A 1116420-nucleotide genomic window follows, 5' to 3' on the forward strand; every position below is an offset into this window, starting at 1 on the left:
AATCATGACTTTTTTTTAGTCTCTAATATTGATAACTTGTATTGTTTGTTTATCTCTAATATTGTAATATTGGTAACTTGTTTGTTTATCTCTAATATTGGTAATTATTTCTGGCTCCCACACACACAAAAAAAGACATTAGTCAGGCCAGTTGCGGTGGTTCACGCCGGTAATCCCAGCACTTTGGGAGGCCGAGGCTGGTGGATCACCTGAGGTCAGGAATTTGAGACCAGCCTGGCCAACATGGTGAAACTCCGTCTCTACTAAAAATACAAAAATTAGCCAGGCATGGTGGTGGGTGCCTGTAATCCCAGCTACTCAGGAGGCTGAGGCAGGAGAATCACTTGAATCTGGAAGGCGGAGGTTGCGGTGAGCAGAGATCATGGCATTGCACTCTAGCCTGGGTGACAGAGCGAGACTCCCTCTCAAAAAACAAAAAAGACATTAGTCGAGAGACCTCATAATGCTTTTCTACTCACTCAAAAGACAACCTAGGCTCTAATCTTCAGTGTAGTCCACAAGAATACCTTCAAATCAGCCAGTGATTCAACTCTGACCCATAATAACGTCTTACATTTCTAAAGAACATTCCAGCTTTGAAGTGCTTCCTGTGTATTTCTTCATCAGGACTTTGGGACAGTTTGGTAGTTTCTAGAGCACCCATGGCCCTCCCATGTCTTGTTATCTCAAGGCATAACCGTATCATACCTGACTGGTTCTTTAATGCTCTGAGTGGTTACAGAATCAGCCCAAAGTGGAGATGGGCCATGATTTGCCACTGACGACAGTGGGTAGGAATTGAGAGACATCATGCCTTAGGAAATTAGGGCATTCCTACTTCCAGAATCTAAAAGTTCATATAACATCTACTTACAGAGAAGTAGAAACAACACTCAAATGAAAATTCATTAGTATGCTAATGCATCACTGTTGAAACAGAAAGATGAGGTGCATTGACCGCTTCCACCAGAAATATTTTTATGGGCCTGGCACAGTGGCTCACGGCTATAATCCCAGCAGTGTGGGAGTTTTGAGGCAGAAGGATTGCTTGAAGCCAGGACTTTGAGACCAGCCTGGGCAACACAGTGAGACCCAATCTCAAAAAAAAAAACAAGAACAAAAGAAAGAAATACTTTTATAGTTTAATGTATTTAACACCCAAATGCAGAAATCATACCAATTGCATGCTGAGGAATAAAAATACCCCCACATTCTAACCAACACCATGAAGTTTACGCTTTTTGTGTCTTTCATTAAACAAAAAATTATTAAGTGAACTACTTTGGGAAACTTATTTAACATTTTGGGTCTCAGTTTCCACATTAGTAAAAGGTGCATAATAATAATAGTACCTATTTTTAAGAACCGTTCTGAGGATAAAATGGGTTAATTTATGTAAAGTGCTATATACTGTCCCTGGCACCTGACAGCCTCTTCAACACCATCTTGGGCCACTCTACCCAAGCTAACCATAATCTGGCATCTGGCCATTTAGCTTTCTTTTCTTTCTTTCTTTTTTCTTTTTTTTTTTTTTTTTTTGAGATGGAATCTTGTTCTGTTGCCCAGGCTGGAGTGCAGTGGCACAATCTCGGCTCACTGCAAGCTCCGCCTCCCGGGTTCATGCCATTCTCCTGCCTCAGCCTCCTGAGTAGCTGAGACTACAGGTGCCTGCCACCATGCCCGGCTAATTTTTTGTATTTTTAGTAGAGACGGGATTTCACCATGTTAGCCAGGATGGTCTCGATCTCCTGACCTTGTGATCCGCCCACCTCGGCCTCCCAAAGTGCTGGCATTACAGGCATGAGCCACCGCGCCCGGCCTCTTTCTTTCCCTCTTTCTTTCTTTCCCTTTCTTTCTTTCTTTCTTTCTTTCTTTCTTTCTTTCTTTCTTTCTTTCTTTCTTTCTTTTTCTTTCTTTCTTTCTTTCTTCTTTCTTTCTTTTTTCTTTCTTCTTTCTTTCTTCCTTTCCTTCTCTTTCTTTTTTTTTTTAATAGGTCTTACTCAGTCACCCAAGCTGGAATACAGTGATGCAATTATAGTTCACTGCAGCCTCCAACTCCTGGGCCCAAGTGATCCTCCTGTCTCAGCCTCCTGAGTAGCTGAGACTAGAGGTGCATGCCATCATGTCTCCCTATGTTGCCCAGGCTGGTCTTGATCTCTTGGGATCAAGCAATCTTCTCACCTTGGCCTCTCTAAGTGCTGGGGTTACAGGTGTGAACCACTGTACTCAACCCACATTTAGCTTTCCTTTCCCTTCTTCAGAGTCTTTCCATATGCATTTTCCTTCATGAAAACTCTCTTTCTGTCTCTGGCTGCATTATATTTACCCTTCACATGTCAAGGCAAAAACAGCAGAAAAAGATCCAGGGGTCATAGCTGATCACACACATACAGTATGTAAGTATATATGTTTGTGTGTGTATATGCACACATATACACACTGACATATATGTATATAAGTCAGCAATACAGTGCTCTGGGTCTAGGTAGAGGCTGGGTCTATATGAAATCAGTATGTTCTAATACGCATATGGGGTCCTAGGGCAGGAAATAGCTATACTACTTTCCATTGTATTAAGCTGACCTTTTTAAGAGTATTTCATCCTATTGTGGTCTTTTTTTTTTTTTTTCCAGACAGGGTCTCACTCTGTCACCCAAGCTGGAGTGCAGAGGCATGACCATGGCTCACTGCAGCCTCAAACTCCAGGGCTCAAGCCATACTCCCACCTCAGCCTCCCGAGTAGCTGAGACTACAGGCATGTGCCAACTTGCCTGGCAAATTTTTTTATTTTTTGTAGAGATGGGGTCACACTATGTTGTCCAGTCTGGTCTCGAACTCCTGGCTCAAGCGATCCTGCCATGTCGGCCTCCCAGAGTGCTGGGATTACAGGCGTGAGCCACCGCATCTGGCCCCTGACATTTTTTTTTGTAATGCAATTGTGAATGCATTCAGGAGATTCCCAAAAAGCTTACCATGAATTATTAAAAGCATGAAAAATCATAATTTTAATGCTTTATTTCATAATAATAAAAATATATTTTTATTATTATTGTATATATATTTATAATTATTAAAAGCATAAAGAAAGTCATAATAACTGGAAGAAAGAAAAGACTAAGGGATGACCAAATGCCTCCCTTCAGAATTACAAGTAGATTCCATTTTCGGGAATGCTCTGTCTGCAGAAGACAGAAGAAGACAACTTCCTTGGCTGGGCGTGGTGGCTCACACCTGTAATCCCAGCACTTTGGGAGGCCAAGGTGGGTGGATCACGAGGTCAAGAGATCGAGACCATCCTGGCCAACATGGTGAAACCCTGTCTCTACTAAAAATACAAAAATTAGCTGGGTGTGGTGAAGTGCGCCTGTAATCCCAGCTATTCGGGATGCTGAGGCAGGAGAATGGTTTGAACTTGGGAGGCAGAGCTTGCAGTGAGCCGAGATCATGCCACTGTGCTCCAGCCTGGCAACAGAGTGAGACTCCGTCTCAAGAAAAAAAAAAGAAAAAAAAGGCCAGGCGCGGTGGATCACGCCTGTAATCCCAGCGCTTTGGGAGGCCGAGGCGGGCAGATCACCTGAGGTCAGGAGTTCGAAACCAGCCTGACCAACATGGTGAAACCCCATCTCTACTAAAAATACAAAAAAAATTAGCCAGGTGTTGTGGCATATACCTGTAATCCCAGCTACTCGGGAGGCTGAGGCAGGAGAATTGCTTGAACCTGGGAGGCAGAGGTTGCAGTGAGCCGGGATTACGCCACTGCACTCCAGCCTGGGCAGCAAGAGCAAAACTCCGTCTGAAAAAAAAAAAAAAAAGACAACTGCCTTAAGCAACAAGAGAGACCATTCTTACAACAATATGGTACACTGACAACTGGATTCTTGGTGTCTATAACATCTAGATTGTCTTTCCTGTGATTTAGAATCTGACAGCCCTGAGTTTGAATCTTGGCTCCAGGGGGTTGAAGAATCTGATGAGATATAGAAGGTGGAGATTCTTGCAAAATGGACATAGCAAGATTTTTGCAAAAATTGGGAGGCACCTTTGTACAGACATAGAAGTCCACAGGATAGACTTAGTTGGGAAAGCAGCTCAGAGGAGCCTGTGTAACTTTTGGCAAGTAATTAATTTAATCTCAGGGGATTTTTCTGCTAAATGGGAATAATAATACCCACCCCACCAGTTTTTATAAAGTTTAAACAAGATCATTATTTGTTCCTGGCTTTTAGTAATGGAAATGAAAGCCGATTCCCTCATCCACCTCCTATGTTACTCCCCTCAAGTTTGGCCCATCCGCTTGAAGAAACTGTCATCACAGAAAGACAAATACCTCCTCTTCTCTCTTAGAAGTGGGAGCTGAATAATGTGTACACATGGATATAGAGAGTGGTGACAACAGAGTCTCAGAAGGGTGAGACAGTGGGAGACAGGTGGGTGGTGAGAAATTACTTAATGGATACAATGTATGACACCCTGAAAGCCTGACTTCACCTCTGCGCAATCCATGCAGCTAACAAAATTACACTTGAACTTCATACATTTATACTTTTTTTTTTTTTTGAGATGGAGTCTCACTCTTGTCACCCAGGCTGGAGTGCAGTGGCATGATGTCAGCTCACCACAAACTCTGCCTCCCATATTCAAGCAATTCTCCTGCCTCAGCCTCCCGAGTAGCTGGGATTACAGGCGTGAGCCACCACGCCCGGCCTCCATAAATTTATACTAATAAAGTTCCTTTAAGTTTAACAATAAAAAAAAGATATTGTGATCAAGAAATTTTATCAAACATTGTATTTCTGTATTATATATATAAAAGAATCATTCAGTGCAAAGAATATTATATTCTAAATGAAATTAATCTGCAAATGATACATCTAGAGAGAATATGAAACTTATTCCAGAACAATCATTTTAAGCCAAAACAAAAGGTTTAAAGTTAGGTAAGGAAGGCACTTTGGTGAATATGTAGTGATCCATTCACCCACAGGTTCAATAAAACGGTTAAATGGTCAGCAGTTTGGCTAATTCACACTGGTGATTGCCTGGGAGAAGGAAGGCCGAAGAGTTCAATTTAGATTTAAAAAAAAAAAAAAAAAAAAACTTCCTTTGAGACAACTTGAACATAAAGACTGCACCACACATTTTTGAGTAATAGAAATAGCAAAGATGTATGTATCTCTTGTCCTTTTCTTTTAAGGAAAGCTGAGCAAATGGTACAATCTTGAGGAACAGAGTAAGTGTCAGCGAACCACGTGTTTCCAAAATGAGCTGGGAACAAGAGTCAGTGTCTGCAGTAGAGCTCTTCAAAGCCTGGGAGAAACTATGGAGCCGATGTATCAAAATCACACCCAAGACAGAGTTGATTTGTTTCTTTGATGTCCCTGACGTTGTTCATGCAGAATTCACTCCTTGAGGTCAAAAAGTACATCAAACTTCTGTAGAAATTCTAAATTATTTGATACATTCTCAGCATTGCAAAAAGAGAAAATTCTAGTTTAAGGCTCCAACTCAAAGTGTGCCTCTGTGAAGTACTCTTGAAAAAGAAAAAAAACAGCAACAACTGGTGCTTCTGACAAGACACTCTCCTTGACCAAACTTTGGTGAGACCCCTCTGAGCCTTTGAATTTCTGTGTCTATCTTTGCATTATCTAATTTTAGCAAAAATTCTGCTGTGTCAGTTAAGCGAGAATCTTTCCATATCTGATCAAATTTCTCATCCCCACCTCCATCACCAGGTGGTGTCTGATTACCTTAGCCTGTCTTGAAGGAAGGATTCTGTCGAATTGGTTTAGCCAGAATCCCCTGACCCCTGATGCTCCTTCCTGGGAATTTTTCATCCCCTAATCTCCACCCTACTTCCTGGCTATGAATCCCCCATGCTGTGTTCAGAATGGAAGCCCATTCTGTACTCAAGTCTTTTCCCCTATTGCAATAGTTCCTAATTAAAATCTGTTTCAGCCAGGCATAGTGGCTCACGACTGTTATCCTAGCACTTTGGGAGGCCTAGGTGGGCAGATCTTCTGAGGCCAGGAGTTCGAGACCAGCCTGGCCAACATGGTGAAACCCCATCTCTATTAAAAATACAAAAATTAGCTGGGCATGGTGGCAGATGCCTGCAATCCCAGCTACTCAGGAGGCTGAGGCAGGAGAATGACTGGAACCCAGGAGGCGGAGGTTGCAGTGAGCTGAGATTGTGCCACTGCACTCCAGCCTGGGTGACGGAGCAAGACTCTCTCAAAAATTAAAATAAATAAAATCTGTTGGCCAGGCGCAGCGGCTCACGCCTGTAATCCCAGCACTTTGGGAGGCCAAGGCGGGCAGATCACCTGAGGTTGGGAGTTCGAGACCAGCCTGGCCAGCATGGTGAAACCCAGTCTCTACTAAAGATACAAAAATTAGCCGGGCGTGGTGGCAGGTGCCTATAATCCCAGCTACTCGGGAAGCTGAGGCAGGAGAATCGCTTGAACCTGGAAGGCGGAGGTTGCAGCAAACCGAGATCGCGCCATTGCACTCCAGCCTGTGCAACAGAGCGAGACTCCGTCTCAAAATTAAGTAAATGAATAAAATAAAACAAAATCTGTTTCATCCCTTTACTGTCTGGCTCTGGTTTTTCCTTAACCCTTCCCAGCCTGATCACTCGCCTCTTCCTCAGTCTTGGCTCCCAACTACTAAGTGTTCCTCAAAATCAAATACACCCTTGGAAGGTGAAGATTCTCCACCATTAAAGATGGATGAGGCTGGGAGCAGTGGCCACTAAAAAATAAATAAATAAATACAAAAATTACCCAGGCGTGGTGGCAGGCACCTGTAATCCCAGCTACTTGGGAGGCTGAGGCAGGAAAATGGCTTGAACCCGGGAGGCAGATGGTGAGCCAAGATGGCGCCAGTGCACTCCAGCCTGGGCAACAGAATGAGACTCCCTCTGAAGAAAAAAAAAAAAAAGATGGCTGAATGTCTGTCTATGCTGTAGGCTTAGAAAATAAAACCAAAAGAGGAGTTGTAGAAATCTCTGCATTGTTTGAACAAACAGTCCAACGTGACTGCTTTAAGGGTGACAACTATTATCTGACTCTTTATGTTCCATTTTTTTTAATTACCTTAGTTTGTAGTCATATCTATCATAGTCACGAGGTAAGCTGCATGTCAATATGGCACGTCAATGCTTGAACTAAGTTGGCTGATGGTGTCAACCTGAGTTAGCTTCAGTTTGACTGACTTTTTTTTTTTTTTTTTTTTTTGAGACAGATTCTTGCTCTGTCACCCAGGCTGGACTCCGGCAGAGGCACAATCATAGCTCAGTACAACCACAAACTCCTGGGCTCAAGGGATCCTCCCACCTCAGCCTCCTGAGTAGCTGGGACTACAGGCACACACCACTGCACCTGGCTAATTTTATTTTATTTATTTATTTATTTATTTTTCGAGACAGAGTCTTGCTCCATCACCCAGGCTGGAGAGCAGTGGGACAACGTTGGCTCACTGCAATCTCTGTCTCCTGGGTTCAAGCGATTCTCCTGCCTCAGCCTCCCGAGTAGCTGGGACTACAGGCATGTGCCACCAAGCCTAGCTAATTTTTGTATTTTTAGTAGAGATGGGGTTTCTCCATGTTGGCCAGGCTGGTCTCGAACTCCTGACCTCAGGTGGTCCACCCACCTCGACCTCCCACAGTGCTGGGATTACAGGCTTGAGCCCGGCCACACCTGGCTAATTTTTTTAAAAGAAATTTTTGTAGAGACCGGTCTTGCTTTGTCACCCAGGTTGGAGTTCAGTTATGCCATCATAGCTCACTGTAAAGTCGAAATTCCTGGGCTAAAGCAATCCTCCTGCGTCACCTTCCCAAAATGCTGGGATTACAGGCATGAGCCACTGTACCTGGCCCAGTTTGACTTTCTAGCTCCACTTCTGCAGACTCCCCAGCCTACAAGTAAAGTTCTTTCTCAACTCTTTGGTCTTGGACAAAGCAAAACTCTTTCTGCATGGGTCCTTCAGTCCTTCTTACCCTCATGTTCAGGCAAACCAGATTATTAATATTACTAACATCCTCACTGGTCATATCCCAGGATCTCAGATCTTGCCTTAAACTCTCATTCTCTCTCTGTCTATATACATATATATATATACCCCCGACTCCTCCCTCTCCCTCTTTCACATTTTTTCCTATTGATACATAATATTTTACATGTTTATGGGGTACATGTATTTGCTACATGCATAGAATATGTAGAGAGGTGAACAACTCCATCACCCATTACCTTGAGTATTTATCTTTTTTTTTTTTTTTTTGAGATGGAGTCTTGCTCTGTTGCTCAGGCTGGAGTGCAATGGCACAATCTCAGTTCACTGCAACCTCTGCCTCCCAGGTTCAAGTGATTCTCCTGCCTCAGCCTCCTGAGTAGCTGGGATTACAGGCGTGTGCCACCACACCCGGCTAATTTTTGTATTTTTAGTAGAGACGGGGCTTCACTATGTTGGTCAGGCTGGTCTCAAACTTCTAACCTCAGGCGATCCACCCACCTCAGCCTCCCAAAATGCTACAATTATAGGCGTGAGCCACTGCACCTGGCCAAATATTTATCATTTCTATGTGTTGGAAATATTTCAAGTCCTCTCTTCTATCTGCTTTGAAATATACTACACATTCTTGCTGGCTATAGTCGGCTCCACTATCAAACATCATAATTTGTTTCTTCTAGGCCAGGCGTGGTGGCTCACGCCTGTAATCCCAGCACTTTGGGAGGCCAAGGCAGGCAGATCACCTGAGGTCGGGAGTTCGAGACCAGCCTGACCAACATGGAGAAACCCCGTCTCTACTAAAAATACAAAAACATTAGCCAGCATGGTAGCACATGCCTGTAATCTCAGCTACTCAGGAGGCTGAGGCAGGAGAATCGCTTGAACCCGGGAGGCAGAGGTTGCAGTGAGCCAAGATCGCGCCATTGCACTCCAGCCTGGGCAACAAGAGTGAAATTTGATCTCAAAAAAAACACACACAAAAAACAGAACTTGTTTCTTCTGCCTAACTGCATGTTCCTGCCCATTCACAACCTCTCTTCCTCCCCCTCCCACCCACACCTCCTTCCCAGCCTCTGGTATCTATGATTCTGCACCACACAGTCCTCCCTTTTTATATCTGCCTCGTTGTAAGTCTTTCCCTTCTAGCCTCCATCAACCCATTGTCCCAACATCTGGCAAGCAGATTCCTTCGTTTCTGTTTGAACATCTGTTCCTCTACCACCCCACAGGCCTTCACACTTACCCATCCCCAGTCTTCCACCTGGAGCCTCAAGCTTACATCCTAGAGCACCCCAATTCCTCCTCACTTCAGCCTCCACCTCCCCCTACCCACCTAACAAGACAAAGTACACAAGCCATCGCTGATTTCAACATAACCATTAGATTTTGCTGAACTTAATTTTTTCTTCTGAATGAGACAATAGGCTATTTATTTGATTTTATTTGTGAGATGGAGTCTCGCTCTGTTGCCCAGGCTGGAGTGCAGTGGCGCAATCTCGGCTCACTGCAAGCTCTGCCTTCTGGGTTCACGCCTTTCTCCTGCCTCAGCCTCCCGAGTAGCTGGGACTACAGGCGCCCGCCACCGCGCCCAGCTAATTTTTTGTATTTTTAGTAGAGATGGGGTTTCACCATGGTCTTGATCTCCTGTCCTTGTGATCCGCCCACCTCGGCCTCCCAAAGTACTGGGATTACAGGCGTGAGCCACTGCGCCCGGCGACAATAGGCTATTTATTTAGTTATTTAGAGACAGGGTCTTGCTCTGTTGCCCATGCTGGAGTACAGTTGCTCAGTCATAGCTCACTGCAGCCTTGAGCTCCTGGGCTCAAGTGATCCTCCCACCTCAGCCTCCCAAATAGCTAGGACCGCAAGTTATTATTTTTTTAGAGATAGGGTCTCACTATGTTGCCCAGGCTGATGATTCTCTATTTAGTAAGTATTTAAGAGCTGTACAAATGTCAGACATGATTTTCAGTTCAGGTGAGCCCCCAGCTGTGCTGGGGCCTCTTGCTCTTTGGGACAGCACTGGCCTGTGGTCAAGCCAATGAGCTCAACACAGGACCGGCTGCTCGGTCCTCGCGCACAGCCTGGCCCCAGGAAGGCAAGGCCCCAGAAGCCACTCAACCAGTGGAAACAGCGAGGCTTATGGTAAGGTGAGAGGGACTGCCAGTACTTAGTACGTCTAAAGACCCTTCTGTTGTTTTCCTTCAAACATCTTCCAAAGGGGAATATCTTAGAAAAACCTGAGCGCATTCAAAGAACAAAGATGTGAGAGGGGCTGGAAAATAGGACCCATGAGGAATGGGGAAAAGAAGCTATGATTCTTAGTCAGGAGAAGAGAAAGCCTAGAGGCCACTTAACAATGGCCTGCAAGGTTTAAAGCGATATTCCTCCGAGAATGGAGACCAGCTGTTCACCATCTCCAGCAAGGACAGAACAAAAGGCAATGAGCTTCGGCTTCCACACGAGTGATTTAAGCTGGAAAATAATCTCTGCCAATGAGGATATCAGACTTGGGATAAGTTATCAAGGGAGATCAGGGGCTCTCCTCTGGAGTTCTTCAAAAAGCAAAGAGGCCCGTTTTCCTGGGCGGGTCAGGTGCGATCTGGCAGCAGCCAGAGGGGAGGAGAGGAAGGTTGGGGGAGGCTCTGGGTCCTCTCCAGCCGTAGGAGTCCATGACTTTGTTTTTCAAATAGTCTCCACTTTTGTCCTTGCGGTCTCTCCAGCAGCATAATAGTTTTTTGGACTCTGGCATTTGCAGGATTGAGGCAGGGGAGAGGTGAAAGCAAAGGCATGCAAAGAATGAGAAGAGAAGAATGAAAGGAAGAGAAATTGATTAATTTTCCATGGGAGAGGCAGGGAGAAACTGCAAATAACTAAGCACAGGCCCTTAGTAACTGTCAGTTTCTAAAGTAAGAATCTCTCACTTTCTCATATGAAAATTAGCTTCCATATATATATACACACTAATTGGTTCTTCTTTTCCTTTCTTGCTGGGTTTCCTGGCCTCCTTTTGAATCCTTTGTACATTCCCTTTACACCTTCAATATTAGCCTGTTTCAGTTTCCTGTACAACAAAAGCCAAAGACAGATTCTTCTTATTGAATCCAACACTTTACAAATCCAAAGCCCAAACCTTTATCATAACATTACCCGTCTATGAAATGCAAACCCAGCCCCTGATTCGTATATATTTTTCCTGTTTTTAATCCTTTAAGGCCTTGGGTGTCTCTCCAGCCTTTGGCCTCCTTTATTAAGCCCGATGCTAACAGCTGACTCCTATGACCCCGGAGCCAGTGTCTTTGAAGTGCACGGGCACTCAGGGACAGCCACACCCACCGGGCTGAACCCCCCAGGAACGTCCCCCCACCCCACCCCTGCCTCCCCGTGGGTGGCTGCACTCGGGTATGGGAGAGTGACATTGTCCATCTCTGCATCTGCTCCCACGCGGGTTTTGGCTGCTCAGGCTCAGAGACAGCCCTGAGAATGACAAGAAGGAAAGGTTGCTTGTCTTGTATTTCATCCAGAGCCTGGTGGTCTGCTCTGGGGTGACCCAGCCTCAGGACTTCCTTCCTCAGGCAGCTTCGATGGTGAGCACTAGGATGTGAGCCCCACCAGAGCTGAGCCTCATCTGTCCTGCTCACTGTGTGCCTAGAAGAGTATCTGGCACATGTCGGAGAGCAATCAGTATTCACAAGCAAATGCCAGAGCAGGAAAGGGCTTGCCCAGGCTGGAGTGTAGTGGTATGATCATGACTCACTGCAGCCTTGACCTCCAGGCTCAAGCAATCCTCCACCTCAGCCTCCTTAGCTGGGACTACAGGCCTGTGCCACTACACCCCACTAATTTTTTTTTTTAGAGACAGGGTCTTACTATGTTACCCAGGCTGGTCTCAAACTCCTGGTCTCAAACAATCCTCCCACCTCGGCTTCCTGAAGTGCTGGAGTTACAGACGTGAGCCAATGTGCCTGGCCCATTCTCACCTCTTGTTGCAGACAGAGGAGGTTCCAGGCCTTTTTCTAGGGTTTTTGTGACTGTCAAAGACCTATCTGTACCCCTGGAAAGAAAGACCTCATCTGGTCAATTAGTCCATGCTAAAATGTTAATGGTACTAATGGGTTAATTCATTCTCTCTTGTGCACTCTCTCTCTCTCTGTCAGAGCCTGACCTCCCCCCTAGACTCCTCCCCCTTGCCTTGCTGGGCAATAGCCATTCATCCCCAGATGCAGAGCAGAAAGGAGCCTCCTCCGCCACTAACCCTTGAATTCTTGAGCTGAGGCCAAGAACCAGGCAGCCGGAACAGAACCAGTTGAGATTAGAGTTTCACACATCTTCCAAGGACAGATTCTGCTGGCTGCCCCGGGAACCCACATAGCCTTGCCCAAGCAGAGAGAACACAGAGCCAGCCCTGCAGAAGATGTAGGGAGCAAGACAGTGACTCTCTCAGGGGCCTCAGGGGGTCTTGTCATCACCCCAGCCTGGGACTGTGGCAAGTCTTCACCCTCGGAGCCAGGCTGTGCTGCCCAAGACTGCCCAGGGTGAGAGAAACAGGGCAAAACCAACCAACAGATGGTGTTTCTAGCTCCCTAACCTGCTGTGTATGCCCCAGAAGCACTGGGGAACTTTTTGGTTTTTTATTTTTGTTTGTTTCATATTTAATTGTTTATATCGAATTTGTTATTCATGGGGTACATGTAGAATTTTGCTACATTGATATACCACATTGTGGTGAAGACAGGCCTTCAATGCATCCATCACTAGAACACACTTTATATCCACCAAGCAACCTCCCATCCCTCCCACCCGCTTACACCTCCAAGTCTCCAGCGTCTATTATTTTGCATTCTATGTCCCTGGGTCCATATTATTCAACTCCCACTTATAAGTGAGAACATGCAATGTCTTTCTGTTTCTGAGTTCTTTCACTTAAGATAATGGACTCCAGTTCCATCCATGTTGCTGCAAAAGACATTGTTTCTTTTTTATGCCTGAATAGTATTCTGTTGTGTATTTTTTTTTTTTTTTTTTGAGACGGAGTCTCGCTCTGTCGCCCAGCCTGGAGTGCAGTGGCGCGATCTTGGCTCACTGCAAGCTCCGCCTCCCGGGTTCACGCCATTGTCCTGCCTCAGCCTCCCAAGTAGCTGGGACTACAGGTGCCCACCACCACGCCCGGCTAATTTTTTTTGTATTTTTAGTAGAGACGGGGTTTCACCGTGTTAACCAGGATGGTCTTGATCTCCTGACCTCGTGATCCATCCGCCTCGGCCTCCCAAAGTGCTGGGTTACAGGCGTGAGCCACTGTTGTGTATTTAGAGTGCATTTTCAGGCGCCCGGCCTCTGTTGTGTATTTAGAGTGCATTTTCTTTAGCCAGCCCTCCGTTGATGGTCACTTAGGTTGATTCCATGACTCTGCTATTGTGAATAGTGCTGCAATAAACATATGAGCACAGGTATTTTTTTATATATAAAATGATTTCTTTTTTTGCGGGGGTAGATACCCAGTAGCAAGGTTGCTGAAGTGTATGGTGGTTCTATTTTTATAATCTCCACACTGTTTTCAACGAGGGGCTTTTTCTTTTTTTTTTTTTGAGATGGAATCTCACTCTGTCGCCCAGGCTGGAGTCCAGTGGGACCATGTCGGCACACTGCAACCTCCATCTCCTGGGTTCAAGCAATTCTGCCTCAGCCTCCTGAGTAGCTGCGATTACAGGCGCCCACCACCACACCCGGCTAAATTTTTTATATTTTTATTAGAGACAGGGTTTCACCATGTTGGCCAGGCTGGTCTTGAACTCCTGACCTCAGGTGATCCACCCGCCTCAGCCTCCCAAACTGCTGGAATTACAGTCGTGAGTCACTGCGCCCGGCCTTTTTTTTTTTTTTTTTTTTCTGAGACGGAGTCTCACTCTGTCCCCCAGGCTAGAGTGCAATGGTGCGATCTTGGCTCACTGCAACCTCTGCCTCCCAGGTTCAAGCGATTCTCCTGCCTCAGCCTCCAGAGTAGCTGGGATTCCAGACACCCACCACCACGTCCAGCTAGTTTTTGTATTTATAATAGAGATGGGGTTTCACCATTTGGGCCAGGCTGGTCTCAAACTCGTGACCTCAGATGATCCACCCACCTCCACCTCCCAAAGTCCTGGGATTACAGGCATGAGCCACCACTCCCAGCCCAACCAGGAGCTTTTTAAAAGTAGATCCACTGTGTCCTGGCCCAAATCCACCAGCTGCCTCAGAGTCTCACAGGCTAGGCCTGTGTTTTTAAGAATGCTGTGAGTGATTCTGACATACAACCCAGCTTAGGAATAACAGCCCCACTAGGCTGGCTGACTCACCTTCCCTCTCATCTTTCTAGGACTCTGTTTTCCCCATTGCGGGGGATTTCGGCTCATCAAGTTACACCAATTGACTCTCAGCATCACTGAGCTTTTTCTTTCACATCCAGGGTGAGTTTAAGTCAGTGCTTCTCTGGGTCTCACAGGAGTGGACATTCTAAAGCCAGCATCTCCTCTGAGTAACTCACTCCCCGATGATGGGAGTTTGACTTTTCCTTGGTTATGAGTTACAGGATGAAAGTCAGGTGCAAACACTTATTTCTTCAAGCCAACAAATCCTAGCACCTCCTCGATCTCAGAGAAGGTCAGCAGACATGTGTGTGCCACGTTTCTTCATCTCAAGAGCTGTGTATCATAGTGGGAAACTGGACTTGCAAATGGCTATGCAGGAAGAGAAGGCTGTGTGAGTGTCGGCCCCTGGGTAGAGGCTGTCTTTGTTGAAACCGTGGTGCCCCGACAAAAGCCGGAAAGCGAATCTCCTTCTACTGCACCTGCAGGCTCTGGGCCCAAGCATGTTCCGGGCGAGAGGATATTTAGGGATTTCTGGGTTTAGCTTTCTCCGTTTTGCCGTTCAGTTCACTCTGGCCCTGGCTGTCTCCAAAGGAGAGGACTGATACCATGGGATTAAGTCCTTATGTTCAAGCTCCGGTCTGGGAAGCTGAGTCTCCATCTTTTTCTGAGGCCAAGGCATTGTTCTGACAACTGCCCTTGACTCCAGTTCCTTCAGGATGAGGGCCGTGGCTTTTCTTGCCCACTCTTCTGCTCCTGAATCCTTCCTCGCAGCCTCTAACCACACTGCTAGCCCTCATCTCTGGCTTGCTGCCAATTTCCTCTGGCACTATCCTCCCTAGCTGGCTGCAAACCCACCTGTTGTTTTTTGGGTTTTTTAGAGATGGGGTCTCGCTCTGTTGCAATCATAGCTCACTGCAGCATCGAACTCTTGGGCTCGACAATCCTCCCACCTCAACCTCCTAAATAGCTGAGACTATAGGTGCCCACCACCACATCTGGCTTATTTTTTTATTTTTTTGTAAGAGATGGAGTCTCACTAGATTACCCAGGCTGCTCTCAAACTCCTGGCCTCAAGGGATCCTCCCACTTCTGCCTCCCAAAGTGCTGGGATTACAGGCATGAGCCCCAGTGCCCGATCGCCACTTGTTTTCTCTTGCTTACTCTCCCTGACCCTGGGCATCTGCCCTTAGAAATGTCGTTGTCCCCAGCTGCGCCAGCTCCTGATCCCACGCTCTGCCTGCTTCATTTTCTGCTGTTCCCTTCATCTATCCTTCTCCCATCCCTCAATCCCCCCTCCCCCAGCCATTCTACCTCTGATGTGTTATTTGATAATATGAATCGGAATTTGAAAGGACACAGAGGATTTCATGTGTAAAGGACGCACTGTTTCCTTTATTTACTATTACTGCCGTGCAATCAGTTGCCCTTTTAAACAATGATTCCTCCTTACACAATGCTCTTTTAATGTTTTCATCCCTATAAGATGAGTGTTCCTTGATACAAATAGCAGTTGCCACTTCCTTTATGGATGTAATGATTAGAGAATGTTCCTTTATAAAAGTTCTCAGCCCTTACTGTGCCTCATAATTGCCTGGGATGCTTTATAAAACCCTATGGTCTGGGGCCAGCTGCGGTGGCTCACGCCTGTAATCCCAGCACTTTGGGAGGCGGAGGCAGGCAGATTTCGAGGTCAGGAGATCGAGACCATCCTTGCTAAAACAGTGAAACCCCGTCTCTACTAAAATACAAAAAATTAGCCGGGCGTGGTGGCGGGCGCCTGTAGGCCCAGCTACTCGGGAGGCTGAGGCAGGAGAATGGCGTGAACCTGGGAGGCGGAGCTTGCAGTGAGCCGAGATCGCGCCACTGTGCACTCCAGGCTGGGCGACAGAGCGAGACCCCGTCTCAAAAAAAAAAAAAAAAAAAAAAAAAACACATGGTCTGGGCACCACCTTCAGATATTTCAGTTCAATTGGTCTAAAGTCGGGTTCTGTATCCATATTTTAAAAATACTCTGGCTGGGCACGGTGGCTCATGCCTGTAATCCCAGCACTTTGGGAGGCTGAGGTAGGCGGATCACCTGAAGTCAGGAGTTTGAGACCAGCCTGATCAAATGGTGAAACCTCATCTCTACCAAAAATACAAAAATTAGCTGGGCATGGTGGCACACGCCTGTAGACTCAGCTACTTGGGAGGCTGAGGCAGGAAAATCGCTTGAACCTGGGAGGCAGAGGTTGCAACAAGCCAAGATTGCACCACTGCACTCCAGCCTGGGTGACAGAGCGAGACTCCGTCTCAAAAAAATAAAAATAAAGTAAAAATACTTCTGACAGGGCTTGGTGGCTCAACCCTGTAATCCCAGCACTTTGGGAGGCTGAGGCGGGCGGATCACTTGAGGTCAGGAGTTCAAGACCAGCCTGAACAACATGGTGAAACCCTGTCTCTATTAAAAATACAAAATTAGCCAGGCGTGGTGGCACACACCTGTAATCTCAACTACTTGGGAGGCTGAGGCAGGAGAATTGCTTGAACTGGGAGGCGGAGGTTGCAGTGAGCCAAGATTGCGCCATTGTTCTCCAGCCTGGGCAAAAAGAGCAAAACTCCATCTCAAAAAAAATAAAAATAAAAATACTTCCCAAGAGATGATAATGTGCAGCCAGGCCTGAGATTCACCGATTTATCAAAAAATCTTTCATGATAAAAGTGTGTTCAAAAATTCTGTAATCCCAGCACCCTGGGAGGCCGAGGAGGGCCGATCACCTGAGGTCAGGAGTTTGAGACCAGTCTGGTCAACATGGTGAAACCCCATCTTTACTAAAAATACAAAATTAGCCGGGCATGGTGGCACTCACCTGTAATCCCAGCTACCTAGGAGGCTGAGGCAGGAGAATTGCTTCAACCCAGGGGGCGGAGGTTGCAGTGAGCTGAGATCATGCCATTGCACTCCAGCCTGGGAGACAGAATGAGACTCCACCTAAAAAAAAAAAAAAAAAAAAAAAAAAATCAGTTCCTGGAAATCTTAATTTAAAGCAGTGGCTCCTAACCATGTCCTTTTCTGGCAAGGCAAAAGATCTTAAAGCCCACTCTTCCCCACTCATTCTAAATCTGGAGAGACCAAACACTTTGGGAGGCCAAGGCAGGAGAACTGCTTGAGGCCAGGAATTCAAGACCAGCCTAAGCAGCATAGTGAAACCATGTCTCTACAAAAAATAAAAAACAGGCTGGGCATGATGGCTCACACCTGTAATCCCAGTACTTTGGGAGGCTGAGGCAGGCAGATCACTTGAGGCCAGGAGTTCAAGACCAGCCTGGCCAACATGGCGAAACCCCATCTCTACTAAAAATACAAACATTAGCCAGGTGTGGTGGTGGGCACCTATAGTCCCAGCTACTCGGAAGGCTGAGACAGGAGAATTGCTTGAACTGGAAGGCGGAGGTTGCAGTGAGCTGAGATCGTGCCCCTGCACTCCAGCCTGGGCAGCAGAGCGAGACTCTGTCTAAAAAATAAATAAAAAGCAAAATTAGCCAGGTTTGGTGGTGTGTGCCTATAGTACCAGCTACTCAGGAGGCTGGAGTGGGATTGCTGAGCCTGGGAGGTTGAGGCTACAGTGAGCTATGATCGCACCACTGCACTCCAGTCTGGGTGACAGAGCAAGACCTTGTCTCAAAAAAAAAATAAAAAAGAATTGAAATGTGACACACACATGATTTTACATCCTAAAACAATGCTACATATACTTTAAACATAATCCAGAAATTTTATGACTTGCTAGTGCTTTACAAGTTATTTAAAGAACACAACAGTGCTCACTTCGGCAGCACATATACTAAAATTGGAACGATACAGAGAAGATTAGCATGGCCCCTGCGCAAGGATGACACGCAAATTCGTGAAGCATTCCATATTTTTTTTTACACCTTATACAAAAATCAATTCAAGATGGATTAAAGACTTAAACGTTAGACCTAAAACCATAAAAACCCTAGAAGAAAATCTAGGCATTACCATTCAGGACATAGGCATGGGCAAGGACTTCATGTCTAAAACACCAAAAGCAATGGCAACAAAAGCCAAAATTGATAAATGGGATCTAAGTAAACTGAAGAGCTTCTGCACAGCAAAAGAAACTACCATCAGAGTGAACAGGCGACCTACAAAATGGGAGAAAATTTTTGCAACCTACTCATCTGACAAAGGGCTAATATCCAGAATCTACAATGAACTCCAACAAATTTACAAGAAAAAAACAAACAACCCCATCAAAAAGTGGGCGAAGGACATGAACAGACACTTCTCAAAAGAAGACCTTTATGCAGCCAAAAAACACATGAAAAAATGCTCATCATCACTGGCCATCAGAGAAATGCAAATCAAAACCACAATGAGATACCATCTCACACCAGTTAGAATGGCAATCATTAAAAAGTCAGGAAACAACAGGTGCTGGAGAGGATATGGAGAAATAGGAACACTTTTACACTGTTGGTGGGACTGTAAACTAGTTCAACCATTGTGGAAGTCAGTGTGGCGATTCCTCAGGGATCTAGAACTAGAAATACCATTTGACCCAGCCATCCCACTACTGGGTATATACCCAAAGGACTATAAATCATGCTGCTATAAAGACACATGCACACGTATGTTTATTGCGGCATTATTCACAATAGCAAAGACTTGGAACCAACCCAAATGTCCAACAATGATAGACTGGATTAAGAAAATGTGGCACATATACACCATGGAATACTATGCAGCCATAAAAAATGATGAGTTCATGTCCTTTGTAGGGACATGGATGAAATTGGAAATCATCATTCTCAGTAAACTATCGCAAGAACAAAAAACCAAACACTGCATATTCTCACTCATAGGTGGGAACTGAACAATGAGATCACATGGACACAGGAAGGGGAATATCACACTCTGGGGACTGTGGTGGGGTGGGGGGAGGGGGGAGGGATAGCATTGGGAGATATACCTAATGCTAGATGACGAGTTAGTGGGTGCAGCGCACCAGCATGGCACATGTATACATATGTAAGTAACCTGCACAATGTGCACATGTACGCTAAAACTTAAAGTATAATAAAAAATAAATAAATAAATAAATAAAATAAAATATACATTGATTTAAAAAAATAAAATAAGATAAGATAATAACAGGCAGGCCATATTTGTCCCACTGGCCATAGCTTGGCAATCTCTTTTTAAGAGCAGTCTATGTAGCATTGGTATTATCTAATATTTGAAAAATTCATAAAATTCCATTATAAAGTCAAAAAAAAAAAGAACACAACGTATTTAAAGAACACAAAGTCATTGGTAGCATATCACCAATGATCTTCTCCTGCACAAGTAAATGTTTAGGAGGATTATATAATCATCAGCTTCAGCACTAGGTACAGAGATGAATAACAACATTTGAACTATTGCATGTCCATGAGTGGATTAAAGACTAGTTACTAGAAAATAATAGACCAAAAATATGACTTATGAAAATAAGTTCCATAAACACTATCATCATCACCAAATGTCACTCAAACTAACAGGAATTTATTCTCTAAAATCATGAGTAAGTAGCCATTTGAAATCACAACCATATCTAGGCAAGTGATATCAAGCTTCCTTTCCCCAGCCTGTAGGGATTCCTTGAGAGTCTAGGCAGTAATTGCTCAGTAACAACCAAGCCTAGCATAGCTGCCAATATCTTAGAATACTGAAATTGTATTATCAGTAAATGCTAAAAACAAAATAGATTTAGTTGCTTAATATTGAACATAACTACCCTTAATTACTCGCTTGGCAGAGTGGTGGGTAAGTAACCCCAGAGGTTGAACATAAAAGTGAAAATTTATAAAATTTTGCCTTGCTTACCCAAAACATATCCCCCCCAAAGGCATGCAGTGTCATCCAGACTGGATTGTAGTACACGATCATAGCCCGGCTAATTTTTAAAATTTTTTAGAGACGGGGTCTCACTATGTTGTCCTGGCTGGCCTCAAACTTCTGGATCCTCACGTCTCAGTCTCTCAAAATCCTGGGATTACAGGTGTGAACAATCCCACCACACTTTTCTTTTTTTCTTTTCTTTTTTTTTTTTTTCCAGACTGAGTCTCGCTGTTGTTGGCCAGGTTACAGTGAGCCATAATCATGCCACTGCACTCTAGCCTGGGCAACAGAGCAAGACCCTATCTCTATAAATAAATATATATATAAAAATACAAATATCCAGGTCAAACAGGGTTATTAAGATCTCAATATAAGGAAATTCAAAAAACCTTAGAAAATCCAGAGTCTTTGAGTCCATTTGTGAAGATAGTAGAAGTTTGAGGCTTAGCTGAAATGGAAAAACATAAATTTAATTTTTGTTCATTCTTTTTTTTCTTTTTCGAGACGCAGTCTCACTCTGTTCCCCAGGCTGGAGTGCAGTGGCACGATCTCTACTCACTGCAACCTCTGCCGAGGTTCAAGCGATTCTCCTGCCTCAGCCTCCTGAATAGCTGGGATTACAGGTGCCCACCACCATGCCTGGCTAATTTTTTTTATTATTTTTAGTAGAGATGGGGTTTCACCATGTTGACCAGGCTGGTCTCAAACTCCTGACCTCAGGTGATCCGCCCCCGTCGGCTTCCCAAAGAGCTGTAATTTTTGTTTATTCTTGTTCTCTGAATTTCCAGAAACAAAATAACTGCCAGGAGCGAGGTATAGTGATGTGTGCCTATAATCCCAGCTACTAAGAAGCTGAGGTGGAAGGATCATTTGAGCCTAGGAGTTCAAGACAAGCCTGGGCAACACAGTAAGATTCCCTCTTCCATCTCAAACAAACAAAACAAAAAACAAAAAACAAAATAGCTGCCAGTTCTGGGAGTACAGGAGCTTGCAACTTGTGCATAATTAGTTTAATAAGTATAAAATATACATCATAAATATACATCGACACTAATTCTGCAGGTTTAAAACTAACATGGGAATTGCTATTTTTAAGTTTCTGGATAACAGGAAGTTGATGTGTTTTTTATCTTGGGACCTTTCAATACTTAGCACAGTACGTTTTTTTGTTTTTTTGCTTGTCTGTCTGTCTGTTTGTTTGTTTGTTTGTTTGTTTGTTTTTTGAGATGGAGTCTCGCTCTGTCACCCAGGCTGGAGTGCAGTGGCGCGACCTCGGCTCACTGCAACCTCCGCCTCCCGGGTTCACGCCATTCTCCTGCCTCAGCCTCCCGAGTAGCTGGGACTACAGGCGCCCGCCACCACGCCTGGCTAATTTTTTTGTATTTTTAGGAGAGAGAGACTTTCACCACGTTAGCCAGGATGGTCTCGATCTCCTGACCTCGTGATCCATCCGCCTCGGCCTCCCAAAATGCTGGGATTACAGGCTGAAGTAATATTTTTTGATAAAATATATAATATAAAAAGTATTGTGGCCGGATGTGGTAGCTCGTGCCTGTAATCCCAACACTTTGGGAGGCCGAGGCAGGCAGATCGCTTGAGGTCAGGAGTTTGAGACCAGCCTGGGCAATGTGGTGAAACCCTGTCTCTACAAAAAATTTAAAAATTAGCCAGGTGTGGTGGTGTGCACCTGTGGTCCCAGCTCTTTGAGGTCTGAGATGGGAGAATAGTTTGAGCCCAGGAAGTTGAGGCTGTAGTGAGCTGTGCTCGTGACACTGCACTCCAGTTTGGGTGACAGAGTGAGACTGTGTCTCAAAAAACAAAACAGCCAGGTGTGGTTTTATATATATAAAAAATATATTTATATATAACTATAATATATATAAAATATTTATATATAACTATAATATATAAAATATTTATATATAACTATAATATATATAAATATAGTTATATATAAATATAATATATATAAATATATTTTATTATTATATATAACTATATTTATATATAAATATATTTTATTATTATATATAACTATATTTATATATAAATATATTTTATTATTATATAAAAATATATTTATAGATAAGTATAATATATATAAAATATATTTATATTAAATATAATATATAAAATATATTATATATATTTTATATATAATATATAAATATGTTATATATAATATATAATATATTATATAATATATTATATATAAAATATATTATATATAAATATTTATATAAAATATATTTATATAAAAATATAATATATATAAAATATATTTATATATAAATATATATAATATATAAATATAAAATATATATAATATATATAAACAAAATATTTATATATTATATATAAATAGAAAATATTTATATATAATATATATAAATAGAAAATATTTATATATAATATATATAAATAGAAAATATTTATATATAATATATAAATAGAAAATATTTATATATAATATATAAATAGAAAATATTTATATATAATATATAAATAGAAAATATTTATATATAATATATAAATAGAAAATATTTAAATATAATATATAAATAGAAAATATTTATATATAATATATAAATAGAAAATATTTAAATATAATATATAAATATAAAATATTTAAATATAATATATAATATTTAATATTTTTAATATATAAATATTAAATATTTTTATATATAATATATATAAATATTTACATATATTACTTCATCTGAGTGATGTGCCTAAGAGCTTATAGAGCAGGGAAGATCCTAAGCTTAAGCAACTCCTCCAAAGAGCCATCTTCCAGAAGTCACAACAATCACAACAGATTGGAAAGAAACTATGTCCCTTCTGCTAATTAAATGGACAACTGGAGGCTGGGTGTGGTGCCTCACGCCTGTAATCCCAGCATTTTGGGAGGCTTGGGTGGGAGGATTGCATGAGGTCAGGAGTTCGAGACCAACCTGGGCAACATAACAAGATGTCATCTCTACAAAAAATTTTTAAAATAGCCAGGCATGGCGGCATGTGCCTGTAGCCCCAGCTGCTTGGGAGACAAAGAAGGAAAGATCACTTGAGCCAAGGAGATAGAGACTGCAGTTAGCTATGATTGCACCACTGCATTCCAGCCTGGTTGTCAGAGCGAGACCCTGACTAAAATTAAAAAAAAAAAAAACAGTGGGGGCAAAGGACCGCAGGGACAACCTCAGTCAGTTACCAGTCCTCTGCTTTTCCATGTAGTTTTTCCTCTAAGCACACCAGGCAAGCAACTCCTCCCATTCTAAGGGACACATCCTGACTGCCACCTTCATTGCAATAGCAGCAGCACCACATCTGAGCACAACAGGCCCCCTCGCACTTCCCAGGTTTCACTCCTTTTATAAAGAAATCAAGCCCATGCTCTCACGCCCACCAGTATTTCCCAGACTTTCCAGATTGTGATGAATTGCCTAAAGCATTGACTTGAAACAAAGCAAACCAAAACCAGATTCTCAGCACCTGCCCTTGGATGGTCTGACGAAGCCCTGGAATCACCCAGGGGATTCTAATGACCAGATGAATTTGGGAAATTCTGAGCTGCCCTACAACGTCTAAAGTCAGGGTTTGAGTTTCTCCCCACCCTCCCTCTTTCCTCCTGTTGCTTCTGCAAATAGGCAGGCTAGACTGTTTAGAGAGTCTCACCTGGCCTCCAGCATAGTCTAGAGTCAGGCTCTGATCTTGCAGATGGATGACTCACCACATCATCCCCACGAGGGGTCCGGCATCTTCACGTGTCACCCAACCTTTAAGTTTTCTGGACAGGCTGCAGGAGGTGATGGGTCCTAAAGGAGAGGTGACTGACGCGAACTTTGTGTTGCTAAACAGCCCTGGCCGTGACAGTACAGATTAGTACAGGACAGTTCCTGGAAGGGCTGTATTTTGTAAAATAACAATGTAAGAGTCTTCCTTGTCTTTTTCTTTTTCCTTTTCTTTCCTTTTTTTTTTTTTTTTTTTTTTTTTTTTTGCAATGAAGTCTGGCTCTGTCACCCAGGCTGGAGTGCAGTGGCGCAATCTCGGCTCACTACAACCTCTGCTTTCCAGGTTCAAGCGATTCTCCCGCCTTAGCCTCCCGAGTGGCTGGGATTACAGGTGTGCACCACCATGCCCGGCTAATTTGTGTGTGTGTGTGTGTGTGTGTGTATTTTTAGTAGAGTTGGGGTTTCACCATGTTGGCCAGGCTGGTCTCGAATTCCTGACCTCATGTTATCCACCCGCCTTGGCCTCCCAAAGTGCTGGGATTACAGGCCTGAGCCACTGCACCCAGCCATTCCTTGCCTTTTTCAAGCCATTTTTAAATTTTACGTTATGTATAAGATATACGTAACATGTGGCATGAAGTACATTTCCACTGTGCAACTGTCACCACTATCCATCTCCAGAAGTTTTTCATCTTCCCCAGCTGAAGCTCTGCCCCCATTAAACGCTAACTCCCCATTGCTGCTCCCCTCCCCCAGCCCCAGGCAACCACCTTTCTATTATCTGTCTCTGTGAATTCAACTATTCTAGGTACCGCATATAAGTGGAACCATACAGCATTCGTCCTTTTGTGACTGGCTTATTTCAATTAGCATACTGTCCTCAAGGTTCATCCATGTTGTGCATGTGAATTTCCTTTTTTTTTTTTTTTTTTTTTTTGAGACGGAGTTTTGCTCTTGTTGCCCACGCTGGAGTGCAATGGCATGATCTTGACTCACAGCACCCTCTGCCTCACAGGTTCAAGCAATTCTCCTGCCTCAGCATCCCGAGTAGCTGGAATACAGGCATGCACCACTATGCCCAGCTAATTTTGTATTTTCAGTAGAGACAGTTTCTCCATGTTGGTCAGGCTGGTCTCGACCTCCCGACCTCAGGTGATCCGCCCGCCTCAGTCTCCCAAAGTGCTGGGATTACAGGCATGAGCCACCACACCCGGCCTCCTTCCTTTTTTAAGGCTGAATCATATTCCATTGTATGTATATACCACATTTTGTTTATCCATTCATCTGCAAATGGTCACTTGGGTTGTTTCCACCTTTCAGCTATTGTGAATAATGCTGCTATGAACATGAGTGTGTACACATGTCGCTAAAAGAACCTCCTTGCAGTACTTTTGGGTGTATGCCCAAAAGAATGGCTGGATCACATGGTGATAGTATATTTACTTTTTTGAGGAAGCACCTTCATGTTTTCCACAGTGGCTACACCATTTTGCATTCCCACCAGCAATATGCAAGGGTTCCAATTTGTCCCCACCCTCACCAGCATTTATTACTTTCTGGGGTTTTTCTTTTTTCTTTTTTTAAAGCCATCCTATCCTAATGGATGTGAAAGTGGTATATCATTGATTGTGTTTTGTTTTGTTTTGAAACACAGTCTTGCTCTGTTGCCCAGGCTGGAGTGCAGTGGAGCAATCCAGAAATTCACCTTTCCCATGAGCTGGACAGAGGAGCTCGGTTTTTTTTTTAGAGATGGAGTCTCACTCTGTCACCCAGGCTGGAGTGCAGTGGCGCAATCTCAGCTCACTGCAACCTCCACCTCCTGAGTTAAAGCAATTCTCCTGCCTCAGCCTCCCGAGTAGCTGGGATTACAGGTGTGCGCCATCAAGCCCAGCTAATTTTTGTATTTTAGTAGAGATGGGGTTTCACCATGTTGCCAGGCTGGTCTCAAACTCCTGACCTCAAGTGATCCACCTGCCTCGACCTCCCAAAGTGCTGGGATTACAGGCATAAGCCACCACGCCTTGCTACCACTGTGGTTTTGATTCGCGTTTTCCTAATGATTAGTAAAGTCTCTTTGTTTTAGAGAACAAAAAAAAGGAAAAATGTAGTACCAAAGATTTAGGTTGGAGGAAGGTCCCAGGAAAATGGAAGCAAATACACAGAATCATGCGAAAAGACAAGAAATAATGTGGGAGTGCAGTTCTATAAAAGTACATCTTCAAAACATTCTTTAAGGACAAACAGTATTATCTTGAACAAAACTAAATGAGGAAGGTACCACTGTCCTTAAGGTATAATAAGAAACTGAATTGCCATGAGTAAGGTCACAGCACACAGAAGCTGTGTGTGGAAAATCAAGAAATAACTATGGCAACATCTCTCCAATATTAAACAAACAAAAAGCAGCTGGGCATGGTGACTCATGCTTGTAGTCCCAGCACTTTGAGAGGCCACAGTGGAAGGATCACTTGAGCCCAGAGGTTTGAGACTAGCCTGGGCAACGTAGCAAGACCCGTCTCTACAAAAAATTTAAAAAATTAGCTGGACTTGGCGGTGCATGCTTGTAGTCCCAGCTATCCAGGAGGCTGAGATGGGAGGGTCGCTTAAACCCTTAAACCCAGGAGGTTGAGGCTACAGTGAGCTATGATCATGCCACTGCACTCCAGCCTGGGTGACAGAGCAAGACCCTGTCTCAAAAAAAAAAAAAAAAAAAAATTAAAAAGATCAATTTATTCATTAACCATTTCAAAAATTCAAAAGAAACTCAATCAGGAGATCATTTTCACAGTGATGAATCAAATTGATAAAAATCTCCTCACAGCCTGCTGGAAGACAGGAACAAAAATTCCTCGTGTCATTTTAAAAAGTATAAACCTTGTGTGTTGTCAGACCACATCCCTTGTACAGAAAGTCTACAGGTTTGGTATTAGGCAGGACTCCCCAGGAAAGGGATCAGGATGAGGGATTAGCAATAGGAAATTTGGCATCGGGTAAGGGAATATTCCGGAAAAACGTCAGTGCCTAACTTCCTTCCCCACATGCTCAAGGAGTGTACATCCACAACACAGCCCTAAGCTTTAAGGATGTGAACTCGTTTAACCTACCAGATAGGTAAACACACTTGAAGTCTGCCTTTGAAAACTCATGCTAAAGGGAATGGATTCTGCAAATTCATTACTTTTTTTTTTTTTTTTTTTTTTGAGACGGAGTCTGGTCCTGTTGCCCAGGCTGGAGTCCAGTGGTGCGATCTAGGCTCACTGCAACCTTCACCTCCCGTGTTCAAATAATTCTCCTGCCTCACCCTCCTGAGTAGCTGGGATTACAGGCATGCATCACCACGTCCAGCTAATTTTTGTATTTTTAGTAGAGAAGGGGTTTCACCATGTTGGTCAGGCTGATTTTGAACTCCTGAACTCGTGATCTGCCTGCCTTGGCATCCCAAAGTGCTGGGATTACAGGCATGAGCCACCACACCGGGCCAAATTCATTACTTTTAATGGCAAAAACTGCAATTGCTTTTTCTCCAGCCTAAATAAAAAATTCTATATAAAAATTGTGCTCTATTGGGGCCAGGCACGGTGGCTCACGCCTGTAATCCCAGCACTTTGGGAGGCCAAGGTAGGCAGATCACGAGGTCAGGAGATCAAGACCATCCTGGCTAACACGGTGAAACCCCATCTCTACTAAAAATAAAAAAAATTAAAAAAAAATTAGCCGGGCGTAGTGGCGGGCGCCTGTAGTCCCAGCTACTCCGGAGGCTGAGGCAGGAGAATGGCATGAACCCAGGAGGCGGAGCTTGCAGTGAGCCAAGATCGCACCACTGCACTCCAGCCTAGGCGACAGAGCGAGACTCCATCTTAAAAAAAAAAAAAAAAAAAAAAAAAAATGGGCTCTATTTACTCTGGTGTACACAAAATAAATATTACCTTTTTTTCTTTTCTTTTCTTTTTGAGACAGAGTCTCCCTCTGTCACCCAGGCTGAAGTGCAGTGGCACAATCTTGGCTCACTGCACTCTCCATCTCGTGGGCTCAAGTGATTTTTCCTGCCTCAGCCTCCCGAGTAGCTGGGATTACAGACATATGCCACCACGCCTGGCTAATTTTTGTATTTTTAGTAGAGACAGTGTTTCACCATGTTGGCCAGGCTGGTCTCGAACTCCTGACCTCAGGTGATCTGCTCGCCTCAGCCCCCATGTGGGGGCTGTAAGATTACAAGCATGAGACGCCGCATCCGGCAACATTATCTTTTATTTTTTGTATTTTTAAGATGTAGTCAGTTTGCAAAATACTACATCATTTGGCCAGAAAACTAATTCTCATGCTTCTCTCTTCCTTCTCAAATTACACTATTTTCATAACAGGTCAAAAATAGTTTTAAGGGCCGGGCACAGTGGCTTACGCCTTTAATCCCAGCATTTTGGGAGGCCGAGGTGGGCGGATCACCTGAGGCCGGGAGTTCAAGACCAGCCTGACCAACATGGAGAAACCCCCGTCTCTACTAAAAATACAAAAAATTAGCCAGGCGTGGTGGCTCATGCCTGTAATCCCAGCTACTCAGGAGGCTGAGGCAGGAGAATCACTTGAACCGGGAAGGCGGAGATTGTGGTGAGTCGAAATCGCGCCATTGCACTCTAGCCAGGGCAACAAGAGCAAAACACGGTCTCAAAAAATATAAAATAAAATAATAGTTTTAAGAATGGTCAGGCGTTGGCATTTCCTTTCTAATAATGGGTAGAAGTTTGTTATGAATCATAATTAGTGATGTTACTTGATCTCATTCTGATGTTAATTCAAAGTTGCCCTGTTCAAGAAGGCAGTGTGCTGGTGTGCAGGGATCACATATCTGTGATTAATCCGGCTGAGTGCTAGAGCTGCAATTGTTTCTTCGTGTAGCTGCAGATAAAATAACAGTCTTGGCCGGGCCCGGTGGCTCACGCTTGTAATCCCAGCACTTTGGGAGACCAAGGTGGGCAGATCATGAGGTCAGGAGTTCAAGACCTGCCTGGCCAACACAGTGCAACCCCATCTCTACTAAAAACACAAAAATTAGCCAGGCACAGTGGCACGTGCCTGTAATCCCAGCTACTCAGGAGGCTGAGGCAGGAGAATCACTTGAACCCAGGAGGCAGAGGTTGCAGTGAGCTGAGATCTTGCCACTGCACTCCAGCCTCGGCAACAGGAGGAGACTCTGCCTCCAAAAAAAAAAAAAAAAAAAAACAAAAGTCTTTGTCAATGAAAGAAGCATAACCCCTGAGTGCCTGGACCAGTGGATAATTACATAGGAAGTGATAATGGGAGGTAAGAACCCTTTTGCTCTGTCAGTGAGAAGATCCAGTAGAAAATCAAGGAGGACCCGAGAAACTTTGTACTGAAAGGAAAAATAAAAAGTCTCTCCTTGGCTGCGCACAGTGGCTCAGGCCCATAATCTCAACACTCTGGGAGGCTGAGGAGGGAGGATCATTTGAGCCCAAGAGTTCGAGACCGGCCTGGGCAACATAGGAAGATCCCCATTTCTACCAAAAAAAAATTAGGTGGGCATGGTGGTGCACACCTGTAGTTCCAGCTACAAATTTTTTGTACTTGGAGGCTGAGGTGGGAGGATCCTTTGAGCCCAGGAGTTGGAGACCAGCCTGGACAACATAAGGAGACCCCCAGCTTTACAAAAAAATTAGCTGGGTGTGGTGAGATGCATCTGTAGTCCTAGCTTCTTGGGAGGCTGAAGTGGGAGGATCACTTGAGCCCAGGAGGTTGAGGCTGCAGAGGCTCATACCACTGCACTCCAGCCTGGGTGACAGAGTGAGACCCTATCTCAAAAAACAAAACAAACAAATCATCAAGTTGCATTCCTTAATATATACCAGTTTTATTAGTCAATTATACCTCAATAAAGCTGGGAGGAAAAAATAACTAGTTTAAAAGCTATATCAACTAATGATGGGTAGCAGACAAAAAGCCCCATTAATACAAAATGTAAGGGGAGTTATACCATGATTTTGCCTTTTCTTTTTTTTTTCTTTTTGAGACAGAGTCTCACCCTGTCGCCCAGGCTGGAATGCAGTGGCACGATCTTGGCTCAATGCAACCTCTGCCTCCAGGGTTCAAGTGATTCTCCTCCCTCAGCCTCTTGAGTAGCTGGGACTACAGGCGCACGCCACCACACCCTGCTAATTTTTGTATTTTTAGTACAGATAGGGTTTCACCATGTTGGCCAGGCTGGGATTTTGCCTTTTCTACATACCAGAACTACATACCAGAATCATGACTATATTCATTACATAGAATTACCCCAATTCAAGAATCTGTTTTAAAAACAATATCTGGCCAGGCACGGTGGCTCACGCCTGTAATCCCAGCACTTTGGGAGGCTAAGGCGGGTGGATCACTTAAGGCCCGTAGTTTGAGACCAGCCTGGCCAACATGGTAAAACCCTGCCTCTAAATACAAAAATACAAAAAAATTAGCTGGGTGTGGTGGCACAAGCCTGTAGTCCTAGCTACTCAGGAGGCTGAGGCAGGAGAATTGCTTGAACCTGGGAGGCAGAGGTTGCAGTAAGCCAAGATGGCGCCGCTGTGCTCCAGCCTGGGTGACAGAGCAAGACTCAGACTCAAAAAATAAAAAAAAAAATAAAAACAACATCCAATTGCATTTTGTAACCAACAACATAACGAAGATAGCCAAAGTGTCACCAATATTAAATAGATTTTCATAAGCCTTGGATATAAGATGGTCCACTCCAAAATCAACTCATAATGGATTACAGAGATACACAAGGTCGCCCCAAAACAATGATTCTCAAATTTTTTGTACATTAAATTCAACTGGCATGTTGGCTTAAAATTCACATTGGGATTCCCAGCCCCCAGCCCCAGAGACACTCATTCAGATCAACAGAAATGAGATCTAGGAATCTGCCTTTTTTTTTTTTTTTTTAGACAAAGTTTTGCTCTTGTTGCCCAGGCTGGAGTGCAGTGGCGTGATCTTGGCTCACCACAACCTCCACCTCCCAGGTTGAAGCGATTCTCCTGCCTCAGGCTCCCGAGTAGCTGGGATTACAAGCATGCGCCGCCACGCCTGGCTAATTTTGTATTTTTAGTAGAGTCGGGGTTTCTCCATGTTGGTCAGGCTGGTCTCGAACTCCCAACCTCAGGTGATCCACCCGCTTCGGCTTCCCAAAATGCTGGGATTACAGGCGTGAGCCACTGCACCCGGCCTGCATTTTTAACCAACACACATACTCAAGCATGTGTGTGATTCTGCTGCATGTGTTCAAAAGCTCACCCTTTGAGAAACACTGCCCTAAAATGATGCGATGATTTCCAGAACTCCAAGCTTGAATTAACCAGACCGTCTGCATTCGTAAGCCTGTGGTGAGTCATAGAAACTTTTTTTAAAAAGTAGAATGTCAGAGGCAAATGTTGGCAGTGGCCCCTCAGCCCAGGCCAAGGGAGGGCGGGTCCTGATCTAATCTAACAACAACTCACTCTGCCTAGGCAAGATGACAGGGATCTTCCGCTGTGCAGGTGGACATAGCAGATCATCTTACTCTGGCATCATTAACATTTGTATTAGAAAACCAGCTCCCCTAGTTCTGATTTCTGAGGTCCCTAAGCAGCTTCTTCTTGTAGAATTTGACTTCCCATGTAGCCTGCCTTTGCTGTTGGTCAAAAGTTGCCAGTATTCGGTCCCCCTCAGCCCTTTTAGTCATGAGAAATTGGCAGGAACTTTGGTTTATCCATCATTCCCTGAGTTTGCTTCATATTACTCCAGCCATGAGAAACACTCCACTCTCCACAATCCATGGGTTGATAAATGAGGATTTTGTGCCTCTGAGGCTAAGGACCACACTCTCGACGCTAAAAAAAAAAAAAAAAAAAAAAAAAAAAAAATTCTCCAAGGAGACGATATTATAAATTCATAGACTGCCTGACAACACCCAGTGAAGACCCTCCTGTTGGAACCTCCTCACCAAGAAGTTGTGACTTTTCTTTTTTTTTTTTTTTGAGATGGAGTCTCGCTCTTGTTGCCCAGCCTTGATTGCAATGGTGCGATCTCATCTCACTGCAGCCTCCGACTCCAGGGTTCAAGCAATTCTCCTGCCTCAGCTTCCCAAGTAGCTGGGATTACAGCTGCCCGCCAGCATGCCCAGCAAATTTTTGTATTTTTTTTTTAGTAGAGATGAGGTTTCACCATTTTGGCCAGGCTGGTCTCAAACTCCTGACCTCAAGAGATACACCTGCCTCATCCTCCCAAAGTGCTGGGATTACAGGTGTGAGCCACTGCACCTGGCTGATTTTTTCTTTTTTTTTTTTTTTAATACAAAGTCTCACTCTGTCCACCAGGCTGGAGTGCAGTGGCGTGTTCTCAGCTCACTGCAGCCTCAACTTCCCAGGCTCACGTGATTCTCCCACCTCGACCTCCCAAGTAGCTGGGACTACAGGTGCTTGCCACAGCACCTGGCTAATGATTACATTTTTGGTAGAGATGGGGTCTCAGACTCCTGGCTTCAAGCATTCCTCCTGCCTCTGTTGGGAGCAATTTATCCATTCTTTGTAAAGGGCCTCCATGTCATTTACAATAACCTATCATCAAGGACCCAAAGCTGGTGCTTATATGAGTCTCCTGTCGCCTCTTATCAGAGCCCGATTAAGGGACAGGCTAGACAGAAAGATGAGAGAAGGACAAATGTCAGGCTCTCACTTCAGCCTCTCTCCTCATTCAGGAACAGATGGAGCCCATGCCAGTGTGACCCAGGGCAGAGGTCAGGCAGCTGTTCTGTTTCGTGTGTCCCTGGTCTCCTGTGCCCCCTAGGGCTGGTGGAGCCTCAATGTCCTCCAACTCAGACATCTTCTCTGCTGTTTGTTCTGCAGCCAGCTGCATACCGCCTCCATGCGGGTGCCCCTCCCTAGCGGCTGCATTTGCCCGGGGGACCAGCAAGCTGTCACATGCCAAGGCAAAGAGGAGGAAGAAACAATCACTTATTACTAGCAAAACATTACTTCTGTCTTCACAGGACCATGACACCTTCTGTCTAGGATCTTCAAACCTCCCCCACTCATGCCCCAAGTCCAATATTGTGGGGTGACCCTGCCCCACCCCCTGTGCACCACACTCAGTGCAGCTTGATGTTCAGCTTTGTGTAGCCCTGGCATCCTATGCTCCCAGGCTGGCTGGAGACTTGATATTCTCCAACTCAGACATACTAAGGCCACGTATATGTGGAGAGATTTCAGTGCATTATCTACTGAGAACACTGATGACTTGAGGCAACGCCAGAGCCCTTCTCCAAATGAATACTTCACATTCCCACCCGGTGACTCAGGCTGACTCACCAGGAGGCCCTTCCCCTTTGTCTTTTTTTTTTTTTTTTTTTTTTTTTACTTTTATTTTAGGTTCAAGGGTACAAGTGCAGGTTTGCGACATAGGTAAAATCCTTGTCATGGGGGTTTGTTATACAGATTATTTCATCGCCCATGTGTTGAGCCTAGTACCCGTTAGTTATTTTTCCTGATCCTCTCCCTCCTCCCAGCCCCCACCCTCCGGTAGGCCCCAGTGTCTGTTGTTCCCCTCTATGTGTCCATGTGTTCCCGTCATTTAGCTCCCACTTACATATGAAAACATGGTTTTTGGGTTTCTGTTTCTGTGTTAGTTCGCTAAGGATAATGGCTTTCAGCTCCATCCATGTTCCTGCAAAGGACATGGTCACACTCTTTTTTATGGCTGCATAATATTCCATGATGTATATGGACTGCATTTTCTTTATTCAGTCTACCATTGATGATGCCCTCCTCATTTGACTGGGATCCAGCAGGAGACTAAAAAGGGGCTTCCTGTTTGATTTACACCCTTTTGCATTCTTTTCACCTCCAATCACCAAGGAGTGAACAGCAAAAAATGTCTGAGCAGCTATTAAGTCTCCAACCAGCAGGGGAGCACAGGAGGCCAGGGATACATGAAACTAAACATCAGGCTGCACCAGGTGTGGTGCCCCGGGGTGGGGTGGAGTATGTTCCTTAATTTCTGCCTACTTTCCCAACAGCCTTCTGGCTCCATGTTGGCTTAAAGGCCCTCTCAGAATCTGACCCTTCTCTTCAGTCCTCAATTTTGTTGCCTCTCCTATTCCTACTTCCCTTCCTTTTCTCAAATCCACAGACATCTCTGGTAATCATAGTAGTCAACACCTTACAACACTTACTATGTGTCTGGCATTCTTTCAAGGGTTTTGTGTGTATTAACACATTGAATGTTCATACTCACCCTTGGAGGTCACTCACTATCATACTCTCCATATTAAAATTGACAAAGATGTGTTCAGAGTCTTGCCCGAGTCCACCCAGCCTCTTACTCTCAACGAGACAACAGAAGAGCTTCCTTGTTCAAATAAACAACTAACATTGATCATAGAAGTGAAAGACCTACCTAATAACTTATCATGGTTCTTCTTCTTCTTTTTTTTTTTAAGAGAAGAGGTCTCACTCTGTTGCCTAGGCTGGAGTGGAGTGGTGCAATCACAGCTCACCACAGCCTCTAACTCCTGGCTTCAAGCAATCCTCCCGCCTCAGCCTCCCAAGTAGCTGGGATTACAGGCACGTGCCTCCACACCCAACACTTGTAATGATTCTAATCTGCTACTCAGAGGTTTGGTCTCTGTGTAAGTCATTTTGAATTTTTGTTGAGAGCCAGGTAAAGTGAAAAGTGTGCATGGGCTTTGAAGTTAAAATCCCTGTTAAACCACTTGCTAGTTATGTGTCCATGGACAAGTTATTTGGCCACTCTGAGCTTCCATGTTTTTGGTAGATTTGGTTTGGTTTGGTTGTTGTTGTTTTGTTTTGCTTTGAGACAGGGTCTCTCTGTCACCTTGTCTGGAGTGCAGTGGTGTGATTTTGGCTCACTGCGACCTCTACCTCTGGGGCTCAAGCGATCCTCCCACTACAGCCTCCTGAGTGGCTGGGACTACAGGCGTGTGTCATCACACCTGGCTAATAGAAACAGGTTCCACCATGTTGCCCAAGCTAGTCTCGAACTCCTGGGCTCAAGCAATCTATCTGCCTCAGCCTTTCAAAGTGCTGGGATTACAGGCATGAGCCATCATCCCCGCCGAACTTCCATGTTTTTATTTTATTTATTTATTTTTATTTAATTATTATGTTTTTTTTTTTTTTTGAGATGGAGTTTCACTCTTGTTGCCCAGGCTGGAGTGCAGTGGCGCCATCTCAGCTTACTGCAACCTCCGCCTTCCGGGTTCAAGCAATTCTCCTGCCTCAGCCTCCCGAGTAGCTGGGATTACAGATGCCCGCCACCACACCCGGCTAATTTTTTGTATTTTTAGTAGAGATGGGGTTTCACCATGTTGGCCAGTCATGATCTCGAACTCCTGGCCTCAAGTAATCTGCCTGCCTCGGCCTCCCAAAGTGCTGGGGTTACAGGCATGAGCCACCGCGCCTGGCTGCTTCCATGTTTTTAATCTGTACAATGGGGATAAGATGATAATACCTTCCTCACTCAGGTATTGTAACTTAAAAAGATACTGTGCATGAAGCACTTAGTGCAGTACCTGGCACATAGAAGACGCTCAGTAAATGAGAGTTTTTTCCATACATTCCCCAGAAAACCTCATATAATTGCTTTATCCTTTAAATAGACAGCACACTGTGCCTCCCAAATGCTACTAATCATATACTCTACTTTTTAGGTCATTTATACTCATGGTTTATCTGCCCCCTGACATACTCCCAAAAAGCAAGAAATATGTTATTCATCTCTGATCTTTTTTTTTTTTTTTTTTTTTTTTTTTTGAGACAGGGTCTCTCTGTTGCCCAGGCTGAAATGCAGTGGTACGACCTTGGCTCATTGCAACTTCTGCCTCCCAGGCTCAGGCGATCTTCCCACCTCATCCTCCCAAGTAGCTGGGACTACAAGCATGCACCGCCACGCCTGGCTAATTTTTGTAAATTTTATAGAGATGGAGTTTCGCCATGTCATCCAGGCTGATCTCAAACTCCTAGACTCAAGCAATCCACCTGCTTAGGCCCTCCCAGAGTCCTGGGATTATAGGCATGAGCCATTGCGCCCAGCCCCTCTGATCCTTTAGGGACTCCCAAGATATAATAGTCAATGAAAAGCTAAAACAGCAAGGTAAAAAAAAATAGATATAGAGAAATACCATTTATTTGTGTTTTAAATAAAACACACATATATGCACTTATATATGCATTCAAAATTTTTGGAAGAATAAACAAGAGATTTTTTTTTTACCATGTCAGGTCTTAATTTTACAATTAAAAAGAAGGAAAAAGAATGTTATATGCATGATAATATGTAAATGTTTAGATCAGTCACCTGAAAAGGTAGCCCAAAATATTTTACCTTTTGGAGATTCTGAGAATCTGGGAATTCTGAGATTCTGAATGGAGAATCTCTGCATCTCAATTCTGAAATTCTGAGAATCTTCACATCTAATCCAGCTGATCAGGGCACAGAAAGCATGGCTGGATGTGACTCCAACCAGGAGCTGCAGCCTAGACCACTGGAATGAGCCCTGTTTGAAGAAAGAGTGTTTTTAGCAGAAGGATACTCAGAAAAATGGGAGCTCCAAAGAGCTTGAGATGAAACCATAAGGATACTGGTTTCTGGAGAGCTGGATTCCATTTGCAGGGAAGGAGCAATTCACCAGATTTACCATCATCCCAATGGAACATTATTTATGACTATCCAAATCCCTTTGCTCTAATTCCATGCTGACCACATATGTGACTTAGGGTGAGTTATGCTAGATGTTATAATAGATAACTCTGAAATGCACTGGCTTAAAGCCATAAAAGTTTATGTCTCTGTCACATCACATGCCAATGAGAATTGGGCCAGGAGTAGTCTGTACTCCACAAAGGCATTCAGGGACCGAGGACCATTTAATACCGTGGCACCACCCTCCCCAGGCTCCTTGAAGTACCGTTCATTGAGCAGATGGACGGGGGGATGAGCAATGGTAGAGAAAGCACACCCACCCCTAAGACTCTTGGCCCAGAGGTAACACACATCACTTTGGCTCATATTCCAGTGGAGAGAACTCCTCATATGGCCCCATCTAGATGACAGTAGGGAGCAAGGGGCAGGCAATATTGTCTAGCAGTACGCCAAGGAAGAGGACGACGACATGAACATGGGTGAGTATCAACAGTTACTCTCGCACCAAGTAATATTCTAATTATTATTTATTATTTATTTAACTTTTTTAGAGGCAGAGTCTTGCTCTGTCATCCAGGCTGGAGTGCAGTGATGCAATCATAGCTCACTGCAACCTCGAACTCCTGGGCTCAAACGATCTTCCCTCCTCAGCCTCCTGAGTGGCCAGAACCGCAGGCACACACCACCACACCTGGCTAATTTTTTTAATTTTTGTGGAAATGGGGCCTTGCTATGTAGTCCAGATTGGTCTCGAATTCCTGGGCTCCAGAGATTCTTCCGCCTCAGCCTCCCAATGTGTGGGGATTACAGGTGTGAGCCACTGCACTTAGTTTTTGATTATTGATTTAGGCTGACTAGTATACTAAATCTAGAAAGAGGGAGACACGAACAAGATATGTGAGCATCCCCATCACTACAGAGCTAGGTCTCCTATCCTAAACTGACAAATCATCTTTCTAGTTCATACATCTCTTGGTTGCGACTTTACTTTTATCACAGGTTATCCCTGAAGAACATATTCAACACTGGGTATGCTAATACGGTAAAGGTTTCTTATTTTGTAAACCTGGGAACAGAACTGTGGGCCATGCTGACCTCAACACGACACTGCAAACCTATGAGGTCCTTTCTAACTGGCCAGATAGTCAACCTCTAAAATATCTCCACCTCTTCTCTCTAAAACTTCAGCCAGGCCAGTCTCAGTGGCTAACACATGTAATCCTAGCACTTTGGGAGGCCAAGGTGGGTGGATCACCTGAGGTCAGGAGTTTGAGACCAGCCCGGCCAACATGGTAAAACCCTGCCTCTACTAAAAATACAAAAATTAGTCAGGTGTGATGGCTAACGCCTGTAATCCAAGCTACTCAGGAGGCTGAGGCAGGAGAATCGCTTGAAGCCAGGAGGCGAAGGTTGCAGTGAACTGAGATTGCACCATTGCACTCCAGCCTGGACGACAAGAGTGAAACTACATATCAATAAAATAAATAAATAAAAATAAAAAATAAAACTTCAGCCATTGGAAGAACTGTCATGTTCTACTTATGGAAAAGTATAATTTGGGGTTTACCTAGACAGGGAAATAATTTTTCAAATTTAAGTTACTTGTGGCCGGGTGCGGTGGCTCACGCCTGTAATCCCAGCACTTTGGGAGGCCGAGGCAGGCAGATCACAAGGTCAGGAGATCGAGACAATCCTGGGTAACAAGGTGAAACCCCGTCTCTACTAAAAATACAGAAAATTAGCCAGGTGTGGTAGCGGGCGCCTATAGTCCCAGCTACTCGGGAGGCTGAGGCAGGAGAAAGGCGTGAACCTGGGAGATGGAGTTTGCAGTGAGCCGAGATTGCGCCACTGCACTCCAGCCTGGGTGACAGATTGAGCCTCCATCTCAAAAAAAAAAAAAAGTTACTTGTTAGTGGCCAGGCACAGTGATGCACACCTGTAACCCTAGCACTTTGGGAGGCTGAGGCATAAGAATGGCTTGAGCCCAGGAGTTCAAGACCAGTCTGAGCAACATAGCAAGACCTTGTCTCTACAAAAAATTTAAAAATTTGCCAGGCATGGTGGAACATGCCTGTAGTCCCAGCTACTAGGGAGGCTAAGGTGGGAGGATCACTTGAGCCCAGGAGGTTGAGGCTACAGTGAGCTATGATCATGCCTCTGCACTCCAGCCCTGGTAGACAGAGCAAGTCCCTGTCTCAAAATAATAAACAAATAAATAAACAGGCTGGGCGCAGTGACTCATGCCTCTAATCCCAGTACTTTGGGAGGCCAAGGCAGGTGGTTCACTTGAGGTCAGGAGTTTAAGACCAGCCTGACCAACATGATGAAACCACATCTCTAATAAAAACACAAAAATTAGCCAGGTGTGATGGTGTGTGCCTATAATCCCAGCTACTTGGGAGGCTGGGGCAGGGGAATCTCTTGAACCAGGGAGGTGGAGGTTGTAGTGAGCTGAGGCGACAGAGCAAGACTCTGTCTCAAATAATAATAATAATTAACAAACAAATAAATGACTTGTTAGTGATCAAGGATCAGACAGAGGGTGAGGTCTTTACATGGGCTGAGTACATTTCTTTCGTTTGGCTGCCATGGCAAATTACCACAAACTTGGTGCTTAAAACATCAGAAATGTGTTCCCTTACAGTTCTGGAGGCCAGAAATCTGAAAACAAGGTGCCAGCAAAGCCGTGCTCCCTCCAGAACCTCTAGAGGAGTAGCCTGGCTTGCCTCTTCCAGCTTCTAGTGGTCCCAGGCACTCCTTGGCATGAGGCTGCATCACTCCAGTCTCTGCCCCCATCTTCATGTGGCCTTCTCGCTTGTGTCTCTCTGTATTCCCCTTTGCTGCCTCATATAGAAACTCATCATTGGTTTTAGGGTCCACCGTAACCCAGGATGATCTCATCTTGAGATTCTTACCTTAATTATATCTGTGAAGACCATTATTCCAACTAAGGTCACATTCAGAGGTTCCAGGTAGACATATCTTTGGGAAGCAGGAGGGACTATACAATCTACTATACCAAGTAGAAAAGCTTCCTGCTCAAGCTCGTGTCGCATTCAGACAGGCCCTTAGCAAATGCTGACTGTGTAACCCTGGGTGCCCAGCTTCAATGGTGCCACATGGGGCCGATGTTAGGAGCAGTAGCTAAGGTTTGCAAGCAGTCCTGCCAGAACACAGGGCACACTGAGGATCAGAAGCGCTTTTCTTAGCTGGATGTAGTGACTCACACCTGTCATCCCAGTGCTTTGGGAGGCCAAGGTGGGAGGACAACTTGAGGCCAAGAATTCAAGACAAGAAGTCAAGACAAGTCAAGATAAGACTGGGCAACATAGTGAGACCCTGTCTCAAAAAAAAGAAGAAAGTGAGAAAGAAAGAAAGAAGGAAAGAAAGAAAGAAAGAAAGAAAGAAAGAAGGAGAGAGAGGGAGAAAGAAAGAGAGAGAGAAAAAGAAAGAAAGAAAGAAAGAAAGAAAGAAAGAAAGAAAGAAAGAAAGAAAGAAAGAAAGAAAGAAAGAAGTGAGGGAGGGAGGGAGGGAAGGAGGGAGGGGGAGAGAAAGAAAGAAAGAAAAAAGAGAGAGAATGAGAAAGAAAGAGAGAGAAAGAAAGGTGGGAGGGAGGGAGAGAGAGAGAGGGAGAAAGGAAGAAAGAAAAGAATGAAAGAAAGAAAGAGAAAGAAAGAGAGAGAGAAAGAAAAGAAAAGAGAAAAGAAAAGAAAAAGTTAGCCAGGCATAGTGATAAGCATAGTTCTAGCTACCCAGGAGGATTGCTTGAGCCCCAGGAGTTCAAGGCTGCAGTGAGCTGTTATCACGCCACTGCACTCCAGCCTGGGCAACATAGCAAGACCTTGTCTTTAAAAAAAGAAGGAAGAAAGAAGTGCTTTTCTTTACATTCTAAATACTAAAATTATTTTTCAATCTCTCAAACCTAAAAGGCTACCCTGAGCTTCTTATACTTTGCTATGGTGTCAAATCCCAGCAGCTTATGTGGCGACCAACCGTTTGGTAACTGAGAGCTTCCATGTTCACTTAGGGCAGGAGACTCTGACACTGAGGCTTTGAAAGGAACGAGAGAGGGAGTCCTGCATCAGATTGCACTCAGGAATCCTGGTTGGTAAGGAAAACAGTGCAATGGCCAGGCAGGTAGCTATGAGGACAAGAGGACAGCCTCAATAAATTGGATGGCAATCCATGAGCTGAGATTTCGGGGTCTCTTGATGCAAGCTGAAAGGTCCCCTGTTACCTATTCAGACATTGTACGATCAGCCTATGCAATGCAGTTTTCCACATCTGAATGTTCTTCTTGTCCTATTTTGCTGTTATCACACCACCAAGAATAAAGAAACGGCCAGAAACCTACCTGGTACTCACAATTATTCGAAGTAGGAAGGAAGAAGGCAAACAGAATAAGCTTAATGGAATGTGGCACTTCTAATTGGATCGTATTGTGTTTTTGTGCCCGCCTTTACCATGTAAGTCTAGACACTGTGATATATACGCAGAGAGGAAAAGAGCAACATCGATCTCAACAGCCAATGAATTCATGCCTTTCTCCCCACTCCCTGTCACTAAAGCTTTTGCATTCCTAAATTTATCGAACTTCCTCCAGCCTAAAGAAAAGTTTTTCTGGCCGGGCGCAGTGGCTCATGCCTGTAATCCCAGCACTTTGGGAGGCCGAGGCGGGCGGACCACCTGAGGTCGGGAGTTAGGGACCAGCCTGACCAACATGGAGAAACCCCGTCTCTACTAAAAACACAAAATTAGCCAGGCATGGTGGCGCATGCCTGTAATCCCAGCTACTCAGGAGGCTGAGGCAGGCGAATTGCTTGAGCCTGGGAAGCGGAGGTTGCAGTGAGCCAAGATCGTGCTATTGTACTCCAGCCTGGGCAAGAAGAGCGAAACTCTGTCTCAAAAAAAAGAAAAGAAGTTTTTGTAACCATTCTTAGAGAGCGCTTTCTACCTAAGAACCTTAATACTTACCACACAGAGCACATCATTTCATTCTCATGTCATTCTAAAAGCAGAGCAAGTTATGATCAACCCTATTTGTCAGATAGAAAAATGATGGCATGCATTGGGGCTGGAGGGGGAGGGGGCATGGAAATACCAGCCTATAGAGGACTTAAGTGACCTGCCCATACAACATGGTCAGAAACAGAAACAGAGCTCACAACCTGTTCTCTAGGCCAAACTAAAATGCTTGCTAAAAGATCTGACACACACACCAAAGTAAGTTAAAAGATACCACAACAAAGAAATCAGACAAATCCAGGGTGTATTCATTTGTTAGGACAAATGAACTGGTTTTACCAACAAATCAATAGAAGTAGGGAATGGGGGACCAGCACTGACATAGAAAAAAAAGACACTTAAGAGACCTAAAAATCAAACACAATCTAGGAAACTTGTTTGGATACTAATTTTTTAAAAAAGTGTAAAAATACATTTAAGCCAGGCACAGTGGCACATGCCAGTAGTCCCAGCTACTTGGGAGGCCTTGCAAGGCAGGAGGATTGCTTGGGCCCAGGTGTTCAAGGCTGCAGTGAGCTATGATTGCACCTGTGAGTAGCCACTGCACTCCAATCTGGGCAACACAGCGAGCTCCTGTCTCTAAAAAATAATAATATATTTTAGGTTTGGGAGGCCGAGGCAGGCAGATCACAGGGTCAGGAGATCGAGACCATCCTGGCCAACATGGTGAAACCCTCGTCTCTACTAAAAATACAAAAATTAGCTGGGCATGGTGGCACGTGTCTGTAATCCCAGCTACTCAGGAGGCTGAGGCAGGGAGAATTGCTAGAACCCAGGAGGCAGAGGTTGCAGTGAGCCAAGATCGTGCCACTGCACTCCAGCCTGGGCAGCAGAGTGAGACTCCATCTCAAAATAATAATAATAATATATTTTAGGAATAATCAGAAAAATGTTCCCACTGTGGAGGAGAACAAAGTTGTCTCCTGGGGGGAGTAAAATGAGGAATCACAAAGAGGAAAGAAAGAGGTAAGAGCAGTTTGCAGTCAGGAGAGTGATGTAACTGAAGTGGTAAAATGCAGTCTTGGCCAGGTGCGGTGGCTCACGTTTATAATCCCAGCACTTTGGGAGGCCGAGGTGGGTGGATCACCTGAGGTCAGGAGTTCAAGACCAGCCTGGCCAAAAAGGCAAAACCCCGTCTCTACTAAAAATACAAAAAATTATCTGGGCATGGTGGCACGTGCCTGTAATCCCAGCTACTTGGGAGGCTGAGGCAGGAGAATTGCCTGAACTGGGGAAGTGGAGGTTGCAGTGAGCAGAGATCACACCATTGCACTCCAACCTGAGTGACAGAGCAAGTCTCCGTCAAAACAAAACAAAACAAAACAAAACAAAAATATATGCATTCTTCGTCATGGTGGTGTGGCTCCCTCAGCCTAGCACGTCTACCTTGCCTCCCTTGCTCAGGCCCTTGTCCCAAGGGCAGCCTATTCAGACTTTACAGTGTGTATTAAATGTCCCTGGGTGGAGAAGGCATAGAGTCAGTAAAGAGCTGGGATTTTTTTTTTTTTAAAGGCTCAAGTGACCCTCCCACCTCAGACTCCTGAGTAGCTGGGACTAAATGTGTGCACCACCATGCCTGGCTGGTTTTTTTGTTTGTTTGATTTTGTTTTTTTTTTTAAGTTTTTGTAGAGATGGGGTCTCACTATGTTGCCCAAGCTGGTCTTGAAATCCCGGTCTCAAATGATCTTCCCACCTCAGCCTCTCAAAGTCTGGGGATTACAAGTCTGAGTCAGCACACCCAGTCAAGGTCTGGGTTTCGCGACAACCACAGAGACATCATCTCTATGGTGCTATAGGGAGGAGTCACTGGGGTGCATAGCCAGAGGCGGCTACTTTCATTCATCCTCAAAAATAATACTCTAGCTGCTAGTGAGAGGGGAATAAAGAGAGGGCAAAGCCTGGAAGTCAGAGGTTAGAGGCTGACAACGTTGCAGGCATTTTTCCTGGTCAAAAGAAAGGAGAAAAAAAGTAGGTTTACAGGTGGATACCAAAGCCAATATTGGATGAACAGTACCAAAGGAAGCAAGAGAAGGAGGGAGTGCCTACGCTACCTTAAGGTGCTGGACTTGCACGATTATGTGCTCCAGGCAATGGTATATACATGTAGTGCTTTAGCCTCTGTCTGGGTGAGGAAATGATAGCTGCTGTAACAAAGAGACCCAAAAATTCAATGGCTCAAACAAGATAAGTTTATGTCTTACTCATCTAACAGTCCAGTTTAAGAATTCCAGGTGGGTTTGTCCCCAGTCCAGGGTGGCAGATGGCAGTCCTTCCACACATGACTTCCAAGGATGTCCAAATTGTGGCCAAGCCAGACTTCGAGGATAGGGGCAAGAGGTGAGTTCAGGGCTAGAGACTTTCTCTTAATCAAGTAAATGGGAAGTTGCTCCCAACATTTCTGTTCATATTCCATCTGTGAGAGCTGGGTTGCATAGCCACAGTTTGCTGCAAAGTGGGACATGAGCCAGGGGAATGTAGCCCCTGGAAATGCAGCCAAAATCCGCAGTAGTGTTCTAATACTGAGGAAGAATGGGAGGATAGAGTGTGGTGGACAGATAACAGACTCCATCATCATTTTTCTTCACCTGGTCAATGGCTTTATGGATATGTTAGTCCATTTTGCATTGCTATAAAGGAATACCTGAGACTGGGTAATTTATAAAGAAAAGGAGGCTTATTATTTATTTATTTTTTATTTTTTTAGGACAGAGTCTCACTCTTCACCCAGGCTGGATTGCAGTAGCACGATCTCGGGTCACTGCAACCTCCACCTCCCAGGTACAAGCGATTCTCCTGCCTCGGCTTCCCAACTAGCTGAGATTACAGGTGCCCGCCACCACGCCCAGCTAATTTTTGTATTTTTAGTACAGATGGGGTTTCACCATGTTGTCCAGGCTGGTTTCAAACTCCCGACCTTCAGTGATCCGCCCACCTCGGCCTTCCAAAGTGCTGAGATTACAGGCGAGAGCCACCGCGCCCGGCCCAGAAAAGGGGTTTATTTGGCTGACAGTTCTGCAGGATGTACAAGCATGGCAGCAGCATCTGTTTGGCTTCTGGTAAGGGGTCAGGGAGCTTATAATCATGGAGGACCGTGACCTGGGAGCTGGCACGTCACATGGCAAGAGCAGAAGCAAGAGAGAGGAGGAGGAGATGCCAGACCCTAACAACCAGATCTGGCATGAAATCATTACTGTGGTGAGGGCACCAAGCCATTCATGAGGGATCCCCCCCCCAGGACCCAGACACCTCCTACGAGGTCCGACTTCCAACACTGGGGCTCACATTTCAACATGAGACGTGGAGGGGAGAAATATCCAAACTGTATCAATGGATAATATCTGACCCTTTTTTTGTTTGTTTGTTTGTTTTGGCTAAAGAAAGTGCCCAGTTTATTGCTAGACCAGACAAGTGTTTATTCCAAATTGTGATCAAGATAGAATAATTAAGTACTTTCCTTATATAATGAAAATTACCATTATCCTGTTAGTGCAATCAGTTTTCTGAGTTTATTGATACTGAATTAATATTAAAACAGGCTGGGCGTGGTAGCAGCTCATGCCTGTAATCCTAGCACTTTGGAAGCCTGAGGCAGAAGATCACTTGAGGTCAGGAGTTCGAGACTAGCCTGGGCTACATGGCGAAACTCCATCTGCACTAAAAATACAAAACTTAGCCAGGCATGGTGACACATGCATGTAGTCCCAGCTACTCGGGAGGCTTAGGAAGGAGAATCGCTTGAACCAGGGAGTCAGAGGTTGCAGTGAGTTGAGATCGTGCCACTGCATTCCAGCCTGGGTGACAGAGGGAGACTCCATCTCAAAAAAAAAAAAAAATTAAATTAGAATAAACAGATGTTAATAGGCAGCATGCATGTTTGATGTGCCTTTATTTTTCTTCTGCTTTAGGATAGTACTTCATTCTTAAGCATGTGAGTAAAGGAAGCAAAATAGTAGTAAGCTATATTGATGGTATGTAAAAGAAATATAGGAAAGGTTTACATTTCATTTGTTAGATCCCTGCCGAGTATTTTACGTGGTAGGGTATATAAAAATAATATTTTAGATTATTAAAACACCTTGATATTGGCTCATTTAATTACACTGTAAATTTTTCTCTAAAGGCAAGTATGGTATTTTATATTTTCTAACAATAATCCTATTCTTCCCTTTTCCTTATATTTTTCTTTGATATTTTCCTGATGTATTATAAAATTATTTTCAAGTATAAGACTGGTTTGTAAAAATACCTACATATTGTGTGAGATTATCACTATCATTTTTTTCTCTACTACCTTCTCATCAAATAAGGAAAGGCAAGAGTGATATAACAGTTGCCAAAGAAACAAAAGGCATCCCAGTTATTTCTGTGCTGGGATGGCTTTTGGCTTGCCGTTGCTGAAAAGCAAACAAGATATAGCCAAGAAATTGTGCCGTTGTTGCCTGGTTGGAAGGAAAGTTAGGGGCGCATATTCGGTTCAAGATGACCTTCAGGGAGGACCCAATGTCAGTGTCCTGCTAAGTCACACACAAGGAGAGAAAATCTATAATGACAGTTCAAGTCTTTCTTCCCACAGCAAATTGTGTCAGCCCTGCTATAAACAGTAAAAACAGCACAGGAAATATCTGACCCTTTTGCCATTGGTTAAGAGCTATTGCTAGCTCCTACTTGGCTAATAGCTTGAGTCTCTGAAAAACAAGGAATATTTCAGAAACCTCATTATGAGGAAGAGATACCTGCAATTTCCAGGTAAATGAAGCAAGTCTTGTACATGCCCAGATGGGACCAGGCCTCTGTTACATGAATCCTGGCAAGTTAAACAGGCTATATCTTCTTGTTTGAAGCAGCTAAGAATGTCCCGAGCTCACTGCAATGCTGGGAGGCCCCGGCACCGACTCTTGAGAAAACGTTTGAGACTAAACATGAAAGTTGCTCCCTAACCCGCAGTGTTATCATTGCAGTTGTTAACAAGATAAAGTAAATAAACCTAAACTCTCAGTGAACTTATTTCTCAGTTTATTGAATTGAATTTCCTGACATGCTGCGCTGGGTACCCAGAATACAAAGATGCACAAAGCCTGGTTCGGTGAGAGAGATGGTTATGGAGACAGACGATGACGGCAACTGAGAAACAGCATAGGCAGACCCCAATCCCAGAGGAGGAGCAAAGATATCTCCCTGGAGATCAGGGAGGGCTCACAGCCAGGGATGCTTGAGATCAGGCAGACAAGAGGCACGCCTATGTTTAACTCAGAAAACAATGAAAAGTTTGCTGGCTGGGCTTGGTGACTCACTCCTGTAATCCCAGCACTTTGGGAGACCAAGGCAGGCAGATCACAAGGTCAGGAGTTCCAGACCAGCCTGGCCAATATGGTGAAACCTCATCTCTACTAAAAATACAAAAATTAGCTGGGCATGGTGGCAGGTGCCTGCAGTCCCAGCTACTCGGGAGGCTGAGGCAGGAGAATTGCTTGAACCTGGGAGGCGGAGGTTGTAGTGGACCGAGACTGTGCCATTGCACTCCAGCCTGGGTGAAAGAGCAAGGCTCTGTCTTGAAAAAAAAAAAAAAGGACCGTTTGCATATGACTTGTGGGATAACCTTTTCTAGGGGGCAGCAGTTTCATTGGAAAGTTAAATAACAGTTATAATGACTACCATTTTGTTGCGGGAAGTCAGGGACTCCAAACGGAGGGACAGGCTGGAGCCATGGCAGAGGAACATAAACTGTGAAGATTTCATTTTAATATGGACATTTATCAGTTCCCAAATAGTACTTTTATAATTTCTTATGCCTGTCTTCTTCGATCTCTTAATCCTGTTATCTTCATAAGCTGAGGATGTACGTCACCTCAGGACCACTGTGATCATTGTGTTAACTGTACAAATTGATTGTAAAACGTGTGTGTTTGAACAATATGAAATCAGTGCACCTTGAAAAAGAACAGAATAACAGCGATTTTTAGGGAACAAGGGAAGACAATCATAAGGTCTGACTGTCTGCGGGGTCAGGCAAAAAGAGCCATATTTTTCTTCTTGCAAAGAGCCTATAAATGGACATGCAAGTAGGGAAGATATCACTAAATTCTTCTCCTAGCAAAGAATATTAATATTAATACCCTGGGGAAGGAATGCATTTCTGGGGGGGAAGTCTGTAAATGACTACGCTGGGAATGTCTGTCCTATGTGGTTGAGATAAGGACTGAGATACACAGTGGTCTCCTGCAGTACCCTCAGGCTTACTAGGGTGGGGAAAAACCCAGCCCTGGTAAATTTGTGGTCAGACTGGTTCTCTGCTCTCAAACGCTATTTTCTGTTGTTTAAGATGTTTATCAAGACAATACATGCACCACTGAACATAGACCCTTATCAGTAGTTCTGCTTTTGCCCTTTGCCTGGTGATCTTTGTTAGACCCTTATCAGTAGTTCTCCTTTCTGCCCTTTGAAGCATGTGATCTACTCCCTGTTCTTACACCTGCTCCCCTTTTGAAACCCTTAATAAAAAACTTGCTGGTTTGAGGCTCAGGTGGGCATCATGGTCCTACCGATATGTGATGTCACCCCTGGCAGCCCAGCTGTAAAATTCCTCTCTTTGTACTCTTTCTCTTTATTTCTCAGCTGGCCAACACTTATGGAAGATAGAAAGAACCTATGTTGAAATATTGGGGGTGGGTTCCTCTGATACCATTTATTGAGCTAGGCTACTGTACTAAGCTAGATATAAATACAGATATATAAAATTAGTTTACTAGAGCTACCATAACAAAATCATTAACTGGGTGACTTAAACAATAGAATTTTATTTTTCTTCCAGTTCTAGAGGCTGAAAATCCAAGATCAAGGTGGTGAGCAGGGCTGGTTTCCTCTGAGGCCTCCCTCCTTGGCTTGTAGATGGCTGCCTTCTTGCTGCTTCTTCATGCGGCTGTCCCTCTGTGCACGTATGCCCCTGCTGTCCCTCTGTGTATCCTAGTCTCCTCTTCTTATAAGGACACCAGTCCATTTGGGTCTTGTTTTTGTTTTTGTTTTGCTTTGTTTTGCTTTTTGAGATAGTCTCACTCTGTCACCCAGGCTGGAGTGCAAGGGCACCATCTCAGCTCATTGCAACCTCTGCCTCCCGGGTTCAAGTGATTCTCCTGCCTCAGCCTCCCGAGTAGCTGGGATTACAGGCATGTGCCACCACACCCAGATAATTTTGTATTTTTTAGTAGGGACGGGGTTTTGCTATGTTGGCCAGGCTGATCTTGAACTCCTGACCTCAAGTGATCTTCCTGCCTCGGCCTCCCAAAATGCTGAGATTACAGGCGTGAGCCACTGCACCTGGCTGACACCAGTCCATTTGGATTAGAGCCCCCCTTGAGCTTCATTTTAACTTAATTACCTCTTTAAAGATCCTATCTCCAAATATAATCACATTCTGAGATAGAGGGGGTTAGGGCTTCAATATAGGAATTTTGGGAGCACATATTTCAGCTTATAACACATATGTGTGCATGTATATACTTAAACATATAATTTTATCTTCAACCACCCTATAATGGTCCTGTCATTCCATTTTACAGATGAGGAACTGATGCTCAGAAAGGCTTAATAATTAGCCCAATGTCACCTAATTAATAAGTGTCAGGAAATGTAAACTTAGGACTGTCTGACTGCAAAGCCCAGGCTTTTAACCACCATGCTATACTTTGAAGGGAGAGAAAAATAAGTAGCAGTTATAAAAATTCTTCTGTGTTACCTGGTATCCGTTTGCACACTCAGCCATGCCATTAATTGGCCCAACATTTATTGTGTGCTTATGATGTATCCCAGGTAACAGGAGAAGTTGTGACTCTTTCATGAGAGAGTTGCAGAATTAAATTGGAAATAATTTTAATATCTGGAAGAACTGTGCAGTTCTCCCAGACAGGAAACCTACTTGGGGGGAGCGGTTAGAATTCTATCAGGTTCAGGGATATTCAGAGCTAGTATCCAAAATCCAATCAGTGGATGTGGGCTTATAGACACTGTAAAGAGATAGTAGAAGATTTGGTAATGTAAAACTTGAACTTAAAGGATGTGAAATTATGTGGCCACCTTTTGTAAGTTATGGAATCACTGACATAGCACCTAGGGTAGGGCTCAAGGTATTCCTACTCTATTGTAGACATGGATTCTGTCACACCTTCCCAAAAAATTATCTTGGGAAGGCAATCCCTAACTGTGATTGTTCTTTAGTGGGCAAGAATATTTAACCATGAGAGGATTCAAAATGAAATATACAAATGTTTAAGAGTACCAGGCGCAGTGGCTCACGCCTATAAACCCAACATTTTGGGAGGCCGAGGTGGGTGGATTACTTGACGTCAGGAGTTCAAGACCAGCCTGGCCAACATGGTGAAACCCCATCTCTACTAGAAATACAAAAATCAGCTGGGCATAGTGGCAGGTGCCTGTAGTCCCAGCTACTTGGGAGACTGCAGCAGGAGTATTGCTTGAACCCAGGAGGCAGAGGTTGCAGTGAGCCAAGACTGTGCCACTGTACTCTAGCCTGGGCAACAGAGCAAGACCCTATCTCAAAAAAGAAAGAAAGAAAGAAAGAAAGAAAGAAAGAAAGAAAGAAATTTTTAAGAGAGTGAAACTTGTACTACTAATATCTTGATATTAAGGAATCTGGAAGTATTAATAATATAGTACTTATAATATTTGTTATGGACTATTTGTTCCCCCCAAAAATTCATATGTTGAAATCTTTTTTATATAAATATATATATATATTTGGGTTTCTGTGGGTTTTTTTCAGTAGAGACAGGGTCTCACTCCGGTCTGAGTGCAGTGGCACGATCATAGCTCACTGCAGCCGCAAACTCCTGGGCTCAAACCATCCTCCCACCTCAGCCTCCTGGTAGCTGGGACTGCAGGCACACACTACCACTGTTGGCTACTTTATAAATTTTTTTTAGAAATGGGAGTTTTTCTATGTTACCCAGACTGGTTTCAAACTCCTGGGCTCAAGAGATCATCCCTTCTCGTCACCAAAAGTGTTAGGATTACACACGTGAGCCACCATACCCAGCCTAGACTTACAATTTTAAGTCGAAAGTTTACTACGTTTTATGTAATATTGGCACTTAGAATTAAGGCTGGCTATATAGTCATGTTTAACGATTAGATTTATAAAAATTAAACATTTTAGTCAGGCAAGTTGGCACACACCTGTAATTCCAGTTACTCAAGGAGGCTGAGGCAGGAGGATCACTTGAGGTCAGGAGTTCAAGACCAGCCTGAGCAACATAGCAAGGCCCACCATCTCAAGAAAAGAAACAGATAATTAAACCTTTTGGAAAGTTTAACAGCCAGACATCTGAGTTACTTTAAAGGGAAATAAATACATTGATGGGTTATTATTGCAGTTTCAAATAAGTGAAAGTTTAGATGTGTAAATGGGACCAAATATTAATCAAAGGTGCCCCTCCTACAGTGTTGTGATTTGCTAGATTTATAAACAGAAATTTCTAAATTGACCTGAAAAGAGCTTGATTTTTTTATATGTAACCTAAATAAATGGCAATTTTTAAAATCAAAGTAAACCCCTGAAGAAGCTTTCTGTGGACAAAGCAGAAAAAGTGTAGTTGGAACCTAAGAAAGGAGGCATCTAAACTGGGAGTCAGGGGAAAGCTTTACAGAGGAAGAACTGAAGATAGGTATGAGTTTGTCCAGCAAATTAAATAGGGGAGGTCAGTGCATCCAGGTAGAGGCAAAGAAATATAGGGCCAGGCGTGGTGGTTCACACCTGTAATCCCAGCATTTTGGAAGGCTGAGGCGGGCGGATCACTTAAGGTCAGGAGTTCAAGACCAGCCTGGCCAACATGATGAAACCCCGTCTCTACTAAAAATACAGAAATTAGCCAGGCATGGTGGCGGGCGCCTGTAATCCCAGCTACTCGGGAGCCTGAGGCAGAAGAATCGCTTGATCCTAGAGGCGGAGGTTGCAGTGAGCCGAGATCTTACCACTGCATTCCAGCCTGGACAACAGAGCAAGACTCTGTCTCAAACAAACAAACAAACAAACAAAAAGAAAGAAAGAGAAAGAAAGAAAGAAAGATACGAACAACAGCTACAAGTAGTTCAGCATTCCTGAGTCAAAAATCAAGCTGGGAAACAGGTCCCAGTGATGTCAGCTAGGTAGGTAGGGGCCAAGTCATGAAGGGACATGTGTCCCAGGTAAAGGCATTTCTGTTTTAACCTGTAGGCAATGGTAAGACATTGAAGAATTTCCCTCACATTTGATCTGATTTGCCTGGTTTGGAGCTCACAGTTGAAAAATAAAGTGAAACAACACTAAAGACAGGAAAACGACTGAAGTCTAGATAAGTGATTTTGGAGTGTGGGAGGGAAAATGAGGACAGAAAAAATAAAATCAAGCTAAGGGCAAAATGCATACCTGAAGTACATTCTCGTGAGTCATGGATACATTGCTAGCAGTAAGCTGCAAAATTTATCAAATGGCAAGGAAGGAAGAAGAGAGAGAGAGAATGAAGCTGACTCAGAAATTGAGGGGAGAGAATTGGGCTAGAAATGTGTTTTAGGCATCAAGAACAAATAGATGGTAATTTTTGAAGCCATGAGTATAAATGAGATTTTCCAAAGAGTGTGCAGAGAATAAAGAAGAGAAAAAGGCTAAGGATAAAATCAGGGGGAAAGTCAACATTGAAAGTGTAGGGAGCAGAAAAAAAATTGGGTCAAGGTAATTGTGAAAGTTCAGCCCAAGAAGTAGGAGTGACCATTCAGAAGCATGAGGTATGAGGGTATCACAGGAGCTGGGGTTTTCAGAAGGTGGAAGAAACTGGGCACAGTGAACTTGAACTTGGGCTAGGTGTTCAAGCCAGAAGTTTGAGACCAGCCTGGACAACATAACAAGACACCATCTCTAAAAAAAAAAGAAAAAGGGAGGCCGAGGCGGGCAGATCATGAGGTCAGGAGATCGAGACCATCCTGCCAAGTTGATGAAACCCCGTCTCTACTAAAATACAAAAAATTAGCCAGGCGTGATGGCGCACACCTGTAGTCCCAGCTACTCAGAAAGCTGAGGCAAGGGAATCACTTGAATTCGGGAGGCGGAGGTTGCAGTGAGCTGAGATTGCGCCATTGCATTCTAGACTGGCAACAGAGCGAGACTCCATCTCAAAAAAAAAAAAAAAAAAGGTGGAAGGAAGTGTGCGCAGATGTTACCAAGAAGACCCCTAATACAAAAACTAGTATTGTAAGGATCTATCCAGCCAGGTTTGGGAAGACTGCCCTTCCCTTACCTGTGTAACATTTCTAAAAATAATAAAGGAAGCTAGGCCTGGCGGCTCGCTCCTGTAATCTCAGCACTTTTGGGAGGCCAAGGCGGAAGCACTTCTTGAGCCCAGGAGTTCGAGGCTAGCATAGGCAACATAGTAAGACCCCATCTCTACAAAAAACTTAAAAATTGTCCAAGCGTGGTGGCACATACCTGTAGTCCTAGCTACTCTGGAGATTGAGTGGGGAGGATGGCTTGAGCCCAGGAGATGGAGGCTGCAGGGAGCTATCATGGTGCCACTGCCCTCCAGCCTGGGCAATAGAGTGAGAGTGAGACTGTCTCTAAAAAGTAAACAAATAATAATAAAGGGGAAAAGGGTTTTCTCTGCTTTCAAATTGCCTCCTTCTATTCTCCTTATAGGCATGAGATCCATTAAGCTCCTTGACCAACAAACAGTCTTTGGTCAGTGAACCCGCAGTAACATTCAATCCCTATGTCTACCTCTGCCTTTAAGAAACTCATCCCATCCTTGGCTTCAGCCCTTTGCTGGTTTAGCCCTCATCCCTCCCTTTCGCTCCCACTTCCCCACCTTTCTGCCCTCTCTTCTCCCTCATACCCACTCTCTGCAGGCATTTCTCTAGGCTCAGTGTTCAGCCCTCTGTTCATCTCGTTCTATACTCCTGGAATAATTCTGCTGGACTGATTTGATTTCCTTCTTTAGCTATAATTTTGTGGCAGATATTTCCCAGAAATCATAAAATGTTGCTATTGTTGTTCAATACATCATTGCAGGGAAAGAACCGCTGGATGTATATGTCCCACATTCAAAATCACAGATACAAAGTGCTGCACATACCTCATCCATTATTCCCCTATTCTCTTGCTCTATTATTATTTCCAAGTAGCTCTAGGCAGCTTGGTGCTTCCAAGCTTCTGGGACTGTGGGCAGGAATAATAATGACTTATCCAACTGCAGCAACAAATCCAACTGCACAACCACTATTCCTGCAAGTGAGCTGAAAATGTATGGTGGTGCCTGCTAGACCTCACCCCTGAGAATGCACTGCATTCGCCAGACTCATATTGTCAGCCCTACCCATGCAAGTGGGGACATAGTATCAGCCTCTTCTAGTTATAATTTTAGCATATTTCATTGATTCTAAGGCTTACATATTGTTCACATTATAACTTCAGAAATTGAGATGCACTCTACATTTACATTTTTATTGATATTGGAATATAAAATAATGATGTGTTTTATAATCTACGGTGTCACGTATCTGATGAAATTTGCGTATTTGAAGAACAAGATGTAAAAATAAATTAGTTTCATCTATTGTACAACATGGTGACTATAGTTAATAATATTGACTTGTTTTTGGTTTTTTGGTTTTTTGGCTTTTTTAAGAGATGGGGTCTCGCTATATGGCTCAGCCTGGAGTACAGTGGCTATTCACAGGTGTGATCATAGTACACTACAGAGCCTCAAACTCCTAGGCTCGAGCGATCCTCTCCCTCAGCTGGGACTCCCAGGTAGCTGGGACTACAGGCATAGGCAAATTGTATTTTGAAAATTGCTAAGAGAGTAGATTTTATGCTCCTACTACAAAAACTAATAAGTAAGGTAATGTACATGTTAATTAGCTCAACCAAGCCATTCCACAATGTTTACATATTACAAAGTGTCATGTGGTACACAAAAAATCTACACAATTTTATTTGTTAAATTTTTTAAGTGTTTTCTTTTTGTTTTGTTTTGTTTTGTTTTATTCTGAGATGGAGTCTCGCTCTGTCACCCAGGCTGGAGGGCAGTGGCGCAATCTCGGCTCACTGCAATCTTCACCCCCAGGTTCAAGCAATTCTCCTACCTCAGCCTCCTGAGTAGCTGGGATTACAGGTACGTGCCACCACACCCAGCTAATTTTTGTATTTTTAGTACAGATGAGGTTTCACCATGTTGGCCAGGATGGTCTTGATCTCCTGACCCCATGATCTGCCCGCCTCAACCTCCCAAAGTGCTGGGATTACAGGCGTGAGCCACCACACCCGGCTATTTGTCAAAAATTTTTTTTTTCCCAAGATGGAGTCTTGCACTGTCACTCAGGCTGGAGGGCAGTGGGGTGATCTTGTCTCACTGCAACCTCCACCTCCCGGGTTCATGCGATTCTCCTACCTCAGCCTCCCAAGTAGCTGGATTACAGGTGAGAGCCACCGCGCCCGGCCTTAATTGTATTTTTAAAATAAATTAGTTTCACTTTGGAAGACAATAAGCACAGTGTTTAAAAGGTAGGTTTAAAGTCAGACACACTGGGCTTAAATTTCAGCTCTGACACTTACTAGCTCTAATAACTAGAAAAAGTTGCTTCATCTCTCCAAGTCTCCATTTTTCTAACCTGAAAACTTGGACTAAGAGACTGGCATTATCTACCTCATAGGGTTTTCAGAGGTTCAAACCCTATTGTATGATGTGCTTAAGACAATGCCTGGCAGCTGGTAAATGCTCTGTCTGCTACATCCCAGTCTTCTTGTATTTGTCAAAAGGAAAAGCTGTAAGACGTATAGGAACAACACTGGATTTGTATTTTGACTGAACCAGGCAAACAACTCTCTCATGAATCTAATCAAAGAGAGAGAAAAAATAAACAGCCCATAATTCAGGGTTGAATAGAGTCATAAAACAGGCAAAGCAAATTCTCATGCTTGTAAATCATAGGCAAAGTTTCTACAGTAGTAGATCAATGCCATTTCTTCTTCCCTACCTCACACTACTGAAAATGGTACAGGGCATACGTCACATATTAAAACCAAATTTACTCAGTATGAAGATAGCCCCCTTCCCTCTGTGAGATTACCCAGTCAGCATTCTGCAGCTTACTAAGCTGACTACAGTCAATCAGAATCAAGATATTTACCAAAATCTCTAGGTTTTATTTTAAGGGAAAAGATATAAAGCTGCATACAATATAGTCTGATTTTCACAAATATACATATATTCATAAAGAACTGAAATGATATATACCAAGTTGCTTGCTGTATGGTAAGATTATGAAATTTTTTGTTTTATCTTTTCATTTTTAATTTGTTCATAACTGAGATAAACTACTGTGGTAAAAAAAAAACAAATCGTTTAATCTTTTTATTTATTTTATTATTTATTTATTTATTCATTTATAATTTTTGAAACAGGGTCTCACTCTGTTGCCTAAGCTGGAGTGCAGAGGCACGATCTTGGCTCACTGCAACCTCCACCACCTTGGTTCAAGCAATCCACCCACCTCAGCCTCCTAAGTAGCTGGGACCACAGGTGTGCACCACCACACCTGGCTAATTTTTTTATTTTTTGGTAGGGACAGGATTTCACCATGTTGGCCAGGCTGGTCTCAAACTCCTGGCCTCAAGTGATCTGCCTGCCTCAGCCTCCCAAAGTGCTGGGATTACAGGCATAAAGCACTGGGCTCAGCTAATCTTTTTTATATTATAAAAGAAAAAAGAATAACTTGTTTTTCACAGGATTTAGGAGAGATTCTCTTTAGCTGATGTCCCAGAGGTTATTTTTATAAACTTAAACACACACTTTGGAGACATTAATTCAGCATTTCTTATGAAGACTATTAAGTAGTCCCCTGCAAGCTATTGCAGGATAGACACATAGTGGTGATGCATTCATACTAACTAATGAAAGTTTCACTCTAGCAGCTCAGAGTAAACCAGAGTCTTCTAAGCAGGCTAAGTGAATTCAGCATAGAAGAGACAAAATAATCAGCTTACAAGGGCACTGCTTGGGGTAACTATTTTCTTTTGGAGTGTGTAGGAAAAGAATTCTTTTTAAAAAATTAACAGTGGCTGGGCATAGTGGCTCACACCTGTAATCCCAGCACTTTGGGGGGCCAAGGTGGGTGGACCACCTAAGGTCAGGAATTCAAGACCAGCCGGGCCAACATGGTGAAACCCCATCTCTACTAAAATCCAAAAATTAGTGAGGTGTGGTGTCTTACACCTGTAATCCCAGTTACTGGGGAGGCTGAGGCAGGAGAATCGCTTGAACCCAAGAAGCAGAGGCTGCAGTGAGCCGAGATCATGCCATTGCACTCTTGCCTGGGTGACTGAGCGAAACTCTGTCTAAGAAAAAACAAAAAAGGCAGAAACAGCAGCAATGCAAAGTAATATTAGTATCTGTTGTCCAACATGCCTTACTAAATAGACAAACAGTAGTAGTTAAAACCAAGAAATCTGCTTCTTTCCTGGTGTCATCTGTATATTGGTACAGGTATAAACTGAACTGCTTGTATTAGTCCACTCTCACACTGCTATAAAGTTACTATCCGAGATTGGGTAATTCGTAAACAAAGGAGGTTTAATGGACTCACAGTTCCACATGGCCGGGGAGGCCTCAGGAAACTTACAATCACGGTAGGAGGGGAAGCAGATACCTTCCTCACAAGGCGACAGGAGGAAGGAGAGCAGGGGAAACCTCCACTTACAAAACCATCAGATCTCATGAGAACTCACTCACTATCAGGAGAACAGCATGGGGAAAACCGGCCCCAAGATCCAATCACCTCCTACCAGATCCTTCCCCCGACAAATAGGGATTACAATTCAAGATGAGATTTGGGTGGGGACACATCCAAACCATATCACTGCTATAAGAAAGGGACCCCAAAATGATGACCCCTACAGAAGGGCTGCGTGCAGTGGCTGATGCCTGTAATCCTAGCACTTTAGGAGGCCAACGCGGGTGGATCACCTGAGATCAGGAGTTCGAGACCAGCCTGACCAGCGTGGTGAAACCCCATCTATACTAAAAACACAAAATTAGCCAGGTGTGGTGGTGCATGCCTGTAATCCCAGCTACTTGGAAGGCTGAGGCAGGAGAATCGCTTGAACCCAGGAGGCAGAGGTTGCAGTGAGCCGAGATCCCAACATTGCACTACAGCCTGGGCAAGAAGAGCGAAACTCTGTCTCAAAAAAAAAAAAAAAAAAAAATTAGCCTGGTGTGGTGGTGCATGCCTGTAGTCCTAGCTACTCAAGAGGCTGAAGCGGAAGGATCGCTTGAGCCCAGGAGTTTGAGGCTACAGTGAGCTATGAATGCACCACTGCACTCCAGCCTGGGTGACAGAGAGAGACCCTGTCTCAAAATAAATAAATGAGTAAATAAATAAATAAACTATACAGAAGTTCATTCTGGTGTCATTTCCAGAGGTGAGCGCAGTGGGGTACAGGGTGGTGAGGCCACTCTGCTCCAGGAGGTCCTCATTCTCATTGTTCCACCACCTGGTAGGGAGGGATCCTTGCCTGAATGGTCAGACTGGCTCACCATAGCATCTGCATTCCTTCCCAAAGGAGGGGAAAGGGGGAGGAAGTCAAAGGTGAGCAATTTCTCTTTAAGAAAATGATGTGGAAGTTGCACACCTCACTTCAACTCACAACCCAGTGGTAAGAACTTAGATAGCCTCAACTGTTTGTAAAAAAGAGGCTGAGCACTGTAGCCTCTACCTGGGAACTCTAGCCTCTACCTGCTAAACCTCAGGGAGAGGGGTGTACACACCAAAAGAAAGGAGGGGAGGCTGGCTGCTAGTCCATAGTTGCAATTTATGCTACAAAGAGCCTTTATTTATTTATTTTTTTTTTTTAGAGATAGCATCTCACTGTCACCCAGGCTGCAGTACAGTGCTGCAATTATAACTCACTGCAGCCTCAGTCTCCTGGGTTGGGATCCTCCCACCCCAGCCTCCCAGTAGCTGGGACTACAGGTGCATACCACCATGCCTGGCTAATTTTTTTTTTTTTTTTTTGTGGTAGAGATGGAGGTCTCACTATGTTGTCCAAGCTGGTCTCAAAGTCCTGGCCTCAAGCAATCCTCCCACCTCAGCTTCCCAAAATTCTGGGATTATAGGCATGAGCCACTGCACCAGGCCCAAATACACATTTTAAACGGCATGTTTCTAACTCAATTTTTATTTTTTTTCTTTTGGAGACAGACGTTTGCTTTGTTACCCAGACTGGAGTACAGTGGTGTCAAATCAGCTCACTGCAACCTCCACCACCCCAGTTCAAGCAATACACCCACCTCAGCTTCCCAAGTAGCTGGGACCACAGGCATGCACCACCATGCCCAGCTAATTTTTTATATTTTTAGTAGAGACGGGGTTTCGCCATGTTGGTCAGGCTGGTCTTGAACTCCCGGCCTCAAGTGATCTGCCCGCCTCAGCTTCCCAAAGTGTTGGGATTACAGGCATGTGCCACTGCGCCTGGCTTCTAACTTAAAATTTTATATTCTTTTCTGTCTACCCACTTTCAAAATATGATTGATGAGGCACAGCCAGAGGCCACCAGAAGCTGGAAAGGCAAGGTTCCTCCCCTAGAGCCTCTGAAGGGAGTGCAGCCCTGCCCGTACCTTGATTTCAGCCCAGTAACACTGATTTTGGACTTCCAGCCTCCAGATCTATGAGGGGATAAGTTTCTGTTGTAAACGACTCAGTTGTAGTAATTTGTTACAGAAGCCACAGGAAGTGAATACAGTGACACTGTCTGTGACTTTGGCCTTGGAAATTTTTTCATAGCCATGGCCCTGAGCCAAAATGTTCCATCCTGATTCTAACTTAACCTATAAATTGGAGTTAGTGATTTGAATCTAGCTGAGCATTTACCTAACAAAAAGAAGTCTCTAAATCTTTCTAAGCAAAAGGAGTGGGCTGTCATTGATATTTAGTTTCCTAAAACCCAGTATAAACAAGGGTGCCCTGTTTGGGGAATTCGAGGGTAGAAAGAGAGAAGAAAATTCTCAAAGTTCATTTTTACTCATTAACTCCTCCCATAATATTCACTGGACACCTGCCATGGGCCAGGCACTGAGCTTGGAACTGGGAAACAACCATGTATATAAAACAAAGTTCCCCCGAGTGGCTCTCAGTCTAGTTCAGCTTTCAGGGAGGGAGAGAGAAAAAGAAAGAAGGCCAAGATGGATACATAAATCTGAGAAACTCACTTTATAAAACGATGCGCAAAACTATGTGAAATACTCCATGACATTTCTCTAAACCTTATAATACCATCTGTGAACAAAACAAATGTTTTGGGCAAAAAAAGAAGCCTTCCTGAATGTGGAAATCAAGCCAGGAAGAAGGTCAGCATGTTACCTGACACAGAACAAGCCCCAGGGCAGACACAGAAATGAAGCAACCCAAAGCACAAGACATTAAGAGGGAATAAAAAAAAAAAAAAGCACAGCACAGTATGTGAGGCAAAGGACCTCAAAATCATATATAAAAGACACAAACATGTATGAGTTTATTAATTTCCGAAGCTGAAATCTTTTTCTCAACTGAGTCAAATGAATTAAAAACTAAATTACCATATTCATCAAGCCATCTACATAAAACAATTTCCCTACATTTAAAACCGACTGCAACCCAAATTCTGCTAGAGGTTGTCAGTCTGAAGCTCACACAATTATCTTCATATATCGGGGGTGAGGGGAGTCGTAATAATCTAGGGCACAAACCTGAATTGCCCAAGGGAACTGACTACATAATCAAATTATCCAGTTCAAAGGGCAAGTTGTATAATTCAAGACCGTAAAGTAAAAGTCCTCCTGTGTTGTTTAATAGTAAGTTTCCATTGCTGACTATTTTCGTGTGAAATTACCTTGCTTCTCCATTTTCTTTTGCATTTTTAGACACAATCAGTGGAAATTTTTTCCACTGGAAAGTAGCAAAGTGACAAGCATTCTTGCTAAAGAAATCTAGTATCACACATTCTGACAAATCTCTTTGGAATCCTCACTTCATTCAAAGATTCAAGCTCGCCTGGCAGACCGGTGGGACAGGCCAGCAGGAATCCTATTTGCCTTAGGGCCTGAATAGCTTCCTGGGAAATTCTGCCACCCAAGGGAAGCTCTCAAAGGTCAGACGTCAGCTTGGCCCAGTAACAATGACTCCCTGGTCCCAGAGGAAGGGTGATTCTGAGTGCAGCCGGATCTGTGAATTAGATTTGTTCACTAGCCCAGCCCCCATGGACTCATGTCAGAATCTTAGAGAGGGGTCTAAAAAACTACAACAGCAGTTTTTACTAAAATTCACTGATCAACTTTGACATCACTGGAAGTAGAAAGCCAGACATTATGTGTCTCTTGACGAGGTGCATGGGAAAGTCCGCTGCATCACCAAAAAAGTAATAACAATAATAACTGAATCAGAATCTCATCAAGCCTCCAGGCCTCATTATCACCAGTTTACAGGAATAGAAGGAGCCTAGGAGCATTGTTGAACAACACCATGATAACGCAATCAGCCAAATCCAGGATGTGGAAAATTCCACAGGACAAATGATCAGCTTCCTTTACCAAATACAGAGTTCTAAAATGGGATAGTAAGAATTATTGTAGGTAGCAAGAGACTCAGGAGACATAACCAACTACATGTGTGTACTGTCTTTAGATCCAGATTCAAACAAACCATCTGCGCAAAGATATTTGTGAGACAATTGGAGAAAATGGAACATACACTGAGAATTAGGTAATGTTAAGAAATTATTGGGGGATTTTTAGGGATGATAATATTATTGGGCTTATATTGGGAGAAGAGTCCTTTGCCTTTTAAAGATAGTAATTAAGTACTTCAGGCCGGGAGCAGTGGCCCACCCCTGTAATCCCAGCAATTTGGGAGGCTGAGGCAGGCAGATAATCTGAGGTTAGGGGTTCAAGACCAGCCTGGTCAACATGGCGAAACCCCGTCTCTACTAGAAGTACAAAAATTAGCAGGGTGTGGTGGTTGTAGCCTGTAATTCCAGCTACTCGGGAGGCTGAGGCAGGAGAATCACTTGAACCTGGGAGGTGGAGGTCACAGTGAGCCGAGATCACGCCATTGCACTCCAGCCTGGGCAACAAGAGCGAAACTCCATCTAAAAAAATACTACTAATAGGCCGGGCACCGTGGCTCACGCCTGTAATCCCAGCACTTTGGGAGGCCAAGGCGGGCAGATCATGAGGTCAGGAGATCGAGACCATCCTGGCTAACACAGTGAAACCTCGTCTCTGCTAAAAATACAAAAAATTAGCCGGGCGTGGTTGCAGGCATCTGTAGTACCAGGTACTTGGGAGGCTGAGGCAGGAGAATGGCCTGAACCTGGGAGGTGGAGCTTGCAGTGAGCCGAGATCGCGCCACTGCACTCCAGCCTGGGCGACAGAGCAAGACTCCGTCTAAAAAAAAATTAATTAATTTAAAAATAATAATAATAATTAAGTATGTGGCCGGGCACAGTGCCTCATGCCTGTAATCCCAGCACATTGGGAGACCGAGGCAGGCAGCTTGCTTGAACCCAGGGGTTCTAGACCAGCCGGGACAATGTAGTGATACCTTATCTCTACAAAAAAATAAAAAATTAACCAGGCATGGTGGTGCATGCCCATGGTCCCAACTATCTAGGAGACAGAGGTGGGAGGATCACTTCAGCCCAGAAGTTCAAAGCTACAGTGAGTCATGATCACGTCACTGCACTCCAGCCTGGGTGACAGAGCAAGAACCTGTATCAAACAACAATAATAATAAAACCAGACACGATGGCTCACCCCTGTAATTCCAGCACTTTGGGAGGCCGAGGCAGGCAGATCACTTGAGGTCGGAAGTTCCAGACCAGCCTGACCAACATGGAGAAACCCCATCTCCACTAAAAATACAAAATTAGCCGGGCATGGTGGTGCATGCCTGTAATCCCAGCTACTTGGGAGGCTGAGGCAGAATTGCTTGAACCCGGGAGGTGGAGGTTGCAGTGAGCCAAGATGGCACCGTTGCACTCCAGCCTGGGCAACAAGAGTAAAACTCTGTCTCAAAAAAAAATAATAAATAATAATAATAACAACAATAATAATTAAGTATTTCAGGGTAAAATGATAGGATGTCTGGGATTTGTTTCAAAATATTTCAGTGGGAGGGTGGGGAGGATGATGAGGAAGGATCAGTTGAGTAGATAAAACAAGAATGATATTGTTTTATTGATAACTATTGCAATTGGCCAATGTCTGCTGGTGATTCATTATACTATTCTCTCTATGTTTGAATATGTTTTAAGCTTCTATGACACTATTTTCTTTTTTTTTTTTTTGAGACAGAGTTTCGCTCTTGTCTCCCAGGCTGGAGTGCAGTGGCGTGATCTCAGCTCACTGCAACCTCTGCCTCCCAGGTTCAAGCAATTCTTCTGCCTCAGCCTCCCAAATAGCTGGGATTACAGGTGCCTGCCACCACACCCAGCTAATTTCTTGTATTTTTAATAGAGACGGGTTTTGCCATGTTGGCCACGCTGGTCTCAAACTCCTGACCTTCGGTGATCTGCCCACGTCAGCCTCCCAAAGTGCTGGGATTACAGGCGTGAGCCACCATACCCAGCCTATGAAACTATTTTCAAAGAGTACATAAAGCCCCATCTCACCTTCACTCTTACCTCCCATTACTGTGCCTCATCAACTCTTTGCCCTAGATATCTTTGCACCTACCACCACACTCTCTAGAAAAACACTTATCTGAACTGTCCTTCAATGCCCAATTCAAATTCCTGCTTCCTCTTCAAAGGCTTCCCTGATAGTCCCCAAAAGCATGAGCCCTCTCTCTTTTCTGAACTCTCATAGCACTTCAACTCAGTTGGTATCTGTCATCATTAGCTTTTTCTTTTTAATTAATTAATTTTTTTTAGACGGGGTCTCGCTCTATGCCCAGGCTGGAGTGCAATGGCATGCTCATGGTTCTCTGCAGCCTAGGCCGCCCAGGCTCAAGTGATTTTCCCACCTCAGCCTCCCTAGAAGCTAGGACTACAGGTGCATACCACCATGCCTGGCTAATTTTTTTTTTTTTTTTTGAGACGGAGTTTCGCTCTTGTCGCTCAGGCTGCAGTGCGGTGGCGCAATCTTGGCTCACTGCAATCTCCACCTCCCAAATTCAAGCAATTCTCCTGCCTCAGCCTCCCAAGTAGCTGGGATTACAGGCATGTACCACCATACCCAGCTAATTTTGTATTTTTAGTAGAGATGGGTTTTCATCAGGTCGGTCAGGCTGTTCTTGAACTCCTGACCTCAGTTGATCTGCCTGCCTCAGCCTCCCAAAGTGCTGGGATTACAGGCATGAGCGATTACGCCCGGCCAATGCCTGGCTAATTTGTGTGTGTTATTTTGTAGAGACAGAGTTTCACCATATTGCCCAGACTAGTCTCGAGCTCATGGGCTCAAGCAATCTGCCTGCCTCGGCCTCCCAAAGTGCTGGGATTACAGGTGTGAGCCACTGCGCCCAGCTGTTTTATTTTCTTGATTAGCTTTTTCTCATTTTGCACCCCTGACTGGATCTGAAGCCCTCATAACACTGGCCACATGCTTGTTTGTTATTCTCTTAGCATGACCGCTTCACCCCGGAATCTGTCCAAAATAATTTTGACGAATGAATAAATGATGGCAATGGCTCTTGAAAAGTGCTGACCTAAAGGACAACACACTAAGATAAGAATCTGGAAATCTGAGTGAGTCCTTGCATTAGGCAGGGTTACCAGGGATACAAAACTCATTCTGGTTGAAGCAAAAAGCTGGAATGCATTGATTCCAATAACTAGAAAGAAGAGGTGTAGATTCAGAGACCTCATGGTATTTTCGGTTGCCTCTCCACTTCCCCTTTTCTCCAGCTCTAGGTTTGGTTGTGACAAACTCTGCTCTTAGCCCAGCTTTGCAAACTGGAAGGAAAAATAAAGTAATTTTTTTCTCCCAACACGCACATATACATACCTCAATGTAAGTTTCTGATTGGTCCAGATCGCGTCTCCTGCCTGTTCTTAGGCCAATCACTGTGGTGAAGGGAACGAGACACTGTGATTGGCCAGATCTGGATCACAGGTTCTCCCTGTGGCCAGCAAACAGGCAGACCCATGAGAATGGCATAGTCAAGAGAGTGACAGTTTCCCCAAGAGAAAGAGAAGTGCAGTTGCTAAAAGGATGGAGGAAACGAATCCCGAGCAGAACCCCTCCTCCCCTCCCCTGCGAAACAAATGACTCTGGACCAACTATCTAGTAACAACATAATAATTGTCACGACTTGTTGAGCTCTTACTATTATCAGAGAACGCGCCAGTACTTTGTAATGTAAATATAATTACCTTTATAAAGCAATGTATATACATCTAGCCCTCTGAACAACTCAAAAGGTAGATGTTATTAGGCCCATTTCACGGATACTAAAACTGAGACTTAAATAGGCCAATGGACCTGTTCAAGGACCTGCTGTTTGCCACAATTGCTTCTTTGTGCTTCAATTTTCCTGTATATAGGGCTTCCTAATATTGCTGTACCTTTCAAAGATGTTTTTGACATGAAAGAGAAAGAAGTATGTCAAGGTTTTGAGACTTACTCATTCCACCCATGACGTGCCCTGGCCTGCATTTTCCTATGTGTAGCCTTCAAGGCCACGTCCTCCACAGAGTCTGCCTGACTCCTCCAGAGATCAGTGAAGCCTCCTTGCTCCAGATTCCCCAGCAACTCCCCCACAGCGCTCTCCTGGCAGCCATCACCTTCTCTCCCACATCATAGATATGTGGCTGTTAGCTCCCTCGCTACACTGTCTGGTATAGAGAAAAGGGACCATTTCTAATGCAACTTCCTATATAGCATGCATTTAACCCATACATGATAGGCTTTAACTAAACATTTGGTTAATTAAATGATGCATGTGTTTAATTAACGTATAGATGAAGAATTCCTCTATAAATTCAAGGCACAGCTGTTTGGGCTTCAAGTAAAAACACAGAAAGTTAGAACTATAAGAAGTCGCCTTCATTCAGGGCCAGTCTATAAGCTATTTGTTACTGAACCACAACAAAATAAGTCCAGAAATTGAGAATACACATTTAGAAACATTTATGACAGTCTAGTAGATTAAGTTTATGTCTGCTGAATCTAATAATAAAAAATAACTTAGACTTGTGTTCCGTATGTCTTTACTTTATAAATTAATTTTCTGATCATTCATTTTTACTCCATTTTACAATGTATCTGTTTGCAATGGACTGGGAATTTTTAAATATTTTTCTTCACCAGAGATAGTTGGAGAAGCACAAATCTTATCTAAACTGTCACTCAGAGCAGGAGGCCCTTCTCTATTTCTGGCCAACCAGCCTGTTTTTAATGCTTTCTAGCAAGGCATTCACACCATCCCAGTTCCACTCTCAGATTGTTTCATAACTTAACTATTTCCTTTCTGACCTTGAAAGGTTCTCCAGCTCCGTGAGAGAAGAACGCAGACTTCCTCAGCCTAGGATGGAGTTGGGGGGTGACAGGCTTCCATAGGAAGAAGTGAAAATTTTCCCTTTACTCACTCAGGACATCTGGATTCTCAGACCCAGTTTTCTCATCTGCAAAATAAGAAGCTTCAATTTCTGATGCTTTATGATCCCCTTGTTCATTCATGAGCTTTAAGATATGAAGGAAGTTCCTGCTTCTGAAGAATAGCCCATCACTGCCCCCTCCCCTGGAAAAAACTCCCTTTATATTTATTTATTTTGTTGTTGTTGTTTGTTTGAGATGGAGTCTCACTGTATCACTCACGCTGGAGTGCAGTGGTGTGATCTCAGCTCACTGCAACCTCCGCCTCCCAGGTTCAAGCCATGCTCCTGCCTCAGCCTCCAGAGTAGCTGGAATCACAGGCACCTGCCACCATGCCCGGCTAATTTTTGTATTTTTAGTACAGACGGGGTTTCACCATGTTGGACAGGCTGGTCTCGAACTCCTGACCTCAGGTGATCTGCCCGCCTCAGCCTCCCAAAGTACTGGGATTACAGGCGTGAGCCACCGTGCCTGGCTGAGAACTCCCTTTTTAACATGAGTGATCTGATTGTACAGCTGCAGGATATCTCATGTGTCACTTACACGGGATTAAAGAGTATTAGATCCGCCAGGCGCAGTGGCTCACGCCTGTAATCCCAGCACTTTGGGAGGCTGAGGTGGGCGGATCATGAGGTCAGGAGATCGAGACCATCCTGGCCAACACGGTGAAACCCTGTGTCTACTAAAAAAAAATACAAAAAATTAGCCGGCCGTGGTGGCGGTCGCCTGTAGTCCCAGCTACTCGGGAGGCTGAGGCAGAAGAATGGCGTGAACCCGGGAGGCGGAGCTTGCAGTGAGCCGAGATTGCGCCACTGCACTCCAGCTTGGGCGACAGAGCGAGACTCTGTCTCAAAAAAGAAAAGAAAAGAGTATTAGATCAGCTGGGTGCAGTGGCTCACAACTATAATTGCAAAACTTTGGGAGGCCAAGTGGGAGCATCGCTTGAGCCCAGGAGTTCAAAACCATCCTAGGCAACATAGCAAGACCTCATCTCTACTAAAAATTAAAAAATTAGCCAGGTGTGGTGGTGCATGCCTATGGTCCCAGCTACTTGGGAGGCTAAGGTGGGAGCATCCCTTGAGCCCAGGAGTTCAAGGTTATAGTTAGTTATGATTGCACCACTGTACTCCAGCCTGGGTGACAGAGGAAGGCTCTGTAAAGAAAGAAAGAAAGAGAGAAAGAGAGAAAGAGAGAGAGAGAGAGAGGAAGGAAGGAAGGAAGGAAGGAAGGAAGGAAGGAAGGAAGGAAGGAAGGAAGGAAGGAACGAAGGAAGGAAGGAAGGAGAGAGAAAGAGAGAAAGAAAGAAAGAGAGAGAGACAGAGAACAGAGAAAGAGAAAAAAAAAAAAGAAAGAGAAAGAGAGAAAAGAAAGAAGAGCCGGACGCGGTGGCTCACGCCTGTAATCCCAGCACTCTGGGAGGCCGAGGCGGGTGGATCACAAGGTCAGGAGTTCAGGACCAGCCTGGCCAAAATGGTGAAACCCCGTCTCTACTCAAAATACAAAAATTAGCCGGGCATGTTGGCAGGTGCCTGTAATTCCAGCTACTTGAGAGGCTGAGGCAGAGAACTGCTTGAACCCGGGAGGTGGAGGTTGCAGTGAGCCGAAATCGTGCCACTGCACTCCAGCCTGGGCAACAGAGAGCGAGACTCTGCCTCAGAAAAAAAAGGAAAGGAAGGAAGGGAGGGAAAAAGGGAAAAATAGTGATGTATGGCAATTCTTCAAATATAGGTGTGATATTTTGCATGTCAAATTTGATTCAACTGTTAATTAAAAAAACAAAGCAACATAGCATTTTCTCAGCATTTTTAAATTGAATAAAATGTAAATCTTTCATGCTTACTGTAATGAAGCCAGACAATTTAGAAAAACAAAACCATTCTTCTGATAACTCAGTAAATTTTAAATACACATACAAATATACCAGAAAATGCATTTTTGTAACTATTTTTAAAACTGTAGATGAAAACACAAAGATTAAAACTGATGAAATGAAACAGGCATACATAAAAAATTGAATGCAATACAAAAACAATATTATTTCTACTTCAAAAAAAGAATATTTTATTTATTAAGCCATAGCACTTTGGGAGAATGAGGTGGGTGGATCACCTGAGGTCAGGAGTTCAAGACCAGCCTGGCCAAAACGGCAAAACCTGGTCTCTACTAAAAATACAAAAATTAGCCAGGCACGGTGGCACATGCCTGTAACCCCAGCTACCAGGGGGACTGAGGCAGGAGGATCACTTAAACCCAGGAGGCAGAGGTTGCAGTGAGCCGAGATCGTGCCACTGCACTCCAACCTGGACAACAGAGCAAGACTGCTTCTAAAAAACAAAACAAAACACAACAAATATATATATACGTCAATGAATATATTCAGATTATTTGTAAAATAGAGTGGAAAAGAAAATTGGATGATATTTGTAAGTTAATCACATAAAACAACAAACATAACAACACCAGTATCATCACCTCAAAGGTAAATTGTAAATATGGAGACAATTGATTTTACAAGTCACATGTGAAATTATTATTTCATTCTGAATGAAATGGGGCTTTCAATACATTTTTAGCATGTCTAGAAACAAGTTTGTTCATGTGTTTCTAGTAATATATTATTTAAAATAGTAATTATACTGGTGACATAAACCTCAAACCAAAATTAAATCTGTATCAGAAGTTATCCCACCTGATGTAAGCAGGTTGTCCTTGCTTAAATAAAGCCATCCTCAAAGGTGTGAACGACCCCTGCTGAGGTCAGGGGAGTTGCCCAGGCAACTCTCAGATGCATGAACTATAAACACTTACAGTTTTATGCTGCTGAGCTTTCCTGATTGTTTCTTGCACAGCCTTGTTGGGACAATATTAAAAAGCTGCGGTGATTTTTAAATATACTCACACATTTTTGAGAATCCTCCCTTTAAGAGGTGGAGCCTCACTTCCCTCCCCTTGGGTGTGGGCTGGACTTAGCTTTTGGCTTCTAATGCACAGAATAAAGTGAAAGTGATGGGTGTGACTCTGGAAGGCAGATCATAAAATGCGCTGCAGCTCCCTCCTCCCTCTCTCTGAGATTGCTTGCTCTGGGGGAAGTTAGCCCACATGAGAGCACAAGCTGCATGGTGAGGAAGAGAGGCTTCCTGCCAACACCCAGCAAGGAATGGAGGCCCTGCCAGAAACCACCCTAGTGAGCCATCTTGGAAGCAGACCCCCAGCCCCAGCTAAGCATTCAGATGACTGCAGCCCTAACCAACATCCTGAGTACAGTCACGTGAGAGATCCTGAGCAAGAGCCACTCATCTAAGCCTCTCCTGAATCCCTGGCCCACAATTACAGTGAGATTAAAAAGTAAAATTGGCCAGGCATGGTGGCCCATGCCTGTAATCCCAGTACTTTGGGAGGCCGAGACAAGTGGATCATTTGAGGTCAGGATTTCGAGACCAGTCTGACCAACATGGTGAAACACTGTCTCTACTAAAAATACAAAATTAGCCAGGCATGATGGTGCATACCTGTAATCCCAGCTACTTGGGAGGCTGAGGCAGGAGAATGGCTTGAACCCAGGAGGTGGAGGTTGCAGTGAGCCAATATTGCACCATTGCACTCCAGCCTGGGCAACAAGAGTGAAACTCCATCTCAAAAAAAAAAAAAAAAAGAAAAGAAAACAAGGCCAAATGTGATGGCTCATGCCTGTAATCCCAGCACTTTGGGAGGCGAAGGTGGGAGGATCACTTGAGTCCAGGAGTTCGAGACCAGCCTGGGCAACATGGTGAGACTCCATCTCTAGTTGGGCATGGTGGTGCCTGCCTGCAGTCCTAGCTCCTCAGGATGCTGAAGTGGGAGGATTATTTGAGCTCAGGAGTTCGAGGTTGCAGTGAGCAGTGATTGCACTCAGGCTGGGTGACTGAGTGAGACCCTGTCTCAAAAAAAACAAAAAAAAAGATAAAATAAAAAATTGTTTTAAACTGCTAAATTTTTGAGTGATTTGTCACATAGCAGATAGGGATGCTGTTTAGAGCCTTTGGCAGGCCCCCATAGGTGAATCACAGTGAAGGCCTCTAGGATTTTGGAGCAAGGCCCTGCCATCTTCTGCAGATAACTACCTTCATTTTTAGAGACAGCTCTTGGCCTGTTACTGGGCTTTGGTGGAAACTGAACGTTTGATTATGGGTCATCAAGTCACCATGCGACCTGAACTGCCTGTCATACATAAACTGGGTGCCTTCTGACCCATCTAGCCACACAGTGGGGCGTGCACAGCAGCATTCATTATCAAATGGAAGTGGTATATACATAACCGAGCTCAAGCAGGTAGTTGCAGCCACTCAGGAGGCTGAGGCAGGAGGATAGCTTAAGCCCAGGAGACTGAGGCTGCAGTGAACCATAATGATGCCTCTGCGCTCCAGCCTGGGTGACAGAGTGAGACCCTGTCTCAAAAAAAAAAACAAAAAAAAGAAAAAAGAGAGAAACTAAAACTAAAGAATAGCTCAATAAATATACGATATTCATGGATTAGAAGACTCAATACTGAAGGTCAGTAATTTCATCAGAAACAAATGAGAAAAAAAAAGAAGATTCAATACTGTTATCATATTGCCAGTGCTTCACAAATCGATCTGTTGATTCAATGCAATCTCCATCAAAATCTCAGAAGGCATTTTTGTAGAAACTGGTAAGATGATTCTAAAATTTAGATACAAATACAAAGAATTTAGAAAATCTGAAACAATTTTGAAAAAGGAGAATACTGTTGGGAAAATTATATTACTTTACTACAGTGGTATTTAAGAGAATGTATTAAGTCCAAAAGTAGACACGCTGTATAGCTAATTTTTAGCCAAGGTGCACAAACAATTTAATAGAGATACATATATCAATAAAAGGTTCTGTAACAACTAACTACTTATATCTTTAAAAATAAACCTCTACTCAGATCACAAAACACACAAAAAAATTGATTTGAGGTGAATCATAGACCTAAACATCAAAGATCACTTGCAAAGCTTCTGGAAGAAAACATGGGAGAATGTTCTGATGACTTTGGAGAAGGCCAACATTTCTTATGTGGGTCAGAGAAAGCAGTTGCTATAAAAGGAGAAAAAAAAGTTAAAATGGCTTCATCAGCATTGAAACTTCTGCTCAGCAAAAGACACCATTAAGAAAATGAAGGCCAGATGCAGTGGCTCACATGTGTAATCCCAGCACTTTGAGAGGCCCAGGTGGGAGGATTGCTTGAGCCCTGGAGTTTGAGACCAGCCTGGGCAACATAGCAAGACCTCATCTCTACAAAAAATTTAAAAATTAACCAGGAGTGGTGGTGTGGGCCTGTGGTCCCAGCTACTTGGGAGGCTGAGGCAGGAGGATTGATTGAGCCCAGGAGGTCAAGGCTGCAGTAAGTCGTGATCACATGACTGCACTCCAGGCTGGGCAACAGAGCTGTCTCAAAAAGAAGAAAAGAAAACAAAAACGCAAGACAAACATTAGGAGAGAATGTTTACAATATACATATCTGACAAAGAACTAACAAAAAATTTAATGTAAGTTACATTTCCTTCACCATCCTTTGTGCTCTCTCAACAGTAACCATTAAGCAAACCATTTTACACTCCTAAACTCACCACCAAGCCAATTACCCCACAAGGCAGCTTAGAGCGTGGCTACCGTGGGAGCAAAAAGCCACATCTCTCTGTGTGTACACCCCCTGAATGGGAGGGTGGTGTTTAATCCAGCACTCCCAATTGTCTTCATCAACAAACAGGAGCTGCGAGCCATATGATTCCAGAAAGAGATGGCTCTCTAAAGATTTGTCATCTCAGTTCTTCCCTGGAGCAGAGTCCTAGGGCAGAGGACTCAATAATCAAATGTCCATTTAGCAGCTGTAAGAAAACAGAACGACACCAGAACATCTGAGGGCTGCAAAAACGTATATTGTCCAAAATGATTTTTTTTTTTTTTTTGAGACAGAGTTTCGCTCTTGTTGCCCAGGCTGGAGTGCAATGGCGCAATCTCGGCTCACTGCAACCTCTGCCTCCCAGGTTCAAGCGATTCTCCTGCCTCAGCGTCCTGAGTAGCTGGGATTACAGGCATGCGCCACCATGCCCAGCTAATTTTGTATTTTTAGTAGAGACAGGGTTATTCCATGTTGGTCAGGCTGGTCTCGAACTCCCGACCTCAGGTGATTTGCCCACCTTGGCCTCCCAAAGTGCTGAGATTACAGGCATCGAGCCACCATGCCCGGCCGTCCAAAATGATTTTTAATGATGATGGTAATTAAAGAACACAGAACTAAAATTATAGAAAATGTTTTATCTCCAATTAAGTGACTAATCTTGTTTTATCATTTTTATATGTAGTTTGTATGGGGAAAAAAGTTTCTGCTGCTGAAAGAGTATAAGAACCATGGATTTCATCTAGGGTTTTTTTGTTGTTGTTGTTGTTTTTGTTTGTTTTTTTAAAATGAGCCACAGAGATGTAATGTGCCTTGCTTAAAGCCATTCAGCTAAAGATATCAGACTGGGACGTTTGCTCTCAGTTCAGTGCTCTTGAGTCTGGAGTAGGTTGAGTTTGAAGCATTGAGAAGGTACCTGGATGTATAAACTTAAGGGGTTGGTTAGGCATTACCAACTAGAAATTCTATTCTGATGTGCAAGAAATTAATTAATTGTATAATTGTTGCTTTCTTCCTGATATCTTTACCCAAGCATCTATATAAATTTAACTAATATGCAAGTGAATAACAGATGTGCATGTAGAGATCAGTTTTGGGAAATTCCATTCAAAATGTAGAGAAATGTCTAGAAATCTGAGTTTAGGAAACAAAATTCAGAAATTCCAGACTCTTCCTAAGGAGGATACCCAGAACAAAACTGATGGCACACGGTAAATCGTTATCTAAGCAACAGCTTGAATCCTGTCTCTGGTTTATGACTCTGTATGAAAAAAGAAAATAAACTTGGAGAATAGGAAAGATCCCAGACTGGGTGTGGTGGCTCATGGCTGTAATCCCAGCACTTTGGTAGGCCAAGGCAGGAGGATTGCTTGAGCCCAGGGAGTCTGAGACTCCCTGGACATCATGGACAACATAGTGAGACTCCATCTCTACAAAAAATGCAAAAACTTAGCCAGTCCTGGTGGCACGCATCTGTGATCCCAGCTACGCGGGAGACTGAGGCAGGAGGATCACTCGCACCTCGTAGGCCAAGGCTGCAGTGTGCTATGATCACGCCACTGTACTCCAGCCTGAAGGACAGAGCAAGACCCTGTCTCAAAAAGGAAAAGAAAATTTTTCATAATTGGAGAACTAGTTCAACCTTTCTTAAAACATTAAGTTAAACACTTTATTAAACATTTAAGAAACATACGTAATAAATTAACTAATAATATTTCATAGGTTTTACCATAATTAAACAAAACGTTAAATGCAGAAAACTGTATTCTACAATAGGACACATACATACAAAATCAAGAACATACACTTTGACCTAATCATTCTGTTTCTGGGACTATAGCCTAAAGATATATAATATTGATAAATTGTTTAAGCACAAAAATGTTCTTTGTAACTTTTTTTTTTGAAACAGAGTCTCGCTCTGTTGCCAGGCTGGAGTGCAGCGGCACGATCTCGACTCACCGCAACCTCCACCTCCCAGGTTCAAGCGATTCTCCTGCTTCAGCCTCCTGAGTAGCTGGGATTAAAGGCGCCTGCCATCACACCCGGCTAATTTTTGTATTTTTAGTAGAGACGAGGTTTCCCCGTATTGGCCAGGATGGTCTCAATCTCTTGACCTCGTGATGCACCCGCCTCCGCCTCCCAAGGTGCTGAGATTACAGGCATGAGCCACAGCACCCGGCCCCCTCTTTGTAACTTTTTTTTTATAGCAGTGAAAGACTGAATTCTGCCTAGATGTCCAACAAAAGGGGAATGGTTAAGTAAACCAAAGTTGAACCATAGGACAGACTATTTTATATATATATATTTTATATATATATATATTATATATATACACACACACATATATATATACACACACATATATATAGTATAGAGAAAATGTGGTAATAAGGGAAAATAAGCATTACTAATATTTATTATTTTCTGAAAGCCAAGAATGGTATTAAGAGCTTTATACACGTTGGCTCCTTTCAACTTTACAATAATCTACTAAGGAAGTCTTTTTCTGGCTGTGTTTTTAGAAATGAGAAAGTAAGGGCTGGGCACAGTGGCTCATGCCTGTAATCTCAGCACTTTGGGAGGCCGAGGTGGAGGATCACTTGAGACCAGGAGTTCAAGACCATCCTGGGCAACATAGGGAGACACTGTCTCTATTTTACAAATCTAAAAATCAGCCGGGTATGATAGTGTGTGCCTGTAGTCCCAGCTACTCAGGAGGCTGAGACAAGAGGATCATTTGAGCTCAGGAGATTAAAGCTGCAGTGAGCTGTGATCATGCTATTGCTCTCCAGCCTGGGCAACAGGGTGAGATCCTGACTCAAAAAAAAAGAGAGAGAGAGAGAGACAGAGACGAAGCTAAGCCTTAGCAACATTGTATAATTTATCCAAGGTAATACAATGTATTAGATAAAGGGTCAACTAAGCTGCTATAACAAAAAGCCCATGTGTACAGTGGTTTAAATAAGATAGAGGTTTATTTGTCATATAGCCCAGAAGTGTGAGAGGTGGATCTGCTTTCCTCAACATGTGGCTTCCAAACAGGCTCCAATTAATCCCACTGTCCCGCCAGCAGAAAGGGCAAGAGAGAACTAGAAGCAGGAATTAGGCCAGGAGCAGTGGCTCACACCTGTAATCCCCATATTTTGGGAGGCTAAGGCAGGAGGATCACTTCAGGCCAGGAGTTTGAGACCAGCCTGGGAAACACACCAAGACCCCCATCTCTACAAAAATATTAGCCAGGCATGGTAGCACATACCTGTAGTCCTAACTACTTGGGAGGCTGAGGCAGAAGGATCGCTTGAGCCCAGGAGATTGAGGCTGCAGAGAGCTATGATCATACTGTTGTACCCCACCTTGAGTGACACAGCAGGATCCTGTCTCCAAAAACAATGGTGGGGAGAATTAACAAGATGACCCAGAAATTGCACAAGTTACCTCTGCCCACACCCCACTGGTCCAAATGTGGTCACATGTCCAGAGTTAGCTGGGCAGGGTAGTCTGTAGCTGAGGAACTACGTGGTCAGCAAAAACTCCAGGATGTGATTTTACTAAAAGGAAAAAGATGAAAATAGATACTGGGGAGAGTCAGTAGTCTCAACGGACTAATAAGTAGAAGAACTAAAATTGAAACCCCAAAACCTTGGCCCATTTGAATCCAGAGCTCTCTTTCTCAACCACATCAAAGTGCTCTAAACACTTGAAAAATTTTTTTGCCAGGTGCAGTAGCTCATGCCGGTAATTCCAGCACTTTGGGAGGCTGAAGCTAGAGGATTGTTTGAGCCCAGGAGTTCAAGATCAGCCCTGGCAACACAGCAAGATTCTGTCGGTATAAAATATTCTAAAATTAGCCAGGCATGTTGGACCATGCCTGTAGTTCTAGCTACTTGAGAGGCTGAGGTGGGAGGATTGCTTGAGCCCCAGAGGTTGAAGCTGCAGTGAGCTGTGATTGCACCACTGCACCCCAGCCTGGAAAACAGAGCAAGACCCTACCTCAAATAAAAATTAAAATTAAAATTAAAATTAAAAAAAGAAACAGAAAGAAAAGAAAGAAAAACTTTCTTTCCTTGGTTTCCATGATTTTTTCCTCTTTTTCTACTGAGGCTTCAGGTTCTCTTCAGGCCTAACAGAGGGGATCCCACTCCCTCACCCCAATTCCAACCCACCGTACCCCACTAGCCATGTCTATTATTGGCTCCCCAGGTACTATATGATCCTTGTGGTTTTCCTACGTCCTGCCCGCAGCTTTGTAAATAGTCCCTTTAATTAAAACTCTGCAAAATACCCAGTTTGGATGTGCCATGTGTTTCCTGCCAGGACCTTGACTGAGTCTCCTCATTCATGGTTGACTGTACAGGGCAGTGGTCAAAGAAGGCTTTCAGACTCATTAAAGTGAAATATTTATGCTATTGTTTGGATGATGATGTCCCCTCCAAAATTTATGCTGAAACTTAATTCCCAGTGCATCTAAGAGGTGTGGTCTTTGCAACGTGATTAAGTCTTGAGGGCTCTCCCTCATGAATGGTATTAGCATCCTTAGAAAAGGGGTTGAGGTTAAAGGGAGCAACCTCTTGCCCTTCAGTCCTTTCTGCCATGTAAGGACAGTGTTCATCCCCTCTGGAGGATGCAGAAACAAGGCACCATATTGGAAGCAAAGAGCAGCCCTCACCAGACACTAGCCTTGCTGGCGCCTTGATCCTGGACTTCCCAGCCTCCAGAACTGTGAGACACAAACTTCTGTTGTTTATAAATTACCCAGTCTGTGCTGTATTTTGTTGCAGCAGCACAAATGGACTACACAATCTATAAAACTTAGAAATATCTTCTGCTCACATTGACCTGTCTTCCCCAATAGAAAATAAGGTCCAGGAAGACTGTGGCTAGCCTTTTACTATTTATACTTAGAACCCAGCACAATAACTAGCACAGAGCAGGCTCACTAAATATTAGGTATGAATGAACACTGAGTCCTCCATGTAGTAGTTTTTCAACAAATGTGCATCCGATCAGTAAGTGAGAGGCCCAAATTTTATTTTTAAGTCTCTAAACAATTCCTTATGAAGCCATAAAAGACTTCTTTTTTGAGAAGACACTGCAATATGGACCGTATTTAGCTATGGTGTTCCTATAGTCTCAAATCTGCCTGCACCTTTATGGTTTTAATACTTCCTGTCATTGCAACATGTTCACCAGATTTTCAATTCCCCCTGTGATACTTTGAAGTAAAGTATGATTGAAGAACTGCAGTCTGAACTTGGACAAAGTGTGTAATAAACAGATTGCAGATAATTTCCTTTAAATGTGATCTTAGATGCTAGGAAGACATTAAGCACATCACAGCAAGAACTTTACCAAGGACATGAGATTCAACTTTCCAATCCAATGCAAATACTACCATATTTCATTGAATCTAAGATGCCACTGATTTTTAGATACTCCGTTATATACCACTAAAAAAACAAAAATGATGCCAGTTAAACTCTGACAACAATGCTTTCTTACTGCTTAGAATCTTTCTATACTTATGAAAAGAGGAATTTTAGATTTATTTAATCAAACATTTTCATTACATCTCACACTGGATTTTTTCCATGCATTTCTACAAATACAATAGCTTTTTGTTTCAATGCCAAATCATGCTGTGATATTGTGAAGATACTGTAAATGGCAATTAAATGCATATAACGCAATTAAAGTGACAACAATAAAAATAGCTATGACCAGATTCCTGTAACCATATCACAACTATGACCTGGCCAACAGAATTGTAAGATGCCATCAATTGTAACTATGTATCTTGATTTCAGAGAAGTTCAAATAGGGGAAGGGGTGGGAGGGAGTAAGTCTTGGAATCAATGAAGTATGGGACTTAGCTCAGAATGAAAGTTCAGGGACTAAGTCCTATATTTCGTTACATCTTTGTTTGTTTGTGTGTGTGTTTGAGACGGAGTCTCACTCTGTTGCCCAGGCTGGAGTGCAATGGCACAATCTCGGCTCACTGCAACCTCTGCCACCCAGGTTCAAGCAATTCTCCTGCCTCAGCATCCTGAATAGCTGGCCACCATATCTGGCTAATTTTTTTTTCTGCTTTTTTTTTTTGAGAAGGAGTCTTGCACTGTCACCCAGGCTGGAGGGCACTGGCACAATCTCCGCTCACTGCAACCACCACCTCCCGGGTTCAAGCGATTCTCCTGCCTCAGCCTCCTGAGTAGCTGGGATTACAGGTGCCTGCCACCACGCCCGGCTAATTTTTTGTATTGTTTTCAGTAGAGACAGGGTTTCATTATGTTGGCCAGGCTGGTATCTAACTCCTGACCTCATGATCTGCCCGCCTCGGCCTCCCAAAGTGCTGGGATTACAGGTGTAAGCCACTACACCCGGCCCCACGTCTGGCTAATTTTTGTAGTTTTAGTAAAGACAAGCTTTCACCATATTGGCTGGTCTTGAGCTCCTGACCTCGTGATCCACCCTCCTCGGCCTCCCAAAGTGCTGGGATTACAGGCGTGAGCCGCCACGCCCAGTACATCTTTTGTAACATGAGTGTTAGGAAGTGGTAAGATTCGGAAAATGAGAAAGAATGGGTAGGGGAGGCAACAATTAGAGAGTGCAAATTCTCACTAGTTTCAAATTCATCTTTTGCAGGTTACAAATGTTTATCAATGTTTATCAAGTTACAAATACTTTTTTGAAAAATCACTCACTAAATAGTTTACTTTTTTTTTTTTTTTTTTTTTGTCACCCAGGCTGGAGTGTAGTGGCATGATCTCAGCTCACTGCAACCTCCATCTCCCTGGCTCAAGCAATTATCCGGCCTCAGCCTCCTGAGTAGCTGGGATTACAGGCTCCCATCACCATGCCCAGCTTATTTTTGTATTTTTAGTAGAGATGGGGTTTCACCGCATTGGCCAGGCTGATCTCGAACTCCTGACCTCAAGTGATCCACCCACCTTGGCCTCCCAAAGTACTGGGATTACAGTTGGCACATTAAATATTTGCTGGTTAATGGTTGCTTAAGGTAAGGCTGAGAGCTAAAGAACAATCTAACGACTTGATTATTGAAGACAACAATCTAGATTACAGGGAATTCCTCAAATTACCCAGGAGGAAATGCTTGTTATGCTCAAATTCAGTGCTGGGTGTTTCCAAAATCAACCCCCAGAAAATCCTTTTTTTTTTTTTTTTTTGAGACAGAGTTTTGCTCTTGTTGCCCAGGCTGGAGTGCAATGGTGCGATCTCGGCTCACCGCAACCTCTGCCTCCCAGGTTCAAGCAATTCTCCTGCTTCAGCCTCCCGAGTAGCTGGGATTACAGGCATGCGCCACCATGGCCTGGTTAATTATTTTTTGGATTTTTAGTAGAGACGGGGTTTCTCCATGTTGGTCACGCGGGTCTCGAATTCCTGACCTCAGGTGATCCTCCCACCTCGGCCTCCCAAAGTGCTGGGATTATAGGTGTGAGCCACCGCGCCTGGCCAAAAGAGGGAAAATCTTATATTTTAGTCCTTACAAAGTCTTTCATACTGTAAAGTACTCTCTCCATTATTTTATTTTGAACTACAAAATATGGTTTGAGGAAGACATATTAGCCTAACTTAATACTAGCTTGGATGCTTATAATCTAATGAAGTTGACTATTTAAAGGGCATATTGTTATTCATTAACCATATCTGGAGGTATGAAAATTGTAAGTGCAGGGTGTCATTTTAATCAAGCCTTTCCAAAATCACCAAATGTAATTAGGCTGTGAAGAGCACAGATGAGTCAGGAAGCCAATAAGGAGAAATAAAAAACCCATTGGCCTTAACATTACATGAATGGCTACTTGTGACTTGGGGTAGAATTTCAGTGACCACATCATTCATAGATTCAGAAAGTGCTGTATCTCAAATAATTTAAACACAAATACAAAGTGTTCAGAAAAACTGTGAGTCTGGTGATGGAGTTCAGAACATGCTGCCCCAAAATATGACACGTTGGCACTGGAGAAAACAGCAGAAGCAAGAAGCCTCCTCTCACCTTCCTCTTGCCCTTCTCCCCTAGAACACGTCATAAAAACATCATTTCAGAGGAATCCTTCCTATTGCTGGAGGAAAGGAACATCCTTATCCTGGGAGACAAGGGAGGGCCAAGAAGAATCTGAACAGGCTTGCTAAGTTCCTGCCAATTTACTATCATCAGATCACAGCCCCTCTGTCCAACCATACTTCCCTATGACTGTCCACTCTTCACTGAACCTAGACATAAAAACAGTTTCCTCTGGGCCGGGCGCGGTGGCTCACGCCTGTAATCCCAGCACTTCGGGAGGCCGAGGTGGGCAGATCATGAGGTCAGGAATTTGAGACCAGCCTGGCCAACATAGTGAAACCCTGTCTCTACTAAAAATACAAAAATTAGCCGGGCGTGGTGGCACATGCCTGTAATCCCAGCTACTCAGGAGGCTGAGGCAGGAGAATTGCTTGAACCTGGGAGGCAGAGGTTGTGGTGGGTCGAGATCACACCACTGCACTCCAGCCTGGGTGACAGAGCGAGACTCCAACTCAAAAAAAAAAAAAAAAAGTTTCCTCTGTTTCTTTGGCTCTTCATTTGTGAAGGCTCCTGTGTCACATAAAACTTCTATTAATAAATTTATATGCTTTTCTCTTGTTAATCTGTCTTTTGTTATAGGGATTTCAGCAATGAACCTTACAATGCAAGAAGAAAAGATATTATTTTGTTCTCCCCTACCATGGTAATGATGAAAGAAACAGATGCCAAAGATGTATGTATGAGTATGAATTAAAATTTTTCTATCCCATATTTTTTTCTTTTTGAGATGAAGTCTCACGCTGTCACCTAGGCTGGAATGCACTGGCATGATCTCCAGTCACTGCAACTTCTACCCCCGGGTTCAAGTGATTCTCCTGCCTCAGCCTTCCAGGTACCTGGGACTACAAGCATGCACCACCACACTTGGCTAAATTTCTTTGATTTTTAGTAGACACAGGGTTTCACCATGTTGGCCAGGCTGGTCTCAAACTTCTGACCTTAGGTGATCTGCCCGCCTCAGCCTACCAAAGTGTTGTCATCTCATATTTTTAAAGTAATGCATTTTACATTTGACATCAAAAATTACAATTTAGGCCAGGTGCAGGCTCACACCTGTAATCCCAGCATTTTGGGTGGCTGAGGCTGGCAGATTGCTTAAGCCCAGGAGTTCAAGACCAGCCTGAGCAATATAGCAAGACCTCTTCTCTAAAAAGAAAAGAAAAACATTTTTTTAATTACAATGTACATATGTAATTAAATTAATAATTAAATATTGGCCAGGCACGATGGTTCACACCTGTAATCCCAGCACTTTGGGAGGCCAAGGCGAGCGGATCGCCTGAGGTCAGGAGTTCGAGACCAGCTTGGCCAACATGAAACCCTGTCTCTACTAAAAATATAAAAATTAAATGGCCATGGTGGCACGCGCCTGTAATCCCAGCTACTCAGGAGGCTGAGGCAGGAGAATCGCTTGAACCCAAGAGGCGGAGGTTGCAGTGAGCCGAGATTACACCATAGCACTCCAGCCTGGGCAACAGAGTGAGACTTCATCTGAAAAAAAAAAAAATTTAAATATTAAGAGTAGATCTTACACTATTTTCCTCTGTATCTCTAAAAGTGTATATTCAAGTTGGCAAAAAACAAATGGTGTCATTGGGGAAATATAAGTAGCATTATATTCAATGTTGCCTTATATTGCAATGCACATGATTTTTGTCCTGAATTAGCTGGATAATTCCCCCCAATTTTTTATTTCACGTGGTCTTTTTAAATGCCCCTTCCTCTTCAAAAACTATAATAAGATTATAAAAATTATGAGCATAAAATGATGAAACAGAAGAACTCTTAAGTGACTGCAGTTAAAGTTAAATCAATTTATAACAGTATCCAGGAATTTGCCTAAAGGAAAATTTCTTCAAGTCCAACTCAGACTGGAAGTTTCTCTTTCTGCCAAAATAAGCAAGTATATGGCGTTCTCCTCTGTGCCCCACTGTGAAAGAGACACTCTCTCAACAACCACTGATCAAAAGCTCTTTTTGGGGCTCAGAAAAGGATATCCACAAAGTATAGTGTTTTGGCATGCTGAGTACTTTGAACTAAAAGTTTGGAAAGCCTCAGAAGCAGCCTCAGAATCAAGGCTGTAACCATGATAGGTTTGTTGCCCAATACACAAAGCAAATCAATACACCAAGACACCAGATTGCAGCAGAGAAAGAGATTTAATAGTAGGGTCATAGAACTAGGAGACAGGAGGAAACCTCAAATCTGTCCTCCTGAGGAGTTTGGAGGTAGAGTTTTCAAGAGTTTTGGAGTGGGCTGAAGCATAGAGATCATTGACTGGTGGAAGAGTGCAGGGTGAAGTCGCGGGACAGGGAAATGAAGAAGTTGTATCGTCACACTCATCTCATTCCCCTGTAGGGGTCTCCAAACTGGTTGCTGGAATTCCAGGTCTAAAAACATCTTAAGTGATCCTAAAACAAAAAGCTTATGATTCTAATGTCAGAGATCCAGTCTATAGGAACTAGAAACAATGAAGATACAAATCAGTGCTTAGTCTTATGACCCTAATGTCAGAGATCCTGTCTATAGGGACAACAGGGATGCAAACAGTCAGTAACTAGTGCTACGTGATTTTTAGCAACAAGGAAGTGAATCAGAGCACAGCCTGGTGAGTGCTTAATTATGACTGTGTTTCTGTCCGTAATCTAGTATGCAATCCTTGTCAACCCTGTTGGGATGGTTTCAAGGTCTTTCTGACCTTCTGCCATCTTCCTGTCTCCCACCCTTCTTTCTCCTTCAAAGCAAATCATAGAAACTAGAATTCTTCTTCCCCAAGGCAAGTCGTAGAAACTAGATCTCGTTTTCCCCAAAGTGAGACATAAAACCTAGAAATATTACTCTAACTCTATCCCGCTTTTCATGTAGGAGCTGGCCACAAAGAAATTTTTTGACCTACCTTGTGTGATTGTGGGTCATAAGACCCACATTCCAGAGGGGTCCTGCCCTGTACCCGGGAGGAAGGAATGCTACAGAGAGTCCAAGAAGAATCTGAACACACAGGCCTTGCTGGGTTCCCCCGTAAACCAAAAATAAAATTCTAAACCTCCTCCAGCTATCTGAATGGACCCATTCTCTTGGCCAAGGGCATTCCAAAATTAACCTGAAAAACTAGTTCAGGCCATGATGGGAAGGGGGAGTCCAACATGCCTCATCATAGCCTCCTCCCTTTTGAAATTCAGGCCCAGCTGACTAGCATTAACATCAACACAGACCCTAAGACTGACAAACAAACTCTTTAAGTCTAACAAGAAACATTTAGAGGCCAGACACAGTGGCTCACGCCTGTAATCCCAGCACTTCGGGAGGCTGAGGCAGACAGATCACCTGAGGTCAGAAATTTGAGACCAGCCTGGCCAACATGGCGAAACCCCGTCTCTACCGAAAATACAAAAATTAGCCAGGCGTGGTGGTGCACACCTGTAGTCCCAACTATTTGGGAGGCTGAGGCAGGACAATCACTTGAACCAGAGAGGCAGAGGTTGCAGTAAGCTGAGATTGTGCCACTGCACTCCAGCCTGGGGGCGACGGGGCGAGACTCCATCTCAAAAAAAAAAAGCAGCCCCCAAATTATTTCTTTTCTGACAAAAAGCAGCCTAAAAACTCAAGCTGCAAGCATAAATAAGCAAGCTGGAGGCTTGCATAGGTAAATGCCGACAGCTGTGCCCATAGAAAAGGGATACCTGAAAGTGGGGTATACTCAACATGCAGGTTTCCTCTTCCCTTTCCTTTTTTTGCCACGTGTGCAGGTGTCATGGCACACTGGCCAGGTAAAGACCCCATCTGCATAGTATAAAATTACGGTGGGATGGCCAGCCACCTCGCGCCTATGTAAATGAAACTACTGGCCCAGCCAATCCACTGCGTTCTACGTAGATCAGACACCTCCTCCTCAAGCTCCTCTATAAAACCACCCGCATCTCACCCCCAAACCCAGAAACCCTCTCGGGCCCCCTTCTTCTGCACGAGGACGCTCTCTCTTATTTCCTTCAACTATTATACTTCTGCTCTTAAACCCACTCCTTGTGTGTGTCTGCATCTTTAATTTCCTTAGCACAAGACGACAAACCTCGGGTATTTCCCCAGACTAAGAACGCCTGCAGTATGAGATGCTCAATTCGTAGTAGAAAAAGAAAGGGTCCTGATAGGATGAAGCCACCATTCCAGTACGAACTGGTGCAGGGTAAGAGCAGCCTGGGACATTCTGAAAAGGTCAGTGGACAAAACACAGGCCCTGACTAACAAAAGAGGAGAATACACACACAGCGAAGACCCTTCCCTCGGGCACACACGGCTAAAGGTTTCGCCAAGTCCCCAGCAGAGACGGATTATAAATTAATAGCAGAACCACCCTGGAAGGTATTTGTAGCTGTTATATAGAAAATGGTGCTTACATTCAGTGCACAGTAAATTGGATCTAGGTCTCCTTGCACGTGTGGGTTTTGGCATTCTTAATTAATGCCTTTATTATCTCTGTAAAGTGGCAAGCTAATGAACCCCTCCAGGTATTGTTACAGCCATATTCAGAGGAAAACCTTAACTGACAATGAGAGTCCAGATTCTGGTGCCCCGAGGGGATGGACCAGGTAAGGATTATCCCCTGCCCTATGGCGTGCTCCCTTAATAAGCGACACGAGTGTGTTGCGTGTAACAATTACTTAGAAATACTTTTCAGCGAGTACTCTAGAAGAAAAGGGAGATGGATTAAATCAAAGGTTTTCCCGGGCAGCCAACTGTTAAGGAGGAATCTGTCATTTTTCTAGATCAGAAAAAAAAAGGATGTAGTACATGGACAATTATTTTGGTCGCCTCTTTGTTCTTCTCTCTGTTTCTGCTTAATACTTCTCACACACCCCAGTGGCCTTTAGAGGACGTATAAATTTCTCTGACATTACTCTTCTCTCCAGTTCCCTATTCTCATGCAAATTCACCCTATAAGTTCTCTTCTTTCTCATCCCATTCCTATTCTGAAACATAAAAAGCACGAAACCCCCAGAAGCCCCGTGGTTGCGCCCGAAGGGGGAGAGGCTAGATAACCTTTTGTATCTTTTCTGTCACTAATTCCTGATCTGAGCCCAACATGTCCCCACTAATGCCGCTGCCTGGAATGGTCTGCAGTTTGAGCTTTTTCCGCCATCCTATCCAATGCCCTTAGCAATTCACATTCATAAAAAGTGAGATTAAATGTATGTAACTGTTGGCCTGTGCTCCCGAATTCCATTGCTGCCTCTACTAATGATTTCCTGTTAAGGGCAGATTTTTACCTCAGTAAAGGTAGCTATGCCTCCCTTGCTGTCAGGAGCAGTTATTAAGCAGCTAAGCCAGGGCCGGGCACAGTGGCTCGTGCCTGTAATCCCAGCACTTTGGGAGGCCCAGGTGGGTGTATCGCTTGAGCCCAGGAGTTCGAGACAAGCCTGGGCAACATGGTGAAACCCCGTCTCTACTAAAAATACAAAAATTAGCCAGTCATGGTGGCGGGTGCTGTCGTACCAGCTACTCAGGAGGCTGTGGTGGGAGGATCACCTGAGCCTGGGAAGGTCGAGACTGCAGTGAGTCATGATAGCACCACTGCACTCCAGCCTGGGTGACAAAGTGAGACCCTGTCTCAAAAAAAATAAAAATAAAAATAAAAACTAAGCCAGGTTTCTCCAACACAAAATAAATTAGCTAATGAGTTTAGTACATGCAGGGCAAAATATAGCAAAAGAATCATTCATTCACTGAGCAAATATTTATTAATCAGTTACTTTATACCCTGTAGGAAATACACACATATAGAAAAGTCCCTAAATTCAAGAAACTTGGGATCTAGTAGAGGAGATAAAACCAAAACTTTTTGTTTTTGAGACAGAGTCTCGCTCTGTTGCCCAAGCTGGAGTGCAGTGGTACGATCTTGGCTCACTGCAACTTCTGTCTGCCTCCCGGGTTCAAGCGATTCTCCCACCTCAGCCTCCCAAGTAGCTGGGATTACTGGCGCCTGTCACCGTACCCAGCTAATTTTTGTATTTTTAGTAAAGACGGGGTTTCACCATGTTGGCCAGGCTAGTCTCGAACTCCTGACCTCAAGTGATCCGCTCGACTCAGCCTCCCAAAGTTCTGGGATTACAGGTGTGAGCCACCACGCCCGGCCTATATACACTATCTGATTTAACTCCCGCGACAACCCTGAGAAGTAAAGTTACTATCCCCATTTTATAGAGGAAGTGAAGGAGATTCAGACAGGCTGAGTAATTTGTCCAAGAAAACTGGCAATGCAAGAATGTATTTATTTATTTATTATTTTTTGTTTTTTTAAAGACAGGGTCTTGCTCTGCCACCCAGGCTGGAGTGCAGTAGCACAATATGGCTCATGCACCATCAAATTCCTGGGCTTGAGGGATCCTCCTGCCTCAGCCCTCCAAGTAGCTAGGACTACAGGTGTGTGCCACCATGACTGGCTATATTTTTCTTTTTTTTTCTTTTTTTTTTTTTTTTGGTAGAGACAGGTAATGCAAGAATTTTAAAACACTCAGGTCTGTCTGTCCGTCCAAACATACATACTAGATATACTACCTCCTCTTTCTCCAACAGGGAAGTTATGTCAAGGAGAAAACATTTTTTCTTCACTCTCTTAGGTTCAGTACCTAGGGGCCTGCAAATTAACCTGACAAAAGACAGATCAACAAGAGAAAAGACAGATTTTTATTCACATACATACATACCTGGGAGTTCACAGAAAAATGTGACTGAAGGAAGCAGAATTGGGGGCTTATATGCCATCTGAATGGGAAATGTGGGGGAGCAGTGAGGCACTTCTGGGAGAACAACTTACTTCTTAGAAGATGGGGAGAAAAAGCACCTAGGGAAACACAAAGGACTTTTTTTTGAAAGACTGATAGATTCATAGGGGAATAGATAGGCGATATGATAGCCTTGTGAGGATGTCTATTGGGGTGTGATGCTGACTTCTCTCTTCTCTGAGAAGGAAAAATCAGTGTTGCTCCTGGGGAGGGGATTTATGACAGTTGGGTTCTTTGGGGAGGCTCTGATTTTTGGCAAATAAAGGATTTCAGGAATTCAAATGCCTTCAGCTCAAAATAACTTTTGGGCCAGGCACGGTGGCTCACGCCTATAATCCCAGCACTTTGGGAGGCCAAGGTGGGCAGATCACTTGAAGTCAGGAATTTGAGACCAGCCTGGTGAAAACCCATCTCTCCTAAAAATACAAAAATTAACTGGGCGTGGTGGCACATGCCTGTAATCCCAGCTACTCAGGAGGCTGAGGCAGGAGAAGTGCTTGAACCCTGGAGACAGAGGTTGCAGTGAGCCAAGATCACGCCACTGCACTCCACCTTGGGCAACAGGGTGAGACTCCGTCTTAAAAGAAAAATAAAAAAGGCATATTTTGATGTGGCATATGCTGATCCTCTTCAGATATAATCTATTAGAACACAAACACAAATAGCAATAGTACAGAAGAGGACATGCTAAATGAAATGCCACAAAACTATGATTAAAATGCAACAAAGTTTCAGAGAAGAGGTCAATCCGTGGGTGAAGTGATCACAGAAGCCTGAATCAGAGCACAGGCAGGTGAGATGCATCTTAGGGTTTCAGCAGGCAGAGCAGGAAGAGCAGTCTAGTAGGCTGAAACGTTTTTTCTAATGGGCATGGTGGGAGGAGGGTATAGAATCTATCTATAGCATGTTACATATCTAGTCTGGCTAAAAAACATGGAATACTTCAAAAATTTGCATGCCATCCTTAAATAAGGTCTCAGCTCCCTTCTCTGAAATTTTGCTACAGGTGAAGGATGAACAACAGACACATTATCATTAAATCAATAACTAGTTTTTGTGGGCCAGGCACAGTGGTTCACACCTGTAATCCCAGTACTTTGGGAGGCTGAGGTGGGTGGATCACTTGAGCTCAAGAGTTCAAGACCAGCCCGGGCAATATGGCAAAACCCTGTCTGTACAAAAAAATACAAAAATTAGCCGAGCATGGTGGCAGGCACCTGTGGTCCCAGCTACTCGAGAGGCTGAGGTGGGAGAATCACTTAAGCCCGGGAGATCGAGGTTGCAGTGAGCCGAGATCACTCCACTACACTCCAGCCTGGACAATAGAGTGATACTCTGTCTAAAAAAAAAAAAAAAAAAAAAAACTAGTTTTTGCTAGGACTAGGAACTGTTTTGATCTTTGGAAACAAAGAACAGGCCAGCCCTTAATAGTATGTGAGTCCTTGTTACATGATAAAAATTCCATACCACAAAAATTGATTGCCCCAGTCATACTGGTCTAGTTGAAGCTGTAAATGGACCCCTTCTTAGTCAAGGAGACTCCATAGAAGCCTTAGAAGCTGGGTTACTGGCCATGACTGGGTGAGAGATCTAACATGCTTTATTATACTCCTTCCTTTTTGGAGCTTAGATGCAACAACTACCCAGCATTAATGTTAAAATAGAGATCTTAAGACTAACAGAATAGACTCTTTGTGGCCAATAAGATACCAAATTATAAACAGAACTTAAGGCAATGAAAGGCAAGGGTGAAGTCTCATCTGCAGTCCATCAATCTTGCTAAACAGGTCATTTTTTATTTTTTTGAGACCGAGTCTCACTCCATCATCCAGGCTGGAGTGCAGTGGCGCAATCTCAGCTCACTGCAGTCTCCACCTCCCAGGCCCAATCAATTCTTCCACCTCAGCCTCCCAAGTGCTGTGACTACAAGTGTACACCACAACACCTGGCTAGTTTTTGCATTTCTTTGCAGAGGTGGGGTTTTGTCATGTTGCCCAGGCTGGTCTCAACTCCTGAGCTCAAACAATTCACCTTCCTTGGCCACCTAAAGTGCTGGGATTACAGGCATGAGCCACCGTGCCTGGCCCTAAACAGGTCATTTTTGACCCAGGATATTGTGGCTGATTCTGACACAGCACCCTCATCTTAAGCATTTCTTTCTGCCAGCTCCAAGTTTTAGGCAGAGCCTTATTCCTTTAACTAATTGCAAATTAAATAATCTCTGGGCCAGGCACAGTGGCTCATGCCTGTAATCCTTGCACTTTGGGAGGCTGAGGGGGTTGGATCGCTTGAGGTCAGGAGTTTGAGACCAGCCTGGACAACATGGCAAAACACCATCTCTACAAAAAAATACAAAAAATCAGACAGCTATGGTGGCACGTGACTGTAATCCCAGCTTCTGAGGAGGCTCAGGCAGGAGGATTGCTTGAGCAAGGGAGGCGGAGGTTACAGTGAGCCGTGATGGCGCCACTGCACTCCAGCCTGGGTGACAGAGTGAGACCCTATCTCAAAAAAAAAAAAAAAAAGAAGAAGAAGAAGAAGAATCTCTGAATTCGCCTATAACCTCTAAGACCCCTCCTTCAAGATATCCTGTCTTTTGGGGCTCAACCAATGTATGCCTTTCATGTATTGATGTATGGCTTTGCCTGTAACTCCTACATCTCTGAAATGTGTAAACCAAACTGTAATTCAGTTGTCCCAGGACCACATACTCAAGGCTTCTTGGGTTGTGTCTTCCCCAGGCCACAGTCACTCCTATTGGTTCACAATAAACCTCTTTAAAATATTTAAGAGTCTGGTTTTTCTGTTAACAGAGCCAAGTGAAACAGAGCAAAGTAAAAATTATAACAGTGAGAAAATTATGGCCGGATGTGGTGGCTCACGCCTGTAATCCTAGCATTTTGGGAGGCTGAGACGGGCAGATCACCAGGTCAGGAGATCGAGACCATCCTGGCTAACACGGTGAAACCCCGTCTCTATTAAAAATACGAAAAATTAGCCGGGCATGGTGGCGGGTGCCTGTAGTCCCAGCTACTCGGGAGGCTGAGGCAGGAGAATGGCGTGAACCCGGGAGGCGGAGCTTGCAGTGAGCCGAGATCGCGCCACTGCACTCCAGCCTGGGTGACAGAGCGAGACTCTGTCTCAAAAAAATTAAAAAAAAGAAAAGAAAATTATGACAGTGAAAGAGACCTGACTTGACCAACCCCAAGCTATCCCTGTTCATTTCTGGTCGTAGGCCAAACTAACTTTGGGAGGAATTTAGTTTAGAGTTTAACTTTGAAACTAAGGCGATAACTGACCTTTCCTGAAACAAATCCGCTTCTTGCCTGGGGACCAGACTCCTTTTGTGAGACTAAAAAATTAGCCACAAGATTATAAATTATGGTTTAGTTTAAGAGCCAAGCAGCCGGGTCTCAGGGAAGATGGTGACGCTGGTGAAACCCGCGCAGTTTGTTGTGCCACCGTTGCTGCAGGTGGTCCAGACTTGGAACCTTGACACAAGGCCCAGGGTCTGGGCGCTGCGGCGGAGCCCAGTGAAAGTGGCGTTTCCTTCCGGAGAGGTGGGGGAACGGAAGCGCGCTCCCGGGAAGCAGCCCGGCAAGGCAGCATCTGAGGCCAGTGCCCATGAGCTACGAGAGACACAGCCGCTTGAGGTGTCCCCATCCCACACTCCCAGCACCTGGGAAGAGTCTGGACTTCGCTACAATAACGTTTTTCCCGGGGACAGGAGGCTGAGCGGTGTAATGACAATAGTAAAGTCCAGGCCATTTCAGGAAAAACAAGGGTAGATACTGCTGGAAGGTCGCAGGCTCATTGCAGAAGCTCTCAAGGCTGGAGCTGTGCCAAACATTTCTTCTTTAGCCGTCTAGAATACCTAAAGGGGCTGCCAGTCGATAAGCTGAAAAGTGTCAGCCTCATTAAGGTGAAATTTGGGGAGATCAAGGATTGGTCCGACCTAGTAACACCACAAGGAATAATGGGTCAGTGATTACATGGTGTGTCTTAAGGTGTGGAGACCTAGGATTAATTGCTCATACTTGTCTTAGGACAGCAGATTTCATTGAAATGAAATTCAAAATGTTACAATTAGAAAAATATAATTATCAAAGCTGTGTATCTTACAGCATTTTAAATGGAAATTGAAACCCGTTTTTCACTATCATTTGGATTATGGCTCCTTATAGTCTCTAGGAAGAACCACTATTCCTCGAACCTTATATTTTTTAGATTACTTCTTCAACTTTTTATGTCAGATTAAAAATTAAGAAAATGTTTACTAAAAGATTTAGCCCTTCATTTTTGCAAAACCTCTGCCCATGTGGTGATAACTGTCAATAAACTCCTTATTCTAGAAGCAGATCTAAGAAGTGAGGTACAAGCCACAATTTATTGCCCTGTTTAGCCCAATAAACAAAGAACCTTGTCTTCTAAAAAAAAAAAAAAAAAAAAAAAAAAAAAAAAAAAGAGTCGTCCAGCCACAAGATTCCGAACCTCCCCAATTGCTCCTAGGGATAACATCACTATTGCAAAACCTAAGATTGGTGCTTAAGGTGTTTTCTAGGCCCTGCATTCTCATGCACCAACTGGCACTACCCAGACCAGTAATCTGGCTCAACCAGTTCTCCAATGCCACCTAGGAACACAAGGCAGCAAGAAGAACCCACTTCAAACCCCTATGATTTTTATCTCCAAACCAACCAATTAGCACTCCCCACTCCCTGGTCCCCTCCCTGCCAAATTATCCTTAAAAACCACAGTCTCCAAATTTTCAGGGAGACTGATTTGAGTAATAAAACTCCAGTCTTCCACTTAACCAGCTCTGTGTGAATTAAACTCTTTCTCTATTGCAATTCCCCTGTCTTAATACATTGGCTCTATCTGGGAAACAGGCAAGGAACCTGTTGGGCAACTATAAAAGTTCTCAACTAGAAGGCTCTGACACTCAAGGAGTTGGTCTCTAACACTTTTTCTTTTTTTTTTTTTTTTTTTTTGAAACGGAGTCTCGTTCTGTCGCCCAGGCTGGAGTGCAGTGGCGCGACCTCGGCTCACTGCAACCTCCGCCTCCCGGGTTCACGCCATTCTCCCGCCTCAGCCTCCCCAGCAGCTGGGACTACAGGCGCCCACCACCACCCTAGGGGAATTTTTTTGTATTTTTAGTAGAGACGGAGATTCACCGTGTTAGCCAGGATGGTCTCGATCTCCTGACCTCGTGATCTGCCCGCCTCGCCCTCCCAAAGTGCTAGGATTACAGGCGTGAGCCACCATGCCCGGCCAGGTCTCTAGCACTTTTTCTAAATATTTCCCTATTTAAAAAATAAATGAGGCTGGGCGCAGTGGCTTATGCCTGTAATCCCAGCACTTTGGGAGGCCCAGACGGGCGGATCACCAGGTCAGGAGATCGAGACCATCCTGGCTAAAATGGTGAAACCCCGTCTCTACTATCTCTACTAAAAATACAAAAAATTAGCCAGGCATGGCGGCGTGCACCTGTAGTCCCAGCCACTCAGGAGGCTGAGGCAGGAGAATGGCGTGAACCCGGGAGGCGGAGGTTGCAGTGAGCCAAGATCGTGCCACTGCACTCCAGCCTGGGTGACAGAGCGAGACTCCCTCTCAAAAAAAAAAAAAAAAAAAAAAAAAAGTAAAAATAGAAAAATAAATGAGAGAAGAGCCTAACTTTACTAACTAACTGTAACTTTACTCTCATCTTGCTTATTTGCATTTCAACAAGCTGTCTTGGTGTCTGAGAAAGGCAGGAAATCTCAGCTTTGGCAAAAAATTACATATAATGGGCAGCATACTTTTTTTTTTTTTTTTTTGAGATGGAGTCTTGCTCTTGTCGCCCAGGCTGGAGTGCAATGGCACAATTTCGGCTCACTGCAACCTCTGCCTCCTGGGTTCAAGCGATTCTCCTGCCTCAGCCTCCCGAGCAGCTGGGATGACAGGCACCCACCACCATGCCGGGCTAATTTTTGTATTTTTAGTAGAGACGGGGTTTCACCATGTTGGCCAGGCTGGTCTCGGACTCCTGACCTCATGATCCGCCGGCCTTGGCCTCCCAAAGCGTTGGGATTACAGGTGTGAGCCACCGCTCCTGGCCAGGCAGCGTATCTTCTATCTATAGCAGGAAGTTATCCCAAGGGTGCACATCGTTTTTATATGTGTCACTGTCTCAAAAGCTTATATGCACGTGGCTTTCACCTCTACACAAAATAGGAGTTTTTATGTTTCCAAGCACATAGTAGATATGAAGGAAGCTTTTTGAGCTCCTATAAGAAAAAGGCACCATGCAATTTAAAAGATATTAGTACTAAGATAGAACAGAGACTCCTGTTAGTGGCCTGCAGGCCTCCACAAGCATGGAAAGAAAGAAAATCTTGAATTCCTTCAAGGGAAATTCCAGGTGCCTAGCCAGCCCTGAGAAATAAATAAACAACTTGATAAGCAAGAAGAAGGGAATAGTAACTTAAAGCAACAGCCAAGGAAGCTAGAATCATGGGATGTCTGCTTCCCTATGGAAACTAAAGATAACATCTTTTTTTGTTTGTTTTTTTTTGAGATGGAGTCTCCCTCTGTTGCCCAGGCTGGAGTGCAGTGGACCATCTCAACTCACTGCAGCCTCTGCCTCCTAGGTTCAAGCTATTCTCCTGCCTCAGCCACCCGTGTAGCTGGGATTAGAGGCATGCACCACCACACCAAGCTAATTTTTGTATTTTTAGTACAGACGGGGTTTTGCCATGTTGCCCAGGCTGGTCTCAAACTCCTGGCCTCAAGTGATCCACCTGCCTCAGCCTCCCAAAGTGTTGGGATTACAGGCGTGAGCCACTGAGCCCAGCCACCCCTGCCTTAAAAAACCCTTACCTGCAAGGTCAGGATTTAAGCATAAGCTGCCTGATCCTCCTTGCTTGGTAACCTGCAGATAAACACCTTCTTTCTTCCCACTGCAAACGTCGGTGTGGATATCTGGTCTTATCGTGTCAGGCAAGCAGACCCCATCTAGCTTCAATAACAGTACTGATGATCATCTCAGGTGGCCTTTTACAAATACATACCTGGCATCCTAATTTTTCAGAAAGATTTGAGGAGTCTTTTTGGAGAGTAGAGGGGTATAGGGTGTGTATTTGTATGTGTGCAATTTTCATTTCAACTGCATGGATTCACACAACATAAAACACGGGCATGAAAAGGACCCCAGTGAATGTTACAGACACCAGCACCTGCCACACGGTCTTGGGACACATGGAAATAATTCATGAAAATAATCAAGCAGGCCAGGCACGGTGGCTCACGCCTGTAATCCCAGCAGTTTGGGAGGCCGAAGCGGGCAGATCACCTGAGGACAGGAGTTTGAGACCAGCCTGACCAACATGATGAAACCCAATCTCTACTAAAAAATACAAAAATTAGCCAGGCATGGTGGCAGGCACCTGTAATCCCAGCTACTAGGGAGGCTGAAGCAGGAGAATTGCTTGAACCTGGGAGGCAGAGGTTGCAGTGAGCCGAGATCGCACCATTGCACTCCAGCCTGGGCAACAGAGCAAGACTCTGTCTCAAAAAAAAAAAAGAAGAAGAGAAAATAATCAAGCGGTTTCACCCCTTGTATCTGTTCAGTAGACCCTCCCTCTCTTTAAAATTATACTGGATGTGGCCAGGTGTGATGGCTAACGCCTGTAATCCCAGCACTTTGGGCAGCCGAGGCAGGTGGATTGCTTGAGGCCAGGAGTTTGAGACCAGCCTGGCCAACATGGTGAAACCCCATCTCTACCAAAAATACAAAAAATTAGTCTTGCGTGGTGGTGGGCGTCTGTAATCTCAGCTACTCAGGAGGACAAAGCAGGAGAATTGCTTGAACCTGGGACGTGGAGGTTACCATGAGCTGAGATCATGCCATTGCACTCCAGCCTGGACAACAAGAGCGAAACTTCATCTAAAAAAAAAAAAAAAAAACCCAATAACTTATGGAAAATAAAATTTAAAAAAATAGAAAAATAAAAAAATAAAGATTGTACTGGATGTAACTAGGACAAGTGATCTCTTTCATCCTACCTCACCAAAGAAGGCCCCTTAGCTGCATAAACTTGTTTAATGAATGAATCACCAAGATGATTAATCAAGGGATAGGAATGACAGTGGTTCCAAATGTGCCTCTATTTTTTGATAGCATGAGAATATCCCTGGCTAAGTAAAAGGGTAGTTGTAACTACTGTTGTAAATCACACTGACTTTTAGCAGGTTGTTTAAAGCAGGATGGAAAGTTCAGCCAGTCCAAGCACCAGGCTAGTCCTCTATTCCACACCTCATAAAATGAACCTAAGGTACCTTTGTAAGAAAGCAGCATAGACCATACAATGCCAGAGTCCCTGGGGAAGAGAGAAAATGTGAAAAGCAAACTATAGGCTTTAAAAAATGCAAATCCAGCTTATGTTTGGATTCAACTATTTTAAAATATGTCCTCTTAGCCCACTAGCCACTCCACTTGGAAGGAGACGTAATTTATGTCTAAGGAGTGGCAGAATTCATTCAGAATCATCATCTTCTAATTCAGCCTCGTGGCTCTAAAAATTGCCTCTGGGTACTTGCCTAAAATAACTTTTAGAGTCTGTACTCCAATAAAGAGTCCTTTGCTGAAACTTGGATCAAATGCTCATTTATTACCCTTACCTCTTTATCAATTAAAAAACATGTTATAAAAGCACATTCTTTATAAGAGGAAAGACATAGAAGTTATTCTCTTTGCTATGCTCACAGTACAATTTTTCCAAAATGAAAGGAAACATGTGTCCAGGGTGGGGAAAATGTGCTGGTGTCATGCGGCGGCTCTATGAAATATTACTACCTGATCAGAATCAGACAGAAACCAATGGGTAGGGGGTAACAACTTCCCTTTGCAAGCATCAGCTCTGTATGCGGTGGAGGTAAAAGTGATTAAGAGACTGAGCCAAGAACTAGAAAATCATATTTTTATTCAATGTTTAAAACTCAACTTTCTCTAGGTACAAGGAATCTCCATCTGTTTTAGAATTGGGATGATCACAAAGGTGCTGGCTGAAATGGTTTATTCCTAAAGCTCCTCTTCTTGAAAAAATATTTATTTAACAGATCAAAGCCTGTGAGCCCATCATCAGCTTTCCATTCTTCTCAGCACACAGCTATTGTGGACCCAGCCGGCTTCCAAATATAGGCATGGAGACATATGATGTCACAGTCTGGCATGCAAAGCTCCCCAACCCCACACATGCATGCACTCATAAAGAATGCAAACGTCTCTTAAAACCGTGCACTTAAACATGTTTTGTAAGGTTCTGTGGTTGCATCCCCAGAGATGGAAGTCAAGGAAAACCTGTTCTGCAGATGGAAAAAAGAGGTTATAGCAGAGAGGTCTACTCTCCTTAATCAGTAGTTTCTGGTCTCTAAAAGCAATGAGCCAGCCAAAGAACAAATGAAAAAAGAAATCTATTGACTAGAAACCCCTTTAAAAGAGGTCTTGGCTGGGTGCAGTGGCTCATGCCTGTAATCCCAGCACTTTGGGAGGCTGAGGCAGGCGGATCACGAGGTCAGGAGATCGAGACCATCCTGGCCAACATGGTGTAACCCCGTCTGTACTGAAAATACAAAAATTAGCTGGGTGTGGTGGTGCGTTCCTGTAATCCCAGCTACTCAGGAGGCTGAGACAGGAGAATAGCTTGAACCAGGGAGTCGGAGGTTGCAGTGAGCAGAGATCGTGCCACTGCACTCCAGCCTGACAACAGAGCAAGACTACATCTAAAAAAAAAAAAAAAAAAAAAAGAGAGAGAGATCTTATATTAAATCTCTGATCCATCTAAAACAGCAACATTCTGTTGTGTTAGACTCAGCATAGCTTTGTCCTTCAAGGGGAGACAGTCCATCAGTAAACACATAATTCTGAGTGACACCTATGTGCCTCTTGCTACAACTAGGGTTGAGGGCTAGATGTCAGAGAAGTTGAGGTTTCTATATGTAGAAAGTCTGCAGTCTAGCTTGGAAGGTGCCTTAGCCCATTCAGGCTGCCACAACAAAATACCATAGACAGGATAATTTATAAACAACAGACATGTATTTACTTATTTATCCACTTATTTTTATTTTTACTTTTATTTTTATTTTTGAGACAGTCTCACTCTGTCACCCAGGCTGGAGTGCAGTGGCGCAATCTCGGCTCACTACAACCTCCACCTCCCGGGTTCAAGCGATTCTCCTGCCTCAGCCTCCTGATTAGATGGGATTACAGGCATCTGCCACAATACCTGGCTAATTTTTGTATTTTTAGTAGAGACAGGGGTTTCACCATGTTGGCCAGGCTGGTCTTGAACTCCTGACCTCAAGTGATTCTTCCACCTCGGCCTCCCAAAGTGCTGGAATTACAGGAGTGAGCCACGGCACCTGGCCTAGTTATTTATTTATTTAGAGACAAAGAGTCTCACTCTGTCACCCAGGTTAGGGGGCAGTGGCATAATCACAGCTCACTGCAGCCTCAAACTCCCAGGTGCCAATGACCCTCCTCATCCTCCCAAGTAGCTGGGATCACAGTCACGTGCTACCACACTCAGCTAACTTCTTAATTTTTGTTGTGATGGGGGTCTTATCATATTGCCCAGGCTGATCTCAAACTTCTAGGCTCAAGTAATCCTTCCACTTTGGCCTCCCAAAGTGCTGGGATTGCAGGTGTGAGTCACTGAGCCTGGCCTATTTCTTCTTCTTCTTCTCCTTTTTTTATTTTGAGATGGGGTTTCACTCTGTTGCCCAGAGTGGAATAGAGTGGTTGAGTCACAGCTCACTGCAGCCTTGAACTCCTGGGCTCATGTAATCCTCCCACCTCAGCCTACTGGGTTGCTGGGACTATAGATATGCACCACTACACTTGGCTAATTTTTTACTTTTTTGTAGAGAAAGTTCTCGCTATGTGGCCCAAGTGGGCCTCAAATTCCTGGGGTCAAGTGATCCTCCTACCCCCACCTCCCGAAGTGCTGGGACTACAGGTGTGAGCCACTGCGACTGGCCCAGAGATTTATTTCTCATGGTTCTGGAGGTGGGGGAGTCCCAGACTGAGGTGCTGGCAGATTCAGTGTCTGGCGAGAGCCCTCTTCCTGGCTCATAGACAGAGCCTTCTCACTGTGTCCTCACATAGGGGAAGGGGCCAGCAAGCTCTCCAGGGTCTCTTTTATAAGGGCACTCATACCATTCATGAGGGCCCCACTCCCATGACCTAATCACCTCCCAAAGGCACCACCTCCTAATATCCTAATACTATCACCTTGGGGGTTAGTATTTCAATATATGAGTTTCGAGGAGACAGAAACATTCAGACCATAACAGGAAGCATAAGGAATATGTGAAATAATTAACAAACGATGCCATATAATATATAATAAAATGTAGAACTGCGAACCAGGCGTGGTGGCTCCTGTCTGTAATCCCAGCACTTTGGAAGGCTGAGACAAGTGGATCACTTGAGCCCAGGAGTTCGAGGCTGCATGCAGTGAGTTATGATGGCAACACTGCACTCTAGCCTGGGTGACAGAACAAGATACTGTCTCTAAAAAAAAAAAAAAAAAAAAAGAGTGTAAATGTGAGCATCACAAGTGTTGCAGATTCCACTGGGGTGTGTTGCAGGTTGGGTTCCTCAGGAAGCCGACTCTGGGGAGGAGATCGGAGCACAGGAATTTACCAGGGAGGGCTCTCAGGGCCAACGCCTGTTGGGAAAATGAAGGACTCAGGACCGGCCAGATGGAGCTGAGCGGCCTGCTGTGGCAAGCTCTGAAGCTGGGATGTCCCTTTAAAACTGTCCCACGCTGGGCCTATAGACAGCTCCACACATTCCTGCCACTCATTGAATGCCCAAGCAGGAGCGTGACATGGGACAAAAGTGACTCCTTGGGCAGAGGCCATTCCCAGGCCACCGCTGAACACTGATGGCTCCCACCCGGCCAACAGCACACCCAGCAGCTGGGGATATAAGTTCTCCATCCTTGAAGGAGAAATCTGGGCAGCACGGCACAGCATCTGCAGGAGAATGGCTCCACACCACAATCTCCCCACTCTGGGAAAGGCCCTCCATGGCCCCAGCCCCCACACCCACCTCTCCCTGCCTGCATCCAGAGAGGTGCCTCATTTCTAGAGGCAATCACCTGACTCAAGCTTAAACATTCCAGTTTTCTCCTGGGACTTGAAACTTGGCATGGATACAGAAAGTAGCAGTTATTGAAGCAGACTTGGTGCCCTGAAGAGAAAGTCTAAATGTTTCTGCAGCTGAAATCCCTGGAGGTTCTCTCTTGCCGCCAACTGGAAGCCAGGGTTCTGGTTCTCCCTTCAGTTCTGTGAGGAGCCGCGGGGCCTTCCCAGGAAATATGTGTTTTGGCCCATATCCCAGAACTGGATTTTATGGGTTGCAAAAAAGACTACCCTAATTAATAAACAAGGATTACAAGGAGGACTAAAGAATCTATTATGATGTGACTTTCATATGTGTCATGTCTAGGACTCCTTCAACACTCTCAGTCCCATGAAGGCAAGGACCAGCCTGCCTTATTTACTCTGAGGTTCTCACTAAGCATGGTGATTGACATAGCATAAGCATCTAGCAAATTTGTTCAGTGTTGGTACTCAGAAACCAAATACCCCAAAATACATCACATTGACATACTGAAAAAGAAGTCTCAAGTTCTCTCTGGCCTCCCCCAACCACCACGACCATCTCTTCCAAAGAGTTAAAAGTTCCTTTATCTGCCTAAGATCCAGGCCCATCAAGAAGAACAATTGTTTTTTCTTCCGCTCCCTGTAAGACCAAGAATGTAACCACACCTGAACCACCCTATCACTGTCAAAGAGAAGTATTTACAAGTTAATCTCTGTTCCCAGATCCATTTATTCTCCCTAGTAATCCCCTCAAAGAATTCCACTTCTACCCTCTTCCATAATCTGTTTTATCCCTGAAACAGCCTGGTTGTCTGGAGTAACACCCCAAGTTCCTTGTCCCATGGCCACAGAGAACAAGGACGCAGACACACAAAGAGTAAGGTTGAGATTGAAAGCATAGTAAGCGAAAGAAAGAGAATAGCTCTTTGCTACAGAGGGGGGTTCCCAGAAAATGCTGGATCTGCAGTGAAATGCAGGGGGGTGTATTGATGAGCTGGTGAGGAGGTGACGTCTGATTTACATAGGGTGCAAAAAACTGGTTAGACTGGGTGTGCCATTTGCATAGGGCACGAATTTCTGGTAGCCCCGCCCTAATCTTTTATTATGCAGGCAGGTCCTCTGCCTGAGCTGCACCATGTTGCCCATTCATTTACTGTACATGTGGTAACCAAAAAAAGGGAAGATGGAACCTCCGTGCTGGACATGCCTGGCCCCCAGGTAGCCCTTTTCTATTGGCACAGTTGCTGGCATTCCCCTGTGCAAGCTTGCAGCTTCCTTGTTCATGTTTGCAGCTCAATTTCTTAGGCTGCTCTTTGTTAGAAATGATTTTGGGGGCTGCTTTTTGTTGTAAGGGACACTCTGCTGAGGACTCTGTTGCCCTCACTATCTGCCTTAATAATTTATTTCTACCTCCAGGATCCAAACCCCCTTTCTTTCTGTAGCCCTAAGATGGTATATAAACTTTTGTACCTCACTATTGGGTTGAGTCTTCATTCTGAACGCTCCCGTGTATACACATTAAATAAATTTGTACGCCTTTTCTCCCATTACTCAATCTCCCCCAGGTCAGTGATTTTTTTTCAGCGAACCTTTAGGGAGTGCCACAGACCTTGGCCCTCACATCAGTGAATGAATGAATGGATGAGAGCAGAGGGCCTCAGCATAGATTGGGATTATAAAAAGGCTCCATGAAGGAGATGGAACTGGATCTGGCATTACATGTGTTGATTTTAAATAGTCAAAATCTGTAACTTAAAGAGGTTTATTCTGAGCCAGATATGAATTATTATAACCTGGGGCCCAGTCCCAAGAGGTTCTAAGAACATGTGCCCAAGGTGGTGGGGTTATAGCTTGGTTTTATATATTTTAGGGAGACAGAAGTTACAGGCAAAAACGTAAATCAATACATGGAAAGTACACATTGGTTTGGCCCAGGAAGGCAGGTCATTTGAAGGGGAAATGCTTACAGGTCATGGTTGGATTCAAAGACTTTCTGACTGGCCATTGGTTGAAAGAGTTAAGTGTTGCCTAAAGAGTTGAAGTCAGAAGGCCAGGTGCGGTGGCTCACGCCTGTAATCCCAGTACTTTGGGAGATCACAAGGTCAGGAGTTTGAGACCAGCCTGGCCAACATGGTGAAACCCCATCTCTACTAAAGATACAAAAAATTAGCCGGGCATGGTGGTGCACGCCTGCAATCCAAGCTACTCAGGAGGCTGAGGCAGGAGAATCGCTTGAACCCAGGAGGCGGAGGTTGCAGTGAGCCAAGACTGTGCCATTGCACTCCAGCCTGGGTGACAGGGTGAGACTCCATCTCAGAAAAAAAAGAGTTGAAGTCAGAAAGAAATGCTTAAGTTAAGATAAGAGAGGTTGTGGAAGCCAAGGTTCTTGTTACGTACACGAAACCTCTAAGTAGCAGGCTTCAGAGAGAATAGATGGTAAATGTCTGCTTTTGGATCTTAAAAGGTGTCAGAGTCTCAGTTAAATCTCCCTTCAATCAGGAAAAGACCTAGTAAGGAAAGGAGATTCTCTACAGAATGTGAATTTACCCCCACAAGAGATGGCTTTGCAGAGCCATTCCAAAATATGTCAAAGAAATATACTTTTGAGCCAGGCGAGGTGGCTCACGCCTGTAATCCCAGCACTTTGGGAGGCTGAGGCAGGTGGATCACTTGAGGTCAGGAGTTCAAGACCAGCCCAGCCAACATGGTGAAAGCCTGTTTCCACTAAAAACACAAAAATTACCTGGGCATGGTGGTGTGCACCTGTAATCCCAGCTACTCAGGAGGCTGAGGTAGGAAAATCGCTTAAACCCAAGGGACAAAAGTTGCAGTGAGACAAGATCATGCCACTGCACTCCAGCCTGGGTAACAAAGTGAAACTTTGTCTCAAAAAAAAAAAAAAAGAAGAAGAAGAAGAAAAGAAACATACTTGTGATACCCAATGGCTGGGCTCCGGGCTAAACCCATCCTTAATCTTGAAACCATGGCCCTAAGTGAAAACAGCTGGCCCGGTTTTTCCACCCAAATGTTGCTTTTTTTGGCCTGCCATGCCCCTATCCTGTGCCCATAAAAAGACTTCAGCTGGCAGAGCAACACATATGGCTGACCAGTGGGGACGCAAGTTGCTGAGCATTGGAGACTACGGATAGACACAGCTAACTTCAAACAGTGTGGCTTCAGGGAAAGATCACCTTCTCCCCACACCATCCCCTTTCCAACTCCCCATTCCACTGAGAGCCACATCCATTGCCCATTAAAACCCTCCACATACACCACCCTTCGATCCATTCCAGTGACCTGATTTTTCCCGGACAGCAGACAAGAACCCAGGCGCTGAGAGTGCAGGGGCTTGGATGCCGTAGGGAGTTGCACAGAGCCTGCTCCCGCCAGACAGGAGTGACCAGCCGGTTCTAGCTTCGTTCCCTCCAGTTCCCGCATTTGCTTGCTCACATGCTCCCTCTCACAAGCAGTGGCCAGGAGCAGGCTGAGTGAAAGGAGTCACTCCAGTTCCCACCCCTGAAGGGGGTCTAGGTCAAGGGAACTAGCCTGTCTCACTTTGGAATAAAATACTTTGATTTCTTCTAAGGCTTGTTGTTATCTGTCTTGTGATGCTATACCAGAGTCAAGTTGGAATTTGTTACCTTATTGCTACAAAGAGTCTGTTTTGTCAGTCTTATGATCTTTATTTTAATGTTAATGTGGTCAATTATGTTTCAACTCCAAAAGGGAGAAGGTATAATGAGGCATGTCCAACTTCCCTTCCCGTCATGGCCTGAGCTAGTTTTTTATGTTTCTTTGGAATCCCCTTGGCCAAGAGGGGAGTCCATTTAGTCACTTGGAGGACTTAGTATTTTATTTTTGGTTTACACATGAAAGAATATAGCTAAACAGAGAAAGGGAACCTGCCAGGAAGCAAGTGGCATGAAAAAAAAGAGCAAAGGAGGCCAGCCTCCTGGCAGTGGAGGGTGTGAATTTCGGGATTAGGTCAGATTGTACAGACTACTGAAACCCATAGAGAGCAAGGTAGATTTCGTGTAGAGGGAAGACATTGCTAAGTCACTGTTCAAAGGAGAACTGGATTCCTCATCAGCTTCCTTTCTCCTACTGAAAAGTCAGACTGAGAGAGAATCTCATGCCAAAACCTGTTAGAAATTTCCACCCGTTGTTATTGCCAGTGGAATTAAGTTAAGAAAAATCTAACCAGAGCCAGACCGAAAAAAGTGATAAGACACGTCACACCTCCCTCTGAGTCTACTTCCTGTCTCAGAGACGGAGGGTGTGTGGCTACCAAAATACTGAATAATAAACTGTGAAACAGCCAGAGTAAGATCCCCACGTGTAGCCCATCTCTCCACCAGAAAACTCAGGGAAAGAAAGAAGGCTGGGGAGCAGTGAGGCCCTGCCTCCTGTGAGGCTTAAACTCCACAGGAAAAATTCTATAAGTTGTAGGGGACCAAAAGTATGCACCCCACAATGACTGTAGACGACTAAAATATGCCACCCAAAAAAAATGCCTCTTTGGCATAAGGATGAGTTTGAGAAACTACAAACCCAAGAGATGTTCTGAAAACAGTAGAAGTTACCCTTTTGTAAGGGAAATTTACATCTGTAAAGGGAATCTCCATTTTTAAGGATATCTTCCTGTACAAGAAAGAGAAGGATGACTCTTAATCACAAGAGACTCTTATCACTGTGAGATGGGATTATTCCCTTGACCTTGACCCCCTTTGTGGGCAGGAACTAGAGTGGCTCGTTTCACCAAGCCTGCAGTCCATGGACAGCTAAGTGTTAACAGCTCAGTGAATGGTGAGGGTGAGAGCCTCCCGCACCTGCCCTTTTTGACACCTGAGTTCTTGTTCAGTGTCCAGGAAGAATCAGGTCACATGAACTGTTTGAAAGATGATGAACGTGGAGGACTTTACTGAATAGTGAAAGTGGCTCTCAGTGGAAGGGGAGCTGGAAAGGAGACAGTGCGGGAAGAAGGTGATCTTTCCCTGCAGTCCAGCTGTCTCTGGCCAGGCTCCCCTCTGAAACTGCACTGTCTGAAGTTAGCCGCATTTAACCATCGTCTCCAACACTCAGTTGCTTCTCTACTCACCATTCAGCAGCTTGCATCCCTGAGGCTCAGCAGCTTATATCCTTGCTGGTCAGCTGCCTGTTTTGTCTTTTCTTTTTTTTTTTTTTTTTTTTCTGCCAGCTGCTCTGGTTTTTATGGGCACAGGATAGGGGGCAGGATAGGCCAAAAAGGCAATCATTTGGGTGAAAAATGGGGCCGAGTTTCCAGGCTTGAGGGTGGAATTTAGCCAGGAGCCCAGCCCTTCTGTATCAGGGTCAGCTGTTTTCACTTAGGGTCGAATTGAGGTTCCAGGTTTGAGGATGGAGTTCAGTCAGAAGCCCAGACATTCTACATTAACTGGAGGAGGCATCAACCTAAATCTGCATAACAAGCTTTTCTCTTATTTACCATAATTTTTCTGATCACATCCCCATAAGCCTTTCCCTGCACTGTTTCTGCAGATAATGGTATTTAATCCTGAATTCAAAGCCACCTCTTTGAGATTGTACTCATTTCTCTGGATATCATCTGTGTATACATGAGGTATACATGGTAATAAGCTTCTGTTTGTTTTTCTCTTGTTAATCTGTCTTTTGTTACAGGGGTCTATCCCAACTAAGTACTATGAAAGTAATGGGGTTCAGGACATGCTATCCCAAAATATGATACTTTGGCATTTGAGAAAACAGCAGAAGCAAGAAGATCTCTCTGACCTTCTAACCTTCTCTCCTGAAGCAGGTCGTGAAAGAATTCTCTGAACTTCCCAAAATAGTCATTCCAGAAGGGTCCTTCCTATATTCACATGAAAGGAATGAAGACAGAGAAACAAAGAAGAATCTGAACAAACAAGCCTTACTAATTTTCCCCCAGTCTATTACCATTAGATCTCTTGCTCCAATCATACTTCTTTTTTTTTTTTTTTTTTTTTTTGAGACAGAGTCTAGCTCTGTCACCCAGGCTGAAGAGCAGTGGCGCGATCTTGGCTCACTGCAACCTCCGCCTCCCAGGTTCACGCAATTCTCCTGCCTCAGTCTCCCGAGTAGCTAGGATTACAGGCACCTGCCACCACACCCGGCTAATTTTTGTTTAGTAGAGACAGGGTTTCACCATGTTGGCCAGGCTGGTCTCAAACTCCTGACCTCAGGCGATCTGCGAGCCTTGGCCTCCCAGAATGCTGGGATTACAGGCGTGAGCCACTGTACCCAGCCCCAATCATCCTTCTGTAACAGTGGATGGAGTCTTAGCATGACTGACTCCATTTTGTCTCTGACCACCCCCTCCACCATGGTAATATCCTTTAGGTTCAAAAGCTTCTGCTTAACTTTGCATGCATACCATCTAATTATATGAGGAATTTAGTTTATAGTTTAGCTTTAGAAAAAAAATAATAGTCCCTTTCCCAAAACTAACCCAAGAGGAGATAAGGAGGATATATATACAAATAAAAATGTTAGGCCGGGCACGGTGGCTCACCCCTGTAATCCCAGCACTTTGGAAGGCCGAGGCAGGTGGATCACCTGAGATCAGGAGTTCAAGACCAGCCTGACCAACAGAGAGAAAACCCGTCTCTATTAAAAATACAAAAAAATTAGCCAGGCATGGTGGTGCATGCCTGCAATCCCAGCTACTCAGGAGGCTGAGGTAGGAGAATCGCTTGAACCTGGGATGCAGAGGTTGCGGTGAGGCGAGATCACGCCACTGCACTCCAGCCTAGGCAACAAGAGTGAAACGCCATCTCAAAAAAAAAAAAAATTATAGAAACATTGTGACCTGACTCAGGACAAAGAATTTTCCCAACCTCCTCGGACCCTTGCTGATGCCCAGATGTCTGTGATCATCAGTTACCTCTCTTGACCACAATCCCTCTTTTCTTCTCCCTGCCCTTAACATAAAAAGTGTCTGAAATTTGTAACTGACTTAAGATGGTTCTTTTTTTTTTTCTGAGACAGAGTCTCTGTCTGTCACCCAGGCTGGAGTGCAGTGGTGCAATCTCAGCTCACTGCAACCTCCGCCTCCTGGGCTTAAACAATTATCCTGCCTCAGCCTGCCAAGTAGCTGGGATTACAGGCATCTGCTACAATACCCAGCTAATTTTTGTATTTTTAGTAGAGACGGCATTTCACCATGTTGGCCAGGCTGGCTCGAACTCCTGGCCTCAAGTGATCCACCTGCCTCAGCCTCCCAAAGTGCTGGGATTACAGATGTGAGCCACCACACCCTGCCAAGATGGTTCTTTTGAACACTAGTCTGCCATCTTCTCAGTTTGCTGGCTCTCAGAATGAAGTTGTTTTCCTTGCCCCGATACTTTGTCTCTTGACTTACTGGCTGCTGTGCAGCAAGTGGTACGAGCTTGGATTCAGTTATATTTCTACACAGCTATCTGAAATGGGAGAGTTTCCTGATCCCCATCGTAGGATGTGCGACAGGGGCGTGGCTCACCTGTTCAGCCGCTGCTCCTGGTCAAACCTCTCAGGTGAGGGGGAGTACACAGACGGACAGATGCAGGAGCCCAAGTGGGCGTGTGTTATAGTGTGCCCTTTTTGCCCTGCCATCCACAGATGACTTAAATGTTAACCAGTTTAATGGACCCTCTGCCTTCTCACAGGGGCAGAAGGTCAATGTGACAGCTTTTTGTATCTCAAACTCTTGCCCAGCATCCTGGAAGAATCGGGGCACACATGGGCTTGAAGGGTAATGCAGGTTTTTGTTGAGTGGTGGAGGTGGCTCTCAGCAGGATGGATGGGGAGCCAGAAGTGGGGGATGGAGTGGGAAGATGATCTTCCCCTGGAGCTTGGCTGTCCAGCGGCCCAATTCCTCTCTGGCCACCCCCAGCAAAACTCCTCTCGGCATTCACATATTCCTCTTCTTCCCTCTTCCTCTGCCGCATCATTTTGCCATTCATCTGCTTGTCCCATCCCTTCATCTGCTCGTCTCCTTCTGGAGCCTGGGGTTTAGGGTTTATGTGGATACAGGATAAAGGGCATGGTGGACCAAAAGGCAATGTTTTGGGTGCAAAAACAGGAATGCCGGTCCCCATTTAGGGCTGTGGGCCTCCAGGCTTAAAGGTGGGGCCTTTGCCAGGAACTGCCCTCTTCTACCCAGTATTTCCCTGTCCTCTGTCCGTATCATATCCACTCTTCATCAAACCTAAGCATAAAAATACAGTTTTGCCAGGTGCGGTGGTGTGTGTCTGTGGTCCCACCTACTGAGAGGCTGAGGCGGGAGAATCACTTGAGCCCAGGAGTTCAAGGCTGTAGTGTGCCATGATCGTGCCTGTGAATAGCTACTGCATTCCAGTCTGGGCAACATAGCAAAACCTCACCTCTAAAAACAAAAAAAAAACCAGTTTTCCCATTTTTTTGGGTCTTCATTTCAAGACTCCTGTGTCACATAAAACTTATATTAAGTTTAGCTGGGTGTGATGGCTTACACCTGTAATCCCAGCCCTTTGGGAGGGTGAGGCAAGTGGATCACCTGAGGTCAAGAGTTGGAGACCAGCCTGGCTAACATGGTGAAACCCCACCTCTACTAAAAATACAAAAAATTAGCCAGGCATGGTGGTAGACACCTGTAATCCCAGCTAGTTGGGAGGCTGAGGCAGGAGAATTGCTTGAACCTGGGAAGCAGAGGTTGCATTCCAGCCGGGGCAACAAGAGCGAAACTCCATCTCAAAAAAAAAAATTATATTAAGTTTATATGCTTTTCTCTTGTTAATGCCTTTTGTTATAGGAGTTTCAGCCATGAACCTTGTGATGGGTGAGGGAAAGACGTTACTTTTTCTTCCCTGCAAAGGATTTGGAGAAAATTATTTTTCCTCCTCTGTAAGATTGAATTAGAGCAGCAGCCCCCAACGTTTTTGGCACCAGGGACCAGTTTCATGGAAGACAATTTTTCCACAGATGCGGGGTGGGGATGGCTTCAGGATCAAACTGTTCCACCTCAGATCATCAGGAATTAAATTCTCATAAGGAGCATGCAACCTAGATCCCTCACATGCACAATTCACAGTAGAGTTCATGCTTCTATGAGAATCTAATGCAGCCTCTGATCTGATAGGCAGAGCTCAGATGGTGTACTAGTCTGTTTTCACACTGCTGATACAGACATAGCCTAGACTGGGTCATTTTTAAAGAAAAAGAGGTTTAATGGACTCACAGTTCCATGTGGCTGGGGAGGCCTCACAATCATGGCAGAGGGCGAAAGGCACGTCTTACGTGGTGGCAGACAAGAGCAAAAAAAAAGAGATAAGCAAAGAGAGCCAAGCGAAAGAGGTTTCCTCTTATAAAACCATCAGATCTCATGAGACTTATTCACTACCATGAGAACAGTATAGGGGAAACCACTCCCATGATTCAATTACCACCATCAGGTCCCTCCCACAACATGTGGGGATTATGGGAGCTAGAATTCAAGATGAGATTTGGGTGGGGACACAGCCAAGCCATATCAGGTGGTAATGGTCGCTCACCCACAGCCCACCTTCTGCTATCCACCCTGGTACCCAAGAGACCATGGACCAGTACCCATCCATAGCCAAGGGGTTGGAGACCCCGAGTTAGAGAACAGAAGGATCCTGCTGCAGTCTGTCATGGAGATTGCAATCTACCCTGGAGATTGTGGTCCTCCCTGGGGATTACAGTTCACCCTGAGGGTTACAGCTGATGGTTCAAAGAATCAAAGGGTGTGTCAGGGGGCTGGTTAAGAAGTCCTACCTGAATACTGCAAGAGCCCTCAGATGAATCTGTTTTAGGACATGAGTAGGGGGCTGAGCACATCAATCTGCCCCCAGCTATGGCTGTAAGAAGTATATAATGAATAGAGCCAAGGGCAGTGAATACTTTAGTCTGTCAGCAATCATCAAGCGTGAACAGATTTACCTTTTGTTTGAAGCTCAGAAAAGGGAGGAGGAAAAAATGTGAGCACTGCAAAATCACACTTAGACAAAGGAAAAGGGAAAAATACACAGAAGTTCACAGAAAAGGCCTACAACTGAAAATGATCCAATGCAGGATCCAGGGGAGAAAAATTAGGAAGCCATTAGATATCCTTAATACGGTCAAGGCAAAAAACTCCAAGTGATCAATTTGTAGAAGTAACAAATACTATAAAGAGAAAACATGGCTGGGCACGGTGTCTCATGCCATGCCTATAATCCCAGCATTTTGGGAGGCTGAGCAGAGCAGATCGCTTGAGATCAGGAGTTTGAGACCAGCCTGGCCAACATAATGAAACCCTGTCTCTACAAAAAAATACAAAAATTAACCGGGCATCGTGGCAGGCACCTGTAATCCCAGCTACTCAGGAAGCTGAGACAGGAGAGTCATTTGAACCTGTGAGGCGGAGGTTGCAGTGAGCTGAGATCACGTTATTGCACTCCAGCCTGGGCAACAGAGCTAGACTCTGTCTCAAAAAAAAAAAAAAAAAAGAAAAGAAAGAAAGAAAGAAAGAAAAGAGAGAAAACAGGTTGAAATGAAAGCCAAAAAAAATCATTAGATTAGTTAACGCTCTTTACTTGCAAATAAGTAAAGAAAAATGGAAGCAAGAGAGGAGAAGGGATTTATTGTAAGAATATGAGGTGATTTTCAGGCTTGAGGGGCAGCCACAGAGCAGGGCCAGAGCTGGAACGCTGTGGGGAATGGGGGTGGCGCTCTCTCTGATCTTTCTTCGTCCGGCTTTCTCACCAGCAAAGGATATGATGAATACTTTCCATTTCAGTCCCAGTGATAGAAGAAACAGTGGCATCTCATTTTAATATGTATTTCTTTGATTATTAGAGAAGTTGAGCATGTTTTCGTGTTTATCAGTATTCCCATTCAGTCTGAGCAGGGGTGCTATGAAAAATGAGATGAGAGAATAGAAAATAATTTTGAAAAAAATATATGGAGGCTGCTGTGTTACTCTACTTTTGCAAGAAATGAAGAGTGGTTTATATTGAATACATATTTCAAATAAATTTCGAAGTTCATCAGGTTTCTATTAAAGAAGAGCAATGTTTATATACACAGAGTCAGTTTAGGTGATGAAATTGCAACCAAGAAAAGAAGCACTTGATGTCTAGATAGATAAAGATCAGTTATTCCGCCCTAAACCAAACCTCCCCCACTCACCAAAAAAAAAATTAGTTAAGAAAAGAAAAAAATGGTAAACCTGAAAGGTATTTGATGTCCTAGGTTATCCTTTCTAAACTGTCTTTGATTTTGGGGGACTTTATCTCCTTCAGGGAAAGAATGTATGGTTCACTTAGCTCTACTTATGGTACAACAGCCCCCTGCTTATCTTTGTGGGATGCATTCCAAGACCCCCCAGTGGAAGTCTGAAACCATGGATTGTACTGAATCCTACGTATATATGTTTTTTTCCTATACATACAAATCTATGATGTTTAATTTATAAATTAGGCACAGTAAGAGATTAATAATAGGTAATAGGTCAAGACCTGGTGGCTCACACCTGTAGTCCTAGCACTTTGGGAGGCCAAGGCAGACGGATCACTTGAGGTCAGGAGCTCAAGACCAGCCTGGCCAACATAGTGAAACCCCATCTCTACTAAAAATACAAAAAAAAAAAAAAAATAGCCGGGCGTAGTGGCAGGCACCTGTAATCCTAGCTACCTGGGGAGGCTGAGGCAGGAGAATTGCTTGAACCCAGAAGGAGGAGGTTGCAGTGAGCAGAGATTGCACCACTGCACTCCATCTGCATCTCCAGCCTGAGCCACAGAGCAAGACTCCATCTTAAAAAAAAAAAAAAAAAAAGCTACAATAATAGCTAATAATAAAATAGAATAATTCTAACAATATACTGCAATAAAAGTTACACAAATGTGTTCTCTCTCTCAAAATATCTTACTGTTCTATACTCACCGTTCTTCTCGTGATGACGTGAGATGATACGATGCCTACCTGGTGAGATGCAGTGAGGTGAATGACGGGCATTGTGATGTCATGTTAGGCAACTACTGACCTTCTGATAATATGTCAGAGAAAGGATGATCTGCTTCAGGTGATCCTGGATCACAGAGCCATGACCATCTTGATGGTTGGATGTCAGGAGCAGAATATGTCAATGACTAGCAGACAGGTAGCATCCACAATGTGAATACGCTGGACAAAGGGATGATTTGTACAGGGTGGGGCAGAGAAGAGACCCCCCCCCGCCCCACCGCCATTATTTCATCATGCTACTCAGAGCGGCAAGCAGTTTAAAAGTTATGAATGGTTTATTTCTGGAATTTGCCGTTTAGTATTTTCAGACCACAGTTGACCTTGGGTAACTGAAACCTTGGAAAGCGAAACTGCAGAGGAGGGACTACTATATTTTCCTCAAGTTTTTTTGTTTTGATTTTGGTTTTTTTGTGTTTTTTGTGGGAGGGGGGGTTGTTTTGTTTTGTTTTGAGATGTCTTCATTGTGTTGCCCAGGCTGGAGTGCAGTGGTACAATCTCAGCTCACTGCAACCTCCGCCTCCTGGGTTCAAGCGATTCTCCTGCCTCAGCCTCCCGAGTAGCTGGGGCTACAGGCACGCACCACCATGTCCAGCTAATTTTTGTAGTTTTAGTAAAGACGGGGTTTCACTACGAAGGTCAGGCTGGTCTCGAACTCCTGACCTTGTGATCCGCCTGCCTCAGCCTTCCAAATTGCTGGGATTACAGGCTGAGCCACTGCACACGGCCTTTTGTGTGTGTGTGTGTGTGTGTGTGTGTGTGTGTGTGTGTGTGTTCTAAATATGTTTAGAGACAGGGTTTTGCTATGGTGCCCAGGCTGGGGTGCAGTGGTTATTCACAGATGCAATCATCATGCACCGAAGCCTCAAACTTCCGGGCTCAAGCAATTCTCCTGCCTCAGCCTCCTGAGTAGTTGGGACTACCACTCAGGTGTGCACCATAGCGCCCAGCATTTTCCTCAAATTTTAACCCAATAAAATCAAAACAACTAATAGGAGTTACTTGAGTCTGTTTTGGGAGTTAGTTTTCTCATTTAGAAGTTTGGTCAATACAAAAAGAGACATGCCAAGCCAGGCACGGTGGCTTATGCCTGTAATCCCAGCACTTTGAGAGGCTGAGGCAGGCAGATCACTTGAGGCCAGGAGTTCGAGACCAGCCTGGCCAACATGGCGAAACCCTGTCTCTACTAAAAATACAAAAATTAGCTGGGCGTGGCGGTGCACGCCTGTGGTCTCAGCTACTCCAGAGGCTGAGGTAGGAGAATCACTTGAACCCAAAAGGCAGAGGTGGCAGTGAGCCGAGATTGTGCCACTGCACTCCAGTCTGGGCGACAGAGCAAGACCCTGTCTCAAAAAAAAAAAAAGAGGCATGCCTTCTCAGGGTTAGTTTATCAATGGCATAATGAGGAAAAAAACTGAATTATATTGACTGCTCTTCCTCTTAGTATAAAGATGATGTAGGCCAGGCATGGTGGCCCAAGCCTGTAATCTCAGCACTTTGGGAAGCTTAAGACAGGAGGATTACTTGAGCCCAGGAATTCAAGACCAGCCTGGACAAGGTAGCAAGAGCCTTTCTCTACAAAAAAATTAAAAAATTAGCCAGGCATGGCCGGGCACGGTGGCACACGCCTATAATCCCAGCACTTTGGGAGGCTGAGGTGGGCAATTCACCTGAGGTCGGGAGTTTGAGACCAGCCTGACCAACATGAAGAAACCCCGTCACTACTAAAAATGCAAAAATTAGCCAGGCGTGGTGGTGCATGCCTGTAATCCCAGGTACTGGGAAGGCTGAAGCAGGAGAATCACTTGAACCTGGGAGGTGGAGGCTGCGGTGAGCCGAGATCGTGCCACTGCATTCCAGCCTGGGCAACAAGAGTGAAACTCCACCTCAAAAAAAAAAAAAAAATTAGCCAGGCATGGTGGCCTGCACCTATAGTGCTAGCTACTCAGGAGGCTGAGGTGGAAGGAGGCCAAGGCTGCAGTGAGCTCTGATTGTGCCACTTGCATTTCAGCCTGGATGACAGTGCAAAACTCTGTCTCCACAAAAAAAAAAAAAGACAATGTGATTTACATGTATCTTCTTCAATATTCTTCCACCAATTGGGCATCGCTTTTAGAGTATTCTTTTTTTTTTTTTTTTTTTTTTTTTTTAGACAGAGTCTTGCTCTGTCACCCAGGCTGGAGTGCAGTGGCACCATCTCGGCTCACTGCAACCTCCACCTCCCAGGTTCAAGCGATTCTCCTGTCTCAGCCTCCCGAGTAGATGGGATTACAGGCACCCGCCACCACACCCGGCTAATTTTTGTATTTTTAGTAGAGACGAGGTTTCACCATGTTAGTCAGGCTGGTCTGGAACTCCTGACCTCAGGTGATCCACTCGCCTCGGCCTCCCAAAATGCTGGGATTACAGGCGTGAGCCACCGTGCCCAGTCGTTTAGAGTATTCTTTTACAAACTTTTTTCCCAATTGAGACTATATCTTCACTATAAAAACACCATCATGTATTATTGAATCTGTCATGAGAGAGAGGAAAGAGAAAGAGAGAAGAGACTCTCCCCCAGTAAGGACTCCCTGAGCTGGCAGAGCCTGTCCCTGGGCCCCTGGGCCCTAGTGGGAAAGGCCTAATCCCAACTGGGCAAAAAGATCTATCTTGAGGGTGTAAATCGAAGACCATTAGCATTTCCAAATACTCTGCCAAATGGTTAATTATAATCAGAAAGAAGAGTTCTTCACCACTTAACACAAAATTAAGCACATTGCCTCCCAGAGAGGGGTCTGTAGTATGAAAACAACATCCTTTTGGTCAGGTGCAGGGGCTCACGTCTACAACCCCAGCACTTTAGGAGGCTGAGGTAGGCGAATCGCTTGAGACCAGCATGGGCAACATAGTGAAACCCCATCTCTACATAAAAATACAAAAATTAGCTGAGTGTGGTGGTATGTGCCTGTATTCCAGCTATTGAGAGGCTGAGGTGGGAGGATCGCTTGACCCAGGGAGGTCGAGGATGCAGTGAGCCAAGATCACATCAGTGCACTCCAGCCTGGATTGTAGAACCAGAACTTACCTCTAAAAACAAACAAACAAACAAACAGAAAACAAAAATACCCAACTGAACTTCTGTAAGCCCTAAAATCTGCCTTTATTTTCTTTTTCTGGCTCCAGTTTTCTAACACTCCACCCTAGAGGTATAAACAAAGCAAATCTCATGAGAGACTATTTCCATCTAGTTCCTCACGAACCATTTATTTGGTCTTCATAAGACACTCCAACACATGCGATGCAAATCTAATGTTGAAAAAGATTTTTTTTTAATGCTATTTGCCTGACCAGAGATAACAAACAGGATACCTTATTCTGGTTTCTGATTTCTCTTTTATAGGAAATATTTTCATGCCATCCATAGAACAATAAAGGAAGCCAAATGAAACCTCTGCGCCTCGCTCCCTGAATCCAAGCAGCGATGCCGCTACCCCGTGTTAAGGATCCGTTTCTGATTTAGAAGGGCCTAGACATAAGCTCATGAAGCCGAGCATCCAAAAGCAAAACTCAACATCAAACATGTCTCGAACTATGACGTGTACTTTCCAATTTACCCTCGGAGTGGGAATACTTCTGTCATCTGTATAGCATTTAAAGGAAAAATGCCCATTAAGGAGGAGAAGGTAAGAGTAAGCAAATCGTTTTTGCACATCTGAAAACCCTCCTGTTTCAAAAACTTGAAACAGTTGGAAATTCAGCTGGCCAGAAAGATCTGAACTTAGACTCACTTCAAAGCAACCCAGCGAACACTGGCATTGTTTGTTTCCTAGGGGCTCCCCTTGCTCCTTCTGTCCGTCCTCTGTCAGAATAAGAACTTCAGGCCATGCGCGGTGGCTCATGCCTACAATCCCAGCACTTCAGGAGGCCGAGGTGGGCAGATTGCTCGAGCTCAGGAGTTCGAGACCAGCCTGGGCAACATGACGAAATCCCATCTCTACAAAAAACAGAAAAATTAGCCAGACATGGTGGCACACACCTGTAGTTCCAGCTACTCGGGAGGCTGAGGTGAGGGGGATCACTTGAATCCAGGAGGACAAGGCTGCAGTGAGCTATGATCATACTACTGCACTCCATCAGACCAACACCCTGTCTCAAAATATAAAAAATAAAAATTGGCCGGGCACCGTGGCTCACGACTGTAATCCCAGCACTTTGGGAGGCCCAGGCAGGTGGATCACGAGGTCAGGAGATCAAGACCGTCCTGTCTAACACGGTGAAAACCCATCTCTACTCAAAATACAAAAAATTAGCCGGGCGTGGTGGCAGGTGCCTGTAATCCCAGCTACTCAGGAGGCTGAGGCAGGAGAATCGCTTGAATCCAGGAGGCAGAGAATGCAGTGAGCTGAGATCACACCACTGCATTCCAGTCTGGTGACAGAGCAAGACTCTATCTTAAAAAAAAAAAAAAAGGCAGTGGGGCTAAAGAGAAAAAGAGGCAGGGCATGGTGGCTTACTCCTGTAATCCCAGCAATTTGGGAGGCCAAGGCAGGAGGATTGCTTGAGTCCAGGAGTTCAAGACCAGCCTGGACAACATAGCAAGACCCTACCTCTACAAAAAATGTAAAAATTAGCCAGGTGTGGTGGTGCATGCCTATAGTCCTAGCTACCCAGGAGGCTAAGGCAGAAGGATTGCCTAAATCCAGCAGTTGGAGGCTGCAGTGAGCCATGATCATGCCACAGCACTCTAGCCTGGGCAACAGAGAGAGACTCTGTCTCAAAAGAGAGGGAGAAAAAAAGGGAATCTCAAAATTGGGGTTCATTGTGAAAATTAAGGTATTCTTATTTTATTTTTTAGGGGAGGAAAACTGTCTTTTCCTCACACATGGCTAAGACACCCATAACAAAAGACAGATTAACAAGAGAAAAGCATACATACAGATTGATTTAATGTAAGTTTTGTTTGTTTGTTTGTTTGTTTTGGAGACGGAGTCTCGCTCTGTTTTCTAGCCTAGAGTGCAGTGGTGCGATCTCAGCTCACTGCAACCTCTGCCTCCCAGGTTCAAGCAATTCTCCTGCCTCAAGCTCCCAAGTAGCTGCAACTACAGGCGCATGCCACCACGCCTGGCTAATTTTTTGTGTTTTTTAGTAGAGACAGGGTTTCACTGTGTTAGCCAGGATGGTCTCAATCTCCTGACCTTATGATCCACCTGCCTCAGCCTCCCAAAGTGCTGGGATGACAGGCATGAGCCACCACGCTGGGCAGATTTAATGTAAGTTTTACATGGCAAAGGAGCCTTTAGAAATGAAGACCCGGCCGGGTGTGGTGGAGCGCACCTGTAACCCCAGCTACTCAGGAGGCTGAGACAGGAGAATCACTTCAACCCAGAAGGCAGAGATTGCAGTGAGCCCAGATGAAGCCACTGCACTCCAGCTTGGGCAACAGAGGGAGACTCTGTCTCAAAACAAACAAACAAATAAACAAACAAACAAATGAAGACACAAAGAAACAGTCAACCTGAGTGTTTGTTATAGTAGGTTTGAAGAAGAGTGGACAGTTGTGGAGAAATATGAGCAGGCAAAAAGAGAATGATCTAATAGTAATAAACTGGGGGAAACTAAGCCAGGCCTGTTTGTTCCAATTCTTCCCTGTGACCCTGTGTCTTCAGAGATAAGGATGTCCCTTTCCTCCTGGTATAGGCAGGGCATCTCTCACGTGAAAGTCTTACACCCTGCTTCAGCTGAGAACAGCAGGGAAAGGTCGGGGAGAGCTTCCTGCTTCTGATGTTTTCTCAAGTTCCTTCAGCTTAAAATATTCAGTATGCCAAAGTGCCATATTTTAGGGTAATGTATCCTAAACCCTATCAATTGCCTTATTTTTATTTATTTATTTATTTGAAAGAGTCTTGCTCTGTTGCCCAGGCTGGAGCGCAGTGGTGCAATCACAGCTCACTGTAGCCTTGACCTCCCTGGCTCAAGTGATCCTCCCACCTCGGCCTCCTGAGTAGATGGGACCACAAGTGCAAGCCACCACATCTGGCTAATTTTTTAAATTTTGTTGTAGAGAGAGGGTCTCACCTTGTTGCCCAGGCTGGTCTCGAACTCCTGGGCTCAACTGATCCTCCTGCCTTGGCCTCCCAAAGTGTTAGCATTACAGATTTGAGCCATCGTGCCCTGCCATTCCATCAATTGCTTTATGTTGTTTTTATACATGTGGGAAGTCACCCTCTGGGCAGAGTTAGGGCCTGTAAAGGACTCATTTCATTCTACAGTTACATGTTTTGGCAGAAACAGTTTTTGCACCCCTGGAAAGCTAAATAGAGGAGCACATGAGATGTCACTGCAAAGAAGCAGATTTTGTGATTAGTTTATGAAAACTCTCTCATTATCTCCTAATAGCACTTTTGCTACTTGTGGGTTACATGTGATTAAAGGTTTGCTCTGAGTCTTTGTGTAATTAGCTCTGTGTGCATGTGTGCGCATGTAAGTGTTTGGAAAAGCATGTGTGTGCAAGATATGGGTGAGTAAAGGATCCCAAATGGGATCCTAATCTCAAAAACGTTGGCTCAGAAGTGAGACAGATTGACACAATCTATAAAATGAATAAGAAACAGAAAGGAAATTGAGTCAGAAGAGGAAAAGGGCCAACATTATTGAAAAGGCACAAATGCCACAAATTGAAAATAGATGTGCACCACCAGTTGTAACTGTTTGCCATGCTGCTGCAACGTTTAAAAATTACCAGCTCTATAACACAATTCAATACTGTGTTTAATAACCTGAGTGGGTTTAGACATTCGCCATTCACATGTGAAAGAAGTTTAGGTCAGGCTGAAGAAAAAACTTACTGAAGAATATAAAGGGTTTTTAGTTTATAGGCATAATTTATAATATTTTAATTAACCTAAATTTTTATAAAATAGTGCCTACATTTCAGAGAGAAGCAAAATATCAGGGAAATGATCCCCAATTTATCATTTCTCATTAATAGGAAGAAGTTAATTCTACTTTCTGAAAACCTTTCATTTTGATCGACTTTGCCCATGTAAAAATGGAGAAATGTAATGTGATATTTTAAATCTCATAGACAGGTTTAGCATGAAATGTTACAAGAAAATGGAAGAGGCATGTAGATCGTAGCTGATTTCCCCCTGGAATGTGTTTTCTTGAAGGTTTAGGTACTTTTGCAAATCTCCTGAGCTTGTATAATGGTTTACTCTTTTTCAAAGGGCTTTTACATTCCTGATCCTTGTTGATCCCCATTAACAGCTTTGCCCGATGCATGAGTATTAAGCATAAGGAGAGTGAGCCACAGAGATGTTGTGTAGTTTATTCAAGATGTCACAGCCAGTGACAGCCCCACAACAAGTAATTTCTATTCTCCTTCCAGTAGTCACTAATGCCTCCCTAGAATAAGACAAAGGTTATCCGCACATCCCCGTCCAAGAACTGTGGAGCTATAGAGCCTCCCATCATATTGTATTGTAGTGAGATTACTCAAGGGGCATTTCTTGTCAGAGGGTACCACGCGGCCACCCAGGTTGTGCGTGTTCATTCTGATCAGTTGGTGCCTGGGCCATGATAAATATTTGAATATCACCTGTGATTACATGTAAAGAAGAAAAGGCCCTGGATGGTCCTTGTTTTTTGTTTTTTGTTTCTTTTGAGACGGAGTTTAGCTCTTGTTGCCCAGGTTGGAGTGCAGTGGTGCGATCTCGGCTCACTGCAACCTCCACCTCCCAGCTTCAAGCGATTCTCCTGCCTCAGCCTCCCGAGTAGCTGGGATGACAGGCATGGGCCACCATGCCCAGCTAATTTTGTATTTTTTAGTAGAGACGGGGTTTCTCCATGTTGGTCAGGCTGGTCTCGAACTCCTGACCTCAGGGGATCCACCCACCTTGGCCTACCAAAGTGCTGGGATTACAGGCGTGAGCCACCGCGCCCGGCCTAGTCCTTGTTTTTATTATTACGAATAATGCCGTCATCTGGCTGGGCGTGGTGGCTCACGCCTGTAATCTCAGCACTGGGAGGCCGAAGCGGGTGGATCATTTGAGGTCAGGAGTTCAAGACCAGCCTGGCCAACGTGGTGAAACCCAGTCTCTACCAAAAAAAAAAAAAAAAAAATTAGCCAGGCATGGTGGCAGGTGCCTGTAATCCCAGCTACTCAAGAGGTTGAGGCCGGAGAATTGCTTGAACCCAGGGGGCGGAAGTTACAGTGAGCTGAGATTGCGCCACTGCACTCCACCCTGGGCGACAGAATGAGACTTGGTCTCAAAAAAAAAAAAAAAAAAAAAAGAAGAAGAAGAATGCAGTCATCACTGCTACCGTTGAGCACTTATTATGCATAAGGTGGCTCACTGATCATGCTATGTGGATAATCTTATTTAATTCTCACAGCTACTCTAGACAGTCAATACTCCTAGCTTCAACTTTACTGATAAGAAAACCTAGACCCAGAGAGGCTGGGTACAGTGGCTCGTGCCTGTAATCCCAGCACTTTGGGAAGCCAAAGTGCCTGAACAACATTGCAAGACCCTATCTCTACAAAACATAAAAAATTAGCCAGGCATGGTGGTGTGTACCTGCAGTCTCAGCTACTGGAGGCCTGAGGTGGGAGGACCACTTGAGCCCAGGAGGTTGAGGCTGCAGTGAGCCATCATCTCACCACTGCACTCTGGCCTGGGCAACAGAATGAGACTCTGTCTCAGGAAAGAAAGAACAAAAGAAAGAATGAAAGAAAGAAGGAAGGAAGGAGGGAGGGAAGGAAGGAAGGAAGGAAGGAAGGAGAGAGAAAGGGAGAAAGAAAGGAGAGAAAGGAAAGGAGGGAAGGAAGGAAGGAAGGAAGGAAGGAAGGAAGGAAGGAAGGAAGGAAGTAAAGAAGGAAGGAAGGAAAGAAACTAGGCCCAGAGAAACGAAATAACTTGTCCGAGGATATGCAGATAATAGAGTGAGAAGCCAGGGATTGAGCTTGGCAGTCAGACTCCAGGACTTGTGCTTCTGATCATTGTGATCACCTGCCATTCGTCAGCAGGGTTTTACTAAGCCTGTTCTGGTCCCATCTATGTATGAAATGTGAAATTAAAGAGGAAATATAGCTGAAGCCCAGCCTTTCCTTTGTTAATCAGCATACAAAAAGTACTCTGAACCCAACGGATGAAACTCAGGGGCTTCAGATGCCCACCAATCCAACCTGTTCCTGCCATTTAAACCTTTTTTGTGTTTTGTTTTGTTGCTTTGTGTTGTTTTGTTTCTGTAGAGATGGGGTCTTGCTATGTTGCCCGGGATGGTCTTGAACTCCTAGGCTCAAGGGATCCTCCCACCTTGGCCTCCAAAGTGCTGGGATTCGCCAATGTGAACCATCACGCCCAGCCCAGTTGAAACTTTCGCTATCACAGCAGTTCATTTTACTTAAGACATGTGCACATTATGTTACAGACAGAATTTAAAAATCTAAATGCTATGTTAAATTTACTAGATAATTATACTCTTCCTATGTACCACAAAAATTACAAATAAAAAAAGTTTTCAATAAAAGAATAAAAATAATAAAAAATAAATTTACTAGATGATTAATCCTTTAAAAATTCTATTGTGAATCATTTGTCAAATGAAGAATTATTCCTTTAAAATTGCTTTTCTAAAACTCAGATTTTCATCATAAAGTGCTTAATTAGAAAGACTCCCGTAATTCTTCAGGTCATTTACAAGCTTTGTGCTTTTGCTTTGTGGTCCTAAAAACTGCTCCAGAGGGGTTACAACAATCCCTTCTTCCTTCTTAAATAAGTTCTTCATTTGCCTAATTCCACAGAGGGGAGGGTTCTGGTCTATCTGATGGTTTTCATGAACACATCAACACTTATTTTACTTTGGTGACATATTTTGTGGTGATAGTTCATTAATAGATTAAGGAAACATTGCAACCTACCACATTCCGGTAAATGATCAGGACAAGATTAATGGTTACATTTAATGAAAGCCATCTGTTTATTAAAGCAGCTTACTCACTTTCTTTATTTCATTTTGGATTCCAATACATTGTGACTGCCTTGAAGCATACGTGCCTCAGGCTGAGAAAGTGTAATTCTTTATGCATAGTATTCACCACTTTCAGAACACTAACCAATACCCACGTGGTCTATAGTTGGAAAAGGAAAAACATAGCCAACTGACAAGCTGTTTTGTTGACTTGATGTCTACCAATAAGTCTGGGTTTTGGGGTTTTTTTTTTTTTTTTTTTTTGAGACAGAGTCTTGCTCTGTCGCCTCAGTGGCACAATCTTGGCTCACCGCAACCTCCGCCTCCTGGGTTCAAGTGATTTTCCTGCCTCAGCCTCCCCAGTAGCTGGGGTTACAGGCACGTGCCACCACGCCTGGCTAATTTTTGTATTTTTAGTAGGGAAAGGGTTTCACCATGTTGGCCAGGCTGGTCTCGAACTCCTGGCCTCAACCCATCCTCAAGCCTCGGCCTCCCAAAGTGCTGGGATTACAGGCATGAGCCACCGCGCCTAGCCGGTTTTTCTTTTTTTTTTTTTTTAATGTCCTCCTGGCTTAAATGAATTAACAAGTGTTTGCTTGGTGTGTAGGTTCCACTGCAGAATGATAGAACCCAGACAACTATTTTACCCTCTTCCCCAAGGCAGGACCAGTCTACTACTGCAAGACTTATGTAATTGTCTGAAATGAAGTAGACACAGTTACTTTCTTCGTGACTTTTAACCTAATAAGTGGAGTAAAATATGTGCTGGAAGAGGGGAAACAGCATGCATTCCATCTTTTGAAGGCACTCCTCAAAGTGGGTATATGTATGTTAAAAATCTAGAAGGACAGACTGGGCATGGTGGCTCACACCTGTAATCCTAGCACTTTGGGAGGTGAGGCAAGAGGATCACTTGAATCCAGGAGTTTGAAACCAGCCCGGGCAACAAAATGAGATCCTGCCTCCACTTAAAAAAAAATAGCTGAGTGTGGTGGTGCACATCTGTAATCCCAGCTACTCAGGAGGCTGAGGTGAGAGGATCACTTGAACCCTGAATTTGAGGCTGCAGTGAGCCATGATCACGCCACTGCACTCCAACCTGGGCAACAGAGCAAGACCCTGACTCAAAAAAAAAAAATCTAGAAGGACATATTTTAATATATTAACAATAACCATCTCTGGAGGTGAGATTGAGTGATTTTTATTTTCTTTTTAAAATGTTTTATTATCTATATTTTCAAAATGTTCTTTCTAATCTATTATTACCATCTCAATAATAAAAGAATAAAACAACCTTTTTGTTTTACTACTAGCTGCATTTATGTCACTCCCTGATTAATATTTTAGTGGCAAATTTACAAGTATAATAGTAAATAAGATTAAAATTCATATAATTTGTATGTGATGATTTATACCTTTATTTCTATTCCAAAACAAGGGTATGTCAAGGTTTATCTAATAAAGCCATTTTCTACTCAGTTATACTAGTAATGAAATCTCATTCATCTCCATCATCGAGTGACAAGACCACAAAAAATTCTGGTTTTAAAATAGAGCCTTCTTACACAGCAAACGATTTATCTGGAGGTCATCTCTTATCTAGCAATCTTAGCTAGTCAGAATATAGCCAAGTAACCTGACTTAATCCACAAAGGCCTCTGAATAGTGCAAAAAGAAAAAAGAAGATAAAATATCTTGCACAGAAGAGAATCACTTGAGCCTTACCGTCAGTCCATTTTTCTTCACTTTACATAGAAGGAAAGAAATTTCAGTGTACAGAGCAAAACTAAGAATATTTGAGGAATTCATTATTATCTGGGAAGGTATGTTTGGGTAATGTCTCAGTTCCTCCAGTTCCTAAGGGCCGTTTGAGATCTATCAGCCATCTTCAGAGTAAGAATCCCTCACCTCCAAGGGACAAGAGCCATCATTGTCATTGCGGGCATGTTCTGGTGGGGAAGTCAACCGTAGTGTCTGAAAAACAGAAAGGTTGGACGGCAGCACATGGCAGTCAGACCACCCTCCGATACAAAGAGCCCAGGCTCTAGGGACCACCAAGCATAACAGAAGAACAAGGAAAACAAAACCTTTATCATGTATTCTGCATGAAACTGAAATGGAGAGTTCCCTGACCCTCCTCGCAGGACGTGCAACAGGGATGTGGCTCGTCTGTTCAGTTGCCGTCACTGGTCAAACTCCTTACGGGAGAAGGAGCATGCAGATGGACAGGTGCAGGAGCTGGGGCACTGGGCTTCAGCCCCACAGCAGCATCCAGACGTGGGAACCTGCAACTCCTGGAGCCCAAGTGGGTGTGTGTCACATTATGCTCTTTTAGCCTTGCCATTGCAAACGGCTTAAGTGTTAACCAGCTCAGTGGACCCTCTGCCTTCTTGCAAGGGCAGGGGACCAGTGTGACAGCTTTCTGTATCCCAAACTCTTGTCCAGCATTGCAGAAGAATCAGGTCACACATGGACTTGAAGCACAGTGAATCTGGGGGTTTTACTGGGTGGTGGAGGTGGCTCTCAGCAAGATGGATGGGGAGCTGGAAAGGGGATAGAGTTGGAAGATGATCTTCCTGTGTAGTTTGGCCATCCAGCAGCCAATTCTCTGACCCTCCACAGCTGAACTTCTCCCAACGTTCCTTCTCTTCTCTCCCTCTCTGCTGCTCTTCTTCTCTTCTGTTTGTCTGCTCATCTCCTCCTGGAACCAGGGGTTTGGGGTTTATATGGGTAAAGGATAGTGGGGCGTTGGGCCAAAAGGCAACTTTTTGGGCACAAAAACAGGAATGCCTGTTCTCATTTATGGTGGCGAGTATCCAGGCTTAAGGGTGGGTCCTTTACTGGGGAACCGCCCTCTTCTACCCAGTATTTCTGTCTCCTGTCCATGTCAAAATGAAGATAACTCTAGGAAGCATTTTGGGTTGTAACACAATCACCATGAAGGCTGACAGGAAAGAAGTATCTTTCTAACTTCCTGTTCCAGTTATCCTTTGCTCCATAACAAATCATCCCAAAACTTAGTGACTTCGAACAACAAACCATTTATTTGTTCACAATTCCGCAATTTGGGCTGGGATCTCCTGGGCAGTTTCTCTCCATGTAGCTGCAGTCAGTGGATGGGAGAGCTGGAGGGTGGCTGGGCCAGAGCATCCTCACTCCCATGTCCAGGACTTCAGCTGAGGTAGCTGAAATGAGGTAGCTGTGCCTCTTTCCACGTGGCCTTTCATCCTCAAAGAGGCAAGCCCAGGCTTGTTCACGAGGCAGTAGTGTCTCAAGAGAGTAGAAGCAAAGCTACAAGACCTTATAAGGTATAACCTCAGAGGTCACACACTGTCACTTCCACTGTATTACATTAGTCACAGCAAATCACAAAGCAGCCTCAATACAAGAGGTGTCGTAGTAGCCTCTGCTTTTGATGGGAGGAGCAGGGAAGTTACATGGGAAGGGAGCATGGACACAGACAGATGACTCCTTGGGGTCATCACTGTAACAATTGCAAAAAGAAAAAGCTAGGCTAGGTGCAGTGGCTCACGCCTGTAATCCTAGCACTTTGGGAGGACAAGGCAGAATAATTGCTTGAGCCCAGGACTTTGAGACCAGCCTGGGCAATGTAGTGAGATCCCATCTCTACAAAAAATCAAAAAAATTAGCCAGGCATGGTGGTGCACACCTTGGTCCTAAGAGGCTGAGGCAGGAGGACGACTTGAGCTGGGAGGTCAAGGCTACAATGAGTTGTCATCTTGCCACTGCACTCCATCCTGCGTGACAGAGCAAGACCCCGCCTAAAAAACGAAAAAAAGGAAAAAGAAAACAAAAACCTTAGACAAATTAAATTAAATAGAATTCAATTGAGCAAAGAATAATTCAAGAATTGAGCAGCCCCTGAACCTGAATAGGTTCAGAAAGTCTCCAGCACTTGTGGTGGAAGAAGATTCATAGATAGGAAAAGGAAAGTGGGCTGGGCATGGTGGCTCACACGCGTAATTCCAACACTTTGGGAGGACAAGGCAGGAGGATCACTTGAGGCCAGGAGTTCAAGACCAGCCTGGGCAACAGAGTGAGACCCTGTATCTACAACAACAACAACAATAGGCCAGGCATGGTGGTGCGTATTTGTTATCCCGGCCACTAGGGAGGCTGAGATAGGAGGATCCCTTGAGCCCAGAAAGTCGAGGCTGTAGTGAGCTATGATGGCACCACTGCACTCCCGCCTGGGTGACAGAGCAGCAAGACTCTGTCTTAAAAAAATAATAATAGTCTGGGTCATGTGTTGTAGAGACAGAACATCCTATACCATATCCCAACTGTATTTTTTTTTTTTCTTTTTGAGATAGAGTTTTGCTCTTGTTGCCCAGCCTGGAGTGCAATGGTGTGACCTCGGCTCACCACAATCTCCACCTCCCAGGTTTAAGCGATTCTCCTGCCTCAGCCTCCCAAGTGGCTGGGATTACAGGCATGTGCCACCATGCCCATCTAACTTTGTATTTTTAGTAGAGATGGGGTTTCTCCGTGTTGGTCAGGTTCGTCTTGAACTCCTGACCTCAGGTGATCCTCCCGCCTCAGCCTCCCAAAGTGCTGGGATCACAGATGTGAGCCACCGCCCCTGGCTGCAATTGTATTTATAATAATAACCGAGACCCCTAGACATTTTAAATTATTTTCAACTATTTAAGGAATAAACACAGAAGTCCATACACAATAAAACCTCACAATAATGAAAAATTCTGAATTTGAATATAACTTAATTGGTAATTGGCTCCAAGGAATGAAGGAGGGGGATGAAGTGCCTGCCTTGGGATCATTTGGGACATTCTCATGTAGTGTACGGTCAGTTGTGTATAGTATAATTTTCTTATACTGGCATTTCAAGAGGTTAGCTGACCATAAAATTCACTTTCGTTAATCCCCAAATGATGCCAAACACACCAAGTGTTACTTTATTATTTTCTGCCAAACTGGCACTCATTTCAAAAGAACTGAAATTGACTTTTCTTTCCATTGTACATCTCTGCAAAGTACTTTTTACTTACATATATGTTCTTATTTGATCAATAGAACAGTCTTAAAGGGATAGACATGTTTATCGCGCTTTTAAAGATGAGAATATAAATATTCAAGAAAGGCAAAGTATCTTGGCCATGGACACACAGCTGGTTGAAACTCACATATGTAGTCGAGCTATTATCTCTGTCAGGGGCATGTCACCAAAGGCCAGATAATGAGGGCCCACATATGCAGTTTGGGACTTTCAAAAGAGGTCCTGTCTGCAAGAGGAATTGACAGAAATCCACAGTGCCCAGCCCACTCTGTCTTTGATTTTCTACTTCCATGGCTTTGATTGAATTAACCCATGAAATCTGGTTATAATCCTTTCCCTCCATAGAATGATATCAGGCTCTAGGATCCCAACACAACTCTCTCTCTCTTTTTTTTTTTTTTTTTTTTTTTGAGACGTGGTCTCTCTCTGTTGCCCAGGCTGGACCCAAACTCCTGTGCAATCCTCCCTCGAAACTAGGACTACAGAGGCATAGAATTCAGCCTCTTAGGAGCCCCTCTGCCCGGCCAGCCGCCCCGTCCGGGAGGGAGGTGGGGGGGTCAGCCCTCCGCCCGGCCAGCCGCCCCGTCTGGGAGGTGAGGGGCGCCTCTGCCCGGCTGCCCCTACTGGGAAGTGAGGAGCCCCTCTGCCCGGCCAGCCGCCCCGTCCGGGAGGGAGGTGGGGGTGTCAGCCCCCCGCCCGGCCAGCCGCCCCGTCCGGGAGGGAGGTGGGGGGGGTCAGCCCCCCTGCCCGGCCAGCCGCCCCGTCCGGGAGGGAGGTGGGGGGGGTCAGCCCCCCGCCCGGCCAGCCGCCCCGTCCGGGAGGGAGGTGGGGGGGGGGGTCAGCCCCCCCGCCCGGCCAGCCGCCCCGTCCGGGAGGTGAGGGGCGCCTCTGCCCGGCCGCCCCTACTGGGAAGTGAGGAGCCCCTCTGCCCGGCCACCACCCCGTCTGGGAGGTGTGCCCAACAGCTCATTGAGAACGGGCCAGGATGACAATGGCGGCTTTGTGGAATAGAAAGGCGGGAAAGGTGGGGAAAAGATTGAGAAATCGGATGGTTGCCGTGTCTGTGTAGAAAGAAGTAGACATGGGAGACTTTTCATTTTGTTCTGCACTAAGAAAAATTCCTCTGCCTTGGGATCCTGTTGATCTGTGACCTTACCCCCAACCCTGTGCTCTCTGAAACATGTGCTGTGTCCACTCAGGGTTAAATGGATTAAGGGCGGTGCAAGATGTGCTTTGTTAAACAGATGCTTGAAGGCAGCATGCTCGTTAAGAGTCATCACCACTCCCTAATCTCAAGTAATCAGGGACACAAACACTGCGGAAGGCCGCAGGGTCCTCTGCCTAGGAAAACCAGAGACCTTTGTTCACTTGTTTATCTGCTGACCTTCCCTCCACTATTGTCCCATGACCCTGCCAAATCCCCCTCTGTGAGAAACACCCAAGAATTATCAATAAAAAAATAAATTTAAAAAAAAAAAAAAAAAAAAAAGAATTCAGCCTCTTAGGCTTCTGGGTATCCAACCTCACATTACGCCTGTTCTGGAACTTAAAGTTATGTCCAATCTCAGTAAGGGCAACTTATAGAAACTTTACCCTGTTGTGAAGCCTGAGATATTATATTTGTATTATTGTATACACATATCCATAATCTATTAAAAGTATTTTTACTACTTCTTTTTTTGTTTTTTAAGAGACAGAGTCTTACCACACCAGGTTAGTTTCCTGGACTCAAGGGATCCTCCCATCTTGCCCTTCCCAAAGTGCTGAAATACAAGCATGAGACACCAAGCCCTTTCCTTCTCTTTCTTTCTTTCTTTCTTTCTTTCTTTCTTTCTTTCTTTCTTTCTTTCTTTCCTTCCTTTTTCTTTTTTTTGAGATAGGATCTTGCCCTGTCACCCAGCAGGCTGGCATGATCATGGCTCACTGCAGCCTCAACCTCATGAGCTCAAGCAATCCTCCCACCTCAGCCTCCCAAGTAGCTGGGACTGCAGGTGTGCGCCACCACGCTCAGCCAACTTTTCTATTTTTTGTAGATAAGTTCTCACTATGTTGCCCAGGATAGTCTCGAGCTCCTGGCCCCAAGTGATCCTCCTGCCTCGGCCTCTCAAAGTGCTGAGATTAAAGGCAGCACTGTGGATTACATGATCCACAGGTCATAGGTGGATTCAAAGATTTCCTGATTGGCAATTAGTTGAAAGGGTTAAGGTCTGCCTCAAGAGTTAAAGTCAGCAGAAAGAAATTCTGGTAGTCAAGATAAGGGGACATTATGTACATGAAGCCTCCAGGTAGCAGGCTTCAGAGAATAGATGGTAAATGTCTCTTATCCAACCCTAACAGGAGCCAGACTCTTAGTTAAATATCTCCTGGATCAGCAAAGGACTTGGAAAGGGAAAGGGATTCTCTACAGAATGTTTGTTTTCCCACAAGAGACAGCTTTGCAGGGCCATTTCAAAATATGTCAAATAAATACATTTTGGGCTAAAATACTTTGCTTTCTTTCAGGTCCTGGTACCTGTTATGTGATGCTACACTAAAGTCAGGTTGGAATTTGGTATCTTGTTGCTACAAAGTGTCTGTTTTGTCAGTCTCAGGGTCTGCATTTTATTGTTAATGCTGGTCAGTTGTGCCTGAATTCCAAAAGGGAGGAGGGTATAATGAGTCATGTCCAACTCCACCTTTCTATCATGGCCTGAACTAGTTTTTCGGGTTAACTTTGGAATGCCCCTGGCTAAGAGAAGGGGTTCATTCAGATGGTTGGGAGGCTTAGAATTTTATTTTTGGTTTACAGAGGCCACCCAGCAAGGCCTGCCTGTTTAGATTCTTCTTGGCCTCTCTGTGTAGCATTTCTTCCTCCCAGGTATAGGGCAAGACCTTTCTGGAATGCAGATTTTATGACCTACTATTGGACAAGATAGGTAGAATTTTCCTTTTGGTTTACAGTTTAATCCACCAATGAGGACCCCATGGATAAGGAGGGCCAACTGTATATTGTAATTTCACATTGCAGAAACCCAATGGACAGACCAAATGTGGGGATCAGGAATCTAGAACCAGGCACCATCAGAGGCCCTAGAAGGCAGAGGGCATAGGCCAGGCAGCAGGAATCCCAAGCCTGACCACAGTTTAGGGGCTCAGTGTGGAATTCCAGGCTCTGGGAAGGGACTAGAGAGGGCAAGTGAGAGTCCTAGTCCCTAAAGACCTAGAATCTAAGCAGGTCATGAAGGTAGAAACTTGGACATGAGATGCACAGAATCCATGTCCCAGAGTTAGAAGAAAAAACAAGACCAAGTCACCAAAACACCACTGGATTTCGTTGCCAGAACAGAGACACAGGGACTGAGGTGACTGGTACTTAGTGTTACGTTGCAGAAACAATACCCCCAAAGATGATGCTTTGACATGCCGAGTGCTTTGTTTGAAGGAAAATTCAAAGATCTCAAAAATAAACCTCAGAACCAAGGTTTCTGTCTGACCTTTTCTTATCCCTCTTCTCTTTGATCTTCACTCTTTCCCAAATCGCCAGGAGGAAATCTCTTTGAAATTTCCTTATCTGAAAAGAAAACGACCCTAACAGGAGCCATTTACCTTCTTTCCCCTGCCCCCCTCAAAAAAAAAATGCAACTGGGCCTGGCATGGTGGCTCACACCTATAATCCCAGCACTTTGGGAGGCCAAGGTGGGAGGATCGCTTGAGCCCAGGATTTCAAGACCAGCCTGGGCAGCATAGTGAGACTCCCATCTCTACAAAACATAAAAGAAAAATAAATTCAATTATTTTAAGACTCCTCTCCCTAGGAATCTTATCAAATACCAGAAAAGATTAAAGAGAGAAGAAAAGAGACTAGTAGTCACCATGCCCAGACAGACTTTTCATCTGTTCTTCTGCAGGTGGCTCTGAGAGATTACCTGGGAAGCTTTGTCTGCATAGGACAACCTTGGTTCACAGTGAGGTTCTACCCCCCTCACGTTTATGCCACCTCCCCCAGAGCTCAGAAGAACTTTGTTCAGGGCCACTGTTCTTTGGACTCATTCTTTTCCCCTGAAAATCATTCATTCCTATAAACTTCATCTCCTTTTCCCCTATGAAGAAGGGTATACAAACATCTGGAGCTCATTGGGCTATTGGGTAATCATTCTCCTACCATTTCTCCATGCTTATGCACATTAAATATATTTCGTATGCCTTTTTCTCCTATTAATCTGCCTTTTGTTGGTTCATTTTCAGCAAACCTTCAGAGGATGAAGGAGACGCTTTCCCTCTTCTACCCTACATTAGTCCCAGTTTGTTTTGCCAGAATTCCCTAAATTCACTGGCTAAGATCAGAGTTAAAGGGTCTTCCTACAATCTGCAGGGGAAGAGGACTTAATTGCCCCATTTTCAGGAATAGGAAGGATTTGGTACGTGGGAAACCAGGAACACTGGTAGACCAGTGTGAACAAAGGTTCAGTGCTTTTTCATGTTTATATTTAAGTGTATTAAAATTATGATATCCTGCATAAGTGCATTCAAAAGACACAATCCCCAGGATATTCCTCCTGGAAATGTCTACTCCTAGTTCATAGTATTAGGTGTCAAGACCCTGAGATTAGGCTGGGAGTGGTGGCTCACGCCTGTAATCCCAGCACTTCAGAAGGCCAAGACAGGTGGATCACTTGAGGTCAGAAGTTCGAGACCAGCCTGACCAACATGGTGAAACCCCGTCTCTACTAAAAATACAAAAATTACGGGGGCCTGGTGGCACACACGCCTGTAATCCCAGCTACATGGGTGGCTGAGGCATGAGAATCCTTGAACCCAGGGGACAGAGGTTGCAGTGAGCCGACATTGTGCCACTGCACTCCAGCCTGAGCAACAGAGCAAGACTCCATCTCAAAAAAAAAAAACCAAAAACAAAAAAACCTTGGGATTAGAAGTCAGACAGACCAGGGCTTCTTCACATTCCAGCTTTGTGACCTTGAGCAAGTTACTTGACCCCATTGAGCCTCAGATTTTTCTTTCTATGAAATAGGGATGATAATATAATGAGTATCTGTCATTTTGGTCTGTACAGTATCTGTTTCTTTGGTGATTAACACTTTCCTTAAATTACGTGTCAGCTGATAGTAATAACTCAGTAAATGATCATTTTTATTAATTTTTATTACATTAGTAGCTGTACAGGGCACACCTTTGTATCTGAAAAGAAAGAAATCTACATTATCATGGTGGAATATAGTCACTGACACATATTTTCATGAAAAATTCTCTATTCTGTATCAAGTAGATCCCGACCTAGAGAAGCTATGAGGGAAAATGTTCCCAAGCAAGCCTCAGGAAACACCCCGTACTTTGCCACGCATTGCATCCAGAGGTCCTGCAGCAAACCAATTCTAATTTTCCTTTCTCTGCATCAAAGTGTTCTTTTTGTCCTTTGTTTTCACCAGGCATTTCTGTAACCATCTTAGACCTCTCTCTAACTAGTAGACCCTGTGGTGAGAGTGATCATATCACATATAATGGCATGTCTGGCTTGGGAAATGATGGGGATAATGTGGGTGGTGGTCACCGTTTAGACAAAGTCTACATAAATTTCAATTACTACCTGCAGCTATCCCCTGCACATACCTCTGTCCGGAGCTAGAGTCCACTGCTTTCTTTTACCAGAAACCGTACAGACAGAACCTATAATCTTCCTCCATCTTCTTCTTTCCTTGTTTTTATTTTCATTCTTCTCTTTTTACAATGCAATATTCACAATTCAAATGCTGGCTAGTGAAACCTATGACATTAACCATCTGAGAGGACATCTTTTATCTCATAACAGCAAGATTGGCTCTCATCTCCCTGCTCAGGCAAAAGTTGCATAGTTGAAAACACAAGCATAGAGCACATACCTGAGTCATCTGTAAGCCATCTCTGCCTCTGGTTCACTTATAGTTAAAAATCACTGATGTTACTGCTTTTTCTCAAAAGAACATTTGCTGTTTTTCCATGTAGGAAAAGCTTTGTTAACTACGGACCCACACAAGTGCAGTGGAAAGAAAATTTCAGGATGGCAGAAAAGCTCATCTTGGCCGAGCCAGGTGACACATGCCTGTAATCCCAGCACTTTCAGAATCTGAGGCAGGCAGATCGCCTGAGCTCAGGAGTTGGAGACCAGCCTGGGCAACATAGCAAGACCCCGTCTCTATAAAAAAAATACAAAAATTAGCCAGGCATGGTGGCAGGCGCCTGGAGTCTCATCTACTCAGGAGGCTGAGGTGGGAGGATCACTTGAGCCCAGGAGGCAGAGGTTGCAGTGAGCCAAGATGGCACCACTGCACTCCAGCCTGGGCAATAGAGCAAGACCCTGTCTCAAAAAAACTTTACTAAAAAAGAAAAGCTCATCCATAGGTGGCTTCTACAGAAAGTCTTCACTTAATATCATCAATAGGTTCTTGGAAACTGTACCTTTAAGCAAAATGCCATATAACCAAACCAACTTGACCACAGTTTAACTAATATAGACTAAAGTTCCTATGGAATATTCCTGGTCACAAAAACATCACCAAACTTCTAAATAAAGAAAAAAACTCTTCTAATATTAAACATTGAAACAAATGTGAACTACACATACCTTTAAGAAAGATTGATAAAAACAAGTAAGATAATGATTTATTCCCTTATTCCAGTTCAGGGCCGGGGGTGACTGGGGCCAGTCCCTGTGGCTCAGGGGGGCCAGGCTGGAACGATCTCTGGACAGGATGCCCTCGCTTCACAGGGCACTCACTCACAGATACACATTCACTCAGCCTGGGACCATGTAGACAGCCAGTTAGCCTAATGTGCACATCTTTGGAATGGAGAGGAAAACCAGAGGGTGTTTCTGGGAGTTTGGGAAAGCCCAGAACCATGCAGAGAAAACCCATGCAAACACGGGGAGAACTTGCAAACTCAGGGAAACTCCACCCAGCCAGTGGCCCTGACCAGCAATCCATTTTTCTTTCTTCTCATCAACTTTATAATGACATTAGAATGACATTGAATGAGGCTCGGCATGGTGGCTCACGCCTTGTTATACCAGCACTTTGGGAGGCCGAGGCAGGTAGATCACCTGAGGTCAGGAGTTTGAAACGAGCCTGGCCAACATGGGAAAACTCCATCTCTACTAAAAATACAAAAAATTAACCAGGCATGGTAGCAGGCACCTGTAATCCCAGCTACTTTGGAGGCTGAGGCAGGAGAATCACTTGAACCCAGGAGGCAGAGGTTGCGGTGAGCCAAGATTGCACTGTTGCACTACAGCCTGGGCAACAAGAGCGAAACTCCATCTCGAAAAAAAAAAAGAATGATATTGAAACATTATTTGACGACCTACTCTATTTCTCAAATAGATTTCGCTTTCCAATTGTCTCATCCATTGTTGTCTCACTTTATAGCAGCTAATTTCTATAACCATTCTGTTGCCATATGTTAAAAAAAAAAGTGTTAAAATGTTTGTAGTAGAAACCTTATGCTTAGGGGAGCCCACTGCTGAGACTTGAAGATTTAGGTAAAGTCACATGCGTTCCAGTTCTATTCCAAACCCTCTCATCCTCCCAGGATGCCCCACTGGACTGCACCAGGCACCACAATGCTGAGTCTACCTGACATTCACCACTGAGTAAGAAAGGACATATTTTCCACCTGGGAGAAATAAAGTCACAACTGCTGGAAATGAAATTGAACAGTTATCCTACAAATGCCCAGAAACTACACATGCAGGAGTTGAGCTGTAGGTACACTTTTACTTTTTAACTTATTTTTATGTTATTTTTTTTTTAGGGACAAGGTCTCCCTGAGTCACCCAGGCTGGAGTGCAGTGGTGCAATCACAGCTTGCTGCAGCCTCAAACTCCTGGGCTAAACTGAACCTCCCACCTCAGCTTCCCAAGTAGCTGGGGCAACAGGCAAGCACCACCACATCTGGCCAATTTTTTTATCTTTTTGTAGAGATAGGGTCTTACTATGTTGCCCAGGCTGGTCTCGAACCCCTGACCTCAAGCAATCCTCCTGCCTTGCCCTCCAAAACTCCTGGGATTACAGGCGTGAGCCACCACCCGGCCTACTTTTACTTTCTAAATGCAACATAAATTATACCTCTAAAACACTGAACAAAAAGCTCCTTGGTCAAAATAGTCAGTTTTGGGCATTCAAAAAATCATTTCTGGCTGGGTGCCAGAAATGGGAGGCCCAGGCAAGAGGATCGCTTGAGGTCAGGAGTTTGAGACCAGCCTGGGCAAGATAGTGAGACCCTGTCTCTACAAAAAAGTAAAACATTAGCCAGGCGTGGTGACTCACATCTGTAGTCCGAGCTACTCAGGAGGCTGAGGTGGGAGGATTACTTGAGCCCAGGAGGTCGATGCTGCAGTGAACCATGATTGTGCCACTGCACTTCAGTTTGAGTAACAGAGTGAGACTCTATTTAAATAAATAAATAAATAAATAAATAAATAAATAAATCATTTCTTTTTCTATTGGTGAGGTATTTAGAGGTAAAGAGTAGGACCTCTGGGCAGGATGAGAATCCTAGCTTGCCATTTTCCAGCTACAGGATCTTGAGCCAGTTACTTAATAGTACTGTGCCTCAGTTTCTCCATAAGTAAAAAGGCGATAACACCATCTACCTCAAAAGCTCGCTGGGATCATAAAATGAGATAAATATCATGCCAGATATACAGCAACATTATCACTAAGGCTTATTCGTTAGTTTAACTATTATTTTTATCACTAACATTATTATTCTCATTTTGTTTCTACAAATTATTAGTGTGCTCACCAGAACTCCTTTTCCCAAATGGAGGCAGCACCTGTTACTTCACTTGCTGTTTTGCCTAAAAATTTACATTTCCCGCTTTGTCATGTTTTCGAGGTTTCGTTTATTGCATGCACAGTCAAATCTTCTCAGTAGTAGCAGACACAGTTCAATTTCAGAGCTCTAAATATAAATCTATATACATATTGAGACAGGGTCTCGCTGTCTCCCAGGCTGGAGTATAGTGGTACAGTTACTGCAGCCTTGACCTCCTAGGTTCAAGCCATCCTCCCACCTTAGCCTCTCAGGTAGCTGGGACTACAGACACGTACCACCACGTCAGGCTAATTTTATTTTACTTATTTTTATTTTCATTTTGTTATTATTATTAATATTATTATTATTATTTTGTAGAGACAGGGCCTCCTCGTGTTGCATAGGCTGGTCTCAAGCAATCCTCCCACCTCCACCTCCCAAAGTGCTGGAATTACAGGCATGAGCCGCTGTACTCAGGCTAAATATCAGTTTGGTTTTGTTGTTGTTGTTGCTTTGTTTTGTTTTTTGAGATGGAGTCACTCTGTCGCCCGGACTGGAGTGCAGTGGCGTGATCTTGGCTCCACCTCCCAGGTTCAAGCCATTCTCCTGCCTCAGCCTCCCGGTAGCTGGGATTACAGCATGCACCGCCACGCCCAGCTAATTTTTGTGTTTTTAGTACAGACAGGGTTTCACCATGTTGGCCAGGTTGGTCTTGAGCTCCTGATCTCAGGTGATCTGTCTGCCTCGGCCTCCCAAGGTGATGGGATTACAGGCATGAGCCGCCACACTGGGCAAATCGTTTTAAAGTTTTTATTATGAAGATTGCAAATAGAGAATAATACAAACTCCCCAGATTCAAGCATGGCCATTTCACCGTGCTTGCTTTGTCTACTCTTTTTTACGTTCATTTTCTTTACTTTTGTTGCAGTAGTATCTTAATATTTTTAAGCAAATTCCATGCATCATGTCTCTATGCACATATAAAAAATGAGTACATTTCAATATATAAGCACAATATTATTAGCTCTACTAACAAAATTAATGTGATCTAATACCCAGTCCAAAATCAAAATCAAATGTTCTGATTTCACTCAAAAATAACATATTATGGTTTGCTCAAACCAGTACCCAAATGAGCTCCACATATTGTATAATTGTTATGTTTCTTTCTTTTTTTTTTTTTTTTTTTTGAAATGGCATTTCGCTCTTTTCGCCCAGGCCGGAGTGCAATGGTGCGATCTCGGCTCACTGCAACCTGTGCCTCCTGGGTACAAGCAATTCTCCTGCCTCAGCCTCCCGAGTAGCTGGGATTATTATCGGCTCCGCCACCACAGCTGACTAATATTTGTATTTTTAGCAGAGATGGGGTTTCGCCATGTTGGCCAGGCTGGTCTCGAACTCCTGACCTTAGGTGATCCACCTGCCTCGGCCTCCCAAAGTGCTAGGATTACACGCATGAGCCACCACACCTGGCCCATCTACTCAATTTTTTAAGACTGAAATAATGTATAAGAAATAACTAACAACAGTGTGTACCTTCAGGTGGTAGGAATGTACGTGATTTTTATTTTTCTGTTTTTCTGTATTTTCCAATTTTTCTACAATAAACTCTACTTTTGTAAATAGGAAAATAACTGAGTAAGTTAAGGGTGGATGCAGTGGCTCGCACCTGTAATCTCAGCACTGCAGGAGCTGAGTTGAGGCAGGAGGATCACATGAGCCCAGGAGTTCAAGACCAGCCTGGGCAGCATAGTGAGACCCCTATTTCTACAAATTAAAAAAAAATTTGCCAGGCTTGGTTGTGCACATATAGTCCCAGTTACTTTGTTGGCTGAGGCAGGAGGATCACTTGAGCCTGGAAAGTCAAGACTGCAGTGAGCCATGATTGCACCACTGCACTCCAGCCTGGGTGGCAGAGTGAGACCCTGCCTCAAAAAAAAAAAAAGAAAAAGAAAAAGAAAAATTATTCACTTAAAAGGTATATTAAGCCAGGCACAGTGGCATGAACCTGTAGTCCTAGCTGTCTAGGAGGCTGAGGTAGGAGGATCACTTGAGTCCAGGAGTTTGAGGCCAGCCTAGGCAACATAGTGAGACCTCATCCCTAAAAAAAATGAATAAATAAACAAAGGTATGATATGCAGAAGAGCTTGTTCCTGTCCTTTCTTCTTGGAGTCACCTCCTGGAGCAAATTATCTACATTCTGGTTCTCAACCCAACACATTCCAGCTCTACTGTCCACCCTTCCTGCACCTCGTTTTTTTTTGTTTTTTTTTTTTTGAGACAGAGTTTCGCTTTTGTTGCCCAGGCTGGAGTGCAGTGACGTGATCTCGGCTCACTGCAACCTCTGCCTTCCGGTTTCAAGCTATTCTCCTGCCTCAGCCTCCCAAGTAGCTGGGATTACAGATGCCCACCACCACACCCGGCTAGTTTTTGTATTTTTAGTAGAGACGAGGTTTCGCCATGTTGGCCAGGCTGATCTTGAACTCGTGACCTTGTGATCTGCCCGCCTCGGTCTCCCAGAGTGCTGGGGTTCCAGGTGTGAGCCAACGCACCTGGTGAAACTCTGAACTTCACATTCTATCAGCCCGCATGGCAACCCCCTCAACATCCGCTTCTCCTTCGTTAGTCCCACATAGAAACAAGTACATCCCCTATGAAGGGACCATCACATAATTCTTTTGTATTCCACTTAATGCTTCACAAATAATAGGTGTGAAATAAATACTTATTGAAGAAATGAATGAATGGTAGAGAAGAGGGAACTGTGGCAGTGTGAGGGCAGAGAAATACAGAAGGGCTTCACGCAGGTGGTGAGACCTGGGCTGGGCCTTGAACGATGACTAAAGTGTCTGTGGCTCCAAGAGAGGGTGACTAGTCAGGCCAGGAAGACGCAAAAGCCATGTAGGCTCAGTAGACGTACAATAAACTCGCCTGGTTAGAGAGTAAAGTGAGGGCTGGAAAATGGCAGGAGAGGTTTGGGAGCTTGAGGCAAGATTAAGTGTGTATTTCAGGCTGGGCCTGTACTCTACGGCAGAGGTTCTCAAACTTTAGCAGAAGACTTTTATTTTGTTTTTTGTTTTGATTTTTCTGAGACAATGTCTTGCTCTCTTGACCAGGCTGGAGTGCAGTTGTGTGATCATCACTCACTGCAGCCTCGACCTCCTGGGCTCAAGAGACCCTCCCACCTTAGCCTCCTAAGTAGCTGGGACTACAGAGGTGGGCCACCATACCAGCTAATTTTTGTTTGTTTGTTTGTTTTGGTAGAGATAGGGGTCTCACTATGTTGCCCAGTCTGGTCTTGAACTCCTGAACTCAAGTGATCCGACCACCTTGGCCTCCTAAAGTGCTGGGATGACAGGCCTGAGCCACCATCCCCAGCCAGGAAAAGTCTTGTTAAAACAGTTTGCTGAGCCCCAGTCCTAGAGTTTCTGTTGCAGTATATCTGAAGGGAATGTGAGATTTTGCAGTTGTAATATATTTCCAGGAAATACTGGATACACATTAAAATGATCTGAAAGGGAGGCTGGGTGCAGTGGCTCACGTCTGTAATCCCAACACTTTGGGAGGCTGAAGCTGGCAGATAGCTTGAACCCAGGAGTTTGAGGCCAGCCAGGGCAACACGACAAAACTCCGTCTCTACAAAATTTCAAAAATAAAATTTAGGCCAGGGATGGTGGCTCACGCCTATAATCCCAGCCCTTTGGAAGCCCCGAGGTAGGCAGATGCTTGAGTTCAGGAGTTCGAGACCAGCCTGGGCAACATGACAAAACCCCATCTCTAGATAAATAAATAAATCATAGATAAATAAATAAAATTTAAAAATTAGCCAGGCAAGGTGGCATGCGCCTGTAGTACCAGTTACTCAGGAGGCTAAGGCAGGAGGATTGACTGAGCCCAGGAGATTGAGGTTTCAGTGAACCGAGATCACACCACTGTGCTCCAGCCTGGGCAACAGATTGAGACACTGTCTCAAAATAAAATAACTACCTGAAAGCTTTTCAAAAAAGCCGAAACCAGGTCCCTAGCCCTCAGAGATTCTCATTTAATTGAGCTGAAGAAGGACCTGAGCACATAATGGTATGTTTTGTTTGGTCTTTTTTTAGTAATCCAGGCGATTAAAATATGCAACCAGGGTTTCTCATGTTTTTTGGTTTTTTATTTTAAGTTCCAGGATACATGTGCAGGATGTGCAGGTTTGTTACATAGGTAAACCTATGCCATGGTGGTTTGCTGCACCTATCAACCCATCACCTAGGTATTAAGCCCGGCATGCATTAGTTATTTCTCCTGATGCTCTCCCTCCCCCACCCCCCACCCCACAAGCCCCAGTGTGTGTTGCTCCCTTCCCTGTGTCCACGTGTTCTCATTGCAACCAGGGTTTTTAATCTTTCTAATTACTGGTGTAAGCAATAAGGTGCCCTTGCTGATTTTTGAAACAAAAGGATATTTAACATATTTTTTGTTAATTACACAGATAAATGATCAATGTCACAAAATGAGAAATTACAAAGAAAAATCTAAATTATCTAAAATTCTACTCAGAATAATTACTGTTAATCTTTTTTTAAAATAACATTTCCAGATGAGGCACGGTGGCTCATGCCTGTAATCCCAACACTTTGGGAGGCTGAGGTGGGGGAATCACTTGAGGCCAAGAGTTCGAGGCCAGCCTGGGCAACATAGTGGGACCTTGTCTCTACAAAAAATTTAAAAATTAGCTGGGCATGATGGCATACATCTGTAGTTCCAGCTACTTGGGGCACTGAGGCTAGAAGAGAATCCCTTGAGCCCAGAAGTTCAAGGTTGCAGTGTGCTATGATACTGCGACTACTCTCCAGCCTGAGTGAAAGCAAGACCCCATATCAAAAAAAAAAAAAAAAAGCTGGGTATGGTGGCTCATGCCTATAATCTCAGCATTTTTGGAGGCTAAGACATGCAGGTCACATGAGGCCAGGAGTTCAAGACCAGCCTGGACAACTTTGCGAAACCCCATGTCTACTTAAACTATAAAAATTAGCCAAGCCGGGCACAGTGGCTCACGCCTCTAATCCCAGAACTTTGGGAGGCCAAGGCGGATGGATCGCCCAAGGTCGTGAGCTCGAGACCAGCCTGACCAACATGGAGAAACCCTGTCTCTACTCAAAATACAAAATTAGCCAGGTGTGGTGGCACATGCCTGTAATCCCAGCTACTCGGGAAACTGAGGCAGGAGAATCATTTGAACCTGGGAGGCGGAGGTTGCATTGAGCCGAGATCATGCCATTGCACTCCAGCCTGGGCGACAAGGGCAAAACTCCATCTCAAAAAAAAAATGAGCTGGACATGATGGTGCGCATCTGTAATTCCAGCTACTTGGGAGGCTGAGGTGAGAGAATCACTTGAACCCAGAAGGCAGAGGTTACAGTGAACCGAGATCACGCCACTGCACTCCAGCCTGAGTGACAGAGTGAGACTCTATTTCCAAAATGTATATATGTATTTATATATTTTTTTTTTACCTTTTTTTAACATATATATTTGGTCCCTTCGCAGTAAATCCTCTATATATATAGACCAGATGTGGGTGGCTTACACCTGTAATCCCAGTACTTTGGGAAGCTGAGGTGGGAGGATTGCTTGAGGCCAAGAGTTCAAGACCACCCTGGGCAACATAGCAAGACTACATCTCTACGAAAATATATCTGTATTTTTCTCTATGTCATATGGTTTAAATCTGTGTCCTTGCCCAAATCTCATGTGGAATTGTAATCCCCAGTATTGGAGGTGGGGCCTGGTGGGAGATGACTGGATCATGGAAGCAGAGTTCTCATGAATGGGTTAGCTCCATCACCTGGGTGTTATTCCTGTGATCCTCACTGAGTTCTCATGAGATGTGATTGTTTAAAAGTGTGTAGCACCTCCCCGCTCTCTTCCTCCTGTTCCGGCCATGTAAGATGTGCCTGCTTCCTTTTCAACTTCCACCATGACGGTAAGTTTCCTGAGCCCACCCCCAAAGCCAAGCAGGTGCTGCTCTGCTTCCTCTACAGCCTGCAGATTTGTGAGCCAATTAAACCTCTTTTCTTTATAAATTACCCAGTCTCAGGTGCTTCTTTATAGCGACGCAAGAACTGACTAATACAATATGTAAATTGATGGTAGAAAAAGAAACAACTTTTCCTTTTTCCTATTTTTTAAAAAAGCCCAAGAAAGGAATCAACATACTTTCAAAAGCAGAGGGGACCAAGATAGCAATGTGTATTCTTTCCCTCTCTAAATCTTAACAATACTTACTAGAAGCTCTGAGTTCTTAACTGATCTATGAAGCCTGCTGTGATTTTTACCCTCTGATTTCCTGTATACTTATAGTCTCTAACACATGGCTTAGCTCTTAATCATAGAGTCTTTTACTCTTTTCCGATTATTAGTATTGGCTCCCAAACCAGACTGTAAATTCCTGGAGTACAGAGATTTCCCCCTCCACCATTACTTTCAATACTTACTTTTTGGGGCCAAAGTATCAAATGTAGTACAGGATGAATACTAAGTGTCTATTAGGAACATTTGTTGATCTTCAATTTTGCAATTCAGTAATCTTACCGGCAGGCCACTTTAGTTACTGATGCACACTTTGTGTCCCTAAAGGCCAATCTCTAGGAATCCTTAAACTTACAAATATGTCAAAGATAGTCACTTCAATTTAGACAGTCTCTAAATAATCTAGCATTTGAGGTTTTCTCCCTTCCATCGGCTCTAGAAACCTAAGCTCCCCAAAGCCTCTTTTTCCCTATTTTTCACCAAATGACAGCTGCAATGACTTTCAGAGTTCAAGCCAGTACACAAATCATACTACCATGGAAATTTGCAATTCAATGTATTTAGCAAGCTCATTACACAATAAAACTTGAGGTCAGAGACTAAATTCTACTTTGCAGCAAACTAAAAGTGGTTTGACAATATGCAACCAACAGTCTGTTCAATACAATACTTGCAAATGGGAAATTTTGCTTCTGTGGTAAACATTATCATTCTTTCAGTCTTTGGTTATAAAAGCAACAAAAATAATAAGCCTATTTTTTCCCTAAAAATGATACAGAGAAGCAATGAATGGTTTTTCTTTCTTGGTTTATATTAACTTGGAACTTCTCAGTGTCACCCTGGGCAACACAGTGAGACCCCGTCTCTACAAAAACTAAAAAAAATAGCCGGGTATGGTGGCGCGTGCCTATAGTCCCAGCTTCTCAGGAGTTTGAGGTAGAATAATCGCCTGAGCCCAGGAGGATGAGGCTTCGGTGAGCCGTGATTGTGTCACTGCACTCCAGCCTGGGTGACAGAACAAGGTTCTGCTTCAATCAAACTACCTAGACTATTTTATTTATTTATTTATTTATTTATTTTTATTTATTTTTTTTTTTTTTGAGACAGAGTCTTACTCTGTTGCCCAGGCTGGAGTACAGTGGCGCAATCTCGGCTCACTGCAACCTCTGCCTCCCAGGTTCAAGTGGTTCTCATACCTCAGCCTCCTGAGTAGCTGGGATTACAAGCATGAACCACCACCTCCTGGCTAATTTTTTGTATTTTTAGTAGAGACAGGGTTTCACCATGTTGGCCAGGTTGGTCTCCAACTCCTGACCTCAAGTGATCTGCTTACCTTGGCCTCTCAAAGTGCTGGGATTACAGGAATGAGCCACCGCACCCAGCCTAGACAATTTTTAATATCAGCAATTTTTCAACACAGTTCTTTTTCCTTTCCTTTTCTTTTTTTTTTTCCTGGTCCTTGACCCAGGATTCAATATAACCCTTTAAGAAAAAAACTTTTTTTCAGTGTTTTATTTTTTCTTCTTCCTTCTTTCTTTCAATACATATTTGGTGCCTACTATGTGCCCCCACTGTGCCAGGCATTGAACAAACAATAGTGATCCCAACACTACTTAGTCATGAAGACAGATATAAGCCAGAGGCTGTAGACTGGCAGCTTTCAGGTCTACTGCAGCCCACACCTGACCTTGGTTTGGCCCACACAATATCATTTGAATTACTTCCCAACACTTTAAAACCGGAACATTTCACATAAAAAGTCAGAGTTCTGCCAGGCACAGTGGCTCACACCTGTAATCCCAGCACTCTGGGAGGCTGAGGTGGGTGGATCACGAGGTCAGGAGTTCAAGAGTAGCCTGATCAACATGGTGAAACCCCATCTCTACTAACAATACAAAAATTAGGCCAGTGTGGTGGCACGCGCCTGTAATCCCAGCTACTCAGGAGGCTGAGGCAGGAGAATCGCTAGAACCCGGGAGGCGAGGTTGCAGTGAGCAGAGATCGTGCCACTGCACTCCAGCCTGGGCAACAGAGCGAGACTCTGTCTCAAAAAAATAAATAAATAAAAAGTCAGCGTTCTGGATTATATGAAAAAATGGGAAAATCTGGTAGCACCAAGACCCTTACTCCCTCAAAAGAACAACTGGCAAACCCGAGTGGGGACTTCCCTGGTCAGAGACATGGAGTTCTCACCAGGCCTCATGAAACCTTCCTCTCTCAGCACTGAGTTTATAACTGCTGTATGAACCAGTCATGGAAATAAAAACTGCACAGGTGTCAATAATGGTGGATGTTATAAAAGAAAAGAGCTTTATTAGAGAATAGGAGAGGAGAAACTAACTTAAATTGAGGGTCAAGGATGATCTCTTGAGGCCGTGGCATTTTTAACTATGTTCAGTACTGGCACTCACCTCTTATGAGGCACTTTTCCAAATAATAAATGCCATTTATTGAGAGTCTATTGATGCCAGGTAACTTAATTTAATTCTCACAGAAACAATTCTGCATGATCTCCATCTTGCTGATGAAACACCTGAATTGAAATACTTGCTGTTCAAGAAGGTGAAAACATTAGCCCAAATATACAGAACCACAGGTGGAAAACCTGGGGTCAGAACAAAGCCCTGATTGATTCCAAATTGTATGCTTGTTCCAGTAAAAAGAGATGCTTCAAATGAGGCCCAGTCCAATTCTAAGAGTCGGTTCTTCTCCATTCTTCCCAAAGCACATGACAAGAATATTCAATAGGGAGCTCCCTTGTTTTTGCAATGAGATTGACCTTGTTCTCAGATTATACCTCCGCTTACTCATAGACCAGAGCAAGTTCTCACCATTAGAGAGCTTCACTGCCAGCTCTGCAGTGAAGCCCAGGATCTCTAGCCAGGTCTTGGGACCTGATCGTGTTTTCAATGATTCTAACCTGAGCCAGATTTATCAGGGCAGGTGCCTTTATATTGTCAGTCCTTTCCAGCCATATTGGTGTGAATTTCCTGCCTCCACCAATCAGCTGGGATTTCCCATCTCCATATTAACAGAACTTAAATTTTGTTTTGTCTGTATCACTTAACCAGGAGTGTGGTCATCTACAGAACCTGGATCTGATCTTTTAGGCTTTCCTCTCAGATCTCTGGATCAGAATGGATCGATGTGGCTGCATGTATTCTTTCTTTTTATTAGGTTGGTCCTAATATTATAAGGCTTTTTTGACCACTCAAATTCCTTATCATGGTGCCTGTTCCAAATTCTCCTCTAACTCATCCAGGATCCCAATTAAACAGTAACAGAAAATATCTTCCCAAGACATCACTGTGTTGCTACCACCCCCACAATTCAATTCAAATCAAATATTAAAGTATGACATATGACATTCTGAAAATGAAACCAATAAAAGGAAAATATATATATACATACACACACATATATATATCTCCATCCAAGGACAAGGCAAAAATGTAGGTATTCCAATTTTGGAAGGAAGCAGAATCTGAGAATTCACGGCATGATTTCTTAGCTTCCTAACGCTGTAGTCCTCACCACCAAGGCACTTCTACCTTTTTAGATCTTAGTTTCCTCATTAATAAATTTGCTTTTTGGCTGAGCACGGTAGCTCACGCCTGTAATCTCAGCACTTTGGGAGGCTGAGGCAGGCAGATTGCTTCAGCCCAGGAGTTCGAGACCAGCCTAGACAACATGGCTAAATCCTGTCTGTACAAAAAATACGAAAATTAGCTAGGCATGGTGACACACGCCTGTAGTCTCAGCTACTCGAGAGGCTGAGGTGGGAGTATCACTTGAGCCCAGGAGGTCGAGGTTGCAGTGATCCATGACCACATCACTGCACTCCAACCTGGGCAACAGAATGAGATCCTGTCTCAAAAGAAAAAAAAGTAAAAAGTAAAATAAAGGCCAGGCGCAGTGGCTCACACCTGTAATTCCAGCACTTTGGTAGGCCAAGGTGGGTGCATCACCAGGTCAGGAGATGAGACCATCCTGGCCAACATGATGAAACCCCGTCTCTACCAAAAATACAAAAATTAGCTGGGCGTGGTGGCACGCACCTGTGTCCCAGCTACTGCGGAAGCTGAGGCAGGAGAATTGCTTGAACCCAGGAGGCGGAGGTTGCAGTAAGCCGAGATCACGCCACTGCGCTCCAGCCTGGGCAACAGAGCAAGACTCTGTCTCAAAAATAATAATAATAAAAAATAAAAATAAATAAAAATGAATTTGCTTTCCTGGTAAACTTGGCGAATACGCCAATATAATAAATCCTTCCACTTCAAGCTCACAGGAATAAATATCATTTAGCAGTATAAAATGTCATTTTTTTAAATGTTCAGACAGAAATAAGCTGGAAGTCAAGAAGTGAAACTTTTAGGAATGTTGCAGAATTTAGAAGCATAATTGGGAACTCAAGTCAGAGGGCTGACAGGGGAATCAGAGATTAATATATGCCTTAACAGTTAGGGCTTGTGACATTAACACCTAAGTGAAGAAGAGGGTATAGGACTCTATATTAAGCCAGGACTCAAAAAGGGCTAGCCCTTGTGAAACAGAACCTAGAAACACTTGGCCACCAGTTTGAGGAAGCAGCAAGGAAACTTGTTACCATGAATAGAAAAACAGTCACTGAAGAGAAATCTGAAACCCAGGCCTTTGCCCTGTGTGGAAGTGAGTTTGAACTTCACACTGTTTGCATGATACAGACTTCAAGGCTGAAAAATTAACATATAATCTGGTCTGAGACCACAGAACCCACAGGTCCCCAGTCAAAGGGAAAAGGAGAACCATTTCATAAGAACACTCCAACAAGCTAGTGTACAAAAGACTTTCATAGAAAACAACCCCTGCTGAAGATAAATTTACAGTAAAAAATTAGAAACCACACAGGGAAATAAACGACCATGAGGAAAAGTCAGCAAATAGGACAAAGGTGATAATTTATACCCAGGGACGCCGGGCACAGTGGCTCATGCCTGTAATCCCAGAACTTTGGGAAGCCGAGACGGGCGGATCACCTGAGGTCGGGAGTTCGAGACCAGCCTGACCAACATGGAGAAACCCCATCTCTACTAAAAGTACAAAATTAACCAGGTATGGTGGTGCATGCCTGTAATCCCAGCTACTCAGGAGGCTGAGGCAGGAGAATCGCTTGAACCCGGGAGGCAGAGGTTGCGGTGAGCCGAGATCATGCCATTGCACTCCAAACTGGGCAACAAGAGCAAGACTCCATCTCAAAAAAAAAAAAAAAAATTTATACCCAGGGACTGGTTTTAGTGAAATGATCAAAAGAGAGTTTAAAAATACCTATGTTTAAGATATTTGAAGATACAACATAAATAATTTAAAATGTTAGACAAAAATAGACTCAATTTGATGGAACTGATATGATTTACTGAGCACCTACTATATGCCCAGCATTTCTCTAAATACTTGGGATATGCCAGTGAACAAAATAAAGGTTCCTGCCCTTGTAGTGCTTACATTTTAATGGGAATCAATACAAAATGATAGATAGGATGAGGCAGTCTGAGCTTTATCTAGCCCTAACATTATTGGATGCTATATATAGTGAGCATAAATCTTGATCTACAGTCTTGGGCAATTAAGAAATATAACTTTATTTTCTATACTTTAATTTAATTTTTATTTTAAGTCCTCATATTCCATTAATCTGACAGAGAGTATAAAGCTTGGACTTTTCACTTCTTCCCGTCACCTTCCCTGTTATGTCAATGTGCCAGGGAGCTTTCTACCAAAGCATTAGGGAAGTAAGTCATTCTTCCTATTATCTTTTGTAATTTTTTCACATAGCATTTGCTCAATAAATGCTTGTAGATCTAATTTAGAAAAAAATGCATAATTATTTAATGAAAAGATTTTTATCTGGAACCCACCACATTCTTAAAATATTTGACTATCAGATGTATCTATAGTAAAGTTTCAAAACATAAAAGTAATTAGGATCAAGGGAAAAGAAAATATGTTTCTACAAACTGACAATAGCATTTTGTTCTAAGCACCCAAGTAGCCAAGGCAAAGGGGGAAAAATTGGGAATCAATAGTTCACAAGTTCTGAAAGAAAAGAAATAAACTTTTTTTTTTTTTTTTTGAGACGGATTTCTTGCTCTGTCGCCAGGCTGGAGTGCGGTGGTACAATCTCAGCTCACTGCAACCTCCACCTCCCAGGTTCAAGCAATTCCCCTGCCTCAGCCTCCCGAGTAGCTGGAACTACAGGTGTGCACCATCACGCCCAGCTGATTTTTTGTATTTTAATAGAGAAGAGGTTTCAACATGTTAGCCAGGCTGGTCTCGATCTCCTGACCTCGTGATCTGCCTGCCTTAGGCCTCCCAAAGTGCTGGGATTACAGGCTTGAGCCACCGCACCTGGCCTTTTTTTTTTTTTTTTTTGAGATGGATTCTCACTCTGTTGCCCAGGCTGGAGTGCAGTGGCGAGATCTTGGCTCACTGCAACCTCAGCCTATTTGGGTTCAAGCCATTCTCCCACCTCAGCCTCCTGAGCAGCTGGGATTACAGGCATCTGCCACCAAATTATCCACCTGGATAATTTTTGTATTTTTAGTAGTGACAGGGTTTCACCATGTTGGCCAGGCTGTTATCAAACTCCTGACCTCAAGTGATCCACCCACCTCGGCCCCACAAAGTGCTGGGATTACAGGCGTGAGCCACTGCGCCTGGCCAGCAAAGTCTTTATGACTTGTATTACGGTGCCGACTTCCTATCTCATCCTGTGACTTAGAGTGCCTTAACCCTCTGGGAATGCAGCCCAGTGGGTTTCAGCCTCATTTTACCCAAAAGAGTAGATATATATTTAAGGATAAATAACATTGCCATTTAATAAATTATTACTGCTCTTAATCCAAGTCCATTGAAATTGTTCCTTAAAAGTCTGAGCTAAGTCAAATCGGAAATAATATTGAAGCATTAGCAAAATTAAAAGGAAATTTTATCCATAGGTAAAATGAAATTAAATAAGCCATTGTCAAGGATCAGGAGTGAGTTACTGACTAGCATAAACCTAGTTCAAGAAGCAAATGACTGGGCCAAAAGCGGTGGCTCACGCATGTAATCCCAGCACTTTGGGAGGCAGAGGCAGGTGGCTCACCTGAGATCAGGAGTTCCAGACCAGCCTGACTAACATGGTGAAACACCGTCTCTACTAAAAATACAAAAATTAGCCAGTTGTGGTGGCGGGTGCCTGTAATCCTATCTACTTTGGAGGCTGAGGCAGGAGAATGGCGTGAACATGGGAGGCGGAGCTTTCAGTGAGCCAAGATCGTGCCACTGCACTCCAGTCGGGGAGACAGAGCGAGACTCCGTCTCAAAAAAAAAAAAAAGAAGAAGAAAATGACCGGCAAGTCAGCTTTGTAAGGCTGCAATGTCGAGTCGATTTACCCTGCTTGCCAAAAAAGCTAAAAAAGAATTATTTGAAGCTAGCACATATCATGCAGCTAAGTGTATGTCTGCCTCCTATCAAGAAGCTAAATCTAAGTAGAAATCCTACTTAGAACAACATGGCTATGGATCCTGGATTGTGAAATCTCCCTGCATAGAACAATTTAACATGTGAATTAGGCAATCCATTGTCACATTAAATATCTTGTATTGTTTGGTGTGTTTTGACTGGTAAAAATGTTTTTTAAATATTGGTAGTTTTCAACTTTCAGAATCAGAGTCTTAACAACAGCAATATGCAGTGATTGCTGAAAATTTCTAAATATTCCTGCCAAATTACACTGAAACATTCGGGCTTTTTACTTTCTCGTTTTCTTGGAAAAGGACTTACATGTTTGAATATGTAGCCATTTTGTATTTATTTTTACAGATATTATAAAGCCATTATCCTTTTTGTAGTTTAGTAGAAATTTAATTTTCTTTAAGTTTTTGCTTGAAAGCTGTCCATATGGCTACCATATTCAACCTTGTGTCCTGGCATCTCACTAAATTTTTTTTTTTTTTTTTTTTTTGAGACAAAGTCTCGCTCTGTTGCCCAGGTTGGAGTGCCGTGGCACGATCTTGGCTCACTGCAACCTCCACCTCCCAGGTTCAAGCAGTTCTCTGCCTCAGTCTCCCAAGTAGCTGGGATTACAGGCGCCCGCCACCACACCTGGCAAATTTTTTTTTTTTTTTTTTTTTTTTTAGTAGGGATGGGGTTTCACCATCTTGGCCAGGCTGGTCTTGAATCCCTGACCTCGTGATCCACCTGCCTTGGCCTCCCAAAGTGTTGGGATTACAGACGTGAGCCACCGAGCCCGGTGGCTCAATTTTTTAAAAATTAAATATTGGAAGTCAGGAATAAAAATAATAATTTGCACTAATTGATTAATTCTACAGACATTTGACTGCCTGATATTTGCCAGTCACCATGCTAGGTGTTAGTAAAGAAACAAAACCTACAACATCAGCTCTCATGTTAAAGGAGTTCATGAAAGCAAACTGCACATATAAAAGTAGAAAAACGTTAACCATGTTAAGGAATAATTTGATAGTAATTCTATCAACAGAGGATTCTCATATGTGTATTAAATAAGATTGTCCATTTTCAACTGCCCTACAAGATCTATCTTTACCAAATGTGATTTAATCCTTTATAACTTAGATTAACAGGGATTTCTAATTTAGAGGTCAGTAAAAGGCTGCTTAGCTTTATATCTGTATGTGTTTATAGAGTGGTTAGATGAAAAGGGAAAGTTTAGTTACTTTTGAGTTGGGAGAAGTATCTTTAGTGAAATTGTTTGTCCCATACTTTAGCTTCTTTATCCTGTTCCTTGGTTTTCAATCACAGATATTTTAAACACTGTTGGTTAATAAATTAAAAAAAAAAAAGCAAATGACTTAGAGAATGAATGGTTGAACCATGGCCAGATGTGATGGCTCATGCCTGTAATCCTAGCACTTTGGGAGGCCAACCCAAGCAGATTGCCTGAGCTCAGGAGTTTGAGACTAGCCCGCAAAACATGGCAAAACCCTGTTTCTACTAAAAATACAAAAAATTAGCCAGTCATGGTGGCACGCACCTGTCCTAGCTACTGAGGAGGCTGAGGCATGAGAATCTCTTGAACCCAGGAGGCAGAGGTTGCAGTGAGCCGAGATCACGCCACTTCACTCCAGCCTGGGCAACAGAGCGAGACTCTGTCTCCAAAAAATCAGTAAATAAATAAATGGTTGAACCAGAACTAGTACCATCAAGCCCTACTCTGCTAACTCCTAAAGATGATGTAGTTGTGCCTTTGGAAAAAAAAAAAGAAAAAGAAAGAATTGTGTTAAAAACTGTTCTCCCATGATCACCTTATAAGAAAAAAAAAATGCCCTTTTACTGATTGAAATGCATCCAAGAACATCTTTTACTTCAATGACAAGGAAAACAATAATAAAAACTGTATAGACATGAATTTCAGAGAAAGCCCATATAAAAGAGTGCAGCTAATCAATCGTTTCCCTAAGTGTGCTCCAAAATTACTCCTACAGTAGGTTTAAACACTAAAGTTCTTTCGGAGACACATAATCTCTCAGGACCACAGGAACTATCCTGTGCATCCAAGTGCATTGTTAGTGTAAAGAATGAATGGTGCCCTTATGACCTGAAAGAGTTAATATTACTCCCTTCCCCCAAAATTTATTACTAGCCAGGTCTCTGAGATATGATATGGCCCTGGAAAAAGCCCATTTGTTCCCAAGCTTTTATACTCAAAAAGTCCAGCAAAGACCTCCCTGTTTTCTATCTCCAAACCTCCATTGCTACCTAAAGACCATATTTTGTAAACCCGAATTTTAACTATAAGACTGGTTTTTCTCATGAGGCAAAGAAAAAAACCCTCTATGATTAGTGCATTAGCTAAAAGCATAGAATGTAGAATGGGAAGATTATTTATGGTTCTTCTCTTCAGAAGCTAATAGAGTCAGATGTTAGCCTAAAAGGTTGAAAATCCTACAGTGGGATTTTTTTTCCAACAGATAAAAGTGGCTTCTGGAAAGCAGCATAAATACTGTCTACAGTAAGCCATAAGCACTAATAATTTGGCTATAAGTGCTCAATCAAAGGGAGATGAACATGTTAAATGTTATTAAAAAAATGGACAGCATATTATCTTGAAAGCCACAGTGAAATAGTAGCGTAAGTGACAAGCATTGCTTTCAGTGCTGTTTTAAGTTGGACGGTGGTTGAGGGGGTTTGCCAGGCCACCCTTCCATATAGTCAAATCACATTCAGTGGCTCAAATATAAAATGGATTGGATTTCCCATTGTAGTTTTATTTTCCCCAAGACTGTTAAATTCCTTTTTTCCCTAAATTGTTCATTCTTCACAGGCCAATTCTGTTTGAAAGACCAGCTTTGCTAATTGTACAAGATAGGCAAGTAAGCAAGAGACTCAATTTCACTCTTTTCTGTTTTTTGAGACAGGTTCTTGCTCTCTTACCCAGGCTGGAGTGCAGTGGCACAATCACAGCTCACTGTGGTCTGGACCTCCTGAGCTCAAGCGATCCTCCCACCTCAGCCTCCCCAGTGGCTGGGATTACAGGTACACACCACCATGCCCGGCGGATGTTTGTGTTTTTTGTAGAGACAGGGATTCACTGTTGCCCAGGCTGGTCTCAAACTCCTGGGCTCAAGCAATCCACCTGCCTCAGCCTCCTAAAGTGCTGGGATTACAGGCATGGGCCACTATGCCCAGCTGATTTTACCACTTTTGACATTGTTAAAATTTAATTTGGCAGAGAAGGGTGTGTTTGGGTTTTTTTCAATAGGGTATTTCCAGTGAAAAGCTTTTTGCATTTTTGTTCCCTTTTTAAAAACCAGGAACATTAGAAGTTTCCTCTTCTTTAGGGATATTCCTTAAAATAATTGGATTTAATAAATTACTGGGAACAAAAAGAGAGAAACAGCAATTTTTCACCTTCTTTGAGAATGAAAGAAACAAAGAAAAGAAAAAAAAAGAAATAGCAATTTGAAAATAAAATGCCTGAGGTATAACACTCAGACAAACATATTGCTCCTTTATAATAAAAGAGATTTCCACAGAACAGGTGTGTTGGTTGTCAGAAAGGCAACAATCAGTTACTGGTTTAATTCGGGAGATGATTAAAACATTCATATGCACAGGAATGGCACCGTTACCAAGTTCTTCCATGGATGACTTTGGGCAAAGCGACCAATGAATCACAGCCTCCCGGAAGGACAGACAGCTCCAGAGGAGTCCTGTCTCTATATGGGTGGAAGTGTTCCAGGTATCGGCTGGTGTTAGAGGAGGAATCCAAATCAGACTTCCTAAATATGTTCAGAATGTTGTGCAAGCATATTTATTGATGTGAAAGAAATTTGCGAATTGGCAGTGTTCAATTTCTTTTTTCTTTTTTTTTCTTTTCTTCAAATAGGGTCTTACTCTGTTGCCCAGGCTGGAGTGCACTTCACCATCACAGCTCAGCCTTGAACTCCTGGGCACGCGGGATCCTCTCGCCTCAGCCTGTCATGCAGCTGGGACCACAGGCATGCACCACCCTACCCAGCTTATTTTTTTTATTTTTGTAGAGATGAGTTCTCACTATTTTGCCCAGGCTGGTCTTGAACTTTTAGGCTCAAGCAATCCTCCCACCGCAGCCTTCCAAAGTGTTGGGATTATAGGCATTAGCCACTGCACCTGGCCCAATTTCTTAACAGAAAACAAATCTGAAGCAAATAAGGTATAGATAGATTGATAGATTATAAATCTACATTAGTCCAGTACCAACAGGAAACAGATGCCATGCTCAAACTGGATAATTAAATATTGTTAAATGAAGAGATAATTTATAAAGGTGTTATATTAGTTTACTAGGATTGTCATAACAAAATACTACAGAGTGGATGGCTTAAACAATAGAAATTTCTTTTCTCAGAGTTCTGGAGGCTAGCAAGCCAAAATCAAAGTGTCAGCATGGTTCATCTCTTCTGGGGGTGTAAGGGAAAGACCAGGTCCACGCCTCTGTCCTTGACTCATAGATGGCCATCTCCTCCTGGTGTCTTCACACTGTCTTCTTTTACGTGTGTCTATTTCTGAATCCAAATTTATGCTTTTTATACAAATAACACTCTCATTGGATTAGAGTCCACTTTCTTTTATTGTTTGAGGCGGGGTTTCACTCTGTGGCCCATGCTGGAGCTCAGTGGTGAAATTGTAGCTTACTGCAGCTTCAGACTCCTGGGCTCAAGTGATCCTCCCACTTCAGCCTCCTAAGTAGCTGGGACTACAGGTGCACACCACCACATCTGGCCAGAGCCCACCTTTATGGCCTAATTTTAACCTCATTACCTCTGTAAAGGCCTTTTCTCCAAATAAGGTCACATTTTGAGGTATTGGGGGTTAGGATTTCAACATATTAATTAGGAGAGGGGAACATAATTCAACCCATAACAGGCCAGGAGCAGTGGCTCATGCCTGTAATCCCAGCACTTTGGGAGGCCAACGCAGGAGGATCACTTGAGGCCAGGAGTTCAAGACCAGCCTGGGCAACATGGTGAAAACCTGTCTCTACTAAAAATACAAAAATTAGCCTGGCATGGTGGCGCACGCCTGTAATCCCAGCTACTTGGGAGACTAAGGCAGGAGAATAGCGTCAACGTAAGAAGTGGAGGCTGCAGTGAGCCGAGATTGCACCACTGCACTCCAGCCTGGGCGACAGAACGAGACTCTGTCAAAAACAAACAAACAAACAAAAACAGGTGTAGACACTGCTTGAGAAAATCAACAAGGGATAGTACAGTACCCTGGGGCTAATCACAGCAGAAATCTCTTTCCACCCTAGGATGGAAGATGAATGGAGAGCAATATGGAACTTAAACCATCAGAAGATTGCTTGAGCCAAGAAGGTTGAGACTGCAGTGAGCTATGCCACTGCACTCCAGCTTGAGTGGAAGAGCAAGACTGTTTCTTTAAAAAAAAAAACAAAAAAACAAAAAAAAAAACGGCAGGGTGCGGTGGCTCACACCTGTAATCCCAGCACTTTGGGAGGCTGAGGTGGGCAGATCATGAGGTCCAGAGTTCGAGACCAGCCTGGCAAAGATGATGAAATCCCCTCTCTACTAAAAATACAAAAATTAGCCAGGCATGGTGGCGGGTGCCTACTCGGGAGGCTGAGGCAGGAGAATTGCTTGAACCTGGGACACAGAGCTTGCGGTGAGCCGAGATCACGCCATGGCACTCCAGCCTGGGCAACAGAGCGAGACTCCGTCTCAAAAAAAAAAAAAAAAAGGAAAAGATACAAAGGTCTTGTGTTTTGGCTGGTACCCAAATATTCAGGGAAGGGTATCTATGAAGCATTGAGGAATTAACTACCTTCAGAGTTCTCCGTGAAACTCTGATAAAAGTTATTTTTATACCCCAAGTGTCCTGACTACACTAGCAATCAACAATCTTTGCTGAGGCATCTATGCAGAATGTGTGTAAAAATCTTTTATGGAACCTCCCAAAATACCCTTTCCCATAGAGTGCCAGAACACTCAGTGTCCTTTGATGAGATCTAAACACAGCAGAGTTCATTTCTTTGGAATCACCATTATAAGATTTTCTGCGTGACTTCTGCAATGTCATAGCAGGATCTCTCTGTTTTTATATTGGCGAACAGATGTAAAGTTTTAGCTTCAATATAAAGGTTACTGCATAAATTCTGTATGCCTTCGTAAGTCCTGTGACATGGTAAATAAAGTAAAAAACCAGCATCTACACATACGCTATAAAAGTCTCATATCAGTTTTCATCAGCAGATGAAGAGTTACATACCAAACATGTGCAAACATGTAATATTAGAGCTTTCCAACTCAAAAAAATACTAAGCTTTTTCTCAAACTAACAATGATTATATTCCTCTGAGGGCTATGAATATGTAGAGTTTGAAGGTTTTATGTCCAACTATTCTTAAAGTTATTTGAGGGCAGAAAAAGGTCACTGGGATTTTTTTTAAAAATCATTTTATAGAAAAACAGCTGGACTGATTTACTCTAACATCTTCCAGCTATGAAATGGGAAGAAATCTGCCCTGCATAAACCTGAACAGCACGACATTTCAGAAAGAAAGCAAGAAGATTTCTTGGCTGGGCATGGTGGCTCACGCCTGTAATCCCAGCATTTTGGGAGGACGAGGCGGGTGGATCACCTGAGGTCAGGAGTTCTAGACCAGCCTGGCCAACATGGTAAGACCCCGTCTTTACTAAAAATACAAAAATAACCAGGCCTGGTGGCGCATGCCTGTAATCTCAGCTACTTGGGAGGCTGAGGCAGGAGAATCGCTTGAATCTGGGAAGTAGAAGTTGTGGTGAGCTGAGATCACACCACTTTACTCCAGCCTGGGCAATAGAGTGAGACTCCATCTCAAAAAAATAAAAAAAAAAAAAGAAGACAAAAGAAAAAAGAAAGAGAAAGCTGAAAGATTTCTGTGTGGAAATTTGAAATTTTTGGATTTGATCAACTGTTATTTATTAAAGTTGCTATCACTCAAGAATATGATTTATCAGCCGGTGGCTCACGCCTGTAATCCCAGCACTTCGGAAGTCCAAGGTGGGCAGATCACGAGGTCAAGAGATGGAGACCATCCTGGCCAACATGGTGAAATCCTGTCTCTACTAAAAAATACAAAAATTAGCTGGGCGTGGTGGTGCATGCCTGTAATCCCAGCTACTTGGGAGGCTGAGGCAGGAGAATCGCTTCAACCCGGGAGGCGGAGGTTGCAGTGAGCCAAGATCATGCCACTGCACTCCAGCCTGGCAACAGAGCGAGAGTCCGTCTCAAAAAAAAAAAGAATATGACTTCTCATAACAAATAAATCTGAATAAGAAATTTTTTTTTCTGGAAGTTGACTTATACCAGGTAGGAGAGAAAACAGAAACTCAAAACATCATGACTTAATTGTTACATTTACTACATTTACTATTTCTACTTGTCTACATGTATATACATAAACAAGGAGTAACATTTAAACAAAGAAGCTGGGCCGGGCAAGGTAGTACATACCTGTCATCCCAGCACTTTGGGAGGCTGAGGCAGGAGGACCCCTTGAGCCTAGGAGTTCAAGACCAGCCTGGACAATATAGTGAAACCCTCGTCTCTAAAAATAAATAAATAACTGAAAGACTATAGACTATTTCTAAAACCCCATTAAAGTTCAACTTATTCTCACGTCACAGATTTCTTTTTTTTTTTTTCTTGAGACATATTCTTGCTCTGTTGCCCAGGCTGGAGTGCAGTGGCCAGATCTCGGCTCCCTGCAAGCTCCGCCTCCCGGGTTCACGCCGTTCTCCTGCCTCAGCCTCCCGAGTAGCTGGGACTACAAGCGCTCATCACCACGCCCAGCTAATTTTTGTGTGTTTTTAGTAGAGATGGGGTTTCACCTTGTTAGCCAGGATGGTCTCCATCTCCTGACCTCGTGATCCACCTGTCTCGGCCTCCCAAAGTACTGGGATTACAGGCGTGAGCCACCGCGCCTACCCCCCGTTTTTGTTTTTTTTGTTTGTTTGTTTGTTTGTTTGTTTGTTTCCAACGGAGTTTTGCTCTTGTCGCCCAAGCTGGAGTGCAATGGCGCCATCTCGGCTCACTGCAACCTCCGCCTCCCGGGTTCAAGCGATTCTCCTGCCTCAGCCTCCCGAGTAGATGGGATTACAGGCACGCACCACCATGTCCGGCTAATTTTTTGTATTTTTAGTAGAAACAGAGTTTCACCATGTTAGCCAGGCTGGTCTCAAACTCCTGACCTCAGGTGATCCACCCGCCTCGGCCTCCCAAAGTGTTGGGATTACAGGCGTGAGCCACTGCGCCCAGCCATTTTTGGTTTTTGTTTGTTTGTTTGTTTGTTTGTTTGTTTGTTTTTTGAGACAGAGTCTCGCTCTGTCACCTAAAACTGGAGTGCAGTGTCGCAATCTCAGCTCACTGCAACCTCTGCCTCCCAGGTTCAAGTGATTCTCCTTCCTCAGCCTCCTGAGTAGCTGGGATTACAGGCATGCACCACCATGCCTGGCTAATTTTTGTATTTTTAGTAGCGAAGGGGTTTCACCATATTGATCAGGCTGGTCTGAAACTCCTAAGCTCAAGTGATCTGCCCACCTCAGCCTCCCAAAATGCTGGGATTGCAAACATGAGCCACCGCGCCCAGCCTCTCACACATTTTTTAGTTAGTCTTTCACTCTTCACCAAAATATTCATCTTGGCTTTGAGTAGTCTCTGCCTTCTAACGCACTCAATCCTTTATAAAAGTTTGGCTGTGTGTTGTCATATCATCCTCACAAATGAGATGGTTATGAAACATGGTATATTTGTTCATGGTAACTGATGAGTTCTTAGATCATATGCAGATTTTCACTGGCTGTAAGAGAAATCTATATATTGATATGCATAGATACTCAATATATTATTGAATGTTTTATGGTATTTGGAAGGGGAGAGGAATTGGAATGATGCCCTTGAATTATTTGCCAATAAAATTCAAGAGGGAACACTTTAAAGTGGTTAAGATAAAGAATGTTATGCTATGTATATTTTACTATGATAAAAAAAATTCAGGGGGGAAAATACCAGAAAAACATGAGAAAAATAAGTTTACATATATTGAAGGAGTTACGGGACTACTTTGAATAAACAATGCAATGGCATCAAGTTCTTTGATTATGGTATGGCAGATTTATATATCTCATGCTTAGCAGTAGAGCAAAACTGAAATGGCCAGCCAGTATAAGAAACAACATCCAGCCAGCCATCAGATTTCATGTTAGTCAAGTATGATTATAGTCACTTAAACAGTAAAAGTAACACTTCTCAATTTTTAATTTAAAGAATTAAGACATACCTATCATCTAGAATTACAAAATTTTAAGACAGGAAGAGACCATTTTTTACTAATAAAGAATACTGGCCGGGGGCCGGGCGTGGTGGCTCACGCCTGTAATCCCAGCACTTTGGGAGGCCGAGGCGGGCGGATCACGAGATCAAGACATCAAGACCATCCTGGCTAACACGGAGAAACCCCGTCTCTACTAAAAATACAAAAAATTGGCCAGTTGTGGTGGCGGGTGCCTGTAATCCCATCTACTCGGGAGGCTGAGGCAGGAGAATGGCGTGAATCCAGGAGGCGTAGCTTGCGATGAGCCAAGATCGTGCCACTGTACTCCATCCTGGGCAACAGTGCGAGACTCCATCTAAAAAATAAAAAAAATAAAAAATAAAAAAAAAATAAGGAATACTGTCTGGGCCGGGCACAGTGGCTCATGCCTGTAATCCCAGCACTTTGGGAGGCTGAGGCAGGCGGATCATGAGGTCAAGAGTTCGAGACCAGCCTGGCCAACATGGTGAAACCCCGTCTTTACTAAAAATACAAAAATTAGCCAGGCATGGTGGCGTATGCCTGTAGTCCCAGCTACTTGGGAGGCTGAGACAGGAGGATCACTTGAACCTGGGAGGTGGAGGTTGCAGTGAGCCAAGATTGTGCCACTGCACTCCAGGCTGGGTGACAGAGTGAGACTCTGTCTCAAAAAAAAAAAAAAAAAAATACTGGCCGGGCGTGGTGGCTCATGCCTGTAATCCCAGCACTTTGAGAGGCCAAGGCAGATGGATGGATCATTTGCAGTCAGGAGTTCAACACCAGCCTGCCAAACACAGTGAAACCACATCTCTACCAAAAATACAAAAATTAGCCAGGTGGTAGTGGTGCACGCTGTAATCCCAGCTACTCAAGGGGCTGAGGCAGGAGAATCACTTGAGCCTGGGAGGCAGATGTTGTGGTGAGCTGAGATCTTGCCACTGCACTTCAGTCTGGGCAACACAGCAAGACTCTGTCTCAAAAAAAAAAGAATACTGATATCAGAGGAGAATAAAATATTTGCCCGAAATCACACTGTAACTCTAGACTGTGGGTCTTCAATCATTGATTCAACAAATTTGTATTTGGTGCCTAAAACATGCCAGGCATTGTGAATTGTTGGGACTATAGACATGAGTAGGACACTCAGACCCTGCCCACATGGAAGTGCCTGTCAAACAGGATAGCAGACCTAGGTAGATGGCTGCAATGTAGTGTGATGAGTGCAATGGTGCAACTACGTACATACTTCCCCAGCAGTACAGAGAGTGATTCTGTCTCAAGAGCTCTTTATGAGAAAATGAGAAAAAGTAAAAAGGACTTCATAAAGAGAAGGCATTCTTTTTTTTTTTTTTTTTTTTGAGACGTTTTCTCGCTCCGTCGCCAGGCTGGAGTGCAGTGGCAAGATCTCGGCTCACTGCAACCTCTGACTCCCTGGTTCAAGGGATTCTCCTGCCTCAGCCCTCAGCCTCCCGACTAGCTGGGATTACAGGCAAGCACCACCACGCCCAGCTAATTTTTGTATTTTTAGCAGAGATGGAGTCTCACCATGTTGGCCACGATGGTCTCGATCTCCTGACCTCGTGATCCGCCCGCCTCGGCCTCCCAAAGTGCTGGGATTACAGGTGTGAGCTACCGCGCCTGGCCAAGAGAAGGCATTCTTTAACCAGATCTCCATTCAATAAGTAAAGTAGGAAGAAAAAGGAGACATCACATAGTCTGAAGTTCAGCATGGCTACAAGGATGGGGGACAGGTGAAAAATGGGGTGGGAGGAAAGAATGGAAAAATCATGCAGCTTGAAGGGGAGATAGAATTGCAGATGTCTAATGACCTTGTGCTAAATCACTTAGATTTTATTCTGGAGGCCACGAAGGCAAGACATTCAAGCTGGAAGTGGAAACTGTATTTTTGAAAGAGAACTCTCACTCACAGTGGGCTGGAGAATGGATTATAAAGAAACTGGAGCCTGCAAGGTCCATTGCCAAGCTGCAGCAATGGTACACTCACTACTTTATTTTCGTTTTCCAGTAAAAACCTTTGGGACTATGATGTTTTCACCCTCCAATATAAGCCAAGATGTCAAACTGTGAACTGCAGTTCAACCCTGACCAGTCACTGGCTTCTTCTAAAGCTTCTGCTACCACCCCGTCTTCATATGGATGGAGCATTCCTTTTCCCTCAAATACACCAAAATGTACTCCTAGGGGCCAGGCACAGTGACTCACACCTGTAAGCCCAAGATTTTGGGAGGCTGAGGCAGGCAGATCATTTGAGTTCAGGAGTTCAAGACCAGCCTGGCCAGCATGGTGAAAGCCTGTCTTGTACTAAAAATACAAAAATTAGCCGGGCATGATGGCATGTGCCTGTAATCCCAGCTACGTGGGAGGTTGAGGCAGGAGAATTGCTTGAACCTGGGAGGCAGAAGTTACAGTGAGCCAAGATTATGCCACTGCACTCCAGCCTGGGCGACAGAGCAATACTCCATCTCAAAAAATAAAAATAAATTTTAAAAAATCGCTTACTGTCTCTAAGACTTTCCTAGAGTGGAGAAATGGGATTTGTCTCTCTACACAATAGTATACAGATAGGCACAAAGAGGATATGGGTTTGCATCTGAAGATACAGATCTGGAAGGCATCTGTGAAGCATGACGCCACAGAAAAGAATCCAGTCACCCAGGGAAACACACAAAACAGGAAAGAAAAAGGCTTAAAGAGTGGACAGAAGGCCGGGCACAGTGGCTCACACCTGTAATCCCAGCACTTTGGAAGGCTGAGGCAGGACAATCGCTTGAACCTGGGTGGTGGAGGTTGCGGTGAGCGGAGATCACCCCATTGCACCCCAGCCTGGGTGACAGATTGAGACTCCGACTTAAAAAAAAAAAAAAAAAAAGAGAGTGGACAGAAGAGGGAATCAGGCAAAGAAACTAGTGAAGAGTACCCACCTGGAATAACCAACAAGGGCATCCACAGATATGAAATATCTCAAAGCCATACCAAACAGGCAGGTTACTTGTATGTAAGCCAAAAATCAGCTGCCTGCCTGACCCCCACGTTCTTAGGTCATCTTGGGTCAATCTATCCTTTAAGATTAAAATATCAGGCCGGGCACAGTGGCTCCCACGTGTAATCCTAGCACACAGTGGCTCACACCTGTAATCCCAGCACTTTGGGAGGCTGAGGCGGGTGGATCACAAGGTCAGGCGGGTGGATCACGAGTTTGAGACCAGCCTTACCAACACAGTGAAAAGCTGTCTCTACTAAAAATACAAAAATTAGTCAGGCATGGTGCATGGTGGCGTGTGCCTGTAATCCCAGGTGCACAGGAGGCTGAGGCAGGAGAATCGCTTGAACCCAGGAGGCAGAGGTTGCAGTGAGCCGAGATCTCACCACTGTGCTCCAGCCTGGGTGACAGAGTGAGACTCTGTCTCAAAAAGAAAAAAAAAAAAGATTAAAATATCCTGTGGAAGCCAGGTGTTGTGGCACATCCCTGTAGTCCCAGCTACTCAGGAGGCTAAGGCAGGAGGCCAAGGCAGGAGGATTGCTTGAGCCCAGGAGGTCAAGACTCAAGACTGCAGTGAGCCATGATTGCATCACTGTACTCCAGCCTGGGCAACAGAGCAAGACCTTGTCTCAAAAAAAAAAAAAAAAAATTATCCTGTGGAACTGCAAATTAATACAATCCGTAAAGCGGGTCATGTGAGAATGTCTACTAAAATTTTAAGCACACGTGTATTTTATCTAGCAATTCTACTCTTAGGGATTTATCCTATAAACATATTGGCACATTTGCAAAGTTATTTTTGAAGGATAAGTTAAGTAAATCATGGTACTTCTAAACATGAAATACTATGCAGCCAAAAATCTATTAAAAGTGGGGGAGGAGGCTCTATCTGTAGTAATATGGAAAGATAAAACCAACATATACCATTACATGAAAAAAAAATACAGAAGGTTATGCAAAGTATGCTACCATTTGTGTGAGGAAAAAATAATGTGTAAACTTCTATGTTAAACAAATGTTTAATATCTCTTGAAGAATACTCAAGAAATTGATAACAATGGTGGCTGGGAGCCACTAGGATTAGTGGCTCACACCTGTCATCTCAGCACTTTGGTAAGCGGAGGCAGGTGGATCACCTGAGGTCAGGAGTTCAAGATCAGCCTGGCCAACGTGGTGAAACCCCGTCTCTACTAAAACTACAAAAATTAGCTGGGCCTGGTGGTGTGTGCCTGTAATCCCAGCTATTCCGGAGGCTGAGGCAGGAGAATTGCTTGAACCCGGGAGGCAGAGATTGCAGTATGCTGGGATCGAACCACTGCACTCCAGCCTGGGTGACACAGCAGGACTCTGTCTCAAAAACAAACAAACAAACAAAAAAAGATAACAATGATACCTTCATAGCTAGGAAACTGAAGAGGAAAGGATGCTTATTTTTCATTATATGCCCTTTTGAACATTTTGAATTTTATGCCGTGTGTGTAATACCTGTTTAAAAATTAAGGTTGGTTTAAAAAATGAGCTGGGCATGATGGCATGTGCTTGTAATCCCAGCAGTTCGGAAGGGTGAGGTGGGAGGATCCCTTAAGCCTAAGAAATTGAGACCAGCCTGGACAACCTACCAAGACCCCATCTCAAGATAAAATAAAATATCAAAATAAAATAAACATTAAAAATAACCAATTACACCATCCTGGCCAACATGGTGAAACCCTGTCTCTACTAAAAATACAAAAATTAGACAGGCATGGTGGCGCACACCTGTAGTCCCAGTTACGCGGGAGCCTGAGGCAGGATAATTGCTTGAATCCAGGAGGTGAAGGTTGCAGTGAGCCGAGATCGAGCCACTGCACTCCAGCCTGCCAATAGAACGAGACTCCGTCTCAAAAAAAAAGCAATTACATAAGAATTGTTGGCCAGGCGCGGTGGCTCACGCCTGTAATCCCAGCACTTTGGGAGACCGAGGTGGGCGGATCACGAGGTCAGGAGATCGTGACCATCCCGGCTAACACGGTGAAATCCCGTCACTACTAAAAATACAAAAAATTAGCCGGGCATGGTGGCAGGCGCCTGTAGTCCCAGCTACTCGGGAGGCTGAGGCAGGAGAACGGCATGAACCCAGGAGGCGGAGCATGCAGTGAGCCAAGATCACGCCACTGCACTCCAGCCTGGGCGGCAGAGTGAGACCCTGTCTCAAAAAAAAAAAAAAAAATTGTTTAAGCAAGAAAATATTTACAATGAAATAAAGAAAAAAAAATTTTTTTTTGAGATGGAGTCTTGCTGTGTGGCCCAGGCTGGAATGCAGTGGCACAATCTCGACTAACTGAAACCTCTGCCTCCCAGGTTCAAGCAATTCTCCTGACTCAGCCTCCCGAGTAGCTGGGACTACAGGTGCCGGCCACCATACCCAGGTAATTTTTGTATTTTTAGTAGAGACGGGGTTTCACCTTATTGGTCAGGCTGATCTTGAACTCCTGACCTCAGGTGATCCACCTGCCTCGGCCTCCCAAAATGCTGGGATTACAGGTGTGAGCCACTAATCCTAGTGGCTCCCAACCACCACTGTTATCAATTTCTTGAGTATTCTTCAAGAGATATTAAACATTAGTTTAACATAGAAGTTTACACATTATTTTTTCCTCACACAAATGGTAGCACCTGGCCAGAAAAAAAAATCTGTATTAAAATAACTCACTTTCCCACCCTATATACAAGGGAAAACTAGTGTCCCTCCCAATATCTTCGAGGATTCTTGGGGAGAAGAGGGGACTTGCATTTCTCCTAGTGACCTCCAATTCTGATATCTTGATTTCACTGGATTCTTAGGCTCAACTCTCATTCCTGCCTCCTACATATGCTACTTGTCACTGTGAACAGTAGCAGCAGTTGCTAGCTCTAATTAAGCCTGTTTTTCCCTACAAAGCCCTCCTTAGAGCTCTTTTCAAAACTCTATCTACTAGTAACAGGAATGGGGATGTCTTTTCTCCTTCTAGTTAGTACTCAATCAAAAAATTTGAGCCAGGCACAATGGCTCACACCTGTAATCCCAACATTTTGAGAGGCCACGGCAGGAGGATTCCTTGACCCAGGAGTTCAAGACCAGCCTGGACAACACAGTCAGACCCCATCTCTACAAAAAAATTTAAAAATTAGCTGGGTACAGTGTCATATTCCTGTGGTCCTAGCTATTCAGGGGGGCTGAAGTGGGAGGATCACTTGACCCCAGGAGTTGGAGGTTGCTGTGAACCATGATCACACTACTACATTCCAACCTGGGCAATAGAGCAAGACCCTGTCTCAAAAAAAAAAAATTTTTTTTTTTTTGATGTATGAGTTCCAGCTACCTCCACAATAGAGAACAGCTTACCCAAGTGGTGCCAGCAACCAGCCAACGCCACCAGGCATCTAAAGCTTTGAAGCCTATACATGACTTCAGTCCCTGTCCTTCACTTCTGTCTCCCAGAGATCTGCCACTACTGGGGCATCTCTGTGGTGTGGCCAAGTCACAAAATCAAAGTCCTCAACATTTGTCCTACTTCCATATTCACTGTTTCTAGCAGTATCCCTCCTGCCTCCTCCAGGGGCTCCACTGTAGACTAGGTGCTCGCCCCGTAGTCTAGACCCAGTCTCTAGGAAGTCCTCTCCTAACAAGTGGAGCAGGGTAAGAACACTGGACCAATCAGGCCGGGCACAGTGGCTCACACCTGTAATCCCAGTACTTTGGGAGGCTGAGGTGAGTGGATGACTTGAGGCCAGGAGTTTGAGACCAGCCTGGCCAATATGGTGAAACCTCACCTCTACTAAAAACACAAAAATTATCCAGATATGGTGGCGCACAACTACAATCCCAGCAACTCAGGAGGCTGAGGCAGGAGAGTCACTTGAGCCTGGGAGGTGAAGGATGCAGTGAGCCAAGATCGCACCACTGCACCACTGCACTCCAACCTGGGCAACAGAGCAAGACTCTGTCTCTCAAAAAAAAAAAAAAAAAAGACCAATCAAAGCCTGCCTGCCCAGGAACCTGTGATCCTCTCTCACTTGCTATTTCTGCAATGAATTTTTTGGTCTTGACCACTCCAGGAAGTTCACACAATACTGCATACCTTCTGCCTAAAACCTTTCTTTTTTCTTTTCTTTTTTTTTTGAGAGAAAGTCTCACTCTGTCGCCCAGGCTACAGTGCAGTGGCTCGATCTTGGCTCACTACAATCTCCACCTCCCGAGTTTAAGCAATTCTCTGCCTCAGCCTCCTGAGTAGCTGGGATTACAGCTGCGTGCCACCACGCCCAGCTAATTTTTGTATTTTTAGTAGAGACAGAGTTTTACCATCTTGGCCAGGCTGGTCTGGTCTTGAACAGGCAAGAGCCACTGTGCCCAGCCTAAAACCTCCTTTCTTAAACTATTGCTTCAAGGATCATCTCAAGCAGTTTAAAAGAATTCTCTGTAACCCCAGCTCTTTGGGAGGTCTCAGGCAGATCGCCTGAGGTCAGAAGTTCGAGACCAGCCTGAACAACATGGTGAAACCCCGTCTCTACTAAAAATACAAAAATTAGCTTGGTGTAGTGGTACACACTTGTAATCCCAGCTATCTGGGAGGCTGAGGTAGGAGAATTGCTTGAATCCAGGAGGCAGAGGTTGCAGTGAGCCGAGATCATGCCACTGCACTCCAATCTGGGAGACAGCAAGACTCCATCTCAAAAAAAAAAAAAATTTATCTGACTTTGAAGTCTCCTTCAAGAACCAAAATATCCTGTACAGGTGAATTTGTTAACAACGGTTGGTTAAGTGTAGTATTCCTAGCAAAGATGCACTCTTGGCTCAGCTCTAGAGGGATGACTGAAGCCAACGTACAGCTGGGTATGGCACCAGAGTTCAAAACTGCTTTAGACAGGATCCCAAAATGGAACCCAGAGGTCAGCCACCTGGATGCCAATCCTCCATCCTGCAGGGTTCATTCTGATATAGTTTCTATATTAGTCCCCACCTAAACCTCATGTCAAACTGTAATCGCCAGTATTGGAGGTGGGGCCTGGTGGGAGGTGATTGGACCATGGGGGTGGATTTCTCATGAATGGTTAGCACCATCTCCTTGGTGCTCCCCTCACAATAGTAAGTGAGTTCACACAAGTTCTGGTCATTTAAAAGTGTGTGACACCTCTCCTCAACTCTCCGTCTCACTCCTGCTTTCACCATGTGAGACACGTGCTCCCCCTTCACCTTCCACCATGATTCGAAACTTCCCAAGGCCTCCCCAGACACAGGTGCCACTATGCTTCCTGTACAACCTGTAGCGTCATGAACCAATGAAACCTCTTTTTTATATGTATTACCCAGTCTCAGGTATTTCTTATTTCTTTCTTTCTTTTTTTTTTTTTTTAGACAGTATCTCACTCTGTCACGCAGGCTGGAGTGCAGTGGCTCGATCTCGGCTCACTGCAACCTCTGCCGCCTGGGTTCAAGCAATTCTCCTGCCTCAGCCTCCCTAGTAGGTGGGATTACAAGCACCCACCACCACACCTGGCTAATTTTTGTATTTTTAGTACAGACGAGGTTTCACCATGTTGGCCAGGCTCATGTGGACTTCAAGTGATCCACCCGCCTCAGCCTCCCAAAGTGCTGGGATTACAGGCGTAAGCCACTGTGCCCGGCAGGTATTTCTTTACAGCAATGCAAGAATGGCCTAATACAATTCTATACCATGATATTTGAATTCAGATGATCCAAATACCATCTCATATATGACAGGACACCTAGGATCCCCTCCAATTTTATGTATCTGGGGATTCTACAGAAAACAACTTTCTTCTCATCTCTTGTTCCAATGTCCTGTACCTGCTGAATTCTCAATCCCTCTCACATATCATCTTGTGAAGCTTTTTTCTTTCTTTTCTTTCTTTCCCTTTTATTTTTTTTAAGATGGAGTCTTGCTCTGTTGCCCAGGCTGGAGTACAGTGGCGCAATCTCGGCTCACTGTAACCTCCATCTCCTGGATTCAAGATATTTTCCTGCCTCCACCTCCTGAGTAGCTGGGATTTCAAGTGCGTGCCACCACACCTGGCTAATTTTTTTTTTTTTTTGTATTTTTAGTAGAGATGGGGTTTCACCATGTTGGTCTGGCTGGTCTCGAACTCCTGGTCTAGGTCTGCTCGACTAGGCCTCCCAAAGTGCTGGAATTACAGGCATGAGCCACTGTGCCCAGCCTTCTTTCTTTATATATACATATATATACACATATATTTTGAGATGGCGTCTCACTCTGTCACCCAGGCTGGAGTACAGTTAGCACGATCTCAGCTCACTGCAACATCTGAACCCTAAATTCAAGCAATTGTCCTGCCTCAGCCTCCCGAGTAGCTGGGATTACAGGTGCCCACAACAAGCCTGGCTAATTTTTGTATTTTTAATAGAGACTGGGTTTCACCATGTTGGCCGGGCTGGTCTCAAACTCCTGACCTCCAGTGATCCACCCGCGTCAGCCTCCCAGAGTGCTGGGATCACAGGCATGAGCCACCTCACCTGGCCCTGGGAAGCTTTTTTCTTTTTTTCTTTCTTTTTTGTTTTTTTAAGACAGAGTCTCACACTGTTGCCCGGGCTGGAGTGTAGTGGTGCCATCTCGGCTCACCGCAACCTCTGCCTCCTGGGTTCAAACAATTCTCCTACCCCAGCCTCCTGAGTAGCTGGGATTACAGGTGCCCACCACCACGCCCAGCTCATTTTTTGTATTTTTAGTAGAGACAAGGTTTCACTATGTTGGCCAGGCTGGTCTTGAACTCCTAACATCATGATCTGCCTGCCTCAGCCTCCCGAAGTGCTGGGATTACAGGCTTGAGCCACTGTGCCCAGCCTGAGAAGCTTTTTTCTACCTACAAAAGCTCATTTTCAAAGCATCCCACCCTCTGACCCTTCCCTCTTTTTTTTTTTTTTTTCTTAAGAGAGGGTCTCACTCTGGCCCCCAGGCTGGAGTGCAGTGACACTATCAGAGCTCACTGCAGCCTTGACCTCCCAGGCTCAAGCAATCCTCCCATCTCATCCTCCCAAATAGCTGAGACTATAGGCACATGCCACCACACCCAGATAATTTTTACTTTTTTTGTAGAGACAGCGTTTCACCAAGTTGCCCAGGCTGGCCTCGAACTCCTGAGCTCAAGTGATTTGCCCACCTCAGCCTCCCAAATTGCTCGGATTACAGGTGTGCACCACGACACTCAGCTGGAACACCATTTTTACTTGCAAGAACAACTGACAGATGTATGATTATTTAGGCTTCAGTGTTTGGCACATTGTCTCAACATTAAATGAAGTGAACCTATCACTTTAAGGAATACAGCTGACAGTGTTGGTTTCCAGTAATAAAATTTGAGCTTTCAAGCAAAAGCTAGAATTTTCAAAAACTTGAATCTGCCACTGTGAGCTTAAAACCTTCCCAATACTTAAAACTTTTCTGCTGAGATCAATGGCGATAATAACAAATGTGATTCTTTTAATATTGTGTAATGAAAAGCGCCAATATTTGGAAGATCTGCATGATTCAGGGAACCAATATTTTCCACATGACCAGTGCATGACGTTACAAAATTATGTATGGGCAAAAGGTCCATTTATAAGGCAAAATAAATCAATGAATTTTAATATAACAGAATACAAAAAGTTCATTGATATGAATGCAGATTCTACATTGCAACTACATTTTTAAGAAATTACCACTTGTCAAGTTTTGGTAGGGTACCAAAGAATAATACCTATGATTATCTAAAAATGCTACTAAAATACTCCTCTATTTTCCAGCTTTATGTCTATGTAAGGTGGAATTTTCTTCAACTACTTCAACCAAAATAACATTGCAACAGATTGATTGCAAAAGCAACTATGAGAACCAAGTGTCTTTTTTTTCTTTTTTTTTTTTTTTTTTTTGAGACGGAGTTTTGCTCTTGTTGCCCAGGCTGGAGCGCAATAGTGCGATCTTGGCTCACCGCAACCTCTGCCTCCCAGGTTCAAGTGATTCTCCTGCCTCAGCCTCCCTAGTAGCTGGGATTACAGGCATGTACCACTGCACCTGGCTAATTTTGTATTTTTAGTAGAGACGGGGTTTCTCCACGTTGGTCGGGCTGGTCTCGAACTCCCAACCTCAGGTAATCCGCCCGCCTTGGCCTCCCAAAGTGCTGGGATTACAGGCATGAGCCACCGCGCCCGGCCCCAGGTGTCTTTTATTAGACCAAATATTAAAAGAAATTTGCAAAAATGTGAAACATCTTTCTTCTCACTAAATCCTTTTTGTTTTGGAATAAATAGTTATTTTTATAAAATACATGTCATTTGTGCTAACATGTATAGGGTTTTTGTTATTTTAAAATTAATTAATGATTATATATTTTTAAAGTTTCTCTAATTTCTAATATAGTAAACATCGATAAATAGAACTCACAAAATCAAAGCTCGTTTTTTTTAAGAGTAGAAATGGGATGCTGAAACCAAAAAGTTTAAGAACTATTGGTTTCACCGAACAGAAAAAATCATTTTAGAATATATCTGCTTTTTGTTCAGGGAAAATCGATGACTGGCCTTCCTTAGTTATGTAAATATATGATGAACAGGCACCTACTGCTCTGGGAGAAGGGATAAGAGGACCTTTTGTGACCTGACAAAGTCTGTCCCTCGAAGCTTGGTATACAGAGGTAGTCACTAAGAGTAAATCTGCATGGGGACCAAGAAGCATCCTGGGAAGAAAGCAAACAAACCCTGGCCCCTTCTCTTTGAGATTGAATGTCCTTGCAACCACTCAGAAGGCTTGAGAACCGGTGGAAACAAAGGACATCAAAGTCTTCAAAGGAGTAAACTCACCATGAGACAGAGAAGAATTCTGCACAGGTGACCAGGGCCTAGAAGGCCATACGGGAGGAATCGCTCCTGCAGAGTGTGAAATTGAGGATGGCAAACCTCTCTGGATCTCTGGATCCAGCTACTTTGTCCCAGCAGTTCTATCTTGGGAATAATGATTGAACATGAATGTGAAGTAGAAGAGAGATTCTCTGGGAGCCCGTATGTGGGTATCTGCAGAGATCTGAAATAGCAGTACCATCATTGTAGCAGTGGGGCCGGGCCTGGGCTGAATCACCCTTCAGCAGTGATAACCACCAGGTGATGATATAAGAAGCAGCAACCCAGCCGGGCGCGGTGCCTCACACCTGTAATCCCAGCACTTTGGGAGGCTGAGGTGGGCGGATTACGAGGTCAGGAGTTTGAGACCAGCCTGACCAACGTGGGAAACCCCATCTTTACTAAAAATACAAAAATTAGCCAGGCATGGTGGTGCATGCCTATAATCCCAGCTACTCAGGAGGCTGAGGCAGGAGAATCACTTGAACCCAGGAGCCGGAGTTTGCAGTGAGCTGAGATCATGCCACTGCACTCCAGCCCAGGCGACAGAGTGAGACTCCATCTCAAAAAAAAAAAAAAAAAAAGCAGCAACCCTAAACCAGAGCACACTGAGGAACTATTTAATTCTGCAGCTTTTTTGCTACTTCATGTTTGAGAGCAGACCTGATCACTTTGAACTGAATAAGCCCCTATTATTCTGGAATAATTGGAGGGTGATGGACAGTTTTAAAAGAGAGATTCTGTGGTCAGGCACAGTAGCTCATGCCTGTATTCACAGCACTTTAAGAGGCTGAGGCAAGAGGATCGCTTGAACCCAGGAGTTCAAGACGAACCTGAGCAACATAGCGAGACCCCATCACTACAAAAAAAAAAAAAGGATAAGTACAGAGTGCTTCGGAAACAGATAGAGAGGTATCCAACCAAGTCTAAAGGAAATATAGAAAAAACTTCCCAAAGTACATTAATCAGGACATTTATTGCCAGTTGGTAAAGCAAAGAATCCTAAATATCAATGATTTAACACAATTAATTAATATTAAATATTTATATTTTTGTTCTGCACCAGCAGATTTCCTTTTCTTTTTCTTTCTTTTTTTTTTTTTTGTTATTGTTGTTGTTGAGATGGAGTCTCGCTCTGTTGCCGAGGCTGGAGTGCAGTGGCGCGATCGTGGCTCAACCTCTGCCTCCCGGGTTCAAGTGATTCTCCTGCCTCAGCCTCACGAGTAGCTGGGATTACAGGCATGTGCCACCACACCCAGCTAACTTTTGTATTTTTAGTAGAGGCGGGGTTTTGCCATGTTGCTGGTCTCAAACTCCTGACCTCAAGTGATCCTCCCATCTTGGCCTCCCAAAGTTTTGGGATTACAGGCGTGAGCCACTGTGCCTGGCCAAACCCACAACTTTTACTTACATTCCATTCTCCAGAACCAGCCACATGGCCCCACCAAGATGCAAGAGAAATGGGTAATGTAGGTTTTCTGGGTCCCAGGAAGGAAATGAAATGGTTTGGTGAACACATAGCATTTTCTCTGCCACACAGAAGTGATTTCTGAGTTAAAGGATGAGGGAGTGAGGCCCAGCACGGTGGCTCACACCTGTAATCCCAGCACTTTCGGAGGCCAAGGTGGGTGGATCACCTGAGGTCAGGAGTTCGAGACCAACCTGACCAATATGGAGAAATCCCATCTCTACCAAAACTACAAAAATTAGCCGGGCGTGGTGGCACATGCCTGTAATCCCAGCTACTCGGGAGGCTGAGGCAGGAGAATCGATTGAACCTGGGAAGCGGAGGTTGCAGTGAGCCAAGATCACACCACTGCACTCCAGCCTGGGTGACGGGGGAAGGATCTTGGTGGGAAGTGACTGGAGTAAAAAATGTCAGGGGAAGGTATGATAAGCTGTGAGACTAAAAAGTAAACAAGGCCCTATCATAAAGAGTCTGTGTGCCATGTAAACTAAACTGGGCTTTTATCCAGTTTAGTTTACACGGCACACATGGAGAGCCATTCACGGGTTTTAAACAAGGGAGTGATGTGATCATATCTTAGCTTCTGAAAGATCATTTGGACTGAGGCATAGAGACCAGATTGGAGGTCAGACACGTAGCTCAAGCCTGTCATTCCAGCACTTTGGGAGACCAGAGTAGGAGGATCATTTGAGATCCGGAGTTCGAGACCAGCCTGGGCAACATAGCAAGACCCCACCTCTAAAAATAAACTTGTTAAAAAAAATTGTGTGAATGAAGAGTGTGGCAATGAGGGGTGAACAAGCAGGGGAAAATGGTGTTGTATACTGAGACAAATAATTTTTTTTTGTTTGAGACGCAGTCTCGCCCTGTCACTCAGGCTGGAATGCAGTGGTGCGATCTCGGCTCACTGCAACCTCCGCCTCCAGGGTTCAAATGATTCTCCTGCCTCGGCCTCCTCAGTAGCTGGGATTACAGGCGCACACCACCACACCCAGCTAATTTTTGTATCTTCAGTAGAGACGGGGTTTCACCATGTTGGTCAGGCTGGTCTTGAACTCCTGACCTTGTGATCTGCCCACCTCAGCCTCCCAAAGTGCTGGGATTATAGGCGTGAGCCACCGTGCCCGGCCAAAGAATTTTTTGTTTTAAAGAGCAGTTTTAAGGAGAAATATAATATGCTTGGGGAACAGCCAAGTGAAGTCAGAGTTATTTGGAAAACTAGGCCTAAAGACAGATCTTAACAGGAGATGAAAGATGTGATGGGCATCAGTATAGGGATGGTGCTTGAGACTGTAACTGGGGATTACCCAGGCAGGCTGTGAAGAGCAGGAATGGAAGAAGTGATGGACAGTTAAGTGTTTTAACAATCATCTCTCCAGCTAAAGGAGGCCTGATATGTAGCATTTGCTGATGTCTGTGGTCAACTCCAAGCTACCAACTTGTCATCACTGAGCCTAGAGTTGTGAAGAGATGCACCCAATTAGTTTTTATGAGCTGCTGGGAGCCAACTCCACACAACAGTGGATACAAGAGAGCCCTGCATACACATATTTAAGAGACAGAATAAAAGAAATCTTGACTAGGCTCAGGGGCTCACGCCTGTAATCTCAGCACTTTGGGAGGCCAAGGTGGGCGGATAACTAGAGGTCAGGAGTTCGAGACCAGCCTGGCCAACATAGTGAAACCCTATCTCTACTAAAAATACAAAAAATTAGCCGGGCGAGGTGGCGGGCGCCTGTAGTCCCAGCTACTCGGGAGGCTGAGGCAGGAGAATGGCGTGAACCCCAGGGGGCGGAGCCTGCAGTGAGCCGAGATTGCGCCACTGCACTCCAGCCTGGGCGACAGCGAGACTCCGTCTCAAAAAAAAAAAAAAAAAAAAAAATTAGCCAGGCATGGTGGCACATGCATGTAATCCCAGCTACACAGGAGGCTGAGGCAGGAGAATCGCTTGAACCCGGGAGATGGAGGTTGCAGTGAGCCAAGATCGAGCCATTGCACTCCAGCTTGGGCGACAGAGTGAGGCTCCGTCTCAAAAAAACAAAAAGAAATCCTGAAAGAAGAAACCTCAGAAAGAATATAAAGGAGGAAACGGTTACAGTTGACACTTTCCTCACTCTATTCCTGCAAAAAAAATCACATAAGTTAAAAACCAAAAATTACTAACTGGATTTAGCATCCAAGAGTCATTAGTATTTTTTTTTTATTATTGAAACAGAGTGTTCCTCTGTCACCCAGGGTGGAATGCATTGGCACAATCTCAGCTCACTGCAGGCAGCCTCGACCTCCCAGAGTCAAGGGATCCTCCCACCTCAGCCTCCCACGTAGCTGGGACTACCTACAGGTGCGTGCTACCACCCCCAGCTAATTTTCTTTTTTATTTTTTGGAGAGATGGGATCTCACTATGTTGCCCAGGCTGGTCTCAACCTGGGCTCAAGCAATCCTCCCACCTCGGCCTCCCAGAATGCTGGGATTACAAGCATGAGCCACTGTTTCTGGTTGGTATTCTTAATAAGATCACTTTTAATGGAGTAGCAGGAATACAGACAGATGATGGGGGGCCTAAAAGTAAATGTGAAATCAGATGTTGAAAACTACAAGTGTAGCCGGGTTCAGTGGCTCATGCCTGTAATCCTACCACTTTGGGAGGCCAAGGCAGGTGGATCACCTGAGGTCAGGAGTTCAAGACCAGCCTGGCCAACATGGTGAAACTCCCGTCTCTACTAAAAATATAAAAATTAGCTGGGCATGGTGGCACATGCCTGCATTCCCAGCTATTCAGGAGGCTGAGGCAGGAGAATCCCTGGAACTTGGGAGGCGGCGGTTTCAGTGAGCTGAGATCTCGCCATTGCACTCTAGCCTGGGCGACAGAGTGAGACTCCATCTCAAAAAAAAAAAAGAAAACCACAAGCGTAGATAATTCTCGGACACCAAAGACAGTCAGGCTGAACTCGATTTTCCAGCAGAAAATAGAGTTGGACAAATCATTCAAAACCATAACAGCACTATCCTTCACTCCTCTCTATTCCACTCCCCCGCGACACCTGCCTGGATTTCTATAACTTATTTTATTATTTTATTTTTTATTTTAAGATGGAGTCTCGCTCTGTCACCCAGGCTGGAGTGCAGTGGTGCGATCTCAGCTCACTGCAACCTCCGTCTCCTGGGTTCAAGCGATTCTCCTGCCTCGGCCTCCTGAGTAGCTGGGATTACAGGCACCTGCCACCACGCCTGGCTAATTTTTTTGTATTTTTAGTAGAGACAGGGTTGCACCATGTTGGCTAGGCTGGTCTCAAACTCCTAACCTCAAGTGATCCACCTGCCTCGGCCTCCCAAAGTGCTGAGATTACAGGTGTGAGCCATTGTACCTGGCCTGGATTTCTAAAACTTTTATGCCTCTCACAATGGACCTTAGAGTGGTACCATTTTCCCAGGAGACATGGGAAAATGTACGCAGTCTGCACTGATTGTGCTATTGTCAACGTAATTAATGACAATTCCCAAAATCCCTTTCCTGGTCTGTTCCAAGTTAGAATTGACCAAAAAAGGAACTTGAGTGAAATTTGGAAAGCAGAAGTGAAGCAGCAGTTGTTGCCCTCAGCGGGTCTATGGTCTCGTGTGTGGACAGACTCCCAGGTGCCTGACAAGGCCCCAGCTGATCGTCACTCTCTTTCACACTGCATTCAGCTCAACCTCCCAGGTAAACCACCTGGGTGTAGTGTACGTGTGCAGACCTGTGGAGGTGAAAGCTTCCCAGAGACCCTTCTGTGAGCTCTCCCGGTAAGGTCCCACTGCAGGGCCTGAACGGTACTTGGCCTCTCAGATTTCTCTGCAGCCCCAACTTGTCTACCCATTTTGTTGCTTCCAGCCAATTGAATGATGACTTTTTTTTTTTTTTTTAGAGTCGGTTTTGTTCTGTCTCCCAGCCTGGAGTGCAACAGTGCAATCACAGCCCACTGCAACCTCAAACTCCTGGGTTCAAGGGATTCTCCCACCTTAACCTCCCAAGTAACTAGGACTACAGGCATGTGCCACCCACAACTGGCTAGTTTGTTGTTGTTGTTGTTTTAGAGGCGGGTTCTCACTATGTTGCCCAGGCTGGTCTCCAACTCCTGGCCTCAAGTGATCCTCCTGCCTCTGCCTCCCAAAGTGCTGGGAGTACAGGCATGAGCCACTGCACCCAGGTGTTGATGACTCTTTTTGACCCTTCAACTCCCTCCCAAAACTTCACTTCCCTCATTAATCTTACATTTGTGTAATGTGTCTAATTTTTTTTTCCTCTCTCTGTCAATCAGACCTCACTGCAGCCTCCAACTCCTGGGTTCAAGTGATCCTCCCACATCAGCCTCCTGAGTAGTTTAGGACTACAGGTGCATCCCACGACACCCAGCTAATTTTGTTTTCTTTAGTAGAGAAGAAGTCTTGCAATATTGCCCAGACTTATGTCTCAAATTTCTAAAATAAATCCCTTATCTCTGCAATGCTCTTTTTTCCCCCCATTCCCAATTTATACAATACTCTTGACCTCTCTGATTCCTTGACAGAACCCTGAGTGGTATCATTATTGGTACTGGGCATGAAGTGAAGCCTGAACAAATCTAAAATATGTGGCTTTGGTTTCAGGAGGGGGCAATGAGTAGAGGTGGAAAAAAGCAGCATGAAAACTGTTAGCAAAGACTGGGAAAATCATTAACGAAGCATTAGCAGAGGTTGGGAAAGAGGTAAAAACTGCCACTGCAGACTGGAAATGGTGGTTTGTGTTATACAGCAGTGAAACAAATTGGCAAAACTGTCAACCGTGGCAACTTGGAAGACAGAAAATGTGCCTAATGAACTTTTGGATCTTTTCAAGCAGAATGATGAAAGCACCAGTCAGTTAGTCCCAGCTGCATGTGATAAAGTGCTATGAGAGAGGTGAGGGTGAAGAAGGAAATGTGGCTAGCAAGCACAATTTAGAGGAAACAGAACATGCAGGACTCGCTTTTGTTAGAAAGCAAAACTTGTTCGCATCTCCAGCTGATCCAGCCTGCAAAAGATTATCAGAGTAAGGAATGGCCTCGGGGCTCTACGAGACCCTTTGCTGGTGGGGTGCAATGACTCATGTGTGTAATCTCAGCACCTTGGGAGGCTGAACCCAGGAGTTTGAGATCAGCCTGGGCAACAGCAAAAACCCATCTCTACAAAAAACACAAAAATTAGCCAGGTGTGGTGGCATGCACCTGTGGTCCCAACTACTGGAGAGGCTGAGGTGGGAGGATCACTTGAGCCCAGGAGGCCAAGGCTGCTGTAAGTTGTGATCCCACAACTGCCCTCCAGCCTGGGTGGAAGAGTGAGACTTTGTCTCAAAACATTAAAACAAAACAAAACAAAAAAAACCTTTGCTGGGCAGGCGTGATGGCTCGCACCTGTAATCCCAGAACTTTGGGAGGCTGAGGTGCGTGGATCATGAGATCAGGGTTCCAGACCAGCCTGGCCAAGATGGTGAAACCCAGTCTCTACTAAAAATACAAAAAAATTAGTTGGGCATGGTGGTGGGTGCCTGTAATCCCAGGTACTCGGGAAGCTGAGGCAGAGAATTGATTGAACCCAGGAGGTGGAGGTTGCAGTGAGCTGAGATTGCGCCACTGCATTCCAGCCTGGGCAGCAGAGCAAGACTCCATCTCAAAAAAAAAAAAAAAAAAAACAAACCCTTTGCTAAGATTTCAAAAACAGTTAAAGTTTGTGCCTAGTGGGCTCTCAGACAAGAGGACTTCTAGGAATCTGAAAAATATGGTCCCAAAGAGAACTAATTCCCAAACAGCTATGAATAAGTATAAACAGTGGGCCTGTCTCATAAAGAATTGTGAATGTGACTTACATCTAATGGAGAGGACCATAAACCAGATACATAGAAAGCCCACAAAATTTTTTAAGGAATTTGTATCTGCTTGGTTTAAAAAATACTAAGACTTGGCCAGATGTAGTGGCTAATGCTTGTAATCCCAGCACTTTAGGAGGCCAAGGCAGGAGGATCACTTGAGGCCAAGAGTTGGTGACCAACCCTGGTACCATAGTAAGACACTCTCTCTACAGAAAGAAAAGACTTGCTGAGTGCAGTGGCTCACGCCTGTAATCCCAGCACTTTGGGAAGCCGAGGTGGGCAGATTACCTGAGGTCAGGAATTTGAGACTAGCTTGGCCAATATGGCAAAACCTCGTCTCTACTAAAAATACAAAAATTAGCCAGTCATAATGCCGTGCACCTGTAATCCCAGCTACTCCAAAGGCTGAGGCAGAAGAATCACTTGAATCTGGGAGGCGGAGGTTGCACTGAGCCGAGATCACGCCACTGCACTCCAGCCTGGGCAATGAGAGTGAAACTCTGTCTCAAGGAAAGAAAAAAAAAAAGAGAGAGAGAAAAGAAAAGACTGAGGCTGGGCAACACTGTGGCTCATGCCTATAATCCTAGCACTTTGGAAGGCTGAAGTGGGAGGATCACTTGAGCCCAGCAGTTCAAGACCAGCCTGAGCAACATAGTGAGACCTCATTCTCTACAAAACATCAAAAAATTAGCCAGGCATAGTGGCACACATCTGTAGTCCCAGCTACTCGGGAGGCTGAGATGGGAGGATCCCTTGAATCCAGGAGGTTGAGGCTGCAGTGAGCTGACATCCCCACTGCACTCCAGCCTAGGTGACACAGCAAGACTTTGTCCCCTGTTATTAAAATAAATAAAGATTGAGGTTGGTCCGAGTACAGAGGTATTTGCAACTGATTGATTACAACTAGTTACAGATTTGTTTGTTCCTTCTCCACTCCCACTGCTTCACTTGACTAGCCTAAAAAATAATAATAATAACTCTCTCTATATATATATTTTAGACAGAGTCTCCCTCTGTCACCCAGGCTGGAGTTCAGTGGCATGATCACGACTTACTGCAGCCTCAACCTTCCAGGCTCAGGTTATCCTCCCACCTCAACTTCCTGAGTAGCTGGCACCACAGGTGCACACTATCACACCCAGCTAGTTTTTTGTATTTTCTGTAGAGACAGGGTTTTGCTGTGTTGCCCAGGCTAGTCTCAAACTCCTGGGCTGAAGCAATCTGCCCGCCTTAGTCTCCCAAAATGCTGGAATTAAGGCATGAGCCACTTCATCCAGCCATGATAATGAATTTAAATAGAGTAAGACTGACCAGATTATAAGGAGACCTCCAGGCCCCCAAGTTTCTATGGGTAGGAAGCAGGCTGAAGAATCTACTCAGCTACAAATATAGGCCATTTTCTTTTCTTTTTTTAATTAAAAAAAATTTCTTTGGGCAGGCATGGGGGCTCACATCTCTAATCCCAGCACTCTGGGAGGCCAAGGCAGGTGGATCATTTGAGCTCAAGACCAGTCTGGACAACATAGTGAGACCCCATCTCTATTTTTTAAATATTCAGCCAGGCGTGGTGGCTCACACCTGTAATCCCAGCACTTTGGGAGGCCCAGGCAGGCAGATCATGAGGTCAGGAGATCGAGACCATCCTGGCCAACATGGTGAAACCCCATCTCTACTACAAACATAAAAAATCAGCTGGGCATGGTGCCGGGGACCTGTAGTCCCAGCTACTCAGGAGGCTGAGGCAGGAGAATGGCTTGAACCTGGGAGGCGGAGATTGCAGTGAGCCGAGATTGCACCACTGCACTCCAGCCTGGGCAACAGAGTGAGAGTCCGTCTCAAAAAAAAAAAAAAAATTCATAATAAAAAAATTTTTTTAACTAGAAATGAGGTCTCACTATATTGCCCAGGCTGGTCTTGAACTCCTGGATTCAAGTGATCCTCCTGCTTCAGCTTTCCAAAGTGCTAGGATTATAGGCTTGAGCCACAATGCCCAGCCTGGCCCTTTTCACTGGAAAAGAGGATATCTCACTAAGTACAGTCAAAATCTCTGAGGGTGGAGCCAAGAGCCTCAAAGAACAGCAGAATAAGGGCCATCCCCACAGTGCAGAACCAGCCCTAATCAAGAAACATTTTGGGCCCCTACAGAGGGAAATCTGGCAACATGCACCGATTGGATTTCAGAATTGCTATGAACCAATGATTGCTATGGACCTCCTGTTCCTCCCCTTTTGAATAGGGGTGTCCATTGTATATTGGGTGGGTGGCGAGCAGTTAATATGCCTCTTTAGCTCACAGATCTTTGTGTTAAGAATGGCCATATTCCGGCTGAGTGTGGTGGCTCAAGCCTGTAATCCTAGTACTTTGGGAGGCTGAGGTGGGTGGATTATTTGAGGTAAGGAGTTCGAGACCAGCCTGGCCAACGTGGTGAAACCCTGCCTCTACTAAAAATACAAAAATTAGCTGGGCGTGGTGGCAGATGCCTGTAGTCCCAGCTATGCAGGAGGCTGAGGCAGGAGAATCAATTGAACCCGGGAGGTAGAGGTTGCAGTGAGCCAAGATCGTGCCTATGCACTCCAGCCTGAGTGAGTCTCAAAAACAAAACAAAACAAAACAACAATAAAAAAAGAATAGCCATATTCAGTGGTTCCTAAAATCATTAAAAATAGAGCCAAGGGCCAGGCACAGTGGCTGATGCCTGTAATCCCAGCACTTTGAGAAGCCAACGAGAGTGGATCACCTGAGGTGAGGAGTTCAAGACCAGCCTGGCCAACATTGTGAAACTCAGTCTCTACTAAAAATACAAAAATTAGCCAAGTGTGGTGGTGTACACCTGTAATGCCAGCTACTTGGAAGGCCGAGGCAGGAGAATCATTTGAACCCGGGAGGCGGAGGTTGCAGTGAACCAAGAGCCACTGTACTCCAGCCTGGATGACAGAGCGAGACTCCACCTCAAAAAAAAAAAAAAAATAATAGAATTACCATACGATGCAGCAATTCCACCTCTGGGTATATACATTAAAAATATAAAAGCAGGAGCATTAACAGATATTTGTATACCCATGTTCCTAGCAGCATTGGTCACAGTAGTCAAAAGGTGGATGCAACTCGAGTGTCTATCAACAGAAGAATGGATACGTAAAAGGTGATATATACATACAATGGAAAACTAATCAGCCTTAAAAGGGAAGACATTTTTTACATGGATTAAGCCTTGAAGGCATTATGCTAAGTGCAATAAGCCAGTCACCAAAGGACACCTGCTGTATAATTCCACTCATATGAGGTATTTAGAGCAATCAAATACATAGAAACAGAAAGTTGAATGGTGGTTGCCAGAAATGGGTGGGAAGGAGGGGATTAAAGAATAGAGAGTTATTGATTAATGGACACAGAGTTTCAGTTTTGCAATATGGAAAGTGTTTTGGAGATGGATGGTGGTAATGGTTGAACAATGATGTGAATGTATTTAATGCCATTGAACTATACACTTAAAAATTCTTAAAATGGTAAATGTAATGTATATTTTACAACAGTTTTTTTCGAGACAGGGTCTCACTCTGTTGCCCAGGCTGGAGTGCAGTGGCGCGATCTCAGTTCCCCAACTGCAACCTCCGCCTCCCAGGTTCAAGCAATTCTTGTGCCTCAGCCTCCTGAGTAGCTGGGACTGCAACCACACGCCACCAGTCTGGGCTAATTTTTGCATTTTTAGTAGAGAAGGGGTCTCACCATGTTGGCCAGGCTGGTCTGGAACTCCTGGCCTCAAGTGATCCACCCAACTCAGCCTCCCAAAGTGCTGGGATTGCAAGCATAAGCCACGGCGCCCAGCCTACAACAAATTTTTTATGACAGGGCCTCACTCTGTCACCTGCTACAGATAAAGCACTCAATAAATATTAATTTCTTTTTTAATTTTTAACATTAAATTTTTATTCTTTCTGTCCTCACAATCTGTTTCCAATATTAGTTTCTTTTAGGTCTTCGCTCTTCCCGATGGTGTGGCAAGCTCAGGCATGGTTCCAGTGTTCTTCAGTGGAGACACTATTGCAATTGGGTTGGATAGTTCTTTTTTTCTTTTTTTGAGTCGGAATTTCACTCTTGTTGCCCAGGCTGGAGTGCAATGGCGTGATCTCGGCAACCTCTGCCTCCCAGGTTCAAGTGATTCTCCTGCCTCAGCCTCCTGAGTAGCTGGGATTACAGGCATGCGCCACCACGCCCGACAAATTTTGTATTTTTAGTGGAGATGGAGTTTCTCCATGTTGGTTAGGCTGGTCTTGAACTCCCGACCTCAGGTGATCCACCCACCTCGGCTTCCCAAAGTGCTGGGATTACAGGTGTGAGCCACCACGCCCAGCTGGATAGTCCTTGATTATGCAGGATTGCCTGTGTGCATTGCTGGACACTTAACAAACTTCACCTTCACCAACTAAATGCCAGTAACATTTCCCAGTCATTTTGACAACTCTAAAACCACCCTATAAGACTGTATTTTCCGCCTGGCGCAGTGGCTCACGCCTGTGATCCCAGCACTTTGGGAGACCAAGGCGGGTGGATCATTTGAGGTCAGGAGTTTGAGACCAGCCTGGCCAACATGGTGAAACCCTGTCTCTACTAAAAATACAAAAATTAGCTGGGTGGTAGTCGTACGCGCCTGTAATCCCAGCTACTCGGAAGGCTGAGGCAGAAGAATCGCTTGAGCCTGAGTGGAGGAAGTTGCAGTGATCCGAGATTGCGCTACTGCACTCCAGTCTGGGAGAGAGTGTGAAATCCTGCCTCAAAAAAAATAAGACTGTATTTTCAGAGCTCATTTCTGTAGTTCATTACTATGGAAGTTTCTGTAAATATATAGAGGTCTACAAAACAAAAAAGTAAAACCACCAGGTGTGGAGATATATATATATACTTTTTGTAAATAATAATTTTTGTAGAGATGGGGCCTTGCTATGTTGCCCAGGCTGGTCTCAAACTCCTGAGCTCAAGTGAGCCTCCCACCTCAGTCTCCCAAGTAGCTGGGACTACAGGTGCATGCCACCATTCCTAGCTAAATTCACTATCTTTTGATATGCATCAACCATGAATGTGGCTAAGACTCTTTGTGTATAGCTTTTTTTTTTAATTGTTGTACGCTGGGCACAGCGGCTCATGACTATAATACCAACTATATACCATGCCTATATACCAAATTTGGGAAGCTGAGGCAGGCAGATCACTTGAGCTCAGGGGTTCAAGACTAACCTGAGCAACATGGCAAAACCCCATCCCTACAAAAAAATACAAAAATTATCTGGGCATGGTGGTGCATGCCTGTAGTCCCAGCTACCAGGAGGCTGAGGCAGTAGGATTGCTTGAGCCTGGAGGTTGAGGCTGCAGTGAGCTGTGATTTGTGTCACTGCACTCCACTCTGGGTACAAAGTGGATCCTGTCTCCAGGGAGAAAAAAAAAAAAAAAGGTGGCAGCACTAGGACTTAAACCCATATCTGCCAAACATCATCTCAAGGGGCCTTCCCTGATCTACTCTAAGGCACCCTCCATGTCTTTCAGCATTCGTATTACATTACTGTTCTTTTTTCACAGCACTTATATCTATTTGATTTGGTGTATTTGTTTATTTGCACTCAGAAGCCCTCTACCAGCATGTATATCACACAGAAGCAGAGATTCAAGGGTTTATTCACAACTGCATGTCCAATGCCCAGAACAATGCCAGGCACATAAAATGAAATTTAAAAAACATTCAGTAAATTATTCTTGAATGAAGGCCAGGCGCAGTGGCTCACGCCTGTAATTCCAGCATTTTGGGAGGCTGAGGTGGGTGGATAACCTGAGGTCAGGAGTTCAAGACCAGCCTGACCAACATGGAGAAACCCCATCTCTACTAAAAATACAAAATTAGCCAGGCATGGCAGTGCATGCCTATAATCCCAGCTACTCAGGAGGCTGAGGCAGGAGAATCGCTTGGACCCGGGAGGCAGAGTTTGTGGTGAGCCAAGACTGAGCCACTGCACTCCAGCCTGGCAACAGAGCGAGGCTCCGTCTCAAAAAGAAAGAAAGAAAGAAAGAAAGAAATTTAAAAAAAAAGAAAATCTCACGTCACAATAACAATCACAGATAACAAACTTGGGCCTGTGGTAGCTTCACATATGCTAACAGGATCTTAACTGAAGCTGTTTAGTTTGGTCCCAATTTATACTTTTTTTTTTTTTTTAAGACAGAGTTTTGCTCTTGTTGCCCAGGCTGGAGTGCAATGGTGTGATCTTGGCTCACCACAACCTCCACCTCTCGGGTTCAAGCGATTCTCCTACCTCAGCCTCCCGAGTAGCTGGGCATGTGCCACTATGCCCAGCTAATTTTTGTATTTTTAGTAGAGATAGGGTTTCACCATGTTGGCCAGGCTGGTCTCAAACTCCTGACCTCAAGTGATCCTCCTGCTTCAGTCTCCCAAAGTGCTGGGATTATAGGCATGAGCCACCGTCCCGGCACAATTTATACTCTTGCTATATCAACAAAATCTCTCTCAACATTTTTTGAGGCTGGAGTGCAGTGGCACAATCTCGGCACTCTGCAACCTTCACCTCCTAGGTTCAAGCGATTCTCCCACCTCAGCCTCCTGAGTAGCTGGGATTACAGGTACAAGCCACCACGCTTGGCTTGTTTTTGTATTTTTAGTAAAGACAGGGTTTCATCATGTTGGCTGGTCTCGAACTCCTGACCTCAAGTGATCTGCCCGCCTAAGCCTCTCAAAGTGCTGGGATTACAGGAGTGAGCCATCGGGCCCGGCCTCTCTCAACTTTAGATGATTGTAGTAGTTGCAAGCATGGATACCTATTGATGTGTAACAAGCCACTCCAAAGCTTAGTGGCTTAGAACAACAACAACTTCTTATTTCTCATGATTCTGTTGGCTGTATGGTTCTGCTGATTGGGTGGGGTCTCATGCATGTAGCTCCCAGTGGGTGTGCTGGGTGCTGGACTCCTCTCGCCTCGTGATCCTTCATCCCAAGCTTCTTTGTGGCATGGTGTTTCTAGAAGACAAAGATGGAAGCTGCAAAAGCTCCTTGGGGTCTAGATTCCAGAACCTGTGCAACATACTTACTTCCGCAATATCCCATAAGCCAAAGCAACTGGCAAGACCAGGCCACATTCCAAGGGATGGAGAAGATTCCACTTCTGGGTGGGAAAAGTAGCAAAGTCACATTGCAAAGGGCTATGCATTCTGGAAGTGGAGGAACTTGTGGCGGCTAAAACAACTGTTGGGCATTATATTATTTTTAGAGTCCAGACAAATGTAAGTATAATTAATGATACAATTTTGATTTCTAAAGCATTAAGGAAAGCAGTATTCAAATAAACAGGGCCAGGCATTGTGGTTTATGCTTGTAATCCCAGCACTTTGGGAGGCTGAGTATCACTTGGGATACTCATCATTTGGGAGGTGGGAGTATCACTTGAAGACAGGAATTCAAGATCAGCATGGGCAAAATAGTGAGACCCCATCGCTGTAAATTTTTAAAAATTAACTAGGTGTGGTGGCTCATGCCTGTAGTTCTAACCACTCCAGAAGCTGAGACAAGAGGATCATTTGAGCCCAGGAGTTCAGGGTTACAATGAGCTATGACCACATCATCATACTGCAGCCTGGGTGACCATGAGACCTTGTTGCAAAAACAAAACAAAACAAAAAAACAAAGCTTCTCTCAAATTATAAGGTTGTTATAAACATCTCCAAAAGTTTATCCTTTTCTTTACACATACACACACCACGCATAATTCTCACTCATCATCAGCCATGTAATTTTTCGTTCTTTTTAATATAGAAACTTTATTTCCCTCTTTCTAGTTTGCTATGGCAGTACTTTCTTCAGTCTTGTACCTAAGTTTCCTACTTATTTTGGCCACTTGCCACCTAGAATATTAAGTTCCCTGAGACATGCTGTCAAAGGCAACACTCCTGGAACTGCCTATTGCATTTTTTTTCCACGTTTGTTGGGAAGAGCAAGACTCCCACGGGGCAAAGCAATCTCCTTTGAATCGAGCAGGGAAAAAAAAAAAACTGGTAAGCACTGGACTCTGACAAGCAGCTGCTGGTAAAGTCTACAGAACTACTTTTAAGTGGCTGGGTGGGCATTAACTTTTCACGGGGCTTTTTTTGTTGTTGTTACTCAATGATTTTGGGAGTCAGCAGATATTTTGTAACAACTAAAAACTACCTAAATTCATTCTGAAAAATAGTCTTCCATTTTTGGTTTAATCAGCAAAAAAAATTCAAACTGCTTCCTTTTTTTTTTTCCTTTGGAGACAGACAGGGTCTCAGTCTGTCATCCAGGCTGGCTTGAGTGCAGTGGTGTGATCACGGCTCACTACAGCACAGCCTCAGCCACCTGGGCTCAAGGTATCCTCCCACCTCAGCCTTGTGAATAGCTGGGACCACAAGCGTGCACCACCACGCCTGGCTAATATATATATATTTTTTATTTTTTGTAGAGATGGGGGTTTCCCTGTGTTACGTAGGCTGGTTTCAAACTCCTGGGCTCAAGCAATCCTCCTGACTCTGCCTCCTAAGTGCTGGGTTTACAGGCATGCCCCACCTAAACTGTTTCCTTCATCTACTTTTAGCTATTTATTAAATAACTAGAATAGGCTACGTTTAAGTTCCAAGTTACAAAAATTGTTAAAGAGAGCATTTATTTTACATCCTAAAAATACTGAGATCTTATGTTGTAGACAAAAGAAGCTAAAAATCTGGTGCAACAAGATGAATACAGAATAAGAAAAGAATTAACTAAAGTAAGTAAGCTTTCTGAATTGTCCATAAATAGTTCTAATTTGAATTACTGCCTATGCCAGAACATTACCTCTGAGATTTTATGATTGCTGTATCTGCTACTATTAACTAATAACATTTGCTCGCAAGGAAATAAAACACATACAAGGAAAATTGACACCAAAATAGTAAGTTGACAAATCTTCCATTAAAAAGGAAAATAGAAAACATAATTCTATGAAAAATTATGGAGAATTTAAATTTATTTTAATTTTTCAATTAAGTCAAATATTCTGTGTCTCACAGAAATTTTTTCTATTTCTCACTAGAAATTTTACCTTTTTGTTTTTTAAGATACTATGTTTTGCTCTGTAGCCCAGGCTGGAGTATAGTGGCACAATCATAGCTCACTGCAGCCTCAAACTCCTGGGCTTAAGCAATTCTCTTGCCTTAGCCTCCCAAAGTGCTGGGATTACAGGCATAAGCCAGTGTGCCCCACCCAGAAATTTTAAAATTCTTAAAATGTGTAATCAATTATTTCATGAAGCTATTGAATATTTTCATATAAAGAACATACCACGATCAATACATTGATTGATTTCCAATCAATTTACTTAATTTATGGAAGGTCATTATGTTGATGTACATAAATGTATATGTGTATTATGAATCAAATTTATTTGAAATCCTCCTGTATAGAATAAATTACGAACTTTTAGATGACATGCGTATTTTTCCCATTCTCCTTAATATATTGGGCCGAATTGTTCATCTAAGTAAAGTTGATTTTGCTTTTTTGTGGTCATTGTTTTTTCTATTTTTACTTACATAGTCAGATGCTAAGTTTTAAGCTTTTGAATAGTATGTCTGTCTGATATATCACTTCTTCCAGGAGCCTCCCCAAGAGCACTATAAATCTGCAAAGAGAGGGAAGTATGGGCAAATGAATAAGAAAAATGTTAAGGAAAGAATCCTTGCTAAACATTGCCACAATTTAATATTTCACATTTAAATTATTCTCATCATGTTATTTCCAAAGTTTGCTCATTAGATTTTCACTTGCCTTGATGACCTTAATTAGACTTGTTCCAGATTTATGACAACTGTAAAATTAGGAAATTTTCATTCAAAAAAAAAAAATTAAAACCCTCTGGATGGTTTTCCAAAGCACATGCAGCATTACTTAAGACTATGATTTTCAGCTAGTTGGATATATCATATCTACAGCTCTAGCCAGGTCTGTAAGAATTCTGTGACTGAGGCCTAATGGAACCAATTTTCACTCTGGCAGAACAAATTCAAGTTCTAATACGAACTTGAATTCCAGTTTCCTTTGGATGCCAGGAATCAGATCCTTTAAGAGGAAATTGTATCAGCGCTTCTGCCTATTAAGTGATATTCCATATATTTCATCTAAATAGCTAGCAGGAACAACTGACTCAAGTCAAATCTAAAACAGAAAACAAATGATTTTTTAATTACTGAAATTGTTTTATTATTATTTTAAAATACTAGTCATGGGCAGTTATTCTGTTGGTGGTGGTGGTGGGTTTTTTTGTTTTTGTTTGTTTGTTTTAGCCTTTTCCTTTCAGGGCCTCAATTTTCTGCAAACTTCACTTACCTTGACTGTGGACCACTGACCTTCTTTAAACAGGAACCAATGTATTCACTCACCTACACTAACAATCATATTACAGTCACAGGCCATTAACTGTCACTCACATTTTTATTACCCTGCATCTGATGAACATTGATACACTTGGGTGTCTTCCTCTGCACTGGAAAAAAAATAATTTAGATAGAATTCTAAAAGTTAGCATGTTTCGTCAATAGCTTCACTGTTCCTCATGCCCATTCATCACATCTTGCTTGCTATTGAAATCCTCCCTTGCTTTGTAACATTATTAAAGTCAGTCATTATTAAAGTCGTCTCAAAAAGAGACACCTCTGCAACTTCTAAGATGTTGTCAACCAGGAATCATATTTTCAATACTTCAAATTCTATTGCATTTTCAAGCTTTGGAAACAAATATAATATTCTTGCATATTTTCTAAGATGAAATTTCATGTAGACAATGATGTGATAGAAAGGATGATGCTTATCTAATGATTTTGGCATTGCCCCTTGATAACTATGACACTGAGAAAACCAGCATTGGTTTTCCTATTATCAGAACAAATTACAGTGCATGTTCTGGAGTCCTACATATCTTACATTTGAGAGAGAAAAATCACTGGGAAAAAAAAAGGTAATAGTTATATTTGTATCCATCTAGTTTCACTAACATATCTTTAAGGTACAGATTTTTTATAATAATCACATATGGCTGGGCGCGGTGGCGCATGCCTGTAATCCTAGCACTTTGGGAAGCCGAGGCGGGTGGATCACGAGATCAGGAATTCAAGACCAGCCTGGCCAATATGGTGAAAACCCGTCTCTACTAAAAACACAAAAAAATTAGCCGGGTGTGGTGGCGAGTGCCTGTAGTCCCAGCTACTCAGGAAGCTGAGGCAGAAGAATCCCTTGAACCCAGGAGGCAGAGGTTGCAGTGAGCCAAGATTGTGCCACTGCACTCCAGCCTGGGTGACAGAGTGAAATTCCATCTCAAAAAAAAAAAAAAAACCATATGATTTTATAAGACCAACTTAAGGGATTCTTATATTGCTTTAGTTTTATTTTTCACAAAAACTAGATTTAATTCAAGCTTCATGAAAAGGCCAAAAAAACACACAAATAATTTCATAGTTCCTAATTTTCCAACCCTTCCTTCAGTAGGCATTGCAGGTCATTCGAACCAGATAGTTTAAATTTTTCATGGTGCAGCTAAGTGAATAAGCATCCCTCCACAGAATGCATGCACTGTTGTATCATTTTCAATTAATATGAAATAGTTTTGCCAAAATATGACTGTAAATGCAAAGCTGCTATTCTGAACATTTGGAACAACTATAGCTCATTTTTCATTATGCGTTGATGTTTTGGTATAAAAATACTGTTTAAGCAGTTCATGAATACTCTTTTCCATTTAATCACAAAGAAATACATTCAGAGTGAACATGATCGTTTTATTGGTTACCAAAGATCCTTGGCAAAGTGCACGCATGGTGAAGAACAAAAGTAAGTCCTCAACAGTTTCCCAACTTCAATGAAAACTTAATGGGCCTAGATTTACAGATTACACATTAAAAAAAGTTTGTGCATGATGTATCTGCTGTGTGTGTATTCATATGTGGGAAATAAAGCAAGCCACAGAGAAAATGGGTGGGGGGCACAACTGCAAAAAGTTATCTCTCCTAGGAGATTTATTATTGGGAAATGCAGAAACAGAGAATTCAGCACTCTTCTTTCTGGTGACAATACAATGCTAGAAAAAAAACTAATTTTTTTAAATAATTTACCATAGAATCTCTTGTCTTAGACTAGAAGGAATACAATCCCTGTTACATGTGTATATATGTCCAGGTGTAACACACATTTTTCTCTTCTGAAATTCTTGTCTCAAATCTCTTTCAATCAAAATGAGTTGAGCTTCAAACAGGATCTGGGTGAGTCAGAACCTTTTTAAAATTGTGCTCAACCCAGTGAATGCTTTAAAACTGAATTAATGAGTAGTATCCTAAAATGCAAAAGCATGCTCCAAGACTGACTGCCTCTCTACATTTTGATTCTGAAAGAAAGTGCTTGGACTTTTAAAGAACAAAGAAGAAAAGCCTTCATTTTCCTTCCCTCCCTTCCTCTCTACAATTTAACCAAGCAATTTTTTCTAGGTTCTTTTGTTTTAATATAAGAACAATAAGGCCGGGTGGTTGCTCACGCCTGTAATCCCAGCACCTAGGGAGGCTGAGGTGGGCGGATCACAAGGTCAGGAGTTCGAGACCATCCTGGCTAACATGGTGAAACCCCATCTCTACTAAAAGTAAAAAAAAAAATTAGCTGGTCATGGTGGCGGCTGCCTGTAGTCCCAGCTACTCAGGAGGCTGAGGTAGGAGAATTGCTTGAACCGGGGAGGTGGAGGTTGCAGTTAGCCAAGATGGCGCCACTGTACTCCAGCCTGGACAACAGGGCGAGACTCCATCTCAAAAAAAAAAAAAAAAAAAAAAGAACAATAAAGCTCTTCTGTCTTTCTTCTCTCTTCTTCTCCTCTTTCTATCTCCAGGACCACAAATTTGACTAAAAATAATTGTCCATATGGAATCCTTAATGTATCAACATAGGAAGGAGACACCCACTATCCCAAGACTCAGCCCACCTGGCCTAGATGGGCCTAGATTTAGAGTAAGCATTACAGGCTGATTAAGTTTGGTGCATGGTTTATCGGGTGAGCGTTCCCCACCCCACTTCTTGCAACTTTGCTTGCTCATCTAGGGGTTCCCGGAGGGCCCCCAACACCCCCTAGCAGGGCGCGAGGTAAGTGGAGAGTTTGCCCGGGTGCTGGGTGATGTGCCCAGCAACTTCTGCTTTTTCCCCTGGGGAAAACTGTGACATTCGAAAGGTGTCTGCAAGTGTTTCTTCTGGTTGGCCTGGAAGTTTCCCGAGTCCCTGGACTGGCGACCCAAACTCCTACACTTCCTGCCCGGTGCTGGGAAGAAACCCAGATCAGCAGACAAATCAACCACACCCTGAGCCCCAACATCGAGCTCCAACATGTGCCTTTCCCGCCGAACGAGAAAGCGCGGACCCCTTGCAAGCAGCATATAGCCTCGGCGTGACCCGTGGAGAGGCGGGACCCCAGTGGAGAGAGAAGCACGGAGAAGCCTGGGAAGGAGCTTGGTAAGAGGGGCACAGTCCAGGCTGCCCCATGCGCGCTGGGGTTGTCGCCGCGCCTCCTGCGCGCCCCAGTGCCCCCAGAATCTCCAAGAAAGCAATCGTGAGCGCGGATCAGTTTCTGTCTTTCCCAGAAAGCGGGCTTTTTATTGAGGGGAAACTTAGCTGGGAAAAGTCAGCTCGTACGTTTGTTTTGGTTTTTCGTCTATTTGCTTCCCAATTTAAAAGTGGCCGCCTAGGCGACAGGCCTGCGGTTTTCACAGTGTAAAACGGATCAGAGGGAAAGCTCCAGCCCCTCTCGACTTTCGCTTGCGGTTTGCAACCCCTGGGGTGGGTCTGACCCCGCGCGGCACTTGCCCAGGCGAGCTTCCCTCGTCGCGGCCCGACCCGCGCGCGGACTCGGCTTCCCCAGGTCAGGACCCACTAGGTGGGCCGCTCGGCCCCAAGCCTGGCAGGGCGGAGCCTAGGCCGCGCGCCCCGGGGTTGGAGGTTCCCACGGAGCCGGGAAACTGCGCGCCCCAGGTCCGCAGGCCGCCTCCCTTCCCTCGCGCCCTCGCACCCGCCCTCTGCTCTGCCGCTCCCGGTCCTGGGTGTGCGGGAGTCCCGGGGGTCCCTCTCCTGGACGCAGAGGAGGAATTTGGAGCAAAAGGAAGGGAATTTACTGCGGATGGCACCGGAACCTGAATTGACTTGTGCGTTTCCTGCTCTGGGCACGTAGGTTTCCCCTAGGAATCTGGAGTTCGCTGAGGACACTTAATTCCAAGAGATGATGGGTTCACATAAACATACCATTTAGTTAAGAAAAATATTTAAAATAAAGAAAAAAGAAAAACTGAACTTCGATCTTCTTCTCCACGTTCCCTGGTGTCACCAAATAAACAAAGCATTCGGACGAGAGTGGGCTGCTGGGGGCTCGGGAGGTGCGCGAGACAAGGTTACCCTGCGGGTCCGCCACTGCCCCCGGCCTCCAGCACTGCACTGCCCACGAGTTTGCGGGGTGTGAGCGCCGAAGGAGAACCCCGGACCGCCCAGTCTCAGCCTAAAAACTTGGATCCAAGAGTCCTACGGTTGTGGATGTGCCAGTCCTCCGCGACCCTTTCCTGCTGGCCTTCTGCTTTTTATAAACGAAAATAAAAGTTTGATTTAGGCTTAAAGAAATGTCATTCTGGTCGTTCCTCCCTGAAGCGGGACTTACTCAACCTCATATACTCGCCCGGAATTTTCAATCTCGCCTGTCGAAATCGCTAGCTGCGCATCCGCGGAAGAAGTCCTGGATGAGAGGTAGGGTGAAGGGATCAAGCAGATAGCAGCAGGCATCAGCACACTCCGGCCGTTCCGGACGGTCAGGCCCGCCGCTACAGGGAGAAGTGCGGCGGATGGAGCCAGGGCTGCGGGTTGCGCGCGGGCTGGGAACCCGGTGGTGCCACCTTAAGAGTCGGGTCCGCGCAGCGGCTGCGGAGGCGCCCGGCACCTGCAGGGGGCGCTGCTGCCCCGTGGTTTCTCCCGCGCCGCCGCGTGCAGCGGGCCTGGCAGCTCCGGGGCCCCGGTCCCCGGAGGGGGTGGGGACGCTGGGGGAGGAAGGGAGCGAAGTGCAGCCGTTAGGTAACGAACCCGAACCCTCCCGGATTCAGAAGCGGCCTCAGTGAGGCGTTTGCTGGAGGGAGCTTTCCATCATTCGGCCGCGAGAGGAAACGTGGGGAGGCGCCCTCCCCTGCCCCCACCGCCTGCCTTCCTGCCTCCCTCCACCTCCGCTCCCCGACCCCGACCGTGCTTCCCAGACCCTTTGTTCTCGAGGTTGGGAACGGCTGGGTGGGGGTTCCCCGGGGAAGAGGTCCCCCGCGCCGCTCGGAGGGGAAGGGACTGTCGCCTGCCCCGCACCCCAGCCCTCCCCAGTGCCGTCCCCCTTTCCCCCGGCCCCTTCCATCGCGTCCACGCGCTTCCGTTCTCACTCGGACTCCCCCAACTCCCGAGCTCCGGCTCCCCAGCCTGCACGGTCTGCAAGCCCGCCTCCCTTCCCACTTCCCCGCCACCTCTGAGGTCCCCGGGAAGAGGGGAGGAGAGGGAGACGTGTGGGGGAGGAGAAACCACAGAGCCTTCTCGGCGCGGAGCATTCCCAGGGACCCTTCCAGGCCCCGACCCCTGGGACCCGCTGCAGAGGCAGGGCTTTCCCGGCGCCGCCGCAGGTCGCTAGGGCCGCCCCCGCCGCGTCGCCCTGGGGCCCACGGGTGCACGGCCCGGGCAGCAAGGCAAGGTGCGGCCTCTCAGCGCCAGGACCCGAGACCCCCAGCTGGAGAGAAGGGGACACCGTGGTCCGCGCCCTGGGGAGGCTAATTGCACACGAACGCCCCCCTCTTCCCCGCCCCCCACCGTACCCTCTGCAGCGCCACCCGCGTCGCCTCTCCGCCGTGCGCCACCCTGAGGGCTCCCGCGATTGCATCTTCTTGAGCACAGTTACCAATGCGTTCAGCTTCGTTTCTTACTCGGATGGAGACATCGCGGAGGGAAGCGAGGGGACAGGGATGCGGTAGTAGGGGAAAGGTGGGGCGGGAAACCGAGCAGAGAGGTGGGAGACTTGGCTGAGGCAATGGCACCAGGCAGGGCCGCCCGGAGTCCCGAGTCCAGGTCCGCGAGGCAGGCCCCGGTGCAGCCGCGCCCCGGCCGAACCCTACATGTCCTCTGTACTGTGGACACGAGTCCGCGGAGCGCCAGTCACACCCCCGCACCCCTGCAAGCTCCCGCCGTAGAGGGGGCTCGGCACCATCCTGGTCACAAAGTACGTGCCCCCACCCCCCACCCCCAGGTGAAGAGGACGCAGCCCGGCGCCGTCAGCTCCAGGCTGCCTGGAGCCCCCTCCGGCCTCTCGGCGCGACCCTGGTCCTCAATGGCTCGTCGCGAGCTGCGCTAGCTGCTCTCTCGGCAGCGGGTTCCCCAGGACACACCCAGTCCCCACCCCCCGAGAGCTGGCGGCCAGCTCAGGATGCCAGGCGGCCAGGCGGGCGCCCTGCCAAATTCCGCGTTCCTCTCCAGGAGACGGGGAGTTGCGTCCCAGGCTCGGGAAAGCCCGCAGTTCGGGCTTGGGACTCGCTTACAAAGCCCCCCAAGGCGCCAGGGACGCCTCTGCAGGTTGAATTCCTGCTCCGTATCACTTCAATTTTAATTAATCTTTTAAAACACCGCTGTCACGTCGCTTGCAGAAAATTAATCAAACTTGAATCCTTGTTGCATAGCAAGAATTTCGATCCGAGTCTTTTAAAAAGGACTTGACTTTGCAAAGTCACGTCTTTTACAGTTCCCTCATTCCCCCTTTAGCAAGGGAAATACTGCAAAAGTCAAGACATGTTTGTTTGGTTCTTTCTATCTTCAAAATGAAACTTTGCTTATTTCTGATCTTTATTTTCCTGTCTTTGAACAAAAAAAAATAACGAGATAAATTGCCTACCTCGATTAATTCAAAGTATAATTACTTTGAATGATCTTTGTTTAAGAGCCCAGATAAACTAAGATAATCTTAATTTTAATGTGACACGACCCCTATTTTTCCTTGTGAATAATGAGAATAAAGCAGTCATTAATTAATACCAAGATATCTCCATAGAAGATGGTATCTGTTCTCGCTGAGACACTGAAACATCAGTTGTATTAGTAATTGATACTGTATAATTGAACATGAAGATAGCCGTCTATTTTTAACCTCCAAGCTCAGAGTTTATTTGGTGATTATTGAGCTCCTAATAATTAATTTTTTTCCTTCTTACTGCATAAATAATTCTTACGACTCCCAGTTCCCATGCAATGCAGAGGCTTCTCATTAAAACCTACCCCTCAAAATATAAGATTGTGAAGCTATATTGTGCAGCAACTCCTTCTATTTCATTATTTGTAACATATTTCCTCTATTTCATATCTTCCTGGTGCATTTCCTTTGCTGTGATTTTCCTACTAAATCTATGAGAATATAACTATAACATCTTTTACCATAGCTTTGTCTTTCTGTGATCTCTTGGTTCAGTTTAATACACAATACTTAAGACTTCAATTTTTCAAGTTACTAAAATTTGAGGATGAGTTCCACTGAAGAATCAAAAATACTTGTATAGTGAAGTTGCCATGGATTATATTCCCAACCTAACACACAGTCCACTTTAACTCACACTTTTCTGTTGTTAAAAATAGACTTTGCTCAAACACATTCCCTTTTTCCAACTTGAGTTGAAGAGAGTTCTCACAATTTCCTGGGTTAAATGTACATGCTAACACAACCTTTGACATTAAAAAACAAATTCCCCTCCCGCGTTGGAGAGAAGTCTTCCAAACAGTCATGGAAATTTAGACTGTAGCTTTAAGGTATCTAATTATTTCTTAGCCTCAGTTATTTTGGGGCATCAGAATGATCTTCACTTTTTAAGTGGAAATGGTTATGATATTTTTCTCATACATACAAAAAACTCTCTACTTATTTTTCCAATAAAGTGTCTCCCAAGTATGACATGTTGTATACCACACAAATATTCTTAGTACCTCCGCTACCAAATCCATGCATTTTCCCTGTCAGTGCTCTATCTAAAATTCTGGAAAGTATAGAGGGTTTCCACTTTTATTTCCCCCTTAGTACAATTAAAACTTTAGGTCAATATATAACGGAGTGATTCTCTGCACTTGGATTTTATATTTTCCCACTATAATTTGGACTGGAATGGGATTAAAACAGCATCTAGAGTTCTAATCTTGGTTGATGTTTTGGTGTATTCACCGTAATGAGTCCTATTCTCTGGGGTCATGAAGCTCCCAAATGTCAATCAAGCAAACAGATTCAGAAATGCCATTGTTCGACTCCCACGTCACTCGCCTTCCTCTCATTTTATTTAACAATACCGGAGTTCTCTGATCAGTCATTCGGAATATGAGGCATTATCTGGGGAAAATTCACAAAGTGTCTTGATCTTTCTTTGGGAGATACTGTTAAGGGGTTTCCGCAAAGCATAAAGTGCTTGTTTATATTTCTGTCTTTGGACCGCACTGTGGATGGAAAGAACCAATGAATACTGCTTGAAAGGAAATCATACCGTAAATCCGTCAAAAATTAATTCGTCCAGTTGAATGTTACATTTCTATTTTCTGTTTTCGTGTTGGAAGCACCCTGATTTGTCACCAGAGGAGAAGTATGACCAGGTCTGGGTCCAGTTGACATGCCCCCACGTTCAACCCTGTCTATTTTCACCACTTAATACTATTAATGTGTTTAGTCTAAACTAGTTAACTAAGAATTTATTTGGGGGCGAGGAAGAGCCAACCTTTGCCCTGGGAGTTCTACCCAGCCCACTCAGCTACGTCCGGGAGCCTCCGCAACTCGCATTTCCCAGTCGCAACCCTGGGTCATTCCTGCCTCCGTCCCAGCTCCCGGACAATTCCCAAAGCCAAAGGCGTCGAGCGTGTTACTGGCTCCCACCAGCCCAAATTAATAATCAGCTTAACTCGTGGAGGCTTTGAGCCCCAGTGCTCCGTTCCCTGAAGCCTCCCAGTGCGGAGCCCGGCTCCTGCGAGGACATCCTTGGAGGGGGGCCGGGGCGCAGGGACGGATTTCCTGGGAAAAATTGTCGCTGGCGTGTTGCACCTAGAGGGCTGTGGGCAAGGAGGCACGCACCAATGTCCCAGTTCTGGGCTCTCAGATCGGGATTCCTCCAAAATCGCGACAGCCGCTCAGGTGCTGGGTGCTCACGTTGGCAGCACAGAGCGCCAAATGCACGACCCCGCGCGCCGCGCGCGACCTCCACGCACACTTAGAGCCGAGGTGACAAGGGAAGGCGGCGGGGGTGGAGCCGCTCTCTGGTGGAGCATGATCAATCACTTTAAAGGGTTCAAAAGTTCCAAGTTCCCCTTTGGAGGGGAGAGGTAATGCTTCCCGCGGCCTGCTTCTCTCTGAGACCCGCGGGTTCCCGGCAGCCGCGCAACCACTGGGGATCTCGGCTGCCGCTTGCGGGAGCCCCTTCCGGGGAACACGCTCTCCGGGCCGCGCAGCCGGGCGAGGTTGACGCAGCTGCTAGGGGGCAGTTTGGCTTCCCCGGGAGTACCGGAGTCGCTCGGCAAAAACGTGATCTCAGCCTGCAGGGCCCGGGGCGCGCGCTTTTCCCTTTCTCAGCAAGCGGGAAAGGCCTGTTGGCAGAGGCCGGCGGAGTGCTGGCGGCCTGGCGGCTGGAGGCTTCGGCGGAAACCTGAGCTCCCTGCGACCTGTTCTGCTAGCAGGGGCGGGGGAGAGCCCCAATAAGCCGCCCCAGAGGCGGACCGTGCAAATTCCTAAGAAAAAGCCCTCTAGAAAACACCAAGCCCTTCCAAAAGCCGTGGCTCTGCCCCTCCCCCGTCCTGCGGCCTTCCATCCTGGCCCCTCGCATCACCCAGCCGGCCCTCACCTGCTACCTGGCCAAGGGCCTAGCCACCCCTCTGCGTCCCCGCCCCTGCTTTTAAGCTCCTTCTCCCCCTGACCTTTCTGAGGCCTGGGCGAGGGTAGCCAGGGTGCTGCAGAGGAAATGAAATTGTTCTGGAGATTACAGTGGGGCTTTGGGCCAGAAGGGTTTTTCCCCTTCTTTTTCTCAAGCTTCCATGTTAAGTGCAAACTTGTATCTCCCGTCACAAGAATAGCCAAATTTTCTCGCTTATTTGCAGTTTTGCAAAGTTCTACACACAGATCAGTGAACCTTAAGCGCCCTTGTTCAGCCCCACATTGTGGAGGTTTGTCAGGGTCCCTGGGCAGTGAGCGTAATGACAGGTGAATCCAGCAGCCCCAGGGGGAGCCCGACCTAACCCCAGGACTTACAATAGGCCAGGGGGCCAGAGGCTCCCCACACAGCTTCCAGCAACAGGTACTCTACACCAGGGCAGGCCTACAGGGTCCTTCGGCTTAGGCACTGCCCCTAGAAACTGCTTCAGTGACCTGGGACAGAGAGGCCCCACCCACATGTCTTCCCCCAAGGAGATTCCTTCTCTCCAAATTACCCCTCGGTCACACAAGAACAAGAATCTCTGCGCTCTGTGCCACCTGTCCAGACACAGCCAGGCCTTGTTTCAGCTGCAGCAGAGGCCCTCACAATGTAAGCCCATTGGTGCTTTCAACCTGCTTGTTCTTCTGACATGATTTAAAATAAAGAAGAGGAGGAGGAGGGAAGGCAGAAGAAGAAGCAGGGAAGAGGAGGATGGGGGGTGGGGAGGAAGAGGAGCAGGGGAGATGCAGAATAAAAGATGGCCAAAGGGGATCAGCACAAAATGGAACAACTCCTTTCTTATCCAAATTGCCCCATAACTCAGTCTTTCCCACACTCTAAAAGAGGGATAACTGGTTTCAATAACTATTAATACTTTCTCGAAGTAACTTTTTTGAGTGAATTTTACTCTTGCACCTGACTGGAACCGACCTACCCCTCTCCCCAACCTGAAGAGAGGAATGGGCCATGTACCTTTGGGGAGATAAATAGCTTTATAAGGCATAATAGCCTCCCTGTAGCCAGTCATCACTCCACAGAAAGCCAGGGAGATTCAAGCTGTGAGAACCCAGGTGCTTTGTTGCATAACCAATCTCAGCCTTAATCCAGCCAAGGTCAGCCCACATTAGATTCCCAAGAAATGGGCTTAAGGTTCCTCCTCCTGTCTGGACCATTCACAGGTAAGGAGATCCTCACAGAGAAATACATCTAGTACTTACAACCAAACTCCAAGTGGGAGCAAGTCATCATTGTGATGAGAGTAGAAGACCATGGCAGAGAAGGGAGGAGGTGTAGATATGTGTAAAGAGAGAGAGAGACATGTTTGCTTTTGCCCAACTCTACAGTTCTAGCCTGACTCAGTCCATCCTCACTCAACCACCAGGGTAAAATAGAAATCAGCCTCTGGGTTATCAGAGAGAGAGTAGTGGTTGTGTGTGTATGTGTTGGGGGATGGGGGTTGTTGCTTTCTCCAACCCCAGGCTAGTGTATAGGGAACGATATCACAGATAGGAAAAGATGGAGTAGAGGGAAAGAGAGGCTGGAGGAGAACTACAGCCTACAGTCACTCTGAGGAACTCATCCTCATTAAAGAAATCCTTTCTATGATGCTGCATGTCTTCCTCAGATTTGTGGCAGCCACACTGAAGGAGGAGGCAGCTGCAGGAGCTGCCGCTGCTGCATGCAGGCATCCAACAGTGTGTCCCTAGCAGCCGACTTGGTGTCCCCAGTGTGAAGAGCCCAGGCTTTGCCCATTAGGCTGTGACTGAAAACAATCCCCCTGCTCCAAGCAGCTTCCACAGTGACTACCCCAAATCCCTAAACAGATTCCTGGACTGAGAGAATACAGTTCATAGCATGAATGTCTAAGAGCGGGATTCAGTTAAAACAAAAAAAAAGATAACAGAAAATCCCACCCAATTCTGAAATCACTAATGAAATCATGTGTGGTAGTGGGTATTTGTCCCTGCATGGATTACAGTTTCATACTTTTGTCCCTAGAATGACATTTCAAAAATATTCTCCCCTATGTAGCACCAAAGGCTGTTTTTATGGCCTGCTATTGTGAATCAACCTTCTGTAAACCATATTGTGCATTTTCCCCTGGATTTTAGTGAAAGAAGAATTGTGCCAATGCAACTGCTTTGTCCCAGCGCTGAAACAAAGACTAATACACGGGAAAGAGGCAGCCTCTGCAAAATGTACTCGTCTCTGATTTGGGAGGAAAGCTCCTAGAGTGACCAGCCCATAATTGTGGTTGATATTTAATCCCCCTTGGTACAAAGGCTCATCTTTTCACTAAGCAGAAGCACCATTGAGATACGCCTAACCTTTAGGGTTATATCCCAAATGGGGAGTCCAGGGCCTACGCTTGGATTATCTAGGTCTCTTCTATTTTGTAAAAATATACACAAAAAAGCATTCCTCACAACAAAGCATTCCTAATCACTTCAGCTTCTTGGTGGATTTTTATTCCTGTGTCCACTTGGGGTATTGAAATCGATCGCTGCAATATTTAATATATTACACTCCTAGGGTCATCCCTCTCCTAAGACCGAATTCTCTCCCTCATGCCCTCAACTCAGCCCAGTTTCTATCCTCCCACTACCATCTGTCCAGGTCCTCTGTTTATCTGTCCACATAACGCCTTTAATTCTCAGCCCAGCCAGACAACTTCACGTTTATTCTGTTTTCTTCTGTTATGGAAAATGCTGAAAGCTGTAGGCAACAGTGCACTTAAAAGGGAAAATGAGGAGCTCAGTAGATTGGATAAAATTAACCTGCCACAAACAACCTCATTAAAGAACTGCCTACCAAGAGTTAAGAATTAATAGCAAAATGGATGGGAAAAAACCCTTCAGTGAAGAGACCTTAAACCTCTTTCCCTGAAAGGTGCATAATTTACAAGCCCAACCTAACATTCAGTTTTATTTCCCTTTCCTAGTGACCTGTCCCATAACCTTGTAATCCACTGCGGGGGTGTTTTCTCTTTTGTCCCTTTCTTCTGGTTACACACCCATAAGTTTGCAAGCCCAAATATTTTCTGATATTTTTGGTTCAAAAATGCACTTAAATTATTTGGAGCCTTTTAATTTAGAAAGACACTTTAAGAGACTCCTGGAATACCCTTTGGGAATTGTTAGATGATTTGAAGAGTGCCCTTAAAAGAACTGTGTTTGGATAGGAGGGGGCTGAGGGAATCATGCATAAAGAAGCATGAAAAACCAGAGTGAGGACATTTTGTAGATTTAGTGTTCTGATGGCACTGTGGTTTATTTTGCACATGAAGTTCAAATTTAAGTAAAGCCCATGTATATGGGCTGTAAGTTGCTTTTCTAATGTTTTATTGGGCAGTGTATTCTATATTGGCATTTTATATGCATAATCTCATTTCAATGCAGAGCCGCATACTAAATCCTGGAGCAAGCAGATGAGAATGCTATATGGATATTACACTCAATTTCATTGGCTTCAATGAGACTTTGCACATCGCGATTTCCATTGTAATGGCTTATCTTTGGCTAGAATTTTACACATTGACATGCTATTCCTTTGGCCAGGATCCTGAATGAAGAAACCATGTCAATGGAACAGCCATAATGATTCCATTCACATTATAGCAGGTAACTGGGATCAATGGTTCTAACAGAATTTATAAAAGACTTCCTGCTTCTCTTTTTCTTTTCTTTTCTTTCTTTTTTTTTTTTTTTTTTTTTTTTTTGAGACAGAGTCTCACTCTGTCGCCCAGGCTGGAGTGCAGTGGCACGATCTCGGCTCACTGCAACCTCCGCCTCCCAGGTTCAAGCGTTTCTCCTGCCTCAGCCTCCCGGGGAGCTGGGACTTCAGGCGCCCGCCACCATGCTGGGCTAATTTTTGTATTTTTAGTAGAGATGGAGTTTCAACATGTTGGCCACGGTGATCTCGAACCCCTGACCTCAAGTGATCTTCCCGCCTCCTCGGCCTCCCAAAGTGCTGGGATTACAGCATGAGCCACCGTGCCCGGCCTTCTCTGTTTCTTAATATTATTTTTTTGCACTTTTTTTTTTCCTGAAGGAGATCACAGTTAAAATCAATCTTGGAGTATACACTAAAGTAGTGGTTCAAAACAGGAAAAGATAGGAAATTCACAATCAGGATGCTTCCAATTCATCTAGAGATCCTTCTGTTGTGTCAGGATATTATATGTAGTGCCTTCATGTGTGGTAGGATCAGATCCTATTCAGATAAACCAGTTAGAGACTCACAGAAAGGACAAAATTTTAGAAATACTTGTAACCTTCTTAAGTCTACAAAATAAGTTATATTTCTTTCCCACTTAAGTTCTACAAAATAAGTTGTTTTTCTCCTGTTTAACAGTAATCTTAAATTACAAACACAGACTGAAATATATAAGATAATAAGAAATGTTGGCCATATTAGAGAAAGTAGATGTTTCAGAGGTAATTTCTTTAAAGGAGATGATAGAAGTGTGTAACTAATTTCCTAATTTACTTTTAAATTTATGGTGCATAAAGATGTAAAAGGATAAAAAACACAAGAATTAAAATATTTTCATTATTTTCTTAAAGTCATGAGCAGCAAAACAATTGAACAATTTGAATGTTAACCAAGATCTTCCGCTTAAAAATCTTCCTTATTTAGGAAAGGGGGGAAAAATCCCACCTCTCTTTTTAAAATCAGATAAGAAACATTCCGGTAGTAGTGATGTACACCCTTTTAATTCTTAATCATAAATGTTTAAGTTTGTTTTAAAAGTCTTTATTATTAACAGAAAAAATAAAAATTGGCTTCCTAAAGGCCAATTTGCCACATGATGTATAACACTGGGAACAAAATTAAAAGCATCTCTTTACATTTGCATCTGGCAATGTGCTCCATGTTAGAACCATAGCCATGTGTTTATGGAGTGCAGCTCTCCTGGTCTTGAGATACATGCTGTTTTTTATAGCCTAACCAGAATAGCTCAGCACATGCAGGGCAAGAGGCTGCAAAGCCCTGGCCCCTCACCCCAGCAAGGAAGCTCAGGATCACTGCAGGCTCCCACACTGCTTCTCTCAGCACTGGTGTAAGTCCAGATCTTACCCTCTTTCCACTTCTGGAGCAAATATTATGAAATATGGGTATTTCCCAACATAGCCTTCACCTGGGTGCAAGGGTTAGGTAGGGGGAAGGGAAGAAGGGGAAAAGCTGAGAGACTGGGAGGAGAGAGAAAACAGAAGATACAGGGAAAAGGGGAGAAAGGTAAATAAACCTGTTCAAGGCAATTCCCACCGTATCATGCAGGTTTGACTTTGAATGGATAGGATAACTAGACATCTGAAAGCTTAACCAGCTACTGGTCTGCATATTTGGACCCAACGTAGAGGAAGAAAACGAATCTCAGACATTTGCACCACTGACAGTCAGGGTATTCATTTGAAGGGAGGCGGGGGGAGGAAAGAAAGAGATGAGAGAATGAATGTAAAATGTGTCTTTATTCCTGAATATCCAAGAATCTAGGCCCTTGCAGAGACTGAAACCCCTGCCTACTGACCAAGTGGTAGCCTTCAGATCTCTCATATATCTAACTTTCACAGAAAAGGGGGAGGAGGTCAGCTGCCTCCACTCAGAGCAGCCTCTCTTCCACACGGTGTTTCCTTTCTACTGCTCATCACTTACCACAAGTATTGCGTTTTTCCTGGAGCCAACTTAAACTGATCTTAAAGAGGGCAAGCACTAACAACAGAAATTCCATTTTAACCTCTTGTGCCCTACATGTGCTTCTCCCAGCCTCCAGAATTCTGAGTTTATTTGTTTGTTTGTTTGTTTTGGTGGCTTGAGGAAAAGGAGAGTAAGCTGCCACTCAGATGGTTTCTCTTTTTTTTCTTTTCCCTCCCTTCCTTCCGTGCACTGGGGCTGGAGAAGGCCTTTGCAGAGCTGCCCTCTGCTAGCCTGGTGATATTTTAGGGTCTAAGTCAACTGACTGCTGAGCGTTTTCCATGCAAAAAGGGTCCAACACAAACGTGTTGATGGTAGTGATTAGATGAATAACTGCATCTTACTGGAAGGCCTCTAGACTGCCTGCTACTATCTCTCCACCTTTTTCTTTCTTGTTTCAGTTATCTACCCTGAAGGAAGATCCAGACAGCAGGAATTAAGGAATCAGGGACACTCTGGCATCCTAGGTACTTGGGTTGTTTCCCATATATTCTTTTTAGACTATATACATACACATCTGTGGGCAGCAATCTCTTCTGATTCTCTTTTGGAATCCCTCCCACCCCCCACATACACACCTCTCTGGCCTTAAACATTTCTTGCAACAAGGGGACAACCACTGCCCTTTCCTGCCCCGCCCCCGCCCCCCACACACACCCGGTTAGGCACCAGTCGCCCCGCAGCCATGGCCGCAGCCGGAAAAGAATAGAGAGCTCGCTGTGCTGCAATCCAAGCCGCTCAGCTCTGGGCGAAGAAGACATCGTGGGAGCTAAGCAGTGGCACAGGATAGGGCTGTTCCCTGACCAATAAAGCATTTATTCAGCTGAGCAAACGTTTTCGGAGCACCCAGCATGGCACTGCTAGGTGCTGCTGTTCGGTCCCAGGAAAATAAAGGGAGATGGCAGTCCGCAAGGCGAATGTGAGAGGAGACCTGTACGGAAGCCATCGACAAGAGTTTCACACTACACGTTTTGGGGTCGTGTTTTTCCAAGCAAACCCGAGTGATCTTTAGGGAAAGCCAAATACACTAGACGAAAACATCCTGTTATGAGAGGCAGGGACGGTGGAAGCACAGCTATCTGAGAGTGCGTTAATCAGTCAGGATAGGGGCTTGGAAGCCCAGGGCTTGAATTTGGTGAATTCGTGCAATTTGGAGCATTTCGACTTAGTATTGATCCCTAAACTCAATTTTGAAAACAGCCTCCATTGCAGAAGTGTGGGTTGTGTTATCCCAGTATTTGCATGCATCGATTGGACTAAAATAAAATGCATCATACTCTCTGCAAAGAAGGAAGAGGCAGGGACAATCACAAGAGGAATAGCAGAAAGTGCATAGTTAATATGGGTTGTACGCGAATCCGTGAAACAAGTGCCTTAAACCCAGGGGGATTTCACGTAATAGCTAATTTGGTGAGAGCTAGCGCGCAAGCAAGCAGAGGGCCATCTTAGAAGGGAAGGAAGATAGCTGAATATAGGCTTTTCCTACTGGAATTAACATTTCCTTGTGATTTGCATTAGCTAATGTCTAAACCCTCACATGCAGCCCACCTAACCCAGGTTTTCTTCTACGCTTGTAGGCTCAGTAAGGAATTGTCTTCCTTCTAACTGCACTGCCAGAGCTCAGGGGCTGCGGAGAGGCGGCTGCTGCTTTTCCCCCGACCCACTGGGTCCTAAGTGCCGGGAAAGGCCGCAGGGCAGATGCTGGGGAGGCGCTCTCCGCTTGTCCTCTCCCGGCCTGCAGGACCCCAACGGGTTCTCTCCTCAAAGTTAATCCGAGGAATCCAGCGCCTGCCTGGTTTTGCCCATACCCTTCTCAGGTCCCAACTGGGAGGAAAGGGAACTGGAGGAGATGGGAAAAGGAGATAGGAATATTTTATCTTAAAGAAGACATTCTTTTTCCTTGTTCAACACACAAAACCAAAACCCCTTCCTCTTATTTCTCCCGTCTTCCGATTCCATTTTAGTTTCTAATGGAGACTGTGTGTGTGTGTGTGTGTGTGTGTGTGTGTGTGTGTGTGTGTGTGTGTAAGAGGGAGAGAGAGGGAGAAAAAGAGAGGGCGAGAGGGGGAAAAGAAACAGGGGGTTAGAGAAAGAAGAGAGAGATGGAGATCCCTTTAAACAAAAGACAAGAGGCCTGAGCTGGGGCCTGGAGCTGTCCCCGGAGCCTGCTCTGCCCCGCAGACCCTGCGGTCTCCAGGCCCGGTAGGCTTTTTCAGGTTCCGCAGGCCTGGCCGAACCGGCCAGATCCCGCGTTCCAAGCGTCTGGAGAACTGGAGACAAAGCCCAAGATCCAATCCCACCGCAGAGCGGCTCAAGCCGGCGCCCGGGACCCGCGGGCCTAGGCGCGACCCCCAGCAGCCTGTGACCGAAGAGGGGAGCCCGGGACCCCTCCGCCTCTCCGCAGCCCTCTCGGGCGGGGTCCCCCAGGCCCGCCCGGTTCCCCCTGCCGCACTCAGCCAGCTGCTTTTGGAGGCCTGCGAGTTCCAAACACGCCTTCCCATTAATTAAAACCTGGAAAGCCTGGCCACTTTCTTCTCAGGCCGAGGCAGCATCTCCAGAGGTCCCCGCGGCACTCTCGGCCGGCAACGGCTCCCGCGCGGGGCCTTGGAGGCCGAGCGGCCATTTACTGCCCTGTGATTGCGCCGAGGACCAGGTTAGCTCATAAAGCCTTTCACACTCAACAATGGGGATTTTCTCAACAATTAACAAGAAACAACATAATAAAGCCATTTACAAAGACCTTGCTATTTACTATAAATTAGGCACTCTTTAAGAGACCAGTGCGTAATTTCACACACTTTACAACTGGGGCTGCATTTTAAACACCCGGGAAAACAAGCTTGTTGCACTTTCCTGTGACCTAGCTGCGGTGCACCTCTGTTTCCCCTCTTCCCCGGTAGCAGCTTTGTTTGCATTGCTGCACTCCAACCTCCCCAACCGAGGGTGGCTTTCCAGGTCACTCTCTCACGTTTCCCGTTTCCAGGCCATCATTCCCCTTGCAGATGCACGGAGAGGTTCCCAGGGATGGGGACCACGCGCCAAACCCAGCCAGCCGGGCCTCATCCCATTCCTCCCACTGTGGGAGTTGCGCCCGGCCCTGCCTGCGCCCCCCGCGCCCTCCCCAACACCCAGGGCCTCTGGTCTTGAACCACTTCCCAGAAGGCGTTCGCGGCCACACTGGCCCAGGGGAAAGCCCCAACCCTTTGCCACTGGCGATCCACACGCGCCTTTTGGAGGCCTTGGCCAGCCCTCCGCCCAATGCGAAGAGCTGGGCCCCATTTGCCTGGGGAGCGGAGATGAGGCCTGGGCGAGAAGGTGAGAAACGGCGAGGCTGCGTGTGCGTGTGCCAGGGTGGGCGATGACTTCGGGACACACAAAAGGAGCGCCAAGTTGAGGGGAGGCGTTCCAGGCCCCGAGGGCCGGCCCCCGCGCGCCCTGCGCCCCCCGCTCGCCCCTGGCCTGGCCCCAAGGCCGACTGGCCGAGAGGCTGCTCGGGAGGTGCCGCGGCGCTGGCCCTGCCGCTCGCCCCGGGGGTCGACATCGTCACCCATTCAGAGGACAGCAAGATCTGGGCGGGAAAACAAAAGTCACAAAGAAATTTGTTTGCCACCATGCAAAATGGCGGCACTTAAACATCTTTCTTGTGGTGGTGGCCCGGCCCAGAGAGCCCGGAGCTGCCCTAGGTTTAGCGCGGTGCGCCCTAGAGCTCGGCGGCCTGGGGCAAGCGAGGGGGAAAGGGACCCTGAAACCCCTGCGGCCCCCAAGCCGGCCCTTAGCCCGCAGCCCATCGCGCGATCAGCCGGCCCCTGCCTTCCTTCCCAGCCCGCCAAGCCCCTAGCCCGCGCCAGCAGCCCCCGGCCACTGACCGCTGTTTACAAACACAGCCTGGGGGTGGGGTGGGCCGGCCGGAGCGCGGGCTGGCGGGGTGGGGGCGGCCGCGCGCCCCGGAGGACGCCACCAGCAGAGAGGAACGAGGAGTTGGTGCGAGAGAGCGGGCTCGGCAGCTGGAAAGGACTGAACGCCTTGTTTTTGAAACTGTCAATTCCCTCAACCCCTATTGTGAGGGCTTCATGCAAAACATCTCAGGCCTTTTAAAGTAGGAGCTTGTGAGGCCGCCACAGTTTGAAAAGAAGCGAGAGAGGAGCGGGGGCCCAGGGCATGGGCGAAGAATGATAGCTGGGCCCCCCTAAGCCCTCCCCACGTACTCTGTTTTTTTTTTTTTTTTTTTTTTTTTTTTTTTGCAAAGGAGGGCATGCCAAACAGGTAAAATGCAGCCCTCCCCCACCTCCTAGATCTGCCCTATGTCCCCATCCCCCAGGCTAGTTTGCAAAATGCCCTTTGGCCTAGGGAGCAAACCAAAACCAAAGCTAGCATCAAAAATAGTTTTTCCTTACAGGGAAGGGGAGAATCCTGGTATGATTGGGGTGACCGGGTGGACTCGCTAAGGTGGATGCCCTGTTCCTCCTTGCCAATTTCCTGAGGTTAGTTGATGGGAAGCATTTTTTTCCCCCTTTCCTAGTTTGGCTCTGGGAACTCCTTTTTACAACCTTCCCAGCAGGAAGTTATTTTTAAGGTGAAGCAAAACTCACCACATTTTCTTTATTTTTTAGATGCTAATGCTTATTAAAAAAAAAAAAAAAAAAACAACTTTACCATGAAGGATTTTTGTTTTTGCTCTTTGAAAGAAAAAAAATGCTTTTGAGGAATTAGTTTCTACATCTCTTCCTGCATGCAAACAAAACTGTCATTTTCATATCAGCAGAAACTCCCAATTCTTGTTGATTAGAACTTTGAGGAATTTCTAGACCATTGAAAGTCGCCCAGACACAGAAAAGATAAAAATCCAACACCAGCCCCATGTAGTTTGTGTTATTGTTGTTTAGTGGTGGCTCCTTGTTGATTTTCAAATAAACAACCATTATTGAGATTACTCCACTGTAATCAAGTAAGCCAGTAGAAAAGAACACCCACTTTAAAAAGTAAATAGTGGAAAAAGAGCAAGCTGCATTTTCTATAAAGGCGGATAACCTGACTGTGGAAGACAGAGTACACACACCTCTTAAAAAAATATTTAAATTTTCATTTCACAGTCTTATCAGGAAATTACTTTTATAGGAGACCAAAAATAAGTTTGTTAACCCAAAAAGTTAGAAAAAGAGCCTTTTCCTGCTTTTTTTCCTCATGTCTGTAAATGTTGGACTTTAGACACAGGAATCAGTCACCCTGGAGTCATATAGTGCTTGTTTTTTTGTTTGTTTTTAATTCTATGCCCTGAAAACATCTAAATGTAAAAATGTAATCTATCAATGGAGGTAACTTGTTTTTTTCTCAATAAGGCTTAACTTTCTGAACAAATGGGACATTTATAGCAGCTTAGAAAAGTCTAGATATTGTCATTAATCATAAAACAACCAAAATAATATAAACAGTACTGAGAATAATTCCCATATCAGAATGGGGAAACAACTAAGGGGCTAGCAGGAATTGAAAGAATACCTTGTATTTGCAAGTTACTGCATACTATTTGGTACACTTTCCTTACAGAAGCCCTAACTCAGGTTTTGCTGTGGTTGGCTGGCTTATGGTAGTACTGTGGGGTGAAATTTGTGTTGACTATTTAATTTCTTTCCTTTTGATGGTATCACTCTGGAAAGCCTCGGCCTCCATGCTGTTCATTCTCCAGCTCCTATAAACTGAAACTATTGATTCTCTGAGGGTTAGAGACTAAGTGTCAAAGCTGGAGGCCAATATTTTATGTCAGAAATTCCACAGGGTATATTTGTTTTAAATTGTGCTTATTCCATCTTACAGTCCTTCCACATCCAAGATCTGTAGACTTCAAATTTATTCTCACTTTATAATTTAGGAACAATGAGTCCTTAGCCAACAAGAGAAGTACTAGTCTGCGTGTAGTAGTCACCGTACTTTGAACTTTCTTAACTTAGAAGTAATTAAAGAGTAGAAATTACACTCTTCCAATGTGTGTGTCACACTTTTTACAGATTGATTTTTCAGGACAACTTACTGCACCTAAATTCTGTATTGCTTTCCAAAGAGGAAAGAACTGAGATTATGAAGCCAATTGTTTAGCTTTCTGGGGCTTTAACTATAACATGGACTGGTCTTTGGAATTATATACAAACAAGAATTCAAGGATACCATCCCCAAATTTTCACTTTGACCATATCTACCATTCCAATAAAAAAGAATCCAGTGAACCTACACCTGGCATGGCAACATTCAAGAAGGAAAGGAAGGAAGGTAGTTGAAAGCATCTGTTTACTCCATCCAAATGTATTTGGATGCAGGTATTCTCAGCCTCGGTCCTTTACAATAAGAGGAAAACCACAGAGCATATTCAGCAATTAGGGGCTGAGGCCATCCAGATCTAACTGAAACATTTATAGACAAAAGGAAAATTTCAAAGGGAATAGGAACTAAAAGGTTAAGGAAAAACAAAAACAATAGACTGAATTTCCATGAGAAATAGTGACTTAAATTCACACAGTAAACATTTCATTGGTGTTTTGTTTTGTTTTGTGATTTATGATCTATAGATGCAACTTCTTAGATTCAAGATAGCAAGGATCTGAGATACATAATTTGTCAGACTAAAGGAGGTGGGCCAGAAATTATTAGATTCAACTTTCATTAAAAAAATCACTGATCTCTGCTTCACTTTCTTAAGCCTGAAACTTTTCCTACTTGATGTGTAACAAGTTTGTAAAGTTTTGTTCTTGCTTGGAAAGAAATCCACCAGTGTTCTGCACAGAACCTGACTGGCCTCGTCACATAGTATTACAACAAAACACTACACCCAATAAATGCATTTCTTTCAGGCAAAAACATTACAAGTGAAAATGTCAACAAAACCATTCAATCCTGTTAACCGTTCTTCAATCTGGAATAAGTAGAAATGTATGGAACCAGGAATTTTAAACAGTGTTTTTAATTGAAAATAAAGCTAAAGCATGCTTTTCAACAGTGCAAATTTCCATAATTTTGATTTACTGCTTCCATCATCACAACACAGTACACCAGCATGGCCCTTACCCAGGGCTAGACCCTAGCATTTGCATGTTGAACTACTTTGATTTTAAGTGCAAATATAGATAGTCACCTCTGATTGTCACTTGCAGTAGAAACTCTCCTGCTCTATACACAGGATGGTCTGAAAACACAAGTTTTAGAGAGATGCAGAAAAAGTATAAGGTCATAAAATCCAAGTGCCTGAGTTCTGGTACCAAAAAGCCCTGAAAAAACTGTTATTTTTCATTTGGGGTATTGCAACTCTGACCCCTCATTTTCTTTTTCTTGGTTGTATTTACTGATTTGTCACTATCAAGAGTTCGGCCATGAAATATTCTGCTATTACGAGAAATATTTCAGCCCGGGCATGGTGGATCACACCTTTAATCCCAGCACTTTGGGAGGCCGAGACAGGCGGATCACCTGAGGTCAGGAGTTCGGGACCAGCCTGGTCAACATGGTGAAACCCCGTCTCTACTAAAAATACAAAAATTAGCCGGACATGGTGGCACGCGCCCGTAATCCCAGCTACTCAGGAGGCTGAGGCAGCAGAATCGTTTGAACCCAGGAGGTGGAGGTTGCAGTGAGCCAAGATTGTGCCACTGCACTCCAGCCTGGGCGACACAGCGAGACTCTCTCCAAAAAAAAAAAAAAAAAAAAAAAGAAATATTTCAATTGTTTTGGGAGTTTGAAGAGTCATGTTCAGACCACAAGATAAGCAGGACAATAGTAAGAGTCACCTTATTTAAAACCTTTGGGTGAGAACACAAAACAGACTTTTCCTGTTGCAAAGGAGTGGCTTTAAAAGTAAAATCACACCCTTTACAAAAAAAATACAATTCCGTATTTATTTTACTCAGTATGTATGAGGCAGCTTTTACTAGCATTTAATCAGGACTCACACCCCAATCTTTCCACTAAAAAAAAAAAAAAAAAGTTAAGTGCAACTACTCTTGGAGAGGGAATAAGGGGAGTCAAAAGAAAAAGATACCCCACAAACAAGAGCTCCAGAAAATAACATTTTGGGCTCACAGAAACTTCTTGCTACCTCACCTCACCTCACTGTGTAACCATGTAACCTAACAAACTTTCACTGAATTAACAGTTACACTTTCAGCTCTGAAATCTAGTGCATAAACTTAATGGCTCATTGTAATATTTATTATTCAACCTTTTGACATTTATTTGTAGCAGTTGAATTGAGGTACCGGGTGCATTATTAGCATCGAAACAGTAAAGTGTTCCAGCTCTACCGTAATAACTGAGTTTTACTTGAGTCTTTAGCCTGAAGTAGTCTGTGGAATGTAAACCAACCCTTCTCCCACCCCGCCCCCACCCTACTCCAGAAAAAAAAAAAAAAACCCGCAACGGAAAAAAAGTAATCCGATTTCTGTCTTCAAAATGCGATAAACCAGGACTCCAAAGGGGGTGTAACACATTAATGGACTTGTACAAACCATCCTGTGCAGTTTACAACAAAAGGAAGGTAATATGGTTCAAGAAAATATCTTCCAAAACATTTTTATGAATTAAATTTCCTGAATTTGTGACTAGGTGGAAGAGGTATTGCAGAACCGCCCAGCTGCCATTTCCATATAGGATGGGCCTTGTGAGGAGTTTGAGAATCCTTAGTGGTGTTTAAGGAATACGCCGGCCACAAATCCCCATCTCTCCCAATAATGAGTGATGGTGGACAAGGAAAATTTGCCATGAAATGAAATGGCCTTTTCACTGCTGATGCTACATTGCTGGCTACCTTTTTGCGTCTGTTTATAACTGTAAAATCATCCAGTGTTCCTTCATTTGTCTCAGTTTTACCTGTAGGACGAGGGCTTCTAGCTGATTTCAAATTTGGTTTGACTGGAGGTGTCTGAAGGACAGGTCGCTTTCCCAGTACTAGTGTCCGGTAATTTTTTCTCACCCTGGCACCAAATTTATATTCCCCATCCTCAGGTTTTGGAGAACCTAAAGTGCATGAAAGGCCCTGACTTTGAGCCAGTGGATTTAAGGAAGGAGTTTCTTTTTCAGGGCATGCAAAACCTTCCTTGGCTGTGGTTAACAAGGCGTCCTCCTCTTTACTCTCAGTCACACTGTAAAACTCACCCTTTGTATCATTGCACTCGCACTTTAGCTTATTTGTAAAAAGGTGAGGTTCATATTCTTCATTAGCACTACTGTCTTCTACTTTGATTTTAATATTGTGCAGAAATGGCAATGTCTTGTCGCCTGTGTCAGTGCAGGGATTCTCGGCTTTAGTTGCTGCTGCTCCTGCAGCGTTCACTTCAGGATCAGTCTGCGAAGAGGGCAAATCCGTAGCAAATTCAGGACAATGAAGGATTTTGGAATATTTTTCTGAATTTGCTTCTGCTCCTGAAGAATCATTATTTAAGAACCTAGCAGCTATTGTGTTGTTATCTGCACAGTGTGTAGTAGGAGTTGTTTGTAGGCATTTCCTAGCCTCTCGGAGTATTCTTTGTTGTGGAAATGCATTGTTTGTCTTTGGGCTAGGTGAAGAGGCCCCCTCTGCCAGGCAGTTAATTGTCAGGTCAGTTCTCTTTACAGCATTGGAAATTTCAGAGTGTGGGAATGTAATCTCAGATACCCTATCGTTCCTTATCTCAGCGAAACAACTCCCCAGGCTGGCCGGGCAGTACACCGGAGATGCTTTGGGGGCCCAGCTCTGCAGATTCCACTCCGCCGGCGACTCCGCTTTGACACTACTCTTGAGGTCGGGAAGTCTGCCGGCATCCTCGAAAGCAGCGGGTTTGGTTGCAGCGGCGGCGGAGGCCAGATGGTACAAGAAGTTGGCCTGCGCCTGCACGCTGGGAGGCTTGCAGAAGCTGGTGCGCCTGAATCGGATGCTCTGCACTGACACTTGGCTGGAGCCGGAGCTGGAGTCCGACTCGGTGGACGAGTCCTCCTCCTCCGAGCTGACTTCACTGGAATCCGAGGCCCCGCTGCCCCCCTCCTCCTCCTCTTCCTCCTCCTCCTCCTCTCCCTCCTCCTCCTCTTCCTCTGAGGACACAGAATTGCTGGAGCTGGACAAACTGGAGCCAAAATCCGAGTCGTTGGCCGCGTGGTCCGAGTAGGAGCTGGACTCGGAGTCGCTGCTGCAGCTCTCGGGAAAGCTGCCCAGATGGGGCTGCGGCCGGTGGTGGTGAGGGGGGTGGTGACTCTGCTGCGGCGGCTGGGCCCGGTGGTGGTGGTGGTGGTGGTGATGGTGGTGGTGGTGGTGGTGGTGCGGAGGCGGGCAGAAGCCGTTGACCAGATGAAACCTCTCCAGGCAAGTGGCCCCCGCGGCGGCCGCCGCCGCCGCTGCCGCCGCCGCCGCCGCCGCCGCCGCCTTGGCTTTGTAGGACCTGGGCAACAGCAGCAGGCGCCGCGCGCCGGCGTGAGGCGCGAGCAGGCAGTCCTTGGCGCCGCCGCGCTTGCGCTTGCAGCGGTAGCTCAGGCTCCCCGGGCCTCCGGCGCCCGCCGCTGCCTTGGGCTGGGGCCCGGCCGCCGATACCTGGTAATAGGCGGCGGCGGCGGCGGCGGCGGCGGCGGCAGCAGCGGCGGCGGCGGCGGCGGCGGCGGCTGCCGGGTGTTTGCTGCACAGCAGGCTCCGAAAATAAGCAGGGTCCGAGGGGAAGGCGACGTAGTTTCCCTGGAGCGGGGCAGTTTCATAGTTTAGAGGGGGTTTGCACGGCGAGCGCACGATCTCCGGGTAGTGCGAGCCGGGGTATTTGCTAAAAATCTGAGGTAGATGGGCGGCGGGGCGCGCGGCGGCGGCGCCCGGGCGCTGGGACTGCGCGCTGATTGGCAGGGGCCGCGCGGCTCCGCTCAGGCCCCGCCAAAGTTGGTGCTTGTCCTTCCAAAATCCCGGGCGGGGGCTGGCGGCAGCGGCGCGCTCTGGCGGCGGCGCCTTTGTGGCCAGGGCCCGGCCGACCCGCCTGCGCTTGGTCTTGAGGACGCGCTCGGTTTTGCAGGAGGTGTAGAGCGCTTCCACGTCTTCCCGGGAGATGAGCGTGCATTTGGCGGCGTGGAAGGCGATGCTGTTAATTGCCTTGAGTTTCCGCAACTCCTCCAGATCGCAGTGGTGCTTCTTCACTTTCAGATGATCCATGCGCTTGTGCACGGTCGTCCTCGGGATGTTTTTCAGCAGATCTGTGAAGACTTGGGAGAGGGCAAACATTTGCTTCCCTTTAATGATGAGGTAGCCGAGCCTCACGCCATCCACCTCTTCAAAACCTGACTTCAGGTCTCCCATCTCGGGCACTAAATGATCCCCACCATTTGCAGTAAATATATACGTGACGCATACATACACATGTATGTATGTTAATCCTCAGCCAGATGCTGCGTGTGTCTCAAGGCATCCTGCTAATAAAATAACAAAGACTGTTATTCCCGGCGAAGGAAGTGCCAAACTCTAGGCGAAATTATTGGGGGGGGGGAAACCCCATGAAATTACACTGACTTGATTCTTGCTTTTTTGTTGTTGTTGTTTTCGTTTTTTTAAAAAAGAGGGAAAAAACCATCCGGTTTCTGATCTGCCAGTGTGTTGGTCTGAGTCCCCGATGCAGATCAGTACCTGGGCCCCTCTATTCCTTCCTTCTCCATTGGAGCACTATGATAATGGAATGTGAAGGGAGAAAGAGAAAAGAAATGCAGCTGCTATTCCCGCCGCTGCTTTAGCTACAAATAAAATGACAGAGTGAAGTGAGCTCGTCCGGAGACACCTTCATCAATTAATTCCCCTAAAGCCAGCGCTGATTGGACACTCCTGACAGGTGATGCAATAAAAATTGATATTCCACCCCTTCCCCCCAAAATCTCCCACTAATTAGCATACCCTTATACTGCCACCTCCCCTCCCAAAGTAAATAATACAGTCGGTATATAAATCTTTCCATTAAACTATCGGAGCTCAGAAACAGCCTGACTCACAGACTTCATCAGAAGCAGTGTGTGTACGCTTAAGGGAGAAAAAAAAAAAAACCGCACCGTATATTCGCCTTTAAAGAAATACTGCCTATTTTTTTCGTTTATTTGCATTTTACCGATACAGCTATTATCATTTCAAAGAAAAGCATTTAAAAAACATTATCAAGCCGAAAGAGAGATACCCCACCCCCTTTTCCTTTTGGAAAATGGAGCTTAAGGGAAAATGTGCAGAATAGCCTGGTATTTCCCTTACAGGAGTGGGGAAGGAGACCGGCTGGGAGCTCCAAAGTTAAACCCGCCCCGTGAACCACCCCAGTGCGGACTTACGTTTGGAATTTCTCTCGATTTTCCTTTTTTTTTTTTTTTTTTCCTGAAATGCCTTTTTACAACCAGAAACAAAGTTATTTGACCAAGGAAGCAGTTCAAGGCTCCAGCTCCGAAACACTGTAACAATTCAACTGGATTTCGGTTCTCTGCTGGGGGGTGGGGTGGGGAGGAGGTAGTTTCACGTCAGACCCATAACAAAGCATAGATAAGCCAGAAATGTGTACACTTTTCCACAATTAACCGTACTGGATTGGAGGCGGGATCGTCCAAGAGTCCCCAGCAAAGCCTTTGCCAGGGTCCTGTTCACCACAGGTCAGAATTCCAGGGAGCAGATTGCTTCCTTCTGCAGCAAAGAAAAGAAACTGTCAAACGCCCAAGGTGCTTCCAGAGGTTTTACGTAATAACAATGAAAAGAAAGTGCTGATGTACGATGCAGACTGTTTCAGTGGTTTGTGATGCTTTTGGTTGGTAGTTTAGGTAAATCTTCCACAACTCCCAGTTTTTCCATCAAAGTCAAGCATCTGCTTTAACAAAATCACTTTGGATGAAAATCAATGTGGTTTAACCTCTTCTTAGTCAAATTAAGGCAAATTTTGGTGTCGTTTTCAAGGATATCCAAAATATTGCCAAATGAGAGCAAGGGTCCTCCCAGTCGCATTACCACGATCCCAAGGCGGCTCCTTGGCTGCTTTGCAAAATTCGGCAAAATCTTCTTAACTGTTCAGTGTTTGCAACTACAACATAAATGCAACCCAGGCATTTATGTGTTTCCTTGTTCCTCCAAAAATAGACACATCCGCGTGATTAAAAGAATAAACGGATATTTCTGAGCCTGCAAGAAAAAAATTATACAGTAATTTCTTTTTTCACATTCAAAAGTCCCAGCTTCCCCTGCTCTGGTCTGGATGGCACGAGCAGGTATGGCTCAAAAAAGAAAACAAAGATAAAAACTGAGGAATCAGACATACAAAAAGGTAGTTTGCCTGACAAGATGAAATCTCGGCCATAATTCCCCACCCCCACCCTCATCTCCTTTGTAATTTCCCAGGAATTTTGAAAAGAATTGGGAATTTCAAGAAGTGCATCCGGAAATTAAGGAAGTCTATTTAAGAGAGTCTGTAACTCAGGAGGTTGGGATTTGAAAAGTCAGCCCCTGAACTACTGTTGCACTCAGCACAGATGTAATCGCCGCTCTTCAACTTAATCAATGTATGTACAAACCGCGATGTCTAGTTCTTGCCTTTGAAATCTAAGGCTAGCATTTCCATCCAAGAAATCAGAGCTACAGCAAATTACATTTTTGTCCCTTGAATGAAAGAAGGATCATTGAATGGATCTCGTGATATTTCAGGCTTTAAACGTAACCGAGAGGCAGCAATGAACAATGCCTCGTCACAGCTAATACCATCCAGCGAGTTGGCTTTCTTTTGCATCTGGATCTATTACACCGTGTTTTTCTCTTTCACTTTCACAGGAGACAAAATGCACAAGGTTTAGGCAGAAAGCGAAGTTTCCAGGAAAAGCAGATGCTGGTGTTTGTTTTTAAAAGTAGAATGACCAGAGTCTTTCTATTGCCAGCAACAATAATGTCGTTTTAAAATTCCTTCTGATGCACTTATATAGTACTGCCAGCCCTCGCCCTCCCACCCCCACCCCCGCCATTCCCCTCCCCCAGCTTTAAGAATTAGACCAAAGAGTCAGCCAAGAAATAGTAAACTCAGAAAAAGCTTTTGAGAAGACAGTACAAAAGGTTGGCTAGAGCATCCTTTTTTTTTTTTCTCCAGGTAGTTTTAGTTGTTCTCCATTCCTGTTTATATTTCCTCTCTCTCTCTCTCTCTCCTAGTCCTCCTACACATAGCAACATGATTTAGTAGCTATTTCAAAACTACCTTCTTTTCCTCTCTCTTCCTCTCTTTCCACCTTTAAAATATTGGCAATATAGGTGGTTTTGAAAACTAGTAGCATATTAAGTTATTTTTTTTTAACTAAGGGCATAATCTGTTGGGTGAAATAGAGAAAAATAAAGGCTAGGGAATTTGAGAAATGTGTCTATATAGACTTTGTGCAAGTATCTCTATATGTACACTCAGACACCTTTACACTTATACATTTTTAATACTACTATTACACATCTTTCTTCGTGTCTAATACATTCTTTTGTTCCTTTAACTTCCCCATCCTTGTGTGTATGTGTGTGTTAGGCTCCAGCACTCTTGCTTGAATGAGTGCATGCACACACACACACACACACACACACACACAAACACAGAATGTGACAGACAGCTTTCTTGGGCCATCAGCACACGTTGCATATCCGGGGTCTTCTCCAGGCACATTGGGGGTCGATCCCGATAAAAAGATCTAGCAGAGGCCCCTGAGCGCTCACACATGAAAGGCAGGGGACTTTAAGATGGATTTGCATGCACACCGGGGATTTCGATCAATAGCTACCAACATTTATGGCTTAGATTATTAATGTGAAAGCTGGCCAAAAGAATGGGGATGAAAAATTAAAGGTGTCTGTTATCAATTATGCTTAAAGTTATGCAATAATTTACTTACTTTGCCTGATGTGCAGATCCAGATGTATAAAGTACTATTCTTCAAAAGCCAGGGGGTTTCTTTGATAAATTTGTTGACCATGTCAGCTGACTCTACAATCAAAGATGAACCCAATTCAGATAATGGACTGTATTCAAATTTTTTTAAGAAAAGATATATCAACTTCTATGTTTCTCAAATGCAAGTACATATGTAGATAGATATGTCCAAATTAACATTTATATATATATATCCTTCTCTGTGGGTCCAGGAAATTATTGTGAATTTAGGCACATGTATGATATGCATTGAGTTTAATTAAATGTGATTATTTACTCAGTGAGGAATGCCTAATCTACACACTATTGTAAAAAGTGCTTTAGCTTTGAAAACAAAGCTGCTTGCAAAAGGAAAATCCTCTTTAGCAAATAGAGATTGAAATATATTCCTAATGTCCACTTACTTCTGCATTTATTGTAAAAAATCAGCACTTTCAGTTTTTAAAGTGAAGGGCCATGAAAATATGAACATATTTGTCTTTACTTATCCCATATGAATGTGCTAGATTTACCTTTAGATGCTCTATTTTGATTTATTTTCACTGTATTTTATGTTTCAATACCATTGCAATTCAGTCTGACCTCTTTCCTCTGGAGCGAAGTAATGCACACGGCATTTACAGTCTTTTAAATGGTTAGCTGGGAAATGCAATAGCAATTTGCAGGAGTAGTTTACTAATGGGGAAAGTTCTTTTGAAAACCTGAAGGAAAACCTAAGAGTACTTTTGCATTTCTACACTACAACTGTCATATAATTAAAGTATTGAAGAGCATTAAAATAATCCTTTTCCTTCCAAGCTTTCACCCATACATACATAATTTAAATGAGGATCACAGCCACCCCCCCCCCCCCCCCCCCCCCCCCGCCACCAGCTCTTCACCATATACGTTTGTTTTAGTGATTGCTGGGCACATTTTGTTCAAAGTGAATTCAGACAGAAAAGAGTAAGGAACATCACAAAGGCCTCAACAATGTAAGTATGCTGGTTAAAAGAATAAAAGCCCCTTGTGCTATTAACTAAAAGTAACTATAATATTCACAAGATAAAAGTTTAAAATAATAATAAAGTCTCATATGGCTGAATTAGTTGAGGATATAAGACAATAAAATCTCAACAGTTCTTTAGCTAAGTTTATCTAATATCACATCTTCTCTGCTTTTTGGGATGGGAAAATGGGAATGAAGGAGTAGAAAATGGCTAAATTGAGAAACAAATGATAACTTAGTATATTTCCTTTAATTTTTTTTCTTTCTGGTTCATTTGAACAAATCAGGGTAAGTCTCCAAAAGGGCCCATCCCTCTGTTCTTAGGCATTTAAAAACCCTGTCTTTAACAGAAGTTTGGGACACAGGGTATATGCCATGTTGTCTACTGACCCATAATCAAAATGCAGTGACCTTCTACCCTTTTTTTGCCCCCTGACCCATCTTGAATTCAATGCAGCCTTTATAAATTTGCAAATCCTTGGAGGTAAAGGGGTTTTTGTGAGGCTTTGTTCTGAAAAAGCCCTAAGAGTGTGCTTTCTAAATTAGACAAAGGTAAAGCAACAAATCCTAGTGGATGAGATTTTACACAGGTGAGCAATAGGCACCTCCAGATAACATATATTGCAAGCTAAAAACCAGTTATAAACATAGGAGACAAGGAGGTTATAGATTGCATCAAATTAGAGTGAGGTACAAATCACTTTCATGATGTAAGAAACGGCTAGGCCACAATCTTCCTGCTCTTCTCATCTCAAGGGCTGTGGGGGACCCTAGTGACCAAGGAAGGAATGGGGTGGGGGGAAGGGGGCAGGGAGGAAAAGAAAGGAGTGAGACTTGATCTGAATCTGTGGGCACATTCCCTTATCTTTCCTGCTATCAGCCAGTTTAAAGGACACCATAATTATGATGGTGATAAAACAATGCCTGCTTATGTGTGCTGAATAAATAAAGAATGTTTACAGCTCAAGAATCTTTTAATTCCAATTAAATGCTATCAAAGAAAAGCCACTTTTCCTACTGCAACCGCCTTTCCCCCCAATTATCTTGTTTTGTTGTAATATTTTCCTATGAGACACATGGGCCTTTCACAATTGATCCTGAATGCAAAAGAAAAAAAATCAGAGAAAGTAGAGTTTGACCTTCAGATATTAAATAATACACAAATATCCAGAACCACAATTTGTTAGGGTTGCCCAAGTTTTTGTTTATTTTACACAAGGGCCAAACATATAGAGACTGAAGTGGTGACACCAAGTGTTGAGGCCTACCTATGGGCTGCTCAGCCATACTGAAATCCTGAGCCACCACGAGGGGAGAGAGGAGAGACAAGACATGAGGAGCCTGATGGTCTCTGGAAAGGGAATCCTCTTCTGGTTCTGTTCCCCTGGCTTCAGCCCAAATCCTTCTGGGAGCACTGGAGCCAATCACTGTCTTTCACTGCTGCAGCTACTGGGAACCTACAAAAAAGCGGGAGATAAAAAAAAAAAAAAAAAAATCACAAGTTCGAATTTATGGATACACAAGTATCATTTCATATTCATGACATCAGCAAATCACATCATAATCAGATTTGAGCAAGGTTTGGACACTAAGACCCAAAAGACTGGACACTCAACACTGACAGTATCACATATTAACCAGAAAATTCGCTTTTTTGTTATGGAATCATAGGGTGAAAATTAAGTCTTTTAACTTTGAAAAGCTTACTTTTCACTTCTGAGGCCAATTTTTACACTAATAAATTTCAAGTAAACGTCTCTTTTAAAGTTGTTCCACAACATTTTAATTCAAACTTCTATTTCCTTTCTCAGTTGGGGTAGTGTTTTGTTTGTGTTTTAAAAAAACACATGGCACAACAAACGTTATGGAAAACGCACTCATTCCGTTAAATGCCGATACAAACCTGCCTTTTACTACATCTGTCTAAGCAGCGCATTGCTAAGTATAAACTTAAAAAAATTTTTTTTTCTCAAAGACATATCTATTATTTCTTGGCAAATACTATTTGGTGATGTGGTGCAAAAACACAATGGTAAAAAATTTCGGGGTATTTGTAAGTTTTCTGGAGAGTTGCAGGCCCCTTTCCTTTTGAAAGTTTAGAGCTCCAATACCCTCAATTCTACTGGCAGAATTAGGATGGACTTAGAGGGTCCTAAACGTGACCGATTCACTAAGGCGGGGGGGGGGGGGGGCTACAGCTTGCAGCAACGTGCTCTGCAACTTAATCCTACGCTAAAAGAGGGCAGAGAGCGAAAAAGAATGGAATACAAACTCTCCCGACATCCGTAGTTACTTTCAAGGTGGATTGTGTATTTTAAGGCTGATGGGAACGTCTGGTTTGTGGAGCAAAAAGAAGAGAAGGTAAGTGTTTGTCCTTGTATCCACCAGTTCGTAGAGAAACAATGAAAGAACAAAGGGAACCACTTCCCCATCTGAACATTTTCTGTATCTCCCTCCGTTTCAAGCCAAAAAGCTTGGGAAGGGATTCGCTTTACTCTACCTTAAGTAGTGGTTGCTGGCTTGTTGAACTAAGAATGAGAAAAAAGTTGAGAGGCAGATATAGACTAAATAATAATAAAAAAGGCTTGCTGTGGCGGATCTCCACCGCGCCAGTGTCAGCAACTTGCAGCAGAAGTTGCTCAATGCACGGAGGCAAAGCCCAAGAAATACCCTTTGCACACCAGATTTCGAACTCAGTCATTTAAATAGACTTTCTTGCTGTTTGAAGGGGTTTCTGCGCACAAAATGTGTAGGTAGTGGCTATGGGAGAGATGTACTATTTAGGTCGAAAAATGATCTCATGGCTATCTGGAAAAGAATTTTTAAAAAGGAAAGGGGATTCAAGTATCACGTTACTGTTTGCTAATAGAAGAAATGGCAGCACTGGCTGGGAAAGGAGAGGGATTCGTATTGAAATGCATTTGCTTTGGGGTACGCTGGTTATCCGCAAGTCTGGCTTTGTGGGTCTGCGTGGCTGAATAAGTGACCAAGTGCCTTCGGCATTATATAAACGGATCGATGTGTGCGGGAGTCCCCAAAGCCGTCGAGCACGTGAAACGCGACTTTTTACTGCCCTCCAAGCGGCGACCAAGCCCCGCTCCACCCCACCCCGCCTCAAAATCCGTATATTACCTGCCCTGTTACAGTGACACATGTTTATGTTTATAGTCCTGGTTTGTAGTAGTGTCAAGAACCGCAGCAAGAGGAAGGGGAGGAGAGAGGAGAGGGAGGAGTAAATTCAACCACCCCCACTTGTTGTTAAAGCAAATTTACTGCGTTATTGCAAGCTCAGGACGGGGGGCTGGGATGAGAGTTGAGAGGAAGGGTTGAGTTGGGAAGTGTGTTGGCGGTGGAAGGTGGGGGTGGGGTTAAGAGCTCCGCAATGGAGCTCCTCTCCCCAGCAGCCCAGGAAAAGCAGCTCGGTCAATAGGGGAGCATGCTGGCGCGGTCGAAAACAAAAAGGTTCCTCCTGCTCGCTGCGTTCACGTGGGGGGCTCTGCACGCGGGGCTCCAGGGCCGTGACCCCTGACCCCGGCTCCTCTCCGCGCTCTCCGGTGCCGCGCGGCCACTTTTTACCCAGGATCCCTCGCGCGGGCCGCGCTCGTGCCGAGCTGGAGTCCTTCCTAATCCTCCATTCCCGGCTCTCGCTCCCCGCCCCCGCCGCCAGCCCCGGGGGAGGATTCTCCGGCGGGGAACCCCCGCCCCACCCCCACCCCGACTGCCCCGGCGGAGTCGGCCGCAGCGAGTCCGCGCGGGGCGGGGAGGGCCGGGCCGGGCCTCCCCTACCGCGCCGGGCCTGCGAGGGAGGGGAGGGACGGGGAGCCGAGGGGAGGGGGCGCCGGCCTCCCGGCTCAGCTGCCCCACTGAGGCCTGGACCTGTTGACTGCGATTGGCCCGCCTCATCCCGCGCCCTCTCTCTGCTCGCAGCGGCCCCAGCCCTTCCGCGGCGTCGCGGGGAGGAAATGGGGATGGCTGTCCTCCTCTCCGCCTCCTTCTAACTTTCCTTTTTTTATTTGGGTGTGTTGGGGGGGGTGCTGAGAAAGCCCAGGCAACTCCACCGCCGCCCCATCCTGCCTCCGAAAGTCTCGTCACGCCCGACCCGCCGCCGCCCTCCCAGCCCCCATGACTTAAAACCGCCTCCCCTCCTCGCAGCGGCGCCCCGGCCCGGAGCCCGAGAGCCCTCGACGCCCCCGCCGCGCCTCCCCCGCCTGGCCTGGCCCAGCGGCGTCCCCAGCGAATTGTGTCGCTTTTCTGCCCTGGAAGCTCCCTCGGCCACGTTCCACTTTTTTTCCCAGTCCCAGGAGGCGTAAGATAAAACCTCTGATTTGCTGCGTGCTGCCGGGCACATTCTCTGCCCTCTCGTCCGAAGGACGAGTTTAAAATGGAGAGTTTAAAATAATAGCATTTACAGGAGGAAATAAAGAGCGAGGAGATGGTTCTTTGGCCGGTTTTAAGACATACATGCTTTTTTTTTCTTTTAATACAAGATGTCTTAAGGGTTAAAAGCGTTCTAGGGTTTGCTGTATTTCCTTCTAGATTTGGGGTTTCCTGAGGAAATCTTTTCCGGAGGGAAATAGCAAATCAACATTAAGATGGAAGCGAGACTTCTCAGCCACTTTTGGAAATGAAGGGGGAAATTGTAAAAATACATTCAGAAAAGGGCGCGAAGGCGGCGGCTGAGGGGAAGAAGCTGGAGTCTTGGGAGGAAGCGCAGTGGGTTGGAATCGGGGGAAGGAGGGCCCGCTAGGTCCGGGCGGGGAAGAAGGCGTGCGGGCGGCGGGGCGTGCGCCGGGCCGGGCAGCTGGAGGAAGGCGCGGCGGGACTGGCGAGCGCGAAGAGGCAGGCGGGGAAGGCCTCGGGGGGCGGGGGCCGGGCGCGGGGCCGGCGCGCCGGAGGAAGCGGGACCTGGCTCCTCGCGCCCGCCGGGCCGCCCCCATTGTTCTGCCCTAGCACCGCTGTTAGCCGAGCACGTCCTGACCGAGGGAGGGGCCCCGCGGGCCAACCCGACCCCCGTCGGCGCCTCCCCGGGCTCCTGAGCTCCGGCCGGGTCGGGTCGGGCCGGCGCGGCAAGTTTTGATGGTCAGACTCAGCCAGCGAGGGGTTCCCAGCTGAAGACCTCGGAGGAAGGAGCCTTTACAGCGTGCTGCGAAATTGAAGGAAGCCGGGCGAGCCTGCAACGCACACGTTATGAGAAAAAGGGAAAGCAACATAGATATGTTTATAAAGTGATAAATAGATAAGAGACACCCGTGGGCAGTTATTATTCTGGATCCGGAAAGTTACAGTAGATTATATAATATTTGAAATATCTTGAAAAGTATGGATTCAAAAATCCATTTAAAAAAAGGTTCAAAGGAATTCGGAAAAGCACGTTTCGCTATCCTTATTACTGATTACTCAGCTCTTCTTTGTACACAGAAAGTCTAGTTTTAAAAGGAAAGGCTGAGCTAGCCCTTTCAAAAACGGGCTTCCTTTAACGTGAAGTGCGTTTTCAAAATAGGGAATTTCAAAAGGGAAAAACGTTTAATTTGCTTTTAAGCCACGTTTTGGAAACAAATAATTGCAATCCACTTAATAAACTCTGTCTGTTTTCCTTTGTGAGGCATATGGAAGAAATATTTCTGGCCAACGTCACAGTTGTTTTTTTTTAAATGAAGATTTCCAACAAGTGCTTGCGAGTCTTGTCGACAAGACCAAAGTCATCGTGCGTGAAAGGCCAAGAAAAAATAATTTCAATCCTGTGGTCCAAACCTTACTAGGGCAAGAGAGTAATTTCGACTTAGGTTTATGATAGACTTTGCGGAAATTCCTTCTAAAATACTCATTAGTAGTCTGTGTGTTATGAAGCACTGTTTCCCAAGGTAGATTTTAAAAAACCAATTAGAATTGATCTTTAATGGAATATTATATTTACACGTCATCATGAAAACATCATTTGACAGAGTTTTGAATTACAAGAAAGGAGTTAACAGATGATGCTCATAAATAGCATCTGTTTGAAAAGACCCCTTAAGAGTCAGTTAAAGGTAGTGATTGTTGTATTTTTGCATTTGAAATGCTGTAGAAGTTGCTTGCATTTTAACACTTTCATTTTGCGGGTCTTCTTTCTAAACTTGCATTTCCTCATGGAAATCATTCAGTTATTTCGAGATATAGGGAGAAATTCTTATGTAAGATATCATTTGAGGCGTAACTATGGAAAGGTTTGAACAGAAAAAAAAATCGCTGTTGAAAATCAAGTATTTTCAATCTATTCATTCGTTCCACACTCATCCTCCCACAGTTCCCCCCATCAATTTACATTTTTTGTTTGTCTTTGAATATTTAGAATAGCTTTACATGATTATCTGTTATGTAGTTGATAGTAGAAGGTGAATCGTTTTACATCATTCACTGTTTCAGATATTTTTTGTTTCATTTAAAGTAAAAAGATTCTTAGGAGTCATGTATTCTTGTGAGAAAAACAACAAATGGATGGAAAAAGGGCATGAATGGGGGTGGGGATGGAGAGGGACAAGTAGCATTCCTGGTCAGTCTTTGTGATACCTTTCTTTAATTTTATGTCATTATATTTTCCACTTCTGCTTGCACCAACGATCATTGCTTTTTTAATTGGGGTAAAGTGCCACCATATAAAATTTACCTACCTTCTGGCTCTCAAGCGCCGCAGTAAAATAAGGCTGACAAAAAGTGATCCGAGGCTTGTGTGTTTAATTCGCCAGGAATGTTAAGCTTCATAAGATTCACCCTATGGGGTCATGTTGGTCCTTGGCACTGTTACTATACAGTTTCAAGAGGTAAATATGCACATTATAGATTTTAAAAATCTAAGATGTACTAGACCAACAGTTTATTAATCGAAGGAATAAAAAATGAATTTGTCAACCTCATTCTTTCTGGGACACAATGCACTTAATTAACATATTCTTGGGCTTGTTTCTGGATTTGGTAAGCAGTGGCCCCTTTTGGAGAGGAAAACATTTAAATCTTAAAAAGTGATCTTCTTTGGTCCAAATAGTATTTATAAATTCAGTTTAATTTCTTCTTTTTTTTCAGTCTAAGATATGTTGCATTTCTTTCAAGGTTCTCTTCCATTTCAAAAACTGATTTTCCTCTTTTCCACGTCCAGAATCTTTTCACTCAGATAATCTTATGTGGCCTATAAACAGACACCTAAATATGTCACTTTAATCACACTTTAATTATAACAGAGATGCAGATCTTCAGTGTCAGTAAAAAATGAGAACATGGACCTTACAATACACACTATATTGATGATACTCTGAAAAGTCAAAATATAACACCTTTCAGTATTGCTGCATCATGGAAAAAAATAGTTCAACTCTGAATCGTTAACGAGGTTTAGGTAACACCTAGAATGCCTAAAGGCATCTTTTAGATAGCATTTTTATATTGATAATTGCATGCTGTTTTACTCAAAAAATGTAAATACAGCCATTTGATATCAATTTTATAGCAAAAGAAATAGCTCCGAGGCCAAACACGATTAACCAAACCAAACCTTTCAAATATTAGACCTCGATTCTTAAAAAGATTTTTATTTAGATTACACAAAATTTAAATTTCAGAATTATCTACCAAACTTTCAGAAAATTAAAGTGTATCTAAAAACAATATTAATTATAATTGATTCTAAGTTGGAGATTGTTTTGTAATAAAATGATGACTGTTACATGAAAAGGTGGTAAACATTTGAGGGCTATTTAGAATAGTCAAGTCTAAACTACCTGGTAAATAAAAACTGATATTAATTTCAACTATTGAAAATCTTCAGATAAATCAATTCACCTGAAAATTTTTGTTAATCATTACTTACAAATATTAGTTCAATTGTACATACAAAATAAAATCTTGCTTTACTTTGAAGAATAAAGCTCAGAGTGTAATTAGCTTTTAAACACCAATTGAGGACATTAAACAAACATTTACTCTAGACCTACTATGTGCAAGACACTTGCTAGGTGTGATGGTGAGTAAAAAATAATCACCTAGTAAGATTAACAAGTTTCATTAAATAGATTTTTGAAAAAGCCATTAACAGAATCTCAATTCAAAACATAATTGCAAAGAATATTTTTATATGAAATTTCGAATAGTACTCCATGATATAGGTGCCATGGTGGTTTTGTATCTATAAAGACACGATACTCATTTATGGTGACATATTAATAACAAAGCTAGTTTCAGAAACACTTCAGTATTTTAATCATACTAGCATAAATATATGGCTCATAATAAACTTTTAATGAAAAAGGTAAAAACTCTTGGGTACCAAATGAGCAAAACAAAAAACAGAGATTCCTCTATGTAAAAGAGGATATATCTGAAAGTCTGCACAGATCATAAGAGAGTGTCTTTTTGAGTTTTTCAACTAATTTATTTAGAAAGAAGTTGATAGACTCCAATGAGGTTTAGCAGATGCAGGAATTCTAATTGCTTTTTGCTTAAAAAACTTAGTCGAAGAGCCAATATAGAATTTTACACACTATGGAAGTCAAGAATCTGAGTTCAGGAAAGTGTATCTAGTCTCAGCATTATAGAAGTATACCTCACATGGATGTAGAAATAGACCTCAGTTTCTATACCCCATTGTAGAAATTTATATATACCTTGACAATGGGTACAATAGACTAAATATAATATGCGCAAACAGAAGGCAAATAAAACTTTAATTTACAAAGGAGATAAATATGAATAGTACTAACCTCTGAAATGAATATGGTTTTAAATATTTCTTTCATAATATCTACTTATGTAAATAATTATGGAAAAGCAAATACAGAAATTTGGTGCCTACCTTAAAGAATAAAGAAAATTATTGGAAGATATATTACCCATAGAGCGAAAATACATCTTCCCATTATAGTAGGGTTAGAGGTTACATCATAAAATACTTTACTTGAGTTTTTTGTGGTTTGCCTCAGATGATTAGTTTGGAGAAACAGATGAGCTAGTACTGAGTTAGCTGCTGTTATGTGAAGCAATGTTTAGAGACAACAGGGTTTCATTTTATTCTAGAGGTACTACATACACTTTTTTGAAGGATATTTTGAGAATATAAAATAAAAATTTAGGGTAACATTTTACAGTTGAAATTGTTCTTTTTCACAAAGTTATTTTATAACTCCTATGGTAATTTATTTTTATATTGCTATGTATTTTAAAAAGCATACTTGAACTTTAACAATTCTGCCAATGTAATTACAAGTTTTATCCATTTTGAGGTAGGAAAATTAGCATATTCAGCCAATTGTTACATATATGACTATATATATATATATATATATATATATATATATATGTCTCACAAAGGACAAATACAACTTTCTCACTGCTATATTCCCCATATCCAAAACAGTCCCCAGTACACAGTAAATGTTGAATAAATATTTACTGAATGAATAATTAATTGTGTATTTGAACTGTTTTACTGTTTTATACTGTCTGCTTTTCTTCCTTTTCACTTAACATTTTATAGAAATATACAAAATATTATACTTCAGATATACAAGAAAAAGTTTGATATCTGGTACAAGTTAAAATGAAAATGAGTTATTTACACTCATGTTTTTTCTTATAATTTTCATACTCAACATATGTTAAAATCAGTTTTAAATAATTTGAATTATATTTTGTGAACACTTATGTATACATCTTTAACAAAATTTGTTTCAGATACTATTGTTTATATACAGGCTGTTATGAAATAATACATTTTCCCTATTTTTAAAAATTTCTGAAACCTCTTACAAATGATACATTTTTTTTGTTTTGTTTAGGAAATAGCAAGTGTTTACTTACATTTGTTTTAAGTGTTAAAGAATAGGGCAAGGTACCCATCCTTCTTTACATACAAATTAATTCCTTCACAAGAACTAAGCTCCAATGCATTAAAAATAAAACAAATGTGTTTTTAAATAATTTAATGCATTAAGGCTTGGCTGCAGTGTTTGGGAGGGGAAGTTTCACACTGATTTTTAACTCAGAATTGCTCTATAGTAAGAGTCTGAACAGGACTTGGATATTGAGCTGGTATCCTTTGTATAAGGGTGAAGATAAAATATATGGTTAAGATACACAAGACAGTATAGTTTTGTTTGAAGCCCGTTTTAGTTTCATAAATTTTTAAGGTAGTTAAAAAATATAATTATTATATATCCAGAAATGTATTAATTGTTGTCACATCCCAAAAAAGAATTCATATTATGTAGTCTTGTAGTCACCTTTTCTAAATGCACTATGTGAATTCTCATTGTTTTAGTGTATATTTTAATTGCCATTACTTTGTATATCTCAGCTTTTAAAACATCTGAATTTGCTATATATGCTCTCATTGTGCTGTATACCTATTATCACTCTTACACAGATTTCTAGCAATTAATTTGAAATAGAAAAACAGCCATGATACCTTTTCTAACCCCCCTTTATCAGAAGAACATTTAGAAGGCTTTTAAAGCCCAAACCATTATATTATCTTTTGGCGACCGACTAGGAGAACTTGGGTTCTCTATGCTTTAGCACTGTGAAAGTGCATCTTCCAGATCAGCACATTTATAATGCGAATTGCTGATAAAGAACCATTTTGTACCTGCAAGGTATTAATCAAAAGTCATGAATTCGCCTTTTAACTGGGCTTGTCATTTAAACAATCTATGCATAATTCTGATTTCATGCGAAACTTTTCTAATTAGACATTTTTTGCTTAAACATCAATATTGGGCTTTACGGATGCATAAGGAATAGGCAGACAGTGGAAGATTTTAGTTTAAAAGTGCTCAGCATCCAGCTAATTAATCTATGCAGATAGGCCTAATCCATTTTCCATTTGTTTGTGAGGTGGGAGCTCTCATCTTTCTGCCACTTTTAAATGACCTCACATTTCCAAGTATAAATTTGGAGAAAAGACCCGGATCAGAGGAATCCTCCATCAAAACTGGACGCCACTGTCTGATGGCGTTAATTATGTTTTAGCGACTGACTAGGAGGGCTAGAGTTCCTTCTTCCTTTTGGTGTAATACAACTGCATTTTCCGGATCATCGTATTATATTGCTAATTCCGGATAAACCACCATTTGTCCTGCACACCGAGCTGAGGGGCGCCTTGGCGTTCCCTCTCCGAGTGCAGCCCTAACACAGGCTTTTGACCTTCAGCCTGGAATACACTTTCGTTTGTCATTGGGGCCCACGTAGTGCGAAAATGGGCGGCAGATTTGGTAGGACTTCCAGCGGGTGAACTTTGGGAAGAGTCCAGGACGTGAATTTAATGGGTGGAGTGGCTGCGGCAGCACTGTGAAGTTAGCGCGGCCAACTGCAGGAAGCCATGCTTCATTACACCCTTCATGGAAGCTGGCACACTCGCCCCACCCTCGTTTTCCACGGGCCAGTCTTGGAGGAAAAGGCCAGCAGGTAGGTTCCCAGGGCACGGAGATGATGCCCCCGGGGACTCCCCTCTGGCGATTCTGAGAAAACCCCTTCCCAGCCCTGGGCGTCCACCTCCCCCGCCACCTCCCAGGCCTCTTCCCGACGCTCACACGCGGCCCGCGCCACCAGCGCTGCAGAGGGCGGCCCTAACGTCCCCGCCCCCGCGTGCGCGCCCCCGCGCCCGTTCATTCCGGCCTCCGCGCGCCGCCGGCTCCCCTCGCGCCCACCCCCAGCACACCTCGGCGGCGGCGAGCGGCGCGGGGGAGGGGGACGGGGCCCCGGAGGTAGGCCGGGGGCAGCCAACAGGCCGCGGCAGCGCGCACGCAGGGCTAGCCTCGCCCAGGCCTCCTCCCTCACGCCGGCCGCAGGACGGGCGCGCACGCCAAGTGACGCTCCGAGGAGGAAGCGCAGCCCCCTTCCCCTCCCTCGCTGCCCCTGGCCCAGCGGGAGCCCCCCCTCCCCCCAGTGCGCCTGTGCGGAGGCCCTCTTGATTATGTGTGCCCTCTCCGGGCGCCCGCGTTAGCGGCCGGGTGGAGGTGGGGAGGGAAGACGCTGAGGAGGAGGAGGAGGCGGAGGAGGCGGTGGAGGGGAGGTGGGGGGAATCAGCAAGGACATGGCTCCTGACTCCTGTGCGGAACGTGAGTGACTGAGCGGCAAAGCCCGAGTGAGCGAGCGGTGGGCTGCCGGGCCGGGCGGGGGGCGCCGGGGCGGGCTCGGGGGGCTGTGTGGGGGGGAAGCACTAATCGGCTTGCATGTGTTTTTTAATGGTCCCCCCAACTCCCTCTTAGATGGTCTCTAGCGACCGGCCCGTGTCACTGGAGGACGAGGTCTCCCATAGTATGAAGGAGATGATTGGAGGCTGTTGCGTTTGCTCAGACGAGAGAGGCTGGGCCGAGAACCCGCTGGTTTATTGCGACGGGCACGGCTGCAGCGTCGCGGTGCATCAAGGTAAACACCCAACCGCCCGCCGGGGCGCGCCGGCCTGCGCCCAACGGTCACCGCCGCCCCCACCTGGGCCGCAACCGCCGGCGCCCCCGCCCCGTGCCGCGGCCGCGGGAGGGACGCGGAGGGTCCGCGGCGGGGCGCGGGGGGTGTGGGCCGCGCATGTGGGAGAAAGTGCGTGTGGCCCGGACTGTCATGTGATTCCGCTCTCACTCTCTCAAGTGTCATTCGGCCGCCGCCTGCGCCTGGGGCCGGGGTCTGCTGACTCGGCGGGGCGGGGCGGGGCAGGGCGGCGGCCGCGCCCTCGAGATCTGGGCCGGGGTGGGGGCGGGGGCGGGGGCGGGGGCGGTGCGCGCCCTTCCCGGGGTTCCCGGGGCCACGGGGGTGGGTTTGGGAGAGTGGAGCGCCCTCTTCTCCCCTGGCCTGCAGCCGCCTGTCTGCCGCAGTGTTTGGAGACTTCCTGTGGCGTGGAGACGGGCTCGGGAACGCGGCGCCAGTGTGGGGAGGCTGGGGGTCGCCTTGCCTCTTTAGATGGGGAGGGATGCGGGGCCCGTTGCACCCCGAGCCAGAAGGCTCGGGCCCTGCCGCCGCCGCCCGGTAGCTGTCTGCGGAGGAGATGGCGGAGTCCGTTGCTGACCATGCGGGAGTGGCGGGGCTGCTGCAGCGCCTGTGGGGTGGCCGCGGCAGGCCACCACCAGCCTAGGTGGCTGAAGAGGTGGCGGTGCCAAGTCACTTTTGGGGAGCCTCTTAGTTTATTTCTGGTTGTTAACAATTGATGAGGTTTTTGGATATACAAGAAGGCCGAGGACACTAGTAAGATACTTTTCTGGCCTTTGAAGTGGCCGACTTTTCCCCATTTCACGTGGTAAGGAATCCAGGACAAAACAGTCTATATTCTTTTTTGGTGGCTCCATGTCCCTTCGCATTTCTGAATCTGGCATTAAGCGATGCATATGTTTTTAGTAGTCTGTTGGAAAGGACTACCACCAAAAGGGAGACGAAAATTTGAACATCTGCTAAAGTGCATTTTGTAGAGAAACGAATGTCACACTTGGAAAGGGAGACTTTAGAAGCAGTGGTGATGATTCTGAGGTAGTGTACTTACTCTGAGAATGCTGTTTATTCCCAGACTTTTATTTTTTTACTTTTTATTTTGTTGAGACGGAGTCTTGCTCTGTCACCCAGGCTGTAGTGCAGTGGTGCCATCTCAGCTTACTGCAACCTCTGCCTCCTGGGTTCAAGCGATTGATTCTCCTGCCTCAGCTTCTTGAGTAGCTGGGATAACAAGCACACCCTAGCACACCGGCTAATTTGTATTTTTTAGTAGAGACGGGGTTTCGCCATGTTGGCCAGGCTGGTCTCAAATTCCTGACCTCAGGTGATCCTCTTGCCTCGGCCTCCCAAAGTGCTGGGATTACCGGCGTCAGCCACTGCGCCTGGCCCTAGACTTTTAAAGAAGAGCCAAGTTGCATGTCTTGCTTTTTTAGGGAGTGAATACAATGCGTGTCAAACCAGATACTGATTTTAAGGTCATCCCATGTTCATTGGCATTTTGAAGGCCAATGAATTTCTTATGAATTGGAATTTCTTATGAATTGGATGATAAACTATCAAAATTTGATAATTTCTATGTCCCAATATAGAAAATTTTTATTCAAATCTTAAATTTTCCTTCCTAGAAGTACACCTGAATAAAGTTTTTGGGCAATGATGCTGTGTTTTGGACACCTATGCTGTGTTTTTTGACGGATAGAGCATTTATAGTGAGACACATTTTACAAATTCTGTTTTTTTGAGACAGGGTCTCACTTTGTGGCTCAGGCTGGCATGCAGGGTGCTATTACAGCTCACTGCAGCCTTGACCTTCCAAGCCATCTTCCCACTTCAGCCTTCCCAGTAGCTGGGACCACAGGCCTGGACAACCATGTCGGGCTAATTTTGTATTTTTGGTAGAGGTGGGATTTCACCAGGTTGCCCAGGTTGGTCTTGACTTTTTTTTTTTTGAGACAGAGTTTTGCTCTTGTTGCTCAGGCTGGAGTGCAATGGTGCCATCTCGGCTCACCGCAACCTCTGCATCCAGGTTCAAGTGATTCTCCTACCTCAGCCTCCCGAGTAGCTGGGATTGCAGGCATGGACCACCATGCCCTGCTAATTTTTGTATTTTTTTTAGTAGAGATGGGGTTTCTCCATGTTGGTCAGGCTGGTCTTGAACCCCTGACCCCAGGGTGATCTGCCTGCCTTGGCCTTCCAAACTGCTGGGATTACAGGTGTGAGTCATTGCACCTGGCCTGGTCTCGAACTTTTGAGCTCAAGGGATCTGCCCGCCTTAGCCTCATAAAGTGCTGGGATTACAGGCATGAGCTGCCTTGCCTGGTCCTACAAATGTTTAACTGGAAGTGGAAGTTTAGCTTTTGGAGTTTTAAAAAGTTATACTGAATTTATATTCTGCTGTGATTGTACAGTGGGTAGTACTCTGTTTTGTGAATTTATATTCTTTCTTTCTTTATATATTTTTTTGAGGCGGAGACTCCCTCTGTCGCCCAGGCTGGAATGCAGTGGGGCAATCTCGGCTCACTGCAGCCTCTACCTCCCGGGTTCATGTGATTCTCCTGCCTCAGCCTCCTGAGTAGCTGGGACTACAGGCACTACCACCACACCTGGCTAATTTCTTTTTTTCTTTTTTGAGATGGAGTTTTGCTCTTCTTGTCCAGGCTGGAGTGCAGTGGCGTGATCTCGGCTCAGTGAAACCTTCGCCACCCAAGTTCAAGTGATTCTCCTGCCTCAGCCTCCCAAGTAGCTGGGGTTACAGGCACCTGCCACCATGCCCAGCTAATTTTTAAAAAAATTTTTAGTAGAGATGGGGTTTCACCATCTTGGCCAGGCTGGTCTGGAACTCCTGACCTCAGGTGATCCTCCTGCCTCGGCCTGCCAAAGTGCTGGGATTACAGGCATGAGCCACCGCGTCCGACCTGAATTTATATTCTTTAAATGCTTTCCAATATTTAAGATATTTTCATATTTCTGCCTAGCAAGCTCATGCAGAAGTCTACTTGGTTATTAGTGTTTTTAGAGTTTTAGAAAATTTTCAGTTTTGAGCTAATTATTAACTTTAAAAACCAATTTTAAAACAAGACTGTGATTAGATATGTGATGTATAATTAAATCATTTGGAGCATTCACATCATTATGTATTTAGAAATAAACATACCTTTTTTTTTTTGAGATAGGGTCTCCCTCTGTTGCCCAGGCTGGAGCACAGTGGTGTGATTATGGCTCACTGCAGCCTTGACTTCCCAGGCTCAAGTCAGCCTCCTGAGTAGCTGGGACTGTAGGCACATGCCACCGTGCCCAGCTAATTTTTTTTTTTTTTTTTTTTTAAATTTGAGACGGAGTTTCACTCTTATTGCCCAGGCTGGAGTGCAATGGTGCGATCTTACCTCACTGCAACCTCTGCCTCCCAGGTTCAAGCGATTCTCCTGCCGCAGCCTCCTGAGTAGTAGGATTACAGGCATGTGCCACCACGCCTGGCTAATTTTGTATTTTTAGTAGGGACAGGGTTTCTTCATGTTGGTCAGGCTGGTCTTGAACTCCCAACCTCAGGTGATCCGCCTGTCTCAGCCTCCCAAAGTGCTGGGATTATAGGTGTGAGCCACTGCGCCTGGCCTAATTAAAAAAAATTTTTTTTTTTTGTGGAGATGGAGTCTCACTGTATTGCCTAGACTGTTCTGGAACTCCTGGGCTCCAGCAGCCCTCCCAACTCGACCTCCCAAAATGCTGGGATTACAGGCATGAACCATTGCACCCAGCCTTGATTTATTTAGATGAGGTAACACAAAAGAGTTGCATTTAAAATTTTTACTTGTTAATTAAGTAAGCTGTATATGTGATAAATAGGATGTGAACTGTTTTACTTCTCTGTAAAGAGGTAGTTTACTTGAATAGTGACAGGTGGATTAATAGGGCTTTGAAAGGGTATTTGATTTTTCCATAGTTCTTCGAATCTTAACATTTTAACACATTTCATTTTTCAACAGCTTGCTATGGCATTGTTCAAGTACCCACTGGACCGTGGTTTTGCAGGAAATGTGAATCTCAGGAGAGAGCAGCCAGAGTGGTAAGGACTATTTATCAAAAACATTAAACTTTAGTGAGTAGGTTAGGAAATTAGGAACTGCACTCCTGTTGTGGTTTGTGGGGTTGTCAGTCATTTCTTCAAATATCATAATGTAAGAGATAATTTAGGCCAAATATTGACTTGGAGTATTAAACAGATTTTGTAAAACTGAAAAACAAATGGAATCAAGTGAGTATATTTTGGATACTTTGAAAACAAAAATACATAGTCATATTTGGGCTTTGTTAACTAGTTACAGAATCAAGAAAGCTTGAAGAAGTTTGAAGGTTACACTGGCTAATCATAGTTAAAATATAATGGAAATAGAAACATAAGGAAGTTACATTGATAATTCTCTTAGGTTTTGTGTAATGGGAAAAAAACCCAATAATTTTAGTGACTATCATATTCCTTTTACTACATCTTTGGGTGTATAGTTTAACTTCGAACACTCACTGATTTCAGGCATTCAGTCCCTTTGGCAAACCAACATAAAAATCTTTTTTTTTTTTTTTTTTTTAACTTGGGTGGTTACCTTATTTCAGAACTTTTCTAAACCTCTTATAAGAATGAAGGAGGTGCCGGGTGCAGTGGTTCACACCTGTAATCCCAGCACTTTGGGAGGCCGAGGCGGGAGTATCTCGAGGTCAAAAGATGGAGACCACCCTGGCCAACATGGTGAAACCCCGTCTCTACTACAAATACAAAAATTAGCTGGGTGTGGCAAGCACCTGTAGTCCCAGCTACTTAGGAGGCTGAAGCAGGAGAATTACTTGAACCCGGGAGGTAGAGGTTGCAGTGAGCTGAGATGGTGCCATTGCACTCCAGCTTGGGCAATAAGAGTGAAACTCTGTCTCAAAAAAAAGAAAAACAAATTACAAACATTAGCTGGGCGTGGTGGCACGCCCTATAATCCCAGCTATTTGGGAGGCTGAGGCAGGAGAATGGCGTGAACCTGGGAGGCGGAGGTTGCAGTGAGCTGAGATCATGCCATTGCACTCCAACCTGGGTGACAGAGCAAGACTCTCAGGAAAGGAAAAAAAAAAACAAAAAGGAGGTAGGCCGGGTGCAGTGACTCACACCTGTAATCCCACCACTTTGGGAAGCCGAGGCAGGAGGATTGCTTGAGTCCAGGAGTTTGAAACCAGCCTGGTCAACTTAGTCTCTACAAAAGAAAAATTTTAAAAATTAGTTGGGGCTGGGCACAGTGGCTCATGCCTATAATTCCAGCACTTTGGTAGGCTGAGGTGGGCGGATCACTTGGGGTCAGGAGTTTGAGACCAGCCTGGCCGACATGGTGAAACCTATCTCTGCTAAAAATACAAAAAATTAACTGGATGTGGCAGCGCGTGCCTATAGTCTAGCTACTCTGGGGGCTAAGACGGGAGAATCGCTTGAATGAGGGAGCCAGAGGTTGCAGTGAGCCAAGATTGTGCCACTGCACTCCAGCCTGCACTCCAAACAGAGTGAGACTGTTTCAAAAAAAAAAAAAAATTAGTTGGGCGTGGTGGCTTGCACCTGTACTCCCAGCTACTCTGGAAGCTGAGACAGGAGGATTGCTTGAACCTGGGAGGTTGAGGCTGCAGTGAACCATGACTCCAGCCTGGGTGACAGAGTGAGAGACTGTCTCACAAAAAACACAGTGAGGGAGGTATGTTTATCCTTTGTATCCACAAGCATTTTTCCCATTTGGATTTCTGAAAATATCAGAAATAGATTTTATTTTCATTAGTTATGCAAACCTACCATTTAAAATATGATAGTTCCTTTTTAAAATCTTATTATATTTATTGATTTATTATTTATTCCAAGACATCTTGTTATAGCAAATTCCTTTCCCTTGGTGTTGATTATGGAATTAGACTGAAGGTAGAGAACAAACATTTTAGCTTCTTTACCTAGGCATATAGCAAAAGCAGAAGCTTTTGTGTTTGCCTGGGCAATTTTTGAGCGGTAGAAATAATGGGCTGGGTGCTGTGGCTCGTGCTTGTAATCCTTGCACTGTGGGAGGCCAAAGTGGGTGGATGACCTGAGGTCAGGAGTTTGAGACCAGCCTGAGCAACATGGCGAAACCCCACCTCTACTAAAAATACAAAAATTAGCTGGGTGTGGTGGTGTGCACCTGTAATGCCAGCCACTTGGGAGACTGAGGCAGGAGAATCGCTTGGACCTGGGAGGCAGAGGTTCCAGTGAGCTGAGGTTGCGCCACTGCACTCCAGCCTGGGCGACAGAGCGAGACTCGTCTCACAAAAAAAGAAAGAAATAATGGTTGAGTAACCTATAAAAATGTGTTGAGTCTCAGAACTATTTGTATTTTATTATTTTGAGACAGTCTTGCTCTGTTCCCCAGGCTGGAGTGGAGTGGCGCAATCATTGCTCACTGCAGCCTTGAAGTCCTGAGCTCAAGAGATCCTCCTGCCGCAGCTTCCTGAGTAGCTGGGACTTACAGGCCTGTAGCACTTAACACCCAGCTAATTTTTTAATTTTATTTTTGAGACAGTCTCGCTCTGTCGCCCTGGCCGGAGTGAAGTAGCGCCATCTCCGCTCACTGCAACCTCTGCCTCCTGGATTCAAACGATTCTCCTGCCTCAGTCTCCCATGTATCTGGGACTACAGACATGCGCCACCACACCCAGCTAATTTTTGTACTTTTAGTAGAGATGGGGTTTCACCATGTTGGCCAGGCTGGTCTCGATCTCCTGACCTCAGGTGATCTGCCTGCTTTGGCCTCCCGAAGTACTGGGATTACAGGCGTGAGCTACCACGCCCGGCCTGAATTTTACTAGAAATGAGGTCTTGCTTTGTTGACCAGCCTCGTCTGGAATTCCTGAGCTCAAGCAGTCCTCCTACCTCAGCCTCCCAAAGTGGTGGGATTACAGGTGTGAGCATCCGTGCCCGGCCAGAGCAATTTTTTTATAGTTCCGATGATATGTTTTGGTTGTGTGTGAGAATGCACTTTAATAGAATTACAGCTGTTATTCTAGTGTGATTTAGCAAATGGAGGATAAAATCAATCATAGAAAGTTTGGGACTTGGTGAAATCTTTATAGCGTTACTCTTTGACTTTTTTTTCTTTGTATCATGTTACGGTTTGTGGTGAATAGGTCACTACGCAGTGGAACGTATGGTTTATTAGTAAACACTGACAATGAGATGAGGCTGTTCCTGGGGGTGTCACAGTAGATTGAAGGCTGGAAAAGATAGGAAAATAAGGTGGGTATTCAGAGAGAGAAGATAATGAATAGGGAGTGTCAGAATGCCAGCATCATTTGCCTCAAATGCCACTTGTTACGTGCTTCCACTCTTTTATTCTCTCTGAGGACATGGTCAAAGTGTCAGTGTGAATAAGGTAGTTAACTTAAAAGGTGTATTAGGGCTGGGCATGGTGGCTCAAGCCTGTAATCCCAGCACTTTGGGAGGCTCAGGTAGGCAGATCACATGAGGTCAGGAGTTCGAGACCAGCCTGGCTAACATCTTAAAACCCCGTTTCTTCTAAAAATACAAAAAATTAGCCGGGCGTGGTAGTGAGCGCCTGTAATCCCAGCTACTCGGGAGACTGAAGCAGGAGATCCGCCCGAACCCGGGAGGCAGAGGTTGCAGTGAGCTGAGATCGTGCCATTGCACTCCATCTTGGGCAATGAGTGAAACTCTGTCTCAAAAAAATATATATATATTAGATGCTGCTGGGAGCAGTGGCTTGCGCCTATAATCCCAGTGCTTTGAGAGGCCGAGGTGAGAGGATCACGCCTGAGTTGGAGATCAGGCCACAAGTTGGAGATCAGCCTGGACAACATAGTGAGACCTTATCTCTACAAAAAGAAAAAAAAAATTAACCACATGTGGTGGTGTACTTGTCCTAGCTACGTGGGAGGCCGAGGCAGGAGGATCCATTGAGCCTGTGAGTTTGAGGTTGCAATGAGCTATAGTCACACTACTGCACACTAGTCCAGGTGACAAAGTGAAACCCTCTTTAAGAAAAAGAAGTTTTTGCAGGGGGGCATTTTATTTTAACATCATTTGGTGGGATGTGGGTGACATTAAGGTTTTTTTTTTGTTTTTTTTTTGAGACGAAATTTTGCTGTGTTGCCCAGGCTGGAGTGCAATGGCGCGATCTCGGCTCACTGCAGCATCCGCCTCCCGGGTTCAAGTGATTCTCCTGCCTCAGCCTCCGGAGTAGCTGAGATTACAGACACCATGCCCGGCTAGTTTTTTGTTTTTCTTTTTTGAGATGGAGTTTCGTTCTTGTTGCCTAGGCTAGAGTGCAATGGCACAATCTTGGCTCACCACAACCTCCACCTCCTGGATTCAAGCGATTTTCCTGCCTCAGTCTCCCCAGTAGCTGGGGTTACAGACATGCGTCACCATGCCCGGCTAATTTTTGTATTTTTAGTAGAGACAGGGCTTCTCCATTTTGGCCAGGCTGGTCTCGAACTCCTGACCTCAGGTGATCCACCCGCCTCAGCCTCCCAAAGTGCTGGGTTTACAGGCGTGAGCCATGTTGCCTGGCCAAGGATTTTTAAAGAAGAGGCAAAAGCAAAACCTTTTTAAAATTATATTTAAAAATATATATTATGTTTTTTTGGAGACAGAGTTTAATTCTTGTTGCCCAGGCTTGGAGTGCAGTGGCATCATCTTGGCTCACTGCAACCTCCGCCTCCCGGGTTCAAGCGATTCTCCTGCCTCAGCCTCCGGAGTAGCTGGGATTACAGGTGTGTGCCACCACGCCCAGCTAAGTTTTGTATTTTTAGTAGAGATGGGGTTTCTTCATGTTGGTCAGACTGATCTCGAACTGCTGACCTCCGGTGATCTGCCCACCTTGGCCTCCCAAAGTGCTGGGATTACCATTGTGAGCCACTATGCCCGGTCTGTAGTGTATAATTATGAAAGGCAGGGTCCTTTGTAAGAAACAGATAAGCAAAGAAAGGGCATTGTATTATAAGGACACAGGAGTCAAGAACCCTAACATGGAAATGTATTTCACCCAGAAAGGGAATTGAATTAGTCTTATGAATCTTTTTTCTACTTTTGTCTGCATGCCTGCTTCCATTCTTTTCTTTCTGCCGACTTACTGTGCTACTTGTTCCAAAATGAGTAGCTAACTTTTTGAGTGTTTACTATGTGCCCACATACTGTGCTAAATGTTTTATGCCAGTTACTTCATTTAAGCATCCTGTCACATCTATGAGGTGGATATTATTCTTACTTTATGGGTAAGGATACTATAGTTTTAAGAGAGATAGATGTTTTATGACAGTCTGGGATGTGATTAAGCTCTTAACCACTGTGTTACCTCTTAACCACCATGTTGCCTCCTATGGTGAAAGATGACGATACCTCAGCTCCTGATATTTTCCATCTCCTGTCTCAAAAGCGAGTAAATTCAGTCCCAATCTCATGTTCCTTTGAGAAGACAATAAAACAAAAGCCCAACTTTGGTTTGGCTTGGATGAGATACCTAGCACTGGACCGTTTTGCTATGGTGAGACAATAGGGTCAAGTTGCTCAGACACAGGAAGAACTCTCTGGACTGGGGATAGCTAACTTCTCAGGGAAGGGGGATTATGACCTGGCAGTACCCTGACAGATACCGAACAGTAAAGATTCAGAAAAGTAAAGGAGCATTTTCAGAAAATTTAGGTACTATATAGAATGAACTTGAAAGGGAAGGTTAGAGATGGACTTAGGATGCTATTACTATAAAGATGTGGGAATACAAAAGGAGTAGAAAAGAAGGGAGCATTTTGAAGTATGAAATGACAGAAATGGATGTTAGGTAAAGGGAAGGGAATAATCAAAGATGATTCTTAGATATCAAGGTGCTCACTCATTAATGGTGATACCATTAATAAATATTAGAGCAGTTGTAGTAGAGGAAGGAGAGCAAGTGAAGACTAAAGAAAGACCTGTTTTGGGCATGTTGGTTTTGATGCTGCTAAAATTTTTGTATTGGAGGCCGGGCGCTGTGTCTTATGCCTGTAATCCCAGGACTTCGGGAGGCCGAGGCGGGCGGATCACCTGAGATCGGGAGTTTGAGACCAGCCTGACCAACATGGAGAAACTCCGTCTGTACTAAAAATACAAAATTAGCCGGGTGTGGTGGCACATGCCTGTAATCCCAGCTACTAGGGAGGCTGAGGCAGGAGAATTGCTTGAACCTGGGAGATGGAGGTTGTGGTGAGCCGAGATCGCGCTATTGCACTCCAGCCTGGACAACAAGAGTGAAGCTCCATCTCAGAAAAAAAAAAGATTTTTGTATTGGAAATTTAGGATACAGTTACAGAGTGAAGTCAGAGTTGAAGCTGCATAGAGGGAAAACAGGGAACCACATGCCTTTTTTTTTTTTGCTAGAGAAGAGAAATGTTCACATTTGGGAGAGTAAGAGAACTGATTATCAAGGATTGATAGTGAACTGTCAGGAAAAGAACCTAAAAAGTACAGTCGCCACAGAGACAACTAGGTGTTCAGGAAAGAAAAGTTGATAGTGACAGTACTGCCAGGAACGCTGAAGGACTAAGAAAAGTTTTTGAGACAGCTAATACAGCTTCCTGGTTTGGGTAGAACCCTGGTTGTAGGGCATGGAAGATAGAGGATTTGATTGTTGTGTGGAAAGTATAAGGAAAGAGAAAAATTAAAGGAGATGAGGTTGAGGAAAGTTTGGTTTTTAAGGGAAGTTCTTTGTAGATAGACATTGATTGTTTAGAAAAAGCACCGTGTCTCCCAAAACAAAAAAATTAAACACACTTTCTCATGACTATTTTTGTATGTATGTATTTAGAGACAGGGTCTCGCTTTTTGCCCACGCTGGAATCAGTGGTGCGATTTTAGTTGACTGCAACATCGAACTCTGGGGCTCAAGGAATCCTCTCACTTCAGTCTCCTGAGTAGCTAGGACTATAGGTGCATACCACTATGTCCGGCTAATTTTAAAATTTTTGGTAAAGATAAGGTCTTGTTATGTTGCCCAGGCTGGTCTCGAACACCTGGCTTTAAGAGATCCTCCCGTGTTGTCCTCCTAAAGTGTTGGGATTTCAGGCGTGAGCCACCATGCCTGGCCTATTTTTTATTTAGTGAGCATTTGTTCTGAATTACTGCAGGCTGCAGTGACTTATTAGAAATTTATCTACTTACATAATTTTGATGAGATACAGAAGAATTTTTAAAAATTAAATTTAATTAATTTTTTTTGAGACAGTCTTGCTCCATCGCCCAGGCTGGAGTGCAGTGGTGTGATCTCGGCTCACTGCAACCTCTGCCTCCTGGGTTCCAGTGATTCTTGTGTTTCAGCCTCCTGAATAGCTGGGATTACAGGCATGTGCCACGATGCTTGGCTAGTTTTTGTATTTTTAGTAGAAACTGGGTTTCACAATGTTGCTCAGGCTGGTCTTGAACTCCTGGGCTCTAGTAGTCCCTCCTGCCTTGGCCTCCCAAAGTGCTGAGATTACAGGTGTGAGTGACCGTATCTGGCCAGAGAGGACATTTTAGATTGTAAATATTCTACTTTTTTTTTTTTGAGATGGAGTCTCACTCTGTGGCCCAGGCTGGAGTGCAGTGGTGTGATCTCCGCTTACTGCAACCTCCGCCTCCCAGGTTCAAGCGATTCTCCTGCCTCAGCCTCCCGAGTAGCTGAGACTGCAGGCACGCCCCACCACTCCTGGCTAATTTGTTTTTTTTTTTTTTGAGACAGGGTCTCTGTCGCCCAGGCTGGAGTGCAGTGGCGCAGTCTCAGCTCACTGCAGCCTCTGCCTCCTGGGTTCAAGTGATTCTCCTCCCTCAGCCTCCCGAGTAGCTGGGCTTGCAGGTGCCCGCCACTGTGCCTGGCTAATTTTTTTTTTTTTGAGATAGAGTTTTGCTCTTTCCCAGGCTGGAGTGTAATGGTGCAATCTTGGCTCACCACAACTTCCGCTTCCCGGGTTCAAGCGATTGTCCTGCCTCAGCCTCCCAAGTAGCTGGGATTACAGGCATGCGCCACCACACCTGGCTGATTTTGTATAGTAGAGACGGGGTTTCTCCATGTTGGTCAGGCTGGTCTCGAACTCCCGACCTCAGGTGATCCACGTGCCTCAGCGTCCCAAAGTCCTGGGATTACAGGCGTGAACTCCCATGCCCGGCCCTAATCCTGGCTAATTTTTGTATTTTTAGTAGAAATGGGGTTTTACCATGTTGGCCAGGCTGGTCTCAAACTCCTGACCTCAGGTAATCCTCCTGCCTTGGCCTCCCAAAGTGCTGGGATTACAGGTGTGAGCCACCCCGCCTGACCCCTTCATTCTTTTATTTTTTTTAATTCTCTGCTGATTTGGAGGTCATATGCTCTATTTCTTTTATTTTAGTGATTGCACTTAAAGTTTTAACATGCATACTTAATGTTTTTCTGAGTCTTAATATCTGTACTCCGTTTGAACAAAACAAAGGTCCTTGGGACGCCTTGATTCCTTTGGTTCTTTTTCCCTCGCACAATCTATGTTATTGTTGTCTTTATTACTCTGCTGTTTTCTTTTTTTTTTTTTTTTAAGATAGGGTCTCACTGTGTTGCCCAGGCTGGTCTGGAACTCTTGGGCTCATGTGATCCTCTCACCTTAGCCTTCTAAGTAGCTGGAATTACTCCATCTGTTTTTTTCTTTTTTTTTTTTGGTGATAGAGTCTCACTGTCACCCAGGCTGGAGTGCAGTAGTGTGATCTCGGCTCACTGCAACCTCCGCCTTTCATGTTCAAGTGATTCTCATGGGTTCAGCGATTCTCATGCCTCAGCCTCTTGAGTAGCTGGGACTACAGGCACATGCCACCTTGTCCGGCTAATTTTTGTATTTTTAATAGAGATGGGGTTTCACCATGTTGGCCAGGCTGTTCTTGAACTCCTGACCTCAGGTAATGTTCCTGCTTTGGCCTCCCAAAGTGCTGGTATTACAGGCGTGAGCCACTGTGCGTCTTATTTTGAATCTTCTAAATAATCGTGTGTTTTAAAAAAATAGTTATTTATAATTAGGCTTAATATTACTCATGTTTTTGTTCAATCTAGCCTTTTATTTTCCTTGTTTGTGGGTTCATTTTTTTTACTTTGAAGGTTTTGGTATTTTTTTCTCAGGGTCTGAGGCTAGTAAGTAATAAGTAAGAAAGTTATATTAGTCTTTTTGTGTCTACGAATTTCATTATTTTGCTCTCTTGGAAGCTAGTTTGAATCCTTTGATAATAGCTATTTTCCTGTAACTAAAGATTTTATTCTAGTTTGTCTTCTGGTGTCTGTTGGTTGATAAACAATCTTTTGAGTTTGTTTATCCTGTTTGAGACTTGGTCTGCTTTTTCATTCTGAGGACTCAGTGTCCTTCCATTTTTTATTTTCTACTCTGTCTCTTCAAATACTGTAACCTTCTCATTAACTTTTCTTTTCCTAGAACTGTTAGGTATATGTTTGGGATTTTCATTCTGTTTTTCATGTCTTTTAATTTGTCTTTCATATTTTCTATCTTATCTTTTTTTTTTTTTTTGAGACGGAGCCTCTGTTGCCCAGGCTGGAGTGCAGTGTTGCGATCTCGGCTCACTGCAAGCTCCGCCTCCCGGGTTCACGCCATTCTCCTGCCTCAGCCTCCTAAGTAGCTGGGAATACAGGTGCCCGCCGCTACGCCCGGCTAATTTTGTGTATTTTTAGCAGAGACGGGGTTTTTCCATGTGAGCCGAGATGGTCTTGATCTCCTGACTTCATGATCCACTCACCTTTGCCTCCCAAAATGCTGGGATCACAGGTGTGAGCCACTGTGCCCGGCCTTTCTGTCTTATCTTTGCATTACTGATAATATCTTTAACTCTGTCTTCAGATTTATGCTTATTTTTAATTCAGTGAATTAATTTTTTTCTGAGTAAATTTCTAGAATTTTTGTGTGATTTTATTTTTCAATTTGTCTCTTTTTTCAGGGTATCTTGCTTTATTGTTTGAAGAATTATATTCGTTTTTTTATTTGAACATTTAAAACATACTTATTGTAAAGATTCTCAGATTTTGGAATTCTTTGTTAACTCTGGTGATAGATGTCTTTATATATTGTGTAATTTTTGACTGCAGGCTAATCTTCAGGTGGAGTTGTCTTTCCTGGGATTCCTGTTCCTCTACCATGAGTTGTGAAGATGTCACTGTGGGGTTTTTGCCTTTGCTCTCTGTCTTTTAAGAATTGTGTTTGGCCGACCAGATTATAATGGTTTCTACAAGTCAGGAGCTTATTCCTTTTTTTTTTTTTTTTTTTAGACTTGAGTCTTGCTCTGTCACCCTGGCTGGAGTGCAGTGGCGCAGTCTCGGCTCACTGCAACCTGCACCTCCCGGATTCAAGCAGTTCTCCTGCCTCAGCCTCCCCAGTAGCTGGGATTATAGGCATGTGCCACCACTCCTGGCGAATTTTTTGTATTTTTAGTAGAGATGGGGTTTCACTGTGTTTCGATCTCCTGACCTCGTCATCCGCCCGCCTTGGCCTCCCAAAGTGCTAGGATTACAGGCGTGAGCCACTGCACCCGTCCAGTTATTCTTTTACTTAAAAGCAAAAGGCATTTTGAAGCTTCGATGACAGCTCTCTTAAGTCACTAGGGAGTATGCTTTTTCTATCTTCCTTCTGTATCAGCCTTAGCACATAGTTTTCATGTTCAGGGTTATCCCATAGTCAAAGCATGGCAGCTGGAACTGCAGTCATTGTGACTACAAAAGAAGTCCCAGGCAGAAAGAAGGGGAGAGGGTAAGCTTCAAGTGTGGTCCTCTAACTGAGTTGTACTCTTTTTTTTTTTTTTTTTTTTGAGAGAGTGTCTTGCTCTGTTGCCCAGGCTGGAATGCAGTGGCCGCGATCCTCTACTTCCCGGGTTCTCCTGCCTTAGCTTCCCGAGTAGCTGGGATTACAGGTGTGTGCCACTATGCCTGGCTAATTTTTGTATTTTTTGTAGAAATGGGGTTTCGCCATGTCGGCCAGGCTGGTCTCAAACTCCTGACCTCAGGTGATCTGCCCGCCTTGGCCTCCCAAAGTGCTGGGATTACAGGCGTGAGCCATCGCGCCTAGCTCTGAGTTGTACTCTTAAACTAATTGTCCTTGAGGCTCCACTCAACAACTTAGGCTTAATTTTACTGGCTCTTAATTGTTACTGAGCCTGCAAAATGTGGTCATAAAGTTGGGCCCATTGATAAACTGGTTAAAGTGAGAGTTCTGTTAGTAGGGAAGAAGGAGAAAATAGACTTGGATTGGTAGCTGCAGAGTCTGTTACAGTTTGCCTAATGGGGTTCATTGCTCCAGGCCAGTCTCTAAGTTTGTTTCTTGGCTTGGATTTCTACATCCTTTAGATAATAGATTTTGGGCCCCATACCTTCCCTCAGTATCCCCTTGGATTTCTAGAGTGAGTCATCTACTCACATCTGGAGCAAGCATCTAATTTCTGTGCAGCTTCCCTAGTCTTAGTAGTCCAGCACATGGTTTTCTAGAGTCTCTTCCTGTTATGACATGGATCCTTATCAGCTCTTGTCCTTATATAGGGAACCCAGTTAGAGCTTTTCTCCATATCTTTAGTCTATGTTGCTGTCATAGTCAGTCCTACCCTCTAAGGTATTGTTTCTGATAGCTTCGTTAACTGCCCCAGCTTCAATTTAATACTGATTCCTTTAGCTTTTTGTTTGTTTTTGAGACAGGGTCTTGCCCTGTTACCCAGGCTAGAGTGCAGTGATGCAATCTCAGCTCACTTCAACCTCCGCCTCCTGGGTTGGAGCGATTCACCTTCCTTAGCCTTATGAGTAGCTGGGACTACGGATGGGTGCCACCAAGCCCAGCTAATTTTTGTATTTTTAGTAGAGACGGGGGTTTCACATGTTGCCCAGGCTGGTCTCAAACTTCTGACTTCAAGTGATTTGCCTGACTCAGCCTACCAAAGTGCTGGGATTACAGACGTGAGCTATGGCGTCCGGCCTTATTTAGCTTTAAAGTTCTTTTTTATTTCTGCCACCTGGAGAGTTACCTTTATTCACATAATTAAAAATTGTTTTCAGATTTCTTTTATCTTTAATTTTTTTTTTTTTTTTGAAATGGAGTCTTGCTCTGTCACCCAGTGCAGTGGTACGATCTTAGCTCACTGCAACCTCTGCCTCCCAGGTTCAAGTGTTCAGGTGATTCTCCTGCCTTAGCCTCCTGAGTAGCTGGGATTACAGGCACGCGCCACCACGCCCGGCTGATTTTTGTGTTTTTAGTAGAGACGGGGTTTCACCACGTTGGTCAGGTTGGTCTCGAGCTCCTGACCTCATGATCCGCCTGCCTCGGCCTCCCAAAGTGCTGGGATTATAGGCGTGAGCCACCGTGCCCGGCCAACTTATCTTTGATTTCTAAGTGCAAGAAGCCAGGCTGAGTGCCAAAAAGTACTCGGATTGTACCTTTTTTTTTTTTTTTTTTTTTTTTTTTACATAACACAAATAACTTTTTTATTTCTGTACAGGCTTTTTAGCCTGTACACTTTAAATAGAATGTCTTTAAAGTTGAACATTTACTAACTTTTTTTTTGTTACTGCTGACTCATAATCTAGTATTTCATTTTAAATTCAGCATAATATCGTAAGTTCCTATAGCTTTCAAAGAGGTGGTTTTCAAAAATTAACACATTTGGTGCTTACCATCATAGACCGATAACATAGCCAGTTTTACTTGCTTGTTTCTTGAATTCCTTTTCCTTTTAATGTGAGAAAAGGCTAGCATAAGGGCAGGAATGAAGCAGGTGCTTAATACTTGTTTGTATTCTTTTCTAACCTCCCTACAAAACTAGTAAGAGAATTGAAAACATAGATGTACTTTGATAAATTGCCTAGCATATGGTATCTGTTTATTCTGTTTTTGTGTTTAGACTTTTTTTTTTTTTTAAATTAAGTCTAATAGTTTCTGTCTCTCTCTCTTTTTTTTTTTTTAGGCAGAGTCTCGCTCTGTTGCCCAGGCTAAAGTGCAGTGGTGTGATCTCAGCCCACTGCAACCTCTGCTCCCCGGGTTCAAGCGATTCTCCTGCCTCAGCCTCCCAAGTAGGTGGGATTACAGGCACACACCACCATGCCTGGGCAATTTTTGTATTTTTAGAGACGGAGTTTCACCATGTTGGCCAGGCTGGTCTCGAGCTTCTGACCTCAGGTCATCCTCCCACCTCAACCTCTCAGGTAGCTGGAACTATAGGTACACACCGCCATGCCTGTGTAATTTCTACATTTTTTGTACGGATGGGGTCTCACTATGTTGCTAGGCTGGTCTCGATCTCCTGGGTTCAAGGGATCCTCCAGCCTTGGCCTCCCAAAGTACTGGGACTACAGGCGTGAGCTACCCTGCCTGGTTTTTGCTAATTTCCAAGACAAAAATATACAGCAGTGTTATTACTTTTTGGTGTTAATTTTTATTTTTTTCCTCTGTGATTAATATTTGTTCTGTATTTCAGCTTTCCTTGTGTTTTTTTTCTTCTAAGACTATAAGACTAAATCTTTGTATATCTTCTTATTGCTTTTTTTTTTTTTTTTTTTGAGATGGAGTTTTGCTTTTGTCACCCAGGCCAGAGTATAGTGACAGTGATCTCAGCTCACTGCAACCTTCACCTCCTGGGTTCAAGCGATTCTCCTGCCTCAGCCTCCTGAGTAGCAAGGATTACAGGCGCCTGCCACCACGCCTGGCTAGTTTTTGTATTTTTAATAGAGACGGGGCTTTACCGTGTTGGCCAGGCTGGTCTCGATCTCCTGACCTCAGGTGATCCACCCGCCTCGGCCTCCCAAAGTGCTAGGATTACAGGCGTGAGCCACCATGCCCGGCCTCTCTCATTGCTTTCTTAAATAATCTGCATGGTTATCGTATTAGGTCGTTTATAGATTCACTTTTCCTTTCCTTCCTTTTATCTTCTTTTCTGTTTATTTTCTTCTTCCTCTTCTTTCCGTCTCCTCTTTCTCCTCTCTTTGATTTTATTCTTCTCTGTTCCTCCTTGCGCCTTCCTCCTCCCTCTTTCTTCTCTCCCCTTTTACTTTCCCTTGTCTTTCCTCCCCCTTCCTTTCCTTTTTAAACCAGGGACCTTCTTCTGGGTACCATCTGCTTGCTCCCATCTGGTCTGTTTGCTCCTTAGGCTTGCTGGAGCATCCTAAGGAACATCCCTTCACCATTATCTTGGAGTTTTCTTCTTGCTTATATTGGATTCCCTGTTTTTCTATCCCCCTACTCCCCTGTTTCTTTATATTTAAGAAGGCACATCTTCTGGCAGCTTCATAGGAAAAGGCGCATGAGAAATAAATTAGGGTTTTGCATGGTTGATAAAATGGGATTGCTATCTTACTTGATTGTTTGACAGAATACATAGAATTCTTGGTTGGAAATCATTTTCCGTCAGAATTTGAAGATATTTCTCTACTGCCTTTTAGCTTTCAGTGTTACTGTTAGCAAGTCCAAAGCAGTTCTAATTTTTTTTTTTTTTTTTTGAGAAGGAGTCTCACTCTGTCACCTGGGCTGGAGTGCAGTGGTGTGATCTCTGCTCACTACAACCTCTGCATCCCGGGTTCAAGAGATTTTCCTTCCTCAGCCTCCCGAGTAGCTGAGACTACAGGCGTGTGCCACTATGCCCAGCTCAGTTTTGTATTTTTAGTAGAGATGGGGGTTTCGCCATATTGGCCAGGCTGGTCTCAAACTCCTGGCCTCAAGTGATCTACCTGCCTCAGCCTCCTAAAGAGTTGGGATACAGACATGAGTCACCACACCCAGCTGCAATTCTGATTTCTTTTCCTTTTCCTTTTCTTTTTTTTTTTTTCAGACAGGGCCTCTCTGTCGCCCAGGCTGAAGTGCAGTGACGTGATCTTGGCTCACTGCAAACTCTGCCTCCCGGGTTCAAGTAATTCTCTTGCCTCAGCCTCCCGAGTAGCTGAGATTATAGGCATGCGCCACCATGCCTGGCTAATTTTTGTATTTTTAGTAGAGATGAGGTTTCACCATGTTGGCCAGGCTGGTTTCGAACTCCTGAACACAGGTGATCTGCCCGTCTCAGCCTCCCAAAATGTTGGGATTACAGGCATGAGCCGCTGCACCCAGCCGATTCTGATTTCTTTTTAATCGTTTGTATGTGGTAGTTCTTTCTGGATTTAGTATTTTCTCTTTAACCTGGTTATTCTGATACTCACGATGGTGTGCTTGCTTATACTCATTGTACTAGGTACACAGTGGTCCTTTTGATTTGTTAGCTCCTGTTTTGGAATGTGAGTTTAGGTCAGGGAGAAAGTTTTTGAATTATTTCTTTGATAATTTCCTCAGTTCTGCTTTGTTTGCCTTTTCTGTATTTAAAAAAAATTTTGGATGTTAGACTTTCTAATCTGATCCTATAATTTTTGTATTTTCTGTTTCAGTTCTTTAACTCTTTTTACTCTATTTTCTGAGGTGATTCCTCACTTTCTCTTCCAACTCTTCACTTAAAAATTTTTTTGTTTGTTTGAGACAGCATCTTGATATTGTAGCCCACGCTGACCTTGAAAGTGATTCTCTCAGCCTTCCATAGAGTTGGGATTATGGGCGTGCCACTACTCCTGGCCCTCCTTCACTTAAATTTTTTTTTTTTTTTTTGAGATGGAGTCTTGCTCTGACCCCAGGCTAGAGTGCAGTGATGTGAGCTCAGCTCACTGCAACCTCCGCCTTCCGGGTTCAAGTGATTCCCCTGCCTCAGCCTACCAGGTAGCTGGGATTACAGACACGCACCACCACGCCCGGCTAATTTTTTTTTTTTTTGTATTTTGGTAGAGATGAGGTTTCACCATGTTGGCCAAGATGGTCTCGATCTCCTGACCTCGTGATCTGCCCGCCTCGGCCTCCCAAAGTGCTGGGACTACAGGCTCTGAGCCACCGGGCCCGGCCCCTTCACTTTAATTTTTCAAGATGGTTATACTAATTTCTTCCTTTGTTTGTTTTTCTTTCTTTCTTTCTTTTTTTTTTTTAGACAGAGTTTTGCCGTGTTTCCCAGGCTGGAGTGCATTGGTGCGATCTTGGCTCACTGCAACCCCTACCACCCGGGTTCAAGCAATTCTCAGGCCTCAGCCTCCCGAGTACCTGGGATGACAGGCGCACGCCACCATGCCCAGCTAATTTTCTATTTTAGGTAGAGACGGGGTTTCACCATGTTGGTCAGGCTGGTCTCGAACTCCTGACCTCAGGTGATCCACCCGCCTTGGCCTCCCGAAGTGCTGGGATTACAGGCGTGAGCCACTGTGCCCGGCCATACTTTTTAATTTCTAAGGACTCTTTATGCTCTCAGCTGCTCCTTATTTTTGTAATCTTCTGTTCAAGTTTCTTGGATACAATTTATTTTAATTTAAATTTAATTTAATTTTATTTTTTTGAGACAGAGTCTTGCCTGTCACCCAGGCTGCGGTGCAGTGGTGTGATCTTGGCTCACTGCAGTCCCCACCTCCTGGATTCAAGCAATTCTCCCTTCTCAGCCTCCTCAGTAGCTGGGATTACAGGCGCCTGCCACCACGCCTGGCTAATTTTTGTATTTTTAGTAGAGACTGGGTTTTGCCATGTTGGCCATGCTGGTCTCAGACTCCTGACCTCAGGTGATCCACCCTCCTCCACCTCCCAAAGTGCTGGGATTACAGGCGTGAGTCACAATGCCTGGCTGATACTTTAATTGGAGGTTTTTGTTTTGTTTCAGTTACGAAACTTTCTTCTGCTCCTTGAACTCTTCTTTTGTACTGTTTTGGCCTGTCTTTCGTGTTAGTGACTTTATGTAAAAATCTGGTGATTCTCAGCCTTGATTCAAATGTAAGACAATTTTTTTTTTTTTTTTTTTGAGAGGGAGTTTCACTCTTGTTGCCCAGGCTGGTGTGATCTTGGGTCGCCACAACCTCTGCCTCCCGGGTTCAAGTGGTTCTTCTGCCTCAGCCTCCTGAGTAGCTGGGTTTATAGGCATGCACCACGATGCCCAGCTAATTTTGTATTTTTAGTAGGAACAGGGTTTCTTCATGTTGGTCAGGCTGGTCTCGAACTCCCGACCTCAGGTGATCCACCTGCCTCCGTCTCCAAAAGTGCTGGGATTACAGCACTTTTTCAAGTGGTGTGAGCCACTGTGCACGGCCCTTTTTTTTTTTGGACACGGAGTCTCGCTCTGTTGCCTAGGCCAGAGTGCAATGGTGCGATCTCGGCTCACTGCAACCTTCGCCTCCCGGGTTCAGGCAATTCTCCTGCCTCCGCCTCCTGAGTAGCTGGGACTACAGGCATGCGCCACCACACCTGGCTAATTTTTGTATTTTTAGTAGAGACGGGGTTTCGCCATGTTGGCCAGGCTGGTCTCAGGGTGGTCCGCCCTCCTCGGCCTCCCAAAGTGCTGGGATTACAGGTGTGAGCCACCGTGCCCAGCCTCAAATTTAAGACAAATTCTTAATGAGTGGATTGGAAGTTTTGTGTGAGCAGACATTATTGAGTGATAGACTTCATCATAAGTGATCTAGCGGGGTTCTTAGCTTAGTAAGAGAGAAATATATCTGATCATGATCACCTGTTTGGGGTTGACAAACCTGGTTACCAATATTCCTTTAGCCAGATGGATGTTGGAATTTGAGGATTTAGAATTACACTTTTATGATTCTTGTTTTTCTTCAGCTGCTCCTGGTGTCTCTGAGTGTAGATTTCTTCCATTTACCCTCTCTAGGAAATTAAGCTTTGCAGTTTTCTAGGGCAGGTGAGAGCCAGTTACGCGTTAGTATGTAGTGAATAAGGGATTGTTTTGATTGCTTTTCAGATGGTATGCAATTCCTGTTGGTTAGCCTCATCTGAAAACGTCACTCCTGGATACATAGAACATCACTGCGCATGTGCATCTCCCCACCCCCGATGCCTGGTGTCTAACGTTCCTCCAGTTTCTGGTGCTCTGATGCATTGCTTTTGGGCTTGTCTTACTACAGCAGCTTTCTTCGGTCCTCAGTCATTTACCACTTGTCATATGTCCTTTCTAGTTTCCAGGGATATTCTTTTTTATATTTATGGCTTTATGCCATTTATCTCAGTTGTCATTTGGCGTTTCAAGAAGGAGAGGTGGTAGTGTTTAAGTGGAATTAACTACTTGTGTTTCTGATGTGGTCTTTTATATTTCTTACAGGGTTTTGTTTTACCAAGTACTAGTCTTCAGTCTATCCTGTTTACTTGATTTTTTCCCACTCAACTCACAAACATTTTTGAATCATCTCATGAATTCTGCTTTCCATTTACATTTTTGCCCTTTTGTCTTTTCCTCTTCGCTGTTAAACTTCCTGAAAAAATAAAACTAGTTGATTCACTTCTTCAAATGCCTACTGTGTTGTTATTTTTCCCCTTGTGCTTAATGATTGAGTTATAACTCAGTTATTATAAGTAATAGTTTATGAAATCTGTATTTGATATAACACTTTCATCATGGACACTGTCCATTTTGTTCTTCAGTGACTCTTAACATAAAAGATCCACGTACAAGAAGTTCTTTTAATAATAAAGCATCAGGAAAATTATCTCCCTTGCGTATCTGGTATATTTCCTCCTTTTTGATAGATCTGTGAAATACATTCTGTTTGTCTTTTTGTCCTGGTTACCAGGCAGCCTAGAACCAAATCTGGTCTTTAGTTACATCAGCTATATTAATATCATTATTAGTATATTTGTTCCCTCTTTCTCCTTCCGTGGGGTTTAGGACTTCACCTCTTATCTCTGTTTCTCTGCGTGTTGATTTCATTCTCTCATACTACAGACTCTACTTCATGAGGCTGGAACCATGACTGCTGGCAGCTCTTGTTTCCAGCCCCTTTTACCAGAAGAAGGGGCTCTCTAGAAGAATCCTGGAAAGGACTCTGATTGGCCTGTCTTGGATCATGTGCCCATCATCTCTGTGGCTGGAGTGGGGAGGGTACTGTGAATGGCAACCCTCACTAGAACTACATAGTTGGAGTCAGGGGTAAGAGCAGTTTCCATAATGCAGGGGGGTGGGTGCTGTTTGCAAAACAAGGGGGATGCTTATGAAGCAGAAAAACAATAGATGTCTATCATACTGGCTTTTATTATTTTTCTTTTTTTTTTTCTTTTTTTTTTTTTTTTTTGGAGACAGAGTCTCGCTCTTTTGCCCAGGCTGGAGTACAGTGGTGCGATCTGGGCTCACTGCAACCCCTGCCTCCCGGGTTCAAGCAATTCTCTGGCCTCAGCCTCCCAAGTAGCTGGGATTACAGGTGCCTGCCACCACGTCCAGCTAATTTTTTGTATTTTTAGTAGAGATGGGGTTTTGCCATGTTGGCCAGGCTCGTCTCGAACTACTGACCTCCGGTGATCCACCCACCTCGACCTCCCAAAGTGCTGGGACTACAGGCGTGAGCCACTGTGCTTGGCCTTATTTTTCTTTTTTTAATTGTTATAATACTTGTCCTTTATTGTAGACTGCCTCAAATCCTTTTCTAAAAATTTTAGGTTTAAGTATATTAAATATCCTAAAATAACATAAACTCCTATTCATTCACTCTTTAAGGGTGCAGTGAGCTATGATCATGATCCTGCCACTCTACTCCAGCCTGGGTGACAGAGGAGACCCTATCTCTAAGAAAAAAGAAAAAAATCAAAATATGATCATGGGCTTTGGAGTCAGATGAACTAAATATATGACTGAGCAAGTTTCTTCTTCTTTTTTTTTTTTAATTTTTAATTAAAGAATAGAGGTGGGGTTTTGCTATGTTGCCCAGGCTGGTCTTGAACTCCTGGCCTCACGCAGTCCTCCCTCCTTGGCCTCCCAAGGTGCTGGGATTACAGGCATGAGTCATTGTGCCCAACCTCTTTTCAAAAAATTTTTATTTTTTTAAATTTTAAGTAGAGACATCTATTTGTTTTGACACTATTCCTCTCAGTTCCACAGTGGCACTATGTCATAAATCAGCTGTTAATATTTGTATGCATTTCTTTCTGAACTTTGTGTTCTTTTTATGTGCCTTTGTGCGAGAACCACAGTTTTAAAATTACTATAGCTTCATATTAATAATAACTCTGGATACAAGATACCAGAAAGAATTAGTCCTTCTATATTGTGTTCCTTTTTTGTTGTTGTTTTAAGTATCTTGCCACTTCTTAGCTCTTTGCATTTGATAAATATTTTGAACCATAATGTTCCACAAAAATGTTGCTAGTGTTTTGTTTGAGTTTGCATTGATTGTGTATATCAGTTTGGGGAGAATGGACTTCTTCTTTCTTTTTGAGACAGAATCTTGCTGTGTCGCCCAGGCTGGAGTGCAGTGGTACAATCTTGGCTCACTGCAGCCTCCGACTCCTGGATTCAAGTGATTCTCCTGCCTCAGCCTCCCAGGAAGCTGGGACTACAGGCATCCGCCACCACGCCTGACTAATTTTTGTATTTGTAGTAGAGAAGGGGTTTCACTATGTTGGCCAGGCTGGTCTCGAACTCCTGACCTTGTGATCCGCCTTGGCCTCACAAAGTGCTGGGATTACAGGCATGAGCCACTGCGCTTGGCAAGAATGGACATCTTTATATATAGTTTTGAATTTTTGAATCCATGAACATGGTAATCTGATTATTCAGATTTTCCATATTCATTGTGGTAAAATACACATAATACAAAATATACCATTTTAACCATTTTTATGTATACAGTTTAGTGGCATTAAGTACATTCACAGTGTTTATAACCGTCAGCAGTATATATTTCCAGAACTAATTCCAAAGAGAAATTCTGTACCTTGTAAGCATAACTCTCATTTCGCCCTCTCTATAGCCCCTGGTAACTTCTGTTTTCTTTCAAGTTGCCTAGTTTAGCTACTCATGTAAGTGGAATCTTATATTTGTTCTTTTGTACGTAGCTTATTTCACTTTGAATGTTTTCAAGGTTCGTCTATGTTGTAGCATGTACCAGAATTTGAATCTTGTTTATAGCTGAATACTACATAATCCATTGTTATGTATATACCGTGTTTTGTTTATCCATTCATCTGTTGATGGAAACTTGGGTTGTTTCTACCTTTTTGCTATTGTGAATAATGCTGAGCTGAACACTGGTATTCTAGCATCTGTTTGAATCTTTTTTTTTTGGGTCGGGTGGGTGTACATTAGGAATGAAGTTGCTGGATCACATGGTAATTCCGTTTGGCTTTTTTTTTCCTGAGACGGAGTTTCACTCTTGTTGCCCACGCTGGAGTGCAATGGTGTGATCTTGGCTCACTGCATCCTCCGCCTTCCGGGTTCAAGTGATTCTCCTGCCTCAGTCTCCTGAGTAGCTGGGATTACAGGCGTGCGCCACCACACCCGGCTAATTTTGTATTTTTAGTAGAGACAGGGTTTCTCCATGTTGGTCAGGCTGGTCTCGAACTCTCTACCTCAGGTGATCTGCCCGGGCTGGGCCTCCCAAAGTGCTGGGATTTGAGCCACCACGCCTGGCCTGTTTGGCCTTTTGAGGAACTGCCAAAATGTTTTTCACAGAGACTTCAGCTTTTTGTATTCCTACCAACAATGCATGAAGGTTCAGTCTTTTTCCACTCAAGTCTTTTTCAGTTTTCTTCAATTCTTCTTATTTTCTGTTGTTCTTACTGTTTTTGAGACAGGGTCTAGTTCTGTCATTCAGCATTGAAGTGCAGTGGCTTAAACATGGCTCACTGGAGCGTCAACCTCCTGGGATCAGGCAGTTGTCTCACCTAGACTCCTGTGTAGCTGGGATCACAGGCACGTACTACCACCACCACCACCACCACCACCTAATTTTATTGATTTTTGTAGAGAGGTAGCTTCACTATGTTGTCCAGGCTGGTTTTGAACTTCTGGACTCAAGCAATTCTCCTGCCTGAGCCTCCCCAAAGTATTAGGATTACAAGTGTGAGCCATGACATCTGGTCTATTTTCTGGTTTTTGATGATAGCCTTGCTAATGATGTAAAGTGGTATCTTGTCGTTTTGATTTGCATTTTCCCAGTCATTAGTGATACAAGCATCTTTTCATCTGCTTCTTGGCCATTTGTGTGTATTCTTTGGAGAATTTTCTGTTCAGGTCCTTTGCTCTTTTTGTGTGACTTTTTGTTGTTGAAATGTCAGTATTCTTTATCTACTTCTAGATCCTAGACCCAGTATCTAATTTTAGATTCCAGACCGTTCTTAGATACATGATTTGTGAATATTTTATCCCATTCTGTGTGTTGTCTTTTCGCTCTGTTGAGAGTCATGTCCTTTTATGCACAGAGATTTTAATTGTGGTGAAGTCCAATTTATCTTTTTTTAGTTTTTGTTTTTTGTGCTTTTGGTATCATATCCAAGAAATGATTGTCAAATTTAGTGCAGTGAAGATTTTCCCCTGTGTTTTCTTCTAAATGTTTCTATAGTTGTTGCTCTTTTATTTATTTATATATTTATTTATTTGAGACGGAGCCTTGCTCTGTTGCCCAGGCTGGAGTGCAGTGGTGAGATCTTGGCTCTGTTCTGCCTCCTGGGTGCAAGTTCTGCCTCCTGGGTTCAAGCGATTCTTCTGCCTCACCCTTCCGAGTAGCTGGGACTACAGGCACATGCCACCACACCCGGCTAATTTTTGTATTTTTAGTAGAGACAGGGTTTTACCATGTTAGCCAGGATGGTCTCAACCTCCTGACCTCGTGATCCGCCCACCTCGGCCTCCCGAAGTGCTGGGATTACAGGCGTGAGCCACTGCACCCGGCCCAGTGGTAGCTCTTAAGTTTAGGTGTTTGATCCATTTTGAGCCAATTTTTGTGTGCAGTGTAAGATAAGTGTCCACCTACATTCTTTTGCATGTAGATAATCCAGTTTTCCCAGCATTATTTGTTGAAAAGACTCTCTTTCCCACTGAATGATACTGGCACTTTTGTTGAAAATCACTTCACCATATAAGCGAGAGTTTATTTCTGAACTCTCTATTCTCTTTCAGTGCTCTGTTTTTATGCCAGTACAACAGTTTTTTTTTTTGAGGTGGAGTTTCACTCTTGTTGCCCAGGCTGGAGTGTAGTGGCCCAATCTTGGCTCACTGCAACCTCTGCCTCCTGGGTTCAAGCAATTCTCCTGCCTCAGCCTCCCGAATAGCTGGGATTACAGGCATGCCCCACCACGCTCAGCTAATCTTTGTATTTTTAGTAGAGACGGGGTTTCTCCATGTTGGTCAGACTGGTCTCAAACTCCCAATCTTGGTTGATCTGCCCGCCTCGGCCTTCCAAAGTGCTGGGATTACAGGCGTGAGCCACTGTGCTTGGCAACACTGTTTTGATTACTGTAGCTTTGTAGTAAGTTTTGAAATCAGGAAGTGTGATGTCTTCAAATTTATTCTTCCTTTTCAAGATTGTTTTGGCTATTTGAGGTCCCTTGAGATTCTACATGAGTTTTAGAACGTATTTTTTTTTTATTTCTGCCAAAAACATTCTTGGGATTTTGATAGAGATTTTATTGAATGTGTAGATTGCTTTTTTTTATTTTTGTTTTTTTATTTATTTATTTATTTTTTTTTGAGACGGCGTCTCACTCTTGTTGCCCAGGCTGGAGTGCAGTGGCACAATCTCAGCTCACTGCAACCTCTGCCTCCTGGGTTCAAGCAATTCTCATGTCTCAGCCTCCCAAGCAGCTGAGATTACAGGTGCCCGCCATCACGCCCGGCTAATTTTTGTATTTTTAGTAGAGACAGGGTTTTACCATGTTGGCGAGGCTGGTTTCAAACTCCTGACCTCAAGTGACCCACCTGCCTCAGCCTCCCAAAGTGCTGGGATTACAGGTGTGAGCCACCACACCTGGCGTGGAGATTGCTTTGGAGTAGTAAAATCTTAGCAACATTAAGGTATTACAATCCAAGAACGTGAAATGTCTTTCCATTTATTTATATTGTCTTCAGTTTATTTCAGTAAAGTTTTGTGATTTTTCTGTGTACGAATCTTGCGTTTTCTTCATTGCTGACTTACATATACTTTGTTTTTTTTGTTTTTTTTTTTTTTTTTTTTGAGACAGTTTCACTCTTGTTGCCCAGGCTGGAGTGCAATGGCACGATCTTGGCTCACCACAGCCTCCGCCTCCTGGGTTCAAGGAATTCTCCTGTCTCAGCCTTCTGAGTAGCTGGGATTACAGGCATGTGCCACCACACCTGGCTAATTTTGTATTTTTAGTAGAGACAGGGTTTCTCCATGTTGGTCAGGCTGGTCTTGAACTCCCAACCTCAGGTTCCTGGTGCTTCCTATTGCACCATCTTCCCAGAATCCTCTCCCTTCCTGCTGTGCTTTTATAGCCACACCTGCTTTCCTCCTGCCGCCAGACTTAGTCATAACCACTAAGGTATTCTTCATTTTGGTAATTTTGTTACCTCAAGGATGTTATATAAATGGGATGATAGAACTTGTAATTTTCTGGAGGCCCGGCGCGTGGCTCAGGCCTATAATCCCAGCACTTTGGGAGGCTGAGGCGGGTGGGTCACTTGAGGTCAGGAGTTTGAAACCAGCCTAGACAACATGGTGAAACCTGTCTCTACTAAAAATACAAAAATTAGCCAGGTGTGATGGCGGGCACCTGTAATCTCAGCTGCTTGGGAGGCTGAGACATGAGAATTGCTTGAAACCAGGAGGCAGAGGTTGCAGTGAGCTGAGATTGTGCCGCTGTACTCCACCCTGGGCGACAGAGTGAGACTCTGTCTAAAAACAGAACAAAACAACATGTAACTTTCTGGGATTGAGTTTTTTACACTTGGTTTAATTCCTTGGAGATTCCTCCAGGTTGTTGCTTAGTATTTGTTACAGTTAAACTGCGTTTTGTTTAATTACTTATTTGCTGAAAGATAATCTCAGTTATTTCCACTTGTAGGTTATTAAGAATAAAACTGTTATAAACATTACATGGGTTTTCATGTGAGCATAAGTCTTCATTTAGTAATTTTGATAGGCGGGTAGTGATATCTCACTGTGTGTATTATTATTATTATTATTATTATTATTATTATTATTTTGAGACAGAGTCTTGCTTTGTCGCCCAGGCTGGAGTGTGGTGGCGCGATCTAGGCTCACTGCGGGCTCCACCTCCCAGGTTCACACCATTCTCCTGCCTCAGCCTCCCGAGTAGCTGGGACTACAGGCTCCTGCCACCACGACTGGCTAATTTTTTGTATTTTTAGTAGAGACGGGGTTTCACCGTCTTAGCCAGGATGGTCTCGATCTCCTAACCTCGTGATCCACCCGCCTTGGCCTCCCAAAGTGCCGGGATTACAGGCATGAGCCACCGTGCCCGGCCTATTATTATTATTTTTTTTTGAGACAGGGTCTTGCTCTGTTACCTAGGGTTTGAAGGGCAGTGTCATGATCATGGCTTATTGCCGCCTTAACCCTCCGCGTAGCTGGGACTATGGGTGTATGCCACTACACCCAGCCATTGTTTTTAAAAATGTATTTTTGAAGAGATGGGGTCTTGCTATGTTGCTCAGGCTGGTTTTGAACTTCTGAGCTAAAGCCATGCTCCCGACTGGTCTCCTAAAGTGCTGGGATTACAGGCCACTACACACGCGTCATTGTGTTTTTAATACGTATTTACTTAGTGGCTAATGATGTTGACCATCTTTTCAGGTGCTTATTTGGTATCTTTTTTTTTTTTCTTTTAATATGGAACACTTTAAGAATTTGCGTGTCATTACTGTTCAGGGAGCATGCTAATCTTCTCTGTATTGATTCAATTTTGGTATATGTGCTGTTGAGACAAGCACTAGTACCTTTATATGTCCTCTGTTCATCAGTTTTGGCTATTTTCTTTTTCTTTTTTTGAGACAGAGTCTCCCCATCTCTACTAAAAAAATACAAAAGTTAGCCGGGCATGGTGGCACATGCCTGTAATCCCAACTACTTGGGAGGCTGAGGCAGGAGAATTGCTTGAACCCAGGAGGTGGAGGTTGCAGTGAGCCGCGATCGCACCATTGCACTCTAGCCTGGGCAACAAGAGCGAAACTCCATCTCAAAAAAAAAAAAAAAAGGTATTCCACTCTTGGTGAGTGGAATGTTCTGTTGTTCTGTAAAATGTTCATGGATCCAGTTAGTTCATAGCGTTGAATTAAATATTCTTGCTATGAATATATGTATAGTTTTAACAGTTATTACAGAGAAATATTGAAGTCTCTATAGTGGATTTGTGCATTTCTCCACTCTGTTCCATCAGCTTTTCTTTTACATATTTTGTAGTCTTGTTTTTTGGTGCATACACATTTAGGAATGTTATGTCCTCTTGGTGGATTGACCTCTCTCTCCATAAATAATTTCCTTCTTAGTCTCTAGTACTTTTTCTTTGCTCAAAAGTATAGTGTTTCTGATGTTAATATAGTCACTCCAGCTTTTCTTTAATTAATGTTTGCATCATATACCTTTTTAATTTTTTTTTGCTTTCAACGTGCTTATTTGAAGTAAATTTCTTGTACACAAAATAGTGTTAGGTTATGTTTTCTTTGTTTTTTGTGTTTGTTTGAGATGGAATCTTGCACTGTAGCCTGGGCTGGAGTGCAGTGGTGTCATCTTGGTTCACTGCAACCTCCGCCTTCCGGATTGAAGCGATTCTTCTGCCTCAGCCTCTCGAGTAGCTGGGATTACAGGCGCCCGCCACCATGCCTGGTTAATTTTTTATATTTTTAGTAGAGACGGGGTTTCACTGTGTTGACCAAGCTGGTCTCGAGCTGTTGACCTCGTGATTTGCCTTCCTCGGCCTCCCAAAGTGCTGGGATTACAGGTGTGAGCCACTGTGCCTGGCCTTTTTTTTTTTTTTTTTGAGACATGGTCTTGCTCTGTCACCCAGGCTGCATTGCAGTGGCACAATCATGGTTTACTGCAGCCTGGACCTCCTGGGCTCAAACTGTTCCCCCATCTCAGCCTCCCAAGTAAGTGGGACCACACGTGTGCACCATCACACCTGGCTGATTTTTTTATTATTTGTAGGGACCAAGTCTTGTTATGTTGCCCAGCCTGGTCTCGAACTCCTGGGCTCAAGAGACCCTCCTGTCATGGCCTCCCAAACTGCTGGCATTACAGGCATGAGCCACCATGCTTGGCTTTAGGTTATGTTTTTAAAATCCAGTCTGTCAATCTTTGGCTTTTTTTTTTTTTTTTTTTTTTTTTGAGATGGAGTATCTCTCTGTCACCCTGGGTAGAGTGCAGTGGTATGATCTCGGCTCACTGCACCCTCCACCTAGTGGGTTCAAACGATTCTCCTGACTCAGCCTCCAGAGTAGCTATTACAGGTGCCCACCACCACGCCTGGCTAAATTTTTTTTTGTATTTTTAGTAGAGATGGGTTTTCACTGTGTTGGTCAGGCTGGTCTTGAACATTGAACCTCAGGTGATCTGCTCTCCTAGGCCTCCCAAAGTGCTGGGATTACGGTTGTGAGCCACTGTACCTAGCCAGTTTTTGTCTTTTATTTGCTGTATTTAGGTATTTGGGTCATTTACATAGTTATAGATGTTGTCAGACTCCCCCCCACCCCCTTTTTTTTTTTTGAGACAAAGTCTTACTCTTGCCCAGGCTGGAGTGCAGTGGCTCAATCTTGGCCCACTGCAACCTCTGCCTCCCGGGTTCAAGTAGTTCTTGTGCCTCAGTCTCCCGAGTAGATGGGATTACAGGCATCTACTGTAAGCCCAGCTAATTTTTATATTTTTAGTAGAGATGGGGTTTCACCATGTTGGCCAGGCTGGTCTTGAACTCCCGGCCTTAGGTGATGCACCTACCTTGGCCTCCCAAAGTGCTAGAATTACAGGCCTGAGCCACCATGCCTTGTTTTAGTTTTTGTTTTTTTGACTGTTTTTCTTGCTTTCTTTTGGGTTACTTGAACATTTTTGGAATTCCATTTTTCTTATTTTTTTCTTCTACCCCAATTCACTGTGCCAAACCATTTTTCTTTATTGTGTTTTGTATCTTTTTTTTTAGTTCATTGATATGGTTTGGATATTTGTTCCACTGAAATTTTTTTTCTTCTTTTTTTGATACGAAGTTTCGCTCTTGTTGCCCAGGCTGAAGTGCAATGGCATGATCTCGGCTCACCTCAACCTCCGCCTTCCGGGTTCAAGCGATTCTCCTGCCTCAGCCTCCCAAGTAGCTGGGATTACAGGCATGCACCACCACACCTGGCTAATTTTGTATTTTTAGTAGAGACGGAGTTTGTCCATGTTGGTCAGGCTGTTCTCGAACTTCCGACTTGAGGTGATCCACCCACCTCGGCCTCCCAAAGTGATGGGATTACAGGCGCGAGCCACCGAGCCCGGCCTTGGTATCTTTTTGGTATCACAAATAACTTTTGATTGAAACCTGGGCATTTTTGTATTGTCATGAGACTATGCACTTACTTAAACAACTGTTTTAACTAGTGTTCTCTTACACTTATCTAACAAGGGGAGAGTGTTGGTGCCACTTTGTTAAGCCAGGTAGGGGATGAAGTTCAGGTTATCTACCTTGTCTGTGTTGACATTTGAGGCAAACTTCCTTTTAGTTGTTTGCAGAATTGGGAGTTGTGGCTCTCTACCTGATCTCTGTGGTGGATGTGGCCTTGTTTGTTACTGTGTGTAGGTGAAAGTTCTCACTCTCTACTAGGTCTTCTCTGCTACCACTCCAGTAGGGACAGGGAGGGATGCCTTATTACTGGCAGATGGTGGTGGAAGTCCAGTCTTCCCTACTTTTCTCCACTGACACAGTAGGGAGTGGATGCTCATTAACTAGCCAATTGGAATGAAGGTTCCAATCCCCTGCTTAATTTTCTCTGACACTACCTGGTGGGAATCTTGGATTGTTTTCATTACAGTCTCATGAGGGTGGATATCTAGGTTCCCCATGTGATCATTGCTGGTATGGGTGGGGCTAGGTTTTCTATGGTGTTATGCTGGATTATAGCAGTTACTCTTCAAGTTTTCTTTCTGGTTAACATACCACTTTACTGGTAATCTGGTCTGGAGAGAGAAGGCTTTTGTTGGGGCTTCTTCTTTTTTTTTTTTTTTTGAGACAGAGTCTCTCTCTGTCACCCAGGCTGGAGTGCAGTGGTGCGATCTCTGCTCACTGCAACCTCCGCCTCCCGAGTTCAAGCAATTCTCGTGCCTCAGCCTCCGGAGTAGCTGGGATCATAGGCGCCTTCCAACACGCCCGGGTAATTTTTATTTTTAGTAGAGATGGGGTTTTGCCATGTTGGCCAGGCTGGTCTCCAACTCCTGACCTCTGGTGATCCACCCGCCTTGGCCTCCCAAGGTGCTGGGATTATAGGCATGAGCCACCGCACCCGGCCTTGTTGGGGGTTCTTTTATTTGGTCAGTGCCCATCGGTGTTCCTGATGTACTCACTTCTTCCATTCCAGGAGTAGGATACATTAGGCAAAAAGAAGAGAATACCCAGGGAATTTACTGCTATATTGTGCCTTGTGTCCTGTGATCCTGAGCTAATTTGCCTTCTCTCCACCTTTCAGAGAAAATTCGTTTTATTTATAATATTCACATTTTAAATTTGTACTTAGTGGGAGGAATAGGGAAAAGTATGTCCATTCCATCCTCCTAGAAGTGTAAGTGTAACCTTTGATTTCATTGAGTGTGCCCTATTTTTCTGTTATCTATTTCATTGACTTCTGCTCTGATCTTTCTTTTGCTCTTCTAGTTTCTTAAGGAACAAGGTGAAATCACTGATTTGTTTCTTTTCTAATATAGTCATGTAATTGTATAAATTTCTATTTCAATTACTGCTTTAACTGTCTTAAAAATACTTGATATTTTTGTCTTTTTTTTTACCCCTTGGTTATTTTATTTTATTTCATTTCATTTCATTTTATATTTTGAGACAGATTCTCCCTCTGTCTCCAGGCTGGAGTGCCGCAGCGAGATCTTGGCTCACTGCAAACTCCGCCTCCCGGGTTCAAGCAGTTCTCTGCCTCAGCCTCCTGAGTAGCTGCGGTTACAGGAGCCTGCTACCATGCCCGGCTAATGTTGTATTTTTAGCAGAGACGGGGTTTCACCGTCTTGGTCAGGCTGGTCTTGAACTCCTGACCTTGTGATACACCTGCCTCGACCTCCCAAAGTGCTGGAATTAACAGGCATGAGCCACTGCTCCTGGCCCCCACTGGTTATTTTAGAAGTATGTTTTGATTCCAAATATTGGGATTGTCTTTGATTTTTTTTTGTCACTGATTTCTAGATTAATATCACAGTTGTAAGAAAAAATTCATGGTAACACCTGAAACCTTTTAAATTTACCAAGAGTTGTTTTTTTGGCCTGAATATGGTATATCTTGGTGAATGTTCCAAATGCACTTGAACAGAATGCGTATTCTGGTAGTTTGTGTAGAGTGTTGTATAGTTAGTTAGGTCAGTTTGGTTAATGGTGTTATTCAAGCTTCTGTATCCTTACTGATTTTCTGTCTGCTGGTCCTGCTATTAGTATCATTCCTTTTTTTTGAACATGATGTTGCTTTGTCACCTAGGCTGGAGTGCAGTGGCATGCACAATCATAGCTCATTAAGCCTCCACCTCCTGGGCTCAAATGATCCTCCCACCTCAGCCTCCCCAGTAGCTGGGTCTACAGGCAATATGCTACCATACCCAGCCAATTTTTTTTTTTTTTTGTAATGGAATCTCGCTCTCGCCCAGGCTGGAGTGCAGTGGCGTGATCTCGGCTCACTGCAAACTCCACCTCCTGGGTTCAAGCGATTCTCCTGCCTCAGCCTCCCGAGTAGCTAGGATTACTGTTGTGCGCCATCATGCCCGGCTAATTTTTGTATTTTTAGCAGAGACAGGGTTTCACCATGTTGGCGAGGCTGGACTCGAATTCCTGACCTCAGGTGATCTGCCCGCCTCAGGCTCCCAAAGTGCTGAGATTACAGGTGTGAGCCACCATGCCCGGCCCACCCAGTTAATTTTTAAAAAATCTTTTTGTAGAGACCGGGTCTTCCTGTGTTGCTCTGTTGCCTGGGCTGGAGTGCAGTGGCACAATCATGGCTCACTATGGCCTTGACCTCCTCCTGCCTTAGCCTTCCCGAGTAGCTAGAAGGACCACAGGTGTGTGCCACTACCTGTGGCTAATTTTTGTGTGTTTTTTGTTTTTATTTCTTGAGACGGGGTGCCGCTCTTGTTGCCCAGGCTAGAGTGCAATGGCATGATCTCGGCTCATTGCAATCTCTGCCTCCTGGCTTCAAGCAATTCTCCTGCCTCAGTCTCCTGAGTAGCTGGGATTACAGGCATGTGTCACCATGCCCAGCTAATTTTGTATTTTCAGTAGAGATGGGGTTTGTCCATGTTGGTTAGGCTGGTCTCGAACTCCTGACCTCAGGTGACCTGCCCACCTCGGCCTCCCAAAGTGCTGGGATTACAGGCGTGAGCCACTGTGCCAGGCCAATTTGTGTGTGTGTGTGTGTGTGTGTGCGCGCGTGTGTGTGTGTTTAGAGATGGGGTTCTGCAGTGTTGCCCACACTGGTCTCGAACTCCTGGCCTGAAGTGATTTTCCCACCTCGGCCTCCCAAAGTGCTGGGATTACAGGCATGAGCCACTGCGCTCAGCCACTTTTCTTCATGTTTCCAGTGACTGATAGTTCATTAAAAGAGTGCCCTGTTATACATGCTTATAATTTCCATCAAATATGTGAAAGTTGTTGGCCATGATTTCTAAAGACTTTTTTTTTCTATATTATCTCCTGTTTTGTGGCTCCAGTTACAAGTATGTTTGGCCTCTTGAAATTATTTCAATTATCACGTATTACATTTTTTAGTGGTTTTTTTTTTCTGTGTTTCATTTAGGTTAGTAATTTTGGTTTCATGGGTTGTAAATCTCAAAGTGTATTTTTCATCTTAGACTTTGTAATTTTCAATTTAGAAGTTCAAATTTTAAAAATATTTCATATTTTTACTTAATATATTTGTTTCTTCTAGCCTTCTGATCATATGAAATATCATCATAATTGTTTTAAAGGACTTGTCTGCTAATTCTCTTTTCTGTTTCATTTCAAAATTGGTTTATTTTTTGTTTCATTATGGGGTGTAACTTCCTGCTTCTATGTAAGTCTTATAAATTTTGATTGACTTTTTAGCCACTGTGAATTTTACCTTGTTTTCTAGTTTCTCTAGTTTTGTTTGCCTTTTACAAATATTTGTGGACTTTGTTCTGTGGCATTATTGAGTTGCTTGAAAACAGTTTCTTTCTGTTGGGTCTTTCATGTTTTCTTTGACTGGACCAGGGCTGTGTTTAGGGTTAATTTTTTCCTCCTTCTGAAGACTTTCTTAGTACTCCTATGTCATATCTACAATGTGATATAAATTATATCACATCATTTCCTTTTGGACTTTTGGGTATGGGTACTATTCACATCCTTATGTCAGTTCTGGATGCTATTACCTCTAATTCTTTTGGTGATTTCTCATCTTGCCATTGGATAGCTCCTTTACATTGCAAGTGCTGATTTGTCATTCAACCAAAAGTTCTAGGGTGAGCCTTTGTAGATCTCTTCATTTCTCTCTCTCTCTCCAGCTCTCTACTCAGTGCTGGTCTCCCTTGTGAGCTCTAGGCACCTTGGCCTCCTTGGACTTCCAGCTTCATTTCCTCAACTTGGGGAGACTACAGGCTCTGCCTGGGTTCCTCCTCCCTGTTCCACGACCTGGAAACTCTCTCAAGGCAGTAAGCTGGGCACACGTGCGGCCCATTTGTTTTTTGTCTTCCAGGGATGACTGTGTTTTGTTGCTTGTCCAATATCTTCAGTGCTGTTGTTTCATTCATTTTATTAGGTTTTTATTATTTCGTGCAAGGAGGCTATATCTGGTCCCCTTTATTCACTCCATCTTGACCAGAAGTGGTATCATTGTGGTTTTAATTTACTTTTTCATGATAACTGATGATATTCAGCACATTTTAGCTTGTGTGTTGACCATTCGTGTGTTCTCTTGTGATGAGTTTGTTCATTTAGCCTTTGCTATTCTTTGTTTTCTTTTTTCATCTATTTGAGTTGCAGAAGGTGTTTATATGTCCTAAATACTGATCCTGTGTCTGATAAATGTTTTGTAAATACTTTCCCCAAGTCTATATGGTTTAACTATTTATTTTAACTGTACCTTTTGATGAGCAGAAATATTTATATCTGATAAGTTTAATTTATCAGTGTTTTCTTTTGTAGTTATTGCTTACTGTGAGCTAAGACAGTTTTGCCTAACCTCGAAGTCATGAAGGTAATTTCCTTTATTTCCTCTAAAAGGTTTTGCTTTTGCTAATTTATATTTAGGTCTGTGATGCATCTGAAATTATTTTTGTAGGTTTGAGTATTTTGCATATGGCTATCCAGTTGTTTTTCACCATTTGTTGAAAACAGTCTCTTTTTCTCACTGGGTTGCTTTGGGAACATCACATGGCTGCATAAGTGGGATATCTTTCAGAAATCTTTATTCTGCTCCAAAAATCTGTTTGTCTAGCCCTGTTATTCTGATAATTTTGTAACTTTATATTGTCTTGAAGTCAGAATTGCAAGTCCTAAAACCTTTTTCTTCTTTTTCGAAGTTCTGCATATTCTCCGTCCTTCACATTTCCATATAAATTCTAATAATCTCTTTTCTGTCTTCTCCAAGAAAGGCTGATGGGATCATGATTATAATTGTCTTGAGTCTGTTGATCAGTTTGAGGAGAACTGACATCTTAACAACGATTGAGTCTTAATCATTAGTATAGTATATCTCTCCATTTATTTAGGTCTTTTTTGCTTTGTCTGAGCAGTCGTTTGTTGCTTTTAGCCTTTGGTCTTGCATGTCTTCTGTTTTAAAATTACTTTTTTTTTTTCCTGTTTTTTTGAGACAGAGTCTTACTCTGTTGCCTCGCTGGAGTGCAGTGGTGCAATCTTTGCTCACTCCATCTCCTGGGTTCAGACAATTCTCCTGCCTCAGCCTCCCAAGGAGCTGGGATTACAGGCATGTACCACTAAGCACAGCTAATTTTTATGTTTTTAGTAGAGATAGGGTTTCACCATTGTTGGCCAGGCTGGTCAACTCCTGACCTCAAGTGATCTGCCTGTTTCGGCCTTCCAAAGTGCTGGGATTACAGGCATGAGTCACCACGCCTGGCCTAAAATTATTTTTAAATATTTTGTCTTTTTTTTGATGCTATTTTAAAATATTAAATACATTTTTTAGCAATTATAAAGTATTATAAAAATTTCTAATTTTTTGTTGGAAATAGAATTTTTGTATATTGACCTGTTTCTTACAACCTTACTTAAGTCATATTAATTCTACTAGTTTTTTAGGTAGATTACTTAGATTTTTCTAATAGATGATTGTCATAAAACACTGTTTTATCTCTTTTTTCCCATTTGTAATTCCTTTTATTCTCTTCCCTTACAGAATGGACTTAATCTTGTTTTCATTCTTAGAGGAGAGCATTCAGTGTTACACCATCAATTATAAGTCAGCTGTAGGGGTTTTATTGATGAAGTTTATCAGATTGCTTTCAAATATAGCTTTTATTACTATTTAGATATGGCAAGGCCAACAGAACCCAGCATGACTGCCATTGAAAAGATAGTTTGTTATAGTCACAGACCCCAAGAGGAATAGTCATGCCATGCCATGGAGAATACACAGCTGAGTAGCTTCCTGAGGGTTTGTGTCATGAATGGATATTGAGTTTTCTCAAAAGCTTTTTCTGTATCTATTGAGATAATGCTATGTTTTTAAAGATATTAATGTAAATTTCATTGTTTTATTTTCAAATGTTACGCTAAATGCCATTTGGTGTCATGGTGTATTATTCTTTTTTTTTTTTTAGTGATGGGTACAGTGGCACAATCTCTGCTCAGTGTAACCTCCACCTCCTGGGTTCAAGTGATTCTCCTGCCTCAGACTCCCAAGTAGCTGAGATTACAGGCACGTGCCACCATGCCCGGCTAATTTTTTTTGTGGAGACAGGGTTTCACCATGTTGGCCAGGCAGGTCTCCTGACCTCAAGTGATCCTCCCGCCTTGGCCTCCGAAAGTGCTGGGATTACTTTCGTAATCCATGTGAGCCACCACAACTGGCCTATTCTTCTTATATATTGTTGGACTTAAATTGCTAATAGTAAATATTTTTGCAACTTTGTATGGGAGGGATTTTGTTGTAATCTTGTTGCTTTTTGTCAAGTGCTGGTATTTTTGGTATATTCATTGGTATTCTTCATGCTAAACTTAGAAAATGATTTGGGAAGCATTGTCTTCTCTGTTTTCTGGAAATACTTGTGTGAGATTGATTTATAGTGTTTGAAGGAACTTATCAGTGAAAAAATCTGAGTCTAGAGTTTTCTTTTTGGGAAGGATTTTGATAATGAATTCAACTTAAAATGCTTCTCAGATTTTCTGTTTTATCAGTTTTGATAAGTTTCATTTTCAAATAATTTTTTCTTTTCATCTAAGCTGTTGAATTGGTTAGCATAAAGTCATTAATAATAATCTTTGGCCTTCTTAATATCTTTGGGATTGTAGAGGTAATTCCCATTTTATTCTTGATATTGGTAATTTGTATTCTTCCTATTTAAAAAAAAATTAATTTAGCTTGCAGATTGTCAACTTTTTAGGTTTTTCCAAAGTGTTACCAGAAAGGGGGTCCCAATCCAGACCCCAAGAGAGGGGTTCTTGGATCTTGTGCAAGAAAAAATTTGAGGCGGATTCATAGAGTAAAGTGAAAGCAAGTAACTTATTAAGAAAGTAAAGGAATAAAAGAATGGCTACTCCATAGGGAGAGCAGTGCCATGGCTGCTGGTTTCCCATTTTTATGAGTATTTCTTGATTGTATGCTAAACAAGGGGTGGATTATTCATGAGTTTTCTGGGAAAGGGGTGGGCAATTCCCAGAACTAGTGGTTCCTCCCCTTTTTAGACTATATAGGGTAACTTCCTGGCATTGCTATGGCATTTGTAAACTGTCATGGCGCTTGTGGGAGTGTCTCTTAGCATGTTAATGTATTATAATTAGTGTATAATGAGCAGTGAGGACGACCAGAGGTCAGTTTTGTCACCATCTTGGCTTTGGTGGGTTTTGGCCCCCTTCTTTATTACAACCTGTTTTATCAGCAAGGTTTTTATGTCTTGTATCTTGTGCCAGCCTCCTATCTCATTCTGTGACTTAGAATGCATAACTTACTGCAGTCCAGCAGGACTCAGCCTTATGATTTCCCCAGCCCCTGTTCAAGATAGAGGCATTCTGGTTCAGAGGCCTCTGACAAAAGGACCAACTTTGACTTCAAATTCTCTGTTACTTTTCTTTTCATTTCTTCTGCTCTCATTTTTACTATTTCTTTTTTCTACTTACTTTGGGTTTACTTTACTCTTTTATATATAGGTTCTTTAGGTAGAACCCTACTTATTTTATTTTATTTTATTTTATTTTATTTTAGACAGAGTTTTGTGCTGCCACCCAGGCTAGAGTGCAGTGGTGCGATCTTGGCTTACTGCAACCTCTGCATCCCGGGTTCAAGCGATTCTCCTGCCTCAGCTCAGCCTCCTGGGTAGCTTAGATTACAGCCACCCGCTGCCATGCCCAGCTAATTTTTGTATCTTTAATAGAGATGGAGTTTCATCATGTAGGCCAGGCTGGTCTTGAACTTGCGACCTCAGATGATCCACCTGCCTTGGCCTTCCAAAGTGTTGGGATTACAGGCGTGAGCCACCATATCCGGCTGCTAGGTCATTAATTTTATATCTTTTTTTCTAATGTGGTTAGGGAACATAATCTGTATGATTTCCATTATTTTCATTTTATTGTGTCCTGCTTTATGGCTCAGTATGTGGTCTTCCATGGGGTATGCACCAAGTTTACCTGAAAAGAATGTTTATAGTGGTTTTAACATTGCTTAGATTATTATTATTATTTTTATTTGGTTTGGTTTTGTCAGTCACAAAGAGGAGTGTTAAAATATCTTACCACGTTTGGGGCACTGAGTATTCTGACTATGCCTTATGCTAATTTTTGCTTCATGTATTTTGAAGCCTTGTTTTTAGGTGCATACATTTATAATTATTATGACTTCTTCATTGTCTGACTTACTGTGAAATGCCCCTCCCTCTCTTTACTATGTAGCCACTCACCATCTTTTTTTTCTTGTTGTTTGTTTGTTTGTTTTTTTTATGAGATGAGGTTTTACTCTGTCACCCAGGCTGGAGTACAGTGGTGTGATCTTGGCTCACTGCAGCCTTTGCCTCCTAGATTCAAGCAGTTCACCTGTTTCAGCCACCCTAGTAGCTGGGACTATAGGTGTGTGCCACCGTGCCTGGCTAATTTTTGTATTTTTGGTAGAGATGGGGCTTTGCCATGTTGGCCAGGCTGGTTTCGAACCCCTGGCCTCAAGTGATCAAGTGCCCGCCTTGGCATCCCAAAGTGCTGGGGTTACAGGCGTGAGCCACCGCACACCCAGCCTATCCATTTACTTTTTTTTTTTTTTTTTTGAGATGGAGTCTCGCTCTGTCGCCCAGGCTGGAGTGCAGTGGCATGATCTTGGTTCACTGCAAGCTCCGCCTCCCAGGTTCACGCCATTCTCCTGCCTCAGCCTCCCGAGTAGCTGGGACTACAGGCACCCGCCACCACGCCCGGCTAATTTTTGTATTTTTAGTAGAGCTAGGTTGTCACCATGTTGACAGGCTGGTCTCGATCTCCTACCTTGTGATCCACCCACCTCGGCCTCCCAAAGTGCTGGGATTACAGGTGTGAGCCACCGTGCCCGGCCATTCCATTTACTTTTGACCTGTTTGTGTCTTCACTTAAAGTGTGTTTCTTACAGACACCTTGTGTTTACTTTTCTATCCGTGCTAATACACAATTTTTTTTTTTTTTTTGAGTTGGAGTTTTGCTCTTGTTGCCCAGACTGGAGTGCAATGGCACAATCTCGGCTCACTGCAACCTCCGCTTCCCGGGTTCAAGCGATTCTCCTGCCTCAGCCTCACGAGTAGCTAGGATTATAGGCATGTGCCACCACACCTGGCTAATTTTTGTATTTTTAGTAGAAATGGGGTTTCTTCATGTTGATCAGGCTGGTTTTGAACTCGCGACCTCAGGTGAATCGCCCGCCTCGGCCTCCTAAAGTGCTGGGGTTACAGGCGTGGGCCACTGCGCCCGGCCAATTGTTTTGTTTTGAAACAGTGTCTACATCACTACAATCAATTTTAGAACACTTGTATCCCCTCAAGAAGAAGCCCTTTGGCCCATTAACAGTCACTCTCCATTACCCTACTTCCCCAGCTCCTGACAATCACTAATCTTCATTTCTGTCTCTATCCCTATTTGGGACATTTCATATAAATGGAATCATATGATATATGGTGTATTGTGAGTGGCTTCTTTCTCCTAGCATAATGTACAAGCATTTGTTTTGTAGCATTAGAACTTCATTCCCTTTTGTTGTCAAATAATATTCTGTTGCATGGCTATACTACATTTTCTTTACTCATTCATTAATTGATAGACATTTAGGTTGTATATACTTTTGCAATGTTATGAATAACGTTATTATGAACATTTGTCTGCAAATCCAGACATTTGTTTTGAATTCTCTTGGGCGTAGGATTTTTGTTTCATGCTGTAACTCTGTTTAATCTTGAAAAACTGACAGAGGCTGTAACATTTTAAATTACCAGCAACAATAGATGAAGGTTTTTTTTTTTTTTTTTTTGAGACGGAAGTCTCCCTCTGTTGCCCAGGCTGGAGTGCAATGGTGCAATGGCGCAATCTCAGCCCAATGCAGTCTTCACCTCCTGGGTTCAAGTGATTCTTCTGCCTCAGCCTCCCGAGTAGCTGGGATTACAGGCACCCACCATCATGCCGGGCTAATTTTTGTATTTTTGTAGAGATGGGGTTTCACTATATTGGCTAGGCTAGTCTTGAACTCCTGACCTCAGGTTATCCGCCCACATTAGCCTCCCAAAGTGCTGGGATTACAGGTGTGAGCCACCGCACCCAGCCTATATGAAGGTTTTAATTTCTCCATCTCTTTGCCAACATTTTTTATTGTTTGGCTTTTGGTTTTAGCTATCCTACAGGGCATGAGGTAGTATCTGATTGTGGTGTTGATTTTTATTTATTTTTTTCATTATATTATTTTTTTAGACAGAGTCTCACTCTGTTGTTCAGGCTGGAGTACAGTGGTGTGATATCTTGGCTCACGGCAACCTCTGCCTCCCGGGTTCAAGCGATTCTCGTGCCTCAGCCTCCTGAGTACCTGGGATTACAGGTGCCCGCCATCACGCTTGGCTAATTTTGTAATTTTAGAAGAGTTGGAGTTTCACCATGATGGCCAGGCTAGTCTCAAACTCCTGACCTCAGGTGATCCACCCGCCTAGACCTCCCAAAGTGTTGAGATTACAGGCGTGAGCCACTGCACCTGGCCTGGTGTTGATTTTTAATCCTTAATGATTAATGACGTTAAGCATCTTTTCATGTGCTTATTGGTCATTTATATATTTTCTTTGGAGAAGTGTCTATTTAGATCCTTTGTTCAATTTTTAACTGGGCTGTATAGCTTTTTATTTTTGAGTGGAAGAGCTCTGTATCCTGGATACAAACTACTTGTCAGACATGCGACTTGTAGACTTGTAAATATTTCTTCCATCCTTTTACTTTCCTGATGGTTTTGTTTGTAGCAAAAAAGTCTGTAGGTTTGGTAAATTCTAGTTATTTTTTCTTTTATTGCCTCTGCTTTTAGTGTTATGTCTAAAAACTGTTGTTTAACCGAGTCCTAAAGACTTACCTCCTATGTTTTTTTCTAAAGTTGTATAGTTTTAGCTCTTACATTTAGATCTGCGATTCACTTTTGAATTAATTTTTAAGTATAGTATCAGGAAGGGTTTCAACTTAATTCTTTTGCACATTCCTCTAGCAATTTAAGTATATTTCTTTACTCTTTTCAGTCTGTTTTTATAGTATTACCACTTATGGGTAATATTGTACAAGTCGTAAAGTATACAAAGCTTGTAAGTTGTTCTTTTATATCACCTCTGTTTGTTGTCAGTTATGCTATTGTCATGTGTGTTGGAACTATGTATATTATAAGCCCCAGAAAACAACAATATAATTTTGGCTTTCAATAATCATGTAATGTTAAGAACTTAAGAGTTGAAAGTCTTCTAAGTTTACCCAGATATTTACCATTTGTGGTAGTCTTCTGAAGATTGGCATTTTCTAGCATCATTTGTCTTAATTCTGAAGAATTTCTTTAGCCTTTCTTGCAGGGCATATCTTTTGGTGATAAATTGTGTTTTCTTTCTTTTATCTGAAAGTACCTATTTCATCTTTATTTTTGAAGGGCATTGTGGTTGGATTTAGAATTCTGTGTTGACGGTGCTTTATCTCTTAGCAATTTAAGTATTTTAGTTTACTTTCTTTTGGCTTCCATATTTTATGATGAGAAATCTGCCATTTATCCAGTCACTGTTCCCTCTGCCCTCTGTGTAATGTGACATTTTCTTTTGGTGCTTCAAGATTTTTCCCTCTGTGTTTGCTGTTTAGCAAGGCATTTGACTATTTGAGGTTTGCTGAGATTCTTGAATCTGTGAATGTGTCTTTTTTCAAATTGAAGAAATTTTCAGCCATCGTTTCTTCAAAATTTTCTTTCCTGCCTCATATTCTTTCTCTCTTCTTCTTTTTAAGGCCTTTGGTTATGCATGTGAGACCTTTTGGTACTGTCCTGTAGGTCCCTGAAGCCCTGGTTTTTTTTTTTGTTTGTTTGTTTTACCTCTATTTCCTCTTTCAGATTAGATTCTTTTTTTTTTTTTTGAGGTGGAGTTTCGCTCTTGTTGCCCAAACTGGAGTGCAGTGGTGCGATCTCGGCTCAACACAACCTCCGCCTCTTGGGTTCAAGTGATTCTCCTGCCTCAGCCTCCTGAGTAGCTGGGACTACAGGTGTGTGCCACCACACCTGGCTAATTTTGTATTTTTTAGTAGAGACGGGGTTTCTCCATGTTGGTCAGGCTGGTCTCGAACTCCTGAGCTCAGGTGACCCACCCACCTCGGCCTCCCAAAGTGCTGGGATTACAGGTGTGAGCCACCATGCCTGGCCTCAGATTAGATTCTATCTATTGATGTAGCTTCAAGTTCACTGACTCTTTTGTCATCTCAGATTTGTTGTTATGAAGCTTGCCTAGTGAAATTTTTACTTCACATGTTGTATTTTTAGTATTTAAAAAATTCTTTGTTTTTTTGTTTTGTTTTTTCTTTGTTTTTTTTTTTTAATTTGAGATCAAGTCTTGCTCTTTTGCCCAGGCTGGAGTGCAGTATTGCTATTATATTACTGCAGCCTCAAACTCCCAGGCACAAGTGATCCTCCTGCCTCAGCCTTCTGAGTATTTGGGACTGCAGACTGGTGCTGCCACGCTCGGCTTATAGTTTCTTTTTTATTGTTGTTGCTGAGACATCCTGTTTTATTTATTATAGGTTTATCTTCAGTGGGCAGATTTAATTAGCATTTAGTGACATTTTTCCGTAAAACTTGACAATATAACGGAAATGGTATAATTTGGAATAGAGAAAAGAAATCACTCATAATCTTACCATCCTTATCACAGTCCTATTAATATATTTTGTGTATTTTTTTTTTTTTTTTCGAGATGGAGTCTTGCTCTGTCACCCAGGCTGGAGTGCAGTGGCATGATCTTGGCTCACTGCAACCTCTGTCTCCTGGATTCACGCCATTCTCCTGCCTCAGCTTCCTGAGTAGTGGGGACTACAGGCGCCCGCCACCACGCCTGGCTAACTTTTTTTGTATTTTTAGTAGAGACGGGGTTTCACTGTGTTAGCCAGGATGGTCTCGATCTCCTGACCTCGTGATCTGCCTGCCTCGGCCTCCCAAGGTGCTGGGATTACAGGCGTGAGCCTCCACACCCGTCCTATTTTGTGTATTTTCTTTTCTTTTTTTTTGAGACAGAGTCTTGCACTGTCGCCTGGGCTGGAATGCAATGGCGCGATCTTGACTCACTGAAACCTCTGCCTCCTGGGTTCATGGAATTCTCCTGCCCCAGCCTCCCGAGTAGTTGGGATTACAGGTGCACACCACCACGCCCAGCTCATTTTTTTTTTTTTTTTTTTTTTTTTAGTAGAGACGGAGTTTCACTATGTTGGCTAGGCTGGTCTCGAACTCCTGACCTCATGATCTGCCTGCATTGGCTTCCCAAAGTGTTAGAATTACAGGCGTGAGACACTGTGTCCAGCCTATTTTGTGTATTTTCTTTTAATGTTCAGTGAATTTTTTTTTTTTTTTTTTTGAGACGGAGTCTTGCTCTGTAGCCCAGGCTAGAGTGCAGTGGCACGATCTCGGCTCACTGCAAGCTCTGCTTCCCGGGTTCACACCATCCTCCTGCCTCAGCCTCCCTAGTAGCTGGGACTACAGGCGCCCACTATCACACCTGGCTTATTTTTTTTGTACTTTTAGTAGAGACGGGGTTTCACCGTGTTAGCCAGGATGGTCTCGATCTCCTGACCTCGTGATTGCCTGCCTCGGCCTCCCAAAGTGCTGAGATTACAGGCGTGAGCCACTGCGCCCAGCCATATTTGTGTTTTTAAACATAGAAAAGGTACAGCTAAAATAATGGTATGAAAGATTTTAAAAAATGCACTTGTATAGGGCTTTACCATGAATGAAGCTTACAGGACTAGAAGTTGCTCTGGGTGAGTCAGTGAGTAAGTGGTGAGTGAATGTGAAAGCCTGGGACATTTTTGTACACTACTGATAGGGTTTGGCTGTGTATCCCCACTGAAATCTCATCTCGAATTGTAATCCCTATGTGTTGAAGGAGGGAGGTGACTGGATAATGGGGGCAGTTTCCCCCATCCTGTTCTCATGATAGCGAGTGAATTCTCTTGCGGTCTGATGGTTTTGAAAGTGGCAGTTTTTTCCTATGTACACATTCTCTTTCTCTTGCTTGCTGCTATGTAAGATGTGCTTGCTTCCCCTCCTGTGATGATTGAAAGTTTCCTGAGGCCTCCTCAGCCATGTGGAACTGTGAGTCAATTAAGCCTCTTTTCTTTATAAATTGCCCAGTCTCAGGTAGTTCTTTATAGCAGTGAGAGAATGGACTGCTACAACTACTATAGACTTTATAAACATTGTACACTTAATGTACACTAAATTTATTTTAAAAATTGCTCTGTCATGTTACTATGGCTATTACATCATTACGTCACTAGGCAATAGGAATTTTTTAGTTCCATTTAATCTCATGGGACCACCACTGTATATGTGGTTGTTGTTATGCAGACTGCATTTTGAGAGAGACCACATTCATATAGCTTTTCTTATAGTACATTGTTATTTTTTTTTTTTAATTTTTAAAAATTTTTTGAGGTGGAGTCTCTTTCTCTGTTGCCCAGGCTGGAGTGCAGTGGAACGATCTTGGCTCACTGCAGTCTCCTAGGTTCAATCGATTTTTGTGCCTTAGCCTCCTGCTTAGCTGGGACTGCAGGCACGTGCCACCACATGCAGCTAATTTTTTTGTGTTTTTAGTAGAGATAGGGTTTCACCATGTTGGCCAGGCTGGTCTCGAACTCCTGACCTCAGGTGATCTGCCCGCCTCAGCCTCCCAAAATCCTGGGATTATAGGTGTGAGCCACTACACCCAGCCTGTTCTATTTTATTGTTGTTGTTAATCTGTTACTGTGCCTAATTTATAAATTAAACTTTTTATAGGTATGTATGTATAGCAAAAAACAGAATCAAGTGCTCAGTACCATTTGTTGTTTCAGACATCCACTGGGGTTCTTAGAATGTTTCTCCCATGGATAACTGGGGGACTACTGCATTTAGGAGGTGACTGAAGTGGTCCTGATGAAAGGTGATGCTTGCTTTAAGTAGGGTAATAGTGGAGATGGAGAGAGAGAGGCAGATCTCACCAGTATTTAGGAAGAGGAAGGGCACAATACAGTTATGGATTAAAAGTGAGATTAGGGAGTGAGGCATGAAGTGGTCAAAGATGACGTATACTAGGTGTCTTGCGTGAGCAATGTGTCATTGAAAATATCATTACCAGTATATGAAAAGAGCAGGAAGAGCAGATTTTGTCATAAATTGTGGAGCGTTTCAAGTGTCTATGTAGGCTGGGTGAGGTGGCTCACTGTAATCCTAGCACTTTAGGAGGCTGAGGTGAGTGGATCACTTGAGGCCAGGAGTTTGAGACCAACCTGGGCAACATGACGAAACCCTATTTCTACTAAAAATAGAAAAAGTTAGCTGGACGTGGTGGCACACACCTGTAATTGCAGCTCCTTGGGAGGCTGAGGCAGGAGAATTGCTTGAACTCTGGAGCTGGAGGTTGCAGTGAGCCGAGATTGAGCCACTGCACTCCAGCCTGGGCAACAGAGTGAGACTCCATCTCAAAATAAAATAAAATAAAGTGTTTATGTAGCATATAGAGTTTTATACCTGAACCTGAGGACAGATACAAATAGATAAAATTTGGGAGTCACTGTTACATTTTTATAATTTAGTTGGTAATGGAAATTTGGACAATGAGTAAGATTGCCTAGTGTTTCATGTGAAATAAGATGACATCTTAGGCCAGAGCCCTGAGGAATTTCACCATTTAAAGGTTTGATAGGGTGATCAGAAAGGTGCTGCCAAAGAGGTAATAGGAAAATCAGGAGAGTGAAATACTGAAAGGCAAGAAGTATAGTGGTATTAGCCTGTTTCAGGTTAAAGGAATACCTGAAACTGGGTAGATTATTAATATAAAGAAAAGAGGTTTATTTGGTTCACAGTTCTGTAGGCTGTACAAGTATACCACCAACATCTTTGGGCTGAGGAAACTTTTACTCATGGGGCAGTGGGAATGGGGACCAGGAGTGTCACATGGTGAGAGAAGGGAGCAAGGTGGCAGGCTCTTTTTACCAATCAGATCTCACATGAGCTAACAACAGCAAGAAACTCACTCATTACCACAGGGAAAACACCAAGACATTCATGAGGGATCTGCCCCCATTACCCAAACACCTTTTGCTAGTTTCCACCTTCAACATTGGGATTACATTTTTACATGAGATTTGGAGGCACAAATATCCAAACTTTATCAATAGGCTCAATTTTTTTTTTTTTTTGAGACGGAGTCTCGCTCTGTCACCCAGGCTGGAGTGCAGTGACGCGATCTCGGCTCACTGCAAGCTCCGCCTCCTGGGTTCACGCCATTCTTCTGCTTCAGCCTCCCAAGTAGCTGGGACTACAGGCGCCTGCCACCACGCCCGGCTAATTTTTTGTATTTTTAATAGAGACGGGGTTTCACCGTGTTAGCCAGATGGTCTCGATCTCCTGACCCCGTGATCCACCCGCCTCAGCCTCCCAAAGTGCTGGGAATACAGGCGTCAGCCACCGCGCCCAGCCTTTTTTTTTTTTTGAGATGGAGTTTTGCTCTTGTTGCCCAGGCTGGAGTGCAGTGGCATGATCTCTGCTCGCTGCAACCTCCGCCTTCCGGTTTCAAGTGATTCTCCTGCCTCAGCCTCCCAAGTAGCTGGGACTACAGGCACGCACCACCACATCCCGCTAATTTTTTGTATTTTTAGTAGAGATGGGGTTTCACCAGGTTGGCCAGGATGGTATTGATCTCTTGACCTCGTGATCCACCCGCCTTGGCCTCCCAAAGTGCTGGGATTATAGGCGTGAGCCACCGCGCCCAGCCAATAGGCTCTATTTTTTTTTAAATTATTTTTTGTAGAGATGAGGTCTCACTTTGTTGCTTAGGCTGGTCTCGAACTCCTGACCTCAAGTGGTCCTTCTGTTTTGGCCTCCCAAAGTGCTGCGATTATATGTGTGAGGCACTGCACCCGGCCTCATTAGGCTTTTATGGCTTATGCTTTCTGTACTTTTAATACTATTTCAACTTAATTTTCTACTCCAATTTTTTGTTGTAATTTATATATGTATGTAAGTGTATATATATTTATATGTAGGGTGTGTATATATAGTGTGTGTATATATATATAAAGTATGTGTGTATGTGTGTATATATATATAATGTGTGTGTTTATATACACATACATATGTATGTATACATACACACATATATATACGTATGTGTGTATGTACGTGTGTGTGTGTGTGTTTATATATATGTATATGTATATATACATTTTTTTTTATTTTTGTTTTTTTTGAGATAGGGTTCACTCTGTAACCCAGGCTGGAGTGCAGTGGCGCAATCGTGGCTCACTGCAGCCTTGACCTTCTGGGCTCAATTGATCTGCCCGCCTCAGCCTGCTGAGTAGCTGGTACTACAGGTGTGCCACCACCACACCCAGCTAATTTTTTGTTTTTGTTTTTTGTAGAGGTGGGATTTTGCCGTGTCGCCCAGGCTGGTCTTGAACCCCTGGGCTCAAGCGATCTACCTACCTCAGCCTCCCAAAGTGCTGGGATTACAGGTGTGATCCACTGTGCCCGGCCTATATTACTATATAGTATGCTGCAAAACCTCTTTTGGAAACAAAGTGGGATATAAATAATACTCAAGTGAGACTTTCAGGAACATATTCTTCTTGGTAAGACAGTGCCACTGAAACTTACTGTGTTTCATAAGAAGTGGTAGTACTGGCTCTACTTTTATTTTTGGTTTTAAATTCTGAGCATGAGAAGGAGAGGGATCCACAATAAATTTTGAGTACTATTGTATTTGAATAATAATAACTGATTATCCTAATTCCTTTCAGAAGGGAAATCAGCATGCATGAGATCATTTCTTGCCACTTAAATTAAAATTCTAAATTCTAGAGTTAGGCTCTTTAAGAGAAACCAGACCTACTTGACGGCAGTCGTCCTAGCTGACCATAAGACAGGAAGTAAACAGGTAACAGGCATATGTTAAAAGCCTTGCCCCATTCCTGTGTTGAGAGGACCTTTTTGTTTTTTCTCCCGCTCCCCAGGTAAATAATCCCAGCATCTTTGTGTTTTTATTAATGTAAGATTTAAAAAATTGTGGCAGGAGTTTTGTTTTGTTTCTTTTAGTTGGAGTTTCGTTTTTGTTGCCCAGACTGGAGTGCAATGGCGCGATCTTGGCTCACCGCAACCTGTACCTCCCGGATTCAAGCAATTCTCCTGCCTCAGCCTCCCCAGTAGCTGGGATTACAGGCATGCGCTGCCAAGCCTGGCTAATTTTTTATTTTTAGTAGAGACGGGGTTTCTGCATGTTGGTCAGGCTGGTCTCGAACTCCCGACCTCAGCTAATCCGCCTGCCTCAGCCTCCCAAAGTTCTAAGATTTACAGGCCTGAGCCACCGCGCCTGGCCCATGGCAGGAATTTAAAAGTTAAAATGTACTTTAAAAAAATTACTTGTCCTCTGAAGAAGATCACATGTCATCAAGAACAACTGTTTGTGAAGAATGTTCTGAAATATTCTTGGGGGGCAACTAGGACAAATGCTGCTCTCACATTTTCAGTAGTTTTGACGTTGCAGGGAAGATACTACATTTTTGATAATCTGAAATATTCATTACCTGTTTCTTTTTTTTTTTTTATAGAGATGTGAACTTTGTCCCCATAAGGATGGAGCTTTAAAAAGAACAGATAATGGGGGTAAGTGCAGAGATTTCTTGAAAAAAATTTTATTGAAAACTGGGACAGTGGAGTATTTTCAAATATTTGGTAGTTTATTTTATTTTATCAAATTAAACAGCGTTTTCTACTCATTTTTAACAGTGGTGGCTATAATTTATAAATCCTTATTGTATTGACCCACAATTTTTCTACTTTGTGGACAAACTTAAGCATTGGGTATTTTATGCAGTATGATCTATTAAATACATACTTCTAATTTAAATTCTTATGTTTTTGGCTGGGCGAGGTGGCTCACACCTGTAATCCCAGCACTTTGGGAGGCCAAGGGAGGTGGATCACCTGAGGTCAGGAGTCGAGACCAGCCTGGCCAACATAGTGAAACCTGGTTTCTACTAAAAATAGAAAAATTAGCCAGGTGTGGTGGTGCCTGCCTGTAGTCCCAGCTACTTGGGAGGCTGAGGCAGGAGAATCGCTTGAACTTGGGAGGCGGAGGTTGCAGTGAGCTGAGATTATACCATTGCCCATTAGCCTGCGTGACAGAAGGAGACTGTCTCCAAAAAAAAAAAGTATTTTTTTTAAATGGATATAGTTTCTTATGTTAGGAATTTTTTTTTTTTGAAAAATGAGCCACATTTTTTTGTTGTTGTTGTTAGACCTAAAATCTGTTGTTTTAGATTCTTTTTTTCTGTTTTGTGTATCTCTAGACAGATGATGTTTCTAGTGAATGTTAATTTTATTTAACTCTGAAGATCTTTGTTGCTTGAATATAAAGAAATGTTGACTTTTAGGCTGGGTGTGCTGCCTGACACCTGTAATCCCAGCTCTTTGAGAGGCCAAGGTAGGAGGCTCACTGGAGCATAGGAGTCTGAGACCATCCTGGGCAACATAGGGAGACCTTGGTCTCTGCAAAAGTAAATATAAAAAATAAAAATAAAAAGACTGAGTTACACATGGTGGCACGTGCCTGCAGTTCCAGCTACTTGGGAAGCTGAGCAGGAGGATGGCTTGAGTCTGGGAGGTCGAGGCTGCAATGAGCCATGGCCACATCACTGTACTTCAGTCCCTGGGATGGGTGAGAGTGAGACCCTGCCTCAAAAAAAAAAAAAAAAAAAAAAAAGCTGACTTCTGTATCACATTTTGGTATGCTTTCCTATGAACCCTTGTATATTACTCATTTTCTTCTCCACTTTCAGTTATCTTTGTCAGAGAAATCATATTTTTCTACAGCTCAGTACTATTCTGAAATGTGTAGACATGAGTTTATTAGACCATGGCATATATGATGAGGCAGCTAAAAAAAGGTTAAGCTGCTATTACTACTATACTCTTCTCCATTTTGGGTAGCCACTTCTAAAGTAGTTTTGGCATAGGCTAGAGTAATGGTGTGAGTAAATAAAAGGGAAAAATAGAATGATTTTGGCTAGATATATATATTTTACAGTTTAATCTTCAGACTATGTTATACAGTCAGATTGTACAGAATTTAAAAATATGTTGAAAACTCTTCCTGTTATTCCTCTTCCCCATCTGCCCAGTTTATCAATAGTTTTCCTGCTACTATGTAATAATTACTTTCTTGCATATCTTTCTAGGTTTCTTTTGCATATTCAAATGTGAATAAAGACTTATTTACTCCCTCCATCTTTATACAAATGGGTTAATATTATATACTCTTCTGCCTCTTAATTTATTTCACTGAACAATTTATCTGTTTTTTTTGAGACTTTGCTTTTCTTTTTTCTTCGATTTTCTTTTTTTTGAAGCTTCGCTCATTTGCCCAGGCTGGAGTGCAGTGGTGCAGTCTCAGCTCACTGCAACCTCCACCTTCCGGGCTCAAGCGATTCTCCTGCCTCAGCCTCCCAAGTTCCTGGGATTACAGGTATGTGCCACCACGCCCGGCTAATTTTTATATTTTTAGTAGAGATGGGGTTTCACGATGTTGGCCAGGCTGGTGTTGAACTCCTGACCTCAAATGATCCTACTGCCTCGGCCTTCCAAAGTGCTGAGATTACAGGTGTGAGTCACTGCACCCGGCATGAACAGTTTATCTTGTTTCAGTATAGAGCTTTTTTTTCTTTTTAACCATGTTATCTAATATCTAATCAATCAGTTCTTGATGCACTTTCTGATCTTCTACTTTGATGACTAACTCTTGTATGTATGTCATTTTGCTTGTATACAAGTATATCTATAGGATTATTAATTTCCATAGGTGGAAACATTGAGTCAAAGGAGTTTTGCCGTTAATTTTGATAGATAGTCCCAAATTATTTGCCCTGTAGTTTTACCAATATATGTTCCCAGTTTTACCAATATATGAATAAAAAAGCTGTTCTACATACCTTTGGTAATCTAACAGGTAAAAGTTTGTATATCCAAGCAGTAGTTTTGCATTTCTCTTAATATTAGTGAGGTTCACATCTTTTTATAGTTTGAAGAGCAGTTTGTTTTTTCTCTTCTGTGGTCTGTTTTTTGACTTGGTTGTTGATCTTTTTCTTTTTTTTTTTTTTTGAGACAGGGTCTCCCTCTGTCACATAGGCTGGAGTGCAGTGGCTTGATCTTGGCTCACCGCAGCCTCTGCCTCCCCCTTTCAAGGGACTCTCCTGCCTCACTCACCCGAATAGCTGGGATTATAGGCACACACCACCGCGCCCAGCTGATTTTTTTATTTTTAGTAGAGATGGGATCCACCCACCTTGGCCTCCCAAAGTGATGGGACTACAGGTGTGAGCCACCATGCCCAGCCACAATTGTTGATCTTTTTACTTTGATTTATTGGAGTGTTCATAAGGAGCCCCTCATATATTATTATGCTGTTTTGATATGAGTTGGACTAATTTTTGCCCATCTGGTCAGTCTTTGTTTATATTGTGCTTTAAAAAAATTTTTTTTTACCGTGCATGAGTTTCTGATTTTAATTTTGTTCAATTTATTAATCTTTCATGATGTCTGTATTTTGAGTTATTAGTTAGAAAGGCCTTCACTATTCCAAAGTTTTTTTTTTTTTTTTTTAAGTGACAGGTTTTCATTCTGTTGTTCAGGCTGAATTACAAGTAGCAGGATCCTAGCTCACTGTAGCTTTGTAGTCCTGGGCTCAAGTGATCTTCCTGCCTCAGCTTTGAGAGTGTTGGAATTACAGGAATGAGCCACTGCACCTGGTGTAAACCTTCCATCTTATTAAATATTTCCTATTCTGGTTTGTTTCACTTGTTCCATTCTACCCTATTAGCTTAAAAAAGTTAACATTACTATGTGCTTTTTTCCTCTTTCTGAATCCTCTGAAACTTTTAGGATACTGTAAATTCACTTGTCCATCTCCAGACATATATTTTATTTTTGTCATGTACTTTCATTCTCTGTTTCTTTAAGAATTATAGTGGTTTTGTCAGGTGTTTGTTGAGGATTATGCTAGTCACTTAAAATGAAACAGTTTGTGTAAATTTGGTGTTATTTTTCTTTGAATTCTATATAGAACTTCGTGAGAAACTGAAACTTTTCTGGGAAAATTTTTGATAAATTCGTTTTTTGGCAAAATTATAGGGACATTCCTTTTCCCCCTTTCCTTTCCCTTTCCCTTCCCCTTCCCCTTCCCCTTTGTCTGTCTCTCTCTCTCTTTCTTTTTTAACAGTGTATCACTTTGTTGCCCAGGCTAGAGTGCAGTGATGCAGTCATAGCTCACTGCAGATTCAAACTCCTGGATTCAAGTGATCCTTCTGCCTCAGCCTCCTGAATAGGTGGGACCACAGGCACACCATGCCTGGCTAATATTTTTTTCTTTTTGTATTTTTTGTAGAGACACGTCGTCTCACTTTGTTGCCGAGGGTCGTCTCGAACATCTGGGATCAAGCTATCCTCCTGCCTCATCCTTCCAAAGTGTTGGGGTTACAGGCTTGAGCCCTTGGGCCTGACCTATTTTTATAAACTTAAGTCAATTTTGGTGCGCTCTATTTTTCCAAGAAATTTAACTACTTTGTATAAGTTGCTGAAATTGTTGGACTAACATTGCCAATAGTATTTTTTTTTTTTTGAGATGGAGTCTTGCTCTGTCACTCAAGCTGGAATGCAGTGGCGTGATGTCGGCTCACTGCAGACTTCACCTCCCAGGTTCAAGTGATTCTCTGCCTCAGCCTCCCAAGTAGCTGGGATTACAGGCAGGCACTACCATGCCCAGCTAATTTTTGTATTTTTAGTAGAGACGGGATCTCACCATGTTGGCCAGTCTGGTCTTGAACTCCTGACCTCAGGTGATCCACCCGCCTTGGCCTCCCAGAGTGCTAGGATTACAGGCGGGAGCCACCACACCCGGCCGCCAGTAGTATTTTATTATTATTTTGTTAATTTTGCTAGCAATGGTAGTAATTACCCCGTTGTTATTCCTGATGTTGGTGACTTGTGTTCTGGTTTTTTCTTTGTTTTTATTTTTATTTTTTTGACCAGTCCAAATAGAATTGTTCAGTTTTATTGACCTTTTTAAAGAAAGTTTTGGGTTTTGTTAATTTTTTTTGCCATCTCCCTGTTTTCTATTTTGTTAAACTTCTGCTCTTTATTATTTCCTTCCTAGTACTTACTATGTGTTACATTTTCCTCTTGTTTTCTAACTTATAAAGGTGGAACCTTAGGTCTTTTATTTTAGATATTCTTTTCTAATGAAAATGTATATGCTGTAAGTTCCTCTCTATTGCTTTTATTGAATCCCACAAGTTGTGTTTTTTTGTTTTTGTTTTTGTTTTTGCTGTTGTTGTTTTGAGACAGGGTCTCAGTTTGTCACCCAGGCTGGAGGGCAGTGGTGTGATCTTGGCTCAGTGAAGCCTCCACCTCCTGGGTTCAAGCGATCCTCCTACCTTAGCCCCTGAGTGGCTGGGACTACACGTGCACGCCACCTTATCCGGCTAATGTTTTTGTATTTGTTGTAGAGACGGGGTTTCACCATGTTGCCCAGGCTGGTCTCAAACTGCTGAGCTCCAGCGATTAACAGGCATGAACCACTGTCCCCAGCCTATGTCTCAAGTTTTGATAAATTTCATATTTGTTGCCATTCCGTTCAAGACATTTTCCAGTTTCCCTTGTGACTTTCTCTTGACTATCTTAGTCTATCTTGGACAGAAGTAGAAGTCTTCTGCTGTTTGTTCGTAACATTGATTTTCCCTCTTATTTCTTATTTCTCTTCTGTTCTTTTTGTGATTATTTTTTAGTGCTGTATTTTAATCAGTTTAACAATGCAACTAGTTAGTATTGCATTTAAATTTAATTATATTAAATTGCCTTAAATTGCCTTTTTGGCCATATCTCTTCCTATATATATATACACAAGTATTTATATTTATCTATATAGTGGTTGCTGTAGGGATTATAATTTTCTTATCAGTAAATTCAGTCTCTACTGAGTGTACAACTTTTTTTTTTTCCTTTTTGAAATGGAGTCTCGGTGTGTTGCCCAGGCTGGACTGCAGTGGCACTATCTCGGCTCACTGCAACCTCTACCTCCCAGGTTCAAGCAGTCCTGCCTCAGCCTCCTGAGTAGCTGGGACTACAGGCACACACCACAACACTCAGCTAATTTTTGTATTTTTAGTAGAGACATAGTTTCACTATATTGGCCAGGCTGGTCTGAAACTCCTGACCTCAAGTGATCTGCCTGCCTTGGCTATCTAAAGTGTTGGGATTACAGGCGTGAGCCACTGCACCTGGCCTGTGTGTGCCACTTAACACGAAATGTAGAATGAAACCATATAGACTTCTTTTACCTGTTTTTTTTCCAGTCTTTGTTATAGTTTTATAGGAAAGCTACATACATTCACAAACCCTACCAGTGTTTTAATATTTAATGTAAGTGGTCATTTGTATTGTAAATGAGTGTGAAGGCATTATTGTTTTGTATGTTCGTTACATATTAAATGTACCTACATGTTTATCACTCTTTATATTTTTCTTCAGTTCTGAGCTTCCTTCTGGAATCATTTTCCTATTACTCAAGGAAAATTGTTTGGTGTTCCCTTTAATGGAAAACTTTTAAAAAATGTTTTCTGGCTTTATTTAGTTATCTAGTTTTTCTTTTGATAACTTGCCTTTTGTCTTTAAGATTTTCATTTCTTTCCCTTAGTTTTCTGTAGTTTTTTTTTTTTTGTTTGTTTTTGTTTTTTTTTGAGACGGAGTCTCACTCTGTCGCCCAGGCTGGAGCGTAGTGGCGCGATCTCGACTCACTGCAGGCTCCACCCCCCGGGGTTCACGCCATTCTCCTGCCTCAGCCTCCCGCGTAGCTGGGACTACAGGCGCCTGCCACCTTGCCCGGCTAATTTTTTGTATTTTTAGTAGAGACGGTGTTTCACCGTGTTAGCCAGGATGGTCTTGATCTCCTGACCGCCTGATCTCTTCATCCGCCCGCCTTGGCCTTCCAAAGTGCTGGGATTACAGGCGTGAGCCACCGCGCCCGGCCAGTTTTCTGTAGTTTTATTGTCTCTTGGTGTATGTCTTTATTTACTCTGATTTATAGTGGTTCTTCAGTCAGTGGCTTTGGGTCTTCTGTTCTGGAAAATTTTTAGGTATTATCAATTCAGATAATGCTTTCATGCCATTTTCTTTCTCATATTTTCTCTGAGACTCTGATTACATGTGTGTTAGATCTGCCTGCCTATTACATTTTTCATGTGTCTTATTCCATTTTTTGTATTTCTTACTTTTGTGCTAACATTCTGGATTTCTTCTGACCTGTTTTGTTCCTACTAATTCTCTTTTCATCCATGTCTAAACCGTTGTTAATCCCACCCATTGATTTTTTTTTTTTGTCTTGAGATAGGGTCTCTATCACCCAGGCTGGATTGCAGTGGCACAATTACAGTTCACAGCAACCTTCAACTCTTGGGCTTAAGCACTCCTCCCACCTCAACCTCCTGAGTAGCTGGGACTATAGGTGCATGCTGCCGCACCTGACTCATTATTTTTTTTTGTAGAGATGGGGTTTCACTTTGTTGCCTAGGGTGGTCTTGAACTCCTGATCTCAAGTGATCCGCCTCAGCCTTCCAAAGTGCTGGGCTTACGGGTGTGAGCCCCTGTGCCTGGCTGATTTCTAAATTTCCTCTTTACTTCTGGAATTTTAATTTATTATTATAGTTTTCAGTTATTTGCATCAATTTAGAATTTTGTCTTGTGTGTACTTGATCATAGTAAGCATACTTATTTTAAAACCTTTATCTGATAACTCCAAAATGGTGATCTGTTTTGATTTTCTTATTTCTCCTTATTTTCATTCATATTGTCTTGTCTGTCATGTGTTTGGTACTTATTGTGCTGGAAATTATATGTAATGAAGAAATTTTAGGCTGGGTGTGGTAGCTCATGTCTGTATTCCCACCACTTTGGGAGGCTGAGACTGGTGGATCACTTGAGGTCAGGAGGTCGAGACCAGCCTGGTCAACATAGTGAAACATGGTCTCTACTAAAAATACAAAAATTAGCCCCGTGTGGTGGTGGGCACCTGTAATCCCAGCTACTTGGGAGGCTGAGGCAGGAGAATTGGTTGAACTGGAAGGAGGAAGTTGTAGTGAGCCGAAATCATGCCAGTGCAGTCCAGCCTGGGCGACAGACCAAGGCTTTGTCTTTAAAAAAAAAAAAAAAAAAAAAAAAAAAAAAAAGGTGGAAATTATTTGTAGCCAAGATGATACTGTTTTCTTTTAGAGAGGATAGATGTATATTTGCATCTGCTTGGTGCCTTGGGGGTTGTAATTTAGGATTACCTTCGTCAAATTTCAGTTTGAGATGGTCAGAGGCCTGGTGTAGTCTCTTTGAGGGTCTATGTACTTTTTGTGTATTCTTAGCTCTAGTTTGCCCTTCAGTGTTGCATCTGAAACGAGAGGGGTTTACTTGTTCCCTTTTTCTGTTGGTTGTTTCTGAATGTACATCCCTGTACTGTTAGGCCTCTGAGTTTGTCAAAAGTACCCTTCAGGCTGAGCGTGGTGCTCATGCCTGTAATCCCATCACTTGGGGAGGCTGAGGTGGGCGGATCACCTGAGGTCGGGAGTTCAAGACCAGCCTGACCTACATGGAGAAGCCCCACCCCTACTAAAAATACAAAATTAGCCGGGTGTGGTGGTGCATGCCTGTAATCCCAGCTACTGGGTCATTTGTATTGTAAAAGAGAATTGCTTGAACCCAGGAGGCGGAGGTCGCGGTGAGACGAGATCGCGCCACTGCTCTCCAGCCTGGGCAACAAGAGCGAAACTCTGTCTCAAAAAAAAAAAAAAAAAAAAAAAGGACCCTTCATCCTCACCACCGCTTTCTCTGAAATAGGCAAATGTTCCCTGGGCAAAAGTGGCCAAAAACTGTACCTAGGACTTTCATTCTTTTCCGGTTTTAGCCCAGAAACTCCTCACTATCATATCAGCTCTTTAATACCTTCAGTCGGGAGGCTGAGGCAGGAGAATTGCTTGAACCTGGGAGGCGGAGGTTGCGGTGAGCCGAGATCGCGCCATTGCACTCCAGCCTGGGCAACAAGAGTGAAACTCCATCTCAAAAAAAAAAAAAATTTAATATGAAATTTAACACATTTCAAATTAAAATAGTGAAATGATTATTACTAATATTAAAAATATTGACACTAAGATAAAAATAATTTCATGTTGACATTTAAAATGATTAAGATAATTAAATTTTGTCGTAAGTATTAAACTTTTAAAAACTCCTTTTATAGTGGTTCTCAGAGGTAGCGTTGATCTGAATATTTAGTCTGCCTGTATAAGAAGTGTTAGTGCCAACATCTGAATTTATAAATGTTTCCCTTTATTTATGTAACTGTACATCATAACTGGGGAAATGATTAAGAATGCTTTTTTTTGGTAGTGGTTTGAGTATTCTCAAGCAATGGAAGTAAGACAGCAATGAGAATTTGTTAATGTCCTTGTTGTGCATTTATTTCAATAGACATTTAAGGGATCTGTTAAGGAAGTTAACGGTGTTAATTTGCTTTCGATAAAACTGAAAAGATGACATTTATTTATTTATTTTTAGGTTGGGCCCATGTGGTTTGTGCCCTGTATATTCCAGAGGTACAATTTGCCAATGTTTCCACAATGGAACCAATTGTTTTACAGTCTGTTCCGCATGATCGTTATAATAAGGTACAGTGGATATTATTTTATTACTGTTTGAATATCACTACTGGGAAGTAGAAAGGAAGTTTTTGTGTTTTTAAAATCACAGGTCTCCATCAAATCCAGGGAGATTTGGAAAAAAAATTACTACTCCAAACTGCAGTTATTAAAATGTTATTAATATGTTACTAAGGTCACAGGAGTACAAAGCAAGCAAAACTGTGTTACCTTTTATAGTAACCTAGGTATTTAGTATTCTACGATATACAGGATATTTTAATCCTTACAGATTGGTGCTTTATGAATTACTGACCTCTTTTGCGCTTTCAAGTATCAAGAGCCTGTTAAATTTGAATTAATTATTATTTTGCATAATATTCATTACAATGTATCATACATTCTTTTTTGAAGAACAGTCCTATATTAGAATGTTACTTGTCTCCTCCTCCCAAAGTTATTTGTACCCCAAGATATGGTTTTTATTGTTGGCCTTAAAAAAAAAGTTTGCTTTTTTCCTGTATATTTTTCTTCATTTAGTACATATATATTATTGTTTTATTCTCCTGTGCATTTTAGGTTTTACCATTACCCAATGTGCCTTTAAATATAGTTTTATTATTTAATTGAAGGTACACATTCCATCCGTGGAAGAAATTGCAGCCAGCTTTAAGATTTTAAATGTTTTTGTGTAAAAAACCTTTTTATTTTGTAATTAATATTTATTTTAAAAACTTGAAAATACAGACAAGTAAATAAATATAAGACAAAAATCATTCATAATCTTATTCAGGTTCATCCAGGTTTTTTTCTGTGTATTTTTGCTTATAGTATATGCTTACAAAAAAGTTGAATCGTTTTCGCTTATATTTTTTCTTTGCTTTTGGAACTTACACAGCATCTTTTGCGAGTCAATAAATTGTGTTTCTGCTGTATTTTTAATAGATACTTAGTCTGTAATACAAAACATGAGATTCAACAAACTGTAAATTTAATTAAGCAACCCTTTGTGGTTGAAGGGCCTAGTTTGGTGTCTGGCATTTAGTATACACTGCTAGCATCTGTGTAAAAGTGTGTGAACATTTTGGAAGCTTCAATAAATACATTGTGTGAAATTGTCCTCTGGAAGTTACACTGTATTAGCTATATGTGAGATTGCTCATAACCCTATATTATGTTAGGTACACTGTGTTACCCTTAAAAAACTTTGCTATTCTTTCTAGTAAAAAAAAAAAAAAATATTAAAATGTTTGAAAGAGTTTGAGTACTGGTAAGGTTAATTATTTTAAAGTTTGTTTTTTGAAGATTATTCATGTATGTTAATTGACCTTCCATATCTGTTTATTTTAATATTATAATTTTTTTTACAAAGTGTTTTATGTTAGAGATCATATTATTTTGTCTTGTATATTTGCTGTGTGTGTTTTTTCCCATAATTTAACATTTGGTTTTTAATTTTGTTACGTCTTCATAGCTTTTGTTGTTGGGATTCTAGCAGGTTAATTTTTTGTAATGCAGAAGTTTACATTTTCGAGGTAATTTACACAAATGCTCTTTATTGTTTCTGCCTTTGATGCTGTGCAAAGAAAATCTTTATATTAATGCACTTTTTTTTTTTAGTGCTTTGGAAGTTCGTTTTTAAAAACCTTGTTTTTCTTTTTAATTTTAAAAGCATTAAAACTTACAAACAGGTTGCAGGAATAGTACAAAAGAACTCTTCCTTCCCTAAACCATTTGAGAGTAACTTACCAATATAATATGCTGTCACCCCTGAATACTTCAGAGTTTCCCATAAAGAAGGATACTCTCTTGGGAATATACAATATGCCGTCAAAATAAGGAAATTAACAGCGATACATTATTACTCTCTGATCTTTGGAACCCATTCATGTTTTTGTAGGCATATTCTTTATAGCAAAAGAATCACAAACTGCATTTTGACTCTTTGGTCTTTTTATTTATTTTTATTTTTATTTTTGTACAGAGTCTCACTCTGTCACCCAGGCTGGAGTGTAGTAGCGCAGTCTCGGCTCACTGCAGCCTCCACCTCCTGGGTTCAAGTGATTCTTGTGCCTCAGCGTCCCGAGTAGCTGGGATTACAGGTGTACACCACCACATCCAGCTAATTTTTTTGTGCTTTTAGTAAAGACAGGCTCTTGCCATGTTGGCCAGGCTGCTCTCGAACTCCTGGCCTCAAGTGATCTGCCTCCCTCAGCCTCTGAAAGTGTTGGGATTACAGGCGTGAGCCACCCCACCCGGGTCTCTTTGGTCTTTTTAAATCTCAAATGGTAACTCAGTCTTTCCCCGAGTTTCAGAAATTTGATGCTTTTGAATATTACAGGCCAGTTATTTTGTAGAGTGACCCCCTATTTGGATTTGCCTGATGTTTCATCATGATTAAATACAGTTATGTTTTTAGCAGGAGTATCACATATGTGATTCTGTGTTCTTTTTTTTGCATCCTATCAGTTGGTACATAATTTCAGTTTTTCCTTGATCACTTGGTTAAGGTGTGTCTGTCAGTTTTCTCCACAGTGAGGTTAATCTTTTTTCTTTTTATAGTCAGTATGGATTTTGTGGGGGAAGTACTTCATATATAAACATCTTGTTCCTTTTGCCTTTTCCTCACTAATTTTAGCATTCATTGATGTTTCTTGACCTAATTTATGACTAGGATTGATGGCAAGTAGTGGTTTTCTAATTTCACCCTTTCTTTTACATTCATCAGTTGACATTCCACTGTAAGGTGAAGCTTTCTTTACTTGCTGATTATTTGTATTAGTATGGACTTATGCTATTTTATTTTAATGGGTCATATTCCACTAATGTCATTTATTTTGATGTTCATACTGTCTCAGGTTTGCCTGGTGGGACCTCTTTAAGCTGGCTTCTGTGTCTTTTGACCTATCATTTCAGAGAAGCATTTCTCTACTTCTGACACAACAGTATAATCTAGGCTCATCTTGTGTTATTCCTGCTGTAGTTCTGAAATCACCATTTCTCTGAGTAACCTTGATTTCTTTTTGGTGAGAATAATATTTAGAAGCCAAAGTGGGTGCTAGGTGTGGGTTATTGCTACTCTCAGTCAGCATGGCTAGGAAATGTGTGTTTGTGTGTGTGTGTATTCCTACGGAGATACATATTTCTATAAATTCACATCTATTGTTTCTATATCTATGTAGAAAACTGTGGGCCAGGCGCGATGGCTTATGCCTGTAATCCTAGCATTTTGGGAGGCCGAAGCCAGCGGGATGACTTGAGGTCCAGAGTTCGAAACCAGCCTAGCTAATGAAACCCTGTCTCTACTAAAAATACAAAAATTAGCTGGGCATGGTGGTGCACGCCTGTAATCCCAGCTGCTTGGGAGGCTGAGGCATGACGAGAATCACTTGAGTCCTGGAGGCAGAGAGGGTGCAGTGAGCCAAGATCACACCACTTCACTCCAGCCTGAATAACGGAGTGAGATTCTGTCTCAAAAAAAAAAATTGGCTGGGCCTGCTGACTCACGCCTGTAATCCCAGCACTTTGGGAGACCCAGGCGGGTAGATCACGAGGTCAGGAGTTCAAGACCAGCCTGACCAAGATGGCGAAACCCCGTCTCTACTAAAAAATACAAAAATTAGCCGGGTGTAGTAGCAGGCGCCTGTAATCCCACTACTCAGGAGGCTGAGGCAGGAGAATTGCTTGAACCTGGAAAGCGGAGGTTGCAGTGAGCCGAGATCGCACCACTGCACCTCAGCCTGGGTGACAGAGTGAGACTCCATCTCAAAAAAAAAAAAAAATTAGCTGGGCATGGTAGTGGACGCCTGTAATCCCAGCTACTCGGGAGGCTGAGACAGGAGAATTGCTTGAACCTGGGAAGCAGAGGTTGCAGTGAGCCAAGATTGTGCCACTGCACTCCAGCCTGGGCGACAGAATGAGACTCCATCTCAAAAAACAAAAAGAACAAGCTGTGAGGTCACAATACTTTGATTCATTATGTGAATATACATACACACACTAATCTCTATTACTGTATCCATCTCTATATATTGAACTCCATATGCTCATGGTAACTTCTCCAAATCTAGCCCAACAAAACAGGGTTCATTTTAATTTTTTCCCCCATATTTATGATTCTCAGACAGAAACCTGACTCTTAATATTTTTAATAGTTTACTTATTTGATCAAAGTGACCCTGTCTCACTTTGTCACCCAGGCTGGAGTGCAGTGGTGCAGTTTTGGCTCACTGCAGCCTCGACCTCTTGGGCTCAAGCAGTCCTTCCACTTCAGCCCTCTAAGTATGTGGGACTACAGGCACACCCATCACACCCGGCTAAGTTTTTTGTATTTTTTTTGTAGAGTTGAGGTTTCATAATGATGCCCAGGCTGATCTTGAACTCCTGAGCTCAAGTGATCTGCCTGCTCTGGCCTCCCAAGGTGCTAAGATTACAGGCATGAGCCACTATATGGGCCCAGCCCCATCTTGTGGCTTTAAGACTAAAATAGTTCAAGTAGAAAAGGAGCAAAGGTAGACCAAAGAAGGAATTATTTAGATATAAACATTTCATTAGCCTAGAATAATTTTAGAATATGGTAAGATATGTGCCCAACTTTCCCTTCCCACCTGGTTAGTCAACTTTTTCAACACTATTGCTGAATAATCTATGTTTTCCATAGTGATTTGAAATATTATTTGAATCATTACTAAATTATTGAATACTTGAGTTTGTTTCTGGACTTTTTATGTGTTCCTTTGGTGTGTCTATTTTTATCCTGGCACCACACACACTATTTTAAATTATTGTGGCTTTATATGCATTTTAGTACATGGTAAGACAAATATTATCATGTATTTATTTTTCTAGATGAACATTAGGACTAATAAAAGCACAATTTAGACTGTATTAGAGTTACAGTGAAATACTGTTTTAGGGATGAATATATTTTTACAATATTGAATCTTTCCTGAGATAGAACACACACACACACACACACACACACACACACACAGTTAATTGAAACATTTCTTAGAATGAAGAGATAGACACTAAGTTTTAAATTCCTGACTTATGTTCATGAAACATATTACTCTGTTTGTAAAACAAGTCTTGTGTCTACAAATTGTTCACTGGCATGTATTAACGAGATGATAATAAGGCCCCTGATATTCATATTTGTATGAAAGCATTGAATATATTTGCATTTGTCTATATCTAATAAATGTTTATTTTTGCTTGACACTTTATACTAGTTACTTAGGTGAGTGCTTAAATTGATTTTTCTTTTCTGGAAAATTGAATCATTTTGAAAAGCAAAATCTTGCAGTTCTGGCTGTAAAAAAATTCTTTTGCTCTTTTTGATACATCAGCTGATTCTCATTTTGAAATTTTCTATTTGACTTCTCTCTGCTGTCTTTGTGTGTTCTCTCTCTCCAGCCCCCCTCTCCCCAACCCTAGTTACACATTCTCTTACACTTGGTATTCTCTTTTTCTCAGGAATAGTAAACTATTATTCATTATATTTGTTTCTTGTGGTCTCTCCTCCCCTGCCACTCCCCTCTTCTTTTTTTTCCAACATGGTCTTGCTGTTGCCCAGCCTGGAGTGCAGTGGTGCAATTACAGCTCACTGTAGCTTCTACTTCCCAGCCTCAAGCAATCCTCCCATCTCAGTCTCCTGAGTAGCTGTGACTACAGGCATGCACCATCATGTCTGGCTACTTTTGTTTTATTTTTTATAGAGATAGGATCTCACTATGTTGCCTAGGCTGGTCTTGAACTCTTGGATTCAAACAACCCCCCTGCCTTGGCCTCCCAAAGTGTTGGAATTACAAGCGTGAGCCACCATGCCTGGCCTCTTTGTGTCTTTTGTGCTTGTCAACTTGATATATTATTTGCTTTCTTACTCTCAACAGTTCCAAGACTCAAAGGCCTATTTATTTGATAAGGACTGTGGAAGAATGACACTATAATATCCCTCATTGTTATTTCTTTTCTCTTAGCTACCAAAGGCAGCAAGCATTCCAATCTAAACTTTTGGAAATGGCAGTGTATAGTAGCAGCTTAAAATTGTTCATGAGATTAAAATCTGTAATCTCACTCACCAACATTGCCTATCTCAGTGCTTTTCTTTTTGTAATATTTATTTATTTAGAGATAGAGTCTTACTCCATCACCCCAGGGTGGAGTGCAGTGGACAGTTATGTCTCACGATAGCCTCAAACTGCTGGCCTCAAGCAATCAGTCCTCCCACCTCAGTCTCCTGAGTAACTAGGAGTACAGGTGCCACCACCACACCTAGTTTTTTTAAAAATATTGGTAGAATTGGTAGAGAGACAGCATCTTGCTATATATAGCCCAGGCTGGTTGTGAACTCCTGGCCTCAAGTTATTCTTCGACCTCAGCCTCCCAAAATGCTGGGATTACTGTCAGCCACTATGCCTGGCCCTATCTCAGTTTTTTGTTTTTGTTTTTGTTTTTAATATTTATTTGGCTTCTGGAGTACTCTAGATGATAGGTATTTAATATAATCTGATAAGAAATTGATTGGGAGATTTTACAAAAACTGATACTTCAGGGAAGGTTACATTGCTGGGCAACATGGTATTAAAATAAGACAGGTCAAATTTGAGAAATCTGTGATTCTACAGGTTACCCTACAGGTAACTGACTCAATGTCTCAGTCCTAAATTTCCAGGAGAACAATTCTGGTATAAGCACCTGGATTTAGAAGCTATTTTCACCTAGACAAACATGAGTACCTAGGCACCATTCCATTATTAGAAATTGAGCATAGATGCTAATTTCTAGAAAAGAGAGATGGGTTGTCCAGGTGGGCAACAAGTTGCAGTTTTGATCAGGCTGCTGCTGCTGGTGGTTTATCCAGCTACAAAATTCCAGGATACACAGTTTGCCTCTTTCTCCCCTACCCCCAGCTGGCTCCCCCGTTATAGGTCAAATTTATTTATTTTTTTTTGAAAGTTGGTAGCATTGACATATCCTGGAATTGTGACCATTTAAATTCTCAGATAACACACCATGTGATAATCTTTTTATAGGGTTATGTCAAGAATCTTTTGTATATACCACCTCTTCCCCACAGTGATGAAGAAACAAAGGAATGCATGTTAGTTGCAAAAAGTCTGAGTGAGATAGACTCCTAGATTAACTTATCTTATGTGACACTAGGGGCATATAGATCATTTTTAAGGGAATATAAGTAACTGTGATGATTAATGTTTTCAAATTGGTTTTAGTTTTTTGAAACTGTTGTTGTGCCATGTAATCCATTATGGTTTTCTTCACATAAACATTTAAATGGAGTTTTTTCCTTTATCTAAACTCTTTTTTTTTTTTTGAGACAGTGTCTTGCTCTGTCGCCCAGGCTGGAGTGCAGTGGCGCAATCTCGGCTCACTGCAAGCTCCACCTCCCAGGGTTCACACCATTCTCCTGCCTCAGCCTCCCGAGTAGCTGGGACTACAGGTGCCCTCCACCACGCCCGGCTAATTTTTTTTTGTATTTTTAGTAGAGACGGGGTTTCACCATGTTAGCCAGGATGGTCTAGATCTCCTGACCTGGTGATCCACCTGCCTCGGCCTCCCAAAGTGCTGGGATTACAGGCGTGAGCCACTGCGCCCGGCCTATCTTAACTCTTAATCAAAAAATTTTTTTCTTTTTTTTTTGAGATGGAATCTCACTGTTTCCCAGGCTGAAATGCAGTGGTGCGATCTTGGCTCACTGCAACCTCCTCCTCCCGAGTTCAAGCCATTCTCCTGTCTCAGCCTCCCGAGTAGCTGGGATTATAGGTGTCCACCACCGTGCTCGGCTAATTTTTTTTTTTTTTTTTTTGTATTTTTAGTAGAGGCGGGGTTTCACCATGTTGGCCAGGCTGGTCTCAAATTCCTGATATCAGGTGATTTGCCCACCTTAGCCTCTGAAAGTGCTGGGATTACAGATGTGAGCCACTGTGCTGGCCTTGATCAATTTCTTTTATGCCTGATATAAAGAAGAGCTTTGGGGCTTATTTCCAATTTTATTCAAATGTTTCCTAATTTGTCTGCTTCTGCTTTTAAAGCTTTAATACTTAATCTACTTATTATAACATTCGTTTATTAAGAATTTCTGAAATTGTCAAATATATAAAACAGTAAGCAATAATATAACAAACAACCTGTGTAGATTCATCACCCAATTCTAACACATGACCAGCTCATAGCCAATTTTTCATACACCCCCTGTAGTAGGGCTGCTGTAACAAAATATCACAAACTGGGTGACTTGAAGCAGCAGAAATTTCTTCTTACAATTAAAGAGGCTACAAGTCTGAAATCAAGATATCAGCTGGGTGGATCCTTTTGAGAACTCTTAAGGGAAATCTGTTCCATGCTTCCTAGCTTCTAGTGATGGATGTCAGTGGTTGACAGTTTTTGTTTTTTTGTTTTTTTTTTTTTAATCACCCTAATCTCTGCTGCTATCTTCACATTCCATTCTTCCTTTGTCTCTGTCTCCATATGGCTATCTTCTTATTAGGAGACCAGTCATATTGGATTAGGGTCCTGCCCTACTCCATCATGTGACCTCATCCTAATTACATTTGCAATGATCCTTTTTCCAAATAAGGTTACTGTGTAAGATACTGGGTGTTAAGGACTTCACATACATTTCTTGGGGACCACAGTTCAACCCATAGCAGTCTGCCTTCTGGACCCCCCAAAATTTATGTTCTTTCCACATACAAAATAGGTGTGCTGTATCCCAGTAGTCCCCAAAACTGTTAATCCATTTTGATGTAAACTCTGTAAGTAAGTCTCACATCTTACCTGAATATAATAAACTCAGAAAGTCCCAAATCTCATCTTCTGAATCATTGGAATTGGCGATGGATTAAGACTTTGGTTAATCCTGAAGCAAAATTTCTATCTCTGCTGGGCATCTCTGGTGGCTCAGGCCTGTAATCTCAGCACTTTGGGCAGGCAGATGACCTGAGGTCAGGAGTTCAAGACCAGCCTGGCTAACACAGTGAAACCCTGTCTCTACTAAAAATGCAAAAATTAGCGAGGTGTAGTGGCACACACCTGTAGTCCCAGCTACTCGGGTGGCGGAGGAGGAGAGTCGCTTGAAGCTGGGAGGCAGAGGTTGCAGTGAGCCGAGACTGTGCCATTGCACTCCAGCCTGGGTGGCAAGAGTGAGACTGTTTAAAAAAAATAATAATAACTTCTATTTCTAAAGCTGTGATACATAGAAAACAAGTTATCTGTTTCTGAGATGCAATGGTGGGACAGGTGAAGAAGCATTCCCATTCCAAAAGAGATAAATTGGAAGGAGAAAAGGGGTTTAAAGCAGGTTTGTAAGTCTGCAGGACAAATTCCATTCAGTTCTGAGACTTGAAAATAGTTCTCTGTGGCTTGATATTCCGTTCTCTAGGTGCATTGACACGGCCTTACCCCTTGGTCCTGGATTGGCAGCCTGCCCATTTTTTTTTTTTCTTATGACTGCTTAGTTCCTATTTTTTGTTTTTTTTATTTCTACCTTTTTAATCTTAAGTACAGATGCTTCTTGAGTTATGATGAGCTTACATTCTGATAAGGCAGGAGTATTATTTGAGTCCAGGAGTTTGAGGCTTTAGAGTGTGATTATTGCACCTGTGAACAGCCACTTCACTGCAGCCTAGGCAACATAGTGAGACCCCATCTCTTTAAAAAAAAAAAAAAAAGAAAGAAATATACCTTATTTATTTAACATCTTGGCTTAGCCTAGTCTACCTTAAACATGCTTAGAACACTTACATAGCCTACAGTTGGGAAAAATCATCTGTCTACACAGTTCACTGGACAAGCAAGCATTGGTTGTTTAGTCTCATGATGGCGTGGCTGACTGGGAGTTGTGGCTTGCTGCCGCTGCCCAGCATCACAAGAGAATATTGTACTGATGTGTATCAGGTTTGCATCATGGTGGTAAAGTTGAAAAACTGTAAGTAGAATGATTTTAAGTTGGATACCATCTATAGATACTTTCTAGTATGCCATTTTCATTTCTTTTATTTTTCATTGTTATTTTATTTTATATATTTTTTTGAGATAGGGTCTTGCTCTGTCACCCTGTTTGGATTGCAGTGGCACTGTCACGGTCACTGCAACATCAACCTCCCGGGTTCAAGTGATCCTCCCCGCTCAGCCTCGCAAGCAGCAGGGACTACAGCCATATGCCATCATGCCTAAGTTTTTTATTGTTTATAGTGACTGGGTATGTTGCCCAGGCTGGTGTCAAACTCCTGGGCTCAAGCTATCCTCCTGCTTTAGTCTCCCAAAGTGCTGGGAACTACAGGTGTTTGGCTCACTGGCCTGGCCTTTATGATTTTTAAAACTATTTTTCTTGGGTTATTTTCTTAGTGGTAGTTGTAGGGCTTACTATCTTTATCTTAACTTGCTAGACTGTACTTAATTTTAGTAAGATGTATAAGCATATCTTTTTTTTCTTAAGCATATCTCATTTTATTGGGCTTCTTTTTATTGTACTTCACAGGAAATTGCATGTTTTTTTTCTTTTTTACCGAATTGAAGTTTTGCGGCAACCCTGGAGTAAGCAAGTCTATCGGTTTCATTTTTCCAACAGCATGTGCTCACTTAGTGACTCTTTGTCCCTTTTTGTTAATTCTCATATTATTTCACACATTTTCATTATTATATCTGTTATGGTTATGTATGATCCGTGACCTTTGACGTTACTGTGAGGTGAAGTTAATAAATGTTGTATGTGTTCTGACTGCTGTACCAGCTGGCTGTTCCCTCATCTCTCTCTACTCTCCTTAGGCCTCCTTGTTCCCTAAGACACAACAATATTGAATGTAGGCCAATTAGTAACCCTTTGACAAGGTACATAGTCACCTAAGAGCTCTGTTGAAGATGTACAAGAAAATGTTCTTTTCATACCTGCTAACAACATCCATCCTGCAGTCTGTGGATCCAGGAGTCAATTTGACATAGAAGTCTGATTTAAGAAACACCTTTCGAAAGGCTATGGCTGCTATACAGAGGATGATTCCTCTGATGGATCTGGGCAAAGTACATTGAAAACTTTCTGGAGAGAATTCACCATTCTGGGTACCATTAAGAACATTTGTGTTTTGTGGGAGGAGGTCAAAATATCAACATGAACCGGAGTTTGAAAGAAGTTGATTCTGTCCTGCATGGATGACTGAGAGATTCAAGACTTTGATGGAGGTTGCAGATGTGGTGGCCAATAGCAAGAGAGCTAAAATTAGAAGTGGAGCCTGAAGATGTGACTGAATTGCTGCAATCTCATGGTCAAACTTGAATGTATATCTTCTCATAGATGAACAAAGAAAGTGCTTTCTTGAGATAGAATCTATTTCCTCTGAAGATGGTGTAAACATTGTTGAAATGACAACAAAGGATGTAGAATATGCCCTATGCTTAGTTGATAAAGTGGCAGCAAGGTTTGAGAGAATAGGCCCCAATTTTGAAGAAAGTTTTACTGTAGGTAAAATGCTGTCAAACAGCAGCACATACTACAGAGCAATGTTTTATGAAAGGAAGAGTCAATTGATATAGCCAACTTTATTGTTATAAATGGCTGGGTGTGGTAGTTCACACCTTTAATCCCAGCCCTTTTGGAGACAGTAGGATTGCTTGAAGCCAGGAGTTTGAGACCACCCAGGGCAATATAGCAAGACCTTGTCTCTACTTGAAAGGTAGTGAAAGTGCCACAACCACCACCTCAGTGAGTCAGAAGCCATCAACACTGAGGCAGGACTTTTTACCAGCAAAAAGATAAAGACTTGCAGAGAACAGTTTTCTCCTGTAAAGCTCCATTGCCCTCTTCCACATTTTGCTATTATTATAATAAACATTATAAATGTTAAAAACTCAACAATATGTTGTTAAACTTATTGTTTTATGTACTCTATGCTTTTTTTTTTTTTTTTTTTGAGATGGAGTTTTGCTCTTGTTGCCCAGGCTGGAGTGGAATGGCACGATCTCGTCTCACCACAACCTCCACCTCCTGGGTTCAAGCAATTCTCACACTTCAGCCTCCTGAGTAGCTGGGATTACAGGCATGCGTCACCACGCTCAGCTAATTTTGTATTTTTAGTAGATACACGGTTTCTCCATGTTAGTCAGGCTGGTCTCGGAACTCCTGACCCCAGGTGATCCGCCCACCTTGTCCTCCCAAAATGCTGGGATTACAGGCGTGAGCCACCCCTGGCTAGGTGTTAATTCTTCATTATAGCTTTGTCCTAATCCTGTTTCATTGTATTATTGTCACATTTGTATATGTTACAGTCTTGGCAATACAATTTGTAGACATTGTTTAATTCAGCTATTTAAATTAAATAGATAAGAGAAGAATGAAGAAGAAATACCTAATCACACTGTCTTACTTCCTACATGGTCCTTATCAGAGCTGTTTGTTTTTCATGTAGATTGCAATTGCTGTTTGGTGTCACTTGATTTTAGCTAAAATAATTTCCTTTAGTATTTCTTTTTTGTCACATCTGGAGCAAGAAAATCTCTAAATTTTTATTTTAAAATGTTTATATTTTGCCTTTATTTTTGACAGACAGTTTTGCTAGTTATAGGATTCTTGATTTACAGGTGTTTTTTTTTTTCTTCTTTTTTTTTGGTATTTTGAATATGTTATTCCATTGCCTTCCGGCCTCCATAGTTCCTGATTGGATCTCAGGTGTTAATTTTATTGTATTTATCTTACATGTGGCAGGTCATTTTTCTTGTTCTGTTTTAAGTGTTTTCTCTTTATTTTTGGCTTTTTTTTTTTTGAGACAGGGTCTTGCTCAGTTGCCCATGCTGGAGTGCAGTGGCACGATAAAGGCTCAGTGCAGTTATTGATCTCCTGGGCTCAAGCCATCCTCTCACCTCAGCTTCCTGAGTAGCTGGGACTACAGGCTTGCACCATCACGCCTGGATAATTTTTTTCTTTTTTTTTTAAAGTAGAGGTGAGGTTTTGCTATGTTTTCCAGGCTGGTGTTGAACTCCTGGGCTCAAGCAGTCCTCCTGCTTCAGCCTCTCAAAGTGTTGGGATTACAGATGTGAGTTACCACTCCTAGCCACTTTCATTATTTTTAATGTGAATCTCTTTGTTTTCATCTTATTTTGAGTTTGTTGAGATTTTTGTATGTATAATTTTTTTAAAATCAAATTTTGGAAGTTTTCAGCACTAGATTTTCAAATGTAGTTTCTATCTCCCTTTCTCTTCTTCTGGTTATTGATACATATGTAAATTTAATGGTGTCCCACATTTTTTTCAGGCTGTTCTTTAGGTTGTATAATCTAAGGAAAAAACCGTCCGTTAGGTTATGTAATCTCTATTGATCTCTTCTTAAGTTTGCTAATTTTTTTCTTCTCCCAATTAAATCAGCTTTTGAGTCTTTTAAATAAAATTCAAACTCCAGATTTTCCATTTGTTTGAGGTCTTTGTCTCCTAAGTCCAACATCTGGGTACTCTCAAAGACAGTTTTTCTTACTGCTCCTTTTTCCTGTGTGTGTTCTTTATTTTTTAATTTTTTTGTTGAATACCTATTTTAGGTAATATAGCCCCTCTGGATAATGATTCTTTCTTCTCCCTGTGTGTCTTACTGTTGTTTGTTTGGTCATTTATTTGTTTAATCACTTTGCCAGACTGATTTTCTGAAGTCTATTTTTCCAATAGTATACAACCTCAGATGGCCCTGCTCTAACAAATGTAGGACCCACCTTCCCTCCACCAGTTCCCCATTTTTTTTAGCTTGACCTCCTAGGATTGCCACACCTTGGGGCCACATAAACCACTTATTGTCCTTAACCTCTTAGCCAGTTACATTTTCACTCTTTCCTTTTGGAGGTGTTTGTTGTTTAGACACTATTTTCCAAGGATATCAGAGGTTATTTTCCAATCATTTCTTAGAGGGTGTACAATTGAGCTTATGCACAGTCTTTTGACCGTTAGGTATGAATGTGATTTTACTTTGAAGTTTGACTTTTGAGGAATTGCCCCGGGTCAGAGTAACTAACTTTTCAGCCAGTTTTTGATCAGAGGTTGTACTGTAGCCCCCTGAGCTTTATTGATTGATGCATTTGTATTTGGCTTAGGGAATGCTTTTAGGTTCGTCACAAATCCTGATACAATTTCTCCCCATTGGGTGCAGCCTAGTTCATGTGCACAACATTCTAGAACCCCAGGGATAAGTGTGATCCCAGGAGGGCCCTTCTTGCTGTCTTTCTCTAGTTCACTCTGTTAATCTTCTGGCTGTTCAGTTGTTGTACTTGTTTCTCCTTGTAACTATCGTTCTTGTCCTAATTGCTAACAAGTGTCCATTGTTTTGTTTTTTCCCTCTGACTTTACTTAAATTGTAGTGAGTACACTGGAAAATAGAATTCAGGTACTCTTTATTAGTTTTCTTTTTTTTCTTACTTGTTTTTGTTTGACAAATCATAATTGTGTATGTTTGCAGAGTACAGTGTGATGTTTTCTCTCTCACACACACACACACGCACATACACAGATTGTGAATTCTCCATTATTTTTGACAAAAACCTTAAGCATGAACTCTAAGCCTGTTAAAAAACAAAGTCTGTCCTCAGGCAGAGCTGCTGAATTCTTTGGTTCTTACAGTCCCCTTAAGTGTACACCCTCTGCCCTACTGCTCTGGAACTGGGGATGGGACGAGTAGCCTTCTTCTGAAGAGACACTCTTGCTCTATAAGAGGGTATTGAGAGAAGGGAAGGGTATGATAGCTTCTTGTTTTTCCAGTTTGTTTCTCATAATTAATATGGAACTTTCCACTCTACTAAAAGCTGGGGCAGGGATGATAGGACCCTAGCATTCTTGGCTTTTTGTGAGGATGGGGATCTGTGAATGGGAGCTACCAGGTCTGAGTTGAATCAGAGACACTGGCAGCCTGGCCGTCATAGGGTAAAACTATAGTCCTAGACTAGAAGCTGAGTTGGAGGGAGCCCTCATCTTCTTGGCCACACCATCCAGAGTGGACCATCTGTCATAGGGAGCTGTTGGGGTGGGGATGCTGGGAGCAAGTTGTGACTTAAATGCTATAGACTCTTAGTGTCATTATTGAGATTTAGTAGATTTACTTGGGTAAATTTTTTTCTGTATGTCGGTAGGACAATTCCAGAGACTACTTGACTGTTTTTCACCTGTGAAATGGTTACTTCTCTGGGGAGGAGATCTCCCATTCTGGATGTTTCACCCCCCTTCTTTTTTTTTTTTTATAAATAAAAATTATCATATTTTTAAGTTTTATGGGATGGTTAAGTAATGATTTCTATTCACTGTCAGCTCTTTGGAAGTTACTGAGGTATTTGAGGCCTCTTTTGCATATTTTCCCCAAATTTTGCCATATAGAGTGTTACTGTTTCAATGTGCTCTATTTTTAAATTTTTTTGATCATTTGTAGGCAAAAATGCATGCTAAATTCTTCCATTGTAACTAGTACTTAGGAATACTTTTATTCAGTGTGTCTAGATAGGTTTTGTTGTTATTTGGGATTTTACTTTTTAGAGGTATAAAATGATGTTTGTAATTCAGTTGAGTCTGAATCCTAGTTTTTCTTTCTTTTTTCTCTTTTTTTTTTTTTTTTTTTTCCTTTTTTTGAGATGGAGTTTCTCTCTTGTTGCCCAGCCTGGAGTGCAATGGCATGATCTTGGCTCACTGTAACTTCCACCTCCCTGGTTCAAGCGACTCTCCTGCCTCAGCCTCCTGAGTAGCTGGGATTACAGGCATCTGCCACCATGCCCGGCTATTTTTTTTTTTTTTTTTTGTAATTTTAGTACAGACAGGGTTTCACCATGTTGGCCAGGCTGGTCTCGAACTCCTGACCTCAGGTGATCCACCCATCTCGGCCTCCCAAAGTGCTGGGATTACAGGTGTGAGCCACCACGCCCAGAGAATCCTAGGTTTTCAATAGAGGAGTTGAAATCATGTACCTAGTTAGATAATTAGTTTTTTTTTTTTTCTGTGTCCTTGTAAATATTGTTGCATGGTGTTATTTGGCACCACAGTGCAAAGTGAATGAAACCATTTGGTTGTGTTGAAGTTGGGCTAGGTTATGCTTTATTACTATTTAGAAATTAGTTTCTTTTTCAACATGTATCACCTGATTATATGTAGTTAGACATAACTTTTTGTATCCTCAACTTGGAGTCTGCTGATTTTATTCATTATACACCGATACTTACAGATTGTTGTTTTTGCAGTTCAGTCTTCTGTCACATGACCAGCCATGATTTTGAGCTGTGAAAAGTTAATATTGCGTATTAGTTACTTGCACATGGAAAATGGAAGATGTCAGTCAAAGTTTCTCGGGGTGTTCATTGGCTTTGTATCTCTTGGGCATTTCTGACCTACTTAGCTAAAGTATCTTCTTCTGTAGCCCACATATGTCAGCTTGGTGGGGCTGAATGACAGCCTACCCGTATAGGATTCCTCACAGACAGTGGAAATGAATGACCTAAACGTTGCTAATTCGTGTAGGGCTGTTATTTGTCTCTTAGGTCCCAATACCCTGTTTCAAACCCTCTTAGATATGATTATTTCCTGCAGAGGGGAAAGATAAACATTGTTTTTACACCCTTGTTACAGGAATCAGTCTTGATGACAAGGTGTTGGGAAGAAGAGGTGTGGTAGATTGTGTCCTGGCCCGCCAGCCTCAGTGCCTGGGAAGAGTCTTCCTGTCTTGCAAAGTTTGTGAGACTGATGAAGATAATGCCTTTGTGAATTTTTTTAATAGGACTATTTGTATGTCTTTGTTTATATTTTTCTGTTTGTATTGTATGCAAAAATTAGATTATTGTCCAAAATGAATTCATATTTTGAGTTAAGATAGGTTACTTAGTATACCTGATCTTCATTTCTGAAGATAATTGTAAAATTCTGATTCATGTTAAGAACATGTATGATTTTTGTCTTTTTTTTTTTTAACCCCAAGACTTGCTACATTTGTGATGAACAAGGAAGAGAAAGCAAAGCAGCCACTGGTGCTTGCATGACATGTAATAAACATGGATGTCGACAGGCTTTCCATGTAACATGGTAAGGATGTTTCCATTGTTGCACAGAACTGAACTTGGTAAATACCTTGTGTAACAATCATAAGTTAAAGACTTAGATACTCAAACATTAATTATGGTAAACTTTATTGGTATAGTTTCTATGTTCACATTTACTTATTTGTAATAAAGATAATTTTAATAACTGAATGTATTTACCAGAGTGATTTTGCAATAAGTGGACTCTGGTTCTGATGTTTTATTCTCTGTAAGCTTCAGTTTCGTCTTGTTTAAAATTTTGGTATTGATTACCTATCCTTCGATTTGTTATTATGATTAAATGAGCTAATCTAGGTAAGCTTAGTGCAGTGTCTGAATACAAGGATTCGGTGAATGATAGTACTTCCTTACCTTCTGTGTCTCAAGTGAGAAGTAGTGTAACCACTGTCATTCTCAATATTACAATGGCGACTTCACAAAAACTTATTTAAGATACTCTTTCATGCCGGGTGCAGTGGCCCACACCTGTAATCCCAGCACTTTGGGAGGCCGAGGTGGGTGGATCACCTGAGGTCAGGAGGTCCAGACCAGCCTGGCCAACATGGCAAAACCGTGTCTCTACTAAAAACACAAAAATTAGCCAGGTGTGGTGGCACATGCCTGCAATCCTAGCTACTTGGAAAGCTGAGGCAAGAGAATCGCTTAAACCTGGGAGGTGGAGTTTGCAGTGAACCGAGATTGCGCCATTGAACTCCAGCCTGGCGACAAACCAAGACTCTGTCTCAAAAAAAAAAAAAAAAAAAAAAAAAAGATATTCTTTCAGCAACAAAATTTCAAGGGCAAAAATTATTTACAACAATATATTTTACATAATAGGTAACAGTTCCAAATAAAAAGTTTGGGAATAATCTGTGCACTAATTTTAAGAATCAGTCTATGCTTCACTGCCAGTGTAAGTACATGCTCATTTCCTGAGTTTTTAGTGTGTAGTTATATGAAATCTGTTTTATACTACTATTGTGAAATGGAAAACGGTTTTTGACTTTTATAAATTCTCGTAATGACTGTACCAAATTTCTCAAAGATGAAAGTAGTTTTTGGGGTATGAGATCTGTATACTAATATAATTTTGGAATGTTAAAAGTGTGAAAGGTCAAATTGAAAAGATGGTGATTAGAAACTTCAGCGTTTTGTGTTTTTAAAAATGAATATGCTAGGCACTGTGGCTTACGCCTGTAATCCCCAGCACTTTGAGAGACAGAGGTGGGCAGATTGCCTGAGCTCAGGAGTTCAGAGCCACCCTGGGCAAGGTGGTAAAACCCCATCTCTACTACAAATATGAAGAAATTAGCCGGGCATGGTGAAGCATGCCTGTAATCCCAGCTACTCGGGAGGCTGAGATGGGAGCATTGCTTGAGCCCCAGAAGGCCGAGGTTGCAGTGAGCTGAGATCATGCCACTGTACTCTGGCCTGGGTGACAGAATGAGGCTCCATCTAAAAAAAAAAACAAAAAACAAACAAAACGAATATTAGCTGGGTGCAGTGGCTATGCCTGTAATCCCAGCACTTTAGGAGGCCAAGGTGGGAGGATCGCTTGAGTTAAAGAGCAGTCTGGGCAACATAGCAAGACACCTCATCTCTACTAAAAATAAAAACAAAATTAGCCAGGTGTGATGGTGTACTCCTGTAGTCCCAGCTATTTGGGAGGCTGAGGTGGGAGGATTGCCTGAGCCCAGGAGGTTAAGGCTGCAGTGAGCTTTCATTGCACCACTGCACTCCAGCCTGGGTGACAGAACGAAACCCTGTTTTTTTTTTTCAAAAAAAAAAAAAAAAAAAGAATATTGTAACATTAGGTTTCATTTTCATTTCTTCCATTGCTTTTTACTGAAAAGCACAATTTATGTTTATCTCGCTTATTGTGCTGTGACTTAAAGCACTTAGAGTTGCAAATTTAGTCTTGAGTGAATGCATGTTTTCCTTGTAAGGTTATGTAATCTGCATCCATGGGCTAAATACCATCACTTCGGCCCTTTAGAGGCATGGCCTTTCCATTTGTACCTGTGACAGATTGAAAAAGTAAAATGAAGTGTTAACTGATGGGGTGGGATTGAGGGGGAAGAGAATGTATCTTAAACTTAATATCTATTTGGAGACATAAAACATGTGTACATCTTCATCCTAATATGAGATGTGTGAAGAGTTTGTTTTAAGCCATAAACATAACTTTAAAAAAAGATCAGTTGCAGGTTGGGGTGAAATACACTTGGTCACAGCTAGAATAAAGCTTTTTATTTTCTCATTTTTTTCTTAGGAGATGTTATTTTCTCAGAGCATGAATGATTGGAAGTAAATTTTATTTGCTTATATATACAGGTACTGTGATTTTAGTATATCAATAAATATACTTGGCTTTTATTTTCAGCGCTCAGTTTGCCGGACTGCTTTGTGAAGAAGAAGGTAATGGTGCCGATAATGTCCAATACTGTGGCTACTGTAAATACCATTTTAGTAAGCTGGTAAGAATTTCTCTTGGATTTAATGAAATGATTATGATTAGTTTTGACAATAGAATGACACTGTTTTATTAAAAAAAGCATATAACAGTTCCTTTTTCCTTGAGTTTTTGGCTGGAGATTGTGTTTAGCATGTTCTTTATTGGAAGTAAATAGATCTGTTAATAGTAATTTTAAAAGATTTTGCTTGCTTCGGTGTATTTGTAAAGGTGAATATTCTAAAGTACTCTCATTTAGAATATATATTAATATTAGGCCGGGTGTTGTGGCTCACACCTGTAATCCCAGCACTTTGGGAGGCCGAGGCGGGTGGATCACCTGAGGTTGGGAATTGGAGACCAGCCTGACCAGCATGGGGAAACCTCGTCTCTATTAAAAATACAAAATTAGCGGGGTGTGCTGGTGCATGCCTGTAATCCCAGCTGCTTGGGACGCTGAGGCAGGAGAATTGCTTGAACCCAGGAGGTGGAGGTTGCAGTGAGCCGAGATCCTGCCATTACACTCCAGCCTGGGAAACAAGAGTGAGACTCCGTCTCAAAAAAAAAAAAAAAAAGAAAAAAAAAAAGAAAATATATAAATATTGATAGTGAATGTTGGTATACATTTAGTGAAAAAATTAATCTGTAGGAAACTTTATATTTTTAAGGTCTTTAGTTAATTGGATTTTTGGTGCCAATTTTACATTTTGTGATTATCACTTTGTTTCTCATTTTCTGCTTAATTACTATTACCCATTTATTTATTTTCATTTTTATTTACTGGGAAATAGTAAAACTGAAGTAAGGCTGTTTTGTAACTTGCTTAAAAACCTTCAGAAAAATATATTTAAATACAACTTTGGGAATTCTTTAGATTTGGTCACTATTTGCTGTCACACAGGATCATGGTGATTGAGTTAGTAACATTTGATTGGGTGTTACATATTTGTATCCATGTTCCTTTGAAGGGTCAGTATGCCTGAAGTCCCGAGTATCTACTTCTCATTCTTTTTAATGGTAGATATTAATACACTGAAGGTTTAAGGCTTCTTTATTTTTCTTTTGGTTTCTAATTTTTAAATTATTATATTTCCCTTGTGAATGGGGCTATTTCTTTTGAAAATAAATACTACAAGGGGCCCCTGTTTTATGAAATGAGCAGTTTAGGCCTCTAATATTTTGGTTCTTGTATACGAATTACTTAAGAGTGTGTATCTGTGTATCCTTTGATGCTGAATGCTTTATTTTAATGACTTAACAAAAATTTTGAGATTATAAAATTGAAAATTTTTCTTCCTAGGTGTAATAAGCATATTGAAATACTCATTTTCTAAATGAGAGATGATATAAATAAAAAAATGGATTTTGAAGTTTGTGCAAATAGAATTTTCTTATTGCTAATTATAGACATGATGTTATCCCATTTGATAGTTGGGAAAAATATCTGTTTAATAATTTAATAAGATTGTATAATCTTTACATTTGCATGGAATTTGAACTTCTTTATAGTCATTTTTATCTAGTTTACACCAATTCGATGTGGTACCAACTTTTAAACACCTCAAATAACTCTCACCTTCATACTTAATTATGCAATGGTACAAGTGTTTTAAACAGAAATGTGTGATGCTTTTTAGTAATGCTTTGAAAAGTGCATGAGTCTAATACTGACATTTCCTTTAATTTTTTAATTTTTTTCTTTATTTGCTCTATCAAATAAAATGTGCAGGAATTATTTATTGAACTGCAGAGATAAATTTTTAGAAAACTGTATACCTTAATACTGATGGTATAAGATTAAAAGTCTTTTTGCTTTTCCTAGTGGCATAAAGTAACACTTCAAATATTTACCTTTCTATTCTTCTAGTCTTGGCACCCTTTTTTAATACGGCATTTTCTCTTTGTATTGAAACTTTTTATTTTTAAGCTGATGTTGAAAATATATAGTAGCTTATTTGAAAATAGATGATCTGTTTTCACACATTTTAATTAATTTACAAAAATATGGCATTAATGTTTAGATTTTCTTTTATAATGCAATGGATGATATATGAATGGTGTCTAAACTGGATTATATAGATTGAAATAGACTTAAAAATTTCAGTAGACATTAAAAATACTTTATAGTTGAATTGGTTTAAGCCTAACAAAAAGATTTGTTTAAAAAGTTTTATATACATATACATATATGTATATATATTTTCTTTTTTAGAAAAAGAGCAAACGGGGATCTAATAGGTCATATGATCAAAGTTTAAGTGATTCTTCCTCTCACTCTCAGGATAAACATCATGAGAAAGAGAAAAAAGTAAGTGGATTTGTTGTTGCTAAATTTGTAGCACATCTACTTAATAGAATTTTTTTTTGCCTTTTTAGATAAAATTACATTCTTGATAGTTAAATGGAGACATTGAAATATAGAAACATTTTGGCTAATAAAGAGTATTTAATGAAATGATAGGTTTAATGCCATATTTGTGAATATGGTTTTACCCATTGCAACTGAACATTTAGATTACAACTTTACTGAAAGCATGAGGGAAATTTCTTGCATGTGTTACTGTGGTCATCTTGCGAAATCTTTAGGTGACTTCAGCAATAATAGTTCGTTGCTATATATTATTAACTGATTTCTTCGCCTGTAAGTAATTATCAGCTTTTTTCCTTTATAATAGAACAATTTTGAAGTTCTATATATTCTTGGCTATTTTTTCTTTTTCAGTGGTGCTACTGGTTTATTAATTTTTTCTAGTGGCTACATGTCATGTCTTTTGTTTGAGAATATTTTGTCTTTTAATTAAAACACTAAAAGCTTGCCTAAATACTAATCTGTCTTTTTCTGACTTGCCTGTTTTTCCCGCTTACATTTTTACTTGCTTTATAGGAAATACTTTTTAATAAACTAAAAAATAATACTGGAAAATCATTTGTACTTAATTTGTTCTTTAATATGTTCTTTAAGAACATATTGCCATTAGCTGAGCATGGTGGTGGGCGCCTGTAGTCCCAACTACCCAGGAGGCTGAGGCGAGAGGATCGTTTGAGTGGAGGCTGTAGTGTGCTGGGATTGTGCCAGTGCACACCAGCTTGGGAGACAGAGTGAGACCCCTGTCTCTTAAAAATGAATCTATTATGAATTGTGTTTAAGGAAGTGAAGATAAAAAGGACATTGTCAAATGGAAAAGAATATTTTTCTTACAAAGTTGGTATATGCTAGTTTTGGAAATGTTTCTGCAGACTGTATTTAAAATTTAGATCTCTTATCATTTTCACATTTGTAAATATGATTTGGTAAATGCCAACAAATAATTGTTTAAAAACATTTTGGGCTGGGCGTGGTGGCTCAAGCTTGTAAGCCCAGCACTTTGGGAGGCTGAGGGAGGTGGAGGAGTTTGAGACCAGCCTGGCCAACATGGTGAAACTGTGTCTCTACTAAAAATACGAAAAAAAAAAATTATTCGGGCCTGGTGGTGGTTGTTTGTAATCCCAGCTACTCAGGAGGTTAAGGCAGGAGAATCACGCTTGAACCCAGGAGGCAGAGATTGCAGTGAGCCGAGATCATGCCACTGCACTCCAGCCTGGGCGACGGAGCGATACTCTTGTCTCAAAAGAAAAAAAAAATTTTTGGTTTGAGTTAGTGCTTTTTCAAGGTAAACATTGTAGAAACTTAAGTAGTTTTGAGAGTAAATTCTCTATCATGAGTGAAATAATTATAACTTAGGGCTGTTGTTTGGCATTTATTTATTTATTTAGAGACAGAGTCCCACTCTGTTGCCCAGGCTGGAGTGCAGTGGTGTGATCTCAGTCTACCGCAACCTCTGCCTGCTGGGTTCAAACGATTCTCGTGTCTCAGCCTCCCTAGTAACTCTGTCGCCCAGGCTAGAGTGCAGTGGCGTGATCTCGTGTTATTGCAACCTCTGCTTCCCGGGTTCAAGTGATTGTCGTGCCTCAGCCTACCTAGTAGCTAGGATTACAGGCACATGCCACCATGCCTGTCTAATTTATTTGTATTTTTAGTAGAGACAGGGTTTCACTATGTTGTCCAGGCTGGTCTCCAACTCCTGGTCTCATGCGATTCGGCCTCCCAAAGTGCTGTGATTACAGGCGTGAGCCACCGTGCCTGGTGACATACACACACACACACACACACACACACACACACACACACACTTTTTTTAGATCTCAGGCAGCAAGTAAACATGTATATCTTGATTTCTTTTTGAGGTGGTTTTGTTATAAAGTGACGGTAGTAGGAGCCTGTCTTGTTTATTGTTGATTAGATTGCTGATAAAAAATAGCAGAGTTAGTTTAATTAGCAGTTTTAGTAATAAGCACCATGAAAGTTTATTTAAGCTTTTTAAGTCATCAACTAAGGATTCTTAGGCAGGGCTCATTATAAATTGTGAAGAGGGAAGCCTCACTATTAATGGTCTTCTGTTCTGCCATTTCATGCATATTATCTTGTATAAAAAGCGCTTACTATATGATCGTATTTATTTTAAGATATGCCCTATCATGTTATTTGAAGGACAGTTATTAAATATGTTATGGTGTTGAATGAATATAGTGCTGATGACTACACGTATAGATCTTTTATTGCTCTGGGAATGAATGAAATTTTGTATTTTAAGAATTTTTTGTGGTGGTTGAGTGGATGCTAGATTAAAAAACACGTTTAGTCAAACTTGTTTAGCTTTAATATTTAGAAGTATGTAAATACTATTTGGATTTTACTTTTCGCATATATAAGTTTAATATAACTTGAGTTTTTGCTGTCAAGCTTGAATCTGTTTTTACATTTTGTTTTTAATAACTGAGATTTACTGGTCATCTACAAAGTAAGCACACTAAATGAAGGAAACATACTGTAAGTTTATTATTAGACATGCTTGCTTGGCTTGGGAATATTTGGGAAAGGACTTTAAAAATATGGGATGATTATAAGTGATACTATAGTTAAAAGATTGAGTGTTATAGACTATCTTTTTCTCCTTCCCTCCTTACCTCTTTTAAGTTTTTTTTTCTTTTTCTTTTCTTTTTTTTTTTTTTGTCGCTTAGGCTGGAGTGTCGCCCAGGCTGGAGTGCAGTGGCGCAGTCTCAGCTCACTGCAACCTCTGCCTCCCGGGTTCAAGCGATTCTCCTGCCTCAGCCTCTTGAGTAGCTGGGATTACAGGTGCACACCACCACGCCCAGCTAATTTTTGTATTTTTAGTAGAGACGGGGTTTCACCATGTTGGTCAGGCTGGTCTCGAACTCCTGACCTCGTGATCCACCTGCCTCGGCCTCCCAAAGTGCTGGGATTACAGGCGTGAGCCATCATGCCTGGCCCCTCTTTTAAAATTTTTATGTTCAGTAGAGTTGTCTTGAAAATATGCCTAGCATGTTTTTAGTGTTGCATTGAAAGGTAACGCTCATAATCAAGTCAGACATTAGTATTTTTAAAACAGACAGTTCCCAATTTGAAATGGTTTGAATTACGATTTTTAGACTGTACACTGGTATGAAAACTATGCATTTATTGTGCTTCTAGATTTACCATGGAGTTATGTCAGGATAAACTTTTCGTAAGTTGAAAATATTGTAAGTTGAAAGCACATTTTTAACAGGATATTTTCAGCTTATGATGGGGTTATTGTAAGGTGAGGAGCATCTGTATTGTATATTATGAGCTAAATTTTGGTGATACTGTTCATAAGATATACATTGAACCACTTTCTTTCTGAATTCTTTTATCTGCCTTCATTCTGGCACATATTTTTCTTTTTTTTTAAATTTACAATTTTAAAATTGTTTGTTCGTTTGTTTACTGAGGCGGAGTCTTGCTGTTGTCGCCCAGGCTGGAGTGCAGTGGCTCGATCTTGGCTCCCTGCAACCTCCGTCTCCCAGGTTCAAGCGATTCTTCTGCCTCACCCTCCCGAATAGCTGGGATTACAGGCACCTGCCACCACGCCTGGCTAATTTTCTGTATTTTTAGTAGGGACTAGCTTTGGCCAGGCTGGTCTCGAACTCCTGACCTCAGGTGATCCACCCGCCTTGGCCTCCTAAAGTGCTGGGATTTCAGGCGTGAGCCACCATACCCTGCCAAGAATTTTTTTTTTTTCCTGAGACGGAGTCTTGCTCTGTTGCCTAGGCTGGAGTGCAGTGGCGCAATCTCGGTTTACTGCAAGCTCCGCCTCCGGGTTCACGCCATTCTCCTGTCTCAGCCTTCCGAGTAGTTGGGACTGCAGGCGCCCGCCACCACGCCCGGCTAATTTTTTGTATTTTTTTTTTTTTTTTAGTAGAGATGGGGTTTCACTGTGTTAGCCAGGATGGTCTCGATCTCCTGACCTCGTGATCCGCCCCCCGCTCCCCTTTTTTTTTTTTGAGACGGAGTCTCGCTCTGTTGCCTAGGCTGGAGTGCAGTGGCGCGATCTGGGCTTACTGCAAGCTCCGCCTTCCAGGTTCACGCCATTTTCCTGCCTCAGCCTCCCGAGTAGCTAGGATTATAGGCGCCCGCCAACACGCCCGGCTAATTTTTTTGTATTTTTAGTAGAGACGGGGTTTCACCGTGTTAGCCAGGATGGTCTGGATCTCCTGACCTCATGATCCGCCCCTCTCGGCCTCCCAAAGTGCTGGGATTACAGGCGTGAGCTACCGCGCCCAGCCAAGAATTTAATTTTTTAAAAGTAGGTGAGCGAGGTGTGCCTGTTGTGTTGAACCGACCTCCGCCCCCCCCACCCCGCCCCCGCCCCCAATCCCACTGGCGCCACGAGGGAGATGGCAGGGGCAGGGAGGTCTACTGGGATTCCACACCCCTGCCTCCCATGCACTGCCCATGGGCGTAAAGGAGAGACGAGGGGCCCGTGGGGTGAAAGAGAAGACCAGTTTCATTTCCCATGAATGTGGGTCCCTCTTCTGTCGTGACTCAGGCCTGGTCCACCGCATTGATCCTGGCATCTGTTTCTCTTTGTGTATTTAAAAATACTATTTATCGAAGTATAAATAAGTGATATTGTTATTTTATATTTAATATTAAATACTGTGGTATCCAAATTATTTAAAAATGAAATAACTTAATTTACAACTTCATATGGTTTTAGGAAAAATTTAAAAATATATAGCCTTTGCTTTTCAGAGAAGCTCTGTGTGATTCAAGCTGTATTAGCACTGGTTAGGTACTAACTGTAGTGCGAGCAAGGAGAGAAGAAAAGTTAATGGTGAAATATGGCTTCGAATAAGGGATAGTTTGTTTTTTCTTGTTTCTTTTGTTTTTCCTTTTTTTTTTTTTTTTTTTTTTGAGATGAAGTATCGCTCTGTTACGCAGGCTGGGGTGCAGTGGCACCACCATAGCTCACTGCAGCCTTGATCTCCGTGGCTCAAGGGATCCTCCTCCCTCAGCCTCCTGAGTAGCTGGGACTACCAGCGTATGCCACTATGCCGGCCAATTTTTTTTTTTTTTTTTTTAAATTTGTAGAGACGAGGTCTCCCTATGTTGCCTAGGCTGGTCTCTAACACCTGCGTAGAAGCAATTCTGCCTTGGCCTCCCAAAGTGCTGGGATTACAGGCGTTAGCCACCACCCAGGCTGATTAAAGGATGTTTCTGCAAAAATTGAAAATTTGGTATATATTTTAAAAGGAACCAGAGCATATATTTAAAATCAATTAAAGCTGTGCCTATCAGGATTAAATTCAGTCACTAAGAGTTCAAATTGTGAATTATTATTTTTGTAGAATGCCTTCTAATATTTGTTATGCCTGTTAATGTTAGTTAATGTTGATTAGTAAAAGGAAAGCATGCTGCTGTTCTATAAGTTCACTTTTGGCAACAAACGTGTGGGTTATTTTCTACGCCAATTAATCACCCAATTCTCTGTGGACACCAAGTGGGTATCCTACAATTCAGTTCTGATATTACCCAGAGTTAGTGCAGATCCCATAGATACTGGGTCCCACGAGACTGCCCCCACTTCAGAGGCCAGTTGCAAGTCCCAGATTGTCACCTGTACTTTTCACCAACTGGTTATAAATTGGGGGTTCCACACAACCTTCTCCTTAGATTAGGTAATTTGCTAGAATAGCTCACAGAACTCCAGAACACTATTTTTTATTACTTATGTATTGTGAAGGATACAGCTCAGGAACAGCTGGATGGAAGAGACACATAGGACAAGTTATGGGGAGGTAGGTAGAGCTTCCATGCCCTCTCCAGGTGCTCCACCCACACAGCATCGGTTGTGTTCACTGATCAGGAAGCTCTTAGAACTTCATTGTTAAGATTTTTTCTGGAGGTTTCCCATTATGTAGGCACAATTTATTAAATCGTTGGTCATTGGTGATTGAATTCAACCTCCAGCCCTTCACCCCTCAACAGAGGTACCGGGGTAGGACTTAAGGTTCCAAATCTCTGATCACATGGTTGGTTCCTCTGGTGATCAGCGTCTATCCTCCAAGATTTACCTTATTAGTGTAAACTCAAGTATGGTTGAAAGGGGCTTATTATGAGCACTAGGGGAATTCAAAGAGTTTTACAAGCTCTGTGCCAGGAATCTGAGAATAAGACCAAATATTATAACAAAAAATGCTCTTATCACCCCATCACTCAGGACATCAAAGGATTTTTAGAAGTTCTGTGCCAGAAACTGGGGGCAGAGATCAAATATACACACAAAGACACACACACTTATTATATATGTCACAACTGTAAAATAGAGTTTTATTTTCCTTCAGTAACACAAGTGATACATAGAATGAACAGTTGATTTGACTAGTCAAAATCACTAGGAATAATCTTTAATAAGGAAGTCATTGCTGTCAAAGGACTCTATTTGTTTTTTTCTAACTCTTTTTATACTTGTTAGAAAGTTTTAAAAGCACCAACCTCACTTCTATCCCACTCAATCTGAAAACTTTTAAAAAGCCCTCTAAGAATTGTGAAGCTGTGTTTTCACAGAGAGTTTAAATGACTTGTTCGAAGGTCAGTGATTTGCAGTAACTGATAGTGGTTAGAAGAAAATGGAGTTATGTTGACTTTTAATCTATGGTTCTTTTTTTTTAATAGATTTTTTTAGTTTTATTGAAATCTTACATGAACAGGAAATTGGAAATACAATCACATCAAAGAACAAATTGTCATGGCTTTTGACGTTTAAGCCAAACAAATTTTGTAGGGCAGATTTCAAAATGGTGTGAAGTTATAACAATTTAAAAACACAGTTAACCTACTTCTAAAAATGCAAAACATACGATCATAGGTTATTTTCAGTATAAGAAAACTTAAATGTGTTTGCTTTAATTTCTTAAAACTACTAAGACATAGCACTAGCTTGTATTTTTATTTACAGCATACTCCATACTCCTATGTAATCTATCCTAGATCCAAAAAAATGAAATTCTTCAAAACCACAGGTTCTGCAAAATCATGACTTAACAGTGTGTTCAGCTTGTTTTGAAGCTAAAATGAAGCCCGAAATGATAAAAACATAACTCCCAGAATAAGGGAACTCTGTAAGCCCAATAATGTCCAAGAGCATTTATGAAAAGAGGAAAAATAAAAAGGCCTGAGTATATACACAATAGTGATTTCTTCAGCCCAATACAAATGGCAGCAAATTGCTACTTAAAGATGAAACAGTTAAACAAAATTTTTTTTGAAGAATGTAGATCTAGAGCCAGTCGTATCTTGCCATTATCATTTTCAAGCCCTTACTTGTCTGCTTCCACTGTTGCCCATAAGTATCCTGATAAAATTCCTGGTTGTCATTATTGTAACCATAGTTACCAGAATAGTCACCACCTTGCTGAAGCGGCTGCTGAGCGATGGGTTGAGAGACCCAGTTCTGTTGTTTGTTGGTCTGACGATGCTTGGAATCAGGTTGGTTGTAAGCATCTGCCTTCTCTTGCGTCCTACATTGTCCCCTGATTGCCCTGAGATCCACGGGAACCACGGCCACGGCCTCTCTGCTGTTGTGCAGGACCCCCTCTGCCACCCCTACAGCCTCGTGGTGGTCCCAAAGGTGCCCCCTTTTGTGAATAGCCAGCTCTACCTCTTGGAGGTGGTGCTCCCCTCCCCCTTGGTGGTGGTGAAGCACCCTGCCCTCCCCTTCCTCCTCTTCCTCTTACTGCATAGCCACCATCATAGCCATAGTAGGGAATCTTCGTAACCTCCTTGATAGATGTGGTAATCATAACTGTAGTAATCTTCATGCCATAGTAATCTGGAGGTTAGCCATATCCACCTCTCCCCCAACCTCTAATCGGAAGCGGCATGCGAGGAGGAGGGTGTAGTGATAATCTTCATATGCAGTGCTTCTGGAGGCCTGTCTAGCAGCTTGGCGCTCTTTCCTTTTCTTGTCTGGTGCCTTGGCTAAGACTATTTCAAGTTCTTCCCCTTCTGTTTCTTTGCCATTCATTTCATCCATAGCCATAACAGCTGCTCGTCTGTCTTCAGAATGAACAAATGCATAATCTTTCAACTTATTTACTCTTTGGAGTTCTCCAAATTCAGAAAATGACTTTTCCAATATTTCGTCTGTGCCCAAGTTTCTCACAAAGAATACTTTTACCTTAGCCATGACTTCTGGATATGGTTCTTCACAGGGTCAGCCCATTCAACTGTAACTACATTTCCCCATACTTTTACTTTTCCAGCATCTGGCTTGTACTGCTGACTTGTGATCCTCACATTTAAGGAAGCAGAACCCCCATTTCTTCTTTTTGTCATCAGGTTGATCATAGAGAATGACGTCCACCAAACCCTCTGTGACTTTACTGAATTCTTCCAGAGTGTTTTCTTTAGTCTTATTCTTCAGAATGGATCCAACAAAAGTCTGTTGTTTGCCACAGAAATGCGCACTCCATGTTGTTTACCAGGGCGAATTTCATAGCTGTCACAGTTTCACAGCTTCCTGTGCAGCTTCCTTTCCACAGAAAGTGGTAAATGCCTACCCTCTATTCTGACCAGACAGTGGATCTATGATAAGACGTAGATCCCAAATGGGACTGGCCTTCTCAAAAAGGGGCACCAACTCATCCTCATATACATCTCTTGGTATTTTACCTACAAACACCTCTGTTCCAATTCTAGGTTGCACACCAGAGTACACACTGTTTGGTGGAGGCCCACCATACTTCCTCTGTCCTGTGGTTACATTCAGAGTATAATCATTTCTCTCAAGCAAGGCCTTGATCTTCACTTCATCAGGTCCCTTTGTGGACTCTTGCACCTAGCTCCCCTGTTTCTCTCTCTGCCTGTAGGTCTTCATAACTCCACATAAAAATGCACTTTTGTTCTGAACATGTGATAAGTCACTTTCCTTGAACTGCTGTAGTACAGACAGAGCTCCTTCTTTATTAAATTCCCTGAGAGCATCAATTGCTCTTTCATCAAGATCGATACAAGCTATCAATCCAGGGCAGAGCAGGGGCTGGTGGCTGGGCCCGTGAGAACCAGTGCAAGGCATTTTGAAAATGACTAGAAATCTCGCACGCGTGCCACCCCCCAAGTCTATGATTCTTATGTTTACATGGCAAAGAAGCTGAAGGGGAAGCAGGTACGTGTGCAGAACGGGAGACCAAACATGAGAGGCAGCCTTCTAATCTATTCCTGCAAGAATCAACCCAGCCTCATGAAAGCTGCATTAATACATTCATGAGGGTAGTAGTCCCGTAACCCAAACGCCTTTTAATGGCCCCATCAGCTCTCAATAGTGTCACATTGGCAAATTTCAACATGAGTTTTGGCAGGAACACACCACACTTAAACCATAGAATAGGATTACTCACCTCTTTGAAGAGAGCTAGACTACTTTCTTCTGTGGCCCTCAAAGGAATAAAACTCTCAGTCATATCATTGGAATGACTTCTCTTTGTCTTTGTAAAAGTTTTCTAGCATTGAGAGTTACCTGGTACCTGCCCTTTTTGTGTACTTTCCTTTTGGAATTTTGTGCTCAAGTTGAACCTTTCAGCATCTGTATATGTGAAGAGTTAAGAGAGGACAGGTCTTTTCAGGAACATCAGTTTAGAATGTGAGGGTGTGTTGGGTGAGACTGAAGAGTATGGTAACATGAGACTAGCTAAGAAGAGGCTAGTTTATGAAGAATTTATAAGCAGTTAGAGTTTTAGACTTCGTCCTTGGGCATTGAGCCAGGCAGCCAGTAGGATTAATTTTTTTTTTTAAACTTTTGGTTTTTTCAATAGTTTCAAACTTAAAGTTGCAAAAATACTACAAATAATAATGCTGTACTACTCACTCATTCCAAAAATGTTAACATTTTACCATATTAATGTTACCATGTCCTTCGCTCTACCCTCCTTTGCTATCTCTCTCACTCTCTTTCTCCTCTACTCTCTGTAGAATCTTTCTGAACCATTGCAGGGTAAATTACAAATAACAATGCCTCTTTAGCCCAAGTACTAAAGTGTATAGTTTTAATTAAAAGGGGAATTTCCTAAACAATTACAGTACAGTGATCAAAATCAATAAATTAATATTGTTACAGATTATTATCTAATCTACAGATCATATTCAAATTGCAGCCACTGATGTCATCTACACCAAAGGGGGAAACATTTTTCTCTTCCATGTCCAGGATCCAATCCAAGATCACAAGTTGCATTTAGCTGTCATGTCTATTCAGTATTTCCCAGTTTGGAATATGTCCTTATTCATTGTCTTTTGTGACCTTGACATCTCTTAAAGTCCTATTTCAGGTTATCTGAGGTATTGCCTTCTGTCTTTCTTAGGTCTTAAAAAAGGGGTTTGTAGCCATACTCTTTTTTAAATCTTCATACAGCTGTTTTCTAACAGTGGCCTAGATTTTATCTTTCTCTGGGAGCCATTCTTTGATTTGAGCATTGTTTGCTATCTGCAGAGACTGGAAATTTTTAAAACCAGCAAGTCTTGGCTCTTTTTTTTTGGTCAACAGTCTTTTCATTAACTTATTTCTGTACTCCTGCTTTTTACTATAAACAGTAAGAAATAATTAGACTGCATCTTCCACCGAATACCTAGAAATCTCCTTGTTAAATTATGCAACTCATTAAATACATTTTCTATTTTTCATGTTACCACAGGCAAGGTTGTGCCTAAACTTTCAGTTACTAATTATGAAGTATTCAGCTTCTTCCAATTTTCAGTTACCTTTTTCTCACTTTGGTTTAAGCCTTTAGTAGCAGCCTGCTAAGGGCCATGAGGTTTCTAGTGACAATCTCTTCATTGCTCATCAAGCTTTTGCTGATATTCTCCTGCAAGTCCTGTCAGCTTCTGCCTACTACCTGATTCCAAGCAGCGCCTGCATTTTCAGGTTTTATTGTATGGGAACATCCGTCTCCTGGTAACAGATAACCAGGAGTAATCTGTAAATCTGTGTTAGTTAACTATTGTAGTATAGCAATTTACCCTGAAATATATTGGCTTAAAACTGCAATAAACATTTATAGTCTCACAGCTTCAGTGGGTCAGGAATTTGGATTTAGTGTCTATTATCAGATTGCCTTCATGTTGTCTTTGATTATAGTCATTTAAAGGCCAGACTAAAGCTGAAGGATGCTCTCTCTTTTTTTTTTTTTTTTTTTTTTGAGACGGAGTCTAGCTCTGTCACCCAGGCTGGAGTACAGGTGTGCAATCTTGGCTCAGACTCACTACAATCTCCACCTCCCAGGTTCAAGCAGTTCTCCCGCCTCAGCCTCCCGAGTAGCTGGGATTACGGGCTTTTGCCACGACGCCCAGCTAATTTTTGTATTTTTAGTAGAGATGGGGTTTTGCCATGTCGGTCAGGCTGGTTTCAACTCCTGACCTCAGGTGATCTGCCTGCCTTGGCCTCCCAAAGTGCTGGGATTACAGGCATGAACCACTGTGCCCTGCCTTTTTTTTTTTTTTTTTTTTTTTTGACACAGAGTCTCGCTCTGTCTCCCAGGCTGGAGTGCGGTGACATGATCTTGGCTCACTGTAACCTCTGCTCCCAAGTTCACAAGTTCAAGCGATTGCCTCAGCCTCCGCATTAGCTGGGACTACAGGTGTGTGCCACCATGCCCGGCTAAGTTTTGTATTTTTAGTGGAGACGGGGTTTCACCATGTTGGCCAGGCTGGTCTTGAACTTGTGACCTCAGGTGATTGCCCACCTTGGCCTCCCAAAGTGCTGGGATTACAGGAGCTGCCACACCCAGCCGCTGGAGGATATTCTCTAAGATGACTTACTCACATGGTTGACAGTTTGGTGGCTGCCTTTTTTTTTTTGCTGCATGAATTTTTTCTTAGGGCCTTTTGAGTGCCATGTGACATGGCACCTAGCTTTTCCCATACGGACTGCTCTAAGAGCAACCCAAAAGCTGCCATGTTTTTTATAGCCTGGCCTCGGAAGTCACACGGTATCATTTTCTTTTTCTGACTAAATGTCTTATTTATTTTTTTAATTTATTTGTCTTTTTATTTGTTTTATTTGTTTTTAAGGTTTTTTTGAGGTAAGAATAGATAACATAACATTTGCCATTTTAACCACTTTGATGGCATATTGTTATTTTTACTCTCTATTGGATGCATAGGTAAGCCTGTTCAGTACGGGTAGGCACTGCACAGGTACAAAGATCATTGGGGGCATGGAGGCTTTCTACCACACCTTGAGATTTAGGCACATATCCTGTTTCTTATTAAATTTTCACCCACAAGTTTTAGCATTCACTGATGAGTCTAGCCTGAAATAAATAATAGTTGACAAAAGGTAATTTTCTAATTGTATCATTGTCAATAGTGGGGAAGGGTGGAGTCTACAGAGGAAATAAAAGAGTAGGTTGAGTAGTAGAAGGATAAATGTTATGTTCTTTGGATTTAGCACCAAGGAAGTCATTGAAGAGGAGTTTCAATGTAGAGTTTCAATATATTTATTGGTAGATAAAGTGGGTGTGAGGAAGTACAGGTAGTGAGAGTACTTAACTCTTAAGAATCTCAGATTTGCTGGGCTTGCGTGTATAGTCCCAGCTGCTGGAGCGCTGATGTGGGAGTATCTCTTGAGATCAGGAGTTAAAGGCTGCAGTGAGCTATGATCATGCCATTGCATTCTAGCCTTGACAACAGAATGAGACCTCATCTCTTAAAACAAAAAATTAAAAAAGAATCTCAGATTTGAAGACAAAAGGGAGGAGGCAGGAAAAATGATACTATGTCTTCTTCTGTTTTGGTGGGGAAGAAAGAAGAGAAGCATGTAGGTGAATAACTAGGTCACCTGGGTAGTAGAGCAAAGAAACTAGATGTGGGTTGAACCCTATCAGAGATATTGCTAGGCAGATTGGGTATACAAATAAGGAGGCCAAGTGCGTTATTTTCAAAAGTGTTTAAAATAATGGATCATGAGATTGAGGTGGGATAATAGATGTAGTGGAACTAGGGAAGGGCTGGAACATAGAGTTACAGGAGATATTGGAGCATGGGCCTAGAGGGCTCAGTAAGGTTCAAGAATAAGTATAGTAAGAGTGTGAATTAACTGCAAGGTTATGAAGAAAGAGTAGATCATTGTGGTTTAATATTTCATTGGGATATGTTGGGTGATGGCAGCTTCCAGGTGTTGGAAGACAGTTCTCCATGGTTCTCACATTTATACACATCTTGTGAGTGGCAGCCCTGACTGCCTTTGTTCTTTTCAAGGTTGTTTATGTTGTTTATATAGCAAGCAAACAGCCTTGGAAAACAGAGGCACTATCATTCAAATTTCTCCTGTAATTCAGTCCACTGTGTGTATAAATGTCATCTTGCCCCAGGTCACCCTGTCAGAATGGGGAACTTAGGCAAATGCTAACAGTCTGGCTTTTGCTATTGCCACGAGTATTAAAGTCCTCTGTGTCCAATGCAGGAGTCTTGTGTCATCTTCTACCAGCATCTATGAAACTGTGGTGAACTAACTTGTCACTTTACAAGTACAGTAAGATCTTAGACTCTTTGTAGTTTTTGACACCAAGATGTGGTTTTAGGCATACTGAAGGAGAGTCTGAATGAAAGCCATTGAAATTGAGAATATTTGAGGACTGTGCGAGTTGTTCATACAGTTGGCCTTAACTCGCTAGCACACCCACCCACTCTTGTGGTCCAGGGATGTTGGGATACTGTGGTTCAAGGTCTTACCAAGATCACATGTAGCAGGAAAGAGTTGCCTAAAGAAAAGTACGTCGGGCGCGGTGGCTCAAGCCTGTAATCCCAGCACTTGGGGAGGCCGAGGTGGGCGGATCACAAGGTCAGGAGATCGAGACCATCCTGGCTAACATGGTGAAACCCTGTCTCTACTAAAAAATACAAAAAAAAATTAGTCGGGCATGGTGGCGGGCGCCTGTAGTCCCAGCTACTCGGAAGGCTGAGGCAGGAGAATGGCGTCAACCTGGGAGGCGGAGCTTGTAGTGAGCCGAGATGGTGCCACTGCACTCCAGCCTGGGCAACAGAGCAAGACTCCGTCTCAAAAAAAAAAAAAAAAAAAAAAGAAAAGTAATGGGCAGACGAAGAGATAAAGAGACACCTATTAATAAATGATAGAGCTGGAATTTAAGATGAACTATGTCTGACTACGAAGTCCCTGGAATTTTTTTTTTTTTTAAATACATCTTTCTGCCTTTACTGGAGGCTGTATTAGTCCATTCTCACACTGCTATAAATGAGAATGAGTAATTTAGTAGGAAGAAAAGAGATTTAGTTGACCCACAGTTCTGCAGGCTGTACAGGAAGCATGGCTGGGAGGCCTCAGGAAACTTACAATCATGTCAGAAGGCGACGAGGAAATAAACACATCTTTACCATGGTGGAGCAGGAGAGAGAAAATGAAGAGGGAAAGTTTGAAACTGCTACATACTTTCAAACAACCAGATCTGGTGAGAACTCTTATCAGGAGAACAGCAAGGGGGAAGTCTGCCCCCATGATTCAGTCACCCCACCATCAGGTTCCCCCCCCAACACTTGCAGATTACAGTTCAACATGAGATTTAGGTGAGGACACAGAGCCAAACGATATCAGAGGTAAGAATCATATCCCCTTTGAAAGTTAGATAAATCTGTATTACAACTTGAAGAGTTTTTTTTTTGGTTTTTTTTTTTTTTTGGTTTTAGTACAAATGGTGAAGTTTTCACATGTTCTCAAAAGAATGCTAATACAGAATATGCCTTATCAATCCTCTGTTCTGTTCCAGGAAGCTATTATTTAACTGAGTAGTATTTGGGAGAATAAATTTTGAAGACCTGCTTGCTTAAATAAATAACTTGTTAAAAGAAGATAAAAAGTGAAAGTAGATGTGAATAGTCTTTTTGAAATTTAGCTTGAATTCAGATGTTGAAGACAAACAGTAATATAGTGTGCATCAATTAATTGGCATGTCCATGAAATAGAATGTTATGGCTAACTGAATTGGCTGAGGATTAACTTTATTTAATAGAGTTATTTTTTGCAACTTGTAAGGTTGAGATTGCATGTAATGCAAAGACTCATGTTTAATTCATGTAGGTGTTTAGAATTTTATTCCAGCTATCTAATTATAGCATCATGGAGATGAAGTAATGATAGCCTATTGTTTTCCATTAATAATATAAATATTTATTAATGTATTTATCACCTGTGGCAAATGACCTAGTTTTCATTTCCATTTTTATAGATGAAGAATTAGGGACATGAAGGTTTAATTAGATTTGATAAATGTTTACAAAGCGTCTACTCAATTCGAGACACCATGCTCAATCCTTGGGAAAACAGAATTTAAAAATCTGGAGAGTCACAATCAATATTGAACAGTTTGTTTAAAGTTTTGTATTTGGGGGCATAACACCAGTAGAATCCGGTTTATTTTTTAAAACTTTTCTGCTCCTTTCTATGGCCTCTCTTTTGTATTTTTTCAGAAATGTAGCTATAAGCAGTGAGAGTGTTATAGTAGATAGATCTGACTTATCTGAGAAGCCATTTAACTGTGGTATATAATCTAATCTCCTACTGATTGTAGGATGCACCTTCATTTTATGTGCCACTAAGAAAAAATCATGCCAAGTAAACTATGACACAGCAGTATTATAATACATAACCTGATTTTAGAGATTTATTTAAATAAATAAATCTCTTAGGATCTATTAAACATGGCATGTCAAAGAACTTAGAGTTCCTTTTAACTCTTTCAGGTGTTGCATATACAGTTAAAAGATGTGTATATGATTGTTCATCACTATGGTAGCTCATATTTAGAAACCATGTAAATTGCCCGTAACAGATGAATAAATTATGGCACATCTGTAAAAATGGGGCATTATGTTGTGTCTCAGTTTCTTCATCTGCATCAAGTTGATTTTAGTGCTTACCTCATAGAGTTTTTAAAACTAAATTAGTTAGTACATGTAAAATGTCCTGGCACATATTAACTGAAAACCTGGTTGTTTAGACAGAAAACACAGGAGCATCTTAGTTATTAACCAACATTATTATTGTAACACTTATGATTTAGAATCATGATTTAGAAGACTAATGAAGTGCAAAGATGTTTTTAATATAAGTGAAAGATACATAGTGTATTCCCAGTTTTGGTTAGGAGATTTTTAGGCCAGGCATAGTGGCTTATGCATGTAATCCCAGCTCTTTGGGAGGCCAAGGCGGGTCTAAGAGTTGGAGACCAGCCTGGGCAACATGGCAAGAAGCCATCTCTACAAAAAATATAAAAATAAGCTGGGCATGGTGGTATGCACTTCTAGTAGTCCCAGCTACTTAGGAGGCTGAGGTGGGAGGATTGCTTGAGCCCAGGAAGTCGAGGCCACAAAAGCTGAGATTGTGCCACCGCACTCCTGCCTGGATGACAGAGACCCTGTCTCAAAAAAATTATTATGGATTCATTTGAGAATTAGTTTTTCACATTGTGATGCTTCCTCTCTACACAGTTAGGAATGTATCACCTAAGAAGTTGATTCTATATAGCCACAATGTAATTAGCTTAGGAAATTTAACATTAATATAATACTATTAAAAAACATATAATCCATAACCAAGCATCTCGTTGTTCGAGCAATGTCCTAATTGATAGCCAGTTTAAGAAGAAATTGATGTAGAAGTCAAGTATCAAACGTTGCATTTAGTTGTTGTCTCTTTAGTCTCCTTTAATCTAAAATAGTCCCAGCACTTTGGGAAGCCAAGGTGGGTGGATCACTTGAGGTCAGGAGTTCGAGACCAGCCTGGCCAATATGGTGAAATCCAATCACTACTAAAAATACAAAAACTAGCCGAGTGACGTGGCTCGTGCCTGTAATCCCAGCTACTTGGGAGGTTCAGGCAGGAGAATCACTTGAACCCAGGAGGCAGGGGTTTCAGGGAGCCGAGATCACACCCAGCCTGGGTGACACAGCGAGACTCAGTCTCAAAAAATAAAACAGTTACCAGGATTTTCTACCTTTCATGACATTGACATTTTCTTGAGTTCAGACTAGTTGTTTTGCAGTGTTGCTCAGCTGGGATTTGTCTGATTTGTTTCCTCCTGAAAAGATTCATGTTAAGCATATTTGATGGAAATACCACGTAGATGATGTCTTGTTCTCAGTGCATTGTATCAAGGGACATATGATATTAGTTTATCCCATCATCCGTGATACTAAATTTGATCCCTTGGTTAAGGTGTCGTCTACCAGATCTACTGTGAAGCTTTCATTTCCCTGTGAGATATTACTTGAGGCTTTGAAATTTCTGTTCCCCAATAGTCTTTCATGCAGTGTGTTTAATATATCCATTGATGATCTTTGCCTGAATCTGTTGTAACTTTGGTGGTAATAATGTGATGATTTTCTGTTTCTATCAATGCTTCCATATTTATTTCTTGGCATGCTTTGGTTATGAAGAACTTCATCTGTCCATCCAAACATCCATCCATTCACTAATCTCTCCAGTATCGAGTAGACTCAAGTTTATTTTTTTAAGTTCACTGTGTTACGTAATTCCTGTTATTATTCATCTTAATGCTCAGATTGTCCCACATTTGGCCAATGGGAGTCCTTCAACTTGGCACTTGTGCCCTTTTGAAATTTTTCAACAGTTTATAAAAATTTCCTTAATTTCTAGTAAAACAGATGCTGTAGGCTTATCTTGTCTTCTTTTCTGCCCCAGACCTTGAATCAGCTCATTTTCTAACACTGGTTTCTTTTAGTGGAGGTAGCATATCTACTTGGAGTGTGTCTCTGTCCTAGAATGGACCCTTCAGCAGTTTGAGAGATCATACCAGTCCTTCTTACTGTGTACCCCATGCGCTTACCTGTTACTGGCCAGTGCAGAACTCTTCCTGGTTTCAGCTGCGTTTCTCAAATTGGCTCTCAGTGCTTTCCAGTAAGTACTGTTGACTAAATATTTAGTGCTTTTCTTGTCACTTCCTTCTTCCTCATGAATGCTGTTACCATGTGGGCCTTGTAACTCTTTTCCTTACCTCCTTGTATTTTGGGGTTGATGGTGATGCTTTTACACTTGGTTTTGTTGTGTTATTCCATGAGTTTTTAGTTTTATTATCTATTTGCTTTGCTTGTTTGTTTTTTTGAGACAGAGTTTCACTTTATTGCCCAGGCTGGAGTGCAGTGGCATGATGTTGGCTCGCTGCAGCCTCTGCCTCCTGGGTTCAAGCAATTCTCTTAGCCTCCCCAGTAGCTGGGATTACAGGTGCATGCCATGTCACCTGGCTAATTTTTGTAGTTTTAGTAGAGACTGTGTTTCATCATGTTGGCCAGGCTGGTCTCAAACTCCTGACCTCAAGTGATCTGCTCACCTTGGCCTCCCAAAGTGCTGGGATTACAGGCTCTTTGCTTTGTTTTTATATTTGGGATTCAGAAAGGATGAGAAACTATGTTGCTGCCACCATTTTCTCTTGCTGTTTTTTGTTGTTGTTTTTTTTTTTGAGATGTAGTTTCACTCTTGTCTCCCAGTCTAGAGTGCAATGGTGCAATCTCAGCTCACTGCCACCTCCGCCTCCCGGGTTCAAGAGATTCACCAGCCTCAGCCTCCCGAGTAGCTGGGTGATCTGCCTGCCTTGGCTCCCCAAAGTACTGGGATTACAAGCGTGAGCCGCTGCACCTGGCCTTTTTTTTTTTTTTTTTTTTTTACATTGCTCTGTTTACTCCTCTTCTGTCAAATCATAGCTCTCTTCGTTTTACTCTTTTCTTGCTCCTCTTGTACCCAAATTCAGCACTTAACCTAGCCTTGCCTTTCTGGTGAAGCTAGACTTCCTTTGACTTATAAGACTCATACTGTATCTCTGTCTTTTGCATGGGTTTTGTTGTTGTTGTTGTTTTTGAGATAGAGTCTCACTCTGTCACCTAAACTGCAGTGCAGTGGCATGATCATGGCTCACTGCAGCCTCAACCTCCTGCATTCAAGCAATACTCCCACCTCAGCCTCTGGAGTAGCTGGTACTATAGGCATGCACCACCGCTGCCTGGCTAAGTTTTTATATTTTTTGTAGAGATGGAGTCTCCCTATGTTGCTTAGGCTGGTCTTGAGCTCCTGGGCTCAAGCTATCCTTCTCCCACCTTGGCCTTGGCCTACCAGTGTTACGATTACAGGGTTGAGCCACTGCGACCGGCCCATGATTTTTTTATATTTTCATTTCACTTTTATATTGTCTTTATATATGTATATGTCTTATTGTCAGACTGTATCATGTCTCAAAGCTGATCTATATTTTTTATGTTTTAATGTTCTTTTATAGTGCCTAATATGATTTCTTTTCTTTTCTTTTTTTTTTTTGAGACGGAGTTTCACTCTTGTTGCCCAAGCTGGAGTGCAGTGGTGCGATCTTAGCTCACTGCAACCTCTGCCTCCAGGGTGCAAGCCATTCTCCTGCCTCAGCTTCCCAAGTAGCTGAGACTACAGGCGTGTGCCACCACGTTGGCTAATTTTTGTATTTTTAGTAGCTTTTTTTTTTAAACCCTGAGTGTCAGGTGTGAGGTAGTAGAAGAAAGGTAGTGTTGTTGACAGCTTGTGAGTACTTAACTAATTCTTGTTGCATTCACTATAATATGGTAGTTGTGTATACATTTATAGGCAATTAGGAATAGGGAACAGAATCAGCAGATACTAACGGAGTTAGAGATGTTTGCTGAAGTCATGGAAAGCCATCATTACTTTTTTCTTCCTTCCTCATAAGGCCTTAGTGGGTGTGGCGTTCAGTTTCAGTAAGAACTCTGTAGCAAGCTAATAGCTCCTTTTCAAAAAGGATGCACTTAATAGCCATGTCATTGGGGCATCAAGTCCAAATCTCCAGTGGGTGCCTGTGGGTGGAGGCTTTTTTGCCAGAGGATTCAGTTGGCAAAATCATAATTCATAGAAACATGTAGCTTAAAAGCATAATGAGGCCTGTGGGGTTCCAAAGGTAGACAATGTGCTTCAGCTTCCTACCTAGCTTCCAACACAGTGTGTGGGTTTTGGGCTACTCTCATAGGATGCATATTTACAGGATAGCTGACATTTAAAGGAAAAGCAGAACGTTGAAGTGAGTGTCATAGAGCCCCTGTTATTTAAAGAGTTCAGTAAGGTGTTCAGCCTGTTTTTCGATGGTGGGATTCTGAAGAGACCCCACCATCCTTGACTGCCAGAGGAATCTGGCGTTGTGAATCTGTTCCTATACTTTCCAGAAACTTGTTGAGCAGGTCTTTGAAATTTATTGGAGTTTCCACCAACTGTGCTGACAGAGGAGATAACATTACAGAGCTATTGAGACTGAGGCTTCTAATTTACCAGCTAATAGTGAGAGCTTTGAAAATCACAGGGTAGAGGTACTGAGTCCTGACATACCTATTTGTGGCAAGTGGCAAGGGAGTTTAGGTCACCCCTCTGGGAAAGCACTTCAGACATATTGGAGGGCTTTGACACATGGATGTAAACTGATCTTGATCCTTAGGTATGAGTGTTATGGCAAAGAGGCATTAGAAATGTCCAGAACAACCTACCAAGTACCATCAGTGTGTAGTGGATTTAGTCTGTAACAGCTGGGGCTATAAGAGCAATAACTAAACTCACTTGGCGCTAATTCACTGTTAGCTTCCTGCTCTTACTAGCCTTTTTTCACTGGCCTTGCAGGGCTTTTGTGTTGAGATATTGCATCTCTTCCTACCCCTGGTACCTTTGAGTCCTTTATCGAAGCTGTGGCTTCCCTTTGTCCTTCTGGAATCCTATGCTGTTTCTGTTGGACCACCCAGGAAAGAGACATGGTTTGGAGAGTGATTTACATGTCTCATTAGCATTTCTACGTGCTGCTCTTCTTGGTGGGGAGAATACCTTTTGCACTTATGGATGGGTAAAGATAAGCATATAATACAGGGGATGGCAAACTTTTCCTCTAAAGGACCAGATAGTAAATATTTTGGGCTTTGTGGACCGCATTTAGTCTCTATCATATATTCTTCTTTTTGGTGGGGGGAGGGGGGCGGGGGCACTAAGGAATATTTTAAAGATGCAACATTACTCTTAGCTTAGGTATCATAATTTGCTGACTTCTGATATAACATATCATTTCCTCTTATACCTTCAGATGTCCAGGCAGTAGTGAACATACAGTTTAATTCCCCAAAGACCCCACCTACAAAGTCATGTTAGCTTCCTTACCCCCTGAGAATCCTGCCCACTGAATCCTGGGATCTTTTCCTTTCATGGGTCCAGGTGGGATAGTGATCTGGGTGCCTGTATCCAACAGAGTCTTAAAAACTTGTGTTTTCTGGCTGAGCACGGTGGCTTATGCCTGTAATCCCAACATTTTGAGAGGCTGAGGTGGGAGGACTGCTTGAGCCCAGGAGCGTGAGACCCCATCACTATTTAAAAAAATAAATCGTGTCTTTTCCTCTCCTCAAATTCCATAGCATACTTGGATGACTACATGTGGCCATTGAGGCCTCTTGGGGATAGGGAGTGCACATCCCCATCTCTAATTATTTTTCTTCTTAAAGCACTGAGGTCACCTAATTGTTACAGTGGGGTAGAAATGAAGCTGACTGCCAGATTGGTGAGGAAGTCCTCTCCACCTAACCAGAGTAGGCTAGCTGCCAGCACAGCATCCTTGGGCAGCTCTGTTTAAACATAGTTTCTGGTGCTTAGCCTACAGCCACCTCTTCAGTTTCTCCTCATTATTCAGGCAATAAAATGAAGACCCATTAACTGCCTAGTTGACCGTACAATTTTTCATTTTTCGACTTTCCTCAGATCCCATTAATTGGCCTGTGAGGCCTTTAATTTTCCTCTTCTAAATAGCCATACCCCTAACAGCATTATATTCTCTCATCACCAAACTGTCAAGAACTATGAAAGAGGTGGAATAGAAAAAACAAACAGTTTCTCCTGCTGTAATCTCACAATACAGAATGCTTCTGTGACCCATAAATGTATGGGGATTTCTCCCCACCAAGCAAGCTGTCAGTTTTGCAGCAGACATCATCTGCGTTTGGACACTATCCACCTGGAGATGGCATCAGATTACACAGGTTGGGAACTCAGTCCCACAGGACTGAGCCTCACTTTTGATGCTGATTCTAAGCCCCAGGTGCTTCTGTTCAACTGACTGTGACTTGGGGTTCCCACAGCCCCCTCCTTGGGTTGGATTAGTTTGCTAGAGTGGCTCACAGAACTGAGGGAAACCCTTACTTATGTTTATTGGTTTATTATGAAGGATATTACGAAGTATACAGATGAAGAGATGAATAGTGTGAAGTATGTCACTGGGTAGGGAGGCAGAGCTTCCCCATCCTCTTGGGCCTTTGTTATACCGAGTTCACTGGACAGGCATGACTGAAGCATGGACACCTGTGTAGAAATGTGATTGGACAAAGGTATGATCGAACACTAATAGACTGAGTAGGGAAACCCAAGCAGGCCTGTATGTTCACACGCTTCTTGGCCTCTCTGTGCAGCATTATTTTCTTCTGGGTATTGGGGCAGAACCCCTTCTGAAATGGGGGTTTTATGACCCACAATCAGACAAGGTAGGTCAGAGAATTTCTTTATGTCCAGCTCCATGATAGAAAAGTAGGGGAAGTTTAGAGCATATTTTTAGTTTTCATGGCCTGTCTTGGGGAGAAAAAGGAGGGCAGGAAAGGTCCGAAAGAGAGAGATTCTGTTTTCTGAGGCCTAAAGCACCCCATTATAACAAAGGACTGTCATTTCACCTTTGTTACTCTGCCGCTGTTCTGAAGCTGCATCAGGAACCAAGGACAAAAGGCCAAATACTTTAACAAAAGATACGCCTGTTTTTTTAGTTACTTAAAAAATGGCAAGGACTTTGGGAGTTTTGACCCAGGGACTGTGGACAAAACCAATATATGTATACATATATATTATATATAATATCAAATATTATTATATAATATTTATATATTATATTATATTATATATTATATATTATGTAATATAAATATTTATATTACATAATATATATTATATTGTATTATATATAATATATATTATATAATATATATGTATACATATATTGGTGTATATATTACATAAAATATATATACACACACATATATGTGTGTGTGTATATATATGTATATATCATAATATCACAGAAGTCTATCATTTGATCTTACTTGTAAAGTAGCTAATTAAGAGATGCAACTTCTGGGTCAAGAGATAGACAACTTATTACTTAGAGCAATAGCTGTAACCAGAGTATCAGTAATTTTTGGTCATTTCCCAAGCCCAGTTCCCATAGGGCACTGCAAAGAAGGCCAGATAAAATCTGTTTGTGCTGTGTGTTGCATTACAGGAGAGGAGCCCTGAGCTTAGGGCACCTGAATCTTCTGTAATAGACAGTAAGCATAGCTGACCTTTGCTTTCTGTCTTCTGAGGCTATTCACTATATGAGCAACCTTGAAAAGATAATCCAGAATAATGGGTTGCCATTGCCTAACTCAAAAGACATGCAGAAATAAGAGAGACTTGTGTAGCATGGTTTCCTGACACATGAATAATTCTCAAATTATGATTGACTTTACACAATGTTTTTGATTCACAGCTAAGTCCAAAAGAGGTGTCCTTGATTGACAAACAAATTCTTCCAAGTTGTGAATCAGGGGCTTAGGTTTCTTCCATCTTGTGACTGCCTTCTTTAAAATGCTGCCTCTATGGCTTTAATGCTTATTTTTGTTATCCATGTAAAAGGAATCAGTGTGGATACTAGAAATTTGGGGCTATTAAGGACCAGGCCTAGAGGTGACACACATCATTTTCATTCAGACTACGTTGATTGGAACCCAGTGCACTGGCTGCATGTAACTGCAAAGGATGCTGGGAAATGTCTAGTTACCTGCCAAATAAAAAGAAATGAGTTTGGCGAATAGGCTGTCTCTACCTCATTTTAGCCCATTCTTGTTAATTTGTATGTAATTACAGAGAATGACAGAAGACAGAGCATTTAAAAAATGAAAGTTAAAAAACAAAATCCCACTCCATATCTCCCATTGAGAAATAGCCATCACTTACTACTAAGTAAATATCACAGATTTTTTCTATGCATAGAGACATAGATACATACATAAAAAGGATAATTAGAGAAAAATTATTAAATTGAGTGAAACCTACTGATGTTTTAAACACCAAAGGCAGATTTATTTGGCTGTATAGATGGAAAAGAAAGAGACCCTGTCTGTATAGAAGAACAACAGCAACAAAACATAGCTGAATGTGTGGTGCGTGCCTATAGTCACAGCTACTCCGGAGGCTGAGGTGGGAGGATGCCTTGAGCCTGGAGTTTGAGGCTGCAGTGAGCTATGATCATACCACTGCACTCCAGCCTGGGTGGCAGAATGAGACCAAAAAAACTTTTTTCCCCCCTTACCACAAGAAATATTATTTCCTCAAAGATACCTTTAAGTTTAATAATAGAAATTACAAAAGCAAACAAGACGTTGAAGAGGTAAGACTGTCTTTCTAGTTGGGGTGCTTTTAGCTCTAAGTGATGGAATACTCAAATCAGAGTGGCTGAAGCAATTGGAAATTTATTACTTCATGTAAGATCAGATGCTAGGCTTTTCTAAGATTGGTTAATTTAACAGTAGCCAATTCAGCTGTGGCAGAGCATTGTTGACTTTCATGTGATTTTTTTGGCTTTTGCAGTCATGGTTGCCAGGACACTGCAGTTGTTCTGAGGATCATGGTCTAACACTTGAGCATCTAAAGGCAGGAAGGGAATACCTCTTAAGAATGAGGAGAACAGCTAGAAAATTTCAATTTCTGGCCTGGTGCAGTGGCTCACGCCTGTAATCCCAGCACTTTGGGAGGCCGAGGCGGGCAGATCACTTGAGGCCAGGAGTTCGAGACCAGCCTAGCCAACACGGTGAAACCCAGTCTCTATGAAAAATAACAAAAAATTAGCCAGACGTGGTGGCGGACGCCTGTAATCCCAGCTACACTGGAGGCTGAGGCAGAAGAATGGCTTGAACCCGGAGGCAGAGGTTGCAGTGAGCTGAAATCGTGCCATTGCACTCCAGCCTGGGCAACAAGAGCGAAACTCCGTTTAAAAAACAAAAATACGAAGAAGTAGCCGGGCGCGGTGGCTCATGCCTCTAATCCCAGCACTTTGGGAGGCTGAGGCGGGCAGATTACCTGTGGTCAGGAGTTTAAGACCAGCCTGGCCAACATGGTGAAACCCCGTCTCTACTAAAAATACAAAAATTAGCTGGGTGTGGTGGCACATGCCGGTAATCCCAGGTACTCGGGAGGATGAGGCAGGAGAATTGCTTGAGCCGGGGAGACGGAGGTTGCAGTGAGCCAAGATTGAGCCACTGCACTCCAGCCTGGCCAACAGAGCAAGACTCTGTCTCAAAAAAAAAAAAAAAAGAAAAGAAAAATTTAACTTCTATTTTATTATCCTGATTGAAACCTATTCCAGGCCTAAAGCAGTCAGTGGCTAAAGAGAATCAATTTCTCTTAATTACCTTGGACTCATCCATGTTCACCTCTGGGCTGGGGAATAGATACACTTTTATGAGGACATGAGAAGGTGATCATGAATTTTCTTAAGAAATCAGGACTTTGTCAGCAAGAAAGATGTTTATGTCTAGTCACTATTTGGCAGACTTATGTTTTGTTTTAATTACATGTGTCAGATTTTATATTGAGCTCCTACAGTGAAGGCTGCTAGTATCCCTATAGTCATTTTGCTTTTCCTGCTATCCAGGTTGTTTTTATTTTTATGTATTTATTTTTTATTTTTTTGAGACAGAGTCTCACTCTGTCACCCAGGCTGGAGTGCAGTGGTGCAATCTCGGCTCACTGCAACCTCTGCCTCTCCAGTTCAAGCGATTCTCCTGCCTCAGCCTCTCATGTAGCTGGGACTACTGGCACATGCCACCATGCCCAGCTAATTTCAGTATTTTTAGTAGAGATGGGATTTTACCATGTTGGCCAGGCTGGTCTCGAACTCCTGACCTCAAGTAATCTGCCCACCTCGGCCTTCCAAAGTACTGGGGTTACAGGTGTGAGCCACCGCGCCCTGACAGGGTTGTTTGTTTTTGAAGACATTTCTATTTTTTCAGGTAGTGACATTCTCTTATGTAAACATAATCCTCATAGTTGTGTAGGCATTTGTTTTGTATTTAAATTCGTTAGCTGCTCACTATTAGTCTTTTTACCACAGCTATTCCAGTAAGTTCATTGTTCCTCTTAAATTGGCTGAATTTTATTCACTTTTTTCAATAATAAGTTCTTAGGACTTGTGTTCTCTGATTTCTTTCATAATGGAGAACATTTCCTTTTGCCTTAATTTTTGAACTGTATCTTGGCTGTATATAATATTGTTGGGTCACACTTTATTTCTTCTAAAAACTTAATGGTCCTGGAATATTGCTGTGGAGATGACTAACGACACCTCCCTCTCCCTGTATTCTGCTAAGTTTAACTACAGTAAGTCTTGGTGCTACACAGTCTGTAACAGAATTGTTCAGAATTTTTTTTTTCCATTTTCATTTTGTGGAATTTTATGTTTGAATATACCTTCTGTTCCCCATTCATTGAATTCTCTGCTTCAGGGATACACGTTATCTTATGTTTGATTATCTCTGTTTTTTATACCTGTCAGATGTGGTCTGCCTGCTTTAGTATCTTTTTTAAAATTTGCATTACTGTGATTATTTCAAGCCTTTCTTTTAACACTTTAACAATTCTTGGCAATGTGTATTTTCCTTGCTGTTTCTATTTTGTTTACTAATTCTGTAATGATACCGTTTTAGTCTTAACCTTATTACTTTGGTTATCTCCCTTCTTACCTTTTCCTATTTTATCATCTCATTCTTGAGCTTTGTTTGAACTCATGTTATATTTTTTATTTGGCATGGGGACAGTTTTGAGAAATATTTTCATACTCAGTTATGTATGCTTCTAGGTTGTGATATTTGGCTATCTCATGCACATTAGACTCTGTATTATTTTTTGCCTGTAGTTTCTTTGCCATACAGTTTTTAAAATGTTGTTTATGCTTGGGAGGCTCACTTTTGACACTTATTCCATTATAATTTACGTAATTTTTTGAATATTTTCTCGTTTTTGAGACGATGGTTTAAGGGCTATGTATTTTGCATTTTTCTGAAGCCTGTGGGAATGAGGGGTGCAGTATAGAAGCTTGGGAGGAGGGGCGCAGTATAAGAGCTTGGCTTAGGGCAGTATGCACTTTTTGGTAGAACTCCAGGCTGGGCTCTCCTTTTTAACACAGTGCATTATTAAATGTCTTGCACCAGGTTCTATATATCTCAAGTGTTTGGGTGTATTTTAGTCTTATGGGGAATACCCTAGGATTCTATTTTATTTTTTATTTTAATTGTAATTTTTTGAGACACGGTCTCACTCTGTCCCCCAAGCTGGAGTGCAGTGGCATGATCATGGCTCACTGCAGCCTCCACCTCTTGGGTCCTCCGCCTCAACCTCCCAGTAGCTAAGACTACAAATTTGCACCACCACACCCAACTCATTTTTTTGCTTTTTGTGGAGATGGGTTGTCATTGTGTTGCCCAGGCTGATGTCCAACTCCTGGCCTCAAGTGATTCTCTCACCTAGGCCTCCCAAAGCACTAGAATTACAGGGGAGAGCCACTGCACCGGGCCCCCTAGGATTTTATGTAGTTAGTTCTTAGCCTTGATTCTTTACTTCCAGTTAGCACCTCTTCACTTTTCTTCCTCTCGCCTTCAGTTTTTCCTGTTTCTTCCCTGAAGCTAGTACTACTCTTTAGGCAGAAAAAGTAGTTTAGTAGGTAGGAACATATAAAATCACCTCTCTTCAGATTTGGGACTTTCGGTTATATTCTCAGAATTTTTGGGAATTAAGGGGTAGGATTAAGAGCTGAATCCTGTAGCTCAGTCTAGGGCAATTTCTACTATAGAATCTAGTTTACTCCTTGACAGTTTTTGTTTAATGCATGAATATCTGCCCCTGCTTCCCATTTTGGTTGCTTTTGGGGATCATTTGGTTGGTTGTTTTTTAACTGGTTTCTGTTCATTTGTTTTCTACATTGGGAAAATCTGTGATGTGATTTCAGCTTTCTCTTAAGCATTTTAAGATCCATGTTTACTTAAAATTTGTTTGCTTTATATTTGTAATGATATTTTGTGTTATTTGAATATAGGCACTCTTACTAGAAATTTGTTCTATTTCAGTGTAAAGAATTGAGTCATATTAAAATAACTCACATGTTCTTTTTCTTTCTTATGTTATGCCTAAATATTAATTTCTAGTATTGGGCTTTCTGATGAACTTGTCTTGATGATTAGTGATAATGAAATTCTTTCTTATATGTTAGCAAATCTTTTTAATAATTTACTCTAGAGTTTTCCTGAGAGGTAACTTCAAGCTCAGTATTGCATTCTTTGTAAAATTCACTTTCTGATTTGTCCCAGACATTTCTGTCTATGGTTCACAGATTACATACGTACTCTTCAAAACTCTGAATTCCTCTTGGCCTTAAGATATGAACTTACAAGTATTATCTTCACTGCTCCTTTAAATAGTCCTATACCTGTTCTAGTTTGAAAACTGAAACATTGGACCTGTCTCTTGGTTGTTTGTCTTGCACTAAACTTAAGTTAAAAACTCCTGCATAGGCTGGGTGTGGTGGCTCACACCTGTAATCCCAGCACTTTGGGAGGCCGAGGCAGGCAGATCACTTGAGGCCCGGAGTTCGAGACCAGCCTGGCCAACATGATGAAATCCCGTCTCTACTAAAAATACAAAAGTTAGCCAGACATGGTGGTACACACCTGTAATCCCAGCTACGTGGATGGCTGTAGGCATGATAATTGCTTGAACCTGGGAGGCGGAGGTTGCAGGGAGTTGAGATCACACCACCGCACTACAGCCTGGCAACAGAGTGAGACTGTATCCCAAAAAAGAAAACAAAAACAAAAAAACCCCTCTCCTGTATAACTGTCTTTAGCTTCTTTACGGGGAAAGCAGTTCATTCTGGAACTAAACCCAGTTTAACATTTAGGTTCATTACAGAGAGCAAATGATGCTGCATTGATTTCCTTGAAACTATTTGGTAATGTTATTATTATAAACGTTTCTCTCCCTTTTGTTTCTGTCCTTTCTTTCTTTTTTTCCCCTTGCTCTTGATTTTCATCATGGGTGCCTTACCTACTTTCTTTAAATTTTGAAAACTTTTTTTTTTTAGGTTTTGGTTATGTTTTTTTGGGGGGGTAGATAAGAGTCTACCTTGTGCTTGTTTAAGCCATACCTTTCTGTAAAAAAAATAAACAGAATTTTTCTCACACGGCTATTTTAAGGATTGAGATATCATGTGTATTCATAAAATATAAACTTTTACAGTTCTGATTTTGTATTGCTAATTATACATACTGATTCAACTGAGAGTGACGTTGGCTGTCTTGACCTAACAAGCAGTGAAGATAATACTTGTAAGTTCATATCTTCAGGCCAAGGGGAATTCACAGTTCTGAAGAGTACATATGTAATCTGTGAACTACACACAAAGCTCATCTGTTAACAGTTTTCCGAAATCTCTGACTATTCCCTTTTTTTTTTTTTTTTTTCTGAGACGGAGTCTCGCTCTGTCGCCCAGGCTGGAGTGCAGTGGCGTGATCTGGGCTCACTGCAAGCTCCGCCTCTCGAGTTGATGCCATTCTTTTGCCTCAGCCTCCTGAGTAGCTGGGACTACAGGCGCCCGCCACCACGCCCGACTAATCTTTTGTATTTTTAGTAGAGAACGGGGTTTCACCGTCTTAGCCAGGATGGTCTCGATCTCCCGACCTCGTGATCCGCCCACCTCGGCCTCCCAAAGTGCTGGGATTACAGGCATGAGCCGCTGCACCTGGCCATCTGTGACTTATTTTAATGGCCATTATATGCTTGCATAATGATTTTTTTTCAAGCACACCTCTGTTGTTGAACAAGTTGTTTACATTTTTCTCCCCATTGCAAATAGAAGTATGATAAACTGTATTTAAATCTTTGTACACCTTGTTAGATGTGAAATTACTAGGTCACATGGTATGAGTATTTTTATAGTTTCTAACTCTTGTTTTAAAAATTGTCAGCTTGGCTCAGTAGTGTGTGCCAATAGTCCCAGATATTTGGGAGGCTAAGGCAGAAGGATCCTTTGAGCCCAGGACTTCAAGGCCAGCCTGGGGAAAATAGCAAGACCCAGTCTCTTTAAGAACAAAAATAAGTGTTCTTTATATGTTTACATTTTCTCTAGTAATGTATGCAAGTGCTCATTTCCCTAGGCAGTTATTAGATCTTGTCATTAAAAACAAAACCCAACAACTTTGGTCACTATATAGGAGAAAAATACTACCTTTAGTTGTTTTAATACTTGGGTTGCATGTTTCTGTTGCTGTTTACTGGCTCTTTTTTTTTGCGGGGGGCGGGGGGATTGCCCAGTCATGTCCAATGGCATATGTATTTTCTTATTTATTAAAAAATTTAAACAGAATTAAAATACAGAATTTTTAATTTTACCGTCTTCCCAGTTTGGTTTTTGTTTTTTAATGATTTGTTTTTTAATTTGCATAGCTAAGTCTGTGTTTTCCCTTTCTGTTTTTTTTATTTTTTGGGGGGGAGGTTAGAAAAGTCTTTCCTTCCTTAAAGTCAGATACTTTAAAAATACTTTCTAGCTGACTTTGATGTTATTTTAATTTTTACTTAACCCTTTAACCCATCTGGATTTTGTTTTATTTTGTCTAAGATATTTTCCCCTAAATTATTAACCAGTTCTAGTACCATTATTAAGTAATTTTAGTCTTTGCCTTCTGATTTGGAACCTCCTCTTTATCATATACTAAATTTTCATATATAATTGACTCTTTTCCTGGGTTTTCCCTTTCTTAATCTGTTTAAATCAACATATGTTTTTAGTGACAGTCATTAGACTTCTTTGATTCACATTTGATAGGCTGTTCATATGGATATAAGCCATGCACAGTGTGTTCCAGTGAACACTTGTAATGCTCATTGCAGGATACATTTCTTGATGTATCACAGAGGACCAGAGTTCTTTATTGTTCCATGATTTGCTTTGTATGATTTTTTTACATCTCTATATTGTATGTTTTCACACATGTACATGTGTATTTTTTGCCTTTTACTCTCATTTGTTTTGCAAGTTGTTAGGGTTTGTTTGTTTACTTTTTTGTTATTCAGGATCATTCACCATTAAATTATCTCAGCTCTTATAACCTTGAAGAACAAAGCCCAGAATGGGAAGTAGAATATATAGAGTAAAGGAGGATAGAAAGGCTTCTTAATTATCTTTGTAGGGAGAAAAACATTGATATAACACTTAAAGACCAGGATCATTTCAACTTCATAGACTAGAGTGTATAAATTTGTTATTTTGGTGTGTGTAGTTGCCCATTTTCATACTGCTATGAAGAAATACACGAGACTGGGTAATTTTATAGAAAAAGAGGTTTAATGGTCTCACAGTTGCACATGGCTGGGGAGGCCTCACAATTATGGCAGAAGGCGAAGGAGGAGTAAAGGCAAGTCTTACGTGGCGGCAGGCAGGAGACAATGTGCAGGGGAACTGCCCTTTATAAAACCATCAGCTCTCATGAGATTTATTCACTATCATGAGAACAGCACAGGAAAAACCCACCCCTATGATTCAATTACCTCCTACCAGGTCCCTCCCATGACACGTGGGGATTGTGGGATCCACAATTCAAGATGAGATTTGGGTGAAGACACAGCCAAACCATATCAATGTATTAACTTACAAAAATCCTAATATTGTTATTTTAGTTTTTTTAAATAAATGAGGTCTCACTCTGTCACCCAGGTTGGAGTGCAGTGGTATGATCACAGTTCACTGCAGCCTCAACCTTCCAGGCTCAAGCAATCCTCCCGCCTTGGCCCTCTTAGTAGCTGGGACCACAGGTTTACACCACCACACTTGGCTAATTTTTTATTTTTTTTGTAGAGATGGGGTCTCCCTATGTTTCACAGGCTGGCCTTGAACTCCTTGGCTTAAGTGATCCTCCTGCCTTGGCTTCCCAAAGTGCCGGGATTACAGGTGTGAGCCAGTGTGCCTGGCCTGTATTGTTATTTTGTTTGTGCTTTCTTTAGCTCCCATGACCCAATCGTGTATTCTAGTCTGGTTTCAGTTACACTGTTGCTTTAAACCACTCCACGACTTTTAGTGGCTTATTAAGCGGTGGGCTCAGCAGGGATGATTTATCTTTCTTCCATGTGGTATCTGTCGGGTTTACTCATGAGGATTCATTAAGCTGGTGGCTAGCTGGGTGTTCAGTGTTGGTCTTATTCACATGTCTGGCGCCAGGCGCTGCTGGCTATAGGCTAGAGTACCTCAGTTCACCCTGTGATGTCATTCTCCATTTGGCCTCTCTATGAGTAGAGTGTGGAATGATTCTTTACATGGTGGCTGATAACTGAGGTGGCAGAGGTGGAAGCCATGAAGACTTCTTAAACCTCCAGGTTCTTGAGCTTATACACCATCACTTCTGCCACATCCTGTTGAGTAACACAAGTCATAAGGTTAACCCAGGTTCAAGGGAGTGGAGAAGAGGATGTCTTAGGATGAGAAGAGCAGTGATAACCCGTTGCAGAGAATATGGCATGATTCTTTGGGGAGTCATTATCTGCCACAATCAAAATAACTTTAGGATAAAAATGTTTCCTAAAAAGTCTGAATTAGAAGCATCATTGGGTGGGAAGATAGCCGAGAACACTCTGGGCAACATAGTGAGACCCCTGTCTCTACAAAAAGTAAAATAAAAAATTAGCCTGTAGCCAGGCCTGGTGGCACATGCCTGTAGTCCCAGCTACTCGGGAGGCTGAGGCTGCAGTGAGCCAAAATCACACCACTGCACTCTCAAAAATAAAAAAAATACATATAAAAAAAAGCCTTGTGTGGTGGCATGTGCCTATAGTCCTGACTACTTGGGAGGCTGAGGTGAGAGGATTGCTGGAGCCTAGGAGGTTGAGGCTGTAGTGAGCTGTGATCGTACCACTGCACTCCAGCCTGAGTGACACAGCGAGGCCCTGTTTCAAAAAGAAAAGAAAAGAGTATTATTATATTAATTTACATTTACTGTTGCTGAAGTACTGACAGTGCAGCCTGAAAATATCTTACGTACTTAGATCAGGAATTAAAAGCAGAAAAAATGGCAGTATTTTGGGGGTATTAAAGTAAAACATCTGTCTTTAATTTGTATGCATTGTGTTCTGCTTGTATGTAAACCTTTTTAGGATGACAGAGATACCAATCTTTCATGGCTTGAAAAGATTAAGGGCCCTCAATGGTCTGATTTAAGCTTCATGAGAAATAAACAAATTCGATGAACTCTTTAAATAGTAAATTTCACACCCAATACTGTTTCATAATGTAGTGATTCAAACAACAGAACATTTTGGTTAAAATTATCTGACATTAAGTTGGACTTCCAATATGTAATTAATTTTTTATTTTATTGAATTCCTTTTTATATTTAGCTCATCAGTTTTAGCACTTTATAGCACACCCTAACTTTATCTAAATTTTTTTGTTAGAGATAACTAATTCATCTATTTTTTTGAGTAAACCCAGGAAATAATTTTTTGCTGGAGTTTCTGTGCCTCTAGTTTCTGGAGAAATTCTCATGCATGGTAGAGGAAAATCTGGTACTGTTCAGATGTGAAGTGCTATGTAAACTTTAAAGTACTATTTTAAAATGTTCACAAAAGTATTTGGTGGTTGTGTTGTTTTGTTTTGTTTTGTTTTGTTTTGTTTTGTTTTGTTTTGTTTTGTTGAGACGGAGTCTCACACTGTTGCCCAGGCTCGGGTGCAGTGGAACGATCTTGGCTCACCACAACCTCCGCCTCCTGGGTTCAAGCGATTCTCCTGCCTCAGCATCCTGAGTAGCTGGGATTACAGGTGCACACCACCATGCCCGGCTAATTTTTGTATTTTTAGTAGAGATGGGGTTTCACCGTGTTGGTCAGGCTGATCCTAAACTCCTGGCCTCGTGATCCGCCCGCTTCAGCTTCCCAAAGTGCTGGGATTACAGGTGTGAGCCACCATGCCTGGCCGTATTTGGTGTTTTTAAGGAGAAAAAGTGTATATTTTGCTGAATGTAAATGTAGCAAATAATTACAGACTTCAGTTGTTTATTAGTATTATTTTAGGCTTATCAAGAATAAAAAAGCTGAACTTACCTAAAAAGAAACTCACACTAGTATTACTTGTTTATAAAACAACACAATGATCAGAGGAAGTGATTTTTGACAGAAGTATTTGTTAATGTTTTAAATTACTAGTTATAAAAAAATCTCTGTTGCATATATGGGGTTATAGTTAAATTAAAATTGGATTTTACTTATATTCGTTTTTAGAAATATAAAGAGAAGGACAAACACAAACAGAAACACAAGAAGCAGCCAGAACCATCACCTGCATTGGTTCCATCCTTGACTGTTACTACAGAAAAAGTAAGTTTTAAGTATCATATTTTGTTTTATGTAATAAGTAGTTATTGTGCTGATTTTCACCTCTAAAAACTGTTTTCATTCCCTAACTTTTCCCAGCTTTTCAACCACATATCAGGCACTTAGAATTCTCATTTCTTTTTTTTTTTTTTTTTTTTTTTTTTTGAGATGGAGTCTCGCTCTGTCACCCAGGCTGGAGTGCTGTGGCACAATCTCAGCTCACTGCAACCTCCACTTACCTGGTTCAAGTGATTCTTCTGCCTCAGACTCCCGAGTAGCTGGGACTACAGGCGCGTGCCACTGTGCCTGGCCAATTTTTTGTATCTTTAGTAGAGACGGGGTTTCACTGTGTTAGCCAGGATGGTCTCGATCTCCTGACCTTGTGATCCGCCCACCTCAGCCTCCCAAAGTGCTGGGATTACAGGCAAGAGCCACCACTCCTGGCCTGAATTCTCATTTCTTACCTTATTCTACCTTCTGTTTATTCTGTGCTTGTCTCCAAAGCCTGTTGTTAAGTAAGGATAACAAGTGGGAACCATCATTGAGACAGAGAATTTTGGCTGTGGGTGGACTTCATTCATCTGAGATTTTGAATTCTGGCCTTGCCACTTACTGATTGAGTGTTTAGGTTAATTAACCTTGGTTAACTCAATTATATCATTTGTAAAGTGGGGGAAATTATTAATGAAATGGAATGACAGAATATGTGTAAAGCAATTAGAACAGTATTTGGTTCATAGTGAGAATTAGTAAATATTAAGTAGTATTAGGATTATTATCTTGTGGTTAATATGAAAACAGAGGGAGACTGGGACAGAATAAATAAGTTGGGAAGTGCAGTAGGAGATGAGTCTAGGGTGAGGGACCCATTATGCAAAGCTGTATAAACCAGTGTAAGGACTTTGTGTTTAGTTTGATCGAAAAGTGAGCTACTGGAGGTTTCTGAATTGAGATGTAACGTGGTCTGACTTAGGTTTTGAAAGGACCTCTGGCTGCTTTGTTTTGGACAGGCTGTGGAAAGTCAGAATGGAAGCAGGGAGGCCATTAGCAAGGTATGCAATCGTCCAGAGAGAGATGGTGGTAAAAACAGAGGTAGTGATAGGTGATCAGATTCTGAATACATACAAAGCCCACCTGACTTTCTTACAGATAAGTTAGAGGCATATGAGAAAGAGAGGATCCATGGATGATTCCAAAGATTTTGGGTCAGATCACTAGAAGGTATAGAGTCACTGTTAACAAAGAGGGGAAAGACTGTGGGCATAGCAGGTTGAGGGGAAAGAAAGGAATTCAGTTTGGGATGTGGTTTTAGTTTTCTATTGCAGTTGAAATTACTACAGTATACCAGTTTAAAACAACATAAACTTACTAGTCGTTCTGTAGGCCAGAAGTCTGGGTGGACTCAGCTGTTTCCTCTAATTAGGGTCTCTCAAGGCCAAAATCAAGGTGTTGGATGGTCTGGGTTCTTATCTGAAAGAATCTGTTTCTACCGTTCGTCAGGTTATTGGCAGAATGAATCTGCTTATATGCTTGGTCAGGTTATTGGCAAAATTTGGTTCCTTGTGATTGGTTGTAGGACTGAGGTGCCCACTTCTTTGCTGCCTGTCAGGTGGGGATCAGCCCTTGGCTTCTAGAGCCTCTTTTTGTTTCCTTGTGCCATTGTCAGATGATCCCCTCCATCTCATAGGTAGCAATGGCATGTTGAATTCCTCTTACACTTGGAATTTTTTTTTGCATCTCTTTTGCTTTTAGTTGGAGAAAGTTCTCTCTTTAAGCTCATGTGATTAGATTGGGTCTACCTGGAAAGTCCAAGATAACGTCCCTATTTTAAAATCCTTAAGTTTAATTACATCTGCAAAGCCCCTTTTGCCATGTAATATAACATATTCACAGGTTTCAGGGATTAGAATGTGGACATCTTGGTTGAGGGGTGCTATCCTGCCTACCACAGATACGTTGGCGTTGAGATGTATCTATTAATATTAGACATCTGAGTAGATATGCTGACTAGCCAGTTGGATAACTAGTCTGGTATTCAGAAAAGAGGTCTCAACTTTGGATATTAAATGTGGGAATTATATGCATATGGAGTTATTTAAAGCCACAAGACTGAATGATACCACTAAGGGAGAAGTGAGTGCAGGTAGAGAAATAGGCCTTAGGAGGCTCAGGACCTCCTGTGTCGAAAGATCTGGAAGAGGAGGTACAACCGACAAAGGAGACTGAGAAGAGGCTAGAGTTTGGAAGAAAACTAACAGGATGTGGTATGCTGGAAGCCAAGTTAAAGAAAGGTGGGGATAAGTGAACTGTGTCATATATTAAGGACTAGCCCTTTTAGTCATTTGGAGGTCATTACTGACCTTGAACAGTTTTAAAGTACTGATTGAGGCAAAAGCCTGATTGGAGTGCTTTATAGAGAGAATGGGGGAGAAAAGTCAGACAGTGTGTGTAAATGAGGAGCTTTGCTATGAAGAGGAGCAGAAGAATAGGTTAGGGAAGTGGAGATAATGAAGGGTATTTTAAAAATAAGATAAATAATAGGATGTTAGGTACACTAATAGGAATGATTCAGTAGAGAGGAGGAATAATGAAATGATAGAAAAGACAGAAATATTGCTACAGTGATGTCCCCTAGAATATGAGAAGGGATGGGATTTTGGGGAAAATATCTTGTGATAAATCCAGACGTTTTTTGGTAAAGTAAGAAGCAATGCTTTTAGTTGTGACGATTTGAGGAGTATTAGAGATTTGAGTGAAGAAAAAAAGGCATGAGATGGTTAACTATAATAATGCAAAAGAAAATTTCCACAATGTTTACTATGATTTCTGGGTAGTCACAGTGTTCCACCTGAAGGTTCATGGGCAAGACTTAAAGGTGAGGCAGATTTACACAGCTTTTTGTTTTTCTCTATTCTTGTCCATCTCTATGGACGTGGGCACAGAGTAGGGTTTGGTCAGGTTGTTATTTTACCATCTGAATACAGCGAATGAGTGAGGGTAAATGCCAGGGGGGTTATAATGATGGATCATTATATTTAAACCCAGTGGGTAGGGAAATGAGGACAATAGATGAGGGATAGTATATACTGGTTCATGGTTTCTGGTGAAATTAAGGGATTGTTGAAGGCTGCGCATGGTGGCTCATGCCTGTAGTTTCAGTACTTTGGGAGGCTGAGGCAGGAGGATTGCTTGAGCCCAGGAGTTTGAGACCAGCCTGGGCAACTCAGTAAGACCTCAAAGATTGTTGGAGTAGTAAAGAGTGAATTAGAAATATGAAGTGGTATTTAAGAGTAGGATATATGAAATGGAGATTATTGAGGGTTTGAGATTATTTAATCATATCAGAATCTAGGATGTGATCAGGGCATGAGGGGCTGCTGTAGGGCAGAAGACAAGATCATTGGAAGAGAGGCTGTCAAGGAACAGAGAGACTGGAGGTTATAAAAGATTGTCTAGATGTATACTGAATTCTCTAAGAAGTAAAATAACAGTAGTGTTGAAGACTGACAGTAATGTAGGTACTAAGGTAGTGGTTGGCAAGCTTTTTCTGTCAGGGGCTGAATACTAAGTATTTTAGGTTTTGTAGGCCATACTGGCTCTTTTTAATACTCAGACCTTTGTTGCTGTAGAACAGAGTAGCCATAGACAATTTGTAAACAAGCGGATGTGGCAGTGTTCCAGCAAAACTTTATTTATGGACACTGGAACTTAAATTTCATAGAATAGTTTTCACGTGTTATGAAATAGTCTTCTTTTGATTTTTTTTTAAAAAGCCATTTAAACGTATTAAAATCATTCTTAGCTGTTGAGCTATACAAAAACAGGTGGATGACTAGAGGGCCTGTAGTTTGCTGTATCCTACCCTAATGATGAGACCTAATGGTTGCTAATGTCTGGTAACTTGAGATTTTTTTGCTGAAAGGTTTTAGAGAGTTGTAGAATTAACATTGAGGAATGAGGAAACCTACCTCATCTCCATACCCAGTGATACAAGAGCTGTGGGAGCAAAGTAACGTTGAGATAGCTACAGAGTAAACAGTGGGTTTCAGGGTCGATCTAAGTTTTTGTTGGAACAAGAATCAGAGGAGATGTTCAGAGAAAAGGATGGGGTACATTGCACCTTGTTCTCGGAGCACAGTGGAAGGCTTTCAGCTGTTGAAGGAGGGGTGGCAGGTGTGGACATAATAGGGGAGGTTCACAACCGTGTAGGGATGAGGCAGGTGAGGATGGACCAGGAGTCTTTTGATGACTGACATAAAAACAGGGAGAAAGTCATTATCCGATTGACCCTGGTAGACTTCAGGCAAATAAGATGAGGCCTTGAGTGTTTGAAGAGGTTGGGTAGAGAGGTAGTATGGGCTTCTTCTTGATCCTGATGGCTGGTAGAAGCCTTCAGTCATAGGTTCCTTTTTGGGGAACGGTGTCATTTTACATTGGTTCACCACACTCTTATCTTCTCTTGATGGAAAGATAGGGATAGGTCAGGGAAAGAAAGGCTGTTTTACCCAGAACTTTAGGGTTCCTTCTAGACTATATGGGTTTTTAAAAATTATTGATATATCGTAGTTGTACATATTTTGGAGGTACATGTAATATTTTGATACATGTACACAATGTGTAGACTCCATGGTTGATGATGGTAGAGCACACTTAAATTGAAAGTCAAGGGAACTTTAATTCACTACTGTAATTTTTAAATGTCTGTATCATGTAGTGTTTGCACAGTTTTAACCTTAGTTTACCATCTCTTACTCCTTAGTAAAAAATTCCGTTTCATTTATTTCTTTATTAACTTAGATTATACTGCCTTATATTTTTTAGTGCACTTTTTCTGTGACTAACCTTTAACCCTTTTGCATATAAATGTTTTAAAACTAGAAATTAGCAACAAGTATCTACTTCAATATTATGTTATTAATGTGGTATCACTATCACCTTTTAAATATTGCAACTATAATTTACTAGTGTAATATTTTCACACAAATCTTTGGTAACGATGGTAGTGGACCACCGGTGATACATAAGCATTGTTCACTAAGATTGTTATCAGAGGGAGTAAAAGTGTAAGTGTCTTTTCCAGAAGCCATAGCTCTTTGTTTCTATGATTGGGGGATTTTGGTTCTTAGGTAAAAGATGATTAGATGGAACACATAGGATTCTGTGTCTGCAAGAACTTGATGTACGGAGTCCTTTAATATGACAAAACAAGTAGAGACAGCTTATGTTTTTAGGAAAGTGTGGTTACTCCCCTGATTTCCCCAATTTATAGTCTTTCTGAGCACTTCAAACTAGTTTCCTTCTTCCCATGGTAGAAGAGGATATTGCCAAGGAAAAAAAGGGGAGATGCCAGGTGGGGTAGCTCACACCTATAATTCCAGCACTTTGGGAGGCCAAGGTGGGTGGATCATTTGAGGCCAGGAGTTTGAGACCAGCCTGGCCAACATGGTGAAACCCTGTCTCTACTAAAAATACAAAAAATTAGCTGGGCATGGTGGCATGTGCCTATAATCCCAGCTACACGAGAGGCTGAGGCAGGAGAATTGCTTGAACCCCAGAGGCCGAGGTTGCAGTGAGCCAAGATGGTAGCACTGCACTCCAGACTGGGCGACAGAGCGAGACTCTGTCTCAAAAAAAAAAAAAAAAAAAAAAAAGGTGAGAAAGTCTTCGTTTTGACCTGATAGAGATTTGCTTGCTGTCAATGTTATTTTGGTAAAGAAATTCGTAGATGCTTATAAGCCACAGTTCTCTTTTTAAATTGACAAATTGAACCTCACAGCTTGTTAAAAGCAATCTTTAACACATTACCTTTCATTATTATTAGAAGACTTAGTTGTTTCTCAGCGTCATTATAAATAGCTCACAATTTTTAGTTGTTTGAATTTTGAGGTAATTTAGCTTTTAAAGTACAGCTTTTGTTTGTTTTAAGGAAGGTTTTCGTGCACCAGAGATACGTGATCAGGTTTTTGTCTCTTTCTCTTTGCAGCATTTTTTAAAAGAGGATAAAGGAGAACCTAATTTTAAGTAAATCCTTTCAATTAGCTGTTAAATTTTGTACTGATTTTTAAGACTTTCAGGAGAAAATTTTTGGTAAAATAAGTTAATTTTTATGTGTAATTTAAAAATTTTAATGTTTCTTTAAGGATCATCTTTTAAAGAAATCTTTAGAACTTTGAAGTTATAATGAAATCCAAGTGGAGATTTAATCTTTTTTATTGTCACTTTATCTCTCTGTTCTTTCCTTGTATTTTTACAACACAATACAATTATATTTAAAAGTTAAGCTTTTTTAAAAAGTAAATTTAATTTTGAAGGAAATACACACAATCTTAGGATCATAAGGTATTCAGAAGTCTAATATATCATAAATATATTATACACGATACATTGCACATATTTAAAATAGAAACATTGATAACATTTTGACATATGTACACATTAGTGAAACTACCACCACAATCACAGGCAACAGTTTCCTTGTGACTTCTTTTAATCTCCTTCTCCCTGAGTTCACATCCTTCCCCAAGCAACTACTGATCTGCTTTTTGTCAGTTTAAATTAGTTTGAATTTTCTGTAATGTTAAAAAATGGAAACATATAGTATGTATGCTTTTTCTGTCTGGCATCTTTCAGCATAATTATTTTAAGATTTTTTCTTGTTGTATGTTTTAATAGTTCATTTTTTGGCTAACCACAATTGTGTGTATGGATATACTATAATTAGCTTATCCATTCAACAATTGATGGACATTCAGGTTGTTTTTAGTTTTGGGCTGTTACAAATAAAGCTACTATAAATATTGTATAAATCTTATAAGATATATGTTTTTATTTCTCTTGCATGAATACCAAGGAGTGGAATGGTTGGGCCACATGGTAGGTGTGGCTCACCATGGTAGGTATATGCTTTTTTTGTATGTGTGACGGAGTCTCGCTCTGTCGCCCAGGCTGGAGTGCAGTGGTGCAATCTTGGCTCACTGCAGCCTCTGCCTCTTGGGTTAATGCATTCTCCTGCCTCAGCCTCCCGAGTAACTGGGACTACAGGCGCCTACCACCATGCCCGGCTAATTTTTTTGTATTTTTTTAGTAGAGATGGGGTTTCGCCGTGTTAGCTAGGATGGTCTCAATCTCTGGACCTCGTGATCCGCCCTCCTAGGCCTCCCAAAGTGCTGGGATTACAGGCATGAGCCACCGTGCTTAGCTGGTATCTTTTTATGTGCATATTTGTTATTTGTTATTTTTGGTGAAGTGTTTATTAAGCTCTCCCCACCACCTGCTTTTTTTTTATTGGCTTGTTTTGTTGTTATTGACTTTTGTGAGAGTATGTATTCTGGATGCAGGTCCTTTGTCAGATACATATTTGCAGATACTTATCTCACTCTGTGGCTTATATTTTCATTCTTTTAATCTTTTGAAGAGCAGACATTCTTTATGAAATTTAGTTTATGAATTTTTTTGTGTTTTCTTTTACAAGCTTTTAAAACTATAATTCAGGAGTATATAGTCACACAGCCCAGACTGGTTAGCCAAATCTAAAATAAACTGGCTTCTTATCACAACTAATGTGTGAACATTGCAACCCTTCTTCTCTCCAGAATGACCATAAAAAAAGTTACTGTAGAGAAACAGAAACCTAGGTTTGAGGCAAAACGTAAAAACCAAAGGAAAAATAGCAATTCAGTGGTTCGTTGGTGAAAGCAGGAAAGTTTGTGCCCTTCACTGGGCTACTTTGCTCTTCTTACTCTTAATCTTTTTTTTTTTTTTTTGAGACGGATTCTCGCTTTGTTGGCAGGGTTGGAGTGCAGTGGTGTGATCTCGGCTCACTGCAGTCTTTGCCTCCTGGGTTCAAGGGATTCTCATGCCTCACCCTCCCGAGTAGCTGGAATTATAGGTGCCCACCACCACGCCTGGCTGATTCTTGTATTTTTAGTAGAGATAAGGTTTAACCATGTTGGCCAGGCTGGTCTCAAACTCCTGAGCTCAGGTGATCCACCCGCCTTGGCCTCCCAAAGTGCTGGGATTACAGGTGAGCCACAATGCCTGGCCTTAGTCTTGCTCTTTTTGTTCCTCTTCTTCAGTCCATCCATGTTAGACCTCAATAGGTTTGAACAAACCATCTATTCGTTTCTTTGGAGCTTACCACAGTGATGATTGTTCCTTGCTAGTGTATAAAAATCCTGTTGAAATTTCTGTGTTTATTTTGTATCCTGCCACCTTGCTTAAACTTTTTTTTGAGACAGTCTTGCTCTGTTGCCCGGGCTGGAGTGCAGTGGCTCATTGCAGCCTTGACCTCCCAGGCTCAAGCATACTCCCACCTCAGCCTCCTGATCAGCTGAGACTAGAGGTACACACCACCATGCCCATCTAATTTTTTCTTATAATTTTTTGTAGAGATAAGTTTCGCATGTTGCCTAGGCTGGTCTTGAACTCCTGGGCTTAAGCCATTTGCCCCCCCTTAACCCACCAAAGTGCTGGGATTACAGGCGTGAGCCACCATGCCTGGCCACTTTAATTTTTGTTTGCTTACATTGGGCTTAATTGGCTCTTCTTTTTCTACTATTTTGAAGATTAAGGCCAGGCACGGTGGCTCACGCCTGTATCCCAGCACTTTAGGAGGCTGAGGCAGGTGGATCACTTGAGGTCAGGGGTTCCAGACCAGCCTGGCCAACATGGAGAAACTCTTTCTGTACTAAAAATACAAAAATTAGCCGGGCATCGTGGTGCAGGCCCATAGTCCCAGCTACTCGGGAGGCTGAGGCAGGAGAAGCACTTGAACCTGAGAGGCGGAGGTTGCAGTGACCCGAGATCTCACCACTGCACTCCAGCGCGGGTGACAGAGCAAGACTCCATCTCAAAAAAAAAAAAAAAAAAAAAGCCAGGTGTGGTGGATCCCCTGAGGTCAGGAGTTCAAGATCAGCCTGGCCAACATGGCGAAGCCCCGTATCTACTAAAAATACAAAAATTAGCTGGGTATGGTGCCGGACGCCTGTAATCCCAGCTACTCAGGAGGCTGAGGCAGGGAATCACTTGAACCCAGGAGGTGGAGGTTGCAGTGAGCCAAGATAGCGTCATTGCGCTCTAGCCTGGGTGACAATCAAAACTCTGTCTCAAAAAAAAAAAAAAAAAAAAAAGATTATTGTTCTTCTATCTTCTTTTCTAATATATTCATTCAGTGCGATAAATTCCTCTTTAAATGCTGCTTTCCCAGCATCTGACAAATTTTTATGTTTTATTTTCATTTAGTTCCATATATTTTAAAATTTCTCTTTATATTTCTTCTTTTACTTATATGTTGTTTAGAAGTGTCTTGTTTAATCTCCATGTGTTTTTGGATTTATGGCCACCTTTCTGGTATTGATTTCTGGTTTAATTTCACTGTGGTCTGAGAGAGCAAGGCACACTGTATGATTTCTATTCTTTAAAATTTGTTAAGGTGTGTTTTATGGTCTAGAATGTGGTCCATCTTGGTTAATGTTCCATGTAAGCTGGAGAATAGAAGAATGTGTCATCTGCTGTTGTTGGACGAAGTAGTCTACAGATGTCAATTATATACAGTTGATTGATAGTACTGTTGAGCTCAACTGTGTCCTTAACTGATTTTCTCACTAGTGTATCTGTTAATTTCTGGCTGCAGTATCAATTTCTATCAGTTTTTGCTTCATATATTTTGACTTCTTTTGTTAGTCACATACACATTAAGGATTGTTATGTCTTTTTGAAGTATTAACACCTTTATCTTATTTTATTACTCTCTTTAGTCCTGATAACTTTCTTTGCTCTGAGTCTGTTCTGTTCATAATATAGTATTTCTGCTTTTTGAAAATTAGCATTAGCACAGTATACCTTTCTCCATTTCCTTTTTATTTATTTACTTTTATATGGAACGCTTCACGAATTTGCATGTCACTCTTGCACAGGGGTCCTACTAATCTTCTCTGTATCATTCTAATTTTTGTATGTGTGCTGCCAAAGTGAGCACGATTTCCTTTAAACTCTACATGTCTTTATATTTAAAGTAGGTTTCCTGTAGACAACATGTAGTTGCTGCTTGGTTTTGGATCTGTGACAATCTTTATTTTTTAATTGGGGTATTTAGACCATTGCCATTTAAGGTGATTATTGATATAATTGGGTTAATATCTACCATATTTATTATTATTTTTCATTTTTAAATTTTTGTTACTGTTTTTGTCATTCACAGCTTTTGTGGTTTTTATTGAGTATTTTATATGATTGCATTTTCTTGTCTTTTTTTTCACCCTCTCATCACACTTTAAGTGTTTTATTTCACTGTCTGCTTGATTGCATGTTTTCTGAGGCAAATTCAGATATCATTCTTACACTTAGTGCCTGTGTGGGTAAGGTGTTTTCTTCTGGCTTCCTTCGTGGATTTTAATCTTTGAGCATGGAGGTGTACTTCCCTTACCCCCTCCTTTTTTTGCATTTATCTTGTTTGGCATCCTCTAAGTTTCTTTGATAGCTGGTTTGGCTACTGCCATTTATTCGAGGGGAAGTTTTTGGACGTTATGATTTCAAATATTGCTTCTTCTCTTTTCTTCTCTTCCCTGTATTCCCATTTTAACTATGTCATGTGTTTTGTATATGTCCCAGCATTCATGGATATTTTGTTTGCTTTTGTTTTCCAGTCTTTTTTCTCTTTCCTTTTCAATTTTGGAAGTTTTTATTGTCATATCCTCAAGCTTAAGAGATTTTTTTCTTGAGTTGTGTCCCACTCTGCTGATGATTCCATCAAAGACATTCTTCATTTCTGTTTGTTTTTGATCTCTCTGGCATTTCTGATTTGCTTTCATTATGCATATGTTCTTGCATGTTGTCTACCTTTTCCATTAAATTCCTTATCATATTAATTATAGATTTCAAAAATTATTGGTCTCATAATTCCAACATTCCTGCCATGTCTGACTTGGTTTCTGATGGTTTTTCACTTTATTTAAACTGTATTTTTTGCCTTTTGTGTTGTTGTTTCAAGTTGAACATTATATCCTGGCAAAGGGAACTGCACTATAAATAGGCCTTTAGTTAACGTGCTAGTGAATTGTGGGGAACAGGAGATCTTATATTTCTATAATTAGGTTTCAGTCTTTAGGTGAACCTCTACCCCTGGAATGTGAACTGCATAGGGGCTTCTTAGTTATTTTTTTCTCCCTCAAGTGGGACAGGATGATGGTTAGAGTCGCCTGAGGTTGTACATTTCCCTTCCCTAGGTTAGTTAGGCTCTGACAAAAACCTCCACAGGTTAGGATCTGGTTAAATAGTTAAATAGCAGGCCTTGTTAGGAAAAAGAAAGCTCTGGTTATTTCAAAATGGTTCCTTTTCCCCCTTTATTGGAGGGATCTCTGGGGGACTCTGTCTCCGGTATTCACTCTGTGGGCCTGCTAGAGGTCCTAGAGGTAAAATTCACAAAAGTGTGAGGGTCCCCCAAGACCAGGTCCCCCTGGAGGTTTTCTTTTTCGGGCTTGTTCACACTGTGCCTCCAGCAGTATCAACTAAAATAGTTCAGGTTTTCTTTCCCTGGTACTGGTTCCTGCAGAGGTTTCAGCTGCTGGATTTGCTTAAGTAAGTTGTAAGTCTCTCTGTGCACTGATTTGTCTTTCCTTTTTTTTTTTTTTTGAGACGGAGTTTCACTCCTGTTGCCCAGGCTGGAGTGCAATGGTGTGATCTCGGCTCACTGCAACTTCTGCTTCCCGGGTTCAAGTAATTCTCCTGCCTCAGCCTCCCAAGTAGCTGGGATTACAGGCATGTGCCACCATGCCCAGCTAATTTTTGTTTTTGTTCGTTTGTTTGTTTTGTTTTTGTTTTTTGAGAGAGTCTTGCTCTGTCACCCAGGCTGGAGTGCAATGGTGTGATCTCAGCTCACTGCAAGCTCCATCTCCCAGGTTCACACCATTTTCCTGCCTCAGCCTCCCGAATAGCTGGGACTACAGACGCCTGCCACCCCACCTGGGTAATTTTTAAATATTTTTTAGTAGAGACGGGGTTTCACCTTGTTAGCCAGGATGGTCTTGATCTCCTGACCTTGTGATCCGCCTGCCTCCACCTCCCAAAGTGCTGGAATTACAGGTATGACCCCCAATTTTTTGTTTAGCAGTTTGCCCTGTGACCTCTCAATTCACTGATATAAGAGTTGGTGATTTTCAGTTTGTTGAGTTTTGTGTTTGTTTTAGGGCAGAGCAAAGACTTCTCTCTGCTCCTTATATGCTCAACGAGAAACCAGAATTCCTAGTATAGGCATTTAATGATATAAACTTCCCTCTTAAGTAGGGCTTTATGAATTTTGATATGTTGTGTTTTCATTTTTATTTAGTTAAAAAATGCTTTGTATGGTTTTCCTTTTCTTCTTTGACCTATGAGTTACTTAAAAGTGTGTTATTTAGTTTAGAAATATTTGGATATTCACTTTGTTACTGATTTCTAATTTAATATTTTTGTGTTATCATTCCTTTTAAGTTTATTGATACTTTTTTGATGCAGAACATGGATTATCTTGTTAAACATTCTATGTATGTGTTTTTTTTTTGTTTGCTTTTTGTTTGTTTGTTTTTTTTTTTTGAGGGGGAGATAGAGTCTCCCTCTGTCCTGGAGTGCAGTGGCACGATCTCAGCTCACTGCAGCCTCTGCCTCCCAGGTTCAAGCGATTCTCCTGTCTCAGCCTCCCAAGTAGCTGGGACTTACCCAGCTAATTTTTGTATTTTTAGTAGGGACAGGGTTTCACCATGTTGGTCAGGATGGTCGCGATCTCTTGACCTCGTGACCTGCCCCCTCAGCCTCCCAAAGTTGCTGGGATTACAGGCGTGCCCGGCTCTATGTGTTTTTTATAACAATGAATGTGTATTCATTTGTAGTTGTGTGGAGTTTTTCTGTAAATGTCCATTAGGTCAAGTTGATTTATATTAAGTTTTCTATATCCTTACTCGTTTTTTGCTTGTTTGTTCTGTCAGTTATTGTGAGCGGTGGGTATTAGGTGCAGAAACAATTAGGATTTTTGTATCTTGATGAGTAAGCCACTGTATTTTGTTAATATTCTTTGTTGTGAAATCTACTGGCTGATATTAATATAGTGAATTTAGCTTTCTATTGATTAGCTTTAGCTTGATGTTTCTTTTCACATGCTTATACTTTCTTTGTGCCTTTATATTTAAAATAGGCTTCTTTTTTCTTTTCTTTTTTTTTTTTTTTTTTTGAGATAGAGTCTCGCTCTGTCACCCCGGCTGGAGTGCAGTAGCATGATCTCAGCTCACTGCAACCTCTGCCTCCTGGGTTCAAGTGATTCTCCTGCCTCAGACTTCCAAGTAGCTGGGATTGCAGGTGTGCATCACCATGCCTGGCTAATTTTTGTATTCTTAGTAGAGACGGGGTTTCACCATGTTGGCCAGGCTGGTCCTGAACTCTTGGCCTCAAGTGATCCACCTGTGTCGGCCTCTTAAAGTGTTGGGATTACAGGCGCGAGCCACTGCGCCTGGCCTGAAGTTAATTTAACTTAAAATAGGCTTCTTTTTTGTTTGTTTGTTTGTTTTTTTTGGGGGGGGGGGGGTTTCACTCTTGTTGCCCAGGCTGGAGTGCAATGGCACGATTTTGGCTTACCGCAACCTCCGCCTCCTGGTTTTAAGCGATTCTCCTGCCTCAGCCTCCTGAATAGCTGGGATTACAGGTATGTGCCACCACGCCCAGCTAATTTTGCATTTTTAGTAGCTACAGGGTTTCTCCGTGTTGGTCAGGCTGATCTCCAGCTCCTTACCTCAGGTGATCCACCCTTCTCCGCCTCCCAAACAGCTGGGATTACAGGTGTGAGCCACTGCGCCCAGCCAAAATAGGTTTTTTTAAGGCAGCGTATAGTCATGTTATGAGTTTATTCATTCATTGTTGCAATCTTTGCTTTTTAATTGGGGTGTTTAGAGAATTTACAGATAATATGATTCTCTGAGTGGTTGTATTTTATTATAATACTGTTATTATTATTATTATTGGAACAGGGTCTTGCTCTGTCTCCCAGGCTGGAGTGCAGTGGCTTGATCTCGGCTCACGGCAACCTCTGCCTCCTGGGTTCAAGCGATCTCCCACCTCAGTCTCCTGATTAGCTGAGACTACAGGTGCAGCTAATCTACAGGTAGAGACAGGGTTTTACCATGTTGGCCAGGCTGGTCTCGAACTCCTGACCTTAGTCGATCTGCCTGACTCCAAAAGTTCTGGAATTACAGTGTGAGCCACTGCACCTGGCCTCTGTGTAGTTGCATTTTAATCTAACATTTGCTAATCCTTTTCTTTTTGCCCATCATTTCTCTTCCCTTCTCTTTCTCTGTCTGCTGTATGTTTGATTGAACTTTTTTTATGATTCAGTTTTGCCTGATTTGCAATAATTTTTTGTTATATTGTATTGTTTGATTTAGAGAGTACGGTATAGCGTCGTTAGCCTATCAGAGTTTACCTTCAAGCAATATTATACTAGTTTACATAAAGTATAAGAACCTTGTAGCTGTATACTTCTCCCCTTTTGGTTTTGTGCTATTTTTATCACTTATTGTTTTTTTACATATATTATAAAACACAATTTATTGTTACTACTTTTGCTCTATATCATCTGTCTTGTAAAGAGTTTAAAATAGGCCAGGCGCGGTGGCTCATGGCTGTACTCCCAAACACTTTGGGAGGCCGAAGCGGGTGGATCACGAGGTCAAGAGATCAAGACCATCCTGCCCAACATGGTGAAACCGCTCTCTACTAAAAACACAAAAATTAGCTGGGCATGGTGGCAGGTGTCTGTAGTCCCAGCTACTGGGAAGGCTGAGGCAGGAGAATCGTTGGAACCCGGGAGGTGGAGGTTGCAGTGAGCTCAGATCGCACTACTGCACTCCAGCCTGGCGACAGAGCAAGACTCTGTCTCAAAAAAAAAAAATAAATAAAAAAGTAAAATAATGGAACAAGTCTTTATTGTTTACCATTTTTACTGTATTTGTCTGTTACTCCTTCCTTATCTCTTTTCACAGTTTCAGTTATCTTCAGTCAACTGCGGTCTGAAAAATATTGAATAGAAAATTCCAGAAATAAATACATTATAATTTGCACACTGTTTTGAGTGGTGTGATGAGAAATTTCACATCATCATCATCTCTCTGTACTATATTTACTATTAGCAATGAACATTTCTAATGCTCTTCCTTCTTTTTGGTATATTCACATTTCATTTATTATTTGTCTGAAATAGTTCTTTTAGCATTTATTGTAGTGTTGGTCTGCTAGTGATTAGTTCTTTCTGCTTTTATATCCAAAAAAGCCTTTATTTTGTATTTGTTTTAGAAAGATATTTTATAATAGCTGCCTGTGGAATTCTAAGTTGACAGTTTTTTCTTTTAGTACTCTCCTGTTTTCTAGATCGAATGTTTTCAGGGAAGATTTTGCTTTCATTCTTAATCTTTGTTTTTGGAGTGTAAGACATCCTTAAAAAGAAAAAAGAAAAGCCTGGTTTCTTGTAACATTTCCTCTTTATCATTGGTTTTTAAAGATAAGCAATTTGATAATGAACTGAGTTCATTTACTTTTCTTCATATTTATTTTTCTTGGGGTTACTTGAGGTTCTTAAACTGTGGGGGTTTTTTTTTTTTCATCAATTTTATAATTTTTCCTACTATTATTTCTTCAGTTTTGTGGGGATTTTTTGTTCGTTTGTTTTGATCCTCCCATTCTTTTTGAGTATTCTAGTAGCATGTAAATTAGGCTACTTAAGGTTGTTCTACAGCTCACTGTTTTTTTTTTAATGTACTCATTCTTTTGGTGATTTATGTTGGGTAGTTTACATGTTGTAGTCTCAAGGTTGGCTTGGTACAAAGTTTGTGGTTTTTATGGGACACTTGAATAGTACATTATTTTATTTTAATATTTTAACCAGCACATTATGTTTTCTAATGGTTGAAGGCATAGCACTTGCCATCACCAATGCAGATGACAGAGCCTTGTAGACTAATCTGAGGCAACCATACCTTTTGTAAATAATCATAGCTGCTGTTTCTTTGGTTACTTGTTATAGAGTCATTGTTTAATTTTGGATCTAGTTTTAAATTTTTGTTTGAAGTAAATAATTTTTGTTTCCACTTAATGCTATTGTATAGGTATATTGGTGTTGCAGCTTATCTTAGGACTAATAGTTGGCCATGAAATAAAAATGACGTGTATTCTGAATTAGCCTTTTAAAAGATTAAGTTGCCCGTAAATCACAATGTAGAACAAAGTATGCAGTACTTCAGAGACTCTCAGTACAGCCAAATATCTAGTTTTATCTCCAGTAGAAAACAACAACAACAAAAAAAGAACTTACATTTTTCAGTAGAGCACCAAATGAAGTAGTTGGCATTTTGTGGTCCAATTTACATTAAAAATAAGTATTATTATATACAAGAATTACACTCAGAGCAGTGAGATGTTCATACTATGATAGACATTTAGAATACAAAAGTGAGGAAACAAGATTTTGTGAATTTAGTCTTGGGCTTACTCATAGTGTGTCTTTCAGCCATCTCCCACCTCCTTCTGGTCTCCTTTTACCTGTCTTCGATTTTGAGTTGATCATTGTATGTTTATAATGGAATTCCCTAGTGCCATATTGTCCCAACAGCACATTATGGAACAAGTACTTTTAAAATCATTTTTAAACCTGGAATTAAAATAGATGTTTCTCTTTGAATGAACCCTGCATTGCCTTAGTTAGTGTCATTATGTGTAATTTAAAAATTGTTAACATCTAAAGCTAAAATTCATTTTTTTCACATTAAGTCTGATTATGTTCTGAAACGTAGGTTTGGACATTTAAAAAATGTTCAGTTACAGTTTTAATATGATTTTTTGTCACTGAAGTTTGATTGTTTTATTCATTGCTCTCTTTGTAATACTGTTTCTTCCAAATGTCATGTTTTCATGGGTTTTTATGGACAGATTTATACTTGAGGGTTTGATCAAGGGTGTTCTGTTAAATAAGTGGGAAAAATGACCATCTCTAATGTAGATTGTCATGTGGAAGTGAATAGCGTATTTCCATTTGTAGTACTCTACCCAATTTTCTCTCCATTCTTTATTTGATACATGAGCAAAAATACATGAGTGAAGAACACCACTGTGTTTTCTTAGATGACTTTTAAACTTCACTAGGTCATGCAAGGATCAGATGTGAGAGGAATGGAGAACCTCAGGATCAACTCAAGTAATTGGAAAAAGTATTTGAAAAATGAGGTGGGGTGGTTTCCAAATTGACCTGCCCAGCATGGAAAAGGTTCATATTTCTAAAGTAAGCCATGAAGTTTCATCAGCTTAAATGTAATTGGTTTGTAAAATGGGATTTTTTTTTTCCTTTTAAACTTACTTTGAAACGTTTGTTCTTGTTTGTGGATTGTAGTTTGTTAGAATAGTGGAGTACTTTGTTTTTATGAAATATTTCTTCTATTTAATGATGAATATCTGTTATTGGCACTGAGATGATGGGGGCTGGGGATGGCAACAGGGTGACAGAAAAGCAGCAAGATTTGGTTTTCCAAACACTTAATTTCTTCTCTTATTCCTCTTTTTGAAATTGTTTTTGCTAAAAATGCCAGCCATTTTGAAACTTTATTTTATTGTCATGTTCTCGTTTTTCATATTCATCTGATTGTTTGTGTTGAGTGGTGGCTGTATGTGGGAAAATTCACTTTTGCATATTTTCAGATTTTTTTCATTTTTATAGCAGAGATTTTAGATAGATACAATAAAAAAGTATTAACTTATCCAACAAAAATTTAGTGCCGATTATGTAGCAAGCACTTAGTGAACTTTATGCTGTGCATGCCTCAGATACTTTAGTGAACTTAATGGCAACATCAAAATCTTTGCCCTTATGGACTTTATAAACCTTTGATTTCAAAACATGGTGATTAATGTGCATCTGGTATAATACACTTTCATGTAGTCATTTTATTCACCATTATTTGGGTATACCTTGTATTAAAAATGACTGCTAAAACTGGAAACTATACAAGTCTTCATCTTTTTACCTTAACAAATGCAGATCAAGGGAATGATTGAGAACCATTTTTAGGGATAGTTATAAAATCTTACCTTTGCGATATATAACTTTTTCCTCAACATAACAATTGGAAAAATGATTTCTGTTTCAAATCTTTCTGTTTTTTTTTGCAAAGGGGCCCTCACCTGGTTTCCTTCAAAAGTTTTGCTCTGTCCTCCGCTAGCCTTATAAACTCATGGATATGGTCCTCTAATGGATTTGTAGCACCTTAGTTCCCTTATTGTCACCTTCCTGTGTTGAATACTAAAGCTTATTTTAATTTCATGTCTAGGAAGTGTAGACATTGTTAAAAAAAAATGATGTTGCTTGACAAATGAGTATCTTCAGTATTACTGTGTCACTTCATAAATATAACTAATACATACTTTTACTAGTTGTTGCAATTTGATCCTGAAACAGCCATCTTTAAATTATGTAGGCTTTTTCTTTTCTTTTCTTTTTTTAAAAGTAATTATAATAGACTTAAATTGTTTTTGGATGATTTTCTTAGGTGAACTGACTTATTTTTAGAACAGAAACTTTGTGTTTATTCTGCAAGTTCTTCTTATTAATGTGGCACCCATTGTTTTCTGTAACTAAAATGTAATCAACTCTTTTTCCTTCCCTTTTTGAATCAAAATGTTAGACTTATACAAGCACTAGCAACAACTCTATATCTGGATCATTGAAGCGCTTGGAAGATACTACTGCACGATTTACAAATGCAAATTTCCAGGAAGTCTCTGCACACACCTCTAGTGGAAAAGATGTTTCAGAGACTAGAGGGTCAGAGGGCAAAGGGAAGAAATCTTCAGCTCACAGCTCAGGTCAAAGGGGAAGAAAGCCTGGTGGTGGAAGAAATCCAGGAACAACTGTGTCAGCAGCTAGCCCTTTTCCTCAAGGTATTAGTGATGTTTTAGTTAAAATACTTGTGTTTAAGATGGTTAATAATAGTTATGCTTTGTAAAATAATTGGTTTGTTTTTGAACTTATAACTAATGGATGTTCTAGATTATTATATGATTAGTTGCTTTAGTAAGATTACTTTAAAGATAGTGTTTCCTATTAAATTTTTTTAATAGGGACTTTTTCTTTCCTTTTATAATATGATTTGTGCTTCCAGAGTTGAATTGTAATTTTAATGTTTAACTAGATATGGAATAATGCTTAAAATTGGGGAGAAAAATAATAAAAGCTGGAGCTTTGCTTTGAGTTCTGTAGAACAGTCCTTCTTTTTGTTTGAGACGGAATCTCGCTCTGTTGCCTGGGCTGGAGTGCAGTGGCCGGCTCACTGCAACCTCCGCCTCTCAGGTTCAAGTGATTCTTGTGCCTCAGCCTCTTGAGTAGCTGGGATTACAGGTGCATGCCACCATGCCTGGCCAGTTTTTGTATTTTAGTAGAGATGGGATTTCACATGTTGGCCAGGCTGGTCTCGAACTGCTGATCTCAGGTGATCCTCCCGCCTTGGCCTCCCAAAGTGCTAGGATTACAGGTGTGAGATACTGTTCCTGGTGTCTTTTCCATAAATGTTTTTTATTTATATTTCCTAAACATTAAAAACAATTAAGGTTGGCCGGGCGTGGTGGCTCACATCTATAATCCTAGCAGTTTGGGATGCTGAGGTGGGCAGAACTCTTGAGGCCAGCTTGGGCAATGTGGTAAGACCTCATCTCTACAAAAAATTTAAAAATTAGCTGGGTGTGAACTGGGCACAGTGGCTCATGCCTGTAATCCCAGTATTATGAGGCTCAGTCAGGTGGATCATCTGAGTTTAGGAGTTGGAGACCAGCCTAGGCAACATGGCAAAACCCTGTCTCTCTAAAAAATACAAAATTAGCCAGGCATGGTGGCACATGCCTATAGTCCCAGCTACTTCAGAGGCCGAGGTGGGAGGATTGCTTGAGCCCAGGAGGTTGAGGCTGCAGTGAGCTGAGATTGCACTACTGCACTTCAGCCTGGGTGACAGAGTGAGACCCTGTCTCCTTGGACAGGCAAACAAAATTAGCCAGGCTTGGTGATGTCTGCCTGTGGCCCCAGCTCCTCAGGAGGCTACAGTGCGAGGATTGCTTGACCCAGGGAGGTTGAAGCTACAGTGAGCCGTGATTGTGCCACTGCACTCCAGCCTAGGCGACAGAACAAGACCCTGCCTCAAAAAACAAACAAACAAAAAACCAAAAACAAACAATAAAACCCACTAAATAAATAAATACAATCAAGGTTTACATTTTTTAGTAGATAAACAAATACTAGACAATTTTTAGGGGATTTACATAGGTCTCAGTAAATAAGTTGTTGATTAATAATGCATTTGTTATAAAGTTTGAAGTTTAACAGGTTAACACACTAACCTGTTTTCCAGGTTTTCAGTGTGTGTGTGTGTGTGTGTGTGTGTGTGTGTGTGTGTGTGTATTTTGAGACAGGGCCTTGCTTTGTTGCCCAGGCTGGAGGGCAGTCATGTGATCACGGCTCACTGCAAGGTTGACCTCCTGGGCTCAAGCATTCTTCCTGCTTCAGACCCTCAATTAGCTTTTGCCTCCACCTTTGTCTCCCAAGTAGATGGGACCACAAGCATGCGTCACCATGCCCAGCTCATTTTTAAATTTTTTGTAGAGACGGGTTCAGCCTCCTGAGTAGCTGGGATTAGAGGCACACGTCACCACCCCCGGCTAATTTTTATATTTTCAGTAGAGTCGGGGGTTTCACCATGTTGGTCAGGCTGGTCTTGAACTCCTGACCTCATGATCCTCCCGCTTCGGCCTCCCAAAGTGCTGGGATTACAGGCATGAGCCACTGCACCCAGCCTAAGTTTCTTATATCTTAGAATGGTATGGTGGGGTACTCATGTTCTTTAAAGAAAGAATAAGCAGTGATGGCTGATTTCTTTATGAAGTTCCATGAAAATTGGATTGGGAGAATGTGAGATATAGATTAGATTCCATATGATCATTATTTTGTCAAATCCATTTTCTATTATGGTAGATTCAGCTGAACAATAACAATCACTAGTATGTCTTAAAGTTAAAACTTAGAACTCATAACCTAGGAAACTTCTTAAGTTCTTATTGTATATTGGGAACATTTTCAATCATACCTTCAATATTCAAAAAAGAAGTTCCCCTAGACATTTAGAGTCAGATTATAGTCTTGTTAGGTCTTCTTGCATGACTGTGGAAAGGAGACTACTGTTCTGTAGTCCTTCCTCAGGCATACATGAGGTGTTTGGGGGAGAATTGCGGAATGTTGCTGTGGCAAAAGGTAGGTGAAATAAAGCGCATCTTATATCTTAATAATTATTTAAGTAATAGCTTGCAATTCCACAGTAAACATTTAATACCATCTATAAAATGACACATGTTTTTAAAGGTAATTTTGGGGATAAATTTGACAAGTCTTAATATACGAATGTCCTAAGTGTTGTAGTTAATTTTTTTAAACTCTTCTCTTTAATGATTATATCATGTCTGCTGCTTATGGGAACTTTAGCATCCAATTTTTCTGTCCCCCCCACCCCCCAACTTTTTTTTTTTTTTTTTTTTTTAAACTACAGGCAGTTTTTCAGGAACTCCAGGCAGTGTAAAGTCATCTTCTGGAAGTTCAGTGCAGTCTCCCCAGGATTTCCTGAGCTTTACAGACTCAGATCTGCGTAATGACAGTTACTCTCACTCCCAACAGTCATCAGCAACCAAAGATGTACATAAAGGAGAGTCTGGAAGCCAGGAAGGGGGGGTAAATAGTTTTAGTACCTTAATTGGCCTCCCTTCAACCTCAGCTGTTACTTCACAGCCTAAAAGCTTTGAAAATTCACCTGGAGATTTGGGTAATTCCAGCCTTCCTACAGCAGGATATAAGCGGGCTCAAACTTCTGGCATAGAAGAAGAAACTGTAAAGGAAAAGAAAAGGAAAGGAAATAAACAAAGTAAGCATGGGCCTGGCAGACCCAAAGGAAACAAAAATCAAGAGAATGTTTCTCATCTCTCAGTTTCTTCTGCTTCACCAACATCATCTGTAGCATCAGCTGCAGGAAGCATAACAAGCTCTAGTCTGCAGAAATCTCCTACATTGCTCAGGAATGGAAGTTTACAGAGCCTCAGTGTTGGCTCATCTCCAGTTGGTTCAGGTAGGGGTTTGCCTATTATTATTTTTCTCCTTCACTCCCACCACCTCCCTTCTTCTGTCCCAAAACGTTTTCAACTGTTGTTACGATAATACTTGAAATTAATAAATGACATTTAATTAAAGTGAAATTTCTCAGTTTTTAAATTTTCTAATGGAAAATACAAAAATATCTTAAAGTCTTAGATGATTTGGTGTTTGGGAAAGATGTTCGGCACTAATTTGATTTTACTTAATTAAATGTAGGCTAAACAATCTATTGGTCATTCATTACTTACAAAACACTTAGAATTTATTTCCTATTTTTGTTTCACCTGCACAGTATTTTTTTTTTAATGCAGAATTTATATTTAGGGTGTGAGAGTTTTTACCCTTTGGTTTTTGTTTTGTTTTGAGCTCCCTTTCTCTAAACTTCAATTTTAGTAATCATTTTCTAAACGACTCCTCACACAGATACTACTTGAATTACCCTATCCTGAGACATTTTTATATCAGTGATAAATGATTTTAATTTATGGAATCCAGCAGTCACATTTTATTTCAGGAGATATCTGAAATGATTTAATTGTGTTTTCAAATATACTTCATGATTTTACCATTCTTTTTATTATAAGACAAGTGAGTTGATATACATTGTTATTCACACTATTGGGATGTTTCTGTAACTTGCAATTTGTATTATGAATGTTATTTTCAGTTTTTAAAAATTTCTTCAAAATGCAATGCATGTTTTTAGACAGACCCTTAACAGTTGATGTTAACTGAAATGTCAGCATTTATCTTTTAAATTTCATCTTGAATTTAAGATAAATGGTTTTCAATAAATGTTGAAACCTTTCTTCTAGTTTTAGATTTCTGATTGTTGAAATAACAAGAATTTAGGTAAGATAAATTATTATGGATTGTATTTGTTCTATTAGTTGGTGGCAAGGGTAGGTAGGAAATGGTATGGAAAAATGATACAATTTAATGAAGAATGTTCATGTTTATTTTATAAATACAAAATTTTAGATTGTTTTAATAGTTGTGAATACACAGTAGTAACTTCAATAAACAAACAAATAAATAAACAAATAAGAAAGACCAGTCCAAGAGAGAGAATATCATATGTAAAGGTCAGATGTGAGAAATAGTAACAATAACTGTGATTTGTTATGTGCCAGTTCTGTTAATATTTATTTTCTCATTTAACAACAGTTATGAGATGTCCTCATTTTACAGCTGGTAACACTGAGGCTTTGAAAGGTGAAATAAGATACCCAAGATCACATAGCCAGGAGTTTCTTTGTATTCAGAAATGAGTGGAATCTCTAGATGCATTAAGGATGGTTCTAGAGCAGGATTTATCAATCTTAGCGTTATTGACAATTTGGATGGGACAAGTCTTCATGTGTTACCCTGTGTATTGCAGGATATTTACCAGAATCCCCAGTCCCTGCCCCCTACAGGCCAAGAGCATCATCACACTCTCCCTTCCTACAGTGGGAATAAAAAATGTCTCCAAACATTGTTTAATGTGTTAAATGTGTCCAGAGGACTAAAACTACCTCTGGTTGAGGCTCACTATTTTAGAGGGGGAAAATACATGTAAATTGTAGTGAGAAAGAAGTTCATAGAAAAGGTTTAAATACATTGCATATTTGAATGTATGCTTTTATTTATATGTTTCCTTTGAAACTAGAAGGGCTTAGCAGTAAGCCCCCTTGTCACAAAAAGTACCTTTAGACAAATTTAGTCAAAAAATTGAATTTCTCTTCATTTTTAGCAAGAGGCGTAGTAATCAATCACATGAGTACCTTACTGAGAAAATAAAGCCTAGATTTGCTTTTGTGGGGAGACCTCTTTACTGATTTTCTGTAGTTTTGAAGCATAGTCTGGGAATTCCTGAATTTCAGAAATTACATTGGAATGCTTATTTGAAACACATCTTCAAATTAATAAAATTAAGATATTGATTTACATCCCTGAAAATATTTTCCTATCTGTTACAGATTTGGGGAGATGTTAGGTGTGAGGAATAGTGTTCCTCATAGGATGGTTGCTTTCAGAGGGCAGTGTTTGTGGTACTCCTGTGGCAGAAAAAAAGAATTCGTTTCTCTTACCTTACCATTAGGTAAACATAGTAATTTAGGGGGAAATTCTTGTAAGTATTAGTTCACAAAAATAAATGACCTAAGAAATTTATCTGCCAATAAATTTTTAAAACGTTGTGTTTAAAAATTACTCTGGGGCGGCCGCACACAGTGGCTCATGCTTGTAATCCCAGCACTTTGGGAGGCTGAGGTGGGTGGATCACGAGGTCAGGAGATGGAGACCACGGTGAAACCCTGTCTCTACTAAAAATACAAAAAAGTAGCCCGGCATGGTGGCGGGTGCCTGTAGTCCTAGCTACTCGGAGAGGCTGAGGCAGGAGAATGGCGTGAACCTGAGAGGCAGAGCTCGCAGTGAGCAGAGATCACACCACTGCACTCCAGCCTGGGCGACAGAGCGAGACTCCGTCTCAAAAAAAAAAAATTACTCTGGGGCTGGGCATGGTGACTTACGCCTGTAATCCCAGTACTTTGGGAGGCCGAGGTGGGCAGGTCACCTGAGGTCAAGAGATCTAGACCGTCCTGGCCAACATGGTGAAACCCGGTCTCTACTAAAAATAGAAAAATTAGCTAGACGTGGTGGCACGCACCTGTAGTCCCAGCTACTAGGGAGGCTGAGGCAGGAGAATCGCTTAAACCCGGGAGGCAGAGGTTGCAGTGAGCCGAGATCGGGCCACTGCACTCCAGCCTGGGAGACAGAGCGAGACTCCATCTCAAAAAAAAAAAAAAAAAAAAAAAAAAAAAAAAAAAATTACTCTGAAGATATTTTATGTCTTGTTAAAGCTATAATCATGGAATAAGATTATTGAAAACTCTTTGAGATATATTCTTTAGTTTTATGTATGTTAATAAACATTTTAGGACTTAGTGCAGAACATTTATTGACAATAGTAAAAAGCGTATCCTTATCTAGAAGAGGCTTGGCTTCATGTGCTGCTTTAATCATAGTAAGTTAAGAATTGCTAACTGCTGATGAACACTTAGTATGTGCCACACACTGTGTTAAGCAGTTAATAAGCATTAAGTGTTATTACTCATTATATAGGACAAGAAACTGAGACAGAATTCTCTTAGGTTTTAAGTGATGGAGATATGCATTTTCCCTGGGTCCAGAGCCATTTAATTAGACAGCTCAACAGATGTTTGCTGATGAGGGTCTAACACCACACTAGTGTAATGTCAGTCATACTTTAAGCAAAGAGATCCCTGAACAAATTTGAACCAATAATTTAACTTTCAGCAATAGTGTTTCTTATTGGTATGAAAAGTTAATTTTTCCTTTGGACTAATTTGAAATTGAGAAATCATTTAGTAATTGTGACAACAAGAAGCTTCCCCCCATATAATAAATAAGTAGGAAGGAGAAAATGTATACAGTCATCCTTTGGCATCCATGGGGACTTGGTTCCAGGACCTCCTGCAAATAAATACCCAAGTCCAAGATGCTCAAGTTCCTGTTATAAAACGTCATAGTATTTTCATATAACCTATGCACATCTTCCTGTGTACTTAAATCATTCTTTTCTAGATTTCTTATAATACCTAGTATCATGTAAATGCTATGCAAATAGTTGTTATACTATATTGCTTAGGGAATCATGACAGGAAAAAAAGTCTGTACACATTCAGTACAGACTCAATTTTTTCCTCCAAATATTTTCTATACAAGGGTGTTGAATCCCCAGATGTGGAATCCCACAGACACAGAAGACAACTGTATTATGTATTACATCATCACAAGTTGTTTTTCATGATGCTGTTTTTAAAAGATTGACTTTCTTGAATGACAGGTCGATAATTTAGTAATGTCGAAGATGACCTTTGTAAGCACCTGTTGTTTAAACTATAACATTCACTATAATACTAACTCCTGAGGCTAGGGGCTGTTTCTGACATACACCACTGTATCCCCACTGCCAGCACAGTGCTTTGGACATAGTAAACGTTAAACATTATTTTAAGAAATGAATGAATACCATTAGTTGTCTCGTGAGTGTATGTCATGTGGTTAGAAGTATGCTGTATGATTTTGTACTTCCCCTCTGAGTGTTTATAGCTAAGCTGTAAGACATATTACTTTATTTGTAAAGCTTTTCTTTTCTTTTCTTTTCTTTTTTGAGCTGGAGTCTTGCTCTATTGACCAGGCTAGAGTGTAGTGGCCTGATCTCAGCTCACTGCCACCTCTGCCTCCCGAGTTAAAGCAGTTCCCCTGCCTCAGCCTCCCTAGTAGCTGGGACTACAGGTGCGCGCCACCACACTCAGCTAATTTTTGTATTTTTAATAGAGACAGGGTTTCACCATGTTGGCCAGGACAGTCTCCATCTCTTGACCTCATGATCCACCTGCCTCAGCCTCGCAAAATGCTGGGATTACAGGTGTGAGCCACTGGGCCCAGCTATTTTTAAAGCTTTTCATGTAGTATTTATTTTGCCAGTTTATGATGAAAAGTATTATTAAGTTGGAAAAGATCATGGAGAGGTTGAATTGTACTTTGAAGTAGGCAGAAGACGAAGGCCAATATTACCTGAAAAGAAAGTAAAGGTCTGTTTGAGGGAAAAGCCTAATAAGAACAGGAAGCTTGTATTTGTGGCACTGTGAAGGTGATGTTTATAGGGTAGGATGGGTTCATTGAGAGATTAATGCCAGACTGAAGAAATCAAACTGATAGGCTAATGATCTTTTTCTTAAAATAACTATTCTGGCTAGTTACCATTATGAAAGAATTTCATTAATGGAAAAGAAAAAAAATGCTATCTCATTCAGCTTGGCAATGCTAATATAATCTCTTATTTGAGTACGTTTAAGTTTCTTAGGAACTCTTTAGTTACTCTCTCATTTGATCCTTGGAACAGCCTTGTGAAATAGGACAGCTCCTCTTGATGTTGTTATTTCTCCTTTACAACTAGGATGTAAAGCAGGAGTAGAGTCAGGTTCTAATGTGATTCCCTCTTGAAATTATTGGCTAAAAGCATCAGTTTTAATAGTAATCAAAATTCTCTCATGACATGTTCAAATTGTAGCAGAGTACATTTTTTCTGGGAACTGTAGATCAAATTAGAGTAGAAGCCTAGAAAACACCTATAAAATGTTTGATTCAGAGTTCAGATTCTAAAATTTGTATTATGGATTGAAGTGTGTCCTGATAAATGGCCTGTTTTATAGTGACTTGTACAAAATGGAAAATTAGTGTGTTTCTAAAAGTGATTTCTAAGAGTTTTAAGTTTGGGGCTTATAGGTTTTGTTGGTTTTTTGACTGAACTCTTTCCTACGTACATTTTTTTGGGTTCTGAACAGTTAGGCACGAGGTCTTTTGAAACATCAAAAACAGTTTTGGAAGAGTTGACAATCTGTCCTTTCCTCTTCGCTATTTATCTTCACCACATTACAAAAATTTGATTTACTAAAGTGAAAGTTGAGAACATCTTTTTCTTCACTAAAACCATCTTGTTATTTTCTCTGAGAAAAGTCTGATATTCATTAACCCATTTATGCTGGAGGTTGCGCTTTTTTGTGTGTGAAAAATCAGACCTTGGTGATGACCTTGAGCAGTAGGATATAAATAACTCCCACAAGCTTAGGTTCCAGTAATGGAACACGAGGCATAAAGAACTCAAATTGCAAGGGGTTGATGGTTTAGCATTCACTTCCTTTCTTGGGGCATACTGTGTCCTTTCAAAGTACAGGTTGAGTAACCTTTATTAAAAATTCTTGAGACCATAGTATTTGGAATTTCAGATTTTTGGGAGATTTTGGAATACTTGCATTATATATACTTACCAGGTGAGCATCACTAATCTGAAAATCTGAAATCCAAAATGCACCAATGAGCATGAGAGTCATGGGCGCACTCAAAAAGTTTTGGATTTTGGGGCTATGTTTTTGGTTAAATAATATCCAAGGAATTCCCAGTTATCCCTCCTTTAAAAAAATTTTTGCCAACAGTGTTAGCCATAAGGGAATATCAGTTGTTTCCAGGATTAGCAAACCCAGGTCCTTTGAGTCACAGCCTTGGTCCTAGTTTTATCAATTATTTTTCCCTCAGAAAGCCATATAGAAATTAATTTCTCATATTCTGAGCAGATTTTGCTTTTATTAGTGTTTTATTCCTTGTTCTCTGCACCCTCTGCTTGTTCTTCTCGTTTGGGTGGAATAAAAGAGTAAGGGTAATAATGTCTTATTCATTTGTTATCTTTCTCTTTTCTTTTTTTCTTTTCTTTTTTTTTGAGACCAAGTCTTGCTCTGTCGCCCAGGCTGTAGTGCGATGGTGCAATCTCGGCTCACTGAAACCACTGTTTGTTCAAGCGATTCTTGTGCCTCAGCCTCCCAAGTAGCTCGGATTACAGGCACGTGCCACCATGCCCGGCTAATTTTTGTATTTTTAGTAGAGACGGGGTTTCGCCTTATTGGGCAGGCTGGTCTCAAACTCCTGACCTCAAGTGCCCGCCTTGGCCTCTCAAAGTGCTGGGATTACAGGCATGAGCCACCACACCCAGCCATCTTTCTCAAAAATGAATGGTTCAAGATAGTGAGCTGAATATAACTTAATGAGTTTTATGCTGCTATATAAGTCATAATATATTTATGGTCATATATCAACTAAATTATCATACTTAAATTGTGATTTCCATGTGAAAATAGTATTCAAATGTTTTTGGTAAGCTCTTCCCATCTAATGAATGACCTAGACCTAGCGTGGTGGCTCACGTCGGTAATCCCAGCACTTTGGGAGGTCAAGGCAGGCAGATCACTTGAGGTCAGGAGTTCCAGACCAACCTGGCCAACATGGTGAAACCCTGTCTCTACTAAAGATACAAAAATTAGCCAGGCATGGTGGCATGCACCTGTAGTCCCAGCTATTTGGGAGGCTGAGGTGGGAGGATCACTTGAACCCAGTGAGCCGAGCTTGCGCCACTGCACTCCATCCTGGGCAACAGAGTGAGACTTTGTCTCAAAAAAAAAAAAAAGATCTAAAGCACATTAATGTATCATGTTGCGAATCATACTTTCTCCCATTAATGAAGCCTTTTATTCTCAGACACTTGTTATACAGATTCATTTGTAAGCCCTTATGTCTTTTCCTCACTCTTTGTAATAACACAGATACATTCCACACACTCCCATTAAGATTTGTGAGAATTCTATTCTGTTTGGTTCTCCCCCTCATGTCCCAATTATTAGCTTATAATTTTTGTTTTTGAAGTTCTAGGTGGCCTACTTAACTACACTTTTAGGTGAATTTCCCTCCATTTTTCTGGCCTATCTCTTTTTTTACCCTTGAGTCACTGGCAATTTCTTCACTGATTTCCTTTTTCCTTCCTCTCAACAGAAATTTCCATGCAGTATCGGCATGATGGAGCTTGCCCAACAACTAGTAAGTTGTCAAACTGGGTTGATAACCCGGGCCTTTTGTCTCCTCTAGTGCTCTTTCTAGTATGTTATGCCACCTCGGAACCTCTAAATTTTAATATTCCAAAATGCAAGTTTTTCTTAATTGAACAGATACTTTTCTCCTGCAAAGATAATGTACTGCTTTGTCTTGTTATAGATCCATATTACAGTCAAGTTGTGTACAAATTTTAATTATTGTTGGTCTTTTAATATGGTGCTTTTGTTGCAGAATTGTGACTTCACCTCCTTCTTGAAATAATGTGTTTATTTTTTTAACATTTTGTTTTCTATTCTTAATATAATTTTTCAATATTTGTATATTTGCACTAGGTGGTTTTTTTCATTAAGTCTTCTACATGTGTTGAGGCTTTCTTATACTGAAGTCTAGGAAATGAGAATATTTGATAGGGTTAGATGATATAATGAGGTTTTTCTTTATAATAAATATTGTTAAGTGTGCCCTAAGGCAGATTTACCTATATAGATTTGCATCCTACAGTGACTCACTTTTAGCAAGACATTACGTTGACATAAATGTCTTTTAAAAAGTGATTTGAAATACATATTTATTACTAAGGAAATTATTGTCGTTATGACAATATACCTTAACATATCTCAATTTAGTTGGTAATATGTTGGCAAGTGGAATACAATATTTAAAAATTTATACCATGTAAAAATGGAGCCAAGCTTGCAGTTTTAATGATTCAAACAATGATATATGATAGACTTACTGAAATTTTATTATACTAATTCAGTGTATGGCTATGTATTTCTTTTGTGTGTTTGAGAATGATCTTAACCTGAAGTCCTTTTTTCCTTACTTAAAAGCGTTCTCAGAGTTGCTGAATGCAATACACAACGGTAAGTTTTATTAGAATCTTCTCTAGTGGTTCGTTTATCACAAAGGTTGCCTTTTGTAGAGAATCTCGATTGAAAGCTAGCATGTTCTATTGATTAGATGAAATCCAGTGCTGCAGTGAGTCAATTGTTCAGCACCTTAGTGAAAAATTTTTGTAGATTGCCAATAAGAGGCTGATAGGTCAATATGGTTCATCAGTTTGGCTTTTATTGTTTCTTTTTAAGGCAAAATGATAATAGTGTTTTAAGTTTCTGAAAGTCTTTTTATTTTTACAAATGGTTTTTCTAGTTCTTTTGAGATCTCTCTTGCCAGTGCAGGTAATTATTGGTACCTAGGGGAAGAATTTGCTTGGAATGTGAATTTTATTTTTTAGGGTTTGGGTTTATTAATATATAGAATACTTTAATTATTTTACCCCTGTATTCCACATAGTGAATAAATGGAAGATAGTCTTTTAAATTACATCTGGTTTGGGACCAGGTTTTTTACAGTGGAGTTGTATCTTTTGCTGCATTGGGTTCTGAAATCAGCATATCAGGCAAATACTATCTTTGTAATGTAATTATAGTGAAGATTATTCTTGCAAAAAATGTTTGAAGGTTTCTTCAGTTTCCCCAAAGAACATTCCTTAATCCTTTGATGTTCAAAAATTCTCGTTTTGAGGCTAGTGTCAACTTTGTTGATTTTCTTTTTCAGTTATTAACAGATCTCATTTGTTCGAGACTGTTTATGTTCGACTCATTTGTTCAAGACTGCTTGATTCCAAGCAGTTTTTCAATACATTTTCATTAACTTCATGAAATCTTGCATATTTTGCTAATGTATTTTAATTTGCAGTCGATTTGTGTTGCGTTTGGGTTTTATTGTCAGATGTTTACAGTATCGACAGCCAACAAGAGACTAATGGCATAATGAGCAGGCATAGACACTCTTGTTGCCTTAAGGGTAGGGGTCGTTAGGGTGGGAGTCTTATCTTATAAGTTATTTTTTATTAATTAGTAGATTGATTCATAATTCTTGTCTCCCTATGCAACCTGTGCCTGCGGAAGCTTAGATAATGAATACTCTTGATAACAAGGAGTCCCTCAACACTAGGTATCTACAGGGAAAAGGGATTGGCAGCATCCTTGAAAATAAAATAAACTTGTTACTGTTATTTGGTAGAGAAGTGTAAAAGCTGAGGATGTTTAACATCATCTTCAGTTTGCATAAGTAAATTTAGAATTGTTCTTTAATTCTTTAATCCTGAACATCTTTAGAAAATAAACTTGGGATTAAAAGAAAGTAGACATCATGGGAGCAATGTAATGGATTTATATTTTTCATTGCAAGTACAAGTGTAAGATTGACACCTAGTGAATGATGTTTACCCTGTGGGTGATTGAGGGAGAGTCTCTTAGGCTTCGCTGGAAAAATTTGTACAGTATTTTCTCTCCCCCACTGCCCCATCCCCAACAGTTAGCTTTTCTTTCGAAATTTTTTGTGTTTGGGGTTTTGTTTTTTTTTTTGAGACGGAGTTTTGCTCTTGTTGCCCAGGTTGGAGTGCAGTGGCGTGATATTGGCTCACTGCAACCTCCGCCTCCTGGGTTCTCCCAGGTGGACTCCTAAAGTGTTGGGATTACAGGCGTGAGCCACGATGCCCAGCCATACTCTTTTTACTTACCTAAGATGGATGGTTGGATTATTGATTGGAATCTTTTATCTTTATGAACATAGTCGTTTACAGCTATATAATTTTATTTTTTTTTCTAACTTTTTATTTTTTTTTAGAAGCAAGATCTTGCTTTCTTACCCAGGCTGGTGTGCAGTGGCATGATCGATCATAGGTCATTGCAACCTTCAACTCCTGGTCTCAAGTGATCCTTCCACCTCAGTCCCCTGAGTAGATAGGACTGCAGGCGTGCGCCACCATGCCTGGCTAATACATTATTTTCTGAGATTATATCAGTCTTTTATGATTTCTTTGATTAGTCCTTGATTGTTTTTTCTCACACTATTTTCTCCTTGACTCTCTTATGTACTCACTTGGAAAATCTGCATACCTACAGCTTCAAGTATCACCTATCACCTGTGCTTCTTAGCTTCCCAAATCGATGCCTCCAATTTAGACTTTTCTCCTGAGTTGCAGACTTATATTTCGAAAAACCTAATAAGCTTCATTTCCGTATGATACTCAGCCACCTCAACCAGACTTAGGCTAGGAAGTTAACTTCAACTCTACCCTCTCATTTTCCTAGTCATCATTTTTTTAAAAAGCTTTTTTCTATTATTGATCAGTTTAACTTCTTTTTCTTTTGTATTTCCACTGCCCCATTTGGTTATGTCCTACATTGTCATCTGAACTGTTTCAGCAAACTCCTAACCTTCATTCCATTATCCAGTCCCTTTTCTAGATGCTACTAGAATTGATGGTCAATCTAAAGTGCAAATCAGACCATGTCAAACTGTCTTACTTAGAGAATTTTCTGGGACTTATGGGATAACATTTATACTCCTTCACATGGCATGTGGAGTTTTTCTTCATCTCGTTGTAATCTGATTCTCCAGTCTCATCCCTTCTTCTCCCCGACTTTACGTTGCATCAATAGAAGCTACTTGTAGTTTCCTGATGTTATACTACTATGTGCAACATCTCTGACGTAGACCTTGTTTGTATCTGTTGGTGTGGACTTCCAACTTTATCTAGTAAAAGTAGTCATTAAAACTAAGTGTAGTTGCATTTACTTCCTGCAAAGTTTTTTTTTCAGACTCTTTGATAGAATTAACCCTTTCTCTCTTTTTTAATACTTCTGGGTTCTCATATGTGATGTTCTAATACTTCCTCCAATTGATTTCTACTCTTTCTCTGGACACTTTTTTTTGTTTTTGTGAAATATATCTTAGTCATATTTATCTCACATTTGTGAAACTTCAAAAAAAAGCTTTCATTAGACAGTTGAAACTATGGATTATTTTCATCATTTATTCTAGCAACTGATGCATTTCAAAATGTTTTGAATAGGACTTTATAAAACTAAAATTTATTACTTCACAAAACTTATTCTGGAAAAATTAATACAAGTGAAATGACCAAGGAAAGATGATTATTATTATTTTTGAGATGGAGTCTCACTCTGTTGCACAGGCTGGAATGCAATGGTGCCATCTCAGCTCATTGCAACCTCTGCCTCCTGAATTCAAGCGATTCTCCTGCCTCAGCCTCCCGAGTAGCTGGGATTACAGGCGCCCACCACCATGCCTGGCTAATTTTTGTATTTTTAGTAGAGACAGGGTTTCACCATGTTGGCCAGGCTGGTCTCAAACTCCTAGACTCAAGTGATCCGCAAGTGGTCCACCTCGGCCTCCTAAAGTGCTGGGATTACAGGCGTGAGCCACCGTGCCCAGCCTCTTTGGCTACTTTAAACCAGCATTTCAAAATAATATTAAAAGTGAGAAAGGCCAAAACAAATGTATGAAACAACTCTATTACTTTAGCAAAGAACCAAGTTACTATACTGAAAGAAACAAGACAGTCCAATACAAAGTTTAATTCCCAAAGAAAATTAACATATTCCCAAGAATATATATGGAACTTATTCTAGGAAAATGTAGCAATTAACAATTTTCATTCATTCAACAATTATGGCAAGCCTATTAGATGATGAGCTAAATACTGACAAAATAAGATGAATAAAAGCCAACTTCTAAAATAAATTATTAAAGAACCTAGAAAATACTAGAGCAAAACCATCCCTGAGACATAAAGATGAAAACTAGGAGGAGGATATGCTAGTTTTCAACTGGACTATAAAACTGAACTATAATCTTTTAATACATACTACTTGTTTCATCATTTTTACAAGCATTTAAAATACTTCTATTAAGTGAAATAGCGAAATTAAACTTACAATTTATTAAGATCATGAAATCTCTTAGGCTGCTTCATTCCAGGGCACCACCACAAAACCAAACATGAAATACAAGGCACTTTCTTTTATAGGCATCGATTTAAAGTTAATTCTCCATATAGTATTCTTTAAGATATTTAAATGACTACTTTCCCTTTCCAAACTGCCTCAAAAGTTTCTGAAATTTCCTGAGACTTTTACGTAATATATCTTTCCTTACTTTTCTGTTTCCTTTTTCCTTTGTTGGGACAATAATTTTAATATTATTTCTTCAATTTTTAAATTTCTTAAATTTCTCTGATCATATGCAGTTTATCCTGGTGGACCTAAATTGGTGTTTGAAATTGGTTAGGTGTTTTCCTAAAGTACTTTGCTTTGTATCAATATTATTCTTAATTCCTTACCTGAAAACACCAATTTCAAAAGTTTATGAAGTTATTTCACATACCCAAAAGAACCGCCTTCATTAAGTCCTAAGATCCTCTCTGAGAAAGAACAAATGAAGACATATGCTTTAAACTCAATATCTATGACTGTAAATATATAATATTTCCTTGGGGCCGTGCATGGTGGCTCATGCCTGCAATCCCAGCACTTTGGGAGGCCGAGGTGGCAGATCACTTGAGCTTAGGAGTTTGAGACCAGCCTGCTCAACATGACGAAACCCCTTGTCTACTAAAAATACAAAAATTAGCCAGACGTGATGGTGCGTGTCTGTAATCCCTGCTACTTGGGAGGCTGAGGCAGGGAGAATTGCTTGAACCCAGGAGGCGAAGGTTGCAGTGAGGTGAGATCGCGCCACTGCATTCCAGCCTAGGTGACAGAACAAGACTCTGCTTCATAAATAAATAAATAAATAAAGTACCAAAGAGCTTACTTAGATCAGTTTTCACAGCAGTATATTGCTAATTGAGTTCCAAGTCCCACTTATTGCACTTTTAAATTCCCTTTAATTATGATGCTTCTGGTTTGAGACAACTGCGCTCACTAAACAAATAGGGTTTGTTGGAGGAGGTAATGTTAACCAGTTATTCATATAGGTGCTGTAGGATGAGTATACGTATAAATGCCAGTTGATTTTAGAGGTGAACATTCTCCCTCAAGAACAGGGTTCTACTTAGGCTTGTCAGACTAGTTTATAAGAAACTGAATTTTTGTCCTTCATATGTGTCCCTTTTTTATTTCAGGGAAGCATTAAGTGGATAGGATTCCATGAAGTGGGATGAGTAATACTCAGGCTCATATAATTGTTCCAAAGCCAGTATCATTTGAGATTCACTGTGTGTAATGAGATATTACTGATGGGGGATGAGTTGTCACTGTGAGCAGTATGGAGATTGAGAATCTAGCTCATTCTAAATTTAATTTCCTTTTAATCACAACAGACATTTTTTCTTCTTATGAGTTAGTGTGTTCTTTATGCTTATACAGTAAACTGTCACATCCTAGGATACAACAAGTGCTACGAAGTTTGTTTCAATGCACACAAACTGTGAATCACTTGGTAAGGGATAATTAGGTTAAAAAAAGGGGAAGGGAACTAGGCCTTGGGCGTAGTAAAGAGCTGCAAAGCACATTGGTTTAGGGGGTTGAAATGAAATTCTAGAGAAAGGCACCTGACCGTTAGTAAACCTAGACCTTAGAATTGCTGTCTTGAATCAGAGAAATGGTAAGGAGCTATGATGAGTTTGTGGGAGACAGAACACATGATGAAATAGTATGAAATCTTATGGGCAGGGTTGTGATTATGCCTGTGTAGGAAAGAATTTGACTAATTTAACACAGCCTTTATAATAAGGTAGTATAAGACATGTACTTATAGGTAAGACTTTTTCCATTTCAAAGTATCCAGGCTATTTTGTTGCTCTTGGTTCCTTGAAGATAGGCTTCAAAGACTCTTAAGGGATAAACACATTTGGCTGGTGAGTCCCCCACTGGGGAGAAAAAGTAGTTTTCACATTTGGCTGGTGAGTCCACCACTGGGGAGAAAAAGTAGTTTCCAGTATCCATGTTAACTTTTATAATGGAAAATGAATCTACACTCTTTCATTGAAACTGCAAGAGGGGTGGAAGCTGAAAAGTTCCAACTGAGTGAGGGAAGCAGTACAAATGGGAATGAGTTGTGTAATAATTACTTTTAAATTAACTGGTAATGCCATTACTACTCTCTTTATTTAGAGCACTGCAATTTTTTAAATTTACATAGGTTTCATGGGGATTTTAACCCTGATGATCCACCCCCACACTGCACCCCATCATAATATCTTCAGTTTTTCAACTTGTCTGTCATGGTGGTTTTTAGGAAGTGGTGATTAAAAATCTGAAATTAAAGTGTGTCTTTTCTTTAGACAGAGGTGACAGTTCTACACTAACAAAGCAAGAACTTAAATTCATAGGTATGTACCAAACTCCAGCATGGTTCTAAACATAATAGTGTTAAATTAATCCTATTGTAGCTTGGAAACCTTCCCATACAAACCAGTGTTAGCAGTATGTACTCATAAAAAAAAAATGATGCCTGAAAGGAATTATCTATAACCTTGGGTGGTAGGTGGGATGAACTATATGTTCTTATTGTTGTAGTTATTTGGATTTGTCATATTGCTTCAGACTTGGTAGGTAGATCTTAGAATTCCTGAAACTGTTTACTTGTAAGGGCCTAGGCTCCTAGGTCTGATTTTGTGAAGACCACTTTGTACACCTGTGTCCCTTCTCACACTGAGATCAGGAAGAATATGAGAACATATTTCATGTTTTATAATCATGATAACTCTCTGATTCTTTTAACATATATCTCAAATACTCTGGATCAGTTCAGAGAGAACATGTGTATTCTGAACTACAGAGTGAAATCCACTACTGTTAACCACTTGAAGTATGCATCCACTCATTTCCCTCCCCTACAAACCTCATTTTTAACATGCTGATAAAGCTAATTTTATAGGCTGTGAGTATCTTCAATATGGCACTTTCCTTCTTGAGACTGTCTTAGCTTTTTATCATTTGACAAGAATATATTAGGTTCTTTCTTTATGTCTATATGTAAGGTCCTGGTTAGTTGCTTTGGGGAAATAAGTATACTGCAAAAGATAAATGATGCGGCACATGAGTCCTCCCTTTGAGAACATACACTCTAAAAGGAAGAGAAATACATATATGTAATAATTTCAAGGGATGTACTTACAACTTCTTTAATGGTCAGTAGGAGTTCAAGGCCAGGGAAAATTGCTTTCAGCTGAAGGAATGAGCTATTCAGATAATGTAACGTTTGACCTGATACTTAAAGAATATGTAAAATTTTGTTATTTGGAGATACAGGGATCAGAGCTAGATTCTTAGTCTGAGGTATGTACAGTTAGCATGAGCAATGGCATAGAATGAGAATACACAGGCTGTGTAAAGTAATATATATATATATATATGTATATATATATATATATATATATAGCGTGTGTGTTTTATATATATATATATATACACACACACACACACACACATTTATATATATATATATATATATTTTTTTTTTCTTGGCATGTTTTACCTCCAAGATACTGATATTTGATATGAAAAATAACAACATTAGCTATTAGTCCAAGGAGTTGAAAGCAGTTGGTGTTGAGTTGGAAAAAAGATAATCAAACCTGTACTTTAGGAAGTTTCAACTGGTGGGTAGCATGTAAAAAGATGGAAAAGAGCTAATGCTGAAACAGAGTAACCCAATAGTTTTTTGTTACAATCTAACCAAATTTATTGATGGCCTGAATGAGGATCCTGGAAGTCAAACTGATGAGATGTGTATTACCCAAGAAGAACTGGTAATGACAGTAGCTGGAAAGGATGGGTATTCATTTACTAACACAATATTTAGGTAGAGATGTTTAGCACAGAATTAAATAGAGCTTGGGCACCAAAGAGAATTGAAACTAGGCCACTTAGGGGGTAGTAACTGAAACTCTGAGACTAGTATAGGCTGAAAAATGTGGGTAGAGAAGACAGAAAGAGGTTGAATCAGGTTTATTTTAAAATAGTGAAGTCTTAATAGGTAGAAAGGAGATTAAGGATTAAGATTCAAGGAGTGATATTTCATAGATCAAGAATCTGGAGCAGATGGGAAGAGATCAAGTGAACATGTAGAAAAATTAAGTTTGAAGGAAGACAGAGAATCACTGTGGAAACATTCACTGTCAGAAAACCCCCCACCAAACCAAATTAGTTTTCTAAAACCTTCATAATTTGAATTAATGAATTTTTAAATTATTAGAAATTTTAAAAATAGATTTCCCCCCAAAAGAACTGATTCTTTCAGGTATGTGTAGTAACTTGAATGTGTTTACAAAAGCGTTTTCTTTTTAGTGTACTTCAGAATAGGGCTTTAATGATTAAATAAGAGTATTAAATAATACTTAAATATGCAACGGTTATGCATCTGAGCGAGTTATTTTATTTTAAATTCTCAGTGTCGCCTGAGAAGTGATCTCTTTCCTCTCCTCTTGTATTTTTTTGTCCGAAATACCTCTGTCCTGGAGTTACTGTTTGTGCCTGCCTGTCTGTCATTTTCTCTGCCTATTCCTTAACTATTACATAAATCACCAAGTGCTGCCTTCTGAACATTTTTTCTAATTTACTAATTTGAGGCTTTCTAGACATGACTTTTGTATTTAATTTTTCTTTATCGTTTTCAAAACTCTTCTTTTGTGTTGATTCAGGTCCTTATCATCTCTTGCACAGATTATTCTAATATCCTCTTTTTTACTTTTGTCAGTATACCTAGAGTTCATCAAATGGGCTTACTCAAGCCAGAATCTCAGAAATGAAGGTAGGGAAGAATGTCATTTAATCATCTATGATTTAAAAATAATAACTGCCAAGAATGCCAAATGTTGCTTATCTTATTCTTCCTTACGGTAATCTTCTTGGGAAAACAAATTATAATTGGAAAGTGCTTGCTTAGTGAATCGGACATCAGAATAAAGGCAGTTCGATCATGTTTAAATATTATCATCATCTTGATAATACTTTTTTTTCTCTCTGTGTAATGTATTTCACTACTTTGCAGCTTCCTTTCACATTAACTTCTGGTCCTGCATTTGCAGAAACTATGTCCCAATCACCTTCATTAAACCTGGAGTTGTAGACCATGTCCTTGGTGGGCTGTTTCTATAGATGACTGATATACTTGTTTCACACTCAGAGGGTCATTTTATTTCAGGATCTCTTGATATATACATATGGATATATATCTCTGGATATATGTATGTGCCCATTCCTAACAGAATAGTATATTTATGTAATAACAGCTAGGTATTTGGAATTTTGCTTCTCATACTTTTTTCCATCATGCATGCATTAGGAGCAACTAATATTTTTATTTCAAAGGTGTATCTGAAAGCTTATAGCTTTGGCTTAGGAAGCCAAAAACTTTATTTCATGTTGCCAATAGTAGAAAATCTGATTTTCCACCCAGATTAGGTCTTTTATGGAACTGTAGAGAGAAAACAAATCAGCATAATAAACATAAGACATGAGGGAAGATAGTAGTAATTTGAAACAAAATTTAAAAAGAAAGAAATTTTATATATTCAGCTATATTTTATAATAGTCAAAGCAAGGAACACAGTAAAGGGGTAATAACGCAATGGTTACAGCCAAGGAAAAGAATAATAAATGGGTAAATCAGATGAAGAAAACTTCCTAGAAAGAAGGAAAGTACCAATACTGTGGTGCCAGGGACTTAATAGACTGGGCACGGTGGCTCACGCCTATAATCCCAGCACTTTGGGAGGCTGAGGCAGGCAGATCACTTGAGGTCAGGAGTTCAAGACCATCCTGGCCATCATGGTGAAACCTCATATCTACAAAAAAAAAAAAAAAAAAAAAAAGAGCCAGGTGGGGTGGTGGCACGTCTGTAATCCCAGGTACTTGTGAGGCTGAGGCATGGGAATCGCTTGAACTTGGGAGGCAGAGGCTGCAGTGACCTGAGATCACGCTACTGCACTCCAGCCTGGGTGACAGATGAGACCCTGTCTTAGAAAAATAAAAAATAAAAGGACTTAATAATAGAAGTGACTTCCATTCTAAGGAAATGTACAAAATATGAAAAGACTAGACATACAGAGATATTTATCATAGCAAAAAGTTGCAAGTACTGGGGATTGACAAAATTATCACAATGGTTATATTATTATTATTATTATTATTATTATTTAATCAATCAGTGTCTTGCTTTGTTGCCCAGACTGGTTTCAAATCCCTGGCCTCACGTGATCCTCCCGCCTCAGCTTCCCAAATTGCTGGGATTACAGGCATGAACCACCGCGCCTGGCCTATTGTTCTGCCACATCTTTCTTTTATTTTTGAGAGAGAGTCTTGCTTAGTCCAGGCTGGAGTAGAGTTGTGCCGTCATAGCTCACTGCAGTCTCAATTTCTTGGGCTCAAGCAATCCTCCTGCCTCAGCCTCTTGAGTAGCTGGGAATACAGGCACACACCATTACACCCAGTAATTTTTTTTTTTTTCTTTTTCAGTAGAGATGAGATCTTACTAATGTCGCCCAGGCTGGTCTCCAGCTACTGAGCTCAAGTGATCCTCCTGCCTTGGCCTCCCGAAGTGCTGGGATTACAGGCATGAGCCGCCACACCTGGCCATAATGGTTATATTAAAATCACTGGTTCAAGAGTATTGTGTTTTCTTGTCTCTGTTTTCTAAAAATGAATGTGGCCATTCTTTTATGTTTTTATTTAAAACAAAAATATTCATGAAGAAAGGCAAATTATGTTGATAACCACCATATCTGATAAGATTATGTTCTTCATTTTAGTTGATACTTTTTCCCCCACTAAATCTTTCTTTTAATCTTTTTAAAGAAACAGAAAAAAAAAATCACTGTGTAGTATGTATGTTTCATGATGCTTCTCGTTTAGGCTTATGATTGTACTCATTTAGGTGTGCCTCATCTCTTAGCTGAAGTACTCTCCTTCATTAACCTGATGACTCATATTTTTATACTTTATTTGAGCTTAGTGTTTATAGAGAAAAAATCACCCCATGTAAAAATTCATATCATTCATTGATTCATAACAATTGCAGCTGACATTTAAATTGCTTTGCAATGTTAATATACTTCTCTAGGAAACTTACTTTTTGCTATGCATGTTTAATATGTATACATTTAACTCCTCATACTCTTCCTTTGCTTTCCCTGTACTCAAGATATTAGATGTCTTTCCCAGGGGGAAAAAAAAAACCTTATTTTAGTTTCCTGACCGTCTTTTTGTCACCATCTCTTATGTTTTCATCAATCGTGCTCTTAGTATCTTTCCTCTTGAAAACAACCCCTCCACAGAGAAAAAAAAACCCCAATTTACTTATTCCTATTTGTGCGCCTACCCCTGAAACTGTTCTACAAGCACACACTCGTTTAAGATCATTTGTTTATTTTTGTGATATGTCTATGTATGACTTAAGTCTTCCTTGGACTTAACTGTGCTTCCTGATTGAGAGAATTCATGCGTTTCACCGATTCCCTACACAGTCTTAGCCATTATATTTCAAAATACAGCATCTTACCATTCTCTCCATTCTTTCTTCTGGAAGTTTTGTTAGGCATATTTGGATTTGAATACTGCCCTTAATGTTCTTTAAGTTTTTGTAATTTCCATTTTTTAAATCTCTCTTTTATATCTGAGTAATTTGTTTAGATGTTTGTTTTTGTTCACTAATCATCTCTTTAGCTGTGTTTAATTTATTGTTTTATTAGACTATTGAGTGAAGAATTTTAGTGAACATGTTGTTTTCAAGTTTGAATTCTTTGAAGTCTCTTTTAAAATGAATGTAGTTTGGTTTTCTGTTTTTCTTTTTAAAAAAAGAGCTGCGTAGTTCTTTTCCCACATCCGAAAATATTTTTATTTTGAAGCAATCTCAAACTCATGGAAAAATTGCAAGTATAGTAGAGAGAACTTTGTTTTTCTGAGCCATTTGAGAGTAAGTTGCGCACCGTATCCCATCAGCACTGAATACTTATGTATTTCTTACAAACAAGGACATTCTCCTACAATATCACAGTATAGCTATTAAGAACAGAAAATTAACACTGCTATATTACTACCATCTAGTTTTCAAATGCCATTCAAGTTTTGGCAGTTGTCAATGTTTTTGGAGATCACAGCGTAGTTGTTTTGGATTTTATTTTTCATTACTAAATTCAGATTATGTTTTGGGGGGCAGGAATTTTATAGAAATTATCTTTGCAGTGCATATTATCAATAACACATAATCAGGCTTTCCCAATGTAAAGGTTTTCTTTCCCCCTTTACAATTAGTAATTATTTTGTGGAATAAATTGTGACACTATATGTAATATTCCATTCCCCATCAGATTTTCAGTTTATATCAGTATGTGTTTAAGGATTCCTGTGGGCTATAATTTATTATTCATGATTTATTGTGATGCTGAAAATTGTTCAGGTTAGCCAGTGGGAGCCCCTTTGAGCTGGCTCTCTGTTCTGTTGACATATCCCTGTTATTCTTTGAATGCTTCCTTACTTTCTGGCACTGTAAGTACATTAGTTTTCCATTGCTGACATAACAAATTATCAGAAAGTTAGCAGCTTAAAACCACACACATTCATTAGCTTTCATTTATCATATTTTACCAGTAGAAGTTTGGGTTGGCTGGGTTCTCTGCTTAGTGTCTTGCAAGGCTGAAATCCAGGTGCTGGCCAGCTGGGCTCTTACCAGGAGGCTTCCAAAGAAACCCTTAGCTCTTAGAGGCTTTTATAAAGACCTTGCACATGCCCCTGCGTCTTCAAGCCAGCAATGATGAGTTGAATCCTTCTCACACTTAGAATCTGTCTGACTTCGCCTTCTGCCGCATCTCTCACTTTCTCTTCTGCCGCATCTTTCACTGACTTTCTACCTTCTTTTTTTTTTTTTTTTTTTTGTTTGGAGACAGAGTCTTCCTCTGTCGTCCAAGGCTGGAGTGCAGTGGTCTGATCTTGGCTCACTGCAACCTCTGCCTTGCGGGTTCAAGCGATTCTCGTGCTTCAGCCTCCCAAGTAGCTGGGATTACAGGCGTGTGTCATCACAGGCGTTTCGCCCTGTTGGCCAGGCTGGTCTCGAACTCCTGACCTCAAGTGAGCCACTGCACTCAGCCCCTCTTCTGCTTTCAAAGGCTCATGTGATTACATTGGATCCTTCTAGATAACCCCAGATAATTTGTTTCCAAGTCAGCTAACCAATAGCCTTAATTCGGTCTGCATAGCAGTACCTAGATTAGCGTTTCATTGAATAACCAGGGGATAGCAAACACCAACCTGTCTTTAGAATTCTGCCTACCACTACAAGATACTCTGTGTTCTTCTTTTTTATATAGAGTGTTCTTTTCTCACATTTAAAAAATGCATCCTCTTAGGTTCTTAATCATTTAAAATATTTATCTTATAATATTTATTTGCCATTTCTATTTTCGAAGTGTCTTGGAGGGCAGTCTAAATGTTTGTATCTGTTGATTTGTCATCGTGGGGATTGGTTCCTTCCATGTTTCCTTATTTTGGATTGTGAACTTAAGTTTTATCGTGGGTTAAGGATATATCCCTTCAGAAAAGTTTGTGTTTGCTTCACCACCCTGTCCCTTCTTATGTTAATTTAATGTTGGGATTTATCAAACCAAAGTCTATTTGAACACAAGACTATGTGGCTATAAATTCATATGGCAGACTTTTTACCTCCTATCCAGAGCATAGACCAAATTGGACAAGTATTATTATTTTCTCCCTATGATGTGGTTTTTGGGTGATTTTTGTGTGTGGGTTTTTTTTTTTTTTTTTTTAAGTGGTCTGCCCTTCCACTGAAAGTGTAGCTTTTTGACAGTCTCAGCCATATAAACAGGATCTCAGTTTCATCCTTCCATCCATCCATTAGAGGCACAAGGTCTCATCTCTTTTCCTTTTGGGCATTAAAACCAAAGTTCATACATTATTGAGACAGGCCGACTCTGCTAAGGCAGCCTGTTTGGCCTTTAAGTTTTATTGCTTATTTTTTGAGTATGTATTTATTTTTTTGATTATTATTATTTTTTTTTTGAGCTTTAAGCCTTCAAGTTTCCTTTTTATTCTTGACCCCTAGACATTTCCTTTGCTTGTGGACTCGGGTATTTGTTTTTAGGTAATATTTTTTTTCCCTATGACACAGCCCTCAGGAGATCCTGAGAACATGTGCCCTCATTTTTAGGTAATTTTAATTAGGAAGGGTTTTAGGTTGTCTGATCTGCCTTGTTGCTAGAAACAGAAATTCTCCTATTGATTGATTTTTCAAACCACTTCTTAGTGGCCTCTACAACTACTCCAGTCAGGTCAAGAATGGCTCTCACATTGCCAAGTCAGTGGGTATTTTTAGTCTTCATCTTAGATGACCTTTATGCACATTTGTCTTTGTCTAGGAACTTCTGTTGGAAACATCTTCTATTTTAATGTTATTTTAAATTTTTTTGCTTTTGTAACATTATGCTTAGCATGTGTGTCCAACTCTTTGACAATTTCTTTTTAGTTTTCTGGTGGCTTCCCTTTATCCAAATTTAGTATTGAAATTCCTCGAGCCGCTGCTTTTCTCACTCCATAATTCTGGCCAGAATTTGGTACTTAAAATATTTTGTCTAAAATATTACAATAGCTACTTAAGTCATCTCCCTGACTCCACTCTGTTGTCTTTCAGGGCGTCGTCCACACTGTAGCCAAAGTGATCTTATAAAAACATAATTCTAATCATGGCACTCTTCTGCTTAAAAATGTTTTAATGGCTTTCCGTTAGGTTAAAATTTAAAAGTCCTTTGTAGCCTGTGAGACTCTACATGAGTTGACTCCCTAGCTTCATCTTTGAGCATCTTATTTCTTTACTTATTATACCATCAGTTAGAGTTGATTGTTATATAATCCACAGAAGTGAATTCTGTCTGATTTAAGCAAAAAAAAAAAAAAAAAAAAAAAGAGGGAGAATTTATTAGGTGTGTATAGTTACAGTTAATTTAGGGAATTAAAAGACAGAAATAGGCCGGGCATGGTGGCTCATGCCTGTAATCCCAGGACTTTGAGAGGCTGAGGCGGGCACATCACCTAAGGTCAGGAGTTCAAGACCAGCCTGGCCAAAATGGTGAAACCTGTCTCTACTAAAAATACAAAAATTAGCCAGGCATGGTGGAAGGCGCCTGTAATCCCAACTACTCAGGAGGCCGAGGCAGGAGAATCGCTTGAACCTGGGAGGTGGTGGTTGCAGTGAGCTGAGATTGTGCCATTGCACTCCAGCCTGGGCAACAAGAGCAAGACTCCATCTGAAAACAAAAACCAAAAAAAGTTTGTTGATGATTTTTTCCTACTTTCGCATGTATTTCAAATTTTAAAAATGATTGTGTTCAATTGTATAGATCATGTCAAAAGAAGCAATACATAATGAGTAAAAATGTTCATCTTTAATAAAGCAAAAATAGAGCAACCCACCAAATAGTTAACACTTGCCTGGAGAGATTTAGGAACACCAGTATTCCACTGAGATTGCTGAGAGTCTCAGGAAAGAAAGGTCTAACTTAAATTGTATTTTACCATTTCTGAGTAATGAATGGATTAATTCTATGGAGATATATTCTACAGTCTAGAAAGGGAAAGCCAAAGATAAAGACTGTTGTATTTATTCATTAGTTGCCAAAGGGAAAGGGAAGACCGATTAACAACAGAAGTGTTTCTGTTATTGTGTATATTATCCTGTTTATTTTAAAGATGCTTGCTTATTTACATTTTCTTTTATCGCTACATAATAATTTACCTATTTATGGGGGACGTTTGAGTGTTTGTTACATGCATAGAATGTATACTGAGCAAGTCAGGGTATGTGGGGTATCCATCACCTCGAATGTTTATCATTTCTGTGTGTTGGCAACATTTCAAGTCTTCTCTTCTACCTTCATTGAAATATTCAATGTATTGTTGCTAATGATAGTCACCCTAGCCTTCTGTCGAACATTAAAACTTACTTATTCTATCTAACTGTATGTTTGTACCCATTCAACAACCTTTCTTCATTTCTCCCTCCTACCCTCACACTCTTGCCAGCCTCTGGTATTTGTTATTCTATTCTCTGTCTCCATGACATCAAGTTTTTCAGGTCTTACATATGAGTTGAGCACATGTGGTATTTGTCTTTCTGTGCCTGGCTTATTTCACTTAACATAATGATCTCCAGTTCCATCCATGTTGTTGGAAATGACATGATTTCATTCTTTCTTATGGCCAAATAGTATTCCACTGTGTGTATATACTACACTTTCTTTATCCATTTGTCCATTGAAAAACACTGAGGTTGATTCCATATCTTTGCTTTTGTGAAGAAATGCTATGATAAATATGTGAGTGCAGGTAACCCTTTGATATGCTCATTTCTTTTACTTTGGTTTAAATACCTGATATTGGGATTGCTAGATCATGTGGAAGTTGTATTTTTAGTTTTTTAGATAAATATACATACTATTTTATATAGTGGTTGTACTAATTTTACATTCCTACCAATAGTGTATAAGAGTTTATTTTTCTCCACATCCTCAGCAACATCTGTCATTTTTGTCTTTCTAATCATAGCCATTCTAACTGGAGTAATAGGATATCTCATTGTGGTTTCGATTTACATTCCCCTGATGATTAGTGATGTTGAGCATTTTTTCATGTATATATTGTCCATTTCTATGTTTTTGTTTTGTTTGGTTTGGTTTTGAGACGGAGTCTTGCTCTTTTGCCCAGGCTGGAGTGCAGTGGCACAATCTTGGCTCACTGCAACCTCTGCTTCCCAGGTTCAAGCAATCCTCCTGCCTCAGCCCCCGTAGTAGCTGGGATTACAGGCACGTGCCATCATGCCCAGCTAATTTTTGTACTTTTAGTAGATACAGGGTTTTGCCATGTTGGCCAGGCTGGTCTCAAACTCCTGACCTCAGGTGATCCACCCGCCTCGGCCTCCCAAAGTGCTGGGATTACAGGTGTGAGCCACCGTGCCCAGCATTTGTATGTTATCTTTTGAGAAATATCTATTCATGTCCTTTGCCCACTTGTTAATGGTATCTTTTTTTTTTTTTTTTAATTGTTGTTTGAGTTCCTTGTGTATTCTGGATGTTAGTCTGTTGTCAGGTGAATACTTTGCAGATATTTTCTCCTATTCAACAGTTTGTCTCCCTCCTCTGTTGATTATGTCTTTTGCTGTGCAGGAGGTTTTTAGTTTAATGTAGTCCCATTTTGTCTATTTGTGATTTTGATGTTTTAGCCATAAAATCTTTGCCTAGACCAATGTCCTGAAGTGTTTTCCTTGTGTTTTCTTTGAGTATTTTTATACTTTCAGGTCTTATGTTTAAGTCTGTAATCCATCTTGGGTTGACTTTTGTGTATGGTTAGAAATGGGGTACAGTTCTATTCTTTTGCATACAGATATCCAATTTTCCCAGCACCATTTTTTGAAGAGGATATCCTTTCCTCGGTGTACGTACTTGGTGCCTTTGTCAAAAATCAGTTGGCTGTAAAAAAAAAAAAAAGTGGGTTTATTGCTGGGTTCTCTATTCTGTTTCATTGGTATCTGTTTTTATACCAATACCATGCTTTTTTGATTACTGTAGCTTTGTAATATATTTTGAAGTGACGTAGCATGATGACTCCAGCTTTGTTCTTTTGCTCAGGATTACTTCAGCTATTCTGATTCTTTCTTGGCTCCATACAAATGTTAGAATTGTTTTTTCTATTTCTATGAAAAATGATGTTATTTTGATAAGGACTGCATTGCATCTGTAGATTGCTTTTGGCAGTGTGGTCATTTTAATGATACTAATTCTTCCAATTCATGAGCATGGGATGTCTTTAAATTTGTTTGTGTCCTTTTCAATTTCTTTCATCAGTGTTTTGTAATTTTTCTTGTAGAGATCTTTCACCTACTCGGTTAAATGTATTCTTTTTTTTTTTTTTTTAAACACTATAGTAAACAGGACTGCTGCCTTGATTTCTTTTTTTGCTATTTCATTATTGATATATAGAAACAGTACTGGTTTTTGTATGTTGATTTTGTATCCTCCAAATTTACTGAATTTATCAGTTCTTATAGTCTTTTGGTGGAGTATTTAAGTTTTTCTGCATATAAGATCATGTAATCTGCAAAGTAATGAATTTTACTTCCGTATGGAAGTCAACTTGGATGCCTGTTATTTCTGTTGCCAGATTGCTCTGGTTAGAATTGTCAATATTATGTTGAATAAGAGTTGTGAAGGTGGGTGTTCTTGTTTTGTTTTAGGTCTTAGAGGAAAAATTTTAGCTTTTTCCTGTTGAGTATAATGTTAGCTGTGAGTTTGTCCTATATGGCCTTTATTATTTTGCAGAATGGTCCTTCTGTGCTTAGTTTGAGAGTTTTTAATATGAAGCGATGTTGAATTTTATCAAATGCTTTTTCTGCATCTGAGATGATCATATGGGTTTTGTCCTTTATTCTATTGATGTGATACCTATTATGTTAAACCATCCTTGCATTCCAAGTGTGAGTCCCACTTGATCATGGTGTATTACCTTTTGATGTTTTGTTGAATTCGGTTTGCTAGCATTTTGTTGGGGATTTTTGCATTGATGTTTCTTGGGGATATTGACCTGTAGTTTCCTTTTTTGATGTTGTTGTATCCTTGACTGGTCAGGGCCTTGTAGAATGAGTTAAGGAGAATTCCCTTCTCTTGGATTTTTGGAATAGTTTGAAGAGGATTGGTATTAGTTCCTTTGTATACATTTGGTAGAATTCAGCATTGAATCTATCCAGTCCTAGGCTTTTCTTTGGTTGGGAGACATTTTATTACTGATTCAGTCTCATTACTCATTGTTGGTCTGTTCAGGGTTTCTGTTTCTTCCTGATTCAGTCTGGGTAGGTTGTATGTTTTTTGGAATTCATCAATTTTCTCTAGATTTTCCAATTTGTTAGCATTCATACTATTCTCTGCTGTCTTTCATATTTCTGTGGTATCAGTTGTAATGTCTCCTTTTTCAATTTTGATTTTGCTGATTTGGTTCTTACCTCTTTTTTTTGCCTTGTCTAGCTAGCAGTTCATCAATTTTGTTTACCTTTTGAAGAACCAATTTTTCATTTCATTGATTTTTTTTTTTTTTTTTGAGAGGGAGAGGGGGTCTCTGTCTAATCTTCATTATATCTTTTCTTCTGCTGATTTTGGGTTTGATTTGTTCTTGCTTTTCTAGTTCCTTGAGGTGCATCATTAGATTGTTTATTTGCAGTCTTTCTACTTTTTTGATGTAGATGTTTACTGCTATAAACTTTTTAGTGTTGTTTTTGCTGTATCACATAGGTTTTGGCATGTTGCGTTTCCATTTTCATTTGAAGAAATTTTTTTATATCCATCTTAATTTCTTCATTGGCACAGTGGTGGATTGTGTTATTAAAAATATATATATATTTTGAAGATGGAGTCTTGCTCTGTCACCCAGGCTGGAGTGCAGTAATGCGATCTCTTCTCGCTGCAACCTCTGCCTCCTGGGGTCCAGCAATTCTCCTGCCTCAGCCTCCTGAGTAGCTGGGACTATAGGCATGTACCACCACGCCTGGTTAATTTTTTTTATATTTTTAGAAGAGATGGGTTTCACCATGTTAGCCAGGCTGGTCTCAAACTCCTGACCTCAGGCAGTCCACCAGCCTCAGCCTCCCAAAGTGCTGGGGTTACAGGCGTGAGCCACCGCACCTGGTTATGTTATTTCTCTTCTCTTCTCTTCTCGTCTCGTCTCGTCTCGTCTCTCTTTTTTTTGAGACAGATACTCACTGTATTGCCAGGTTGTAGTGCAGTGGCTTGATCTCAGCTCATGGCAACCTCCACTTCCCAGGTTCAAGTGATTCTCCTGCCTCAGCCTCCCGAGTAGCTAGGACTACAGGCGCCCACCACCATGCCCAGCTAATTTTTGTATTTTTAGTAGAGACGGGATTTCACCATGTTGGCCAGGATGATCTCAATCTCTTGACCTTGTGATCCGCCCACCTCAGCTGCCCAAAGTGCTGGGATTACAGGCGTGAGCCACTGTGCCTGGCTATGTTATTTAATTTTTATGTATTTGTATAGTTTCCTAAGTTCCTCTTTGTGTTGATTTTTAATTTTATTCCATTGTAAATTGAGAAGATTCTTGATATGATTTTGATTTTTAAAGATTTGTTTTGTGTCCTGACATACGGTCTGTCCTGGAGAATGTTCCATATGCTGATGAGAGCAGTTGTTGGATAAAATGTTTTGTAAATGTCTGTTAGGTCCATTTGGTCTAAAGTCTAGTTGGAGTCCAGTGTTCGTTTTTTGATTTTCTGTGCCAGTGATCTATCTAATGTTGAGAGTGGGTTGTTGAAGTCTCTCACTATTATTGTATTGGAGTTTATCCCTCTCTTTAGGTTTAGTAATATTTGCTTTCTGAATCTGAATTTTCCAGTTTGGTGCATATATATTTAGAATTGTTATATCCTCTTGCTGGTTATCCCTTTGTCGTTATATAATGACCTAATCTTTTTTACAGTTTTTTTTTTCTTAAAGTCTCTTTTATCTGATGTAAGTATAGCTACTCCTGCTTACTTCCTGTGGTTTCCCTTTGCATAAAATATCTTTTTTCATACCTTTACTTTCCATCTGTATGCATCCTTACAGGTGAAGTGTGTTTTTTGTGGGCAATAAGTAGTTGGACCTTGTTTTTTAATTCATTCACCTAGTTGATATCTTGTAAGTGGAGAATTTAATCCATTACATTTAAGGTTATTATTGATATGTGAGGTTTTGTTTTTGTCCTATTGTTTTCTAGTTGTTTTGTATATTCTTTCTTTTCCTTTCTTTTTGTCGTTGTGGTTTTGTGGTTTTCTGTAGGGGTGGTTTGAGTCCTTTCTCTTTCTTCTTACTTTGTGTATTTGCTTTACTCCAGTGAGTTTTGTACTTTTGTATGTTTTCATGGTGGCAAATGTCATCCTTTTGCTTCCAGGTTTAGAATTCCCTTGAGCATTTCGTGTAGGGTGGTCTAATGGTGATGAATTTCCTCAGCTTTTGCTTGTCTGGAGAAGACTTTATTTCTCCTTCATTTATGAAGGATAATTTTGCTGTATGTAATATCCTTGGCTGAAAGTTTTTTTTTTTTCCTTTCAGCACTTTTGAATATATCATCCCCTTCTATGTTGACTGTAAGATTTCTGCTGAGAAATCTGTTAGTCTGATGGGGGGGTCTTTTATAGGTGACTGGATACCTTTCTCTTGTTTTTAGAATTCTTTGTCTTTGTCTTTAGACAACCTGAGTAAAATGTGCCGTAGAGAAGACCTTTTTGCATTGTTTTTAGGGATCTTAGAGCCTCCTCTATCTGGATGTCTGTATCTCTTGCTAGACCTGGGAAGTTCTTTTTTTTTGAGACAGAGTCTCGCTTTGTCACCCAGGCTGGAGTGCAGTGGCGCGATCTCCGCTCACTGCAACCTCAGCCTGCCAGGCTCAAGCAATTCTTCTGCCTCAGCCTTCCGAGTAGCTGGGATTACAGGTGTGCACCACTACCACCCGGCTAATTTTTGTGTTTTTAGTAGAGACAGGGTTTCACCATGTTGATCAGGCTGGTCTCGAACTTCTGACTTTGTGATCCGCCCGCCTCAGCCTCCCAAAGTGCTGGGATTACAGGTGTGAGCCATCGCACCCGGCCCAGACCTGGGAAGTTTTAATCTAGTATTTTGTTGAGTTGATTTTCCATATTATTGGTCACTGTGTTTTGACTGGGTTATTTCAAAAGACTGGCTTCAAGTTGTGAATTTCTTCTGCTTGATCTAGTCTATTGTTGAAACTTCTGAATACATTTTGGATTTCGATTGTTTTTTGTTTTTTTTTTTTTTTTTTTTTTTGATGGAGTGTTGCTCTGTTGCCCAGGCTAAAGTGACCCCAGTTTACTGCAGCCTCTGCCCCCTAGGTTCAAGTGATTCTCCTGCTTCAGCCTCCTAAGTAGCTGTGATTACAGGCAGGTACCACCACACCTGGCTGACTTTTGTATTTTTGTAGAGATGAGGTTTTGCCGTGTTGGCCAGGCTGATGTTGCAGTCCTGTACTCAAGTGATCTGCCAGCCTTGGCCTCCCAAAGTGCTGGGATTACAGGCATGAGCCACTGTGCCCAGCCTCTGTTTTGTTCTTTTTAAATTCTCTCTCTCTCTCTCTCTCTCTCTCTCTATATATATATATATATATATATATAATTATTACTGAATTACAGAATAAAAATAAATAATTAATTTATTATTCATATTATTCATGTCCTGAATAACCATTCTGATTTCTTTGTATTTTCAGAATTATTTTGTATCGCACATAGCTTCTTTAGTATTAAAATTTTGAATTATTTTTCCAATATTTTTAAAAACTTTTTAATGGTATGTGTTCCTACGGAATTATTGTGTGCCCTTTGGAGGTGTCTCTCTCTCGCTTTTTTTTTTTTTTTGGCTTTTTAATGTTTCCTGTATATGTTGATATCTGTGCATCTGATGTGATAATAGCTTCTCCCAATTTTTTTGAATTTGCTTTCATAGGGGAGAACATTTTATTGAAGATATATCTATGGTGTTGCTTGGGTAGGCACCGTAGTTGTGATTCTGGATGTGTGCAGTCATGTAATCTCTGGATGATTTATTTGGCTTAAACAGTATCAGCAGTGGCTATGATTTTTCTCAGTGGTTTAGGGTGCAATTATTAGTGGAGGCAGTGGTGAAGTTTTGCTGGGGACTAGGATGCCAAGTAGACCAGCCTTTGCACCTCAGTCGTGGACCAAGCATGCCTCACCTTGGGCCCAGGGTGGCATATGCTGGTACTGGTGTTAGTGGGTCCAGGTAGGCTGATTCTTGTGCCTCGAGGTGGAGGCCCATACTTCCTCAGATGCCAGTAGTGGTAGCAGTTGGCTCTGTAGGTTGGACGGTTCTCGGGTCTGCAGCCAGCCAGTGTGGTGTGCGAAGACGGTGGCAGTGGTGGGTCAACCCTCTGGATCCCAGGAAGAGTGCACTTGTATTGGTGGTGGCTACAGTGGACTGGGCAGGCCAGTCTCCAGACCTACAGATGGTACATGCAGATAGGTGCCAGCTGTGGCAGTAGCAGCAGGGTGGGTAGGCCTAACCTCAGATCCCCAGGACAAGTGTTCAGGTGCTAATGATGTTGGATTGCGCTGGGCAGTCCCCTGTACTCCAGACTTGTGTGCTCTGGCATGGGCTGAGGGTGGGGCAAAGCTGGGTTGGTGGGCTTGTCCTCAGGCCCCCTGATGGTATTTGCAGGTACCAGTCATGGTAGGCAGGGGCAGGGTGATCCCTAAGTCACCAGCAGAATGTTCAGGTAGCCGGGGCAGCATTGGTCACACCGTTGCCCTGTCACTGGAGAGCCCAGGGCCATGTTAGTGGAGGCAAGTGTAGGCCAGCAGATGGGGAACACTCATGCATCAGCCCTAGCAGTGGTTCCCCACATCTCAGCCCTGTGTGCAGTAGCCCACACTTTGCTCATTCACGCCTCCACCCTGGGAGCAGTAGCTGGTGTATCTCTTGGCCTTAGTCCTAGCGCTGCTGGGCCCTAGGACAGTGTGTAGCCTGTTGGGTACAAGACTCTTAAGATGGTGCTTTGCTGTTGCTGCTTAGGTCTTAGAACATGTATGGGATACAGCATAAGCATCCTCCCTGTGGCTGTGCTGTCAACACAATCTCCTCGCAGTTCCTTATGTTTATTTCAGAGCCTGAAAGGATCTAGGAGCTCTCCCATGGCTAGGATTGCAGAAGTCCATGTGGGAATGTTGACAGCTGAGGGTCTCTAACCTGTTCTTTCCCTGCATTAGGGAGCCTCTCTTGGCTCCTGGCCAAGCAGGCTGCCTTGCTTCCCTTTCCTTCCTTGTTTTAGGTATTGGTTGTTAGTTTTTTGTTGAATTCCAGTGTTTTCTCTTGGACGATCTATACAAATTGTGGTTACCTTCTAACTATTTTGGTTCTTAGTGGAAGAGACAAATACAAAATGCCTCTAGTCACCCATCTTGAAACCCCTCTCTCAATCCTATTTAATTCATAATAATGAATTCATAATAATGATGGGCACTGTTTGTCAGATGTTTACTATGTGGTAGACAGCATACTGTCTACCATGACTGGTGCCTGCACATACCATTAGGGGTCCTGAGGACAATATTAGTATATGCTTCGCATATGTAAGTTAATCCTTGCCCCAGCCCTGTGAAATTGTTGGTACCACCCTCACTTTATAGATGAGGTATATGAGGTTGTGTGAGGTTAAGTTATTTGCACGAGGGAGCAGGATTTGGACTTTTAACTATTTTCACACCATATTAACCTCTAGGAAAGAATAAGTCATTCAGTCTCTCGGGATGTGGGTTAGGGATAACTTACAGGCTTAATTACTTACTTAGTTAAATATTTCTGAAGACTATTCCATTCACAGTCTTTTTCCTGAATAAGCCACTGGATGGGTACTTACTTGACCTCCTAGGCAGTTTGAAAGTGGGAAATAGGAACTCAGGTTGATGAGCATTATTATTTCTGTCATTAGACAGGTATACTTCTGTCTTATTTACCAATCTTGTGTAATTGCATTGGCTTACTAATAAAAACTTAAGTCTAAACAATGTTCTTCTGGCGTCTACTCATACTGTATTCTTCTCCTGAGATCACTGTTTGTCTCCATCTTTTCACATCTAGTGGGCTGAAAATGCAGCATTTGAGAAGTCACTGCCATCTCTTTCGTCAGGCTCTCTTTCTTTGCTTCAGTGACACCACAGTCATGGTTTTCTTCTTATCTTACTGGTGTCAATTTTCTGTATGAACTCCTCTTCTAGGACCCATCCTTGAAATGTTGGAGAGCCTCAACATGTGGTCCCAGGCTGGCGTTTAAGAAAACTTCCATTCCTCCTGTTCCAGTTTTTACCATCTCAGTAAGGGCACTTTTAATCACTAGCCAGAAACCCATGACTCATTCATCTTCTACCCTGCTACCAAATCTAATTTGTCATCAAGTTTAGATGATTTTTTTTTTTTTTTTTTTTTGAGACGGAGTTTCGCTCTGTTGCCCAGGCTGGAGTGCAGTGGCGCGATCTCGACTCACTGCAAGCTCCGCCTCCCGGGTTCACGCCATTCTCCTGCCTCAGCCTCCCGTGTAGCTGGGACTACAGGCACGCGCCACCATGCCCGGCTAATTTTTGTATTTTTAGTAGAGACGGGGTTTCACCGTGTTAGCCAGGATGGTCTCGATCTCCTGACCTCGTGATCCGCCCGTCTCGGCCTCCCAAAGTGCTGGGATTACAGGCGTGAGCCACTGCGCCCGGCCAAGTTTAGATGATTCTAATTTCTAGATGCACTGCAAGTCCTTGTCCGTGTTCAGTACTACTACCGTCTTTGTCTGGAGGGACATAATTTTTAATCCAGATTGTGAAATAGCCTCCTAAAAAAAAATCTTTGTTTCCACTCATCCCCGTCAGTCCCTTTGCTACATAAGAGTCAGAGGGATGATCTTTTTAAAAAGTGAGTCATACTATTTGCCTTTGGTGTCTTCCTACTGATCTTAGCAAAAATTCAGAACACCTGTACATGGCTTACAAGGCCTTATGATCTGTTCCTTCCCCTCTCTCCAACTTTGTCTTTTACCAGCCTCTCCACAAGGCTTTAGCTGTATTACCTGTTTTTTCTTCTTTCAATATTTCTGGGTCTTTTGGACAAGTTTTTCTGTCTTACTCTTTGTCTAGTTAACACCTACCTAACCTTTAAGCCTTGTCTTAAATATTTTTTTAGACAGGTCTTTCTTGCTTCCTAGTATTTCACTCTTGTGGTACCTTTTTCTCTTCCATTATAGTATGTGTTGGAATTTATATTCATGTATTTGTTTTAATGTTTGCCTTGCTCCTTAAATTGTAAATTCCCAGAGAGCTAAAATCTTGTCTGTCTTGCTTGCTACATTATCCCAGCTCCTAGCCTCATTCCTCATACCTACTGAGTATTTGTTTGATGAAAGGAAGGAAGGAAGGAAGGGAAGAAAAGGAAAGGAAGGAATCAGTATGTCATTGCCACCCTCTGTACCGTTCTGCAGCTTTGTTTCTCCTCCCTATCCTGAACAGATGAATTTCAGTGTATTTTCCTAGAGCTCATGCATTGTAACATTTAGCTCTGTTTAATTCAATGAATGTCACCTTGATTTTAGTTAAAAACAGCATATGACTTAAGATGAAAATAGAGTGAAGTTAAATAGAAAGCAGATACAGAAGAATTTAAGGTGGATGTTGTACCAGTCCTACCTGAGGAGCAAGGAAGTTGAAGGGAATACATTATTTTCATTTTCAAAGAAAGATTTAGAATTTTAAGCTTTCCTGCCTTGATAGGAAAGGAACATTTTGCTCTGTTTTTTTTGTGTGTGTGTTTTTTTTTTACCAGTAAACTGAGTACCAGATATTGTTTCAAAGTGTGATTACTGGATTGCACATTTAGCTGCGTAATTTCGTATGTAAGTATACGTTGATGTAATATAAAAACAATTTAAGTTTTGAGATTGAAGGTCCTTAATCACCACGATTTTGCTTCTCAATATTATTCTTCCAAGATGTTTTACTGCATGTTGTGATGGTAATTGCAACTTTCAAAGTGTAGTAGAGACATTAGAGGACCTGGTAGTTACAACAGTGTACTTTCCTGACTTACAGATACATTTTTAATGAAAGCATTAACACCAAAATGGCCGTAGCTACCATTTATTAAAACTTACTCTGTGGTAGGCATTGCTAGAGCTTTTTTATATGGATATTCTCAAAATCTCACAAAAAGTCTTTAAGGTAGCCATTATCTTTGTTTTATAGATAAGAATAATATGGAGGTTCAGAAGGGTTAAGTAGTTTGATTAAGGGTCATGTAGGTGACAGATCCAGCATTTGAACCCAGTTTTGTCTAAGTCAAAAGCCTCTGCTGTTTCAATTTCAGCATGCTGCCTCCAGCTAACTTTTGTTTTCTAATTTTAGAAATTGGAGACTCCCTGTGTAGTACACTTTTCACCCCCAAAATAACTAATCAGCATTTTATCTGCTTTTTTTTTTTTTTTTCCTTTTTTTGAGATGGAGTCTTGCTCTGTCGCCCAGGCTGGAGTGCAGTGGTGTGATCTTGGCTTATTGCAACCTCCGCCTCTCAAGTGATTCTCCTGCCTCAGCCTCTCGAGTAACTGGGACTACAGGCATGCGCCGCCATGCCTGGCTAAGTTTTGTATTTTTAGTAGAGATGGGTTTCGCCATGTTGGCCAGGCTGGTCTCAAACTCCTGACCTCAGGTGATCCACCTGCCTCGGCCTTCCGAAGTGCTGGGATTACAGATGTGAGCCACCGCATCTGGCTGCAGTATTTTATTTTCTAAGATACTCTGAAAACACTGAATTCAGTAGAAACTCAATATTTGTTGAATTATCTATGGAGTAGCAACCTTTAAAAATGCATATCTTTTTCTCTGCTATGTATTATTTGGAATATAAAGTTTATAAATAATCACTGCATTAACATGCTGTCTCTTTTCTGGCCCTCTTAGCCAAACTTGTTTCTTTTTCTTCCTTTCCTTTCTTTTTCTTTTTTGGAGACGGTCTTGTTCTGTCACTGAGGCTGGAGTGCAGTGGCACAATCTCGGCTCAATCTCAACCTCCCAGGCTCAAGCAGTTCTCCCACCTCAGCCTCCCAAGTAGCTGGGACTACAGGCACACACCACCATGCTTGACACCACACCCAGCTAATTTTGCATTTTTGGTAGAGATAGGATTTCACCATGTTGCCCAGGCTGGTCCTGGGCTCAAAGAGATCTGCCCACCTTGGCCTCCCAAAGTGCTGGGATTACAAGCATGAGCCACTTGCACCAGGCCATTCCTTTGAAATTCTTAGAGCAGTTTATAAGATTCTCTATCTTAGTTTTCTAAGTTTGCCCTTTGTGATCTATTTTTGTTTGTTTACCCTTTAAATGGTAATGTTATTTAGGGTTCTGTCTTTGGTTCTCTTCTCTTGATCATGCTGAGAACTTTCCCTGGGTGATTCCATTTTTGTTCCTTGGCCTTGACCATTGTGTTCATATCAAGAGTTGTAAGTAAAATACTTATGGGGCCACATAGGTAACATAAATGAGTGACATGGTAAGGGATGATGGAGATGCTGATGGATTAAAGTCTCTATGCCCTGTTCAGAGCTCTGGTCAGATTGTTGCTCTTTTATAATATAGTATCCAGTGTTGGCAAATCTTCAGTTTTTCAAGAGATATTAGGCATCTAGAGTTCTTAATGGGAAATTTCTTATTTCTATAATAATTATGAGCAACTGGTTAAAATTTCAACCATAGTGCAGACCAATAGTAAGTATTTTTAGTTTGCAGGTTTACTTACTGTAACTTACCATGCTTCTCACTCCTAGATTTATGTCTTCAGATCTGAATTTCCTGCTGGGTTTTAGGCTTATCCCATTGTGTTCTATATGTAGGAGTTCTGTGTCCCACAGGCATCTCAAAGACCATGACCCTGAACCTCTTAATTTGTATTAGGAAGTGATTTCATTTATAGGATACCTGTGAGTTTGAATCATTATTTCACCACCTACTAGCTCACCAAAAAAGTTACTTTATTTCTTTAAAGTTCTGTTTGCTCATATGTGAAATGGGAGTAATATTTACCTCATTGAGTTCTTATACTAGCACAGTTACTTCCGTACAGTAACCAAACACTGCTTTCAGTTGCTGTTCCTGTTTCAGTGAATGGTATCACTACATGTACTTACTTATGCTTAAGAGTCATTGGTGACTCTACCCTTGTTTTTATTTTTCAGGTCTAATTAGTCACCAGGTTCTATTGGTCTAATAGAATTTTCAGGTCTAATTAGTCACCAAGTCCTTAGAATTTATCCTGCTCTACTGCATGTTTCTTCCTCAAACCGTCCTTCACCTCTGTACTGCAGCCCCTTTAGAAATTAGCTTGAGAGGCCAGATGTGGTGGCTCAAACCTGTAATCCCAGCACTTTGGGAGGCCGAGACGGGCAGATCACCTGAGGTCAGGAGTTTGAGACCAGCCTGGCCGACATGGTGAAACCCCATCTCTAGTAAAAATACAAAAATTAGCTGAGTGTGATGGCACGTGCCTGTAATCCCAGCTACTAGGGAGGCTGAGGCAGGAGAATCACTTGAACCCGCGGGTAGAGGTTACAGCGAGCCGAGATTGCACCACTGCACTCCAGCCTGGGCAACAGAGCAAGACTTCACCTCAAAAAAGAAACTAGCTTGAGGCTGGGCATGGTGGCTCATGCGTGTGATGCCAGCACTTTGGGAGGTTGAGGTGGGAGGACCACTTGAGCTCAGGAGTTTGAAATCAGCCTGTCAGCATAGTGAGACCCCATCTCTTAACCCACCGACCCCACAACCAACGCAAAAAAAAAAAAAAAAAGCCAGGTGTGGTGGCATTCGCCTGTGGTCCCAGCTACTTGGGAGGCTGAGGCAGGAGGGTCGCTTGGCCCAGGAGGTCAAGGCTGCAGTGAGCTATGATTGCACCACGGCACTCCAGCATAGGTGAGAGAGACTCTGTCTCAGAAAACAAACAAACAAAAGATAGAAAAGAAATTAGCTTGAAAAGCAACAACATCTCTTCCAGTAAGTTTTTTGGCTCACCACTTTTCTCACTCCAGGTCTGAATTAGATACCTCTTTTTCTGTGCTCCTAGCCTCCTGAGGATGTCTCTGTCATAGTGCTCTCCACAACTGTTTGTAATGCCTTTTTTCTACGCAACTTCTTGAAGGCAAAGACTACCTATCTTGAATGGCTTTTTATCTCCAGGGCTTAGAATAATGCCTGGCAAATAATGAGTTCAGTGATGTTTGCAGAATGAATGCATTGGCTAAATATATCATTTTTCTGGAGAAATTGTAGATATAAAAAAGATCCCGACGCCTTAATTATAGCTGTAAGGCTTTTTAAAATGTCCCAGTTGTTTTGTTTTCCCTGTTTGAATAAGATTCTAGGTGCTTTAATTTATTATATAAGTCAATAACTTCATTTATTTATTTATTTATTTTTAAAGACAGAGTCTTGCTTTATTGCCAAGGCTGGAGTGCAGTGATACAATCACGGCATGGTTCACTACAACCTTGAACTTCCAGGCTCAAGTGATCCTCACACCTCAGTCCCCAAGGTAGCTGGGACTACAGGCATGTGCCACCATGCCTGGCTAATTTTTATTTTTTGTAGAGACAATATCTCCCTTTGTTGTCCAGGCTATGTTGATGTTTTTTTGGAACAAAGTAAATTGTATGTTGATACAAATTACTGATTATTGTTGTCCTCTAGGGCTACAGTTGCTAATTTATTTATTTATTTCTTTTTTCTGCAGCCCACTTAGGTTCATTCTTTCCTCCTGTTTCTGTACCTTGGTTTCAGGCTCTTTTTCCCCTCTTGCCCTCCCAAGAGCTCTGGTTTATAGCAAGTTTTCTCGGCCTCCACACTATTAACACTATGGGCCAGTTATTTCTTCTGGAGGCTGTCCTGTGCATTGTAAGATGTCTAGTAGCATCCCTGGCCTATACCCATTGGATGCCAGTAGCACCCTCCAGGCTTGATAACTAAAAATGTCTCCAGGTATTGTGAAATGTCCCTTGTGGGGCAAAATCACCCCTGGTTGAGAACGGCTGGTTTATAGATATTCCCATTTCTTTATCCTGAAAGCCTCTCCTTCTCTATGCTGAGCATGATTTTCTTTTTTTAAAAAATAAGCACTTTTAAAAAATTAACTTGTTTCCTGTTAACTTATGCTCATCCTCCCACCCTCTTTTCTAGAATGAATAGCTTCCACCATTTCCCACCTTATTTCTGGCTTTTATCCCCATGGTGCCTCTCAAAGTGTTTTCATCAAGTCTCCCATGATTTTCACCTCCTGTGTTCTCTGGAGTAAATGGAGCTGCCAACTCATAGCCCAGTTCATCATGTCTTAATCGTTCCTCCTCTCCTACCCCTGCAGCTGCCCCATACAGTCAGTCACAAAGTCCTGTCTGTGTTATCGCTGGAATGTCTCTAGAATCTACCAACATTCTTTATTCCCACACCTGTCTCCCACCAATGTCATCAGCTCCTCTTTTGGTCTCGGAATTTCAAGTTGGGCCTGTTCCATTTTAATTTCTACCTTGTCGGCTTTCTAGAACAAGGTCTCTTCCTACTTCAGACTTCCTCAGTGATGATTTCTGGGGCTTTAGCATTTGCCTTTTGGAAGGCCCATTAGGTGATTTTTATGGAACTCTAATTGCTTCATTCCTCTATTTAAGAAACGTTTTCTTGCTCTTAGAAACTCCTAAAATCCATGACATATTTTTTACAAAGCTCTTTCTGCTATCCCCTGCTTTTAACAAAAGCCTTTTTGCTAAATAAAAATGGTGTAGGTTCTTTTAGACAACTGCTTCATGAGAAGTCAGTGTTTATTTGTTTAGTTACTAGCACAATATTTTTTAAACAGCAACAATAAGATTTATAATTGGAGGAGGGATCCAGGAGGAAATGCAAGTTTACTGATTATGTGTGTCTGTGACAAATTTGACTGCTAAGTTATATTTAAATAACATTTGTTTTTTTGCAGGTATTTATAACAGCAATGATGTAGCAGTATCGTTTCCAAATGTAGTATCTGGCTCGGGATCTAGTACTCCTGTCTCCAGCTCTCACTTACCTCAGCAGTCTTCTGGGCATTTGCAACAAGTAGGAGCGCTCTCTCCCTCAGCTGTGTCATCTGCAGCCCCTGCTGTTGCTACAACTCAGGTAAGTTGTTACACTATCATGTGACAGGTAATAGGTGGGTTTCTCATTTTTAAAGTGAGTTTTGTTGGAGGAGAAACAAATGACATAGGGCCTTCTATAGGAATTTATGAAATACCTCAATTTGTATTAATGTATTAGTGAAAATGATAGGTATTTTTACATGGTATTCATGAGAGAGGATGGATGAGTGTATGGGCACCAACTAATTCTTTTTAATTTCTGGGTTTTAAATTTTGTCTGAATGATATAAAATATACTTTCAGGGGAGCTTTTATTCTTTCTTTAAAAAAGTAGGACCCACAAAATATGAGCAAGTTTTGGACTCTTGTGATTTTTAAAATTCCTTTTATAATTTTTAAAATTACACAAAAAATATATGAAATCTTTTTAAAGTTTTAAAAAAAACCGTGTAGGAGAATGTAGGTTAAAAGACCGAATGACCGCTTCAAGCACTACACATTTTTCCTCCTAGTGGGAGAGAACAGTGTTTGTAAATAATGATGAATATATAGGTTTTTCCATTTGTGTACCCCTTTTATCTGACTTCAGATTTGTAGTTTGATAGGTGACCTAGTCTATAGGATTTTTTTGTTTTTGTTTGAGACGGAGTCTCACTTTGTCACCCAGGCTGGAGTGCAGTGGTGTGATCTCAGCTCACTGCACCTCTGCCTCCTGGGTTCAAGCAATTCTCCTGCCTCAGCCTCCCGACTAGCTGAGATTACAGGCACACGCCACCATGCCTAGGTAATTTTTGTATTTTGAGTAGAGGCAAGGTTTTGCCGTGTTGGCCAGGCTGGTCTTCAACCCCTGACCTCAGGTAATCTGCCTGCCTTGGCCTCCCAAAGTGTTAGGATTACAGGCGTGAGCCACCAAGCACAGCCAAGATGTTTTAAAAGAGTCATATAAGAGAAATTGTAATCCTGTTTTATAAAGAGGACAGTGCAGGGGGAAAGCTGTACCCAATCCCCCTGTATTACACCCCCCTTCCCCAAAGATAATCATTTAAGATTTCCAAAGTATTTTTTTTATTTATTTGAAATTATGTATGATTTTATTTTCATTTCTCCAAAGCTCTAGTAGTCTTTTAATGGTCAAGAAAATGGTCACAGGGACAAATGTCTAATAATGAACAACTAGTTAAAATAGTTGTTTATAAGTTCCTGTCAACTTGAGCTTTATGGATGCGTGCATAATTTCCATTGCGTGTGTTGTTAGGATATATATACGCTTTTCCGGCAAGCACAATGTTAGGTTATTTTGATGCATTTGTGTGAATGGCACAGTGAGAGCAGTTGCTATTAAAATTACGTATTAGAATCAACCCCAGATAGTTCAGCACAGAAAAGCAATGGCATGATTAGTAGTATCGTCTTTGAAGATGAAAGTGAACTATTTGGTGAACCTCCCAACTTGATATAGAGGAGTTTGACTACTTTAGCAGAGTTTTTCTGTAGTTCATGTCACTAAAAGTGAGGTAGCCATAACAGGGGTTTGGGGTTAGAGAGGGTGAAAGGATAAATGAAAGAATAGCTCCTATAAATGGTTTTATCTCTTTTTAATTAAGTGCAACCATATGCTGTTGATAGTTTTATATCCTTGGACAAAGTCTCACATGAACATTTTCAATGTGCATTTCTCTTTTCTGTCTTTATAAAAGTCTGTTTAATTACCCTCTGGTTACTTCCCGGCTGAATTAAGTAAAAATCCCCATTTCTTCTCATTCATTATGTCTGTGAGCCAGGGGGTTGGCATTAGGGAAGTGGTAGAGAAGAGAAGTTTATAGCTAGAGGGAAAATTCCACTTGACATGTGACTCAACTGAAGAACAAAGAAATCATAGTTGTAAGTAACCCAGGATTCAGTTCAATTAAAATCTTTACTATTTATCCCCTCTCCATGTTTCAGAAAGATGGGTCTCTTACAAATGTGATCATCCAGTTAGATTTACATGCTGTGTACTGAGATACCTACATCTATGTTTCTGTTCAGCAGTAAATGCTTTCTGTCTTCAAGCTGAAGCTTATTTAGCCTGGCTTATCTGGTGCTGCTGTAGCAACCATCAGTCTCCAGGCAACTGAGGCACGTTGACCTCTCAGTTGAACTGAGTGCTGAACTACTTCAATTTAGCTGCCTGAGACAATAGTAATGGTGTTGAATGTGAAAAATGTGAAATTTTCTAGGCAATGTGCAAAGGAAAGGATACAGAAATATTTAGATAGAATTGATAGGACTCTTAAAATTGGGGATGCACTTAGCAATTGAATCATTTTTTACAAAACGACAAAGTTTATTCCTGTTTCACTCTCATATAGACCCTGTTTGTTTTCAAGTCTTACATTAGTTGTGTTTAGATAGTCACATCTAGTGTTTTATTTAGGGTTGCTCTAAGTAGTTGATTTTAGAGCAATGCAGTAAGATAAATGGGTGAATAAAAATTATCAATATTTAAAACGTAATTCTAGGCTGGGCGTGGTGGCTCATGCCTGTAATCCCAGCACTTTGGGAGGCCACGGTGGGTGGATCACCTGAGGTCAGGAGTTCAAGACCAGCCTGGCCAACATGGCGAAACCCTGTCTCTACTAAAAAATTCAAAAATTAGCTGGGTATGGTGGTTCAAGCCTGTAGTTCCAGCTACTCGGGAGGCTGAGGCAGGAGAATTGCTTGAACATGGGAAGTGGAGGCTGTAGTGAGCCGAGATCATGCCACTGCACTCCAGCTTGGGCCAACAGAGCCAGACTCTGTCTCCCCAAAAAAAAAAAAAAGTAATTCTAGAAGTCTTACCACAACTGTTAAGAAAACCATCATACTTGCAAGCAAAAACTTTAATAATAGTGATAGATGATGGAAATATTAAACTTGAATAACATTTTGTGCCCCCACACCCTTAACGAAAGTAGGAGTTTTTATTGATTGGATTGGTGTCAGCAGGATAAAATCCAGAGGTCATTTTTGCTTTTTGTGATATACATTTTAAGTAAATAGACCTCTACATTGCCTTATTTGGTATCTTAAGAACTGTTCCCTGGGCCGGGCGCAGTGGCTCACACCTGTAATCCCAGCACTTTGGGAGGCCGAGGCGGGTGGATCACCTGAGGTTAGGAGTTCGAGACCAGCCTCAACATGGAGAAACCCCATCTCTACTAAAAATACAAAATTAGCCGGGCGCGGTGGTGCATGCCTGTAATCCCAGCTACTCGGGAGGCTGAGGCAGGAGAATTGCTTGAACCTGGGAGGCAGAGGTTGCGGTGAGCCAAGATCACGCCATTGCGCTCCAGCCTGGGCAACAAGAGCGAAACTCCGTCTCAAAAAAAAAAAAAAAAAAAAAAAATTGTTCCCTGGAAAGTGGTCAAGGAGATAAGATTGGGAAGGGCTAGTAGAAGTTAAAAACTTAGAATAACTTGAAACTTGATTTGTGCTGGGAAAAGGAGATACTTGTAAAATTGGCGGGTGGGGGGTGGGGAGGGGAGTCTGATAGCAGCATACATTTTGGGGAAAAAACCTTTAAAAAACTGTTTGATTTTATATTCTTATATTCCTCCTCCTCCTCCTCCTCCTCCTCCTCCTCCACCACCTCCTCCTCCTCCTCCTCCTCCCTTCTTCTTTCTTCTTCTTTCTTCCTCTTCCTCTTCTTTCTTCCTCTTCCTCTTCTTTCTTCCTCTTCTTCCTCCTCTTCCTCCTCCTCCTCCTCCTTTTCCTCCTCCTCTTCCTCCTCCTCTTCCTCCTCCTCTTCCTCCTCCTCCTCCTCCTCCTCTTCCTCCTCCTCCTCTTCCTCCTCCTCCTCCTCCTCTTCCTCCTCCTCTTCCTCCTCCTCCTCCTCCGCTGCTGCTGCTGCTTCTTCTTCTTCTTCTTCTCCTTCTTCTTCTCCTTCTTCTCCTCCTTCTCCTCCTCCTTCTCCTCCTCCTTCTCCTCCTCCTTCTCCTCCTCCTTCTCCTCCTCCTTCTCCTCCTCCTCCTCCTCCTCCTTCTCCTTCTCCTTCTTCTTCTCCTTCTTTTCTTCTTTCTTCTTCTTTCTTCTTCTTTCTTCTTTTTGAGACTACAGGTGCCCGCCACCACGCCTGGCTAATTTTTGTATTTTTGATAGAGATGGAGTTTCACCATGTTGGTCAGGCTGGTCTCGAACTCCAGACTTCAGGTGATCTGCCCACCTTGGCCTCCCAAAGTGCTGGGATTACAGGTGTGGGCCACTGCGCCCGGCCTCTATTTTATATTCTTAAGTGTTAAACCCTTTTTTTTTTCCCCCTTTCAACAGACTAGTTTTTAGAGTAATGGCTCTTTCACAAATAATTGATAGGAAGCCTGCTTTACTACATACTAGTATATTAGTAATAGAGTAGTTTCTTAACATTGCGGGAAGAGCGGACTCCTGTCCATGTGACTGTTAATCATGGATCAGGGTAGAGGTATAAATTAGTTTCTGTAGGAGTGTCATTAATTTTTCATTTTGCCTTTCAAATCCTGCTGTTTCCTAGTTCTGCAGTCATTCTGTACTGTCTTTGGGAGAATGCAGGTGCTTTTTTTTTGGTTTGAAGGATGATTTCTTTAGTAGAAGAACTTAAGACTGAATGCAATGAAACATAATTGCATTCCGTTACATCCTACTTTCTGAGTTTTGCGTTTGAAATACAATCTTCATGTGATAATCATGGCTTCTTGTCTATCCCATGTTACTGTTAAACAAAATGATGTAGACTTAACATTTAAAGTAAAATAAACTTCCAAGGTTTATTTATGTGATATTTAGGAAATGCAGATATTTCGTGTTTTTGTTGTTGTTTGTTTGTTTGTTTTTTTGAGACGGAGTCTCACTCTGTTGCCGAGGCTAGAGTGCAATGGCACGATCTCGGCTCACTGCAAACTCTGCCCCTGCCAGGTTCAAGTGATTCTCCTGCCTCAGCCTCCTGAGTACCTGGGACTACACACGTGCACCACCACGCCTGGCTAATTTTTGTGTTTTTGGTAGAGATGGGGTTTCACCATGTTGGCCAGGCTGGTCTCGAACTCCTGACCTCATGATCCACCCACCTTGGCCTCCCAAAGTGCTGGGATTGCAGGCGTGAGCCACCTCGCCTGGGCATATTTCTGTATTTTAAACATACAATTTAGTGACTAGAGTTTTGCAGATTTCTGTGACACTTTCATCTCAATTAGCTTCGAATATTTTGTTTTCCAATATGATTATGTATGTGTGTGTTTATGTAGGGGAAGTTGTCTAAGATGTAGTCTCCGATTTCTTTTCAGATGATGTCTAATAAGGACACTTTAATTCTGCTTGAGAAAATGGTTTCGTTTCTCAGGCAGATTTAACTGACTTCTGGGGTGATATTTATGTTTATACTTAATTAGTCAGAATGTAAATTTCTTCTGATTTCAATAATATAATGACTTATAATTTTAAGGGAATTACCTTTCTGAGGAAAATCAGTTTTCATAACCTTGGTAACATCTCTTGTTACCAGATGATGAAAAGGTTCAGTCACAGTCACATATCTGTAAGTCTGGAATTAAGACATGATTCCTTAGCCTGCTCTCTTATTACTAATTGTTACTGTTAAAATGAATTTCCCAATTATGTACTTCTTATGCTAAGAGGTATCTCCTTGGAAAACGTTGTTAGTAATTTTACTGTGTTCATTTGTGTGATGCAATGCAGAAGAGAGAAATTTGAGTCAGCAAAAGTCCTGGGTTCCAGGAGTTTTGCTACTCACTTGTATAACCTTGGGCAGGTCTTTTAATTTTTGTGAGCCTCAATGTTTCCATATGTAAAATGGGAATACTTTAAGTACCTGTTCTACCTGCTATACAGATACTTTATGAGGTTCAAATGCAGACCATAAAATACTTTAGAATTCATGGTTATTGACTTCAACTGTTACTCTTCAGCCTAATTACCAGTGAGAAATTGTACAGGAACACTTCCTGTATTGGAAATAGTATTAACAATTTCTGTTAAAACTCATATAATTCATGCTAACATAGATAAATGAATTTTAGCCAGTATATATATTCAGCTGTGGATTAAGGTCTTTCCCAGTTCCAAAATTATTTCAATAGCTGCCTTTGTCCTACAGTAATTTTTTCCCAGAAAGGTAAGAGCTATATTGATAAGATATTAACCAGTTAAGAAACCTACTTAGAATTTGTTGGTTAATCTATACAGTCCTGTTGTCCGATCATGAGTGTTCAGTGATGGTTTAACTACACTTCATTCCCTCCTGCTACTTTATGGAAACTCAATTGTGGGGCATTTTGGCATTAGCCTAAACAATGGTTTTGAATACGTTAAGCTCCTAACAATTAGGGAGCAGTTTGGAGCATTGAATAATGTGGAATGATGCAATTGAACCTGACAGCTTCAACAGTCAGCCTACTCATGGGACCTGAAAGTTGTTCACACTTGGTTTCACCTCTCATCACATGCTGAGTATTGAAGCCTTACTGGCGGTAGCTGACACAGAAATGGGTCTGCTATCAGAATATGTTCTTAGTAAATATAAAGTTTGAATTGATCTGGAGAATATGTGAACCTTTCAATTGTTCCCTAATCCATGTCTAATGTTCATTCATGTTTTTGCTGGAAACTTTTCTAATCAAATATATTGTGTTCCCAAATTCAAACAATAATATAAATTGGATCTAGAAACATTCAAGTCCTTACATTCTATGTGCAGCATTGCTATATTATCAAATACATAGTTTAAAACATTACTGCATAATGAGGCATTTATGCTATTTAAGTTTTCTTAGGGAAATAGGTTTTAATCTTTGAAATATAGCCACAGTTCAGAATATAATTGGTAAGTTGTATTTTCTAATAATTTTAATGGAAAAATAGAAACCACAATAGCTTGTGAAAATAATTTTTAAAGTTAAGCTAAAATATGAGCGCTTACCATGTGTCAAGCATTTTTTAAGCCCTTTGCATATATTAACTCAATTCTCACAGTGTTCCTATGAGGTAGATACTGTTGTTATCCTCATTTTCCAGATGGAAATTGAGGACAGAGAGGTTTAATAATTTACCCAAAGTGAGATAGCTTGGCTTATGATATATATGGTGATAATAAAATGTTTTTCCTCCTGAAAGTATATACGAATTAGGAATTTAAAAAGTAAATACTGAATTTAGTGAGCCTGAATATTTTTGGAAGATTGCATTTTTAATCATGTGTCAGGGCTGAAAAGCTTGAAGCAGCTAGTTTAGAGCTTTTTTGAATCACTTGACTTTAATGTTTATTGACAGGTTAATTGTGCATTAAAAAAAATGCTTGCTATATATAACCTGTTCCTGTATGATTGAAGTATGAAGTTTCAGATCTATCTCTAGATGATACATTGCTGTTAATACAGTGCTTTCCAAAGGTGAAATATTTTCATCGGTATTAGTCTTTCGAACCTAATTTTTCTTATTATTCTGCGCTTATTAACATTAGGCAGGAAAAAAATCTACCAAAACAGTGTCCACTTTTAAGTTTCACATTCAGTTAATTGAGGACACTTGAACCTTTTCCCCCACGCAGTCGACTCCTTTAGCATGAGCCAAGTTCCTAGGAATTTGACAGTTACTACTTTATAAACAAGCTCTTTTAAAACATCTCTGTGGTCATAGGCAGATATTTGAAAATATAAGAGGTAAACTCTTAATAACAGGAGAAATTATAAGCTGAAATATATTTTTATCTTAATATTTTAATATGGTATGCCAGTCTACTTAGGAAATACTAAGTTTCTTTTATTTGTTTTGAGTTTGAATACTGCCTTGGTAGAGACTTGCAGACGTTTAATATATTAAGTTATTCTAAATTTGCTAAGGATATTCTTTAACTCAGACACCTGAACATATATTGTTTAAAAGTGACTTAAGCTTAGTTCAATAATTATTCAATTTATTCTTAATCTACTGGTCTTTCAGTCTATCTTGTAAAATAATTACACTTCTCTTAATGAGGTTTTTACTAGAGTGTTACAATAAATGTTAGATAACATCTTGAGCAGAAGTGATTTTTATCAGTTATTGGTCTTGGGAAAGGGGAAGGATTCCTCTTTAAGATATTATATGAAGGATGTATACATCCATATATGTATATATAATCCTATATATTCTTATATATATTATCCTTACATAAAGAGGAATCTTTCAAATATATATATAAACTTAAGTTTGTTATGGCAGTTTTCTTAATTTGAAATAATTTTCGATATATAGAAAAGTTACAAGGACAGTACAGAGAGTTAGATATATCATGGATATCCTTCACTCAGCCTCCCCTAGTGTTAACTTATATTCTTACAGTACCAGCAGATCCAAGGAGAGTGTCTATTCACAATAGCCGTTCTCCTTACCTGGGCAGGTTAAGATTGAAATGTCATATAATAGGTACTTCTTTTCCAAAAAGAATTTCTAGTCTTTGTACCAGATCTTCTGAAACAGTCTTCTGGTATATTAGTAATTTGCTTTCAATGCACTTTTCAAAATCCGTTTCCAAAGTATGCTGTAGAGAAGTATGTGTATGTTAATGTTTCCTTTATTTCTTATTCCAGTTTTTTTTAATACAAAAGCTTTCATGCCCTTGATGCTTCATAACCCTTATTTCTTTGGGTTAACATGGACTTTCTTCCTTTCCCCTGAATCTTAATGCTTTTGCTTATTAATGGCAGCAAAGGTTTTTGAGTCTATGAAACGCCAGACACTGTGTGTGCTCTCTTCAGTAAGCCGTCTTCCTCTTCTGCATCTTCAGTGCTAATAAGCTGTGGGATCTTTCCACTAAAAGGTGGGGGTTTCTTGGCTTGGAGGTACCCAGTCTTTCCGAAAGACTCATCAAGGGTCCCAGTATTAACTGTTCCAAACATCAGTTAAGAAATGTAGGCTAAGCAGTGACAGTCATTTGTGTAGTCTTTGGTATCTCATCTTACCAACCTTAAAATGATGACGTTCATGATTTCAGTTTCCCAGCAGAAATTAATATGGAATGTAGTAGATGTTTTTATACACCAAAATGACTCTATCTGGTAAAATTAATAACTTTTAATTTCTCTTTTGAAAGTCTCTTGTTTAGATAAATGCCTTTACTAGAAAAACAACTACCACATTAATTTTAGCTAACCCGTTTGGGAAATTGGTCATTTCCAATAATACTTTCATTTATTGTATCAACTTTTGCCAGCCATCTTTTAAAAATAGATACTTTCCTTCTTTAGCATACGCTAAAGATACTTTATCTTTTTTTGATGATCATCATTATGCAAATTAGTTGTTGTGCCATACTCCTTTCTATTTTGATCTTTAGTATATATAGATCTAATAGATAGGGAAACTAAGATAATTCAGAGACTAGATCAAGAAAATGCCACCCCTCTGAAATTTGAAGCTAATAAGGATAAATATTAATATAAAGCCCTTGGCAGAAGGAACCCTTCCTAAAAAAGAGTATATTTCTAGTTCTAGTGAGAGTTGGATCTTTGGATTCTTATCTAAGGCAAGTGATGAGACTGATAATTGAAAGCAAAAAGGTATTCCAAGTGATATATTGATATGTCACATAGATGACTGCATGAACGAGAGTCAAAAGGCTGGGAGTGTTTCCTTGCTTTGGAAGTGCTAAGGCATCTAGAAGTACACTTTATAAAGTTAATAATAAACTAAAATGAGAATGCTATCCTCAGTGTCTTCTTGGAGGACCACCGTATCCGCATTCTGTACTGTGTTTTCTCTGTTGGTCCTATTTTTCTCTGCCCTGTCCTGTGGTCAGCTGTTACTTCTTGGTGTCAACAGACTGTCTCGAGATAAGACTGTTTCTTCCTCCTTCTAATTAATTTTCCATTTCTAATCTATTAAATGTGTAGTGGATCTTTTTTAGAATTGTATCTACAGTAAGAGTAAATTGGCTCTACAAAAGCTATTTTTAAGTATTAGGATCTGAGACGTCAACAGATGGGACTGGTAATATCTGTTTTTTCTGTTGAATTGTTTGTATTTTTCTTATTCTATATTGTTTTATTAATAGCTAAGATTCCCAAAGAATTGACTTCTGGAGAGAGAAAAAAATCTTAACTGTATCTCTGTTTATGAATTGTGTGTTTTATGTGCCCTCTACTACTAAATACATGGTAAGTGAACAGCACGATCTTCATGTTGAAGTTATAACTTACCTTTTCCCGAGGGACAGTTGATTGTTAAACAGGACTGAAGAGTACCAACTTACTGACTTTGTCTGCATATTTTTAATAAGAGGAAAAACAAAACCCAGAAATTGACAGATTTAATTTACACATTAAAGTGTGAACTATAAAATACACGCTTTGAGATAATAGAAAGCAAGGATGGTACATCCCAGAAACTGTTTCCGTGAACCATAAACGCACATTTTCATGCTTTGTAAGTGGGCTGAAGGCCAAGATGCAATGTCATGATGTGAGTCTGTCCAGAAATACAGCTTCTTCTCTGTGTTATTTTGCTTACAACTACTGTGTTGTCTTAGTCTCTTGTGTGCAGTTATACATATCCAAATGTCCCCCATCTTTTGTTCTTGTTATTCAGCTTCTTTACGATAGAAGTGCTTTAGTTCTTTGCCGATATTTTCAAGAGTTTTGTTCTGAAATAACTGCAATGATTTTAGTTTATAAAAGCTTCAGTTTGATTTCATTCATGAAAAAGAAGAACAATTCTACTTTAACATTTGTGGTTCTGTTAAATCTGAGAATTATTTCAGGCCACTGAGAGTCTTCTGTGAGTAACAGCATTTTGTATACAAGAGATTTGCCTCCAAAATGTCAAATTTTAAGGTCATAATATTCTTGGAAAGTGGGAGAGAGCATGCACATCAAAGAAAGCATTTTTATTACAGTGGATTACGCAATACTTTGGCCAGCCTCCTTAGCTTCATCTGTTTAAGGGTTCATTTTCGCTTGTTTGGCACAGGTCCCAGTGAGGCCTTCAGAATTGTGGTTAGCAACATGAATGAATTACAAACTTTGGACGAGCTCTTCAGTTAGTAGAGCTGGCTTGCTGCCAAAAAGACAGTGCCTTATATGGGGTCAGGGCAAAGCTGTGATTCGTTGAGTCCTGCATTGTATAGAAAACATACTTGGGATGCCTGTTTGCTTTCTTTTAAAATAAAAACAAAACAAAACAGAAAAAGCAGCAGGCTTCCAAGTCTATCAAAATAGGAAGTAACAAAATAGTGTGCAGGTTTTACTAATGACAGAGTTAAGCAATGGAAATACAGCTCCCTGTAGCTAAAATACTAGAAGTAAAAGTTGGACTTTTGACCTCCTTAGCCAGCTTGTGATATGAGAGATTGAAGCATTTGGTTAGATACCTGTTGTCTTCCTGCTTTTATGTTTCAGATGGCTTAATAAGATTAATTAGTCTCATGTCCACATGGTTGCTGTGCCACTGGGGTTTGGTATCAGCTAGATATGTTGAAAATTAAAAGCAGGAATAGTTACCTTCCAACGTGCCAGTTCTTCTTTTTTAAAAATTTGTAGTTATGGCCAGGCGCGGTGGCTCACGCCTATAATCCCAGCTCTTTGGGAGGCCGAGGCGGGTGGATCACCTGAGGTCAGGAGTTTGAGACTAACCTGGCCAACATGGTGAAACTCCGTCTGTACTAAAAATACAAAAAATTTAGCTGGGCGTGGTGGCGGGCGCCTCCTGTAATCCCAGCCACTGGGAAGTCTGAGGCAGAATTGCTTGAACCCTAGAGGCGGAGGTTGCAGTGAGCCGAGAACGCGCCATTGCACTCCAGCCTGGGTAAGAGTGAAACTCTTTCTCAAAAAAAAAAAAAAAAAAATTGTAGTTACGTAACTTTTTTTTTTTTTTTTGAGACGGAGTCTCGCTCTGTCGCCCAGGCTGGAGTGCAGTGGCGTGATCTCCTCTCACTGCAAGCTCCACCTCCTGGGTTCACGCCATTCTCCTGCCTCAGCCTCCCGAGTAGCTGGGACTACAGGCGCCCGCCACCATGCACGGCTAATTTTTTGTATTTTTAGTAGAGACGGGGGTTTCACCATGTTACCCAGGATGGTCTCGATCTCCTGATCTCGTGATCTGCCCACGTCAGCCTCCCAAAGTGCTGGGATTACAGGCGTGAGCCACCGCGCCCGGCCTAGTTATGTAACTTTTAAAAAATTGACATGTTGAATGGTAAAACAAGTAAGAACGAAATTTGCTTTTCAGAAGGTCACAAATTTTGCTTATATTCTTAGGTTGGAGAATATAATTACTAGATCTATTAGAAGGGAAAACTTTTAATATATTTTCACATATAATTCATTTATCATTGTAATTTTTTCCATTTAGGCAAATACTCTATCTGGATCTTCTCTCAGTCAGGCACCATCTCATATGTATGGCAATAGATCAAATTCATCAATGGCAGCTCTTATAGCTCAGTCTGAAAACAATCAAACAGGTAAGTTTTCAAGAATTACTAACTCTAAAACCCTACTCTCACCTACTTTAATTTTTTTCCCCTTTTGGTTCATTTTATTTGAAAACATGCAGGGATGTGGTTAGTAGAGGATTTGTACTTTAAAAAAATATTCACAGTTGGAAAATGTTAAATATTTCAGGTGCTGGTTATGTTAACTAGCTTGATTTTATTATTCCACATTACATTCATATATCATAACATCAATTTGTACTCCAAATTTATATAATTACAAACTGTCAATTTACAATAAAAAAGAATCACAGTTGGAAGTAAATAGTATGCTGTGCTGCAAAATAGCAATGTCCTTTTTTTTTTTTTTTTTTTTTTTTTATTGTCTGAAATGGAAATGTTTCAACAGAGCCATCAGCAAGCAGGAATGCAGCAGTGTCTCCTGTGACTTTTGTGATTGATGTGTTCAGTTCTCAGTTCTATGCAATGAAAGTAACATAACACTGGGCTTTTCTGTGAATAGCCTAAACCTTTATTTGCATAATTCATGAAATTGTATTACACAAACTTGGTTAAAAAAATCCTGTTAGAGAATTTCTGCAGTGTTTAGTAATCCTGTGAATGTTCACCAGTTGACGTTTTGTCGCATTTGTCTCTTGTACTGTCTTAATGAGCCACTGGATTTGCTTTGTTTCATTGCATCCTTAAGGATTGGTTGACATGTCCAAGTAGTCATGCCTGTTTGGGGGAAGGGAATGGATTTAGCAGTTCACCAAGAATGGATCAGTCTGTCTTTACCGTTTAAGGGTCAGAGGTTACCTGACTCAGAATAAGGGGAGGACAACCTTGAAAGAGGCCAGATAAGGTGATTTTTATAAGGAACTAACTGCAGGGGAAATACAAGTTACTTTCCAAGCAGAGATATATGATATTACCTAAGGAATATTTTGAAAAGTTAATTTTTTTCTTTAAAATTCAGGATTCTGTATTCCTACTTGTTTTTGTCAATTTGGAAATTTAGTGTTTTATGTAATTTTATTCTTGGTGTAAGGCTCTAGTGTCTAACACCATAATTTTAGTCTTGGTGTGCAGCTCTATGTAAATGTGTTTTATGGCTTGTCTTGGGATGCAAAGTGTTAAAAAATACAAAGCATACGGATTTGCTGTGATAAGCATACAGATTAGCTGTCCACAGCTGTGATTCATTACTTTAACCGTAGAAATTAAAAGTGGCTGAGGGGAGGGTACAGCAAATGCAAACCACGCTTCTGTGCTGTAAAATTGAAAGGAATGAAAGAACAGAACATAATCCATGGCCTTCTACACCCACAAAAACGTGTAGGGACAACGCCTTACATGCCACAGTTCAGCAATTCTGAACTAGCAACATGCTAGATCTTCTATTTTCGTGGGAACTGCAAAGATAGTGGTAAAGGTTTAATGTATGTTTTAGGAAAAATCAGGGCAAGAGTTTAAAACCTCTTATCTAGTGAGAGTCACTTTATCAGCTCTGAAATATTTACACTACAGATCAAGATCTTGGAGACAATAGCCGCAACCTAGTTGGCAGAGGAAGCTCACCCCGAGGAAGTCTCTCGCCACGGTAAGCGCTATTTACACTGCAAAGTATAGGCAAAGGAAACGTTTGAGATTTGGAAACTTTCTTATCTCATATCAGTAGAGTGTACATTTGTGAGGCTATAAAAGCATTCTACAGATAAGAAGCATGTCTAGACAAGAAAAATGATTCTAAATTAATTTAAATATTAATTTAAACACCATTAGATTTCTAAGTAAAACAAATCCCTTTCCTTTGGTTTCCAATCAGTTCGAACTCTCTTGTATTTATTACCTGTATACTGATTTGAGTAATTCTTTTTGATCATAAAATAGTTTTAAGATCTCTTAAAGTTGTAGACCCAAGACTTTCAAGTTTGGGTTCCAGTTTTAGCTCTGTTCTGTGTAGCACTTAATCCCTTAGTCTCTAGTTCCTAATTCAGTAAAGTCGTGTGGTAGATCACTAAACTCCTACTAGTTCTTAAATTGTTTGAATCAGTTATAGCAAATGTATTACAAGTTTTTTGAAATCATTTTATGACAGTATTCAGGTACCATTTATTAAAATCTAATTAATATATTTGGGGTTATCAAACTGCATATTCCTTCTGTTCTAAATGGGGAGAATGTGGTATGAGATACTGTGTCTGCTTGTAGGGGAGAATGGAACTTTGGTGATAGCTATCTCCTTATTAATTTTATTTCCCTTCTGTGCGTTCTCTTTGTTTTCTCCATGTTCTCTAATTTAGGAACCCTCCCTCAAGCATGGTGTTAGACTGGGTGACAATGGAGAGTAAGAGAAAAGCCCATTCTAGGGTCTTTCTTCCAAGAATGGGAGAAACGTGATTAAAAATGAAAACTTTGGTCAGGCGTGGTGGCTCATGTCTATAATCCCAGCGCTTTGGGAGGCCAAGTTTGGAGGATTGCTTGAGGCCTGGAGTTCAAGACCAGCCTGGGCAACATGCCAAGACTCCATGTCTACAATTTTTTTTTTTTTTTTTTCCAAAATGAACTTTTTCATGTGATGACAGATCATGAATAACAGTATTGCTGATATATTTGGGGAATGTCTGTTAAGGAACATCTTCTTTATCCTAAAGATTAGTTCAGTAACCACTAATTTCATTTTCTAATGGTACATCTAGTGATGCCTTTTTTTCTGTATAATTCCTGGGTGAACTAAAAGTAGTATTGTTTTCCCTGATTGAACTCTGCAGAAAATCAAATATCCATTCTTTGGAAACCAGGAATCTGAAGAACAATGATAACATGATCTGACTAGTCTGTGATTTTATGCTGTGATTAATTCTATGTTGTTTTTCTTTTCAAAGAAGAAAGTTAATGTTTGCTCAGTGTTTAGTGGAAGAAGCATTTCTCTGTTGCCCTTTTAAACTTAAAATATTACAAGCTACCGAGAATTATTAAGAAAGTGCTATTTTGCTTAATATAGTTTTTCCTTTTCATTAGTTAAATGGGACTTAACAAATGGTACTAAATTATTTTTAGCATATTATTTCCAACTTTATATTACTCTTTAGAAATCAGCCTGAGATGTAACAGCCTAAATTATCCTGGTATAGTGTACTATTTGCAGAGGGATGGCCAACTGTATGTGGCCCATAATGTTTACATATGGAATAAAAACCCCATTTGTTTAACATCTTACGAAAATTTTGCAGAGACGCATATTAAGGCAGTGTCAAGAACACTAGTGGGTTGTTAGAAGACCTGAGTTGTATAGCCCAGCTCTTGTCACCTCACCAGCAGTGTGTCTTTGGACAAGTCACTAAAACTCCGTCCTGTTTCCTCATTTGAAAATGGAGCCAATAAACCAGGTTTTGACTTCTCACTAGGTTGTTGTGGAGATCATATGAGATATATACAAACGCATTGGAAATTCTAAAGCTCTTTAAATGTATTATGTTAGAATGATAGCTGGAGACCGGAAATGGCCACACTTATTTAAACCAAAAAGTGTAGAGAACATTACATGTTCATCTTAATACAAGTGCTGTTTGTTTTAGAAGGGTTATCATTTGAAGTATAGATCTAAGACATTTTAGAAATATTCATGTAAAAGGATCAAAAATTGCTTTGGGGGCTGGGCACGGTGGCTCATGCCTATAATCCCAGCAGTTAGATAGAGAGGCCTGGGCGGGAGGAACACTTCAGCCCAGGAGTTGGAGACTAAGCTGGGCAACATGGTGAAACTCCGTCTCCCCTGCCCAACCTCCCCCACCGCCGCCTCCCCGCCCAAAAAAAAGCTGTGCGTGGTAGTGTGTGCTCTTGTGGTCCCAGCTGCTCAGGAGGCTTGAGGTGGGAGGATTGCTTGAACCCAGGACCCAGGAAGTCAAGACTGTAGTGAGCCATCATTGCACCACAGCACTCTAGCATGGCTGACGAAGTGAGACCCTATCTCCAAAAATGAAAAAAAAAAAAAAAAAAAATTGCTTTGATCTTATTTCTTAATTGTGAAAATACTTGAAAATGAGTAATTTTTAATTTATAACAAAAGGCTGCTTTAAGATTCTTAAAAATTTCTTTTTAGTGACATTTGAGATTTTAGTTGGTTGTAAATTCAAATACCTTTTACAGTATTATACTTTTTCAGGTTATTATGATGGCAAATATATCAAAGCAGAATGGTGAAACCCTTTTCTGGGAAATTATTTTTAAGTCTAATTTTGTCTTTCCCTCTTTTGTCTTATAATGCCATACCAAGTTATTTTACAGCCTATTTCAGAGATTGTTGGTGGTGTGTTTATATTTTCTAGTGGTTTTTAATTATCTATGATGGCTAGCTATTTCCTTGATTCTATAATATTGGGAGGAAGAATGATAATTACTCAATTTTAGGGTAGATTATGGTTTTCTAAATCCAGGAACCTGATACTTCTGGCATAGGCAGCCTGGTGTTATAAAACTCATACAGGAGAAAAGGGGTCAGCTTAAGGTAAGAAACTGTACTCTCTTAAAAGCATTCCCCTTCTTTTTAACTTGAGAATTGTTTTCAACAGATCCCCTGTAAGCAGCTTACAGATTCGCTATGATCAACCAGGCAACAGCAGTTTGGAAAATCTGCCTCCAGTAGCAGCCAGCATAGAACAGCTTTTGGAGAGGCAGTGGAGTGAAGGACAGCAATTTTTACTAGAACAGGGTACTCCTAGTGACAGTAAGTATTCATTTTCTTATATGTGAATCAAGACAGATGGGCAGATGGACAAACAGGCAGATGGATGCAGAAGTCACTTTTCATCCAGAGTAGTAATGGGATTATGATATACATTTTATATAATACAGTGAGAGAAAGTATAAGGTGAAGTGGTTTAATAGAAGAGATTCTATAGTGTTACTGCTTGGACTTGAATCCTGTCTTTACCTGTTATTAATAGTATGATCTTGGGCATGTTTTTTAAAGTTCTTTAATCTCCTATTTTTACAATTGGGAGTAATAATGCACCCATATCAGAGGGTTATTGTGAGGATTAAATGACATGAAAAATGTAAGGACCACTGCCTGGCTCATACATAGCATTGTCTCGGTGCTTACCATGATTATACATATTGGTACTTTGTGTCTCCACTGTACTTTGTTCTTATCAATCAGTTTACTAAAATACATGAGCACTGTCTTCTCTTACCCCAATTGTTAGAAGAAAACTTGCTCACCTCTGGAAAACTTACTTTAAAAAATACAAATAGTCAAGTATGGCCGGCTAGCTTCTTCATTTTATAATTTGGAGGAAGAATAATAATTATTGAATTAAATCTATAATTAGTATATATTATGCTTATCATCTATTGGATTATAGAGCATGTACTATATATCTGTGTTTCAGTATCTTCACCATTTCAAGTATTAGGGCCGTGGGTGTAAAATGCAGAGTTAAAATAGGTGGTGGTTAGCTGGAGATGTGGCCTTGTCTTAATTTTAGGGAAAAATAGGTGGTTTTCATCATTTTCGAGTATAAACTTTTGCTGCCTCATTTTATTGAAACATTTTGCTTATTGTTGGCTAGCTAAGTGCCATAAATTGGTATTTTATGAATGGTACCCTGACAAAAAATGCTAATTAATTGTGAGGAAATTCATGCCAGGCTAATCCTTTAAACACGATAGCTGGAGGATAGGTTTAGCTGAGTCTTATTGCATCTCATTTGGGCCCACTAAGGTTTCTTTGTGGGATCTTGGAGGGGAGGGATAAAAGTTAAATCCATGGGAAACGGCCAGATGTGTCTGTACCAGAGGAGTTGTATCTTCTAAAGGCCCTGAGGTCATGTTAAACAAATACAACTTTTTAGTATGTGACGGACACTTCAAAAATCTTAACGGCAACACTCTGTGTTGTTAGCTGGGAGGTCCAAGTTGTGGAAGGAATTGAAGTACTTGAGGTGATGGGGCCAGACTGAAAGTCAGCCTGTTTACAGGGGATGCGCCTTTCTCCAGGACTGGAGAGGTGGCTGGGCGCACACATAGCGCTCCCTGCTGGGTGACCTGCAGAGCAACATGCTGAGCAGCTGGGATTAGGGGCTTCCTGCCAGGCGTCTGATGGCAGCACTTCGTTTAAACCGGACAACAAACAAAAACATGTGCTCATTATTTTGGTAGAGGGTATTGGTGCGATCCTTAACCATTCTGTATATGACTTCAATGCAAAATAGTGACAGGCACTTGAATTTTTAATAGGCTTTTATTTTGATGAAAATAAAATGTCATTACTTTTCATTGAGAATGGAAAATTACCTGAAGCTGGTGTGTGTTTTTTGGTATGTGGCAACAAAGTTTCCAGAAGGTACATCCAGGAACACTTTGCCTTTGTGCTTATAAAAATACAAACATAGATAGGCAATTTATATCCATAAACAAATTTAGGAACAAAACTTTATCATTTAGAAACACTTTACAGAATTTCTACTGTTCTATTTTAACTTATTTCTAAGGTTACCGGCACTGCGTAAAATACTTAGTCTTATGTGTGTACTTGTCATTATTAAAAACTATCCAAATGTGTGGTAGTTTTAGGAATGCTGAAGTCATTACACCAACTTCAAGTTGAAAACCGAAGATTAGAGGAACAAATTAAAAACTTGACTGCCAAAAAGGAACGGCTTCAGTTATTGAATGCACAGCTTTCAGTGCCTTTTCCAACAATAACAGCAAATCCTAGTCCGTCTCATCAAATACACACATTTTCAGCACAGACTGGTAAGTGTGAAAATATTTATTTTGTATCTAAGGAAAATAGGCTTTCAGTTTTATTTGTATTATAAGTGAGTAATAATTGGTCACCAGTTATATGAAGATGTAGAAAAGGAACTATAGGTTGTTTTTGAAGGGCATAAAGAATCCTGTTAAGTGATCAACTTGAATTTAACTTTCTTAGTCCATAATATAATGGTAAAATTTACTTAAATGTCTAATGATCTCGTTATTGATTTAAAGCGATGGTATTCAATATAGATTTTTTTTTCTTATTTAAATCAGTCTTAGGAATAGCAAGACTAGATATTTAAGTGGTTTTGATACGGGCTTCAGCATAAGCTTTTTAATAAGCCTTTAATCTTACACATAATGTAATTTAATAGGGTAAATAGGTTTCTTTTTGTCTTTTATTATTCTAGCTCCTACTACTGATTCCTTGAACAGCAGTAAGAGCCCTCATATAGGAAACAGCTTTTTACCTGATAATTCTCTTCCTGTATTAAATCAGGTAATTTTTGTATGGTTATTTTCATCTATGTTGATTTACTTGTGAATAATAGTATATTAAATGGTTTAAAATTATTTTAAACAGTTTTGCAGTGTTCTTTAAACTTAGTTTCTCTTCTTTCTTACGCTGGGACTTAATGTCCAGTGGACTTAGTTTCTCTTCTTTCTTACGCTAGGACTTAACCTCCAGTGGACAAAGTACCAGCAGCTCATCAGCTCTTTCTACCCCACCTCCTGCTGGGCAGAGTCCGGCTCAACAAGGCTCAGGAGTGAGTGGAGTTCAGCAGGTCAATGGCGTGACAGTGGGGGCACTAGCTAGTGGAATGCAGCCTGTAACTTCCACCATTCCTGCCGTGTCTGCAGTGGGTGGAATAATTGGAGCTTTGCCAGGTAACCAACTGGCAATTAATGGCATTGTAGGAGCTTTAAATGGGGTTATGCAGACTCCTGTCACAATGTCCCAGAACCCTACCCCTCTCACCCACACAACCGTACCACCTAATGCAACACATCCAATGCCAGCTACACTGACTAACAGGTAAGAAACTTAAGTATGTTTTGGGTTTTTTAGTATAACAGAGTACCGGTGTTGTCTATGCCTTAGATTGGGGCTTTCAATGTGTTCCTTTGTAGATACACCTTAAGAAGTCTGCCAAAAATTTTAAGTATATTATACAGAGTACATTTATTTTTGAAACTTAAGTAATTTAGATTAAAATTAAGTTACTTTTAGTAACAGCATTATGTTCTGTGCTGAAAATTAGTCTTAATCTGTGATGTCTGTTTTTAAATACTAGTTTTTCTTATTTCTTTGTATACTGTATCATAAATTCTGAAGAAAGATATCGTAGTGGAGATAACATGAATATTAGTTTCCTAAAATTTATGTAATATTTTTAATGTTCTAATCAAAGATTTTGATATAGGATAAAGGTCATTTATCTGAATTCCCAGGAAGTGAGACTCACTGGTTTCATTGTACTGGAACTGCATTTGAATGTTTGTTCAAAACTAGGGGACTAAAGCTATGTTGTTATTAAGCATACTTTTGGGGGAATAAATACTTTTAAATGGATTTGCAGTGGGTACTAGAAAGCTATTTCCTGTAGCTCTCTTCCTTGGTGTTTAGTTTTACCATTGGGACCATTAGAAAAGGATAGGTCAAATCAGTGGTATGTTTGGATTCTTTGTTTCAAATATGTGTTTACTTAGTGTGAGTTAAATTATCCTTGAATAATTAAAGATAAATTATTACATACGCTTGTTAGAAACACATGTAAATTTCTATTCCATAAAATGAGTTAGGGCCTATTTGTTTTATAATAAAAACATTTCTTGACAATGTGAATTCTTGTTTAGCTGTACACATGGATGTATATAAACATACATATATATAGAAATTGTACATAACTGTTTTCAGAGTGTTTGGATTCAGAATTGTACTTAAGTTATTAAACATCAAATTGAAAAGTTGTCTTTCATTTTTAGACTTCTAAAAATGCATTAGAGGTGTGTAGTAAAAAGTAAGAATTGTAATCATTTTTCAGTGCCTCAGGACTAGGATTACTTTCTGACCAGCAACGACAAATACTTATTCATCAACAGCAGTTTCAGCAGTTGTTAAATTCTCAACAGCTCACACCAGTAAGTTCTTTCTTTTGATAATATCTTATTAGGAGCATGTGTTCTAAGCTGTAATATTCACTGTGGGTACAGATTTCTCCTTTGTGAAATAACATTATTGAATGCATAATCAAAAAAGTTTTTCTTGCCATGTGGTACAGGCTGTGATACCTGCAGTGATGTCACATTCATTCCTGAACTTAAAAGTGACAGGGCACGTGGCATGGTGCTGCCATAGGCTCTGGTAACACAGTGCTGAGATGTGGTGCGTGTTTTCCCGGAGCTTCATTTTGATACGGGAGATGGATGGACACGATGCACGCTTTTTGGTTGTGATAAATACTGAGAAGAACAAAGAAGTGGAATAAGTGGGGAAGAGCATAGGGAACCGAGGACCATTTTAGATAGGATGGCCCCGCCTCTGCAAGGGGGGTGACTTTTGAGCACAGACCGATGTGAGAGTTCAGGGAGTGTGCCTTTGTGACTTGAGGGAACGCAGAGAGAAAGCACGTTGGAGGTAAAGGGGCAGCTGCTGTCAAAGGTCTGGACGTACTTGTGTTCGGAAGAGAAGTCAGCAGCCATGTGGTCAGAGGGTGGGAGAGGTCAGAGCCAAGGGGGTGGTCTTAGATGATCGCATACAGCCTTTCTTGGCTGTGGCAAGAAATTTGGATTTTATCTTAAGTATGAATGGAAAGCCACTGGCGAGTTTTTAAAAATCTATTACGGAGGATTTCAAGTGTACCAAAAGTAGAGTGGAGAGCACCCTGAAGACCTATGTACGCCTCATTCCATTCTCTCACCCAGTGCTAATAATCTTAGTTTTGTTTATCTCATTTCATTCTCCATTTTTTTCAGGATTAAGAATTGGAAGGTTTTGAACAGAATAGTGAAATAATGATTTACATTTTAAAGGATTAGTTTTGCTGCTATATGGAGAATAGTCTGTGTGTGTTATAGGGTGTGGGGGAGTGAAGACAGAGGCAAAAGTGGAAAAAGGGAGTGATCCAGGCAGGAGACGTAGGTGTTAAAATAGTATGGGCTACGTATTGAAAACTGCCTGGAATTGTGGTATATATATGTATATTTTTGAGAGGGAGTTTTGCTCTGTCGCCCAGGCTGGAGTGCAGTGGCACAATCTGGGCTCCTTGCAACCTCCATCTCCTGGGCTCAAGTGATCCTCCTGCCTCAGCCTCCCGAGTAGCTGGGACTACAGGCATGTCCCACCATGCCTGGCTAATTTTGTATTTTTTGTAGAGACAGGGTTTCACCATGTTGCCCAGGCTGGTCTTGAACTCCTGACCTCAAGTGATCTGCCCTTAGCCTTCCAAAGTGCTGGAATTACAGGTGTGAGCCACTGTGCCCAGCCAAGATGTTTTGAAGACAGAACCAACAAGACTTGTTTGCTGGACATACAAGAGAAAGAAGAATTCTGAATGGTTGGTTAGTGACTTTTACTGAGATGTGGGAGAACAGAACCCAACCAATTTTGGAGAGAAAAATAGGTGTCATGGACACACTAAGCTTGAAATCTCTTTAGATGTACAAGTCAAATGGAGATAAGGCAGTTGCACAGTAGGTGTCTGGAGTCCCAGGCAGAGATGCAGTTAGTTAGAAATCTGGGGTTAGTGCTGCACAGGTGATGAGAGCCATCAGATTTGATGCGGACTCCTAGAGCATGAAGACTGAGTCCTGGACACCCTAGAAAAGGAGAATAAGCCAGTAAAGAAAGGCTATTGAGAAACTGTGGCCAGTGAGCCAAGAGAAGGACAGTGTGGCATCTTAGGGGCAAGGTGAAGGAAATGTTTCCAGAAAGGGAGGAGTCAACTGTGTAAAATGCTTCTGTGGTAGGGTAAGAAAGAATTGACCAACCGGGCGTGCTGGTGCATGCCTGTGGTTCCAGTTAATTGGGAGGCTGAGGTGGGAGGATCACTGGAGCCCAGGAGGTTGAGGGTGCAGTGACACCTGCACCTGACAGGGACTGTTTCTTTCTTAAAGGTTGTCTAGAGGCTTTTTACAGTTTGGGTGTGATGAAAGTAAAAACCTCATTAAATGGTTCAAAAGGAAATGGGAGGGAGAGGAAGTAAAGATAGCATATGGGCACCTCAAGACATGTCACTTTGGAAAGCAGAGGAAGGGGAAGCAGGAGGCAGATGTGGTGGGCACACGGGGCAGTTTCGACTCATTTTGAATGTGACAGCGTGTGTGTATGTTGATGGGACATTGCTGGGATAGGAGAGAAGAAAGGTGCTAGCAGAGGAGGAGATGAGAACGGTATTTCACTGCCCCAGCAAGGCAGGCAGAGCAACTGGAGGTGGGTTTTATGTGGAGGGTTGAAGCAATCCCACTTTCAGTGCTTCTGATTTTCTTAATTAGAAGTAAAGTGATCAGCAGAGGGAAGGAGATGGGTGTTAACGGTTAGATAAGAGGGGAGATGGGAAATAGAGAACTTGTAGAAGGGGAGAAAGTATGGACCGAGACCCAAGTGGGATTGTGGCTCAGGTGCAGGGCAGGCCTGGCCCTGTGGACAGTCGTGGGGCTTCCTCCAGACCCATTTCCCTAGCACTCTTCATTCAGTTGGGCTGCTTGGAGAATGCATTGCTTAATTAACATAGAAATTACAAAGGCTGACATCCTTTCTAAGTATATTTATGTACTATTTTGCTGCAGTCAAAAATATATTGAAAATACTTTTGATTCTGGATCATTTTCAGTCTGTTTTTAGAGTGGTGTTAAAGGCACACTGCATGTAAGTGTATATAAATTCTTAAATGCTGGCCGGGCGTGGTGGCTCATGCCTGTAATCCCAGCACTTTGGGAGACGGAGGTGGGCGGATCACGAGGTCAGGAGTTCGGGACAAGCCTGACCAACGTGGTGAAACCCCGTCTCTACTAAAAATACAAAAATTAGCCGGGTGTGGTGGCGCGTGTGTATAATCTCAGCTACTCAGGAGGCTGAGGCAGGAGAATCGCTTGAACCAGGAGGTGTAGGTTGCAGTGAGCCGAGAGCACACCACCGCACTCCAGCCTGGACAACTAGAGCGAGACTCGGTCTCAAAAAAAAAAAATCTTAAATGCTGACACTAAGATGGGATCTTGTTTTTTCTTACCAGTTGCCTCATCTTAATATGAGCACTAAAACTCCATTTATTTGGGTGTCTTCCTATTAATCAAGATTTTACTCTAATAATAGCATGTGTAGCTGTCTCATTTCCAGAACATGGTTAAGGAATTTTCAGCACAAATTATTGCTTGGAGACCATGAGGACTAAAGGACTGTACTTTTTCCTTCATCTGCCAATGTCGTGGGCTAAAGTTTGTTCATTTACAGGGATCAAACTTAACGTAGGTGAGGATTTTTTGGAAGCCTCCGCACAGCTTCCGCTCGACACTCTTGCTTGACTCTGCTTCCCCCAGATGACTTGCATGTTTGCTAAATCCAGTGGTCCCTTCTCATTCTTCATCTTAACGTCACCTGGCAACGGCATTAGACAGAGTTGATCGCTTTTCCTCCTCCTTGAAACATTTCCTCCTCTTAGCTTCCAGGATACCACATCATCTTGGTGTCTTACTACCTAACTGGTCATTCCTTTTTAGCATCCTTTCCTGGGTCCTCCTCTTCAGCCTGAGAGTGCCCAAGGTGGAATTCAGTGATCTCTCATCACTGTCTGTAAATAGCATCTCTGTGCTGATACTTACATCTCCAGCCAGACCTCTCTCTGGAGCTTCAAGCTCCTGTAATGCAGCTGCTCACTCAGTAGCTCCGCTGGCATATCTTAAAAGACATTTCAAACATAACGTGTCCAGAACCGAACAGCTGATCTTCCTGCACAACCCCGCCCCACCCATCGTTTTCCTCACCTCAGCTGATGGCAGCTCCATCCTCACTCTGACACCCCACATTGACTCCATCCTGAAATCAGACTGTGCCACTTCTCAAAACCTTCCCGTTTTACCATGAATACAAGCCAAGGTGGCCATGCCTTGCCACTGCAAGCTCTGTGTTCTCCTCACTTCCTCCTGGCTCCCTCCACCCTTCCCGGGTCCTTGCTGCCACTGGATCCTGCTGGGCCTGCTCCTCTGGAGGCCTTTGGCACTGCCTGGAAATCCTCACCTGCCCCCATATCCACCCAGCGAATTCCCTCTTCTCCTCCAAATCTTCATCCAGATGTTAACTTCCCAATGAAAACTGCCCTGGGTAATCTGCTTAAAATTACAACCTGACCATTAAACCCTACTCCCTCCAGACTTTCTCATACACAGTTGTGTTTCCCTTGACGCAGAGCAGTAATCACATTCTAACGTTTTCATTTATTTCCCTTTCCCTGCTCAATGTGTTTCAAGCACCAAAAGCAGTGCCTGGCACCTAGTAAGCACTCAGGAAATCTATAAATATACGCTGCATGGAGTATATGCTTGCTGTAGAGTGGTAACTGCATCAAGAAAGCACCCTAATGACAGGCAGAAACGGGAACTTTAAGGTTGTTTTAAGTTTGGAAAGGGTTTGACCACGCATGATGCATTCAAATGTCCACCTTGATTTCTCTTAAGCTGCTGCACTTCCTGATTGATCATCACGGATAACCTAATAGAGCTCTCCTATGTGTGTCCTGTTTTGAAAATAAGCTGTTTGCTGAAGATACTGACATTTTATAGTAGATGGTTATTATCTAGTGCAGCATATTTTTCTAGATGAGATACTTGTTTTCTTTCTTTGCAAATATCTAATATTAAAGGAAAGAAAACATAAGGCAGCTCATCTGACTGCTGAATTCCGTGCTTGGGAACTCATTTTCTCTCACATGTTTTTTGCCTAAGGAACAACATCAAGCCTTTTTGTATCAGTTAATGCAACATCACCACCAGCAGCACCACCAACCTGAACTTCAGCAGCTGCAGATCCCTGGACCAACACAAATACCCATAAACAACCTTCTTGCAGGTACACAGGCACCCCCACTTCACACAGCTACCACCAACCCATTTCTCACCATCCATGGAGATAATGCAAGTCAGAAAGTAGCAGTAAGTATATTTTCCTTACTACATCTAATGAAACAAGAACTGTATTGATTAATCGGAGATGATCATTTTCCAGCCTGGTTTTGTTCCCCTGATCATTTCTTCTTAAAACCAGTTGCTTTTAGCAGATGGATATTATAGGCAAAGGATCTAAGCCAATTTATACGTCCCCTAAGTATATCAGTTTGAATTTGCACATTAGGTTTGAAGGCTGTTTTGTAATTCAGCAATTTTCAAGATGACAAAGTTAGCAAGTCATATGGGACAATCAAATCAAAAGACAATAGTTGGTGCTTTCTGAGAAGCTTTGTTTATAGAACCAGTCTATATATCTTGGAAATATTTTTATTTTACTCCAAAGTGCTTTTTACACATTAAGTATATTTATTACCAAGATGAATATATACATTTTAGGGCACACAATCCAATAATTCTACCAGATTAGAGGGAGTAAATCACAGTCACATCTGTAATGGAATTCAAATTTTTAGTTATTAATTTCATGTAAGTGATGGCATCGTACCCTTTCAATGTGAAAGTTAAATTAAAAATGGATGCAGGAACAGTATTCTACACATACAGTAGAACCCATTTTAAGGCCGTTTCGATTAATTCTCCCCTTCAATTAGGTCTACTTTACTGGAGTATAAATGTTTCCCCTAAATTCCAGTTCAGGGCAGAACCCTGTTAGAGGAAGGCTATGGGGATGTAGAATGGAGACTGGACATCAGGAAAAGGAAGAAGGGAGGGACTGAGGTGGGAGACTTGGCAAATGAGTGTTCAAAGTTGCAGTGTTTGCTGTTTCCCGTTACTTTGAAAGTTTTGTTTACTGTGCTTTTAGTCTTCAGAAACTTTAGTTTGTACTTAGTAACGAGAATTATTCAAAATAGAGGATTGTTTTTCATGAACTCTTCAGTGCTTTCTGTCTGCCCTCTTGTCTCGCCTACTTCCTGTCATCACACACCGCATTACCTCTCCAGTGTTCTGCTGACATGGACAGTTTTCAGTGATTCTGTATTGAGTTCTTTGGTAGTATTTTTTCCCCCCCAGTGTTTCACCAAGTGTTTTTCTTGTGTTAAGAAATGCACTAATTACAAACTTTTCCTAGGTTATACAATATGAAATGTATTTAATGGAAAATCACAGTAATTTAATGAGCTAATAGAGTGCTCATAATAGAGAACACAGTGCTGGGAGGTGCTGTTTGCTTAGTACCCTGCTATGTGCCAGGTGTCCTTGCAAGATACAGTGACATTTGTGATTTCAGTCTTTAATAATAGGCTGTAACTCCATTTTTTTTATAGATTAGTAAAAGGAAACGCAAAGAAAGCCCAAGGACAAATAGCAAATGTGGAATCACAGCCGATGACTTTCTTAGCCCATAAAAATTTCATTCTCTACAGTACCATGTTACTTCTGTGGAAAAGTTGATTTTGGAAGATGAATTCTGCATTCATTCTTTACAAGTTCTGTCCCTCAGATGGGCCCACCTCTTTGGTCTTTTTATACTGTTGAATTTAATGTTTTTAAAGTATTTACTAGTAAATTCATGTCTATATATTACGTTGCAAGTAGCCTTGCCAACTTGCAAGAAAAAAGGGAGTAACTTTCTATACCACATTTTATCTCAGTCACAGTTTCAAATTCGGAGAATATTATCAAAAGTTGATTTAGCTAACGCATCTGCTCTTTTGTTTACCTGCAGAGACTTAGTGATAAAACTGGGCCTGTAGCTCAAGAGAAAAGTTGACACCTGAGAAACATCTAGAAATTGCCTATCCTGCTGTTCTAGCACTTCATCTGGCTGCCTTTGCAGTCCTTTTACTACAGCTATGAAGAAACGCAACAAGAAACTCAATGCACAACAAAGGATTAATTGCTGCAAGGACATTCTTGTAAGGCTTTGATTAGTTTTCTTGTTGCTTTGTTGCACTGAAATGGAATTCCCATGCCCCTACCCCTTACCCCAGTTTTTTGAACATGGAAAGAAAATTTAATAACTTTTTAAAGTGACATAATTTACATGCAATATGTTTATCAACTCAAGAATTTAATATAGTTGGTACACAACTAGTTTTGTTTATAAATTGGAGATGCAAATAGCAAAACTAAATACTTGCTCCATTTACAAACTACTTGATTTTATTGTACAAGTTGAAATATGCTCTTTTGTTTGGGTTACAGTATGCTTGCTCTAAGTCAAATTCCAAGGAACTAATTTCTTCTCCTGGAGTTGCATTGATTCAGTATTACAAATATATAGCACATCACCTGGGACTTGGCAATCTTTGTTAAAAAAAAATTTCCTTTCTAATGGGATTTGGCCAATTTTGGTAATGAAGTTAGGATGGTAATGTCTGCATCTGCTAAAGGTAATTTTCTTTTGAGAATTGCTTTCTTTAGTGTTAAGACCTACTCATATTTTGAAGAAATCTTGAGTTAAGTGAGTTCTGAGGCTGCTGGGGGAACCAGATCAATTCAAAGCTAAATACTTCTTTCAGAAAGGGGCCACTGTGGAAAGTGCTGGTGGGGTTTGCCCTTGATCAAGTGCCTCCATTGTGCTGCAAGGGCTGTAGACAGCAGGGTGGGACAGTCAGTCCTCCGAGCAGCAGGAATCATCCCGTCACCTGCAGCCTTCCCATGCTTCCGCCTTTATTCAGAACTTTCTGTGCCACTGTAGATAGCTCAGGCAAAACTATTACCTGGGTATTTATCCACTAATGAGTCACAAGAAAAGGAGTGGATTTGGTAAGAATAGAGATTTGTTTTATTTAAACCACTTCCCATTACTGACCATTAAAAGCTCACCACTAGAGTTCCTGAAACAGGTGAAACCTGTATGACAGCCCTTCCACTTTGGGGAGCCACGCTTTTGATGTGACAGTACCGCAGAGTGATTCCCCCACTGAGGATGTCATCATCAAACTCTTCTTTGGTGTGTGAATTATTAGTGGAAAAGACCCAGCTGTAATTAGACCTCCACTGTGTACTTAGCTGGAAGAACATGTTAATTCTGCAATATGTTTCTTGGTTAAACATTGCACAGTTCTTACCTCATTTCTGTAAATAAAGTTTTGTGAATCTGTTTTGTATTGTGACAAATTCATAAGATAACATTGATATTTTGATTTGTAATATTTCTAATTGGTAGATTTAATTGAAAAGTAAAATTAATTTATTTTTATATGTTCAGGGGAATTTTAAAGTCAAATCTTTTGTAGATAATTTAAAAAATCAGTGTGGTTTATTTTACTTATTTAACCCACTGGTTGTTATTCTGTAACAGTTTGTATAAATGGTAAATTTTGAATGTGTTGTTATTTTACCTAGATGTAAAATTCCACATGTATTAAAATGTACAAAATGTTTTGTTAATAAAATTTAATAATGTTTATAACTCCGTGCCATTCTCATTTGGAGAGGATGGAGGGGGTGCACCCATGTTGCTTCCTCAGGGAGTCTTGGCCTGTGTTTTGTGTTTGGAGCACTGGTATATTGCCCCGGAGTTAATGGAAACTCTCATGAGCAAATGCTATACGATGTGCAAAGCATTCTGTAAAGCACTGTGCGGTACAAACCCACCTCGGGCTCAGAGATCTTGGATCATCCTCAGATGAGACGGAGAGAGAAGAGGGAAACAGCCTTGGTGGAGATAAAAGGAAAACAAAGTCCTTTTAGATGAGATAATTAGAGCCCGTTGATAAAGCAGTACTCACACTTGGTAGAGAGAGATTCTTCTTCTTTATACAGTTAGCTTTAACTAGAGGCATATCCATGAAAGAGAAGCCCAATCTACTTAGTGGTCTTGGGGTCTTGGTAAGCATCAGAATCACCTGTGGTGCTTTTCAAAAATATAAATGCTCAGACTTTTTATCCCAGACTTAATTGAATCAGAACATACTGATCTGTGTCAAGTGCTCCTGGTAATTAAGAGGCACATGAACAAGAAAAACTGGTCCTAGGCTATAAACTTTATTAAGGAGTGAGTTTTGGGTTCCTGGAGAGATTTTTTTTATGCACATGAAAAATAATTACGACTCTAGAAAGTCGTCTCTTCTCCCAAGGCGAAGGATTACCTTCCCTCTAGAATGACAGGTGACTCATCCATCAACTCCTGCGAGTTTAATTCCTCAACATGTGTCCTTTGCCTTAGCTGCATGTTTGTAAGTGTCCGCTTCTGTAGCTCTCTGGCTTCCTGGAGGCTCCGGGACGTCGACCTCGTCATCCTGGGTTGCTGCCCTGCAGGGCCCTGGCAGCTGCTGGTTCACATGTGCGCCTTGTGCTCTGGGAAGGGCACTGAAGAGCTGCTGCCCTGCTAGTGGCCCTGAGCCTTGAAGAAGGTCTACACTGGCTGGTTGCCGTCTGCACTTCTGTACTTTAGTCCTGTGGATGTGCAGTCCGTGTTGTGGGTCAAGATCAAGCACTGGGCCAAGACAGAAAAGCCAAGTCGCTGTCTTACGCTGCCTACCAAGCAGAAGGGAACGATGATCCCATAATCCTCCCAACAGGCAGGAGAGGCCCTTGGAATTGCAAGGGAGGTACCACCTTACAATGAAATGTAATTTTGCTTTCATAAGTGCGTTATGTACCTAGGTTTTAAAAGAAATGGTCTCACTCTGTCGCACAGGCTGGAGTGCGGTGGGGAGATCATGGCTCACTGCAGCCTCAAACTCCTGGGCTCAAGCAATCCTCCTGCCTCAGCCTCCTGAGTAGCTGGTACTACAGTCAGGAGCCAACGTGCCTGGCTGTCTGGGTCATGTCCTTCTGAGTAGAAATCTCAGTGAGACAAATACTGTTCATCTTAGTTTTACTTATTGAAAATAAAACACATCAATGATACCATCTTTTCATATAAACTAGTCCTTTCAAAATGAAATAGGGGCAAACTTTTAAAATTTGGGAGTCATTTTTAAAATAATTTTTACTTTGATAAAATTCATGTCAATTGTTTTTCCATTCCCCAATCTGTTATTTGCAACAAAGGAAATGTCTTTTTCACACCACTTACTGATTTTTGCAATTCAGTCCAGATTTATGTGAAAATGTAAGTTTCGTTTGACCGTGACTTAGGTCACAGTTCAAGTTTGGCAGGTCTCTAAGGGACAGATTCCCCACTGAGGTAAATGAATGGGGGCAACTCATCTCCCTTCCAACTGTCTCCAACATGTCTCAGCCTCAGATCCCTGGCTGCATCAAGGTCTGGAGGCCTACAGTCACATGGTTGTGGAGCAGACAAAGTGCCTATTTTCCAAGTTTGTGATCCACATCCACCTCAGGGCACTGGTGACACTTTTAGGTGTTAGAATTAACCATTTAATAAAAATTATCATGACTACTTTTTAAGAAATTTGAACCAGAACAAAAGGCCTTTTTTTTTTTTTTTTTTTTTTGAGACTGAGTCTCACTGTCACCCAGGCTAGAGTGCAATGGCGCAATCTCAGCTCACGGCAACGTCCGCTTTCTGGGTTTAAGCAATTCTCCTGCCTCAGCCTCCCGAGTAGCTGGGATTACAGGCGCACACCACCACGCCTGGGTAATTTTTGTATTTTTAGTAGCGATGGGGTTTCACCATGTTGGCAGGCTGGTCTTGCCTCCTGACCTTAGGTGATCTGCCCGCCTCGGCCTCCCAAAGTGCTGGGATTACAGGTGTGATCCACTGCGCCCGGCCTCCTTTCATTTTTTTATAAAATGATACATCTACAATTTTAATATTTTCTCTTTTCCTACCTGGTTGAATATACAAAGTTATGGCCTGCTTTTGCCACTTAAAGTGACAGGAAAGATCTTTGAAATCAAATTTTGTGTTTATTAAACTAATCATTTTTTAGGCCAGTTAGGCATGGCTGTCACAGCAGGAGCTGTGTAAATGATGTTCCCTTGTCTTTTAGGGGAAGGGGATCTCGGGGGATTAGGGGAGTAGGGGCAGCATAAAGGGCAGGGTTGGAGAGGACTACGCTAGTCACAAGGGATCAGGTGGGCACAGGAAATGAGGCTAGAAGAGGGCTGTGGGTTTGCAAGAAAGAGATGATTGGTGCTGTGCTGGAGTGTGGTTTCTGTAGTCCTGTGGCCACAAAAGGAAGACTGTAAATGCGCATTAAGGCAGCAAGCAGCGTGGATAGTGCAGTGAGGTGCCCTCTCTACAAAACAAAGTTAGCCAGGCATGGGGTATACACCTGTAGTCCGAGCTATTCAGGAGGCCTAGGTGGGAGGATCATGTAAGCCCAAGAGGTCATGGCGGCAGTGATCATGTCACCACACTCCAGCCAGGGTGACAGAGTGAGACCTCTTCTCTTAAAAAAAAAAGGGGGGGGGGCTAGCAACTGGTCGGGCATGATTACTCACACCTGTAATCCCAGCACTTTGGGAGGCTGAGGTGGGTGGATCACCTGAGGTCGGGAGTTCGAGGCCAGTCTGACCAACATGGAGAAACCCCGTCTCTACTAAAAATACAAAATTAGGTGTGGTGGCACATGCCTGTAATCCCAGCTACTCGGGAGGCTGAGGCAGGAGAATCACTTGAATCTAGGAAGTGAAGGTTGTGGTGAGCTGAGATTCTGCCATTGCACTCCAGCCTGGGCAACAAGAACGAAACTCCATCTCAAAAAAAGGCGGGGTGGGGGGATTGGCTAGCAAGGTGCAGAGTGGGTGAATTCGGGAAAGGCAGATGGGAGAAGGGAGAAGGTGGGTATCAGGAGACAAGTGTGTTATTTCTAGATCTGGGTCCAAATATTCCAGATGAGCTCACTGCCTCTTCTCTGGCCTGCTTTTTGCTGCACACTCCCAAATTCCATGAGGTTGAATTTTCAGGTTTTGTTCACAACTGTTGGTTTACTTCAGGTACAACCAGAGCTAGGCCTTTGGTTGGTGAGGACTCCAGCGCCCCACCCTCCAGGTGAGCCACCAGTGTGGCCACCACCCTTGTCTACTTTCAATGGGAGAGCCATGTCCTCCGAGTGTGGACAGTTGGCAGAGGGTGTTCCCAAGGATGCTGAGCTAGGCATCATGTCAAGCCCTTCACCTGCTTTGCCTCACCTCCGCTTCACACAACTCTGTGAGGGCTGTTTTGTCTCCCCCATTTTGCAAATTAGGAAGTTGAGTACCTTAGGAAGATACAGTCACATAGCTGCCAAAATGTGAATTGGTGCAATTAAGAACAAGAATGATCTGAGGCAGGTAAAGTGGCAGCACCCCTTGACGCTCTTAAAGCCCCTCCCGACTCAGAGTTCCTAAGGAGTGGCGGAGGCTGGGATGCCTCTTCAAGATTGAGGCCTCTCGGGGTGTGGGCTCGGCCCATCCATCCAGCACTGGCTCCCAGCACAATTCCACCCATTGCTGTGCACCCCAGCAAAACCCAGCCATGCTGTTCTTGAACATACCATGTCCCTGACATCCCTGTGCCTTTCCCAGGCATCACTGGTAACTAGAATCATAAAGGCCTGGACATGGCTATGGCTGGAGTTTGAGCTGTCCCTGGCTCTGCATTCATTCATAGTCTTTCCAAGGGGTGTAGGGGTGTGCGAGCCTTTGCCTGGGTGCAGACTGGAAAGGAACTAAGGAAGAAACCAGAGACCCCTCGGTGGACCTGTGCATTGAACTGGTTTGGGGAATTCAGGTGAGATTATGTGAGACGACTGGAGAAGACAGACAAGTTGGAATCCCCCGCAAAAAAGCTAGGGAGGCTTCAACCTCCTGGAGGCTTTTAGGGAAAAGGAATTCACCTTTTCTAAGGCCCTAGCTCCAGGCGAGCTGCTTTCTCCAACTCCCTGGGAGGGATTCTTACCCTCCAGCTTATTGGAGAGGAGACCACACAGGCAGGTTGCCATACCTCTGCTCTGGCTCTTTTGGACATGAGGGAAGCACCATAGCTCCCTGAATAGAGTGGAGGATTCTGCCGGGGTTTAGAGCAAAGGGCTCTGGAACCACCAAGCTGACCCTCACCAGACCCCTACAGAGGGGGGCAGTTGAAGTCACTGGGGTGGGAGAAGGGTGAAGACAAGGAAGAAGACTGCAGACTTTGGGGACACCAAGACTAACAAAGCAAAAGATGAAACATCTGGACAGGAATCTGAGGAGCCGCCAGGGGAACTCTTGGTTTGATTTACATCCATTTCACTCCAGAATGTGAGGCTGTAGAAAGCTGGAAGATGTCATATACCACCTTCAGGATTAAAGGGGTAAGGTCAAGCCTGAAATCACCTTTTGGACATGGTACTTAGGTATTTGGTGACATGAACAGGAGCAGCTTTGGTGGCGGGAAGAGAGGTACAGGAGTCAGATGACAAGGGGCTAAAAGGTAGGAGGCAGTGTCTAAGGCTCCCAACGTGTGCCCTTAAATACTTGATTGTACAATGAGGTTGTATCAAACCAGTGTCAGTTCACCTTGCTTTAACAAAGTGCCATAATCTGGCCGGGTGTGGAGGCTCACGTCTGTAATCCCAGGACTTTGGGAGTCCAAGGCAGGAGGTTCACTGGAGGTCAGGAGTTGGAGGCTGCAGCTATGATCACTCCACTGCACTCCAGCCTGGGTAAGACCAGGACCCTGTCTCAATGACATAATTTTTTAAAAAATGCTGTAGTCTGGGTGGCTTATATACAACAAATATATTTCTCCCCGTCAGTGAGGCTCTGTTCCAGAGGCAGAAGGCCAACTCACTCGGAAGGGGGCAACTCTGCTCTCTGGCCTCCCATTCATGGGGGCTCCACCCTCCTGATCTAATTATCTCCAAAGGCCCCACCTTCTGATCCCATCTCCTTCGAGGTTGGGGTTTCGACACATGACCTTGCTGAGGGGAGACAGATATTCAGTCCATTGCAACCAGTGAAAAAAGAAGTTACCTCATGGTTTGCAGCAAACTCAACGGCATCTTCATTTTGGTAGTACCTTCCAAAGTTTAAAATTAAAGCATGAAATTCAATTTGTGCTGATCAGGTTTGTTTTCCTTCAAACTCTGATGACTGCATCTGGGGTTTCTCACTTGGCTCCCGTAACAAGCAGATGGATGAATTAGGGGATTCCATCTTGGTAGCACTGCCACCTTGCTGGTTCCCCAGGGCTCCTCCAGAGCAGGCAAGGTCGGGTGCTCTCTGCAGCTAAGTTGCCCGCGTACATTGAATTGCTGAACAAAACAGGGTCCCATTTGCTTTGCAGGCTCTTAGCCTCATGCAGTGGTTCTTCCTGGCTGGCCAGTAGAATCACCTGGACATCAGCACCTTCATGCGGTGATTCTCTACCCAGGACCCATTATTTCCCCGCCCCTCCCCCAAGACAGGGTCTCACTCTGTCACCCAGGCTAGATGGCAGTGGTGCAATCATAGCTCTGTGCAACCTCAAACTTCTGGGCTCAAGCGATCCTCCCACCCCAGTCTCCTGAGTAGCTGGGACTACAGGCATGTGCCAGCGTGTCTGGCTGAGTTTTTTATTTATTTATTTTTTTAGAGACAGGGTCTCATGTTGCCCAGGCTGCTCTCAAACAATCCTGCCTTGGCCTCCCAAAGCGCTGGGATTACAGGTGTGAGCCAGTGCACCTGGCCTGCAACCAATTTTTAAATTCTAGTTTTTAACAGAACAGGACAGACATAATTGTAGCCAAAGAACAAATTTCCAATAGTGATTGTTTTAAGCCAAGCCTCTTAAAAAGGGAAAATAGCTGTGGTCAAATATGTCAAGATATCTACTGTTTAACTGCAGTGATATCTAACTTTGTGAAACCAAGATTGGAACCAAAATGACAGTATAAGCAATGAGACATTTTATCTTACATTTCACAAGGTATTTCTTTTTGAGTAATAACAAAAGCAAACATGACCGAGATGGCTCACTTTCCTTTATGACTGAGGCCACAGTAAATCATACAGCGACCCTACTGTTGCCCCCAAAATCTGTCAATTTCATTTTGTAAACGGTATACTTTTTAAACTGTATGACCCACAGATGAAGTTTATTGCAGTAAACTCACGTAATAATCCAGGAAATACTGACCCGAGGACGCTCTTGGTTTGGGGCCATTCCTGACAAGGCTGTGAGGGCAAGAGGCCCCCACTGTAAGCGACCCTGGCCTGGCTCCCACCCCACGTCTCAAACTCAGGAGTGAGGTTACAAAGGGAGTCCCCCGACTAGAGGGAAACACTATGCGTGTTTCAGCCCAATATTTGGAAGTCGGATTTGTTTTAGAAAATACCAACATCTGTTTTTACCAAATGACTAACCTTGTCTAGTTGCAGTCACGCAAGCCGCACGCCAAAGTCTCGCCTCTCCTCAGCCTCCACAGCCAACTCCTGGTCTTAAAGGCCTGAGCCCAGGTGCTGGTCCGTGGCTGGGAGCGGGAGGCCTGCAGCACAGGTGCCGGTGCACGTAGTTGCAGAAGATCCTGCCAGGCTGGGCACTGACTCAGGTGTCTCTGGAGCTCAGCCATTCTCTGAGGCAGGTGGGTCTTCACGAGGGCTGGGGCGGGACCAGGACTCACCCCTACCCTGGGGCTTTCTAAACCAAAGCAAGACAATGGAAATCTCCGCACTATCCTTCCTCTCTGGGGAGTTCAGCGCCCCTCTGAAAATCTGCAGGCATTTGGGATGGGCCACCTGTTAGCAATGCCCCATAAGACAGGAAGGCCGCATTACGTAGCACCCAGGCTGGGTGTCCTGGGCCCCAGGGAACACATGGCCTCCCTGTATGCACAGAACATGATTTAAACCGTGCCATTTAAACTTCAGGAACAAGCCTAACTGCCAAAATAAACAACAACAACAACAACAACAACAACAAATACCCTAGAAAATTAAGTTGGGATGAAATATTTGATAGAGCTTTAGTTCTCTACTTGGAGAGGAGTTTGGGGGAGTGTGACTGGCATATATCAAGAAGAAGCCCTGCAGCAAGAGGCATTTTTTAAAGTGTCTGAAAACATTGACAGTGGGAAGCTTATTATAAGAGGTCTTATTCTAAAACTGCAAAGGCAATTTGAGAATACTCCAGTGGAAGACTAAACCCACAGTCTGCAACACTCAGGGTGTTTGCCAAGCACGTGTGGACCAATTGAAAACAAACTCCTAGGCAGTTCCCAAAGCAAATTCTGCAGATGAATCGGATGATTTGGTGAAAATCTAAGTAAGCTGGTCCACTGATGAAAAACCTCCTTCCTTGCATGCGCGTCCGTGTGAAGAGCCCACTAAACAGGCTTTGTGTGAGCAATAAAGCTTTTAATCACCTGGGTGCAGGCGGGCTGAGTCAGCGAAGGGAGATAAGGGAGATAAGGGTGGGGCCGTTTTATAGGATTTAGGTAGGTAAAGGAAAATTACAGTCAAAGGGGATTGTTCTCTGGCGGGCTGGAGTGGGGGTTGCAAGGTGCTCAGTGGGGGAGCTTTTTGAGCCAGGATGAACCAGGAAAAGGACTTTCACAAGATAATGTCATCAGTTAAGGCTGGGCAGGGCATTTTCACTTCTTTTGTGATTCTTCAGTTACTTCAGGCCACCTGGGCGTATACGTCCAAGTCACAGAGGATGCGATGGCTTGGCTTGGGCTCAGAGGCCTGACACTTCCCACCCCAACTTTTCCTAATAAGGCATTCTAAGGCCGTGCACGGGGAGCTCTTGCACACCTGGGGAAGAACGTGGCTTGGCTGCACATCCCAAACATTCCTGACCCTCTGTGGGCGGGGGGGGGGGGGGGGGCGGGGGCAGAACCCCCATTAAGGATAAGTAAGACAACAGGTGAGTGTGCTTCGAAAACTGGCGCTATAAATGGTTTGAAGAAATAGTAGCACTGAGATTTCTGCCCCAGTGGGGAGAGAGAATTTAAACCACTAAAGGATAAGAGACTCGGGTATCCAGGAGGATGAGGGCAGTGCCCCCTCGCCTGGTGTCATGCCTGGGAGTATACCCTGCTGCTCTGCGCTCTGCGGGGCTGAGTGGGGTGGGGGCTGCAGATAGCCTCCCTCCCTCCACTCCTCCCCCAGCCGCTCCCGTGCCCTCCTGCAGCCCTCAGAACCACAGCCCTCTCCATGGCCTTGGTCCCTGATCCTTCCCCATAGTCTTCACCTACGATTCAGACGTGGGTCTTCCGATCCAAACTCTGCCCTTAAACCACACCTGAGGAAGAAAAGGAGACCAGGCTGAGGTCAGCCCTAGGGAAGAAACGTCCCTACTCAGTGGCAAGAGGAGGAGCACAAGATGGGGGCAGAGCCGAGAGGGGCCCCGAGTGTGAAGGGCTTTCCGAGAGCAGCTCGCTGCCCCTCAGATATTAGCACCTGCATTCTGTGGACAGGAAATGAGCCCCAGAGAGGGGCTAATATCACTTGCCCAGGCCCCAGGTCATCAGCAGCAGAGCTGCTGCCTGAGGTCCAGTCTAAGGTTCTCCTGTGCACCACATGGGCCCTCCTGGGGCCGTGTCAGGAGAAATGTCACCGTACAGGCTGTGAGCCTTTTTGGGTGAGAGGCCCTTGGGGCACGCAGTGAAAGATGTGGACCCTCTCCCCAGAAACGTACACACCCAAGATAGAATGATTTTGCAAGCCCTTTGCAGGGTCCCCGGGAGTGCACGGAGTGACCCAGGCCCCTAGGCCCCGGGCTGGGATTCTCGCCCCCACGGGCAGGAGATGGAAGGAGTTTGACTCTGGCCCATCAGCGCTGCTGTGGCCATCGCCACGCAGAGACGATGGTGACAGGAAGCCAGGCTGTCAGAAATAATATTGTTTCTGCCAAGCCAGGCACTGCGTTAGAAAGACTTCACACAGATTATCTCACTTTATCATCCTAACAACCTAAGCGGCAGCTGCCATTATTCTCTATTTTCCCAGATGAGGAACTGAGGCATAGTAGTAAAACAACACACCTGATGTCACCCAGCTTCGCGGACAGTGGGAGAGCCAGCGCCCCCCAGCTCCAGTCAGGTCTCACTCCCTGCAACACGAGCAAATGGACATGGCCATGGGGGCGAGGACTGGGGGGCCTGCCGAGGAGCTGGAGCCATGGGGTCCCCAGAAGTAGAGGCCTAGAGGCAGCACCGGTACCCACTGCACCTCAGGGCTGCTCGGTGACCGCTCTCAGGGCAGCCCTGGGCTGTTCTCAAGATCAACTTCACCCTCAGGAGACTAAGTTATGCCCAGCTGAGGATGTTCACAAGGACACACTGCAGGCCCTAGAGGCAATACCCCTGGAGAGGCTCCAGGCCCACGGAGGACGTGGCGGGCCGGTGAGCAGCCCAGGGCCCTGGGCCCAGGGTGGACTGGGGTTTGCCCTCCCACCTGGGACATTCCAGGTTCACGTTTTCTCAGGTCTCATTTAACAAGGAAAAAATAGTACACACAGCACTCATGTCCCACAGACAACTTCTTTTCTTCCCTCAAAAAGGGAAAACCAGCCTGGGCCACAGAGCCAGACCCATCTCTACAAAAAAACAGAAAAAATTTGCCAGGTGTTGGTGGTGCACGCCTGTGGTCCCAGCTGCTTGGGGGGCTGAGGCAGGCGGATTGCTTGAGCCTGTTAGTTTGAGGCTGCAGTGAGACATGATTGTGCCACTGCTCTCCAGCCTGGGCAACCAAGCGAGACTGTCTCTTAAAAAAAAAAAAACAAAAAAAGCGTAAACTGAAGAGGAAAGGGAGAAAGTGGTTGGGTTGGTTCTCATGAGCAAGACGGCAAGAACAGAAAAGCAAGCACGGGCTACCTGTGGCGGCTGGGCACGGCATGGGGAGGCCTCCTCAGTGGGCAGGGTGAGGTGGCTTGGGAGGACACGGGTCTGGGAGTGGGAGAGGAGAAGGGGCACGGTGGGGCTGTCACGTGGCTGGTGGATGTGCCACGTCCCCACATGCATTCAGCACATTCCCTCTCGAGGATCCTCGCTCTCCTGCTGTGACCCGGGGTGGCAGCTGTCATCTGTCTGTGTACAGAGCTGTGCTCTGAGAGCTGGGAGCCCACACGAGTCCTGCCCAGCCTCTGACCCTGGCCTCCCCCGCAAAACCCCCCACCCCATCCTACTTCAACTGACTCCTTGGCCTCCAGAGCCCCCCGAGGGGATACCATGGGCAGCAGGCCTTTCCTGGCAGGCAGAGACAGGCAGCAGAAAACCACACTAGCACCTCACTCTCTCAAGGCAGCTGGAGAAGATGAGGACAGGGTGAGTTGAGGGGTTCCAGCAACTCAATTTCCTAAAGCACCTCTGGACCCCCCACGGGCCTCTCCCGCAGAAAGCCCAGGAAACTTATAACTGGGCTCTGGGGTGTGTGTGAGAGGAACCCAATTCAGGGTGCTGTAAGTGAAAAGGATGACTTAATGGCAGAACGCTCACAGAGTGTCCTGTGTTGTGTAACAGGCCTGAGGCTGGGCTCAGAGACCAGAGGGGCCCCCAGCCTGGCATATGGCCAGGACGATCCTCCCCTCTCCCTGTCCCTCTCCAGGAACCGGCTTCCTTCTCAGATGTGTCACTCACATGTAGCCACTGTGACTGCACAGCAGTCACCTCATGGCCCCCCAGCTGGAGGACAGAGTTCTGGGGAAGACTCGGATTCCCGTGACTAGCCTGGCTTTGGGTTGTTACAGGAAGACAGTGAGCACCACTGGAGCCAGATGACTGTGCCTGTCCCCTGTCCCCACCTGGCCAGACAGGCACCACTTCCCTGTCCCTGCTGGCTGAGGCTGATGGAAGCTGCTGCTCCCTGACTCAGGCAGTTCTGTGCAAACCAGACCGTGGAGACGGTGGCTGGTACAGGCTGAGCATCCCTAACCCCAAATCCAAGATCCGAAATGCTCTCAAGATCCAAATTTTTGGAGTGCCAACGTGACGCCACCAGTGGAAAATTTCACACCTGACGCCTCTGCTTTCCAATGGTTCAGCAAATAAACTTTGTTTCTTGCACAAAATTATTAAAAATATTGCATAAAATTACCTTCAGGTTGTGTGCATACAGTATATGTCAAACATAATGGACGTCTGTAATCCCAGCACTTTGGGAGGCCAAGGCGGGAGGATCACTTGAGATCAGGAGTTCGAGACCAGCCTGGGTAACATGACAAAACCCCATCTCTACTAAAAATACAAAAATTAGCTGGGTGTGGTGGCACGTGCCTGTAATTCCAGCTACTCAGGAGACCGAGGCAGGAGAATCGCTTGAACCTGGGAGGCGGAGGTTGCAGTCTACCGAGATCGTACCACTGCACTCCAGCCTGGATGACAGAGCGAGACTCTGTCTCCAAAAACAAACAAACAAACAACAAAGAACGTGGTGTTTAGATTTGGGTCCCATCCCTGAGCCAACTTATTATGTATATGTAAATATTCCAAAATCAGAAAAAAAATATGCGAAATCTGAAACTTGTCTCAAAAATTTTGGAAGAGGGCTTGCAATGTGCTGTTTTTTCACTTTTCCGCTGCTCTTTTTGGGATGAGGGAGTTGGGTATGAGGTGTAAGTTCCCTACGTCTGCTCGGCCTGAGACCTGAGGCAGCCTCTGTCACCTCCTGTCAGGGAAAGGGCTGGGGACTTACCTGGTTCCACGTCCTCTGTATAGAAAGAAGCTTGCACTGCAGAGTGGGGATCTCTGCCACCCAAACTTTCCTCCAGGAAACTGTACCCTCACTTTACTCCTTAGGGAATATGACGTCTTTAAGATATTTTATCAAATCACGTCCCTTAACTGTGTTCTGGTTATCTTCATGATTTTCAAGTTTAGGCAAGCTGTGTTCATCACACTATTTCCACGCCCTGAGCAAATGACAGAAGATTTAAAAGGAGCGCTCAGCTGACAGTGACAGTTCAAACATAGCATGAAAGACTTCGACAGAAAGTAATAGTATAAAATAGTGATTTTTAACTTAGGTATGAAAAAACGGTCCCAATTTCATCATTTCCTGAAAACGGTCCTGCATGTTCTCTGGAAATTCTATCAGGTGGGAACACATTTCTATCAAGCAGCTCAAACTTAGAGTGTATTACCTTATGTCCTCCTTCACCTAGACTGTTTTTTTTCCCTAGATATATTTAACTAATTAAGATAATCTCACATTGTTCTTAGCCAGCCAGCTGGATACCAACCTGGTTTTCTTCCTCCCCAAGCAATTGATCTTGCTATTCAACCCCCAATAAAGACACGAACTGCTGTGTTCTTTGGTCGTGGTTTTAGAGAAACATTAAATTTGAATTCTTACACATTAGTTTGTTCACATGTTCCTTCAAAACCACATATTTTTGCCTGATCATTAGAAAGCACTATTTGTTTATTCCCTAAGAAAGTACACTTTGAAGTGATGAGAAATAAAATAATCTGCAACATACCCAAATCCTTTTTCCCCCAGCACAGTATTTGTTTAAACAGTATAGCACAACACTCATCTTTTATTTATTTATTATTTTTTTTTACTAAGGCACATGACGTAGAAATATTGAGGTACAAAATGCAAATTTCTGCATAAGATTTTTAAGATATTCATTTTGGAAAATGAAGGTGAACATCATCTCCCAGAATATTCAGCTTTTAGCTTGTTTTTTCTTTTGGACCAGTTCAACCAGCAACTTGTACCTAGCGATACAGTCTTCCTGTAGGAAGAAAAAAAGAGAGGTGAGAACAGTCACTTGCACAAGTCAGTGTGGTCATCATGTGGCCGGTCTGCTGGCTTCTGCTCATGAAGAGCCTCACGTCCAGTCCCTCTGCCCAGAGTTCCCGGGATGTCCTGGAGTCCAGTCGCTCACAAGGCAGACCGGTCTGGGCAGTGCGAGAAGGGCTCCTGCAAGCCCAGCCCAAAGGGAAGGTGCTTGGCGTGGAGTGAGGGGCTGGGGCGGCCGTTTGTGAGGCGTACTAGCATCATAATCGGGTCTTTCAGCCTGCTAACTCTTATTTTCATGTTAACACTTCACTCTTTTATCACAACATGCTACTTTAAAGAAATCAAAAACCCTGGGGCCAGGTAGCCTATTAGTCTTCTTCCGTGGGTCTGGCTTTCCCTAGGCGCTGCTAAGACCTTTCCCGTGGGGAGCCAGCCCCCAGGACACTGGCAGAACTTGTGCTGGAATACTCATTCCTGCTCCTCCTGGCCCCACCTCCATCCCACCCTACAGGCTGCAGAGCCGCCCACTTCAGACCTCAGCTGGCCACAGCTGTCACACCCTGGGCTGGAGCTCAGGACCAAAGCAGAGGTGGGGTGATGGTGGGGAGAGGCCTCATTATTCTCACATTGATCACAGGAACTTTCCAGAATCTATTCTGTTTCTGTTCCAAAAATAATGACCCTGTGGTTCTGTAGCTTTTGCTGACTAAGGGTCCAGTGCAAAGTGACTTTATCAGCTGCCTGGGACAGAGAAAGGATGTTTACTCTCCTAGGATTTTAGCTTAGTGGTGTTATGAGAGTCTCTTCTCAGGGTTTTTTTTCTGCATCCCCAAAGATTACTTGCCTAAGGTCTTTAAAGATATCAGTCTTTCCTTAGTAGCTATGCTGTCCCTAACAACATACTGCCAAAACCAGATGTGGCCAGACCCAGCACTTAACCCCAGAAGGACAGTGTGCTCGGAGCTCTGAGCTGAGCCGTGCACGGCAGCCAGGCCCAGGCTCCGGGACAGCAGGAAGCTCAGCCCTGCCTCGCTCTCAAGTCAAGGCTTGAGGGGAACACCCGCAGGCTGAAGAAGCCCTGCTCATTGCTGGTTGAAAACCGGAAGGTTTCCAGCCCCCCAGGTATGAGTTTCTGGGTGTTCTATCCTTAGGAATCCAAGCTCCAGCCCCTTCGTTTATAAGCCAGTGTGGACTCATCACACATGAAGACGTCTGCCTGTGTCCTGACAGATGCTAGAGAAATTCGGGTAGAATAGTTACTTCTGCAAACCAGTCGGAGAGGCTGGGAGAATCTGCGCTTCTCAAATATATCAACAGCTAACCGTTTATTTTTCTCCCCAGGAACTCTCAACTTTAATCATTTTAAAGTAGGTGGAGAAAACTACACCTGTACACTCAGGGACATGCATGGCCATGAGCTGGATTTTCCAACATAGAATTTCAATTAAAAAAAATAAGAATGTAAATGAGCATGAGTGTGCCCAGAGGCGACTGAGGGAGGCACAGACAGCGGAAGAGATCGGGGCTTTTGATTCTCACTGTTCCTGGTTCCTCGACTAACAATCTAGCTACAGGGAAAGAAGCCTCAAGAGACACTGTGTTAGGATCACACCCTGGGGCTCTCTGCAGCGCCTCATGGCCAGATCACAGGAAAGAGGCCGCCCAAGCCCGGTGGGTGGGCTCTCCACAGGGCACTCCCGCCCCCTCCTCCCATCTGAGGACCATCTCAGAAATATCTGAGCAGGCACCAAGAGCTACCAGCAGGGAGAAAGGCCAACTACAAACGGCCACGGCCGTGGAAAGTAAGCCGAACCCTAGCTGTCGCCTGGCACTGACCACATACGGAGATGGCCTCAGGGCCTCTGGACAGCCACCAGGTGTACCTGCTGAGTCCAAAGTTATTCACATGGCAGAATCGAAGATGATCACGGTAATACCATCTATACCAGCTATCCCTTTGGTCAAAGATTTGCTACACAGCCAATGGGCCTTGTGATTTATGAACCCTCAGCCTGGTTCAAAGGAGCTTTCCATCCTGACCCTTCCCAGCTGCTGCATTTCACGGTGAGGCAGCGCCGGCTGAGCCTCCCATGTGCCCTTAAAACCTAGCCGGAGTGGGCGAGTTCTCAAAAAGGCAGGCAGGTGCTGTGGGTGAAGTTTCTATAAGCAGCTGCCCTGTGGGATGATGAAACTTAGAATCTTGAGCTCATCTACACACATGAACCACCTGAATGCACAGATTCACACGCTCTAGGGAGAAATATACTGGAAGATAAATGGGAAAGAAGAAATCACGGGGCAGGTGTCAGTAGATAGGAATGAGGGAAGAAGCTGCAGGCAGACAAGCTGTGGCTCCTCTGGTGGGATTCTAACACCTGTGCAGAGGCCTCTTTCCCCATCACTCACCTTGCTCTTGGACGGGACACATCTGGCTATTTTGTCCCAGCGGTCAGAGGATCCCCTTGGGTACTGCTGCAACGCCAGTTCCAGAAGTTTCTGTTGATTTTGAGTCCACGGCTCCTCTGCAGACCGAGCTCTCTCTTTTCTCAGGCTCTCCTCGTCGCTGGACTCGTTTTGTTCTGCTATGTCAAAGTCCTTCTGCCGCTTGGCTCTGGACTTCTCCTCTGGCTCCGGCTTCGCTGTAGCCTCCAGCAGCCTGGCTGGCTTCCGCCTCCGAGGCCGGGCATCAGTGGCCCCGGTCTCCTGCTCACCGGAGTCTCCCTCCTGCTCCTCCTCCGCTGCCACCCCCTCTGCGTCCTCTCGCTGGGTGATCATGTCATCGGGCAAGGTGGTGGCCGTTTTGATGGGCCTGGAATTCTGAACTGTCGATTTGAGTTCGGAGAGTCTAACCATTCCTAGGAAAGAGGGTGTGCCACACAGAGGTGAAGGGCAAGGTGAATTAAGGAGACGGTGAGAACAGCAGCTGCCGGGCACAGAGCAGGCAGCGCACTAGGCATTTTGCATGCATGGTTTAATTTCATTTCCACACTACTCTATTCTAGAAAGATAGGGATCATTACCCTAATGTTACAGATGAGAAAAAGAAGACTCAGAAAGCACTAGAGTGGGATTTGAACCCACTTCTGTCTGATTCCAAGCCTTTGTCCCTTTCTCTACTCTGAGGAATAATGGGTATATAAAGAATCAGATTGTGAACAAGAATGCAAACATCTCTTTGAGAGGGAATAACCTGCTACTCAGTATAAGAAAGGATTCACTGGCTCCACTGGAAAGACAAAAATCAACTGGTCAAACCTTAAAACTGTGCTGCCTCTGGAAGGCAAGTGTATGAGTAAATTATACACTTACAAATAGTAGCTACAGTAAGAATTTTTAAACATGGAAAAGAAACATTTTATTAAAAAGTTTATTAGCTGGGCCTGGTGGTATACACCTGTATTCCTAGCTACTAGGGAGGCTAAGGAGGGAGGACTGCTTGAGCCCAGGAGTTTGAGGCTGCAGTCAGCTATGATCACGCCACTGTGCTTCAGCCCGGGCAACAGAATGAGATCTTGTCTCTAAAAGTAATAATAATTAATAACAAAAGCTTTAAACCTTTTAATAGGACAGAATAGATGACAGAGCACTGATATCCTCAATACAGTAGCAGTTACAACTCATTAAGATAAAAGGACAAAGAACACAGCTCACAAAGGAAGAACTACAGTAGCTGATGAGTATCAGAGAACTAAAACAAAGAATCACTACTTTTCAATTATTAAATTGGCAAAGATTAGAAAGTATGACAATACCCAGTGCTGGCAAAATGCAGGGAAATAGGTACATTTGGACACGGGGCGTGGGAGCAGAAACTGGCCCAGCCCAGAGCTGTCCAATGAAACATGCTGTGATACAATTATATAAACCACTTGGTGTAGTACTGAGGAATTAAGTTTTTAACTTTATTTAATTCTAATTAATTTAAACTTTAATATAAATAGCTACATGTGGCAAGTGGCTACCATATTAGACAGCACAGGTCTAGCCTTTTTAAAGAACAATTTGTCAAATGGAGGTGAACCTTAAGAATGTATTTACTTGTGACTCTGTAATTTTACTTAGAGGAGGTTCTCCTATGGAAATAATTACAGATGTATATACAAATTTAGCTACAAAGAGGCAGTATTTTAGGCCAGGTGCAGTGTGGCTCAAGCGTGTAATTCCAGGACTTTGGGAGGCCAAGGCAAGGTGGATCACTTGAGGCCAGGAGTTCCAGACCAGCTTGGGCAACATGGCAAAACCCCGTCTCTACTAAAAATACAAAAAATTAGCTGGGCATGGTGGCGCATGCCTGTCATCCCAACTACTTGGGTGGCTGAGGCATGAAAATCGCTTGAACCCAGGAGGCAGAGGCTGCAGTGAGCCAAGACTGTGCCACTGCACTCCAGCCTGGGAAACAAAGTCTTGCTCTGTCTCAAAACAACAACAAAAAAGGGGGCAATATTTTATTTCCTTTTCTACAGTAATGTTTCCTCTTTATAGTAGGCTTTTATTTAATAAAAAACAAAATCCCAGCTGTACACGGTGGCTCACGCCTGTAATCCCAACACTTTGGGAGGCCAAGGCAGGGGGGATCCCCTGAGGTCAGGAGTTCGAGACCAGCCTGGCCAACATGGTGAAACCCTGTCTCTACAAAAATGCAAAAATTAGCCGGGTGTGGTGGCACGTGCCTGTAATTCCAGCTACTCAGGAGGCCGAGGCAGGAGAATCGCTTGAACCTGGGAGGCAGAGGTTGCAGTGTACTGAGATCGTACCACAGCCTGGGCGACAGAGTGAGACTCCGTCTAAAAAAAAAAAAAAAAAATCTAGATATAATTTTTAAAAATATAAAAACTACAAAAAGGAATACAATGAAAAGTGGCTTAGTCTGCATTCCTGGTCTGCTCTGTAAGAGGCAAAAATGAGTTGGAGTGTGAGTGTGTGAACGTCTAGAAACAGTGTCACACACCCTATGTAGCTGCATTAGCCTTCTCCTTTCTTACGTTAATGGCAACAAACTCCCTGGAGGTTATTCTGTATTAGCTCACTAAAGTTCCAGGTCCTAGTCTTTTGTTACTACTAACAAGTGGCATTTCATAATCATTATCTCCTCCATATTTTTTATTATGAACCCCATCAATAAAACATCTTTGAAAACACAATTTTTTTTTATTTTTATTTTTTGAGATGGAGTCTCACTCTTTCACCAGGCTGGAGTGAAGGGGCGCGATTTTGCCTCCCTGCAACCTCTGCCTCCTGGGTTCAAGTGATTCTCCTGCCTCAGCCTCTCGAGTAGCTGGGACTACAGGCGTCAGCCTCTCGAGGAGCTGGGACTACAGGCACGCGCCACCATGCCCAGCTAATTTTTGTATTTATAGAACAGACGAGGTTTCACCATGTTGGCCAGGATGGTCTCAATCTCTTGACCTCGTGATCTGAGTGCCTCAGCCTCCCAAAGTGTTGGGATTACAGGCATGAGCCACCACGCCCAGCCGAAAATGCAATTCTAATATATGTATATTTACTTATTCAATTATATCCACCACAATCTAAAAACATCATTAAGTGACATGAAACATTCTAATGAAAATATTAATATTAAAAACAATGAGATTGAAAAATTGCTTAATACTGGATAAAATACTCAATTAAAGGTCTGGCTCCAAATTTGCTTTATTTTGGCACCTAACTTTGAATGGCCATCCTAGTTGGAAAAGATGACCCAAAAGGATACATCTATCCACATGTAGCGTCCTGCTGGCCAAGTTTACCATGCTCTGGTATTCATTGTGCAATACAAATTATGAAAACATTTTCATAAAAATCTTCCCCAAGCCAATCATTTGTTCTTGCAAACTAAATAGAAAGTGTTACTTATTTATCTGAGATGGGGCTCTTGCTCTGTCACCCAGGCTGGAGTGCAGTGGTGTGATCATAGCTCACTGCAGCCTCCAACTTCTGGGCTCAAGTGATCCTCCCACCTCAGCCTCCTGGGCAGCTGGGACTACAGGCCTACACCATCACGCCTGGCTGTATTTTTAACAAATGAGTTCACTTTGTTTGAAAGATTTACAGGTTAAAATTCTATTTTCAACATTTTTAAATCCGTAAAAATAAGAGTTTTTATAGGTCACATTGTTTTGGCCATAGAATAACACATAACAAAGAAAATACTTTCAAACATCGACTTTGTTTTTTTTGTTTTTTGAGCCAGTCTCGCTCTGTTGCCCAGGCTGGAAGTTCAGTGGCATGATCTCGGCTCACTGCAACCTCTGCCTCCCGGGTTCAAGTGATTCTCCTGCCTCAGCTTCCCGAGTAGCTGAGACCACAGGCATGGGCCACAACACCCAACTAATTTTTGTAGTTTTAGTAGAGACCGGGTTTCACTATGTTGGCCAGGCTGGTCTCGAACTCCTGACCTCAGGTGATCCGCCCATCTTGGCCTCCCAAAGTGTCAGGATTACAGGCGTGAGGCACCGTGCCCAGCCAAGCATCTACTTTCAAACGTCCTTTCTACAGCATAAATATCTTTCAAAACACTTTCACATTCATTGTTAAAAATCCATCTTTATTTTGTAAAAACATTTTAATATAATAAAATGATTAAAGATATTAGTCTTCAGCGAGTATGCTGCTATTAACATAAGAAAGAGGGAGGCAAATACAGACAGTCTGTGCAAGACTAGTTATACTTCTAGACGTGTACGCCCTCACACTCCAATTCATTATTCCCTCTGTGGAAGGGGGCCAGGAACCCAGACTCAGACACTTTTCATTGCATTCCCTTTTGTACTGTTTTAATTTTTTAAGTGTGTGCAGGTTGTTTTTTTTTTTTTTTTTTAGACCCTACGCCAAGAATTTATTTATTTATTTGGTAAAAGAAAAGTATAAAATTGAGGATCTTTAAATTCAAAAACTTTTAAAAGTACTTTGTCAAAATACTAGGAAGCCTCTGTGTAATAGGAAATATTCCCATGGTTGCCTTCCACCTTATAAAAAGATGTCACTGAAACTCTGGGGTTATCTATACATTCACTCAACTGGGTATCTTGTTGCAATATCTTGAGAGTGAAAGAACATGGGATGATGCCAAGTGACGAGGCCACCATCAGCCTGTGAGTGCTGTGGAAATCCCATTTTTCCCTTGGGAAACGTTGGTGCCCTATGTACGTAACACATAAGCTCTGCTAATGGGCACAGTGAGGGTGCTGGCATAAGTCGGAATATCAAAGATGAGAAAGTTTAATTCCTCTCTCACTGCCTTAAGATAAAAACAAAGATCAACAGAAATTCAAATACGGTCTTCTTATATTCCAAAGAATCATCCTGTCTACCTCACTTTGGAGACCACAACTTCAGAACAATAAAAAAAAAATGGAAACAAACAAAATGTCCAACAATAGAAACTTGTTAAATAAACTATGGGGCAGACATCTATACTATGGACTACTATGGAGCCATTAAGAAGATGATACAGACATATGAGTGTACGGAGTGAAAAAATGTAAAACAGTATTGCGGTACAGTCCCATTCTTGTAAAAATATTATATGCACATATGTGCATCAGAAAAGTCTGAAGAAATATCTCTCTCAAAATAACAACAATTGGTAGGTTACATGTGATTGTTATTTTCTTCCTTTTGTTTATCTGTATTTTTTTGAGTTTCTATTAGCGAACATTTCTTTCCATGCTCACTAAAGCAACTCTCTTAAGAAACAGCCAAATACCTCCATCTGGGTGTGTTCTTATCTGTAGAAGGTCATTTTCCCCTGTGCTAGCCTATTAAGCCAGCTGTGTTTTCTAAACCATCCATTTCAAACACTTTGAAAGGTATCCAAAATCTTAGGAAACAATTTTAGAATTTCTAATAATACTTCAGAAGCACAGCTTTATGGCTTAAATGGATCACACTGCTTACGGATTCTTTGTTAATTTGTGAACATAATCAGAAGAAATACTTTTATTTCAAAATTCTTTGGCTTCTTAAAGGCTATTAAAAAACAAAATAAAACACATAATTTAATGAATATATTTGTGACAAAGACCTTATGGTGCTTTTAGAGAGTCACAGGATGTTTGGATGTGGCCAAATATCACATCGGATTTGCCTCTTTTCCTCTCTGTCCTGATGCTGGATCTGCTCTCTGCTCAAAGCTGCTTCTGGTGCCTTCTCTCAGCCACAGGTGTTGCCTCAGAGATGCACTTAAATATTCAACTCCACATTTCCTGTTTTCTTCATACTTCTGACCCCCCTCCACCAAGCTCCAGGAAGATCTACGTCAGTTCCTTACTCTGAGCTGCGCTGCCTTTTCAATGGTATGATTTTGGAGAATGTCTTGAAGTAGGCTTCTGTCATATAACATCCCATTGCCCCGTCTCTGCCTCCATGCCCACAGAAATAACTTCATTGGCAGAAAAAGAAATCCAGAAATTTCCTCTTGCTAAAGCCTGGAGAACTCCAAGTTGAATTCTTTTAAAAAAATTTTTTTTTACGTTTATTTTTCAGAAATGGGGGGTCTCACTATGTTGCCCAGGCTGGTTTTGAACTCCTGGGCTCAAGTGATCCTCCCGCCTCGGCCTCTAGAGTAGTTGAAACTATAGCTGTGCCACCACGCCCGGCTGGGGTGGCTTTTTGAGATCTCTGGGTTTGCTAATTGTTGGCTTGTTCATCTGCATTACTCTCCCTGGGACCTGTATTTGAGTTAGGTTGCAAAGTTTCTGAAGCATGTTCTTATTTCCTGGTTCTAAGCAAAGAATATGGAGACTCTAACAAAATTCCAGTTAATCTTGGAGGAAATTGATTTTAAGAAACATAAATGGGGCTGAGCACGGTGGCTCACGCCTGTAATCCCAGCAATTTGGGAGGCCGAGGTGAGAGGATCAAGAGGTCAGGAGTTCAAGACCAGCCTAGCCAAGATGGTGAAACCAGGTCTCTACTAAAAATACAAAAATCTGTCAGGTGCAGTGGCGGGCGCCCGTAATCCCAGCTACTCGGGGGCTGAGGCAGGAGAATCACTTGAACCTGGGAGGCAGAGGTTGCAGTGAGCCGAGATTGCGCCACTGCACGCTAGCCTGGGCAACAGAGCAAGACTCCGTCTCAAAAAAAAGGAAACATAAATGCCTGGGAAAGCTGTTAGCCATTTATCCCAAAGGGCAGCTCTGCAAGTGCGGCAGTGACAGGGGTGGACAGTGCAGGGAAACAGTGTGCACATAGCATTTGCGTGGTGTGCAGATGGGCTTTCTCCTGTGTTCCCCGTCCCCACAAATTAAACTATAGAAGACGATCTGTATACTTATTTAACCTTATTAATTAAATACATCTTCTCGGCACCAGTATGTGCAGGGCTGGACTGGCTTGCTGGTGCCCGTATTTCAACCCTTTTTGGAGATATGACCAGATTTAGAGTTCATTAGGCAAAACTTCTAGACCCTTGTATTTAAAGAAGTTATTATAAAAAGGGATTAATTTAGAAGAAACCACTTTAGATTAATGAGATAGAGGAAGTATGAACTCACCTGGGGAGCAGGTCACTGAATCCTTCAGTTGCTTGGCTTTGGTTGTCACCTGTTTCAAAACATAAAAGCAAAAATCTTACTTTCCATGTACCTACTATATGCTGAGTGAAACGATTCCATGTAAGCTCCATGTGAATGAACACAGTTCATTGGATCTTAGGCCTGAAAGACCCTCAGTCGTCTGTCGCATCCATTAATGTAATTAACAAGAAAACTGAAGCCCAGAGAGATTAAATGGATAGCTCCAAAACACCCATCCACTCAGCAGCAGCTTCAGGACAAGAACTCACATCCCTAGACTCCTTCTAGTTCAATGACAGTTCCGTTATACGAGGCTGCCTCTTTTCATTTTTATTTTTTTTTAATACTTTAAGTTCTAGGGTACATATGCACAACGGGGGCTGCCTCTTAAAAGATACTACTTTCAAGGCCGGGCATGGTGGCTCATGCCTGCAATCCTAGCACTTTGGGAGGCCAAGGTGGGTGGATCACTTGAGGTCAGGAGTTCAAGACCAGCCTGTCCAACATGGGGAAACCCCGTTTCTATGAAAATACAAAAAGTAGCTGGGCAAGGCGGTGGTTGCCTGTAATCCCAGCTACTCGGGAGGCTGAGGCAGGAGAATCGCTTGAACCCAGGAGGCGGAGGTTGCAGTAAGCTGACATTGCACCACTGCACTCCAGCCTGGGCATCGGAGTGAGACCCTGCCTAAAAAAAAAAAAAAAAAAAAAAGATACTACTTTCATTATGCAAACAGGTCATTTTTTAAACCTAGAATTTCCAGAAATGGAATATCTTTCTTCACTGGAGAATATTCTACCACTGAGTATTGCAATCAGTGGGGAAAATGACATTTATGCTAATAGTGTTATAAGATAAAAGTCCTTCCTTTCTGCAACCTGGAAGGGAACCCTAAGAGCATCTGAGATTGACATTGGAGGAAGAATCTGTTGATGGAGTGGGGCAGCTGCACCCAAGAACCATGATACCTTTACACATATGAGTGTGGATCCACAGAAAGAATTTGGTCTGGTGGTAATTTTTTTTCTTTATATAAATGGTATCATATTTCACGTCTTATTCTATAGCTTGCTCTTTCTTCATTTAACAATGTCTTTGAGATCTACATACAGAATTGCCTTATTTTTCTTTTATCTTCTCTTTCTCTGTCAACTTATTTTGTTTGTTTGTTTGTTTTTAAAGATATGTTGCTATGTTGCAGTCTTGCTATGTGGCCCAGAATGGCCTGTAACTCCTAGGCTCAAATGATCCTCCCACCTCAGCCTCCTGAGTAGCTGGGACTACAGGCATGAGCCACTGCACTTGGCTTTCTTTTTTAAAATTGAGATAAAATTTACAGAGTGTAATGTGCAGACTTTAAATGTGCAATTTGATGAGTTTTGACCAAAAATCTCTGCCTATGTAACCAACATCACAATCAAATTACAGAATATTGACCAGGCACAGTCGCTCATGCCTGTAATCCCAGCACTCTGGGAGGCCGAGGCAGCCAGATCACTTGAGGTCAGGAGTTCGAGACCAGCCTGGTCAATATAGCAAAACCTGTCTCTACTAAAAATACAAAAATTATCCAGGCACGGTGGCACACGCCTGTAATCCCAGCTATTTGGGAGGCTGAGGCAGCAGAACTGCTTGAACCCAGGAGGTAGAGGTTGCAGTGAGCTGAGATTACGTCACTGCACTCCAGCCTGGGCAACAGAGCCAGACTCCATCTTAAAAAAAAAAAAATTACAGAACATTCCTATTACTCCAGAAAGTTCCCTTGTGCCCTTCATGCAATCTCTATCCTGCCACAGACAACCACTGTTCAGACTTCTATTGTATATTTTTAAGAAATATGGGGTTAAAGTTATTAATTTTTTTCAAATGAATAGTTAATTGCCCTAATGCACTTATCTAACAAGCCATCCTTTCCATTTATTTAAAATATGAATTTCATTAAAGTTATGTTTGGCTGTAAACATGTGCTATTATATTTTTCTATATTTCTCTATCCCATTAATCCATGTATATTCTCGAACCAACACTTCATGGCTTTAATGAAATTTGAAAGTAAAATGTCAGAAAGCATGATCATTAAGAGCCGAGAGTCAGGCAGATCTGCTCTTCAGTCTTGGTTCCACCTCTCAGCTGGGTAACAGACAGCAATTTTCCATCCTTCTCTGTTTCATATATTACCCTCTGTAATGTGTGGATACCACTACCATTTGCCTCTTACGGATGTTTTCAGTTTGAAACAAACCCTTAGCATGATACCTGGCAGACAGTAAAGGCTCAGTAAATATTACCTGTTATAATTGAAATAGATCATTTGTTTTCCATTCATACAAAGAGCAGAATTAGAACATTTAAAGCTGCTTGGAAACACTTTTCAATTTTGTTCCCTACCTTCCACTCTCTCTACAGATGACCTTGCTTCCTATTTAATGTAAACAAACTGAAGTTATCCAACATGAGCTTCCTTGACTTCTGAATTTCCCAGCTCAAAAATTTGATTGCCCCACCATATATCCATTCCTTCTTTTATCCTAATTCAAAGAAATAAATGCATTCCTTCCCCTTGAGGCTAAATCTGCCCCTTGAATCCTCACAGAACTATGCTCCATCAATTACTTGCTTTCATCTTCAACTTCCCCTGTCCATGAGATGCATCCCATAAATCTTCAAACTTAGCTCAAGTAGTCTACTCTAAATCTTCCCTTGACCTTATCTTTTCTATTCCACTTGGCATTCATGAGAATATGTCCTAGTTTTCCTTCTTTCTCTGAATGTTCCTCCACTGGCCTCTCCTATATACTCCTGCCTCTTGTTCCCTAATAGAAGTGTTCCTCAACATTCTACCCTTGCCATTCATGTTCTTTCCACTTTCTACTCTGGTATCTCATCCCAGCTATTCGATAATACTTTAGAAAAGAAATGATTAACCTAGGTCTCTGGCCCTGACTTCTACCTTGGAATGCCAGTCTCATAGAAACTGACCACGCAACAATGGATCCTCAGATCTGAAAAGGACTTCACCTACGTAACATTAAGCTTACTATGCAATAGGCACTGTTCTAAATAAATTGTGTGTGTGCACATATTCCTCACAGTAGCAATATGAGGTAGGCATAGAATGGTTATCCTGATTTTACAGAATCTGAGGCCCAGGGAGAATAAATAATATATCCAAGTTAAACAGTTAGTGAGAAGCTAAAACAAGCAGGGATCTAAAATTTTTGCTCTCTATCACTATAACATAACCACCTTTTAAATCCAAATCTTTCATTTTATAGAAGAAGAAACAAGCCAAGTGCTCTTTCTGCTGTACTACATGGCTTCACTTTCTAACTGCCATTAAATCTCTCAGAGGTCTCCTAGTTCCTAAAACTAACCAAACCAAAAACTAAACTCATCAGTTTTTCTTTTCTTTTCTTTTCTTTTGAGACAGAGTTTCTGTTCTTGTTGTCCAGGCTGGAGTGCAATGGAGCGATTCCAGCTCACTACAACCTCTGCCTCCCAGGTTCAAGCAATTCTCCTGCCTCAGCCTCCTGAGTAGCTGGGATTACAGGCATGAGCCACCACGCCAGGCTAATTTTGTATTTTTAGTAGAGATGGGGTTTCTCCATGTTGGTCAGGCTGGTCTTGAACTCCCAGCCTCAGGTGATCCACCCACCTCGGCCTCCCAAAGTGCTGGGATTACAGGCGTGAGCCACTGCGCCCGGCCTAAACTCATCAGTTTTTCCAATAAAACAACTTCTCTGCTTTTCCTCCATTGCTTAATAGTTTTATCATCCAAGTCACTTAGGCTCAAAATCTAACGAGTCCATTTTTGGATTTTTTCTCTCCTTCCCCAACGAGTTGCTTCACAGTTCAATTCCATTTGTTCCCTTCTCTCTCAGACCTCCACCACCTGCACTAGTCCTTCATTCTCACTTGACCAAACTAATATAACACTTTCTAACAGGTCCCTAACTTAATAGTTAATAATTAATGACTGATGCTGAGCATTTTTTCATGTGTTTATTGGACATCTGTGTATCTTCCTTGGAGGAATATCTATTCATATCCTGTATCCATTGCTTATGTGGGTCATTTAACTTTTTATTATTGAGTTGTAAGATTATTTTTTTCTTCTTTTTTTTTTTTTTTTTTTTGAGATGGAGTCTAGCTCTGTCGCCCAGGCTGGAGTGCAGTGGCACGATCTCGACTCACTGCAGCCTCCGCCTCCAAGGTTCAAGTGATTCTCCCACCTCAGCCTCACAAGTAACTGGGACTACAGGCATGTGCCAAGATGCCCGGCTAATTTTTTGTATTTTTAGTAGAGATGGGGTTTCACCGTGTTGGTCAGGCTGGTCTCAAACTCCTGACCTGAGGTGATCCGCCCGCCTCGGCCTCCCAAAGTGCTGGGAGTACAGGCGTAAGCCACCATGCCTGGCCAGAGTTGTAAGATTCTTGATGTGCTCTGGGTACATATACTTTTATCAGACATAAGATGTGCAAATAAGTTCTCCCATTCTTTGGGTTGCTTTTTCACTTTCTTGATGGTGTCCTTTGACTCACAAAAGTTTTTAATTTTGCTGAGGTCCAATTTATCTATTTTTTTTAATTTTGAAGCTTTTGGTTGCTTGTGCCTTTGGTGTCATATCTAAGAATCCTCTGCCAAATCTAAGGTCAGGAAGACTTAAGAGTTCCAAATTAAATTAGACTTTAATTTCTTTCAACAATGTTATATAGTTTTCAAAGTTAAAGTTTTTCACTTCTTTTAATTTATTCCTGAGTATTTTATTCTTTTTGATGCAATTATGAATGTCATTAATTTCATTTTCAAGTTGTTCATTGTAAATGTATAAAAAATAAAACTGATTTTTGTAATATTGCTATGTATCCTGCAACCTTGCTAAACTCATTTATTAGTTCCAATGTTTTTTTTAGTGCATTTCTCAAGATTTTCTATATATAAAATCATGCCATCTGCAAATAGATAATTTTACTTCTTTTTTTCCATCTTATTTCTTTTTCTTGCCTAAATGCCCTGGCTAAGACTTCAATACAATGCTGAATAGAAGAAGCAAGAGCAGACATCCTTGTTTTGTTCTTGATCTTAGCAGGAAAGCATTCTTTCACCAGTAAACATGGTGTTGTGGGTTTTTAGTATGGTCTTTTATCTGGTTGAGATACTTCTTTTTTATTCCTAGTCTGCTGAGTGTTTTTATAGTGCAAGGGTGTTGGGTTTTGTCAAACACTTTTTTTTTTTTGAGACGCAGTCTCGCTCTGTTGCCCAGGCTGCAGTGCAATGGCACGATCTCGGCTGACTGCAACCTCTGCCTCTGGGTTCAAGTGATTCTCCTGCCTCAGCCTCCCGAGTAGCTGGGATTACAGGTGCGTGCCACCACACCTGGCTATATTTTGTATTTTTAGTAGAGATAGGGTTTCACCACATTGGCCAGGCTGATCTTGAACTGCTGACCTCAGGTGATCAGCCTGCCCTGGCCTCCCAAAGCGTTGGTATTACAGGTGGGAGCCACTGAGTCCGGCTCAAACACTTCTCTTGAGATGATCGTGTGATACTGCTTTTTATTCTATTGACATGAGGTATTTACATTAATTGATCTTGAGATGTTTAACCAACCTTGTGTTCCATGGTTAAATGCCACTTGATCATGGTAATAAATGTTTTTTGTTTGTTTGTTTGTTTTTAGATAAATCTTCACCCAGGCTGAAGTACAGTGGTGTGATCAAAGCTCACTGCATCCTTCAATTCCTGGACTCAAGGGATTCCCCCTGCTTAGCCTCCTGAGGAGCTGCAACTACAGTTGCACACCACCATGCCCAGCTTCATGGTGATAATTCTTTTTATAAGTTGCCGAATTCAGTTTGGTGGTATTTTTTGAGATTTTTTTCATCCATATTTATAAAAACATTGGTCTGTAGTTTTCTTGTGATGTCTTTGGTTTTGCATCAAGGTAATACTGCCATCATAAAATGAGATGAGAAATATTCACCCCTCTTCTTTTTTTTTTTTTTTTTTTTTTGAGAGCACTGGAATTTTTTAAATGTTTGGTAGAATTCAGTGGTGAAACTATCTGGACTTGGACTTTTCATTATGTATAGGTTTTTGATAACTAATTCAACCTTTTTACTAATTATAAGTCTATCTATTAAAATGGTCTGTTTCTGATTTAGTTTTAGCAGTTTGTGTCTTTCCAGGAATTTATTCATTTCACTTCTATTAGAAAAATAGCCATCTAATTTCTTGACATACATTTATTCACGATTGTATTCCTTTATAATCCTTTTTATTTATATAAGATTGGCAGTAATGTCCTTTTTTTTGACCCTAGAAATTTGAGTCCTTTCTCTTTTTTTCTTGGTTAATTACTTACTTAAATGCATGTTAATTTTCTTGATATTTTCCAAGAATCAGCTTTTGGTTTCACTGATTTTCTCTATTTCTTTATTGTTCTCTATTTCTTCCATTTCTGCTTGTAATAGTCCGCTCTCACATGGCTATAAAGAAATGCCTGAGATTGGGTAATTTATAAAGAAAAGATACTGAATTGGCTCATGGTTTCACAAGCTGTACAGGAAGCGTGGCAGCATCTGCTTGGCTTCTGGGGAAGCCTCAGGAAACTTACAATCACGGCAGAAGGCAAACTAGGAGGCAGCACTTCACATGCCAGAGCAGGAGGAACAGAGAGCGAGGGGGAAATGGTGCATACTTTTAAACAACCAGATCTTGTGAGACCTCTGTCCCGAGAACAGCACCAAAGGGGGAAATCCAACCCCATGATCCAATCACCTCCCACAAGGACCCACCTCCGACACTGGGGATTACAGTTTAATATAGAATTGGTGGAGACACAGATCCAAACCATATCACTGCCCTGCTTTTTGTTATTTTCTTTTTTCTGTGTGCTTTAGGTATAGTTTGTTCTCTTTCTAGTGTCTTAAGGTGGAAAGGTTAATGATTTGAGATCTTTCTTCTTTATTACATAGGCATTTATAGCTACAAATTTCCCTCTAAGAAGTGTGCTAGCTGCATTCCTTGAGTCTTGGTACATCATGTCTTATTTTCATTCATCTCTGATAATATTCCAATTTCCCTCATTATTTCTTCCATGATCCACTGATTATTTAGGAGTGTGTTAATTCCCAAACATCTGTTGATTTGCCCAGATTTTTTTTTCCTGATATTGATTTCTAATTTCATTCTACTGGAATTAAAGAACATACTGTGTATTATTTCTATCCTTTTAAACTTATTGACGTTTGTTGATGTCCTAGCATATAGTCTATCCTGGACAATGTTCCATGTGTAAAGAAAAACGTATATTCTATTGTTAGATGGCGTGTTTTAGAAATATGTTAGGTGAAAGGGAGGTATTGAAATTTCCAACCATTATTGTTTAACTGTCCATCTCTTCCTTCAATTCTGTCAGTTTTTGCATTATGTATTTTGGTGTTCTGTTATCAGGAGCACACATATTTATAATTGTTATATCTTCCTGAAATGGCCTTTTTATAAATGTCCCTCTTTATTAATTTTTTTTTTTTTTTTGCTATAAAGATTACTAGAGGACACATAAAGATGTATAAAGGGCCGGGCGCGGTGGCTCACGCCTGTAATCCCAGCACTTTGGGAGGCCGAGGCGGGCGGATCACGAGGTCAGGAGATCGAGACCATCCCGGCTAAAACGGTGAAACCCCGTCTCTACTAAAAATACAAAAAATTAGCCGGGCGTAGTGGCGGGCGCCTGTAGTCCCAGCTACTTGGGAGGCTGAGGCAGGAGAATGGCGTGAACCCGGGAGGCGGAGCTTGCAGTGAGCCGAGATCCCGCCACTGCACTCCAGCCTGGGCGACAGAGCGAGACTCCGTCTCAAAAAAAAAAAAAAAAAAAGATGTATAAAGATACAGAATATATTGCATTTTACCTAAATAATAAATCAAGCACAGTAGTATAATTCTAAGAAAAGCTTACGGTTTATCTTGTAGAATTTAAATTTTTCTCTGCTTCCTGCCTGGATCCATAAGTTGTGACATATATGATCACACAAAGAATTCATATAAACTTTTCATTTGAGGTCAACTGGCAAAGTCACAAATACACGTGACCTCAGAATCTCATAACCTGAGATTCATATAACTCTCTAACATCTTAAAGTCATGCTACAGCCTTTCATACACATTGTTTTTTCATCTTATATGAAAAACTAACATATTAAACGTATTAATATATTTTCTCCTCTCTGTCACCTAGACTGGAGCGCAGTGGCGCAATCTCGGCTCACTACAAGCTCCGCCTCCTGGGTTCATGCCATTCTCCTGCCTCAGCTTCCTGAATAGCTGGGACTAAAGGCGCCCACCACCATGCCCAGCTAATTTTTGTTGTATTTTTTAGTAGAGACAGGGTTTCACCATGTTAGCCAGGATGGTCTCGATCTCCTGACCTCGTGATCCGCCTGCCTCAGTCTCCCAAAGTGCTGGGATTACAGGCATGAGCCACCGCGCCCGGCCTAAACATATTAATATATTTTCTTACAGACAAATAGATTCCTAACATCAGAATCCTGCCCAGTAAACAAATTCCAATGGCACATGGGGATGAATTACCTTAGAGAATCATTCACCTAGCACTGATATTCTAGTATTAGAACATAGCCTTTACTGACTTAAGGTTTCCTGATACATTGTCAAGAACAAACTTCCTGTTTCTACAGAGTCAAGGACTCAGTTTGAGAATAGTTAAGAGTCGCCTTATGCTGGTAGTAGATTCTGAATACAGCATCTATCACAATTTAGCTTATCCATCACACATAATCTGAGTCCTTCAGATCATTATTGTCAAATAATGGAAACGATGTGATGTCGCTATTGTCATTTTGCAGCCATACCTTTTTTTTTCTCACTTAAAAGGCAACTTACAACTTACAACAGGTTCGTTAGATAGCAGCAAAGCACAGTCGATTTTCCAATTCTGTGTGGTCCAATGATAATATTCAAGTTACTATGCAAACTCTACATCTCCTGCTGTCATAAGACAGTTTCATAAAAACGTTAACTGCAAATGGCTTTTTTTTTTTTTTTTTTTTTTTTTAGAATTTCCCTTCTCACTAGATTTTGTCTTGGGAAGAGCCATATCCATGGCAGATGATGGCAAAATATTTTTGTTTGTGGGCAGGTTTGGCATCCTCAAATGATCATTTATGATTCTAGGTAGATAAAGAAGTTTCCTAATAAGTAGTGGTCTAATATAAAGCTCAATGCCTAGGGTGACTCAGTAAGATAGTAAGTCACTTTGGGGAAGTAAATTCATCTTTCCATGACCACGGTCATCACCAGATTGATGTCTCTCCTTTAGATCTGAATGACTTTCAGTAAAGTGGGTACCAATTTACTCTCAAAATGTTTAGTGTTTATTTTCTCAAATAGTACATAATACATTTTTCAGCTAGTCATTCTATTTTTATATCATGTGCAGTTTCAGAAGATATAGGACTTTTTTGTAGCCTCGTCTTGGGAGAAGACATTTATTCCTATATAGGTTTCACACAGATGAGGCCTCCCTCTTCTTCTTTGGTATCTGAGGAACTAATATTGTGGGCTACTGGCTTGGGTGGGCTTTTGGACAGTCCAATGTGTATTAATAAATAGTCACATGGATTGTAACTGTGGTGGAATATGTTTCACCACATTGTGATTCCAAGCAGAAAACACTTTCTAACTCCTCTTCCTAATGCCCAAATTTATCTTTAGAATGCTTATGCAATTGGGGACCTATGATGTAAGTTTGTGATTTATGATAGGTAAGGGTAGAGTGAATGAAAAAAAACTAAAATAGGTTGCATTCCCTCTACTAAAAACACTGTAGGTTGCATTCCCTCTAGTAAAAACACTGATGAAATTAACAGAAAATTAAATCAGCAAAATGAAAACTATAGTTCACAGGCCAGAGCTAGGATCAGTCAACAGTTACATGGTTACATATTTCTGTTCAACGTAAAGAAGAATTTTCCAACTTTCTGAGCTATATAAAGTATATGTTCATATTTCTGGCACCTTCAGGTAACTCATAAAATAAGTACTTAATCTGGAAAATAACCTTAAGTCATATTTTTCAAATTCTGGCTGTCAGTGATATTTTAAGTATTACTCTAGTAACAAAAATTATGTAACTGTGAAGTTCATTATTTTCATTTGTTAAATTTACTCTTGGTCAACTTTCCACTTGAATTTAGCCCTCATTACAAGTAAGAACTACTACAGCGTTCAAATACAAGGCATGTTCTGTTACCTGAACATTAAATAAACCACTTTGAAAAATTATTTTTTTCTCCTCTCCCTTCTCCTCCTAAATAAGCCACCTGAAAAAATGTTTCCAACTGGTAGAAAGCAGTGGTGCTCATTCTTGTTATTTCTCTAATGTCTTTAAACTTTTCTGTGGATTATCTGTCTAGATAGAAAAATATGAGATGATAATAATGTTCATCTTAACTTTTAAAAGCGAAGGTCTTTGATTAACTGATTACCTCTATAAGCAATGCGGATAGCTATTTCCTGGGAGAAAACACTTATGCAAAAAGACAATTGTGTAGTCTTGTAGATACTGTTACTCTACCAGTGAACACCGTAACAACATAACACATATTCACCATATTATTCTCTTTTTAATGGTTTCCCCAAATTTTAACACAAGGAGGCAATTTTAAATTGCATTAACATGTAATAGCTCAGGTATCACCATTCTATTGACTTGCTGCATTCTTAACTATACATAATAAGGTGCTATGTACAAATCAGAGTAATAAAATAAATGCTTACTAGGCAGTATGATAACATCACCAGACCACAGACTATGAGCTAAACCAGTTCTTTAATGAATATCATTAATAGTATTCAAAGTGTATGTGATTATAACTGGTAAATTAGATACAGGGTTTAAAGTAGACACCATTCTTTAGGTAAGATATAGGGCTCTGATGAGTAAGTACAAATTACAAATTCAGTATACTAGTAACATAGAACACCTAATAGGATCCAAAGACTATATAAGAATCTTAAATAGGAGATATAGAAAGAAAAGGTTTCCTGTAATCTGCAAATATACTTTGCCTTAATGAATCACTAAAGAAGATGAAAAAGTGTTCCATTAGAGCATAATGAGTCCTTGGATATTTCTGTGGTTCAAATATTCAAAAGGGTACCTGTGAGAGCCACTGCTTGCAGAATCACTTAGGAGCATAGCCACATAAACTGGCCAGTGTCTCAGGACATGAAACACCTTGCTCTCAAATTTATCCTCCTTTAGCCCAGCACCTCAGGAAACCAAGTGATTTCACTTTGAAGATATTATCAGATCAAGGTATGACAAAGAACAGTGCTGCCACATATGCAGGGTTTGAAATCATGTTTTTGCTAAACCAAAAGGGCAACATAGCCTAAGAAAGAGTCAGAATAGTCTCGAGTTCTAGGCCTGGACTGACATTAACTAGTTTTTGGGCCTACTTTATCTCTTTTTAAAACTCACATCTGTAACAAAAGTGATAATGTGATTTACAATTGCATAATGGTTCACTCATATTAACAAAACATTTTCATAAGACTGTCACATTTCATCCCCAACTACCTTGTAAAATTGATATCACAGGCTGGGCATGGTGGCTCATGCCTGTAATCCCAATAGTTTGGGAGTCCAAGGCGGGTGGATCACCTGAGGTCAGGAGTTCAAGACCAGCCTGGCCAACATGGTGAAACCACACCTCTATTAAAAAATACAAAAATTAGCTGGGTGTGGTAGCGCACACTTGTAGTCCCAGCTACTTGAGAGGCTGAAGCATGAGAATCGCTTGAACCCAGGAGGCAGAGGTTGCAGTGAGCCAAGATGGCACCACACCACTGCACTCCAGCCTGGGCGACAGAGTGAGACTTCATCTCAAAAAAGAAAAAAAAATGCTGATATTACAGATGAGAAAACTGACTGAAGCTCAGAGCAATATGAGGACCTGCAAAGTCATATACTGGAGTCAGAACACCTAAGGCAGGTTTCCTTTTAAATACTGTTTTCTTCCCACTTTACATCTCTGCCCATAAAACAAAAGGATTGCATTCATGATTTCCTTTTAGTTCAAATATCGTGTGGGTCACTGGATGTCACATTACTAATGAAATATCCCAAATACCAAAGATTTATTAAGTATTGACTTAGTACATTACTGTACTGAGAATGTTAGTTTGTATATGCAAGGTATTATCCTATCCATTTCAAGGGGCTTACAATTGGGCTATTTACTTGCATATTCATTCAAGAGACTGCAGATTAATTAGAACTGTACTTACAAGAAAAAAAAATTGGGGAGTGTTCCAAGATGGCTGAATAGGAACAGCTCTAGTCTACAGCTCCCAGTGTGAGCGACGGAGAAGACGGGTGATTTCTGCATTTCCAATTGAGATACCAGGTTCATCTCACTGGGGCTTGTCAGACAGTGGGTGCAGGACAGTGGGTGCAGCCCACCAAGCGTGAGCCGAAGCAGGGCGAGGCATTGCCTCTCCCAGGAAGTGCAAAGGGTCAGGGAATTCCCTTTCCTAGCCAAGGGAAGCTGTGAAAGACGGCACCTGGAAAATTGGGTCACTCCCACCCTAACACTGCGCTTTTCCAACCGTCTTAGCAAACGGCACACCAGGAGATTATATTCCACACCTGGCTTGGACGGTCCCACGCCCATGGAGCCTCGCTCATCGCTAGCACAGCGGTCTGAGATCGAACTGCAAGATGGCAGCGAGGCTGGGGGAGGGGCGCCTGCCATTGCTGAGGCTTGAGTAGGTAAACAAAGCGGCCAGGAAGCTCGAACTGGGTTGAGCCCACTGCAGCTCAAGGAGGCCTGCCTGCCTCTGTAGACTCCACCTCTGGGGACACGGCACAGACAAACAAAAGACAGCAATAACCTCTGCAGACTTAAATGTCCCTGTGTGACAGCTTTGAAGAGAGTAGTGGTTCTCCCAGAACGGAGTTTGAGATATGAAAACAGACAGACTGCCTCCTCAAGTGAGTCCCTGACCCCCGAGTAGCCTGTCTGGGAGGCACCTCCCAGTAGGGGCCAACTGACACCTCACACGGCCACATACCCCTCTGAGACAAAACTTCCAGAGGAACGATCAGGCAGCAACATTTGCTGTTCTGCAATATCCGCTGTTCTGCAGCCTCTGCTGGTGATACCCAGGCAAACAGGGTCTGGAGTGGACCTCCAGCAAACTCCAGCAGATGTGCAGCTGAGGGTCCTGACTGTTAAAAGGAAAATTAACAAACAGAAAGGACATCCACACCAAAACCCCATCTGTACGTCACCATCATCAAAGACCAAAGGTAGATAAAACCACAAAGATGGGGAGAAACCAGAGCACAAAAGCTGAGAATTCTAAAAATCTGAGCGCCTCTCCTCCTCCAAAGGAACACAGCTCCTTGCCAGCAATGGAACAAAGCTGGATGGAGAATGACTTTGATGAGTTGAGAGAAGAAGGCTTCAGACGATCAAACTTCTCCAAGCTAAAGGAGGATGTTCGAACCCATCGCAAAGAAGCTAAAAACCTTGAAAAAAGATTAGACGAATGGCTAACTAGAATAACCAGTGTAGAGAAGACCTTCAATGACCTGATGGAGCTGAAAACCATGGCAAGAGAACTACGTGATGCATGCACAAGTTTCAGTAGCCGATTGGATCAACCAGAAGAAAGGGTATCAGTGATGGAAGATCAAATGAACGAAATGAAGTGAGAAGATAAGTTTAGAGAAAAAAGAGTAAAAAGAAATGAACAAAGCCTCCAAGAAATATGGGACTATGTGAAAAGACCAAATTTACGTCTGATTGGTGTACCTGAAAGTGACGGGGACAATGGAACCAAGTTGGAAAACACTCTTCAGGATTTTATCCAGGAGAACTTCCCCAACCTAGCAAGGCAGGCCAACATTCAAATTCAGGAAATACAGAGAACACCACAAAGATACTCCTTGAGAAGAGCAACTCCAAGACACATAATTGTCAGATTCACCAAAGTTGAAATGAAGGAAAAAATGTTAAGGGCAACCAGAGAGAAAGGTTGGGTTACCCACAAAGGGAAGCCCATCAGACTAACAGCTGATCTCTTGGCAGAAACTCTACAAGCCAGAAGACAGTGGGGGCCAATATTCAACATTCTTAAAGAAAAGAATTTTCAACCCAGAATTTCATAGCCAGCCAAACTAAGCTTCATAAGTGAAGGAGAAATAAAATCCTTTACAGACAAGCAAATGCTGAGAGATTTTGTCACCACCAGGCCTGCCCTAAATGAGCTCCTGAAGGAAGCACGAAATATGGAAAGGAACAACTGGTACCAGCCACTGCAAAAACATGCCAAACTGTAAAGACCATTGATGCTAGGAAGAAACTGCATCAACTAACGAGCAAAATAACCAACTAACATCATAATGACAGGATCAGATTCACACATAACAATATTAACCTTAAATGTAAATGGGCTAAATGCTCCAATTAAAAGACACAGACTGGCAAATTGGATAAAGAGTCAAGACCCATCAGTGTGCTGTATTCAGGAGACCCATCTCATGTGCAGAGACACACACAGGCTCAAAATAAAGAGATGGAGGAAGATCTACCAAGCAAATGGAAAACAAAAAAGAAAAGCAGGGGTTGCAATCCTAGTCTCTGATAAAACAGACTTTAAACCAACAAAGATCAAAAGAGACAAGGCCATTATGTAATGGTAAAGGGATCAATTCAACAAGAAGAGCTAACTATCCTAAATATATATGCACCCTATTCAGGAGCACCCAGATTCATAAAGCAAGTACTTAGAGACATACAAAGAGACTTAGACTGACACACAATAGTAATGGGAGACTTTAACACCCCACTGTCAACATTAGACAGATCAAAGAGACAGAAAGTTAACAAGGATATCCAGAAATTGAACTCAGCTTTGCACCAAGCGGACCTAATAGACATCAACAGAACTCTCCACCCCAAATCATATACATTCTTCTCAGCAACACATCGCACTTATTCCAAAATTGACCACACAGTTGGAAGTAAAGCACTCCTCAGCAAATGTAAAAGAACAGAAATTATAACAAACTGTCTCTCAGACCACAGTGCAATCAAACTAGAACTCAGGATTAAGAAACTCACTCGCCGGGCGCGGTGGCTCACGCCTGTAATCCCAGCACTTTGGGAGGCAGAGGCGGGCAGATCACGAGGTCAGGAGATCAAGACCATCCTGGCTAACACGGTGAAACCCCGTCTCTACTAAAAATACAAAACATTAGCCGGGCGTGGTGGTGGGTGCCTGTAGTCCCAGCTACTCAGGAGGCTGAGGCAGGAGAATGGCGTGAACCTGGGAGGCGGAGCTTGCAGTGAGCCGAGATCGTGCCACTGCACTCCAGCCTGGGTGACAGAGTGCGACTGTCTCAAAAAAAAAAAAAAAAAAAAGAAACTCACTCAAAACCGCTCAACTACATGGAAACTGAACAACCTGCTCCTGAATGACTACTGGGTACATAACGAAATGAAGGCAGAAATAAGTATGTTCTTTGAAACCAATGAGAACAAAGACACAACATACCAGAATCTCTGGGACACATTTAAAGCAGTGAGTAGAGGGAAATTTATAGCACTAAATGCCCACCAGAGAAAGCAGGAAAGATCTAAAATTGACACCCTACCACTGCAAAACACTAGAGAAGCAAGAGCGAACACATTCAGAAGCTAGCAGAAGGCAAGAAATAACTAAGATCAGAGCAGAACTGAAGGAGATAGAGACACAAAAAATCCTTCAAAAAAATCAATGAATCCAGAAGCTGGTTTTTTGAAAAGATCAACAAAATTGATAGACCGCTAGCAAGACTAATAAAGAAGAAAAGAGAGATCAAATAGATGCAATAAAAAATGATAAAGGGGATATCACCACTGATCCCAGAGAAATACTAACTACCATCAGAGAATACTATAAACACCGCTATGCAAATAAACTAGAAAATCTAGAAGAAATGGATAAATTCCTGGACACATAAACCCTCCCAAGACTAAACCAGGAAGAAGTCGAATCTCTGAATAGACCAATAACAGGCTCTGAAATTGAGGCAATAATTAATAGCCTACCAACCAAAAAAAGTCCAGGACCAGATGGATTCACAGCCGAATTCTACCAGAGGTACAAGGAGGAGCTGGTACCACTCCTTCTGAAACAGAAGGAATCCATTCCAATCAACAGAAAAAGAGGGATTCCTCCCTAACTCATTTTATGAGGCCAGCATCATCCTGATACCAAAGCCTGGCAGAGACACAACAAAAAAAGAGAATTTTAGACCAATATCCCTGATGAACATCGATGCAAAAATCCTCAACAAGATACTGGCAAACCGAATCCAGCAGCACATCAAAAAGCTTATCCACCATGATCAAGTGGGCTTCATCCCTGGGATGCAAGGCTGGTTGAACATATGCAAATCAATAAACGTAATCCATCATATAAACAGAACCAAAGACAAAAACCACATGATTATCTCAATAGATGCAGAAAGGCCTTTGACAAAATTCAACAACCCTTCATGCTAAAAACTCTCAATAAATTAGGTGTTGATGGAACGTATGTCAAAATAGTAAGAGCTATTTATGACAAACCCACAGCCAATATCACATTGAATTGACAAAAACTGGAAGCATTCCCTTTGAAAACTGGCACAAGACAGGGATGCCCTCTTTCACCACTCCTATTCAACACAGTGTTGGAAGTTCTGGCCAGGGCAATCAGGCAGGAGAAAGAAATAAAGGGTATTCAGTGAGGAAAAGAGGAAGTCAAACTGTCCCTGTTTGTAGATGACATGATTGTATATTTAGAAAACCCCATCATCTCAGCCCAAAATCTCCTTAAACTGATAAGCAACTTCAGCAAAGTCTCAGGATACAAAATCAATGTGCAAAAATCACAAGCATTCTTATACACCAATAACAGACAAACACAGAGCCAAATCATGAGTGAACACCCATTCACAATTGCTTCAAAGAGAATAAAATACCTAGGAATCCAACTTACAAGGGATGTGAAGGACCTCTTCAAGGAGAACTACAAACTACTGCTCAGCAAAATAAAAGAGGACACAAACAAATGAAAGAACATTCCATGCTCATGGATAGGAAGAATCAATATCGTGACAATGGCCATACTACCCAAGGTAATTTGTAGATTCAATGCCATCCCCATCAAGCTACCAATGACTTTCTTCACAGAATTGGAAAAAACTACTTTAAAGTTCATATGGAACCAAAAAAGAGCCCACACTGCCAAGTCAATCCTAAGCAAAAAGAACAAAGCTGGAGGCATCACACTACCTGACTTCAAACTATACTACAAGGCTACAGTAACCAAAACAGCATGGTACTGATACCAAAACAGAGATACAGACCAATGGAACAGAACAGAGCCCTCAGAAATAACACCACACATCTACAACCATCTGATCTTTGACAAACCTGACAAAAACAAGAAATGGGGAAAGGATTCCCTATTTAATAAATGGTGCTGGGAAAACTGGCTAGCCATATGTAGAAAGCTGAAACTGGATCCCTTCCTTACACCTTATACAAACATTAATTCAAGGTGGATTAAAGACTTAAATGTTAGACCTAAAACCATAAAAACCCTAGAAGAAAACCTAGGCAATACCATTCAGGACACAGGCATGGGCAAGGACTTTATATCTAAAACACCAAAAGCAATGGCAACAAAAGCCAAAATTGACAAATGGGATCTAAATAAGCTAAACAGCTTCTGCACAGCAAAAGAAACTACTGTCAGTGAACAGGCAACCTACAAAATGGGAGAAAATTTTTGCAATCTACCCATCTGACAAAGGGCTAATATCTAGAATCTACAAAGAACTTAAACAAATTTACAAGAAAAAATCAAACAACCCCATCAAAAAGTGGGCGAAGGATATGAACAGACACTTCTCAAAAGAAGACACTTATGCAGCCAACAGATGCAAGAAAAAATGCTCATCATCACTGGCCATCAGAGAAATGCAAATCAAAACCACAATGAAATGCCATCTTAGACCAGTTAGAATGGCAATCATTAAAAAGTCAGGAAACAATAGGTGCTGGAGAGGATGTGGAGAAATAGGAACACTTTTACACTGTTGGTGGACTGTAAACTAGATCAACCATTGTGGAAGTCAGTGTGGTGATTCCTCAAGGATCTAGAACTAGAAATACCATTTGACCCAGCCATCACATTACTGGGTATGTACCCAAAGGATTATAAATCATGCTGCTATAAAGACACATGCACACGTATGTTTATTGTGGCACTATTCACAATAGTAAAGACTTGAAACCAACCCAAATGTCCATCAATGATAGACTGGATCAAGAAAATGTGGCACATATACACAATGGAATACTATGTAGTCATAAAAAAGGATGAGTTCATGTCCTTTGTAGGGACATGGATAAAGCTGGAAACCATCATTCCGAGCAAACTATCGCAAGGACAGAAAACCAAACACTGCATGTTCTCACACATAGGTGGGAACTGAACAATGAGAACACTTGGACACAGGAAGGGGAACATCACACACCGGGGCCTGTCATGGGGTGGGGGGCAGGGGGAAGGGATAGCATTAGGAGATATACCTAATATAAATGACAAGTTAATGGGTGCAGCACACCAACATGGCACATGGACACATATGTAACAAACCTGCATGTTGTGCACATGTACCCTAGAACTTAAAATATAATAATAAAAGAAAAAAGAAAAAAAATCAGCTTCTTGCTTTAAAAAAGTCTTATTTATAAATCAATAGTGGCCAAAGCAAGGAAACAGCAATCCAAACAGCTTTGTGCACTGGCAGTTTGAGGGTCTGGCCTCACCTCTCAAGAAAGAGGCCAATTCTATCCTCTTAAGCTGCATTACTGCCAATTTCCCATTGTGTGGAGGCAGTCAGGATGCAAAGCCTTTGTACTTCAATTTCCCCAGTGTGCATCAGATGTATCTGCCAGTGATATTGCCACTCTACTAATTTGCAAGGATTGAAAGAATCCAGCAGGCTTGGTAGATATCTCGTTCCTCTCTCTCAACTATTGCCTTTGCTCCTCTTCAAGGTGTGTCCTCTGTGGAAGAAGAAAACTGAAGGAGGATATTCTCTGGTCCAAGGCCTGCAAGTAGTTGTTACTCCTTTACCAGAACATTTGAATTAGCTTTCCATGTCCTTTGACAGGGGAGAGTAGGCAGTCGAAAATATAACAAAATTCTAGAGATGGCTCTAGAATTCCTTTGAAAAATAAAACTGTCTTTGTTGAAGGGATAGTCTGGCAAGTGTTCCAAGTGGAAGTTGAATGCTCTCCCTGCCCTCCTGGGCCTACATGGCAACTGCCACCTGGACATCAGAGGAAAAGGCAAAGTACTCTGTTGAACACAGGAAAGAACCCAGGTTGAGGGTTAATCTGGAAGAGAGAAAGTGACAGGAAATGGAAGGCAGAGAAGATGAAAAAAGATGGAAAAGGAGGAGGGGAAGGGAGAAAAGCAACTGGAAATTGTACGACTAAGAAGGGCACTGGACCACAGTGATATCTATAACTAGTATGTAATGTATGGATTTTAAATTGTTTGTTATAGAGCGTTCCTCCATTTCCCCTATAAGATCACTAGGAATGTTGATCACTGTATATACTTCAGGCTCCATTTAACGTAGATCCACTCCTGCTCATTAATGCTTTTGGACGAGTAGATTCTTTTTGAGAAATTCACTGTCGTATAGTACAAAGGGGACACACTAGGATACAGGCGCGTGAGGCAAGAAGAGTGCACACCTTGGGAATTAACACACATAATGGGAAGATTTTTAGATGTTCACGGACTATAGAGTTGTTGTTGGTCTTAGCCCATTGGTTCTAGATCTCCAAGAGGCAGAGAGGTCCATCTGACACCTGAGTTACAATATGATAAAGATAAGGGAAAAGAGTAATTCCAGATCATACATTAAGAAGAATTAAGAATTTACTATGTAAATTCAGGTATTTAATCTAACATTTGGGTGCCTTCAGATTTCCCACCCATAACAATCTCTTGAAAATTCATTTCAGATCTAATGTTGAGGTTTTGATTTTAAAATGGGAATATATATATATATATATATATATATATATATATATAGAGAGAGAGAGAGAGAGAGAGAGAGAGAGAGAGAGAGATGGAGTCTCACTCTGTCACCCAGGCTGGAGTACAGTGGCTCACTGTGATCTTGGCTCACTGCAGCCTCTGCCTCCTGGGTTCAAGTGATTCTAATGCCTCAGCCTCCCGCGTAGCAGGCGTGCGCCACCACACCGGCTAATTTTGGTATTTTTAGTAGAGACAGAGTTTCACCATTTGGCCAGCCTGGTCTCGAACTCCTGATCTCAGGAGATCCACCTCGGCCTCCCAAAGCACTGGGATTATAGGCATGAGCCACTGTGCCTGGACTAAAACGGGAATTTCTATCGATCCAATTACCATCTATCCCTACCTGATATTGCTGTTAATGTTATTTTCTGGGTACTAATGAAAATTATAATCTTGTTTGTTGTATAGCTACTCATTGAGCTGTTTTACATATTTATATTTTACAATAAAGGAGGGAGTATGTAATAAATAATATTAACAACCTTATGCCAATTTATTTCAAGATTTAGTTTAATGGGATATATTCCTAGAAAAATCTAATGTTCTAAAATTTACTCAGAGAGAAACAGAGTCTTGGCTGGGTGTGGTAGTTCACGCCTGTAATTCCAGCACTTTGGGAGGCTCAGGTGGGCAGAACACCTGAGGTCAGGAGTTTGAGACCAGCCTAGCCAACATGGTGAAACCTTGTTTCTACTAAAAGTACAAAAATTAGCCGGGCATGGTGGCAGGCGCTTGTAGTCCCAGCTACTCAGGAAGCTGAGGCAGGAGAATTGCTTGAACCCAGGAGGTAGAGGTTGCAGTGAGCAGAGATCATGCCATTGCACTCCAGCCTGGGCAACAGAGTGAGATTCCGTCACAAAAAAAGAAAAAAGGAGGAGGAGGAGGAAGGAGGGGAAGGAGAGGAAGAGAAAAAAGAAGAAAGAAGAAAAGAAGGAAGAGGAGGAGGAGGAGAAGGAGAAGAAGAAATAGAGTTATTTGGGGAGGTGATATCAGCAAGATGGCTGACTAGAGACCCGTAGTGCTCATCCCTTCCACAAAGACAGCCAAAAACAATGAATAAACCACTACATTTTAACAGAAATAACCAAAGGAGAGTGCTGGAGCATGTCAAAGAAGTAACAGCAACCCTGGTGAGTGCAGAAACTCAGGATAGCCACATCATGAAAAGAAGGAAATGCCAGGCCTCTGCCACTCCATCCCCCAGCCAGGATCAGCTGGGAACCAGGTGGCCACTTCTGTCTTTGATGAAAAGGTAGGCAAGAGGATCCCAGCAGCCCCCACCAACACCTTAGACACCTACAGGCCTCACCACTGGGGTCACCTGCAGTCCTCACAGGCACTAAGCCCAGCTGAGGGAGCTGCCAAGAAGCTGCACAGCTTTGCTCCCCCAGAGGAGTAGCCAATACTGTGTTCCTCCCGCTGTGGCCTGCATGGCCACCATGCCACACCATCTTGTAACTGGAACTAATGCTGGAGTAGTCTTGCTCTGGGGGCTAGTAGTCATGGTATCCCTTCATCCCTGAGGCTACCCCACCATCAGAGCACCTCTGCTCAGTGGTCTGACATCCACAAGTGGCTCAGCTGTGAGCACCTTTCCCTGTGGAACCAAGCAGTGGTGGAACTTCCATCCTCCACCTCCCATTGCCTTGGGCTGGAGCTTAAGCACCATTTCTCCCTCCAGAGGAAAGGGTGCTTTGACAGAACAGCTCCATTTACCTCTGTCAGCTGCGGCTGTGCTCTGCCCCTACAAGCCTGAGCTGGAACTGTGCACTGCCTCCGCTGGAAAGAGGGCTTTGCTGGAGCCCTGCATCCATGGTCCCTGGGCTGCCTGGGCAGTCACACCCCTTTAGGCCAGAGCTATAGCAGCACATTGCCCCCTGGGGAACTCATGCCTTGGCTGAGCTGAGAAGCTGTGCATCCCAGGGCTAAGCTTATGTACTACCCTTTGTCTCAGGGAAACAAAGCAGTGGCTAAGCTCAGACACCCTACCCTACAGGCCAAACAACTCCAGTACCCTGCTTCTCTGGAGCTGGACCAGCACCCTATGGTCTGGGCTGTTAAGACACCTCCCTGTTTGTGGAGTAGTGTTATCACTCTGCCATTTTCTGCCCCTCATGGCCCAAACGACAGCCATGTTCGGCCATTCTGGGCTACTTGCTGCCACTGCACTTGGACTCACAGAGACTGAGATACTGCTGAGCCCTACCATCCCAGATTGTAGAGTTACCACTACATGGTGCCTCACATCCAGCGTCCTGAGTTGTCACTGAGCCCTACTGGTTCAAGCTCCTGAATCAAAGCCATATCCTGGCCTAGGCTCAAACCTCCAGAGCACACCTTCTTCCCTGGAGTCAGGCCAGAGCTGTGAACTGCTCCCCAGGGGTAGCATCACAGCTACAACCTGACCTCCTGGACATGAGCTGCTAGAAGGTGCCTCAGAGTCACAGATCCCAGCACTAAGAGCAACCTACATCCAACCCTGCCACAGAGAGCAAGCTTGCACCCCAAGACCCTGGTGCCAGAATAAGGTTCATAAGACCCTGAGCTTAGGACTCCAGCCCCACAGCTGCTCTGAGCACCCGCACCTGGAATTTAGCCACTGTGGCAGCTGCTTGTAGGCCATGCCAGATCTGACAGCAAGAGGGATCCCCTTGGCTAGGTTTCCCCACCGTGGGGAAGTTGAGAAAAGGACTCCAAAAGCCCCTACAACCAAAGAATTAACAACCTATGCTGCTGCTGCCACAACCACGAATGTCTACAACCTAGGCCACTGAGGCAGTCACATTTATTACTAATGTTGAATATAGATGAAAAAGCTGCACAGAGACTATACCACTGCACCTACCTGGAAAGAGTTACCATCCACTTCCCAACTGGCACTGTAAGACCCAACTGCAGGTGAAAGTCTTTCTCTATGTATGAAAGCCACTCTAGAAAGTTTGGAAGAGGCTATTGTTTCACAGACATCAATACAGGGACACAAGAAATATGAAAATCAAGGAAATATGACATCACAAGAGGAACACGACTCTTCAATAACAAACCCTAATGACAAGGAAATCCACAAGTTGCCAGTATAGAAATTAATGAACTTAAGGAAACTCACCAAGATATAAGAATGTACAGATAGATAATTCAACAAAACTAGGAAAAAAAATCATGATATAAATTAGAAATTCAACGGAGATAAATATCATGAAAAAGAATCAAATAGAAATCCTGCAGCTGAACAATTCAATGAATAAAATAAAAAATACAGCCAGGTGCAGTGGCTCACGCCTATAATCCCAGCACTTTGGGAGACCAAGGTGGGTGGATCACATGAAGCCAGGAGTTCAAGAGCAGCCTGGCCAACATGGTGAAACCTGGTCTCTACTAAAAGTACAAAAATTAGCCAGGCAGGGTGGTGCACGCCTGTAATCCCAGCTACTAGAGAGGCTGAAGCATGAGAATTGCTTGAATCCAGGAGGTGGAGGTTGCAGTGAGCCAAGACTAAGCCACTACACTCCAGCCTGGGCAACACAGCAAGGCTCTGTCTTTAAAAAAAAAAAAAAAAAAAAAAAAAAAGAAACAGCTTAAGTAGCAGACTTGATCTAACAGAAGAAAAAAAAATCTCTGAGTTTGAACACAGGTCATTGGAAATTACCCAGTTAGAGAAAGAAAGAAAAAAAGCAAAAAATCAAAAAAGTAAAAAAAAAAAGCTTACAAGACTTATGAGACACCATTAAGTGAACAAGTGTTCATATTATGGAAGTTCCAGAAGGAGAAGACATGGAAAAAGGCATAAAAAACCTATTTAATCAAAGAATAGTTGAAAACTTCCCAAATCTGGGGCATCCAGAGACCCCCAAATAGATTCAACTCAAAAAGATCCTCCCAGAGGCACATTATGATCAAATTTTCAAAGGCAAAGACGAAGAGAAAATTCTAAAAATGGCAAGAGAAAAATGTCAAGTTACATTTAAGAGGATTCCCATTAGATTTCTCCAGAGAAACCTTGCAAGCTACAAAAGAATGAAACAATGTATTCAATAAATTGCCAAAAAAAAAAAAGCCACCAAAGAATACTGTACCCAGCAAAACTATCTTTCAGAAATGAGAAAGAAAATCTTTCCCAGACAAGCAAAAACTAAGAGAATTCATCACCACTACATTGGCCTTACAAGAAATGCTCAAGGAAGTCCTGCATCTGGCAGCAAAAAGATGATAATCACCATCATGAAAACACTCAAAAGTATAAAATTCACTGTTATAGCAAATACACAAAGCAGAAAAAGGATCAAATCTTAATATTACAGAAAACCACCAAACCACAATGACATGAGAGGAAGAAAGGAAAAAAAGATACCTAAAACAACAAGAAAACAATGAACAAAATGACAGGAGTAAGTCCTCATTTATCAATAATAACCTTGAATATGAACAGATTAAATTCTTCACTTAAAAGATATAGACTGGCAAAATAAAATTTTTAAAAATATGAGTCAACTATACTATATGCTACGTATAAGAAATTCACTTCACTTATAAAGACACATACAGACTGAAAGTAGAGGAAGAAAAAAGATACTCCATGCAAAAGGAAAACAAAAGTGAGAAGACATAGCTATATTTATATCATATAAAACAGACTTTAAGTGAAAAGCTGCAAAAAGAGACAAAAAAGGTCATTATATGATGATAAAAGGATCAATTCAGCAAGATGTGAATATATATGCACAGTTGTGAATATATATGCACCCAACATTGGAGAAACCAGATACATAAAAGCAAATATTATTAGATCTAAAGGGAGAGATAGACTCCAATACAACAACAGTTGGGAACTTTGACACCCCACACTCAGCAGTGGACAGATCATTCAGACAGGAAATCAACAACAAGAAAACACTGAATTTGAATTGCATCTTAGACCAAATGGAACTAACAGACATTTACAGAACACTTCATCCAACAGCTACAGAATACACATTCTTCTCATCAGCTCATGGAACATTCTCCAGGACAGACCACATGTTACGCCACAAAACAAGTCTCAACAAATTTTTAAAAAGTAGAAATCATATCAAGTATCCTCTCTGACCACAGTGAAACAAAACTAGAAATCAATACCAAGGGAACTTTCAAAACCATACAAATATATGAAAATTAAATGTGCTCCTGAACGACCAATTGGTCAATAAAAAAATTTAAAAGAAAATTAAAAACATTCTTGAAACAAACGAAATTAAAAACACAACAAATCAAAATCTACTGAATACAGAAAAAGCAATATTAGAGGCAAGATTATAGCCATAAACAAGGAGAAAGATTTCAAATAAATAACCTAATGATGCATTTCAAGGACTAGAAAAGCAAGAAACCAAACCCAAAGTTAGCAGAAAGAAAGGAATAATAGAGTTCAGAGTAGAAATAAAATTGAAACTGAAAAAACCATACCAAAGATCAATGAAACAAAAAGTTGATTTTTTGAAAAGATCAACAAAATTGATAAACCGTTAGCTTAGCGTAACCAAAAGAAATGAAAAACATGGATAGTTCACCCATCATTAAAGAAATGAAATCTGTGGTCAAAAAAAAATCTTCTTTGGAGAGAATATCAGCCACACTTTTATTATTCAAGCACTTTCAGAGCACAACCGCTGATGTGAATGAAATGAATAAATCCCTAGAAATTACTAAAATTTAATCAAGAAGAAATAGAAAATCTGAATAGACCCGTAATAACTTAAAAACAAATGAATTAGTAACTAAAAGTCTTCCCATAAAGAAAAGCCAAGGCCTAGCTGGCTTCACTGGTGAATTCTATCAGATACTCAAAGAAGATATAATAACAATTGTTCACAAACTTTCAGAAATTAGGGGAGGAAGGAACACTTTCTATTTATTCTATGAGGCTAGCATTACCCTGATATCAAAGCCAGACAAAGACATCACAAGGAAACTATAGACCATTCGCTCTCATGAACAAAGAAACAAAAATCCATAATTACTAGCTAACCTTGACCGGGTGTGGTGGCTTATGCCTGGAATCCCAGCACTTTGGGAGGCTGAGGTGGGCGGATCACTTGAGGTCAGGAGTTTCTGACCATCCTGGCCAACATGGTGAAACCCTGTCTCTACTGAAAATACAAAAAAGTTAGCCAGGCATAGTGGCAGGCGCCTGGAATCCCTGCTGCTCTGGAGGCTCAGGCAGGAGAATTGCTTGAACCCGGGAGGCAGAGGTTGCAGTGAGCTGAGATCGTGCCACTGCTCTCCAGCCTGGGTGACAGAGTGAGACAACACCTCAAAAAAAAAAAAAAAAAAATTAGCTAACCAAATCCAGCACCATATAAAATGTATATACAACATGATCAAGTGGGAATGTAAGGTTGGTTTAACATCCAAAGATCAATTTATATACTATGCCATATTAATAAAACACAGGATAAAAATCATGTGATCATCTCAATAGATGAAGCAAAATCATGTGACAAAATCCAATGTCTATTCATGATAAAAATGCTCAAGCTAGAAATAGAAGGGAAGTTCCTTAGATAAAAAGCTTCTATGAGCCTGGGCACGGTGGCTCATGCCTATAATCCCAGCATTTTGGGAGGCCAAGGAGGGCAGATCATCCGAGGTCAGGAGTTCAAGACCAGTCTGGCCAACGTGGTGAAACCCTGTATCTACTAAAAATAGAAAAATTAGCTGGGCGTGGTGGTGAATGCCTGTAATCCCAGCTACTTGGGAAGCTGAGGCAGGAGAATCACTTGAACCCGGGAAGTGGAGGTTGCAGTGAGCTGAGATTGTGCCATTGCTCTCCAGCCTGGGCAACTGGGCGCTCCATCTCAGGGGTTGGGGGGCCGGGAAAGAAAAGCATCTATGAAAAACCTACAGCTAAAATAATACTTAATGGTGAAAGACTGAATGTCTTCCCTCCATGATCAGGAACAAGGCAAGTATGCCTGCACTCACCACTTCTGTATAATATTGTACTAGATGTTTTAGCCAGTGCAACAAGATATTAAGTAAATAAATGGACTGAAGGCATCCAGATTGGAAAGGAAGAATAAAAACTTTTTATCCACAGAACTATTAAACTATCAATGTTAGTTAAGTCCACAGGCTCCAAAACCCAGTATATAAAAATCCACTGTATTCCTACATACCAGCAATGGACAATTTGAAAGTGTAATTAAGAAAACAATTCTGGCTGGGCGCAGTGGCTCACATCTGTAATCCCAACACTTTGAGAGGTCAAGGCAGGAGGATCTCTTGACCTCAGGAATTCAAGACCAGCCTGGGGGGAACATAGTGAGGCCCTGTCTTTACAAATAAAAAATTAAAACATTAGCTGGGCAGTGGTGGTCCATCCCTGTAGTCCCAGCTACTGGGAAGGCTGAAGTGGGCAGATTGCTTGAGCCTAGGAGGTCGAGGCTATAGTGAGCAGTGGTCACACCACTGCATTCCAACCTGGGCAACAGAGTGAGACTCTGTCAGAAAATAAATAAAAATGTAAATAAATAAATAAAACAATTCTGGCAGGGCAAGGTGGCTCACGCCTGTAATCCCAACACTTTGGGAGGCTGAGGCGGGAGGATCGCTTGAGGTCAGGAGTTTGAGACCAGCCTTGGCAACATAGTGAGATTCCATCTTCACACAAAAAAACTAGTTGGGTGTGGTAGTATGCACTTGTATTCCCAGCTATTTGAGAGGCTGAGGTGGAAGGATTCCTTCAGCCAAGGAGTTCAAAGTTTCAGTTATCTATGATCATGCCATTGCACTCCTGGGCAACAGAGTAAGTTCCTATCTTCAAAAAAAAAAAAAAAAAAAGAGAGAGAGAGAGAGAAAAGAAAATGGTTCTTCTCTATAAGCTGAAAAAAATAATACATTTAATAAAAGAAGAACCAGATTTGCATATTGAAAACACTGTAGACAGAACTTGTAAAAGCTCTAAATGAATGAAAGACATTTCATGTTCATGAATTTGAACATTCAAAATTGTTAAGATGGCAGTTCTCTCCAAATTGATCTATAGAGTCAATGCAAATGAACATCCATGAGCAAAAAAAATGAACTTGACCCTTAAATCTCACATTAAACACAAAAAATCAACTCAAAATGGATCTTAGACTTAAATGTAATATCTAAAACTATAAAACTTCTAAGAAAATGTAGGAGAAATTCTTTGCTATCCTGGGTTAGGAAAAGTTCTTAGGTATAACACTAAAAAGCATAATCTATAAAAGAAAAAAATTGATGAACTGGACTTTACTAAAAGTAAACTTTTGTACTTCATATGACACCATTAAAAAAAACAAAAAGACAAACCACACAGTGGGAGAACATATTTGCAAATCATATATTTGATGAAAGACTTGAGTCCATAATATACAGGTTGAGTATTCCTTCTCCAAAATGCTTGTGACCAAAAGTGTTTCAGATTTCAGATTTATTTGCATTTTGTAATATCTGTATTCCATTTACCAGCTGAGCATTCTGAATCTGAAAATCTGAAATCTGAAATGTTCCAATAAGTATTTCCTTTGAGTGTCATCTTGGTGGTCAAAAAGTTTTGGAATTTTGAGCATTTCAAATTTCAGGTTTTCAGATTTGGGATGTCTAACCTATATATAAAGAACTCTTATGACAGGAAAAACAACCAAATTAAAATATGGGCAAAAATTATGAATAGATATTTCACTAAATAAGACGTAGGAATGGCTAATAAGTACTATACAGATTAATGTTCATGGCAGTATTATTCTAACAGCACCAAAGTGGAAATAAGACAAATGACCAATTAGTATAGAATAAATAAAATGCAGTATTTATGCACACAAATATTGAGCAATATGAAGAAATGAACTGCTGATACATGCTACAACACGGATGAACTTCAAATACCTTTCGCCAAGTGAAAGCAGCCATATGTGAAAGACTAAATACTGTTAAGATTCCATTTAAATGTAATTTCCTGAAAAGAAAATAGATCAGTGTAGCCTGAGAGAACAGGAGAAGACTAAATACTGTTAAGATTCCATTTAAATGTAATATCCTGAAAAGAAAATAGATCAGTGTAGCCTGAGAGAACAGGAGTGGGAAATGATTGCTAATGGGATTGAGGGAACACTTCGGGTGATGAAAATGTCTAAAACTGGATTGTGGCGATTTCACAACTCTACAAATTTACTAAAATAACATGAGATTTACTCTCTTAAATCAGGTATACAGTACAATACTGTTAACTATATGCACAACATCCTACAGCAGACCTCTAGAACTTACTCATCCATATTACCAAAACTTTATATCCATTGAACAACAACTCTCTATTTCTCCCTCCCTTCAGCTCCTGGCAACCACCATTCTATTTTTTGCTTCTGTGAATCTGGTTATTTTAGATAACTCATAAAAATGGAATCATGTAGTATCTGTCCTTATAGGAGAAGATTATTTCACTTAGCATAATGTTCTCAGGGGTTCATCCATGTTGTCACATATGGTGGGATTTCCGCTTTTTTTTTTTTTTTTTGAGACAGAGTCTCACTCTGTTGCCCAGGCTGGAGTGTAGTGGCATGATCTTGGCTCACTGCAACCGCCACCTCCTGGGTTCAAGCGATTCTCCTGCCTCAGCCTCCCGAGTAGCTAGGATTACAGGCATGCACCACCATACCCAGCTAATTTTTGTATTTTTAGTAGAGACGGGGTTTCACCATGTTGGCCAGGCTGGTCTCAAACTCCTGAGCTCAGGTGATCTGCCCGCCTCAGCCTCCCAAAGTGCTAGGATTACAGGTGTGAGCCACCTCACCCGGCCATTCCTTCTTTTTCATGAATGAATAATATTCTATTATATGTACATCCCACATCTTCTCTAGCCATCCATCCATCAATGGACATTTAGGCTGTTTCCATGTCTTGGCTACTGTGCATAATGGTGCAATGAACGGGGAAGTGCAGATACCTCTTTGAGATCTTGATTTCACTTCTTTTGGATATACATCTAGAAGTTTTTCTAGAATTGCTAGGTCATATAATTCTATTTTTAACTTTTGTAGGAATCTTCATACTGTTTTCTGTAACAACTGTACCATTTCACATTCCCAGCAACAGTGTACAAGGGTTCCAATTTCTCTAAATCACTGCCAACACTTCTTTTTGTTTTGTTTTTGTTTTTTTGATGATGGCTGTCCTAAGAGGTGTGAAGTATCTTATTGTCATTTTGATTTCTATTTCCCTAATGATTAGAGATGTTGAGCACCTTTTCATATACCTGTTGGCCATTTCTATGTCATCTTTGTAGAAATGTCTTTTGAAGTCCTTTGCCCACTTAAATATGAGGTTATTTTTTTGCTCTTGAGTTGTAGGAGTTCCTTACATATTTTGGACATTAACACCTTATCAGATAAATGGTTTGCAAATATTTTCTCCCAGTGCATGGTTTGTCTCTTCACTCTGTTAATTGTTTTCTTTGCTGTACAGAAGCTTTTTAGTTTGATATAGTCCCACTTCTTTATTTTTCATTTTGTTGCTTGTGTTTTTGGTGTTATAATCCAATAAATCACTGTGAAGACCAATGTCATGAGGCTTTCTCCTATATTTTCTTCTAGGCATTTTATGGCTTCAGGTCTTACAGTTAAGACTTTAATCCATTAAAAAAATTTTTTTTTTGCATGGTGTAAGTAAGGGTCCAGTTTCATTCTTTTGCATGTGGACATTAAGTTTTCCAAGCACCATTTTGGTGAAAAGACCTTTCTTTCCCCATATGTATTCTTGGTACCCTTTTGAAGATTAGTTGACTGTATATGTGTGGGTTTATTTCTGGGTTCTCTTTCCTGTTCCCTTGGTCTATGTGTCTGTCTTTATGCTAGTACCATACTGCTTTAATTACTATAACTTTCTAATATATGTTGAAATCAGGAAATGTGGTATCTCCAGTTTTATTCTTCTTTCTCAAGGTTGTTCTAGATATTGGGGGTCCTTTGTAATTCCATATACACTTCAGGATTGGTTTTTCTAGTTCTGTAAATCAATAATTTTTTTAAACAAAAAAATTTTAAAACAAATGAGTGCTATGGTTTGAATGTGTCTTCCAAAGTTCATTTGTTGGAAACCTAATCCCCAATGCAAAAGTGTTGAGAGGTGGGACCTTTAAGAAGCAATTAGCTCAGGAGGCCTCTGTCCTCATGAATGGGTTAATGACCTTATGGCGGGAGTGGGTTATTGCAGGAGTGAGTTCCTGATAAAAGGATGAGTTCAGCTCCCTTCCTTTCTTTTTCCCTTGTATGTTGTGTGCTCTCTTGTCCTTCTGTGTTCTACAGTGGGATGACGCAGCAAGAAGGCCCTTGCCAGACGTGGGCCCCTTGACTTCTCAGCCTCCAGAATTGTAAGAAATACATCTTAGTTCTTCATAAATTATCCACTCTCAGGTAGTCTGTTACACCAGCACAGAACAAACTCAGATAATGAGGTAGGCCTATATATACTGTCATGAAAAAAATTCAAAGACAAATGTTTTGTTTCTTCACATTTTAAAAAGTCGCTTTTAAAAATCAAGGTCATGCATGTACATAGCTTTTTAACAAAAGCAGTACACAAGGTCTTATGACAGAAAACAATGCACCTTACACACACAGGCAATCATTTCCGCTCACAGTTCTTCTGAAGGTTACAAGGTTACAAGTATACATTGCTAATTAACGTGCCTTTGTATACCACATCCTGCATCTAATCTCTTTCCCACCTCTACCAACAACCTCTAGTCCAAAACCACCATTGTGTTCTGAAAGGACAACTGAAATAGCCTCTTACCTGGCCTTCCTTCCTGCTTTCAAACTTCCCCACCAAACAGTCAGAACAATGCTTTTAGATCACTGCACTCCTTTACTCAGAATCTTCCAGTGCTTTCCCATCTCGCTCAGGGTAAAATCCAAAATTTCCACCTTGGCCAAAAAGGGCCAATATGGCCTGGTCTTCCACTACTTCTCAGACTCATTTCCTGTTATCTCCTTCTCCTACTCATGCCTTAGCCATATGGACCTCCTTGTTGGGCCTTGCAAACCCCAGACATGCTCTTGCCTCCAGGACTTTGTAGGTGCTATTTCCTCTGCCAGCAATGCTCCTTCTCAGACAACCTTGCTCCTTCACTTGCTTTGTACCTCTGCTCAAATACTACCTCTCCGAGAACACTTTCCTCAGAACCCTATTTTAAAATGCAGCTCCATCAGTCTCTATCTGCTTACCCTGCTTTATTTTTCTTCATGTTACTTGTCACTACCCAAGAATTTTCTTTCATTGCATGCATCTGGGTTCTTTCTAGCCTGTTTCTCCACAGCTCCTTAGGGCAACTATCTTTGCTTGCGTGGTTGCAACTTAGTTGCAGGCATATTAGTATTCTAGCTCAGTGGGAGGGAAAAATAAATAAGGGCTCATATGAACACACATTACTTTATGTTCTCCTGAAAAGAAATTAGTGATACAGCCATATCAGAGTTTGGGAGGCTTGGGAATGCAATGTCATTGTGCACATATGTGCCTGACCAACAATCTACTGCTAGAGAAGAAGGAGAGAACTTACTTTGGTGAACAACATGCCACAGTCCTCCACAATGTGTGGATTTTAAAAACTGAAAAATAATCTGTAAAACATATAAAATGTTTAAAATATAAAAAACCATCATGTAAGATATTACATAATTATGACCTGGTAAATATTATTCACCACTGAAACAAGTGCTCTTTCTACCAATCTACTCTGTAGTATAATTAAATTTAAACTATGTCTTTTTACGTGTGGTTTCCATGTTCTTTGTGGAATTTCTGGTTGCTTTTTACTGTTTTTTGTTGTTGTTGTTTTTTTGTTTTGAGACAGGGGCTCACTCTATCACCCAGGCTGGAGTGCAGTGGCATGAACATGACTCATTGCAACCTCGATCTCCTGGGCTCAAGTGATCCTCCTGACTCAGCCTCCCAAATAGCTGGCACACAGGTGTGTGCAACCACACCTGGCTAATTTTTCTTTCCTTTTCTTGTAAAGATGAAGGTTTCCCTATGTCGCCCAGGCTGGTCGCAAACTTCTGGTCCCAGGTGATCCTCCTGTCCCAGCCTATCAAAGTGCTGGGATTACAGGCATTAGTTGCTGCACTTTGCCTTTTTTTTCTTTTCCACATTTTTACATAGGCATTTTTCCAAGTTCTCAGCCATACTATCTATTCTATGAAACCTCCCTCCCTCCCAGGGTCCCTATCATGCCGTCCTTAGTTCTCCTGATTCACCATTTCTTGGATCCCATGTTGTCCTCTTCGATTTATTCCTTTTGTTGCTGGAGTACAACCTCAGGAAAATTTCTAGGAAAGGGTACGAGTTCTCACCCCACGTATTTACCATCACACTTGGTCAGTTCTAGATTCAGAACCATTTCCCCTGAGCACTGTGAAGGCACTGTTCCCTCATCCCACAGAATCTAGTGTTGCTGAGGGACCTGTGTCATTCCAATTTCCTTTACTTTGGAGACATCTTATCCATAGAAAGTTTAAAGATCTGTGTATGCTCAGTGTTCATAAATATCCCCAAGACCTTTTCCATGTCTCCTCCTTGATTTTGAGAGACTCTTACAAAGTTGTTTCAGGTGTCCCCAAATCCTGAAAACTTAACTGTATTATTTACTGAACAATGATCTTGCCCCTGTTTTCTCTGTCCCACACTAGAACCCCTCATCAGACGTGGACCCCTTGTACCAAGTCTCTGTGTTTTCTTTTGCAAGTAACAAAGATCAATACTATAACACTTTTCACTTCATGGGCAATGGTGAAAAATGTAGTGTTTGGTTTTTATGAGAGTATGAGGAAGTGACCTCTCATATACCACTAGTGGGAATGTGTATTGTTATAACCTCTCTGCAGGCCAATTTCAGAGCCCTCAGAGGCTCTAAAAACATTCATATTCTTGAACTAAGCAGCTTCTAGGAATGCAATCTCTAGTTCTAGGCACACAAGCTAATAAAATAGATATGAGTGAAAAGACAATTTTTTAAAACACCATGTCCATCTCAATGAAATAGCAAAAAAAGGAAGCAATTTAAATGTCAACCGATAGGATATTCTTTAATGATATCATGGCAGCATGGGCTATCGTGTAACTCTTTAGAAAAATGATGTGGATCTTATTTATTGCCATGAAAGATGCTCATGTTCTAGAGCTATGTGAAAAGGACAGAAAGTAGATTAATCCTATTAAAATTATACATATCCATACATATACAGAGAAACGCTAAAGTCTCTAGAATGATATACAACGTTTATACATTGTTTATACAATGTTACACAGAAATGTTCACAGAGATCTCTTTAAAATTATGGTTGATTAGAAAAAAATTTAGCTTAAGTGTATTCTTTGATGTTTTCTTTTTGCTATGAACATAGAGTTTTATCAAAAAAGAGTTAATGATATAAATCTCTAGACAAATTTAAAGTATTTTCCATACAAACATCAGTAAAGCAGAATTAACCAGAGGTAAAAACATATAAGTATGGAATCAAAATATGTGATCTTGTCCCAGTTCTACTAACAACTGTGTCACCTTGAACAAATATCTTAACAGCAGTTTACTCAGCTGTAAAATAGGGAAAAATAATGGTTGCCTATCTACTTCACTGTGTCATTATGAAAAAACAAATAAAAGTATATTTAAATGTTTTGAAAAGCGTAAAATACTACAAAAATGAATAATGGAATAATCAATATTATCACCAAAGCAATTGAAAATATAAATGTTGGTTTGCTACAGAATGGGAGAAAATATTTGCATCTGACAAAGGTCTAATATCCAGCATCTATAAGGAGCTTAAATAATCCCATGAAAAAGTGGGCAAAGGACATGAAGAGACACTTTTCAAAAGAAGACATACATGCAGCCAACAAGGATATGAAAAAAAGCTCAATCACTGATCATTAGAGAAATGCAAATCAAAACCATAATGAGATACCATCTCACACCAGTCAGAATGGCTATTACCAAAAAGTCAAAAAATAACAAATGCTGGCAAGGTTGCAGAGAAAAGGAAATGATTATACACTGTAGGTAGGAGTGTAAATTAGTTCAACCATTGTGGAAAGCAGTATGGCGATTCCTCAAAGAGCTAAAAGCAGAACTACCCTTTCTTTGACTCAGCAATCCTATTACTGGACATATACCCAGAGGAATGTAAATCATTCTACCATAAAGACACATGCACGTGAATGTTCACAGCAGCACTATTCACAACAGCAAAGGGATGGAATCAACCGAAATCCCATTAATGATAGATAGTATAAAGAAAATGTGATTATATATACACCACGGAATACTATGCAGCCACAAAAAAGAATGAGCTCATGTCTTTTGTGGGAACATAAATGGAGCTGGAGAGGGTACTATCCTTAGCAAACTAACGCAGGAATAAAAAACCAAATACCACATGTTCTCACTTGTAAGCGGGAGCTAAATGATGAGAACTCATGAACACAAAGAAGGAAACAACAGACACTGGGGCCTGGAGGGTGGGAGGAGGGAGAGGAGCAGAAAAAATAACTATTGGGTAGTAGGCTTAATACCTGGGTGATGAAATAATCTGTACAACCAGCCCCTGTGACACGAGTTTACCTGTATAACAAACCTGCACATGTTTTCTAAAATTTAAATATCTTTAAAAGTTGTAAGGTTGAGAGGGTAAGAGAAGGAAGGGAGAGGAGTATGAGATGTGGCTCAGACCAAGAGAACTACTGTAGCAGGAAACTGGTACAGCGGCAGTGAGGACGAAGGCAGAAAAACCAAAAGGACAGTCCTTATCATGTTTATAATTTTGTGTAGGGCTGGCCTGACTCTAAAAGTAATAACAATATATTTGCCAAGATAATAACTATATATTTAGTTCACTGATAAACCATAATGCTTATTTTCCATGGAACAGTCCACTTACGTGTTTTTGAAACCAGCATAATAACAATATATAAATTTCCCCCAATAGGAATCTCCTTGCAGTTGAGCTATACAAATGAATTGGGAATTTTATGATTTTCCTTCCTCCTCTTCACTTGCATAATGGGCTACATATATAACTACACACCCCTTACCTCACACTATGGCACTAAGCTAATTATAAAAGCCTGTTTAAATCTAGCCACCTGTCTTTTGTTTTGCTGCCTACCTGGGCCTTTTCCAAAGAGGCAGAAAAATCTCCTATCAGTCTGTTATCACAACCAGAATGCAAGAGATTAGTGACCAGGGAGAGAAGCAGAATCAGTTTACATCCTTTCAGGCAAAAGAATAGTATTACTTCACAAGCAAGAAATCTGGGGCCCCCTGACCTTAATTTAGGAAACCTGCAGTTAATCATCATGTTAAAGTTGGTTTTACATGCGAGACAGTTTTTGTTTCCGCTGTTATTTTTACAATTTGAGTGTCCTTTGTGATTACCAAAATTATTTGCTGAAAGGCATATATCAACATTTAAAATATTTAATCCATAATAAAGTAGGCCTTACAGATTAGGTATATCTGAATTAAAATATACTCGGTGTCAATTTTTTAAAAAGCTTAAAAAAATATTGCTTGTGTTTATCCAGAGTACAATTTAGCAATCTAACTCTGCTAATTATGACAATTAATATACTTAATTTCTTTCTTAATTGAGGAATAAAAAGGTTTTTAACTGTAATCCGACAACCCAAATAAAGAATCACATAAATCCCACCACTGGCACACACTCACCTCTCTCCCAAAAGGTCAATTGTTTCTTGAAGGAAAGAGAACTAAGCCTGAAGCTACAAATTTGGCAAGGAAACCCGGTCAAAGAACAGCTGTGCAAAGCCAGGGAGAACTAGGCAGGTGATCAGGTCAGTATGCAGAGGTTCTGATGACACTCAATTGAACCTGGCTACTTTTTCATAATCGAATACTTAATGAAAACAAATCTAATTAACACCATAAGCCAAAAGGAGGCACAAGTGGTCTTTTTAAAGTGTGGTTAACTTTCACTTAACATTATACTAGAGAAACAATACTAGCTGAACCATTTTAGCTGTTTCAATGTAATTTACAAGTCATCCCTGTGAGTTACTGATTCTACAGACACCTGTTCTCTTTTACAGAGTGATTTTCTGTGTGTGTGTGTGTGTGTGTGTGTGTGTGTGTGTATGTATGTGTGTGTGTGTGTGGACATATGCATGTGTTGGGGGACAGGAGAGTTATTGAAATGAATAGTCCAGCCATGGAGATGATGCTTACAGAATGAAAATGCAGTGTGGGTCTATATATATATTGACATAGAAGAAAAGTTATAATGGCATTTTTTTGTACAACAAAAGTTTAGATTTATTACATATTTATTTCCAAGGTACCTTTGTTATTATGAAAACAGAACTAATACTTGGCCAAAAAAAAAAAAAACCCAAAAAACAAAAAAAAAATCACTTCACAATGTCAGGTTTTCCACTTCCATGATAAAGGGAAAAAATATCTATTGCAGACACGGAATCATTCTGCCTTGGGTAAGTCTAGGGAGGAAAAAAAGGAGACATATGGGATGAATTTGCAAAAGTTTAAAAAGATGCTTTTGACAGCACCAAGACTACTCTAGTAAATTAAGTATATACTAGGATCTATGAGGCTTTGTTGGTTATATCCTGTGTATTCTTGGCATTTAAAAAATTTTCATCTTTCTCCTCTTAAAAATACAGATAAAAATTTACCAGGTTTTAATGACAACAAATTAAAATATTGCTTTACTCAGTTTCCTATCTGCCTTTAGCATCAAATGTAGAGCCTTATAGAAATATTATCTTAGAAGTTAAATGTGGTGCAGTCTTCAAAGGAGATAATACATTAGTATTACTATTATTTTTCATTAAGCAATTGAACTAAAAGTTTAGGGCCTTTTTAAACCAATGTTTTATAACTTTAAAAAATTATTTTAGTTTCTTTTGATAATCACTGTATTAATAGCAGCTATGTAATTAGTAGGTCATAGTACTTAAAACATCAAAAACCATGGAATGTCTTTAATTTGGTCAGATATTTACTGATATGTCATTATTAACCTATCTTTTACAAACAACCTTAAAACCGAGATAATAAAACACACCATCCAGTAACATGTTTAGCTGAAGAAAAGTTATCCTTATGGTTCTTTTCTAGTAACTCAAGATAACTAGTCTACTCATGAAACACAGCAAAAAAAAAAAAAAAAAGTTACAAAATACTTCAGCTATTTTCCCCTATGATCAAACTTCAACTCTGAAGCAAAAATATTGCTAAACGTCTTATAAAAATCCAGATTGTAGTCTTTTAAATGACCTATACAGTAGTAACAATATTCATATATATAATTTAAAATTCTCAAAGCAGGTCCATTGCAAAAACAAAACAAAACAATACAAAACTTGACAGTACAGGTCAAGTATACCTAATCCAAAAGTCTGAAATTGCTCAAAAATCTGCAACTTGAGCGCCAACGTGACGGATTAGAGATGCGCAACTGTAATAATTTCTGTACGTTTCTTTCTAAACTAAAAAGTGGAAGTTTATTATTGAAAGTAACTTACAGCATTTATAAGCTCCTTTTGGTAGCCATGTTCAGTAATCATTTTGCAGGTTTTAAAAAACTATCAGTACTATAAAAGGCCTAAAGGTATACTAACAGAATGGAAGGGGAAATTTAAATCTTTGCTTTCAGTAACCCTCTAAGTATTTTTGGATCTATAGGATTTATTTAAAGTAAATTTAGTAAAGCATATTTACTATCCCTCATGAAAATATCAATTTGATAAAAATAATATTTTTTCTCAATTTCAATTAAACATTTACTGTGTATTTAGTATATTACACATCAGGCACTGTGCTAGGTGCTTTCTAAAAAATTTTCTGCTCTAAATTTCCTCAATAAAAGCATCTAAAGCATTAAGTCAAAACCTTTCCAAGTAAGTAATTTATCTTTTAAATGTTACGTATGGACACACACACACACACACACACACACACACACACACAGTTTCTTCTGGTTAAACTACTTATCAAACGAACTGTTGCTATCATCCTTGAAACAAAAAGGCCAACACCATTTGCATTATGGGTATATTGCTCATTTAATTAATCAGAACCACCTGTCTAAATAGCAATCGCAATCTGTACTTCAATGTTAAAAAGATCCAGCTGAAATACAACCCTCCTAATTCTGATCAGTTTGAGAACTATTTTTTCCACAGTTAAAGGGGTCACTATAAACATAAAAACTGGCATTGTTTTCCTTTGATTAGGTTACAGTAGCTTAAGTCTCTAAACACTAGAATTCCTCACACAGCTGTTAACTGTGGACCAGGGGACTGGCTCACATCTGCTTCTCACTTATTGCATTAATGGTTCACTTTCAGGTCCTAAAAGGATTGTTGTATCCCCTCCCCAAAGATACTGTGGAACCCATCTATGTCTGCCTTCTACATAGCTGACTTGTTCTGGTTTCTCTCTCTATACAATGCAAATCTCAGTGAACTCACATCTGTCACAGATCGACCCAATTCGTGGGCAATCTTTTCCCATCGACCTGGAGTCCCTCCTGGGAACTTAACCATACTTCTTGTCAGTTGGCTGAGGTCCTCTTCTGTCCATTCAGGTGCCTGCAAAACATTAAAGAAAATAAAAAAAGATAATTGGGAGAAAATAAAAAGATAATTGGAAGAATAAAAAAAGATAATTGAGAGATAATTGCTGTGAAGCAAATTATTGGCAATATGCTTTCTGTAAAAAACAATACTAAATTGTATCTAATAGTTTCAATAAAGATTTGAGCTGCATATTTAACACTGGAATGCAAAGCTCTAGAAGCCTATTTCATTTCCTACGTATACTAACTAAGAAAGCATAAATATTGCAAAACCAGGTTTTGCAGACATTTTTTAAAAAAGACCATTCAGCTTTGAATTAAAATGAGAAACCATTCTCAAAGCTTATGAAATGCATCCTTGCTATAAAATGCAGTGCTGCTCATAAATGCCTCACATAAAGTTACTATTAAAGGGCTCTCTCTTTTTTTTTTTAAACACACACTTTAAAGAAAGCAAAAATAAAAATAAAAAACTTACAAGTATAAATGAAATGTGAACAAGTAAATATACTGGTCTGAAATCAGAACTGCAATGACACTTTATGATCATTCTATGTAACGATATTCAATTTTAAAATAATATTTTTTCAAGAAGTTTAGCTTGTCAAATGTCACTCTTTTTTTTTTTTAAACTTCGGAACAGAAATAAAATTAGAAACTCTTGTGGCCAAGACTCAAACCATCAAGTCCATGTAAAGCAGCATTTCATTTTATTTTGACCATTTCATTTTGGTCAACTTTTAGCTTTGACTAAATGATTAAACTAAATTTAAAAATACCTTAGAGATTATAAACACGCATATGCAAAAAGTCTAACAGCAAGCATATTCTCTGCATTTTTCTCAGCACTAGCAGTAGTCAAACCCCAAAGTGAGCACAGAGAAATAAATTATTATCAAACAACAAATAACCACGTTACAATTATTTCACATTACACTTTAGTACTGAACTATTCTCCACCAGAGGCAATAAAGCACTCTGGTATTAAACAATACTCCAGTAGCCAGCATAGAGACTGAGGAAGCCTACCTTATTTTCCTTTAATTAAAATGAAAGAATAAAGAAAAAGAAAGAGGGAAAGAAGGAAACCTTTGAGGCAAATACCTTTTCTAATCACCATTTCCGATAATGAACAGGCATACATCAGGCAGTTTGCATTACAGAACCATCAGCACAGAACAACAGTCAGAGGTGAGTGACCCCAGGGACTATCTCCACAGCTACAGCAAAGCTTCTCCCTGACACTAATCCTCCCTGTCATTCTCCCACTGTGCTCTAACCACACTGACATCCGCCTGCCTCACTGCAAGCTTAACGGGGCCCTTCCTGACTTTTTACTGTCTCCCCCAATCAATGGTTCAAGCGTGCTCTTTTCACCATGTCCAAATGGCAGCTTCACTCATAATCAAAGTGCATTGCCCCTGTTAAAGGGCTTTCCGAAAGGCTCTCCCATTTGCATTCATTTGCAAAGCAAACTACTTTTATTCACTTTGTTCTGCTATCAAGAATGTTCGCTGAAGCAGATAAATTGGCATAAATACAACCTGCCACTTAAGAGTCAGTAAATAATAGCCAATAGTAGGGAGGATTTTATCAATCATTCTATTTTGTATCCACTAAGAGCTGAAAGCCTCAAACATATTCATCAGTACAGCCTCTACAATACATGCATAAATTCACTTATATAAAAAGGTAGCCCACATTGGGTCTGGTCGGAATTTCTTTGATATTTAATGAATATCAGAAATCCAATTCTTCATATCAGATGACTTAAAAATTTACACGGAGGGTTTTTTCTTTCTCCTTGTCTTTATTTAAGGAAAAAAGAATTATTCTTATTCAGCTACAATTTAGAGAAATATAATTGGATTTTCAACAAAATCATAGTTTTATTGCTAAAAAGCTTTAATAAGTAGACCAATCGGTTTCAGAAATGCAAAAGACTTAAGTTTTAGGCAGAATTTAAATAAGCTTACAGTAAAAGATCATGTCATGAAGAGCTTGAAGTTGATCATTGCATAAAGATATATACTGATCAAACCATACAGTATGTACGAAATCACACTAAATCAAATTACCTAATTTCTATGTTATTTTAACATTTTTGGAGCAAAAAAATTGTCTACAATGTCTAAAATATAAATCATTGTTTCAGGTAGTAAACTAAGTCTTTAAAATAATTTCTATTTTTAACAGATCAACTTCCCAAATACTCTGCATACATAAACATTGACATTAAAAACAAATCTGATTTTAATTAGATTAATGAGTGTGTAAAAGCATAGTAGTTTTCTGAAAAATAAAAATTTTATATAAAGTATTTGGATTGAATTCCTGAAAAATCACCTACTGCTATGACAGTCTTAAGTTTCATAGTTATTTTATGGCCATAATTTTTATTATTAATATTTTTAAAGAGGCTCGATAGTGACTAGGGCCATAATCTGAAATCTGAGAGAACCCTTTTAGCAATGCATTATTCTCCCTCCTACAGCTGTAAGGCACTTTGGTGAATGTGTAATTCCTCGGCAATAGTTAGTTGTGTCTTTAGAAGCAACAGAGCCTCCTGTGATCCAGCTACTACAGCAGCCATGAGGGTGGCCATGGTGTGAATGTACTCTCCCTCTTCTAATCTGGAGCCAACTGTAGCTGTGAAAGTCAAATGAATGCATAAGCATACTGCTTTGCCACTTAAAACCATGTGTGTCCAATCTTACCGAAACACCGGGCCAAATATTCATCTCTACAGTAAAGTAATGGAAGATACCACATGGTGTGGAGACAGCTGTTGTGACTATACAAGCACTCCAATTTTGCATCAGAAAAGCCCATTCTGGGAATAAATCTCCATACTGAATACAAAATAAAAAGTTTTCAAATTATTAAATATTGTAATGTAATGACCTCAAAATATAGCAACCAAAGTAAGAACTGATATGAAAACTTAAATTATATTCCCAAATCATGTACCTTTGGGATGGATTTTTGCCATAAAACCCACTATGTTCAAAGATTTGGTGTCTCTGAAAATCCTCTATATTCTTGGGGTAGGGCTGTATTTTTAAAGTAATCTATATGGACTTTTCCTCTCACAGCTTTGGACTATAAAATGTTAATTAGAAAGCATCATATAATTTATTTGGCACTAAAAATTATGGCCAAATTAAAAAAAATTTTTAATGTACTTGTTTATTGTATTTTTATACTTTAATGACAAAAGGCTCATTTCTATCTAATAAATAGATACTGAAACTCTCTAATGAGCAATACTTCTATTGAAATGACCTATTAATAATAATTATTTATATAAATACAGAAGCTAAAATTTTGGATTCAACTATTTTTATTAGATTCAGCTCAACTCATAAATTCTCAGAAATTTTATCCAAGAAAATAACATTCTTACATCGCATTGCCCAGTTAATATATAACACATTATTATACATAATAATATAACATATTATTAGATATACATAACACATTAGATATACATAACACATTATTAGATATATATACACATATTAGATGTATATATCTAATATGTATTAGATGGGATGGGATGAGATTGGATGTCTAATAATCTAATTATCTCTTACCCTCAAGTTCTATAAACACTTTTAGTGCATTTAATTTAGTGCACAGTTTTCAGCTATATAATTTTCCTTTCCTATTTAAAAATGGAGGCATGCCCTTGACAAATATATATAAATACATGGTATAAAAACAACAACAAAATTAAAAACTAAATAACCTCAAATGTCTTTTTACTCTTAGGAAGAGAAATTCTTTTTTGAGGCCTATCTTCCTGACTTGCAGTTGGCTGCCTTCTTGCTCAGTCTTCACATGGCCTTTCATGTGTGTGTGTATGTGTGTGGCGGGGTGGGGGGAATGGGGGAGTCTGTTGTCTCTCTTCCTCTTCTTTTAAGAATACCAATACTATCGATTTAGGGCCCCACCCTTCCGACTTCATTAGCCTTAATTATCTCCTTACAGGCCCTAGCTTTAAATACAGTCACATTGGGAGTTAGGGCTTCAACATGTGAATTTGGGGGCACACAATTCCGTTCAGAATAGGCAGGACACAAAAAAACAAAAACTAAAACAGAAGTCCACAATTTGGCCCAACTGGTTTTTCAAAATTCACTGAATTTATACAATACATAGATAAAAGGGCAGGAATTGGCTTTTGTCCCTCTATGACACTGGCTCTGAATTAACATCTACTGAAATATACCAATTGGCAAACCTTTGTGCCCTTAATCAATATTGGCGATCCTCCTAAATTTAAACAAGGGTCCCCCTATAATCTTAGGGGAGTTATTGAACATAATATAAAGGACAAGTATGCATGCCTCGCCCTAACCACAGGAATTCTGTCTTGCCTTAATTCCCTATGGTCATCACACCCATTGTTCTAAAATATCCCATAGTGGTCATGGACACTCTGACCCAAAGAGTCATGAATTAATTTTAAGTCTTTGGCACTAACAAATTGCCTTTTTAAAATGGACCCCATGGACGTACTGCTTCCCCATGAAAACAGTTAATACAGCCAGATGTAAATTAAAACAGGGCCTTTAATGATTAAAACCCACTATACAAGACCTATTTAGAAAAGGGGTGATTATCCCCACTGCCTGTCCATTTAACAGCCCAATTTGACCAGCTTTTCCACTTGGGAGGAATGTATGGTGCCTCCTGGTGGATTACTTCAACCTCAATGCTGTGGACTTCACTAAGGACCCATACCCAATATAACTGAAATTACTGACTTCATCTAACCAGCAACTGGTAAATATTTTGGTATTATAGATTTGGTGAATATGTTTTGTTCAGTGCCTATTTCAACACTCTTGACTGCAGTTTGCCTCCAAAGGGACCCAATACAGTTTTACCCAGCTACCACGGGGTACTTTAAACAGCCTCACTGTAACATACAATCTTCGAGGGCAAGATTGAAACTGCACCCTACTTTCCCCAGGAATGCAGGTATGACATCACACTGATGACCTCCTCCGCTGAGGAGATTCCTTTGATACACTCACTCGGGACATACAAATGAAAGGAGCTCACGGGGTGACCCACCGCCTTACACACAGAGCAAGGCCTTGGTTGTATTTCTGAACATTATTGGGTAAACTGAAGGCAACTCCATCCATGACACTGTCAAGAAACAGCTATTGACTCTCATAGCACCCACAGTTTCTTTTAGGCTCTTTTGGGTTCTGGAGGAAACATACTTCTCATTACAAATTGTATTAAGCCCATATATGTTGTTACTTGCGAAATGACTCACCTTGAATGGGGCCCCTTTTAAGCAAAGGTTCTGGAATCTGTCCAAATTGCAAAACAACTGACACCCCTGCGTGTCTCCCACAGACTCCTTAACTGCAGAGGATTTAGCAGTCTCCTATCAGTGTGAGAGTTGTGTGCAAGTAATGACTTGAAATGGTAAAACCACAAATATTTGGATTTTGCCAAAATTAAACTTTTAGTCTTTTAAAGAAACTATTTTTAAAAATGAAAAGGAAGACCACAAACTAGCAGCAAATATTCTCAACACATATCAGAAGAAAGATCTGTATCCCAATCTGTCTATCCATTCTCCTATTAATGGATATTTGGGTTGCTGCTAGCTTTCATTCATAAGGCTAGTTTATGAATGAATAGAGCTGCTATGGATATTGTGTAAAACTCTCTCAGTGGTCATGTTTTAATTTCTCACATATAAATACAGAGGGGTGGAATTGCTAAGGTCATTGGGAAAACGTACGTCTAACTTCGTAAGAAACTACAGGAGTATTTTTCCAAAGAGGTGCTATTTTACAGTCTACCCAGCAATGCATGAGCATTCTTGTTGTTCCACATCCTTACCAACACTTGACATGGTCAGTTGTTTTAATTTTGACCATTCTGGTGGGACTGAAATATATCTTACTGTGGTAATAATTTGCATTTCCCAGATGACAAATGATTTTTTTTTTTTTTTTGAGATGGAGTCTCACCCTATTGCCCAGGCTAGAGTGCAACAGTGCAATCTTGGCTCACTGCAACCTCTGCCTCCCAAATTCAAACAAGTCTCCTGCCTCAGCCTCCCGAGTAACTGGGATTACAGGTGCCCGCCACCACGCCCAGCTAATTTTTGTATTTTTGGTAGAGACGGGGTTTCACCATGTTGACCAGGCTGGTCTTGAACTCCTGACCTCGTGATCTGCCTGCCTCAGCCTCCCAAAGTGCTGGGATTACAGGTGTGAGCCACTGCGCCCAGCCAGACAAATGATCTTGAATATCTTCACATGTGCTTACTGGCCAAGTGAATGCTTTCTTGAAGTACGTGTTCATGTCTTTTGACCATTTGTTAATTGGTTGTCTTCTTATTAGTTTTAAGATTTTTTTATATTTTGTAGATACTAGATCTTTGTCAGATATAAGTATTACCAAATATTTTCTTCTGGTCTATAATCTATATTTTCTTTTTTAATAGATTTTTTCCTTTTTAGAGACAGAGCCTTGCTCTGTTGCCCAGGCTGGAGCACAGTGGCACAATAAGGCTCAATGCAGCCTTGAAATCCTGGGCTCAAGTGATCCTCCCGCCTTGGCCTCCGCAGACATGAGCCACCACTCCTGGACCTTATATTTTCATTTAAAATTCTTTAACTTTTACTTTGAAATAGCTTTAGGTTTATAGAAAGTTTTAGAAAATAGTACAGAGTTCCCATATACTCTTTATTCAGCAAACTATGGTGTTAACTATACAGCCATTGTGATAACAAGTCAGCCTCCAAGGTGTTCCTCAGTGATTCCCACTTCCTAGTATTAATGCCCTTGTGCAGTCTCCTTCCACAGTGGCTAGGGCTGACATGTAAAACCAATAGGATACTGTGGAAGGGATAGGGTGTGTTTTCCAAGGATAAATGATAAAAGACATATACACACACATACACACACACACACACACACACACACATATATATACATATATACATATATATACATATATACACACACACATATATATATATATATATATACAGCTTCTGCCTTGCTCTTTCTTGGGTTACTTGTCTCTCTCTCTCTCTCTCTCTCTCCCTCTCTCTCTCTCTCTCTCTCTCTCTCTCTCTCTCTCTCTCTCTCTATATATATATATATATATATATACACATACAGCTTCTGCCTTGCTCTTTCTTGGGTTACTTGTCTCTAGGGGAAGCCAACTGCCAAACAGTGAGGCCGCTCAAGCGGCCCAATGGATAGGCAGTAATAGGAAAGGACATTGTCTCCCTCAAGGTCAAAGGGCAAACAGTCTTTTTTTTTTTTTTTGAGACGGAGTCTCACTCTGTCGCCCAGGCTGGAGTGTGGAGTGCAGTAGCGCAATTTCAGCTCACTGCAAGCTCTGCCTCCCGGGTTCACACCATTCTCCTGCCTCAGCCTCCCGAGTAGCTGGGACTACAGGCGCCCACCATCACGCCCAGCTAATTTTTTTTGTATTTTTAGTAGAGATGGTGTTTCACCGTGTTAGCCAGGATGGTCTCGATCTCCTGACCACCTGCCTTGGCCTCCCAAAGTGCTGGGATTACAGGCGTGAGCCACTGCGCCCAGCCAGGGCAAACATTCTTATTGTCCAGTATAGTGAAGATATTGCCTCCTCAGAGGAATGGGTAGCCATGTTTATTGCCTGTTGTAAAAAATTTGAGTTACCTAAGTTCAGGATTCCCCATCTGTAATACACCGCACTGGTTGTTTAGGAGTCAGTTGGCCCTCTTACTCTGTGGGAACTAAGCTCAGAGAACAAGCAGAAAAATGCTGATACTCTAGCTACTGCTGCTGCTGTGAGTAATAAACTGCCCTTTGTCTCTGACCCAGGAGTCTCATGTCTTCTACCAGCATTCATGAAACTGTAGCAGGCTACCTTATTTGCTCACAAGTAAGGTAAAATCTCAAACTCTTTACAGTTTTTGACAGTTTTGGTGATGAGGATGGGATTCTCACAGACTCTTCCTCTTTCTGAATGAGGGCCTTGTAGAGATTTGCAGAAGTTACTGGGCACCTACAGCGAACATGCTAATTAAGTTATATTGTCGGTTGGGCAGCAAATGTCACTTCCTTTTACTGTCTATTAATAAGGAAGAATTGTGGAAGTGGCTGCATGCTGAATACCAGGAAATAGGTTCAAACACAGCTGCTATAAAGGCATCCTTATTGTTCCTAAATCTCTTCCAGGTTAGGGGACTTCCTTGCCATCCTGTTTGGTCAGCCTCAGGTCTGTACCACTGTAACAAGTACTAAGTAACAGTACTAAGATTCATTTTGTGTAGCCATAAAGTCTACTCCCTTTCAGAAAACAATTAGAGATACACACTCATAATGAGCATGAAAAGAGAAATTCATGAGCACAAACCAGGCCAATCATTAGAACAATGGCTGGTTCACTTGGGAGATAAGGGGGCAGGGTGTGTAATGCTTCTTAGGGAAGAATGGGATCAGGTGGGTTGTCTTACAGTACAACCTCTTCTGTAGTCTATTATGCCAACCTTAAATCCATTTGGAAATGACAGCAAAATGTCTCAAAGTGGGTCCTGGGTGCTTTCATCCTTTCAGGGAGATCTCGCAGAGAAAGATACACTCTTGTATTATAGGAAACCAAGGACGACGACTTGAAGAGTATTCAGGCTCTTACTGCCCTGGATTGGATTTATTAATAGAATGCTAAATCCAGTGAAAGTGGAACAAAAGTAACCTCACAGAAAATGAGAAAGTAACTCAAAGAAATGTACGTAAATCTATGCAGTCAGCCCTGCCACTCTGGAAAACTCCTCTAGCCCTTATGTTGAAATTTAGGATTTAAGAGATTTTATCTCAGTAATGGGAAAGCAGATGCTCTGGATTAAGGTAGACTCACCAAAGGTCACACTGCTAGCTTGAGTCAGGCAGAGGGGCAAACTCCACGACCTCAGCTAGAAAGCACTGTGGCTAGGGCACTGTGTCAAAGAGCTCTCAAGATTGAAACAGATGGCGCCAGACATGAGGACCTTCTTGCCATCTCATATAAATCATGGGTAGCCAAAAACATTAAGCCACAAGCCACAGTACTGTGCTGCTCAGAACTAAAAACAATGTTAAGCCTTGTTTAATGGCATGGAGCCACTATAGCTCCCTGACTATTTGAACTGATCCATGACACCATCCTACCATGGTAGTAGAAGTCATTCAGGTAAGCCTGAACTCTCTGCCGGGGGTTGTTCTTGATGATCAAACTGCAATAGATGTCCTCCTTGTGGGCCAAGGTGGAATCTGTACAATCGCTAATGCATCCTGTTACACCTGAGGTTTGGGGAGCTGGCAGAAACATACTGATATTCTGATAACTGCTATTGCTATCAGTAATAAACTGTCCTCTATCTCTGACACAGGAGTTTTAAGTTTTCTACCAGCAGTATCTATGAAACTAGGGAAGGCTTAGTCCATATATAGCATGAAACAAACTTCACACTTGTTGGCAATATATGCCTTTTCATTTCCTTAATGGTGTCTTTTGAAGAGCAGAAGCTTTTCATTTTCATAAAGTTCAATGTATCTATTTCTCTATTTTTTTATGGTTAGTGATTAGAGTATCCTAAGAAATCTTTGCCTATCTCAAGGATGAGGCAGAGGTCAAGGTTCATTTTCTTTTTTTTTTTGAGACGGAGTTTCCCTCTGTTGCACAGGCTGGAGGGCAGTGGTGTGAACTTGGCGCACTACAACCTCTGCCTCCCAGGTTCAAGCGATTCTCCTGCCTCAGCCTCCCGAGTAGCTGGGATCACAGGCCCGCCACCACGTCTGGCTAATTTTTGTATTTTTAGTAGAGATGGGGTTTCACCATGTTGGCCAGGCTGGTCTCGAACTCCTGACCTCAAGTGATCCGCCTGTATCGGCCTCCCAAAGTGCTGGGATTACAGGCATGAGCCACCGCGCCCAGCCTTCAAGTTTCATTTTCTATTATATGGATATCCAGTTGTTCCAATACCCTATCCTAGATGGGCACCTGTAATCCCAGCACTTTGGTGGGCTGAGGCGGGGGGATCACCTGAGGTCAGGAGTTTGAGACCAGCCTGGCCAACATGGTGAAACCCTGTCTCTACTAAAAACACAAAAATTAGGCAGACGTGAGCCTGTAATCCCAGCTACTTGGGTGACTGAGGCAGGAGAATTGCTGGAACCAAAGAGGAGGAGGTTGTAATGAGCCAAGATCGTGCCACTGCGCTCCAGCCTGGCCGACAGAGCAAGACTTCTAGAAAGAAAGAAATGACTATCCTTTTTCCTTTTGGATTGCCTTGACACTACTGTCAAAAATCAATTGACCAGCTGGGTGCAGTGGCTCATGCCTGTGATCCCAGCACTTTGGGAGGCCATGGCAAGAGATTCACTTGAGCACAGGAGCTCGAGACCAGCCTGGGCAGCAAAGAGACACTGTCTCTCTCTCTTTTTTTTTTTTTTTTTTGAGACGGAGACTCGCTCTGTCACCCAGGCTGGAGTGCAGTGGTGCGATCTCCGCTCACTGAAAGCTCCGCCTCCCGGGTTCACGCCATTCTCCTGCCTCAGGCTCCCGAGTAGCTGGAACTACAGGCGCCACCCACCATGACCAGCTAATTTTTTGTATTTTTAGTAGAGACGGGGTTTCACCGTGTTAACAAGGATGGTCTCGATCTCCTGACCTCGTGATCCACCCGCCTTGGCCTCCCAAAGTGCTGGGATTACAGGCATAAGCCACCACGCCCGGCCGAGACTCTGTCTCTTAAAAAAAAAAAAATGCCGGGCGCGGTGGCTCACGCCTGTAACCCCAGCACTTTGGGAGGCCGAGGTGGGTGGATCACAAGGTCAGGAGATCAAGACCATCCTGGCTAACACAGTGAAACCCCGTCTCTACTAAAAATACAAAAAAAAAAAATTAGCCGGGCGTGGTGGCGGGTGCCTGTAGTCCCAGCTACTCAGGAGGCTGAGGCAGGAGAATGGCCTGAACCCGGGAGGTGGAGCTTGCAGTGAGCTGAGATCGCGCCACTGCACTCCAGCATGGGCTACAGAGCGAGATTCCGTCTCAAAAAAAAAAAAAAAAAAAAAAAATCAATAGACTATGTGTACATCTGTTTGAGGACCTTCTTTCAGCACCTACTTTTCTTACCTGTAAGAAAAACATGGTGATATGCTAAAATTTGTTTAAGATGCTCATCACAGCAGTTTTTGTAATAAAGTTATTTTAAATTACACATAAATGTTTACATTTATTTAAATCTTTGTCCTTAAATATACTACGAACACTCTGACCACATGAGAAAGTCCTATCATGACTTGTAGTCCTTGTATTTTTTTTCCCCTCATTTTTTATTTTTAGCTTCATGTTTCCAGTGCTCTATAAAAGTTACGTTCTGTCTTGCTGGTCCTGAAACAATAACACTATCATCAACTTTAAGATTAGGAAACCAGCAAAAAAAGATGTAATGATTTTCTTAAGACCTCCTAGGAAGTTCATACAAGAGCCAAATTAAAATTCAAAGCTCTTAATGAAAAAAAATGTATTCTGCAAAAAAATTTAAGAATAAATGTTGCAGGAAGTCAGGAACCCCAAACAGAGGGACTGGCTGAACCCATGGCAGAAGAACGTGGATTGTGAAGATTTCATGGACATTTATTAGTTCCCCAAATTAATACTTTTATAATTTCTTATGCCTGTCTTTACGGCAATCTCTGAACATAAATTGTGAAGATTTCATGGACACTTATCACTTCCCCAATCAATACCCTTGTGATTTTCTATGCCTGTCTTTAATCTCTTAACCCCGTCATTTTCGTAAGCTGAGGAGGATGTATGTCACCTCAGGACCATGTGATGATTGCGTTAACTGCACAAATTGTTTGTAGAGCATGTGTATTTGAACAATATGAAATCTGGGCACCTTGAAAAAAGAACAGGATAACAGCAATGTTCAGGGAACAAGAGAGATAACCTTAAACTCTGACCGCTGGTGAGCCGGGCGGAACAGAGCCATATTTCTCTTCTTTCAAAAGCAAATGGGAGAAATATTGCTGAATTCTTTTTCTCAGCAAGGAACGTCCCTGAGAAAGAGAATGTGTCCCTGTGGGCCTCTAAAATGGCCCCCTTAGGTGCAGCTGTCTTTTATGGTCTAGCTGTAGGGATGAAATAAGCCCCAGTCTCCCATAGCGCTCCCAGGCTTATCAGGACAAGGAAATTCCCGCCTAATAAATTTTTGGTCAGACCAGTTGTCTGCTCTCAAACCCTGTCTCCTAATAAGATGTTATCAATGACAAAGCATGCCGAAACTTCATTAGCAATTTTAATTTTGCCCCAGTCCTGTGGTCCTGTGATCTCGCCCTGCCTCCATTTGCCTTGTGATATTCTATTACCTTGTGAAGCACATGACCTCTGTGACCCACACCCTTTTCGTATGCTCCCTCCCCTTTTGAAAATCACTAATAAAAATTTGCTGGTTTTGCAGCTTGTGGGGCATCACGGAAACTGCCGACATGTGATGTCTCCCCTGGACACCCAGCTTTACACTTTGTACTCTGTCCCTTTATTTCTCAACCTGGCCGACGCTTAGGAAAAATAGAAAAGAACCTACATGACTATCAGGGGCAGGTTCCCCGATAAAGAAAGAAATGAGTAAGACCCAACTTTTGCCATACTATTCAAAAAGATTCAAAATGATTTATTTTGAAAATGAGCACTGCTAAATCTATGCTAGAAAATCTCTGTGCAGTCATTATTTACTTATTTTCTGCTGTTTTTTAAATACTGAAAGGTAGAAAAAAGTCTTACATAAGATTATATTACAATTCACTGTCTGAAACCTTGTTTTTAGAAAAATGCAGAAGAGTAAATTGAAGGAAACCAAAGTTAGATGCATCACTATTATACTACTTGGGATAAAGCAAAATCGTATTTAAGGACTAACATGACACTAATAGAAAGACTTTACAATGTGACACTAGCTTTAAGACCTGATGAAAAGCAATAAAAGTTTGGTTTTAAAAAAGGTTTGGGCCAGGCGCGGTGGCTCATGCCTGTTAATACCAGCATCTTGGGAGGCCAAGGCAGGTGATCACGAGGTCAAGAGATCAAGACCACCCTGGCTAACATGGTGAAACCCCATCTCTACTAAAAATACAAAAATTAGCTGGGCATGGTGGCGTGCATCTGTAGTCCCAGCTACCTGGGAAGCTGAGGCAGGAAAATCACCTGAACCCAGGAGGCAGAGGTTGCAGTGAGCCGAGATCACGCCACTGCACTCCATCCTGGGTGACAAAAGGGAAACTCCGTCTCAAAAAAAAAAAGTTTTGGAGGACATGCAGTAGTCTACTAGCTTGTTGGTCACGCTTTGAAATTCAAAATTTTAAAATGTATTGCTTTACCACTGATATAATTTAAATTATAGAAGCTTAGAATCACAGAACATGTGAGGTGGCCTTTAGAAGTTATTTAATCTCTTAATTTGGGGCATGGTCACATTTTGTGCATTTGATATTGATTTTTAAAATTTTTTTATTGAGATCTAATTAGCATACCATAGGCCAGGCACAGTGGCTCACACCTGTAATCCCAGCACTTTGGGAGGCTGAGGCGGGTAGATCACCTGAGGTCAGGAGTTCAAGACCAGCCTGGCCAACATGGTGAAACACCATCTCTACCAAAAATACAAAAATTAGCAGGGCATGGTGGCACATGCTTGTAATCCCAGCTACTCTGGAGGCTGAGGCAAGAGAATCGCTTGAGCCCAGGAGGCAGAGGTTGTAGCGAGCTGAGATCACGCCACTGCACTCCAGCCTGGGCAATGGAGCAAGACTCTGTCTCAAATAAAACAAACAAAAAAAGAAATTAACTAGCACACCATAAATTCACCTATTTAAAGTGTATAATTCAATGCTTTTTAGTATATTCATAAAGTCATGCACAATTTTGAAGCATTTTCATCATTCTGAATAGATACTTCTTATCCTTTAGCAGTCACCTTTAATTTGTCCTAACTGCTTCAGTCCCTAGGCAACCACTAATTTACTTTCTGTCTCTATAGATTTCCCTATTCTGGGCATTTCATAAAAATGGAATCATATAATATGTAGTCTTTTACTTAGCATAATGTTTTCAAGGTCCATGTAGTAGCATATATCAGTACTTCATTTCTTTTTACTGCTGAAAAATATTCTATGTCTGGGGGGGATATGCCACATTTTGTCTGTGTTATCCATCTGATGGACATTTGGGTTGTTTCTACTTTTTGATTATTAAAAATAATGCTGCTATAAACAAACCTGCAGGTTTCTATGTAGACGTATGTTTTATCTCTCTTGGGTATACACCTGGGAAAACTTTCAAACTGTGTTTTTCCTCCACTTTCACACAAACACAAAAACAATAAATACAAAAGGCTTCTGTGACCCACAACATGTGGGGATTTCTCTTAACAGCAAGCAAGCAATCAATTCTACAGAAGACACCACCTGGGTGTCTGCCAATTCAATTCTGACCCTATCTACCTGGAGACAGTGTCAGATCCCACAGGACTCTGGGCCCAGTCCCCAGGAGTTCCCCCCAGACCCTCCAACCCGATGGAAGCCTGGGCCTCCAGAACTTCTGACCAACTGGTTTCAAGTTGGGGTTCCCATGACCCCCTCTTTGGGTTCAAATAACTTGATGGAGTGGCTCACACAACCCAGGGAAATATGTTTTACTGGTTTACTTAAAAGATATTACAAAAGATACAGGTGAAAAGACGTTTAGAGTGAGGGATGGGTGAAGGGGTGCAGAGCTTCCATATCATTTCTGGGCACGCCACCCTCCAGGAACCTCCACACGTTCAGCTATCCTGAAGCCCTCTGAACCCTGTCCTTGTGGGTTTTTATGGAGGCCTCATTATGTAGGCAAGATTGACAATCATGCAAAAATGGGATTAGATAAAAAGATCTTATACTAATAGACTGAGTAGGGAAACCCAGCCAGGCCTGTCTGTTCAGAATCTTCTTGGTCTCTCTGTGCAGCATTCCTTCCTCCAGAGTATGGGGCAAAACCTTCTCTGGAATGACGGTCTTATGACCCACTATCAGACTGAGTCCTGCTTTGGGCAGGTGAAAGGAGGGCAGGAGGTCAGAGAGAGAGAGATTCTGTTTCCTCAGGCCTGCTCTTGCCTTCAATATTGTAACAAAGGAATGTAACAACATCTATGTGAGTTATGAGCCAGGAATTGTAGAAAAAAATGCAATATATACAGTGGTATATAGTTTTACTAAAATTACATTATATTATGATGGCTTCTTTATATAACTGTTTTTCTCTATAGATTATAATCTCCTAAAGTTTGGGGACTATGCCTCTTGCTTATATATTCTCAATGCCTGAAACACATTATAAAGTCAATGAATGACTGTCGAATGAGTATTTTGAGGAAAAATAGAAGAACCCATGAGAAAATCGATGGGAAGCCTACCAGGCCACTTTGGAGGTAGGAAAATAAAATTCTAGATATATTAATAGACATGTATTACTCACATACAAGTGAGAAATGACAATAATTATATATTTCTCCTAGGATTCATGATACTCAAAATGAACATTTCTTGCTTTAAAGTTAGAAGTCCACCAAACAGACATTTTTATGTCTCAAGGGACATTTTAATTTATAGATTTATAGCTCTTAAAATTAAATATGACCTCAAGGGAACAAGTATTCTGTCTTCAGGCAGAACATTTTCTGTTATTAACCTATTCAGGAAAAAAAAAAAAACAACTGAGACTAAAATAAATTAAAAGGATTGAAAAAATGTATAAGGACATATCACCGGTAAATGGTATAGTGGAACTTAGAAACCTGCAGTGTTCTTTCCACTATATTCTACTATGGCGCATCCAGTATTTATCAAAGGTCATATTATTCAACAGAATGGTACCTGACTCTTAGTATAGTAACCGAAATCATATATGTATACTGGAATCTAATTACCATTTTGAAAGCATGAAGGGTAACATTTTTAGTTATGTTTAGTTTTGTTATATTCTCTTAGAACAGACTCATTTCAATAACTGGAGACAACTGGCAGGGCACAGTGGCTCACACCCATAATCCCAGGAGGCTTAGGCAGGTGGATCACTTGAGGTCAGGAGTTCGCGACCAGCCTGGCCAACATGGTGAAACCCCATCTCTACTAAAAACACAAAAATTAGCCAGGCATGGTGGTGCACACCTGTAATCCCAGCTACACAGGAGGCTGAGGCAGAAGAATCACTTGAACCCAGGAGGCGGAGGTTGCAGTGAGCTGAGATCGCGCCACTGCACTCCTGCCTGGGTGACACAGCGAGACTCCGACTCAAATAAATAAATAAATAAATAAATGAATAATAAAATAAATAAATAAATAAATACATGGAGACGATCTAGTCTTATGCTCTGTTTTTAAGAAAGAAAAAACTGAGACCTACAAAACTTGAAAAAATTTTCTTAAGTTCACAAGGTAATCAAAGACAGGGCTAGAGTAAGACCTTAACAATTTTAGCCCAATAATCCACTGTCAGTTTTTTGGGTTAGAAATACAAGTGTTAAATTGTCACTGACAATGAACATACATATATATTGTATCATAGTTATGTGATGATAAACATATCAAGCCAAATTGCTGAAGTGGGATACCTCTGAATAGTTCCATAAAATTAAGGTAGGATTATAATTTTAGGTGTCAGAACAGTCATGACAAGGCTTGAAAATTCTAAAGATCAGGATAAGTGATTTTTATCCTGGAAAATAATTTCCTTTACAGTTTTGTTATATTATCTAGTAGCAAAGTCCTAGACATAAACCAGGTGCACAGAAAATATTAATACATGTTAAATTGAAAAAACTACCACGGTCGGTAGTTTCAAATATTAGTCACTAACAAGAGAAGGTCTGTGTAATTTACAGAAAAGGGATAAGAATGCAGGCAGGGAAAACATAATAAAGAGGAGTAATTTGTAAATCATGACAATTTTAAAAACAAGTGTTATTTAGGTCTTTATTAATCTCTGCCACTTCAAAGAGACTTGAACTGAAGTCTGCAAAATCACAAGCGAAATCTATTAGAGGAGCTTTTTAGGAGAAAACTAAAACTTAGATGAATTATGAGCTTAAGAGCTGCTTTTTGGTAAAGGCAGTAAATAACCAGATCTCCTTATGACCAGTGGTATACATCTGTAAGATGGTTCCTAGGATGGGATAAGGAAAGTGATGTCAAAAGTATAAAAACCAGTCTCACACATGGATCAAACCACAGCATGACACCATTGATGATGCTCATATATGTGTGCCCACCCATTTAACTACATTTTTACATAGGGTAGTTTAGTGTTTTTTCCTAACTTAACATTTAGTCCGATTTTTCTATCACTGATGAGTATTTTCCTTAATCTCAATAAAAAGTTATTGTCATATTTTCTTCCTTCAATAAAAAGTTATTGTCATATTTTCTTCCTTCCGTATTCATTCTATGTCTTAAAATTTCTGGCTTCTGATATGCTTTTTACTTACATATAAACCAAGGGTGTCCAATCTTTTGGCTTCCCTGGGCCACAGTGGAAGAAGAGTTGTCTTGGGTCAGACATAAAATACACTAATGCTAACAATAGCTGACCAGCTTAAAAAAAAAAAAAAAGCAGAAAAATCCCACAATGTTTGAAGAAAGTTTATGAGTTTGTGTTGGGCCACGTTCAAAGCTGTCCTGGGCCGCATCCAGTCTGTGGGCATCATGGGTTGGACAAGCTTAATATAAACTATATCAGTCTATATAGTTCTTTTAATTTGAATAATAAAAAAATAAAGTGCACTGTTACTCTTTCATGTGTTTCAATACATGAGAATAAAAACTAGATACAATAAATGTATCAACAGGTAAAAACATATGGACAAATTCCTTGAGTATCTTAGCATACACTGCCTGACACATAGCAGGCTTACAATAATTATGTTGAATGAATGACTGGTTGATTAGCAGAATGAATGACAGAAAGAAACAGGAAGATTCTAGGCATTCTGAGAGGGGCAGGAATTTACCACTAAACAGTTCTTCTGGCATGTAACCATACAGACTAAATTCACTTGCTCTTCTGAAGGAATACTAAAGCTTCCATTCAATAACAGTAGCAGTATTAAGAGCGGCTGTCATACCCCACACCAAAAACTAGGCTAGGCAAGAAGAGTATATTATCTGAGAGAGGGATTTCAGACAGAGTTTGTTCTCAATACTAAATGCACTTCAAGTGTGAGAGTTCTATAAACGTTATTTACAGGTATACAAACATGCGGTGAATAACAGAGACTACTAGTGTCTCGAAACAGGAAAAGTTTGGCAACACAGGATGGTGGAAATACATTTGAGTACACGAAGTAAGGCTGTATAAGTTGAAGACATATATTAAGGTCCTAGAAAATAACAGTATTTAACAAATGTCAGCCCTGTGTTACTGAACTGCTAAACAGTCCTCTGGAGAGAGATGGACGGTGATGGAAGTCTTATCTGTTTTCTACAGCCTGGGCAAACCACACTGCTCCCATCCAGCCCCCACTTCCTACCCAGTTCACAAGGCTGTCACAAACCTGCCCTTATTCTTTTATTTTTAATTGTGGTAAATCATACATAACATAAAATTTGACATTTTAACTATTTTATTTTTATTTATTACTATTATTTTTGAGATGGTGTTTCGCTCTTATTGCCCAGGCTGGAGTGCAGTGGTGCAATCTCAGCTCACTGCAACCTCTGCTTCCTGGATTCAAGTGATTCTCCTGCCTCAGGCATTCCGAGTAGCTGGGATTATAGGTGCCCACCACCATGCCTGGCTAATTTTTTGTATTTTTAGTAGAGACGGGGTTTCATCACCTTGGTCAGATTGGTCTCGAATTCCTGACCTCAGGTGGATCCACCTGCCTTGGCCTCCCAAAATGCAGGGAATACAGGTGTAAGCTGCCACGCCCGGCCAACTATTTTAAAGTATACAATTTTAAGTGCACCATTCAGTGGCATTAAGTACATTCATATTGTTGTACAAGCCATCACCACTGTCCATCTCTAGAACCTTCTCATCATCCCAAACTGAAACTCTATACTTATTAAACAATAACCCCCTGTCTCTAGTCTCTGGAAAACACATATTTGCATTGTGTCTCTACAGATTTACTTATTCTGGATATTTCATAAACATGGAATTATATCATGTGGCCCTTTGCTTCTGACTTCTTTCAGTGTTCATCCCCAGTGTAGCATCTACCAGTCTTTTTTTTAACAAATGAATAACGTTCCGTTGTATGTATATAGCATAGTTAGTCAATCTAGTGATGAACATCTGGGCTCCTTCCACCTCTTGGCTACTGTGAATGGTGCTGCTCTGAACATGGCTGTAAGTGTTATTTGTTTAGCATCTGTTTTCAGTTCCTTTGAGTGTACACCTATGAGCGGAATTGCTGGGTCATATGGTAACTCTATGTTTAACTTTTTAAGAAACCACCAACCTATTTTAAAAAGCAGCTGAGACATTTTACATTCTCACTAGCAATGTATGAGGATTCAATTTTCTCCATGCCTTCACATTTCTTTTTTTCTGTTGTTATTGTTATAGCAATTCTAGTGGGTTTGCAGTGCTATCTTATGTGGTTTTGATTTTCATTTCCCCAATGATTGGTGATGTTGAATACCTTTTCATGTGACTACTGAACATGAGTAAATCTTCTCTGGAGAAATGTCTACTAAAATCCTTTGCTCATCTTTGAACTGAGTTATGTTGTTGTTATTGAGTTGGACTTCTTTATATATTGTGGTTATTAATCCCCTTATCAGATAGATGATAGAAAACATATCGACCAGCTGCAGTGTGGCTCATGCCTGTAATCCCAACACTTTGGGATGCCTAGGCAGGCAGATCGCCAGAGGTCAGGAGTTTGAGATCAGCCTGGCCAACATGGCAAAACCCTGTCTCTACTAAAAAGTACAAAAATTAGCCAGGCGTGGTGGCAGGAACCTGTAGTCCCAGCTCCTCGGTAGGCTGAGGCAGGAGAATGGCTTGAACCTGGGAGGCAGAGGTTTCAGTGAGCTGAGATCGTGCCATTGCACTCCAGCCTGGGCAACAAGAATGAGACTTTGTCCAAAAAAAAAAAAGAAGAAGAGGAGACGAAAATATATCACATATGCAAATATTTTCTCCCATTCTGTGGGGTGCATTTTTACTCTCTCTCTCTTTTTATTTTAGAGATAGAGTCTCACTATGTTGCCCAGGCTGGTCTTGAACTCCTGGGCTCAAGCAATCTTCCTGCCTCAGCCTCCTGAATTGTTAGGATTATAGGCATGAGCCACTGTACCTGGCCCATTTTCAGTCTCTTCATGGTATCCTTTGATATACAAAAGTTTTTAATTTTGATGAAATCTAAGTTATCTATCTTTCTTTTGTTGCCCAAGCTTTTGCTGTCATATACACGAAAACTTGCCAATTGCAATGTCAAGAAGCTTTCCTTCTATGTTTTCTTCTACTAGTTTTATAATTTTAGCTCTTACATTTATATCTTTGACCCATTTTTGTAAATTTTTCTATATACTATAACGTAATAGTCCAATTTCACTCTTTTGTAAGAGGATATTCAGTTTTCCCACCACCATTTGTGGAAAAGACTGTCTTCTCCACACTGAATGATCTTGGTAGCCTTGTTGAACATGTTTGACCATATATGCAAGGATTTATATCTAGGCTTTCTATTCTATTTTATTGGTCTACATATCTGTCTGTATGTCAGTACCACACCATTTTGAGTATTGTAGCTTTGTAGTAAGTTGCAAAAATCAGGAAGTATGAGTTCTCCAACTCTGTTCTTGTTCAAGTTTTTTTTTTTTTCCTTTTGGATCCCTTGAGATTCAATTTTGATGGGGACTGCACCGAATATGATTGCCCTGGGTAGTATTGTCATTTTAATAACATTAAGTCTTCCAATCCATGAACATAAGACGGTTTTCCATTTATTTAAGTTTTCTTTAATTTCTTTCAGCAATGTTTGGACGTTTTCAGTGTTACTTCATTCATTTCTATGATGAAGTAACTTCAAAGTCACTTTGTCCAGTTACTACCACTTGCTTACTGGAGGTCAGTTTCCTCCCTCCCCAGTGTCTGCCTTGGGGTTATATAATTTGTATCATGCTATCCACTCTTTTCCCATTGGACATTAGGTTTCCAAGATTTACCCATATTGATACATATAGTTTTAGTTTTAGTTTCATTCATTTTAACTGCAAGGTAGTATTCCACTGTGTCTTCATTTCCTAGGGCTGCCATAAAAAAATACCACAAATTAAGTGGTTTAAAATAACAGAAATTTATGCTGTTACAGTTCAGGAGGTTAGAAGTCAGAAATCAAGGTTTTGGCAGGGTTAGTTCCTTTTGGAGGCTCTGAGGGAGAATCTGTTCCACAACTCTCTCCTCGTCAGCAATCCTTGGTGTTCTGCGGCTTGCAGCTGCATTACTCCAACCTCTGCTGCGTCATCATATGGCCTTTTTCCTTGTGGATGCTTCTGTGTGACTTCTCTTTTTAGAAAGATACCAGTTGTTGCATTTAGGGCCCATTCTAATCTAGCATGACCTAATCTTAACTAAGACCCTATTCCCAAATAATATCATATTCTGAAGTTCTAAGTGGACATGGATTTGTTTGGGATACTATTCAACCCACTATACATTGATGACTACATATAATTTATTCATCATTATTCTCCTTTTGGACTCTTAGGTTGTTTAAAATTTTTCACTACTAGCATGCTGCAATGAACATCTTTTAAATAATTCTTTGCTTATATGTGTGTTTCTCTAGTGAATGCATTTAGAGGTGGAATTTCTGACAGGATATGGGCATCTTCAACTTTACAATTAGATATTGTCAAATTACTCTCCAAAGGAATTTTATTAATTTACTTCCCCATCAGCGTCAATGAGAGAACCTCTTTTTCCTCCATATAATTGCCAACATCTAATTTTGACTTTGCCAGATGTATACTTTGTTATTACTGCAAAACAAACAACTGAAAATCTCAGTGTATAAAACAATAAGCAATGTATTTATCATATGAGATGGCTGATCTAGGCTGGGGTCTGCTAGAGTAGTGCAGCCAGATCACTTATATCCCATGTGCCCAGCTAGGCACTATTATGATACTCATTTAACAGATCAGAAACTTAGAATCAAAAAATAAGGCAACTTTCCTAATGTCTAATAGCAAATGAGTAACCATTTACAAGCCAGATATCCAGATAATGTTGAATAAAAGGAAATTAAGGTATTATTTTCATGTTCATGATTTTTAAGTGAATGCTTCAAATATTTTACAAGTTAATGTACAGAGTTTCACCTATTGGCAGCGGGGTGTACTGGATGTTGAATTCTGTTGAATACATACTTGATTATGACAGACTTAAAGTCTTAAGATCAAAAAATTTAAACATATGATAGAAGTAGAACCAATAACATAATAAATCCTCATGTACCCATCACCCAGCTTCAACGATTATTAATTCATAATCAATCTTGTTCCATGGCTATCACCATCTACTTCCTCCCTCCATATTACTTTAAAGCAAATCTAAAACATTAGAAAATAACTTTTTGAAACTCAGTAACATTTTTGGAAGGATTTTTGTAACTAAGTTCATATGCAATACTGACCTACACTTTTTCTTTTTCATGATACACATATTTAATTTTGAAATTATAATTTACATTTGCCTCATAAAAGAACTTCAGGAATTTTTTCTCTATATATATCAGAATAATCCATATAAGGCAGGTTATCTGCTCCTTGAAAGTGTGGTAATTGTGTATATTTTCTTGCCATGTATAAAGCTGGGGTTGTTGTTTGATGCATAAAGATTATTAGGGTCAGTCCTCTTATTTTTTCCATCCCTTTACTTTCTTTTCTTTTTGAGATGGAGCTTTGCTATGTTCCAGGCCTGGAGTGCAGTGAGGTGATCTTGGCTCACTGCAACCTCTGCCTCCTGGGTGCAAGCGATTCTCCTGCCACAGCCTCCCAAGTAGCTGGAACTACAGGAATGAGTCACCATGCCCAGCTGATTTTTTTGTTGTTGTTCGTTTTTGTTTTTTTTTTTGAGATGGAGTCTCGCTTTGTCGCCCAGGCTGGAGTGCAGTGGCGTGATCTTGGCTCACTGCAGCTCCGCCTCCCGGGTTCACACCATTCTCCTGCCTCAGCCTCCCGGGTAGGCGGGACTACAGGCGCCCACCACTATGCCCGGCTAATTTCTTTTTGTATTTTTAGTAGAGATGGGGTTTCACTGTGTTAGCCAGAATGGTCTTGATTTCCTGACCTCATGATCCGCCCACCTCGGCCTCCCAAAGTGCTGGGATTACAGGCATGAGCCAATGCGCCCAGCAATTTTTTTGTATTTTTACTAGAGACGGGATTAAACCATGTTGGCCAGGCTGGTCTTGAACTCCTGACCTCAGGTGATCCACCTGCCTCGGCCTCCCCAAGTGCTGGGATTACAGGCGTGAGCCACTGGGCTGGGCCCATCCCTTTACTTTCAACCTTTCAGTGACATTATGCTTTAAATGTCTCTCCTGTAAATAACATATGGCTGGATTTCATTCTTTTAATTTGACAATATTTGTTATTTAACTGGTAATTATAGCCTATTTTCATTTATTGTGATTGAAATATTTGGATTTATTCCTTATCTTAATTTATGCCATTTACCATGTGCTTTCTTTTATTCTTTCTCTTTTCATATGTTCTTTCAGACTGGTAAAGTTTTCTTGCTCATGATCCTCTCTCAATTGGCTTGGAAGTTCTACATTCTAGCTACAGTAATGAATATCCAATATTTTTTAAACAATCACTAACAAATCTAAAGTAAATCCATATCTATCCCCCTCCCATTAAATACAAGAATCCTAAAATGTTTCTGATTTTTTTCTCCCATCTTCTAAGTGTTGCTGTCATGTATTTTAGTTTTAGTTTGTTTTACCTTGCTCTAAACTAGTCACCATTATTACAATACTTGCTTTTACAGTCAATGCTTTAGATTTATCAACATGATTTCCCTGTTTTGTCACAACTTTTTCTCACTACCCTCTCTTTTTTTCTACATTCAATTTTCTTCTTGCTGAAGCACATCCTTAAGTAGACTTCATGGTAAGGGTCCATGAGTGGCAAACTGCTAGGCCTTAGTTTGTTTGAAAATATCTTTATTTTATTCCTACTTTCAACTAATACTTTAACAATACATAAAATGCTAAGTTGACAATGATTTCCCTCAGCACTTTGAGGATATTTTCCTACTTTCTTCTGATATTTTTTGTTGCAGATGAGAAGGTAATTGGTAGTATAACTGGCGTTCCTTTGTTTTCTCTCTGTGGTTAGTTTTAAGATTTTCTATTTGCTTTAATGTTCAACAGTTTCTCCTTGATTTGTTTAGAGGTAGACTGTTTTTATTCATCCTGTTCAGTATACTATGTACTACTCAAATACAAAGATTTCTCTTTCTTACCAATTCTGAAAAATCTGTCTTTTTAAAAAATTATAATACTGCATTTCTCATTCTTTCTTTCTGAAATGTATTAAACATTCTATCTTTAGTGTCTCTTAACTATTCCTATATTTTCCATCCTTATCTGTTGGTTCTACATTCTGGATGATTTGACCAGATCATCTTCTAACTCATGAATTCTCATTTTAGAAGTTCAATTCAAACATTTTTTAAAATGGTTTAACCAAAAACAAAAAACTCAGTGAACATTTCATTTCTAAAAGTTCTTTTTTTCATATCCTGTCATGTTCTTTCACTATGGTTTTATTCCTACTTTTATCTCTTTAATCATTATAGAAATGCTGAGTTTTGTGGTCTCTTTCAGATTGGTTTTCTTATCTCTTATTCTTGTAATGCCAATTTTCTTCTTTGTTGCATCTGCTGACTACCCTCAAAGTTTATGAGTTTTAATAGTGGGCACATCTTTACTGGGTGGGGTAGTGGGGGTGGTCTTTGTTTTTCCTTCTGTGACAGTTCCAAAAACCCTGTTTGGGGTAAGCCTAAAGAATAGTTTTTGCTCTGGCCTCTGTCAGGTGCCCAGAGATTTCAATGGTTCTAGAACACAGGATTTTCTCATTCTCCTTTCACAGAAGGGTAGCCCTTTGAGAGCAGGCTAGAGGCTCAGTTCCAGCTGCCTCTGGACTCAAAGGCACAATTTCTGCCCCAAGTGGGTATTAAAACCCCAGGCACTAACACTTATATTCTGTGGTGTCAGTTTCTGCTAATACTCTGGTTTTGAGCTATTGTTACTGGTACCAAAACTAGATTTACTTTTCATTCTTTTAATCTATACTATGATTACTTTTGTTGTTACTGTTGTTGTTCTTAATACTTAATCTGGCCGGGTGCAGTGGCTTGCGCCTGTAATCCCAGCACTTTGGGAGGCTGAGATGGGTGGATCACGAGGTCAGGAGATAGAGACCATCCTGGCTAACATGGTGAAACCCCATCTCTACTCAAAATTCAAAATATTAGCCAGGCATGGTGGCAGGCGCCTGTAGTCCCAGCTACTCAGGAGGCTGAGGCAGGAGAATGGCGTGAACCTAGGAGGTGGAGCTTGTAGTGAGCTGAGATCGCACCACTGCACTCCAGCCTGGGCGACAGAGCGAGACTCCATCTCAAAAAAAAAAAAAAAAAAATGCTTAATCCTTTCTTGGAACGGTCATTCATATCAGCTCAGTCTGTTAGGTGGCCAGAAATCTCCCAAGGAAGCCTTCTCAAGGATTGATACATTTACTCTTATGTCTATAACATAATATCCGCTTTAGGTAGATATATATATAAAACTTAGGTGGATACCATAGTCATCCTGTGATTTCCAGGTGCAATGAAGAAAATTTAGAATTGACATAGGATATAAGAAAATGATCTGAAGTAGAACAAGCAATGACAGAAAACGAAGGAAAATAAAAATCTAAGGAAAAAGAATAACATAGCATATATAAGGCATAAAAATACATGTAAATTCTCACAGTCTAGATTTCATAACTGCTGACGTTTTGCCATATTTGTTTTATCTCCTGCAACATTCCACTTTTTCATGTCCTATTTTAAGTCACAGTAATCTTCTCATTCTCCTTACTTTGGGAATATTCCTTTTCTGGTTCTGATTCCTCAATTTCTCTCCTAGATGTTTTTCTTCTATGTGCTTCCCTGGTTTTAGCCATCAAATGTATGTCAAGGTCCCCAGTAGTTACATCTCTAGTTCTGATTTCTTAAATTCTACATTAACAACTATCTGCTGAATGTTTCCTGATGTATGTCCCATTTGCATCATAAACTTAGCACATACCAAACTGATTACATATCATTCTCTCTGCCAAACTATCACCTCCTAACCATGCCCCATATTTTTTTAATGGTAACTGTCTCTTCCAATCACCAAGTAGGCATTTTTACTTCTTCCTCCTCCTTATTGCATTATCCAATCAACTGATTTCTTGAATCCTGAACATTCAAGATTTGTCCAGTCTCTCCCCTGGTCTCTATTTCTGTTAGCTACTTCACTCAGGAATTTATTATCTCTTACTAAGACTATTGCAAAAATCTTCTAATGGGTCCTTCTCTTCCCTTTGATCTTATATACTTTTGCAGTGAAATATTTCTAATATGTGGACAACATCACTTCACCTTCTGTATGATTTAAACACTCTAACCTCTCATTCAAGATCTATGATTTGGCTGCGACCTACTTTTACAAACATATTTTCTCTTTATCATTTCAAGAATCCTTTGACCCAGCTAAACTAAATTACTCACTGTTCCTGATGATATGCTCTGAGTAGTTCTGTCTCAAGAGTGATTTATTCCTTAGTTTCTGGAATGTTTTCCCCACCCCACTTCTAAATCTTTCATAAAAATTTTTGGTTTTTTCCTAGGTGGAAGTAATCTTGCCATCTGCTAAACTGCAATAGTACTTTAAACCTCTCACAAAGTACACCTCAAAATATGCTTATTTAGCTCTTTGTCTGACCTTTTCAACTACATGATATAGTGACAGTGGTTAAGAGCATGAGTTCTGGCTGGGCGCAGTGGCTCAGGCCTCTAATCCCAGCACTTTGGGAGGCTGAGGCAGGTGGATCACAAGGTCAGGAGTTTGAGACCAGCCTGGCCAACACAGTGAAACCCCATCTCTACTAAAAATACAAAAAATCAGCTGGGCATGGTGACGGGCGCCTGTAATCCCAGCTATTTGGGAGACTGAGGCAGGCGAATCAATTGAACCTAGGAGGCGGAGGTTGCAGTGAGCCGAGATGGTGCCATTGCACTCCAGCTGAGGCAACAGTGTGAGACTCTGACACAAAAAATAAAATAAAAATAAATAAATTTAAAAAAGCATGAATTCTGAAACCAGTGAAGTGGGTGTGAATCACGGCTATGTCATGTATTAGCTAAGCAGTGTGGGAGAATTTACCTTGCCTCTCAGTTTTCTCCTGTGTAAAATGAAGAAAATAATAGCATCTACCAAATGGAGTTGCTGTGAGAATCAAATAAGTTAATACACATGAAGTGCGCAGAACAGTACCAGGCACACAGTAGCCACTTAATAAATGTTAGCTAATATTCAGGACAAAATTCAGTATGTCTTATTTATCACTGTACCACCCACTCACACTCTTCCACCAGCAGATAGATGGCAACTGTTTTTTATTAAAAAAATTACCACCAACAAAATACTATATAATGTAAAGCATTATACAACCAAATACAAGATTAAGTGGCACAGAAATGTGCTACTAGAAATCAGACAGGGGAAAGATCACTGTAGGGTAAGTTTGTAAAAAAAAATACTTTATGAAAGAGGGGTTCCCCAGGCCAGGTGCGGTGGCTCACACCTGTAATCACAGCACTTTGGGAGGCTGAGGTGGGCGGACCACGAGGTCAGGAGATCGAGACCATCCTGGGTAACACGGTGAAACCCCATCTCTACTAAAAATACAAAAAATTAACCGGGCACGGTGGCGGGCGCCTGTAGTCCCAGCTACTCGGGAGGCTGAGGCAGGACAATGGCGTCAACCTGGGAGGTGGAGCTTGCAGTGAGCTGAGATCGTGCCACTGCACTCCAGCCTGGGCGACAGAGCAAGACTCCATCTCAAAAAAAAATAAGAAAGAAAGAAAGAGGGGCTCCCCAGTGAAACGTTGTTTAAAAGACCTAATGTGGACTAAGGAGAGGAGCCAAGATGGCCGAATGGGAACAGCTCTGGTCTACAGCTACCAGCGTGAGCAACGCAGAAGATGGGTGATTTCTGCATTTTCAACTGAGGTACCGGGTTCATCTCACTGGGGAGTACCAGACAGTAGGTGCAGGACAGTAGGTGCAGCGCACCGTACGCGAGCCGAAGCAGGGCGAGGCATCGCCTCACCCTGGAAGCCCAAGGGGTCAGGGAATTCCCTTTCCTAGTCAAAGAAAGCAGTGACAGACGGCACCTGGAAAATCGGGTCACTCCCACCCTAATACTGCACTTTTCCAACGGACTTAAAAAACGGCACACCAGGAGATTATATCCCGCACCTGGTTCAGAGGGTCCTAAGCCCATGGAGTCTCGCTCATTGCTAGCACAGCAGTCTGAGATCAAACTGCAAGGTGGCAGCGAGGCTGGGGGAGGGGCACCCGCCATTGCCAAGTTAGTTGTTTGATTAGGTAAACAAAGCAGCCAGGAAGCTCGAACAGGGTGGAGCCCACCACAGCTCAAGGACGCCTGCCTACCTCTGTAGGCTCCACCTCTGGGGACAGGGCATAGACAAACAAAAAGACAGCAGTAACCTCTGCAGACTTAAATGTCCCACTCTGACACCTTTGAAGAGAGTAGTGGTTCTCCCAGCACGCAGCTTGAGATCTGAGAATGGGCAGACTGCCTCCTCAAGTGGGTCCCTGATCCCCGAGAAGCCTGTCTGGGAGGCACCCCCCAGTAGGGGCGGAATGACACCTCACACAGCCGGGTACTCCTCTGAGACAAAACTTCCAGAGGAACGATCAGACAGCAGCGTCTGGGGTTCACCAATATCCGCTGTTCTGCAGCCACCGCTGCTGATACCCAGGCAAACAGGGTCTGGAGTGGACCTCCAGCAAACTCCAACAGACCTGCAGCTGAGGGTCCTGTCTGTTAGAAGGAAAACTAACAAACAGAAAGGACATCCACACCAAAAACCCATCTGTACGTCACCATCATGAAAGACCAAAGGTAGATAAAACCACAAAGATGGGAAAAAAACAGAGCAGAAAAACTGGAAACTTTAAAAATCAGAGCACCTCTCCTCCTCCAAAGGAATGCAGCTCCTCACCAGCAAGGGAACAAAGCTGGATGGAGAATGACTTTGATGAGTTGAGAGAAGAAGGCTTCAGACGATCAAACTACTCCGAGCTAAAGGAGGAAATTCGAACCAACGGCAAAGAAGTTAAAAGCTTTGAAAAAAATTAGACGAATGGATAACTAGAATAACCAATGCAGTGAAGTCCTTAAAGGACCTGATGGAGCTGAAAACCAACACACGAGAGCTACGTGACGAATGCAGAAGCCTCAGTAGCCGATGCGATCAACTGGAAGAAAGGGTATCAGAGATGGAAGACGAACTGAATGAAATGAAGCGAGAAGAGAAGTTTACATAAAAAAGAATGAAAAGAAACGAACAAAGCCTCCAAGAAATATGGGACCATGTGAAAAGACCAAGTCTACGTCTGATTGGCGTACCTGAAAGTGACAGGGAGAATGGAACCAAGTTGGAAAACACTCTGCAGGATACTGTCCAGGAGAACTTCCCCAATCTAGCAAGGCAGGCCACCATTCAAATTCAGGAAATACAGAGAACACCACAAAGATACTCCTTGAGAAGACCAACTCCAAGACACATAATTGTCACATTCACCAAAGTTGAAATGAAGGAAAAAATGTTAAGGGCAGCCAGAGAGAAAGGTCGGGTTACCCACAAAGGGAAGCCCATCAGACTAACAGCGGATCTCTCGGCAGAAACTCTACAAGCCAGAAGACAGCGGGGGCCAATATTCGACATTCTTAAAGAAAAGAATTTTTAACCCAGAATTTCATATCCAGCCAAACTAAGCTTCATAAGTGAAGGAGAAATAAAATCCTTTACAGACAAGCAAATGCTGAGAGATTTTGTCACCACCAGGCCTGCCCTAAAAGAACTCCTGAAGGCAGCACTAAACATGGAAAGGAACAACCAGTACCAGCCACTGCAAAAAACATGCCAAACTGTAAAGACCATCAAGGCTAGGAAGAAACTGCATCAACTAACGAGCAACATAACCAGCTAACATCATAATGACAGGATCTAATTCACACATAAAAATATTAACCTGAAATGTAAATAGGCTAAATGCTCCAATTAAGAGACACAGACTGGCAAATTGGATAAAGAGTCAAGACCCATCAGTGTGCTGTATTCAGGAAACCCATCTCACGTTCAGAGACACACATAGGCTCAAAATAATGGGATGGAGGAAGATCTACCAAGCAAATGGAAAACAAAAAAAGGCAGGGGTTGCAATCCTAGTCTCTGATAAAACAGACTTTAAACCAACAAAGATCAAAAGAGACAAAGAAGGCCATTACATAATGGTAAAGGGATCAATTCAACAAGAAGAGCTAACTATCCTAAATATATATGCACCCGATACAGGAGCACCCAGATTCATAAAGCAAGTCCTGAGTGACCTACAAAGAGACTTAGACTCCCACACAATAATAATGGGAGAGCTCCCTCTCCCTCTCCCTCTCCGTCTCTCCACGGTCTTCCTCTCCCTCTCTCTCCACGGTCTCCCTCTGATGCCGAGCCGAAGCTAGACTGTACTGCTGCCATCTCGGCTCACTGCAACCTCCCTGCCTGATTCTCCTGCCTCAGCCTGCCGAGTGCCTGGGATTGCAGGCGTGCGCCGCCACGCCTGACTGGTATTCGTATTTTTTTGGTGGAGATGGGGTTTCGCTGTGTTGGCCAGGCTGGTCTCCAGCTCCTAACCGCGAGTGATCTGCCAGCCTCGGCCTCCCGAGGTGCCGGGATTGCAGACGGAGTCTCGTTCACTCAGTGCTCAATGTTGCCCAGGCTGGAGTGCAGTGGCGTGATCTCGGCTCGCTACACCCTCCACCTCCCAGCCGCCTGCCTTGGCCTCCCAAAGTGCTGAGATTGCAGCCTCTGCCCGGCCGCCACCCCGTCTGAGAAGTGAGAAGCGTCTCTGCCTGGCCGCCCATCGTCTGGGATGTGAGGAGCCCCTCTGTCCGGCTGCCCAGTCTGGGAAGTGAAGAGCGCCTCTTCCCGGCCGCCATCCCGTCTAGGAAGTGAGGAGCGTCTCTGCCCGGCCGCCCATCGTCTGAGATGTGGGGAGCGCCTCTGCCCCACTGCCCCGTCTGGGATGTGAGGTGCGCCTCTGCCTGGCCGCGACCCCATATGGGAGGTGAGGAGCCTCTCTGCCCGGCCGCCCCATCTGAGAAGTGAGGAGCCCCTCCGCCCGGCAGCCACCCTGTCTAGGAAGTGAGGAGCCCCTCCGCCCGGCAGCCGCCCCGTCTGGGAAGTGAGGAGCCCCTCTGCCTGGCAGCCGCCCCGTCCGGGAAGTGAGGAGCCCCTCTGCCCGGCAGCCGCCTGGTCCAGGAGGGAGGTAGGGGGCAGCCCCCGCCCGGCCAGCCGCCCCGTCCGGGAGGGAGGTGGGGGGCAGCCCCCGCCTGGCCAGCCGCCCCGTCCGGGAGGGAGGTGGGGGGCAGCCCCCGCCCGGCCAGCCGCCCCGTCCGGGAGGGAGGTGGCGGGCAGCCCCCGCCCGGCCAGCCGCCCCGGCCGGGAGGGAGGTGGGGGGCAGTCCCCGCCCGGCCAGCCGCCCCGGCTGGGAGGTGGGGGGCGTCTCCGCCCAGCCGCTGCCCCGTCCGGGAGGTGGGGGGCGCCTCTGCCTGGCCGCCCCTTCTGGGAAGTGAGGAGCCCCTCTGCCCGGCCGCCACCCCGTCTGGGAGGTGTACCCAACAGCTCATTGAGAACGGGCCAAGATGACGATGGCGGTTTTGTCGAATAGAAAAGGGGGAAATGTGGGGAAAAGATAGAGAAATCAGATTGTTGCTGTGTCTGTGTAGAAAGAAGTAGACATAGGAGACTCCATTTTGTTCTGTACTAAGAAAAATTCTTCTGCCTTGGGATGCTGTTAATCTATAACCTTACCCCCAACCCCGTGCTCTCTGAAACATGTGCTGTGTCCACTCAGGGTTAAATGGATTAAGGGCGGTGCAAGATGTGCTTTGTTAAACAGATGCTTGAAGGCAGCATGCTCCTTAAGAGTCATCACCACTCCGTAATCTCAAGTACCCAGGGACACAAACACTGCAGAAGGCTGCAGGGTCCTCTGCCTAGGAAAACCAGAGACCCTTGTTCACTTGTTTATCTGCTGACCTTCCCTCCACTATTGTCCTATGACCCTGCCAAATCCCCCTCCATGAGAAACACCCAAGAATGATCAATAAATACTAAAAAAGAAAAAAAAATAATAATGGGAGACTTTAGCACCCCACTGTCAACATTAGACAGATCAACGAGACAGAAAGTTAACAAGGATACCCAGGAATTGAACTCAGCTCTTCAACAAGCAGACCTAACAGACATCTACAGAACTCTCCACCCCAAATCAACAGAATATACATTCTTTTCAGCACCACAACACACCTACTCCAAAACTGACCACACAGTTGGAAGTAAAGCACTCTTCAGCAAATGTAAAAGAAAAGAAATTATAACAAACTGTCTCTCAGACCACAGTGCAATCAAACTAGAACTCGGGATTAAGAAACTCACTCAAAACCGCTCAACTACATGGAAACTGAACAACCTGCTCCTGAATGACTACTGGGTAAATAAAGAAAGGAAGGCAGAAATAAAGGTGTTCTTTGAAACCAATGAGAACAAAGACTCAACATACCAGAATCTCTGGGACACATTCAAAGCAGTGTGTAGAGGGAAATTTCTAGCACTAAATGTCCACAAGAGAAAGCAGGAAAGATCTAAAATTGACACCCTAACATCACAATTAAAAGAACTAGAAAAGCAAGAGCAAACACATTCAAAAGCTAACAGAAGGCAAGAAATAGCTAAGATCAGAGCAGAACTGAAGGAAATAGAGACACAAAAAATCCTTTAAAAAATTAATGAATCCAGGAGCTGGTTTGTTGAAAAGATCAGCAAAATTGATAGACCACTAACAAGACTAATTAAGAAGAAAAGACAGAAGAATCAAATAGATGCAATAAAAAATGATAAAGGGGATATCACCACTGATCCCACAGAAATACAAACTACCATCAGAGAATACTATAAACACCTCTACGCAAATAAACTAGAAAATCTAGAAGAAATGGATAAATTCCTTGACACCTACATCCTCCCAAGACTAAACCAGGAAGAAGTCGAATCTCTGAATAGACCAATAACAGGCTCTGAAATTGAGGCAATAATCAATAGCTTACCAACCAAAAAAAGCCCAGGACTAGATGGATTCACAGCCGAATTCTACCAGAGGTACAAGGAGGAGCTGGTACCATTCCTTCTGAAACTATTCCAATCAATAGAAAAAGAGGGAATCCTCCCTAACTCATTTTATGAGGCCAGCATCATCCTGATACCAAAGCCTGGCAGAGACACAACAAAAAAAGAGAATTTTAGACCAATATCCTTGATGAACATCGATGCAAAAATCCTCAGTAACATACTGGCAAACCAAATCCAGCAGCACATCAAAAAGCTTATCCACCATGATTAAGTGGGCTTCATCCCTGGGATGCAAGGCTGGTTCAACATACGCAAATCAATAAATGTAATCCAACATATAAACAGAACCAAAGACAAAAACCACATGATTATCTCAATAGATGCAGAAAAGGCCTTTGACAAAATTCAACAACGCTTCATGCTAAAAACTCTCAATAAATTAGGTATTGATGGGACGCATCTCAAAATAATAAGAGCTATCTATGACAAACTCACAGCCAATATCATACCGAATGGGCAAAAACTGGAAGCATTCCCTTTGAAAACTGGCACAAGACAGGGATGCCCTCTCTCACCACTCCTAGTCAACATAGTGCTGGAAGCTCTGGCCAGGGCAATCAGGCAGGAGAAGGAAATAAAGGGTATTCAGTTAGGAAAAGAGGAAGTCAAATTGTCCCTGTTTGCAGACGACATGATTGTATATCTAGAAAACCCCATCGTCTCGGCCCAAAATCTCCTCAAGCTGATAAGCAACTTCAGCAAAGTCTCAGGATACAAAATCAATGTACAAAAATCACAAGCATTCTTATACACCAATAACAGACAAACACAGAGCCAAATCATGAGTGAAATCCCATTCACAATTGCTTCAAAGAGAATAAAATACCTAGGAATCCAACTTACAAGGGATGTGAAGGACTTCTTCAAGGAGAACTACAAACCACTGCTCAACGAAATAAAAGAGGATACAAACAAATGGAACAACATTCCATGCTCATGGGTAGGAAGAATCAATATCGTGAAAATGGCCATACTGCCCAAGGTAATTTATAGATTCAGTGCCATCCCCATCAAGCTACCAATGACTTTCTTCACAGAACTGGAAAAAAACTACTTTAAAGTTCGTATGGAACCAAAAAAGAGCCTGCATCGCCAAGTCAATCCTAAGCCAAAGAACAAAGCTGGAGGCATCACACTACCTGACTTCAAACTATACTACAAGGTTACAGTAACCAAAACAGCATGGTACTGGTACCAAAACAGAGATATAGACCAAAGGAGCAGAACAGAGCCCTCAGAAATAATGCCGCATATCTACAACTATCTGATCTTTGACAAACCTGACAAAAACAAGCAATGGGGAAAGGACTCCCTATTTAACAAATGGTGCTGGGAAAACTGGCTAGCCATATGTAGAAAGCTGAAACTGGATCCCTTCCTTACACCTTATACAAACATTAATTCAAGATGGATTAAAGATTTAAATGTTAGACCTAAAACCATAAAAACCCTAGAAGAAAACCTAGGCAATACCATTCAGGACATAGGCATGGGCAGGGACTTCATGTCTAAAACAACCAAAAGCAATGGCAACAAAAGGCAAAATTGACAAATGGATCTAATTAAACCTAAGAGCTTCTGCACAGCAAAAGAAACTACCATCAGTGAACAGGCAGCCTACAGAATGGGAGAAAATTTTTGCAACCTACTCATCTGACAAAGAGCTAATATCCAGAATCTACAATGAACTCAAACAAATTTACAAGAAAAAAACAAACAACCCCCATCAACAAGTGGGCGAAGGATATGAACAGACACTTCTCAAAAGAAGATATTTATGCAGCCAAAAAACACATGAAAAAATGCTCACCATCACTGGCCATCAGAGAAATGCAAATCAAAACCACAATGAGATACCATCTCACACCAGTTAGAATGGCGATCATTAAAAAGTCAGGAAACAACAGGTGCTGGAGAGGATGTGGAGTAATAGGAACATTTTTACACTGTTGGTGGGACTGTAAACTAGTTCAACCATTGTGGAAGTCAGTGTGGCGATTCCTCAGGGATCTAGAACTAGAAATACCATTTGACCCAGCCATCCCATTACTGGGTATATACCCAAAGGATTATAAACCATGCTGCTATAAAGACACACGTATGTTTATAGCGGCACTGTTCACAATAGCAAAGACTTGGAACCAACCTAAATATCCAACAATGATAGACTGGATGAAGAAAATGTGGCATATATACACCATGGAATACTATGCAGCCATAAAAAATGATGAGTTCATGTCCTTTGTAGGGACATGGATGAAACTGGAAACCATCATTCTCAGCAAAGTATTGCAAGGACAAAAAACCAAACAACGCATGTTCTCACTCATAGGTGGGAACTGAACAATGAGAACACATGGACACAGGAAGGGGAACATCACACACCTGGGACTGTTGTGGGGTGGGGGGAGGGGGGAGGGACAGTATTAGGAGATATACCTAATGCTAAATGATGAGTTAATGGGTGCAGCACACCAACATGGCACATGTATACATATGTAACGAAACTGCATGTTGTGCACATGTACCCTAAAACTTAAAGTATAATAAGAATTAAAAAAAAAAAACCTCATGTGAGAGAAGCAAATAGGATGAACTGACAGGATAATAGCGAAGAAAGTATTAGCAGGCATGAGATAATAAGAGATTGGACTAGGATGGTAGCACTGAGGGATTTCCAAGGAAGAGATGAAAACACAGAGAGGTAGGGCCAGGATAAACTGGACTTGTAAAACAAGAAGTTTTTTAAAAAGCGTATATAATTCTGAGTCTATGGTATTGTCAGAATAAGTTACAAGTACAGATATGAGAAAGTTGGGAGAATTAAGTTCAGTTTTACCTATGTTGAATTTCAGGTACACTGAACGCCATCTTATGGCAAGGTCCTGTAGATAGCTATAAAGAATAGGCAAGAGGTTTTAAAGATGTAAATTGAGAAGTCCTCAGGATAGAATGAAATGAAATGAGGCACAAATGAACTGGCAGGAGTAAATATGGAGGATGAACAGAGGATGACGGAGTACAGTTTGTGAGAAAATTCCACCTCTGCCTTCCCATAATTAAGGATGGTCTCTAATAAAATTAATAGTCTAATTATCAAAAACTATCAATGAATGTTCTGATAAGGGATATACATAATCTCAAAAATTAGGAACAGTAAAATCTACTATCTCTCTAGTGATAATATAAACTTCATGAGAGCAGGGGTCATTATGTTCTCAAATGTATCCCCTGTGCTTAGTTCAGTACCTTATACATAGTAGTCAACAGATTTCTTATTAGTTGAATAAATAAAAAGCAGCGAAAAGTATGCTTGTGGATGAAAAGAGTATCGATATTGAATACCTAGGATGGTGTGCATATATTAAGCAAAAAGCCAGCATCAGAGGTATAAAATCCTTGAAAACAAATATTATTTGGAATTGAGGAAAAATGTCTCATGAATTGAAATTTAAGTTGGAATTAGAGGAAGTATGTATGATTATTGGAATAAGCTTAATTCTATTTTTCGTCACATACATGTATATATTAGTAAAATGATCCAAAACATTTATTTAGCTAACTTTGTAATCTCTGTGAAGTCCCAGCTTTTAGGTAAAGAGCTAATTTTTAAATTCAAATCAAAGAATGCAGTGCTGACTTCTAATAATCAAAATCCCAGATTTAATTAGTACATTTACTTAGAGGTTTCCCTTTTTTTTTTTTTTTTTTTGAGACAGAGTCTCACTCTGTCGCCCAGGCTGGAGTGCAGTGGCACAATCTCAGCTCACTGTAACCTCTGCCTACTGGGTTCAAGTGATTATCCTGCCTCAGCCTCCCAAGTGGCTGGGAGTACAGGCACGTGCCACCATGCCCAGCTAATTTTTTGTATTTTTAGTAGAGACCAGGTTTTACCGTGTTAGCCAGGATGGTCTCAATCTCCTGACCTCGTGATCCACTGCCTCAGCCTCCCAAAGTGCTGGGATAACAGGCGTGAGCCACTGTGCCTGGCCTACTTAGAGATTTTCTTAATGACCTCAAAATTCAGAAATGATTTTACAATCTTTTTTTTTTTTTTTAAGAGGAAGTCTCACTCTGTCATCCAGGCTGAAGTGCAGTGGTGTGATCTCAGCTCCCTGCCACCTCAGGCTCCTGGGTTCATGCAATTCTTGTGCCTCAGTGATATGGTTTGGCTGTGTCCTCACACAAATCTCACCTTGAATTGTAATAATCCCCACCTGTCAAGGGCAGGGTGAGGTGGAGATAACTGAATCACAGGGGGAGTTTCCCCCATACTGTTCTCATGGTAGTGAGTAAGTCTTACAAGATCTGATGGTTTTATAAATGGGAGTTCCTCAGCACAAGCTCTCTTGCCTGCTGCCATGTAAGATGTGTCTTTGCTTCTCTTTTGCCTTCCACCATGATTATGAGACCTCCCCAGCCAAGTGGAACTGTAAGTCAATTAAACCTCTTTCCTTTATAAATTATCCATTCTCGATTATGTCTTTATTAGCAGCATGAAAATGGACCAATATACTCAGTCTCCCGAGTAGCTGGGATTACAGCTGTGCGCCACCACACCTGGCTAATTTTTTTTTTTTGTATTTTTAGTACAGGTTGGGTTTCACAACGTTGCCCAGGCTGGTCTCGAATCCTGGCCTCAAGTGATCCACCCACCTCAGGCTCCCAAAATGTTGGGATTACAGGCATGAGCCACTGTGCCTGGCCCAATCTTACTGTCATTGGACAGTACTTCATCTGTGCAGTCTTGAGTTATGTAAGGAGACATGAATATTAAGATTTTTAGAAGTACATAGAGAATAATGGCAAGCTAAAAAGTTTCGGGCAGAGACACACCAGTAAAGAGACTATACTGCAATTAAAAACTATTATTCAACTTTGCATTTTTGATCCTATTAATCATTTTGAAACATATGTTGATTTTCAACTCAGTTTGTTTAGTTTACTAATACATCCACAATAGTCTACCCCACCACCACCCCATTAGAATAGGTATTAAAGATACTATCATTTAAGAGGAAAAATGGCTGTTTTTTTAAAAAAATAGATTTTTGGCTGTGCACAGTGACTCACGCCTGCAATCCCAACACTTTGGGAGGCCAAGGTGGGAGGATCAATTGAACGTGAGCTCAATACCAGCCTTGGCAACATAAGAGACCCTGTCTCTGCAAAAAAATTTTAAAAATTAGGCATGGTGGTGCCTACCTGTAGCCCAAGCTACCCAGGAGGCTGGAGCAGGAGGACTGCTTGTGCACAGGAGGTGCCACTGCTTGGCTGCAGTGAGCCTAGATCATGCCAATGCACTCCAGCCTGGGTGACAGAGTATGAGACTCTGTCTCAAAAAATTTATATGTGTACACACAGATTTTTAAATTTCCCTACGGTGGAGAGATTGTCTGGGTTTGGTAGTTACGTAGCTATAACCGTAAAAGCCTTCCTAGATAATACACTGTATTTTGGGGGCTTCTGTTTGTCCTTTCAAGTAGCACTAGTGACAAGATGATAAACTGCAAATTTGTTTGTCTCGTGTGCCATTGCATAGATTCTGATCTTCCATCAAGCAAGCTGGAGGGGAAAAAAAGTCACTTTTAAGTAGTTAATAAATGGTACACTAAAATTCCTAACTATGTCTGCATAAACTACATAAAAATTAGAACTTTTTTTTTTTTTTTTGAGACTGGGTCTTGTTCTGTTGCCCAGGCTGGAGCACAGTGGTGTGATCTCGGCTCACTGCAACCTCCGCCTCCAGGGTTCAACCTATTCTCCTGCCTTAGCCTCCCGAGTAGCTGGGACTATAGGTGTGTGCCACCATGCCCGGCTAATGTTTGTATTTTTAATAGAGACAGGGTTTCACCATGTTGGCCAGGCTGGTCTCGAAATCTTGACCTCGGCCTCCCAAAGTGCTGGGATTACAGACATGAGCCACTGTGCCCTGCCTAGGACATTAATTTTTAAACTGGGCTCTAAAACTAACTGGTGGCACTTAGAAGTATAAAGTATTAATTCAATTATTTTTTTATTGTGAAATGCTCCAAGGCAATTGTTTTAATGCAGAAAATAATTATTAAAAAAACACTCTGGTAATCTGATAGTAAGATAATCAAGCATGTACATAAAATATACAACAATATGAAAAGGTAAATATATTCTTGGTAATATGCCCCCAGGAAGAAGTACATTAAATGAGTCTATATTAAATTTTACCTATTTGAATTAAGAAACTTTTGAAAAAAGAACCATTTCAGCTTCAGATTTCCTTAACCACCTCTAGATTAAATTGTAATTGCTAAGTAGAATATCCATAGTTGAACCAAATTTAGTTATGAAAGATCTATAATGCAACAGCCATGATCCAATTAAAGGTAGACTGGTATAATGATTAAAAGTACTGGGGTCAAATAAACCTCCTCATGTTAACGCATCAGTAAATGGGAAATAATAATAATGTTATCTCACATAGTTGATGTAAGGCTTAATTGAGGTAGTTTGCGTACAATGTCTGTGAACTGAAGGAGTTCAAGCACAATGCCTGTCATGTAATAAATAATAAACAAACATTAACCGCTATTACTATCATCCTCTTTTAATTCTGAAGGTAGATACCTGCTACTTTATTGGAACTCCCTTAGAAAACAATTTTGGGCTCTGCCAAAAATCATTTAATATGGCAAAAAAAAACCAAAGGTTTAAAGTTTCCTCAATATGGTTGACCAGGTATCTGGACCATCCCTGTGGCTAAATGCATCTGTGGATAAGGTGTTACTATGTTTAAAGAAATAAAAGACCAGCATGAAAATATCCACATATGCAGAGGTATTAGAAAAATATAAATATTTACCAAAAGGATTTGATAAAGTACCAAGTAGAGCCTCTACCATTAAAACTTTTTAAAATTGAAATATAATATTCAGCAGATAGGTATAAAAGCAAATTAAATATATATGTTACAAAGAGTATTAGCGAGATGGAAGACAGAAAATTTAAAAGCCAGCCAAAATGAGGTTAGGATTAAACACTATATCCCAAGTATCAAAGTGTTTTACATTAACAGATTTAATCTTCCCAACAACCTACTATTATCTCCATTTTACAACACAAAATAATGAAACTGGTGTTGTCTCGTTTGTATTTCAAAAATAAACATTTCCATATCAAAGATGAAAGACAAATGGATAATGACTTTTTTTTTTTTTTTTTAAACTCCGTTTTCAGTTCTGGCTTAGATAGGAGAGGTGATAACTAAGAATCCTGCTTGAAGGTGTCAAGGACAAATAGATAGGAAGCTTCTATGATAAAGAGATAAACATTTTTCACATAATACAGTTACTAGAAATAAATATGTATTACTCCTAGGTCCCTTCCCCTTTTCTAGCTGTTTAGCTCTTATTCCTCAATGTTCAGCTCAAGTGTAATTTCTTTTCCCTTAGGTGTCACTTTGCATCTATGCATTATTTTACTTTTACATTCATAGTGTGTTATAAGCATTGTCACTTCCAAACTGTGTGCCTCTAGGAAAGAACCAGCAAAGTAGTCATAAAAATGTCACACAGTTAGGATTCAGCAATTTTTGTGACTCCAAAATATCATTTACTTTCTCCCAATTTTCTTCTTTTAAAATTGATATATAATAATTGGACATATTTATGGGGCACATGTGATATTTTGATGCATGCATACATATATTAAATCAGGGTAATTAGGATATCCATCACTTGAAAAATTTATCATTTCTTTGGGTTGGGAATATTCCAAATCTTATCTTCTAGCTGTTTTGAAATATACAACAAATTACTGTTAACTATGGTCACTCTACCATGCCATCAAACACTAGAACTTATTCTTTCTAACTGTATTTTTGCAACCGCTAACCAGCCTCTCTTCATCATCCCTCCCTCCTACCTTTGTCAGCCTCTAGTAACTATCATTCTACTTTCTACCTCTGTGAGATCAAGTTTTTCAGCTGTCACATATGAGTGAGAACTTACAATAGTTATCTTCTTGTGCATGGCTTATTAAAATTAACATAACGTCCTCTAGTTCCATCTATGTTGCTGCTACTAACAGAATTTCATTCTTTTTTCATGGTTGAATGATATTCCATTGAGTGTGTGTCCATATATATATGGACAAACACACCATTTTCTTTATCCATTCATATCCTAATGGACACTTAGGTTGATTTTGTTATCTTGGCTATTGTGAATAGTGGTGCAACAAAAATGGGCATGCAGGTATCACTTTGATACCCTGGTTTCCTTTCTTTTGGATACATACCCAGCAAATGGATTGCTAAATCGGATGGTAGATCTATTTGTAGTTTCTTGAAGAATGTCCATACTGTTTTCCATAGCAGTTATACTCACTTTCTCACCAACAGTGAACTATTAGTGTTTCCCTTTCTCTACATCCTTGCCAACACTTGTTGTTTTGTCTTTTTGATAACAGTCACTTTAACTGGGGTCAGATTATATCTCATTTTGGTTTTGATTTGCATTTCCCTGATGATTAGTGATACTAAGCATTTATTTTCATATACTTGTTGGCCATTTCTATGCCTTCTTTCGAAAAATGTCTATTAAGATCATTTGCTCATTTTAAAATCAGATTATTTGCTATTGAGTTGAGTTTCTTATATATTCTAGTTATTAATCCCTTGTCAGATGAATAGTTTGCAAATATTTTCCTCCATTCCATAGGCTGTCTCTTTGTTGCTTCCTTTGTTGTGCAGAACATTTTTAGCTTGTTGCAATCCTTTTTGTCTATTTTTGCTTTTGTATTCTGTGCTTTTGAGGTCTTACCCCTAAAAAAATCTTTGCCCAGACCAATGTCCTGAAGTATTTCCCCAATATAACCCCACTTTCAATATGGATAGAACATCTAGAAAGAAGATAAATAGGGAACCAGAGGATTTGAATAACATTATAAACCAAATAGATCTAACAGACATCTACAGAACAATCCATCCAATAACAGCAGAATACACATTCTTCTCCAGTGCACATGGAACATTCTCCAGGATAAAACATGTATCAAGCCACAAAACAAGTGTCAATAAATTTTAAATTGCTCAAATCACACAAAGTATCTTCTGTAATCACAAGAAATGAAGATAGAAATCAGCAACAGAAGAAAAACGAGAAAACTCAAAGCATGTGGATATTAAAACACTCTTAACCAATGAGTACAAGAAAAATCAAAAGGGAAATTTGAAAACACTCAGAAACAAATTAAAATAATAATAAAGCATACCAAAATGTATGAATACAGTGAAAGCAGTGTTTGAAGGTAATCTTATAATAGTAAATGCCAGCCAGGCACAGTGGCTCAAGCCTGTAATCCCAGTACTTTGGGAGGCTGAGGCAGGTGGATCACCTGATGTCAGGAGTTCAAGACCAATCTGGCCAACATGACAAAACCCTGTTTCTACTAAAAATACAAAAAAAATTAGCCAGGCATGGTGGCACGCACCTGTAATCCCAGCTACTCAGGAGGCTGAGGCAAGAGAATCATTTGAACCCAGAAGTCAGAGGTTGCAGTGAGCCGAGATCGTGCCACTGCACTCCAGGCTGGGTGACAGAGTGGGACTCCGCCTCAAAAAAAAAAAAAAAAAAAAAAAAAAAGTAAATGCCTACACTGATAAGAAGTATTTCAAATTAATAATTTAGACTTTATTCCTGAAGGAAGTAGAAAAAGGAGATCAGAGACCAAAGCTAGCAAAAGGAAGGAAATAATAAAAATGAAATAGAGAACAGATAAATAATAGAATCAATGAAACAAAATGTCATTTTTTTAAAAAGACAAAACTGACAAGCCAATACTGACAGGGGGAAAAAAAGAGGGGAGATGCAAATAACTCAGTCCTTTTCAAAATCTTAAAAAATCTGAAGAGAAGGGAACATTTGCTAACACATTTTATGATGCCAGTATTACACTGATTTCCAAGTCTGACAAAGACAGCATGAGAAAAGAAACTATAGACCAATATTGTTTATAGATATTGATACAAAAATCATCAAAAAAATATTAGCAACCCAAATCGAAAAGTGTATGAAAACAATTATACACTAAGATGAAGTGAGGTTTATCCCAGGAATGCAAGGTTGGTTCAACATGAGAAAATCATTCAATGTAATACATCACATTAATAGATAAAAGGGAAAAAAAAACCACACATGATCATCTCAATTGATGCAGAAAAACATTTGACAAAATTCAACACCCTTTCCTAATTAAAACACCCAATAAAGTAGGAATAGAAGGAAACTACCTCAACATAATAGAGGTCATTTGTGGAGAAACCATAGCTAACATCATACTCAATGGTAAAAGACTAAAAACTTTCCCGTTGAGATCAGGAACAAGATAAGGATGCCCACTTTAGCCACTTCTGTTTAAACATAGTACTGGAAGTTCTAGCCAGGGCAACTGTGTAAGAAAGAGAAATAATGGACATCTGAATTGGAAGGAAAAAGTAAAATTATCTCCGTTCACAGATATCATCTGATATGTAGAAAACTCTGAAGACCCTACAAAAAAAACTAGTAGAATTAACAAATTCAGTAACATTATAGGTACAAAAATCAATACATAAAACGCAGTTGGGTTTCTAGACACTAACAATGGACAATATAAACAAGAAAACTAAGAAAACAATTCCATTTACAACAGCATGAAACAGAATAAAATACTTAGGAATAAATTTAACTAAGGAGGTGAAGGACTTGTATACAGAAAATTACAAAACACTGCTGAAAGAGATTAAAGGAGACAGAAATAAATGGAACGACATCCCATGTTCATGTATTGGAATACTTAATATTTAAATTTTCTTTTCTTTTTTTTTTTTTTTACTTAGTGCTTCCTAGCACAAGGGAGACAATATTGTTAAGATGTGACTACTATGCACATCTATGCACATCAATGCAATACCCAACAAAATCCCAATGACATGTTTTGCAGAAACAAAAAATTCCATGCTAAAATTAATTAAAATCTCAAGGAACCCTAAATAGCCAAAATGAACTTGGAAAAAGAACAAAGGCTGGAGAATTCACACTTCCTGATTTGAAATTTTACTACAAAGCTATTGTAATCAAAATATTGTGGTACTGGCATGAAGACAGACACATAGAACAAGAGAAAAGAATAGAGAGGCCAGAAATAAACCTTGCATATATGATCAAATGGTTTTTGACACAGGTGACAAGTCCATTTAATGGAGATAGAAACAGTCTCTTCAACAAATAGTCCTGAGACTATACATACAGAATGAAGCAGGACCCATAACTCACACCACAAATAAAAATTAATGCAAAATGAATCAACAACCTAAATATAATAAGAAAAACCATAAAATTCATAGAAGAAAGCATAGGGGTAAAATTCACGCTCTTGGATTTGACAATGCATTCTTAGTCCAAACAACAAAAATAGAAGTCAATCAATTGGACTTCATCAAAATTAAAAACTTTTGTGCATGAAAGAACATTATTATGAAAATGAAAAAACTCCTACAGGATGAGAGAAAATATTTACAATTCGTATATCTGATAAGCACCTAGTATGCAGAATTATAACAAACTCAACAACAAAAAGACAACCCAATTCAAAAAAGGGCATTTATTCAAAGAAGCTACACAACAAATGGCCAAAAAACATGTGAAAAGATTCTCAACATCATTACTCACTAGGGGAATGCAAATCAAAACCAAAGTGAGATAGTGAGATATCACTGCACACCCTAGGGTGGCTATAACAATCACAACCACAACAAAAGTGAAAAATAACAAGTGAAGGTGAGAATATGGAGAAAATGGAATCCTCGTATATTGCTAGTGAGAATGTAAAATGGTTCGGCTGCAGTGGAAAACAGGTTGATGGTACATCAAAAAGTTAAACATAAAATTACCATCATCACCTAGCAATTCCAATCAGGTATATACCCAAAGCAATTGAAAACATAAACTCAAATAACCATACACACATTTGTAGCACCATCATTTACAATACGTAAAAGGTAGAAACAGCCCAAACATTTATCAATGGATGAATGGATAAACAAATTGTAAGATACGGCCGGGCGCAGTGGTTCATGCCTGTAATCCCAGCACTTTGGGAGGCCGAGACGGGTGGATCACTAGGGCAGGAGATCGATACCATCCTGGCTAACACAGTGAAACCCCATCTCTACTAAAAATACAAAAAATTAGCTGGCCTGGTGGCGGGCGCCTGTAGTCCCAGCTACTCGGAAGGCTGAGGCAGGAGAATGGTGTGAACCCGGGAGGCGGAGCTTGCAGTGAGCCGAGATCACGCCGCTGCACTCCAGCCTGAGCGACAGAGTGAGACTCTGTCTCAAAAAAAATAAAAAATAAAAAAAATAAAAAATTGTGAGATACACACACACACACACACACACACACACACACACACACACACGGAATATTATTCAGCCATAAAAAGATTGATACTAGCTACAAAGTGGATGACCATCAAAATATGCTAAGAGAAAGGAGGCAGAAACAAAAGGTCACATACTGTATGAGTTCCTTTAAATGAAATATTCAGAACAGGTAAATTCATAGAGACAAAATGCAGACTGGTGGTTGTCACGGGCTGGTGGAGGTGGGCAATGAGAAGCAATTGCTCAATGGGTACAGTTTCCTTTTGAGGTGATATCATGTTTTGGAGCTAGACAGAGGTGGTGGTTGGACAACACTGTGAATGTCCTAAATGCTACTGAATTGTTCATTTTAAAAGGTTAATTTTATGTTATATGGATTTCACCTCAATTTTTAAAAACTCTTATAGCAACAATAAAATCATACCTCATTGTGAGATCCACCAGAAAAGCTAAAATGAAAAAAGACATACAATATCAAGTGTTGTCAGGGTGTGGAGCAACAGAAATCCTCATGAACTAACTGGTGGATGTATAAATTGGTTACAATTACTTGGGAAGACTGGCAACATTTACCAGACGTAAACCATATGCATACCAAGCATAATGCTTGGTTAGGTGCTCAATAAATATTTATTGATTGAACTAACGAAGTACCCACTTTTTTTTTTTTTAGGTACTATGCTAAGAAACAGGACATAAATGAAAAGATATGGTTTGCTCTCCTAATAAAGATACACACACAAATGATTATAATATGCTTATATTGTGGAGGGTGGATATTGTAGTGGTTTTGGAGTCAGATCATTTGAGTTCTGACTCCACCATTTACTAGTTAGCTATGATTTTCAGCAAGTCTGAATTTTATTTCTGCATCAATTATAAAATATCTTTCCTTTCCACTCTCACTCCACAGTTTCAGTCTACTGCTGCTACTTTCACCTTTACAAAACAGAGCATGTCAATACCCCATTCCTTCCAGCTAAAAATCCAAAGATTCCCTACTACATAAAATAATCTAAACTTCTTATCTTGGCATTCAAAAACTTCTACATTTTGTTACCTACCTTTCTTTCCAGCTTTATCTCATATTCTACTCCTGCCATGTTCCAGAAGTCATTCTGGCCTGCTATATCTTATTTGGAATATACTGTTGAAATGTCTTGGCTTTGTGTCTTTGCGCCACATGTGTTTCTTCCAAGAATTCACTCTCTGTACTTTGAGTATTGTTAGTTCATGAGAAAGTGAGTCTTTCATGGTACTATATATTGATAAAGGGTCTTTTGCATTTAATTTTACTTAACATGTAGATTAACCCTGGGAGAGAGTAAACTGACCACGTTTATGGAAGTAGTCTGATACACACTAAAAATGAATAAAAATTAGCATTCAGGAGCACACTTTGGCCTCCCTGACCTTTTATTTCGGTAAAAAAAGTTATTTCCTCAATACTAACCATATTGTTGTACCAGAATATCTCTACTTAAAAACTGTCACTGACAGCCTGGCCAACATGGTGAAACCCTGTCTCTCCTAAAAATATAAAAATTAGCTGGGCGTGGTGGTGCACACCTGTAATCCTAGCTCATCAGGAGGCTGAGGCAGGAGAATTGCTTGAACCCAGGAGGCAGTGGTTGCAGTAAGCCGAGATTGCACACTCCAGCCTGGGCGACAGAATGAGACTCCATCTCAAAAAAAAAAAAAAAAAAAAAAAAAAAAAGACTATCACTGGGGAAACTGCTTTTCTGGTTCATCCATTTGAATCTAATCCAGTGTCAAAACTTATCAAGTTAGCTCTGCCACCCCTGTTATTCCTAGTTGTGAATATGGGAAGATACTCCCAGAAGTTTAAAATGACGGAAATAAGATTGTCCTTTGAAAGATCAACACATAAAGGATAAGAACATGTAATAGACATTGAGTGATTAAGTGAAACAAATTAGTGGCATCAGTCTAATTCACCAACTCAATTTAATTACATTTACCCTATAGACACTACAGTGGATACAAAGATAAAAAGGCCATGAACTCAACCATCAGGTTGTTTATAGTAGAAGAGAAGAGAAATATAAGTCACCAGGTAATTATAATATAAGAATTATATCTCAATTCTTCCTAAAAGGTAGTTATTTATATTAATAAGGCTGGATGCAGGGAAAACAACATAAAATACAAAAACTAAATCCTATACTATACAATATGGTGAAAAAACCTTACATTATAAAAGGACTATCAGATACAAATGTGGATCTTTAAAAAAAAAAAAAAAAAAAACTGTTTCTCCATAGGTATAGTTGTATTTTAAATATTATCAAACTTTTACTTTTGGAAAGCATTTAATACACTATAACTTGTCTTTTCTATAATTTCCTTACCTCTACAAAAATAAAATCTAATTAATTTAAGTATCTGTTTTACATAATGTCATATTCCTAAGACAGAAGTGGTGCATTTAGAGATACAGGAAAAAAAACAAACAAACAGGAAGTAGTATTCACCTAATCAGTAATGTGATGTCTGATTGGAAGAAGTAGCATATCAGTTGTTAGGAAGTGAAAAGCATTCTCAGATTTCAAAGCAACATAGATGTGATAAGATTCAAGGCAGAAGAGAGCAGGTGGTATGACAGCAGCCATTAATTATAAGATACACTTATAATTAGGTTTAACAAAAGACCTACTTTAAAGACTTAATTATCAATATTATCTTGGCGTTTTAAAAATTGATTGTAAACTGTTTTTATTGTAGAAAATTTCTAAGAAAATAAATTTATAACTAAAAAATTAAAGTCAAATGGCCATCACAAGAGAATGGTTGTAAAGTTTCTCAGCCATCTGTGAAATACAGTCTTCGATATTACGAAACTAAAGATAACATTAGAGAGTATTAGTAAGTGAATGAGACATGCTGATAAAAATCTACTTTAACCATAGTTCCATTAATTCTTCTAGAAAATCATCTAGTTAAGATCTGACTTTTTTTGTATTGCATTGTTAAAAAGTTCTACCTCTAATAGAATCTTAAAAAATATAGGCATTTAATCAATACTGACGGAGTTAAAATAGGATTTTAATAAAGCAAGAATACAAAACACATAAACAGTGAATAAACAGCCCATTTTTTTGAGCTCTCAAATCACTGGCCCTTTTCTGTCACGATGATCAAAAGAACTCTGAAGTGTATTTTTAATAGTGCCATATAATAATTCATTCATTAGGGTGTCTTTTCTTTCATCCATTCTGCAACAGTTAGAGACAAGGTTTAGAGAAAGTTATTCTTTTTATCTTGATACTTTACTTATGTGATAAATATCTTTAATTCAAAAGGCCAAATCAATAACATATATGATTTTCTAATAGGCAAAGCTCAGATTTTTGAAAAAAATAAAACTGTTTTAGACAATGTATGTGATAAAAAACAATTTTTATTAAAGAGTAAACTAATGAATGGTGAAAATATTCAGTAGCAAGTTGATATTATCAATGATGAATACAAATAGGTGACTGCTAGGGTAACAGATTGAGACTTACCACTGGAGACTTCAGCTGTTATCAAACTAATTACATTTAGAAGCTTAAAAAAGAAAACTCTGTTCTTAACAATAAAACCGTTTAGGTAGCTGAAGATCTAGCAAAAAGAGTCTCACCAACACTTCAACGTAATCAGTGCTCCGCCACCCCCACCCCTACCCCACCGCCACCCTGCCCGCCTTTTTTTTGGTTGTGTTGTTAAGACATAGGGAAGATGTTCATTTTGATAGGTTTCAAGTCATTTTGCTAGGCAAGTTAACAGGAAGCAACGAGATTAAGGGACTACAGAATAATATAACAGATGACTTCATAAGACAGACAGAATAACCTGACGAAAAGCAGAAAATAGGTTGGTGTTTATTCCTCTAAATATTCTCTAGATACAGCAAAATAATCTACATAACTATTTATAATGAACAATATTAGAGATAGTTACAGAGACTGAGGGATGGTTGAATTAGACTTAGAGTGGGAATTTTATACATTCTCCTGAAGGTAGATATTATCTCTAAAGGGTTTTGTTTTGAAAGGTAAAGAAACCAAATTTTCCCAAGGAACAGTAGTATGCTGAAGTCTACTCATACCAGCTCATGACTGCAACTACTATTTTCAGAAATTCTATAAGCCAGTTAAATATATGCATCATTAAAAATTAAATTATGTAAACATAATTAAATTATACAAAAAAGTAATAATGACTCAAAATTCATCACTTCCTATTTTACTACATTTTATTATTGTGTATGTCTTTGAGGATATTTACATCTATTGTTGTGTATGTCTTTGAGGATATTTATATCTATTGTAGCTGCATGGTGGAAATACTATATAATGGTAATCTACTACTATGCATCTACTTCCAATTCCACTTTCGGTGTTTCACGTTGATAGCTTGAAATCAGCCACGGTGGGAGAAATTAACACCATTAAAACTGGCAACTGTCACAAATCAAGGCTTTTTTTCCTCCTAAGAACCAATTAAAAAAAATTTACCAACACACTCATGGTATATTCTAGAATTTTGATAAAGAGGGCTGGTTTAAAATTGGTTACACTGCAAGATAGTTGGAAAACTACCCTTTAAAAAAATCACTAATGACACATAGAAAAAAAAATTTTTTTTTTTTGAGACAGAGTCTCACTCTTCTCACCCAGGCTGGAGTGCAATGGCGCTATCTCGGCTCACTGCCACCTCTGCCTCCGGAGTTCAAGCGATTCTCCTGCCTCAGCCTCCGAGTAGCTGGGACCACAGGTGCGCACCACCACACCTGGCTAATTTTTGTATTTTTAGTAGAGATGGGGTTTCACCATGCAGATCAGGCTGGTCTCGAACTCCTGATCTCAGGTGATCCACCCACCTTGGCCTCCCAAAGTGCTAGGATTACAGGCACATGCCACCATGTCCAGCCGAAAAATATTATCTTAAATGGTACTAGATTATAAAGTGGATCAATTCTGGAATACTCCATAATACAATTAACAACTATCCTTATTAATAAAGAAGGATATGCCATTTATCTTTAACTGACTGCTATGACTTTGATGGCTTAATTTTGGTTTGGGGGCCATTTTACTTGGAAATGAAGAGGGTTTGGCATAAGAGTAGAGTAAGAACCATTAAAAGTCCTTGTTGAATACTTTTCAGGACCATACTCTTAGTGCTAACCCTTTTAAACAGGAACAGAAAACTCTTCCAAAACCACTAAATTTTTGTGTATATAGATAAATGTGAAACTAAGCAGGGAAGACATGTTTCTTGGAATTTTAGGGCTTTTCCAAGGTTCTACACCTCATGGAGTGAGGAAGAAGCTGAGATGACAAGACTTTAGCCTCCCTCATTTTGGCATTAACCAGAGAAATTTTTTGTATCATTCTTTAATATACTGGGGTTCTATGTAAAATGTCATTAGAAAAAAAGTGTTCCTTTGTAGGAAGATAGGAAGAAAAAAAGGGAGAGAGAGAAGAAGGAAATCAGCATGTTAGGGAATATTAGGGGATGTGTGTATATGTATCCATACCATCAGTATTTATAAAAGGTATGTTTGTTGGTGAAACCCCGTCTCTATTAAAAATACAAAAATTATCTGGGCATGGTGGTACATGCCTGTAGTCCCAGCTACTCGGGAGGCTGAGGCAGGAAAACTGCTTGTACCTGGGAGGTGGAGATTGCAGTGAGCTGAGATTGTGCCACTGCACTCCAGCCTGGCAACAGAGCAAGGCTCCGTCTCAAAAAAACAAACAAACAAACAAAAAAAAAAACCGGGTATGTTTGTGTGCGTTCTGGGAGAAACAACTTTGGGTAAACTGGGTCTATTTGTGTAAAAAAGATGAATGTCAACAAACATTAGTGCAATTCTTACTGAATTATATTTGTTGTCTATTATACATATATAACCACAGCTATCTAATTAAAAGTATTGGTATTTGAGATTATCCTAAATTATAATTTAAAATTCAGAGATATATAACCTAGGTTTTAAAGGGAACACAAAAACAATTTTGGATCTTCACACAGTTATATGCATTAAAAATTTTTTTATGTGTTACATCATTCGTAAAGTAAGGGCAACATTATCTCTCAAAACAAAAAGAAACAGAACAGGCATTTTATAGCAATGAATAAAATAAAAAGTCTCTGAGAAAGTAAATTTTTATACAGTAAAAAACACTGCTAGTTGGGATACTGCCTTCTCAAGAATATAACCAAGTATCTTTCAAACTAAACAAGTTTTCTATTTTGAAAAGGAAAAATAAATAATAAGTGCATTGATTTAAACGACCAGAATGCCATTTACTTTAAAAGACCTTTCTTTTTACCTGGAGCAAGCAAATCAATCAAATAGTAAAGAGGAAAGTGCAATAATAACCGTAAGACAAGGTTTCATGGAAGAAAATACTGGCTGTATAGAAGATCTGTGTTTTCACAGACTTTGTTTTCTTTGAGGTCTTCCAACCCAATACTAACCAGGTCCAGCTAGTTTAGCTTATGAAATCTGACAAGGGCACAGCCCATGGCAATAAGGATGCAGGATAGTGATTTTATTTCTTATTTAATTCATTGCAGCCCTAGGGAGAGAGATAACGAGAACAGGAATGAAATCCAGGTCTCCTACATAAAACACTGCAGAACATTACCACTAGGTCACCAGGGAGGAAAAGGAAGAAAATATTTTATTTTAAAAGAGTTTATTTGTTATAATATTTATGGTGGAAAATTATTTGTTTTGGCTTACCTGATGAAATCAGAACTTTACTCCCATTACTCACAAATTTGAATGATTGTTTCCACAAAATATTGTTTGATATCTGCTTACTAGATTTAAAATATTTAACTACATTGTTTTGGAAATTGTAAAAAAAGTATATCACCAACTTAACTCATAAAATGTCAGGCAGTTAAAAATCATCAGTTATAATTTTTAAAATTTCATCTAATCCTCCCACTACTTGGATATTTGTCATATTTCATTTATTCCTATCAAGTGTTGTAGGCACTGTCACTGATGAAAGCCCTGGCAAATTCTGGAGAATTTACCTACGTTTGACTCTTCCAAGAACTTAAGAAGGTTAAGAAGTTCCTTCTTAAGGGAATAGCTTAATGCCTAACTTACTAATGCCGATTGAGCCATGAAAGATTCTTGACATTTGAATGTTTTTGCCCTAAAAAGTGGCTATTGCATATGACTAAATTAAACACAGCACAATGTCCCCGATATTCAAACTCCTATGTAAAATGAAGAAAATACTATTACCTAAGATTCTTGTGAAGTTAAATGAGCCACTCCATGAGCACACAGGACAGTATCTGACACTCAAAAGATGTTAAGAATGATGAAAATAATGATGAACATTTTATATTTCCCCTATTTGATATGAAATCATCAGTAAAAATCAACAGTTTTCTACTATGGTATTTTTCTGGTATTCTATGGTAAAACCCCTATAGACATAGACATAGGGGTTACATAGACATAGGGGTTACATAGACATAGGGGTTACATAGACAGAGGGGTTATACACAGACATACTAGCTCTGTCTATGGTCATTCACTGCCATGACATTTTACATCAATACTTTGTGAGATCTTTTAGATTATAAATACTGGACAAAACAAAAACTAGTCAGGGAAACTAACAGATAAACTCTTGGAGAAAAAGTCAACTTTTTTTTTTTTGAGACGGAGTCTGGCTTTGTCACCCAGGCTGGAGTACAGTGGCACGATCTCAGCTCACTGCAACTTCCACCTCCCGGGTTCAAGCGATTCTCCTGCCTCAGCCTCCTCAGTAGCTGGGATTACAGGCATGTGCAACCACATCTGGCTAATTTTTGTATTTTTAGTAGAGATGGGGTTTCGCAATGTTGGCCAGGCTGGTCTCAAACTCCTGACCTCAAGTGATCCACCCCTTCGGCCTCCCAAAGTGCTAGGATTACAGGCATGAGCTACCGTGCCCGGCCAGAGTCAACTTCTTAATGCAAACAGCAGAGAGGGTAACTAGGACATACATTTATCTTCACTTTGGTTTATACTAATGAAAAGGAGAAAAAAAAAAAAAAACCTTAAGCAAACTTTGAAAATGACAGCAGATCCAAAACAAGGCAAGAATAAGAGGAAAACTTCATGTTTCAGGGTTTTTGAGTTTATAAAATGTTTTTTACCACATATTCTCTTATCTCTAAAATAGAAAGAGGAGATAATTTCATACTTTTATAAGATACTAAATGATAAGAAAACTAAAACTCAGATCATAAAGATAATAAATGGTGATGTTAAAACTAGAATTCAGGATGGACGCGGTGGCTCATGCCTGTAATCCCAGCACTTTGGGAGGCTAAAGCAGGCAGATCGTGAGGTCAGGAGTTCGAGACCAGCCTGACCAAAAATAGTGAAACCCCGTCTCTACTAAAAAATACAGAAAATTAGCCAGGCATGGTGGTGCGCACCTGTAACCTCAGCTACTTGGGAGGCTGAGGCAGGAGAATCACTTGAACCCAGAAGGCGGAGGTTGCAGTGAGCTGAGATCGCACCACTGCACTCCAGCCTGGGAGACATTGTGAGACTCTGTCTCAAAACAAACAAACAAACAAACAAACAAACAAACAAACAAACAAAACGTACCTAGAATTCAAGTCTCCCAACCTTTAGAGACCAGGATCTTGTCTCCCACTCTTCCCAAGATTATGCTCTCTCAGCAGAGGTCACCATGACTAATTGGGTGCTTGATTAACTTAACAAGTACTTACTGAGAGTCTAATGTGTGCACATTTCTATGGTAAGTTCAACCACAGAAACCACAGATACAAATTCAATGAGAAAGAGAATACAGGCTTTGAAACAAAGGAACCCAGGAGAGCAAATGCTGCTTAATCACACAGTTCTACAGATAAAAACTCCAGTATGACCTCATTTAATTACATCTGCAAAGATCCTATTTCCAAATAAGGTCACATTCTAAGGTAATGGGGGTCAGGACTTCAACATGAATTTTGAGGAGATAAAATTAGCTCCTAACACAAAAGGCAGGAGGAAGACAGATGAGGTAAAGATTCTAAGCCCATTGCATTTTCTGGAAAAAGGCAAAGAAATTCAAACAAGCCTGTGGTAAATTATCCAGTAAAAATAAAATGAAAAGAGTATAGAACTGCATCAATTTCATAGAAAGGAGAAACAAAATATTAAATATTAATCCAAAAGAAAGCAAAAGAGGACACAGGAACAAATTTGAAACAAGAAGGATAAACAGCAAATCCTAATAGACTTAACCCCCAAATGTCAGTATTAATATTATATATAAATGAATTTAACGCTTACCTCAAATTTCAAAAACAGTAATGTCAGAGGTGTTTGAACCACAGCAACTCCATCTTGAGTAGGGGCTGGATAAAATGAGGCTGAGACCTACTGGGCTGCATTCCCAGACAGTTAAGGCATTCTAAGTCACAGGATGAGACAGGAAGGAGGTTGGCACAAGATACAGGTCATAAAGACCTTGTTGATAAAACAGGTTGCAGTAAAGCCGCCGGCCAAAACCCACCAAAACCAAGATGGAGACACGAGTGACCTCTGGTGGTCCTCACTGCTACACTCCCACCAGCACCATGACAGTTTACAAATGCCATGGTAACGTCAGGAAGTTACCCCGGATGGTCTAGAAAGAGGAGGCATGAATAATCCACCCCTTGTTTAGCATATCATCAAGAAATAACCATAAAAATGAGCAACCAGCAGCCCTTGGGGCTGCTCGATCTGGAGTAGTCATTCTTTCATCCCTTCACTTTCTTTATTTTTTATTTATTTATTTATTTATTTTGAGATGGAGTTTCCCTCTTGTTGCCCAGGCTAGAGTGCAATGGCGCAATCTTGGCTCACCACAACCTCCACCTCCCAGGTTCAGGCAATCCTCCTGCCTCTGCCTCCCGAGTAGCTAGGATTACAGGCATGCACCACCACGCCCGGCTAATTTTGTATTTTTAGTAGAGACGGGGTTTCTCCTTGTTGTTTAGGCTGGTCTCGAACTCCCAACCTCAGGTGATCCGCCTGCCTCAGCCTCCCAAAGTGCTGGGATTACAGGCGTGAGCCACCGCACCCAGCCCTTCACTTTCTTAATAAACTTGCTTTTACTTTGCACTGTGGACTCACCCTGAATTCTTTGTTGTGTGAGATTCAAGAACACTCTCTTGGGGTCTAGGATCTGGACCTCTTTCCTGTGATAGTAACACCTAAATAATAATAAGACTAAAAACCATATGCAAACAGGAGGCAGTGTCAGAAAGATTTCTGTAAAATACCATCTGTTACTACATTTTTTTTTTTTTTTTTTTGAGACTGAGCCTCACTTTGTCACCCAGGCTGGAGTGCAGTCGTGTGATCTTGGCTGACTACAACCTCTGCCTCCCGAGTTCAAGCAATTCTCCTGCCTCAGCCTCCCAAGTAGCTGAGATTACAGGTGCATGCCCCCACGCCTGGCTAATTTTTGTATTTTGAGTAGAGACAGGGTTTCGCTATGTTGGCCAGGCTGGTCTCGAACGCCTGATCTCAGGTGATCCAACTGCCTCAGCCTCCCAAAGGGCTGGGATTACATGCATGAGCCACTGTGCCCGGTCATAAACTATATTTAAAGAAACCAATGCTCAGAGGAAATTTAAAGCATTAACACTTAGAAAAAGAAGGAAGTTCTCAAATCAACCTAATCTTCCACCTTAAGAAATTAGAAAAGGAAGACCAAGGCTAGGCGAGGTGGCTCACGCCTGTAATCCCGGTACTTTGGGAGGCCAAGGTAGGCGGATTACCTGAGGTTGGGAGTTCGAGACCAGCCTGACCAACATGGAGTAATCCCATCTATACTAAAAATACAAAATTAGCAAGGCATGGTGGCGCATGCCTGTAATCCCAGCTACTCAGGAGGCTGACGCAGGAGAATCGCTTGAACCCGGGAGGCGGAGGTTGCAGTGTGCCGAGATCGCGCCATTGCACTCCAGCCTGGGCAACAAGAGTGAAACTCCGTCTCAGAAAAAACAAACAAACAAACAAAAAACCCAGACTAAGTAGAAGACAGGTATGTAAGAGCAGAAATCAATGACACACAAAACTGAAAAAAACAGAGAAAAATAAATGAAACCAAAAGCTGATGTAGCTCAAGAGAGGCTAAAACAGAGAAGAAACAAAATAGTAATATTAGAAATAAGAGAGGAGACATCAATATAAATTCTATAGAAGTTAAAATAAGGAACTATTAGAAACAATTCATGCCAGCACACTCAACAAGTTAGATGAAATGGTCAGACCTCTTCAAATGCACAAACCATCAAAACTCCCATAAGAAGAAATAGATGAAATTCTACACAGAGGAGGGAACATTTCCCAATGTGTTCTATAAGGTCAATATCACTGTCACTGGACATAAAAAAAATAGACAAAAATATTAAAATAAAACTAAATTATAGACCAATATGTACACAGACATAAACTGAAAAGAAAATTTGCAGACTAAATCCACAATATATAAGAAGGCTAATACATAATGACCAAATGAAGTTTATTCCAGGAATTCAAGTCTGGTTTAGGATTTTAAAATAAACCAGTAGAATTCACTATATTAACAGATAAAAGAAAAAGACCACACAATCATGCTATTAGATGCAGAAAAAAAGATCTATTCATGATAAATACTCTCAGCAGACTAGAAATAGAAGTAACTTTCCTCACCTAGATTAAGGGCATCTGTTAAAAGCCTGCACCTAACATAATTGGTGGTAAAAGACTGAATGCTTTCAAGATCAAGAATAAGACAAAATGGCCAGGTGAGGTGGCTCAGGCCTTTAATCCCAAGGAAGTTAGGAGGCCAAGGCGGGTGGATCACTTGAGCCCAGGAATTGAAGACCAGCCTAAGGAACATGGCAAAACCCTGTCTCTATTTAAAATATGTACAAAAATTAGCTAGGCATGGTGCCGTGTGCCTGTAGTCCCAGCTACTCAAGAGGCTCAGGTGGGAGGCTTACTTAAGGCGGCAGGATCATTTGAGCCAGGAGGCAGAGATTGCAGTGAAGCAAGATCGTGCCACTGCACTCCAGCCTCAGTGACCCAGTGAGACCCTGTCTCAAAAAGAAGGAAACAAAAAACTATAAACTTTGACCCTTACCTCACCTATTTGCAAAAAAGATAACTTTAAATAGATCAGAAACCTAAATATAAGATAAAACTATAAAACTTCTAGAGGCCAGGTGCAGTGGCTCATGCCTGTAATCCCAGCACCCTGGGAGGCCAAGGCAGGTGGATCACGAGGTCAGGAGATTGAGACCATCCTGGCTAATGCAGGGAAACCCTGTCTCTACTAAAAAATACAAAAAACTAGCCGAGCGTGGTGGCATGCGCCTGTAGTCCCAGCTACTCGGCAGGCTGAGGCAGGAGAATTGCTTGAACCCGGGGGGTGGAGGTTGCAGTGAACCGATATCACGCCACTGCACTCCAGCCTGGGCGACAGAGTGAGACTCTGTCTAAAAACAAACAAACAAACAAACAAAAACTTCTAGAAAGAAACAGAAGAAAATCTTAGCGACTTTGAGTTTGGCAAAGATTTCCTAATTATGACATATAAAAAGAAGTATAAAAGAAAAAAATTGAACATACAGATTAAAAACTTTACTCTTCAAATGATACTTTTACTAAAATAAAAAGCAGGCCAAATGATGGGAGAACGTATCTGCAAAACATACAGGAACACAGCACGTCTATCTGATTTATATAACAAACTCTTAAACTGAGCAATAAGACAAAGTGGGCAACAGTGCTGAATGGACATTTCATAAAACATGATATTCAAATGGAAAACACATGAAAAGATGCTCGGCATTATTAATCTTTAGGGAGCTGAAAATCAGAATCACAACGACGTACTCCTACACATCCACTAGAATGACTAAAATTAAAGAGGGTGATGATAAAAAGTGTAGGCCAGGATGTGGAGCAATTGCACTTCTCACACACTGCTGGTGGGAATGTAAAAATCAACAGCTACTCTAGAAAATAGACTGGCAGTTTCTTAAATGGTTAAACTATACCTATCACAGGTTCTAGTCATTCTCCCACAAGGCATTTACTCCAGAAAAATGAAAGCATATGTCCACACAAAAACTTGACTTGCACTTGAATCTTCATAGCAGATTTATTAATGATGGTCAAAAAACTAGAAACAACTCAAATGTCCATGAAATAGTGAATGAATTAAAAAACTTTAATATACTCATACAATAGAATATTACTTAGCACAAAAAAAGGCAAGCCACTGATACATGAACAAACATGAATAAATTTCAGACTTATGCTTAGTGAAAGAAGTCAGACAAAATAGAATTTACACTGTATGATTATACATAATATGCAGAGCAAGAAAACTAATCCATGATAATAGAAAGCAGATCACTGGTTGCCTGAAGATAGGTGAAGGATGAGTATGATAAATTACAAAGGGTTGTAAAGACACTTGTGAGGAAAATCTACATGTTCAATATCTTGATTCTGACAACGGGTTCACAGGTATATCTGTATGTCAAAGAGCATGAAATGGTACACTTTAAATATGTCTAGTTTATTTTTATATCATTGGTATATCAATAATAAAGCTGTTAAAAAGGGGACATGGAGTACAGTAAATTAATCAATACAAAAGACTTAAGTGAGAAAAAAAACTTAGAACATGAAGTACAAATGGAATATTAAAAATTAGTCCTGGGCCAGGCATGCTGGCTCACACCTGTAATTCCAACACTTTGGGAAGCCAAGGTGGATGGATCACCTGAGGTCAGGAGTTGGAGACCAGCCTGGCCAACATGGTGAAACCTCATCTCTACTAAAAATACAAAAATTAGCTGGGTGTGGTGGCGCATGCCTGTAGTCTCAGCTACTCGAGAGAATGAGGCAGGAGAACTGCTTGAACCTGGGAGGTGGAGGTTGCAGTGAGCTGAGATCACACCACTGCATTCCAGCCTGGGCGAGAGAGTGAGACTTCAACTCAAAAAAAAAAAAAAAAAAAAAGTACATAGACAAGAGGTACAAAAGCAAAAAAATAAAAAACCCAAACAGTAATATGACAGATCTAAAGTAGTTTTATTACATAACAATGGAATGAATGCTTTAAATAAAATTTGAATACTGTCACACTAGAGTTTTTTAAACTGCACAAAAGCAGGCACACTTAACATATAAGAAACAAAGATGTAACAAAATGGAAAAATATATAACATGCAAACAAAAACCAAAAGAAAGCTCGATTAGTTATATTAATATTAAACAATAACAAAAAAACCCAAAGCAGAAAAGTTACTAGAAATAAACTGCAACACTTTATATAGTAAAAGCTTTGATTCACCAAAGATATAAAAATGTGAAATTCAAATGCACTAATAGCCTTAAAATATATAAAGCAAAATGTTAACTGAGCAAGAAAAAACTGACACATACATTATCTCAACAGGTTTTTAACATTTCTGGCTGTAGCTGGTCAAACAAGCAACCCCAAACTAATAATAATCAAAGGATTTAAAAACATAGTTAACAGGCTTTAATTAATTGGCATATATATAATTCTGAACCCACAGATATACAATTCTCTCAGTACATCAAATATTTAAAACAGCTGACTACAGAGTAGTCCATAAAGCCAGTGTCAACACAATTCAAAGGACTGAAATCAGAGTGTGTTCTATTACAAAACAATTAAGCTGGAAATTAATAACAAAAAGATAACTAGAACATCCTCATGTGTTTGTAAATTAAGAAACAGACTCATAAAGAATCAATGGGTCAAGAAAACAATCACAAGAAGAACTAGAAATATGTTTTAAGTAAATGGGAAATCAGAACACAAATTATTAAAACTGGCTTTTCAGCTAATGCTGATCCTAGAGGGACATTTATAGCCTTTAATACCTATATTACAAGAAAGTCTAAATATCAGTATAGTAATTCTTCATCTTTAGAGGAGAGATAAAAATTGCAAATTAAACTCAAAGTAAAATGAAAGAAAAAATAAAACAGTTGAAATCAGTAACAAAGAAAACAAGCATACAATATACAGACTCAAAAAGGCAAAAGATGGTTCTTTGAAAAGACCAGTAACTTAATGGCCTGAAAAGGAGACAGCGAGCGAATATAAGAATATACAAATATCCAATATTAGGAATGAAAAGGAGGACATCATTACACAGCCTACAGATGTGTGCTGTCTAATATGGTAGCTGTCAGTTGAAACTATTTAAAGTAAAATTTAAAGTATTTACAGGCCAACACAATTTAAAATCTAGTCTCTCAGTCATACTAGTCAAATTTCAATTGCTCAAGAGCCACATACTGAGAAAGGAATAATACAAGGTGGTCCCTGAGAGGAATAATACAAGGTGATCGCGGGAGAATAGAAAATTTCAGGCAGCAGTTTCACACGACTAGCAAAAGGAATCTATTGAAATAGCTGCAGCTAGGGACCGATAAGACCCTGAAAACCCAGGAGTAGATCAAGCTGGCTAAGACCAACTGGTTCCCACATGGCACTGGATTTGACCTAGGTTTCACCTAGAACCTCATTATATGCTCATTAACATACAAAAATCACACACCTACCAGTATTATGACAGTTTCAGGAACATCCATATTTAGTGTAAAACTGGGTGACAGGCCGGGTGCCGTAGCTCACGTTTGTAATCCCAGCACTTTGGGAGGCCGAGGCGGGCAGATCACCTGAGGTCAGGAGTTTGAGACCAGCCTGGCCAACATGGTGAAACCCTGTCTCTACTAAAAATACAAAAAATTAGCTGGGCATGGTGGCATGCACCTGTAATCCCAGCTACTCAGGAGGCTGAGGCAGGAGAATTGCTTGAACCCAGGAGGCAGAGGTTACAGTGAGCTGAGAAGATCGCGCCACTGCACTCCAGCCTGGGTGACAGAGCAAGATTCTGTCTCCAAAAAAAAAAAAACAAAAAAAAAAACAACAACTGGAAACAATGAAAATATTCTTTTTTTTTTTTTGAGACGGAGTTTCGCTCTTGTTGCCCAGGCTGGAGTGCAATGGCATGATCTTGGCTCACCACAATCTCCGCCTCCTGGGTTCAAGTGATTCTCCTGCCTCAGCCTCCCGAGTAGCTGGGCTTACAGACATGCACCACCATGCCCAGCTAATTTTGTATTTTTAGTAGAGATGGGTTTGTCCATATTGGTCAGGCTGGTCTCAAACTCTGGACCTCAGGTGATCCACCTGCCTCGGCCTCCCAAAGTGCTGCGATTACAGGCGTGAGCCACCATGCCCGGCCAAAAATATTCTTAAATAGAGAAATAATTACATGAACTGTAGTACAGGCATACAATGGAATATTCAGCAATAAAAAGAAATCTACTGATACACTCAAACATTTGGATGAATCTCAAGGGCATTATGCTAACTATAAAAGTTGATCTCAAGAGGTCACATACTGAATGATTCCATTTAGATCCTCAAAATGATATTAGATCATCAATGTCATTAGACCCTCAAAATGACAAAACTGTAGAGAATTGGTTGTCAGAGGTTAAGGAGGGTGAGTAGGGGATAGGTATGTAAACCAAAACTAAAATTTGAAGCTCCCCAAACCAAATTTATGGACCTCCACTGAGGTCCAAGGGATCCCAAAGAAAACTTGAAAAACTAGGTCAGGCCATGATGGGAAGGGAAGTTAGATATGCCTCATTATACCCTCCTCCCTTTGGAGTTTAGGCACAACTGACCAAAAATTAACATTAAAATGGAGATCATAAGACTGACAAAACAGATTCTTTGTAGCAATAGGATACCAAATTCCAACCTTTGGTATATTATCACAAGAAAGGAACAGGGCTTAAAGGAAATCAAAGTATTTTGTCCCCAAATACATTTATTTGACACTTTTTGTAGTGGCCCTACAAAGCCGTCTCTTGTGGGGAAAATTTGTATTCTGCAGAGAATCTCCTTCCCTTACTAGGTCTTTTCCAGATATCTCTTCTGGAGAATATGACACCTTTTCAGGTCTGATAAGACAGTTGCCCACACCACTGCACTCCAGCCTAGGTGACAGAATGAGACCATATCTCAAAAAAAAAAAAAAAAAAAAAGAGACATTTGCCATCTATTCTCTCTGAAGCCTGTTACTTAGAGGCTTCATCTGCATAACAAGAACCCTGGCTTCTACAACTCCCCTTATCTTAACTCAAGCATTTCTTTATATTGACTTCAATTCTCCAGACAAAGCTTAATGCTTTCAATCAATTCCCAATCAGGAAATCTTTGACTTGGAAGCCCCTACTTCGAAATGTCCTGACATTCTGAGCTAAACCAATGTATACCTTATACGTATTGATTTATACCTTTGCCTGTAACTATTGTCTCCCTAAAATGTATAAAACCAAGTTGTAACTCAACCACCTCGGGCACCTGTTCTCAGGACCTCCTGAGGCTGTGTCATGGGCCATGGTTGCTAACGTTTGGCTCAGAATAAACCTCTTTAAATATTTAACTGAACTTGGCTTTTTTCATCAACAGGTGTGATTATTAAGGAGAAGTATGAGTGACATTTTTGTGGCAATGAAATAGTTCTATACCTCGTTTGGAGAAGTGGTTAATAAATCTATAGGTGATGAAATGACATACAACTATAAACAGCCAATGTACAAATGTCAATTTCCTGGTTTTGACATTGTACTACAGTTACAAAAGATGTAACCATTAGGAAAAACTGGGTGACAGGTACAGAGGAATTCTGTACTGTCTTGGAAACTTCCCATCAATCTATAATTTTATTTATTTTAAAATAAAAACTTGATAAAAAAATTCGTATTTTATAAGTCAAGCATGTAACTGACACCACACCTGACAAATAAGAAAAGAAAATCACAGGTGAATCTCTCTCATAAACATAAAAGCAAAAATCCTAAAAAGATAGCAAATCAAATCAAATAACAAAGAATAATATTTCATAGGACCAAAGAAGGTTCATTCCAGAAAAATAAAGTGATTTAATGCCAGAAAATCAATTGGTATACTTTATCTCATTAACAAAACAAAGGTGAAAAATCACACAATCATCTTAATAGATGCAAAAATAAATATTTGATAATACTTAACAATATTCATTTGTAATAAATAAAAATTTTTTAGCAAAACTAGAAAGAAAACTTCTCAACTTGATTTTTTAAAAACTTAGACTGATGTGGACAAAATCAGAAGAGTAAGAAACTCCAAATTCCACCCCTCCATAAAAGCAACAACAACAAAAAGCCAAAACTATATAATCGACTTTTTCTGAACTCCAGAAATTAACAAAAGGCTTGCAGCATCATGAGTAAGATACACTCAAGAAAACCAGGCTAGAGCCTGGTACAGTGGCTCATGCCTGTAATCCCAACACTTTGGGAGGCTGAGATAGGAGGACTGCTTAAGCCCAAGAGTTGGAGACGAGCCTAGGTAATGTAGGGAGACCCCATCTCTAGAAAATAATTACAAAATTAGCCAGGCATGGTGGCACATGCCTGTAGTCCCAGCTACTTGGGAGGCTGAGGTGGGAGGATTGCTTGAGCCTGGGAGTTCAAGGCTGCAGTGAGCTATGGTGGCGCCACAGCACTCCAGCGTTGGCAACAGAGCGAGACCTCATATCAAAAAAGAGAAAGAAAGAGAGAAAAGAAAGAAAGAACAAAATACAGACAGACAGAAAGACAGACATATGATTTTTGATCAGAACAGTAACTTTACGGCACATTAATTTATTCTAGTCCTACCCACTGTTCCTGGGTGACCACAACCTGTGAACATCACAACCTGTATTACCAGTACTAGAAGGAACAGAATGAACTAACTTGCAAAGAATGGAAATTATTTGTTCTGTCCTGTTTGGTACCTCCCTGGAAGACAGGTTTAAAAGGCTTGTATTTATTTTCCTTAACTTAAAACTAGCCTTATGCTAAGGCTGTTTCCCTGGGGGCATTTGTTAAAAAAATTTACAGAATATTGTCTTTGTATGATGCATGAAGTTATTAAAACAGTTGGTGCAAACAATAGGCAAACCAAAAAGTTTGAGAGGAAAGGCTGAGGCATGAAATGTTGACATTCCTGGGAACCTAGAAGGCCATGTGCATGTTCAAGGCTGCGCACATACTCAGGAAAGTTCTGAGAAGGCGCTAAGCTCTCACCTGCTGCTGACATTAAGGCTATGTAGAAGCGGGGAAAAAAAAAAAAAAAAAAGGTTAAGGCAGAATTGTAAACCAATACAGAGCCCAAGGTAAAGATGGAAAGAATTTTTGCTTCCAGGCATTTATGAAAATCTCTTTCCAATTATTAGCTGATTACCCAGCTAATGTAACAGACTTCAGTGGCTACACATAACAAAAAATAGAGACTTCATAGAATTAGTTCAGAAAACTCACTAAAAACAAACAACTACAACAAGCCCAATACTACAAATCCTTTAAAAAGTAGAGATCTGATTTTCATAATTGCTGATTTATAACATTTAAAATGTCTAATTTTCGTTATTATTATTATTATTTTTGAGACAGAGTCTCACTCTGTCATCCAGGCTGGAGTGCAGTGGCGTGATCTCTTCTCACTGCAACCTCTGCCTCCCGGGTTCAGACGCTTCTTGTGGTTAAGCCTCCTGAGGAGCTGTCCACCACCACACCCAGCTAATTTTGTATTTTTAGTAGAGAGAGGGTTTCACCATGTTGGACAGGCTGGTCTGGAGCTCCTGGCCTCGAGTGATCCTCCTGCCTCAGCTTCCCAAAGTGCTGAGATTACAGGTGTGAATCACTGTGCCCAGCCAAAATGTGCAATTTTCAACAATGAAAAATTACAGGCTATGCAAAGAAATGAGACAGTATGGCTGACATAAAGAAAAAAATAGAAACTGTGCCTGAGGAAGACCAGACAATGAACTTTCTAGACAAAACGTTAAATCATCTTTTTTTTTTTTTTTTTGGAGACGGAGTCTCACTCTGTTGCCCAGGCTGGAGTGCAGTGGTGTGACCTTGGCTCACCGTAACCTCAACCTCCTGGGTTCAAGTGATTCTCCTGCCTCAAGCTCTCAAGTAGCTGGGATTACAGGTGCCCACCACCACACCCGGCTAATTTTGTGTGTTTTTAGTAGAGACAGGGTTATGTTGGCCAGGCTGGTCTCAAACGCCTGACCTCCGGTGATCTGCCTGCCTCGGCCTCCCAAAGTGCTGTGATTACAGGCGTGAGCCACCGTGCCAGGCCAATCATCTATTTTAAATATGTTCAATGAGCTAAAGGAAGCCATGTCTAAAGAATTAAATGAAAGTATGGGAACAATGCACCACCAAATTCAGAATATCAACAGATTAAGTTATTTAAAGGGCAAATAGAAATTCTGGAGTTGAAAAGTGTAATAACTGAGATAAAAAATTCTCTAGAGGGGCTCAACAGCAGATCTGAGCAGGAAATGAAAGAATCAGCAAACTTGAGGATATGTGCATTGAAATGATCTGGGCTGAGGAACAGAATAAAAAGGAATAAAGGAAAAATGAATAAATCTTCAGAAACATCATTAAGCATATCAATATATGAACAATGGAAGTGCCAGAAGGTGGTGGGGAGGAGTGGGAGAAAGAGGAGAGAGCAGGTAAGAAATATTTTGAGAAATAATGGTCTAAATCTTCCAAAATTTGAAGCTCAATGAACTCCAAGCAGGATAAATTCCAATGGACCTAAGGGAGGAGACCACCCCTCATATTGTCTTACACCCAATTTCTGCCTCCAAAGAAAGAAGAAGTAAAAACTAAAAGGCAGAAATGAAATCCACAGGCAGACAGCCCGGCGCCGTGCCCTGGGCCTGGTAGTTAAAGAACGACCCCTGACCTAACCGGTTATGTTATCTATAGATGCCAGACATTGTATGGAAAAGCACTGTGAAAATCTCTGTCCTGTTCTGTTCCGTTCTAATAACCGGTGCACGCATCCCCCAGTCACGTACCCCCTGCTTGCTCAATAGATCACGACCCTCTCACGTGGACCCCCTTAGAGTTGTAAGCCCTTAAAAGGGACAGGAATTACTCCCTTGGGGAGCTCGGATTTTGGAGACGTGAGCCCGCCAATGCTCCCAGCTAAATAAAGCCCTCTCCTTCTACAACTTGGTGTCTGAGGGGTTCTTGCCTGCGGCTCATCCTGCTACAGACCCATATTAAGAAACATCATAATCAAACCATCAAAGCTAAAGACAGGAGAATACTGAATGCCCCAAAGAAGTAACTCATGATTTTGAGAAATCTTCAATAAGATTAACAGCTGATTTCTAATCAGAAACGATGAAGGCCAGCAGGTAATAGCTTATGTAATCAAAAGTGGTGAAAAAAAATTCTACCAAGAATTAATATATGTGGAAAAAACTATCCTTCAAAATGAAGGATAAATCAAGATATTCTCAGTAAAATAAAAAGTGAGAGAGTTCACTGCTAGCACACCTGCCCTACAACAAATGCGAAAGGGAGTCCTTAGGGATGAAATAAAATAACACTGGACAGTAACTCAACTCCCTATGGAAAAATAAATGCCAAGAAAGGTATAAACATAGGTAAGTGGAAAAGACACTATAAAGGCATTTTTGGCTTGTAATTCCTTTTCTTTTTAAAAACCTAATTCAAAAGACAACTGCATAAAGCAGTAACTACAAATCTAGGTTGATGAGAACATAATATCTAAAGATTTAATCTGTGACAATAATAAATAATAAGAACAGGCATAAAGGGCAGTGGAACAGGGGCAAAGTTTTTGTACTTTTTAAAATTTGCATTAATTCTAAGTAGACAGCTATGAATTAAGATGTTAATTGTAATCCCTAGAGAAACCACAAAACTATGTTCACACAGACTTGTATTAGAATGTTCACAGCAGCTGTAACATAGCCAAAAGACCCAGAATGTAATCAAATGTCATTAGCTGATTAACAAATAAATAGTATGTGACATATTCATACAATATTATTCAGCCACAAAAAGAAATGAAGGCCAGGCAAAGCAGCTCACTCTTGTAATCCCAGCAATTTGGGAGGCCGAAGAGGGAGGATCACTTGAGGCCAGGAGTTCAAGCCCAGCCTGGGCAACATAGTGAGATGCCGTCCAAACAAAAAAAATAAATTAGCCAAGCTTGGTGGCACACGTGTGTAGTCCTAGCTACTCAAGAGGCTGAGGTGAGAGGACTGCTTGAGTCCAGGAGATTTAAGTTGCAGTGAGCTATGATCATGATTATGCCACTGTGCTCCAGCAGCCTGGGCAACAGAGCAAACAGAGTAAGACCTGGTCTGTAAAAAAAAAAAAAAAGAGAGAGATGAGGTACAAAGTACTGCTATATGCTACACTACAAATAAGCCATGAGAACATTATGCCAAATTAAAGGAGCAAAATATAAAAGGCTACATATTGTATAATTTCAATTATATAAAGTGTCCAGAATAGACAAATCCAGAGACAGAAAGTTGGTTAGTGGTTGCCAGAAGAGGGGAGATCAGAGAATTGCTAACTGCTAATAGATATGGTTTTATTTTATTTTCTGATGATATGAAAATGTTCTAGCATCAGAGAGTGGTAATGGTTGCACAAGCTAAACAGACTAAAAACCACTGAAGTGTCTGTGCATTTTTAAATGCTGAATTTTATGTTCTGTCAAGTACATTTCAACAAAAATGTTATAAAAAGCCTATAGCACACATCATATTTAATAGTAACATGATAAAAGTTTTTTTGTTTTGTTTTTGTTTTTTTGTGTGTGTGTGTGATGGAGTCTTGCTCTGTCACCCAGGCTCAAGAGCAGTGGTGTGATCTTGGCTCACTACAACCTCTGCCTCCCGGGTTCAAGCGATTCTTTTGCCTCAGCATCCCAAGTAGCTGGGATTACAGGCACGTACCACCACACACGGCTATTTTTTGTGTTTGTAGTAGAGACGGCCTTTCACCATGTTGGCCAGGCTGGTCTTGAACTCCTGACCTCAGGTGATCCACCCACCTCAGCTTCCCAAAGTGCTGGGATTACAGGCTTCAGCCACCACGCCCAGCGAGAAAAGTTTTTTTTGAGACAGTGGAGTACAGTGATGTGATCAGAGCTCATTGCAGCCTCAAACTCCTGGACTCAAGAGATCCTCGTGCCCCAGCCTCCCAACTTGCTGAGACCACAGTTGTGCACCACCAAGCCTGGCTAATTCATTTATTTTTTGTAGAGATGCAGTCTTCCTAGGTTTCCCTGGCTGGTCTTGAAGTCCTGACCTCAAACAATCCTCCCACCTCAGCCTCCTGAAGTGTTAGGATTACAGGTGTAAGCCATCACAACCAGCCACAAGTTAAATAAACAATTTCAATGATGAAATAAAGATTTTCAGCAATGAAAGCTTTCTTTGAGATTGGGAATGAAACAAGGATACTTGTTATCATCACTTCTATTCTATATTGTATTGGAGATTCTAATCAACACAAATAAGAGAAAAATGTATAATATACAGAGAAACCATTAGAATTAAAAAATAAGCTAGGCGTGGTGGCTCACACCTGTAATCCCAACAGTTTGGGAGGCCGAGGCAGGCAGATCACTTGTGGTCAGGAGTTCAGACCAGCCTGGCCAACATGACGAAACCCCATCTCTACTACAAATACAAAAATTAGCTGGGTGTGGCAGCAGGCGTCTGTAATCCCAGCTATTCCAGGGGCTGAGGCAGGAGAATCACTTGAACCTGGGAGGCGGAGGTTGCAGCGAGGTGAGATCATGCTGTTGCACTTCAGCCTGGGTGACAGAGTGAGACTCTGTCTCAAATAAATAAATAAAATTTAACAAGGTTGTTAGACAAAAATCAGTTTTAATTCTATATACTAAATATAATTAGAAAGTGAAATTTGAGACACAATGCCACTTACAATAATCATCTAAAAACAAAAAATAAATGTAAGAAAAAATATCCCATATGTACAAAAAGCTGCAACACATTATTGAAAAAACGTTAATTTTTTTTTTTTTTTGAGACAGTCTTGCTCTGTCGCCTATGCTGGAGTGCAGTGGCATGATCTCTGCTCACTGCAACCTCCGATTCCTGGGTTCAAGAGATTCTCCTGCCTCAGGCTCCCGAGTAGCTGGGATCACAGGTGCGTGTCACCAGACCTGGCTAATTTTTGTATTTTTTGGTGGAGGTGGGGTTTCACCATGTTGCCCAGGCTGGTCTGGAACTCCTAACCCCAAGAGACCTGCCCACCTCAGCCTCCCAGAGTGCTGAGATTATAGGCATGAGCTACTGTGCCCAGCCTGAAAAAACTTTAAAAGATCTAAATTAATGGATCTATTTATGGGTTTTAGAGTCAATACAATTTGAATGTCAATTTCTCCACAACTGATCCATATATAATTGTTATCCCAATTAAATATCTCAGCTGAATAATTTGTGGAAAACAACAAGCTGCATTAAACATTTATATGAAAATGTAAAATGGCAATCTTAAAGAAGGAAAACAAAATTGGAAAATTACTGTACTAGATACCTATCATGAAGTTACAGTGATTAAGACCGTGTGGTAGTAGCACAAGGATGAACAAGTAGATAAATGGAACTAAGCAGAACATGTGGAAACAGACCTACACAGTTATGGACACTTGGATTATGATTAAACTGACCTTTGTAGAGCTGTAGGAAGCAATTTTTAAAATAATTTGTAGCAGGCCAAGGGTTTGGAGAACTTTTGGAACAAAACATTAATCTTGATCACTACTTAATGCCAAACAAACAAAACATTCCAGGATATTGTTAATTGAAATGTTTAAGTCAAATAATAAAGCTTCTAGAAGGATTTGAAAAATCTTTATAATTTTGAGATAGAAAAATATTTGTTTGTTCAGGTGTGGCGGCTCATGCTTGTAATCCTAACACTTTGGGAGGCTGAGGCAGGAGGATCACTTAAGCCCAGGAGGTTGGACCAGACTTGGCAGCACAGGGAGACCCAAACTCTAGAAAACATTTAAAAATTAGCCGGGTGTGGTGGTGTATGCTTGTGGTTTCAGGTACTCAGGAGGTTGAGGTGTGAGGATCACTTGAGCCTGGGAAATTGAGGCTGCAGGGAGCCGTGATTGCATCACTGTCCTTCAGCCTGAGTGACAGAGTGAGACCTTGTCTCCAAAAACAAAATACATATATATATACATATATATATATATTTGAACATAGAAAACACCAAATAAGGAAAAGGCAGACTGATTAATATAATTAGTAAGTTCTAGTCATCAAAAGACACCACTAAGAACAAAAAAAGGCCAAGCACAATGGGAGAAAATATGTGCAAAACACTCATTTCTGAAATACAGAAAGAACTCTTTATAATCCAGTCTTAAAAACAAAAAGGCAACACAATTAAAAAAGATTTGGAAAGGCACTTCACTTAGTAAGATATCAGTATCCAATAACCATAAGAAAAGGTGTTCAGTCTTATTCATCAAAGGATGCAAATTAGACCAAAATTAGGTATCACTGCATACTTACCAGAATGGATAAAATATAAAAGACTTGACCAAGCATTGGCAAAAATATAGAGTACCTGGAATATTCATATCCTGCTGCTAAAGTATAAATTGACACAAACTTTTGGAAAACAATTTAAAAGTACAGCTGACCCTTGAACAATATGGAGGTTGGGGCGCCAACCCCTGGTCAGTTGAAAACCTAAGTATAACTTTTGACTGCCCAAAAACTTTACTACTAACAGCCTACTGTTGACTGGAAGCTTTAATAATGCAGACAATAAGTTAACACATATTTTGCATGCTTATGTACTGCATTCTTACAATAAACTAGAGAAAACAAAATCTTAAGGAAAATACCTTTATAGTAATGTACTGTATTTATCAATACCCTAAGTTCACGTTGTTGTCTGTCTGAAATGGCAGCCAACAGCAGGTGCAGACCTCACTCTACTATACTTATAAAGCAATTCAATTTTTTCTTGTAATGTCATGACTTTCCTCTGGTTCTCGAGAACACTCCTAGCATCACTAGTGGTACTTTCCATAGGCCCAATGGTGTTATTCAAGGTTTACAGTATTTTACTAAACATGATAAAAAATACATGAGAACCCAGATAGATCACATTTTCTATGCTATGCAATTTACTGGAGAGACAAACTGCTCACACAGAGATGATTAGCATCATCGGGAGGTTTAAGCCAACACTTGCAACACATGAGCCTACTGCAACAGCAACGAGAGGTGTTTTAAATTATTATAGTAGTATAGTAGGTACACTGTGTGCTACAGTTGATTTTACACAGTTATGATTTAGTACTGCATCTTTACATTTGTTTATATTTCCCTCATCTGCAAATGGTGCCATGTACAGTAAGTAGTTGTGTATGTTTTGATAAGTTTTAACTTTTTATGATAGGTTTGTATATATTTTATGGTAGTAAATGATAAAATACACTAGTATCTACATACATTTTATGCATGACATACCTAACTTTTTCTTAATTTTTTCAGTATTTCTAGGCTACATGGTTTGAGATTTGAACAATTACCCAAAATCTTCTAAAATTTTTCCAAAATATTTTTTGGAAAAAATCCACATATAAGTGGACCTATGCAGTTTAAACCCATATTTTTCAAGGATCAACTGTATTTACTGAAGTTGAGCTCTGACCCTGCAACTAACTCCAAAAATTGAAATTTACACATATACATACTAAAAGGCATGCACAAGACTGTTCACAGAAAAATTATTCATTATAGCCCCAAACTGAAAACACCACATTTCTCCAACAAAAATAAATTGTGCTATATTTATAAAGTATTATACAGCAATGAAAATTACTGCTATATGCAATTATGAATAAATCTCACAAATACACTGAATAGAGGAAATCATACTCAAAGGACTACATAGGAAATGATGCTATTTATAAACTAACAAGCAGGTAAAACTACTCCGAAGTCAGGAATGTCATCATCTTTGTGGAAGAGAAGGAAATAGTGGCAGAAAGCATGGTTTCTGCACAATGGCAATGTTCTAGTCATTGAACTTGGCAATGGTTAACTTGCATCACCTGTGATAGTTCACTGAGCTGCATATCTATACATGCATACCTCAGAGATATTCCAAGTTCAGGTCCAGGCTACCACAATAAAGTTAATATTGTAATAAAATGAGCCACACAATTTTTTTTGTTTCCCAGTACATATAAAAGTTGTTTATAAGCCAGGCGCGTTAGCTCACACCTATAATCCCAGCACTTTAGGAGGCTGAGACAGGCGGATCACTTGAGGCCAAGAGTTTGAGACCAGCCTGGCCAACACGGTGAAACCCCATCTCTACCAAAAGTACAAAAATCAGCAGGGCGTGATTGCGCTTGCCTGTAATCCCAGCTACTCAGGAGGCTGAGACACAAGAATCGCTTGAACCCAGAAGGCAGAGGTTGCAGTGAGCCGAGATCATGCCACTGCACTCCAGCCTGGGCGACAGAGAGAGACTCTGTCTCAAAAAAATAATAATAATTTAAAAAAATGTTTAAAACTAAGTTTACATTGTAGCTTAGTTTATTAAGTGTGTGATAGCATTATGTCCAAAAAACAATGTACATAATTTAAAAATACTTTACCGCTAAAACGTATTAATAACCATCTGAGTCTTTCAACAAGTCATAATCTTTCTATTGGTAGAGGGTCTTGCATTCATGTTAGTGGCTGCTGACTCACTGGGGTGGTGGTTGGTAAAGGTTGGGGTGTCTGTGACAATTTCCTAAAATAAGACAACAATGAAGTTTGATGCATTAAGTCTTCCTTTCACAAAATATTTCTCTGTAGCATGTGATGCTGCTTGATAGCATTTTACCATCTCCAACCCTGCTAGTTCCTTTATCAGTGAAGCTTACAGAATATTCTCAATCCTTTGTTGTCATTTCAACAACTTTCACAGCATCTTCACCAGGAATAGATTCCATCTCAAGAACCACTTTCTTTGTTCACCCATAAGAAACAACTCCTTATCTCTTCAAGTTTGACCATGGGATTGCAGCAATTCAGTCACATCTTCAGGCTCCACTTCTAATTCTAGTTCTCTTGCTATTCACACCATATCAGCAGTTATTTCCTCCAATGAAATCTTGAACCCAAAGTCATCCATGAGGATTAGAATAAACTTCTTCTAATCTCCTGTTAATGTCAATATTTTGACCTCTTCCCATCAATCATGAATGTTTGTAATGGCATCTAGAATAGTAAATCCTTCCCAGAAAGTTTTCAATTTACTTTGCCCAGATCCATCAGAGGAATCACTCTCTATGGCACCTACAGCCTTATAAAATATATGTCTTAAATAATAAAACTTAAGTTGGAAGGGCTCCTTGATTCATGGGTTGCAGAATGGATGTTGTGGTATGGGCATATAGACAATGTTCATCTCCTTTCATATCTCCCTCAGAGCTCTTGGGTGACTAGGTACACTGTCAATCAGCAGTAATATTTTGAAAAAAATATTTTTTTACTGAGCAGTAAGTCTCCACATAGGGCTTCAGTAAACCATGCCGTAAACAGATGTGCTGTCATCCAGGCTTTATTGTTCCATTTATAGAGCACAGATAGAATGGATTTAGCATAATTCTTGAGTACCCTAGGATTTTCAGAATGATAAATGAGCACTGGCTTCAACTTAAAGTTACCAGCTGCATTATTCCCTGACGAGAAAGTAAGCCTGTCTTTTGAAGCTTTGAAGCCAGGCATCAACTTCTTCCCCTCTCTAGCCATGAAAGTCCTAGATGTTATCTTTTTCCAGCAGAAGGCTGTTTCATTTACATTGAAAATCTACTGGTTGGTGTAGCCACCTTCATCAATGATCTTGGCTAGATCCTCTGGATAACTTGCTGCAGCTTCTCCATAGCACTTGCTGCTGCACACTGTACTTTTATGTTATGGAGACAGCTGTTTTCCTTAAGCCTAATGAACCAACCTCTGCTAGCTTCCAACTTTTCTTCTGCAGCTTCCTCACTTCTCTTGGCCTTCTTAGAATGAAGAGAGAGAGGGCATTGCTCTGGATTAGGCTTTGGCTCAAGAGAATGTTGTGGCTGATTTGATCTTCTATCCAGACTACTCAAACTTTCTCCATATCAGCAATAAGGTTGTTTTGCTTGCTTACCTTTGATGTATTCACTGGAACAGCACTTTTAATTTCCTTCAAGAATGTGTCCTTTGCATTTTAAAATTTAGCTAACTGTTTGGTGCAAGAGGCCTAGCTTTTGGCCTATCTTGGCTTTCAACCATGCCTTCCGAACTAAGCTTAATCATTTTTATGTAAAGTGATACACATGCAACTCTTCCTTCTACTTGAACACTTGGAAGCCATGGTAGGGTTATTAATTGACCTAATTTCAATACTGCTGTGCCTTAGGGAGTAGGGAGACCAGAGGAGACGGAAAGAGACTAGAGGATGATTGATTAGTAGAGCAGCCAGAATATACATAATATTTACCAATTAAGTTTGCTGTCTTACATGTGTGCACTTCACGGTACCCCAAATAATTATAACAGTAACGTCAGAGGTCACTGATCACAGATGACCATACCAGATGTTATAGTAATGAAAAGTTTGAAATACCACAAGAATTACCAAAATGTTATATAGAGACACAAAGGAAGGAGATGCTTTTGGAAAAATGGTGCCCGTAAACTTGCTCAATTCAGGGCTGCCACAAACCCTCAATTTGTAAAAAAAAAAAAAAAAAAAAAAAAAACCGGCCAGGCACGGTGGCTCACACCTGTAATCCCAGCACTTTGGGAGGCCGAGGGGGGCAGATCATGAGGTCAGAAGATCAAAACCATCCTGGCTAACACGGTGAAACCCTGTCTCTACTAAAAACACAAAAAATTAGCCAGGCGTGGTGGTGGGCACCTGTAGTCCCAGCTACTTGGGAAGCTAAGGCAGGCGAATGGCATGAACCCGGGAAGCAGAGCTTGCAGTGAGCTGAGATTGCGCCACTGCACTCCAGCCTGGGTGACAGAGCGAGACTCTGTCTCAAACAAAACAAAACAATAGTATTTGTGAAGTGCAATAAAACAAAGCACTATATCGTGAGCTAACCCTGTATTTTATGTGCTTTTCTGTACATGTTTTACTCAAAACAAGTTTTATAAAGCTTATTTACCTGTTTTTTCTGTGTTCGGTTCCTGTTTTCCAACCAATCATCCATTTGTTCCTCAATTTCTTCTATGGAAGTTCCATGATCATAAGACTGAATATATGTAGTTTCTAAAGGTGTGTATACAGGAAATTCAGGTTTTGGTTTTTTAACTTTCTTCTGTTCTAAAAAATGTTTAAAAGAACCAATTATTGAGATTTTTAAAGAATAAAATTAATTTCTAACATTTTATTCATAGACCATATCCTGAAAGAAAACATCAAAATATAATTGTTCTGTTATAAATAATTGGCTATAACTTTTATTGTACATAAACCATTGCATTGTTTCTAAATAAAACTCAGAGTTGCTACTATTGTGGAGATGATCATGAGATAGCCATCATATCAATTTGCATACACCTTTGTTTTCAAAGTACTTTTCATAAAATATTTCATTTTGGCACAATAAAAAGAGCTTCAATTTAATATTGTAACCCTAACTTTACCATGTAATAAGTAAATAATACTGGGCAAATAAATTAACACTTAGAACAGTATCAACTTTCTCATCTATAAAAAAAACCTGGCTCTCACTAAATGGTATACATTTATTTTTCAATATTTTACAAAGGTGAAATATGATCTGGCAACATCAAGAGTAGTTATGAATCGATGGCCATCCATTGGGCTCTTTATTAAATCCCATTTTAGGCCTAGGAGCAGTGGTTCACGGCTCTAATCCCAGCATTTTGGGAGGCCAAGGCAGGTGCATCACTGGAGGCCAGGAGTTCGAGACCAGCCTGGGCAAAATGGCAAAACCCTTCTTCTACTAAAAATGCAAAAATTAGCTGCGTGTGGTGGTACATGCATGTAATCCCAACTACTTGGGAAGCTGAGGCATGAGACTCACTTGAGCCCAGGAGGTGGAGGGTGGGGTTAGCCAAGATCACACCACTGCATTCCAGCCTGGGTGACAGAGTGAGATTCTATCTCAAACACACACACACACACACACACACACACACACACACACACACACCATTTTAACTGGAGACTTGACATTGAGAAGCAACTCCATTCTTAATTACTATAGTCAAACTCAGCCTCATAAGAGTATTTTCACCACCCCATGTGTACGTGTGTATGTGTGTATTTGCATGTACTATACTGCCAATGTAACAAAATCAGTATATACTGGCATAGGAATAGACAAATTCCTAGAAGAGAATAGAGAATCTGTAAATACCAATGCTTGTTGACTTATTATGGGATTACATCCTGATAAACCTATCATATATTGAAAACATCCTTAATTAGAAAATGCATTTAATAAAACTAACTTCATGGCTTAGCCTAGTCTACCTTAAGTGTACTCAGAACATTTACATTAGCTTATAGTTGGGCAAAATAACATAGTGACACAGTACACTGTAGAGGATCAGTTTTAATCCTCATGATCATATGGCTAAGTGGAAGCTGCAGTTTGCTGCTGTTACCCAGCATTATGAGGGAGTATCCTACCGCATATTGCTAGTCCAGGAAAAGATTCCAAATTCAAAGTACAGTATTGTTTTTGCACTATCATAAAGTCAAAAAATTGTAAGTCAAATCATTATAAGTCTAGGATTGTCTATATTTCAATTTAGTGGGAAAACAATTTATTAAGTAATGCTTACACAACTGAGTATCCATTTAAAAGAAAACTCTTACACTGTATACACAAATAAATTCCAGATAGAGAAGAGAGTTGACTTTAAAAGCCAAAACAATAAAAATTTTGCAAAAAGAAATCTTAAAATCTACTTGTACTATTTAAAGGAAGGGGACATCTAAATAAGAATGAAAACCCAGATGCTGTTACAAAAAAGATAAAAGAGTAAACAAATCAAGAGACAAATAATAGATTTGGAAAGGATGTATCCAATTCAGAGTATAAACAGAAGATTGCTATAAACAGATTTTATAAATGGACAACCACCCAATAGAAAAATATAGGCAAAAGGTCATAAATGGGCAATCCACAATTGAGTGCCCACGTGGCTAACAAATAAGAAAAGAGGCTCATACACTCTAAAGGTTAAAGAAATACAAATTAAGTAATACCAAGATATAATTTTATACCAATCATATGGGTACAAATTTAAAATCTAATTCAGATGTACTGTTGGCAGGGAAAAGGCTACTTCTAAATTGGTGGAGGAAATGTATTATTCTATTAGAGCCTTTCTGGAAAGCAGTCTAAACATATCCATTAAAATTAACATATACAGCCTTTTCCCCAGCAATTCTCCCAGAAACAAAAGTACTCAAATATAACTGTATGTGGGTATGTATGTATTTGTGTGTGTATGACTATTTACTATTTCTTCATAGAGAGATGAAACTATTAACACAGTAAACACTATTAGGAGAAATGACTGAATAATTATTGATGATGCTTTTACAATGAGAAGTATGAAATCACCATTGAAGTAGAGCAATAGCAGAAGTAATTTGGGCTACATATAGAGAATCAGTTATTTTTTTAAAAAGCAAATAAATTCAATTGTTTGTATTTATTTCTGGGGTGTTTCATCACAACTGCAAGTGATGTCTTTTTAAATAAGCATTTATAAAGGGGCACTAAATACAGAAATGAAATACTGCTATAAGCTAATACAAAAATACACAGACCAGTGTCACTATAAATCAACCACACAAACAAGCCAACATTATAACCAGCTAACAATACAATGACAGGATCAAATCCACACATATCAATACTAACCCTGAATGTCAATGTGCTAAATGCCCCACTTAAAAGTCACAGAGTGGCAAGCTGGATAAAAAAACAAGACTCAATGGCATGCTGTCTTCAAGAGACCCATCTCACAAGTAACGATGCCCTTAGCCTCAAAATAAAGAAATGAAGGGAAAACTACCAAGCAAATGGAAAACAGAAAAAAGCAGGGGTTGCAATCCTAATTTAAAGATTAAAAAACACAAAAAAAGGGCAATACATAATGGCAAAGGGTTCAATTCAACAAGACTTAACTATCCTAAATATATATGCACCCAACACAGGAGGACCCAGATTCATAAAGCGAGTTCTTAGAGACCTAAAAAGAGACACAGACTCACCCACATTAATAGTTGAAGACTTCAACACTCCATTGACAGTATTAGACAGATCACTGAGGCAGAAAATTAACAAAGATATTCAGGACCCAAACTAAACAGTGAACCAAATGGATCTGATAGATCTCTACAGAACTTTCTACCCCCAAACAACAGAATATACATTCTTCTCCTTGCCACATGGCACATACTCTAAAATTGATCACATAATTGAACATTAAACTATCCTCAGCAAATGCAAAAGAACCAAAACCGTATTAAACACACTCTCAAACCACAGTGCAATAAAAACAGAAGACTAAGAAACTTGCTCAAAAGAATGCAATTACACGGAAATTAAATGACATACTCCTGAATGACTTTTAGATAAATCATGAAATAAAGGCAGAAATCAAGAAGTTCTTTGAAACTAATGAAAACAAAGATACAACATACCAGAATATCTGGGACACAGCTAAGGCAGTGTTAAGAGGGAAATTCATAGCGCTAAATGCCCACATCAAAAAGTCAGAAAGATCTCAAATTAACAACCTAACATCACAACGGAAAGAATTAGAGAAGCAAGAACAAATCAACTGCAAAGATAGCAGGAGACAAAACATAACCAAAATCAGAGCTGAAATGAAGGAGACAGAGACAAGAAAATCCATTCAAAAGATAAACAAATCCAAGAATGGATTTTAAAAAAAAATTTAACAAGATAGGTAAGCTACTAGCTAGGCTAATAGAGAGAAAACCCCAAAAACCACAATTAGAAATGATGAAGGGTGTCATCATTACCACTGACCCCACAGAAGTAAAAATAACCAACAGAAACTACTACAGAAACCTCTATGCACACAAACTAGAAAACCTAGAAGAGATGGATAAATTCCTGGACACATACACCCTCCTAAGACTGAACCAGAAAGAAATTGATTCCTTGAATAGACCAATAATGAGCTCCAAAATTGAATCAGTAATAAATTAGGCTCCCAACTAAAAAAAGGCCAGGACCTGATGGATTCACAGCTGAATTCTACCAGATGTACAAACAGCTGGTATCATTCCTACAGAAACAATTCCAAAAAACTGAGGAGGAAGGACTCCTCCCAAACTCATTCTATGAGGCCAGCATCATCCTGATACTAAAACCTGGCAGAGCCACAACAACAAAAAAACTTCAGTTCAACATCCTTGATTAACAGTGATGCAAAAATTACAAAATATTTGCAAACTGAATCCAGCAGCACATCAAAAAGCTAATCCACCTCAATCAAGTATTCTTCAACCCCAGGTAGCAAGGTTGGTACAACATAAGCAAATTAATAAATGTGATTCTTCACATAAACAGAACTAAAGACAAAAACTGCATGATTACCTGAATAGATACAGAAAAAGCTTTCAATAAAATTCAACACCCCTTTATGTTAAAAAAAACTCTCAATAAACTAGGTATTCCCTTTGAAAATTGGCACAAGACAAGGATGCCCTTTCTCACCACTTCTATTCAACACAGTATTGGAAGTCCTAGCTGAAGCAATTAGGCAAGAGAAAGAAATAAAGCACATTCAAATAAAAAGAGAGGAAGCCAAACTGTCCCTGTTTGCAATTGACATGATTCTATATCTAGAAAACCCCATAGTTTCGGCCCAAAGCTCCTTTAGCTGGTAAACATCTTCAGCAAAGTTTCAGGATACAAATCAATGTACAAAAATCACTAGCATTCCTATACTCCAACAACAGCCAAACCTAGAGTCAAATCAGAAAGGCAATCCTATTCACAACTGCCGCAAAAAGAATAAAATACCTAGGAATACAGCCAACCAGGGAGGTGAAAGAGTTCTATGACGAGAATTACAAAACTCAAATAAAGAAATCAGAGAAGACACAAACAAGTGGAAAAACATCCCATGCTCATGGATAGGAAGAATCAGTATCATTTAAATGGTCATATTGCTCAAAGTAATTTACAGATTCAATGCTATTCCTATCAAATTAACAACGACATTCTTCACAGAACTAGACAAAACTATTTTAAAATTCATATGAAATGAAAAAGAGCCTGAATAGCCAAGACAATCCTAAGCAAAAAAAACAAAACTGGAGGCATCACACTACCTTACTTCAAACAATACTACAGGGCTACATAACCAAAACAGCATGGTACTGGTACAAAAACAGGCACATAGACCAATGGAACAGAACAGAGAGCCCAGAAATAAGGCTGCACACCTATAACCATCTGACTTTTGACAAAGCTGATAAAAACAAGCAATAAGGAAAGGACTCCCTATTCAATAAGTGGTGCTGGAATAACTGGCTAGCCATATGCAGAAGATTGAAACTGGACCCCTTCTTTACACCATACACAAAAATCAACTAAAGATGGAGTAAATATTTAAACATAAAACCCAAAACTATAAAAAACCTGGAGGACAACACAGGCAATAGCAACCTGGATGTAGGAATGGGCCAAGATTTCATTACAAAGACACCAAAAGCAATTGAAACAAAAGCAAAAATTGACAACTGAGATTTAAACTTAAGAGCTTCTGCACAGCATAAAGAAACTATCGACAGAGTAAAAAGACAACCTACAGAATGGGAGAAAATTTTTGAAAACTCTGCATGTGACAAAGGTCTAATATCCAGGATCCATAAGGAACTTCAATAAATATACAAGAGAAAAACAAACAACCCCATTAAAAAGTGGGCAAATGACATAAACAGACACTTTTCAAAAGAAGACATCCATGCAGCCAATAAGCACATGAAAAAAAGCTCCATATCACTGATTATTAGAGTAATGCAAATCAAAACCACAATGAGATACCATCTCTATCCAGTCAGAATGACTATTACTAAAAGGTCAAAAAATAACAGATGATGCCAAGGTTATGGAGAAAAGGGAACACCTATACACTGTTGGTGGGAGTGAAAATTAGTTCAACCATTATGGAAGACAGTATGGTGATTCCTCAAAGAGCTAAAAGCAGAACTACTATTTAACCTAGCAATACCATTACTGAGTATATACTCAGAGGAGTGTAAATCATTCTACCGTAAAGACACATGCACACAGATGTTCAATGCAGCACTATTCACAATAGCAAAGACATGGAATCAACCTGAATGCCCATCAATTAGCAATTTGATAAAGAAAATATGGTACATATACATCATGGGATACTATGCAGCCATAAAATGTGGTACATATACACCATGGAATACTATGCAGCCATAAAAAGAATGAGATCATGTCTTTTGCAGGAACATGGATGGAGCTGGAGGCTGTTATCCTTAGCAAACTAAACCAAGAATAGAAAACCAAATACCATATGTTTTCACTTACAAGTGAGAGCTAAATTATGAGAACTTATGAGCACAAAGAAGGAAACAAAAGACACTGGGGTCTACTTGAGGTTGGAGGGTGGGAGGAGGGAGAGGAGTAGAAATGATAACTATTGGGTACTGGACTTAATATGTGGGTGATGAAATAATCTGTACAACAAGTCCCTGTGACATGAGTTTACCTATGTAAGCTTTTTTAAAGCTTATTTATTTTTCTAAACTTTTAGGTTCACATGTTCCCCTGAACCTGAAAGTTTAAAAAATACATAAATAAATAAGCTTTAAAAAAATCTTTTTTCAAAATGTATTAGTTCATTCTCACATTGCTATAAATAACTGAGACTGGGTAACTGATAAAGAAAAGAGGTTTAAGTGGCTCACAGCTCTGCGGGTTGTACAGGAAGTGTGAATGCTTCTGCCTCTGGGGAAGTCTCAGGAAACTTTCAATCACGGCAGAAGGCAAAGGGAGAACAGGTGTCTTACATGGCAGGGGCAGAAACGAGAGAGAGAGGGAGGAGCTGCTACACGCTTTTAAACAAGCAGATCTCATGAGAACTCACTGTCTCAAGAAGAGCACGAAGGGGATTTGCTAAACCATTCATGAGACATTGCCCCCATGATCAAATCACCTCCCACCAGACCCCACCTCCAATACTGGTGATTATATTTCAACATGAGATTTGGGTGGGAGCACAGATCCCAACCATATGAGATATTAATATAAAACTTCCATTTCAGAAAAAATGGAGAACTTTTCCACATTCCTCTCACTAAGAATTATAAAAAAGATAAAAGAGTAAACAAGTTATTTGTTTACTCATATCTTATAGTAACCATTATATATACAACAAACACAAGAAGAATTTGAAAGTTAAGAGAGAAGCCTGACCAGCTAGGTACTGCAGGACTCAAGAATACCCACAGTGGTCAGTTCTACGAGTTTTCTTTGTGTTTCTTATGTATCTCAGACTTGGTGCTGCAGAAACTAGCAACCCAGAAACACTAACAGGCACAGACACACACATACAGGCAAAACAAAAACAAAAGCCTGCTCTCTCTAGCTAAAGGGTCAAAAAAGAGACAGCATAGGCATTTATCTTTTGTCTAGAAGATAAAGCTTTTAGACAATAACCACTCTAATACAGGCAAACAAGACAGAAAGTAGTGTTACCCCCATCCCACCACCCAGCATAAGAGCAAAGACTAATGGGAAACCTAGGCTGCTGCCATTGCCAGCCTGTAATGAGGCACCCAACCTCCCCACCAGGGTGATGTGAGAGAGAAGGCTAAAAGGTAAGGCGGATCCTTCTCCTGCTAATAAAGTCAGTGGAGACTATATGGGTAGCCTGAACCTCCAGAACCACCCAGAAGTAATAGGTGTCTCTTCCTCTATCAGGCAGTGTGGTTACAGAGGAAGTCTAGTGGGCTGGTGTGATGGCTCACACCTGTAATCTCAGCACTTTGGGAGGCTGGGGGGGGGTGGATGACCTGAGGTCAGGAGTTCAAGACCAGCCTGGCCAACATGGTGAAACCCTGTCTCTACTAAAAATATGAAAATTAGCCAGGTATGGTGGTGTGTGCCTGTAATCCCAGCTACCGGGGAGGCTGAGGCAGGAGAATCGCTTGAACCTGCGAGGCAGAGGTTGCAGTGAGCCAAGATCACGCCACTGCACTCCAGCCTGGACGAAACAGTGAGACTCCATATCCCCCCCTACAAAAAAAAAAAAAAAAAAAGAAAGGAAGCCTACTGAAGAATCAGGGCTTTCACAACTGCCCAATGGTAACAAAGCCATCCCCATATAATGTCAGTGGAGATCAAGTGGGGTGCAGTAAGTAGGTATTCCTGCTCCTCCTTCCAGGCAGCGGTTTTCAGTGGAGGCCTAGAGGCAAGCAGGAATATCTATACCCACCTGAGAATCCACAAACGCTCCGTTCCTCATCTGTTAAACAGACCACATAGGAAACCTGGACTTCAATTCTACCTAGCAGTAACAGGCAGCACTACCCCTTCCATGGCTAGAGTACTGCCAGAGAAGACCAGCTAAAACAGAAGACTTAAATAAGGTCCAAAGTTTCATAATACCCCTAAATGTCCAAATTTAAATCAAAAATCAGTTGTTACACCAAGAACCAAGAATGCCTCAATTTGAATGACAAAAGGTAACAGATGCCAACAAGATAAAAGAGATATTTAAATTACTTGGCTGGGCATGGTGGCTCACACCTGTAATCCCAGCTCTTTGGGAGGCCAAGGTGGGCAGATCACCTGAGGTCAGGAGTTCGAGTCCAGCCTGGTCAACATGATGAAACCCTGTCTCTACTAAAAATACAAAATTAGCCAGCTGTGGTAGTGCATGCCTGTAATCCCAGCTACTCAGGAGGCTGAGGCAGGAGAATCGCTTGAACCCAGGAGGCGGAGGTTGCAGTGAGCCAAGACGGTACCATTGCATTCCAGCCTGGGCAACAGAGTGAGACTCCATCTCAAAAAAATAAATAAATAAAAAATTACTTGACTGTGTTATCAAAGCAGCCATGTCATAATGATATGACAAGCAATAATGAACACTCTTGAAACAAATAAAAAGTTTCAGCAAAAAAATAGAAGACATATAGAAGAACCAAATGGAAATGTCAGAATTGATGTGTACACTAACTGAAGTTAAAAACTTATTGGATGGGCTCAACAGCAGAATGAAGCAAACAGGGAAAAGAATCAGTGAATCTGAGGATAGAAAAACATAAAGTGCCCAATCTGAAAAACAAAGTAGACAAAAAAAAAAAAAAAAAAAGAAAAGAAAAAAAAAAGAACACCGCCCTGGGAAGTTTTGGGACTCTGAACAGCAACTTAAAAGCAGCAACAGAGAAACAAGACCTTATCTGTAGTAGAAGTACAATTCAAATGACAGTGTATTTCTCACCCCAAACCATAGAGGCCAGAAGGAAGTGGCACAGCACTTTTCAAATGCTGAAAGAAAGTAACTGTTATACCTGAAGTCAATATCCTGTGACAATATCTTACCGGCATGAAGGGGAAACCAAGACATCCTGAGATGAAGGAAAACTAAAATAATTCGTCACCAGTGGACCTATCCTGCAATAATGGCTAAAAGAAGCTCTATAAACAGAAAATAAATCATAAAAGAAAATATATTGGACAACAAGGAAAGAAGAAAGGACAAAAGAGTAAAAATATGAGTAAACGCAATAGACTTTCCTCCTGCTCTTGAGTTTTCTAATTATGTCTGACCACTAAATCAAAATTATAACCTTCAGTGTTATAAAGAAAATACTCAAGACAATGATACTATAAATAAAGAAGGTAAAGGGATTTAAGGGGAGGTAAGGTTTTTATATGTCACTTGAAATAGCAAAAATCTGACACCAGTAGACTGTGATGTTATGTATATATAACATACTTATTATACTCACTAAAAAGTGATACAAAGAAATATATTTAAAAAAACATTAAAAATAAATTCAAGTGGCATTCTAAAAAATGTTGAGCCACAGGGAGGCAGAAAGAAGAAAACAAAGAAATGATAATAAGAGAGAAAAAATAGGAAATAAAAAATACAATAGCAGACTTAAGCCCTAACATATCAATCACTATATTAAATGTAAATGGTTTAAATACACAAATTGTCTATTTAACACACACACACACACACACACACACGGTCTTTCATCTTTTTTACATATATATGCTATTTATAACAGAGAAATTCTATCTGTAATAGAGAAAAAAGAGAAATGATAGAGAGAAATAATAGAAAATAAAAAATAAAATGGCAAACTTAAGCCCTAACATATCAATCACTATATTAAATATAAACAGTTTAAATATACAAACCATTTAATACACACACACAAACATATAAACACATGGTTTTTCATCTTTTTTACATATATATATATATGCTATCTATAACAAACTCATTTCAAATATAACAATATGGGTAGACTGAAAGTAAAAGGATTGGAAAGATATACCATACAAACATTAATCAAAAGAAAGCAGCAGTAGTTATATTAATATCAGGTAAGGTAAAGTAGACTATAAAGCAAAAACAAATTACCAGGAATGAAGAGAGACATTATATAATGATAAAAAGATCCACCAAGATGGCATAGCAATCCTAAATGTGTGTGCACCAAACAACAGAGCTGCAAAACATGTGAAACAAAAACTGACGGAACTGGAGACAAATTTATAATTACAGTCAAAAAGTCCAATACCCCCTCTCAATAATTAATAGCATAACTAAATATATAAATAAGCAATGATATACAACTCAACAATGCCATCAGCCAACCGGATGTAACTGACATTTATAGAACACTCCAATTCACCACAGCAGAATACACATTCTTTTCAAATGTCCATGGAATATATGCCAAGATGGATCATATCTTGGGCCATAAAACAGACCTGAACAAACTTAAAGGAATTTAACTCATACAGAGTATGCTTCCTAATGAAAAGGGAATTAAACTATTAATGTTTAATAGAAATATAACAAAAACGTCTCTGAACATTTGGAAACGAAGCAATATACTTTTAAATAATCAATGGATCAAAGAGGAAATCTCAAGAAAAAAATACTGAGCTGAGTCAAATAAAAATATATCAAAATATGTGGCCAAGTGCAGTGGCTCACAGCTGTAATTCGAGCACTTTGGAAGGCCAAGGTGGGTGGATCACTTGAGGTCAGGAGTTCAAGACCAGCCTGGGCCAACATGGTAAAACCTTATCTCTACTAAAAACAAAAAAATTAGCCGGGCATGGTGGCAAGTGCTGTAATCCCAGCTACTCAGGAGGCTGAGGTGAGAGAATTGCTTGAACCCAGGGGGCGGAGGTTGCAGTGAGCCGAGATCACACCACTGCACTTCAGCCTGGGCCACAGAGTGAGACTCAGTTAAAAAAAATAATAATAAATAAAATCAAAATATATGAGACATAGCCAAAGCAGTGCTGAGAGGGAAATGTATAGCATTAAATGCTGACATTAGAAAAGAAAAAAAGCCTCAAATTAATAATCTAAACTTCCATGTCAAGAAATTATAAAAAGAAGACCAAAACAATCCAAAAGCAAGCAGAAGGAAGGAAGTAATAAAAATAAGAGCAGAAATCAATGAAATTGAAAACAAAAACCATAGAGAAAATCAATTAAACAAAGAACTGATCCTTTGAAAAGATCAACAACTGGCGAATCTGACAAAGGAAACAGAAGACAAAAGTTACCTATATTAAAAAGGAGAAATCACTACAGGGCATGTAGACATCAAAAGGATAAAAAACAAATATTAGGAACAACTCTAGATACATGTATTTGACAACTTAGATGAAAAAGACCAATTGCTCAAAAAACACAAACTATCTCAATTCACTCATGAAACAGATAAATGAAACATGAAATAGATATTTAAATAGCTCTATAACTATAAATCCAATTTAATTTGTTATTTTAATACTCCAAAGAAAGAAATATTCAGGCTCAGATGATCTCCCCACAGAATTCTGCCAAACATTTCAAGAATTAATACCAGTGTTAGACATTCTCTTTCAGAAAATAGAAGAGGAAGGCTGGGCACGACGGCTCACGTCTGTAATCCCAACACTTAGGGAGGCCAAGGCAAGTAGATCACTTCAGGTCACGAGTTCGAGACCAGCCTGGCCAACACGGTGAAACCTCATCTCTACTAAAAATACAAAAATTAGCCAGGTATGGTGGCAGGCACCTGTAATCCCACCTACTTGGGAGGCTAAGGCAAGAGAATCACTTGAACCTGGGAGGTGTAGATTGCAGTGAGCCAAGATTGCACGATTGCACTCCAGCCTGGGCAACAAGAGCAAAACTCTGTTTTTCAAAAGAAAAAGAAAACAGAAGAGGAGAGAAAGCTTCCTATTTCATTATATGAAGCTGGCATTACCAATACCAAGGTAACACAAAGATAATGCAAAAAGAGAAAGCTAATGCTATGAACGTTTGTGTCCCCTCCAAAATTCATGTAGAAACAGTCTGCACAGAGGTGGAGCCTTTGGAAAGTGATTATGTCATGAGGGCTCCTCCCTCATAAACAGGATTAAAGCCCTTACAAAAGAGGCTTCACACAGCATGCTGTCCCCTTTCTTCTATCTCTTCTGCCATGTGAGCACACAGCATTCATCTCCCCTAGAGGATGCAGCAACAAGGTGCCATCTTGGAAACAGAGACCAGGGCCTCATCAGATACTAAACTTGCTGGTATCTTGATCTTGGACTTCTCAGACTCCACAAGTGTGAGAAATAAATTTCTGTTGATCATAAATTACCCAGTCTCAGTTATTTTGTATAGCAGCACAAAATAAACTAAAATAGAAAGTAGTAGTGAGAACCGATGGTGCTACTATAACAAATACCTGAAAATGTAGAAGTGGCTTTGAAATTGGGTAATGGGTAGAAGCCAGAATAGCTTTGAAGTGCATGCTAAAGCATTAAGCATGTTTCCAGTGAGAGCTCTGCAGAAGAGGAGAGCTGTAGAGAAACCCTCAGTCATCTTAGAGATGATCTAAGTGGTTGTGATCAGAATGCTCGTAGAAATATGGACAGTAAAGGCCATTCTGATAAGGCGTTAGTTGGAAATGAGGAGCAGTTTATTGGAAACTGGAAGAAGGGCCACCCTTGCTGCAAAGTAGCAATGAACTTGGCTGAATTGTGTTTTGTGTCCTATTACTTTGTGGAAGGCAGAACTTAAGAGCAATGGGCTAGGTTATTTTGTGGATGACATCTCTAAGTAAATTGTTCAGGGTGCTTCATGGCTTCTCTTGACTACTTATAGTAAAATGCAAGAAGAGAGAAACAAATTAAATATAAAATTTGTAATTAAAAGGAAAGCAGAAGTTAAAGATTTAAAAAATTCTCAGCCTGGTCAGGTTTTAAAGTATGCTTGAGGGAGAATGCCAAGGGTGTCGCCAAGCAAACATTTGATAAGGAGATTTAATATGAATAGAAGGAAGACAGATGCTATTCATCAAGACAATGGAAGAATGACCGCAAAGGCATTTTGGAGATTATCTGTGCTGCCCTTCTCATAGCAGGCTCAGAGCACCAGGTCCTTGAGGGCAGAACAGTTTCAAAAAAGGGGCCCAAAACACTTGTGAAACCATGGGGCTTGTTGCTCAGGATGTCTTGTTTCTTTCCCACACATTCAGACACAATGTTCCTCAGTCACCTCAGGTACAGCTCATGCAGGCCACCACTTCAGGCCACCACTTCAGGGGGCACAAGCAGTAAACCTTGGTGGCATCCATGTGGTGCTAACTCTGCAGGTGCACAGAGTACGTGAGTTGTGGAGACATGTCTACCTAGATTTCAACAGATGCCTCATAGAGCCTTGGGGCCCAGGCAAGGAAATGCCACAAAGGTGGGGCTGCTAGAGACAGCCCCAACTAGGGAAATGCCCAGTGGAGCAATAGAAGTGGGGCCACCACTAAGACCTCAGAACTGCAGAGCCACCAGCATGCAACTTCAGCCTGGGAGAGCTTGCAGGCATGAGACTCCAGCCTGTGATAGCTGCTCTGTGGGCTGTGACCAACAAAATTATAGTGCTGGGGTTGCCCAGAGCCTTGGGGACCCAACCTCTACTCTCCTGTGTCTGGAAGATGAAACACGAAGTCAAAGTTGATTATTCTCAGGCCTCAAAAATTAATGGTGCTTGCCATATTGGGTTTTCAGCTTACTTGGGGACTGTTACCCCTTTATTCTTTCCTATTTCTCCCTCTTTGCATGAGAATATCAATTTTATGCCGGTCCCATCATTATAATGTGGAAGCATAGAAACTGTTTGATTTCACAGGTTCACAGGTAGAGGGGAATTGGCCTCAGAATGAATTGTACACCTTGAGTCTCACCCATATCTGATTTAGATTATATTTAGATAAGACTATAGACCTTAAACTTTAAAGTTGATGCTGGAATGAGTTACGGCTTTGGGGGCTATTGGTATTTAATTAATATGTTTTGTATGTGAGAAGGATATAAATTTTGGAAGGGGGGGGTTCAGAAGTGAAATGCTATGGTTTCAATGTTTGAGTCCTTCCAAAATTTATGTGGAAGCAACCTCCAATGCAATAGTATTAAGAGGAAAAGGCCACTGGGAGGTGATGAGGTCATGAGGGCTCTTCCCTCTTGAAAAAATTAAGACTCTTACAAAAGAGACTTCACACAGCATTCAACCCCTTTTCCCCTTCTGTTCCTTGTGAGGACATGTGTTTGTGCCCTCCGGAGGATGTGCAACAAGGTGCCATCTTGGAAGCAGACAGAAACCTTTGCCAGACACCAAACGTACTGATGCCCTGATCTTGGACTCCCCAGCATCAAGAAGAGAATTAAATTTCTGTTCATTATAAATTAGCCAGTCTCAGGTTATTTCCCAGGTATTTTGTTACAGCACAAATGGACACTGACAATTACAGACCAGTATCTCTCATGAATATAGATGTAAAATTCTTTAACAAAATAGTAGCAAATAGAATTCAGCAATAAGAATTATATACCATGTCCTCGTGGTGTTTACTCCAAGTATGCATAGCTGGTTCAATATTCAAAGTCCAATAATGTAATATATCGTATTAATACACCAAAAATGAAATATCACATAATCACAATTATTGATAGAGGAAAAAAAACACTTCACAAAATTCAACACCCCGTCATGATTTTAAAAAATGCTCAGAAAACTAGGAATAGAGGGAAACTTTATTAACTTCATGTACAGCAGGGGTCCTCAACACCCTGGGCCATGGACTTAGGAACCAGACCGCCTAGCAGGAGGTGAGCGGCAGGAGGACAAGCATTACTGCCTGCGCCCTGCTTCCTGTCAGATCAGCAGTGGCATTAGATTCTCAAGGATCTAAGTTGCACAATCTTTATAAGAATCTAACTACAGTTTCATTACAAAACCATCCCCCACTGCCACCAGGTGCATGGAAAAACTGTCTTCCACGAAATCGTTCCCTGGTGACAAAAAGGTTGGGGACCACTGATGTAAAGCATCTACAAAACACCTACAGCTTACATCATACTTAACGGTGTAATACTAAATGCTTTCCCCTTAAGGTTTGGAATAAGGCAAGGATGCCCACTCCCACCACACTTTGTTGTACATAGTACCAAAATTCTAGCTAGTACTATAAGGCAGGAAAAGGAAATAAAATGCATAGATTGTAAAGGAAGAAGTAAATCTGTCCCCACGGTCAGATGACATAACTGTCTACACAGAAAATCCAAGGAATCTACATTAAAAAATCTTAGCACTAATAAGTAAATTCAGCAAGTTAGCAAAACAAATATCTGCATTCAAAAATCAATTGAATTTCTTACACACAGTGAACATGCGGAAACTGAAATTAAAATCCAACACCATTTATAACCACTCAAAATAAAGAGAAGCAGGTATAAACCTAACAAAACACACACAGGATTTAATTTGCTAACAACTACAAAAGACTGAAGAAATAAATCAATGAAGATATAAATAATTAATGAAGAAACATACTATATTCATAGATTTGGAATACTCAATGGTAAATATATCAATCCTCTCCAAACTGAAATATAATCATGTACCACATTATGATATTTTAGTCAACAATGGTCCACATATATGATGGTGGCCCATAAGATTATAATGGAGCCACTGTAAAGTCATGGCGCAATGCATTACTCATGTGTCGTAGTGATGCTGGTATAAACCCACTGCACTGCCAGTTATATAAAAGTATAGCACATTCAATTGTGCACAGTATATAACACTTGATTATAATAAATAAGCATGTTATTAGGTTATGTATTTACTATACTATACTTTTTTTTTTTTTTTTTCCAGACAGAGTCTTGCTCTTGTTGCCCAGGCTGGAGTGCAATGGCGCGATCTTGGCTCACTGCAACCTCCACCTCCTGGGTTCAAGCAATTCTTGTGCCTCAGCCTCCCAAGTAGCAGGCATTATAGACATGTGCCACCACAGCCAGATAATTTTTGTATTTTTTAGTACATGTATATTTAGTACATGACGAGGTTTTGCCATGTTGGCCAGGCCAGAATATACTATACTTCCTAACATTACTTTAGAGAGTATTCCTTCTACTTACTAAAAAAAAAAAAAAGAAGATGGCTGATTAGAAGCAGCGGCAGTCTACAACGCTCAGAGAGAGGAACAAAAGGGGTGAGTGAATTCAGCACCTTCAACTGAAATATCCCGGTTCTCACATTGGGACTGACTAGGAAAACTACTTGACCCATGGAAAATGAAGAAAAGCGGGGTGGGGTGATGGCCCCCCAGAGAGTGGCATGAAGCTAAAGGAACCCCCAACCCCAGCCAAGGGAAGCAGTGAGTGACTGCAACCACACCTGGGAAACCACACTTCTCTCACATATCTATGCAATCCATCAATCAGGAGATCCCCTCAAGAGCCTATGCCACGAAGTCCTTGGGTACAATACACAGAGCTATGTGGAGTCTTGGCAGAGCAGCCACTGAGGCACACACAGAGGCTGAGAGTTTTACATACTCCAGCCCTGGGATCCCTGGCAAGGCAGGCAATTCATCTGTACATATCCCTAGGAAGGGGGCTGAATCCAGGGAGACAAGCAGCATCATTCTGCAGGCCCCACTTCTATGGCACCTCACGAGTTAAGACCCACTGGGGCTCGGAATTACAGCTGGCCAACAGCAACAGGCTGGAGTCTACCTGAGACAGGACCTGGGGCAAGGGGCAGGTGCCATCTCTGCAATTCAGCAGACTTGGCCATTCCAACCTGCTGGCTTTGGAGTATACAGACAGTCCAAATGAGAAAGGATCCCCCAACAATGCAGCACAGCTGCCTTGCCAAGACTTGCAAGACTGCTTCTTTAAGCGGGACCCCAATTCATTCTTCCTCACTGGGCTGGACCTCCCTGTGGGGGCTTCAGCCACTCCAGCCAGAGTTCTACGAACAGAGCTCTGATCTGTTGAGGACGGGAATGGGATCAGGGACCTACTTGAACAAGCAGTCCGGCTGCCTTTTGGTAGAATAGGTATCCTGCATTGCGGGGGGACCCTTCCTAGTCCAGACTGTTTGGATTCTCCAAAACTGGCAGGCTGGAACTCAAAGCTGAGTCTGCTGAACCGCAGAGGCCACCCCTCTGCCTAGGAGCTTTGTCTCAGAAAGAGATCAGAGCTGGAAACTTTCCAGGACTGGAAGTTGCTGTGGGTGTCAGTGAGTGATTGGTGAGTGAATGTGAAGACCTCGGACATTACTGTGTAACATGGTAGACTTTGTAAACACAGTACACTTAGGCTACACAAAATTTACTTTCAGAAATTTTCTTCAATAGGCTGGGTGCAGCAGCTCACACCTGTAATCCCAACACTTTGAGAGGCCGAGACAGGTGGATCACCTGAGGTCAGGAGTTCGAGACCAGTCTGGACAACATGGTGAAACCCCGTTTCTATTAAAAATACAAAAATTAGCCGGTCATGGTGGTGCACACCCGTAATCCTAGCTACTCGGGAGGCTGAGACAGAAGAATCACTTGAACCTGGGAGGCGGAGGTTGCAGTGAGCCAACATTGCGCCACTGCACTTGAGCCTGGGTGGCAGAGTGAGACTCCATCTCAAAAAAAAAAAGCAAAAGAAAAAAAAAGATAAAGAAATTTGACTAATTAATCTATAGCCATAAACACTTATATATTCAATTGGATAAAAATTTTCTGAATCATTGCCATGGGGAAACTAAGACTGCATTATATTTGTACATACACAGCATTATGATTTGAAATATTAAGGGAATTGTAAATTTATATTTGAGTTGTATGATTTTAAAATTTCACACTTCCATTGGTATTCAAATATCCTAGGATATTATACTGTACCCTAGGTAAAAGTACCTAGGATAAAATACTATATTCTTTAGATATTATCTGCCTACATATAAACTGTTTTGGAACAAGGGCTCCTATTAGATTTTAGGTTTTATAATATGAAATGGCATAAGGTACAGAGATTCTATTAGGTCATGTTTTCAGATATGCTGGAGCTAGTGATCAGTTACATGCCTCCGCATAAGTTATCTCAGAGAGTATATTCCCATCCGTGAGCACCCTATGTTACCACAGGCAAAGTGTTCTAACCTAAACTGCGGCTGCTCTTTCTCAATCTATTTTTCCTTCTTCCCTACCAACCCCTGAATCAACTACTTTCCTCATGAACCTGAGTTTTCTAGAAAATCACTCTTCCTTTAGTCTTAAGGAAGGTGACTAAATTTTCTCATCCTGCCACACTGAAAAGTCACATTCTGTCCCCCCACTTTCTCGCTAAGTGCTTCATCCTACAGGGTGTGTCCCTGAGGCACCCTTACTTCAGTCCCTTTCTGGGGCATGCAACAAGGACCACAAAACAAGAAGAAAAACATAACTAATGTTGGGAACTATTTCTCCATATTTAAATGAAGTACTTGGCAGTAGAGTTTTGATTATTTAATTCTGGTTTTGTTTTAAAATCATAGAAGGTACAAAGAAAGGGGTCAAGGAAATAATCGAGTTTACTTCTATCCTTTCCTTTCCTTGTCTATTCAAATTGTGACCTTTATAATTTCTTTATAAAGTAAGTCAAACATGTCTTTTTCTCATGCGATATGGGCTGTTTTAGTACATAGAATTCTCTTTTATTAATTTAGAATAAAACATATCATTAGAGAATGTGTAAAAAATCATTAACCCTCAAAAGTCTAATATTTATAAGTATTCAACTTATTTAAACCTAAACCACAAAATTGATTAAAAGTTTATAATAAAAAGTGCCCCAAATTTCCCAAATATATATCAACAATTTTTTTACAGAAAGACTTCTCAGAAGGATATTTATTTTTAAGAAATCACCCTTTTCACTGCCCCCCATATCTAAAATGCCATTTTAATAAGACTATCACACCCTACTCAAAGTAGTTCTGGTGCAGCCCTCAGAGAATACTGTACAATCTAAGCAGTAAAGCAGATGAGGGCAGATTAGCAATTAGGTCATGAAAAACAGGCAGCATAAAACAGCTATTGCTAATCTACATGAGATGCATTTACTCAATTAAGTAGATGGAAATGTTATTATGAACTTGATATTCTGATGATGGTCTTTAAAATTAAGAAGGATGGGGCAAATGAAATGCACATTGGGGGATTTGGGGCCTTTATGTATTAATTCTAAAGTATACAATGCAGAATACTGTAATGAAGTTAATAAAATTAATTAAAATATTATTTGCATGTAACCATTAGAGACTATATTAAAAAATACATGACAGTCTGACATTGTTAACAGTAAATGTGACTGTTCTTTAACATTCTTAATGTTGATACCATCACCTTTTCTAAATATACCACTGATAAAAGAAGCATGCAAGATAACAATCTTATTATTCACAGCATAGTATGAGGAATGTTTTTAATATGCTTTCTGGTATTATTCCATTCTGAGTTTCAATAACTGATAAGCTAGTGATGAATTTTCAAATGTTTTACAAGACTGTTACACATTTTCACTTTCAGATATTTATATGTTTTTTAGTTTGTGATTTTTACATAATCAGACAATGACAAAATTAAAAGAGACTTTTTTTTTGAGACGGAGTCTTGCTCTGTCACCCAGGCACGATCTCGACTCACTGCAATGTCTGCCTCCCGGGTTCAGGCGATTCTCCTGCCTCAGCCTCCCGAATAGTGGGGATTATAGGCGCACACCACCATGCCCAGCTAATTTTTGTATTTTTAATAGAGATGGGGTTTCACCATGTTGTCCAGGTGGGTCTCGAACTCCTGACCTCTGGTGATCCGCCTGTCTTGGCCTCCCAAAATGCTGGGATTACAGGTGTGAGCCACTGTGCCCGGCCAAGAGGAGACTATTAAATCTGTTTGAGAATTACATCAAACTCTTAAGCAGAACAAAAGTCATTGGACAATTTTGGAAAAATAGTTAACTCCGAAAGGAGCTTTTGTATAGTGATAAACACTTCATGTTTAACCTAATTTCAAAAGGGGTAGTGTATATACTTAGTCTTGTTACTACTAAATAATTCTAACACATCTACCAAAATTATAATATTTTTTTTAACAAAAAATTACATAGAAATGATAAGCTGTGTCCATGAGAGCAATCAAATGTAGTGTATTCACGTTGCCTCTACAGGTAAATTTTGGACTAATTTTATATTTTTCTTTTTTCTTTTTTTTGAGACAGAGTTTCACTCTTGTCACCCAGGCTGGAGTGCCATGGCGTGATCTTGGCTCACTGCAACCTCCACCTCCCAGGTTCAAGTGATTCTCCTGCCTCAGCTCCCAAGTAGATGGGATTACAGGTGTCCGCCACTATGCCTGGCTAATTTTTGTATTTTTAGTAGAGACGGGGTTTTTATGTTGGCTAGGCTGGTCTCCTGACCTCAGGTGATCCGCCCGCCTCGGCCTCCAAAAGAGCTGGGATTACAGGCGTAAGCCACTGCGCCTGGCCGATATTCTTCTCTTTTCTTATAAATGTAATTTTTCTTCTCCTTGTGATTAGTCTGAAAAGGCTTAGAAATTGTAATCTACCAATTTTTCCTAAAATAACAATTATATAAAAATGACAAGAGTTTCATTTGCACACTCCTACTTTTTAACACATATGTCAACCTTGGCATGTAATAATCCTCTATCATTCTTACTCCTTCTTAACAGAAGTCTACTTTAAACAATTATATAGTTGATCTGAATATTATTTTGTATTTGTAAGTATTGAAGCTTTTTGAATTAAATTATGTGCTTCTTGAGATGGTGTTTTACATGGCTAGGTGCTCAGTGGATGCTCATTAATATTCATGGCATTACATGAATTCATACATCTATCCATTTACTGAACATTTATTATGTGCCAGGACCCTGTTTGATGCTACAGACACAGAGATGAACAGTCTCTGTTCTAAAGCTGTCCAGACACCTGAAGGATTGTGATAGACTGAAAAATGACCCCCTAAAATGACCACACCCAAATCCCTACAACCTGGGACACAACAGTGAACAAAACAGATAAAGTCCTTACCCTCATGGAGCTTACATTCTACTGGGGGTGGGGGGTTGGAAATCAGATGGTAAACAAAACTAATATATAAATTAAAGTAGTATTAAGTGCTTGGAATAAAAATAAAGAAATGCAAAGAGACACAGTATATATGTGTGGGAGCCAAGATGTAGATAAGGCAAAAATAGACAAAAGGACTGCGGCTGAGAAAATACCTTTTTACATAATATGTTCAACTTTTCCTAAAATCAGCAAGAACTGTCTTTGTGTTCAATGGAAGATTTCTTTTCAACATACTGATAATTTATACAAAGTTGTTCATACTATATAACAATATTGCAAATTAAACAAAAACTTTCAAAACAAAAATCATTGGTATTTTCAGGTTTCCTAACTACAACTGTTACACAGAAAGTTGGGTGATTAACTGGTTAAACTAGCACTAAATATCAACTGTAATTATAGTACTGAAGTATTTTAGGGCTTTGCAGACTTTGGATGCCCCTAGATTTGAGGAGTTACATGACTCAAGCTGATTTTATCCTTCCTTCTGATATCAAACTTTGGGTGGTAAAGTAATGCTATAATGTAGGATGTTCCATGTCAAATACATTAAGTACAAGTGACTCCACTAGGGAGTGGGAAAAAAAAAAAAAGAAAACCAGAAAATTTAATTACTGCTGAATTTAAAAGATAATTCACATTTAAATAATTAATTTTATATGACATTGTTAAAACACTAATGTTTAAAACTCACTTTGAAGTGTTTCAAGTTCAGTTCTAGTCAGTGCATCTTCCTTTTCCTTCAATCTTGTTTCTTTATATTTAGCATAAAACTGCCCAGCATCCTTAAGAAAAAAAGTTATACATAAATTAACATAAAAATCAGTGTGCTTCAATAATATTTTCCATGTAACTTAACTTTAAAGCATTATATTCATTTTATAAGTAGGCTTTCTTTTTGTTTTCAAATTTTATGATGAGCAGAAATTAAACATTTCTCTATGATTTTTCTCTCCTGGAGAGCCAGTTACAATGAGAAATTTTATGAGTATAATTTTAAACTATTTTTTCTCTCAGATATGGAAAGGAGGTATCCTCTTCCTGTTTTCTTCCATTGTATGCTATTTTCATAATATACTGTTGCATATACAGAGAGCAGAAAAACTCATTTGCTGAACTGATTTGGCACAGTAAATTATATTACTGTGACTAACAAAGTACTACTGCTATTTTCATATTAGCCCTTTAACTACAATAGATATTCAAAATTATCTTCAAATCTGATTATAAAACTTATACGAGCATGTATATAAAAGTGAAAGGTGCCACTCCTCCTTTTACCACCCTTAGAGACGAGTATAAAAACCATTACCATGAAGTCTTGAGGATTGAGGACTGAGGACACATACTGCATACATATACTTAGGTGTCAAGATACAGTGACTGAAGTCTCAATGAGTGGCACACAGGTAAGGCTTTAGTGGTGTACCAAAAAAAAAAAAAACCTAGGTCTTAAATAATGACATACATAAAAATAAACAAGCTGATGCTCTAGGCATATGAGATCCCGACAATGAAAATAAGCAAAACAGATCTTTTACCACACTCCTTGGCTCAAACCTCAGATAGTCTATAGGAATACCACTTGTATTAACAGCTGCCAGCCCACACTGTGCTTCCATGTCTGTGCAATTGCTTTGCCCTCTGGCTACAATATTGTACTTCCCTGGCATTATTCTGATGAACTCTTATTAATCCCTGAAAACCCATTCAAGCCCCATCTCCTTTGCAAGTTTTTCTGACCTTCTCTGGCAGTGTAATTCTCCCTTGTACACTACTTCTATATTTAAACATGTCTATAACTGCTTGTATCATGTTATATTCTCTTCCAGATGAGAAATTGAGAAAGGGATACTTACATGCCCAGAGCACAGTATCTGCCATAAAGCAGGTACTCAATAAGTATTTACCGAATTGAACTAGACTGAAATATGTGAGAAACCTAATAAAGCAAGAAATGAAGGGGCCTGATGACTAACTAAGGTGAAATAAGAAAAAGAAGGGTTTCAAGAATAACTCTAGGGTAACATTCTCAGACCATAAGATTCCTAGAGCAGATAAATCATAGACCCATCTGAGAGAGCTTTATTTCTGCAAGAAATAAAGGAACAAAATCTTTGACACTACTTTGACTCAGATGTAAATACATAAATACTTAAACCCTAGAAACTCTTTTCGTCTACGACTGTGTCCAAATTAAAGCTTTTTCCTGGGGGTCTGTGTCTCTTGGGGTTCTATCAGAACTCTTCCACCTAATAAGAATTTGGTATTCCTAAAATCATTGAATCAATACAATACAGATGTATTGTTAATATAGTAAAAGATCTCTTAATTCTTTTCATCCCCACTTTTATGTTCCTACCTCATTTCTATGAGGATTCACACAAGCCCTAGGCCAGGTAAACAATGGTACTACTAGAAGAGCACAGATGGCCATGCAACCAACTTACTCATCCTCCCATGCCCATATATAGTTTAAGTTTCAACAGGGTTTTGGGTTAAGGTTTTATAGCCCTTAACATTCCCCACCCCCCTTAAAAAAAGTCAACCCTAAAGAAGTATTATTTTATATTAAGCCATATGAGTCATTTATACCTTGGTGTGAATGAATGAATGAGCTTATTAGCTTCTTTCCACAGAGTAGGTTTTAATAGTAGGGAAGAAGAAAAGGTCAGGAAGGCATTGGCTCCTTGAGGGGAGTAGGAAATGTGGCACATGCAAGAAAAGAAGGGCACAGATTAGTTATTTATGAGAGGTAAAAGAAAGTAGGCTGAAATCAATCATCACAGTATAGCACAGTGAAATATGGTGATTAAGAGGACAGATTTGGAGCCAGACTATCTGAATTAAGAACTCAGCTCTGCCATCTTACTAGCTATGTGACATTCAGAAAATTATTTTACTTCTCTGTGGGTCCATTTTCTCATTCATAAAATGGGGATAACAAAAGTACCTAACTTATAGGACTGTTATGAAGATTAAATGTGTTAATACCTGGGAAACAGTTAGAATGATATCTTCTACACAGTTAGGCCTTATATGTATGTTAGCTATTTTTATTATTACTTCTACCAATTTGACAAGGATCTTGTTTTCCAACACAAAGGATGAGTTTTGTGCTTCATACTTCACCAAAATTCCCCTGCCAAATCCTGTATCTTCTTGCTTATGTGACCTTTTTAATTGCATCCTTCTCACTTCATTTTGCTGTATAATAGCAACCTCTCCCTAGTAGTCCTGCCAAATTTGAACATTTTCCCTGTTAATGTTTCTTCTTCCTGCTATGGGACATAATCCCACTAAAACTTCCTCTTTGAAATACACATTTAATCCAAATCCTCACTTATCTGAGGACTGCAATCCACCCAATCACCCTAACCTACTCTACTTAATCTGAGACTTTCATTACATTCCCTAGTTTCAGTCACTATTTTTATCTTCCTTTTGCTCCATTTCTAAGCATTTATTTAAACATTCCTCATGTTTTTTTTTTTTCATATCTTACCTATGCTTTGAAATCAAATTACAATATGCCCACTCCAGGAAACATTACTTCCTTAACAATCTATGAACTCAAGCAATTCTACTTTACTAAACAACTCTACATTGTTTCAACCATCCCTGTGTATAGTTTGGGGTATCACACTTTAAGATGCACTGACAAATAGAAAGACTTTAAAAGGAAAGTGATTAAATAGGGAGGCAGCTTGAAACTCTATTTTTATAAGGGATTAGAGATAAGAAGACTGGGGATAACTTCATAACTACCATACAATATCTCAAGGTTTATTACAGGCAAGAATGTTGTAAACTACTGCATATGATTCCAGAGATGAAAGTTTTGACTTTGGATCAATATGAGGAAGAAGCCAGGTGTGGTGGCTCACACCTGCAATCCTAGCACTTCGGGAAGCCCAGGTGGGCGGATCACTTGAGGGCAGGAGTTCAAGACTAGCCTGGCCAACATGGTGAAGCCCCATGTGTACTAAAAATACAAAAAATTAGCCAGGTGTGGTGGCAGGCACCTGTAATCCCCGCTACTCAGGAGGCTGAGGCAAGAGAATTGCTTGAACCTGGGAGGTGGAGGTTGCAGTGAGCCAAGATCACACCACTGAACTCCAGCATGGGCCACAGAGTGAGACTCTGTCTGAAATATATGAAATATATATGAAATATATTATATATAATAATATATATAAATATATAATATAATATAATATATAAATATATATAATATAATATACATAAATATATATTATATATAAAATATATATAATATATAAAATATATATATAATATATAATATATAAAAATATATAATATATAATATATAAAAATATATAATATATAATATATAAAAATATATATTATATATATAAAATATATATTATATATAATATATATAAAATATATATAATATAGAGAAAATATATATATATATTTTATATATATATATATATAAGAATTTCCTAATAATTAAAATTACCTGAAAATGAAATCGGCTGATTTTGGAGATAGTATTCAAGAAGAAACCACGTGGCTATTCTTTAAGGTATGTTCTAAGGTATGGCTATTCTGTAAGGTATGCTTTTGAATCCAAGCATTCAAAAGAGGATGAATAAGATAAATTGTTTTCAACCTTTTTTCCCTCCCATTTTTCATGGGGGGGGGGTGAATTCAAGTGAATAAAATTATAATAAAATCGTTTAATGGGAAAAATAAGCACAAAAACTTATTTGGGTCCAGAGTAAACTCCAGTTTACCTACACAGAAAGTTAGATTTCCTGGGGATATAAACTTCTAATCCATCCTTATAGCCCTAGTACACTGCCTGGCACTTACAGAAGCTTAATAAATATTTAATGAATAATTAAATGCTTACTTCAATTGATTAGGGCTCTGAACTGCCTGCCTCATAATACTGTATTAAAATTATGGAGTTTACATTTTTCCAAACAGAAAGAACTCCTATTCTCAAGGAGTTTATAATCCTTATGAATGGAACCATGAGCAAAAGTTTTTATTCTAGAAGCAACTGTATTAGTACTTAAAATTTCTTTCTTTTTTTTTTTCCCCAAGACAGAGTCTCGCTGTGTCGCCCAGGCTGGAGTGCAGTGACATGATCTCAGCTCACTGCAACCTCCGCCTCCCGGGTTTAAGCAATTATCCCTGCCTCAGCCTCCCAAGTAGCTGGGATAACAGGTGCCCACCACCACGTCTGGCTAATTTTTGTATTTTTTAGTAGAGACGGGGTTTTGCCATGTTGGCCAGGCTGGTCTTGAACTCCTGGCCTCAGGTGATCTGCCTGCTTCGGCCTCCCAAAGTGCTGGGATTACAGGCGTAAGCCACCGCCCCTGGCCAATATTTAAGATTTCCTGAAGAGCTCAAAACCTGCCTTCATAGACATCAAACAGGGGACAGGTTTTACATTTAAACTATGGCTAACTTAAATAATGTATGAGTGTTCTTTGTACGTAATTATAGAGCATAGGCTCCTGCACAAGAAGACATTAAACAGGGATATTTATGCTTATTTATTGAACCATTATTATATGTATTGTACATTATTAGGATATGTGGTGATTATATAAGATACAACAGTTTCCCTTAAGGAATATGTAAAAATAACTATAAATATTAACTAAAATATGGAATATAGAATATAAGCTCTGTGAGAACAGGAATTGTTGTCTTTCACCCCCTACCCCTGCCCCGGCACAAAGTAAATAATGCAATCAATAAATAAAGTTTGTTGAATGAATTACTGGCAAAGAAAGTGGTGCTCACTCAACATTCTGTTTCCCTATATTCCGCTGTCCTCTTAAGATTAGGTGGGGTCAGAAGACTAGTTCTGGATGGGCTGTGGATGGAAATATCATGTGTCATTTCCAAACCAACTCACAGAAAAACTCATGCAAATCCTCCAGCTCTCTCCTCTTGTCATAATGAGCAAGGAGGCCACATGTTCCAGATGGATACAGCTAAGAAGGTGGTGAACACATCATTGCTCTGAGCTCCTGAATGGTTAGGTAGACCAGAATGCCCACTTTCCTATCAACCAGTGACAGACATGAGGCATATGCCAGAAACAGACTAAGGTCTATCAGTCTACCGTGATTAATACAAATAGTAAATGCTGTAAAGTTAGTATGGAGAACATACAATGAGAATTTTTCAGTTGGCCTGATGAAGGAAGGCTTCATAATGATGATAATTTAGTTAAGCCTGAAGATACAATATTTCCAAGATTAGTAAGCTGTGAGATAGGGAATATCCTTACATTAAACCTTTTTTTTTTTTCTTTTTCAGATGGAGTCTTGCTCTGTCACCCAGGCTGGAGTGGAGAGGCAAGATCTCGGCTCACTGCAACCTCCACCTTCTGGGTTCAAGCGATTCTCCTGCCTCAGTCTCCCAAATAGCTGGGACTACAGGTGCCTGCCACCACACTCGGCTAATATTTATATTTTTAGTAAGACGGCGTTTCACAATGTTGTCCAGGCTGGTCTCGAACTCTTGATCTCTGGTGATCCGCCCACCTTGGCCTCCCAAAGTGCTGGTGTGAGCCACCGCACCCGGACACCCTTTAACATTCTTGACATAGTTCATTAAGTGATAAGAGAACATGCTAAGGTGGCACTGTTTATAATGTTTTGGTTCACTTTTATCTCTCCATATAAACATCAACATATTAAGCAATCCAAAGAAAAGCTTAAGAAACAAGGGCATTAAACTAACAGAAAACCAAACACTGCATGTTCTCACTCATAAGTGGGAGCTGAAAAATGAGAATACGTGGACACAAGAAGGGGAATAACACACATCAGGGCCTGTGGTGGGGTGGGAAGAGGGTGAGCTTCAGGATAAATAGCTAATAATGCATATGGGGCTTAATACCTAGGTGATGGGTATTAAGCAAACCACCATGGCACACGTTTCCCTATGTAACAAACCTGTAAATTCTGCACATGTAGCCCAGAACAAGAAAAGAAAGGAAAGAAAGGAAGGAGAGGAGAGGAGAGGAGAGGAGAGGAGAGGAGAGGAGAGGAGAGGAGAGGAGGAAGGAAAGGAAGGAAAGAAAAGGAAGAAAGAAAGAGAGAGATGGAGAGAGAGAAAGAGACAAAGAAGAGAGAGAGAAAGAAAGAGGGGGGGAAGAGAGAAAGAGGGAGAGAGGGAGAAAGAAAGAGAAAGAGAAAAAGAGAAAGAAAGAGAGAGAAAGGAAGGAAGGAAGGAAGGAAGGAAGGAAGGAAGGAAGGAAGGAAGGCGGGAAGGCGGGAAGGCGGGCAGGCGGGGCAGGCATTGATTTACAGTGGTAGGGGGAGGGAAATACCACCTGTCCTGATGGGAATAAGGAACGTGGAAGAGCTATGAGGAAGGATACCTAGAAACAATATAGAGGATGTTCTATTTCTTTTTCATTGTTTGATAGCCCAAATCTTCTCTTTCGTTTGAGGCTTAGAAATAACCTTCAATGTAGGAAAATACCATAAGTACATTTCTGAAAATCTGCCCACAAAATCAAATGCTCTATATTGTTTTGTTCTCCCATTGACTTATACTATAATCTCAGAATTACATATAATATGCAATAAAATTACAATGAAAAATATAGAAAAACTGTAAAATTGTACATTTTGATAAGAGTCAAAATTTCTGTACAGAACTATAATAAGACTAAATCCACAAAAAGTAATAAAAATAAAACAGAAAACCAGAAGCTACTGTCTTCCTCTGGTCTGAGACTGTAATATTCAAGGAGATGCACAGCCTAAAAACTATTTTTTCCATTTGTTCCAAGAGATAGAAGAGACTGTAGAAGCCATTTATTCAGCCCTAACTCAATGTAAGAATCCTACAACTTATGTCCTACAGATGTCCCCAACTTAATGATGGTTTAACAGAACAACTTTTCCATTTTATGATGGTGAGATAGTGATATGCATTCAGTAGAAACCATACTTCCAGGGTCTATATAATCATTCTGTTTGTTTTTTCTTTCAGTACAGTATTCAGTAAATTACATGGGATATTCAGCGCTTTTTAAAAATAAAATAGGCTTTGTATTAGATTATTTTACCCAACTGTGGGCTAAACGTAAGTGTTCTGAGCGTGTTTAAGGTAGGCTAGGCTAAGCTATGAGTTTCCGGAGGTTAGGTATATTTAATGTATTTGCAACTTAGGGTATTTTCTCCTTATGATGGGCTTATCAGGATGCAATCGATAAGTTGAGGAAAATGTGTAATTATAATCAGCCTGAACATTCTGACAGGGAGTTTAAGATTACACAGCTTATACTATAAAGTTCTAGTTATCGACCTGGGGCGAAATTTATTCTTTTTTAGTTTTTATTTTTCTTATGTATTTTTTTCTTATATTTTAATATTTATTTTCATCTGCTTTCAGTTTCATTTCTACCATTAACTAGTTGTGTCACTTTGGGGAAATTGTTTCACCAATTTGAGTCTTAAGTATTTTCATCTATAAAATATGGAATTGATGAGACTATATGTTGCTAACATCCTACCTAACATTTTGTGGCTTTTTATCTTTTCTACATCTAGCAATAACTTACAAAACTCTATAGTCTGTCTTTGGATCTCTGAGTACTTGCATAAGATGCAAGGATTTACTTTCAGAGGGTGGAAGTAAGGAATCTCTGTCTTATGTTGTAAGGTCATTCCAGTTTGCCTGTATCCCTTTGTCCTGTAGCAGTAGTTTCAGCTTATAAAAATTCAGATGAACTTCTCCATCTATTTTCATTTGTTTATGTATTTCCTGTGTCAGGTTTCTGTATGTGTGTGTGTCTGAAAAGTTTTAAAAAGTTTTAGAGTATTAAAAGCAAGCTGCCTCATCCCTTGGAAAATCTGTTTAACTCTAAGTAGAAGGGCAGGCGACTCAGCTTGAAACAAATGCCTCATAGCCTTTTAGAAGCTTTTTTTCCTGCTAATTAGCTGTGAATGTTCTGTTTGTTTGGTTTCTGACAGAGTCCTAGCAAGCAGAAGCGAAGGGGCTAGAAAGGAAGGGCCCTAATTGTCAGGGAGGGTGACCTCCAGGCTTGTCCACAGTTGTAGTCTCCATGGGAGAAGCAGCTTCTTGGGAGGGAGGATGCTTCCATTTATAGACAGTTGTATAAAGTATAGTACTCCCTTTACTCTTAGGCAACTTTTTTTTTTTTTTTTTAGGTAAAAGCCAGAGCTGTACAGAGAAGATTCCTCTATTTTCTCAGCCACTACTCCTAGGCAACCTATACATCCTGATGGGGGTGGGGATATGCATGCTGGAAACTTCCTATGACAATTTTTATTTGACTGGTGTTCTTGTTAGATCTGTTAGTAATGAGAAAAGATGGGACTGGAACTTAAAAAGGTAAAAAATTTACAACTTTAGGCAATGCACAACCAAATGAGTTTTATATTTTATAAATTATGCTACCGAGAAATGTAATATATGAGTCAGAGAGAAACTTGAATGGTGAATTCCTAGAAAAATCAAACAAATTCTCAAGCAAATTAAGTTCTGACTGCTGAAGACCTGTTTGATCTCAGAAAATGCAGAGAACTGTGTCTATGATTTAGACTGGTAATCACTTGGGATATGTGGCACTTCCTGATTTTATGAGAGAAACTGATGGTCTGAACAATCTAAATTATTATGGGCCCAAATATTTAAGGTTCTGAAACAGTTGCGAAAATAAACTAAGTTATAACAGCTAAATTGAAAATATGCACAGAGCACTGATTATATGTCACCAACTACTTGCTATTTTCCAGGTTACAGAACATATAATCAATTTAAAAATACCCAAGAAGGGCATTTTGGAGGTTACAAAAATTTCCTGGGGTTACAAGCCGAACACAACCAACAAAGAAGATTGGTTTTTGTCAGATTCCAAGAGAATGTGTACTTTCTTCAAACCCACCAGGAGAGCAGAAACAGACTGGTAAGATGTCAAAGTGTCACGGGAGCTATATTTTAAATGTTACAATTAAATTCTTGCCTCAAAGGATTTAAGCCCTCTGTTGATATAGTCCAAGTTCCTTGTTATATACTAACTCATACCCACATCTTCTGGGGATCACTCTACTTGCTTTGTTAGCTATCTCAACACACTTCCTGAAGCTCCCCCTGCTTCCTTGTATGTAGTCATCCATTTCACTCCTCTCCAGTGTTCTCTCATCTCTCTAAACACACACACACCAGCCTTCCATTCATTCATCAATTTACAAACACCATATTCTTTTCCTGTAATTTCTCACTTGACTTTTACCTTTTCTGCCTATGTAGATTACATGGGGCGTACATTTGACTAAATATAGAAATATCCATGCATCTTGTCCTTGAATACTGACCCACTTGGGAAATGTCTGATATTAATTTAATATTATCAAATATTTAACATCCACTAAGTATAATAGCTTTTCACTGTTTGGCTTTGTTCTTCTATCACTTCTTATAATTCTCCCAATATCCTTCTCAGAGCAAAGGAAAGGAACAAAATCCAGTGCTCTGGAGGTAATAAGGACCTTTACAAAGAAGCAAGGGGAACTATCAAAGAGATACTTTTACCTCTATCTTGCCTAATCACAGAACCACTTCATTTATTTTCTGCTGATTTCACAGTCCTTATGTACTTTATTTCTACCATTCCTAACAATGTACACAGATCTTTCACAGATGTGTGTGTAATCAAAGAAACACTTTGTTGTCTTATCAGTTAACTTTATTCTGTCTAAATATTCTTTTTAGACTTGTCATATCAGATTTACCTGTTATAATATAAATTCCTAAATAGATATACTCAGAATCTACAGACCTGGAATACAGTCTGAGAAGACAGTAATGGGCTGCATGATACCCTCTTTAAAAAAAGGCTGTTGTATAATGTTTTCCTTAGGATGCTTTTAGCCTTAACACAGTATGATTTTATGGGAAGTACTGCATCTACAAAATTATCTTTGTATACCACCTAGTATACAAAGTGGGCACTTAACTGTTAAGTGTCTATTCATCTTTCAATACTCAGTTCAAGTGTTTACTCTTTTTAGTTTTCTTTGGTCATCCCAAATAGAGACAACCTTACTTCTCTGACTATCTACAGAAGTCACTGTTCATACTAAAATGTGAAGCATATATACCGTATTGTAGAATGGTTATTTAAATTCATGTGTTATAACTGCTACCTGACATTAAGGTCCTAGAGAAGGCATATTTATCTCTGTAGTCCCTAGTAGTGCTTTGTTCTGATATACATTTAATATCTTTTTATTGAACTGGCTGAACTGTCTTTCTAAACATCTGACCAAAAGACATCTTAAGAATCAAATGTGGAAATAATTACTTGCATTTGTAATTTTGTTTGGGAGGAAATAGAAAATAATTTAGGTATACTAAGCAGGCAACAGGAGTTTTCTTAGGGCTCTTAGATGCTAAGTAATAAAAGCGAACTTGGGAGCACAGGTGAGCCAGAAATCCCACTTTCCCAATCTTACCAGACGACCTTATGTATGTGAAGCGTAGCAAAGGAATGGGTATTTAGAGGATGAATGGGAAGGAAAGAAATTAAACTGAAGAACTATTGCTATGACAAGATTTGGGTACAGATTCTGCCAGTGTAAAGGTCACTTGCTGGAAGCCTCTGAATCTCCCACTTTTAGCTTGGACCCTGCTTCTTAACCAATAGCTATATACAGACATCAAATATTTGCAGCTCAGTTTTAATTAACTTTTCATAAAATTCAAGGAATTTACGCCAAAAGTAAAACTCTTTTAACTTACATGTGCTTAACTAATTTACTGTATACTTATAAGAGCTGCGTGTGTTAACTCTTAAACCTCCTAGTGGTAGTTATACTTGTTATTCTAATTACATGATTCAATTAATTACCATCTAAAAAAGGATGAGATATGAGTAAGAAATAAGAATTGTTTCTATGAAAACCAAGTTGAATGCTTTGGCAAGCTCAAAATAAGAGTTGTTAAAAATGCTGTTTTAATGTCCCACCTAGGGTACCCCCATCTCCCAAAAAAAAAAAAAAAAGTCTGGCTTGGAGGTGTGTGCCTATAGTCCCAGCTACTTGGAAGGCTGAGGTGGGGGGATCACTTGAGCCCAGGAGTATGAGGCCAGCCTGAGCAACATGGCAAGACCCTGTCTCTAAAAAATAAAAATTAAATTAAATTAAATTAAAATGAAGTTAACTAGATGTCAGAAAGCCAATTATGAAAGACTTGGAGAAAACCATATATATCTACAAAGATTATACAATTACACTGTTTCACAAGACTCTAGTTTGACTCTTCTTTAAAGAAAGCAAGATTATCGGTATAGTTTATGCCAGAAAGAGTACAAGAAACTTCAATCAGTGGACTCTTATTTAAAAATAAAACAATGGCCAGGTGCAGTGGCTCACGCCTATAATCTTAGCACTTTGGCTGAGGTGGGCGGATCATGAGATCAGGAGATCGAGACCATCCTGGCTAACACGGTGAAACCCCGTCTCTACTAAAAATACAAAAAATTAGCCGGGCGTGGTAGCGGGCGCCTGTAGTCCCAGCTACTCGGGAGGCTGAGGCAGGAGAATGGCGTGAACCCGGGAGGCGGAGCTTGCAGTGAGCCGAGATCGCGCCACTGCACTCCAGCCTGGGCGACAGAGCAAGACTCCGTCTCAAAAAAAAGAAAATAAAAATAAAAAAACAATGGTCCTATATCACAAGAGTGGTACATAAAGTACACGTTTTAAAAGTTTAAGGTTGTACCTATCATTTTTTATTCTTAGAGCCTTAACAGGGCTCCTTTTTGACCACTGTTCCAATTACCAATCCAGATAACTTCGGGTGAAAAAGACTTGTTGTAAATTTCATAAATATCGTATTTAAGAAGATCTAAAATTAATACAAAGGTCATCACATACTACAAAACAAAAAGCGACAAAAATCTAATCCTGAGAGCAACTGAACAGTATTGTTTTGCTAATGTATTTCATAAGCAATCAATCTAAAGTACTTTCTAAAGTATTATAATATATATTTGAAAGAGTCTACTGCATTACATTATTTTGTTAGTGACCACTAGAAACACTAATCTAAGGTCCCCACAGCAGAATAAAAATATCAAATATTTCCTTTAAAAAGGAAAATCATCTTAATTTTCTTCTTGAAATCCATTTATCAAGAAGAAATAATTAGAATAAAATTTAAAAATTAGATTTAAAAGGTCTTGGAACCCTAATGCCTAGCATCTCAAAACCGAAAGGCCAGCAGATACCATCAAGTAAGTAAAAACTTTAAAATTCAAAGTGATCAGTTAAAAAAAGCAGAGTTTCTAAAGAAACTAAAAAGTTTCTGTAAAATTCCTCATTTTTGTATATTTTCTACAAATTTATGATGAGGCAAAACAATCAATCTATTACATGAATTAACAGCTATCACAGGCAAGTATTTTAAAGTAAATTATAAATCTAAGCCATAACAATATGTTGGTTCTAGTCTGGCAAATTACCCTGCATGCTAAACAAGAAATATGTTAATTTTACCAAATAAATTTTATTTCAAATTAGATTAAAATTACAAAGAAGTGTTTAATATTGATATCTTATGTAATATTCTATTTATACTGCCTCATGAATATACTTTTTAACTCATCTATATTCTGGTTTGCCTATTGCACGGATTCTAAAGTTGGCAAAAAATAATCAGACTTCAAAAAATAAGAAAATCTGCCCTAAAAATATTTTCTGCCTCATTTTCTCATAAACATACCAGTGTGATAAAGACTTTCCCTCCCTCATTAAGTCTTACAGACAGCATACAAACATTGCAGAGTATTTTTTCAAGCAAACAATATAACACACTAAACAACTTAAAAACAAACCTTTTAAATTACCAAAATACTGTAATTTTTCTCTATTAACTGTAAACAAAATATAAGATTCTATAAGCAATAACTATTAAGATGAACTATTTTGATGGAAGAACTGGTAATTTCTCAAAGGATAAAAAGAAGCACACTAGTATTTTGGTTCAATATCCCCTTTAAATATAAAATTTTCATTATGAGAAAAATAAAGGAAAATGCAGAAGTTGTAGTCATTAGCTTCCTTAAAAAATCAGGAAAAATAGCTCTAATATATAACTACAAAGTGGGTAGAACTGAATTAGAATATTATCTGGTCCTCTAGATTATAAACACTTATTTTCTAAAATAAAACATTTCTCTCCAAAAAATTACAATCTCAACCTCAAAATCTGTACACCAAAAAGTGTTTTATTTACTTTCAAATATTTATGTGTTGGGGATTTTCAAACCTGATGCAAAAATCAAAATTAACAAAGCAATAATTTAATAAAATATGCTTTGGTATACTAAATGTAAAAAAATAAAAGAAACTGACATCTAAATATGATACATATCCACATTTTATTATTTAATCAAGACTAAATAGAAACAGAAACTCATTACCTGTATAAGACAAAATGTCCTCACTCCTCTTAAATTTGCAAATAAAATGGAAAGCAATATATATTTTGGTACAATTATACAGATGTTCATGTAAAGTTTTTTTTTTTTTTTTTTAACACTATGTACTTAAATGCTATTAAAATAATGGGTGGCAAGCTACTTGAATACTGTTCCTTTTTACTGGTTATGCTTTTAATGATAACAGTGGATTAAATTTTTATTGCTTTTATCTCTGTACTAAAGATAGTATGTTTTTTTCTTTTTCTAGCATCTTGGGACTCTAAGGTGATCTAAAACCATTATAAAAGATAATTACAGAAACATATCTAAATTATCTTAGAATTATCTAAATTAGGTTTAACTTATAAAAATCCTACTCAATCAACATTATAAAGCATCCACTGCATATCAGCATTCAGAGAGCCGACATGGGCATAAATTATTTCATGAGTGATTAAAAATAAAAGATCTAATGTTATATAAAAGAGGTACATTTTACCTGGATGAGGTGAGGTAATGCTTTTAGTGTAAGGCAAAACCAAATCCCCAGTTTGCATGGAAGCAAATCATGCCACTGTGGTTTCATCAGCAATCTAAAGGGAGGGAGAAAAAAGAACACCATACAACATATGAGGAATATACAGAGAAAGTTGGGAGGCAAAATAATTCTATAAAGATCATGAATTCTTTTGTGAATGGCTACTTCAACAAAAAAAATGAAGAAAGTATGCACTGAAATATTTATAACTGACTTACTCCATCATGAAATACAGTAGTCACAACAAATGCAATATATATAGCATGTAAGAGAATCTAGGCTAAGATTTTGGGGAAGGAGGCTCCTAATCAAGTTACAAAGATAAACAAAAGCCTTCTTTCTAACCTGGGCTTTTCATCACTTTTGTACAACGAATTCTTAAGCCTTATGATTACTTCAGCTATAAAAAACTAACCATCATCAGAGTGTTCCCAAGTGCTGACAACCAGATATGAAGACTGTAGCATAAACAAACCAATACATAAAAATTAATGTCATTTGCAGTTCACTGAAGCATTACTCACTGATGTCATCAGAATAGATGACAGGCAGAATAGTCTCTGATCTCCATCCCACATTGATCCCAGTTCATGCCCTGCTGTGTGAACTATTTAAACCCTTTATTCCTTTCTATGAATCAATAGAAGAAATGGTGGTATCTTTTTGAGTGTACTGCATATCACTGCCTCTCTACATACTGTCACTCCTGAGCTAAGTGATAGGTCCGTCTAATAGTACTTTGTTTCTAAAGTTCAGTATAAAAATTTCAAACTAGAAGAATTTGAGGGATTATTTAAATATATAGTCACACTTTATATGGGGGAAAAAACCTGAAGACATTTTGCTTAAGATTAGAACTTGTCTCATAAACAATGGCACATTATTAGTCTTTTATAAGACTACCACAGATATAAATGAGAGCACATGTAAATAGACATACATATGAAGTTGAATCATATTAAAGATGTATTTTAAAACAGCTTCAAATTATAAAGTATTTTTATATGCTCTCACCTTTCATTTTTTTCTGAAGCACCGAGTTTTGATACATCCACACTCTTGCTGCCAGTCTTTTTTTTCTTTTCTCTCTTTTTTCTACTTAGTAGTTCATCCTTAATGTGGAAAGAATTATGGTTACAGGTTATCATTAACATGTACACTTCAAATGTTATCTAGGCTCTTCTGTGAAGGGTAAACATTATAGAGGAACATTTATGCAAATGTATGTAGGGTCCAACATGATTAAGTAAAATCATCAATCTTTCACAATAACTGTTGCCATGGTATCCAGGCCTTAAACACACATGAAGTTCAGGACTGTCAGTCATGTGCATCTCCATAGCAATCAAAGTTTTCTAAGAAGAGAAAGCATTCAACTCACTTTTTCTCATTCATCCAACTTTAATAATGTCACTTCAAAAGGAATGAGTAAACAGATGCTAATTCATGAATACTGATAAATATGTTTGATTATCTTTAACATATAAATAAAAACCCAAAGAATAAACTATAGAGTAGCATATTAAACCAAGAAAAGTGTAATAATTTTTTTAACCAATTGAAGTTAGAATATTATATTCATTTCCAATTTTATTTATTTACCTAAAACATTTTAAAAGTAAACATTCATTATATAAAGGCCTGTGACACAAAAAAATCTAAAATCAGTCTTAAATAAAAAATATTTCTATTTGGAAGGTGATAATGAAAACATGGCTCTACCTTCTAATTCCCAGCTAGATATTTGGGCTTTCACAAAGTTTTATAACAAACTTAAGTGCCACATTTTTTAAAAGAAGAATATTTTCTTATTTCATGGGTTCTTCTTGACTTAGAAATATGTCAAACATTGAGTATAAAACTATTAGAATGAGAAGTATACAGAGAGAAACAGAAATTTTCATCAGTTGAAAAATAAATGTCCAAAATTCCATATAAAATTAAGGAGGCTAGTTCATTTGATTTATTACTAACACTTACCAGTTGTTTTTCCAGGTAGATTGACCAAACCACAGCATAATGACCCACTGTGAGAATAATGAACAAGAGTAATGCCAGCTCAGCATTGCTCATTTTTCTCACCCGCCTGTAGTAGAATACAGGCTGTCGCCAATCTGGAAGTCCATTGATCAGAATATCATCATACCTACAGTACAAATATAACAGTTTTTCACGGGGAGTTTAAAATAAAAACAAAAAAAACTATTTGTGCCTATATTACAAAAAGGAAAAAGAAAACAAATTATCCAAAATAGATAATGTTTATGTACGTTCCCAGCATTATAATATCGAGTAAATTCAAAGCACTGTAGATAGCTCTAGTCACTGACACCCTTCAAAAAAGTGTCCAGTAATATACTGTGGATACCAGATCTCATGTTTTTACAGCACCCAAAGATGTGACTCCTGGAGTGACATCTAAACTAAAGGAGCTACGTGTAGTCTACCTGTCTACTAGTCTATAGTAAAGACTCTACCATTGAAGTCAGCAACAAAAAGGAGGATCTCAATAGGAGAAAGATCAAGATAAGAGCTGTTTGTTACCGTGAATTACATATTAATTGAATCAAATTCAGAATAAATTTTCTAGTCAGTGCTTTTATGTCTACCCCTAAACTACGGTGGCTCAAGGCTGAAGTATTTATACACATGATTTTATCAAAGCTTTTTAATGAGGTAAAAGCCTATAAAATTGAGTGTCTTTTAATTTTGTATTGCTATATTCCTTTAGAAAATAAAAAACTCCCAAATTAAAAAGAGATGTGGTAACAACCAGTGTTTATGTTGGATTTCTCAATAAAACTGTTTATTTGTAAACAATTAAGTGGCAATTTCCTCATTTTTGGCTTTTGCTGGAAGAGAAGAACATTAACAAGTAAAAGCTTTCCTAGTCCTTTAAAAAGCTGATGCATTTTAAATCAGCTTTCTTGGTACTATCAGGATAAAAAAGTTACTTTAAAATAAATTTTCAACTCAATTTAAATTTACTTGTCAGACAATCATTGAACAAATATCTTTGAGGTTAAAAATAAGGAGTAACATTTATGACTGTAAAACTCAAAATGGTCACATACAAACACTGTGTGTTCAACACACACAACCTGTTAATTGAACACAACTCATTAAATATTCTAATCACACTATTTCCAGAATTAAATCTTCACTGAAAGGCCTAATTTGGTGCAACACATTGACCAAAATATTTTAATTAAAAATATTCTGAGTTAGTCGCAGGCCTAATTACAGGAATAGAAATAGGGCCTATATTGTCAGGCAGGTCAGTAGAACTCGGTAGTAGGTTTTTCTCAAGTAAATTGACCGATCTAGGAATAATAGCGCAGCTGCTAAACTGCCAGTCTTGACATGTAAATCAATTTAAATGCAACAACTGCAGTAGCTACTTTGATAGTTATTAAATTGATACCTTGGAGATATGCTAAAAAAATAAAGCAGAGGATTTATTACAGGCAACTTCTTTTTTCAGTAGAAAAACATCAGATATAAATGTAAAATATATTTTATTAGCAAATCTAGAAAACCTGACCTTCTGATCAACTTAGGTTATTAATAACAATATCATCAAATTGGAATAACCAATGTTGAAAGCAAAGGACATTAATTAGTACTAAACTCTTAAAAAGCAAATTGTGTAATATACAAGAGTCTACAAAGTAATGTATGGTTTGGCAGTAGCTACACCAGAAAAATTTGGTGCTATTCTTTTTCAATGTTTATCGAAATTCTTGAATATTAACATCAAGATATAATAATATGACTTCATAAAAACTATCATTCATGTTATCAAAAATTTATGTTTAAATCTATCTTATAAATACTGATTCATTTTAAATGAGAAAATGTATAGGTAAAAAGGTTTCAAGTGCTCTAACATAAGATTACAACATTCAAATGAAGTCCAATCAACCTTAAGTCCTGAATCTATTCTCAATCCACATTCTACTTCAGATTTGTTGAGGGAGAAAAAAGGTGAATATAGAAATCATCATTTTCAGCAAACCTCTCCCATGAAATAACTTCAGGTAAAAAGTATAGTTATTGATAAAGAACATCTAAGAAAATGGAGACAATTCCCTAATAGCACTCTTAAGTATTAAATTTGCTTTGGGTATAACTAAACTATAGCAGAAGAGAAAACAGCTGAACTCATAGCTAAGAATCTCTTATCAAATATTTTATCACCATCATAACTGAAAGTGCTATGTGTCTGTTAATAGCTACTATTTTCTACCCTACGTACAAATTGTATTTGGTGTACAAATTCAAGATAGCAAAATCTCATGCACTGAACACATTAAACAGAACTAGATATTTACTAGCCTATGTCTGTCACTCTAAACAACAGTCTCTAAGGATTAAGCTTAGAATCAATGCTCTATTGATTTTACTATCAATGAACTATATTATAGCTCACACGACTGGCCATTTTAAGGAAAGATAGCTTCCATTATAGTTCATTTTTTAGAATATATGCTGTTAAAAGATAAATCACTGCTTTCTTGATGAAACATTGAAAATACATTTCTTACCAAAGTACACACAGACACTTTTCATAAGTTATTTAAGAAGAAATACTGTGTTGACAACACATAAAATTTAAAACATCACTGTATTAGGCTTTTCTATATTTAAACATATAACACTGTTAAAATGCTCTGTATTTGGGATTCATACAAACTGTTCTCAACTATTTATTAAAGCCAGATTAAGAATGTATAAATGTATGTGTTGTAAGATATAAAGAAAGAAATCTCTATGATAAAAAATATCACTAATGCTAAAAATCATAGGAAATTATAATGGCATTTTCTTGGAAATGAAAACATTAATCAATTCCACATATCCAACATATGGCCTAATGTGTGTTTATTTCACTTGATTTTCTTAAAATATACATCAAGAACATAAAATAATGGTTACATACTCATTAGTGAGTTTTATACTATAATCTGCAATTCATCAAACATATTTAGGCTAATACAAACACTGAAAAACAAATCTAAAATTTTTTCAAGTTACCAGCAGAAAAATGTACAGAAATTTAAAACGTTACAATTTTTTGAAATATAAAATAGTAATTATGAAACTAAAATTAAAAATCTGTATATTATGAAAATGAATATTTAAATAATTCTAGCATGTGCCTAATTATGAATCTTCTGTATTACAAAGCTTGAATTTTTAGTTTAAAACAATAATAACATAATTTCCACTTAGGTCACATTTTGAAACTGAATAAAAACTACTTGTACAAAGATTATAAACAGAAAACATGTCTAAATTAATTGCTGTCATTCTTCTTTGAAAAAAATATATATATGCCAAAAATTGTGGTACACTGCACTTTATTTAGGAAAGGTGCCAAAATAAATTTCCTATTCTCAGACTAATGGTTATTTTGATTCTAACACACCTGTAATCAAATTTACAATAACTAGTTAATAAATTTATAAAAGTTTAACATATTAAGGCTGAATAACTATACGTTTAACAGCATTTGTAAATGAAACGTTATTTAGTAAACTAAAAAACACATTCAACTTTTATAAATATAGTAACATGAAACAGACAAAAAATTTTAAAGTTGCACAACTGGGTTAGCAAAAGAAGACTGGTTAAAAATTCGTAATAGATTTTGAACAAAAGTAGGTATGTTAATATTACTAAAGCGCAATCTAGTATATAAATGTCATGACTAGTACTCAGTATTTTACCTCAACTAACATTCAGGGCACTCATAAAAATTTGTTGGAACATAGCTGGGCTACTATTTCCCAAAACAAGTTAGCTAAAGAGTTTAGAGAAGGCTGCTAAGCTAGGTTTTCTTACAATAACCAGGAAAACCTGTTATAGGCATGCTTTAATAATGACAGTCACTGGGTCTGAAAAATGCATAATTAGGCAAACTGTTAGGCAAGTTCCTCACTGTGTGAACATCATGGTGTACTTACACAAACCTATGTTGTATAGCTTCTACACATGTAGGCTATATGGTAGCCTACTGCTTCCAGGCTACAAACCTGTATAGCATGTTGCTGTACTGAACACTGTAGGCAATTATAACACAATGGTAAGTATTTGTCTATCTAAACTTAGAAAAGGTACAGTAAAAATACCATATTATAATCTTATGGGACTAGCACTGGGTATTTTTGTTGCTGTTGTTGTTGTTTTAGAGATGGGGTCTCACTCTCTCACTCAGGCTGGAGTACAATGGCACGATCATGGCTCACTGCAGCCTTGCAATCCTCCCATCTCAGCATCACAAGTAGCTCAAGCAATCCTCCCATCTCAGCCACCCAAGTAGTTGGGACTACAGGCATGCAACACTACACCCTGGTAATTTTTTTATTTTTTGTAGAGATAGGGTCTAGCTATGTTGCCAGGGCTGGTCTCAAACTCCTGGGCTCAAGCGATCCTCCCACCTCAGCCTCCCAAAGCGTTGGGATTACAGGTGTGAGCCACTGCGCCCAGCCAGCATTGTGTATGTGGTCCCCCATTGAGTCAAATGCCATTATGCAGTACATGACTGTATTTTCATGCTATATATGTTCTTGGGGGAGAAAAAGGCTTAAACGTTTATTCACAATTGCACTCCTAGGAATCTACCCAAGAGAAATGAAAACATATGTCCATCTGAAGATTTATGTGAATGTTCATAGAAGCCTTGCTCATCACAGCCCCAAACTGCAAACAACCCACATGTCCATCAACTGGTGAATAGATAAACGTAAGTGGTATATCCATACAATGGAATACTGTTCAGCAATAGAAAAGAATGAACTACTGGTATATGCTACAATATGGATGAATCTCAAAAACCTTATGTTAATAGAAGCCAGATACAAAAAACTACGTATTGCATGATTCCATTTATACGAACTGTCCAGAAAGGACAAATTTATAAATACACTAAATCGATCAGTAATTGCCTGGAGCTGGAGATCAGGGTGAGGAACTACGGCAAATGGGCTAAAGCTTTTTTGAAATGATGTAAATGTTCTAAAACTGGACTGTGATGATGGTTTGCACAAGCCTGTAAATTTACTAAAAAGCACTTAACTGTACACTTAAAACAGGTGACTTTTATTGTATGCAAATTATACCCAAATAAGGATGTTAAAAAATCAAACAAAACTGGCTTTTTCTTTTGAGACAGGGTCTTGCTGTGTCGCCCAGGCTAAGCACAGTGCGCAACTTCCGCCTCCGGGGTTCAAGCAATCCTCCCACCTCAGCCTCCTGAGTAGCTGGGACTATAGGCATGTGCCACCACGCCAGGCTAACTTTTGTATTTTTTGCAGAGACGAGGTTTTGTCATGTTGCCTAAGCTGGTTTCCAACTCCTGAGTTCAAGGGATCTGCCCTCCTCAGCCTCCCAAAGTGCTAGGATTACAGATGTGAGCCACTGTACCCAGCCAGCCTTTCCTTTTTTTTTTTTTTTTTAACTAAAAGTTATTTGGTTTGTTAATTTATCAATTTAACTGCTATTCCCTTTTCCAGCAAAATTCAAATAATGCATCTGATTTCAGAGAAAACACAATTATATAAAAGGGAAATAAATAGGAAACATGTCTATGACAATTTCCCAAATTACCAATTCCTGGAAGGTTACACATTTAAAAGTATTATTTAATGAATATTTATAGTAAATAACTGTGATACCAAAATGCATTTTTTCATATCAATATGTAGATAATCTTCTTTTAGAAGATAATGCTGACTGTGCTCTTTTTTTTCCTAAAGGAATTATAAACATTAAGTAATTGTCTGCAGAGATGTCTGTCTCCTGTATGTTTAAATACTCATAGGTCACCTGGCCTCAGGCACAAGCTTTAGAGGAGTGATTCTTAGCTTCATTAGTTAAGACTTTTGCCTCAAGGAAAACCAGTTACCAAAGAGTTACTTGTGCCTCAAGGGGTATAAATACTACAGCTGTTTGTGTAACTGTCACATTCATTTTTTCTATCAACTGTCTAAAATAAATGAGAGAACTAATCCTGAAGAGATGATGTTATTTATTAATAGATGATTCCATGTTAATGAAGAAACAATTTATATATGAGAAGTGATTTGTTTTGAAAAGATAGAAATAATTTTGGTAACTGAAAGAAATTACAAAGTTTATTGACTTTTAAGATAACAAACAAAAAGAAAAAAACCTCAAGCCAAAAATATTAGAAAACTAAATAAAGCTACCTTTACAGGCACATTCTTGATGTGTGAAACAAAACTAGGGCTCACAGAGAAACCAACTAGAAAATATGCACAGAATGACCAAAACTTCTTTCAACACGCTTCTTGGACTCTTTCAACACTATGGATTATCTCAAACCAGAGGAATGTCTGCTATGGTATCTGGACCAATGCCAGCCCTTGTTATAAAGTGAAGAACACTTTAAGAGAAGATCTTGAATCCCTGTGCTTTGCAATCTGACAAGCAGAGGTATTCAAATTAAACGGTTAAGATGAGAATCAAGAATGGTAGCTAACATTTTAGGATACAGACTAATTCCAGATAATACATTTGAGGAAAGATTCAGAATGTAACATAGCACAATTTATAGGGTTGTCTGGAGATGTATTACCCCCCTAGTGAAGGACACAGATATTTAGGCTGGCTTTTGCCTAAATGTCAAATAGCCAGGTGTTGTTTTGTTTTGTTTTTTACAGGTACTCTTGTATCGTAGAACATTTTCAAATTTTGGATTGTGGTCCACTAGTGTCTCATGAAATGAATTTAGTGAACCACAACCAACATTTTTAAAAAATAAATAAATAAAAAACACCAAAAGACTAGTCTAGCCTAGAATAGAAAATAATGTGTTTAACATGCAATAAGAAATATCTTGTGAAACTATTGTTTTAGTTATGTGTGTGTGTGTGCGTATGTGTTGTGGTCTGACTTAAAAAACTTAGAAGGCTGCTGAAATGATGTCTACATTCCATACATTCTGTAGGAGTAGAGGAAAGGGGCCTCTGTGTAATCTCCTCTTAAGTCACTGGCATTATAAACTACTACATAAATATATTGCCAGTCTTCTGAAAGGGGCACAGAGAAGTCTTAGAGTGAGGGGCTACCTCCACTCTGAAGTTTAACCCTGAATGCAGAATTGCCGGAGCAGAGTAAAGGAAGGGAAGGAGGCAAAAGAAATAGATGCAAGAGGCAAAGTTTTCTTTCTTCTACAGGCTTACAGAAGCTTATATAACTGGGTTATTCTGAGAGTGAGGAAATATCAAGAAAGAGTACTAACTTGACTATCACTACAGTCTAATTCAAACATTTAAGGAATGGGGGGGAAAAGCACCAAGCATCAGGCACAGATAGGAGCTATTACTGACATATGGGAAGGAATGGACATTTATTTGAATTCAGGCAGTATTTGTATCTCCCAGGGCATAAACACTCATGTTAAAAGTCGTATTAAGGAAGCCCGGACTTGCTAACATTATGACTCAAAATCCTGAAGCTTGTATGTATCAAATCAATCTAGTGAATACTTTCAATAAAATTAACTCTGCTTCAAACACACATTTTTAAAACACTGCATTTCTCGGAAGGAACAAAAATAAAATGCTAACATAATAATAAAATGTTTAAGAAGACTTAATTCTTTATAAACTGTAGCATGAAACTATAACATCTTAATTCAAAAGCAGAAATGAACACTCACCTCTGCCTTCGTTCATCATCCTTTAAAACTTCATAAATGGCCACCAACTAAAATAAAAGCATTACTTTAAAATAAAAATACTCTCAACTATAAGAAATCACATAGGAGGGTGAAGGCACTACAATACACATGCAGAAAATCCTATGTGCCTATATATACAATAAACAGATGAAATCTCCTTTATAAGTAACACTATGTTTTGGTAGTACCTTAAGAGATTAAAAATGCTTGATATCAAAATAAATCTTTGTGACAGTTACAAAAGTAATACTTATCTTAAAATGTGCATTTAGAAGCAAAAGCTGTAATTTAGACAAGAAAATTATGACAATTATGACCCTCCAAGAATTTAGAGATGCTAATACAAAATAGTAAAAATGCATTTTGTAGAAACTTGAAAAAAAATATACACTATATTTTAAACTACTACCTCATTTTCAAATGAAAATATTCCATATATAAGTGAATATTTCTACCATCGACATGTTAATACATTTGTCACAAAATATATATATAATAGCATATTTCACTTACTTGTCTAAACTGAGTTTCTGCATTTTCATCTTTATTCTTGTCTGGATGTAAAGTTAGTGAAAGCTTACGATATGCTTTTCTGATGTCTGCAGATGATGCATCCTGGAGGTGGTAGGGGGAGGGGAAAATACAAAGCAAACTTTGTCAGAAAAAGAAATTCCCAGAACCTTGTTAAGATCTGAGAAGACAGCCAACCAAGTGCAGGACCCCAGGCAATGTAATTTGAGCAATCAGTCTTAACAACCAGGCTATGCAACAAGCCTGACCCACATGACTGAACAATTATTCAATCTAATTTGGCTCTCCTCTTAACTTTTCATTACCATACAGTCATTTAAAGAAGACAGTATTTGGCGAAACTTTTCAAACACTTGCCTTCCTAAAATTAACCAATAAATCTTTTTCAGTAATTAAGAGATCAAAAAGAAACAAATTAAAAATTAATACATCGGTGTGCCTTCAAAGAAACTCTTTATTTACTGGCAAATGTTAAAGCCAATTTCTGAATCCCGGGCTAACCATATGGTTTCTCTATTATTTATATTGAGTTTATCATCTCAGCAACAACCTATGGAATCTCACTTTCACATGTCAAAAAGCATGCCTATCTGAAGGGAGTTAAATTAGCATTTATCAAAAATTATTATCATTAGAAAGAGTTAAATATACTATACTTATTTACTTAGTACTTTAAAGGGTATTTTCAATGTTGGCCAGCCTCCTCAGTCTGGTTCATACAAATAAATTTGCCCAATATTTATGTATTACTTGTATAGTTTAAATATATTTAAAAGGTTACCGTGGTTCAGTACTTAGATTAAGTGGATATTAAAATTACATTTTATATAATCCTGTGTGCACAGGTAAAATCAGACAACATCATTTTTACATGGCCAGTATAAAATGCATAATAATAACAAAGAATACACTGTCAAGTAGGGTTTAAAACTTTTTTTGAGACAGTCTGATTCTACCACCCAGGCTGGAGTGCGGCGGCACAATCTCAGCTCACTGCAACCTCCACCTCCTGGGTCCAAGAGATTCTTGTGCCTCAGCCTCCAGAGGAGCTGGAATTATAGGCATGCGCCACCACACCCAGCTAATTTTTGTATTTTTAGTAGAAATGGGGTTTCCCCAGGTTGGCCAGGCTGGTCTCGAACTCCTGACCTCAAGTGATCCAACAGCCTCGGCCTCCCAAAGTGTAGGATTACAGGTGTGAGCCACCGCGCCTGGCTGGGGTTTAAAACTTGATCTGTATTAAACTTAAAGTGTATTAAAATAACATATTAATATTGGGCAAAATGATAGTAAACTTGCTTACTAAATGTCTCTCATTTGATAGCTGACTGTCTAATTAATTCCAAAAACTATTAAGAAGTTCAAATGATGAAAACACCAAACCAAACCAACACAAAAAATCTATATACCTGGGACTAAATATTATCAATAGTTTTTAAATAGAGTTGGAGAGAGACAAAGTGAGGCTATAATTAGTCTGTCAGGCTTGTCTTTATAAACCATTATTTTTATTATCAGTTTTCTGGGGCTTGTTGCTCCAGACTAGTATGTTACCCAGGGTGTGAGTATTTTTGTGACTTGTGGAAGGCTGAGGAGCTATAAAAATTAACTAAAGTACTGCAGGTAACATGGTTGTAATTTTCATTCTACTTTGCTTAATAAAATTGACATGTTCCCTACATAGACTACAGATAATGTGGTAGAAATAAATGATTATTTAATGAAAATCTGTGATGAATCCTATTGTTGAGCAAAGACATCAAGTGTCAAATGAATAACCAATCTCTAATTGGGATTTTAATTGTAGATTTTTTTAAATTGGGACTATATAATAAACCATTCCACAAGTATATTTCATACAAAATAATAGCTATGTATTTTCTATTACAAAATTAATACATGTTCACTACAGAACATTTCTTACTTAAAAATAAAAACAACTAATAGTAACCTAAGGCATTTCCCTGCTTCCAGTCTTACCATTCTGATCCCCCAATCCTCCATTTTTCTGCCACCATATGTACCCCAAATGTAAATGTGGTCAGACGGCTCTCCTACTCTAAACCCTTGAGCAGCTACCAGGTGCCTTTGTCACTGGTGTTTTCCAATTTTTTTAGCCTTATCTCCCACCCTCTTGGCTCATCCTCCTGGTCCCCCAGATTATTACACCTTAGGATACACAGTTCACCAATGTCATGTTGTTTTTCACCCAGCTACAGATACAGACAGCTCTCTTCTAAGGAACAGGGCTCTGTTTCTTATACACAAATATTGCCTGACTATTTTCCTCTTGAGAATCTATCCAGTTGAGTTATTTTGCCAATAAATTCTACCTCAAGTAGATACGGTGAAAAACATGAAGATTTTCTTATCTACAAAGACATGCTCTAGATAAGTTGTACTTCAAACTAGCTTATGTATTTATTTAATATTAGGTACTCGATGAATTCAAACTCAGAAAATATTGCTTCAGAATCAGATCTCTTTATTTTGGCTGTTTAGGTTCAGATTTGGGCTGAGTAACTTCCCAATGAGACAGTTTTGGGAAGGCAGTGAGAACAACTATTACATCCTTGACCTGATAAACTATATGGAACATGTCCACATAACTACAATGTGAATATGTTCCATTGGAGCTTTAAAGGTAAAAACCCTGGTACGTATTGGCTTGTCTAATACATTTGATATCACATTTCTATTAGAGGCCTGAATGTTAGAACATTCATCTCCCATATTCACTGGATTAGATGTTTTATCTCTCCAGCTTGGAGTGAAAATTTTTTGACAGCACGTGAGTGAAGTGGCTATCTTTAACTCTTTTCATATTAGATCTACTGGATTCATCTGTTAGAATTCTTTCCCTTCTAAATGTGATATGGCTCTTTGGCAAGCTAACCATGAATTATTTTAACAGTCAGGTGACCTCTATGAAGAAGAAATGTATCATCACTTTTGGGAAAAAAAACAAAAACAAAACAAAACGAAAAAACACTCTGAGGCTGGGTGTGGTGGCTCACGCCCGTAATCCCAGCACTTTGGAAGGCTGAGGCAGGCAGATCACTTGAGCCCAAGAGTTTGAGACCAGCCTGAGCAACATGGAAAAACCCCATCTGTGCAAAAAAAAATTGTTTAATTAGCTGGGTGTGGTGGCATGTGCCTGTAATCCCAGCTACTTGGGAGGCTGAGGTGGGGGTGTTACTTGAGCCCAGGAGGTTGAGGCTGCAGTGAGCCACGATTGCACCACTACACTCCAGCCCGGGTGACACAGTGAAACCCTGTCTCCAAAACAACACCAACAACAAACCCTGAAAATAATGTAAGCTTATCAAAATGGAAACAATGCAATGGCATGTCAGCAAAAAACAGCATGTTAGGGAACTCCAAGTTCGTCCCTCCAGAGAAACAGTGAAAATAACCTGACAAAAAAATGTCAGAATCAACTTTATCTGATCTCTAAAAACCTGTCAAAATTTACAGCAATTAGGCAAGCACTTAAGAGAAAGATGATTCTCACTAAGTGTCTTAAAGATGCCAACCTAAGGCCTTGGTTAGGTTCCTGGTGCCAGAGAGATCAGAGTTGACCTTGTTCTCAAAGAGCTGTGGTTATTTTGTTTTGACCTCTCTGTTGGCTTAAACTGTGTAAAGGGCTTGCTTTTATTTTGCCACACTCAGAACTCTGCCAGAGCAGATAGGCCATTTGTCGTAAACATTTAAAGGCAAATGTATTTATTTGATTTTTATTTTTTGTAGAAACAGGGTTTTGCCATGTTGCCCAGGCTGGTCTCAAACTCCTTGGCCTCCCAAAGTGCTGGGATTACAGGCATGAGCCACCATGCCTGGCCTACAGGCAAATGTATTAGCCAGTGCTGAATGGGGTAAGGGGTAGCAATTGAGGCAAACAATGAATATAATAAATTGTTTCTATAAGTATAGAAAAAAGCTTGAAAGGACACAAAAATATTTTTATAAAGCTGTTTTAAGCTAAGTGTTATTACAAAAGAGTCAAAAAGATAAAAAATTAAAAAGTTCATCAAGTAGAAATGTTATATAGTAAGCTAAGGTTAATTGATTATCAAAAAGCTTGGGGATGTGAGGGGGATCTGGCTGCGACATCTGTCACCCCACTGATCGCCAGGGTTGATTCAGCTGATCTGGCTGGCTAGGCGGGTGTCCCCTTCTTCCCTCACTGCTCCATGTGTGCCCCTCCCGAAGCTGCATGCTCGGTCCAAGAGGACAACCATCCCTGATAGAGGAGGACCAGTCTTCAGTCAAGGGTATACAAGTAGCTGTGCTCCCCTGCTAGAACCTCCAAACAAGCTCTCAAAAAGCTTGGGCAGACAGACTGAAAAGTGACATGCTTTGGGGACTAAGGGCTTTCAAAGCTCCTACATATTCCTTGGAAACTAGATGGCCATGTGCATGCCCAGGACAGAGCACATGCTCAGAAAGACTTGAGAAGGCTCTAAGTTCTCACTTCTGGCTGATATTCAGGCTCTGCACAAGCAGAAACTGAAGCTAAGAAAGATGTAAACTGCCCAACTGAGTGTGGAAGGCATGGCCCCAAGATATACACAGTCTACTGGCAAACACTGGAACTATATATATTATTTATTCATTTATATTTAGTCATACACCACATAACAATGTTTCCATCAACAATGAATCGCATATATGATGGTGGTCCCATAAGAATACAATACAATGGAGCTTTAAAATTCCTATCTTCTAGTGACATGTTACCCTTCCTAATGTCACAGTGCAATGTATCTATTCATGTGTTTGTGGTGAGGCTAGTGTAAACAAACCTGCTGTGCTGCCAGCTGTATAAAAGTATAGTACATACAATTATGTATTGTACATAATATTTGATGATAATAAGCAACTATGTTACAGGGTTATGTATTTACTATACTATTATGGTTATTTCAGAGGGAAATTTAAAAAAAATTATAGAAGGAATAAAGTGTAAAACAGCCTCAAGCAGGTCCTTCAGGAGGTATTTCAGAAGGGGCATTGTTATAAAAGATGACAGTTCCATGCATGTTACTGACCCTGAAGACCTTCCAATTAAATGACATGTGATATTAATGATCATGATCCTGTGTAGGCCTAAGCTAATGTGTGTTTGTGTCTTAATTTTTAACAACAAAGTTTAAAAAGTAAAAAAAAAAAACTAAATAATTTTAAATATAGAAAAAAGCTTATAAGGATATAAAAATATTTTTATACAGCTATATATGAGTTTGTGTTTTAAGCTAAGTGTTATTACAAAAAGTTAAAAAGTTTATAAAGTAGAAATGTTACATAGTAAGCTATGGTTAATTTATTGTTGAAGAGATCACATATTTTTAATAAATTTAGTGTTGTCTAAGTGTACAGTGTTTATACTATAGTGTACAGAAATGTCCTAGGCCTTCACATTCACTTACCACTTACTCAGTGACTCACCCAGAGCAACTTCCACTCCCGCAAGATGTATTCATAGTAAATACCCTATACAAGTACATTTTGTACCTATTATACTGTATTTTTACTATGTTTAAATATGTTTAGATACACAAATACTTTTGTGTTACAACTGCCTACAGTGTTCAGTACAGTAACATGCTACACAGGTTTGTAGCCCAGGAGCAATAGGTTATACCATATAGCCTAGGTTTGCAGTAGGCTATACCATCTAGATTTGTATAAATACACTGTGATATTCACATAAAGACAAAATTGCCAAGTGATGCATTTCTCAGAATGCATCCTTGTCATTAAGCAATGCATGACTATATACTTCTGGCTCCAACTGTTAAGAAAATATCTGTCAAATCATTAGTTGACCAGAGATTCTAAGCTAACTGAAGAGAAATTCTAGTGGCCATACACAGCACAGAATATGAACTTTACAAAAGTGTCTATTTCAGAAAAGTCACTAGACAACACCAACTATAATAAGCAGCAACAAAAACCTCTAGGAAAGTAGAAAATACCACTGCCACATTATATATATCTAAAATGTCTAATACTCAATAAAAAATTATAAAGCATGGAAAGAAACAGGAAAGTATGGTCTTCAGAGAAAAAAAATTAATAGAAATTATCCCTGAGGATGTCCACATATTGCATTTACTAGGCAAAGACTCTAAATCAATTATTTTAAATATGCTTAAAGAGTATGTTCAAAGAACTAAAGGAAAATATGAGAATAATGTCTCACATAATTGAGAATATCAACAAAAATAGACTTTAAAAAAACAAAACAGAAATTCTGGACTAGCAAAATACATAACTGAAATGAAAATTTTACTAGTTGGGGCTCAACAGCAGGCTTGAGTAGGCAGAAGAAACAATCAATGAACACTTAGATCAATAGCGATTACCTGATCTGGGGAGCAGAAAGGAAAAAAATGAATAAAATGAACAAAGCCTAAGAGACCTGTGGAACACTATTAAAAGTACCAACAAACACATAATGGATCTCCAAAAGGGAGAAGAAACAGAAAATGGGGCAGAAAACATATTTGAAGAAAAAATGACAGCAAACTTCAAAAACTGATGAAAGACATAAACCTATATATCTAAGAATCTCAACAAACCCCAAGTAGGAGAAAACTAAAGAGATCCACACCTAGAAACATTAGAATCAAAATGTTAAAAGAAAGAGTCCCGAAAGCAGCAAAAGAAGCAACTTATCATGTATAAGGGATCTCCAATAAAGTTAACAGCTAATTTCTCATCAGAGATTATGGAGGCTAGATGGTAGTAAATTAACATGAAAAAAAAAATCTATCAACCAAGAAGTCTATATCCAACAAAACTATCCCTCAAAAACAAAATAAATTATGATATCCCAGTTAAAAAATTAGAATTCATTGCTAGTAGATATGCTTTATAAGAAATGCTATAAGGAGTCCTTCAAGCTGAAAGAAAAAGATACTAGACAGTAATTCAAATCACAACAAAGAAATAAAAAACACTGGTAAAGATAATGCTGTGGTCTGAATGTTTGCATCCCTCCAAAACTCATGTGTTGAAATCTAATCCCCCATGTGATGGTATTAAGAGGTGGGGCCTCTAAGAAGTGATTAGGCCAAATGGGATTAGTGCCCTTGTAAAAGATGTCCCATAGAGCTGTCCCTTTTTTGCCCTTCAGCCCTGGGAGGACACATAGAAGGGACCATCTATGAGGAAGGGGCCCTCACCAGACAGTGAATATGTTGTACCTTGATCTTGGACTTCCCAGTCTCTAGAACCGTGAGCAACAAATTTCTGTTGTTTATAAATTACCCAGCATAAAGTATTTTGTTATAGCAGCACAGACTAAAACAGGTAACTACATAGATAAATATAAAAGTCATTATTAATGCATTTTGGTTAGTAACTTCAATTTTACTCTACATGATTTAAAAGACAGTTACATAAGGCAGTAATTATAAATCTGTCATAAACAAATAATATAAATCTATGTCTATGGCAGACATTATATACATAAAAATGTAATCTGGAGTGCAGAGTGACAATAAACAACACAAGGAATAGGGAACAGTGCTTGCTATAGGAGCAACATTTTTTATTTTCTTTGTAAAATTAATTTAAAATTTTTCCTTTTTGCATCTCACATTCTAGCAAAATATTTTTATGTGACTGAAACTAAACTGGTATTAATCCAAACTGGATTGCTATAAATTAAGATGTTAACTGTAATTCCCATGGCAAAAACTAAGAATATAAAGATCTACAGTAAAAGAAATGAAAAGTGAATAAAATAGTACACTAGAAAAAAAACTGAATACAAAAAAGGTAGTAATGGAAGAACTGGAGAACAAAGATGACATATAATATACAGAAAACAAATAGCAAAATAGCAAAAGTAAGTCATTCCTTATCTGTAATTACTTTAAAATTAAATGAGTTAAACTGTCTGATTAAAATGCAGATATTGGCAGAATGAATTCAAAACAAACATGATCCATCACAGCAAGTCCTCACTTAAGGTCACTGACAGGTTCTTAGAAACTGCAACTTTAAGTAAAATGACATATAATGAAAATTTTTTTTCATGCTATAATGAAACAGCATTGAAGGAAATGATGCTATTTAAAGACTTACTGCAAGTGGTAGTTTCTAAGACTCTACTGATGATGGCAAGAGAGGATTTACTGTACATGGTGTCTATAAGAGACTCACTTTAGAACCAAGATACAAATAGATCAAAAGTGAATGGATGAAAAAAGATATTCCTTGCAAACAGTAATTAAAAGAGAGCTGGTAGCTATACCAATATTAGGTAAAATCAATTTTAACACAAAAATTGTTACAAAAGACAAAGGACATTATTTAACGACAAAAAGGTCAATCCATCAAGAAGATATAACAATATAAATAACATAAACATGCACCTAACAGAGCCCCAAAATACATGAAGTAAAGATTTAACAGAACTGAAAGGAGAAATAGACAATTCTATAATAACGGAAACTTTAATACTCCACTTTTAATAATGACTGGAACAATCAGAAAGAACAGTAAGAAAACAGAAAACTTGAACAACAGTATAAACCAACTAGACACATCTAACAGACATCTATAGAACATTCCACCCCAAAAGAGAATACGCATTTTTCTGAAGTGCATAAGGAATATTAGCCAAGATATACCCTATTTTAGGCTATTAAATTGGTCTCAATAAATTTAAAAAGACTGAAATCATACTACGTTATCTTCTCCAACCATAATGAAATGAAATCAGAAATCAATGACAAAAGGAAATTTGAAAAATTCACACGTATGTGGAAATTAAACAACACATTTTTAAACAACAAGTAATCAAAAAGGAAATTAGAAACTACTGTAATATGAATGAACGTGCCATTATGTTGTCTCTAAGATAATTGTGAATGTGTTAGAAGACCATCCTCACTAGCAGGAGAGAAGCCTATACTCTTTTTAAAAGAATAAAACTGAAAAGCTCTTTCTTCCTTTATGTTTAGAATGTTTGAGACTAAAATAGGAAAGGCCATAAAATATCAGGGTTTCATTACCCGTTAGATATTTCTTTTTGGATTCATTCCTTCTGGAAGATTTTAATTCATTAATGTTAATAGTTAATCATAACTATTTTTTCTAATTTAAAACAACTGAGGATTAAGGAAAAATAAAATTAAATCACGATATTTAATTTTTAAAGTAAAAAACAAATCTCTAGAGAAGGATACGAATGAAAACGAAAACATACCATGCCAAAACGTAGGATGTGGTAAAAGCAGTGCTCAGAAGAAAATTTACAGTTATAAACACACTTAAAAAAAAAAAAGAAGAAGAAAAATCTCAACCTAACTTTATACCTTCCATGGTTGCTATCCTAAGTTTTGCTACGTAATAGCACTGAAAAATCTGCCTTAGGTGACTCAAGCGAAATTTTTTATTTTATTTTTTACCAAGGATTGGCAAACTGTTTCTGTAAAGGGACAGACAGTAAATATTTTAGGCTTTGTGGGTCAGTCTTCATTACAACCATTAAATCCTGCCATTGTAGTAAGAAAGCAGCCACAGACAATACATACACAAATGGGTATGGTGGTGTTCCAATAAAACTTTATTACAAAATCAGGTAGTGGCTGCTTTTGGCCCAAGGACTGTAGTTTGCTGACCCTGATTTTAATCAATGGATTGACAATAATCTAAAACTCATTCTATTTATACAGTGTCTCCACAAATGTGATACCCACATTTTTAGGTGTGCCAGGTAGTAGAAAAATATTTGGCTAGTTAACCAAAACCAAAACCAAAAGATCTTATCCAGGATCTGACCAAAGGAAACTCTTCAGGTTTTTTTTGGTTTGTTTTTTGTTTGTTTGTTTGTTTGAGACGGAGTCTCGCTCTGTGGCCAGGCTGGAGTGCAGTCGTGTGACCTCAGTTCACTGCAACCTCCGCCTCCCAGATTCAAGAGATTCTCTTGCCTCAGCCTCCCCAGTAGCTGGGACCACAGGCACGTGCCACCACGCCCAGCTAATTTTTGTATGTTTAGTAGAGACGGGGTTTCACCATGTTGGCCAGGATGGTCTTGATCTCTTGACCTCGTGATTCACCTACCTCAGCCTCCTGAAGTGCTGGGATTACAGGAGTGAGCCACCGCTCCCGGCCCGCTCAAAGTAAACTCTTCTTAATGAAACTTCTACTCCCTTGAAAAAGACTCAGGGGTATTAAATTGAAGGGAAGATAATCTACCTGGCTATCAGATTCACTGAGGAAGGAAGACAACATTCATCCAAATTATATTTAGGAACTTCAAACTCTAATTGACATCTGGGACCCTTAATTTGTATAGTGTTATTAATCAAGACCAACTGCCTCAAAGTTAATACAGTCAATGCAGTGCATGACATTTTGGTCAATGATGGACTGCATATATGATAGTGGTTCCCTAAAATTATAATGGAGCTGACCTATATAGGAGTACCATTTTAAATCTTTTTACTGTATTTTTACTGTACCATTTCTATGTTTAGATACATAAATACCATTGTGTTACAATTGCCTGCAGTATTTAGTAACATGTTGTACAAGTCTGTAGCCTAGGATCAATAGTCTATACCATGTTGCCTAGGTGTATGGTAGGCTATACCATCTAGGTTTGTGAAAGTGCACTCCATGATGCTGGAACAACTACAAAATTGCCTAACGATGCATTTCTCGAAATGTATCCCCATCATTAAGCAGTACTTGACTGTAATTCCATGTAATCTTTCTCACTAGGTCTTTGGGTCATTTTCGTATCTGATTTATTGATTAAAAGCTCAAGCTAAACTCTTACTAATGACTTTGCCCTCTTTACTCTGACCTTCACATGTAAATTTAGCAGTCAACACAGCTTTCTCACCCCACCCCAAACCTCTCTCAAAAAAAAAAAAAAAAAAAAGCAGCAAAAAAGCCAAAACAAACGTGTGTGTATACAAGTGCATTCACCACTAGAAGGACTAAATAATAGAGAGATTTAAAGGAAGTTGTCTCTGGTGAGTGGATCAGGAGGATAAGGCAGGAAACTTGGATTCATCACAGTATCTTCAGGATTATAGGATTTTATACCAGATGCATATAAAATTTAAAATAAATAGAAAAAAGAAAATGCTTTAGAAATAAGTTTCAAAATAAAAACTAATTTTCCAGGGCAAATAAAAATAATAAATACAATAATATAGTTTACTTCATGATAAATTTTAAGTCTGGGCTTCTATGGCCAATATGTTACAAAAGAAGTAGGGAGAGGCTTTGGGTTTCTCCATAATAGATCACTGTTAAAGTCAACTGCCTTTGGAGAGATGTATTCAAATTTATGTAAGATTATAACTTTAATTGATTTTCTTAGCCTTAAACTATATATACTAACCAGTGATAAGGTTAATCTATACCAAATCCTGGTTGCTGATAAGAGAACATTTATTATTCTTTGAGAGTCAAGGTCAATAAGAATGATTTCTTGACAAATAAGAAAATAATTTCGAGCACAGTAGAAGGATGTATTCTGCTCCTTTATTTTAGGAATACATTATGTCCCCTATTTTAAACTAGTATCTAAATAAATTTAGATTAATAACACATTTATTTGAGTTGGATACACCTCTGTCCTCTCCATAAGATTAAAAAAGTAAGCGTTCTCCAAAATATAGATAAACAAAAGACTGCAGCTTCAAGAGACAGCTGCTTCTGATATCTAATTACTGGGGGAATTGAGTTGGCAGGAACATCAGACCAACTATCCACAGAACAAAATCATCATTTCTATAATCTGGTAACTAGATCTTAGACTAAATCTTGCCACTGATTTATCTTGAAAAGGAGGTCCCTTTAACAAGTCAATGGCAGGGGGAGAAAGAGAGAGAGGACAGACAGTTTTATAATAAAGAGATTTAAGAGACAGAACAACTGGCCAGGCGCGGTAGCTCACGCCTGTAATCCCAGCACTTTGGGAGGCCAAGGCGGGCGGATCACAAGGTCAGGAGATCGAGACCATCCTGGCTAACACGGTGAAACTCCGTCTCTACTAAAAATACAAAAAAAAAAAAAAAAAAAAAAAATTAGCCAGGCGTGGTGGCAGGTGCCTGTAGTCCCAGCTACTCGGGAGGCTGAGGCAGGAGAATGGCGGGAACCCGGTAGGCAGAGCTTGCAGTGAGCCGAGATCGCGCCACTACACTCCAGCCTGGGCGACAGAGCAAGACACTGTCTCAAAAAAAAAAAAAAAAAAAAAAAACAGATAGAACAACCAAATGTCATGTATGGAACTTGTATGGCCCCTGATTCAAATTAAACCAGAGTAAAAAGGCAGATTTGTGACAACTAGGGACATCTGAATAAAGACTGCTACTAGACGCTGTTAAGGAATTATTCATTATATTGGATGGGATAATAGTATCCTGGGTATTTAATATCTCTTTATCTAAAGAGATGCACAGTGAAGCACTCAGGAATAAAATGTCATAATGTCTGATATTCATTTTAAAATCCTTCAAAAAAAGGATAATATAGGAAAATGATAATTATTAAATGAGTGATGATTAATATAGGAATTCATTAAACTATTCTCTCTACTACTGTTTGTTTTAAGTTTTTCATAATAAAAAAGTATAAATAGTGAACAATAAATACAAAAGTATTATGATTTGTGATTTGTAATATATGTGTCTGTAGGTATTCTTAAAACAGAAGAAATATGCCATAAGAGACAACCTAATAGTGGCCTAGAATTTTCAAAAAAGAAAAAAAGAAGAGGAAGCAGACCAAGAAGGGTAAGTAAGTGGTAAAGTAAAAGCTGTTATTTGATTTAGATTTATTAATAGAAAAGTATAGGTTTTATTATCATCTTTAAGGATGAGAAGGTAACCACTATGTAACAGAAAAGCATATAAAAATTTCCAAATTAATAGAAATTTTACTAAGCCAACAAAAGAAAAATTAAGAAGTATAACACATACTACAGACGAGAGGAAAAACAAAATCAAGCATTTGTTTCTCATTAACTATACATATACTGAGCTCCCTTATCAAAATACAACTGATCAACAAACTAACTTTGAAACAAAACCAAAAAGGCAGAAAACACAGATGAAGAAAAACAGACGCAAACAAAAGAAAAGCAATAGTGTTGATATTAACATTGGAAAATGGGAATTAAAGGTCAAAAGCAAGTAATAGGACAAAGAGTGGTAATAAGTAATGATAAAAGGTCTAATCCACTGAAAAGTTAAAACAGTCATAAACCCTTATGTTCTAAACACTCCAAATTCATTCACATAACAGCAAAACTCCTAAATAGAACTTGATAAAAACAATCACAGCAGAATACTTTAATATACCTTTACCAGAGTTGACATAGTAAGTAAACAAAAAATAAGCAAAATTATAGAGAATTTGAATAATAATTTTTAAAACACTTTGAGGTGTTTATGTTTACAAATATAAGATATATATAAGATAAATATAAGCGGCCGGGCGCGGTGGCTCACACCTGTAATCCCAGCACTTTGGGAGGCCAAGGCGGGCAGATCACGAGGTAAGGAGATCGAGACCTTCCTGGCTAACACAGTGAAACGCCGTCTCTACTAAAAACACAAAAAATTAGCCGGGTGTGGCGGCGTGTGCCAGTAGTCCCAGCTACTCAGGATGCTGAGGCAGGAGAATGGCATGAACCTGGGAGGCGGAACTTGTAGTGAGCCGAGATTGTGCCACTGCACTCCAGCCTGGGCGACAGAGCGAGACTCCATCTCAAAAAAAAAAAAAAAAAAAGAAAGAAAGAAAAAGAAATATAAGCATACAATACCAAGCCTATATTCATGGTTCATTTAAAAAATGAGCAATAAGTCTGGTCACAAAGGAAGTCTTAATTCTAAAACTTAGAGATAGTACAGACTACATTTAAAAATAATAATCAAATAAAATAACCATCAGAGACAAAAATGATTTTTAAACACCTCAGCAACTGACAAGTTAAAAAAATTTTTTTTTCAAGACAGAAATAAAAGTTTAAATTACAAATAGCCTAGAAATTAATGAAAGGGAAAATATTTTACATCAAAATCTATGAGAAATGAAATTCTACACAGAGGAAAATGCATGCAGCTAACAAGACAAACTAAAAATGAATGAACCAAGTACCCAGGCCAAGAAAACAGAAAAAGAACAATTAAAATACACCAAAACAAAGTAGGAAGAAGAAACGGGTAAACATTAATGCAGAAATTAATAAAACAGAAAAGGGAAAAAAGCTAGTTCTTTTGAAAGGCAAGTAAAGTAGATAATTCCCTAGCAAACATAATTAAAATAAATATACCAGACAGAGGGTGCCTCAGTAGTTACTTAAACCTCAGCTTTCTTATCTGGAAAATGGTCACATATTTGCTTTACCTTCCTTCCTTTCCTCTGCTTCTGCCTACTGTACCTTCCAATAGCAATGTCAAATGAACTCATCTGAAAGCTCAGCCCAGCTGGTTCTAAATGTGACACAGGGAACATTACAATCTGTCATTCACCTAATACTGTTGTGTATTTATTTCCTTTCAGACACAGACTGATCCCTAATCCCAGAGCTCCAGTTGCCTTTACAGGGCTTCTTTCTGCTGTGGTTCCTGCCAGATAATCTTGTTCTTGGCTGTCTCCTTTCCAAACACAGTAGCTCTACCCTTGAAAGTCAACCCAGAGCATAGTACCCCTGCCCAAAGCAGGATCTCTTAAACGCTTCAGTGACTGCTATTGCTAAACTGCCTAGTCCAATTTCCCAATGTTATGTTTCTACCCTGCATATAGTCAGGAAAGTGAGAAAGATGGCTGTGGTCAACCGCAAATGTTGGTTTCAAATCCATGCCACATCAGCAAAAAAAAAAAAAATGGATAGGCACCCATATCTGTAAAGGGAAAAGCAAAAGCAACAGAAGCATGGCCTCTATCTCATTTCCACCTTCTAAAACATACACAAGTACATCTCATTGGCCAAATCTACCTTATATCCAGAATACTTGCTGCAAGTGGATCTGGGAAACATAGTTATTAGCTTTCAACACTATGCAAAACAGGAAAAGACACTGGCATGGAAAAATAAATGTTGAAACTAATCCATTGTTTTCATCACATAAAGGTTTTTTTTTTTTCATATTATCCTCCAATTTTAATAAGCAGATTTTTACAGCATGTAAAAAGACTGATAAATTCTCAAAATAAAAGTGCAAACCAGTAAATGTAATAGAATAATACTGGATGCTTTTCTTTACATCTCTGAAATTAATTCACCTTTTAAGGATGTATCCTTATCTCCATATAAATAGACATGTAATATTCCATTCCATACTGACTTTCTCTTCAAAGATTGTCAGGGAAAATTTTTAAGTTTTTCATAGTATGGTTTGTAATTCTCTGGAAGACAGACCAATTCTTTCCATTTATATATTGTTTTAAGTTCCCACTGCAGCTGCAGTGGCTAACTGATCATGGTAGTTTCCTGGTCCCAGTGACTTCCTAATTGTATCAATCACAGTATGGCACAGGTAAGAGAGATTGGATAAGTCTAGGATAATCACAGGGGAGAGAGAATTAAAATACTGTGGAAGAGTGGCAGTGAATTTGTCTTGGATAATCTGCAAAGGAGAAAGAATCGAGTGTAAAAAAATGTTATTAGTCAAATCATGTTGTACACCTTAATATATACTGTTTTTGTCAATTATACCTCAATAAAGCTGGAAAATAAAAAATAAACAGGAAAGAAAAAATGTTGTGAGAACTTTTGATGAATTAGATTGGGGGTAAGGTTGTAAATGACAGACAACTTGTGAGTAACAGACTTGCATAAGCAAGGATACTGATAACATCTGCAGAAATAGGAAAACACTGGAAGAAAATCCGCAGGCCAGAGAAGACAATGAACTTGCCAAGTAGGAGGTGTTTTTGAAATAGTCAAGTGGAACTGCCAGTTAAGCATCTGGATACATAGGTCTGAAACTCAAAGTAGTAGTTTGTATTAGACATATATAAATGTAGAAGCCATTGGTATATGAAGAAAAGTCAAATAGGCATGAAGGATATTGCTTAAAGAAAAACAGAAGAGTGGTAATATATGAAGGCTTAAATGAGCTTTGAAGAATGTCAGCATTGTCAGTACTGCTGATGTCAGGTAAAATGAATACTAAAAGTTATCAACTGGACCAGCTATTATGAAAATCCCTGGGAATCCTGGGAACAGCTGTTTTGCTAGAGTAATGGGTACAGATACCTAAGAAGAGTGGTGTAAAATGAAGGGAAATTTTCAAGAAATTTGGCTGTTGAATGGAAAAAGATACGTGGCTGAGAGAGACTTTCTTTTCTTTTTAAAGAAACATATCTACATAAATACTGATGAGAAAGATATAGTTGAGAGAGGACTTTAAATATAGGTGACAGATAGCAGCACTGACAGTATGTTTCCAGAGCAGGAAGGGGTAGAGTAAGGGACAGAATCCAAAATATGGGAGAAAAGCCAGCATTCAAAGAGGGGACACCATTAGCAGGAAAAAGGAGAGGATACATGTAGGTCTAAGTCTGTAGGTTGGTTGTAAGATGAAAGTATTTGAGTATAAATGTTATAGATCTTGGCCATATATAAAATGTCACGGCCAATAAAAGTTGAGAGAGGAATTCTTTGAATTAACAGGCATGAGGGTACAAGTTGATAGTAAGAGAGATCTTTTACATCCTTCATCAGAGGTGTCTGAAAGGTCACAGTGAGAGAAAAATGGACATGTACATGAAATGGAGATAGGACTGGTAAGCTAGTTTGTACAATTTTGCCCAGCTGTTCTTTAAAAGAGGATCAATAGTGATTAATTCTACATTTAACTTAACCCTTTCTCTCCAAACTAGTGTTTCTTCATAAATTCCAACTTTATACAAAATAACTGATAATTTAGTAATTTGAGAAGTGATAAATGCAAAATCAAAATCATACTAACTGCTGAATAAAATAATTCAAATTCCTTTCTTTTCCTCTTTTTTTTTTTTTTTTTTTTTTGCTCTGTTGCCCAGGCTGGAGTGCAGTGGCGCGATCTCAGCTCACTGCAATCTCCACCTCCCTGGTTCAAGCGATTCTCCTTCCTCAGCCTCCTGAGTAGCTGGGACTACAGGTGTGTGCCACCACGCCCAACTAAATATTTATATTTTTAGTAGAGATGGGGTTTCATCGTGTTAGCCAGGATGGTCTCAATCTCCTGACCTCGTGATCTGCCCGCCTCAGCCTCCCAAAGTGCTGATACACATAAAAATATTTTATAATCTCTACACATTTTATATCCAAATGGCCATTAAATATATAAAAAGTATTCAATTTCCTTAATTACAGAGAAAAAGCAAATTAAAGTCAAAGTGAGATACCACTACATACCTACCAGAACGGCCAAAATATAAAAGATAATGTATCTTTATAAATATTTTATTTTTATAAAAAAGATAATTAGTCCCAAATGTTAAGGCTGTGGAGCAACTGCAACACCAATGCACTGCTGGAGGGAGGATAAACTACTATAACCATTTGAAAACGGTTTGGCAGTATCTACTAAAGCTGAACATACACAAACCCAGCAATGATAGGGCAATTTCATTCCTAAGTACATACGCAACAGAAATGCATATATAAGCTTATTAAAAGATATGTACAACGATGTTCATAGAAACTTTGCTCATAATAGCCCCAAATTAGAAACAACCTAAATATCCATCAAAAGTAGTATCTATCAATAAAATGGGATCCTGCTATGGTTTGAATGTGTCCCCCTGAAAGCATGTGTTGGAAACTTAATCCCTAATGCAACAATGTTGGGAGGAGGAACCTAATGGGAGGTGTTTAGGTCATGAGGGCTCCACCCTCATGAACGGATTAATGGCATAAAAGGGCTTGTTGCCAGTTTCATCTCTTGCTCTCTCTCATGCCATGGGATGATGCAGCATGAAGGCCCTCACCAGATGCTCCCACCTTGATATTGGACTTTCCAGCTCCAGAACTGTAAGAAAGAAGTATATTTTCTTTACAAATTACCCAGTCTGTGGTATTCTGTCATAGTAAAACAAAATTTCATGTGCATGATGTCATGTGCAAAATGTCATGTGATGTCATGTGCAAAATGTCCTGTGCATGATGTTGAGAAACAGAAGCCAATTTAAGAAGCAAATTAGCAAGTAATTAAAAAAATCTATATCAGAATACACATAGCTGACCCTTGAACACCAGGAGTTTGATCTGCAAGGGTCCACTTATATTCAGATTTTTTTCAATAAAAGTTACACAAGTATGCCTGCCTCTCCTGACTCCCGTTCCACTTCCTCCACCTCTTCTGCCTCCGCCATCCTTGAGGCAGCAAGACTAGCCTCTCCTCTCAGTCTACTCAATAAGAAGATGCAAAGATGAAGAACTTTATGATGATCCACTTCCACTTAATGAATAGTAAGTATATTTTCTCTTATGATTTTCTTAATAACATTTTCTTTATTGTAAGAATACAGTATATGATACATATAACGTGTTAATTGTTTATGTTAGTGGTAGGCTACTAGTAGTTACGTTTTGGCAGAGCCAAAAGCTATTCATGGACTTTCCACTGTGCTGGGGGATCGGCACCCCTAACCCCTCTGTTGTTCAAGAGTCTGTTATAATTTGATACTGCATATCTTTTCTATGAATTTTAGCAGCTCCAGAAGCCAGGAATTGTATATGACTTTTGTTTCCTCAGATGAATTTTATTATGTAATAGCTGCTTATTATTTCCTGATCATTATCCCTCAGGAAGTGTTTCATAGTTCTTATCTCTGAAAATAACTGAAATATTTTATTTCAGTATATTTGTTACATTTGACTTTTGACCAAAATTGTAGTCAAATTATTTCTAATAATTTATCATTCAACCTTTGCAGAAATGACAAAGAAGCAAGGCAAATACATAGTTTGATTTCTCAGATACCTCTCTAATGTCATGATTCAAAAATATGGGATATAATAAAAGTATTAATACTAATCAGTCCTTATTTCCTTCCTTGCAGTCTTTTTTTTTTTTTTTTTGAGATGGAGTTTCACTCTGTCACCCAGGCTGGAGTACAGTGGCACAATCTTGGCTCACTGCAATATCTGCCTCCCGGGTTCAAGTGATTCTCCTGCCTCAGCCTCCCAAGTAGCTGGGATTACAGGCATGAGCCACCACGCCTGGCCCAACTTGCAGTCTTGAATGTTAAAGTACCTATCAAATATGAATATTTGAATTTCTGTATATTTACTACTTTGCAAGAATGCCAGAAATCATTGCACAAAATAATTTTAGGAGCAAAGTAAATAAAATGTTGAATCTAAGAAGTACTTAGATATAATATCACAAAAATCTTCAAGTCAGTATTATTGAAATTAATGTGGAAATTTCTAATTCCAGGCAGAGTGTGTTTGGTAACCTGTAGTATATAGCACAGGCTCCCTTGGCCAAGCTTTAACTTTCTGAGGTTTCAGTTACCCATGGTCAACTGCAGTCTGAAAATATTAAGACATTTTGAGACAAAAGAGAGATCATATTCACGTAACTTTTATTATAGTATATTGTTGTAATTGTTCTATTATTATTCCTGTTAATCTTATTGTGCCTAATTTATAAATTGAACTTTATCATAAGATATGAATATATAGGAAAAAACATAGTTTCAGCCATCCATTGGGATTTTAGAACGTATCCCCTACAGATAACGGGAGACTACTGGACATTAGGAACCCAGTTAAGGTTCAAAAAAAGCTTGGGACAAGTTAAAAGTACCTCTTTTTAAAAATGCTTGCCACTTATCTCAGCTTCATGCTTCACTCCCTCCCAATTGGAGAATTTCTAGGATAGAGATGCCAGTAAAACTCATTTAATTAATTCAGAAGAGTAGCCAAACAAATTGTATCTGTCCCAGCAGGAAGTCAGACCTTATCAGTTACAGTGGAGGCAATATTTTTAAACTTTTGCTCATCTTCAGTAGTTAAAGTTTAAAAATCTGTATGTATATTTGGGTTAAGTGTTTTCTGACTAATGCAAAACAAACAAACAAAAACAGGAAAAAAAGTAAGATTCCAGGAAAGGAAATGAAATAACTGTACCTAACCAGTTTTAAAATGAGGGTTCAATTTTCTTCCTTCGCATTACATACCTATGAGAACCAGAAATAAATTGTTGAAATAATTTTTGGATATATTTGGGTATAGTTTATCGTTCTCTGCTTTTAACCAATTGGATGATTTTGAGTCATTTCCAGAACTAGAGTTATGTCCTATTCTATTTGGAAGTATCCATGCTTCAATAAGTGATTGCTCCCTTGCCCTTCCCCCTCCCCCCACCCCCTTCTTCTTTTTTTTTTTTTTTTTTTTTGAGATGGAGTCTCTCGCTTTGTTGCCCAGGCTAGAGTGCAGTGGTGTGATCTCGGCTCACTGCAACCTCTGCCTCCAGAGTTCAAGTGATTCTTGTGTTTCAGCCTCCCAAGTAGCTGGGATTACAGGCACCTGCCACCATGCCCGGCTAATTTTTGTATTTTTAGTAGAGACAGGGTTTCTCCATGTTGCCCAGGCTGGTTTCGAACTCTTGACCTCAAGTGATCTGCCCGCCTTGGCCTCCTGAAATGTTGGGATTACAGGTGTGAGCCACCGCACCCGGCCAATAAGCGATTGCCCTCTATTGACAAACTAGGTAAACCAGTCCTCGAAACCTTTGGAGTTAACTTGGTAATTGGGAGAGTTAAGGAGGACTGATATTTCATGGAATATAATCACAGCACACTTTTAATCTAGTTGCGTATTTATTGGCGTGTCATTTTGCGTGATGACCAGTGTTTAGAACTGGGTTGATTTCATTCAAATTTGCTTCAGTTTTTGCTTAAATTAGTGTCCTGTACTAAAAATGTTCTTAGTCAAATTTTCCATGTCATATAATTTTCTCCTGTGGTAGTCTACAAATGCAAAAATATGTAGTCATCCACAGAATCTTTTTTTTTTTTGAGACAGGGTCTCACTCTGTTGCCCAGGCTGGAGTGCAGTGGCACAATCCACCTCACTTTATTGTGCTTTACTACATGTTGCGGCTATTGTATCTTTTTCCAAATTGAAGGTTTGTGGCAATCCTGAGCCAATCAAGTGTATGGGTGCCATTTTTCCAACAGCATGTATTCCCTTCCTGTTTCTGTATCACATTTTGGTAACTCTCGCAACATTTCAAACATTTTCATTATTATTACCTCTGTTATAGTGACCTATGATCAGTGATCTTTGATATTACCATTGTAATTATTTTGGGGAGTCACGAACCATGTCTATATAAATTGGTAAATTTAATCAATAAATGTTGTATGTGTTCTGACTGATCCGACGACCAGCTGTACCCCCATCTCTCTCTTTCTCTTTGGGCCTCCCTGCTCTCCGAGACACAACAATATTGAAATTAGGCCAATTAATAACCCTACAGTGATCTCTAAGTACTCAAGTGAATGGAAGAGTCACATATCTCACACTTTAAGTCAAAAGCTAGAAATGATTAAGTTTAGTGAGGAAGGCATGTTGAAAGCCAGGACAGGCCAACAGCTAGGCCTCTTGCACCAAACAGGCAAGTATGAATGTAAAGGAAAAGTTCTTGAAGGAAATTAAGTGCTACTCCAGTGAACACATGAATGATAAGAAAGTGAAAAAGCCTTAATGCTCATACGGAGAAAGTGTGAGTGGTGTGGATACAAGATAAAACCAACCACAACATTCCCTTGAGCCAGAGCCTAATCCAGGGCAAGGTCCTAACTCTCTTCATTTCTGAGAAGGACAAGAGGGTGAGGAAGCTGCAGAAGAAAAGTTGGAAGCTAGCAGAAGTTGGATCACGAGGCTTAAGGAAAGCAGCCATCTCCACAACATAAAAGTGCTAGAAACAGCAGAAAGTTCCGATGGAGAAGCTGCAGAAATGCTTTAATTCAGACTTGGCATTGCTGCCAGATAGATTAAAAAAAAAAGTAATCTAGATGGCCAGGCGAGGTGGCACTTTGGGAGGCCAAGGCAGGCGGATCACAAAGTCAGGAGTTCGAGACCAGCCTGACCAACATGGTGAAACCACGTCTCTACTAAAAATGCAAAAATTAGCAGGGCGTTGTGGTACGCACCTGTAATCCCAGCTACTAAGGAGGCTGAGGCAGGAGAATCACTTGAACCTGGGAGGCAGAGGTTGCAGTGAGCTGAGATCATGCCACTGCACTCCAGCCTGGGTGACAGAGCGAGATCCATCTCAAAAAAAAAAAAAGTAATCTAGACAAGCCTAAAATACTACAGATGACACTACACAATGCCAATATACTGGTTAAAAAAGCAGAAAACTTAATCTGGCAACCTAAATGATTATAAAATAGAGAAATTTTTCTCCTACCAAATTAAAGACAGTTTAAACTGTTTCTATAGCAAACAACAGCTTTGTGCTTTATTCGTTTTCCCTTAAAAAAAAAAAGTTTAACAATGTAAAATTAACTTGATATATAAACCATTCCTTCATAGTGCAAGTGCTTCACAGAAATGGAAAATATCAGTTTCCCTTTGTCCAGAGAGACTCAAGTTACAAATTAAGTCGAAACTTACCCATAACTATTTTAAATAAATTTATTTCATTAGTAACTACTACTACAAGGTAACCACTAATAAATATTTGTAGTGGCATAATAGTTCCTTAATGTGGAGTTTTCCTACCCCTGAGAAACAGGCCATACTTTTACAAGTTCACTTTGTTACACAATTAAAAGCTAATTTAATGCAATTATATAAGTTTAGAAAGTATTAATAAAAGAATGCTTGAACATTTATGTGATGTTCTTGAAATGTGTCCCTTTGTTAATAAAGTCCCAAAAAATTTAATTAGATAAGGAACAAATAAAGCAACACATGGCTTTCTGGGAGACTGTTACTACTGAGGTGATTAGCAAGCAAATTATGCTGCAAATTTAGCTGACTATACATCCTGAAATGAATTTAGACCATATTTGCTTAGCCAAATAGAAAATCAACTGTTGCCAACATTATTGTTAAGTGTAATTATAAAAAATTACTGGCAACTACTCTGTTTTAGTAAGGTTTTTGTCTCAATAGAGAATAAATAAAACATTCATTCATGAAACTGAAAATAAGTAAAACCCCCAAAAACTACTTTTCATGCTTCTCATATAATTTTTCAGTTATACCTTTTTTCAACATAAAACAATTATTATCTCATGTCAATTTCAAACCAAAGATTACAAGGCTTCCAATATTTTGAGTCCATAAAAACAGACAACTTAAAACAATAGCTTTTTTTTCTTCACTGAATGCTTTATGAGACATCAAAATTAACCTAGGTAATTGTGTACTAGTAGAAAAGTAAGAAAGCTTCCTATTCTTTTTGTTTTTTTAAAGACAGGGTCAGGCAGGCGTGGTGGCTCATGCCTGTAATCCCAACACTTTGGGAAGCAGACGCAGGCGATCACCTGGGGTCGGGAGTTCGTGACTAGCCTAGCCAACATGGTGAAAACCTATCTCTACTAAAAAAATACAAAAATTATCCAGGCATAGTGGCGTGCGCCTGTAATTCCAGTTACTCGGTAGGCTGAGGTGGGAGAATCACTTGAAACTGGGAGGCAGAGCTTGCAGTGAGCTGAGATTGCGCCACTGCACTTCAGCCTGGGTGACAGAGCAAGACTCCGTCTCAATCAATCAATCAATCAATCGATAATAAAGACAGGGTCTCGCATATTGCCCAGGCTGGTCTCAAACTCCTAGGTTCAAGCAATCCTCCCACCTCAGCCTCCTGAGAAGGCCAGCTGGGAAAAATCACTATTCTTTCTTTTTTTAAATTCACCATACAGGGTCATTCTCAGAAAACTTATTGTTCTTGTTTCAAGTTTTCTTATTATTCAAGAAGTAGACACTAAAATCAACAGTGCACTAAGAACATTAACATCATATTTCTACTAATAATGACAACTTCCCTTCAATATATAGTGATAACAGACTCTCTTGACTGTAAAAGGAAAACATTACTGAAGAAAGTAAGAATATTTACTAAAGAACATATATATTCTTTAAAAAATTATTTTACATTAAAATTCCTAGTTTTTAATTTTTTTAGTTGGGCAATTGAGTTGGAGTAATAGTTATGTTCTCTTGGGAACTCAAATGTTGAATGATACTAGGCATAATAATATAGATGGTCAGATTTAATTATAGTGCAATATTGATTTTAAGCACCTGACTTCTTATTAAATATCTTTTACTAACTTGTTAGATATGCAAATCATTTATACTAGATAGAAATGTTTGACTCAAAGTTTAACATACTTTTCAACAAATATTAATAATGATTTAAAAATGTAAGATACTTAAATAGCCATTTTTTCAAATTATTAGGTAATTTGGTGAATTAATTTCCATAATTACATCTGAAATAAATTCACCCTTAAATATTATTTTGTAAAAATCCATTCTGGATTTAATATATTATGTAAAATAATATAAAATATGCATTTGGAAAGATACAGGAAATGTTTTCCCTTAGAAAGTACTGAAGCTCCATCTAGAGGCTTTTCCCCCTATTACTGTCACTTGCAATATAAGTAATATCACCTAGAAATGTGAATAATATTAAAATGTCAGGGATTTCCTTTGTACCTACGCTTTTGTTATTCATAATGAGTTCTTGCCCTAACCTTCTCAGGGTAGAGCTCTAGCTCCATCACTGCCATCAAGTGGTAAAAAACTAAAACTGAACTTTAAAAAAAAAAAAAAAAAAAAAAAAGAAGAGGAAAAAAAAAACCAACTATGTATTCTTCACCACTTACACACTTTCCTTTGTTAGTTTAATAAATGGGTTTGTCTGTTTAACCTTTGCTATTTATTGTTTAAATCAAATTATATAAAAAAGTTGCCATATGTTTCTAGAAAATAGCACTGTACACTGTCTCTCAATCTAAAATTTTTTCTGGGCATTTTTATATTTGCAAGGCATATAAAAATATTTTGAATTAAACCTTTAGTTAAATTATGTGTTTTAATGTAAGTACAGTTCATGAATTACTCCACTGAGAGGAATAGCGATGAGAAACACAAATACTTACTCGGGATTAATGAATTTTACAGTACACTATAATACTTTATAAAAAGAGGAAATAAAATTATGATGTGACTAAATTAAGTATTTTCTCTTGCCTCTAAAAATAACCTAGATTTCATAAATCAGACACTCTCATTGTACTCTCAGGATGTAGTCATAATGATACTTCCCAAAAATGTCTTCACTAGCCTAGAAGTGAAGAAAGATCAGAATAAGCATCTAACACTATGTTGCAGGAGCTGAAACTTTCAAAGAGGCAAAAACTACAACTACAGAATCTAGGAGAAAAGGCCAATGAAATAATATCTCAGTCGAAGGGCTACTGCTCTACAAAGAGGCAGCATCGCCCCAAACGTAATTTTTCAAATATTAAAAAAACAGTTTGTATAGGAAATAGTAGGCTGAAATATAGAGTTAACTTAGTAACTCTCAACAACCATGTTTAGAAACTCCCCCAAATTACTAAGATATCTTTATTAATTGGCCATCCTTTTGATGTTATATAATTGGTTAGATTTTAGTTTTTACTGAGAAACAATAAAACAATAGCAGCCAACATTCCTACTATGTACCAGGTACAAATCTAAGCTTATCACATAATAAATGTATTAAACAGCCTCTCAACAACCCTGTAAGATAGGTACTACTATTATTATAATATAATGAGGAAACTGGGCACAAAGAGGTTAAATAACCACCCACAGTCACACAGTTAGTAGTGTGGCTATGATACAAAACCCGAGCAGTGTGCCAGGGTAGTCCTCACTCTTAACCATTTTCCTTTAAGTCAGGTTTTCTCAACCTTGGCACTATTGACATTTCTGAACCAGGTAATTCCTTGCTGTAGGAGGCTGTTCTGTGCATTATAGGATGTTTGGCAGCACCCCACCAGATGCCAGTAGCATTACCCACTCCCAGCCCCCCAGTTCTAATAACCAAAAATGTCTCCAGACATTGTCAAATGTCCCTGGGCAGGGGGGAACAGCCCCCAGTTCAGAATCACTGATATAAAATAAAAATTTAATCCGTTATAACATTGCAGGAACAAATGATAAACAATTTACCTGAAATTAGTTTTCCCCAATTTTAACTTACTTACTGGAACATAGAAATTCTTAAATCTACAGATGATTTAGAATAGTAACACTCTACATCTTACTATTTAAGGTAAAAATTATATGAGGGGCAAACCTCTTCAGGTAAAATTTATGTAAGCAAACTTGGAAATAATGGAGATACAGTGTATACAGAAATTTCATCAAAATTTTTTAAAGTATTACCTCTGACAAATGGGACTGAGGGCCAAAGGATGAAAATATCACCTTTTACTTTACATATTTCTGTATTATATTAAATTTTTTCCTTTTGATTCATTTTTCTAATAACAAAAATTATATATATTTATAAACATGATGTTTTGAAACAGGCATACATTGTAGGATGGCTAAATAGAGCTAATTAACATTTTCATTACCTCATATACTTTTCTTGTAATGAGAACACTTAAAATCTATCGTATTTTATTAAAATTTTATCAAACAATATTTTGTTTTTTACTAAGTTTTTTAAAAACCAAATTTTAGGAAAAGCATTTTCTTTTTGACATTAGCATCTCCATATGCTTACGCTTATAAAGTAAGCTATTTTCACATATTGTGTTATGTTCTCTCCCACATGCTAACATAGAAAATAACAAATTCATGTGTCTTTGTCCATCTGTTTTGCATTGTTGTAACAGAATATGTAGATGTAATACCTTGATTCTTAAAAACTACTTTAAAAAATTTAAAGAAAAAACTTATTTTACCTTCGAATTCTTTTCATGTCAGTATATACAGGCCAATCTCATTATCTTTGTATTGTGATGCTCTAACAATACCCGAGACTGCGTAATTTATAAAGAACAGAGATTTATTTCTTACAGCTCTGGAGGTTGAGGAGTCCAAAGTCAAAGGGCCCACTTCTGGCAAGAGCCTTTCGCTGCATCATCCCATGGCAGAACACAGAGGGCAAGAGAGCACGAGGGACAAAGAAGGGAAGAGGGCTGAACTTATCCTTTTACCAGGAACCCACCCCAATAACTAACCATCTCCCACCATAACTGCACTAACACTTTCATGAGGGTAGAGCCTTCATGACCTAATCACCTTTTAAAAGTCTCACCTCAACACTGTTGCATTAGGGATTAAGTTTCCAACACATAAACTTTCGGAAATACATTTACATCATACTATCATGACAAAAATAACTGTGTCTAATTAGAAAAAAATTATTAATTAACCATAGGTTTGAAAGTTAATAGATTAAATAAGAGGACACTAGAGGTATTATTTTCAAGAGTGCTGCTTATATATACACATATAAATTTATGTACATACACATAAATACACATACATATATAAATACATATTTATGTACATATATAAACATATGTATATAAATTATATAAATATAATTTTTATTTATATATAAAACACCTCTCCCATTACCACAATGGGCCAAGCCACTATAATTTTTTGCCTGGATCATTACAAAATCTAACATATCTCCCAGCTTCAGACCCTACCTGGCACCTTGCCTCAACAGTCTATTTTCAGCACAGCAGCCAGATTAAAACAAAAAACAGATGCAGTTAAAAGCCTCCAACAGTTTATACATAACACACACACACACACACACACACACACACACACAAGTAGGTGTAAATTTTTCTTTTCAGACAATTCTTATTTCTAGATTTTTTTTTTTTTTTTTGAGACAGAGTTTTGCTCTGTCGCCCAGGCTACAGTGCAGCGATCTCGGCTCGCTGCAACCTCCGCCTCCCGGGTTCAAGTGATTCTCCTGCCTCAGCCCCCCAAGGAACTGGGATTACAGGTACCCGCCACCGCACCTGACTAATTTTTGTATTTTTAGTAGAGACAGGGTTTCACCATCTTGGCCAGGCTGGTCTTGAACTCCTGACCTCGTGATCCACCCGCCTCGGCCTCCCAAAGTGCTGGGATTACAGGTGTGAGCCACTGCGCCTGACCAGAATTCTTTGTAATAACTTTAACCATATGTATTTTGCCAATCCCTGATTATAGCACTGTTTCTTATTTCTGATTATTCAGAAACCCTTTAAAGAAAGCATGGAAGAATAAAGCCTCCTCTATTCACTTAACTTTATCATTAATACTTTCATTGTCATCTTAATTCTTTTCCTCTATTATCCTATTTGTTTTTACTGCTGTAAATAAATTGTACATATTATATTGTACCTTCCTTTTGTCAGTATATATAAAAGTTTCCATTTTACTTCATAAATTTAATAAAGTAATGTTTATGTTTATGGTCAAGTAATGTTATAGCTCCACTGAGTTAATTTAGTATAATCTACTTACCCATTCATATTTGATCTTTGCAATAGTTCTGTACTATATCAAATTGGCAACTAAACATTTTTCATGTGTTTACTTTCTTCTCTATCACCACGGCCATTATTTAGGCTTTACTCATCTTTTTTCCTTTTCAGTTATTTAGTCTCTTTATACTTTGCTTTCTGTCAATTACACAAGTAACACATGAATAAATAAATACATACATTCTTCTTCAAAGCCTCATTCTCTCAACAGAAGTAATTATCATCAGTTTGGTACATATACTTCTCAATATTTTTTTAAAAATGTGCTTACTTTCATATATGTGTACATGTAGAAATGTTCCACTTTCTTTAAGTGATGGTACATTAAGTGACGGCAAACTTAATGTACTATTATTAAGCAAAATACCTTTCTTATATTAAAACAGGCTCATAATACCTGCTTCTGTCCATTCACATATTTCTCTACTGGGCTTTACTGTAATATTCAGTTTCATATAAGATATGCTACCTAACACTGGTTTTACCAAGGATTTGGCTTTTTATTAGAAGCATATAATTGAGAATACCATTGTATTAAATATATACTATTTTAAAACAGAAACATATAAGTAGAAACCTGAAACTAAAACTATAATGGAGTTAAAAAGTTCAACCAAAATTTCTCCATATAATACTAATAAAATTTTAATCCAAATGATTGAGAAATGAAGGTTTTTTTCTTTCTTTCTGGTATTTATGTATTTTTAACAGCTTTATTTAAGTATAATTTACAAACCATAAGAGTCACCTGTTTTAAGTGTTTAGTGATTTTTAGTACATTTATATAGTTCTGCAACATCACGATAATCTAGTTTTAGAATATTTCCATCAACCCAAAAAGATTCCTTGTACCTGTCTCCACAGATTTGTCTTTTTTTTTTTTTTTGAGACGGAGTCTCGTTCTGTTGCCCAGGCTGGAGTGCAGTGGCGCGATCTCGGTCACTGCAACCTCCGCCTCCTGGGCTCAAGCGATTCTCCTTCCTCAGCCTTCTCAGTAGCTAGGACTACAGTGCGTGCCACCACGCCCAGCTAATTTTTCGTATTTTTAGTAGAGACGGGGTTTCACCGTGTTAGCCAGGACAGTCTCGATCTCCTCACCTCGTGATCCACCTGCCTCGGCCTCCCAAAGTGCTGGGATTACAGGAGTGAGCCACCGCGCCTGGCCCAGATTTGCCTTTTCTAGGCATTTCATATAAATGGAAGGGATGAGGTTTTTCTGATATATTTAAACGTCAGATTTGGCAGAAAAAAAAATCACTATTTTTTTTGCAGAAAAATTTTGCTGTTGAACTTCTTTCTAAAAGTTATTAACATGCTTTGTTCATTTGGTAAGAACATTTTGAATATAACAGAGCTCCTTCTCCTTCTTTACTTCCTACCCTTCCTTCTCTTCCTTTTACCAGTTTATGCTCTTTTAATATTTAACAATCTTTACTCTCAACAGCCCGGTTTCTCAGTACAGAATGCATGGAAGGTATGAGGAATTGGCCTTTCTAGTTCAACTCCACTAAATATCCTGATAGTTTAACAGGAAAACAAAACACCAAGAAATCCAACATACTGAACTTTTTTCTTTTTTTCTGAGATGGAGTCTCGCTCGGTTACCTAGGCTAGGATGCAGTGGTGAGACCTTGGCTTGCTGCAACCTCTGCCTTCCGGGTTCAAGCAATTCTCTTGCCTTAGCCTCCTGAGTAGCTGGGATTACAGGTGTCTGCCACCAGGCCCGGCTAATTTTTTTTGTATTTTTAATAGAGACGGGGTTTCACCATGTTGGCCAGGCTGGTTTTGAACTCCTGACCTCAAGTGATCTGCCTGCCTCAGCCTCCCAAAGTGCTAGGAGTACAGGTATGAGCTACTGCGCCCAGCCACACTGAACATATTATATCCTCGAGATGTTTTAGTTTCTCCTGAATGTGGAATACATTTTTAAAACACTGATGAGAAATCCGGCCAAGCACTGTGGCTCATGCCTGTGATCCCAGCACTTTGGGAAGCCATGCAGATCACCTGAGGTCAGGAGTTTGAGACCAGCCTGGCCAAAATGGTGAAACTCTGTCTCTACTGAAAATACAAAAATGAGCTGAGCTTGGTGGCAGGTGCCTGTAGTCCCAGCTACCCGGGAGGCCAAGGCAGGAGAATCACTTGGACCTGGGAGGCAGAGGTTGCAGTGAGCCGGGATAGTGCCGCTTCACTTCAGCCTAGGCGACAGAGGGAGACTCCATCTCAAAAAAAACAAAAACAAAAAAAAAAAAAAGAAGAGAGAAATCCATTTTATACAGATCTCCTAAAATCTGTAATGTTATCTCCAAATGTAACTCCATCTCCCAAAAATTTTGGTGTCACTTTTGACTCCTCTTTCTCTCACAGTCCACATTCAATTCATTAATAAGTCTTGTTGGGTCTACTATCAAAAGCATACTCAGAATCTGAATACTAACACCCTTACCATTACCACAATGGGCCAAGCCACTATGATTTTTTGCCTGGATTATTACAAAATCTAACGTATCTCCCAACTTCAGCCCCTGCCTGGCACCTTCTCTTAACAGTCTATTTTCAGCACAGCATAGAGATTAAAACAAAAAACAGATGCAGTTAAAAGCCTCCAATGGTTTTCCATTTTACTCAGATCAAAAGCCAAACTCCTTAGTGGTTATCTTAGGAATTACAATTAACATCTTAAACTTGTAACAACCTAGTTTAATTTAATCTAGATAACCACTAAGAAAATAACAGGAAAGAACAGAATCAAAATAGTACACCATTTAAAAAATCAACTAAATACAAAAACAGGCAGTAATTGAAGAATTCGGGAATAAAAACATGTAAGATATAGAAAACAAACAGCATTAAAGGAAACAATCAAGAAAGTGACAACTAAGGCCGGGTGCCTATTATCACAGCACTTTAGGAGACTGAGATAGGAGCATTACTTGAGCCCAGGAGTTAAAGACCAGCCTGGCCCACATAGTGAGACCTTGTCCCGACAAAAAAATTACAGATATTAGCCAAGCATGGTACTTGGAGGCTGAAGTGGGAGGATCACTTGAGCCCTGGAGGTTGAGGCTGCAGTAAGCCAAAGTTGCACTGCTGCACTCCAGCCCAGAGGACAGAGGGAAGACCCTGCCTCCAAACAAACAGTGAAAACTACAGAAGGAGAAAAATATTTGCAAATCATATGTCTGGTAAGGAGTTAATATCCAGAATACATAAAGAACTCCTACAACTCAACAACAAAAAGACAAACAATCCAATTAAAAAATAGGCAAAGGCACCGTGGCACATGTATACATATGTAAGAAACCTGCACGTTCTGCACATGCATTCCAGAACTTAAAGTAAAATTTCAAAAAAATGGGCAAAGGATTTTAATAGATATTTCTCCACAGAAGATAATACAATAGCCATGAAGTATATGAAAATATGCCATCATTAGCCATTAAGGAAATGCAAATCAAAGCCACAATATATACCACTTCACAACTACAATCATTATAATTTTTAAAAAGGAAAATAATGTGTTTTTGAGGATGTGGAGAAATTTGAGCCTTTATACATTGGTAGTGGGCTCCAACAGTGCAACTGCTTGTGAAAAACAGTAAGATAGTTCCTCAAAAAGTTAAACACTGAATTACCATATGATCTGGCAATTCCATTTCTAGGTATATACCCAAAAGAACTGAAGGCATAAACTGAAACAGATACTCGTACATCATCGTTCACAGCAGCATTATTCACAATAGCCAAAGGTGAAAGCAACCCAAATGTTCATCAACAGATAAATGGATAAACAAAATGCAGTATATACATACAATGGCTATGATTTATCTATAAAAAGGATTGAGGTACTGACACACACTACAGCAAAGATGAACCTTGAAAACATTATACTAAGTGAAATAAGCCAGATACAAAAGGACAAATATTGTTATGATTCCACTTATAAGAAATATCTAGAATAGGCAAATCCATAGAGACAGAAAGTGGATTGGAGGTTACCAGGGGTTGGTGTGGGGGAAGGGGAAAAGGGTGGTTATTGCTTAAAGGGTACAGTTTCTGTTTGGAGTGATGAGAAAATTTTGGAAATTTTGGATAGGTAATAGTTGCACAGCATTATAATTGTACTTAATAGCACTGAATTGTATACTTAAAATGGGTAAAATGGTAAATTTTTGTTATACACATTTTACTTTTGTTTTTTAAAGCCAAAGTTCTTACAATCACATCACATCCTCCAAAGTCTTTTAAATGGCATCTGAAGTCACTGGGACCTGACGCCTCATTATCTCTCTGAACTCATATCCCATCACTTTTCCTCTAACTTTCTCCACACTCAGGCCTCCCTCATGTTCCCTGAACACTTTGGGCATATCATCATGGCCTCTGCATTTGCTGATCCTTCTGCCTGAAATGGTCCTCCCCCTTATCTTCATTACTCACATCCTCCCTCCTTCAGGTCTTTGCTCAAATATTGCCCTCTCAGTGAGGAGTCCTTTGTCTACCCTTATCTAAAACTGCAGTCTCTTGCACCACACTTCCTATCCCTCTTCTCTGCTGTATTTTTCTCCATAGAATTGTAACTAGTACATAATACATATTTTTTATTTACACTTATTCTCTTCCACTAGAATGTAAACACAATAAGGGCAGACATTTTGTCTGTTTTGTTTAATGCTGTGCCCCTAAAACAGTGCCAGGCACATAGTAAGCAACCAATAAATAATTGTGAATTAATGTATAGTAATTTATTCAAAATTCCAACATAAGACTTTTGACCAATTATTAAGACTTGCCACTTCTTAAAGCTTCTTCAAAATTGGAGATGGCTCTATTTTTACTCTAAACTCTAAATTCTATTCTATCCATCTAGGATGCAATTAAAACTTGCTATTTTATTGCTTTTTTTTTTTTTTTTTTTTTTTGAGACAGTTATCTCACTCTGTCACCCAGGCTGGAGTGCAGTGGCACCAACACATGGTTCACTGCAGCCCTGACCTCCTGGGCTCAAATGATCCTTCCACCTCAGCCTCCTGAGTAGCCGGGACCACAGGTGCATGCCACCACGCTCAGCTAATTTTTTTTCTTTTTCTTTTTTTTTTTTTTTGTAGAGACAGGTTATTGCCGTGTTGCCCAGGCGGGTCTTGAACTCCACCATGCCTGGCCTGACTTTTTTCGTGTGTTATGTTGCATTTAGCATTGAAAATCATTCCTACTGTCCCTGCACATTATTTAAAATTTCCCTATTCATTTTAACAGATGAGAAAAAGTAAAATATTGAAAAAGATCATATAACAATTAAACGGGAAAACCAGGTTTCTAATTTCTAATGTAATTTTCTCTGTAGGAACTTATCCTCTGTTTTCTTGTTTTAAAATAATATGGTTTAAACTGATATAAGAATTAGAATAAGCAGTTCCCTCATTTAATTCAGTATTTCATGAAGAACAATCAGTTGGTTGAAAGACATTCAGTTTTGTTCAAGTGACCAAAGAACATCCTACTTGCTCCTAAGAACCCGTTTCTTTGTGGTTCTTCCTGATAACCATAAAGAAAGAGAATAATATCATATAGCAGGTAAAAGTCAATTTAATCAAATACACTTTATAAAAACAAGTACACAGAAATATGCATATGTCTCACTAACTACAGCTATTTATAATTAGTACAGCTATTTAGAATTAGCTCCACGCTCAGTACATAATTTGAATCCCAAACTTACCAAGGTTTTCACCAAAAGTAAAAGCTGCTAAGCGTTAACACTGTAACACCTACTTGAGATAACTGAAGAACAGTTTTACATGCAAGGTGTGTAAGGAAAATAGAATATACTTTTGGTAAAAGATTATAAAAAGGCATGAAAATGTGGATTTTTCTTGCCTAGATTAAAGGGTTAAAAGATTGTTTTAAGTTAGATAGAATAAAGCTGAAGGTTTGAACAAGTTGTGGAAGGTTTACAAAGAAAACTATTATGTAAAAATCTGCTTTACATAATTATGAACACTTATGCATAAAAGGAAGTGCTACTGAGTAGTGCAGTCTATGCCTTACTTCTAAGTACTCACTGGGTCCAACCATATTAATTTATTTCCATATCTTGACTTCTGATCTTTTTGCGTCTTTGTATTTTAAGTATGTCTCTTATAAACAGCGTACATTAATTTTGTCATTTATTTTTTCATTGGCTCAATTTTTGTCTTTAGATAATTTTATTCATTTCCATTTAATGTGTTTATTGATATACATGAATTTTTTCTACCTATTTATTTTATCAGGGTCTTTTTGCTTTTTTGTTTCTATTTCTTTCCTTTCCTTTCTTGACTTTATTTATTTACTGCCTTTATTTATTTTAGAATGAGTGTTTTCTGTTTATTTGTTTTCCTAAACTCTTAGGGACCACAGGCCTTAGGGCATTCTTTCCCCACCCCTACTCCCCACACATTTTTGGAAGTCATATGCTCTATTTAGTGGCTACTCTAGTTAATTTGAAATGCATATTAAATTTAACAAAGTTGTCTAAAGTTAATTAATGGTAAATTTTTGAAAAGAAAATTTTTGAAAAGACATGGTATATTTCTGAAAAATATAAAAACCTTAGAATATTTGAACTCTGATGACTCTCATCAAACATATACCATTGCTACCCCAAATTTTATTTTATTATTTTATTTTTTTTAGACAGGGTCTCACTCTGACACTCAGGATGGAGTGCAGTGGCACGATCTCGGCCCACTGCAACCTCCACCTCCCGGGCTGAAGCAATCCTCCCACCTTAGCCTCCCCAGTAGCTGGGGCTACAGGCACACGCCACCATGCCTGGCTAATTTTTTTGTATTTTTAGAAGGGGTTTTGCCATGTTGTCCAGGCTGGTCTTGAACTCCTGGGTACAAGCCATCTGCCAGCCTTGGTCTCCCACAGTGCTGGGATTACAGGCATGAGCCACCATGCCCAGATTCAAAATTTTAATTTTATCCTATTTACCATCTTTACAAATTAAGTATTTCTCTCATACAATGTTTGCTTAGGATTTATCTATATATTATTATATTTATTCACTATTCAACGTTACATCTCAAACTTTGCATCTGCTAATCATTTTCCTTCTCCCTGAAGTTTAGTCTTTGGTATTTGCTTCAGAAAAAGTCTGTTGGTTTTTTTTTTTTTTTAATTCTGTTTTTGTTGTTTTTCAGGAACTGTCTTCATTGTGTTCTTTTTCTTGAAAGGCAGCTTCACTTGGCATAGAATTCTAGAATTCCAGTATTGAGGTTATTTTCCTCAATGCCCTGAAGACAATACACTCTTTTTCTTCACTGCTGCTATGGAAAAGTCATCAATCTATAATTTCTTTGTAGATAATCTGTCTTTTCTCTTTGACTGTTTTCAAAAATTTCTCCCTCTCTTCTGCATTTTTATTATGTTTCTGTTGATGGTTCATTTAGCTTCTTGAAAATACTGTATTGTATAACAATTCTCAAAAATATCTCAGTCACTATCTTTCAATCTTGCCACTTCTTAGTTCTTACTATTAATATTATACAACTTCCATAACTCCAATTAGATATATCTTTTATCTCTCACATTTTCTATATCTCAGTCCCTCATGTCTGCATCTCTTTGTTATCTCAAGATAATTCAAGATAATTTTTTCTGTTTTCTCTTTCAGTTCACTAACTCTCTTTTCAGCTGAGTCTAATCTGCTGTCTAGTCTATTTTGTATTTTATAAAACTTCTTACTTTGAAATAATTTTAGACTTACAGAAAAATTGTGAATATAGTACAGTTTCCATATATCCTTACCTCAGCTTTCCTGAAACTTAACCATACTACAAGTACTAAAACCAGGAAACTCACATTGATGCAATACTACTGTCAGAGGCATTCTAACCAGAGTGACTCCATTTTAAGTGAGGGCTAGGAAAATGAAGCTGGGACTTGCTGGGCTGCATTCCCAGAAAATTAGGCATTCCTAGCCTCTAGATGTTTACATTTAAGGGAACAAATTAACAATGTTTACTAAACAAACTCAGACTTGGGAGTGTCCAGATATCCTGATATCTGGAGAACAAAGTCATTCCTAATTTTGCTTTAAAGATAATAATATCAATTTTGCAAAATATAGTAATTAAGACAATTAACCCTTTAACACAAACCCTTGTAGCAGAACACACCTCCCCATATATACGAGTATATACCTAGGGTGGACGCGTTCCTCCTATTTTTGGAAATGTCCTACTCTGTTTATGTAGTAGCTGTACTTTCACCACTTTACTTTGTTAATAAACTTGCTTTAACTTTGCACTGCAGACTCGCCCTGAATTCTTTCTTGCACAAGATCCAAGAACCCTCTCATGGGGTCTGGATCAGGTACCCCTTTCCTGTAACACTATTATCTAGAGACTTTGTCTAAGATCACTGCATTTGGTTTTCAGATCTCTGTGGATACTTCCAATTTGTGACAGTTCTTCAGTCTTTCTTGTGTTTCTTGATCTTGACACTTCTAAAGAGTACCAGTGAGTTAGTTGTGAAATGTCCCATAGTTTGGGTTTGCCTGACATTTTCTCATGATTAAATTTAGGTTACGCTTTTTTGGGGTCAAGACAACCATGTAAGTTATATTGTACCCATCTCTGTGCATCCTATTGGGGGTAAATATGCTGATATATGTTCTTACTGGTAATACTAACACTGTTCACTTGGTTAAAGTGGTATTTGCCAAGTTTCTTCCCTATGAAGTTACCATTTTTCCCTATATAATTAATACTTATTCTGTGGGAATACTTACTAAGTATTCTGGGCATACTTTTACCAACTAATTTGAGCATCCATTGATAATTCTTGTCTGTAACAGTAAATGCTGGGGTGTTTATCTAGTGGTGATTTTTTTTTTTATCATCATCAGTCTTAACCTTTGTTAACTGGGATTCTACTGTTAAAAAAAAAGCTGTGCCTTCTCCCCTACTTGTTTGGTTATTTATTTATGTAGGTATAAATTCATGGATATTTATTTTATCCTACAGGTTAAAATCCCTTACTATCGTCATTCTGTTATCTAAGTTGTCCCAGATTTGGCCACTGAGAGATCCTCCAAGCTAACTACTGAGTTCTTTTGCCCACCTCTTTCTTCTTCTTCTTTTTTTTTTTTTTTGAGGTGGAGTTTTACACTTGTTGCCCAGGCTGGAGTGCAATGGCGCGATCTTGGCTCACTGCAACTTCCGCCTCCTGGATTCAAACAATTCTCCTGCCTCAGCCTCCCGAGTAGCTGGGATTACAGGCACGTGCCACCACACCCAGCTCATATTTTGTATTTTGGGTAGATACAGCATTTCACCACGTTGCCCAGGCTGGTCTCGAACTCCTGACCTTAGGTGATCCACCTGCCTCGGCCTCCCAAAGTGCTGGGATTATAGGTTGTGAGCCACTGCACCCGGCCTTGCCCACCTTTTTCTTCTTCTTCTTCTTTTTTTTTTTTTTTTACAGTATCTCTCAAAATTTTTTACAGTCTTACTGAAATATAATTTACACACAATTCACCTATTTTAAGTGTACAACTTTTAACAAATGTATTTAGCTGTGCAACGTTCATCACAATCCAGTTTTAGAATACTTTCATCACTCCAAAAGTTCTATAATGTCTATCTGCAGTCAATCCCGGTTCCAATACCCAACTGCAGGCAAACATTGATTTACTTTCTGTGTCTTTAGTTTTACCTTTTCTAGAAATTTCATACAATATGCAGTCTTATGTGTCTGGCTGTTTCATTTAGCACAATGTTTTTGAGGTTCATCCATACCATCACATGTATCAGTTCTTCCCTTTTTTTAAATTGCCAAGCAATATTCTTTTAAGCACTTCCTTACTTTCTTGCACCACAGTGTTCTAGGATCATCCTCTGTTTTTCCTGTCCCAGACCTGGAACCAACCAACCATTTCTCTAGGCATCCCTATTTACCCATTGAGTTTTTATTTCAATTCCCTTTTTCATATTTAGAAGTACTATTTGGTTCCTTTTAAATCTGTTTGGCTGTTCTTTAAAAGGTATCAGTTAGGATATAGGCTAAGACCCTGTAACAAAGAGATCCTAAAATACATGGCTTAAATATGATAGAAAATGATTTCCTTCTCAAGTAATAGTCTAGAAATAAGCTGTGTAGAGCTGGTGAGGCAGGTCAACACATACTTCAATCTCTGGGTCCAAATTCTGCGGACTCGAGTTTTCATCAATTATCAGTACACAAGAAGAGGACACAGGTAGGGGGCAGTACTCATGTATTGCTTTTTAAGGCAAAACACAAAGGTGTCACACATGACTTCTATTCACAATCCACTGCCAAAACCTCAGAGGCCATACCAACGTTCAAGGAAAGTTAGTACATGTTGTTTCCAGCTTGACAGCCATATATCTATACAACTTATTAACTTCTAAAATAATAGATCAGTCACTTAGTCTCAAGTTTCTAAAATGAGCCTTCATACAATCCTACCCTTTATTGACAGATATTTGAATAGTTTTATATTACATCAATAAAGTTCAATTAAAACATTTTCCAGGATTTTCACTCAGCCATTTGCAATGGATTATTTACATTTATCAGTATCTTTTCCTCTCTACAAGTTACCACTTTCTCAAAGTAAAAGGATTAAACAAGTAAAAGAATACATAAGGAGTTCAACAATAAAAGTACACTGCTATAAAGCCTAATATAAACTATTAGCTAACATTTGTTAAGCAGTGTATTTTACATATATAATTTCATTGAAACCTCACAATCACCTTATAAGATAAGGGCTTCTTATCTCATAGGTGAGAAAACTAAGGATTAGAGACCTTATGTTACCCAAGATCGTAAAATTGGTATTACGGCAACCCAACTTTGAGTTCCTAGCCACTATGCTTTAAAAGTGAGTATTTTCTCCATACTTTAAATTCTCTAAATTCATGACATATCTTTTTTTTTTTTTTCTTTTTTGAGACGGAGTCTCACTCTGTCACCCAGGCTGGAGTGCAGTGGCACGACGATCTCGGCTCACTGCAAGCTCTGCCTCCCAGGTTCACGCCATTCTCCTGCCTCAGCCTCCCAAGTAGCTGAGACTACAAGCATCCGCCACCACGCCCGGCTAATTTTTTGTATTTTTAGTAGAGACAGGGTTTCACCGTGTTAGCCAGGATGGTCTCAATCTCCTGACCTCGTGATCTGCCCACCTAGGCCCTGCAAAGTGCTGGGATTACAGGGGTGAGCCACCACACCCAGCCAACATATCTTGAAATTGATGGCATATTACAAACGCTGCTGCAGCAATAATAAGTGGCAATAACAAGGCAGCTGTCATTCCCTGTTTGTGCACAAAACCTGTAGTATTTGAGTTGGAAGAAAATCCTAGGAGCCTGGGCACAGTGGCTCATGCCTGTAATCCCAGCACTTTGGGCCAGGCTGAGGTGGACGGATCACTTGAGGTCAGGAATTCGAGACCAGCCTGGCCAACATGGTGAAACCCCGTATCTACTAAAAATTTAAAAATTAGGTGGGTGTTGCAGCACATGCCTGTAATCCCAGCTACTCAGGAGGCTGAGGCAGGATAATTGCTTGAACCCGGGAGGCAGAGGTTGCAGTGAACCAAGATTGCACCACTGTACGCCAACCTGGGCAATAGAGCGAGACTCCATTTCAAAAAAAAAAAAAAAAAAAAGGAGGAAAATCCTAGGGACAAAGAGTTGGAATAATCCTTTAACTCCTAAAATCCAAACGACTGTGAAGAGAGGATGAGGGCGGGGGATATCAGACATATTTAGCAACATTTCCAAAATAGGTATAAAAAATAAATTAACTCATCATAATTGCAAAGTGGCTTACGAATTCAGCACCAGTGGTTCTTGATTCTCTTCAGAAATACTGCATAGAGAAAGACTGCATGTAGAAAAACTGAACACCAATGACTGAGTCAAAAAGTGATTCAAATGAGTCGGACTCTGAGTGTAAAGAATGTTAGCAATTCCTTAGCCAGTTGATTTCACAATGTATTTTCATTTTCAGGTATGTACAAGCGTTATAAATAATATAATCTATGTCTTAGTAATTCCGATAGGGTTATTTTAACAAATATAAAAATTCTAAATTTTAAAAAGCATTGGCAGTATGTTTTCTTTTTAAGTAGTACATAAAATAATGGTTCAGCCAACTATGAATAGCAGGAACAGTGATTACTCTATGATTCACTATACAGCACCTTATGATTGGTATTATATCTCAAGAATATAACATCAATGAAATCATATTCCCACCCCCAACCCCATCTTCTGACCATGAGTTTATGCATTATGTAGGATGGAAATGTGGTGATTAACCCATTTTGTCACTTGGCACTTTCCCAATTTTTTCAGATTCATAAAGTATATTTATCTGCTGAGTTTCCAATTTATTCAGTTCCTGATTTTCTTTACACCTTAACCTACATATAGTTTGTAAGACTGAGAACTAAAAATGTTTCAAGTATTTAAGTTACTTTCTTAAATTAACCTTTTAACAATTTATTTGTATTAGCATTTCTCACTACTCAGCATTTTGGTGTTTCTAAGTTTTCTTGACTGGAAAAAATTATTACAAACACAAAGTTAAAAATAATGTAATTCAGATTTATATTAACATAATTTTGTACTATCTAATAAAAGTGGAACGAACACTATACATTTGGTAAATTCTCTGTGTCCTTCCAAATTGTATCATTCTGAAAGCTGAATTATCTAATAAATTAATACTCTCATTTTCATCTTGTCCTAAGTTGTTAAAGGAGGTCAACAGTAGAAAACAACAAAGATTCCACATTTCTTAACAGGTATTAAAATATGACTTTAAAAAAACCAAAAAATTTAAAAATAGCACTGGAACCAGAAACCAAATAGAAGCAGGAAATTCTCAGTTACAAGACAGGCTAATAAACATTTTTAAATTAAGGATTTGAAATTTATCAAGAGGGGAGAAAATACTTGCAATCCTGTTCAAATATTTGTTACTGTCCTTCTATAATGAATGTTTTCCTTTGTAGACCTTGACAAACTCTTTCCCAGGTCAGCATCTCTATCTAAAGGTGATAGACCAAAGATTTATTTTCAGACATGGACCATAATGGAATACAGAGTTGACTTGATGCATGCTGTGCTACTCCCACAAAAATATTCCTGAAATTATTTTCTCAGGCATAGTTAGTATGTTCTCTGATTATGGTATGAAAAAAAAGATCAAATTGTTAGCCAAAGAGTTCTTTAATCATACCCTAATTTTTCTATATTTCTAATCTCTTACATGCCTTTTATTCCATCTGATAGTTTTGAAATATACCTTCTAAACTTTCCCCCTCCTTATTGAGGTCTAGTTGACAGTTAAATACTGCATATATTTAAGTTATACTACTTGATGATCTGATATATGTATACACTATGAAATAGTCACCGCAATCAAGCTAATTAATACATCAATCACCTTACATAAGTATCTTTTAACATTTTTTTTTGGTTTCTAAACTTTTATACCATACTGAATAAAATAGTATTTTAGTTTTTCCTGATATGACACTGGACACATAAGTATATATGAGTATATATAATAACTATCTAATCTTACATGTAGCATAACACCTTTGAACTTATAATTTCTCTAGAGATATTTAGGAAACCAATGACTGCTAGTGAATAGTTCCCTTTTAACATTAGATTTGGCTGATCAACAATTCAGTAATAGCTGGCAATGAAATAAATAATTATTTAGATATCTTCTATTTATGTCAAGTAACGAATTGTTTATCTTAACATATTTTACCTTTAGAAGTTAAAATCATTACAAAGAGACATATCTTATTCTTCTCTTTGTTATGTATTTATAATGACCAACTTAAGAGAAGTTTTAAGTCCTATGAGAAATCAAAAAAGCAACTGAAAACAGAATTTGAAGAATCTTTTAGTAAGAAATACTTGCTTAGAATAAATGATACATGAAAAACAGGGACAATTTTTTAAGCTCCTTCCTTTGAGAAACATAAAATATGCTGTACTTTAAAAAAATAATAATTTGTCACAACAAATTTCTGCTCATGTCAGAAACTCTTCTAAAACTTATTTTGAAAATATTCTGAAATGAGAAGTTTGACATCATAATTCAAATTACTTCTGCTAAAACTGTCATTAAAACTAAAGAGCAAATGGTACAAATATGAATATATGACATTAAAGATAACTAAATCATTTTCTAAACTTAAGACTTTTAGCTCAGCCTTCATGGTATTACAACTGATGGAATAACTGGAGGATATTAAGAGAAAACATGATTGAATGTGTCATGTAAACAGATTTCAAATATGTAAGAAATTTCCAATTCTCAGAAAAACTCAAAAATTGGACTCTATAATTTAAGCTCACCCTCTCTCACCCCACTTTTCCTTTATCCTCTTTATTTTGTATATATCTGCATAAAATTAAAAACTACATTCTACTGTAGTGGTTTACTGATATGGAGTGTGACCTAGTCTTTGTTTTGCTTTCAAGGGGACTTTTGTAAAATATAACATAAATTACTAAAAGAATGAAATTACAAAACAAAGACATATAAAATATAACTCCAAATATTGTTATTAGATTCCATAGGCATGCAATTACCATGTAAAATTGCTATAAAATTTTCTAAATGTTTATTCTCAATTTCCATACTTATTTTATTGCAAACAAGTAACAAACAATCTGCAAACCAGCATGAGTCCACAGACCATATTTTGAGTAGCACTGCCTCAGGTAGGGATCAAGAAAGACATTACACAAAAAATATTAATGAGGAATTCATAGTTAAAGCTTTAAGTGATATATAATCTATAAATTTTCTACTTGAGTATGTATTTAAATCTAAAATAAATGCAACAATATAACTTTCTTCTCAAAATTAGCAGCAGCTTTATCACATTTGAAGACAAACAGAGTTTGAAGGATATTTGAACATGCAATTAATTTAAATAAGAAAAAAATTTGGCCTTGAAGATAAAATAAACTCTACAAGTTAAATTAATCTAATACTTTTCCCTTAAGAGTAACACTGGTTGTTAAATCGGTCCTATAAATAATTCCTATTTGTCCAGTATAAAACATTACTTGTTCTAAATGAGTGATTAGGAGGTTACAGCCATGATTCACATAAAATGAACTGATGATCACCCACTGGTTTTAAAACAGAACTATTTCTGCCCTAACTACTACTGGAGGAGTTGCTGATATATTTCCTGTTCTACACCAAGAAACTGAAAATAGGGTATTTCAGGTTGAAAATAGAACCAGAGAACCTAAATACAATAATATTTTCCAATAAAATGTCTTTGATTCAAAAGAATAGAAAGCTGAAAGGCCCTTCAAAATATGACACCATTTTTCAAATCAGCTTCCAGCTTTGTTTACAACTTTATAAATCACATAGTTAACTGAAGTAAAGAAATACTAAAAACTGATAATTTGTGAATAAGCCTTAAGGAAGCAATAAATCCAGAAATGAAATTAATAAATACATATTTATATTTACATTACCTAAATAACAGGGCTGTTATGGGATGTGTATTCTGGTTTATCAATTCTGTAAAAATCAAAATTTCTATGACCAAAGAAGAAAACTTGTTACTTCCAATATTTGAACTGTCATAATTACAGCAGCAGTCTTTCCTATGTGACTCCTGAAGGCAAATGTAGCACCAATGAATGAAACTGACAGTTATTAGGTTAAGTTTTAATAACCACACTAACAATGAAAATGGCCGTCTATGAAGAAAGTCCTATATTTCTATTACCAGAGAAAATCCAGCTGAAGGTACATAACCAATGATTAGATTAAAATTATTTTCAAATGTTCTATTAAATACCAAGACTCTATTGTTCTATTGTGATCCTAGCAAAGGGATAAATATTTCCTAGCACTTGGCTAGAACCCATCTTCTCTTATACAACAGATGAAAATGATAACTTTTTGCTGAAATGAATCTAAATTGCTGAAATGAGCTGTATCAGTATTCCTCAAATATGCAGTTGTACCTGAAGTTAATCATATTGGGTAAAAGAACTGTGTTTCAAAACAAATGTGTGAAAAACCTGAATGTGCATAGTTAACAAAATTATTTTTGGTAATTATTTACTAAGGCTGCATAGTTTTATGCTCACTACTTAAAAAAAAAAAAGAAAAAAAGAAAAAAGAAGTGTTAGAAAAGATCTGGAGATGAAAGTTTCTCTAGCTTGAAATATGATTTTTGGCCAGGTGCGGTGGCTCACACCTGTAATCCTAGCACTCTGGGAGGCCGAGGAGGGTGGATCGCCTGAGGTCAGGAGTTCGAGACCAGACTGGGCAACATGGTGTAACCCCATCTCTACTAAAAATACAAAATCGGCCGGACCTGGAGGTGCGTGCCTGCAATCCCAGCTACTTGGGAGGCTGAGGCAGGAGAATCACTTGAACTTGGGAGGCAGAGGTTGCAGTGAGCCGAGATCACGCCACTGTACTCCAGCCTGGGCAATCGAGTGAGACCCGTCTCAAAAAAAAAAAAAAGAAAAAAGAAAAAAAGGAAAAGAAATATGATTTTCAATAGTAACCTACCAACCAGATAGGTCTTAACACTTTTCTTTTCAGTAATGAGGAAGTTAGGCTCAACCTAACCAGTTAAAATGAAAATTTAAACAAAATGGAATTTTCACCCTCAAGAACATAGGAAATGTAGAAGTCTGACTAGAATGTCAAATACCGATTAGGGTATGGGGAGTGAAATCAGTACGGCCATTTTGGAAAGTAATTTTGCTATGTCTAGGAAGATTCAAAATACTATGTAACCCGTGATGCAGCTAACCCATTCTGGGTACATAATCCAGAGCCGATTAAGATGCACAGCACAAAATTTATGATTAAGATACACAGCACAAAATTTATTTTGTATCACACCATAAACTTTTTTATTGAAACCTACAGTAGGAAATACATTTTATATCACAACTCAGAACACAATTACATATATTTCATGAAAAAGTAAGTACCTTTTACCCTGACACTTTGTACTGCATTCTATTCTGAAAAGTACAGACTCCAACTTACTACACTGCCTTCGTTACCTGCTGTTTGGAAAACACTGCTCTAAAAACCTGTAGCAATATATACAAGACAACATTTATAAGGTTGTTCACTGTGATATTGTTTAAAATGGAGAAAAAACGATGTTACTTACATATTCATTAATAGGTAGATAACTGCAAAATACAATGTAATATTATGAAGTAATTAATGGTTTAAAGTAGATTTCTCTATGTAATGTAATATGTATACTTCTTATGTAATATGTATACATCTTAAAAATACAATGCAGGGTGAAAAAAACAAGAAAAAATGTTCCCAGAATATCATTTATGTAAATTTCTAACAATATCATATTATGTTTATGAATATATATACACAGATATAAAATTATGAAAATGGTATGGAAGTATATATTTTAATATATTAACTCACAGTGGACTAGGGGTACTCATACAGTATAGGCTGGTTAAAGAGGACTTCAGCATTATATATGTAATGTTTTCATTTTTGAAGAGCTATTTAAATGTTACTTTAAAATAGTTATTTGAAAGAGTTGCAGCAAGTTCTGAGAATTTACTTGGTAAAATGGGAGTAGAGGCGAGAAGAAATGAGGTATAAAGGAGTAGAACCAGGTTATTAATATCCCAATGCTCAAATCAATGAATATGAGAAAAAAATAAGCTGCAATAAATAAATAAATAAATAAATGAGAAAGAGAGTGAGAGAGAGAGACCAAAATCACAGACTAAGGAATTATTAGGGAGGTATATAGCAATAGCTGGGGGAAAAAACATGAAGTGGGCTGAAAAGGCAGGAAGAAAAGGCCTAACAACTGGTAAACTGATCCATTCCTCATTGGTGGTTCAACTGTATAAATAAAAGGGTGGCAGCTTAGCGGGAAAGTACTTAGCAACTCTGTTTACACAGACAATAGAAAGTGCCACTAGAGTGGCAAATTGAACTGTGCAAGGCCAATTAACCCTTTCACCTTAGTGTTTCATACTAGCTATCTTACTTACTGTCCCTCTGTTAGATCTACACTGATAAGTGTTAGGACCAAATGCAATTATAAATCATTGTTACATGTATTGATGAATTCTGCAAATTCCATGAAGCACATTAATTTTACTTAGTGTTCTGAATACCTTCTTTGCTGCTCTCATCTGGTTTTAATTAAGAAACACTTTCAAAGGAAGAGAGGTTATCCAGAAACTCAAACTACACATGTCCTTCATTAAACTATGAATTGATTACTATTCAACTTTTTTGGCCTAAAGGTTTTTTTAAAAAGTTAGATTCACCTCAAGTTTCTTCTAGATAAATTATGGGAAAATTAGGGAAAGAGTAACATATTTAGATGGGCAAAAATATAATAGGGAAATCTTAAAATGCACTGAAGAGGTCCATAAATTAGCTGCTGCATAAGCAGCTTTATCTATATTACAGTTTATTACTTTTAAGAGAAACTTTGAATCTTGAAGGACCATACAATAAGATTTTTTTTCAAAAGACAGTAATAGATTTATTGCTGGAAACTGTATTCATCTTCCTGATTCCAAAATACAGTCATGTATCTTCTTTATCCATATTTGAGAACCAGGATCAAATTTTTACATAGCCTACAAAATCTAGAAAAGTATATACCAACCAGGCATGCAACATTTGGTAATGAACATATTGTAAAATGTTGGCATATGTAAAAGGCTTTGATTCTATGAGGTAGGGCCAATAATAAAAGCATGTGATTGTTCAGTCGTAAACTAAGGCAATCCATACAAACATTTATTAACTGTTACACTGTCTTTTCCCTACTACCCACAGGTCCTGAAAGTACCAACATCATCCCACTGTCATCTGAAATTACATGCCACATCTTCTTCTGGCCAGTTATTTGTCACTGAATCTTTGTAGTAATAATTCCTAAGACGCTAGTCAAATAATAGGAAAATGCCAACAGACCATATTAGTGGGGGAGAGTTAAAAGGAATATGTACATACTGTATTTCTTAACCCATCAAAAATCAACAGAAGTCTGAAAAGGTTACCCTTGCATTTTAGGAGTAAGCGATGTTTTCCAGTTCTGTTTTTTTTCTCAGCTCTTCCCACTAAGCAACAAAACGCAAACGAGCTAGAGAATTCTGCCTTCCTTATGCTACAGAGGCTATGTTTAATGACTCCTGTGGCCATGTTAAAATCAGTGGAGGAAGAGACAAACACTGCAGCTTCTGCCTTTCTCTAAGTCTTCTTGAATGCCGCCGGCCCACCCACTAGGCTCCCCTATTTCTCTTTTCTTCCGTAACAACAACAGCACAAACATTGCAAAAGCAACCAATCAAAACAAGTAGCATCAGTAAAGGGGCAATGGGGCCAATGGTAAGCAACAGAAGCAAAAAGCAGTGACAGTCTCCAATTTGCTCTCATCAATGAGTCAGAGCATACTAAGGCTTCTTTGTACGTAGGTAGAGAACATGGTGGACACTCACACTGCTGGCCTCTTACTCTCCCGGCAATTCTCACAAACACAAAAGTAGAATCCTAGGACTCAGTACTTAAATACCAGAACAACATTCAAGACCTTATCTTAGCAATTTTTTAAAAAGAAAACTACCACACTTAAGAAATGAAAAAAACACACACACACACACAAAATGACTATGCAAGTAAACTTTTATTATGTAGCTAAAAGCTGCAATTTAGATAGTCTAATTAATCTACAAAGCTCAGTTTCTATAAAACAACTATTAGCAGGTTTTCTTCAAGAATTTACTCCTTATTTTGTAGACATCCACGTGAACTAAAATATGAATCAAAATAACAACTCTAAAGGAGAAATAATTTCCCAAAGTAGTAATTACTAACTAAACCCAAGAAAAGACTTGTGTGGCTTAAAGAAGTACAGATATCTCTCTATTTATAGGCTGAACACCCTAATTCCAGAAGCCAATTTTGAACTTGAGTTTAGAATTGATTCCCAGTGCAGGGGACCAAAATATACATGCCCAGGCGCCAACAGTCAATTATTAAGCTTTTTTCACATTAAATAAAAGAAAAACATCTTAACACATCCAATACATATTTAAGTTAAGAGTCAGGAGGCTTATGTTATAGTGCAACCCTGCATATGAACATTATATTATTTTAAATCCCCACTTCCCCACCTGGATAGTGAGGGTTCCTAATCAGTGTTTTCTCTCTTTTGGAAAGCTGATGTGATTGTCTAATATAAAAATTCTTTGAAAAACCTACAGAAAAATAATAAGTAAATTTCTTTTCAAAGTGACAAGGGAAAAAAAATCTATGCCCAAGATATTTTTCTACATTTGTACATCAAACCAATATTTAGATGATATTTAACAGCAAAAAGTTTTTTAACAATAAGAATGTCTGTTTTTTATATAGGAGCATTTGACTTATTTTGTAATTTAGATAAGCTTCAATAGTTTCTCTTCCTAAAGCTCTTTCACTCCTCACAAGTTCTTCCATCTATCTCATTCCTCATCATCCAAATATATATAGATTTTTCTTAACTTTTTAAATAGGTAATACAATATTCAAAAAGTACTTATGAACATAAAAGTTCCTGGCAACCAGTCACCCAGAAGCACATCTCCATCAAGAGGGAAATTTGAACAGAGGGAGAGAGAAACATGCAACAACATGCAAACTCTTTAAGAATTTCCATTATTTCTTGAAGCAACATTTTGTAGAACTAATACACTGATAAAGTATAGAATTTGAAAGCCTCTCCTTTCAGTAAAGTGGGAAAGTCGATTAGCAAGTGAAAAGATTGGCTCAGAACCTAGTAAGACAGGGGTCAGCAATTTCTTAAGCTTGAAGTGCTTTCAGTAAAGCCAGACAATGCTAGGGAATAGCACACACAGGCCTAGTATTTACAGACAACATGTGGCAGTCTATCAGTTGATTACATTTTGTCTTCCAATACTATCAAATTATTTCCTGTATGTAAAAGGCAGGAATCCTACATTTCTGTCAAAGATTCCACAAAACCTGGCAGTGCTAGTGACTACTAAAGTAGATGAAGAAGTAGAATGAGTCACAGGAAAAAGAGGGAAAAGACTGGAAACATACACAAACTTCCCACAAGAGCTGATACAAGACCCAAGAATCCTAAGGTAAAAATACTTTTAAAAACTGTATCATGAAGCCACCATTTATTCAGAGTCTGTAAATTCAGTAAGTGATATGTTTATACAATGTTATCAGAAACATCTAAGGCTATAAAAAATACATATATAGGAAATACCGACTCTGGCTAAACACACTGTCACTGAGGTGTAATCGGTTACTCAGATTATTACAGATTAATTACCTCTATGACTTTTTTAATTTGAATGATCTTATATACAATTAGTAAACAGCGGAATGATATTCTTATAATGCAGAGTTAGGTATGTAAGTTCGACTTGATTTTTTTTTCCCCTGGCACATTCATTTTTTTTTAATGATCCAAGATAAGTTTTCTTGCAATTAAAGACAAAACCTTAGTAAAATATGAAGATCTTTTAAAAAAAACCAGCTAGAAATCTATTAGACGTGCCTTCTATTAATATAAGTAGTAGCTGGTTTTGTGGCTTCAAGAACTTCTATGGTTTCTACTATGTAAAGCTATCTGATCAATCTCTGAGTGCAGCTCAAGAAGCTGCAAAGACATTTCCTTCATTTTCAAAAGGGCTCTTATCTGAATCATATGTATTTTTATTCAACTGATCTAAAGAATCTATATCCCAAATAAGGAAGCATGAGAACAAGGGTTTAAAGGATTTTAAGAACTATGATGCCAGGTTAAAATGCTAGAGGAGATTTAATTGATTTTTTAAAGTATTATTATTTTCATGAGTGCTTATAAGGTTCCACAGATTTTGAACGCTGTACCTCAACCCTATTTTTCCCATAGGTACTGTTATTTTTAGGGTGTGACTTTGCAGAATATGAAGCCATATATGGTTTTACAGTGGGAATACATGTACTTGGATCTGGTCTACCTGGATAAAGTAAGAAATAATGGAAAGTAAACTAAAGACAGAATACCTGTAAAGGAGATATCCTTATTTATAATTTTTCTTTTTTTTTTTTTCACCATGGCTTTACCTTCTGCAAGTCAATCCGGCTAAGGTACAATGGATAAAACGATTATCAAGCTTCTCTTTCTTACCTACCCACAGCAAACTTTGTTCCAGGCCTTTGACACCTTCATTGTTTTTGATAATAATCAAAGCTTTCTGCTCCTATGACTTTTGCAGTCATATGTCAAAACTGCATATGTCTGCTCCTATGACTTTTGCAGTCAAAAGTCCTATGACTTTTGCATTCTGCTTATTATGAATCCTGTTCAGAGTTTATTTTTGTCTTGTTCCCCAGCTTATTTTTCCAGAATCAAAACATTAACAGAGTTGCGGGGCTGGAAAGTCCTTAGGTTATCTAGTCTAACTTTACACTATTCTATATTATTAGCTACAAATATCTACTGACCACAGGGCTAAACAAGTGCTAGAAATGGCAGTGAACAAAAACAGGCACAAAATCCAGATATTGAACAAACTATATACACATATACACACATATATTTCCTAGTTCTGTCCATTAAGAAGTAATTTCCTACAAAGAAATTAACAAAGAGAAAATAGTAATTTTACGGTGGAGAAACCTGGCAGACACTTAACCAAATGATCAAAGTTAACATCATCTGTGATGAGATATATGGATATCATGTGCCTCCTGATACAATACACTGAAAAGGGCACACCACTTCCATAGTATTTATAACAAACATGCATAGTTTGAATTTAATCATGAGGAAATATTAGACAAACCCAAACTGTGGGACACTTTAAAATATAACTGTCCAATATTCTCCAAAAGTGTCAAGGTCAAGAAAGACTGAGGAACTGTCCCAGAGTGGACATAAATGAGATAAAACAACTAAATGTGTGATTCTGCACCAGGAAAAGGATGTTAATGGGACAGCTGGAAAATCTGAATAACATCTGTAGATAACACTGTAACAGTGTTAATGTCCTGGTTTTTATCAATTTATTAAGGTTACATCTGAGAAAGCCAGGTGAAAGGTATATGAGAACTGTATTATTTTTGCCACCTTTTGTTAAGCCTAAAATTATTTCAAAATGAAAAATTATACATAAAAAGTTTTAAAATATATTTCTTAAGTCTAATATTTGAAGTCAGTGATCACATATTTCCTTAGCCTTTCCTTTTCAGACTAAATGTGTTCTTCTTTTTGGGCAAGATTCCCAGAAACCCTACTGTATTTGTAGCTCCCCTTAAAAAAAAATTCAGTTTGTTAATATTCCTCCTTAAGTGTGGTACCAGGAGTGTTTATAATACATTGATGGAGATTGCATTAAATTTCTCATTTTCTGTGATCAAGTCACTCTCTGTTTCTATGTTTATTAATGCAAATTAGAGTTGAATTTTAAAAGCAGATGCATAATGCTGTTGGCCTAATTCAGCATGTAAACAACTAAAACCTGAGTGTTCATCTTTACTGAAGTCAAACCAGATCTCCCCGTTTTATATTTGTGCAAATGATTTTCTCAAGCAAAATGTAGAATTACATTTTTCCCTGATTACTTCCATCCTTTCAACTCATAGTTTACGATGGTATGGAGACCAGTTAGATTATTCTGAATGATAATTCTATCATTTACTCACTTGGCATGTATTCAGCACATACCATTTGCGGTGTACTATAAATTAAGAATCTATTAAAAATTTGCCATGGAATTGAGAGCAGTCATATCTGATTGGAAGAGCAAGCAATGGAGAAAATCTTTAATAATGGGATTAAATTTGGGCTGGGCCTTTAAGAATAGGTAACATTTAAATAGTAAGAAACAATTACAAAATAACAGTTATGATCTTTGAGCCTAACAGATAAGCTCCACAAGTTGTTAGTTTTCTGAGACTGGGCAAGTCTCTGAAATTCAATTTCCTCATTTGTAAAATGGGGAAAAAATGCCTTACTAAGTAGGGCTGTTTTAAAGATTACATGAGATAATATGTGTATTCAAAAACAGCCTTTTCAGCAGACGGTGCCAGGAAAACTGGATATCTGCATGCAAAAGAATAAAATTGAACCCTTACCTTTAACAAAGACTGTCTCCTTGACTAAACTCTAGTCAGGCTCCTCTAAACCATCTTCACAGCTAGGCCTCAACCTTTGAACTTCTATCTCCTCCTTTGCATCGTCCAATTTTAGCAAGAATTCTGCTAAGAGAGTTAAGCCAGAAACCCTACCATTGATATCCGATCACCCTCAATATATCTGACCAAATTCCTCATTCCCCACCAACCCCCAGGCGATACCTGATTACCTTGGCCTGCCTTTGGCAAAAACCTTGTCAAATTGGTTTCACCAGAGACCCCCTTAACTCTGATGTTTCCTCTAATCTTCCATCCACTGACCCTGTTCCTTGGCTATAAATCTCCACTTTCCATGTTGTATTCAGAATTAAGCTTCATTCTGTAACGAAGTCTCTTTTCTCCTACTGCAACTGTTCCTGATTAAAATTTGCTTTTACTGCTTTAACTACTGTCAGGCTCTACTTTTCTTTGACGCCTCACATCATATATATAAATTGACTTAAAAATAGATCAAGGACTAACATAGGAGTTAAAACTATACAACTCTTAGAAGAAAATATATGGGAAAAAACTTCATGATATTAGATTTGGTGATGATTTTTTGATATGACAGAGGTACAGGCAAAAAAAAGAAAAAAATAATAAATTGGACCTCATCAAAATGAAAACCTTTTGTGCATCAAAGGACACTAGTAAGAGAGTAAATAAACAACCCACAGAATGGGAGAAAATATTTGCTAATTATATATCTGATAGATTAATATCCAGAATATATGAATAACTCCTACAACCAACAACAAAAAAATCCAATTAAAAGTGGACAAAGGACTTCAACAGACATTTCACCAAAGAAGACAAATGACCAATAACCCACATGAAAAGATGCTCAATAACAGTAGTCACTAGGGAAATGCAAATCAAAACCACAACAGTTACTACCTCTCACCTATTAGGATAGCTATCATAAAAAAAAAAAAAAAGTAAAAACTAAGTACTGACGAGGATGTGGAGAAATTAGAACTCTTGTACATTGCTGGTAGGAATGTAAAATGGCACAGCAGCTATGAAAAACAATTTGGTGGTTCCTCAAAAAGTTAAATACTGCCTGGGCAACAAATTGTGACCCTTTCTCTACAAAAATTTTTTTAAAAAATTAGCCAGGCATGATGGCGCACATCTATAATCCCAGCTACTTGGGAGTCTGAGGCAGGAGGACTGCTTGAGCCTGGGAGTTTGGGGCTGCAGCAAGTTATGATCATGCCACTCAACTCCAGCCTGGGCAAGAGAGGAAGACTCTGTCTCAAAAACAAAGGAAGTTAAATATAGAATTACTATATGATCCAGCAATTCTTCCTCTAGGTATATACCTAAAAGAATTGAAAGCAGGGGCTCAAACAGATACTTGTATACCAATGGTCATAGCAGCATTATTCACAATAGCCAAAGCTGAAAACCTAAATGTCCAAAAATAGATAAACGGATAAATAAAAGTGGTATATACACGCAATGGAATATTATTCAGCCTTAAAAAAGAATGAAAATTTGAGATATACTACAACATGAATGAAACCTGAAGACATTATGAAGACAAGTGAAATAAGCCAGACACAAAAGGGCAAATATTATATGACTCCATTTATATCTAGTGCTTATAACAGGCAAATTCAAGAGTAAGCAAGTAGATTAGAGGGGCTGGATGCAGTGGCTCACACCTGTAATACCAGCACTTTGGGAAGCCAAGGCAGGCAGATCACTTGAGGCCAGGAGTTCGAGACCAGCCTGTCAAACGAAGACCTGTCTCCACTAAAAATACAAAAATTAGCCGGGTGTGGTGGCACTCGCCTGTAAATCCCAGCTACTGGGGAGGCTGAGGCACAAGAATGACTTGAACCTGGGAGGCAGAGGCTGCAGTGAGCAGAGATTGCACCACTACATTCCAGCCGGGGCAACAGAGCGAGATTCTGTCTCAAAAAAAAAAAAAAAAAAGGAAAGTAGATGAGAGGTTACCAGGAGCTGGTGGGGAGGAAAGAACGGTAAGTTGTTTAATCGGTGCAGAGTTTCTGTTTGGGATGACGGAAAAGTATTAGAAATGAATAATGAAGATGGTTGCACAATGTTGTGAATGTACTTAGTGTCACTGGTTTTTATACTTTAAAGCAGTTAAAATGGTAAATTTTACATTATGTATATTTTACTACAATAAAAAACAAAAAAGCAGTTTACATACTGTACTCACAACTCACATAAGGAGTCAAAAGAAATTTTAGGTGCAGTTAACAGTATGAGCAGTTACTGAGGCCAATAAAAAAGATATATGAAGATTAAAAACCTGAAATTCTATAGACAAAAATATCAAAAGTGGTTTTCTTCTAATGTTTTTAAATTTACTTTTTCTTTGCTTTTACATAAAAAATTTTAATAGAAAAATTACTTAAAGAACAACCCCTCATACAGGTAGGTAAGAACGGTATATCAGAAACTGGCTGCTTATAAACAGAGACCCCAAATAACAGCTTAAAAAATGATAGAAGTCTATTTTTCTCTTACATACAAGAAGAATAGAAGTAAAGCAGTTCCAGGGGCAGTTATGGTCACAAGGACCCAGGCCACTACTATGTCTCTCCTCTTAGCTTCTGAAGGTCACTTCAAGTTGCAAGATATCTGGTACAGTAGCTACATACATCTCATCCAATCCCAGTGAACAGAAAAGAAGGAATAAACAAGGGTAAAATGGTGTGTCACCCTTTAAGAGCTTTACCAGAAGCCCAACCCATGTCTTCTGCTCATCTGCCACCACTACCTGTAAAGAAGGCAGAAAAATGTACTTTTTAAACCCCAATATCCAATAACATAGGAGTTCTACTAAAAGGAGAATGGATAGGTGATTAGTCTGCCATATATATTTAAAATCATTTTTTCTTCTGAAATTTCAGCTTTCAGCATTATTATTTGGGAACTTTTCTAGAAAGTATAAAATCTAATCAAAAGACATAAACATATTAACAAGTCTTTAAGACACTGTACACTAAAGAAATTACATTTTAATGAATATCAAAACTAAAAACATAGTGAGACCAAGTTCTGACAGCATAGATGCAACAGTAGAAATAACCTTGTGTACTCAGTTTACACACAGTTGTGTCTGTGTGTGCATGTGTATGTATGAAGAGGCCAAAGAGTGAAAATGTTTAAATGCTCAGATATATCATAATTCACAATTTAAGTTCTTTTACAGACTAATCTATCAAATAAGACTCAATTTAGAAAATTCTGAAAATTTCCCATAAAATAACGTCTTATTTTTCCAACAGCTTGGTTGAGGTACATTTACATAACATAAAATCCACCCATTATAAGAGTATAATTCATTTTAATAAATTTATAGAGTTGTGCAACCATCACCAAAATCCCACCTTAGAATATTTCTATCATCCTACAGAGATCTCTCCCATCCGTGTGCAATCAATCCCCATCCCCAGACAAACCACTACCCTGCTTTTTTTTTTTTTTTTTTTGAAATGGAGTCTCACTCTGTTGCCCAGGCTGGAGTGCAGGGGCACGATCTTGGCTCACTGCAACCTCTGCCTCCCAGGTTCAAACGATTCTCCTGCCTCAGCCTCCCGAGTAACTGGGATCACAGGCATGCACCACAGCACTCAGCTAATTTCGTATTTTTAGCAGAGGTGGGGTTTCACCATGTTGGCCAGGCTGATCCCGAACTCCTGACATCAAGTGATCCACCCACCTCAGCCTCCCAAAGTGCTGGGATTACAGGCGTGTGCCACCGTGCCCAGCCACCTGCTTTCCATCTCTATATATTATTTGCCTTTTCTGGACAGTTCAAATAACCGAAATCATACATGTAGTTGTTTTGAGTCTGAATCCTTTCACTTAACATAATGTTCTTGGAATTCATCCATGTTGTGGTTTATCCCAGAAGTTCTTTCTTTTTCTACCAAATATTAAATAGCATTGCACTGAATGGATACACCACATTTTGTTCATCCATTCAAGGGTGGCTAGGCATTTGGAATTGTTTCCAATTTTTGGCTAACATTATGAATAATGCTGCAATGAACACTCATGTACAAGTCTTTGTGTGGACAAATATTTTCACTTCTCTTCTGTGGATACCTAGGAGGAACTGAGATGAATGTTAAGTTTAACTTTTTTATTAAAAAAAAAACTGCCACGGCCGGGCACGGTGGCTCACGCCTGTAATCCCAGCACTCTGGGAAGCCGAGGCGGGCAGATCACCAGGTCAGGAGATGGAGACCATCCTAGCTAACAGGGTGAAACGCTGTCTCTACTAAAAATACAAAAAATTAGCCGGGTGTGGTGGCGGGTGCCTGTAGTCCCAGCTACTCGGGAGGCTGAGGCAGGAGAATGGCGTGAACCCGGGAGGCGGAGCTTGCAGTGAGCCACTGCACTCCAGCCTGGGTGACAAAGCGAGACTCCATCTCAAAAAAACAACTGCCACACTGTTTTCCAAAGTAGTTGCATTTTACCTTGCCACCATCGATGCATAAGTATTCCAGGTTTTCCACATCCTCACCAGTGCTTTTTACTGTCCTTCATGTTAATTACAGCTATGCTAGTGGGCATAATATGTTATCTCCTTATGGATTTAATTTGCATTTCTTTAATAACTACTACTATTGAGTACCTTTTCATGTGCTTATTAGCATTTGTATATCTTCTTGGGTAAGGTGTCTATTCAGATAGGTTTTTGGATTCTCTTTATTAGGTTGAGGAAATTACCTTCTATTCCTAGTTTGTTGAGAGTTTTCATCATTAATGAATGTTTGAGTCTTTCAAAAGTTTTATTCTCTATCTGGGATGATCATATTTTTCGTTCTTTATTCTATAAATATGTAATATTATATTAATCAATTTTTAGGTACTAAACCAACCTTGCATTCCTGGGATAAATTCCACTTGATCATGGTGTTTAATCCATTTTATATGTTGCTAGATTCAGCTTGCTAACACTTTGGCTGGGAAATTTTTTGTTTTTTTTGTTTTTTTTCTTGAGACAGAATCTTGCTCTTGTCACCCAGGCTGGAGTGCAATGGCGCGATCTCAGCTCACTGCAAACTCCGCCTCCCAGGTTCAAGCGATTCTCCTGCCTCAGCCTCCCGAGTAGTTGGGCTTATAGACAGCTGCCACCACACCCAACAATTTTTTGTATTTTTAGTAGAGACGGGGTTTCACCATGTTGGCCAGGCTGGTCTCAAACTCCTGACCTCAAGTGATCCACCCTCCTTGGCCACCCAAAGTGCTGGGATTAGGTGTGAGCCACCACGCCCAGCCCAATGTATAGTTTTTAACAATACATATCAATTCGGAAGCCAAATTTCTGATAGTTAAAGTGAAATAAATGAAATATAGTCTTATCCAAACAATAAAATTATGTTTAATGGGAAAACATTTTATACTCCCTCAGCTTTTCAAATTTTAAGTGAGTTAAAATCAAATACAATATAAAATTTAATGTTCTTAGTCTAGCCACATTTCAAGTGCTCTATAGCCACATGTGGCTATAGTGCTGGACAGTACAGCTCTAAACCTTTAAGCACTATGAGGATTTAAAGAGTAAATACAATAATATAGTTGGTTGTTCATTAGTATCTACAATATTTGAATTAAAGAGAGACAGTATATACAAAAGCTTTCAGAAGTGTAATACAAAGATTAGAGGCACTAAACTGTGGTCTCATCCTCAAGGTTAGCTTTCTTGGTCAGGATAACATGGTGTTTACCAGAATGTAGAATTATACCCACAGCTTACTGTAAGTATATTTGCAAGCACTTTTATTGATCATAGACAACAAATCTACTTCATTTAACCCAGGCTGTTTGAAAAAAAATTACCTCATTTAATTTCCCATTTATAACCTTCAATAGATTATAGGTTAAAGCCTTCAAAATATCCATATGATTTATCTCATAAACATGAAAACATTTGTTAATTTATCCAATGTGTTTTAATTGTACAACACTCTTCTTTCCAAAGTAATATAATCTACACGGATATATGTTAGTAATATTAGCAGAACTCTAAGTGAAATATTTGCCCCTAAATAGAATTCCACCAGTCCCACAATTCAAACTCTTCTCATTAGCCCATGTTTCTGACTTGCCCTTGTGCACATATAATCCTGCAAAATTACAATAAAATCTGAATACAACTTGATATTTGGCTTTTTTTCACTAACATTGTATGTATTTTCCATGTTGCTATGTAGTTTTCACATATATTACTACTGATTTCACAGCACACCAAGAATGTGTCATAATTTACTCAAATACACTCCTTATTATTAGAATTTATTTCTCATTCTTTACTATTTTACAGTAATACTGTAAAAAGAACTAATGAATTAACAAACATGAAAAGCAGGCTTTATTATCAAAATTTCTTAACATAATCTAAGTAGCTGTGCATATTCTATTGTGTCACAAAAACACAGAGGACTGGTACAGAGTATTGTTATCCATGTTAGAAAGGCATCAGCTGCCTATAAGTAAAAATGTCTTTTTAAAAGATCATTACACTACTGTTCTTTTCCATGTTGTTACCCTCAAAAGACCTCTTAGATTAACAACTCAATATTAAAGGCATATAATAATAATTAAAAAATCGATGTGCTCCTCAAATTATACAAAAACTGACTAAATCCTACGATTCCAAAATGAAAGGGCCCTTTATCTTCTCTTATAAATTTGAATTACATATTTCTTTCCTTAAAAATATATCATTTAAAGTATGTTCCAAATGTGTACTCTATAAACTGCTTAAAGCTTCAATTAAGGATCACGCTTAATTCTATGAAGCTAATATCCAATGAATTCTAAAATTTTAGTATTGTCCATTAAGTTGATTATTAAAACAGTCTTTAGTGAGGGTTAGCCTCATTGTCCTATGTTTTCTTTTGTGAATCTCTGAAGACTGATTATAAGAAAACAAATGTTATTTACCCCAGAAAGTCTTCTTCAGAGGTTTGTGAGTGAAATATATTTATAAAGGGTCAACATGAAATTATCTGCATATAATTTAACTTTAGGAGGATTAATTTTCTCTAGCCCATGTTTTTCTGACACGCACCTAAGATTCAATATCTCTTTTCCCACCTGGCAAATTTTTCTAAATAGTTTCACGACAGTTCAGGACTCTCCTCTGGGTATCTCCAATAACAGGGACATATATGTCATTCTGAGATAATGGACTTATTTATCACTATATTCAAAACCTCGTGGGATTTGATTATTTTAGAAATGCTACTTGACTGTTTTACCCCCAGACTTGAATAAAGTCTGGGAACAGTTGCTAGAAAGGAACAGGGATGGAATGGTAGACTGTCTCTTTCAATGCCTAATAGCCTCTTAAATTACTGTGAATAAACAACCTGACCATAGTTCTGGATGATAAGTGGCAAAAGGTTCTCAGATAATAAGAAAATGAACATTAAAAAATAATATTATAAAATAAATGTAGCTTTTAAAAATGTTCCAACATGAAAACTGCACTCTAAGTATTTGAGGGACTTCCTCCGAAACCCCATTCCAAACATATACCAATGTTAAAATTTAAAGAGAGAAAATTATAAACATATAGCCATGATCAAAAACTTGTTAAGCATCTCTGTAGACAAAAACAAAAGAAAACCTGTAGCCATAAACAGAGGTTAAGCTATAAGCCTCCTGGGCTCCATGACTACAAGTAGGCAGACGAAACCAGAAGTCTGACTCCCATAGAGTGATGAGGACTGAAAGTACTCTACCAAGGCCTGGGATCACAGCCAGGCTTGCTGCTTGAAATCAGGGGATGCAGTGGCAATCCACCGCCTGTGGGGAAAAAAAAATGCGAAAGTGAGAAGGACACTGCCTGAGGCTACAACTTACAAAACATTATGTATCTGAGATGTTAAGAGGCAATGGTTTTAGCCCCACAGTCCAGACCAGGCCAAGGGACCTGCAGGCTTGGTATCTGGATCTGCAATGGCCCCAATGTAACCTCAGGAGGGAGCCCTAAGCCACCTATATAAGACCTAGTTCTTGCCTAGGTGTCTCAGAGAAAAGAGTAAAAACATCTATAAAGCCACTAGGGAGAGGTGAAGAGAGAGGAGAGAGAAACTCACACTCAAGATGGGCCTGAAAATTAAAATTCCACTCGCAGAAACATAATATTTCAATTATCAAAGAGAAATTATTTACTTCACAGTTTAACCACCTATGTGCAATTCTTAACAATGCCAAAGTCTAAAACATTTTTATAACACAATGACAGGTTTGAAGCAGATACACAAACTGCACAACTATACACGGGGTGCTGCTTCAAGAGTCTATAGCAATTTCTGGCTACATTTTTAATTAAGTTTATTCTGTGGCCTCTATTATCAAAGATGGCATACAAGAAATCATCTTATTTTTCAATCTTCCATAAATTTCCTATTGCTGACTTTGATAAACCCTGGGAATTGTATATAGTAACCACAAATCATGCCTAATACAGTGCCAAGACAACTGTAACTATGGTGGCTTGCATCTTCTTTAGGGTGGCCTTGGTACATATCTAAAGACAATGAAAACAAGTAGCCCCCTCAGTTTGGATGTATTTTTTTTAAAAAAAGGCCTTACTGTGTGGAGAAAATCAACAAATAATTATTTCCCTTGTGCATTTTATTTTAAGGCACAAAGAAAAATTATTTAGAAGAAGTATATGTTCAGGGGTACTCCAGAAGACAGTGAGCATGTTGAAAGTAGATAAGAATTATGATTTGGGCTTTAAGAATAAAATTTCCACTGAGTAGTATTATACAAAAACTTAACAGGTTGTTTCATAATCCCTATGGTTAGACACCATCAAACAGGCTAGAAGACCATCTGCTGGGAGTGCTACAGAAGAGACTCCTATATAAGGAAAGAGAAACTCGTGAGGTCTCCACCAACTTCAGGACTCTATTGTCAGTTTTAAAATTTTTGTTTTGTTGTTGTTTTTCCCTCAGCATAGAATGTTTAAGATCTTGGACACCAGTACAATTTCCTGGATGTACCAAGTCCATTTGAAATAACAGGAGCTAAGTATGTGTAAGAACTGTCAACAGTAAAATCTACTTCTTTTTCTCAGCTATTTATGAAATTACAAAAGGTAAAGGCAAAAAGATCGTTAATTAATCATTCAGTTCAAAGTAAAGGTGTACTCATTAGGAGTTATGAAAAGGTAGCAGAGGCAGCTAGTAAAAAAGGGTGATGTTAGAATCCCTGATTGGTATTATAAAGAGCCAACAGATTGGCACACAAATAGAAATGCACCTAGCAATCTCTATTCTAAATCATTTAATTAAAGATACTATAATAATCAAAATAGATGACAGGAAAGAATATAGTGAATATTTCATAGCTAGCAATATATAAGATGTATGAGTTTCAGAATAGGGAGAATGGGCACCCTGAAAGCTAAAACTACAAAATAGGAACTCCAGTGATTTCCTGGTCAAAATATCACTAACGACCTAATATACTGTTAATAAATAACACTTAAAGAATTATAAAATATAATAGATGAGCTAGCAAAAGTAAATGACCAACTTTAATTAAAGTGATTACCTGAAACCACCCTTAGCAGACAAGCCTATGCATGGAAGTTCAGACAACCAATGTTCCTAGAACAGCATGAACTTTATACCAATAGCCTTTACAGAACAAAGCATGGTCAAAATGTATACTATAGATAAGTAACTAGGAATATGATAGCTAGCACAATTGGAACAACCTAAAAACAAAACAACAAAAGCTACACTGGGTTTAAAAAAATACGAAAACTACAAACTATGTCCCTAACAAAATGGAAACAATAGTCAGTGAAAAACAATAATCAGTGATTTTATCCAAAAACATTTAGCTATATCTACACAATACAGAAATGTTAATTCCCTAAGGCTATCCAATGTATGCTATCCAATAAGCATTAGGCATATTTAAGCACTTAAAATGTGCCAGTACAAATGAGAAACCAAAATTTTAATTAATTTATATTTAAATTGAAAAACTGATATTCTACTGAGTTACTGGAAAGTTTTGCTTATAACGATTTGGGTACGTGAATGTACCTGTTAGCTATATGCCTTATGAAATCTCAATACAGATCAAGTATTTTCAATCAAAATTTGGCTTCCAAATTAAGGTGTGCTAGAAGTATAAATGTAAAACATACACGGATTTTGCTGACTTAGTACAAAAAATTAAAATGTGAAATACTTCATTAATAATTTTTGGCTGGACATGGTGGCTCACGCCTGTAATCCCAGCACTCTGGGAGGCCAAGGTTGGCGGATCGCCTGACATCAGGAGTTCGAGACCAGCCTGACCAATATGGTGAAACCCCGTCTCTACTAAAAATGCAAAAATTAGCTGGGTGTGGTGGCATGTGCCCGTAGTCCCAGTTACTTGGGAGGCTGAGACAGGAGAATTGCTTGAATCCGGGAGGCGGAGGTTGCAGTGATCTGAGATCGTGCCATCGCACACCAGCCTGGGCGACAGAACGAGACTCTGTCTCAAAAAATAATAGTAATTTTTGAAAATGTGACTCCATGTTGGAATAATATTTTAGTATATTGGGTTAAATAAAATACATTATCAAAATTAATTTCAGGCTGGGCATGGTGGTGCACTCCTGTAATCCTAGCTACTAGGGAGGCTGAGGCAGGAGAATCGCTTGAACCCAGGAGAACGAGGTTGCAGTGAGCAGAGATTGTGCCACTGCACTCCAGCCTGAGCAACAGAGCAAGACTCCATTTCAAAAAAAAAAAAATTAAGTTCATCTGTTTTTTACATTCTTAAATGTGACTTTTAGAAAATTTAACATCACCTCTGTGTTTTGTATCACATATCTATTGCACAGTGCTGCTCTAAGGGATCAATGGCTTGAAAAAGTGTGTCAGCTGTCAAAAATCTGAAATATCTGTCAGTCATGATTTATATGTAAAATATTATCTTATCCCTTAGTGTCACAAAATATTTCTTTAGGCTACCCAGAATTTGAATATTTATACATTTCAAAGTCATCTGTATCCTCTTCATACAGTGGATCGTTACAGATCATTAAAGTATTACTCTGGAGTTATTGTAAACTTTGGTAACATTTAATGGCCATTCTGACATCCAGGCTAAGTAATCAAGTAAAGAATGCTAATTAATCAAAGACTTATTGATTTCGTCTCTATCTAAATTCCCTCGGCCATACTTTAACAATACTTTTGTTTCTACGAGAGCTAAACAAGGATCTTTAGTATAGGAAACATTTTGATAAGAATCATTTTATAAAACAATTTTATGTTTACATATATACTTTTATATTTACCATATATATATACTTTACAAGCTGAACATTTTATACTCATAAATTTATATACTCAGCCTATACACTCATAAATTTATAAATATATTTACTATACACACATAAGTATATAAATGCATACGCACACACACCTGCACCCTCTCGCTCATAAATTTTCCCCTGGAAGAAAAGCATCAGAACTGCATGCCTTAGCAGTGCTTTCCCAACCTCTTTCATACCATGGCACGTTACAGAAAATTGTATTTGTAAGACACACTGGAGGAAACTGTTAAGGCTGCTCAAGGCAGGGCATCACTATCTCAGCATGCTTGCAGCACACCAATTGGGAAGCTCGGTCTTAAAAGGCCCTGCAAAATACTGCAAGAACTCTCTGACTCGTATTTTGTTTTCGTCTGTCTCATATTTTATTCTTACTTATGCCTACAGTTGTGAAAATACAACCCCTCAACATTTTTAATAGCAATATCCAAAGAAGGCCACAAGATGGAGATATTACTCCATTTTCATTTATATTTGTATTTATGCATTTTTTCTGTATACGTTTCTATGTGTATCCTGCTTTCTTCCTCAGTGGTATTCTCAGCTACTACCTCTATCTCTAACATTATTCTAATTCCTCTGCCACTCGGTTTTAACTTGCTTTATTATAGAAATATATAATGAATACTATCATGATCTTTGTTTTTAATATTAAAAGCAGGCAGATAATTGAAATATTTTCTTCTAGCTCTATATTTTCCCACTTCTCTAAAATTAAGATCACTTTTTTTTTACCCATTTTTATCCTGCGGGCAAACTTTTTTTAAAAAAATTGCTACCCACGAAGTAATAAGTAGTCCAAGAGTCATTTGCTCTAATACTTTCTACTACCTTGTAAAGCTACAGATTTATTACTTTGTGTCAATATCACTCAAAACTTCTCTGGGACTTTTCTTTGAGAACAGTCCTCAAGGCAGTCTATCAGCATTACATGAAATGTATATTCAGATCTTTTTATCAATACAAAGTATTTATCCGAGCTTGCTAACCTAATTTAGTCACCAAATTTAGCTCCAAATGACTGTTAGCTATAGCCAAAAATCAAACCCAACTTTAAGATTTACTACTAATGAGGCTAATGTGAAGAATATGCAGCAAGCTTTGAAGGCAATTCAAAACAAGAAGCTTCAGTGATGTTTTAAGAGACAGCAGCATGTTGAAAAACTGTGAAGCTTTCCACAATAAACACTTGCAAAATCAATCTAATTTACTTTAAGTTAAATCTTATATACTTCCAAACGTGTGATATAAAAAGTCACTCATTGATTGTGTAAAACTACTATAGAACTGCACAACATGGCTGTCATTTGAACTTTATCAAATGTCTAAACTAAAATGCTTTAAACATAAGAAGTTGGCCAGGCGCGGTGGCTCACACCTGTAATCCCAGCACTTTGGGAGGCCGAGACAGGTGGATCACGAGGTCAGGAGATCAAGACCATTCTGGCTAACACGGTGAAACCCCGTCTCCACTAAAAATACAAAAAAAAATTAGACAGGCATGGTGGCGGGCGCCTGTAGTCCCAGCTACTGGGGAGGCTGAGGCAGGAGAATGGCATGAATCCGGGAGGCAGAGCTTGCAGTAAGCCGAGATCGCGCCACTGCACTCCAGCCTGGGTGACAAAGCGAGACTCTGTCTCAAAACAAACAAACAAAAAAACACACAAGAAGTCTATTTCCTACTACATATAAAAGATCCATAAAGAAATATTGTATGATATAATTAAAACACAATTTCCAGACTTCCTACTTTATATATATTTATATTATATATACTTATATATTAATATATTATATATATTTATACATGTTAACTTCCGCAAATCAAACTTAATCACCAACTATCAATACAAAGCACCACTTTAAGTCAGAAAAGAACCTAAATAGTAATCTTATCTGTTAACGAAAAGTGTGGTAATTGAAAATAACTGCCAATAAGATTTGCAATTAAAAAAAATTTTCTAAAAGTCAGAGGTTTCTTTTTAAAGTATAAATTCAGTTGGTCATGGAATAGATTCCTTAACCTGACCTGTTTTAATGGTATAAATAAAGTCCTTAAGTATTGACTAGAAATAAGAAGTTTCTACCTTCCTCATGTGTACGGACCCTAAGATTTCTTCATGGTCTATTCATACTTTCCCAGTAAATGGCAACAATGATCTTTTTCTTTCTGGTCATAACTCATTTTGACTACTGCTCACTATACAGGCCACAGTTGAGTTTCATGTAACAGTTTAAAATTCTATTTCCTTCTATAACCAGGAGTTGTATGTATTCCAGAATGTGTTTAACCAAGGAAATTACGTCATTTTAGAATTCTAGTATTTGCTCTTAGTGGCATCTTAACGTTGCTCTTCTCCATTTTAACACTGCTGCATATACTATGGCATGTCCTTTAATTCTTGATCTTAGATTATTAGCTTTAATATTAAGCAACTCAAATATATTAGTTAACTGTGTAGCTGCACAGAGCTTAATGCCTACTGCCTCAGTAGCAATAAAACAGGCATCCATCTGATAATGAAGTATACTGTTTTATACACATATTCTAACAAAAATGTAGAACGTGGCATGCCCTTGCTTTTGCAATATGCCTGGTTACATGTGAGATTTCAGTTGCTGGATGATGTAATCAGAAACACTTATCAAATATGGTGAATGAATCCTCACCTTGCTTAATTTAGTATTACATAAGATGGGAAATGAAACATAAATTCTAGATTAAATTTCTAATTAGGTCCTTATGACACGCTTAGACAAAAAATTTCAGTAAATATAAGTAATACTCAAATATCAACTATTCAGTTCTTAAAATGAAATACTATGCTGTTATTTAAAACATGTAATCATATTTTTACATTCATTAGTATAGGGCCCATCTTTTACAATTAAGTGTTTTGATGAAAATAAAGATTTTTGAAAATATGACTGTGACTTCATTATAAAATGATCTAGGGTCCTGCTTCATCCAATCAGAAATCTCTCTTTCCACTGCAATTCCTTTCCTTTATTTTTGTATAACTCTGTAAGAAAGGCTTTGGAATTGTTTTCAACTAGGTGGAATTAACTGGTATCATTACTGTCTAAACAGACCCAATAATGCCCACAGTGGAAAACAGTTCTGAAAGTCACATAGTACCATTTATGGAATAAGCAGTTCACTGAGAGAGAGCATAACAAAGCTGAGAAAAGGTTTATTACAGACACTAGGCATTTTATCAAACAACTTTTATTGGCATTACTTACAACTGCCATATAAATTCTCCTCTCAGCAATCAAGTCAAATAACCTCAACCTCTGTTTTATTCTCAACATTGAACAAAATATGATTGTGAAATTAACCACATTAAACCAATCACTAGGTAAACTGGTAACCCATATAACGTTTTAGAATATATTTCTAGGAATAATTGTAATAGCAGAAGCCATTCCACTTTCCCAGTTCAACTTAGGCTATTGTCTATGAATAACAAAAGATACAATATTCTAAGAGTGTTCTCATAATTAGTGTAAAGAAAAAACTGAGAATAGCATAAAAGGAAAAAGGAAACTTAAAACTAAAAGAAAGTCTCTGTTCCATCAGCTCTAGATTATATGTGGCAAAATTTTCACAATAGACTTGCTTTATCCCATAAAATTGGCTCAGGCATCTTCCACTAAACTATACATATCACAAAAAGAGTGTGTACATAAGAAAACTAATTTTATGATAATTCTATCTGATGCAAAGATGTATACAATTAAACAAGTACTTATTCAGCTCTAACGCTATGCATGCCTACATCAGAAATATAAATGACTGAAAGGTTATCTACCATTCTAGATTCTGTGTATCTCTTTCTCCAAATTAAAAAAAATTGGATTCTACAATAAAAATGGGGAAGCTATTATTACACAACACACATGTACAAAGGAATAGACTCCACAGAGAAAGACTGAACTACACTCAACACCACAAGCTCAGTGGATTCCACTGCAAGAATCACTGGACAAAATTGATAATCACAGTACAAATTCACCATCATTCATGAATGAAATCATCATCTTCATTTCTAAAAAGGACTGTGATGGGCTTTAGGGAGGCCCCATTAACTGGTTTTTCCCATCCAAAAAACTGAGTGGACACAGGAGTCGGGCAGACAAGAGATGAACCTTTATAACTGATACAGCTATTGAAGAATACAGGTTAAATGTGATGGCCAAATGGGCTTGCTAGCAATTTGTGCCCTCTCCTCTACATTCTAGACTTTGAGACAGTATGCTCAAGGGTAAGTCTGGTTAGGATAATTGCCTTACTGGTCTGGGCAGAGAGGTGCAAAGAGACTGATTCCCACTACTCATAGCTTTCTGACTGATCAGCTCTTCCTAATCAAGCAAAACAGAGCAAAGGCAATCACCCTCCAGTAAGGTAACTCACACCGCCATGGTAAGATGTTAGAGATGGGTCTAGTGATCAGTGGTGTTTTTTTAGGGAAGTTCCTCCCAACCATGGGGCACGGATGAATGGGCAATAATTGTCCCTCCTCTAAACAGGCTAGCTAATCTGTACATTTGAAAATACAGGCCGAATGAGCTTAAAAGGTTTATTAATTCCTATCTAAAAATTAAAATCCAAATATTTTATAAGCACATCCCTGTTCTTCTGCTTTTCTTCTGTTAACCAAGTTTCAGCATTCATTTGAATATAAGGATTTAGTTATAAAACACGAGAGAAAGAGAATGAAGCACATTTTCTAGCTACATAAATAGAAGTCTGTAATGACTGACTGGCACCATGAAGACAAATCTTGACTTCAGCATAAAGTAAATACTACAAAATTTAAGATAATTTAGCTTGTCATTATTTCAATTCACAGATTTTTTTAAATGAATATGAAGTGTTTACTGTTGGCTAGAATTACTGTATACAAAGGATAAGGAAAGTCATGGTCCCAAAAGACAATTAAAAGAAATATAGAGGCTGGGCGCAGTGGTTCACGCCTGTAATCCCAACACTTTGGGAGGCCGAGGTGGGTGGATCACCTGAGGTCAGGAGTGCAAGATCGGCCTGACCAACATGGCGAAACCCCATCTCTACTAAAAATACAAAATTAGCCAGGCATGGTGGCAGGTGCCTGTAATCCCAGCTACTCGGGAGGCTGAGGCAGGAGAATCGCGTGAACCCAGGAGGCAGAGGTTGCAATGAGCCAAGATCGCGCCACTGCACTCCAGCCTGGGCGACAGAGCAAGACTCCATCTCAAAAAAAAAAAAAAAAAAAAGAAATACAGAATTGCCACTGACCCCACAAGAAGTACAGGTGTCTGAGAAGCAGGTGCTGTTACACAAAATATAAATACTGTGCAGGAACCTATAATTTAAGATGGTAACGAAAGATCTTTCAATAGCACATCTTTTTTCCTACACTCCTCTCTCATCTTCCCCCCATCTCCTCTGAAAAGATGCAATATCCAAATTGGAGTGCCCTATTATTAAAGTCATTCTAAACATGGTATGAATGACTAATAAATCATCTGTATATACCCCCCAACAAAGACTTCTGCAACCCCTTTCTAGACTTCTAGAATGGACGTGAAATCTAAGGATACATGGAAGAAGATTCTTCTGCTGCCTGAAGGCTGTGAAAGATTACATAGAAGTAAAATCTGTTGAGTAAAAACTGTCAAGCAACTACTTGTTTGGGGAATTACAGTTTGCATTTAGTTACAATGTTTATAATGTTTGATTCAATAAATATTTAGGTGTTTACTATGTGCCTTACTATGAAGAAAATAAAAAGCTACCATCTGTCCTAAAAATGAGGCAACTAACTTGTCCAAGGTCATAAGGTGGTCTGGTCCAAGTTCTAAGTCATCTGTTATTCAGATTATAGAGCTTAGAGAGTAACTGAGTTATCTTATACCTGGTGGATAAGGGGATAAAGAAGATGCCACAGACAGTCACTACCATCTCTGCCTTCTAGTTTAGGATATGGATATCTCAAAAGAATGTTCTATATTAATTGTCTCCAATTCTTCCCTTTCATTCTCTCCTGAACCCAATCTACCCAGACTACTGAACTCACCACTTCACCAAAACAGTTCTTACTGAGGTAGCCTGTGACCGCCATACGGTTAATTCCAACGGTGAAGTCTCAAAGCTCATCTTATTTGAATCATCATCATCATTTAACCCAGCTGATCCCTTTGTCTTTGAAACACTTTTTTCACTTGACTGAAGAGAACCTTGTATTGGTTTGCCTCCTACCTTACTGGTCGTTCCTGCTCTATCTTCTTTGTTGATTCCCCTCCATCTTCTTGACTCTTTTTTTTTTTTTTTTTTTTTTGAGACGGAGTCTCGCTCTGTCGCCCAGGCTGGAGTGCAGTGGCACAATCTTGGCTCACTGCAACCTCCGCCTCCCGGGTTCAAGCAGTTCTCTACCTCAGCCTCCCGAGTAGCTGGGATTCCAGGCGCCTGCCACCACGCCTGGCTAATTTTTATCTTTTTAGTAGAAACGGGGTTTTACCATGTTGGCCAGGCTGGTCTTGAACTCCTGACCTCGTGATCCACCCGCCTCAGCCTCCCAAAGTGCTGGGATTACAGGCGTGAGCCACCACACCCGGCTCCTTGACTCTTAAAGTCTGGAATCCCCAAGGCTTATTAGCTCCCAGATCTCTTCTCTTCTCTTTTACGTTCACTCCCTTGGTGAACTCATCCAGTTTTGTGGCTTCAAGTTACTCTCTAAGTGCCTCGGACTCCCAAATTCCTATCTACAGCCCTAAACTTTCTTCTTGTAACTCTACACCTGAATAACCAATTGCCTACATACCAGCTCAACTTCAACGTTTAACAGACACCCCAAATTTAGCATGTCCGTAAACCAAATTCCTGATGTTCTCCAAACCAGGCTCCTAGTCCAGGTTTCTCCATCTCAACAAATGGCAATTGCATCCTTCCAGTTACTGAAGCCAAAAATCTTTAGAATTATCTTCAGTTTCTCTTTTTCTCTCGCATACCACATTCAAGCCATCAGTAAAATTCTGTTTGCTCCATGTTGAAATTCAATCCAGAATCTGACCATTTTGCACCACCTCCACTGCTACCACCCAGGTCCAATCTATACCACAATTATCCCTCTAAGTAACTAATGCCTCACAGACTATACTCAGTACACTAAAGAGATCATTTTGAAATTCAAGTCAAATCATGTATCTTTTCTGTTCAAACACCACCTCCCCCAACTTACTTATAAGTAAAAGCCGAAGTCCTTACAATGGCCTACAAAGCCCTACATGGTCTTCCCTTACCACCTATGACTCAGATCTTGTCTCCTATTGCTGTTCTCCCATTACTGTTTTCCTTGATCACTCTGCTCCAGCCACACTGCCTGCCTTGCTATTCCTCAAACGCTAAGCAAGCTCTTGCCTCCTGGCCTTTGTGCTTACTGTCTGCTCTTCCTTGAATGTCCTTCTACCATGCTATGGTCTGAATGTTTTTGTCCTTCGAAATTCTTATGTTGAAATCTAATCCCCATTGTGACAGTAATACAAGGTGGGGCCTCTGTGAGGTGATTATATCACGAAGGTGGAGTCCTAATGGATGAGATTAGTGTCCTTATAAAAGAAGCCCCAGAGAGCTGCCCTGCCCGTACCACCATGTGAGGACACAGCAAGAAGGTGCCATCTATGACCAGAAGGCCCTCACCAGACACAGAATCTGCCGGTGCCTTAATCTTGGATTTCCCAGCCTCCAGAATTGTGAGAAATCAAGTTCTCCTGTTGAAAAGCTGTCCAGTTCATGGCATTTTGCTATGGCAGCCCAAATGGCCTACAACACAACAATTACCCACATGGCTTACTCCCTAACTTCTCTCAGAGGCCTGCTCTGACCATATAACATTTATATTTACTTACTTGGCTGTTTACTGTCTGTTTCTCCCTACTGAATTATAAGCTTAGGGGTTTTGTTTTATATAAAGGTCAACTCCCAATGCTTAAAATCCAATAGGCACCAAACAAATCTCTGTTGCGTGAACAAGAAGAGATTAGTGCACAGAGCCAGGTCACCACTTTCAGCAGCCTACCTACTTTGTTCTGGTCCCTCATGTTTGGCTAGTCACCAAATGGCTCTGGCTTGAAAACTACACATGAAAGACCCTGGACAGGTTGCATTTGTCTCCACCAAATTTCTGGTCCCTGAAAGTCATCTAACAAAGTTAAGATTCAATGTAAAGAAAAAAACTTGTTCCATTCAGTTTCTCTGCTTGGACAGAATAAAATTCCTCCTGGCATTCTTTCCAATTTTAATACAGCTGGATAGAGAAACACAGGTTAAAACAATTTTCTGGATCCTTCTTTTCGGATTCTACCTTGACAAAGAATCTTCTTGATTATCTATGCTTCTTTATTTTCTCATCTTTGCCCAGAGAGTCAAGTGCTCTGGTTGTTCACACTGCCTAATTAACTATGCAAATCAAGTTACATGAAATTATAAATGAAAATTCTATGAGTGTTCACATGCAAAGCTAGATTACATGATCTAAATTTTAAACTGCTACTAAATTTCTGTTCTCTTAAAGGCACTTAATTTTTCATGAATAACTGGATCTTCAAGATTTCTGGATAGATTATGTTTAAGACTCTCTTTACGTACAGAATGTAATCAATGATAAATTCTAATTATTCCCAGTATTAAAGTAGTTCTTAAAAGTCATCAGAGCTTCACTAATTATTTTTACACATACTCCATCATTTGCTTTGAAAATGAGATATATAGTGTATCTATAAGCAGGGAGGGGCACCAGGCAACAGATCATAAATATAGTTATTACAAAGTTGCTTGCACATATGAATCTGAAGTGTGAAATGCCTATACTTTATAACTCTTACAAAAATAAAAAATTGTTTCACTCATGGTACCCTGGCAACCCAGCAATTTTATATTCACTGATGGAATGAAAATGCAATGTCTGAAAATTAAAATTCAGTAAAAGTTCAATAGTTCACCCACATTTATGATAACCTATGGGGGAAGGGGATGTGCATTTCATATCTAGTCATGTGAAGTGTGCCTTGAATGGCAACTATCGTAAACATTAATTTTTTACTCCCATAACTATTCAAAGCATTGTACGAAGGGCTCAATCAGATCGTGTGAAGTGTACATTTTTCACCCCATAAGCCTGAAATCAGCGAAATGTTATCTTCTCCTTCGCACAAGGCTTCAGGTAGAGACTGGATATCTACCCTCACTCAACCACCCTCAATGGTAGAACTAAAAAGCAACAAATGGATTTTACAAGTTAATGTCTTAAGCTATAGAAGAAAACGAAATGAAACAAAAGGAAAAGGGGAAAAAAAAACCCATTCCTACATTACTGACCGGGGGCTTCTCTTCCAATCGCATCCCAAGTCCTTTGCTGCTCAAAAAACTTAACACCTCCAACCTGGTTAGACGCTTCAAATTCCTCCAGATTTCTAAACTGCGAAAGCGAAACAAACATCTACCTAACAGGCTAAAAAGATGACGAAGTACAAAGTAAGAAAAACTTTTGCAACACAGACACTGGCCACAGTGCATTCCTACTTTCCCAGAAGGGAAGAGGAGGGGAGGCAGCTGAAATAAGAATAAGGATGAGGTAAGTATCGGTGGAAGATGACAGTTTAGGGTGAGAAGCGGCTGCTCTTTCTCACATTCAGGGGGACAGGAAGGCAAAAGGTAGGTGTTAAATTAAAAAAAAAAAAAAGTCTACCCACACCACTCTTCGTTCTTCCTCCAGCACAGCTGGAGGGGGAAGGCTCTTCCCCAGAACGCCGGAGCAGAGAGAAGGCATCGCCACCCTAGGCTAGTGGCGCCGTCCAGCCTGTCACTGGGGCTGGGACTAGAAAAGTTGAAGCAGGAGTAAAGATCTGGGGAAGACGGACACGTCCTTCCAAGGCTGAGGACCCCGGTGACCCGAGCTGAGGGCAGCCAGAGCCCGGGGTGACCAAGCCCTGCCCTACGTGTCCGGCTGTCTCTGAGGAACCGGGTCGCCTGACGCCTGCCCTGGCCCCTCTCCGCCCGGCCCCGCGCGCCTCCTTGCTTACCTGCTGCACCCCGAGGAACTGGTAGAAGTTGAGCTGCACCTCCTCCACTAAGTCAAACAACTCCAGGTCTCCGCTCTCCCAGCCGCGCGCCGGCGCCACGGCGGCCAGCAGCAGCAGCAGCAGCCACAGCAGCGGCGTCCGCGGCGGCGGCGGCGGGAACGGCACCAGCCCGAGCTGGCGGCGTCCAGGAAGCTGCGCCGGCTGGGAGCAAGGAGCCGTCATCGCGCTGGGCTCGGAAAGGTCACCCGCCGCGCAGCTCCGTTGGCCGAGAGCTGGGACGTGGCGGGCGGCGCTGGCTGTGGGGAACAGCGCCTGTCAGTGAAAAGCGCGGGCAGGCGCACCGGAGCGGCCCGCCAGGTGGCTGGCCCCAGACAGAGCGCGGAGGCGGCGGGAGCCGGCTGCCGGACGGGCGGGTGGGTAGGCGGGCGGGGCCGCAGCCAGCGCTACGTTCCGAAGACCCTCGCCCCCAGGCCTACACACAGCTGTAGAGGCAGCGCCCGGCGCCTGGGCTGCACAGTGGGTGAGGCTTCCCTTCGCCTCAGCCTATCCCAGGCCTCGCTTCCGGTGACATCATGTCTCCTAGCAACCGCGGGAAGGGGGCGTGGCCGGAAGCCTGGACGCCTGGCGCCCCAGATCTGGGCCTGGGTGAAATGCCTCTCAATCACTGGCGCGCACGGAGCAGCTGTACCTGCGCCCACATGGGCTGAGAGACAGGGACGGTTATAGCCATCTCGCGTCCATCTGGAACGCCCCACGTGGACTTCCCCTGAAATAGCTACTGTCTTCCTCTCCCCTAGCTATCGAACACTAAAAGCATATTTGAAGCCTGATTAATTGATTATGGCTTCCATGCATTTAATTAGTCCATCAGCAAAGAAGACAGGACAAGTTGAACCAGGTTCTAAAAGGGGCAAATCTAGTAAGTAGAGAGAGGTAGAGCAGAAAAGGAATTGAAACCAAAACAAAAAGTATACTTCTAATTATGAATTAAGATTTACAGGCATAATACCATAAAATGACCTGGTAGAATTAACAGTTAATAATGGTGACTCAATCATAGTTGGAGGAGAAATGTAGTTTATCCACCTTAGCCCACCTCCAGTTGGGGTTCCTTTGAAAACAGACCTCAATTGAGATGTTTCTGTTTTAAAAGACAGGCTAAAAACCTCCTCTCCCATAACAATGTCTCACCTTCTAGTCTTGCATTGCTTCTGTTCAAGCTCTTTTCAAGTTATTTTCTCCACCACAATTCTCTTGTGTGGACTTTATTATTGTGTGCTTAGCACAATGCATAGCACATGAGAGCACTCAATTAGTTGAACTGAATCCTGTGACTACCTCCCTACCACCATTCCCCCTACCACAGATTTTTAGTTTATTTATTTATTTATTTAGAGACGGAGTTTTGCTCTTGTTGCACAGGCTGGAGTGCAATGACACCATCTCGGCTCACTGCAACCTCTGCCTCCCACGTTCAAGCAATTCTCCTGGCTCAGCCTCCCGAGTAGCTAGGATTACAGACTCCTGCCACCATGCCTGGCTAATTTTTTGTATTTTTAGTAGAGACGGGGTTTCACCGTGTAGGCCAGATTGGTCTCAAACTCCTGACCTCACATGATGTGATCTACCCACCTCAGCCTCCCAAACTGCTGGGATTACAGGCATGAGCCACCACCCCCAGCCTAGTTTATTTTTGGTTATATCAGTTTTCTTAAAGTGAACGTCATCTTTACCAAGTCCCTAAATTAGGTTACTGTTTATTCAATGAACAAAACATCGAAATAAGATGAAATTAATGATCTTAAGCACTACTTTTACATATTATAGTAACATTCATCTTTTCTCCTAATTTGATCATTAGATTAAGTGCAATAAAACCTTTGAAACTGGTGCCATATTGCCACAAATCTGGGATTCTTACCCCGATCTTGTAGCAGACAGCCTAGTATTTCCCTTTTGAGTTTTACCTTTATGTTGTCTGAGAACCTCGGGGACTTACTCCATCTAAAGATAGCCCATCCTCTTTCTAAGGCCATGCTGAAACAGAATTGGATTCTATTAATAATACTTCTCATGGACATAAGGTATTACTCAAAAATTCATGCTGCCCAGCTCCAATGACACTTGTCCACCCTGAGATGATCTTCTTGCTTGTCCAGGTTCCTGCAAAGACCACAGTGATATTCATATTTAGACTTCTAGCTTGGCCTCTTTACCTATTCAGTCATTGTCCCAAAAATTACAGTGCAATTGAATAAATCTTTTGCTGAGGTCTGAACTAAGGGAGTGACAGTATCCACTGTTTTCTTCCCTGGTGACATGTACTAATTCTGGGCATAGACTCATCCAGCTTGGCCTGGGCAGAGGGAGTTTACACAGAAAAAGAGAAACCAGTGAGATGTTTAACCATCATGTGAGCTGTGAAATGGATTGGAAATATAGAGGAGCCCCAAACATATAGCCAGTTTTCCCACAGGACATTCGCTGAGTTCTGGGGTGGTGCAGGAGGCTGAGCAGCTGGGCGTGATAGGCAGAGTAAAATTACCCCATATTCTACTGCATAGAAAGCTAATTCTGCTTAGAAGGATCCTGCCTCAAATACACAAGCATTCTCCCCCTTCAAGACATTTACACTATTTTTGAAGTTGTATGAGAAGGAGGCTGAAGATCTACGTTTAAAACCTCTCAAAGGCAGAACTGAATCTCAGAGCAGAGGAAACAGCAGCTGTCCAGGCTCTTGATCAAAAGCCCAGAGGAATCACACATGAAGAAGAGAGAGAAACCACAAGAGAACTATCTTACTGAAACCGCACCCCAATCCCAACCCAGCTCATCCTTGATTAGACAGAGATAATCAGAACATCATCCTATTTGTCTATGTTTATCCCTAGAAGAAAATAACATCATCTATATTGTCTATAGATCTTTAATATAAAAGTCTAACATTTGTAAAAAAAAATTATGAGGTGTGAGAAGAGCAGGAAAATTTGACCAACAATCAAGAAAAAAAAAATAATAGAAGATCCACAGATAAGCCAACTATTGAAGTTTAGATAAGAACTTTAAAATAACTATTATGAAATAAAGCCATAGGTTATAAAATAGAAGAAAACATGAACAAGATGGATTAAAATATGCAGAATTTTAAGAGTATTAAAATCCATAAAAAAGAATCAATGGAAAATATTTAACTGAAAAATGTAATTTCTGAAAGGAATATTGCAATGGATCAGTTTAATAGCAACCTGGACACAGCAGAACAGAGGGTTAGTGAATTTGGAGACTGAGCAAGAAAAAATACCTAAACTCAAGCACAGAGAGAAAAACAAATGGAAAAAATAGAACACAGCTTAATAGGCATGTGTACAATGAATAAACCCAGGATAGGTATAACTGGAGCCTTAGAAAAAGAGGAGACAGAGAATGAAGCAGAAGCAATATTTGAAGATATAATAGCCAAGAATTTTACAAAAGTAATGAAAGACATAAAACCACAGATGAAAAAAATATCTCAAAATGAATCCTAGACCTCAATGTATGAGTTAATGCTACCAAACTCTTGTAAGAAAAAAAGGGAGTAAATCTTAGTGACCTTGGGTTAGCCAGTGGTTTCTTATATATGACACAGAAACATAAATGACAGAAGAAAAAAAATAGATAAATTGGACTGCACAGAAATTAAACGTATGCTGCAAACAATATTATCAACAAAGTAAAAAGACAAGAGAATAGGAGACAATATTTGTAAACCACATACTTGATAGGGTACTTAGATCCAGAATTTGTCAAAGATTCTTACAACTCAACAACTAAAACAACCCCCCTTTTTTTGTTAATGGGCAAACAAGTTGAATAGACATTTCTTCAAAAATATGGAAATGACCAATAATCACATGAAAAGATGCTCAACATCTGTAGTCATCAGGGAAATGCAGATCAAGACTACAATGACATGCTACTTCTCACCAAGTAGGATGGCTATAATCAAAAAGATAGACAAGAAAAAGTGTTGAACATGTGGAGAAATTGGAACCCTCTCACATTACCGCTAGGAACTCAAAATGATGGAGCCCCTTAGGAAAACAATTTGGCAGTTCCTCCAAAAGCTAAATGTAGAGTTACTATATTACCCAACAATTCCACTTCTAGAGAAAAGAAACATATGGCCACACAAAAACTTGTACAAAAATGTTCATAGCAGCATTATTCACAATAATCAAAAAGTTTGTAAACAACCCAAATGCTCATCAACTGAAGAAGGAATAAACAAAGTGTGGTATATCTATGCAGTGGAATATTATTCTGCAATATAATGAAATGAAGTGTGGATATATGCTGTGACATCGATGAGTTTTGAAAACATGCCATGTGAAAGAAGCCAGTCACAAAAAAATCACCTATTGTATAATTCCAGTTATATGATATGTCCAGAATAGGCAAACTTACAAAGACAGAAAGTAGGTTAGTAGTTACTTAGGGATAGGGAGTAGATAAGGTTACAGATTAACTGCTAATGACTGTAAGATTTCTTTTAGGGGATGTGAAAATGTTCTAAAATTGGATTATGGCAATGATTGTATAACCCGGTTTAGTATATTAAATACTAAAAAAACACTGACTTAAATATACTTTAAATAGGTGAATTGTGTAGTACGTCAATTGTATCTCACTAAGGCTGTTAAAACAGAAAGAAAAAAACAACCACTCACAAATACAATACACTCAACAAACCCCAAAATGGATAAATGCAACAAAGCAAAGCAAATCTAAGTATATCATCGCCAAACTGCAGCAAAGCTTGTGGGATGTAGTGAAGGCAGTAACTTCAAAGAACATCTGTGGCACGGCACTGTGGCTCACGCCTGTAATCCTAGCACTTTGGGAGGCTGAGGTGGGCAGATCACTTGAGATCAGGAGTTTGAGACCAGCCTGGCCAGCATGGCAAAACCCCATCTTTACCAAAATTACCAAAAAAAATTAGCTGGGCATGATGGCGTGCGCCTGAAATCCTAGCTACTTTGGAGGCTGAGTCACGAGAATTGTTTGAACCTGGGAGATGGACATTGCAGTGAGGTGAGATTGCACCACTGCACTCCAGCCTGGGCCACAGAGCGAGACTCTGTCTTGGGAAAAAAAAAAAAAAGAACATTTGTAGCCTTAAATGTCTTAAGGAAAGAAGGCAGAAAATTAATGAGCTATGTGTTCAACATAAGGAGTTACACAAATAACTACAGGATAAATTCAAGTGAAGATTCCAATGAAGACATCTAGTTGTTTTTATCATGGTGCTTATGCAGGTGAGCTGGGAGCATATCAGCTCATGCATAATTTTTTTTATGTCATCATTTTGTAGGTTCTGGTACTGCCACAGTTCAAGGTGTGGCTATGATCATGTATGGCTGAGATGCATTGGAAGAATATGCCATTGGCAATGAGGAGAGGAGGGAGAATCCAGAGTATTGGGTGGGTCACTCACATAGAGGTTGATGGGAGTTTTGATCTTGTTGCATGAGAACTTCAACATCATAATGACCACCACTTTCCGGAGAAAAAGGTGAAAGAATACTGGTAATTTAATAGACCAGTAGGACTCAAAGAGGTTTAAATAAACCATCTGGTAGTCTATCCTTCGCTTTTGGGTAAGATCAAATTTAACTATATCAAACAAAATTGACTATATAACATCGATGTGTTATAGTCAAAGTCCAAATGTCTCCTTAAATCATCATTAGTGGCCTGTTTACCCCATGATTTTAAAAATTCTGGCCCTCGTTACATCTTAAAATAGTCTCATTGGCTCCTATATGGCTGTTTCTCAAATATATGAGCTTGAAATTCTAAGATACCATTGTTCTTTAATGGAACGTTATCTTCACTCAGTAACGTATTTATCCAAACACCATTCACAAACTTACATTGAGTCGACAAAGGTTAGAAAAATATTGTTTTGGCGGAGCACCTCCTTAGAAAATAATCCCTTTTGTATTGCAGTATTGAATTTTAATCATTTTGAAGGTCTTCATAAATAAATATAGATGCTCTTCATGTTATAAATAATAAATATATTTCTAATATGTTGACACTATGGTTTTCACTTCCCTGAATAATGTACTATTTACTTAAATAATCTCCTGGTGAAGAGGAGCACAGATTCTAGAGCCAGATTGATTACATTTGCACCCCGGCTCTACCACTTAGGGTGATCTCCGAGTTTCAGTTTCCACATCTCTAAAATTAGGATCAGACTACTCCCCAAATCATAAGGTTCTTGTGGGAATGAAGTGGAATAATTAGTGTCTGGTATATAGTAATTGCTGTTTAAATGTTATTGTCATTTTATGGGAAGTCTCCATCTATACTGTATTAAGGTTTCTATAAATAACTCTTATCTGTTTTTAAATGTTTAGATGTTGTCTTTAAAAGCATTTGTTGCTGGGTGCGGTGGCTCATGCCTGTAATCTCAGCACTTTGGGAGGCCGAGATGGGCGGATCATGAGATCAGGAGTTCAAGACCAGCCTGGCAAACGTGGTGAAACCCTGTCTCTACTAAAAAAAAAATACAAAAATTAGTCGGGTGTGGTGGCATGCGCCTGTAGTCCCAGCTACTCAGGAGACTGAGGCAGGAGAATCACTTTAATCTGGGAGGCGGAGGTCGCCGTGAGCTGAGATCTTGCCATTGCACTCTCCAGCCTGGGTGACAGAGCGAGACCCTGTCTCAAAAAAAAAAAAAAAAACAAAACAAAACAAAAAAAAAAAAACAGGCATTTATTATCAAGCTTGGGCTGTAATTGCCTACTTCATCAAAAATGTATCCAATCACTTGTTTGCCCAGGATGGTGGGAGACAAGTTTTGTTTTATTTTTACCAAAAAATGACTGGTTGTAAAAGTCAATTTAATTTTTTTTTTTTGCTCCAGCTTTATAAAAACATATTATTCATTATTTCCCTGCTAAATTCAGCTTAAGATTAAACAGTAGATGCTGTATTAAGAGCAGGCACTCAGTTGAACAAAAGGAAGGGAAAATATTCACATGCAGTGATTTAGCCACTAAAGAGTTGGCCGCTGTCATCATTTTCCTTTGGTTTAGCTCTGTATTTTCAGACAGTGAGGTTTTCTGCTTTCCCCGGACTTTAATGTGTCACAATAAAATCCATGTTAAAATTTCTTTCTTCTAACATCTACAGTTCCAGGATTATCATTAATTTTTCAAAGTTGTCTAGTAACTCACTTAAATCTCTTGAACATTTCAAAATTAGTTTTTGTCCTTGTTCCTTTAACCAACCCAGATATTCTCTTCTACTCTCCTCAATTCAGCCTGAACACAGCAATCATTGCATTTTCCTCATATACAAAGTCTCCAATTAGTTTGCAAAAGGAAATTTTTGCAGACCTCTTCATCATCTAGTCTTTCAGGCCTTACAGCTCGATTTTGGCATTCTGCCGCTGAGCCCTAATATTGTTTGTGATGCCAAATTGGAACACAAGGCAAAACAGTACAAAGTTGCTTTTCACCACGATCAACAGGTCCCAGCAAAGGTCTAGTTTATGTATAGAAATTCCATGCCTCATAAATACGTTATTACATTTACTAAAAGGAGGCAGCATTCTTTACAGTACTGAACTAGCAATATGACCAACACAGAAACAAACAGAGATAGATTAAGGAAAACTTAGTTCCAAATGGTAAGATATGGGAAATTTAAATTTGCTTTCCTAAATATGACTATTGAATCATTCTCATTTTGCTAATCCGTACAGCAATCCAGCTTCATCTCTCTCCACTTCTAATATATAAATATGTAATGCTGTATTATTTTTGCTTGTGACAGAAGGGTGTTTAGTGCCAAGACTCCATAATTAAAGTCTTTTAACTTAAAAAAAATTAAATAATAATAATTTCACCACCAGGGGGCAAACAACATTTTTATAGGCCAAGGATATTTTTAACATTCTAAAGGAATGATCTTGTGTGAACATATTTTTTGTTGTTGTTGTTACCATTTCAATAGCTTCAAGTTAAAAGACACTAATTCGAACCTAAACCTTTAAATTTAAGGAGAAATCATGCTTATAAAAGAGAAAATTGTACAAGTCACCATTAACCTGTTGCTTTTCCATTTACTATAATTTTTAGATGCTTTAAAAAGATTCCCTCCCTTTTACCCTTTTCTTTCATATATTTGCACATGAGGCAGAAAAATAGAATTGAACTTTTTTAATGCCTATGTAGCCTTTGTTTGTGGTGGCCTTTACATTGCTTTTAGTACATAGTATATTGTGGTCACTGGCTTTCTAAGCATGTATTTCAGCTCTGCTTTTTTTGTTAATTTAATATGATTAACTCATATACTTAGATCTCTACTTCCTCCTTTTTTTTTTTTTTTTTTTTTTTTTTTTGAGACAGGGTCTTGCTCTGTTGCCCAGGCTAGAGTGCAGTGGCGTGATCTTGGCTCATTGCAAACTCTGCCACCCGGGTTCAAGCAATTATCCTGCCTCACCCTCCTGAGTAGCTGGGATTACAGGCAGCATACCAACACACCCGGCTAATTTTTGTATCTTTAGTAGAGACGGGGTTTCAGCATCTTGGCCAGGCTGGTCTTGAACTCCTGACCTCGTGACCCATCCGTCTTAGCCTCCCAAAGTGCTAGGATTACACGTGTGAGCCACCGCACCCAGCCTTCTACCTCCTTCTAAAATTGGATTTTTTGTCTCTTGTTTTGGTTACTGCTTTGCCATTTGTTAATTTTATAACTGTGAAATGATAATAACTGGTAAACATATCAAATCACAAATTATCTCTTTTGAGAGCTTGATACACTGAACTTGATAAAGTACCAGAGTTGTGAATAACTAATCCACAAAAAACAAAATGATCAGTACAATATATTATCAGTAGCAGGCAATGATAAGAATAACTTTGGTGAAAATTTTGGTCCATCATATTCTGAAGTTTAAGGATATTTGATTACTTCTGACTTGTAACTTGGTAAAAAATTCTATCAATGGAAGCAAAATAGAGTTTTTAAATCAAGGTATCTGTGGTACAGAAAAACAACCACATTTTATTTCTCTTGGCTTAGTTCGTTTTCCCTTTTTCCTGCTCCTAAGTACCCACGGAGACCACATTTCCCTGAATCGATTATAATGATGCCACTATTTCAAATTAGAGCTGGAGGAGAATGAAGATGTCACAGTGGCCTGGCAAGATCTGCTACTTGTTCTTTCTCTTTACTGCTCTCCCAAGCCTGGTCATTATTTCCACTGTCGCCCCCTGGCATTAGGGCTATCACTATGGGCTGCAGAATTGAGTTATTCACCTAAAGATGAAATCCAGGTGAAATCCATTTCTATCCAGATGAAGTCATACTGAAATAAATGTTGAAAGCAAATATAAGGAGAAAAAGAAGTTGCAAAAGTCAGTGTTAAGGGTTTATTTAGAGGCACACTAAAAAACATTCTATGACCTACTGCCTGTTATATTAGCGATGGAGGGGAACTTAGAGATAAAGCGTTATTTTGTTTATTTGTTTGTTGGTTTTCTCTGTTGTTGATTGGGTTTTTAAAAGATTGTTTTAGCGTGAAATGACAAAATCAGCTTTTTGTCACTGAGTGGGTCCTTAAGCTGTTGCCTAGACACCAATTGCTCAAAGGCTAAACTTTTCACTCTAGTACATCATATCTTGTTTTAGTGACCCCCGAGCATCTTTTTAATCCTTCTCCATTTCATACAGAAACTAGCCTCAGCCAAGTGACCATTCCCACGCTGACTTCCACCAGCTCCTGTGGGTGTACTCTGACAGCACTTTGCCTTGGGGCAAATTTTCTGACCTCTTTTTGATGGCAAATAGTTGTCAATAATACGCTACCTGGCATTTTCTTAAAAAGTTTAATTGCACTTACAGAATTTTGCTAAGATAAGAAATATTTTAACAATGAATGACAAAGAAGCTCATACTATAGTGAGAGCATGGAAACAGATGTTTGAAAGTATTTCCATCATCATAAGATTTTTTTATTTGTCAAAAATGATATATGCCACCAATAAACAATCTCATATTTGGGTCCCCAACAACTTGTTTAAAATCTTCCCAATGAAGATTTTCAGTAAAATTAAAATCCATTTATTCAAAATATAAGAAATTCTCACTTTTCAACTAGCTTTCAAAAACAATTTTTAAAATTTTTTTCTTATTTTTAATTTTTGTGGATACATAGTAGGTGTTTATATTTATGGGATACTTGAGATGTTTTGATATGGCATGCATATCAACCATGCCATGTGAAATAAACACGTCATGGGGAATGGGGTACCCACCCCTCAAGCCTTTATCCTTTGAGTTACAAACAATCCAATTATACTCTTTAAGTTATTTTAAAATAGACAATTAAGTTACTATTGACTATAGCCATCCTATTATGCTATCAAATAGTAGGTCTTATTCATTCTTTTTATTTTTTTGGTACCCGTTAAACATTCCCAACCCACCCCAACACCCCACTACCCTTCCCAGGCTCTGGTAACCATCCTTCTATTCTCTATGTCCATGAGAAGAACAATTATTTGACATCAGGGAGGATGGAAAATAACTAAGCTAAATTTTAGCGAAAACCTTTGCAGGGTTGCTGAACGGAACTGAAAAACGAGTCTATGGCTTAGTGGCAGAGCCAGCCATACACTTCTTTCACTGGGATCTAGGCCTCTTTGCAAGAAATATTTCTTCCCTACGACAGCCACTAAAACTAGGCATCTAAATAAATTGGAATTGGACTCAGACCTTTACTTTATCACAAAGTGTTAAATCAGATTTCAAAATTAACACATCATTTTTTAACCATGTCAGTCTTTAAAAAATGATAGTAATATTCTTCACTTTTTGGGAAAATCCTGTTTAATGAATACTTTGTAATACAATAATTAGAAGGTTGGTCTTAAGGTTGATTTATTTTAAAAAAGTACTTTATCCATTGTTCAATTTTCTTTCAAAACATCTACTTTTTTCTCATTGTTAGAACATCCCCTTTATCTCAAAAGAATACACGATGTGTTTATTTATTTGTTTACTTATTTTTTAATTTTTTTATTTTTGAGATGGAGTCTCGCTCTGTTGCCCAGGCTGGAGTGCAGCGGTGCCATCTCAGCTCACTGCAACCTCCACCTCCTGGGTTCAAGGGATTCTCCTGCCTCAGCCTCCCGAGTATCTAGGACTACAGGCTCCCACCACCATGTCCGGCTAATTGTGTATTTTTAGTAGAGACGGGGTTTCACCATGTTGGCCAGGCTGGTTTCGAATTCCTGACCTTGGGATCCACCCGCCTCAGCCTCCCAAAATGCTAGGATTACAGGCGTGAGGCACCGCACCTGGACCTTGTTTTTTATTTTTAAGAGATGGGATTTCACTCTTTCACCCAGGGTGGAATGTAGTGGCAGTATCATAGCTCACTGTAATTTCAAACTCCTGGACTCCAGCAATTCTCTTACCTCTCAGCCTCCCAGGTAGCTGGGACTACAGGTGAGTGCCACCACACTTAGTTAATTTTTAAATTTTTTGTAGAGATGGGATCTTGTATGTTACCCAGGCTGGTCTCGAACTCCTAGGCTCAAGCAATCCTCCCACCTTGGCCTCCCAAAGCTCTGGGATTACATGCGTGAGGCACCATGCCCAGCTTCAAAATATGTTTATTTAATATTTAATTGAAAAGCCTTGTGTCTTCCCATCACACTAAGAATAAATTCCTGTTCTTTAAAATCCTATATAACCTGGCCCCTGCCTACCTTCAGCCTTATCTCCTTCCAGCCTTCCTCTCCCTGCACTGGTCTTCCTTAGGAGCACACCAAGCTCATCTGTCTTGGGGCCGTCACACTTCCTCTGCTCCAAAGCTCTGCTTCCTGATCTTTGCATGACTGGCTTCTTCCCTTCATTCAGGCCTGCATTTAAATTTCATCACCCTACATAGGCCAATCCCAATCACTGCAGGGGCCAAGAGAAAACTTTCTCTTCACCCTCTAAAGGCCCAGCTTCCTGAAAACCAGTGGACAAAAGTCAGATGAATAGGAGAAAAGGCATGTGCATGGGGGAGAATCACAGAGTGATTAATTCACCATACAATGGGGTATGGATGGTTATATACCCTTCCTCTTAGGGGAAAGGGAGGTGGGGAAGTGTGAAAGATTTTAGGGGAGTGGCAAATTATTTTTAGGCAAATTCAACAGTCTTGAAGAATATACAGTGGACTGGGACAAAGTCTGTTGGGCCTGCAGAACAGACAGTGGTTTGTGACAAGTCTGTCCAGGTGTGTTGACAGACTTCAGTCTTTCTTCGGGCCCTGTGAGTTCAGTTAATGAAATACACTCAGGGAAGGCAACAGAGGTAATTATTTTCTTTGACAGGCCCAAATTTTAAGCAGATAAGGGAACTTCAGAGAACAGCTTCATCCTTTGCTTTGACAGAGACAACAGATGAGAGACAGAAGGTGGGGGGATAGTCAGAGAGACCTTGAGGCTTCGTCTTCAGTTCCACATGTCTAAGCACCATATTTTGGGATATCTGTTTCTGAGCCCCAACATCACCTAACTTAAAAAAACATCACTACCTTATTAAATCATCTGCATAGCACTTCTCTGCTACCACTTGGTTAATTTCCCTTGTTTATGCATCATTTGTTTATTGTCTGATTTGCTCACTAGAATGCAAGCTCCATGATAGCAAGGACTTTATCTTGTTCATTCCTCTAACTAGTGATTAGCCTACATTGGGCTTTCAATAAATATTATTGAATTTAAAAATGAAGACTCCTGTCTCTCTCTCAGAGTTATAACCGACGGTATTATGTCAGATTCCTGCCAGATATATGACTGTATTACATCAGATTCCTACAAAAAAACAATCAAGTAAGCTATAGTAAAGTATCCAGCTCTAAGTAAGCTACTACTTCCAAGATGACGTCCATGTTTCACTACCCGGGGCCAAGTGAAGGACTTGGTAAAGGATGTGATGAATTGACTCACCGGCTGTATTGATGAAAATCATTGGTTACATTGGTAACAAGTCCAAAGTTAACTCTGACTCCACAGAAACACTGCTTGCAATTACTCATTTTTGATTAGTATGTATTAAACTATTCATGACTCAAAAACAAGTTAGATACTAAGATGGTGCCATAATGAATAATATGTCCAAAAGTTCTTCAATCACATAAAAATTCTCATTGCCATCCTGAGTAAATATAGCCAAGAAATTCTGATTTATATTATGTTCTTCTCAGTTGTGGTAGGACTTGCCACAGATAATTTCTCAAGATTTCCTGCAAGTTCAAGGTCATGCTTTCAACAGACCGAGCAGCAGTATTTTCAGGAAGACAGAGATATGCAAATGCTATGACAATTTTACGTACTCATTAGAAAAGATTTTTAAGCCCAGCCAGTTCTTTGATTTGGTACACAATTGCATTTCACAGAAACAATGTTTTCATTCATATTCAAAAGCATTGTTTGTCAATATTTCAGTTAATGTTATCTTTCATTAGCTTTATCATCACATATCTTAGGTAAGGTCATAGTTGTAAAAAGTTGTTTCATAATGACCTCTCAAGCTGTATTCTTTTGACACGGAAACATTTTGTTTTAAGTACAGAGGAATAGTCTCATTTCCAAAAGAATAATGCTTATGCCCATTTTCCTTTTTCCCTGAAACTTAAAGCTTCATGGTAGGGTTGTCAGATTTAGCAAATAAAAATACAGGATACCTAATTAAATTGAATGTCAGATAAGCAACTATTGCATGAGACATACTTATATGAAAAAGTCATTCGTTGTTTATCTGACATTCAGATATAACTGGGTATGTTATCTGGCCACCCTGGTCTATCTTCGTTTTTCCCACTTTTGATAGAGACATAGGTTGAAATATACTCAGATGGTTTCCAGGAAGTAACGACATCTTTAATACTTTCTTGTTAGTGATCTTTAAATGTTGTCAGCTTTTAAAAATCGAAGTAGGGAACTAATACTTCTGACCAAGATGAATATCGGAAGTCTGAAACACTGAAAAAAAAACTCAGATAAAATAAATGAAATATCAGTTCTCAAGATGTTGGAAATCAGGCCACCGAAGGATTTCATTATGTCAAACAATTAAACAGCAAATATTGACTCAGCTTTTACCATGTCGTAAGTCATTGTATTACAACATGCCACAAACACAAGAAGAGAAAAAAAAGACAATCTCTCAGTCCTTGGAGAATTTACAATTTGGTAGGAAAGATAACACGGATACACACAAAAAGATAATAAACAGTACAAGGAAGTAGGTGGTAAGTGCCAAAAGAGTAACACAGATAAGAGGAGGCAGGAGATCAGTTTCATCTGTGTCTTTGGAGAAACAGTCAAGCTAAAGGCCTCAAAGGGAGAGAGGACAGGAAAGAGAGTATTTCACTAAATGCTTTACATTCATTATTCCATTTAAGCCTCCCAATAACCCTACAAGGGAGTTATTATTATGATCACCAGTTTCCAGCTGAAAAAAGAATGAGCAGGTCTGAGAAACTTAACTATGGCTACACAGCTAGTAAGCAGCATCTCCACCTCCACCAGGTCCTCCTGACCCCAGAGCCTAAGCTTTTAACTACTAGTGCTACCTCTGAGATGAGGGGGGGAGTAGACTGGAAGCTCTACTGTTACATGAAACTCCTAGAGTTTTGAGTGGGAAAGCAAGATAAAATGACTATTTTAGAAAATGAATTCTTCACACACCATCCCAGACATTCTGGATACAAATGTCATTTGATCACATTGGATTGCAAGGAGACTAAAGAGAGTCAAAGATCAGAAACACTGTGAAATCAAAACAAACTGAAATGAGCTGGTGGTTATTTGCATATATAGGCAAGAGAGAAAGGGAAAAATCAAAGGTAAATGCAAGGCTAAAGATTACAGATACACACACACACACACACACACACACACTCTATTAGAACTAGTAAATTCAGCAAAGTTGCAGGATACAAAATAATCACACGAAAATCAGTTGTGTTTCTATATACTAACAATAAAAAACCTAAAAAGGAAATTTATAAAACAGCTCTATTTTCAATAGCATCAATAACAATAAAAAATTTAGGAATAAACTTAACCAAGCCAAGGGAAAAGAACTATAAAAACTATAAAACATTGCTGAAAGAAATGAAAGACAACACTAATAAATGGAAAGACATCCTGTGTTCATGGATTGGAAGACAATATCATGAAGATGTCAATACTATTCAATGTGATCTACAGAGGCAATGTAATCCCTATCAAAATCCCACCAGTGATTTTTGCAAAAGGAGAAAAATCCATACTAAAATTCATGTGGAATCTCAAAGGACTTCAAATAGCCAAAACAATCTTTAAAAAGAACAGAGTTGGAGGACTCACAATTCCTGATTTCAAAATTTACTACAAAGCTACAGTAATCAAAACAGTGTGGTACTGGCATAAGGACGGACATATAGACCAATGGAATAAAAGAGAGAAATAACCCTTCTCATATACCTTACAGTATATGAAATAACCCTTCCCATGTACCATATTGTCAAATGGTGCCAGAAATAACCCTTCTCATATACCATATGGTCAAATGATATTCCACAAGGGTGCTAAGACCATTCAATGGGAGAAGAACAGTCTTCAACAAATAGTGCAGGGAAAACTGGATATCTACATGCAAAATCATAAAGTTAACCCCTTCCTTCACATCACATAAAATATTAGCTTAAAATGAATCAGCTGGGCATGGTGGCTCACACATGTAATCCCAGCACTTTGGGAGATTGAGGCAGATGGATCACCTGAGGTCAGGAGTTCTAGACCAGCCTGGCCAACATGGTGAAACCCCGTCTCTACCAAAAATACAAAAATTATCCCGTTATCCTGGCATGGTGGTGTGCGCCCATAATCCCAGCTACTCAGGAGACTGAGGCACAAGAATCACTTGAACCCGGGAGGCACAGGTTGCAGGGGGCTGAGATCGCCCCACTGCACTCCAACCTGGGCGACAGAGCGAGACTCAATCTCAAAAATGAATCAAAGATCTAAACATAATAGCTAAAACTGTAACTCTTAAAATACAGAGGGATTTGGCAATTATTTCTTGGACATGACACCAATAGTACAGGCAACAAAGGAGAAAAATAGGTAAATTGGAATTTATCAAAATTAAAACCTTTTGTGCATTAAAGGTTACCATCAACAAAGTGAAAAGGCAAATCATATACCTGATAAGGGAGGGATTAATATCCAGAATATATAAAGAGCAATTCTACAACAACAACAGCAAAAACAACCCCCAAAATGGGCTAAGGATTTGAACGGATATTTCTTCAAAGAAGATATATAGATGGCCACAAGCACATGAAAAGATGTCCAGCATCACTTATCATTAGGGAAATGCAAATCAAAACTGCAATGAGAAATCCCTTTGCACCCATTGGTATGCCTGTTATAAACAAAATGAAAAGGAAAATAGAAGTACTGTGAGAATGTGGAGACACTGGAACCTTTATGCATTACTGGTGGGAATGTAAAATGGTTCAACTGCTGTAGGAAATGGTATAGCAGTTCTTCATTCAACACAGAATTAACAAATGATCTAGCAATTCCACTCCTGGGTCTACACCCAAAAGAACTTAAAGCAAGGACTAAAACAGATATTTGTATACCCATTTACATAGCACAATTATTCACAATAACCAATTAGTGGAAGAAATCCAAATGTCTACTGATGGATGAATGGATAAACAAAATGTGGCATATACATAAAGTTGAATATCATTCAGCCTCAAAAAGAAATGAAATTCTGACACATACTACAACATAGATGAACCTTGAAGACATTATGCTAAGTGAAATAAGTCGCACAAAAATACAAATACTGTATGATTTGTACACCATACAGGTACCTAGAGTAGTCAAATTCATAGAGACAGAATGTAAAATGGTGGTTGCCAGGGGGTTGGGCGAAAGGAGAATGGAGAGTTAGTGTTTAATTGATACAGTTGGATAAGATAAAAGAGTTTTGGAGATGGATGGTAGTGTGGTCAAACAACAATGTGAATGTGCTTAATGCCACTGAACTGTATACTTAAAAATGCCTAAAAGGCTGGGCACGGTGGCTCATGCCTGTAATCTCAGCACTCTGGGAGGCCGAGTCAGGCAGATCACCTGAGATTGGGAGTTTGAGAACAGCCTGACCAATATGGAGAAACCTTGTCTCTACTAAAAATACAATATTAGCCGGGCACCATGGTGCGTGACTGTAATCCTAGCTACTCACGAGGCTGAGGCAGGAGAATCGTTTGAACCGGAGAGGCAGAGGTTACGGTGAGCCGAGACTGCACCATTGCACTCCAGCCTGGGCAACAAGAGCGAAACTCCATCTCAAAAAAAAAAAAAATTACCTAAAATGGTACTCCACATTATGTATATTTTATCACAATAAAAAAATTAAAAAATATGTAATCCATAAATCCATGCAACTGTGCACTCAGAAACTACAGTATACCATTGTAACCACTCTGATTGTGGAAAATCCACTCTTCCCTCAGCATGCCCTGTGTGGCATATGTGATTTGTAGTTCTCTGAAATCTTAATCAAGAAAGGGCATCAGCATAAAATGTGTATTACATATTACATAAAGCTTAATTCTTTATTTTTTTCAGAGAAAAAAATAGAAGCTCTAATGTTTTCTTCTCGGACTGTGCCCTTTTGGAGGGACCATTTGTTTAAAGGAAAGGAAGAAAAGAGAGGCCAACAAAGACTGACAAGGTATAGTGAGCAAGGTCTGAGAATAACAAAAACAGTGTGTGCCTTGGAAGCAAAAGGAAGAAGGGGAGATAGAGTAGTTCACTGTGTACAATGCTGTTTGCAGGAGAGTAAGTTAAATGCAGTACCAGGTGTGGTGGCTGAAGCCTGTAATCCCAGGACTTTGGGAGGCCGAGACTGGAGGATTGCTGGAGCCCAGGAGTTGGAGACCAGCCTGGATGACATGGCAAAACCTCATCTCTACAAAAAATACAAAATTAGCCAGGTGTGGTGGCACAGGCCTGTAGTCCCAGCTACTTGGGAGGCTGAGGTGAGAGGATCACTGAAGCCCAGGAGTTCAAGGTTGCAGTGAGCTATGATTGCACCACTGCACTCCAGACTGGGCAATAGAGTGAGACCCTGTCTCTAATAAATTAAAAATCAAAAATTTAAAAATAATAAGTGCAGAGATGGGATCCTGGGGTTGGCAACATAAAGGACAGCAGAGACCTCGGCAAGAGTGATCTCCATGGTGTGATATGGACGGAAACTGGATGGAGTGGATTGAAGACAAGGTATGACAGGAAGAAGTGGAAACAGTAATTATATCACTGCCTTCAAAATGCTGTGCTTTGAAAGGGAGCACAGGAATGAGAGGGGAATTTGAAAGGTGCCATGATGCTAAATTAGATGTTGTTGTTGTTTTGTTTATTTATTTATTTTTTGAGACTGAATCTCGCTCTGTCGCCCAGGCTGGAGTGCAGTGGCATGATCTCAGCTCACTGCAACCTCCGCCTCCCCAGGTTAAAGCAATTCTCCTGTCAGCCTCCAGAGTAGCTGGGAGTAGCTGGGATGACAGGCACCTGCCACCACGCCCAGCTAATTTTTGTATTTTTAAGTAGAGACATGGTTTCACCATATTGGCCAGGCTGGTTTCAAACTCCTGACCTCAAATGATCTGCCCGCCTCAGCCTCCCAAAGTGCTGGGATTACAGGCATGAGTCACCTCACCTGACCTGTTATTGTTGTTTTATTATGGCAGATTACAGCATGTTTGGATGCTGGCAGGAAAAATCTAGAGGAACTGTAGAAGCAGAGTTCTTGAGCACAAGAAAGAGGACAGGGTCCAGAGCCACTGGGAGGAGATGGCAGAGAGAGGAGCGGGGTGGGGTGTGGGCAGGTAATACAGTGACTTTGGTGAAGGAGGGTTGAAGAGGGTCTTGTCTGATGAAGTGAGGTGAAGGAAGGAGAACTGTACATAGGTTACCTGATGGGAAAGAAGGTATTACATACCCAGCTTGGAGTTGGAAGAGGAAATATTTCAGGGATGTAAGAGGATCCTGGGAAGTACTGAGTACCCTTTGAGATCTGCAGTTACAGATTTATAGTGAGACTGTTCAGCAGGGCCATGTGTTTTTCTTCAGCAACACTTGGCTACTCAGGGACAGGCACAGCACAGACAGATGGTTGGTCTTAACCAGATTGGGGCTTTGCCAAAGTACAGCGGAGGAGAGAGACAAGAAGGAAGTTAATGAGGGTTGCAAAGCGTGCATTGGTGAAAGGTAGAAAGAGAATATTAGGGTGCAGACAGGGTTGGGTCCTTGTTGATGAAAAGGTCGTTGTCATAACAGTGGGTATCTGAAGTGGGTTAAGGAAGAGATATTTGGAGGCAAGAAGTCAAGGGACTGAGAGGCCATGGTACAAATGTGTGGCAGTGGGGCTATGTCACTGCAGCACAGGGCTTAGGACAGTCTAATCTGATCCTCCACAGTTCCACCTTGGCCAGAGATGTGGTTTTTGCTCCATGCCTCTATCCCTACACAAGATGACCAAGTTCTCCACCTTCTGATCAAGGACATTAGTAAATGTCCAGAAACAACGGGATGTCCCCAGTGGGTGGGAGCTTCCTTCCCGCTTGATGCTTGTTCGGCACTGAGTCCTGTCTACTCCACTTCCTGGTTCTTGCCACTGTGAGTCTGTCTTGCCCTCCCCCGCCCCGCCCCCTTTCATTTCAAGAACTCTGTTCTTTCTAGGCTTTCCTCTTCTTTGCAAACCATTTCCATTACCCTCTCTTTCTAGGTAAGCCTGTGTCAGAGTCTTTTTGTCTCATATTCACAGCAGAGGCATATGTGAGTTTTTGCTTCTTCATTGTGTGCTGGGATAGAGGAAAACTGCCTTCAGGCTTTTAGAGAGAGCAAAAAGAGGAGATAAATACACAGAAAACACTCAGGAAATTAGAGATGCACCCTGTCTCAGATGGATTATCCACAAGGCCATTGGAGTCATCAGAAAATGAAGACAGGAGTAGACGTGGAAGAGAGTGGGCCCAGTGTGAAAGTCATCAGTGATTGAGGGGGAGGATCAAGACAGATAGATGCCAGCAACAGAGGGGCAGCAGATGGAAAGTTTGTTGATGTGAACTTTGAAGGACAGTAGGAGTCATAAAGCCTGGAGACAGCATTTGGGGAGCAAAGAGGATTGTCTCCTCCTCCAGGTCCCGGGTGTCTGAAGCCTAAGAGGGATAAACAGTCTGCACTTTGGAGGCAAAATGCTGTATCAGGAGGCAAAGAGCTTTCCATTGCAGATGGAAAGGTCTATAAGGAACAAGATCCTCTGTCTGTCATGTTCAGCTTCACATCTCCAGCACCTTGTACAATGCAATGAGTGCCTGATGTGTGCTCAACAAATGTGTGTTGAGTAAGTGGAAGGGAAGTTAACTGAATCTGGTATTTATATTTCAGTCACATGCCACAACCCCATCACTCTTCGGAAGAAATGACAGTCTCTATCTTACTGACCCAGGAGATATGACTCTCGGGGGAACAAAGAACCTTCCTGGAGCCTTGTACATATTCGTGATGCCCAACAGAGCACCAATAACAGCACCTGATTATGCCCTTTGCTCACCTCTTAGCTCCCATTACCTCTAGCAGCGACAGAAGATAATAACTCAAGTGTTCTCTGTCCTTCTGATTGATCTGGCTTTCTATTGTTAAGAGTTTTGGGGAATTTTACAGGCCATTAAGTAATAAACCTTTGTTCTCCCTCTTAGCTCAAAACCAAATAAGAAATAGATGCTAGAATCAAGCATACTGACATAAAAATACCAGCTTTATTACTGATAAGACTTAACTGAAGATTACAATCTGAGCTATAGCCATTATCAGTATCCCTAAAAAGTCCCCTTCTCTACAGGACTCTGCTGACCTTGGAAAGGTTCAGGAAAGGTGGGCAAGGAGTAGTTGACCTTCATCAACAAAGAAAATTTAGAGAAGACTGGACCACACATGCTCTGTCCTTTCAAAAATAAATTACTTCCCAGGTTTGGGGAGAAGTGAGTGAAGGGACAGAGAAAACCTTGAAGGTTCCTCCCATATTTCTCTCTCTTACTGAGTGGACATTTTCTCCTTTCTTTGAAAATATGAAGAGGAGGATAGAGGGCTTCCTTCTAACACATACTAACTTTTAATTCTCCTACTGTGCTCAGTTCAGTATATGGTCAACCAGGATGGGCTGTTCCCATAGAAAAAGGGATCTGCTGCTTCTCAGGAAGGTGCTTCCCGCCTTCAGGGGAGACCCTTCCTCACCAACCATATCAGCCCCGGTTGATTCATACATCTTTCTAACATCACTGGTTGAACATTTAAATTTTCCCCACTGAAATGTCTGAAATGGTGAGAAGAATAACTATTGAATTAATCATACATCTACTAATTTGACCTGTCTTCCCACCCTTTTCTGTCTTCCCAGACTCTTCTGCTGTGACCTCTGGATCTCATGATATATCATTCGTAAACTCCCCTATCCCCCTAACATCTGGCTGGTTAAAATGTGAGTCATGGTACGTTTTAACACCAAAACATAACTGCTAGGGTTTGAATGTGTCCGCTCCAAAATGCAGGAGTTGCCAATGTGATAGTATTAAGATATGGGGCCTTTAAGAGGTGGTTAGACCATGAACCATGAGGACCTCTCCCTAGTGAATGAGATTAAGGCTCTTATACAAGAGGCTTCACACAGCCTTGGGCTCTCTTGTCTTTTAGCCTTCCGTGATGTAAGAACATAGTGTTCCTCCCCTCCAGAGGATGCAGCCCTTACCAGATAACCAAATCTGCTGGTGTCATGAGCTTAGACTTCCCAGCCTCCAGAATTGTCAAAAAATGAACTTATTTTCTTTATAAATTACCCAGTCTGTGGTATTCCGTTATAACAGCACAAGTGAACCAAGACACATACATAGCTATCAGTTAAATTTCTGGGTCATTTAATAACTCTATGTTTAAGTTTCTAAGGAATCGCCAAGCTGTTTTCCAAGTGGTTGTATCATTCCACTTCTCTACCAGCAATATATGAGGGTTCCCATTTTATAGCCTCACCAACACTTATTATCTTCTGTTTTTTAAAATTATAGCTATCCTAGTGGGTGTGAAGTGGTATCTCATTTTGGTTTTAATTGCATTTTCCTAGTGACTATGCCACTAAGCATCTTTTCACGTGCTTATTATATATTTGCATATCTTCTTTGGAAAAATGTCTACTTAAATCATTTGCTTATTTTAAATTGAGTAGTCTTTTTATTAATGAGTTATAAGAATTCTTTATATATTCCGAACATAATTTCCTCATCTGAGACATACAAATATTTTCTTTATTCTGTGGGTGTTTTTTCACTTTCTTGATGGTACCCTTTGAAGCACAAAAGATTTTAGTTATGATGAAGTACAATTTATGTGTTTTTTTGTTGCTGTGTTTCTGGAACCCATAGCCTAATCCAAGGTCATAAAGATTTATGCCTATGTTTCCTTCTAAGAGTTTTGTATTTTAGTCCTTTTCCCCCTTTTTGGTAATAGCTTTATTGAGATATAATTCATATGCCATACAATTCATCCATTTAAAGTATACAATCCAATAGTATTTAGTGTAGTCATGGAGTTGTGTAACCATCACAATTAATTTTAGAACATTTTCATCACCTCCAAAAAAAGTCCTGTACCATTTAGCTATCATGTCCTATTCTTCTCAACCCAACTCCCCAGCCTGAGGCAACTGCTAATCTACTTTCAGTCTCCATAGATCTGCCTATTCTAGAAATTTCATATAACTGGAATCACATTTGTGGTCTTCTGTGACTGGCTCTTTCACTTAGCATAATGCTTTCAAGGTTCAACCAGGTTGTAGCATATATCAGTACTTCATTCAGGCCAAATAATGTTCCATTGTATGGATATATCACTTTTGCCTATCCATTCATTGGTTGATGGACATTTGAGTTATTCCTATTTTGGGAATATTATAAACAATATTGCTATAAATATTCTCTCAATTTTTATTTATCTGAGGATGTTTTAATTTTTCTTTCATTTTTGAAGGATAGTGTTTCTGAAAAAATGCTTGATTGACAGTGTTTTCTTTCAGCATTTTGAATATATCATTCCACTGCCTTCTGGCCTCCACGATTTCTGATATATAACCAGCTGTTAATCTCTTTGAAGATTCCTTGTACTTGACATGTCTCTTCACTCTTGCTGCTTTCAAGATTATCTCTGTCTTTGCCTTTAGTCCCTTTTGTTATAATGTGTCTGGGTGTGTATCTCTTTGAGTTTATCCTCCTTAGAGTTTCTTGAGCTGCTGGGATGTGCAGATTAATGGTTTACATCAAATTTTAGAAGTTTGGCCATTATTTCTTCCATCATTTGTTTTTCCCCTTTTTCTTCATCCTTGGAATTCTCATTATGTGTATGTTAGTATCCTTCATGGTGTCTTACAGGTCTTTGAGTTTCTGTTCATTTTTCTTTGTTCTTTTTTTCTTTCTGTTCCTTGGACTAGATAATCTGAAATCAACTGTCTTCAGTTTTGCAGACTCTTGTGCCAGCTAAAATGTTCTGTTGAGCCCCAGAAGCTAATTTTCTTTTCAGTTATTATGATTTTCAGCTTTAGAATTTATTTTTTTAATATAATTTCTACCTCTTTTTTATATTCTCCATTTGGTGAGACATTCACATACTTTCTTCCAGTTTTTTTTTAGACGTAGTTTCCTTGAGTTCTTTGAGCATATTTAAAATAGTTGATTTAAAGTATTTGTCTAGTTACTCCACCATCTGAGTTTCCTCAGGGAAAATTTCTATTGCCTCCTTTTTTCCTGTGTGTGGTCGGTCCATACTTTCTTATTTCCTTGCATTTCTCACAATTTTTTGTTAAAAATGGGATGTTTTAAATTATATAATGTGACAAATATGGAAATCAGATTTCCCTTCAATTCTCAGGGTTTGTTTTTGCTATTTGTTTTTTAGTGAGTTTCCTGAATTCATTCTCCAAAGTATGATTTTTTTTTCATGTGTGACCACTGATATCTCTTCTTGGTTATCTTAATGGGCAGTTAATGACTGTACAGAGATTTCCTTAAACTCTTGGAACCAACAAGCCTGCCAGCCTTTGCTGAGGGGTGTTGTGTGCATATTGGGATTTGCCTCCAATGTTCAGACAGGCAGTTTACAATTCTGCTTCAAATTTCACTTTCTGCTTGCACAGAGACTGATAGTTAGCCAGAGGCGAGGGTTTAGGACCATCTCAGCAATTTCCTGGGCATGCGCATGCACACAGCCCTGTGCATATGTGTAGCCTTCTAGTTTCCCAGGAATATATCAGAGCTTTTCAAAGCTTATTATTAATATCTTATTCTCCCGCATTTCCTTTTAAGTTTTTGGTCAGCTTGTTGTTTGTCCTAGCTGTTATCATCACAAGCCTCGTGCAGCTGTAATGTTAAATAATTGCCACTAATTGTTTTTGACAAATACCTTTGGGTAAAATGCTGTTCATGGTGAGTGCTCCCTGAGTCGGGTCGAATAAAGACAAGTCTTATGAGTGAGATTTTCCAGGAACCTGCCAGACAGGTCACGTAATGACCATTATCTAGGAATGGGGCTTCAACATTCTGTTCCCTCCAGTGGCTTCTAGATTGTTAGCTTTCACCATGATTGCAGTTCTCTTTGTTTTCAAGGCTACTCTAGAGCTGGGGAGAGGAGCATGAGGACAGAGTAGGTTAAAATGCCATCAAGCCTCCTGTTCTTACCAGGATTCAGCCATTTTTCTTGCCTAAGCACTCAAATTTTTGCAAGCCTTTGGTTAATTTTCAGAGTTATGAAAAGTTGAATTTGACAGTTGTTTTTTTTTTTTTGCCAGTGTTCTTGTTGCTTTTATGGAGAAATAAATTTTCAGAGGTTCTTACTCTGCCATCCTTGAACTATTGTCCAGGTCCCAGTATTATTTTTTTAACTTTTTATTTTGACAAAATTATGAAATCACCTGCAGTTGTAGGAAGTAATACAAAGAAATCTCATATACCTTTTACTCAGTTTCTTTTCATGGTAACAGCTTGCATAACTAGAGTACAATATCCTAACCAGAAAACTTATACTGCTGCAAACTATTGACTTTATTCAGTTGTTACCAGATTTGCATACATTCACTTGTGTATGTGTGGTGTGTGTGTGTGTGTGTGTGTATGCATAAGTAGGTGTGTTTAGTTCTATGCAATTTTACCACGGTTAAGTTACATAATGGTTCTATCACAACGATCCTTCATGTTATTCTTTATTCCTTCATAGCCAGTCATGTCAACTCTTCCCCAAACCACCACTCCTAACATCTGTTCTCTAAGTCTATAATGTCATCTCAAGAGTGTCATGGAGTATATCATTCAATGAAATATCATTTGGCAATTAAAAGACAGTACTGACACATGGCACAACATGGATGAACCTTGAAAATATGCCACGTGAAAGAAGCCAAGCACAAAGGATCACACAACGGATGACTCCATTTCTTTTTGAAATGTCCAGAATAGACAAATCTGTAGAGACAGAAAGGAGATTAGTAGTTGCCATGGGCTGGGTGGGATGGGGGGAATTTTTGGTGATGGCTAAGTGATCTAGAAGGGAGGGCTTAATAAAAATGTCCTAAGATTGATTGTGGTGATGGTTGCACCTCTGTGAATATACTAAAAGCCATTGAATTGTACACTTTAAATGGGTGAATTACATGGCACGTGAACTATATCTCAATAAAGGTGTTTTTTAAAAAAAGAATGCAATGGAAATAGAGTCAGACAATAGGTGACTCTCTGAGACTGGTCCTATCATTTTAAAGCAAAAGTTTGGTCCCAGAGAAAGTATCTGTTGCAGATGTAGTAGATACATAATAATACAGTACAGAAAAGTTAGATATGAGCTATCATAGTTGAGTGTGGTAAGAGGTCACTTGGCATGGTCAGAAGGAAGGGGAGAACCTGCCAGCTCTCAGAGGAGTCTAGGTGGGATTACCATGCACATATAAATACAATCCAGGTGGGTCTCTTTTCAAGTCTACTCCAAGGATGAGATTTCTCAACTCTTTCTGGAACTGGACCCAAATGGGATGGATGAAAATAAGCTGTTTCAGCTCAATTCAGATAAGGCTTTTATTGGAAGAGAAAGCCAACAACGATAGAAATTTACACATACACTGAGGTTCACCGCCTCAGCTGCTTCTAGATTCACAGATAAAAACCATAGAGCAGAGTTCCTTTCTGTACTTGGCACAGAGATTAAACACCCTCATATGTGGCTCTTATCTTGTTTTGTACTTTTACTTCCCTCCGCACTAGATCATTACAAAGCTTTCTACTGGGAGAGACACGTTTCTAGACCTTATGTAATTATTTTCTGGTAGAAATGGAGTGACTCATTCAACTATAGAACGCTGTCCCTTGATCAGTGTTATCGTGGTTACTCACCATCGATCAGCATTCAGTAGAAGTAAGCTTGATTGCAATTAGCCTTTGTAGATCAGTGCATGATATAGTTTCAAAGCTAGAAATTTGAGAATTGAACATTTTCAAAAAGAGCTCCTAAAGGCAAATCCTTTAATAATTTCAAAATATCAAGAACTCACAATTTTCTGAGATAGATAGCTTATATGAATGGTCTCTATTTGAGAGAGAGAGAGAGAGGTAAAAGGTTATTTGCCGTTACTCTGACACTGGGTTCCTGCCCATTGTGTATTGCACTTTCACAGTAGAACAAAACTGCAAGAGTAATTAATCCTTAACTGGCTAAATAAACTCTCTCTCACAGAGCATTACCTTCTCTGACTTTAGAGATATTAACTACCGTAGAAATGTTTCACAAACGTGGTATTTCATGAACGTTAGAACAGAGTTCATTCTCTAAACCAGGGTTGGCAAACGTTTTCTGTAAAGGGCTAGATATTAACTATTTTAGATTTTGTGGACCACGTAGTCTCTGTTGAAACTAATCTACTCTGCCATGGTAGCCCAAACACAGCCATAGATAATAAGTAAATGAAGAGGTATGACTGTGTTCCAACGAAGCTTTATTTGTGAACACTGAAGTTTGAATTTTATATCAATTTCCACTGTTATAAAAATGTTGTTTTGATTTTTTTTCCAAAAATTTTTTTTTCTTAGTTCACAGGCTCTATAGAAACAGGGATGGAGCCAGATTTGGCCTGTGGGGCTTCGTCTGTCTGCTCCTGCTCTAACTGATGGAAGAGTAAAAACATCATAGGCTGTACAGAAGAGTGGTTTGGAAGCTGTGACTTGGTATCAGGCAGATATGAGTTTGAATACTGGCTTTTCCACTCACTAGGTGTATGACCTTGGGCAAGTTACACAACCTGTTTAAACCTCAGCGTCCTCATCTATAAAAGTGAGGATGATAACAGCCACTAATAGGAATGCTGTAAAAATTAAATGAAATAATACATGTATGTTTAGCACATACATGGTCATAGTGAATGCAGTTAAACCTACAGCAAGTGTCATGAGAAGTACAAAGCCTTTCCTTTTCTCAGATCTGTATCCGCACCCTGGAATTCATAGAGGGATATTTATCAAGACAGTATGGATCAGGCCAAATCTTAGAGTCATTCCTGAGTCCTATTCTCTTTTCCCCCCATTCAATTCAGCAGCAAATCATGTCTTCTCTAACTTCAAAATTTTCCCAGAATCTGACCATTTCTCCACAACCATCACCCTAATCCATGCCACCATCAACTCTCATCTGGTCTTTCTGGTTCCACCCTTGCCTCCTCTCACCTAATCTCTGCAGAAATGCTTCTAAAATATAACTCAGATTGCTTCATTCCTCTTCCCCAAACCCTCTAATCATTCATGCAGAGGAAAATCCCAGGTCCTTACCATCTAAGCCCTCTGGTCTCCTACACTCTTCCCCTTGCTCCCTCAGCCCCAGCCAGAGTGGCATCGTTGTCCTTCAAAACTGTCAATCCTGCTCCCACTTCCCACTTAATATTTGTTGGTATGTCTGTCTGGAATGTTCTTCTCCCAGATAACAAAGTAGTTTCAATTTTACTAGTTCCCTCACGTCACTGCCCAAATATAATATTATTAGAAAAGCATTTCCTGACTCTCCTTAAATGATCTCATCCTACTTGGTGGTCATATTACCACCTCCCACTATATTTCATATTTATTTGTGGATTGGATGCCTCCCCCTTCTAGAAGGTAAGCTCATGAAAGCAGACTTTATGTATCTTGTTTACAGCTGCATCCTCAATGTCTAAAACAGTGCCTGACACTGAGTAGTTTCAAATTTGTTGAGTGAATTAATAAATGACTTTTTGCTGCTCTAAAATTTTCTCAAGTTCGTGAGCTTCTTGAGTATTATTCTTATATTCATTAGATTATATGTTTTGCTGTGTATAAGAAACAGATTAGAGAGAAATTAATTTACTTATTTATTACTCAAGATTCTGGAGGTAGGAGATTTAGATTCCAATGTCTGCTTGTTACCAAGTTCCAAAGTCACTTCCACATTTTCAGATATCTTTATAGCAATGCCCCATTCCTTGGTACCAATTTTCCATTTTAGTCTGTTTCCGCATTGCTATTTAAAAAAATACCTGAAGGCAGGGTGTGGTGGCTCATGTCTGTAATCCTAGCACTTTGGGAGGCTGAGGTGGGTGGATCATTTGAGGTCAGGAGCTCGAGACCAGCCTGACCAATATGGTGAAACCCCACCTCTACTAAAAATACAAAAAAATTAGCCAGGCATGGTGGCATGTGCCTGTAGTTCCCAGCTACTGGGGAGGCTGAGACAGGAGAATTGCTTGAACCCGGGAGGCGGAGGTTGCAGTGAGCCGAGGTTCTGCCACTGCACTCCAGCCTGGGCAATGAAGTGAGACTCCGTCTCAAAAACAAACAAACAGACAAACAAACCAACAAAAAAACACAAAAACACCTGAGACTGGGTAATTTATAAAGAAAAGAGGTTTAGTTGGCTCACTGATATGGTTTGGCTATGTCCCCACCCAAGTCTCGTCTTGAATTCCCTCATGTTGTGGGAGGGACCCAGTGGGAGGTAATTAAATCATGGGGGCAAGTCTTTCCCATGCTGTTCTCGTGACAGTGAATAAATCTCATGAGATCTGACGGTTTTATAAAGAGGAGTTCCCCTGCACAAGCTCTCTTTGTCTGCTGCCATCCATGTAAGACATGACTTGCTCCTCCTTGCCTTCTGCCATGATTGTGAGGCCTCCCCAGCCATGTGGAACTGTGAGTCCATTAAACCTTTTAACTGTATAAATTACCCAGTCTCAGGGATGTCTTTATTAGCAGTGTGAAAATGGACTAATACACTCATAGTTCAGCAGTCTGTACAGGAAGCATGGTGGCTTCTGCTTCTGGGGAGGCCTCAGGGATCTTTTACTCAGGAGATTTGTCCAGGTAATGAGGCTTCCTCTAATTTGTTGCTATGATTTCTAAAGTGTGTTGTCCTTTTCTGAATGATCCACAATGGGTCTCTATTATATATATACTTATTTCAAGCAGCAGGAAGGAGGAAGAGGTGGGAAAGCCACACATAGACTCTATTTAAGGATACGTTCTGTAAATTGTACGAAACATTTCCACTCACTTCTCATTGTAAAATTTTATCAAGTCCAGGCATGATAGCTCATACCTGTAATCCCAGCAGTTTGGGAGGCCAAAGAGGGAGGATTGTTTGAGCCTAGGAGTTCAAGACCAGCCTGGGCAACGTGGCCAGACTCTGTCTCTATAAAAAAACAAAACTTAGTCTGCTGTGGAGGCTGTAGTCTTTCTTTTCAGTAGCCTTATGTCCAGCTAAGAATCAGTATCTCTATTTCTGTAAGGGAGGAGCAAATATGCATTGGGAGGGGGTTAGTCTTTGTTGTAGTTCTCTGTATATTTTTTTCTCCTCATTTCAAAAAAATGTAGCCAAACCTAGGAGGCCCTCACTGAGTCCTGATTCTTGGCCCAAGTGCTGGAGAAACTGCCTGGATAGTCAGTATTCCTTCGCTATAGTAAGATGCTAGGAAACTGGCTTTTTGTTGAATTGGGTTTATTAATCGAATTGATAATTCATTTTCTTCAGATTTACATTCCAAAAAAAGGAAGTGTTTTCTGAATATTTGAAATTATCTTTCTTAGTTTGCATAGCTTAGTACCTGATATCCTCTGAAATAGCCATTCTGGGTTAGCTTCACGGGCCTGTGACCTATGCAATTACACAGGGCTCCACACTGGGTCAATGCTCTTCTGTCTCCATCTTGCAGTTCTTAATAATGTTATCTTTGAATCTGCGCTTTGTAAGTGAAGTCCAAAGGGAAAATGCAGCGTGCACCTGAGCAGAGGCTGAATACATGTAATACACATGCCATCACTGGCTGGCCTTTTTGCATATAGAGTTGAGATACCCATGAACACAGAATGCCAGTGGACATTCAATGGATGGGAACTGTGAGACTCAAAGCACATATAAGTAAGCGTTTTATATGTCTTGACTGAGTGAGCTGGGCACTGGCAGCCCTGGGAAGCCAAGCTTTGTGTTCAAACCTTGCCTCACTTTGAATCCTGAAAGAAGGCTGTAGTGTTCCAAGCAACACAAATAACTGACTAACTCTATGATATCCTACCTTACTTGTGTTACTTCTCCATGTGAGTCAACTACTTTTGCTGAAAAGGATGATGTACAAGAAAGGGAAAGATAGCTCCTTTTCCTTTCAGTTCTTCTTAACGTCAGTAAGTCAAAAGTAGAAAGTGTTGGTAGAACATGCAGGCATTAAGAAGTGAAATAACAACAGTTGAGTCAATTTTGTATGGTGTTGTTCTGTTAAGAACAAAATACATAGGCGTGTGAGAACTACAAAATACAAATTGTGTAAGTTCAGCAATTCTGCATACGAATTAAATGCTCTTATATTTATATTGAAACCGGCTATGCACAATATAAAGATGAATGCTAAACCATGATAATAATTTACAATTTTAATTTTTCTTTACTTAAAGTGATGTTTTCTTTACTTAAAGTGACAAAATAAAAAGCACCATGGCCTGTTGAGAGAGCGAGACTGCAGAAGAAAGGAAAAGCTTTATAGTATTTTACCATCTTTTATGGTACGTTTCTCTCTTGCTTTTTGAACAAGTCCTGCATTTTCATTTTGCACTGGGCTTTGCCAATTATGCATCCAGCTCAGTATTCATTTTAGTTAAACCCTGCATAAATTTCAGTCTGTTCTTAGCCACGCTGTCCCATGCCAAAGGGCATTTCACAGCCATGGTGTTATTCTTTCTCAAGCCTCTCTGCTTTTATGGTCATTTTCTCACCTATTGGAAATCCCTGGATGTATCAAAGGGGATCTATTGCCTTGAATTGAGAGCTGCTCTAAGAACAGTCTGGCTACACCCAAGCTCTGTATTGTGTAGTGTTCAGTAATTCATTACTCTTGCTTTGCTTTTCTGATTTGCCAAGAGTTTAATTGTTCATTTTGTGGTTCCAACGGTTGTTTCATTGCCTTGCTTTTCTATATAATTATTATAAAGACACCACTTTAAAATATCAAACCTCTCTAAATGACATCCCATCCATCTCCGAGTTTGAGCCATAAGCCTAATCATCTCAGGGAAAGAGACCACAGGTAGAGAACAAATAGGGCATTTCCCAGCTTCATGTCCTAAGGATGACTTCTTTTTTGAATTGAAAGAGAGAGACAGACAGACAGACAGAGAGATTTGAGTGCCAGGATTTCTTAAGAGATCAGGGATTTTCAAATGCATGCATTATCTATTAATATATAATAGGACCAGTTATTACAAATTACCTAGTGAAGAAAGTTTTGTACTGATAGAAAGCGAGTAAAGGAAGCCTGCCCTATCTGGCTATGGTAGGTGATGATCTATTGCAGTTGGTGGAGTGGAACAGAAAAAAAAACCAAACAACTTTAGTTTTGGGGTAGGGACAGAAATATATCTTGGGTTTGGCCCGTTAGAGGTTTCTTCCAGATGCGAGAGGGATAGGAGGACTCGTGTAGACACCCGGATTTACAGCTCCTGCCTAAGACTACAGTTGAACTGGAACAATAGAAAATGTCCCTCACTACAAGGCTAGTACATGCTGACCAACAGCCAACTTCTGAGGGAAGTTCATGAGAATGGAAAGAGATCTTCCCTGATACACAGGCACAAAGAGAAAATCTGAAGCTGAGGCTGCAGCTGTCATTACTAACAAACAAAAACCCTCTGGTAAATCAGCCCCCAAACCCACACCCTAAACCCAAGTTAATTCCGGAGGGATTTAAAATTGAGAGTGGCACATTGAAAATAACTGTAGTAATGACAAAACTTAAACTTAGGCTATCTCACGACTAGATTGACTCAGCTCCCCAAACCAATTGCCTAGTAAAGATGAGGTATGCCTATTTCCAGGCATAAATAGTGTTTACCTCAGTCTCTACTGCCCTGCACATGATGTCTTTTTCAGTAGAAGAATAAGAAACACTACCCTGTGAAGAAACAAAACAGTCAACAAAACTAGGCTCAGATATGTCACAGATGTTGGAATTATCAGTCAGGGAATTAAAGATAGTGATGACTGGCCAGGCACAGTGGCTCATTCCTGTAATCCCAGCACTTTGGAAAGCTGAGGTGGGAGGATCACTTTAGGCCAGAAATTTGAAGCCAGCCTGGTCAACATGGCAAGATCCTGTCTCTACAAGAAAAAAAAAATTAAAAATTAGCCAGGTGTTCACCATCATCCTGAAGCAGCTGGATTGATAGAGTGGTGGACCAGGCATGGTGGTTTGTGCCTGTAGTCATGGCTACCTGGGAGGCTGAGGTGGAAGGATTGATGGAACCCAAAAGTTTGAGGCTGCAATGAGTTATGATTGTGCCACTCCACCTCAGCCTCGATGACAGATAGTCATTTCAGTAAAGACATAAAAATTATAAAAACAAATGAAATGGAAATGATTGGTAGCATGTTAACAGAGATGAAGAATACCTTTGAGAGGTTTATCAGCAGACTCAGTTAAATAATCACTAAATGTGAAGATGATTTAATAAAAATTTCCCAAAATAAAACACAAAGAAGGGAGCAAAAAAGAAAATGTAGAGCATGCAAGCATTGTGGGGGAAAAAATCAAACATCTATTTGGAACCCCAGAAGAAGAAGAGTGAGTGAACAGGGCAGAATAAGTATATGGAAATGATGGCTGAGAATTTTCCAAAATTAATGAGATACCAAATCAACACTCTAGGAGTCTCAATGAACACAAGTCAGTATATATAAGAAAACAAAATGAAACAGGAATCACAGATACATAAGCGTCATGTTCAATTGCCAGAAACCAACAAAAAAGAGAAAAACTTTGAAGACAGCTGGAGGAAAAATAATACACATTATGTACAGAACAAAGGTAAAAATTATAGCAGACTTCTAGTCAGAAACTATGCAGACCAATTGACAATAAAGTGACATTGCTAAAGCACTAAAAGAAAAAAGAAAACTATCAACCCAGATCTTCCTTCACTGATTCAATAAATGAGTCAATAATACTAATGTGATAACAAGGTAAGTCAAGTAATATGTTTCAACAGTCATGTATTCTAGAGTAATTACTTTCTTTTTTTAAACTTAATGCTAAATATTCTTTCTTGAGTACTATTATGAATTCGTGAATTTTTCTATAAAACCTATTTCACATATATATCATTTTCTTTGATGTTCTAATTGTTTTATCCTAGCCAATGTTTAATTGTTTTAGCTGTTTATTGAGTCCTTTGGACCCAGCTTTATAATATGAAAATTTTCTTTCTTTCTGACCTGATAAGGTATCCCAGACTTATATTATACCTTCTGTGCATCAGACACAGAATCAGTCATTTTTCCCAAGGATTCTGGGTACATGTAATGGAAAATGGTATTAAGGACCAAATTCCAGACCCTAGAGGAAGAGATCCAGTTTGTATTGAAGGTGTTAGATTACTCCCAGGCCATTTCAGTGGGCAGAGCTAGAATATATCTATATCTTCACCTATTTTTAACTTTTTATACTTTTTTTCTAAATTAACCAAGTGTTAACATTTGGCCACATTTATCACTCTATTTTATGTGTACATACATTAATTAATATTAATAGTGTCAATATTATTAAGCTGAACTTAATGAGATATTAAGTTACAGAGACCATAAACATTAATCCCTAAATACTTCAGTATATACTTCTTCAGAATAAGAACATTCTTTTACATTATTAGACTATAATAAAATCCAGGAAACTTAACATTGACATACTACTTTTATCTATGGTAACTTCCATGTTTAAGTTTTTCAAAATGTCTTAACAATATCCTTCATAGCAATTTTTTTCATAATTCAAGAGCCAGATCAGGATTATGCATTGTATTTAGTAATCATGTACTTTGATCTCCTTTAATCTGGAACAATTCCTGAACCTTTCTTTGTTTTCTTGTCATTGGCAGTTTTGAAGAATGAAAGCCAGTTATTTTGTAGCTTGTTTTTACATTTGGGTCTGCTTGATTGTTTTCTCATGTTTAAATGGAAGATTATACATTTTGATAGGAATTTTACATTAATGATGACATAATTTTTGGTGCATCACAAATAAACCTGGTTCCCATTATTGGTGATGTTAAGGTGAATCAAATTCAGTTAAGGTGGAGACTACCAGATTTCTTCCCTGTGGTTCCTGTGTTCTTCTCTGTAGTTAATAATCTCTAAGGAGATACTTTGAGATTATGTAAAAATCCTGCTCCCCTTAAACTACCAACCAATAGCTTTAGCATCCATTGATGGACTTTTTTTCACAAATAATTACCATGATGGTTGCAAAATGGTAGGTTTTCTAACTCTGTGATTCCTTCTGCATTTATTAATTGACATTCCATTGAAAAGAGATTTTCATTCCTGCTTCCCCCACCCCTTGCTTTTCCTCCTTGCTTTTCTTTAGTATGAATTTAAGAAAGTGATACATTCCCTCAAGAGGGTTTAGCCCAAGTTCATCTCTCTTGGACCATGGAATACCTCACCAGTCACTGAAAGCCTCATGTCTTTTGACTGTCGGAGATTCTACATGAATAATCCTTGGACATGAAGCTATGTGTATCAAATCTATGCTTCTCTTCTGGGGCATTAGGGAGTGGCGAGTTATGTAATTCTAATGTTAAATATTCAAGACATACACTAATAAAACCAGCACAATAGTAAGAGGGCTATGTATATTTGGAAATATTCTTGTTTTATAAATAATTGGCATGGTAAACAATTATGTTGCTCACTGCAAGGCTGTTTCCATGCCAATGAACAAGTATTTTATTCTCTTTTCATTTTCTTCTTGACGATTTTAAAAAGTACTCTGCCTTGAATTTGGTTGTTGCTGTTAACTCTTCCGTAGACATTAGTTTGCAATACACACCTAAAATATGAGTTTAAGAAAGTCTGAATATATTTTAAGCATGCAGTGGATGTTGTGGTCAATAGTCAGGCACCCCTACCATCCCCACCACTCCCCAGCTCTCAGTGGCATCCTCTCTGGGAATTGCCCTCAGCTGAGCCGTCTACCTTCCTTCCTGGAACAGCCTATAGAGGAGGAGGACTTGACAAGGTGGAACCATACTGACTAACTCAAGTCAGGAGAACTCTAAAGGGCCCTCCCAGCTCCAGAGCTGCCTGTGGGGTTGTACCACATCTCTGCTTCTCCCACAGCCCAATCCTATTTCCTTCACTTTTCCCACAGGTGTTGGGGCCCAGGGCCCTCCTCAACAAATGACTGTACGTAAATCTCCATTTCAGTCTGTTTCCCAGGGAAACTGACCTTAGTTAGCTTTTGAAGAACCAGATCTGAAAAACAGTCCTATTAATATTTTAGTATGTTTTTGTATGTCGCTCAGAAGCCTATTTTATTTACCTGATTACAGGAAGAGATAACTGGGGTTTGAATTTTTGTTTGTTTGTTTTACATCACAATAGAAGAGTATTTTCGGAAAATGTGAAAATAAATACAACTCCAAACTCAGTTTTAAAAAGGGTTGCCAGTGTAATATTATATTTAGAAACTAAAAGGTGTTCTCTATGTATTCTTTTTTTAAACTTCTAAAAACAGAGCAATAAACATTAGAAAAATAATTTGTGAAAGAAAGAGACAGAACTGAAAGTAAAGTTGTAGAATTGGTGGCAATCAGCTAAACGTTATCACTATTCAGGTTCAAGTACGAAAAATACTTTAAATAAAATATATATGTTTAGTTTTTTTAATTCTAGGATTCACACTGCTCTACAATTTAACCACCAGGTAGGAAAGTAACTAATGAAATACTGACTATTAAGAAGGATGTCCTACTTTATACAAATACATTTAATTTCCCAACTATATCATGAGGTAAACATTATTATTCCGATTTTATGGAAAAGAACACGGAGGTTCAGAGACATTAAGTAATTTTTTCAGGTCACCAAAAGAGTAAGTGGTGGGAATCCCAATTCAACTCAGATCTGCCTGATTTTAGAATTCACGTTCATGATCTAACTCCACAGGGTGTGGTTTCTGGCTTCTAAACTTAAGAATGGGCTGGACCAGACGACACAGTCTGGTTCTGGGATGACAATGGGTGAGAATTTTGACTTTGATTAGTCTGGAGCAGCTTTTATTTAGGTTTGCCCCAGTGGCAAGGTGCAGAAGATGTTGAGATAAGTGTTCAGGCGAGCGGATGTAGCAGCTGGCGCCTTCCTTATTTTTTGTGGAGACGTGCTAGAGGCTCCAAGGGCTGGGCAAGCTCTGAAGGAGATATTTGCCTGGTTGGAGGTGCATCAAACTGTGTGCTTGCTGCCTTTATACCACCAGTCATGTTGGCATTCAGCAAGCATAGACAACTTGTTCTACTAATTATGGCAGTAATTCCACCACTGACGAGACCATGTTGATGTTCTGAACCTCAGAATTCTCTGCCAACACTGGGCATTATACCCTCATCTCTCTCAAGGTCTCAGAGGGAAGGAAGTTTCTACATGTGTCCACTTGGACTAGCCTGTCCATAGCCTCCCTTAAGAAGGCAGGACTCAGACTGGACATGGTGGCTCACACCTGTAATCTCAGGACTTTGGGAGGTTGAGGTGGGAGGATTGCTTGAAGCCAGAAGTTTGAGACCAGCTTGGGCGACACAGTGAGACCCTGTCTTACCAGCCCCCGTACCCCTCCCCAATAAACAAATAAATAAAATAAATAAATAAGAAGGCAGGACTCCTAGCCATTTGGCTAAACTGTCACCTCTGTAACTACAGTTCAAAGACTTCATATGCCAAATGGAGTATCTGTATAAATAAGTGATTTAAGTTACTTAGAACAATAATTTTTTGTCAAATTTTATTATGTGAGGATAATTAAAATACATTAATTAAAATTAAAACACATTAATTAAAATATATTAATCAGTCACAATGGCCCAGTGCTAAGAAGATAAATTCACATAAATTTTAAAGTTTTAAAATGTGGGTGTAATAACATATCATCATATGATTTAATGTGCAAGGGAAAAATTGTGAATATATTTAGATTATTCCTTGGTCTAGAACTTCGTCAAAATAAAGTGGAGATCTGAGGCAAGTGAGGACACAAAGAAAGTGAAGATGCCTTAGTACTGTGTTTCATACATAGTTGTAACCTACCTTTAGAGATAGTAAAGCAAAAAATTAGAATGATTTAGATTGTTTAGCTGGGAGAAAATAAAACAGATGGTATTCTGTTCTTAATTTGCAATGTTAAGAAAGGTAGAAGAGCATACATCTTTTTTTTTTTTTTTTTGAGACGGAGTCTCATTCTGTCACCCAGTCTACCAGGCTAGAGTGCAGTGCCGCGATCTCGGCTCACTGCAACTCCTCCCTCCCGGGTTCAAGTGGTTCTTCTGCCTTAGCCTTGGGAGTAGCTGGGACTACAGGCAAGTGCCACCATGCAGGGTTTCACTATGTTAGCCAGGATGGTCTCAATCTCCTGATCTCGTGATCCGCCCACCTTGGCCTCCCAAAGTGCTGGGATTACAGGCATGAGCCGTCGTGCCCAGCCAAGCATACATCTTTTAAATCCACAATCTTTCTTTCCATTCCTCAGCAGAAATTATGCTTAGAACATAGGAAAAGGGACTCAACTGGTAAATAAATGATCAGGCATGATTATTTTTATTCTTAAAATTCTTTCCTTGTTATAAAAGTAACGCACAGCATGTAGAAAGTTAGGAAAATATTGACCAACATGAAAAGAGAATAAAGGTTGCTCAGATGCTACTCAACAAAAGATAATTAACATTTTGGTGTATTTCTTTTTTTTCCTATCTTTTCAATTTTGATTAGGTAATACATTCACATGGTTCAAAAATTCGAAGTTACAAAAAACATACCCAGTCACCTAGGCATGGAGTTCTGCCACCTGGAAACAAGCAATGTATATTTCTCATGTATTTTTCCAAATCATTCCAGAGCTAATGTGTGTATGTAAAAACAGATACATGTAGTTTTCCCTTTTTCTTTTTTTCAGAAACTATAGCATACTATACACACTGTTGTGCAACTTATTATTTTTTACTTAACCATAAATCTTGGAGATTTTTCATATCAATCTACAAAGGACTTTCTCTCTCTCTCTCTCTCTTTTTTTTTTTACTTCTGTGTATCATCCAGTTGTATAGATATATCAGGATTTATCTGAGAAATTTCCTTTTCATGGATATTCATGGTTTTTTCCAGATCTTTTGCAATTACAAACAATACTACAATGAATTACCCTATTCCTGTGCCATTTTTCACCTGTATATCTTTTGGATAAATTCCTACTGTGAAAATACTAGGTCAAAAAAAAGGTTGGCTAGATTCTGCCAAATTGCCCTCCAGAAAGGTTCTAAATTATTTTCAATCCATATTTTCTTTTATAATTTATTATAATAAAAGGTATATGTTTATTATTTTACTTCCAGAGAAAAATTATGAGATCATGGAACTTTTCTCCCACTCACATCTCAATAAATGAATAAGATATAGAAATAGCATGTACACACAGAGAGTTATCAAACTAGAGAGGAGCAAACACTTCTCTAAGAACTTGGAAAACTGTTGCCAGACACAGAGGGTTGTAGGAATTAATAGGCAAATCCTCAGTTGCTTATTCAGAAATAGTGTTCATCATTTCTGTAGTCACCCATTCACCAAAGATTTATTGAATGCTTGCTACGTGCTGGAATACTAGACCTGTGATAGATTTTGCATATGCAAGAGTGAGAGAGAGAAAAAAGCAAGGGGAAGGTGTTGAGACAAAATTCTCCTCTGTGTTAACACCTCCACATTGGGGTTGAGCAGAGCTGATGGTGACAGGGTGTGGATAGGCAGCCCAGAAGGAAAGACACAGAAAGTTGCCCTGGAAATCCGCACCTCACGGCAGGGTGGTGGTGACTCAGCGAAATCCACACACAGTGCCAATCACATCGGTTTGTTTTTCTCTTGCTGGGAGGAAGATAGGAGAAGAATTGAGGTATAATATGAACTATCCCTAAACATTAAAAAGAAAAGTCTTGACAAAATAAAATGGGAAAAAAATCAATTAAAACTGCTGGAAACATACTGGGTGCATAGAAAGTCCCACACGAAACCAGTCTTTCGTTGTCCACACAAATAGTGCCTTAGCCTGAACTAGAAGCCCTACCTTTGTCCTTTCCTTTTCCCCTTACTTAGCGAGGAAAAAAGCTTTGGTTATAAAGAGTGGACAGGAAACACTCCCTTAAGGCTAACAGCTTCTGACAGTAGCCAAAGTTTAGCAACACCTGAATTAGAGGCATAATCAGGAAATAGAGGCTTTCCCTTCCCCTAGCACCCCTTCCTCAAGTATCAGAACAGACAGAAGTACACCCGATCTAGAGGAATAAACTCTAGTGCAGGCAGAACACAGACCCCAGAACTATCCCAAGCCCAGCCACAAGTGAGATAAGACTATCAATCTCTCTGTTAAACAAGACATCTAGTAGAATTACACGCATTTATTCTTTTTATCATGCAGGTGAGGGTAGAAAAAAAATGCTAGCAATGTTCTGCTGCTTTGACAGAACAATCTTACGAGTATTCATAACATATAGGAACACAGAAACGTCAATCATGACATGAAGACAGCATCAGGCTACTGAGTAAGACGACTCATCAGAATCACAGGGCTCTTTGGAGATTACTTTTAAGGAAATGGCAAGGATTTCTAGAGCCTTTGTTCATATTTTCCTTCCAAGGATAAATTTATAAGGCTAAAGAACAGAACTAGCGAGTATAGTTATAAATATTCACACGTCTCAATGCCACATCGAATCAGATTCTTTGGACTTGTTTTATGACACAAAGACGGTCAGTCTTCTGTAGCTGCAGAGGAGAAAGCACATTTCCTTCCTCTGTCTCTTAGATTCTTTTTGTGAATTATGAAGATTTGCTTTTTTAAGAGCCAACTCTGGAATTTTACTTGTAATTTAAAGCAAAAAATCAGGCCTGTGGAGCTCAATATTATTTAGGGAAATGGAGAAAAAGATGAGCATGATTTTACTAAGTAACATAATAAGCTGAAACTTATTATGAAGGGAAGATGCCAACTTGCGCCTTGATAAGGAAGGAAGGGGAGAATTCACCTGTAGTATAATTGGAAAATTAGAGGGCCCAGATAACCAAATTGCTTTTAGAATAAAGAGCCTCGAAGATAAACTCTGTTACTCAAGATAAACAGGAATAATTTATAATAATGAAAGGTTCATTTCAACTGGTAGCTTTGGTAATTTTAAATTTGTATGCACTTAATAACTTAGCCTTAACAATTGACAGATGAAGAGAAATAGACAAATCCACACTCATAATGTGGCATTTAATATAGCCACTCAGTAATTGATAGAGCAAATGGGAAAATAATTCCTAAAAATATGTATAATTTAAGCATCATGATTAATAAACTTGATCTAATAAACATATATTGAATACTGCATGTAATAAGCACATTCACAGAAACTGACCATTTACTGGATTGTAAAGCAGGTGTCAACAAATGTCACAGAAATGAAATAATCATAAGCATATTTCTTAACAAAATACAAGTTAAACATCAGTACCAAAAAAAGACATCAAGAAAACCTTCATATGTTTGGAAATTAATTAAATACACATCTAAGTATCTCAAGGGTTAAATAAGAAATTACAGTGGTATTAAAAAAATAGTTTGAACTGAGCAATAATGAAAATACTACCTAACAAAACTTATGAGATTTAGCTAAAGCAACATTTAAAGGAAAAGTATATTACAGGCATATATTAGAAAAAAGCTAAAAATTAATTATTAAAAATTAATAATTCAAGAAAATAGAAAAAGAATAGCAAAACAAACAAACAAACAAAAACAAAACCCCAAAGCAACAAAGAAGGTGGAAGGAAGGACATGATAGAAATAAGAACAGAAACTAATTAAATAGTTTCCATACACTATGGAGACAATAAAGCCAGAGTGATTCTCTAAAACACCTAATAAAATTAACGAACTTCTCGTGAGACCAAAAAAAAAAAAAAAAAGAGTGATAGCACAAACACACAAATAAATAATATCAAAAAAGAAAAAGAGAACGTTACTAAAAAAGTCAGAAATATTAAAAAAAAAGTCATTTGAACAATTTTATGCCAGTAAGTTTGAAAATGCAGATGAAATGAACATATTCTAGCAAAGCACAATTTACACAAACTATTGAAATAGAAAAACAGAATGGTGCTAAAATCAGAATGGCCTTTCAATACATTTGAAGTATTGAATTAAGGAAAATTTCAGGCTTCGATAGCTTCACATTGAATTCTGGCAGTCAAGGAACAAATAATTCTGATCTATTCTCATATTATACACAAACTCTGAGAGTAAAAAAAAGATAATGCTGCTAGTCTCATTTTATAAGGTTAGCATAAAGTTGATAGCAAGAGAGAAAAATTATAGGTCAATGTCACTCAAGAATATAGATAAAAAATTGTAAAAAAAATCAGCAAACTGAATCTAGCAATACATAAAAAGTATAAAGCAATATGACTGTGGTAGCCAGTCTCTAAAATAGGCCCCAGTGTTCACCACCTCTGGGTCATCCCCTCCCACATTCTATTAGGTACGTGACCAACAGAATACAGTAGACATGATGGTATGTCACTTCTGAGATTTGGTTATTAAAGACATGGTGGCTTCTATCTTTATTAATTTCTCTCTCAGATCATTCACTCTGGGGGAAACCAATTGCCATGTCATAAGCAGCCCTGTTGAGAGGACCACATGATGAGGTGTAAGCCTCCTGCCAACTGCCATGTTGATGAGCTTGGAACTGCAGCAATGGCTGACATCTTGACTTGAAACCTTACGTGAGACCTTCTGGATTCCTGACCCACAGAAGCTGCATGAGATAATAAATACTTGTTATTTAAGCTGTTGCATTTTGGAGTAACTTGTTTTGGAGCAATAGATAACTAATATATACAATAACTAACTTGTATTTGTTCCAGGAATGAAAACCTGGTTTGACATGAGAAAAATCAACTAATGAATTCCGCCACATTAAAGGAAAAATTTATATGGTCATCTCAGCAAACATACAAAAGTGTTTGATGAAATTCAGCATGCATTGGTAATTTATTTAAAAATTTTGCAAACAAGAATGAAAGAAAATGCCCTTAAAAGCAATGAAAATGAACAAACTAAAGCCTCATGCAACAATCATAAATGAAAAGAAATCAAAAGTAGGTGAAAATAAACTATGTTGTTTACAGATTCATACATAGGTGGCAAACCATAAAGACAAGCAAGGAATTGGCCATCACGTGCGTCAGGATAGTGATGCACATGGAAGTAGGAGGCAGGTGTTATGGCTCACAGGCAGCTTCTAAACTTAAGACACTGTTCTGAATCTTGACCCGACCAGTAATTACACAGGTGCTTGTTTTCCTTTTTTTTTTTTTCCTGAGACAGGCTCTCCCTCTGTCACCCAGATTGGAGTGCCGTGGTGTGATCATGGCTCACTGCAGCCTTGACGTCCTAGGCTCAAGTGATCCTCCCACCTCAGCCCTTCAGCCTTCCAAATAGCCAGGCCACAGGCACACGCCACTGTGCCTACCTATTTTATTTTATTTTATGTTTTAATAGAGATAGAGTCTCACTATATTGCCTAGCCTCATCTGAAACACTTAGGTTCAGGCAATCTATCTGCATCAGCCTCCCAAAATGATGAGATTACAGGGGTGAGCCACCACATCTGGCTCAGGTATTTGTTTTCTAATTATTATTTAAATCATACATATAGGAGCTATGCACTTTTTTCTAAGGGTATTATCTTTCAACAGTAAAAAAAAAGTTAATGATGCAGAAAAATAACACTTATTAATGTACCATATTAACAGATTAAAGGTGAAAAACCCATATTATCTCAATAGACACAGGAAAAGCATTTGATAAAATAAAAGCTATTATTTTAAATTTAAAAAGACAGTAAATTAGTACAGAAGAAAGAAACATTCTTAACCTACTAAAAGGTATATAGCAAAAAATCTACAGCATACATCATATTTAATGATAAGACATAGGAAAAATTCCCTTTAAAATTAAGTATGAGGTAAGAATAGCTTCAATTATTGCTTCTCTTTCATCTTGGGTGACAGGAATAACCTTTGTGGTAAGACAAGAAAAATAAATAAAATGTATAAAGATTGGAAAGAATGTAAAACAAAACAAACAAACAAATCCTGACATTATTCATAGATGTCTACAAAGAAAATCCAAGAAATATCAACAGGCAAATTATTAGACTTAAAAAGTGAGTTCAATAAGGTTATTCTATTTAAGTCAATTATTTTTTAAAAAAAAAATCAGTGATATTTTTATATACCGGCAACAAATGGAATCTTTGAACGAAATACAAAAAATATACTTATTAATAAATATTAAAAACAGATGTGTAAGAATGTTATGGCCTAAATAAATTTGGGAATAGGAAAACTCAGTAATAATGTCAATTATCTCTCAATTAATAAAATACAATAAAGTTATAATAAAAAAGACACATCTTTTAGTAGACTCGAAAAGGAGATTATAAAATTTGTATGAGAGAAGAGAAAAGGGCCCCAAATAACCAGAAGAAAACGGGAGCGACTAGAGATCTTGTTGTACCATATATCAAGACTCATTTTAAAACTGCATCAATTAAGACACTCTTCCTACACTGGACTGATTTTGACAGAGGTAGCATTGCAGACCAGTGAGCCGAGAATGGACTGTTTAATGAGTGGTGATGAAACACTTGATTTTTTCCAATTGTACAAATGTAATATTGAATTCTTATCTTCCATACATATAGTAATACAAAAATTATTTCCAGGGGGATTGTATTAGTTAGGGATCTCCAGAGAAATAGAACCGATAGTGCATACACACCACACACACACACATACATATCTGGTGGGAGAGAGAGATGATAAGGCATTGGCTCACACAATTATAGAGGCTAAGTCTGAAATCTACAAGATGGGGTGATGATGTGGGAGACCCCAGGGAAAGCCAACGTTTCTATTTGAGGGCTGTCAAGCAGGAAGAGCCAATGATGCAGTTGGAGTCTGAAGACCATCAGCTGAAGAATTTTTTCTTTCTTGGGGGAGGATTGGTCTTTGTTCTATCCAGACCTTCAACTGATTAGATGAGGCCCACCCTCATTGGAAAGGCAATCTGCTTTACTCAAAGTTCATGGATTTAAATGTTAATATCCTCCAAAAACACCCTCACAGAAACACCCACAAAAATGTTTGGCCAACTATTTGGGCACTCCATGGCCCAGTCAAATTGACACATAAAATTAACCATCACAGAGGTTACATGGAATCTAACATATAGGAGGATACCTTTATGACCCTTAGGTAGAGAGAGTTTTCGTATTTTTTTGAGACAGAGTTTCACTCTTGTTACCCAGGCTGGAGTGCAATGGCGCAATCTCGGCTCACTGCAACCTCCGCCTCCAGGTTCAAGTGATTCTCCGGCCTCAGCCTCCTGAGTAGCTGGGATTACAGGCATGTGCCACCATGCCCGGCTAATTTTGCACTTTTAGTAGAAACGAGATTTCTCCATGTTGGTCAGGCTGGTCTCGAACTCCTGACCTCAGGTGATCCACCCGCCTCAGCCTCCCAAAGTATTGGGATTATAGGCATGAGCCACTGCGCCCGGCCTAGACAGAGGTTTTTAAAAGAAAATACAAAAAATACAAACCATGAAGGAAACGTGATAAATTTGACTACATAAAAATGTAAAAAATTTAAATTCCAGTATTTAAAAAAGAGTGAAAAGACAAGCCACAGAAACATCCCAAACTCAACGTTAGCATCTGCTTCTAGAGAGCTCATCCTATAACATGACCTCTTTATATAAAGTTTCATGCAAAACAATATACTGTATTGTTTATAGAATATAATTCAGAATAGTGGTGGTGTGTTGGGTAGGAGATACATTTTGGGAGGAGTTGTCTAGGACTTCAAAAGCATTTGTAATACTTTATTCCTTAAGCCAATGGTAGGTGTGGGTATGTATTATGTCAGGGCTCCCCAACCCCAGGGCCATGGGCCAGTCCAGTCCATGGTCTGTTAGGAAGAGGGCCACACAGCAGGAGGTGAGTGGCAGGTGAATGGGGAGCCAGCGAGCATTACTGCATTTTCTCTGCCTCCTGTTGGATCAGTGGTGGGATTAGATTCTTATAGCAGTGGGAACCCTATGGTGAACTACACATGTGAGGGATCTAGGTTGTGCGCTCCTTATGAGAATCTAACTGATTCCTGATGATCTGAGGTGGAACAGTTTCATCCTGAAACCATCCTCCCAGCCCCTACCCAAAAACTGGTCCCTGGTACCAAAAAGGTTTGGGACTGCTGTAACTATATCATTATTTGAATCTTTGGTATTTAAAGAATGAGTAATAAATAAATAAGTAGCAGAAATGAAACTGTCAATCAAAGGAAAAGTAAAAGCCATTATTTTGTATTTGAACACATGAATATGAGATTTATAAATAAAACATCAATATCTATAAGCTGAATTTAAAGGCCTGAACAAACTAAATATTAATTAAATTGCATGTAACTGTATTTCATTCTGGCCCACAGCCCTTTTAGACATTAAAAACCCACTGGAAAGAATTACTCTTCCATACAAACGAAATATGCTTCTATTGCCTCTAAAGGACAAGACCTATGGATGTACTCATTGCACAGCCATTAAGATTAGCTGAATTAAGAATTAATTTCAAAAAAGAAGTATTTATATTTGAAGTTAGATGTGCGTATACATTTTATCAGTCAACAAATATTAAATGCCTACTCTATGCCAGGCACTATTTTCAGATGATACAGATAAGCTGTAAGCAAGAAACACAAAGTGCTCTTGAATCATTAGCATGATTTGTTTTAAGAGTACTGACTTACATCATCAAAGTATCCAATTGCTAATGTCTGACTCAGGCAAAATATTTCTATTTCAATAAGTCAAGCTATTAGTGGCCATATAGTACACTGCGCAAGGGGGAAATCTCCTCAAAGATTGCATAGAAAATTAAGGAGTTAATTCCATTTCTGTTCCGTGTTGCAATGGAATTTTGTATTCCAGACTTTTCACACATGTCTCTTTCCCTGAAGGCACCAAGGATTACAAATTTAGAATCAAATATTTCTGACCATAAAAGTTAACTATCCAAATCTTTAACCACATTTAAACTTGCACATGGTCCGGGCAAGGAAAAATTCACAAATGCCAATATTTATTGAGGTAAAAATGTAAATTATGAGAAACCACCTAGGCACCTTAAAATAGAACACAGGACTCCATGTTTTATTAAATTTGTGCTATTTCTCCTACTATAGTTACCATCAGAAACACGTTCCATTTTAAGGGTTTTTTTTTGCAGTATTTTTTTTATTTTTAAAAAAGCTGTAAAACTCAAAGCTAAAATTTGGAGTCACTTTAAATTTGAGTCATGAACCAATAAATTTTACAACTTTGGAGTGTTGAAATGGTGTCATAGGAGTTTGAGGTTGACACACATAGTTGGATCATTTAATAGTCATGGATGGCATGAAAAACTATATATTTTAGTAAAAGAACTCTTTGAATGTTTTGACAAACAAACACCAAAACTGGGTTTTGTAATTTTTCTCTTAATTGTTAAAATAGTTGGATTTGTGGCATAATAATTTTGCATATGTATATTTCAATTCATATACTAAATGTACTTATATTTACTTTTTGCTATTTTCATGTTATTTATACAACATATACTTACTGAGTGCCAATTATGTGCCAGATACTCTTCTAGGCTTTAGTGTGAGCAAAAGCAGGTGTGATACCTATTTTTATTTAACTTTTAGTTCAGTAGGGGAGAGAGACATTAGTTAATCAAATAATTACCAGGTGGGTGTGGTGGCTCACGCCTGTAATCTCAGCTCTTTGGGAGGGCAAGGTGGGAGGATCACTTGAGGCTAGCAGTTCAAAAACTAGCCTGGTCAACATAGCAAGGCTCCATTTCTACAAAAAATGTTTAAAAAATAGCCAGGCATAGTGGTGCACGCTTGTAGTCCTGGCTACTTGGGAGGCTGAGGTGGGAGGATTGCTTGAGGCCAGGAGGCCAGGAATTTGAAGTTACAGTGAGCTATTATCATGCCGCTATACTCCAACCTGGGTAACAAAGTGAGATCCTGTCTTGCTAAAAAAAAAAATTATGAAACCAAGAAAGCAGTTTAACTGACAAGAGCTAAAAAGGAGATCATGCAGTACTAACTTAGAAGGGGCATTTGATCTAGTCAAGGAAGGATGGAGGGGTAGGCTTCTTGGAGGAAATGGCCTTGGGTTGAGATCTGAGGATCTTGGAGTTAATTCCGTTAAGAAAGGAGGGCCTGTAATCCCAGCACTTTGAGAGACTGAGGCGGGTGGATCACCTGAGGTCAGGAGTTTGAGGCCAGCCTGGCCAAAATGGTAAATCCTTGTCTCTACCAAAAATACAAAAAAAATAAAATAAATTAAAAAAAAAAATTAGCCCGGCATGGTGGCTTGTGCCTGTAATCCCAGCTGCTTGGGAAGCTGAGGCAGGAGAATCGTTTGAACCTGGGAGGCAGAGGTTGCAGTGAGCCAAGATCGTGCCACTGCACTCCAGCCTGGGTGACAGAGCTAGGCTCTGTCAAAAAAAAAAAAAGAGAGAGAGAGAGGAGGGAAGAAGATAGATTCTGGGCAGAGGGTCCTAAATGCATGTTTAGGCCCAACGACTGGAACCATGTGAGGTTCTGAAAAATACACACTGAGCAGGAGCTTCTGCAAGCTGAGACAGGGACAGCAGGTAAGGGTCAGATCATAGGGTCACTGTAAGCCACCATCAAGAAAGAGTATGTCTTTATCTTCATGTGTGTGCATTTGAGAACCCCTGCTTCTGTCTGCAATGTGGAGAAAAGATGGGACAGAGACCAGTGTGGGAGAAAAGAAGACCAATTTGGAGACTGTGCCAATAATCTCTGAGTGAGGCCTGATGGTAGAGGTGATGTTAGTAGCAGAGACAAAGACACTTCAAAATTGGAATTGGCAGGGCTTTGTGATGGATTGATAATAAGAAAGCTGGATTGGATTGGTGGGCAAAGATGTTAACAATGAAATATAATTAAATACACAATTAAAGCTAACAGTAAAATTGTATTAAGTCTAATTAGGACACATACATCTTCATGGTAGAAGGCTCAATAACTGTATTAGATGACATTACTTCAGTAAAAATGACTTAGGTCTTATAGTATAGTTTGAATTCACATCTGTTATATTAAAGAAAATTTACCTTTAACACATTGACTTCCTTTATCCCTCTTCTCTAAATGCTTTTCATTTTAACTGAAAATCAATATCATTATATTCAATTTTTTGTCAGTGATAGATTTTGAAAATATCATGAACTTTAGGATTATATTTTTTCCATTTAACTGCCTGTGAATTTTTACCTTTTAAAATAAAAACTCTTGGTTTTATAAACTCCTACTATAATCCAAATTTTACTAAATTAAATTGAAAACCCACCAAATGAAGGCAATGGTATTCACTTTGACTTAAATTTATACCCACATACATAAAACTGTAGAAACTTCACAACTGGGCTTACTTTTTAAACCAAAGGAAATTCCCAATATATTTGCAATAGCTCCTGTGTCATTCACGAATCTAGGCTTTAACATAATATAATCTGGTCACCCTTTCCTGTTTGGGACTGAGTCAACTTTAATGGAAATTACACATGCACTAGGGGAGACGAAGCTAATTTAATGTGAAAGAAGCAATTGCAATGCCAGGGCCTCACAGATTCTACTCTCCATTCATTTTCATTAAGATTGCGAGGCAGATCAGGCTTTCCTTCTCCCTTCATTCCCTTTCTCTCCCCAGCCTCCATTCCGGGAGGGGTCTTTTTTTTTATCAGGGAAGAAAAGCAGAGCATAAGGACACTATGCATGTGTGCTATGAAGGTGATCAATGTCCACAAGAGAAGATATTACTGAGCAATCAATGGGCTCACTGTCTGATGCACATAGAGGCCAATACCATGGCATCAGCTTTTGAGAAAAGAAAAGCTTTATTGTGAGTCAACTGGCAAGGAGGCCGGAAGAAACACTCTAATCTGTCTCCCCAAGCTGGAGTTTGGGTTGGATTTTATAAGCATAGGGTAATGAGGTGTGATCTGATTGGCTCTTGCAATGAGGCGATGCCAGGAGGTGTGGTCTGACTGGATCCTGCTATGGGGTGACGCTAAAGCTTGTTCTGATTGGATCCCAGGTTCTGCCATGCGGTGTCCCCTTCTTTATTCAGTTCCTTGGTACAAGTACTTAGGTTCCCTCTGCGATTGCATGCTTGGTTTAACTGGGCATGCTCAAGTTATGTGACCTTCAACCTGGGAGACCATGGCAACTAAAAAACAACTCACAACTTTGTTACATAAAAGTTGACCCAGATTGGTCTGGTGTGGTTACAAAGAGAGGAGCATTATAGTAGTGTAGGTTTTTCCTTCTCCAAGGGACTTAAGATCCTCTCCCAAAGGACAGACGCTGCCCCTCTAGCCTTCTCGAGGAGAAAACCAAAATAATCAATTGACTGGAATTGGAAGATGGAGAGAGGAAGAGATAGGGGTAAGAATGCTGAGAGAAAAAAAGACAGAAAGATGAGATTAACGAACACCTCTCTGATGCGTCCTTTAAGTACTGGGAGGGAACTTGAGGCCAAAACAAACAAACTAACTAACAAAAAACACCACCACAAAAACCCGAACATCTGTTCTGTGACTTAATTTGGTCTTTGTATATTTGTGATCTGCTTATTTAATAAGACTTTTCTGTCTGGTAAGAAATCGTGCCTTCACACCCTTGCAGATATAGGCTTAAGCAAGAGTTTATATTTACTACAGTATTAATGCTGTCAATTGTATCTTTACTTTTCCAAAGACTTAGATTTAAAATAAAATACCCCCTTTTATGGAACCTAGTTTGATAGATTTTTCTATTTTGACACCTTGTTTTATAATACTCTTCTGTTATTATTTTTACTACCAGAGTCATCCTAAAGATTCAGTTCCCTTGGGGTACTGCAATATGTGGTTTGTTCTTGAATCAAATATAGTATTTCTTCCAGTCTATACTAAGTAATTCAAAGCCTAGCATCCCGGATAGTTCCTGCTGTAAAATAAATAATGCCACAGTTATTGGATGAAAGCCAGCTATACAAGTGAACTAGACAGACGGTAAAACTCTAGGTACCTGACATACTTGTAAATGTCTTGGGATAAAGTGGCCCTAGCTGTTGGTTATGCACAAGTTGCCATGCTTTGGGCCATCTGGTCCTGTTGCTTTGGCCACAATCAATTAGACTCTGGAAATTTTCAAAACACCAGTCATTAAGGGCTCTTCATACTAAAATGGGATTACCCAGCCCAGTCAGGTTCTTCCTCACTGAGAACTTGGGTTCAAGATACCCAGAGAGTAGAAGTGAAGAGGAAGCGATGGAGAGAAGCTGTGTCATGAATGTAGTGGAGTCACCAGAATAGGGAGCAGTGGAAGTCTACTTGGAGCCACGTCTCCAGATGTATTGAACACCAGAAATAACCACTGTGATGGTAAGTCCATCATGTCTTGACCAATGCTCCCCAATCTCCAGTGAGGCTGGACTATGCTGACACATCTCTGGGTCTTTCTGATTTTCTCTATTGTCTTAGTTCCTGCTGCTGTAACAAAATACCACAGGCTGGATAATTTATAAATAATGGAAATGTGTTACTTATCGTCCCAGAGGCTAGAAAGTCCAAGAGCAAGTGAGCTGGCAGATTTGGGGTCTGATGAGGGCCTAGTCCTCACACTTACCTAATCTTTCACCCAGTGTTTTTTTTCCTTTTTTAATTGACAAATAAAAATTGTACATATTTGTGTTATCAGAACATGATGTTCTAATATATGTATACATTGTAGAATTTGGCTAAATCAAGCTAATTAACGTATGCATTACACATATACATTTTTCTAGTTAGAAGACTTATGATCTACTCTAAGCATTTTCAAGTATGCAATACATTGTTATTAGTATAGTCACCATGTTGCATACTAGATCTCTTGAACTTACTCCTTCTATCTATCTTTAATTTTCTTCCTGTTGACCTACTTCTCCCCATCTCTCAGCCTCTCCCCTCCTCAGCCTCTGGTAACCACCATCTCACTCTCTGCTTCTGTGAGTCTGACTTTTTAAAATTCCACACAAGTGAGATCATGTGGTATTTGACCTTCGAGACTGCCTTATTTCACTTAACATATGTCCCCCAGGTTCATCCATGTGTTGCAAATGACAGGATTTCCTTCTTTTTTTTTAAGACTGAATAGTATCCATTGTGCTCTTGTCCTGCAATGTTCTTTCTGCTCAATCCCACTTAGCTGAACCCACTGTAGTGGCTCCACCATAATAGTGGGTGGGATCTTGGAGGCATGACTGCATAGTTTTCTTCAGGAACAGGAAATTGCTCTTTCGAATAGTGCTTTGCCTGGTGTAGTCCAGCATGCAGAATGGCTTGCCTTCCTTTTCAGCACGGTCCACATGCTTGCTGGAAGAAGTTACATAAAGAGAATTGTGCAGTGGAAGAAAGCTATCCAAGAGTTGCAAATAGTTTCATTAAATTGAAAACCACAAGCAATCGAGAGAACTTTATTGTGTAGATTTTTTTAATTCCATAAATGCAGATTAAAGTTATATACTCATCTTGTAAGCAAACTAAATAGGAGAGTACAATTTGTAGTTGAAACATTATGTCAGCCCTCTTCATTTTTGTGAAGAAAACCTCCATGTGCCTTTGAGCAACACAACCTATATAAGATGAATTTCTACTACCCCTAAGCAGTTATCTTAAATATTGTCCTAATTTACAAAATAAGCTTTTTGTTCATGACTTTAAAAGTTAAAATGTAACACTGATTTATATTTTTCAGAAATATAGCAATATTTCTAAATAAGAGTGTAGAAAAGCAAAGTGAAGCACACAATTCTGAAATAATACAATCCTCTTTATGAAGGTGATAAAATTGCATACTATGTTACTTTAATATCAAAACGTGAAATTTATGTTGAAAGCTCATATAAAATAGATATCAATATAGAAAATTATATCAATTAGTGGCATTTCCTTTCTGTCATATCCAAATGTATTTATTTCATTAACTGGAAATCTGTTCTTTTTAAAAATATTTGATCTTAAAAACAATTCATGCAAATTACATTTTTTTCTAATCACATCTCATTATAACTTTGGTGTCTAGAGTTTCACTACTACATACTGTAAGAAACTGTTGTATCATGATCTACAGACCTGAAGTTATTCTTCTACAGAAGCTTCTGTTGGCTAGGATGTGAGTTCTCTGAGGACAGTGACTCTGGCTCATTCATTCTTTTCTCACCAGAATGTAGGTAGACTGGAGTTCTTTAACAGCAGTGACTATTTCTTCTTCACTTGGCATCTATGTTGCTTAGAACATAGTAAGTGCTTAATTAGTGTTTAATAATGAAATGAATCAAGTGCTTCATTATTAGTGTTTAATAATGAAACGAATCAATGATCATGTTGCTTAGAACATAAGTGCTTAATTAGTGTTTAATAATGAAACGAATCAATGATCAACTTTGCTAAATGCTGGATATGCAGAGTACAGACACCTTTGCTGCCTTCAGGGAACTTGGAGTCAGTGGGAGAGACAACCATGAAATAAGTGAAATTCTGGCAATAGGACCAGAGTGCTATGGGAACAGTTAAGAAGTAGTGATCATTTCTGCCTGGCAAGGTAAAAAGATTGACATTGAAGATAGCCCTTTATGATGAATCACATTTTTCCAAATTAAAAACAACGTACAAGGGCCAGGGGTGGTGGCTGGCGCCTTTAATCCCAGCAATTTGGGAGGTCAAGGTGGGCGGATCACCTGAGGTCAGGAGTTCAAGACCAGCCTGGCCAACATGGGGAAATCTCATCTCCACAAAAATACAAAAATTAGCCAGGCATGATGGCGGGTGCCTGTAATCCCAGCTACTCGGGAGGCTGAGGTGGGAGAATTGCTTGAACCCAGGAGGCAGATGTTGCAGTGAGCCGAGATTGCACCATTGCACTCCAGCTTTGGCAACAGAGTGAGACTCCATCTCAAAAAAAAATGAATAAAAATAAAAATAAAAATAAAAATAAAAAGCAAGGGACAAGAAGATATTTCAGAGAGTGGATATGGAAAAAGACACAACTGTTATGAGCACAGCATGATCTCAGTATGGTGTGTACATAATGATAGGGCTCCCAGGAAAGGGAATTGAAAAGTAAGAGAATTAGCACTTGTAAACATTATTATGTGTTAGGTATTAGATACTCTGTATTATTAACTCTCCAGCAAGATGTTGTGGGGCAGTAATGAGGCACCTTATCTTAATGAATAAGATAGTTATTAGGCATAGATGTCATGGTGCTAGAGGATGAGTCTTTTTGGCAAAGGGCTTTGAAGGTCATCCAGTTAGGGTTACATAATCAGACCGGTGTAATTCACTAGTCACGTGACATACTTACCCTTTTTAGTGACAAATGTTACCATTCTCCTCCCATAAATTGGGTTACCCATCTCTCTTTTTTTTTTTTTTGAGATGGAGTCTCACTCTATTGCCCAGGCTGGAGTGCAGTGGCGCCATCTCGGCTCACTGCAAGCTCCACCTCCTGGGTTCACGCCATTCTCCTGCCTCAGCCTCCCGAGTAGCTGGGACTACAGGTGCCCGCCACCATGCCCGGCTAATTTTTTGTATTTTTAGTAGAGACGGGGTTTCACCATGTTAGCCAGGATGGACTCAATCTCCTGACCTGGTGATCCACCCACCTCGGCCTCCCAAAGTGCTGAGGTGACAGGCGTGAGCCACCGCGCCTGGCCAAGTTACCCGTAGCTCACATATAGAAACATGTTTTTATGTTATTTCATTTCACTTCCTTCCTTTTCATCTTTGACCATATTATCTATATTCCCTTGTATACCAGACTTTTAGACACCATATAGATTGAAGTTATTTTTTAATTTCCCTGTTTCAGCTTCTTCTTAGTTTTTTAGCTTGTCATTTTTGAGCTTCCTCCATTTTATTTGGGACACCATTTTATTTATGTCTGGATTTAACGAGTCCAAATGCTCTTTCTTTTCAACGATTTTCTTTCATCATTACATAAATCTAGCTCAAAGTCTTCACATTTCATATTTCTCTTTAAAGTGCAGCTTTGTTTCTATTTCTCTGTTGTTTCTTTGTCTCTACATCCAAACACCACATTGTGTCATCTATCACAGAATTTATTTTATGGCTTTTAATCATAGGCTTTACTTATGTCTGACTGTGTCTGTGAACCGTGTAGCATTCTTTCATAATAAGAAACTTCTCTGCCTTACTGTTTTTTCTTTCTTTCATTTTTTTAAGGCATGTTGTTACTCCAAGCTGAAGAACTGCTTATCTGTATAAGGAATCTGACTTTATTACTCATTTCTTCTGTTTACTTACTGAGTTATTATCTAATCTTAAGAACAAACTGATTCTAATGGACTCACACTGCTGTTTGCATCCTCGTAGGTGGCCAGTAAGAGGATGTGAGATCAAATTTTTCATAAAATTATCAAATGAATAGACAAAATGACATAAAACATCTGGACTTTTGGGTAAGCATTTGGTAGCATATGCATTAGAGAAATGGAAATGCATGCCTTTGGTTATTGATACCATGAAATGAATCTTGGGACTATAAACAATGTACAGTTTAAAATGAAGTAGCATGTGGATGAACGAACTTGGTTTAGATTAGCAGACCTGGCAGAGTTTAAGGTCAAACTCAGTTTTGTTTAACATCTTCATAAATAATCGAGAAGACATATTTTAAAAAACCCTATAATTACATATTTAAGTGACTTCAAGCTGGGCGGTGTTAAACATGATACGAGGAAAAGGATTAGAAGAGGTGAATAGATAAAATGATAAACTTTTTTTCATTAATCAGGAAAAGTATAAAATGATAGTTTAGCATGAGAACAAATTTATGGCAAGTTACTAAAAGGAGAAAAAAACATGAGTAAAGGAAGAACAATGTTGAAAGGAGGCCATAGAAAGCAATTTGAATGCGGTATGTAAGCTAAAATGGCCATTATTTTATATAGTTCTCTTAAAATGACTGTATGATTTCTCTCATGGGAGGCACATAAATTGCTGACCTAAGTACCAATAAGACACAGAATTATTAAGATGTTTATGTCAGTTATAAAATCATATGCACAAATTCATACATTTTTGTACTTAATTTTTATTGATTTTATTGAAAAATCAACAGACAGAAAGACTGAAGTTTTTTAGGGGGCCAACAACTGAATGAATTTGAACACGTTTAGATTCCTGTAACCACCACACTTAGGTGACAGAAGAGTTCCATCTGTAAAACACTTCCTTTCATATCCCTCTTCCTACCCCAAGCCTCTGGCAATCACTTATGTTCTTTGCTCCCATAGTTCTGCCTTTTTGAGATGTTATGTAAATAGAAACATACATTATATAATGTCTCTTTTGTCCTTTGAGGTGCATATTATTTTTTTATTGTTGTTAAAAACACATCACATAAAATTCACCATGGTGACCTTTTTTTAAGTGTACAGTACAATAATATTAACTATATGCACATAGATTGCTAGTGCAACAGATCTCTAGAATTTCAGTGCAATGGATATCTTGAAATTTATCAGCTTGCAACAGTGATACTCTATAGCCACTGAACGACAATTTCCCTTTCCCTGATTCCCACAGCCCCTGGAAACCACCATTCTGTTTTCTAAGAGTTTAATGACTTTAGATATTTCATATAAGTAGAATCATGTAGTATTTAACCTTTTGTGATTGGCTTATTTCACTTAGCATAATGTTCTCAAGGGTCATACAGGACAGAATTTCCTTCCTTTTAAGGTGGAATAATATTCCATTGTATGTATATGTCACATTTTCTTTATTCATCTGTTTGATGGACATTTAGGTTGCTTTCGCCTGTTAGCTATTGTGAATAATACTGCAATGGACATGAAGTGCAAATATCTCTTTGAGGTCTTCTTTTCAATTCTTTTGGATATATTCCCAAAAGTGCAGTTGGTGGATCATATGGTAATTCTATTTTCAATTTTTTGAGGAGCCTTGATACCATTTCCCTAGCAGCTGAAACTATTTTACATTCCCACCAACAAGGCATGACTTCCAAATTCTCCACATCCTCACCAACACTTGTTATTTTCTTTAATACTAAATATCCTAATGAGCGTAAGGTGATATCACACTGTGGTTTGGTTTTTTGTCTTTTGAGACTGGGTCTTACTCTGTCACCCAGGCTGGAGTGCAGTGGCACAGTCATGGCTTGAGCTCCTGGGATCAGGTGATTCCCCCAACTCAGTCTGTTGAGTAGCTGGGACTATAGGCATGCACCACCATGCCTGACTAATTTTTATTTTATTTTATTTTATTTTTCATTTTTTGTAAAGATGGTGTCTCACTATGTTGGCCAGGCTTGTCTTGAACACCTGGGCTCAAGCGATCCTCCTGTCTTGGCTTCCCAAAGTGTTGGAAATACAGGCGTAAGCCACTGTCCCAGTCTCCTGAGTGATTAGTGTCTTAGTCTGTTTTGGGCTGCTACTAAAAATCCCATAGACTGAATATTTGATAAAGAACAGAAATTTATTTCTCACAGCTCTAGTGCCTGGGAAGGCATGAACAGGTGCCTGGTCTCTGCTTCCAAGATGGAGTCTTTAACTATGTCCTCTGGAGGAGAAGAATGCTGTCTCAGGTGCAAGATGGCCGAATAGGAACAGCTCCAGTCTACAGCTCCCAGAGTGAGTGACATGGAAGACAAATGATTTCTGCATTTCCAACTGAGGTACTGGGTTCATCTCACTGGGGATTGTCAGATAGTGGGTGCAGGACAGTGGGTGCAGCACACCGAGCATTAGCCGAAGCAGGGTGAGGCATTGCCACACCCTGGAAGCGCAAGGGGTCAGGGAATTCCCTTTCCTAGCCAAGGAAAGGGGTGACAGATGGCACCTGGAAAATCAGGTCACTCCCACCCTAATACTGCACTTTTCCGACGGTCTTACCAAATGGCACACCAGGAGATTATATCCCATGCCTGTCTCAGAGGGTCCTACACCCATGGAATCTTGCTCACTGCTAGTACAGCAGTCTGAGATCAAACTGCAAGGTGGCAGCAAGGTTGGGGGAGGGGCGCCTGCCATTGCTGAGGCTTGAGTATGTAAACAAAGCAGCCAGGAAGCTCGAACAGGGTGGAGCCCACCGCAGCTCAAGGAGGCCTGCCTGCCTCTGTAGACTCCACCTCTGGGGGCAGGGCATAGCTGAACAAAAGGAAGCAGAGACCTCTGCAGACTTAAGTGTCCCTGTCTGACAGCTTGGAAGACAGCAGTGGTTCTCCCAACACGCAGCTTGAGATCTGAGAACAGACAGACTGCCTCCTCAAGTGGGTCCCTGACCCCCAAGTAGCCTAACTGGGAGGCACCCCCAAGTAGGGGCAAACTGACACCTTACATGGCTGGGTACTCCTCTGAGACAAAATTTCCAGAGGAATGATCAGGCAGCAACATTTGCTATTCACCAATATTCGCTGTTCTGCAGACTCTGCTGCTGATACCCAGGCAAACAGGGTCTGGAGTGGACCTCCGGCAAACTCCAACAGACCTGCAGCTGAGAGTCCTGACTGTTAGAAGGAAAACTAACAAACAGAAAGGACATCCACACCAAAACCCCATCTGTACATCACCATCATCAAAGACCAAAGGTAGATAAAACCACAAAGATGGGGAAAAAACAGAGCAGAAAAACTGGAAACTCTAAAAATCAGAGTGCCTCTCCTCCTCCAAAGGAACGCAGCTCCTCACCAGCAATGGAACAAACCTGGACGGAGAATGACTTTGACGAGTTGAGAGAAGAAGGCTTCAGATGATCAAACTACTCTGAGCTAAAGGAGGAAGTTCGAACCCATGGCAAAGAAGTTAAAAACATTGAAAAAAAATTAGATGAATGGCTAACTAGAATAACCAATGCAGAGAAGTCCTTAAAGGACCTGATGGAGCTGAAAACCATGGCACGAGAACTACGTGATGAATGCACAAGCCTCAGTAGTCGATGCGATCAACTGGAAGAAAGGGTATCAGTGGTGGAAGATGAAATGAATGAAATGAAGTGAGAAGAGAAATTTAGAGAAAAAAGAATAAAAAGAAATGAACAAAGCCTCCAAGAAATATGGGACTATGTGAAAAGACTAAATCTACATCTGATTGGTGTACCTGAAAGTGACAGGGAGAATGGAACCAAGTTGGAAAACACTCTGCAGGATATTATCCAGGAGAACTTCCCCAATCTAGCAAGGCAGGCCAACATTGAGATTCAGGAAATACAGAGAATGCCACAAAGATACTCCTCGAGAAGAGCAACTCCAAGACACATAATTGTCAGATTCACCAAAGTTGAAATGAAGGAAAAAATGTTAAGGGCAGCCAGAGAGAAAGGTCAGGTTACCCACAAAGGGAAGCCCATCAGACTAACAGCTGATCTCTCGGCAGAAACTCTACAAGCCAGAAGAGAGTGGGGGCCAATATTCAACATTCTTCAAGAAAAGAATTTTCAACTGAGAATTTCATATCCAGCCAAACTAAGCTTCATAAGTGAAGGAGAAATAAAATCCTTTACAGACAAGCAAATGCTGAGAGATTTTGTCACCACCAGGCCTGTCCTAAAAGAGCTCCTGAAGGAAGCGCTAAACATGGAAAGAAACAACCGATACCAGCTGCTGCAAAATCATGCCAAAATGTAAAGACCATCGAGACTAGGAAGAAACTGCATCAACTAACGAGCAAAATCACCAGCTAACATCATAATGACAGGATCAAATTCACACATAACAATATTAACTTTAAATGTAAATGGACTAAATGCTCCAAATAAAAGACACAGACTGGCAAATTGGATAAAGAGTCAAGACCCATCAGTGTGCTGTATTCAGGAAACCCATCTCACGTGCAGAGACACACATAGGCTCAAAATAAAAGGATGGAGGAAGATCTACCAAGCAAATAGAAAACAAAAAAAGGTAGGGGTTGCAATCCTAGTCTCTGATAAAACAGACTTTAAACCAACAAAGATCAAAAGAGACAAAGAAGGCCATTACATAATGGTAAAGGGATCAATTCAACAAGAAGAGCTAACTATCCTAAATATATATGCACCCAATACAGGAGCACCAAGATTCATAAAGCAAGTCCTGAGTGACCTACAAAGAGACTTAGACTCCCACACAATAATAATGGGAGACTTTAACACCCCACCGTCAACATTAGAAAGATCAACGAGACAGAATGTTAACAAGGATATCCAGGAATTGAACTCAGCTCTGCACCAAGTGGACCTAACAGACATCTACAGAACTCTCCACCCCAAATCAACAGAATATACATTCTTCTCAGCACCACACCATGCTTATTCCAAAATTGACCACATAGTTGGAAGTAAAGCACTCTTCAGCAAATGTAAAAGAACAGAAATTATAACAAATTGTCTCTCAGACCACAGTGCAATCAAACTAGAACTCAGGATTAGGAAATTCACTCAAAACCGCACAACTACATGGAAACTGAACAATCTGCTCCTGAATGACTACTGGGTACATAACGAAATGCAGGCAGAAATGAAGATGTTCGTTGAAACCAACGAGAACAAAGACACAACATACCAGAGTCTCTGGGACACATTCAAAGCAGTGTTTAGAGGGAAATTTATAGCACTAAATGCCCACAAGAGAAAGCAGGAAAGATCTAAAATTGACACCCTAACGTCACAATTAAAAGAACTACAGAAGCAACAGCAAACACATTCAAAAGCTGGCAGAAGGCAAGATATAACTAAGATCAGAGCAGAACTGAAGGAGATAGAGACACAAAAAACCCTTAAAAAAATCAATGAATCCAGGAGCTGGTTTTTTGAAAAGATCCACAAAATTGATAGACCGCTAGCAAGACTAATAAAGAAAAAAAGAGAGAAGAATCAAATAGACGCAATAAAAAATGATAAAGGGGATATCATCACTGATCCCACAGAAACACAAACTACCATCAGAGAATACTATAAACACCTCTATGCAAATAAACTCAAAAATCTAGAAGAAATGGATAAACTCTTCGACACATACACCCTCCCAAGACTAAACCAGGAAGAAGTTGAATCTCTGAATAGACCAATAACAGGCTCTGAAATTGAGGCAATAATTAATAGCTTACCAACCAAAAAAAGCCCAGGACCAGATGGATTCACAGCCAAATTCTAACAGAGGTACAAGGAGGAGCTGGTAAAATTCCTTCTGAAACTATTCCAATCAACAGAAAAAGAGGGAATCCTCCCTAACTCATTTTATGAGGCCAGCATCATCCTGATACCAAAACCTGGCAGAGACACAACAAAAAAAGAGAATTTTAGACCAATATCCCTGATGAACATTGATGCAAAAGTCCTCAATAAGATACTGGCAAACCAAATCCAGCAGCACATCAAAAAGCTTATCCACCATGATCAAGTGGGCTTCACCCCTGGGATGCAAGGGTGGTTCAACATATGAAAATCAATAAACATAATCCAGCATATAAACAGGACCAACGAAAAACCCACATGATTATCTCAATAGTTGCAGAAAAGGCCTTTGGCAAAATTCAACAGCCCTTCACGCTAAAAACTCTCAATAAATTAGGTATTGATGGGACGTATCTCAAAATAATAAGAGGTATCTATGACAAACTCACAGCCAATATCATACTGAATGGGCAAAAACTGGAAGCATTCCCTTTGAAAACTGGCTCAAGACAGGGATGCTCTCTTTCACCACTCCTAGTCAACATAGTGTTGGAAGCTCTGGCCAGGGCAATCAGGCAGGAGAAAGAAATAAAGGGTATTCAATGAGGAAAAAAGGAACTCAAATTGTTCCTCTTTGCAGATGACATGATTGTATATCTAGAAAACCCCATCGTCTCAGCCCAAAATCTCCTTAAACTGATAAGCAACTTCAGCAAAGTCTCAGGATAGAAAATCAATTTGCAAAAATCACAAGCATTCTTATACACCAACAACAGACAAACAGAGAGCCAAATCATGAGTGAACTCCCATTCACAATTGCTTCAAACAGAATAAAATACCTAGGAATCCAACTTACAAGGGATGTGAAGGACCTCTTCAAGGAGAACTACAAACCACTGTTCAACGAAATAAAAGATGATACAAACAAATGGAACAACATTCCATGCTCATGGGTAGGAAGAATCAATATTGTGAAAATGGCCATACTGCCCAAGGTAATTTATAGATTGAGTGCCATCCCCATCAAGCTACCAATGACTTTCTTCACAGAATTGGAAAAAACGACTTTAAAGTTCATATGGAACCAAAAAAGAGCCCACATTGCCAAGTCAATCCTAAGCCAAAAGAACAAAGCTGGAGGCATCACGCTACCTGACTTCAAACTATACTACAAGGCTACAGTAACCCAAACAGCATGGTACTGGTACCAAAACAGAGATATAGACCAATGGAACAGAACAGAGGCCTCAGAAATAATGCCACATATCTACAACTATCTGATCTTTGACAAACCTGACAAAAACAAGAAATGGGGAAAGGATTCCCTATTTAATAAATGGTGCTGGGAAAACTGGCTAGCCATATGTAGAAAGCTGAAACTGGATCCCTTCCTTACACCTTATATAAAAATTAATTTAAGATGGATTGAAGACTTATATGTTAGACTTAAAACCATAAAAACCCTAGAAGAAAACCTAGGCAATACCATTCAGGACATAGGCATGGGCAAGGACTTCATGACTAAAACACCAAAAGCAATGGCTACAAAAGCCAAAATTGACAAATGGGATCTAATTAAACTAAAGAGCTTCTGCACAGCAAAAGAAACTACCATCAGAGTGAACAGGCAACCTACAAAATGGGAGAAAATTTTTGCAATCTACTCATCTGACAAAGGGCTAATATCTAGAATCTACAAAGAACTCAAACAAATTTACAAGAAAAAAACAAACAACCCCATCAAAAAGTGGGCAAAGGATATGAACAGACACTTCTCAAAAGAAGACATTTACGCAGCCAAAAGACACGTGAAAAACTGCTCATCATCACTGGCCATCAGAGAAATGCAAATCAAAACCACAATGAGATACCATCTCACACCAGTTAGAATGGCGATCATTAAAAAGTCAGGAAACAACAGGTGCTGGAGAGGATGTGGAGAAATAGGAACACTTTTACACTGTTGGTGGGACTATAAACTAGTTCAACCATTGTGGAAGTCAGTGTGGCGATTCCTCAGAGATCTAGAACTAGAAATACCATTAGACCCAGCCATCCCATTACTGGGTATATACCCAAAGGATTATAAATCATGCTGCTATAAAGACATATGCACATGTATGTTTATTGCGGCACTATTCACAATAGCAAAGACTTGAAACCAACCCAAATGTCCATCAATGATAGACTGGATTAAGAAAATGTGGCACATATACACCATGGAATACTATGCAGCCATAAAAAAGGATGAGTTCATGTCCTTTGTAGGGACATGGATGAAGTTGGAAACCATCATTCTCAGCAAACTATTGCAAGGACAAAAAACCAAACACCGCATGTTCTCACTCATAGGTGGGAATTGAACAATGAGAACACATGGACACAGGAAGGGAATATTACACACCAGGGCCTGTAGTGGGGTGGGGGGAGGGGGGAGGGATAGCATTAGGAGATATACCTAATGTAAATGACGAGTTAATGGGTGCAGCACATCAACATGGCACATGTATACATATGTAACAAACCTGCACATTGTGCACATGTACCCTAAAACTTAAAGTATAATAAAAAAAATCTAAATTCACAAAATTTTCATATTTTGTTCTAAAAAAAAAAAAAAAGAATGCTGTGTCCTCACATGCCAGAAGCTGGAAGGGGAAACATGGATGAACCCTCTCCCTCAAGCTTTTCCCTAATTTCATTCATGAGGGAGGAGCCCTCATGGTCTAATCACCTCTTAGACCCACCCATCCCCCACTGTCACACTGGCAACATTTGAATTTTAGAGGTGATACATTCAAATCACAGCAATTAGTGATTTGGGGATTCTTCATATTCTTGTTGGCCATTTGTATATCTTCTTCAGAGAAATGTCAATCCAAGTCTTTTGCCCATTTTGAGTTGTTTGTTTTGTGTGTTTTGAGTTGCGGAAGTTCTTTATATATTCAGGACATTAACTCATTAGCAGATATGGTTTGCAAATATTTTTTGCCATTACATAGGTTGACTTTTCCCTCTGGTGGTTGCTTTTTTGCTTTGCAGGAATTTTTCAGTTTGATGTACTCCCATTTGTGCATTTGTGCTTTTGTTGTCTGTGCTGTTGATGACATAGCCAAGAAATCATTGCCAATCCAATGTTATGCAGCCTTTCATTGTTTTCTTCTAGGATTTTTACAGTTTTCAGGTTATATATTGAGGACTTGAATCCATCTTAATTTTTGCATATGGTGTAAGGTAAGGGTCCAACTTCTTTCATTTGTTATGTGGATATTAAGTTTTACCAACATCATTTGTTGAAGAGACTATCTTTTCCCCATTGTGTAGCCTTGGCACCTTTGTTGAAGATCATTTGACCATATACATGAGCATTTATTTCTGGGTTTTCTATTCTGTCCTTTGGTGTACATGTCTATCTTAATGCCAGTACCATATTGTAGCTTTATAATATGTTTTGAAATCAGGAAGTGGGAGGCTTCCAGCTTTGTATTTCTTTCTCAAGATTGGTTTGGCTCTTCAGGGTTGAGATTCCATATGAATATTAGGATTTTTTTCTATTTCTGCAAAAGTGCCATTGATATTTTGATGAAAATGTGTTGAATCTGTAGATTGCTGTCGATAGTATGGATATTTTGACAATATTAAGTCTTCCAATCCATTGAACACAGTATGTCTTTCTATTTGTTTCTATCTTCCTCGATATCTTTCAGTAATGTTTTGTAGTTTTCTGTGTACAAATCTTTAGACTTCTTGGTTTTTATCCCTATTTTATTCTTTTTGATGCTATTGTAGACGGGATCATTTGTAAATTTCCTATTCAGATTGTTCACTATGTATAGAAATGCAGCTGGCTTTTGTCTGTTGATTTCATACGCTACTTTGCTGAATTTGTTTACTAGGTCTAAGTTTTTTGTGTAATCTTTATAGTTTTCTACATCTAAGATCCTGTCATCTGCAAACAGGGAAAATTTTTCTTATTTCTTTCCTATTTGGATGCATTTTATTTCTTTATCTTGCCTGATTGTTCTGACTAGGACTTCCAGGATTATGTTGAATAGAAGTGGCAAGAAAGGGTGTCAAAGGGTGTCTTTGCCTTGTTCCTGATCTTAAACAGAAAATTCAGATTTTCACCATTGAGTATGATGTTATTATGGCCTTTTCCTATATGGCCTTTAGTATGTTGAGGTAATTTCTTCTATTTCTAGTTTGTTGGTTTTTTAAAATAAAAAAATTGTGTTGAATTTTTTCAAATGCTTTTTTGTATTTATTCAGATGATTTTTATCCTTCATTCTGTTAGTGTAATGTATTACATTAATTTCCATATACTGAGCTGTCCTTGCATTTCAAGAATAAGTCACCTTTGGTTATGATGTATTATCCTTTTAATGTGTTGTTGAATTTATTGTGCTCATATTTGCTGAGGATTTTTGCATCAATAGTCAATAGGAATATTGATCTTTAGTTTTCCTATAGCATCTTTGTCTGATTTTGGTATCAGGGTAATGCTGACTTCATTGATTGAATTTGGAAGTGTTCCCTTCTTTTCAATTTTTGGGAATAATTTGAGAAGGACTGGTGTTAATTCTTCTTTAAAGTTTGGTGGAATTCTCCAGTGAAGCCATCAGGTTCTGGGCTTTTTTCATTGGAAGCTTTTTGGCTCTAACTAATCTTTATTATTTCTATCCTTCTACTAACTTTGGGTTTAGTTTGTTCTTTTTTTTTTCTAGTAGATTGAGATGTAAAGTTAGGTTGTTAGTTTGAGATCACTCTTCTTTTTAACTTTAGGTGTTTACTGTTATTAATTTCTTTTACTATTGCCTTTGATGTATTTCATAATTTTTGAGATGTTGTGTCTTTGTTTTAATTTGTCTGAAGATATTTTCTAATTTCCCTTGTGATTTCTTCCTTGACCCATTTGTTGTTAAAGTATGTGTTGTTTCATTTCCACATATTTTGGATTTTCCATTTTGCCTTTTGCTATTGATTTCTTAGTTTTACTACATTGTGGTTGGAAAAGAGTCTTGGTATAATTTCAATCTTAAATTTGTTAAGACTTATCCCATGACCTAACAGATAATCTATTCTGGAAAAGGGTGTGTATTCTGCTGCTGTTGGGTGGAATGTTCTGTTTATGTCTGTTAGGTCTAATTGGTCTATAGTGTCAATCAAGTCCTCTCTTTCCTTGTTGGTCATCTATTTGGTTGATCTACCCATTATTGAAAGTGGAGAATGTCTTTATTTCTAAAATGAGTCTCTGGTAGACAACATATAGTTGAATTTTGATTTTTAAAAATCCATTCAGCCACTCTATTCCTTTTGATTGGATAGTTTAATTACTTTACATTTAAAGTAATTATTGTTAGGAAATGATAATGATTTACTATTGCCACTTTGTTCATAGTTTCCTATATGTCTTGTAGTTATTTTGTTCCCCTTTTTCTCTCTTGCTGCCTTCCTTTGTGTTTTGTTGAATTTTTAATAGCGACATGCTTTGATTCCTTTCTCATTTTCTTTTGTGCATCTTCTATAGATATTTTCCTTGTGGTTATGATGAGAATTACATAAAATATCTTATAACAATAGCTTCAATTGCATACACATCTGTGCTTCTTTACCTCTCCTCACTTAACGTTATCAGTGTCACAAATTATGTTTTTATATTTGGTATTTATTACCATAGCGCTATGGTTAAATGTTTGTCCCCTCCAAAACTCATGTTAAAACTTAATTGCCATTGTAATAGTATTAAGAGGTGGGACTTTTAAGAGGTGATTAGACTATGAGGGCTCTGCACTCATGGGTGGAATTGGTGCTGTTATGATAGGGTGATTTTGGCCCCCTCTTGCTCTCTCTTGCCCCCTCTCACTCTGTTACTTTCTGCCAAGGGATGACGCAGCAAGAAGGCCCTTTTTGGATGCTGGCACCTTGATATTGGACTTCCCAGCTTTCAGAACTGTGAGCTGCCAAAATTTCTGTTCATTATAAATTACCCAGTCTCAGATATTTTGTTATAGTACCACAAAATGGATGGAAACACATAGTTTTATAGTTGTAGCTGTTTCTTATGCTTTTGTATTTTAAACTCTGTATCTGAATTGAGAATGATTTATGCACGATCACTATAGTATTTACAGAATTCTGTATTTGTTTACATATTTACCTTTACCAAAGGCTTTATATTTTCATATACCTTCATGTTGCTACTAGCATTCTTTCACTTCAACTTGAAGGGCTGTCTTTTACAATTCTTGTAAGGCAGGTTTAGTGGTGATACATTTCCTCAGCTTTTGTTTATTCAGGAAGAACTTTATTTCTCCTTCATTTTTGGAGGACATTTTTGCTAGAGATAGTATTCTTGGTTGGCAGTTCTTTTTCTTTGTTTTGTTTTTGTTTTTTTTGTTTGTTTGTTTTTTGTTTTTTTTTGAGATGGAGTCTCACTCTGTCACCCAGGCTGGAGTGCAGTGGCACGATCTCGGCTCACTGCAAGCTTCACCTCCCAGGTTCATGCCATTCTCCTGCCTCAGCCTCCCGAGTAGCTGGGACTACAGGCACCCGCCACCATGCCAGCTAATTTTTTGTATTTTTAGTAGAGACAGGGTTTCACCATGTTAGGTCTCGATCTCCTGACCTCGTGATCTTCCCGCCTCAGCCTCCCAAAGTGCTGGCATTACAGGCGTGAGCCACCACGCCTGGCCAGCAGTTGTTTTTCTTTCAGGTTTTTGAATATATCAGTGCACTCCTTTCTCGTTTGTAATGTTGTACTGAGAAATCTATGAAAGCTCTCCTTGTTTGTTACAAATCACTTTTCTTTTTCTGCTTTCAAGATTCTTTGTCTTTAACTCTTGACAGTTTGATTATAATATGTCTTAGTGTGAGCCTCTTTGGGTTCATCCTAGTGTTGAGTTTCTTGAATTTAGATGTCCATTTTCTTCCTCAGATTCGGGACATTTTTGGCCATTATTTCTTAAAATCAGCTTTCTACCCATTCTTTTTCTGTCTTATCCTTCTGAGTTGCCCATAATATGTCGATTGGTCTGCTTAATGCTTAGGCTTTCTTCAATTTTCCTCATTATTATTATTTTTTGGTTCCTCTGACTTAATAATTTCAAATGACCTGTTTTGATGATTCTTTCTTGATTTCCCTTCAGGGAATTTTTCAATTTAGTTGTTGGATTCTTCAACTCCAGAATTTTTGTTTGGCACTTTTCTACAGTTTCCCTCTCTTTGTTGTTATTCTCATTTTGTTGATCTGGCATTTTTCTGGTTTTAATTGTCGATGTTCCCTTGTAATACATTGAGCTTCCTCAAGATGATTGTTTTCAATTCTTTGTTGGGTAATTCATGGTTCTGTGTTTCTTTAGGGTTGGTTTCTAGAGATTTATTTTGATTCTTTGATTGGGCCATGTTTCCCTGATTCTTTTTATGCTTTGTTTATTTTATTATCATTTTTGCATTTGAAAAAAATAGCTACCTCTCCCAGTATTTATGAACTGGCTTCATGTTGAAAACACCTTTACCAACCAATCTGGCTAGAGATCCTAAGGGTCTCTTTTAAACCTTTCATGGGGATGCAACTTCTCTGGGCCAAGTGGCCACTTCATGCATTCTTTCCAGATTTCATAGCTGCATTTACTGAGAGACAGGGTGGAGTATGTTTACATCATCTTACCTAGAACCAGTAGCCCTCTGATTTGTATTTGCCCAATATAAATTACAGATTCTTTTGTTAAGAAATTTCAAATTAAAATGGCATTATAGCTACTTTTAAGATCATTTCCTCTTTTTTCTTGCCTTGCTTTTTTCCTCCTTCCTTACTACTCAACATTATTTACCTAAATCATCTACCCCAATCAAATATGTATGGCTAAGGAAGGAAACATCCAGAATGAAAGAGTAAAAGTAAAGGTAACTACAGTGAGAGTCTTTAACAATCTGATACAGGCAGGCAGTGTAAACTCTAAACCATGTTTCCTATAGTTAGAGGAACTCAAAGATTTCAAAATTCTCTTTTCATAGGAATGAGCTTCTCATCATTAGAGGCTCTAAGCAGAGGCTAAATAACTACCTGGTGTAGGTGACTGCAGGGAATTCAAGTCCTAAATAGGAGGCTGTGTCTGGTAAACTTTAAGGTGTCTCCTACATCCTCCTAGGACAGAAATTGCATTAAAGATTTTAAAAGAAGTCATGGGTGAGAGAAAATCATACTCACCTCTCAACAAATATTTATTAAGTAGCTACTCTTTGGTTGGACCTTGGGGATATGCAAGTGAACATGACACATTCCCTCTTCCCAGGAATGTATAGGTATATAGAGAGACGGTCAAGTAAATAGGCAATTATGAGTCGGTGTGACAAGTGCTACAGTAGGGATAAGCACAAGATGTTATGGAGTCTATTGGATGGCTTCCATATTTAGGAATCAGGGAAGTCTTCATGGGAGGGGAACTTCTAAACAAAGGGTCTACTAGGAATCAGGGAAAAGGAGGAGGGAAGAGAGGCTGTTCTAGGAAGATAAACAACCTGGGCAAGGTTGAGGCAGGAGAGTGTGGTGTATTCTTGGAACTGCAAGTGCTATAGGCAGGTTGAGTAGTATAATCCCTTTCCAGTGGGCTAAAAGCCACCATTTCACTGTCCCCAATTCTTTGGATATGTGTTTGCAAATTTGAGAGCAATGGAATGTTCCTGAAACATCTTCACAGCAGTCTTAAACCTTTCACATTTATCTTAATTTTTATTTCAGCCTTTCTTTGTCCTCTCTATAAATAGCATATGGTTAAGATTTTGTAAATATCAAACTTACACTCTCCTGTTAGGGAAGTTTAATTCATTAATATTTATTGTGTTTTTGTTTTATTCATTTCACCTTATTTAATGTTTATTATTTATCATGCTTTGTTTAAAATCATCTTTTTTCTCTCTGTGCTTTTGTTTGCATTGACCATGCTTTTAATTTTTAAAATCTTTCTGGTATCTTAAAAGATCTACTATATGTTTGTAATTAGTGGGTAGCTATTTTTTTTCCTTAGAGGCTTTTATCTAAAGTTTCATCCTACTACTTCAAATAGCCATAGTTAAGTCATTATTTCTCCATACATATGACAGAATAAAATACTTATATCTTTCCCCAGCTAGAAAATTTTATTTCTCGTTCCCTTTCCACACTAAGACTTCAGAACATTTTTATTTCCCCAATCTCTGTTACTAGCCTGATCCCCTTCATCTGACACTCTATGCCAAATAAATGAGCAAATAAAATAACTCCTTGGTTTTGCTAAGAAAATTTATAATGTTGGTTTCAGGTCATTATTAAGCTTTCCTTAGTAGGCAACCTCCTCACTTAAATATTTCATCAACAAATATTTATTGAGTACATAATGTATGCCAGTGGTCTTTAGGCTCTACATACTGCCATATATAAGTATAGTAGAGAAGTTAGATAACAAGACAACAAGAAAACAAAATATATTTTAAAAAATAGGCTGACAGGAAGTGATAGAAAGTGACCAGGTGAGGCTGTGAGCAGAAGTAGAAGAAGCCACGAGGGGACCAGCAGGAAGAGTACTCAGCCAGAGGGAATTGAATGTATGATGATTATATGGTGTGGGATTGGTCTTAGAGGTGGGCACAGGCAGTTTTTGAAAGGCTTTGAAGGGCTCAGGTAAGGAATGAGGACTTTTATTCCAAGTGTGATAGGAACTCATTGAATATTGATTGATTGATTTTAGAGCAGAATCTCATTCTGTTGCCCAGGCTGGAGCGCAGTGGCATAATCATAGCACAGAGCAACTTCGAATTCCTGGGCTCAAGCGATCCTCCTTCCTCAGCCTCCTGAGTAGCTGGGGCTATGGGCATGGGCCAACATGCCTGACCAATTATTTAATTTTTTGTAGAGGGGGAGTCTCGCTGTGTTGCCCAGGCTGGTATTGAGGTCTAGAACTCCTGGCTTTAAGGGATCCTCGTTCCTTGGCCTCCCACAGTGCTGGGATTACAGGTGTGGGCCATACTGCCTGGCCAATAAACGTTTTTAAATTGTTGCAGTTATTATTATTTTAATTAATTAATTTTTATTATACTTTAAGTTCTGGGGTACATGTGCAGAACTTGGAGGTTTGTTACATAGGTATACACATGCCATGGTGGTTTGCTGCACCCATCAACCCATCACCTACATTAGGTATTTCTCCTAATGCTATCCTTCCTCTGTCCCTCAACCCTCTGACAGACCCCTGTGTGTGATATTCCCCTCCCTGTGTCCATGTGTTCTCATTGTTCAACTCCCACTTATGAGTGAGAAAAAGTGGTGTTTGGTTTTCTGTTCTTGTGAGAATTTGCTGAGAATGATGGTTTCCAGCTTCATCCATGTCCCTGCAAAGGGCATAAATTCATCCTTTTATATGGCTGCATAGTATTCCATGGTGTATATGTGCCACATTTTCTTTATCAAGTCTGTCACTGATGGACATTTGGGTTGGTCTTTGCTATTGTGAATAGTGCCACAATAAACATATGTGTGCATGTGTCTTTATAGTAAAATGATTTATAATCTTTTGGGTATATACCCAGTAATGAAATTGTTGGGTCAAATGGTATTTCTAAGTTCTAGATGCTTGAGGAATCACTACACTGTCTTCCACAAAGTTTGAACTAATTTACACTCCCACCAACAGTGTAAAAGTGTTCCTATTTCTCCACATCCTCTCCAACATCTACTGTTTCTGACTTTTTAATGATCACCATTCTAACTGGTCTGAGATGGTATCTCATTGTGGTTTTGATTTGCATTTCTCTGATGACCAGTGATGATGAGCATTTTTTCATATGTTTGTTGGCTGCATAAATGTCTTCTTTTGAGATGTGTCTGTTTATATCCTTTGCCCACTTTTTGATGGGGTTGTTTTTTTCTTGTACATTTGTTTAAGCTCTTTGTAGATTCTGGACATTAGCCCTTTGTCAGATGGATAGATTGCAAAATTTTTCTGCCATTCTATAGGTTGCCTGTTCACTCTGATGACAGTTTCTTTTGCTGTGCAGAAGCTCTTTAGTTTAATTAGATCCCATTAGTCAATTTTGGCTTTTGTTGCCATTGCTTTTGGTGTTTTAGACATGAATTCTTTGCCCATGCCTATGTCCTGAATGGTATTGCCTAGGTTTTCTTCTAGGATTTTTATGGTTTTATGTCTTACATTTAAGTCTTTAATCCATTTTGAGTTGATTTTTGTATGAGGTGTAAAGAAAGGGTACAGTTTCAATTTTCTGCATATGGCTAGCCAGTTTTCCCAACACCATTTATTAAATAGGGAATCTTTTCTCCATTGCTTGTTTGTGTCAGGTTTGTCAAAGATCAGATGGCTGTAGATGTTTGGTGCTATTTCTGAAACCTCTGTTCTGTTTCATTTGTCTATATATCTGTTTTGGTACCAGTACCATGCTGTTTTGGTTACTATAGCCTTGAGGTATAGTTTGAAGTTAGGTAGCGTGATGCCTCCAGCTTTGTTCTTTTGGCTTAGGATTGTCTTGGCTATGCGGCCTCTTTTTTGGTTCCATTTGAAGTTTAAAGTAGTTTTTTCCAATTATGTGAAGAAAGTCAATGGTAGCTTGATGGGGATAGTATTGAATCTATAAATTACTTTGGGCAGAATGGCCATTTTCACAATATTGATTCTTCCTATCTATGAGCATGGAATGGTCTTCCATTTGTTTGAGTCCTTTCTTATTTCGTTGAGCAGTGGTTTGTAGTTCTCCTTGAAGAGGTCCTTTACATCCCTTGTAAGTTGGATTCCTAGGTATTTTATTCTCTTCATAGCAATTCTGAATGGGAGTCCACTCATGATTTGTCTCTCTGTTTGTCTATTATTGGTGTATAAGAATGCTTGTGATTTTTGCACATTGATTTTGTATCCTGAGACTTTGCTGAAGTTGCTTATCAGCTTAAGGAGATTTGGGGCTGAGACAATGGGGTTTTCTAAATATACAATCATGTCATCTGCAAACAGAGACAATTTGACTTCCTCTTTTCCTCACTGAATACCATTATTTCTTTCTCTTGCCTGACTGCCCTGGCCAGAACTTCCAATACTATGATGAATAGGAGTGGTGAGAGAAGGCATCCTTGTCTTGTGCCAGTTTTCAAAAGGAATGATTCCAGTTTTTGCCCATTCAGTATGATATTGGCTGTGGGTTTGTCATAAATAGCTCTTATTATTTTGAGACGCATTCCATCAACACCTAGTTTATTGAGAGTTTTTAGCATGAAGGGATGTTGAATTTTGTCAAAGGCCTTTCTGTATCTATTGAGATAATCATGTGGTTTTTGTCATTGGTTCTGTTTATACCATGGATTACGTTTATTGATTTGCATATGTTGAACCAACCTTGCATCCCAGGTATGAAGCTGACTTGATCATGGTGGATAAGCTTTTTGACGTGCTGCTGGATTTGGTTTTCCAGTATTTTATTGAGGATTTTTGCATTGATGTTCATCAGGGACATTGGCCTGAATTTTTTAGTTGTTGTATCTTTGCCAGGTTTTGGTATCAGGATGATGCTGGCCTCATAAAATGCATTAGGGAGGATTGCCTCTTTTTCTATCGATTGGAATAGTTTCAAAAAGAATGGTACCAGCTCCTCTTTGTACCTCTGGTAGAATTCAGCTGTGAATTCACCTGTTCCTGGATTTTTTTTTGGTTGGTAGGCTATTAATTACTGCCTCAATTTCAGAACTTGTTATTGGTCTATTCAGGGATTTGACTTCTTCCTGGTTTAGACTTGGGAGGGTGTATGCTTCCAGAAACTTATCCATTTCTTCTAGATTTTCTAGTTTATTTGTGTAGAGGTGTTTATAGTCTTCTCTCATGGTAGTTTGTATTTCTGTGGGATCAGTGGTGATGTCACCTATATCATTTTTTATTGTGTCTATTTGATTCTTCTCTTTTCTTCTTAATTAGTCTAGCTAGCAGTATATCAATTTCGTTGATCTTTTCAAAAAACCAGCTCCTGGATTCATTGATTTTTTGAAGGGTTTTTTGTGTCTCTATCTCCTTCAGTTCTGCTGTGATCTTAGTTATTTCTTGTCTTCTGCTAGCTTTTGAATGTGTTTGCTGTTGCTTCTCTAGGTCTTTTAATTGTGATGTTAGGGTGTCAATTTTAGATCTTTCCTGCTTTCTCTTGTGGGCATTTAGGGCTATAACTTTCCCTCTACATACTGCTTTAAATGTGTCCCAGAGATTCTGGTATGTTGTGTCTTCATTCTCATTGCTTTCAAAGAACATCTTTATTTCTGCCTTCATTTAATTATTTACTCAGTATTCATTCAGGAGCAGGTTGTTCTGTTTCCATGTAGTTGTGTGGTTTTGAGTGAGTTTCTTAGTCCTGAGTTCTAATTTGATTGTACTGTGGTCTGACAGACTGTTATTATTTCTGTTCTTATGTATTTGCTGCAGAGTGTTTTACTTCCAATTATGTGGTCAATTTTAGAATAAGTGCTGTTTGGTGCTGAGAAGAATGTATATTCTGTTGATTTGGGGTGGAGAGTTCTGTAGGTTTCTATTAGGTCCGCTTAGTGCAGAGCTGAGTTCAAGTCCTGAATATCCTTGTTAATTTTCTGTCTCATTGATCTAATATTGACAGTGGGGTGTTAAAGCTTCCCACTATTATTGTGTGGGTGTCTAAGTCTCTTTTTTGGTCTCTAAGAACTTGCTTTATGAATCTGGGTGCTCCTGTGTTGTGTGCATATATGTTTAGGATTGTTAGGTCTTCTTGTTGCATTGATCCCTTTACCGTTATGTAATGCCCTTGTCTCTTTTGATCTTTTTGGGTTTAAAGTCTGTTTTATAAGAGATTAGGATTGCAATTCCTGCTTTTTTTTTTTTTTGCTTTCCATTTGCTTGGTAAATATTCCTCCATCCCTTAATTTTGAGCCTATGTGTGTCTTTGCATGTGAGATGGGTCTCCTTAATACAGCACTCCAATGGGTCTTGACTCTATATCCAATTTGCCAGTCTGTGTCTTTTAATTGGGGCATTTAGCCCATTTACATTTAAGGTTAATATTGTTATGTTTGAATTTGATACTGTCATTATGACGCTAGCTGGTTATTTTGCCTGTTAGTTGATGCAGTTTTTTTCATAGCATCGATGGTCTTTACAATTTGGTATGTTTTTGCAGTGGGCTGGTACAAGTTGTTCCTTTCCATGTTTAGTGCTTCCTTCAGGAGCTTTTATAAGGCAGACCTGGTGGTGACAAAATCTCTCAGCATTTGTTTGTAAAGGATTTTATTTCTCCTTCACTTATTAAGTTTCGTTTGGCTGGATATGAAATTCTGGGTTGAAAATTATTTTCTTTAAGAATGTTGACTATTGGCCTCCAGTCTCTTCTTGTTTCTAGGGTTTCTGCCGAGAGATCCGCTGTTAATCTGATGGGCTTCCTTTTGTGGGTAACCCGACCTTTCTGTCTGGCTGCCTTTAACATTTTTTCCTTCATTTCAACGTTGATGAATCTGATGATTACATGTCTTGAAGTTGCTCTTCTCGAGGAGTATCTTTGTCGTGTTCTCTGTATTTCCTGAATTTGAATGTTGGCCTGTCTTGCTAGGTTGGGGAAGTTCTCCTGGATAATATCTTGAAGAGTGTTTTCCTACTTGGTTCCATTCTCCCCGTCACTTTTAGGTACACCAATCAAACGTAGATTTGGTCTTTTCACATATTTCCATATTTCTTGGAGGCTTCGTTTGTTCCTTTTTATTCTTTTTTCTATAATCTTGTCTTCTCGCTTGATTTCATTAAGTTGATCTTCAATCTCTGATACCCTTTCTTCTGCTGGATCGATTCAGCTATTGATACTTGTGTATGTTTCACAAAGTTCTCATGCTGTGTTTTTCAGCTTCATCGGGCCATTTATTTTCTTCTCTAAACTGGTTATTCTAGTTAGCAATTCATCTAACCTTTTTTTCAAGGTTCTTAGCTTCTTTGCATTGGGTTACAACATGCTCCTATAGCTGGGAGGAGTTTGTTATTACCCACCTTCTGAAGCCTACTTCTGTCAATTTGTCAAACTCATTCTCTGTCCAGTTTTGTTCCCTTGCTGGCAAGGAGTTGTGATCCTTTGGAGGAAAAGAGGCATTCTGGTTTTTGTCATTTTCTGGCTTTTTGAGCTGGTTTCTCCCAATCTTTGTGGATTTGTCTACCTTTGGTCTTTGATGTTGGTGATCTGTGGATGGGGTCTTTCAGTGGACGTGCTATTCCTTTCTGTTAGTTTTCCTTCTAACACTCAGACCCCTCTTCTGCAGGTCTGCTGGAGTTTACTGGAGGTCTACTCCAGACCCTGTTTGCCTGGGCATCACCAGCGGAGGCTGCAGAACAGCAAAGATTGCTTCCTCTGGAAGCTTCATCCCAGAGGGGCACCTGCCAGATGCCAGCCAGAGCTCTCCTGTGTGAGGTGTCTGTCAGCCTCTACTGGGATGCATCTCCCAGTCAGGATACAAAGGGGTCAGGGACCCACTTGAGGAGGCAGTCTGATCCTCAGCAGAGCTCAAACTCTGTGCTGGGAGGTCCGCTCTCTCTTCAGAGCCATCAGGCAGGGATGTTTAAGTCTGCTGAAGCTGCGCCCACAGCTGCCCCTTCCCCCAGGTGTTCTGTCTGAAGGAGATGGGGGCTTTATCTTTAAGTCCCTGACTGGGGCTGCTGCCTTTTTTTCAGAGATGCCCTGCCCAGAGAGGAGAAATCTGGCAGTCTGGCCACAGCGGCGTGGTTGAGCTGCAGTGGGCTCTGCCCAGTTTGAACTTCCCAGTGGCTTTGTTTACACTGTGAGGGTAAAACCGCCTACTCAAGCCTCAGCAATGGCAGACGCCCCTCCTCCCACCAAGCTTGAGAGTCCCAAGTCAATCTCAGACTGCTGCTATGCAGGCAGCAAGAATTTCAAGCCAGTGGGTCTTAGTTTGCTGGGCTTCACTGGGGTGGGACCCACTGAGCCAGACCACTTGGCTCCCTGGCTTCAGCACCCCTTTCCAGGGGAGTGAACGGTTCTGTCTCACTGGCTTTCAGGTGCCACAGGGGTATGGAAAAAAAAAAAAAAAAACCTCCTGCAGCTAGTTTGGTGTCTGCTTAAATGGCACCCAGTTTTGTGCTTGAAACCCAGGACCCTGGTGGGGTAGGCACCAGAGGGAATCTCCTGTTCTGAGGGTTGCAAAGACTGTGGAAAAAGTGCAGTATCTGGGCTGGAGTGCACAGTTCCTCAGGTTCAGTCCTTCATAGCTTCCCTTGGGTAGGGGAGAAAATTCCCTGACCCCTTGCATTTGGTGGGTGAGGCAACGCTCCACCCTGCTTCAGCTCACCTTCTGTGGGCTGCACCCACTGTCCAACCAGTCCCAATGAGATGAACTGGGTACCTCAGTTGGACATGCAGAAATCACCCACCTTCTGCATCAATCTAGCCGGGAGCTGAAGACTGGAGCTGTTCCTATTTGACCATCTTGCCAGCAATCTGCAGTTATTATTTTTATGATACAAGTATAATCTTATTTTTGGCAATTGAAAGCCTCTTCCCATTGGCTCTTGAGTCCTTTTGCCTTGGGCTTAGTGTCCTTGATAATTTTCTTACTTTCTGATGTGACAGGACATTCTAGATTCATCTTTAATTTCCTTTCCAAGGTCAGGAATCAGCCATTTCTCCCAGTTACCCTGGCTCCCTTTAGTGGGAATGGTCAACACTAAGGACAACAGTGTACTCATTACCATTTGTTTTCTCCAGATCTCCTTAGGACACAAAACTAAGAAATGTTTTTTATATATATATATTTTAAAAAAAACCTCTCATACACCATGAGTTTATATTGATACTTCAGATTCAAATTCAAGACTATAGATTCTTATTTAAACTCTTTGATTTGTATTTCCTTTCTTCTGTGACCAACTAATTCAATTAGTGACATCACCATAATTAATCATTTGCTTTTTCACACAGTTCATCTACAGAACAATCTCCAGTGACAATACCCAACACTACTGCTAACAATATGATTACTAAAGCAGTTTCAGAATTTCTTCAATTCTCGCTTGGTGCAGTGGCTCATGCCTATAATCCCAGCACTTTAGGAGGTTGAAGTGGGAGGATTTCTTGAGGACAGGAGTTTGAGACCAGCCTGAGCAACATAGTGAGACCTCATTTCTACAAAAAGTTTCAAAAATTAGTCAGACATGGTGGCACATGCCTGTAGTCCCAGCTACTTGGGAGGCTGCAGCAGGAGGATAGCTTGAGCTCAGGAGTTCAAGGCTGCAGTGTGCTGTGATTACACCACTGCACTCCAGCCTGAGTGAAAGTGAGATCCTATCTTAAATAATAATAATTTATTCAGTTCTTTTTGTACTTTGGAGGTATCTCATGAGGCATTCATCTGAAGTAATTCCTCTTTATTTGTATATGCCATCAAGTCAATATACAGTCAAGTTCATTATTCAAAAAATTTTTTTTGTTTTTAGAGATTGTTTTAATTTTTATTCAAAAGTTATTTAATGTATTCACATGGTACAAAGTTAAAACTGCAAAACAAGGTAGATTTGGGGATAGGTTCACCTCCACCCCTCCACCCCACTCTTTCTCTTCCCATAGGTAATTTTTTGATGTTTGATTTTGCTTCCATTTAAAAATAATAACAAGTGTTGGTGAGGATGTGGAGAAATTGGAACACGTGTACATTGCCTGTGGGAATGTAAAGTGGTGAAGCCACAAAGTTTAGTAATTCTTCAAAAAGTTAAACATGGAATTATTACTTTATCCAGTAATTCCACTCTTAGGTATATAAACAAGAGAATTGAAAGGAGAGACTCAAGGGGATACTTTTATACTTGTTCATAGGAGCATTATTCACAATAGCAAAAAGATGAAAACAACCCAACTGTCCATTAACAGATGAATAAACAAAGTATGATCTGTCCATACAATGGAATATGACTCAACCATAAAAAGGAATGAAGCTCTCATATATGCCACAACATGAATGAAGCTTGTAGACATTATGCTAAGTGAAATAAGCCACACACAAAAGGACAAATATTGTATAATTCTACAAATATGAAATATTTTAAATAAGAAGATTCATAGAGATCAAAAATAGATTAGAGGTTCTAGGTCTTAAGTAAGGGGAAAATAGGGGAGCCACTGTTTAATGGATATGGTTTCAGTTTGGGGTGATGGCAAAGTTTTAGAAATAAAGAGTAGTGATGACTCTACAACATTGTGAATATCATTAATGCTGTAATTCATATACTAAAAATGTTTAAAATGGAAGAAAATAGGCAATTGATAATTTTTTACTATCTTTTTTTTTTTTTTTTTTTTTGAGGTTGAGTCTCCTGTCACCCAGGCTGGAGTGCAGTGGCGTGATCTCGGCTCACTGCAACCTCTGCCTCCCAGGCTCAAGCAATCCTCCCACCTCAGCCTCCCGAGTAGCTGGGACCACAGGTGCATGCCAGGCTTGTATTTGTGGTAGAGACAGGGTTTCACCATGTTGCTCAGGCTGATCTTAAACACCTGAGCTCAAGCAATCCACCTGCCTCAGCCTCCCAAAGTGCTGGGATTATAGGCATGAGCCACTATACCTGGCCAATTTTTACATAAATAGTAGCACACTATCCACATTTTTCTCCATCTTGCTTTGTTCACCAAACAATAATCTGGACCAAGACTGTACATCAGTGTAGATCATCAGTAGAAATAGTCTCTACTGCTCTTACAACTGCAGAGCACATCATCCTGTGGATATTGCCATAGTGTATCTAACCAATGCCCTAGAGATGAAAAATTAGATTGTTCATTAGAGATTTTTTGTAGGAAAAAAGTGATATCTGATTTATACCTGGGTGACATGTCGAAAATGGATCGGGGGTGGGGAGTTGCAGAAGATTGAAAGCAGAAAGTTGAGGCCATTGCAAACATCCTAAGGAGAGGGCGGTTACTTAAACTAAGGTGGTAGTAATGGAAATAGAAAAAATTAATGAATCCTGGCTTGTGATGGCAGTAGAGACTACAGAACTTTTTGATGAGTTGGATGTGGGAAATAAGGGATAAACAAAAATCACAGGTGACTACCTAATTTGGGGGCTTCATAAATTAGGTGGATGGTGGTGCTATAAATGGAGAAGACTAGAGAAGAAGTAGATTTTGGTTGTTTCATTTTCTTGTGTTTCTTTTTTCTGTATAGATAAATCGGGTGTTCTTCTTGGGATAACCAAGTAGAGATGTAAGTCATTAGGAATATGAATGTAGAACTTGATGGAGATGTTAGGAGTTGGGATAGAAATTTTGGAAATCATTGGCATATATATGGCATTTAAATCCATAGGATTGGAGGAGCTTAGAGAGTTGCTGTGGCGGAAACCAAGAAAGACACCAGTATGCTAGCCCTGTTCCATGCTAACAAGGAAGGAGACCTTGAAGTCAATAGTGTGATGTCATGAAATGCAAGAGAAGAAAGCATTTTAAGAAAGAGGGAACTGTCCATGGCCAGAGCCATGTCAAATCCTACAGATCTCATTTACTCCTTCAGTTAATCCTGCTTCTTTGATGCCAACTGCTTTGGTTATCTGGTAGCATGCCTCCTTCAAGTTATACCATCCTCCTAAATGATTAGTGGTTTTTCTTGGCTGATTTATATCCTTCGCTATGTAATTCCTCAGTGGATGGATAACTGAGGTATCCGACAATGTTAGAAAAGTGGAGAGGTGCAGTACACATGGGTAAAAAGAAATAACCACTGGCATATCAGTCTGTTCTCACACTGCGATAAAGAAATACCTGAGACTGGGTATTTTATAAAGAAAAGAGAGCTCATGGTTCCACAGCCTGTACAGGAAGCATGGCTGGGGAAACCTCAGGAAACTTACAATCATGATGGAAGGCAGGGGAAGCATGACTGGAGCAGGAGGAAGCAAGAGAAGGGGGAAGTGCTACACACGTTTCAACAACCAGATCTCCTGAGAATTCATTCACTTTCACAAGAACAGCAAGGGGAAAATCTGTCCAATGATCCAATCACCTTTCACCAGGCCCCTCCTCCAACATTGGGGATTCAATCCACATGAGATTTGGGTGAGGACACAAATCCAAGCCATATCAACTGGCTTTGGTAACAAGAAGGTTAGTAGTGACGTTCACAAGAGAAATTTCAGCAAAGGAATGAGAGAATGGGAGGTGAAGAATAGGAGACAGGAACTAAGAGAAGTTCTGCTGTGGAATGGGAACAGCAGAAATGGGAATGTCTGCAGAGGGAGGGAGGAAGGGGTCAGAGAAGGGTTTTAGACAGGGGATTCTCAACCATACTTGTAACGCTGCCCTTGTAAGAAGGGGAAGAGTGATGATGTGGGAAGGAGAGGGTAAATGCGGTGGAAACATCTGTGAGAAGCACCCCCACTTAATGGTTACACTGCAGTTCTCAGACACACAATCACCATCCACTTATATTTAACTAGAGATAGCACAAGATTCAATGCCCAGTCTTATTCTTTGTACTTTTATTATTATTATTATTATTATTTTACTATCTTGAGATATTCTTTGATTTCAGCTTGTCTGCAGTTGTTCCTTGGGGTGTTTCCTCAGAAAAAGAACATGGTTCTCCATCTTCCTAAGAGCTCTTTGTGTGTTAAAAATGCCTTTTCTTTTGCCATCACTTGGCTGTATAAAGGATTCTTGGATCTCTCACTGCCCTCCAAAAGTGGTTTTGATATTTTCTAGCTTCCAGTGTTGTAGGTGAGAAGACTGATACTTGTTTAATTCTTTCTCCCTTATAAAGTCCCATTCTCTCCAACTGGAAGCTTGTAAGATTTTGTCCCTGGAATATAGAAGTTTCACCAAGATATGACTGTCTTTTTTTCATTGTTCTGGTTCATATCTCAGAGATTGCTGTCAATACAAAGACCCAAGTCTTTCTTTATTCTTTTCCTTCTGGGACTTCTAAAATTTGTAAACTTTTCTTCATGACTCATGAATTTGTTCTGTGTGATGGAATATGTTCTCCATTCAGTCTACTACAACTCTGACAGCGTGTTCAGCAGTGACCATTTTGTTTTTCAATTCACCTGTTGAACTTTAAAATGCACAGTTAAGCCCAAGCGCAGTGGCTCACACCTGTAATCCCAGCACTTTGGGTGGCCGAGGCGGGTGGATCACCTGAGGTCAGAAGTTTGAGACCAGCCTGATCAACATGGTGAAACCCATCTCTACTAAAAATACAAAAATTGCCAGGCATGGTGGTGCACGCCTGTAATCCCACCTACTCAGGAGGTCGAGGCAGGAGAATTGCTTGAAACCGGGAGGCAGAGGTTGCAGTGAGCCAAGATCGCGCCATTACACTTCACCCTGGGCAACAGAGCAAGACTCTGTCTCAAAAAAAAAAAAAAAAAAAAGCACAGTCAAGTTCTGTCCTTTCAGAAAACTTCTTTTGTGCTTTACTGCTATGTCCTTCAACACTCACTACATTACTATTAAAGTTCTCTTTGATTTCTTAAATGAAGTCAGCTTCTTAGGTGCCAACTGCTTTGGTTGTCTGGTAGCATGCCCCCTTCAAGTTATAGCATCCTCCTGAATTATGTGAGTGCTCTTTTTGGCTGATTCATATCTTTAGGTTTAAAATCCCTCAGTGGGTGGAGAACTCAGGTTTATCTGCCAATGTTAGAAGAGAGGGGTCTACCGATGCCAGCTGGTGCCCCTCTCTGGAGGCACAATGGGATTTATGTCTTCAGCCCAGCTCACCACAAGACAAGCCTCTTTCACAGCTTTTGAATCCTAACTTTGCAAACAGTGATGTTCTCAACCCATAACTTCTGCCTCAGAACTCAATGCTGTCTAGGTATGTAGTGGCTCCTCAAGGTTTCAACAATAGTAGGCAGTTGTCTGAGTGGCCTTGGAATCTATAGAGGACAGAGTCAGAAATTGAAGCTCAGAAATCGTCCTTTAATTTGATTTTTAAGCCTGTAACTTTGATATCATTGCCTCAGGGCACAGGAACAAAATATTAAATATATAAACTGTGTTGTAATATAAGGTTATATAGTGTATGATTATTGGTATTGCTGTTAAATATACATAACTAATTGAAGTGTATAATTAGTTAAAGAGTTATAATGAGAGCAAATTATTTCTTAAAATAAGTTGAATCCTAAAAACATTTTTCTTTCAAGTAAAAACTCTGCCATGAACTACTACATATTTTTAATTTTCCCAAAAGGGATTAGAAGGTATTTACAATCCAGGTTAGGGTTTGTAGTTTAAAGTTACCACAAGAGAGAACTTGTATAATTTTTACTTAAATTTAGCTAAGTCCATCTATAAACTAAAATGGTGTATTGAAATTTTACATCAGATTTTTAAATTCCAATATAGAAAACTGTGTATTGGAAAACTGCAAAGACGCTGAGTTACACATCCTAAACTCTGTTAATTCAAAAAGTTTTAATCATCCTGGTTCAATTAATGTCTCTAAATAAATTATAAGTTAACAAAATGTTTGTCAAGCCAAACCCTGATCCTGGCTTGTCTCACTATGAGGCAAACAGTGGCCCCAGGCCAAGGACGCTGCATGCTCTCGGGCTGAAATATGAGCCGGGCTCCTGGGAGACCAGCAAAGCCTAAACAAACATCTGGGCCCTTCTAGCTGTTTACTATTTTCAGTTTTTATAAGAGTCTTCTCTGGATTTCTACATAGAAACAAATATACTGTGTGCTTTTATTTCAACAAGAAAATCTTTAGATTGAAGCTGTAATTTGGTTTTCATCAATAGCAACTCTTCTCTTTTTTAACAAATTGTCTTTTGCCTCCATAGTCCTTCCACTTCGATAATCTCTCTTCTCTTCTTTTTTTTCTCTTTCTGCATTTTGATTTCTTATTAAACTACTAAAGGTTGTTTAATTAATATCAATTAATGGCAAATCTGTGAATCCATCTGTCACAATAGTAGCTGTGCTTGGATAACCAACAACTTAAGGTAGTAAACTGATCGGCAATCTACAGTGAGTCATTACCCCTCCAGCAGCAATAGTCTGCCTGGGGCCTGCAGATGTGCTTGGTTTGCTTAGCATGGTGTTCTTGTAAAAATTTGAATATGAGTGACTTTGAGTAGAATACACTTTTTCCAGTTGACACCAGGCCAAACAATCTTCAAATCCTTTCACTTTTACCCTATCTGCGTGGCCTGAGTTTGTATCTGGTTAAAATTTTCATGGATAAAGACTCACAGCAGTTTCTCAAATGTGCCCCAAGGAATTCTGAGGTTCAGCCCAGCACTGGGTACGGTTAAGGGGCATTTCAGGTGATTCTGTGGGGGGTTAGCCTTGAGCCACACTGAAGAAACATCACCTAAAAGCTTTTCCAAATAGTCTTTACCTGTGTAGGTGTGTAACAAAAAATCAAAGCAAATCAAAAGAGTTTCTACATTATAATAGTACAATGAAAAGCAAGCTGCTAAGTTGAGTAAACGAGTGATCATGATGCACCTCATTCATTTATCAGTTCTCCTCTTGTAAATACACTGAAGTCCTTATTAAAGAAAAAAAGTAAATACTTTAAAATGAATTTTATACAGAAAGCAGCAATAGGAGTGATGAGGTTGCCAAATTTGAAAACCATTTTCTTTTTCAGCACTCCTAAAGGTGACATATTATTCTTTTAGTTTAATTTCCTAAAAATTCATATAATGGAAAAAATTTTTAATCGTAGTTTTTGTTAAGAAAAGAACAAGATTCTCTTAATTTTGTAATAAAGGTAGTAGTTGCTAAATTAAATCAAATTAAGTGATCTTAATCCTATTCCTCTAAATAAAACGATTTCCTTTTTAGTATCTCATAATATGAACAAATTTACCATTAAATCTAAATTAGGCAATGTCTTCGCATACAAAACACACCATTTACTACCACCATTCTTCTGAAAATTCTGGACAATTTTGTTTAAAATTGGTCTAGACATATTTTTTAACTTGAAAGAGTAGGCAACATTTCTCTAAATGGTTTTTCCTATTTCTTTTTTTAAAAAGGAAGCTTTTTACCCCTCATTTTTCAAAGTTATGTACCTGAAAGTCATACATTATAGAAAAGTAGAAAAAGAAAAACATAAATTCACCCTTCTAGGAAGAACTTTTAATAATGTATAAGATAATATAAAAGATGATAAATCATAATACACATATAAAATATTTATAAAATTTTTAAAGGATACCTTACAAAATTAAGAAATATTTGTGTACTATACAAAAGCCACTAATAAACAAATAAAATGCAAATTTCATAGAGCAGTATAAAATAAAAAGTAAAATTTTTATTTCCCAAGTCGGTCCTGATAAGTGGCTCTTTTTCTTCTCACTTTTTAAAAGTTGTTCTAAGGGTTGACAGTATAACTTTAAATAATACACTTAGCGCTTTCATTTTTTTCTTTTTTTGAGACAGGGTCTCTCTTTTTTGCCCAGGCTGGAGTGCAGGGACACAATCTTGGCTCACTGCAACCTGCACCTCCTGGGTCCAAGCAATTCTCCTGCCTCAGCCTCCTGAGTAACTGGAACTAAAGGTGCCAGCCCACCAAGCTGATTTTTGTATTTTTAGTAGAGACGGAGTTTCAACATGTTGCCCAGGCTGGTCTCGAACTCCTGACCTCAAGTGATCCACCTTCCTTGGCCTCCCAAAGTGCTGCGATTACAGGCGTCAGCCACCACACTTGGCCCTTTTTTCCTTTTAATTCAGGTTTAGCTTGCATACATTAAGTGATATACAAATCATAAGTCAGTGCAAATAAATTTTACTTATGTCTACAAACATGTAACTGCTAACTGCTACCCAAATCAAGCTAACTCCTTGGGGGTTCCTTCTCAATCAGTACTGTATCCCTAAAGATAATCATCTTTATCAATAGTGTTTTGCAAGTGTTTAAACATTGTGAAAACAAAGTCACACAGTATATACTCTTTTCTGTCTGCATTTCTGTTGCTCAACATTATGTATTTAAAATTCAGGATCCCTGTTCCAAGATGGCCAAATAAGAACAGCTCCAGTCTGCAACTCCCAGTGTGATCGATGCAGAAGACGGGTAATTTCTGCATTTCCAACTGAGGTACCTGGTTCATCTCATTGGGACTGGTTGGACAGTGGGTGCAGTCCACAGAAGGTGAGCTGAAGCAGGGTGGGGCATCGCCTCACCCGGAAATGCAAGGGGTCGGGGGATTTCCCTTTCCTAGCCAGGGGAAGCTGTGATGTGACAGACTGTACCTGGAAAAACGGGACACTCACACCCAAATACTGTGCTTTTCTCATGGTCTTAGCAACCTGCAGACCAGGAGATTCTCTCCTGTGCCTGGCTTGGGGGGCCCCAGGCCCACGATGCCTTGCTCACTGCTAGCACAGCAGTCTGAGATCGCCCTGCAAGGCAGCAGCCTGGGGGAGGGGTGTCTACCATTACTGAGGCTTGAGTAGGTAAACAAAGCAGCCAGGAGGCTCGAACTGGGTGGAGCCCACCACAGCTCAGCAAGGCCTACTGCATCTATAGATGCCACCTCTGTGGGCAGGGCATAGCTGAACAAAAGGCAGCAGAAACTTCTGCAGATTTAAACATCCCTGTCTGACAGCTCCGAAGAGAGCAGTGGTTCTCCCAGCATGGTGTTTGAGCTCTGAGAACAGACAGACAGCCTCCTCAAGTGAGTCCCTGACCCCATGTAGCCTAACTGGGAGACACCTCCCAGCAGGGGCTGACAGACACCTCATACAGGTGGGTGCCCCTCTGGGAAGAAGCTTCCAGAGAAAGGATCAGGTAGGAATATTTGCTGTTAAGCAATATTTGCTGTTCTGCAGCCTCCGCTGGTGATACCCAGGCAAACAGCGTCTGGAGTGGACCTCCAGCAAACTCCAACAGACCTGCAGCTAAAGGACCTGACAGAAGGAAAACTAACAAACAGAAAGGAATAGCGTCAACATCAATAAAAAGGACATTGACATCAAAACCCCATCTGTAGGTCACCAACATCAAAGACCAGAGGTAGATAAAACCACAAAAATGGGGAGAAATCAGAGCAGAAAAGCTGAAAATTCTAAAAACCAGAGCACGTCTTCTCCTCCAAAGGATCACAGCTCCTCGCCAGCAATGGCAAAAAGCTGGAGGCTGAATGACTTTGATGAGTTGACAGAAGTAGGCTTCAGAAGGTCGGTAATAATAAACTTCTCAGAGCTAAGGGAGACTGTTCTAAGCCATCTCAAGGAAGCTAAAAACCTTGCAAAAAGGTCAGACAAATAGCTAATTAGAATAAACAGTGTAGAGAAGACCTTAAATGACCTGAAGGAGCTGAAAAACCATGGCACGAGAACTTTGTGATGCATGCACAAGCTTCGATAGCTGATTCGGTCAAGTGGAAGAAAGGATATAAGTGATCGCAGATCAAATTAATGAAATAAAGCAAGAAGACAAGTTTAGAGAAAAAAGAGTAAAAAAGAAATGAACAAAGCCTCCAAGAAATATGAGACTATGTGAAAAGACCAAATCTACATTTGATTGGTGTACCTGAAAGTGACGGGAGAATGGAACCAAGTTGTAAAGCACTCTTCCGGATACTATCCAGGAGAAATTCCCCAATCTAGCAAGACAGGCCAATATTCAAATTCAGGAAATATAGAGACCACCACAAAGATATTCCTCAAGAAGAGCAACCCCAAGGCACATAATTGTCAGATTCACCAAGGTTGAAATGAAGGAAAAAATGTTAAGGGCACACAGAGAGAAAAGTCAGGTTACCCACAAAGGGAAGCCCATCAGACTAACAGCAGATCACCTGGCAGAAAACTTAACAAGCCAGAAGAGAGTGGAGGCCAATGTGCAACATTCTTAAAGAAAATAATTTTCAACCCAGAATTTCATATCCAGCCGAAATAAGCTCCATAAGTGAAGGAGAAATAAAATCCTTTACATACAAATGCTGAGAGATTTAGTCACCACTGGCTGGCCTTACAAGAGCTCCTGAAGGAAGCACTAAACATGGAAAGGAAAAACTGGTACCAGCCACTGCAAAAACATGCCAAATTGTAAAAACCCTTGATGCTATGAAGAATCTGCAACAACTAATGGGCAAAATAACCAGCTAACATCATAATGACAGGATCAAATACACACATAAAAATATTAACCTTAAATGTAAATGGACTAAATGCCCCAATTAAAACACACAGACTGGCAAATTGGATAAAGAGTCAAGACCCATTGGTGTGCTGTATTCAGGAGACCCATCTCACCTGCAGAGACACACATAGGCTCAAAATAAAGGGATGGAGGAAGGTCGACCAAGCAAATGGAAAGCAAAAAAAGAGCAGGGGTTACAATCCCAGCCTCTGATAAAACAGACTTTAAACCAACAAAGATCAAAAGAGACAAAGAGCTTTACATAATGGCAAAGGGATCAATGGAACAAGAAGAGCTAACTATCCTAAATATATATGCACCCAATACAGGAGCACCCAGATTTATAAAGCAAGTCCTTACAGACCTACAAAGAGACTTAGACTCCCACACAATAATAATCGGAGATTTTAACACCACACTGTCAATATTAGACAGATCAACGAGACAGAAGGTTAACAAGGATATCCAGGACTTGAACTCAGCTCTGCACCAAGCAGACCTAATAGACATCTACAGAACTCTCCACCCCAAATCAACAGAACATACATTCTTCTCAGCACCATGTCGCACTTATTCTAAAATTGACCACATAATTGGAAGTAAAGCACTCCTCAGGAAATGTAAAAGAACAGAAATCACAAAAAACTGTCTCTCAGACCACAGTGCAATCAAATTAGAACTCAGGATTAAGAAACTCATTCAAAACTGCACAACTACATGGAAACTGAACAACCTCCTCCTGAATGATTACTGGGTAAATAATTAAATGAAGGCAGAAATAAAGATGTTCTTTGAAACAAATGAGAAAAAAGACACAACGTATCAGAATCTCTAAGACACATTTAAAGCAGCGTGTAGAGGGAAATTTATAGCACTAAATGCCCACAAGAGAAAGCAGGAAAGATCTAAAATTAGACTATTAAAATAAGATTTTAATTGTGATGTTAGACACCCTAACATCACAATTAAAAGAACTAGAGAAGCAACAGCAAACACATCCAAAAGCTAGCAGAAGACAAGAAACAACTAAGATTGGAGCAGAACTGAAGGACATAGAGACACAAAAAACCCTTCAAAAAATCAATGAATCCAGGAGCTGGTTTTTTGAAAAGATCAACAAAATTGATAGACTGCTAGAAAGACTAATAAAGAAGAAAAGAGAGAAGAATCAAATAGACGCAATAAAAAAATGATAAAGGGGATATCACCACTGATCCCACAGAAATACAAACTACCATCAGAGAATACTATAAACATTTCTACACAAATAAACTAGAAAATCTAGAAGAAATGGATAAGTTCCTGGACACATACACCCTCCCAAGACTAAACCAAGAAGAAGTCGAATCTCTGAATAGACCAATAACAGGCTCTGAAATTGAGGCAGTAATTAATAGCCAACCAACCAAAAAAAAGTCCAGGACCAGATGGATTCACAGCCAAATTCTACCAGAGGTACAAAGAGGAGCTGGTACCATTCCTTCTGAAACTATTCCAATCAATAGAAAAAGAAGGAATCCTCCCTAACGCATTTTACGAGACCAGCATCATCCTGATACCAAAGCCTGGCAGAGACACAGCAAAAAAAGAGAATTTTAGACCAATATCCCTGATGAACATCAATGCGAAAGTCCTCAATGAAATACTGGCAAACCGAATCCAGCAGCACATCAAAAAGCTTATCCACCCCAATAAAGTCGGCTTCATCTCTGGGATGTAAGGCTGGTTCAACAAACGCAAATCAGTAAACGTAATCCATCACATAAACAGAACCAATGACAAAAACCACATGATTATCTCAATAGATGCAGAAAGGCCTTTGACAAAATTCAACAGCCCTTCATGCTAAAAACTCTCAATAAACTAGGTATTGATGGAACATATCTCAAGATAATAACAGCTATTTATGACAAACCCACAGCCAATATCATACTGAATGGGCAAAAACTGGAAGCGTTCCCTTTGAAAACCAGCACAAGACAAGAATGCCCTCTCTCACCACTCCTATTCAACATAGTGTTGGAAGTTCTGGCCAGGGCAATCAGGCAAGAGAAAGAAAAAAAGGGTATTCAGTGAGGAAAAGAGGAAGTCAAATTGTCTCTGTTTGCAGATGACATGATTGTATATTTAGAAAACCCCAACGTCTCAGCCCCAAATCTCGTTAAGCTGAGAATCAACTTCAGCAAAGTCTCAGGATACAAAATCAATGTGCAAAAATCACAAGCATTCCTATACACCAATAACAGACAAACAGAGAGCCAAATCATGAGTGAACTCCCATTCACAATTGCTTCAAACAGAATAAAATACCTAGGAATCCAACTTACAAGGGATGTGAAGGACCTCTTGAAGGAGGACTACAAACCACTGCTCAATGAAATAAAAGAGGACACAAACAAATGGAAGAACACTCCATGCTCATGGATAGGAAGAATCAATATAGTGAAAATGGCCATAATGCCCAAAGTAATTTATAGATTCAATGCCATCCCCATTAAGCTACCAATGACTTTCTTCACAGAATTGGAAAAAACTACTTTAAAGCTCATATGGAACCAAAAAAGAGCCCACATTACAAAGACAATCCTAAGCCAAAAGAACAAAGCTGGAGGCATCACGCTACCTAACTTCAAACTATACTACACAACTACAATAACCTAAACAGCATGGTACTGGTACCAAAAGAGATATATAGACCAATGGAACAGAACAGAGGCCTCAGAAATAACACCACACATCTGCAGCCATCTGATCTTTGACAAACTTGACAAAAACAAGAAACGGGGAGAAGATTCCTTATTTAATAAATGGTGTTGGGAAAACTGGCTAGCCATATGTAGAAAGCTGAAACTGGATCCCTTCCTTACACCTTATATAAAAATTAATTTAAGATGGATTGAAGACTTATATGTTAGACTTAAAACCATAAAAACCCTAGAAGAAAACCTAGGCAATACCATTCAGGCCATAGGCATGGGCAAGGACTTCATGACTAAAACACCAAAAGCAATGGCAACAAAAGCCAAAATTGACAAACGGGATCTAGTTAAACTAAAGAGCTTCTGCACAGCAAAAGAAACTACCATCAGAGTGAACAGGCAACCTACAGAATGGGAGAAAATTTTTGCAATCCATCCATCTGACAAAGGGCTAATATACAGAATCTACAAAGAACTTAAACAAATTTATAAGAGAAAAACAACCCCATCAAAAAGTGGGCAAAGGATATAAACAGACCCATCTCAAAAGAAGACGTTTATGCAGCCAACAGACACATGAAAAAATGCTCATCATCACTGGTCATCAGAGAAATGCAAATCAAAACCACAATGAGATACCATCTCAGACCAGTTAGAATGGTGATCATTAAAAAGTCAGGAAACAACAGATGCTGGAGAGGATGTGGAGAAATAGGAACACTTTTACCCTGTTGGTGGGAGTGTAAATTAGTTCAACTATTGTGGAAGACAGTGTGGCGATTCCTCAAGGAACTAGAACTAGAAATACCATTTGATCCAGCAATCCCATTACTGGGTATATACCCAAAGGATTATAAATCATGCTACTCGAAGGACACATGCACACGTATGTTTACTGTGGCACTATTCACAATAGCAAAGACTTGGAACCAACCCAAATGTCCATCAATGATAGACTGGATTAAGAAAATGTGGTACATACGCAACATTGTCTACTGTGCAGCCATAAAAAAGGATGAGTTCATGTCTTTTCAGGGACATGGATGAAGCTGGAAACCATCATTCTCAGCAAACTAACACAAGGACAGAAAACCAAACACTGCATGTTCTCACTCATAGGTGGGAACTGAACAATGAGAACACTTGGACACAGGGTAGGGAACATCACACACCGGGGCCTGTCAGGGGGTCAGGGGGCTGGGGGAGGTATAGCATTAGGAGAAATACCTAATATAAATGATGAGTTGATGAGTGCAGCAAACCAACATGGCACATGTTTACCTATGTAAGAAACCGCACGTTGTGCACATGTACCCTAGAACTTAAAGTATAATAAAAATAAATAAAATAAAATAAAATAAAATAAAATAAAATTCAGCCATGCTTAAGTATATCAGTGGTTTATTGTTTCATTATTGTGTAATATTCCATTATATATCACAATTTCTCCATTATATTGTTGGACTGTTCCCAGTTTTTGACTATTATGAATAATACTGCTATGACCATCCTTGAACATGTCATTTTGTGGACATAAGCATTCATATCTTTTGGTTAGGTAACAATGAGTTGAACTTATCAATATGTTTTTGGCTCCTGTCTAAGAAATCTTTATATATTCCAAGGTCATGAAAATATTCTCTGATGTTTTCTTGTAGAGTGCTTATTGTGTTACACTTCACATTTGGGTTTAAGATCTATCTTGAATAAATTTTTGTGTACAATGTGAAGTAGAGGTCAAGATTCTTTTTGTTCTTCCAAGTTCTTCCAAGTATCCACTTTACCCATCATTCTTTCTCCCAGTGACTTGTAATACAACCTCTGAGGTAACCATATATACATGGGTGTGTTGCTGAGATGTCAGTTGCATTCCATCTATCTGCTTATTTGAATGTCATCACCGCACTTTCTTAACCACACTAATTTTATGACTGTAGACATCTAGTAGTTAAAGCCCTCCATCTGAGTTCTTTAGGACTGGCTTGGCTATTTAGGTCTTCTGTATTTCTATATAAATTTTAGAATTACTTTGTTAATTTTCACAAGTAACCTGTTAGAATTGTGCTTGAGATATAATTGGATTTATAGACAAATTTGGGCAAAATTGACATTTTAATCTGTGAGTATCATGTTATCACTCTGTTTAAAAATTATTAACTTTAATTTTTCTCAGCAACGTTTTGCAATTTCAGTGTTAAAATCTTGTGGGTTTTTTGTGAAGTATGTTTCTTGGCCTTTAACTTTTGCGTGTGTGTGCTATTTTATTGTAGTTTTTATATGGTGTTTCTTTTCTACTTTTTTTAACACGGAGAAATAACATTGATTTTTGTATACTGACCTTGTATCTTGCAACTTTGCTAAATTCTCTTACTTATTCTCGTAACTTATTTGGAGATTATTTTATACTTTCTCTGTACATGTCATGTCACCTACATCATGCCATCTGCAAATAATGATAGCCTTATGTCAAGAACTGGGAAGGGTTTGAGATTTTATGCTACTTGCAGGTTACCAAGTTAGCTTGCCACTGTTTCATGGATGCTAACAGAGACACGAGACTCCTGCATCAAGATGACTTTATTACTCACAACAAAAACAGTGTCTAGAGTGTGAACATGTTTGTATCAGTTGCAAGCCCCAGTTTGTAGGGGACAGTGTAGACAGGCCTAGAAAAATGCCCACCCCCGTCCCATACAGTGGGCTGTGTTACAGAAAGGAACACTGAGCGTGGCAAACCTTCTGTTTCATAGCAGCCAGTAAGCAAAGCTTCTTCTTGTCTCAGAAGGAGATATTATCTCATTCTTCAAGGTTGCTTGCCACAAATGCAACTGTAAAGAATTGTCAGGGCCTTGGCAAACTCAGCAAAATATGTAGGAACAGGAGAGACCCATGGAGGAGTGTCTTCCAATGCTACCTACCACTCAGTTTAACATCGTCTTGGCTTCTACATGGTTTTCACAGAGTAAGCTACCCTGTTGGCTGTTTTGATAAACCTGAACAACACAGCTTGCCACTAAATCTGTTCAAGTTTTCTCACATAGCATTTAGTTAAAGCTACTGGTATCAGGACTCTATGCAGAAGAATAAGGCCAGTCTTCAGTACTGATCTCGGTCATGTCCACAGGGGTCCTGGATTTATCCAATAAACCATCAGAGCCTACCTTGGAAAGCCAAGTGGTTTTCTCCTTAAGTCTCTGTATTGATCTTTCCAGTTGGCCCAAGGCATTAATCCATATACAGAATGAATTAGCCCTAGCAGAGACCCTGTCTTGGCAGGGGCATGTCTAGGACAAGTCTATCCTCCATCACAACTCTGGTCAGTGAGGTAAAGCTGGCCTTCTAGAAGGTGGATGCCTTCTAGAGCCAGAAGGTATCATTGATTACCTCAGCTAAAGTCACGGACTCATTTCTCGTTCCTTCCTTCCCTCCTTCCTTCCTTCTTTCCCTCCCTCCCTAAGTCCCTCCCTCCTTCCCTCCCTCCCTCCTTCCATTCCTTCCTTCCTTCCTTCATTCCTTCCTTCCTCCATCCCTCCCTCCCTCCCTCCCTTCCTCCCTTCCTTCCTTCCCTCCCTCCCTCCCTCCCTCCCCATCCTTGGTCTGTCACCCAGGCTGGAGTTCAATGGCACGATCATGGCTCACTGCAGCCTCCACCTCCCAGGCTCAAGCGATCCTCCCATCTCAGCCTCTCGAGTTGCTGGGACTATAGGCATGCACCACCATGCCCAGCCTCTTACTACCTTTTCTAACTTCATGACTCATCACAGAGATAATTGCCTACAGGGTATACATAAATGAGCCAGTTATCCCTCAGGGGAGCTTCCCTTTGTACCTGAGGGCAGTCTTATTTCAGAAAGATACCTGCAGTTCCCTGTGAGCTCCATGATCCAGTAGTGTTTCCTTAGCACTTGAAGGTCTTTTATGACCACCCCTAGCATGAAGTTGCTATGGTCTTGCAGGCAGACAAGTTGATGCCTGACCTCCACACTAGAAGTACAGCCCTAGCAGCAAACATGGTACCCCCAGAAAGAAGGTGATGCTTACAGTTGCTGGAGCCCACCAGGTAGGATCCTCATTAATTGGAGGGTACAGGTTGGCAGCGCCTCCAATGTGGCCTCTTGGCCAGCTGATAGACTTTAAGGTTCTCAATTTAGTTTAAATAATTGAGTCTGTCCTGTTTGTCCATGCCACCAGCCAGATACCATGGACTGACTAAGCAATGGCTATGGGAATGTGGGTAGGGAAGACATCTGGAAGTGTGGGGAAGATATCTGGAAGCGTGGACAAGAGTTCTGTGTGGGATGTCCAGGACCTGGGGTCATCCCTTGCAGTTTCCAACAGACATCTCAGTAAGGTTAAGGGGAACAGCATCTAATAGTGGTAAGAGCCATTTAGCGAGAGTTGCAGATCCAGCAATTATATTTATGGCACTTGCAGTTTTGCAGAGCCAGACCAAGGTGTTTTCCTTCATGAGAAAGTCTTGCAGGGGCGGGGGGGATTCTGAAAGACAAAAGATAATGTCCTTCTCTCCCCTGTACCTTCTGAAGTCCTAGGGTGTGTTCCTTCCCAGGGTGTGAGATCCTAGGGTGTGTACTTCCCTAGCGCTGGGGCCACTACCCTCCACCACCACAAAGATGCAAGTCCCATTCCAGCAGCTGTAACTTCAGATTTTCTCCAGCTATCTCCTACTCGCACCCAAGCCTTTTGTCCAGAGGGGTCAGGAGCAAGATGGACAAAGCTGTTTGTGTAAAACGTACACAGATCTTTTCGAGAAGCAGCTATTGACCTGCTATTGAGCTTGTGTCAAAACTGAACACCCTGACTTACAGAGGTCTTGGTTCAATATCCCATTTTGGGGGTGGATCAACTCAGACTCAACGACAACAATGAACAAGGTGAGAAGGGCCTCAAAAGCCTCATTTGCCAAGTGGAAATGTTTATTCCAGAGCGCAGCCAGGATGTGCTGTTAGTTAAGATTCCCTAGAGAAACAGGGCTAATAGGATTATCTATCGATTTATCGATCCATAGATATAAGTATTGGCTTATGCAATTATGGAGGCTGAGAAGCCCCACAACCTTCCATCTGTAAGCTGGAAACCAGTGGTGCAGTTTGAGGGCCAGAAGCATCAAGGGCAGAAAATTGATGTCCCAGCTCAAGTAGTCAGGCAGAAGTTGACTCCCACCTTTCTCCAATTTCTTGTTCTATTCAGGCCATCAATGGAGTGGATGATGCCCACCCACTCAGGGAGGGCCATCTACTATACTCAGTCCACCAATTGAAATGTTAACCTCCAGAAACTCTTTCACAGACATACCCAGAATAATGTTTAACCAGCTATCTGGGCATCCCATGGCCCAGTCAAGTTGACACATAAAATTAACCATCATATGGCCTTTCTAACAGTTCTCATTACAACTTTAAATAATATTCCTACATTTATATTTCTTTGTCAACTTAGTAGTCATCAATTAATTCCCCACTATGAAAGATAAAAATTTAACAAGATGATTTCTTTCCATTGCTTCTACCTCCATGTTCCTGATTATTGTTAGCTGTATTACTAATTTTACATTGGTACCATGTATAATATTTGCACTATCTTCAGTGATAAGAAGTATTCTATGCTTTTTAAATAGAATCTTAAAACTTTAAATCCACAATATATTACATTACTATATTGTTGCAGAATCAAGAAGTGTGATTGAATGCATGGAGAAAGATTTGTAATCTTGAGTCGATAAACCCTTACTGCTTGAAGGAGAATGTCTAATGTATAAGAATCACCAGATGCTATTTTAATATATTTTGCATTTTCTTTAATTCTATTTTATTTTTATTTTTTGAGGTGGAGTCTTGCTCTGTCACACAGGCTGGAGTAAGTAGTGCAAGCTTGGCTCACTGCAACCTTGGCTCACTGGAACCTCTGCCTCCCAGGCTCAAGCGATTCTCCCACCTCAGCCTCCCTAGTAGCTGGGACTGCAGGCATGCACCACCATGCCCGGCTAATTTTTGTATTTTCAGTTGAGATGGGCTTTCACCATACTGGCCAGGCTGGTATCAAACTCCTGACCTCAAGTGATCCGCCCGTCTTGGCCTCCCAAAGTGCTGGGATTACAGGCATGAGCCACCGCACCCAGCTAATTCTTTTACTTCATACTCAGTTGGTACTGTATGATGTTGTTCCATTTCTTATTTTAATGGTTCACATTGATGGAGTAACTGCCAGTGGAATTTTTTTCATATAATTATGTGGGTCTTTATTTTATGTTAACATTTGGCTGATATTTTGGCTTGTTATAGAATTCTAGATTTAAAATAATTTCCTCAAGGTTTTTGAAGGCTTTGCTGTACTGTTTTCCAGCGCTCAATATTGCTGGTGAAGGTCTACCGCCAATGTGATTTTAATTCCACTGTAAATGATCTGAGTTTTTTTCTTCTCTGTAAACTTTCAGAATCTTCTTTGGAGTTCTAAAATTTTACTAAGCTATGTCTAAGTGTGAATTTTTATTCCTTCATTTTGCCCAAAAAGTAGTGGACCTCTTTGATCTAAAAATTCATGTCTTTCTTTAATTCAAATATATATTTTTTAGATATTTATTTGATTACTTGTTTCAAGTGTTGAGTTATTTTTTTCTTTCTTTTTTTTTTGGCACTACTATTAAACAGCAATTGAACTTTTGGATATATCATCCATGCCCCTCAACTTTTCTCTCATATTTCCCATTCCTTTATTATTATTTCTATAATCTTGGATGTTTCCTAAACTTCCTTTTCCAAGTTCCCAGTTTATTCTTTACCCCTATTGTGGAGCCATTCCAGGGCATGATTTGCTTGGGCAATCATACTTTTCATTGCCAAGCACTTTTTCTTGGCTTCTATTGCTCTTTTTTTTTTTTTTTTTTTTTTTAATAGCGGTTCTGTCACATTTTATGGATATAATGTCTTGAAATTCAGTGGATATTAATAAGAATGTTTTCTCTAAATGACCCATTTTCCCTGGAGACAGTTGATCAGCAAATTCATCTTGGTCCTTTTGTTTTACGCTGCTGCTTGTCCTAAAATATCTGGTCATTCTGGATGGTCTACTCACATTAATGACTCAAGGATCAGGTTGGTTCTATGGTTAGGGGGCCCAGCTGTTCCTTGCGGTACAGGAGGTAGGTTCCCCACAGGAGTTCCTGAATGGGCAGGTTGTGTTAACTGGCAGGCTTTATTTTAGCTTTGTATGGGCATCAACAAGCAGGCCAGCTGCCCCATCTCAACCCAGATGTGAAAATAAGGACTGCCATTAATCTGTCAAGGAAGACTTGACTGCATGTCTCTCTGGGGCAAAGCAGACCTGCCCTTTTATTTCTTCTTTTATGCCTTGTGGGGGTCCAGAGTTATTTCAAGCTGCTTTGCCTTTTTAAAAGCCCCACCCCATTCTAGGAGCCCCAAAAGGCAAGTCGCTGGCTTTAGAGGGCAGCCCTTGTTCTGTCAAAGCCGGCACTCTAAGAGGAGAGAGCAGTGGGGCAGGGACAAGGGTCTCAGAGTCTCAGCTGTCCTGAATAAGTTTCATCAATGAGTGGCCCTGGGTTAGCTGCCAGTTCTCCCTCATGCATTTTATTTGTTGAGGAGCCATGGGCAGGGCTTGCTTGGGGAAGGGTTGCTTTGGGCTATAGGTTTATTTTTATTTTAAATTTATTTTTAGAGACAGGGTCTCACTCTGTCATCCAGGTTAGAGTGCAATGGCACACTCCTGGGCTCAGATGATTCTCCCACCTTAGCCTCCTGAGTATCCAGGACTATAGGTGCATGCCACCACGCCTGGTGAGTTAAAAAAAAATTTATTTTTGTAAAGGCAGGGTCTTGCTACGTTGCTCAGGCTGGTCTCAAACTCCTGGCCTCCAGCAATCCTCCTGCCTCGGCCTTCTGAAGCACTGGGATGCCATGACTTGTTGTTTTCTTCAAGCTTCCTGTCCTGCTGTCTCCTCATTCAGGATTTCCTGAGACTTTCTGTCCTATGTTGACTCCCCTTCTTGTTTTCCCAGTTATGTTTTCATTTCTCAAAAAAAATAAATCATTTCAGAGCGTTTAATGGGACTTTGGAAGTCAGGAAAAGTAAATAGAACACTCATTTCTCTGTCTTGAACTAGAAGCCAATAATTTCTCAAGGATTCAGCATCATAAAAAGTGGGCCATGAAATCTCTTCTCCCTCCCCTACCCTTCCGCCTCCCCTTCGGCGCCCTCTCTACTTCCATACTCTCAGCACCCAGGCAAACTGCAAGTCAACAAAGTCTATTAAAATAAAAGAGGCTGGGTGCGGCGGCTCATGCCTGTAATCCCAGCACTTTGGGAGGCCAAGGCGGGCAGATAACTTGAGGTCAGGAGTTTGAGACCAGCCTGGCCAACATGGTGAAACCTTGTCTCTACTAATAATACAAAAATTAGCCGGGCATGGTGGCAGGCGCCTGTAATCCCAGCTACATGGAAGACCAAGGCAGGAGAATCACTTGAACCTAGGAGGTGGAGTTTGCAGTGAGCTGAGATCACAGCACTGCACTCTAGCCTGGGCAAAAGAGTGAGACTCTGTCTCAAAAAAAGGAAAAAAAAAAAAAAAGAAAGAAAAGGAAAACAGAATAGCAGTTATCTTCATGACGCTCATTCTCTCACTTTTTCATGGATACAAAAAACATTTACTGAGTCCTCGGTGTTCAGCATTACTATAGGCATCAAAAATGAAAAACTCTGTAAGTCTCTAACTTCCTGGGAGCCCAAAGACCAGTAGCAAAGAAACAGGCAAACAACAGGCAATGGGATAAGTGTACGATGAGTGTTATGTACCCCTTGCAAGGGGAGATGCGGGCTGGGGGTGGGCGCAACTCTGACTTAGGACGATGGCAGTGGGGTCTGCTGCGAGGGTGGAGAGGGGAAGCTTTGCCACGGGGAACAGGTACCAGCTCAGCCTCAAAATCTAAACAAGACTGTGTCACACTGACAAGGGGGAAGGACGCTTTCTGATTGCATAACATGTACGAAGGCAGTTTCGTGATATAACAAGTCCAGGGAAGTTCTGGATTTCCAGAGCTCAAATGTCTAAAAAGGTAGCGGGAGCAGGAAGTCCTTGAGTGCCCATGGGAGCCACACTAAAGAGTTAGCACGTGGTCACTGAGGCAAAGTGTTGCCCACAGTGTGCAATGAAGACTATTTTAATGAATACATGGGCATTTAAAAAAAGTAATGTTGAGTTTATTATGCACGTTAGAAATATGAACCAACACATTAAATCCATGATTCTGCCAATATTAACACTTAAGACAAGGCTAGTAGGTGATGCTGTTGGAATCCACCCCGGGCAGGCCAACCTACAGATAAGAGCTCAGACATGCTCATAAATGTTTCAAGCCTTCAGTGACCCCCACACTTAGAGAAATGAGAAAAAGAATGCACCAGTAATACTAAGGAACTTGAACTAAGAAAGGAAAAAGTAGGCCAGGAACAGTGCCTCACACGTGTAATCCCAGCACTTTGGGAGGCTGAGGTGGGAGGATCTCTTGAGCCCAGGAGTTTAAGGCTGCAGTGAACTATGATCATGCCACTGCACCCTAGCCTGGGTGAGAGAGCAAGACCCTGTCTCAAAAAAAAAAAAAAAATTAAAAAAGGAAAAGTAATAGTGGTATGGGTAATCTCTCTTTCCACTCCTGAAGTTATTACTCACTGTCTTTGTGTTAAGGTTTGAGGGATGTGGAGCTGATCTTGACCACAAGAGGCAGTAACACACAAGAAGCATTATTGAGTGGTGCTTAAGGTTGCAGGTGAAGGAAGTCCATCACAGAAGGGGGTCACAGCATGGGGACCACCACCCAGAAAGGGAGGAGCACAAGGTAACTTCCAGGGGTGAGGAGGATCAGAGAGGGAGCTTTCGTGTCTGGGTGATGTTGCTCAGCAGCATGGCATGGAGTCTCTGGGTCAGGGAGCTCTGAAAAGCACTAACAGCTTGAGGTCTTACACCCGCAAAGCTCTGTCTTACCAATAGCAGCACACCAGAATGCAGTTTCAAAGGATACATAAAGCATGCAGGCTCTAAATGCTAACAGTTTGCTCGTTTGGGCTATATTTCAAATAGTTGGATGTGTAAAGATTTGAGTTTGGCACCAGTGGGCTTTGAGCTAACAAGTTTTAGCCTTCAGTGAAGAAATATACAACTGAGGGGCCAATACGCAGAGACCATCTTTGGCTCATTTATATAACAGCATTTGTTCTGTTGAGTTTCAGAATCCTGTAGTTTCTGAATATGATTTAGAGCAATGGGTTTAAGTGAAAAAAAATCACATTCCAACAAAACAATTTGGTGCTCCTTTGAAGCTGTATTTCTTTTCATTTAGTACAATTCAAAATAAACCCAAACATTTAAATTTTATTTGGCTTCAAAACAATTTTCATTTAGTTTAAACTAAAAAGCCAGTCTGGGAGTTAAGAGCACACAGATTAGGGTTAGAAAGATCTGAATCCAACATCTAGTGTTACAACCTACGTAACCTCTATACACATCAGTGTTCTTTTATGTAAAATAAGGATAATCCCTCATCACTATCACAGGATTAAATGAGATGATGCAGGTGAAATAGGACGTGAGACTCTTCTGACCTCAGTGTCCACTGTACAGTGGAAATCGGAATACCCACATGAATGGGAGACAAACCAAGCCTCCACCCCCACCACCCAGTGCAGAATTCTCCGTTTGAACACAGGAGTCATTTATCAGTGACTCTTAACTCTCCTCTCCCATTTAGAGAACAAGGATTAAAATGTGGAAGATAATTTTGCAGGAAGTTTGTGGAAGAAACTTCTTTGGCGAGGGTGGCTACAGAGCTGAGTGTCCACTCCAGCTCTTTGTGGGGAGGGGCGAAAGTGTTAATTTCTAGCCCCAACTTTATGGGTGGTGGGGATGGGGGACTCGTTTCCATGGAATTGTGTGGACAACTTTGCAGAAGACCGCACATCTCTGCAGTGTTTTATTACACGATGCCGTTACATTAGTTTTATACCCAGCTGGTTGATATGGTATAGATGTTTGTCCGTATCCAAGTCTGATGTTGAAATGTGATCCCCAAGGTTGAAAGTGGGGCATAGTAGCAGGTGTTTGGGTCATGGGGACAGATCCCTCATGAATGGCTTGGTGCTGTGTTCGAGGTAATGAGTAAGTTCTAACTCTATTAGTTCATGTAAGAGCTGGTTGCTAAAAGAGCCTGGCATCTCTCTTGCTCCCTCTCCCACCACGTGACATACCTGCTTCCCCTGTGCCTTCTGCCATGAGTAAAAGCTTCCTAAGGCCTCACCAGAAGCCAAGCAGATGTTGGTGCCATGCTTGTACAGTCTGCAGAACTGTGAGCCAAATAAACCTCTTTTCTTTACAAATTACCCAGTCTCAGATGTTCCTTTATAGCAATGCAAAATGACCTAATATACTGGTTATTTATTTCAAATGACGTGTTTTAAGTTTTAATTACAAACATAAATCGACATACATACAGTACCAAAAAACCTTTTGTTGTTTCCAGTAATGAAGTGACAACAACTATACCTCTATAGGTGATTCTGGATTGCCTATATTAACAGATGGAAGGAAAAACTTGGCCTAAAGAAATGGAAACAAGCCACAGCTTAAAATTTACCCTCAACCGTTAACTTTATTCATCTTTCAACAAAACAAACTAGTAGCAAGTTCCTCAGGTAGACTGCAAGATCCTTGAGCTTAAAGGTCTTTTGCAGGGACTCAACTGCAGGTACTGAACTGCAAGACTTCATACCCTTTGCTATTGTTTTATGCCTCATGTCTTAAATGGTGCCTGGAACATAGTAGATGCTCAATAAGTATTTTCCAAAGATTGAATAATATTTACAAGTTTCCTCAAAAACTGCATAACAGTCTCTCCAGAGTTTCTTTGGCTCCTTTTAGGCTGCATCATTCACCAGGGTGCAAATCAGAGACACATGCTGTAGGAACCTAGTGCTGCAATGCTACTTAATACATTGCTCATGTCCCTAATGTAGGGTGTGGGGACATACTTTGTCCTTGATAGTTTCTCCTTCCACCAAGATCCCAAGATCAAGGAGTTGCTCTATTCACAGCTACCCTGATTCCATTTTAATGTTAACCTTGTACTCTGGCTCCTTCTCATTAGCTGTTTTCTGGGTGTGTTTTCTCTCTCTCTCTCTCGGGTTTATTGTATATATTTATTTATTGTATATATTTTTTCTCTCTTGGGTTTATTGTTTATATTTTTGCCTTTCCTTTATGACATTGTAATTGCGTTAGTCTGTTTTGTATTGCTATAAAGGAATACCGGTGGCTAGGTAATTTATAAAGAGAAGAGGTGTAATTGGCTCATGGTTCTGCAGGCTATACAAGCAGCATGGTACCAGCATCTGCCCGGGTTCTGATGAGACCTCAGGAAGCTTTTACTCACCACGGAAGGTGAAGGTGAGCAGGTGTGTCACATGGTGAGAGAGTGAGCAAGAGAGATGCCAGGCTTTTTTAAATAGTCCGCTTTCTCATGAACTGAGTGAGCACTCATTCATCACCAAGAAAATGGCACAAGCCATTCATAAGGGATCTGCTTTCATGATCTAAACACCTCCTACTAGGCTCCACTTCCAACATTAGGAATCACATATCCACATGAAATTTGGAGGGGACACATATCCAAACCATATCACTAATGTTTTCTGGTTACAAATTAATGAAAAGCCAACCAAATAATAGAACATTGTTTCTTCATGGTCTATACTCCATCAGTATAGGAAATTGTGTTCTCTGAGGTTGAACCTTGTCAAGTTCAGTAGCCTATGTACAATTTTTCAATTAATTCGTTTTTAAATTGACAAATAAAAAATTATATTTATGGTGTCCAACATATTTTGATATATGCATGCATTGTGAAATGTCTATATCAAATTAATTAACATACCCATTACCTTACTTAGTTTTTGTAGTGAGAACATTTAAAAATCTACTCTCTTAGCAATTTTCAGACATACAGTACATTGTTATTAACTATAGTCAACATGTTATACAATAGATCTCCTGAATGTATTCCTCCTGTCTAACTGAAATTTTGTACCCTTTGACCAAGATTTGCCCTTTCCCCATCCTCCCACTCTCCCTACCATTCTACTTTGTTTCCATGAGATAGACATTTTTAGATTCCACATACAAGTGAGATCATGCAATATTTGTCTTTCTGTACTTGGCTTACTTCACTTAGCTTAACGTCCTCCAGGTTGATCCACATTGTTGCAAGCAACAGGGTTTCTTTCTTTTTAAAGGCCAGATAGTATTCCATTGTCTTTATATACCATATTTTCTTTATCCTTTCATCTGTCAATGGACACTTAGATTGATTTAATGTCTTTGTGAGTAATGCTGCAATGAACATGGAAACACAGATCTCTATGATGCACTGATTTCATTTCCTTTGGATATATACACAGTTGTAAGATTGATGGGTCATGATAGTTCTATTTAATTTTTTTTTTTATTTGAGACGGAGTCTGGCTCTGTCGCCCTGGCTGGAGTGCAGTGGTGTGATCTCGGCTCACTGCAAGCTTCGCCTCCTGGGTTCATGCCATTCTCCTGCCTCAGCCTCCTGAGTAGCTGGGACTACCAGTAGCTGGGACTACCAGTAGCTGGGACTACAGGCGCCTGCAAACATGCCCGGCTAATTTTTTGTATTTTTAGTAGAGACGGGGTTTCACCGTGTTAGCCAGGATGGTCTCGATCTCCTGACCTCTTGATCCACCCGCCTCAGCCTCCCAAACTGCTGGGATTACAGGCGTGAGCCACCGCGCCCAGCCCTATTCAAAATTTTTTTAGGAACCTCCATAATGTTTCCCATAATGGCTATACTGATTTACATTCCCACCAACAGAGTAGGAGTTTCTCTCTTCTCTATGTCATCACCAACAATTGTCTCTTGTCTTTTTCATAATAGCCATCTTAGCAGGTGTGAGGTGATATCTCATTGTGGTTTTTGTTTGTTTGTTTTTTTGAGATGGATTCTCACTCTGTCACCCAGGCTGGCGTGCGGTGGTGCGATCTCAGCTCACTGAGACTTCTGCCTCCTGGGTTCAAGTGATTCTCCTGCCTCAGCCTCCTGAGTAGCTGGGATTACAGATGCACGCCACCACACCCAGCTAATTTTTGTATTGTAGCAGAGATGGTGTTTTACCATGTTGGCCAGGCTGGTCTCGAACTCCTGAACTCAAGTGATCCACCAGCCTCGGCCTCCCAAAGTGTTGGGATTACAGGCGTGAGCCACCATGCCCGGCCTCATTGTGGTTTTAATTTGCATTTCCCTGATGATTAATGATATTGAGCATTGTTTTATATGCCTGTTGGTCACTTGTAGTCTTATTTAGAAAAATGTCTATTCAGGTTCTTGGCCCATGTTAAAATCAGGTTAATTGGGCTTTTTTTTTTTTTTTTTTTGCTATTGAGTTGAGTTCCTTATATAGTCTGAATATTAACCTTTATCAGATGTATGGTTCACAAATATTTTCTCTCATCCCATAGGCTGTCTCTTCACTCTTGATTTTTTTTCCCTTGGTATGCAGGAGCTTTTTATTTTCATGCAATCCTATTTATCTATTTTTGCTTGTACTGTTGGGGTCATATCCAAAAAATCTTTGCCTATACCAGTGTCAAGAAGGTTTTCCCCTAGAGTTTCTTCTAATAGTTTTACAGTGTCAGGTCTTATGTCTAAGTTGTTAATCCATTTTGAGTCTATTTTTATATGTGGGGTGAGAGAGGAGTCTAATTTCATTCTTCTCCATGTGGATATGCAATTTTCCCAACATCATTTATTGAAGAGACTGTCCTTTCCTCTGTGTGTTCTTGGCACCTTTGTTGAAGATCAGTTGACTGTAAATGTGTGGATTTTATTTCTTGACTTTTAATGTTGTCCATAACTGTATTCTTATTCATTTACTTTCAGGGCCCTTCTATCTACTAAATGGTTTTTCCACTCTCAAGCATTTTTAGTCAACTTTCTTGGGACAATGAGTATCTCCAATTGAGCTTTGGCATGCACAGAATCACCCTGCTTTTGGTAGTTGCTTTATAATATTTCCTTATCACCCTTTTTCTCAACCCAGACTCTACCACTAAATTGATTGGATATGCAGACTACTACATATGCAGACTACTACACCACTTTTTTCTTTATTGAATCAATCATATATTAGAAACCTACATTCAAAATGATTTTTCCAGCCCTTCTTAGGTAATTAAATCTACATATATGGTGGGGCCAGGGGTTTTTACCACTCAAATCATAGGGATTAGTTACCCCATTACTACTACCAGATTACTATAAAATGCCATAATATTTTATGTGCAAGAAAAATGCCAAAGGAAGCCTTCAAGCTTTAAACATCATTAGGAAAGTAATTTTATTTAAAAATATTACAAGCTTAGAACCCACAGAAATAATTCTATGAGGAGTAAATTTTTTAAATAGCTATGTAGAATATAACTAAATTCATAATAACAGCTAGCTGTAGTATAGGCATGTCAGATTTGTATATACCCAATTTAAGATATTTATATAATAGGACACCCTGAAATAGCTGCTTGGAAGTAACACGGTAATGTGACAGCCCCTTCCTTTTCAGGATTTTTGCTTGGAATTTCCTTTCCTTTATTTTCATGATGGACATGGAGCTGCACTGCCCAGATCTCCCTTGAGGGAAGAACAGCCTGCCCAGCTGCAGAAAGTGGGATCATCAGACAATCTGCGGCTGGCAGCCCCTTGATGGTCTGCTTTGGTCTGGATTTCCTGCACTTGGTGACCAAGTGAGTCAGAGTACGAAGGCCTGATCATTCAGACTCAGCACAGAACAACTCCATAGGGCAATTCTTGCTCCAGAGCTCTTGTCCGGTAGCCCAAGGCTTTTTCAGGAATACCTTTGTTTGTCTAACTTCTCCTTCTGCCCAATCCTTCTTCCTTTCCTTTCCCTTCACGGAAAATAAATATCTTGTACCTCACATTCAGTGTCTAGTGTCTGCTCCTGGAATACTTCATCTCTATCATCTCACCCCAACCTGAGTTAGCCTCTCCTCCGCTACCACATCCCATAGTCCTCCAGTGCTAGTTGTAAAAGCAGAAGGGATAGTGAACGAGGGACAGGGAACAGGTGCAATGTGAGTTCAGCCCTCATCTCCCCACCTTGCCTCCTGAATAAGCACAGTAGGCCTAGGATGTGGCATCTGCTGAGCTGGTGGCTTATTCTGGTTTGGGGATAGAAAAGGTCATCTGGAAGCTCCATTGGGGGTACTGTGAGATGCTGGTCATTTTACTTTTTCTTGCTGTTCACTTAAGGCAAAGCTTTGCTCCAAGTGTTCAAAAATAAAGCTTTCACATCATGCAATATACTCAGGTAGCAATCTGCAAATGCACTGCCCCCTGAATCTAAAGTAAAATTTGAAAAAGAAAAAAAAAGAGAAGCTTTCGTGAGGTTGGCATTTTCTTCTCTGGCCCATAGATCCCTACCAGGAGAGCATCCTGTGCATCCCTGACGTGGTTGCCAAGCCCTCAGGTCAAGCCTCCAAGCCCTATCCCCAACCCCTCCTCTCTCACCCAACCCCAGCCCCCATCCTAATATCCTTGAAAATGGAGAACTGAGCAGCACTGCAGGGCCAGGCTACCAGGAAAGGGCTCAGACCCCTGGCTGTGTGTTTGCCCTGGATCTCCCCCACTTCTCTTTCCCCTATCCCCCTGGGTGGCTTAGACTTCAATCTGTTTTCTGAAGCTTTTCTCAGAACAGAAACGCCTTATTAATGCATCTGGGAGACAGCCAAGGAAATGTTTAAAGTTCTGTCTTATGATACAGAGTTGGGAGCCGTGGCAAGAGAAGACCCAGACCCTGGAAGATGATGTTGCCCACGACTCTCTTGACTCTCAGGGTGTCAGATTAACTTCCATTATCTTTCTGGTGCTCTGATTCATAGTTGCCCATTCATTAGCACACTGACAACCATAAATATTTATTTTAAAATACAGAACTTGGCCATGAAATAATTGGGGAAATGGCATTATTTCCTGTTCAACCAGATTATTTGCCCATGGATATTTATCTTATTGGAGAAGCGAAGAGACTTACCTGTCTTGCAATAACAAAAAGGGAGATTCACTCAATTATACCCTTGGGGGTGGTGGGGGGGGGGTGCAGGGAATAAGGCAGAAGGCAGCACTACGGCTAGAACCTGCTAGCTGGATATTTGCAAGCTACAGGGACCTGACTTGACCCTGGAAGACGAGCTGGGGAGGGGAGCACAGGCTGTGGGTGAAATGCAAAAATCTGTTTTTCCATGCTGGCTAACTAAGATCATTTTGTATGAAGCTATAGCTCCCGGCTAAACTCCAGGAGGCCTGCTCTTACTTCTTGCATCTGTGCCCACATCTTAGAGGTTTTCTGCATGGTCCGTCTGAGTGTGTGATCCTAAAGAATGTTTTCAGAAGCTGTTGGGCATGTGCAGCAGTGAAAGAGGCTACTGTGTATGCACAGAAATGAGACACAAACGGCAATATTTCAGAGATTGTAGACAACATGATTCTTCTGAAGACCCTACGCTTAAAGCTTCTTCTGTGGAATCTGGGGACTTGCTGTGGGGATGCAGTTTAGGTGTCACCTGTTGGGGAATTGAGAGTTGGTGAGATCACTCCTCAGAGCCTCTGTGTGCCCTAGGACTTTTCTGGTTTATGCTTATTTTAATAGTGGGTTTGGGAATTAAATCATCAGAGCTGGTCTGAACACAGCCCTGCTCAAAGCCAAACATTTCACAGGCGTTTGGAAGAGGTGCTGTTATAGTTGATGAGGATAATTGTTACCACTTGTCCCTCAAGGTTTTCCAGACCATGGTGATCTTTTCTGTGCTTAGCTTACGGAAGTCAGGGTTTTTAACCAGGCACCAGTGAGCATCTGAGCAGATTCAAAGATGCTTCCCAAGATGAGGGCTGGAGAGAACACACCACCAAGTTTGTTTACCTTAAATGGCAACAATCAACCTTTCTTTCCCTGGTTCCTGAATAACCCATGACTATCTTTCCAGGTAACCAGAGGAACTCCCTGTACCCAGTTTCCTCATCTATAAACACAGAGATGATAATAATAATACTGACCTCACAGGGGAGTTGCTATGAGTGATAGATGAGGTAACACATGAAGTTACTTAGAGGCCAGGCGCAGTGTCTCATGCCTGTAATCCTAACACTTTGGGAGGTTGAGGCAGGCAGATTGTTTGAGCCCAGGAGTTCAAGACCAGCCTGGGAAACACCGCAAAACTCTGTCTCTACAAAAAATACAAAAATTAGCCTGGCATGGTGGTGTGCACCTGTAGTCCCAGCTACTTGAGAGGCCGAGGTGGGAGGATCACCTGAGCCCAGGAGGTCGAGGTCAGGGCTGTGATGAGCCATGATCACACCATTACACTGCAGCTTGGATGACAGAAAGAGAACCTGTGAAAGAATGAAAGAACCAAAGAACCAAAGAAAGAAATTTCATCTGGTACACATGGCTGCTGACAGGATTTACCACTGCCTCTTATTCAGCATTTGTGAATGATGGTGGTCTCCACTGGGTTTGGTGGTGCTTTCTAAACACAGCCAAAAGCTTGGCTAACGCTGTCAATATTCAAGAGGGGAATGTTAACTAATCATGCCTTGATTCTCCAGCTCTACCCTTTTATTACCAGATAACCAGAAAATCACATACTTGGATAGATTATTTTGACTTCTACATTTAGTTATTTCTACCCTACCATATTCTACCAACTATTTGAAGCCACGTATGCATAATGAAATATATGGGTTTGTTTTTTTTTTTTTTTTTGAGACAGAGTCTTGCTCTGTTGCTGAGGCTGGAGTGCAGTGGCGCGATCTCGGCTCACTGCAAGTTCTGCCTCCCGGGTTCATGCCATTCACCTGCCTCAGCCTCCCCTGTAGCTGGGACTACAGGCACCCGCCACCACGCCCGGCTAATTTTTTGTATTTTTAGTAGAGATGGGGTTTCACCATGTTAGCCAGGATGGTCTCGATCTCCTGACCTCATGATCTGCCCGCCTCAGCCTCCCAAAGTGCTGCGATTACAGGTGTGAGCCACTGCGCCCAGCTGAAATATATGTTTTAAAGATTCATATCCAGGGAAAACTCAGAGGAAGAGATTTTAAAAATTATTTTATCTTATTTTCATAGGTTTTTGGGGAACAGGTAGTATTTGGTTGCATGAGTAAGTTCTTTAGTGGTGATCTGTGAGATTTTGGTGCACCCATCACCCAAGCAGTATACACTGAACCCAGTTTGTAGTCTTTTATCCTTCACCCCCTTCCACCCTTTCCCCCAAGTCCCCAGTGTCCATTGTATCATTCTGATGCTTTTGCATTCTCATAGCTTAGCTCCCACTTAAGAGTGAGAACATACGATGTTTGGTTTTCCATTCCTGAGTTACTTCACTTAGAATAATAGTCTCCAATTCCATCCAGGTTGCTACAAATGCCATTAATTCATTTCCTTTTTATGGCTGAGTAGTACTCCATTGTGTGTGTGTGTATATATATGTATATATATAGTGTGTATACACACACACACACACACACACACACACATATATATATATATAACTTCTTTATCCTTTTGTTGATTGATGGGCATTTGGGCTGGTTTCGTATTTTTGCAGTTGTGAACTGTGCTACTATAAACGTGTGTACAAGTATCTTTTTTGTGTAATGACTTCTTTTTCTCTGGGTAGATACTCAGTAGTAGGATTGCTAGATCAAATGGTAGTTCTACTTCTAGTTCTTTAAGGAATCTCCACACTATTTTCAATAATGGTTGTACTAGTTTACATTCCCACCAGCAGTGTAGAAGTGTTCTCTTTTCACCACATCCATGCCAACATCTTTTATTTTTTGGTTTTTTGGTTATGGCCATTCTTGCAGGAGTAAGGTGGTATCACATTGTGGTTTTGATTTGCATTTCCCTGATCATTAGTGATGTTAGCATTTTTTCATATGTTTGTTGGCAATTTGTATATCTTCTTTTGAGAATTGTCTATTCATGCCCTTAGCCTACTTTTTGATGGGATTGTTTATCTTTTTCTTGCTAATTTGTTGGAGTTCCTTGTAGATTCTGAATATTGGTCTTTTGTCGGATGTATAGATTGTGAAGATTTTCTCCTACTCTGTGGGTTGTCTGTTTACTCTGCTGACTATTCCTTTTGCTATGCAGAAGCTCTTCAGTTTAATTAAGTCCCACCGATTTATCTTTGTTTTTGTTGCATTTGCTTTTGGGTTCTTTGTCATGAAGTCTTTGCCTAAGCCAATGTCTAGAAGGGTTTTTCTGATGTTATCTTCTAGAATTTTTATAGCTTCAGGTCTTAGATCTAAGTTCTTCATCCATCTTGAGTTGGTTTTTGTATGAGGTGAGAGATAAGGATCCACTTTCATTCTCCTCTGTGTGGCTTGCCAATTATCCTAGCACCATTTGTTTAATAGGGTGTCCTTTCCCCACTTTAAGTTTTTGTTTGCTTTGTTGAAGATTAGTTGGCTGTAGGTATTTGGGTTTATTTCTGGGTTCTCTATTCTGTTCCATTGGTCTATGTGCCGATTTTTATACCAGTACTATGCTGTTTTGGTGACTATGGCCTTCAAGCATAGTTTGAAATCAGGTAATATGATGCCTCCAGATTTTTTCTTTTTGCTTAGTCTTGCTTTCGCCATGCAGGCTCTTTTTGGGTTCCATACGAATTGCCTTTTCTAGTTCTGTGAGGAATTATGGTGGCATTTTGATGGGAATCGCATTGAGTTGGTAGATTGCTTTTGGTAGTATGGTCATTTTCACAATATTGATTCTACCCATCCATGAGCATGGGATGTGTTTCCATTTGTTTGTGTCATCTATGATTTCTTTCAGCAGTGTTTTGTAGTTTTCCCTGTAGAGGTCTTTCACCTCCTTGGTCAGGTATATTCCTAAGTATTTTATTTTTTTGGCAGCTATTGTAAAAGGAGTTGAGTCCTTGATTTGATTCTCAGCTTGGCTGCTGTTGGTATATAGCAGAGCTACTAATTTGTGTACATTAATTTTGTATCCTGAAACTTTGCTGAATTCACTTACCAGTTCTAGGAGCTTTTTGGAGGAGCCTTAGGGTTTTCTAGGTATACTATCATATCATTAGCAAACAGTGACAGTTTGACTTCCTTCTTACCGATTTGGATGCCCTTTATTTCTTTCTCTTGTGTGATTGCTCTGGCTAGAACTTCCAGCACTATGAACACCTTTAGGCACATAAACTAGAAAACCTAGAAGAGAAAGATAAATTCCTGGAAAGACTCCACCCTCCTAGCTTAAAGCAGGAAGGATTAGAAACCCTGAAAAGTCAATAACAAGCAGTGAGGTTGAAATGGTAATTTTAAAACATACCAACAAAAAAAAGCTCAGGACCAGATGGATTCACAGCTGAATTCTATCAGACATTCAAAGAAGAATTGATACCAATCCTATTGACACTATGCCACAAGATAGAGAAAGAGGGAATCCTCCCTAAATCATTCTATGAAGCCAGTATCACCCTAATACCAAAACCAGGAAAGGGCATAACCAAAAAAGAAAACTACAGACCAATACCCCTGATGAACATAGATGCAAAAATCCTTAATAAAATACAAGGTAAACAAATCCAACAACATATCAAAAAGATAATTCACCATGACCAAGTGGGTTTCATGCCAGGGATGCAGGGATAGTTTAACATACTCAACTCAATAAATGTGATACACCACATAAACAGAATTAAAAAGCAAAATCACATGATCATCACAGTAGATGCAGAAAAAGCATTTGACAAAATCCAGCATCCCTTTATGATTAAAACCCTCAGCAAAATCAGCATACTAGGGATATACCTCAATGTAATAAAAACCATCTATGACAAACCCACAGCCAACATAATACTGAATGGGGAAAAGTTGAAAGCATTCCCTCTGAGAACTGGAACAAGACAAGGATGCCCACTCTCACTGCTTCTATTCATCAGAGGAAGAGATTTAAAAAAAAATTTTTTTTTGAGACAGAGTCTTGCTCTGATCACAGCAATGGTGTGATCATGGCTCACTGTAGCCTTGATTTCCCAGGCTCAAGCAATCCTCCTGCCTCAGCCTCCCAAGTAACTGGGTCTACAGGCACACACCACCACACCTGGTTAATTTTTTTGAATTTTAGTAGCAATGGGATCTCACTGTGTTGCTCAGGCTGCTCTCGAACCCCTGGCCTCAAGTGATCCTCACACTTCAGCCTCCCAAAGTGTTAGGATTACAGGTGTGAGTCACCATGTCTGGCCTGAAATTTGCGTGTTTGTGTAATTTTATATATAACAAATAATTTGAATTATATAATTGATTTAAATTATAAATAAAATTGAGTGTAGAGATGAATAGTACACAGAAATGATCAACATAAAGATAAACCTGGGAAGCAAATTTCCTTTGAAGTTTCTTGGAGACCAAAGGAAAAAGAGAAATAAGATTACCAACAATCTATGCTGTCCAAAAGAAGAAAACACACAAATTCTTCAGAGAAAAAAACCCCCACAAGTACATATCCTCAAACTTGGGAAAAAACGTTTTTCATATGAACTACTGGTTTTTCATATGAACTACTGAGAACTGCTGTGCCTAATGTCCTCACCACTCCTGAATGATGAATGTAGTAGCTAACTTGGTATGAGATTACTAGAATGTCCTTCAATACATTCCAAGTGAGTAATGCCAAACATGTTGAAGGTAACTGTGAAGCTCAAAATAAGGTGTTCCAATCTGAGACCTCTCTTTGGAGCTAGCTTAATCCAGTGAAAAACAGACTATGAAGGGGACAAGGGGAGACTGGATGTCCTTACAATTCTCTTCCATTTTATATTGTTTCTCCCAACTGTCTAAACAAAAACCCAAAAAAACAAAAAGAATGCGGCAGACAATTTGAGATTATAGTTTTTGGTAGGATGCTACACTGTATTACAGTTTAACATTTAGAACTTTGTCTTTCATGGGGAATTGGTATTAGCTAATGTATGATAAAATTGCTATATGTTTTTGAAGACACAATTTTCAGTAGCCTTTTTATTAGATTCACCTGCTATGTTTTTCTTAGAACTATCTGCTAGGAAGAAATTGATAAACTGGTATGCTTTCAGGTATTAGATAATAAGAGCTTGATGCCAGAAAACTTAGGGGTGAATTTTAGTTTTAACATCAGTTGCTGTCTTTCACCCAGGTTTTCTAGAATAACTATTTTTCTCTTTTCTTACTTAGCTCTTATTCTGCTATCATGGTTTAAAGACTCTTGTACTATTTGTGTCAGTTATTCTAAGCCACCTCAGAACATTTTTCAAAAGAAGGTGAGGCATGAATTTAACATGAAATCCATAACAGCATTTTGTGACGCAAAGGAGAACATTTAAAATTCATTCACTAAATGTTTTAATCAATATTGGTTTTGACTGGAAGTAACACAGAACCCGACACAACTTTGACTTAAAGGGTTTGTCTCACACATCAAGGAGCCCAGAGAAAGGCAGTCCAAGGCTGATATGGGTGTTTAATGACATAACCAAGAACTCAGGGTCTTCTGATCCTTTAGCTCCACCACTAATCTGCATAGCATTCATTCTCATGGCCAAAGGTAGCTGCTCACCCCTCACCACCAATGTACCATGTATGCATACACACTTCCCATAGTGGCTAGCATAGCATAGGTGCTAATAAATATTTTTTGATAGAATGAATAATACAAAATAACCTGAAAGGACTAGAAGCATATTTTCCTCTGTTTGCACTTTTAATAAATAGACTACTTGAGTTTTAAACTAATGGATGGCGTTAGTATAATAAACCGTTCATTACAATTCAGAATATGATCATTTAAACTTCACAATAGTACTTCAATTTTGTAACGTTACATTTCAAATCAGGGTTATGAACTCTGCCAGAGGTACATATTCATGATCAAAGGGAAAATGCAATATAATCTGTCAATCAGCTTTTTTTTCTGTACATAAAAGTTTTAAAACATTTAAGCCAGTTTAAATGTGAGACATTAATTTCCTTGTTGCTCTTATATGAAATTTAGCAACAATCTGACTTTTAGCTATGACATTTACACAAATCAAGTTATATAAACATAGTTTATCTCTAGAGATCTTATATCAGGTTATATCAGCTAAGAGCCTTAAAAATAATATTTAACTAAATAAAACTAGTTAAGTCATGAATAGCACTTTATGCCTTCACATCTTCTGCAGTCTGTTTCTGTTTTTTAAGTAAAAGCTTCTGCCCTGAATCTATAATCCCCAAAACTTGTATGTTCTCAGCTTCTTGGCAACTATGACTTTTGAAACAAGAGTGAATTTTTTTCTTTTGAGACAAGAATGAGTTTCAAGGTAGATCCTTTTCTTTAAACAAATAGTTTATTACAGTTAACAGAAGGCAATAAAATACATTTAAATATAAGTGTACATCATAATAATACTTAACATTGTTTTCTTATACATATTCACTAGTTTATTCTATCATTGAGCACTTATTGTGTGCCATGCACTGGGCTGGATGCTAGGGGATATTTTGTTTTATTTCAATGGTAACAGTTGACTTTATGTCTATGAGCATGTGAGTAGAGCTGATGAAATCCTGACTTTCTGGGATATTTGATCCACTACTGTTTTGTTTTGTTATACTGTTTTGTTAAGATCATCTCCTATAATGATGCCACTAGGAAAACTAACTTCTATTTACTTATTTTTTTTTTTTTTTTGAGACAGGGTCTCACTTTGTTGCCCAGGCTGGAGTACGCTGGTGAAATATGCCTCACTGCAGCCTCTACCTCCTGGCTCAGGTAATCCTCCTGCCTCAGCCTCCTGAGTACCTGGGACTACAGGCATGTGCCGCCACACCCAGCTAATGTTTTGTATTTTGTGTAGAGACAGGGTTTTATTTTGTTGCTCAGGCTGGTCTCGAACCCCTGGACTTAAGCAGTCTGCCCACCTCGGCCTCCCAAAGTGTTCGGATTACAGGCATGAGCCACCGTGCCTGACCAAAAGTAACTTTTGAACTGGAAAACCTTTAGTAAAGTCATAAGGTTTTTGATGGTATAAGTTTGCATAAGGAAGTTTCTCCCGTTGTAAACATAGCACAGTAAACATCAAGGAGGGACTTGGGTTTGTTTATACTGCTACAATATAATGGAGTAGACAGGGGAGCATCTACCCGTCTCTTTTATGTTTGTTTTGTTTTTTCATTTTTTTATTAGTGTTTTTTTTTATTATACTTTAAGTTCTGGGGTACATGTGTAGAACTTGGAGGTTTATTAGATAGATATACATGTGCCATGGTGGTTTGCTGCACCCATCAACCCAACATCTACATTAGGTATTTCCCCTAATGCTATCCCTCCCCATCCCCCCACCCTCTGACAGGCACCGCTGTGTGATGTTCCCCTCCCTGTGTCCAAGTGTTCTCCTTGTTCAACTCCCACTTATAAGTGAGAACATGTGGTGTTTGGTTTTCCGTTCTTTGCTGAGTTAGTTTGCTGAGAATGATGGTTTCCAATATCATCCATGTCCTTGCAAAGGACATGAACTCATCCTTTTTTATGGCTGCATAGTATTCCATGGTATATATGTGCCACATTTTCTTTATCCAGTCTATCATTGATGGGCATTTGGGTTGGTTCCAAGTCTTTGCTATTGTGAACAGTGCCGCAATAAACATACGTGTGCATGTGTCTTTATAGTAGAATGATTTATAACCCTCTTGGTATATACCCGGTAATGGGATTGCTGGGTCAAATGGTATTTCTAGTTCTAGATCCTTGAGGAATTGCCACACTGTCTTCCACAATGGTTGAACTAATTTACACTCCCACCAACCGTGTAAAAGCATTCCAGTTTCTCCACATCCTCTCCAATATGTTATTTCCTGACTTTTTAATGATCACCATTCTAACTGGCATGAGATGGTATCTCATTGTGGTTTAGATTTGCATTACTCTAATGACCAGTGATGATGAGCATTTTTTCATATGTTTGTTGGCTGCATAAATGTCTTCTTTTGAGAAGTGTCTGTTCACGTCCTTTGCCCAGTTTTTGATGGGGTTGTTTTTTTCTTGTACATTTGTTTAAGCTCTTTGTAGATTCTGGACATTAGCCCTTTGTCAGATGGATAGATTGCAAAATTTTTCTCCCATTCTGTAGGTTGCCTGTTTACTCTGATGACAGTTTCTTTTGCTGTGCAGAGGCTTAGTTTAATTAGATCCCATTTGTCTATTTTGGCTTTTGTTGACACTGCTTTTGGTGTTTTAGACATGAACTCCTTGCCCATGCCTATGTCCTGAATGGTACTGCCTAGCTTTTCTTCTAGGGTTCTTATGGTTTTAGGTCTTATGTGTAAGTCTTTAATCCATCTTCAGTTACTTTTTGTATAAAGTGTAAGGAAAGGATCCAGTTTCAGCTTTCTGCATATGGCTAGCCGGTTTTCCCAACACTGTTTATTAAATAGGGAATCTTCACCATTGCTTGTTTGTGTCAGGTTTGTCAAAGATCAGATGGTTGTAGATGTGTGGTGTTATTTCTGAGGCCTCTGTTCTGTTCCATTGGTCTATATATCTGTTTTGGTACCAGTACCATGCTGTTTTGGTTACTGTAGCCTTGTAGTGTAGTTTAAAGTTAGGTAGCGTGATGCTTCCAGCTTTGTTCTTTTTGCTTAGGATTGTCTTGGCTATGCAGCCTCTTTTTTGGTTCCATATAAAATTTAAAGTAGTTTTTTCAATTCTGTGAATACCTTGATGGGGATAGCATTGAATCTATAAATTACTTTGGGCAATATGACCATTTTCACAATATTGATTCTTCCTATCCATGAGCATGGAATGGTCTTCCATTTGTTTGTGTCCTCTTTTATTTCCTTGAGCAGTAGTTTGTAGTTCTCTTTGAAGAGGTCCTTCACATCCCTTGTAAGTGGTATTCCTAGGTGTTTTATTCTCTTTGTAGCAATTGTGAATGGGAGTTTGCTCATGATTTGACTCTCTGTTTGTCTGTTATTGATGTATAGGAATGCTTGTGGTTTTTGCACATTGAGTTTGTATCCTGAGACTTTGCTGAAATTGCTTATCAGCTTAAGGAGATTTTGGGCTGAGACGATGGGGTTTTCTAAATATACATCACGTCATCTGCAAACAGAGACATTTTGACTTCCTCTTTCCCTCACTGAATACCCTTTATTTCCTTCTCCTGCCTGATTGCCCTGGCCAGGACTTCCAATACTATGTTGAATAGGAGTGGTGAGAGAGGGCATCCTTGTCTTGTGCCGGTTTTCAAAGGCAATGCTTCCAGTTTTGCCCATTCAGTATGATATGGGCTGTGGGTTTGTCATAAATAGCTCTTATTATTTTGAGATACGTTCCATCAATACCTAATTTATTGAGAGTTTTTAGCATGAAGGGATGTTGAATTTTGTTGAATGCCTTTTCTGCATCTATTGAGATAATCATGTGGTTTTTGTCATTGGTTCTGTTTATGTGATGGATTACGTTTACTGATTTGCGTTCGTTGAACCAGCCTTGCATCCCAGGGATGAAGCTGACTTTATCGGGCTGGATAAGCTTTTTGATGTGCTGCTGGATTTGGTTTTCCAGTATTTTATTGAGGATTTTCGCATTGATGTTCATCAGGGATATTGGCCTGAAATTTTCTTTTTTTGTTGTGTCTCTGCCAGGTTTTGGTATCAGGATGATGCTGGCCTCTTAAAATGAGTTAGGGAGGATTCCCTCTTTTTCTATTGTTTGGAATAGTTTCAGAAGGAATGGTACCAGCTCCTCTTTGTACCTCTGGTAGAATTCGGCTGTGAATCCATCTGGCCCTGGACTTTTTTTTGTTGGTAGGCTATTAATTACTGCCTCAATTTCAGAACTTGTTATTGGTCTATTCAGGGATTTGACTTCTTCCTGGTTTAGTCTAGGGAGGGTGTATGTGTCCAGGAATTTATCCATTTCTTCTAGATTTTCTAGTTTATTTGCGTAGAGGTGTTTATAGTATTCTCTGATGGTAGTTTGTATTTCTGTGGGATCAGTGGTGACATCCCCTTTATCATTTTTTATTGCATCTATTTGATTCTTCTCTGTTTTCTTCTCTATTAGTCTGGCTAGCGGTGTATCTGTTTTGTTGATCTTTTCCAAAAATCAGCTCCTGGATTCATTGATTTTTTTGGAAGGGTTATTGATGTCTCCATTTCCTTCAGTTCTGCTCTGATCTTAGTTATTTCTTGCCTTCTGCTAGCTTTTGAATGCGTTTGCTATTGCTTCTCTAGTTCTTTTAATTGTGATGTTAGGGTGTCAATTTAGATCTTTCCTGCTTTCTCTTGTGGACATTTAGTGCTATAAATTTCACTCTACGTGCTGCTTTAAATGTGTCCCAGAGATTCTGGTACATTGTGTAGACAGTTTGTTATAATTTCTTTTACATTTGCTGAGGAGTGCTTTACTTCCAACTATTGGTCAATTTTGGAATAAGTGCGGTGTGGTGCTGAGAAGAATGTATATTCTGTTGATTTGGGGTGGAGAGTTCTGTAGATGTCTATTACGTCCGCTTGGTGCAGAGCTGAGTTCAATTCCTGGATATCCTTGTTAACTTTCTGTCTCTTTGATCTGTCTAATGTTGACAGTGGGGTGTTAAATCTCCCATTATTATTGTGTGGGAGTCTGAGTTTCTTTGTAGGTCTCTAAGGACTTGCTTTATAAATCTGGGTGCTCCTGTATTGGGTGCATATATATTTAGGATAGTTAGTTTTCTTGTTGAATTGACCCTTTACCGTTACGTAATGGTCTTCTTTGTCTCTTTTGATCTTTGTTGGTTTAAAGTCTGTTTTATCAGAGACCAGGATTGCAATCCCTGCCTTTTTTTGTTTTCCATTTGCTTGGTAGATCTTCCTCCATCCCTTTATTTTGAGTCTATGTGTATCTCTGCACGTGAGATGGGTTTCCTGAATACAGCACACTGATAGGTCTTGACTCCTTATCCAATTTGTCAGTCTGTGTGTTTTAATGGGAACATTTAGCCCATTTACATTTAAGGTTAGTATTGTTATGTGTGAATTTGATCCTGTCATTATGATGTTAGCTGGTGATTTTGCTTGTTACTTGATGCAGTTTCTTCCTAGCATCGATGGTCTTTACAATTTGGCATGTTTTTGCAGTGGCTGGTACCAGTTGTTCCTTTCCATATTTAGTGCTTCCTTCAGGAGCTCTTGTATGGTAGGCCTGGTGGTCAAAAAATCTCTCAGCATTTGCTTGTCTATAAAGGATTTTATTTCTCCTTCACTTATGAAGCTTAGTTTGGCTGGATATGAAATTCTGGGTTGAAAATTCTTTTCTTTAAGAATGTTGAATATTGGCCCCCACTCTCTTCTGGCTTGTAGGGTTTCTGCCGAGAGATCCACTGTTAGTCTGATGGGCTTCCCTTTGTGGGTTACCTGACCTTTCTCTCTGGCTGCCCTTAACATTTTTTCATTCATTTCAACATTGGTCAATCTAACAAATTATGTGTCTTGGGATTGCTCTTCTTGAGGAGTATCTTTGTGGTGTTCTCTGTATTTCCTGAATTTGAATGTTGACCTGCCTTGCTAGATTGGGGAAGTTCTCCTGGATAATATCCTGCAGAGTGTTTTCCGAATTGGTTTCATTCTCCCCATCACTTTCTTTTTTTTTTTTTTTTTTCCTTTTTTTTTTTATTATACTTTAAGTTTTAGGGTACATGTGCACAATGTGCAGGTTAGTTACATATGTATACATGTGCCATGCTGGTGCGCTGCACCCACTAACTCGTCATCTAGCATTAGGTATATCTCCCAATGCTATCCATCCCCCCTCCCCCCACCCCACCACAGTCCCCAGAGTGTGATATTCCCCTTCCTGTGTCCATGTGATCTCGTTGTTCAAAGCCCACCTATGAGTGAGAATATGCGGTGTTTGGTTTTTTGTTCTTGCGATAGTTTACTGAGAATGATGATTTCCAATTTCATCCATGTCCCTACAAAGGACACGAACTCATCATTTTTTATGGCTGCATAGTATTCCATGGTGTATATGTGCCACATTTTCTTAATCCAGTCTATAATTGTTGGACATTTGGGTTGGTTCCAAGTCTTTGCTATTGTGAATAATGCTGCAATAAACATACGTGTGCATGTGTCTTTATAGCAGCATGATTTATAGTCATTTGGGTATATACCCAGTAATGGGATGGCTGGGTCAAATGGTATTTCTAGTTCTAGATCCCTGAGGAATCGCCACACTGACTTCCACAATGGTTGAACTAGTTTACAGTCCCACCAACAGTGTAAAAGTGTTCCTATTTCTCCACATCCTCTCCAGCACCTGTTGTTTCCTGACTTTTTAATGATTGCCATTCTAACTGGTGTGAGATGGTATCTCATTGTGGTTTTGATTTGCATTTCTCTGATGGCCAGTGATGGTGAGCATTTTTTCACGTGTTTTTTGGCTGCATAAATGTCTTCTTTTGAGAAGTGTCTGTTCATGTCCTTCGCCCACTTTTTGATGGGGTTGTTTGTTTTTTTCTTGTAAATTTGTTTGAGTTCATTGTAGATTCTGGATATTAGCCCTTTGGCAGATGAGTAGGTTGCGAAAATTTTCTCCCATTTTGTAGGTTGCCTGTTCACTCTGATGGTAATTTCTTTTGCTGTGCAGAAGCTCTTTAGTTTAATTAGATCCCATTTGTCAATTTTGGCTTTTGTTGCCATTGCTTTTGGTGTTTTGGACATGAAGTCCTTGCCCATGCCTATGTCCTGAATGGTAATGCCTAGGTTTTCTTCTAGGGTTTTTATGGTTTTAGGTCTAACGTTTAAATCTTTAATCCATCTTGAACTGATTTTTGTATAAGGTGTAAGGAAGGGATCCAGTTTCAGCTTTCTACAAGTGGCTAGCCAGTTTTCCCAGCACCATTTATTAAATAGGGAATCCTTTCCCCATTGCTTGTTTTTCTCAGGTTTGTCAAAGATCAGATAGTTGTAGATATGCGGCATTATTTCTGAGGGCTCTGCTCTGTTCCATTGATCTATATCTCTGTTTTGGTACCAGTACCATGCTGTTTCGGTTACTGTAGCCTTGTAGTATAGTTTGAAGTCAGGTAGCGTGATGCCTCCAGCTTTGTTCTTTTGGCTTAGGATTGACTTGGCGATGCGGGCTCTTTTTTGGTTCCATATGAACTTTAAAGTAGTTTTTTCCAATTCTGTGAAGAAAGTCATTGGTAGCTTGATGGGGATGGCATTGAATCTGTAAATTACCTTGGGCAGTATGGCCATTTTCACGATATTGATTCTTCCTACCCATGAGCATGGAATGTTCTTCCATTTGTTTGTATCCTCTTTTATTTCATTGAGCAGTGGTTTGTAGTTCTCCTTGAAGAGGTCCTTCACATCCCTTGTAAGTTGGATTCCTAGGTATTTTATTCTCTTTGAAGCAATTGTGAATGGGAGTTCACTCACGATTTGGCTCTCTGTTTGTCTGTTGTTGGTGTATAAGAATGCTTGTGATTTTTGTACATTGATTTTGTATCCTGAGACTTTGCTGAAGTTGCTTATCAGCTTAAGGAGATTTTGGGCTGAGACAATGGGGTTTTCTAGATATACAATCATGTCGTCTGCAAACAGGGACAATTTGACTTCCTCTTTTCCTAATTGAATACCCTTTATTTCCTTCTCCTGCCTAAATGCCCTGGCCAGAACTTCCAACACTATGTTGAATAGGAGTGGTGAGGGAGGGCATCCCTGTCTTGTGCCAGTTTTCAAAGGGAATGCTTCCAGTTTTTGCCCATTCAGTATGATATTGGCTGTGGGTTTGTCATAGATAGCTCTTATTATTTTGAAATACGTCCCATCAATACCTAATTTATTGAGAGTTTTTAGCATGAAGGGTTGTTGAATTTTGTCAAAGGCTTTTTCTGCATCCGTTGAGATAATCATGTGGTTTTTGTCTTTGGCTCTGTTTATATGCTGGATTACATTTATTGATTTGCGTATATTGAACCAGCCTTGCATCCCAGGGATGAAGCCCACTTGATCATGGTGGATAAGCTTTTTGATGTGCTTCTGGATTCATTTTGCCAGTATTTTATTGAGGATTTTTGCATCAATGTTCATCAAGGATATTGGTCTAAAATTCTCTTTTTTGGTTGTGTCTCTGCCCGGCTTTGGTATCAGAATGATGCTGGCCTCATAAAATGAGTTAGGGAGGATTCCCTCTTTTTCTATTGATTGGAATAGTTTCAGAAGGAATGGTACCAGTTCCTCCTTGTACCTCTGGTAGAATTCAGCTGTGAATCCATCTGGTCCTGGACTCTTTTTGGTTGGTAAACTATCGATTATTGACACAATTTCAGCTCCTGTTATTGGTCTATTCAGAGATTCAACTTCTTCCTGGTTTAGTCTTGGGAGAGTGTATGTGTTGAGGAATTTATCCATTTCTTCTAGATTTTCTAGTTTATTTGCGTAGAGGTGTTTGTAGTATTCTCTGATGGTAGCTTGTATTTCTGTGGGATCGGTGGTGATATCCCCTTTATCATTTTTTATTGTGTCTATTTGATTCTTCTCTCTTTTTTTCTTTATTAGTCTTGCTAGCGGTCTATCAATTTTGTTGATCCTTTCAAAAAACCAGCTCCTGGATTCATTGATTTTTTGAAGGGTTTTTTGTGTCTCTATTTCCTTCAGTTCTGCTCTGATTTTAGTTATTTCTTGCCTTCTGCTAGCTTTTGAATGTGTTTGCTCTTGCTTTTCTAGTTCTTTTAATTGTGATGTTAGGGTGTCAATTTTGGATCTTTCCTGCTTTCTCTTGTGGGCATTTAGTGCTATAAATTTCCCTCTACACACTGCTTTGAATGCGTCCCAGAGATTCTGGTATGTTGTGTCTTTGTTCTCGTTGGTTTCAAAGAACATCTTTATTTCTGCCTTCATTTCGTTATGTACCCAGTAGTCATTTCAGGAGCAGGTTGTTCAGTTTCCATGTAGTTGAGTGGCTTTGAGTGAGATTCTTAATCCTGAGTTCTAGTTTGATTGCACTGTGGTCTGAGAGATAGTTTGTTATAACTTCTGTTCTTTTACATTTGCTGAGGAGAGCTTTACTTCCAAGTATGTGATCAATTTTGGAATAGGTGTGGTGTGGTGCTGATAAAAATGTATATTCTGTTGATTTGGGGTGGAGAGTTCTGTAGATGTCTATTAGGTCCGTTTGGTGCAGAGCTGAGTTCAATTCCTGGGTATCCTTGTTGACTTTCTGTCTCGTTGATCTGTCTAATGTTGACAGTGGGGTGTTAAAGTCTCCCATTATTAATGTGTGGGAGTCTAAGTCTCTTTGTAGGTCACTCAGGACTTGCTTTATGAATCTGGGTGCTCCTGTATTGGGTGCATATATATTTAGGATAGTTAGCTCTTCTTGTTGAATTGACCCCTTTACCATTATGTAATGGCCTTCTTGGTCTCTTTTAATCTTTGTTGGTTTAAAGTCTGTTTTATCAGAGACTAGGATTGCAACCCCTGCCTTTTTTTGTTTTCCATTTGCTTGGTAGATCTTCCTCCATCCTTTTATTTTGAGCCTATGTGTGTCTCTGCACATGAGATGGGTTTCCTGAATACAGCACACTGATGGGTCTTGACTCTTTATCCAATTTGCCAGTCTGTGTCTTTTAATTGGAGCATTTAGTCCATTTACATTTAAAGTTAATATTGTTATGTGTGAATTTGATCCTGTCATTATGATGTTAGCTGGTGATTTTGCTCGTTAGTTGATGCAGTTTCTTCCTAGTCTCGATGGTCTTTACATTTTGGCATGATTTTGCAGCAGCTGGTACTGGTTGTTCCTTTCCATGTTTAGCGCTTCCTTCAGGAGCTCTTTTAGGGCAGGCCTGGTGGTGACAAAAACTCTCAGTATTTGCTTGTCTGTGAAGTATTTTATTTCTCCTTCACTTATGAAGCTTAGTTTGGCTGGATATGAAATTCTGGGTTGAAAATTCTTTTCTTTAAGAATGTTGAATATTGGCCCCCACTCTCTTCTGGCTTGTAGGGTTTCTGCCGAGAGATCCGCTGTTAGTCTGATGGGCTTCCCTTTGAGGGTAACCCGACCTTTCTCTCTGGCTGCCCTTAACATTTTTTCCTTCATTTCAACTTTGGTGAATCTGACAATTATGTGTCTTGGAGTTGCTCTTCTTGAGGATTACCTTTGTGGCGTTCTCTGTATTTCCTGAATCTGAACGTTGGCCTGCCTTGCTAGATTGGGGAAGTTCTCCTGGATAATATCCTGCAGAGTGTTTTCCAACTTGGTTCCATTCTCCCCATCACTTTCAGGTACACCAATCAGACGTAGATGTGGTCTTTTCACATAGTCCCATATTTCTTGGAGGCTTTGCTCATTTCTTTTTATTCTTTTTTCTCTAAACTTCCTTTCTCGCTTCATTTCATTCATTTCATCTTCCATTGCTGATAGCCTTTCTTCCAGTTGATCGCATCGGCTCCTGAGGCTTCTGCATTCTTCACGTAGTTCTCGAGCCTTGGTTTTCAGCTCCATCAGCTCCTTTAAGCACTTCTCTGTATTGGTTATTTTAGTTATACATTCTTCTAAATTTTTTTCAAAGTTTTCAACTTCTTTGCCTTTGGTTTGAATGTCCTCCCGTAGCTCAGAGTAATTTGATCGCCTGAAGCCTTCTTCTCTCAGCTCGTCAAAGTCATTCTCCATCCAGCTTTGTTCCGTTGCTGGTGAGGAACTGCATTCCTTTGGAGGAGAGGCGCTCTGCTTTTTAGAGTTTCCAGTTTTTCTGTTCTGTTTTTTCCCCATCTTTGTGGTTTTATCTACTTTTGGTCTTTGATGATGTTGATGATGATGATGGGTTTTCGGTGTGGATGTCCTTTCTGTTTGTTAGTTTTCCTTCTAACAGACAGGACCCTCAGCTGCAGGTCTGTTGGAATACCCTGCCGTGTGAGGTGTCAGTGTGCCCCTGCTTGGGGGTGCCTCCCAGTTAGGCTGCTCGGGGGTCAGGGGTCAGGGACCCACTTGAGGAGGCAGTCTGCCGGTTCTCAGATCTCCAGCTGCGTGCTGGGAGAACCACTGCTCTCTTCAAAGCTGTCAGACAGGGACACTTAAGTCTGCAGAGGTTACTGCTGTCTTTTTGTTTGTCTGTGCCCTGCCCCCAGAGGTGGAGCCTACAGAGGCAGGCAGGCCTCCTTGAGCTGTGGTGGGCTCCACCCAGTTCAAGCTTCCTGGCTGCTTTGTTTACCTAAGCAAGCCTGGGCAATGGCGGGCGCCCCTCCCCCAGCCTCGCTGCCGCCTTCCAGTTTGATCTCAGACTGCTGTGCTAGCAGTCAGTGAGATTCCGTGGGCGTAGGACCCTCCGAGCCATGTGTGGGATATAATCTCATGGTTCGCCGCTTTTAAGCCGGTCTGAAAAGCGCAATATTCGGGTGGGAGTGACCCGACTTTCCAGGTGCGTCCGTCACCCCTTTCTTTGACTCCCTGAAAGGGAACTCCCTGACCCCTCGCGCTTCCCAAGTGAGGCAATGCCTTGCCCTGCTTTGGCTCGCGCACGGTGCGCGCCCCCACTGGCCTGCGCCCACTGTCTGGCACTCCCTAGTGAGATAAACCCGGTACCTCAGATGGAAATGCAGAAATCACCCGTCTTCTGCGTCGCTCACGCTGGGAGCTGTAGACGGGAGCTGTTCCTATTCAGCCATCTTGGCTCCTCCCCCCTCCCCATCACTTTCAAGTACACCAATCAGACATAGATTTGGTCTTTTCACATAGTCCAGTATTTCTTGGAGGCTTTGCTCGTTTCTTTTTACTCTTTTTTCTCTAAACTTCTCTTCTTGCTTCATTTCATTCATTTGATCTTCCATCACTTACCCTTTCTTCCAGTTGATCAAATTGGCTACTGAAGCTTGTGCATTTGTCACGTAGTTCTCATGCCATAGTTTTCAGCTCCATCAGGTCATTTAAGGACTTCTCTACACTGGTTATTCTAGTTAGCCTTTTGTCTAATCTTTTTTCAAGGTTTTTAGCTTCTTTGCAATGGGTTCGAACTTCCTGCTTTAGCTCGGAGAAGTTTGATCATCTGAAGCCTTCTTCTCTCAACTCATCAAAGTCATTCTCCGTCCAGGTTTGTTCCATTGCTGGTGAGGAGCTGCATTCCTGTGGAGGGGGAGAGGTACTCTGATTTTTAGAATTTTCAGCTTTTCTGCTCTGTTTTTCCCCATCTTTGTGGTTTTATCTACCTTTGGTCTTTGATGATGGTGATATACAGACGGGGTTTTGGTGTGGATGTCCTTTCTGTTTGTTAGTTTTCCTTCTAACAGTCAGGACCCTCAGCTGCAGGTCTGTTGGAGTTTACTGGAGGTCCACTCCAGACCCTGCTTGCCTGCGTATCAGCAGCGGAGGCTGCAGAACAGCGAATATTGCTGAACAGCAAATGTTGCTGCCTGATTGTTCCTCTGGAAGCTTCGTCTCAGAGGGGTACCCGGCCGTGTAAGGTGTCAGTCTGCCCCTACTGGGGGGTGCCTCCCAGTTAGGCTACTCGGCGGTCAAGGACACACTTGAAGAGGCAGTCTGTCCGTTCTCAGATCTCAAACTCCATGCTGGGAGAACCACTACTCTCTCCAAAGCTGTCACACAGGGACATTTAAGTCTGCAGAGGTTTCTGGTGCCTTTTGTTCAGCTATGCCCTGCCCCCAGAGGTGGAGTCTACAGAGGCAGGCAGGCCTCCTTGAGCTGTGGTGGGCTCCACCCAGTTCAAGCTTCCAGGCCACTTTGTTTACCTACTCAAGCCTCAGCAATGGCGGGCGCCCCTCCCCCAGCCTCACTGCTGCCTTGCAGTTCGATATCAGACTGCTGTGCTAGCAATGAGCAAGGCTCCGTTGGTGTGGGACCCTCAGAGCCATGTGTGGGATATAATCTCTTGGTTTGCCATTTGCTAAGACCGTTGGAAAAGCCCAGTATTAGGGTGGGAGTGACCTGGTTTTCCCGGTGCTGTCTGTCACAGTTTCCCTTGGCTAGGAAAGGGAATTCCCTGACCCCTTGTGCTTCCTGGGTGAGGTGATGCCTATCCCTGCTTCGGCTGATGCTCGGTGGGCTGTACCCACTGTCCTGCACCCACTGTCTGACAAGCCCCAGTGAGATGAACCCGGTACCTCAGTTGAAAATGCAGAAATCACCCATCTTCTGTGTCGCTCACGCTGGGAGCTGTAGACTGGAGCTGTTCCTATTTGGCCATCTTGGAACCGCCCCCCAGAATTTTTTTAAGCATAAGTAATCTTAAATCCCATGGCCCCAGAATAAATATTCTTAATATTTTGGTATACATTTTTAAAAACTCTGTATATATACTTATATATAATTTCTATAAACTGAATTGCATTATATATTCTTTTTAGGATATACTTTTTTCCCACTTAACATTATATTATGTATTTTTTTCATGTCAATAAGTTATAGACCAATCTCGCCATATTTAATGGCTGCATAGTACTTCATTGATTGGATGTGCCATAGTTATTTAGTGAATCTCATATTAATGGAAATTAACATAGCATATATTATATTGATAGTGGATATCACATTGAGTAATATTCAACTGGAGAATAATATAAGTAATATTCTGATAAACATCTTTCTATATGTAGTTTTATAAAAGTCATTTGCCTATTTCCTTTTTAGCTCTTTAAGATAAATCTCTGGAAATGAAATTGCCATATAAAAGTGTGACAGTCAAATGCCCTCTGAAAACAGGGTTACTGGATAAACTTTCACTTTACATCCAGCTAAATAATAAATAATAAATAGCAATTAAAATTTTAGTATAAATATGTCCAATATAATACTTGGGACATAATTATAGTTTGGAAAGTATTTGTTGTTTATCTGAGATTCAAACTTGGCTGCATGTCTGTATTTTTATTTGCTAACTCTGGCAATCCTACTCCAAAAAGCAAGAAACAACTTGTACTGTTTATATACACCTTCACCAACTTTGGGTATTTCAATTCTTTTAATCTTTGCCAATCTGATCAAAGAATCTCATTTTAGTTTGCACCTCTTTGATTACTAGTAAGAATGAATATCAGGTGAGTTTGATCATATATGAATTCTATCTCAAATAACAGTTATTAAAAATGATTGAATTGAATATGATGAACCCAATCAAAAGCTGAAAGAAAATGATTGAAGATCTTTTCACATACTTAGCAACCATATTCTATTTTGAATTTATGGCTCACAATTCTTGGCTTATTTTTCTATTGGGTATACATTTAAAGTTTTTGACTTTTTAGATGTTTTTCAATGTAATAAACCTCTTTATCTAATTTGCAAATATTTTATCTCTGCTCTTATACTTATTTAATAGCATAGAAGTTTAAAACTTTTTTAATTAGTCAAATCCATCAGTCCTTTTATTTGTGATTTGAAGTTATAAAAACCTTTTTATAATATTCTGTGATTATAATAACCGTTTTCTTTTAGCATTTTTTTTTTCATTTTAAAGTTTACACTGTAGTCCCACCTGACCTGCAGTTCCTGGCATAAACTCTGATGTAGCACATACAACTGGCTACTTAACGCCTCCTCCTCAGTTTCTGATGGGCATCTCAGAGCTTGGTTGGCCAAATCTGAAGGATTTGTGTCCCCTCGTCTACGAATCTGCGCTTTCTCCCGTCTTCCTGGCCGTAAGAGATGGCACTGCTGTTTCCGCAGTTACTTGAGCCAAAAACCTATCCTTAGTCCTCCCTTTCCCTTACCTCCAACATGCAGTCCAGCAGCAAGGTCTGTCACTTCTACCTCCAAAACACATCCCAGATCCGTCCATACTGCTAATGCCTCCCAAGCCTAGGCTGACAGCGTCTCTTTCCTGGACTGCTGTAAAAGTCTTGTCACTGTGATCACTATTCCACTTCCTCCCTGCCACCCCCCACAATCCATTCTTTCCATAGCAGTCAGGGAGGTTTTTAAAAACTGCACACCAAAATTACATAACTCTCCTGCTTGAATCTCTATCATCACTTAGGAAATAAAATCTACAGTCCTCACTGCAGTCTTCAAGTCTCCACAATGCCCAGTGCCACTAATGCATCTCAGTCCCCAGGACTTCTCTTTTCCCTCTGGCTCCAGTGTTCTTCAAATACCTGCTTTGGGGCCCTCTGCTATTTTTCTGGCCTAAATCTTCACAAGGCCGTCTGGTTCTTTCCATTTTAGTGAAAATAATCACCTGCTCACCCGGCGCTCCCTGATCTACCTCTCTAAGGCAGCCTCCATCATTCCTCCTTCTCTTCTGTTTTATTAAGTGATACCCCTCACCATTATACACATTTTAAAAAAAAATTTATGTTGTCAGAATGTAAATCAAATGAAAAGACCTCATGAAGTGGTGGGACCCCGTTGGAGGGCTTTAAATACAGGCTGCCATGAGGGGATGGGCCAGGGGTCAGCCTGCAGCTTTCAAGGCCAAGGTCAAGTTCTGTGCTTTCTAGCTAAGTCAGAGTAGGCATTCCTCATCAAAGTTTAATTTTGCCTATTAGAAAAATGCTCACAAACAGCTGACTGCTGACTTCCTTGGAACGGGGACAGATGGGAAAACTAGGGTGGCGCACACAAGACTCAACGGGGAGGAAACCCTGCACTTCCTCCGTCTTTTTTTTTTTTTTTAAAGCATCAAACTTAGAAGGAAAAAAAACCCTATAAATATATATCTTCTCTTCAGAATTTCCTGCTTGCTCATAGCCGGCTCTCAGCAAGAGAAGCCAAGTTCTCCTAACCTCAGTGCATAAGGCCAATAGGCTGACAGCTGGATCTCAATATTTACATTCTGTTATCACATCTGTTGAGGAACCCCAGGCCTAAGTAGCTAAACTGAATTATTCTGGTTTTATCTCCCTACTACTAGGTTCTGAAAAAATACTTCCTCTTTTTGAAAGCACAGGTTTTGTGAAGGTCAACATCTGCCCTCTAGCCTGACCGCCCAAAATGCTATAAAGCTTTCTCAGCCCAAGAGTTAACCCTTTCCTACCTAGATCCACTGCTGTTCAGTGTATTTGAAGTGCACACTGATTGACACGACATGTTGGAAGCCAACGGTAAAACAACCTGCCATCCGTAAGGCACATCTCCAACATGTCAGTAAACAAGGAGAACAGACGTTAAGTGAACATGAGCATGAGTCAGCTGTCAGCAACTGCAAAAGGAAGACACCTTGAAGTCTGGAGGCCTGTCTGTGACTTAGATTTTGTAAGAAAGGAAGTGACAAGGGAAACTTTAAGATAGGCGGCTGACCACCCAGTGGAGACAGAGTGCTCCAGCTGCAATCCACAAACCATGAGAAAGTTGCCTGATACACACTTTCATTGGGGGGGAAAAAACACTCTTCACAACTGTAATCTCAGCATTTTGAGAGGCTGAGGCAGAAGGAGTGCTCGAACCCAGGAGTTCAAGACCAGCCTGGTCAACATAGGGAGAACCCATCTCCACAGAAAATTACAAAAAATTGGCCAGGTGTAGTTGTGCATACCTGTAGTCTCAGCTACTTGGGAGGCTGAGGTGGGAGGATGTCTTAAGCCTAGGAGGTAGAGGCTGCAGTGAGCCATAATTGCACCACTGCACTCCAGCCTGGGCCACAGAACGAGACCCTGCCTCAAACAAAACAAACAAAGAAAAAAACACTTTATGACCAATATCCTTGGCTGAATATTGCCCACAGTAACAAATGCTGGACAGCTTAAACGATTTGTTGTATTCTGGAGTCATACTTTTTCCTTCCTTTACTTTCCTTTTTCTTCTCCCATTCATATCTTCACAAGATATGCACAGATGCAGTGTAGCCCCAATCCAGATCTATTTCGAGTGTCTCATGTTCTGCATTGTATAGGGGTTGGTTTACACAGAGACAACGCTTAGCAGGTAGTCCTGCTAAAGAATTTCCCTGCCAGGCGTGGTGGCTCATGCTTATAATCCCAGCACTTTGGGAGGCTGAGGCAGGAGGATGGCTTGAGCCCAAGAGTTCGAGACCAGCTTGGGCAACACAGTGAGACCCTTTTTGTACAAAAAAAAGAAAGAAAAAATTAGCCATGCACGGTGGCTCATGCCTGCAGTCCCAGCTACTCTGGAGGCTGAGGTAGGAGGATGGGTTGATTCTGAGAGGTCAAGGCTGCAGAGAGGTCAAGGCTGCAGTGAGCCATGATCACACTGCTACACTCCAGCCTGGGCAACAAAGCAAGACCCCATCTCAAAAAAAAAAAAGAAAAAGAGAATTTCTGTCTCTGTCAAATAATGTCAGCATTTATACGTCTGTTTTACAAAACATGAAGATGGAAAGAAACATCTTTGGTTTTTTAGTTTGGTCTATCAATGTAGTTTCTCCTTCACACACGCCAGGCATCATTTCAAGCACGTTTCCTCCACATTCACTCTCCCTTGATCCCATCATATTCAAGGTTGTCGAGATCAGCCACTGGGGTCAGAGTGGAACTTGTTCAGAGGCTGATTCTCAGGCTCTGTGGACCCGTGCTCCCTCACATGCTGGGTCAGCAGCCAAGTGTGCTCATTTGTCCATGCTCACAGAAGGGAGGGGCAGAAAAGCTCTTCAAGTTTCACTTGGCGGCATGAGGGCCAGAGTGACTTCCTTGTTAGTACAGAGCAAATGAGAAGGTCCCGCATTTCTAACGATCGGTTAGGGCTTTTCTTTATTTTCTAATTTTTATTCATTCATTCATTCAATTATTTTTGAGGGAGGGTCTCGCTCTGTCACCCAGGCTGGAGTGCAGTGGCACCATGGAGTTTGAACACACTTTGGTACAAACTTTTGCTGTATTTTGAGCTGCAGCAGCAATTAATTGTATTCTGCATCTTAAACATGGACCTTAAGGGACACTTAAGGGACCTTTTTAAGGGTCATATTGGGGTTTTGTAGAACTCCTCCGTTTGGGGAATTCTCAATCTTGTGAGAGTCATAGTGGGAAATGCTGCCGAAATTTCCAATCCTCATGTTCTCAGCCTCCTAAGCAGCTGGGGGAAGGAATGTGGTCTAAGCTTACCTGACTGAGTCACCCATGCATGAATCAAGTGCTAGGGACATAAGGCCAAGACAGCCCGGCCAGCACGAGGGGACAGCATGGGCCTAGCTGTGTTGGCCGTGGGGCACTGAAGGGCTCACAGGGGACATGGGGAGGATGCCCATTGGCCCCACAGCCTGGTTCTTTGCAGTATTTGGGTTGGTCCCTGCTGCTTCCTATCATCCCTGGCTCCTGCTCATTCCCCAAAGCTAGAGCTCCAGCATCCCCCTCAATCATTTGAGCTTTCCAGTATCATTTCAATACTTTCCAAGAATGTCCAGGGTCACAGGCCAGGGAAGTAAAAGAACATTATTTATAAGGCAGGGCTCCAAAGCTGGTATATCCCTGGGAAGTGTGTCTTGGCATAAACACTAGCTGGATCTCAAGGCCCTGCATTCACCCACAAATTCTCTTCTTCACCAGCATTGTGCTTCTGTCTTAAAAGGCAGATGATCACCTCAATTCTTTTTGATAACAGCCCAAATCAAAAACAACGTCATTAAAATGAAACAATACAAAACTAAGCACCAATGTTCACAGTTACTCCTCCTACCTCCCAAAATGGTGAGCTAAGATTTGCTGGGGTGTTTAAGAGATGGGTTCTTGTTTATTTTTATTTTTAAAACAGAGATGGATTCTTGCTCTATTGCCCCAGGCTGGCTTCTAACTCCCGGCCTCAAGCAATCCTCCTACCTCAGCCTCCCAAAGTGTTGGGATTACAGGCATAAGCCACCGCACCCGGCCAAGAGATAGGTTCTTGATGCTCAAACTGTATCATTTCATTTCCCCTGACTCTCTCACCAGTATAGCTTTAGTAGTTTTAAATGTCCTAACTTATAAATAACATAGACAATATATATTTAGGTATTTTGTCACTTTTACTTTTAGGCCAACTCTCTGCAAGCTGTTGTCTCTTTTCTCAATAGCTAATTTTAATTATAATAAAGATTGTTTGAAGCCGTGTCCTAAGCGTTTTATGGTTCCAAGAGGGTTAAGAAGCTGCGGTGCTCATACACCTAGCAAGTGGAGGAGGCAGGGTCTGAGAAAGGTTTAATTAGGGTTCTCCACCTGCCTGTAGACTCATAAACTGGTTCTGCACGGAACGTGTCACATGCCTATTTTTTTTTTAAGTGTAAAGGAGGTCTGTTGTAACCAGGCAGGCACAGATGCTACCAGTGTGAATTATATCCTTTGGTTCTCTGTAGAGATGAACAAGCACTTGCTTTGTCTGATGTTCAAACTCAAGCTTCTCTAAATATGACCTTTATTTTCAGTGGTGTTTTACTCTGCTTTTCAAAATAATTCTTTGAGTGGGAAATTAATTAGGGTAACAACTTCATACCCTAGCAAAGTCTCCAGAAGATTCCTGTGAGCTCCTAGGAGAGCTTATACCCATGTCCAGCTAATGATCTCACTCCTGTCATGCTCTTTTTGTCTCCTACTCCAGCCTTCTGCTGGGCAGTGACTATTGGCCAGTGCTGTCCCCTCAGGCGGGCCCTATTGCCCTGGGTGCGGACATCTCATCTGCCTGCTGAAACTGCTGCTGTCAGGTGGGGCCCCTTCAGCACTGACTTGCCTTTCCTTTCAGTTTTCTAGATTTTCTACATATGAAACTCTCCATCTGGAATGTTTAAAAATTACAATAATAAAAACTAGAAGGAAAAGTTGATTCACATACTCTTGATTAAATTTAAATATGCTATTTATGTTTTTAAAATTTTAAGTGTTTGGAATTGTTTTGCCTCTCAGAAATGAAGTGTGACCTTTTTTCTTCCTGTTTCTTTTTTTCTTTCTTTCTTTTTTTTCTTCTTTTTGAGACAGGGTGTCTCACTGTCTTTCCCAGGCTGCAGTGCGGTGGCGCCATCTCAGTTCACTACGACCTCCGCCTCCCGGGCTCAAGCGATTCTCCCGCCTCAGTCTCCTGAGTAGCTGGGATTACAGGCGTGCACCATCATGCCCAGCTAATTTCTGTCGTTTTAGTAGAGATGGGGTTTCACCACGTTGGCCAGGCTGGTATTGAACTCCTGACCTCAAATGCTCCACCCACCTCAGCCTCCCAAAGTGCTGGGATCACAGGCGTAAGCCACCATGCCCAGCCTTATTTTTTTTCTTTTTTTGAGGTAGCTTTTAGCAGTTTACTTTGTTATACTAAAAGACTAAACTTTTTTTTTAGTTGACACATAATAGTGTGCATGTTTACACAGTACATAGTGATGTTGGGGTACAAACAATGTATATCAGATCATGGTAATTAGCATACTCATCACTGCAAACACTTACCATTTCTTTCTTTTTTTTTTTTCTTGAGACAGGATATCACTTTTTCACCCAGGCTGGAATGCAGTGGTGTGATCTCAGCTCACTGCAGCCTCAATCTCCTGGGCTCAAGCGATTCTCCCACCTCAGCCTCCTGAGTAGCTAGGACCACAGGTGTGCACTACCATGCCTGGATAACTTTTTTACAGAGACAGGGTTTCACCATGTTGCCCAGGCTGGTCTCAAACTCCTGAGCTCAAGTGACCCACCCACCTTGGGCCCCCCCGAAGTGCTGGGATTACATGCGTGAGCCACCCACTGAGACATGAAGTCAGCTGGACTTCCGGGGTCGAGTGGAGACTTGGAGAACTTTTCTGTCTTACAAGGGGATTGTAAAATGCACCAATCAGTGCTCTGTAGCTAGCAAGAGGTTTGTAAAATGCACTAATCAGCGCTCTGTAAAATGGACCAATCAGCACTCTGTAAAATGGACCAATCAGCAGGGTTCTAAAAGTAACCAATCGCAGGGAGGATTGAGAAAAGGGCATTCTGATAGGACAGAAATAGGACATGGGAGGGGACAAATAAGGGAATAAAAGCTTGCCACCCCAGCCAGCAGCAGCAACCCTCTCGGGTCCACTTCCACGCTGTGGAAGCTTTGTTCTTTTGCTCTTCACAATAAATCTTGCTGCTGTTCACTCTTTGGGTCCATGCCACCTTTAAGAGCTATAACACTCACTGCGAAGGTCCATGGCCTCATTCTTGAAGTCAGCAAGACCGTGAACCCACCAGAAGGAACCAACCCTGGACACATCTTGGGGGTTTGTCTGGGATATTGCCATGCGATGAGCACCACTGGACCCCTTTTGCTTGCTATTCTGTCCTATTTTTCCTTATAATTTGGGGGCTAAACACCAAGCACTTGTGAGCTGGTTAAAAGCGACTAGTGGAGCTGCCAGACTAAAGACACGGGTGTCAGGCTTTCTGGGAAAGGGCTAACAACCCCGACTCTTTGGAGTTGGGAGGGTTGGTTTGCCTGGAACAAGCTTCTGCTTTTCCTGTACTTCTGGGCTGAGCCAAGGGACGACAGAGAGGAAAGCCATTCAGCTCCAGGGTCCTGACAAAAAGTTGGTTGACCCTGAAACCATGAGTGGAACTCTCAAAGTCACATTGCCCAAGCGAGACTTGTCCATCTATATCCTATCTATCCTGACCCTTGCCTCCTGGGTTCTAACAACTGTCAGACAAACTTCCTTCTGCCTCTCTTCTCCAAGGCTAGCATGCTTCTAAAAACCACTCCCTGTCTCTGGCGCTTTTCTAGTTCCTCCTATAAGAATGATTTATAGTATAAATTTCAAGACTCTTTTCCTTTATTTAGGCACCCAGCCTTACCAATCAGAAAGACATAATTTTTGCCCAAAGCTCTATTGTGGGGGACTATCTGGAATACCATTTATCCTTTTAGGATTCCTCCTCAGACAAGCAGGCCTAACAAAGGCTATCCCGAAGCTAGAATATGGGGAGCCTCAGAAATGATATCCCTCCTATTCATATGAGGAGAAGTGAGAACAAAAGGTGTCACTCTTCCAACCCTAGAGATCCCTTCCCTCCCTCAGGGTATGGCCCTCCACTCCATTTTGAGGCATAATATCTTTATAGGACAAGGGTAAGTTCCCAGTACCAACAAGAGAAAATGTTTAGGACTCTAACAGGTTTTTGAGAATGCGTCAGTAAGGGCCACTAAATCCGATTTTTCTTGGTCCTCTTTGTGGTCTCAGAGGAAAGGGAAGAGTGCAGGTTTTTGAGAATGCATTGGTAAGGGCCACTAAATCTGACCTTCCTCAGTCCTCTTTGTGGTCTAAGAGGAAAACTAGTGTTTCTGCTGCTGCTGCGTCATTGAGCACAACTATTCCAGTCAGCAGGGTCCAGGGACTGTTGCAGGTTCTTGGGCAGGGGGGAAACAAACAAAGCAAAATGGCGGGCAGTTTTCTCTTTCAGATGAGAAACACTCAGGCATCAACAGGCTCACCCTTGAAATGCATCCTAAGCCACTGGGACCAATTTGACCTGCAAACTCTGAAAAAGAGGGGGCTCACTTTTTGCTGCACTATGGCCTGGCCCCAATATTCTCTCTCTGATGGGGATAAATGGCCACCTGAGGGAAGTATACATTACAGTACTATCCTGCAGCTTGACCTTTTCTATAAGAGGGAAGGCAAATGGAGTGAACTACCTTATGTCCAAGCTTTCTTTTCATTGAAGGAGAATCCACAACTATGCAAAGCTTGCAATTTACATTCCACCAGAGGACTTCTCAGCTTACCCCCATAACCTAGCCTCCCTACAGCTCCCCTTCCTATTAATGATAAGCCTCCTCTAATCTCCCCCACCCAGAAGGAAACAAGCAAAGAAATCTCCAAGGGACCATAAAAACCCCCAGGTTATCAGTTATATCCCCTTCAAGCTGTAGGGGGAGGGGAATTTGGCCGGACCTGGGTACATGTCCCCTTCTCCCTCTCTGATTTAAAGCAGATCAAGGTAGACCTGGGGAAGTTTTCAGATGATCCTGATAGATACATAGACGTCCTACAGGGTCTAGGGCAAACCTTCCACCTCGCTTGGAGAGATGTCATGCTATTGTTAGATCAAACCCTGGCCTTTAATGAAAAGAATGCGGCTTTAGCTGCAGCCTGTTTGGAGATACCTGGCATATTAGTCAAGTAAATGATAGAATGACAGCCAAAGAAAGGGACAAATTCCCTACCAGTCAGCAAGCCATCCCCAGTTTGGACCCCACTGGGACCTCAACTCAGATCATGGGGACTGGAGCTGTAAACATCTGCTAACCTGTGTTCTAGAAGGATTAAGGAGAATTAGGAAAAAGCCCATGAATTATTCAATGATGTCCACCATAACTCAGGGAGAGGAAGAAAATCCTACCACCTTCCTTGCGCGGCTACAGGAGGCCTTAAGAAAATATAGTCCTGTCACCCGACTCACTGGAGGGTCAATTGACCCTAAAAGATAAGTTTATTACCCAATCAGCTGCAGATATCAGGAGAAAGCTCCAAAAGCGAGCCCTGGGCCCTGAACAAAATCTGGAGGCGTTATTAAGCCCGGCAACCTTGGTGTTCTATAATAGGAACCAAGAGGAACAGGCCAAAAAGGAAAAGCGAGATCAGAGAAAGGCTTAAGGCTGCATCCTTAGTCATGGCCCTCAGACAAACAAACCTTGGTAGTTCAGAGACGACAAAAAATGGAGCAGGCCAATAACCCGGTGGGGCTGGTTATCAGTGTGGTTTGCAAGGACACCTTTAAAAAGATTGTCCAATGAGAAACAAGCCACCCCCTCGCCCATGTCCACTATGCTGAGGCAATCACTGGAAGGTGCACTGCCCCAGAAGACAAAGATTCTCTGGGCCAGAAGCCCCCAACCAGATGATCCAACAATATGACTGAGGGTGCCCGGGGCAAGCGCCAGGTCATGTCATCACCCTTACTGAGTCCTGGGTACGTTTAATCATTGAGGGCCAGGAAATTGACTTCCTCCTGGACACTGGTGTGGCCTTCTCAGTGTTAATCTTCTGTCCCAGATGGCTGTCCCCAAGGTCCGTTACCATCCGAGGAATCCTGGGACAGCCTGTAACCAAGTATTTCTCCCACCTCCTCAGTTGTAATTGGGAGACTTTGCTCTTTTTACATGGCTTTCTTGTTATGCCTAAAAGTCCCACACCCTGAATAGGGAGGGACATATTTGCCAAAGCTAGAGCTATTATCTACATGAATATGGGGAACAAGTTGCCCATTTGTTGTCCCCTACTTGAGGAGGGAATCAACCCTGAAGTCTGGGCATTGGACAATTTGGAAGGGCAAAAATGCCCACCCAGTCCAAATCAGGCTAAAAGACCCCACCGCTTTTCCTTATCAAAGGCAATATCCTTTAAGGCCTGAGGCGCATCAAGGATTACAGGATATTGTTAGACATTCAAAAGCTCAAGGCTTAGTAAGAAAATGCAGCAGTCCCTGCAACACCCCAATTCTAGAAGTACAAAAACTGAATGGTCAGTGGAGACTAGTGCAAGATCTTAGACTCATCAAAGAAGCAATAATTCCTCTATATCCAGCTGTACCCAACCCCTATACCCTGCTCTCTCAAATACCAGAGGAAGCAGAATGGTTCACTGTTCTAGACCTCAAGGATGCCTTCTTTTGCATTCCCCTGCACTCTGACTCCCAGTTCCTCTTTGCCTTTGAGGATCCCACAGGCCACACATCCCAACTGATGTGGATGGTCTTGCCCCAAGGGTTTAGTGATAGCCCTCATCTGTTTGGTCAGGTACTGGCCCAAGATCTAGGCCACTTCTCAAGTCCAGGCACTCTGATCCTTCAGTATGTGGATGACTTACTTTTTGCAACCAGTTCGGAAGCCTCGTGCCAGCAGGCTACTCTAGATCTCTTGAACTTTCTAGCTAATCAAAGGTACAAGGCATCTAAATCACAGGCCCAGCTCTGCCTACAACAAGTTAAATATCTAGGCCTAATCTTAGCCAGAGGAATCAGGGCCCTCAGCAAGGAATGAATACAGCCTACACTGGCTTATCCTCACCCTAAGACATTAAAACAGTTGCAGGGGTTCCTTGGAATCACTGGTTTTTGCTGACTATGGATCCCCAGATACAGCGAGATGGTCAGGCCACTCTGTACTCTAATCAAGGAGACCCAGAGGGCAAATACTCATCTAGCAGAATGGGAACCAGAGGCAGTAAAAGACTTCAAAACCTTAAAGCAGGCCTTAGTACAAGCTCCAGCCTTAAATCTTCCCACAAGACAAAACTTCTCTTTATACATCACAGAGAGAGTGAGAATAGCTCTGGAGTCCTTACTCAGACTCGTGGGACAACCCCACAACCAGTGGCATACCTAAGTAAGGAAATCAATGTAGTAGCAAAAGGCTGGCCTCACTGTTTATGGGTAGTTGCAGCGGTGGCCATCTTAGTTTCAGAGGCTATCAAAATAATACAAGGAAAGGATCTCACTGTCTGAACTACTCATGATATAAATGGCATACTAGGTGCCAAAGGAAGTTTATGGCTGTCAGATACCAGGTGCTACTCCTTGAGGGACTGGTGCTTCAAATATGCACATCTGCCACCCTCAACCCTACCACTTTTCTCCCAGAGGATGGAGAACCAATCGAGCATGACTGCCAACAAATTGTTGCCCAGACTTAAGCCACCCAAGAGGATATATTAGAAGTCCCCTTAGCTAATCCTGTCCTTAACCTATATACTGATGCAAGTTCATTTGTGGAGAATGGGATATGAAGGGCAGGTTATACCATAGTTAGTGATGTAACAGTACTTGAAAGTAAGCTTCTTCCCACAGGGACAAGTGCCCAGTTAGCAGAACTAGTTACGCTTACCCAAGCCTTCGAACTGGGAAAGGGAAAAAGAATAAATGTGTATACAGATGGCAAGTATGTTTATCTAATCCTATGCGCCCATGCTGCAATATGGAAAGAAAGGGCGTTCCTAACCTCTGGGGGAACCCCCATTAAATGCCACAAGGAAATCATGAAGTTATTTCACGCAATGCAAAAACCCAAGGAGGTGGAAGTCTTATACTGCTGAAGCCATCAAAGAGAGAGGGGAAGAGACAGAGTGACAAAGAGGAGAGAGAAAGAGAGAGGAAGAGATAGAGAGACAAAGAGGGAGTCAGAGAGAGGAAGACACAGAGAGACAAAGAGGGAGTCAAAAAGAAAGAGAGATGGAAGTAGTAAAGAAAAAAAACAGCATACCCTATTCCTTTAAAAGCCAGGGTAAATTTAAAACCTATAATTGATAATTGATGGTCTTCTCTTAACCCTATAACACTCCAATACTACCTTGTTGTCAGTGTGAACAAGGACGTAGCCCGAAAGCACTGAGGCCACTGAAAACCCACAGCCTACCTATCCTTAACCCAGTAACCCACAGATGGCCCACATGCATTTAATCTGTAGTGGCAACTGCTTTGCTAACAGAAGAAAGTAGGAAGATAACTTTTAGAGGTAACCTCATTGTGAGCACACCTCACCAGGTCAAAATCATTCTAAATAAAAAAAAAAAAAAAAGGTAGCTACTTACTCAAAAATATTAAAGTATGGTGCTATTCTGATAGAAAAAGATGATTTAACCCAGCAGATTTCCTAACAGGGGATCTAAATCTTAATTAATTACCATACAAAGGTCTGACCAGACCCAGGAGGAACTCCCTTCAGGACAATCGATGGTTCCTCCTGGGCAATTAAGGGGAAAAGTCACAATGAGTATTCAGTAAGCGATAAGGAAACTCTTGTAGAAGCAGAGTTAGGAAAATTGCCTAATAGTTGGTCTGCTCAAATGTGCCAGCTGTTTGCACTCAGCCAAATCTTAAAGTACTTACAGAATCAGGAAGGAGCCATCTATACCAATTGTAAGTTAACATGTACTGAACGAGGTCATATTAATAGCAAAGAATAATTGAAATCCCAAACTTACAAGGTTTTCTACAAAAATAAAGTTTGCTAAAAGTTAACAGTGTAACATGTATTATCCTAACTTCTACTCTTGTGGAAATCAGACCATCAGACCCTATCTGTGCCCCTCAAAGCTCAAGTCCGTCAGTGCCAGGCCATACAACTAATACCCCTAATTATAGGGTTAGGAATGGCTACTGCTACAGGAACCAGAATAGAGGTTTGTCCACTTCATTATCCTACTACTGCACACTCTCAAAGGATTTCTTAGACAGTTTGTGAGAAATAACAAAATCTATCCTTACTCTACAATCCCAAATAGACTCTTTGGCAGCAGTGACTTTCCAAAACCACCAAGGCCTAGACCTCCTCTCTGGTGAGAAAGAAAGACTTTGCACCTTCTTAGAGGAAGAGTGTTGCTTTTACACTAACCAGTCAGGGATAGTATGAGACACCACCTGGCATTTACAGAAAAAGGCCTCTGAAATCAGACAATGCCTTTCAAACTCTTATACCAACCTCTGGAGTTAGGCGTCATGGCTTCTCCCCTTTCTAGGTCCAGTGACAGCCATCTTGCTATTACTCGCCTTCAGGCCCTGTGTTTTTAACCTCCTTGTCAAATTTGTTTCCTTCAAAATTGATGCCATCAAGCTACAAATGGTCTTACAAATGGAACCCCAAATGAGCTCAACTCATAGCTTCTACCGAGGACCCCCGGACCAACCCACTGGCCCTTTGGCCTACAGAGTTCCCCTCTAGAGGACACTACAACTACACGGCCCCTTCTTCACCCCTATCCAGCAGGAAGTAGCTAGAGTTGTCATCGCCCAATTCCCAACAGTAGTTGGGGTGTCCTGCTTAGAGGGGGGATTGAGAGATGAAGCCAGCTGGACTGGGTCCAGTGGGGACTTGGAGAACTTTTCTGTCTTACAAGGGGATTGTAAAATGCACCAATCAGTGCTCTGTAGCTAGCAAGAGGTTTGTAAAATGCACCAATCAATGCTCCATAAAAATGCACCAATCAGAGCTCTGTAGCTAGCAAGAGGTTTGTAAAATGGACCAATCAGCACTCCGTAAAATGGACCAATCAGTGCTCTGTAAAATGGACCAATCAGTGCTCTGTAAAATGGACCAATCAGCACTCTGTAAAATGGACCAATCAGCAGAATGCTAAAAGTAACCAATCATGGGGAGGATTGAGAAAAGGGCATTCTTGTAGGACAGAAACAGGACACGGGAAGGGACAAATAAGGGAATAAAAGCTGGCCACCCCAGCCAGCAGTGGCAACCTGCTCAGGTCCCCTCCCATGCTGTGGAAGCTTTGTTCTTTCACTCTTCATGATAAATCTTTCTGCTGCTCACTCTTTGGGTCTGTGCCACCTTTAAGAGCTATAACACTCACAGTGAAGGTCTGCAGCTTCACTCTTGAAGTCGGCAAGACCACGAACCCACTGGAAGGAACCAACTCCGGACACACTGCCAGCTATCATTTCTTTGTATTGGGAACATTCAATATCCTCCTTCTAGCTATTTGAAACTGTACAACATATTGTTAAGCATAGAACACTAGAATTTATTCTGCCTATCTAGCTGTAATTTTGTATCCTTTAACAAAAAGAATCTTTTTTTAAAGGATCTCTCTTATGTAAAATGATCTCTTCCTATCTTCTCCCTCTCCCTAAACTTCCCAGCTTCTAGTATCTTTTACTTCTATGAAATCCACTTTTTTAACTTCTGCATATGAGTGAGAACATGTGGTGTTTAACTTCTGGTTCCTGGCTTATTTCATGTAACGTAATGTCCTCCAGTTCCATCTGTGTTGCCACAGATGACAGGATTTCATTCCTTGTTAGGGCTGAATAGTATTTCACTGTGTATAGGTACCATATTTTCCTTTTCCATTCATCTGTTGATGGACGCTTGGGTTGATTCCTTATCTTGGCTGTTGTGAATAGTGCTGTGATAAACATGGGGTTGCAGATGTCTCTTAGAAGTGCAACCCTTTCTGTTCCAGCAAATGAATTCAGTCAATTTTGGAAAGTTTCTCTTTTCTCTCTGGATGTCACTGGGTTTTTTAAAATCAACATACTTGTATAGAATATGCTTTGAAGTTTGTAAATGAGAACCAACCGGCTCACCAAGGGAAGCAGAGTGGACAGGTTATTACGGACTTTGTGTTTTCCTATTAGATGGACTAAGTTCTTTATATAGTAAGCTATTCATTCTTTGCCATCTGGTGGCAACTATTTTTCCCTGATATGTTCAATTTTAGTACTTTAAAACTTTTTTCTTTTTCTTTTTAGCACTTATGCCAATTTAAATGAATTATTTGTATGAGTCATGGTTCAATGTTTGTATAATACATAAACTTCTTACCATCTCTACGTCGTCCACCATGCACACCTAGCAACTGCCACTTCTCATCTGACCTGTATCAGCAGCCAGATCTCTGGGACTCCCTGCCTCCCCTCCCATCCCTCCTAGTTCCTTCTCCTCACAGCAGCCAAAAGGAACCTGTTACTACAAAATTGTGATCATGACACTGTCTTCTTCAGAAATCTGTAAAGGGCTGGGTGTGGGGGCTCATGCCTGTAATCCCAGCACTTTGGGAGGCTGAGGCGGGCGGACCACGAGGTCAGGAGATCAAGACCATCCTGGTTAACACGGTGAAACCCCATCTCTACTAAAAATACAAAAAATTAGCCAGGCATGGTGGTGGCCACCTGTAGTCCCAGCTACTCGGGAGGCTGAGGCAGGAGAATAGTGTGAACCTGGGAGGCGGAACTTGCAGTGAGCTGACATTGCACCACTGCACTCCAGCCTGGGCGACAGAGCAAGACTCCATCTCAAAACAAAACAAACAAACAAAACCTATAAAGACCTCCCTCCTATCATCTTCCCCCGACCAAGCCTAGCAAGTCCTTCTGGACTGGGTCCCTGGCTCTAAGTGTACAGGAAGCAAATTGGTTTCTATATTTTGATACTGTATCCAGGAAGGTTGGTGAGCACACCTCTTAATTCTAATAGTTTTCCTGTAGATTCTCTCTGAATGCCTGTCATAGGCATATCATCTGACAATAATGCCAGTTTTGTTTCTTCTTTTCAAATCTTTACATCTTTTATTTCTATTTTTACCTTACTGGGTAGAACTTCTCTAATAATATTGAATAGAAGCAATGACAGCTGGCTTTCTTGTCTTGTTCCTAACTTAAAGAGCACGCTTTAAACTTTTCACCATTAAATATGTTTGCTGCAGGTTTTTGTTAGATATACTTTATAAGAAGAAGGAATTTTCCTTTTATTATATTTTGCTGAGAGATTTTTACAATTATAAATGCATATTGAAGGATAATGAGGTCAGCCTTGCCCTGTCAGATATTAATATATTAAAAAGTTATAATAAAGATTGTGGCAGTAGTACCAGGATAGAACAGTGGCAGATTAATACACAGTCTAAAACTAGATGCAAACATACACAAGAACTTAGATGATTTATTCTGGCTCCCTTTGTTTTAGGTTGTTATGTTTTCCTCTTGATTGTCTTTCTTTTTTTTTCTAGACTGGATCTCTTTCTATCACCCGGGTTGGAGTGCAGTGGTACGATCATGGCTCACTGCAGCCTCTACCTCTCAACCTCCTGAGCTCAAGGGATCCTCCTGCCTCAACCTCCAGAGTAGCTGAAACTACAGATGCATACCACCATGCCTAGCTAATATTTTTATTTTCTGTACAGACATGGTCTCATTATGTTGCCCAAGGCTAGTCTATGTTGCCCAGGCTGGCCTCCCATCTCAGCCTTTCAAAGTGGTAGGATTACAGGTGTGGAGCACTGCACCCAGCCTTACTCTCTGTTTCTACAAGTTCAACTTTTAAAAATCCCACGTATAAGTGAAACCATCTAGTATTCATATTTTTGTGTCTGGTCTATTTTGTTTAGCATAATGTCTTCCAGTTTCATTTATATTGTTGCAAATGGCAGGATTTCCTTTTTTAAAAAAAGGTGGAATAGTGCATTGCACATGCACACACACACACACTACATTTTCTTTATCCATTCATCCATTCATAGACACTTAGGTTGATCTCATATCTTGGCTGCTGTAAATATGGAGTGATTTCATTTCCTTTGGATATGTGCCAAGAAGTGGGAATGCTGGATCATATGGTAGTTCTATTTTTAATTTTTTGAAGAACCTCTATACTGTTTTCCACAATGACTGTACCAATTTACATTCCCACCAATGGTGCACAAGGGTTCCCTTTTCTGTACATCCTCAACAACACTAGTTATCTTTTGGCTTTCTTACAATAGCCATTCTAACAGGTGTGAGATGATCTCTCACTGTGCTTTTGATTAGCATTTCCCTGATGATTAGTGGTGTTGAGCACCTTTTTATAAATCTGCTGGCTTATATACATATGTTCTTTGGAAAAATATCTATTCAGGACCTTTGCTTATTTTAAAATGTAAACCTTTTAAATAAAAGATTATTTGGTTTTGTCCTATTGAGTTGTGTGTGTTCCTTACGTATTTTAGATATTAACCCCTCCTATCAAATACATACTTTGCAAATATTTTCTCCTACTCTGTAAATTGTCTCTTTACTGTGCTGATTGTTTTCTTTGCTGTGCAGAATGTTTTTAGCTTGATGGAATCCAATTTGTCTATTTTTCTTATACTTTTGAGCTCATATCCAAAAAACTCTTTGCTTGCACCACTGTCAAGAAACTTTTCCCCTAGGTTTTCTTCTGTTAGTTTTACAGTGTCAGGTTCTACATTTAAGTCTTTAATATATTTTGACTTGACTTTTTAATATGGTATAAGGGTACAATTTTATTCTTCTGCATGTGGATATTCAGGTTTAGTTTTCCCAACACCAATTATTGAAGGGACTATCGTTTTTCCATTGTGTATTCTTGGTGCTTCTCTTGAAAATTACTTGACATTATATGTACGGGTTTCTTTCCGGGCTCTGTATTCTGTTCTATTGGTCTATATGTCTGTTTTTATACCAGCACCATACTGCTTTGATTATGAGACATCTTTCCATTTATTTTTACCTCATTCAATTTCTTTCATCAGAGTCTTACAGTTTCAGTATACAGATCTTTCACATCCTTGGTTAAATACATTTCTGGCTAGATGCAGTGGCTCATATCTGTAATCCAAGCACTTTGGGAGGCCAAGGTGGGAGGATTGCTTGAGATCAGGAGTTCAAGATCAGCCTGGGCAACAGAGTGAGACGCTGTCTCTACAAAAAAAATTTAAAAATTAGCTGGGTGTGCTGGCATACACCTATAGTCTCAGCTACTTGGGGGGCTGAGGTGGGAGGATCACTTGAGTACAGGAGTTTGAGGCTGCAGTGCCACTTTACTCCAGCCTGAGTGACAAAGCAAGACACTCTCTCTAAATAAATAAGTAAATATATAAATAGATTTACTCCTATGTAATTTTTTGGTTATTGTAAATGAGATTGTTTCTTAATTTCTTTTTTAGATAGTTAATTGTTTGTTAGTGTGTAGAAATGCAACTGGTTTTTGTATGTTGATTTCGTATCCTGCAACTTTATTGAATTCGTTTATTATTTCTAGGAGTTTTTTGGTGGAGTCTTTAGGGTTTGCTATACAAAAGATCACGTCATTTGCAAACAGACAATTTTACATCTTCCTTTCTGATTTGGGTGCCTTTTATTTCTTTCTGTGGCCTAATTTCTTTTAGTGGCTCTGGCTGGGACTTCCAGTATTATGTTGACTAGAAGTGGTGAGAATGGGCATCTTTGTCTTGTTTCTGATCTCAGAGAAAAAGCTTCAGCTTCTCACTGTTGAATATGATGTGGGCTTGTCATATATGGCCTTTATTGAGTTGAGGCACATTCTTTCTATACCTGATTTGGTGAGAGTTTTTATCATGAAAGGATGTTGGAGTCAAATGCTTTTGCTTCATCTGCTGAGATGACCATTTGGTTTTTATCCTTTATTCTGTTAATGCCGTGGATCACATTTATTAGTTTATATATATCAAACCATCCTTGCATCCCAGGGATAAATCCCACTTGATCATGGTTTACACAATCATTTTAATGTGCTGTTGATGTTGGTTTTCTATTATTTTGTTGAGAATTTTTGTCCCTATGTTCATCATGGATATTGATCTATAATTTTCTTTTCAGGTTTGTGTTCCTTCTCCCAATCCCACAGAGTCTAGCTTTCTGCAAAGGCTCACATCTGCTGTCTTGGGGGCACACATGGAAAACTGGCCACTATCAGGAGAGAAGGGTGATTCACTCAGAGCATTGGGGGCACTTGTGGGCCAGTTTGGAAGAAGGGAGCCTCCAGACAGGCATCTCAAGAGGACTCCTGATGGAGTCCCAGAAGCGGTTAGTATAATTTAAGGCCCTTTGTCAAGTTTCAAGCCCTCATTGCTGTAGGTCCTTTCTTCTCTTACTTGATCACAGCCTCTCCCAGCCACTCAGCTGTGTTGATTCCTTTTGTATTCTGGGTGGACAAGGAAGAGGTGGGCCTTTTGGCAGGTCCCAGGTATAGCTAGGGTAGCCCGGCACTCACTACGCTCTCACTTTCCCTTGTGCAAAGAATGGTGTGCTCAGGGGGTGGTTTCTCTTGGCACTGAGCTGTGCCACCTTGTGGGAGGGCTGACTCAATTAAAATGAAACTGTTTTACCCTCTTCAATGTGTCTGTTCCAGGATTTTTTTTTCCAACAGTATGCTGGAACTTCTCCACTGGTCTTTAGGACTCTCACAAAGGTACTCTTGTCTATGGGTGGTTGTCAAAATCCATGCATTGTGGAGAGATGATGACAGAAAACTGTCTGCCATCTTGCTGATGTGATTCCTGACTTTGTTTCTCTTTATTCCTCTTCAAGCAAGGCAAGTCCTAGTTAAACTTGGACAAGGTGTGAAAGTGCGTCCACTGTTTCTCGCCTTTGTGTGATGGTTGAATTCTCTTGCCAGGTCTACAGTGAGAGGGCAGGCTGGGGAGCACAGCATCCTGTCCAATTTCCAGCTCCTAGTAGGCTTTCACACAGTGCACCTCTAATATGTTGAATTGACACCTTCTATCATGTTACATCGTTCATGTATCCTCTGAACCAAAATTGTACATAAAAATTAAAACCCACTCACTGTTACAGGGTTATTCCAATTGCCACTCATCTACAGAACTTTATTCACTGGGAACGTATTCCTGAAATTAAATATGCACAAAAGTTATAGGCTTACACCTGAAGAAGGTCAATTGAAATGATGATGATGATGATGATGACAAGGATTGGCAATGGTAATGGCAATACTTAATAAGCAAATAAGTTAATTACAAAAATATAATAAGCAAATTAAGAAAATATAATAAAGTCTCTAGCTAACTCATAGGCACTGGAATAAGTAACCCCTCAAGCAAAAAGTTGCTGTGTCTATTTGCAGTGCTTCAGTAGGGGTAAGCATTCCTTGCATATATCAGATCTTGGCTTGGTACCTACAGTCTTGACTGAGCCACCTAGGGGCTCAAATCCTAGAACGTGAATCTGTCTAGTAAGTCTGGCTGTATGATGCAACAGTTGAAGGGACACACTTGTCAATAACAACACCAAAGAATTTAAACAACAAAGAATTTAAAACCACCAGAAAGAGCTTTCAATAATAGTTGTGGAAAATTAAAGATACTTGTGATGTAGGAAACAGAAGGTTTTAAAAATCTACTGTTGTATCCAAAATAGTTTAAAGTTACCATATATCCTTACTAATAAGAAGTTAAAGTAAAACAAGAGAAAGTGTTGAATATAATGCAGACTTCTGCTAAATATTCAACCAGCCTACAAGATACATCTCTTTTTTCCCCACATATTTTTTTAAAGAAGAGAGCTCAGGGTCAGGTAGACCAGAGGGTAAATTTACCTCAAGAGTCTTGGGCAGGCACAAGCTTCAAGCATGCTGGGCTCTCAGCAGCAGACTAGTTTGCAATGGGCAGAGATGTTACAGGGAAACGATCCCAAGTCAAGGTCCAGTATGTGTAATAACCCCAGGATTTATCTGGGCTCGTGCTGGTGTCAAAGATGGTCCAGTCCAGCTGGCAGAGAATGACAACAGAACCATGGCCATGGTAGTTCATAAATGGTGCTGGGAAAATCAGTTCACCATTTGCAGAATGAAACTGGACCCCTATCTCTCACCATATAGAAAAAGTAACTCAAGATGGATTAAAGACTTCAGCGTAAGACATGAAACTATAAAAATCTTGGAAGAAAACCTAGGAAATGCTCTTCTGGACACTGGCCTGGACAAAGAATTCATGACCAAGTCCTCAAAAACAAACACGACAAAAACAAAAATTGGCAATTAGGACCTAATTAAACTGAAGAGCTTCTGCACAGCAAAAGAAACTATCAACAGAGTGGGAATGGGAGCAAATATTTGCAGACTATTAATCTGACAAAGGATTACTCTGCATAATCTATAAGGAAATTAAACCAACAAGAAAAAACAACCCCATTATAAAGTGGGCAAAGGACATGAACAGACACTTTTCAAAAGAAAACATACATGCGGCCAACAAGCATATGAAAAATTGTTCAACCTTACTAATCATCAGAGAAATGCAAATCAAAACCACAATGAAATACTATTGCACACCAGTCAAAATAGCTATTATTAAAAGGTCAAAAAATAACAGATGTTGGCAAAGTTGCAGAGAAAAAGCAAGGCTTTATAGATCGTTGGTAGGAATATAAATTAGTTCAGCCATTGTAGAAAGCAGTTTGGAGATTTCTCAAAGAACTAAAAATAGAACTACCATTGACCTAGCATTCCAATTACTGGGTATATAGCCAAAAATAAATAAATAATTCTGCCAAAAAGACACCTGCATTCATATGTTTATTGCAGCACCTTTCACAATAGCAAAGACATGGAATCAACTTAGATGCCCATTAATAATAGACTGGATAAAGAGAATGTAGTACATATATGCCATGGAATACTACACAGTCATAAAAAGGAATGAAATCATGTTCTTTGCAGCAACATGGATGGAGCTGGAGGCCATTATCCTAAGCAAATTAATGCAGGAACAGAAAACCCAATACTGCGTGTTCTCACTTATAAGTGAAAGCTAAGCATTGTGTACACACAGACATAAAGATGGGAACAATAGGTACTGGGGGCATCAAAAAAGGGACGGAGGGAGGGAGGGGAGCAAGGGTTGAAAAACTACCTATTGGGTACTATGTTCACTATTTGGGTGACAGGTTCAATAGAAGCTCAAACCTCAGCATCACACAATATATCCATGTAACAAACCTACACATGTACTCCCTGAACTTAAAATAAATAAATAAATACATTTTTAAAAAGATTCATGGCAGTGTCATTGTTGCTAGTGGTATATATCTGGTTAAGAGGAAAAACCTTAGCCATCTCCTGGGGGACACAATCTTTGAGGAACAGGGTCTGGCAAGGGGTAGGCCAAGTATCAGAGCCTTGCACAACTGACTTGAAGTTCAGGGAAGGCACAAGTCCTTGTACAAATAAGAAGACCAAGAGGAAAGCCTAGTGAACACAGCAAGATTAGGAGGAGGCATGTGCATGCTCAGAGTGCCCAAATACTGTGTAGGTTTTCTTGTAGAAGATTAATCCTCTATCTTGGCAGCAGATGGATAAATCCACTCAATATGGCAGCCTTACTGGGATTGACTGATGAATTCAGTGGTGTTTCTTTAGCCTGTAAATAAAGGTCCTCATTGCCTACTGCTGAGTGGGACTAAACCATTCTTGCTATAATAGATTTTACCTCTTTCAGGGTTGAAAAAGTGTTGGAGTAGGATGGGAATTCTATTGTAATGAATGAAGAACATGCAGTTGAGGTACTACTATCTGTAGAAAGTCTTAGGGAAAAATTTGGTTGCATGACTGCAGCCCACAGGGTGGTTTATCCAGCTCACTAGACTTAAATGGAGCACCATGAGGTCTATGCCAGGGCTATACTGTTTGATATGATCCTCAGTGACCTGGAAAAGGACACCCTGACTTCCCTGCTAATGACCTGAGACCTGGGCATGCTTTTGCTTTCTTGCAGTCAGCTTTCTATAAAGCAGGTATCTCATTTGCCTCTTGTTAACAATACCAATATGTTATAAATGCAAAGAAGATATTCTCATAAAAATGTGTTGTATGTAAGCATTTATGCATCAAAACAAAATCTATGTCATGGAGGAAAGTGAAAGATTTGTTAAGGTCTGTTCATTAGCACTTCACAACTACATACCGGGTGCAGTGGCTCATGCCTGTAATCCCAGCACTTTGGGAGGCTGAGGCAGGTGGATCACCTGAGGTCAGGAGTTCGAGACCAGCCTGGCCAACATGGTGAAACCCTGTCTCTGCTAAATATACAAAAATTAGCCAGGCATGGTGGCGCACACCTGTAGTCCCAGCTACTTGGGAGGCTGAGGCAGGAGAATCACTTGAACTTGGGAGTCAGAGGTTGCAGTGAGCCAAGATCACACCACTGCACTCCAGCCTGGGTGACAGAGCAAGACTTCGTCTCAAAAAAAAAAAAAGGAGAAAAAGAAAAATAAAAGCTTCACAACTACAGTCATGCATTGCTTAACAATGGGGATACATTCTGAAAAATATGTTGTCAAGAGATTTTGTCATTGTGCAAACACTCAGAATGTGCTTAAACGAACCTAGATGGTCTAGCCTACTACACACCTAGGCTACATGGTATAGTCTATTGCTCTTAGGCTACAAACTTGCACAGCAAGTTCCTGTACTCAATACTGTAGGCAGTTGTAACACAGTGGTATTTGTGTACCTAAACATATATCTAAACATAGGAAAGGTACAGTAAAAACATGGTATTATAATCTTATGGGACCAGCATCATACATGAAGTCCATGATTGACCAAAACATTGTTACGTGGCACACAACTATTCATAAAAATAATCTCTGTAACTCCATCCTGTTTCCCCAGCATCGGAATCACATCTCCCTTTGGGTGACTTCAGGTACAGCCAAACAAAGACTCATGACCTTTCCCCATAAATACTCTGCCCTTTCCCATCTCACATCACCCCATCCTGCTCTTCACTCAGGCTGGGCCATTCCTCTCTTAGACAACCTACATGAATGGTCATTTCATTTCAAAATTTTCAGTAAAACTCAGTTTTGTTATGAGGGTGAACCTACCTATCTTCTCCCATATACCACCACACTTCGTGTATTTTAGTCCATTGAAATACAAACTGCAAGTGTGGAGAATGGAGAGACGGTTTATTAGAGAAGGTAGAATTTGAATGGACTTAAGATGAGTAACATTTTAATAAGTATATCTGGGGGAAGGGCATTCGTGTCATCATCACCACCATCATCACCATTGTCATCAGCATCATCATCATCACATTCATCACAGCTAGTTTCTATTCCATGCTGACTACAAGCCAAACACTGTTTTTAAACATTTCATATGCCTTATTTCATTAATTTTCATAACAACATTATGAGATAAACATTATCTTTAGTCCCATTTTTTTTTTTTTGAGACAGGGTCTCACTCTGTTGCCCAGACTGGAATGCAGCAGCACAATCTTGACTCGCTGCAGTCTCAACCTCCCGATCTCAAGCAATACTCCCATCTCAGCCTCCCGAGTAGCTGGGACTACAGGTGTACACAACTGTGCCGGCTAATTTTTAAAATTTTTGTAGGAGACAAGGTGTCACTAGTTGCCCAGGCTGGTCTCAAATTTCTGGGCTCAAGAGATCCTCCTGCCTTGGCCTCCCTAAAGTGCTAGGGTTACAGGCATGAGCCACTCTGCCCAGCCAAAGGACCATTTTTTTGGATGAATACACGGAGGCACTGATAGATTAAGAGACTTATCTAAGATTGCTCAACCACTGAGCAGTGGAACAAAGTTTGTCATACAGATGCTGTGCTTGCAACCACTAAGTGGCACTGCATGAAGAATTGATTGAGCAAACCATAGCAGGAACGGGAGATGGGCAGGGTTTGAACGAAAGCCATAGGTTCAAATGACTAGATGCTAATAGGTTAATATGACTAGATGCTAATAAAGCCATAGGTTAATATGACTAGATGTTAATATGACTAGATGCTAATAAGGGTAGAATCAGGCTAAGTTACAGAAGGCTTTGAATTCTTTCACCAAATTTGCTTTTATAGGAGTTACTGTCTGGAGAGTAGAGAGCTTCAAAGGTTTTTTTTTTGTTTGTTTCAGATAAATGTAATAAAATCTGGCTTTAAGTAGGTGAGTTTGGGAGCAGTGAATAGAATCTACAGATAATGGAAATTCACCAGAACTTGGCAGTTTTCTTCTTTCTTTTATACTTTATTTAGCTAGTGAATAACTTGGCATCTAGTTAATTTGACTCAAATGCAGACAGTTGAAACAATGTTGTTTGGCACCCCCAACAAACAAGAAGAAATAAGAATTCAGGTTATTTTGTATTGTTTTATTTTTTGAGACAGGGTCTCACTCTGTCACCCAAGATGGAGTGCAGTGGCACCATCATGGCTCACTGCAGCCTACACCTCTTGGCTCAGGTGATCCTCCCACCTCAGCCTCCCGAGTAGTTGGGACTACAGTGGTGCACTACCACACCCAGCTAATTTTTGTATTTATTTTTTAATAGAGATGGGGTCTTGCTGTGTTGCCAGGGCTGATTTTGAACTCCCAGTCTCAAGCAATCCTCCCACCTCAGCTTCCCAAAGTTTTGGGATTACAAGCATGAGCTACCATGCCCAGCCAAGAATTAAGTTCTTTGTGGACCAGTAAGTATATAATAATAGTGACTCTTGCTAACTTATGAAATTATTATTGTCCAAATCTCCTTTTTCCATGACATACATACACCGGCTCCTCTAATTACTGGATGTGTTTATCAGATGCATCTTTATTAAGTAAAGAAAGAAAAAACAGAATGTTTTGTTTGCATAAATCTTTCCCCTTCATTGCAGGCAGGCTGCAATTAGCAGCCAAGGCAATATTGAAAGGGGCTTAGAAAGAACAATCAAAGATGTGTGAATTATGGGTATGAATTAAGCCTAATTAAATCTCTTTGCTGAGAGGAATGGAAGAACTAACAGTTACTCACACTTTTCAGCTGCTTATAGCCAGCTTCCACAAGCGGAACCCTCTGAAGCAAAACTGCAAAAAGCAGAAATTCTGCTCTGGACAAACCTGCTGAAGTTCAATTCTGCATAGTTTCCAACCCTTGTCTGTTGTATAGCTATCTCAGTAAAATTTGATTGTGGTTAACTAACATAACTCATTAAATTACTGAGTTGTTTAATAAGATACAATTTGGTTAATATTTTGGCAGCAAATCAAAAAGTATATCCTATATATGTGTTATATTGATATCCTCTTTTCCTTTAAAATAAAATGTATTTGTCCACAGAACCTCCAACTATTCCAAATATGAGTTTTATTTCAGAATTCTAAATTCCCTGTTTGCTTGATTCAGGAAGTCTCTGTGTTTTTTACCTCGGGGGAACATTTTTCAGCGAACCCAATTGAGTGTTCATACCAAGAGCTTATGCTTGGAATCTGGCATTTCTCCAGGAATCACTGACCTTGTGCTACTGCCTTAAAAGCAGACCAAGCATTGTTTTCTAGGCCCAAATTACTTCATTTGTCCACTATCGCTTAGAAGCATGGAGCCTCAATCTAGCTCTTGCCTGTGCTTCTTGAGGAGGATTTTGGTTTTTCTTTGTAGGTGGCTCTGTCCAGGCTAAGATGGGACAGCTCTCATCTAAGGGACCTACTGCTCAAGCCTATCCACTTTTATAACAGAAAGGCAGATAGGATATTCAGAAATATTATTAATACTATAAATATGTCTTGAATCAGCAGTCATTGCTGTAAAGCTGTTGCCAGAGTGTAGAGTCTTGAATCACCTATCCAGATACTACTTTTGCCAACGCTTCTTTCCTACTTCCCAGATTTCCTTCCTAGTGGAACAATCCCAATAACATAACATTCTGGCTTCTCTCTGCTCTAAGGAGCTAAACTGACTGGGGAATTTGGAAGGAGAAACTAGGTATACATAGGGAGACTCTCCTGCTTTCACTTGGGAGAAGATCAACTGTTATCCGCTTCTCCGGAACCCTTTGTGGGAGGACTTCTGTGGTCCTGGGCTGCCTGGCACCATGTGGATTTGTCACTCTGTTTCTGAGGTTCAGTAGTGGGGAGTTCATTTGCCCACACTTAAAGGCCACATTTTCCAAAATCAGCCGTTTGAAAATGAAAGTGATATTTATGTCTTTCATCCGCTAACTGATATGTTTCTTCTCTTTTTGTTTTTTTAGAGACGAAGTCTTGCTCTATTACCCAGGTTGGAGTGCAGTGGTGTGATCACAGCTCACTGCCTTGATCTTCTGGGCTCAAGCAGTCCTCCCACCTCAGCCTCTTAACTAGCTGGGACTACAGGTGTGTGACAACATCTGGCTAATTTTTTATTTTTTGTAGAGACAGCAACTCACTATGTTGCCCAGTCTGGTCTTGAATTCCTGGCTTCAAGGGATCCCCCTGCCTTGGCCTCCCAAAGTGGTGGCATTACAGGCATGAGCCACTGTGTCTGGCCTGACTAATATGTTTTATTTTACAATCAATTCAGAATGTGGTTGGTAAAAAGGAGTGTCATTTATTGGGCCCCATATAACACCCAACAACTACTAAAGCAGGACTGAGAAAAGTCATATTTAATAAAATTAGACAGATTCCCAAGACATTCACTCACTCCTTAAAGCTGTAAAAGTTCTAGCCTAATGTCACATTATATTGACAATATATATCTAGAGCAAGTTAATGTCAGCCCTCTCAGAATTGCCTTCACTGAGTCAAACATTAATGTTGACTTTTTACTGGAAGTCACTAAGAAAAAGGGCTAAATAATTAACATATGTTTCTGCTGACTGTTAATGACAACATTGTCTGTTATATGTCTGTTACTCAATGCTCCTCTTGTTTATTCCATATGGCAAATTTACCTTAGAATTTAGAAGCAGGAGAATATTGCCTTTACCCAAAAATTTGCATGCTTACTCTGAAAGACAAAGATAACTATGTAACCTATCCTATTTCCCTCTTTTGACTTTGCTATCAGGAAATTCCAGGCCCAATATATCGCTCAGGCACAGTAACCATCGCAGCTCAAATAAACAGCATGCTTGCTTCCTTCTTTTCAGAGCTTTAATTTCTAATTTCCACTTAAATAACATGCACACAATCAGTTTTGTAGGCCACCCCCAAATTCTTTAAAATATCAATCAGGCACAGTTGAAATAAAACAAGAGAAAAATAAAAGTGAAGGACTTCTGGTTTCTATCCAGCATGCAAGGAGCTTAGGAGTCATTACTTCTGAACTCACAACAACAACAAAAAGCTGAACAAATTGAGTATCAACAATTCTTCTTTTATCTATGAGAGAATTGAGGTCACAGAGCAATAGATGTACTCATACTACTTCCTGGAGCAGAAACCCAGGAGAAGAGCTTTGGGACTGTAATTGATGAATTGCTGGAGGCTCAGTTTGGACAAGTCTGAGGGTTAAAAAGAGTCTTAGGAGGCCCTGCACACTTTTGTGAGTTTTGCCCTCAAGAGTCCTTCCAGGTTCTCACAGTGAAGATTAGAGAAAAATCCCCACGTGCTTCTGGCAGGGGGAGGAAAAATATACCATTTGAAATACATCCAGATAATTCTGTTCTTCTTCTAACAAGGTCTTTTCTCAAGAGATACTAGTTTACCAGACCCTAACTAACTGGGGTTTTACCAGAGCCTAGCCAATGTGGAAGATGGGAAATAACCAATTCTGGCCCATTCTAGCCTTCTTGTCTCCCCTAACTGGGAAACAAATAAAATGAAATTGAGAAGCACCTGTAAACATCACAGCCAAGGGGCACAGGTTCACTAGAAGACTGAGCTCTAATCAGAGCACTATGGAACACTTCCATTCCCTCTAGGATCTTACCATCTCATCAATAGGGCTCTTGTATAATAACAGGGGAATATCAGTGAAAGAAATACATTTCTCAAGCCTTATTTAAGAAGAAGTCGGGGCCGGGTTCGGTGGCTCATGCCTGTAATCCCAGCACTTTGGGAGGCCAAGGCAGGCGAATCACGAGGTCAAGAAATCGAGACCATCCTGGCCAACACAGTGAAACCCCGTCTCTACTAAAAATACAAAAATTGGCTGGGCGTGGTGGTGTGTGCCTGAAGTCCCAGCTACTCAGGAGGCTGAGGCAGGAGAATTGCTTGAACCCGGGAGGCAGAGGTTGCAGTGAGCTGACATTGTGCCACTGCACTCCAGCCTGGCGATAGAGTGAGACTCCACCTCAAAAAAAAAAAAAAAAGAGAAGAAGTCTCTAGGGAAACTCAAAGACAACAACAAAGACTGAAACAAGAAAACCAGAGAAAACTCTAGCCTTTGACAACCCAGCTAGAGCAAATGGTAGACATAGTCTAACCCCTAACCAGATCAACATAAAATTTCACACTAACAGCCTATTTATCTCATTTCCTTTTGCCCAGTACATCATGTCTGGCTTTCAAAAAAAAAATAGTTTGAAGAGACAGAACAGGCTTTGAACCAACCTCAGATATGGCAGAGATATTGAAATCATCAGAGCAGAAATTTAAAAAATGATGATCAATATACTAAAGACTATAATGGAAAAAGTGGACAACATGGAAAAAGAGGTGGTTAATATAAACAGAGGAATGGAACCTCAAAGAAACAATCAAAAGGAAGTGCTAGAAATAAAACACACTGTAATAGAAAAGAAGAATGCCTTATGGGCTTATCAATAGACTAGACATGGCCAGGAAAGAATCATTGAACTTGAAATGTTGATGGAAACTTCCAAAACTGAAAGGCAAAGAGAAAAAGAATAAAAAGTCAAAGCATAATATCTGCATTAGTCTGTTCTCACACTGCTATAAGAAATACCTGAGATGGAGTACTTTATAAAGAAAAAGAGGTTTAATGGACTTACAGTTCCTCATGGCTGGGGAGGCCTCACAATCAAGGCAGGAGGCAAAGGAGGAGCAAAGTTACGTCTTACATGGCGGCAGGCAAGAGAGCATGTGCAGGGGAACTGCCCTTTATAAAACCATCAGATCTCATGAGAATTACTCACTATTACAAGAACAGCATGGGAAAGACCCACCTCCACGATTCAATTACCTCCAACCAGGTCCCTTCCATGACACATGGGGATTATGGGAGCTACAATTCAAGATGAGATTTGGGTGGGGAAACAGCAAAACCATATCAATATCCAAGAACTGTGGGACAATTACAAAAGAGATAACACATGTTTCATGGAAATAAGAAGGAGAAGAAAGAGATAGGATGGAAGAAATACTTGAAGCAATAATGATGAGATGTTCCAAAATTAATGATAGACTCCAAACCACAGATCCAGGAAGCTCAGAGAACACCAGGCAGAATAAATACCAAAACAAAAACAAAAACAGACCCTATGCTAGGCATATCATATTCAAACTACATAAAGTCAAAGACAAAAGGAAAATATTGAAAGATACCAGAAGGGGAAAAATCTTACTATTAAGGAGAAAAGATAAAAATTACGTGGAACTTCTCTTCAGAAATCATGCAAGCAAGAAGAGAGTTGAGTGAAATAATTAAAATATTGAAGCAAAAATACCACCAATCTAGAATTCTGTTTCCAGCAAAATTTTCCTTCAAAAGTAAAGGAGACCTCATTTCATGCCCCTTGTGGCACAGAGATAGTGCCGAAGATCTGGGGCCACTTAGCTGCAAGTTGCCTCCAGCAGGTACCTGTGGCTCCTAACAGGGCATGCCCACCTCGCCTGTCTACTATCACAGACAGAGATTTGACCTCTTGGGCTGAGAGGCCCCAACCTTTCCTCAAGCTAAAACTATGTAGCATTGAGCTACCAGCCAGATGCCTTCCCACAAAGGATCTGTGGTGGCACAGGGCAACTGACATGGTTCTTTTTCTTCCAGTCATAGATACTTTAGGAGCCATGGGTTACGCTGCAGACATGGCCAAGTCCAAGAACCACACTGCACATAACAAGTCCCCAAAATAGCACAGAAATGCCATCAAGAAACATCAGTTGCAAAGATACGAATTTCTTTAGGGGGTGGACCCCAAGTTCCTTTGGCTCTTTGCCAAGCAGCACAAGAAGGATCTGAAGAAAATGCAGGCTGTGTCAGTCAGTCTTGTGTTGCTATAAAGGAACACTTGAGACTGGGTAATTTACCAAGAAAAGTTTATTTAGGCCACAGTTCTGCTAAGCTGCATAAGCATGGAACCAGCATCTGCTCAGCTTCTGATGAGGCCTCAGGAAGCCTTTACTAATGGTGGAAGGTGAAGGGGGAGCACGTATCTCACATGGCAAGAAAGTGAGCAAGGGAAAGAAGAGGAGGTGCAAGGCTCCTTTAAACAATCAGTTCTCTTTGCTGGGTGCGGTGGCTCACGCCTGTAATTCCAGCACTTTGGGAGGCTGTGGCAGGTGAGTCACCTGAGATCAGGAGTTCGAGACCAGCCTGGCCAATATGGTGAAACCCCGTCTCTACTAAAAACACAAAAAAATTAGCCAGGTGTGGTGGTACACATCTGTAGTCCCAGCTACTTGGGAGGCTGAGGCAGGATAATTGCTTGAACCCGAGAGGCGGAGGTTGAAGTGAGCCAAGATCATGCCACTGCATTCCAGCCTGGGTGACAGAACAAGACTCCTTCTGAAAAATAAATAAATAAATAAATACCAGCTCTCACATGAATTTAATGGAGCGATAACTCATTCATCACCATGGGGAGGGCACCAAGCCATTCATGAGGGATCCACCCCCATGACCCAAACACCTCCCAGAGACCAACTTCCAACATTGGAGGTCACATTTCAACATGTGATTTGGAGAGGACAAAACACCCAAACCATATCATAGGCCAATAATGGCAAGGCCATGAGTGTGAGTGCAGAGGCTATCATGGCCTCATAAAGCCCAAGGATGTTAAGCCCAAAATCCCAAAGGGTGTCAGCCTCAAGCTCACTTGACTTGCCTACATTGCCCACCCCAAGCTTGGGAAGCATGCTTATGCCCATATTGCCAAGGGTCTAAGGCTCTGCCAGCCAAAGGCCAAGACCAAGGATTAAACCAAGGCCCAGGCTGCAGCTTCAGCTCCAGCTACAGGTCTAGCTCCAGCTCTGGCTCAGGCTCCCAAAGGTGCCCAGATCCCCACAAAGACTTTGGAATAGAAGCCTCTGTCGGCATGAGGACAGTGGGACTGGTGTGACCCCTGGGCTGCCATCTGCATGGGGCTGGTGTCCTCCTGTGCTATTTGTACAAATCAACCTGAGGCAGGACAACAGCAACAACAACAACAACAAAAAAACCTGACATGGTGGAACTGGTTGAACTGGGACTCCCTGCTAGAAGAGAAGAGCAAACAGGTAATCGCCAACCCAAAATTAAAGAAGAGGGAATAGATCTAGGGTCTCAGGAGAAAGAGAAGGTGGTACAGGTACTGATGTTTCCCCTGCAAGCCCAACATCCCATGGAGAAAATGGAGGAGTTTGTGTACAAGATCCGGGAGGGACATTGGAAGATCATCCCAAATGCTGGCTCCCTGACTTGAAGTACACTGATGCCTGCTACATGACAATGGACCACTCACGCCCGCCCTCAGGCTTACTCAAAGAGCATCTCCACTCCATTCAGAAACTGGCACTGTCTAAAGACATCTGCTTGGTTTCATGCTGGAAATCTTCACCATGCTCAGACGAAATATTCATTTCATGGCCCCATCCACAGGAGAAGGTGGCTTGGAGAATGCTCTTGTTGGGTGCAGTGCTCTGTCTCAATTTCTCCTAGCTCTTTCATACCACCTATTCTCATTCAGAGAAAGTTTTGGACATATTCCAAACTGGGCTATTCAGACATCACTCTCCTGATGATGGGGAGCCTTGTCTCTTGGCTGTATTACTCCTTGTACTGTTCCCCAAAACCACGGCACATCCACCTCTCCACTGCCCTTGTCCTGGGCATTTTTGCACCCTTGTGACACAGCAGAACCCGTTTCCACTCCTAAGCACTAGCGGACAAGAGCAACAGTGTTCCTGGGACTTGACTTGGGTGGTGGTGTGCCTACTGTGGGCTTTACTATCACTAAGGGCTGTGTCAAGGCCACCACAGTGGGCCAGATGGGCTGGTTCTTCCTCATGGCTGTGATGGACATCACCAGAGTTGCCTTAATGCAACTCAAATTCCTGAGCAGTATTTTCCTGGAAAATTTGACATGTGATTCTGGTTGCACCCAATTTTCCATGCCCTGATGATGGTAGCAGCCTTTGTACATGTCTGTAAAGTCTCCAGGCCTGGCGTGGTAGCTCACGCCTGTAATCCCAACACTTTGGGAGGTAGAGGCAGGAGGACTGCTTGAGCCCAGGAGTTTGAGACCAGCCTGGGCAACATAGTGAGACTCTATCTCTATAAAAAAATATTAAAAATCTGTGGGCATGATGGTGCACACCTGTAGTCCCAGCTACTCAGGAGTCTGAGGCAGGAGGATTGCTTGAGCCCAGAAGTTTAAGGCCACAGTGAGCCATGATTGCACCACTGTACCACAACCTGGGTAACAGAGCGAGACCCTGTCTAAAAAAAAAAAAAAAAAAAAAAAAAAAAGTCTCCAACTTTCAGAAATCCTGTCATGGACTAGAAAGTGGCTATACTGATGTCTTCTTTGAGTCTCACACCCAAGGAACTTCCCAAGTGCCTTTTTTTAAGGGTATATGTGGCCCTCAAATGGCAGAACATTAAGAATACAGAAAGTAAGAAAATATAGTTAACATAGAAGCCCTGTGAGGAATGAATGGATGCCAAACAGACAAATACAAAATCTAAGAAAACATAGGTAGAACACTCAACCCATCATTCTTTCCCAAAATGATAAAAATCCTTGTGGCACTGTGGGACCCATTTCCCACTGTCAGGGGAAAAGTAACGCCCCAATTCCAGGGCTAGCCAGTTCTTAGAGGTAGTGTAACAGTGAAACAGCAAAGGAACACACATAGCTAACTTCACTTTTGCTTAAGGGGCCTTTACTCATTGGTGAGTATAGGCAGGGATAATTTTAGAGCATTGAGATAAAATGCAAAAACAGCAATTAAGTAGCTTTTGAAGCTAACTCTGGAATTAAAAGAGAAGTATGTAAACAACTATGTTTTGTCAAAGCTTTATAGGAACCAGGAAGTTTGGCTAGCATCATATAAGACACCATTACCCAAGGACAAAAGTTTCACAAACCTCCCTGGACCCTTGCTGGCGCCTAAACATATGCCATTATCAGCCCCCTCCTTTCCTAGACATAAAAGACAAGGCAAAGCCTGCATAATTCTAAGATGGTACTTTAGGATGCTAGTCTGCCATCTTCTCAGTTTGCTGGTTCTCTGAAATAAAGTCGCTTTCCTTGCTCCAATTCCTTGCTTTCAACTTACTGACTCTTGTGCAGTAAACAGAATGAGCTTGGACTCAGTTGCAGTAGCAAAGCTTGCCTTTCATGTGCAAACCAACTAATTCACAGTCTATACACCCCAAACATCTCATCTAACCCACACTCCAAGTCAATATTTCCCCTGCCCTAAATCATCCCAAGGCCAGATAGCAGGATACTGGAGACCACCGTATGACCCAAAGCCCACCAGAGTTATTCACACTAGCCAGTCCTAAACGGTTTACTCTGCCCTGCACTGCCTTTTCCACAGAAACCCCAATAAAGGCTGTGGCCTATGGCTTTCCTTGACTCCTTCCTTCTGACCAAAACTGGTGCTTTCTCCCGTGGCACTGAGTGGCCCTGCATGCCCCCTTCTCTTGGAAAATGTAAGTAATCAATTCTTCTCTCGATAGCATTAGCCTCTCTGTGTCATCAGTCACCTCATAAATTAAAATCTCATGGGTACAAATGAAACACTGGGATTCTTCAAAAATTCTGTTTCTGGAAGAAAATATCCCACTCTAACCCATCTTTTCTTTGTAACCTGGCTTATAATAGAACATTCATATTTTGTTTGTTTTTGTAGCACACTTTCCAAAAACAATCTGGTCCCATCTTTCTGGGGCTAGATCTGTTTACAAACAGGAAGAAGAAGATGCTTATGGCATTCATGGAAACAATACCACAACATGAACAATGACAATACTAGAATGTACTAGAATGTGTGATATAAATGATGATCCTGTAAAGGAATGCAGACAAAAGAGAAAGCTTTGTAGAATAAGAAGCTTAACTTCAAGAAGGGCAGGATTTGAAAATACGGTGAAAACTAAGGGGAAGAAAATCCTATTTTTAAATAAGAGAATTTTCTTAAAATTCTTTTCATGACTTAGGAGCTATGTCTGCTTCAGTAGCCATTATTTTTCCATTATCAACAAAAGGAATATGCCCGGGGAGAAAATAACAAAGTAGTAGTTTGACACCATGTTGTATTAAACAATCTGTCATAATTTCTTGCTTCTTAAATATTAAGCTAATTTAAAAACAGATTATAAAATATTTCTTAGAGAGGTGAAGTTGTCAGGAACAAGTGCAGAGACACAAAAAGTGCCAGGTATTGGCCAAGTACAACATTTGGTGGTGTCTGAGGATCAAAGCCTATGAGAATGTGAGTTACTCTAGGGAAATGAAAACAGAGAAAGAGACAATGATATGATAAAAAAGAACTTCAAAAATAGTAAGAGACAAAGTAAAAACAGTGAATAGTATATTTCTTCTTTACAGGTTACTAAGAGATAGTATGAAAACAAAACTTATAATCTTGATGTAGAGTAGTCATTTCAATTAGCCAAACTTCCAAGTAGTGAAATAAATTGCACATAACTCAATTTTGCATAATGTGATGTATGTATAATTTAATTTCACACAGTATAATGATATATAATTTTACATAATATAAATTCAATACTAGAAGTTCTGTTTTGCTTGTTCTATTGAGCTTCTAGTAATGAATTTATATCATCTATTATATTATCAATTTTATTATTTATATCATTATTTATGACTAGCAGTTCAATAGAACAAGAAAATTTGTATGAATACCAAACAATAAATCAATGTTTCCTTATTCTATGAAATTCTAAGATCCCCTTAAATAACTTCACTTATGTTAATGAATAATCACCCTAGGAAATATATACTGTACTAAAATATAATTAGTGTTAATATTGAGAAAAAAATAGCAATGTTGCTTAAACGATTTGCTTGTGAAAAAGAGGTTTTCTAGAAACTATGCTAAAATCTAAGATACCAATACAGAAAAAAGTTAGTAAGGATTTTACTGAAACATGCAATATTATAAAGGATATAGTGTAAACTGATAGATGATACAACTTTCAACTCCAAACTAAACAGAAGTCAAAAAGTAGTAACTTCAGAGAGGGTAAAAGCATAACAACAAACTACACAGGACGTGAGAATTGCCTCTCAAGTCTCTCAGCATGAAAAACCATATAAACAAATTTATTTAAGTAAAAAACAGTGTGCTATTTGAAGAGCATGGTGATATTTAACAAATGTTAACAAATACATGTTCATCAAATATTTACTAAGCTCCGGCTGTGAACAAGACAGACTATCTCCACTTTCATTAAGCTTATATTCTACTGGGACAGATAGAGAACAAAAAAGTAAAGAATCAAATGAAGCATATAATTTCAGATTGAGATAAATGTTATAAAAACAACAAACCAGGAAACAAGACAGAGAGTGGCTGGGGTGTGGTGAGTTGGGGTGCAATTTTAGATACTGTGATCAGAGAAAATGTCTTTGAGGTTATAGTTGAGGAAAGATCTGAGTCATGAGGAAAAGCCAGCCATATGAACATCTAGGGGCGCGGATTTCCTGGCCAAGGGCATAACAGCTATGAAATCCTCTTTGTAAGACAAATAGAAAGACAGGTGGATGGATGTATGGACAAAAAAGACAGACAAATTGATAGATAACAAATGTATATAGAACACTCCACCCAACAACAGGAGAATATGCATTTTTTCTCAAGTGCACATAGAACATTCTCCAGAATAGACCATATGTTAGGCCATTAAAAAAGTCAGTAACTTTTACAAGATTGGAAGCATATGAGGTATCTTTTCAGATCATTATGAAATAAACTAGACATCAAAAATAGAAGGAAAACTGGAAAAACATTCTTAATTAACAGGTCAAACAAAAAATCACAAGGGAAATTAGAAAATAACTTGAGCTGGATGAAAACAAAATACAACACACCAAAATGTATGAGATGCAGCAAAATCAGTGCCAAGAGAAATTATGGCCGGGCACGGTGGCTCACGCCTGTAATCCCAACACCTTGCAAGGTCAAGGCAGGCAGATCACGAGGTCAGGAGATTGAGACTATCCTGGCTAACACTGTGAAACCCTGTCTCTACTAAAAATACAAAAAATTAGCCGGGTGTGGTGGCACGCACCTGTAGTCCCATCTACTCAGGAGGCTGAGGCAGGAGAATTGCATGAGCCCGGGAGGCAAAGGTTGCAGTGAGCCCAGATAGTGCCACTGCACTCCAGCCTGGGTGACAGTGCGCGACTCCGTCTCAAAAAAAAAAAAAAAAACACAGAAATTATAGCTATCAACTTCTACATTAAAAAAGAAGAAAGATCTCAAATCAACAACCTAATTTTATACCTAAGGAACTAGAAAAGGAAGAACAAACTAAACCCAAAACTAGCAGATAAAAGAAAACAATAGGCCAGGCATGGTGACTCATGTCTGTAATCCCAGCACTTTGGGAGGTGAAGGTGGGTGGATCACCTGAGGTCAGGAGTTCAAGATCAGCCTGACCAACATGATGAAACCCCATCTCTCCTAAAAATACAAAGTTAGCCAGGCTTGGTGGCACATGCTTGTAATCCCAGCTACTTGGGAGGCTGAGGCAGGAGAACTGCTTGAACCCGGGAGGCAGAGGTTGCAGTGAGCTGAGATCACGCCATTGCCCTCCAGCCTGGGCAACAAGAGCTAGACTGTCTCAAAAAAAAAAAAGAAAAAGAAAAAAGGAAACAATAAAGATTAGGACGAAGATAAATAAAATAGAGCATAGAAAAACAAGCAAAAATCAACAAAACCAAAAGATGCCTCTAAAAAGATCAACAAAAGTGACAAATCTTTAGCTAGAATGACTAAGGAAAAAAAAGAGATGAAAGTCAGATTACCAGAAATGAAAATAAAAGTGAGAATATTATTATCAGTTTTACAAAAATGAAAAGACTTAGAAGAGAATATGATGAACACTTGTACATCAATTGATGGGGTAGTCCAGATGAAATGGACAAAATCCTAGAAATATACTCTGCGAAAACTGAATCTTAAATAGAAAAGTTGAGTAGACCTGTAACTAATAAGAAGATTGAATCAGTAATCAAAAAACTCCTAAAAAAGAAAAGCCCTGTACCAGATGACTTCACTAGTAAATTCTACCAAACATTTAAAGAATTATCAAATTTCTCAAACTTTTCCGAAACACTGCAGAGAGGGAACACTTCCTGACTTGTTCTATGAAGCCAGCATTACTATGGTACTGAAGCCAGACAAAGACACTACAAGAAAAGGAAACTACAGACCAACCTCTCTGATGGATAGTAATACAAAAATCCTTAACAAGATAATACCAAACTGGATTCAGCAGTACCTTAAAAGGATTATATACCATGAGCAGGTGGGATTTATTCCCAGAATGCAAGGATGGTTTAACATATAAAGAAAAGCATCAATGTAATATGCCACATTAATAGAAGGGAGGAAACAAACCCCACATGGTCATCTCAGTTAATGCAGACAAAGCATTTGACAAAATTCAGCACTATGATAAAAAAACTCAATAAGCTAGGAATAGAAGAAAATTTCCTTAATATGATAGAGGTCATTTTCAATGTATGCATTTATATCTATAAATTTCCCTAGCACTGCATTCCATAAGTTTTGGCAATGTGATGTTTTATTTTCATTCAGCTCATGGTAGTTTTTAATTACCTTTGTGACCTTTTTTTTGATCCATTGGTTGCCTAAGAATATTTTGTTTGGTTTGCACGTATTTGTGAAATTTCCAGTTTTCTGTTACTGATTTCTAGTTTTATTTCATTATTATTGGAGTACTTTGTATGACTTCAATATTTTAAAATGTATTAAAATCTGTTCTATGGTTTTATGGCCTAACATATGGTCTATCCTGGGGAATGTTGTGCATGCACATGAGAAAAATGTGTATTCTGCTGTTGTCAGCTATTTTTAATTTATTCTCTATTTTAGTAATCATGTGGGATGTTGAACTTTGTCAAATAATTTTTCTGCATAAAGTAACTATGTACATTTTGCCTCTTTGGGTTATTAATAAGGTATAATATATTCACAATTTTCCTAATATTGACTCACCTTTGCAGTGCAGGAGGAACTCAATTGGTAATGAGGTATTTTTTTAAGTACTGCTGAATTACAATTGCCCTTGTTTTATTGAGATTTTTACATAAATGTTGATACGTGAGCTTTGCTCTGTCTTGTCAAGTTTTGATGTCAGTGTTAAACTTCTACAAATATAATATGAAGGATTTCCTCTTTTGATGTTTTGGAACATTTTAAATTCTATCCAATTTACCCTTAAACTTTTTAAAGAATCAACAGTGAAACCAAGTGGACCTTGAGATTTTAAGAAGATCTTCTGTAGCTTTTTCAGCTGCTTCCATTGACCCACTAGGCAGGGGATTATTTGGCTTTTGTCTGTATTTCTGTCTTTAAAGAACCAGCTCTCCTCCACAATTCTACTGTATTTCTTTCTTCTGAATACATGATTGGATTTTGTGAATTTTTTCTTTTATATACTCTGTAGATTTCTGTATTGGGTGAACTTATTCCCATTTATACACATTAATATATGATATTTATTTAGTATTTATTCCACTTCATCTTAGGTTTACTATTATCACTACTGCTACCATATATATGTATAATCTTTTTTGTATTTGGTCTTAGAGGTGTGTGTGTGTATACTTCTTTGGATAATTTTGAAAGCTTGTTTTCTGCAATTGGGGGATTTTCTGAGGCAGTCATAACTTTACTATCACTAACTCTCTACTTCTTGATTTAGCAACTTCAGACTGCATCTGTTGATTTCTAGTTATACAGGAATATCAAAGAAATGATCACAAATAAACCTCCTCCCATTTCTCTCCTTTCCCCTCTATGCCTGATTTTATTTTTAACTTTCATTTTAGGCTCAGTGGTACATGTGCAGGTTTGTTATATAGGTAAAATTGTGTCATGGGGCTTTGTTGTACAAATTATTTCATCACCCAGGTACTAAGCTTAGTACCCAATACTTATATTTTCTGATCCTCTCCCTCCTCCCACCATCTATCCTTAAGCAGGCCCCAGTGTCTGTTGTTCCTTTTTATGTGTCCATGTGTTCTCATCATTTAGCTCCCACTTATAAGTAAGAACATGCGGCATTTGGTCTTTTGTTCCTGCATTAGTTTGCTAAGGATAATGACCTCCAGCTCCATTCATGTTCCTGCAAATGACATGATCTCGCTCTGTTTCATGCCATACCTGATTTATATTATGTTATCATTTTTTACATTGTCAAAGCTTATAACACTTATATTCTGTAACCATGTTTCCCATCATTTTTTAGTCTTAATTCTATATTTAAATTAATTGAGTCCTTCTTACCAGACTTTTTTAGTGTGATATTTCTCTTTCCTTCCTAGTTGTTTGGTTTTGATTTTTTGTGTTTTTTCTAAAAGGGCATGTGGTTCCTGGGTTTGTTTATGGTTAAGGCTATTTGTCTGTCTCTTGCCTTTATATTTGAATGTCAGCTTGATTGAGAAAAATACTCTTCTCTTTCTCAATATGTGGCAGATATTGAATAATTCTTAGAGAAGTCTGAGGCTATTCTGATTTTATTTTCCTGGTAAATAATTAGTATTTGGGCCGGGTGCAGTGGCTAACACCTATAATCCCACCACTTGGGGAGGGAGAGGCAAGAGGATCACCTGAGTCCAGGAGTTTGAATCCAACCTGGGCAACATAGTGAGAGCCCATGTCTATAAAAAATTTAAAAATTAGCCAGCCATGGTGGCCCATGTCTGTATTCCCAGCCACTTGGGAGGCTGAGGTGGGAGGATCACTTGAGCCCAGGAGATACAGGCTACAGTGAGCCATAATCACACCACTGCCCTCTAGCCTGGGTGATAGAGTGAGACTCTATCTCAAAAAATACATAATAATAAGAAGTATATGTCTGGATACTTAAATAATTTTGTCTTAATGAATTGCAAACCAACTAGGATATATCTCAATGTTGGTGCTCCTATATCAATTTTTTTTTTCAGGAAAAAGATGTTTTAGATTAATTCTTTCCTCTAATCAGGACAAAAAAAAACTCTTCTGTTGGTTTTTAAGTATATTTTCTGATTCATTTGACAGCTTCTTTAATTCCAAGACATTGATTGCTTTTATTGTGATTAGTCTTTGTCTTTGAGACATCTTCTCTTCTCTTTAAATTGCTTTAGTGTCTTTGTCTTTAAAAAAGTCTTCAGACGCTGTGTTTGCCAAGCCTTTCCCATATCAGTCATTTGATCTTAGGTTGTGTCTGTTCTGTTCTTTGCTGTTTCTAATTTTTTTAATGGCTCTGTAAGAAAGTTGTTTTGGCTCTTAATTTTTTTCCTAAACTATGTGTCATTGTTTGCATTAAAACAGACCCAAGAATTTGAGTGCAAGTAGTTTATTTGAGAGGCAGTTCCAGAAAACACTAATGGAGAGCAGGAAGGTATAGCATGAGAGGGAAGAAATCGAATAATATTATCACCAAGTTACCACTGTGGACAACTAGAGCTAAAACCTTCTGGGGAGCTCTTTGAAACATTGTAGAACATGTCTCAGAGTTATCTCAACCAACAGGCAAAGAAGCAGAAGCATTTACCTATCAACTTCTTGTCTGTCACTGGCTATAGGCTGTTACTGGGGAACAGTCACACTCTGGCACTTGTCACTTGCCCCGAATTGAACAGACATTCTCTGCTTTGGTCAGAAAAAATACCTTGGGCAATCTCAGGTCTTTACAGAAATCACAGGTACATAAAGAAGAGGCATAGGGCCAGGCGCAGTGGCTCACACCTGAAGTCCCAGCACTTTGGGAGGCCAAGGTGGGCGGATCACAAGGACAAGAGATTGAGACCATCCTGGCCAAGATGGTGAAACCCCGTCTGTACTAAAAATATAAAAATTAGCTGGGCGTGGTGGTGCACGCCTGTAGCCCCAGCTACTCGGGAGGCTGAGGCAGGAGAATTGCTTGAACCCAGGAGGCAGAGGTTGCAGTGAGCCGAGATCGCACCACTGCACTCCAGCCTGGCAACAGAGGGAGACACAGTCAAAAAAAAAAAAAAAAAAAAGAAGAGGCATAGAGGGGGCAAGGTGGAGGGAATGTGCTTGGGACATTAGCAGCAAACTCCCTTTTCACCTTTGCATTGTTGTTTCCTCTCATTGTTTATCTTTCAAATTTTTAAAATTTTCATTAAATTCTTCTGTAGCTACACTATCCAATATAGTAACCACAAGCCACAAGAGACTATGAGCAATTGAAATGCAACTACTCTTAACTGAGATGTGCTGTAAGTGTAAACTATACACCAAATTCAAAGACTTTGTATATATAAATGCAAAATATCTCAATAATTTTTGTATTGATTACATGTTGAAATAATATTTAGGTAATGGGTAATTACAATGTATTATTACAGCTCATTTCATCTATTTTCTAAAAAGCATTTTATTTTGGTTACTTAAAATGTTTAAATTACATATATTCTTCCAGAACAGATTTTTTATCTTTATCTTGCATGTTACATTTCATTTTTTTCTTTTTACTTAGGGGAGGGGGATTTAATAAGTTTACTCAGATACCATACTATTTTGTTTTTTTCTTTCACCTTACTGTGCATATCTGTCCAGAAATGCCATTTCTACATCTATAATGTGGGTATATTCTTTTAACTCAGCCTGGATGACAGAGTGAAATTGTTTCTAAAAAACAACCCACAATATTTCAAAAGACTCAAATCAAACCTCTGAGATGAAAACTACATTGTCTGCGATGAAAAATTCACTGGATGGTATGGATGGCAGATCAGACATTGCAGAAGGAAAGATTAGTGAACCTGATGATTTAGCAACTGAAACTATCCAAAAAGAAAGAGAGAGAGAAAAGACGAGAAAAAATGAAGAAGGCATCAGTGAGGACAGTAAAACTTCCAGTGGCTCGATGTATATGTAATTGGAGCCACCTAAGGAGTGAAAGAGGGGGGTGAGGAACAGAAAATAGTTAAGAAAAAGTGTCCCGAATATTTCCAAATTAGACAGAATTATAAACCATAGACAAAAGAAGATCAGCGAGCCCCAAACCCAAGAAAAATGAGAACTACACTAAGGTTTATCACAAATTGCCAAGATCTTTGATAAAGAACAATTATTAAAAACAGCAAGAGAAGAAGATAGTCCTCACTTAAGGTCATCGATAGATTCTTGGAAACTGTAACTTTAAGTGAAATGACATATAACAAATCCAGGTTTTTTTTGCTCATCACTGTTTTAATGAAATGATGTTTTTTAAGGATTTGCTGTATGTCATTTTGCTTTAAGTCTTTCAGGAAGAAGAAAATATTAGACGGAAAACTACACCAAGAGATAAAGAGCATTAGAAATAATAACTATGTGGCTAAATAAAACAGAATGCTTTTTTACCACTTAATTATCTTTAAAAGATAATAAACTGCTTGGAGCAGAAATAACAATATTTTGTGAAGTTTATGTAATCTGCAGAAATAAAATGTTTAGCAATAGCATAAAGGCTTGAGGGGGCAAATGGAAGCATACTGCTACAAGGTTCTTACCCTAAATAAGAAGTGGCATAATATCCCTTAAAGGTTAAAAGTAGACTCATAAGGATGTGTACTGTAAAGTGTAAATTAACATCTGAAATAATACAAGTTATAGTTAATATGCCAACAAAGGAAATAGAATACAATTTTATCTAAACATTTGAAAAAGAAATAATACTAATTTTATGCAAAACTCAAATAATTCAAAATAAGGCTGAACAAGAGAAAAGGGGATGCAAAGAATAGGGGTGGGAAAAATAGAAGCCAGATAACAAGAAAGTGTGTTTGGATCCAATCATACAAATTAATGTAATGGTCTAACCCGGGGTGGGGGAGGGGGATGGTTTTCGGATGAAACTGTTCCATCGGAGATCATCAAGCATTAGATTCTCATAAGCAGCACGCAGTCTAGATCCCTTGCATACACACTTCGCATTAGGGTTCATACCCTATTAGAGTCGAATGCCACAACTGATCTGACAGGAGGTGGATCTCAGGTGGAGTTCACGGACAGATACCAGTCTGTGGCCCGGGATTTGGGGACCACTGGTCTAACCACCCAAAGTAAAAGGCAAGATTATTACATAGGATTAAAGAAGAAAGATCCAACTATGTGCTACCTGCAAGAAAGCCATTTTAAACACAAAGACTCAGGAAGGTTAAAAGTCATGATATTAAAAAAAGATATAACATGTTAACACTAACTAAAACTGGTTATACTCATATCAGGGGCTATTTTAGAACAAAGAAAATTTCCAGGGATAAAGAGGATCATATAATCATAAAAGGATCAATTCAACACGAGGACACACAAATCCTAAATGTTCATATACCTAACAGAACATTTTTTGCTCCTAATAGTACAAAAAATGATAAGAGCTACAAGAAAAAATAGACAAATCCACAACTAAAATTGCAGGTTTCAACACACCGTTTTGTCTATATTTGATAGAAGGGTGTTGAAACCTGCAAAATCAGAAAGAATATGGGAGACTTGCGTAATACAATCAACCAAACTGACTTAGCTGACATTTATAGAACATCCATTTAACAAGTGAAGAGTGTGAATTCTTGTCAAGTGCATGTGGAACATTTACCAGAGAGTACATATTCTGGGTCACGAAACAAGTCTTAATAAATTTAAGTTTTCAAGTCATGCAAAATATGACTTCTGACCACAATTTAAGTAAATTAAAAATAAAACACCATATAACCATAAAATGCAATAATAATTGTCTACTAAAAGGAATGAAATATTGATACATATTACAACATGTATGAATCTCAAAAACACTATGATATGTAAAAGACGCCAGTCACAAAAAACCAGGTATTATACAATTCCATTTATATGAAATGTCCACCATAAACAAATGTATAGAGAAAGTAGATTCGTGGATGTCTCAGTCTAGGGAGGTAGGGTTGGGGGTGCAGAGGAAGAACAGGGAGTGGCCATTAATGGGTACAAGGTCTCTTTTGAAAATAATGAACATGTCCTAAAATTAGGTTGCTGTGATGTTGTACAACTCTGTGAATATACCAAAATATTTAATTTTATACTTTAAATGGGTGGAATTGATAGTACATGCATTACATATCAGTAAAAGCCATTAAAAATACAATATAGAACTATCTGAAAAATTCACCAATATTTTGAAATTAAATAGCACACTTCTAAGTAAGCCATGGGTTAAAAAAATTAAAGGGTAAAGTAGAAAGTACTTTAAATTAGATGAAAATAAAAATAAAATGTACAAGTCATACAGTACTTAGAGGGAATTTGGTAGCACTACATATCCATACTAGAAGAGAAAAATGTCCTCAAAATGACCCAGGTTTTACCCTAAAAAACTAGAAGAAAGTCAGTGAAACCCAAAGGAAGCAGAAGAGGAAGCAGAAGAAAGGAAATAATAAAATTCAGAAAAGGAATCAATGAACTAGAAATCAGAAAAATAGAGGAAAATTCATGAAATCAAAGTTTAATCTTTTTATAGATCCTTGAAAAGATCTATAAAAATGATAAAATTATAACTGATCAAGGGAAAATAGAGAAAATACAAATTTCCATGAACAAAAATGAGAGAATGATGTCATTACAGATTCTACAGACACTAAAAGGATAATAAGGGACTACTGTATGCCAGTTAATTCAAGAATGTAAGTGAAATGACAAATTCCTTGGAAGACACAAATAATCAAAACTCACTGAAGAAGAAATAGCTGGGGCCAGGCGTGGTGGCTTACGCCTGTAATCCCAGTACTTGGGAGGCCGAGGTGGGCGGATCATGAGGTCAGGAGTTTGAGACCATCCTAGCTAACACGATGAAACCCCGTCTCTACTAAAAATACAAAAAATTAGCCAGGCGTGGTGGCGGGTGCCTGTAGTCCCAGCTATTCGGGAGGCTGAGGCAGGAGAATGGTGTAAACCCAGGAGGCAGAGCTTGCAGTGAGCCGAGATCATGCCACTGCACTCCAGCCTGGGTGACAGAGTGAGACTCCGTCTCAAAAAAAAAAAAAAAAAGAAAAGAAAAAAAGAAGAAGAAATAGCTAACATGAATAACCCTATACCTATTAAAGAAATTGCATTAGTAGTTAGAAATTAATTGCATTAGTAGGAAAACTCTTCCCACAGAGAAAATTACGGGCTTTGCTGGTGAATGATTTCAATTATTTTTTTTTTAAATACTATTTTAGAAAACTCTTCCAGAAGGAAATACTTCCCAACTTCTTCTACAAGATTTTGGTATTACTCTGATAATGAAACCAGACAAAAATATTACAAGAAAATAAAATAACAGACCAATATATCTCATGAACATAGATGAAAAATTCTTTAAAAAATTTTTAGCAGATCAAATTTAGTAATGTATAAAAAGGATAACTCATCATTAGTAAGTGAGGTTTATCCCAGGAATGTGAGGTTGATTAAAAATTTAAAAATCAAGCAGTGCAATTTACCATATTAACAGATGAAAAAAGAAAACCTACATGACCATCTCAATAGACCTAGAAAAAGTATGTGATAAAATCTAACATCAATTCCTGAGAAAAACTGTCAGTAATAAGAGGAAATTTCTGCAAAATGATACATTTATGAGAAACTAGAGCTAACATTATACTCAGTGACAAAGGACTGAATGCTTTCCTCTCCAAATCAGGAAGAAGACAATTATATTTACTAACATTAATTCTATTCAGCATTGTACTGAGTTTCTAGGTTCTAGCCAGTACAAAAAAGCAAAAACAAAAGAAATAAACCATCTAAATTAGAAAGGAGGTAAAACAGTCTTTATTTATAAATAACATAACTATAAAAAATAAAATCCACTGAACCAAGTTTAGCAAAACTGAAGGATACAAGACCAATATACAAAAATCAATTATATTTGTATAAATAAGCAATGAACAATCAGAAACTGGAATTTTAAAAATTAGGGTAGTATAAAAAGTATGGAATGTTTAGGGATAAATCTGATAAAAGATGTGTAGGATCTGTCCCTGAAAATGACAAAACATTGCTGAGAAACATTGGAAAAGACTTAAGTGGAGAGATATACCGAGTTCTTGGTCTGGATAACTCAAATGTTGTTAAGTTGTCAATTCTCCCCCAATTAAGGCAACCATACTCAAAATCACAGCAGGTTTGTTGTTGTTGTTGTTTGTTTTGTTTTTGCCTTAGAAATTGACAAGCTGATATATTGGAGATACCAAGGATCTAGAATAGCCAAAATGCCATTGAAAAAGAATGACAAAGTTGGAAGCTTTTTACTATATGGCTTCAAGAATCATTATAAGGCATTATAATAGAGACAGTGTGCTATTGGCATTGCTATGGTTTGGATATTTGTTCCCCACAAACCTCATGTTGAAATTTGATCCTAATGTTGAAAGTGTTTCAACATAATAGAAGGTGTTTGGGTCATGGGGGCAGCTCCCTCATGAATAGATTAATGCCTTCCCTTGCAGGTTTCTCACTCTATTAGTTCCCCCATGAGAGCTGGTTGTTAAAAAGAGTCTGGCACCTCCCACCTCTCTTACTTCCTTTCCTGACACACGGTCTCTGTACACACCAACTCCCCTTCACCTTCCACTACGAGTGGAAGCAGCCTGAGGCCATCACCAGATGCCCAATCTTTAACTTTTTAGCCATCAGAATCATGAGCCAAATAAACCTTTTTTCTTTATAAATTACCCAGGCTCAGGTATTCCTTTATAGCAACACAAAGTGAGCTAAGACAGGCATCAAGATATGCAGGTAGATCAGGGGAGCAGAATAGAGTCTGCGAGAAATAAACTCACACATATATAACCAATTTTTTTGTTTGACAAAGATGCAAAGGCACTTTACTGGCTAAAGAATTGTCTTTTCAACAAATGGTGCTGGAACATTTGGCTATCCATGTCAAAACAAAAACAAGCAAAAAACTTTGATCTGTATCTCACACCTTTACAAAAATGATCTTAAATGGATCACAGACTTAGATGTAAAAAATAAAAAGATAAGAATTCTAGGAGAAAATTTTTGTGACTTAGGGTTAGGCAGAGATTTCTTAGCTATGACACCAAAAGCACAATTCATAAAACAAAACAATCGATACATTGCCAAAATTAAGAAGATACTGTTAAAAAGATACTGTTAACAGAATGAAAGGACAATCCACAGGCTGAGGGGAAAAATGTGCAAATTGCATACCTGTTGAACACTTGCATGCAGAATATATAAAGAACTTTCAAAACTCAATAAGAAAACAGACAACCTCATAAAAATGGAAATACCATAAACAAACACTTCACCAAAGAAGATATATGAATGACGAATGTGCACATGATCAGATATTCAACATCATTAGTTAAAAAGGTAATTTGAACTTTGAAAATCCATAAGAAAATACTATACACCTATTAGAATTACTAAAATTAAAAAGACTAACCATACCAAGTGTTGGCAAGGATGTGGAAAAAAATGGAACTCATATACTGCCAGTGAGAAAGTAAAATGTTATAATCACTTTTGAAAACAGTTTGAAAAATTTCTTTAAGAGTTAAACATATGCCTATCATATTGCTCCACCATTCATATCGTAGGTATTTATCCAAAATAAAAGCATATGTCCATACAAACACTTGTACATGAATGTCCATAGCAGCTAGATTTTTCATAGCCAAAAACTGAAAACAATCCACGTGTCCACCATGGATAAATAAGTTGTGGTATATCCATACAGCAGAGTATTATTCTGCAATACAAAGGGATGAATTACTGATACATCCAACAATATCAACAAATCTCGAAATTATGCTGAGTGAAAAAAGCCAAAGACAAGTACATACTTATGATTCTACTTATATAGAATTCTAGAAAGTGCAAAATTAATCTATAGTAATACAAAGCAGATCAGTGGTTTCCTGAGACTGTAAGGAGGGTTAGAGAGAGAAGAATAGAAAGAGACAGGAAGAAACTATTGGAGGTGATAAATTCATTATCTTGATTGTGGTGATAATTTCTTGAGTATCTGTAGACTTTAAATATGTACATTTTACTGTGTGTCATTTATACCTCAATAAAGCTGTCAGAAAACGTATTAAAGTAAACTATAAATACCACCATTAGAAATAATGCATATTTTGTTTAAGATATAGAGGGTTAAGGCAGTATGTGGTTTAAAAAAATCATTTGGAATTTCAAAGGTTTGGTTTAAGACATAAACATAGATCTTTTTTATAGGATTAATTATTGGTTTAATGAGATGTTACCCCAAGGTAAAGCCAAGATTTATTAACCTCCAATGGTCAATTTTCACCTCAGGAAAATAGTGGATTTATAAATATTTATAGCTGTTATAGAGGACTTTTGATGCTATATATTGACACATGTACAGAAACAAAGTATATTACTAAGTCTGAAGACTAAGATACAACTTTAAAAATGTGTTTCAAAAAGCATTTCAGGATGACAGTGGAGAAAAATAAAAATAAGCATGAAGACTTCTGAGATGAGGTACTGTTTAAAGGCACTGAATACTTTTAATTTGGCAGAAACATGAGAATCAGATTGAACCCTGTTATTGGAATAATAATTATTATAAGATAATGCTGAGAAAATGTATACTTTTTGACTACAACCACTTACCCTCTGCCATATATAGGAACAAAGAATTCCAAGATGGGCAGTGTCTCTTGGACTCAGAGTTGAGGATCTTTAGAATGTTTGAAGGGAGTTTTAAAATAAAGCAAGCAAAGCTGAGACACTCATGCAAGCTGGGTAGGGTTATGGGCTCAAGATGAATCAGCCTTCTCTACTGCATTCATCATTAATTAATGAATCCAAGCAACAAATATGTATTAGGCATCTACTATGCACTGACACTTGGTCAAGTGCTTTTCAAAATTCTGACCTACAGTGAACAAAATCTCTTCTATTTTTAGCATCCTTTCTGAATGGTCTTTTTTATTTCTTGCCATAACAGAGTCATCCCTCAGGGATACCGTGTCTTCTACAGTCCTATTAAGTGAAAGTCCCATCTAAACATCTTTCTTTCTCCCTATCATCACTACCAGCATATTATTTCCTCTCCCTTTTGTAAAACTCTTGTGCCTTTGAGAATCAATGATCTGCTTCTATCTCCCTCTTCCTCTCTCCATGGCAATCTCCTACTGTCCCCTGGTTACCACCCCTCATTCATGAAAGACTAAGTGCTTTGCTCAGGCTTTCTCCATCCCAAATCCTGCCATCATCCTGAGTCATTTCACCATACCCTTGGGTGACCCATCAACAAGCTGTTCAATTCCTTAGCTGCCTCATCTTCAGTGACTTCTTCACCTCAATAACCCCCGGCCAAGACACACCTAGATTAGGAACGGCATCATATTAATGACGCTAATTCATGTATGCCCCTTCTCACCATGAGTTTCTGTAGTTCTAGTTCAACTACTTGGACTATAATGGTTTTTGTCTTTACCTCTTTCCTTTCTTCCTTTTTTTCTCTTTTCTCCCTTTTTTCTTATCTTTTAAACCTATATCCCTCTATGTTCTAACTGTTACCTTTCATTTCTACACTTCTTCCTCCACTCAGTTTAAAATTAAATATTGTGTTTAGACACTTTCCTAAAAACTCTGACATTACTTCTAACTTTTGAAAGAGTTTAGTTAGACTAAACTCTCGCATTATGTCTAACTTTTCTGTAGGTTCTTTTGGGTATGCAAATAATGACATTCTTTATTGTTTACTTTCCAGTCCTGTACTCTTAATTTATTTTTCTTATCTTATTGTTCCTAAGACACACAATAAAATGGTGTACAGGTGTGATGCACTAATCCAAATATTCCATTTCTCTCCACCTCCAAGGCAAACTCCCTAGTCTATGACACTATTTTCTTTCACTTGATCAACTAAATTTCCCTCCAAAGTGGACTCCCTAGAATTACTCTGTTCCTTCCCAATCCTTTTGCATTTCATAAGCATAATAATCTTTTCAAAACACAATTTAGGTTATGTAATAGCCTTGTCTTAAACTCTTCGCTGGTTTATAATTGCACCCACAATAAAATCCAGAAGCTTTAACAGAGTCTACTTCTTCAAGCCCTTCTTTTTTTCACTAGATTTTACTCACCCTGCTTTCTTTTTCACTTTGTTTTTCTTTTTTCCAGAAGATGACAAAGCTTTCCTGCCTCGGGTCCGTCTAATGGCTGTTCTTTCTGCCTGGAATGCTCTTTGCCTCACACTTTTCCTGCAAAACTCCTATTTATCCGGGGAAGCCCTCCCACAACTCCAGAAATTCACAATTCAGTCAGCTCTCTTTCTCTCTCCTCCTTTTTTTTAAGAGACAGAGTCTTGCTCTGTTGCCCAGGCTGGAGTGCAGTGGTGCAATCATAGCTCACTGCAACCCTGAACTCGTGGGCTCAAGCGATCTTCCATCCTGAGTAGCTGAGACTACAGGCACATGACACTGTGCCCAGCTAATTTTTAAATTTTTTGTAGAGATGGGGTCTCACTATGTTGCCCAGGCCAGTCTTGAGCTCCTAGTCTCACCTCAGCCTCCCAATGTGCTGAGATTACAGGCATGAGTCACAGCACCGGCTCGCTCTTTTAAAATGTTTCATGCAACTCTTCATTTTTCCTTCAAAACACTTACTACCTCATGTAATTATATATATTTACTTATATGGCTACTTAATATATGTCTCTCTCATTGTACTAAAAGCTCTGTGTATTTCCCCATCATCCCTAGCCTATGGCACTTTGCCCAGAAAATAGTGTGCTCTTAATATTTATGGAATGAATAAACAGATGAATGAGGATATAAAGAAGACACAATCCTGGCTCAGAAAATTGCACTCACAAATCTTTCCTTCCAGTCTCAATGAGTTGTTGGCCTTCCCAGTGTTAGAAGTGGCAATAAGGAACAGAATGGTATCCATGATCCCAACTTCACATTCCACAGTGAGAGGACCTTGCTAGGTCAAGAGCGGATTAATGTAAGCAGTTACAGCAACCTGAATCAAGGTAGTGAAAATGGCAGGAGGAGCAGGATAAACTGGGGTGAGAAATTAAATCCAGGCTTCATTCATTACACAACTAAACCCAGAAAAGTAGGATAGCTAAAATATCCACAGTTTTTATTTCCTTAGATTCCTTAAAGTCCATTTATTTCTCCTTAATTGCTTAATAAAGGAGTTTGTTTTCTTAAAGACAGAGTCTCACTCTGTCACCCAGGCTGGAGTGCAGTGGTACAATCATAGCTCACTGCAGCCTCAATCCCCTGGCCTCAAGTGATCCTCCCACCTCAGCCTCCTGACTGGCTGGGACTACAGGCACGCACTACCATGCCCAGCTATATTTTTAAAATGTTCAGTAGAGACGAGGTCTCGCTATGTTGCCCAGGCTGGTCTCAAACTCCTGGGCTCATGTGATCCTCCTGCCTCAGCCTCCTAAAGTGCTGGGATTCAGGCGTGAGCCACTGCACCTAGCCTACAAAGAATTTTTAAACTGGTGTTGCATGCGAGTAACTAAGAAAAAGATCCATGCTGTTGCCCAGAGGAAAAAACAAGTAGCAGCAACTGTTAGCTTCCAAAGTCAGAAGCAGCCAAGGTTCCTTGAGGAGAGATGTAGCGTTCCACACGTTTAAATGTGGGTTGAATGGTAAATGTTGGTTCCTTCTCAGAGATCCCATCTTCCTCCCAGTCTTCAATAATGAGCTGTCCCTCCTTCTATTCGAGGACCCTACCCCAGTGCCCTGAGACCATCCTCTCGTCCCTCACATGAGACCTTCGCCTTATGTCACCTTGTACCTTCAGCCAGGCTTTCACTCTCTGTTGGAAACATCCCCTTGAACTATAAATCGGCTTGTTTCTCATTTCCCTTGAATTCATATTACCCTCTGGCTATTATATAACGTATATCCTTCTTTCTCATTAAACCTCTCCATTTCCTTACCTCCCACTCACTCCCTAACCCACTGCAATCTATTTAGAATTTTAAAACCCTTTCTAAAATAACTTCCTATCTAAAAATCCAAAGAGCATTTTCTAGTGTTTATCCAGTGATGTGCCAGTAAAATATTGAATAATCAGCTTTTCAGAGCAGAGGTCGGGGAGCCTAGATTTGTAGTACATTCCTCTTTCATTAAGTGTTGCAAATACATTCACCATGACTGCTTTCAGCTACCAACTTGGCGTCAACTGGTTTGCAAAACTTCTGAAAATTTAACATTGGCATTTCTGAGCCATGATGAGCCTGCCCTAGCACACCATTGTAATCTTACTGAAATCCTCTGTTGCATGAGAATCTGTCAATCACTCTTTACTTCAACTTCCCATTCTCTGATACTCCATGATATTACACGCCTTTGAGACTTCTCCTACATCTTTGCCTGTCACCTTCCTGGAATCTTCTTTCTCCTCTTGCTTACGACTTAAAGTTCACTGGGGTCCAATGATGTTCTTTCTTGACAAACTTTCCTAGTGAAATCAAACCGAACTTCTATAGTTTCAAATGCTGTTACATATCTCTCACTCAAGAGTGCACCTGAACTGCCTTGTGGTCAGACAGACTCTGCAAACCCGAAGTGTCATAACCATTCCATGACCTGGGCTCCCTACCTCTTTCTAATCAGTAAAGCACTGCTCTTTTATCTCCCTAATAATTCCTAAATCCAGCTCTGTTTCTCCATTTCTATCAGTATTGCTGTTTCAAAAGGTGGAATCATTTATAAAGCAATCTATAAGAGTCAAAGTTAATGATATCCCCACCAGTGTAAAACTGATTCACGGGTCATCGGTCACTGGTACTATTTCCCAAGATGCGTACTGTGTTTTAACAGGAGAAAAAAAAGAGGTTTTGTAATTTAAAAAAAAAGTTTAGGATTCACTGAGTTAAGTAAGCAGAGGTTTGGGTTGGCTTTCACTTTTCAGAAAATTTATTATGCCAATGTGGATTGCAGAGAGGGTCTGAGTTAAAACAGGACTATCTGAGAGTCAAAGAGTCTCTCTCCTAGGCTACAATAGCCTTGACCTCATTGTAATAGTCTTAAGTCATCCTTTAAAAAACAAACAAACAAAAAACTATTACTGCCTTGCAGCACATAAGCTGTCGTTAGAATGCGGTTCAGAGTGACCCTGGTCTGCAGAATAAGAGTTAAAAACCTCAAGAAATGCAAAGCCCTCTGACTTGGTCTCTGCCTACCACTCCAGCCTCAACGCTGTCTGTCTCTGTCTTTGATCTTAAACTTGAACATTTACAGTTTCATGTTTGCCTTACAAACCATGTTGTTTGCCACCATTCTTTTATTCATGCCCTTCTCTAAGCGAGAATTTCTCTTACCAGCCCTCTTGTCCAGATAATGCCTACTTCGGTTCTCTGTTCTCTGGCATCATTACTTCCAGAGTCCTTCCTGATTTTCCCAGCACCTTCCACCTGTATCTTATTTATTCTCATCATCAAACAGTGCTTGTCTGTATTAAATATATCTTTTTTTTTTTGAGACGGGATCTCACTGTTAACCAGGCTGGAGCTCAGTGGCCCTAACATGGTTCACTGCACCGTAGATCTCCTGGGCTCAAGAGATCCTCCTGCCTCAGCCTCCCATACAGCTGAGACCACAGGTGCATTCCACCACACCTGACTAATTTTTAAACTTTTTGTAGAGACAGGATCGCACTTTGTAGTCCAAGCTGGTCTCGAACTCCTGGGTCCAAGTGATCCTCCCACCTCAGCCTCCCAAAGTCCTGGGATTCCAGGTGTGAGCCACTGTGCCCAGGCATCTTTTTATTCTCTTGCTTTGATATCTGGGGCCTTGCTGACCCAGGAGAGACTGCCCCCTCCCGGGGCTAGCTAATTCCTAGAGACAATAAGGGACTCAAATGCAAGTACACCTTTTGTATGCAAACCAACCAATCCAAAACCCATACCCCTAACCACCTCCTTTACTGGGCTCTTACAGGACTCTTATGGTCCAGGCCACTATTATACAACCTTAATACCTCGGCACCAGGTACCAGACAACTAGGACAGTCCCTATACCCCAGTGCCCACTGAAATTATTCAAACCAGCCAGTCCTAAGCCTGCTTCCCTGCTTCCCCTGTTCTTCTACAGAAACCACAATAAAAGCTTTTGTCCGCATTTTTCTTTACATGCCATCTCCTCACGGACCCTGGTACTTCCCCTGAGGTCCCCTGTGTGGTCTGTTGTGCCCCCTGTTTCCAGGGAACTGTGAGTATAAACTTCTTACATGAAGTCTTTTCTGTGTCAGCATGTTTTACTATTATTGATTTAAACAAATTCTGAGTACCTTTGAAAATACTGTCACATGGTAGATCTTCAAGAAATGTTTGTTGAATAAATAATATTAAGTAACTAATTAGTTCACTGTTTGCAAGAATATAAAAGCTACCATCCTGAGTTAGCGTGCTGGTTCATCTAGCTCTGCACTCTGATATCAGTGAATCCATCACAAAATACAGTTGACATCAACAGCTAAGCTGTATCTTCAAAACAAAAAAAATTCCTTGATGAAAAAAGAGAAAGGAATCACATATTGTTTTTTATTTTCCTAGAATAATGAGGGTTTCAGTTACAGTAAGACAGTTGGGTTTTTCCCCTTCACTGCCACTAGCTTTAAATCCAACCCTTAAATTTAGGAATATTGAGGGAACTACAAATTGAGGGAATGTAAGCATCGAGAAAGCCTAGATGGGCCCGGCACAGTGGCTCATGCCTGTAATCCCAACACTTTGAGAGGCCGAGGCAGGTGGATCACTTGAGGCCAGGAGTTCAAGACCAGCCTGGGCAACATGGCGAAATCCCATCTCTACTAAAATTAGCTGAGAGTGGTGGTGCACACCTGTAATCCCAGCTACTCCGGAGGCTGAGGCACGAGAATCGCTTGAACCCAGGAGGTGGAGGTTGCAGTGAGCCGAGATCACGCCACTGCATGCCAGCCTGGGGAACAGAGCAAGACTCCGTTTCAAAAAACAAAAGAAAACAAAAAAGAAATAGCATAGATAAAAATCCTGTCTAGGAGAGGACAGGAGAATTCTCTTCCAAGCCTAAGAGTCAGGCTGGTTTCTTTTTGGTATGAGAAGGAGGGAACTACAGGGCTCTCCATAAATTCAGCTCATTTGACTTATTGTGGAAGATGACGGAGTTCTTCATTTCCAGTTAAAATCAGCCACTGAATCGGTTATAAGTTTTATGTCGCAAGTAGCAGAAAAACCCAGCCCAAACTGGCTTAAACAATAACACACTAGCATACAACGTATAAGTCAGGAGGTAGACTGATGCCCTTCTAATGTTAAACACAACTAAAACAGAAAATACTTTCAAGGAAAGATATAGAAGCACTAAAACTATATTAAATGGTACCCCCCCCCCCGCAAAAAAAAAGACTTTTGAGGCTGGGCGCAGTGGCCCACGCCTGTAATCCCAGCACTTTGGGAGGCGGAGGCGGGCGGATCACGAGGTCAGAAGATCGAGACCACGGTGAAACCCCGTCTCTACTAAAAATACAAAAAATTCAGCCGGGCACCGTGGCGGGCGCCTGTAGTCCCAGCTACTCGGGAGGCTGAGGCAGGAGAATAGTGTGAACCTGGGAGGCGGAGCTTGCCATGAGCTGAGATCACGCCACTGCACTCCAGCCTGGGCGAGCGACAAAGAGAGACTCCGTCTCAAAAAAAAAAAAAAAAAAAAAAAAAAAAAGAAAGACGTATGAACATAGGATTCAGGACAGGGGTAACTTCAGGTCAGGGAAGGAATGAGATGAAATGGAGAGGAAGCCATATGGTTAAGATTAGGTTGTTTGTCAAGGTTCTTACTTTTGTTTTGCATGGTGGGTTTGAGGCTATTTGTTACATTATTAAAAACATAATAAATAAATAAGCATACTTAGAGACAGAGCTAGAATTAGAACAAAAATTTTCTGATCCTAGGCAGCTCCTGCAAAAGACAAAAGCTGTTGTTATAGGATGCCTGCTCCTGGTCCAACCACTCTTCCTCCTCCTCTGTAACTTGGAGAAGGTACAGGGCAACTTCATAATCTTCTGTGCTCAGCGAGGCATGGAGTTAGGGCCTCATTCTATGCTAAAACAGGATTCAAGCCGAAGAGTTTTAGATGAAATAAATATGCATTTTTAAGGAAAATAAATTTAAGGAATAGCCATTCCTAAGTGCAATAGATTGATGGAGTAAAATAAATAAACCAAGAACAGCTACCAATTAGTGGGATGCTCCCTTCATTGTTAACTGAGAATTTGCAAATGCTGAATAATTAATTTTGGCATCAATAGTTAACACAATTTAGTAACAGGAGAAGAAGGCTGTCTGATTAAGAAGCCAAATCTTAGGTTGTATTTTAATGAGTAAGGCCAATAACAGGTAAGCCCAACTCTTCTTGTATTAAATTAATCTCAAATGAATATAATCTTGAAATAATATATGTGATATGTGAGGCTTGCCTGCACTAGGAAACAAAAAGTATTTCAATGTTTCCATTCTAACTCTTCACTGATTAATGTTATTGGTGATTGGTTGGAAGTGGAGGTAAAAAAACAAAACAAAACAAAAACTGTGTATGAGTCTAATAGGAATTTCAGACTATATTTAAAATTTTATCCAAGCTGGGCATGGTAGTGCACGACTGCAGTCGCAACTTCTTGGAAGTGTGAGATGGGAGAATTGCTTGAGCCCAGGAGTTTGAGCCTGGGCAACATAGCAAGACTCCATCTCTAAAAATAATTAATTACTTAATTAAAATAAAATAAAGATATTTTAAAATGTTTTCTCCTAATGACTGGTCAGAATCCAATTAAAGCTGTGATTCCCAGGCAAAGTTAAGTGAGCTAAAAAATTATTTTGTGAATTTGATCAATATAAAAAGTCAAACTAAATCACACAAAGAAAAGGAGCTCTCCAAAACAGCTGCCTGACACTGCCTGCCTCCTTCCCCCTCTGTAGTTTATTCTTGAGGAAAATTTGCTGAATTTCTATTAACTCTTTTACTTTATATGTAAAACTTAAAAATATGTTTGTGTGTTGAATTGACACAGTATGGAACTTAAATATTTACCAGTGAACAAAAACATCAAGCACCGAAAAAGCCAGAACATACTTGTTTTTTAATCCTGACTAGTTTGACCAGTGAGACAAAAGCCAGTGGGATGTTTGTGTCTGGTGAGGCTCATCAAGTTGTTTCAAATGCTCTAGAAATTACAGATGATCACCCTGCCATCTGCTTAATTCTGGCCATGAAGACTCAGTTGTGTGCTGATAATGTCACAGTGGTTCCCTCATGGTAGAGGACATGGATGTTCAGGCTGCTTTTGAACAAACGTGATGTGATTCGTGATTTGAAAGGTAGCTAATCTGACAGCAGACTGTAGTACAGATGGCAGTGAGGAGATAAAAGTGAGGTAGTTATTGTAACATTCTTTAGAGACAGTAATGTGGTCCTGAGTTTGACAGTCAAAATAAACAAGATAGGATATAGGGGACAGGGAATGATGAGTTCAGTGCTAAAGATGTTTAACTTAGCATCAGGACATCCAACTTCACCTATAGTGGGAAATGCAGAACTGGTGCTCGAGAGGATAACGTGAGGACTTAACCAAGGTGGAGCAAGCCACCTGAGTAGAGATCATTGATGCTGTGAAAGGCACTAGCTAGGTCTGAAGAAAATGTCTGATCTCCATCCCTCAGCAAATTATAGCAATTGCACAGGCCCCAGCAGATTCCTCTCCCCTACTGTGCTTAGAGATGTTATCATCAGGACTCCTTCTCAAACCACACACACACACACACACACACACACACACACATATCACACACACACACACATACACACACACACCCCCAACATACACACTCCACACACACACCCCACACACTCACACCTGCCCCCTCCCCACCCACATACACTGCATTCCAGGGTTCTCAAGGCTTTAGGAAAAGAAGTCTTGGTCATAAAATGTTTATGTAGGGAAGAAAAGACTTTTCCTATATCCTTTTAAGATCTGTGGCTGGGCCTGAGAATGAAACTGACAAAAACCGATAAACAGGAGAAATGCATACATATTTTATTTGATGTTAATATTTTCACGTACATAGGGGCCTTCAGCCTTCGTATAAAAGAAAGGCCAAAAGAAGTGGATAGGCCTGAGAGCTTGTATACTATCTTAACAAAGAGTGATAAGTTGTGCATATGTGACAAGACAAACAAAAAGGAGGTTTGGCCAGGGTGGTAAATTGTGGGAAAGTGACGAGGAAATACATAAGGGAAACTAATCAACAGTAAGGATTATTTTAGTAAGATTTATTTATACAGATTTATCTCAGCATCAATTATCTGTCTCCAGTGATAAAAATGTTCTCCTCTCCAGGGAGGACACCTTTCTCACTAGAAATTTATGTCCTGCTTTTAAGTAGAAAGAGCAAGTCAGAAAGCCCTTCCTGCATCTTCTGTTTCTCAACTGCCTTCAGCTCAAAGTAATCAATGTGCCAATGTGCCATATTTTGAAGTGCCATGTTCTGATCCCCTTCATTTGCTATTCTTAGCTTAGCAAATTTTGCTGAAAAGTAACATGAATACACTAAGATTTCAGCACAGGTACTTGACACATGTGTATCAAGTGCACCACAATATAAAAATTAAAGATATTAATTTGTTATGTTATATATTTATTTTCTATAAGAATAAACTCTAGATTAATATGTTCTTTTACTCTAGGTTAGGCCACTAGATATTTATGTGCCTATTACAAACCATGAATTTAAAGTGTTCTTAATTTTAATTCCATTATATTAACTGGCAATTTCTGCTTGATATACCAAGTGTTAAGGATTTAATCCATTTTTTTCTTACATTTGATAGGTGATTAGGTCCAAAAAATACCTAATTTTCATACTATTAAAATAAATTCCTTTTACTTCATTTTTTCCCCTGAGACAGGATCTCACTCTGTCACCCAGGCTGAAGAGTGCTGTGGCATGAACATGGCTCACTACAGCCTCAACCTCCTGGGCTCAAGCGATCCTCCCACCTCACCTCAGCCTCACAAGTAGTTGAGACCACAGGCATATGCACCCACACCCGGCTTTTTTTTTTTTTTTTTTTTTCGTAGAGACAAGGTCTCGCTCTGTTACCTAGACTGAGCTCAAACTTCTGGGCTCGAGTAATTCTCCTGCCTCAGCCTCCCAAAGGATGTAATGTGGACATCAATACCCATCAATACCCTGAGGGTGTGGGGATTATTTGTCACAGTAGAGTACTGATGCCCACATTTTGTCATGTGACTGTACCCTATTTAAAGTGGTGATGTTTTCAAACTAGAATAAGAGGCCATTTTTGCTGTCTCAGTTTGGATTTAGCCTAAGTACAGTTTGTAAAAGTTGCTACTCTTGAAAATAAAGCATCATCAGGGCATATCCTGTTAAAACACAGGACACCATGAAAGAATCACAGAGGGCAGTGTCGACTGCTCTCAAAGAGAACAAATAACAATGTTTGCCCTTGATCCACTGGATCCTTGATCCGGTATCACAGTTAAGATGACATTAGAATTTGTTTTAAGTTTTAACACTGTTCATAAGAATGGCAGGTAAGAGAGGTAAACGGTCATCACTGATCTTTATTCAATACCACAATCAAAGGTAAATGACATTAACTGGATAAGTATTTGGTTTTATGTAAGTATTTTTTTTCAGGATAAAGTCTGAGGTAATATTTGGTAATGCAGCCTAAAGCTCTTAAGAGTACCATACTTCAGTATTGGTTATTGAAATTTTCAAGTTGATCAGACCTGATGCATCCAATGAATCCTTGATCTATTTATAGCTAGGAGAGAAAACGAGACTTTGGGGTATCTAGTGTCCTTCACACTTACAGTTTTCATTCATCAAATCAGTCATTTTTGTCCTTCATGGGTATGAGTAGTAGAGAAGGAAACATTAACTATATAAAAACATAGAGTAAATGTATGTCTACACATTGCAGTAATTGTTCTGAAAGTGTAAGAGTCAGGCACCACGAGAGAGAATGAGGGAGGGATAGAGGAAGGGTATCAGAGAAAGCCACTGCAAAGCAGTATTTAAGCTGAAGTAGGTGTTAGCCAGGAAAAGAGGGGTAGCATTTCACATTAAGACAGAATCTCAAGTCTGTTTAATTGCAATAATTTACAATGAAATTATATGACCCTTGTATACACCCTATTGGACCTAGAGGTATAACATAAAAATATTATAGATCATCTAACAATATGTGAAAATGTCACTCATTAATTTCAAATAGCAATTTGCAATTCTATGGTTATAAACTATTTGGCTTGGGGCAATATATTTCCAGGTCTTATGAAATTATTCATTCTCATTAAACGCTAATGATCCTTACTGCAAAGATTACAGCTAATTAACTACTCCTTTTGCCTACATTAATTTATTAGTTACTCATGATGAATCCAGTAAATGTTTCCGTGTTAGTTGGCCAAAGTAAGTACTATGGACCAGCTACCGACACCACTAAGCATGCATGTAAACAAATACTTTGAAAAATAAACACTGCTATCATTAGGTAATCAAGTTGAAATACAGACGGACATCAGAACCAAACATTAAGATATATTAAATAGTCATCCATCTAACATTAGTGGGGTACCAAACATGGTGTTTCCATAGTTACAGGCACTGGTGCACAGGGACTTTGGTGGTGAGCAGGGTTACCTCATCACCATTTCAGAATCAAAAGAGTAACTGAAAATGATGGAGGTCATTAGCACTGACTTCCTTGCCTTAAATGCTAACAAGAAGTAGCTGCTTTTTAGAACCAGGAAGATTTCAAACAAAGCCAGCAATGACACCAAGTCATCATTGGTATGAATGGAAGAAAATGAATTCATCAATGCTTCAGAGCAGAGGAGTGGTTCCCAAAGTGTGATCCAGGTAACAGCAGCATCAGCAGCACCTGATAACTTGTAAGAAATTCATGTTCAAGGCTCAGGCTGGGCATGGTGGCTCACACCTGTAATCCTAGCACGTTGGGAGGCCAAGGCAGGTGGATTACTTGAGCTCAGGAGTTCGAGACCAGCCTGGACAACATGGTGAAACCCCTTCTCTACAAAAAACATAAAAATTAGCCAGGCGTGGTGGTGTGCACCTGTACTCCCAGCTACTTCGGGGGCTGAGGTAGGTGGATCACTTGAGACCAGGAGGCAGAGGTTGCAGTGAGCTGAGATTGTGCCACTTGCACTCCAGCCTGGGCTCAAAAAAAAAAAAAAAAAAAAGAAAAGAAAAGAAAGAAAGACAAAGGCTCCCTCCCTTGGCTACTGATCAGAACATCTCAGGGCAAGGCAAATCTGTGTTCTAACCAGGTGATCCTGATACATGCTGAAGTTTGAGAAACTGCCATTGATTTTAAAATAAAACCAGACTCAAAAACTAGCCTCAATTTTCTTGCAATTTTCTAAGAGTTATTTTCTTTCATTTATTTCAATTCAGAACAAATTGAAGCCATGTAATAGCATATCATTTAACTCAATAACTTAGCAATAAATTTGAATTGTTAAACTTTGAATAAGTTGAACTCTGATCTTGGCATATTTTGAATGTGTTATAAATGTAAGGTTTTTGAAGATTATACAGAGTTTGTGCTGCCATAAATTTTTTTAGTTAGTGCAATTTAAATGCACAGCAAATTAAAATATGACTTATTGACCCAAGAATGTATTATATTTTCATCTGAAAATTTTTGTATCCTTTAGTATATCTCACATTGTATGCACTAAAATTATTTGCCTCACTTATAAGAGAGCCTGATATAGAACATATCCAATTCTTTAAAAAATATAAAAAATTAATTATTATTCTTCACATTACAAAGAAATCACCTTTGGGCTTAAAACATGAATTTTTGTATATAATTTAAAAATAAATTTATTCATAAAATCCAGCATCTATGCAATTTTTCTGGTGCATGTATGACAATCAAATCAACTGTTTTTCAAATGCACAAATTTTTAAGTATTCTGTACACATGTAACATATCCTGTACATTGTCCTACCACTAGGCTGGAGCAGAGTCTGACATCCTATAAGAGGATATTGTATAATCTATCTTCTGCTCCATACACTGCATTTCTAAAAATTCATTTGCTCTAGAGACAGGGTCTTGCTGTGTTGCCCAGGCTGGTCTTGAACTGCTGGGCTCAAACAATCTTCCCACCTCAGCCTCCTGAGTAGCTGGGATTACAGGTATGTGCCACTGTGCCTGGAAACACTGCATTTTTAGAGGTTTCCTAATAGTTTGAACAAATCCCTAAACAAACCCCCCAAAATATAATTAAACCTATGTGTGAATGAAATGGCTATCTTTGAGCAGACGTTACTCTGGTGCCGTAGGCTGCTCTATAAGGAAGCATGTCAGGCAGTGTTTTGAGTCACTGAAAATTAATATTACAACCAGACAACCATGTAACATATATATAAGAACTCTGCCTTCTTGGAGCAGAGGAAATGGGCTGAGAAAGGCTGCAGGGCAGCAAGAGAAGCATGTTAATTCTAGGGGAGGAGACTGATGAACAAAATGCAGGAATAAGAGAGTTGGAGTTTCCTATGCTCCCCATTATGAAAGTCTCAAGAGTTCTCCACAAAGAACAAGGAGCCACAGCTATTATTAACACAGTTCACATAACTATAATGTGAAGTGGAGTTTTCTCCTGGTAAACACCTGGAGATAAAGCTAGGAACAAGAAATCTCACCTGGTCTATATGTAATGACATTCCTTTATCAATTCTTTTAAATTTGTTAAGGTGTATTTTGTGGCTCAGAATGTGGTCTATTTTGGTGAATGTTCTGTGTGACCTTGATTAGAATGTGCATTCTGCTGTTGTTGGATGAAGCTGTCTATAGACGTCAGTTATACCCAGTTGATTGATGGTGTTGAATTCAGCTATGTCCTTACTGATTTTCTGCCTGCTGGATCTGTCCATTTCTTACAGAGCGAGTTGGAGTCTTCAACTGTAATGGTGGATTCATCTATTTTTCCTTCAGTTCTATCACTTTTTCCCTCCTGTAGTTTGCTGTTCTGTTGGTAGGTGCATACACATTAAGAATTGTTGGCTGGGCACGGTGGCTCATGCTTGTAATCCCAGCACTTCAGGAGGTCAAGGCAGGTGGATCACGAGGTCAGGAAATCGAGACCATCCTGGCCAACATGGTGAAGCCCCATCTCTACTAAAAATACAAAAATTAGCTGGGTGTGGTGGCGTGCGCCTGTAATCCCAGCTACTTGGGAGGCTGAGGCAGGAGACTTGCTTGAACCCAGGAGGTGGAGACTGCAGTGAGCCGAGGTCACGCCATGGCACTCCAGCCAGGGCAACAAGAGTGAAACACCATCTCAAAAAAAAAAAAAATTTTATTATGTCTTCTTGGAGAACTGTCCCTTTTATCATTATGTAATGCCCCTCTTTCACACTGATAACTTTACTTGCTGTGAAGTCCTCTGTCTAAAATTAATATAGGTACTCCTGTTTTCTTTTGACTAGTATTAGCAGGGTATATATGTATCTTTTAAGTGGTTTTCTTATTGACACCATATAGTTGAGTCTTGTTTTTTTATCCACTCTGACAATCTCCATTATTTTTGACCATTGATTTTCACAGTGATTGTTGATATAGTTGGATTAACACCTTTCACTCTTTCTTCTGGCTTTTGTGGTTTCAACTGAGCATTTTATATGATTCCATTTCTCTCCCTTTTTTTTTTTTTTTTTTTGAGACAAAGTCTCACTCTATTGCCCAGGCTGGAGTGCAGAGGCTCAATCTTGGCTCACTGACTCAGCCTCCCAGGTCTGGGACTACAGGCAAGCACCACCATGCCCAGTTAATTTTTTGTATTTTTTGGTAGAGATGGTGTTTCACCATATTGCCCAGGCTGGTCTTGAACTCCTGGACTCAAGCAACCCTCCCGTTTCGGCCTCTTGAAGTGTTGAGATTACAGGCATTAGCCAGGTAATGAGCCATGGCACCCAGCTGTTTTCTCTCCTTTCTTAGCATACCAATTATACTTCTTTTTTTAAAAAACTTCTAGTGGTTGTCCTAGAGTTTGCAATATATATTTACAGCTAATCCAAGCCCACTTTCAAATAACACTACCAGTTCCTAGATAGTGTGAATGCCTTACAAAAACAAAATAATCCTAATTATTCCCTCCTGTCTTTTGTATCATCGCTGTCATTCATTTCACTTAAATATAGCATATATAAATATATATGAGGCCGGGTGCGGTGGCTCACGCCTGTGGTCCCAGCACTTTGGGAGGCCAAGGAGGGCGGATCATGAGGTCAGGAGATCGAGACCATCCTGGCTAACGCGGTGAAACCCCGCCTCTACTAAAAAAAATACAAAAAATTAGCCGGGCGCGGTGGCGGGCACCTGTAGTCCCAGCTGCTCGGGGGGCTGAGGCAGGAGAATGGTGTGAACCTGGGAGGCGGAGCTTGCAGTGAGCCGAGATCGTGCCACTGCACTCTGGCCTTGGTGAAAGAGCGAGACTCCGTCTCAAAAAAAAAAAAAAAAAAAAAAAAATATATATATATATATGTATAATCATGTGTTGCTTAATGACAAGGCTACAGTCTAAGAAATGTGTCATTAAGTGATTTTGTCATTGTGTGAACACCATAGTGTGTACTTACACAAACCTAGATGGTCTAGCCCACTACACACCTAGGCTGTATGGTGTAGCCTATTGCTCAGGCTACAAAGCAGTACAGCATGTTACTATAATGAGTACTGTAGGTAATTCTAATGCAATGGTAAGTATTTGTGTATTTAAACATATCTAAGCAGAAAAAGTACAATAAAAATACACTATTATGATCTTATGGGACCACCATTGTATATGTGGTCTCTCATTGACTAAAACATCATGTGGTGCATGACTACATATGTATATGTATACTGTATATATATGTATTATGTGTTTATATCCCATAGGCACAGATAAGATATATACATAAGCATATATAATCAAATTGTTGCCATTATTGTTTTGAACAAATTGTTATCTGTTTGATCAACTAATAATAAGAAAAATAAGTTTTTATTTTACCTTTTCTTTTTTTTTTTTTTTTTTAACAGTGTCTCACTCTGTTGCCTAGGCTGGAATGCAGTGGCGCATTCATGGCACACTGCAGCCTCAACCTCCTGGAGTCAAGCAATCCTCCCACCTCAGCCTCCCAAGTAGCTGGGACTACAGGCATGCACCACCATGCCTGGCAAATTTTTTAATGTTTTGTAGAGATGAAGTCTCAACATGCTGCCCAGACTGGTCTTGAACTCTTTTTCACCTTTTCTTATTCCGTCTTTGTTGTTCTTCCTTTCTCTATGTAGATCCAAGTTTCTGACCTATATTATTTTTCTCTTCTCTAAAGAATTTATTTTAACATTTCTTGCAAGGCAGGTCTGCTGGCAACATATTTCCCTCAATTTCTGTTTGTCTGAGAAAAGTCTTTATTTCTCCTTTACTTTTGAAGGATAATTTTACAGGATACAGGAATCTAGGTTGGTGGTTATTTTTCCTTACAGCTTTAAATATTTCACTGTCTCCTGGCTTGCATGGTGCCTGAAGAGAAGTCCAGTGTAATTCTTACTTTTGTTGCCCTATAGGTAAGGTTTTTCTCCCCACCACCGGTGTCTTTCAGGATTTTTTTATCTTTGATCTATTGTAGTTTGAAAATTCAAACTACAATTTCTCCAATTTTTCCATATGCCTCAGGGCAATTTTTTTGGCATTTATCCCTCTTAATGGTTTCTGAGTTTCCTGAATCTGTGGTTTGGTATCTGACATCAATTTGGAGGAAATTCTCATTAGTATTTTAAATATTTCTTCTGTTCATTTCTTTCTTCTCCTTCTCGTATTCCTGTTTAATATATGTTACACCTTTTGTAGCTGTCCCACAATTCTTTGATATTATATTCTGTTTTTCTCAGTCTTTGTTCCCTTTGCTTTTTGGTTTTGAGGGTTTATATTGAGATATCCTCAAGCTCAGAGATTCTCTCCTTAGCTGTGTCTATTAAGAAGCCCAAAGGCATTTCCCAATTCTGCTACAGTGCTTTTTGGTTCTTCCTTAGAATTTTCATCTCTTTGCTTACATTGCCCATTTGCTCCTGCATGCTGTTTTATCCATTTGAGCCCTTAGCATATTAATCATAGCTGTTTTAAATTCCCTGTCTGATAATTTCAACATCCCTGTCATGCCTTGTTCCAATGCTTGCTTTGTCTCTTCGAACTGTTTTTTGTCTTTCAGTATGCCTGGTAATTTTTTCTGGATAGACAGGATGTACTGGGTAAAAATGACTGCCATAATAGGCCTTTCGTAATATGATGGACGGTATGGATGAAGAGGAAGCATTCATTAGTCCTATAATTAGGCCTCCATCGTTTAGTAAGCCTGTACCTTTAGACTATGAACTTCACAAGTGTTTCTGTTTTTTCTCCACCCTTTAGTGGGACAGGATGGCTAGAACTGGATGGATATGCCCCTTCCTCCAGGTCAGTTAACCTCTGATAAACCCAAGGTTAAGTTCTGCTTAAATAGATTCTCCTGAGGGCAGACCTTGTTAGGAAGAACCAAGTGCTCTGGCATATTTCAAAATGCTTCCTTTTTCCTTCCCCTGCCCAAAGCACAAGGGAATTTTTCTCTGATATTTACTGTGAGCACCTGGTTGAGCTCCTAGACGTAAAACACAGAAACTCTATGACTGGGTCCCCCTGGAGTTTTTAACTCTCAGACATGTCTACATCTAGCCTCTGTCAGTTTTTCAATTACAGTTCAGGATTTCTGAGGAGGTTTCTCCTCCATATGCTATGATTCTCTGTGTCTGCCTGTCTGTTTCTCCAATTTTAAGCACAACATTTTGCCCTGTGACTTCACTTCTCTTACACATCCAAGAGGTGTGGTTGAAATTTTCACTTGTTAGGATAGGATGGTGACTTCCAAGTTCCTCACACGTGGAACCAGGAACCCAAAGCCTCTTTTTTTCTATATATACTACTATAACTACGTTATGGAATATATCTGCTTAAAGATTATTAAGAATTGAAATGAACTCTAAACTCTATTGTTTCCTCATTCAATAGGGATACTACTATCTATGTTTCACAGTGTTGAGAAGATTAAATAATCCCATGTATGCGAAGTCCTTCAGATAGTCCCTGGCATACAGTAAGAGCGCATACCTACATCACCATGATCAAGATCACCACTGAATGAACCATGTCATCTTTACTGTCATGCTCTTTGTTTTATACACAAAATCTGACAACACTAGTATTACATGAGTCTTTCAGAGTCAAAACTCAATATTTGTCCTAAATCTAAACTTCATTTAAATCTCACCTCCACCATAGAAAGGATGAAAGTAAGCCACGTTAACACAATTCCTCCTCCCCGTGGCACAGTTTCAGAAATTTCTCCAAACATATATTAATTATTTTAAATTCAGGAAAATCAACAACTTGGCATGATTTCTAAACAATCGGATGTTCCACTTAATTACCAGATAATTTTAGAACTAAAATGAAATGATCTAGACCAAACATTCATGGTATAAGGCACATAATGGTTAAGAGGCATGCCCATAGCCGCTCTGCAAGTCAGACTGGCACAAGTCTCCTGACCACACTATGCCAGGCTATCTTCACTGTAGATGCATCAGGTAACCTACACTATGCAAAAGAGCTTCCATTTCTCATGTTAAATAGTGTGCTATCAAGGACCGTCCAGGCTTTCCTTCTTAACAAATATTTTTACACAAAACACTCAATTCTTTTGAGTTTCCAACAAAACAAAAAGACACTAAAAACACTAGCTTAGGTATTTTAGCTCAAATAATATTTCACATAACAGAATTTAAAAATGTTTTATGTGTAAACACTATCAAGTCATTATGTATATCTAAAGCATATAAATTATACACATTCTACAGTAATATTTAACAGTCCTGTATGTTACTAAAAATTCTGAATACCAAAGCAATTAATTGACTCAGATTCCAAAAAGATAACTGTAGAATATAAGTGGCTTTTTTACTGATGACGTAGTTTATTTTCCAAAACAATTAAAAATAATTCTTATGATGTTCATCTAAGTGTATCATTCACACACTCATCTTCCACCATCTAAAACACCAGCCTTCCTTTTCCTAAAATAAATTTATGTTTGGAGAAAAGGTTTTGATAAGAGATTTTTTTTCCAGCCTGGAATTTGATAAGCTTATCAGTTTGAGATAAACTCCAGTTTCACAAACTGGCTAGAAAATTCAATGTCATTCTAGGGACAACATGAATTCTAATATTATCAGCTTTATTTGTATATTCTCCAATTCTTGTTATATGCAAGTGATAAGAATTCCTTTAAGTTGTCTGCCTCGGCAACCAGGTCCCCTTGGTGAAGGAGTTTGTTAGCCTTGGGTCCTGTTGCTTCTTTGAGTAGACTCTAAAATGTATCCAGTTCAGGGCAGAAGCTTCCATATCAGGACTTTGCTTATTGTTGTTTGTTTCTTTGCCCCATTCCCCACCCCACCCCTTTAAACCTGTTTATTTTTGCAAATGGAAAACATCAGCGAATCTAAGCTTAAAAGAAAAGAATAGGCAGTTATAAAAACATCTGCCATAACCAAGATTATTCTATTATCTCCTTCAATTTCCAGGTGCAAAAAGAAATAAACCTCAGCTTTTCTAAATTTCTGTTTCATGTCATTGCATTTTTCAAAAGAAACACAAAATATGGAAAGGCTACTACTTGGTTCTTATTAGGAAGAAAACAGAACAAAGCAGGGTTAAAAATAAAACCACAAAATCAAACTAGTAAGATCAAGAAAGAACTAAAGACAAGCAACAAAGTCTATAATTTCCAAAGAAGATTCACTCTGGAATATTTTTCTTCACTTCTCTTTAGAAAGTTGTCAAAGTTGGCCAGGTGCGGTGGCTCACACCTGTAATCCCAGTGCTTTGGGAGGCTGAGGCGGGTGGATCACCTGAGGTCAGGAGTTTGAGACCAGCCTGGCCAACATGGTGAAACCCTGTCTCTACTAAAAATACAAAAACTAGCCAGCGTGGTGGCGCGTGCCTGTAGTCCCAGCTACTCAGGAGGCAGAGGCAGGAGAATCACTTGAGCCTGGGAGGCAGAGGATGCAGTGAGCCAAGATCGCGCCACTGCACTCCAGCCTGGGAAACAGAGTGAGACTCCGTCTCAAAAAAAAAAAAAAAAAAAAAGAAAAAGAAAGTTGTCAAAGTTCAGAACAATAAATATAGCTTTTTTTAAACAACAGTTTTTCTTATTTACATACAATGACATGTTTTATGGAAAAGCAGAGAATAAAACATGGACAGGGAAAAAAATAGTTCCTAAAATGCTTCTTTTAAAATTTCAGTTACAGTTGAAACTTCATAAGGAGTACTCCTTCCCATTCTGGAATTTCACTTCATAGAAGCGGCTGTTTCTTCTAATTTGTATTACTATATCTCAAAATAACCCCTTCTCCTACCTTCCTACCTTCCTTCCCTCCTTCCTTCCCTCCTCTTGCCTCCCACTCTCCCTTCCTGTTTTGTTTAAGGGACAGGGTTTCCATCACCCCAGCTGGAGTACAGTGGCAAGATCATAGCTCACAGCAGCCTTGACCTCCTGGGCTGAAGCAATCCTCCTGCCTCAGCTTCCTAAGTAGCTGGGACTACAGGCACGAGCCACCATACCAAATTAATTTTTAAATTTTTTTTTAGAGATGAGATCTCACTACTTTGCCCAAGCTGGTCTTGAACTCCTGGGCTCAAGCAATCCTGCCTTGACCTCCCAAAGTGTTGGGATTACAGGCGTGAGCCATGGCACCCAGCTATTCTATTACTTGTGGGGGTTTTTGTTGTTGTTCTTAATATTGTCTTTTGACTTTTTCCTATGGAAAATCAAAATTTCTTACCTACCCACCCCCACCAAACAAGCAAACCATTTTACTTCCCCCCAATTATAGTTACAGCATAATGAATCAACTTTCTATGATTCATAATTACAACCATAAATCTGCACAGCTAAGCCACATAGGGCTCTATAAGTTTTCCCAGATATTTTATTTTGTTTGTTTTTTTTCTGTCTCTATCTTGAATTGATTCACACACTCTCCAAAGCAAACCTCCAACCTTCTGAGGGGTTGGGGAAAGGTAGCTGCCCAGCTCTGAAAGGGGAAGGAGGTAACCTGGAAGCCCAAAGCCTTTCAAGTAATTCTTTGAATGTCAGTGCCACTTTGCACTCCCTGTTTTAGAGGTTTCTGCTTCCTACAAATTCCTGTGGCTTTCTGGGGTTCTGCAGAGAGAAGTGGCTTTTTTGGCTGGCTCCCTACCCAAGGTCGTGGGTTTCCATCTTATTCGTGCTATTAAATCAGTTATCTCTCATTTGCTTTCCTGATCTTCCATCTCCGTTGACATCTTTTGTCTGTTGCCATTTCTTCTGCCATTCTTCTTGTTCTTTTTAATCCTTTAATATCCTTTTAGTGTGATTTATAGAGGGAACATAAATAAATGCATCTGTTCAATCCACCATGTTTAACCGGAAGCCTTTGTGCTGACTGTTTGTAAAGAATGACTGGGTATTTTTTAATATCATCACACCCATTTCTCTTTTGTCTATTCAAAGTTATCTGCAGGTAAGTCTGATTAACTAATTACAATGGATTTTTTTTTAAGTGGGGACAACACTTAGTCCTAAGCAAGACTGTAAAGCTGATGAGATTCACATCTAATGCTTTTAGCTTCCCCATTCTTTTGCCATTTTCCCCACTTGAAGGCACCCTTCTCCAATACCCATTATCTTCATGGTCCCTCCAGAAACTAGATGGGGTAGTGGGGTGTGGGGAACAAATGTGCCTGGGAACTTATTCATACTAGAATGTAAATGATTGACAGCATTATAGGTACTTCCCAGTATATAAAAACAATGCAACTCCTCAGCTGAAATTAAGATAAACTGGAATTTCCAAAGATGTGTTTTAGAAACTTTCTCTGGGAGTAGAAATGTATTGGGAGGAGTGAAGTAGAGGAAAATGAGCAAGAAGGGACAAAGAAAATGAAATGGCAATGAAAAACAGAGATGAGAGTTTGGCGGTAATGTCCAATTTCAAGAGATTTTTTTCCTTCCTATACATGCAAATCTTGAAAATGCCAGGGTAAAAACATTAAGAAAACAAAGTTCTATGGACTTCGGAAGTTATAACAAGATATATGGCACTGGGAAAATGTAAATATCTTAAAATTTCTTTTATGCCTGGTGAACAAAATTATAAAAACGTGTCCCAAATTCCATTTATGCTCCTAATATTAATTAGTGGCCTCACTTTTCTGATGAATGACATTAGTAGCCAGAACAATCAGATTTCAGATCAGAGAAGTTTTTTTGACTACTCCAGCAAGAATGTAAAGGGAAAGAAGCCATTATTTACCAGAAAAATAGCATCTTTTTTGACATGACAATCAAGGAACTCTAGTGGCTACTGGAAATGATGACTGGGCCTTTCTAGGTACATGATCTCTAAGGGGCTTTGGCCAGCACAAGCAGAGAATGAAGCTCTCTTCAGAAAAAAAAAGAAACACTTCTGCATCAGCCTTACTGAGCTTCTTAAAGTATGTTTAGATATACATGGGCAGGAATTCTAATTTGCTCATCCTTAAAACAAAGAGATTGGCTTAGGGTTGTTGTTCCCAGTGCAGGCGTGTTAAGCGACTTCCCTCTGTCATTCAATTTCCACCAGTCGACAGCATAGCAAGAAAATAAGGACCATGTAACAGCTGTCCATGAAGCCAACTTTTCTCAATTTAAACAATTGTCCTCTATTTTGAAATTGAGTCCCACCTTTTATGAAAGAGTGATGAAAATGGACAGCAGTTTTTCTTTACTTCCTCCTTCTCCTCTCCCTGCTGTTAAATCTTAATTAGCAAAATTTAAAACTTAAAGGATTTCCATTGGACACCAACATTTAAAAGATTTTAAAAATGCAAACACATGCTGATCAATGATAGCTAAAGCTTCTGCCAATATTGATGCAAATTAACTCAAAACAGTCCTCCAGTTTTTTTTACACCAGAGAATCTCAACATAGTTCTTTTAAACCTCAGTCTTTCTCTTACACTGTTAAACCTCTATGTTGGTCTATGTTTAAATTATGGAGAAAAACCATTTAAAATGCATCAAATACTCAATTGAAGGTCAACATTGGTAGTTCTAGGGTCCACCTAGATGCTTAATGATGGCAGACTAGTTTAGAGGAAAGCTACAGGAATTGTCTTTAAAATGAAATTACACAGTAACCACACTTTGCTTAAATTGTATGTTACAGATTAATGGTGATAGCAGTAATAGATCTCTAAAGACATTTTTATTCATTCTCTCTATTCGATTAAGAAAATGTCTATCACCCATAACAAAGAAGAAAAATAAGTATATGAAATCACTTTAATACGCAAGTGAATATAGTGATGCTTTCACTGGCTTTTTCATGTTGTTTTATGTGTGTGTGTCCCCCTCCCCTATCCCCTGTCTGGTATTGAAGCAAGTTCTCCCTGGCTAATGACATCAAGCTAATCTCAATAAGGGTTGGTAGATCTAGTGTCAGTGCTTGATAAGAACAGGCATTTTATAAGTCTTTAATCTTAAAGATCATGTTTACTCTAAAAGTACTAAATGAGGGCTCAGAGACTTGAGCCGCTCTTCGGGCTCTGTGATTCACCTTGGACAAAATAACTTCACCTCTTTGCGCCCTCAGTTTCCTGGTCTATAAATACAGAGAATAATATCTCAGTAGATCCTCAAGACACTCGTGAGGTAGATGTCAGGAAAATTCTTTGAAAAATGTGAAGCATAAAGTGTTTAAAAGGTATTTAAAATATTTAAAGGTATGCTCAGATTCAATAAATATCATTTCCTGACTTAGGACTTCCAGAATATATCCTTATTTGTGTACAGCATTCAATTCAAATGCCATAAATTACTATGAATTTTTATTCCTTCATGTACAACCACTAGCTTTTCCATTTACTCCCAGTTACTTATATCTCCACCAACCTAGTGACCTCCACCAACCCAGAAACCACAGACAAAAGTCTGTGCTTTATAAAAATGGCTCCATGAGGCAATTCTTTATGATGGTTAATGAAAGTCTATGTTGCTCTACAAATGCCACTAAAAGTTCTTATCTAACTTTTCTATGGAATTTCTTTTCCTAGTCCATTGCTCAGTTTACTGTAAGAAACCAAACGATTTCAAGATCCAGAAACCAAATAGAGAGAAGACAGTGATTCATCTGAAGGAATACTAGCAGCTACAAATCCATTAGCAGCTGGATTTAGGGACCTCCAGCAGTTGGTTTCCCAATATTTCAAGTATGAGAACTCCGTTTTAATGTTCAGATCCCTCCACAACTGAAAATTATATAATGACCAGAAAAGAAACTATAAAATTAGTAGTGCTTTTGAGTGAATTTGTATTTTTCTAATCATAACAACATCTGTATACGTTTCAGAGTTAGCACACAATGATTGGTAAGCACAGAGTTAGAGAAATTTCGCCAGCTTTTGACTCATAGGATGGCAACCACTGTCTTACAGCTAACTCTAGCCATGTTTTTTGCCTTCCGATAGAAAATAATGAATTTCCCTCTTAAAATGTGAGAGAATAATAAAAATTCAGAAATTGATGTAGCAAGTTTCTGCCTTACTGGTTGTCTTTTTAAATCTGGGAATTGACTAGTTTTTAATCTGAGTGATCTATTGTTAGAAGAAAAAAAAAATCTTTGCAAGTTGTTGAATCTTTTAAAAGTCCTAAGGGGAACGTGTTTACTGTCTGTGACAGTGGTTCTTAACAATGTCAGATTTAACAACTTTTTTATAATGAATATGCTGTAATGACTCCCTTTGATAGCCTATTTTATCTACCGAGTGAAATAAACCATCCTAAACAGCATGTATGGCTTCTCATGATTCTGTGGGTTGACTAGGCAGTTCTGCTTGACAAAGTAGAGGCAGTTGGGGCTCTGGGGCCCCTAAGAAGTCAAACTGGCCTCACTCACATAACTCAGCTGGCACTGGCTGCTGGCCTGGAGCTCAGCTGGGGATGCTGGCCTAGGACGACCCTTCTCTTACAGGTTAAACTCTCATGTGGCTTCTCGGGCTTCCTGGTAGCATGGCAGCAAGGTTCAAAGAAAGAGCATTCCTGGAAGCGAAGGTGGAAGCTGCAAGCCTCTTAAGGCCAAGCCCCAAACTTACACACCATTATTTCGCTGCATTCTATTGGCCAAAACAGGTCACAGGACCAGCCCAAATTCAAGGAAAGGGAAAACAGACCCCACCTCTTGATGGTGAAACGGCGAGGTTATATTCAATGTACCTGTGGGGCGGGCGCAGTGGCTCACGCCTGCAATCCCAGCACTTTGGGAGGCCGAGGAGTTCGAGATCAACCTGGGGCAATACCAAAAATTAGCCGGGCGTGCGCCTATAGTCCCAGCTTTTTGGGAGACTGAGGCGCGAGAATCGCTTCAGCCGGGAAGGCAGAAGTTGCAGTGAGCCAAGATCGCGCCACCGCACGCCCGGCTTCGTCTACAGAAAGAAAATAAATGTGGAATGGGAGATATTGCTATAGCCACCTTTGGAAACGTAATCCATCACATATTTGGGAATGAAATTCCTGGGTGATATAATCTAACTACATAAACAATGTTTTAGAAATGAAAATAGCATCTCAATAGTTTAACAGAGAACTAAAAGGAAAATAATTCATAACATGTATTTCAATATGTAAATGCTCAGATATGACTACACTACAAGATCCATTAAAATAGCCAGATCCTTGCATCGACTTAATGATTACATTTTGATTTAAGAAAAAATAAGTCATTCCATAAAAGAGATCTCCTGAAATGAACAGAGGTACAGGAGGACACTAGAACCATAACAAAAAATAGTGCTAGGATAAGTGATAATGCATCAGATTTATTTCAACATAATTATAAAAAATAATCAAGACAAATTAGAGAAGAAATACAATAACCTTAAAAATGATCTGGGCCTTATCTATGAAGAATAAAATAAAAACTCCCCACGTGACTACAGAAAACATTTCAATTATTTCAAAATTCTACATGTCAAAGCATATTTTTGGCCTCCAGTACTTAAAAAGACTTTGGAGATCACATCTTTCAGTGGCCAGAGAATATTGGATGGACTCTTTTAAAGAATAAAAGATTATAGAGAAGTTGCGATAGATGTCAGAGACAGACCAAGATTGAAAACAATAGGCAACACTCAGATACTATTTTAGAATGTGATTTTCACATAATTTCTTTTTATATGTATATATAAGGATTAGTTCACGTATTTGTTATTCAAATCCCGAAATCCCATAACCGCGAAGGATGTTAAGTGTATATGGATCCATGTCACTTCCTCTGGAGATTTTCTGAGCAGATGCCATTTGAAGTACAGGGAATGTAATAGTTGATCCTGGTATAATGTCAAGGGCTTCAAATCCAGAAAATGTGGAATTCCTTCTTTTGGCCCAGTAGTTTGCTGCTGTTGCTAGGTTTGGGAACATTTGTGGTGATAGCACCCCAATAACAGGGTGGCGAAGTACACCCCCAAATTCAAAGAAATCTCCAAGTACCTTTTTAGCCAGTGGTTTCTTCTGCTCAAAAACTGGAATCTCCAACACAACAGCGGGTAAAGCAGTGGAACCATCCACACACTGATCCAGGAACATTCTCACAGTGTAGTAGGTCATCATCTGTGCTTTGCTGGCAACTACTTTAACTTGATCAAGTAGCTCGCACGCAGGGGATTCAAATTCTCCAAATAGAAATGTGAACATTAATCCTCCAACCCATGGTCTTGAGTTGATCCAATCTATAGCTGGCCCTGCATTATAGCTAATTAATAAATCAGCACTTTCACTATGCAAAGGTCTTCCAATGGATATCATCATTGCCTTGAATTGTCTCTGTACTTGGAGGCTGTTGGTGCATATCGGGTCACTCGATCCGGCAGCAATGCCTATCAGATCACAGCAGTGACGCAGAATTGATGACATCTCAAGGGCAGTGAAGGTAGGCAAAACATCTTCAAATTTGCTAGCATAGAGAGTACCTGTTTCCTTGTTCTCATTCCCAATCACAATATTAGACCTTTTGCTCACACCGACACTGAGTAGTGCCTTGTGTAATCCATCGAATATAAAACACAAAAATACTAAGCTTGGGGTTACAAGGTAAAAATGAGATCTCTGTGCTGGGTCTAGCATAGACTTAGTTGCTTTTTCAATGACCTTAACATCTCCAATACCAGGTTGGGGCTCCAATGCATCTGCTGGATACTGTCTGCTCTTCCCAGAGAGCTCAAATCTCCCTTGAAAGTAATGGAAGCTGCTCCCATCCTTTGTACTGTCTTGTGGGCTGCTGGTCTGTGGGTTGTTTCTTGGGCGGGACATTGTGGGTGATTGTTTCTGTGATTTTCACACAATTTTGTACTGTACTAAAAAAATATAGAGAATGGCAATACAACAAAATATTTTTAAATTACATTTATTAATAAAATGTATTATGACTTCTGTATCTCATTTACTTCTTAGTAATATTCAGTTTTTTAGTCTAGTAAAGGAATTTCCAAATCTCCTTAATTACACAACATAATTTTGATTTTCATGCTTCTACACCTAAATGTGCAGCTGCACTAAAATCCTTTCCCCTGTCAACTGTGAACACCAGAGCTATGCCTATAGAGAGAAGAGTCAACCACTCATTTCGAGCACAAAATTTAAGGTTTCCTTAAATTTAAACTCAATCATCAAGATCAGTAATATTGTAATGTCATCTTTTAAAACATCGAAGTAATGCCAATAAAACCCCCTATAATGAACAAAACAAAACTTCTAACAAAGCCAGGATCCACAGAAAGAGTTAGTTGTCTGACAATTCTTACGCAATATCTTTATGTCGTTTAAGCTTTCCTCGACATAAGGAATTTTTCCCTAAATAAGGAGCCTTTTTGTGTAGCTTCTTTTAAAACTTTTCAGTATGCCTTCACACAGAAGGGCTGCTGACTTAGATCTGTATTAAAAGTACTACTGCCATATTTGTCTAGGATATTGCTCAGGGCATCTTTTGAAACTAGCAGGGCAGGAACATATTTCATTGTGCAGAACCAAATCAAGTTTTGGGGCCATCAGGCAAACCTGGTCCCCTCCTCTAAGTGTCAGTGATACCCTATATCAAATCATTGTGTCAACCCCAGAATGCCCTCAGGTTTCCAAACTCGCTGGCCAAGTGGGTGCTGCCCAGAGCAACTGGAGATAACACTGGAAAGGGAATGGAATCAAAGGAACACAGGTTGTACAGGTCTTTTGAAAACTGTCTTGGACATACATCTAAGGTTGATTTGAATTTTAATTAAGTCTCACTTAAAGGCTCTCTGGGGTTTTTAAAAATTAAAGAGCTTTTAAGATATAATATTGCATGCCCTGCTTTAAAACCTAGACAGTGATAAAAGCTTAAAGCTGACGCAATCACCATGCTAATCACAATATTCCATGCAAAAGTTCTCCAATGGAAGGGATATAACATTACATGGTCATTCATTCCTTTCTTTTCTCGTCTCTTAATGCAATGAAAGGTTATTATGTTTTGTCATGTTCTTAACTGTCTTGTTCCAAATATAGGCTTTTGATTTGGGTGGTAAGTTGTGCATCTCAATAAATATTTTTCTTTGCATTAATTCACAATAATCCATTTTTATTCCCCGAAAGTCCATTTGGAGGTAGAAAAAGGTGAGATTTATGAAAAGAAATGTTCAAAATCTCCACACACTTAAAAACATCCTAAAACTTCATGGATTTTTCTGTGGTTCCCAATTCTGAAAGCACATATAAATTATAGCATTTTTGTTATTTCCTTATGTTTACACAAAGACAAAATCTAATAGGTATTAAATCGTGTTAACAAAAAACAATTTTTTTTTTGAGACAGGGTCTCACTTTATCACCCAGGCTGGAGTGCAGTGGCGCAATCTCAACTCACAGCAGCCTCGACCTCCCTGTTCAAGTGATCCTCCTGCCCCAACCCACAAAGTAGCTGAGACTACAGGTACTTGCCAGTATGCCATCTAATTTTTGTTTGTTTTTTGTAGAGATAGAGTTTCGTCACTTTGCCCAGGATGGTCTCGAACTCCTGACCTCAAGTAATCTGGCCTCATCCCACGCTACCCCACGCTACCCCACCCCTCCGCCACAGCCTCCCCAAGTGCTGGGATTACAGGTGTGAGCCACTGCACCTGGCCTGAAAACAGTTTAAGGTGAGCATGTGAGCTTTTCCCTCCATCTGTTTGGCGTGCTAATTAAGTCACTTAAAGCTGCTTGTGTTTTACCATGTCCCTTCTTAATCCCATGTCTCAAACATTTAGTTAATCATGCAACTAAACTTAACTAGCAGTTATAATCACAATTATCTGAGCATTCTTTATTGTGAATAGGTATCTTCGGTTACTAAAACCAAAGGTCTTAACTAAAAACTTCCCCGTATTCTTGATTATTTGGATAATTAGGGGCTAGGGTTGGTGTTCTCAGTGCCATAAACCACAATGTACTGCATATCTCTAAAGCACTTGGTGGGATGCTGTGGGTACTATAGGATTTTGTGAGTTTTCCAAAATATGTATCAACTACAAAGATGACAGTTAATTTAATTAATAACTTGAACTGTCCATTTTTCTGTTGTCCTACAATCTCTATATTAGAATTCAAAAACATTAGAGTAAAACAGAAATGATAAATGATGTATCTTCTGAAATTTCTAAAATATGCAATTTTCAAATGGCCTATGAAAATTTGATCCCTTATCTTATAAAATGCCGTAGCAGTAGGATACATATACTAAATAACCTTTTCAATATTTTTTATTTGTTTTGTAAATAGAATAAGTCCCTAGTGAGACTCTTTAAACCTAGTTATTAACTTATGTTCAGGACTATTTCATTAGGAAGCTTTTCTTCTCATTTTGGCTATTTTTGATCCAAGAAACCAGGTCAAATACATAGTTTCTTGAATAATTTCTAGAATGAAAACTGTTGAGAAGTCTTTATACACATACTCTGAGTTTAGAGCATTAAAATTATAGTAAGGTTGGATGTGGTGTCTCGTGCCTGTAATCTTAAGTGCTTCAGGAAGCTAAGGTGGGAGGATCCCTTCAGTCCAGGAGTTCGAGACCAGCCTGGGCAATACAGCAGGACACCATCTCTTAAAAAAAAAAAAGTTGTGTTTTTTTTTTTAAATTAGCTGGGCATGGTGGCACGTACCTGCAGTCCTAGCTACTTTGGAGGCTGAGGTAGGAGGATTGCTTGACTCCAGGAGCTCAGAGGTGCAGTGAGCTATGATCATACCACTGCACTCCAGCCTGGCCAACAGAGTGAGATCCTGTCTCTAAAAGAAAAAAAAAAAAAGGTTGTATTAAAAACCCAGTCTATGATGTAAAGTGTGTTAGTCTATACATACAGGTCTGTAGCCTACACTCTGCATTATGGACAAAATTATGTTGCATCTGAAGCATGAAACGGTGAGTAGCAAATTCATCTAGCTATGGCCTCAGTAAATACACTCCTTTGTTTAGCTTATCAGTCATCACTAAAAACATTTATTAAAGACCTTCAGTATATGGATCTTTTTCTCAACAAGTTTAAGATGTAGAAAAATATTACAGAAGATGATATAAAGTTATTGCTAGTCACATATAGTTTGATTATTTGTATAGAAATTCAAAAATGGAAAAGTAGAAAACAGATTTTTTCGAAGTATTTTCTAAGTTTAGTTCATAGATTCTTTAATTCCTGTAGGAACACAAGATAATATATTACAAATATATAATAACAAGATCAACAAAGACATACCTGTGAAAAGAAGCCAACTGCCTAGAAAATAAAGGCAGCTCCAGAGCCCACTACTCACCCAGGCTCCTTCCAAGATTAGGTACCTAATTTTGTATTTGTAGTTTTGTATTCATTTTCTTGAAGAAAACCCCCAAAAATCATATAAGCTTTAGGCCCCTCAGAACCTGGATCTGCTCCAGTGGGGAGTAAACCATATGTGATTTGCATAAAATGAGTACAACACTTGGCTGAGCTTTTTCGAAAAACTATAACCAGGGAGATATACCAGGTTCCTGGATGACAAAATTTACTGCTATTAAAATGTCAAGTCTCTTGAAGTTTAATTGAGCATTTCATGCAAGCACAATGAATATTCCAACAGTATTTAGAAAACATAACAAAACTTTGGAAAAACCTGGAAAACATTTGGAAAAAAATGAGAGTCACTAAGAAATGTTTGAAAAAGATGATTAATTAAATATGAGGTGCTGGGTTGAAGGAAGTATGGCTGTTTTCCTGGGTACAAAACATATTCTAAACCTTCAATAATTTAAACAATGTGGTCCTGGTGCAGGAATAGGCATGCTGACCAAAACAGACATCAGAACATGTAAAAAAAAATTAATAATCAATAAAAGAGGCAATATCAAGACAAATTCAGCAGGGAAGAGAGGAAGTGTTAAGAAAAATGGTAATGGTACAACTGGTTAGATAATTGGAAGTAAAAATCCATTTTGCTGTTAGTCTTATACCATCCACCCAAATAACCTAAATAAAGGAATGAAATATTTTAAAAGATTAAATTATAGAAAAATTACAAGAAAATATACATTAATGTGATTCAAACTCCACAGAGGAATAGTTTTTTGATTTTTGATTTTTTGTTTTACTTTCTTTTTTTTTTTTTTTGAGACAAGGACTCACTCTGTCACCCAGGCTGCAGTGTAGTGACACCATCATGGTTCACCGCTGCTGCAACCTCCTGGGCTCAAGCAATCCTTCTTCCTCAGCCTCCTGAGTAGCTGGGACTACAGGCATGCATCACCTTGCCCAGCCAAGGAATGGTTTTTTAAAAAGCTTAGTAACAATGAAACAAGAGAAAATAAAATATTGACAGAACTGACAATGTAGAACTGAAAAATATTTGCACACAAAACTCATTACCTAAATTAAAGGCAAGCGATATATGGGGATTAAAATACTTTCTGCAAGTATACAAGGTTAACACTGACCTTATATAAAAACCTCATACAAATCTTTAAGAACAGCACCAAGACACCAATAGATTAACATGCATAAAAGGAGGTATGAACACTCTGGCAATTCCTCAAAATACTCAGCGTGGAGTTACCGTAGGACCCACCAACTGCACTCCTAGGTTTAGGCCCAAGACAAATGAAAATATGTGTCCACCCCAAAACCTGTACATAAATGTTCATAGAAGCATTATTTATAACAGTCAAAAAGTAGAAACAACTCCAATATCCATCAACTGATAAACTGATAAATAAAATGAGTTATATCTGTACAACAAAATGTTATTAGACAATCAAGAAGAAGGCACTATCTCAAGCTACAACATGGTTGCCTCTTGAAAACTTACGCTATGTGAAAGAATGCAGTCACAAAAGATCATATGTTGTGCGATTCCATTTACATAAAATATCCAGAATAAGTAGACATATAGAGACAGAAAGTAGAGATTAGTGTATGCCTAGGTCTGTAAAGGGGTTTGGGGGTAAATAAGGAGTGACTGATAATAGGTACATGATTCCTTGTTGGAGTGATGAAAATGTTGTAAAATTAATTGTGGTGATGGTTGCACAACCCTATGAATATACTCAAAAGTCACTCAACTGTTTGCTTTAAACGGGTGAATGGTATGGTGTGTGAGTTATATCAATACACAATGTGTAATATATTATCACAATACTATCTATATGATATCACTGTACATTATAAATAGCTTTATTATAAGATGCTTTTTAAAGTATGCCCAGCCAAATCACAGAAGAAAGCAAGTTAACAAACTTGAGGAAATTATCAGCATTGCTAATAACCAAAGAAATACAAATTAAAGCAATAAGGAGATAGTATTAATATTTTTCTCAAAATAACTAGAAAATAGTTTTGACAATTCTCACTGCTGCTAGAAGTATGGCAAAACAGACATTCTCATATACAGCCATTGAAAGTGCAAATTGACACCACCTTTTTTGAAGGCAGTTTAGCAACAGATATCAAGAACTTTAAATGTAGTAATACTCTGCCTCAGTGGTGTAGCTTATAAAAACACTACACAAGAAATTTTTCCTAAATATGAAAGAAAAAAATATTTATATACAAAGACCCTCATTTCAGCATTATGTATGACCATGAAGAAATGAAACATCTTAAATGTTTGGTGATAGTGGAATAGTTAAGTGTGCTGTGGTATATGTACTGGATGAAATATTACACAGCAGGGAAAAATATATTACATATTAATATGGGAAAATTATTACAAGATATCAAGAGAAAATGACAGTACAAAATTGTATGCATAATACTGTTAGAACTATGTTTAACTATTTTCTTCTTTTTTATATTTTCAAATTATCTTTAACAAACTACACTTAAATTTTTCATAACATCTAAGAAAAATTAAACAGTAACAACAATGTAAAGCACTATACGATGTGTGGTTTATACCATAATGAGTACCAGATATTCAGAGAAGAGTTTCAGACTCAGTGTTTCAATATTTTATCTGCAGGTGACTGTGCTTCTATGATTTTTTTTTTTACCCCAATAAAAGTCATTCGGTGAAACCCAATTTAGGGACACCTCATCTGGCATGTACAAACACATTGCAAAACAAAAACAAAAACAAAAACAAATTAGTGATAACATACCCCTCAATCCATATATGTGATGTATTTTTCCTTCACTCTTTATTCTACAACTATATTTACAGTAAACATTTAGTCTTCAAACTGTTTCAATCTAGATTTGTTAAATCTTTTAAAACTAAAGATAATATATAACCTACTTTGAATTATCACCAATAGACTCAAACAGGGCAACAACCTCTTTAAGGAAAACAAGCTACTTGCATCAAAATGAGAATACTTTCTACTCTTCTGGAAAAATATCTAGATGGCAACATTCTATGTACAATAGGTAATTTATTTGTGGTTTTATTTCAAAAACTTAGAATATTTGTTTGAAATATATAATTCTCATCATTGGTAGTTTGGCACATAAAACTCTTCTAAAAATATAGGTTAGACATATACAATGAAGACTGAGGAAGGACAGGATTTTAGTGAAAAGTTGCAATAATTTATAAATTGTGCTAATACAATTAAACGGAGTATAAATCTTCAGAAATTTTAACTTGATTTTCAAAACACTGGAAGTTTAATCAAGAATCACGAGTACTTCTTGCCCTATGTGCACTCCATCTCTGTTTTGCCAAAATCCACATAATCAAAATTTTTTATGATTTTCCTTAAGACTATTTTATCGAGATCAAAAACTAAGTAAGTACACTTGAGCTTCAAGTCTAAAACACAAAACTTGTGCGCTGCATCATTTTACCTTGACTCAGCCAATCAGAATCCAATGTTGCCTGGGAAACCCTCTCACGCTTATTACAATAACAATTCTGTTGCTTGATTTTTAAAGCAATAAATACATACTCAGAAATTATTTATATATATATGTATGTGTATATATATATTTTTTTGTTTTGAGACGGAGTCTCGCTCTGTTGTTCAGGCTGCAGTGCAGTGGTGCAATCTTGACTCACTGCAACCTTCGCCTCCTGGGTTCAAGTGATTCTCCTGCCTCAGCCTCCTGAGTATCTGAGATTATAGGTGCGTGCCACCACGCCCAGCTAATTTTTCTATTTTTAGTAGAGATAGGGTTTCACCAGTGCAAAAACTTATCATCCTGGTTTCTTTTCCCTGATCAGTATGAGAAGGCACAAAGGAATAAAGAGAACTGCTTCACTTTCATACTGTTCTCATATTCATTTCTTATGTGCCAAGAACTTTGGTAATATAAAGAAAGACAAAGAGGAAAAAACATATCCTCTGCTTTTTCTGTATATCCTGCACACCATACATTTCATTACACACCAATGTGTTTGTCAGATTCAACTGCATTGTTATTTTTTATCTTCCTTGGTATACGCAAGAAAAATGGAAACAAAACTTAATGGAAAACAGAAAACTGTAATAAATGACAAAAGCAGATACTACGTTGGCTACATTCTCTGACTACACCATGATATAACCATAAATTCGTAAAATTAACTTTGGAAAAAACAACCACTTGAAAAAGGTTAAATATTAAGTCTCTCCTAAATAACTTCTAAGTCAAAAAGCAAGCAACAAATACAGACTATTTAGAAAATAATGTAAAGAGGAGTAACTAGGTGTATTAGTCCGTTCTCACACTGCTGTAAATATACTACCCGAGACTGAGTAATTTATAAGGAAAGGAGGTTTAATTGACTCACAGTTCTGCATGGCTGGGAAGGCCTCAGGAAACTACAAGCATGGCTGAAGGAGGAGAAGCAAGCACCTTCCTCACAGGGCAGCAGGACCTAGAGAAAGAGCAAGGACGAGGGGAACTGCCAGATGCTTTTAAACCGTCAGATCTCGTGAGAACTCACTCACCATCACGAGAACTGCATGAGGGAAATCCACCCCCATGATCCAATCACCTCCTACCAGTCCCTGCCTCAACAGTTGGGATTACAATTCAAGGTGAGATTTAGGTGGACACAGCCAAACCATGTAACTGCATAGCAAAATCTCTGTCGTTTAAATATAAATCTTAATGACTTTGCTGTTTTTTAAAAAATTAAAGTATACAAAGCAAATGTGTAACAAAAAAGAAAAAAACAACAACAATGACCTAAAAAGACAGGAAGAAATAATACATATAAAAGGAAAAATAATAAGAAAAGAAACCACTCCTAGGAGACTTGTGCCATGGATACTATGGCCCCTCACCCAGTCCCCCTTCAGGTTCAAGGCTGTTGCTGGGAGTAATTATTGGCTGTTGATGGCTCACAGCTGAATCCATTTTCTGGAATTGACCTTGGTTAAAGGAAGTTGCCTCAATACATTTATGTCTCTTCTTCAAGGGTAGCCCACAATCCAATGACTGAATTCAATGCAGCGATTCAAAGACCCAGCCCTGGTGCCTTGGATTGGTACATCTCTGAATGCTCTTTCAGCCTCAATGCTCCCCCTGGAGCCAGCTGAGGCTACTGATGCAGCTGCATTTCAGTTTGGCTTTTTCCTCTGCTCAGTACTATTTTCTCCCTGGCTTCCTCAAAGGAGTTGTTTCTGAGAGCACTCTTCAATAAACTGTACATGCAAATCTCAGAGTCTCCGGGCATCTGACCTGCAGCAGCTAGTGCTGGAAGTGATCCTAGGAAAGTGGCTTTAAAATGAGACCGCAGGCACAGCCAGATCACCCACTGGCAGGCAGGTACTGAAGACCCATCACTGGGGATAGATGGAGCATGGATACCTCTGGCATGAGACAGTGGTGCAAGTATTAAAACATTCCCGGTGTGAGCTGGCGTTGGATACCAGTAAAAGGGAATGCACTGGCAGGTGCAGTATCAGGATTTTGAGAGCTAGAGAAAGTGGTAATTACAAGGATTAGGGAATTGGCTGCTGCTGACAACAGTGGATGCCCTAGAGGAAGACAACAAAAGGCTGAGGTTAATTAATCACCAATTAAAGGCAAGCAGCAAAGTCAGACAGCCTCTTCCACACCATATAAAGAGATTCTCATCTTCTATGAGCCAACACCAAAAGAGGCTAAGAATCAAGCCCGAGCCTCAACAATAAGAGTAACAGAGCTTCGGAAGAGGTTGAATGAGGAGAGGGCCTTGTTGGGAAGAAGTTGACCTTAAGGCATGGCATGGTGGCATCCTGAATTCCCACATTCTCCCAGACTCTGGGCCTATAGAAGTGGCCCACTTCATCCTGTTAAAGACCAGCACTGCTCGCTCACTTGAAGATGATGCAGTCATCTGCCTTGCAAGGCCACAGGCATTCCTTTCAGATCCACTTCTACCTCCTGTTTGAGCCATCAGATAAATGAGTAGGGTTGAGTCATAACATGAGCCAGCCTGCTGAAAGAGGGAAGAGTTGATGCTCTCAAAAGGAGATGTAGGACTGAGCTGACATATACCATCACAAACCAAGACAGGATATTTGGTGTTGGATCAAAGTGAGTAGAAGATAAGGCTGGATAAAGGAGGGTCAATCAAGACAGAGCATTGTCCTGTGAAACAGGATTTAACCCTGACAAGCAACCTAGGAGTTGGTGACAACACACTACAAGATCTTAGAAGCTTGTAGAAAACATGGCCACATTATGTGAGAGAAAGTGCTGGAACTTCCATGGCAGACAGGAAAATAAAGGATCAAAAGGTTAGGAAAATGTTCTAGAGTGAATATACCCTGTTGAGTGCCAGAAAACCCACTCACCAATGACAGACTGTGGGAGGGGCCAGAGGACACTGTTTAATAAAGCAATAAAGTCATCGGGATGAGGGGCACCAGCATCTCTGTGAAGGTCAGTGTGGCTGTCCCCTGTGGCCTTGGGCTGATATTGGTGATACTAGTACAGAACTGGGCTCCCTGATAACAATGGGGATGATAGTGTCCTGCAGTGATAAGGGCAGATTGTGGGCTATTATTCTAATGGCTGGCAAGTTTGGATTGAAAGAGGGAGAGGTGTCTGACTCACAGAGATGTGAAGCTGGTTAATGGAACATAGCATCTGTAGGGACATCTTGGATGAGCAGCCAATAAGCATATTACTCAAATTATACAATCAGGATAAATCGAGGCCAAGAGGGGTGGCTCGCACCTGTAATCCCAACACTTTGGGAGGCCGAGGCAGGAGGATTGTTTCAAGATCAGCCCAGGAAATGTAGTAAGACCCCCCGCATCCCTATAGAAAATTTAAAAATTATCCAGGCATGGTGGCATGCATCTGTACTCCAAGCTACTTGGGAGGCTGAGGTAGGAAGATCACTTGAGCCCAGGAGTTTGAGACTGCCACGAGCCATGACGATGCACGCCACTGAACTTCAGCCTGGCAAAGAAAAGAAAAGAAAAGAAATCAACCACGGATCTTCAGGAGATTGAGACCAATCAACCCAATAAAAATGACCATATTCTGCCTCATTTCTGGATCCGAGCCACTACTCCGGCTAGGAACTCGTTAACTGAAGGATAGACCAGGTCCCAGGAAGAATTCTATCACCCACAGCAAGTACATATGATAGATTCCCCCAGTCCTTTTTCCAAAGGGACATATAGCCATTTGTGTGGGTGAACTGGGGGAATAGGAATTCCTGACTTTTCAAGGGTTTGAATTCACATTGATACTAAAGGATCCAAAGCGTCATCACATCCCCATTTGCCATAGTTAGAGTGGGCACATTCCACAAGCCAGGTAATAAATGCAGTCCTGGGTTCAACACCAGCTTGGGCAACGTAGGGAGTCCTCGACTCTACAAAAAATTTAAAAAATAGCTGGGCATGGTGGCACACACCTGTGGTCTCAGCTACTTAGGAGGCTGAGGTGGGAAGATCGCTTGACCTCAGGAGGTTAAGGCTGCAGTGAATTATGATCGTGCCACTGCTCTCCAGCCTGGGCGACAAAGCAAGACCCGATCTCAAACCAAATAATAAAAAATTTGAAAAATTTTAAAAACCAAGACATATGATAAAAAATGGTTGTTGTTTTTACTCACTGAGTTTTATAGTGGTTTATTATGCAACAACAGATAATAAGACAGAACTTGGTATTTGGAAATGGTGTCTGCCTTAAGAAAAACTTGCAGCCTTACCTTGGGACCAGGTGGTAAGCAGGAGATGGAAGTCCTTAAAGAGCCCATTACTGAAGGCTTAAAAGACAGTAACGAAATAGCTATTGGAGTCTGAAGGAAAGGGGACATATTATAATTTATTAACAGGAGGTACAAACCCCACGAAGACAGTGGTGAAACTGTCATCTGCAGGAACGCGGAAAACAGAAAACGTACATAAGGAACTGATAGTTCTGGCTGAGGATATTTATAGGCACACTGTTGAAAGTACTAATTGTTTTTATTTTGCTTTGTTTTGTTTTTAGCTGCCTATGAAAAGTACATGAGGAGTAGAATAGAAAAACAAGAGAAATGTACAGTTTTAAAGCAAAATTTAGGGGAAATATAAAGGAATCAGGATTTGGTTTGGTACCCCTTTGTGGGATGACCCTCTATTGAAATTTGTGTGACGTTTTCATTGTGAATAGAGTGGGAATATAAATTTTTGGAAGGAAGACCACAGAGGTGAAGAGCTACATCCTGTCAAGGGTACATACCATCAACATGACTTATCACTGTTGATGTTGATCTTGATCACCTGGCTGAGGTAGTACTTGTCAGATTTCTTCACTTAAAGTTACTCTTTTCTCCTTTCCATACTGAACTCTTTGGAAGGAAGTCACTTAAGGAGTCAGGAGTTGTGCTTCTCTTCCTTGAGGGCTCACTTTTACTTTTCTTTTCTTTCTTTCTTTTTTTTTTTTTTTTTTTTTTAATCGTAGAGACAGGGTCTATGTTGCCCAGGCCAGTCTTGAACTCCTGGCGTCAACTGATCCTCCCGCCTTGGCCTCCCAAAGTGCTGGAACTACAGGTGTGAGCCACTGGGCCTGGCCTTCAACTTTCTTTTTAATTAAATGTGCTTAAATCTGTTTCTGGGTTCTGAATTGTTTCCATTGGTCTGCTTATCTATCCTTGCTTCAATATCACACTGTGTTATATAAGGGGGAAAATCCCCTCAAAATAATTCATATTTTCATTTTTAATTGTGATAAAATATACATACAACAAAATGTACATCTTAGCCATTTTTAAGTGTAGAGTTCAGTAGAATTAGTACATTCATGCTGTTGTACAACCAGTCTCTGGAACTCTTTTGATAATACAAAACTGAAACCTTACACTCATTTAAAAACAACTCTCTATTTCTCCCTTCCCCCAGCCACTGGCAACCACCATTCTACTTTCTATCTCTACGAATTTAACTATTCTGTGTACCTGATACAAGCAGAATTATACAAGTCATACAAATCATCAATTTGTCTTTTGTGAGTGATATATTTCACGTAAGCATAACATCTTCAAGATTCCTCCATGTTGTAGCATTGTCAGAATTTCCCTCCTATTAAGGCTGAATAATGTTCCATTGTGTGTGTGTGTGTGTTTATCACATTTTGTTTATTCATTCATCATTTACCAAGTTTCTGTGGACACCTGGGTTGCTTCTACCTTGTGGGTATTGTGAATAATGCTGCTATGAACATGAGTGTACAAATATCTTTTCAAGATTCTGTCTTCAATTCCTTTGGGTGTATGCTCAAAAGTGGAATTACTGAATCATGTGATAATTCTATTTTTAATTTTTTGAGGAATCGCCTGCTGCTTTCCCATGGTAGCCGTATGATTTTAAGTTCCCATCAACAGTGCACAAAGGTTCCAATTTCCCCATATCCTCACCAGCACTTGTTATTTTATGTTTTTTTGGATAACAACCATACTAATGTGTGTGAGGTGGTATCTCACTGTGGTTTTGATTTGCATTTCCCTAGCGCTAATGATGTTGAACATTTTTCATGTGCTTATTGGCCATTTGTACATCTTCTTATGGAAATGTCAACTCCAGCCCTTTGGCCACTTTTTAATTGGGCTGTTTAGTTTTTTATGGTTGTTGAATTGTAGGAGCTCCTTCCGTATTCTAGATATTACATCTTTATCAGATACATAGTTTGTGAATATTTTCTCTCATCTTGGGAATTACCTTTCCACTCTTTTAATAGTATCCTTTGATGCACAGAAGTTTTAAATTTTGATGTAGTCTATTATCTATGTTTTCTTTTATTGCTTGTGTTTCTAGTGTCATATCTACTCAAACAAATACATAAATCATTGTCAAATCCAATGCCATGAAGCTTCCCCCTATATTTTAAGAGTTTTATAGTTGTAGGTCTCATATTGAGGTCTGTAATACATTTTGAGTTAATTTTTGCATATGGCGTAAAACAATGATCCAACTTCATTCTTTTGTATGTGGATGTTCAGTTTTCCTACAACATTTGCTGAAAAGAATATCCTTTCCCTATTGAATAATCCCAGCACTTTTGTTAAAAGTCATTTTGTTGTAAATATAGGGATTTATTTCTGGGCTCTCTAGTCTTCCTCAGTACAATTTGTGATGGTTCATCTTATGTATCAACTCAACTGAACCACAGGGTGCCCAGGTATTTGGTAAAACAGTATTCCTGGGTGTGTCTGTGAGGGTGTTTCTGGATGAGTTTACCATGTGAACTGGTAGATTGAGTAAACAGATTGCCCTCCCCAGTGTGGGCAGGCCTTGTCCAGTCAGCTCAGATTCAAACTGGAACTAAACTATTGGCTCTCCTGGGTCTTCAGTTTGCCAACTGTAGCTCTTGGACTTCTCAGCCTTTCTAATCACTTGAGCCAATTCCTTAAAGGAAATATATACGGTTCCTGTTTCTTTGGGGAACGCAAACAAATACATAAACTTTAAGATAGAAAAACAGCATTCAAAATTGCATATAGAGTATGAGTTCAGGTATTTTTATATTAGAAAAAAAGTTAACAAATTAAAGTAATATATATTTGTTGTAGATAACTTGGGAGGTAAAGTGTAAAAAAGAAAAAAATCAGATCCTCTCATTTTGATGTATTTCACTCACTATCAAGAAATATTTATAGACCACCCATGTAAGTAATTCAGTCTTATTACAAAATAGGATTATACTTTTTGGACAGTTTTGTATCCAGCGTTTTGTGCCTAATGCCATATTGTAACATTGCCCAAAGGCATTATTTCTGAAGAACACTATATAAATGTCTGTATAAATGCTTTTTATAAATTCTAATGTCTAATGTCTAAACCACAGTTTATTTCACTATTTCCATTAGTGTTTGATATTATCTCTTGTTTATAGTTTCTCACTATTTTAAGTAATGTTGCAATAAATATAATTGTACTGAAATTTTTATATTTATTATTATAACCTTAGGCATTTGCCACTTTAATGATAACAACGAATAATTTTGTTTGAACAAAGAAAGTACACCTTTTCTTGAGATTCTTGTACACTGATCCCTTCTTGAATGCCTTTCCTCAGCAGTATTCCTGGACTTTCCACAACTTTAAATATAGCTTTTTTCATATAGCTCTAGATTTTCCTCTTTTTTTTTATAGTTTCAAAATGACAGGACATTGTTTTCCTCCAATAGAGAACTCCAGATTAAAATTCTTAAGATTTTTGGTTATATTGTTTGAGAAATTATTGAGTTCTCTTCTCCTACAGCAACTTTGATGATCAAGTGTCATCTTGGTTTTAAAATGTACGCTTTATTTCCGAAAATAAAATTGAGTTAACTTAAATGCCATAATCATTTCTAAAAGGTTGTTTTTGTTTTGTATCTTTGATGGAAAGGGGTAAGAGTACTTTTTATTTGCTTATAGGCAAAATTAAACCCTTCAAGTAAATAGCAAATTTCTCATATTTCCTGCCTTGATACCACACATTTTTTTCTTACCAAGTCTATCATAGATGGCTAGGTCATAAGTGAGTAGGCATGGAAAATTGATTTCTAATTTCTATTATTTTTTCTAATCTTCATCTGTAAGTATTCCTCTGATAGGGTGTTAAGGACTGAATGTTTCTGTCCCCACCAAAACATATATTCTGAAGCCCTAATTCCCTATGTGATAGAAGCTGGAGATGGGGCTTTGGAGAAGTAATTAGTGTTACATGAGGTGATGAGGCTGTGGCTCTCATGATTGGATTAGTGTCCTTATGAGTAGAATATCAGAGAGCTAGACATTCCTTTCCCAGGTGCATGTGCAAAAAAGGGGTCACGTAAGCACACAGCAAGATGGCAGCTTTCCGCAGTCGAAGAGAAGAGTCAGCAGAATAAAACCTACCTTGCTGGCACCTTGATCTCGGACTTTTCATCCTTTAAACTGTGAGAAATAAATTTTGTCTGTTGTTTAACCCACCTGGTCTGTGGTGTTTTTTTATTGTAGGCTGAGCAGAGCAGACTAAGACACAGGATTTAGTCTTAAATTTATTTTTCAATACTGATCGACGACAAGTTAAAAATTCACATTTTAGGGATCAGGTGTTGGATCCATGTAATCACCAGAATGCATTTCTCTTTAAGAGTCCAGACTTCTGGCTTAACAAGATTGAAGATGGAAATGATTTTGGGGTAGCAATCCAGGATAAGGTGTTGGAGAGGGTGAATGCCATCAAGACCAAAGTGGAAGCTTTCCAGACAACCATTTCCAAGTATTTCTCAGAACGTGGGGATGCAGTGGCCAAGGCCTCCAAGGAGACTCATGTAATGGATTACCGGGTCTTGGTGCATGAGCGAGATGAGGCAGCCTATGCGGAGCTCAGGGCCATGGTGCTGGACCTGAGGGCCTTCTATGCTGAGCTTTATCATATCATCAGCAGCAACTTGGAGAAAACTGTCCACCCAAAGGGTGAAGAGAAGCCATCTATGTACTGAACCCAGGACTAGAAGGAAAATAAATGATCTATATGTTGTGTGGATAAAAAAAAAAAAAAGAAAAAAAATCACATTTTAACCTAATAATCTGTATGTTTACAGTTTAAAACTTATATTTTGGTAACTGGTAAAAAAACATAAAGGGGGGTTCTGGGATGTTGATAATTGTTTACAAAGATGTGTTAACTTTGTAAAAATGTATTCAGTTGTACTCAATAATTCGTGTACATTTCTGTATTTATGCTTAATCGAAAAGTTCCCTTTTCAATCATATTTCAAACAATTAAAATATTAAGATTTTTCTTAAAAATGTAGGCTTTAAAAATAACTTAAGATTTAAGTATTTGGTGTGATCTATAGACATAGTTTATTCTCACCCTATTCCTGTAAGCTCAACACTTAGTTTCAACATTAAAAACATAAAATACACTGACATTACCAAAAGGGATTAACCCCAAGGACTTAAAATGAAATAATACAGTTGATAAAATTAACATTCTTACTTAATTAAAATGTTTCAAGTTCTTTAACTATTTTCTAGTTAAATGTATTATAGCTTATTCTACCCTCAATTCATTGCTGTTTTCAGTTGTAGCTATAAATTGAAGAACATTTTAGGCCCTGTGTCCATCAAAATTCAGAGAAATAAAAGTTCATATTTGCATTATTCATTATCATGTATTATGCATGCAGAAACAGAGCAGTTAGGTTTCTTCAGGCTTTTTTTCCTAAACTTTGCATTGCATGACATCAGACACAAGTGTTAGAAACGAAAGCAGAGACACGTTAAACCATGTGGCTTCCTCCTAGCCTCCATTATTTTCTAAAGAAACACTTGCATTATAAAAATACTTTAAATGAATGACTTCTATGACTTTTGTGACAGATCTTTAATTTTTATCTATTATCTGTTTTGTCCTTTTCTGAATTAGATGAATAGTACATTCTCTAATGAGTTTTTATTTTTAAATCATAGCAATTGGTTCACCTTTTATTATGTTACTTCAGTGAATTTCCCTCTGATTGTGTATACGCAGTTTAAGTATACAACTCTATTAGCAACATTAGGAACATATTTACATACTCAAATATACAACATAGCCTTTTAAATGCTATTCAGCCTTTAATTAAAGCTTTAAATGATCTTGACATATATCTAGGTTTGGCTGGTATTACAGAGCCCAGAAATTAAGGACAAAAAGATGCTCCTCAGAAATAGCATTTATTGCAACATCAACAACCATGACACGTTGAAATTTTATAAGGCCAATGCATCCATAAATATTTGTGCAATTCTTCCAAATTGTTGCCCACCTACCTTTTTTTTTTTCTTGAGACAGGGTCTCACTCTGTCACCCACGCTGGAGTGCAATGAAGTGATCACCATGCTGGGTTAATTTTTTATTTTGTGTAGAGATGCTGTCTCATTCTGTCGCCCAGGCTGGTCTCCAACTCCTGGGCTCAAGTAATCCTCCTGCCTTGGCCTCCTAAAGTGCTGAGACTACCGGTGTCAGCCACCCACACTGGGACCCACCTATCTTACCTGCCTGCAAGAGCCAAGGAAATGGCCTAAGCACTTGTCCACATAATCACAGCAACTGCTTCTGCTTACATTAGAGGGGAGTTTTGCACTCAGTGTGACACCTCCATTCCCATTTAATTCTCCTCCATTTTCTGGTCTCTAAATCATATTAATACCCAAAATAGGGTGAAATAGAATGTATTTAGAAATTTAAGATCAAATTTTAAACTGCCACCTAGGCCCCTGGTCAAGTACAAATTCTGGTACTATCTCACAAAAGTGTCCTGAAACAGGGGTCTACGTGGATGTGCCAATTCCCAAACATCAGCTTGGGGTCAAAGAATCCTTAGTCTCTAGACTCCATGGCCTGAATCTATCCTGAATCTGTCTCCTTCCAGATTTTGCCTGCCTCTCTCTCTCATCTTGCCTTCTGTACCTAAATGCTAACAAATTGTTTCCCTAAGACAGATTCCCCAGGAATACTTCCTATGCACACACAGCTTTCATTTGAATAAAATTGAGCAGCCCAATGAATGCATAATTTAACAATGCCCTTTAGCACGCCACAAATGTTGTGTTGGTTTTTATTTTACCCCCTTTACAAGATTTGGAGCAAAATATTAACGAAACTTCATAAAAACCAATTCAAGTATCTTTTGGTTTCAAATTAACTAATTAGGTAGCTGTATTTTAGAGGAAGGAACTTCCAAGAAGGCAGTACATCAGGGAGGAGCTTGGGCTTGGGCCTGACTACCCAGGTTCCAAACTCACTGTGACTTCCGGCAAATTACTCAGCTATTTACTCAGTCGCACTGTGCCTCAGTTGCCTCATCTGTACAATGGCAATAATAGGACCTGGAAGACTTATGAAGATTACATACCTTTCTCCACGAAAGCACTCAATAAAATAAGCCTTTATTAATATGTCAACTGAGCTGAAACATAACGAATATAAAACAATATATCCACAGGAATAAGATGTATTAGTTCTTACACTTTTCTTCAAAACTGTCTTTCAATTTTCTGTAGTCCAAGCCAAAACAATAATTATTATGATGAAACTATGATTATTTCTCAAAGTAATAAAATAGAAGGAAACTATTTTGAGAGGGCTTTGCATTTGGGGAAATAAAAGGTAGGGGACGTTGAAAGTAGAAAGTTGAAGCAAAGTATGGTAGCAGCTTCACATTCAATCTTTCTCATCATTCTTTTTTTTCAGGTTTAACAGTCATACTATTGTAAAAGAGGTTTTCTCCTTTTCCGCCTTGATGGGAAGTGTTGCAGGCTTATTCTATTCTCTACTAAATTCAAGCGTTTTAGTAGAAAAAGTAAAATATAATATATATTCTTACAATATTGTCCACACGAAAGATTTACTACACAAAAATTATTTCTGAAGGCATTAATACCAGGAACAATTAATGTTTAAGTCGCAAACGGAGATGTTTACGCTGACAGGGAACAGACAAAAGGGCGGCCATGCTTCAACAAAATGTAGGAGTTTTCAGTTTGCAGCTTGAACTTGACACTGTTGAAATACATGCATTTCGGTGGCCCCGTTACATTTCACGCGTCACGAAGCCGAGCAAGACCAGCCCGGGCCGCCTTCCCCGTGTACGCGCGGGCCTCCGGGGACGCGCAGAGCTGGAGCGGCGGGCGCGCGCGGCAAACGGGCCCGCGCGGCCTCTGCGCGTCCCCGCTCCAGCACCCTGGCGAGGCCTAGACCGCCGTGAAGACCCCGGGGAAGGAGTGGCCGCGCTCACCTGCAGCCGGGAGAGGACAGCGGGGGAGAGGAGGCCGCTCTGCACCGGCCGAAAGCGAAGGGCTCGCCGGCTGGCCGCGTAGTGTAAGGGTCGGTGGTTTCTTTGCTTGGTCCCTGGAAATCCACCCCTTCTTATCCCGGAGGCCTGAACTCGATTTCTGCAAAACTTCCCGCGACCAGCTCATAAAAGGAGAGCGCGTCCCTGGGTGGGCTCGAACCACCAACCTTTCGGTTAACAGCCGAACGCGCTAACCGATTGCGCCACAGAGACTTCGGTGTCATTTTCCCCTTCTGCCTCAGCCTTTATGAAGAATAATAAAGGCAGTGTGTGGCTGTTTCTGCTTTCTGATTGGTACTATCAGAACCAAAATATTTTACTTCACGTTTCCAACCCTCTTAATTCTATTTTCCACCTTTTAAGCATATCGCAAAATTATACAACAAAATCAAGCAGCATTGCAGATTGCAAAATGTATTAAAATACTGTTGCTCCCCCCCGCCAACTCCCATTTGGAACGTTGTATTTCAGGAAAATAACTATTTCTTATTAGTTTTCTTTTATGAGAAAATCAAAGCTTTCATCTTGTGAGCTGAGAAACTTTCCCTTTGTTTCGAACAATTTGCCCAGTGCTTCGTTCGCTCATCTCTCGTGATTTACTTGTGTAGTATTCCCAAGGTCATCTGAATTTTATTTGGCTGCTTTATTTTTATATTCAGGTATTACTAAATGCATAGATGAAATCCCTATTTGTTTTGTACTAAATACAGTACAATGATTTCACACTAACATTTTGTTACTGGAAAGAAACATCAGGGAAAAAAAGCTACAGGAACATTTCTTAGTTCCAGTGCGTTGTAGTTTATTGCTAAATCTGCCCTCGTCCCTGGAATTAGCCTACACACCCACATCGAAGCATAGCACTTAAAACACACATCTCGAGGGATAAATAAAACCCAATTTGAGGAAAGAGAAGTTAAAGAAGAAAAAGGAATGATTTATACTAACTCCTGCAAATTTTTAGCACAGAAACACTGCAGGTAAACATGCTCCATTCCTATAAATACTTCAATGAAAATCGTTCCCTTTGTGTGAATGTTTCCTGGTGCCTTTTAAGGTACACTTCTAAGTTCCAAACGCTCTTTTTCTCCCTTCTTCTCTCCTCAAATAATTGCGAGTTTCCACTTGAGAACGTGAACGTGTTTAAATTTTTAACAGTCACTAAACCGCTCTGTACAGAATCCCTCCAAAAACAATCGCTATCATGATTTATAGACGTTGTAAGCGACGCGTCTTGGTCCAATCAGCATTTTGAGTTCCCGTTGCATGGTAAGACAACTTAAATTGGCTTTGGAACCAATTAGAAGCCGAGTTCCCTGAAAGCGTTGAGATGTTAAACAGCTGTGAATTCACGCCAAGCTGCACCACGCCACTTTCAACAAACTTTTGGAAGTGCACTTGAAATTTTTGAATTTGAAAAAACAATCTAGGAAATGCTTCTACAGAGTGTATGAGAAGTCTCATTTCATTAGACGATGCTGCTTTGTACTTGGTAATATTATATGTACCTGTTAATGGGAGCTAAAACTATCAGGTACTGGCTTTTCTTCTCCAAATACCAAACTGAGTGTCCTTTCCTCTGTTGTTTTTGTGACTATCCAGTTAGAACAGACTGCAACGGGTGTACTTCACTGCCCCATCATTCAATGTTTACTCTTCTGTTTAAAGTAATATTAGGAACGGTTCTACTCATGTAAATCTCTTCAGCTCCAATATCTTTTCCTCACTTCAGTCATCATACTAGCATTTGACTTCTAACAAGAGAGATAATGAGAAACAGTCGATGAGAAAAACTAACTCAGAAAGGAATATTAACTCATTCTAGGCTAAAAAATTGTCTATGTAAGTACCACTATTGGTTTTAAAACTGTCTTCAAGCCTGGTTCTGTAGTTTTTAACATTTTACATAAAATGGCTGTTTCCACGGTTACTTAGCTCTGCCTTGTTTTCCCTCTCCACTTGAAACTACTTCAAAGGAGCATATAAATGTTTAAAATATTGAATGGACTCTGAACATTTTATTCCAATGGTATATATCAAGCACATCTTTTATGCAGAATGATCACTAACAAAAATAAGGGAGAAGAATGCATTGTCATCTAAATCTTTGTGATTATCTCATCTTAGGCCATAATATTTATGTTCAGTTTTTAAAGCCAAACTAAGCCCACTGGATTAATTTTAGAAACATACATTATCTTTTCTTAATTTTAAGATAACCCAAGATAAATGAGTCCTATAGCTTCATTAGCACTTGGGTCTTTATAACTGCTAAAAGTAAAATGAACTGGGCATTTTGCCCCCTTTTTTGTGTATTATACACAACTGAACTGCAAATTTACTTTTCCTAAGAATATGCCCTATCAATGGGGCTCATCTGTGCAGATTAATGGGCATATATATTTTATTTTCTTCTTGGAGAGGAAGAGAGAAAAGCAAGAAGATCTGTGCAAATAGGATTCACCTGTCTTAACAGGCAAGCCACAATGGACCACACTGATCTAACACCTTCCAGATACCATGAATCCAAGGCTTTCAGATAATATTCTTCCAGCTTCATCCCAACAGCATAGGCAACTCACAGGGTTGCCATTAGCAGGATTGTGCATGACCTGAATTCTTCTTCATTTCTGTATTTCAGAAGTATGGTGACGGAGTCGTTAAAAACGAAAAATCCAGTTAAAAAAAATTTTTTTTAATAGCCGGGTATGGTGGCTCACACCTGTAATCCCAGCACTTTGGGAGGCTGAGGCGGGCAGGTCACCTGAGGTCTGGAGTTCAAGACCAGCTGGCCAACATGGTGAAACTCCGTCTTTACTAAAAATACAAAATTAGCCAGGCGTGGTGGCAGGCACCTATAATCCCAGCTACTCGAGAGGCTGAGGCAGAAGAATCGCTTGAACCCGGAAGGTAGAGGTTGCAGTGAGCCAAGATCACGCCATTGCACTCCAGCCGGGGTGACAAGAGCAAAAACTCCGTCTCAAAACAAAGAAAAACAAAGTTTGGAATTGTTTTTTAAATCAAGTGAGTTACAGAAGTCATCCCAATAAGTGGAAGGTGGTGGCACCAGGAAATAAGTTAAAAGACAACACTACACAGATGTCTCTAAGAGCAAGAGGAGAATTATGAAACCAATTCTCAAAACAAATGCTAATCATATTTTACAACTGATTTATGAGTAAAAGTAAATCGAACCCTTCCAACCAGCCTCAAGCTTAAAACCACGTTTCCTACTCACCAAAAGTATCCTTCTCATATAAAACTGGAGGACTAAGGTCAGTTATGTTTAACAAGCCAAAAGGAGCATCACAGAAGCTAGCATTCGACTGGGCATGGTGGCTCACAACTAGTAATCCTAGCACTTTGAGAGGCTGAGGCGGGAGGATAGCTTGACACCAGGACTTGAAGACCTGCTGGGGCAACATAGGAAGACCCCATCTTTACAAAAAATCCAAAAATTAGCTAGGTGTGGTGGTGTGTGCCTGTAGTCCCAGCTACCTGAGAAGTCGAGGCAGGAGGATCACTTGAGGCCGGGGAGGTTGAGGTTGCAGCTGCAGTCAGCTGTGATTATGCCACTGCACTTCAGCCTGGGTGACAGAGCAATACCTTATCTCAAAAAAAAAAAAAAAAAAAAAAAAAAAAAGGCAATCAGCATTAAGGTATATTAGTATATTTCTTTTTTATTATTTTTTAAAGTTGTATCACTTAGTTGGAAAATCTTGTGAAATTATTCAGATAATTATCTCTAAAAAGACATGGTTTAAGAGAAAAGCTAAAGGGGGGCAAAATAATGCATCAATAATCTGCCTGGTGGGTTCAAACAAAAATTATATATATATTTTTTACTTTGTGAACCTCTCTTTTGTATATGAAAATACTTTCAAACCATTTTTATAGCTTTAATAATGCAGAGCTAAAATTTTAATCACTGCAGATCTCTTTAGTAGAAGAGTGTTATTTGCAAACAGTATCAATGATTTCACCTGGGTCCAGACCAATACAATCTTGGATCTAGCTAGAAATGGTTGCGGGGTGGAGGGGTAAGAAGGAGAACTTTAACTTTCTTCAGTATACTGGGGAAACTTCTGCTGAAAGACCTTATGGTTATCTCAGTAAATTGGCTAAGTTGTATCTCATTTTCCATCTCCTGACTACAACGCTATTAGCATGGGAGCCACAGTCTTCAATTTTCCATGATGTGTTCACAGAAACAACTTGAGGCAACAGTTATTTGCTATTCAATCTCTACAGTAAAAATGCTGATAAATTGGCAGTCCCGCCTATCTTTCTGAACTCAGCTATTAAAAATCAACATTAAAAATTTTAGAATAGACACAAATATCCTCTTGCCATTTGCTTCGAAATAAGAAAGTAAGCAGGTGCCCAAGGAAGACTTGACTCCTCAGCTGTGACTGCCAGAGGTTGTGGGTAGGGAATAGGCCGGTCAAACAATCCACTGAGGAACCCAGAGACACAGGGGAGAATAAAACAGTGTGGAATGAATTCAACAAGGTAGGCAGATGGAGGAGGAAGAGCACTAAATATTGCATGATTCAGGGAAGTGCTCATTTATTTCCTCCTCTATAAAATTAAGAATATTTGCCCTACCTAATTAATAAGCCTATAAAAAAATAACGTGTGATTTATGTTTTTTCACCTCTAAAATGTTAGACAAATATGCCATTTAAAATTTTTAAACTCAGGCCAGACGTGGTGACTCACACTTATAATCCAGGGTTTGGGGAGGCCGAGGTGGGAGGATTGCTTGAGGCCAGGGGTTCAGGACCAACCTCGACAACATAGCAAGACCCCGTCTCTACAAAATAATAATAATAATAATAATAAAATTAGCTGGGTTTGGTGGCACGTGCCTGTTGTCTTAGCTACTTGGGGAGCTGAGGCAAGACGCTGGCTTGAGCCCAGGAGTTTGAGGTTACAGTGAGGTATGACCATACCACTGCACTCTAGCTTGGGCAACAGAACAAGCCCCTGTCTCTAAAACAAACAAAGTTAAAGATGAACAGTTCTGTTTAAAATAAATGAAAGGAAAAAAAATCCTACTTCAATCAGAGGGTATGATTTCGATTAAGGTAAAGAATCTAAGCCTCTTGCATTAAGGTAAAGATGAGTTATTCAGGAAAAGCCACCAGACAGCATCACACACTTCCTGGTGGTCTCCAGGTGTTCCCAGCAGTGGCATACAGGGCATAATATAAGGATGAAACCAGCCTGGGCAACATGGCGAAACCCCTTCTCTACCAAAAATACAAAAAGTTAGCCGGGTGTGGTGGTGCATGCTTGTAGTCCCAGCTACTCCAGAGGCTGAGGTGGGAGGATCCCTTGAGCCCAGGGAGACGGAGGTTGCAGTGAGACAAGATTGTGCCACTGCACTCCAGCCTAGGTGACAGAGTCAGACCTCATCTCAGAAAGAAAAAAAAAAAAAAGATGAAAACACTGCTCTCCATTTCCACAATTCCAGTAAAATTTCAGGTATGGGGGGTACAGACCAAATGCCCCAGAAATGGCTCCCTCCTTGCTACCTTGAATTAAAGGCAACTAACTCATGAAGACAGTTGTTCCTAGTAAAAAGTTGGTACTCAGCGCACTGTTCATTCAACAAATAGTTGTTGCATCATTATAATTTTGAAAACATATAAACATTATCTTTGGGATTTATAGGTATGGGTGCTGATCTAGATTTTAAGCAAACTTGATATAAAACCCATATTTGAAAAAAAAAGTTTTTGTAGAATTACGGAATGATTCACCTTAGAATAGTGTAAATAGCAAGTGCTCTCGTGTATTTACAGTATGATTCCACCAAAAGGATGATTTTAAAATATGAAATCACAGGAATCAAGTACTCGCCCAGTGCCTGGAATTTATGGGGTATAGAAAAAGTTGGTTTATTTTCCCTGTGGCTCTTTCAGGTCATTATTCCTCATCTAGCAGCCCAAGTTTCCTCTTCTTTTATTTCTTATCTGTGGTCAGTTGCATGGATTTGACTTTTGCAATGTCTCTCAACTTTAGCTTTGTCCTCTCCTTCTCACCCCCATTCACACCACTCAATATTAATCCAATACATTCCACGTACCTGCTTCCCTGCCATAACCTAAACTCCAACAAATGTGTACCAAAAATTATACAGCATAATAGATAGCATATATAATGCACATTTACTGTTAGACCCTGTGCTAAATACAACACAGGCATCATTTTTCTCTCACCTACTCTGTAAGACAGGTACTATGTTATGTCTGTGGATAAGGAAATGATGGCTTACAATGGTTTAAATTTTAACTTTAAATCTGTTTAAACTTCAAATAAGTATCCCAAAGTACCACTTGCTCTGTCTTGCTTTTTTTGTTCATCCCGCTACTTGGAACACCCGCCCATCTATCTCACCTACTAAAATCTTATTCCTCCTTTAACTTTATCCTCATCCTCTATGAAACCTTTCCTGCTCTAACCAACTAGATGTAATCTTTCCTTCTTGTAAGCCCTCTCCCACTTTTTACTTCTCCAAATCTCACATTATATTATAACCATTTCTGTGCTTAATTCCCCCTTCTAATTTGTGTATTCCTTGAGGTTAGAAACATTGTTCATCTTTAAACTTACCGTAGCACTTGACTTAGTCAATTATAAAATGTGTTGGATAACTGAAAATTGATAAGTGAAAATAAAGGAACTATGTTAAATATTTTTTATGAAAAACCATTGCAGTCAGCCGGGCATGGTGGCTCATGCCTATAATCCCAGCACTTTGGGAGGCTGAGGCGGGCTGATCACCTGAGGTCAGGAGTTCAAGACCAGCCTGGCCAACATGGCGAAACCCCGTCTCTACTAAAAATACAAAAGTTAGCCAGGTGTGATGGTGCATGCCTGTAATCCCACCTACTCGGGAGGCTGAGGCAGGAGAATCACTTGAACCTGGGAGGCGGAGGTTGCAGTGAGCCGAGATCATGCCACTGCACTCCAGCCTCGGCAACAAACCAAGACTCCGTCTCAAAAAAAAAGAAAAAAAGAAAAGAAAAGAAAAGAAAAGAAAAGAAAAGAAAAGAAAAGAAAAGAAAAGAAAGCCAGTGCACTTTACAGGTTCCTAATATGAAGCGGACCAAAAAATTGGCACAAGAGTTTATCAAGGGAGACTTTAAGGAATCCCAAGTTGGTCAAAGAAAAGACTAATAAAAATCCAAATCAGTTATTTGTTTAAAAAAAAAACTTTTTAAAGAAAGTTTTTGAGTTTTTAAAGTTCAAAGTACTGCTATTCCTGAAGGTGATTTTATAATAGCATCATTAAGACTAAAGTGATTTTCTAGATTTATTCATTTAACAAACACTTCGTACAACACTTTATGTTAGACACTGTTGAAAGTCATTTTCAAATATTTACTCATTTAAATTTCATAACAACCTGTGAGGTAGGTTTCAGTATTATTATCCCTCTTTTACAGGTAAGGAAATTTAGAAGTTATGTAACTTACTCATGATCACACAGCTAGTGACAGAGCAAGGAATCAAACCCAGGCATCCTTCTCTAGACTTCTCTCTAAACCACTGGGCCATACTGTTTCTATTTTTTAAAATTACAGAATAACTCTCATGTACTATATAGTTAAATATTTTTAAACAATTTGAAGCGTTAAAAATCTTCCATTCGTTTCAAATGTGTTAATTTTGACATAATTTCAGGCTTAAAAGTTGAAAGAATAGTACAAAGAATTCAACCAAATTCCCTAAATATTGTCGTTACTCTTTTGTCTTTCTTTCTCAATATGTACGACTTTTTTTTTTCTGATCTGTTCTGACCTTTTTAATGAACTGTTGGATTTGGTTAGCTAATATTTTGTTGAGGATTTTTGCATCTATGTTCATCAGGGAGATTGGCCTGTAGTTTCCTTTATTTGTGTCTGTCCTTTTCTGGTTTTGGTATCGGGTAATGCTGTTCTCACAAAATGAGTTTGGAAGAATTCCAACCTTCTCAATTTTTTGGAACAGTTTCAAAAGATTGGTATTAGTTTCTTTCTTTTTTTTTTTTTTTTTTTTTCAGGAGTTTCGCTCTGTTTCCCAGGCTGGAGTGCAACGGCATGATCTCAGCTCATTGCAACCTCCACCTCCCAGGTTCAAGCGATTCTCCTGCCTCAGCCTCTAGAGTAGCTGGGATTAAAGGCACCCACCACCATGCCCAGCTAAGTTTTTGTATTTTTAGTAGAGACAGGGTTTCACCATGTTGGTCAGGCTGGTCTAGAACTCCTGACCTCAAGTGATCCGCTGGCCTCAGCCTCCCAAAATGCTGGGATTACGGGCGTGAGCCACCGTGCCTGGCATGGTATTGGTTTCTTAAGTATTTGGTAAAATTCAGCAGTGAAGGCATCAGGTCCTGGAATTTGAGGGAGACTTTTTGATAAGAGGCTTTTTATTACTGATTCAATCTTGTTACTTGCTGGTCTAGTAATGAGACCAACCTGCTATTGGATCTTCATGATTCAATCTTGGTAGATTCAATGATTCAATCATGATTCTTCAAATGTATTCATGAAGAAATAAGAATGTTTAGATCTATTGGTCCATTCAGATTTTCTGTTTCTTCCTGATTCAGTCTTGGTAGGTTGTATGTGTCCAGGAATTTATCCATTTCTTTTTAGATCTTCCCGTTTTTGGTTTATAGTTGTTCATAAGTCTCATGATCCTTTTGTATTTCTGTGGTATCAGTTGTAATATCTCCTTTTTCATCTCGGATTTTATTTATTTGAGTCTCCTCTTTTTTTTCTTAGTCTAGATAAAGGTTTGTCGATTTGGTTTATCTTTTCAAAAAACAACTCTTTATTTCAATGATCCTTTGTATTGTGATTTTTAGTCTCTATCTTGTTTATTTCTGATCTAATCTTTGTTACCTTTTTCCTTCTACTAATTTTATGTTGAGTTTGTTCTTGTTTTTCTAATGCCTTGAAAGGCAAGGTTAGATTGTTTGAGATCTTTCAGTTTTTTTGATGAAGGTGTTTATGTTATAAATATACTCAGAACTGCTTTTGCTGTATTCTATAGGCTCTGGTATATTGTGATTCCATTTTCATTTGTCTCAAGAAATGTTTTAATTTCTTTTTTAATTTCTTCATTGACTCACTGGTTATTCAGGAGCACGTTGTTTAATTTTAATGTATTTGTAGAGTTTTCAAAGTGCTTCCTGTTATTGACTCCTAGTTTTATTTCATTGTAGTCAGAAGAGATACTTGATATAATTTCAATTCTTTGAAATTTGTTCAGACTTGTTTTATGGACAAACAAATGAACTATCCTGGAGAAAGCTCCATGTGTTGATGAAAAGAGTGTGTATTCTGCAGCTGTCGGGTGACATGTTCTACAGATGTCTGTTAGGTTCATTTGGTCTTTGGTGCAATTCAAGCCTGATGTCTCTTTGTTGATTGTTTTTGTCTGATAATCTGTCCATCACTGAAAGTTGGGTGTTGAAATCCCCTACTATTATTGTATTGCAATCTATCTCTCCCTTTAAGTCTAATAGTATTTGCTTTATATATTTGGGTGCTTTTTTCATGATCTGTTTGAAAGTAAATTGCAGACATGATATCCTCTAAATACTTCAGTGTGCTTTCTAAATTAATGTATTATTTTACATAACCACAGTACAGTGATCAAAGTAAGGACTTTTTTTTTGGTGGTGGGGATGAAGTTTTGCTTTGTCACCCAAGCTGGAGTGCAATGGCATGATCCTGGCTTACTGCAACCTCTGCCTCCCGGGCTCAAGCAATTCTCCTGTCTCAGCCTCCCAAGTAGCTGGGATTCCAGGTGTGTGCCACCATGCCTAGCTAATGTTTTTGTGTTTTTAGTAGAGATGGGGTTGGTCTTGAACTCCTGACCTCAAGTGATCCACCTGCCTTGGCCTCCCAAAGTGCTGGTATTATAGGCCTGAGCCACTGTGCCTGGCCTAAAGTTAAGATCTTGACATGGATACAGCATTATTAGAACTAGGTCCCAGTCCCAAGTACAGACCTTCAGATTTCACTAGTTTTTCCCATGAGTTCCTTTGTTAAAAAAAAAAAAAATCCAGGACCATTATTTGCATTTAGTTGTCATGTCCTTCACTTTTCTTTAATCTATAACAATTCCTGGGTCTCTCTTTCTTTCTGTATCTCTCTTACTTACTATCATGATGTTGACATTTCTGAGGAGTACAGGCCAGTTGTTTTGTAGAATGTCCCTAAACGTCAGGTTGTCTGGTGTTTCCTCATGATTAAATTCAGGTTAGGCACCTTTGCTACCTCTATTGAACATATTTAGCGAACTGGATATTGCAACGTCAATCTGAAACAATGGCAAAATGAAAAAGGAGGCTACAACAACCACAAAGAGGTGTGTGATGCTAATCATGAGTTTGACAGAAGCAGAACTTCTCAGTATTCCTCAACTTCATACGATAAGAATAGTCCCAATTATAACAGTCAAATTAGTAATATTCTTGAAATAATAATTAAATTTTTTATTTTAAAATTCCGAACTGTATCTCTTTCTCTCTCTCTCATATTCCAGGTACATATTCACCAGATATTTCTAATCTGCCATTTCATCTCCTGAGAAATACCCATCAGAAAGGAGAACAACTATTGTATAAAATCGGTTCTTATTCTTTGGTGAGATGGAGCCCTCGATGAATGGTCATTGAGTTTTGTGGTTTGAAAACCAACTCCTTTTACATTTGGTTATGAAAACCCGAGTTTTTCATACCTGTTAACCTCTTGGTAAGCTGATAAACCTGTATTTCTGAAACTGCAAAACTGAGACTCACAGGAAGCCACTGGGGTATATCAAGCTTTACAAGTGTTCCTCCTCTTATCCTGGGTTGCCTTTCACAAAACAGTTCCTAAGGATGACCAATAAGACATAGGAAGCAGAGAATTTTCATAAATTTAGCAGTGTCTAAATAATCAGAAAGATCAAAAATCCTTTCAGAGTTGATAGAGGGTTCCTGTATAATTCAGCAAGTGACCTCAATAGAAACATTGTGCCACAGGCTTCCCTTTGGCAAAACCAGAAAAGAATTTGTGATTGTTTACTTAGAGAAAAAATATTTTCTTATGAGCTAAAGAGCCAAATACAACCGTCTATGGCATTTCCAAGAGAACCACTTTTTGCCTTCATGAGAGCTTCATCATGCTACCATATCTCCTTATCTAGAGAATATTTTAAAGACATTTTTAAAATTAAGAGTGTCAGTAACCAAAACACAAAGACTATAAATTGAATTAGGAGATGCCATGGTCCTACAGTCAAGAGATTTTTCATTATGGGAATCCTTGCATTTAAAGTAGAGGAATTTTAAATCCTTTGTCTAAGTCTACAGGATATAATAAATACATATTTTTTCTAAAATTAATAATTCGAAGGGTTTTGCATGAAACTGAAGACTAACTTTTAAATTAAACTAGTATTATGCATTCTAATAATTGAATGCTTCAATTCATAATTGACTTTTTAAGCTATTTCATAGAATACAGTGAGAAAGAGATTGCCAAAGCCCACATCATCAACATAAGTAGGATTCTATAAACGAGACCTGCAGATGAGTATTTAAATTTAGGTTTATGCATACAATTTAGTTATTTTAGATGGGGTTGATGCAGAGATTTTTTTTTTCCAACGAGAGATGAAAGAAAACCCAGAACTGAATTGCCCACAAGTCTTTTGAGTTATGAAGTAATTTGAGAATAGAAATTTCTTCTATGTAATTCACCTTTTCATTCTGGGATTATAGTTGTGGTACTAGAATAAGCATGAGCATATTGTTCAATGGAGTAGAATTGGGAGTCCCTACATCTATGGCCAATGTATTTCAACAAGGGCACTAAGACAATTTAAGAGGAAAAGAGGAGTCTTTTCAACAAATGGTGCTGGGACAACTACATGTACACATGCAAAGAATGAAATTGGATCCCTAACTCACACCATATACAAAAATTAACTCAAAATGGATCAAAAACCCAAATGTAAAACCTAAAGCCATAAAACTCTTAGAAAAAATACAGACCTTAATTTTTGTGATCTTGGATTGGGTAATGGATTCTTAGATATGACAACAAAAACACAACCAACAAAAGAAAAAATAAAGTGGACATGGACATCACCAAAATTAAACACTTTTATGCTTCAAAATATACTAACAAGAAAGTGAAAATACAAACCACAGAATTGAAGAAAATATTTGCCTATCATATATCTGATATGGTTCTAACATCCAGAATGTATAAAGAATTCTTAAAATGCAACAATAAAAAGAAAAATAATCAATTTTTAAGTGGGAAAAGGATTTGTAGACATTCCTCTAAAGAAGATATACAAATGGCAAATAAACACATGAAAAAAATGCTCAATATCATTAGTCATTAGGGAAATGTAAATCAAATCACAATGAGGTGTCCCTTCATATCAATGAGGATGGCAACAATAAAAAAGATGGACAATAACCAGTGTTGGCCAGGACATGGATAAATTGGAACTCTTATACAGTGCTGGTGGGAATACAGAGTGATGCAGCCACTCAGAAAAGCAACTGGTAGCTCCTCAAGATGTCAAACATTGAGTCATCATATGGCCACACAGAAAAGTTTCTGTAATGTCCATGCAGGACATACAGTACTGTCCATAGCAGCATAATTCATAATAGCAAAAAAATGGAAACAATGCAAATGTCCATCAATTGATGAATAAACAAAATCTGATACATCCAATTAATGGAATATTATTTAGCCATAAAAAGGAACAAAGTATTGATACATGGTGTAAGATGGATGAATCTTGAAAACATTATGCTAACTTTTTTTATGGTTAAACATTATGCTTAAGAGAAAGCAGCCAGACACAAAAGGACATATATTATATGATGCCACTCGTATGAAATGTACAGTATAGTAAATATATAGAGATAGAAAGCAGTAGCCAGAAACTGGGGTAATGGGGAATGGGGAATGAGGGCATGAGGGTGTTTTTTAGGGTGATGAAAACACGCTGGAATTAGTGATGATGGTTACATGAGTCTGTAAATACACTGACTTGTACACTTTAAATCGATAAATTTTATGGTATGTGAATTACATCTTAATAACCATAAATACATTTTAAAATAAAGCATTACTAGCATAGAAACAAAGACACAGAGAATTAGCTGAATTTCCCAAAGTTAGCAGCAGAACCTGCATTCTGATTTGCAAATCCATGTATTTTAATCTATTCTTCACTGTGATTAGCTGCACCTAACCCAATTCCCATAGTGAAACTCTCATCTGGTTTCCGGTTAATTACTGAGGTTTTAGACCCAGCATAGTAGCTCATGACTGTAATCCCAGCACTTTGGGAGGCCAAGGCAGACGGATCACTTGAGGCTAGAAGTTCAAGACCAGCCTGGGCAACATAGCAGGACTCCATCGCTACAAAAAAATTAAAAATTAGCTGGGCAGGCTGGGCATGGTGGCTCATGCCTATACTCCAAGCACTTTGGAAGGCCTAGGTGGGCAGATTGCTTGAATCCAGGAGTTCGAGACTAGCCTGGGCAACATGGTGAAATCCCATCTCTACTAAAAAGTGCAAAAATTAGCCACATACGGTGGCAAGTGCATGTAGCCTCAGCTACTCGAGGGGGCTGAGGTGAGAGGATCACTTGAGCCTGGGAGATCAAGGCTGCAGTGACCGAAGACCATGCCACTGCACTCCAGTCTGGGCAACAGAGGGAGACCCTATCTCAAAAAAAAAAAAAAATTAGTTGGCTATGATGGACTGCACTTGTAGTCCCAGCTGCTCAGGAAGCTGAGGCAGGAGGATCCCTTGAGCCCAGGGGTTAGAGGCTGCAGCAGAGAGCCATGATTACATCAGTGCACTCTAGCCTGGGTGACACAGCAAGACCCTGTCTCTAAAAAAAAAAGAAAAAGAAAAAAAAAAGAAATTGAAGTTTTATGTCAAATCTATTGGAAAGTATTTCCCTGCTTACTCACTGTGTAAACTTCAGTTTACTTGAGATCCAAATTTACTCCTACATCATCAGTTTACTTAGGATCAACTTTTAAGTGAATTAGTAGACATTTACTGAGTACCTCCATGTGCCCAGTACTATGGCCATTGTTCAAAATGCTGAACTCAAGCTCAGTAAGTCAGGAAACTAGAAATACAGGTTGAGAAATCACTGGTCTACAGGTGATAGTTAAATTGGATGAAATTGCTCAGGAAGAACACGCAGAGGGAGGAGAGGAGCTAGGCTGGAAGCCAGCGCACCTGGGCGTTTCGGAGCATCAGAAACCACCTACCAGTGACAGGTGCTGATAGGAAGTGATTAGTGAATGAGAGAGGTGAGAGAAAGTTATCCCACCTTATATTAAGCCTTACACCTTATCACAGTGCATTGGTTTTGTTTGTTTGACATGGCTGTCTCCCTTGTTAATCCCTGAGATCCTCAGGGTTCTGACTTGCTCTATTGCAAAAAAGGTATTTAGATAAGTCACCAGGGCCCTCCAAATTGTAAGATTCCATAGATTTTCTCCACTCCTTATTTAATCACTGCATTGCATTTGATACTGTTAACCAGTACATATCTCATTGTTTGTTACAATGTGGGCATAAAAATGGTGCTCCTCTCTTGGAAGCCCAGAAAGAACAGCTGCTTTGAACATAAGGCTGAACTGGCATGGCACAGAATCCTCGCACTGTGTGCTACCACCTCTCCCCTACCCCCTCCTCCTCCCCGCAGTCCCCCACACCTTGCCCTCCACTGTCTCCCCTGCAGAACCAATTCCTTGCATAGCTCTTTGTGATGCTGCCTCTCTGAGGCTCTATCCAGGGGGCGCCACCACAAACGAAAAAGAAAGACCCAGGGTCTCTATTGAACAGAACAACAGTAGGGGAAGAGTCTTGGCTCCACCCAAAACATATCACTTTACACAAGCTTCATGATACCTGTCCTGGCTCTGTCTCCTAGGCAGGACCCTGCCCTTTCTTGGCTCTCTAAACATGATGTACTCATTATAATATTTTTTATAAGGAATCCAGACCAATCATGGTGGCTCATGCCTGTAATCCCAGTGCTCTGGAAGGCTGAGGCAGGAGGATTGCTTGAGGCCAGGAGCTCAAGATCAGCCTGGGCAACATAGTGAGACCCCATCTCTACAAAAATTAAAATTAAAAGAAAATTGACCATCACATATGGGCATGCTTCTTTCTATTCTACACTCATCCTGAGCCATTTCGTCTACTCTTATGTTGTCAGCCCTAATCTATATATTCATAATTAACTTATATTTTTCAGATCTGCTCCTGAGCTCCAATGCCCTATATCCATCTCATCCTTGCACGTCTCAAATTCAGCATGCCAAAAAATGTTATTCTTTCTCCCAAAGATATGTTTTTTCAACATGTCTGCTATCATATACCCTTTAACCCAAGCCCACAGTCTAGGAATCAACCTCTCTCTTTCTTTCTCTCCAAAAACCAATTGATAAGGAAATCCTCCTCTCCATTCTACCTCCATAACATATTTTAGATCCAGCAGCATGCTCATTAGTATGTCTCATTTTATATCCCCATCACTTCTCTCCTAAATGACTACCACTAACTTATGGTCTCCTTACCTCCCACCACGCCTTTACTCCAATCTACAGAAAGATGGCGCTTTCTCAAATACAAAATCAAATATTTAATTCACCAGATGAAAAATCTTTAGCGACCTATACCATGGTTCTCAAATTTCCCATCAGGTCACCCTGGGACACCACAGGGAACAAACTCACAAGGTTGCTGTGGGATATTTTAAATGTTTGAGAGAAATACAGCCCCACCTATCAAACACCTCACAAATGACCACTAATATGTTGTTTAGACTTACCTACTTAACGAATGGAATTGTGAAGTATGTCTTCTGGCTGAGGGCACCATGAACAAATTACGAAGATGCTACAGATGCAGTGAGCTGGAAAGTTTGGGAACCTATGACTTACCAAACATCTTCAAGCCTCCTACGTTGGCATGAACTCATCTTTACCTACTGCTCCAGCCTTGTTTTGATCCTTACTGTGCCTTTCTTTTCCCCCCAGTCCTACACTACAGCCAAGCAGACAGGCTTGGATCTCCCCAAATACATCCTTCTTGCCATCCTGATTGGTTAGGCCCTGAAACCTAAGAGAGTAGGGACCTGGAGCTCCCGGAGTCTAGGTGTGAGACCAGGTGCCCTTCATGGAACACAGATGAAGTAGATAAACCAGGAAGGGCATTCCAGAATTCTCATGCCTGATGGATTCTGTTTGAGTCGGATTCTACATGGATTCTACATGAGTTGGATTCTAATCTGAAGTTTGGAAAAAAAAAAAAAAAAAGCTTGAACATTCCTGGGAATTCCATGCATATTTGTCAGGCCAAGGGAAGGGAGGAGGCCAGCTCCGTCATCCCTACCCTGCCTGTGATTTTCTACAGAGGTCTGTATTATTCCAGGGGAGGAGGCAAAGAGACAACCAACCAGGAAAGTGAGATTGCTTTTATTAATGGCTGTATCACCCCTGTCCTTCCCTGAAAAGAGACATCACACCTGAGATCCAGAAATGGCTGCTCCTTTCTTTGTACCCCATTTTATCTCATTCATCATTCTAAGCCCGGCATGGTGGCTCATGCCTGTAATCCCAGCACTTTGGGAAGTCAATGTGGGAAGGCCGCTTGAGCTCAGGAGTTCAAGACAAGCCTGGCTAACTTAGCAAGACCCCATTTCTACAAAAGATAAAATAATTAGCCTGCATAGTTCCAACTACTCAGGAGGCTGAGGCAGGAGAATTGCTTGAGCCAGGGAGCCCGAGGTTATAGTGAGCTATAATCGTGCCACTGCACTCCAGGCTGGGTGACAGAGTAAGAACCCTGTCAAAGAAAAAAAAAAAAACCCACAAAACATATTATTTATTTATTTTGAGACAAAGTTTTCTCTTGTTGCCCAGGCTGCAGTGCAATGGCGTGATCTCAGCTCACTGCAATCTCTGCCTCTTGGGTTCAAGCAATTCTCCTGCCTCAGCCTCCCAGTCGCTGGGATTACAGGTGCCTGCCACCACGCCCAGCTAATTTTTGTTATTTTTTATTAGAGACGGGGTTTCACCATGTTGGCCAGGCTAGTCTCAAACTCCTGACCTCAGGTGATCCACCCGCCTCAGCCTCCCAAAGTGCTGAGATTACAGGCATGAGCCACCACACCCGGCCCACGAAACATAATTTTATCACAGTATCTATAACATTCTTTTGCACTTATTTATTCACCTGTCTGCCCCACTAGGCTATAAACTTGTGAAGGTTCAGGACCATGCATGACTCATTTTTTCATTCTCTTTGCCCAGCAGAGTGACTAATACACAGTAAGTGATGAGTGGGTATTTGATGAATACATAAATTTCAAAAAGGGTGTGGCTAAGCCCCACAAAAAGTTCAAGTAAGTTAGAAAATAAACACTGTCCATTGGATGAAAAAGTTCAGAAGTAACTGATGACATTACGCAAAGATATTTTAAGGGAGTGATGGCTTTCAGGGAGATGTAGCTGACAGTGTTTACTGCCTACCCAAAAACCATTCCTCTGTTTCTTCTTTGCTTAACTGAATTCCAGTTTGATTTAGGCATTGAGCAAATTCCCTTTGATGTGGAAATGTGGGCCTCTACCCCAGATAAAGGGTGATAATATGTCCCAGTTCTGGCTAATATGATGTAAGAGGAAATCCTTTGGTGGGGCATTTTGGAAAATATTATACTTCCTTGACGTGAGTAAGACTCACCAAGAACAAATTTTCTGTTGCCTTCCCACCCAGCAGTCAGTGTGGTTTTTGTACTTACGGCAGCCATTTTGCAACTATGATATGAAGGTCAACTGAATCACAGAGGTGATATCACTGAACCCCCAAGAAAACACTAGCAACTCTTTATCTACAGACTTCTTGTCACATAAGAAAAATGAGCCTCTGTGTTAGCTGGGTTGTCTGTTACATTCTAACTGATATAAGAAGAGAGAAAAGAGAGACAAATGAGAGACCACTGTTCTTAGTGAATATATTACAACTAGTACAGTTTGGTGGCTGCAGGATACAGAGTTTGTTTGGTAATTTTGGAAAGAGGCTGGAAATGGAAAAGCAATGGGTTACAGGGGCTTCTAATGCCAATGAAGAGAAAGGCTTTAATTTTGTTGGCAATAGGGGGCTATAGAGGTTTTGGGGTAATGTTTTGGAACTTTAAGAAGAGTGCTTTGGCAGAAATCAGCAGGGTCTATATGTGCCCAAAGAGTGATGCCTCAGAAGCAATGCATTTGGCATAATCATATTGGTATTGTCCACCACGAGAATCACTTGGTATACAAACCTGGCTCACTCAGTTCACACTGAATAAGCAAAACAATAACCACTTGGCTTCATGATGCTTTTCGACCTAAAATAAACACAAGGTATCAAAGCAAATGAAATGTTACATCTTTCCAGTGCTCCATATGAATAATCCCTGTGGAAGTTATAAGTAAACAAAACTTCTGTTCATAAAAAGTATCAATGACAGATGTAAATACTGTATAAACTCCTGCCATATAAAAGGAGAAAATGAGATCTCACATATCCTTCCACAATACCAATTCCTGACACTTAGCACAACAAATTAGACACACTTAATAATTATTACACACTAGGCTTGAGATTATTCAATAGTTTTTTAACCGTGTTTCTATAATGGTGTGGAGGTTTTTGTTTGCTCACTTTTTAAAAACATTTTCCACGATTTCATTATAGGAGAATAAATGCTCTTATACATAGTCATAGTTTCAAATATGTTTCTGTTCTTCTCATTTAAATCTACTCAGAAAACAAGCTTACAACAGAAGCCAAACTAGGAAAATCTCTGCTGTGAGTATCATATAATATTCAAACACTGCCCAGGAAAAACACTGGGGAATGGTGTTTTCTTTGCCCTCAAAGAAAAGCACGTGAACACCATCTTACAAGATTATTATTGACTAAGGAAAAGAAATGTGTCATTTGTTCATTCTTTAGACTAGGAATTGATGTTAGAGATTTTTAAATAAATTATAACAAGCTTTTAACAATCTACAAAGAACAAAAAGTGTTAATGTCTTCCCATAGTTGCCTCTGATCTTTTTATAAAGAATTGCTGTGGGCTGGGCGCAGTGGCTCATGCCTGTAATCCCAGCACTTTGGGAGGCTGAGGTGGGCGGATCAACTGAGGTCAGGAGTTCGAGACCAGCCTGGCCAAAATGGTGAAACTCCGTCTCTACTAAAAAACACAAAAATTAGACGGGCATGGTGGCAGGTGCCTTAACTGGCTACTTGGGAGGCAGAGGCAGGAGAATCATTTGAACCCGAGAGGCGGAGGTTGCAGTGAGCCGAGATCGAGTCATTGTACTCAAGCCTGGGGGACAAAAGCAAGACTCTGTCTCAAAAAAAAAAAAAAAAAGAGTTGTTGCCCCCTGGGCAGGAAGTTGTTGCCCTCTTCCTATTCCCCCTCCTTCCTTCTTTCTTTCTATCCCAAAGGAAATTACATTTTTTGAAGTTGATATGTATTCATCCTATTGATAGTACTATACTTTCACTTCATATGTATATATCCTGGCCCACATCTTTTATTTATGAAATTCATTATACATAAATTAGTAAATTCTTTCTATATAAGTTATTTATACATTTTGAATATGAATCCTTCACCAAGTACATGCCTTGAAAATATCTTCTCAGTTTATCTTGTAACATTTTATGATATCTTTTGTCATGTAAAAAGTATTTTTAAAAATTTTTATATACAGTCACATGGCACTCAACTACAGGGACATATTCTGAGAAATAGGTCCATAGGCAGTTTTGTCATGCTAACATCATAGAGTGTAATTACACAAACCTAGATGGTTTGTATATGGTACAAGCCTATTGCTCCTAGGCTGCAAACCTGTACAGCATGTGACTGTATTGAATACTGTAGGCAATTGTAACACAATGGTATTTGTATAATTAGACACATCTACACATAGAAAAGGTACAGTAAATATACAATATTATAACCTTATGGGACTATTATCATGTATTGACTAACATATCATTATTTGGAGCATGACTGTCATCCAATTGATCATTTCCTTAATGGATTGTGTATTTTAATGTTTTGTTTAAGAAATCCTTTCATACTACAAATTCTATATTTCCTTTCAATTTTTTTTGTTTTTTTTTGAGATGGAGAGTTACAGAGATAACTCTGCTGCCAGGCTAGAGTGCAGTGGCGCGATCTCGGCTCACTGCAATCGCTGCCTCCCAGGTTCAAGCGATTCTCCTGCCTCAGCCTCCCGAGTAGCTGGGATTACAGGCATGTGCCACCACAACCAGCTAATTTTTGTATTTTTACTAGAGATAGGGTTTCCCCATGTTGGCCAAGATGGTCTCAATCTCCTGACCTCGTGATCTGCCCGCCTTGGCCTCCCAAAGTGCTGGGATTACAGGCGTGAGCCACTGCGCCCAGCCTTCCAATATTTTTTTAATTCTATTTTTCTTATTTAACTTTTTAATTGATCTGAAACTGAATTTGTATGTGGGCAAAAGAAGGGATCTAATTTTATTTTTTTCTTATGAATGTTTGTTTTCTAAATAAGAGAAAATAAAGGAAGCTCAATTGCTCTTTATAATCCGTAAACCCCTTAACAACAGTCACTATGATTTATATTCATCCCATCAATACACTTCCTCAAAGTACTTTGAACATTACTGGTACATAATCTATATTTTTTGGAGAAGAGATACTTTTTTCCAGCCCCCATTGCTTAGACTATATACCAGTTGTCCACCTAAAATAATCTAAGTTGTGCTTAATTTATCCCCCTGAGCAGGAAATAGCATCTTAATAGGATTAACTTGGTATAAGCACTGAATAATTCCAATTAAACTGAAGGGTATTAATCACTTCCCTAACTTTGCCCATTTTTAGAAAGTTCTTCTGGAGAAAAATCTACCTACTCATCAAGTTAGATTCATTTATTTATCTACGAGGAGAAATGCATAACAAAGAAGTAGGAACCTGGACTAAAAACACATTTTAACCTATTTTATAAGACTTTTAAAAATCAACTGTTTGAGTCAAAGAACTACCTGTACGAACCTCAAGTTGATTGATGTTTTTTAAGGGTACCAGTTTACAGATTTAGGCTCTCAACAGGGCCTAGTTGCATTGGTTTAGTCCTTGCCAACACCTATTTACTTTCTCCTTTCTTTTATAAAGAAACAGTCTGAAATTAAGATATGTTTGTAACCTAATTTTAATCAAAGGCAATTAATGAAAACCAAGAAAGGAAATTTTTTAAGGAAACATTCTAAGATGTTTTTGAAGAATACTTCTCTAACACTTTTTGAAAAGAATCTCCTTACAAAATTTTGCTCTTTTCAAACAGTTCCAGGGGCATTAGCATCTCACAGGGATGAACACCTGTTTTGTTTGTTTGTTTGTTTGTTTTGGGGGGGTGGTTTTTGTTTTTGTTTTTTTGCTCGAGGATGGGGTTCTAACAGACCATGGTGAGAAGATAAAACTAACCAGAAGGTGTGAGAATAAACTGACAATTGTAAATAAAGTGAAATATAGTTGGTAAAAAAGAAAACACATAAAAACTTGGGAAGCAAAATCATTTTCTTTTCAAACACTGCATGTAAACTAATTTTTATTTATTTATTTATTTATCTATCTATCTATCTATTTATTTATTTATTTATTTATTTACCACGACTAAGGAGAGTCACTCAGATAGAAAAGATGTCATTGCTTCCAGCTTTTTACTGAGGGAAGCCCGTCACTTGAAATTGCTTCTATTAGCAGGTTCCCTAATAAAACCAAGGCAAATCCTGCACAGCCTCAAAAAAAAAAAAAAAGTTTCTACTACGATTCTGCAGTCAGTATCACCGTCTGTTTTATCTTTAATGTAGCAACGTATTTTTCATGGTTCCGCTTAACAGCGCTTAGAGACCTTGAACTTCAAAATCAGAATGCATCTTAGAGGAACTATCCCAGCACCACAATTTGGGGACGTGGGGACGTTGTGTATTCAAAAGCATTAATCTGTTTTGACTTCATCCTTTCTTTAAAAGGATCAAAAGTCAGCCATAAGTGTAAAAGAAAAACTAATTTTAAAAAAGTTTAGCCTTAAAAACATAACTATCTCAGCGCGTGGGGGTTCCCTCTGTTCAAAAGAAAACAAGAAAAAAAAAAGATGGACATTGCTGTCTTCTTTGCACGCTTCTCTTAAAATCCTCATTGGAAGCCCCCCTGGGAAAATGAGACTCCGATTTCTCACCTGTTTAAAATCACGCCACAGCAACGAATCACTGCAAAAGCAAGGTTCTAACTTAAAACAAAAAGAGAAAGTATTCGCTTCTGCGGAGAACCCGAGCCTCCTCCTGGGCGGGCGACGCTCGGCTGATGGGACCGGGCCGCGCAAGCCTCGGATGCAGCCGGGTGGGGGGCACCAGGCGCTAGGCGAAGGAGCGCAGGACCAAAGGAGATGCTTGGCTCCTAAGATAACACCTTTAAAAAGAAGAAGAAGAAAGAAAGAAAAACAAACAAACAAACTCGATACTTAGCCTCACGATCCTTGCCACCCCCTCCCTGCTCCGCCACCCACACACAAAATAAAGTGAGCCGGGCGGGGGAGTGCGCGCCCTGAAAGGGAACAAGAAGCAAGGCGCCTGTGACACAAAATGGAGAAAGAGGAACCGGGAGTGGAAAGGAAGAAGGAAAACCGAGTAAAGGAGGTTATTCATAAGAACAGGAAAGGGGCCGAGGGGTAGAGAACACCCGAAGGAAAGCGCAGGAGGCCCTCGTGAGAGGGCAAGGGGGAAAAGATCGACGAAGTAAGAGCGAAAAGAGGAAAGGAAAGAAAGACTTTCTAGATGCGGAGTCTCCATTTTCAGCAGCGCCATATTCGCTTTTCCTCTCGCCGCTTTTGGCTGGGTTTTGTGTGCGGCGGTGGACAGGCGCCAGCACATTTCTGCAGCTTCAGCAGCTCTGCTCAGACACCTGGGGAGGGCCGCAGGGCCCGGGCGGGGGACGCGCGCTCTTGGCCCAGGCCCGGGCGCGGCCCCCTCCCCGGCCTGGCGGTTCCTGCGCAGCGCCAGCCCCGCGCTCCTCTAGGCTGCAAAGGGGGCCTCCGACTCGGGCCCGGCCCGGAGGGGACACCTCACTCGGGGCCCCGCGGCAGCCCCCAGGGGACGCGGGCCCTCTAGTTTCGCCCACGGTGTGGCTGGGCATGCGTGCCAAGGGGATGCGTAACCGAGAACCGAAAAAGACGAACTTAACCTTCGGGGAGGAGGAGAGGGCGCACGCTGCGGGTACCGGGGCTTGGGGGCGCTCCTGGAGGTGACGGGGTCACCTCCACCTGCGCGGGGCCACTCTCTGGGAGCCGGCGATCGATGCCCGCCGCGGCGCCTGGCCCAGGCCCCCAGGCCTCTCGCGGCTCCCGGAAAAACGTCCGAGGTCGGGGCTCGGCCGGGAGCCCCAAGCGGGTCCCCTGGCCTCGGGACGCCAGTCCGGGAGGCGGCCGGAACTCCGGTTTTCGCGGTTCTCAGCGATATTAGGCGCGGCCAGTGTCTGAAAGCTCCTCGGGGTTACGTCCTGGGGCGACTGGAGGCGGCTCACGACTCAGAAAGTCGGGGCTTCTCGCCCCGGATCCCCACCGCTGGCGTCTGTCGAATCCCCACCTCGGTCCTCGGGTAGAGGCGCAAGCGCGCCCCAAGACCATTCTCTTCGCGCCCACCCCCGTTATTCTTCACTTTCACTTGACATCGTTCTTCACTCAAGGTTAGGTCCTCGCTAGTGCCAGAGAAGCCCCTGGGTCCCCAGTGCCCTCAGCCCCGCAGCGTAGGGAGCAGCCGGCCCGGGAGATAAGGAGGCCACAGCCATGGAGGCCCCAGGCCCGGAGTCCCCGCGCCGTCGGGTTTTGAGCCGCGCGGCTGGCCAGGACCGCCGGCTCCTTCTCTGTCCCGGTCCTCCGCTCGCAGCCCCGCAGAGGTGACGGTACCTGGAGGCTGGAAGCGACGGTTTCCTCGGGCCGGTGGAGGGAAACATGTCAGGGTCACAGCGAAGGAAACCGAGACCCACAGGGGTCCCCGGGCGTCCGGGACGCGTCGCTGGTTTTGCTCCTAGAAGGAAAGGCCTTCCCGCTTTTGTTCCACCGGCTCACCAGGTCCTCCCTTCCTGGCCAACTCTAACCTCAGCTTTGTGCGTGTCACCCGGCCCCGGGATAATCGGATCCTCCCAGACCCGGGAATCCATCAGAAGCGCTACCCGTACTTGGCGCCCTGAAAGTTCCCCAAGCGCAGCGGCCGCGCCCTCGAGTGCATCCACTCCGCGAGCCACGGGCGGCGCCTGCCCACCCGCGGCTCGGCTTTGCGTGTTGTAAGCCGACTATTCTATCACCATTGCAGGATAAGCTGGCCTTTAAATTTTCAAAGAACATTTAGGTTATTTTCAACAGTTCATGCTTTTCATATCTGTCTTTTCAGACTGCAGATTTCCACAAGGAAAAATGTATCTTTCCTAGACGGCAAAAAGCAGATTTATTTTCCTTTTTAAAAAGTTGCCTTAAAACGCCTATCTCATAGTACTTGGGGATTAAACTGTTTCCCCTAAGAGAAAGTTCAACGGCTAAGCTCAAACGTTAGTCTTGACACCTTTAGTTAAGATGATCCTTTCCCAGTGTTGTTAGTGAAATGTTAAAATCAAAATTTCAAAATGAAGTAGATGTTTTATGTCTTTAGAACATTCCAGAAATTTAAGAACTAAAAATATTGACAAGGTGCAAGGCCTAGTTCACAAATAACATTCCAGCTTCTGTTTCTGTGAGAGTTCTTTTTTAAGGCTATGAAAGATTTTTGAAGTTAAAGTATTCATAGCTGGAACAGACATTTATCATTTGACAACATATGAAATTTTAAATTGTGCATTGTAAGTCTCATGTTTATGTTATGTTTCTTGGATATATTCCATGGCATTTTGTGCTTCTCTCTTTTATGGGAAAGCTTACAATTAACTTACCAGGTTTTTCTTTTAATTTAATCAGGATTAGATTAAAAAAAAAACCCTAAAGCTACTTAGTAAAAGATATTTTATGGCAGCCAAATACAAAAATGAATAAAGCTTAAAGTAAGTTATTTTCTCATCTCTCAAGGATGGTTTCCTTCTGAAATAAAAATTGGAAGTTGTACTTTGGTAGGTGTTCTTATCCACTCAAATCTAGCCACCGAATGCAAGTGATTAGGTATTAAGGCCTACTTAAAAAAAAAAACTCATTGTGAAGCATTTATTAAACCCTAGAAAGAACATTTTTCTTTCATGAGGCCATGTACTGATCAACTTTCAATGCAGAGCAAAGATCAATGGGTGCCACTTCTAGCATTTCAGGTGTTAAATATTGCTAGGTAATATGGAATTCAAAAGGAAAATCATCTCTATTTGATAGATTTGTAATGTAAAAGAAGGCATACAATCAGAGTCTTGGAATTCAGATGCAGAATGTTAAATACAGCTCTTATGTTTTATTCAAAATCCATTTAGAAAGGAAATATAAATGACCTTCATAGCAAGTTTTTGGAAAGATAATACTTAGGAATAGCAAAAAGCTAGTTCACAAATGTCCAGTGTTTGATAGTCAATATATAACACACACAATCTTTACAGAACTATATACTTATTTTTAATAATGCCTGTTGGTATATTTTAAATGGTCCTTATTTGTATTATAAATACCTCAAATTTCAATTATCTGCAATTTTTACATTTTTGAAGTACATTTTCTTAAATCCCAGATTTTGTTATATGTCAGCACATGGAATACATACAGGTATTTCATTCTAACAGAATGAAAATGTAAATATCTAAAATAAGGTATGTATCATACTATCATAGGAATCAGCAAAGAAAATCATTTCACTATAATTCTATTGGCATTTTAAGAACATTCAATGGAAAACATAAATTTCCAATTTATTAAGACCTTATTTTTGTACCTAATTATTAAAGAGTAATACCATCTATGTTCTCTAACAGCCCCTTCCTAATCCATTGCTTTATTAAATACTCTTCTGATTATGTCTACTTGATACCAAGCATTATCAAACACTTAAATAATGAAATGAAATATTTTCATTTCCCTTTTTGTTTATGCTGTTTCTTAATTGTTTTATGAGAAATTGATATAGTTCAAAGATAACAAATGTAAATCTAAAATTAAGATGAACACTTGCATTAATTTATTAAATACATAAAATTCATAGAGGTCCAAGGCAATTAGTGTGTTGAAAACAAATATTAATATATACAGGAAGTTCAAGGGTTACAACTCTTTATGTTACCTGGAAATGTAGGAGTAGCATTCTCTTTTTAAATTTTTGACATTATCTCTTGCTTTAGGAGAGTTGTATATGATACCAAACATTCTGAGAGTATGTGTGACAGTGCTGGTGGTGTAGAGGTGATGGAGTGGAGGTGGTATTAAAATCATTGTATAGCTTTTTCATCTACATCCTTGTTTGAAAACATTTTTGTTTGTTTGCAGCTAAATATCCGGCAATATGTTCAATGCCTCAGGCAATTCCTTAGGTAATTGTAAAGACCTAAAAGTAAACAAGCAAAAGAACATTGATCAGCCAAAATGTTATAGTTTTCATGTCACAAAAAAGAACTGTATATAAGCCATTGATTTTAAGTGGAATTAATGAAAATTCTACAAAGTACTACAGAAAAATTACATAGTCATATTGCTGAATAAGAATGTATTGCCACAATAAATGCAATATTTTTTAGAAGTCAGTAATCTTTTACAGTAGTTTCCACACTTTGTATCTAGTTTTTAATTCATCAATTTATGATAGTACAAGTGCTCCAAATTGAATTGTTTTTAAACATATGGAATACCCAGATGATTTTGTACATGAGGAATAAGAAGAAACTATTGGAATTCTTGATTACTAATAATGGTCTCAACACGATAGCAGAATTTCATAAATCAATTATATGCTCCATTTGAAGGTGATAAAGCATAATTAACTTACTTGACACCAACACAACCAATGTTTTGTTTCTTCACAGAACAGGCTATGAGCTATTTTCAATTATTGCACTGAAATGCTGTCCTCTAAAATTAACAAATGAATGAAGCATTTGCAAACTGGACATTGCACTGAGAACAACGTAGAGTGAAACTATCCAGTTGTTTTTCTAATTATATTTTATCTACTTAGATAATAGGAACTAGCAATTACTAATGTTTTTTTTTTAACTAAGCAATTTGGTGGGAAAAAACATCACCTAAAGTAATGTATTATTCTTATGAACAATGTGAAACAAAATTAATCATTTGGAATGGCATCTAGATAGTAGGACTTTAATTCTTAATTTAGAGTATTGAGCATAAAATACTATGGTTTTATTGAATCTTTTACCATGCCATTTCTTACAGTAAAAAAGGAAAAATAGAAATGGAATATCTAGATAATTAAAATAAACATTTTCTGGTTATGTGAAACAAAGGAGAGTTTTAAGGGGTAGAAGAGGAAGGTGCAGAATTCTTATCTGCCTTCCTAGCAGACAGAGTAGGCAAGTGGCTACTTGATCCAATTTCAAGGACAACTGCAAACAGTGCATCCTCCCCAAATATTTCCATCACCCATTTACTGATGCATTCACCATTTTTGTAGTTTAAAAATTTGAACCTCAATAAAATCCAAATGCTACTGAGAAAACTCACATTCTAAGCTGTTGTCAATTATTTATACCTTTGAATGAGTATCAGAGCAAACGTTGCTGGAAGAAAAAGTTTCGGGACCTTGAATAATTAATGTGAATGGGACAGGAGAACTTGAGGAAGGATGTGCAGAGAAACGGCTGAATTGCTGAGCAACAGAGAGAAACGTTTTTGTGTAGTTTTACCTGGTCTAAATTAACTAACTAGATAATGCCCTATTTTAACATAAACATTTAATGATGCATAACACACTTCATTTCATACTGTTCCCTATAGCTGGGCAATGATTACTCCAAGGTGTAATGGAAAACATGAATTAATTAGAGATTTCGGGTACGAACGTGACATGAATGTAAAATATACAGATCATTAAAATCATGTCTATAAAATAGAAATTAAAATATGAGTTTTGTAATGTATTTGACAACCAGATAATTTGTCTATCCACATAAATCAAACTAACCAGATTATTGCCATATTTCAGCTTTACTATGAACTGTGTTAATAAATATCATGACTAAATACTATCTCTTAAAGCATTTTGTAATAGATGTAAGGGTTTTTTCCCCTTTTGTTTATAGTAATAATAAATTTGCACATTGTGTGGAAATCAAGATCAACTGTTAAAATAGCCAAGCAATCATGTAATCGTTCAGTTACTTCAAACGTAAAGTAGGCTCAGATTTATTTTTTCCTAACAAACTGGTTCTAGTCCACTCAAGATTCTATCCAAAAAGCAGTATTTAGCACTTTTCAGGCTAATTCCAAACAAACGAAGATTAACAGATCATCAGTTTAGCTTCACACATGAAATTGAAAAATGAATTGCTGGTCAAAATGCTAAAAACACAAATGTGAAATTTATATGTGTTCCTTGTTCCTAAATATTGAAAAAATATCAACTAATCATCAAGTTTGCCAAAGCAAAAAAAAATTGAAATATAATTCCTAGTTAATTGGTTTACCATTCATTATTACTTCTCTTTGAATTCAGTAACTTATCAATGATTAAAGATGTGCTTCAACAAGTTAATTCTTTAAGTTCAAATAACTGGAAACCATTTTCTCAATGGTGCAGCATTTCTTAATGTCAGTTCAAGATGTTTGGAGACATATTGCTGATTTTAGAAGCTGATGTGTGCTGATTTATGAAGGAATTGTTTAGCTTGTACTCTGGGCTCTGATCAAGGGAGATACACTCTCAGATACAGCCTGGCATTTAAGGGTACCTCTTTCCTAGCTGATTATCTGCTTCCTGAGTTCAGTTGTAATAGCTTGCGAGCTTCTCCCATCCCATATGACTGGATTCTGATTTCTTATTTTCTGATAGCAGGGTAAACTTTGTTCTCCCTTATTACTAAACGTTGACTTGACAAATAAATAGACCTCCTGCATTTTAATGTTTGTCTGTTTTTGAAAAGATTCTCATCTGTTTCTCTGATCACAGCCTCCCGATCCCATTGCATGCAAACCCAGTGGCTCAGCAAACAGTCAATGCTATTTCTTCTGGTAGCGTGACCATCTGACCACCTGCCCCTCAGTAAGAATAGGGACTTGTCCTCTGTTGACAGGGTTTCCCTCTCAGCTGTGCCTGATGCCAGGCTGTCTAGGAATGGGAGTTCCAGCAGAACAGACCAGGAAAAATAGTGCCTTTGCAGTACCTCACAGTTGTGCTAGAACTTCTCTCAATTTCCCTTATTAACTAGATTAAAAATGAGTAATATTTTTTCAGCTTGTTTGTTGCCAAAGATTACCTTCCACCACCAGTTTATCTGAGAACATGGCCAATTAGTCCATCTTTTTTTTTTTTTTTTTTGAGACAGGGTCTTGCTCTGTCACCCAGGCTGGAGTACAGTGGTGCAATCTTAGCTCACTGCAGTCTGCAACTCCTGGGTTCAAGCAATCCTCCCACATGAGCCTCCGGAGTAGTTGGGACTAGAGGCACTTGCCACCACACCTGGCTAATTGTTTTTTGTTTTAAATTTTTTGTAGAGATGGTGGGCGGGGGGGGTCTCGCTATGTTGCCCAAGCTGGTCTTGAACTCCTGGCCTCAAGGAATCCTCCTATCTCTCTCTGCCTCCAAAATGGCTGTGATTATAGGCATGAGCCACTGTGCCCAGCATGGTCCATCTTCAGCTGAAAGGAAATAGAGGAACTATCTCCCGCATATTCCCATTTTCCCAGGGCTGTGCTAGCCCTGGCAATGACTGGTAAATTCTCTTCTTAGGATTAGATTTCTGGGTGGTAGAATATGAACACTAGAAAGGTCTGGACAAAGGCATCAGCATCCTTGGCCTCGTCTTGGCCTTTAAGCTTAAAAACTGTAGGGAGCACTGTGACTCTATCTTTACTAGTATTAGGTCCCCTAATCCTGGGCCACTGGCTTTGGCCCTGTGGCAGCTTTTGCTGAATTGCAGCACATCTTTGAAGCATCTCTACCAGCCATACAATTATAGAGAGCCAACGCTAGACTGTGTTTTGCATAGAAACTGAAATATATGTTAGTGCTTTAATTTATCATCATGTTTTCTGCCACACAGATCTCTCTGTTTTTACCAGTACTCAATACCTCTCTAAAGGATTCTTAATTAAATAAATGGTTGGCAGGGCCTAACCTTACCACTGAGTATTCTGCTTCCTTGAAGATGTGGTTTGGTCCTCTTGTTCTCAGATTTACCAGCTGTAATCGATTCAGATGGAGGTGTGGGGAAGACCTACTTCCTATACCTGTTTTTAAAATCTACTTTTCTAAAATGTAACATTACTTCATGTATTCCTTTTAACAAGTTTATGAGGAGGGTGTTATCAAACCTATTTTATACCAATGCAAGCATTTGTTCTCAGCTAAACTAACAACTCACATTTAGCCAGGTCTTGTACAAAGTGTGCAAAGTACTTTAAATTCAAAAACTCTGGGAAGTAGGTAAACTATTAGGACATTTTACAGAGGAAGACAGGCTTGGCATCATTAATAAAGTGACAGATACTTACAGATGTTACTGATGGTCTCCATGTTGTCAAATCCAGAGGATTCTTCCCTGTCATGGTCTTACTTAACCACCTAGCACCAGGCAACCCTCTTTGACTGACACCACAACTGCTCGCTCTTTTTTCCTATCTCCTTGATCTTTTTTTCTGTCTCTTTCTTCTTCTTCTTCTTTGTTTTTTTTTTTTTTTAACCAACTCTAAAGGAAGCAGCTCCTTAAGACAGTCGTGGTCTTCTTCTCCGTGTTCTCCACCCTCTTTCCATGGATGTCCCCAAACATTCTCATAGCTTCTATTACAATCTGTATGCCTACAATAACAACACTTATGCCTCTTTCACAAATCTCTTCTCTGAGCATCAGTTAATGATCCAACAATCTACCTGAAGCTACAACCACCTGGTAGATGCTTCAGAAGTGTCTAAAAATCACATAATATTCCAAAGCTGAATCCTTGACCTTCTGCCTACAATGCAGTGATGGCATGGCATCACCCTTTATCTGGCTGTGTAAGTCAGAAACCTAGAAGTCATTCTTCTCTTTAAGATGCCTGTATCTGATCCATCAGCAAGTTCCAGCAATTTCATTCCAAATATATCCTATCTTTCTAATTTTCTCTATCTTAACAGCAGCCATACTTTTTTTTTTTTTTTTTTGAGACATGGTCTCAGTGTGTCACCCAGGCTGGAGTGCAATGGCATGATCATAGCTCACTGCAGCCTTGACCTCCTGGGCTCAAGCCATCCTCCCACCTCAGCCTCCCAAGAAGCTGGGACTACAGGCATGCACCACCATGCCTGGCTAATTTTTTAATTTTTTGTCGAGACAGGGACCCACTATGTTGCCCAGGTTGATCTTGAATTCCTGGACTCAAGTGATCCTCCCACCTTGGCCTCCCAAATGCTGGAATTACAGGTGCGAACCACCACACCTGGCCTGACAGCTGCCATATTAGTTCAAGCCAACATCAACTTTTCCAAAGGGGTCTCCCCTCTGCCTTGTCCCTGAAATCTGTTCTTCCTCAAACTATTGTAAACATTTATTCCGTTTTTTAGCAAAATTTTTACCAAAATATTACGGAATAAATTTTACAGAAAAAGTGCATAAATCATAAATATGCAGCTTGTTGCTGTTTTATAACCTGGACACCCCTGTATAACCAGCACCTGGATCGTGAAATCGATCAGCACCTCAGAAGCACTCCCTCATTCTCCCTCCTAGTCATCACCCCCACAGGGACCCATTCTTCTACCTTCTATTGCCATCAATTAGTTTTGCCCATTTCTGAACATTATATAACTGGTATCAATAGTTTTTAAATACAAATTATGACACAACTGCCTAAACCTCTCAGAGGCTTTCTTTACACTGATAGTAAAATACAAACATGTTACTGTAGTCCCAATACTATCTGTCATCTACATACTTCCTTAGGTTCATGTCCTGTCATTTCTCCCATTTTCTCAATATACTCCAGCTCACTTGTTTTTTGTTTTTGTTATTGTTTTTGGGTTTTTTTTTTTTTTTTTGAGTCTCCCTCTGTTACCCAGACTAGAGTGCAATGGTGTGATCTCGGATCACTGCAACCTCCACCTCCTGGGTTCAGGCAATATCTCCTGTCTCAGCCTCCCGAGCAGCTGTGATTACAGGCGCCCACCACCAAGCCCAGCTAATTTTTGTATTTTTAGTAGAGACGGGGGTTTCACCATGTTGGCCTGTCTGGTCTCGAACTCCTGACCTCAGGTGATCCACCCACCTTGCCTTCCCAAAATGCTAGGATTACAGGCATCTAGGTCTTCTTTTTATTCCTTGGATATGCTAAGAAATATCCAAATGCCTTGACACAGGGTCTTTGCATATGCTGTTTCCTCTGCTACAATGCTAGTTCCAGCATAGCTGGTTTCTTCTTGCCCTGAAATTCTCACCTTAAACATTACTGCCCCAGAGAACTTTCCACGGCCATCATATCCCATTTACTTATCCCACCCTCCTGTCATGGGAGCTGTGTATCAGGGATGGTTAAGTGTCTTTTGTGGCTTGGCAAATGAGAGGCACAAGAAGGTTTTAGCCGCTGTGCACACGTACAATTTGTGGGCTTATTTGATTTGGTTAAATTTGGTTAACAAGAAAAGTGGAAGAATTAGAAAAGAGATGTCAAACAGAGGCCAGGTTCAATGGCTCATGCCTATAATCCCAGCACTTTGGGAGGCCAAAGTAGGAGGATGGCTTGAGGCCAGGAGTTCAAGACCAGCCTGGGCAACATAGCAACACCTCATCGCTACAGAAAGCTTTTTAAAAAATAGCCAGGTGTGGTGGGTGCATGCCTGTAGTCCCAGCTACTCGGGAGGCTGAGGCAGGAGAATGGCATGAACCTGGGAGGCGGAGCTTGCTGTGGGCCGAGATCGCGCCACTGCACTCCAGCCTGGGCGACAGAGCAAGGAGCAAGACTCCATCTCCAAAAAAAAAAAAAGAGAGAGATGTGCTGTTGCAAGTCCTGGTTTACTCTCCTCCACCTCACACAACATGGGCCCAGGCCTGGGGAGGAAGGCTGCAAAGGTATCTTCCTTAGAAATCGTTCCTTAGTTTCACAGAATGCTTCAGTTTCAGTGGGATTTTTGAATGAAATGCCTCATATAGAATTTAGGTTTCCCCTTAGAGAAAATAATGTCTGAGGTCTGGGGAGGTGGCTCACACCTGTAATCCCAGCGCTTTGGGAGGCCAAGGAGGGAGGATCGCCTGAGATCAGGAGTTTGGGATGAGCCTGGGCAACATATTGAGACGCCAACTCTACAAAAATTTTAAAAATTAGCTGAGCATGGTGGTACACACCTGTAGTTCCAGCTACTTGGGAGGTTAATGTGGGAGGATCGTTAGAGCCTGGGAGGTTGAGGCTGCAGTGAGCCATGATTGCACCACTGCCCTCAAGCCTGGGCAATAGAACAAACCCTGTCGAAGGAAGGAAGGAAGGAAGGAAGGGAGGAAGGGAGGGAGGGAGGGAGGGAGGGAGGAAGGGAAGGAAGGAAGGAAGGAAGGAAGGAAGGAAGGAAGGAAGATAATGTAATGCCTGAGATTATTCATATGAAAGTATTCCATGAGCCCCAAAAGCTTGATCTCATGTAGTATAAGCTTGGAGAGAACACAAAAGTGTAATTATTTGTATTTACAGTATAAAAGGTAGTAGAATTTGTTCCTGTTTGGGGTTTTGGTTGGGCTGTTTTGGTTGGGCTGTTTTTGTTGTAAAAGGCAGAGCCTGGCTCTGGTTCCCTCAGCTCACTGAGGTATGAGTTTACAGGGGACAGAGGCCATGTTAGCTTTGTCTGTCCTCGAAGTTCTTCCAGATGGATTCGCTGACTCCCTGATTATCACTGGTGTTGGCTACTGAGGCTCATCTTGCCACTGCTGCAACCCAGGCTTCCTCCTCCTGCCACCCAGTGCTGGGCAGGAGAAGAGGCCCTTGGAAAGAATATTCTACCGTCAGGGACCATGGCCTGGCTCTTTGTGCTCAAGCCAGTTACTTGATTTGCCATTCCCCGCTCAGGACCTACCTGGAGGCTCTCATGGCATTTCTCTACTCCAGGTTGGAGTGCAGGGGTGCAATCACGGCTCGTTGCAGCCTCGATCTCCTGGGCCCACACTGTCTTCCCACTTCTGCCTCCTGAGTCACTGGGACCACAAGTGCGCACCACCACACCTGGGCTGCTTTTTAAATTTTTTGTAGAGACAGGGTCTCACTATGTTGCTAGCCTGGTCTCAAACTCCTGGGCTCAAGCGATCTGCTGGCCTCAGCCTCCTGAGTAGCTGGGACTGTAGGTGTGTGCCACCATGCCAGGCTTACCTCATGTCTTTCAAGTTTCACCTTCTGCTGAAGACTGCTTCATTCACGTAAGTTTTTTATATCAATTTTCTTACAGGGGGTGAGGAGAGGGATTTCAATGGCCCGTTTACCCTTCCAAGCCTACTCATGCCAACCTATGAATGTATTGTCCTTCCACCTGGGGCTGGGACAGGGGATGACGAGGCCATGCAATATGTGTTCCCTTTCAGGAGGTACGGGGGGTGATGCATCTTCTTTAGAAGCAACTGTGGTTATAGCAGGCAATGTATTTGACATTCCTAGTTTATTCTCTTCAACAAAAGTAAAGCCCTAGCAATGTAAGAATAGATACAAAATATATACAGTCATGTAGCTTTTTTACTTGATATTTTTAAATATCAAAGTGCTAGGATTATAGAATATATTATAGAATATATAGATATAGATAGATAGATGATAGATAGATAGATACATAGATAGATGGATATGGGCTAGATGCAGTGGCTCATGCTTATAATTCGAGCACTCGGGGAGACCAAGGAGGGAGGATGGCTTGATGCCAGGAGTTCTAGATCATCCTGGGAAACACAGTGAGACCCCCACCCCGACCACCATCTCTACAAAAATAAAGTAAAATACCAAGCGTGGTGAGCCACAGCTGTAGTCCCAACTATTCGGGAGGCTGAGGCAGGAGGATTGCTGCAGCCCAGGAAGTCGAGGCTGCCATGAGCTGTGATTGCACCACTGCACTCCAGCCTGGGCTACAAGCGAGACCTCATCTCTAAAAAAAATTTTTCATTGAAAAAATAAGATATTCTTTTTTAAAAAATAGCTCTGATTTGAAATGCTTATTTGATCCAGCTGTGGAGCATTATTTACTGACTCAAGAAGTTAATATATTCTTTAGAAGTATTAGTATTCTAATAGTCTATTCCTGCAAGCAGTAAAAACCAGAACATAATAGTTTAGTTTTGTACACCTGGACTTTGATGGAAAAGAGGCTTGGGAGATGACAAGGCATGGAGAGGCTGCTATATGTTCCAGCTGCAGTGTCCAGAATAGATGTTAGGAATTTCCAACTGTCTTCTGCATTATTTAACATGAATTTAACCCAACTTTTCCTTTGGCTCAATGGAAAACAGGTTTTAAGGGAGCAACAAAAGTGTTTTTATCTTCCTTAGGTATTTCTGCAGCAGTGAGAGTAGGAATTTTCCTACCTTCTGAATTAAAACAAGATTACACATTTCCATCAGTCATATCTAGCAAAAAACATAGATGGCATCCTTGATTTCTTCCATCCCCTTCTCTCCCATTTTCAGCCAACCCATCGTCAAGTCCTGATGGTTCTAGTTCCAAAACATATCCTGAGTCTGACCGTGTCTCTGCATCTTCACAGCTAATACCTCTGTCCTAGCCTGGCTGCTGCAATAGGCTCTAGATTAGGAATGCATCCAGCAGCAAACAGAAAGTTCAACTCTGGCTGTTTTAACAAATAAATGTTTATTCGTCTCAAATAAAAATAGTCCAGGGGAAGTCAATCCAGGTCTGGAGCAATGGCTCAACAATGCTATCGGGGACCCAGCTCTATCTTTCCTATTATCCTTAATGTGTTGACTTTTGTTCTCATACTTGTCACCTCACAGTCTCCATGTGGCTGCTACATAGCCAGGCATTGCATTTGGGCTCCAGATAGGAAGAAGGGTAAGGACAGAGAATGATTTCCTTCAGAAGTTATTTTCTGTCTATTCAGGAAGGGAAGCCCTTGCCAGAAGATACCAACTCACATCTCATCAGCCAGAACTGGGTCCAAACTAATTCTTAGACCAACCAATATCCAAAGGACTAAAATTACTGGGGTGGTGATATGGTTTGGCTGTGTCCCCACCCAAATCTCATCTTGAATTTTAGCTCCCACAATTCCCACATGTCATGGGAGGTACCCAGTGGAAGGTAATTGAATCATAGGGTCAGGTCTTTCTCATGCTGTTCTCAAGATAGTGAATAAGTCTTCTGAGATCGGATGGTTTACTTATAAAGAGGAGTTCCCCTGCAAAAGTTCTCTCTCTTTGCCTGTTGCCATCCATATAAGATGTGACTTGCTCCTCCTTGCCTTCTGCCATGACTGTGAGGTCTCCCCAGCCATGCCGAACTGTGAGTCCATTAAACCTCTTCCCTTTATAAATTACCTAGTCTTGGTTATGAGTTTATCAGCAGCATAACAACAGACTAATACAGGTGGGATATAGTAGACTCATTGCACAATATCTCCCCCAGCCTTCTTCTACTGTGCCTTCCTGTACTGAGAAGCTAAAAACTACCTTTCCCAGGCTCCCCTGCAGCTAGGGAATGGAGCAGAGTGGGGAGAAAGGTAGGGTACACCTGTCTATTTTGTTGATGTCAATTAGCAGAGGTAGGGTGGTGTGGAGTGATTAAATAGGTGCTTCTTTACGTCTTCTTTGTAAGATGATTTGAGTCATTATTAACTCCATTAAGTTTGTCACATTTTGGCTTTTGTCTCCTGCTATTTCAATAAAAACTGTTGCGAAATTAAGTAACCCACAATAGAGCACTTCATAGCATATATGGTTGATGAGTGGTGCCTGAAGCAAGATAAATTTCTTTGGTCTCAGAATCACAAATTACCAGGCTTCTTTCTCCAAGGGCACAGCTACTGCTGCTGGTAATGGTGGTGGTATGTGTGATTTCTCTAAATCACCTAGGCACTGAGAATTACAACTAATGGTGTTTTTTTCCCTCTTGACTCTTAAGAAGTTTTAAGGCAAATGCATGGATTTTTCCTGAAAGTATAGTCTTCTTTGTATATATTTTGTGTGATAACCTCTCTTCTGATTCTGTCTTTTCTACTCTTATTTCCCTTTTTCTTGGTTCCCTTACTTATTTTTATTTCACTTTGTTGCATATGTTTTTTTCCACATGGCAGAAACCCTTTCTGGAAATAGATAGGATTATAAGACTATGTCTGCTAAAGGAGAAAAACTATTAAGTAAAGACATCTGGCTCCTTTCCAACTTGGGCCTGGCACAATGGCTGCTGCAAAGAAGGGTGGAAAGAAGAAAGGCTGTTCTGCCATCAGCAAGGTGGTGGCCCAAGAATACACCATCAACATTCAGAAATGCATCCATGGAGTAGGCTTCAAGAAGTGTGTCCCTTGGGCATTCAAAGAGATCTGGAAATTTGCTGTGAAGGAGGTGGGAACTCCAGATGTGCGTGTTGATACCAGGCTTGACAAAGCTGTCTAGGCTGAAGGAATAAGGGTGTCCCATACCCACCCATGTGTGGTTATCCAGAAAACGTGATGAGGATGAAGATTCACCAAATAAGTTCTATACTTTGGTTACCTATGCACCTGTTACCACTTTCAAAAATCTACAGACAGGCAGGATACGGTGGTCATGCCTATAATCCTAGCACTTTGGGAGGTTGAGGCAGGCGGATCACTTGAGCTCAAGAGTTTGAGACCAGCCTGGGCAACATGGTGAAACCTTGCCTCTACAAAAAAAACACAAAAAATGCCGGGCATGGTGAAACCCCATCTCTACTAAAAATACAGAAAAATTAGCTGGGCATGGTGGCCCACGCCTTTAATCCCAGCTACTTGGGAGGCTGAGGCAATAGAGTTGCTTGAACCTGGGAGGTGGAGGTTGCAGTGAACCGAGATTGTGCCACTGCACTCCAGCCTGGGCAACAGAGTGAGACTCCATCTCAAAAAAAAAAAAAAAACCCAGGTGTGGTGGCTCACGCCTGTAATCCCAGCACTGTGGGAGGCCAAGGCGGGTGCATCACCTGAGGTCAGGAGTTCTAGACCGGCCTGGCCAACATGGTGAAACCCCATCTCTACTAAAAGTACAAAAATTAGTTGGGTGTGGTGGCATACATCTGTAATCCCAGCTACTCGGGAGGCTGAGGCAGAAGAATCGCTTTAACCCAGGAGATGGGGGTTGCAGCAAGCCAAGATCACACCACTGCACTCCAGCCTGGGTGACAGAGCAAGACTCCGTCTCAAAAAAAATAACCAAACACACACACACACACACACACACAATTAGCTGGGCATGGTGGCACACGCCTGTGGTCCCAGCTACTCTGGAGGCTAAAGTGAGAGAATTGTTTGAGATTGGGAGGTCAAGCCTGCAGTGAGCCGAGATGGCATCACTGCACTCCAGCCTGGGCGACAGAGCCATATCCTGTCTCAAGAAAAAAAAAATTATAGTCAATATGGATGAGAACTAAGCAGTGATCGTCAAATACATGAAATAAAATTATAAAACCACAAAAAGTAAAGACATCTGAGCTCCCAAATTAGAAAAACTATCACTAATGCTACATATCATAAATAAAAATTGGGGAATAGACACTTTATGGCTATAAAATAATGTTAGTAGAATATTTTAAGTTGGTCTCAAACATGAATCTCTACTTTCTTTCTCAAAAAGAACAAAAAACAAAAACAAAAAAATACAGACTTTCCTCCATATGCTTGCCATAAACTATGAACAGGATGAGTGTAAAAGATGGTCAGTATTGGCCTTAAACCATATTACTATAGTGAGAAAGACTCCACACATCACAGAATTTAACTGGACATGTTTGCACCAACACTTTAAAGAAGATAAATGCATATAGAAATGTTCCAAACACTGGTAGACAGCACTGCCAGGTGAGAAACCCACACCCAAATGACAGCAGTGATTTCTGAGATGATTTAGAGTGGGACCACAAACTAGACTGTGGAGCGATGTGTGGGCAGCAGGCAGTGGTTGCACACAGCCCTGCTCTGACTGCAGCGTCCTGGCCCCAACCAGAAGCTTCCCAGGCTGCCATATTTTTAAAACTAGATGAGATTCCTTTACAGCATTTGAAGGATTCTGCTGTTGTCAAGCCAGTTAAAAATGTGATTGGCCATCCAATTAACAAATTCAAAAGCACAGAAATGTCTGTTTTATGAAATGCAATAAGACGCAATGATTCAGCCTCATGGCTTTCTAATCAGAGCAAAATTTTTACCCCAAATAGTAATTAACCTGCTTCATCAAGTTTGTTTACTAAACACAGTTCCTCTAAAAGGTTTCTGCTTCCCATTCCACTCCCAGTTCAAGTTCATTCTCAAACGCATTTATTAGCATTGAGTCCATTCAAAAGAGTGAGCTGAAGGCCATTTAAGAGGCATTCTCTTAAAATGAGAAAATCTCAATTTTGAGTAAAGGAGAATTATTGAATAAGGGAGTAACCTGTTGGAGACTTCCCTCCTTAAAATCAGTCCTTGCTTCTCCAACGCATTCACAATAAATTCCAAAACCCGGCCGGGCATGGTGGCTCACGCCTGTAATCCCAGCAGTTTGGGAGGCTGAGGCAGGCGGATCATGAGGTCAGGAGTTCGAGACCAGCCAGTTTGAGACCAGCCTCGCCAACATGGTGAAACCGCATCTCTACTAAAACGACAAAAATTAGCCGGGCATGCCTGTAATCCCAGCTACTCGGGACGCTGAGACAGGAGAATCGTCTGAAGCCAGGAGGTGGAGGTTGCAGTGAGCTGAGATCACGCCACTGCACTCCAGCCTGGATGGCACAGCAAGACTTCATCTCGAAAATAATACTAATAAAATAAAATCCAAAACCCTTGGTGTGGCATACACGATTTTTTATTATCTGAACCCTGTTCTTCTCCCTAGCTGCATCTCTGGTCACTCCTCACTGCCCTACAAGATGGGACCATACTGAATTACATGTGGCTCCATAAATACGCCTCACACTCTTTTGCCTCCAGATATCTACACAGTAACCCCAGAACTGTAACCTACCTCCTCTGTCCACTTTTCTTGCCTAACGACTGAGGCCCATGATCTTCACCTCCACCAGGGAACCTTCTTTCACCCCTATTTTTTGGGTACCTCATTGTATCCCATACTCGGTTGTACTCCTTAAGCTGTCCTGAAGTTGTCTGTGTACTCTTCTGGCTCCAACTGTAAGTTCCTTAAAAGCAAGGATTGTGTTATGTTTATCACTACATCTCTAGCACCCAAAAGAGTCCCTGGAACACAGGAGGAGCTAGATACATATTTGTTGAATGAATGAAAGCTATTATTCTGAAGGAAACAATATACTTGCATAAATAGTTTTGCTGTATTTGGGGAAGAAAGTATTAATTTATGGACACAATTTATGTCTTATCAATATTCAGGTTTCCTAAAAAGTACCTAAAAAGTATCATGCAAGTTGGTAATCCTACTACTTGCATTTTTGTCCCACGTCAAATTTATGAAAACTTCATCATAGCTTAAATGAGAAATGTGTAAATCAAAATATTCTTTTAAAGAATAAAAATGCTTTCTAAATAGAGCTCACTATTAAGTTAAAATTTGAAACAACTCTTAGTCATAGTTCCCTGTAGAATAGGAGACTAGCCGGGTGCAGTGGCTCACAGCTGTAATCCCAGCACTTTGGGAGGCCAAGGCAGGCAGATCTCTTGAGGTCAGGAGTTCAAGACCAGCTTGGCCAACATGGTGAAACCCCATCTCTATTAAAAATACAAAAATTAGTGGAGCATGGGGGCACACTTCTGTAATTCCAGCTACTCGGGAGGCTGAGGCAGGAGAATCACTTGAACCCAGGAGGTGGAGGTTGCAGTGAGCCGAATTCACACCACTTCATTCCAGCCTGGGCGACAGAGCAAGACTCCATCTCAAAAAAAAAAAAAAAAAGCAAACTGGTTGTATTTTTATTTTCTAAAGAGTGAAGGGCTCTTTTGCAAGCTGAGAAGAAAAATATCAAGAATAAAAGCTGTCAGTCCCTTCTCTGACCTGATGTTGATAATAATGATGATGATAATAATTTGTCATTGTTAAATGTGTACTAGATACCAGGCACTTTAAATTACTGAATTACTTCATTCAGTTCTTACAACAGTACTACGATTACCTTCATTTAAAGATGAAAAAATAAGTTTTGGAGAAAAGATTCATGCACCTGTGCACACTCAGTAACTAGCAGACTCAAGATTGAAGCCCAGGCAGTCTGACATCAGAGCTTAGATCTTTACTGACTTCTGGAAAATGAAATCTCACATTAAGAAACATAAGATGCTGGCTGGTGCAGTGGCTCATGCCTGTAATCCCAACACTTTGAGCGACCAAGGTGGGAGGATTGTTTGAGACCAGGAGTTTGAAACCAGCCTGGGCAACATAGCGAAACCCCACCTCTACCAAAAATAAAAATAAAAATGTTAGCCAGGCATGGTGGCGTGCACACTTCTGTAGTCCCAACTACCTGAGAGGCTGAGGCAGAAGGATCACTTGAGCCCAGGAGTTTGAGGCTGCAGTGAGCCCTGATGGTGCCACTGCACTCCAGCAGCCTGGGTGACAGAGTAAGACCCTGTCTTAAAAAAAAAAAAAAAAAAGAGCTACGTCTGAGTTTTGGTGAACTCCTACTCTATACATTATATAACATTACCAGTTATTGATTAGAACATGGTCTAAAACTGGGTTTTCTGGGCTTCCATTCAATGGGTTTTAGTTATGAAAGTATTAGAAATTATGTTCTATATTGTTTATCTACTGCTGCAAAACAAGTTACCTCCAAACTGCAGCAGCTTAAAACGACATTCTTTATCTCCCAGCTTTTGAGACTGGGGACTCTGGGGGCTGCATAACCAGGAGGGCAGTTCTGGCCCAGAATCTTCCATGAGGTTACAGTCAAGCTGATGGCCAAGTCTATTTCAAGGGTCTACTGGTGCTCAATGACTCCCTCGTGCAGGTGGTGGGAGGCCTCCATTACTTATGGGATGCTGGATTGGGCCCCAAACTAATCAAAGAGGAAGACTTCCCTGAGTTCCTTACAGCACAGGCCTCTCCATAGGGCAGCTCACAACATGGAGGCTGGTTTTCCTCTGAGTGATCCTTGAGGCAGCCAGAGACGGGGCAGCCAGAGACTGGGCAGCCAAAGGGAAGGAAGCAGCAGTCTTGTAAACCAGTCTCTGAAGGGATGCTTCATGGCTTCTACTCTGTTTTAGTCATTGGAACTGAGTCACAAAGTCCTGCCCCGACTCAGGGGATTTTGCAAAGGCATGACTACCAGAAGATGAGGGTTACAGGGAGCCATCCTAGAGGTTGCCTACCACACATGCTCTTTTTATTGAAACAGGGTCTCCCTCTGTCGCCCAAGCTGGAGTGCGGTGGCTCAGTCATAGCTCACTCACGGCAGCTCCCAACTCGTGGGCTCAAGCGATCCTCTTGCCTCAGCCTCCCAAAGTGATGGGATTACAGGCATGAGCCACTGCACCTGGCCCCCCACATGCTTTAATATGCTAAAAAGAGAGGAATGTCTTAGTTTCATCCCTAAGTTCTAGGTTTCCATTTGTTAGTGTTGGCTTTTTCTCTTTAATGAAATGATTAAAAGATTAGAGCCAGGCACAGTGGCTCACACCTGTAATCCCAGCACTTTGGGAGGCCAAGCTGAGGTCAAGAGTTGGAGACCAGCCTGGCCACAAGGTGAAACCCCATCTCTACTAAAAATACAAAAATTAGCCAGGCGTGGTGGCACATGCCTGTAATCCCAGCTACTTGGGAGGCTGAGGCAGGAGAATCGTTTGAACCTGGAGGCAGAGGTTGTATCAAGCCAAGATTGCACCACTGCACTCTAGCCTGGGCAACAGAGTCTTGCTAAAAATAAAATAAAATAAAAATTCGATAGACTTCAAAGATAAATCTTAGCTAATGAAAGAACCCTTTAACTAGAAGACAAGACTGGAAAGATAAGTAAAATTTAAAATATTTTCAATTCACAGTTACATCACAACACTAGTAAATTTCTTCACAAATATTACATTCTATCCCGCCCACCCTCCTTTTTTTTTGTTTGTTTGTTTGTTTGTTTGTTTGTTTCTGTAAAGACAGGGTCTCACTATTTGCCCAGGCTGGTCTAGAACTCCTGGCCTTGAACTATTCTTCCGCCTTGGCCTCCCAAATCGCTGGGATTACAGATATGAGCCATTGCACCCAGCCCCATTGCACCCAGACCCATTATCTCCTCACACAGTTCAAATGTAGGTCTAAGCTATATTGGGTCCCAATATAGCTTGCACTATATAAGAAATAAGCAAAGAGCACTTTAAAATAACTGTAGGGTGTCAATTCCTGGATACAATTGGGTGTCTCTCATACTTCTATTTTATGTCTAATTTCTGAAATCAGTATGACAAGTATCAAGGCAGAGACTCCTTCAGAACAATCTCAGAAACATATATTTAAGATAAATTTGAGAACAGGAGTGTTACGGTCTTAGATAATACTATTAATCCTTTTAAAGGTATTTTAAATTAGCTGTTTTAAAGATAAGAGAAATATACACTTTAAACCTAGTGGTTAAAATGAAATGGTGATGTTTCCAAATTTTAAATCATTTTGGAATGTCACATATTTTCATGCTTGGAAACTCAGTCTCTATAACTTACAATGACATTATCAGAATAAGTAATCTTTTGTTCTGCAAGTTTATTAATGACCATGACCAAAAACCTTAAAATTCTGATCTGGAATAGCATGAATCTCATTCATAAGTGTGGATGTATGAGTCCGTATAAGGGACTATAAGACGTTTGCCCTTGACATTTTTTTTTAATAGTGCCACTCATGCCAGGCTGGAGTGAGTGGCACGATCTCAGCTCACTGCAACCTCCAACTCCTTGGTTGAAGCGATTCTCCCGCCTCTGCCTCCCAAGTAGCTGGGATTACAGGCATGTGCCGCCACGCCTAGCTAATTTTTGTATTTTTAGTAGAGACGGGGTTTCACCTTTTTGGCCAGGATGGTCTCGATCTCCTGACCTCATGATCTGCCCGCCTTGGCCTTCCAAAGTGCTGGGAATACAGGCGTGAGCCACTGCGCCCAGCCAGCTCTTGATTTATTATAAGGTGAAAATTATACACGCTTCTGAATTTTTTCTAATTAATCAGTTAGTCATTATTATCAACTGACATGTAAGTTTAACCCATGAATCCTAAAGTCAAAAAAATAATTCTTTTCTTTTTCCTATTGCAGAAAATTTGTTAGCATAATTTTTTCCAATTGTGAAATTCTTAACAGTATTGTAAATGTTATAAACATGTTGCAACTCCAGAACCTAATGCTGCACCTAGAACACGGTAAGCTTTTCCAGCTTCATCTGTGAGCTCCAGAAATCAAACCTGAACTAAGGCTTTTCCAGGCTGATAAAAATTTGCCATTTTTATAATAATATTTTTATGATGATAATAGAAATTTAGACTTAGTTTTGACTTTCACAGGAAAGGAAAATATTCTCTTCCTTATGTCACCTAATTAGATAGTCATCTTGTATAAAAGCTATGAAAGTTTTACAATACTATTTGGAAAAACAAAAAGAATTACATGTTGAACACTTTTATTGCTGTTAATATCCAGTCATGTGAAGCCTCATTAATTTACATCTTGTGAGTTTTGAGTTTGCTATAATTGTTACCATAAATGTATTTTCACTTTCACCTTTCTTTTTTTTTTTTTTTTTTGAGATGGATTCTCACTCTATCGCCCAGGCTGGAGTGCAGTGTCGTAATCTCGGCTCACTACAGCCTCTGCCTCCCAGGTTCAAGCAATTCTCCTGCCTCGGCCTCCCACGTAGCTGGGATTACAGGCACCCATCAACACACCCAGCTAATTTTTATATTTTTAGTAGAGACGAGGTTTCTGTCCAGGCTGTTTCATCTGGCCTATTTTCACCTTTCAATTATCTATTAAAAGGGCTTATAACTATTTCTTACATATAAATTAGATTCCACATAAAAATGTTTTTAGGCTGGGCATGGTGGCTCATGCCTGTAATCCCAGCACTTTGGGAGGCTGAGGCAGGTGGATGGCTTGAGCCCAGGAGTTCAAGACCAGCATGGGCAACATGGCCAAATCTCATCTCTAAAAAAATACCAAAAAAAAAAAAAATAGCTGGACATGGTGGCACGTGCCTGTAGTCCCAGCTAGTGGGGAAGCTGAAATGGGAGGATCACTTGAGCCCCTGGAGGTCAAGGTTGCAGTGAGCTGTGATCATGCCATTGCACTCCGACCTGAGTGACGGGAGCGAGACCCTGCTCAAAAATAAATAAATAAATAAATAGTGTTTTTACACTTCAGATAAACTTCTTGGACTCTGTAAGTATTTTATTCAGGAGCACCTATGCTTGCAGCATACAGTAGTCTCCAAAGGATTGCTACCCATCAATATTTATCAACTTAGCACTGAGAGAAACTGTCTTAGTGAAGATGCATTTCTTTACATTGTAATTGAGTCTTGCATAGCCTTCTTCATAATTTATCTGGTTTTATTTTCTAAAAAACTTGACATTATTATTCAATAAAATATGTTGACAAAATCTATAATTCAAAAAAGGCTTCATTTCTGACAAAAGCGGATTACCAGGCTTTTCTAAATAGTGTAAAATTAAGTTTATCAAATTGTCTTCAATTTCTAATTTTAAGCTGATTTTGTATGTTAAGTGAATTTTCAAGAAAGAGTTATCAAAGTATGGTTTTGTTTTTATTTTCATTGCAGAGGGATCATATCCCCAGAAATCACTTTAAAATTGGCCAGGTGCAGTGGCTCACGCCTATAACCCCAGCACTTCGGGAGGCCGAGGCGGGGAGATAACCTGAGGTCCAGAGTTAGAGACCAGCCTGGCCAACATGGTGAAACCCTATTTCTACTGAACACACAAAAATTAGCCGGGGTGGTGGCAGGCGCCTGTAAACCCAGCTACTCAGGAGGCTGAGGCACGAGAATCATTTGAACCCAGGAGGTGGAGGGTGCAGTGAGCCAAGATCGTGCCTCTGGACTCCAGCCTGGGTGACAGAGTGAGACTCTGTCTTAAAATAAATAAATAAATAAAAATAAAAATAAAAATAAAATTGAGTGATATAGGTAGACAATAGGCATTCAGTTCATTTCAAAATGATATGAAAAATAAAATTAGATGTATATGTTACCTAAACAAAATTTTAAAAACAAATTAGTTTATATTTCACTCAGAGTTAAAGAATATACTTCTGCACCCAACCAATCCATCCATCAATAAGTACCTACTGAATATCTATTATGTACCCAGCCCTTGACTAGGCTGCTATTTGGTGATTATGTAACTATAACTAACCATAATTAAATATCAGTATATAAATATATATTCCTGAATTCAAACAGCTTATAATTTAGTTAGGTACAAACAATTAAACAGCAGAGATCATTTTAAATGAAATTAAGTTACGAAAAGCATTGTAAATTATAAATGCAGTTTCAGAAAGAAAGCAATTAATAAGTGCCAATGTTCTACCATAAAATTACAAGGAGAGGGTGAATTTCAAGTAGGCACTTAAGAGATGAATAGGATTTCCACAAGAAACTTAGAGCAAAAAGGTGGTATCAGCTGGAGGAAGAGAAAAAACAAAATAACAGGAGTGGGAGTTAACAGGGCTCACTCCCATGCAGTGAGGAGTCTAACGGGATAGGATTGAAGGTTCTTCTTGGGAGTGGGAGAAGTTACATTTCGATAGCCACAGGAGGAATTCACTGAAAAACGACACAGAGGAATTCAGATTTGACACAGAAAGGAGTAGAGGCCCACCACAGGTTCTCAAGCAAAAGAGTAACAGTGAGAGTATATTTTAAGGAAGCTTTCCACCATTGTCTTAAATAGAAGTGTAACTAATGAAATAATTAGGAGCCTCTTATTTGGCAAAGATGTTAAAGAAGACAGAAAAATAAAAGTAGAATCACTTAATTTCTGTTTTCTCAAGTTCAATTACATTGTCTTTATTCCTTCCAAAAGAATAAAGATGGCTGGGTGCGGTGGCTCACGCCTGTAATCCTAGCACTTTGGGAGGCTGAGGTGGGCAGATCATATGAGGTCAGGAGTTCGAGACCAGCCTGGCCAACATGGTGAAACCCCATCTCTACTAAAACTACAAAAATTAGCCAGGCATGGTGGCAGGTGCCTGTAATCCCAGCTACTTGGGAGGCTGAGGCAGGAGAATCACTTGAACCCGGGAAGCGGAGGTTGCAGTGAGCAGAGATTGCGTGACTGTGCAACAGAGCCAGACTCCATCTCAAAAAACAATAATAATAAAGATTTGAAAATAAAACATTAGAAGGAGAGCGAAGTCCAAAACAAGTGGGAAGAGTGTAACAAAGGACCTATTTCCACAATGCCATACGCAAAAAATGTTGATTGAGTGCCTTCTACTTGCAAAGTACTTGATATGAGGCTATGGAACATAAACCAAATCCAGTTCATGTGTCCAAGGAGCTTACAAGATAGAAGTGTTAAGGAATGTGGCTTGGTGCAGTGGCTCACGCCTGTAATCCCAGAACTTTGGGAGGCCAAAGTGAAGGAGGCCAGGAGTCTAAGATCAAACTGAGGAGCACAGAGAGATCCTAACTTTACAAAATAAAATTTTAAAAAATTAAAAATTAGCTGGGTATGGGATTCCACGCCTGTAGTCCCAGCTACTCAGGCAGCTGAGACAGGAGGGTTACGTGAGCCAGGAGTTCAAGGCTGCAGTGAGCTATACGTACACCACTGCACTTCAGCCTCGGCGACAGGGCAAGACTGTGTCTCAAAAAAAAGTGTTAAGGAATGTGTATCAGACATTTTTATAAATGTCATAACAGAGGTGCAGGTAAAATCCTGTGATCATTCACAGAAGAATAAAATCACCTTTCAGATACAGGATTCGGATCAGGTTTCATGGAAGAGGCAAAACTTTTTGTAAATCTCAAAATGGGTATGTTGTCAGAATGGAATGGCAAAAGAGCCTGGAAAAAGTAATGTTTATTCTGTGTGGTCTGTGTCTGCTAAAATTCCAGAGTTACTGTAGAGAAAGGGAGAGAATGGATTTGGGAGCCAATAGCAGTGTCTGCCACACCTGGCTCATATGTATACAGACTGCAGCAGGAAGGCAACGTCTGGCTACGATGCACAATACATGTGTGTCCTTGGTATAGCTCCTTAGCAGGAATATTCTGGCTAGTAAAATAACAGAGTTACTCAGGTGGGATAGCATGGTTGTTAACGGTGGAGGGTGTCCAGGTTCTTGGCATCTTGAACAAAGAATTCGTCAAAACGCACAAACAAAACAAGGAAGGAATGAAGGGATTACTGAAAATGAAAGTACACTCCGGCCGGGCGACGTGGCTCACGCCAGTAATCCCAGCACTTTGGGAGGCCGAGGTGGGCGGATGACGGGGTCAGGAGATCGAGACCATCCTGGCTAACATGGTGAAACCCCGTCTCTACTAAACATACAAAAAAATTAGCCGGGCGTGGTGGCGGGCGCCTGTAGTCCCACCTACTCGGGAGGCTGAGGCAGGAGAATGGCGTGAACCCGGGAGGCGGAGCTTGCAGTGAGCCGACATAGTGCCACTGCGCTCCAGCCTGGGCGACAGAGCGAGACTCCATCTCAAACAAACAAACAAAAAAGAACGTACACTCCACAGTGTTCGAGCGGGCAGCGGGAGTGAGCATAGGGGCACAAAGGCCCTGTTACAGTTTTTGTGAATTTAAATTCCCTCTACTTAGGGTACACCCTATGTAAATGAAGAGGATGAAGTGAAGTTACAAAGACATTTCCTGATTGTATGCCCTATGGAGAGGATATTTCCTGTTATAGCTGAAGTGTGAATCTGGCCTTAGCTTTCCTGCATCCAGACCCTATTTTCCCGCCTCATGGTGAATGTGTTATGAGGTTACTAAGATGGGGAAGAGAGGAGAACAGAAATGTATCTAACAGAGGGACAGACCTGAAGAAGTGGAGAATATCTTGTGAGATTTCCCCCACCTTTTTCATTCTTGGCTATGCCCTGTCGCCTGCCGAGCCTCTTTTCATATTCGGTCTGGAATGCTGAAACCTCCTTTTCCTCATTCCCTTTGTTATCTCTATATCTTGTTCCCTAGAAATAAAGATTTGAACTTTAGCATGAGCTGTACTTTTGCTACAGACCTTCTATTATCCAGCTACAGTGTTGACATACTTAATCTCCTTTAATGGGACAAGTAATGAACTCAATTAGCTGGAAAACCTCCATGCAAAGAGAAAAGACAACTCTTACCATATAATTCACAGACATTTCCCTTGATTCACATTATTCCTGCATTAAAGACCTTCTATGACCCCGAATATCAGTTGGTTACTCGCTAAAACTGACTGTAGAGCAATTTCGCCTTAAGCAGATTTACTTAACGAAACACTAATATGTAATTAACTGGACTGAGAATTTGATTTGCATACTCTCAAGGAACAATTTTTTATTATTTAAAAACAAAACACTTGACATTCTAGAAGGGGCTACAAAGACATCCCCAAAGGTCAATTAGTCCTACAACTGATTACCTAAATATTTAATAGCACTCAAACACAGTACTAAATGGGCTCTAATTTGTTTGTGAAAAGAAACAATGCCACTTTACACACGGCTGCCAAGTTTTCAGTAAACAAAGAGAATATGGTCTTGGGAAACTGATGAATCTAGTTTAAAAATGCGACAAGATCCTCCTGTGCTCCTTCCAAACATGGCAGTGATTTTCCACTAATTTTCTTCCTGATGCTTTTTTCCTTTAAGTCTACATGTTGATGCACCCCAAGGCTCAGTCTTTGAATTGGTCTCTTTCCTAGGTCGTTCTCAAGTAATCTCTAGGCTTGACAAACTTCCTCTGTATTGACAGCTCCCAATGTTATACCTATAGCTCACACCTCCTCCCTGAACTGCAGTCTCAAATATATCCCTGCCTATACAGCATGGCATGAATATCTAGCGGGCATCTCAAATTTACTGTGTCCCAAATGGAACTTCTGATTTTTCCCCCAGATAAAAACTGTAAATCCCACTCTCTTCCCCATCTCAATAAATGGTAACTCCCTCCTTCCAAATTGCTCAGGTCCAAAGCCTTGGTGTCATCCTTGGCTCTTCTCTCTTCTCCTGCACCCCCACATGTAACCTGTGAGGAGGTCTTATTGGTTCTACCTTTATAACCTATGCAGACACCAATCCCTTCTTACCACCTCCATCATGACGTACACTGCCATAATCGCTCCCCTAGATTCTTGCAATAGTCTCCTAACTGGCTTTCCTACTTCAGCCTCTCCTCCAACCCTTATACCTAATGTCTACTTTGAATAGAGCATCCAAGAGGATCCTTTGAAAATCTCCTCTGCTCAAACCCTTCCAGTGTATTCCCATCTGGGATAGAGTCAAAGTCTTCGTGGCTGTCTCAAAAGTCCTCGACTGGTCCCCCGCTGTGCTCTGCCTGGTCCCCCGCTGTGCTCTGCCTTGTCCCCCGCTGTGCTGTGCCTCTGCTCTGGCCACAGGGGCTTCCTTGCTATTCTTCCAACACTCCAGGTGTACTCATTCCTGGAGATCTTTGCCATTGTCGCTTCTCTACCAGGAATACTCTTCTCCAGGTGTCTTCCTAGATATCTTCAGGTCTTGGACTAAAAGTCACCTTCTCAATGAGTCTTTACCTGACTAGCTTATTTAAAATTGCAACTCCCACTTTCACCCCAGCACTATCTTCCATCCCTTCTTTACTTTTATCTATCGCACTTCTCATCTTCCAATATATATTTTACTTATTTATTTGTTTATTGTCTGTCTCCCCTCACTAGCAGGTAAGTTCCATGAAGGCAGATAATTTTGTTGGCTTTAAACACCTAGAACAAAGCTTGGCATAAAGTAAGTACTCAATAGATTAATGTTAAATTAATAAATAAGTAAACAGTGATTATTTATGACTAACTAGGGGAAAAATATAATTAACAAGGATGTTTTCATGAAGGATAGACTCCCTAAGAGCAGTCACTATACCTTTTCCTTTTTTTTTTTTTTTTTTTTTTTCGAGACAGGATCTCGCTCTGTCACCCAGGTTCCTGGAGTGCAGTGGTACAATCACAGCTCGTTGCAGCCTCAAACACCTGGGCTCAAGCGATCCTGCCTCCTCAGCCTCCAAAAGGGCTAGGATTATAGGTGTGAGCCACCATGCCTGGCCATTTTCCTTCTTTTTGGCTCCATCATCTAGCAGAGTTGTGTCATATTGTAGATATTCAATAAATACTTATTGAATCTAGTTGAATATTTGTTGAAGAGCACAGACTGAAGCTTGTGTTCAAATCCCAGCTTCTCTGGTTATTGGCTGTGTAAGCTAAGGAAAAGCACTTAACTTCTCTGTGCCTAGAGTCTTCATAAAATAGGAATAATAATTATAATAATAATTACAATAGTAATTATATGTGGGGTTGTGTGAGGATTAAATGAGTAAATATTCTTAAACTACAGAATGGTGCTTGGCACAAAATAACAGATGATGATGATGACAACGACGATAGTCCTATGAAACTCATCATGAAATGGCAATTTCCTGGTTAAGCTTAAACCATTTACGTATTTTAAAAGTGAAAAGACTATATAAATTGAATGAAATAACCAAGTAGCATGTCACTCCCCAGCTGAAAATCTGTAAATAACTACTACTGCCACTGTGACAAAATCCAAACTTCCAATCTTGCATTCAAAGCCTTCTACAGGCCGGGCGCAGTGGCTCACGCCTGTAATTCCAGCACTTTGGGAGGCTGAGGCGTGGACCACTTGAGGTCAGGAGTTCGAGACCAGCCTGGCCAACATGGTGAAACCCCGACTCTACTAAAAATACAAAAATTAGCTGGGCATGGCGGTGGGCGCCTGTAATGCCAGCTACTTGAAAAGCTGAGGCAGGAGAATTGCTTGAACCCAGGAGGTGGAGGTTGCAGTGAGCCAAGATCGCACCACTGCATTCCAGCCTGGGTGACAGAGTGAGACTCTGTCTCAAGAAAAAACAAGAGAAAAAAAAAAAAAACCTTCTACATTTGTACCCAACATTTAACTTAAAAGTTAAAGGAACAGAAAACCAAATGCTGCATGATTTCACTTATAAGTGCGAGCTAAACACTGAGTACATAGGGACACAGAGAAGGGAACAACAGACACTGGGGTCTACTTGAGGATGGACGGAGGGAGGACAGTGAGGATCCAAAAACTATCCATCAGGTACTAACTATGCTTTTATTACCTGGGTGATGAAATAATCCATACACCAAACCCCTGTGACATGCAATTTACCTATATAACAAGCCTACACATGTACCCCTGAATCTAAAATAAAAATTAAAATAAAAAGATAACAAGATTTTTTCTTTTTCAAATACCAAGGAAAGTAATTCCCCACAAATGTATAAGGATGATTTTTTTCTAGGGATGTAAATAATGCCTCCTGAAGCACAGTTTGATTTTCTTTCTTTCTTTTTTCTGAGACGGAGTCTCACTCTGTCGCCCAGGCTGGAGTGCAGTGGTGTGACCTCGGCTCACTGCAACCTCTGCTTCCTGGGTTCAAGCAATTCTCCTTGCCTCAGCTTCCCGAGTAGCTGGGATTAGCCGCTTGCCACCACACCCGGCTAATTTTTTCTATTTGTTTTGGTAGAAACTGGGGTTTCACCATGTTCACCATGTTAGCCAGGCTGGTTTCCTGACCTCAGGCGACCCACCCACCTCAGCCTCCCAAAGTGCTGGGATTACAGGCATGAGCCACCGCGCCCGGCCAGCACAGTTTGATTTTCAAAGAACTTTTACATAGTCAACTTATTTACAACAGTGACCACACTAAAAAGAAACCAGAATAGGAGTTGGCCTCATTAGGAAATATGAGGAAAGTAAGATTCAAAGACAGTAAACGATTTATTTGAGATTTCATAGCTAGCAATTGGTGTATCCACGATCAGAAAACAGATTCTTGTGAGACTAAATTCAAGGACTCTTTTTTTTTTTTTTTTGAGATGGAGTTTCACTGTGTCACCCACGCTAGAGTGCAGTGGTGCAATCTCGGCTCACTGCAACCTCTGCCTCCGGGGTTCAAGCGATTCTCCTGCCTCAGACTCCTGAGTAACTGGGATTACAGTCACGCGCCACCACGCCCAGCTAATTTTTTTTTCTTTTTTTTATATTTTTAGTAGAAACGGGGTTTCACTATGTTGGTCAGGCTGGTCTCCAACTCCTGACCTCGTGATCCACCTGCCTCAGCCTTCCAAAGTGTTGGAATTACAGGCATGAGCCACCATGCCCGGGCCAATTCAAGGATTCTTTTACCACAGCATTCTGTTGATAAATACGGAATTTAACAAGTAGGTTTCAAATTCCTTGTAGCGCTAGGCACATAATAGATGCATACTATGTGCTTACTAACTGTTTAAGGTAAAAAAAAAAAATGTATTCTTTTCCTCTGGCTTACCAGATTTGTCACAGAACAAAGATAATTCATATCATTTGGCAGAAAATAAATTCATCCCCGAATCTTGGTAAGTATCCTACTCATTATTTCAGCACTTTTTTTTTTTTTTTTTTTTTGAGACTGAGTCTTGTATCGTTGCCCAGACTGGAGTGCAGTGGCACGTTCTCAGCTCACTGCAGCCTCCACCTCCCAGGTTCAAGCGATTCTCCTGACTCAGCCTCATGAGTAGCTGGGACTACAGGAGCGCACCACCACCACGCCAGCTAATTTTTCTATATATTTTTTTAATAGAGATGGGGTTTCACCATAGTGGCCAGGCTGGTCTCCAACTCCTGACCTCGTGATCCACCCACCTCATCCTCCCAAAGTGCTGGGAAATATGGCGCCCAGCCATATTTCAGCACTTTGTAAAGGTGCAAAAGCAATTGTAATGGGCCCATGATTTCTATTGATATTCTTATTTATCATTTGTCCTTCTAACAAAAAGTCACATTATCTATCTCCCAGGAGTTATGCAAGATTAATGCCTGGGTTTCATGACTTGAGAAATTTTCTTCTGAACCAAAGACTAAATCATGAGACCTTATAAGATTTTGTGTTGCCTTCTATATGTGTGATTCTAATCTCCTCTCCTCCTGAATTTGAAGGATCAGAGATTTGACTGTAAATTGCCTTACACAGGGGTTTAAAACCTTATGCTTTAACATTCCATTGCATACTCCTAGGTATAATAAAATATAGAAAGTAGGATGATATTTATATTCAATGACCTATGTTTAAAAAAAATCATGTTTGTAACTGAGCTACGAACAACAGCCTTAGAAGAATTTGGAAGAGTCTATATAATAGATTTTCATCTTTTCTATTTCAATCACACTGAGATAATTAGTAGTTTCTCTAAAGCCTAGAAACATCCAGAAAATCTTTTAGTGTTTCTAAGCCTGATATGAAGAGACATCACAAACTTTTTGGAAGAAAAGGACTTCAGCCTTTTGGCCCTTTGGGTTGTTTAAAGAAATGGGTACAGTCTTTTAAAAGTGGCTCAATTGCCTGCTGTGATTGATCTCATAAAAGGGGTGATGTTGGGCCAGGTGCAGCGACTCACGCCTGTAATCCCAGCACTTTGGGAGGCCAAGACGGGTGGATCACGAGGTCAGGAGATCGAGACCATCCTGGCTAACATGGTGAAACCCCGTCTCTACTAAAAATACAAAAAATTTGCCGGGTGTGGTGGCGGGCGCCTTTAGTCCCAGCTACTCAGGAGGCTGAGGCAGGAGAATGGTGTGAAACCAGAAGGCGGAGCTTGCAGTGAGCCGAGATCGCACCACTGCATTCCAGCCTAGGTGACAGAGCGAGACTCCGTCTCAAAAAAAAAAAAAAAAAAACAAACAAAAAAAGGGGGGTGATGTTTTCTCCTATAGGGTACTTATGATGATCTTCCTGGCTTTCCAAGGTAGCTACTCCAGTGAAATTAACCTACAGGGATTTCTTTTTATTATCTTTTTGCTTGTTTGTTTGTTTGTTGAGACAGAGTCTCCCTCTGTCACCCAGGCTAGAGAGCAGTGATGCGATCTTGTCTCATTGCAACCTCCACCTCCCTGGTTCAAGCAATCCTTGTGCTTCAGCCACCCAAGTAGCTGGGGTTACAGGCATGTGTCACCACGCCCAGCTAAATTGTGTATTTTTAGTAGAGACAGGGTTTCACCATATTGGCCAGGCTGGTCTCAAGCTCCTGGCCTCAAGTGATCCACCTGCTTCAGCCTCCCAAAGTGCTGTAATAGGCTGAGCCACTGCATCTGGCCCACCCTGCAGGTTTTAAAACATGTAAATCCAGGAAGCTCACTTCCCTCATCCTCTTCTCCCCAGACTCTACTATTGTTCTCTACATTTCATTTATCAAGAACATATCATGAAAAATGTGATCCGATAAAGGGAAGCACACAGCACCTAAGTTTAGTGGACACCATGTTGCAAAGTTGGGTAGAGAATACATTGTCATTGTTGTACAGGCTGCCACTGTAAACTGTTACTCCCTGGCACCTCCACACTAGGGCGGGAGTCCAAACTTGTGAGTGGGCAGCTAGCCATGCCAACAGATGGGGACAGGGATGATAGCCAAGGGACGATGTATGTGCATCAAGTATAGGTGTTCAGAACAGGAATTCCAACTGAGAAGATCAAAATGACTGTCTCAAACTTATGGTTAAGAGCTTGTCAATTCATGCCTGGTTTAATATAAATGAATTGGAATTGAAGAGAATTGACATATTTTGACAGAACCTCAAATTTATTTTTCGTAAAAATATAAATTCAACTTAGACATTTGCAGTAAATGGCTTAGTGGCATTTTCTGAGAAGAAAATGTTTCCACTTTTCCATTTTTCATGATTGTTAACCTTCCCTGAAAGATATATAGCACTGGACTCTTTTATAAAATTAGCTCATTACTTTCTCATTTGTTATTAACTCCTGAAATGCATTCAACTCTAGTGCTTCAATGTCACCTGTAATTCTTAAGGAAATTTGTCCTAGCAGATCAATTAAATTCAATTTCCTAACTTGATCTGTTAAATCTCAAAAAATGCCTGAGATCTACTTTACATTCTTCTTAATGTAAGAAAGATAATCCTAAAGGGATGCTTTATCAGTTTTAAATTTTTATTTCTAATAATAATTTCAATATCTCAAATCCTAAAATTACATAGTTTGAATTACAAATGGGAGGAGGGACATGAAGGATTGAGATTTAGAATCCTTTAAGATCATTAATATGAACAGAGAAGAGAATATATGGCTTATTTTACTTAAACTTATATTACTTAATGTCTTGTATTAATTATATTGCTTATATTACTTACATGATATCATGTTATACTTGCTTGGATTACTTCTCTGTACTTTTTTCCTAATTAGTAGAATTAAGGAATTGGACTAGGCTACCTCTGAGGTCCTCTCCAGCTACAAATTCTCTATTTCTCATGCAAACAAATGAAATGATGCTCTCCTTTCAAGCTAGGAATGGAAATTCTGAGTGGAAGTCTCTCCATGGCTTATTGTAACCCCAAAAGAAGACAGAGCATGATGATGACTGCTATACAATCCAAACTGCTCTGCGTGGCTAAGCTTTTTAGAAGTAGGGAAGTCAGGATTTATCCTGAGACTCTCGAAGATCTTCCAGAAACAGGTTTCCCCATCACCCAAAACTTCTCCATAATAATATTTTAAATTTTTTATTGAAGAATAATATAAGCAGAAAAGTGTATAGCTATGAACTTTCATAAATTGAATACATGCATGAAAACAGCAACAAATCAGAAAACAGGCCAGGTGCTGTGGCTCACACCTGTAATCCCAGCACTTTGGGAGGCTGAGGCAGGAAGATCACTTGAGGCCAGGAATCTGAGGCCAGCCTGGGCAACATAGCGAGACCTTGTCTCTACTAAAAATTTTATAAAAGAGGGCCTTTCTGCTCAGAAGACCCCTCTCTCTCAATAGAGAGAGCTGTTTTTCTTTCTCTTTTCTTCTGCCTTTTAATTCTCCTCTCCTAAACTCCTTGTGTGTGTCTGTGTCCTAAATTTTCCTGGCGCGAGACGATGAACCCTGGGTATATACCCCAGACAAGGTCACCATATCATATTGGGGACCTTGTCTGGGATACCAAGGTACAGCATTAATCGAAACAGTGAGTAGAGGAGCAGATTCCAACTCTGTCCTTTCATTTGGGGCTCTCGGCCTCCATTTTAAAACCAAATCAAACCAAATACTGGGCCCCCTTCAGCCATTTAAAAATGATTAGCCTGACTGCCAGCCTTGCAAGACTTGGGGGACAGGCTTACTGGGGAAAACATGGAGAATCCCCCAGCACCCACGGGTTGCTGGGCTTGTTGGCCGTATTTGAACCAGCTCCCTTTCACGGACAACTTAGCCGTGGCGTGGGCTGGAAAAGGTCCTGGAACAAATGAGGATTTATGGCTGGGGCTACCCTCCCTGCCAACCCCAGTGTTATCCAGAGGTTTTTTTTTTTTTTTTTGAGACGGAGTCTCGCTCTGTCGCCCAGGCTGGAGTGCAGTGGCGCGATCTCAGCTCACTGCAAGCTCCGCCTCCCAGGTTGAGGCCATTCTCCTGCTTCAGCCTCCTGAGTAGCTGGGACTACAGGCGCCCGCCACCACACCCGGCTAATTTTTTGTGTTTTTAGTAGAGACGGGGTTTCACTGTGTTAGTCAGGATGGTCTCAATCTCCTGACCTCGTGATCCACCCATCTTGGCCTCCCAAAGTGCTGGGATTACAGGCGTGAGCCACCGCGCCCGGCCCCAAAAGTTTCTTGACTGACCCCAGCCTCCGACTGCCCGTCGGAGTGTCGGCAACAGGATCTCCAACTTTTCTATCATAATTTCCTCCTTTCCTGCCATATGTCTTACCCCTCTCTCTCAATAGAGAGAGGTATTTTTCTTTCTCTTTTCTTCTGCCCATTAAACCTCAGCTCCTAAACAAAGCAACAACAAAAAACTTAGCCAGGCATGGTGATGCGTGCCTGTGGTCCCAGCTACTTGGAAGGCTGAAGGCAGAAGGATCACTTGGGCCTGGAAGATGGAGGCTGCAGTGAGCTATGATTGTGCCACTACACTTCAGCCTGGGCAACAGAGGGAGACCCTGTCTCAAAAAAAAAAAGAAAAAAAGAAACAAAAACTAGCATATTATCTGCACCCCAGAAGGCACTGTTTTCTTCCAGTGCCTCCTCAAAAACACCCATTATCCTAACTTCCAACAACATAGATTCATCATATAACATGTACTCTTTTGTATCTGGTTTCTTTCTTTCACTCAACATTATGTTCATGAGGTAGACCCATATTGTTGCATGTAGTTTTAGAATGTTCATTTTCATTACTGTACAGTATTCCATTTGTTTATCTATTCTACTGTAGATGGGCATTTGGTTAATTTCCAGCTGTGGGCTATTACAAGTAGTATTCCTATAAACTATGAACATGTTTTTGATGAACATATTTATGCACTTATTTGTGTATACACTGAAGAGTAGATTTGCTGGGTCATAGGTTATGCATATGGTTTAGCTCTAGTAGATATTGCCAATTTCCCCAAGTAATTGTAACCAATTTACACCTCCATCACCAGTTTTTGAAAGTTCCTCTTGCTCCACATCCCTGTCAAAACTTGGTATTGTATGTCTTTTTTCATTTTAAGTCTTCTGGTGGATATTCCAATGTGTTTTTTATAATTTCTTTTTATTTTGATTATTGAGGTGAAAGTCACATAACAAAATTAACCTTTTTAAAGTGAACAATTTAGTAGCAGTTAGGACGTTCACCATGTAGTACAACCTCCACCTCTATATAGCTCCAGAACATTTCATTACTCCAAAAGGAAACTCCGTATCCATTAAGCAATGGCTCCACATTTCCTGCCTTTTGACCTATCCCTTGCCACCCATGGATCTGCATTCATCTCTATAGATTTACCTATTCTGGATATTTCATATAAATGGAATCACACAATATGTGGCCTTTTGTGTTTAATATCTTTCTCTTTGCATAGTGTTTTCAAGGTTCATTCATATTGTATCATGTATGAGTATTTCATTCCTTTTATAGCTGGTTAATATTTCCTGGTGTGTATGTACTACAGTTTGTTTATCTATGCATCCATTGATGAATATCTAAGCCATTTCCACCTTTTGGCTATTGTGAATAGTGCTGCTAGGAATCTGTGTGTGCATGTATTTGGTTGAGTACCTCTTTTCCATTCTTTTGGGTATATACCTAGGAGTGGAATTCCTGGGTCATATCGTAATTCTATGTTTAACTTATTGAGGAACTGCCAAGCTTTCTTCCACAGTGGCTGAACAATTTTACATTATCACAATTGGCCAGGTGCGGTGGCTCACACCTGCAATCCCAGCACTTTGGAAGGCCAAGGAGGGTGGATCTCTTGAGGCCAGGAGTTCGAGACCAGCCTGGCCAGCGTGGCGGAACTCCATCTCTACTAAAAATACAAAAAATTAGCCGAGCTGGTGGCACATGCCCATAGTCCCTGCAGGCTGAGGCATGAGAATCACTTGAACCCAGGAGGCAAAGGTTGCAGTGAGCCAAGTTCACACCACTGCTCTCCATCAGTGTGAGACTCTGCCTTAAAAAAAAAAAAAGAAAAGAAAAAAAAATGCATTCTCACCATCACTGTACTAGGGTTCCGATTTCTCCACATCCTTGGCAGGAAATATACTTATTAGTTTCAGATTGTATTTTGTCTGCTTTTAAAATTATAGCCATAGCCATCCTAGCAGGTATGAACCTCACTGTGGTTTTGATTTGCATTTCTCTAATAACTAATGAAGTTGAGCATATTTTCTTGTTTCCATTGCCCATTTGCCCATCTTCTTTGGAGAAATGTCTGTTCAAGTCCTTTGCCTATATTTTAATTGGAGTGTCTTTTTGTCATTGAGTTTTAAGAATTCTTTCTATGTTCTAGATACCAGACACTTATTTGTGAATATTTTCCCCTATTCTGTACACAGTCTTTTCACTTTCTTGACAATGTCCTTTGACATTAACACAAAAGCTTGTAATTTTCATAAGTCATCCAATTTATTTTCTTCTTTTGTTGCTTTTGCTTTGGGTTTCATATCTAAGAATCATTGTCAAATTCAAGGTCATGAAGATTTACACCTATGTTTTCTTCTAAGAATTTTATGCTCTTATCTTTAGATTATTGATCCATTTTGAATTGATTTTTATATATGGTAGGGGATAGCCTAACTGCTCTGGCTAGAACTTAAGGTGCACTGTTGAACAGGTATCCAACTTTATTATTTTGCACATGTATATCAAGTTGTCCCAGCAACATTTATTAAAGAGAGTGTCTTTTTCCCATTGAATGGTCTTGTTGAAAATCAAATGTTCATAGATTTATACGTTTATTTCCATACTCTCAATTCTATTACAGTGGTCTACATGTCTATCTTATGTCAGTACCATATAGTTTTGATTACTGCAGCTTTGAAGTAAGTTTTGAAATTAGGAAGTGTGAGTTCTCCAATTTTGTTGTTTTTTAGTAGTTTTTCACTCTTCAGCGTCCTTTATAATCCATTTGAATTTGAGAATAGGCTTTTCCATTTCTACAGTAATTATCATTGGAACGTTGATAGAGATCACATTGAATCTATAGACCACTCTGTGTAGTATTGTCATCTTAGCAGTATGAAGTTTTCTCTTCCATGAACACAGCATGTCTTGCCACTTATTTAAATCTTCTTTAATTTCTTTCAGTAACGTTTTGTAGTTTCTAGTGTAATAATTTTTCATCGCCTTGGTTACATTTATTCCTAGGTATTTTATTCCTTTGGGTGCTATGGAAAATGAAACTGTTTTCTTAATTTCCTTATTGGTTGTTTGTTGTTGGTATATGGAAAAACCACTGTTGACCAGGCACGGTGGCTCACGCCTGTAATCCCAGCACTTTGGGAGGCTGAGGCAGGTAGATCACCTGAGGTCAGGAGTTGGAGACCAGCCTGGCCAACATGGCAAAGCCCTGTCTCTACTAAAAATACAAAAATTAGCCAGGTGTGGTGGCACGCACCTGTAGTCCCAGCTACTCGGGAGGCTGAGGCAGAAGAATCACTTGAACCCAAAGGGCGGAGGTTGCATTGAGCCAAGATCACGCCACTGCACTCTAGCCTGAGCGACAAAGCAAGACTCCGTCTCAAAAAACAAAACAAAACAAAACAAAACTGTTTTTTCTGTGTGTTGATCTTGTACTTTGCAACTTTGCTAAATTTGTTTTTACCTCTACTAAAATCTAATACTAAGAGCAGATTTTAGTAGAGCTAAAAACAAATATTCTTGTTTGTTCTTGTAGAGTCTTTGAGAGTTTCTATATATAGGATCATGTCCTCTGTGAAAATAGTTAAGTTTTGCTTCTTCCTTTCCAATTTGTATGTCCTTTATCTGTTTTTCTTGCCTAACTGCTCTGGCTAGAACTTAAGGTGCACTGTTGAACAGTAGTTAATAAAGCAGACATCTTTGCCTTGTTGCTGATCTTAGGGGAAAAGTTTTTAGTCTTTCATCCCATTGAGCATAATGTTAATTATGAGTTTTTTACAAATGCCTTTTATCACATTGAAGAAAGTTCCTTCTATTTCTAGTTTTCTGAGTGTTTTCATCATGAAAAGGTGTTGGATTCTATCAGATGCCCTTTCTACATCAATTGAGATAATCATATGGGTTCTCCCCCTCATCCTATTAATGTTATGTATTACATTGATTAATTTTCTTATATTAACCACACTAGTATTCCTGATTTTTAAATTCCACTTAGTCATAGTTTTTTGAATCCTTTTAATATGCCATTTCATTTGATTTAATAGTGTTTTTTGAGGTTTCTTGCTTCTATATTCATAAGAAATATTGGTCTGTAGTTTTCTTGTGATGTCTTTGGCTTTAGAATCAGAGTAACACTGGCCTCATAAAATGAATTAGTAAGTGTTTCCTCCTCTTCTCTTTTTTGGAAGAGTTTGAAACGAATTGCTGTTAATTCTTCTTTAGATGTTTGGTAGAGCCAATGTGGTTTTAATTTGCATGTCCCTATTGTCTAATGATGTTATCTTTTCATAGGTTTATTGGCCATTTTTACATAATGTTTTGTTAAAGTCTGTTCAAGGGTCAGTCATGGTGGCTCATACCTGTAATCCCAGTACTTGGGAGGCTGAGGTGGGTGGATCACTTGAGGTTAGGAGTTCGAGACCAGCCTGGCCAACATGGCGAAACCCTGTGTCTACAAAAATACAAACATTAGCTGGGTGCAGTGGCATGTGCCTGTATTCCCAGCTACTTGGGAGGCTGAGGCAGAGAATTGCTTGAACCCAGGAGGCAGAGGTTGCAGTGAGCTGAGCTTGCATCATTGCACTCCAGCCTGGACAACAGAGCAAGACTCTATTTCAAGAACAAAAAGTCTGTTCAAGTCTTTTTTCCATTTCCTATTGGTAGTCTGTCTTTTTCTTGATTTGTAGAAATGTTTACATATTCCAGATGAGTACTTTTCAGATATATGTATTGTTATATATTCTCCCTTTTCTTTTTTTTTTTTTTTTGAGATGGAGTCTTACTCTGTCACCCAGGCTGGAGTGCTATGGCATGACCTCGGCTCACTGCAACCTCCACCTCCCGGGTTCAAGCGATGCTCCTGCCTCAGCCTCCCGAGTAGCTGGGATTACAGGTGCCTGCCACCGCGCCCAGCTAATTTTTGTATTTTTAGTAGAGACAGGGTTTCACCATCTTGACCAGGCTGGTCTTGAACTCCTGATCTCGTGATCCACCTGCCTCGGCCTCCCAAAGTGCTGGAATTACAGGCGTGAGCCACTGCGCCTGGCCATATTGTCACACTTTACAGTTTCTCCTTTTATTCTCTTACGGGTGTCTTTCAATGAACAGAGTTCTTAATTTTAATATATGTTGTTATATCATTTAAAAATTTTTTTTGGTTAGCCCTCTGTGTTGCAGGCAGGCCATCTTTGCCTATTCCAATATCATAAAGATCTCTCCCATGTTTTTGTCTAAAAAGCACTATTCGCATGTACCATTTACATGTACTCTACATGGAACTTATTTTTGTATAAGGGGTGAGGTAAAGGTTATGGTACATTTTTTTTCCCATATAGATACCAAGCTGACTCAACATCAATACTTTCCTCATTGCCCTGCTATGTCACCTTTACCATAAGCCAGGTAATCATGTATGTATGGGTCTGTTTCTTGATTATTTATTCTGTTCTATATGGCAGGTTTTCTTTTTTTTTTTTTCTTGAGACGGAGTCTTGCTCTGTTGCTCAGGCTGGAGTGCAGTGGCACAATCTCGGCTCACTGCAAGCTCTGCCTCCTGGGTTCAAGCCATGCTCCTCCGTCAGCCTCCCAAGTAGCTGGGACTACAGGCGCCCGCCACCACGCCTGGCTAAATTTTTGTATTTTTAGTAGAGAGGGGGTTTCATGGTGTTAGCCAGGATGGTCTCGATCTCCTGACCTCGTGATCCGCCCGCCTCGGCCTGCCAAAGTCCTGGGATTACAGGTGTGAGCCACCGTGCCCGGCCTGCAAGTTTTCTATCTATGCTTGAATACCATGTTTTCCTAATGACTGTAGTTTTTTTTGTTGTTGTTGTTGTTGTTTTTTTTTTTTTTTTTTTGAGACGGAGTCTTGCTCTGTTGCCCAGGCTGGAGTGCAATGGCGCTATCTTGGCTCACTGCAACCTCCACCTCCTGGGTTCAAGCAATTCTCCATCTCAGCCTCATGAGTAGCTAGGATTACAGGCACCTGCCACCACGCCCAGCTAATTTTTTTTTTTAATTTTTTTATTTTTAACAGAGATGGGGTTTCACCATCTTGGCCAGGCTGGTCTTGAACTCCTAACCTTGTGATCCATGCCCCTCGGCCTCCCAAAGTGATGACTGTAGTTTTAAGTCCTAGCATCTGAAAGTAAAAGTCCTCCAATTTTGTTCTTCAAGATTGTGTTGGGTATTCTTCAGCCTTTGCATTTCCACATTAAATTTAGAATCAGCTTCTCAATTGCTGATTCTTTAGTAAAAGAAAAACAACCCTGCTGGAATTTTGATTGGAAGTTTGTTGTAGCATAAGGCTTTGGAAGCTGCAAAATAAATAAATAAATAAATAAATAAATAAATAAATAAAGGATACCTCTAGCGTTTGGAAGCACGATTTTAAAAAAATGTATTCAATAAATATCTTTTCAGTGCTGGATTTTTGTCATGTTCTCTATGAGGTGTGGCAGTGAGTAGGGACACAGTGGGAACAAGACTCAGTACCCGCACTTGAGGGCTCAGGGAGCAGCCTTGCTATTTTCTAAATTTGTCACTGAGACTTTCCATAGAATTGATGCAGTCTGTATGTTGCTTTTTAATCATGACAGTTTTATAGTGGGTGAGATTAGACACCTACTGAGGCATTTTATGATCATTTATATGTGTCTTCCTGACAAGACTGAGTGCTTTACAAATCCTCATGAGGTTTCACTTAGGAAATAGAAGTTCAGAGGTTATTAAGTTCTTAATATCTACCCCTGAGCACTTTACAGATTATTTTATTTAATTCTCAATAACAACCTCATTGAACAATGAAATAAATATTATTGTCCCCATTTTTACAGTTGAGGAAACTGAGGCTTAGAGAGGTCGAGTCATTTGCCTAGGATCATACACATAGGTTATGGATCTAGAATTTAAACCCAAGTCTTCCAAATTTCAAAGCCAATGCTCTTAGCCACTACAAATCAAAGACAGAAATAATGTAACATTCTCGTCCCTGTGACTTAATTACTTGCAATGTGAAATAATGTAACATTCTCATCCCTATAATTGAATTACTTGCAATGTATCTGCACATCCATTGTTGTAACAAAAGGGCCATATTAATGGAGTCTTAAAAATAGACACAGGTGAGTTTGTTCCTGTTTCTGCTGCACTCCATAGAGGGTGGTGGTGGTGGTGGCAGTGGTGGTGTTGGTGAGATAAAACAGCCAGAGTCTAGATGGGACTTCGTTATTATATGGTACTTTAACTACATTATCATCTGTGGTCACCAGGCATGTCAAGTGTAAATTCTCCTCCTGGGCTTTCCCAAAGGTGCCCATGGTCGTTAATCAGGGTAAATATACACTGTAAAGGCAAATACCTTGTTTGGAAGGATTATTGGAAACTGGCTTAGAGCCAGTTTAAATCTAATTCTTGAGTGCAATGTGTTTTGTAGGAAAGAACAGAATCACTCCATTACTTCCTTTCATCTTAGCTCAAATGTTACCAGCTCAATAAGGCATTCCCTGACCACCCTTTTTAAAAGTGAAAACACCTCCCCATCTAGAATGCCCTATCCCCTTTTCTAGATTTTTTGCACTACAGAATGTGTTTCTTTCTTGTGTATCACATTACTTATTTACTTATCTCATTTATTGTCTGGTTTTGTTTGTGTTTTTTAAGATGAAGTCTTACTCTGTTGCCCAGGCTGGAATGCAGTGGCATGATCTTGGCTTACTGCAATCTCCACCTCCCCGGTTCAAGTGATTCTCTTGCCTCAGCCTCCTGAATAGCTGGGACTACAGGTGCACACCACCATGCCTGGCTAATTTTTGTATTTTTAGAGGTTTCACCATGTTGGCCAGGTTGGTCTCGAACTCCTGACCTCAAATGATCCACCTGCCTCAGCCTCCCAAAATGCTGAGATTACAGGTGTGAGCCACTGCACTTGGCCTATTGTCTGCTTTTCTTTCTTTTAAAACAAGCTCCATAAGGACAGAGATTTTTGTCTGTTTTGTTCCTTGCTGTATCTCAAGCAGCTAGAACAATGCCATGTAAGTGGCTGATACACAGAAGTGTTTATTGAATAAATAAAAATGTGAAATAAAGTTTGTTTGGCTTTTTAATTTTTAGCTTTTTAGAGACCATAAAAAATATTGCTCTGTTGCCCAGGTTGGAGTGCAGATCATAGCTCACTGCAGCCTCCAGCCCCTAGGCTCAAGTGAGCCTCCCAACTCAGCCTCCTGAGTGGCTAGGACTACAGAAAAGTACTACCATGCCTGGCTAATTTTATTTTAATTTTTTTGTAGAGACAGGGTCTCACTATGCTGCTTAGGTGGTCTTGAACTCCTGGCCTCAAGTGATCCTCCCACCTCAGCTTCCCAATGTGCTGGGATTGCAGGTGTGAACCACCATGCCCACCTTGAAATAAAGTTCTGATATGAGTTTGTCTCACCTAGACCTGATAGGATTATACTGCATTTAGTTCCTCTGTGGCTAAGAGCATAATGGAAAAGTAAATTTAGAAATGGAAGAAATCTTCATACTGACTATTGTAGTAAGAGCTATTATGATGGGAAGGGCCACATTCAGAGTCCTTAGAATGTCCCCTCTTCCCTCCCTCTACACTAACAAGTCACCCAAAAGCAATATCCTATCCCTAAGGGATGCAGGAATGGAGATTCTTTTCACATTGCTGTTTAACTCACCAGTATAGTAGGCGAAGCTGACAGACATCTTGAAAAAGATGATATTATCAAAAATTTATTCAAGACAGTGATCCTGCATTTATAAGATGCACTTATTGTATATACATTACTCAGGGGTAGCTGGCCTTGTAGAATGGTGGAACGATTAACACCTAATCATCAAATTAAACACTTAATGATACATGGTGCCCTGTCTTCTGGAATGCAGCAAATATTCTTAACTAGCAAACAATTCTCCCACAGCTAGAACAGGTGGATTTGGAACCAAGAGATAGAAGGGAGAGTGAAACTTTTCACTACCATCCCTAATGACCCACCTGCAAAATGTTTGCTGACTATCCCTGTGACAGTGGGCTCTGGCACAGAGCTTTCAGTACCCAAGGGAGGAATGCTTTTACTACAGGTAAACCAGATTATAAACTGAAAGTGTCACATGGCCAGTTCAGGTTTCTCATGGCAGCAGGTAACAGTTCAAGAAAGTTATTACATTGCTTTCCAGTGAATACTGCTGGCTATTAAGGAAAAGTAAGATTGTCACTAAGTAAAGAGTAAGAAAAGAGTATGCACCAATTTTTTTGTTTTTTTTGAGACAGAATCCTGCTGTGTCACCCAGGCTGGAGTGCAGTGGTGCAGTCTTAGGTAAGACTGCAATCTCCACCTCCCGGGTTTAAGCAATTCTCCCACCTCAGCCCCCTGCGTAGCTGAGACTACAAGCATATACCATCACGTCTGGCTAATTTTTGTATTTTTAGTAGAGAAGGGGTTTTGCCGTGTTAGCCAGGCTGGTCTTGAACTCCTGACCTCAAGTGATCCACCTTCCTGGGCCTCCCAAAGAGCTGGGGTTACAGGCGTGAGCCACTGCATCCAGCAGCACAAATTCTTAAAGATCCATCAGGTCACCTCTTAATACTATTTTGGTAGTGGTGAAATTATAGAAACCCCACATATGCAGGACCATTAAGGGCTCCCATCTTTCAGGAATGATGGTATGAGTTATCCCTTTGGGTTCAGAATCCCAACCAGCTGAAGTGCTAAGTGAAGGCAAAGAGAATATGGATTGTGTAGTAGAGGAGGAAATCATAACTTCTACCCCAGCTGGTGATTCATGATGTAAATGAGAACTACTGGCCAGGCGCAGGTGGGTAATCCCAGAACTTTGGAAGGCAAAGGTGGAAGGATAGTCTGAGGCCAGGAGTTTGAGACTACGCTGGGCAACCTAGCGAGACCACCAAAAAACAAAACAAAACAAAACAAAAAACACACACAAAAAAACTATTTTCTTTTTTCTTGAGACAGGTATTAACTATACATTTTAACTAATTTCTCTTTTCTTCCTACTATTTTATATAAGCTCTAAATTAATCTAGTGATTAATTTTATAGCTTGGTCCATAGATTCCAGATTATTGAGATGGGATGGCAATGACACTAGAAGAGATGTACACAGCATCCTGAGACCCTGACTTGGAGCTGGATGAGTTCATGATGACACTGGGCTGACCGTTTCCGGGAAGGAGGGGAGCACATTTTCCATTGGACTGGAGCTCACTCATTTTGTGAGTTAGAATCATTTATTTCCTTCCAAGATTATTTTTCTTTCTCTCCCTCCAAACCTCCCTCCTCCCTTTTCTTTCTTTCTTATTTTTCTTCTATCTTCCTTCTAGTTTTAGAAGTTTAGGTGCATGGAAAGATTGTATACTGATGTAAGGTGATCACCGGGAGGAAATACAGAACTGGGCAGACACTTGTTCTTATATCTCAATTCTTTTTCTATATTTGGAGAATCCCTCTCATTATGAGGCAGAGTCTGCTACCTACTAAGTTGAAAGTGTGAAATACTTGTGTTTTCTTTTGCTTTTGTTTTTTGCAGATTCCGTGTCCTTGAGTGAGGGCTATCATCAGATGTACCTACCAAATCAAAGTCTTGGGAGCTAGCAACACAAGGACACAGGTTCATGGTGTTGTGGTGACAGATGCCAACTATGGATGCCTCCTAAACTAGCAAGAGCATTGGCTGTAGATGTATCCTCCTGTGCCCAAAGCCAATGCTAGTGGCAGGGTCAGTGTCTAGCTATGGTATGACGCTATCTTCTCTGAAGCATTGCTGTGGGTGACTTGGGGTGCTGTTTTCTGACTAGGTGGCCCTAAAGCAGTGGTGTGCTAGAGCCAGCTATACCAGCTTGCAAAAGCTGACTGCTAAATTTTCAGAGAGGCTGTGAGCCAGTTTTTAAATGTAATACTGAGAATGAAGTTATATAAACATACAATTAAATAAATTATATTTTTAAAAGTTAGCAAACACTCAAAAGCCATCATGTCCTAGTTATATTACTATTATATATGGATATAAGATTATTTACATCTATTGTATCTTTAGTGGTACATCTCTTCCCAATTCCATGTTCAATGCCATCACATTGGGAGCTTGAGACTGGCTGCAGTGGCAATATGTACACCATGAAAATTGGCAAACGCTACACAAATCAGGGCTTGATTTCTTACTTTGTTGATTGTCTAGACTTTAAGTGATGAAGAAATGTTAATAATAGAGATTAGGCCGGGTGTAGTTGCTCACGCCTGTAATCCTATCACTTTGGTAGGCTGAGGCGGGTGGATTACCTGAGGTTGGGAGTTCAAGACCAGCCTGGCCAACATGGTGAAACCCTGTCTAGTAAATACAAAAATTAGCCGGGCATGGTGGTGGGCACCTGTAATCCCAGCTACTCAGGAGGCTGAGGCAGGAGAATCACTTGAACCATGGAGGCGGAGGTTGTGGTGAGCTGAGATCGTGCCACTATACTCCAGCCTGGGTGACAGAGTGAGCCTCTGTCTCAATAATAACAATAATAATAATACGGATTAAACTTAAATGTGTGTCACTTCTACAGACATTACTTGTAAATAGCACAAAATTTAAGGAAACACATTTTTCCTGGGGAGTTAGTTTCACTGCCCAAAAGTCTCATTCTCTGATCCAGAGATTCTGAGGCAACCTATTATCCTTCAAAAATATCTTTTTCTGATTAAGTGTCAGAGTATGTTTCTGAGGACTAAGAAAACCGATGGATGCACTGCTCTATCAGTAACAGGACAGGCATCTTTTCAGTAATTTGTGACAAAAATCTCCACAATATGCCTTAGACTAAGGGAGGGCAAGATTTTCTTTCCTTGTAAAGCTTCCCAGCTTGTAACAAGAACATTCCAGCCCTTTGAACAGTAGTCCAATTCCTATTTAAAATTGTTGGTCTATACATTACAATCGCAACATCTTTTGCACATATTATGACATATCCCTTGTGCCCCTAAATTTAAGTTCATATTCTAATGTGGGAGTATTCTGCACATTTTTGAGGAATTGGACTGCTCATATTAAAATTAACGAACTTTATTTTTTGAGACAGGGTCTCACTCTGTTGTCCAGGTTAGAGTGCAGTGGCATGATAATAGCTGACTGCAGCTGCAGCCTCAACCTCGTTGGCTCAAGCAATCCTCCCACCTCAGCCTCCCAAGTAGCTGGGACTACAGGTGCACGCCACCACACCTGGCTAATTTTTAGATTTTTTTGTAGAGACAGGGTCCCACACTATGTTGCCCAGGCTGGTCTCCAACTCCTAGGCTCAATTGATCCTCCCCACTCAGCCTCCCAAAGTGCTGGAATTACAAGTGTGAACTACTGTGCTTAGCCAACAAATATTTATTGAGCACCTATTATTTGCAAAAGACTATGGCAGAAGTCGTTGGAGAACAAATCTCAAAAGTTTTGTTTCATTTTTGAAGAACTTTATTATTCAGTATGAGAGATGACATATACACAATGACTGAAGTTCAAAACAGCACATATTGGGAAACATGAAAGAGCTTCAAACTGCTATGAAACCTACCAATTTCAGCAAGATAACTAAGCAATATACCATTTATAACAATAAGCCAAGCTTGATAATAAATGTTATTCAAATATCACAGTATATTTATATAAATATATTTATATACACACATATAAATATGTACATATTTATATACACACATATAAATATGTACATATTTATATACACACACATATAAATATGTACATATTTATATACACACACATATAAATATGTACATATTTATATACACACACATATAAATATGTACATATTTATATACACACACATATAAATATGTACATATTTATATACACACATATAAATATGTACATATTTATATACACACACATAAATATGTACATATTTATATACACACACATAAATATGTACATATTTATATACACACACATAAATATGTACATATTTATATACACACACATAAATATGTACATATTTATATACACACACATAAATATGTACATATTTATATACACACATATAAATATGTACATATTTTATACACACATATAAATACGTATATATTTATATATGCATATAAATACGTATATATTTATATACGCATATAAATATGTATATTTTATATATATATATATATATATATATATATATATATATTTTTGAGACATGGTCTCACTCTATCACCCAGGCTGGCTAGAGTACAGTGGCATGCTCACTGCAGTCTCAACCTCCTGGACTCAAGCCATCCTCCAACCTTAGCCTCCCAAGTACCTGGGACCACAGGCACGTGCCAACACAACCAGTTAACTTTTCATTTTTTGTAGAGACAGGGTCTCCTTGTGTTGCCCAGTCTTGAACTCCTGGGGTCAAGGGATCCTTTGGCATCAGCCTCTCAAAAGTGCTGGGATTACAGGTGTGAGCCACCTCGCTGGGCCATAAAAGCATCAATCTTAATTGTTTTTCTTCAGTATAAGAGGAAGACTGATATAAGCCTCGGAGCCAGACAGACCTGGGCTTGGGAAGCTGCTCAGCAATTTGCTTGCTCTGGTTATCAGTCAATAGTTCAATCCAGGAAGCAGAACTCTTAGGAGTAATATGGAATAAAGGATTCATCATAGGGATTACATTTGTGCAACTGTGGGAGATAGGATAATAAAGGTCAGCAAAGGAGGGGATAGTTGGAGGAGCAGATAAAGCACTAATCTGGGAGCATGGATTGGAGCCCATATGGGGCTCAATGTTGCCTCTGCTGGAGGGCCTGAAGCCACTGAAAATGACAAGCAGGATGGGCTGTTGGCAAGGAAAACTGGACACAAAGTGGTGGAAAGCCAGAACATCTGCTTGCAGTAACACAGGATGGTGGCTTTGTACTGTCTCTCATTGCACCTAACCTGGCCCAGGATTGAGAGCACCTGACGAAGATGGGCGGGAGCGAAGGGACCTGTGACTGCAGCCGCTGCCTCATGCCAACAAAGCGAGCCAGGAGACCAGCAACATTGCTCTGCGTGCAATGGCTGCTGCTTCGCTTCTGCATTCCAAATCATGCACAGAAAGCTCTTGTGGCCAACTCTAAACAGGAGCCATACAAGTTCAGGGAATTCCAGGAAACATAGTTTCAGCTTAGCTTAGCTGCCACAATATGAAGCCACCATATTCTGTTACTTGAAGTAAGAAAACAAAATCCTCTTAGCCTCAGTTTTCTCATTTGTGAAAAAGGCATATTAGTACTTATTCTCAGAGTTGCTGAGAGGATGCATATCTTAAGGCATAGCTCCCTAGTATGTAGTGTATTATTTATCTCAATTTATTTATCTCAAATTAATTCAAAGCCTTTAATGCCAGTTTTATAATTTTTCTAATTACCCTCTTGATAAGATTATCATTAATAATTTGCTATTTTTAAAATAAATTAGGCCAGGTGTAGTGGCTTACATCTGTAATCCTAGTATTCTGGGAGGCCAAGACAGGAGGCTCACTTGAGGCCAGGAGTTTGAGATCAGCCCGGCCAATATAGCATGACCCCATCTCTATAAAAAATTTTGAAAAGGAGCCATATATAGTGGCATGTGCCTGTAGTCCCAGCTATTTGGAAGGATGAGGTGGGAGGATCACCTGAGCCCAGGAGTTTGAAGCTGCAGTGAGCCATGATGGTGCCACTGCGCTCCAGTCTGGGTGACAGAGCTAGACCCTGTCTCTAAAAAACTGAACTAAAATAATAGTATCTAATTTTCTTGAAATATGTTTTAATAATAAGTTTAGTCTGTCAGTTCCTTGGGTCATAAGTGATTCTTAATATTATTCAGAGAGAAACTCAAATGCGGCTAACATTTGTATTTATGGACCCAAACTTGAAAATAGGCCTATGATTTATATAGTATTAGTGCTCTTCTGTCATCAACAGCCTGGTCCTCAACCTACGCTGATTGGTATTTTTAAATTCCTCTGCAACTTTTGTGATCTCTTCTTATGATGTTTTCTCTTTCTTTGTGGTTCTTGAGATCAATTCACAAGGAAATCACAGTTCTCAGATCCTAGAGTTGCCAGGATTAGCAATAAAAATATAGGATGCTTAATGAAATTGGAATTTAAGATAAACAATGAATTAATTTTTATTATAAGTATGTCAAGTACAATATTTAGAACATTCTTATTTAAAATCATTCATTTTTCATTGGAAATTCTAATTTAATTAGGCACGCTATATCTCATATGGAAATCCTATCTGATTCTCTTTTCCTTCTGGGGCACCCTGGCCTTGCTAATTCAGGAATCTCTCTTATTGTCATCCCTTCTAATGCTATTTTCACCAGCAATTCCCATAGCAACTCACTTAACACTCAACATATCCCAAGAGGAAGCATGACCCGGCCCTGTACAATGGCTACCTTTTCCATCCAACCACCTATGTCTGCAGTTTTGCCATTCTTTCCATCTCTCCACAAAGAATCTTAGGTTCATTCTTGAGTGCCCCTACTTCCAGACAGTTACTGAGTCCTGTCAATTCTTTCTTTAAAGTGACTTCCAAGGGTTCACTTTCCTCCTTTTTGCTACCTTCACCTCTGCCCTGACCCCTATCTGCTTGATAGTCTCCTTAACTCCAGTCTCCTTCTTTGATCCTGTCTAAATCCTACTCATCTTCCTGAACACTACTGTTTCACTGTACTATGCTGCTTAAGAACTTACAATTGTTTGCTATTGTCTATTGTATTAAGTACTACGACTAGTGTAAAATCTTTCGCTCTTTGAATGACACCATCAAAGAAATGAAAAGACAAGTGGCAGTTCTCTCAAGAAAAAAAATAGATGACCTGAATTGTACTATATTCACTTCAAAAATAAATTCATAGTCTAAGACCTTGTAACAAAGAAAACTGCAGGCTCAGATGACCTCCCTGGTGAATTCTACTAAATATTTATAGAAAAAATAATACCAATTGTACACAAACTCTTCCAGAAATAAAAGAGGAAAGAGGTCAGCATTACCCTGATACCAAAAGCAGACAAAGGCATGAGAAGAAAAGAAAGTGACAGACCAATTTGCCTCATGAACGCACACACACAAAACTGCAACAAAATATTAGCAAATCAAGGCCGGGCACGGTGGCTCATGCCTGTAATCCCAGCACTTTAGGAGGCTGAGGCAGGTGTATTGCTTGAGCCCAGGAGTTCCAAGATCAGCCTGGGCAACATGGTGAAACCTTGTTTTTACATATATGTGTATGTATATATATTCACACATATATATCACATCCAGCTATATATGAAAAGAATAAAACACCAAGACCAAGTGAGCTTTATCCTGGGAATGTAAGTTAGTTTCAAAATTTAAAAAGCAATCAAAGTAATTCACCATTTCAACAGATGTATGATCATCTCAATAGATAAAGAATAGGGCTTTGACAAAATTCAACATTTACTCATAATTTTGAAAACCACTACCAGCAAACCAGAAATATAAGGAATATTCCCATGTTGTTCAACCTAAGAAAAGGCATTTATGAAAAACCTATAACTAATATCATACTTAATGCTCAAAGACCAAATGCTTTCCCTAAAGATGAGAAACAAGGCAAGGATGTCACTTTCACCTTCCTATTCAACATCGTACTGGAAGCCATAGCCCGTGCAATAAGGCATGAAAAATAAATCAAAGATATGCAGATTGAAAAGGAAAAAATATTAAATAAAACTATCTCTATTCACAGAAGACATGATTGTCTATACAGAAATTCCCAAAGAAGCTATAAAAAAGCTAGTGGAACTAATAAGTGAGTTTTAGTGAGGTCATAGGATATAAGGTCAACAGACAAAATCAATTGTATTTGTATATACTTGTAATGAAGAAATTTTAAAATGAAAAAATTTAAAGTATCATTTCAAATAGCACCAAAAAGCATAAAATATTTAGGTATGCATCTAACAAAATATGAAATCTGCATGCTCAACTATAAAACATTGAAGAGAGAAATCAAAGAAGATGTAAATAAAAGTGGAAATATACCATGTTTACATATCGGAAGACTCAATAGTGTTGTCATTTCACCTCCAAAATGATTTATAGATTAAATGTGATTCCAATAAAAATCCCACTAGGCTTTTTTTGGTAGAAACCAACAAGATGGGGCCAGGCATAGTGGCTCACGGCTATAACCCCGGCACTTTGGGAGGCCAAGGGAGGTGGATCATTTGAGGTCAGGAGTTCAAGACCAGCCTGACCAACATGGTGAAACCACATCTATACTAAAAATATAAAAATTATCCAGGCAGTAGTGGTGCACACCTGTAATCCAAGATACTTGGGAGGCTGAGGCAGGAGAATTGCTTGAGCCTGGGAGGCAGAGGTTGTGTGAGCCAGTCTGGGTGAGAGTGAGACCATCTCAAAAAAAAAAAAATCAACAAGATGATTCTAAAATTTATGTGGAAAAGCAAACAAAATGGAATTGCCAAAACAACTTTGAAAAAGAAGTACAAAGAAGATTCACATTATCTAATTTTAAGACTTACTATAAATCTACCATAATCAACACTGCGTGGTATTGGCAAAAGGACTGATGAATAGATAAATGAAACAGAATAGAAGATCCAGAAATAGACCCACAACATATGGTCAGTTGAAATTTGAAAAAAGTACAAAGGTAATTCAGTAGAGATGAGATAGTCTTTTCAAAAAATAGGGCAAAATAATTGAACATCCATATGCAAACACACAGAATAACAACTCATATTTCACACCATACATAAAAATTGACTTAAAATAAATCTAAAGTGTGAAACATAAAACTTCTAGAAGAAAACATAGGAGAAAATCTTTGTGACATTGGTTAGGGAATGATATTTTTAAATACAATACCAAAAGCACGATTCATTAAAAAAAAATAGTCGGACTTAAAATTTCTGCTCTTTGAGTGACATTCAAATGAAAAGACAATTCATGAAATATCTACAAAAATATTTGCAAACACATAGCTGATAAAGGACAAGTCTCTAGAATACATAAAGGACTCTCAGAACTCAGTAATAAGAAAACAACCCAATTAAAAACTTGACAAAATATTTGAATAGACAATTAGTGAAGATATTTGGATGAGAAACAGGCACATAAAAAGATGCTCAACATATTAGTCATTACGGGAATGCAAATTAAAACCACAATAACATACTATATATCTATCAAAGTGTCTAAAATAAAAATAACTGATAATACCATATAAGAAAGAGGATGTGAAGCAACTGAAAGTCCCATACAATACTGGTGGGAATGTATACGATGTAGCTACTGTGGAAAATAGTTTGGCAGCTTCTTGTAAAGTTAAACATACACACATCATATAACCCAGCAATCCCACACTTTGGAATTTATGTAAGAGAAATAAAAACATTATGTCTACACAAAACTAGCACAGAAATCTTCATAGAGGCTTTATTCATAATTGCCAAAAAGCTGGAAACAATCCATATGTCCATCAACTGGTGAATGGAAAAACAAACTGGTATGTCCCTACAATGGAATACTATTCAGCAATAAGAAGAAATGAATTGCTGATATATCAACAGGGAGAATCTCAAAAATGTTATGCTAGGTAAAAAACCAGCTGAGTGTGGTGGCTCTTGCCTGTAATCCCAGTACTTTGGGAAGCCGAGGCGGGCAGATCACCTGAGGTCGGGAGTTCGAGACCAGCCTGACCCACATGGAGAAATCCCGTCTCTACTAAATATACAAAATTAGCCAGGTGTGGTGGCACATGCCTGTAATCCCAGCTACTTGGGAGGCTGAGGCAGGAGAATCACTTGAACCCAGGAGGCGGAGGTTGCAGTGAGCCAAGATCACACCACTGCACTCTAGCCTGGGCAACAAGAGCGAAACTTCGTCTCAGAAAACAAAACAAAACAAAACAAAAAACAGACACAAAAGACTACATACTGCATGATTCCATTTGTATGATGTTCTGGAAAAGGCAAAACTACAGTGAGATGAAGTAGATCAGTAGTCTCCTGGGGTCAGGGGTAGGGCAAGTATAATGACTGCAAATGGGAAGAGGGAAGTTCGCTGGGATTATGGTGACACTCTACATCTTGAGTGTAGCGCGGTTACACAACTGCATACCTTTCCCAGAACTCATTGAACTGTTCGATATTTTGGAGTTGTAGAATTTAAACCTCTACATTCCAAATCATGTGTCCTCCATTCCATGGTAAATGAGGGTTCTTACTGTTTTTTTTCAATTTGGCCAGTCTTCTCAATGCCTTATGGACTTTGGGCTCTTTGTAGATAGATGTTTCAAGCAGAGTCAAAAGTACCACAAGTTATGGATCACTCAGACTAGAGTGTGAGACAGCAACTCCCTGAACCCAGACGAAGGATGTGCCAGAGAAAAATACGAAGACATCTCGATTTTGCTCCCTGAGATTTTCTAAAGAGCTGCTTACCAAAGGAAATGATTCAAGAAAAACTGGAGGAAGAACCAGTGAAAAGACAGGGAATGGAATGGTCCACTATGCCTTCTAAAGAGAGAGATGTTTACAAGCAGGCTGACCATAATGAACATTGGTGGGCTCTAAGATTCTTGAGGGATCAGGAGGTGAGAAGATAAGAGAATTATTGTCATCAAGGCCTTTGAGGGCATCATATGACTGCTGTTATTAAAAGAGCTCTGTAAGGTTCACTTTACAGTTCCTGATAGTGAAGAAGTGCCAGGCAGCACCCAGAAGGTTTTCGTTTTCATTTTCTAAATAGGGGCTTATGTGCTTGGGGTCCTCAAATGGTTACATCGCATGCGCACCTGCACCAGTAAAACCTCACAATTATAGAATTACACAATTTGGTTAAAATTACCAAATAAATACCAATAATGGTGCATGTGCCTTAGGTCTTAATACTTTTCAAGAGCCATGTGAAAGAGATGCTATTATTATTTCCACTGTACACTTTAGGAAAATTAGACTTAGAGAAAATAAGTCTTTAGTCCAAGGTCATAGAACTGGAAGCAAGTGGGATACTGGCATGAGCCCCGTTTTCTGTACTCCATGCACTATACTGCCTTCATTCATTGAACAAATATTCTTGACTATCTATTAAGTACCAGGTACTTGTCTAATAAAGGACTCTCTATGAGAACAGTAAAGTAAAAAAGTAAAGAAGTTACAACCTATGGTGCTTTTTTTATAACCCATATTAAAAATCCTATCAACTTCAGTATACTTTAAGAAGGTATTATAACTTATTTATATAACTTTATAGCAATCCTTACAGTTATTAAGATAAAAAACAGCTTGTTAAGCAAAGTTATTAAAATCTCCCTATTAAATAAAATTGAATACATTACTGGATAAATGCTCCCCAAAAAAGAGTTTTTTGATATTTCTTTTCAATAAATCTTGTTACAAATGAGTATGTTTTTAGAAAAACTGATATTCCACTTGAAACAAAAGATAAACACTGATACTTAAATTTGCCACTTAAACCCTTATATTTTCCAAAATTATCATTCATATAATTATTGAGATATCTTAAAGAAAAAAGAATGACTATTTTTATTCAAAGAATGGCGCAATATTCTTATAATACTCAGAGAAGTACTGGCTACTCTCCTATTATTATATTTAGCTGGAATGATTTAAAATTTTTGGCTAACATATAACTATGCCTAAGAACCTGATGACATTTCTATGTAAAGTTTTTTTTTTTTTAAAAAACCATCTTAGGAATCATATTGAATATGTTTAAATCTAGCCAAGTTTTTATCTTTATACTTTTCTTAAACTTTAATACCATAAAAGAAAGCTAAGATAAAAAGCTTAAGCAAACACAGTTAGATTGTCTTTATACTATTTATAGCAATGGACAGATACTTAAAGCTTACTTAGCTAAAGATTTAAGTCTGTTACTTTATGACATATGCTTTCCCCCAACCCCTGTTAACACGGCAGGATGTTTGCAAAATGACTACTCTCCTGTAGTGACTCTTGATTTTAACCTAACAGACTATCATTATGACTCAGTTTGAACATTTGTCATCATAGATGTCATAGTTTCTACAAACAGACAAATATTGATCATAGCAACTTTTAGAAATAGAATAAAACCAAAATGAAATTAAAATTAATTTAAAAGTATTCGTTTGAAAACACTCTTTTAGGTTTCTAGAAGCACTTTAATTATTGGTTAAACTGACTTCTAAACATCTGTATTTTATATTTTTATTTATGTTCATCTTGCTACAAAAATAATTTAAGGCAACTTTCAAAAGTATATAAAAACATATGTAAGAATATTATTTTCCTTCTATTATAATTGACAAGTGCAAAATCAATTTTTTTCCAACATTTCCAGTATACACTGTTGAAAGTTCTTTATAAAGAAGAATGTATATTGCTATTGAAACTTATAAAACAAAATATGTATGTCTTTATTGATACTTTTGGTCTTATAAAACTATTTTTTATTTCAATTCATAAACATTTTAATTATTGTTTAAGCAAAAATAAAAGTTTTCTTATAGATCTATCAACTACTCACCTATATATCACAGCTAGGCCTAATTTAAAATTTTCTTTCATTTTCAAATTCTAAGAAAACCATTTGAAAATTCAGTTTTCTTAGGGCCTTGTTTACCCACATATTTCCATCTACATTGTTATTCTTTAGCAAATTTCTCCTGTTTTTGGTCTGTAATTTATAGAGCACTAAAAGTCAAATAAAAGTTGCCAATTATCTGATTAATTTTGATTTAGAATACTGCTGCTCTAAATGATCCGGCCTATTTCTGTTAGCATTAAAAAAAAAGAAAAAAGAAAAAAAGAAAAGAAAGTTGAGTAATTACGCCAGTAATTCAGGTCCAAGTTTCTAATTACATGGACTAAACTGACTATATAAATACAATTCTCCCTTTCACCTGTTGCTAGTCATTATTTTCTTGGTGTTTTGTTACATTAAAAAGATTTTATAAAACTTGCCTCCCCATCCCCTTTCATAAAATATAGATTAAAATGCTTACACAAAGAAAATTAATTTTGAAAATAACATTTGAGAGAGTTAGAAAAACATTTATGTTTTAACCTTAATAAAACAATGAAACAAAAGTTCAGGGAAAAACTGAGTATATGGGAAGAAACACAGTGGAAAAGTTTAATCTATTTTTTTAGGTGCTTGTTTTCTCAAAACTCTGTAAAACTACTTTCTAAACATTCACCACGGTGTAAAAATCAGCTACGTATAAACAATTCAAAGTATTTTCTGAATAGTTCTAGCTATGTAACAAATGTGAAAAAGCTGAACACAATTATTCTACTAGGATTTTTAAAAATGTAGTTTTTAGACTGACTTATCCATAAAATGGCTTCAAGTCTATATTTAATTTGAAAAGGGGGATAAAATCAGTATTCTGTTGAATATAACAACCATAATAGAAAAGTTAAATTCTTTTTTTTTGAGACAGAGTCTCACTCTGTTGCCAGGCTGGAGTGCAATGGCACGATCTTGGCTCACTCAACCTCCGACTCCCAGGTTCAAGCAATTCTCCTGCCTCAGCCTCCCTAGTAGCTGGATTACAGATGCATGCCACCACGCCTGGCTAATTTTTGTATTTTTGGTAGAGACAGCGTTTCACCATGTTGGCCAGGATGGCCTCGATCTCCTGACCTCATGATCCACCCACCTCGGCCTCCCAAAGTGCTGGGATTACAAGCGTGAGCCACCGCGCCCGGCCCAAAATGTTAAATTCTTAACCAGTATCATTTTAAATATTGTACACAATTAAAAATATTAAAACACTTATCTAGGCTTTCATTGCCATGTAAGCTCTTTTGAAATATTAATTTTGGTTTAAATGCTTACTTTAAATGAGTTAAAAGTACTTTAGCTGTAAAGTCTCCTTAACTGTTTATAATGTATTTAATGCAAATCATCCCTTCTTATATACTAACTTCCATTCTAAAATGCTTCATTTGACAAGTGAATATAGTTACATTTTTCAGTTTATAAGCAATTATACTGTTACTTTGGTTTTAATCTACAAAAACCTTTATTTTTGTTTTCATTTTTGTTTGTAAAATTATAGTTCCTTAAACAAAATATACTTATTTGTACACATTTTAACATGTAAAAAGCATGTTCTCAAAATACAAACTTGAAAAAGTTACTGGCTTTCAACAATAATATCCCACAGCATAGGCCCATTTGTTCCATTTTTTGCTGGAATTCGTGAAACCAACCCAAACTCCAATTTCTAAGGTATGAAAAAACACAGAGATTCCAAATCCAGACCTAAAAAACGAAGAGACTCTGTTAGACATTCTCTGCTGTTGTAGTCTAAATGTAGGACATCTTGAAACTGATTAGATTCTGGACAAAACAGATGATCTTTCAGTCTTTTCCAAGCCTTACTAATGAAGCTTAGTTGAATTCATTGTAGCTAAAAGAATCTTGGATTGTGTCACAGAAAATAAACACTAAATAAGCTTTCTGTGACACTTCTCAGGTCCTTTCTCTCTTCCTTCCTCTTCCTCTTTCCCCCCTTTCTCTCTCTTCTTCCCTCCTTCCCTCCCTCTTTTTAAAGATATAAAACAATTTAAAGGACTGTCTGTGTACACATGGAAGAATTAGATACAGTCATCAATGTAAACTTGTTTCATGTCTCTTCTTCACTTTACCCTCCTACAGCTAAGCCATGGGCCATCCTGGCTGATACCAGATCAATGATATAGGAAACTGAAGTGGTGACGTTTATAATTTTAGTACAGAAAAAAAAATCAACCTGCTGTTGAGGAGGTAACTGTGCTTATTATCTAAATGGTCTATTTGATGGAATTTATTAGGTGATTGGCCAGTTCCTAATTTTCATATAAATTAACTGGTGAAGATAGAAATTATGTGATTTAAGAATTGAACTTGCTTTTTATAATCCATACAAAAGATAAGTGAATCATTTAAATCACTTACGGAATTTAAAGGAAAATTATTTTTTATTTGTCTGTGCAGAGAAATTCTAAGACACATAATGCAACCTGTTCTTTTCTCATTAAATGTTACATGGAGTATGACTGCTTTCTTTCATTTCTTCCTAACTTCCTTCCTTTAACTTAAAATTTGCCTTCATCTTTTGCCAAATTACATTTGTTTATTTTCATTTCTTTTTTACAAATCGATTTCTCATTTCTTCTTAGATGAAGACTTCACAATTTTGGTCTTTACAACTCAGATATTCCCCATGTGACATTAACTGCTTTGCTTAAAAATAAGGGATCAAACTTCCTAAAATACGTTTCAACATGCTACGCTGAAGTCCTAAAGAGTAGACATGACTTTTCTAATATCCACGAAATCCTTTTAAAACTGTGGACTGGTTAGATACAAAGATTTGATATTTAAAGTTATAATTTCATTCTTAGGTCTGCTCCTTTAATTTTGCCATTATCTTATACTCACTCAAGTAGCTAACAAAATCATGGCATGACAACACTGATGACAGCTCCCAAATTTCACTTTAGAAATTAAATAGTATTTTCTTGCCAAGATTTTGACTACAGAGTTTCTTATTTGCAAAGTTTAACAAAATTATGGTTTTCTAGGCCAAGGTGTGCAGATTACTTGAGGTCAGGAGTTTGAGACCAGCCTGGTCAACATGGCAAAATCCTGTCTCTACTGAAAATACAAAAATTAGCTGGGTGTGGTTGCATACACCTGTAATCCCAGCTACTTGAGAGGCTGAGGCATGAGAATTGCTTGAACCCAAGAGATGAAGGTTGCGTGAGCTGAGATCATGCTGCTGCACCCAAGCGACAGAGTGAGACTCTGTCTCAAAAAAAAAAAAAAAAAAAAAAAAGAAAAAATTACGGTTTTCTAATTTCAGGAAATGTTGTGAGATCTTATATAATAAACTCAATTTCTCAGTAGCATGATAATTTGACTTTTTAAAACTTAGATTTAAAATATTTAATTTTTCTTATATTTTGAAGTTTTATGTTTTATATTTCCCAGATAAAACTTACGAAAATGAAATATTTAAAATGGTACCGGCCGGGTGCAGTGGCTCACGCCTGTAATCCCAGCACTTTGGGAGGCCAAGGTGGGCGGATCATCTGAGGTCAGGAGTTCGGGAGCAGCCTGGCCAACATGGAAAAACCCCCATCTCTACTAAAATAAATAGATAAATAAATAAATAACATAAAATGGTACTAAATGATGACAATATTAAATAGAAATTGTACTATTTACCATTTAATATAAATTTATTCAAAAAAGTTTTAGGGGAAAAATACAAAACACTTGTGCCAAATCATAAGCGTAAGTTATCTGTTTTAGAGAACACTGTATCATTAATTTTAAACCCTGTGGTTACAGTTTATTTAATGTAATTTGTATTTCATTTCCCTCACACATTTTTAAATCCACATATGCAAATTAAACTATACAATGTGAGAAAAGGTTATATTTGTCCATATCAATTATTGCAGCAATGACTGTTTAGAAATAATTAGGGATTGGATTACATGTTTAAATTGAAAATAAAAGCTTTACTGTCCCCTCTGAATACTCAGTTTGGTGTCTCACAGTGTGATATAAGATGCAATTTGAGACCACTGAACTCTGTGATCATGAATGTGCAAAAACTTGACCATTCAAATTCCAAGTCACAAACTATGCCTTGCCAAGTTATTTAATAAAAGAATATAGACAGGTTTTATAAACTTCACTGAAACAGTTTTTGACTTATACTCTCAAGTGTCATATATAACTCAGTTAAATACTCCTTCCAACTGTCCATTTGTGGTTAAAATAGCTTTAAAACAGTAAAGACTATTTTCATTAACAAATATCTCAGAGTTTAAAGTAACCATCAAAGCATCGGTGTTAGGGAACACAGAGAGAATGGTTTCTTATTTAGAGGTAGTTTCTAAAGTGTTCTAAACTTTCTTCTCTGTAGCATATGAGCAGGCAGGGATAAAACAGATCCCCACTAGAATATATAATAAATATATAAGCCAGTTAAAACTAGTCTTTGTCTCGATGGCACTTAAACTTATTATTTTTTCTCCCCATGGAGTTCCATGAGCTCTTCAATCTAAAGGAATATCTTCCTTCAGCGTTATTTGCACAAAAGCAAAAGTACTTATACAATCTGAAAAAGAAAATATTGTAATTCATAACACTAACAAATGCAGCAATGAGGCCTGTGGGAAAAGCTGACCACATAGATCCGGTAAAAGCCCTAGCCTATTTAATTGTAATCACAATAAAGGGACCAATATTAAATTTGTTTCTAAAAATATTAACCAGTTCAAAGGATATCAAATGTACTTGAAACTCTAAAACATTGTTTAAAAAGGTAACTTCTAGTTCTTCAAATGATTTCTAGATTCTCAAAAAGAAAAATAAATTTATCAGCATTGTCTACCTAATATTTGCAGTTTAGGAGGCAAGATATATTGTTAATGTGAAGATGGTTGCATCTGTATTTTGTTGTTTTCAGCTGCACATAATTGTTCTTTTAAAAGGCTTTTGGGAAGCCAAATTTAGTTTACTGGCTTTGAGCATGCAGAATTTTTTAAAGTTTAGTCAAAGTTCCAATGCTGTTTTGAGTAAAGCAAAATTTTAAACAGTATTTTCATACTTTCAGAATATGTTCATATGTAGTTTTTCTAACATAAAATGCATTGATCTTTATGGCTGTAACCAAGAGAGTCTACATCTGGGTAGTCATGCCTTTTGATGATCATACTTCCATGTATTTCAATGACTTGTCAAAGACACACGTTTGAAACACTCGATCCTGTGCCTCCTTCAAAGGAAGTTTAAATAAATATACCTGTAGTAGGAAAATTCCGTTTTTCTAGCATTAGAACACATTATGGTGAAAATTTTTGTGAGCTTAAAATGTGCCCATCACTTAGGCCTAACACATGAATATACTTAGGCCTAAGAGGAGGAAACATTCTAAGAGAAAGTACTTATACATGGGCAACAAAGTAATATGACAGCTATTATGGAAACAATCCTTCTGAATTTCCTAACTTTCATGCCCACAAATTGACAACCACTTGTGTTTATTTTTCTTTTAAAATAATATTTTAAAATCTATGTCCATGATTAATACTCTCTTTTTTGACACTAAATTGAGTATTAGAGTTATCAACTCAAATTCTATTAGAGTATTAATAATCAACGTTACACTAGGTCATAAAATACATGTGTAATAAACATAATAAGCTTGGGTGTTGTTAATATTGTTGAACATTTACACAACTCTGTCCTGACTATTCTCTATGTAATCAGGTATCATGAAGTTTTTCAACTGACATTTTACTACTAATGAGAAACAAATTAGGAAGATGAGTGATGGGAAGAAAAGATGAACATGATTAATAGGTGCTTGTTTCATAAAGACTCTAGGGAGACTTTTAAATCCTTCACTGCTACTATATTCTCACCGAGTGAGGAGCCACTGCACGTGCCTTTTAAAGCTTTCAAAGGAGGGCTGAGTAGTTACTCAATCTGTTACTGATGCTTACTCCATTTGCATCCTGTTGTGAAATGAGGTACACTTTATGTATTGGTGCCAAGGTAAATGTCAACTGTATCCATCAAAAATTTTTAAAACAGACATCTAAGTTAGAAAAAGAAAATAATGTTTCACTTTGGGTCTAATGTTGCAAATAATCGCTCCTGAAGACTAAAACATCTTTGTTGTTCCGCATCCCTTCCCTCCACCCTTCAAGAACTTGCATTTTTTAACTTTTCAAGTGCTTTTGATTAAAAATACCTAATCTACTTTGCTTCACGGGTTTTTTAAAGAATCATTCTTGTTCTCTAAACCAACTTCGTAGAAATAGAGAGGAAGTTAAACTTTATACAGTATTTGAATCTTTAAAGGTATGAGCATCCTAAACAGTAACTCACTTCTAATAAAGATCTTGCCATTCCTAACTGTACTTTACTAAGGTAGCTGTTTAATAAAAACGTATTTATGCAGATTCTATAGAGCAACTAAAACGGGACCCATAGATGTGGTGAGTAGCACAAAATGTGTATGGCAGTTGGCTTTATTTGCAGCGGCATATAAAATTGTTAATAATCCTGTCAAATCTGTTCATGAATAATTTATTAATCCGATTGCTGGAGTGCAGTGCATACAGGAACTCTATGTATGCGTGCATGTGTACACACCCCCCATGCAGGAAGGACACTACTGCCGTATTCCAGAAATGACAAAAAAAAAAAAGTAAAAATAAGCAAGAATCACATAATTAGATGTCTTACAGTCTCATAAAAGGGCAGTGCTGCGAGGTTAAGCTGGTGAGCTAAAAAACAAACAAAACAAACAAAAAACCACAAAAGCAAAATCCAGTTGCCTGAGATCGGAGCTTCCCGCAGGATTCGCGCAGAGCGAGGAGCGGGGAGGACGCCGTTTGCGGGAGGCGGGGGCCGGGATCCCGACACCGTCCGCAGTCTCCCCGGGGTCTCTCAGGGAACCGAGCTGGTGGCCGTCCGAGGTAAGCGCCGAACCAAGGAGAAAGCGCCGAGCGCGTCCACAAAACGCCCGAGGCCGCCCTTCTCGCCAAGGCTCGGCAGCTCCCGCGGCCTGCGCTGGACAAGCGAGAGCTGGACGGAAACGGTGGGAGGCCGTAGGCGGCGGCTGGGGGCGCGGGACCCGCGCGCGGGCGCGGAGGCGGGCGGGGAGGCCCCGCAGCCCGCGCCGCCGCCAGCCGCCCCGAGCCGCGTGCGCGCGCGGCCGCATCAGCTGAGCGCGCGGCGCGTGTCACGTGGTGTGCGTGTCGAAGGTCACGGCGCGCTCACAATGGAGCTCTCGGAGTCTGTGCAGAAAGGCTTCCAGATGCTGGCGGATCCCCGCTCCTTCGACTCCAACGCCTTCACGCTTCTCCTCCGGGCGGCATTCCAGAGTCTGCTGGACGCCCAGGCGGACGAGGCCGTGTTAGGTAAGCCGCTCGGCTCGGCTCGGAGCTGGATCCGCCGGGGTGGAGGGGCGCTCGGAGAAGAGGAGCCGGCGGAGCGAGAAGGGGAAAGCCCCGGGAAGAGGAAGTCTCCGGGCTTTGCCCTTCGCTCCGGACGGAGTGTTGGGGACGTGGCTCTGCCAGGACTCGGAGCAGACTCTGAGCATTGTTTTGGCCCCACTTGGCACCTGCATAGAGCCAACTCCACGTTCCTGGCCCGGTTTCCCTCCCAGTCTCTTTGTTCTTTTGTAAAGCCGGTGTTCAAGTCTTGTTTGTGGCCTAAACATCTAAGGTGTTTAGCCTTGTCTGAGGCTGCGGCTGTTTTGACAGTTGGACTTCATCTGGGGAGCTCCCTGCAATTCAAGCTTCCAGGGCTAGGCTAGCAAAGGTTTAAGGGTCTGTTTCCGAAGTAATTACTAGGTCAGACAGTGTTGACATTTGCCAACTTAGAGCATACCTCAAGTTGCTATGATCACTCCAGCGCTCTAGTTCAGCATGTTTACACAGGTTCTACGCCTAGAACCTTAAACTATGATGCACAATACTTTGTTCCGCCCCAGTTACCAGGATGCGAGTGTCTTTTAAGCGATCCGGTCAGTGACTGCGGAGGTGCAGTGTCAGTATGGATTGAAGACATATTTTAAGACCGATCGCTTTTAGATGATTTTCTTAAATATAAATATCCCAACAATTCAAATTTTTGTTTTTTTTCTGTAGTTTCATGAACTAAACACTTGTACAAAAAGTATGAAAGTGGAAGTTCTTAAACGAAAATAGTAACCACCACCTGGGTTAATCTCAAAAAAAAAATGACTGTCAAACCCTGAAAGTACTAATATAATTTTGAAATTTGTATCTTATATTCTGAACTCATGCCCTACCTTCTACCCCCTTGATGTATTTGTTCATGGAGCCGGTTACCCTAAACTCATCATTTTTAGGATGGAAGTTTATTCTAAAATTGACACAATGTAAAATATTTATCTTGTTTTTCCTTTGAATTTACTCCAGTGTTAGAATGACCATTGCATTGTTATATTTTCTTTGGGGGCTATAATATTTTTTAATAGTAAAAATATTAAGGCAAAATAAGTTAATTGAAGCTAGTAATAGTAGAGTTCTTGTTGTGTTCTTTTTATTGTTTTTCACTTGATCTTGTTGCTCATCTCATTTACTTATAATTGACTGTCCTTATAGTTGATGTTTTTAATCTTGTTAAAGGGTTTTTAAACCCAAATTAAAATATCCTTTTTGGAACATGACTGTAAAGAATTTATTATCATAGGCATCACTGGAAGTTAATTTATTTTAGATCATCCAGACTTGAAACATATCGACCCAGTGGTTTTAAAACATTGTCATGCAGCAGCTGCAACTTACATACTAGAGGCAGGAAAGCACCGAGCTGACAAGTCAACTCTAAGGTACAGGATTTATTTAAATATCCATTTATTTTCAAATACTACCTTAATGATTTCAATTTCAGTTTTAAAAATGGAGACAGAACTTTGGCTTTTTTTTTCTTTCTTCTAGCACTTATCTAGAAGACTGTAAATTTGACAGAGAGCGAATAGAACTGTTTTGCACGGAATATCAGGTTACTTACTTTAAAATTTTTAATTAACAGTACTATTTTTCTTTTACTTTGTTTGTAAAGATGTTTTTTTTTCTTTCTTTCTTGCTTTCTTTTTTCTCTCCAGAATAATAAGAATTCCCTAGAAATCCTACTGGGAAGGTAGGTACTGTATAAGGTGTCAAGCTGAGGCACTTTTCACTTGCAGGTATGAATGGAGAGTGTTGGTGTGAAACAAGATCTTCGGGATCTTGACCCAAAGAAAAGGAGCCAAAGGGCATGTCAAGCAATTGAAGTTAAGCTCATGTTTTTAAAGATCGTTTATTGAGATGATTTTGAAATGCTCCTTTACCATTCATAATTTAAAAATAAAGTTTAACAATGGTTTAAATTCAGAATGGATTAAAATGGAGTTGGGGGTGGAAAGTAGAGCCATTCTTAGTAAATATAAATAACTGAAAAGTTCTTCTGAGGAGACTATGTACGAAGTTATCATTGCATCTTTCAGTATAGGCAGATCTCTCCCTCATATAACGGATGTTTCTTGGCGCTTGGAATATCAGATAAAGGTAAAGTTTAAGAAACTTCTCTAGCGGGGGATTTAGGGAACTTCTTAAAACCTAGAGTTAAAAGCTGTTGCGTGTTTGTTGTGTTATTTTAGACCAATCAACTTCATAGGATGTACAGACCTGCATATTTGGTGACCTTAAGTGTACAGGTATTTATAGATAAGTCTTATCCAATAATGAAATTTATAATTTCATTGATTTAAATAAACAGCGTTTCTTGTTGCGTGTTTTTTTTCCTGCCCTAGAACACTGATTCCCCATCCTATCCAGAGATTAGTTTTAGTTGCAGCATGGAACAATTACAGGTACAGTATTAGGATCTATAAATATTCCTGTCTTTTTATAAATGTTTACTTGAGAGTTATACTCTTGGGAAGTTCAAAAGAAAATTAATCTAACCATTTGTCAGCAGATAATGAAGATTGGTTAAGGATTTAATGGGAAAGGGGCATCAAAAGTAGTATTTTAAGATAGGCTTCACTTGAAATTAAGATGTTATTAATAGAGAATTGGTCTGTATTTGCTGTTCTTGCTGATTGAAATAAACTTCTGTAGTGTTTAGTGTAAATTTCTTCTATTCATGATGAGTTTGGTCCAATAAGATAAACAAAATTAAGAGCATGGCTTTGAAAATGTCTTTGCTTTCAGAAATTGAATTAAACTGTCAAAATTGGATTTTGAAACTTTTTAAATGACTTTATAAAGGGGGAAGTATACATAACATTCTAAAACTGTTTATATTGCCCATTTAAGACTGGGAAAATTCAAAACTACATTTATTAGTGGATATGACAACGAATTTATTTCATAGTTTTTAAAAAATGAAGCTCATTACTGGAAATTTAAGTGAAATTGAATTTTTCAAAGGCATCTTCTGCAGAGTCGTTTTAATGTAACTATGAATCAAACTTTCAACTTTCAGAAAATGTGTATACAGCATAACCTTTGTTAGATAACTTGAGAAAATTCAGATGTATCTGGGCGGTTAAGGATCCGGTTAGAAATCATGTTTCAGTGTGAGGGCAAATAACCGATTTGAACATGAGGTATTTCCGAGGAAACGCTTTTTTTGCCCGATAGTAGTTTGTCAAAAGTTAAAATCTTGTTGAATTTTAAACTTGTTTGGAAGGTGTGTCCTGATTTTTTTTCTTGCATCTTTCTTGAGCTTGGATACTTCTTTCCATGTTTTATCCTAAAAACGTGGTATTGTATACACGTCTTTTAGGACTTGGTGGGGAAACTTAAAGATGCTTCGAAAAGCCTGGAAAGAGCAACTCAGTTGTAACTTGGGGAAGTTAACGATCCGCCCGAGTGCAGAGGAAAACCAGAAACGCCTTGCCTTCAGCTGAACCACCGTTTGTGCGAGCTGGATGTCCTTTTCAGTAGAAAAGAATTTTCCTTTTGAATTTATACCATTCATCAATTTTGACACTTTAAAAACGTGTGAAAGGGTTAAGAGGGAAAGATACTGCCCAAGTATTTGAATCGTTTAGTAGTAACTGTCCATTTATCCTATTTTGATCTTTTTCAAGTCTTCTGAAAGGAAGTAGACAGTATTACACCCTGAATAAATAAGGTGTTGTTTTCCACAAAGAGTGATGATATTTTGTTTGGATCTGAGTTCGTGTGTTATTACTTTGTGTGAAGCTAGATAGGAGTAGTGTGAACTTTTAACGATAGCCTTTTCTCAGGATTAAAGTTAAACACGGAGGAAACGATGCGATCTCCTGGGTTTGTCGCAGACCCCTGCTTCGGGGCTCCGGGGGCGGGCGCGGGCGGCTGCCCGGCCCGTTACCTGCGCCCGAGGGCTCGCCCACAGCCCGACCCTCGGCCGCCCGGTCCCGGCCCGGCGCGGAGCCCCTGCCCGGAGCCAGCCGTCGCCCGCGCGCGCCCCGCCTCGGCCGCCCGCGGGCGGGGAAGAGGCCGGCGCGGCCGCGGGCTGGCGGGCAGGGGCGGGCGCTGTTGTTTCCGCGAGCCCAACTTGGGCGCAGGTTCCGCGCCGCGGCGCCGGAGCCTGGGCCGCAGCCCGCGGGGCCGGCCGGGGGGCGGCGGCCGCGGGACGTATGCGCCCCGGGAGGAGGCGGGCGGCCGGGAGAAAGAAAGAACGGGGGGCGGGGTGGGCTGCGCGGCGTGCGGGGCCGGAGCGGCGGCCGCGCGGAGCAGGGCGGCGCGTGTGGCGCTGTGGAGAAATGTCTCCGCCGCCGCGGCGCGGAGCGAGGGAGGGGGCCGGGCGCGCGGCGCGGAGGGGAGGGGGCGGCCACGGGCCTGACTACACCGACACTAATTCCCAGGCCGCCCTTAAGGAATGAGGGGAGCACGTGACCCGCTGGGGGGGCGGCGGGGGGAGGGGGCGGGCGGACTCCGAGCCATTTTGGAGCCGGTGTCAGTTTCCACTCTGCCTTCAGCGGTGCATTTTTTTCCACCCTCCCCTCCCCCTCCTCCCCTCCCCCCGCTCGCACGCACACACACGGCGCCCCCCGCCCGCCCGCCTCCCCCACAGCAACTATGAAATAATCGTAGTATGAGAGGCAGAGATCGGGGCGAGACAATGGGGATGTGGGCGCGGGAGCCCCGTTCCGGCTTAGCAGCACCTCCCAGCCCCGCAGAATAAAACCGATCGCGCCCCCTCCGCGCGCGCCCTCCCCCGAGTGCGGAGCGGGAGGAGGCGGCGGCGGCCGAGGAGGAGGAGGAGGAGGCCCCGGAGGAGGAGGCGTTGGAGGTCGAGGCGGAGGCGGAGGAGGAGGAGGCCGAGGCGCCGGAGGAGGCCGAGGCGCCGGAGCAGGAGGAGGCCGGCCGGAGGCGGCATGAGACGAGCGTGGCGGCCGCGGCTGCTCGGGGCCGCGCTGGTTGCCCATTGACAGCGGCGTCTGCAGCTCGCTTCAAGATGGCCGCTTGGCTCGCATTCATTTTCTGCTGAACGACTTTTAACTTTCATTGTCTTTTCCGCCCGCTTCGATCGCCTCGCGCCGGCTGCTCTTTCCGGGTACGTAGGAGGCGAGGCGCCCCCGGGACGGGGCTGGGGGCCGGCGGGGGCCGCGCGGGGCTCGGGGCGGCCGCGGGTGGAAGGGGAGCCCCCCCCGCGCCCCGGCCGCGCCGCCGGGAGGGCGCTGACAGCGTGGGCGCCCGGCCCCGCGCCCCGCGCCGCCCGCCCCGCGCCTGCCGGCCCCGCGCGCCGCCCTCCCCGCGCCCGCGAGCGCGCGCCCGCCGCCGCCCGCCGACTCCCGCGGCGCCGGGACCGACCCGCAGCCCGCGCCGCGCCGCCGCCGCCAGCAGGGCTCGGCGCCGCTCCAGCCGCCGCCGCCCGCTCAGCCCCGGCGCGCCGCGCGCGGCCCCACGTTTTAGTTCCCCGCTCCCCCGGGCGCCCCTCCGCACCCTCGCGACGCACATGGCCCCCGAGAGGAGTACTGGTATTTCCAGCCTCGGCGGCTCTCCCGGCCGCAGCGCCCTTTGTTGAGAGGTAGATTTGGATGAAACGGGGACGGGTTCCTGAAATCGGGAGCTGCTTGGGTCAAGTGGCTTCCCTCCTCTCCCGAAGAAAGGGCTCTGGAGGGGCTCCAGCAGCCAGAGAACGCCCCCATTTTATAGGGACGGGTTGCGTGGGGGGCGGCCATCCCGCCAAGGTGGGTGTTAGGCTGGAGAGAGCCCCGACGAAAATGTTATTAACTTAAGTTGGGGGGACACTTGTCTGAGATTGGATGGCTGGTAAGATGGCGGTTCCCAGTTGTTTCCAAGGTCTCCTGCATTTGTGTTTAAAATGCTGAAGTTTTCAAGGTGGTGTGTGTTGGGAGTCTTGGATAAGTGCTCTGAACATCGCTTGGGAGGTGCTCCCTGGGAAGTGGGCATTTCAAATTTGGAGCTTTTTGTGGAGTGAAGATGGTGACTGGACGTTAGCTTTGCTGGAGGCTTGCTTTCTCACTACTTCTTTTTCTCCTTTTTCTTTTTTCCCCTTTTGGAGACTGCAACTTTTCTCTCGACTTCTACTAAAGGATGCACTCAGCATCATGACTCCAGTCCACTATCTTTTACAGGTTTTGCTAAATGTCAGCATAGGTCATTTGGCAAAGGGATGCTTTAGAAAAGAGCACTAAAAAGTTGATTGCATATGTTTACGCAGTCACTTGGGCTTGACAGTGATATGGCATGATCTTTTTCCCAGAGATTTACAGTTAATAATTGGAAGTAAACAAGTAGAGAGACTTTGATCATTACCACTTGCAATAAAAGGATTTAGTGGGCTTAGTGGTCACGGTTCAATATATGAAAGAGAAGCATGTATTAACCCCTTCCCTTAATGTGGGCAAAATTCCGAGCATATTTATCCAAATGCAAGTGTAGGTTGGTGGTGTGTACAACGTTATGAGTAGTTCAACCTATATTTTATAGGAACCTTAACTCCCATGTTCTGGAAACACATTATAAGCTACACTAAACAGTTGATATTTAAGGATGCAAATTATTGACAGTATATAACAAGTTATGAGACTCTATATGTTAACATTTGAGTTTTAAGTAGACCGATCAGAAATCCCTGGGATTGATTTTATAAACAAAATTATAAGTTTTTAGATTTGAGTTAATTCCATACATCTACCCCAAAGTGTAGTCAGAAGTGTTTGAAATAACCTACTTGTGTGAGTCTTATGCCTAGTAAAATATCTTTAAAGCCATATACAAGTCACTTTGTATGCATGTATACACATAAAGCTTTTGTAAGAAAATTAAGCATTTAATTGTACATGATAAATCCATTAATACTCTATCACTAACTTCTTGGATGTATGTTAAGTGTGCAGATAGGCTTTCTCCCCAGGAGTCAAATTAACCCCAACTTTACCCATGCTTATGTTGGGCTGTGAACCCCAACTGGGGCTATGGAGTTCATTTGCATTTCTTAGATTGCAGTAGGCAAGCTGATGGTTAACATAAGAACTTGCTTCTGTTTTCCTTCATTTTGACATTCCTGGTGTTAGGCCTCCACCTAAAAACTGACAGCCCCAACTGAGTGTGTTACAATGGCAAGTTTTAACGGTTGAGTATTTTTACCATGATATGTTTGGTGCATTTTTGTTTGCTTAACTGGCAGTTTCTGGGTTGGAACCTGGAAGGTTTTCACTTCTGAGGTGGAAGAGATTGTTTCTCAAATCTTATCAAGCACGTCAAACACTTTGGAAGTCTTCATTAGGTTGCCACTACTTTCAAAGGGCATAAAAACATAACTGATTTTTATATAAGTAACAGTGGTATTTATTAGCATTATAAATGGTCACAGGATTGTGGCCAAATTCTTCTGAACTGAGGTAGAGGAATTGTGTGAATTAAGACTTAAGATGAATTTGAAAGACTTTTGGTCAAGTACATGTGACTTAAATGCTCAAAGCCAACCGGTAGATAACCCTCCACTGAGGTTTGATTGTTCTCCTTGTTAATACTTGTCTTTGTGTGGTGTTGGTTTTCTGCAAGCTAGAGGAGAAATAAAGGCAGCTATTTTTATTGGAGCCCCTTCATGAACTTCGTGATCGGTGGTTTTTTAGTGCAGTATGCTTTCACAGGCAAACAGAAATATCAGCTTGCTATCTTTCTAGGAAAGATCCTGTGGTTTCACAAGGAGAATTTTCTTTAAGCACCAAGAAGGCTGTTCTTTAATTTACCAAGTATAATTTGATTTAAATATTGCTACTCTTTAGGGTCATTGCTCTACCTACAACTCCTCCGTGCCCCGCTTAGATTTATGTTAATATGTTGACAATATTCTCCAAAACAAGTAATCCAGAGATAACTGAGGAGTCAGTCACACAAGAAGTTTTCTGGTAGAGGTCGCCAGTTGCCACTGTGGTCACTTTCATAAGAGAGGCTTTGTTTTGTTTTTTACCATTTTCTAGAGGTTAGCTCTTAATTTCAGCCATTGAGCTGTGTTGATTGGTGTTTCCCTTTACTGCATTAATACACCTTAGGAATTAAAACCGCAGGTATATCTTACTGCAAGTTTCAAAAGGTCCTGGATTTCCATTCAAGGAAGATTTGAGAATGTACTTCAGTGAGGTCTGGAAGCTTAGTCTTATATCAGGTTCTGAAATGAATGAAGAAGGGGGGTTGAAGTTTATTTTTCAAGAATACTACACGAAGTATTTGACTTCCCTGACTGTCGGCTGGTGTATTGTTGCTGACAGTTCCCCATTGTGACTTTCCTGTAATAGAGGTATCTGTTGGGAATATCATTTCATCGTATGGGGGGTTTTACATTTGTTTTTCTCTCCTGTCGCTGCTTTGGGTTGACAAGCTGTTGATTTAGCGTTGGAAATGGGCTGGTCACATGGTTCTGTACATATTGTCACTATTGTACCGATTAAAGTACTTTTTCTTGCCCCCAGCATAGTTTGTCCAAATAAAACACTGGGCTTTGCCCTCTCCTCTTCTTGTAAAACAGATTTCAGTTTTCAGCCTTTCCAAAACTTTGTATCGCTCATTTAATCTACAGGAGAGCGTCACATTAGAGAAGGAAGTTTTAAAGAGGTTCGGTTCAATAAACATCTCTGCAATTTGAGCCCTGACGGTTTCGGGCTAAGTGCACAGTTGGCAATTCTCAAAAAATCCCTTCGTGAAATTTCTGACCGAGTGATTGCAGACAGGACAGACCGAGAGAGTCGAGATCTGAAACCAGCTCTGCGCACCAAGTCGACGTGAAAAGAGGCCCCCGGAGTGTCCGAAATGGCCGGGAGTGCGGTTTGCATTTTCCTTTCGCGGGCGCTGCCGCAGGCTCCGGGGTCCCCGCCGCCCAGGACTGGGTCCCTGGTCCCCGATCCCCGCTCCCCGCTCCCCAGCGCTGTGGCCTCGTGGGGCTGCCCCGCCCCCCCGGCGTCGCCGCACCCACCCCGCCCCCGCGCCGGCCCCGCCCCCGCGGCGCGCCGCCCCTCCCCCGCCCGCCCGCCCGCCCGCCGCCCCGCACGCCCGCCGAGGCTCGGGGCTCGGGCCGGGCTCCGCGCGGAGTTGCAGCGGTGGCCGGATGCCAAGTGTAAGTGTAAGTTGCTATGGAAACCCCGACCGAGGCGAGTTCCGAATCCGGAGCGAGACGGAGCCCCGGGCGCCGCCGGATCCGCCCCTCGCATCCCGGCCCCCGGGCGTCCGCCGCGCTCAGGCCCCGGCCCAGGCCGACTGGAGGTGCTCCTCCTGCGGCCCCAGCACCCGGCTCCGGAAATGCCAGGGATGCAGGGAGGGCAGAATTGTTTTCCCTGCGCGTCGCGTAAAAACGTGCCAGGTTCTGCTTGCTGGAACCGTCTAAAACAACCGGAACCCCGGATTTTCACTTGCAGATTCTTGAGGAAGTTTTATAATAAATTCGGAGACCTGGAACAAGCCCTAGTGGTTGGTAAATATCCGCGGGGATTGTGTGGCGTCTGCAGCAGCCTTGGGGCTGCTGGGCTGGAGGACAAATGGAAGAAAGAGACCCTAATACGCTCAGCTCCCAGCCCCCACCCCAGACTTTCTTCTACCTACAGGAATGATCTGAGAGACCAGAAGTAATGTTAGTTGGATCCTTTTGCATCAGTTTGGTAGAACTGATTCCGATCTGATGAGTAAATTCCTTCTGTAGAAACGTTAGGACAGCCCAGCTGTACAGTGTTAAATGAGTTTTATAAATTCAGTGTTTCAGGGTTTGTGATTACTAGATGATCTCCATTCTTGTTCTGTGAATTATGGCCATTATTTCTGTGTCTTGCAGGATTTTTTATCAAGCAGAAATGCATCGAACAACGAGAATCAAGATCACTGAGCTAAATCCCCACCTGATGTGTGTGCTTTGTGGAGGGTACTTCATTGATGCCACAACCATAATAGAATGTCTACATTCCTGTAAGTACCGAGCTTTAGCTCTCTTTTGTATCATGCGTATTTCACAGTTCGACCTGGAATTTGAAAACTGTTAATGATTCCTGCAATCTGTGGAAATGTTGGTACAAAGTGGTGAAGGCATTTTCTTCTCTTGCATCTAATGACTTTTTGTTAATATGTATTGATTGTATTACAAGCATGCAATATATGTGTTCTCAGGATATGAATTAGCTTATTTAGTTGGAAATGCCTTTCACCATCTTGTTTTCTACTAGTTCTGGGTTTCTAACACCAATGATTTATCCACTCATTTCTAAACATAAAAAAACTTCACATGTTCTACTTCTAGTCTGTAAAACGTGTATTGTTCGTTACCTGGAGACCAGCAAGTATTGTCCTATTTGTGATGTCCAAGTTCACAAGACCAGACCACTACTGAATATAAGGTAGGAAACTGTTGAAATTCCTTGTTTGTAATTATTATTGGAGTTGTATAATTTACTGAAGGCAACCCTCTTTATTTCTTCACAGAAAATTTACTCTTGAATACATAACTAATATGTGTGTGCTTTGTGGAGGGTAGCCGTTTAATTTCTTGCCATATTAATGGTGACCAAGTTTAGACAAAGTTTAGTAGTATTCAAGTGATTTTAAGATTTTTTTTTCCTAACTGTCCTTTAAAAACTGAGTTAGTTCACCTTTTTTGCATTGCTTTATGGACTTCATGACAGGCAGGAATAAATATTTAAAAGGGCTTCCATTCCTCTTTATTCCCTATTCATATTAGCTAGTTTAGTAACTTGAAAGGCACACTTCTTTTGACAGAGCAAATGTGAAGAATTTATTAGTGAATATAAAATATTTTTCTACTGATTTAAAAAGTGCTATATACAGAGAACTTTTATTCTCATAGTTTTTATCTTATCAATAATAGTTATAGACAGCATCACAATCAAGTAAAATATTATAGCACAAAAGAAGACTATAGAAACTTATGAACATTTTTAGTTCTTGCCATCTGAATTCATAGTTTTCTATTTTAATTATTTTTCAGGTCAGATAAAACTCTCCAAGATATTGTATACAAATTAGTTCCAGGGCTTTTCAAAAGTGAGTAACTTGCTTAGAAAATGAATTTAAAGAGATTATTCATTAGTTCTTTGTGTTATGCCAAATGTTTACATCTTTTTTCCCCATTCAGATGAAATGAAGAGAAGAAGGGATTTTTATGCAGCTCATCCTTCTGCTGATGGTAAACCTTTTAGGGGAGGGAAGACATTTTATATGGGGGGAGAGCTTATCTAGGAATTAAAATGTATTAAAATTGACTTTACCACTTCCATCCTCTTATATATAAAATTTATTAGGCATCTGATTTTTAAAAATTACATTTCACTATATCGTTATAGCTGCCAATGGCTCTAATGAAGATAGAGGAGAGGTTGCAGATGAAGATAAGAGAATTATAACTGATGATGAGATAATAAGCTTATCCATTGAATTCTTTGACCAGAACAGGTAAAATCTTTAGGCAATTTATTTTATGCTAATGTTTTATTAGATTGTTTCACTAATAAATTTTCTCTTTATTAGATTGGATCGGAAAGTAAACAAAGACAAAGAGAAATCTAAGGAGGAGGTATGTTTCATGTTACAAAAACATATAGAAGAAACATTGTTTGGAATCCAGATTTTATCAGGGATTGTGTTGCCCTTTAGAATATTAGGCTGTTAAATAGAAGAAAATGGTCATGTTTAATGTTTAAGAAAGGTCTACATGTGATATTTAATAATTAGAATTTATTTTATATATGATTGTTAGTCTTACAAAATATTTTAAGTAGTTCACAGTTAATACTTTGGTATGCTTGAAGATTATATTAGGAATCTGTTCATTTAGTATTTGTAATGATAGTAAACTCAGAGTGTAATTAGTTGAGAGGTTGGTCACCTCCAATTTTGTTTGATACTAGTATCTTTTATATTCAAGCAATCAAATTGAAACTTTCTTCATATCTTAAAGTAACTGAAAAAGTTACTTTTCTAAATGTACTTTTAGGTGAATGATAAAAGATACTTACGATGCCCAGCAGCAATGACTGTGATGCACTTAAGAAAGTTTCTCAGAAGTAAAATGGACATACCTAATACTTTCCAGGTATCTACTTTTATATTCTTCTTGCATTTTACATAGATTTTACAATTTTAATTACATTTTTCACTTTGGATTTTGAACCCAAAAAAGCAATAGAAAAAAAATGTGAAGTTAGTGCTAAAGTTGAAATTTATCTTAAAACATTTGGTATACATTCTCTTTTATGCTATGAAAACAAATCCCTTAACACTCTCTAGAAATAATTTTTTCTCATTTGAAGTTTCAGGAGTCTTTCTTTGTTAAAATGTTTGGAGAATATGTTTCTTAAAGCACTTTTGGATTATATTTAAATGACAAAAAATGTACATTTACCTTTGTTCTTTTATTACTTAATAAAAATATTTTTCACTAGATTGATGTCATGTATGAGGAGGAACCTTTAAAGGATTATTATACACTAATGGATATTGCCTACATTTATACCTGGAGAAGGGTAAGTAGCATATCTGTTGTTAGATTATGATGGTAAACTATATTTAAAGAATTAAGAGTAATTTTTTTCCTTTTAACTTTGTAGAATGGTCCACTTCCATTGAAATACAGAGTTCGACCTACTTGTAAAAGAATGAAGATCAGTCACCAGAGAGATGGACTGACAAATGCTGGAGAACTGGAAAGTGACTCTGGGAGTGACAAGGCCAACAGCCCAGCAGGAGGTATTCCCTCCACCTCTTCTTGTTTGCCTAGCCCCAGTACTCCAGTGCAGTCTCCTCATCCACAGTTTCCTCACATTTCCAGTACTATGAATGGAACCAGCAACAGCCCCAGCGGTAACCACCAATCTTCTTTTGCCAATAGACCTCGAAAATCATCAGTAAATGGGTCATCAGCAACTTCTTCTGGTTGATACCTGAGACTGTTAAGGAAAAAAATTTTAAACCCCTGATTTATATAGATATCTTCATGCCATTACAGCTTTCTAGATGCTAATACATGTGACTATCGTCCAATTTGCTTTCTTTTGTAGTGACATTAAATTTGGCTATAAAAGATGGACTACATGTGATACTCCTATGGACGTTAATTGAAAAGAAAGATTGTTGTTATAAAGAATTGGTTTCTTGGAAAGCAGGCAAGACTTTTTCTCTGTGTTAGGAAAGATGGGAAATGGTTTCTGTAACCATTGTTTGGATTTGGAAGTACTCTGCAGTGGACATAAGCATTGGGCCATAGTTTGTTAATCTCAACTAACGCCTACATTACATTCTCCTTGATCGTTCTTGTTATTACGCTGTTTTGTGAACCTGTAGAAAACAAGTGCTTTTTATCTTGAAATTCAACCAACGGAAAGAATATGCATAGAATAATGCATTCTATGTAGCCATGTCACTGTGAATAACGATTTCTTGCATATTTAGCCATTTTGATTCCTGTTTGATTTATACTTCTCTGTTGCTACGCAAAACCGATCAAAGAAAAGTGAACTTCAGTTTTACAATCTGTATGCCTAAAAGCGGGTACTACCGTTTATTTTACTGACTTGTTTAAATGATTCGCTTTTGTAAGAATCAGATGGCATTATGCTTGTTGTACAATGCCATATTGGTATATGACATAACAGGAAACAGTATTGTATGATATATTTATAAATGCTATAAAGAAATATTGTGTTTCATGCATTCAGAAATGATTGTTAAAATTCTCCCAACTGGTTCGACCTTTGCAGATACCCATAACCTATGTTGAGCCTTGCTTACCAGCAAAGAATATTTTTAATGTGGATATCTAATTCTAAAGTCTGTTCCATTAGAAGCAATTGGCACATCTTTCTATACTTTATATACTTTTCTCCAGTAATACATGTTTACTTTAAAGATTGTTGCAGTGAAGAAAAACCTTTAACTGAGAAATATGGAAACCGTCTTAATTTTCCATTGGCTATGATGGAATTAATATTGTATTTTAAAAATGCATATTGATCACTATAATTCTAAAACAATTTTTTAAATAAACCAGCAGGTTGCTAAAAGAAGGCATTTTATCTAAAGTTATTTTAATAGGTGGTATAGCAGTAATTTTAAATTTAAGAGTTGCTTTTACAGTTAACAATGGAATATGCCTTCTCTGCTATGTCTGAAAATAGAAGCTATTTATTATGAGCTTCTACAGGTATTTTTAAATAGAGCAAGCATGTTGAATTTAAAATATGAATAACCCCACCCAACAATTTTCAGTTTATTTTTTGCTTTGGTCGAACTTGGTGTGTGTTCATCACCCATCAGTTATTTGTGAGGGTGTTTATTCTATATGAATATTGTTTCATGTTTGTATGGGAAAATTGTAGCTAAACATTTCATTGTCCCCAGTCTGCAAAAGAAGCACAATTCTATTGCTTTGTCTTGCTTATAGTCATTAAATCATTACTTTTACATATATTGCTGTTACTTCTGCTTTCTTTAAAAATATAGTAAAGGATGTTTTATGAAGTCACAAGATACATATATTTTTATTTTGACCTAAATTTGTACAGTCCCATTGTAAGTGTTGTTTCTAATTATAGATGTAAAATGAAATTTCATTTGTAATTGGAAAAAATCCAATAAAAAGGATATTCATTTAGAAAATAGCTAAGATCTTTAATAAAAATTTGATATGAAAAGCACAATGTGCAGAAGTTATGGAAAACCTATAGAGGATTACAACAGGTAAACGTTAAAGAGAATACATTGCTGACTTATAGTGATGTGGCTAAGAAGTACATGCTTTGTTGTAAAATTGCTTGAAAGCCCATTGAAAGATGTATCTGTTTATTTACAGTCTTTGAAGTAAAAGTTACCAATGTTTGCCAATTTTGGTGAATTTAACTCATTTTCTAGGCTTAAGTTTTTCATGATGTTTAAGACAAAGAAAAGTTAATGGAAGTGTCAAGTGATATTTTTACCTTGGATGATCATTTGTATAAAGAATGAAAAAATATTTTTAAAAGGCTAAAAACTTTAAATGCTAGTGGACTGTCATTTGACTTACATAAAACCAAGTTATCAACATGGAATTCAAATTTTACATCTCAATCTCTTTATGATGAATTTATTTTTGAAATTGCTTATTAATCAGATACTGCAGTTATGGCTTACTTAGCACTAACCATATGTGAAAATGTTTCCATTTATTTGAAAAATGATTTTTTTTCCTCCTCAATTAGAAAATGGCATAAGCTTAAAAGCATATTTCAGCCAAAATTTTTTCTGTTAATGAAAGATTATAATGTTTTGTATTCTTAAATAAGCAGCTATTACAGTTTGACAATTGAGATTAAAAACCTTTGCTAAATTACCATGTTAGAAATTTTCAACCTTATGAAAACCCATATCAAAAGCTGCTAACTTTGTAACTTTTAGTAGTCAAAGCAGGGTACAGGAAAAGTCAGCTTTAAGTTTGACTTTTGCTTCTGAAAATATTCTAGAACACAAAGTTAGTGCTAACAAAATATTTCAGAGAAAATGCCTAAATTGATTTTACAGATTTTTAGCTTAAATGCAAAGAGAAAAATGAGGCTGGTTGCTGTTGTGTAAATAGTGATCTATCTTGCTTTACACATGCATACCATTTTACAAGTACTTTTTGCTTTTAAAATTGCCGGCCGTTAATTGCACTGCATTGAAAAAACAACTGCCCTTCAGTTGTCTCAACCTTCCAACCATATTGCTATTTCCATATCCATACGTGATAATATTTGGACCTCTGGAGGGAAAATGCAACAGGCAGAGTAAGCTGGTAGGAACTTTCCTTCATCCTTTCCTCTTTTCCGAATATTTTGAAGGTGCAGTTAATTTGTGAAGTCTTGTTACACTCATTGTATGGGCCTATTAAGGTTTTGTTATGAAAACAATAGGAACTTAAATACCCATGTGAAATGCGCCTTGCATTGACCAACACGAAAGGAGGACGTTTGGTATTTTAAAATAGTTTATTTTATGGTATCTTTTGAGGGGATAGGATTTACTTTTAGAAACAATCTACACATGGAATCCAGTCTCTTAAAATCCTGGGGTGAAGCAATTGTTAATTTTTCCATTTCTCTTTGTATTTTAAAGGTTTGATAAATGATTTAGATCTTTTTCTTCCTAATACACGAAGAATGATAGTTGGAAATTCTGATTTAGTTTAGTACTTAGTCAGAATGGAGGCCCCATAAGATTTTTAAAATACTTTGGCTGTTTTCCCCACACAGTCTTCATTGCATTTTATCCAAAACAAAAAGGTCTTGATCAAATTACATGAAAAACGACTAGACATCATTTTAGATCTGTGCTGCATCTAACAGTATACTAATTAAAACCTTTCAAAAACCGTCTATGCCTCTAAGACACTAATTTGGTGCAAAGATCACTGAACCCAGCTCCAACTTAAAGCTCTTGAGATACATGATTTCACTTTAGGATGTTTCTTCATGTACAAAATGAACACAAACACAGGTGATAATTTCTAAGGTTGCTCTAAAAAAATTGACTCCTCAAAAAAAAGCCCTTGAACTAAATTAGGACCACAAACTTCAAAGCGAGGAGCCGAGTTCTTTACAAGGAATAGAAGGAGATATCCATATATTCCAGCCTTGCAGAGAATCAGATTTGCAAATACCCACCGCGAAGACCTTGAGCCAGCCGATCTCCCTGCAAATCTCAAGATCGCCCAGTTTTGATTATGAAAGTCTTCGAAAATGTTTACACAGTTGAGTGTTTCCTGTTTCCGCAGTTAATTTTTTTTAACGTTTTTTTCTTCTTTTGGTTCTTGAAACGGATTTCCTTTATTTGCACCAGTTTCTTTTTCTTAGTGTGCAATTTCTAGAGGTCTCACATGAAGAACTTCACTATCAACTCTGTCTTCATCAAGTCGACGACATCAGAAGTCATGTTATATTTATCACTGGAAAGACTCCGCTGTAGCACTCTTGTGAGAAGAGTTCTGGAGAAGTTCAAGTGGAAAACTCATTCGGAAGTCGCTTTAGCCCTCCAAATAAATAGTAAGCGCTCAATAAAAACTTCCAACAAAGGAGTTAGAACTACTCTCATTCTTCAGCCCCTAGCCTTTAAAAATGTCCCTTCCGGGACTATCCGAAGTCACTTTCATAAATAGCAGGTGTTGTTCCCTACATTTCAGTAAAATGCTACTTCTTGCTCTGATTGTCAGGTCATCATGGAATGCAAACTTCACCGTGGACGTGATTTCAACGTTGGTGCGGATTTGGAGATGTCCAACTCTGTCCTCAATTAGCCAGAACTCAAGTTGAGATAAGAGACTTGGGAGGCTGCAGACCCAGGTGATAGGGAAGCGCGTCGGAAAGTGGGATGCCAGGAATGGGATGGTGGCCGAGACCGACACCGAGGTTAGTGCAGGTGGAGAAGTAGGTCCAAAAGCCCAAGTCACAGGTCCGAAGTCCTCAGGAGCGGAAGATCTTCCAACTAAGCCGGAGAGCGGGGCGCACCGCACGGCGTGGAGCATAACGCCCGGGCGAGGGTGATTGGGGTGGGAAACTCCACTGCTTTCCAAAAAACAGGTTTCTTAGGTTCTAGTGCCCGGTGGAAAGGGCACAGTACACCGGCCTGGGGGAAATCACCTGACTTCTCCTTTGGTAAAGGCCCCCTTACCAACGCTGCCTCTCTGGTAAGGGGGTCCTTTACCAAAAGACACCTTAAAGAAGAAACAGCCTCTCTCCTTTTCCTTATTTTCTAATTAGCATCTTACAGAGGAGTGGAAACAGCTACAGCCCAGTCCCCTGCTCAAAACTGCGCCACCCCAGTTCGGCCCTGCTGGGCGCGCGAGCCAAGGCCGCGGGGCACCGGGAGGCCATTTTGCGCGTGCGCTGCTCGCCTCGCGCCGCCCTCGGCTCTGCGGACTCGGATCCCGCCAAATTTGAACGCGAGATTGTCAGGCCCTGAGGGGCTTGAGGGGCGGGGGAACGACGCCGCTCTCCAAAGTTGGACCCCGTGGCGAGCGGCGGCGACAGCCGGGTGCTCGCTGCCTCCCGAGGTGCTCCCTTTTCCCGCCGAAGCCCTCCACAGCGGCAGGCCGAGGCGCAGCGACGTGTCCCTGTACCCCGAGTTCAGCGCGGGCGGGAAAACGACCTGCACCCGGGGAGGCAGCGGCTTCGCGGGCAGAGCCCACGGGAGCGCGCCCTGCTAGGAGCCAGGCCGGATAATCGCCTTTCTTTGTCCTCCTCCCTCTTCGAGTCCAATCAATGCCCTTTCTCCTTAATGAACGAGGTGTCCTTGGAGTTTGAGGTTTTGTTGGATGATTTTAAATAAAATTATTAAGTTATAAAGTGGCCACCCTGAAGGTTCCCGAAGGCGACTTCATGTCTGTGACTGGAAAGGCCTAGAGGAGAGGGTCCTCCCGCTGGGCTCGTTTAATAGAACGCGCTCGAATCCCCTGGGAAAGAGCCTTGACTGGGTGACAGGGCTGAGGAGGGGTGGCTGCGCGGCGGGAATCTCAAGATCTGGGCAAAGGCTCGCGTCTCGGGACGCGAAGTCGACGCCAAAATGGGTCCCCGGACAAGGCGACCCTGGGAGTGCCGGCGCCCCCGGCCGGGCAGAGGAGCGGGTGGGCCGAGGCTGGGACATCGCCTCCGAAAGCTGCCGGGACGCGGCGGCTTCCTGCAGAGCCTGCGCCTGCCGGATCCCCAGAACACAGAAGCTTCTCGGACATGGGAGCTCCCCGTGCGCCCTAAAACCAGGAGAGGAAGGGACGACTTGGGAAAAGGGACTGGGGAAACAGCGGAGAAGTGAAAGCGGCCTAAAATGGGCGACGGCGGGCGAGTCCTCTTTATCAGTGCAGCAGGCTGCCGGAGCCGCCATTTGGTGGCGGATCTCGGTAGTTCAGTAGCACGTTGTGCTGAACGTCACAACTGGCTTGTCTACGTGGCATCGTCATTTCTTAACCGCGGTTTTACGAAATGCAAATTTCCCCCTGGCCTTCCTCCTCCGCGGCCGTCGACCCCCCTCGGCGCTCCGGGTGGACGGCTCCGGGGCGCGGCTCGTCCCTCGGGTGGTGCAGCCCCCGCGGCCCGAGACCCGGGGAGGGCCGGGGGTACTTTCTGCGAGGCGCCTTCCCCGCGGCTTCTGCCCGCGCCAAAGCCTGGTGGAATCCAGCGCAGACCTAAAGCACGCTTGACACCCCGATTTTTCGAGACTAGGACGACTCTCTGAGCCAGCAGCTTTCCTCTCCCTCTCGGGGAGAATCTCATTTCCTTGGGGTGGTGAGGGTGACGGGCACTGTCTTTTGGCCCCGCGTGTCCGTTCCCCGGTCTCCCGCCTCACCCCTCTGCGAGGTGAGGAGGGGAAACGGCGAGCTTAGGCCTGGCGGGAAGGAGCCTACCCGACGAGAGGGCTCCGCGGGGAGGGTCGGTTGGAATCCCGCCCTAGCGCCTCCTGCTCTGCCCGGTCCCCACCGGGGACGGGGAATGCCAGTCATTTCTGTTGAGTGCTAGCAGGGCCGGTGTCACCACCTCGGGTGGCCGAGGCTTCGAGGTTTTCATGAAAAGCCCCCGAAGCGTGAGGCGCCCGCCCAGTGGAGAACAAAGGGCCGAGGGCCGAAGGCGAGGCGAGGCAGCGCGCGCGGCTCCCTTGGCTCGACCTAGCTGGGAGTCGGGGGCGCGGGCAGGGCTCACTCCCGGCCTAGAAACTGGAGCCCGCCACCCCCGCCCCGCAGGCGACCGCAGGGATCCCATTCTTGGAGCCCGAGCTGCCATGTTGCCTTCGCGGAGGCCGCCAGTCACTTGACGCTTCCGAGACAGCGAAGCCCCCAACCTGAGAGCCCTTCGGCCGTCTTTGCCGCACAGCTGCAGTCAAGGCCCGGAGGGACTGCGGGACGCGGGCGGGAGCGAGAGCCCTGTGGGCTGCCAAGCCGGCGCGGCCGCGCCGCGGCAGCCGCTTCCCTTGCCACCTTCGTTCCAGGGGCTGCGGGGCTGCGCGCTCGGCAGAGGCTCGGTTGCCAGTAGCAACCACACGACGGCGATTTGCAGCCAGGGCCGCCGCCGCAGCCGCTGGTACCTCTGCCTCCTCCTACACCTCGGGCTCGAGCATTTGAAACCCTGGGGGTTGCCTTCGGTGACATCTCCCGCCCCCACCTCCAGTCCTCAGTCTCCAAAATCCTCAGCTCTGCTCAAAAGCCAGCGCCCCCGGCTGGGCCCTGCCCCCACCGCAGACAATAGGAGCGGCTGGGAGCGCACAGGGCGGCGCGCGCCGCGAGCAGCGGGCACCTGAGCCCCCAAATCCGGGCGCGTCGCTGAGTCTCAGCCCCAGGTGCCCTCTTCGCGGAGTTGATCAGCAATTCTTTTTCAGTGGCCAATTAGAAAGCTTTTCTTGACATCAGAAATAAGGGTGGTGCCAAAGAAAGAAGTCAAACGCCCACTCCCTTTCTAATAACATCGACACAAAGAAGAGCTCATGGTTGCGTCTGCGCTTGGTAACAGTGGCTTTCCTCTGGGTTAGAGCCACAGGCACAAGCACCCGCTGCTATCTTTCTTCTTCGCCTACCATGAATATTTTGCATGAAATCCAGAATGTAACCATTTGCGTTGACTTAACTGTTGCATCTGGATACTAGTTATTTATCAGTGGATGGAACACTTTTTTTTCCATTTCATTGGATGATCCGCATCAACCCTTGGCAGTGTGGACTGCGTGGTTTGAAACATAAAGAAAACGACTGGTATTAACCCTTGAGGATCTACTTTTTCTGTGGCTCTAGAACACCAATTTAACTTTTTTTAACAAGAGAACTCTTGTTAATGTTTTAAGCAGGTTTTATTGAAGAAAAGTCCTTAGAGTATCTAGCTAAGTCTTTTATTTAGCTACTAGGATAACTCGGGAAATATGTGCATTGCCAAATTTCTTCGCTCTTAATAATTGTCCCGGCTTTGTTAGCTGAGTGGTCTTAATGGGTTAAAATTTCTTGTAAATCACAAATGTGCTGAAATTTCCAAGTTTAAAGCTCCCTGAGGATAAGCACCTGCCTTATTCATCTTTGTAAGCGTCAGAGTCCTTTGAACATAACAAATATTTGTCGGACTTCCAGGGAATTTCAGAAGTCTCAACAACTCTTATTAGGAAAAAAACTAACTTACTGATAACTAGCAGAAAGCTTGGATATCTTTAATGAACTCAATGAAAAGCTAAACAATTTCCAAGCTGGTAGCATTATCAGATATTCTCATTCATGAATATTTAACTTAATTATATTTCAAATGCCATAGATTGTATGTTAAAATATCTGACACATGTTTTCAGGATTCTAAGGAGAATGACAAATTGTACATAAGAACTTGAAACTGCTAATTTCTCATCTAGTGTCTAAAAATTTGGTTAAATAGCCACAAGTAAGGTGCAACTTTAAAGTGCTTTCATACTTTCTGATAGCACAGACATGTCATTAACTGTCTTTACAGCTGGACAGGAATGCTTAAGGATCTAGCGTTGGATATTGCAAATCTACTAAGACAAGGCACCTTGAAATATCCTCTTTAATTTAAATAAGCTTTAAAGCATACTGAAAATAGTATGTCTCAATCACAAGTGATGGTAAACTCAAATTAATGCCTCCTGAAATGACTCTTAGGTATATTATTAAAAGAGGTTCACCTTTAAGCTTCACAAAATATCAAGTTCATTAAATAAGACAGTTTACCTAAAAGAAGAAAGCACTGCTTGGTTCCTAGAGGGAGCATAACGACCTGTAGCTTGCCAAACCACCCCCATCAGCACCTTAAAAATAGGAAAGCAAGGCTTTAGTGAAAAGTTCCTTGCTACGGTCTTTCAGGAAAGAAAAGCTCCAACAACTTGCTTTGGACCAAGTTAAAGAGATTATCTCCCTTTTTCATTACGACTGTCTTTCAATGAATTGAAGGATAAGATCAAAGTGCATTCATATTCATGTGAATTATCGCTATTGACTTGAATAATGATGGATTTCATTGTTTTATTTAAACTGAAACCAGGAACGCTGCTGCTTTTGAGGCTACACCCCTAAGGCTGTAGAATTTCTTCTCTGAGAACTCAAAAGCCAAGCAATTAGGTCTGACAACCACGTCATTTCCATAATGTACTTCCGTACAGAGGACTTTTTATTGGAATCGGTTACATTTCTATAGAATCTTATTACCACTCAATTTTTGACTTCTTTCCAACCTTCTCAACAAAACTCCTAAGTTCGGCAAGTACACTTCCAAAAAACTTATGAGTAAATTGTACTGAGAAGATACAGTGATGTTTCAGAAGCTTTTATTAATAGCTGTTCATGAATCAGACAAATTAATGTTATCAGTAATTACCTCAGGAGAGTGTTTTTGTTTTGAACATGATACATTACAGTTTTTCTAGGGTAACTGAAGAACTCAGTTACAGTAAGCTTGGGAAAATGTGTTTACCAGCTGTTTCTTTCTAAATATGCCTCATGACAATTTTCTTAAGACATTTTCATTGGGGTTTTCCTCAAACTGTCCCATCATTTTCTAAGGAGATGGAAGTTACTAGATTCAGTGGAACTCCCCCTCACTTTCACCAAGTGATCACTCTGCTCAAATAATTCTTATTACAATGCTTATCAGTTTGGAGAACACTTTTTAGGAAATTCATTACAATAAAGTAAGCTTGTCATTGAATTCTGCAAGCAACCTTTAAAATAGACTTAGGAAACTGCATTTTCCTGAACTTTAATATACACAATTTATATAGCCTCTCTAAACCTAAAAAGAGACTCTAGTGCAACAAAAGTCTATTACATTATCATGGTCTGCAGTGGGTTCTGGGAATATCCTTTCCCAGAAAGAGAACTGATTCAGTTACTTGGTTTCTCTCTTAAACTTCTGCCATACATTTAAGGCATTACACATAAACCACATTTTAAAAAAAATTCAATGTTTTTCTATTCAGTTGGGCTACAAGAGATCTCTATTTTCATTTACCCATTGTGTGTTTTTAGTATTGCAAGACACTCTTTAAGCCAGGAATTATTAGTAAATTGTTTCTCTTTGGGATATGACCATATATATATTGAAATTATTTGCATACGTTCAGCTTTACTTGTAAATTTCTAAGACTGTTACCCTTGACTTATAAGTAAAATGATAAGCAATTGCATATTATTTCACTAGGGCAAAAAAAAAAAGCATTCCTTGAATAAAAAGCATTTCTTTATAATTCAATTCCTTAAGACCAGATTTGTCTTACTGATGGGAAAAGTATTAGTATTTTCTTCATATAGGCAGTTCATCTTTTATATCGTTCATATAGGAACTTTTATTTTTTCACCGTAAAAAAATTAGGTAATATTGGAGTAGGAGGTAAAGTAATCCAGCTTTAGCAATATTTAGATGTTTTCTCTGAAATGTCAAAAAGCAAGGGTCCAAACTGTAGTGCAAGCATCTCCTCTGAAAGAATGAGATGTAGTGCCACCGTGTCCTCGAATTTAGCCTACGTTTTAGCGGAGCTCACTCTCGGCTCAGATAATCTCTGGGGAAAAAACGGACAGATAGAGTGGTTAAACAGGAAACACTATTTTTTTTTTTCAAACGTTTGAGAAAACTTGAAAACCATCTCTCGGTACTTTTGCAGTAATTTCCAGGAGTCAGAACATACAGTCCATTATTCTTCAGAGTAACCAACGCACAAGACATTTTGGCTTGGGACTTGATATCGCGAAATGACGTCAAAAAATTAAAAAAAAAAACGAAGCTCGCACATGCGCAATGAGGTACAGCTGCTTTTTATTTTTTTGTCTGTATCAGCTATTGGCTCCTATCCCCGCCTCTGGGATCCGGCCTGCGCCGCGGGGTCCTAGGGGGCCAGCAGCTGTAAAGCGGTACGGGATTCCGCACCCTACTCCAGCAAGAAAGAGCCTGAAGCCCCTCCCCACCTTTCCCGGCCAGGGCGCTCTTCTACGTCCCGCGCGCGGACAGCCGGGGCGAAGTAGGCCGACCGGCGCGGCCGCAGCGAGTTTTCTGGCAGCGCTAGCGCCGCGGGGCCTGGGTTCCCGGGTTCCGGTCTCCGCCGGCTCCGGGCTCGCCCCCGCGAGTTGGCCGCACCGTTCCCCCGCCCGCGGGGCAGCCGCTCCTCCGGGAGGCTCCGGCAGGGACCTTCGCCCCGGCCCCCGAGCGGCAGTGCGGCTCCAGCTGGAGGCCTGGCCCGGGAAGCAAAGTGAAAGGACAGAGGCCTCCTTCCTCGCCAGCCGCCCGCCGCGCCTTTCCCAGCTCAGGCCGGCGGCCCGCGGCGCGGAGGGAGCGAAAGAGTCGGGGCCTGCCCCCTCCACCGCCCGCATCTCGGCCGCCGCACCCGGGTCCGCCCCGGGAGGCCCCGCGGGAGGGAACCCCCGGCCCGCTGGGCGCTTCCGCACTGACGCCTTGGGGCCGCGCGCCCCCGCCCCTTCCTCCCGCTACACCCGCTGGGCCCCCGCCCGCGCTCCCGGCCTGCTCCCAGCGCCGCCTCCCCCGTTAGAAACTTCGCAGACACCGCGAAGCTGCTCTTTGGAGTTGGAGAAACTTAGGAAGAATGGGAAAAGCCGAGGAAGTCGGGGAGGACCACGTTCTTCCCTTGCCCTCGGCCCGACACTCCTGTCCACATTGGACGCGGCAGCCTGCCAGCGCCCAGGAGAGCCGACCCGGTGGACACCCCGCTTGGGGACCTGCCGGCGTCCGGCTTCGGCTCGAGGCGGGCGGCCAGCCGGGGCGCAATCCCCACGGGACACGCACCTAGGGGATGCGTGACCCGGACGCGGGCTTGGTGGGCTCTCTAGAGTCGTTTCTTATGTGGCACTTTCTGTCTTTGTCTGCTGTGTCCTGCACTGATTAAAGGGTGGAGAAGATAGTACGGACCTTCTCTGACACAAGTCCAACAACGCCAACATTTTAAAGGGGTGGGAGGTATTGAGCGGGAGGGCTGACCGGCATCTGGAGCAGGGCGCTTAGTGTTTTCCAGCTCGTGATGCAGGCTTTGGGCACAGTTTTGAATTACTTAAGAAAACGCACGCAAGTCCAAACGGAAGATATTTATATCACACTCACACACCAAGCTCCAATAATTTGTTTTTATGCATGTCACCACCGCCTTAGAAAACGGCATGCTGCATTTCGGACTTATACATTGAAAGCCCCCATTTTTAGTATCAATCACTTTGCACTACATGGTGCCTTTTGGGGAAGCAAAATTATTCGTGTGTGGAATCCCCCAATCACGGGTTTCTTTGGAAGTGGAAAAGATTAGTTCCATCTCTTCATCCTCTGAATTACTGGAAAGGAAGACAGGTACAGGTATATATTTAGGAGTTTGGGGCCAGTTAAACCACTGTCATCTTGACATTGACCTTAATACTAAAAAGAAAAACTTTAAAATGCAAAGAGTTGACTTTAAAAGGTTTGAAAAGCGAAGAATAGGGAGTAAGGCATAAACACAAAACATGCATAGAAATTTCAATCTTCCCTTCCCGGATGGAAGTGTGCAAGTCTCTTCTGCTCTGCTGACAAACTTGATGAAATAACTGGGTGGTCGGCTCAGACCTAAAATCCTGACATTATTTCCCAAAAGAGGCGCGATGCACCATTTAAGATAGTCATGTTTACTTTCATCATTATAGGTAATATTTCTGTTCCACCAACTTGGTTATGGACTAAGTAATGCCTTTATTTTTAATTCCAGTATGTAACTATGAATTATTTTAGTAATTTTAAATTTAGTGTTTGCAAAATGATTAATGTAGTCTCATAACTTCAGTAATTACATGCAATTGCCCGTTGAATGCCTTCTTAAATGCTAACAATGATTTTGGGGAAAAAATTATTTTAGGGGAGGGAAATTTCATAGCTGCATAGAACTCAGCTAATTTTTATTAAAAACAAGAAGCCTTTTGTTATTTAAATGATGTTTTAGGTATTCTCACTTCTTCGCCTACTTTACCATAAGTCCCTCATCTTTGCCCCCAAAACACTAATAGCACTTAGAGCAATTACAGCCCTTAAAACAGTGGCAGACTGCAGTACATGCCCATTGAATGAATGCAGGCTGCGGTATATATGCTGGTAGAATGAAGTGATGTCTATCTGCTACTAGACTTCATGTCCTGGAAGAAAGGCACATTCTGTTATTAGCAAGGTGTTTGACACACATTAATAATGAATACGTGTTAGGCTTGATGCAGAATATATATAAACACTTGATTCAACTCAATGACAGTTTTAAAATGCAGATATTAATATCTAATTAGCATATATAAATCTTTAAATTTTAAAATTCAGCTAGGAACTGAAGAAAAAATACATGGGTGTTAAAATTAGCAAAGCTTCTTTTAGGTATGTATAGCATATATTCCCATGATAATAGGATTTTCTGAATTCTCAAAGGAGGTATGCAAAGAGAAACAACAAGATTTTAAAACTGGCTTTATTTTGTTGTCATTTTCAGTCTCATTTTCATAAATAAAGGAGGAAATATTTGAAAAAGTGATTTTGAAGTTACATATTATGATTAGCGTTTTACAAAAGTAGCCAAAGGCTTCCAAACAAACCTTTCATGGAAACACTTTTTTGCAAGTTGTTCAGCTAATGGTTCATTCTCAATCAAATGTATAGTCTTATGTGCCAGTTACATTGTATATCTCTAAAGTCAGCTGGTACTTTAAGAACAGTAATCTTCCTGTAATACTTTTTAAAATACCGAAGTATCCCTTTGAATTGTTTTCTTTTTCATTGCTTAACTGTTAGTTTAGAGGTGTGTATGTGATCATGGGACATTCATTTAACTTTAGAAAACAGAATAGTATTTTGTTTTAGAGTTAGTACATTGAAAAATGGGTCAGAAAATACAGATTGGTTTTCTTGTCAGTAAAAGTAATCTGCCATATTTTATGCTTGAATTACTAATAATTTCACTTATATGCATATTGTAATCACTCTGTGTTACATACATTTCTCCATTTAGTTTTTAAGATTTTTTTAAGAAGGAACCTAAAATAAAGAGCAAAGATCAAGCTTCTTTAATATGTCCAATTTCAGATATGAAGTAGGCATCCTATATTATGTTTTATCAGGAATAATACAATTTAACTAAAAGATATTGTTAATAACAGATACTCAGACTCTAAAGTAATTTACATAGCTTTTGAACGTATGTTTTCAAAGAACTTAGTAGCATCCCATACTGTGTTATGTTTATAGGTTTAGACCTCTCCCCCTCTATTGAGCTCTTAACACTTTTAAAATGGAAAACAAATAGTAAAGCAGTTGCTAAAAATGGCAGTTGGAGTAGCTTAAGAGTTTGAATTGTTTGTTTAAGGACTGAAACCAAATATAAAAACTTTTAAGGGGATTTTTTTTCATCATTCAACAAGGAACTGAAAATTACAAGGCTTATTTGCAATCTTAATTATTTACTCAATCTGTTTCCTCCCACGTCTCTAAATGGGAACGCATAACTTTAATTTTAAAGGACATATTCCCATAGGGAAATATAGATATCACTGTAAAACTTACGACTTTGAATTAAGTAAAAAGATTGTGGCCATCACTGGCTTTTGAGCTGCAGAAGCAGAAGACATGTACCTGCCCTTCGGGGGTATTAGGGACCCGACTAAACACACTTATTCTTCTCTCTGATTGCTGGACCATTCCCCAACTATTTGGAGCTCCACAAAGTATCAGGACTTCATCAAGAGCTCAGTGAAGGGTGAGATCTCAAAGATAAATATAGAGGACTCATTCCAAATATAGAACCAGTTAAGTTTGCATGCTCCCTTCTGTTGAAGAAATATCAAGGGGTTTCCTGTCTTGGCACTACTTAGCAGCAGCTGCGGCTATGTATCCACTTGACATCTGGTGAAATTGTAGTTTTTGATGGAGGAACATTTAAAGTTGACAACTGTCATTGAAACAACTGGTATATAGTTTTCAAAGACAAGCTAGAAACCAGTAATAGACTAAGTACTTCAATTTTGTTAAAAGAAACTGGGTAAAGGGTTCAAGTTATATAAGATAGGGAAGTCTGGTTTTCCAGGTAAAGGTTCTCTCTCTTTTTCTGTTGGAGATGTCATTCATCAACATAACGAAGCCTAAATTTAAAAGACTAAGACAAAATATTTACAAATCACATAAAAGTGAGGAAACAGCAAAATTAGTAGTCATTAGGAGAAAGCCAGGGAAGACAGGACATTCATCACATCCTTTCCTCATCTGCTTTCCTCACTGAGTCTCTGAGTGCTCATTAAATGCTTTCAATACAGTGTAATTAAGTGTGTGAACATGGTTGTCATGCTCCTCCAGGAATCTTGAAACCAGGAATGCCAGGTATATAACAGCGGGTTACAAAAGAAAACACGGATTCCTAAATCAGTGTTTTACTGTCAGTGCAGTGTTAAATGTCAATGCAACACTTAAGTTGCATTGACATTCATGTGTTGATCGGATTGTACAATGTGACGTGTGAGATTTCTCGGGACCGTCGAAGCTCAGACAACTCCAGGGCTGCAATTTACTCGTCTGGCTGCCCTCGAACCAGGCTCCCTTGGCGCGTGGGGCTCTCCCGGCGCTTGGTCCCGACCCGCGCCGCAGTCAGGATACCACGGCAATCTGGGGTCGCTTTGTAAGGAGCTCCGACCTCCGGGCAGTGCAGGGATACTCGACGGCGCGCGATGTCCCGGCGGCTCCGCGAGCCTGGCGCGCTGAGAGCCCCAGCAGTCCGAGTCCTCGAGCTCGGGCGTCTTCGCGCCGCCGCCCCGCTCAGTGCGCCCAGGCACCGCGGCCGTGACGTCACGCCCGGGACTGGCCGTTGCAGCAAGACGGCCGCGTTCCGGTTCCGGTAGGTTGCCCGGGAGACGCGGGTACACAGAGAAGCGGCTCCCGTCGGAGGCCGAGTCGTCGCCACGATCGCCCCCTTGGTGGACTCGCAGGCCGAGCGGCTTCCCCGCAGAGCTCGAGGAGGGCAGACGGCGGCGGGGGCGCCATGAGTCAGAGGCAGGTGCTGCAAGGTAGGGCCGAGGCGGGCAGGTGCCCTAACTAGCTGGCGCCGAGGAGACCCGGGTGCGGTGGGCTCCACCGACTCTCTCTCCCGCAGTGTTCGAGCAATACCAGAAGGCCAGGACCCAGTTCGTGCAGATGGTGGCGGAGCTGGCGACTAGACCCCAAAACATCGAGACGCTGCAGAACGCGGGTGAGCCCGGAGCCCGAACCCCCGTCGCCCCCCGCGCACTGAGTCCCCGACGCCTCCGCCCCGCTGCCCTGCCCGTGGAGCTCTTGGGGAGCCGCAGTGTGGGGACCGGAGTTCGCAAAAGCATCCATTCTTTTCAGCGGGTCTTTGGGGGTCAGGCCGAGAGGGTGAAGCTTCCAGATGGTTGTGGGAGGTGCGCGTTGTCCCTGTTTCCATCTTCATTGCACACAGGCAAGTGTCAGGTTGAAAGTCGAGGCCCTAGGAATTGCCTGGAGTCATTTTACGTGAATGGGACTCTACCCTAATGAGACCCATTTTATCCAAGTGCCATTTTGCATGCCACCCTGCCTTTGATCACCTTCGACTTCCTCACAGCAAAGCAATTCCAGTGGTTTAGACGTGATTTCTCGTCTTGCTTTAGTGAAAGGGGAATGATATGCTTGAATCTTTTCCAAGAAATTCCAAGTAGGTAGAGACCAGACTTTGCGAAATCCTTATGGCGCGTTCCTTCTACTCCTCAGTCCGGACTCTTGCAGATGTGAGAGGGGGAGAGAGGGGGAGAGGGAGGGAGAGAGATCTTCTTATCTCATAACATAAACTGATAAGAGAAAATGGTTCTTCTTCTTCTTCTTCTTCTTCTTCTTCTTCTTCTTCTTCTTCTTCTTCTTCTTCTTCTTCTTCTTTCTTCTTCTTCTTCCTCTTCTTCTTCTTCTTTTCTTCTTTCTTCTTTCTTCTTCTTTTTTTTTGGATGATTCTACCACCATCTGAACTGTAAGGTAGCATTTTATCACTACTGTGTCATGAGAAATCTTCAGTTTATAGGATGTGATCTTTAAAACTAACACATAATTTAAACAATTAACATGTTGACAGCAAGAATACTTAAGTGTAATGATTACTCTGGGTTTCTTTGAGGGGAATTACTACTGCACCTATGTGATACTTCGTTTTGTCACTAGGATTTTTGGCATTTATTCCTTGTGTGTTTTTATTGGGGGGCATGTATTTACAATAAAGTATATTTTATAATCTTCTAAACGCATTTTAGTTTGAAATAATTGTAGATTCACAACTGTAAGGGATAATACAGAGAGATCCCGTGTACCCTTTTCTCAGTTTCCCCAATGGTAACATTTTTCAAAACTGTAGTGCAATATCACAAGGAGGACATTGACATTGATAAAAATTCGTTGATCTTATATAGGTTTCCTCCTTTTAATTGTTCGTGTGTGTGTGTGTTTTGTCCTATAGAATTTTATTCCGTGCGTATCCACCACCAGCACAGTCAAGATACAGAACACTTTCATTGTCACAAGGATCCTCTCTCTTGCCCTTTTATAGCCACACACACCTCCTGCTATCCCTAACCCTGGACAACCACTAATCTCTTCTCCATTTCTAAAATTTTGTCATTTCAGAATTGATAATCCTTTGTTCTATAGTTGTTTTATATGGGTTGATTTTCTGTATTCTGTGTGTGTGTATGCACCCGTACTCCTCCAAGTACCCAGAACAATACTGGGCACACAGTATTTCATATACACAGACTAACACAGACTAAGGTATTAGAACATGTTACATTTTAGAAGTGTATTTAAAAGTAATTTTAAAGTGTAAACTTTTAAAGTTTTTTCTCTCAGTCCCTCTCAATGACCTTTGTGAATGGACATTTACTACTTAACAAAGATTTAGTTTCTGGACAATATGAATATAGCCAAACTAAAACTTTTAAAATGGGAAAATAATTGATATTATTTTCAAATTTTAATACTGAGATGTTAAAGTATACATAACTTTTAAGATACGGAGTATCATGTTTTAGTGAGTAGTGGCAGGTTAGCTCCTCCCATAAGAGTGCAATGTAGACTTCACAATGGAACTTAATCCAAATTGACTGTATAAGTGGCTTAGATATAAGATTCTACACTTATGGTCTGGCTTAGGAAAGATGAATACGAAAGGAATATAACTTTATGTTTTGAAATTCTCTGCACTTGACTAATATCTGGGTAGCATGCTAAAATGTTTCTTTTCCTGAGGGACTTATTTTTAACAAATTTCATGTTATCGAGATTCAATTCAAGCATTCCTTTAGCAATTTTAAATACAGACATAATGAATATTCAATGTATTTATTCTTTTGATTAAAAAAGAACCTGTAAACTTTGTTATGAAAACTTTTCTTTCTTTCTTTGAGACAGAGTCTTGCTCTGTTGCCAGGCTAGAGTGCAGTGGCATGATCTCGGCTCACTACAACCTCCGCCTCCCAGGTTCAAGCGATTCTCCTGCCTCAGCCTCCTGAGTAGCTGAGACTACAGGTGTGCGCCACCATGCCCAGCTAATTTTTGTACTTTTAGTAGAGACGGGGTTCCAGCATGTTGGCCAGGATGGTCTCGATCACTTGACCTTGTGATCCACCCGCCTTGGCCTCCCAAAGCACTGGGATTGCGCCCGGCCAGTTTTCTTTCTTAATAGTCAGTTTACTTAACCATTCAAATGATTTGTTCTTTTAAAAAATTACAATTTTAAAAAAGGGCTTTAGAATGAGCCTCAGTATGTGTAAATCAATTATACATTATGGTCAAACTTTTTTTCAGTCAAATGCCTTCATTTGGTAGCTTCAGATACCAATGCATATTACTCCTGACTTTGACATACTGTCTACATACCTGGAAGATTTTGTTTGTTTTCTCATTTTTCCCTCCAATATGCTAAGTAAATATATATCATGGATCCAAGATAATGTAAAAAATATTTTCCATATGGGTATCATGATCAAACCAGTAATTCCCTTGTTAAGAATTTTTGAATTTATTCTATGTGAAAGGAATATTAAAGGTGAAAATTGTCAATGGAGTTTTTATTTCATTTTAAGTCTCCAATCTTTTTTATTGTGTTTTTTATACACTAATAAGAGAATTTGCTTTATTAAATATGTCCAAAGTAATTGCCAAAGCAGACAAAGTATGTTGCAAGATCTTTTCTTCAGAGTTATTTGGAAAAGATTAAGTTTGATTTCCTTCTTTTTTGTTTTCGAGACAGGGTTTCACTCTGTCGCCCAGACTGGAGTGCAGTGGTGCTATCTCAGCTCAATGCAACCTCTGCCTCCCAGGCTCAAGTGATTCTCCTGCCTCAGCCTCCTGAGTAGCTGGGATTATAGGTGCGTACCACCACACCTGGCTAATTTTTGTTTTGTTTTGTTTTGTTTTTTTAATAGAGAAGGGTTTTCACCATGTTTAGCCAGGCTGGTCTCGAACTCCTGACCTCAAAGGATCCACCCGCCTCAGCCTCCCAAAGTGCTGGGATTAAAGGCCTGAGCCGCCACGCCTGGGTAGTAAGTTTGATTTCTAAACAAAATTATTACTAGAAAGAACGGTGTACAAAGCATCTATAACCTTGAGGTGTTTTTTTTTTTCCTCACTGAGGTTTTATTCCTCTAAATTAAAAGAACTCATATGAACAATTAAAAAGTTTAATGTCTGTTATAAAATTTCTTTATGTACTCTCAAATTCTATATGTTTGAACCATTACCTCTTGCAGCTATTTAAAAACAAATTTTGATACTTCCCGTCTGAATAATTAGTAACACATGACTGTAATAGTAGAGATAATACATTGTTACTTCTACCAATTGTAAAATTTCAGCAATTGGAGGTGTTTTGTTAGTTATAAAATATAAGAAACATGTTTTGTGGCTTACTGGAACACCAGGCCACTTTTAGTTCTGTTTAGGAGGTCTTTTGAAATACACTAATAGAAGCTCCAAGAAAATGACTTTTAAACTTAGCTATATAAAATACACTTTTCCTGAACCAGCTATTTATATAAGTGGGGTAAAGTTTAAAATATTACTCAAAATTTTACATATTACAACCTATAGTAGAACATAGCAAATCAGTAGTTATGCACATTTTCAGAAGAGTAGGAATAAATAAGTTTGCGTAACACTTTAAATGTGCACCTGTATGAAGCTAATTTTCAGATTGAGGCAACTTAATGGGTTCAGAATTCAAGAAAATAAGTCAAATATGCTGTTGACATAAAGTGATTTTAGATTACATGTATCTGGAGCAGGGTAAAAGCTCCAGATTAACTATCTAGTACCTCTTAATATGCTATGAGAAGGAAAAGCCCTGAGTAAGCATTTATCATGTATTTAAGACATACCTTGATATGTACATGTGCTATGATCCTCTTACAAACCTGCTGTTTCAAAGGATATTGAAACTGAAAAGAAAATTAACAAAGCAACTACAAAAAATTTAACCAATCATGCTATTTAAATTTGACTTTTTTTTTTTTTGGTATAGAAGGAGTCTTAGCAGTTGTGAATATGAACGATAATGAACTCAAAACACTGACTTCTTCTTAAAAGATAGGGATAGAGAGGTTTGCTACATATGCTTAAGTGGAAAATATGCCAAGGAGCTATACACATTCTGTCTTTGTATATGCACCAAACAATAAGTTCTAAAAACAAAAGCTTAGTCAGAATTTTATTCTGTGTTCCAAACCACTGTTCCTACATGGACATTGATCTGTTTTGTTAGCTGAGCATTGGTACATAGTAGAAAATAATAGAGTCAGGGTTAGGCTCTAATTGTTTCCTTAGAAAAAAAATGGACAATTAAAAAAAACTAAGCTGTAGATGAGCCTATAAGAAGGCTTACAAATAGCAAATTTCATAGGTTAAATTTTACAGATTAAAGTTTTGATATTTTCAAAAGTTTTTGAAAAGTTATTTAGGTATGCCATAATCCTACTTTACATTCGAATGAGGTTTCAGGACCTTTGCACTTCTGCCTGAAATCTTTCCCTATACTTATTTGACTAACTAATTTCTACTCAGTCTTTATGGCTCTGTTTTGGTGTTGATGCCTCAAGGAAATCTTGCCTGAGCCCTCACAGTAAATTAAATCTCTTGGTTTATGGTACCCTTGCTCCCAGTATTTTTGTTTTCCCCACTAAACCCACTAACTCCATTATGCTATGCATAAATTCCATGCATAGCATAATCAAAATTATTAAATAGGATGAAGGAAGGAGTAACTGAATGAGGAAGAAAAGTTTTTGGAAGTAGTAATTGTTTTCACATCCACAGTTTGGATAATTGTTCTCTTCACAAAGTGAGTTAGGCCCCAAACTGGAACTAGAACTCATTTTTAATACTGCCTCATTTTGTGCTCTTTCTACTTTAACTTGTACGTATTAGTAAACTGTTTTATGTGATTCTAGGAATTCCTAATAAACCTTGGTTTTAACTGTTGAAACAAGTCCTGTCTTTAGGTATTTGAGTACCAATGGCTGTCCAATAACTGGAAAATTTGGTGGCTTTGGAGGTCTCTTTGAGGACTATCGTGGAGTTTGAGTGGAGGCCAGATGCAGAGGGCTAACTTTAATTGATAAATTCCTCCAGGTTTGAGGGAGTGGGAGTAGTATTTAGTGTTTAAGCTGGCCTCAGAACTCTAGAGGGCCTTAAGGCTTCCTTGGGCTTCTAATTAGAATCTTAATCAAACCAGGAGCTCTTTAAACGCACGCAGAGGAAAGTTTGTAATCCACTGGAAGTTGGGAACCGAGGTAGTCCTGCAGAGACTACCTTGGACTGAGACCCTGTCTGCATGAAGTGCAGGCTAGAGGAGAATTTTTCAGAGCCCTGGGCTGTCAGCTGCCTGTGACTTACTGACTGCTCTCCTGGGCTTTTGAAAACACCCAGGGGTAGAATACAGTGAAGTGGGAGTCACTTGGTGTTTGTTGATTGATTGATGTGAGTATATACTTAACATTTCTTGCTTTTTAATCATGCTTTGTGTAAAGTACTTTTTGTTCACGGGGGCAGAACTTTGGGATTTCTATTGAGTGGTTGTACTAGCCTTAGGAGAAATTCAGGGCTACATCTTGATAAAAAATTTGGCCTTGTCTTGTAGTGCGTGGAATGGCCTGTGTGAATACAAGTCAGGCCTCCCTAATTTTCAAAGTGAAATCTTGATTTTCCCATATGATCCATGCTTTCTTTCATAAGGATGGCTCAACTTAAAATTTATTGTTTATTTAGTTTCTGTTAAAAGTCTTGCTGTGGCTGGGTGTGGGGTCTCACGCTTGTAATCCCAGCACTTTGGGAGGCCGAGGTGGGTGAATCACGAGGTCAGGAGATTGAGACCACGGTGAAACCCCGTCTCTACTAAAAATACAAAAAATTAGCCGGGCGTGGTGGCGGGTGCCTGCAGTCCCAGCTACTCGGAGAGGCTGAGGCAGGAGAATGGCGTGAATTTCGGAGGCGGAGCTTGCAGTGACCCGAGATCGCTCCACTGTGCTCCAGCCTGGGCGACAGAGCGAGACTCCGTCTAAAAAAAAAAAAGTCATGCTGAAAACAAGTGATATGTGTGTGTGCGTGTATGTGTGTGTGTGTGTGTCTGAATGAAATGATCTCTATTCACTTTTCTAAATATTCTGTGTTCTATACCTGCGTCAAGTTAGAATCACTATTAAAGTATATTCATAGGCTAGATTATATTAGTTTCCCATATAAATGTCTTTGTAGACTTAGTTTAATAATATATCACCCTTTTTTTAAAAAAAATTGAGGGATTACTTAAAAAAAATAGATGCTTAGATTTTCCAGTAACTGCTATAAATCTGTGAAGACATTTTCTGTCTTGTTAAATTCTTAATATGAAGATAAACTTGCATATTCAACAAATATTTATTTGTTTATTTATTTGAGACGGAGTTTCACTCTTGTTGCCCAGGCTGGTGTGCAGTGGTGAGATCTCTGATCACTGCAACCTCCACCACCCAGGTTCAAGTGATTCTCCTGCCTCAGCCTTCCTAGTAGCTGGGATTACTGGCATGTGCCACCACGCCCAGCTAATTTTTGTATTTTTAGTAGAGACGAGGTTTCACCAGGCTGGTCTTGAACTCCTGACCTCAGGTGATCCACCCGCCTCGGCCTCCCAAAGTGCTGGGATTACAGGCATGAGCCACCGCACCCAGCAACAAAATATTTATTATTACATGGTATAGGTATAATATATAATATATAGGTGCTAGATATGAAATTTCAGGAAAAAAAAGTTCCTGCTTATTTTTATTTCACAAAGTGTTCTCCTTTTTACTTTTGCTGCCAGGAAACTCAGTGCTCTGTTCAGAACTCAGTTGCAGCAGCTATCTTCAACCTACATTTCTGATAAAATATCAGTTCTCCTTCCCACTACATAGGGGAGGTGGGACTGTACCTTTGTATACATATATTAATATTTTGGAGTAAACTATTTCAAATATTTTACAGTAGTGAAGTGTGAATAAAATAAAACATTAATTCTATCTAAAGATAGATTTTCAAACTGATTGCTTTCCATACATTTTCTCTTCACATGTTACCTATGAAAACTCTTGGAGCAGATAATCCTGTTAGTACTGTCCTGTTTATTCTTTGTGCTGCCCCATTCCTGATTGCAGTCTTCTGCAAACAGATGGATGTAATTAGGTATTTACTGTAAAAGAGAAAACACATTAGTTAGAGAAGGCAGGACTAATTCAACATTGGCAGCTCTCTAAAAAGACTTTCAAATTAAAATAGAGTTTTGTCTATATGGTGTGGGGTGATTTTAGGTGAGGAAACAGTTTGAATGACCCACTTGAGTTCCTTAAAACTTTATGAATTTATGTTAAAGTGCTACGCACGTACCTGACTTCTTGTACCTAAAAAGAAAACAACTGTGAACACAATATTACCCATTTTGCTTTTATTTTAACTAAAATTTACCTGAAAAGAGAGAAAATTGCACATTAATTTCCACAGCTGGTTTATTCATTATTCTATTCACATTTATTGAGTGTCCAAGTATCAGATGGATGTTTAGATGCGGACCATGCAAAAATCGGAGGCATAGTCCCTGTGCTTAAGTGGCTTATTTGCTAATGGAAAGACATATAAATAAATTATTGTTTATTCGAAGGGCACCTTACTCAAGATTTGGGAATGAGGGATATCGTTCAAGGGAGACATCTAGGAGGAGGTATATAATCACACAGATACTGTGCTGAATTTCCTAGGAGTTAGCCAGATAAAATGGCATTCAGGTAGAGGGAACGTTATGTGTAAAGGCACAAAGACAAGAGAAAAGGTGGTACTCATGGAAAAGGCCAATGTTTAGTTATGACTGGAGCTCAGGGTAATAGGGCAAGGAGAGGAGAGTCAGTCATGGTTGGAGAAGAAACAAGTCTAATTATGAAGGGCCTCGTATGAAGTTTAGATTTCTCCTGGAATTGATGGAAAGCCATTGAAGTGTTTTAATTGGAAGAGTCATGGGATCCACTTTGTGTTTTAGAAAGGCAATTTTAGCAGTCTTTTGGAGAGTAGATAAGAGGGGATTAAATCAGGATCAGGAGACTGGGTGCTCATTTTTGCTATAGCAGTCATGTTTGATAAGAAATGTTAAAGGGGTAACATCTGCAGGACTTGGTGACTTAGGAGTAGGGGTTGGGGCAGGTAAGGCGAGAGATGACTTCAAGATGCCTCCTGGACTTCTGGTTGCTTGGACACATTAGCACCATTCATCTGTAGAGAAAGGATGCAAAGAGCAGAGAGAAATTGTGATTTTACTCTTCAGTGGTTGAAGCGTGTCTGAGATATCCATGCGTCAGTGACTGTGGTGATGTAGAGTGCTAGGGCTCAGGAGACAGATAGCTGGAAAGAAAGATTTGGATATGTGGAACTAACATGTTAATTTGAAAACTATATTAAAAGCCCATTTTATATTTCCTCATGTAATTGTAAATATGTTAAGTTCCAATCATTTTATCTGGAGTATAATGCAAATCCAACTTCGCATAGCTTTCATGTTCTACATTCTCACTCAGTTGAGAATCTCACAGACAGATGGTGGTGGCTGGGACCTAATCAAGGGACAGCTGGCTAGGCACGGTGGCTCACGCCTGTAACCCAGCATTTTGGGAGGCTGAGTTGGGTGGAACACCTGAAGTTAGGAGTTCGAGACCAGCCTGGCCAACATGGTAAACCCCATCTCTACTAAAAATACAAAAATTAGCCAGGTGTGGTGGCAGGCGCCTGTAATCCCAGCTACTCGGGAGGCTGAGGCATCCGGGAAGCGGAGGTTGCTGTGAGTTGAGATCACGCCACTGCACTCCAGCCTGGGCAACAGAACGAGACTCCGTCTCAAAAAAAAAAAAAAAGAGTCAGACAGTTGCACTAGAAAAATGAATTAAATTTTGGTTTCATACAGTAACAATGGAAGACAGTTATGATTAATGCTAATGGTAGAAATAATGTGAATTCAACAGACTATATACCCTTTGGTATACATTCCAAACCTGGCACATAGGCCAGTTTTTCTTGGCAAATGGGCTGTAATAGACAGTAGGGAGGAGAAACCGGAGAGCATAGACGCGAGCCATGAAGAGCATCTACCTCATTGGATTGTAATGAGGGTTACATGGGTTACTATTTGTAAATTTCTTAGAGAGGTACCTGGCACATGGGAAATGCTATATAAGTGTTTGCTAAATAAGTGAATGAATTTATGATGTGCTGGTCCCCATCCCACCTTCCTCTCAGCCCTTCCACTAAAAAATGATATATCAGATATGGTAGTCCTTTACTCACAAACAACTGAATCAACACTGAATCACCAAACAAAACTTGGAAGATACTATAGCTAATGAGAATAAATTTCAAAGGAGAAAACAGATTATTCTTGCTCATAATAGTTTCTTGAATTATTTACTATTACAATTGAATTCTATGTAAAAAGGCCATACTTTTTGTGATTCAATCTGACACTTTAGATAAATTACAAGACTTTTTGTGTGTTATAAGGGATAACACCCTAAATCACAATTGACTTTATGTCTGAAAAAGTATTTCAAGAAAACAAGGCAAACAGATATGTGATACCAAAATTTGTAATTTCTTAATCAAATGCAGGAACAATGGCCAGAGGTATATAATCAATAAAGGCTGGGAGAAACCAAATCAAGGCCTGAAAATTCTTATTCTAAAAAAAGGCAGGGGAGGAACACAAATAATTTTAAATAAAAAATGACCAGTGAAGGAAATGAGAACATGTTATACAATTCATCAGTGTTGTGAAACTTGGTTCAGTAAAAATCATCATATAAATATCATAATTTGTTACAGAAATATTAAAAAATCTATTAGAGTAAGGATGATAAGTATAATTAGACTTACACTGTAACAGGAGAATATGTAATGGTTGTAGTATTAAAATCAAAGTGGATGGTAGTTTCTAGGTCCATTAGCACAAGTGTTGGGCTAGCTGTATATTGAGAACAAATTACAAATTACCTATGCTAGGTCACTTGAAGAATAGAAAAGAAGTTTAAAACAAGCTCTGGCCTAGAGAGGTTTATTATTTTACTGAGGATATAAGACATTTATTCACACAAACTAGAGAACCATTTAACATGCTGTGTCAAGGATGGCTGCTGTGCTGTGCTTTGCACAACTTCAGGGGTGCCATTTATATCAATCTATGTGAACGGCATTCCTTCGATTTGTGCAGTACGCATCCTGCACAGCTATACATGGTGGACCTGGAATTATTCAAAGTTTTCATTTTTATTAATTTCCCTGAGAGTAAGTGGGGCAAACAGTAAAGCTCCCCAGTGACTTTCCTTTCCCCTTAAAATAAAATCAGAAAATCTTAGTTTGGCCTACAGCCAAATTTGATCTGACCCCAAGTAAACTTCTTAGCTTTATCTCTTGCTACCTCACTCCTCCCATTTTATGTTTCAAGCCAGTATGAATTTATTGAGGCTTCTTCAACAGTGGGCAACAACTATACATCCTTTGACCAAACCAGAAACTTGGAAATATCACTGATTCCTTTCCAATAATCAGTTTGTCTTCTGAATATCTCCTTAGACCTTTCACTTTCACCTTTCTTTTTGCCATTACCATTCTCCAGGCTATCTTCATATCTGGCTCGGTAACTATGATAGTTTCCTAAGTGGTCTTCCCTGCCTCTCATCTTGTCCCTTGTCATCCTTTTTCCCTACTGTAATCAGAGTGATCCTTCTTTACAAACTGTGACTTTGATCCTGTCACTGCACTGACATCAATGTTCAGATAAAGTTCAAAATACTTAAAATCGTTTATTGGATACTTCAGGACTTTTGTCTCTATTTATCTCTTAGCCTTTTTCTCCAGCTTCCTGTCTCCCTTCTTGCACTATAGTCACACTGCATTCTCAGTTTTGTCAACATATGAAACTCTTTTTGCTCTTTGTTTATACCATTCCTTCTGGGTGCAATACTATTCAATCCTTTCTCTCCATCCCCTCCAGTTTTTCAGCAGGCAGGCAAAGTCTGCCTGAGAGCCTTCAGATCTCAACTTCAGTGTCACTTTCCCCTGTGTTGCCTCCCCATGTCCCTCCAAGCCTGGGTTAGATGCTCTGTTGTATGTTTGCAGAGCTCTCTCTACTTCTCCTATAGTGGCATACATCATAGCATGTTGGGATTATCTGTCACAACCCGTTTAGAAGTTCCTTGAGGTCAAGGACAATTGTGTTTTTAATACTGTGTATATTCTTGATAGATATATCTTGAATGAATTACTCATTCAAGAGTAATTCAAAAATGTATGGCAAAAAAAGCCTCTAACTATGGGACCATTGAACCTTTAATAGTTCTTAATTACAATGGATGGTATTAATTAATGAGTCATTCACTAATAATAAAATTATGTGGATGAAAATATAGTAAATTTAGGGAACTGATTTTTTTCTCTTTTTTTAATTATTATTATACTTTAAGTTTTAGGGTACATGTGCACAATGTGCAGGTTTGTCACATATGTATACATGTGCCGTGCTGGTGTGCTGCACCCATTAACTCATCATTTAGCATTAGGTATATCTCCTAAAGCTATCCCTCCCCCCTCCCCCCACCCCACAACAGTCCCCAGAGTGTGATGTTCCCCTTCCTGTGTCCATGTGTTCTCATTGTTCAGTTCCCACCTATGAGTGAGAATATGCAGTGTTTGGTTTTTTGTTCTTGCGATAGTTTACTGAGAATGATGATTTCCAGCTTCATCCATGTCCCTACAAAGGACCTGAGCTCATCATTTTTTATGGCTGCATACTATTCCATGGTGTATATGTGCCACATTTTCTTAATCCAGTCTCTCATTGTTGGACATTTGGGTTGGTTCCAAGTCTTTGCTATGGTGAATAGTGTCGCAATAAACATACGTGTGCATGTGTCTTTATAGCAGCATGATTTATAGTCCTTTGGGTATATACCCAGTAATGGGATGGCTGGGTCAAATGGTATTTCTAGTTCTAGATCCCTGAGGAATCGCCACACTGACTTCAACAATGGTTGAACTAGTTTACAGTCCCACCAACAGTGTAAAAGTGTTCCTATTTCTCCACATCCTCTCCAGCACCTGTTGTTTCTTGACTTTTTAATGATCGCCATTCTAACTGGTGTGAGATGGTATCTCATTGTGGTTTTGATTTGCATTTCTCTGATGGCCAGTGATGGTGAGCATTTTTTCATGTGTTTTTTGGCTGCATAAATGTCTTCTTTTGAGAAGTGTCTGTTCATATCCTTCGCCCACTTTTTGATGGGGTTGTTTTTTTCTTGTAAATTTGTTTGAGTTCATTGTAGATTCTGGATATTAGCCCTTTGTCAGATGAGTAGGTTGCGAAAATTTTCTCCCATTTTATAGGTTGCCTGTTCACTCTGATGGTAGTTTCTTTTGCTGTGCAGAAGCTCTTTAGTTTAATGAGATCCCATTTGTCAATTTTGGCTTTTGTTGCCATTGCTTTTGGTGTTTTAGACATGAAGTCCTTGCCCATGCCTATGTCCTGAATGGTAATGCCTAGGTTTTCTTCTAGGGTTTTTATGGTTTTAGGTCTAACGTTTAAGTCTTTAATCCATCTTGAATTAATTTTTGTATAAGGAGTAAGGAAGGGATCCAGTTTCAGCTTTCTACATATGGCTAGCCAGTTTTCGAGAACTGATTTCTTTAGCATTTTTATTTATCAAGCACTTGATGGTGTTTATTTTGTTCTAATCTTCCTAGAACTTTAGAAATTTTATCTAATTCTCACAGTAACTTTGTGAGTAGTCCTAGAATTTGAGGGAACTGAGGCACAGAGATGTTAAGTAGTCTTGCCAAGGTCCCTCAGCTAGGAAGTGGCAGAGTCCAGATTTGAACCCAATTAGTTTTCCTCTAGATTCATGCTTTTTACCACCTTACTCTGTTGCCTCTCAACATGGACAGTCATGTAACCTTCCTTCTATTTGTAAAGCATGAAGTTTCTATTATATTATTTCTTATTGGACCCCAGAAAGAATGCCTGAGTCAGATGGTAATATTGACAGTGAAAGGTGAATCCTTTACTGTGTAATTGGTTAATTTTGTGCAAAAATCACTTGTTGTAAAACTTGAATGAACTATAGTAGTAGTGTCATAGTAAGTGGTTACATAGAATGTAGCTTTAGATTAAAATGAAGCATACTGTTGGAATTTGAATTTTTAAAGCTTTGTAAAATTTATGGTAACAAATATCTAACATATTTTATAAATTTATGATTTTTTTTTGAGATGGAGTCTCATTCACTCTGTCACCCAGGCTGGAGTGCAGTGGCACCATCCTTGCCCACTGCAGCCTCCACCTCCCCGGATCAAGTGATTCTCCTGCCTCAGTCTCCCAAAGTGCTGGGATTAAAGGTATGAGTCACAGCACCCAGCTGGGTATGGAGTTTTTGTTAGGGATAATGAAAAAGTTCTGGACATGGATAGTGGTGGTGGTTGCACAACACTGTAAATGTACTCAATGCCACTTAATTGTACACTTAAAATGGTTTAATTGATAAATTTTGTTATGTATATTTTGCCACAATAAAAAAATTTTAAAAGCAGGTTAGAGGTAACCAAGGCAACAAGATAACTTTACTATGACATAAGTGGACTGAAGGCCCAGTTTGCAGAAACTTTTTGTTTTATTTTTCATTTAACTTTTATTTTGAGTTCAGGGGTACATGTGCAGGTTTGTTACATAGGTAAACGTTGTTGGGGGGGATACTTGTTTTTAAAAGAACAAAGTTGCAATGTTAAATGTCTTTGTAAGACAGCAGACTGATGTAATATGTATATAAATTATATGCTTTAATGTAAGAATGAATGAGGTGTTTTTTGTCATTGGAAAAACTTGACATTTTCTTCCTGATGATTTCTATATGTCACTGGCATGCAAAATAAAATAATTTGGCCTGCATTGTGTTATAACAAATTAAATGAAAGAGTTGTGATTGTCTTGAGGCTATTTTATAATCTCCTTCACTAGACTATTAGTTTCTTGACAGTAGGTGTCAAGAAAACTTAAGTCATATATGTATCCCTATTGCTTGCTATGTGGTTAACCCTGATATCTTTTTTGAATGAATGACTGTGGACAGGATCAGTGTGGCTATTTTTTTTTTTAAATTTTTGAGTGTCTTCTTGTTTTTGTTTGTTTTTTTTTTTCATAACTGGATTGCAATGTGGGAATTAAAAGCAGTGTTTTCAGGCCAGGTACAGTGGCTCACACCTGTAATCCCAATACTTTGGGAGTCCAGGAGTTCAAGACCAGCCTGGGCAACAAGGCAAAACCATGTCACAAAAAAAAAAAAAAAAGGTAGTGTTTTCAGTATAGCACTAGAATAAGAAAAATAGGCAAGGAACTCAAAGCTATAAATTATGTGTATGGGAGCATTGTATAGATTTATCTTTAAGTTAAATTTCAAAAATATTTTCACACAATTTAATCAGTTTTTATAGAGCAGACAATTGTTTTATGGATAATTGAGTTTAATATGTGAATTGTTATTTTTAGTATTGGATATAATATTACATAGTATATGTTGGGTCCTTCAAGTGAGCCCCAGTGATGTCGTTTGCTCCTTACTAGAGGCCTTGTTTATCAGATATTGTGGCAACTATTCAGACTGCTTTAATTTGTGAACTCTAAATTTCCATGCATTCACTCACCATGGATCTCTGGATACCTAATGGACAGGCAGGTAAGAAAAATTTCTTTTTATTTCCTTCCTTCCTTCCTTCCTTCCATTGTCACCATTTTTATGCAGTTTCCTTGCATATTTATCTGTAGTTTTAAGAGAAACTTGTAGTTAGAATAACAAAGTCTCCATGTTTAATATGTGTAAGAGGTAAAAACATGTCTCTTTAGAGGAAGAGAAGCACATGGGGACTGATAATTATGAAGCACTAAGAGGCAATTTAAGGACTAGAAATTTGGGGTACTATTTTTGACTATTTTCTTTTCCAATAAGGTTATTCCAACAGATATTTCAAATGGACACTTTAGCTTTTATTAATATAAATTTGTAGATTTGAAATTTTTTCAAAATTCTCTTTGTGCTACTGTCTAAACTAAACAATATAGGAAAATTATAATAGAGCAGAAACATCGCATATAAGCCTAATTTTGACATTGGATATAGAAATAGAAGGAAGAGAATTGTGAGTCATTTTATTGGCCTTATATTAATATTCAGTGAGCCAGATGCAATAGAAACATGGAGAAAATATATAAAAAAGAGAATTCCAGCCAGGTGTGGTGGCTCATGCCTGTAATCCCAGCACTTTGGGAGGCCAAGGTGAGTAAATCACTTGAGCTCAGGACTTTGAGACCAGCTTGGCCAACATGGGGAAACCTCATCTCTACTAAAAATACAAAAATTGGCTGGGCATGGTGGTGCATGCCTGTAATCTCAGCTACTTAAATGGCTGAGGCAGAAGAATCACTGGAACCTGGAAGGCAGAGATTGCAGTGAGCCAAGATGGTGCCAGCCTGGGTGACAGAGTAAGTGAGACTCCGTCTCAAAAGAAAAAAAAGTTCCCTTGGGTATATGGAATAGTTAATACCTTTTTGAGTGGGCAAAATATTTTACTTCTAAATTATAAACTAAAATTTTTTAAAATCAGGAGATTTGTGATAGATTAAATACTATAATAAACACTTAAAATTAAATATTAGAGTGCCAGGTAAATTATTTCATTCTTAAATCCTTAATATGTGTTCAAAGCTCTTTAGATTTAATTCAAAATATAATTCAATATGAAAAATTTCAAAAGATGATAAACCACTGCCTTTACATAATATATCAAGTGGGCACATAAATAAATATATATATTTATTTCATATATTTATTTTATATAAATATATAGATATATTATTTTATATATTTATTCTATATAAGTATATATAAATATATATTTATTTTATATATTCGATGTAAATATATATAAATATATGTATTTTATATATTTATTTTATGTATATATATTTATTTTATATAAATATATAAAAATATATTTATATTTATGTGTCCACTTGATATATATGTATATATGTATATATCTATATATTTCCCCCCCAAAACAAAATAAAAAGCCCAGAATAATCAGGAAAAAATAACATGAAACTTAATTGTGATTCTTTAAAGCTATTCTAAGCATACTTGTTTTGCCTCATTAATGCATTTATTATGAAACTTTAAATATATGTTAACAAATTTAGCTTTTCTTTTTTAGAGCATTGACTTATTTTAATTAAAATAGTGCATATTTATTATAAAAAATATGAAGTAAGGCCAGGCACAGTGGCTCATGCCTGTAATTCCAGCACTGTGGGAGGACAAGATGGGAGGATCTCTTGAGCCCAGAAGTTTGAGACCAACCTGGGCAACATAGTGAGACCCCCATCTCTACAAAAAAATGAAAAAAATTAGTCAGGTGCAGTGAACTCAGTTATTTGTGAGGCTGAGTGGGAGGATTGCTTGAACCTGAGAGGTTGAGGCTGCAGTGAGCCATGATTGCACCCTGCACTCCAGCCTAGGCAACAGAGCAAAATTCTGTTTCAAAACAACCCAAAAAAACAAAAAATAAGAACGTAATGCTCGACGATAATGACAATACAATGTCAGCCCAAGCCCTGTGCCCAATTCAAAAATGGTCACAGGGCTTGGCCTGACATTTCTTCAAAGAAGATGTACAAATGGCCAATGAGCACATAAGATGCTCAACATTATTAGTGCTATGGAAATGCAAATCAAAATCACAATGAGACACCAGCTCATCCATATTCGGATAGCTGTTATTTTTTTAAATTGGAAAATTACAAGTGCTGGTTAGGATGTGGAAAAATTGGAATCCTCGTAAAATGATGGGAATGTAAAATGGCTCAGCTGCTGTGGAAAACAGTTTGGCAATTCTTAGTGGTGATGTTCACGCAACATTTTGGATGTACTTAACTCAACTGAACTGTAAACTTAAAAATGGTTAAAATGGTAATTTTTATTTTATTTGTATTTTACTCACTAAGAAACCAACAACAATGAATCAACTAATAAAGCAAATTACAAAGAGATGGACAATTTTTTTAAATCCACCTTTCCTGAAATAACCTGTGTTAACATTGAGTAGTCATGCTAATACCTTGTTCTGTGCTTTAAACTTTTGTTGTGGATATTTCAGAAATTATCTCTATCAAACAGTATAGATAATAATATATAAGCAACACCCATGAACACTGGATTTGTTGAACATGAGCTATGACCCAAGTGTGGGCAGGGGCTCTGTGTGCCTGCAGCGCTTACCAGCCTTCGTGGGATTCACACCTGCAACGGTGATAGAAGATGATCTAACCTAGCCAACTTAGGCACGAAACTAATGACTAAGTAAAACCAGAAACTAGGAAAATCCATAGGTCACATCATTAAATGTGTCTGTGATAAGCATCACCGCTCTCTGCTTAGGTTATTTGCTAGTACTCTTTTATTTTGGTCTAATCCTAAGTGTTACTATAATGGCTTCTCGACCTTTGGCTAAGATCAAGTGTTTAGGTGTTATTGTAAATGTTTTCTTTTTGCTCTATTTCAAATGTTTCTGCATATAATACTATAAAAGAATACTGGTAATATTTGCTTTTGTGTATAACTAGGATATATTTTTAAAGAAAAGATTTAATGATATCTAATTGAGTAGACTGGTGTAAATTAAAGTGTAGAAAGTCAACGGGTACTTTGTTATATTTTGAATTCTGTCATTACATTTCTTGTAATCTTAGACTAAAACAGCATCATTAAAACAGAAATAGCAGTCGACTCTTTTGCAGAATTTACAGTAAGGCAAAGTTAATAGAAAGAGCTGGAATATCCAGTAAAATGACCACAATGCAAATACTATTGGTGTCTCTCTTCCCACCTCCTCAGTTTTCAATATGTATTTTTTAACAATTATCAATGAAAAATGTATAAATTATAACCTTACTTTACCATTCATTAGTTGTGTGACAATTAACCTTTCTCAGCCTCAATTTTCTCATCTGTAAAATAGACATAATAGTAGGGCCTGCTTCATAGTTTTGTTATAAAAGTTAAATGAGTTTTTATGGAAAAAAGTCCTTAGAACAGTGCTTGCATATAATAAGTCCTTGATAAATATGAGCTACTTTTACTATTGTTGCTGTTGTGGTGATGATGATGATATACCTACTATGCATTCAACCCTTGGATGAATATGATGAGCACTAGTAGTACACTTCCTCATCTCCAAGACATTTATTTGGAGATAATACGCAGGTGAGGCCTTGAAGCGAGCCTTGAAATATAAGATTTGCAAAGTCTGGGGGGAAGCCCTATCTTTTTTGTGTTAGGCATCATAGCATACTCTACAACCTTTCTCTGCATGCCTCATAATTAACCCTATCAGGTAATATAGACAGGACTTGCTGAATCAGGGATTCTTACCTAAATCCAAAGCCTTTCTTATTTCCATGCTCTACTGCATGTTTAACAATGATCGCTTGTATTATTCTGTGTCTTGGCCAGTTAGGTACTTCTAAATTTCCATTAGTTTATGGTGAATAGTTTTATTTTTACTGATTTTTTCCCTTTAATTTTACTGTCTGCATATATACTGAATTGTATTTTTGCTTTTTAATTTAAATTTTCCTGATTTCTGTTCTTTCATAATTTAACTCAGGTGTAATGTCTTTGCTGAGAACTCTTCTTCTGGACGTGGTCCCAACAATTCAACAGACTGCTGCTTTGGCTCTTGGGAGACTGGCCAATTATAATGATGACCTAGCAGAAGCTGTTGTGAAGTGCGACATTCTTCCACAGCTTGTTTATTCATTGGCAGAACAGAATGTAAGAATTAAAAAAAACTAGTTATATGTTTTTTTGTTTTAGATTTTTAAAAATGTGACAGTTTGGATACAGTTGCAAGCCTGTAGGCATAAAATTATTAGGGGGTTAACACAATCTTCAATTATCTGAGCTGCATGTAATCATATTTTCAGGGTATTTTGCTTTGGTGCTGATAACCACCATTTATCTATTATTGATAATATAAGGAGAAAATAGATTTTTTTAGGCAGAATTATACATAAAGCAGTATTTCTATATATGAGAGTTTTAAACAAAGCTATCGGATCTGTCTTAGGGAAGTATGTAGACCCTAGGCAAATAGTTGATCTCAGCAGTCCTTATATGCTGGTGAAACCAAGTTAAGGGAAATAGTGAGAGACAGCCTTGAGGCAAGGGGTAGAGAAGCAACCAAAAAGAGGAAGAGAATAAGTATGTGTAATGGAAGGTTTGATAAATCTTTTTTTACCAAGTTATAGGCATGCCAACTCTGTTAAGCACTATCTGAAATTGCCCTGTTTTTTTCCCCCTCCTATCTGGTACCACTTTCTTTTTCTATACAATGCCAGCTATTTGGTTTTCACAGTAGTTAAGGACCACTTGTAGGTAGGTTTTGGACTGTTCATTCTATTCTGTTAGTTTATCATAACCTAGGGATAGAGCTTTCTTGACATATCTTTGGGATTAAATTCCTATTTGTGTAACAAAAAGACAAGCCAATTGAAAAATCGACAAAGGAATTAAATAGACATTTCTCCAAAGAATATATAAAAATGGCCAAGAAGCATGTGAAAAGATGCTCCACAGCATTAGTCATTAAGAAATGCAAATCAAAACCACAATGAGGTATCACTTCATACCTTTTAGGGTGGCCATAATAAAAAATAAAAAGAAAATAACAAGTGTTGGTGAGGGCATGGAGAAATTGGAACTTTCATACATTGCTGGTAGGAATGTAAAATGGGGGAAACCACTGTGAGAACACTTTGGCAGGTCCGCAGTCAGTGAAACATTTGTTACCACGTGACTCAGCAATTCTATTCCTAGCTATATATCCAAAAGAATTGAAAACAGATGCTCCAGCAAAGCCTGCACAGAAATATTCATAGCAGCAGCATCCACAATAGCCAAAAGGTGAAAGCAACCTAATCCAATCAACAGATGAACGGGTAAACAAAATGTTGTGTATCCATACAATGGATTATTAGTCATAAAAGGAATAAAGTACTGATAAATGCTACACCATGGATGACCCATAAAAACATATGCTAAGTGCAAGAAGCCAGACACAAAAGGCCACAGATTGTATGGTTCCATTTATATGAACTATCCAGAATATGTAAATCCATAGAGACAGAAGCAGATTAGTGGTTGCCAGGGGCTGGAAGGAGAAGGGAATGGGAATTGACTGCTTTATTTGTAAGAAGTTTCTTGTTGGGTTGATGATAATAGTCTAGAACTATATAGTGGTGATGGTTGTGCAACATTGTGAATGCACTAAATGCCACTAAATTGTATACTTTAAAATGGTTAAAATGGTAAATTTCATGTTATGTGTATTTTGCCAGAATAAAAATAAATCCTAATGGTGCAGAAATTTTCCTTATATTTATAGATGAGAGAGTCACTTACTAATGCTTGTTATAGCTCTACAAGGAGTCACAGAAATTTTATTTTTCTTGTGGATATTCCTTCTATCATCAAATACTGTTGGGCTTTCTTCCTCTTGGACTCTTAGCTCTTTCTTTTGAGAGCAGAGTCTGTATTCTGGTATCCCACGTAGAAGATTTTCAGTAGAAGTTTTCTAAGTTGAATAAATGTTAATTAGTTGTAGAGAGACAAAAAAGCACTACAGCAGAAAAGTGAGGAGGCAGTGAAAACACGAAGCCTTTGCACAAGCTTCTGTCTCCCTCACCTCCCAGCCTTTAAGTCATTTCTCACAGGAGATTTAATCTCCTCTTTATGAGGTACAAAGTCCTGTGGTTTTGCTGGGTTTTTTTTTTTTGGCATTTCTTTTAATGAGGAATGGAAGAGAAGAGTGTTAGGAATTTGGGGGAAGTGAAAATTAGGAGAAAGAGGGAATGAGATCAGAAAGTGTTAGTTATAGGCACTGGAATTAATAGTGACTATTGATACCCATAAATGTTCTGTAAATTTGACAATTCTGCAGTATAAAAAGTCAAGTTAGCTAAGGTAATGAAAATAAATGTATCACCATTTTTTCCCCACATTTGTAAGAAAATAATCTATGGAAACCTACTTCAAAACTCTATTCTAATATTTAGAGTAAATTAGTAGAAATTTGGTTACTTATATAATTTAAGAAACTAAAGAAAATATGTCAAATCAAAAACATCAGTACTAATATAGCATATTTCTTATATTAGCAACATATACTGATTTTTAAGATATACTATGTTTAAGATGTACTTGATGTGTTTTTTTCTCCTGTAATTTTCATTGTATCAATATTATAGTCTAAGTGAACAGAATGCTTTCAAAACAGGTGCTGTAGTCAACTAGTCACTTTTCATTAGTCACTGTGAAGAAATAGAAACTTAGAATGTAAAATAGGGGTTTAATTGGGTTTTATTAATAACAGAAAGAGTTAGGAGACCATCACTGTGTCATTATGCTAACCATAAAACCATAGTGAGTGTCACAGCCACATATTTCCTATACATTTAATTTTTTTAGCGATATGAAGAGAAACATGTTAGTCTTGTGTTTCAGTTTCATTTACTCATTCCTTAGTGAGAAACAATGCATCTATAGGAAATATAAATATGAAGCAGTATTTAAAATTTACAAAATGGTAAGTAATTTGCTTTTATCTTAAAAAAAAAGCATTTCTAGAGAAAATAACTTATATCCCATTGTTTGGCTGATTTATTTGCCAGGAAAAGTTTTAAAATGTGTCATGAATGTTTTGCCTTTATGTTTATTTGATGATTGTAAGCACATTTTAGAACATGGTTGTTACTTCAGAATAATTTAGGACACCAGAAAGATTAGTTGAGGTCATGAAAGGCCTACCATGCTTAAAGACTGAGGGCAAGTAAAGGAAATGAATTAGTCAGTTGACAGTGAGCTTAGTTGCACATGCTAACAATCTAAGAGTTCCCAAGGGTCAAACAATACATTTTGGTGTAATGCAGATACATAAAATCTCGTTATTTTATGAATTTGTGGAAAGTATGTTTATAATTTTATACAATTTCCAAATGCAGGCTTCAGGGTAAAACATTTGAAATACAATGTAAAACCTACCTTGTTTTCAGTTGAGTTACTGAACAGAAGCAATGAGGGCACATCAAATAATCAAAATTATTTTGCAGGATGTTTTTCATCTTTTATATTCAAAAGCTGTTGAGCTTTATTTATAGTAATGTTATTTTTATGTAGTTTTGGTCTATTTTAGATTTTGGTTTTCTAAGTACTCAATTCATTTTGAGTTTTGTCTGTTTGACCCTTGTAGCGCTTCTACAAGAAAGCAGCTGCCTTTGTGTTACGAGCAGTTGGTAAACATTCTCCCCAGCTAGCTCAGGCAATAGTCGATTGTGGAGCACTGGATACGCTGGTCATATGCTTGGAAGATTTTGACCCTGGAGTCAAGGAGGCTGCAGCCTGGGCACTTAGATATATTGCAAGACATAATGCAGGTAATTTAAAATATGCAGGAGCATATTTTAAAATAGGATTATTACAATTCAGATTTATTAGGTAAATCCAGTTTTGCTTAGTAAAACATAGGTGGGGTTTTAATGATGTTTCTGTATGTGATGAGAAGTACGTTTTGAATGATGGCCAAGTTGTTTGGATCATATATTCACAAAAAAAAACCCTATATATTTCAGTCTTTATCTTAGCAGAAGGGAAATTTGAAGAGGTGGAGAAAAGGAGAGAGGGGTGGCAGCGGGTGGGAGAGTAGGCTTGAGTCTCAAAGGCCTTGGTAAATTGGTTCAGTTATTAGGTTGGTGCATAAGTGGTTTTGCCATTAATGGCAAAAACCCCAATTACTTTTGCATTAACCTAATAAATTATTTTAGTTAGTCACCCTCTTGGGGTCATTTGGTCTTCCTGCCCATTCATGATAGGGAGTTCCAAACCAACCAGGAGACATAGCACGAGTGAGTGATGTTGAGGAGATATGGACATAACTTCCTGGAAAATATTGGTATTCAACTCATACTGGGCAGGAAGAAGAGAAGGAGCATGTTCTCCTATAAACTGACAGCTCAGTGGGGTCATCAAGAGGGGACCTGGGCCTCTTGTGAGAGGATTGTGTTGACTCACCCAATTGGTAAAAAGTACATGAGGAACATAATTTTCCCCGTCACTTTATAGAAGTTGCTTATGAACAAATAACATAAGAAGAAAATACAGTTTTAAAATAAACATATGTAAAAATGATCAACTTTGCTAGTAATCAACAAATTCTATACGAAAACATCAATGAAGATCTTTTTAACCTGTTATTTGAGTGGGGGGTGGTGGCAGAAGAGTAAAGCAGCAATATAGCCAGGTGATTAAGAGCACTGTGGCATTAGACAGGGTCTGAGTTTAGTTTAGATACTACCATTTAGTTGCTGTGTGACCTCGGACATGGCTTATAAACCTTCTGAACCTTAGCTTCCTCATCTGTGGAAGAGGATGACTAATAGTGGTTACATCAGAGATTTGTTGTGAGGATGATGACACAATACATGTAAAGCACTTAGGTCGGTGCTTTGACATATGGCAATACTCAGTAAATGTAACATATTAGTATTAATAATGAATGTCAGAGTGGACGATATGACGTGTGCACATTGGTGGAGGAACTACAAATTGTATAAACTGGTGGAGAGCAGTTTGACAAAACTATTAAAGTCATTGCCCTAAAAAAGCCTGCTTTGAGAATTCATCCTAAGGAAAGAATTCCACAGGATGGAAAAGCTATATTCATGCAAATGTTATTATAGCATGATTTGTAAACCCCTCAAATATTTGACAGAAATTTAGTGGATAAATTATGGAACTTAATGAAATCTGAGGCAACAAATTTAAAAGGTAATTATGAACCTACATGGTAACATGGAAAAGTGATTATAATGTTAAAAAAGATATAAAATTGTATATTACAATTACAATAATGTAAACATAAGTTTTTATGTGGATATAATTACAAAAAAATCATGTTTGTATTCCTAAGGTGGTAAAATTAAGGAATTTTTTCTTCATGTTCCAGATTTTCAGTGTGTGTCTATGTCTAAAATATTAGCTGCTGTGTAGTGAGTAATTAGTATATGCCTGGCTCTGTGCTGTGTGCTTCAGACACATTATCTCATTTTGATTGCAGCTACCCTTGGGTGGGCATTACTCTCCCTGTTAAATGGAGAAATAAAGTGGACTTTAGAAAGGATATCCAAAATTATGTTAATGGTGGAACTGGAATTTGAGTCTAACTGTCTGACTGTAAAGCCTTTGTTAACTACTATACCATACAGCTTCACTAAATACTTCCTGAAACAGTATTGAAGAAAAACTTCAAAACAGAAACAGGAAGAGGCTTTCCTATGGTTATATTTAATTTGGTTCTTAAAATGGTGACATTATTACAGACAAAATAGAAATAAAACAGTATAAAAGGCAAGTTGAAAAAGACAACTCTTGTCATGCTTAGAATTATTCAGAATTAAATTACAAATTATTAAATTATTTTCTTAAATCTAGATTTTGATTTTCCAAAAAGGTTCACCTTAAGACTATTGTTTAGTACATGTTGATTGACAAAACTACAGCAGGGTTTTCAATCAAAAGCTGGTTATCATGGGAAACTACATGAGTATATTTAGTAAGTTTTTTTTTAAGTCAGAGGGACACATTACAGATTATAACATGAGTGTTGGAAAAGAGCTTTGAGGGACAACTGTATAGATACTCTCTCAGGCAGGTGCCCCACAGATAACATTTCCATCCCTTCATTTTGTTGAGTCTGGGGCAAAATGATTATAGTTCATAAACAGGATCTGTCTTAGGGGTTCCATTCCAAATTCTTGGTATAATCTGGCTCCCACATGGAATTTCCACTGTAATTTCAATATTTCACAGTAGTTAGGGGCCTGGGACCCAGAAGCTCCCAGAAGAGATTATTGCATAGATTTCTCAGAAGGAAAGGGAATTGTTACCTAGTAAACCATAAAAGTTATCACTCACATCCATATCAATGAAAATGGAGGATTTACCTCCAAATAACCTGATTTCTTTTTTTTTGAGATGGAGTCTTGCTCTGTCGCCCAGGCTGGAGTGCAGTGGTGCAATCTCAGCTCGCTGCAACCTCCACCTCCCGGGTTCAAGTGATTCTCCTGCTTCAGCTTCCTAAATAGCTGGGATTACAGGCACACCCCACCATGCCCAGCTAATTTTTGTATTTTTAGTAGAGACGGGGTTTCACCATGTTGGTCAGGCTGGTCTCGAACTCCTCACCTTGTAATCCGCCCGCCTCGGCCTCCCAAAGTGCTGGATTACAGGCGTGAGCTACTGCGTCCGGCTTTTGTTTGTTTGTTTTGTTTGTTTTTTGAAAATAACCTGATTTCTTAATGATTTCCTAAAAGCAAAATATATTGAGATTAATGAATATTAGTGAAAAACTGTTTGGTTAGACAGTTTAAGAAATATAAATCTTAAATTGAGATGCAAAAGAAATAATATATACTTTTAAGGGCAATAGAAGGAAAAAGTTCTGTGTACAGGAAACAAAATTAAAATAAGCATAGAGAGAAGCCGATGGGCATTACCTGACTTTTCCTTGTTTGAAAAATACAACTTCTAAAACTTATTTCTATGTAAAGATTTTAAAGCATTTTACAGACAGCCAAAGGGAACTTGGGGCTGACAACCAGAAATGGTGGGGTTTTTTTTTTCCAACTGTGTACAAATCATATCATTAAGTTTTATGATTGAATCACCAGTTATTGAATACACATGGTAATGTTTACCTCTGACTTTGCAGATAAATAAGTGATTTCTTTCTAGTTTTTCCTGCTCCTTAGTGACAGCTGAGGTAGAATTCTTCTCAGATAGGCTTTCGTTTTTCTTACTTTTTGTAACCCTTTCCCACTCTGCAGAATTCTTCTTTTGTTTCCTCATTTACACAACTTTTTTTTAGTCTGTTGTTATAATTGTTCTCTTTTATTATTAGCTATTGTTGTTAATCTCTTACCATGCCCGCTTTATAAATTAAACTTTAAAAAGTTTGTATAAATTTAAGGGGCACAAGTGCAGTTTTGTACATGGATATATAGTTATTCTATTAACATATTTATTTATTCAACCAATATGAAATCTGTCACTGTTTCCAAGGAATAGTCTTGCTTTTGGAAAGGGTGCCTGGAGAGCCTGTGCCAGCTGGAAGCATGATGGGCAAGGTAGGAGGGATGGTGGGATTCCCCAGCCGCCGGGCTTCCTCAGCTGATGGCTCAGCCACTGGGAGGTGGGTGAGGGAGGCCGCTGCAGGAGGCTCCAGGCCCTCCTCCCCTGGTCCCCAGCAGCCTCCCTCAGGCCTTGTGACTGAAGTCCTGTGGCTCTGTGGAGGGTGCTTCCAATGAATGGCCGTCTGTGGAGACAGTGGCCGCAATGAGAGCACTTGGGACTGAGGTGGGAGCAGCAGCCTGGCTGCAAGTGTGCGGAAGTGTTTTGTGTGAATAGTCTTCCACATTTGGGCTCAAAAATGAGTTTTAAGTGTTTATTTTGGGAGCTTTAGCTAAAAAAAAAAAAAAAAGTGTTTCTTTGTGGTAAACTTTGGCTTATCTCAAGCCTGGCAAAGAGGAATACATTTGATTAGACATTCTACAACTTTTAAATTATTGATATAGTTGTCACATAGATGAGCAGACTGAAGTAGAGAGGTTAAAGGATTTATTCTGGTTACACAGCAATTTACGGTGGAACTGCTTGGCAACTGCTCAACACTTCCAGAGATTCTTGCATTTTACACTGTGAGGGAGGAATGTGTACAAGATCTCATCATTCTTTTTTAGCTCCTTGTAATATCTGAAAGTCTTGCCAGATACCTCTGTTTCTAATCTCCGTTGGCCGCTTTCCACCCGGTTGACTCTTCTTTCTCTTGTGGACCTGATTTCTGTCCAGCTCTGTGGCAGTTGGGAGATGAGCTTGCTGCGCCAGAGATGAGCAGCGCTTGCAGGGTCTGGCTGATGTGGACGTGACGGAAACATTGAGTCCATTGTATCCTCTTTACTAGATAGATAATGTAAGCAAGGTCTCAAGATGAGCTGGCAGCCCGATTGTTTTCTATCTTGTATTGAATGATGAAATGATAAAATGAAAAGTTTAAAATTCAGAATTCTTTTGAATATTCTTCTTATGCCACCCATGTACAAATATCAATAGCTTAAATAGTGCAGAACAGGCTTAGGAAGCAGTAATTAATTAAAAAATCTCACCTACTTATTTATGGTGAGAACACAAAATATAGTCTTAGCAATTTTCAAAGTAATTAACTTTTTAAAAACCCAAATATTAATGACAAATATCAGAGATAAGAGCTAAGGACTTTGAATGGTTTTTCTTAGAGGGGGAATGGATGGGGAGAAGGGACTACAACCTGGTAATTAAAAATTATTTTAAAGGCCCTGCAGACAGCCGTCTTTACTGACGCCTATAGATTTCGGTTGGTTCCAGTAACATCTTTTGCTTCTTTATCTTTCTTTTCATACCTTTTTTTCTATTGTAGGGGGTTGAGGAACACAAACATAGAGGCAAATGAGGTATGTGGGATAACATATATTATATATTTCATTTATTTTGACCCTAGCACTTATTTTCACAAATATCTTTGTATTTTTTAGGTGCTAGTGAAAAAAATATAAAGTGAAAATAAATATCCCTCTATGTTTTTTGGGCATAGAGGCCAAATGTGCTAAACAAAACAACATTTTAATTAATTATAACCTTGTTTTACTTGGTAGTTACCTAATTGGTTGGTTATTTTTAGGGTTCACTTTGTGTGCTGGTAAAAAATGTTGTGATTCTTTTGTGTTTTTATTTCTTGTAACATTTTTAGTTGGGAACTCTTGGCTAATAAAATCTTCTAATTTTTTTTAACTTAGAATCTAGAGCAACAGAATGTAATATATAAGCTCAGATTCCTAAGTTACTCATGCCTCTGACTTTTTATATGAGGCTAGCAATTCATTTATTTAACAATGTCATCATCATGGTAATCATCAAAATGTACTTGAGGCATTTATGTCTGTGTTCCCATATCTTTCCCACTATATGAAGTACAATAAATTGACTAAGACCTCGTGTGTGGGACTTTATAATCTAAGGCAGAAAAATTAATACAGATGAGCATGCAGGTCATCTAGACAGCTAGGCAAACACTGACACAATGTACAATACTGTATTAAAAGCATATATAATGCATTGAGTGACTATACATTAGAGTAAATGAAAGATGAATTATAACTGGGCAGAGTGGCACGTGCCTGTAATCCTAGTACTTTGGGAGGCTGAGGTGGGAGGATCACTTGAGCCCAGGAATTCAAGACTAGTCTGTGAAACATAGTGAAACCCTGTATGTAAAAAAAAAAAAAAAAAAAAAAAATTCACCAGATGTTGTGGTGTGCACCTGTGGTCTCAACTATTTGGGAGGCTGAAGTGGGAGGATCACTTGAGCCCAGGAGGTTGAGGCTGCAGTGAGCTATGATTGTGCCACTGAACTCCAGCCTGGGCAACAGAGTGAGACCCTGTCTCAAAAAAAAAAAAGATGAATTTTGAGTTACCTTTTTTGTACAGTGGCAAAAAAGAGGAATCTTTACTTTCTCAAGAACTTTGTTACATCCAGATAACAACTGAACAGTCCTTGGCGTAGAAATAACAGGAGGAAGTGATACATGCAGTAGTAAGAGGAAGGAAAGTGCTTTGTCCCACAAAATACCTGCTCTACTTGATAACGCCTACAATTCTTTTAGTTTAAATCTTTGTTTTTGGCTTTATGCAAATACCTGTGGGAGAAATGTGATTAAGTGTATGTGTGCTAAATGGATAAAGAGAAGGATATTTTGTGTACTGGTGGTTTGGAAATAAACCAAGTTTGAACAATGCACCATGACATGTTTCTCTATTGTTTCTTGAACTTAGTTTGTTTTCCAGTCACTGGCGTATAAATCTGCCTAATACCTTTTTGATATTGGGGGGAGGAGCCCACTTTTATTTACATTTGAATTTCTAGAAATACATGAAGCAAAATATACTTGACTGAAATTTGAAAGTGCTCCAATTGAGCATTTCACAAACATCTACAAGAGAGTTTGCTATTAGAAGCTCAGGAGTTGGTTAGCATAAGAATTGTACCTTGAGATAAGACATGTTCATCATCTTGTTTTCCCATAGATTTTTAAATCCACAGTCTACAGGAAAATAGGAGCTGTATTCTCATCATGTTAGCTGACTGATTTTGCACAGTTAATTTTTGGAGCTTGGTTTGCTCTTATCAGGGTTTTAGATGAATGAACTAGTTTGCTCTAAAAGTGTGGAATAAGTTAATTGCCTCAAAGGATTTTCTTTTTTTTTTTTTTTTTGAGATGGAGTTTTGCTCTCGTTGCCCATGTTGGAGTGCAATGGTGTGATCTCGGCAACTTCCCCCTCCCAGGTTCAAGCGATTCTCCTGCCTCAGACTCCCAAGTAGCTGCGATTACAGGCGCCTGCCACCATGCCTGGCTAATTTTTGTATTTTTAGTAGACATGGGGTTTCACCGTGTTGACCAGGCTCGTCTCAAACTCCTGACCTTGTCATCCTCCCGCCTTGGCCTCCCAAAGTGCTGGGACTACAGGTGTGAGCCATTGTGCCCGGCCACCTCAAAGGATTTTTGAAGATAGGACCTCTAGCGTTTTTGGTGTCACTGTGCTATAACTAGCCACAGACCATTTCTCTGTATCCCTTTTGATCTCACACTACAGTGTTCGCAGTATGGTAGCCTCTATTCACATGAGACTTTTGCACACTTGAACTGAGGCTAGTGCACATTGAGGAGCTACATTTTTTATTTTATTGCCATTTAATTAATGTAAATTTAAAAATTGATACTCAACTTAGTTATTTAAAAATTTGTAGGTATAATTGGAGCAACTTGGGTATGTGACTCTACCTTTTCAACTGTAAACTTTTTGAAATCTAAATACTTATTGAGCATTTTTGATGAAAATTTAGTGGCTGAATTGAGAAATGCTGTAAGTGCAAAATACACACTAGATTCCAAGGCTTAGTGTGAAAAAATGTAAAATATCTCACTAAATGTTTAAAATATTGATTGCATGTTGAAATTATATTTGAGATATATTGTGTTAAAGCATATTAAAATTATTTTCACCTATTTCTTTTTACTTTTAAAGTGTGGCTAATTTCGAGTTTTAAATTACATTATGTAGATAATATTTCTATTGGGTAGCACATAAAATTACTGTGTCTGTGCTTTGTAGATATTTGTTAAAAGGCAATGTGCTAGTAATTCTGTGGTCTTAAAAAGACATGTGTTATTTTTGTTTATACATACGTGTATACAAACATACATGTATACCAGTATACATACATGCATGTGCGTATACTTGTGGACATGTGTGTGTGTGTGTGTGTATGACCTGTAGTAGCCAGCCTCCCACATCGTGTGTCCTGGTTTTCAGACCCTTGTTTAGTCTTCTCCTGTCTTATACCAGGGCTGGTCTGTGTGGCCAGCAGAAGTCATGGTATGTCACTTCCTGAGAACAAGTTATAAAAGATAAGAGGCCAGGCACAGTGTCTTATGCCTATAGTCCCAGCACTTTGGGAGGCCAAGGTGGGAGGATTGCTTAAGGCCGGGAGTTCAAGACTAGCCTGGGCAACATAGCGAGATCTCATCTCTTAAAAAAAAAAATTAGCTGAGTATAGTGGTGTACAGCTACTTGGGAGGATGAGGAGGGTCACTTGAGCAGGAGTTTCCGGCTGCAGTAAGCTATGATGGCGCCACTGCACTCTGGCCTGGGTGACAGAGTGAGATCCTGCCTCTGGAGAAAAAAAAAAAAATCAGTGCTTCTGTCTTGGGCACTCTGTCTTTCTTGGGCCACTTGCTCTAGGGGAAGCTGTTACGTGGACACTTAGGTGGCCTATGGAAAGGTTCACATGGTGAAGAACTGAGGTTTCCAGCAGCCAGCAAGGAATGGAGGCTTCCCAGCAATGACGAGATTGAGCTGGAAGCAGATCCTCCCCAAGGTGGGCCTTCAGGCGACTGCCCCAGCTGACAACTGGACAGCAACTTTGTAATTCTGAGCCACAACCACCTAGCTAAGCTGCTCCTGAGTTCTTGACCCGCAGAAACTCTGAAATAATAAGTGATGTTGTTTTAAGCTGCTCAGTTTGGGATTGTGTGTTACATGACAATAGATAACTAATATGTAATCTGAATGCAAAAGAGGTTCATTATACTGTATAATAGCAAACAACCAAACCAAACCAAACCAAAAATTAATTAAATGTCCTCAAGTGGGAAACTGGTTAAGTAAATGATGGCATATTTGCTCAGTGGGATATTAGGCAACTGTTAAAAATGTTGGGTTAGCTGAATCCTCAGGAATAAAAGTAGCCAGTGGAAACCCATGAGGGTGTGAGAACCACTCAGGGGAGTCACAGCAAGCACTGCTGACCAGGGACCACGTTTATAAAAACATGACATCTACATATTACCCTCCCAATGTTTTATTTTTATTTCCTCTTTCTGTTTTCTCTCCTTTACCTGTTCTAGAGAATCCCATCAGGGTACCTGTGGCCTTTTGCTGTCTAGCCTTCTCCATCAGATTGTGCTCCTTGAAGACAGGGACTTCTTACCTAGCACTGGGCTGGAGCAAGGAGTGAATACCTTTGAAGTTTGAATAATAACATGCATTTTCCATGGTTTTTAAAACTGTTTCTATTATTTATTTTAAAAATTATTTTTGTATATTAATTAAAAAATTGTTATGTATTTACGGGGTACAAGTACAGATCTTTTTTTCTTTTCTTTTCTTTTTTTTTTTTTTTTTTTTCTTTTTGAGACAGAGTCTGACTCTGTCACCCAGACTGGAGTGCAGCGGTGCAATCTCAGCTCTCTGCAACCTCCGCCTCCTGGGTTCAAACGATTCACCCACCTCAGCCTCTCGAGTAGCTGGGATTGCAGGTGCATGCCACCACGCCTGGCTAATTTTTGTATTTTTAGTAGAGACGGGGTTTCACTATGTTGGCCAGGTTAGTCTTGAACTCCTGACCTTAGGTGATCTGCCCACTTCGGCCTCCCTAAGTTCTGGGATTACAGGCGTGAGCCAGTGCGTCTGGCCATGAGTACAGATTTCTTACATGCATACATTGCATAGTGGTGAAGTCTGGGCAGGTTTTTTTTTTTTTTTTTTAAGCAAAATGCAAAGTTATAGGTAGAGTGAAACCACAACTATGGTTGCAAATGCTATATAAAGCAGGTGGAAAACAAATGAAACAACTTCTAGATTCAAAAAGCATTACTTTGTAAAGATGTAATTCCATTTATTTTAGCTATTTTCTTCTTTACCGGGACACTCCAGACCCTCTCTGTAGTTTTGCGTTACTCGATTCAGCTTGGTCTCAGCTGTTAAAGGTCTAATGCTAAATTAGTGGTGGGGATGGGAGCTAAAATGACTTCAAATTTCCTCAGCCTATTGTTGTTCAAGGCTATAACCAAGTGTTTTTGTTTTGTTTTTTTTCTCACTTTCCTTTTGTCTGGTCTCCACTTCTTGACTTTTTCTTACCATGTTTTGAAGCTGCTTTTTACTTGAGTCCTGTGAGAGCTGCCTTCCCTCCCAGCTGATTGTAATTTCTTACTAAAGCCCTGTTAACTCCAGATCAATGGCTTATTTGACTCACTTGACTTTTTAAAGGAGCCAGAATTATTTCGCCTTTAAAGCAAATGTATGTATGTATGTTAACCCTTAAGCTCTCAAACACTCAACCCATGTGTTAGGGTTAAACTAATGGCTCTGACGATTGGGTGGAGGCAAGAAAGATAGAAATGATGAGAGTAGGAAAAATGACATTTGTGTGTGTGTGAGAAATAAAAATCACTCGAGACTTTTACATAGTAATATGCAAATTCCCCCTTTATGCTTTTCTCACTTCCACCTGCAATTGGAGATGTCAATCTCTCAGCTGAGAATGATAGCTCTAGTGAGTCACTGTTGCCTATGGAGGGATGTTGTCTTGCAGATGTGTTGGTGTAGAACAAAGCTTTTTGTGGTAGCAGCCTCCATGATGCCTGCCTCCTCTTATTCACATCCTTGTGTAGTCCCCTCCCCCGTTGCACCAATGCACTATAGCAGAGGCAATGCTATGCCACGTCCAGGCTTAGATTATAAAAGACTGAAATGTCTTTTATAATCTTGAGTCTTCTCTTTTGAATCACTTGGGTCCTCTCTTTTGAATCACTCACTTTGGAGGAAGCCTCATCATGAGCAGCCTATGTAGAGGCCCATAGGGCACAGAACTAAAGATTCCCTTTAACCCTCCCACGAGTGTGCCTGGACACATATCCTCAATTGACTACAGCCCCAGTTGACTTCTTGATTGTAGCCTAGTGATAGGTCTTGAGCCTGAACCTGGCAGGTAAGCCACTCCTAGATTCTTGACCTACAGAAACTATGAGATAATAAATGTTTGCTGTTTTAAGCTGCTAAATTTGGTGTGATGTTACATAGCAGTAGATAACTAAACCAGTTGTAAACAGCTGGGTTAGACCAAAACCTAAAGAGATTTTTCTTTGAGACAGGGTGTTGCTCTGTTGCCTAGGCTGAGTACAGTGGCATGATCACACCTCACTGTAGCCTTGACCTCCTGGGCTCAAGCAATCCTCCCACTTCAGCCTCCCGAGTAGCTGAGACTACAGGCACGTGCCACCATGTCCAGCTAAGTTTTGATTTTTTTTGGAGACAGGGTCTCTCTCTGTTTCCCATGCTGGTCTTGAACCCCTGGATGCAAGCAGTCCTCCCACCTTGGCCTCCCAAAGTGCTGGGACTACCGGAGTGAGGCACTGCGCCTGGCCAACAGATTTCTTTTACTTTGGAAGTGCTATTACCAAAATCATGCTGGAGTTACCAGTAAGTAACCAGCTTTGGTAATTGCAGCAACATATTTGTTATTATAATTTCACCCAATCATGAAAAATTTGGTTGAATGGGATGAGGAATTATTATTAACATAACATTAATATCATATAAGTGGCAGCCAATTTTAAATGTAGGTTTTGTTTGTTTGTTTGTTTGTTTGTTTTGAGACAGGGTCTTGCTCTTTTGCCCAGGCTGAAGTGAAGCAACGTGATCTTGGCTCACAGAAACTTCTGCCTCCTGGGTTCAAGGGGTCCTCCCACCTCAGCCTCCCGAGTAGCTACAGGTGCTTGCCACCATGCCTGGCTAATTTTTGTGTTTTTTTTGTTTTTTGTAGAGACGGGGTTTTGCCCTGTTGTCCAAGCTGGTTTTGAACTCCTGGCTTCAAGCAATCTGCCTGCCTCAGGCTCCCAAAGTGCTAGGATTACAGGCATGAGCCACTGTACCCAGGCAAAATGTAGATTTTTTTTTTTAGACCTGCTTTATTTCAAAAAGCTTTTGAAGTGATACAGCTGTATATTTTTATGGCAAAAACCAGCCCATCTTCAAACTGATAAATAGGGCCACCTAACTGCAAAGAAATGATTAATTTATAACTTTGTTGTATTTTTTAATGAAACAAAATATAACTTTGGTAGGGCTTAGAGATAGTTAAAAGCAGTGTTTGAAAAAAAATTAAAAAGCAATAAAGTTTAAAGAGATTAAGTTCCAGAGGAGTTTTTTTTAATTAGTGTGCTGGATACATATTTTTTTCTTTTTTCTTTTTGGAGAACCTCTTCATTTTGAATTCTTTTTATGAGTCCTCATGATCACTTGTTTGCTCAAATTCTTCTGTCTCACATCTCCACTATGAGCTGAAAGATTATTCGAGTATCATATGTTTAGAGTAATCCTTTCTTAAGAGTCAATTTTTAGGTTTTTATTAATTTCTTAGAATTCTCTGAATTTTCTTACGTAACCACAATAGTGGTTCTTCCTCTGTGACCCCAAACATGACTTCAAAAATTAAAAGTAGAAAGAACATCACCTTTCCATACCCAGAAAGCCCCCCACAGGCTGTTTTAGAGGGTGTAAGATTTAAGCCTATGGTTGTAAAATGGGGTGGTTCAGGCCGTAGCAGGCCCACAGAGGGGTGTGTTTTATTTGGCCAGCACTATGTTGTCTCACACAGTGTTCTTAAAAAAAAAAAATTGCCAACACTTAAAAACCAGATAATTTCACATTAAAAAAAAAAAGTCCTGACAACAGTAGGCCTATATTCCTACATAGCAACACTGGGCTGAAATTAAGAAACTGCTGCCCCTTGTAGATGGTCCCTAGGCTTTTGCACTTCACTACTGCTCTCCCACTCCCCGACCTTTTTTTTTTTTTTTTAAATGTCCTCTGGCTTCATTTATTTTAGTTACTTTCCCGGGCCCTGTGGGCATTTGCATTGACCACTTCTGATCTAAACAGACAACTAGCCGTGACATAATTGAGAGAGGTTGCAGTCACTGGGGCACTATTAAAGCAAGATTACTTTTGTCTTATTTACCTAGTAACAACCATACTTATACTATGCTAAGGGGCATTCCTGTCTGCTCTCTTCCCTTCCAGTCAACATAGAGTTATTTCTAATGTTCCACTCATGCAGCTTTAGATAGTACTAATCTTATGAATGTTGTTGATCTTAAAAGTCCTCCTTTTAATTTACGTTCTCTTTTTGTTTTAAACTTAAACCTAAAGTCATACTGAGGTTTTTGATTATTCTAAGTTGAAGATTTTGATCCACTTAAATTGCAACACTTCTCATGCCTGTTACTGACAGATCACTGCAAGCTTAGCCCTTCGTTAGGAAAAAACCAAACAAACCAAAAACCCAGATTCCAAGAACAGCACAGAATGAAATTCTTAAGAAAATGCAACTGTGTGAGAAGCAAAGTCTTGTCACCCCAAGTTTTTACGGATCAAAAAATTGTATGCACATACCCTCATAAATGTTGTTGGAAAGAATTATGGAAAAACTGAGAGAGGCAGAGAAGTGTGAAAAGATTACGCTTCCCCCTCGCTTGTCACAGTACCACAGAGGAGGCTGCCTCAGTTTCTTCACTCAAAATGAGCTACTCCTAAGCCACATAAAACTAGTTATTCCTTTACTAAAAAACAACTGATCATCAGATTTGGCGACTGTACATTTTTATCTACATATATGCAATAAACAGCTTTAATTATTATTCATGAATAAGGAAGGTGCTATTGGATAGTTTCCTCTGACAGTTTGCAGTCAAAAAAAAGGTTAAAGATAAATAACCCCTAATGTTTAAAAAATGTAATATTTTAACTTTAATAAGGGTCTGAATTAAGGCAGCAGGGTAAGTGTGAAAAAGTAAATGAATATTATTTCTAGTATATATTATTAATTCTTTGAAGAAGAATGATACACTCCTTTCATATAATTTATTTTAAAAATAGTGATAGAGGCAGGATGAAGTAGCCTGTTGGATGTGTAGTATGTATGATGTGCATTATTTAGGTGTGCCTTATTAAAGAAGACATATATTCCACCATCTTTTAAAATAAGAAACTTTCTGCTATATTAAAAATTAAGCTAAAAATTTTACATTTGTTTATTTCTTTGTAACAATAATGTTAGTACAGTTAGGCCCAGCAGTAGCTATATGTATGGGCAAGAGACATGCTTATATTTACTTTTTTAAAACTCATATTGAAGAAAATTTGGCAAACAGAGAAAAAAGATACCACCCATAGTACCATCAACCCAGTATAAATGCTGTTAGCATGTTGATATAACATGTAGCCTTTTCTCTTTGCATTTTTAGACATAGGTATAACCAGTTTTTAATCTTGTTTGTTATGTAACAGTATAGGATATGTCACATATTATTGTGTAATGGAAGATATATTATAAAAATTTTTTGAAGATTTACTTAAAATTTGAAATGAGGCAATGATATTTTCAGGGACTGAAGATAAATTTCTTGGCTCACTGCTTTTTTTGGTCAACCTTTTTTGAGCATCTAAGTTGGTACATATCAATCTTTGATTTCATAATGTGATAATTGGACATCTAAAAACTCATTTCCATGTTTGAGTTTAAAATGAACTTCATGAGATTTCTCCTATGGGAAGTGATCTTTAGGTGTGCAGAGTTTTGTATGTGTTTTGGTTGCTGCTGGTTTTTTTCGAGTAGAAAATACAGAAAAACCTGGGCGCAGTGGCTCACACCTGTAATCCCAGCACTTTAGGAGGCTGAGGTGGGTGGATCATGAGGTCAGGAGTTCAAGACCAGCCTGGCCAAGATGGTGAAACCCTGTCTCCACTAAAAATACAAAAAATTAGCTGGGCGTGGTGGCAGTTGCCTGTAATCCCAGCTACTCGAGAGGCTGAGGCAGAGAATTGCTTGAACCCAGGAGGCAGAGGTTGCAGTGAGCCAAGATCACACCACTGCACTCCAGCCTGGGCAACAGAGCAAGACTCCATCTCAAAAAAAAAGAAAGAAAGAAAATACAGAAAGAAAGAAGAAAAGAGGAGAAGGAAGGAAGGTTGGAAGCACTTCCTGAAATGATACTTCTGTATACATTTTCCCTGAACACTCCACAGACCTGATTCCTGGCTCTGCTCTGTACTTGTAGTGGCCTGTTCATGTATTCACTCTGAGCAGGGTTTTCTAGAACAGAACAATGTTTTTATTCCCTTTCCCCAAGATCTAGCCAAGTGTGCAGCACATAGTAAGCACTTAATGAACATTCAGTGAGTGAAAGAGGAGAGAAAACCATGTACAGACACCAAGCATAAGAGAGGAAGGAATTATATCAGGATGTTTTTAGCTGTAAGTTGTAGCATGTAAACTACAAGTGGCTCAAGCAATAGGGACATTTTTTAAATTCACATGACACAAAGTTCAGAGTAAGGGCAGTTCCAAAGCTGGTTTTGCAGCTGAACAATGTCATGGAGTACCCAGATGTTTTTCATTTTTGTACTCAGCCATCCTCAGCATATTGGTGATTTCTTCCATTATAGTTGCAAGATGGATGTAGGAGTTCCAGATGCTATTTGCAGACATGACCATGTCCAACAAAGAAGAGGTGGTATTTTCTGCTGTGTATCTCAGTTTATTACAGAGCTTTCACAGTTGCTTCCAGCTGACTTCTGCTTAGGTCTAGGATTGGCTCACAAGCCTATGCCCTAGCTGACGATGGCTATCGGGTAGACACCAACAGTGGCTGGCATAGAAACAATAGAGGAAACAATAATGGGAAAAAGAGTAGTGATAGGTCAGAATGAAATAGCCTGTTGGATGTGTAATATGTAGAGTCTACATTATTTAGGCCTATTGTATTCTTATCTGTATATACATTCACTATCTGATATTTAATATTAACATATGTTTGAAGCTAGGAGAACAATACTTCTAAGTAAAAAGTGTGCTACTCAAGAGCAGTAGAACCATATACATTTGGGGATGTAAACTATATGAAATTGCAAGTACAAAATTGCTAGGCCCACTTTAGGTCCTTGGAAACTTCTTTAGCTTCATGGCAAATCTTTTTCCACTGCCATCCCCGGCCTTCCCCACATTTAACATTGCTACTCTGGAGAGAATAGAAAACTTGGGCAACAAGTTAGAAGAACAGAATTTGCTTTCTTTTTAACATTATGTTATTCTAAGGAAGAAGGACATTGCACTCAAGAATTACTCAAGGAACAGGTCAAATGAATGGGAATTATAAAGATAGATAATAGATGTTTTTTTAAAAAGCATCTTGAGTTTTTGTTAATAGTACTTTTAAACCGTTGTAGTTTGCTACATATTCTTTACTCGTAGAAACTGGATATAAAAGTGAAAATACATCAAAACAAAATATTCAGCCCACTAGATATATATATTCCAGGTGTGCTTAAATAGGGACATATGAATTATTACTATATGACACTTGTATAATTTGGATAGAGTCGAATTCTTAAGCAGAATGTTAATTATCAGAAAATGAGTATTTTATTTAGAAATTATATGTAATATAACATTTTATATTTTTTTCCCATTTCCTTTGGATGGGTGTGGGGGTGTGGTGGGGGAAGAGAAACAGTGACCACCTGTGTCACCTGCTGTCTTCATGGTCTTCAGTCTATTGCAGTAGCATCCCAGAGGCTGTTTCTGAGGAACCTGTTGTATTGCTAGATTGATACTGCAGTCTGTTGGCTATTGTCTTCTATTTTAAAAACAGAGCAAAACAAAATATATTCCTGTCATCTGCCTCTCGTTCTTGAGATTACATAAGAACTTCCCATAGTATACTAGCTTTTACACCAAATTTTAAAAATTGAAACATACCTTTGCCAACGAATGTAGTGGTAATTTGCAGAAGTGTGTCATTGGCGCCGAGCTGAATGAGCCTGTCACTTAATAGCCTTCCATTAATACTTGTTTAATGGAAGAATGAATGAACTGTTTATACAATATTGGGACTTCTAAGATAATTATGATAATTTAAGGAAAGCAAATATTGGACACTAACCTGTATTTGCTAACATTTTCTTTTAGAGGTTGTGATATTACCAATACTTTGAAAAATCAAACACTGTATTATCTTCAAATTAAAGACTTTAAGTGATATGCTAAATAGAGCTCTTAGCTTGACAGTTAAGACATTTATATATAACTAAGGCACTACACATCTGGGAAAATAAGAACATATTTTGAAAGGAAGAGATTCCAGAAATGGGTGTCTGTGATTCAGTAAGAGGGGCCGTGAATACAATGTGAGTAGAATCTGTAACTGTGTGTGGTGCTTTATGCTTCTCAAAAGGCAGTTTTTTCATGATATTATATGGGTCTGCTTGCCTGTCTCCCATTATCTGTAATTTAAAGTGTGCTATTTTTGTAGCTGTTATTCTTGGACATACAAGTAAATCAACATGTATGTTCAAAAGATATGTACTTGATTTCTGACAAGAGTAAGATAAATTTATTCTTGTATCTAAACATTAGCATTTATATACAAAAGTTTATTGATTAGTAGTAGGTCTCATTTTTGAAAGTATTTTTATATGTACAATGAAAAGGCAGCTTTCTATTTTGTATGAAATTTTTAAAAAATCTTTTAAAAGTACTACAAGATAAAAGGAATTTAAAAATTGACATTATTGGCACAAGATTGATGTTAATGTTTACTCACGTAAATAGCACAAAATACTGCCTAATTAGTGTGGTTGGTAAATTTTTGGTACTTAAATTTTCTCTGTTATTGTAAACCATGCATAAAATGCTTGTCTATTGAGAAGTGCAGAATTGTCAGAGCTTAAACAGCTGACATCTGCTTACTCTCTTAAAAAAAAAAAAAAGAATAACAAGCCATTTCAGCCTAATCTACCTCAAATGTGTTCATGTAAATGGAGGTCCATCTATTGACCTGTATTCTTTTCAGCTCAGGATTGGTCCACATGGTTTATGAAACCAGGAAGCCTGATTTGAAATGCAGATGTTGAGAGAGTGAAGTACACCCTCCCCTTTTTTCTTTGCTGTATCTGTCAGGGTGAAAAATGGCTTGCACAAGGGTCAGTCACCCATACTCACTTAATTACTTTTCTTGGACCCACAGAACTGTCACAAGCTGTGGTGGATGCAGGAGCTGTTCCTCTTTTAGTACTCTGTATCCAGGAGCCAGAAATTGCTTTGAAAAGGATTGCTGCTTCGGCCCTCAGTGATATTGCAAAGCATTCTCCAGAGTTAGCACAGACAGTAGTGGATGCAGGAGCTGTTGCTCATTTAGCCCAGATGATCCTGAACCCTGATGCTAAATTGAAGGTATTTCAAAATAAGGTTGAAAAATACATCAGCCTTCTTATAATGTAAGAAAATGGAAATGTGTACACGTGAATATTTTGCATCTAAAAATAATTAGCAAATTATCATTGAAAACAGATATGAATATATTATGTATTTGGTCTCTTAATATGTGAAAATAATACTGTAAGGATTAGATAAAGATGTGATTGGGGAAACTATGTACAAGATCAGAAGTAACAACAGTGTTAACATTAATAATTAAAATACAGAATCACATAATAATTAAATCCTGGTTTGGAAAAGACCTAAAGATTTTTGAACCCACCACTATAATATTGTTTCTTATGGAAATTGCAATATTTATCTTAGCCTTTTTTATAGCTTTCTAAAATCTGATTTTTAGTTAATAGTCACCAATTATACTTTTATATTCTAATAGTTATATCCTATAATGTTTTAAAATTGTTAACATTAACTAAGCAATGGAACATTCTTTGAAATGGTATCAGCATCATGTCAAAGATATTGTTCTGCTTGATGATTTTTGTACTAAATGATCACCTGTCTCATAAATTAGCAATTTCAGTGTTGCATAATTAAGAAGTGGTATTCATCCAGAGGTCATGTTATTTAATCATCTGTAATAGATAGAGTTTCAAAATATTGAGAACTAATTTGGAAATTAGGAATTTTTAGAACTTGGGTATAAGACTTGAATGTGAATGTCTCAAGACTCAGAAATCTTAGGCTGTTTAGGCATGTACATTTTTTTCCTTTTATAAAGGAATTTGAATATATATAAAACTGTTTACATTACATCTGAACTCTGTAGTGGATGCTATATAGTGTTTTGTTGTTGTTGTTTTTTTTTTGCTTCACAGCATCAGATCCTTTCAGCTCTCAGTCAGGTTTCAAAACATTCCGTGGATCTGGCAGAAATGGTTGTTGAAGCAGAGATTTTTCCAGTTGTACTTACCTGTCTGAAGGACAAGGATGAATACGTGAAGAAAAATGCTTCTACTTTAATTAGAGAGATTGCAAAACATACACCCGAGGTGAAAAGAAACTTCAAGGCACAATAATATGTAGTAGTTAGTTTTAGTTTTTAAATAAAACATCAATTTGTTTATAGGGCCTAGGGGTTGTGGCACATGATCTAGTTGAGTCAGGATTTCTCGTCTTCTACTGATGTTTTGGACTGGGTAGTTCTTTGTTGTGGGGAGCTGGTCCTGCACATTGTAGGACGGATGTTTAGCAGGATCCCTAACCTCTGCCCACTAGATGCCAAAAGCACCCTTCTCCCGCAAGTGGTGACAATCAAAAATGTCTCCATACTTTGCCATGTGTTCCTCAGGGAGCAAAACTGCCTCCAGTTGAGAACACTGGGTTATATTAGCAGAGTTTGAGCTTGAAATCTGTTTCTAGTCATTTCCAACTTTCCATTTGTAGATTGTGAGGACAATGGAACTTTGCCATCCTTACAATTTTATGTCAGCTGGGAGTAGTGAGAACACTATTATAGCTCCAGGTTGGGAGAAATCACAAAGGTCCCCTGGCCTACTGTGACCACTCCAGTAGCTGCTCTTACATGGTGATTTCCCGCCCTGAGTTCCTAGATGGGAAAGAAATAGAGAGAAAGCAAGCCTGTGTTGATTCTGAAGTATCTTTTTTCTGTGTATATTTTGACTAATCAATTTTTATTTCATTAAACTTTAAGTCCTCATTGTTTATTTCATCTAACATCTTTATTTGCTTGAGATTTTTCAAAATTAAAGTGCACTCAGCTAGTAATCATTACTAGCAAAGGGGGAATAATTAGGTTAGAATATTTCAAGTCCGACATTGTCTTTCACCATTCAGTGATTAATCTGCTTCATACTCACCCATTGTGATGGGGGGGTTTCAGTAGTTAGTTATGAACCAGCCCTAGGCTTAGAGTCTACATGAGGAATTTTGACATCCATTATAATAGGGATAAAAGTTGTGCCATCGATGCATGAAAAATTGAACCACAGAGTAAAGCTCCTCACAGTTTGTGCATTTGAACTAGCAGGTTTATTGTACTTGTATATTTCTTTAATAAATATAATAATTTCACTAAATGATAATTCAATTTCACCAGTTGTTTTTAGGTTCTAAATAGAGTGTGGCAATATTAAACTGTATTTAAAGACCATCATAGGGTCCTGGTGATCTAACTCTTGTTCCCATCGCTTAGCTTTCACAGCTGGTAGTTAACGCAGGAGGGGTTGCTGCCGTGATTGACTGCATTGGGTCCTGCAAAGGGAACACACGGCTGCCTGGCATCATGATGCTTGGTTATGTAGCAGCTCATTCTGAGAACCTAGCAATGGCAGTCATCATTTCTAAGGTTTGTTCTTGCTTCGTTTTCTTCCAGTTGCAGTAAGAAATTCTAAGACAGAACCACAGATTAATGTTCTCCAACAGAATACAAAATATAACTGACTGGAGCAAAAAAATTACCTGAAAAAAATTTTGATTGTTTCAATGCTTATTAGCAAGTTTTATTAGCAAGGTAATGGGAAGTTTAAAGTTTTACTCAGCGTTTCTCATCAACAGGATATCAACTATTTTGAGCATTAGTATTATCTGTATTTAAATATTAAGTTTATTTGTATCTTGAAGGATTAATTGTACATATCTACAAACATGTAAAGCTTACCTTGGTTAGAAACACCTATTTGTAAATGACATGCCCAGTAGTCATTTTCAGTATTCTGGGAGGTCTATATACCCCTCCATTTCCTGCCACTTCAGTGGGAGATGACAATGGCTAGGACATCCCTTTTTATCCACTTTCTCTTCTTCAGCTTTTATTAACTATTTCTCTTCTTAGATTTAGGCAATTCAGAGCACATGTCAGTGTTTTTGTTTCCTTGCTCTAGGGCTTTTGCTTTATCTCAGTTCACAATTTTGTAAGAACCCCTCATCTAGTGCAGCCCTGGCACATAGTAGGTGCTTACGAAATGTGTGCTAATGAATAAATATTGATCTCTGGACGAATGCTTCAAAGCCTGTGTGCTTACAGTGTGTGCGGTGACCCTCTGGGGTGTGGGTTTCTTATCAGCATAGAAAACCTGCTGCTGTATGTTAAACAGAAATGTGGATTTTTTTTATCCCTTACTAATCCTCAGAATAAAAAGGAGCCTCAGATCTTTATTTTCTACCTATTTCTTGATAATTCTTTGCTTTACTCCCTTTTATCCTGCTCTTTTCCTTTTGTTCTTCTACTACCACAGACTGTGATAGTGACTAGAGCAATAGTGGTGCTTTCTGAAGGGTCACGGTAAGGATGTTACTAGGTTTTTGATCCTTGGTTCTTTTGTGGATAGTCATGAAGCTTATGCATGGGAAGAATGATGAAAGAAGAAGCAATTGCCGTTGCTTCCCATATGCCTTCCTGAAATTAACCAGGGAGCTCTCCCCTTCTTTGGTCTAAGGTTGCTGCTGGCCTTTCCCACTTGGTTTGTTTTTCAGATAGAGATCAAGGTGTTGCTTGCTGAAACTCCAGCAGTTTCGGGCAAGCCACATAGTATGGTAGCACTCTCTGCTTTTCCTGTGTGGTACTATAAAGACTAACAATAATACTTTACATTTAAATAGTAATTTTAAAGCAAATTTGCATTCCTTATCTTATTTGTTATTCATTATAATTGAGGCCAACAAGTCAGAGCTTCAGGGATGGAGTAGAGGCACTGTCTCCTTTTCCTCCTGTTTCTTCAGTCTTGTTACATCCTGGACATGTGGGCTTTCTGGAAAGTTGCTTCATTCTGAAGACAGGTCTGACCTTTAATATTGGCAGACATACATTTTTAGTTGTAGGAAAGAAGCCAATGAAGAAATATAGCTGACCTCTTCAGGAAATTGGTCTTAATAACCAAATTAAAAAGCAAAGAATAAAAGTATATATGATGATTCTGGCCTTTGCTGTGGTAGCATAACCATGTGATCTTTTTTTGTGGTACCAAATTTAAGGTGATTACCATAATCTCAAATTAGTCAGAAAATTACACCTGTACAGAATTTGGAATTAGAATTTGATTTTTTAAAATTGTTCCTTGGGTATACAAAATGTAATGTATTTGAGGCTCTTTAGTTTATTCTGTTTTTATTGTTTAGATAAAATTGAAGCATAAGATGCAAAATGTAAGCATGTGCTGTGTAACAAAAGTAGTCGTTGTTTTGACATTCAGTCATGTTAAAGTGGAAAGAACTATAATTTAAAAGTTGACCATAATTGATGGAAAGTTATTTATGTACTGTTTCAGGAAAGGTGTTAGTGAATATATTCCGCTGACAAGGTACTTAGGATTCTTACTGATTTATTTTATTCTCAGGCTTATTATATCAGGTTTATTATATTTGGTGAAAAGACAATTTCTTTAAAGATTCTAAACTTTTTAACAAAGGAAAATAAATGATTTTAAAATTCTAAACATTTTTATTTAGTCACAGTAAAATCTGGCTTTGCCTATTTCCTAGTCTGTGACATCTGTTGTCTGGTTAAATACCTCTCTATTTGGGGGGTAAAAGCTAGTAGAGAAATTCTTGGTTTAGTTGAATCGTTACCGATAATTAAGGTAATTTAGTTCTAGTCATGTTATTGACTTAAGAAATGACAGCCCCTGTGATGTGCTCATTTATTGAACCATTTAAGAAAAAAAGGATCAAGGCCGAAGTGATTTCTTCTCATGTTTGAGAGACATGGAAGACTCTTTAATCCTGCTCTAGATTCATAACACTTGCTCTTTTGATCCACGCTGCAGGGTGTACCCCAGTTGTCAGTCTGCTTGTCAGAAGAACCGGAAGATCATATTAAGGCTGCAGCTGCTTGGGCCTTAGGACAGATTGGAAGACACACTCCTGAACACGCACGGGCTGTTGCAGTCACAAATACTTTGCCAGTTCTGCTTTCTTTGTACATGTCAACAGAAAGTTCTGAGGATCTCCAAGTAAAAGTAAGTGCTTAATTCTGTTTTATGAAGATTTTGGCTCATTTAAAAAATATGTCATTTCAAATCTCTTTGTTTTCATCATGGACAATATTGTTTTATGAGTCAAGAAATACAAATTTATCAGAACTGACTTCACTCTTCTTTGAAAATGAGTTACCCTGTCTCTAAAAATCAGTGATATATTTTAGAGAAAATTCTCTATGGGTGCAAAGTTGTTTGTAAAATGAATGGTTAATGCAGTCTACATTCCTGTTGACTCTTCTTATGTAGTGGGAATTGAAGAATAATAGAATTTTTTAGTTTGAATTTGCTGGAGAGACCTCTAGTTCATTTTACATTTAAAAGTGAAATCCAAAAGAATTTAAGGTACCTTTCAAATGTATCATATAACTAGTCAGAGGGCATTTTTGAACCCATAATTTACCTCTTTAATTCCAAGGTCACCTGACCTTTTAATTATATGTCTTATATTTGTTTCTTTAAAAAATTGTCTATAAGACTCACTAAATTAAATATTTTTAAATCATGCATTTTTAAAAGGCAGATTTTCTGAAATATTACTAGCTACTAAAATGCTTCACAAAACATGAATATGAAGAAGGATGGATTATTTAATGATTTTATAATTTAAAAAAAAAGAAATAAAATGTTTTCCAGCATAGTTCCTATTAGGAAAACTTGTAAGTTTTTGAAAGCAGCTTGTAAAATTGACTTGGTTTGAGGGAAGTTCACAGAACAGACAATAATTTAACAGTAAATTAAATTACATTTAAATTTTAATTAAAACAGTAAACAAATAGGAAAACAATTTGGTGAAACTTAACTTTAGATGGCATAATGAGATGGGAAGTTTTCTTGAAGTATACACTTAAGGGACTCTGAAAGTTATGTATAGTGAATTATCTATTTGACTTGTAAATTTTATAAAAGTAAATTTATGTATATTTGGTCATGTTTGCATATTATTTCTCTACTAATGCATTGAGAGAAATTGGTTTCTAAGATTTAACTTTTTTTTTCAGTTTTTATAAGGCTTTCTAGACCAACAATTATTTAATAGATTTAGAACTTCCCTCATATGTCTCTCACATGTGCATTCTTTGGCAATGCTTGGTAAAGAGAGAAAGATTAACAATGTAAGGTCTTTTCTAGTTTAGCAGGTCTCTTTAACTTTCTGGTGAGAAACCAAAACTCTATTCCTAGCTTTAAGTTGTCCAAGCACAGCTGATATACATGTATACGTGTATATAATTGTAACCTATATCTGTAGTCCTCTTTTGGCTTCGTATTTCTTTAACCCATTATCATTGTTGTTTTTCTCCTCCTCCTTTCCTTCTCCTCTTCCACCCTCTCCTGCCACCCTCCTGAGTTTCCTCTTAAGTTTTGGAAATAAAGTAAAGGGATGTATGAGCTAGAGCATAAATCATTAATAGTGGACTCAATAGTAATTTCAGCTTGAGAAGCCCTTGCAAATAGTCCCTTAGGTAAGAGTATGTACTTTTTATATACTACTACCTTATATATCTTGCCTTTTAATAAATTATTATGATATTATGTTGTATACATATCACTGGAGAAAAATAAATTTGAAAACTTCACTTTTTGAAGTAAGATAAATTTCATTGTGTTTAACAAGTGGTGTTTTTAGGTTAACTAATAGAAATTAACTTCCTTCTGCCTATATTTAGTACAGTGTTACTTTCAGGAAATACACTGAGTAGTAAGTGAAAAAGTGGGATCTTTACCAATCATTATTCCATCAACAATCTTTTAAAGGCTTCGAGCCCATCCAAATATTTTATTATTGTAGGGATTTGATCATTCTTTTTTCTTTCCCCACGGTCTCGTGAATTCTCTCAGTTGTTATTTTAAAGGGTGTAGAATAAAAGTCCATTCAAGCCTGTTCGATTTGACACCATCTCAGTAGGGAAAAGTGTATCCAAGAGTGTCAAGAACTGTCTAATGGTATTTCTCATTTGTTACTCTATGGCAGGTTTCAAATTATAAGCCCATGTTGAAGTTCATTTTGTCCCAAAGGCATGTCAGCTTCTGTAAGCATTCTCTAATTGGTTTCCATGCAGGAGAACGAATGAGCAATCTTTTGGAATTTCTCTCATGTTTTCTTTGGAGAAATATCTATTGAGACCCTTTGCTCATTTTAAATTGGGTTACTTATCTTTTTATTATTGAATTGTAAGAGTTCTTTGTATATTCTGGGTACAAGTTCTTATGAAATGTATGATTTGTAAATACTTTCTCACATTCTATAGATTTTCTTACTATTTGCTCCCATGTTATTCCAAATCTCTTAATAAAAATGGAAAAGAAGTTTTTTTCTAATAAGCTTATCTACATGTTTTGAAAATATTCAGGCAGTTATACCTTTATTTGTTTGGATTTAGAGGCATCATATTGAAATGTTTCATCTTACTTTGGCATTTGAATCAGCTCATTCTAGTTATAAAACTATGTTTAAGATAATTATTTAATTATTGTGTTCTTACGGTAATAGTTGTTCCCCCTTCATTTTTTAGCAGCTTTATTGAGCTATAGTTCACATGCCATACCTTTATCCATTTAAAGTGTACCATTGAATGGTTTTGGGTATGTTTACAGAATTATGAAACCATCACCACTATCTAATTTTAGAATATTTTTATTCCCCATAAAAGAAATGCTACCCATTAGCTGTGATTCTGTATCCCCTCTGCCTAGCCCCAGGCAACCATTAATTTACTTTCTGTCTCTATGGATTTGTCTCTTTTGGACATTTCATTTAAATGGAGTCATACAACATATATAACCTTTTTAGAGATAGGGTTTCTTTCTGTTGCAGACTGGAGTGCAGTGGCATAATCAACTCATTGAAGCCTTGAACTCCTGGGCCCAAGTGATCCTCCTGCCTTAGCCTCCCAAGTAGCTAAGACTACAAGTGTGTACTGCCACATCTGGCTAATTAATTTTTTCTTTTTTTGGAGAGACAGGGTCTCACTGTGTTGCCCAGGCTGGTCTTGAACTCCTGGCCTCAAGCAGTCCCCCACCTTGACCTCCCAAAGCACTGGGATAAGAGGTGTGAGCCACCACACCTAGCCATGTGCCTGCCTTCTTTACTACTTACTTGAAGTTTCACAGTTCGTCCATGTTGTGGCATATATCAGTATTTTGTTCCTTTCTATTGCCAAATAATATTCTATTGTATTAATATGTCACATTTTGTTTATCCATTTACCAGCTGATGGACGTTGGATTATTTCTACTCTTGACTATTATGAATAATGCTGTTATAAACATTATTGTAACAAGTTTTCGTGTGGATGTATGTTTTCATTTCTCTTGGGTATTTACCCAGGGATGAAACTGCTGGGTCAATAGATAACTCTGTTTAACATCTCGAGAAACTGCCCAACTGTTTTCCATTGTACTACCAGCAAGGTATGATGGTTCCACTTTTTCCACATCTTTGTCAACTCTTGTTATTATCTTTATTTTTGATTGTAGTCATCCTAGTGGGTTTGAATTGGTATCTCATTGTGGTTTTGGTTTGCATTTGTCAAATGGCTAATGATGTTGAAAATCTTTTCATATGTTTATTGGCTGTTCATACGTCTTCTTTAGAGAGATGTCTATTCAGACCCTTTGCTCATTTTAAACTGGGTTATTTATCTTTTTATTATTGAGTTGTAAGAGTTCTTTGTATATTCTGGATGCAAGATCTTATCAGATGTATGATTTACAAGTATTTTCTCACATTCTGTGGGTTATCTTATTTTCTTGATGATATTGTCTGCAGCACAAAAGTTTTAAATTTTAATGAAATTCAATTGCATATGCTTTTTGTGTTGTATCTAAGAAGGCTTTGTCTAACCAAAGGTCATAAAGATTTACTCCTATGTTCCTCTTCATTTTAATAGCTATTACTCTTTGGACCACAATGCTTTCAGAACAAAAATAACTTTCTGAAAAGAATTTTTAAAAATTTTTCAGCAGTTTTCATTCAAGATAATTGTATTTGTTTGTTCTCACACTGCTGTAAATAACTACCTGAGACTGGGTAATTGATGAAGAAGTTTAATTGACTCACAGTTCTGCATGCTGTACAGGAAGCATGGCTGGGAAGCCTCATGAAACTTACAATCATGGCAGAAGGCAAAGGGGCAATAAGAATGTCTTCACATGGCAGAGCAGGAGAGAGGGAGCGAAGGGGGAGGTGCTACATGCTTTGAAACAAGCAGATCTCATGAGAACTCTGATATAGTTTGGCTCTGTGTCCCCAGCCAAATCTCATCTTGAATTGTACTCCCATAATTCCCACGTGTTGTGGGAGGGACCTGGTGGGAGATAATTTGAATCATGGGTGTGGTTTCCCCCATACTGTTCTTGTGGTAGGGATTAAGTCTCATGATAGTGGATGGTTTTATCAGGGGTTTCCACTTTTGCATCTTTCTCATTTTCTCTTGCTGCTGCCATGTAAGAGTGCCTTTTGCCTCCTGCTGTGATTCTGAGGCCTCCCCAGCCATGTGGAACTGTAACTCCAATTAAACCTCTTTTTCTTCCCCATGTCGGGTATGTCTTTATCAGCTGCATGAAAACAGACCAATACAAACTCTACTATGTTTACTCTCCAACACTGAGAGCAAGCCATATCAATAATCCACTAAGGAAAGCAACAATTAGTAATTTTTGGTATTCTTCCAATTTTTAGTGAAAAACAATTGAAATTGTATTGGTTTCCCATAGTATTGTCAATTTTATTTTGTTAATTGCTATTTTTATGTGTAGTGTTAAGAGGTAAAAAAAATAGTGTTGTTACTTACTGTGGTTTTTCCAATAGCCCTAATCAGGGAGGATACAGTCAGTTTTTAGAAATGACGGAAAAATGAATGAAGTTAGAACTGTAGATGCTATGCTAGTTAATAGGTAAACCAGGCCCAAACCCTCAGAATGCCCTCAATAGATAGCCCAGGATTCCTTCTCTGACATCGTCATATATTGTATCTAAGGATAAACATTAACTACTAAATGCAATGACAATTAGGAAAATTTATAATCTGTTATTCATTAGCTCAAGGTAAGATATTACTTGATTTACTGAACTAGGTAAATAGGAGAGTTTTTTTGACCCCATAAAATTTCTGTACAATTCATGGTATGGAGTTGTAAGGGCTATTTTATTTTGCTCACAGCCATAAACAACCAATCATAATGCATATCTTCTAGAAGGTAATGAATCTTAAAACCAACGTGTGACATGATCTTGTATGTAAAAAAATCCTAAGGAATTCACACACACAGACACACACACACACGCACACACACAAATCATAGAACTAATAAGAGTTCAACAAAGTCATGGGATACAAGATCAATATACAGAAATCATTTGTATTTTCTTTTTTGAGACAGGGTCTCACTCTGTTGCCCAGGCTGGGCTGCTGCCCAGGCTGGATTGCAGTGGTGCAATCTCAGCTTACTGCAACCTCCACCTCCCAGGTTCAAGTGATTCTTGTGCCTCAGCCTCCTGAGTAGTTGGGATTACAGGCATGTACCACCATGCCTGGCTAATTTTTTTGGTATTTTTAGTAGAGACAGGGTTTTGCCATGTTGGCCAGGCTTGTCTTGAACTCCTGAGCTCAAATGATCCACCTGCCTCGGCCTCCCAAAGTGGCTGGGATTAGAGGTGTGAGCCACTGCTGCTGGTCTCTCAATTGTATTTTCATGTACAGGTAATAAACAATTCAAATATGAAGTTAAGAAAATAATGTTATTCATAATAACATCAAGCATTAAATACATATAAATTAACAAAAGTTTAAGACTAGTACACTGAAAACTATAAAACATTACTTAAAAAATAAATTATGAGACATTCCATGTTCATGGACTGGAAGACTCAATATTGATAAACTGGCAATACTCCAAATTGATCTATATATTTAACATAATCTCTATCAAAATCCTAGCTGGCTTTTTTTTCCCCCAGAAATTGAGAAGCTTATCTGAAAATTCATGTGGAAATGAAAAGAACCCAGACTAGCAAAACAATCTTGAAAAAGAAGAACTTAACACTCCCCAATTTCAAAATGTACCACAAAGCTATAGTAATCAAGATAATGTGGTACTTGCTTACAGAAAGACATATGTATGTATCAATGGAATTGAATTGAGAATCTGAAATAAACCCTTTTTATCATCAATTGATTTTTCACAAAGATGCCAAGGCAATTTAATGTGGAAAGAATAGTCTTTTCAACAAAGGTGATGGGACAATTGTATCCTCAAGTAAAAATATCAATTTGGACCCTTATCTCATACCATATACCAGAGTTATCTCAAAATGGATCTTAGATCTAAATATAAGTGTTAAGATTATAAACTCTTAGAAGAAACCTGGGAATAAATATGTGTTACCTCAGGTTAGGCAATTATTTTTTAGATATTTTACCTAAACACAAGTGATTTTAAAAATTGATAAATTATATTTCATCAAGATAAAAAAAAATCCTCTTATGCTTCAAAAGACACCATTAAGCCTGGGCACATGGCTTATGCCTATAATCCCAACACTTTGGAGGACAAGGCAAGAGGATCACTTGAGGTTAGGCGTTTTGAGACCAACATGGGCAACATAGTGAGACCCTATCTCTACAAAAAACAAAACAAAACTAGCAGAGTGTGGTAGTACATCCCTGTAGTCCTAGCTATTTGGGAGGCTAAGGCAGGAGTATTGCTTGAGCCCAAGAATTTGAGGCTGCAGTGAGCTATGATCCTGACACTACACTGTAGCCTGGGTAACAAAGTGAGATCCTGTCTTTAAAAAAGAAAAGGTTAACATTAAGAAAATGAAAAGACAAGCCACACAAACTTGGAGAAAATATTTGCAATTCAAGAAAGGAGTTTAAGTATTATTATTTTTTTTTTTGAGACAGAGTCTCACTCTGTTGCCCAGGCTGGAGTGCAATGGCACAATCTCAGCTTACCGCAACCTCCGCCTCCTGGGTTCAAGCGATTCTCCTGCCTCAGCCTCCTGAGTAGCTGGGACTACAGGCACCCACCACCATACCTGGCTAATTTTTGTATTTTCAATAGACACAGGGTTTCACCGTGTTGTCTAGGCTGGTCTCGAACTCCTGACCTCAGGTGATCCATCTCCCTTGGCCTCCCAAAGTGCTGGGATTACAGGCCTGAGCCACCGCGCCTGGCTGAGTTTAAGTCTTTTTAACAACTTTATTGAGATATAATTTACATACCATAAATTCACTCATTTTAGGTATACAATTTAATGATTTTTAGTAAATTTACAGAATTGTGCAACCATCTTCACAATCAAATTTCAGAATATTTTCATCATCCCAGAAGGAAGCCTCATGCCCATTTGTAGTCACTCCCTCTTCCTCCTCTCAATTATACCCACCAGCTCCAGACAACTATTAATCTACTTTCTGTGTTTCTGAATTTGACTTTTCTGGACAATCCATATAAATGAAATTATACAATATATGAACTTTTGTGCCTGGCCTCTTTCACTAAGGGTAACATTTGTGAGGTTCATTCATGTTGTTGCATGTGTCAGTACTTCATTCCTTTTCATTGTCAAATAGACATGCAAAGAAAGTCTTAAGTAACTAGGATTTCTATCATGCTGGATAATATAGCTGATTATTAATTATGATATACATTTCTATCTAGAAGAATATAATCATAAGCTGATTATATTTCTTCCACATGAAAGATAGTAAAGCTCAGTGAATTTCTAGTGTCATTAGACTCTTTTCTACAGTTCTTGATTAATAACTTGACAATACATCAACTTAGAACTACTAGAATAAGGCTGTCTTTATTGTACAGTGTATGTGATTTCTACTACACTGTTCAAGAACCTTTTCACTGATAACAGTGAAGTTAAATTTGTTAGCTTGCTAAGATTATCACGATTTAAGATAGTTCCCAAGTATGTTGGGAATTGAGAGTTTAATTCCAACTTACATTATACTACTTGTGGGAAAAAGCTGGGCTGCATATTTTACATTCCTTGTTTTATTTAATCTAATTTATAAAACAGTGTTTGAGGATAAATGTGTCAAGCAATAAGAGGCTATGCAAGACTGCTTAGCCTGGGTCTCCAGGAAACCTTAAATTCAAGAGATTCTTTACTAACAACACACCTGTGGTAAAGTTTTGCTGAATAGATTTACCAATTATAAAGTTCATGATGTGAAAATCACAATGCTCCTTGACATTTCAAGAGCACTGCAAAACACTCAATAGCAAAACAGTGTGGTGATCCCAGAAGACCAGGTTGGGTAAGGCCTCAGAGAGAGAATAAGTGAAGAGAAAAGCCATAAGGGAGCACTGAAGCACAAAACCTCAGACAAGCAGATGTGGAATTCTAGTGGAAAATAGCTGGAGACAAACCCAATTGTTGTGAAGCTTTCCAAACTGAAGGGGACAGCCTTTAAGAAAAAGAAAATGAATCACAACCAGCCATGGCCTGAGGGCTGGCTGCTGTGATGTGCTGCAGCCCCATCAGGGTCCTTCTCCACTTGTAGCAAGGGTCAGCACCACCTGATGTCACCTTGAAATACGGAGTGCAGGAGGGGGTAGAAATGGTACATATGGTACGTATTCTTCTGCTTGTGGGTGATACACTCCCTGTGTTGAGAAGATCTGTAGTTGAGTAGATCCTATCTGTTTTGCTTCTGTGAATGGGGAAATGTCTACCTACGAGCTATAGCAGCACCTCTGCAAATGCTCATTGAATAATGCACACTGTAGCCACTTCTGACTGCATATGTATAAGCCATGAAGTCATGGAGAATATAGAATGCCTGATAATGACATTCTTCAAAAAACCAAATTATTTTCTCGTATTTGTTGATAAGTAGAAATGGGATATATTAGTTATCTCAGTTTCCTGTATACAAATTTTTACTCTAATATAGTACATATTAATTTATAGTCTGTAACTTTGTGCTTTATAATTTTAATTTTCTTCTAGGTATTTTAAGAGCTCAGTAATACACTTTACATTTTAAGGCTTAACACAAAGACAACTTGTAGGATATTCTATGATAAAATCAATCCAAGCAGGAGTTTTTTTTGGACAACAATTTTAAAAAATGAAACAACTGCAGCTTAGACCAGGAAATTGATTTTATTTTGAAATTCCAGGAATGTCAGATTTGAATTCTTGTCAAGGTTTCATTGATTACTTACTTATGTATACATTCTGCTTTGTATTTCTAGAGTAAAAAAGCCATAAAGAATATCCTGCAAAAATGTACCTACTTACCAGCCCTTGAACCATTTCTATATGATGCTCCTCCCAATATTCTGAAACATGTGGTTGGACAGTTCAGTAAGGTAAGAAATGCCAGCCTCTAAGGGGAGGAAGAAAATTAAAATGATTTGTTGTTATTTTTTTTTTCTGTTGGGTCAGTAGCTTTTTCTGTAACACGGGGTCATGGTTTTACTGCTTAACTCTCACCAATCTGTATGGACAGAGAAGTTACCTTAATAAAATTCACATGTAAATAAAACACTTTCTTCATCCTCACATTTTCCTTAGAGTCTCTACTGTCTTTTTAAGTGTTCCCAGAAAAGAAAGCTCTCATAATATAGATAATTTATATTGATAAGTGACTTTTAGTAATCTTTCTAGTGTCTTTCATTTCACTCACCTGGGAATATGGCAAAGATCATAAAGAGAAAAGGAAAAAGGTTTCTGAGCCACCGAAATATCTTTCATGAAGTCCATGTACTTTACTGGAGATGTTCTCAGACAGTCATTTGGAGCATATCGACTTATTTTGTGAACAATTTTAACAAATATAGCTGTCATATTTCTTAGATTGTTGCAGATTAAATGATAGTAAATGGTAGTAAGGTAGAAAGGTCAAGCTGCTATAAGTGGGCACAGCCAGCAGAGCTGATTACCAATAGCAAAGGATAAAAGAGAATGACTCTGTTACCACAGACACTGATAGTCAGGATGGTGACCCTAAGCTATCAAGAGCTGGCTAAATTATGCTCAGTGAATTTGACTTAGGAAAATGGGGTCTGTACAAGTAGTAGCCCATGGTGGTTATGAGCTCGGTTCTGAATTGGAGTACCTGGAGTTCCCACTTACCAGCTCTGTAATTCTTTAACAAAATGTTGACCTCTCTAAACCTTAGTTTGGTTACCCATAAAATGTAAATAATTAGAGTACTTATTTCATAGGGTCATTGTAAAGAGTAAATGAGATATTGTATGCTAAGCATTTAGCTCAATCCCAGGCACATATTAAGCACGCAAAAGAACAAAAACAACCAAAGAGTTGTATTTAAGAAATAAAACATGCAAGCGGGTCAGGCTAATTTAAAAGATTTAAAAAAAAATGAATGGGGTGTGGCAAATTCATTTGAATAGTCAGTTATAATGCTATATAAATGAGATATTACTCTTCATACACTATGTTTCTACAAATAATGAACAAAAACTATGTATTGTTATAACTTTTAAAGTAGTCCCTACAGATAAGTTTGCCTAGTTTTAGGTCTTCATCTGAAAGATAGAGTCTGCTAACAGCCTTCAGTTCTCTCAACTCTGTTCATGACCTCCAACAGTATGACTGGCCGTCAAGTGCCAGAGCCACAGGAAAGTAGAAGTTTCACATTGCTGAAGCCACTCACCCAGGCAGGATACAGTTCTGTGTATCAAACACCTATGTCCTTTCTTCCTCCTTCCAATAAAATAAACTGCCCCTCTTAGTTATATGGGATGTGAGGAATATAATGGCATGCCCTCTTGAAAAACCAACTAAATAACCAAATAATGCAGAGAAAAGACTAAATTACTGCAAGGGAAATTGATCCATTTCTTTATTTTTTGTATACTTTTGGGTGCTAAGAAGGTGACCAGCTAATTTGGTCCTCTAAGAGTGATAAGGGGTAAGGGGCTGAGTAGATCATCTACAGACAGAGTTATCTGTTCTTGAACTGGGTAATTGACATTATTTCTGAAAGTTTCATTTTGTAGTTTAATCTTTTAGGCTAGTGAGTGAGATATTCTGATTTTATTGAAGTAGCTATGAAAGTAAACACTAACCTACATTAAGAGTTCAAAATACATAAAACCAGTGGGATGTGTGGAAGTTAGACAGCCCCAAGATAAAATAAATACAGTACTGTATCATATACACTTATAAATGTGCCTTCAGGAATATTTTCTTTTTTTTTTAAATTTATTATTATTATACTTTAAGTTTTAGGGTACATGTGCACAATGTGCAGGTTAGCTACATATGTATACATGTGCCGTGCTGGTGCGTTGCACCCACTAACTCGTCATCTAGCATGAGGTATATCTCCCAATGCTATCCCTCCCCCCAACCCCCATCCCACAACAGTCCCCAGAGTGTGATGTTCTCCTTCCTGTGTCCATGTGTTCTCATTGTTCAATTCCCACCTATGAGTGAGAATATGCGGTGTTTGGTTTTTTGTTCTTGCGATAGTTTACTGAGAATGATGATTTCCAGTTTCATCCATGTCTCTACAAAGGATGTGAACTCATCATTTTTTATGGCTTCATACTATTCCATGGTGTATATGTGCCACATTTTCTTAATCCAGTGTATCACTGTTGGACATTTGGGTTGGTTCCAAGTCTTTGCTATTGTGAATAGTGCCACAATAAACATACGTGTGCATGTGTCTTTATAGCAGCATGATTTATAGTCCTTTGGGTATATACCCAGTAATGGGATGGCTGGGTCAAATGGTATTTCTAGTTCTAGATCCCTGAGGAATCGCCACACTGACTTCCACAATGGTTGAACTAGTTTACAGTCCCACCAACAGTGTAAAAGTGTTCCTATTTCTCCACATCCTCTCCAGCACCTGTTGTTTCCTGACTTTTTAATGATCGCCATTCTAACTGGTGTGAGATGGTATCTCATTGTGGTTTTGATTTGCATTTCTCTGATGGCCAGTGATGGTGAGCATTTTTTCATGTGTTGTTTGGCTGCATAAATGTCTTCTTTTGAGAAGTGTCTCTTCATGTCCTTCGCCCACTTTTTGATGGGGTTGTTTGTTTTTTTCTTGTAAATTTGTTTGAGTTCATTGTAGATTCTGGATATTAGCCCTTTGTCAGATGAGTAGGTTGCGAAAATTTTCTCCCATTTTGTAGGTTGCCTGTTCACTCTGATGGTAGTTTCTTTTGCTGTGCAGAAGCTCTTTAGTTTAATGAGATCCCATTTGTCAATTTTGGCTTTTGTTGCCATTGCTTTTGGTGTTTTAGACATGAAGTCCTTGCCCATGCCTATGTCCTGAATGGTAATGCCTAGGTTTTCTTCTAGGGTTTTTATGGTTTTAGGTCTAATGTTTAAGTCTTTAATCCATCTTGAATTGATTTTTGTATAAGGTGTAAGGAAGGGATCCAGTTTCAGCTTTCTACATATGGCTAGCCAGTTTTCCCAGCACCATTTATTAAATAGGGAATCCTTTCCCCATTGCTTGTTTTTCTCAGGTTTGTCAAAGATCAGATAGTTGTAGATATGCGGCGTTATTTCTGAGGGCTCTGTTCTGTTCCATTGATCTATATCTCTGTTTTGGTACCAGTACCATGCTGTTTTGGTTACTGTAGCCTTGTAGTATAGTTTGAAGTCAGGTAGCGTGATGCCTCCAGCTTTGTTCTTTTGGCTTAGGATTGACTTGGCAATGCGGGCTCTTTTTTGGTTCCATATGAACTTTAAAGTAGTTTTTTCCAATTCTGTGAAGAAAGTCATTGGTAGCTTGATGGGGATGGCATTGAATCTGTAAATTACCTTGGGCAGTATGGCCATTTTCACAATATTGATTCTTCCTACCCATGAGCATGGAATGTTCTTCCATTTGTTTGTATCCTCTTTTATTTCCTTGAGCAGTGGTTTGTAGTTCTCCTTGAAGAGGTCCTTCATTCACATCCCTTGTAAGTTGGATTCCTAGGTATTTTATTCTCTTTGAAGCAATTGTGAATGGGAGTTCACTCATGATTTGGCTGTTTGTCTGTTGTTGGTGTATAAGAATGCTTGTGATTTTTGTACATTGATTTTGTATCCTGAGACTTTGCTGAAGTTGCTTATCAGCTTAAAGAGATTTTGGGCTGAGACAATGGGGTTTTCTAGATATACAATCATGTCGTCTGCAAACAGGGACAGTTTGACTTCTTCTTTTCCTAACTGAATACCCTTTATTTCCTTCTCCTGCCTAATTGCCCTGGCCAGAACTTCCAACACAATGTTGAATAGGAGTGGTGAGAGAGGGCATCCCTGTCTTGTGCCAGTTTTCAAAGGGAATGCTTCCAGTTTTTGCCCATTCAGTATGATATTGGCTGTGGGTTTGTCATAGATAGCTCTTATTATTTTGAGATATGTCCCATCAATACCTAATTTATTGAGAGTTTTTAACATGAAGAGTTGTTGAATTTTGTCAAAGGCCTTTTCTGCATCTATTGAGATAATCATGTGGTTTTTGTCTTTGGTTCTGTTTATATGCTGGATTACATTTATTGATTTGCATATATTGAACCAGCCTTGCATCCCAGGGATGAAGCCCACTTGATCATGGTGGATAAGCTTTTTGATGTGCTGCTGGATTCGGTTTGCCAGTATTTTATTGAGGATTTTTGCATCAATGTTCATCAAGGATATTGGTCTAAAATTCTCTTTTTTGGTTGTGTCTCTGCCCGGCTTTGGTATCAGGATGATGCTGGCCTCATAAAATGAGTTAGGGAGGATTCCCTCTTTTTCTATTGATTGGAATAGTTTCAGAAGGAATGGTACCAGCTCCTCCTTGTACGTCTGGTAGAATTCGGCTGTGAATCCATCTGGTCTTGGACTCTTTTTGGTTCGTAAGCTATTGATTATTGCCACAATTTCAGATCCTGTTATTGGACTATTCAGAGATTCAACTTCTTCCTGGTTTAGTGTTGGGAGAGTGTATGTGTCGAGGAATTTATCCATTTCTTCTAGATTTTCTAGTTTATTTGCGTAGAGGTGTTTATAGTATTCTCTGATGGTAGTTTGTATTTCTGTGGGATCGGTGGTGATATCCCCTTTATCATTTTTTATTGCGTCTATCTGATTCTTCTCTCTTTTTTTCTTTATTAGTCTTGCTAGCGGTCTATCAATTTTGTGGATCTTTTCAAAAAACCAGCTCCTGGATTCGTTAATTTTTTGAAGGGTTTTTTGTGTCTCTATTTCCTTCAGTTCTGCTCTGATTTTAGTTATTTCTTGCCTTCTGCTAGCTTGTGAATGTGTTTGCTCTTGCTTCTTTAGTTCTTTTAATTGTGATGTTAGGGTGTCAATTTTGGATCTTTCCTGCTTTCTCTTGTGGGCATTTAGTGCTATAAATTTCCCTCTACACACTGCTTTGAATGCGTCCCAGAGATTCTGGTATGTTGTGTCTTTGTTCTCGTTGGTTTCAAAGAACATCTTTATTTCTGCCTTCATTTCGTTATGTATCCAGTAGTTATTCAGGAGCAGGTTGTTCAGTTTCCATGTAGTTGAGCGGTTTTGAGTAAGATTCTTAATCCTGAGTTCTAGTTTGATTGCACTGTGGTCTGAGAGACAGTTTGTTATAATTTCTGTTGTTTTACATTTGCTGAGGAGAGCTTTACTTCCAAGTATGTGATCAATTTTGGAATAGGTGTGGTGTGGTGCTGAAAAAAATGTATATTCTGTTGATTTGGGGTGGAGAGTTCTGTAGATGTCTATTAGGTCTGCTTGGTGCAGTGCTGAGTTCAATTCCTGGGTTTCCTTGTTTACTTTCTGTCTCGTTGATCTGTCTGTGTTGACAGTGGGGTGTTAAAGTCTCCCATTATTATTGTGTGGGAGTCTAAGTCTCTTTGTAGGTCACTCAGGACTTGCTTTATGAATCTTGGTGCTCCTGTATTGGGTGCATATATATTTAGGATAGTTAGCTCTTCTTGTTGAATTGATCCCTTTACCATTATGTAATGGCCTTCTTTGTCTCTTTTGATCTTTGTTGGTTTAAAGTCTGTTTTATCAGAGACTAGGATTGCAACCCCTACCTTTTTTTGTTTTCCATTTGCTTGGTAGATCTTCCTCCATCCTTTTATTTTGAGCCTATGTGTGTCTCTGCACGTGAGATGGGTTTCCTGAATATAGCACACTGATGTGTCTTGACTCTTTATCCAATTTGCCAGTCTGTGTCTTTTAATTGAAGAATTTAGTCCATTTACATTTAAAGTTAATATTGTTATGTGTGAATTTGATCCTGTCATTATGATGTTAGCTGGTGATTTTGCTCGTTAGTTGATGCAGTTTCTTCCTAGTCTCGATGGTCTTTACATTTTGGCATGATTTTGCAGCAGCTGGTATCGGTTGTTTCTTTCCATGTTTAGCGCTTCCTTCAGGAGCTCTTTTAGGGCAGGCCTGGTGGTGACAAAATCTCTCAGCATTTGCTTGTCTGTAAAGTATTTTATTTCTCCTTCACTTATGAAGCTTAGTTTGGCTGGATATGAAATTCTGGGTTGAAAATTCTTTTCTTTAAGAATGTTGAATATTGGCCCCCACTCTCTTCTGGCTTATAGAGTTTCTGCCGAGAGATCAGCTGTTAGTCTGATGGGCTTCCCTTTGTGGGTAACCTGACCTTTCTCTCTGGCTGCCCTTAACATTTTTTCCTTCATTTCAACTTTGGTGAATCTGACAATTATGTGTCTTGGAGTTGCTCTTCTCGAGGAGTATCTTTGTGGCGTTCTCTGTATTTCCTGAATCTCAATGTTGGCCTGCCTTGCTAGATTGGGGAAGTTCTCCTGGATAATATCCTGCAGAATGTTTTCCAACTTGGTTCCATTCTCCCCGTCACTTTCAGGTACACCAATCAGACGTAGATTTGGTCTTTTCACATAGTCCCATATTTCTTGGAGGCTTTGCTCATTTCTTTTTATTCTTTTTTCTCTAACCTTCCTTTCTCGCTTCATTTCATTCATTTCATCTTCCATTGCTGATACCCTTTCTTCCAGTTGATCGCATTGGCTCCTGAGGCTTCTGCATTCTTCACGTAGTTCTCGAGCCTTGGTTTTCAGCTCCATCAGCTCCTTTAAGCACTTCTCTGTATTGGTTATTCTAGTTATACATTCTTCTAAATTTTTTTCAAAGTTTTCAACTTCTTTGCCTTTGGTTTGAATGTCCTCCCGTAGCTCAGAGTAATTTGATCGCCTGAAGCCTTCTTCTCTCAGCTCGTCAAAGTCATTCTCCATCCAGCTTTGTTCCGTTGCTGGTGAGGAACTGCATTCCTTTGGAGGAGAGGCGCTCTGCTTTTTAGAGTTTCCAGTTTTTCTGTTCTGTTTTTTCCCCATCTTTGTGGTTTTATCTACTTTTGGTCTTTGATGATGTTGATGATGATGATGGGTTTTCGGTGTGGATGTCCTTTCTGTTTGTTAGTTTTCCTTCTAACAGACAGGACCCTCAGCTGCAGGTCTGTTGGAATACCCTGCCGTGTGAGGTGTCAGTGTGCCCCTGCTGGGGGGTGCCTCCCAGTTAGGCTGCTCGGGGGTCAGGGGTCAGGGACCCACTTGAGGAGGCAGTCTGCCGGTTCTCAGATCTCCAGCTGCGTGCTGGGAGAACCACTGCTCTCTTCAAAGCTGTCAGACAGGGACACTTAAGTCTGCAGAGGTTACTGCTGTCTTTTTGTTTGTCTGTGCCCTGCCCCCAGAGGTGGAGCCTACAGAGGCAGGCAGGCCTCCTTGAGCTGTGGTGGGCTGCACCCAGTTGGAGCTTCCCAGCTGCTTTGTTTACCTAAGCAAGCCTGGGCAATGGCGGGCGCCCCTCCCCCAGCCTCGCTGCCGCCTTTCAGTTTGATCTCAGACTGCTGTGCTAGCAATCAGCGAGACTCTGTGGGGGTAGGACCCTCCGAGCCATGTGTGGGATATAATCTCCTGGTGCTCCGTTTTTTAAGCCGATTGGAAAAGCACAGTATTTGGGTGGGAGTGACCCGATTTTCCAGGTGCCGTCTGTCACCCCTTTCTTTGACTAGGAAAGGGAACTCCCTGACCCCTTGCGCTTCCCGAGTGAGGCAATGCCTCGCCCTGCTTCGGCTCGCGCACCCACTGACCTGCGCCCACTGTCTGGCACTCCCTAGTGAGATGAACCTGGTACCTCAGATGGAAATGCAGAAATCACCCGTCCTCTTCATGGCTCACGCTGGGAGCTGTAGACCGGAGCTGTTCCTATTCGGCCATCTTGGCTCCTACCTCCCATGAATATTTTCTTAATCTAAAGATACCAAAGCACTAAAAAGAGATGATAAAGCAAGGTAGAAGGTGAAAAGATACTGAAGTGGCTGGGGACAGAGATAGGAAGTAATGAAAATTCTCCAGGCCAAATGAAATATGTAAAACCAATATATTTATAGAATATTACATTTTTTACAAATATATACTAGTGCAATCTTCTGTTGTCCAGCTGATTTATATTATTGCTCTATTAGCAAGATCCTTTTGTGGTTTTAATTATTTGTTAAATGCCTACATGTACCCAGCTCTCTGTTGAGCATTGGGGAACAGACAAAAAAGATTAAGTTGTTCTTCAGGGAACTTTATAATCTAGCTGAGGAGAGCAGACAAAACAATTAGAAAACATTTCAATGTACTAGACTTGGAGATAAACTTTTTTTAAAAGAAGGAATGAGTGAATATAGTCTGAAGTCTTCAGATAGGGCTTCAATGGAGGAAGGACAAGTGAAAAGAGCTGGTCCTTGCAGAAGGAACAAGATCAGAAAAAAAGAGCGTTTCGGTCAGAGGGATAGTAGCAGTGACTAAGGAAGAGAGCAGGACTTCCCACATTGTGACCCCACCCCTTCCCCAGGACCTTCCTAGTCTGGTCAGTCTTTTTTTTTGTCTCTCATAATAAATTTCTTCATTTCCACTGGCTTTTTCCTGTCAACCTGCAAACGTGCTCAAGTCTCCCTGATCCTAAGATCAAAACCTGCAACATCTTTAGCCTTTAGTTCTATCCTACCGTGGTCTACTGATACCCTGTTTTCTCTTTCTGAAACTTTAAAGTTTGCCTTGACTTCCTTACTTGGGACACTTTCCTCAGCTGCTGATAGCCTGCCTTCCTCAACCTCCCCTCCACACACAGCTGCCTTTAGTCAAGTCTTCAGCACCTTCTCTTCACTGTCAGATCCAGTGACTTGTTTTTTAGTTTTCATTGGTTGCTTTAAGAAACCTTCTCTTGGATTTATTGATTCCTTACGTTTCTGATCTTCTGTCTCTCTAACATTTCAGTCCCCTTTCTATGCCTACTCTTTAGTATATTCATTCATTTGTTAAACATTTGTTGAACCTCTGTTAGGTACCAGGCACGAGGGAAATGAATGAATGAACTCAAGTATAGTTTCTGCCTTCAGTGACATTGTGACAGACATATAATGGATAATTAAAAATTAAAATTAAAATATTATGTGGTATTTAGGTATTATGTGGTAAGCACGTGGATGGTGGTTTGACAGAATGCTGACAGAAGAAAAGGACTCAACTCATCCTGGGATAAGGGGATAGGGGCTTCCAGAGAAGGATTCTTAAAGGAGGTGACACTTGAGCTAAGTCTTAAAAGATGACTAAGAGTTAACCAAGCATAAGGGGAGAGGTTTGTGGAGTGTGGAAAGCCATTTTAGGAAGAGGTAGCAGCGTGGGCAAAGGCAAGAGATGACACAGCATGCATGCTGTGATGTTACTGAAACAATATTTAGGATGGAGATTAGTGGTGGCTGGAGAGGTATTTAGGAGCTGGGTCCCAGAGGACCCTTTGTGCCTTGTTAAGGAGCTTGCCTTTAAATTCTTAGGGAGCAAAGAGACCTTGAATGGTGTAAGCTTTATATTTTACATCTGTGAGTGGATCTCCATTGCCTTTGCCCATGTTCATTGCCTTTATTTCATTTCTTCAACCTAAAAATTAACACATTCTAAAAAGCACATTTCACTTCAAATTAGCAGCAGATTTGGCTCATTATGTTATAGGTATATTGGGTATAAATTCTCTTTTACATTTTCTCACATACAGTATTGCTTTTCAATAGTAATAATCTAACTTGGAAAAGAAAAGCTGACATTTTATGTGCTTCACTTTGCAAGGTGCTGCCGCATGATAGCAAAGCTCGACGACTTTTTGTAACAAGTGGTGGCCTTAAAAAAGTTCAAGAGATAAAAGCAGAACCTGGTTCTCTCCTTCAAGAATACATCAACAGTATTAACAGTTGTTACCCCGAGGAAATAGTGAGGTGGGGAAAATGGACTTTGAAACGTTCAATATTAGAATGTAGTTTTTCTGTTTTCACATCTAGGTTTTATATCCACTGTGTCAAAATGTGGACTTTGAAATACGATGTGAGGCCAATATGTACCTTTATTTCTCTCTTGATCTCTTCCCCCTGCCAAATTAATTAATGATCTGACTGACACGCACATTTCCAATTCAAACTGGAATGTCATTTAAGACATTTTTGTACTAATTTAACATGTGCTTTACTAAAGAGTACCCAAATATAGAGTTCAAAGTAACCAGTTTTTAAATTGTGAATACCTGATTATAAAAGGCCTATAGATTCTGAGTTTCATAGTTCCCTGCATATTACTATTCTACCTTAAGCTCACATTTACATTAATGAGACTATCACAGGTAGAAAAGAGATGTTGAGTAACAACAAAAAAGTTATTATCTAAATGCAAAAAAACCCCAAAATGATGTTTATTATTTACAGGTACTTCAGAGTAATATAGCAAGATGCTATTTTCAGGATTAATAAAAAAGATTCATTTTTAAATGAAGTTGATTTGCAGAGCATTCAACCTAAGCCTCGGTCCTTGTAAGCCTAATGGAGAACTATTCCACTAAACTCTAAATAAATAAAAGCAAAAAAAGAGAATGATTTAAACAACTGAATCTTTTTTTTTTTTTTTTTTTTTTTTTTGAGACAGAGTCTTGCTCTGTCGTCCAGGCTGGAGTGCAGTGGCGCGATTTCGGCTCACTGCAAGCTCCACCTCCCAGGTTCACGCCGTTCTCCTGCGTCGGCCTCCCGAGTAGCTGGTACTACAGACGCCCGCCATCACGCCCAGCTAATTTTTTTGTATTTTTAGTAGAGACGGGGTTTCACCGTGTTAGCCAGGTTGGTCTCGATATCCTGACGTCGTGATCCGCCCGCCTAGGCCTCCCAGAGTGCTGGGATTACAGGCGTGAGCCACCGCGACCGCCCGGCCAAACAACTGAATCTTTAAAAATGCCCCCAAGGCATGCAGGATAAAGGCATATTTATCTGTATTTTCTAATCCTACATTTATTTCTTATTTTCTTTGATTAATATTGGAAAATATAAATTCTAATTTTTAAAACTTACATGCTGTAACATATACTTACGCAAGTTGCAACATGTCTGTTAATTCTTCCTGTTTAATATCAATGGTGTTTAATACGTATGGTAACATTAATTTTAAAAGCACAAAAGCAATTTTAAGATTAAAATTTGTTTTCTATCCACATATTTTTACCCAGTAAATTCTTTCCAGAGTTGCAAGTTTGTGCACTTTTTAGGAAGTTTATGAGAACTCCTTGACCAAAAGAGTTCCAATAGGTAAGCTTTGAAATATTAATATATATGATACATCAAAGCAGTGATATATCATAACATGTATAATTAGTCTACATATAACACTCTGTCTCCAGGCTGGAGTGCAGTAGCGCGATCTTGGCTCAACTGCCATCTCCGCCTCCCGGGTTCAAGCTATTCTCCTGCCTCAGCCTCCCAAGTAGCTGGGACTACAGGCACACGCTACCACTCCCAGCTAATGTTTTGTAGTTTTAGTAGAGACAGGGTTTCACCATGTTGGCCAGGATGGTCTAGATCTCTTGACCTTGTGATCCGCCCACCTTGGCCTCCCAAAGTGCTGGGATTACAGGTGTGAGCCACCATACCCGGCCACAAATTTATATTTTAAAAGTTTGTATAACATAAAATGTGTAAAACCGTTAAATAAAGGAAATATTAAAATCTTTTTTGAAGAAAACAAAATTAATTTTTATACGTGGAATATGTGTCCCTTCACGAAGAATGGTATTTTATATAAGTTTAAGGTAACTTTCAATGCAATTTTGTTACAAAGTTACAGAAAGATGCAAAAAAAAAAAAAAAAAAAAAAGAACTAAAGTGTCCCCAGAATGAATGACCTATTAGAATCAACCAATGGTAAGGTACTTTATTGAAGAGAAGTTTTTTTTTTTTTCCACTTTTTTGAAGGCATATTTTAATTGAGCACCAGGAAAAACTACAAACTGCATCACATTAGAAATTAATCTAGTGCTGGCCAGGCTCAGTGGCTCATGCCTGTAATCTCAGCACTTTGGGAGGCCGAGGCGTGGGGATCACGAGGTCAGGAGATCGAGACCGTCCTGGCTAACACGGTGAAACCCCGTCTCTACTAAAAATACAAAAAATTAGCCTGGCATGGTGGCGGGCGCCTGTAGTCCCAGCTACTCAGAAGGCTGAGGCAGGAGAATGGCGTGAACCTGGGAGGCGGAGCTTGCAGTGAGCCGAGATTGTGCCACTGCACTCCGGCCTGGGTGACAGAGGGAGACTCCGTCTCACAAAAAAAAAAAATTAATCTAGTGCTTTGTCAAAATACCATTGTAAATTTTTAACTTCTCCACTTCCCCAATTCTGTGGGCTGGGATTTCATTTTTAAAATTGGCTAATTATTATAAAGAATTTTGGTTACCTGACTAATGTTTTCAAATTTCTGATATATATATATATATATATTTCACCCACACAGGGCAAGTAGGAAAACCTCAGTTATGTTTTAAAGCATTAGGTTCTATAAAATCGTATTTTATAGAAATCTTGGAAATGTTGTCTTTCTATAAAAATAGACAAATATAATCTCAAAATAGTTTCATTTTTACAATTACATAATTCTCAAGAATCACTTGGTGATAACTATTTTAGAATTAATTATCCTTTGTAAGACAGTTTATCAACTGATACATTCATCTGTTACTAACCTAAATATTTATTTCATACTGCCTTCCGATTTAGTAATCTTTAAATTTTTTTAATGAAGAAAGGTAGGTAAATGAGAGGAAAGGGGTCTGGACTAGACATTAGAAGACCTAAGTTCTGGGCCTGGCTTACTCCACAGCCATAAGGTGTTTTTGAATTCCTTTTTCTTCAAAATCTCTGCCTCAGCTGGGGTGGGGAAGCAGCTTTGGGGCAACATCTAATTTGGGGAGGGAGACATGGACACAGTCTGCCATTCAGCATAATTCTGGTATCATAACAATATAATAATAACCCCAATTCTCTGTGGGTCTAGGATAAGGTTAATTCGCTTACATTCTTAAAGGACATTTAGAGGTAAGTTGGGATAGCTGTGGTTGCTGGCCAGAGGGAAGGAATTTCCTGGTCTTATCTGGAGGCTCATATTGGTTCTTTCCGAAGGAGTACGCTAAGAGCTCAGGCTTAGGTGTCAAACAGACCTTAATTCCTCTCTCAGTTATAACTACTTACTATAACTAACTATTACCTTGAAGGTAATAGTTAACCCCTTTAGCCACAGTTTCTGCATCTGTACAAGGTGGTTAAAGATAATTACCTATTTCATAGTTAGAATTAAATGAGAAAATGCTTAGCCAAAGGGCTACATGTGGCTACTGAGGACTAGAAAAATGGCTAGTATGTCTGTTAAACTGAATTTTTAATATTGAATTTAAAATTTATAAACTGACACTTGATTCAGTTATTGGAAAACTTTTAGATATGTTTGGAACCACTTGCAAATTTTATGTAATCTAAATACAGACATACTAGCCATTTTCTTAAATTAATTAATTTTTTTGAGACGGAGTTTCACTCTTGTTGCCCAGACTGGAGTTCAATGGCGTGATCTCGGCTCACTGCAACTGCCACCTCTGGGGTTCAAGCAATTCTCCTGCCTCAGCCTCCTGAGTAGCTGGGATTACAGGCATGCGCCACCATGCCCAGCTAATTTTGTATTTTTAGCACGGACGAGGTTTCGCCATGTTGGTCAGGCTGGTCTTGAACTCCTGACCTCAGGTGTTCCACCCTCCTCAGCCTCCCAAAGTGCTGGGATTACAGGTGTGGGCCACTGCACCCGGCCCATACCAGCCATTTTTCTAGTCCTCAGTAGCTGGTGGCTCCCATTCAGTCTACATATAGCTGGTGGCTCCCATATTTAACATGGTAATAACAATTATTATTAATCTAATATCAATGATAACATCATTATATCAATACTAAGAATACTATATTATTAAATAAGTAAAATATTAATATGTTAATATGGTAAATTAAATATTTATTACATTAAAATATAAAATTTATTAATATTTAAATTAAAAGGTTAAAATTTTAAAGATATTTAAAAATCTACCTCTTGAATTCATATTATCTGGTGTCCGATACATTTGAAGGCCTAGGAAGGTAAAGCCTGCTTTAAAATTTTTGACTAACTCAGAGAAGAAGCAGTTGTGAATTTCTCAGTGTAAGAATACTTCGAAGAAACCCACTGTTGAAAGACAATTTTTTCAAGAGTAAGAGGCTGTTAGGGGAGAAACATTCTTTAAGGTAGCTTTTTGGGTGTGTACATAAGTAGCTGTTTAACTATGGATGCCTGTAAGCACACTACTCACTACTAAGAAAATATGGCTGTATTTTTTGGTCCACCTTAGCTTGATAAATTGTGGAAGGAATTTTAGTGTAATATAAATTATGAGTTTTTAGGTCAAGCATCTGGGCATAGATAAAGATAACTAACAAAAGGCAAAGCAAGTCTCTAATATTAGGTTTTATCTGGAGAAAATGCCTTCAGAAGCTTAATTATTTTGAGTGTTTTGAGAATTTTTGAATTATACTTCCATAGATTTAAAAAATTATTCTAGAATGCCTGCTAAATTTTATTTGACATTCATTTATCTGCATGTAAGTTATTTCCATGACGTATTAAGCATCTCACAATGCACTGATCAACATATTTAATACTTTTATACTAAATCTTGTATAAAATGTTCAATTTATGAATGTAAATGTATAGTACTATAGATGCCCAAGAACTATTAATAGTAAAAATGATTAATTTCCTAGGTTTCTATGATACAAGTATTTGTAAATAGTTTTTCAATACTAAATTATATTTTATTAAATAGTTTTTCAATATGAATTATACTTCCAGAAATTTTTGTTTTCCTAGGTGACCAGATCTGATTAAAACCCATGCTGAGAATGATCTCTAAGGCAGTTAGAATGCAGAAGTTGATTAGTAACAATAGACTGTGTAGTCTAACTTATGAAAAAAAAAATCTATTAGCTAGGATCCTTAAAGCAACATTAGCCACTTGATGTGATTAAAATGAAGTCTCTGTAATAAAATATTGTCAGTGGATTGAAGATTCTTGTTTGGAAAATGTCCCCTTTGCCATTACATTTATATCCCTTAAATGTTTTGCTACTTCTGTAGCACAGTTTTATGAATTCGTATTTTCCTCCTGGATAGCCTCTAACTTTATGCACAAAGCATTACTGGAGCATAATTATTCAGAGTGTATTTGAGATTTCACTCACAGGATTATTTCAGATAAATCCCCTATATTGAATCTTATGTGCCTGCTGTGTTGATCGTTTCACCAGCATTTAATAGTGTATTTTCTTTTTCAGGTATTATTCCCCTGGATATTCAGATACACTTCTGCAGAGGGTGGACAGCTATCAACCACTTAATAACTGAGCAAAGTTATATTGTGATACTCAAATTCACAGCAGAGTAGTTTTGAGTAACAGTAATTAAATCCTTCTAAATATTTGAACTAAGTATATTCTAGATTTATTTAATGGGAAATACCTTTAGATAATATTTTCTAAATTTATGTAATACTTTAAACATTCGTAGCTTGAATATGTGAGGAACTATTCATGGTCATTCGCATGCATAGGATTTGTTCTACAGGTAGATTTTAAAAACACGTTAAAGGGCCTTAAGGCATTTTGTTATTCTGTTAAAAACCACACACACTCGTACATGCAGACACCTCCAATGAGATATAGTTAAGAGATGGCATTCAAAAACCCTAAATTATTCTAGCCAATTTGTCATAGGCATAGGCAAGGAAAGCTGGCCTTGCTAACTATATAGTAGTATACACAAGAGAAATCTTTGAAGGAGGAAACTGATGACAGATATACAGGGCACTTGAAGGAGACTCTGATGCTAGTTATATAAGTGCATTAACTTAAGACACGGACTCTGTGGGTAACCTGTTAGGTTTTACTAAGAATTTAGGAAAAATTTACTCCTCTTTATCACAAGTTTTCCAAACCTCCTTCCCCACCCTATCTAAAGTGTTCCTTACCTTTCATGGGCCCAGCGAGGGTAGAATTCAGAATAGAGAGTTATACTCCTGCATACATGCTCTCCCTCTCATTGAAAGGTTTCTTAGTCTAGCTCTGCTCATGAATGAACAAAGAAGCAGGCATGTAAAATGGATCCTTGTCCTAACGTCACTTTCCCAAGTTTCAAAAGTCACATTTTCAGGTATTTAAGGAATAGTTTGAAGCTAATACCATCAGGCTCAGAGTTTACATGCATTTTTACTTAGGAAGTGGTAAACGGGTGAAAGAGGGTTTCAATAAAATTTTAAATAAAAACAGCATTAGAATTGTCCTTTTCATTTTTCCTATCCAGTGTGTTGCTGACCTTGGGGAATATGTGATTGGATTTATGGGTCTTGGTTAGTTGCTGTGTATGTGTCTTTTGCTTTAAAGGGATGTTACTTCTGCTGCTCTCTCCTGGAGGAGGTGAATGATAACCCACACAGCCCCTAGGCCACAGTGTTTCCAGTCTGACTCTGTTTTCAGGTTTCCTTCTTTGACTCTCTCTCTCTTTTTTTATTTTTTTCATGCAAAAGGAGCTACCCGTTTGTTTTTTGTATTTTCTGGATTCATCTCTGTCATCATTATTTCCTAACAGTGCATAACTTTGTTGTGTCTTTTAAAACTTCATAATACCCGAGATTACCTCATTTTGTTTTGCCTTATATCCGGCTAAGATTGTTGGTTATTTCATTTTTTTTTAATACTTCCTTGGGCCTGTTTTGTTTCCTTGCAGCAATTTCTTTGACCTGTTGAATAGGAAAATGTAATTTGTATTCCCAGTTTTGTAGCTTTCCTTTCTTTCTTTCATGCCTACACAGCTTGTCTTATGAATCTTTTAATTGGAGAAAATAAAAGTAGTTTTTATCTTTCTTCATTAGGGCTGTTTTTCTTAGATGTGTTGGTAATGACAGAAATTAGTTTATCTGGGTTAAAACCACCTCAGATATTGTTGGAATGTCAAATTTCCTAGTTGAAAATTTTCACTTCATAGATAATTTCATACTTATCAAACAGCACTAAACAAAGTAATAAAATACTTAATAGTGTTCAGATGGGTGTTATAATTTGATCATATGCATTGTGGAAAATTTATGCTATGAAATGTTTCTTGACATAAAACTCTTTAAACAAAATGAAGCTTTACTTTTTGAAAAGTATGTTGTGAGATTTAAAAAATATATATAAAAACAAAATCTTTTTCATTTGTCATAGGGCAAAAATAATGTCTGTTATTAATGATAATTCACTGATATTTTTCACCCCTCATTTGAATTTTGTCAATTCTAATTCCCTGTGCAAACCCCTGTCCCACTGCTCCCTACCCACCCCCAGCCCCAGGAGTTTATTTAAAATTCCCCTGTTCTTAGGAATTCTCAACTTACATGAACAACTATTTTTAGGACTTCAGTTCAGGAATAGAATTACTTGGACCTTATTATTATAGATTCAGTCCTTTCACCTGTTGTGGAAATAGGTGAAATCAGTGGTACCTGAAAAGAGATGTTGGAAACATAGGTTCTAGTCTCTCTCTGTTAAGTATTATAGTAAGGGTGATAATAGTTGCTCAGCTTACTCATAAGAAGCTTATGAAAATAACCTGCAATGGTGAAAATAACAATGTTATAAACAAATCCATTTTATACAAACTCGACATGTGATTAATGGAAAACCTAATAGTCAATGACAGATTACATATTTTAGCCAGCAATTGTGCAATATTCCCCAGGCCCCACACTCTTAGATAAGTGTAGTTCAAACCAGATGATTTATGATTAAAAAAACCCCTACATTTCCTGCCCTCATGGAGTTTTCTAATATAAACACATTTGCCGAGACAGAGGCAGTGGAATACGCACAAGACACTAAACACAAAGCAGGCATATTTAATGTAGTATGGAAAAACAAATGACAACCCCATATTTACAGGATATTGACCTGTTTTTCTAACCCCTTCCTCTCAAAGAAAACCCTTTTCCTTAAAGAAAGGATGAAAGGTTTGCTTGTTTCTAAACTTGATTTGAGGTCCTGCTTAACATAAACCCTGACCTTAAATTCCTGGGTGAGGCCCATCTCCCATCCCAGATGTCAAGTTTAGAAACCAACCTTGAAAGAATGAAGAATTTTTCTGTTGTGTTTTCAAATAGCCAATTCTTTGATTAAGATAGGTGCTACCAAATGTTGAGGTTTATGTACACTGTGGCTTATTCTGCCACAGAATTCACTGTTTAGAAAATGTTGATTTGTAGCTCTTCTGCTTCTTTCAGGTGATTAAAAGGATCAAGTGGCTGTCCTATAATTATTACATTTACCAGTTGTTTAAGAGACTTTTGACTTTTAAAATTAAATTTGTTCATGCACTTATTTTTCTAGTAACATAAATACTTACATTGTTTTGTTTTTACAAGGCCTTGGTAGGCCATAAAATTAGATGCATATTCAGTGATATTACTTTAGAGAATGGTGGGTTTTATTGTTTTTTAGGTATCAATAAGTTAATTTTTAAAAAAAAATTAGGCAGTATATGAATGGATAAAGAAAGAAGCAAAAATATGACTCCAGATCTCACAACCCAAAACAGAATTGTCATTAACAAGCTGAGATAGTTCCAAATAGCTCTCCAAACCTTTGTACGGCTAGAAAAATTCCGGAAAAATGTATTCATGCTACACATGTTATTTTAAAATTAAAAACAAAAGTTACTGCAGTTTGCTTGTTTCGTGGAAGATAGAGTTTTCACTTTGTTTTTAATTTTAGTGGGTTTAGGGAAAAATATTTCCTTGGGGATTAAGTTAGAGGTCAATACAAAATATTTATAAATGGGCTTCTGTTATTCATGATTGATACATTTTCTGAAGTAGATTTAAACTGAATGCTGGATAAAGAATATTATATCA

The 1116420-nt window shown here is 40.2% G+C and overlaps 8 protein-coding genes, 8 long non-coding RNA genes, 2 other non-coding genes and 13 pseudogenes across 41 annotated transcripts, besides 102 other annotated features; 16 read left to right on the forward strand and 15 right to left on the reverse strand.

The window, feature by feature from the left end:
- Positions 5577-6195: an enhancer, noted in NCBI's record as "NANOG-H3K4me1 hESC enhancer chr10:21598312-21598930 (GRCh37/hg19 assembly coordinates)". NCBI's record gives its function as "activates a minimal SCP1, AML or CMV promoter by ChIP-STARR-seq in primed H9 embryonic stem cells {active_cell/tissue: H9 hESC(primed)}" and the evidence as "EXISTENCE:reporter gene assay evidence [ECO:0000049][PMID:30033119]".
- Positions 18155-18260, forward strand: RNU6-15P (RNA, U6 small nuclear 15, pseudogene; annotated as a pseudogene).
- Positions 32800-33351: an enhancer, noted in NCBI's record as "NANOG-H3K27ac-H3K4me1 hESC enhancer chr10:21625535-21626086 (GRCh37/hg19 assembly coordinates)". NCBI's record gives its function as "activates a minimal SCP1, AML or CMV promoter by ChIP-STARR-seq in naive H9 embryonic stem cells {active_cell/tissue: H9 hESC(naive)}" and the evidence as "EXISTENCE:reporter gene assay evidence [ECO:0000049][PMID:30033119]".
- Positions 36427-69144, reverse strand: LINC02643 (long intergenic non-protein coding RNA 2643). The gene is made up of 5 exons (NR_155751.1): positions 69089-69144; positions 66161-66309; positions 64691-64749; positions 50865-50958; positions 36427-36507 (listed from the first exon to the last, which is right to left on the reverse strand). It is a non-coding gene; the product is annotated as a long intergenic non-protein coding RNA 2643 (long non-coding RNA).
- Positions 52332-52831: an enhancer, noted in NCBI's record as "H3K27ac hESC enhancer chr10:21645067-21645566 (GRCh37/hg19 assembly coordinates)". NCBI's record gives its function as "activates a minimal SCP1, AML or CMV promoter by ChIP-STARR-seq in naive H9 embryonic stem cells {active_cell/tissue: H9 hESC(naive)}" and the evidence as "EXISTENCE:reporter gene assay evidence [ECO:0000049][PMID:30033119]".
- Positions 58864-59461: an enhancer, noted in NCBI's record as "H3K27ac hESC enhancer chr10:21651599-21652196 (GRCh37/hg19 assembly coordinates)". NCBI's record gives its function as "activates a minimal SCP1, AML or CMV promoter by ChIP-STARR-seq in naive and primed H9 embryonic stem cells {active_cell/tissue: H9 hESC(naive and primed)}" and the evidence as "EXISTENCE:reporter gene assay evidence [ECO:0000049][PMID:30033119]".
- Positions 59462-60057: an enhancer, noted in NCBI's record as "H3K27ac hESC enhancer chr10:21652197-21652792 (GRCh37/hg19 assembly coordinates)". NCBI's record gives its function as "activates a minimal SCP1, AML or CMV promoter by ChIP-STARR-seq in naive H9 embryonic stem cells {active_cell/tissue: H9 hESC(naive)}" and the evidence as "EXISTENCE:reporter gene assay evidence [ECO:0000049][PMID:30033119]".
- Positions 68996-69497: an enhancer, noted in NCBI's record as "H3K27ac hESC enhancer chr10:21661731-21662232 (GRCh37/hg19 assembly coordinates)". NCBI's record gives its function as "activates a minimal SCP1, AML or CMV promoter by ChIP-STARR-seq in naive H9 embryonic stem cells {active_cell/tissue: H9 hESC(naive)}" and the evidence as "EXISTENCE:reporter gene assay evidence [ECO:0000049][PMID:30033119]".
- Positions 69134-69428: an enhancer, noted in NCBI's record as "tiled region #12021; HepG2 Activating non-DNase unmatched - State 3:PromF, and K562 Activating DNase matched - State 4:PromP". NCBI's record gives its function as "activates a minimal TATA promoter and a strong SV40 promoter by Sharpr-MPRA in HepG2 and K562 cells {active_cell/tissue: HepG2 | K562}" and the evidence as "EXISTENCE:reporter gene assay evidence [ECO:0000049][PMID:27701403]".
- Positions 81993-82923: an enhancer, noted in NCBI's record as "H3K27ac hESC enhancer chr10:21674728-21675658 (GRCh37/hg19 assembly coordinates)". NCBI's record gives its function as "activates a minimal SCP1, AML or CMV promoter by ChIP-STARR-seq in primed H9 embryonic stem cells {active_cell/tissue: H9 hESC(primed)}" and the evidence as "EXISTENCE:reporter gene assay evidence [ECO:0000049][PMID:30033119]".
- Positions 90207-90785, forward strand: MRM3P1 (MRM3 pseudogene 1; annotated as a pseudogene).
- LOC100420467 (glyoxalase domain containing 4 pseudogene) lies at positions 90210-90722 on the reverse strand (annotated as a pseudogene).
- Positions 99280-99819: an enhancer, noted in NCBI's record as "NANOG-H3K27ac hESC enhancer chr10:21692015-21692554 (GRCh37/hg19 assembly coordinates)". NCBI's record gives its function as "activates a minimal SCP1, AML or CMV promoter by ChIP-STARR-seq in primed H9 embryonic stem cells {active_cell/tissue: H9 hESC(primed)}" and the evidence as "EXISTENCE:reporter gene assay evidence [ECO:0000049][PMID:30033119]".
- Positions 109550-110952, reverse strand: LOC124902390 (uncharacterized). Its single transcript, XR_007062085.1, has 2 exons — positions 110871-110952; positions 109550-109841 (listed from the first exon to the last, which is right to left on the reverse strand). It is a non-coding gene; the product is annotated as an uncharacterized LOC124902390 (long non-coding RNA).
- A 28-nt stretch (positions 110953-110980) lies between these two features.
- On the forward strand, positions 110981-114848 carry LOC105376445 (uncharacterized). Its single transcript, XR_930742.1, has 3 exons — positions 110981-111087; positions 114328-114610; positions 114758-114848. It is a non-coding gene; the product is annotated as an uncharacterized LOC105376445 (long non-coding RNA).
- Positions 113462-113975: an enhancer, noted in NCBI's record as "OCT4-NANOG-H3K27ac hESC enhancer chr10:21706197-21706710 (GRCh37/hg19 assembly coordinates)". NCBI's record gives its function as "activates a minimal SCP1, AML or CMV promoter by ChIP-STARR-seq in naive and primed H9 embryonic stem cells {active_cell/tissue: H9 hESC(naive and primed)}" and the evidence as "EXISTENCE:reporter gene assay evidence [ECO:0000049][PMID:30033119]".
- Positions 167721-167915: a silencer, noted in NCBI's record as "fragment chr10:21760456-21760650 (GRCh37/hg19 assembly coordinates)". NCBI's record gives its function as "represses an EF-1alpha promoter that drives an FKBP-Casp9 reporter gene in an ReSE screen in K562 erythroleukemia cells {active_cell/tissue: K562}" and the evidence as "EXISTENCE:reporter gene assay evidence [ECO:0000049][PMID:32094911]".
- Positions 169218-170014: an enhancer, noted in NCBI's record as "OCT4-NANOG-H3K4me1 hESC enhancer chr10:21761953-21762749 (GRCh37/hg19 assembly coordinates)". NCBI's record gives its function as "activates a minimal SCP1, AML or CMV promoter by ChIP-STARR-seq in naive H9 embryonic stem cells {active_cell/tissue: H9 hESC(naive)}" and the evidence as "EXISTENCE:reporter gene assay evidence [ECO:0000049][PMID:30033119]".
- LOC124902598 (uncharacterized) lies at positions 181832-181916 on the forward strand (annotated as a pseudogene).
- A 6935-nt stretch (positions 181917-188851) lies between these two features.
- On the reverse strand, positions 188852-193454 carry MIR1915HG (MIR1915 host gene). The gene is made up of 2 exons (NR_160800.1): positions 192944-193454; positions 188852-192139 (listed from the first exon to the last, which is right to left on the reverse strand). It is a non-coding gene; the product is annotated as an MIR1915 host gene (long non-coding RNA).
- Positions 190717-191510: an enhancer, noted in NCBI's record as "H3K27ac-H3K4me1 hESC enhancer chr10:21783452-21784245 (GRCh37/hg19 assembly coordinates)". NCBI's record gives its function as "activates a minimal SCP1, AML or CMV promoter by ChIP-STARR-seq in naive H9 embryonic stem cells {active_cell/tissue: H9 hESC(naive)}" and the evidence as "EXISTENCE:reporter gene assay evidence [ECO:0000049][PMID:30033119]".
- Positions 191022-191121: a silencer, noted in NCBI's record as "silent region_2185". NCBI's record gives its function as "represses an Ori minimal core promoter by ATAC-STARR-seq in GM12878 lymphoblastoid cells {active_cell/tissue: GM12878}" and the evidence as "EXISTENCE:reporter gene assay evidence [ECO:0000049][PMID:35858748]".
- Positions 191935-192374: a silencer, noted in NCBI's record as "silent region_2186". NCBI's record gives its function as "represses an Ori minimal core promoter by ATAC-STARR-seq in GM12878 lymphoblastoid cells {active_cell/tissue: GM12878}" and the evidence as "EXISTENCE:reporter gene assay evidence [ECO:0000049][PMID:35858748]".
- Positions 192425-192474: a silencer, noted in NCBI's record as "silent region_2187". NCBI's record gives its function as "represses an Ori minimal core promoter by ATAC-STARR-seq in GM12878 lymphoblastoid cells {active_cell/tissue: GM12878}" and the evidence as "EXISTENCE:reporter gene assay evidence [ECO:0000049][PMID:35858748]".
- Positions 192685-192934: a silencer, noted in NCBI's record as "silent region_2188". NCBI's record gives its function as "represses an Ori minimal core promoter by ATAC-STARR-seq in GM12878 lymphoblastoid cells {active_cell/tissue: GM12878}" and the evidence as "EXISTENCE:reporter gene assay evidence [ECO:0000049][PMID:35858748]".
- Positions 192756-192835, reverse strand: MIR1915 (microRNA 1915). Its single transcript, NR_031736.1, has one exon. It is a non-coding gene; the product is annotated as a microRNA 1915 (primary transcript).
- Positions 200659-200891: a silencer, noted in NCBI's record as "fragment chr10:21793394-21793626 (GRCh37/hg19 assembly coordinates)". NCBI's record gives its function as "represses an EF-1alpha promoter that drives an FKBP-Casp9 reporter gene in an ReSE screen in K562 erythroleukemia cells {active_cell/tissue: K562}" and the evidence as "EXISTENCE:reporter gene assay evidence [ECO:0000049][PMID:32094911]".
- SKIDA1 (SKI/DACH domain containing 1) lies at positions 209669-221876 on the reverse strand. 3 transcript variants are annotated; one of them, NM_207371.4, is made up of 4 exons: positions 221741-221876; positions 219877-220065; positions 217583-217674; positions 209669-215852 (listed from the first exon to the last, which is right to left on the reverse strand). In NM_207371.4, exon 4 carries the CDS (start codon positions 214014-214016, stop codon positions 211290-211292), a length of 2727 nt encoding a protein of 908 aa, NP_997254.3. In that variant the 5' UTR covers positions 214017-215852; positions 217583-217674; positions 219877-220065; positions 221741-221876; the 3' UTR covers positions 209669-211289. The 3 variants fall into 3 exon arrangements, with proteins under 3 accessions (NP_997254.3, XP_047281160.1, XP_047281161.1); XM_047425204.1 differs by lacking the exons at positions 217583-217674; positions 219877-220065; positions 221741-221876 and having other exon boundaries at positions 209669-214126; positions 214227-214470; XM_047425205.1 differs by lacking the exons at positions 217583-217674; positions 219877-220065; positions 221741-221876 and having other exon boundaries at positions 209669-214129; positions 214227-214470.
- Positions 213492-213651: a silencer, noted in NCBI's record as "silent region_2189". NCBI's record gives its function as "represses an Ori minimal core promoter by ATAC-STARR-seq in GM12878 lymphoblastoid cells {active_cell/tissue: GM12878}" and the evidence as "EXISTENCE:reporter gene assay evidence [ECO:0000049][PMID:35858748]".
- Positions 221268-221911: an enhancer, noted in NCBI's record as "NANOG-H3K27ac-H3K4me1 hESC enhancer chr10:21814003-21814646 (GRCh37/hg19 assembly coordinates)". NCBI's record gives its function as "activates a minimal SCP1, AML or CMV promoter by ChIP-STARR-seq in naive H9 embryonic stem cells {active_cell/tissue: H9 hESC(naive)}" and the evidence as "EXISTENCE:reporter gene assay evidence [ECO:0000049][PMID:30033119]".
- Positions 221912-222555: an enhancer, noted in NCBI's record as "NANOG-H3K27ac-H3K4me1 hESC enhancer chr10:21814647-21815290 (GRCh37/hg19 assembly coordinates)". NCBI's record gives its function as "activates a minimal SCP1, AML or CMV promoter by ChIP-STARR-seq in naive H9 embryonic stem cells {active_cell/tissue: H9 hESC(naive)}" and the evidence as "EXISTENCE:reporter gene assay evidence [ECO:0000049][PMID:30033119]".
- Positions 221912-222630: a biological region, named in NCBI's record as "NANOG-H3K27ac-H3K4me1 hESC enhancer GRCh37_chr10:21814647-21815290".
- Positions 222211-222630: a silencer, noted in NCBI's record as "silent region_2190". NCBI's record gives its function as "represses an Ori minimal core promoter by ATAC-STARR-seq in GM12878 lymphoblastoid cells {active_cell/tissue: GM12878}" and the evidence as "EXISTENCE:reporter gene assay evidence [ECO:0000049][PMID:35858748]".
- Positions 222751-222900: a silencer, noted in NCBI's record as "silent region_2191". NCBI's record gives its function as "represses an Ori minimal core promoter by ATAC-STARR-seq in GM12878 lymphoblastoid cells {active_cell/tissue: GM12878}" and the evidence as "EXISTENCE:reporter gene assay evidence [ECO:0000049][PMID:35858748]".
- Positions 223346-223465: a silencer, noted in NCBI's record as "silent region_2192". NCBI's record gives its function as "represses an Ori minimal core promoter by ATAC-STARR-seq in GM12878 lymphoblastoid cells {active_cell/tissue: GM12878}" and the evidence as "EXISTENCE:reporter gene assay evidence [ECO:0000049][PMID:35858748]".
- Positions 223476-223795: a silencer, noted in NCBI's record as "silent region_2193". NCBI's record gives its function as "represses an Ori minimal core promoter by ATAC-STARR-seq in GM12878 lymphoblastoid cells {active_cell/tissue: GM12878}" and the evidence as "EXISTENCE:reporter gene assay evidence [ECO:0000049][PMID:35858748]".
- Positions 223476-223813: a biological region, named in NCBI's record as "ReSE screen-validated silencer GRCh37_chr10:21816390-21816548".
- Positions 223655-223813: a silencer, noted in NCBI's record as "fragment chr10:21816390-21816548 (GRCh37/hg19 assembly coordinates)". NCBI's record gives its function as "represses an EF-1alpha promoter that drives an FKBP-Casp9 reporter gene in an ReSE screen in K562 erythroleukemia cells {active_cell/tissue: K562}" and the evidence as "EXISTENCE:reporter gene assay evidence [ECO:0000049][PMID:32094911]".
- Positions 225132-225775: an enhancer, noted in NCBI's record as "NANOG-H3K27ac hESC enhancer chr10:21817867-21818510 (GRCh37/hg19 assembly coordinates)". NCBI's record gives its function as "activates a minimal SCP1, AML or CMV promoter by ChIP-STARR-seq in naive H9 embryonic stem cells {active_cell/tissue: H9 hESC(naive)}" and the evidence as "EXISTENCE:reporter gene assay evidence [ECO:0000049][PMID:30033119]".
- Positions 229950-439824, forward strand: MLLT10 (MLLT10 histone lysine methyltransferase DOT1L cofactor). 8 transcript variants are annotated; one of them, NR_136736.2, is made up of 26 exons: positions 230426-230688; positions 230839-230998; positions 235027-235106; positions 253815-254018; positions 282488-282542; positions 291525-291634; positions 308542-308645; positions 311025-311118; positions 313306-313401; positions 347867-347962; positions 366643-366898; positions 369544-370113; positions 377526-377570; positions 378419-378451; positions 384685-384732; positions 404782-404851; positions 409966-410144; positions 422438-422549; positions 424050-424122; positions 427094-427248; positions 429093-429281; positions 429698-429786; positions 429962-430323; positions 431333-431429; positions 436224-436430; positions 438133-439824. NR_136736.2 is itself a non-coding variant. In NM_001324297.2 (25 exons), the coding sequence occupies exons 11-25, from the start codon at positions 365187-365189 to the stop codon at positions 438175-438177; spliced, it is 2472 nt and encodes an 823-aa protein (NP_001311226.1). In that variant the 5' UTR covers positions 229950-230035; positions 230839-230998; positions 235027-235106; positions 253815-254018; positions 282488-282542; positions 291525-291634; positions 308542-308645; positions 311025-311118; positions 313306-313401; positions 347867-347962; positions 365111-365186; the 3' UTR covers positions 438178-439824. The 8 variants fall into 8 exon arrangements, 7 of the variants coding, with proteins under 7 accessions (NP_001311226.1, NP_001311225.1, NP_004632.1 ...); NM_001324297.2 differs by lacking the exons at positions 230426-230688; positions 384685-384732; positions 404782-404851 and adding exons at positions 229950-230035; positions 365111-365246; NM_004641.4 differs by lacking the exons at positions 253815-254018; positions 404782-404851 and having other exon boundaries at positions 230426-230714; positions 436348-436430.
- Positions 229995-230708: an enhancer, noted in NCBI's record as "NANOG-H3K27ac-H3K4me1 hESC enhancer chr10:21822730-21823443 (GRCh37/hg19 assembly coordinates)". NCBI's record gives its function as "activates a minimal SCP1, AML or CMV promoter by ChIP-STARR-seq in primed H9 embryonic stem cells {active_cell/tissue: H9 hESC(primed)}" and the evidence as "EXISTENCE:reporter gene assay evidence [ECO:0000049][PMID:30033119]".
- Positions 230074-230603: a silencer, noted in NCBI's record as "silent region_2194". NCBI's record gives its function as "represses an Ori minimal core promoter by ATAC-STARR-seq in GM12878 lymphoblastoid cells {active_cell/tissue: GM12878}" and the evidence as "EXISTENCE:reporter gene assay evidence [ECO:0000049][PMID:35858748]".
- Positions 230614-230683: a silencer, noted in NCBI's record as "silent region_2195". NCBI's record gives its function as "represses an Ori minimal core promoter by ATAC-STARR-seq in GM12878 lymphoblastoid cells {active_cell/tissue: GM12878}" and the evidence as "EXISTENCE:reporter gene assay evidence [ECO:0000049][PMID:35858748]".
- Positions 230794-231133: a silencer, noted in NCBI's record as "silent region_2196". NCBI's record gives its function as "represses an Ori minimal core promoter by ATAC-STARR-seq in GM12878 lymphoblastoid cells {active_cell/tissue: GM12878}" and the evidence as "EXISTENCE:reporter gene assay evidence [ECO:0000049][PMID:35858748]".
- Positions 231274-231363: a silencer, noted in NCBI's record as "silent region_2197". NCBI's record gives its function as "represses an Ori minimal core promoter by ATAC-STARR-seq in GM12878 lymphoblastoid cells {active_cell/tissue: GM12878}" and the evidence as "EXISTENCE:reporter gene assay evidence [ECO:0000049][PMID:35858748]".
- Positions 231424-232136: an enhancer, noted in NCBI's record as "H3K27ac hESC enhancer chr10:21824159-21824871 (GRCh37/hg19 assembly coordinates)". NCBI's record gives its function as "activates a minimal SCP1, AML or CMV promoter by ChIP-STARR-seq in naive H9 embryonic stem cells {active_cell/tissue: H9 hESC(naive)}" and the evidence as "EXISTENCE:reporter gene assay evidence [ECO:0000049][PMID:30033119]".
- Positions 232400-232913: an enhancer, noted in NCBI's record as "H3K27ac-H3K4me1 hESC enhancer chr10:21825135-21825648 (GRCh37/hg19 assembly coordinates)". NCBI's record gives its function as "activates a minimal SCP1, AML or CMV promoter by ChIP-STARR-seq in naive H9 embryonic stem cells {active_cell/tissue: H9 hESC(naive)}" and the evidence as "EXISTENCE:reporter gene assay evidence [ECO:0000049][PMID:30033119]".
- Positions 247267-247451: a silencer, noted in NCBI's record as "fragment chr10:21840002-21840186 (GRCh37/hg19 assembly coordinates)". NCBI's record gives its function as "represses an EF-1alpha promoter that drives an FKBP-Casp9 reporter gene in an ReSE screen in HepG2 liver carcinoma cells {active_cell/tissue: HepG2}" and the evidence as "EXISTENCE:reporter gene assay evidence [ECO:0000049][PMID:32094911]".
- Positions 251683-252265: an enhancer, noted in NCBI's record as "H3K27ac-H3K4me1 hESC enhancer chr10:21844418-21845000 (GRCh37/hg19 assembly coordinates)". NCBI's record gives its function as "activates a minimal SCP1, AML or CMV promoter by ChIP-STARR-seq in primed H9 embryonic stem cells {active_cell/tissue: H9 hESC(primed)}" and the evidence as "EXISTENCE:reporter gene assay evidence [ECO:0000049][PMID:30033119]".
- RNU6-306P (RNA, U6 small nuclear 306, pseudogene) lies at positions 260665-260771 on the reverse strand (annotated as a pseudogene).
- On the forward strand, positions 276327-276864 carry LOC100422524 (solute carrier family 4 member 8 pseudogene; annotated as a pseudogene).
- HNRNPRP1 (heterogeneous nuclear ribonucleoprotein R pseudogene 1) lies at positions 320096-322550 on the reverse strand (annotated as a pseudogene).
- On the reverse strand, positions 357829-357935 carry RNU6-1141P (RNA, U6 small nuclear 1141, pseudogene; annotated as a pseudogene).
- Positions 359726-360376: an enhancer, noted in NCBI's record as "H3K27ac-H3K4me1 hESC enhancer chr10:21952461-21953111 (GRCh37/hg19 assembly coordinates)". NCBI's record gives its function as "activates a minimal SCP1, AML or CMV promoter by ChIP-STARR-seq in primed H9 embryonic stem cells {active_cell/tissue: H9 hESC(primed)}" and the evidence as "EXISTENCE:reporter gene assay evidence [ECO:0000049][PMID:30033119]".
- Positions 361304-361803: an enhancer, noted in NCBI's record as "H3K27ac hESC enhancer chr10:21954039-21954538 (GRCh37/hg19 assembly coordinates)". NCBI's record gives its function as "activates a minimal SCP1, AML or CMV promoter by ChIP-STARR-seq in naive H9 embryonic stem cells {active_cell/tissue: H9 hESC(naive)}" and the evidence as "EXISTENCE:reporter gene assay evidence [ECO:0000049][PMID:30033119]".
- Positions 369874-370168: a silencer, noted in NCBI's record as "tiled region #7684; HepG2 Repressive non-DNase unmatched - State 15:Elon". NCBI's record gives its function as "represses a minimal TATA promoter and a strong SV40 promoter by Sharpr-MPRA in HepG2 cells {active_cell/tissue: HepG2}" and the evidence as "EXISTENCE:reporter gene assay evidence [ECO:0000049][PMID:27701403]".
- Positions 407170-407269: an enhancer, noted in NCBI's record as "active region_3122". NCBI's record gives its function as "activates an Ori minimal core promoter by ATAC-STARR-seq in GM12878 lymphoblastoid cells {active_cell/tissue: GM12878}" and the evidence as "EXISTENCE:reporter gene assay evidence [ECO:0000049][PMID:35858748]".
- Positions 407170-407739: a biological region, named in NCBI's record as "H3K4me1 hESC enhancer GRCh37_chr10:21999974-22000474".
- Positions 407239-407739: an enhancer, noted in NCBI's record as "H3K4me1 hESC enhancer chr10:21999974-22000474 (GRCh37/hg19 assembly coordinates)". NCBI's record gives its function as "activates a minimal SCP1, AML or CMV promoter by ChIP-STARR-seq in naive H9 embryonic stem cells {active_cell/tissue: H9 hESC(naive)}" and the evidence as "EXISTENCE:reporter gene assay evidence [ECO:0000049][PMID:30033119]".
- Positions 422716-423217: an enhancer, noted in NCBI's record as "NANOG hESC enhancer chr10:22015451-22015952 (GRCh37/hg19 assembly coordinates)". NCBI's record gives its function as "activates a minimal SCP1, AML or CMV promoter by ChIP-STARR-seq in naive H9 embryonic stem cells {active_cell/tissue: H9 hESC(naive)}" and the evidence as "EXISTENCE:reporter gene assay evidence [ECO:0000049][PMID:30033119]".
- Positions 422717-449822, reverse strand: LOC107984214 (uncharacterized). Its single transcript, XR_001747388.2, has 2 exons — positions 446634-449822; positions 422717-423257 (listed from the first exon to the last, which is right to left on the reverse strand). It is a non-coding gene; the product is annotated as an uncharacterized LOC107984214 (long non-coding RNA).
- Positions 444204-444703: an enhancer, noted in NCBI's record as "H3K27ac hESC enhancer chr10:22036939-22037438 (GRCh37/hg19 assembly coordinates)". NCBI's record gives its function as "activates a minimal SCP1, AML or CMV promoter by ChIP-STARR-seq in primed H9 embryonic stem cells {active_cell/tissue: H9 hESC(primed)}" and the evidence as "EXISTENCE:reporter gene assay evidence [ECO:0000049][PMID:30033119]".
- Positions 447167-448366: an enhancer, noted in NCBI's record as "P300/CBP strongly-dependent group 1 enhancer chr10:22039902-22041101 (GRCh37/hg19 assembly coordinates)". NCBI's record gives its function as "activates an origin of replication core promoter dependent on BRD2, BRD4, P300/CBP, MED14 and CDK7 cofactors, with strong dependence on P300/CBP, by STARR-seq in HCT116 cells {active_cell/tissue: HCT116}" and the evidence as "EXISTENCE:reporter gene assay evidence [ECO:0000049][PMID:35650434]".
- Positions 447167-448778: a biological region, named in NCBI's record as "P300/CBP strongly-dependent group 1 enhancer GRCh37_chr10:22039902-22041101".
- Positions 447454-447748: an enhancer, noted in NCBI's record as "tiled region #12954; K562 Activating DNase matched - State 8:EnhW". NCBI's record gives its function as "activates a minimal TATA promoter and a strong SV40 promoter by Sharpr-MPRA in K562 cells {active_cell/tissue: K562}" and the evidence as "EXISTENCE:reporter gene assay evidence [ECO:0000049][PMID:27701403]".
- Positions 448119-448778: an enhancer, noted in NCBI's record as "NANOG-H3K27ac-H3K4me1 hESC enhancer chr10:22040854-22041513 (GRCh37/hg19 assembly coordinates)". NCBI's record gives its function as "activates a minimal SCP1, AML or CMV promoter by ChIP-STARR-seq in naive H9 embryonic stem cells {active_cell/tissue: H9 hESC(naive)}" and the evidence as "EXISTENCE:reporter gene assay evidence [ECO:0000049][PMID:30033119]".
- Positions 448779-449439: an enhancer, noted in NCBI's record as "NANOG-H3K27ac-H3K4me1 hESC enhancer chr10:22041514-22042174 (GRCh37/hg19 assembly coordinates)". NCBI's record gives its function as "activates a minimal SCP1, AML or CMV promoter by ChIP-STARR-seq in naive H9 embryonic stem cells {active_cell/tissue: H9 hESC(naive)}" and the evidence as "EXISTENCE:reporter gene assay evidence [ECO:0000049][PMID:30033119]".
- Positions 450100-450759: an enhancer, noted in NCBI's record as "H3K27ac-H3K4me1 hESC enhancer chr10:22042835-22043494 (GRCh37/hg19 assembly coordinates)". NCBI's record gives its function as "activates a minimal SCP1, AML or CMV promoter by ChIP-STARR-seq in primed H9 embryonic stem cells {active_cell/tissue: H9 hESC(primed)}" and the evidence as "EXISTENCE:reporter gene assay evidence [ECO:0000049][PMID:30033119]".
- Positions 450760-451419: an enhancer, noted in NCBI's record as "H3K27ac-H3K4me1 hESC enhancer chr10:22043495-22044154 (GRCh37/hg19 assembly coordinates)". NCBI's record gives its function as "activates a minimal SCP1, AML or CMV promoter by ChIP-STARR-seq in primed H9 embryonic stem cells {active_cell/tissue: H9 hESC(primed)}" and the evidence as "EXISTENCE:reporter gene assay evidence [ECO:0000049][PMID:30033119]".
- Positions 452668-453544: an enhancer, noted in NCBI's record as "H3K27ac-H3K4me1 hESC enhancer chr10:22045403-22046279 (GRCh37/hg19 assembly coordinates)". NCBI's record gives its function as "activates a minimal SCP1, AML or CMV promoter by ChIP-STARR-seq in naive H9 embryonic stem cells {active_cell/tissue: H9 hESC(naive)}" and the evidence as "EXISTENCE:reporter gene assay evidence [ECO:0000049][PMID:30033119]".
- DNAJC1 (DnaJ heat shock protein family (Hsp40) member C1) lies at positions 452742-699924 on the reverse strand. Of its 4 annotated transcripts, NM_022365.4 has the most exons (12): positions 699407-699924; positions 625234-625335; positions 624700-624746; positions 616992-617157; positions 616026-616123; positions 614973-615066; positions 600716-600806; positions 578476-578633; positions 502174-502293; positions 462455-462503; positions 455364-455812; positions 452742-452949 (listed from the first exon to the last, which is right to left on the reverse strand). In NM_022365.4, the coding sequence occupies exons 1-12, from the start codon at positions 699626-699628 to the stop codon at positions 452881-452883; spliced, it is 1665 nt and encodes a 554-aa protein (NP_071760.2). In that variant the 5' UTR covers positions 699629-699924; the 3' UTR covers positions 452742-452880. The 4 variants fall into 4 exon arrangements, with proteins under 4 accessions (NP_071760.2, XP_011517916.1, XP_047281584.1 ...); XM_011519614.4 differs by lacking the exons at positions 452742-452949; positions 455364-455812; positions 462455-462503 and adding an exon at positions 499971-500178; XM_047425628.1 differs by lacking the exons at positions 452742-452949; positions 455364-455812; positions 462455-462503; positions 502174-502293 and adding exons at positions 561462-561857; positions 575938-576077.
- On the forward strand, positions 481486-481781 carry RN7SKP219 (RN7SK pseudogene 219; annotated as a pseudogene).
- Positions 492591-493129: an enhancer, noted in NCBI's record as "NANOG hESC enhancer chr10:22085326-22085864 (GRCh37/hg19 assembly coordinates)". NCBI's record gives its function as "activates a minimal SCP1, AML or CMV promoter by ChIP-STARR-seq in primed H9 embryonic stem cells {active_cell/tissue: H9 hESC(primed)}" and the evidence as "EXISTENCE:reporter gene assay evidence [ECO:0000049][PMID:30033119]".
- Positions 503394-503688: an enhancer, noted in NCBI's record as "tiled region #11860; K562 Activating DNase matched - State 1:Tss". NCBI's record gives its function as "activates a minimal TATA promoter and a strong SV40 promoter by Sharpr-MPRA in K562 cells {active_cell/tissue: K562}" and the evidence as "EXISTENCE:reporter gene assay evidence [ECO:0000049][PMID:27701403]".
- Positions 506616-507815: an enhancer, noted in NCBI's record as "P300/CBP strongly-dependent group 1 enhancer chr10:22099351-22100550 (GRCh37/hg19 assembly coordinates)". NCBI's record gives its function as "activates an origin of replication core promoter dependent on BRD2, BRD4, P300/CBP, MED14 and CDK7 cofactors, with strong dependence on P300/CBP, by STARR-seq in HCT116 cells {active_cell/tissue: HCT116}" and the evidence as "EXISTENCE:reporter gene assay evidence [ECO:0000049][PMID:35650434]".
- Positions 521761-521961: a silencer, noted in NCBI's record as "peak900 fragment used in MPRA reporter construct". NCBI's record gives its function as "represses an SCP1 promoter by STARR-seq MPRAs in K562 erythroleukemia cells {active_cell/tissue: K562}" and the evidence as "EXISTENCE:reporter gene assay evidence [ECO:0000049][PMID:32103011]".
- Positions 545901-546101: a silencer, noted in NCBI's record as "peak901 fragment used in MPRA reporter construct". NCBI's record gives its function as "represses an SCP1 promoter by STARR-seq MPRAs in K562 erythroleukemia cells {active_cell/tissue: K562}" and the evidence as "EXISTENCE:reporter gene assay evidence [ECO:0000049][PMID:32103011]".
- Positions 564819-565347: an enhancer, noted in NCBI's record as "NANOG hESC enhancer chr10:22157554-22158082 (GRCh37/hg19 assembly coordinates)". NCBI's record gives its function as "activates a minimal SCP1, AML or CMV promoter by ChIP-STARR-seq in primed H9 embryonic stem cells {active_cell/tissue: H9 hESC(primed)}" and the evidence as "EXISTENCE:reporter gene assay evidence [ECO:0000049][PMID:30033119]".
- Positions 585080-585280: a silencer, noted in NCBI's record as "peak902 fragment used in MPRA reporter construct". NCBI's record gives its function as "represses an SCP1 promoter by STARR-seq MPRAs in K562 erythroleukemia cells {active_cell/tissue: K562}" and the evidence as "EXISTENCE:reporter gene assay evidence [ECO:0000049][PMID:32103011]".
- Positions 585080-585298: a biological region, named in NCBI's record as "MPRA-validated peak902 silencer".
- Positions 585239-585298: a silencer, noted in NCBI's record as "silent region_2198". NCBI's record gives its function as "represses an Ori minimal core promoter by ATAC-STARR-seq in GM12878 lymphoblastoid cells {active_cell/tissue: GM12878}" and the evidence as "EXISTENCE:reporter gene assay evidence [ECO:0000049][PMID:35858748]".
- Positions 590870-591039: an enhancer, noted in NCBI's record as "active region_3123". NCBI's record gives its function as "activates an Ori minimal core promoter by ATAC-STARR-seq in GM12878 lymphoblastoid cells {active_cell/tissue: GM12878}" and the evidence as "EXISTENCE:reporter gene assay evidence [ECO:0000049][PMID:35858748]".
- Positions 627919-628419: an enhancer, noted in NCBI's record as "H3K4me1 hESC enhancer chr10:22220654-22221154 (GRCh37/hg19 assembly coordinates)". NCBI's record gives its function as "activates a minimal SCP1, AML or CMV promoter by ChIP-STARR-seq in naive H9 embryonic stem cells {active_cell/tissue: H9 hESC(naive)}" and the evidence as "EXISTENCE:reporter gene assay evidence [ECO:0000049][PMID:30033119]".
- On the forward strand, positions 629337-629575 carry RN7SKP37 (RN7SK pseudogene 37; annotated as a pseudogene).
- Positions 685739-685888: an enhancer, noted in NCBI's record as "active region_3124". NCBI's record gives its function as "activates an Ori minimal core promoter by ATAC-STARR-seq in GM12878 lymphoblastoid cells {active_cell/tissue: GM12878}" and the evidence as "EXISTENCE:reporter gene assay evidence [ECO:0000049][PMID:35858748]".
- Positions 699558-699927: a silencer, noted in NCBI's record as "silent region_2199". NCBI's record gives its function as "represses an Ori minimal core promoter by ATAC-STARR-seq in GM12878 lymphoblastoid cells {active_cell/tissue: GM12878}" and the evidence as "EXISTENCE:reporter gene assay evidence [ECO:0000049][PMID:35858748]".
- Positions 699558-700177: a biological region, named in NCBI's record as "H3K27ac hESC enhancer GRCh37_chr10:22292323-22292823".
- Positions 699588-700088: an enhancer, noted in NCBI's record as "H3K27ac hESC enhancer chr10:22292323-22292823 (GRCh37/hg19 assembly coordinates)". NCBI's record gives its function as "activates a minimal SCP1, AML or CMV promoter by ChIP-STARR-seq in primed H9 embryonic stem cells {active_cell/tissue: H9 hESC(primed)}" and the evidence as "EXISTENCE:reporter gene assay evidence [ECO:0000049][PMID:30033119]".
- Positions 699968-700017: an enhancer, noted in NCBI's record as "active region_3125". NCBI's record gives its function as "activates an Ori minimal core promoter by ATAC-STARR-seq in GM12878 lymphoblastoid cells {active_cell/tissue: GM12878}" and the evidence as "EXISTENCE:reporter gene assay evidence [ECO:0000049][PMID:35858748]".
- Positions 700048-700177: an enhancer, noted in NCBI's record as "active region_3126". NCBI's record gives its function as "activates an Ori minimal core promoter by ATAC-STARR-seq in GM12878 lymphoblastoid cells {active_cell/tissue: GM12878}" and the evidence as "EXISTENCE:reporter gene assay evidence [ECO:0000049][PMID:35858748]".
- Positions 711074-711368: a silencer, noted in NCBI's record as "tiled region #4958; HepG2 Repressive non-DNase unmatched - State 24:Quies". NCBI's record gives its function as "represses a minimal TATA promoter and a strong SV40 promoter by Sharpr-MPRA in HepG2 cells {active_cell/tissue: HepG2}" and the evidence as "EXISTENCE:reporter gene assay evidence [ECO:0000049][PMID:27701403]".
- Positions 718575-719008: an enhancer, noted in NCBI's record as "nonconserved acetylation island sequence 68". NCBI's record gives its function as "activates a minimal heat-shock promoter by reporter assays in Jurkat T cells {active_cell/tissue: Jurkat}" and the evidence as "EXISTENCE:reporter gene assay evidence [ECO:0000049][PMID:17135569]".
- Positions 738794-739088: an enhancer, noted in NCBI's record as "tiled region #4688; HepG2 Activating non-DNase unmatched - State 20:ReprD, and K562 Activating DNase matched - State 5:Enh". NCBI's record gives its function as "activates a minimal TATA promoter and a strong SV40 promoter by Sharpr-MPRA in HepG2 cells, with weaker activation in K562 cells {active_cell/tissue: HepG2 | K562}" and the evidence as "EXISTENCE:reporter gene assay evidence [ECO:0000049][PMID:27701403]".
- Positions 746930-747119: a silencer, noted in NCBI's record as "fragment chr10:22339665-22339854 (GRCh37/hg19 assembly coordinates)". NCBI's record gives its function as "represses an EF-1alpha promoter that drives an FKBP-Casp9 reporter gene in an ReSE screen in K562 erythroleukemia cells {active_cell/tissue: K562}" and the evidence as "EXISTENCE:reporter gene assay evidence [ECO:0000049][PMID:32094911]".
- Positions 817421-817621: a silencer, noted in NCBI's record as "peak904 fragment used in MPRA reporter construct". NCBI's record gives its function as "represses an SCP1 promoter by STARR-seq MPRAs in K562 erythroleukemia cells {active_cell/tissue: K562}" and the evidence as "EXISTENCE:reporter gene assay evidence [ECO:0000049][PMID:32103011]".
- Positions 825262-825873: an enhancer, noted in NCBI's record as "H3K27ac-H3K4me1 hESC enhancer chr10:22417997-22418608 (GRCh37/hg19 assembly coordinates)". NCBI's record gives its function as "activates a minimal SCP1, AML or CMV promoter by ChIP-STARR-seq in naive H9 embryonic stem cells {active_cell/tissue: H9 hESC(naive)}" and the evidence as "EXISTENCE:reporter gene assay evidence [ECO:0000049][PMID:30033119]".
- Positions 830148-830197: a silencer, noted in NCBI's record as "silent region_2200". NCBI's record gives its function as "represses an Ori minimal core promoter by ATAC-STARR-seq in GM12878 lymphoblastoid cells {active_cell/tissue: GM12878}" and the evidence as "EXISTENCE:reporter gene assay evidence [ECO:0000049][PMID:35858748]".
- Positions 830488-830667: an enhancer, noted in NCBI's record as "active region_3127". NCBI's record gives its function as "activates an Ori minimal core promoter by ATAC-STARR-seq in GM12878 lymphoblastoid cells {active_cell/tissue: GM12878}" and the evidence as "EXISTENCE:reporter gene assay evidence [ECO:0000049][PMID:35858748]".
- Positions 860770-861618, forward strand: ADIPOR1P1 (adiponectin receptor 1 pseudogene 1; annotated as a pseudogene).
- Positions 866741-866941: a silencer, noted in NCBI's record as "peak905 fragment used in MPRA reporter construct". NCBI's record gives its function as "represses an SCP1 promoter by STARR-seq MPRAs in K562 erythroleukemia cells {active_cell/tissue: K562}" and the evidence as "EXISTENCE:reporter gene assay evidence [ECO:0000049][PMID:32103011]".
- Positions 870121-870321: a silencer, noted in NCBI's record as "peak906 fragment used in MPRA reporter construct". NCBI's record gives its function as "represses an SCP1 promoter by STARR-seq MPRAs in K562 erythroleukemia cells {active_cell/tissue: K562}" and the evidence as "EXISTENCE:reporter gene assay evidence [ECO:0000049][PMID:32103011]".
- Positions 904669-914209, reverse strand: EBLN1 (endogenous Bornavirus like nucleoprotein 1). 2 transcript variants are annotated; one of them, NM_001394757.1, is made up of 3 exons: positions 914110-914209; positions 909036-909159; positions 904669-906221 (listed from the first exon to the last, which is right to left on the reverse strand). In NM_001394757.1, the coding sequence occupies exon 3, from the start codon at positions 906175-906177 to the stop codon at positions 905077-905079; it is 1101 nt and encodes a 366-aa protein (NP_001381686.1). In that variant the 5' UTR covers positions 906178-906221; positions 909036-909159; positions 914110-914209; the 3' UTR covers positions 904669-905076. The 2 variants fall into 2 exon arrangements, with proteins under 2 accessions (NP_001381686.1, NP_001186867.1); NM_001199938.2 differs by lacking the exons at positions 909036-909159; positions 914110-914209 and having other exon boundaries at positions 904669-906477.
- On the forward strand, positions 921891-922265 carry PSME2P6 (proteasome activator subunit 2 pseudogene 6; annotated as a pseudogene).
- Positions 925228-925477: a silencer, noted in NCBI's record as "silent region_2201". NCBI's record gives its function as "represses an Ori minimal core promoter by ATAC-STARR-seq in GM12878 lymphoblastoid cells {active_cell/tissue: GM12878}" and the evidence as "EXISTENCE:reporter gene assay evidence [ECO:0000049][PMID:35858748]".
- TRN-GTT2-3 (tRNA-Asn (anticodon GTT) 2-3) lies at positions 925703-925776 on the reverse strand. Its single transcript has one exon. It is a non-coding gene; the product is annotated as a tRNA-Asn (tRNA).
- A 10264-nt stretch (positions 925777-936040) lies between these two features.
- LOC124902391 (uncharacterized) lies at positions 936041-942277 on the reverse strand. Its single transcript, XR_007062086.1, has 2 exons — positions 941444-942277; positions 936041-936442 (listed from the first exon to the last, which is right to left on the reverse strand). It is a non-coding gene; the product is annotated as an uncharacterized LOC124902391 (long non-coding RNA).
- A 1336-nt stretch (positions 942278-943613) lies between these two features.
- Positions 943614-954738, reverse strand: LOC105376447 (uncharacterized). Of its 2 annotated transcripts, none has more exons than XR_001747390.3 (2): positions 949620-954738; positions 943614-948127 (listed from the first exon to the last, which is right to left on the reverse strand). It is a non-coding gene; the product is annotated as an uncharacterized LOC105376447 (long non-coding RNA). The 2 variants fall into 2 exon arrangements; XR_001747389.3 differs by having other exon boundaries at positions 948899-954738.
- Positions 947570-947649: an enhancer, noted in NCBI's record as "active region_3128". NCBI's record gives its function as "activates an Ori minimal core promoter by ATAC-STARR-seq in GM12878 lymphoblastoid cells {active_cell/tissue: GM12878}" and the evidence as "EXISTENCE:reporter gene assay evidence [ECO:0000049][PMID:35858748]".
- LOC100130992 (uncharacterized) lies at positions 948266-954742 on the forward strand. The gene has a single exon (NR_038921.1). It is a non-coding gene; the product is annotated as an uncharacterized LOC100130992 (long non-coding RNA).
- Positions 948600-949119: a silencer, noted in NCBI's record as "silent region_2202". NCBI's record gives its function as "represses an Ori minimal core promoter by ATAC-STARR-seq in GM12878 lymphoblastoid cells {active_cell/tissue: GM12878}" and the evidence as "EXISTENCE:reporter gene assay evidence [ECO:0000049][PMID:35858748]".
- Positions 949530-949649: a silencer, noted in NCBI's record as "silent region_2203". NCBI's record gives its function as "represses an Ori minimal core promoter by ATAC-STARR-seq in GM12878 lymphoblastoid cells {active_cell/tissue: GM12878}" and the evidence as "EXISTENCE:reporter gene assay evidence [ECO:0000049][PMID:35858748]".
- Positions 949752-950448: an enhancer, noted in NCBI's record as "H3K4me1 hESC enhancer chr10:22542487-22543183 (GRCh37/hg19 assembly coordinates)". NCBI's record gives its function as "activates a minimal SCP1, AML or CMV promoter by ChIP-STARR-seq in primed H9 embryonic stem cells {active_cell/tissue: H9 hESC(primed)}" and the evidence as "EXISTENCE:reporter gene assay evidence [ECO:0000049][PMID:30033119]".
- On the forward strand, positions 963184-963399 carry RPL31P45 (ribosomal protein L31 pseudogene 45; annotated as a pseudogene).
- Positions 975960-976461: an enhancer, noted in NCBI's record as "NANOG-H3K4me1 hESC enhancer chr10:22568695-22569196 (GRCh37/hg19 assembly coordinates)". NCBI's record gives its function as "activates a minimal SCP1, AML or CMV promoter by ChIP-STARR-seq in naive H9 embryonic stem cells {active_cell/tissue: H9 hESC(naive)}" and the evidence as "EXISTENCE:reporter gene assay evidence [ECO:0000049][PMID:30033119]".
- Positions 976462-976961: an enhancer, noted in NCBI's record as "NANOG-H3K4me1 hESC enhancer chr10:22569197-22569696 (GRCh37/hg19 assembly coordinates)". NCBI's record gives its function as "activates a minimal SCP1, AML or CMV promoter by ChIP-STARR-seq in naive H9 embryonic stem cells {active_cell/tissue: H9 hESC(naive)}" and the evidence as "EXISTENCE:reporter gene assay evidence [ECO:0000049][PMID:30033119]".
- Positions 1012440-1012559: a silencer, noted in NCBI's record as "silent region_2204". NCBI's record gives its function as "represses an Ori minimal core promoter by ATAC-STARR-seq in GM12878 lymphoblastoid cells {active_cell/tissue: GM12878}" and the evidence as "EXISTENCE:reporter gene assay evidence [ECO:0000049][PMID:35858748]".
- COMMD3 (COMM domain containing 3) lies at positions 1012582-1016500 on the forward strand. The gene is made up of 8 exons (NM_012071.4): positions 1012582-1012750; positions 1014078-1014189; positions 1014299-1014362; positions 1014466-1014500; positions 1014847-1014907; positions 1015000-1015056; positions 1015153-1015212; positions 1016133-1016500. The coding sequence occupies exons 1-8, from the start codon at positions 1012612-1012614 to the stop codon at positions 1016190-1016192; spliced, it is 588 nt and encodes a 195-aa protein (NP_036203.1). The 5' UTR covers positions 1012582-1012611; the 3' UTR covers positions 1016193-1016500.
- On the forward strand, positions 1012582-1027678 carry COMMD3-BMI1 (COMMD3-BMI1 readthrough). Its single transcript, NM_001204062.2, has 14 exons — positions 1012582-1012750; positions 1014078-1014189; positions 1014299-1014362; positions 1014466-1014500; positions 1015153-1015212; positions 1022625-1022755; positions 1023084-1023180; positions 1023789-1023844; positions 1023936-1023986; positions 1024144-1024252; positions 1024328-1024373; positions 1024794-1024892; positions 1025242-1025322; positions 1025407-1027678. Exons 1-14 carry the CDS (start codon positions 1012612-1012614, stop codon positions 1025734-1025736), a joined length of 1410 nt encoding a protein of 469 aa, NP_001190991.1. The 5' UTR covers positions 1012582-1012611; the 3' UTR covers positions 1025737-1027678.
- Positions 1012830-1013129: an enhancer, noted in NCBI's record as "active region_3129". NCBI's record gives its function as "activates an Ori minimal core promoter by ATAC-STARR-seq in GM12878 lymphoblastoid cells {active_cell/tissue: GM12878}" and the evidence as "EXISTENCE:reporter gene assay evidence [ECO:0000049][PMID:35858748]".
- Positions 1016778-1017037: a silencer, noted in NCBI's record as "silent region_2205". NCBI's record gives its function as "represses an Ori minimal core promoter by ATAC-STARR-seq in GM12878 lymphoblastoid cells {active_cell/tissue: GM12878}" and the evidence as "EXISTENCE:reporter gene assay evidence [ECO:0000049][PMID:35858748]".
- Positions 1017098-1017267: a silencer, noted in NCBI's record as "silent region_2206". NCBI's record gives its function as "represses an Ori minimal core promoter by ATAC-STARR-seq in GM12878 lymphoblastoid cells {active_cell/tissue: GM12878}" and the evidence as "EXISTENCE:reporter gene assay evidence [ECO:0000049][PMID:35858748]".
- BMI1 (BMI1 proto-oncogene, polycomb ring finger) lies at positions 1017293-1027900 on the forward strand. 5 transcript variants are annotated; one of them, NM_001428311.1, is made up of 11 exons: positions 1021818-1021922; positions 1022215-1022270; positions 1022625-1022755; positions 1023084-1023180; positions 1023789-1023844; positions 1023936-1023986; positions 1024144-1024252; positions 1024328-1024373; positions 1024794-1024892; positions 1025242-1025322; positions 1025407-1027900. In NM_001428311.1, the coding sequence occupies exons 3-11, from the start codon at positions 1022644-1022646 to the stop codon at positions 1025734-1025736; spliced, it is 981 nt and encodes a 326-aa protein (NP_001415240.1). In that variant the 5' UTR covers positions 1021818-1021922; positions 1022215-1022270; positions 1022625-1022643; the 3' UTR covers positions 1025737-1027900. The 5 variants fall into 5 exon arrangements, with proteins under 5 accessions (NP_005171.4, NP_001415238.1, NP_001415240.1 ...); NM_005180.9 differs by lacking the exons at positions 1021818-1021922; positions 1022215-1022270 and adding an exon at positions 1017293-1017890 and having other exon boundaries at positions 1025407-1027678; NM_001428309.1 differs by lacking the exons at positions 1021818-1021922; positions 1022215-1022270 and adding an exon at positions 1018150-1018364.
- Positions 1017458-1017657: a silencer, noted in NCBI's record as "silent region_2207". NCBI's record gives its function as "represses an Ori minimal core promoter by ATAC-STARR-seq in GM12878 lymphoblastoid cells {active_cell/tissue: GM12878}" and the evidence as "EXISTENCE:reporter gene assay evidence [ECO:0000049][PMID:35858748]".
- Positions 1021731-1022110: a silencer, noted in NCBI's record as "silent region_2208". NCBI's record gives its function as "represses an Ori minimal core promoter by ATAC-STARR-seq in GM12878 lymphoblastoid cells {active_cell/tissue: GM12878}" and the evidence as "EXISTENCE:reporter gene assay evidence [ECO:0000049][PMID:35858748]".
- Positions 1036477-1037263: an enhancer, noted in NCBI's record as "H3K27ac-H3K4me1 hESC enhancer chr10:22629212-22629998 (GRCh37/hg19 assembly coordinates)". NCBI's record gives its function as "activates a minimal SCP1, AML or CMV promoter by ChIP-STARR-seq in primed H9 embryonic stem cells {active_cell/tissue: H9 hESC(primed)}" and the evidence as "EXISTENCE:reporter gene assay evidence [ECO:0000049][PMID:30033119]".
- Positions 1036477-1037266: a biological region, named in NCBI's record as "H3K27ac-H3K4me1 hESC enhancer GRCh37_chr10:22629212-22629998".
- Positions 1036847-1037266: a silencer, noted in NCBI's record as "silent region_2209". NCBI's record gives its function as "represses an Ori minimal core promoter by ATAC-STARR-seq in GM12878 lymphoblastoid cells {active_cell/tissue: GM12878}" and the evidence as "EXISTENCE:reporter gene assay evidence [ECO:0000049][PMID:35858748]".
- Positions 1041539-1041758: an enhancer, noted in NCBI's record as "active region_3130". NCBI's record gives its function as "activates an Ori minimal core promoter by ATAC-STARR-seq in GM12878 lymphoblastoid cells {active_cell/tissue: GM12878}" and the evidence as "EXISTENCE:reporter gene assay evidence [ECO:0000049][PMID:35858748]".
- SPAG6 (sperm associated antigen 6) lies at positions 1041690-1113804 on the forward strand. Of its 6 annotated transcripts, NM_001253854.2 has the most exons (14): positions 1041690-1041830; positions 1041917-1042012; positions 1044211-1044327; positions 1055605-1055730; positions 1056950-1057061; positions 1061047-1061213; positions 1064689-1064872; positions 1082948-1083153; positions 1084017-1084190; positions 1085354-1085506; positions 1087923-1088114; positions 1097355-1097471; positions 1107225-1107370; positions 1112813-1113804. In NM_001253854.2, exons 5-14 carry the CDS (start codon positions 1057016-1057018, stop codon positions 1112880-1112882), a joined length of 1455 nt encoding a protein of 484 aa, NP_001240783.1. In that variant the 5' UTR covers positions 1041690-1041830; positions 1041917-1042012; positions 1044211-1044327; positions 1055605-1055730; positions 1056950-1057015; the 3' UTR covers positions 1112883-1113804. The 6 variants fall into 6 exon arrangements, with proteins under 6 accessions (NP_001240783.1, NP_001240784.1, NP_036575.1 ...); NM_001253855.2 differs by lacking the exons at positions 1044211-1044327; positions 1055605-1055730; positions 1056950-1057061 and adding an exon at positions 1108639-1108717 and having other exon boundaries at positions 1041690-1042012; NM_012443.4 differs by lacking the exons at positions 1044211-1044327; positions 1055605-1055730; positions 1056950-1057061.
- Positions 1041719-1042535: an enhancer, noted in NCBI's record as "H3K4me1 hESC enhancer chr10:22634454-22635270 (GRCh37/hg19 assembly coordinates)". NCBI's record gives its function as "activates a minimal SCP1, AML or CMV promoter by ChIP-STARR-seq in naive H9 embryonic stem cells {active_cell/tissue: H9 hESC(naive)}" and the evidence as "EXISTENCE:reporter gene assay evidence [ECO:0000049][PMID:30033119]".
- Positions 1075054-1075283: an enhancer, noted in NCBI's record as "active region_3131". NCBI's record gives its function as "activates an Ori minimal core promoter by ATAC-STARR-seq in GM12878 lymphoblastoid cells {active_cell/tissue: GM12878}" and the evidence as "EXISTENCE:reporter gene assay evidence [ECO:0000049][PMID:35858748]".
- Positions 1104497-1105037: an enhancer, noted in NCBI's record as "NANOG-H3K4me1 hESC enhancer chr10:22697232-22697772 (GRCh37/hg19 assembly coordinates)". NCBI's record gives its function as "activates a minimal SCP1, AML or CMV promoter by ChIP-STARR-seq in naive H9 embryonic stem cells {active_cell/tissue: H9 hESC(naive)}" and the evidence as "EXISTENCE:reporter gene assay evidence [ECO:0000049][PMID:30033119]".
- Positions 1105038-1105576: an enhancer, noted in NCBI's record as "NANOG-H3K4me1 hESC enhancer chr10:22697773-22698311 (GRCh37/hg19 assembly coordinates)". NCBI's record gives its function as "activates a minimal SCP1, AML or CMV promoter by ChIP-STARR-seq in naive H9 embryonic stem cells {active_cell/tissue: H9 hESC(naive)}" and the evidence as "EXISTENCE:reporter gene assay evidence [ECO:0000049][PMID:30033119]".
- Positions 1113805-1116420: the final 2616 nt, after the last annotated feature.

The sequence above is a fragment of the Homo sapiens genome, chromosome 10 (assembly GCF_000001405.40).
Source record: "Homo sapiens chromosome 10, GRCh38.p14 Primary Assembly".
Classification (NCBI taxonomy): Eukaryota; Metazoa; Chordata; class Mammalia; order Primates; family Hominidae; genus Homo; species Homo sapiens.

Bases quoted from the DNA above. Each gene is read 5' to 3' on its own strand.
- EBLN1 (NM_001394757.1), bottom strand. From the start codon at position 906,177: ATGTCCCGCCCAAGAAACAACCCACAGACCAGCAGCCCACAAGACAGT.
- DNAJC1 (NM_022365.4), bottom strand. From the start codon at position 699,628: ATGACGGCTCCTTGCTCCCAGCCGGCGCAGCTTCCTGGACGCCGCCAG. The intron at 625,336-699,406 runs GTAAGCAAGGAG...TACCACCTCCAG, and splicing joins AGTTCCTCGGGGTGCAGCAG to GATGCATCATCTGCAGACAT. The intron at 617,158-624,699 runs GTGAGTGTTCAT...TTTGTACTGTAG, and splicing joins GATGATGAACGAAGGCAGAG to GTATGATGATATTCTGATCA.
- SPAG6 (NM_012443.4), top strand. From the start codon at position 1,041,806: ATGAGTCAGAGGCAGGTGCTGCAAG. The intron at 1,084,191-1,085,353 runs GTGAAAAGAAAC...CCCATCGCTTAG, and splicing joins TTGCAAAACATACACCCGAG to CTTTCACAGCTGGTAGTTAA. The intron at 1,107,371-1,112,812 runs GTGGGGAAAATG...TTTCTTTTTCAG, and splicing joins TACCCCGAGGAAATAGTGAG to GTATTATTCCCCTGGATATT.
- BMI1 (NM_005180.9), top strand. From the start codon at position 1,022,644: ATGCATCGAACAACGAGAATCAAGATCACTGAGCTAAATCCCCACCTG. The intron at 1,022,756-1,023,083 runs GTAAGTACCGAG...TTCTACTTCTAG, and splicing joins AATAGAATGTCTACATTCCT to TCTGTAAAACGTGTATTGTT. The intron at 1,024,893-1,025,241 runs GTATCTACTTTT...ATTTTTCACTAG, and splicing joins ACATACCTAATACTTTCCAG to ATTGATGTCATGTATGAGGA.
- COMMD3-BMI1 (NM_001204062.2), top strand. From the start codon at position 1,012,612: ATGGAGCTCTCGGAGTCTGTGCAGAAAGGCTTCCAGATGCTGGCGGAT. The intron at 1,014,363-1,014,465 runs GTTACTTACTTT...TTTTCTCTCCAG, and splicing joins TGTTTTGCACGGAATATCAG to AATAATAAGAATTCCCTAGA. The intron at 1,014,501-1,015,152 runs GTAGGTACTGTA...TTCCTGCCCTAG, and splicing joins CTAGAAATCCTACTGGGAAG to AACACTGATTCCCCATCCTA.
- SKIDA1 (NM_207371.4), bottom strand. From the start codon at position 214,016: ATGGGAGACCTGAAGTCAGGTTTTGAAGAGGTGGATGGCGTGAGGCTC.
- MLLT10 (NM_001195626.3), top strand. From the start codon at position 230,839: ATGGTCTCTAGCGACCGGCCCGTGTCACTGGAGGACGAGGTCTCCCAT. The intron at 311,119-313,305 runs GTAAGAATTTCT...TTTCTTTTTTAG, and splicing joins AATACCATTTTAGTAAGCTG to AAAAAGAGCAAACGGGGATC. The intron at 378,452-409,965 runs GTAAGTTTTATT...GTTTTTTTGCAG, and splicing joins GCTGAATGCAATACACAACG to GTATTTATAACAGCAATGAT.
- COMMD3 (NM_012071.4), top strand. From the start codon at position 1,012,612: ATGGAGCTCTCGGAGTCTGTGCAGAAAGGCTTCCAGATGCTGGCGGAT. The intron at 1,014,908-1,014,999 runs GTAAAGTTTAAG...GTGTTATTTTAG, and splicing joins GCTTGGAATATCAGATAAAG to ACCAATCAACTTCATAGGAT. The intron at 1,015,057-1,015,152 runs GTATTTATAGAT...TTCCTGCCCTAG, and splicing joins TGGTGACCTTAAGTGTACAG to AACACTGATTCCCCATCCTA.